At 36.9% G+C, this 1,153,433-nt stretch overlaps 1 protein-coding gene and 2 non-coding genes across 3 annotated transcripts; 1 reads left to right on the forward strand and 2 right to left on the reverse strand.

Annotated features, from left to right (window-relative positions):
- The first annotated feature begins 59,522 nt into the window (after positions 1-59,522).
- Positions 59,523-858,338, forward strand: DACH2 (dachshund family transcription factor 2). The gene is made up of 12 exons (XM_044936484.2): positions 59,523-60,226; positions 270,184-270,222; positions 408,448-408,560; positions 551,831-551,962; positions 648,444-648,602; positions 687,847-688,019; positions 703,910-704,045; positions 710,129-710,212; positions 847,609-847,757; positions 847,883-848,030; positions 855,553-855,699; positions 858,235-858,338. The coding sequence occupies exons 1-12, from the start codon at positions 59,712-59,714 to the stop codon at positions 858,336-858,338; spliced, it is 1,899 nt and encodes a 632-aa protein (XP_044792419.2). The 5' UTR covers positions 59,523-59,711.
- LOC112582447 lies at positions 415,884-415,990 on the reverse strand. Its single transcript, XR_003106977.1, has one exon. It is a non-coding gene; the product is annotated as a U6 spliceosomal RNA (small nuclear RNA).
- LOC112582393 lies at positions 530,623-530,725 on the reverse strand. Its single transcript, XR_003106932.1, has one exon. It is a non-coding gene; the product is annotated as a U6 spliceosomal RNA (small nuclear RNA).
- Positions 858,339-1,153,433: the final 295,095 nt, after the last annotated feature.

A 1,153,433-nucleotide genomic window follows, 5' to 3' on the forward strand; every position in this document is an offset into this window, starting at 1 on the left:
AAAATCTAATGTACTTCACATTGGATAATTTTAATCAATCTTCAAATTCACTTACTCATTCCTCTGTCATTTCCTTTTGGCTGTTCAGACTACTCTGAACTTTTAATTTCAGAAAGTGTATTTTTCTCAGTTCTAAGATTTCCATTTACTTCTCATTTATTGTTTCTCCTTCCCTGATGAAATTTTTATTTATTCAAACATATTTTGTTTACTTCTTTGAGGATGATTATTATAGCCACTTTAAAATTGTTGTATATTAATCCAACGACTGATTCATCTTGCAGTCAGATCCAATTGATTTTTTTTTTTTCTCTTTCTGGTATGTTCCTTTTTCTTGGTTCTTCACATGCTTCATAATTTTCTACTATATCCTGGATACTTTGAATTTAAGTTGTGGAGATTTTGGATTCCCTTATTTTCCCATGATGAGTATTGTATTCTTTAAGAAGGTGACTTTTTTTTTTTTTTTTTTTTTTGTAGGTGAGCCTGGATTGAACTTCTAACTCAGTTCAGACTGGATTTAGATGTGTCAATGTTCAGGAATTACCCATGAGTTGTCAGCTTACAACGTCTTGTCTAGCATTACATGGTCTTTAGCTGAGATACTTTTAATCTGTTTTATACATGCCTAATTCAGAGGTGAGTCAGAAATGTGGATGGACAGAGTTTGGGGGAATCTACCCTTGGGGTCTTTCCCTTGCAGGATTCCTCCATTCTCATCAGCATCCAGAGTTTTCTGAATTCAATGTTCTTATTTCACAGGCCAGAGTCAGATTGTGTGCTTCATTGTTGTTGTTATTGCTGTTTTTCTACATTAATCCCAGCCAGATGTGGACTGCAGTTAGCCTCAGGCTAAAAACTGAAGAGATAGGGATATATTTGTCTTCCTTCCCTCAAATGAACTTGGCCTGTCAACCTAGTAGACACTTCTGTTCACTCTCCAATATGTTCAGTTATTTTCTTTTTGTTTTATGCACAGGTTTTATAGTTATTTTATGCAGTGGGGTAGGGGTGGAGAGTTGTCACATAGGATCTTAGTCTATCATACCTGGAAGTGGAACTCTATGTAGTTTTAATTTTTTTAATGAAAATTTCAAACAAAAAAATAGAAAGTAGTACAGTGGATCTCCTTATACCTATCACCAGACTTGGTCACTATCAAGATTTACTTCACTTGTTTTTTCTATCTCTTTTCTACTTTTTCTCATTTTTCTTAAGTATTTAAGGCAAATACTCGATGGCATTATTTTACCTCTATGTAATTCTATATATATATATATCTAAAAATTATAGATACTATCTTATATAACTACAATGTCATTCCGTTCAGTTCAGTCGCTCAGTCATGTCCGACTCTTTGTGACCCCATGAATTGCAGCATGCCAGGCCTCCCTGTCCGTAACCAACCTCTGGAGTTTACCCAAACTCATGTCCATCAAGTCGGTAATGCCATCCAACAATCTGATCCTCTGTAGTCCCCTTCTCTTCCTGCCCCCCAATCCCTCCCAACATGAGAATCTTTTCCAATGAGTCAACTCTTCACATGAGGTGGCCAAAGTACTGGAGTTTCAGCTTTAGCATCAGTCCTTCCAAAGAACACCCAGGACTGATCTCCTTTAGAATGGACTGGTTGGATCTCCTTGCAGTCCAAGGGACTCTCAAGAGTCTTCTCCAACACCACAGTTCAAAAGCATCAATTCTTCAGAGCTCAGCTTTCTTCACAGTCCAACTCTCACATACATACATGACTGCTGGAAAAACCATAGCCTTGACTAGACGGACCTTTGTTGGCAAAGTAATGTCTCTGCTTTTGAATATGCTATCAAGGTTGGACATAACTTTCCTTGCAAGGAGTAAGCGTCTTTTAATTTCATGGCTGCAGTCACCATCTGCAGTGATTTTGGAGCCCAAAAAGATAAAGTCTGACACTGTTTTCACTGTTTCTCCATCTATTTCCCATGAAGCGATGGGATCAGATGCCATGATCTTTGTTTTTTGAATGTTGAGCTTTAAGCCAACTTTTTTCACTCTCCTCTTGCACTTTCATCAAGAGGCTTTATAGTTCCTCTTTACTTTCTGTCATAAGGGTGGTGTCATCTGCATATCTGAGGTTATTGAGATTTCTCTCGGCAATCTTGATTCCAGCTTGTGCTACTTGCAGTCCAGCATTTCTCATGATGTACTCTACATATAAGTTAAATAAGCAGGGTGACAATATACAGCCTTGATGTACTTATTTTCCTATTTGGAACCAGTCTGTTGTTCCATGTCCAGTTCTAACTGTTGCTTCCTGACCTGCATATAGGTTTCTCAAGAGGCAGGTCAGGTGGTCTGGTATTCCCATCTCTTGAAGAATTTTCCACAGTTTTTTGGGCTCCACATAGTCAAAGGCTTTAGCATAGTCAATAAAGCAGAAATAGATGTTTCTCTGGAACTCTCTTGCTTTTTCGATGATCCAGTGTATGTTGGCAATTTGATCTCTGGTTCCTCTGCTTTTTCTAAAACCAGCTTGAACATCTGGAAGTTCATGGTTCATGTATTGCTGAAGCCTGGCTTGGAGAATTTTGAGCATTACTTTACTAGCGTGTGAGATGAGTGCAATTGTGCATTCTTTGGCATTGCCTTTCTTTGGGATTGGGATGAAAACTGACCTTTTCCAGTCCTGTGGCACTGCTGAGTTTTCCAAATTTACTGGCATATTGAGTGCAGCACGTTCACAGCATCATCTTTCAGGATTTGAAATAGCTCAACTGGAATTCCATCACCTCCACTAGCTTTGTTCATAGTGATGCTTTCTAAGGCCCACTTGACTTCACATTCCAGGATGTCTGGCTCTAGGTGAGTGATCACTCCATCGTGATTATCTTGGTCTTGACGATCTTTTTTGTACAGTTTTTCTGTGTATTCTTGCCACCTCTTCTTAATATCTTCTGCTTCTGTTAGGTCCATACCACTTCTGTCCTTTATCGAGCCCATCTTTGCATGAAATGTTCCCTTGGTATCTCTAATTTTCTTGAAGAGATCCCTAGTCTTTCCCATTCTGTTGTTTTCCTCTATTTCTTTGCAGTGATCGCTGAAGAAGACCCATTATCATGCCTTAAAAAATAACAGTATTTTTAGTATTATTTAATATATAATCCATAAACAAATGTTCCTGCTTGTTTAAAAATTCATATTCAATTTAGAATTCAAATAAGATCCACAATTGCATTTGACTGATATGCCTGTTTGGTCTCCACCTTCATGTTCACTGCCATTGAAAGTGAAACTGTTAGTTGCTCAGTCATGTCTGATGCTTTGTGACCCCATGGTTGTTCATATGGAATAGTCCACATTCCAGATTTGTCTGTCTCCTTCCTTGTGGTGTCATTTTACTTGTTCCTCTGTCCTTTATGTTTCTGTAAATGAGAGCTAATTCTAGAGATTTAATTAGGTTCAAGATCAATTTTTTGGCAAGAGTACTTCACAGATGGTGCTGTGTGCCTGACATCACAGAAACTGGATAGCCTAACAATTTTTATATTTTGCTATAAATCAGAAGTGACAAATTAATGACAACACATGGACAAATCTTGCACATTGACATATTTTGAATCCAATTTTTAATTGTTATTTCTTGTTTTGCTTGCATTGTTGTTTTTCCTACAGTAATTGAAAGGAAAATAAACCAAACAGCTTAGCTATATGTCATGAAAAGTAGGAAAATGGAAGACCATAATTGATTTCTATTTCAAGACAATTATTCTTGTACCAGAGTGCTTTATTCATTTATATTCCTGCCAGGTGCTTGTAAACACATGAGTCTGTGACTGCTGCTATATGTATTCTCCAACCCATCACAGAAGGTACACCAAAACTCTCATCACATGTGTTGAACCCACTCTCAAGGGTCAACTCACATTTATCAAAATTGCATACAATTATTTTGGGTATACTAAAAGCTCTGTGTCACTGTATAGCTAGCTAAACTCCAATTTGAAGCTTACATTGTCTGTGCTTTTTAAGAAATGGGAAAATTAAGGAATTTAAAAGAAAATATAACCCTCCTATAACCCTGAAAAATAAAATTATACACAACCAAAACATAAAATCCTTCATAATCCTCCAAATTTTGAAACTGATTAAACTCTTTTGAACTTTACCATACAGTTCATCACAAAATTAAGAGAGTTTAATGTGGTTCTTTGCTGCTAAGTCGCTTCAGTTGTGTCTGACTCTGTGTGACCCCACAGATGGCAGCCCACCAGGCTCTGCTGTCCCTGAGATTCTCCAAGCAAGAACACTGGAGTGGGTTGCCATTTCCTTCTCCAATACATGAAGGTAAAAAGTGAAATTGAAGTCGCTCAGTAAGTGTCCAACTGTTCATTACCCCATGGACTACAGCCTACCAGGCTCCTCCATCCATGGGATTTTCCAGGCAAGAGTACTGGAGTGGGTTGCCCTTGCCTTCTCTGAATGTGGTTCTTTACATCAGCTAAATCACTGATGTCTGTCATATGCAATGTCTTACCTTAAACTCTTTAAAAAAGAAACCATAAACAAAAGGCCATAAAAACATCATATGAAATGAATTCTTACAAACTCAGATTTTTTGAAGACACTTATTTTACACTCACAGGGATATAAACAAATATGAAACTTTAGTATCCACAACATGCAAGCTACAAAGTTGAAAAACACGTTACAAGTTAAGCAGAATGTTTCCAGTTCTTTCAGGAACAATATATTTATATAGTGTATAAATTGAGACAAAGGAAGTCAGAAAGAGGAGGCAATTACCAGTGTGTTATAAGTATTCTCCTTGAGGTTTTTTGAAAGACTTACAAAACTGGGTGTGTAAGTTAAAGCTGCTTTTAGCACTTCCTTGACAACTCACCTTAGATTTTGCTAAACTTGGCAGCCTGATAGGGGTCATATTTTCATATGAATGCACTCTTCCTGAACAGGATGTATGAATGACAGAAACAGAACAGAACATAATGACAGAAACAAGTTTTTCTTTCATGCCAGGCATTTTGTGTGTCTACTTTCCATAACAAACAACAAGACAAAACTCATCATTCTGGATTCACTCCCAATATTTCCTTTAGCTATGAAAACAATATTTTTATTTCATGGTTTGGAAGCCTGACTTTTAAAAGTTAACTCTTTAAGAGAACACAAAATTTTCTCTCAATAATTTTATCTTTTATGATTTGAATTTTGTTCTCATTTCTTTAGATATCCCAAAGTCTATCCTCACATCACCTGAGTAAGTAATGGAGATGTTCTCATAACTTAGCCTTTTTTTCTCTCCCACATAATTTAGCTGCTGCTGCTGCTGCTAAATCGCTTCAGTCATGTCTGACTCTGTGCAACCCCATAGACTGCAGCCCACCAGGCTTCTCTGTCCCTGGGATTCTCTAGGCAAGAATACTGGAGTGGGTTGCCATTTCCTTCTCCAACATTATTTAGCATTTTATTGTAATTCTTATTTGCATGATTTTCTGTCTCAGATACTAAGTCTGGGCTCCATAATCAGACTGGGACCAGCATTTGTTTTGTTTCTAGGTTCTTGGACAGAATCTACAAGGGTTCCAAACTGCCAGAGATTTTGTCTAAAATAGGCTGTTTTTCAAGATTTTGGCTGTTTTCATACTCTATCTTTCATGGTAAATAGAATCTGTCTCAAAAAAGGACAAAGTATTATGGTAGGTTAGGAACTTAAGTAAGAAGAAAAACTTGCCAAGCTATAACAAAAATATATGTTCAAATATACCATAAGCCTAACTCCAGCAGTTCCAAAGCCAGCATGCCATGCTGCCAGTATTCTGCCTTCCATAGTAGTCAAAGCATCCAGTGAAAACTTTGATGCTAAAAGAATGAGTATTCAGTTCTTCATTCTGAAGCAGGTTATTAGAAGGAGACTGGCAAGAAGACCTATTATTAAATGATTACATTCCTTCTTGGAAGAGAAAGAAATGTGATTTTTTAAATTTGTAATAGAAAATGAATTAAAATAAATATTTTGGCTGAATATGATTCTGTTATCATAATCATCATTATCTTTGTGAGCATAAGTTAATTTTCACCTTAACTTTTACTATCATGCTTTTATTTTAAAAATTTGCTTTCTTTAGCTTCCAAACTGTCCAGAGATGTTATTATCATCTTTTTCAATTCATAGGCCTACATTATTAATTATTCAAATACAATATAAAACTAAAAGAGTTATTTTGTGTTGAAATCAATTTTGCTATTTTTCTAGGAGGAAAAATTAACCTTCTTATAGACAGAAAACTGATATACAGAGATATTAGTTGATTTCATAGTTCATAGGAGTGCTAATTATACATGAAATGAGATATTAGAAAACATTAATATATGTATTATTCTATGTGACTTCAAATCTCATTACTAAACTTATGAAAGATCATTTAGAGCATTGGTGAACTAGATACAAGTCAGATGCTGAAATCAAGAGAAGGATAAATGAGTTCTTACATAGTGGTTGGTAAAAGCACTATAAAAATTTTTATATCAATGCAATATGAGTTGAAATTTATTTTTAGTCTCTTTTTCTTGATGTTCAATATAGTCATTATAAAAAAAAAAAAAGATTAGACTTCATTAACTGGGCTTTGTTGGAGAAGGCAAGGGCATCCCACTCCAGTACTCTTGCCTGGAAAATCCCATGGATGGAGGAGCCTGGTGGGCTGCAGTCCATGGGGTCGTGAAGAGTCGGACATGACTGAGCGACTTCACTTTCACTTTTCACTTTCATGCATTGGAGAAGGAAATGGCAACCCACTCCAGTGTTCTTGCCTGGAGAGTCCTAGGGACGGGGGAGCCTGGTGGGCTGCCATCTATGGGGTCGCACAGAGTCGCACACGACTGAAGAGACTTAGCAGCAGCAGTAGCAGCAGCAGCAACTGGGATTTGTTAGCATTTGGAAATATGCATGCCTGTGTGTGTAGCTTTTAATTTTTAGTTTGAATACAAAACTGAACTTTGCTGCACATCTGTAAAATCCCTGAATTTTCTAGGCCATTCCAGCTAGAGGATGAAAGTTATATCATCAGAAGAACAATAAAACAATTTTTATGACACTTTTCATTTGACTATTGCAAGAGTTTAGGAAGAAGAAGGAGTAGTGTATCTTAATTAGCAATGTCCTTCCTCTCAGTTTATGTCTTAGCTAACTCCTGCCCACCATTTTGAATTAGATGACCTGACTCTATACATCCATAAAATCTCATGCCTAACTTTATCCTGCTTTTCAGTGTTGATTATGAAATTGTAATCACTGATTTACATACATGAAGCCCTATTTCTTTTCTATCATCTCATTCCTCTTCTTTTTCTTCTCCTCTTTTTCTCACTCCTAAATGACCACACATACAGAAGTCTATCAGCTCCTCACGGGTAGGGACTATGCTTTGTTGAGAATTGCACTTCTAGTACTTAGAATAATATCTGGCACATACAATGACTAAGCAATATTTATTGAGTGAATGTGTATGAGTGAGTGAATGCTTACAAGCTAGTCATATCAGCTATCACCATTTTCTTTGTTTCCTCCAGTTCGATTGCATAATGTATCCTATTGCTGCTAATGTCTGCTGTATTAGTGATGCTGATGATAAAATGCTACAGACTGGGTGGCTTAAATAACAGAAATATTGTTTTTCATAGTTCTGCAGACTAGAAGTCTGAGATCAAGAGGTCATCAGGGTTGGCTCCTTCTGAGGGCCATGGACAAAGGATTTGTTCTAGGTTTCCCTCCTTGGCTTATAAATGGCCATCTTCCTGTGTCCTCACATGTTTTTCCTCTGTACACATCTGTGTCTAAATATACTCTTCTTATAAGATATAATGATAATGGTCATTTTGGATTAAGTTCCAACCTAATGACATAATTTAACTTAATTAGTCCTTTAAAGAACCTTTCTGAAAATAAAATCACATTCTGAGTTGAATTTTGGGACACACACAATTCAGCTTATAAAAGCAATGGTTGCTGCTACTAGTAATAACCATGTTGTTAAGCAGTCATTTTCTGAGCACATATTTTGTGTCAGAAATTGTGCTAAGTAGTTTATATGCACATCTGTGACACATAAAGTTAACCCAGTGCCTACAGCAGGCACCCATACCAACTGAAGCTCATCAGTATTTTGTCCATTCTGTGGTTTAGTAGTAAACCCCACTAGAGTAAGTAACCATAACATCTACTAGTGTGATACACTCCTAAGGAGGGTACAGAGAAGCACTGCTCAGCTCTCCAAAGGACTTAAAGAAGTAATCCTTTTCCTTTTTATTCTTTTATTGCACTCTCCATATATATCACCTGTGCCATGGATTCCCAGGGGATCATGCAGAATTAGAACCCTGGGGATATACTCAGAGTTGTACCTCTCCATCCATTCTTCTGTACTGTCTTGATGTGCTTTGAGTCCCTCTTCTTTTACTTTGAATTTTGCCCCAGGAATTACATGTAATAGATCTGTGGCCACTCCACTTGTCTTACACCTCCAGGTATGCCTGATACCTAGAAAATACATAAACTAAATTCTCAATTGGATATCCCAACTAAATCTAGCTGAAAATTTAATCTCACAATGAATCTCTAAAATGTTTAACCTATGCAATTGTGTTTCCACTTTAAATATATTGTGAAAGGTAGTGTAGGCGTAACTTTCTTAAATATGTAAGCATTAGTATTTTGTTATGAGGATTGAGGAAGTTTGGGCAGAACTGGAAACCGAGGGAACTTGAGTGTTTTGGGGAAGAAACAGACTGTAGTGTAAAGAGAACTAACCTTTGGATTTCATGTAACCTGTCATTTTTGAGCTAGATTATACAAATGCCTGACTTCCCTGGTGGCTCAGATGGTAAAGAATCTTCCTAAAACGCAGGAGACCTGGGTTCGACCCCCAGATTGGGAAGATCCCCTGGAGAAGGCAATGGCAACCCACTCCAGTATTCTTGTCTGGAGAATCCCATTGACAGAAGAGCCAGGCAGGCTACAGTCAATGGGGCTACAAAGAGTTGGACACAACTGAGCCACTAACACAACACTACACTATACAAATGCCTATATGATAGGCACTAAGAACATAATTAACTTCTGCATTTTTCCTTCTCACGAGAAAATGTTTAATAGAGGTAGTGGGGGAAAAAAGGAGTTGAGAGAACGTCTCACAAGATGGCAGAATAGAAGGACACTTACCCTTCTTATGAAAATACTAGAAAACGTTGAATGTGCATGTATGCAGGGTAAGTTGCTCCAGTCGTGTCTGACTCTTTGTGACCCTATGGACTGTAGCCTGCCAGGATCCTTGTCCATAGGATTCTCCAGGCATGAATACTAGAATGGGGAGTGGTCCTAAGATGGCAGAGGACTAGGATGGGAAGACCACTTTCTTCCCCACAAATTCATTGAAAGATCATTTGAACGCTGAGCAAATACCACAAAACAACCTCTGAACACTGGTGGAGGACACCAGGCACCCAGAAAGGCAGCCCATTGTCTTCAAAAGGAGGTAGGACAAAATATAAAAGATAAAAAGAGAGACAAAAGAGTTAGGGATGGAGACCCGTCCCAGGGAAGGAGTTGTAAAAGAGAAGTTTCCAAACACCAGGAAACCCTCTCACTGGCGGGTCTGCAGGGAGTTTTGGAATCTCAGAGTGCAACATAACTGGGAGGAAAAATAAATAAATGAAACCCATAGATTACATGCCTAACTTCAACTCCTAGTGGAGAAGTAGCCCAGATTCTCACGTCCTCCAACAGCAAGCGGGGGCTGAACAGGGAGGTGTGGCTTGCATTGCTTAGGGTAAGGACTGGGCCTGAATGCCCTGAGGGCAATCTGAGGGAGCTAATGTGAGATAGCAACTCAAACCATGGGATAGCCAAAGGGAGGGAAAAGAGAGAGAGAGAAAGAGAACTTTCCCATGAAAAGCTCTAACCTAATGCACCACCAGGCTGCTCATAGAACAAAGGACTGAGCGAATACCAGAGGAGAGCTAGCCGGCTATGGACTGGCCCATCCCCCACCAGAGGCAGGTAGGAGACAGCCAGAACCAGAAGGCAAGGGGCAAACACGGACGCAGGGATGGCATCCTCTACCAAACTGTGAGCAGGTTCCCAGTTGCTAACCAAGACTTCCTGGGATCCTGGACGGTTGACATCCACCAGGAGAGCTGCAGCCAGAGATCAGCTCCCAGGAGGAGACACACTGCACACCTGAGACAGTGCTCCTGCTGTGCACCCAGGAAACCGAGCAGCTGGGACAGGGGAGGTGATAAGATGCACTGCCCCACCTGAGGAGTGTGTGCTCACCAAACAACTGGTCGCCTGAGCTGCTCAGACCTGGGAAGGACACAAAACGCTGGCTCAACCAAGTCTGTGCCTTTGTGGAGTACCAAGAACCTGAATCTGAGTGGCTTAGACCTGGGAAGTGCATGCAACCCAGGGCCTGCTTTAGACAGTGCCCCTGCAGAGCAACCTGGAGCCTGAGCACTGTTAACTGTGAAAGCACACATGCCATGAACAGGGGCAAACCCAGTGTGGCCCAGACACTGTGAGCACTCCCCAGGCATGCCAGTGATATTTGTTTGCAGTGTTCCTCCATCCCTGCAGTAGAATTGAACAAGTGAGCCTAAATGAATGACCACCTTTGCCCCCTAGTGTTAGGGCAGAAGTTAGATACTGTAGAGACTTGCAAACAGAGGAAGCCAAAATAAACGAAGAGGGAACCGCTTTGGAAGTGACAGGTGCAACAGATTAAAACCCTGTAGTTAGCATTGGCTAAATTGGAAGGGACCTATAGACCTTGAGAAGAAGTATAAGCTGGAATAAGGAAATATCTGAAAATGAACTGACCCCACACTGCCCTCAACAACTCCAGAGAAATTCTGAGATGTATTTTACTATTATCAATTTTAATTTTTTTAAATTTTAAGTTCTCATTACTGCTTTAATTTTCATTTTTAAAACCTACTATTACCTTGCAAAAAAAGACCCTATTTTTAAAGCAAATTTCATATATATATATATGTATATTTTTCATAACTTTTGCAATTTTTAAAAAAAATATTGTATTTTTGAGAGTCTAACCTCTAATCTAGATTTTTAACCTTTGCTTTTTGGTAATTGTTATCAATTTTGTACCTTTAAGAATCCAATCTTCAGTACCCATTTTTTACTTAGGAGTGTGATTGATGGCTTGATTGCTCTCCCCCCTTTTGACTCTCCTTTTTCTCCCCCAGGTCACCTCTATCTCCTCCCTCCCCCTTCTCTTCTCTACTTAACTCTGTGAAACTCTTTGGGTGTTCTGGGCTGTGGAAAACACTTAGGGAACTGATCACAGGCTAGATTGCTCTCTGTCCTTTGAATCCCCCTCCTCTCCTCCTGGTCACCTCTATCTCCTTCCTCCCTGTTCTCTTCTCTATGGAGCTCCGTGAACCTCTATGAGTGTCCCAGACAGTGGAGAGCAAACAGGGAATTGATTACTGGGTAGATTGCTCTTTCCTCTTTTTTTATTCCCCCTCTTCTCCTCCTGGTCACCTCTATCTCCCTCCTCCCTCTTCTTCATGTAAATCTTTGAACCTCTCTGGGTGTCCCTGACTGTGGTGAATCTGTTCACCATTAACCTGGAAGTTTTATCATCTGTGCTGTATGGATGGAGAAGTCTTGAGGCTACAGTAAGAATAAGACTGAAAACCAGAGGCAGGAGGCTTAAATCCAAAACTTGAGAACACCAGAAAACTCCTGACTCCAGGGAACATTAATCAACAAGAGCTCATCCAAAAGTCTCTATACCTACACTGAAACCAAGCACCACCCAAGAGCCAACAAGCTTAAGAGCAAGACACACCACGAAAATTCTCCAACAATGCAGGAACATAACCCTGAGCACAAAAATACAGGGGGCCAAAAGTCACACCAAACCCACAGACACCTCAAAATTCACTACTGGACACTTCATTGCACTCCAGAGAGAAAAGATCCAGCTCCATCCACCAGAACACCGACACCAGCTTCCCTAATCAGGAAACCTTGATGAGTCACTCGTCCAACCCCACCCATAGAGGGGGAACCTCCACAATAACGAGGAATCACAAACTTCCAGCATACTGAAAGGCCACCCCAAACACAGCAACCTAAACAAGATGAACAGGCAGAGAAATATTCAGCAGGTAAAGGATCATGATAAAAGCCCACCACACCAAAGAAAAGAGGAGGAGATAGGGAGTCTACTTGAAAAAGAATTCAGAATAATGATAGTGAAAATGATCCAAAATCTTCAAAACAAAATGGAGTTACAGGTAAATAGTCTGGAGACAAGGATTGAGAAGATGCAAGAAAAGCTTAACAAGGACCTAGAAGAAATAATAGAGTCAATCAATAATGAATAATACAATAACTGAGATCAAAAGCATGCTGGAGGGAACCAGCAGTAGAATAACTGAGGTAGAAGAGAGAATAAGTGAGGTGGAACTTAGAATGGTGTAAATAAATGAAGCAGAGAGGAAAAAAAAAAAAAAAAAGAAATGAGGAAAACCTCAGAGACCCATGGGACAACATTAAATGCCCCAACGTTTGAATCATACGAGTCCCAGAAGAAGAAGACAAAAAAAAAAAAAAAAAAAAAAAAAAAGCCATGAGAAAATACTTAAGAAGATAATAGTTAAAAACTTCCCCAAAGGGGGAAGGAAATAGCCACCCAAGTCCAAGAAATCCAGAGAGTCCCAAACAGGATAAACCCAAGGTGAAACAACCCAAGACACATATTAATCAAATTAATTAAGACCAAACACAAAGAACAAATATTAAAAGCAACAAAGGAAAAGTGACAAATAACACACAAGGGGATTCCCATAAGGATAACAGCTGATCTTTCAATAGAAACTCTTCAGGCCAGAAGGGAAAGCCATGGCATAGTTAAATCAACGAAAGAGAAAAACCTACAGCCCAGATTACTGTACCCAGCAAGGATCTCATTCAAATATGAAGGACATATCAAAAGCTTTACAGACAAGCAAGCTGAGAGAATTCAGCACCACCAAACCAGTTCTTCAACAAATGCTAAAGGATCTTCTCTATATAGGAAACATAGAAATGGTGTATAAACTCGAACCCAAACAACAAAGTAAATGACAATGGGATTGCACTTGTCAATAATTACCTTAAATGTAAATGGGTTGAATGCCCCAACCAGAAGACAAAGACTGGCTGAATAGATACAAAAATAAGACCCCTAAACATGCTGTCTACAACAGACCCACCTCAAAACAAGGCACACATACAGACTGAAAGTGAAGGGCTGGAAAAAGATATTTCACACAAATGGAGACCAAAAGAAAGCAGGAGTAGCAATACTCATATCAGATAAAATAGACTTTAAAACAACGTCTGTGAAAAGAGACAAAGAAGGACACTACATAATGAACGAAGGATCAATCCAAGAAGAAGATATAACAATTATAAATATATATGCACCCAACATAGGAGCACCACAATATGTAAGGCAAATGCTAACAACTATGAAAGGGGAAATTAACAGTAACACAATAATATTGGGAGAATTTAATACGCCACTTACACCTATGGATAGATCAACTAAACAGAAAATTAGCAAGGAAATGCAAATATTAAATGATACCATGGAAAACTTAGACCTAATTGTTATCTATAGAACTTTTCACCATAAAACAATGAATTTCACTTTTTTCTCAAGTGCTCACAGAATGTTCTCCAGGATAGATCACATCCTGGGCCATAAATCTAACCTTGGTAAATTCAAAACTGTTGAAATCATCTCAAGTATTTTTTCTGATTGCAATGGGGTGAAATTAGATGTCAACTACAGGAAAAAAAAAAAAACTATTAAAAATACAAACACATGGCGGCTAAACAACACACTTCTGAATAACCAACAAATCACAGAAGAAATTAAAAAAAAAAGAAATCAAAATATGCATAGAAACGAATGAAAATGAAAACACAACAACCCAAAACCTATGGAATTCAGTGAAAGCAGTGCTAAGGGGAAGGTTCAGAGCAACACAAGCTTACCTAAAGAAACATAAGATAAATCAAGTAAATAACCTAACTCTACACCTAAAGCAACTAGAAAAAAGAAGAAATGAAGCACCCCAGGGTTAGTAGAAGGAAATAAATATTAAAAATTAGGGCAGGAATAAATGCAAAAGAAACAAAGGACACCATTTCCAAAATCAACAAAGCTAAAAGCTCATTCTTTGATAGGATAAATGAAATAGTCAAACCATTAGCCAGACCCATCAAGAAAAAAAGGGAGAGGAATCAAATCAACAAAATTAGAAATGAAAATGGAGAAATCACAACAGACACACAGAAATAAAAAAGATCAAAGAGAATACTATCAGCAACTATATGCCAATAAAATGGACAACCTGGAAGAAATGGACAAATTCTTAGAAAACTATAACTTTCCAAAAGTGAACCAGGAAGAAATAGAAAATCTTAACAGACTCATCACAAGCACAGAAACTGAAACTATAATCAGAAATCTTCCAACAAACAAAAGCCCAGGACCAGATGGCTTCACAGCAGAAATCCACCAAAAATTTAGAGAAGAGCTAACACCTATCTTACTTAAACTCTTCCAGAAAACTATAGAGGAGGGTAAAATTACAAACTCATTCTATGAGGCCACAATCAACCTAACACCAAAACCAGACAATGATGCCACAAAAAGAAAACTACAGGCCAATATCACTGATGAATATAGATAAAAAATCCTTTACAGGATTCTAGCAAACAGAATCCAACAACGTATTAAAAAGATCATACATCATGACCAAGCGGGCTTTATCCCAGGGATGCAAGGATTCTTCAATATCCACAAATCAATCAATGTAAATACACCACATTAACAAATTGAAACATAAAAACCATATGATTATCTCAATAGATGCAGAGAAAGCCTTTGACAAAATTTAACATCCATTTATGATAAAAAACCCTCCAGAAAGAAGGTACAGAAGGAACATATCTCAACATAATAAAAGCTATATATGACAAACACACAGCAAACATTATGCTCAAAGGTGAAACATTGGAAGCACTTCCCCTAAAGTCAGGAACAAGACAAGGGTGTCCACTCTCACCACTACAATTCAACATAGTTTTGGAAGTTTTGGCCACAGCGATCAGAGCAGAAAAAGAAATAAAAAGAATCCAGATTGGAAAAAGAAGAAGTAAAACTCTCACTGTTTGCAGATGATATGATCCTCTACACAGAAAACCCTAAAGACTCCACCAGAAAATTACTAGAGCTAATCAATGAATATAGTAAAGTTGCAGGATATAAAATTAACAGACAGAAATCCCTTGCATTCCTATACACTAACAATGAGAAAACAGAAAAAGAAATTAAGGAAACAATTCCATTCACCATTGCAACAAAAATAATTAAATACTTAAGAATATATCTACCTACAGAAACAAAATACTTATATATAGAAAATATCTACCTACAGAAACAAAATACTTATATATAGAAAACTATAAAACACTGATGAAAGAAATCAAAGAAGAGACAAAAATGGAGAAATATACCATGTTCATGGATTGGAAGACTCGATATAGTCAAAATGAGTATGCTACCCAAAGCAATTTATAGATTCAATGCAATCCCTATCAAGCGACCAATGGTACTTTTCACAGAACTAGAATAATTTCACAATTTGTATGGAAATACAAAAACAAAACAAAACAAAACAAAACAAAACCCTCCAATAGCCAAAGCAATCTTCAGAAAGAAAAATGGAACTGGATTAATCAACCTGTCTGACTTCAGGCTCTATTACAAAGCCACAGTCATCAAGACAGTATGGAACTGGCACAGAAACAGAAATACAGATCGAAGGAACAAAATAGAAAGCCCAGAGATAAATCCACGCACCTATGTACACCTTATTTTTGACAAAGGAGGCAAGAATATACAATGGATTAAAGACAATCTCTTTAACAAGTGGTGCTGGGGAAACTGGTCAACCACTTGTAAAAGAATGAAACTAGAACCCTTTCTAACACCATACACAAAAATAAACTCAAAATGGATTAAAGATCTAAACGTAAGACCAGAAACTATAAAATCCTGGAGGAAAATATAGGCAAAACACTCTCCGACATAAATCACAGCAGGATCCTCTATGACCCACCTCCCAGAATATTGGAAATAAAAGCAAAAATAAATGGGACCTAATTAAACTTAAAAGCTTTTGCACAACAAAGGAAGCTATAAGAAAGGTGAAAAGACAGCCTTCAGAATGGGAGAAAATAATATCAAACGAAGCAACTGACAGAGAATTAATCTCACAAATATACAAGCAACTCCTGCAGCTCAATTCCAGAAAAACAAACGACCCAATCAAAAAATGGGCCAAAGAACTAAACAGACATTTCTCCAAAGAAGACATAGAGATGGCTAACAAACACATGAAAAGATGCTCAGTATCACTCATTATCAGAGAAGTGCAAATCAAAACCACAATGAGGTACCATTTCACGCCAGTCAGAATAGCTGTGATCCAAAAGTCTACAAGCAATAAGTGCTGGAGAGGATGTGCAGAAAATGGAACCCTCTTGGTTTTGGGAATGCAAACTAGTACAGCCATTTGGGAATGGAAACTAGTACAGCCACTATGGAGAACAGTGTGGAGATTCCTTAAAAAAACTGGAAATAGAACTGCCATATGACCCAGAAATCCCACTGCTGGGCATACACACTGAGGAAACCAGAATTGAAAGAGACACAAGTACCCAAATGTTCAACTCAGCACTGTTTACAATAGCCAGGACATGGAAGCAACCTAGTTGTCCATCAGCAGATGAATGGATAATAAAGCTATGGTACATATACACAATGGAATATTACTCAGCTATTAAAAAGAATGCCGTTGAATCAGTTCTAATGAGGTGAATGAAAGTGGAGCCTAATATACAGAGTTAAGTAAGTCAGAAAAACACCAATACAGTATATTAATGCATATATATGGAATTTAGAAAGATGGTAACAATGACCCTATATGCGAGGCAGCAAAAGAGACACAGATGTAAAGAACAGACTTTTGGACTCTGTGGGAGAAGGTGAAGGTGGGGTGATTTGAAAGAATAGCATTGAAACATGTATATTATAATATGTGAAATAGATCAGGATAATGATAGTGAAGATTATCCAGGATCTCAGAGAAAGAATGGAGGCAAGGATTAAGAAGACATGTGGAATGTTTAACAAATATCTAAAAGAACTAAAGAACAAATTAACAAAGATGAACAATACAATAACTGAAATGAAAAACAAACTACAAAGGATCAATAGTAGAATAACTGAGGCAGAAGAATGGATAAATGACCTGGAAGATGAAATGGTGAAAGTCACTGCTTTGGAATTGAATAAGGAAAAACAGGATGAAAATAAATGGAAACAGCCTAACAGATCTCTGGGAGACACACCAACATTCACTATATAGGGGTCTCACAGAGAAAGGACATGAGAAAATATTTGAAGAGATAATAACTGAAAACTTCACAAACATGGTAAAAGAAATAGCCACACAAATCCAGGAAGTACAGTGAATCCCAGGCAGGATAAACACAGGAAGGAACATGACAAGACACATGGTAATCAAACTGAAAAAAATTAGAGACAAAGAAAAAAATGGAAAAACCAACAAGAGAATAACAACAAATAACATACAAGGGAACTCTGATAAAGTTATTAGCTGATTTTCTTAGCAAAAACTGTGAAGGCAAGAAGGAAGTGGCAAAATATGTTTAGAGTGATAAAGGGAAACAAACTACAACCTAGAATACTGTACTCAGCAAAGCTGTCATTCAAATTTGAAGGAGAAATTAAAGTTTTACAGGCAAATAAAAGTAATGCTTAAAATTCTCCAAGCCAGGCTTCAGCAATACGTGAACCATGAACTTCCAGATGTTCAAGCTGGTTTTAGAAAAGGCAGAGGAACCAGAGATCAAATTGCCAACATCCACTGGATCATGTAAAAAGCAAGAGAGTTCCAGAAAAACATCTATTTCTGCTTTATTGACTATGCCAAAGCCTTTGACTGTGTGGATCACAATAAACTGTGGAAAATTCTGAAAGAGATGGGAATACCGGACCACCTGACCTGCCTCTTGAGAAACCTGTATGCAGGTCAGGAAGCAACAGTTAGAACTGGACATGCAACAACAGACTGGTTCCAAATAGGAGTACGTCAAGGCTGCATATTGTCACCCTGCTTATTTAACTTATATGCAGAGTACATCATGAAAAACCCTGGGCTAGAGGAAGCACAAGCTGAAATCAAGATTGCTGGGAGAAATATCAATAACCTCAGATATGCAGATGACACCACCCTTATGGCAGAAAGTGAAGAAGAACTAAAGAGCCTCTTGATGAAAGTGAAAGTGGAAAGTGAAAAAGTTGGCTTAAAGCTCAACATTCAGAAAACGAAGATCATGGCATCCAGTCCCATCACTTCATGGGAAATAGATGGAGAAACAGTGGAAACAGTGTCAGACTTTATTTTTTGGGGATCCAAAATCACTGCAGATGGTGACTGCAGCCATGAAAATTAAAAGACGCTTACTCGTTGGAAGGAAAGTTATGACCAACCTAGATAGCATATTGAAAAGCAGAGATATTACTTTGCCAACAAGGGTCCATCTAGTCAAGGCTATGGTTTTTCCTGTGGTCATGTATGTATGTGAGAGTTGGACTGTGAAGAAAGCTGAGTGCTGAAGAATTGATGCTTTTGAACTGTGGTGTTGGAGAAGACTCTTGAGAGTCCCTTGGACTGCAAGGAGATCCAACCAATCCATCCTAAAGGAGATCAGTCCTGAGTGTTCATTGGAAGAACTGATGTTGAAGCTGAAACTCCAATACTTTGGTCATCTGATGCAAAGAGCTGACTCATTTGAAAAGACCTTGATGCTGGGAAAAAGGATGAGAATGTTGGCTGGCATCAGTGACTCAATGGACATGAGTTTGGGTAAACTCCAGGAGTTGGTGATGGACAGGGAGGCCTGGCATGCTGCGGTTCATCGGGTCACAAAGAGTCAGACATGACTGAGTGACTGAACTGAACTTAACCTTCTGAAACCATTAGACAAAAATTGTAGAGGAGTAATACTCCTAAACTCATTATTGAGGCCACCATCACTCGGATACCAAGACCAGACAAAGGTATCAGAAAAAAAAAAAATTACCAGCTAATATCACTGATGAACATAGACACAAAAATCCTCAATAAAATGCTCACAATTGAAATCCAACAATACATTAAAAGGATTATATACCATGATGAAGTGAAATTTATTCCAGGGATGAAAGAATTTTCCAGCATCCACAATGTGTACTACACCACATCAAAAAATTGAAGAGCAGAAACAATATGATTATCTCAATAGATACAGAAAAAATTTTGACAAAATTTGGCACACGTTCAAAATTCAGAAAGTGAGCATGGAAGGAATATATGTCAACATAATAAAAGCCATAGATGGCAAACCTACAATTCACATCATACTCAATGGTGGAAAGCTGGATTTCCTCTAAGATCAAGAACAAGACAAGAATGTCCACTCTTGTCATTTTTAATCAATGTAGTTTTGGAAGTCCTAGCTATAGCAATCAGAGAAGAAAAAGAAATATAAGGAATCCAAATTGGAAGTAAGAAGTAAAATTGCCAGTGTTTGCAGACGAGATGATACTATAGATAGAAAATCCTATAGATGCTATCAGAAAACTTTTTGAGCTCATCAAAGAACTTGGTGAAATGGCATGATACAAAATTAATACACAAAAATCTTTTGCATTTATATACACTAACAATGAAAAATCAGAAAGACAAATTAAAGAAGCAATCCCATTTACCATCGCATTAAATACTCTGAAAACTGTAAGATGCTGATAAAAGAGATTGAAACCAACACAAAGAGATGGAAAACTATACCAAGTTTTTGGGATGGAAAATTCAATATTGTCAAAATACCTATGCTGCCCAATGCAATCTACAGATTCAGTGCAATCCCTAGCAAATTACCAATGGCAGCTTTCATACATTAGAATGAAAAAATCTTGAAATTTTTATTGAGACACAAAGACTCTGGATAGCCAAAGCAATAACTGAGAAAGAAAAATGGAGCTGGAAGAATCAGGTTCCCTGGGAGGGTGGTTCTAAATGGTGGAGGAATAGGATGGGGAGACCACTTTCTCCCCCACAAATTCACTGAAAGAACATTTGAACGCTGAGCAAATTCCACAAAACAACTTCTGAATGCTGGCAGAGGACATCAGATACCCAGAAAGGCAGCCCATTGTCTTCAAAAGGAGGTAGGACAAAATAGAAAAGATAAAAAGAGAGACAAAAGAGGTAGGGATGGAGATCCATCCCAGGAAGGGAGTTTTTAAAAAGAGAGAAGTTTCCAAACACCAGGAAACACTCTCACTGGCAGGTTTGCGGCGAGCCTTGGAAAGTCAGAGGGCAACATAACCAGGAGGAGAACTAACTAACTAACTAAATAATTAAAACCCACAGATTACATGCCTAACGGCAACTCCTAGCAGGGAAGCAGCCCAGATGCTTGCATCCACGGCTACCAAGCGTGGGCTTGACAGGGAGGCGCAGGCTGCATTGCTTAATGTAAGGACCAGGCCTGAATGCCCCGAGGGCAATCTGAGGGAACTAACTTCAGGTAGCAACCTAGGCTGTGGGATAGCTATACCCCTAAAAGCCCTAACCTAAGACGCTGCCAGGCCCACTCACAGAACAAAGGACTGAGCAGAGCTAGCCCACTGTGGACTGGCCCATCCCCCACCAGAGACAGGCACACAAGGTGAGCCAGAGCCAAAAGGGGCCAATCACAGCCCCATTGAGGCCTCCTCTACCAGCAGGCTTTGTTGCTAACCAAGACTTCTTGGGATGCTGGATGGTTGACATCTGCTGGGAGGGTCTCAGCCAGAGATCAGCTCCCCAGAAGAGACACATGGCATACCTGAGAAGGTGTGCCCATTGTACAATCAGAAAACTGAGTGGCTGGGATGGGGGAGGTGATAAGATGCATTGCCCACCTGGGGGGTGACTGCGCTCACCAAGCACCTGGTCACCTGAGCTGCTCAGACCTGGAAAGGGCACAAAACGCAGGCCCAACCGAGTCTGCACCTTTGTGGAGTACCTGAGAACCTGAACCTGAGTGGTTTCGACCTGGGAAGTGCACGCAACCCAGAGCTCACCTCAGACAGTTCCTGGCAGAGCAACCTAGAGCCTGAGAAGTGTAGACCATGAAAGCACACATGCTGTGAGCAGGGGCAAACCCAGTGGGGCTGAAACACTGTGAGCACTCCCCACACATGCCAGTGATATTTGTTTGCAGTGTTCCTCCCTCCCCACAGCACAACTGAACAAGTGAGTCTAACAAAGTGACCACCACTGCCCCCTTGTGTCAGGGCAGAAATTAGACACTGAAGAGATCAGCAAACAGAAGAAGCTAAAATCAACAGAGGGAACTGCTTTGGAAGTGACAGGTGCAATAGATTAAAACCCTGGAGTTAGCACCGACTATATAGGAAGGGGCCTATAGATCTTGAGAAGTATAAGCCTGATCAAGCAACTATCTGAAACTGAACTGATCCTACACTGTCCACAACAGCTCCAGAGAAAGTCCTAGATATATTTTTACTATTACCATTTTTTAAATTAAAAATTTTGAAAATTTTTACATCCTCTATTACTCCTTTAAATTTTCATTTTTATAATCTACTATTACCTTGCAAAAAAGGACACTATTTTTAAAACAAACTTCATATATATATATATATATATATATATTTTATAATTTTTGTGACTTTGTTTTTTTTTTTTTTTTTAATGTTGTATTTTTCAGAATCTAACCTCTACTCTAGATTTTTAATCTTTGTTTTTTGGTATTTGTTATCAATTTTGTACCTTTAAGAACCCAATATTCAGTACCCATTTTTACTTGGGAGCGAGATTACTGGCTTGACTACTCTCTCCCCCTTTTGACTTTCCTTTTTCTCCACCAGGTCACCTCTATCTCCTCCCTCCCCCTACTCTCTCTACCCAACTCTGTGAATCTCTTTGTGTGTTCCAGGCTGTGGAGAACACTTAAGGAACTGACTACTGGCTGGATCTGTCTCTCTCCTTTTGATTCCCCCTTTTATCCTCCTGGCCATTTCTGTCACCTTCCATCCCCTCTCTTCTCTGTGTAACTCTGTGAACATCTCTGAGGGGTTCAGACTGCAGAGAGCACATAGGGAATTGATTACTGACTAGCTTGCTCTCACCCATTTTGATTCCCCCTCTTCTCCTCCTGGACACCTCTATCTCCCTCCTCCCTCTTCTTTTCTCCATGCAACTCAGTGTACCTCTCCAGGAATCCCTCACTGTGGAGAAACTTCTCGTCATTAACCTAGATGTTTTATCATTGGTGCTATATAGATGGAGAAGTCTTGAGGCTACTGTAAGAATAAGACTGAAAACCAGAGGCAGGAGGCTTAAGTCCAACACCTGAGAACATCAGAGAACTCCTGACTCCAGGGAACATTAATAGATAAGAGCTGATCACAAGCCTCCATACTTACACTGAAACCAAGCACCACCCAAGAGCCAACAAGTTCCAGAGCAAGACATACCACAAAAATTGTCCATAAACACAGGAACATGACCCTCAGCTTCAATATACAGGCTGCTCTAGTCACACCAAAACCACTGACACCTCAAAACTCACTACTGGACACTTCATTGCACTCAAGAGAGAAGAAATCCATCTCCACCAACCAGAATATGGACACAAGCTTCCCTAACCAGGAAACCTTGACAAGCAATCCACCAAACCCCCCCACAGTGAATAACCCCACAATAAAGAGGAACTACAACTGCCAGAATACAGAAAGTCCACCCCAAACAGAGCAATATAAACAAAATAAAAAGGTAGAGAAATACCCAGCAGGTAATGGAACAAAATAAATGCCCACCAAACCAAACAAAAGAGGAAGAGATAGGGAATCTACCTGATAAAGAATTCTGAATAATGATAACAAAAATGATCCAAAATCTTGAAAACAAAATGGAGTTACAGGTAAATAGCCTGGAGACAAGGATTGATAAGATGCAAGAAAGGTTTAACAAGGACTAGAAGAAATAAGAAAGAGTCAATATATAATGAATAATGCAATAAATGAGATAAAAAACACTCTGGGGGGAACCAAAAGTAGGATAACAGAGGGAGAAGATAGGATAAGGGAGGTAGAAGATAGAATGGTAGAAGTAAATGAAGCAGAGAGGAAAAAATAAAAAAGAATTAAAAGAAATGAGGATAATCTCAGAGACCTCTGGGACAATGTTAAACACCCCAACATTCGAATCATAGGAGTCCCAGAAGAAGAAGACAAAAAGAAAGACCATGAGAAAATACTTGAGGAGATAATAGTTGAAAATTTCCCTAAAATGGGGAAGGATATAGTCACCCAAGTCCAAGAAACCCAGAGAGTCCCAAACAGGATAAACCCAAGGTGAAACACCCCAAGACACATATTAATCAAGTTAACAAAGATCAAACACAAAGAACAAATATTAAAAGCAGCAAGGGAAAAACAACAAATAACACTCTAGGGGATTCCCATAATGAAAACAGCTGATCTTTCAATAGAAACTGTTCAGGCCAGAAGGGAATGTCAGGACATACTTAAAGTGATGAAAGAGAAAAACCTACAGTCCAGTTTACTGCACCCAGCAAGGATCTCATTCAAATATGAAGGGGAAATCAAAAGCTTTACAGACAAGCAAAAGCTGAAAGAATTCAACACCACCAAAGCAGCTCTCCAACAAATGCTAAAAGATCTTCTCTAGACGGGAAACACAGAAAGGGTTTATAAACTCGAACCCAAAACAATAAAGTAAATGGCAATGGGATCATAATAATTAATCAGTTCAGTTCAGTTCATTTGCTCAGTCGTGTCTGACTCTTTGCGACCCCATGAATCACATTATGCCAGGCCTCCCTGTCCATCACCAACTCCCGGACATCACTGAGACTCACGTCCATCGAGTCAGTGATTTCACCCAGCCATCTCATCCTCTGTCGTCCCCTTCTCCTCCTGCCCCCAATCCCTCCCAGCATCAGAGCCTTTTCCAATGAGTCAACTCTTCGCATGAGGTGGCCAAAGTACTGGAGTTTCAGCTTTAGCATCATTCCTTCCAAAGAAATCCCAGGGCTGATCTCCTTCAGAATGGATTGGTTGGATCTCCTTGAAGTCCAAGGGACTCTCAAGAGTCTTCTCCAACACCACAGTTCAAAAGCATCAATTCTTCAGAGCTCAGCTTTCTTCACAGTCCAAATTTCACATCCATACATGACCACTGGAATAACCATAGCTTTGACTAGACGGACCTTTGTTGGCAAAGTAATGTCTCTGCTTTTCAATATGCCATCAACAGGTTGGTCATAACTTACCTTGCAAGGAGTAAGCGTCTTTTAATTTCAGGGCTGCTGTCATCATCTGCAGTGATTTTGGAGCCCAGAAAAATAAAGTCTGACACTGTTTCCACTGTTTCCCCATCTATTTCCCATGAAGTGATGGGACCGGATGCCATGATCTTCATTTTCTGATTGTTGAGCTTTAAGCCAACTTTTTCACTCTCCTCTTGCACTTTCATCAAGAGGCTTTTGAGTTCCTCTTCACTGTCTGCCATAAGGGTGGTGTCATCTGCATATCTGAGGTTATTGATATTTCTCCTGGCAATCTTGATTCAAGCTTGTGCTTCTTCCAGCCCAGTGTTTCTCATGATGTACTCTGCATTTAAGTTAAATAAGCAGGATGACAATATACAGCCTTGATGTACTTCTTTTCCTATTTGGAACCAGTCTGCTGTTCCATGTGAGTTCTAACTGTTGCTTCCTGACCTGCATATAGGTTTCTCAAGAGGCAGGTGAGGTGGTCTGGTATTCCCATCTCTTTCAGAATTTTCCACAGTTTATTGTGATCCACACAGTCAAAGGCTTTGGCATAGTCAATAAAGCAGAAATAGATGTTTTTTTTCTGGAACTCTCTGGCTTTTTTGATAATCCAGCAGATGCTGGCAATTTGATCTCCGGTTCCTCTTCCTTTTCTAAAACCAGCTTGAACATCTGGAAGTTCATGGTTCACGTATTGCTCAAGCCTGGCTTGGAGAATTTTGAGCATTAATTTACTAGCGTGTGAGATGAGTGCAATTGTGCAGTAGTTTGAGCATTCTTTGGCATTGCCTTTCTTTGGGATTGGAATGAAAACTGACCTTTTCCAGTCCTGTGGCCACTGTGGAGTTTTCCAAATTTGCTGGCATATTGAGTGCAGCACTTTCATAGCATCATCTTTCAGGATTTGAAATAGCTCAACTGGAATTATGCCACCTCCACTAGCTTTATTCGTAGTGATGTTTTCTAAGGCCCACTTGACTTCACATTCCAGGATGTCTGGCTCTAGGTGAGTGATCACACCATCATGATTATCTTGGTCATAAAGATCTTTTTTGTGCAGTTTTTCTGTGTATTTCTGCCACCTCTTCTTAATATCTTCTGCTTCTGTTAGGTCCATACCATTTCTGTCCTTTATCGAGCCCATCTTTGCATGAAATATTCCCTTGGTATCTCTAATTTTCTTGAAGAGATCTCTAGTCTTTCCCATTCTGTTGTTTTCCTCTATTTCTTTGCATTGGTTGCTGGGAAGGCTTTCTTATCTCTTCTTGCTATTCTTTCGAACTCTGCATTCTGATGCTTATATGTTTCCTTTTCTCCTTTGTTTTTCGCTTCTCTTCTTTTCACAGCTATTTGTAAGGCCTTCTCAGTCAGCCATTTTGCTTTTTTGCATTTCTTTTCCTTGGGGATGTTCTTGATCCCTGCCTCCTGTAAAATGTCACGAACCTCTGTCCATAGTTCATTGGGCACTCTATCTATCAGATCTAGTCCCGTAAATCTATTTCTCACTTCCACTGTATAATCATATGGGTTTTGACTTAGGTCATACCTGAATGGTCTAGTGGTTTTCCCTACTTTTTTCAATTTAAGAATGACTTTGGTAATAAGGAGTTCATTATTTGAGCCACAGTCAGCTCCTGGTCTTGTTTTTGCTGACTGTATAGAGCTTATCCATCTTTGGCTTCAGAGAATATAATCAATCTGATATCTGTATTGACCTTCTGGTGATATCCATGTGTAGAGTCTTCTCTTGTGTTGTTGGAAAAGGGTGTTTGCTATGACCAGTGCATTTTCTTGGCAAAACTCTATTATTCTTTGCCCTGCTTCATTCTGCACTCCAAGGCCAAATTTGCCTGTAACTCCAGGTGTTTCTTGACTTCCTACTTTTGCATTCCAGTCCCCTATAATGAAAAGGACATCTTTTTTTTTTTTTTTGGGTGTTAGTTCTAAAAGGTCTTGTAGAAGGGTTCAACTTCAGCTTCTTGAGCATTACTGGAATACCCTAGTGTGTTATTTGCTGTTTTTCCCTTGCTGCTTTTAATATTTGTTCTTTGTTTTTGATCTTTGTTAATTTGGTTAATGTGTGTCTTGGGGTGTTTTGCCTTGGCTTTATCCAGTTTGGGACTCTCTGGGTTTCTTGGACTTGGGTGATTATTTCCTTCCCCATTTTAGGGAAGTTTTCAACTATTATCTCCTCAAGTATTTTCTCATGGTCTTTCTTTTTGTCTTCTTCTTCTGGGACTTCTATGATTCGAATGTTGGGGCGTTTAACATTGTCCCAGAGGTCTCTGATATTGTTCTCATTTTTAAAATTCTTTTTTCCTCTCTGCTTCATTTATTTCTACCATTCTATCTTCTACCTCACTTATCCTATCTTCTCCCTCTGTTATTCTACTGTTGGTTCCCTCCAGAATGTTTTTGATCTCATTTATTTCATTATTCATTATATATTGACTCTTTCTTATTTCCTCTAGTCCTTGTTAAACCTTTCTTGCATCTTATCAATCCTTGTTTCCAGGCTATTTTTCTGTGATTCCATTTTGTTTTTAAGATTTTGGATCATTTTCACTATCATTATTCAGAATTCTTTATCAGGTAGATTCCCTATTTCTTCCTCTTTTGTTTGGTTTGATGGACATTTATCCTGTTTCTTTACCTGCTGGGTATTCCTTTGTCTCTTCATCTTGTTTAATGTTGCTGTGTTTGGGGTGGTCTTTCTGTATTCTGGCAGTTTGTGGAGTTCTCTTTATTGTGGAGTTTCCTCACTGTGTATGGGGTTGTATGGGTGGCTTGTCAAGGTTTCCTGGTTAGGGAAGCTTCCTGGTTAGGGAAGCTTGTGTCTGTGTTCTGGTGGGTGGAGCTGGATTTCTTCTTTCTGGAGTGCAATGGAGTGTCCAGTAATGAGTTTTGAAATGTCAAAGGGTTTGTAGTGACTTTGGGCAGCCAGTATATTGAAGCTCAGGGCTGTGTTCCTGTGTTGCTGGAGAATTTGCATGGTATGTCTTGCTCTGGAACTTGTTGGCCCTTGGGTGGTGCTTGGTTTCAGTGTATGTATGGAGGCTTGTGATCAGCTCTTATCTATTAATGTTCCGTGGAGTCAGGAGTTCTCTGGTGTTCTCAGGACTTGGACTTAAGCCTCCTGCCTCTGGTTTTCAGTCTTATTCTTACAGTAGCCTCAAGACTTCTCCATCTATACAGCACCGTTGATAAAACGTCTAGGTTAAAGATGAAAAGTTCCTCCACAGTGAGGGATACCCAGAGAGGTTCACAGAGTTATACTGGGAAGAGAAGAGGGAGGAAGGAGACAAAGGTGGTCAGGAGGATAAAGGGGGGAATCAAAAGGAGAGAGACAGATCCAGCCAGTAATCAGTTCCCTGAGTGTTCTCCACCGTCTGGAATACACAAAAAGGTTTACAGAGTTGGGTAGAGAAGAGAAGGGGGAAGGAGGAGCTAGAGGCTACCTGGTGGAGAAAAAGGAGAGTCCAAAGTGTGTGTGGTGGGGGCGGGGAGCTGTCAAGCTCCCAAGTAAAAATGGGTACTGAAGATTCGGTTCTTAAATGTACAAAATTAATAACAATACCAATAAGCACAGATTAAAAATGTAGAATAGAGGTTGGAATTTCAAAAATACAATATTAAAGGAAAAAAAATACAAAGTCCAAAAAATTATAAAATATATATACATGAAGTTTGCTTTAAAAAATAGGTATTTTTTTTTTTGCAAAGTAAGAGTAGGTTATAAAAATGAAAATTAAAGGAGTAATAAATGATTTAAAAATAAAAAAAAATAAAATAAAAATTAGAGAATGATAGTAAAAATATATCTAGGACTTTCTCTGGTGTTGTTGTGGGCAGTGTGGGGTCAGTTCATTTTTGGATAGTTCCTTGATCTGGCTTATATATCTCAAGATCTATAGGCCCCTTCCTATGTAGTTGGTACTAACTACAGGGTTTTAATCTATTGTACCTGTCACTTCCAAGGTGGTTCCCTCTGTTTTAGCTTCTTGTGTTTGCTGGTCTCCTCAGTGTCTAATTTCCACTCTGGCACAAGGGGGTGGTGGTGGACACTTTTTTAGGCTCACTTTTTCAGTCATGCTATGGGGATGGAGGGACACTGCAAACAAATAACACTGGCATGTGCTCGCAGTGGGTTTGCCCCTGCTCATGGCGTGTGTGCTTTCCCTGTCTACACTGCTTAGACTCTAGGTTGCTCTGCCAGGAACTGTCTGAAGCCGGCCCTGGGTTGTATGCACTTCCCAGGTCATAACTGCTCAGTTTCAGATACTCGGGTAGTCCTCAGAGGTGCAGACTTGGTTGTGCCTGCGTTTTGTGCCCTTCTCAGGTCCGAGCAGCTCAGGTGACCAGGTGTTTGGCGAGTGCAGTCAGTGCGACTTATTGCTTCCCCTGTCCTTGCCACTCAGTTTTCTGGGTGTACAACTAGCGCACCTTCTCAGGCGGATGTTGACTGTCCAGAATCCCAAGAAGTCTTGGTAGATAATGCCTCTCTGGGTCCATGGTTGCCCCCTTCCGGCTCTGGCTGCCCTCACCTGCCTGTCACCAGAGGGGGATGGCCGGTCTGTAGCCAGCTAGCTCTGCTCAGTCCTTTATTCTGAGAGCAGGCCTGAAGGTGTCTTAGGTTAGGGCTTTTCGCGTAGCTCTAGTCAGTCCTTTGTTCTGTGAGCGGGCCTGGCAGTGTTGTAGGTTAGGGCTTTTGGCTTGGTAGTTATCCCACAGTCTGGTTTGCTATCCCAATTTAGTTCCCTCAGATTGCCCTCGGGGCATTCAGGCCTGGTCCTTACCCTAAACAATGCAGCCCATGCCTCACTTCCCAGCCCCCGCTTGCTAGTGGCGGATACAGGTATCTGTGCTGCTTCTCTGCTGGGGGAGTTACCATTGGGCACATAATCTGTGGGTTTTAATTATTTATTTATTTTTCCTCCCGGTTATGTTGCCCTCTGTGGTTCCAAGGCTTGCCACAGACTTGGCAGTGAGAGTGTTTCCCGGTGTTTGGAAACTTCTCTCTTTTTAAAGACTCCCTTCCCGGGACGAAGCTCCGTAACTACCTCTTTTGTCTCTATTTTTATCTTTTATATTGTTTCCTTCCTCTTTTTGAACACAATGGGCTGCTTTTCTGGGTGCCTGATGTCCTCTGCCAACATTCAGAAGTTGTTTTGTGAAATTTTCTCAGCATTAAAATATTCTTTTGAAGAATTTGTGGGGGAGAAGGTGGTCTCCCCATCCTATTCCTCTGCCATCTTAGGCCTGCCTCCCCTCGTTTCTTATAATTCTTTTTTTTTTCTTTTTTCCTCTCTGCTTCATTTATTTCTACCATTCTATCTTCTACCTCACTTATCTTATCTTCTCCCTCCGTTATTCTACTGTTGGTTCCCTCCAGAGTGTTTTTGATCTCATTTATTGCATTATTCATTATATATTGATTATTTTTTATTTATTATAGGTCTTTGTTAAACATTTCTTGCATCTTCTCAAGTCTTATCTCCAGGCAGTTTATCTGTAACTCCATTTGGTTTTCAAGATTTTGGATCATTTTCACTATCATTATCCTGAATTCTTTTTCAGGTAGATTCCCTATCTCTTCCTCTTTTGTTTAGTTTGGTGGGTATTTTCCTGTTCCTTTACCTGCTGAGTATTTCTCTGCCTTTTCGTCTTGTTTATATTTTTATGTTTGGGGTGGCATTTCTGTATTCGGGCATTTTGTGATATCTCTTTATTGTGGATTCTTCACTGTGAGTGGGGATTGACAGGTGGCTTGTCAGGGTTTCCTGGTTAGGAAAGCTTGTGTCAGGGTTCTGATGAGTGGAGCTGGATTTCTTCTCTCTGGAGTGCAATGAAGTGTCCAGTAGTGAGTTTTGAGGTGGGTTTGGTGGGTTTGGTGTGACTTTGGGCAGCCTGTATGTTGAAGCTCAGGGGTATGTTCCTGTATTGCTGGAGAATGTGCAAGGTATGTCTTGCTATGGGAGTTGGCTCTTGGGTGGTGCTTGGTTTCAGTTTAGGTATGGAGACTTTTGGATGTGCTCTTATTGATTAATGTTTCCTGGAGTCAGGAGTTCTCTGGTGTTCTCTCGTTTTGGACTTAAGCCTTCTGCCTCTGTTTTTCAGTATTAGTCTTACAGTAACCTCAAGACTTCTCCATCTATATAGCACCAATGATAAAACATCTAGGTTAATGATGAAAAGTTTCTCCACAGTGAGGGACACCCGGAGAGGTTCACAGAGTTACATGGAGAAGAGAAGAGGGAGGAGGGAGATAGAGGTGACCAGGAGGAGAAGAGGGGGAATCAAAAAGGGAGAGAGCAAGCTAGTTAGTAATCAATTCCCTATGTGCTCTCCACAGTCTGGACTCCTCAAAGATGTTCACAGAGTTAAATAGAGAAGAGAAGAGGGAGGAAGGAGACAGAGGTGACCAGGAGGATAAAAGGGGGAATCAAAGGAGAGAGACATATCCAGCCAGTAATCAGTTCCTTAAGTGTTCTGCACAGCCCAGAACACACAAAGAGATTCACAGAGTTGGGTAGAGAAGAGAAGGGGGAGGGAGGAAATAGAGGTGACTTGGTGGAGAAAAAGGAGAGTCAAAAGGGGGAGAGAGCAGTCAAGACAGTAATCATACCCCCAAGTAAAAATGGGTACTGAAGATTGGGTTCTTAAAGGTACAAAATTGATAACAAATACCAAAAAGCAAAGATTAAAAATCTAGAGTAGAGGTTAGACTCTGAAAAATGCAATATTTAAAAAACAAAACAAAATCACAAAAATTATAAAATATATATATGAAATTTGCTTTAAAAATATGGTCTTTTTTTTGCAAGGTAATAGTAGGTTATAAAAATGAAAATTAAAGGAGTAATAGAGGACTTATAAGTAAAAAAATTGAAAAATTTAAAAAGTGATAATAGTGTAAATATATTTAGGACTTTCTCTGGAGCTGTTGTGGACAGATTAGGGTCATTTCAGTTTCAGATAGTTCCTTGATCAAGCTTATACTTCTCAAGATCTCTAGGCCCTTTCCAATGTAGTCAGTGCTAACTACAGGGTTTTAATTTGTTGCACGTGTCACTTCCAAAGCAGTTCCCTCTGTTGATTTTAACTTCTTCTGTTTGCTGGTCACCTCAGTGTCTAATTTCTGCCCTGACACAAGGGGGAGGTGATGGTCACTTTTTAAGTCTCACTTGTTCAGTTTTGTTGTGGGGAGGGACGAACACTGCAAACAAATATCACTGGTGTGTGTGGGGAGTGCTCGCAGTGTTTCAAATGAATTGGGCTTACCCCTGCTCACGGCATGTGTGCTTTCATATTCTACACTTCTCAGGCTCTAGGTTGCTATGCCGGGAACTGTCTGAAGCGGGCCCTGGGTTGCGTGTACTTCCCAGGTCTAAGCAGCTCAGGTTCATGTTCTCAGGTACTCCACAAAGGTGCAGACTTGGTTGGGCCTGCATTTTGTGCCCTTCCCAGGTCCAAGCAGCTCAGGTGACCAGGTGCTTGGTGAGCACAGTCACCCCCAGGTTGGGGGTGTGTCTTATCACCTTCTCCATCCCAGCTGCTCAGTTTTCTGTGTGTACAATGGGCACTCTTCAGCTTCTGGGCACCTGATCTTTGGCTGCAACTCTCCTGGTAGATGTCAACCGTCCAGAATCCCAAGAAGTCTTGATTAGCAATGAAGCCGGCTTGCAGTTTGGTAGAAGAGGCCTCTCTGGGGCGGCGATTGTCCCCTTCCATCTCTGGCTGCCCCCCGCCTGCTTGTCTCTGGCTGGGGATGGGCCGGTCCGCAGCCTGCTAGCTCTCCCCTGGTATTTTCTCAGTCCTTTGTTCTGTGAGCGGGCCTGGTAGTGTCTTAGGTTAGCGCTTTTTGCGGGATAGTTCTCTCTCTCTCTCTCTCTCTCTCTGGCTTTCCCACAGTTTGGGTTGCTATCTCACCTTGGTTCCCTCAGATTGCTCTCAGGGCATTCGGTCCTGGTCCTTATGCTAAGCAATGCATCCTGGGGCCTCCCTGTTCAGCCGCTGCTTACTTGTGGCAGCTGTGAGCACTGGAAGTTGCCGTTAGGCAAGTAATCTGTGGGTTTTAATTAATTATTTATTTATTCATTTTTCCTCCTGGTTATGTGGCCCTCTGAGATTCCAAGACTCCCCATTGACCCGCCAGTGAGAATGTTTCCTCGTGTTTGGAAACTTCTCTTTTAAGACTCCCTTCCCAGGCCAGATGTTTGTCCCTACCTCTTTTGTCTCTCTTTTTATCTTTTATATTTTGTCCTACCTCCTTTCAAAGACACTGGGCTGCCTTTCTGGGTACCTGATGTCCTCTGCCAGCATTCAGAAGTTGTTTTGTGAAATTTGCTCAGCATTCAAATGCCCTTTTAATGAATTTGTAGGGAAGAAAGTGGTTTCCCTGTCCTATTCCTCCACCATCTTAGGGCCACCTTGACTTTTAAAACTATATTCACTTTCTACTTTGAAATAATTATCAGACTCACCTGAAGAGTCAATTAAAATGCAGATTACTGGAAGCTTGGATTCATTTAGTACACAGGGAAGACTCTGCATTTTATTTTTTTGTCCTTTTTTATTTTTTATTTTATTTTTTAATTTAATTTTATTTTTAAAATTTACATAATTGTATTAGTTTTGCCAAATAACAAAATGAATCCGCCACAGGTATACATGTGTTCCCCATCCTGAACCCTCCTCCCTCCTCCCTCCCCATTCCATCCCTCTGGGTCGTCCCAGTGCACCAGCCCCAAGCATCCAGTATCATGCATTGAACCTGGACTGGCAACTCGTTTCATACATGATATTTTACATGTTTCAATGCCATTCTCCCAAATCTTCCCACCCTCTCCCTCTCTCACAGAGTCCATAAGACTGTTCTATACATCAGTGTCTCTTTTGCTGTCTTGTACACAGGGTTATTGTTACCATCTTTCTAAATTCCATATATATGCGTTAGTATACTGTATTGGTGTTTTTCTTTCTGGCTTACTTCACTCTGTATATTAGGCTCCAGTTTCATCCACCTCATTAGAACTGATTCAAATGTATTCTTTTTAATGGCTGAGTAATACTCCATTGTGTATATGTACCACAGCTTTCTTATCCATTCGTCTGCTGATGGACATCTAGGTTGCTTCCATGTCCTGGCTATTATAAACAGTGCTGCGATGAACATTGGGGTACACGTGTCTCTTTCCCTTCTGGTTTCCTCAGTGTGTATGCCCAGCAGTGGGATTGCTGGATCATAAGGCAGTTCTATTTCCAGTTTTTTTAAGGAATCTCCACACTGTTCTCCATAGTGGCTGTACTAGTTTGCATTCCCACCAACAGTGTAAGAGGATTCCCTTTTCTCCACGCCCTCTCCAGCATTTATTGCTTGTAGACTTTTGGATTGCAGCCATTCTGACTGGTGTGAAATGGTACCTCATTGTGGTTTTGATTGGCATTTCTCTGATAATGAGTGATGTTGAGCATCTTTTCATGTGTTTGTTAGCCATCTGTATGTCTTCTTTGGAGAAATATCTATTTAGTTCTTTGGCCCATTTTTTGATTGGGTCATTTATTTTTCTGGAGTTGAGCTGTAGGAGTTGCTTGTATATTCTCGAGATTAGTTGTTTGTCAGTTGCTTCATTTACTATTATCTTCTCTCATTCTGAAGGTTGTCTTTTCACCTTGCTAATATTTTCCTTTGATGTGCAGAAGCTTTTAAAGTTAATTAGGTCCCATTTGTTTATTTTTGCTTTTATTTCCAATATTCTGGGAGGTGGGTCATAGAGGATCCTGCTGTGATGTATGTCAGAGAGTGTTTTGCCTATGTTCTCCTCTAGGAGTTTTATAGTTTCTGGTCTTACATTTAGATCTTTAATCCATTTTGAGTTTATTTTTGTGTATGGTGTTAGAAAGTGTTCTAGTTTCATTCTTTTACAAGTGGTTGACCAGATTTCCCAGCACCACTTGTTAAAGAGATTGTCTGTTCTGCATTGTATATTCTTGCCTCCTTTGTCAAAGATAAGGTTTCCATATGTACATGGATTTATCTCTGGGTTTTCTATTTTATTCCACTGATCTATATTTCTGTCTTTGTGCCAGTACGATACTGTCTTGATAACTGTGGCTTTGTAGTAGAGCCTGAAGTCAGGTAGGTTGATTCCTCCAGTTCCATTCTTCTTTCTCAAGATAGCTTTGGCTATTCGAGGTTTTTTGTATTTCCATACAAATTGTGAAATTATTTGTTCTAGCTCTGTGAAGAATGTTGTTGGTAGCTTGATAGGGATTGCATTGAATCTATAGATTGCTTTGGGTAGTATACTCATTTTCACTATATTGATTCTTCCAATCCATGAGCATGGTATATTTCTCCATCTGTTAGTGTCCTCTTTGATTTCTTTCACCAGTGTTTTATAGTTTTCTATATATAGGTCTTTAGTTTCTTTAGGTAGATATATTCCTAAGTATTTTATTCTTTCCGTTGCAATGGTGAATGGAATTGTTTCCTTAATTTCTCTTTCTGTTTTCTCATTATTAGTGTATAGGAATGCAAGTGATTTCTGTGTGTTGATTTTATATCCTGCAACTTTACTATAGTCATTGATTAGTTCTAGTAATTTTCTGGTGGAGTCTTTAGGGTTTTCTATGTAGAGGATCATGTCATCTGCAAACAGTGAGAGCTTTACTTCTTCTTTTCCAATTTGGATTCCTTTTATTTCTTTCTCTGCTCTGATTGCTGTGGCCAAAACTTCCAAAACTATGTTGAATAGTAATGGTGAAAGTGGGCACCCTTGTCCTGTTCCTGACTTTAGAGGAAATGCTTTCCATTTTTCACCATTGAGGATAATGTTTGCTGTGGGTTTGTCATATATAGCTTTTATTATGTTGAGGTATGTTCCTTCTATTCCTGCTTTCTGGAGAGTTTTTATCATAAATGGATGTTGAATTTTGTCAAAGGCTTTCTCTGCATCTATTGAGATAATCATATGGTTTTTATTTTTCCATTTGTTAATGTGGTGTATTACATTGATTGATTTGCGGATATTGAAGAATCCTTGCATCCCTGGGATAAAGCCCACTTGGTCATGGTGTATGATCTTTTTAATGTGTTGTTGGATTCTGATTGCTAGAATTTTGTTAAGGATTTTTGCATCTATGTTCATCAGTGATATTGGCCTGTAGTTTTCTTTTTTTGTGGGATCTTTGTCAGGTTTTGGTATTAGGGTGATGGTGGCCTCATAGAATGAGTTTGGAAGTTTACCATCCTCTGTGATTTTCTGGAAGTGTTTGAGCAGGATAGGTTTTAGCTCTTCTCTAAATTTTTGGTAGAATTCAGCTGAGAAGCTGTCTGGACCTGGGCTTTTGTTTGCTGGAAGATTTTTGATTACAGTTTCAATTTCTGTGCTTGTGATGGGTTTGTTAAGATTTTCGATTTCTTCCTGATCGAGTTTTGGAAAGTTGTACTTTTCTAAGAATTTGTCCATTTCTTCCACGTTGTCCATTTTATTGGCATATAATTGTTGATAGTAGTCTCTTATGATCCTTTGTATTTCTGTGTTGTCTGTTTTGATCTCTCCATTTTCATTTCTAATTTTATTGATTTGATTTTTCTCCCTTTGTTTCTTGATGAGTCTGGCTAATGGTTTGTCAATTTTGTTTATCCTTTCAAAAAACCAGCTTTTGGTTTTGTTGATTTTTGCTATGATCTCTTTTGTTTCTTTTGTATTTATTTCTGCTAAGTTTTAAGATTTCTTTCCTTCTACTAACCCTGGGGTTCTTCATTTCTTCCTTTTCTAGTTGCTTTAGGTGTAGAGTTAGGTTATTTATTTGACTTTTTTCTTGTTTCTTGAGGTGTGCCTGTATTGCTATGAAGTTTCCCCTTAGGACTGCTTTTACCGTGTCCCACAGGTTTTGGGTTGTTGTGTTTTCATTTTCATTCGTTTCTATGCAAATTTTGATTTCTTTTTTGATTTCTTCTGTGATTTGTTGGTTATTCAGCAGCGTGTTGTTCAGCCTCCATAAGTTGGAATTTTTAATAGTTTTTCTCCTGTAATTGAGATCTAATCTTTCTGCATTGTGGTCAGAAAAGATGCTTGGAATGATTTCTATTTTTTTGAATTTACCAAGGCTAGCTTTATGGCCCAGGATGTGATCGATCCTGGAGAAGGTTCCAGGTGCGCTTGAGAAAAAGGTGAAATTCATTGTTTTGGGATGAAATGTCCTATAGATATCAATTAGGTCTAACTGGTCTATTGTATCATTTAAAGTTTGTGTTTCCTTGTTAATTTTCTGTTTAGTTGATCTATCCATAGGTGTGAGTGGGGTATTAAAGTCTCCCACTATTATTGTGTTATTGTTAATTTCTCCTTTCATACTTGTTAGCATTTGTCTTACATATTGCGGTGCTCCCGTGTTGGGTGCATATATATTTATAATTGTTATATCTTCTTCTTGGATTGATCCTTTGATCATTATGTAGTGACCACCTTTGTCTTTTTTCACAGCTTTTGTTTTAAAGTCTATTTTATCTGATATGAGTATTGCTACTCCTGCTTTCTTTTGGTCCCTATTTGCATGGAAAATCTTTTTCCAGCCCTTCACTTTCAGTCTGTATGTGTCCCCTGTTTTGAGGTGGTTCTCTTGTAGACAACATATGGAGGGGTCTTGTTTTTGTATCCATTAAGCCAGTCTTTGTCTTTTGGTTGGGGCATTCAACCCATTTACGTTTAAGGTAATTACTGATAAGTATGATTCCGTTGCCATTTACTTTATTGTTTTGGGTTTGAATTTATACACCGTTTTTGTGTGTCCTGTCTAGAGAATATCCTTTAGCATTTGTTGGAGAGCTGGTTTGGTGGTGCAGAATTCTCTCAGCTTTTGCTTGTCTGAAAAGCTTTTGATTTCTCCTTCATACTTGAATGAGATCCTTGCTGGGTACAATAATCTGGGCTGTGGGTTATTTTCTTTCATCATTTTAAGTATGTCTTGCCATTCCCTCCTGGCTTGAAGAGTTTCTATTGAAAGATCAGCTGTTATCCTTATGGGTATTCCCTTGTGTGTTATTTGTTGTTTTTCCCTTGCTGCTTTTAATATTTGTTCTTTGTGTTTGATCTTTGTTAATTTGATTAATATGTGTCTTGGGGTGTTTCGCCTTGGGTTTCTCCTGTTTGGGACTCTTTGGGTTTCTTGGACTCGGGTGATTATTTCCTTCCCCATTTTAGGGAAGTTTTCAACTATTATCTCCTCAAGTATTTTCTCATGGTCTTTGTTTTTGTCTTCTTCTTTTGGGACCCCTATGATTCGAATGCTGTAGCGTTTAATATTATCCTGGAGGTCTCTGAGATTGTCCTCATTTCTTTTAATTCGTTTTTCTTTTTTCCTCTCTGATTCATTTATTTCTACCATTCTATCTTCTAATTCACTAATCCTATCTTCTGCCTCTGTTATTCTAGTGTTTGTTGCCTCCAGAGTGTTTTTAATTTCACTTATTGCATTATTCATTATATATTGACTCTTTTTTATTTCTCCTAAGTCCTTGCTAAACCTTTCTTGCATCTTCTCAATCCTTGCCTCCAGGCTATTTATCTGTGATTCCATTTTAATTTCAAGATTTTGGATCAATTTCACTATCATTATTCGGAATTCTTTATCAGGTAGATTCCCTATCTCTTCCTCTTTGGTTTGGTTTGGTGGGCATTTATCCTGTTCCTTTATCTGCTGGCTATTCCTCTGTCTCTTCATCTTGTTTAAATTGCTGAGTTTGGGGTGTCCTTCCTGTATTCTGGCAGTTTGTGGAGTTCTCTTTATTGTTGCGTTTCCTCGCTGTGTGTGGGTTTGTACAGGTGGCTTGTCAAGGTTTCCTGGTTAGGGAAGCTTGTGTCGATGTTCTGGTGGATGGAGCTGTATTTTTTCTCTCTGGAGTGTAATGAAATGTCCAGTAATGAGTTATGAGATGTCTATGGTTTTGGGGTGACTTTGACCAGCCTGTATCTTGAAGCTCAGGGCTGTGTTCCTTTGTTGCTGGAGAATTTGCTTGGTATGTCTTGCCCTGGAACTTGTTGGCCCTTGTGTGGTGCTTGATTTCAGTGTCGGTATGGAGGCGTTTGATGAGCTCCTGTCAATTAATGTTCCTTGGAGTCAGGAGTTCCCTGGAGTCAGGGTTTGGACTTAAGCCTCCTACTTCCAGTTATCAGTCTTATTTTTACAGTAGTTTCAAAACTTCTCCTTCTATACAGCACCATTGATAAAACATCTATGTTAAAGATGAAAAGTTTCTCTACTGTGAGGGTCACTCAGAGAGGTTCACAGCGTTATATGGAGAAGAGAAGAGGGAGGAGGGAGTTAGAGGTGACCCAAATGAGATGAGGTGGAATCAATAGTGGAGAGAGTGGGCTAGCCAGTAGTCACTTCCTTATGTGCATTCCACAACTGGGCCACTCAGAGATGTTCACGGAGTTATACAGAGAAGAGAAGAAGGAGGCAGGAGACAGAGGTGGCCAGAAGGATAAAAGGGGGAAATGAAAAGGAGGGAGACAGATCCAGCCAGTAATCAGTTCCTTAAGTGTTCTCCACCATCTGGAACACACAGAAATTCACCGAGTTGGGTAGCGTAGAGAGGGGTTAGGGAGGAGATACAGGCGACCTGGTGCAGAAAACGGAGAGTCCAAAGGGAGAGAGAGCAGTCAAACCAGTAATCTCATTTCCTAGTGAAAAATGGGTCCTGAAGATTGGATTCTTAAAGGTACAAAATTGGTAACAAATACATAAAAGCAAAAATTAAAAATCTAGAGTAGAGTTTGGAATTTCAAAAATGCGATGTTAATGAAAAGAAGAAGGAAAAGAAAGAGAGAAAAAACGAACAAAGAAAAACAAACAAGGTCGCAAAAATTATAAAGAAACTACAGGTACAAAATTCATAAGTTAAAAATCTAGAGTAGAGTTTGGAATATCAAAAATACAATGTTAAAAAAAAGAAGAAGAAAAATAAAGAGAGAAAACAAACAAACCAACAAAAACAATGTCACAAAAATTATAAAGAAAATACAGGTACAAAATTGATATCAAATACCAAAAAGCATAAATTAAAAATCTTGAGTAGAGTTTGCAATTGCAGATATATGATGTTATACAAAAGAAGGAGAGAAAGAAACAGAGGAAAAAAAAAGTCACAGAAATTATGAAAAAAACTATAGGTACAAAATTGATAATATATACCAAAATGCTAAAATTAAAAATCTAGAGTAGAGTTTGGAATTTCAAAAATACAATGTTAAAGAAAAGAAGAAAAAGAGAAAAAAAAAACAAAACACGGTCAAAAAATTATAAAATATATATATGAAGTTTGCTGAAGAAGAAAAAAAAATAGGGTCTTTTTTTTTTTTTTTGCAAAGTAATAGTTATAAAAGTGAAAATTAAAGGACAATAGAGGACTTAAAATTTTTTTTTAATTAAAAAAAAAGAAAGAAAGAAAGATTGATCATATAAATAGTAAAAATATATCTAGGTCTTTCTCTGGTTTTGTTGTGAGTATTGTGGGTTCATTTCATTTTTGGCTAGTTCCTTAGTCTGACTTATATTTCTCAAGATCTATAGGCCCCTTCCTATGTAGTCCGTAGTAACCACAGGGTTTTAATCTATGGCCTGTAGCTTCCAAGGAGTTTCCCTCTGTTATAGCTTCTTCTGTTTGCTGGTCTCTTCAGTGTCTGGTTCCTGCCCTGACACAAAGGGGACGGTGGAGGACACTATTTTTTTTTTTTTTTTTTTTTATTTAGGCTCACTTGTTCAGCTGCGCTGTGGGGAGGGAGGGAGGGAGGGATGCTGCAAACAGATAACACTGGCGTGCGCTCGCAGTGCCTCAGCCACACTGGGTCTGCCCCCGCTCACGGCGCGTGTAGCCTCCCTGCCCACACTGCTCAGGCTCTAGGTTGTTCCGCTGGGAACAATCAGAGGCCGGCCCTGGGCTGAGCTCCCAGGTCCAAGCCACTCAGGTTCAGGCACTCGGGTAGTCCTCAGAGGCGCAGACTCGGTTGGGCCTGCGTTTTGTGCCCTTCCCAGATCCGAGCAGCTCAGGTGATGAGGTGTTTGGTGAGCGCCAATGCTGCGACTTATTGCCTCCCCGCCACTCGGTTATCTGGGTGTAAAACCGGCGCACCTTCTCAGGCAGATGTTGACCATCCAGACCCCTCAAGAAGTTTTAGTTAGCAAAGAAGCCTGCTTACAGTTTTATAGATAGTGTCTCTCTGGGGCTGCGATTGCCCCCTTCCGGCTCTGGCTGCCTGTCACCGGAGGGGGAAGGTCTGCAGCCGGCTATCTCTGTTCAGTCCTTTGTTCTGTGCGCGGGCCTGGCGGTGTCTTAGGTTAGGGCTGGCTTTTCGCTTGGTAGATATCCCACAGTCTGGTTTGCTAGCCCAAATTATTTCGCTCAGATAGCGCTCAGGACATTTGGGCCTGATTCTTACTCTAAGGGACACAGCCCGCGGCGCACTTCCCTGCCCAGCCCCCGCTTGCTAATGGCGTGTGCAGGCGTCTGCGCTGCTTCTCCGCTGGGGGAGTTACCGTAGGGCTCACAATCTGCGATTTTTAATTGTTTATTTATTTATTTTTCTCCCTTTTATGTTGCCCTCTGTGCTTCCAAAGCTTGGCACAGATTTCGGCAGTGAGAAGGTTTCCTGGTGTTTGGAAACTTCTCTCTTTTTAAGACTCCCTTCCGGGACGGAACTCCATCCCTCCCTCTTTTGTCTCTTTTTTTGTCTTTTATATTTTTTCCTACCTCTTTTCGAAGAGTTGGGTTGCTTTTCTGGGTGCCTGATGTCCTCTGCCGGCATTCAGAAGTTGTTTTGTGGAATTTACTCGACGTTTAAATGCTCTTTTGATGAATTTGTGGGGGAGAAAGTGTTCTCCCCGTCCTACTCCTCCGCCATCTTGGCTCCTCCCCCCCAAGACTCTGCATTTGAAATAAACATCCTAATTCTGAGAAACACATCAGTGTAGCTCTTTTTTGTTTGTTCCAAATATAAATTTTTAAAAATGCACTTTTGGAGGTTTTACATTTTTTTTCTAGTTTTATAGTTGTTATTCTTTCCTTGGCTTCAGTCTTCCTAATAGTGTATAAATGTGCCATTTAAAAATATTGAGTGTGTTTATTTTTCTATCCTCCTTATTATCCCTCATTTTGTAATCTGAGCTCATCTGAAAGTTCTCTATAAGGTCACATCATCTTTAGATTCACTCTCCTTTTCTTGTACTTGGGAATTATTTTTAGTTACATAGTGAGATTTTCGTTTTTTAGGGCTTCCCACTGTCTTGGTACATTTTCTCTTTTAGGATCTAAGTCAATGAGTTAAGGTCAAAATTTTCTCTGAGCTTAATTGCCTCAGGTTATTTAGACAATCAGAGTTGCCTGAGTTTAAATTTGTTGTCTTTGTCTTATATTTAAGAAATGCCTCTCTCTAATTCTTGCCGTATGAGGCCACAGGATACAATAATATAAGGTTTTACTGCTTTTCCAGATGCTACAACAAAATTTCCCACTCCAATGTTTACACATGGAAGGTTTCCCTCTGATGGATTACTGTAGCCTAACCCCTGACCTACATGCTGATTTTAAAATAAAAAATTCTCAGTGAATTCAAAACATGTATTTTAAATTGGAAGCAATATATCTAGCTCATAATTTAATAAACTAACATGAATATTTGGAGAAATAAATATTTTATTTAATGAATGTCCTTTAAATTTCTATTATAACTTTCTCTTTGACGATTTCTGGAATCCTTGAAAATAAACGTGTTTTTTTTTTAATTTTATTTTATATAGATCTAACTAAAGCAAATGTTGCTTCTATTGATTCCTATTGCTATATTAATATCTAAGGAAATTTTACCCCCCTTTTTTAAAAATTTGAGATTCCTATAATACACATGAAGCAATGACCACTTAAGCCATCAAGCTGAGAAAATATGCTTCTTATGTTTGAGATAGTGCTTATTCAGTTTAATCATTTTAATGCCATATTAATTTTCACCTTAATCATAAAAGATTTTGGACTTTTCTAATGTTGAAACCATTGCATAATTCCTATCACATTCTTTATTTGAATATATTAAAGCATAATTATATAATATCCAGGATATACCACAGGTGCTCATTAATTACTTCTCAACTTAGATTCTGTTTTTGGGGTAAAATCATGAATATGAAAACAGAGAAAGATGAACAGGAATGAAGCCTATTTTATATTGCTTTGAGTATTTTACATGATGCAAGTAGATTGTCTTTTAAGTAAGGAAAATACATTTTTGTAATTCTCAAATAACCTAATTGAAATGGCATTGTAATTCAAAATCATTTAAAATATAATCCAACCACAAACCAAATATTCACATTAATAAGTAGATGTCTATTTCTAAGGCATCAACTGATTTTAATCCTTGCATTCCTAATATTAGGACTCAGTTATATTACTATCACTTTTCTTGAATTCAATATTAAATTATGAAAGAGCTAAGCCTCAGATATCTACTGTTACTTTTGCTTTCCTTTTTAGCCCAGATGGAGAAATGGTTATATCAAACACATTTAATATGGCCTCTATAACTTTTTACAAGATATAGATTAATGAGACTTTGTCCAGTGACTCTGGGAAATGAAAAGTGGTTGCTAACCTAGAGACCCAGAACCTACCCATTCATATTTAAGGGTTTTCCTTACTGTCAGAGACAAAAGAACTGGCCTAAGCACCCCATCACTTCTTCAACTGAATGAAGTGATTAAATTACCCATTTGGGGTGGTCAGTATGCATGGAAAATATTGTTATCTTGTTTTTATGAAAAAGTGAACTAACTAAAAATATATATAATCCTTTGTGTTTTTAAAATCAGGTAGGATGATGTTAAAATAAGCACTATTTGACACTAAATACTAGTTCTTTATAAAATGTGGACATTATCTGGAATTTACCATCTGTAGTTAATAGGGCTGAATTTGATTGTTAAGAGGTCTGAAGAGAAATCCTGCAGTATCTCTGTGTTTCCTAGTTTAAACAATAGGTCACTTTCCAGATTGAGGCTACCATGTGTGTGACTCTGAAAAATAATAGTATGGCACTGTTTAAAAAAAAAACAAAACTTTGTTACTCCTACACAGCTAGATTTTACAGATATATTTAGTATAATTTATTTAATAACTTATTTCTTAAATAATTCTAAAATATTTTGACCAAATGTTAACACTTTTTTTCCTTCAAGGCAATATTTATGTAGACATGAATGAGAGGAAATCATCTGGGACAACATCTCAGGAACCTACAAACAAAGAAACTTCTCAAGATAAGAGCTACAGATGTAAGCAAGTTCTATAAAAATAGTAAATTATTATTATTGAAAACAACTGGTAAGTCAATAAAAAGAAATATTATTTCAGCATAGAATTTCAATAAGTTTAAAATGCAAAGAAATACATATAAGTATAGTTTACATTTTCATCACAAATTAAAATGTTAACAGGCTAGAGACATGGAGGAAGTCCAATTTATTTGAAAACAAAAATAATTACCTTCATATAGAGTCAAATGATACAGTGGCAGCTATATTGTAGAATGAAGAGTTTTTATATTTAATATATACTTACATATTTAATTTTATATTTATATATAAAATATATAGTTATATTTTATATTTATATTTCAGTCTTTATACTTATTTTCTCATTTATTTCCGTTTTCTTTTACTTTTTAAAATCTTAGGCAATTTAGTTTTGAAAAATAAAAGGATTAAATACCCCTACTTGTCACTAGATGGCGGTAACTCCAGGATGGGCCTCTTGCAGTAAAGCAGTAAAATGGAAAATTTTGTTTGCTTGCACCAAAGATAAAGGTATGTTAGGTAGTTATCCATGATTAAGATTTTAGTGGTAGTGGTAGAATGAGTGTCTGTGGGAGAAGGGAAGATGGAGGTGGGGTGTGTGTGTGTGTGTGAATGTTTTTGTGTTAAAGACATTGCCCATGGCTTATAAGAGAATTGCAGCCCTGTTTTAGGTTACTTTCTTGCATATATATGATATGAAAACCAAATAAGGAATTAGAAAAAGATAAAAACTTCATATGATAAAATATAGGACATTTTCATACATTACCCTTTTACATAGACATTTAAAATTTACATTCCGAACAGGATGATTTACAAGTCATTGTTAATGTTGATAGCAGGACATCATTTTTATTTATTTTTTTAATTTTTATTTTATATTGGTACATAGTTGATTAAGAACACTATGTTGTTTCAGATGCACAGCAAAATGATTCAGTCACACACACACACATATCTCTTATTTTTCTGATCCTTTTCCTATTAGGCCACTACAGACTATTGAGCAGAGTTCCCCTGCTCCACAGTAGGTCCTTGTTGGTCATCTATTTCAAATATAGAAGTATGTACATGTCAGTCTTAAACTCCCAATCTATCTCCACCTCTCCCACACCCTCCTCACTGGCAAACAAAATCTCCTTCTCAAAGTCTGTGAGTCTGTTTCTGTTTTGCAAGTAAGCTCAACTGTGTATTTTCTTAAATTCCACATACAAGTGGCATATGACATTTCTCTTTCTCTGTCTGACTTACTTAGCATGACAATATCCAGGGTCATCCATGGCACTGTAAACGGCATTATAGGACATCATTTTTATATAAGAGCAGGTCATATCTTCCACTTGACATTTTCTGTCTTTTCAGACAGTTTGGACTCAAAATGCATCCATTTGGCTCTATATTTTATGTAGAGAGTTTAGGTAAATTATTTGAATATACATTTTTAACTCAGTTTTAAATGAATTTTTGAGACTCTTTGTGATAAGTGCTAACAATGCAAATTTATACTTTGTATGAAAAGACACCCCAGGACAATAGAGACAAGTGTGATTTGCCATAGAATGGCCTCATGCTGAGAAATTTTAGTGAGTAGCATGATGAACAACAGTTCATCCTTAGAACAAAACTTTTCAGAAGTCAGTACCCAGATAGGATACAAACATCAGTTTATATTAAAAGGGCATTTGGTTCTTTCATCAACCATCAGTTATCAGTGAAAAATTTCCTTTGGGGGCACTCAAATTTCCTACTCCAGCCATAAAATTACATTGTGACTTGATATCCTGACAGTTGGAAACAGTTGCATAGATTGTGGAATGTGACATGTTCAAAGAGAAGAGATCAAATTCCTTACTGGAGAAAATCAAAGGCTGATTAGCTCTTACAAAGCAAGGTGAAACCTGTTGAAGCTTCCGACAGAAGAAAAAGAATTTCAAACATAGCAGAATTTTGTATTCTTTTAAGCTGTTTTTGCACAACTGTTGCTGTTTTAAACCTGTCAGACTTGGAGGAAAAGTTTGAAAATTAATGTCGCTTTTATTTTTTATGCTTGTGAAGTTATAGTTTTCTAGATAATCTGAAGGGCTCACCCCTATATTTCATCACTCTTGCACACTCCTATCCTCCAGCCATATTTACTCTTATCTTCATGCCTCTGATTAACATGCCTTGCCCCATCCTTTACCTACTTTCTTCAACTAGTTAACTTCAAGTTATTTTTCATAGTGGCTCAAGTATCAGCTCACCTGAGAAGTCTTCCCTGATTCCCCCTATGTAAGGGTTGCCAGATTTAGCAAATAATGATATTGGAAACATAACTAATTTTGAATTTAAAATCAGAAATGAGTGATGAACAATTTTTTTTGTATAGGTATGTTCCAAATATTGCTTCCTGTATTTTTCCTTGCTAAATCTGCCAATCTTACTTTAGTTAAGAGATTTTTGTCATTTACAAAATGTGAAGTTTCATTGACTTTATCAAATAACGCCATATGAGAATTCCTTTATTGTTATTTGCCTTTGATACTAACAAAGTACAAGAGTATGGCTTTTGTGAAAAGACTAATTACAAAGTGTTAAAAAGTGGACTTCAATACAAAATTCTCCATTGTTCATTTCTGGCCTGGCTAAACTATGTTTTAAACTGATAAAGCTATGAGAGTTGGACCATAAAGAAAGCTGAGCACCGAAGAATTGATGCTTTTGAACTCTGGTATTGGAGAAGACTCTTGAGAGTTCCTTGGGCTGCAAGGAGATCAAACCTGTCAATCCTAAAGGAAATCAGTCCTGAATATTCATTGGAAGGACTGATGCTGAAGCTGAAGCTCCAATAATTTGGCGGCCTGATGTGAAAAACTGACTCATTGGAAAAGACTCTGATGCTGGAAAACACTGAAGGCAGGAGGAGAAGAGGACGACAGAGGATGAAATAGTTGGATGGCATCACCAACTCAATGAACATGAGTTTGAACAAGCTCCAGGAGTTGGTGATGGACAGGGAAGCCTAGCGTGCTGCAGTCCATGGGGTCGCGAGGAGTCGGACACGACTGAGTGACTGAACTGAACTGAAACTATGTTTATAGTTTGTAGTCTGTACTCAGACTATATATAGTATAACTGTAAACTGTATAGTTTACAGTTTATAGTCTGTACTCAGCAATATCTTAGAAGGGCAGAGGAATAGCCTACCACTGCTAATTGATAAGCTTTCAATGTGATAGAACAACATAACAAGAGTTCCTCAATTTATTTCAACAGAGTTTATGCCTGAGTATTGTTGCTCATAATTGATTAAAATGTAGTTATTGTAAGAAGTATAAATGCCTTTATTAGACCTTTATGAAGATACCACCATAAATGCCAATCATTAAAAACATCTCTGGTAACTCCTTTTACTTAACAAGGGGGTATTCCGTCTTTAAAATATTAAAAACAAATGTCACTGAATTACTTCACTGCTGGTATATATAATAGAAATGACACACTAATTTAATGAAGTATAAATATACTGATTAATTATTATGGCTGACAATAAAATTATGAAAACATGCAATTGCAATCAGTGATAATCATTATTTATTGATTTTACATTATGCACACATTGAAACAATGCACTTAATTACACAGAAGAAAGGTTCATTTTCCTGTCCATATACAGACATCTGAATTCATCAGTTTTTATTTAAAAACAAAAAAAAAAATTTGAGTAATAAAGGTTGATCTAAACTGAAATAAGAATGTACTTGTGATATTAATATCAAACCAACTCTGTCTCCTTTAAAAGGATGCCTAAGAAATGTGAGGTTTTAAGCAAGATTACATTAATTTTGATATGCTGCTCAATAATATATCTCTGAGATCACCAATGATTCATCACTTCCTAGAACTGTGCAATTTTCAGCACTTAAACACACACCCTGCACATTGCCTAAAAGAATATCTTGTGTACAGTATAGGACTGCAACAAATATTTGCTGTCTAAATGTTGATCTTGAAAAAAAATGTTAGAAATTTTTATGATGGAAATGTATTCTAAAGCTTTTTGAAGAAAGTAGTATCACCTTTGCCTGTGGCAGTCAGGGAAGACTTTAAAACAGACCAAATATTCATACTTTGCAAGATAGATCTTCATAAGCTGAGATAATTGTAGGCAGAGTAATAGCATACACAAAGGCTTGAAGATATAGAAGAGAAATGTAGGCTTAGAGGATATTGACTACAACAGTTTGACTTGTAGGAGAGTAGTGAGAACAAGTGTGATGATTCACAGGGTCCAGGTTAGGGAGTAGGATAAGGTAAGCAGGGTGTCTAGAAGAGGGGAGTTGATAGTGGAAACAAATTCCATTACTTAGCATTGCTATCCTTATAATTGTTCTTCTCTCTTCACATAGGCCACAAGTAGTCCCTTGGCTTGGTGTCTTGGCTCAATCTAATATTGTATGTATAAATGAATTTTAAAAGCAAATTATTATATTTGGTGTAGATCTTTGGAGACAGCAGGGGGGTTTATTTATTTATTTATTTATTTTAGAGTGTAAGATAGTATTTCTCCTACCTTTTAAGATTTCTGTGAAACTGAGTTTGATTTCAATAATACTAGTAAAGCCAAAACTATGGTGAGACTGCTCCCAATACCATCACCTGAATTCCACACCACAAGCCATAGCTTTCTTTTTAGTTCTGAGAGGAAACTATTTTCATAATCATTTTCAGAAAAAGAAAATGGATGATTCTAAGTGTAAACAAAGGAGAAATCAGCATTCTAGTTGGCAAAAGGGTGTTGGAGAATTACAACCTCTCTTTCCTATATTTGTCTCCACTTCTTTTTGGGGATGTAACTCACTTAATTGTAAAGGTGTACTGTTTGGGTTTCCATTACTTGAATAAGCTTCTTTCTGGAAGCCTATTTCCTGTTAGTTTTTCCATATCTCTTATAACCTACATAAATTACTGTTCACAGAAACTTAGAACATGTATGCATTTATAAAAATTTCTAGAGAAGAACATTGAGTATATATGTTCAGGGTGTCCTTGGCTTTCCTGTCCGCTGTCAATATTATCAGTTCTGCTTTAGCACAGTACAAGTTAAGACACTGAACAATATTCCATGTTCTACATCTAACTTGAAAATTAACTGAGAATTGAGTTATTTTATGGACCAGGCATATATGTAGCTCTTTTGTTTATACAAAAAGATTTATGCACTTGATGAAGATTATTGCAGTAATGGAAATAGACTAAGAAAAAGCAGAATTATAGGTAAAAGTTCTCTGACAAATATGTCTCCTGTCTCCTTTGCCTGCATCATGGGTGTCTCAAAGTTAGATTTGGATTACTGTGATGCTGAATGGTTTGCCTTGGAAACGAATTGAGATCATTCTGTTGTTTCTGAGACTGCAGTGAAACACTGCATGTCAGATTTTTTTTTTTTTTTATTATGAGGGCTACTCCATTTCTTCTAAGGGATTGTTGCCCACAGTAGTAGACATAATGGTCATCTGAATTAAATTCTCCCATTCCAGTTCATTTCAGTTTGCTTATTTCCTAAAATGTTGATGTTCAGTCTTGCCATCTCCTGTTTGACCACTTCTAATTTACCTTGGTTTATGGACCTAAATTTACCTTGGTTTATGGCACAGAGAAGGCGATGGCACACCACTCCAGTACTCTTGCCTGGAAAATACCACGGATGGAGGAGACTGGTGGGCTATAGTCCATGGGGTCGTTAAGAGTCGGACATGACTGAGCGACTTCACTTTCACTTTTATGCATTGGAGAAGGAAATGGCAACCCACTCCAGTATTCTTGCCTGGAGAATCTCAGGGATGGGGGAGCTTGGTGGGCTGCCATTTATGGGCTCACACAGAGTCGGACACGACTGAATTGACTTAGACAATGGACCTAAAATTCCAGGTTCCTATACAATATTGTCATTTACAGCATTGGACTTTATTTTCACCACCAGATACGCCCACAACTGGGGATCATTTCCGCTTTGCCTTAGCCTCTTTATTTTTTTTGGAGCTATTTCCCTGATCTTCTCTAGGGGCATTCAATTCAATTCAATTCAGTCGCTCAGTCGTGTCTGACTCTTTGCGACCCTATGTATCACAGCACGCCAGGCCTCCCTGTCCATCACCAACTCCCGGAGTTCACTAAGACTCATGTCCATCAAGTCAGTGATGCCATCCAGCCATCTCATCCTCTGTCATCCCCTTCTCCTCCTGCCCCCAATCCCTCACAGCATCAGAGTCTTTTCCAATGAGTCAACTCTTCGCATGAGTTGGCCAAAGTACTGGAGTTTCAGCTTTAGCATCATTCCTTCCAAAGAAATCCCAGGGCTGATCTCCTTCAGAATGGACTGGTTGGATCTCCTTGCAGTCCAAGGGACTCTCAAGAGTCTTCTCCAACACCACAGTTCAAAAGAATCAACTCTTCGGCGCTCAGCTTTCTTCACAGTCCAACTCTCACATCCATACATGACCACAGGAAAAACCATAGCCTTGACTAGATGGACCTTTGTTGGCAAAGTAATGTCTCTGCTTTTCAATATGCTGTCTAGGTTGGTCATAACTTTTCTTTCAAGGAGTAAGTGTCTTTTAATTTCATAGCTAGGGGCATATTGGACATCTATTGTCCTGGGGGGTTCATCTATCTGTGTCATATATTTTTGCCTTTTCATACTGTTCATGGGGTTTTCAAGGCAATGCTGAAATGGTTTGCCATTCCCTTCTCCAGTGGGAGATTGGCATATTGAGTGCAGCACTTTAACAGCATCATCTTTTAGGATTTGAAATAGCTCAGCAGAAGCTCCATCACCTTCACTAGCTTTGTTCATATTACTGCCTGACTTCACACTCCAGGATGTCTGGCTCAGCCAAAAATGATTCAGTCATTTTTGTCTGAATTGTTCTAGCAAAACCTAAGGAAGGCCTTAGCTATGTTTTCAATAACACCACACTTAGAGTTTTTGCTTTCTTTACTCATCTTTTGCAGAGGAAACATAACAACAACAAAAGGTAATAATTGCTTTCTGAGGCCTCTGGGAGTATAAACGCCCTCATGTTTACATTTTCCTCACATCAGAGAAAGGTACCTATTTCTCTCCTATGCAAGATAAAGAGGGGTAGAGTCTTTCTTTTTATCTCTCAAGCCAGAGTTTGTTATTTTACATACAATAGTACATGTACATTAGCTTTATATTTTTAACATTTTTTAGCAATGATTAGCAATAGTTATTTCAATGGCATACTTCCTTAGTTTAAGTACTGTACCCTTACATAAAACAAAATATGTAGAATAAAAAATTTAATAAGGTTTCAGAGACTTAAATGTTTTATTACACAGATATGTAAATTAAATATATTTTATTACATTTATTTTGTTTTATATTCATTGCACATGTATAACAAATTCTTTAGGGTTCATAGAAGCAAACATAACACAATATAAATTTATCACATTTAAAAAAGATTTTGTGATGAAATTAGTGCTTAGATAAATAAAAACTGAGGTAATTCTTAAGAAATCTGAGAACCTAGCCATCACTAAAATGATCCAGAAACTATTAATACTAATAAAAAAATCATTTTTTAACAAGAATATATCTTTAATGCACATCAAACTCTTAGACTCTGCTTCAGAACTGGTAAAATTTATATAATTTAATAGCTTATGGATGATTATCACCTATTATTCATTTAATAAATGTTTGGGCATTTTCAATGAGCCAGGCATTGTGGTTGGCAGTCCTATGCAATATTCCATTTCAAAAGCCAACCACAATGCCTAGAGGGGAGGTATGGGAGAGAGGAAGTCAGCTTAAGAGGGAGGGGATATATATAATTATGGCTGATTTGTGTTGTAGTATGGCAGAAACCAACACAACATTCCAAACCAATTATACTCCAATTAAAAAAGAAATGGCATATTGGTTAGAAACATGTGACCCCTAACCTGACCGAGCCTTATTCTACGAGAGAACCTAATACAAAAGACTGTAATACAAGGCAGCATGTTTTAGCTGCATTAAGAGAGGCACAATGTGATATGATTGGCACAATGTGATATGATAGTTCAGAGGGAGCTCATTTCTGGCTGAGAAAAAAAATGGAGCTCTTTATGAAGGTCACTTGGAGTAAAGTCTTAAAGGAGGTGAGGTGGTATGCAGCAACATATTCCATGTGGAAAGAATGACATAAGCATTAGTACCAGGATGGGAGGGTATAAGGGGTTTGAGAATTGTAGAAAGTAATACCCATTTACCAGTGCACAGGCAACATGTCAAGAGTATGAGAGGAAAGTATGAAAAGTAACTCAATAAAGTTAAATGTCACTCTTAAAAGTTTGGAATTTATCTCATGGCCAGAGAGCTAATAATAAAGATATTTAAATAGTAGTTGAAACTGTAGAAAAAAGAACCTGATACACTCACTAGATTGGAGAAGGAAGTACCTGAAAGTATGTAGGTAAGAGATAATTGTAATGGTAGAAGCAACAAACAATAGACAAAACTAAGTTGGCAACATTGAGAATGGAAAAGAATGGAAAAAGATATTGCTGAAAGGGAAGTCATGAAACATAGTGACTGATTGGGTGAGGGAATAATGGATACAGAGAAATCAAAAGTTTCTTCCAAGTTTCTTTATCAGGTGACTAGCTACATGGAGAAAACATTAAGAAGTACTAGAAGTGAAAAACAAAGAACAGATTTGAAGGGAATAGGTAATTAAACAATTTGAGGTATGCTGAGTTTGAGCTGACCATGGGACATCCAAGTGGAAATGCCCAATTTCCCAGCAGAGTTTTAACAAAGCTGGAAGTAAGACTTGGGGTAATTTGTAAAGTGGTGGTGGTTGAAGCTGTATAAAGTTAATTAAATTGCCACAAATAAGAGTACAGACATTAGGAATTTTACCATTTAGTGTCAACAGCAAGGATATGAAAAGGAAAAGGAGAGTAAGGAAGAAAAGGAACAGATTATTGGAGAGCCATGAAAGCCAAGGGCTAGGTGTTTGAGAATGATGTCGGTAGTGTAAAAAGCTGTAGAATCTCAAAGGATGAGGATTTTGAAAATGACTTTGAATTTGGCATTTAGGAGATCAATGATTACCTCTGTGAAAGTATTTACTTTCAGTCAAGTAGTGAGCAGAAATCAAATTAAGCATGAAAAAGGTTAAGGCACGAAAGTTTGGTAAGGAAGAAGAGAAACAATTATAGATTTTCAATAAGTGTGTGAAAGGTTGGTAACTTCAAGGCAAGTGGATCTCAAACTTTTACAGGCTTTGGAATCATCAGGGTTTCTTACAATGCAGATTACTGGGCCTCACTCCCAGAGTTTCACATTTGATTGGTCTGGGGTCAGGCCAGACAATTAATGCTGATTCTAGTGGTCCAGAGAGTTCGAGAAAAACATCTATTTCTGCTTTATTGACTATGCCAAAGCCTTTGACTGTGTAGATCAAAATGAAATGTGGAAAATTCTGAAAGAGATGGGAATACCAGACCACCTGACCTGCCTCTTGAGAAACCTATATTCAGGTCAGGAAGCAACAGTTAGAACTGGACATGGAACAACAGACTTGTTCCAAATAGGAAAAGGATTACATCAAGGCTGTATATTGTCACCCTGCTTATTTAACTTCTATGCAGAGTACATCATGAGAAACACTGGGCTGGAAGAAGCACAAGCTGAAATCAAGATTGCCGGGAGAAATATCAGTAATCTCAGATATGCAGATGACACCACCCTTATGATAGAAAGTGAAGAGGAGCTAAAAAGCCTCTTGATGAAACTGAAAGAGGAGAGTGAAAAAGTTGACTTAAAGCTCAACATTCAGAAAATGAAGATCATGGCATCTGGTCCCATCACTTCATGGGAAATAGATGGGGAAACAGTGGAAACATTGTCAGACTTTATTTTTTTGAGCTCCAAAATCACTGCAGATAGTGATTGCAACCATGAAATTAAAAGACACTTATTCCTTGAAAGGGAAGTTATGACCAACTTAGATAGCATATTCAAAAGCAGAGACATTACTTTGCCAACAAAGGTCCATCTAGTCAAGGCTATGGTTTTTCCAGTGGTCATGTATGGATGTGACAGTTGGACTGTAAAGAAAGCTGAGCACAGAAGAATTGATGCTTTTGAACTGTGGTGTTGGAGAAGACTCTTGAGAGTCCTTTGGACTGCAAGGAGGTCCAACCAGTCCATCCTCAAGGAGATCAGCCCTGAGATTTCTTTGGAAGGAATGATGCTAAAGCTGAAACTCCAATACTTTGGCCACCTCATGCAACAAGTTGACTCATTGGAAAAGACTCTGATGCTGGGAGGGATTGGGGGCAGGAGGAGAAGGAGACGACAGAGGATGAGATGGCTGGATGGCATTACTGACTCGATGGACATGAGTTTGAGTGAATTCCGGGAGTTGGTGATGGACAGGGAGGCCTGGCATGCTGTGATTCATGGGGTCACAAAGAGTCGGACACGACTGAGCGACTGAACTGAACTGAACTGAACTGAGTGGTCCAGAGACCACACTCGGAGAGCCATTGGTTGAAGCTGAGGAAAGTTTTACCTGTCTTAAGGATTCCCAGCCTTCAACATTTTTAATAATAAAAGGGGAAAGATCAAGTAGAGAGGGAGATATTGGAGATGCCCAAGAGAGTGATGGGGATACATTTGGTAGACTAGTGACTTCGAGGAGAAGGGGGTCATGAAAATCAGTGAAGGCAGTAGAAAAAACTTATTTTCTGAGGAATGAGGGAGGGAGTAGAAGATAAGAGAGAATATAGACAAAGCTTTTTAGAGGAAGAGAGAGGTTGAGGGAGTTCCTTTTGAATAACTTTGTGGTAAAATCATAGAGAAGTAGGAGGCAATAGTTGAAAAGAAGGAGGGAGGAGGGTTATTTGCAGAGTAGAAAAGGGTTGGAGTTGCTGCCTCAGGAAATTCAACAGGGAGATAACAAAATGAATAAAAGGATACTAAGTAGCAGTGGGAGTCCAGCTGAAGTTAGAATGGCTTGAATTTGAACAGTAAAAAGCAAAAGATTTAAAAATGAACAATACATAGAGAGACAGAGATGGAATTAAAGTCGACATATCTTCTTTCCTAGAAGAGTGCAGGTTGGGGCATGATATGTTGAAAGTTGGCAAGTGCTTATACTTTCTGCGGTGCTTTGAGAGTTTCTTTTTATATTTCAGTTAGTAAATGTTCATTTTTTTTTCCTTTGAGCATCTGATTTTAAGTGTTACTCCTTACATTTTGACCAGTTTTCTTCTTGCTCCAGTGGTCCCCCTTCTCCATCTTTGCCTCCCTTGGAACTCATATTCAATTTAATTTTGAACTGAGTGAAAAAAAGAATTTATATTATAGAAGGTCATTTTGCAGCTAGTTTCCTAGGAAACCATATATTCCTTTGAGTGGGGTATACCTATAGGCCCTAGCTCATTAAACTCTTGATTATATGAATGCTTTAATTTCACATTTATTGCCTTGCCCAATCAACTTCCTTTTATTGTTTGCTTGAAAATGAACCTTAGAGGGCTCCTGAGAGGTTCTGATTAGAGGCCATATTAGAGCCCACAAACCCTCAGGGGGCTAAAGGTTTCAAATAATACCATTCATTACCTTGGGTTTTGTTTGAGTGCCCATTGTAAAAGCCACCCCCTTCAAATGGTTCTGGACATTTCCTAATCCTGCATTAGACTGCCAATGTATTTATTTATTTTTAATCAAAATAGTACCTGCTTTCACTGACAATGTGGAGCAAAGTGGAATGTTTTGCTTAAAGTCACAAATGAGCTCCTCCTCCAAACTGAGCATGAATTAGGAGTAAATGTCAATTGCTAATTAAATCTCAGAAGATTACAGCATTTCAGTTTATGAGAAGCTACATTTAGGCCCAAATCATTCCACTAAATAGTGGCATCTAGAACTTTTTGTTCTGATAAGATATGATATCTGTTCATATTAATTTTGTTCTTATTTGCTGGAGTGTCTGGAATTCACACACTTTGAGTATTTCTGTAGTTTTGTTAGTGCCTCTCTCCATAGACGGAGAAGGCAAAGGCACCCCACTCCAGTATTCTTGCCTGGAAAATCCCATGGACAGAGGAGCCTGGTAGGCTGCAGTCCATGGGGTCCTGAAGAGTCAGACACGGCTGAGCGACTTGACTTTCACTTTTCACTTTCATGCATTGGAGAAGGAAATGGCAACCCACTCCAGTGTTCTTGCCTGGAGAATCCCAGGGACTGCGGAGCCTGGTGGGCTGCCGTCTATGGGGTCGCACAGAGTCGGACACTACTGAAGCTACTTAGCAGCAGCAGCAGCAGCAGCAGCTCTCCATAGAGAATCATCTGCCAAGGGTTTTCTGTTTACTGGAACCTTTATGATTTTATACTGTTTCATGCAATTCCAGCTTATTAAGTGTTGACATGCAAGGCTTCCTCTGGCCTTGTAGAAACCCAGCCCTAAAAATAAAAGAAACCCAGCCTTATTTAGAAATCTGTTTGGTTTATGGAAGACATTATAGTCAGAAAGGGATGAAAACAAACTCTCCATGTGGAATTTGATTGTCTCAATCTCAAAACATAGATAATAATAAAAGAAGAAATAGAGTAATCAAAATATTAAGAAAACCCAGAGACAACACATGGCCTATTAGATGTAACTGACTAAATCTTTAAATTACAAGTATCTCTTATGAAAATTACCAAGTTTATTTTCTATAAGGCTGCAGATAGGAGGGGATTCAAATAATGAAGTGAAGTATCTTTTGTGTATTTCAAGTATTCAAGGGACATTAACCCTTCAATGATCAAATGACCAATTTTAGTCTCCAGTATTTCTACTAGAATTTGAACATTAATCTCTGGTGATAATTAAAATACAACTACATATCTGATATATCACATTGAGTATATGACACATTGAGTATATGACATATCTAGTTTGAGCCTGTTCAAAAGTTGTTCACGTTTGTTTTTCAGTATTACAAACAGTAATTGCAACCTGACTTCTAATTTTCTTTTTGATATATCAGAATTTAAATTTGAAACATCAAAACATCTCTGCAACATCCTATTCCTGAAAACTTCAAACCACTGTGCGAATAAAAAAGATTTGATAATTTAAGTACAGCAATACACAAGAGAGCAGCTTGGCCTTGGGATTTTTAATGCAGTTAGAGAAATTTCTTAAAAAAAAAAAAAAAACTCAAAACCAAAAACACTTCCCTTTTAAAGTCAAACTTATTCATCTTGAAACTTCAATCACAATCAGTTATCAAAGTTATTTCAGCACACAGCTTAATAGACATTTCTAAATCAAAAAACTTGTTGAACACAATTTGGATTTATCTTTTTTTTTTCTTTTTTTTTTTAAATTTTATTTTATTTTTAAACCTGAAGCACTGTATTAGTTTATCTTTAAAAAAACTTGTAAACACCAACATTTCTGTTAGTGCTTTTCTATTCTTTTTTGAAAACCTCCACTTTTTCTGCCTGTACTTGTCTTTCTCAATTGTCTCTTTTTGCTCCTTCTTTTCTTTCCACAACAGTAGCAAACTAGCAAGACCAATTCAATGTCTTTTACAAGTATTTTGTGGCTGCACCCATTCCAGCCTATTATGTTAGAGTCACTTTTCACAGTATTCCAAAAAGAATCATCATAACATCTTACCATTTTGACTCCATACAATTAAAAATGAAACTTTAAAGTGACTCAAGGGACAATTCTTATTACTTGGTTGATGAAAAGACAAAAGGAGAAAATGTATTGAAGAGAGAGGCTGATAAATCCAATTTAGGGCATTTATGTATTATTAAGAGCTGACTCATTGGAAAAGACTCTGATGCTGGGAGGGATTGGGGGCAGGAGGAGAAGGGGACGACAGAGGATGAGATGGCTGGATGGCATCACTGACTCGATGGACGTGAGTCTCAGTGAACTCCGGGAGTTGGTGATGGACAGGGAGGCCTGGCGTGTTGCCATTCATGGGGTCGCAGGGAGTCGGACACGACTGAGCGACTGAACTGAACTGAACTGAAGGGCGTCCATGATGGCTCAGTAGCAATGAATCCGCCTGTTCAATGCAGTAGACACCGGTTGGATCCCTGGGTGGGAAAGACCCCCTGGGTTGGGAAGATTATTATTTTTTTTTTCCCCCTGGAGAAGGAAATGGCAACCCACTCCAGTATTCTTGCCTGGGAAATCCCATGGACAGAGGAGCTTGGCGGTTTACAGTCCCTGAGGTTGCAAAAGAGTCCAACTTAGCAACTCAGCGGGGGAAAGCCCGCTTATTCCTACTCTTTGACACTGTAAGTACAAGGAGATCGGAATAAAATTCAGTAAGTTCCTAAAATTATTTACATTCTGCAAGAGCATTGGAGAAGTCGTCTTAGCTGTATCATTGATAACGTTTTGTAAGGAAAGGAAAGCATGGCTTTCACTTTCCAAATAACAGCCTCTAGAGAAGAGGACTACAGGAGAGGAAATGGCTTGATATCAAAGAACTGAAAGGTCGACAAGGAGTCTTTAAACAACTTTGCTACAGTGATCTAACCACCATGTGACTGTGGAAAAGACCCCTGCCTTTGCCCTGGAACGTACCTTGCCTAGACATTTTGCTTATTATGAGCTCTACAGTGCGTTTAGGGACACTCCTCCTTGGGGAGGAGAAATTTTGAACTACATTTCAGGACGTGGAGCTCTAATCACTGAACCATCCAAGCCCACGGACGAAGGAAGAAAATGCAATATTAAAGAGCACAAACCCTTGCTCTTCTCTCATATTCTGTAGTGACTGTCTTGAGTCATAAAGGAACTTTTCTTATCAATTTTAGCCGAGAATGGGACACGACAATCTTGAAACTAAGGGATGGCTACGCAGAAAGCCGAGTCTGTTCAGGACACCGTGGCGGAAGTTCTGTAGAAAGAGGTGTCCGTCCGCCACCCAAATACCAAGTCTGCTGCCTTCCAAAATGTTCACAAGCTCTCTGCGCCTCCTGATTGTCAGTGCGTAGGAGCGGATTAAAAACCCACAACTGTGATTTGAGTGCGGTATTGGACGCTAGTTTCATTGTGCACTGGATGTGGGAGAACTTACACCAAGCGCGCCAGGTGGGCAGGAGAAGGCTGTTTACTTCGGAACTCACTGGATTCTTCCCCTTGCAAGTTGGGCAAAGCCGTTTCTTAGCCCCCGCTGAGTTTAAGAACAATGTGCAAATGAATTGGAGCTGTCATCTCCCTTTCCTTGATTGAACCCGGGTGCGGGGTGGCAGCAGATTGGGGCGAGGAACAGTCTGGAATTACCCTTTGTGTTCCCACCTCGACACTCTTGGGGCGCCAAGGGGAGTAGTTCGGTGTCCGAGGCCACTTTGGGAGCTCTGCGTAACAACTCGATGTTCTCTAGTCAGAGTGCTAGGCTTGAAGCTGAGGAACTACACTGCCCCCTTCTCCGGCTCCATCCTCATTCACCGGCTGGCCCCTAACTGCCTCAGGTAGTCCGGGGGCTGGCCAGGGAGTCTCCACCTACTCATGGGCGTCAGCCATTCGGCGCGCTCGGGAGCCTAGGGGTTGGAACCCATTGGCTGGGGGGCGCTGCCAGTCTCGGGAGGGGGGTGTGGTGGGGGTGGGGTTTCGGGCCGCAGTAGGTCCAGGCAGCTCACAGTTTGCAGGGTGGTGAGTGAGCTCGAGCTTAGCGTGAGCTCCGCTACCGTAGACTTGCAAACAATTCGGAGCGAGCGTAAGCGAGCCAGAGAGTGAGAGAGTGAGGGAGCGGGTAGTAGGGGACCTAGAGGAGACTGAGCGAGAAAGCAAAGGCCTCAAGACCAAAGATTTGAGACTGAATGACCATGGCTGTCTCCGCACCTCCAGTAATCTCTGCAACTTCCAGCGGCGCAGGCGTCCCGGGGGGCTTGTTTCGGGCGGAACCTCTGTACTCGACGCCTGGAGAGCCTCCTTTTCTCACCCCCAGTATGATCAACAGTTTCATGGCCAATAACCACGGCGGCAGCGCCGGGGGTGGAGGGGTCGGTAGTACCAGCGCAGGCAGCGGCAATACCAACACCAACGAGTGCCGGATGGTCGACATGCATGGGGTAAAGGTGGCTTCCTTCCTGATGGACGGCCAGGAACTGATTTGCCTGCCTCAAGTCTTTGATCTCTTCCTCAAACACCTGGTGGGAGGGTTGCATACGGTGTACACCAAGCTGAAGAGACTGGACATATCCCCGGTGGTGTGTACTGTTGAGCAGGTCCGGATCCTCCGCGGGCTGGGGGCCATCCAGCCCGGGGTCAACCGCTGCAAACTCATCACCAGGAAAGACTTCGAAACTTTGTTCATCGATTGCACCAATGCCAGGTGAGATTCTCGTTTCTTAGCTCTCTCTTCCCTCTTTGCCCTCTTCTGCGTGTCTCATCCTCTTCCAACTTAGTAGAGTGAGTTTTAACTAGCTTGCTCTACTCTTTAGGCTCTAGGTCGGTGGGAAAAAGAGGACTGGAAAAACTCATTAATTTCCTGTCGCTTCTAGTCCGAGCTCAGGGGCAGGGCTTGGGTCTAAGAAAGTCTCGTACAAACTTAAGTTTGCGGTCCTGTACTGAAAGTTTCCAGCCTTTCGCCCTTATCTTGCATGGCTTTCTGGCTGTTTGTGATTATTTGTTAATTTCTCTATTTGGTTTTCTTTCCTGCTCATTTGTGGCCATACGGGTCTGATAGATTTTTCTCCTGAACACGAACACCAAGGGCTTTATGGAGTAGAGGGCTGGCTGAGCTGTAAACTGTGCTCCTAAGCTAGCAATCCAGAACACAACATTTGGGGGATGCAGAGGGTCGGAAGTCTAGAATCCATCCCAGAGGATGATTCGTTCCCCAATCTGTATGTTTGTTGTGAGAATGCGTTGGTATGTGATAGTGGTAGTGGTGGTGGTGGTGTGTGTGTCTGTCTGTGAGAGAGAGCCAGAACGAGCTCATAAAGATGAGTGCTCATGCCTGCTGCGCAAAGCTTCCCCGTACACGATACAGGAAAGTCGATGGAGCCTTTTTTTTTTTTTTTAAAGAACGTTGGCAAGTGTAACTTTCCTGGGATCGACCCTTTGGGTAATCTGCAGAGGGCAATGTAGGGCATGAGCGGCGGGGCCGGGACCGGGTGGGGAGTGCAATAAAAATTGGTAGGTTTTCTAGAGAAGATGCTTTCAGCTCTTCCCCCAGGCAAACAATTGGAAGGATTCCATTCCCCCAAAGAGAGGATTCCCTAAATGATGATGGTCAGCTTCTCTGGTTGTAAATGCACCTCCTTCGTAGCACAGCTTAAAATTACATTGTAGAACAAATATTTATTTGCATATGTCCATAAGCAAATTTTATTCAATGTTTGAGTTTTAAGAAAGTAAAGTATATTCAAGATCATTTAATTTTAGAGGGTGGGATGATTAGGGAAAATGGCATTGAAACATGTATAATTTTTTTAAAGACTTTTAAATTAGTTTTCTTAGTATTTATTCCATCTCTAGTATAATAATATCTGTTAGGAAAGTACACATTTGGTAGATGTGATCAGTATATAAACCAAACCACCATCACCAAGCTAAAGGGGGCAAACGGTTTTGTTGTGAAACAGCACTGCTGTTTATCATTTTGCATAAAACATCTGCAGAGGTAGATTTTCTCACAATGCAACTTGAAATCATAAGATCTCTGGGTTTATGAACCAAAACTGACCCAGTTGACACATCTGCTGTAAAATCCAAATTACTATGCATAGTCGAAGTATACTGGCAACTTGTAGACAAACTGTTGCTGACTGCTACAATAAGATAATGCTACAGAACTTACAAGGGAACCTTTTGTTTTTCTTTTTTTCTCTTTGAGCAGTGTTCTCCTGGGTTCTAGCAATTAAGCAGAAACCTATTCATATAAGAACTCCTACCTGAATCATATCTGGGGCTTAAAAACCTGGCTTATTAGATCACATTTTCTTAAGGAAGATAGATTGCTTTAAAACACAAAGGATACCTGTTCCCTCAATAAAAGAAGCAATTATAGGTTTTAAGAGTAGAAAGGATATTTTATTTTGACCACAAAGCACTTTATTAATAAAATACCCAAACTCAGAGGATTACCAGGGACTTCAGATGAGGGTCATCTAGTTTATTTGTTGTCATTTGAAAAGACTTGAACAATTGTAGACCTGAAAACCTATCTTCTGTCCTCCTCCTTTCTCCTTTCCCTGGTTTCTCTTGCAAATGCCCACTCTTAAAGAGAAATGAACAATTATTACACATAGGAAATTATACTTTCTTTAATAAATAATTTACACACCCTTGAGCAAAATCTATAATTTTCATTAAAAAATAAATAGATTAACAGTTTAATGTGATTTTGATGCTTCCCGCTGTAAATAGAAACTTTAATTTTTATTAGAGCTACTTACTAAAGGAAAAAATAATAAATTTCCCTGTATCCAGAGTCAAGTGTTCTTATGCTATTTTTGAACCCTGTTACATGATGTGTTTTAGGTTATTATTTCTATTCAGTTATGTTTTATTTATTCCTTATCAAGCATTTACAATGCCAACTTTTTTGAGGGCTTAGATTGCTTTTGTGTATGTGCACATGTAAAAGTGATAGATAAATATTAAAAATATAAGAGGAAACATATCTGGAATATGATGAATGTGCTTCCTACTGCAGTTTTTCTTTATGAGTATTTTATTACATACATATTCTATAATTGTGTTACAAGTGTTGCAATATGTAATTGAAAAAATTTATGAAATATATTCTATGAATTCAATCTATAAATAAAGATGAGGAAAACTACTAGAAACCCCTATGTTGCAATTTCTAGACAGTAAAAAAAAATCCTCAAAATTTCTTGAAAAAATCTAATTAACATTACCACATTTTGTCCTCATAATCATATAGTTAAAAAACTACAAAATATGATAATGCTTATAATGGATGACTTATGACTTGAGGTAACACTATTTACAGATGTGTGTACCTTAAATCATTCCTTCCATCTGTGAAATTAGTATTTAAGTAAACATTACTTCCATAACTTTTCTATTCAGTGAAAAGAAAGGTGAAGGATGTAAATAAGAATGAGGCCCAAGAGAGACAACATAAAGTAGATGAGATGGAGACAGTAAGAGAAAAGAGATATAAGATATGAGCAGAATGATGTCATAAGATGGAGTGAAAGATGGATCAGAGGAGCTTATAGAGATGCCCAAAGAAGATGAGCAATATACCAGTGGAGACTTGGCTAAAGAGAATTGTCATTTAGGACTCATGATTTCCTAGCACTTTAAGCTAAAAGAGGGGAGAAGTGCAAAGAACACCTACATTCTACTGTTCTTATTTGAAAAAAGCGATTCACCTTCATCTCCTAATGGATCAATTTCCATACTGTATTGTTGAATGGAAGGCCTATCTGTAATGGTGTTGTTGGCAATTTTCTTTTCCTACATAATAAACATTTCTGCCCTTCTTTGTCAGATAACTATGGAAGGATACAAGGCCTAATATAGGATATTTTAATTTGGAATGCTTCCTACACTATTCCAGAACAAACAAAATAGACCATTTTAAAATTGGTCATTTTCAGAGACCTTGAGGTGTTGCCACTGAAAATGAATGAGTAAAATACTTACATAAATTATGTCTTTGATAGTACTGAAAGTCACAAAAATAGCTCAATCAGTGCCTTATATTAACAACTTTTATTAACTAATTATTAAAATATTCAAAGTTCTCTTCCCAGAAAAGATGTTGGAGAATAATACTTGCCTCAGCTACTAGAGAATAGAAAGACTGAAACTCTTGAATATTCATTGATCTATTAAATGTCAGGCTTTATATTGCTGCAGTTGAAAATGGCTATCCAGGTATTTTTCCTTGATGACCCTTAGCTTCAGAAATTAATTGTAAAGAAGATTATTTTGAGGGTTATTAAGAAAATGATGATTAAAAATACCCAAACCAAATAGGAAAACTTGTTATCTTGTTTTAGATCTTTGTTTTTGCAGATAAAGCACTGTGATTATTTTCCATTTCTTGTCCAAGAGAACTTAGAGTTTTAATATTATAGAGTCCGGGCAGATTCAGAAAGCAAATGTCTAAAATATCTCACTCTTATGCAATGGATTTTCCTTACTGAGTTCTTCAAAGTTTAATATAGCAGTAAAATATTAAATTAAAAATTGTTATTCAGTAAATATGAAAAAGCAACCAAAACATTTTAGTGTTATCTCTCTTTATCTACCTATCTATATAAAAGTAACATTGTCAGATTTCATAATCAGCATTTAATTTCATTTGAGGACCAACTGATTAAATGTTATTCAGTTATTTACATATAGTTAAATGGATGCTTAGACCACAAGGTATGACTAAGAAAATATTTTAATGCATTTGGAGACAGTCAACATATATTCAAATTAATATAATTCAGTTTTTTAATTAAAAATTTAAATGTTCCAGTCATGGTTTATTGTTATTCTGACTGTGTGTGAACAGAACATAAATGGGCTTCCATGTTAGAATAACTTTTTGTGACTTATAGTGACTTTTACAACAATTTAAAACTACTACTTTCAAATACTACAAATATTTTAAAATAGTCAATGAGTTTGGCTTTGCATTTACACTTGATGAATATAGTTCATAATCCACAAAGCATAACAACTTTGAAAATAGATGTTTTCATTCATTGTAAAGTTAAGCAAAATCAAATTTTTGAAGAACTTGCATCATTTTCCTAGGCTAATATTTTGTATGACTTACATTTTCAGAAATGATTAAAAGGTTTTAGAAATTAATCTGGGCAATAAATGCAGACATTTTAATTCATGGGATAATGAGGGGGATAGTCATGTCTGTTAACTGACTATAGTCAGTCACATAGTCAACAATGCACTGTCTTTTATTAGAGAATGATGTCAATATTATAATTAAAGCAGTCTACTCATGTGCCAGTCCACAGAACTTCCACATGTACATTCATTTTAAAAGTACACTTCTGCATAAATAACAACTGTTGTATTTATCTAATACTTTTGCTGGATTTCATACTTGCCCTAAAACTCATTATTAGGTAATGGGTATTACATTAAAGAAATGATGCATGGTATGATAGAGAATATCTTTGGATATTTATGTATGATTTTAATCTCAGTGTGTATAGTACATGAATGCTAATAAGTCATTAGGAAGTGATTGTCTTCAGACATTAATGTTTAGGTGTTTTCATACAGGAATTCTCTAATACTTGTATAAAATAGCAAGTCTGAGTTGTTTGATGCATTATTAAGTAAACTTATTTTGTCTTAATGAAGTCTCTGCTAAGCTGCTAAGTCGCTTCAGTCGTGTCTGACTCTTCGCGACCCCATGGACTACGGCCCACCAGGCTCCTCCGTCCATGGGATTTTCCAGGCAATAGTACTGGAGTGGGGTGCCATCGCCTTCTCCTAATGAAATCTCTAGATGTTTTAAAAGTGCTTCCAGCAGGCAAATGTAATTGTGAGACACTCGAATCATAATACATTATATTTCAGTTGGTAACCTATATCTACAGTGGCGCTTTATCTGATGCATTTCAAGAAAAAAATGATTTAGATTTATCCACTCTATACATTTCAGATATACATTAAAACTGCCCTAATTGACAAAAACTGAAAATATCATGTTTTCAGAGGAAGGACATCAAACCTTGTTCCCAAAAGAAAAACAATTAGGTGTTAATGATATTCTTGTTGCATAATCAAAAGGTCTTTGGTAGCATTTTTTTCTTCCTTTTCTTCCCTTTCACCATCTCAACCTGCAAAACTCTTCACTGCCACTTAAGATCACACAATTCTAAAAATAATAAAACAACATTTAAACATATTTGCTTTGCTAGGGAAATTGAACATTTGCACCCAATAAGCCTGATTGTGGAACTGCATGCAAATTGTGTTTTGATTTATCTCTTTTACACTTTTTTCCATTTGAATTGATCTTGCATTAATTTCACCAAGCAGCTCTGTGAGGCTGCAGATGTTGCCTTGTGTTTAATAAATCAATGAGACAGATCTGAATGAATCACTTTAGATGGATTCTCTGCTCGGTTTGATGTCTAGATGTTATTCTTAGCTTGTTATCATGACAGATGCATTAATGTTCCCATATACTGCCAGCAATGTCAGAGAGATCGAAGCTTTTAAAGTGGTGGCATCCCTTTTTCCATTTTCTACTTTAGAACAACTAAATTTATTTTATTTTATTTTATTTAGGAATCAAAGAAAAATATCTAACCAATCATAAGTTTCTTCATGGGAAAGATTCTTAATTTTCATGCTATATTAACTCTTCCAAAATGGTGGAAATCAATATCTTAAAACCTAAATATAGGGTATCTGCTTAATAAATAGTGCCTCCACATTAATATTTAATCATGGTCGGAAAAATGAGAATAAGTAATATATGATTGGAACACATTGAAAGTATCACTATAAATAGAATAATGCAGTATCTAAATTGATTACAGAAGGGTGTTAGCTTTTAAATCCTTACTAATAAGCTTCTTCTTTGCAATATACTCTTACCAAAGGATTTAGAACTTCAGGATTTAATATTTCTTTTTAGTAGTAAGGAGACAGCTTGTCCATTGTGTATTCATCATTTCCTCACTTTAGAGTGCTGAAAATCTTAGAAAAGTTTATTTTAGTATATCACAGCTGTTTATAGTTTGGGTAATTGTAAATTAAAAATCATTCAGTAACAATAAATTCTACTTTTATAATTTACTTTCTTAAACTATAGAAACACATATGCACACTGAAAGGCTCTTTGTATAACTCTAGTGAACTTTATTACCTACCTGCATTTACTATATTCACTATCATGTTTTATTTCATTTCATCCATGGCATCATTGCCTTGGTTTTTGGAGAGAAACAATTGTGTTAATTGTTGAAAATATTTTGAGTTTAATGTTGTCAGTGTTACAACTTTTAAAGTTAATCTCTGATGCTTGAAAATACAAATTTTAGAAAGGATATTCAATTTTTTTTCTTCAACTTTCTGAAGAATGTATATTTTTAAAAATCAACTCTCAGAGGTAGTTCTCTTTGCAGGCCTTTACAGTATTCTTCCATCAAAATTTTTACTGTTAGCTTTATTAGAATAGGAAAACAGGAAACTATTAACTGATACTGTTGACGTCTCAAATTCTTCAGGATATTTTTATCTGTGGTGTGAGGCTAATCTTGGAAGCTTAGGATACATGTTATGATTTGCAGTATAATTTAAAAAGAAGTTTATAAGTAAGTTGAATAAGTTATGGACAAGAGTTAGCTTTTTTTTTCTGTTTTGCTTAAACTGTGGGAATGTCTTCATTGTGAGGTCTTGCCACATCCTTCTATAAAGATAAATTTATATATTAGAATTGGTAAAATTATTATATGGAGAATGTAAGATGTGGTATACATTGATTTATGCAGAATTGAATATAACATAGCTAAATAGCAAATGGATACATTTATCACTATCTAAAATGATATCCCTAAAATAAAACTGAATTTGTTACATAAAACAAAACCTTGGATTTGTAATAATAATTTCTGAGGAGTTATTTTTAACTTCAGTAATATTTATAGTAAAATTTTAGTAAGCCTGGTATCATATACATTTAGGCACCTAATTCACATTTGTTTAATGAATACAGTCATGTACACATACACATTTATTCTTCTCATTAGAATTCTTTGCACAAATTGCTGTGCTTAAAAAAAACCTAAGTAGTTACATAAAATGTACAATTATAAAAAGACACTAATCCTAAAAATTTAATTCCATTATAAAACCATTTCTAATCATGGCATAAAATTTTCACATGTACATTAAAGCTATACAAATCTATTATATGAAATTAGAATGTTTAAATGAAATGTATCTGTAAAGAAAGTATGACTTCTTGATATTTTCTTTTAGTGAAAACCCATAGGAGATGTTCTAATACTACTATAAAATGATTCTCAATGATTTAGATTTATACTACTTGATATCAGCACTTAAACCAGGCAGTTGACTTTTGATATTTTTTCAAAGTGTTTATAAAAAATGAGTTGGTAAGAAGAGGGTTTTCCTCCATTCTATCTATAGTTTGTGAATAGAAAGAGGAATATAGTGATTTATTTTCTTCTTGAATAATTTCAGGACTCATTCAATTGCAATACAAATTTGCATGAAGTGTCTGCCCCCCCTCACCTCCAATTAAAGGAACAGCTTAACTTTTTCAGGTGTAATTAATTTTGAAGAGTAACATTTCCTTTCATCTAAGACCCCTGAGGTTGAAACTACTCATATGCAGGTACTATTCTAACTCATTACAATTATTTAGTTTATTAGATCAAATCGTGGTGAAAACTTTGTAATTAAACTGCTGCAGTTTAAAAAATAATGAAACATGGTATTTTTATTGCTAAATAACCTTTTTTATCTTTAAACAAGTTGCTTAATAGTGTATAATGTAGTGTGTATGTTAAGGTATAAAACATTCAATTGTAATTGTGTCCAATGATCTTATCAGATTGCTGGCAACTGCTAGCTGGTAACAGCATTTAGTCTACATTTAGTCTATCTGCTATTTATGTGATGTTAAAAAGAAAAAAGTAATATTGATCTGTCTCCAGATTAAAGTTTGAAATGGGCAACAGCCTGAATACAAAGGGCTTTTTTTTTTTTTTATGATTTCTCAGCTTGCTATTGATCTCCTAGTTTTATTGCATTCATTATTTATTTAAAGAATTTACAAGCTAAACATAACGTTAAGCTAGTTTGCACACAGGGACCGCACTTAGGAAATTGAATGGAAATTGCATTAGAGATGAACATCTGTGCTATTTTTCCACTCATGTGTTTATGGGTTTGTATAAAAGGTGTATTGGATTAACAGTTATAACCATTATAGCTTACAGCAATATGATTCGGAGCTTTTAGTTATTTTGGAAGAAGTTTGTCTCTTACTTGCTTATTTAAGAAATATAGTAATATCATCATAAACGATATTTAGATAAATTTATTTTATAGCACATTTGTTAATGCATTATCTACACTATACATCAATTGTGAGGCTCCCTGTTTTATTGCAATAAAAACATTAAAAAAATTCAGACTTAATTATCATATAAGACTATACTATTTCTTAATGGCTTTTGACAGTAGGATACATAGGTGCTATTTACACAGTACCTATTTTAAGAATGTTGAGTTTAATGCCATATTAAAGCACATCAAATTCACAGAAATGGCATAAAAATTGCAATGTGACCATCCATAAAATGTGATTATATATGTATGTTAGGCCTTGATCCTTCTGAAAGGATAATAAACATTCAGACACTGAGGGCTTGCTTTATATAACACTATAGACAATATGGTGGGATGCTTTATGATATGGTTTCCCCCTTGAATTCAATCCAAGGAATTTTAATTACAAAATCTCAAGGGGAATTCACCTGAAATAGTTCTCTGGAGGACATAAGTTAGACCCTAGTGTGAGTATCTTTATTGAAATATTTTCTTTAATCTGTAGACATTTGGAAAACTTATTTTGTCCACTTAATTATTAGAATTTAAATAAATAAAAATATCTTCACAATAATTTTGATCTCTCATGATTAGATTTGTCATAATGGAGTGTGTGTTTGTGTGTGTATACAGTATATTCTGTGGTGCCAGGCAGTGTTCTAGGTGAAGAGAGTGAACACCACAGTCTCTTCTCTCATGGAGCTTATATTCTGGAATCATGCTGTCTTTAGCTTAGGGTATATAAAGTCTATATCCCCCTTTTATATTTGTTAAATTGTGAAATCTTTGAGATTACAAATTTTTGCCTTATCCATTGTTGAATAATCCTTAAATATCTTGTATCTGCCTGCGTGCTATATCAGTAACACTAGAATTTTTTCAGTCTTTAGAATTATACCAGAAAGGTCAAACTAAAAATAGCTATTAATATATAAAATATTTTAGTTTTATGTTTTACTTATGATATAACTATATAAAATACTCATCAAGAGGAACTGGGAATAAAATATGTTTTTCCATTTAAGAATGGCTGCAGTTAATTCACTTTAGTATCTTTTCTCTGACATATAGTATTTTTGCAAGGGGTATGAGTCCTTAAAAATTCATAAAATTAGTTATTCTATGAGTTTTTATTTTGGACAATAAAGTTTTTATAGTAGTGGACAACACAAGTTTTTATAGTAGAATGTATAACTGTGGATTAGAAAAACATGGGTTTTTTCCCCCATGTAAAAAAGCTTGCCTTCGTTTATGTTAGTTTTAAATAGATTCTCAAGTTTAAGAGTTTGATATGCTTTTACATGTAGCCCTATACAATATTATGTGCCAAAAATTAAAGCAGAGATGAGAAAAAATTATTTGTTTTTATTTGTTCAGAGTACATTGACCCTTGCATGTATTACATTTAAACATAAATAACTCTGGAAAATTATAAACATCTATAATTAAATGTCAATATTAAGCTTTCTGCCTTGAAAATAGCCTACGATCTGCTAAACTTATAAATGTAATTTGTAAAAAGTTTATGAGTACCCTCTGGGTTTTTACTTGAGGAAGACAAAAGGGGAGTTCATTCATACAAAGGAATTTCATGCATAGTACATTTTATGCACAGTACACAAATTTTTGCTCTCATTTTATAACTCAATTAGAATATTCAATTTGAATACACATATACATATAATATATATAGTGTATATATGTGTGTGTATGTATATGTCATATGTATATATTATATATTTCCAGTTCAACCCATTTGTCACTTCACTTCAACAAATATTAAATAAGTTCCTACTATTAGTCTGTACTGGGCTACTTATCAAGGAGAGAGGAGTGATCTTAAGAATTATCCAAATTCTTCATCTCATCTCCAGATTACCTAGGTAGAATTTTATTGTTATATGGTTGACTCTCAGCTAACCTACATTAATGCAAGGAACAGTAAATGATGTATGCAATTCAAAATTGTGGAAAATTAACATAACATTAATTAGGCTTTGTAGTACATTATGCAATGTTTATGGTACCTGTTTAAATTTATCTTGCTTATTCTACTATTAAATTGTATTTGCATTTTATAAATATTCGCTGGTGGGAAGGAGAGATAGACCAGAAACATACTAAGGTTGAATTCAATCTGAAATTAAATGCTTCATGTAGAAAACATCTGAAATGAACAAAGCATAAACAGACATTGAGCTTATATGTCATAGCTAACAGCTGTGTACTGGATCATGTTAGTGCTTAACTAAATTAGTATATTTTGTTTGAATTTATTCTTATATTCTCTATGTAAACATTTATCCATTTAGTGGATGCTGTACTCATTATAGTTATTAGCAGATCAAAACCTGGAAAACTGCATGAGTTCAGTTGTTGGCTTTAACCTTGTTTCCTGTGCTTAGGACCCCTAAACAACTATCTACCATTTAATAGGGGCTTCCCTTGTGGCTCAGCTGGTAAAGAATCCACCTGCAATGCGGGAGACCTGGATTCAATCCCTGGGATAGGAAAATCCTCTGGAGAATGGAAAAGCTACCCACTTCAGTATTCTGGCCTGGAGAATTCCATGGACTGTATAGTCCATCGGGTCACAAAGAGTTGGACACGACTGAGTGACTTTCACTATAAGTTAAATAAACATGTGTTGACATCAGAGGAATCATGGCTTTTGAGTTAAAACACACTGATGAGTATAGTGCTAAATCAAATTTTTGTGAAGTGTTTCTACTCTGTGATTGGAAAAATTAATTGACATTCCACTTGCAGTTTGAAAAATGGAATGCTGATCATGTCCTGCAAGAGTGGCCATTTTGATGATGGGTACAAGTTGAGTACTGTGGTCTCTGAAGAGAGTAGTAACTGTTCCAGAGCTTAATTGATACAAGTACTGTAGGATCACCACTTTCTTGCATTTGTTTTGGATTGGTCCTTGTCATACTAGGAGACTGACAGATTTTTGTTATTTCAGGGCGATATTCTTTTTCATGAGGTTGTATGTTTACATAATCTCCATTCTGCCAGAGTCTAAAGCTTTTCTTATTCTTTTCAGTTTAGCCCCAGTGAATTGAATAACTGCTCTTCTGTGTATTGTTTCATAATTTTTTTTCCCCCAAGTGGGCTCTCAGTTTTTAAATGTAAATACAATTCAAGAAATTCAGATTTTTAGGTCTTTTTCTGTATTAGTGGAAAAAATGTAAAAGTGTCCATCAAAGAAGGGGCCATGGAGCTCAAGACTTTCAAGTTTTCTGTCCAATTAGGAGGACTCTTGATTTTAAACATAGGAGAACTATATACTTTGGGTCATGCTAGCATTGATGTCGGAGAAGGTGATGGCACCCCACTCCAGTACTCTTGCCTCGAAAATCCCATGAATGGAGGTGCCTGGTAGGCTGCAGTCCATGGGGTCTCAAAGAGTCAGACATGACTGAGCAACTTCACTTTCACTTTTCACTTTCATGCATTGGAGAAGGAAATGGCAACCCACTCCAGTGTTCTTGCCTGGGGAATCCCAGGGACGGCAGAGCCTGGTGGGCTGCCGTCTATGGGGTTGTACAGAGTCAGACACGACTGAAGTGACTTAGCAGCAGCAGCATTGATGTAGTACCATTTAGGCATGAACAAAGGAATGAAGATAAATAAGAGTGAAGAAAACTTGATGAGAAAATATTTCTCATGGAAATATTGAATGGATCAGGAATTATTAATATTTAGATGACAGATGAGAAGTAGGTAGCATAATGTGGACTGAGGAAGGCCTTTCCACAGATCTGTTGAATGAATTATTTCCTTTAATTGCATTCATTTTATTCTAGTGGTTAGTTTAAGCAGATTCATGAATGGGAACAGAAAGTATAAAAATATTAGCTGTGAGAAAAAATAAAAACACTAAAGACAAAATGTGGAAATGTTATTCTATTTGAGGTGAGCTAGTAGTATTTGAAACCATGACAGAATATTTGCATGTGTGTTGACACTAAAATAATATTCCTTTACTATACTAATAAATGTTACATTAGTTTCTAAAATATTTTATGCAGTGTCCAACTATATTTCCTCTGTAAGTTGCCTTACTATTATTGGTCTATTAGCCTGATTCTAGCTTGCCATAGCACATTTTTGAAACACATGTTGAGTATGAATTTATTAAAAAGGGTTACATTTTGCCTTTGGGTATGTGTGTGAAGTTTTTATGGTATTCAAGATTAAGTTTGCATTTTAGGGAGTAATTTGAACCACTGCATTCAATATTATTTAATGAACATTAAAATTTGAATTAAAGAACATCAAAGTGGCATTTTTATAGTTAATAAGTACAGTAAAGTTTAAATATTTCCTTCATGCCTTCTCCCTGAAAATATATCTGGAAGTTTAAAATTACTAGCTAGGTGTAATAGTAAAAACTTTACATGTATGTACTGGTTTACAGTTTATATAGTGATTTCATATACATTAGCTCATTTAATCTAATTCTTAATTTATTTTTATAATTTTGTTGTGAAATTTCTAAATTTTTAATAAACAGATGGCTGATCACTGTACAACACGATACTTCTGGGCATCACTTAAAGTCATTTAGACTCTTTTTCCTCTCAATGCTTAATCAGCATCATCCATAGTTATAATGAAACTTATAGTGCTTCTAGGCAATAATAGTGACTTAAATTTGTGCAGAAGTTCACAGGCTGCAAAGCTTAATCATACACTACCTGCATTTATCCTCACAGCAATTCTACAAAGCATGTCATCTGATTGTGAATTTAGGAGAGAAAATTGAAATATAGGTAAAGAAAATGAATTGCTTAAGGCCATAGAATCTAGTACAGGCAGATACAGTCCTTGGACCTAAGCTTCTGTTTTATCTCCTCTGGTACATTATGCTCTCTATGTTGTCTCTGAAGTATTAAGTCTTGAGAGACAAACTTGAAAAAAAAGTTTTGTTTGGGGGTGGATTGTTGCAGATAGTCAGGAAATTATGGAAAAACTAGTGGTGGGAGATAGAGATAAACTAGTAAGAAAGAGAGGCACTACACAGGAGCTTCCCTAGAATGTCTTCAGGGTGCATGCTTGATGGGACATACTGATTTTTAATGATGATGTTTTCAGAAATGTAGTAACTGAACTCCGTCTGTTGAGATTCAGTTCCATATACATGTACAGAAAGATTTTGGGAATCAACAAAAACTTAACATTTTGAATGGAAAAGTGAAAGGAATAGTAATTCAAGAAAGTGTGTAGGAATGTCAGTAGTTCATCAAAGCATAATATTGAAAGAATTTATGATGGTGGGATCTATTAATAGTTACTAAAATAAGAATTGTCTCTTGTGTCTGAAATACTATGCTAGCATTGGTTGGTAAGTTCAGAGAGATTTAAATCTTACTGTAGAGACAAGGCATAAACACATAAAAAAGATTACTAGTTGTTCATTCATTCATCAGATAGCTGTTGAGTGACTATTCTGTGTCAAGCATTCTTCTAGGTGCTTGGGATATATTTGTTAAAAATAAAGATTCTTGTCCCTGAGAAGAGGATTATATTCTAGGGTATGGTGGTATGGATGCGTGTGGGTGGCTCAGTTGCTAAGTTGTGTCTGACTCTTTGCGACTGCATGGACTGTAGCCTTCCAGTCTCCTGTCCATGGGATTCTCCAGGCAAGAATACTGGAGTGGGTTGCCATTCCCTTCTCCAGGGGATCTTCTCAACCCAGGGATCGAACCAATGTGTCCTGCATTGGCAGGTGGATTCTTTACACTGAGCCACCTGGTAGTATGGATGAGGAAGACAATAAACAGTATGCATAATAAATAAGTAAATAATACTGTATGTTAGAAGGTGGTAAGTGCTATGGAAAATATAGAGCAAATAGAGCAAAGTAAGGGTATGGCAGGCAGGACTGGAGTTGGTTGCAGTTTTAAATAGAATGGGTACTATAGGCCTCATTGAGAACATGAGCTTTGTTCACAGAGGGGTGTTAGCCTAGCCAAATCTGAGGAAAGTGTTTCAGGCTGAGAAAACAGTTTGACCAAAAGCCCGAAAACATGGCTTTGGCTAATAGCATAGCTAGTAGGATTGAGGAATAGTAAGGAGGCTAGTTTGGCTGGAGTGAAGTGATTGAGGGGAATAGTAAGAACAAGATCTAAATGGTAATGTTTGGAGGGGGTTATATAGGACCTTTTAGGACATTTTGAGGACTTTGAATGAAATAGGGAGTCACTGCAGAGTTTTCAGCATGACTATCACATGATTTGACCTAGGTTTCTAAATGATGACTGGCTACTAGATTGAGAACAGGCTTCAAATGGGGGCAATGTAGAAGCAGTTATGATGCTACTGCAGTGAACAAGGAGAGAGATGGTGGTGGCTTAGACCATTGTGATAGAGTATGCTGCTGCTGCTAAGTTGCTTCAGTCATATCTGACTCTGTGCAACCCCATAGATGGCAGTCCACCAGGCTCCTCTGTCCCTGGGGTTCTCCAGGCAAGAACACTGGAGTGGGTTGCCATTTCCTTCTCCAATGCATGAAAGTGAAAAGTGAAAGTGAAGTCATTCAGTTGTGTCTGACTCTTAGCGACCCCATGGACTGCAGCCTACCAGGCTCCTCCAACCATGGGCTTTTCCAGGCAAGAGTACTGGAGTGGCGTGCCATTGCCTTCTCTGGTGATAGAGTATAGATAGTAAGAATTGGTCAGATTCTGGATAAGTTTTGAAAATAAAACCAACAGAATTTTCTGACTGAGCTAGGAACTATATACTGAGTGTGAGCAAAAGAAGAGTCACAGAAAACTCCCAAGATTTTGGTCTGAGCAACTGGAAAGATGAGTTTTCCATCATTTGTGAAGGGGAAGGCTGTATGTGGAGCAGGTTTGAGGAGAAAGTTCAGGTGTTCAGTTTTATATGTGTTAGTTTTTAGATGCATTTTAGCCTTTTCAGCCTTTTATAGTAGTCATTGGAGATATATATATATATATATATATATATATATATATATAGTCTGGTGTTTGAAAGAAATATCTAAACAGGAAACACAAATTTTGGACAGGAGTGACCATACATAGAAAAAAGAAGAGTTTTAAGTACTAAGTTCTGGGTCTCACCAAGATAAAGAGATTAGGAAAAAGAGAAACTAACAAAAGCCTAAGGAACATGCAGTGAAGTAGGAGGAATACCAAGGGAGAATGATGTTATAGAACAGTCTTATGGACTCTGTGGGAGAGGGAGAGGGTGGAAAGATTTGGGAGAATGGCACTGAAACATGTAAAATATCATATATGAAACGAGTTGCCAGTCCAGGTTTGATGCACGATACTGGATGCTTGGGGCTGGTGCACTGGGACAACCCAGAGGGATGGTATGGGGAGGGAGGAGGGTTCAGGATGGGGAACACATGTATACCTGTGGCGGATTCATTTTGATATTTGGCAAAACTAATACAATTTTGTAAAGTTTAAAAATAAAATAAAATTAAAGAAAAAAAAAGCTAAGCACAAAAAAATGTATCAAAAAGGAGGCAGTGATCAACCATATCAAATGCTGTTGATAAGCCAAAAGCCATGACTGAACATTGGCCATTAGATATAGAAATGGAAGTCATTAGTGAGCTTTATGAGAGCAGTTTTAGTAGAATAATAAGAATGAAAAGTCTAAGTGATGTGTTTAAGAGAGATCAGGAGGAGGTGAATTGGAAGCAGAGTGTATAGATAATTGTTTCCAGGTGGGAGGGAGTAGCCTGAGAGTAGGGGAGAATGAAATAAGAGTGGAATAGGAAATGGCAATCCACCCCAGTATTGCTGCCTGGAAAAGTCTATGGACAGAGGAGCCTGGCAGGCTACAGCTCATGGGGTCACAAAGAGTCAACACAACTGAGCAGCAGAGCACAAACACAGGCCCACCTTAATCCAGATTGATCTCCTCTCAAAATCCACAGTCACATGTACAAAGATTGTTTTTCCAAATCAGGTCCTCTTTGTAGGTTCTGGGGGTTACAACTTGGGCATATCCTTGGGGCCACTATTAAACCTGCTGCAGTCCGGTAAGGAAAAAAAAAAAAAAAAAGAATGAAATAAGAGGTTATAGCATGGGCTATTAGAAATAATACATTAGAAATTAAGAAAAATGATGTTGTAGTATTGCTGAAGTGATATTCTTTTTTTAAAAGGGAATATTTATTAATTTTATTTTTGGCTGCATTGGGTCTTTGTTACTTTGCTTGGGCTTTCTCTAGTTGCCTCAAGTGGGGGCTACTCTGTAGTTGTGGTGCAGGCTTCCCATTGAGATAGCTTCTCCTATTGCAGAGCATGGGCTCTAGGGCATGCTGGCTTCAGTAGTTGTGGTGAGTGGGCTCCAGAGCATGAAGGATTCAGTAGTCGTGATGCATGGGCTTGGTTGCCCTGCAGCATGTGGGATTTTCCCAGACCAGGGATCCAACTTGTGTCCCCGGCCTTGGCAGGCAGATTCTTAACCACTGGATCACCAGAGAAGTCCCTGAAGTGATATTCTTGAATAGGAGAGAGCAGATAGGATCTAGTGCACAAGCAGAGGTAGGAGCAAGGTTAGTGTATTTTCATTAACAGATGGTGCAGATTTTGGTTGCTCTGGTTTAAGGACTCCATGAAAGACCTTTTCTGATTGTTTCAACTTTCCCAGTGGAGTGGGAAACAAGTCATTCGTTAAGAATGAGGATTGGAAAGGAAGTTTTGGAGATTTGAGGAGAAAGGCAAAATGTGAAATAGCCATCTATATGAGTAGGAGAGAAAACTACTTAAAAGTTTAGTATGATTGCCAGGCCATATTAAATGCCCACTGAGGTTTTTGATCAGAAATTCAAAATGGTCAGTATGGTTGTGTATTTTATTTCCACCATATAGAACTGCATCAGTTTTGCTGCAAAGGCAAATAATTGAATTTAATAAAAAACTGTGGTTTTGCTAAGTCCTATGAGTATAGCAAAACCAGAGGGTGCAAGACAGTTGAGGCTTTATGCAAAAAGTGATTATAATGAGTGACAACAAGTTTTAAACTGGTAAGGAAAAAAGAGGATTTCAAGAAAGTGAGATACAGTAAAAAGCTGGTAATATCAATGAATTGGAGGTTCCAAAAAGAGGTCAAATAATTTTTGGAATTGGAGTACTAGAAGGAGTGAAGCAGAAGTAGTTGTGGTCAGAGGGTAGGATGCCTGAAATTAAGAATATGGAGGAGTTGAAATTCCCAGTAATTACAGAACTTAGGGTATAGCCATGAGCATGAGTGACAGAGTAAAGAGAACAAGATCTTTGAAGGAGAAGAGTGTTGGTCATGTCATCAAAACTGAAAGACTAGAGTGCTGGTCATGTCATCTATGTATATACATTGTTCACTGAAATTGCTAAGGATTAAGAGAGGAGTCTTGATGTATTTCAAATTTTGTAGTACATATAGTAATGCTATTAGAGTATGCTTTGTTAAAAACTATTTAACTTACTTTCTAAAAAAATTAAAATTAAGTTACTGGAATTAAGAACCCAGGGAGTTCAATTTGACAAATGCATTCTTTAGAAATAACCACATTCACTATATTATGAAGGTACGAATACTTAATAATTCCTGTTTTGCCATGGGTGTGCTATGTTTCAGTTCAGCTGTCTTGAAGAATATGGTGAAAAATAATATTTAAATAATTGAAATAATGTTTGGTTTATTTCATTTGTAATTAACATTATTCTATAATAGGTGATATACTTCATTTTATTATGAACTGATTTTATACCAGAAGCATTCTTGGTCCTAGGCTGTGTGTTTGTTGATCTTATTAGTATGTCATATACTCAGAAAGAATGCATTAAGTTCCTACTTTCATTTCAACACACTAGTATTTTCTAAGCAGAGTACTACAAAGCTTCTAGGCATGGTCCAGAACTAGGAAATTGTCATGGTTCTTTACTTATAGAGTGTTTATAATGCTTTCAAAGTGGCAGAAACCCAATCAATGTATGTTTAACACCTGCTGTTCTCTGATTCATGCATTATTAACCTCACATGGAATCTAAATACTTAAACAGCTTCTCCTGTAGTCACTACTTCTCCTCACTACTCTTTGACTACTCTTGGGATTTCTGTGACCTTGGAGGTTTAATGATGAAGAAATAGTTAAGCTTTAAACATGAGGTTCTCATGTGAAATCATAGCAGAGCAAAGCTAAGAAGTTGGTGATCCCAATCTTAATTCCTTATTAATTACCTAGGAAACAAAGTTTCTCTGATGGGGTATGCCCAGACATTCACCTGGTATGTTAATAGAGTGGTTGGGAAGAAGAGTTTGGTCAGCATTTGCAAACGAATAGATTCTGTCACTGATTCTGAGTTTTAATTTCTGCAGCTGGAGAAGAGCAAGGGAAGCCATATGTAGTAACATCTGTTATTAAGACTTGTTTAGGAGAAAAATGCAGTTCCATTGTTAAAATTTGATTTTAGCCCATTGGGTTGATTAAAAAAAAAACTTGTTTCCCTTCTTTATATAGCACTGAAAAGAGACATGTGCATACACTATACTTTGGGTTATCTCAGTCAGGATAGTCTGTGCAAAATGTTGTGGAAAGACTATTTTAGGCATTAGGACCCTAATATGTATTCCACAAAAGGAACAAGTGATTACTCATCCTGCCCCATATTTCAAATTTGATGAGATTAGAACTTCAAATGAATATTTTATTCAAGTATAAATCATTGGCAGATTTGTTAAAACTGAATGGAAGTAAACTGAAGTATGTAAACTGTCACAGGTGTACACATGTTCCCAATCCTGAACCCCCCTCCCACCTCCCTCCCCATACCATCCCTCTGGGTCATCCCAGTACACCAGCCCCAAGCATCCTCTATCCTGCATCAAACCTGGACTGGCGATTCATTTCTTATATGATATTATACATGTTTCAATGCCATTCTCCCAAATCATCCCCCCCTCCCTCTCACAGAGTCCAAAAGACTGTTCTATACATCTGTGTCTCCTTTGCTGTCTCGCATACAGGGTTATTGTTACCATCTTTCTAAATTCCATATACAGGCATTAGTATACTGTATTGGTGTTTTTCTTTCTGGCTTACTTCACTTTGTATAATCGGCTCCAGTTTCATCCACCTCATGAGAACTGATTCAAATGTGTTCTTTTTAATGGCTGAGTGACCTAAATCAAATCCCTTATGATTATACAGTGGAAGTGAGAAATAAATTTAAGGGCCTAGATCTGATAGATAGAGTGCCTGATGAACTATGGAATGAGGTCTGGGATATTGTACAGGAGACAGGGATCAAGACCATCCCCATGGAAAAGAAATGCAAAAAAGCAAAATGGCTGTCTGGGGAGGCCTTACAAATAGCTGTGAAAAGAAGAGAAGCAAAAAGCAAAGGAGAAGAGGAAAGATATAAGCATTTGAATGCAGAGTTCCAAAGAAGAGCAAGAAGAGATAAGAAAGCCTTCTTCAGCGATCAATGCAAAGAAATAGAGGAAAACAATAGAATGGGAAAGACTAGAGATCTCTTTAAGAAAAACAGAGATACCAAGGGGACATTTCATGCAAAGATGGGCTCGATAAAGGACAGAAATGGTATGGACCTAACAGAAGCAGAATATATTAAGAAGAGGTGGCAAGAATACACAGAAGAACTGTACAAAAAAGATCTTCATGACCCAGATAATCACGATGGTGTGATCACTCATCTAGAGCCTGACATCCTGGAATGTGAGGTCAAGTGGGCCTTAGAAAGCATCACTACGAACAAAGGTAGTGGAGGTGATGGAATTCCAGTTGATCTATTCCAAATCCTGAAAGATGATGCTGTGAAAGTGTTGCACTCAATATGCCAGCAAATTTGGAAAACTCAGCAGTGGCCACAGGACTGGAAAAGGTCAGTTTTCATTCCAATCCCAAAGAAAGGCAATGCCAAAGAATGCTCAAACTACCGCACAATTGCACTCATCTCACACGCTAGTAAAGTAATGCTCAAAATTCTCCAGGCCAGGCTTGAGCAATACGTGAACCGTGAACTTCCTGATGTTCAAGCTGGTTTTAGAAAAGGCAGAGGAAACAGAGATCAAATTGCCAACATCCGCTGGATCATGGAAAAAGCAAGAGAGTTCCAGAGAATCATCTATTTCTGCTTTATTGACTATGCCAAAGCCTTTGACTGTGTGGATCCCAATAAACTGTGGAAAATTCTTCAAGAGATGGGAATACCAGACGACCTGACCTGCCTCTTGAGAAACCTATATGCAGGTCAAGAAGCAACAGTTAGAACTGGACATGGAACAACAGACTGGTTCCAAATAGGAAAAGGACTATGTCAAGGCTGTATATTGTCACCCTGCTCATTTAACTTCTATGCAGAGTACATCATGAGAAATGCTGGACTGGAAGAAACACAAGCTGGAATCAAGATTGCCGTGAGAAATATCAATAACCTCAGATATGCAGATGACACCACCCTTATGGCAGAAGGTGAAGAGGAACTCAAAAGCCTCTTGATGAAAGTGAAAGTGGAGAGTGAAAAAGTTGGCTTAAAGCTCAACATTCAGAAAACGAAGATCATGGCATCTGGTCCCATCACTTCATGGGAAATAGATGGTGAAACAGTGGAAACAGTGTCAGCCTTTATCTTTTTGGGCTCCAAAATCACTGCAGATGGTGACTGCAGCCATGAAATTAAAAGACGCTTACTCCTTGGAAAGAAAGTTATGACCAACCTAGATAGCATATTCAAAAACAGAGACATTACTTTGCCAACAAAGGTCCGTCTAGTCAAGGCTATGATTTTTCCTGTGGTCATGTATGGATGTGAGAGTTGGACTTTGAAGAAGACTGAGCCCCAAAGAATTGATGCTTTTGAACTGTGGTGTTGGAGAAGACTCTTGAGAGTCCCTTGGACTGCAGGGAGATCCAACCAGTCCATTCTGAAGGAGATCAGCCCTGGGATTTCTTTGGAGGGAATGATGCTGAAGCTGAAACTCCAGTACTTTAGCTGCCTCATGCGAAGAGTTGACTCATTGGAAAAGACTCTGATGCTGGGAGGGATTGGGGGCAAGAGGAGAAGGGGACGACAGAGGATGAGATGGCTGGATGGCATCACTGACTCAATGGACGTGAATCTCAGTGAACTCCGGGAGTTGGTGATGGACAGGGAGGCCTGGCATGCTGCAATTCATGTGGTCGCAAAGAGTCAGACACGACTGAGCGACTGAACTGAACTGAATACTCCATTGTGTATATGTACCAAAGCTATCTTATCCATTCATCTGCTGATGGACATCTAGGTTGCTTCCATGTCCTGGCTATTATAAACAGTGCTGCGATGAATTTGGGGTACACGTGTCTCTTTCAATTCTGGTTTCCTCGGTGTGTATGCCCAGCAGTGGGATTGCTGGGTCATATGGCAGTTCTATTTCCAGTTTTTTAAGGAATCTCCACATTGTTCTACATAATGGCTGTACTAGTTTGCATTTCCTCCAATAGTGTAAGAGGGTTCCATTTTCTGCACATCCTCTCCAGCATTTATTGTTTGTAGACTGTTGGATAGCAGCCATTTTGACTGGCGTGAAATGGTACCTCATAGTGGTTTTGATTTGCATTTCTCTGATAATGAGTGATGTTGAGCATTTTTTCATGTGTTTGTTAGCCATCTGTATGTCTTCTTTGGAGAAATGTCTATTTAGTTCTTTGGCCCATTTTTTGATTGGGTCGTTTATTTTTCTGGAATTGAGCTGCAGGAGTTGTTTGTATATTTTTGAGATTAGTTGTTTATCAATTGCTTCATTTGTTATTATTTTCTCCCATTCTGAAGGCTGTCTTTTCACCTTGCTTATAGTTTCTTTTGTTGTGCAGAAGCTTTTAAGTTTAACTAGATCCAATTTGTTTATTTTTGCTTTTATTTCCAATATTCTGGGAGGTGGGTCATAGAGGATCCTGCTGTGATTTATGTCGGAGAGTGTTTTGCCTATGTTCTCCTCTAAGAGTTTTATAGTTTCTGGTCTTATGTTTAGATCTTTAATCCATTTTGAGTTTATTTTTGTGTATGGTGTTAGACAGTGTTCCAATTTCATTCTTTTATAAGTGGTTGACCAGTTTTCCCAGCACCACTTGTTAAAGAGATTGTCTTTTCTCCATTGTATATTCTTGCCTTCTTTGTCAAAGATAAGGTGTCCATATCTTTTCTTCTTATTTCCTCTCCTCCTCCTTTCTCTTCCCCTTCCCCTGCTCCACCTCCTCCTCCTGCTCTTCCTTCTCATATTATAAATTGTTTTAAGCTGCATGTGTTTTCTCCCTCCCCAAGTAGCTTCCAAATTCCTCAACTTCAAGAATAGTCTGATGTGTTGTTTTATCATTCATAGTGCCTAATGTGGTACATGGGTGTAAGTACTCAAAATGTATTCAGTTTGTTGCTTTGACAGTGTAACTATGATTTATTGTAATTTAATGTATTTACTTAGTGAAACTGTTCATATTTTAAGGAAATTTATTGTTATACCAAAGAGGTGTATTTTTCTGATTCTGATTGATAGCTCCTCTTGAACAATGAAAGCCTAGGGAATTATTATTCTGTCTTAGATAGCCACATTTGTTCTAACACTTTCTAGATGTACGATCATTTAAGCCTCAGCTTTTTCATCTAAAATGGGGATACTATTAGTTACATAACTTATGGAGTTAAGGTTAATTAAGATAATGTACAAAAAATGCTTAGCATATAATAAGAGCTCAGTAAATGTTAGCTCTTATTAGTGAAAGTGGTATCACAGTAATACGTGTGAACATACACATATACATACATTCAGAACACAAGAAAAAGAGCAAATTCCAGAATAAAATTAACCAGTTTTCAGAAGCTTTTGCTACTAGTAGTAATTAACTGACTGACTGCGAGTGACAGTGTATGCACTTCATTTTCTAGGAAATTCTTGTCTGTTGATTTACTAGGCTGATATGGAAGCTGGTAGGCCACTTATTACTAGTTCTATTTTGGTGCAAAATTCAGCATTGTGTGTCATTTAGAGTTTGTGACACATGTACTCTCCCAAGGCTTAATGAGTTGTCTACAGATGGGCTGTTATTTATTACAGTCATGTAGAATAAAATGGATTGTCTTCTGAAATTAATTTTTCATTTGCCTCTAGCCTTGCTTTAATAGAGGACACAGTTGCCTGTTTGCAGAAATACTGTTTAATCACATTAATGTCTAAGCGCCCCCAGGCTGAGAAAGATAATTGTACAAACGAACAGCAAAATCTGTATCTTTAACTTCAATTTATGATTAAGTTATGCAAATGACTTATCTCCTGCCCTTCCAAGAACTAATCATCTAATTAGGAATGATGTGCTAAAGGGATGTTTTTGAATCAGGAGGATGAATGCTGGAAGCAGAAAATGGGAGCTGACAGCAAAACCACTGAAGGTAGAATAATGTGTAGTAGATGAATCTACATATAGGGTACAAAAAGAGATGGGAAGGCTCATACATATTATCCATAGATCTTACATGTGTCCTCCTTTGGCAGAAAATATAGTTCCTTATCTATGATGATATCTTTTTTTGAGATTAAACTCTTAGTAAGGCACTTGTTAAATTTCCTGTGTTCTTAAACACTCAAGAGATCTGGGAGTTTTATTATCTCACTCAATGAAGTAATTGACTTGTTCTTTTAATCCACAGAATTTAATCTGCAGCAAAGGAATGGGACTATACATTGATTCTGAACATACACCAGATTTTTCAGATTGCTACTTTATCAAAATAGTTCCCTTTTCCTTGAAAAATAAAACCAAATCAGGACATACAAACCTAGGAAAAATATAGTCCTCCTATTAGGGAACTTAGGTATAAATTCCAAGTAGCATTTCAGATATACATTTGCAGGATCTTACCTTTAAGTTTTGTGCTTCTGCTTCTAGACATTGATTATGAAGAGATTTTAGCACAATAATTCTATTAGTTGTGGCCATAATTATTCTATACAATATAGAGATTATCTCCTTATCAATAATACTTATTAGGTTAACAGTTAATAACTATAATAGTAAAAAATAGTATTGCTGATGTTGTTTAGTCAATTCCATGTCAAATATTATATGTTAACATAGTTCTTATAATAATGTAAAACAAAACATAATAAATCAGGCTATACCAATAAAATTACTGTGAGTATTTTAGAGCCTCCTAAAAGTCTTTCTTATAGGTACATTTGTGGGAGTCAGAAATCATAACGTTTATGTTCTTTTAATATAGTCTTTTATTAATTTGATTTCTATGCTGGTTATTACAGTGAACTCCAGGGTATTTTCTTTATATAATGTAAACCATTTCGCAACATATGTGAGAACAAAATCTCAAGAAGTATATCCTAAATAGAATAAAATTTTTTTGTACCAAATTTGTACCAAATAAATTTTCTCAAGTTCTTGAAATGAGTGCAATCATTCTATTTGTCACTGAGCTTATTCTTCTGCGTGTGCTGGTTCAGTTCACTGAGAAGACACCATTGATCACCAGCAGCTGCTATTTATTGGAGTGTTGTAGGTCCTTACTATATTGATGCCAAGTGGATACAAGCATTTATTTAACATTTTTTCTTGTTAAGAGTAGGTATCAAACTATAGTTTATCTGCTTTTATTGAGGAAAACTGCTTAAGCTATTTATTTGGACAATTGAAGCCAATGAGTCTAACTTATTGGACTTTCCAAGGTTGACACTCTTGAACTTTGTGATGGAGATTTGACATACATTCCTGTAGAGGACAGACATTTATAGATTTGTACAATGAAGAGACCACTGCCTCCAGGATTGCACTCAATTCAGAAGGGCTAAGTTCCAAATAGGAAAAGGAGTACATCAAGGCTGTATATTGTCACCCTGCTTATTTAACTTATATGCAGAGTACATCATGATAAATGCTGGGCTGAAAGAAGCACAAGTGGGAATCAAGATTGCCGGGAGAAATATCAATAACCTCAGATATGCAGATGACACCACCCTATGGCAGAAAGTGAAGAGGAACTAAAAAGCCTCTTGATGAAAGTGAAAGAGGAGAGTGAAAAAGTTGGCTTGAAGCTCAACATTTCAGAAAACGAAGATCATGGCATCTGGTCCCATGACTTCATGGAAAATAGATGGTGAAACAGTGGGAAACAATGTCAGACTTAATCTTTTTGGGCTCCAAAATCACTGCAGATGGTGACTGCAGCCATGAAATTAAAAGACGCTTACTCCTTGAAAGAAAAGTTATGACCAACCTAGACAGCATATTGAAAAGCAGAGACATTACTTTGCCAACAAAGGTTCGTCTAGTCAAGGCTATGGTTTTTCCTGTGGTCATGTATGGATATGAGAGTTGGACTGTGAAGAAAGCTGAGCACCGAAGAATTGATGCTTTTGAACTGTGGTGTTGGAGAAGAGTCTTTAGGAGTCCCTTGGACTGCAAGGAGATCCAACCAGTCCATTCTAAAGGAGATCAGCCCTGGGTGTTCTTTGGAAGGAATGATGCTGAAGCTGAAACTCCAGTACTTTGGCCACCTCATGCGAAGAATTGACTCATTGGAAAAGACTCTGATGCTGGGAGGGATTGGGAGCAGGAGGAGAAAGGGACGACAGAGGATGAGATGGCTGGATGGCATCACCGACTCGATGGATGTGAGTTTGAGTGAACTCCGGGAGATGGTGATGGACAGGGAGGCCTGGCCTGCTGCGATTCATAGGGTCACAAAGAGTCGGACACGACTGAGTGACTGAACTGAACTGAACTGAAGGTTAGTTTGTGGAAATAAAGAGTAAGTCCTTTATAACACTGCATTTCCATCCTATGATGCTTTATCTCTCTTTTCCCTTCAAAAACTAACATGATTATTACATTTCTCAACTCCCTAACCCCTGGAAAGTCAGGCATTACCATATCATATGATAGAAAATAGTGAACTAAATATGTCCCTATTAATACATTCTTTTTTGAGACTGAGTTAATTCTTAACCGCTATTGTGATTTTAAAATGAGTCTAAGTTTAACAGGCATTCCCTTGGTTTTAAAGGAGCCAAAAAAGGATGATTTGAACATCAGGAATAGTAGTAAGCAATTTTATAATCCCTGGCTTCTAGTAAGTTTTCTACATGTCATTTGTACATGATGATAGAATTGTGATATTCAATCTCGTTTTTGTTGTTATAATAAAAATATATTTATGACTTATCATTTGGTTCTTTACATAGAAGATTAACAGGAGATCTACTTTAGTTGATTAAGAAACTCAGTCACAATATCAAGTGCTATTAATATTAATATTAATTAATTAATATATTAAGAGCCCGTATCTCCTGGGCTCTTAAAACACCTTCATAGAACCCTAGAATTATGAGAAACAGATTTTAAAACAGAGTTTGGAGCAATTAAGTACTTTTTAAGTATTATCAAGAAAGTTGGAAAGCAGTTTGAATCTAAAACTCCACTGATTTTTCTTCATTCAAGGGCTAGAATAAGGAATGCATAAAACAAGCTAACTATCCAAATGAGAGACTAGTTACCCTCTACAGGAAGCTTATCTTCTCTGAGAATTGAAAAAAAAAAAAAAAAAAAAAAAACAACTCAGAGAAGTTTATCATATGCTGTTATATTATAGCCACAATAATGGGATCACTGTCTTAAAATTCGAAACTATAAGTAGTTGGGTTTGTAATATAGCTCAGGAGGACTCAAGAATGTATAGAAGAGTCTTATGGACTCTGTGGGAGAGGGAGAGGGTGGGAAGATATGGGAGAATGGCATTGAAACATGTAAAATATCATGTATGAAACGAGTTGCCAGTCCAGGTTCGATGCACGATACTGGATGCTTGGGGCTGGTGCACTGGGATGACCCAGAGGGATGGTATGGGGAGGGAGGAGGGAGGAGGGTTCAGGATGGGGAACACATGTATACCTGTGGCAGATTCATTTTGATATTTGGCAAAACTAATACAATTATGTAAAGTTTAAAAATAAAATAAAATTTAAAAAAAAGAAAAAAAATATTCTGAACTGAATGAAAATAAATCTACATTTCAAAATTAAAAAAAAAAAAGAAGAAATGGAAGATTAATGTGTTACAATCTTATTTTTCCTCTTCTTCAATGATTGGGAATGGTGAGTGATCTTTGGAAAACCTGAGATGGCTGTACATCTTCAGAGACTTGGTTTCAGTCAAACCTTAGTAAAACATCTGGTGGTGAGGAATATATGCCTCTGGTGAACCCTACCTGTAAGAGGCAACTTTCTATATTCCCTCAGAATATAGGGAAGCACCATGAATAGTTTTACTCAGTGTTCCTCTCATTCATGTGACTATTTATTTTCTCCAGTTGTTTATACTGTGTAGTGGTAGGGAATCTTAATGAGATGGGACAGGACTTAACTTCAGGCTATAATTTCTAGATAAGTAGTTTAAGAGGCTGAGGCAGAGGAAGAACATGTCTTTTAGTTTGCTACAGGGCCTGATTTCTTACCCAGTGCATACTTAACCTTCTGGCATGCCTGATTCTCTAGAATCTTGCCCTTGGTTGATACCAGTTTTGTGGTAGTGATTAATTTCTGTATTTTTTGTAGTTGCTTTTGAAGTTTACTCATTTTCTCAGTTGTAATAAACCATTCAGAGTGATATTTATTCAGTGTAGAACATCATATAGCTTTCTTTCATATCCACTTTCTCTCTCTCTCTCTCTCTCTATATATATATATATATATATTATATATATAATATATATATATATATATATGTTGGTGATGGACAGGGAGGCCTGGTGTGCTGTGATTCATGGGGTCGCAAAGAGTCGGACATGACTGAGCAACTGGACTGAACTGAACTGATTATATATATATATATATATATATATATATATATATATGAAAGAGATTATTAAATAAATTTTGAGTAACTTCTAATGCCCCATAACATTAGTTTCAAAACATGATTTACTAAATGACATTCATTGCCACATATCTGTACCCAAACAGACATGGCTGCTGCACTATAATTTAATGAAAATTTGTAGATTGAAGTTCCTAGAAAAAATAAGCCTGTAATCTTTTTATAGGGTTTGAAGTTATAATAATAATTTCCACTTACTGAGCATCATATATGAGGCAGACACAGTGCTTGGGACTTTCCATTCGTTACCCAATTTAATCCTCACAACCACCATACAAGTTTGCCATTGCTAGTCTCTTTTTACAGTTGAGAAAGCTGAAGCTAAGGAAAATTAGGTAAAGAGCTAGTCAATGCAGAGCCAGGAATTCTCTGACACCAAACCTATGCTCTTTTTGACTGTTCTATTCTGTACTAACTAAAATAATACATTAATTAAACATCGGCAAATTGAGCCACCAACTGGATCAGACTTGAGGAAAAGGTATTTGGAATAATGACAGAAAATTAAAATGATTTATATTTGATTGCTTAGAATAGAGAACACATCTTAATCATTGATACACTAGCACATTTTTGAAGGGTATTGGCAAATGCTAGTTTTCTTCAGATATGTTCTCATCAGGCTCTGATTATAAATAGAATAGAGATTGTTATCTTTATCATGAATATCTATTTATTTTGATGTCATTTATTCATTGAACTTATCAGTAAGTATTCCAAATGCTGAAAAATATATTTCAAGAGGAAATAGAGTCATTGAGCCCATCATTGTTCTGTTTCTCTTGTCTACTGCCTTTAAATGATAAAATGGTGTTTAGAAGACAAGTAGCAACAATCCTTAAAAAATAATTCAGTCTGTTGAGTGTTAAGTAGGATGTTTATAGGAAGCTATAAACTGGAAAAAGTCTTACGTTTCTACTGTGCAGGATTTAATTATACTATTTGTTGAAACTTCAAGGAGAAGGAGAGATAACATTTCATTTGGCACAAAGAAAGCATATTGGGGAAAAGAATAGTGAGAATCCATACAAATTGGGTTCCAGATGCCAGGTTGGGTTATAGGATATATAAGTGAATTAACACTTTCCTAATGATAGTGGTGATCTAAATTGTAGGGCATATATGGAATTCCTTCTTCATGCATATATTTTCTTGACACTTTGTCAAGTTAGTACTATCTCATTTTGTGAATAGAAAAACAAAGTCTTAAAGGGACTGTGTCCTATCAAAGCCGGACTGGCAATGGTGACGGTAGAAAATAAATTGCAATGTACTTAGAGTTCTCTAGTCACTGGGCAATATTTTCTATAATATTTTCTTTGCCATATAGTTCAATTTACTTAAGGATTTTGGAATAGCTTATTAACAGTAGTTAGTGAAGTATTACAGTTATATAGGATGACAACAAAATTTAATGAGGGGTATTTCATTAGAGCAGAGTGAGATATCTGGCTAGATATTGTGAAAACCTAGTCAGAGGTATCAACTACCTCGAGATTATAATTGATGCCATCAGAGGAAAATGTCTCCTAAATCTTTGGCATGGCATAAACTACTATGGGCTTCCCTGGTGGCTCAGCTGGTAAAGAATCTGCCTGCAATGTGGGATACCTGGGATAGGAAGATCCCCTGGAGAAGGGAAAGGATACCCACTCCAGTATTTGTGCCTGGAGAATTAATTACATGGACTACGTAGTCCATGAGGTCATGAAGAGTTGGACACTACTGAGAAACTTTCACTTCAAACCACTGTAAGAGTGTATAGACTTTAAATGATATAATGGAAAAATTAGACATAATTGATATCTATAGGACATTTCACCCTAAAACAATGAATTTCACCTTTTTCTCAAGTGCACACAGAACTTTCTCCAGGATAGATTACATCCTGGGCCATAAATCTAGCCTTGGTAAATTCAAAAAAATGGAAATCAATCCAAGCATCTTGTCTGATCACAATGCAGTAAGATTAGATGTCAACTACAGGAAAAAAACTATTAAAAATACAAACATATAGAGGCTAAAAAACACACTTCTGAATAACCAACAAATTACAGAAGAAATAAGAAAAGAAATAAAAATATGCATAGAAATGAATGAAAATGAAAACACAACAACCCCAAACCTATGGGATTCAGGAAAAGCAGTGCTAAGGGGAAGGCTCATAGCAATACAAGCCTACCTCAAGAAACGGGAGAGAAGTCAAATAAATAATCTAACTCTACACCTAAAGCAACTAGAAAAAGAAGAAATTAAGGACACCAGGATTAGTAGAAGGAAATAAATCATAAAAATTAGGGCAGAAATAAATGCAAAAGAAACAAAGGAGACCAGAGCCAAAATCAACAAAGCTAAAAGCTGGTTCTTTGAGAAGGTAAATAAAATAGACAAACCATTAGTCAGTCTCATCAAGAAACAAAGGGAGAAGAATAAAATCAACAAAATTAGAAATGAAAATGGAGAAATCGCAACAGACAACACAGAAATACAAAGGATCATAAGAGACTAGTATCAGCAACTATATGGCAATAAAATGGACAACTTGGAAGAAATGGACAAATTCTTAGAAAAGTATAACTTTCCAAAACTGAACCAGGAAGAAGTAGAAAATCTTAACAGACCCATCACAAGCACAGAAATCAAAACTGTAATCAGAAATCTCCCAGCAAACAAAAGCCCAGGAGCAGACGGCTTCACAGCTGAATTCTATCAAAAATTGAGAGAAGAGGTAACACCTATCCTACTCAAACTCTTCCAGAAAATTGCAGAGGAAGGTAAACTGCCAAACTCATTCTATGAGGCCATCATCACCCTAATACCAAAACCTGACAAAGATGCCACAAAAAAAGAAAACTAGAGGCCAATATTCCTGATGAACATAGATGCAAAAATCTTCAACAAAATTCTAGCAAACAGAATCCAACAACATATTAAAAAGATCATGTATCATGACCAAGTGGGCTCTATCCCAGGGATGCAAGGATTCTTCAATATCTGAAAATCAATCAATGTGATACACCACATTAACAAATTGAAAGATAAAAACCATATGATGATCTCAATAGATGCAGAGAAAGTCTTTGACAAAATTCAGTATCCATTTATGATAAAAACCCTCCAGAAAGCAGGCATAGAAGGAACATACCTCAACATATTAAAAGCTGTATATGATAAACCCACAGCAAACATTATCCTCAATGGTGAAACATTGAAAGCATTTCCCCTAAAGTCAGGAATAAGAAAGGATATCCACTCTCAGCACTACTACTCAACATAGTTTTGGAAGTTTTAGCCACAGCAATCAGAGAAGAAAAATAAATCAAAGGAATCCAGGTTAGAAAAGAAGAAGTAAAACTCTCACTGTTTGCAGATGACATGATCCTCTACATAAAAAACCCTAAAGATACCACCAGAAAATTACTAGAGCTAATCAATGAATATTGTAATGTTGGAGGATATAAAATTAACAGACAGAAATCCCTTGCATTCCTATACACTAACAATGAGAAAACAGAAAGAGAAATTGAGGAAACAATTCCATTCACCATTGCAGTGAAAAGATAAAATACTTAGGAATAAATCTACCTAAAGAAACAAAAGACCTATGTATAGAAAACTATAAAACATGGATGAAAGATGTCAAGATGACACAAATAGATGGATAAATAGTCAGTGTTCATGGATCAGAAGAATCAATATAATGAAAATGAGTATGTTACCCAAAGCAATCTATAGATTCAATGCAATCCCTATCAAGATACCAATGGTATTTTTCACAGAACTAGAACAAATAATTTCACAATTTGTATGAAAATACAAAAAAACCTCAAGTAGCCAAAACAATCTTTAGAAAGAAGAATGGAACTGAAGGAATCAACCTTCCTGACTTCAGGCTCTACTACAAAGCCACAGTCATCAAGACAGTATGGTACTGGCACAAAGACAGAAACATAGATCAATGGAACAAAATGGAAAGCCCAGAGATAAATTCACACACTTATGGACCCATTATCTTTGACAAAGGAGGCAAAAATATACAATGGAGAAAGACGATCTCTTTAACAAGTGGTGCTGGAAAAACTGATCAACTACTTGTAAAAGAATGAAACTAGAACACTTTCTAACACCATACACAAAAATAAACTCAAAATGGATTAAAGATCTAAACATAAGACCAGAAACTTTAAAACTCCTAGAGGAAAACATAGACAAAACACTCTCTGACATAAATCACAGCAGGATCCTCTATGACTCACTTCCCAGAGTAATGGAAGTAAGAACAAAAGTAAATACATGGGACCTAATTAAACTTAAAAGCTTTTGCATAAAAAGGTAACTATAAGCAAGGTGAAAAGACAGCCTTCAGAATGGGAGAAAATAATAGCAAATAGAGAAACTGACAAAGAATTAATCTCAAAAATATACAAGCAACTCCTACAGCTGAATTCCAGAAAAATAAATGACCCAATCAAAAAATGGGCCAAAAAGCTAAACAGACATTTCTCCAAAGAAGACATACAGATGGCTAACAAATACAAGAAAAGATGCTCAACATCACTCACTACCAGAGAAATGCAAATCAAATCCATAATGAGGTACCATCTCATGCTGGTCAGAATGGCTGCTATCAAAAAGTCTATAAACAATAAATGCTGGAGAGGGTTGGAGAAAAAGGAACCCTCTTACACTGTTCGTGGGAATGCAAACTAGTACAGCCACTATGGACAACAGTGTGGAGATTCCTTAAAAGTCTGGAAATAGAACTGCCATCAGATCAGATCAGATCAGATCAGTCCCTCAGTCGTGTCCGACTCTTTGCGACCCCATGAATCGCAGCATGCCAGGCCTCCCTGTCCATCACCAACTCCCGGAGTTCACTGAGACTCACGTCCATTGAGTCAGCGATGCCATCCAGCCATCTCATCCTCTGTCGTCCCCTTCTCCTCTTGCCTCCAATCCCTCCCAGCATCAGAGTCTTTTCCAATGAGTTAACTCTTCACATGAGGCGGCCAAAGTACTGGAATTTCAGCTTTAGCATCATTCCTTCCAAAGAAATCCCAGGGCTGATCTCCTTCAGGATGGTCTGGTTGGATCTCCTTGCAGTCCAAGGGACTCTGAAGAGTCTTCTCCAACACCACAGTTCAAAAGCATCAATTCTTTGGTGCTCAGCCTTCTTCACAGTCCAACTCTCACATCCATACATGACCACAGGAAAAACCATAGCCTTGACTAGACGAACCTTTGTTGGCAAAGTAATGTCTCTGCTTTTGAATATGCTATCTCGGTTGGTCATAACTTTCCTTGGCTGCAGTCACCATCTGTAATGATTTTGGAGCACAGAAAAATAAAGTCTGACACTGTTTCCACTGTTTCCCCATCTATTTCCCATGAAGTGATGGGACCGGATGCCATGATCTTTGTTTTCTGCCTTATGACCCATCAATCCCAGTGCAGGGCATACACACCGAGGAAACCACAATTGAGAGAGACACGTGTACCCCAATGTTCATTGCAGCATTGTAAACAATAGCCAGCACATGGAAGCAACCTAGATGTCCATCAGCAGATGAATGGATAAGAAAGCAGTAGTACATATACACGATGGAATATTACTCAGCTATTAAAAAGAATACATTTGAATCAGTTCTAATGAGGTGGATGAAACTGGAGCCAACAGAGTGAAGTAAGTCAGAAAGAAAAACACCAATACAGTATATTAATGCATATGTATGGAATTTAGAAAGATGGTAGTGATGACCCTATATGTGAGAGAGCAAAAGAGACACAGATGTAAAGAACAGACTGTTGGATTCTGTGGGAGAAGGCGAGGTTGGGATGATTTGAGAGTAGCATTGAAACATGTATATTATTATATGTGAAATATTTCGCCAGTCCAGGCTCAATGCATGAGACAAGGTACTCAGGGCTGGTGCACTGGGATGACCCTGAGGGATGGGATGGGGAGGGAGGTGGGAGGGAGGGTCAGGATGGGGAACACATGTACACCCATGGCTGATTCATGTGAATATATGGCAAAACCCACCACAATATTGTAAAGTAATTAGCCTACAATTCAATGAAAAAAAAAATAAAAATAAAAGATTGTATATGAAAAGTTTTAGCAGAGGTCCCTGTCTCAAATCTTGCTGTATAAGGGAGAAACTGAAAGATATTTTCGTTGAAATATACTTCCTCTTCAGCAGTACCTAATAAGGTAACTTGCAGTTTGATTTAGATGATTTTGGGGAAAACATTTGATAAAGCTTTTCCAATTTGAGACCAGGAAGGTACCAATATGTATCTACATCTGAGATTCCACTATAAGAAAGAAGGAAATTCTAGGACATAAGATATCAGAAATGTAGTAATAGAGTTAGAGTAGAGAGGACATATATGCCAAGAAGATGGGATAGAATAAATAATAATGGGTTTCTAAGTTTGATTTATTGTCATATACATCTAAAATGGTTTGCATATAATTACTGACCTGTCTTTGGGCATCCATTAATAAAGAAATGCTATGTCACTAGAGAAGGAGGTTGTTTTATCAATTTGATAGTCTGTTTAACTTCAGAGAAAGGGAGCTTATAAAATTTTATGTGGTCTGAAGCATTTTAGGTATTTTTATCTGTACAATTGATAACATGAAAGGGATACTCAGTAATAATTCCAGATAAGCTAAGTCTGCTGAGAATGTAATTAGCATGAATTGTTAAGTCCATTTTCTTTTCTCTAGTCCCTGTTTTCTTTTTTCTGTTCCACTATATAAATGCTAGAAATCAATAACTAAGGGAAAATAAGATAGTGACTGAAATTCAGGGCAAATCAGTAGTTGAGAAGAGTTGTGTTGCCCTCTACTCCCAACCTTCTGTCTAGTTACAGGTAAGGAGATACTCTTTGATGGTGACCACGATAAGAATATTTGTCTGTGGCTACACCATTGATCTTATCAGATAAGATATTTGACATCAGTTTATATCTTTTAAACCTTGTGGTTGTGTGAATAATGACTCCACAAAGACTTCCACATCCTAATCCCCAGAAGCTGTGAATGTTACCTTACATGGGAAAAGGGTTTTGCTGATGCAATTATGGTTAAGGACCCTAAAATGAGGAAAGTATCCTGGATTATCTGAGTGGACCTGACATGATCAAAAGGGACCTTATAAAACTGAGGTGGAGGATCAGTCGGTAGTAGGAGATGTGATGATGGAAGCAAGAGGTGGGAGTGATGTGAGGAAGGAGAATGCAGGTGGCCTCTAGAGACTGAAAAAAAAGCAGGAAAATGGATTCTCCTCTGAAGGAACCAAGCATACTGATACCTTGAATTTAGACTTCTGCCCTCCAGAACTATAAGAAAATGCATTTATGCTGTTTCAAATCATTGTTTGTGATAACTTATTACAGCAGCAGTAGGAAACTAATACATACCTTAAATACAGTTGTCTCTCCTGCAACATCTATTACATGACTCAGTACATGGTAGATAGTAAAAAAAAAAAAAAAAAAAAAAAAAATTGCTTGGCTAGATTTCCAGAAAAGCTAGGTAAAGATTAACTATAAGTGACTTTGAGAATCTTTATATAATTAGTAGACAGTTTTTGAAAAGATTCAGAAAATCTTCAAAGTTTTTGTGAAATGCTAGAATTTGCCCTAGACATATTAAGGATTAAGGTAGCTAATGCTGCTGCTGCTGCTGCTAAGTCACTTCAGTCGTGTCTGACTCTGTGCGACCCCATAGACGTCAGCCCACCAGGCTACCCCGTCCCTGGGATTCTCCAGGCAGGAATACTGGAGTGGGTTGCCATTGCCTTCTCCAATGCATAAAAGTGAAAAGTCAAAGTGAAGTTGCTCAGTCGTGTCCAACTCTTAGCGACCTCATGGACTGCAGCCTACCAGGCTCCTCCGTCCATGGGATTTTCCAGGCAAGAGTACTGGAGTGGGGTGCCATTGCCTTCTCCAAGGTAGCTGTATTCTATGCTAAATACTACAGGTCTCCATATTCACACAAATATTTAGAAAGTATAGGAAGTTAGTTGTCATTAGATATTTTGACTTAGTTATCATTTAACTGTGGCAGAACAGTCTGAATGCTGTAGACAATCCACATTGCTATTTTTATCACTGGAATTAAAACTCAATTATATTAAATAAGAAGAATGATAACTTGGGGGTGGTTGGGGGGCTTGGTTACATTAATTTTCATAAACTATGTCAGTGAGCAAGTGCAATTTATTTAATTGCTTATTAAGACTCCATAATATTGATAGGTTCAAATAATGGACAAGAACACATCACAGATAGGCATGCTTAAAATATAATAGCCTGTATGGCTCTATAACAGCCTCAGAATGGGTTATATAAACTACTATGTTTTTCAGTTTAGTCTGAATGCTCTCAGATAGGGCATAATAGTCCTTAAGTAAAGTAACTAAGCCCAAAGAATAAAAGTCAACCCAAAACTAACCCAAAGGTAAGCCTTTTCTTAGGCCGTGATACCAAAATTCTAAGTAAAAATGTTACTATGTAGGTTATAGCTGGATTAGAAATATAAAATATTAAAATGAAAGTTTTTGATATTCATATTTTAATGTCCCTCTGGCAGTGAAACATCATAAAAAGAAAATTTATAATTTTTCTATTGCCACTCCTTCAATACTATATACAATACTAAATAGTCTATATGAGGACCCTTATCATACTATTCATGGGGTTCTCAAGGCAAGAATATTGAAGTAGTTTGCCATTCTCTTCTCCAGTGGACCACGTTTTGTCAGAACTCTTCACTCTAACCCGTCTGTCTTGAATGGCCCTGCACGGCATGGCTCATAGCTTCACTGAGTTATGCAAGCCCCTTCACCATGACAAGGCTGTGATCAAACCAGTCAATACTAAAGGAAATTCAATGGAAAGCCAACTTAATGGAAAAGACCCTGATGCCAGGAACATTCAGTTCAGTCACTCAGTCGTATCTGACTCTTGGCAACCCCATGGACTGCAGCATGCCAGGATTCCCTGTCCATCACTAACTCCCGGAGCTTGCTCAAACTCATGTCCATTGAGTCTCTGATGCCATCCAACCATCTCATTCTCTGTTGTCCCCTTTTCCTCCTGCCTTCAATCTTTCCCAGCATCAGGGTCTTTTCCATTGAGTCAGTTCTTCACATCAGGTGGCCAAACTATTGGAGTTTGAGCTTCAAGACTCAACTTGGATTTCTCTTTATTCTTACTGTAGTTTCCAACATCTATGGATTCTCTGATTTGTGCTTTGTAGGTGAGCCAGTGCTGGCCCATATTCATACTATGACACTCTTATTGCTAGGTGCTTGGTTCACCTTACTTCTGTCAGTGTCCCAGACATGTCTAGTATCTGTTGGGTGTTCTTGGATGCAATTGCAGATTTATGCAAAGTCAACTTTCATAGAACAATGTCCAAAATATTTTGCCATATTCTCATTATTATGAATAATGTTGAATTAAACAATTGTATGTTTTAGAAAAGGCAGAGGAACCAGAGATCAAATTGCCAATATCTGCTGGATCATAGAAAAAGCAAGAGAGTTCCAGAAAAACATCTATTTCTGCTTTATTTACTATGCCAAAGCCTTTGACTGTGTGGATCACAATAAACTGTGGAAAATTCTGAAAGAGATGGGAATACCGGACCACCTGATCTGCCTCTTGAGAAATTTGTATGCAGGTCAGGAAGCAACAGTTAGAACTGGACATGGGGCAACAGACTGGTTCCAAATAGGAAAAGGAGTTCGTCAAGGCTGTATATTGTCACCCTGTTTATTTAACTTATATGCAGAGTACATCATGAGAAACGCTGGACTGGAAGAAACACAAACTGTAATCAAGATTGCTGGGAGAAATATCAATAACCTCAGATACGCAGATGATACCACCCTTATGGCAGAAAGTGAAGAGGAACTCAACAGCCTCTTGATGAAAGTGAAAGTGGAGAGTGAAAAAGTTGACTTAAAGCTCAACATTCAGAAAACGAAGATAATGGCATCCGGTCCCACCACTTCATGGGAAATAGATGGGGAAACAGTGGAAACAGTGTCAGACTTTATTTTTCTGGGCTCCAAAATCACTACAGATGGTGACTGCAGCCATGAAATTAAAAGACGCTTATTCCTTGGAAGGAAAGTTATGACCAACCTAGAGAGCATATTCAAAAGCAGAGACATTACTTTGCCAACAGAGGTTCGTCTAGTCAAGGCTATGGTTTTTCCTGTGGTCATGTATGGATGTGAGAGTTGGACTGTGAAAAAGGCTGAGCACCAAAGAATTGATGCTTTTGAACTGTGGTGTTGGAGAAGACTCTTGAGAGTCCCTTGGACTGCAGGGAGATCCAACCAGTCCATTCTGAAGGAGATCAGCCCTGGGATTTCTTTGGAAGGAATGATGCTAAAGCTGAAATTCCAGTACTTTGGCTGCCTCATGTGAAGAGTTGACTCATTGGTAAAGACTCTGATGCTGGGAGGGATTGGGGGCAGGAGGAGAAGGGGACGACGGAGGATGAGATGGCTGGATGGCATCGCTGACTCGATGGATGTGAGTCTCAGTAAACTCCGGGAGATGGTGATGGACAGGGAGGCCTGGCGTGCTGCGATTCATGGGGTCGCAAAGAGTCGGACACGATGGAGCGAGTGATCTGATCTGATCTGATTTGAAAAAGAATCCAAAAAACCCTAGGCAAAGAAAAGAGCACTTTATACACCTGATTGGTGCTTTCTAGGTTGTTATCACCTTGGAATCAGTAAGAAGCCATGTGTGTTTTGATTTCTCCACAAAACAGTGCCTTACAAACAGGAGGTGCTCAATAAGTATTGAGTTTAATTGAAACAGTTTAATGAATATTTTTCTAATAATTAAATCATGCAAATAGCTGCTTTGGCTTTTACCATTCAACCTGTTTGTAATCAGCTTGACTTTACCCATTAAAAATACTGCGGAAATCATGATATAGTGAAAATTCAATATTTTTTATAAGTAAGTGTGTGTGTATGTGTGTGTTATGTATCTTTGCACAGGACCTGTCACATAATAAATGCTAAATTTATGGTAATTAATAAGAGTAGTATTTGAAAAAAAAAATCCAGTCTTCCTTTATGGGATATGAGATTGGTGTTTGGTAGATTGTTGCTAAAAGTTGTTGTTTTGGTTAACTCCATGTAAACTTTTTTTTTTTTTTGGGCCATTGGGATAGTTTTATTGTGAACTCAAATCTCCATAGACAAGTCTCATTTTTTATTAGTTGCAGATCCAAAACTTTGTGGGGAAAAAAGTCTCTTAGGGATTTAAAAATTTTAGCTCCACTTATTATTACACGTCCCACTTCAAATAACTCCATCTAACTTACTAAAATGAATTTAACAAGTAAGGTTCATTAATATATTTAGCACTAATTTAGAGATGATAGATTCCAAAGATGTGAATGATCTTTTCCTATTTCCTACCTTCAGTGAATTCCATTGGATAAACAATATGTGCACATATGTAACAACAAACGCATATAATTATCAAATATATTATATAGGTTCTGTAGAAGTTTAGAAAAGGATCTTGATATTTTCAGTTCTTTTAAAAACATGTCTGCTTTTCATTTACTTTGGGGTAGTGTAGAGAATCACAGTCTCCTTATCATTACACATGTAAACTATACACTGTTAGCAAGAATTGGGCTTATCTTTTTTATGCAGTATAGTGCCCTCTGGTGAAATGTGCATTCCAGTGTAAGGATTCTATTTCACTGATTTTTTTTTTTTTTTTTTTGGTAAAATCAGTTATTCTATTCAACATTATTGGAAAATAAATTCTATCTGCTCATCAGTTTCCAGAAAATAATGACATATTGAATAAGAGAAAGACAATATTTTGATTTATAATAAAAATTTCAAATGATTGTGGCTGAAGCCCACATAAATTTCTTCTAATCAGGACAATAAAAATTTGCCTGCCTTCTTTTTTCCATTACTTTCCTGTGTGAGAAGTAAATTAAACTCCCTGCACTTATTGATAGTGTTGCCAGTCACTACTTTTGCATTTCTTAAAGAGGTTGTACTGTTACTGATACTGCAATAAAATACAACAATGTCAACGAGGGTATTATTCTACAGGGGAAAGCATTTGATCTGCAGGCTCAAATATCACAGGTCAAAATTGGGTTGTAATACTTTCCCCCGTATTTAAGCCATGAATTTTGTTAACCTTTTCTTTACAACATGCTTGCTTAAAGAGGTAGCATCTACTTTTTTAATGGGCTTAACTAGAAGCTATCTGGTGTTTAAAGTGGTTTGTAACAACATAGCAAGTCAGGGAAAATAGACAGATATATTTTAAGAATTTCAGTATAGACTTTTTATGACCTAAGCCCAATTCTTGATTTTTTTAAGGAGTAAACCAAACTTCACCAAAACAAACAAAGTGAATATTTTAAAAGAACAGTAAACACCGTTAGCAATTATTTTGTCTAGGTACTAAGAACTCCTTTAGACAGTTTATTTACTAACAAGTGTATGCACTATATAAAAGGCATGTATTCCTAAGAGGTATATAAGAGGTATAAGGGCTTCCATGGTGGCTCAGACAGTAAAGAATCTGCCTGCAATGCGGGAGACCTGGATTCGATCCCTAGGTCGGGAAGATCTCCTGGAGAAGGAAATGACAACCCACTCCAGTATTCTTGCCTGGAGAATTCCATGGACAGAAGAGCCTGGCAGACTACAGTCCATGGGGTTGCCAAGAGTTGGACATGACTGAGCTATGCTTTATATGCATAGTAGTCACAGAACAACTTACTTCAGGGTCTATCTACCATTTGTGAATAACTCTATTGTTTTCTTTAGAGACCTGTATAGGACATTAGTATTTCAAAGATCTTCATATCATTTTTTAAGTGAACATAGGTTGAAGGGAATATACTGAAAATTATGATAGTTTTTCATAAGTCAGCTTTGCTGTTTATATCATTGTCATGTGATCTTCCTGCCCTGCTAGTAACCTTTATATATATCATTTGAAATTGACAGATAGATGGAATTGTTTAGGATTCTGTGTGACATAGAAAGAAACCAGACTGCCCCAGTTCAGTTAATTTGACTGAAGGAGACTATTTAGCATTGAGGTTTTTTTTTTGTTGTTGTTGTTTTTGTTTTTTAATAAAAATATCAAAGCTATGGAGAACTTGGTTAAAGTGAAATTCATCTTATGTCGAGTAATTTAGTGCATTTTGGGAAAAACCCTGCATGTTCTTCCTGAAGAAATTGATAAGCTCATTATAGTGTGGTCTCCCTCCAAGATATAACTAAGTAGAAATATTTGACAAATATCATTTGATACACTTAGTTAAAATTATTTATTTCAGTTGGTTGTTCATCCTAACATACTCTGTTATTGTGATTTCTTAAACTGCTCTTCAAGGGAACAAGTATTAAATATTTTACATGAAAAAATGTTATAGAATGAAAATGACAAATTATGGGCTAATAATATATAACTTATTCATAGTAATTATTTTTACTGGATTAAAGTATATTTTATTTGAGTATATTTATTATTCATATCATGAATGTGGTATCAATACCATGGATCAATACCATGATCCTTATTAAGTTGAGAAAATCTATTATACTATATTCAACTAAATATTTGGGTTTCTCAAATGAACTCTGTGGGTAATCCAGTATACTTCTATAGAGTTGTGCAATAGAGAAATGTGAAAAATATGAAAGTGGGAAAGTTATTGATCCTGACTTGAGAGATTCAGATAGTTTCTTAAAGATGTCTTTAGAACTGGTTTCTGAGGCATGGGTAGGATTTTTATTTTTCAGGCAGAATTACAAAGAAAGAAAAGAACTGGTTTCTGAGGCATGGGTAGGATTTTTATTTTTCAGGCAGAATTACAAAGAAAGAAAATTGGAAAGAGAAGAGTTTGGAGAAAGGAGAGATTTGTGGAAATACTTTGTATATTCTAGAAAGACTAAGTAACTTGTTTTATTGAGGTGGATTATAGATGCATGGGAACTGACTCGAAATCCTACAGAAGTTGGCTAACTTTAAGTTAAGTTTTTAAAAGCATGGAAAAATATTCTAAGAAGAAAGAATGGAGTGAAGGAAAGGAGATGAGAAGCTAGGAAATTATCTAGGAGACTACTGTAGTGCTCTGAAAAGAGATTTTGAGGACTTGGAAGTGGGAATGGAGAATGGATTTGTTTGAGAGCCGTCTCTGAAGTAACAATGAACAGTACTTGTGAACTGACTGAAAAAATAGTTAGAGCCTTTTTGGGTCTTGTGATCAGAACCATGCAAGTGCCTTGTTCATAGTAAGGGGCCATTAATTTGTTGTCTAATTGGATTGACTGAAGCTCTTCTCTAGAAGATATTAGTATTATCATCATAAAAATGAGACTTTAGTTTCTTGTTTCTACAGGTACCATACCAACAACTTTTAAGAGTATTAGATTTGCTATTACATGATTATTAAGGTCTCCAAGGGCAAAAATATGTCTGTTTTAAAAAGCATGAACAATTTACTAATTGACTTCCGCATTATTGAGGATAGGAAAGAATAGGTAGAGATATTCAGAAACTTGTTAATTGTTATTGTGTGAACAGAACTGGGTTGATGTTTATCTTTTCAGTATACCTGATAAAAGAACTTCCTGGACAGATTTATAGTATTCTTAATTAAAATATTACATTTGCAAAAATTTAATTACCCTAAAAAGTGTCCAACTCTTTGTGACCCCATGAACTGTAGCCCACTGGACCCCTCTGTCCATGGGATTTCCCAGGCAAGAATACTGGAGTGAAATGTAGAAAGATGGTGCTGATGAACCTATTTGCAGGGCAGCAGTGGAGACACAGACATAGATGTTGACTAAAAAATGATGTACAACTTGAGAGTTGTGAGTTAAGTTTTATTTGGGGCAAAATGAGGACTGCAGCCTGGGAGACAGCACTCAGATAGCTCTGAGAGACTTCTCCAAAGCAGCCGTGGGGAAAAGTCAATATTTTTGGTTTTGGTGTGTCTTCTGCATTGGCAGGCAAGTTCCTTACCACCAAGCCACCTGGGAAGCCATAGGTAATACTCATAAAATGCCCTCTGAAGTTGAGAGAAAATATTACATTCATATTATAGCTGAGAATATTGATACTTGAAAAGGTAAAATAACTTCGCTAAGGATGACAGCTAGTAAATCTTAGTATCAGGAATCTCCCTCATTTCTGATTTCAGTTCCTCAGTGAGACCCAGGAATATGTATTTTTATCAAGCTCCTCAGACAATAATTTTTTTAGCAGATGGTGCTTGAAAATCGTTTGTAATCCAGATTAAATTGGGGAAATGACACTGCAGTAGAGGAAGGATTTTATCTAAAAGAGACGTACAGTCATCCCTCAGTATCCTTGAGGGAGTAGTACACTCCCATCATAGATACTCAAATCCTGAGGTTTTTCAAGTCTAACCTACACACATCCTCCACATACTTTAAATAATCTCTAGATTACTTGTAATGCTTGATACAATATGAATTCTATGTAAATAGTTGTAAATACAGTGTAAATGTCATGTGGATAGTTGTCAGAGTGTGGCAAATTCAAGTTTTGCTTTTGGAATTTTCTGGAAATTTTTTTTTTTCAAATATTTTTCATTCTCGGTTAGTTGAATCCATGGATGTAAACCTGGAGATAGGTAGGGCTGATTATACTTGAAAGGAAGTCCTATGTAGCTGACCTTGATAAAAAAAAAAAAAAAAAAAAAAAAAAAAAAAAAAAAAAACAAGGCTGTTGTGTAGGTATACATGACATGTATTATAGCATAATTTTTATTTAACTCCTTGTTAATAAAGAAGGCAGTCCATATATGATTTATGCTTTTACTTATAAAAACAGAACTGTATATTCTAGCCCTTGGATACTTAAAAAATAATTTAAAACGCTTTAAAAGGTACCAGAATGATACCTCTGGGGAATAAATGTTTTCCTTTTTTAGAGTATTTTATTCAATTAACAACTTAATTTAATAAATAGGTTTTTTGAGTAAAGGAAATAAATGCAAGAAAGAATAAATGCCAGTTTGTATATATAATGCTCCATATGAATAAGGCATTGTGGAAATTTCCAAGATAGCTAGTATCTGCTTCTTTATGTTCAAAAGACTGTAGTGGAGTAGTAAACTCTTAACCTGCTGCCAACTCCAAGTCAATAGCTGTTATGCTTTACAAAGTACTTTTGCATTTATTCTTTTGCTGAATCCTCATAATACCCTATGAAAAATAGAGTTTTCCCTCATTTTATGCAGAAGGAAAAGAAAACTGGCCTGGATTCTACTGCTAATAAATGATAAAAGGACCAGTGTAATCTGTCCTAGGTGTGTTGGAAGCCAAACTGATCAATCCCTTGCTAGGAATCTGTCCCTGGTAAAACCATACCCACTTTATCATTTTGTTTAGTCAGCATAACATATGAATTTGCATTCCTTGGTATATGCATGCAAGTTTTTTCTTAAGTTATTTTCACTGGGATATGTTCCAAAAGGAAGACACTAGGTTTACTTGTTTTTAAAATCCTCTCCTAGTTAGTGTTCTGTTGGCACATGCTAAAGAATGAACTTCACTGGGAATCCTTGGGACCAAGTGATGGTTTGTCTGAATCTGTTTAGTACTGCTTGTCTCTTGCATTGCTTGTCTCAATGAAAACTGTTGGTAAGATACATAATGCATTTGTAAAATGTAGACTGATTTGTACATGTCTTCTGAAAGTGAAAATACAAAAAATGCCTTCAACTTACCAGGACGGCATCGTGATATAATAGAAAGACACAAGAAGCTAGACAAGAGTCAGGAGGCCTGAGTTCAAGTCATGATTCCAGAACTTATAAACATGTAGCCATGGCAGAGTTATTTAGCAAGGGTAAATACTCATTTATAAAATGAAAATAATTATAACCATCCTTTATGTCTCATTGAATATAAAGTGTCTTGTTTTCCTCACAGTTTACTGTTAGAGAATCTGTCCTTGAACCTAACCCTACAGCAGTTTTCTAACCTAGAGCACTGCCCAAACACTAAATGGACCAGAGGCCTGAAAGGTTAATGCTCTTTTATAACTTGGGATGTTAGTTTTCATATTTTAGAAGGGAAACTTAGGTGCAATATTGGGTAATCCCCTTATAATCTTTATTGTAATTCATTTGAAAACTGGTAATGTCATTCACCCCACCACAGAGCTTCCAGAACTTACACAAGACTGGGGAAACAGATTCTCGGAGGGCACAAACAGAACCTTGTTCCCACTAGGACCCAGGAGAAAGGAGCAGTGACCTCACAAGAGACTGACCTAGACTTGCCTGTGAGTGTTCAGGAGTCTCTGGTGGAGGTGTAGCTTGGCAGTGGACTGCTGCAGGGTTGGGGGCTGTGTGTGCATGAGACCTTCTTAAGGAGGTCCCCATTATTTTCATTACCTCCACCATAGTTTGGCCTCAGGTCAAACAACGGGGAGGGAACACAGCCCCACCCATCAAGAGAAAATTGGATTAAAGATTTATTGAACATGGGTCTGCCCATCAGAACAGGAAACTGCTGCTGCTGCTGCTAAGTTGCTTCAGTCGTGTCTGATTCTGTGAGACCCCATAGATGGCAGCCCACCAGGCTCCCTCGTCCCTGGGATTCTCCAGGCAAGAATTCTGGAGTGGGTTGCCATTTCCTTCTCCAATGCATGAAAGTGAAAAGTGAAAGAGAATTCGCTCAGTCGTGTCCAACTTGTAGCGACCACATGGACTGCAGCCCACCAGGCTCCTTCGTCCATGGGATTTTCCAGGCAAGAGTACTGGAGTTGGGGTGCCATTGCCTTCTCCAGAACAGGAAACTAGTCAATCTAATCACACTAGGACCACAGCATTGTGGAACTCAATGAAACTAAGCCATGCCCGTGGGGCAACCCAAAATGGGCGGGTCATGGTGGAGAGATCTGACAGAATGTGGTCCACTGGAGAAGGGAATGGCAAACCACTTCAGTATTCTTGCCTTGAGAACCCCACGAACAGTATGAAAAGGCAAAATGATAGGATACTGAAAGAGAAACTCCCCAGGTCAGTAGGTGCCCAATATGCTACTGGAGATCAGTGGAGAAATAACTCCAGAAAGAATGAAGGGATGGAGTCAAAGCAAAAAGAATACCCAGCTGTGGATATGACTGGTGATAGAAGCAAGGTCCGATGTGGTAAAGAGCAATATTGCATAGGAACCTGGAATGTTAGGTCCATGAATCAGGGCAAATTGGAAGTGGTCAAACAAGAGATGGCAAGAGAGAATGTCAACATTCTAGGAATCAGCAAACTGAAATGGACTGGAATGGGTGAATTTAACTAAGATGACCATAATATCTACTACTGCAGGCAGGAATCCCTCAGAAGAAATGCAGTAGCCATCATGGTCAAAAAAGAGTCCGAAATGCAGTACTTGGATGCAATCTCAAAAACAACAGAATGATCTCTGTTCGTTTCCAAGGCAAACCATTCAGTATCACAGTAATGCAAGTCTATGCCCCAACCAGTAACGCTGAAGAAGCTGAAGTTGAATGGTTCTATGAAGGCCTACAAGACCTTTTAGAACTAACACCCAAAAAAGATGTCCTTTTCATTATAGGGGACTGGAATGCAAAAGTAGGAAGTCAAAAAACAACTGAAGTAACAGGCAAATTTGGCCTTGGAATACGGAATGAAGCAGGGCAAAGACTACTAGAGTTTTGCCAAGAAAATGCACTGGTCATAACAAACACCCTCTTCCAACAACACAAGAGAAGACTCTATACATGGACATCACCAGATGGTCAACATCAAAATCAGATTGATTATATTCTTTGCAGACAAAGATGGAGAAGCTCTATACAGTCAGCAAAAACAAGAACAGAAGCTGACTGTGGCTCAGACCATGAACTCCTTATTGCCAAATTCAGACTGAAATTGAAGAAAGTAGGGAAAACCACTAGACCATTCAGGTATGACTTAAATCAAATCCCTTATGATTATACAGTGGAAGTGAGAAATAGATTTAAGGGCCTAGATCTGATAGATAGAGTGCCTGATGAGCTATGGAATGAGGTTCATGATATTGTACAGGAGACAGGGATCAAGACCATCCCCATGGAAAAGAAATGCAAAAAAGCAAAATGGCTGTCTGGGGAGGCCTTACAAATAGCTGTGAAAAGAAGAGAAGTGAACAGCAAAGGAGAAAAGGAAAAATATAAACATCTGAATGCAGAGTTCCAAAGAATAGCAAGAAGAGATAAGAAAGCCTTCCTCAGCGATCAATGCAAAGAAATAGAGGAAAACAACAGAATGGGGAAGACTAGAGATCTCTTCAAGAAAATTAGAGATATCAAAGGAACATTTCATGCAAAGATGGGCTCGATAAAGGACAGAAATGGTATGGACCTAACAGAAGCAGAAGATATTAAGAAGAGATAGCAAGAATACACAGAAGAACTGTACAAAAAAGATCTTCAAGACCCAGATAATCACGATGGTGTGATCACTGACCTAGAGCCAGACATCCTGGAATGTGAAGTCAAGTGGGCCTTAGACAACATCTCTACGAACAAAGCTAGTGGAGGTGATGAAATTCCAGTTGAGCTATTTCAAATCCTGAAAAATGATGCTGTGAAAGTGTTGCACTCAGTATGCCAGCAAATTTGGAAAACTCAGCAGTGGCCACATGACTGGAAAAAGTCAGTTTTCATTCCAATCCCAAAGAAAGGCAATGCCAAAGAATGCTCAAACTATCGCACAATTGCACTCATCTCACACGCTAGTAAAGTAATGCTTAAAATTCTCCAAGCCAGGCTTCAGCAATATGTGAACCATGAACTTCCTGATGTTCAAGCTGGTTTTAAAAAAGGCAGAGGAACCAGAGATCAAATTGCCAGCATCTGCTGGATCATGGAAAAAGCAAGAGAGTTCCAGAAAAGCATCTATTTCTGCTTTATTGACTATGCCAAAGCCTTTGACTGTGTGGATCCCAATAAACTGTGGAAAATTCTGAAAGAGGTGGGAATACCGGACCACCTGATCTGCCTCTTGAGAAATTTGTATGCATGTCAGGAAGCAACAGTTAGAACTGGACATGGAACAACAGACTTTTTCCAAATAGGAAAAGGAGTTCGTCAAGGCTGTATATTGTCACCCTGTTTATTTAACTTATATGCAGAGTACATCATGAGAAATGCTGGACTGGAAGAAACACAAGTTGGAATCAAGATTTCCAGGAGAAATATCAATAACCTCAGATACGCAGATGACACCTCCCTTATGGCAGAAAGTGAGGAGGAACTAAAAAGCCTCTTGATGAAGGTGAAAGTGGAGAGTGAAAAAGTTTGCTTAAAGCTCAACATTCAGAAAACGAAGATCATGGCATCCGGTCCCATCGCTTCATGGGAAGTAGATGGGGAAACAGTGGAAACAGTGTCAGCCTTTATTTTTCTGGGCTCCAAAATCACTGCAGATGGTGACTGCAGCCATGAAATTAAAAGACGCTTACTCCTTGGAAGGAAAGTTATGACCAACCTATATAGCGTGTTCAAAAGCAGAGACATTACTTTGTCAACAAAGGTTCTTCTAGTCAAGGCTATGGTTTTTCCTGTGGTCATGTATGGATGTGAGAGTTGGACAGTAAAGAAAGCTGAGCGCCGAAGCTTTGATGCTTTTGAACTGTGGTGTTGGAGAAGACTCTTGAGAGTCCCTTGGACTGCAAGGAGATCCAACCAGTCCATTCTAAAGGGGATCAGCCCTGGGATTTCTTTGGAAGGAATGATGCTAAAGCTGAAACTCCAGTACTTTGGCCACCTCATGCGAAGATTTGACTTATTGGAAAAGACTCTGATGCTGGGAGGGATTGGGGACAAGAGGAGAAGGGGATGACAGAGGATGAGATGGTTGGATGGCATCACTGACTCGATGGACATGAGTCTGAGTGAACTCCGGGAGTTGGTTATGGACAGGGACGCCTGGCGTGCTGCGATTCAAGGGGTCTCAAAGAGTCGGACATGACTGAGCGACTGATCTGATCTGATCTGATCAGAACAGGACCTAGCTTCCCCCCACAGTCAGTCTCTCCCATCATGAAGCTTCCATAAACCTCTTATCCATCAGAGGGCAGATAGAATGAAAACCACAATCACAGAAAACTAACCAAATTGATCATATGGACCACAGCCTTGTCTAACTCAATGAAACAATGAGCCACATCATGTAGGGCCACCCAAGCAGACGTGTCATGGTGGAGAGATCTGACAAAATGTGGTCCACTGGAGGAGGAAATGGAAAACCTCTTCAGTATTCTTGCCTTGAGAATCCCATGAACAGCATGAAGAGGCAAAAAGATATGACACTGAAACATGAACTCCCCAGGTCAGTAGGTGCCCAGTATGCTACAGGAGATCAGCAGACAAACTCCAGAAAGAATGAAGAGATTGAGCCAAACCAAAAACAACATCCAATTGTGGATGTGACCGGTGATAGAAGCAAGGTCCAATGCTATAAAGAGCAATATTGCATAGGAACCTGGAATGTTAGGTCCATGAATCAAGGCAAACGGGAAGTGGTCAAACAGGAGACGGCAAGGATGAACACTGACATTTTAGAAATCAGAAAACTAAAATGGACTTGAATGGGTGAATTTAACTCAGATGACCATTATATTGACTACTGTGGGCAAGAATCCCTTCGAGGAAATGGAGTAGCCCTTATAGTCAACAAAAGAGTCTGAAATACAGTGCTTGGATGCAGTCTCAAAAACGACAGAATGATCTCTATTTGTTTCCAAGGTAAACCATTCAATATCATAGTAATCCATGTCTATGCCCTGGCCAGTAATGCTGAAGTTGATTGGTTCTACAAAGACCTACAAGACCTTCTAGAACTAACACCGAAAAAAGATGTTGTTTTCATTATAGGGGGCTGGAATGCAAAAGTAGCAAGTCAAGAGATACTTGGAGTAACAGGCAAATTTGCCCTTGGAGTATCAAATGAAGCAGGGAAAAGGCTAACAGACTTTTGCCAAGAGAACGAACTGGTCATAGCAAAGACCCTCTTCCAACAACACAAGAGAAGACTCTACACATGGACATCACCAGATGGTCAATAACAAAATCAGATTGATTATATTCTTTGCAGCCAAAGATGGAGAAGCACTATACAGTCAGCAAAAACAAGACCAGGAGCTGACTATGGCTCAGATCATGAACTCCTTATTGCCAAATTCAGACTTAAATTGAAGAAAGTAGGGAAAACCACTGGATCTTTCAGGTATGACCTAAATCAAATCCCTTACGATTATACAGTGGAAGTGATGAATAGATTAAAGGGATTAGATCAGATTGACAGAATGCCTAAAGAAATGTGGACAGAGGTTCATGACATTGACAAGAGACGGTGATGAAGACCATCCCAAAGAAAAAGACATGCAAAAAGACAAAATGGCTGTCTGAGGAGGCCTTACAAATAGCTGTGAAAAGAAGAAACATGAAAGGTAAAGGAGAAAAGGAAAGATATACCCATTTTAATGCAGAGTTCCAAAGAATAGAAAGGAGAAATACGGAAGCCTTAGTCAGTGATCACTGCAAAGAAATAGCAGAAAATAATAGAATGGGAAAGACTAGAGATCTCTTCAAGAAAGTTAGAGATATCAAGGAACATTTTTTCATGCAAAGATGGGCACAATAAAGGACAGAAACGGTATGGACCTAACAGAAGCAGAAGATCTTAAAAAGACGTGGCAAGAATACACAGAAGAACTATACAAAAAAAAAAGATCTTCATGACCCAGATAACCATGATGGTGTGATCACTCACCTAGATCCAGACATCCTGGAATGTGAAGTTAGTGAGCCTTATAAAGCCTCTCTATGAACAAAGCTAGTGCAGGTGATGAAATTCCAATTAAGCTATTTCAAATCATAAAAGATGATGCTGTGGAAGTGCTGCATTCAATATGCCAGCAAATTTGGAAAACTCAGCAGTGGCTGCAGGACTGGAAAAGGTCAGTTTTCATTCCAATCCCAAAGAAAGGCAATGCCTAAGAATGCTTAAACTACTGCACAATTGCACTCATCTCTCAGGCTAGCAAAGTGATGCTCAAAATATTCCAAGCCAGGCTTCAACAGTATGTGAAATGTGAACTTCCAGAGGTTCAAGCTGGTTTTAGAAAAGGCAGAGGAACTAGATGTCAGATTGCCAACATCTGTTGGATAATAGAAAAAGCCAGAGAGTTCCAGACAAACATCTACTTCTGCTTTATTGACTATGCCAAAGCCTTTGACTGTGTGGATCACAACAAACTGTGGAAAATTCTTAAAGAGATGGCCATACCAGACCACTTTACCTGCCTCCTGAGAAATCTGTACGCAGGTCAAGAAGCAACAGTTAGAACTGTACATGGACACCAGACTGGTTCCAAATCGGGAAACGTGTACATCAAGGCTGTATATTGTCACTCTGCTTATTTAACCTATATACAGAGTACATCATGTGAAATGCTGTGCTGGACAAAGCACAAGCTGGAATCAAGATTGCCGGGAGAAATATCAATAACCTCAGATATTCAGATAACACCACCCTTATGGCAGAATGCGAAGAAGAACTAAAGAGCCTCTTGATGAAAGTGAAAGAGGAGATTGAAAAAGTTGACTTAAACCTCAGTATTCAGAAAACTAAGATCATGGCTTCTGGTCCCATTACTTCATGAGAAATAGATGAGGGAAACAATGGAAAAGTGACAGACTTTTTTTTTTTTTTTTTTTTTGTGCTCCAAATTCACTGCAGATGGTGATTGCAGCTATGAAATTAAAAGACACTTGCTCCTTGGAAGAAAGGCTATGACAAACCTAGACAGCATATTAAAAAGCAGAGACATTACTTTGCCAACAAAGGTCCATATGTTCAAAGCTATGGTTTTTCCAGTAGTCATGTATGGATGTGAGTTCTACCATAAAGAAAGCTGAGCGCCAAAGAATTAGTGCTTTTGAACTGTGGTGTCAGTGAAGACTCTTGTGAGTCCCTTGGACTCTGGTTGGAGATCCAACCAAGGAAATCAGTCCTGAATATTCAATGATGAACTGATGCTGAAGCTGAATCTCCAATATTTTGGCCACCTGATGTGCAGAACTAGATCATTTGCAAAGACCCTGATGCTGGGAATGATTGAGGGCAGGAGGAGAAGAGGACGACAGAGGATGAGATTGTTGGATGGCATAAGCTCCAGGAATTGGTGATGGACAGAGAAACGTGGCATGCTGTGTTTCGTGGGGGTCACAAAGAGTTGGACATGACTGAGCGACTGAACCAAATGTCACTTGTGAACATTGTAAACCAGTGATTCTCAAACTTTAGAGAACATCACAGTCTGCAGTAGATCTTGTTAAACATACATTTGTCCCCAAATATTCAGTGGTTTAGAGTGGGAAAGTTACTCTTACAAACTGTGCTTTATGCATGAAGTGATCAAGGGATAAGGAAGTAAAATGATTTAGTCAAACATGAAGGTTGTGTGTCTGTTGGTCAGTTGTGTCCATCTCTTTGTGACTCCATGGACTATAGCCTACCAGGCTCCTCTGTCCATGGTACTTTCTAGGCAGGAATATTGGGATGGGTTACCATTTCCTTGTCCAGGGGATCGTCCCAATCCAGAGATCAAACCTGTGTCTTTTGTGTTTCCTGCATTGGCGGGTGGACTCTTTACCACTGCACCGCCTGAGGGCTTTTGGGTCTATTATTTTATGTTTTGGGCCATATTTCTGTCTCTATTGTCAAGAGGAGGAAAAATAAATTGGGTGATATTCTCATATGTCCTAGAACACAAGATCCATTTATTCTGGCTCTGTAGATTGTACAATCCAATCAGTCTTTGTGTAATTTTGCATCATGTTGCTTTACACTAGTGCCAGGATCTTTTTAGTGTATGTAGTTCATGCACAAGCCACCAAATTTTTATTAACAAATCTAATGTGGCTGCAGATATGAATAGGCACATGCTAAAACATGCTGCTGTTAAAAATACATTTTCAGGGTGTTTTTACCAATTATGATTCTGATTGAAGACCATAATGAATCTTGAAACATTAGGTCAATAGCAAACTTTTGTGTTTAAAAATAAAACTTTATTTGTGTTGATCTGTAAAAAGTTTGAAAAAGAATATGATTTGGTTTTGCCGACATAAAGGGCCTTAGAAAGAAAGCAGTGATTCTTCCACCGTAAACCAGACTCTTTTGGTGACAAATGTATGTTTAACATGGTCCACTGCAGACTGATGCTCTCCAGTGTTTGAGAATCACTGGTTTATAATGGGTATGAGAGCTAAAACTTTGAATTTAAACATTTTAATGAATCATGCCCATAATGATCTTGTTCAGTTCAGTTCAGTTCAGTCGCTCAGTTGTCTCCGACTCTTTGCGACCCCATGAATTGCAGCACGCCAGGCCTCCCTGTCCATCACCAACTCCCGGAGTTCACTCAAACTCATGTCCATCGAGTTGGTGATACCATCCAGCCATCTCAACCTCTCTTGTCCCCTTTTCCTCCTGCCCCCAATCTCTCCCAACATCAGAGTCTTTTCCAATGAGTCAAATCTTCGCATGAGGTGGCCAAAGTACTGGAGTTTCAGCTTTAGCATCATTCCGTCCAAAGAACACCCAGGGCTGATCTCCTTTAGAATGGACTGGTTGGATCTCCTTGCAGTCCAAGGGACTCTCAAGAGTCTTCTCCAACACCACAGTTCAAAAGCATCGATTCTTTGGTGATCATCTTTCTTCACAGTCCAACTCTCACATCCATACATGACTACTGGAAAAACCATAGCCTTGACTAGACGGACCTTTGTTGGCAAAGTAATGTCTCTGCTTTTGAATGTGCTATCTAGGTGGTCATAACTTTCCTTCCAAGGAGTAAGCGTCTTTTAATTTCATGGCTGCAGTCACCATCTGCAGTGATTTTGGAGCCCAGAAAAATAAAGGCTGACACTGTTTCCCCATCTATTTCCCATGAAGTGACCAGATGCCATGATCTTCGTTTTCTGAATGTTGAGCTTTAAGCCAACTTTTTCACTCTCCACTTTCACTTTCCTCAAGAGGCTTTTTAGTTCCTCCTCACTTTCTGCCATAAGGGAGGTGTCATCTGCACATCTGAGGTTCTTCCAGCCCAGCGTTACACACCCTAAAAAGGAAGAAAAATGCCTGGTCATGTCATAAGTAGTTTTGAGGAAAAATTTGGACATAAACATTTCCAATACTGTGATACTTATATCAATTATATTTTATTTTACTCTTTGAAAGTCAATACACCTATTTTTCATTTTGTAAAGATTTTTTATATGGACCATTTTTTTAAAAGTCTTTATTGAATTTGTTACAATATTGTTTCTGTTTTCTGTTTTGATTTTTTTTGGCCCCAAGATATGTGAGATCTTAGCCCCCCAACCAGGGATCAAACGTACACCCTCTGCATTGAAAGGTGAAGTCTCAACCACTGGACCACCAGGGAAGTCCCTATTTTACTTTTGAATAATTTTCATCTTTATTGCTTGGAAGAAACCCCTATAACTTAGTATATTTGATTTGAGTTGATGAAAAAAATATGAACACAAAAACATAACTCATCCTAGCAAGTTAAGTGTTTCAGCTTGCCCTCCACAGTACTTTTGCAGTGAGGTGAAAATCCCATGGACGGAGGAGCCTGGTAGGCTGCAGTCCATGAGGTCACCAAGAGTCGGACGTGACTGAGTGACTTCACTTTGACTTTTCACTTTCATGCATTGGAGAAGGAAATGGCAACCCACTCCAGTATTGTTGCCTGGAAAATCCCAGGAACAGGAGAACCTGGTGGGCTGCCATCTATGGGGTCACACAGAGTTGGACACAACTGAAGCGACTTAGCAGCAGCAGCAGCAGCAATGATATAATTTTAAAAAATATATTGGAATACGGTTAGGTAATGATATTTTGTTATTCAAAATTCATATAATTAACAATTAGAAAAACTACAGTTCCTAATGCTGCTGCTGCTGTTTAGTTTCTAAGTTGTGTCTGACTAGTTGTGACCCAATGGACTGAACCCACCAGACTCCTCTGTCCATGGAATTCTCCAGGCAAGTATATTGGAGTGGGTTGCCATTTCCTTCTCCAGGGGGGTCTTCCTGATCCAGGGATCAAACTGGTGTCTCCTGCATTGGCAGGCAGGTTCTTTCCCACTGAGCCACCTGGGAAGCCCATAGTTCCTAATACAAGGTCTGAATATAACAGTGTTTCCTGATCACAAACAATAATAACTTTTTTAAAATTCAGAGCTACATTAGTGTAGTTTTGGGACTGGGGTTACTTTTCTTTGTCCATATGTAGATTGGTATTTACAAAATTGTTGGGCACACAATGTGTTTGTAGAGGACTTTGAACTCCTATCAGGAAAAGCATTATAAAAAAATTGAGCTTTTTATTATCATAACATAGCCATTATAGCTGGTACCGTTGGTTTGTTAAGCAATGAAGATCAGGGTTCATGGATTACTTTGTCAATTTTGTCATAAACTTCCTATTTGACTGTGAACATCCAACTTCACACCTTTTGTTCCTGAATTTACCTTCTGTAAAATGTGGATAATAATATTTAACTACATCATACAGGATGTTATGAAGCTTAACTTTCCTTTTTTGAGATTCTCAGATATAAAGGCCCATAACAGTTACTATCACATTTTATTCTCACTGGCATCTTTGTGGACAGTGTTAGCATCAGTTCAGTTCAGTTGCTCAGTCACTTAGTTGTGTCCGACTCTTTGCGACCCCATGAACCACAGCATGCCAGGCCTCCCTATCCATCACCAACTGCGAGAGTCTACCCAAACCCATGTTCATTGAGTCAGTGATGCCATCCAACCATCTCATCCTCTGTCATCCCCTTCTCCTCCTGCCCTCAATCTTTCCCAGCATCAGGGTCTTTTCCAATGAGTCAGCTCTTCGCATCAAGTGGCCAAAGTATTGGAGTTTCAGCTTCAACATCGGTCCTTCCAATGAACACCCAGGACTGATCTCCTTTAATATGGACTGGTTGGATCTCTTTGCAGTCCAAGGGATTCTTCAAGAGTCTTCTCCAACACCACAGTTCAAAAGCATCAATTCTTTGGTGCTCAGCTTTCTTTATAGTCCAACTCTCACATCCATACATGACTACTGAAAAAACCATAGCCTTGACTAGATGGACCTTTGTTGGCAAAGTAATGTCTCTGCTTTTCAATATGCTGTCTAGGTTGGTCATAACTTTCCTTCCAAGCAGTAAGCATCTTTTAATTTCATGGCTGCAGTCACCATCTGCAGTGATTTTAGAGACCCCCAAAATAAAGTCAGCCACTGTTTCCACTGTTTCCCCATCTATTTGCCATAAAGTGATGGGACCGGATGCCATGATCTTCGTTTTCTGAATGTTGAGCTTTAGGCCAACTTTTTCATTCTTCTCTTTCACTTTCATCAAGAGACTCTTTTGTTCTTCTTCACTTTCTGCCATAAGGGTGGTGTCATCTGCATTTCTGAGGTTATTAATATTTCTCCCAGCACGTATAAATAAATTAGAGAGATAAAATTTTCTCTCTAGTATGTAGTTAGATAATTTTTCATATGTCTTTCTTCTGTATTCCCTACCCCTACTCATGGGCTTGATAGAGGAATCGTGTATTATTGACTTAAGTTGAAATATTATTCATTTCACTCATTGTACAAATATTTATTGAATGCCTGCTGTGTGCCAGGAATTGGGCTTAGTACTAGAAGTTCAAAAGTGGTACTTCCCTATCTGTGCTTTTGGAAGACTTAGAGGTATAAGTCACAAGTTTCTTCAGCTGAGTCCTGCTGTTATTCAGGTACATGCAAGAAAGCAGAATGTTGACAGGGCCCAACAAAGCATGCCCAGTTGAAGTTATTAATGATCATGTCTATTATTTCACAGGAGTGAAGCTTGAGGTGCTGGCTCTTATTTTCCAGTTTTCATGTATTACCTAGCTGTGTGACTTTGGGTGCATTAGCTTAGCTCCTTTGCATCTCAGTTTTCTCATCTGTTATCTTTAAGACTTTATTTAGTTCTGAGTTTCTATGAGTTTCAGTCATCATGCTATAGGTAAGATAGCAGTTCATAAAGGCAAGGGAGTTTCTTTTGATTAGCCTTATTAGACAATCAAGATTGAAGAAGAATATCTGTGATGAAAGGTCCCCTATCAACCCTTGAATAAATAACACTTTTCATCATGTGTGTAAAGAGAAATGATGAGCTTAGTGATCCTATCTAGCCCACCATAGACACAAACAATCTTTCAAGCTGAATTTATTGTCTTAGAGTACATTTCTTTAATTTAGAGGATCAACAAAAATTGAGCTTTTTGAGGTTGTTGCTGTGTGCAGTGCTAAGTGAGGGCAGAAATAAAACATTTTATTTTTCAAACAGACGACTTTGTGTGATTTACCCTATCTTTCTTGTAAGCAGATTTATCTTGCTCAGAATATCCTTATTGTTTGTGCTCCTTGGAGTCCTAAGAAAATCCATGCATAATTTCCATTTCAGTGCAGATAACACAGGCTTCCTAAAAGTTTCAACTTAGCATCTGTATTTTTCTTTCCCTACTTGATGTGGTTAGCAGGAAGATTATGGGGGAGGGGTAGCATCCTACCACTTGTGTATCATGGCCCAGCAACTCAACTGCTTGCTTTAGGTGATTATTTCAAAATACAATATATTCAAACTTTGGCCTCTGGGAGCAATCGAATCAGTACACCAGAAGAATAGAGTGATAAATATAGAATTGTCATTAAAGATAAATAAACACAATATTCTGTAATTTTAAATCAATGTTCAGAAGGTGATATCTGCATTTACAACCTACTATGTGCTTTAGCTTTTTGCTGGTGAAGAAAAGAAAGGAACAGAAAATAAACTTACAGTGTTTCTTTCAAATATTATTGTGGCATAGGAAATAACTTTAACATATGCCAAGAGTGAGCTCCAGTAACATTGTGATATTAATTTAGTGCAAATCTCCTTGAGCCCTGTGCTGCCAAGAAAGGTAGTGCAGCTCAGTGAAGAATGGTTTGTGAAGATCTACCCCAGATTTGTCTGGCTGACTAGAATAACACAATGGGTACAATTTCTAGTTTTATTTTTCCTTTACAGTATTGACTCATTTGTGAAAATTAAAAAGGGGGCTCTCTAAAAATGTCCACTTTGTTCAAAAGCATGACTACTATCTATATTTTCCTTGAATTGCTATTATGCAATGTTTACACAAGATATATTTAAAAAAAAAAAAGCTAGTTTGTATTAAATGCATGAATGTTTGCTTTTAGGATGTGTATAATTTTTCTGTGTGATTATATCCTTTTAAGAATAAATAATTTAAAAATCACTTTTAATCTTGTGATAGTTTAATTTTTTAAAAAAAAATCTCAAAAAATAAAAGAATGAATTATCATACCTTTACTGTTGTTAGACTGTGGACTTTGGCTCTGCAAACTTCTGTTCAGGATTCCTTTGATAGAGAATTAAATTAAAAGAAAAAATTTAAAAGAGGGACAAGAAACACATCAACTCAAAAGTATTTTTTTTGCTGACATTTAGTTAACAAAGCTCTAAATGTTTACTAGTCTTCCATCTGCAATCAAGTATAATAAACCTTCACAGCAGAAGTCAAATTCTAGGGGGAAAAAAGTTGGAAGCTCACACTTATACCATAAAACCTTGTTTATTGCAACCATCAGTCTTCTAAGATATTCCCCACAATGGGATTTGGTAAAGCCATTACAAGGTGCCGTATGAGTTCCATTTGCCTACAGTAAATAGAATGTCAGAAGTGTCAGGGGGAAATAAATATCGGGCTGGTTAAAAGGGAGCAGAGATGGCTCAAAGCATCATTGAGGGGATTGATTTATCTGGCGTGCTGTAATGACTGCAGATGTGGATCTGTTATTCTAGATGAGCAATGAATTTGATGAGCTGATAACACAGGGCCAGAGAGGCCTGGTTTTAATTACTGATGAGGAATTTATTTGTGAAGCACTGTGATTTACTGAGGGTTTGTTCTGTTATTGACGGTTGACCTTGGGGCTTTTCTTTTCTCGTGAATTCCAAAAAAAAAGGCACCTTTAAAAGAAATAATCAAACAAAAAGTATTTTATCTGTACTAAGAACACAGTGAAGTCATTTGAGATACATTGTTGGGGTGGAAACTAAATTTTTTCTACACATGAAAAGTTTGCAGTTCTGATTATTTGCTGCTTATAAATTATTGCTGATTTTTCCTCATATATATTTTTGTGTTTTTCCTTTTAAGTAAGCCTTAATTCTATGAATATATGTTGGCATTTACTAGTGTGCCTCAATAAATTATTGAGGCTGATTTGGATGGAACCATGGGATGCCTAGCATAGCTACTTCATTAAATGATAGTTAATTAGTATAATTTGAATTGGAAGTCAAAGGGGAGATTTTGGCTCTGACATAGTTCTCTTGATGACCAGCAGGTTTTTTGTGTTTATGAATGATTCAGAATATTAAAATTAAAGAAAGGATCAAATTAAAAGAAAAAAACAGATCCACATCTGCAGATCAAAACTGCAATGACCATTTGTATTCATTGTATTAACTCCCTTCCTTAAAGTTACCGAATTTGCCTCAAATTAATTGATAAACTTTGGAATTTTTTGTGCTATTTGTATGCCTTTTATCTTGGTAAAGTGGAGTTGAGTATGAAAATTCTATATATTGAAAATAATGTAGTACCTTTAGGTTTTCATCTAAAGTATATATTTAAAACTATGATCTTCAAAGCATCACATACCTGTTTTACTTTATAGTTCAACCAGCAGTTTACAGAAGCGATTCTGTAGTATTGTGTGGCAAACACACTAATTTCAGTTGTTGGAGCTGATTGCAAGAAACATTGACCCTTTACAGTTTATAAGTACAGTTAATTGTTTGCAAGCTATTTAAAAAGTTACTAAAGCAGGAAAACATCTGTATCTCAAAGGTTCTTAGAAGAGACCTGACTTGCATTGAATAGTATTTATGTATAGTTTGTTTGGGAGAAAGTCAAGGATCAAGTCAGCTGAGAGACTGTCACCAAATTTTCTGTTGCAGACTATATCTTACTGTATTTCTTTCTTATTTCACTTTTATTTCTGAGGCCTAACAGGCAGTGGCACTGCAATTTCTTTGTCACAGTTGTAATGTTTTCTCAACAAATTATTATAAGATCTAGAATATTGAAAATCTACATGTGTAAATAAACTGAGGTTTGTATGTCTCCATTTTTTGCATGTGTAGATCAACAACTTATTATTTTATTTATAGTGAATTTCATTAACTAATATCCTGAATATTTTAGACGGGGGGATTTTATGGGTAAAGAGAAATGAGAATATTTTAGAATGAATTTATAGCTTAAATAGCACCCCATGTTGTGTTATCATAATGTATACCTAATGTACATATGAGCTTCTCTGATGGCTCAGTCTGTAAAGAATCTTTCTGCAGTGCAGGAGTGCTGTGCGCTTTGTCACTCAGTCAAGTCTGACTCTGCAACACTGTGGACTGTAGCCCACCAGGCTCCTCTGTCCATGGGGATTCTCCAGGCAAGAATACTGGAGTGGGTTGCCATGCTCTCCTCCAGAGGAATCTTCCCAACCCAGGGATAGAACCCAGGACTCCCACATTGCAGGCAAATTCTTTACCATATGCTGCTGCTGCTAAGTCACTTCAGTTGTGTCTGACTCTGTGTGACCCCATAGACGCCAGCCCACCAGGCTCCCCCGTCCCTGGGATTCTCCAGGCAAGAACACTGGAGTGGGTTGCCTTTGCCTTCTCCAATGCATGAAAGTGAAAAGTGAAAGTGAAGTCGCTCAGACGTGTCTGACTCTCAGCGACTCCATGGACTGCAGCCTTCCAGGCTCCTCCGTCCATGGGATTTTCCAGGCAAGAGTACTGGAGTGGGGTGCCATTGCCTTCTTCGTCTTTACCATCTGAGCCACCAGGAAGTCCAAGAATGCTGGAGTGGATAGCCTATACCCTCTGTAGGGGATCTTCCTGACTGAGGAATAGAACCAGGGTCTCCTGCATTGCACGCAGCTTTTTTGCCAGCTGAGTTAGCAGTTCAGGAGACTTGGACTAAATCCCCAGGTCAGGAAGATCCACTGGAGAAGAAAACGGCAACCCACTCCAGTATTCTTGCCTGGGAAATCCCATGGACAGAGGAGGATGATGGACTTGTGACCATGGGGTCACAAGAGTAAGACATGACTTAGCGACTAAACCATAACCATCAATGTACATACTCATGAAACTATGATTTTTTTGATTTATCAAACCAGCTTGGGTTGAATATTTTTAATATTTCTTTTTATGTATGTATTTATTTGGCTGTTCCAGGTTTTAGTTGTGGCATGTGGAATGTCTGATCTGTGGAATCTTTGTTGTTGTTGTTCAGTCACTAAGCTGTATATGACTCTTTGTGACCCCATGGACTGCAGCATGTGAGTCTCCTTTGTCCTTCATTGTCTCCCAGAGTTTGCTCAAATTCATGTCATTTGAGTTGATACTGCTATTTAACCATATCATCCTCTGCTTCCTTCTTCTCCTGTTGCTTTCAATCTTTCCCAGCCTCAGTGGTCTTTTCCAAGGAGTCAGTTCTTCGCATCAGATGGCCAAAGTATTGGAGCTCCAGCTTCAGCAGCAGTGCTTCCAATGAATATTCAGAGTTAATTTTCTTGACGATGGACTGGTTTGATATCTTTGCTTTCCAAAGAACTCTCAAGGGTCTTCTCCAGCACCACAATTCGAAAGCATCAATTCTTCAGTGCTCAGCCTTCTTTATGGTCCAACTCTCACATTCATACATGAAAAACCATAGCTTTGACTATAGAACCTTTGTCGGCAAAGTGATAGTTCTGTTTTCAAGTACACTGTCTAGGTTTGTCATAGCTTTCCTTCCAAGGAGCTAGGGTCTTTTAAAAATTTCATGGCTGCAGTCACCATCCACAGTGATTTTGGAGCCCAAGAAAATAAAATCTGTCACTGCTTCTACTTTTTTCCTTTCTATTTGCCATGAAGTGATGGGACTGATGCCATGATCTTAGTTTTTTGAACAATGAGTTTAAAACTAGCTTTTTCACTCTCTTGTTTCACCATGATCAGGAGGCTCTTTAGTTCCTCTTAATTTTCTACCATTAGAGTGATATCATCTTCATATGTGTGGTTGTTTATATTTCTCTGGGCAATCTTGATTCCAGCTTGTGATTCATCCAGCCTGGCATTTCCTATGATATACTCTGCGTATAAGTTAAATAAATAGGGTGACAATATACAGCCTTGTTGTACTCCTTTCCCAATTTCGAACCAGTCCATTATTCCATGTGCAGTTCTAACTGTTTCTTCTTGACCTGCATGCAGGTTTCTCAGGGGGCAGGTAAGGTGGTCTGGTATTCCTGTTTCTTTAAGAATTTTCCATAGTTCATTGTGATCCACACAGTCAAAGGCTTTAGCGTAGAAGTAGATGTTTTTCTGGAATTCCCTTGCTTTCTCTATGATACAATGGATGTTGAAAATTTAATCTCTGGTTCCTCTGACTTTTCTAAACACAGCTGTACATCTGGAAGTTCTCAATTCATATACTGCTGAATCCTAACTTGAAGGATTTTGAGCATTACCTTGCTAGAATGTGAAATGAGTGCAGTAATCTCGTAGTTTGAACCTTCTTTGGCATTTCCCTTTTTGGGGATTGGAATGAGAACTGACTTTTTCCAATCCTGTGGACACTGCTGAGTTTTCCAAATTTGCTAACATAGTGTAGCACTTTAACAGCATCATCTTTTAGGATTTTAAATGGCTCAGCTGGAATTCCAATAGTTCACTAGCTCTGTTAGTAGTAATGCTTCCTAAGGCCAACTTGACTTCACACTCCTGGATTTCTGGTCTCGATGAGTAACCACACCATAGTGGTTATCTAGGTGATTAAGACCTTTTTTGTATAGTTCTTCTGTCTGTCGTTGCCATCTTTTCTTAATCTCTTCTGTTTCTGTTAGGTCCATACCATTTCTGTCCTTTATCATCCCCATCCTTGCATGAAGTTTTCCCTTGTTATCTCTAATTTTCCTGAAGAGATCTCCAGTCTTTCCCATTCTGTTGTTTTCCTGTACTTCTTTGCATTGTTCATTGAAGAATGCCTTATTATCCCTCCTTGCTATTCTCTGGAACTCTGCTTTCAGTTGAGAATATCTTTCCCTTTCTCCCTTGCCTTTCTCTTCTCTTCTCTCTTCAGATATTTGTAAAGCCTCCTTAGAAAACCACTTTGCCTTCTTGCATTTCTTTTTCTTTGGGATGGTTTTGTTCACTGCCTCCTGTACAGTGTTATGAGTCTCTGTCTGTGGTTCTTCAGGTATTCTGTCTATCAGATCTGATACCCTGAATCTGTTCCTCTCCACTGTATAATCATAAGGGATTTGATTTAGGTCATATCTGAATGGTCTCATAGTTTTCCCTACTTTCTTCAATTTAAGTCTGAATTTTGCAAAAAGGAACTCATGATCTGAGCCACAGTCAGCTCCAGGTCTATTTTTTTTTTTTTTTTTGCTAACTGTATAGAGCTTCTCCATTTTCAGCTGCAAAGAATATAGTTAATCTGATTTCAGTATTGACCATCTGGTGATGTTGATGTGTAGAGTCCTGTCTTGTGTTGTTGGAAGAGGGTGTTTGCTGTGACCAGTATGTTCTCTTGAGAAAACTCTGTTAGCCTTTGCCCTGCTTCAGTTTGTACTCTGATACAAACTTGCCTGTCACTCTAGGTATCTCTTTGACTTCCTACTTTTGCATTCTAATCCACTATGATGAAAAGGACGTTACTTTGGTGTTACTTCTAGAAGGTCTTGTAGGTCTTAATAGAACCATTCAACTTCAACTTTTTTGGCATTAGTGGTCGGGGCAAGGACTTGGATCACTGTGATGTTGAATGGTTTGCCTTGGAAATGAACTGAGATCATTGGGTCGTTTTTGAGATTGCACCCAGGTACTGCATTTTGGACTCCTTTGTTGACTATGAGACCATTTAGCCTTCTACTCCTTAGAGGGCTAGTCCCATTCTAAGGGACTCTTGCCCACAGAAGTAGATATAACGGTCATCTGAATTAAAATTGCCCATTCCTGTCCATTTTAGTTCACTGATTCCTAAGATGTCAATGTTCACTCTTGCCATTTCCTGCTTGACCATATCCAATTTACCTTGATTCATGGACATAACATTCCAGGTTCCTATGCAATATTGTTCTTTATAGCATCAAACTTTACTTTCACCACCAGACACATCTACAACTGAGTGTCGTTTCCGCTTTGGCCCAGCCACTTCATTCTTTCTGGAGCTATTTGTAATTGCCCTGCACTCTTTCCCAGTAGTTTATTGAATACTCTCTGTCCCGTGGGGCCCATCTTCTGTTTCATATCTTTTTGCCCTTTCCAACTGTCCATGGGGTTCTCATGGCAAAAATACTGGAGTGCATTGCCATTCACTCCTCTGGTGGACTATGTTTTGTCAAAACTCTTCACTATGACCTGTCTGTCTTGGGTGGCCTGCACTACATGGCTCATAACTTTATTGAGTTACATAAGCCCCTTCACCATAAGGCAATGGTCCCTGAAGGGACGGGATCTTTAGTTGTGGCATGTGCGATCTAGTTCCCTGACCAGTGATTGAACACTTGCCCCCTTCATTGAGAGTATGGAGTCTTAGCCATTGGACCATCAGGGAAGTTCCGACTTGAATATTTTTAATTGGAGTAGATTATACTGCAACATCATATACAGATGTGAGAGTGGGCAATAAAGAAGGCTGAGAGCCAAAGAATTGATGCTTTTGAACTGTGGTGCTGGAAAAGACTCTTGAGAATCCCCTGGAAAGCAAGGAGATCAAACCTGTCAATCGTAAAGGAAATAAACTCTGAATATTCATTGGAAGGACTGATGCTGAAGCTGAAGCTCCAGTACTTTGGCCATATAATGTGAAGAGCTGACTCAGTGGAAAGGACCCTGATGATGGAAAAGATTGAGGGCAGGAGGAGAAGAGGGAAACGGAGGATGAGATGGTTGGATGGCATCATTGATTCAATGGACATGAGTTTGAGAAAACACCAGGAGATAGTGAAGGACAGGGAAACCTAGTATTCTGCAGTCCATGAGGTTGCAAAGAGTTGGAAATGACTGAGTCACAGAACAACAAATACTACAAAGATAAAGTAATCAAAACAGCATGGTACTGGTACAAAAACAGATTAACATAGATTAATGGAACAGTATAGAGAATCCAGAAATAAACCCATGCCCCTATGGTCAATTAACCCATGACAAATGAGGCAAGAATATACAATGAGGAAAAGACAGTCTCTTCAATAAGTGGTGCTTGGAAAACAGCTACATGTAAGAGAATGATATAACATTTCTATGTACCATATACAAATAGAAACTCAAAATGGATTAAAGATCTAAATGTAAGACCTATAACCATAAAAACATAAACCTAAAACCATAAAACTCCTAGAAGAGAACATAGGCAGAACACTCTTTGATATACATTGTAGCAAAGTTATTGTTTTTTTTTTTTTTTTTTTTTTTATCTGTATCCTCAGGCAAAAGAAATAAAAGCAAAAATAAATGAATGGACGTGATTAAACTTACACAATCTCTTTCTTCAGTGCAATCTTCTGATAACATTCTATTAATGTCCATGGCCAAACTTCAACAACAACAACAACATAGAAGTAAATCACTTAAATTCCATTTACTATGGTTAGACTGAGAAACCAGAATTAAATACTTTTGGAAGGTTGATCCAGCAAAGGAATAAACATACTTAAGAGGCTACTGATAGACAAAGGAATAAAGGTGGAGCAGACACTTGCTTATGAATTGTGTCTATGTTGTGATATATAATGAATAAATCAGAATTTATGTATCTAAACTAGTTATTTAGATATAAATATTTCCCACTCATAGTGCTTTTGCTTATAACATTTTTGAGTCACCATTTTTGGGATTATAGTCTAATCATGTATTTTATTTTTCTTAGTGATGTCAGTTCTTTTAGTATGGCTTATCTTTCATTATAAATCAGAAAATGTACATATTAGTGAAAAAATATAAAACTCAAGTAATCTTTTTCTGTCTCATTTTACTTGTTGTCTTTGCAGCCTTTGTAAAAATTGGAATTCTTCCTTGCCTTCTGTGACAATTTAATTTTCTGGTTTTCTTTGGCCTCTTTCATCACTCTTCATCGTTTGCTGGTCCCACTTTTAGCCCCATACCTAATGAATAACAAAATTCTGTCCTGTGTTCTCTGCTCTTCTACTTCTGAATTCACTTCTTTGAAGAGTTTGTGAGTTTAACTGTTACCTCTTCAGAAATGATCTGCAAACTCCAGAAACAACAGCTTCTGTTTTCTGTATTAAAATTCTATCTGCCTTTTATCGTGTCCTACTTCACATATCCCAAACTGAACTTTAGAATTTTCATCTATTTCCTCTATTCATAATTTCCTCTATTAATATTAATTGTATATGTAATAATGTATATATTTTTCATAGTTGTGTATAGCATCTCTTGATTTCATTTAAAAATTGATGATTCCCACTCACACTTTTCTGACTTTTGACCCCGTTCACCCCTTTTCTCTCCTTTCCTACTTTCTATTTCCAGGCAACCCTAACACACAAAAACTCTAATGTTGAAATAGCTTCTGTATAATATCATATAAGAAACGAATCGCCAGTCCAGGTTTGATGCAGGATACAGGAAACTAGGGGCTGGTGCACTGGGATGACCCAGAGGGACGGTATGGGGAGGGAGGTGGGAGGGGGGTTCAGGATTGGGAACACGTGTACACCCTTGGTGGATTCATGTTTATATATGGCAAAACCAATACAATTTTGTAAAGTAATTAGCCTCTAATTAAAATAAATAAATTTAATTTAAAAAAAGAAATAGCTTCTTGGCTTTTTCAGCCTCTTTTTCTGGTTTATCCTTCATATTCCAGAATGATGATTTTTAAAATTTTATGGAATGCTGTTATTTTCTTTAAGAATATTTAGTGAATTTTTAGTGACTTTCTATTTGCCTTTAGCATTAAATTTGAACTCCCAAGCTAATTATCCAGTCCTTTACATATTGATTCTCTCCTACCTGTAAGTAATCAAGTGTGGGTGTGAGAGTTGGACCACAAGGAAAGCTGTGCACCAAAGAATTGATGCTTTTGAACTGTGGTGTTGGAGAAGACTTTTGAGAGTCCCTTGGACTACAAGATCAAACCAGTCAATCCTAAAGGAAAATAGTCCTGAATATTCAGAAAAAGCAAGAGAGTTCCAGAAAAACATCTATTTCTGCTTTATTGACTATGCCAAAGCCTTTGACTGTGTGGATCACAATAAACTGTAGAAAATTCTTCAAGAGATGGGAATACCAGACCACCTGATCTGCCTCTTGAGAAGTAGTGTAAGATAAAAAAAGTTTTCTTTATTTTTTGTGTTTGTTTCTTATGTATCATTTGTGTGAAAAGTATTATAAATCTATTATGGTGCAGTACTATATATACAGTTGGGTACCTAGGCTAATTTTATTGGACTTACAAACAAATTGGACTTAGAAATGCACTCTTGAAACAGAATTCATTCATATGTAGGGGAATTCCTATATGTATCCTTTTTCAAATTCTTTCCCCATGCATGATTAATACTTTCTGATTACACTTTGTGCTAAAGTGTGATGATTGATAGTAAAACTGAAGTATATAATTACATGAACTCTAAAAAAGAATAAAGTAAAATTCTTTGGAGGACAGTTTACTTGTGAAACTTCAAAATTTCATGAGGACTTATGCCATCTCTCCTCTTTAACTCTTTTTGTGTCTTTCCATTAGGATCTGCATGTTGTATAAATTCTGAGATTTGAGTAAATCTCAAAAATTAAAAATAACTTATATTATTTGTATTCCATAAAAGTTAAAATTTTAATTTTATTAAAAAATATGTTTAAAGTGAAATAGTTTCCCAATCACACAAAACCTGAATTCTTATCTCTGGGTTGTAATTACTAGAAATGTGATAGTAGGATATTTAAAGAAATACACATTGGATTGACCTGTTCTGATTTCTTCTTTGATATCCTGAAAGTACTTGGGAAAATAGTCTGAGTGTATGACAAATACACATTGATGGAAATAAGATGTATGATCCATCTTTATATTTTAGTAAAAACTGGTACTATGATGAACTACTTAATATCAGTTTTATAACATAACATTTGTACAAACTCAGAATGTAAGTTGAAGCATCAAGATTGTAATATTTGGGTTTCTGCATTATTTTTGATATGTGACACTTCATATGAAATAGATTTCTCCTGTAACAATTGCTGAGAAGAGAGTTTATGATCCCTAGGGAACTTTCCATGGAATCATTTTTTATTTAGCACAGAAAGGCTTGTAACCAAACTACTTTTAAGTAAAAATATTTGGTAAGTTGAAACATGAATAGTGAAAATGGTTATCTATTTTAATATAACATTAAATCTTATATAATAGAATTTGTGGACCAAGTTAGGACATAGAATGACATTACATTAAAATAAAAAATTTAAATGAGACTATAGGAATGTAGTGAGTTCTAGTTCTTTTTCCTTGAGGGAAACTTAATTTATGATCCCTGCCATCCAATTGTTGGTGCATTTATAGTCACATTTTAAACAAGTATTTATTAACAAAAATAGCAAACTAGAGAAATACTTAAATCTATAAAGTCAAATGTGTGTCTACCCAAGCTGCCATAACAAAAATACAACAGACTGGATGAACTAAAAAACAGAAATTTATTTTCTCACAGTTTTGGAGTCTGGACATTCAAGATCAAGGTGTCAGCAAGTTTGGTTTCTCTCGAGGCCTCTCTGCTTGGCTTGCAGTGTTTGCTTTCTCCCTCTGTACTCTGATAGCTTTTCCTCTGTGTATGCACAGTGCTAAAGCGAGAAATCTCTGATGTCTCTTCTTCTTTTTATAGAGACACCAGTCATACTGTATTGGAAGTACACTCTTATGACATTGTTTAACCTTAATTACCTCTGCAAAAGCCATATGTCCACATACAGTAACATTAGGGTTTAGGGTTTCAATAAAAATTGGGGGGCATAATTCAGTCCATAACATTAGGTAAACTTTCTAAGATAACAATTTAATTGGATTAACATATAAGAATAGGAATCTCTCAATTCTCTCAGTTATTAGCAGGATGGGTTGGGCCTCTAGAAATTCTTGCTTCAAATTATGACAGACCGGAATATTAGGTCAGTTCTAGTTGATGAACTGTGTTGCATAAAAGAATCTGCATATGGTCTATTTAGAATACCATTCTGGAAGTACAGGATGGACAATATCTATTATAGCTTAACAGGAGCACATGAACAAATGACCTAAGAGCCAAGAGTGCAAGAAAGGGATCAAGTTATCAGTTGGTAAAGAGTGGATTTCCTTGGGAGTTGGGTAACAACCATATGGCAGCTAGAAAAAGAGAGCTCTGGGGCATGGGGTCACTTATTGGATGACTGCCTTAAGGTAATCAGGGATAACAGAAAGATACTGGAACTGGTAGGTACTAGGTAGGAGAAGCTTACAGTAAAATGGTAGTTCAAGAGTCCCAAAAGGGAGACTTAATTTCATGATTTTACCCAAGGGTGCTAAAAGGAAGTATAAGGAAGAGAATGCAGCACCTGGGAGTGGGACACAAAGCAGGCTACTTAACCAACAGAATTGGATCAGTGAGAATGGCTACCAACCAGGAGAGCATGGGAAGGGAGAGAAAAGACTGAGGGCATGACATGAAAGAAGGAAAATTGCAATGCTCCTATGTGAAGGGAGTCCAGTTATTTATTAGCCCACAGTTAAAAATGATCAAGAAAGAAGAAAATACCTTAAATTGTATCCCTTGTAAAAAGGGATATATGTGGGGGAAGGGAAAAATGTTGAATGTTTAGGAAAGAGAGTACAAACTTTGTGTTATGATGCAATGTGAACCTACCTCAAAAATTACGCTACCAGATAGCTACAACTCCTGCTTACAAAGTGGGGAGTATTCAAAAAAAAAGCATAATATTGAATAGTTATATCATAACTTATAGATGAATTAATAGCTTATTGCTTTGTAAACAATAAGAACTTAATAAATAATATGTAAGTGATATTTAGTGACTGGCCTTTGCTCTATAGCCAATTGTCCTGTCCAAGGTAAGGAACTGAAGTATAATCACATTTTTGAACTTCATATTTTTAATGTATAAGGTAACGTCCTTAACAGAGAACTTTGCTTCCTTTTACATCAAACCTCAAAAAAATGTTCTCTTTCTTACCTCTAGATTTTGGTTTCTGTTGGTGGTGCCTTTAAAAATTTTAGCCTGATACCCTTTTTGTTAAATCTTCTACATTAGCATGATGACATTAGCCATGAAGAATTCCCTTCCTGAATGCAAGTATATTCTGAATTTTGATGATAATAATTAACTTTACATAGTTATGTATATTATGTAAGTAAATGTATATTATTTTTATGTGTACAGTAAAGTACATCTTTTTTTCTCTCTATCTTTTATTAGGCCCTAAATAAAACAAAGGCCTTTTTCTTATACCAGAAAATAGAATTGGGAGATGTCTTTATAATGAGGAGCTCACTGTCAGCTCATAGATCATCCTGACAACTTCTGTTTTCAAGGGAAGATTCAAACAGAAAGGGACATCACAGTTTGTGTCCCTGCCAAAGGAAAAGATAGACTTGAGCTTTAAGGAGAAATAACCTTTTTCTGTTCACCTGACTGATGGGGTTGTAGCTATTTATCTTCTGTTGTGCACATATTCCAATGCATTGAATGCTAGACTGATGTTCCCATTTCTAGATGCTGACCATCTCTTGAGAAGTAGGGCCTTGGTGTATTGCTGTGTAGCTTGTATCTTTTGGTAACATGGAAAGGTGTTTCATCATTTATCAAAAAGTGTTCTCTTTGAAATTCTAGTTTCATAGATTTCCACATCAATCTCTTCTCTATGTTTGGAATGTAGTTTCTGTTTTGTCTTGGGCGATTGACTTGCTCTTTGCCCTTTCCCATAAGAAGGAAATTCGTCATTTAGAAATAATGTGAGTTTCTAAATTTATTGTTTTTCTTTGTTTTTTTGTTTTTTTTTTTTTTTTCACTTAGGAACTGAAAATGGGCTGAAGTATGTACATTTATCTAGAGATGAGTTTAACTTTAAGAAGTTTTTAAAGGACATGTGCATTTTTGGGTAAAGTTGTACTCATCTCTTTTAAATAATAAAAGCCTTGAGAAGTATCATGGGGGATGAATTTGATTCTTGTGTCTGTATTTGCTAGTGTGCTCACTATCTCTTGCCTGATAAACATACTCCGTACGTATCTGGTGGTTAACACTGATGCATGTGTATTCTGAAACTTATTAATCACAAACCACCATCTTCCACATTTAATTGTACAAATATTAGGAGATGACCCAAGTTACCCAGATCTTTCAGAATAAGGTTATTGAACATCCTTATTTTTCTATTTGAAATGGATGTTAATTACTTAAAAAGTAGGGTGATGAGACAAGGCTTTTTCTGAAATCAGTATTTTTTTCTTAACATCTTATTGGGAGGTGAAATTTGCAAATATAATGAATAAAATATTTATAAGAGGAAAGGATTTTCTCAAATGCTGAGGACAACTGGATTTTTTTTCAACTAATTCAGCATTCTGTTAATCATACTCTTAAAATAATGATTTAATATGCAGCCATTTTATACAGTTTAAGAATAGGAAAATATGTAGACTTCAAGAAAACCTAAAAGAGTTCCCCTGGTATTGGCATCACAAACAATATACTTTACTCAAAAAAGGGGCTTTGTTGCTTCTAATATGACAGCCAGACATCCTGGAATGTGAAGTCAAGTGGGCCTTAGAAAGCAGCACTATGAAAAAAGCTAGTGAAGGTGATGGAATTCCAGTTGAGTTATTTCAAATCCTGGAAGATGATGCTGTGAAAGTGCTGCACTCAATATGCCAGCAAATTTGGAAAACTCAGCAGTGGCCACAGGACTGGAAAAGGTCAGTTTTCATTCCATTTCCAAAGAATGTTCAAACTGCCTCACAGTTGCCCTCATCTCACATGCTAGTAAAGTAATGCTCAAAATTCTCCAAGCCAGGCTTCAGCAATACATGAACCATGAACTTCCTGATGTTCAAGCTGATCTTAGAAAAGGCAGAGGAACCAGAGATCAAATTGCCAACATCTGCTGGATCATCGAAAAAGCACGAGAGCTCCAGAAAAACATCTATTTCTGCTTTATTTACTATGCCAAAGCCTTTGACTGTGTGGATCACAATAAACTGTGGAAAATTCTGAAAGAAATGGGAATACCAGACCGCCTGACCTGCCTCTTGAGAAATGTATATGCAGGTCAAGAAGCCACAGTTAGAACTGGACATGGAACAACAGACTGGTTCCAAATAGGAAAAGAAGTATGTCAAGGCTGTATATTGTCACCCTGCTTATTTAAATTACATGCAGAGTACATCATGAGAAACGCCAGGCTGGAAGAAGCACAAGCTGGAATCAAGATTGCCAGGAGAAATATCAATAACCTCAGATATGCAGATGACACCACCCTTATGGCAGAAAGTGAAGAGGAACTCAAAAGCCTCTTGATGAAAGTGAAAGAGGAGAGTGAAAAAGTTGGCTTAAAGCTCAACATTCAGAAAACGAAGATCCTGACATCTGGTCCCATCACCTCATGGGAAATAGATGGGGAAACAGTGGAAACAGTGTCAGACTTTATTTTGGGGGGCTCCAAAATCACTGCAGATGGTGACTGAAGCCATGAAATTAAAAGATGCTTCCTCCTTGGAAGGAAAGTTATGACCAACCTAGATAGCATATTAAAAAGCAGAGACATTACTTTGCCAACAAAGGTCCGTCTAGTCAAGGCTATGGTTTTTCCAGTAGTCATGTATGGATGTGAGAGTTGGACTGTGAAGAAAGCTGAGCATCAAAGAATTTATGCTTTTGAAGTGTGGTGTTGGAAAAGACTCTTGAGAGTCCCTTGGACTGCAAGGAGATCCAACCAGTCCATTCTAAAGGAGATCAGCCCTGGGTGTTCTTTGAAAGGAAGGATGCTAAAGCTGAAACTCCAGTACTTTGGCCACCTCATGCGAGGAGTTGACTCATTGGAAGAGACCCTGATGCTGGGATGGATTGGGGGAAGGAGGAGAAGGGGACGACAGAGGATGAGATGGCTGGATGGCATCACTGACTCGATAGATGTGAGTTTGAGTGAACTCCGGGTGTTGGTGATGGACAGGGAGGCCTGGCGTGCTGCGATTCATGGGGTCGCAAAGAGTTGGACATGACTGAGCGACTGAACTGAACTGAATATAACCCCCAGCTCCATGTGCCTCCTACTTGGAGAGTTTAGTTCCTGCATGTGGCAGGAGCCTTCATTGAGGTTCTAAATGACTAGTTAGAGCTGATAGTACTGACAGGGAATGGAAATGTTCTTTGTTAACAAAGTCAGAGATTCTCTTCACTTCCTTGTGAGCTCTAGCCTTAATATTTCTCCAATAAAATTGTAAATTTTTCATGAACTCTCTTGAAAAGTCTATGAGCACTCTAAAATGACAGCTAATTTATATTTCCAAATATGCTAATCACCTGTATCCAGAAGTGTAGTGAACTTAGATATGTCATTCTGGATATAACTTTCAACAACTAGTTTTATTGTTCAAGTTCAATATTGCAAAATATTCATCCTCCCCTATTACCATGTTAGAAGGCTAGTGTTCTTTTAAAACATTCTTTTTAAAAATTTTTATTTACTTTAATCGGGGGCTAATTACTTTAAAATATTGTAGTGGTTTTTGCCATACATTGACATGAATCAGCCATGGGTGTACATGTGTTCCCATCTTTAGCTGATTTTCATGACTCTGGTAATTAGTAGCTGAGATGTTTTTATTTCATATTCAAACTGTGGGTTATCTAGTTTTAGAATATACAAAAGAGATTTTCCTCCTGTTATTATTTTTTTTTGCATAAAGTTGGTCTTGATTTATAAAATGTGACTCAAAATTTTTCTCAGTGGATATTATTTTGAAATTTTCAAATCTAGATCTGAAATTTTTCTACCCTTTGCTTCACAAGGTTTCTCCATTGAAAAAAAAAAAGTCTGGGCTACAAAGTAGCTTATTTGCCCCAAAACTTATTAAAAAGAGGGGGATGGAGAATTGAGACCCATCTTGATAACAACAATCATCCTTTGTAAGATTTCATTCCAGGCTAATGGCTGGTGAAATTGTTCTGAATAGTTAAATGAAATTAATTAAAGAACATGAAGGAAAGCAAGCAGAATGGTTTATTGCTCTTCTTTGAAGGCACAATAACTATACTCTGTCTCTTTTTGTTACTCATATCTGTGTGGCAGATATTTAAAGCCAGCATTTTGAATACCATGTCTAATACGATGTCTAAATGAGGGCTATGAATCCAGAGCTATGGTGCAAAATTCTGCTAGCAGGTACTAGAACAGGATACCAAAGACTCCAGCCCCCAAATCATTTTAACTGATGAATATTCATAGTTAGAAAGGAGCAAGCACAATTCTTCCCCCCCCTGGAGTAAATTCTATATCCTCTAGGGTGGGAGATAGTAGTAAGTATAAACCTAGGGAAATAAAGGGTTGTGCCTCTCAGAGAACTTAAGGTAAGCTAGAAGAGGACATTAGAGGAAATGCATTATAGGAAAATAGTGAGGCAATTTCAGTGTAGGTGTTTGTGATTCAAGATGTAGATAAATATGTTTGCATTTGACTCATTTGGGAATGTACTTTTCAGGGAGATGAACTTAGAGGACATAAACTTTGGATGAGGAAGATTTTTAAAAGTGGTACAAATTATATCATTTGAACCCTGTGGGCAATGACATGCACAAACAGAATTAGTGGTGACGTAGTCAAAGAAGCTTAGTATAATTTAATGTGTTTTGAGAAATTTCAGGCTTGTCCACCACAATTTGACTTATTTCTCTGATTCTAGCTATTATTATTTTGCAACATGAACTCTGCCTACAAATTAATCTGAAGTACTCCACATTGCCTGAGCACATGTAGCATGCTACCAAATTTTAACCTTGGCTATGATCATCGAAAGAGGAAGAGAGTTCCAGAAAAACATCTATTTCTGCTTTATTTACTATGCCAAAGCCTTTGACTGTGTGGATCACAATAAACTGTGGAAAATTCTGAAAGAGATGAGAATATCAGACCACCTGACCTGCCTCTTGAGAAACCTATATGCAGGTCAAGAAGCCACAGTTAGAACTGGACATGGAACAACAGACTGATTCCAAGTAGGAAAAGGAGTATGTCAAGGCTGTATACTGTCACCCTGCTTATTTAAATTACATGCAGAGTACATCATGAGAAACGCTGGGCTGGAAGAAGCACAATCTGGAATCAAGATTTCTGGGAGAAATATCAATAACCTCAGATATGCAGATGACACCACCCTTATGGCAGAAAGTGAAGAGGAACTAAAAAGCCTCTTGATGAAAGTGAAAGAGGAGAGTGAAAAAGTTGGCTTAAGGCTCAACTTTCAGAAAACGAAGATCATGGCATCTGGTCCCATCACTTCATGGGAAATAGATGGGGAAACAGTGTCAGACTTTATTTTGGGGGGCTCCAAAATCACTGCAGATGGTGATTGCAGCCATGAAATTAAAAGACGCTTACTCCTTGGAAGGAAAGTTATGACCAACCTAGATAGCATATTAAAAAGCAGAGATATTACTTTGCCAACAAAGGTCTGTCTGGTCAAGGCTATAATTTTTCCAGTAGTCATATATGGATGTGAGAGTTGGACTGTGAAGAAGACTGAGCACCAAAGAACTGATGCTTTTGAAGTGTGGTGTTGGAGAAGACTCTTGTAAGTCCCTTGGACTGCAAGGAAGTCCAACCAGTCTATCCTAAAGTAGATCAGTCCTGGGTGTTCATTGGAAACACTGATGCTGAAGCTGAAATTCCAGTACTTTGGCCATCTCATGTGAAGAGTTGACTCATTGGAAAAGACCCTGATGCTGGGAGGGATTGTGGGCAGGAAGAAAAGGGGACCACAGAGGATGAGATGGCTGGATGGCATCACGGACTCGATGGATATGAGTTTGAGCAAACTCCGGGAGTTGGTGATGGACAGGGAGTCCTGGTGTGCTGCGATTCATGGGGTCACAAAGAGTTGGACATGACTGAGCGACTGAATTGAGCTGAATCACCCTTTAAAAAATAGATTTTATTTTTTATAACAGTTTTTTATTTATGAAAAAAAATGAGTAGATAATACAGAGAGTTATACCCCATACCTCTTATAGGGCCTCCAGGTGGCTCAGTGGTAAAGAATATGCCTGCCAGTTCAAAAGATGTGGGTTCAGTTCCTGGGTTGGGAAGAGCCCTTAGAGAAGGAAATGGCAACCCGATCCAGTATTTTTGCCTGGAGAATTGCATGGACAGAGGAGCCTGGTGGGCTACAGTCCATGGGATCACAAAGAGTTGGACACAACTGAGCTACTTTCATGTCACATACCTTATATACCCTGTACCTCATCTTCCCTTTTGGACATTAGTAAGATACATTTATTAAAATAATGAACCAATATTTATACTTTGTTTTATTTATTTTTATTATTTTAATTGGATGCTAATTACTTTACAATATTATGGTGGTTTTGCCATACATTCACATGAATCAGCCATGGGTGTACATGTGTTCCCCATCTTGACCTCCCTCCCACCTCCCGCCCCATCCCATCCCCCAGGGTCATTCCAGTGCACCAACCCTGAGCACCCTGTCTCATGCATCAAACCTGGACTGGCGATCCACTTCACATATGATAGTATACAAGTTTCAACACTACCCTCTCAAATCATCCCACCCTTGCCTTCTCCCACAGAGTCCAAGAGACTTTCTTTACATCTGTGTCTCTTTTGGTGTCTTGTATATAGGGTCATTGTTATCATGTTTCTAAATTCCATGTATATGCATTAGTATGTTGAATTGGTGTTTTTCTTTCTGACTTACTTCACTCTATAATAGGCTCCAGTTTCATCCACCTCATTAGAACTGATTCAAATGCCTTCTTTTTAATGGCTGAGTAATATTCTATTGTGTATATCTACCACAGCTTTCTTATCTGTCTATCTGCCGATGGGCATCTAGGTTGCCTCCATGTCCTGGCTATTGTAAACAATGCTGCGATGAACATTGAGGTACACGTGTTTCTTTCAGTTGTGGTTTCCTCGGTGTGTATGCCCAGCACTGGGATTGCTGGGTTGTATGACAGTTCTATTTCCAGTTTTTAAGGAATGTCCACACTGTTCTCCATAGTGGCTGTACTAGTTTGCATTCCCACCAACAGTGTAAGAGGGTTCCCTTTTCTCCACACCCTCTCCAGCATTTATTGTTTGTAGACTTTTTGATATCAGCCATTCTTACTGGTGTAAGATGGTACCTAATTGTGGTTTTGATTTTTATTTCTCTGATAATGAGTGATGTTGAGCATCTTTTCATGTGTTTGTTAGCCATCTGTATGTCTTCTTTGGAGAGATGTCTGTTTAGTTCTTTGGCCCATTTTTTGATTGGGTCATTTATATTTCTGGAATTGACCTGCAGGAGCTGTTTGTATGTTTTTGAGCTTAATTCTTTGTAATTTGCTTCATTTGCTATTATTTTCTCCTATTCTGAAGGCTGTCTTTTCACCTTGCTTATAGTTTCCTTCATTGTGCAAAGGCTTTTAAGTTTAATTAGGTGCCATTTGTTTATTTTTGCTTTTATTTCCATTACTCTTGGAGGTGTGTCATAGAGGATCCTGCTGTGATTTATGTCAGAGAGTGTTTTGCCTATGTTTTCCTCTAGGAGTTTTATAGTTTCTGGTCTTACATTTATTAATCTATTTTGAGTTTATTATTGTGTATGGTGTTAGAAAGTGTTCTAGGTTCATTCTTTTACAAGTGGTTGACCAGTTTTCCCAGCACCACTTGTTAAGGAGATTGTCTTTTCTCCATTGTATATTCTTGCCTCCTTTGTCAAAGATAAGGTGTCCATAGGTGCGTGGATTTATCTCTGGGCTTTCTATTTTGTTCCACTGATCTAAATTTCTGTCTTTGTGCCAGTATCATACTGTCTTGATGACTGGAGCTTTGTAGTAGAGCCTGAAGTCAGGCAGGTTAATTCCTCCAGTTCCATTCTTCTTTCTCAAGATTGCTTTGGCTATTCGAGGTTTTTTTTTATTTCCATACAAATTGTGAAATTGTTTGTTCTAATTCTGTGAAAAATACCGTTGGTTGCTTGATAGGGATTGCATTGAATCTATAGATTGCTTTAGGTAGTATACTCACTTTCACTATATTGATTCTTCCGATCCATGAACATGGTATACTTCTCCATCTATTTGTGTCATCTTTGATTTCTTTCATTGTAGAATATTCTTAATGAGATTTATCTAATTTTTTTTTTTCATGATAATCTTGGGTTATGAGTTACTGGGAGTAAGACCAAAGAGATAAAGTGCCATTTTCATCACGTCATATCAAGAATAGATACTATCAACATGGTTATAACTGTTAACTTTGACTTTTTGTAATAAAATTTTAACTCTTTGGTTTAGCTTCCTGTCTTGTCTCCTTTTCCACCATTTCCTGCTACCGACCTTCAATGAACTTCACATACTTTATGCTGTTTCACCTTTTTAGGCATGAAGTTCTTCTGTTTAGTTGTCCCTATTCACTTAGGTCATGTATTCATGTAGTTCATATCTTCTCTGGGGGTGCCTCTGCTCAGTCAGATTTAGATAAGCCTCTTCTCTGTTGAAATAGCCATGTCCATATTCCTATAAAGCACTTACTAAGCTGTTGAATAGCTGTTTTTACTAGTTTGACTTTCCCACTGGACCTAATGTCCAGGACAAGAATATGAGCAGATGGCTAATAAACACATGAAAAGATGCTCAGCGCCTCTCATTATCAGAGAAATGCAAATCAAAACTACAATGAGATATCACCTCACACCAGTCAGAATGGCCATCATTAAAAAAAAAAAATCTACAAACAAGTAAGTGATGGAGAGGGTGTGGAGAAAAGGGAACCTTCTTGCATTGTTGGATGGAATGTAAATTAGTATAGCCACTATAGACTTCTCTGGTGGCTCAGATGGTAAAGTGTCTGCCTATAGTGCAGGAGATGCAGGTTTCATCCCTGGGTCAGGAAGATCTCCTGGAGAAGGAAATGGCAACCCACTCTAGTACTCTTGCCTGGAAGATCCCATGGATGGAGGAGGCTGGTAGGCTACAGTCCACGGGGTCACAAAGAGTTGGACATGGATGAGCTACTTCACTTTCACTTTATATGGAGAACAGTATGGAAATTCCTTAAAAAATTAGGAATAAAAATAACATATGATCCAACAGCCCTACTCCTGGGCATATACCCTGAGGAAGCTATAATTGAAAAAGGCACATGTACCCCCAATGTTCACTGCAGCAGTATTTAAAATTGCCAGAACAAGGAAGCAACCTAGATGTCCATTGACAGATGAATGAATAAAGAAGCTGTAGTACATATATACAATGGAATATGACTCAGCCATAAAAAGGAGCACAGTTGAGACAGTTCTAATGAGGTGGTTGAACCTAGAGACTATTATACAGAGTGAAGTAAGTCAGCAAAATAAATATTGTATCAGATCAGATGAGATCAGTCACTCAGTAACACATATATGTGTAATCTAAATAGATGGTACTGATGAACTTATTTGCAGGGCAGGAATGAAGACACAGACATAGAAAAGAGACTTGTGGGCACAATGGTGGAAGGAGAGGGAGAGATGATTGAAAGAGTAACATTGCAACATATGCATTACCATATATAAAACAGATAGTTAGTGAGAATTTGCTGTATGACACAAGGAGCTCAAACCTGGTGCTCTCTGACATTCTAGATGGGTGGGATGGGGTAGGAGTTGGGAGGGAGGTTCAAAAAAGAGGGCACATGTCTATACCAATGGCTGGTTCATGTTAATATATGACAGATACTAACACAATATTGTAAAGCAGTTATCCTCCAGTTAAAAAAAAAAAAAAAAAAAAGAGCCATGTCTTGAGTTTGTATCCTCAACCATCAAACAATATCTCATACTTTGTGGGCACATAGTAAATGATTATTAAAAGAATAAATGAATGAAGGAGTGAGTAAAAGAACTGAAATTGAAAGTTAACATAAACCCATCTATTATGTCTCATATAATTATTTCCCCTATAATTCACTGTTAGAAGGAAGCCTATTTAAAAGGGGAAAAAAGACATGTATCTGATACTTGTGGAAATCTAGAACAGATGACTTTGATGGAGTATCGTTTTGAAGTACATATTTAGTCCTCTTTTTCTACATTGTATGGTCTTTGACATGCAGAACTATGATCATGTGCTCTTGTGAGATCTTTAATCATTTTAGATTGATGTTGTTCAAGTTTTTAAACAAAAGCAGTTTTCACCTTAATCCAAGGTAATCAAAATTTCCTAAATCAGATTAATCCATTTGTGGATCTTTTTGGCTAATTGAGGTTCTGTTAGTTTTGCTTGACAGATTTTATAGGGTCATATTCACAGTGCTATAGTAAGTATCTTTTTAATTCTAATGATTTGCCTGCAATTACTCTTCTTACCTCATTAGCCTCATTTTTGTGTGATGATCTTTAGATGCCTTTTGGTAGGTTCCCCTTGTCAACATCACCAAGCTTTTCCTAATGATATGGGAAACATTCATAGTGTGTTTCCAGCAATCCAGATTGGGTTAAAAATAAAGGAGGAGGGGACATTAGGCCTGATTTAATATTTTGCTGTAGTGATAAAATTTAAATACAGCTTTATTTCCTCAATTGAAAGCCTTCAAATATCTTTATGGCTATCTGGTAGCACTAGACACATGTGTTACATTCCTACAAGGACGTAATCAAGTTCCTCATAACAAAAGACCCCAAATGCCAAAGCAGCAGCTTTTATGGTTATTAAACCTATTCTTAAACTTTGAAAATAATGTATATGTTGGTAAAAATACAATGTTCTAGCAAAAGTCATTGCCCATTTATTAATCTTCTACAAGAGTAATACTCAATATTTACTTAAAGAAAATTCAACATTTGGATAATGTTTACTTTAATAAAATTTTCCATTGCTTCTTTCTGATTGTATCTATACTTATATAAATATAAAAGAGCAGTTCAGATACAATAACAGTTTGCATGACATAATGAATGTGTGTCCCTCCCAGTACATAATGCAAGAACATGAAATAATTCAAAATTTAGGTTTTTAAAGTTTCCAATATTGGGTGTATGCTTTTGTCTTGAGTTCAGTTGATTCGTGGGGTAACTAAATTTTATATTAAAATTCAAGAAAGAGGGTTTTCATTAAAAATATTTTAATATTGTTATTTAAACAAAGCAAGCAGATATATCATGATATTTATAAATCTTTTACAAATCGTATTTATAAATCATTCAACTACGACAGGATGGCTTTAGTGTGTGTATATTTATGACAATTAATAGATAACTGCTTGAAAGTGAGTAGTACTAAAAATCAAAAGAAAACAAAGATCTTTAGGTTTGCATTTTTTGGTGTCAGTGAGTCACTTCTATGTTAATAGAGAAAATAGTAAGGCCACAATTCCAAATCTTATCCATCATAGTTTATATCATAGTTAATGTAGTATTATTACAGGTAAGAGTGATGAGATAAAGCACTCCTGGTTACTGGGGTGAACTTTGAGGTAACTAATTCAGATTGTTAATTTTCTTTTTTTCCATTTTAATGAAATATGCCTATAGAGGAGTGCACAAATCACAAGTATACAGCTTGATTAATTTTCACAAGTGAAATGCACCTGTGCTTGTAAAGCCAGCACCCTGAATTAGAGCATCAGCAGAATCCCAAAACCTCCCCCCTTTTGGCCCTTTTCAGATTCTATCACCCTGCTAAAGGTTAAGCTATATTCTTATATTTATCATCATATATTTTTAAATTATTTTTATAGGTAATACTCCATTTATAGTTATTATGGATATTGGCTGTATTCCCTATATTGTATAATATATCCTTATAGCTTATTTTATATATGATACTTTGTATCTCTTAATCCCCTACCCCTACATTGCCTTTCCCTCTTCTCACTGGTAACCATTAGATTGTTCTGTGTATTTGTGAATCTGCTTCTTTCTTCCTATTATTCACTGCTGCTGCTGCTAAGTCGCATCAGTCGTGTCCAACTCTGTGCGACCCCATAGATGGCAGCCCACCAGGCACCTCCATCCCTGGGATTCTCCAGGCAAGAATACTGGAGTGGGTTGCCATTTCCTTCTCCAGTGCATGAAAGTGAAAAGTGAAAATGAAGTTGCTAATTCGTGTCCGGCTCAGAACACTGGAGTGGGTTGCCATTTCTTCCTCCAGAGGGGAACTTCTTGACCCAGGGATTTAGCCTGCATCTCCTGAGGCTCCTGCATTGGCAGGCAAATTCTTTACCACTGAGCCACCTGGGAAGTCCCTTACCTATTATTGAGCTTCCTCTAAATAGAATCACAATGTATGTAGCCTTTGGTATATGGCTTCTTTTATTCATTATTGTCTGTGAGATACATTTAAGTTTTTATGTGCAGTGGTAGTTTGTTCTTTTTTATTGCTGCATAATTCTCCCTTGTGCCTGATGCTGGGAAATATTGAGGGAAGAAGAGGGCATCAGAGAACGAGATGGCTGGACGACATCACCAGTGCAGTGAACATGAATTTGGGAAAACTTCTGGAGATGGTGAGGGACAGGAAGGCTTGGCTTGCTTCAGTCCATTGGGTCACAAAGAGTCAGACACAACTTGGCAAATGAACAACAACAACAACAACAAATTCTCCATTGTATGAATGTGAGTGAAGTCACTCAGTCATGTCCAACTCTTTGCGACCCCATGGACTATAGCCTACCAGGTTCCTCCATCCATGGGATTTTCCAGGCCAGAGTACTGGAGTGGGTTGCAATTTCCTTCTCTAGAGCATCTTCTCAACCCAGGGATTGAACCCGGGTCTCTCGCATTGTAGGCAGACACTTTACCATCTGAGCCACCAGGGAAGTCCACCATTGTATAAATATATCATGATATTTCACAATTTATTTTTTATTCTAATGCTGATGGAATTTTGGGTTGTTTCAATTTGGGGGGCTATTATGAATAGTGTTTCTATGAACATTTGTGTGTTTGTCCTAATGTCTTTTGGTGGACATATGCCCTCATTCTTGATGTGAGGAATATACACACACACACACACACACACACACACACACATACACACATAAACACACTGTATCATAAGATATTTTTATTCTAAGTTTTATAGATGCTGCCAAATTGTTTTATATTCCCATCATCAAGAAGAGTGTTAGAGTTCTGGTTTCTCTACTTTATTATTTTCTTTTATTTATTTTTATTGAAGTATAGTTGCTTTACAATGTTGTGTTAGTTTCTGCTGTGTAACATATTTATACGTATTTCCCCTCCCTCTGGAGCCTCCCTCCCACTCTCCAGTTAATTATTAACGATTGCTATAATCAAGCTTCTCTGTTTTAGTATTCTCATGTGTATAAAATGAAGACATATAAAATTATCAGAAGGGAAAATATGTGTCTGCATAGGTATTTTTAATTAATTTTTGTTGGAATATAGTTGCTATACAATGTTGTGTTAGTTTCTGCTATACAGAAAAGTATCAGTTATACATATATGTATAGCCTCTTTTTTTTTTTTTTTTTTTTTTTTTTTAGATTTTCTTCCCATTTAGGTTGCCACAGAGAAGTGAATAGAATTCCTGTACTATACAATAGGTACTCATTGTGCTCAGTTGCTCAGTAGTGTCTGATTCTTTGAAACCCTATGTACTGTAGCCTGACAGGCTGCTCTTTCCATGGGATTTTTCTGGTAAAAATACTGGAATGGATTACCATTTCCTCCTCCAGGGAATCTTCCTGACTCAGGGATTGAACCCACATCTCCTGTGTCTCCTGCATTGCTGGCAGATTCTTTACCACTGAGACACCAGGGAAGCCCAGGTTCATATTAGTAATCTATTCTACACATAGGAAAGGATAGTGTTAGTTGCTAAGTGATGTCTGACTCTTTGAAACCCCATGGACTGTAGCCTGTCAGGCTCCTCTGTCCATGGGATTCTCCAGGAAGGAATACTGGAGTGGGTTGCCATTTCTTTCTCCAAGGGATCTTCCCAACCCAGGGATCAAACCCGGGTCTCCTGCATTGTAGATGGATTTGTTACCATCTGGACTACCAGTGAAGCCCTATTTCTTACATAGTAGTGTACAGATGTTAGTCCAATCTCCAGTCCATTTGACTCCACTTCCCCCCTTGGTATCCATAAGTTTGTTCTCTGCATTTGTGTCTGTATTTCTGCTTTGCAAATATGTTCATTTGTACTATTTTTCTAGATTCCACATATAAGCGATATTATATGATTTAAAAAAATCTTTTTGACTTATGTTACTCTTTATGACAGTCTCCAGGTCTATTCACATCTCTGCTAATGGCACAATTTTGTTACTTTTTATTGCTGCATAATATTCCCTTGTTTATATGTACCACACCTTCTGTATCCATTCCTTGTTGATGGACATTTAGGTTGCTTCCCTGTCCTGGCTATTGTAAATAGTGCTGCAATGAACCTTGGGCTGCATACATCTTTTTGAATTACATTTTTCTCTTGGTATATGCCCAGTAGTAGGATTGCTGGGTCATATAGTAGTTCTAATTTTAGGTTTTTGAGGAACCTGCATACTTTTCTCCATAGTGGCTGTACCAATTTACACTTCCACTAACAATATATGAATGCACCCTCTCCAGCATGTTTTGTTTGTAGATTTTTTTGATGATAGCCATACTGACTAGTGTGAAGTGATACCTCATTGTAGTTTTGACTTGTATTTCGCTAATGATTAGTGATTAGTGGACTGGATAGCTCAGTTGGTAAGGAATCTTCCTGCAGTGCAGGAGACCCTGGTTTGATTCCTGGGTCAGGAAGATCTGCTGGAGAAAGTTTAGGATACCCACTTCAGTATTCTTGAATGTCCCTTGTGGCTCAGCTGGTAAAGATTCCACCTGCAGTGGGAGAGACCTGGGTTTGATCCCTGGGTTGGGGGGATCCCCTGGAGAAGGGAAAGGTTACCTACTCCAGTATTTTTGCCTAGAGAATTCCATGAACTCTGTAGTCCATGGGGTTGCAAAGAGTCAGGCACGACTGAGTGACCTTCACTTTCACTTTCTTTCTAATGGTTAGTGATATTGAACATCTTTTCATATGTTTTTTGGCTATCTCTATGTTTTCTTTGGAGAAATGTCTGTTTAGATGTTCCCACAGTTTTTTGATTTTTTTTTAAATTGAGCTACATGAGCTCTTTGTATATTTTGGAGATTAATCCCATGTCAGTTGCTGCATTTGTGAATACTTTCTCCCATTCTAAGGGTTGTCTTTTTGATTATGGTTTTCTTTGCTGTGCAAAAGCTTTTAAGTTTAATTAGGTCTCTCTCTCTCTCTCTCTTTTTTTTTAATTTGTCTTTATTTTCACTACTCTAGGAAGTGAATCTAACAGAGATCTTGCTGCAATTCATGTCAAGAAGTGTTCTTCATATGTTTTCCTTTAAGAGTTTTGTAGTGTCTGGGCTTTACATTTAGGTCTGTGATTCATTTAAACTTTATTTTTGTGTATGGTGTTAGGGAGTGTTCTAAATTCATTCTTTTATACATAGTTGTTCAGTTTTACCAGCACCACTTAGTGAATAGACTGTCTTTTCTCCATTGTAGATTCTTGCCTCCTTTTCATAGATTAGGTGACTATAGGTACATGGGTTTATCACAGGGCTTTCTGTCCTGATCTATTGACCTATATTTCTGTTTTTGCGCCAGTACCATACTGTTTTGATTACTGTAACTTTGTAGTACAGTCTGAGTCAGGGAGCTTGATTCCTCCAGCTCCATTTTTCTTTCTCTAGTTACTTTGGCAATTTGGGGTCTTTTGTGTTTTATACAAATTGCAACTTTTTTGTTCTAATTATGTGAAAAATACCATTGGTAATTTGACAGATATTGTGTCGAATCTGTAGATTGCTTTGAGTAGTATAGCCATTTCACGATATTGATGGTTCCATTCAAAGAATGGCAAAACTACCCATTTTATGCATTTTTTAAAAAAAAATATTTTTATTTTTTAACACCAAAAACATTTTGTATTGGGATATAGCCGATTAACAAGATTGTGATAATTTCAAGTGAAGAGCGAAGGGACTCAGCCATACATAAACATGTATCCATTCTCCCTCAAACCTCCCTCTCATCCAGGCTGGCGTATAATATTGAGAAGAGTTCCATGTGCTATAAAATAGGCTTTTGTTGATTATCCATTTTAAATATAGCAGTGTGCTCATGACCTTCCCAAAGTCTGTAACTATCCCTTCCCCCCTGGCAACCATGAGTTTTTTTCTATGAGTCTCTTTCTTTTTTGAAAATAAGTCCACTTGTATCATTTCTTTTTGTATTCCACATATAAGGGATATCATATGGTATTTCTCTTTGTCTCTCTGACTTACTTCACTCAGTGTGACAATCTCTAGGTCCATGCATGTTGCAGCAAATGGCATTATGTCATTCTTCTTAATGACTGAGTAATATTCCACTGTGTATATGTACCACATCTTCTTTATCCACTCCTCTGTTGATAGACATTTAGGTTGTTTCCATGTCTTGTCTATTGTAAACAGTGCTGCAATGAATATTGGGGTGCATGTATCTTTGGGCCATGTTTTTCTCTGAATATATGCCCAGGAGTGGGATTGCAGGGTCATATGGTAGCTCTGTATTAGTTTTTTAAGGAACATCCATAATGTTCTCTATAGTGGCTGTGCCAATTTACATTCCTGCCAACATTGCAGGAGGGCTCCCTTCTCTCCACATCATCTCCAGTATTTGTTTGTCGATTTTTTGATGATAGCCGTTCTAACCAGTGTGAGATGTTATCTCATTGTAGTTTTTTTTAAATGAATTAATTTATTTTAATTGGAGGCTAATTACTTTACAATATTGTAGTGGTTTTTGCCACACATTGACATGAATCAGCCATGGGTGTACATGTGTCCCTCATCCTGAACTCCCTTCCCACTTCCTTCCCCATCCCATCCCTCAGGGTTGTCCCATTGTACCAGCCCTGAGTGCCCTGTCTTATGCATTGAACCTGGACTGGCGATGTATTTCACATATGATAATATACATGTTTCAATGATATTCTCTCAAATCATCCCACCCTCTCCTTCTCCGACAGACTTGATTTGCATTTCTCTAATTATTCTTGGTGTGGAACATCTTTTTGTGTGCCTATTGGCCATCTGGATGTCTTCTTTAGAGAAATGTCTATTCAGGTCTTCTGCCCATTTTTTGAGTGAGTTGTTTATTTTGATGCTATTAAGTGTCATAAGCCATTTGTCAATTTTGGAGACTATTCCTTTATCAGTCACATCATTTGCAAATATTTTCCCCTAGTCTGTGTGTTGTCTTTTCGTTTTATTTTTCCTTTGCTGTGCAAAAACTTTTGAGTTTAAGTAGGCCTCATTTGTTTATTTATGCTTTTCTTTCCATTATTCTGGGAGGTAGATTGAAAAAGATATTGCTGTGATTTATGTCAGAGAGTGTTCTGCGTATCTTTTCCTCTATGAGTTTTATAGTGTCTGGTCTAACATTCAGGTCTTTAATCCATTTTGAGCTTATTTTTGTGTTTGGAGTTAAGGAATGATCTAATTTCATTTTGTTACATGTGACTGTACCTGTTTTTTAGAAGAGTTTGAGAAGGATAAATGTTAACTCTTCTCTAAATATTTGATACAATTTGCCTATGAAGCCATCTGGTCCTGAACTTTTGCTTGTTGGAAGATTTTAAATCATAGTTTCAGTTTCATTAATTGTAATTGGTCTGCTCATATTTTTATTTCTTCCTAGTCCAGTTTTGGAAGCTCTACCTTTCAAAGAACTTGTCCATTACTTCCAGGTTGTCCTTGTTATTGGCATATAGTTTCTTATGGTCCTTTGTATTTCTTTGGTATCAGTTGTAAGTTCTCTTTTTTCATTTCTAATTTTATTGATTTGAATTCTCTCTCATTTTTCTTGATGAATATAGTTAAAGATTTATTTATTTTATCTACTCAGATAACCAGACCAGTTTCATTGGTCTTTGCCATTGTTTTCTTCATTTCTATTTCATTTATTTCTACTCTGATCTTTATGATTCTTTTTCCTTCTACTAGGTTTGAGTTTTGTTTTTTTCTTCTTTCTCTAGTGGTTAGGTTGTTTATTTGAGATTTTTCTTGTTTCTTGAGGTAAGATTGTATTGCTTAGATATTTTTAAATACACAAAATTTTATTCAGTGAGGATCTATATGTGATAGCCTGATATTGACTGCACAGTCCCCAAGGTGGGAAGAACCAGTGTCCTACTCAGGGTCATCATTTCTCCATGAAAAAGCTCAATGTTATTCACTTAATTTCAATCTTTTCATCTCACCAATTACAACTAAAGCAAGCAACTTCCAAAATGACTCTATTTAAACTCATTTGAAACCAGCCTTGTAAGCTGATGCAGTCCTGGAAGTGAAATATTCAATAATCTTGAAGGATTAATTTGATTAATCTCAATTCTGAATTAAAAAAAATATACTCACCAGTCCAGAGTTTTGCTGTATTTTGTTGATCAACAAGTAGGATATGCATTTTGAAAGTCTATGAAATGTCATAATTGGATATTCTCAAACTTCATTCCTTTAAGCTACATGTATTTCTCAATTGGATATAAAAAGAGAATCACTGTGGCTACTATATCAGGGTATTATTATTTTATTTCTTCTTCTTCATCCTTCCCAAAATGTTTTTTTAAAACCTTGCATTCCTATACACTAATAATGAGAAAACAGAAAGAGAAATTAAGGAAACAATTCCATTCACCATTGCAACAGAAAGAATAAAATACTTAGGAATATATCTACCTAAAGAAACTAAAGACCTATATATAGAAAACTATAAAACACTGGTGAAAGAAATCAAAGAGGACACTAATAGATGGAGAAATATACCATGTTCATAGATTGGAAGAATCAATATAGTGAAAATGAGTATAGTACCCAAAGCAATTTATAGATTCAATGCAATCCCTATCAAGCTACCAACAGCATTCTTCACAGAGCTAGAACAAATAATTTCACAATTTGTATGGAAATACAAAAAACCTCGAATAGCCAAAGCAATCTTGAGAAAGAAGAATGGAACTGGAGGAATCAACCTACCTGACTTCAGGCTCTACTACAAAGCCAGTTATCAAGACAGTATGGTACTGGCACAAAGACAGAAATATAGATCAATGGAACAAAATAGAAAGCCCAGAGATAAATCCACGCACATATGGACACCTTATCTTTGACAAAGGAGGCAAGAATATACAATGGATTAAAGACAATCTCTTTAACAAGTGGTGCTGGGAAATCTGGTCAACCACTTGTAAAAGAATGAAACTAGAACACTTTCTAACACCATACACAAAAATAAACTCAAAATGGATTAAGGATCTAAACATAAGACCAGAAACTATAAAACTCCTAGAGGAGAACATAGGCAAAACACTCTCTGACATACATCACAGCAGGATCCTCTATGACCCACCTCCCAGAATATTGGAAATAAAAGCAAAAATAAACAAATGGGACCTAATTAACCTTAAAAGCTTCTGCACATCAAAGGAAACTATTAGCAAGGTGAAAAGACAACCTTCAGAATGGGAGAAGATAATAGCAAATGAAGCAACTGACAAACAACTAATCTCGAGAATATACAAGCAACTCCTACAGCTCAACTCCAGAAAAATAAATGACCCAATCAAAAAATGGGCCGAAGAACTAAATAGACATTTCTCCAAAGAAGACATACAGATGGCTCACAAACACATGAAAAGATGCTCAACATCACTCATTATCAGAGAAATGCAAATCAAAACCACTATGAGGTACCATTTCACACCAATCAGAATGGCTGCGATCCAAAGTCTACAAGTAATAAATGCTGGAGAGGGTGTGGAGAAAAGGGAACCCTCTTACACTGTTGGTGCGAATGCAAACTAGCACAGCCACTATGGAGAACAGTGTGGAGATTCCTTAAAAAAACTGGAAATAGAACTGCCTTATGATCCAGCAATCCCACTGCTGGGCATACACACTGAGGAAACCAGAAGGGAAAGAGACACGTGTACCCCAATGTTCATCGCAGCACTGTTTATAATAGCCAGGACATGGAAGCAATCTAGATGTCCATCAGCAGACGAATGGATAAGAAAGCTGTGGTACATATACACAATGGAGTATTACTCAGCCATTAAAAAGAATACATTTGAATCAGTTCTAATGAGGTGGATGAAACTGGAGCCTATTATACAGAGTGAAGTAAGCCAGAAAGAAAAACACCAATACAGTATACTAACACATATATATGGAATTTAGAAAGATGGTAACAATAACCCTGTGTACAAGACAGCAAAAGAGACACTGATGTATAGAACAGTCTTATGGACTCTGTGGGAGAGGTAGAAGGTCGGAAGATTTGGGAGAATGGCACTGAAACATGTAAAATATCATGTATGAAACGAGTTGCCAGTCCTGGTTCATTGCACGATACTGGATGCTTGGGGCTGGTGCACTGGGACGACCCAGAGGGATGGTATGGGGAGGGAGGAGGGAGGAGGGTTCAGGATGGGGAACACATATATACCTGTTGCGGATTCATTTTGATATTTGGCAAAACTAATACAATTATGTAAAGTTTAAAAATAAAATAAAATTAAAAAAAGAAAAAGAAATGTCAGAGCTGTGCTAGCTATTAGCCACATGTGGCAATTCAAACTTAAATTTATTACAATTAAATAAAATTAAAAATTAAAAAAAAAAAACACTAGATGACAGTTAAGAGATAGTTACTCTGTCAGCCTTCATTTTCTGATCATTACCTCTTTAAGAGATATTATTTTTCATCTGCTGATTTTCTTGATATGATAGGTTGCCCACTACTTGAAGTGGATTTTTACAGAGGCAGAGAATATTTCCTTTGATGTTTTTACCACTCAGGGTTTCTTCCAAGAAATATGTGTTCTCCACTGTCTCTGGTTATATTTTTCAGTCTATCATAATAAATCTAGAATTTTAGTATATAAAGAGGAGATGTTTGAAAAATACCTGATCATTGTTTATGAAGGCTAATGTATAATATTCCATCAGGTCATAAATTAACCATGAGGTGGCATTGTTTTCAGAGTCATGGAATCTATTACATTTTTCTGTCTGGAACCACCAGGTTATTTACATTTTCACCTCATCTCCATAACATTAGGCAATTGGCAGTATTTTTGTAGTATTAGGTTTAATATTTGCTAAAATTTTTGTGTCAATAGTTTAAAATAATTCATTTTTACTTTATCATATGTCAATATCTGACTATCTGGGAAATTCAGTGAGTGTTACAGTATATTATATTTTAAGAATTGATTATCTTGTTTTAATAAAAGGGAGACTATTCCTAAAAGAATTTAATCTGTTATTAGCTCCTAAGAGAGGTCATATTGCAAAGCCACTCAAGAGCATTGCTTACATCAATGTGAGTTTATTCTATGTCTACATTGAATGCCAAAAGAGAATAGAAGTCTTTCTGTTGTATAATCATCCACTGAGTCAATTAATTATCCTAATGCTACTAATACTGAATAAATATCTTAGAAAATATGGTTATAACTAATTCATGGATTTAGCAAGAAAAGATTTGATTAGACTGAGGCTGACGTTGTAGCAGATGGAAGAGTGAAATAGCTGGCAGAACATTTCTAGTCTTATTGCTATCTGTGTAACATGCAAGTCATTAGCTTCTCTCAATCTTAGCTTCTGCATCTGTAAAAGAAGAAGAAATATTTATTCTTATTATCTTATATGTCTATCATAAGCATTAAAAAGATTTATAAATTTTAAGCACTTTATAAACATAGTACGGTTACTAGGATTTTACATATTTAGGTTATAGAGATTGCTACTAAAATTTTTACAGGAAGAGAAGAAAATTTTATTTCTGTTGAGTACATATTATATATGATAACTGGCAAAACCATAGAACATAAAACAGAAAAATATATTCATACCTTGTGTTATATACTTTATAAAATTTTAATTATTTAATAAAGTTTTGCATTGTCAGTAAGAGTTAGTCTCATAAAGGATTTAAGGCAAGACTATAAGAACAAAATTAATATTATAGAAAATAATATAGGACATAATGTGATAAAACCAGTAAAACAAAAATATTGTTTTAACTGTCTTACTTTGAGGAAACATTGAAAAAAAAACCTCACTCTGAATTATCCACCACCAATTCTTCCCATCCATGGCAAAGGAGTTAAAATAAATGTGATAATTCAAGATAATCAAAGAAAAGCTAATTAAAATGTCATCAGTGGGATCGTGTATATATAATGGCTAATTATGCTTGACAACTGATTATCTATTATTTTGGTACTAGTTCAGGAGGAATATCAAATACTTGCATATCACTTGGACATTTCTAGGTCAGAGTATTGTTTTGTTCTAGGGAAATGGGTTAATGTTGTTATATGGATACATGCAATTAACTGGAGTTATAAAAACAATTATTAAATATATTACATATTTTATGACTGTACTCTTTTATCATTTTACATCTTTTCTCATTTTGTTCATTTTAGGTTAATATAAATTCTGAACATGTTATCTGAATTCTAAACATTATTATAAACTCCTTGTATAGGTAACTACAAAGTTCTTACAAAGAAATTAGATATACCATTCTGAAAAACATTTATTTGGTTTTTAAATTAATGTCACTGAAAAATCTCTGCAATATAATCATTCAGTGAGTCCATGGTAATTTAACACCAAATAAAGAGCTTATAGTATTGATCTCTCTGGGCTATTTCATTTGCTTTTAAAGGTAAACGAAGCATTAACACCTGAGGCTACAGCATTGATCATAACAGTGTCATTGTAAAAGCCTCACTGCTGTTGGTTTACTTCTAAGATAAAATAAAAGGCAGCCTACCTTTAACTCAGGTGATTAACTTACTAGAGCACCAATATGAGGTTTCCAGTTAGTTTCAACAAGGCACATTTCCCTGTAAGATTTCTGACTCCTAACTTGTACAGTTACCTTTCCAGTTATGTGATGTATCTTAATTTGCTGTGAATATTAAAAATATATCATTAAAAGAATTTATATAAAGCACAGTTGTCTATTGAAAATAGATATATATTTTAAATGAATCTTGGAGATGATCTGTCTTCACAGTCTCATAGAAGTATCAAAGATGTAAAAGCAGAAAATTTTATCTGTTTCACTAAATGAAGAAATATTTTAGCCTGTTTGAGACTTCTCATTCACTGACCATCTTGTCACCTCTTAAATGGCTACTTCCTAAATTCCCTTGTATTAAACTGTTTTTGTCCAGATGATTAATATGTGTTGCTTTTTTTGCATGTTGATATCCAACTTCAAGAATTTCTTAAAAAAAAAAAAAAAAAAACTTCAAACAAGACTAGCAAGATTAAAATATAGCATCTAAATAGCCCTGGAAAATAGGGTTCTAAACCAATTTTGACGTCAGAGGTAAATAATAGTTTTTATGGCATCAGTTTACGAGTTTTAAGGGAACTTAGGATAAATGTGGCTCAGAGGAATGTGCTACTCATCAACAAAAAAATTTTAACATTTACCCTCTATTTGCATTTGTCTTTAGTTTAAGAACCAGATGGACTTTGAAAACCAGGAAACTCTGAGGTGTATGGAAAGATAAAGAAAGGCTAAATTCATAAATACTATACAAGTCATCCAGAAATGTAGTTGGACCTTCATGTTTACTGTGTTAGGGAGGTTATTCTAGTAAGGAGGTGACAGATATTTGCAGAATATGTTATCTGTACTTTTGACACTCTGGTCAGTATACTTCTCATATTTAGAGAGAAATATATTAAATCCTAACAAATATTTTGTGTAATTTATTAGATTTTCAAGTGATCCCTATGAATATTTTAAGTCAAGGGATACTAAGTCGAAAAGAATCAACTGTAAGAGTAATTCCTGGATATAAGGGGGACATTAAAACTTTTTTAGATGATCAGCCTTAGTCAAAATATATTTTACTTTGAATATAGTATCTACATTTCAAAACAGGGGGAAATTAGAGTTTCTGACAGGTGGCTAATACTTCCTAACACGTTTAAATGAATTTGAGCATGTATTCCAAATGATCCTTGTACAGGTATGTGTAACAGCATCACTTTAATATTCCTCTGTCTACTTCAGAGTAAGGCAGATATAATATTCAGAATTGTTGCTGATTGCCTAAACATAAATGACCATTTATTCATCTTCTTTCTCTTATTCATTACCTTCCTAGAAACTTGAGATTCTCGTGTGATGCTCTCTCCCTTCCTTTGGGGTTCACTCTTCAGTACTTTTTGAAAAGCAATTAAAAGCCTTATTTCAGTATCTAATTTATACCATATGCCAAATTCAAAAATTATAGCCAAGCATTGAAACATGTAAAATATCATGTATGAAACGAGTTGCCAGTCCAGGTTTGATGCACGATACTGGATGCTTGGGGCTAGTGCACTGGGACGACCCAGAGGGATGGTATGGGGAGGGAGGAGGGAGGAGGGTTCAGGGTGGGGAACACATGTATACCTGTGGTGGATTCATTTTGATATTTGGCAAAACTAATACAATTATGTAAAGTTTAAAAATAAAATAAAATTTAAAAAAATTATAGCCAAGAATAAAACAGCTTTAGCAAAGAGGCTTTTAACAAAGAATCCTTGTATCTATTCCAGTGACTTCCCAATAGTAATTAAATAATTTCTTGATTTGCTATTTCTGCAGTTCTCGGCAAATGAAGCTTCTCTACTTAGTTTTTCTTGTATTCCCAAGAAATAAAGCACTCATTAAGGAAAGTAAGGAAGGAAAGCAAGTACAATTTAAGGTACACTGCCAAGTTTGTGGTTTGTCATTCAAATATATATGCGAGGGAGGAGGTTTGTAAAAAAAAAATTGTGGAAATATATTTTCAGTTTGTTTAAAGAACTCACAAAAGAAGTATTTTTTTTTCTGAAATAAAGATGAAAAATGCACACAGGGACAGGTGGTGCCATTAGCCTTACTGTTGGACTGAGAGATCAGTACTGAAGTGGCATCAGGGCAAGGAGGCATCAGCTTCAGTAATGGAGAGACGTCTAGGGGAAAGATTGCTCTATCACAGTGATGGGTTCCTAGCATGTTATAAATCGAAGATTGTTCTTTCCTGCCACTGAAATGAGCAGCTCTTTCTCCTTTCCAGAATGAAATGTCAGACAGAGAAAGAAAACAGATGAAAACAAAAAAAAGTAGAACATTATGTCTTTAACATAAATCTCCAGGAGGGGCAGAAAGACGGTGCAGTGCCAACCTCCAACTTAAACACGAGGTGAAGAAAATGCTCCCTTTTAGTAATTCCTTCTCATCCTAGCAAGCAGAATAGGTAAATGATGATAAAAATTCTCTACTTGATTTGATGTAATTTAGTTCTTAATTAAAAAAAAATCAGAAACAAAAATTTTAAAGAACTCACACTTTTGGTTTAGCAGGAAAGATATGTTAGGTTGGAATGACATTCAGTCATAAGGTACTGCATGTAGTAAAATGTATAGAGCCCAGGTCTTGATTTCTGGCTAACTGCGATTCTACATCAGTAACTCTGCAATTTTAAGGAGGCTACTTATTACCCTTTTTGAGTGTAGTTCTCCTCATCAGTAAATTGTGATGATAAATTATTGGGAAAATTCCTGGGATGACATACAAAAAGAACCAAGCACAGTGCTTTGTGCATTATAACTAATTGAAAAATGTTAGTCTCTTTCCCTTTCCACTAGGCTAATAACTTATATAGCCATCATTTTCCTAGAAATGGTTAAATGACAACAGCCACCTTTTTTCTTGTTATTTTTAAAAATTAATATTATGTCATCAATATAATATGATCTAGGATATATATATATAATCACCAAGTTACCAAAACTGATAGCATTTTTAATAAACAAAATGAAATACACCTAATTTACAGAAGAAAAAATTCTAACAAAGTATTTAGAGTAAATTTGTAATATGAGGAGGATGGTAACTTTATTCATCATCTTTTTAGCCACATATTGATTTTAAATGACAATGGAGTATTACTCAGCCATAAAAAAGAATACATTTGAATCAGTTCTAATGAGGTGGATGAAACTGGAGCCTATTATACAGAGTGAAGTAAGCCAGAAAGAAAAACACCAATACAGTATACTAATGCATATATATGGAATTTAGAAAGATGGTAACGATAACCCTGTATGCAGGACAGCAAAAGAGACACTGATGTATAAAACAGTCTTATGGACTCTGTGGGAGAGGGAGAGGGTGGGATGATTTGGGAGAATGGCATTGAAACATGTATAATATCATATATGAAACGAGTCGTCAGCCCAGGTTCTATGCAGGATACTGGATGCTTGGGGCTGGTGCACTGGGATGACCCAGAGGGATGGTAAGGGGTGGGGGGAGGAGGGAGGAGGGTTCAGGATGGGGAGCACGTGTATACCTGTGGTGGATTCATTTTGATATATGGCAAAACCAATACAATATTGTTAAGTTAAAAAATAAAACAAAATAAAAAAAAAATAAGTGACCTGCCTAAAACCACAGAGAGAATTATTAGCACAGTTAGAAATGAGCAGTGAATTGTTTTTCTTTCCTTGCAGCACAATCTTGTTTGATTTATATGATTTGTAACTGGGCAAGCTAGATTAACATAGGGATTTTCCTTAAAAAAAAAAAAAATAAATAAGACTCAGGTATCTCTTTTAGGGAAACAAGAAAAGCATCAGTTCAGTTCAGTTCAGTCGCTCAATCGTGTCCGGCTCTTTGCAACCCCATGAATCACAGCAGGCCAGGCCTCCCTGTCCATCACCAACTCCCGGAGTTCACTCAGACTCACGTCCATCGAGTCAGTGATGCCATCCAGCCATCTCATCCTCTGTCGTCCCCTTCTTCTCCTGCCCCCAATCCCTCCCAGCATCAGTCTTTTCCAATGAGTCAACTCTTCTCATGAGGTGGCCAAAGTACTGGAGTTTCAGCTTCAGCATCATTCCCTCCAAAGAATTCCCAGGGCTGATCTCCTTCAGAATGGACTTGTTGGATCTCCTTGCAGTCCAAGGGACTCTCAAGAGTCTTCTCCAGCACCACAGTTCAAAAGCAGAAAAGCATCAGGAAATCCTAATTGATCTACATACACATTAATCATCATACTTTTCAGCCAAATTATGCCAAATTTTGGGAGAAGGCAATGGCACCCCACTCCAATACTCTTGCCTGGAAAATCCCATGGATGGAGGAGCCTGGTAGGCTGCAGTCCATGGGGTCGCTAAGAGTCGGACACAACTGAGCAACTTCACTTTCACTTTTCACTTTCATACATTGGAGAAGGAAATGGCAACCCACTCCAGTGTTCTTGCCTGGAGAATCCCAGGGATGGGGGAGCCTGGTGGGCTGCCGTCTATGGGGTCGCACAGAGTTGGACACAACTGAAGCGACTTAGCAGCAGCAGCAGCATGCCAAATTTTTACTCCTGGAAGAGTAACATGTTGTTCCTTGACCTACTCTATTTTTAGGAAAGTAATAGGTCATAATTTCCTCTCCAAGATGAGAATTATTGTAAAATTATGGGAAAAGATTCTTGTAAAATAACGTGTTAAGACAGCAGTTCTCAAAGTATGGTTTAAGATTTGCCTGGAAGCCCCTAAGATACTTCCAGGAGATCCACAAGTCCCCTGCTTTTCCAATTACACATGTTTATAAAGTTGAATTTTCTCCCTGTGTTTCATCTAGAACATCATCATGCATTAGATTGAGTCTAGAAGTCGATAGACAATCCATCTGTCTTCTAGATTTACAAAAGTGTAAAAGAAAGTCATTCTCACAAAATGTTAAAAAATGCATTTTTTGGTTTGTAAAATAACTTTTTCATAATATATGTTATTTTTGTTAATATATATTGGTTTTATTATTGTTATTTTAAATAAATTAATAATTTGAAAAGTGATTCTAAGACCAAAAAACTCTCAGAACTGCTAAAATAAGATACAAGGATTTTTATTTTTGTTTAGAGGTTAGATCATCTCATAATTTACATATATATATACATATATAGCCTGATTATAAAAGTAAAATATGTTAGAGAACATTTGAGGATCTACACAAATGCAAATATAAGCCTATATTTCTACCATCCAGAGGTATTGCATGATCTTCCTTCTTTTCTTCTATGTATACTTCTACCTATTTATTTAACCAAAATTGTAATTACAAGGTATACATAGTTCTCCATTCTTTTTTCATTTAACTTCATATAATTAATACTTTGGTAGCATTGTTTCATAATCTTCAGAAACATGCAATTTATTAATGGTATAATGCTTCCTTATATGTCAGCTTTATCATTCTGTTAATAGAGATGATGGTATTATCATCTTCATCATCATCATCACTCTTGTCATTATATTCAACACTTATTGAATCTTAGTTATTGTCTAGGCACTGTGCTAAACTCTTAACATGCCTTATAGCATTTAATTAATTTTTGAGATGTTAGCTATTTCATCTAGGAAATAATCTTACTTTGTGTCTCTTGAAACCTTTCTATCATGAGATCTACTTGACAGATCATATGTAAAAGGGAGTGAAGTATATTGGACCATCTCTTTCTTTTAGTAAATAAGAAGCAAAGGGGAAAATGTCTTATTATTGCACTCTAATTCATTCTAATGAATGCTATCTATATAAAAATATTGTGATTATGTTTTTTTTCCTGCTTCTATTTGATGTGATTAGCTAAGGCCCTCTCTCCCTCCCCGACCCCCTCTTCAGGATTCCTGGGACGGAGGAATTTGCTCTATTTAGTTTGGTTGGAAATGCCACAGATATGGGTCCAGATCTGGTAGGGACCAGGAAGCCTTAAACACAGAGAAATTCCACCTCATAAATATGAAGTGTATTGATAATTCCAGTCAACTGTGTTAAGAATGCATTCCAGTGGTTATAAGGACAATCAGGCAGAAGAATATGGATGGCTCAGGACAAGCTATCCATGAGGGTTGTGGAGTATTAATGACATTTACTACATATTGAACAAAGAAGTATTTTCCAAGATAAGGTGTCAACATAGAAATTATGAGTATTGGTTGCCTCTTTTTTTTGTACAGTTCTTTTTGAAATATTTTATCAGAAAGTTATTTATACTTTGTAAACTTGACTTTGGACCTTAGATTTTTTTTGAGAGTATTTACGCATATTCTAAATGGCTCAGACATGAGGAAACTTAAAGCACATGTTTATTGAAGGGTAAAACTCTGAGAAACAGTTTTCTTTAGTTGAATTTGAAATTTGTTATATTTTGCTTTTTGTCAATGTAACCAACCAGTTAATTTGATTTAACTAGATAAGAAAATTAGACGCGAATCAGATTTTGCCTCTCATGTGCATGTGCAAGACCATTTGAAATAAGTGATTATTTTTCATTGTGATCAAGATTATATATTATTTTAAATACCATATCCTATAGTTTATGCATGTATTTTTTAAATATAACTTAAGAGAAAATCTGATTAGAAATATAGCAGCTAGGAGTAAGAAAGAGTTCTTAAAATCAATGATAAAAATGCATGAGGGAACAAGAATACTTAGTCTAAAACATTTTCCTGGGTGCATATTTTTGTGCTATGCTTAACTTAAGAGTTGTATTCTTTGAACAGCTTTATAGAACAAAATACTTTTTTTCAGAAAATACCATGTTGGTCATGACAAGACTCATCAAACATTTAAATAATGTTATTCAGTACATTATTAAAATACATATACACATTGTTTATTTTAGGTGGTCTATCTCTATATCAGAAATAAAGTGTTAATGTGCTGAGTTGAGGAAGTTTTGACTAAACTTTGAATGGGTTTATTATCATGTAATTTTTTGAGAATCTTCTTTTCTTTAAGGAGACTGAAGGGAATTTTTGTTTCTATGGATTGTGACATGCACATTTAAATGTGAAATACTTAATGGAATCGTGAATAAATGGGAACAGATTTGTCTGTCAAAAATTAAATAGCAGTATTCTTTGACTAATATAAAAATCTAATCTAAAATAGTTTTAGCCATTTCACACAGGTGACATTTGTGCTTAAATATATTTTTTTTCTCCCTGTTCTGCCATGACTGTTAATTACTTACACAATATAGTTCAACATTTAGTTAATAAATATGTCAAGCTTTTACCATGATGTTCTTTTTGAAGAACTGTGAATTTGAAATTAGTTTTAGATTTACAACATGATGACAGACAGTGCTGTATAAATAGAGGTTAAACACACAATTTACATATTAATTTCATGATTCATTTATTCAGTGATTTATGTGGGTATAGATTGTATTTAATCTCTGTGCTGTAGTTGTTTCAGGAATGACAAACAGAATCACTATATTAGTAGAGAAGTAATGATGTCTGTATTGAACTACAGAAGTTGAGAGGAAAATGAGAAACATTTGGAAACACAATTCATTATCTTTAATACTCTCTGGGAGGCAAGTGAAAAGCAATAATGGATTTTTAAAAGTCTGACAATACTAAGTGTGGGGGAGGAGGTAATTTAACCAGCTAGCTCAGTGCCTTGCACATAGTAAGTACTGTAATATTTGTTAAATTGCAACGACTTAAAGTTGAAGATCATGATATATTTTTTTAATTTTATTTTATTTTTAAACTTTACATAACTGTATTAGTTTTGCCAACTATCAAAATGAATCCACCACATGTATACATGTGTTCCCCATCCTGAACCCTCCTCCCTTCTCCCTCCCCATTCCATCCCTCTGGGTCGTCCCAGTGCACCAGCCCCAAGCATCCAGTATCGTGCTTCGAACCTGGACTGGCAACTCGTTTCATACATGATATTTTACATGTTTCAATGCCATTCTCCCAAATCTTCCCACCCTCTCCCTCTCTCCCAGAGTCCATAAGACTGTTCTATACATCAGTGTCTCTTTTACTGTCTCGTACACAGGGTTATTGTTACCATCTTTCTAAATTCCATATATATGCATTAGTATACTGTATTGGTGTTTTTCTTTCTGGCTTACTTCACTCTGTATAATAGGCTCCAGTTTCATCCACCTCATTAGAACTGATTCAAATGTATTCTTTTTAATGGCTGAGTAATACTCCATTGTGTATATGTACCACAGCTTTCTTATACATTCATCTGCTGATGGACATCTAGGTTGCTTCCATGTCCTGGCTATTATAAACAGTGCTGCGATGAACATTGGGGTACACGTGTCTCTTTCCCTTCTGGTTTTCTCAGTGTGTATGCCCAGCAGTGGGATTGCTGGATCATAAGGCAGGTCTATTTCCAGTTTTTTAAGGAATCTCCACACTGTTCTCCATAGTGGCTGTGCTAGTTTGCATTCGCACCAACAGTGTAAGAGGGTTCCCTTTTCTCCACACCCTCTCCAGCATTTATTACTTGTAGACTTTTGGATCGCAGCCATTCTGATTGGTGTGAAATGGTACCTCATAGTGGTTTTGATTTGCATTTCTCTGATAATGAGTGATGTTGAGCATCATTTCATGTGTTTGTTAGCCATCTGTATGTCTTCTTTGGAGAAATGTCTATTTAGTTCTTTGGCCCATTTTTTGATTGGGTCATTTATTTTTCTGGAGTTGAGCTGTAGGAGTTGCTTGTATATTCTCGAGATTAGTTGTTTGTCAGTTGCTTCATTTGCTATTATCTTCTCCCATTCTGAAGGTTGTCTTTTCACCTTGCTAATAGTTTCCTTTGATGTGCAGAAGCTTTTAAGGTTAATTAGGTCCCATTTGTTTATTTTTGCTTTTATTTCCAATATTCTGGGAGGTGGGTCATAGAGGATCCTGCTGTGATGTATGTCAGAGAGTGTTTTGCCTATGTTCTCTTCTAGGAGTCTTATAGTTTCTGGTCTTATGTTTAGATCTTTAATCCATTTTGAGTTTATTTTTGTGTATGGTGTTAGAAAGTGTTCTAGTTTCATTCTTTTACAAGTGGTTGACCAGATTTCCCAGCACCACTTGTTAAAGAGATTGTCTTTAATCCATTGTATATTCTTGCCTCCTTTGTCAAAGATAACGTGTCCATATGTGCGTGGATTTATCTCTGGGCTTTCTATTTTGTTCCATTGATCTATATTTCTGTCTTTGTGCCAGTACCATACTGTTTTGATAACTGTGGCTTTGTAGTAGAGCCTGAAGTCAGGTAGGTTGATTCCTCCAGTTCCATTCTTCTTCCTCAAGATCGCTTTGGCTATTCGAGGTTTTTTGTATTTCCATACAAATTGTGAAATTATTTGTTCTAGCTCTGTGAAGAATACTGTTGGTAGCTTGATAGTGATTGCATTGAATCTATAGATTGCTTTGGGTAGTATACTCATTTTCACTATATTGATTCTTCCAATCCGTGAACATGGTATATTTCTCCATCTGTTAGTGTCCTCTTTGATTTCTTTCACCAGTGTTTTATAGTTTTCTATATATAGGTCTTTAGTTTCTTTAGGTAGATATATTCCTAAGTATTTTATTCTTTCCGTTGCAATGGTGAATGGAATTGTTTCCTTAATTTCTATTTCTGTTTTCTTATTATTAGTGTATAGGAATGCAAGGGATTTCTGTGTGTTGATTTTATATCCTGCAACTTTACTATAGTCATTGATTAGTTCTAGTAATTTTCTGGTGGAGTCTTTAGGGTTTTCTATGTAGAGGATCATGTCATCTGCAAACAGTGAGAGCTTTACTTCTTCTTTTCCAATTTGGATTCCTTTTATTTCTTTTTCTGTTCTGATTGCTGTGGCCAAAACTTCCAAAACTATGTTGAATAGTAATGGTGAAAGTGGGCACCCTTGTCTTGTTCCTGACTTTAGAGGAAATGCTTTCAATTTTTCACCATTGAGGATAATGTTTGCTGTGGGTTTGTCATATATAGCTTTTATTATGTTGAGGTATGTTCCTTCTATTCCTGCTTTCTGGAGAGTTTTAATCATAAATGGATGTTGAATTTTGTCAAAGGCTTTCTCTGCATCTATTGAGATAATCATATGGTTTTTGTTTTTCAATTTGTTAATGTGGTGTATTACATTGATTGATTTGCGGATATTGAAGAATCCTTGCATCCCTGGGATAAAGCCCACTTGGTCATGGTGTATGATCTTTTTAATGTGTTGTTGGATTCTGATTGCTAGAATTTTGTTAAGGATTTTTGCATCTATGTTCATCAGTGATATTGGCCAGTAGTTTTCTTTTTTTGTGGCATCTTTGTCAGGTTTTGGTATTAGGGTGATCGTGGCCTCATAGAATGAGTTTGGAAGTTTACCATCCTCTGAAATTTTCTGGAAGAGTTTGAGCAGGATAGGTGTTAGCTCTTCTCTACATCTTTGGTAGAATTCAGCTGTGAAGCCGTCTGGACCTGGGCTTTTGTTTGCTGGAAGATTTTTGATTACAGTTTCAATTTCCGTGCCTGTGATGAGTCTGTTAAGATTTTCTATTTCTTCCTGGTCGAGTTTTGGAAAGTTGTACTTTTCTAATAATTTGTCCATTTCTTCCTCGTTGTCCATTTTATTGGCATATAATTGTTGATAGTAGTCTCTTATGATCTTTTGTATTTCTGTGTTGTCTGTTGTGATGTCTCCATTTTCATTTCTAATTTTATTGATTTGATTTTTCTCCCTTTGTTTCTTGATGAGTCTGGCTAATGGTTTGTCAATTTTATTTATCTTTTCAAAGAACCAGCTTTTGGTTTTGTTGAGTTTTGCTATGGTCTCTTTGTTTCTTTTGCATTTATTTCTGCTCTAATTTTTAAGATTTCTTTCCTTCTACTAACCCTGGGGTTCTTCATTTCTTCCTTTTCTAATTGCTTTAGATGTAGAGTTAGGTTATTTATTTGACTTTTTTCTTGTTTCTTGAGGTGTGCCTGTATTGCTATGAACTTTCCCCTTAGGACTGCTTTTACCGTGTCCCACAGGTTTTGGGTTGTTGTGTTTTCATTTTCATTCGTTTCTATGCAAATTTTGATTTCTTTTTTGATTTCTTCTGTGATTTGTTGGTTATTCAGCAGCGTGTTGGTCAGCCTCCATATGTTGGAATTTTTAATAGTTTTTCTCCTGTAATTGAGATCTAATCTTCCTGCATTGTGGTCAGAAAAGAAGCTTGGAATGATTTCTATTTTTGTGAATTTACCAAGGCTAGCTTTATGGCCCAGGATGTGATCTATCCTGGAGAAGGTTCCATGTGCGCTTGAGAAGAAGGTGAAATTCATTGTTTTGGGATGAAATGTCCTATAGATATCAATTAGGTCTAACTGGTCTATTGTATCATTTAAAGTTTGTGTTTCCTTGTTAATTTTCTGTTTCGTTGATCTATCCATAGGTGTGAGTGGGCTATTAAAGTCTCCCACTATTATTGTGTTATTGTTAATTTCTTCTTTCATACTTGTTAGCATTTGTCTTACATACTGTGGTGCTCCCGTGTTGGGTGCATATATATTTATAATTGTTATATCTTCTTCTTGGATTGATCCTTTGATCATTATGTAGTGACCATCTTTGTCTCTTTTCACGGTCTTTGTTTTAAAGTCTATTTTATCTGATATGAGTATTGCTACTCCTGCTTTCTTTTGGTCCCTATTTGCATGGAAAATCTTTTTCCAGCCCTTCACTTTCAGTCTGTATGTGTCCCCTGTTTTGAGGTGGGTCTCTTGTAGACAACATATGTAGGGGTCTTGTTTTTGTATCCATTCAGCCAGTCTTTGTCTTTTGGTTGGGGCATTCAACCCATTTACGTTTAAGGTAATTACTGATAAGTATGATCCCGTTGCCATTTACTTTATTGTTTTGGGTTCGAATTTATACACCATATTTGTGTTTCCTGTCTAGAGAATATCCTTTAGTATTTGTTGGAGAGCTGGTCTGCTGGTGCAGAATTCTCTCAGCTTTTGCTTGTCTGAAAAGCTTTTGATTTCTCCTTCATACTTGAATGAGATCCTTGCTGGGTACACTAATCTGGGCTGTAGGTTATTTTCTTTCATCATTTTAAGTATGTCTTGCCATTCCCTCCTGGCTTGAAGAGTTTCTATTGAAAGACCAGCTGTTATCCTTTATGGGTATTCCCTTGTGTGTTATTTGTTGTTTTTCCCTTGCTGCTTTTAATATTTGTTCTTTGTGTTTGATCTTTGTTAATTTGATTAATATGTGTCTTGGGGTGTTTCGCCTTGGGTTTATCCTGTTTGGGACTCTCTGGGTTTCTTGGACTTGGGTGATTATTTCCTTCCCCATTTTAGGGAAGTTTTCAACTATTATCTCCTCAAGTATTTTCTCATGGTCTTTCTTTTTGTCTTCTTCTGGGACCACTATGATTCGAATGTTGTAGCGTTTAATATTGTCCTGGAGGTGTCTGAGATTTTCCTCATTTCTTTTAATTCGTTTTTCTTTTGTCCTCTCTGATTCATTTATTTCTACCATTCTATCTTCTAATTCACTAATACTATCTTCTGCCTCTGTTATTCTACTATTTGTTGCCTCCAGAGTGTTTTTAATTTCACTTATTGCATTATTCATTATATATTGACTCTTTTTTATTTCTTCTAAGTCCTTGTTAAACCTTTCTTGCATCTTCTCAATCCTTGCCTCCAGGCTATTTATCTGTGATTCCATTTTAATTTCAAGATTTTGGATCAATTTCACTATCATTATTCGGAATTCTTTATCAGGTAGATTCCCTATCTCTTCCTCTTTGGTTTGGTGGGCATTTATCCTGTTCCTTTATCTGCTGGCTATTCCTCTGTCTCTTCATCTTGTTTAAATTGCTGAGTTTGGGGTGTCCTTTCTGTATTCTGGTAGTTTGTGGAGTTCTCTTTATTGTGGCGTTTCCTCGCTGTGTGTGAGTTTGTACAGGTGGCTTGTCAAGGTTTCCTGGTTAGGGAAGCTTGTGTCGATGTTCTGGTGGATGGAGCTGTATTTCTTCTCTCTGGAGTGTAATGAAATGTCCAGTAATGAGTTATGAGATGTCTGTGGTTTTGGGGTGACTTTGGGCAGCCTGTATCTTGAAGCTCAGGGCTGTGTTCCTTTGTTGCTGGAGAATTTGCTTGGTATGTCTTGCCCTGGAACTTGTTGGCCCTTGTGTGGTGCTTGGTTTCAGTGTCGGTGTGGAGGCGTTTGATGAGCTCCTGTCAATTAATGTTCCCTGGAGTCAGGAGTTCCCTGGAGTCAGGGTTTGGACTTAAGCCTCCTACTTCCAGTTATCGGTCTTATTTTTACAGTAGTTTCAAAACTTCTCCTTCTATACAGCACCATTGATAAAACATCTACGTTAAAGATGAAAAGTTTCTCTACTGTGAGTGTCACTCAGAGAGGTTCACAACGTTACGTGGAGAAGAGAAGAGGGAGGAGGGAGTTAGAGGTGACCCAAATGAGATGAGGTGGAATCAATAGTGGAGAGAGTGGGCTAGCCAGTAGTCACTTCCTTATGTGCTCTCCAGAACTGGACTGCTCAGAGATGTTCACGGAGTTATACAGAGAAGAGAAGAAGGAGGCAGGAGACAGAGGTGGCCAGAAGGATAAAAGGGGGAAATGAAAAGGAGAGAGACAGATCCAGCCAGTAATCAGTTCCCTCAGTGTTCTCCACCGTCTGGAACACACAGAAATTCACAGAGTTGGGTAGAGTAGAGAGGGGTTAGGGAGGAGATACAGGTGACCTGGTGGAGAAAATGGAGAGTCCAAAGGGAGAGAGAGCAGTCAAGCCAGTAATCTCGTACGCTAGTGAAAAATGGGTCCTGAAGATTGGGTTCTTAAAGGTACGAAATTGGTAACAAATACATAAAAGCAAAAATTAAGAATCTAGAGTAGAGTTTGGAATTTCAAAAATGCGATGTTAATGAAAAGAAGAAGGAAAAGACAGAGAGAAAAAACGAACAAAGAAAAACAAACAAGGTCGTGAAAATTATAAAGAAAATACAGGTACAAAATTGATATCAAATACCAAAAAGCATAAATTAAAAATCTTGAGTAGAGTTTGGAATTGCAGATATACGATGTTATATAAAAGAAGAAGAGAAAGAAACAGAGGGAAAAAAGAAAAAAAAATCACAGAAATTATAAAAAAAAAACTATAGGTACAAAATTGATAACATATACCAAAAGGCTAAAATTAAAAATCTAGAGTAGAGTTTGGAATTTCAAAAATACAATGTTAAAAAAAGAAGAAGAAAAAAAAAAAAAACACGGTCAAAAAATTACAAAATATATATATGAAGTTTGCTGAAGAAGAAAAAAAAAATAGGGTCTTTTTTTTTTTTTTTTTGCAAAGTAATAGTTATAAAAGTGAAAATTAAAGGACAATAGAGGACTTAAAATTTTTTTAAAAAAAATTAAAAAAAAAAAGAAAGAAAGAAAGATTGATCGTAAAAATAGTAAAAATATATCTAGGTCTTTCTCTGGTTTTGTTGTGAGTATTGTGTGTTCAGTTAATTTTTGGCTAGTTCCTTAGTCCGACTTATATTTCTCAAGATCTATAGGCCCCTTCCTATGTAATTTGTAGTAACCACAGTGTTTTAATCAATGGCCTGTAGCTTCCAAGGCGTTTCCCTCTGTTATAGCTTCTTCTGTTTGCTGGTCTCTTCAGTGTCTGGTTCCCGCCCCGACACAAAGGGGACGGTTGAGGACACTATTTTTTTTTTTTTTTATTTTTTTTATTTAGGCTCACTTGTTCAGCCGCGCTGTGGGGAGGGAGGGAGGGATGCTGCAAACAGATAACACTGGCATGCGCTCGCAGTGCCTCAGCCACACTGGGTCTGCCCCTGCTCACGGCGCGTGTAGCGTCCCTGCCCACACTGCTCGGGCTCTAGGTTGTTCCGCCGGGAACAATCAGAGGCCGGCCCTGGGCTGAGCTCCCAGGTCCAAGCCGCTCAGGTTCAGGCACTCGGGTAGTCCTCAGAGGCGCAGACTCGGTTGGGCCTGCGTTTTGTGCTCTTCCCAGATCCGAGCAGCTCAGGTGATGTGTTTGGCGGGTGTCAATGCTGCGACTTATCGCCTCCCCGCCACTCGGTTATCTGGGTGTAAAACCGGCGCACCTTCTCAGGCAGATGTTGACCGTCCAGACCCCCAAGAAGTTTTAGTTAGCAAAGAAGCCTGCTTACAGTTTTATAGATAGTGTCTCTCTGGGGCTGCGATTGCCCCCTTCCGGCTCTGGCTGCCTGTCACCGGAGGGGGAAGGTCTGCAGCCGGCTATCTCTGTTCAGTCCTTTGTTCTGTGCACGGGCCTGGCGGTGTCTTAGGTTAGGGCTGGCTTTTCGCGTGGTAGATATCCCACAGCCTGGTTTGCTAGCCCAAATTATTTCGCTCAGATAGCGCTCAGATATTCGGCCTGATTCTTACTCTAAGGGACACAGCCCATGCCGCACTTCCCTGCCCAGCCCCCGCTTGCTAATGCCGTGTGCAGGCATCTGCGCTGCTTCTCTGCTGGGGGAGTTACCGTAGGGCTCACAATCTGCGATTTTTAATTGTTTATTTATTTATTTATTTTTCCTTACTTTTATGTTGCCCTCTGTGCTTCCAAATCTCGGCACAGATTCGGCAGTGAGAAGGTTTCCTGGTGTTTGGAAACTTCTCTCTTTTTAAGACTCCCTTCCCGGGACGGAACTCCGTCCCTCCCTCTTTTGTCTCTTTTTTTTGTCTTTAATATTTTTTCCTACCTCCTTTCGAAGAGTTGGGTTGCTTTTCTGGGTGCCTGATGTCCTCTGCAGGCATTCAGAAGTTGTTTTGTGGAATTTACTCGACGTTTAAATGCTCTTTTGATGAATTTGTGGGGGAGAAAGTGTTCTCCCCGTCCTACTCCTCCGCCATCTTGGCTCCTCTCTCCATGATATATTTTTGTCTGGATAAAATTTAAGTTGAACTTTGAGAAGTTTTAAGCAACTTCTTTTAATTGACTTCAGTTAATTAACCTTGTTACCTCACAACAGGTACCCACATTTTTTTAAGATTGTAATTTTTAATTTTTTACTTCTTTCTTTTTTAATTTTAAAAACATGATCTCACATTTATAGGAGACATGGAAAATACAGAACAAAGTTACATATAGTTCCACTATATATTACAATCATTTTTTTTTTCATTAAACTCCTTATTTATTATTCTTTTTTTTTACTTTAAAATATTGTATTGGTTTTGCCATACATTTTTAGTTGTAATTTCAATATCAAGCTCTCAAAAATTAATAAAAAGAATAGACAGAAAAATAGAGATATAGTAGACCTGAAAAACACTATGAACCAATTCAACATAATTAAGATTTATACAACTTTCATGTAACAGCAGGATACAAATTCTATTCAAGTTCCCATAGACTATAAACCAGGAGACAGTGGAACATATCCAGGGACCTAAAACAAGGAGCAATAATTTCATGGTCTAAGAGTATTGAAATCATACAGAGTCTGTTCTCTTATCACTATGAAATTAAGTTAGAAATCAATATCAAAAAATATTTGAAAATAACGCACATATTTTCAAGTTCAGTGTGACATTTACCAAGAGAGATCTTTGACTTAGCCATTAAAAGCCTCAATAAAGTTAAAAAATTAAAACACACACACACACACACACAGAATGATTGCAGAGAAGAAGGCATTTAAATGAGAAATTGATATCAAAATGAGTAATTAATATCAAAATACTTTAAAACACCATGTAATTGGAAATTAAATGTCCACTTTTAAATGATGGATGTGTCTAGGAAGTCATAACAAGGAAAATTAGAAAATATCTGTAACAGAATACAAATGGAAAGAGAATTTATCAGAATTTGTTGCATGTAGCTGAAGCTGCTCGATGCAACTAAACACAGTGTGGAATCTTGAATAAGGTATGGAAACCAATAATGAACACTAGCATAAAATTTTGTGAAATTTGAATAAAATCTATACTTCAATTAATAAAATTATATTGCTTGTTAAATTCCTTTTTTTTTTTTTTTTTTTTTTTACAACGTAGTATTTCTTTATATTCTCAGATTGGATTAGATGTTTCAAGCCTCATTCAAAAACTTTTAAGAAAATCTCTAAAATAATAAGCTTTCTAGACTTTTTGCAGTAATATTAGAATAAATGGAACTATATCAAAGTTTTGAATAAATATAAATTATAAAATCTAGCATTCTATTCATACTTAGCCAAAGTGTCATACGTTTTTAGCTAAACAAAAATTCCTAAGTTTTCTGATATATATTATACTCTCTCTCTATATATATATATATATACACATACTCATGCACACACACACAAAAGAACCTTTTCTGCTACATTTGATAAAGGCTTGAGAAAGAACAAGAAAAAATGTGATGGAGAAATTGGAAAGACTAAATGAAATGGCCATAACTTTCTTTCCAAGGAGTAAGCGTCTTTTAATTTCATGGCTGCAATCACCATCTGCAGTGATTTTGGAGTCCCCAAAAATAAAGTCAGCCACTGTTTCCACTGTTTCCCCATCCATTTCCCATGAGGTGATGGGACTGGATGCCATGATCTTAGCTTTTCTGAATGTTGAGCTTTAAGCCAACTTTTTCACTCTCCTCTTTCACTTTCATCAACAGGCTCTTTAGTTCTTCTTCACTTTCTGCCATAAGGGTGGTGTCATCTGCATATCTGAGGTTATTGATATTTCTCCCAGCAATCTTAATTCCAGCTTGTGCTGCCTCCAGCCCAGCATTTCTCATGATGTACTCTGCATATAAGTTAAATAAGCAAGGTGACAATATACAGCCTTGACATACTCCTTTTCTTATTTGGAACCAGTCTGTTGTTCCATGTCCAGTTCTAACTGTTGCTTCCTGACCCGTATACAGATTTCTCAGGAAGAAGGTCAGGTGGTCTGGTATTCCCATCTATTTCAGAATTTTCCACAGTTCATTGTGATCCACATAGTCAAAGGCTTTGGTATAGTCAATAAAGCAGAAATAGATATTATAGTAAAAAGTAGAGACATTGCTTTGCCAACAAAGGTCCGTCTAGTCAAGGCTATGGTTTTTCCAATGGTCATGTATGGATGTGAGAGTTGGACTATAAAGAAAGCTGAGCGCAGAAGAATTGATGCTTTTGAACTGTGGTGTTGGAGAAGACTCTTGAGAGTCCCTTGGACTGCAAGGAGATCCAACGAGTCCATCCTAAAGATCAGTCTTGGGTGTTCATTGGAAGGTCTGATGTTGAATCTGAAACTGCAATACTTTGGCCACCTGATGCGAAAAGCTGACTCATTGGAAAAGACCCTGATTCTGGGAAAGATTGAGGGCAGGAGGAGAAGGGGATGACAGAGAAATGGTTGGATGGCATTACCAACTTGATGGACATGGGTTTGAGTGAACTCCGGGAGTTGGTGATGGACAGGGAGACCTCGCATGCCGTGGTTCATGGTGTCGCAAAGAGTCGGACACTACTGAGCGACTGAACTGAACTGAAATGAAATGGGACCACTGACAATGAAATAGAAAAAGTAAAATAAACTAGATAAAAGATTATCATATAGTCCAGTTTTCTTAAATTTTATCAATTTTTTTTCATTTTCATTTTATTTGTTTTTACTGGAGTATAGTTTTCTTTTAACTTATTTATTTTAATTGAATGCTAATTACTTTATCATATTGTAGTTTTTTTGTTTTTGTTTTTTTGCCATACATTGACATGGATCAGCTATGGGTGTACATGTGTCCCCTATACTGAACCCTCCTCCCACCTCCCTCCCCATCCCATCCCTCAGGGTTTGAGTGCCCTGTTTCAAGCACTGAACTTGTACTAGTGATCTATTTCACATATGGTAATACACATGTTTCATTTACAATGTTGTGTTAGTTTCTGCTGTGCAACAAAGTGAATCAGCTGTATTTATACATATTCCGCCCCCCCCCCACCCCACCCGGAGCCTCCCTCCCACTCTCCAGTTAATTATTAACACTTGGTATAATCAGTCCTTTTTTTTTGTTTGTTTTAGTTTTCTCATGTGTATATAATGAAGACATTTAAAATTATCAGAAGGGAAATTATGTGTCTGCATAGATATTTTTAATTAATTTTTATTGGAATATAGTTGCCATACAGTGTTGTGTTAGTTTCTGCTATACAGCAAAGTGAATCAGTTATACATATATGTATTGTCTCTATTTTTTAGATTTCCTTCCCATTTAGGTTGCCACAGTGAAGTGAATAGAATTCCTGTACTATACAATAGATACTCATTGTTCTCGGTTGCTCAGTCGTGTCTGACTCTTTGCAACCCTATGTAGGGTTCCTCTGTCCATGGGATTTTTCTGGCAAGAATACTAGAGTGGATTACCATTTCCTCCTGCAGGGAATCTTCCTGACTCAGGGATTGAACCCGCATCTCCTGTGTCTCCTGCACTGCAGGCGGATTCTTTACCACTGAGCCATCAGGGAAGCCAGGTTCATATTAGTAATCTATTTTATACATAGGAAAGGATAGTGTTAGTTGCTAACTGATGTCTGGCTCTTTGCAACCTCATGGACTGTAGCCTGCCAGGCTATCAATTTATATTTCCATTTTTCCTGGGACAGTTTGGTAGATTATATTTTTCTAGCTTTTGTCCAAGTTTTAAAAATTACTCACAGTATTATCTTACATTTTATTTTTAAAAATTTATTTATTTTAATTGGAGGACAATTAAAAAGCAGAGACATTACTTTGCTGACAAAGGTCCATCTCATCAAAGCTATGGTTTTTCCAGTAGTCATGTATGGATGTGAGAGTTGGACTATAAAGAAAGCTGAGCACCAAAGATTTGATGCTTTTGAACTGTGGTGTTGGAGAAAACTCGTCAGAGTCCCTTGAACTGCAAGCAGATCCATCCAGTCCATCCTAAAGGAAATAAATCCTGAATTTTAATTGGAAGGACTGATGCTGAAACTCTTAATACTTTGGCCATCTAATGTGAAGAGCTGACTCATTGGAAAAGACCCTGATGCTGGGCAAGATTAAAGGTAGGAGGAGAAGGGGACAAATAGGATGAGATGGTTGGATAGCATCACCAACTTGATAGATATGCATTTGAACAAGCTCTGGGAGTTGGTGATGGACAGGGAGGCTTCATGTGCTGCAGTCCATAGGGTTGCAAAGTCAGACACAACTGAGTGCCTGAACTGAACTAAACTTTCATCACTTTAAATGCCATTCCCTTCTGAATTGTAGAATTTCTGTTGAGAAATCAGCTGATAACTTTATGGGAGTTACCTTGTGTGTTATTTGTCATTTTCCCCTTGTTGCTTTTAATATTTTATCTTTGACTTCAATTTTAGTATATTTGATTAGTCTGTGTCTTGGTATGTTCCTCCTTGGTTTTATCCTGCCTGGGACTCTCTGCATTTCCAGGATTTGATATACTATTTCCTTTCCAATGTTAGGGAAGTTTTCAGCTACTACCTTTTCAAATATTTTCTTGAGTCCTTTCTCTCTCTCTTCTCCTTGGACCTCTATAATGCAAATGTTGGTGTGTTTAATGTTGTTTCCGAGGTCTCTTAGGCTGAATTAATTTTTTTCATTGTTTTTTCTATATTCTGTTCTGTGGCAGTGATTTCCAGCATTCTGCCTTCCATGTCACTTATCTGATCTTCTGCTTCAGTTATTCTGCTGTTGATTCCTTCTGGTGTATTGTTCATCTCTGCTTGTTTGTTCTTTAGTTCTTCTAGGTCCTTGGTAAACATTTGTTGCATCTTCTCCATTCTTTTTCCAAGAAACTGGATCATCGTCACTACAATTATTATGATTTCTTTTTCTTGGAGATTGCCCATCTCCAATTCATTTAGTTGTTTTTCTGGGGTTTTATCTTGTCCCTTCATCTGGGACATAGCCATCTGCCTTTCATTTTGATTAACTTTCTGTGATGTGATTTTCTTTCTGGTGGCTGACTGCAAGATTGTAGTTCTTGCTTCTTCTGTCTGCCCTCTGGTGGATGAGTCTAAGAGGCTTGTATCAACTTCCTGAAGGGAGGAACTGGCTGTAGGAAAAGCTGGGTCTTGCTCTGGTGGGCAGGGCTGTGCTCCATAAAACCTTAATCCAATGGTACTGCACTCCCTCCCCTTAGTTGTTTGGCCTGAGACGACCCAGTCCTGGAGTCTCTGGGTTCTATGGTAGGGTTAATGGAAACCTCCAAGAGGAGTTATGCCAAGGGGCACCTTCCATGACTGCTGCTGCCAGTGCCCCCATCCCCATGGTGAACCACTGCTGACCCACACCTTCACAAGAGAACCTCCAACACTAGAAGGTAGATCTGGTTCAGTCTCCTGTGGGGTCACTGCTGCTTTTCCCTGGATCCTGGTGTGCCTTCCTAGAGTGGAGTCCCTGTTTCCCCCACTTCTGTGAAGGTCCTGTAATCAAATCCTTCTGGCTTTCAAAGTTAGATTCCCTGGGGATCCTAGTCCCTTTGCCAGATCCCCTTGCTGGAAAGCCTGATATGGGGCTCAGAACATTCGTGAAAATGGGAGAACTTCTTTGGTATTTTTGTTCTCTACTTTGTGGGCTGCCCACCTGGCGAGTATGGAATTTGATTTTATCGGGGTTGTACCTCTCCTGCTGTCTTGTTACAGTTCTACTTTGTCTTTGGACGTGGGAAATCTTTTTTTGGTGAGTTCCCACATCCTTCTGTTGATGGTTGTTCAACAGCTAACTGCAGTTTCACTGCTCTCGCAGGTGGAAGTGTGCGCATGTCCTTCTCCTCAGCCATCTTGAACCAGTCTCCTTGAATTATCTTTCTATCCATTCTTGTGCCCTTGTTTGATATTCTTGGCCATAGTCATGCAATGTTGCAAAGAGTTAGACATGACTAAACAAGCCATAGCAAGAAAAGATATTTTCTTTCTGCTTATTTGTATATGTAATATTATATATTTGAATGATTGAAATAGGTTGCATCATGTAATTAAAAAAAAAATACCTTTCAAGTTTGTAGGGAACATGTGAAAAGAGAGTGAAAGTGAAGTCGCTCAGCCGTGTCTGACTCTTTGCGACTCCATGGACTGTAGCCTATCAGGTTCCTCGGTCCATGGGATTTTCCAGGCAAGAGTGCTGGAGTGGATTGCTATTTCCTTCTCCAGGGGATCTTCCTGACCCAGGACACGAGCCCAGGTCTCCCGCATTGCAGGCAGAAGCTTTACTGTCTGAGCCATCAGGGAAGCCCATAGTGAGCTTTAAATTGATGTACTTAGGGTTTTCAACATATTTCAACTGGAGGAATCACCTTCCTGACTTCAGACTATACTACAAAGCCACAGTCATTAAGCCGGTATATTACTGGCACAAAGACAGAAATATAGTTTAGGGGATCAAAATAGAAAGTTCAGAGATAAATCCATGTACCTATGGACAGCTTATCTTTAAGAAAAGAAGCAACAATATACAAGGGAGAAAAGACAGTCTCTTCAATAAGTGGTGCTGGAAAAGCTAGTCAACCACATGCAAAAGAATGAAACTAGAACACTTTCTAACACCATACACAAAAATAAACTCAAAATGGATTAAAGATCTAAATGTAAGACCAGAAACTATAAAACTCTTAAAGGAAAACATAGGAAAAACATTGACATAAATCACAGCAAGATCTTCTATGACCCACCTCCCAGGGTAATGGAAATAAAAGCGAAATTAAATAAGTGGGTCCTAATTAAACTTAAAAGCTTTTGCACAATGAAGGAAATTATAAGCAAGGTAGAAAGGCAGCCTTCAGAATTGGAGAAAATAATAGCAAAGGAAACAACTGACAAAGAGTTTATCTCCAAAATATGTAAGTAGTTCATGCAGCTCAATACCAGAAAAATGAACAACCCAATCAAAAAGTGGGCAAAACAGTGAATGAACAGACATTTCTCCAAAGAAGACATACAGATGGTTAATAAACACATGAAAAGATGGGCAACATCACTCATTATTAGAGAAATGCAAATCAAAACCTCAATGAGATATCATCTCATGCCAGTAAGGATAGCCACCATCAAAAAGTCTACAAACAATAGATGCTGGAGAGGGTGTGGAGAAAAGGGAACCATGTTACACTGTTGGTGGGAATGCAAAATGATACAGCCACTATGGAGAACAGTGTGGTGATTCCTTAAAAAACTGGAAATAGAACTGCCATATGACCCAGCAATCCCACTGCTGGGCATTCACACTGAGGAAAGCAGAACTGAAAGAGACATGTGTACCCCAATGTTCATTGCAGCACTGTTTAGAATAGTTAGGACTTGGAAGCAACCTAGATGTCCATTGGCAGATATATGGATAAGGAAGTTGTGGTACATATACACAATGGAATGTTACTCAGCTATAAAAAGGAATGCATTTGAGTCAGTTCTAATGAGTTGGATGAAACTGGAGCCTATTATACAGAGTAAAGTAAGTCAGAAAGAGAAACACCAATACAGTATATTAATGAATATAGATGGAATTTAGAAAGACGGTAATGATGATCCTATATTCAAGGCAGCAAAAGAGACCCAGATGTAAAGAAGAGACTTTTGAACTCTATGGGAGAAGGTGAGGTTGGGATGATTTGAGAGAATGGCATTGAAACATGTATATTGCCATATGTGAAATAGGTGGCCAGTGGAAGTTTGATGGATGAAGCAGGGCACTCAAAGCCAGTGCTCTGGGACAACCCAGAGGGTTAGGGTGGGGAGGGAGGTAGGAGGGGGTTTCAGAATGGGAGGACACATGTGCACCCATGACTGATTCATGTTGTTGTATGGCAAAAACCACCACAGTATTGTAAAGTAATTATCCTCTAATTTAAAAAGCATAATTAATTTTAAGAAAAGATCTATTTAAGATAGGTTATTTCTGTATACATACCTCTTTTTGAAAAATCAAACCTTATGATAAAGCAGTTTAAATCAGATAAAATTTGATAGTTGTGGTAACATTCCTGGAGCAGCTTATGGTCTTCAAATTGACCTCATTTTGTTCCTTTTAAATTGCACTATTGTGTAAAATCCTTAGTGCTGAAAGATTGACCTTGTTTGTTCTCAAGAAGATCATGCCCTACAAAGCTGATATTTTTAAGACCCTCTTCTATGTGAAGGTATAGATGTAAAACATATAAATACTCAGCAAGGACTGTGGAGTGCTTTTATAAGGTCACTGAGCTGAGTTCACCCAACAGGTAAACTATTTCAGATATCTTTGTATTCAGCATGTACTTTTCCAAGCTACTAGTGTTAATGTTTAGTGCAAGAATTGGAACTTTTGAAGTGAAATTCTAGTGGCATAAAATAATAATAGAAACCAGGTACCATTTATTTAATTTAATAAAGTAAGTCTATTCAGTGCAGTAATTCCTCTACATATGAACCTTCAAGTTGCAAACTTACAAAGATGTGAACATGCGTTCACATGTTCAGTCATATACATTAGTTCACTTGTCTGGCATATATTGTCATGTGTGTGCAACCTCTGCAAGTGGTTGTGCCTTTGTGTCCTTTATTGTATAGTACTGAATAGAGTATAGTAGTACAGTATCTTTATTTCAAGTCTAGGATGTCTGGAAACAAGGGTAAAAGCAGTGGTGATGTAGCTGGTACTGCCGAAGAACCAAAGTTCACGACACAGTAAGTGGCCAGGGGATTTTCTTTAAGTAGTCACTGTTCCTTTTTGAGGCACAGGACCTGAATGTAGAACAGTACAAGAAGGTTACAGTGGCCATTCAGAATGTGATCCAATGCTACCATGTCATTTATGATGAGAAAAAAAGAGCTACTATCCAGACATCACTGGGTCTTTTTTTTTTTTTTTTTTCAAGAGGGTAGATAGCATTAAATACAGCAAGGTACCTGAACCTGTGCTGTCAATGTCAGGTGTGAGTTAAATTGCAGCTTGCCCTCCATCTCCTATTGCTGATGATCCTTCAGCTCTACTATCCCCCACATTCTCTCCCTCTTCCAGTCAGTAACTTTTCTTGCCTGTCCACTGTTCACTAAATGCCAGCCCCTGTATGCCATCTATTGTACTGTCCTTCTATACTTTTCAAGGTACTGTACTATAAGATTAAAAATATTTTCATTTTGTTTGTTTTTATGTAATATTTGTACAAAAAGTATTATAAACCTATTATAACACAGTACTCTATAGATGATTGTGTTAGTTGGGTACATCGGCTAACTTTGTTGGACTTACGAACAAATTGTATTTACAAATATGCTTTCAGAATGGAGTTCATTCTTATGTAGGGGACTTACTGTGTGCTTTTATTTAATCTCTTTTTATACTTACCTGATCAGGGCTTACCTGATACCTCAGCTGGTAAAGAATCCGCCTGCAATGTGGGAGACCTGGGTTCGATCCCTGGGTTGGGAAGATCACCTGGAGAAGGGAAAGGCTACTGAGTCCAGTATTCTGGCCTGGACAGTGCTGTGGACTGTATAGTCTGTGGGGTCGCAAAAAGTCGGACAGGACTAAGCGACTTTCACTTTCACTTTTCCTTTTTACATACTCCAAAGATCTCCTTTAACCCTCAAAATACTCCCTCAATAAAGTATTATTGCTTCCATTTTGCAGAAGAAAATTCTGAGCCTCTGAGAAATTAAGTGGCTTGCCTCCTGGCCAATTTATGAGGATTAGAATCCAAATCGGGCTCCAAAGATTTACTTTTTCTTTCACATCATGTTTTTTCCTGTTAAGGGAAGGAATTTATGTATTTGCAAAGTTACCTGAAATATCCCAATGAGTAAAAATGGAGTACCTAACATAGGTGCTCAATCTTCACTCCTGGCAACATTGATTCCACTCTTATTCTCGTACTTAATGTTGCTCAGTCTAATAGTGTCTCTGATGATTCTAGTAATTGTAGCTAATTTACTTAGGAGACAAGTTGATTATTTCTGTTGACTATGTTGCCTTTTGTTGGATCAATTCCAATTATTTCTCATATTTGGAGTTCGCATATACATCAGAAAAATTCTAAGGGCCAGAGAGTTAAATGACTAGTAACTAAATGTTCACACTTTTCCACTCAGTAGTGTCTCAGTTCTTTTCTTGAATGCAGTGGTTTCTTGTAATTTTACTCAAAAGGGATGAAAATCTGTTTCTAATAGAGATAATATACAAATCTGTGATGTGTTCAGTCCCTGGGATGATCTAATGATTTAAAACAGGGGGATGTAGTGGAAAATAAAGATATAGCATTAAGAAAAAAAACTGGGGTAAAGCAAACAAAATTTCACAAGCCAGTTCTTTGGTTCTTCTTCCCTTAAAGTTTCTTATCTCCTTTCTTCACTCCATGTTCTATTGCCATGCTGCTTTCCAAAGAGTGAGGCAGGGATTAAAACTCAATTTCATCTGAAAATGTTTTCTGACTACTGAAAATTCACAGCAAAAAGTGCTGGAATGGTCAAAAGTGATTGACTTATAGTGGAGGATAGAGAGGAATTCCTGGGAGGAAAACTCTTACTAGAGTATACTACATCCTGGGGCCTATACTTGAAATGATAACTATTCCTGTTTGCTGATACTTAATAGGAACTTTTCAGCTTGAGCAAATGGAAGAGAAAAAAAAAAAAAAAAAAGCTTCTTCCCATTAAGAAAACTTAGTTTATTATAGCATTCTGCACTGTGATCTGTCTTCTCAGTCAATGAATAATGCCACCTAGAGCATGCATGTGGAGGAAAATTGAAGTAGGATGATGGAAATGATTATTTTTAATAGTAGATTGTTTCAGTTCAGTTCAGTTCAGTCGCTCAGTCATGTCTGACTCTTTGCGACCCCATGAATCGCAGCACTCCAGTCCTCCCTGTCCATCAGCAACTCCCAGAGTTTACTAAAACTCATGTCCATCGAGTCGGTGATGACATCCAGCCATCTCATCCTCTATCATCCCTTTCTTCTCTGCCCCCAATCCCTCCCAGCATCAGGGTCTTTTCCAATGAGTCAACTCTTCACATCAGGTGGCCAAAGTACTGGAGTTTTCAGCTTTAGCATCAGTCCTTTCAAAGAAATCCCAGGGCTGATCTCCTTCAAAACGGACTGGTTGGATCTCCTTGCAGTCCAAGGGACTTGCAAGAGGCTTATCCAACACCACAGTTCAAAAGCATCAATTCTTGGGCACTCAGCTTTCTTCACAGTCCAACTCTCACATCCATACATGACCATTGGAAAAACCAGAGCCTTAACTAGACTGACCTTTTTTGGCAATGTAATGTCTCTGCTTTTTAATATGCTGTCTAGATTGGTCATAACTTTCCTTCCAAGGACTAAGCATCTTTCAATTTCATTACTGTAATCACCATCTCCAGTGATTTTGGAGCCCCCAAAAATAAAGTCTGACAATGTTTCCACTGTTTCCCCATCTATTTCCCATGAAGTGATGAGACCAGAGGCCAGGATCTTAGTTTCCTGAATTTTGAGCTTTAAGCTAACCTTTTCACTCTCCTCTTTCACTTTCGACAAGAGGCTCTTTAGTTCCTCTTCCCTTTCTGCCATAAGAGTGGTGTCATCTGCATATCTGAGGTTATTGATATTTCTCCCAGCAATCTTGATTCCAGCTTGTGCTCCTTCCAGCCCAGCGTTTCTCATTATGTACTCTGCACATAAGTTAAATAATTAGGGTGATGATATACAGCCTTGATGTCCTCCTTTTCCTATTTGAAACCAGTCTGTTCCATGTCTAGTTCTAACTGTTGCTTCCTGACCTGCATATAGGTTTCTCAAGAGGCAGATGGGGTGGTCTGGTATTCCCATCTCTTTCAGAATTTTCCACAGTTTATTGTGATCCACAGAGTCAAAGGTTTGGCATAGTCAATAAAGCAGAAATAGATGTTTTTCTGGGACTCTCTTGCTTTTTCAATGATCCAGCAGATGTTGGCAATTTGATCTCTGGTTCCTCTGCCTGATTGTTTAGAAAAAGGCAATTTAATGAATGAACAGGCAGGTATTCTTGATTAGATTTCAAATATAATCTCAAAAATAAGCACTTGAAAGCTAAGGGTAGGAAAGTGTGTCAAACCTTAAATATTCTTCTCCCATATAACCCCACAAAACTGAATCGATTGCATTTCGATTTATTAAATACTTTGCATACTATCAGCAGTGTAATTTTATCTTGGTTTATAGATGAGTTTCTTTTTCTCTGAATAGAGATAGAGTTAAGTCTCACTTTTAAATCCCTTGAAATTGTAATGTGATGAGTAGCTGACTATAGGGAGCAGGTGTCAAAAAATACTTAAATGACATTCTCAACAAAATAAATATTGAACCAACTTGTCACTTTGGTGAGGGAATAATCTGCTTAAAAAGGTCCCCTTCATTGTAAAACACGTCTGACATTTGTTCTTCAGGAATTATTTGCTGTTTATCTTCTGAACTGGAGCCTTTTATCAACATAGCAGTTGAAGTACAGTGTAAAAAAATGGTAACTGAGTATTTTATCAAGTACTTATCTCAAAACGGACTTCACAAGTCATAAATGAAGATTAAAACCATTGCTTGCAGGATGAACAAATTGGAATGATTTATTATCTGAAACATCAATATGTCATTGTTCAGAAATAAAGTAAAAAGAAACAAAGAACCCCAGCTCCCCTTTACATTAAAACTCCTCTCCACAACTCCACTCTCAGAGATATGCACCAAAAGCACCCTTAGTTGCAGCCAAAACAGTGAAGGTAAGTCCATTTATTTGTGCTAGTAAAACTGCTAAAGAAAAAGACAGGAGAAAAAGTATGATAATAGTAGGCCAGCTGCTGTGGGATATTATGTAAGGAAAAGAGACAGTAATAAAAAGAACGGTGTCAAAGGAAAGCAACTATGAATGTGTACTTCTGTGCTCCTAATTATAGAAAGAGGATTAAATATAATAAATGGGGCAATTTAGAAAAGTGAATTTACTGCTTATGCTTAACACCTAAGTAGCCAATGCTTTTTAAAATGGGCTTTATCTCACTTATCTAAAATAGCTTTAAACAATGATGTTAGAAGAATATTCATTTTTTTTTAATTTTTTTAAAAATTTTATTTTATTTTAAAATTTTACATAATTGTATTAGTTTTGCCGAATATTCATTGCAGAAGTGTTCTATCTTAATTATTTACCTTTGTGGATGACTGCATTAAATGCAGCAAATCTGAGTATTCGGATTATAGACACCAAGTAGATTAATAACATGAATATCATTCATAAGGACTTGATATATTTCTCTCACATTTTATTAAAAAATGTTAAGGTTTTTATTTATTTATATTTATGACAAATGGTCAGAATTAAGTTGGGTAAGAGAAATCTTTTTATGTGATCAGTTCAGTAGAGTTGCTCAGTCGAGTCCAACAATAAGCAACCACATGGACTGCAGTAGGCCAGGCTTCCCTGTCCATCACCATCTCCTAGCCCTTGCTGAAACTCATGTCCATCGAGTTGGTGATGTCATCCAAACATCTTATCCTCTTTCATCCCCTTCTCCTCCAGCCTTCAATCTTGCCCAGCATCAGAGTTTGTTCCAATGAGTCAGGTCTTTGCATCCAGTGGCCAAAGTATTGGAGTTTCAGCTTCAGCATTAGTCCGTCCAATGAATATTTAGGACTCATTTCCTTTAGGGTGGACTGATTGGATCTCCTTGCTGTCTAAGGGACTCTCAAGAATCTTCTCTAACACCACAGTTCAAATGCATCAAATGTTTGGTGCTCAGCTTTCTTTCTTTTTTTTAAAATATAAATATATTTATTATAATTGGAGGCTAATTTACAATATTGTACTGGTTTTGCCATACACTGACATGAATCTGCCACGGGATTACATGTGTTCCCCATCCTGAGCCCTTCTCCCACTTCCCTCCCCATACCATCCTTCTAGGTCATCCCAGTGCACCAGCTCCGAGCATCCTGTATCATGCATCAAACCTGGACTGGTGATTCATTTCACATGTGATAATATACCTGTTTCAAGGCCATTGTCCCAAATCATCCCACTCTCGCCCTCTCCCACAGAGTCCAAAAGACTGTTCTATACATCTGTGTCTCTTGCTGTCTCACGTACAGGGTTATTGTTGCCATCTTTCTAAATTCCATATATATGTGTTAGTATACTGTATTGGTGTTTTTCTTTCTGGCTTACTTCACGCTGTATAATAGGCTCCATATAATAGGCTCATTAGAACTGATTGAAATGTATTCTTTTTAATGGCTGAGTGATATTCCATTTTGTATATGTACCACAGCTTTCTTATCCATTCATGTGCTGATGGACAGCTAGGTTGCTTATGTCCTGGATATTATAAACAGTGCTGTGATGAACATTGTGGTACATGTGTCTCTTTCAATTCTGGTTTCCTCGGTGTGTATGCCCAGCAGTGGGATTGCTGGGTCATAAGGCAGTTCTATTTCCAGTTTTTTTAAGGAAACTCCACACTGTTCTCCATAGTGGCTGTACTAGTTTGCATTCCCACCAACAGTGTAAGAGGGTTCCATTTTCTCCACACCCTCTCCAGCATTCATTTTTTGTAGATTTTTGATCGCAGCCATTCTGACTGGTTTGAAATGGTACCTCATTTGGTTTTGATTAGCATTTCTCTCATAATGAGCTCAAAATTCTCCAAGCCAGGCTTCAGCAATATGTTAACCGTGAACTTCCTGATGTTCAAGCTGGTTTTAGAAAAGGCAGAGGAACCAGAGATCAAATTGCCAACATCTGCTGGATCAAGGAAAAAGCAAGGGAGTTCCAGAAAAACGTCTATTTCTGCTGTATTGACTATGCCAAAGCCTTTGACTGTGTGGATCACAATAAACTGTGGAAAATTGTGAAAGAGATGGGAATACTAGACCACCTGACCTGCCTCTTGAGAAATCTGTATGCAGGTCAGAAAGCAACAATTAGAACTTGACATGGAACAACAGACTGGTTCCAAATAGGAAAATGAGTACGTCAAGGCTGTATATTGTCACCCTGCTTATTTAACTTATATGCAGAGTACATCATGAGAAAAGTTGGACTGGAAGAAGCACAAGCTGGAATCAAGATTGCCAGGAGAAATATCAATAACCTCAGATATGCAGATGACACCACCCTTATGGCAGAAAGTGAAGAGTAACTAAAAAGCCTCTTGATGAAAGTGAAAGAGGAGAGTGAAAAAGTTGGCTTAAAGCTCAACATTCAGAAAACGAAGATCATGGCATCCAGTCCCATCACTTCATGGGAAATAGATGGGGAAACAGTGTCAGACTTTATTTTTTTGGGTGCCAAAATCACTGCAGATGGTGACTGCAGCCATGACATTAGAAGACACTTACTCCTTGGAAGGACAGTTATGACAAAAATAGATAGCATATTCAAAAGTAGAGACGTTACTTTGCCAACAAAGGTCTGTCTAGTCAAGGCTATGGTTTTTCCTGTGGTCATGTATGGATGTGAGAGTTGGACTGTGAAGAAGGCTGAGTGCCGAAGAATTGATGCTTTTGAACTGTGGTGTTGGAGAAGACTCTTGAGAGTCCCTTGGACTGCCAGGAGATCCAACCAGTCCGTTCTGAAGGAGATCAGCCCTGGGATTTCTTTGGAAGGAATGTTGCTAAAGCTTAAACTCCAGTACTTTTGCCACCCCATGCGAAGAGTTGACTCATTGGAAAAGACTCTGATGCTGGGAGGGGTTTGGGGCAGGCGGAGAAGGGGACGACAGAGGATGAGATGGCTGGATGGCATCACTGACTCGATGGACGTGAGTCTGAGTGAACTCCAGGAGTTGGTGATGAACAAGGAAGCCTGATGTCCTGCGATTCATGTGGTCGCAAAGAGTCGGACATGCCTGAGCGACTGAACTGAACTGAACTGAACTGATAATGAATGATGTTGAGCATCTTTTCATGTGTTTGTTAGCCATCTTTATGTCTTCTTTGAAGAAATGTATGTTTAGTTATTTGGCCCATTTTTGGTTGGGTCGTTTATCTTTCTTGAATTGAGCTGAAGGTGTTTCTTATATATTTTTCAGATTAATTATTTGTCAGTTGCTTCATTTACTATTATTTTCTCCCATTTTAAAGACTGTCTTTTCACCTTGCTTATAGTATCCTTTGTTGTGAAAAAGCTTTTAATTTTAATTAGGTCCCATTTGTTTATTTTTGCTTTTATTTCCAATATTCTGGGGGGTGGGTCATAGAGGATCCTGCTGTGATTTATGTCGGAGAGTGTTTTGCCTATGTTCTCCTCTAGGAGTTTTATAGTTTCTGGTCTTACATTTAGATCTTTAATCCATTTTGAATTTACTTTTGTGTATGGTGTTAGAAAGTTTTCTAGGTTCATTCTTTTACAAGTGGTTGACCAGTTTTCCCAGCAACGCTTGTTAAAGAGTTTGTCTTTTCTCCATTGTATATTCTTGCCTCCTTTGTCAAAGATAACGTGTCCATAGGTACATGGATTTATCTCTGGTCTTTCTATATTGTTCCATTGATCTATATTTCTGTCTTTGTGCCAGTACCATACTGTCTTGATGTCTGTGGCTTTGTAGTAGAGCCTGAAGTCAGGCAGGTTGATTCCTCCAGTTCCATTCTTCTTTCTCAAGATTGCTTTGACTATTTGAGGTTTTTTGTATTTCCATACAAATTGTGAACTTGTTTGTTCTAGCTCTGTGAAAAATACTGTTGGTAGCTTGATAGGGATTGCATTGAATCTATAGATTGCTTTGGATAGTATACTCATATTCATTATATTGATTCTTTCGATCCATGAACACAGTATATTTCTCCATCTATTAGTGTCTTCTTTGATTTCCTTCGCCAATGCTTTATAGTTTTCTATATATAGGTCTTTTGTTTCTTTAGGTAGATATATTCCTAATTATTTTATTCTTTTCATTCCAATGGTGAATAGAATGTTTCCTTAATTTCCCTTTGTATTTACTTCTTATTAGTGTATAGGACTGCAAGGGATTTCTGTGTGTTGATTTTATATCCTGCTACTTTACTATTTTCATTTATTAGCTCTTGTAGTTTTCTGGTGGAATCTTTAGGGTGTTCTATGTAGAGGATCATGCCATCTGCAAACAGTGAGAGTTTTACTTCTTCTTTTCCAATCTGGATTCCTTTTATTTCTTTTTCTGCTCTGATTGCTGTGGCCAAAACTTCCAAAACTATGTTGAATAGTAGTGGTGAGAGTGGGCACCCTTTTCTTGTTCTTGACTTTCAGGGGAAAGCTTTCACTTTTTCACCACTGAGGATAATGTTTGCTGTGTGTTTGTCATATATAGCTTTTATTATGTTGAGGTATGTTCCTTCTATTCCTGCTTTTTGGAATAGATAAATGGATGTTGAATTTTGTCAAAGGCTTTCTCTGAATCTATTGAGATAATCATACCATTTTTATGTTTTAATTTTTTAATGTGGTGTATTACATTGATTTGCGGATATTGAAGAATTGTTGCATCCCTGGGATAAAGCCCATTTTGTCATGATGTATGATGTTTTTAATGTGTTGTTGGATTCTGTTTGCTAGAATTTTGTTAAGGATTTTTGCATCTATGTTCATCAGTGATATTGGCCAGTAGTTTTCTTTCTTTCTTTCTTTCTTTTTTTTTTTTTGGTGACAATTTGTCAGGTTTTGATATTAGGGTGATGGTGGCCTCATAGAATGAGTTTGGAAGTTTACCTTCCTCTGCCATTTTCTGGAAGAGTTTGAGTAGGACAGGTGTTAGCTCTTCTCTAAAGTTTTGGAAAAAATCAGCTGTGAAGCCGTCTGGTCCTCGGCTTTTGTTTGCTGGAAGATTTCTGATTACAGTTTCAATTTCTGTGCTTTGATGAGTCTGTTAAGATTTCTATTTCTTCATGGTTCAGTTTTGGAAAGTTGTACTTTTCTAAGAATTTGTCTATTTCTTCCAAGTTGTCCATTTTATTGGCATATAGTTGCTGATAGTAGTCTCTTATGATCCTTTGTATTTCTGTGTTGTCTGTTGTGATCTCTCCATTTTCATTTCTAATTTTATTGATTTGATTCTTCTCCCTTTGTTTCTTGATGAGTCTGGCTAATGGTTTGTCAATTTTGTTTATCCTTTCAAAGAACCAGCTTTTGGCTTTGTTGATTTTTGCTATGATCTGTTTTGTTTCTTTTGCATTTATTTCTGCCCTAATTTTTAAGATTTCTTTCCTTCTACTAACCCTGGGGTTCTTCATTTCTTCATGTTCTAGTTGCTTTAGGTGTAGAGTTAGGTTATTTATTTGACATTTTTCTTGTTTTTTTGAGGCATGCCTGTATTGCTATGAACCTTCCCCATTAGCACTGCTTTTACAGTGTCCCATAGATTTTGGATTGTTGGGTTTTCATTTTCACTCATTTCTATGTATATTTTGATTTCTTTTTTTATTTCTTCTATGGTTTGTTGGTTTTTCAGCAGTGTGTTGTTCAACCTCCGTATGTTGGAATTTTTAATAGTTTTTCTCCTGTAATTGAGATCTAATCTTACTGTACTGTGGTCGGAAAAGATGCTTGGAATGATTGGATTTTTTTGAATTTACCAAGGCTAGATTTATGGCCCAGTATGTGCTCTATCCTGGAGCAGGTTCTGTGTGTGCTTGAGAAAAAGGTGAAATTCATTGTTTTGGGGTGAAATGTCCTATAGATACCGATTAGGTCTAACTGGTCTATTGTATCATTTAAAGTTTGTGTTTCCTTGTTAATTTTCTGTTTAGTTGATCTATCCATAGGTGTGAGTAGGGTATTAAAGTCTTCCACTATTATTGTGTTATTGTTAATTTCCCCTTTCATACTTGTTAGCATTTTTCTTACATATTGCAGTGCTCCTATGTTGGGTACATATATATTTATAATTGTTACATCTTCTTCTCGGATTGATACTTTGATCATACTGTAGTGTCATTCTTTGTCTCTTTTCACAGCCTTTGTTTTACAGTCTATTTTATCTAATATGAATATTGTTATCTGTGCTTTCTTTTGATCTCTATTTGCGTGGAATATCTTTTTCCAGCCCTTCACTTTCAGTCTGTTTGTGTCCCTTGTTTCGAGGTGGGTCTCTTGTAGACAACATATATAGGGGTCTTGTTTTTGTATCCATTCAGCTAGTCTGTCTTTTGGTTGAGGCATTAAACCCATTTATATTTAAAGTGATTATTGATGAATATGATCCCATTGCCATTTACTTTGTTGTTTTGGGTTCGAGTATATACACCCTGTTTTTCCTGTCTAGAGAAGATCCTTTAGCATTTGTTGGAGAGCTGGTTTGGTGGTGCTGAATTCTCTCAGCTTTTGCTTGTCTGTAAAACTTTTGATTTCTCCTTCATGTTTGAATGAGATCTTTGCTGGGTACAGTAATCTGGGCTGTAGGTTATTTTCTTTCATCACTTTAAGTATGTCCTGTCATTCCCTCCTGGCCTGAAGAGTTTCTATTGCAAGATCAGCTGTTATCCTTATGGGAATCCCCTTGTATGTTATTTGTTGTTTTTCCCTTGCTGCTTTTAATATTTGTTCTTTGTGTTTGATCTTTGTTAATCTGATTAATATGTGTCTTGGGGTGTTTCGCCTTGGGTTTATCCTGTTTGGGACTCTCTGAGTTTCTTGTACTTGGGCGATTATTTCCTTCCCCATTTTAGGGACGTTTTCAACTATTATCTCCTCAAGTATTTTATCATGGTCTTTCCTTTTGTCTTCTTCTTCTGGGTCTCCTATGATTCGAATGTTGGGGGCATTTAACATTGTCCCAGAAGTCTCTGAGATTGTCCTCATTTCTTTTAATTTGTTTTTCTTTTTTCCTCTCTGTTTCATTTATTTCTACCATTCTATCTTCTACCTCACTTATCCTATCTTTTCCGTCCGTTATTCTACTGTTGGTTCTGTTGGTTCCCTCCAGAGTGTTTTTGATCTCATTTATTGCATTATTCATTATATATTGACTCTTTTTTATTTCTTCCAGGTCCTTGTTAAAGCTTTCGTTCATCTTCTTGATCCTTGTCTCCAGGCTATTTATCTGTAACTCCATTTTGTTTTCAAGATTTTGGATCATTTTCACTATCATTATTTGGAATTCTTTATCAGGTAGATTCCCTATCTCTTCCTCTTTTGTTTGGTTTGGTGGGGATTTATCCTGTTCCATTACCTGCTGGGTATTTCTCTGTCTTTTCATCTTATGTATATTACTGTGTTTGGGGTGGCCTTTCTGTATTCTGACAGTTTGTGGGGTTCTCTTTATTGTGAATTTTCCTCACTGTGGATTCGGTTGGATGGGTAGCTTGTCAAGGTTACCTTGTTAGGGAAGCTTGCATCAGTGTTCTGGTGGGTGGAGCTGGATTTCTGCTCTCTGGAGTGCAATGAGGTGTCCAGTAATGAGTTATAAGATGTCATTGAGTGTGGTGTGATTTTGGGCAGCCTGTATATTGTAGCTCAGGGCTATGTTCCTCTGTTGCTGGAGAATTTGTGTGGTATGTCTTACTTTGGAACTTGTTGGCCGTTGGGTGGTGCTTGGTTTCAGTGTAGGTATGAAAGCTTTTGATGAGCTCCTCTCAATTAATGTTCCCTGGAGTCAGGAGTTCTCTGGTGTTCTCAGGATTTGGACTAAAGCCTCCTGCCTCTGGTTTTCAGTCTTATTCTTACAGTAACCTCAAAACTTCTCCATCTATACAGCACCAGTGTTAAAACATCTAGGTTAAAAATGAAAAGTTTCTCCATAGTGAGGGACACCCAGAGAGGTTCACCAAGTTAAATGGAGAAGAGAAGAGGGAGGAGGGAGATACAAGTGACCAGGAGGAGAAGAGTGGGAATCAAAAGAGGAGAGAGCAAGCTAGCTAGTAATCACTTCCTTATGTGCTCTCTGCAGTCTGGACTGCTCAGAGATGTTCACGGAGTTATACAGAGAAGAGAAAAGGGAAGAAGGAGACAGAGATGGCCAGGAAGATAAAGGGGGGGATCAAAAGGAGAGAGACAGATCCAGCCAGTAATCAGTTCCCTAAGTATTCTCCACGCACTAAGATTGCTGGGAGAAATATCAATAACCTCAGATATGCAGATGACACCACCCTTATGGCAGAAAGCGAAGAGGAACTAAAAAGCCTCCTGATGAAAGGGAAAGTGGAGAGTGAAGAAGTTGGCTTAAAGCTCAACATTCAGAAAACGAAGATCATGGCATCCGGTCCCATCACTTCATGGCAAATAGATGGGGAAACAGTGGAAACAGTGTCAGACTTCTTTTTTTTTTTTTGGTGGGGGGGCTCCAAAATCACTGCAGATGGTGACTGCAGCCATGAAATTAAAAGACGCTTCCTCTTTGGAAGGAAAGTTATGACCAACCTAAATAGCATGTTCAAAAGCAGAGACATTACTTTGCCAACAAAGGTCCATCTAGTCAAGGCTATGGTTTTTCCTGTGGTCATGTATGGATGTGAGAGTTGGACTGTGAAGAAGGCTGAGGGCCGAAGAATTGATGCTTTTGAAATGTGGTGTTGGAGAAGACTCTTGAGAGTCCCTTGGACTGCAAGGAGATCCAACCAGTCCATTCTGAAGGAGATCAGCCCTGGGATTTCTTTGGAGTGAATGATGCTGAAGCTGAAACTCCAGTACTTTGGCCACCTCATGCGAAAATTTGACTCATTGGAAAAGACTCTGATGCTGGGAGGGATTGAGGGCAGGTGGAGAAGGGGACGACAGAGGATGAGATGGCTGGATGGCATCACTGACTTGATGGACGTGAGTCTGAGTGAACTCCGGGAGTTGGTTGATGGACAGGGAGGCCTCGCGTGCTGCGATTCATATGGTCGCGAAGAGTCGGACATGACTAAGCGACTGAACTTACTTACTTACTTAAGTGTTCTCCACTGTCTGGAACACACAAAGAGATTCACAGATTTGGGTAGAGAAGAGAAGGGGGAGGCAGGAGATAGAGGCGACCTGGTGGAGAAAAAGGAGAGTCCAAAGGGGGAGAGAGCAGTCAAACCAGTAATCTCGCTCACAAGTAAAAATGGGTACTGAATATTTGGTTCTTAAAGGTACAAAATTGAAAACAAATACCAGAAAGCAAAGATTAAAATTCTAGAGTAGAGGTTGCATTCTCAACAATACAATATTAAAGAAAAAATCAAAGTCACAGAAATTATAATATATATATAAATATATGAATTTTACTTTAAAAAATAGGGTCTTTTTTTTTTTTTGCAAAGTAATAGGTTATAAATGTGAAAATTAAAGGAGTAATAGAGGATTTATTTTTTCTTTAATTTAAAAATGATAATAGTAAAAATATATCTAGAACTTTCTCTGGTGTTGTTCTGGACAGTGTGGGGTCAGTTCATTTTCAGATAGTTCCTTGATCCAGCTTACACTTCTCAAGATCTATAGGCCTCTTCCTATGTTGTTGGTGCTAACTACAGGGTTTTAATCTATTGCACCGGTCACTTCCTTCTGCTTGTTTTAGCTTTTTCTGTTTGCTGGTCACTTCAGTGTCTAATTTATGCCCTGACACAAGGGGATGGCAGTGGACACATTTTTAGGCTCACTTGTTCAGTAGTGCTGTGGGGAGGGAGGAACACTGCCAACAAATAACACTGGTGTGTGCTCACAGTGTCTTGGCCAAACTAGGTTTGTCCCTGTTCACAGTGTGTGTGCTTTCCCTGTCTGCACTGCTTAGGCTCTGGGTTGCTCTGCCAGGAAATGTCTGAGGCTGGCCCTGGGTTGTATGCACTTTCCAGGTCTTAGCCACTCAGGTTCAGGTAGTCGGGTACTCCACAAAGGTGCAGACTCAGTTGGGCCTGCATTTTGTGCCCTTCCCAGGCCCGAGCAGCTCATGTGACCAGGTGCTTGGTGAGTGTGGTCGCTGTGAGTTATTGCCTCCCTTATCCCTGACACTTGGTTTTCTGGGTGTACAACCGGTGCACCTTCTCAGGTGCGCTGTGTGTCTCTTCTGGGGACCTGATCTCTGGCTGTGACCCTCCCAGCAGATGTTGACCATCCAGAATCCCAAGAAGTCTTGGTTAGCAATGAAGCCTTCTTGCAGTTTGGTAGATGATGCCTCTCTGGGGCTGTGATTGCCCCCTTCCGTCTCTGGCTGCCCTCGCCTGCCTGTCTCTGGTGAGGGATGGGCCGGTCCGCAGCCGGCTAGCTCTGCTCAGTCCTTTGTTCTGTGAGTGGGCCTGGCAGTGTCTTGAAGTGAAGTTAAAGTCGTTCAGTCATGTCCGACTTTTTGTGACCCCATGGACTCTATAGTCCATGGAATTCTGCAGACCAGAATACTGGAATGGGTAGCCGTGCCCTTCTCCAGGGCATCTTTCCAACCCAGGGATCGAACCCAGGTCTCCTGCATTGCAGGTAGATACTTTACCAGTTGAGCCACCAGGGCTTTTCGCGGGATAGCAATACCATAGTCTGGTTTGCTATCTCAAGTTATTTCCCTCAGATTGCCCTCGGGGCATTAAGGCCTGGTCCTTACTCTAAACAAAGCAGCCTGCACCTCCCTGCCCAGCCCCCGCTTGCTATTGTTGGATGCTGGCGTCTGTTCTGCTTCTCCACTGGGAGTTACTGTTGGGCACGTACTCTGTGGGTTTTAATTATTTATTTATTTTTCCTCCTGATTATGTTGGGCTCTGAGGTTCCAAGGCTCACCACAGACTTGCCAGTGAGAGTGTTTCCTGGTGCTTGGAAACTTCTCTCTTTGTTAAGACTCCCTTCCCGGGATGGATCTCCATCCCTACCTCTTTTGTCTCTCTTTTTATCTTTTATATTTTTTCCTACCTCCTTTTGAAGACAATGGGCTGCTTTCTGGGTGCCTGATGTCCTCTGCCAGCATTCAGAAGTTGTTTTGTGGAATTTACTCAGCGTTCAAATGTTCTTTTGATGAATTTGTTGGGGAGAAAGTGGTCTCCCTGCCCTATTCCACTGCCATCTTAAGACCGCCCCCGCCTCAGCTTACTTTATAGTCCAACTCTCACATCTATACATGAATACTGGAAAAACTGTAGCTTTGACTAGGTGGACCTTTGTTGACAAAGTAATGTCTATGCTTTTTAATATGCTATCTAGGTTGGTCATAGCTTTTCTTCCAAGGAGCAAGAATCTTTAAATTTCATTGCTGCAGTCACCATCTGCAGTGATTTTGGAGCCCCCCCCAAAAAAATCTGTCACTCTTTCCACTGTTTCCCCATCTATTTGCCATGAAGTGATGGGACCAGATGCCATGATCTTCGTTTTCTGAATGTTGAGTTTTAAGCCAGCCTTTTCACTCTCCTGTTTCACTTTCATCAAGAGGCTCTTCATTTCCTCTTCACTCTCTGCCATAAGGGTGGTGTCATCTGTGTATCTGAGGTTATTGATATTTCTCCCTGCAATCTTGATTCCAGCTTGTACTTCATCCAGCCCAGCATTTCATATGATGTAGTCTGCATTAGCAACCCACTCCAGTGTTCTTGCCTGGAGAATCCCAGGGACGGGGGAGCCTGGTGGGCTGCCATCTCTGGGGTCTCATAGAGTTGGACATGAATGAAGTGACTTAACAGCAGCAGCAGCATAAGTTAAATAAGCAGGGTGACAATATACAGCCTTTATGTACTCCTTTCCCAATTTGGAGCCAGTCTGATATTCCATGTCTGGTTCTAACTGTCGCTTCTTGACCTTCATTCAGATTTCTCTGGAAGCAGGCAAGGTGGTCTAGTATTCACATCTCTTGAATTTTCCTTAGTTTTCTGTGATCCACACACAGTCAAAGGCTTTGGCATAATCAAGAAAGCAGAAGTAGATGTTTTTCTGAAACTCTTGCTTTTTCTGTTATCCAACATATGGTGTCAATTTGATCTATTGTTCCTCTGCCTTTTCTAAATCCAGCTTGAATATCTGGAAGTTCAGGGTTCACATACTGTTGAAGCCTGGCTTGGAGAATTTTGAGAATTACTTTATCAGCATGTGAGATGAGTGCAGTTGTACGGTAGTTTGAGCATTCTTTGGCATTGCTTTTCTTTGAGATTGGAATGAAAACTGACGTTTTTCAGTCCTGTGGCCACTGCTGAGTTTTCCAAATTTGCTGGCATATTGAATGCAGCACTTCCACAGCATCATCTTTTAGGATTTGAAATAGCTCAACTGGAATTCCATCACCTCCACTAGCTTTGTTCATAGCGATGCTTCCTACGGTGCACTTGACTTCACATTCCAGGATGTCTGGCTCTAGGTGAGTGATCACACCATCATGGTTATCTGGGTCATGAAGATCTTTTTTGTATACTTCTTCTGTGTATTCTTGGCTACCTCTTCTTAATATCTTCTGCTTCTATTAGATCCATACCATTTCTGTCCTTTATTGTGCCCATCTTTGCATGAAATCTTCCCTTGGCATCTCTGATTTTCTTGAAGAGATCTCTAGTTTTTCTCATTCTATTGTTTTCTTCTATTTTTTTGCATTGATCACCAAGGAAGGCTTTCTTATCTCTCCTTGCTTGTGATAGTTCAAGGTACTAAAAATGGTGTCCTGAGTTTGGGAATGTCATTGAATGAGAATGTTTAGCTTCATTCCAGGCTTCCAGCAGGATTCCAGTGTCTTGTAGTTCATTCTCTTAAGTGACTCTAAGAGCTTGCTAACCATGACTATTCAGTAAGTTCAAATCAAATGGCTCACATCAGGTAGAAACCCAGGCTGGGACCTTTAAAGGCATTTGAAGAACAATTAGGTACAGCTCTTTTGGTTAGGATAGAGAAAGCTTTATTCTCTTCCCTGTATAAATGCTCAGTTGTGTTCAACTTCTTTGTAACCCTATGGACTGTAGCCTGCCAGACTCCTCTCTCCATGGGATTCTCCAGGCAATAATTCTGGAGTAGTTTGCCATTTCCTACTCCAGGGAATCTTCCCGACCCAGGGATCCATCCCCTAGGATTGAATGAGGGGTTGAATTAGAGGGGTGGAATCCCTCATTGCCCCCAAACTTATATCTCTTTCAGATTTTTGGATATAAAATTCAAGAGGTAACCGATTGTTAACATGCTAAGTATAGAATAATTTTATAAAGAAGTCATAAATTGTTGAATAATATTTTCAAAACCTAAAGAATCTTCTCTCTTGCAATCAGTCAGATGGAAAGAAAATTTTCTGAATGTAGTTTTTGTATGTGTTTGTTATTTGCTCAGTCATGTTTGATTCTTTGTGACCCTATAAACTGTAGCCTGCCAGGCTCCTCTGTCCATGGGATTCTCCAGGAAGAATAGTGGAGTGGGTTGCCATTTCTTTCTCCAGAGGATCTTCCCAACCCAGGGATCAAACTGAGGTCTCCTGCATTCACCATATTCATTTGTGACATTGATGCAAAATTTGATCTTTCCAAATTTTGGATATGATTCTTTTACAGACGCAACACTAAGAAATTAGTTATATTTCTGTTGAGGACAAAATAACTTGAATATATGAATGTTAGCTGGTTAAAATTATTAAGTCTTGGGAATTTCTTGGAGGCCTAATAGTTAGGATTTTTGCTTTTAGTGCTGTGGCCAGGATTCAAGACACTCAACACTGCCAGAAAAAAAAAAAAGTAATTCTTATTATCAAAATTTATTCCAAAAGTATTGGTAATAATTTCAAATATGCTTATTAAATTTGAAATGATAATATTTTGCATGGACACTGAATATAAGCCCATTTATTACAATATTTTTTCAATGCTAAAAAGACAAAAATAAAACCTATCATAGAATACTGAATCAAAATCTACAGTTTTTTCATATGCATTCAGTAAGTTGAATTGCTCTTTTCTGGCAGTTATGATAGACTTTTATGAATATATATTTATGCACATTTGTTGTGGGACTTTGCTTAAGGAGCTTCTTTTCTCAAGTGAGTTAAATTAGCTCATCTGCCATTTTATTTACTAAGTTTTTGCAAATTTAATTTTTATTAGATAGGACAGAAATAGTCAGCATTTTATTGGAGAAACTGCAATATTGAATCCTCTATATTAAAAGGCTCAGTATCTCCAGTAGTTCTTTCCAATCCAGTTTAAATTAAATAGTTCAAGTTCAAGAGCTTTTTTTTTTTTTAATCACTTATTTATTTAAGTTGGAAAATCGGAGGGTGTCACAAACTGTTCTCTTACAATTTAACGAACAGTGAGTTACTATGGTCGTCCATTTGTATAAGACTATAAAAATCTTTCCATAGATATATATTTTTATAAAAATGGGAATATTGTTGAAATACATTATGGTGCTATAAAAGGATTGGTGGGCTGAACATTAGATGTGGTTTCTGCTGCATGTTCAGGTCATGTGACTAGATTAAACTAATCTCTCTAAGCCTCTGTAAAGATCTATGATCTGCCTGAAAATGGGACCAGAACCTTAATGTCCCATTTTAATAGTTCATGGCACTGTGCTATATAGACTTGTCCCTCACTGTAAAGGTTTCTTTTGAACTGGAGAAAAAGAATTCCCAAGTTCTCAGCTCTCTCTGGGAAATATCCTTTATCATGACTTTTTGCTGAAGTACAAAACTGGGGATAAGATAATAAGAGGGGTATAACTAATATCTCTAGTCAGATAGGCACATGAGAAGATGAGAAGGGGTGGATAATCCCCATGGTCATTAGATCCAAAGCCATCTGAACCTCAAGTTTTACATGATAAGCTCAGCATTGAAATATGCAGAGATCAGTGCATATTATGGAGAGTGAGTGTTAACAGTTCAATAGATGCAGTTATTTTGTAAATGAACACACATAGGCAACACTACTGTGGGAAGAATGAGTGGTGAAACAGATTCTCTCAATCTTCCTAGAGAGTAGGGTCTCCTTCTTTTAAGGGAACATTTATATTTACCTCCAATTCAGTTCAGTTCAGTTCAGTCGCTCAGTCATGTCCGACTCTTTGGGACCCAATGGACTGCAGCACTCCACGCGTCCCTCTCCATCACCAACTCCCGGAGTTGACTCAGACTCATATCCATTGAGTTGGTGATGCCATCCAACCACCTCTTCCTGGTGTTCCCCTTCTCTTCCTGACTTCAGTCTTTCCCAGCATCAGGGTCTTTTCCAATGCATTGGTTCTTCAAATCAGATGGTCAAAGTATTGGAGTTTCAGCTTCAGCATCAATCCGTCCAATGAATATTCAGGACTGACTTCCTTTAAGATGGACTGGTTGGATCTCCTTGCAGTCCAAGGGACTCTCAAGAATCTTCTCCAATACCACAGCTCAAAAGCATCAGTTCTTCAGCACTCAGCTTTCTTTATAGTCCAACTGTCACATCCATACATGACTACTAGAAAAACCATAGCCTTGGCTAGATGGACCTTTGTTTACCTCCAATAGGGCACATCATATTAACTTTCTAAAAGACTAGTGTCATTCTGTATTTTAAAAGACTTGTTACCACTTTTTTCTGCCTTTCATTTGATGACCAAGTTGCCTAGAACAAAGACAAAATTATCTTTGGTAATTAGAGTTTTTTTTTTTTTTTTTTTTTTTTAATTCAGCCTTGAAACAGAATTACAGTAATATTACTGTGTTATCTTTTGAAGAAGGAGTACCTGAATTAAGGTAATTTTATGGACATGTCCTGTCTTTGAACCAATATTTTGAATCAGCACATTTGTACACACTATAAAATCAAAGAATAAACAAAGTATTAATTGTGCATTCTATTTCTTTAGTTAATATATTTCTTAGAGTGATTGGTAGTCTAGTAATTTTACATCTTATGAAAGAAATGGTGAGTGATACAGTGTTATCCACAGATGTTGAGATATGAGAAAAAGAGGAAGCATCATACTTTCTTAATGTGGAACTTTGGTAGAGGAGAAATTTTCTTTATAAAGGTAGATGAGCATGGAGATTAGAATGGAAATGTGTCTGGGGTCTGGCAGAACTATCTATACAGTATACATAAATAACATCATATCTATTTATGTATATTATATAGATATTAATTAGTTATATTTATACATATGATCATGTTATGTAGGTATATAATGTAAATAGCATAATGTAAATCTGTATATGTAAAAATAAAATTTGTGTCTGTGTGAGTAGATGAAAGGGAGAGCTTGCTATTCTGTCTGTAAAACTCATAGGATTTCAACTAACAAAATGAAGTTGTCCAAGGGTATGGATTGAGTTTAGAGGAAAAGCAGGCTTTAGGCCAGTGGTTTTCAAATCATGGATCAAAAACCCCTGGAGGTCTTGTTAAAACACAGATTGCTGAGCCCCACCCTTTCTTTCTGATTTGGTAGGTTTCCCATGGGATCAAGAATTTTTTTTTTTTTTTTTCTAAGTTTCCAGGAGATGCTGTTGCCACTGGTCTGGGGATAACACTGACTAGGACTGTTCTAGAATAAATCTACTAGATTTTGTTTTCATATCCAATCTATCTTAACTCTGTAGGAAACAAGGATTGATGGTAGGGTAAATTCAACTATAGTTAGTGAGATGATTTTAAGCAATTAAGTTCTAGAAACTTCTAGTTTTCTCATCCATAGGATGAAGCGATAAGACTTGGATGATTTTGAAGGCCACTAGGACACTGAATGGAGAAGGCAATGGCACCCCACTCCAGTACTCTTGCCTGGAAAATCCCATGGACGGAGGAGCCTGGTGGGCTGCAGTCCATGGGGTCTCTGGGAGTCAGACACGACTGAACGACTTCACTTTCACTTTTCACTTTCATGCATTGGAGGAGGAAATGGCAACCCACTCCAGTGTTCTTGCCTGGAGAATTCCAGGCACTGGGGAGCCTGGTGGGCTGCTGTCTATGGGGTTGCACAGAGTTGGACACAACTGGAGTGACTTAGCAGCAGCAGCAGCAGGACACTGAAATTTTAAAAATAAAAAGGAAAACCACAATTGATAAATCAAAGTATATGATTTTACTCTATTTTGCAGCTTCACTCAGTGATTCATGCAATGCATTTCATATAAATTTGCATCATGATCTGGAGGCACCATAGCTTAATTAAGCAAAAGTGTAGGTTCTGGAACAGACTGCCTGAAGTTGGGTGTTGGCTTTGTTGTTAACTTGCAATATGAGTTTGGGCATGTTGTTTCTCTGCTTCTCAGTTTTTTTCAACACATTCTGTGGTTCCTTCCTTATGGAGTTATAAAGAATAAATTGCATTATACATGTAAAAATAGATAAAACAATTTCCTGATCTTTAATAGTGTCATATAACTATCAGTTACTAATATTATTTGAAAATTATATAAATTTATCTCTAAAAATATTTTATGGGATATTGAACTAACTTTTCCTTTTTTATTGGTGATATTCAATATCTTCTTTGGATGAAAACATAATTTAGATAGTAGTCTGAAATAAGCATAATGATGCAGCTTAGACTACTTTCTAAATTAGATTTTCTAAATATGTAAAGCCAAATTTAAATTAATTCAATTGTTTGATTATCTTTATATTGATAAATGATCATGAATTTATACTAATCATTAGCTTTGTTTTTAATTTGTAAGTTTTGAAAGGAATGTGTCACTGATTACTGTGGATTAGACCTTCTGTGTGTATGTGTATATATATATGTGTGTGTATATATATAATATTCAGTATCTAAATTTTAGAGTCCAAGAAAATAAAAAAGCAGAGACATCACTTTGCTGACAAAGGTCTGTATGGTCAAAGCCATGGTTTTTCCAGTAGTCATGTGAGAGTTACATCATAAAGAAAGCTGAGTACAGAAGAATTGATGCTTTTGAACCATGGTGCTGGATAAGACTCTTTAGAGCCTCTTGGACAGCAAGGAGATCAAATCAGTCAGTCTTAAAGGAAATAAACTTGAATATTCATTAGAAGGACTGATGCTGAAGCAGAAACTCCAATACTTTGGCCACCGAATGCTAAGAAACTACTCACTGGAAAAAACTGTGATGCTGGGAAACCTTGAGGGCAGGAAGAGAAGAGGACAACACAGGATGAGGTGGTCAGTTGGCGTCACTGACTCAATGAACATGAGTTTGAGCAAACTCTGGGAGATAGTGAAGGACAGGGAAACCTGGTGTGCTGCAGTCCATAGGGTCGGAAAGAATCAGACAAAACTTAGTGACTGAATGACAGCAATAACAAATTTTAGAGAATATTTCACTACCTTCTAGAAATCAAATTGAGATAAATGAACATTTCTCTAGAAATTCCTGTACTGTTGAAGTGCATGTTCATATGAAGGTCCGTGAAGGTAACAATCTATTTATTTAAATATAAGCATCTGAAGACTGTCTTGACTGTTTGACATGGGAATATCTGAACATTTCAAAAGTTATTGATTCTTTAAAATATTATATTTATTTCTTGAAAATCATTGCCTGAAGTACATAGGAAGCCTTAAGAAGCATCACTATGAACAAAGCTAGTGGAGGTGATGGAATTCCAGCTGAGCTATTTCATATCCTAAAAGATGATGCTGTGAAAGTGCTGCACTCAATATGCCAGCAAATTTGGAAAACTTAGCAGTGGCCACAGGACTGGTAAAGGTCAGTTTTCATTCCAATCCTAAAGGAGGGAAATGCCAAAGAATGCTCAAACTACTGCACAATTGTACACATCTCACCTGCTAGCAAAGTAATGCTGAAAATTCTCCAAGCCAAGCTTCAAAATTAGGTTAACTAAGAACTTCCAGATGTTCAGGCTGGATTTAGAAAAGGCAGAGGAACCAGAAATCAAATTGCCAACATCCACTGGATCATCAAAAAAGCAAAAGAGTTCCAGAAAAAAACATCTACTTCTACTTTGTTGACTATACCAAAGGCTTTGACTGTGTGCATTACAACAAACTGTGGAAAATTCTTCAAGATATGGGAATACCAGATCACTTTACCTGCCTTCTGCAAAACCTGTGTACAGATCAAAAAGCAATAGTTAGAACCAGATGTAGAACAATGGACTGATTCCAAATTGGGAAAGGAGTACATCAAGGCAGGCTGTATACTGTCACCCTGTTAACTTATATACAGAGTACATCATGTGAAATGCTAGGCTGGATGAAGCACAAGCTTTAATCAAGATTGCTGGGAGAAATATCAATAAGTTCAGATATACAGATGACACCACCCTTATGGCAGAAAGCAAAGGGGAACTAAAAAACCTCTTGATGAAGGTGAAAGAGGAGAGTGAAAAAGCTGGCATAAACTCAGCATTTAAAAAATGAAGATCATGGCAGCTAGTCCCATCACTGCATGGCAAATCGATGGGGAAACAATGGAAACAGTGACAGACTTTATTTTCTTGGGCTGCAAAATCACTGCAGATGGTGACTGCAACCACGAAATTAAAAATGCTTCCTCTTTGCAAGAATAGTTATGACAGATCTAGAGTGTATTAAAAAGTAGAGACATTACTTTGCCAACAAAGGTACATATAGTCAAAACTATGGTTTTTTCCAGTAGTCATATATGGATGTGAGTTGGGGAGAAGTTGGAGAGAGAAGGTTGAATGCTGAAGAATTGATGCTTTTGAACTATGGTGTTGGAGAATACGCTTGAGAGTGCCTTGGACAGCAAGGAGTACAAACCAGTCAATCCTAAAGAAAATCAACCCTTAATGTTCATTGGAAGGACTGACGCTGAAACTGAAGCTCCAATACTGTGGCCATCTGATGCGAATAGCCTAGAAAAGACCCGGATGCTGGGAAAGATTGAAGGCAGAGGGAGAAGGGGATGACAGAGGATGAGATGGTTGGATGGCATCACTGACACAGTGGACATGAGTTTTAGCATGCTCTGGGAGATGGTGAAGGACAGGGAAGCCTGGCATGCTGCAGTCCATGGGGTCGGAAAGAGCTGGAAATGAATGAGCGACTGAAAAATGTGAAGTGGAGACTAATGATTGAATGCCTGCTCAAAGTTTATTTCATATGTTTTTTTTCATGTCAGTTCTTCCTGTGTGTCATTAGTTCATTCATTTAGTCATTTTAGGCCTCATTTACCTCATTTGTAAAATGTGGTCAGCATCAATGGTTTTAAGATCACTTTCAACCATTATGTTCTGCAATTCGTATACTATTAGTGCTATGAGAAAGTCCTTACAGTAATGTGACAAATATAGATTGTTCATATTCATTGTATTGATGTTTTAAAACCATTCCTGGCTTAGAATGTTGAGCATATTCCTCCATTTTTTGGAACTAAATGTTATAGTTCAATTCATTATAGACCTAAATTTAACCATATATTGTCTTCATGGCTAATATAGGTAAAACAAGTGCTTATTACATTCATGTCACAGACCACAGTTTGCCAAGTTAAACTCTGACACCAAAACAATTGAAGTCATTCAGAAGGAGAAAATATTTGAAGAGATAATAGTTGAAAACTTCCCTAACATAGGAAAGGAAACAGTCATTCTATTCCAGGAAGTACAGAGTTCCAGGCAGGGTAAACCCAAAGAGGAACAAGCCGAGACATGTAGTAATCAAACTGACAAAAATTAAAAACAACAACAACAACAAAATCTTAAAAACAACAAGGAAAAAGCACCATATAACATACAGGGGAACTCCCATAAACTTACCAATTTGATTTCTCAGCCAAAATGTACTTGGGGAAATAGTAGTGGATGAGAACAATTGGCAGGGAAAAAAGATGACTAGAAAACATAAGAAAACTTTTTTCAAGGAAACTAAGGATTTCAGCTCTGTGAATGAAATGAGCTGGGTTAGGTTCATTTAATCATGTGTGGAAATGTCATAATAGATTTTATTGCTTTATTCATGTAATGGAAATACAATAATCTCAAATTTATTAACTTGCTTGAGAAAAGCTAGTGTGCAAATTAAATTATTTGACCCTTTCACACCTTTGATCCCTTTCACAATTTGAAAATTTTCACAATTTGACCCCTTTCACATGGCAAGTAAAAAGTGAAGCTTAATTGAGGACCTCATAATATACTAGTGATAAGTAATACTCCTTAGTGACTGTTATTACTAGGTGCAAATTTACCTTGTTACTCAAAGCTATCTGAGCCAGATATACAGTAATAGTAGATATAATTTTTTTTATTCCCTGATTTTATTTTATTTTTTAACCATTTATCATTTATTATTATTATTATTATTATTTACTTTACAATATTGCATTGGTTTTGCTATACATATAATTTTTAAGAATAAGTTTACAAAACAAAACAATGATGATTCCTCAAAATTAATACTGAGGCTTTATCTAGGATGGAAGTCAAAGTTGTGGTTTCAGTTCAGTTCAGTTGCTCATTCGTGTCTGACTCTTTACAATCCCATGGACTACAGCATGCCAGGCTTCCCTGTCCATCACCAACTCCTGGAGCTTACTCAAACTCATGTCCGTAGAGTCGGTAATGCCATCCAACCATCTCATCCTCTGTCTTCCCCTTCTCTTTCTACCTTCAGTCTTTCCCAGCATCAGGGTCTTTTCCAATGCGTCAGTTCTTCGAATCAGGTGGCCAAAGTATTGGAGTTTCAGCTTCAGCATCAGTCCGTCCAGTGAATATTCAGGACTGATTTCCTTTAGGATGGACCGGTTGGATCTCCTTGAAGTCCAAGGGACTCTCCAGGGGATTCTCCAGGGGAACGTCCCGACCCAGGAATGAAACTAGGGTCTCCTGCATTGCAGGTGAATTCTTTACCAGCTGAGCTACCTGGGAAGTGTATGTATATGTATATGTGTGTGTATATATATATATATACACACACACATACACATTATTATTGTCTATTAGATTTAAAATTTTTAAGCTAATGGGACAATTGTTTCTAAATGTAAAGCTTTCAGATAAGTGAATAGGTATTGATTCTCTACTCACTTCTCCAAGTAGAAAACAACTTAGGATGAAATTCATCTTTCAATTATATTTTTTCTTAAAATTAATGAACCCTCACATATCTTTTCTAATTTATATTCAGAAAATTCTTCAATTGGTTAAAATTGGCTTGGGGGTGGGGATGCATGCAGGTTGTAGGAATTCATGTTTTCAAATGAGTGTATTTTGGTTAAAACAAAGTCGAATGACTTGTAGAGCTTGAAGGCTAATATTGGAACTTAATGCTCCTGATTCTTTATCTAAATCTTTGTTCCTTAGATTTTGTTACAAAATATCACTTTGGATAGTAAAGCCCTTATTTCTACAATGGTGTTGAATACAGAAAAGAAACAAAACAGATTTCTTTTTGAGAAAGAAAAAGAATGGAGCAAGTTGAAGGGAAAATGAGACAATGATTATTAAATTAATTTCTGCATATATTCACTGTGAAAAATGGTTGAAGTGAAACACCAGACCACCTTACCTGTCTCCTGAGAAAGCTGTGTGCAGGTTAAGAAGCAACAGTTAGAACCAGACATGGAATAAATGACTGGTTCAAAATTGGGAAAGGAGTATGTCAACTCTGTATATTGTCATCCTGTTCATTTAACTTATATGAAGAATATATCATGTGAAATGGTGGGCTGGATGAATCACAAACTGGTATCAAGAGTTCTGGGAGAAATATCAACAACCTCAGATGTGTAGATGAAAACACTCTAATGGCAGAAAGTGGCGAGGAATTAAGAGCCTCTTGATGAGGGTGAAAGAGGAGAGTGAAAAGGTTGGCTTAAACCTCCGCATTCAAAAGACTAAGATCATGGCAAACAGATAGGGAAAAAATGGAAGCAGTGATAGATTTTATTTTCTTGGGCTCCAAAATCACTGCAGGCAGTGACTGTAGCCATAAAATTAAAAGACGCTTGCTCCTTGGAAGGAAAGCTATGACAAATCTAGACAGCATATTGAAAAACAAAGATATCACTTTGCTGACAAAGGTCTGTCTAATCAAAGCTATGGTTTTTCCAGTAGTCATGTATGGATGTGAAAGTTGGACCATAAAGAAGATTGAGTGTCAAATAATTGATGGCTTTGAATTGTGGTGGTGTAAAGACTCTTAAGAATCCCTTGGATAGCAAGGAGATCAAACCAGTCAATCCTAAAGGAAATCATCCCTGAATATTCATTGCAAGGACTGATGTTGAAGCTGAAACTCTGGTACTTTGACCATATGATGCAAAGAGCCGACTCATTGGAAAAGACCTTGATGCTGAGGAAGATAGAAGGCAGGAGGAGAAAGGGATGACAGAGGATGAGATAGACATCAGTTTGAGCAAACTTTGGGAGATTGTGAAGGATAGCGAAGCCTGACTTGCTGTAGTCAATGGGACCGCAAAGAGTCTGAAGTGACTTAGTGAGTGAACAACAGCAACACTTGTGAATACCTCACTCTATATGAAAGAGTTATGAATCACATGTACTTTGCCAGAACCTGTAAAAGTCATTTGGATTACAAGACATGGTTAGTTACAAGTTGAATTAGTTTCAGGTCAATTTTTTCTGTAAACTTATAAGGTTATTTCCTCAGTAGTCAATTTATTCTGATGCTTCAAAACATGAGAACGTAAAAATATTTTCACTGTTTACACTTGCACATATTTTAGCAAGTTTTCTTCTAACTCTTATTGATTATCACTCTTGTCAAATTCATCATTACATTTCGATGATAGGAAGATAAGGTGTAGACTCAACAGTATTTGAAGTATAGTTTTCCATTTGATTTGACTGTGCAGATTTCATCTGTTTCACTTTTAACATGTGAGTGAATACATATATCCTTTTTGTGTGCTTATAGGTTCCCCAAAGAGGGAGATAGCTCTGCTTTGTTTTTAAAGTATCAAGATAAATCAAATAAATATTTAGACAGATGTCTGGGCTTCCTTGGTCTCTTGGTCAGTACAGAATCTGCCTGCAGTGCAGAAGACCTCTTGCAGTGCAAGAGACATGCATTCAATCCCTGGTTCAGGAGATTATTTGGAGAAGGAAATGGCAACCCACTCTAGTATTCTTGCCTGGGAAATCCCATGGACAGAGGAGCCTGGCAGGCTACAGTCCATGCAGTTGCAAGAGTTGGACACGACTTAGCAACTAAACCACCACCATCACCAGTGCCTATCACATAATAGAACCTCAATATATGTTTGTTCAATGGACTTATAATTGATGGGAATTGCATAGAAGCTGATCTCTGAGAGATGAGTAGGAATTGGTAGGCAGAAGAAAGTAAGGAATACAATATGAGTGTACAATTGAATTTGGCAATGTTATAAGCAGAAAGAAAAGTACATTCTAAAATGTAGGGGATTTTGAGTATAATAGAGGTATTGTTATACTTTTCATTATATTCCCCAGAACCAATGAATTTTAATGTACCAAATTTTATCATGCTTTTGTTAAAATAGCTTTATAAAGCTTGGTGTATTTTAAATTATCCTTCTTAAAATAATACCTATGATAAATACATTATTTTAATTGAAGAGAGCATTTTGGGGAAAATGGGGGGAAGTAAAAAATGATAAAATTTAACTTGGATTAAAGGAGAATTTAAGAATAAATGATAAGAAAGTTAAATTTATTGTAGAGGTCACTCTCTGAAAGTAGCTAGAGTATAGAGATAAAACAATAAACAAAGAGAGAGAGAGAGAGAGAAACCACCTTATGTGAGCATTGCTAAGATAATTTTGATTGAGAGAGATTGGATGCTTAATTAAAGAATTGGAGTGATCTGCATTTCTGATACAGAGTAAAACAGTCATAATACCTTTGAATAGCAACTAGATTTAGATTTCTGTTGAGTTGAATTGTATGAATCAATTCAGAAGTCAACTCAAATGAGGTAGTGTACATTAGAGAAAAGTCCCTGCAAAGATTTACTTGATTATTTCATTTAAGATTAGTTGAAAACCTTTTTTTGAATGAACAAAACCTTTCCCTAACATTGTAAATACCACCAGACTCTCAGTAGGATAATATAGCTTTTATCAATATATCAGCAAATCTGTCACTCTCTTGGTTTTGTATCTGTTGCAAACATTTTTTTCTGGGGTAGGGGAAGGACTAAAGAATTTTAATGCTAAAAGGACCATAAAGGAGTTTCTCCCCAACTCCAAGTGGTTGCTTCTCTCTGTAACAATGAAGACATCCAAAGAGGGGATGTTCAAATGACCTCATGCCACTCAAAAGGGAAACCAATTATTTGATAATAGAGAGGTTTTAAAAAAAACTATATAGTCAGGTCTCTCTTAACATTCATAGACCTGTTTATACTGCTCCAGTTATCTGTATACAGGAGAAGGCAATGGCAACCCACTCCAGTACTCTTGCCTGGACAGTACCATGGACGGAGGAGCCTGGTAGGCTGCAGTCCATGGGGTCACACAGAGTCGGACATGACTGAAGTGACTTAGCAGCAGTTATCTGTATATGTATTTTAGGAAAACAAAATTGTAGGAAAATAAGTTATATGTTTTTACCAATAATATATAGCTATGTCTGTCTTTCAAAAGGTCTTATTACTTCACTTTTACTTTTAAGTAGCCCTATACATTACTTTTCTATTTGTTTATGAAAGAATAGGTATTTCTGTTTTTTGTTTTTTCTAAAATCTCCTACTTTATTTGAATAGAATGCCCAGCGAACTCTTCTAAGATTTCTATTACTTACTGGTTGTTAGTTACAGCTCAGTTCTAATATACTTAGTCAATTTTAATTTACTCTTTTGACCTCTATTTAACACACTTAAATTTTTATATACTATGTCAGTCTCCTAAAAGAATACAAATATTCCCATTTGGTACCTACTGACAATACAGACTATGGTTTATAAGGGGGGAAAGTCTCCTTCAAGACAAATATTCCATTAGATAACACAGAAATTTGCTAACAAAAGTTTCAGCATATCACCATTTAGATTTTCTTGTGATTAAAAACAAAAGCTTGATTTTATATAAAGTTAAGCAATGAGAGTGATGATTTTTTTTAGAGAACTATATTGTTAGGATACTGTGGGAAATAGAATTAGTTCTCCTGAAATCAAGCCAAGCTCTTGATATCAGTAACCTTTGGGAAAATCAGAAATATTTAGCATTTCCAAATTCTCTGATTCTGGTTTAATAGGGTTATACCCAGATTCATATTTAAGAGACACTTGGTAGGTCATAAAAATAATATGCTTATTGCTTTCATAGTTGATTTTAATATTTAGAATACTTCATTTTGATCTTTTAATGGAATGTGCATTTTAGATCTAGGTATGCTATTTTGGTATTTTTATATTTTTCTTTAGGGAACTTTATTTGTGTGAATCCTGCACTAGAAGTTTCAAAGTCAGCATTATTTGCACAGTTATAATAGTCCCAACAGAAAGATAAATATTTATTGACTGAGGCTGGAGCTCCAGTTCTTTCAGTTGCTGAAGGTCAACAGCCCCATAGAGGTACTCTCCAAGCTTCAAATGTCTGTAGGTTAAATTACTGATGAATCACTGCACTTTTCTAAATGGAGGAAACCTACACTATACTGGGAAGCAGCCCAATGTATTGTGTCTTTCAACTGATGTAATTTTGAACAAGATGAGAAGCAATTTCAATTGAGGCCCAGTTGCAAAACGTTATGGAAACGATTGTAAAACTGACCAGTCAGGCTGAATGTACTAGCCAAAAAAAGATGTAGTGGCACCATTTCTTTGACAAACCTGAGATATACCATGTCTTAAGATGGATTTATAGTGAGCTGACACTTTAAATTCCAAATCATGTTAACATTTTAATTTATGTAAATATTGGAGGCATATAGTATTTAAAAGACTGGAGGTGTTGGGCAGAAGAATCAATAAAAGCAAAGGGCATCACAAAAGAGGATAAATATAGAAATCATCTTCAATGAATACACAATTAATTTGAGGCTTAAGGTTATCATGTAGCACAGAGTATTGAAGGTAACACATCGAGGATATAATAAAACTAAATGAGGTACTTGACTTTGCCCATTTCTATGGGCATGCTTTAGAGAATGTGATCCCTGCAGGTCAGGCTTGAAGGAACTAAACGGGCAGAATAAAGAAGAATGCATTGCAGTGATTTTTTTTCCCTCCTCATTTACATATAATAAAGTAATAGTAATACGCCACAAAGTGTTTATACCACAAACTTTATTGGGAAGGTTAGAACTTCCTTGTAGTTTAGTAAACTTTCTGTTATAGAAAGTTGATACCACATCACAATTTTGATATTTCAAAAATTATTTCATGTTTAATTATTTAAATTTTAATTATAGTTTGATACTAATTTAGAATCATTTAATTAAAATATTGAATAGAATAAAAATTTAAGATAATTTTTGAAAGCAAAACTTTGCAAAAGTCATGTGGAATACTTTAATACATCATACTGATATAATTAGTGACAAATGTAGCATGCCAATTATATGTAGAATTTAACCTTTTTCATTTTTAATTTTTTTTATTGTGGTGAAAGTCACATAATATAAAATGTACTATTTTAATCATATTTAACTGTACAGTTCAGTGGTACTAAGTACGTTCACATTATTGTGCAACTCTTGCCATTATCCGTTTCCTGATTTTTCACTTTCCTAAACTGATGCCAAAGAATTCTCAAACTACTGCACAATTGCACTCATCTCACACACTAGTAAAGTAATGCTCAAAGTTCTCCAAGCCAGGCTTCAACAGTATGTGAACTGTGAACTCCCAGATGTTCAAGCTGGTTTTAGAAAAGGCAGAGGAACCAGAGATCAAATTGCCAACATCCGTTGGGTAATCAAAAAAGCAATAGAGTTCCAGAAAAAAACATCTATTTCTGCTTTATTGACTATGCCAAAGCCTTTGACTGTGTGGATCAAAATAAACTGTGAAAAATTCTGAAAGAGATGGGAAAACCAGACCACCTGACCTGCCTCCTGAGAAATCGGTATGCAGGTCAGGAAGCAACAGTTAGAACTGGACATAGAACAACAGACTTTTTACAAATCAGCAAAGGACTATGTCAAGGCTGTATATTGTCACCCTGCTTATTCTATGCAGAGTACATCATGAGAAACTCTGGGCTGGAAGAAACACAAGCTGAAATCAAGGTTGCTGGGAGAAATATCAGTAACCTCAGATATGCAGATGACACCATCCTTATGGCAGAAAGTGAAGAAAAACTAAAGCCTCTTGATGAAAGTGAAAGAGAAGAGTGAAAAAGTTGGCTGAAAGCTCAACATTCAGAAAATTAAGATCATGGCAACTAGTCGCATCACTTCATGACAAATAGATGGGGAAACAATGGAAACATTGTCAAATTTTATTTTCTTGGGCTCCAAAATCACTGCAGATGGTGACTGCAGCCATGAAATTAAAAAATGCTTGCTCCTTGGAAGAAAAGCTATGACCAACCCAGACAGTATATTAAAAAGCAGAGACATTACTTTGCAACAAAGTTCCATCTAGTTAAGGCTATGGTTTTTCCAGTGGTCATGTATGGATGTGAGAGTTGGACTGTAAAGAAAGGTGAGTGCTGAAGAACTGATGCTTTTGAACTGTGGTGTTGGAGAAGACTCTTGAGAGTCCCTTGGACTGCAAGGAGATCCAACCAGTCCATCCTAAAGGAAATCAGTCCTGACTATTCATTGGAAGTACTGATGTTGAAGCTGAAACTCCAATACTTTGGCCACCTGATGCAAAGAACTGACTCATTTGAAAAGACCCTGATGCTGTGAATGATTGAAGGCGGGAGGAGAAGGGGATGACAGAGGAAGAGATGGCTGGCATCACCAAATCAATGGACATGAGTTTGAGTAAACTCTGGGAGTTGGTGATGGGCATGGAGGCCTGGCATGCTGCAGTCCATGGGAGTTGCAAAAAGTCAGACACGACTGAGCGACTGAACTAAACTGAAACTGAAACATTGTCCCTTTTAAACATTAAGTCCCCATTAAACATTGTCTCCATTCCCCCTTCCCCACCCCACCCCCATCATGGCCCCTGACATCTACTGATGTACTTTCGCTTTATGAATTTGACTATTTTAAGTACCTTGTATAAATGGAATCAAAATTTGTCTAGGTATTTGTCTGTACCCACTGTATATTGGAATGCACTTTTAAAATTTATTTATTTATTTTTTTTTACTTTACAGTATTGTATTGGTTTTGCCATACATCAACATGAATCCGCCACAGGTGTACACGTGTTCCCAACCCGAAACCCTCCCCCCCCACCTCCCTCCCCGTACCATCCCTCTGGGTCATCCCAGTGCACCAGCCCCAAGCATCCTGTATCCTGCATTGAACCTGGACTCACGATTCATTTCTTATATATTATACATGTTTTAATGCCATTCTCCCAAATCATTCCCCCCTCCCTCTCTCACAGAGTCCAAAAGACTGTTCTATACATCTGTGTCTCTTTTGTTGTCTTGCATACAGGGTTGTCATTGCCATCTTTCTAAATTCCATATATGTGCGTTAGTATACTGTATTGGTTTTTTTTTTTTTTTTTTTTTTTTTCTGGCTTACTTCACTCTGTATAATAGGCTCCAGTTTCATCCACCTCATGAGAACTGATTCAAATGTATTCTTTTTAATGGCTGAGTAATACTCCATTGTATATATGTACCACAGCTTTCTTATCCATTCATCTGCTGATGGACATCTAGGTTGCTTCCATGTCCTGGCTATTATCAACAGTGCTGCGGTGAACATTGGGGTACACGTGTCTCTTTCAATTCTGGTTTCCTCGGTGTGTCTGCCCAGCAGTGGGATTGCTGGGTCGTATGGCAGTTCTGTTTCCAGTCTTTTAAGGAATCTCTACACTGTTCTCCATAGTGGCTGTACTAGTTTGCATGGAATGCACTTTTAAGGTTAACTTATATGTGCTAAAAACAGATTTTGCCTTCTTTTTTCCTCCCTGTGCCATACAGTAGGTTCTCATTAGTTACCTATTTTATACATAGTAGTGAATATACGTCAATCCTAATCTCCCAATCTATACAACGTTCCCCCCTTGATGTCCATAAGTTTGTTCTCTATGACTGTGTCTCTGTTTCTGCTTTGGAAATAGATTCATCTGTACTAATTTTTTTTATAGAGTTCACGTATAAGTGGTAGTATATGATATTTCTCTTTCTGACTTCTCTTTGTATGACAATCTCTAGGTCCATCTACATCTCTGAAAATGGCTCAATTTCATACATTTTTAGGATAAGTATCATTGCACTGTATGTGTGTACCACATCTTTTTTATCCTTTCTTCTGTCATGGATATTTTTGTTGCTTCCATGTCTTGGTTATTGTGAATAACTTGGTTATTGAAATGACCATTGAGATGTATGTCTCTTTGGAAATACAATTTTCTCTGGGTATATGCCCAATCCTGGGATTGCTGGATCATATGGCAATTCTTTTTAGTTTTCTGAGGGACCTCCATACTATTTTCCATGGTGGCTGTACCGATTTACACTCCCACCAACAGTGTATGAAGGTTCACTGTATCTTTACTATTACTAGACCATGTTCAAATTTACCTATAAAATATAAGAATCAGTGACAGTGTCTTCCATGTATTTATATTAGAAGAATAATCTCATTTTTTTTTAACATTAGAATCTCCTTGTTAGTCACTCAGTCATGTCCAACTCTTTGTGACCCCATGGACTGTAGCCTACCAGGCTTCTCTGTCCATGGAATTCTGTTGTGCTTTCTTTCAATTTGCCTGTAAGCTGAATAAAAATTAAATCCCTTTGATTTTAAATGCAGATTTTGAGGTTTACAAATATATGTCACATTGATTATAAAGAGATCTGGTGAAATTGATTATGTATATACTGGTGTAATTACATTTTGCAGCATTTAATAATTTTATTGTATAAGATTATTCTTGAGAATTCAGGTTGTGAGGGACATGTAGAGACTGCACACAGAAGATATAAAAATAGATGTTACTGGCAGTCTCTTGTTGAAAACAGTGAACCTGGAAACAGGGATGCAGCACATATGTGCACACATTCCATAATACAACTATTCACAAATACACTTTTTCTGGCTTCAGAGTAATATACAGAAATACATACAATTATGTACACAAACATATTATAATCTGAGTACTTAAGGCAATGAAAACTCTCCAGTTCTACCGATACAAAGTGTCAATCTGATAAGTTTATAATAGAGTGACAAGTAGCTCAATTTTCAGGTATTATATGGTTAAAGATTAAAAAAATATCTTTGACCTTCCTAGATACATTCCTTCCAAAAACCAAGGGACAAATGAGACCAAGTTCACTGTCCAAGGTCACATCTGGCTCTCAATATGATTTGATACAACCTGTATCACTGCCCAGTGATAGCAAGTACCTTTCTGCTTTTTAGCATGAAAAATTAGTCAGTTGTATTGGTCTGTGAGTAGCTTCCTAAGCAGTAAGGCATACAGCAACCACATCACAGGAGGTTAGTTGTACTAGGAATAGGTGGTCCTGTTGTCATGTGATTTCATTTTATGTAGACCATTTCAGAAGCCTTCTGAATGAAATCTCTTTCTGACAAGAGTAATGAGAAAATAATTTATTGGAATTTAGTCAGATTGTATGAGACTCTTAATTACTTTACAGCAAGGAAATCAGGAGCTAAGTGTGTGAAATTGGTGGTAGCTGAATTGTGAGTAGTAATACTCAGTGGTCCCACCATATTATGTTGGCTTAGAAAATGTTTCATGCTCTACTCATACTGCTGTCAGAAGAATAATAGCTGGATAAAAGAGTAAGTGAAGCTCTTTGCATAGTAGATAATTCTACCTATTTATATATGGTCAATGAGATATTGGCTTTGGGCTTCTCTGGTGACTCAGTGATAAAGAATCTTCCTGCCAATGCAGGAAACACAACAGATGTGGGTTAAATCCCTGCATCGTGAAGATCCCCTAGCAACTCACTCCAGTATTCTTGCCTGGAAAATCCCATGGACAGAGGAGTCTGGTGGGCTACAGTCCACAGGGTCACAAAATTCAGACATGACTTAGTGACTAAAGAACAACAACAATGAAATATTAAGAGGGAGGCCATATAATTTATCTTCCAAACTGCAAGATTTCTGAGGGTGAAACAGGAACCTCTACTAATAGTTACATCAATTCAGCGGGCATAAATCAGAAAGGACTGTTTTTGACAAATTGGGTATAAAAGTACCTTAAGAATAAGATGTAAAACTACAAGACAGTCCACAGGTGACTCAGGACTGACCGATAGTGAAACCCATTGTCATCTGCCTGATTCTGAAATCACCAGACATTTGAATTAATGAACCAATTTCCACTTGCTGTATATTCATTTTATAACATGAGGATATAGTACAGTTCCTGAGCAAGTTTTGCCTATGGATTTTTCCTTCTGAGCCCTAAAGAAGTTTGAATGTGGTAGGGTGTTGCCGTATCATTGGATGGAAATGATTCATAACAATGGCTGCCATCAGACATGATGTAATTCCATAATTTCTACTAGTGTTTTTACCTTTTTGATCTACTTCCAATTTCTGTTTCCTTCTTAGACTTTTTGTTTGAGATTGATTTACAGTCTTACAAAATGTTGTATGTTTTATTTACTTCCTTTTTGAACCCTATTTTTTCTGCACATCTGAATAATACGGTTATTGTAGTTAAAAGAGAAGCTTGAGAGAAACTCTCTTGGTTCTCTTGTTTGCTCTGATGCTGTTTCACTGTGGCCTCTAAGACAAATCACCAAGTGGTTTTGTTAACATATTTATGAAGTTTTATAATAAATAAACTGTGAGTGCAGCTTCCTTAGATTTTTTCAGTTGAAAGACAATATAGCCATGTGGAGTAGTATTGTCTCAATAGAACCACAAGCTAAGTCCTTTACAGGTGAAACAGTCAACCACAAGTCATTAATTCTCTGTTCAAAATGCTGTTGAAAAGATTTTTTCCAACTTTGAAAAGATCTAGTTTGATCAGTTGTTCCAGTGCCTCTGAGTTATTTTCATAGAGAAAGGTTTCAAAGTTCAGATGCAACTTGTAACATGATGGCAAAAGTTATTTTATCTGGGAGCTGCTTGGCTATTTCTTATTTGTTTCTTGTTCTGCACCTTCAATGTATAACTCATAGACTTAATTTCCATAACATTTTGAGGAAAAACACAATTCAGTTTAAAATTTTTGTGACTGTGTAACTGTGCTGTTGAAAGATAAGGCCACTCCACCCTCTTCATTGGATAATAAGAAATGTAATCATCATTGTTTTCTCTTAGTTCAGTCCCCTTTGCATTATTTCTTAATTTGTATCTTTAGATTCTGAGACATGTCAAGTTTGGAAAGTTCCTCTTTACTCTGTCAACATCTTTGTTTCTTTTTAAATAAGTTCCTACTTTGTACCCACATATTTTGGTAGCCTCAAACGTTAGTTTTGTAAGCTATACAACCATTTTTCATAAATATGCAGTATAATTCTTTTTGAAGGAGACTAGGTAATGCCAGTTGCATTTTATAATTGTTACCTTAATCAATCTTTCCACAGTAAATAAGAAGCAGTTTTATTATTATTCCTATGTTATATGCAATTAAGGTCACCTCTCTTTACCTAACTCCCCTACCATAAATGAAGATTTTCATTCTATTTCGGCTTTTTTCTATCCAGTGACATGTGAAAATAATGGTTATGTTTAATTATGCAGTGACTGTGAAAGTGCTTAGCACAAATTAGATGCTTCTCTGCTGAATGTGATTTGGTCATAAAATTTATTTTTGTAAGTCACAAAGATTTGTATGCTTAGATATGATTACCTAAGGAATATTCAGGACTACTAGGGATTGTGAAGGTTGCTTTAGGCTAGGTTTTGCCTGTAGTAAGGGGAAAAGGTGAATACCTCCCCTAAATCTGTTTTATATTCTGATAAGTCAGGTTATTCAGTAACTTGAAAAAGGTAATATTGCTCATTCAAATGAAGAAGCAAATGTTTCCAAGTAATGTGTATACACATAGAGCTCAGCTTAAAATCAAAGCCATTTGTAGCGTTTCTCCCCTTTTTGCCTCTTTCATTTGTTGGCATTTTGAGAAGGGTGTGTGTATTTGCATGCAAGTAGTCTCTCCATAAAATTTACAGGTTGCTGACAGTAACAATATAAAACATATTTTAGAGATTCTCATTCTATGCTTTTTAGTATATAGTCATTCCAAATAAAACACTTAGTGAAGAAACTTGAACTTACACTTCTTTGTGAAGAAAAATATCATCATGGGGATTGAAAAAAGGTGTCTCTAATTCAGTGCTGATAATGTTGGGTTTTAATTGGATTTCACTTTACAAGTAGAATTTCTCAGGTTATGTTACTTCTAACATATTTTAACCATGAAAGATCTTTATTTTTAAAAAAGTTTCCTTTATAAATATGCCAGTTTTTAAAATAAAACTTTTCAAAGCTAGTATAATAATAATAAAAAAAAAATCCAAGAGGCTCATCTTAATTTAACTTTTCAGTGGCTTTATTCTTGAATACCTGACTATGCAATATGTAGTAAGCTTAAAGTGTGGTACATGATAATTCTATTTTTTGCTGGCTTTTTGCTCATTCAGTTTCTTACAATTTAAAAATTATTAAAATGCAGCAAATATTTACCCTAACAAAAATTGTCTTTCAATCTGAAATAATACAAATGCTAATGTCAGTATTGTGAGCAATATAATATGAAATGGATTTCTTTAATGGCACATATATTAAGGAAGGCTAACAAGGAAAAGTAGAAGGAATGCAATATCTGTGTTATATGTGATCTGTCTTGCCCTTAGAATACTCAACTAACACATTGAACTCAAGAATGGTAAGAGGAATAATGATCATAAAACATATACAAGCATACATCATCTGTGGGTTTCAATTATTTCAGTCATGGAGAAAATTGAACATGAGAGAGAAGTGTAATGAAATTATTCTATATTTTCTGTAGTGTTAACAAAGAATACTATAGAAATTCCTTGAAGTTTTCACTGTAATACAATGAATTAGGCAACAGATCAACATAGCAGTGTATATTTTTTTGTTTTTACCAGAACCAAACATAGATTAATAAATACATTATTGAAAACATTTAATTTTTAAAACCTTAGTTTACTGCATCAGTGATAAAAATTATTATTGAAATATGTAGAAAATTATTCTTGAAATATAAATTAACTGCCCTGTGGTCAATGGTAGTCTTAACTACTTGTCAATCAAAAGTAGAAGTATGTTGAGAAATTTAATTACAAGATAATGTAGTCATCAAAATGTTGTTGTGGTAACTGACAGCTCATTTTGGACTAAAAGCATGCAAATACCTCCCTTGAGGTCAGAGATGTTCAGAGGTTAACTTAGTAATGACAAGTCCTTTATTATCACATTATAACATTGAAAAAATTGCAATTATACTAATAAATTAATAACGGTAATAAAATTACAGTCATAATTGCATAGTATACAAGTTGTCAACTGCATTGTTGTTACATGGTTGGAGTTTTTATCTATACCTGCACCATGTTAATTGTTCCCAATATGGCATAGACAAAGAAAGATTTTTGAATATTTTTGAAAGACATCTATACTGATGGGAGGCCAGCATATCTGTATTTTTGATCCCACTTATTTTCTTTCCTCTTCTCTCCTCTGCTATTTTATAAAGCCTTAAAATAAGGAGAATTAGTAATTACTGCCTGAGCAGTGTTAATATGTAGTTAACATCCTTATTGCTTCACCAAATTTCTGTCTTCTTAAGGCTTTTTGGCTTAAATATCTTCTACTTCAAGAAGTCAGGTAAATGAAGGAAAATGGAGTTGGTTTTACCTTTTTTTATTTTCTTTTATTCTATAACTCTTCTCACTCTCTGGAAGAACACATTGTATTTACCAAACATTTTGAACAAGTGTTTTATAAAGTAGATCCACTTTTTATGTCAAAATGTATGATAATTCAGTAATTACTTCTAAATAGCCAGAGATACAATTTGAGTATTTAGTCTAAATAGCTGTAGACAAAATCTTTCATTTCTTAACTTTGTGTAACTCTAGAATATAGATCTCTTTAGTATCTGATTTCTTTCTGCTGTGAAATCTTCCAGTTAATCTAAGAAAGGATAACTATCTCTATGAGTGGATTAATAATAGATTTATGTGTGAAGTGATCTAGCCATGAGTTTATACTTGGTGTTTGACATTTATTCATTGAGAAAGACCATGAAAAAAGTCTTAGATGGCTACTGTTTCCATTGACTTAAATTACAGATAATTAATTGTATGTTTTTGCAAACTTTCTTCTGGAATTGGAAAGGACCTTTTATAATTGTGAGTTGTTCTTTTATAAATATTTTCTTGCAACTTTTCTTTATATCTTCTCTAGAGTGTGCTTTCACACTCCTGGGTGTGCCAAGGAGAAAAGTTTTCCTTTTTGGTACCCCAAATAAGAAAGTTTACCCATGTCGCTGCTCAGGCCAGAAGATTAATAAATTGCTAAAGATAAAATTTCTTTTAAGAGAAATTTGAGTGTAGTGCAATATAGCTATGTATAAACAAAAAAGCTTATATTGTTTTTCTTTCCTCAGTGGAGAGAATGAATGTGCTAGAGTCAAAATACTAATGATAATAATAATAACCATGATGCTTCCTTCCTTATACCTTAATTATATACAACAGGGTGGCTGTAAGTACGCACCCTGGAGAAACATTGTCTAGATTTAAATGAAGGCTTTACCATTACTAGCTGTGAAATTTGAGAAATAATTTAATGTTTCAAATCTTACTTTTCACATTTATAAAATGGGGGTAATAAGAGACATGGCCCTTAGGGTAACTGTTAGAAAAATTTCCCAACTTGTCAGACTATTCCCTTAAATTTCTCCAGGAATCACCATTTACACAAAATATGATATGAATGGCACAACTTGGAGTTGTCCAATCTTTGGCCATTATTTACATGTTTAAATTTTCTTTATTAAAGGGTTTTTACTTTTTTTTTTAATTTTAATATAAATTTATTTATTTTAATTGGAGGCTAATTACTTTGCAATATTGCATTGGTTTTGCCATACATCAACGTGGACTTTTACTTTGTAAATAATAAAGACTTAAATTTCAGATTGGGTGTGTTCATAACATTTCTAATGGCACTGCCTTTTGTGAGTAATGAAGAAGCCAAGTGAAGGAAATAATGATCAATTTGTCCATCTACCCATCCATCCATCCATTCTTCCATTTAACTGATATTTTCCAAAAGTTGGCTGTGTACCAGACACTATAATAGCCACTCAATTCTAGGTAAGTGGATGAAAATGAAATATGTGTTTGAACTTGAGTAAGTAAACACCTTAAGGGATAAAATTAAACAATTACTTTTTAAAAATAAGGTCTCTCTGCTGTTAGATACAAACTAGGTCAGAGACCTGGAAATCTTTTGCTTTCCCTTCTCTCAAGATATCTGTCCAATATTCCTGCAGTTGTCACTATGAAATATTGGACATTTTTTAAAGGGATGGTGAGACATGAAAGGAAGGAAATGTTAAATATAAATACCCCTTCTCTAATCACTTGCTGGTTCTTGTTTTTTCTCCACCTCTGGCTTTACTTTACACCAAAAAAAAATATATCATTGTAAACCAGTCTTACACCCTAGGCTTTGAGAGAAAATAGGTATTAGATTGAGATTCCCATTAGTTTTCCAATTACTGGTGATTCCTGTAAATCAATATTCTTTACTAAATGCCAATATTGAATAGTAGTGAAGTCAATAATAGATTATCTTTCCTCTATTCCCATTTAAAAATGAAGCTATCATTAATGTAAAAGATAAGAAAAAATCAGTAATGCAAGCATTAATGCATTTTAGTGGTTTCAGTTATCTTAGAACTTTCACTAAGAGACAGAAGGAATATTAAAGATCCTTTAGTTTGATCTCTGATTTTATAGATGAGGAAACTAAACCTAAGAAGAAAATGAAATGGCTTGCTTTTTGTAGTTCTGATATTTAGTAACAGTCATTGGAATCTAGTTATTGAGACTCAGCCCAGTGTTCTTTCTGGCACATTCTCAATTTTCCTTTATTATTTCATTTATCTTCATGGCTATAAAGGTTAACTAGAAATCTTAAAAATTAGGGCAGAAATAAACGCAAAAGAAACAAAAGAAACCATAGCAAAAATCAACAAAGCCAAAAGCTGGTTCTTTGAAAGGATAAATAAAATTGACAAGCCATTAGCCAGACTCATCAAGAAACAAAGGGAGAAAAATCAAATCAATAAAATTAGAAATGAGAATGGAGAGATCACAACAGACAACACAGAAATACAAAGGATCATAAGAGACTACTATCAGCAACTATATGCCAATAAAATGGACAACGTGGAAGAAATGGACAAATTCTTAGACAAGTACAACTTCCAAAACTGAACCAGGAAGAAACAGAAAATCTTAACAGACCCATCACAAGCATGGAAACTGAAATGTAATCAGAAATCTTCCAGCAAACAAAAGCCCAGGTCCAGACGGCTTCACAGCTGATTTTTTCCAAAACTTTAGAGAAGAGCTAACACCTATCCTACTCAAACTCTTCCAGAAAATTGCAGAGGAAGGTAAACTTCCAAACTCATTATATGAGGCCACCATCACCCTAATACCAAAACCTCACAAAGATGCCACAAAAAAAAAAAGAAAACTACAGGCCAATATCCCCCTGGTGGCTCAGATGGTTAAACGTCTGTCTACAATGTGGGAGAACTGGGTTCTATCCCTGGGTCGGGAAGATACCCTGGAGAAGGAAATGACAATCAACTCCAGTAATATTGCCTGGAAAATCCCATGGACAGAGGAGCCTGATAGGCTATAGTCAATGGGATTGCAAAGAGTCAGACAGGACTGAGTCAGTTCACTTCATTTCACTTCACAGGCCAATAGCACTGATGAACATAGATGCAAAAATCCTTAACAAAATTCTAGCAATCAGAATCCAACAACACATTAAAAAGATCATACACCATGACCAAGTGGGTTTTATCCCAGGGATGCAAGGATTCTTCAATATCCGCAAATCAATCAATGTAATACACCACATTAACAAATTGAAAAATAAAAGCCATATGATTATCTCAATAGATGCAGAGAAAGCCTTTGAAAAAATTCAACATCCATTTATGATAAAAACTCTCCAGAAAGCAGGAATAGAAGGAACATACCTCAACATAATAAAAGCTATATATGGCAAACCCACAGCAAACATTATCCTCAATGGTGAAAAATAGAAAGCATTTCCCCTAAAGTCAGGAACAACACAAGGGTGCCCACTTTCACCACTACTATTCAACACAGTTTTGGAAGTTTCGGACACAGGAATCAGAGCAGAAAAAGAAACAGAAGGAATCCAGATTGGAAAAGAAGAAGCAAAACTCTCACTGTTTGCAGATAACATGATCCTCTACATAGAACACCCTAAAGACTCCACCAGAAAACTACTAGAGCTAATCAATGAATATAGTAAATTTGCAGGATATAAAATCAAGATGCAGAAATTGCTTGCATTGCTATACACTAATAATGAGAAAATAGAAAGGGAATTTAAGGAAACAATTCCTTTCACCATTGCAACAAAAATAATAAAATACTTAGGAATATATCTATCTAAATAAACTACAGACCTATATACAGAAAACTATAAAGCACTGGTGAAAGAAATCAAAGAGGGCACTAATAGATGGAGAAGTATACCATGTTCATGGATCGGAAGAATCAATATAGTGAAAATGAGTATACTACCCAAAGCAATCTATGGATTCAATGCAATCCCTATCAAGATATCAACGGTATTTTTCACAGAGCTAGAACAAATAATTTCACAATTTGTATGGAAACACAAAAAACCTCGAATAGCCAAAGCAATCTTGAGAAAGAAGAATGGAACTGGAGGAATCAACCTGCCTGACTTCAGGCTCTACTACAAAGCCATAGTTATCAAGACAGTATGGTACTGGCACAAAGGCAGAAATGTAGATCAATGGAACAAAATAGAAAGCCCAGAGATAAACCCACACGCCTATGGACACCTTATCTTTGACAAAGGAGGCAGGAATATACAATGCAGAACAGACAATCTCTTTAACAAGTGGTGCTGGAAAACTGGTCAACCACTTGTAAAAGAATGAACCTAAAACACTTTCTAACACCATACACAAAAATAAACTCAAAATGGATTAAAGATCTAAACGTAAGACCAGAAATTATAAAACTCCTAGAGGAGAACATAGGCAAAACACTCTCTGACATACATCACAGCAGGATCCTCTATGACCCACCTCCCAGAATATTGGAAATAAAAGCAAAAATAAACAAATGGGACCTAATTAAAATTAAAAGCTTCTGCACAACAAAGGAAACTATAAGCAAGGTGAAAAGACAGCATTCATAATGGGAGAAAATAATGGCAAATGAAGCAACTGACGAACAACTAATCTGAAAAATATACAAGCAACACCTGCAGCTCAATTCCAGAAAAACAAAAGACCCAATCAAAAAATGGGCCAAAGAAATAAACAGACATTTCTCCAAAGAAGACATACAGATGGCTAACAAACACATGAAAAGATGCTCAACATCACTCATTATCAGAGAAATGCAAATCAAAACCACAATGAGGTACCATTTCACGCCAGTCAGAATGGCTGCAATCCAAAAGTCTACAAGCAATCAATGCTGGAGAGGGTGTGGAGAAAAGGGAACCCTCTTACACTGTTAGTGGAGAACAGTGTGGAGATTCCTTAAAAAAATGGAAATAGAACTGCCTTATGACCCAGCAATCCCACTGCTGGGCATACACACCGAGGAAACCAGAATTGAAAGAGACACGTGTACCCCAATGTTCATTGCAGCACTGTTTATAATAGCCAGGACATGGAAGCAACCTAGATGTCCATCAGCAGATGAATGGATAAGAAAGCTGTGGTACATATACACAATGGAGTATTACTCAGCCATTAAAAAGAATACATTTGAATCAGTTCTCATGAGGTGGATAAAACTGAAGCCTATTATACAGAGTGAAGTAAGCCAGAAAGAAAAACATCAATACAGTATACTAATGCATATATATGGAATTTAGAAAGATGGTAATGATAACCCTGTATGTGAGACAGCAAAAGAGACACCGATGTATCGAACAGTCTTTTGGACTCTGGGAGAGGGCGAGGGTGGGATGATTTGGGAGGATGGCATTGAAACATGTATAATATCATATATGAAATGAATTGCCAGTCCAAGTTTAATGCATGATACTGGATGCTTGGGGCTGGTGCACCGAGACGACCCAGAGGGATGGTACGGGGAGGGAGGAAAGAGGGGGATTCAGGATGGGGAACACGTGTATACCTGTGGTGGATTCATGTTGATGTATGACAAAACCAATACAATGTTGTAAAGTAATTAGCCTCCAATTAAAATAAATAAATTTATATTTAATAAAAGGTTAACCAGAACCTTTATGGTCAAATCACATTAAATTTTTATTTCAGTATTTTTTACACTGCAGCATTTCCAAAGAAAACCCACGTTCCCTCTTAGAACTTGAAAGTGTATTTCACACGCTTTATTTTATTTAAATATAAATAAATTTATATTTAAAAAAAGGTTAACTAGAATCTTTATGGTCAAACCACATTAAATTTTTATTTCAGTATTTTTTACTTTGTTTTGTGCATTTATATATTTTCCAATATTCCTTATAATTTACTACTTTTTCCTATTTCCTTTTTAAAATAAAATATTGGGATGATAAATTTTTTACAATGGTGTAATGTTTTTGCCATACAATGTGAATCAGCCTTATATCCCCTCTCTCTAAAACCTCCCTCCTACCTCTGACCTTGCTGTTTCCCACTCTACACTGCATTTTCCCCCCTCTTTGGTGACTTTATTTCTTAACTGGTTGTCCACTTTTTCTTTCCTCATTGGAAATGTTCACTGTTGTTGTTGTTCAGTCGCTAAGTCATGTCCAACTCTTTGTAACCCAATAGACCACAGTACTCTGGGTTCCTCTGTCTTCCACTGTCTTTCAGAGTTTGCCCAGATTCATGTTTATTGAGTGAGTGATGTTATCTAATCATCTTATACTCTGCTGCCCCCTTCTCCTTTTGCCTTCATTCTTTCCAAGCATGAGGGTCATTTCCAATGAGTCAGCTCTTTGCTTCAGGTGGCCAAAGTATTGGAACTTCAGCTTCAACAACAGTTCTTCCAATGAATATTCAGGACTGATTTCCTCGACAGTTGACTGGTTTGATTTCCTTGCAGTCCAAGGGACTATCAAGAGTCTTCTGCAGCACTGCAGTTTGAAGGCATCAATTCTTTGGCACTCAGCCTTCGTTATGGACCAGCTCTAACATCCATATATGACAAGTGGAAATACCATACCTTTGGCTATATGAACTTTTTTTGCAGCAAAATGATGTCTTTGCTTTCTAGTACGCTCTCTAGGTTTGACATAGCTTTCCTTCTAAGGAGCAAGGGTCTTTTAATTTCATGGCTGCAGTCACCATTCACAGAGATTTTGGAGCCCAAGAAAATAAAATCTGTCACTGCTTCCACTTTTCCCCCTTCTATTTGAAGTGATTGGACTAGATGCCATGATCTTAGTGTTTTGAATATTGAGTTTCAAGCCAGCTTTCTCAGTCTCCTCTTTCATCCTTATCAAGAGTCTCATTAGTTCCTCTTCACTTTCTGCCATAAGAGTGGTATCATCTGCATATCTGAGGTGGTTGATATTTCTCCCAGCAGTCTTGATTCCAGCCTGTGACTCATCCAGCCCAATATTTTGAATGATATACTCTGTATATAAATTAAATCATCAGGGTGACAATATACAGCCTTGTCACATTCCTTTCTGAATTTTGAACCAGTCAGTTGTTCCATGTCTGACTGTAACTGATGCTTTTTGATCTTCATACAGGTTTCTCAGGAGACAGGTAAGGTGTATTCTCATCTCTTTAAGAATTTTCCACAGTTTGTTGTGATGCACACAGTTAAAGGCTTTAGCATAGTCAATGAAGAAGAAGTAGATGTTTTTCTGGAACTCCCTTGCTTTCTCCATGATCCAAGGAATGTTGGCAATTTGAACTCTGGTTCCTCTGCCTCTTTGAAACCCAGCTTGTACATCTGGAAGTTTTCATTTCACATACTGCCAAAGTCTAGCTTGAAGGATTTTGAACATAACCTTGGTAGCATGTGAAATGAGTGCAGTTGCCCACTAGTTTGAACATTCTTTGGCATTGCCCTTATTTGGGATTGGAATGAAAACTGATCTTTTCCAGTCCTGTGTCCACTGCTAAGTTTTCCAAATTTGCTGACATATTGAGTGCACCACTTCCACAGCATCATCATTTAGGATTTGAAATAGCTCAGCTGGAATTCCATCACCTCCACAAGCTTAGTTGATAGTAAAGCTTCCTAAGGCCCACGTGACTTCACACTGCAGGATGTCTGGCTCTAGGTGAGTGACCACACGATCCTGGTTATCCTGGTCATTAAGACCTTTTCTTATATAGTTCTTCTGTATATTCTTGCCACTTCTTAATCTGTTCTGCTTCTCTTAGAAAGTGAAAGTGAAAAGCACTCAGTTGTGTCTGACTCTTTGCTACCCCATGGACTGTAGCCTGCCTGGCTCCTCTGTCCATGAAATTCTCCAGGCCAGATTACTAGAGTGGATAGGCATTCCCTTCTCTAGGGGATCTTCCTGACCCAGGAATCAAACAGGTGAGTCCTGCATTGCAGGTAGATTCTTTATCAGCTGAGCTACCAGGGAAGTTCTCTTAGGTCCTTACCATTTTGGTCCTTTATTGTGCCCATCCTTGGATAAAATGTTCCCTTTGTATTTCCAATTTTTTTAAAGATATCTCTAGTCTTTCCCATTCTATACTTTTCCACTATTTATTTTTGCCTCCTGTACTATGATACAAACCTCTGTCCATAGTTCTTTAGACACTCTGTCTCCCAGATCTAATCCCTTGAATCTATTTGTCACCTCCACTGTATTATCATAAGGGGTTCATTTTAGGCCGTACCTGAATGGCCCAGTGGTTTTCCCTACTTTCTTGAATTTAAGCCTGAATTTTGCTGTAAGGAGCTTATGATCTGAGCTATAGTCAGCTCCAGTCTTGTTTTTACTGACTGTACAGAGCTTCTCCATCTTTGGCTGCAAAGAACATAATCGATCTGATTTCAGTATTGACCATCTGATAATACCCATGTCTCTTGTGTTTTTGGAAAAAGATGTTTGGTATGACCAGTGTGTTATCTTGATAAAACTCTGTTAGCCTTTGCCCTGCTTCATTTTATCCTCCAAGACCAAACTTGCCTGTTTTTCAAGTATCTCTTTGACTTCCTCCTTTTGCATTCCAATCCCCTATGATGAAAAGGACGTCTTGTTTGGTGTTAGTTCTAGAAGGTCTTATAGGTCTTCATAGAACCAATCAACTTCAGTTTCTTTGGCATCAGTCATTGGGGCATAGACTTGGATTACTGTGATATTGAATGGTTTGCCTTGGAACGAAGCGAGATCATTCTGTTGTTTCTGAGATTGCACCTAAGTACTGTGTTTCAGATTCTTTGTTGACTATGAGGGCTACTCCATTTCTTCTAAGGAATTCTTGCCCAGAGTAGTAGATATAATGGTCATCTGAATTAAATTCGCCTATTCCCATGCATTTTAGTTTACTGCTTCCTAAGATGTCAGTGTTCACTCTAGTCACCTCCTGCTTGACCACGTCCAATTTACCTTGATTCATGGAACTAACATTCTAGTTTCCTATGCAATATTATTCTTCCCAGCTTCAGACTTTGCTTTCACCACTAGACACATCCTGAACTGAGTGTTATTTCCGCTTTGGCCCAGATGCTTCATTCTTTCTGGAGCTATTCATAATTTCCCTCCACTTTTTCCCAGTAGCATATTGGACACCTTCAAACAGGGGGGCTCATCTTCTGGTGTCATATTTTTTCGCCTTTTCATACTGTCCGTGGGGTTCCTCAAGCAGGAATACTGGAGTGGGTTGCCATTTCCTTCTCTATATTTATTATAGCCACATATGAAAACACAAAAACAATTTCATTCACACCCACTATGGTAATTTTGTGGTTTTAATCTCTGTGAATCAAGAAGTGTACTGTTTTCCTTTTAGTAATGGACGTTGTACAAGGACTGAAAGGGCAGAAATCTTAGTCCAACTATATCTTGGGTATTAATTTTCTTGGGAAAGAAGCATGTATTATACTTATAAGATTATTATCAATAATCTATTAAGGTATTAGAAGTATCATTTGGGAGATATTTTAATACCTTTATTTTCATTGTTGACCATTTACCAGAAAGTAATATTGGAGGCATGGATAATTGTACTTTCATTGGTGACCATTAACCAGAAAGTAATATTGGCAACAAAATAAGGAAAAGTGCTCACTTGAAATTGTATTTTCTAGTAAAAATTATAACAAAGTTATTAACTTCCTTGAAGCTTTGTTTTTTAATCAGAAAAATCTTTGCATTTTTTTCTCTTTATCTTCCAATATGAATTAAATGGTATGAAATGTTTATTTCATCAGAAGTTGCAGAAAAACAAGAAATTCAGAAAGAAAAACAGCCTCTGATTTTGAAGTCTGAGAGTCCTGTCTTTCATTTTTCTCCTCAGTCTCTAAAAATAGTGTATTTAGTAGACTGTTTCCATTTGGGTTTGGGAAGATTCTGTTTATACTTAGCGTTCAGGTTGTTTACCTTTAATTCTTGAACTTCAACTAGATACAAACATCTTTTCTTGTCCCCACTTCCCCTTTTGCTTTTTAAGACAGCAAACTGCAAGGGTTGGGTGGGTAGGTTACCATTTTATACATCTGTATTATTCTGACTTATAGAGCTATTAAGTAAAGGCAAACTGTAATTCTTTATTATCTGTCTGCCTCTTTTCTGCTCTTTGTCCAGGAGAAAAGTTGTGTTAAAGATCAGAGTGTTGTTGAAAACTCCTGAAAAATAATAACTTGTTTGATCACTCAACCAATGACACAGTTCCTTGGAAAAACAGGTTTCTTGTGTATGTGTGTATGTGTATTCACCTTGAAGTACTGAAGTGATGTGCTGGCAGTGGACAAATTATTCAGAAATGATTACTCTAGAGTAGTTGAATAACAGTGGTTTTCATAAAGAGAAACCAAGAGCATCTATATGATAAATACCCTTATAGTTAGTGAGATCATTAATATGGACAAAGCATACTTTAGTATCCACAAAGAAGTCTTTAAGTTAAGCAGTTAACTTCACTATGGAGAGGGGGAGAGCTATATACAGCTGAATGGCTTTTCAGAGTCTCCAGGGAAGTGATTTGTCTGTTTATGGCCAGTGTGGGTGGACAAGTGAAATAATTATTTAACAGGATGTAAACAATGATTCCCACTGCCCCCCTCCCCCAACTCCCTTTTCATTGAGAGAGTTTCTTGTTGTAATGGCTCCACTGGGACAGGCAGCAGATAAATTTGATTAAATGGATGCCTGGGGTCATGAACCTGTCTAAACATGGTGCAGCTCAGCATTAATCAAAGAAGTTTTTTTCTTACTTAAAAGAATTCTGACCTTGCTGTATGTGAATACTAGTGAGCTTTGGGTTTGGTTGTGGTTGAGTAAGGGGCTGTGTAAATCTGTGAGCATTCTTTTCACAGAAAAACAATGGAAGAGTAAAATATCTTCAAGAACAATAGAGTAGTATAACATTATTTTAGATCATGTTAGGGGACTTTTGACAATAGTCTTTCAACAACCAGTGGTATTTGGAGCTCCATCAGAATTCATTAGGACTCATTTATTGCAAACCACTGTTGACATTAATCTGAGTGTTTAGGTGATATTAATACCATGTAGTTGGTATGGGATTCCAGTGTACAGAAATTCTCTGGGAATGCTTTCATTTTGGGCTAGTGTTTGAAAACTCATTGGAAGTGATTTTTCTTGGAAAATAGAGAAATATACGTATTTGATGAGAGAACAACTAGAATTGTGGTCTTTGGTGACTGGTGAGAGCAAGAAAAATGGAAATTTCTTGAGCAGGCCTGTGCCATTGTATTAATCAGAATATTTGCTTCAGGTAAGAGACTTGTTATTCATTCTTGTTTTAAGAAAGAGAACAAATTTGATACAACTAGATAGCTGTTTCCCTCACAAGAATTCGCCTAGCAGGGTGTATAACTGATTGTAGATCATCAAAACTTTATTTGTTCCAAATAAGAATTCTTTTGTGGAATGTAGACTTGTTTACATAAAAAAATTGATTAACAAGACAAATCAGATAAGTAGGTTCCAGCTAATTGAAGTTAATCAATTATTTGTGTTGCTAATTCTTTTTGAAAATCTTTTAAATAATACTGGTCCATTTTATTGCCTGCCTTATGTAGCATACTACAGTGGACATATATATAACTTTATTTGGGTGATTAAATTCTTAGAACCTCAGAATCATCATTCTACTCACCATTTTGACTGTGCAGCTACGTGGGTATATAAAAGTTTGTTTTTTACTATATCTTGTGATATGCTTGTCAGTTAGTGATGCTTTATAAAACAATTTAAAAATATCACTTATTTTTAATTAAAAATATTTTCTCCTAATGGTAGTATATAATTAAATAGGTGGTGTTAGTTATTCTAGCTAATTGAATTATAGATAATCAAGTTATTTAATTTAGGTCTTCCTTGAATGGAAGTTAATGGAAGATATGTTTACATGTTTTTTTTGAGAAATAAGCAGACTTATTACAGTACTTTTGACAATGAACATATGGGATCTTAAGAAATACAGAGGTATAAAACATCTTTAACACTTTTACCTTCATCCCTTGAGGTAAAAATGTTAATTTAATTAATGAATCATTTAGATTTCTTAGAACATGACTACCTGGATTTATTCCCTACTTCATGATTTGAATATCTATGGAGAACATGATTTCAAATTTACAGAGATCATTTGAACTTATTATACTATATACATAATTTTTTACTTACAAAACCACAATTTCACATGACTCTGAGAAAGAGGGAATGTATTTTTTACTATAGTATTGTGATTCAAACTGATTGTACGGTAAACCAGCTTTGTATTTGAACATGGAAAGCTACTTCAATGCTTGTCCATTTACCCTGGAGTCTGTACATGTCAAAGTGAAGTTTTTGATTCATACATCATTGGATGAAAGGTTTATCAAGTTACTATTGTTGGGGCAATTACAAGATTCAAGGCTGTTGGTGTCAGTAAATATAGGTTCCATCAACAAAAACTAACCAAATACAGTCAATTATACCATTTGAGGGCAGCAGGTGTTTAAAATAGTGTAAGGCCACTTGCATAATATTCCAGACAAGAGCTTTTTTCTAGAAGCTTGGTATTACTTCTAGTTTCAGAATATTAAATAATCTAAATTACAGTGTAAATCTCTGAAGAAAAACAGAAGCAAGTCTGTCTGGAGTCTAATCATCACTGACTGCTGCCTGTCCACCAGGTTAACATTGCTATCATATAGGGAATTTTATCTGCCCTCCACTTTACATAGAGGTAAATTGGCAGGAATAATGTATATATCAGGGAATTATGGAAACTATCAGCACTTGAGTCTATGATTTTTTTGCTATCAAATGTCCACTTTCTCTCACAATTAAAACATCATAGATTAATATTAAAATATACGAATATAGATGTCAAATCTTTCAACCTGCAGTGAGTGTAATGGGTGTGGTTTGGAGGAAGAGAGTTAAGAGACATGATACAATTCCAGGATTTTACCCTTCTCAAATCTGCAGGTTCTTATGTTAATGATGATACATGTGCAGAGTGAGACCCTGGGAGGTCCTGATCCATTAGGGGAAAAAAAAGGGATTTAAATATATTCCCATTCTGAGCTTGTAAGACTATTTGAAAAGATTTTCACCAACTGGGAATTTTCTGAATAACACTCAGTTAACCTGAAAAATAAGCTTAACTGAAAACTCACATTCGTGTGAAGAGTATGGTAACTAAGGTTTCATTGTAAAATGATGGTAAAGTGTTTTAAATATATGATTCTATAGTCACTGAGTGTAATATTTAGAAAACTATGCAAGTGGTGGGTAAATTTTTTTATGACATATTAGACTATGTGTCTTAGGGCTATGTGCTACTCATTTGTTACCATTGTTTTTGTATTAAATTAAATGATTTTATTTTGAAAACACCTTGGTTCTTCAAGATCAGTACAGATAATAGATACTATTTTCCAGAATACTAAATTGTCTCTAAGGATCATATTGTTGGTATGGCCTAAGACTGTCAGCTGTTAGTTATATTTGAATATGATCAGATCTAGTAGTAACTGAAGAAGGTGATGGCACCCCACTCCAGTACTCTTGCTTGGAAAATACCATGGATGGAGGAGCCTGGTGGGCTGCAGTCCATGGGGTCGCGAAGAGTTGGACACGACTGAGTGACTTCACTTTCACTTTTCGCTTTCATGCATTAGAGAAGGAAATGGCAACCCACTCCAGTGTTCTTGCCTGGAGAATCCCAGGGACGGGGGAGCATGGTGGGCTGCCGTCTATGGTGTCGCACAGAGCCAAACACGACTGAAGTGACTTAGCAGCAGCAGCAGCAGTAGTAACCAGTATATTTCAATAAGTACTTTAATCTGTAAAGAGTAAAATGAGGAAATTTTTCACTGCAGTTTCACCTTTACTACAGAACTTAACTTCTTAATGAGAGTTAGTCAATCTGTATATTAATGATTATAATAGTATCTGTCTTCAGCTACTATTTTTGATTGAGACAATATATGAAGATCATTTTGAGTTATTTAAGTAAATATTGTTATAGACATAACACTAACATGTCAAAAAACAGGGACCTGAGAAATTGCTGTACTGTTGTTATCAGAGGATTAGCTATGATAGTATAATTAAGCTGAAATGAACAATTTTTAAAAGATAGATTTAAATTCTGACCATTTCTCTATCTTTTGTGTTTGATTAAGATTAGAAGACTAAAATTCCATAATGGCAGGCTAAAGAATTTCATCAATGTAACATACTATAACCTATTTCTTTTATCTCATCAAATTTGTAAGGTTATACTAGAGGAAAAATACATTGAGAGTTAGAAAACACGTATATGTTTGTGCATGTGTTATATTTTGCTTAATGCTGCCAATTTAAACAAATGTTCAATAATTTGTGCTTATTAGTTTCTCATTGATTTGTTGCTATGAATAGTAATTTATAAATTGATATTATATTAACTCTTTTGCAAAGAAAAGAAAACAACATACAAAAGTATTTTGTGATTTAGAATAGTCAATACCCAGAGATTACTCTATGATTTGATGCCTCCAGATGTAGACTTCTTATATTTTCAGAATTTTTTCTCTTATTCTGTTGATTTCCCATTTTTTAGTTTTTCATATTTAGCAATGATCATTTGATCTCATTTCCTGAATCTTCAAATGAAAGAAAACTTAAAAGAGGAAGTAATTACATATTTAAAAATCATGCACACTTTAAAATAAAGATGAACTTGCTGGATAATTTCAAAAGGCTGTGTCACTGAAAGCCTGCATTTTGTTGGAGGGAAAATGCAATAGAGGCTTACTCCCCATCTTTGTGTGAATTCTCCAGTGAGTCTATGGGGAGGAGCGACCTTTGCCACCCTTCTCACACTCTTAGCAGTAGCAAGCATGGTTATTTAGTCTGAACTGGAAGCAAGGGGATGGTTAAGAGAGCTTGAAAGTGAACAATGAGAATTAATAACTAGTGGGCAGGTCTAAACATAGGCAAAAGGTGCCCTTGTTGACTTAAATCAAGAAGCTTGACACTCCTTTATGTACCAGCTTTTTCTCAAAAGAGTGGTAGATATTTGAGAAAAAATAATGAGAGATAGAACTCTATAAGGTTAATATTGATTGAAATATTAGTCTTTGATAGTTATTTTAACATTAAAATGAATATTTAGTGGCAAAATATGAAACAGAAAATATCTTTTAAGCTGGTATTCTCTCAAACAGCAATTGCAATACCTGGTGGGACAAGAACTTATGCCTTATAACATTGTTTTATAAGAAATACTTACCAGCCAGATTTCTACATCTTGTAGTTTCATTTAGTAAGCATGGAAAATTTATAGACTTTCTATCCTCATACATCAAATAAGGGCCTTCTTGGTGGCTCAGTGGTAAAAAAATCTGCCAGCCAAAGCAGGAGATACAGGTTTGATCCCTAGGTTGGGAATATCCCCTGAAGAAGGGAATGACATCCCACTCTATACTGAGGCACAGAAGGCTGAATTACTTGCTCAACGTCAGACAGTTAAAACGTGGTGGAATTTTTTGAATGAAGTTCCTAATCCTGGCTTCCAATTCCATGCTCTTTATTTCTGCACCACTGTGCCTCTTAGGTTTGGTGCAAATTTGCCAAGAAATCAGGAAAAGGGAAGGAGTCTGAAGGTCTGCAATAGTTTTAAAAACTTTTTTTCTGATGTATAGAACAGTCTTTTGGACTCTGTGGGAGAGGGAGAGGGTGGGATGATTTGGGAGAATGGCATTGAAATATGTATAATATCATATATGAAACAAGTCGCCAGTCCAGGTTCGATGTACGATACTGGATTCTTGGGGCTGGTGCACTGGGATGACTCAGAGGGATGGTATGGGGAGGGAAGAGGGAGGAGGGTTCAGGATGGGGAACACATGTATACCTGTGGCAGATTCATTTTGATATATGGCAAAACCAATACAATATTGTAAAGTTAAATAAAATAAAATAAAAAAAAAACTTTTTTCTGAAAGATTCTGTAAAAATGCTAATGTGATGTATATTCACTATGTGTACTGTGTTTCTTTCCTTCATGAGGTTAAATGAAACTCTAGAAAATAGGAATTGAAATACCTTGATATTGCAACATTAGGATTTTTTTCAGAAAAACATATAAAAAACTTGTTGACTATATAAAGTACATTAATAACCTTTGTAAATTTTCTTAATAAATAGTTACCAACAGTCTTAAAATCCTTTTAAAAAGTATTGGAAATATTTTCATCACCTTATTACCTGCACAGTTAATAAAAGTCAGTAAAAAAAATATTTTTTACCTTTTACCTGGCAAATGGTTTTGGCCTGACTGATTTTCCTAGAATGCCTTAGCCTACTATTTACTGGATTATTCTTTATCCAAGAAGATAGATATCAATCAAATACACATTACTGAATAGAAAGAGAGTCTGCTTCTGTTGGAGAGATATTTGAAGGGGGACTATTTGACATCGTTTTTGGTACTTCAGATACTAATTTTATAACAATACTTCTTGACCCAGAAATTGGAGACTTAATCCTGTCAGCTGCTTATCTGAGTATGTTTATAGCCTCAATTCCAGTTTGCATCATCTTTACCCAAAACTGTAGGGTGATGTGGAGCCTAGCAAATTATAATAATGCAGCCTTATAATCATATCCAATGGAAGTAGTATACTTTTCTTTTTTTTTTTAAAGACGGGATTCTACTGTAGTCATTTGTTGTCTAGAGCAAAAGAGAGAATGTAGCCCAAGCAGAAAAGGTAAAAGATAGCAACTAAAGTGATAATAATACCCTTGGAATTTTAAACATTAGAGTTTGGTCTTAGAGAATTCAAGAATAAGGGTAAGGTCTTCAAGGATTTAGCTGGAGATTGGGAGTACATAATAAAGACTAGCATGTGAAATTATTTGTGAAATAGTGTTCACTATAGTTATGTTCTTGGGAGATATAATTTAAAACATTCTACAATCTATTATATATTGGACAGACAGTGGAGCTTAGAATAGTATTTTCAAAATTCTAGAATCCTAGAATTCTAGAAAGAAGCAACAAATTTCAAGGATTTAATGATATCGGCCCAATCAAAAAGCAACTGTAAGGGTGAATCTATATAGAAACATACATCATGTTGAGAATTGAGATCCTCTTTGGTCCCCTTGCCCATTTTCTCTACATCATTAATTTTTTAGTTCTCTAGACCTGAAACCATGCCTTTAGTTTTTTGTCTTTGGTTTCAGTCATTATATCAACAACACCTACCAATTTTTTTTTCCACATTGTGTTTTAGAAAAAAAAACTTATCTTTTAGTTTTATTTTCTTATTTTTTTATACTGACTTAGGCTGTTCTCACTGTACATCTGGCACTTCTTTTACCATCTTCTAGTCATACTTCCTTCTATCCACAGTCATTTTCCCTTTCTAATCCTATTGAAAGGTATTTTTGCATACACTTCATTTCTTCCATATTGTTTCTGTGCTCAGATAACTGTGGTGACAAGTCTAAAGATTCCTGCCTGACATTCAGGGCTTTCTTACAGATCTCCTTCCCCTTGTCTCATTGATCCAAGAGAGCACACACATCTGAGCAACTACATCTCTGTTTGGCATTCATTTCTGGACCCATAAATCCTAAATAAACTCAACCACCTTCAATGAGTATTGCATTTAAAATACTTGAAGTTTTATTTGTTTCCTGGATTATATGTTACTGATGATATCCTTTATAGACTGTAATGTAGATATGACCAGGAATTCCAGAGAATTATGAGCAGTATTACAATGATATTATTTTTCTTTCATTTTAAATCATTAAACATTTCCAACTCTTTCCTATATTTCTATAAAGTTTCTCCCTTCTTTCTGTGAGAGGTAATTCAGAGCAAAATTTAATTTTAATTAACCAATAAGGGTTAATTAAATCAATGTGATCAATGTACTTCTCCTGATGAAATTGATAGGTCAGCTATAGTTTATTTATCCTTATGGACTCAGGAAGTTGGAAGTGTTGAAGTTGTGTCAAAATTTCTTTTCTATAGCCAATAAAATACATTTTAATAGCATCATGAGCCTACTATTTCACACATGAAATAATGAAAGGTATGACCTAAATAAAATTCCTTGTGGAGGTGATGGTTAGATTCAAGGGATTAGATCTGGTAGACAGAGTGCCTGAAGAACTATGGACAGAGGTTCATGACATCATAGAGGAAGTAGTGATCAAAATCATCTCAAAGAAAAAGAAATGCAAGAAGGCAAAGTGGTTGTCTGAGGAGCCTTTACAAATAGCTGAGGAAAAAGGAGAAGTGAAAAGCAAGGAAGAAAGGGAAAGGTATCCCTAACTGAATGCAGCATTCCAGAGAATAGCATGGAGAGATAATAAGGCCTCCTTCAAAGAATGATGCAAAGAAGAAGAGTAAAAAAAATAGGATGGGAAAGACTAAAGATTTCTTTAAGAAAATTGGAGAGATCAAGGGAATATTTCATGCAAGGATGGTCATGCTAAAGGACAGAAATTGTAAGGACCTAACAGAAGCAGAATATATTAAGAAGAGGTGGCAAGAATATACAGAAGAACTATACAAAAATGTCTTAATAACCAGGGTAACCACGATGGTGTGGTCACTCACCTACAGCAGACATCCTGGAGTGTGAAGTCAAGTGGGCTTTAGGAAACATTACACCAGTACTCTTGCCTGGAAAATCTCATGGATGGAGGAGCCTGGAGGGCTGCAGTCCATGAGGTCGCTAGGAGTCGGACACGACTGAGCGACTTCACTTTCACTTTCATGCACTGGAGAAGGAAATGGCAACCCACTCCAGTGTTCTTGCCTGGAGAATCCCAGGGATGGGGGAGCCTGGTGGGCTGCTGTCTATGGGGTCGCATAGAATCAGACATGACTGAAGTGACTTAGCAGCAGTAGCAGTAGCAGCAACTACCAAAAAAGTTAGTGGAGATGATGGCATTCCAGCTAAGCTACTTGTCCTCATCAATCCTAAAAGATGATGCTGTTATGTTAAAGTTTTGCACTAAGTATCTCAAAAAATTTGGAAATCTCAACAGTGGATACAGGGCTGGAAAAATCAGTTTTCAACAAAGGAAACTATAAGCAAGGTGAAAAGACAGCCTTCAGAATGGGAGAAAATAATAGCAAATGAAGCAACTGACAAACAACTAATCTCAAAAATATACAAGCAACTCCTGCAGCTCAATTCCAGAAAAATAAACGACCCAATCAAAAAATGGGCCAAAGAACTAAATAGACATTTCTCCAAAGAAGACATACAGATGGCTAACAAACACATGAAAAGATGCTCAACATCACTCATTATCAGAGAAATGCAAATCAAAACCACTATGAGGTACCATTTCACGCCAGTCAGAATGGCTGCGATCCAAAAGTCTACAAGCAATCAGTGCTGGAGAGGGTGTGGGAAAAGGGAACCCCTTACACTGTTGGTGGGAATGCAAACTAGTACAGCCACTATGGAGAACAGTGTGGAGATTCCTTTAAAAACTGGAAATAGACCTGCCTTATGACCCAGCACTTTGGCCACCTCATGTGAAGAGTTGACTCATTGGAAAAGACTCTGATTCTGGGAGGGATTTGGGGCAGGAGGAGAAGGGGATGACAGAGGATGAGATGGCTGGATGGCATCACTGACTCGATGGATGTGAGTCTCAATGAACTCCGGGAGTTGATGATGGACAGGGAGGCCTGGCATGCTGCGATTCATGGGGTCACAAAGAGTCAGACACAACTGAGTGACTGATCTAATCTGATCTGATGACCCAGCAATCCCACTGCTGGGCATACACATCTAGGAAACCAGAATTGAAAGAGACACATGTACCCCAATGTTCATCGCAGCACTGTTTATAGTAGCCAGGACGTAAACAACCTAGCTGTCCATCAGCAGATGAATGGATACGAAAGCTGTGATACATATACACAATGGAATATCACTCAGCTATTAAAAAGAATACATTTGAATCAGTTCTCATGAGGTGGATGAAACTGGAGCCTATTATACAGAGTGAAGTAAGCCAGAAAGAAAAACACCAATACAGCATACTAACACATATATATGGAATTTAGAAAGATAGTAACGATAACCCTGTATGTGAGACAGCAAAAGAGACACCGATGTATAGAACAGTCTTATGGACTCTGTGGGAGAGGGAGAGGGTGGGATGAATTGGGAGAATGATGTTGAAACATGTATAATATTATATAAGAAACGAATTGCCAGTTTAGGTTCAATGGAGGATACAGGATGCTTGGGGCTGGTGCACTGGGATGACCCAGAGGGATGGTACAGGGAGGGAGGTGGGAGCGGGTTTCAGGATGGAGAACACGTGTACACCTGTGGTGGATTCATGTTGATGTATGGCAAAACCAATACAATATTGTAAAGTAATTACCCTCCAATTAAAATAAATAAATTTAAATTAAAAAAAAAAAAGATCAGTTTTCATTCCAATCCCAAAGAAGGGCAATGCCAAAGAATGTTCAAACTAGTGGACAATTGTGCTCATTTCACATTCTACCAAGGATATGTTCAAAATTCTTCAAGCTAGACTTTAGCAGTATGTGAATTGAAAACTTCCAGATGTACAAGCTGGGTTTCAAAGAGGCAGAGGAACCAGAGATCAAATTGCCAACATTCCTTGGATCATGGGGAAATCAAGGGAGTTCCAGAAAAATATCTACTTCTTCTTCTTTGACTATGCTAAAGCCTTTAACTGTGTGCATCATAACAAACTGTGTACAATTCTTAAAGTGATAGGAATACCCTTACCTTACCTGTCTCCTGAGAAACTTGTATGCAAGTCAAGAAGCTGCAGTTAGACCCTTACATGGAACAATTTATTTGTTCAAAATTCAGAAATCAGTACAACAAGGCTGTATATTGGCACCCTATTTATTTAACTTATATGCAGAGTACATCATGCAAAATGCCAGGCTGGATGAATCACAAGCTGGAATCAAGGTTGCTTGGAGAAATATCAACCACCTCAGATATGCAGATGATACTACTCTAATGGCAAAAAGTGAAGAAGAACTAAAGAGCCTTTTGATGAGGTTGAAACAGGAGAATGAAAAAGCTGGCTTAAAACTCAACATTCAAAAATCTAAGTTATGGCGTCTGGTCCCATAACTTCATGGCAAATAGAAGGGGAAAAAGTGGAAGCAGTGACATAATTTTATTTTGTTGGGCTGCAAAATCACTGTGGATGGTGACTGCAGCCATGAAATGAAAAGACCCTTGCTTCTTGGAAGGAAAACTATGGCAAATTTAGACAGCATATTAGAAAGCAAAGACATCACTTTGCCCCAAAATCCATATAGTCAAAGGTAATACTGTTTCCAGTAGTCATGTACAGATGTGAGAGTTTGAATATAAAAAAGGCTGAGCACTGAAGAGTTGATGCTTTTCTATTGTGGTGCTGGAGAAGACTCTTGAGAGTCCTTTGGACAATAAGGAGATCAAATCAGCCAGTCCTCAAGGACTTCAACCCTGAATCCTCACTGGAAGGACCTTTGCTGAAGCTCCAATACTTTGGCAATCTGATGTGAAGAGCTGACTCATTGAAAAAGACCCTGATGCTGGGAAAGATTGAGGGCAGGAGGACAAGGGGTAACAGAAGATGAGATGGTTGGATGGCATCATTGACATGATAGACATGAGTTTGAGCAAACTCTGGGAGATAGTGAAGGACAGGGAAGCCTGGTTTGCTGCATTCCAAGGGGTTGCAAAGAGTTGGACACGACTGAGTGACTGAACTGAACAGAAGTGCAACCTGGACTTTTTGAGGCCATAAAATCAGCAATCACTCACAACAGTGTAGCCGAAGTAGTCAGGACAGTTTCATCTCTGTATTCCTGTCTACTCAGCACCTTGGTACACTTGCACACACATACAAACAAGAGTGCACGCACACCCGCACGCACACACACACATACACACACACACACACGCACACACACACAATTTCCTTAGTTTTATAGCCTCACTCCAAGAGGTTTCTCTCTTTCTGATTACTCATAATCCATTCAGCCTATTTGTGAAGTTCACAAGTTGATTTCATTTTGCTCTTTCTCTTGTCTTCTCTGTCTTCAACTAGACAATGAAAACAAAGACACAGTAGAACTCATTTTCTTATTATTGATTCCAAGCACCAGCTGCCAGATGTTTTAGCTTGTTTGTTTATATAACCCTCTGGGCAACTTTTTAAAAAGTACTTTTCTTTGACCATCTATTAAATACATTTGCTTTAATAATTAAAGGCTCACCATTATCTTTCAAAGAAACATAAATGCTACTGTTGCAGTTGAGATATCAACATTTTGAATTCAAATACACAGACAGTTTTTATTCCATTAATCAGTATAAAATAAAATGCCTTGGGATACTAGAACTGCGTGCTTCCCCTCCTGCCGCCACCCCCGAACCCAGCCCCTGCTCCACCAAACAATGTATGCTAAGGGGAAAAGTTCCTTAATATTTATAACTTAAGCTTTCTGTTTAAGGTCTTATTTTCCCCTCACCTTTTGCTTCCAAATATTAGGGATTGATACTCAAACCTGTTAATATCTCATTTTTATGAATACACGATCTTTAAACATATATTCAAGAAGGCACTTTAGGTAAAGTACTCTTAAGACCACCCATTGCTATGAATGCAGATAATTTTCTAGAGAGACTCAAGCTCATGAATTCTAATGTGGAGGTATTATTTACAAGGCAGTGTCTCACCATCTGTCTTTTCTTTCTTTTTTTTTTTAATTTTATTTTATTTCTAAACTTTACAAGATTGTATTAGTTTTGCCAAATATCAAAATGAATCCGCCACAGGTATACATGTGCTCCCCATCCTGAACCCTCCTCACTCATCCCTCCCCATTCCATCCCTCTGGGTCGTCCCAGTGCACAAGCCCCAAGCATCCAGTATCGTGCTTCGAACCTGGACTGGCAACTCGTTTCATACATGATATTTTACATGTTTCAATGCCATTCTCCCAATTCTTCCCACCCTCTCCCTCTCCCACAGAGTCCATAAGACTGTTCTATACATCAGTGTCTCTTTTGCTGTCTTGTACACAGGGTTATTGTTACCATCTTTCTAAATTCCATATATATGCATTAGTATACTGTATTGGTGTTTTTCTTTCTGGCTTACTTCACTCTGTATAATAGGCTCCAGTTTCATCCACCTCATTAGAACTGATACAAATGTGTTCTTTTTAATGGCTGAGTAATACTCCATTGTGTATATGTACCACAGCTTTCTTATCCATTCATCTGCTGATGGACATCTAGGTTGCTTCCATGTCCTGGCTATTATAAACAGTGCTGTGATGAACATTGGGGTACACGTGTCTCTTTCCCTTCTGGTTTCCTCAGTGTGTATGCCCAGCAGTGGGATTGCTGGATCATAAAGCAGTTCTATTTCCAGTTTTTTAAGGAATCTCCACACTGTTCTCCATAGTGGCTGTACTAGTTTGCATTCCCACCAACAGCGTAAGAGGGTTCCCTTTTCTCCACACCCTCTCCAGCATTTATTCCTTGTAGACTTTTGGATTGCAGCCATTCTGACTGGTGTGAAATGGTACCTCATGGTGGTTTTGACTTGCATTTCTCTGATAATGAGTGATGTTGAGCATCATTTCATGTGTTTGTTAGCCATCTGTATGTCTTCTTTGGAGAAATGTCTATTTAGTACTTTGGCCATTTTTTGATTGGGTCATTTATTTTTCTGGAGTTGAGCTGTAGGAGTTGCTTGTATATTTTTGAGATTAGTTGTTTGTCAGTTGCTTCATTTGCTATTATTTTCTCCCATTCTGAAGGCTGTCTTTTCACCTTGTAATAGTTTCCTTTGATGTGCAGAAGCTTTGAAGTTTAATTAGGTCCTATTTGTTTATTTTTGCTTTTATTTCCAATATTCTGGGAGGTGGGTCATAGAGGATCCTGCTGTGATGTATGTCAGAGAGTGTTTTGCCTATGTTCTCCTCTAGGAGTTTTATAGTTTCTGGTCTTACGTTGAGATCTTTAATCCATTTTGAGTTTATTTTTGTGTATGGTGTTAGAAAGTGTTCTAGTTTCAGTCTTTTACAGGTAGTTGACCAGATTTCCCAGCATCACTTGTTAAAGAGATTGTCTTTAATCCATTGTATATTCTTGCCTCCTTTGTCAAAGATAACGTGTCCATATGTGCGTGGATTTATCTCTGGGCTTTCTATTTTGTTCCATTGATCTATATTTCTGTCTTTGTGCCAGTACCATACTGTCTTGATAACTGTGGCTTTGTAGTAGAGCCTGAAGTCAGGTAGGTTGATTCCTCCAGTTCCATTCTTCTTTCTCAAGATTGCTTTGGCTATTCGAGGTTTTTTGTATTTCCATACAAATTGTGAAATTATTTGTTCTAGCTCTGTGAAGAATACTGTTGGTAGCTTGATAGGGATTGCATTGAATCTATAAATTGCTTTGGGTAGTATACTCATTTTCACTATATTGATTCTTCCAATCCATGAACATGGTATATTTCTCCATCTGTTAGTGTCCTCTTTGATTTCTTTCACCAGTGTTTTATAGTTTTCTATATATATGTCTTTAGTTTCTTTAGGTAGATATATTCCTAAGTATTTATTCTTTTCATTGCAATGGTGAATGGAATTGTTTCCTTAATTTCTCTTTCTGTTTTCTCATTATTAGTGTATAGGAATGCAAGGGATTTCTGTGTGTTGATTTTATATCCTGCAACTTTACTATAGTCATTGATTAGTTCTAGTAATTTTCTGGTGGAGTCTTTAGGGTTTTCTATGTAGAGGATCATGTCATCTGCAAATAGTAAGAGTTTTACTTCTTCTTTTCCAATTTGGATTCCTTTTATTTCTTTTTCTGCTCTGATTCCTGTGTCCGAAACTTCCAAAACTGTGTTGAATAGTAATGGTGAAAGAGGGCACCCTTGTCTTGTTCCTGACTTTAGAGGAAATGCTTTCAATTTTTCACCATTGAGGATAATGTTTGCTGAGGTTTTGTCATATATAGCTTTTATTATGTTGAGGTATGTTCCTTCTATTCCTGCTTTCTGGAGAGTTTTTATCATAAATGAATGTTGAATCTTGGCAAAGACTTTCTCTGCATCTATTGAGATAATCATATGGTTTTTATTTTTCAATTTGTTAATGTGGTGTATTACATTGATTGATTTGCGGATATTGAAGAATCCTTGCATCCCTGGGATAAAGCCCACTTGGTCATGGTGTATGATCTTTTTAATGTGTTGTTGTATTCTGATTGCTAGAATTTTGTTAAGGATTTTTGGATCTATGTTCATCAGTGATATTGGCCTATAGTTTTCTTTTTTTGTGGGATATTTGTCAGGTTTCGGTATTAGGGTGATGGTGGCCTCGTAGAATGAGTTTGCTAGTTTATTTTCCTCTGCAATTTTCTGGAAGAGTTTGAGCAGGATAGGTGTTAGCTCTTCTCTACATTTTTGGTAGAATTCAGCTGTGAAGCCGTCTGGACCTGGGCTTTTGTTTGCTGGAAGATTTTTTATTGCAGTTTCAATTTCTGTGCTTGTGATGGGTCTGTTAAGATTTTCTATTTCTTCCTGATCGAGTTTTGGAAAGTTGTACTTTTCTAAGAATTTGTCCATTTCTTCCACGTTGTCCATTTTATTGGCATATAATTGTTGATAGTAGTCTCTTATGATCCTTTGTATTTCTGTGCTGTCTGTTGTGATCTCTCCAATTTCTAATTTATTGATTTGATTTTTCTCCCTTTGTTACTTAATGAGTCTGGCTAATGGTTTGTCAATTTTATTTATCCTTTCAAAAAACCAGCTTTTGGCTTTGTTGTTTTTTGCTTTGGTCTCTTTTTTTTCTTTTGCATTTATTTCTGCTCTAATTTTTAAGTTTTCTTTCCTTCTACTAACCCTGGGGTTCTTCATTTCTTCCTTTTCTGGTTGCTTTAGGTGTAGAGCGAGGTTATTTATTTGACTTTTTTCTTGTTTCTTGAGGTATGCCTGTATAGCTATGTAGTTTCCCCTTAGGACTGCTTTTACCGTGTCCCACAGGTTTTGGGTTGTTGTGTTTTCATTTTCATTCGTTTCTATGCAAATTTTGATTTCTTTTTTGATTTCTTCTGTGATTTGTTGGTTATTCAGCAGCGTGTTGGTCAGCCTCCATATGTTGGAATTTTTAATAGTTTTTCTCCTGTAATTGAGATCTAATCTTCCTGCATTGTGGTCAGAAAAGATGCTTGGAATGATTTCTATTTTTGTGAATTTACCAAGGCTAGCTTTATGGCCCAGGATGTGATCTATCCTGGAGAAGGTTCCATGTGCGCTTGAGAAGAAGGTGAAATTCATTGTTTTGGGATGAAATGTCCTATAGATATCAATTAGGTCTAACTGGTCTATTGTATCATTTAAAGTTTGTGTTTCCTTGTTAATTTTCTGTTTCGTTGATCTATCCATAGGTGTGAGTGGGGTATTAAAGTCTCCCACTATTATTGTGTTATTGTTAATTTCTCCTTTCATACTTGTTAGCATTTGTCTTACATACTGCGGTGCTCCCGTGTTGGGTGCATATATATTTATAATTGTTATATCTTCTTCTTGGATTGATCCTTTGATCATTATGTAGTGGCCCTCTTTGTCTCTTTTCACAGTCTTTGTTTTAAAGTCTATTTTATCTGATATGAGTATTGCTACTCCTGCTTTCTTTTGGTCCCTATTTGCATGGAAAATCTTTTTCCAGCCCTTCACTTTCAGTCTGTATGTGTCCCCTGTTTTGAGGTGGGTCTCTTGTAGACAACATATATAGGGGTCTTGTTTTTGTATCCATTCAGCCAGTTGTTTTCTTTTGGTTGGGGCATTCAACCCGTTTACGTTTAAGGTAATTACTGATAAGTATGATCCCGTTGCCATTTACTTTATTGTTTTGGGCTCGAATTTATACACCATTTTTGTGTGTCCTGTCTAGAGAATATCCTTTAGTATTTGTTGGAGAGCTGGTTTGGTGTTGCTGAATTCTCTCAGCTTTTGCTTGTCTGTAAAGCTTTTGATTTCTTCTTCATATTTGAATGAGATCCTTGCTGGGTACAATAATCTGGGCTGTAGGTTATTTTCTTTCATCACTTTAAGTATGTCTTGCCATTCCCTCCTGGCTTGCAGAGTTTCTATTGAAAGATCAGCTGTTATCCTTATGGGTATTCCCTTGTGTGTTATTTGTTGCTTTTCCCTTGCTGCTTTTAATATTTGTTCTTTGTGTTTGATCTTTGTTAATTTGATTAATATGTATCTTGGGGTGTTTCCCTTTCCGTTTATCCTGTTTGGGATGCTCTGGGTTTCTTGGACTTGAGTGATTATTTCCTTCCACATTTTAGGGAAGTTTTCAACTATTATCTCCTCAAGTACTTTCTCATGGTCTTTCTTTTTGTCTTCTTCTTCTGGGACCCCTATGATTCGAATGTTGTAGCATTTAATATTGTCCTGGAGGTCTCTGGGATTGTCCTAATTTCTTTTAATTCGTTTTTCTTTTTTCCTCTCTGATTCATTTATTTCTACCATTCTATCTTCTAATTCACTAATCCTATCTTCTGCCTCTGTTGTTCTACTATTTGTTGCCTCCAGAGTGTTTTTGATCTCATTTATTGCATTATTCATTATATATTGACTCTTTATTATTTCTTCTATGTCCTTGTTAAACCTTTCTTGCATTTTCTTAATCCTTGTCTCCAGGCTATTTATCTGTGATTCCATTTTGATTTCAGGATTTTGGATCAATTTCACTATCATTATTCGGAATTCTTTATCAGGTAGATTCCCTATCTCTTCCTTTTTGGTTTGGTTTGGTGGGCTTTTATCCTGTTCCTTTACCTGCTGGGTATTCCTCTGTCTCTTCATCTTGTTTAAATTGCTGAGTTTGGGGTGTCCTTTCTGTATTCTGGCCGTTTGTGGAGTTCTTTATTGTGGCGTTTCCTTGCTGTGTGTGGGTTTGTACAGGTGGCTTGTCAAGGTTTCTTGGTTATGGAAGCTTGTATCGGTGTTCTGGTGGGTGGAGCTGGATTTCTTCTCTCTGGAGTGCAATGAAGTGTCCAGTAATGGGTTATGAGATGTCTATGGTTTTGGGGTGACTTTGGGCAGCCTGTATTATTTGAGCTCAGGGCTGTGTTCCTGTGTTGCTGGAGAATTTGCTTGGTATGTCTTGCCCTGGAACTTGTTGGCCCTTGTGTGGTGCTTGGTTTCAGTGTAGGTATGGAGGCATTTGATGAGCTCCTTCAATTAATGTTCCCTGGAGTCAGGGTTTGGACTTAAGCCCCCTGCTTCCAGTTATCAGTCTTATTTTTACAGTAGTCTCAAAACTTCTCCTTCTATACACCACCATTGATAAAACATCTAGGTTAAAGAGGAAAAGTTTCTCCACCATGAGGGTCACCCAGAGAGGTTCACAGTGTTACATGGAGAAGAGAAGAGGGAGGAGGGAGTTAGAGGTGACCCGAATGAGATGAGGTGGAATCAGTAGAGGAGAGAGTGGGTTAGCCAGTAATCACTTCCTTATGTGCACTCCACAACTGGACCACTCAGAGATGTTCATGGAGTTATACAGAGAAGAGAAGAGGGAGGTAGGAGACAGAGGTGGCCAGGAGGATAAAAGGAGGGAATGAAAAGGAGAGAGACAGATCCAGCCAGTAATCAGTTCCCTAAGTGTTCTCCACTGTGTGAAACACACAAAAATTCACAGAGTTGGGTAGAGTAGAGAAGGGTTAGGAGGAGACACAGGTGACCTGGAAAAAAAAGGAGAGTCCAAAGGGGAAGAGAGCAGTCAAGCCAGTAATCTCGCTCCCTAGTAAAAAATGGGTACTGAAGATTGGGTTCTTAAAGGTACAAAATTGGTAACAAATACCTAAAAGCAAAAATTAAAAATCTAGAGTAGAGTTTGGAATTTCAAAAATACAATGTTAAAGAAAAGAAGAAGGAAAAGAAAGAGAGAAAAAGAAAAAGAAAAAAAAAAAAAAAAAAAAAAAAAACAAAGTCCCAAAAATTATAAAGAAAATATAGGTATAAAATTGATAAAAAATACCAAAAAGCAAAAGTTAAAAAATGTAGAATTTGGAATTTCAAAAGTACAATGTTAAAGAAAAAAGAAGAAAAAAGAAAGAAAAAACACACAAAAAAAACAAAGTCACAAAAATTATAAAGAAGATCTAGGTACAAAATTGATAACAAATGCCAAAAAGCATAAATTAAAAATCTAGACTAGAGTTTGGAATTTCAGGAATACAATGTTAAAGAAAAGATGAAGAGAAAGAAAGAAAAAAAAAGCACAAAATTATGTATAAAAAAAATATAGGTACAAAATTGATAACAAATACCAAAAAGCTAAAATTAAAAATCCAGAGCAGAGTTTGGAATTTCAAAAATACAATGTTAAAGAGAAAAAAAATTCACAAAATTTATAAAAAATATATATATGAAGTTTGCTTTTTTTTTTTTAAAGGGTCTTTTTTTTTTTTTTTTTTGCAAAGTAATAGTAGGTTATAAAAGTGAAAATTAAAGGAGTAATAGAGGACTTAAAAATTTTTAAAAAAATTAAAAAGAAAGAAAGAAAGAATGATAGTAAAAATATAAAAATATGTATAGGACTTTCTCTGATGTTGTTGTGGGTATTGTGGGTTCAGTTCATTTTCAGCTAGTTCCTTGTTCCAGCTTATATTTCTCAAGATCTATAGGCCCCTTCCTATGTAGTTGGTACTAACCATGGGGTTTTAATCTATTTCCTGTTGCTTCCAAGGTGGTTCCCTCTGTTATAGCTTCTTCTGTTTTCTGGTCTCTTCAGTGTCTGATTTCCACCCTGATACAAAGGGGGCGGTGGTGGACACCTTTTTTTTTTTTTTTTTTTTAAGGCTCACTTGTTCAGTCGTGCTGTGGGGATGGAGGGATGCTGCAAATAAATAAGACTGGCATGTGCTCACAGTGCCTCAGCCACACTGGGCCTGCCCTCACTCACGGCGCGTGTAGCCTCCCTGCCCATACTGCTCAGGCTCCAGATTGCTCCGCCAGGAACCATCCGTGGCCGGCCCTGGGCTGCTTGCACCTCCCAGGTCTAAGCCACTCAGGTTCAGGCACTCGGGTAGTCCTCAGAGGCACAGACTTGGTTGGGCCTGCATTTTGTGCCCTTCCCAGGTCCGAGCAGCTCAGACAAGAAAGACAAGACGTATACTTGTCTTTCAATAATGAGGTGTTTGGCAAGCGTGGTTGCTGCGACTTATAGCCTCCCTGCTGCTCGGTTATCTGGGTGTACAACCAGCACACCTTCTCAGGCGGATGTTGACTGTCCAGAACCCCAACAAGTTTTAGTTAGCAAAGAAGCCTGCTTACAGTTTTGTAGATAATGTCTCTCTGGGGCTGCGATTGCCCCCTTCCAGCTCTGGCTGCCTGTCATTGGAGGGGGACGGTCTGCAGCCAGCTATCTCTGTACAGTCCTTTGTTCCATGTGCAGGCCTGGCAGTGTCCTAGGTTAGGGCTGGCTTTTCGCGTGGTAGATATCCCACAGTCTGGTTTGCTAGCCCAAATTATTTCGCTCAGGTAGCGCTCGAGTATTCAGGCCAGATCCTTACTCTAAGCGATGCAGCCTGCGCTGCGCCTCCTGCCCAGCCCCCGCTTGCTAATGGCGGATGTAGGCGTCTGTGCTGCTTCTCCGCTGGGGGATTTACTGTAGGGCTCGTAATCTGTGGGTTTTAATTGTTTATTTATTTTTCCTCCCTGTTATGTTGCCCTCTGTGCTTCCAAGGCTCAGCACAGACTCGGCAGTGAGAATGTTTCCTGGTGTTTGGAAACTTTTCTTTTTTTAAGACTCCCTTCCCAGGTTGGAGCTCCATCCCTCCCTCTTTTGTCTATTTTTTTGTCTTTTATATTTTTTCCTACCTCCTTTCAAAGACAATGGGTTGCTTTTCTGGGTGCCTGATGTTCTCTGCCGGCATTCAGAAGTTGTTTTGTGGAATTTACTTGGCGTTTAAATGTTCTTTTGATGAATTTGTGGGGGAGAAAATGTTCTCCCCGTCCTATTCCTCCACCATCTTAGCTCCTCCTGTTAATTTATAAAATGGAAAAAACATAAAATAGAAAAGAGCAAGTTGACTTTTTCAAGGTAATTCGTTAAATATTCTTACACATCAAATTAATCTCATTCAAAGTTTGAAAGGGAAGCTTCATTTTTACAGTTATCTTTGTCTTTCTATGAATCTTCTCATCATAGTTATTTTGCATCTCATGGAGCATAATCATTTTTAGAAGCATAACCAAAATCTAATGAATTATGGAAGCTAAGCTGAACAGTGGTGCTCTGAGCTGGTTTTCTCTGTATATTCTTAGTTATATTAACTTGTCTGTATTATATTTAATCAGTATTTTTATTAATGCATAGCATTTATTATTTTTATTATGTACAAACAGGATTACAAATCATTTTGCACTTGGTTCTGTGTTTTAGTTTTAAAATATAGGCACGAAAACTATTTCCTGACTTTTAGAGCTTTGAAATGCCTGGGCACACAATGTATTACAAAACAGAAACAATCTGAGCTCTCTATAAGGAAATGTGTATGTAAATGTTCCTCTTATAGAAGCCACTACAATTATAGGGTCAGGCCAAAAAAAGTAATGCTCTTATCTTTAGAGTAAAATTCTATGTTGTGACATTCATCATATATTTAAATACATTAGAACAGAATAATATTATTTTTGCTAAACTTTTTCATGGTTTCTCCAAACACTTAGCCTTAATAAGGTAATGCTTGTGTATTGCCTCTGTGTTTTTAAATTCATTCTTTATTCACCTGCAAATCAAAGGAAGAAACTGAATTGCTATACCTATGTACACTTGATTAAATGGAGTGAACCGATGAAAGGATGCCAATAAAGATCCTGTTTATGTTTTTCTGTATTTTCTTTTCCTCTGAATACCCATCAGACAAACATATTGATAGCAATCTTCTCCCCTTTATTCCAAAGCAAAGGTCTTAGAGACAGAGAAAGTGATATCTGAGTGGAGTTTTTAAGGATGGTTAGGAATTTGCTGGGCAGACAAAGAGTATGTGTGTGTGCATGTGTGTGTGTATTGGGAGGTGGGTATTATAGGCAGTGAAGACACTAGACATATGGGTTGCTCTCTTCTTCACAACGTATTTTATCTTTTCTCATTCTTCCTGTCACCTCCCCTCCTACCTCACCCCTCTGTTTTTCCCCTACAGAGTTTGGTTTCAGATTATGAGTTGAATAAACTCTGGTATAGTGTATTATTTAATATTTGCTTAACACCAATATTTCTGTATAGAAATGATTCTACTGACAAGTTGGACAACCTATAAGAAATGTAAATTAATAGAAACATACAATCTTCCAAGACTGTTTATGAAGAAATAGAAAATTTGAATAGATTGATTGCTAATAAGGAGATTAAAATAGTAGTCAAAAAGCTCCCAGCCAACAAAAGCCAAAGACCAGATAGCCTCACTGGTGAATTCGCCAAAACATTGAAAGAAGATTTAATACCAATCCTTCTCACATTCTTACAAAAAAATATTGAAGTGGAAAGAAACCTTCCAAACACATTTTATGAAACATTACCCTGATACCAGAAGCAGACAAGGAGACCACAAAAATAAATAAATAAATAAAGTTACAGTCCAATATCCTTGATGAACATGATGCAAAAATCTCCAGCAAAATACTAACAAACCTAATCCAAAAATGCATTAGAATAATCATACACCATGATGAAATGAGTTTTATTCTAGGAATGCAAGGATGGTTTAAAATCTACAAATCAATTAGTGTGATTAAAAAAATGAAGGATACAAATATATGATCATCTCAATAGATACACAAAAAGCTTTTGACAAAATTCAACATGCGTTTGTGGTAAGAACGCTCCACAGAGTGGTCATAGAGTCAATATACCTCAACATAATAAAGGCCTTATCTGACATGTCCACAGCTAGCATCATATTCAATGGTGAAAAACTAAAAGCTTTTCCTCTAAGGTCAGGAACAAGACAAAGATGCCTATTCTTGCCACTTTTATTCAACATAGTACTGAAAGTCTTAACCATAGCAGTTAGGCAAGAAAAAAAGAAATTAAAAGGCATTTAAAATAGAAAAGAAGTAAAACTGTCACTTTTTACAGATGAAAGTGAAAGTGAAGTGAAAGCTGCTCAATCATGTCTGATTCTTTGCAACCCCATGGAATATACAATCCATGGAATTCTCCAGGCCAGAATGCTGGAGTGGGTAGCCTTTCTCTTCTCCAGGGTATCTTCCCAACCCAGGGATTGAAGCCAGGCTTCCCACATTGCAGGCGGATTCTTTACCAGCTGAGCCACAAAAGAAGCCCAAGAATACTGGAGTTGGTAGCCTATCCCTTTTCCAACAGATCTTCCCAACCCAGGGAATTGGACTGGTGTCTCCTGTATTGCAGGTGGATTCCTTACTAACTGAGCTATGAGGGAAGCCCTTCTTACAGATGAGATGATAGTATATAGAAAACCCTAATGATTACACCAAAAGACTGGTAGAGCTAATGAAGGAATTCAGTAAAGTTTCAGAATAGAAAATCCATACACAGAAATCTGTGGCATTTCTATACATTCTTAACAAGCTCTCAGAGAAATTAAGGAAATGCTTCCATTTGCAATTCCATCAAAAAAGAATAAAATACCTAGGGAAAAGTTTAACCAAGGAGATGAAAGACCTATATGCTGAAAACTAATGCCATTATTGGATAAAAATGAAGAGACCAAAATTGAAAAACTCTGTGCTCATAGATTGGAAGAATTAGTATTGTTAAAATATCCATTCTACCAAATCTATAGATAAAATACAATCCTTATCAAAATGTCAATGGCACATTTCACAGAACCAGAACAATCATATTTTCATGGAACCACAGAAGACCTTGAATAGCCAAAATATTCTTGAGAAAGAACAAAGCTGGATGCATCATATCGCCTGGTTTCAAAATACACTACAAAGCTACAGTAAGGAAAAACAGTGTGGCACTAGCACAAAAACGACAGTTTAATGAAACCCAATGTGGAGCCCAGAAATAAACCCCCACATATATTGACAATTAGTCTATGATACAGGAGCAAAGGACTTATAATAGAGGAAGGACAGTCTCTTAAATGGTGTTGAGAAAATTGTGTATATTGTAAAAGGACAGCTGTCTTTTTATAACATACACAAAAATTAATTCAAAATGGATTAAAGACTTGAATGTAAGTCCTGAAACCATAAAGTTCTTAGAGGAAAATCTAGGTGATGACCACATTGACTTGAATCTGAGAGATATTTTTGTGAATTTGACTTCAAAGGCAAGGGGAACAAAAGCAAAAATAAGCAAGTGGGACTATATCAGACTAAAAAAAAAACTTCTGTATAGCCAAGAAAACATCATAAAAATGAAAATGCAGTCTCCTGAATAGGAGAAGATATTTGCAAATCATAGATCCAAGGGATTAATATCCAAAATAAATAAAGAGCTCATACAACTCAGCAGCAAAGAAATCAATTAAGAATGGGCAAAGAATATCTCAGTAGACACTTTTTCAAAGAATATATACAGATGGCAAACAAGTATATAAATATATTCAACATCACTAATTATTAGTAAAATGCAAGTCAGAATCACGAGATGTCACCTCACACTTGTTAGAGTGGTGATTATTGAAAAGACAAGGAATAACAAATGATGGAAAAGTTGTGGAGAAAAGGATACATCTGTACACTGTTGGTGGGACTGTAAATTGGTGCAGTCATTATGGAAAACAGTATGGAGATACCTCAAAAAATTAAAACCAGAACTACCAAATGACCCATTTATTCCACTTCTGGGTATTTTTCCAAAGAACATGAAAACACTAATTTGAAAGATACATGAACCCAATGTTTGTGGCAGCATTGTTTACAATAGCCAAGACATGGAAACAATCGAAGTGTTCATTGATGGATGAAATATTAAGGAATATGGAATATATATATATGATGGAATACTACTCAACCATGTAAAAGATGAAATTATGCCATTTGTGACAACATGGCTGGACCTTGAAGGTGTTATGCTAAGTAAAATAAGTCAAATGAAGAAAGACAAATAGCATATGATTTCACTCATTTGTGGACTATTAAAACAAAACAAACTACAACAAATGAAAATGAATACATAGATATGAAGAACAGATTGGGGTTTGAGGGTGGGTGAATGGGGTCAACTGTATGGTAATGGATGGTAACTAAACTTGTAGTGGTGATCCCTTTGTGGTGTATATAGATGTTGAACTATAATGTTGTATACCTAAAATTGATATAATAATAATAGTAATAATGATAATAATAATTAAACAGAGAACTAATTGAATCTTTCAGCCAAGTTGTAAGAGATAGAAACAATTCTCATTAGAAGATCTGCATTACTAGCTAGGGCTCTCTGAATTTGTGTGTTTCTTCCAGTCACTTTATCCAATGATTAAATAAACTTGTTTACAGTACTAGTCAGAGTAGATTTAGTTGAGACAAAAATGTGTTTTCCAAATTATCTCCTCTGAGTCTTCTCAAACACTCACGTGCACACGCACACACACACACACACACACACACACACACACACACACATTCCAGATCTGGGTAGTAATTAATAGAATTGTGATAGGGCCTCTCCAACCCTGCTCTGATAATCCTCTTCTTTTTAACCTCTAATATTTGGCCTCCAGCAAACAGTATGGAACAGACTCATCACGAGAATTTCAGCCAGAAGGATTGCCCAGCAGCATGGTAACAAAACTTGGTAGGGAAAAAGCCCCTCTTAGGAGCCCATTCTTCCTCTCAACTCATGTTTGATTATTCTTGATTGAAAAAAGAAAAAAATATATATAGTCTCTGTTTTGCTAATGACTGGTGAAAGAATGCTGTGAACTTGGTGTTAAGACTGAAATGTTATGCACTTTCTATAGAAAGCCAGTTTTAACAGTTATATGTGTTACTATATAACAATCCTAGTAACAATCTGATGAATGGAGGTTGAATGGAACCTTCAGCTCCTTGGATAAGAAACTAGGCCTGCAGGATATCATTAAAATTTCCATTTTTAAAACTTTCAAATTATATCCTTGAAAATGATGAGTTAGTGTCATAGAGCCAGGTTGCATAGCCAGTAGGAAGTGAGATGTTAATGGATGTTATGTATCAGTAAAGAATATGCCACAAGAGAAAGGAATAAATAGGGCCATCATGGTTTACCTTATGTGCTGTTAACTAAAAAGGATATCTTTAGGTTCTTACAGATAATTTTATTACAATTAAGTTTAATTTCTGTTAGTTCTGATGAAGAATATAAGTGCTATTATAAACTTGAAAAATTCAAGGTCAAATGAAGAATTAAGATGAAATATATTGCAATGCAATTTCATATGGAAAGATCATCTGTGAGCTGAGCTCAATTTTAATATTATACATTAAAAATGTCCACCCTCGAAAATCTGTGACATCTTGAACACAGGATTTTCTGATATCTTTAGGGCAAGGAAAGGAATCATAAACTTTTGTGGTCATGTAGAAGACTGATGACCCAGAGGGATGGTACAGGGAGGGTAGAGGGAGGGGGGTTCAGGATGGGGAACACATGTACACCCATGGCAAATTCATGTTGATGTATGGCAAAACAAGTACAATATTGTAAAGTAATTAGCCTCCAATTAAAATAATAAATTTAAATTAAAAAAATAAAGGAAGGTAAGATAAGAAAATGTTAAATTCTGATTTCAATTGACTAGAATGATTCTCCCTGCACATTTGATTTATCTTTTCATTTTAGATTTGTGGTTCCTTTAAGATTGTTTTTCTGTATTTAAATATTCATTGTTTGCATAACATCCATATAATGGTATCCATTTTGTTATATATCTATATGTCTTCTCTTCCTAGAAACATTATAGGCATTTGTAGGATAGTAATATAGAATCAGATGTTTCTATATCAAGATCATTACCACTCTGCAGAATGATCTCTTTCCCAAAGATATTTCCTTCTGAACTTCATATTTCTGTTCTGTTGGCATCTTTATATAAAGCACTGGAGGAGAGATAGATGGAGCATAAGAGTGAAACACTTATCCAGGTACATGGATTAGAATGGACATTTCTAACAATGCATTTTTCTGGTTTTCCCCAAGAAAATAAGATCAACAAATTTTTCATTTTTGAGCACCTTATAAAGATTTAAGGAAAAAGCACACCTTTACATTTTGTAGTATCAACAAAATGCATATTTTCACCCTATTGTTTAATACTGCAGTAGTGTTATTTATGTAATTGTTATTCTTCCAAAGGCTTGCAGCTAATGTACATTCCTTTTTGATTTGAGTGCATTTTCCTCCCATCCTTTCCTAAGAAGAGATTGAATCTCTTTTTATCTTTTTGGTAATGAGAAACTTTAAAAAGCCAATGCTAAATGATTTCCAAGCAAAAAGTTTGAACTCAGATACATGACCAATAAATAAATTTTTCAAAAAACACTTTTACCCCAATGACATTAGAAGAAGCAAAATGTACATGTTAGATAATATTTTAGTGGTAACTTAATATTTGTTTTATTTTTATTAAACCATTTATTTTGTATTGGGCTATCACCAATTAACAATGTTGTGATAGTTTCAGGTGAACAGCGAAGGGGACTCAGCCATACATATACATGTATCCATTCTCCCCCAGACTTCCCTCTCTTTCAGGCTGCCACATAACATCGAGCAGAGTTCTATGTGCTATACAGTAGGTCCTTGGTGGTTATGCATTTTAAATATGTGTGTAATGTGTACCTATCCATCTCAAATCCCCTATTACTTCCCCCACTAGCAACCAGAAGTTCCTTTTCTTAAGTCTGTGAGTCTCTTTCGGTTTTGTAAGTTATTTTAATGGTGATCCAAAATATGCATTTTTTGTAGAAGAGTATATTTTGAGGTATAGTATACATTGTTATTCTTCGGGACCCTTGAAAAATCCATTATTAACAACAATGTTATTAATTCAGAACACATATAAAACCTGAAATAACCTTTTGGAAATGAAAGAACAGCTTGTCTTTTTTTCTGCCCCATCTGGCAATTTGCTAAAATTTGAAAAACCCTTTAAAGTGTACCTGCTTGTGAAGCATCTTTCAGTAACAATATAAAATTTATAATATTATACATAATTTTATTATTTTGTGTGAAGACCTTCTGCCTATTTTTGGTCATTATTGTTTTAATTGGAGTGTTTAAAGTCACCAGAGGTAAATTGCGACTATTACTTGATGTTATAGTTTTAAAATACGTGGTTGGTATCTAAGGATGCTGGTTATTGAAATAATGATACCTTTTCAGCTTATATATGATTTTTCTATTGAATAATTTTTATTGTATTATTTGATCCCAATATTTCAAAATGAGAATTCCAATGATTTTCTTGATATCTTATCACAGGATAAAGAGAGATGTAATGAAGTTTCAGTGTGTATAATCATGCCAAGATTATTATTCATTTTGTTAACACTTTTTCTCTCTGCAAAATAAAATTGTTTCATAATTAAGTATAGTGTTTAAAGAAGGGCTTTATTTGCAAGGTGTCAAGATACAGTGAACTTAATTGGTGTACAATGACTTTATAATTTTTTATTCAGTAGATACAAGCATTTTTATATTATCACAAAAGATATAAACTTAATAAACTATTCATTTTTATAAAATATTCTAAACCCAGTGTACAGCTTGTATCATATGACAGAATGTTGAATATTTTGACATGAAAATGAAGTTGAATAGAAGAATACAGAGTAAATTATATCCATTTTCTCTATGGAAGTACAGATTCAAACTATTTCTTTTGCAGCATTTAAAAAATAATAGAGACCACCACTCATTTAAAAATTCAGAAATAGAAAATTTACTTACCAGATGTTACCTTGATGGTACCAAACATGATATAGTAAATGAACATCTGATCCATATTAGTAAATCTCTTTAATACCACCAAATGATTAAACCTATAGTCAAACATATTGAATTATGTCAGAAAATACTTGGATTATTTTTGCTTTTCACTGGATAAATATTCATTGTGTATTTAATGAGTGTTGGTCTTTAGAACAATGCTGCTGCTGCTGCTGCTAAGTCGCTTCAGTCGTGTCCAACCCTGTGCGACCCCATAGACAGCAGCCCACCAGGCTCCCCCTTCCCTGGGATTCTCCAGGCAAGAACACTGGAGTGGGTTGCCATTTCCTTCTCCAATGCAGGAAAGTGAAAAGTTAAAGTGAAGTTGCTCAGTCGTGTCCAACTCTTAGTGACCCCATGAACTGCAGCCTACCAGGCTCCTCCGTCCATGAGGTTTTCCAGGCAAGAGTACCGGAGTGGGACTTAAATATTCAATTAAGAAAGTGTTGAGTGTTTACATAGTCATTATAGCCCAGGACAAAGACAAATGTAAAATTTAGACTAGTCCATGATTTCAATTATACTGTGAGGTATAAATCCAGAGAGAGAGAATTTTTAGAGCATTAATTTTAACAATGGAAGTCATTGAATTATAATGTATATAGGTGTGTATATATGTGTATGTATATATGCAGAATGAAGCAGGACAAAGACTAATAGAGTTTTGCCAAGAAAATGCACTGGTCATCGCAAACACCCTCTACCAACAACACAAGAGAAGACTCTACACATGGACATCACCAGATGGTCAACACCAGAATCACACTGATTATATTATTTGCAGCCAAAGATGGAGAAGCTCTATACAGTCAACAAAAACAAGACAAGGAGCTGACTGTGGCTCAGATCATGAACTCCTTATTGCCAAATTCAGACTGAAATTGAAGAAAGTAGGGAAAACCACTAGGCCATTCAGGTATGACCTAAATCAAATCCCTTATGATTATACAGTGGAAGTGAGAAATAGATTTAAGGGACTAGATCTGATAGATAGAGTGCCTGATGAACTATGGACTGAGGTTCATGACATTGTACAGGAGACAGGGATCAAGACCATCCCCATGGAAAAGAAATGCAAAAAAAGCAAAATGGCTGTCTGGGGAGGCCTTACAAATAGCTGTGAAAAGAAGAGAAGTGAAAAGCAAAGGAGAAAAGGAAAGATATAAGCATCTGAATGCAGAGTTCCAAAGAATAGCAAGAAGAAATAAGAAAGCATTCCTCAGCGATCAATGCAAAGAAATAGAGGAAAACAACAGAATGGGAAAGACTAGAGATCTCTTCAAGAAAATTAGAGATACCAAGGGAACATTTCATGCAAAGATGGGCTCGATAAAGGACAGAAATGGTATGGACCTAACAGAAGCTGAACAAATTAAGAAGAGATGGCAAGAATACACAGAAGAACTGTACAAAGAAGATCTTCATGACCCAGATAATCACGATGGTGTGATCACTCATCTAGAGCCAGACATCCTGGAATGTGAAGTCAAGTGGGCCTTAGAAAGCCTCATTATGAACAAAGCTAGTGGAGATGATTGAATTCCAGTTGAGCTATTCCAAATCCTGAAAGATGATGCTGTGAAAGTGTTGCACTCAATATGCCAGCAAATTTGGAAAACTCAGCAGTGGCCACAGGACTGGAAAAGGTCAGTTTTCATTCCAATCCCAAAGAAAGGCCATTCCAAAGAATGCTCAAACTACCGCACAATTGCACTCATCTCACACGCTAGTAAAGTAATGCTCAAAATTCTCCAAGCCAGGCTTCAGCAATATGTGAACCGTGAACTTCCTGATGTTCAAGCTGGTTTTAGAGAAGGCAGAGGAACCAGAGATCAAATTGTCAACATCTGCTGGATCATGGAAAAAGCAAGAGAGTTCCAGAAAAGCATCTATTTCTGCTTTATTGACTATGCCAAAGCCTTTGACTGTGTGGATCACAATAAACTGTGGACAATTCTTCAAGTGATGGGAATACCACACCACCTGATCTGCCTCTTGAGAAATTTGTATGCAGGTCAGGAAGCAGCAGTTAGAACTGGACATGGAACAACAGACTGGTTCCAAATAGGAAAAGGAGTACATCAAGGCTGTATATTGTCACCCTGCTTATTTAACTTCTATGCAGAGTACATCATGAGAAACGCTGGACTGGAAGAAACACAAGCTGGAATCAAAATTGCCGGGAGAAATTTCAATAACCTCAGATATGCAGATGAGACCACCAGGGTAGAAAGTGAAGAGGATCTAAAAAGCCTCTTGATGAAAGTGAAAGAGGAGAGTGAAAAAGTTGGCTTAAAGCTCAACATTCAGAAAACGAAGATCATGGCATCTGGTCCCATCACTTCATGGGAAATAGATGGGGTAACAGTGGAAACAATGTCAGACTTCATTTTTCTGGGCTCCAAAATCACTGCAGATGGTGACTGCAGCCATGAAATTAAAAGACGCTTACTCCTTGGAAGGAAAGCTATGACCAACGTAGATAGCATATTCAAAAGCAGAGACATTACTTTGCCAACAAAGGTCCGTCTAGTCAAGGCTATGGTTTTTCCTGTGGTCATGTATGGATGTGAGAGTTGGACTGTGAAGAAGGCTGAGCACTGAAGAATTGATGCTTTTGAACTGTGGTATTGGAGAAGACTCTTTAGAGTCCTTTGGACTACAAGGAGATCCAACCAGTCCATTCTGAAGGAGATCAGCCCTGGGATTTCTTTGGAAGGAATGATGCTAAAGCTGAAACTCCAGTACTTTGGCCACCTCATGCGAAGAGTTGACTCATTGGAAAAGACTCTGATCCTGGGAGGGATTGGGGGCAGGAGGAGAAGGGGACGACAGAGGATGAGATGGCTGGATGGCATCACTGACTCGATGGACGTGAGTCTGAGTGAACTCCGGGAGTTGGTGATGGACAGGGAGGCCTGGCGTGCTGCGATTCATAGGGTCACAAAGAGTCGGACACGACTGAGCGACTGATCTGATCTTAAAGGAAATATGTATTAGTTATGGTGCTTGCTTTTAGTTGTTTGCATTTTATATAATAAAGTCAGCAGATACACATGGAGTTAGATAGTGTTGAACAAATAGATGAAAATGTATATACTGTTAGGTCTTTTCATTTTATCTGAGGGGGATGAAGTGAGCTGGTAGACAGTATTCTGTGGGAGTGGTGTGTTTTTCTCTGTGTAACTGTTAGGCAAACTATGTCATTCGTTTTCTTTAGTTCTGGAAATTTTCCAATCAAGAGGTTCCAAATAAAACTAATTTTCTAAAGAAGAAATTTAAAAAAACCAAAAAACAAAAAAACTATAATGTTCTAGATGAATGACAGCTTATTTTTACCTACATTCAGGGTTATCCCTGGTCACTCAGGCGGTAAAAAACCTGCCTACAATACAGGAGACCCAGTTTCAGTCTGTGGGTTAGGAAGACCCCTTGAAGAAGGGAATGGCTACCCATTCCAGTATTCTTGCCTGGCAAATTCCATGGACAGAGGATCCTGACAGGCTACAGTCCATGGGGACGCAAAAAGTTGGATACAACTGAGCAACTAACACTTTCACTTTTCACTTTCACTTTTTCAGGGTTAAAAGAAAGATCTAAAATTCTGTGGGATAGATGATGAGATTACAACATTAGTATAACCTCACTTAGAGTGTTATGCTTAGTTCTAGTTACCATATTTTTAAAAAAGATGTAGCATTGGAAAAATGGAATTAGATTGACTTTAGGGCTACCTGATATTAGCTGTGAAAACATACTAGAACCCAGAACAGAATAGAATTATGAATTTCTATAATCTTTAAAGAGAACAGTTGAAGAAGATTTAATTGAAAATAAACTCACTTCAACATACATATAATGTTAGCTTTTTTTTTTTTTTTTTTTTTTTTTTTGCTCCACTGGGTCTTAGTTGTAGCATGTGGAATCTAGTTCCCTGAGCAGGGATAGAACCTGGGCCCCCTGCATTGGGAGCATAGAATTTTAGCCACTGGACCAACAAAAGAGTCCCAATTCTGTTTTTATTACAATACAGATAATTGTAAAGAGATGCATAAATTCAGTGGAAGTGAAATTTGCTGAAACAAACTATCTGTACTCCTCAGGATTTCAAGTCAATTTTTCTGTAGCATCAAATAGAACAACGCTTTCCTGATTTACTTTGTGAGGTAAAATGTCTGAAGAATTTTCCTTCAGTACTTTTATGGAACATATAAAAGATATGTCCCTTAGCTGAATACCACTGACAAGCATCACAATAACTTTTTATGAATTAAGAAAGATGTCTCCAGAGTGGCAACTATGTTGCAATAGCTACTAATTTCTCAGATAAATTTTAGTTTAATCTATTTGTATTTTAGGCAGGTAGTTGGCAACTCAAAGATCAGAGGACCACAAAGTTATTTGAGCTTGATTGGCCAGAGATGTCAATTTATCCAACCCCAGTTTTACAAATAAGGATACTGGGATCTAGAAAGGGCAAGTCATTTGCTCATGGTCACACATACAATTGTATCAGTCAGTTCAGTTGCTCAGTTGTGTCCAACTCTTCACGACACCATATGCTGCAGCACGCCAGGTTTCCCTGTCCATCACCAACTCCTGGAGCTTGCTCAAACTCATGTCTGTTGACTTGGTGATGCCATCCAACCATCTCATCCTCTGTCATCTCCTTCTCCTGCCTTCAATCTTTCCTAGCATCAGGGTATTTTCCAATGAGTCAGTTCTTTGCATCAGGTGGCCAAAGTATTAGAATTTCAGACTTGGCATCAGTCCTTCCAATGAATATTCAGGATAGATTTCCTTCAGAATGGACTGGTTTGGTCTCCTTGCAGTCTAAGGGACTCTCAAGAGTCTTCTCCAACACCACAGTTCAAAAGCATCAATTCTTCAGTGCTCAGCTTTCTTTATGGTCCAACTCTCACATCCATACATGATTACTGGAAGAACCTAGCTTTGACTAGATGGACTTTGTTGGCAAGGTAATGTCTCTGCTTTTTAATACACTGGTTTGTCATAGGTTTGTCTAGGTTTGTCATAGCTTTTCTACCAAAGAGCCAGTGTATTTTGATTTCATGCTGCAGTCACCATCTGCAGTGATTTTGGAGCCAAGAAAATAAAGACTTTCACTGTTTCCATTGTTTCCCCATTTGCCTTAAAGTAATGGGACCGGATGCCATGATCTTCATTTTTTGAACGTTGAGTTTTAAGCCAACTTTTTAACTCTCCTCTTTCACTTTCATCCAGAGGCTGTTTAGTTCTTCTTCAATTTCTGCCATAAGGGTGGTGTAAGCTGTATATCTGAGGTTACTGATACTTCTTTTGGCAATCTTGATTCCAGCTTGTGCTTCATCCAGACCGGATTTTCGCTTGATGTACTTTGCATGTAAGTTAAATAAGCAGGGTGACAATATACAGCCTTGACATACTCCTTTCCCAGTTTGGAACCAGTCTATTGTTCCATATTCAGTTCTAAGTGTTGCTTCTTGACCTTCAAATAGGTTTCTCAGGAGGCAGGTAAGGTGGTCTGATATTCCCATCTCTTTCAGAATTTCCCACAGTTTATTGTGATCCGCACAGTCAAAGGCTTTGGTGTAGTCAATAAAGCAGAAGTAGATGTTTTTTTTTTTGTTTTTGTTTTTTTTTTTTTTTTTCTGGAACTCTGTTGCTTTTTCTATGATCCAACGAATTTGACAATCTGATCTCTGGTTCCTCTTCCTTTTCTAAATTCAGCTTGAACATCTGGAAATTCTCAGTTCATGTACTGTTGAAGCCTGGCTTGGAGAATTTTGAGCATTATTTTGCTAGGATGTGACATGAGTACAATTGTGCTGTAGTTTGAACATTCTTTGGCATTTCCCTTCTTTGGAACTGGAATGAAAACTGACCTTTTCCAGTCCTGTGGCCACTGCTGAGTTTTCCAAATTTGCTGGCATATTGAGTGGAGTGCTTTAACAGCATCATCAGTTCATACATACAGCATCATACAGTTGCATAGTTGATACTAGTACCCAAGTCTCCTTATGTCTTGTTCAATGTTCTTTCTGTTAATACTATTGCTTACAGAATAGGTTGTTGTTTAAAAATTCATTTATAGCTAGGTTTCATGAAATTTGGAAGATCAGATTTCATGGAAACAAAGTCATAAGCTAAGAATTCTTCTTTGCTCCATTCTATGCTTTGTTTCCATGCTAATTTAAGCTTTAAGTCATATTAATGCTAGCCTTGGACTTTCTATTGCACATATCCATTCCTTTTGATTCTCATCTCTATCTGGTCATCTCATGCAGAGGACATTGCAGTTACCTCCTACATGATCTCACCTACAAACACTTGTAGCAATTCATTCTGCCCATCTTGTCAGTTTCAACTTCCTAAAGCATGTTATCCTCTTTCTTTGTTTTCCAAAACCTATCTATTCTTCAAGTCCGAAATCAAAGATCGTCTCTTTCATCATGACTTCACTAAGCACTCTAGGTATAAGTGATGCCTTCATCTAAATTTGTATAGCTCTTAGTTTGTTATAGCTATTAAATTCTTATAGCTATCACTGTAGATATAAGTGATGCCTTCATCTAAATTCGTATAGCTTATTGGTTTGTTATAGCTGTTAAATTCTTATAGCTATCACTCTAGATATAAGTGATGCCTTCATCTAAATTCGTATAGCTTATTGGTTTGTTATAGCTGTTAAATTCTTATAGCTATCACTCTAGATATAAGTGATGCCTTCATCTAAATTCATATAGCTATTAGTTTGTTATAGCTGTTAAATTCTGATAGCTATCACTCTAGATATAAGTGATGCCTTCATCTAAATTCGTATAGCTATTAGTTTTATAGCTATTAAATTCTTAAGCTATTAGCATTCAACTTTAATTCATCAGATATTTTTGAGTTCCTATTCTATGCTAGGAAATCATGTGGAGTTTACTACTCACAGACTTTCAGTGCAATAATTTGTGACTATAATATATTTCTTATTTCAGATTATAATATACTTGATAACAGGGACCATGCTTGAAGATTTTTGTACTCTCCATAGCCCCATAGCAAAGAGCCTTTTGTACATAGTTGATGATCTGTAAATATTTGTAGATATATTTTGAGCTAAGAAGGTGCTATCAGGGAGATGAAAGTGGCCTCTGTAGGATCAGTACACAAACTGTTAGATATCATTTATAACTATTTGAAGAGCTTCCCTTAACTCTTAAAGAAGTTTATTCTTTACATATCATGAAAGTGATAAAATGATCAAGGAAGAAATATCAAGGAAAAGGGGATATTTCATTCATACTCAGATAAATATTGTCAACAATAGGAAGTGGAAGAACACTGAATCGGATTAAAAACACTTCAATCTCAGTTTCTACATATATACAAATGGGACAGTGTTTCAACCCCACTTTTGCATATAGAGTAGTTGTACTGCATTACTTAATGATGAGAACTGTAAAACTGTAACAGTAAGGTGTTTTGTTACTGTAAATCTATGTAACTATAAGGTATTATTATTTAATGGAATTCTGAATTCAAAAAAGAGCTATTTCAAAATGTAATAATTTGTAATGTTAAGTACTTGCCTCTCATATCTTAATTGGTGATAATATGCTTTTAATTTAATCTTATTTTATTTTATGATGGTAGAGTGATCCTTGTCAGAGATTAAATCAAGGGAGGAATGTAAGGGACTTAATAGACTTTCAGATACATACTTTTCTTCATTCCCACTCCTGCCCCTTACCATTACATTGAGAGCATATCCAGATCAAGATTGCTATGCTCTGACAGTGCTTGATTGTCTTCATCTGCAGCAAGACTAAACCAGATAGGATTACCAGAATAATCAACTGGCAAATGAACTCATTTTGTTAGAAACAGCTTAGCTGAGTTCTGCCTATAGAACTGTCAGTGTTTCACATTTAATTTAAGCTTCACTAAACAAATAAGCCAAATGTTAAAAAAAGTAAAGGTATAATTAAAATAAAATTTAAACTATTCTTTCTCTCCTGAGTAACTTCATAATGATTCTATATTTTTACCTATCAAAAGTTTAGACTACTTGATGCCATCAATTAAATTTGAGCTCATGATATTTCTAATCAACTTTAGCTACTCAGTGAAAGTTTACTAATTCTAAAACACCCTGGCTGTCCTTGTAGAAATTAAGCCCCATCGTGAATGATGTAAATCAGTGTAGCATAGAAGAAATATGTTCTTAAGATATATTTTATTAAAATAAGCTTGAAGACTGTACAATGATGGATTTAAATGAGTAAATTGTCCCATTACATAACTAATTTCCTGTTCATTTGGCAACTTTTTACTGAATGCTTACTTTGTGAACAAGAAACCTAAACTCATTCTTCAATGGAAATTCTATTTCAAAAGAAAAATAGATCTAAAATGCATAAATAAATAAAATATTTACACATTACTATAAATGCTATGAAGGAAACACCATTTAATTCAGTAATTTAGAATTGGAGACTGCCACTAACTTCTTTATGTAGGCAGCATACGATTTATTTATTTATTAATTAATTTATTTTGGAGGCTAATTACAATATTGTTTTGGTTTTGCCATACACTGACATACTATTTAGATGTAAGTCAATTTACTATTGCCTCAGTGTGTTATCAAATCATCAAAAACAAGTTAACTAAAATCTGATAAAGCTGTGATTGCACCCAGTGTCTCCGGGCTTTAATGTACATCTACCGTAAATGTTTGCTTTGGCTTCTAAAGCATTTCCTTAGTGTTTTCTGTGAGTCACTCTAAACATACTATAGAAAGACATAATCATCAACCAGCAGACCTGAAATATAACTAGTGTAAACAAGGTTTAAAAAGTCTCTTATGAAATGCTGGCTAAAATTCCCAAATGGACTAAGAACAGGATTCAAAGGGTCACTCATGTTTTCTCTAGCCAAACCTACAGTCATGGATAGTAAGATTGTAAGGAAAAAAATTTCCAACAGAAATATTGTGGACAAATATGCCACAAAAATAAGTGGTTTAAAATTTATGAAGGTTTTGAGAAATTTTGATGTTTAAAGCTTGATAAAATAGGAATAATTTCAGATACATTATCTAATAATTAGAATTAATTTATGTTACTATTTACAATATATATGTATTGATGCCCCCTTCTTACAAAAATTTAAAATGTTGTAAGCTCATTTATTAACTACCAATCTATCCCATATTTAATTTTCCTTTTCTTCCCTTTAGACTGACTTTAAATCCAACTGAGTTTTTAAAGAGTCAAGCTCATGCACCAAAGTATTTCAGAAAAAACATATTTAATATGACCAAAGTTTTTATTATCCTTAAATAGTTCTAGGAAAAATAAATTTCTGAATTTTATGGAGGAAAAGAGGAAGTTCTTTTATTGTTTGGGTTCTTGAATGAGAAAATCATGCCTTTAGAGACTTAAGTGATCAAGAGGCTGTTTGGATGCCCTCTGGAAACTTAAGTAGGCCTAAAATATCCAGGCCTGTATTTTTATATTTTTAAAATGAAAGATACGTTCAGCTCCTTTTTCTTTTGACATACATTCTTGTCAAAGAATTTCTGGGATCCCTAAAGAGATTAAACAGGTTTATAAAAGCTGCTGTGGAGTAAGAGTTGGCATATAAAATGAAGAAAGTTATTAGAGTGAAGAAAGTTTCCTAAAGGCTCCAACAGTGGAAATGCAACAGTTACCCATTACCATGATGTAATCACATCTCCAATGAGAAACTAAAAAAAAATTACCAACACAGATTTACTTGTCATTTATCCCCTACAGATAAAGTTAGAAGTAGAGGCAGGGTAGGACATATTTATTACATTTGTTTCCCAAATCAGCATTTTGTTTATTGCATTGGGCCAGGAAAACACATTAAATGACTAAATGATCTTGTCTGCGAACAGCTAAAGCCGAATTTAGTAGTCTCTAAAGTATGGCAATATGTGCAAGTTAATCGCTGACTCATTTAAAAGCATAGGAAACATTTTTTTCTAGTTTTATTGAGGTAGCTGACAAAATTTGTATGTTTTTTAAATAATCATTTTATTTATCTATTTATTTGGCTGGTCTTTGTTGCTGTGCATGGGCTTTCTCTACTTTTGATGATGAATGGGGGCTACTCACTAGTTGCAGTGTGCTGGCTTATCATTGCAGTGGCTTCTCTTGTTGCAGAGCTGGGCTGTAGGGCACAGGAGCTTCAGTAGTTGCTGAATGTGGGCTCTGTAGTTACAGTTCCCATTCTCTAGACCACAGGCTCAATATTTATGGCACACAGGCTTAGTTGCTCTTTGGCATGTAGAATCTTCCTAAACCAGGGATCAAACTCATGTCTCCTGTGGATTCTTCACTACTGAGCCACCATGGAAGCCCAATTTGTATGTTTTTAAGGTGTACAATCATTTTACATATATTAAAACATAGAAAATGTTTTATTGATCTTTTGGAAATTTGAATATATGGCAACTACTTTGATTGAATGATACTGCTTCTGAACAAATTCAGAAATGTAGAAATCATGTTTTGTTTTGAATGTCAAAAATAAAGTATCTGTATTTATCTTGTGGTCCCTAAGGTCCTGAAGTTATAACTAGTGTTAGGCAGTATTGTAAAATGCATTCTTAAACAATTGACAAGACAAATGAGAAATTTTCAAAAGTCAAGGTAAACTCCTAATTTTCTAATAAATTTAAAAATCCTTAATAAAAGGACAGTTAGCTCATGGATATTTATATATTTATTGGATAATTCTAACAAGAATGTTTCAGAATTTGGTAATTTCAAAATCTATTTTAAATAATCTATTAAACTTAAGCTATAGAAGATTTAAATTATTTTTTCTTAACTTAGTATAATTATGTACATATGGTGACAGTCAAAAAAAGTTCTGTGGAGTTTAGAAAGTTTTATAGTTAAAGAAGGAGGATCTCTGGTGAAAGGGAAATAAGTCCTCCAACATAAAGCCCACTAGATTAAGGAAGTATGCATAATCATTGACTTGGTATGTATGAGTATATTCTACTTTAAGAAAATGTAATTTCAAAACAGGTTGGGTAAGTGAACTATAAAACAAAAACAAATAGTTCTGACAATTAAGTGACAGACACAAGAGTAGGTGAAAAATGCTCTCATTCCTTCACTGTCACTTCCTTTCCCCAGCAACCTCAGATATATGTTTGCAACTGTGGTTTATTTAAAAAATCTTTCTATAGACCTTTAAGCAGGAAAGCAGTTGCCTTTCAAAAAAAAGCTATTAGAAGGATAGATTTTGAAGAGGTGATGAACTGACCATATATATTTGTAGTGGGTATTAGAGGGAGATTCCTGTTTCTGTACTACTAAGAAATGGAATAAGGCTCAAAATAGCCAAATTACATTACTTACAGGTTTTGTTTTTCAGCTTATCATTTTAAATTTCATTGTTCTTAAAGGGTATAGGAGCACTGGGAACTATTATACTGTTAGAAATAATGGTTGTTTTATTAACTAAGATGATTATATGGGTTTTTATCAATCTCTTTTGTATATTTAACTTATTTTGTGCAGATGTGTGTATGACTGTGTATGTGTATGTGTCTGAGTGTGTGTGTGTGTGCGTGCGCACGTGTGCACATAACCCTTTTGGGGAAGATGTAAGATAGTTCAGTATTGCTTCAGAAAAAGTGTATAGTGAGCTGTGTGATTAATGGCTCCATGTTTAGGAAATTAAGGCATAGCATTGATACTGGCTTACTTTTATCATCCTGTTGGCCTGATAAAAATGAGAAAAAAATTAGAAAGGATTATTTTCCCTAAAAAGTATTGGCATACCCAATGGGATGGGAAGGAAGCCTCTTGAGAGAAAGGGAAAAGGCACAATATTCCTGAATCCTTTTTTGAAATTGTTATGACCCTAGGCCACTTTCTTCAACATAAATCTATAATGATATTTCCTTGCCTTCATACATAGAAAAGCCCTAAACCACATGACATTTCACATTATTCTTTACTCAGTGGGGATTAGACCAGAATTGTAATAACATTATTCATATATTTAAAACACTATCTGATAGCAATTCAGGCTTTCCAACTTTCTTTGTGTTTTCCCTGCTGGTGTTTCATTGTGTGTAACCTATCTAAAATTTCTGCAGAATTTAAGAAGATTTTTTTGTAAAATATAATAAAGCCTTGATTAATTGGAAACTAACTAACCAGAGCTCTCAATTAACCAGTTTTATTTATTTATTTTTTGCTACACTCTCCTTTTAGAAGGAAGAGGCAAATGACAAGAAAACAAGCTGTTAACAGGTATTTATGTATTTATTTTTTAAAAATCAACTTCCTGGGAATGTCCTGGAGCCTGTACAGATTCAGCCCAACTTCGATAATTTTGTTCCCTGTGTTATATTTACTAAGGTAGGAAAGTAGAACTGTTTAAAATTTTCAGCAGCAAATATTGAATCTTTCTTAATCCTTAATTAATAATAAAATCCAAATACCTGATTAGAATCTGTCTATCTATTTGAGGGTTTTAGTTAATTGGGGTCTTCACAGTTTCACTATTGCCAGTTAATGATCATTCATATATACTGTATTAACTGAGAGTGGATCCCGGGATCATACAGGTGGGAGATGACTTCCACCACAGAAAGCATCTCCTTTCCTGGGAACTAAAGCAGAAGCTAGAGAAAGGCTACAAAGTTGATGGGGGTTGAGTAAGGTCACTGACATAAAAATAATGTCACATATGTAAAATCATGGGAAAGTAATTCACCTGCCCTGTGGCTCTGAAATGCTTAGGAAGGTACATTCACTTTTGCAGGGCAGCACAGGCTATTAAGTGTGCTATAGCAATAATGCAAAACAAACAAACAGGCGTTCTAATCTCCTGGATTTTTCTAAGCATTAGGCACAGATATATATGCTGTAAGCATGATGCTAGTTCTAAAATATTTGAAATTATTTTTACTCTAAAAATACCTTTTTAAAGTATTTGAAACTCTTAAGATTTATACTTTATATATGTTTATATATATTTATACTTTATATATGCAATTTCAGCTAAATTGCAACCAGAGACGCCATATTGCTCAAGGCTTCATACCTTTTAGGTTGTAATGGGAACAATGAATGGGCAGTTAACAGAGATTTAAGGGACAAGGAAGGCAACCCATGATTCTAAAGTACATTTTGATATTGCCTGCCAGTAGCATCCCCTCTTCAGGTTAAGTCACCCTTTGTTGACTTTTGCCCCCTTCCTTCAGGGCTGCTCATGATGCATGTTTTATCTGTATTTTTTTTTACAAGGACAATGTCATAGGGTTGTTGGGAAGATGGGGGCCATACCATGTGATTTGTCCTGGGTTTTCAACATGGAAAATGAAAATCATCAGGGTGGCGTTTCAAATATCTGGGGTATTTTCTGTACTGAATGTTACTCTTAAATATCATGCACACTAAAGAATATCCAAGTGACCTGAAGCAGTGGATGTGCCTCCTTAAGTGCTAAACTTGTTTTTAAACTGTAACTTCAATGTTAGGGAGACTAGAACTTACTAGATTTAATTAATGAATTATTTTAACTGAAAAAGTTTAAATGGATTAAGCTTTGAGGTTAGGTTTGGGATATTGAAAACAAGTGTTTTTGATTTTATATAAATGCAATTGAATTCAGCATTGAAATGGACTTTTTAAAAGTATAATGACATGCAAATTAATGTCAACTTTTTTCTCTAAATTAAACAAAATAGTTAATAACTGTATAGATTTACTTCTAGATTAATAAGAACACACATTACATATGCAGATATATTAATCTGAACACATTATATATGCAGTTTTTACATTTGCTGTAATCAGAGAAAAACTGTGAAATGTTTTTGAAAGTATATATACTGACACACAAACTACAGAGAAACAGGAGACTCGCAAATTCTAATACCTACTGAAGCAAGGATGGTAGCATAAACGAAAGGCCATAAACAGTAGGGAGTGGTGGGGACTATGGTGACCAGGAGAACATATATTCTTTCCAAGGTAGGTTTAGTTGCTTAGTCGTGTCTGATTCTTGCAACCCCATGGACTGTAGCCCACTAGGCTCCTCTGTCCATGGGATTCTCCAGACAAGAATACTGGAGTGGGTTGCCATTTCCTTCTCCAAAGGTGGCAGCTATTACTCAACTCAGCTGATTGCTACCAGAATGGGAATTCAGGCTCAGTGTTGTTAATATCTGACTGTTTAAGAGAAGCTGGGAATCCAGAATTTTATATTAAATTCCCCAATTCTTAAATGTTGGTAACAAAGTCAATAACCGCCCCCCCCCCAAAAAAAAAAGAAAAAAAAGCAATGCTATGCAGGCAAAGCAAAACTCAACTGTGGTCTGAATTTAGCCTATGGACTTAGTTTGCAACCTTTAGTTTAAATTGTAAGTCCTCTGTGATTAAAAAAAAAAAAAAAATCTCAGTATGTTATAAATGCACCCAAAGGTCTTGATGATGGAAAATTCATATAAAGTAAATAAATAATAAGTGGAGTGCTTGTAAATAATTCCCCTGATATTAAAAACTGTGGTTATGCACTTAGTGATATTTTTCTTACTATATAGAAATAGACAAGATAGTTTTACCTCAATGTGGTTTGAAAACTAAGATGAAATCATGAATTTTTTTGTTTTCATGTTTATCAATGAAATGTGGTATGAGATCATTTCGTCTATGTCCAAAAGACAATGTTTAGGTATAGGTTCTGTCATATAATTAAGGCTACTATATAAAGCCCTATTTATGGTGCTTTAATAGGAAGAAAGCCATGTATATTAGCATGTGTTGTTTTATTTTAAATTGGCTTGCCTTTAAACAAATTCCCAATTTTATCTAGTGAAATTCCTTTGTTTTTACAAATGGTTAAAATAAGAAATAAAAGAAATGTAAGTAGTTAACACAACAAAACTTCATTTGAACTTTTAATAGGCATTGGCAAAGATAAAACAAAAGTTGGTCATTTGAGATTTTACTAAGAAGTAGCTTGGACTGATCTGGACTTTGCCTGTTTTTCTGTCTTGCCCTGGACCTTAGCACATAATCCCACTGTGCTACATTGCTTTTGACATCTGTATACCCCTTCATCACTGGCAATCCAAAAGAATATTTGTCTAAAAAGGAAACAATTAAATTCCAATCTCTCTAGGAAAAAAAAGAAAACTACCCACTGCTAAACTTGCTTTACGGAGAAGGCGATGGCACCCCACTCCAGTACTCTTGCCTGGAAAATCCCGTAAATGGAGGAGCCTGGTAGGCTGCAGTCCATGGGGTCGCTAAGAGTCGGACACGACTGAGCGACTTCACTTTCACTTTTCACTTTCATGCATTGGAGAAGGAAATGGCAACACACTCCAGTGTTCTTGCCTGGAGAATCCCAGGAATGGGGGAGCCTGGTGGGCTGCCGTCTATGGGGTCACACAGAGTCGGACACGACGGAAGTGACTTAGCAGCAAACTTGCTTTAACAACCCCTATGATATATACCATAAATCCTTAGGATGGTAAATTAATATTGTCATTTTTGATGAGAAACTTAGATGAATTTTTAAAAGGAGAAAAGTGAAAAAGAAATAAAATAATGCCAAATGTCAAATCTTAACTAAAAAATCCCCACCTTTCACTTCTTGACATATTATTCTACTTGCAGGTTTAATACAGACACATATGAAAGATGAGAAACGGTTGGACAACTGGTCAATACATATGACACCGTGTAAAACAGCTGATGTTTATTTACTTAAATAAAGTTTGGGTGGACAGTGCTTCCCTTTCTAGATCAGCAGATAGTTTTGATCAAAAGTAATCTGTTGTGTTATATGGATGAACTATGTTTAAATGAAGTAATTAATTAAAACCGCTCCCTGAAAAATTTAACAAATGGAGATTCTTAGTTAATTGGTTAATCCTCAAAGGTAGAGAATCTAAGAAATAAGTGACTTTTTGATGCATTTGACCTATGTAGACATATAAATTGGAGAAGGTGATGGCACCCCACTCCAAAACTCTTGCCTGGAAAATCCCATGGACGGAGGAGCCTGGAAGGCCGCAGTCCATGGGGTCGCTGAGGGTCGGACATGACTGAGCGACTTAACTTTCACTTTTCACTTTCATGCATTGGAGAAGGAAATGGCAACCCACTCCAGTGTTCTTGCCTGGAGAATCCCAGGGACGGGGGAGCCTGGTGGGCTGCCGTCTATGGGGTTTCACAGTCAGACACGACTGAAGCAACTTAGCAGCAGCAGGCATATAAATAAAGTTATTCAGGATAAATTTTTACAAACTAGCTTTTTTTTTTTTTTTTGCAGAACATTATAGTATCTAACAGTTTTCAAACATGATACACCTGGTGATTTTTCATGTATTAGTTCATTTAATCATCATGACAGCCCCATAAAGCAGAGCTATTATTGTGATCCTTGTTTTGCAGATGATGACATTGAGGTACAATGAAGGTTAGTGATTTATCTAAGGCCACACAGCCTACAAATACTGAGCTAGCATTTGAATCAAGGCTGTTTGATTTCAAAGTTCATATACGTTGGATCAATACATTTTATAACCTGACAACTAGAATCAGACTAATTACCAAAACATCTAATTTCATTATATGTGTGTATATATGTATATTTTATTCATTCGCTCAGTCATGTCTGACTCTTTGTGACCCCACGGACTGCAGTACTCCAGGCTTTCCTGTACTTCACTATCTTCTGGAGTTTGCTAAAATGTGTCCATTGAGTCAGTGATGCCATTCAACCATCTTGTCCTCTCTCATCCCCTTCTCCTCCTACCCTCAATCTTTCCTAGCAACAGGGTCTTTCCTAATGAGTCACCTCTTCACATCATATGGCCAAAGTATTGGAGCTTTAGTTTCAGCATCAGTCCTTCCAATGTATATTCAGGATTGATTGCCTTTAGGATTGACTAGTTTGATCTTCTTGATGTTCAAGGAACATTCAGGAGTCTTCTCCAGCACCACAGTTAAAAAACATCAATTCTTTTGTGCTCAGCCTTCTTTATGGTTCATCTCTCACATCCATATATAACTGCTGGAAAAACTCTATGGACCTTTGTTGGCAAAGTAATATCTCTGCTTTTTAATACACTGTCTAGGTTTGTCATAGCTTTTCTTCCAAGGAGCGAGTGTGTTTTAATTGCCTGGCTGCAGTCACCATTTGCAGTGATTTTGCAGCCCAAGAAAATAAAGTCTTTCACTGTTTCCATTGTTTCCCCATCTATTTGCCATGGGGCCGCCCACTTACATACTTACTGTACATTCAGAGGAGGTCATGAAGCTGAAATATATTGTGTATATAACATTAAAAAATATCATAATTATGCTTGAAATTATTGTTTTATTCCACTGTCCTAAAATCAGGAACTACAGTTTTACCATGCCAGACTCAGGATAGCCAATCTAGTTTTCTGTTTAGTTCAATCGCTCAGTTGTGTCCAGCTTTTTGCAACCCCACAGACTGCAGCACGCCAGGCTTCCCTGTCCATCACCAACTCCCAGAGCTTGCTCAAAATCATGTCCATTGAGTCAGTGATGCCATCCAATCATCTCATCCTCTGTCATCCCCTTCTCCTCCTACCTTCAATCTTTCCCAGCATCAGGGTCTTTCTCAATGAGTCAGCTCTTTGGGTCAGGTGGCTGAAGTATTGGAGCTTCAGCTTCAGCATCAGTCCTTCCAATGAAAATTCTGGACTGATTTCCTTTAGGATTGATTGGTTTGATCTCCTTGCAGTCCAAGGGACTCTGAAGAGTCTTCTCCAACACCACAGTTCAAAAGCATCAATTCTTTGGCAGTCCGCTTTCTTGATGGTCCAACTCTCACATCCATACATGACTACTTTTAAAGGGACCAAAAACATATTTGCTGAACTTAAATGTTTATAAAAAGAAAATCAGACAGCACGTATAAAAGGAGATTCAAATAGATTGACAGAATTTTCAAAATAAACCTTGGTTAGCTTTTTTCCCTTTAAATACAGTACTATAATGAACATCATATTTTCTTGTGTCCATGTGGGAGAATTCCTCTGGTGTATACGCCATAAGTGAGATTTTTGAATTGTGGGCTTTAATTTAATAGTTACTGACAAATTGCTCTTTAAATCTGATCTGGTTTGTGCTCCTACTAGCATTATATGAGTTCCTATGTCTTAACATTCTTGCAAATGTAGTAGGTATTTTTTAAACAAATATTTCTTTGAAGAAAAAAATGATTTTTTTTAATTGATTCTCTTCCATGATTATACATTACAGATGAAATATTGATTCTGATCACTTAGTGCACATAGCAATGTTTACTGACACTATTTATGCCACTATTTTTCATTTAAAATATATGAAGTTGTGATAAGCATACAAATAGTATGTAAAATTTTGTAAACTATTTTCCAGGTTACAAAGCACTTTCTCATAAAGCCTCATTTGATGAAATAGTGTGGTGTACCAGGAAGAGCTCTGGAAAATTTCAAGTCAGAAGTTCATGGCCTTAACAACCCTGAAAATCACTCTGTGGCTTGGGACCTCAATTGCTACATCTGTAAAATTAGGATGTTTGACTAAGCAGTCTCTTAGAAACAAACTATAACCTTTGATCTATGATACATATCACCCCCTTTCCTTGAACCTCAATTTACTTATTGTGCATAAAGCATAAAGCCAAAATTGAATTTTATCAATCTGTGAAAACTGTTGTAACACTCTCTCACTTATTTAAGATTATGAGTTTATCCTGTTTATCTTGTGTGTCTCTTAATTCAAGGACAATTGCGGGCATGGGAGGGATAGAAGATGGAAGCAGGTGTTCAGCATTAGAAGGACTAGACTGTCATAACACACCGTCTTGAATTAATCTTCAATGTTGCATACTCTGAAGCATCATATTTCAAATGCTGAAAATGCAGTCAAAGTTCCACCACTGTTTGTTGTGACTTTTTGTTTCTTTTCAAATTCACTTTATGCAGATTTCAGATTCAAAGAAGAGACTATTCAGTATTTTCAGCTCATTTAAGATTTGTTTCTAGCAGTGCTTTTATGGTGCTGCACACAGCTACTTAAAGTATTGAGAGGACTCAGGTTGACTATTCTGTATAGTCTGTATTTCTATTTGGATAGAGGGAGAGTAAGTAATTGGATTTTGCATTTGGAGAGACTTTTCATTAGGAAGATCTGGATCTTTAACCTGAGGTTTAACAAAGAGGTTTCAGGATTTCTTAGATTCTATATGTACCAGAAAGAACACTCAGAAGCATAACTATCTAATATTATGAGATTAAAATATAAAATGGAAAGACTTGAAACTGATCTTATTTAAACTCCTGGAATTGCAAATATGCCATGAAACACACTCACAGACACTCACATGTTCAAACACAAGTATATATACTATCTCAAGCACAGAATACCCAGAATACCTATTATTGCCAATGACTCTTAAAAAGGAAACTTTTTTTATCTATGAGAATATTGAACATAGTTATGTTTTTAGTGAAGCTTCTACTTATGGAAGTTTTCAGTTCTGGCAAACAGAATCTAAATCAGTTAATCTCTGGTGATGAAGACATTTTTAGAGACCTCTCTTTTTATGAATAGTCCTGAGAAAAATGTTTGACTGTAGCATTCCTAGGAAGTGAATTGGCTTCCTACAATTTCAATATCAGATATTTCAAGAAAATTGTGGTTCACACACTTTGTTCAAATGACCTCCAGATTAATACAATTCACATGTGCATCCTTCATTGTCCAAATGTGACAATCAGCCTAGAAAATCCCACATAAGTTGCCTTTGAGTGTTTTTACCCATTTTGGTGTATTTGTGAACTGACCCTTGGGCCCATATTTAAGAACTTCCATTGCCAGTTTTTGCTAATTGGCATCCTGCTTTACAGTTTAAGCATACTCTGAAAACCGCTATTTTGCTTACTGTATTACTTCCATTAGTTCAGTGAAGAAGAACTTTTGCCAAGTTAATCTAGATTATTTTTTTCCCTGATCATACCTATCCTATGTGGAGATGTAATTAAGTTATCTAACTTTTTCAATAAGCACTAAGTAAATCACTCAAAACAGAGATATCCCAAAACCTTTCAGCTAGTTTCTGTAGGTCAGAGCATTTTCAAGACAGCACATCTTGGGTGTAAAAAAAAAAAAAAAAAAAAGTGACTGAGAAGACTGTTGGAAAATTACCACTCTACTTTTTTGAGAAAATAAAAATCATGTTTTTTTTTTTTTTTTTTTTTTTTAAGTGGGACAGACTTTTTTTATTTATTTTAATATAAATTTATTTATTTTATTTGGAGGCTAATTACTTTACAATATTGTATTGGTTTTGCCATACATCAACATGAAACATGATTCATGTATTTTTATTTATAAAAACAGGAAAGGAAGAAATATAAGAATTGCTATTTTGCCTTTTCATCCACATTTCTAAAAACTATTGTTTGCATTTGTGATGTCAATGGATCTTTACAAAACTGTTTGAAGTGAAGTGTTAGTTGCTCAGTCATGTCTGACTCTGCAATCCCATGGACTATAGCCCCTCAGGCTCCTCTGTCCAAGGAATTCTCCAGGCCATACTGGAGTGGGTAGTCATTCCCTTCTCCAGAGGCTCTTGCTGACCCAGGGATTGAACCTGGGTCTCCTGCATTGCAGGTGAATTCTTTACTGTCTCAGAAGCTTCATGAAACCATTTACCACTGTTCTACTACTACTCCTTACTCAGTGCAGACGCTTTTGTTAGCCTGAAGGAAGCCTTGGCAAACACTTATCTTTTATCCACAAAACACCAAAATCATAGACACTTTTGTCTTAACTACTGTCTCCAAGCATACCCAGATGCTTTGTCATGGATGACGTTTAGATAATAATACTATAATATTAGTATAAAAAGATTCCTTTTTGTTATTATTGAAAATCCAGTTTGAACCTTGAGCAAGCAATTTACATGGTTTCCTTGGGATTACCTACATTCTTGTCCACTGTGACCTTGTAATTTTGCTCACAGTTGGAAATGTAATGCAGAGTGACTAAGATAATGTTGTTTACACAGACTTTAAGTAGGGTGACATTATAGTCAAGCCTGTGTCACATCACCCAAAGTGAAGGAAGTCTTAATTGCCATAATCCCATAAATTTTTTTTTTCTTGGCTATGTGTACCATAATAATGTAATGTTCTGCATGTTACATTTAATAATGTGAAGGTACAGTATATTAGGTTTCAGGCTGTGTGTCTCTTTAATATAAAGGAAAGGAAAGTGGATTTATAGAAGGAAAATAGGCTTGTAAGTAGGATACTTGTTTCAATGTTCGGGTAAAGTCTGTCCTTTTTTTTTTTTTTTTTAAGTATAGTTAGAAGAGTTGTCTAGGGATGTGAAAATGAAGGGACTGCCAAAATATCCATAAATCTAGACAGCAGTGAGAAAGGTGACAGACCATGAATTTCTCTGGAGGGTGCTGGGTAGTTTTAACTAAATGAATGAGACAGGATAAAGAGGAAATGGTGATAACCACTTATTATTGTGAAATGGGGAACATATCATTAATTTACAAAGAGAGTGGTACATTTTCTAAAATTGTATAGCCCTATTCTTAAAAGTTTGTCAGTGTAACTTATTAGTTGCTAAAACAGAGTTGATTCTAAGACCCAGTATGAATGCATTTGAAAAGGTGGTGCATTGTCCCTAAATTGGTAGGGTTTGTAATACATCTTGATGAATGCTACAAAATAATGTTCAGAAATGGGACTATTATGCCAAAATGGCTGTTCTTTTAAAAAAAAAAATTAAATATAAATTTATTTATTTTAATTGGAGGCTAATTACTTTACAATATTGTATTGGTTTTGGCATACATCAACATGAATCCACCACGGAAATGGGACTATTATGCCAAAATGGCCGTTCTTTGGTTTGCAGTCCTTGAAGGAATTATGTTCCATGGCAACATGCTCAACAGTCCTGCAGATATGTGTGAAGCACCTTAAAGACGTGCCCTGCTTTCTATTTTTGATAATACCTGAGTTTTCAATACAAAAAATACACTTGTTCAAAGGGTTCACCTCCTCCCAGTATACTAGGACTTCAAAGATCTGCTGTTACTTTGGATTATTATTGGGAGTTTTTGTTTTTTAACTAATTATAATGTTGAAAAGAGGGCCGGTACAAAATGATTCAGCCATAAAATGTAAAAGATTGTCTTAATATATCCATTAGAAAACTAAGATGTTAAAATTATATGTAGCTCAATCAGTAGATTCATGTAAAGTGATAGCTCATAATTCATGATACAAAGTGATATATCATCTGATATGTAGTGTTATAGATTTTAAAAATATGTAAATAATGTGAAAACATATAAAATATTCAAGCCTATTAAAAATAGCAGCCATGCTTTGATTTGTTGCAATTAGAAGTATTTAAAACATTTTGAACTGATTTATTATTACCAGAGATTCTCCCTATAGACAATATTTTTATTTATATATATATGAATTATTCATTGATTTTTATTTGATGGAGGTCAGATGATTTGGACATTTTCATTTAAAATGGCTATTTCAGCCAGGACATGGAAGCAACCTAGATGTCCATCAGCAGATGAATGGATAAGAAAGCTGTGGTACATATATACAATGGAATATTACTCAGCCATTAAAAAGAATACATTTGAATCAGTTCTAATGAGGTGGATGAATCTGGAGCCTATTATACAGAGTGAAGTAAGCCAGGAAGAAAAACACCAATACAGTATATGAACACATATATATGGAATTTAGAAAGATGGTAATGATAACCCTTTATGCAAGACAGCAAAAGAGACACAGATGTATAGAACAGTCTTTTGGACTCTATGGGAGAGGGAGAGGGTGGGATGATTCAGGAGAATGGCACTGAAATATGTGTATTATCTTATGTGAAACGGATCACCAGTCCAGGTTCGATGCATGAGACAGGGTGTTCGGGGCTGGTGCACTGGGATGACCCAGAGGGATGGGAAGGGGAGGGAGGTGGGGGGTCGGGGTTCAGGATGGGGAACACGTATACACCTGTAGCGGATCCATGTCAATATATGGCAGAACCACTACAATATTGTAAAATAATTACCTCCAATTAAAATAAATAAATGTATATTAAAAAATAAAATGAAGATAATGTGAAAAGTGAATATACCTCTATACTTCTCAAAACGTGAAAATAATGTGATAATGTGAAAATAATGAAGATAATGTGAAAATAAATAAATTTATGTTAAAAAATAAAATGGCTATTTCTAGCTAAGTAGTATGTTTCTGCAATATAATCAACAGAGCTGTATGCTTATGCTACTTTAAATTGAAATTAACCTAAATAACAAAAATAGTCATTTTATATTCTTTTTTCTGTAAGCGTTTTACAAAAACGCATTGAATTACATTGGTATAATTTATAGCTCATCAATATATTGATATTATATTGATATTGATGTATCTAACATATTAAATATAAAAAGTTAGTAGTTTTTATTGTTTAATCATGGTTTACTTGTGGCAATAAAGCTCCCACTGTATTCAGAACATTACATAAAGGGAATTGGTGACTTCTGTTTGAAGCAGCCCATTAAAAAATCGTATATACATATTTTACTTTTCAGTTGCATTATAAACAAATAGTGCTTTCCTTAATTTGTGTTTGTCCAGCCCTCCCTCTTCAAAAATCACTCCTTGTGATTTTGGGGACTAAATTTGAGATTCATGTAGAGACAAAGCAGTTTTTAATAAAGCTGAGCTTGGTACCAAAATGGTTAGAGATGATGGTTTTTCATTTTAATGAAGTTTTTATTTTAAAATAGTTTTATTTTTTTAAAAATTTTTTTAAATAGTTTTAGATTTACAGAAAAATTGTAAAGGGAGTACAAAAGACTTGACATATACCCTGTACCCAGTTTCCTTATTGTTAATATCTTAAAATTAATGAATCAGTTGTCACAGTTAGTGAACCAGTATTGATATACTATTGTTCAAGTTTATGGTTTATTTAGACTTCTTCAATGTCCCCTAATGTCCTTTTTCTATTCTAGTATGTAAAGTGAAATTTGCTCAGTGACGTCCGACTCTTTGCCACCCCATGGACTATACAGTCCATGGAATTCTCCAGGCCAGAATACTGGAGTGGGTAGGTAGCCTTTCCCTTCTCCAGGATATCTTCCCAACCCAGGGATCGAACCCAGGTCTCCCGCATTGCAGGCGGATTCTATACCAGCTGAGCCACAAGGGAAGATCAAGATGTAAGATACCACCTTATGCTTAGTCCTCATGTCTCCTTAGACTCTTCTTGCCTTCTGCCAGTTTTTCAGACTTTCCTTGTTTTTGATGACCTTAACCGTTTTGAGAAGTATAGGTCAGGTATTTGTGGAATGTCCTTCAATGGGAGTTTGTCTGATGTTTTTCTCATTGTTAAATTATGTCTTTGGAAAGAAGACCTCAGCAGTAATGTGCCATTTTCAACACATCAAAGATACATAAAATCATTATGACTTATCATTGTTGGGGTTGACTTGATCACCTGGCTTCTGTAGTGTTTACTAAGTTTCTCCACTATATAAAGTTATTTTTTTTCTTTTCCCTGTCTATACTGTACTCTTCTGAAGTTTTTGGAAGGAGGTCACTATGTGCAGCCCACAGTTAAGGAGTAGGGAGTTATTTATGCTTCACGTTCATAAGGGCAAAGCATTTGCAGAAATTATTTGGAATTCTTTTGCAAGGAAGATTTGCCTCTTATTATTTATTCACTCATTTTTTTTCCACTATGATCTCATAGGTATTTAATTTATATTTTGGCTTGTAATCCAATACAACATTACTCATTTTATTCCTTAAATTTTTCCAGCTTTTGGCATTGGGTGCTGTTTCAGCTGGCTGCTGTGTACTTTCTACATGTCCCTGTCATTGTATATTTTTCTGAGCACTTCTTTACTTTCTAGTACTATAAGATGCCCCAAGCTCATTTTGTATATTTACTGCTCTAGTTCTAGAATCAGCCATGAGGGGAAAGTTTGATTAGGGGGAGATTTGATCTTCTCATTCCTGAGTAAGTGTTGGAAGTGGCTAAAAAAGAAGGTCAGGGGAACTCTTCAGTTCCATTTTCTTGTTTATACCCTAAATTTTCCATCATCCTGGTAATGTACATAGACCTCATTATCTTACCACATATATATCTTCATTTCTTTCATAATATCTAGTAATTTCATACTATATCTATGATATCTAGAATATATCATAGTCTTCTATAGTCACACACATCCATGGTCATGCATAGATTTTAAAAGGTACTGTGCACCTCTCCAGCAGACATGTCCTTTCTGTAAAACACCCCTCACCCTCCGTATCCAATATACTAAATTTATCATCAGTTCCTGAGTCACTGTGGATCCCTTTTTTCCTCAGAGAGAGTTTTGGGTCAAATAAGTTTGGGAAATATGGTGTTAAACAAACATAAACAAGTTCATTTATCACAGGTCTTCTCAGGGCTTATAATTCATTAATTTGCTCTATGAATCTATAAGATGTGATATACACAATTTCTCAGTATTTTGACTAAAAGAACCTTTTGTTTAGAAGACTGGTATCCCATGAAATACACTTTTGAAAATACTGTTATAGCGGTAGGAGTCCTTAGTTTGTAGTCAGAAATCTTGTGTTTAATCCATCACTGTAAATAACTAGCTCTCTGATCACAAGCTAACCAGTGAACATTTCTTAAGTCTTTGTTTTCTTATTGATCAGATGGACCTGTGGATGTCTCTCACAAGATTGTCGTGTCTCACAAAATTTAATAATCTCTGTGAAGGTGGGGACCATGCCTTTGTTTTGCTGACCTCTGTTATCTCCATTATCCAGCAAATTTTCCTGACATTTAGTCTTCAAATCCAATAAATATTTATTGAGCAGTTGAATGTTACTATCAGTTACATTATTTTCTATTTCTCACATAGCACTGTATAGCAGTTATGACATTTTGTAAGTTTTTTCTGAAATGAGGAGTCTATGCAACAAACAAACAAACAAAGACAGGATGTAGGCACAGTTGAAGTGGCTATATATATGAAGAAAACAAACAAACAAACCTTATTTCAGTCTTTGTTTTACTGAGCATATGCTTCCAGCCAATGACTGACTGCATTCAGATTAGTTTTCATTGCTTCAGGCTAACCAGATTTCCTTTTGAAATAAGGGCACTGGAGCTTTCACTTAAACACTGGGGTGATATAAAATTCCTGCTTCTGAGTCATTGAGCTGGCGCTAGAAGAAGAGGAGCATCTGTGAGCACGGGCTGTCAGACAGCCTTCTGAGTCCTAGAGTGTTGAGGCTACAGCTGCTGGGTTAAGAAGCAGTTGGAAGCACTTTGTCACTCCTTTTTGTACAACCAAAGGAGACCCACTAAAGGATTTTTACTTTCTTTGGATGTATAATCCGTGTTGATTAACAGGAGTTATGGGGTGGGTCTGTCATGGGAGTGTCAGGACAGGCCCTGTTAAGCAATAAATTTTGGTAAGAATAGTATTGTTCAGATAGTAACAGGGACAGGGACCTCACGTCATCTGTTTTGCTTAATCCCCCACAAAACAGCACATTCTGTAGGTATTTTTGGAGGCGAACATTTTAAGTTGCAGCTTCTCCTTTTTAGGGAATCAACTGGATCATATGTATTATATTTAATTTTTTTTTATTTTTTTAAATTTTATTTTATTTTTAAACTTTACATAATTGTATTAGTATCAGCCTCTCTAGAAATGCTAGGTGATTACTTGAAGTCTAGGAAGAACCCATTTAGCTTTGGAAAGTATTTTAATCAAGTTCTAGATTTGTTAATTAGTAAAAAAATGGACATGATCAGTGCAGGGTTCTTTCCTTTCTTAATATTTAAATCAAAATGATGCACACTAGCAAAGCTTTTTTCATAATGTGATTTATGAATGCTGAAAAAATAACTTTAGTTAAAAAAAGCTCTATATAGGATAACGGTATCCTGTTATTTTCACAAGTGTTAGTCAGACATGGAAATTCTCCAAAGATAGTTTAATAATTTGTAGCACTGCTCTTATGTACTCTCTTAAATAGAAATACTTGCCTCATGTCTCCTTCCCCATGAAAAGATGAAGTATGTACTTTAAAGCCTGTATAAAATGTGTGTGAGTGGAGAAGGGAGGACATAATATTAGATTATACAGTACTATGACTGTATTGCCTGATGGATTTTTAATTTTTCCCCCCGAATCTACCACTTTCTTTCAAAAGATGAATTTCTCAGAGTTTCAGCTGGTACCTTCACTAAATAAATCATTGCAGATTTTAACCAAATTTACTAGTCATCTAAATGAATAGATTGTGGGACAAGACATTTTTTCACATGTTCTTTTGAAAATTTTGCAACGTCTTCTTTATTTATTTTTTCATATTCATTTTTAATTTAAATTTATTTTTTAACTTTACAATATTGTATTGGTTTTGCCATATATATAAGCATTTATAGGAAAGAGTTAAAGCAAACATTTCAACCTTAATCCAGAAATTACTTTTCAAAATCTTTCCTTGCATTTTAAAATTCATTGAGTTTTTTTTTTAAATTTTATTTTATTTTTAAATTTTATATAATTGTATTAGTTCTGCCAAATATCAAAATGAATCCGCCACAGGTATACATGTGTTCCCCATCCAGAACCCTCCTCCCTCCTCCCTCCCCACACCATCCCTCTGGGTCGTCCCAGTGCACCAGCCCCAAGCATCCAGTATCGTGCATCGAACCTGGACTGGCAACTCATTTCATAGATGATATTTTACATGTTTCAATGCCATTCTCCCAAAACTTCCCACCCTCTCCCTCTCCCACAGAGTCCATAAGACTGTTCTATACATCAGTGTCTCTTTTACTGTCTCGTACACAGGGTTATTGTTACCATCTTTCTAAATTCCATATATAATGCGTTAGTATACTGTATTGGTGATTTTCTTTCTGGCTTACTTCACTCTGTATAATAGGCTCCAGTTTCATGCACCTCATTAGAACTTATTCAAATGTATTCTTTTTAATGGCTGAGTAATACTCCATTGTGTATATGTATACATCTTTCTTATCCATTCATCTGCTGATGGACATCTAGGTTGCTTCCATGTCCTGGCTATTATAAACAGTGCTGCGATGAACATTGGGGTACATGTGTCTCTTTCCTTTCTGGTTTCCTCAGTGTGTATGCCCAGCAGTGGGATTGCTGGGTCATAAGGCAGTTCTATTTCCAGTTTTTTAAGGAATCTCCACACTGTTCTCCATAGTGGCTGTACTAGTTTGCATTCCCACCAACAGTGTAAGAGGGTTCCCTTTTCTCCACACCCTCTCCAGCATTTATTACTTGTAGACTTTTGGATCACAGCCATTCTGACTGGTGTGAAATGGTACCTCATAGTGGTTTTGATTTGCATTTCTCTGATAATGAGTGATGTTGAGCATGTATTCATGTGTTTGTTAGCCATCTGTATGTCTTCATTGGAGAAATGTCTATTTAGTTCTTTGGCCCATTTTTTGATTGGGTCATTTATTTTTCTGGAATTGAGGTGTAGGAGTTGCTTGTATATTCTCGAGATTAGTTGTTTGTCAGTTGCTTCATTTGCTATTATCTTCTCCCATTCTGAAGGCTGTCTTTTCACCTTGCTAATAGTTTCCTTTGATGTGCAGAAGCTTTTAAGGTTAATTAGGTCCCATTTGTTTATTTTTGCTTTTATTTCCAATATTCTGGGAGGTGGGTCATAGAGGATCCTGCTGTGATGTATGTCAGAGAGTGTTTTGCCTATGTTCTCCTCTAGGAGTTTTATAGTTTCTGGTCTTACGTTTAGGTCTTTAATCCATTTTGAGTTTATTTTTGTGTATGGTGTTAGAAAGTGTTCTAGTTTCATTCTTTTACACGTGGTTGACCAGATTTCCCAGCACCACTTGTTAAAGAGATTGTCTTTAATCCATTGTATATTCTTGCCTCCTTTGTCAAAGATAATGTGTCCATATGTGCATGGATTTATCTCTGGGCTTTCTATTTTGTTCCATTGATCTATATTTCTGTCTTTGTGCCAGTACCATACTGTCTTGATAACTGTGGCTTTGTAGTAGAGCCTGAAGTCAGGTAGGTTGATTCCTCCAGTTCCATTCTTCTTTCTCAAGATTGCTTTGGCTATTCGAGGTTTTTTGTATTTCCATACAAATTGTGAAATTATTTGTTCTAGCTCTGTGAAGAATACTGTTGGTAGCTTGATAGGGATTGCATTGAATCTATAAATTGCTTTGGGTAGTATACTCATTTTCACTATATTGATTCTTCCAACCCATGAACATGGTATATTTCTCCATCTGTTAGTGTCCTCTTTGATTTCTTTCACCAGTGTTTTATAGCTTTCTATATATAGGTCTTTAGTTTCTTTAGGTAGATATATTCCTAAGTATTTTATTCTTTCCATTGCCATGGTGAATGGAATTGTTTCCTTAATTTCTCTGTTTTTCTCATTATTAGTGTATAGGAGTGCAAGGGATTTCTGTGTGTTGATTTTATGTCCTGCAACTTTACTATAGTCATTGATTAGTTCTAGTAATTTTCTGGTGGAGTCTTTAGGGTTTTCTATGTAGAGGATCATGTCATCTGCAAACAGTGAGAGCTTTACTTCTTCTTTTCCAATTTGGATTCCTTTTATTTCTTTTTCTGCTCTGATTGCTGTGGCCAAAACTTCCAAAACTATGTTGAATAGTAATGGTGAAAGTGGGCACCCTTGTCTTGTTCCTGACTTTAGAGGAAATGCTTTCCATTTTTCACCATTGAGGATAATGTTTGCTGTGGGTTTGTCATATATAGCTTTTATTATGTTGAGGTATGTTCCTTCTATTCCTGCTTTCTGGAGAGTTTTTATCATAAATGGATGTTGAATTTTGTCAAAGGCTTTCTCTGCATATATTGAGATAATCATATGGTTTTTATTTTTCAATTTGTTAATGTGGTGTATTACATTGATGGATTTGCAGATATTGAAGTATCCTTGCATCCCTGGGATAAAGCCCACTTGGTCATGGTGTATGATCTTTTTATTGCGTTGTTGGATTCTGATTGCTAGAATTTTGTTAAGGATTTTTGCATCTATGTTCATCAGTGATATTGGCCTGTAGTTTTCTTTTTTTGTGGGATCTTTGTCAGGTTTCGGTACTAGGGTGATGGTGGCCACATACAATGAGTTTGGAAGTTTACCATCCTCTGCAATTTTCTGGAAGAGTTTGAGCAGGATAGGTGCTAGCTCTTCTCTAAATTTTTGATAGAATTCAGCTGTGAAGCCGTCTGGGCCTGGGCTTTTGTTTGCTGGAAGATTTTTGATTACAATTTCAATTTCTGTGCTTGTGATGGGTCTGTTAAGATTTTCTATTTCTTCCTGGTCGAGTTTTGGAAAGTTGTACTTTTCTAAGAATTTGTCCATTTCTTCCACGTTATCCATTTTATTGGCATATAAATTTTGATAGTAGTCTCTTATGATCCTTTGTATTTCTGTGTTGTCTGTTGTGTTATCTCCATTTTCATTTCTAATTTTATTGATTTAATTTTTCTTCCTTTGTTTCTTGATGAGTCTGGCTAATGGTTTGTCAATTTTATTTATCCTTTCAAAAAACCAGCTTTTGGTTTTGTTGATTTTTGCTATGATCTCTTTTGTTTCTTTTGCATTTATTTCTGCTCTAAGTTTTAAGATTTCTTTCCTTCTAGTAACCCTGGGGTTCTTCATTTCTTCCTTTTCTAGTTGCTTTAGGTGTAGAGTTAGGTTATTTATTTGACTTTTTTCTTGTTTCTTGAGGTATGCCTGTATTGCTATGCACTTTCCCCTTAGAACTGCTTTTACCGTGTCCCACAGGTTTTGGGTTGTTGTGTTTTCATTTTCATTCGTTTCTATGCAAATTTTGATTTCTTTTTTGATTTCTTCTGTGATTTGTTGGTTATTCAGCAGCGTGTTGTTCAGCCTTCATATATTGGAATTTTTAATAGTTTTTCTCCTGTAATTGAGATCTAATCTTCCTGCATTGTGGTCAGAAAAGATGCTTGGAATGATTTCTATTTTTGTGAATTTACCAAGGCTAGCTTTATGGCCCAGGATGTGATCTATCCTGGAGAAGGTTCCATGTGCGCTTGAGAAGAAGGTGAAATTCATTGTTTTGGGATGAAATGTCCTATAGATATCAATTAGGTCTAACTGGTCTATTGTATCATTTAAAGTTTGTGTTTCCTTGTTAATTTTCTGTTTTGTTGATCTATCCATAGGTGTGAGTGGGGTATTAAAGTCTCCCACTATTATTGTGTTATTGTTAATTTCTCCTTTCATACTTGTTAGCATTTGTCTTACATACTGCAGTGCTCCCGTGTTGGGTGCATATATATTTATAATAGTTATATCTTCTTCTTGGATTGATCCTTTGATCATTATGTAGTGGCCCTCTTTGTCTCTTTTCACAGCCTTTGTTTTAAAGTCTATTTTATCTGATATGAGTATTGCTACTCCTGCTTTCTTTTGGTCCCTATTTGCATGGAAAATCTTTTTCCAGCCCTTCACTTTCAGTCTGTATGTGTCCCCTGTTTTGAGGTGGGTCTCTTGTAGACAACATATGTAGGGGTCTTTTTTTTTCTATCCATTCAGCCAGTCTTTTTCTTTTGGTTGGGGCATTCAACCCATTTACATTTAAGGTAATTACTGATAAGTATGATCCCGTTGCCATTTACTTTATTGTTTTGGGTTTGAATTTATACACCATTTTTGTGTGTCCTGTCTAGAGAATATCCTTTAGTATTTGTTGGAGAGCTGGTTTGGTGGTGCAGAATTCTCTCAGCTTTTGCTTGTCTGAAAAGCTTTTGATTTCTCCTTCATACTTGAATGAGATCCTTGCTGGGTACAATAATCTGGGCTGTAGGTTATTTTCTTTCATCATTTTAAGTATGTCTTGCCATTCCCTCCTGGCTTGAAGACTTTCTATTGAAAGATCAGCTGTTATCCTTATGGGTATTCCCTTGTGTGTTATTTGTTGTTTTTCCCTTGCTGCTTTTAATATTTGTTCTTTGTGTTTGAACTTGTTAATTTGATTAATATGTGTCTTGGGGTGTTTCGCCTTGGGTTTATCCTGTTTGGGACTCTCTGGGTTTCTTGGACTTGGGTGATTATTTCCTTCCCCATTTTAGGGAAGTTTTCAACTATTATCTCCTCAAGTATTTTCTCATGGTCTTTCTTTTTGTCTTCTTCTTCTGGGACCCCTATGATTCGAATATTGTAGTGTTTAATATTGTCCTGGAGGTCTCTGAGATTGTCCTCATATCTTTTAATTCATTTTTCTTTTATCCTCTCTGATTCATTTATTTCTACCATTCTATCTTCTAATTCACTAATCCTATCTTCTGTCTCTTTTATTCTGCTATTTGTTGCCTCCAGAGTGTTTTTAATTTCACTTATTGCATTATTCATTATATATTGTCTCTTTTTTATTTCTTCTAAGTCCTTGTTCAACCTTTCTTGCATCTTCTCAATCCTTGCCTCCAGGCTATTTATCTGTGATTCCATTTTAATTTCAAGATTTTGGATCAATTCACTATCATTATTCGGAATTCTTTACCAGGTAGATTCCCTATCTCTTCCTCTTTGGTTTGTTTTGGTGGGCATTTATCCTGTTCCTTTATCTGCTGGGTATTCCTCTGTCTCCTCATCTTGTTTAAATTGCTGAGTTTGGGGTGTCCTTTCTGTATTCTGGCAGTTCGTGGAGTTCTCTTTGTTGTTGCGTTTCCTCACTGTGTGTGGGTTTGTACAGGTGGCTTGTCAAGGTTTCCTGGTTAGGGAAGCTTGTGTCGATGTTCTGGTGGATGGAGATGTATTTCTTCTCTCTGGAGTGTAATGGAATGTCCAGTAATGGGTTATGAGATGTCTATGGTTTTGGGGTGACTTGAATCTCAGGGCTGTGTTCCTTTGTTGCTGGAGAATTTGCTTGGTATGTCTTTCCCTGGAACTTGTTGGCCCTTGTGTGGTGCTTGTTGGTTTCAGTGTCGGTATGGAGGTGTTTGATGAGCTCCTGTCAATTAATGTTCCTTAGAGTCAGGAGTTCCCTGGAGTCAGGGTTTGGACTTAAGCCTCCTACTTCCAGTTATTGGTCTTATTTTTACAGTAGTTTCAAAACTTCTCCTTCTATACAGCACCATTGATAAAACATCTACATTAAAGATGAGAAGATTCTCTACTGTGAGGGTCACTCAGAGAGGTTCACAGCGTTACATGGAGAAGAGAAGAGGGAGGAGGGAGTTAGAGATGACCCAAATGAGATGAGGTGGAATCAATAGTGGAGAGAGTGGGCTAGCCAGTAGTCACTTACTTATGTGCACTCCACAACTGGACCGCTCAGAGATGTTCATGGAGTTATACAGAGAAGAGAAGAAGGAGGAAGGAGACAGAGGTGGCCAGAAGGATAAAAGGGGGAAATGAAAAGGAGGGAGACAGATCCAGCCAGTAATCAGTTCCTTAAGTGTTCTCCACCATCTGGAACACACAGAAATTCACAGAGTTGGGTAGAGTAGAGAGGGGTTAGGGAGGAGATACAGGCGGCCTGGTGGAGAAAATGGAGAGTCCAAAGGGAGAGAGAGCAGTCAAGCCAGTAATCTCGCTCCCTAGTGAAAAATGGGTCCTGAAGATTGGGTTCTTAAAGGTACAAAATTGGTAATAAATACATAAAATCAAAAATTAAAAATCTAGAGTAGAGTTTAGAATTTCAAAAATACCATGTTAATGAAAAGAAGAAGGAAAAGAAAGAGAGAAAAAACGAATAAAGAAAAACAAACAAGGTCGTGAAAATTATAAAGAAACTACAGGTACAAAATTGATAACTAATAGCAAAAAGCAAAAATTAAAAATCTAGAGTAGAGTTTGGAATTTCAAAAATACAATGTTAAAGAAAAGAAGAAAAAGAAAAAAAAACAAAACACAGTCAAAAAATTATAATATATATATATATATATATATGAAGTTTGCTGAAGAAGAAAAAAAATAGGGTCTTTTTTTTTTTGCAAAGTAATAGGTTATAAAAGTGAAAATTAAAGGACAATAGAGGACTTAAAATTTAAAAAAAAGAAAGAAAGATTGATCGTAAAAATAGTAAAATATATATAGATCTTTCTCTGGTTTTGTTGTCAGTATTGTGGGTTCAGTTCATTTTTGGCTAGTTCCTTGGTCCGACTTATATTTCTCAAGATCTATAGGCCCCTTCCTATGTAGTCCATAGTAACCACAGGGTTTTAATCTATGGCCTGTAGCTTCCAAGGCGTTTCCCTCTGTTATAGCTTCTTCTGTTTGCTGGTCTCTTCAGTGTCTGGTTTCCGCCCTGACACACAGGGGATGGTGGAGGACACTTTTTTTTTTTTTTTTTTTTTAGGCTCACTTGTTCAGTCAAGCTGTGGGGATGGAGGAAGGGATGCTGCAAACAAATAACACTGGCATGCACTCACAGTGCCTCAGCCACACTGGGTCTGCCCCCGCTCACGGCACGTGTAGCCTCCCTGCCCACACTGCTCGGGCTCTAGGTTGTTCCGCCGGGAACAATCAAAGGCCGGCCCTGGGCTGACCTAGCAGGTCCAAGCTGCTCAGGTTCAGGCACTCGGGTAGTCCTCAGAGGCACAGACTCAGTTGGGCCTGCGTTTTGTGCTCTTCCCAAGTCCGAGCAGCTCAGGTGATGAGGTGTTTGGCGAGCACTAATGCTGCGACTTATCGCCTCCCCTCCACTCGGTTATCTGGGTGTAAAACTGGTGCACCTTCTCAGGCAGATGTTGACCGTCCAGACCCCCAAGAAGTTTTAGTTAGCAAAGAAGCCTGCTTACAGTTTTATAGATAGTGTCTCTCTGTGGCTGCGATTGCCCCCTTCCGGCTCTGGCTGCCTGTCACCGGAGGGGGAATGCCTGCAGCCGGCTATCTCTGTTCAGTCCTTTGTTCCGTGCGCAGGCCTGGCGCTGTCTTAGGTTAGGGCTCGCTTTTCACATGGTAGATATCCTACAGTCTGGTTTGCTAGCCCAAATTATTTCACTCAGATAGCGCTCAGGACATTCGGGCCAGATTCTTACTCTAAGGGACACAGCCCGCGCCGCGCTTCCCTGCCCAGCCCCCGCTTGCTAATGGCGTGTGCAGGCGTCTGCGCTGCTTCTTCGTTGGGGGAGTTACCGTAGGGCTCGCAGTCTGCGATTTTTAATTGTTTATTTATTTTTTTCTCCCTGTTATGGTGCCCTCTGTGCTTCCAAAGCTCAGCACAGATTTGGCAGTGAGAAGGTTTCCTGGTGTTTGGAAACTTCTCTCTTTTTAAGACTCCCTTCCCGGGACGGAACTCCATCCCTCCCTCTTTTGTCTCTTTTTTTGTCTTTTATATTTTTTCCTACCTCCTTTCGAAGAGTTGGGTTGCTTTTCTGGATGCCTGATGTCCTCTGCCAGCATTCAGAAGTTGTTTTTTGGAATTTACTTGACGTTTAAATGCTCTTTTGATGAATTTGTTGGGGAGAAAGTGTTCTCCCCGTCCTACTCCTCCGCCATCTTGGCTCCTCCCCCCTCATTGAGGTTTTTGAATTTATGGTGGCACAGCTAGATTTCAACAACTGCAAAAATAGTTAAATAAAGTTGGAGATTTTGTAAACAAGTGAAGTTATTATTCATTCTGTACCACACTACAAATGTGGGAGGACATGTCAAATGATAAATTAGGCATGAACTGTTTTAATCTGTAAAGTGAACATGTTAGCAAATGGCTTGCAATTTTAATTAGTATTTACGGTCTTTGGAGAGTGTTTCTTTTAAAACAGTGACAGGAAATTGATCAGTTTTGGTTGTCATAGCAACCAAAAGAGTTCCATTGTTTCTGTATTAGTCTATTATGCTATATACCCATGTTTAGATACATTTATGAACTATAAACTACTCAATAATGCAAAAGAGGTTGGGATGCAGACATGCCAAACTGACAAAAGTCCAAATGAATGGTTCAACCGTTGTCATGACATTTCTTTTACAAAGCAAATGATGTCTGGAAAAAAATTCTGAAAAATAGATGAAAATGTGAATCCTTTTATGACAGTATGTGGCTGTCACATTTATAATAACAGACAATAATTGATGATTTATGAGATGACACCATGGCAACAAAGTCTTTCATCACTCACACCCCTAGGTTACTTTTATATCAGGGCTTGCTGGTACCTGTGAAAAGTATCCAACATGACATACAAAAAGTCTACTCCTCTCTTAATCCATTCAGTTCAGTTCAGTTCAGTCGCTCAGTTGTGTCTGACTCTTTGCAACCCCATGAATTGCAGCACGCCAGGCCTCCCTGTCCATCACCAACTCCCGGAGTTCACTCAAACTCATGTCCATCAAGTCCGTGATGCCATCAACCATCTCATCCTCTGTTATCCCCTTCTCCTCCTGCCCCCAATCCCTCCCAGCATCAGGGTCTTTTCCAATGAGTCTACTCTTCGCATGAGGTGGCCAAAGTATTGAAGTTTCAGCTTCAGCATCAGTCCTTCCAATGAACACTCAGGACTGATCCCTTTAGGATGGACTGGTTGTATCTCCTTGCAGTCCAAGGGACTCTCAAGAGTCTTCTCCAACACCACAGTTCAAAAGCATCAATTCTTCAGCACTCAGTTTTCTTTATAATTCAACTCTCACATCCATACATGACCACTGGAAAAACCATAGTCTTGACTAGACGGACCTTTGTTAGCAAAGTAATGTCTCTGCTTTTGAATATGCTATCTAGGTTGGTCATAACTTTCCTTCCAAGGAGTAAGCATCTTTTAATTTCATGGCTGAAGTCACCATCTGCAGTGATTTTGGAGCCCAGAAAAATAAAGTCTGACACTGTTTCCACTGTTTCCCCATCTATTTCCCATGAAGTGATGGGACCAGATGCCATGATCTTCGTTTTCTGAATGTTGAGCTTTAAGCCAACCTTTTCACTCTCCTCTTGCACTTTCATCAAGAGACTTTATATTTCCTCTTCACTTTCTGCCATAAGGGTGGTGTCATCTGCATATCTGAGGTTAATGATATTTCTCCCGGCAATCTTGATTCCAGCTTGTGCTTCTTCCAGCCCAGAGTTTTTCATGATGTAGTCTGCAACTGATAATATCCTTATATAGAGAGGTGGGAGAAGGAGGAAGAAAGAGTGGTGTGCACTGAACTTGCTTTGAACTTAGAAGAAAGATATTTTAATTTGATTTTAATGTTGAAGCTTTTCTAAAAGTGGAATAAATATATAATTGTATATTCAAGGATGACTTGAATGTGTTTGGTAGATTGAGGAATAACATATCACCATTACTTGGGATCATCTATAAGATTTTCTATTGTAGGTGATTTAAGATATTGGAAATGCAATGAACCTTTGCCTTGGTTTTATTGTCAATTTATCAAAAGTGAAATTATTCAATATCTGGACCTGTAGAAAGTTTCCTTGATTTTTCTGCAACCTATTTTATTGAAACAAAGGACTAGATAAGATAATCATTTTGAGATCCTTCCAGTGGGATCAGTCAGTCAGTTCAGTCGCTCAGTTGTGCCCGACTCTCTGCGACTCCATGGACTGAAGCACGCCAGGCCTCCCTGTCCATCACCAACTCCCATACTTTGCTCAAACTCATGTCCATTGAGTTGGTCCATCCAACCATCTCATCCTTTGTCATACCCTTCTCTTCCCACTTTCAGTCTTTCCCAGCATCAGGGTCTTTTCCAATGAGTCAGTTATTTGCATCAGGTGGCCAAAGTATTGGAGTTTCAGTTTCAACATCAGTCCTTCCAATGAATATTCAGGACTGATTTCCTTTAGGATGGACTGGTTGGATCTCCTTGCAGTCCAAGGGACTCTCAAGAGTCTTCTCCAACACCACAGGTCAGAAGCATCACTTCTTCAGTGCTCAGTTTGTTTTATAGTCCAGTTTCCCTGTCAGTCAGTCTCTCCCATCAGGAAGCTTCCATAAGCCTCTTATCCTTCTCAGTGAGAGGGCAGACTGACTGAAAACTACAATCATAGAAAAAGAAACAATCTAATCACATGGACCACAGCCTTGTCTAACTCAATGAAATTATGAGCCATGCCATGTAGGGCCACCCAAGATGGATGGGTCATGGTGGAAAATTCTCACAAAACATGGTCCAGTGGAGAAGGGAATGGCAAATCATTTCACTATTCTTTCCTTGAGAACCCCATGAACAGTATGAAAAGGCAAAAAGATAGGACACTGAAAAATGGACTTCCCAGGTCGGTAGGTGCCCAATATGCTACTGGGGATCAGTGGAGAAATAACTCCAGAAAGAATGAAGAGATGGAGCCAAAGCAAAAACAACACCCAGTTGTGGATATGACTGGTGATGGAAGTAAAGTCCAATGCTGTAAAGAGCAATATTGCATAGGAACCTGGAATGTTAGGTTCATGAATCAAGGCAAATTGGAAGTGGTAAAACAGGAGATGGCAAGATTGAACACTGACATTTTAGGAATCAGCGAACTAAAATGGACTGGAATGGATAAATTTAACTCAGATGACCATTATATCTACTACTGTGGGCAAGAATCCCTTAGGAGAAATGCAGTAGCCCTCACAGTAAAAAAAAGAGTCAGTGGGATCAGTCTATGATTTATAAGGAGTTGTAGAAGCATCAAGAATTGGAGATACTGAATGCAAAATATACTGAAACTATCTAACTTTAAATGACAGGTATATAAAAAGCATGCATATCAAAATTAATGAAGATTTTATACATCAGGCTTTAAAATTATGAATGTAAGGAATTCTCCAAATACTTCTTATATAATTTAAACCTTTCTAAGGATAAAAATCCATAGTACTCATTTCATTCAGAGGATCAGATAAGCCAAGTATGTTGAGTAACATCTCTTATATCTATTCATTAATATGTTTTATTTATACATTTCCTACAAGGCTTTGGAAGGGATATAAAGTCCTTAATTAACTGACTGTTCTCAGAGTTAGTAATTTTGCTCCCTGTTAATTAGTTAAAGTTGAGTTTACCATTTAATGTCATAATGATTTGTCTCAGTTTTTATAAGAAAATAAGTTAACTTTGATTATCAATTTTCTTCTAGATGGTGGAGAAATCTCAAGAGAACATGTTTTTCATTTAAAATGACACCTATCTTTGGATCAAGATTTTACTCAGTGATTTGGAATATATTAATACATAAGATGTAGAACGCATTGTCTCTATTTTCTAGGATTTATAAATTAATTGACCAAGATACTAACTATAAGCATGAATCAACTCGAAAATAAATCCAAAGTACTAAATTGAGAAAGTGTAATGTTGTGGTATATATAGATCACAGGTATAAGAAATAAAACTGTTTGTGATAAGGGTAAAAGTCTGAAATGGTTTCATAGAGGATAATAAGTTAGGAAGTAAGAATATTTCAACTTAGACCTTAAATGAATTTGGGAGATTTGAATTGTCAGAAAAGTGCTACTCTATGTTTTGAGAGCCCACATGAACAAAGGCACAGAGATATACATAATCATGGCATATGATAGGAACATTGTAAAATTCTACCAGACTTACACTTAAGGGATAGCACTGGGGAACAGTGAGAACAACACTTTGATATTGAATATTCACCTTATTTGCTTCTCTACCTCTATTCTTGACTGATCTTGAAAATTACTCTGTCCTCCATACTGCTGCACAATACTCCCCCTGACACTAGAATAAATTCCAAGTATCTTAACATGACTTTCAAGGCTTTTATATCAATGGTTCTCATCTGGAGGTGATTTTACTCAGATTTGGTGATGTTGGTGATATTTTCAAGTTGTCACACAGAGGGGTGATGCTTGTGGCATCTAGTGGGGAGAAGCCAGGAATGCTGCTAAAATTCTGTAATGCCCAAAAGTGAAAGTGAAAGTCGCTCAGTTATGTCCGACTCTTTGCAACCCCATGGACTATATAGTTCATGGAATTCTCCAGGCCAGCACACTGGAATGGGTAGCCTATCCCTTCTCCAGCGGGTCTTCCCAACCCAGGAATTGAACCAGGATCTCCTGCATTGCAGGTGGATTCTTTACCAACTGAGCTATCAGGGAAGCCCCCATGGGGGATGAAGAGGAAAAACTAAATCTGAGAGAGACTGCAAAGTGAGAGTTTTGTTAGATTGCTAAATAATTTGATGTGGATTGTGACAGGAGAGTCAAAGACAATTTCTACAAATCAGGTAGGCTGAGGGACTAGAAACAGAAATGGGGGAGTTAGGATGGAAGCTTAATCTTGAGGAGTCAGATAATGAGAATATGCTTTCATTGACTTACTGATATCTATATACAGCAGGGAAAGTATTGCAGTCTGAGTGAACTTACTAGCTCTGTGATTATCTAACTTCAGTTTATTTATCTGTAAAATGGGGAAAGTATGCTGCTAAGTCACTTTAGTCGTGTCTGACTCTGTGGGACCCCATAGACAGCAGCCCACCAGGCTCCCCCATCCCTGGGATTCTCCAGGCAAGAACACTGGAGTGGGTTGCCATTTCCTTCTCCAATGCATGAAAGTGAAAAGTGAAAGTTAAGTTGCTGGGTCATGTCCAACTCCCAGTGACCCTATGGACTGCAGCTTACCAGGCTCCTCCGTCCATGGGATTTTCCAGGCAAGAGTACTGGAGTGGGTGCCATTGCCTTCTCTGGGTAAAGTATGAGTATCTACCTAATTGGGTGATTATAAGGATTACATGGGCTCAGTGGTAAAGAATCTCCTGCCAATGCAGGAGACACAGGTTTGATCCCTGGGTTGGGAAGATCCCCTGGATAAAGGAAAAGCTACCCACTCCAGTATTCTTGCCTGGACTATTCTATGGAAAGAGGAGCCTGATAAGCTATAGTCCATAGGGTCACAAATAATCAGACACAACTTAGTGGCTAAACAACAAGTATTCAGTTCAGTTCAGTTCTGTTGCTCAGTCGTGTCTGACTCTTTGTGACCCCATGAACTGCAGCAGGCCAGGGCTCCCTGTCCATCACCAACTGCCAGAGTCTACCCAAACCCATGTCCATTGAGTCAGTGATGCCATCCAAATATCTCATCCTCTGTCGTCCCCTTCTCCTCCTGCCCTCAATCTTTCCCAGCATCTGGGTCTTTTCGAATGAGTCAGCTCTTTGCATCAGGTGGCCAAAGTATTGGAGTTTCAGCTTCAACATCAGTCCTTCCAATGAACACCCAGGACTGATCTGCTTTAGAATGGACTGGTTGGATCTCCTTGCAGTCCAAGGGACTCTAAAGAGTCTTCTCCAACACCACAGTTCAAAAACATCAATTCTTCCATGCTCAGCTTTTTCTTTGTAGTCCAACTCTTATATCCATACATGACCACTGGAAAAACCATAGCCTTGATTAGACGGACCTTGTGGGCAAAGTAATGTCTCTGCTTTTTAATATGCTGTCTGCTGCTGCTGCTGCTGCCGCCAAGTCACCTCAGTCGTGTCTGACTTTTTGTGACCCCACGGACTGCAGCCCTCCAGGCTCCTCCATCCATGGGACTTTCCAGGCAAGAGTACTGGAGTAGGTTGCCATTGCCTTCTCCATAATATGCTGTCTAGTTTGGTCATAACATTCCTTCCCACGAGTAAGCGTCTTTTAATTTCATGACTGCAATCACCATCTGCAGTGATTTTGGAGCCCCCAAAAATAAAGTCAGCCAATGTTTCCCCTGTTTCCCTATCTATTTACCATGAAGTGATGGGACCGGATGACATGATCTTCCCTTGAGAGTTAAGATATAAAACATCATGTAGGTAAGTGTTCAGAACTAAAGTTCAGAAAATACAGCCCAAGAATATTTGAAAAGTTTTGTGGTTACATTATATAACTTAAGAACTTCAGTATAAGATGTTCATTGATGTCTTTTGCACAGAGTTTACTTTGATTCAGTGATTCAATAAATTTCTTTGTGCTTAAGGACTTTTTTTTTTTATATTTGTAATTTATTATATGTGAGCATGATTCCTAGTTGAGCTTCCCTGATAACTCAGTTACTAAAGAATCTGCCTGCAATGCAGGCGACCCTGGTTCCATTCCTGGGTTGGGAAGATCCTTTGGAGAAGGGATAGGCTACCCACTCTAGTATTCTTGTGCTTCCCTTCTGGCTCAGCTGGTAAACAATCTGCCTGCAATGCAGAAGACCTGGGTTTGACTCCAGGGTTGGGAAGATCCCCTGGAGAAAGGAAAGGCTACCCACTCCAGTATTCTGGCCTGGAGAATTCCATGGACTGTATAGTCCATGGAGTTGTAAAGATATGACTTTACAGACATGACTGAGCAACTTTCACTTTCATGATTCCTAGTTGGACCAGCCTTCAGCAACCATTGAATTTAATTGGGACTTCAAGTGCACATCTTAGGGACATACTTTGCCTTTGGTTTATATGTATAAGCAGGGAAATATAATACATGAGTCTTAACTGAAAGGTTACAATGAGCATACTCTGATTTATAATAACCAGCTCTAATATATAACATCAAAGGACTAGGTGAAGCACCATTTAGAAGATGTAGTTTTAATATGTTATAGCATTTCCTTCCAAGCAGTGTCACTCTAATCTTATAAAAATAGAACCTTTCCAAGTGTTCAGTAGCCTTAGTTAAGAGGTACATAATTAATCAAGTTATTTTTGACATTTGGGATAGTTTATTTGATGTGATTTACTATTAGGCAGATGCACATAATTCAGAAGAAGTTGATAGTTTCTTCAAAGAATAGAAAGGGTGGACTTACCTGGATGTTGCATAAGTAGGGATCATTGCATGGAAAAATATCATTATTTATTGCACTATACATGAACTTGCATCAACAGGCAGTGAGTGACATTTAGCTGATTCAAAGGTAACTGAAAGAGGTAAGGTAATGAGGCAGTATTCCATAAATATCTATCTAAATATCTATCTAAATTTTTGGTTGGCTTCCTCAGAATAGGTAAGAGACAAGGGCTACAAATAAATGTAATTTCATAAATGTATAAACACATTATAGACCAGAAAACATCCTATTATTGAACTGTTTATTTAAGCAACTTGAGTGATATTTAAACATAGTTAAATTCAACTTCTTAAATTATAAAGGGAAAAGTGCCTTCTATTGTAATTACTCTTAAGTCACTTCTTCCATGTACCTTCTTGAAGGGAAGGGAACGAAAAACATATATATATATATATATACTCCTCCTTCTCTAAAGTCTTCTTATAGCCTTTGTTGTGTATCATTCATATTTATTACTTTTTTCAGTTTAATAAAAAACATTTATTGAGAACCTATATGTGTCAGGTACTGTTTTAGGTAGCTGACATACAGTTATGAACAAAGTAGAAAAAAGAAAAACCCTGCATACAAGAAACTTATGTTTTAGTGGGTAGAGACAGACAACAAATAAGATAAACTAGTAAAATGTATATTATAGTATTTTGCAGTAATAAATGCTAAAGAGAAAAAAGATGAAAAGGGGGATTTGAAATTTGAGAAAGAGAAGAATTGAAATTTTGGATAAGGTGACCAGGGAAATGCTTTCTTAGTTGATTTTTGAGGAAAGACCTGAGGATGTGATGAAACCAGCCATGTGGGTATCTGGGGGAAGAATCCTCTGGGCACAAGGAATAATAAGCACAAAAGCCCTCAGGCAGGAGCTTTGACTGAGTTCTCCAAAGAACAAGAAATGCAGTGTGGCTGGAGTGGAGTGAAAGATGGGACCAGTGGTAAGAGATTAGATGAAAGAGGAGACAAGGGAGTAGAATATGTAGAGTCTTGCTTTTACTTATATATATATATATATATATATATATATATATATATATATATATATATATGGCTGTGTTGGGTCCTCATTGCAGCACAGACTTTTTCTACTTGTGATTGAGGGGTACAGTGCACAGACTTCTCATTGCAGTGGTTTCTTTTGTTGTGGAGCATGGGCTCTAGGGCACATGGGCTTCAGTAGTTGTAGCCTGGGCAAAGGCTCAATACTTGTGGCAAACAGGCTTTGTTGCTCTGAGGCATGTGGGATCTTCTTGGACCAGGGATCGAACCTGTGTCTCCTACATTGGCAGGCAGATCCTTTACTGCTGTGTCACCAGGGAAGCCCCTGCTTTTACGGAAATGAGAAGCCATTGAAATGTTTTGAAAAGAGGAGTAATATGCTATTGCTGCTGCTTCTAAGTCGCTTCAGTCGTGTCCGACTCTGTGCGACCCCATAGATGGCAGCCCACCAGGCCCCGCCATCCCTGGGATTCTCCAGGCAAGAACACTGGAGTGGGTTGCCATTTCCTCCTCCAATGAATGAAAGTGAAAGTGAAATCACTCAGTCGTGTCCGACTCTTAGCAACCCCATGGACTGCAGCCTACCAGGCTCCTCTGTCCATGGGATTTTCCAGGCAAGAGTACTGGAGTGGGTTGCCATTGCCTTCTCCAACATGCTATTACTTAAGTTTTAATATAATTATTCTGTGGAAAGATCTTGTCTACTAGGATATTTAACCAAGAATTATAATATATATATATATATATATATATATATATATATATATATGTCAGAGAATGATCCAGGTATCTACAATATTCAAGAGATTAAAAAGAATGACCTATAAATCAGTAGATGAGTCTAAAGAGAAGACTATTTGATGAATCTTTTGATAACATACTACTCAAAGCTGAATGTTTATGGAAAAAGTGGAAATGATCTGGAAGCAATAATGAGGAACAAGGAAGACACCTACTTCACCTTAGGCCCAATAGTATGAAGTGTGTGAAGAGTAAGCAGCCAAAACTTGAGTAGGTTCATATATTTTAACCATGTAATAAAACCTTTAACTGGTGTTTCTATGTAGGTCTTGTCCAATTCTTTGTGACTCCGTGGACTGCAGCACACCAGGCTACTCTGTTCATGGGATTCTTCAGGCAAGAATACTGGAATTGGTGGCTATTCCTTCCCTGTTGGCTCAGATGGTAAAAACATCTGCCTGCCATGCAGGAGACCTAGGTTTGATTCCTGGGTCAGGAAGATCCCTGGGGAAGGGAATGGTAACCCACTGCAGTATTCTTGCCTGAAAAATCTCATGGACAGAGGAATCCATGGAGTCACAAGGAGTTGGACACACTGAGCAACTAACATACACATACACACACACACACACACACACACACACACACACACACACGTAGGTCTTATACACTCAAATGCACTTCAAGTCCTACAAATAAGATTGAATATAAGTGTGGAAATGCACAGGTCTCCAGATTATGTAGTTAAATGTATAATATGTACACTTACCTCACTGTATTTGTAAACTCCTGGGGACAAGGGCAAGGTCATTGTTCAGGAAGTTCTTTGTAAAAGAAACAAAACTTCACACATAGTTGTCCTTTTTTTTTTCATTTTTTTTATTATTTTCTTATGTAATTTATTTTATTATTATTATTATTTTACTTTACAATATTGTATTGGTTTTGCCATACATCAACATTCATCCACCACGGGTGTACACGTGTTTCCCATCCTGAACCTCCCTCCCACCCCCCTCCTCATACTGTCTTTTAAAATAATGAATCAGGAAATTCCCTGGCAGTCCAGTGGTTAGGACTCCATGCTTCCACTCCTGGGCACCCTGGTTTGATTCCTGGTCAGGGAACTAAGATCCTGCAAGACACATGATACAGCCAAAAAAAAAAAAAGCAAAAATACAACAAAATGATCAATCATAATATCCTTGGTGTATTCTTCATAGAACAAGGTTGCTTTAAAAAAGTATTAGTAGTACAGATCACAATAGATTGCAAAAAAGAGAGAAAATAAAGTTCTTTTATGACAGAATAAAGTCACATAAGCATACAGAGAAACTTGAGAAAGCAAAAAAAAACAAAAAAAGTACTTTTGCCATGAGTTATTCAAGCCATTAAAAGTAAATGTAAAAACATTTTCTGTTACTCATGGCAGTATGAGCCTGAAACAAGTTTGAGTAATAAGACATGTCATATGTAAGGTTTATTACTTCTTAAATAGGAAAATGCTTTATCCAAAGAACACTAAGTTTTTATAGCAAGGGAAAATAACATGAAGCAAAGATGCTCATAGGACTCATTACGAAAAGTAACAATAATATGTGGTATTGACAGTACTGTAAATTTAATTAAGAAGTCTGTTAAAGGTGTTGATAATGAAACTGGCATGATTTTTGTTTGTGTTATGTTGGCCTCATTAAAACATAGACATAATTTATGTTATTTCAGAAATGCTAATATATGTATATAATATATGAGAGAATGACTAATCCCTATAATAAACTTTGAGTTGACTGCTAGGAAAAATATATTCCAGATTTTCACCTAAGTTCTTATGTCAGAAGCAGATATACATCCCTATTTTTGAAGTATCTGCAGAGAACAGTGTGCATATCTGGTTAATGGTCTAAGTTTTTAGATAAAAGTTTTGTTTTTTTTTTTTAACTACCTAGACTGATCTGATCTGAGAGTTACTTACTCTGGATTTTTCAAAAATGAAAACTTCCTAAATGAACAACTTTAAAGACCTAAAAGGGAAATGTAGAGGAGGGGAAATGCATATGAATCAACTCGTGAAACACAAACTTTAGAAGTAATATCAGGCTGGATTGTTTTTCTTCTTTTATTGGCATAGAGTAAAGGTCTTTGAACACAGAAAGTTGAATAACATGATTTATTCTGAAAAGTTTTAGTTAATATGATAATGTAATAATAAGCTAACACAGTGCATTCATCTATTCATTTATCAACAGTATTGAGAACTGATAAAAGGTCCGTCTAGTCAAGGCTATGGTTTTTCCAGAGGTCATGTATGGATGTGAGAGTTGGACTGTGAAGAAAGTTGAGCACTGACGAATTGATGCTTTTGAACTGTGGTGTTGGAGAAGACTCTTGAGAGTCGCTTGGACTGCAAGGAGATCTAACCAGTCCATTCTGAAGGAGATCAGCCCTGGGATTTCTTTGGAGGGAATGATGCTGAAGCTGAAACTCCCATACTTTGGCCACTTCATGCGAAGAGTTGACTCATTGGAAAAGATTCTGATGCTGGGAGGGATTGGGGGCAGGAAGAGAAGGGGACAACAGAGGCTGAGATGGCTGGATGGCATCACTGACTCGACGGACATGAGTCTGAGTGAACTCCGGGAGTTGGTGATGGACAGGGAGGCCTGGCGTGCTGCGATTCATGGGGTCGCAAAGAGTCGGATAGGACTGAGCGACTGAACTGAACTGAACTGAATACTGTGCTAGGTTCAGGAAACAAAGCTTGGAACTTTGGAAATCTAATTAGGAAGACAATACAGCAAAATTGAATGAGCATGACCGATCTGAATTTATATCCCCAACTCTGCTGTTTTTTTATGACCTTTTTGCCAGTTACATAATCTTGTTGAGCCTCACTTTTCTTATTTATAGAAAGGATAATAATATTCTCTATGAAACTGCTTTGTTGTGGGAATATATGATGCATGTAAAGTATCTGTCTTTCGGTACTCCACCTACAAAAGTTGGCTTTCTCTTTATATTTCAATTCATTGTCTGTGATTACAAACTTGACATGATTAGTACAGACAAAAGTTTTGAGGAGAGAGAGATCACAGTGGCCTACAGTACTTTGTGACTCCATAGATGAGGGAATGGAATTGAACTTTGTTTGAATGTTGAATTGTATTCAGTTGTTAATGGTTGGGGAAGAGCTTCTAAGTGAAGGTACACTGTACTCAAAAATGCAGAGAAAGGAAGGGAGACAAGTTACATTTTTTTTTAAATGAAGTATACTTGATTTACAATGTTATATTAATTTCTAGTGTACAGAAATGTAATTCACTTACATATACATATACATAAATATATACACTATTTCATATTTTCCATTATGGCTTATTACAGGACATTAAATACAGTTTCTTGTGCTATACAGTAGAATCTTGTTGTTTATTTTATATACAGTAGCTTGTATCTGCTAGCCCCAAACCTGCAATTTATACCTCCCCAACACCCTTTCCCATTTTTTTGTAACCATAAATTTGTTTTCTATTTGAGTATGCTTTTGTTTTGTAAATAAACTTATTTGTTTCATATTTTAGATTCAACATATAAGTGATCACATCATATTTGGCTTTCTTTTTCTGACTTACTTCACTTAGTATAATTATCTCATAGTTCATCCATGTTGCTGCAAATGACATTATTTCATTATTTTTATGGTTAATAATCTATTGTATATATCTACCACATCTTCTTTGTCTGTTCATCTGTTGATAGACATTCAGGTCGCTTCTATGTCCTGGCTATTGTAAATAGTGCTGCTGTGAACATTGGTGGTACATATATCTTTTCAAATCAGAGTTTTTCCAGATATATGCACAGGAGTGGGATTACTGGATCATATGGCAACTCTATTTTAGTTAAGAAAGTTCCATAATATGTTCCATAGTGGCGGCACCAATTTACATTCCCACCAGTGCAAGAGGGTTCTCTCTTCTCCACACCTTCTCCAGCATTTATTTGTAGACATTTTGATGATGGCCATTCTGACCTGTGTGAGGTGATACCTCATTTTAGTTTTGATTTGTATTTCTCTAATAATTAGTGATGTGTTTCATGTTTCATGTGTTTTTTGGTCATCTGTATGTCTTCTTTTGAGTAATATCTACTTAGGTCTTCTGCCTGTTTTTTGACTGGATTATTTGTTTTGTTTGTTGTTGAGTTGTAGAGCTGTTTATTTATTTTGGAAATTAAGCCCTTGTTGGTTGCATCATTTGCAAATATTTTCTCCCAGTCTGTAGGTTGTCTTTTCATTTTGTTTTGCTTTTATTTTTATTGCTGATCTACAAAAACATTGCTACAATTTTGGGGAGGCAAATTTTCATAAGTAAGTTCACAGATTTTTTTTCTAGATCCTTGAAGCCCAAAGGTTTAAGAGCATGAGTATTACATATGAAAAGGATAGGTATAATATTCAACATCAAGGATGGATAAAGAATTTGCAGCAGATGTAAACAGTTTTTCAGAAAAATTTTCTGAGCAATTGAAAATCGTACATCTTTGACTTGTTTTTTTCTATTTCACTAAGCTTTTTTCTACTCCCAACCCATTTGTTTCTCAGGCTATTTATGTGAAGAAGGCAATAATGATAGATTTTTTTTTCAGGTAAGGAAATAAACATTATGGGTTTCATAATTAGTAACTGGCAGAGTTGGGACTTAAACACATACCATTTGAGTACAGCATAATACCCCTTTCACTGTACTGCACAACCAGAGTTCTATTTAATGTCACATGCTCTGGTTTCAGAACAAAATAGTACTATTGGGACTATATGCAATTAAATAGTGATGGATTCTCAACTTCATCCTTTAGATATTATAGAGTCTAGCCTATAATAACATTTGAATACACTATGACCAGATTTGGCAATCTGTGACAGATATTTAATATGCCAGAAATTGTGTTGGATAAAAAGTATACAAAGATGAATATAACTTGTTCTCTATTGTCAAGAAGCTCAACATATTGTGAATGCTGGGTTCAGATAGTTGGAAGATAAAGAGAAGTTGTGGGAAACTTTTTTTATATAAGCATGTTAAATTGTATGCTAGTCGTTTATGATTCAAGTGCTATAGGAACGCATGAGAAGATTCCTCTCCCTACTTTTGAGCTAGTAAAAGAAACTCAAACACATATTAAGTAGATAACATGACTGCTTCTCTAAAAGTACTGTTCTTTTTTAAATGTGACATTATTTTTTCGTTTTTTAATATTTTTTATTTATTCGGCTGTGTCGAGTCTTAGTCACAGCATGTGGGATCTTTCATTGCAACATATGGACTCTCTAGTTGTGGCATGTGTGCTCATTAATTGCAGCATGCAGGATCTCCAGTTGTGGCACTCGGGCTCTGAAACTTGGACTCAGTAATTGCAACACACAAGCTTAGTTACTCTGCAGCATGTAGGCTCTTCCTTCTCCAATCAGGAATCCTCTGCATTGTAAAGTAGTTTTTCAACCACTGGACCACAAGGGAAGTCCCTAAAAGTACTGTTCCTATATAAAAGTTGTCTTTTACACCAAAAATAGCATATTAGATAATTTTACTAGAATTGCTTCATTTAGAAAATTTATCACTAACCCCACGGGTAAATCAGGTGCATTTTGTGTGAGGACATTGGGATTTGAGAAGAACTAGTTGAAGAGAAGGCTGGTAGGCTGCAGTCCATGGGGTCGCTAAGGGTCAGACACGACTGAGCGACTTTACTTTCACCTTTCACTTTCATGATTGGAGAAGGAAATGGCAACCCACTCCAATGTTCTTGCCTGGAGAATCCCAGGGATGGGGGAGCCTGGTGGGCTGCCATCTATGGGGTTGCACAGAGTCAGACACGACTGAAGTGACTTAGCAGTTGAATTGAAGTAGAAAGAAAATATCTGGGAGGATTTGTGCTTCCTAGCTATTTCTGTTAGGATCTGGACCCAAGACAACACTTGAATTGATTTTAGTCAAATGTGCCATAGATGTTTTGTTTCCCTAACTTCACTATAAACCTTTGGAAAAGAGGTGTCAAGAAACCTGTTTTGATAACCTAGATCCAAAAATGTGCACATTAATAGATGTTCAATAAATAAAAGTAAATGCATCATCAAATAAATACAAATTTACTAAAAACTGGTTAAATTAGGGCAGAAGGTGACATTGAATTAAAAAGATGTATCCTGAGGCTTTATCCCAGGTCCTTCAAGAGCCTACCTTCTTTTTTCCATCCAGAATAATCCGAGGGATAGGTTTAGTTTTTGAGGTTAGTAAAATGAGAAGAATATTTGGCCAATTATCTATTTAATAGCAAGAACTAACCATCACTCTTCTTTTCTGATGGCTTGTCAAGTTACTCATACAAGGTCAAATGTGTACTCTGCTGTGCTTAGTCTCTCAGTCATGTCCAACTCTTTGTGACACCATGGACTGTAGCCCACCAGGCTCCTCTTTCCGTGGGGATTCTCCAGGCAAGAATACTGAAGTAGGTTGCCATGCCCTCCTCCAGGGGATCTTCCCAATCAAGGTCTCCAGTATTGCAGGCAGATTCTTTACTTTCTGAGCCACCAGGGAAGCCAAGTCCAAATACTTTTTAGCTATTTTTACAGACTATCACGTATCCTATCATCCTTCTTAGGTTACATAGGTATGGTGTGTGAGGCAAGTGTTAAAAAAAAACAACAACAACAAAAAAAAAAACTATTCATAATTAAGTGACAATAACTGAAGCATTTGGAGCAATAACTGGGCAGAGTAGCACTTCATTTTGATATGCAAAGAGTAATTTGTAAATATGGAAAAAGAGTAGACATATTTTTCATATAGTTGACCTAAAGTTTCTTTCAAATTGATAAATGCCTCTGTCCAAACAAAAAACTAAACAAAAGCAACTGAAAACTTGCTTTGAAGTAAACAGGTGAACGCAAGACAAAGCAGTTCCCCAAAGGCATTCTTAGTACATGGTCATTATTTAACCCCTGACTGAAAATAAACAATGCTGACAAAGTGTACTGGGGAGCTATGATATATGAACAGTGTCAATGCTGTAGGGTGATAAACTATAGCTTGACAACCATATCTATAAACTTTGACAGATACATCACTTTGTTATTGCCACTTTATTAACTTGCTTCTTTGATAGCAAAAGATAATCTTTCCACTGTATAAAACAGCAATAGTTTACTGAGTGAAATATTTAGGAAGCTGTCAATGATGTTCAGTTTGTACTAAGGAACAATCTTTTAAACTTGGGTTCCTGTTAAGTAGCTGTTTCACAATATGGGATAAAGTTGTTTACATAGTAACAACAAACAATAAATTGTTTTGTCATATTAAATTATTTTGCCAAAAAATCATGACAGCTTCCTTTTTAAAAACAATACTTTGCTAGAAAATATTGTTTGGATTGCCTAAATTAAACATTGTTGACTAATAACTTAATATTTTGGTCTTGTGAATTTTAATTGGAAAATAACAGCTGTTCCTAGTTGGAACTGACTACTTGCTTTCATAATATCTTAATTTTAGACAACAAGATATCATGAATTTTTAATTTTAATCCAGGACGTTATCTTGTTTCTGAGTTTGGACTGGTGCAGTTTTATCTTAAAGTTCTTCCTTATTTACTCTCTCTTTTCCCCTCCATTCTTGGTACTGACTTTCAACTTTCTGCATCATATGAGAATACTTTTAAGATTTCCCTCAAGTTTATAAAAGACAAAATGTTGATTTCCTTCACATTTATAAAGTATAAAATGTTTTAGTGATTTGTACTCAACACAAAATTTCATATGCAGAAAATGTATGGCTCCCACTGTACCTTGGCTCAAATCCAGAATTTCTAGCAAGAGAGAAATTAGAATATTTTCTTTAACCAAAAAGAAATAGAGGATATCTGAGAGAGTTATCCATCTAATGCATTGAGAAACTCTACCAAAATATTTTCTATGTATAAGAAGATATTACTACCTACCTACCTATAAACAACCAGGTTTCTGAGGGGAAGAAAGAAAATGGGCTCATTAGTTTTATTCCTGTTTTAAAGATTCTCAATCTCTTTCTGTTTATATTCCTGATTTGCAGTCAAACAATGTTTGTTAGTCCTTATTGAGAAGCTGGTGGGCCAAAATGAGAATCATAACTGGGAAACATAAAAGTCAAGCAAAATGTGGGAGATTGAAGGACATAGATTTAGGAATTTAACAAGATTATATATACAGAAACCTCTTTTTTTTTTTTTTTTTGTCCCTGAAATGAGATTCCACAGAGATATGAGATAAATGTGACTTTGTACTTATTTGATGAAGAAAATTGTCAGTTTAAGTTCTGAAGAGATTTACTTGGGTAGGGTGGGAGGAGTACAGCTCAGAATATTGACTTGCAATAGGTGGATTCCAGTCGCTTATCCTCTGATTTTAGTATCTTCATTGCCTTAATTTGAATATATATATATATGTGTGTGTGTGTGTGTGTGTGTAGTGTTTTGTGTTGCTGTTTACATGTGATACTTTTAAATATAAAAGTGTGTGTGACAAAAAGTGTGTGTTTGTGTATACTCATTAACTATAAATGAGCTTTCTATTACTTAACAGAGACTTGGGTCCCTTCAAATTCAATTTCTTTATAATAGCAGAAAAAGATGCAGAAATATCTGTTCATTAGGAAGGTGGGAATGCAGAACTCTATTAAATATACTTAATTATTTAAAAGGCAACTTTCTTATGTTTAGCTTGTGCAATGTTAAGTGGGAATTTCAAGAAAGTGTAGCTGTTGGGGAGTCTCAGAAAATTTTTTCGAACAATAACACCACTAACTAATTGCTTTTGTAAGTGAGCTCCTGATTCTTGGATTGAAGCAAAGCAGCTATAAGATCATACAGGTGTATACTCCTTGATACAGCTTCAAGGAGTTAGCATCGTCTAATAGAAAGGGTATAGATTTTGACATCAGAACAACGTTGATTCAAACCCATGTACTATTTTTTCTGGCTATTGTGAACTGGTGCAGAATTCTCACATTCTGTAAGCTCAGCTGCAAAATGAAAATAATATTACCCAAAGGGTCATTGTGTGAAGATTGATACCTGACACGTATCAGTGCTCAATAAATGTCAATCTCACCGGCAGTGAACATTCCTAGCTGTAGTTTTCCAATTGGCTTCAGTTCCTGATAGAGAACAAAAACAGGGAATAATGCAGAGCAGCTAGTCAGTCATGGGGGCTTGCCCCCGTGGTTTAGCAGTAAAGAATCTGCCTGCCAGTGCGTGAAACACAGGTCCTATCCCTGGGTCAGGAAGATCCGCTTGAGAAGGAAATGGCAACCCACTCCAGTATTCTTGCCTGGGAAATGCCATGGACAAAGGGGCCTGGTGGGCTACAGTCCTTGGGGTCGCAAGGAGTCAGACACGACTTAGTGACTAAACGACAAGAACTGGTCAGTCACAGTTACCTCAGTGATAGGAAGCCATGCAAATAAACACATGGTGCCAGGGCCATATGCCAGTTAAATAAGCAATTGCACTTTCTGTGTGTCTTTTATTACTTTTATTATGTTCTAGGTCTCTGAATAATATATTTTTCTTTTGACCAGAAATAAGCATCAGTGATTACTTTATTGTCTCGTGATGCATAAATAATAAATTTTTGTGACAGACACAGACATGCACAGTTTCTTTTCCTTACAGAATTATAAATTACTGTCTTTAGAGGGGGCTTCCTTTGGCTTCCCTCATAGCTCAGTTGGTAAAGAATCTGCCTGCAATGCAGGAGACCTCGGTTCGATTCCTGGGTGGAGAAAATCCACTAGAGCAGGGATAGGCTACCCACTCCAGTATTCTTGGACTTCCCTTATGGCTCAGTTGGTAAAGAATCCGCCTGTAATGTGGGAGACCTGGGTTCGATCCCTGGCTTGGGAAGATCCCCTGGAGAAGGGAAAGGCTACCCACTCCAGTACTCTGGCCTGGAGAATTCCATGGACTATACAGTTCATGGGGTCCCAAAGAGTCAGACACGACTGAGCGACTTTCACTTTCCTTAAAATATTCCATGGAATTATGCCTTGTCTAATAAAATCCCAAGTACTGAACATGTATTTGTGGCCAAGCATTTTTCTTTTTGTAATAGAACACATTTACATAAACACAAACCAGAACGTGTCACATTTTCTCAGCAGCTTATTTTATTCTATAATTGCGTTACAGAAAATTTACCCTCTATCTAACCCCTAATCATATTTACATGCACCTAAACTGTATTGCTTAATGTCAGAAGTTAATAATAATAATATATCTCATTTATGTTAATGTAAAATTGAAAGAATACAAGAAATTATAAACGTTTAAAGTTATTTGCTTCATTAAGATACAAATTAATCAAGATTTTGAATTTATGAATTCTGTCTCCTAGACTCCAGTAATTTTGATTGTATTTTATTTGTTAACCATACAACACTTTGAATAGTTTTAAAGAAGTTTAGTATATTGTATGCTGCCTTTACATTTTTAATGACTTTTTAAATAATGAATCACATACAAAGAAAATATATGATATAAAAATATAAATAATTATGTAGGACTTTTTAGGAACTGATGGTGGAAACTAATTTTCAGCCACAGGGAGGCCTGGCGTGCTGCGATTCATCAGGTCGCAAAGAGTAGGACATGACTGAGCGACTGATCTGATCTGATCTGATACAACCATAGAGTGAATGTTTCTCCTCTAGACTTTTCCTGTTCTATCCATTTATCATGCACCACAGCACACAAAGCTTTATAATATGCTTTTCAGTATGTAAATTGTAGATTTACAGTATGTAAATCTGATTTTCAGTATGTAAATTGTACATACTGATTTTCAGTATGTAAATTGTAGATTATGAATGTAAGTTTTATGGTATATCCTTACAAAGCTTGAAGGATTTCCTGATAGCTCATCTGGTAAAGAATCCGCCTGCAATGTGGGAGACCTGGGTTCGATCCCTGGATTGGGAAGATCCCCTGGAGAAGGGAAAAGTTTCCTACTCCAGTATTCTGGCCTCAAGAATTCCATGGACTGTATAGTCCATGGGGTCACCAAGAATCAGACACAACTGAGCAACTTTCACTTCACTATAAAACCTGAAGATTAAAATATTTCATGAGTATGAGCAGATGCTCTCATACATGTACCCAACAAGTATTTTTTAGAGCACTTGCAACAGTTCACAATTGTATAGTGCTTTATAATTTAGTAAGTTTGACATACGTTATCTCATGGATCTTTAAAGCAGCCCTAAGAGTTAGGTTGAATCATTTTAGTGTGACAGATTAAGGATGCCAGGATTATTAATGACTGAAAGAAGATTTAAAAAATACATCTGTGTCTCTTTTGCTGTCTCACATACAGGGTTATCGTTACCATCTTTCTAAATTCCATATATATGCGTTAGTATACTGTATTGTTGTTTTTCTTTCCGGCTTACTTCACTCTATATAATAGGCTCCACTTTCACCCTCCTCATTAGAACTGATTCAAGTGTATTCTTTTAAATGGCTGGGTAATATTCCATTGTGTATATGTACCACAGCTTTCTTATCCATTCGTCTGCTGATGGACATCTAGGTTGCTTCCATGTCCTGGCTATTATAAACAATACTGCAATGAACATTGGGGTACATGTGTCTCTTTCAATTCTGGTTTCTTCAGTGTGTATGCCCAGCAGTGGGATTGCTGGGTCATAAGGCAGTTCTATTTCCATTTTTTTAAGGAATCTGCATACTGTTCTCCATAGTGGCTATACTAGTTTGCATTCCCACCAACAGTGTAAGAAGGTTCCCTATTCTCCACACCCTCTCCAGCATTTATTGCTTGTAGACTTTTGGATCGCAGCCATTCTGACTGGCGTGAAATGGTACCTCATTGTGGTTTTGATTTGCATTTCTCTGATAATGAGTGATGTTGAGCATTTTTTCATGTGTTTGTATAGAAGTCTTTTGGACTCTGCGGGAAAGGGTGAAAGTGGGATGGTTTGGGAGAATGGCATTGAAACATGTATATTATCATATGTGAAACGGATCACCAGTCCAGGTTAAATGCATGAGACAGGATGCTTGGGGCTGGTGCACTGGGATGACCCAGAGGGATGGGATGGGGAAGGAGGTGGCGGGGGGGTTCAGGATGGGGAACACATGTACAACCGTGGCAGATTCATGTCAATGTATGGCAAAACCAATACAATATTATAAAGTAATTAGCCTCCAAAAATAAATTTTAAAAAAAGGTAAAAAAAAAAAAAAAATCCACATAATATTTAAACATTGCCCTAAAGAGTAATTGATTTGAATGGGTGTAGATTAGGAATAAGGATATTCCAGGTGGAGGGAATTGCACAAGTAAGAGTGAAATGATGAGAGAGCATAGAAATGCAGAACAATTCTGTTTGGCTAAAAAGAGAAAAGGGTTTTGAGTGAAGACCTGGTAAAAAAATTTTCTTTGCCTTGTTAATCTCTTTAAAGATAAATCCAAATTCTCAACACAGAAATTTATTGTTTTGAAAAGAAGCTTAGTTAGTGGAAATTTTTTCAGATTATTAATATTTATAACTAATTTCTAAATTAATTTTAAAACCCTTTTGTAATATAAATGTATAGGTATTACCTTTCTTTGTGAAATCAACTTATATTATAAAAATAATTCAGGTTTTGGAATGCTGCTTAGCTTTTAGTTAGAGGGGAAAAACAAATCTTCACTTTGTTTATTCCAGAAGGTTGTTTATTGTTTAAATACTTTTTAAAGTTCTAACTTGAAATAAAACCTGCTTAGTCATATAGGATAGTGTTTATAATACTTAAATTCTTATACCATTGACATTACAGACATGTAAATAGTTTCATATTTTAATAGAAAATGAGGGAAGCCTCCTGGGGAGGGTTGAGGCAATGGGCCAGAATAAAGCTGAAAAAATTTAAACTTGTGCCAGTAATGTGTATGTAGGGGCTACAATGAAAATTGGAGGAAAAACTCTCACTGTGTAAGTCTAGATCATTATTTGTTAGTATTTAAGGATATGGCATCCTCACAATTAAGAGACTTTTTCTTGTTAGTGCAGTTAGTACAGAACAGAAAAGAACTGACATATATAGTACACATGGCAAAATGAGTCAAGTAAATATTCTACTGGGAAGGAATTTGCATATCCAAGTTTCTGTTTGATATTTATCTTTTCCTTGAATCAACTCTGATAGGATAGTTTTACAAGACTAATTTGTCTTTGGTTTGTTTTATATTATGATTTCATTATTTACCTTCTTTGGCTACAGTTTCTCTTCCTCTTCTGGAGGAAGTTGACAGAATAGCATTGCTGTATTTGGAATCTTTTGTGATATTTATTGGGGAAGGTTATTTCATAATTGATTGTTTCTCATGCATGAAAATCACCCTTTTGAATCTTTCTTTTGATGTTTCTTAAAAAGTTACTTTGTTTTATCTCAGTCTATGTTATCTCATCTGGGCTACCTCCTTTTTCTCAGTGATGTGCCTTTGCAGAAAACTGACTTAGGAGACAGTCTGTAATTTTTGGTCCATGTAGGTAACTACACTTTTGCTTTGGCCTAACCTAGTGTTCATCTGTATTCATGATGAGTCAAATGCTAAATTGCAAGTCCTCAGTGAACCGTATTACACTTGAATCATTATTTATTATACTGCCCTACTGTCCTCAAAGAGTTCATACATGCAGCCTTCAGAAATAACTTCATACCCTTAAGAATGGTGTATAATGGAAAATAATCATAATGATCAGATTCATCACTTTTATCATACTAAGCAGTAAGCATGTATTTACCATCATTTCATGCAAGGTAGAAACTGCAGATTATCTAACCATCTTCCTGAAGGATTTTAAAATCGAAGTCAAATCTGATGTACATCAACACTGAAAGTATATGGCAGGATGAAAACATTGAAGAAAAATTCAAATAGTTAAAATGTATGCATTAAGTACAGGGGACGGCTAAATGTATTTTAGGTATGATAAGAGTAGATGAATTAATTTGTAAGTAGAAAAAGATACAGTTAATTTTGAGAGTTCATATGTTGATTGTAACTGGATACAGGAAGGTGATCTCTCCTTTAATCATTCTAGAATGTTTCAAGAAGGAGAAAGATTTTTAAGGGTTATTAGTAGGAATAGCAATGAAAAGATATTGGGATCTTTGTAATCTTGGTGGAGATTTTCTTACACTTAGGTGGAGCCCTTAGAGGAGAGGAAATAAATTTGCCATCCTCAAACTAAGTTCCATTTAGGGATATAGGATTAAATGATAAGCTTTACTTGGTGTAAAGAGTTCTGGTGAAGAACTATGAAGCACAAATTAAAGTGAGGTCATAAACTAGGATTCAATTCAGTTCAGTTCAGTTCAGTCGCTCAGTCACGTCCGACTCTTTGCAATCCCATGAAGTGCAAAACGCCAGGCCTCCCTGTCTATCACCATCTCCCGGAGTTCACTCAAACTCACGTCCATTGAATCTGTGATGCCATCCAGCCATCGCATCCTCTGTCCTCCCCTCTTCCTCCTGCCCCCAATCCCTCCCAGCATCAGAGTCTTTTCCAATGAGTTAACTCTTCCCATGAGGTGGCCAAAGTACTGGAGTTTCAGCTTTAGCATCATTCCTTCCAAAGAGCACCCAGGGCTGATCTCCTTTAGAATGCACTGGTTGGATCTCCTTGAAGTCCAAGGGACTTTCAAGAGTCGTTTCCAACAACACAGTTCAAAAGCATCAATTCTTCAGTGCTCAGCTTTATTCACAGTCCAACTCTCACATCCATACATGACAAGTGGAAAAACCATAGCCTTGACAAGATGGACCTTTGTTGGCAAAGTAATGTCTCTGCTTTTGAATATGCTATCTAGGTTGGTCATAACTTTCCTTCCAAGGAGTAAGCGTCTTTTAATTTCATGGCTGCAGTCACCATCTGCAGTGATTTTGGAGCCCCAAAAAATAAAGTCTGACACTGTTTCCCTATCTATTTCCCATGAAGTGATGGGACCAGATGCCATGATCTTCATTTTCTGAATGTTGAGCTTTACACCAACTTTTTCACTCTCTTCTTTCAATTTCATCAAGACGCTTTTTAGCTCCTCTTCACTTTCTGCCATAAAACTGGTGTCATCTGCATATCTTAGGTTATTGATATTTCTCCCAGAAATCTTGATTCCAGCTTGTGCTTCTTCCAGCCCAGCGTTTCTCATGATGTACTCTGCATATAAGTTAAATAAGCAGGGTGACAATATACAGCCTTGACGTACTCCTTTTCCTATTTGGAACCAGTCTGTTTTTCCATTTCCAGTTCTAACTGTTGCTTCCTGACCTGCATATAGGTTTCTCAAGAGGTAGGTCAGGTGATCTGGTATTCCCATCTCTTTCAGAATTGTCCACAGTTTATTGTGATCCACACAGTCAAAGGCTTTGGCATAGTAAATAAAGAAGAAATAGATGTTTTTCTGGAACTCTCTTGCTTTTTCCATGATCCAATGGATGTTGGCAATTTGATCTCTGGTTCCTCTGCCTTTTGTAAAACCAGCTTGAACATCTGGAAGTTCACAGTTCACGTATTGCTGAAGCCTGGCTTGGAGAATTTTGAGTATTACTTTACTAGCATGTGAGATGAGTGCAATTGTGCGGTCGTTTGAGCATTCTTTGGCATTGGAATGAAAACTGACCTTAGGTAAGTCTTAAGGTATGGTATGATTCAGATAATAGGCTAGGATGATAACTTTCTTGACATTAGCAAATAACTATACTTTCTGGTGTTAAAGGGAAAAGAACAATTTGGAAATTATAGTATTTGGGATGAGCAGGTGTAGGATCAAAACATAAATTAGTGCAAAGGAATGATTCTAATACTGAAACTGCATGCTTAGGAGACTGATATATTGGAAAAATTATGTAATAATGTTGTGATTTTAAAATAGCAAATATTTTAGCCATGGAATTGAATGATGAACATGGAGCTCTTTTTTTTCTTCTTCCCTATTTGGACTTGGTGTTTGCATAAAATTAGCTAAACAAAAATATACTTATTAGGGTATTAAAGTTGATGGTATTGCTGAAGTTTCCATCTCTTGGTGGGGATGACATTACTTATGTGCATGTATGTGGGGTGTGTGCATGAGCACACATACAGGTACACCTTCACAGGTTTCTTCCCTTTCCCTGTGTGTAGCCTCTTTCTCCTTTGGGAGCTCCAGTTATTTCCTTAAAGTCTGACTTGGTTTCTCACCCTACTTAAAAACAAATCTTACCAGTTCTGAGGGTTTCTTTGGCTATGTAGTCTAGGGTGTTTCTCTAGAAACTTTTTTTTTTTTTTAAACCATCACAAGGAGTTCTTTTTCAAGCTATAATTACTTAAAGAAAAACTTTTTGTAGCAGTTTCATTAGATAATTTTGTAATGTAATGTATTCTTAACTCTGAACAGCTTTGCTAAATTTATAATTATTAAATTTCCCCCCAGTTCTAGATACTTATCTGCAGAATTAAAATAAATTGTGCCTTTATTTCCCCCTCTGCCTTCAGCTTTCTCTTTGAAACAGAGAAAAGCTAATTTCTTGTCATTTTGATTAAAATATTTCAATTCACTATGCTTACTAGAATGCTGGCTTGTAGAACTAGCATTCTCAGTCTAATCCTCATTGTTCAGTCTAACCCCAAAGAGACAAGATACAGGATTTCCTCAAGGTATTTATGCATTTTGAATATTTTTGTTTGCTTTTATTTATAAAATAGGTAAAAACAAGTGAAAAATAAGCATAAATATGTAAATATGAAATTAAATAAAACATTTAATGAGAATAAATCCAATTTACACCCTCTAGAAAAGCTGATTTTGCTTTTCAAAGTAGATTTCCTTTAGAGAGTTCCTGTCATCCAAAATACTGAAGCAGCATTAAATATTTATAATATATCCCTTTTTGTCAGTTTTCTTTTATTATTAATTTTTTTAATTAATTTATTTTTTAATTGAAAGATAATTGCTTTACAGAATTTTATTGTTTTCTGTCAAACCTCAATATGAATCAGCCATAGGTATACATATGCCCCTTCCCTTTTGAACCTCCCTCCCATCTCCTTCCCCATCCCACCCCTCTAGGTTGATACAGAGCCCTGTTTATATTACCATATGTAAAATAGATAGCCCATGGGAACTTGCTATTTCTTTTGCCTGAGGACTCCACTTATAGCATTCAAAAGAATTCAATCCAGATGATAGGAGCTCTGTTACATTTAATAAGTTACAAGAAGAATTTGCTTTTACGTTAACGAGTCTGCCATTTGTCTTCAAAGACACGCTGATTGAAGTCTAAGGTTGGTTGTGTATTGAACATGGATCATACCTCTTAATTGGTTCACAAAGTATTGTCTTATATTTGATGGTGAGATGTAGGTTTCATATTTTTTCAGAAATTACACTGGAAATTGGGCAAAATTGTCTATAAATTCAGGATTTGACATTCTGATCAATAAAAAAAATTGTTAAGGATTAGTTCTCCCACTCCAAGGAAAGATTTTTGCTACTTTTTATTATCAGTGATTTATTCCTATGAAGTAAATTTGGTTTCAATATGTGATGAATTGTCTAAGGAAAGAAGTCCATTTTGGGACAACAAATGTTAGGAATGGCAGTTGTTCCACAGTCTCTTGGAAGTATTTCAACAGATTTAGACTATGGGTGGCTTGATACTTGGAAATACTGTAAAGTTTAATTTTTTTTTTTTTTTTTTTTTGCTGAAGCTGAAGCTGATTCTAGATCCCTAAGAAAAATTTGTGTATACAATGGAGTATTACTCAACCATTAAAAAGAATACATTTGAATCAGTTCTAATGAGGTGGATGAAACTGGAGCCTATTATACAGAGTGAAGTAAGCCAGAAAGAAAAACACCAATACAGTATATGAATGCAGATATATGGAATTTAGAAAGATGGTAACAATAACCATGTATACGAGACAGCAAAATAGACACTGATGTATAGAACAGTCTTTTGGACTCTGTGGGAGAGGGAGATGGTGGGATGATTTGGGAGAATGGCATTGAAACATGTATAATATCATATATGAAACGAGTTGCCAGTCCAGGTTCAATGCATGATACTAGATGCTTGGGGCTGGTGCACTGGGATGATCCAGAGGGATGGTACGGGGAGGGAAGAGGGAGGAGGGTTCAGGATGGGGAACACATGTATACCTGTGGCAGATTCATGTTGATATATGGCAAAACCAACACAATATTGTAAAGTTTAAAAATAAAATAAAATTAAAAAAAAAAGAAAAATTTGTGTATAAAACAAAGTGTTCTAGCCACAGTTGTCAAGAAATACGGTAGATCTTTCAAATATAAATGAAAAATCTTAAATATATAATCTGTAAGAAGTAAATATCATTACATATTTACTAACTTGATTCAGGAAATGGAAATAGGGCAAGGATATACAAATTTGAGTTAAATGACCTAGTTAATAGTATAAGGGACATGGTGGTGGATTAGTTGCTTGTTGTATCTGACTCTTTGAGACCCTATGGACTGTAGCCCACCAGGCTCCTCTGTCCATGGAATTCTCCAGGCAAGAATACTGGAGTGGGTTGCCATTGCCTTTTCCAGGGGATCTTCCCAACGCAGGAATCGAACCCAGGTCTCCTGAATAAAAGGGACATTTTTATGTATTATTTGGACTTAAGTTTCCTTTTTCTACTTCCAGAAAAGATAACGGTTGGAGCTTTATTTTAGAAAGAAAAATATTGATGTAATATAAGTATTTCTTTACCTTCAGAAACTGACCTTGAGATCATTTTAGGTTGAGTAAGAGAAAGAGTTGGAGGGTTCATCAAATAGCAGTTCTAAACAGAAGTTTGTACATTATTTAAAAATTAGAATACTATTTGTTTATTTCAAAACTGCAATGAAATTTATACTAACTACAGTGAGATTGTTAAATTCAGAATATGCTAAAATTTATCAGGAGAGATGAAATAGAACTATTAGCTACTATATTATACAATTTACAAATTACTAAGATACTAGCATAAATATAATATAACCATGTTGTATAAAATCCCAAATAAAAGCAGAAAATTTAAAGCTAAAAAATAGCCACTGAAACTGATGTCCTACAAATACTCTTCAAGAAATGTCAGTACAAAATATGAAACGAAATAATGAAGATTATTATTACTAATAATCTCCAGATTACTAATACACATTTTTAAATTTGTAATTTATAGATGTGTGTTTTCATAGTGTTACTGAATTTAGTTGTTAAATTGCCATTTGACTTGTTATTTTTATAAAAGCCACCACTGCTAATGCCTATTTGATTTTTGGTCTGCTTGAGATGAATGACTATTATTGATGATATTATGAGTTTATGAACTATTTTAATTCTGCAAATAAAATTCCTGCAGCCAACTGAAAATATCTATTTATTAGAACTGGAAAACAGTCAAATGAGTGGCCTAAAGTGAAAGGCTGAGTTGGCACTATCCTCTTTAGTAATTTAAAAACATTTTTGACATCTAATTTAGTTGGTATAGAATTTTCATTACAGATAAAAAATATGGTATATTTTAAAATTCCTTATTCACTTCTTTAAGTAAAAGATATAAAAATCTTTAATAATCTGAACTTGTCTCAAAATTCATTATGAATACTATGGAAGCAGGCACCTAAACTTATTTAATGTATTTTATAATTTTAAGATAATATTGAGTGGTAATTATCCCCTTTTATACAAAGGAAAGATAAGTTGGAGATTTAAGAGCCAAATGTGTAGCAACTGAATCCATTAATTTAGGATCAGATCTAGCTTGCTTTTGATTGTACTCTTAGCACCTTGTATGGTGCATTGTATGTACAGGTTGTGGAATATATAAATAAAGGCAAGATTAGGTTCTCTAAATTTGTCCTTTATAGAAGTCTAAATTTTGTGTACTTGGGAAAATGTAAAGGAGACATTTACATTCTTTTCTGATGAACACAAAAATTGAGATACTAACACAGTTGTATGAATAGAGTAGATAATCTTTCTCTGTGAATTCACTTTCACTTGGCCCTATTACTTTTTTTTCTTTTCTCTAGTGAATGTTCCCCACATTTTCTATAAATTGTGTCCACTAAGATTCAAGTAGGCAAACCTTTATTTTTGACTTGGGGAAAGAAAAAGACCTAGAGTTTTGAAATAAATACTGATTTCAAATGTAACTTATAGGTTTGGGAGGATTATGTTTTACTTTGTAGTACTGTACTAATGTAACTCAAAAGCTATCCATGTTCCAACCAAGAGTGATAAAATACATGCTTAGAGTCACTTTATGTAATGTTGAAGTCTTATAAAATATGGCCTGGTTTTGCTACCTAGAAACCTTAGCTGGTGGTCCTATTCACCGTCACAGCCTGTGTGCATGCCCCTTCTGTATGATCAACTAATTATGAATGACTAAACTCTATTGTTTGATACCTTGTTGTTTTTGTTCTCTAGTCTTGAAGAGATTTCTACTCTAGAGATCTCTTCAGGAAAATTAGAGATATCAAGGGAACGTTTAATGCAAAGATGGGCACAATAAAGGACAGAAATCGTATGGATATAAGAGAAGGAGAAAATATTAAGAAGAAATGGCAAGAATACACAGAAAAACTGTACAAAAAATATCATCACAACCCAGATAATCATGATGGTGTGATCACTCACCTAGAGCCAGACATCCTGGAATATGAAGTCAAGTGGACCTTAGGAAGCATCACTATGAACAAAGCTAGTGGAGGCAATGGAATTCCAGTTAAGCTATTTCAAATCCTTAAGGATGATGCTGTGAAAGTGCTGCACTCAATATGCCAGCAAATTTGGAAAACTTATCAGTGGCCACAGGATTGGAAAAGGTCAGTATTCATTCCAATCCCAAAGAAAGGCAATCCCAAAGGATGCTCAAACTACTGCACTATTGCACTCATCTCACATGCTACTAAAGTAATACTCAAAATTCTCCAAGCCAGGCTTCAACAGAACGTGAAATGTGAACTTCCAGATGTTTAAGCGGGATTTAGAAAAGGCAGAGCAACCAGAGATCAAATTGCCAACATTTGTTGGATCATCAAAAAAGCAAGAGAGTTCCAGAAAAACATCTACTTCTGCTTTATTGACCATGCCAAAGCCTTTGACTGTGTGGATCACAACAAACACACAAGGGAAAATTCTTCAAGACATGGGAATACCAGACCACCTCACCTGCCTCGTGGGAAATCTGTATACAGGTCAAGAAGCAACAGTTAGAACTGTACATGGAAAAACAGACTGGTTCCAAATCGGGAAAGGAGTATGTTAAGGCTGTATATTGTCACCCTTCATATTTAACTTACATGAAGACTACATCATGAGAAATGCTGAACTGGATGAAGCACAAACTGGAATCAAGATTGTCGGGAGAAAGACCAAATGACCTCATATACGCAGATGACACCACCCTTATGGCAGGAAGAAAAAAAGAACTAAAAAGCCTCTTGATGAAAGTGAAAGAGGAGAGTGAAAAAACTGGCTTAAAACTCAGCATTCAGAAAATTAAGATAATGACATTTGGTCCCATTACTTCATGGCAAAAAATGGGGAAATAGTGGAAACAATGACAGACTTTATTTTGGGGGGCTCCAAAATCACTGAAGATGGTGACTGCAGCCATGAAATTAAAAGATGCTTGTTTCTTGGAAGAAAAGTTATGATTAACCTAGACAGCATATTAAAAAGCAGAGACATTACTTTGCTAACAAAGGTCCATCTCGTCAAAGCTATGGTTTTTCCAGTAGTCATGTACAGATGTGAGAGTTGGATTATAAAGAAAGCTGAGCACCAAAGAATGGATGCTTTTGAACTGTGGTGTTGGAGAAGACTCTTGAGAGTTCCTTGGACTGCAAGGAGATCCAACCAGTCCATCCTAAGGGAAATCAACCTTGAATATTCATTGGAACGACTGATGCTGAAGCTGAAGCTCCAATACTTTGGCCACCTGATGCGAAGAACTGACTCATTGGAAAAGACACTTATGCTGGGAAAGATTGAAGGCGGAAGGAGAAGGGGACAATAGAGGATCAAATGGTTGGATGGCATCACCGACTCAATGGACATGAGTCTGAGTAAACTCTGAGTGTTGGTGATGGACAGAGAAGCCTGGCGTGATGCAGTCCATGGGGTCATAAAAAGTCGGACATGACTGAGTGACTGAACTGAACTGAGCTGTTTTTGTTCAGTTGCTAAGTCATGTCTGACTCTTTGTGACCACATGGACTGCTGCATGCCAGGCTGTCCTTCACTTCTGTCATCACTGTCTCCTGGAGTTTGCTCAAACTCTTGTCCATTTAGTTGGTGATGCCATGGAACCATCTCATCCTCAGTCACCCCTTCTCCCACCTTCAGTCTTTCCCAGCATCAGGGTCTTTTCCAATGAGTTAACTCTTCACATCAGGTAGCCAAAGTATTGGAGCTTCAGCATCAGTCCTTCCAATGGGTATTCAGGATTGATTTCCTTTAGTATTGACTGGTTTGATCTTGCTATTCAAGGAACTCTCAAGAGTCTTCTCCAACACCACAGTTCGAAAGCATCAATTGTTTGATGCTCAGCCTTCTTTATGGTCCAACTCTCACATCATACATTACTACTGGAAAAAGCATAATTTTAAATATACAGACTGGTGGAAAAGTAATGTCTCTGCTTTTAGTATGCCTTGAGATTGTATAAATTTTCATATACATTGGATATATTTCCTCTCTCTCCTCTCTCCTTTTGGGCTTGAGAGTGAACAATTTGGACATAGCAATCATACATAGTGATTTTTTATGGATTTATAGTCCTCCAAGGAGAGAACAGAAGCTGCAGAAAGCAAAATATATTTCTTTCATGATGGTTTTCATAAGTTAAAAGTGTGTAGCCACCCTTTTGTAAATTTTGCATTCCTTTGGAGAACCATTTTAGCCAAATTGGTTTTACTGAATTACTTAAGGATGAAGAAATGGGTTTGGTAATGCCCAGCATAATTTTTTAGAGCAAACTGAAGAAAATAGGTGAAAACAGAAAAATGAAACAAATGGTGTCTTATTTAGAAGGAACGTTCAAATGGATTTAATTACCATGAAATATTTAATATTATACAGTCAGCAGTTAGAGAGAAGAATAATATGAGCTTTTGAAGACTTGTATCCAACTGAGAACATGAAAGATCAGATAGTGAGTGTGAATGTGATTATTGGCTTGAGTCTGAATATCATACACAGAGTGACTCAGCTCTCCTGTTGTAATATCATTATGTTGCCATAGAATCATAACAATAATAATAAAAAACAGCTTAATAATAGTGTAATGAGAATAATTCCAGTGGTCATTTGTACAGTCTCTTAAAATTTAAGGTTATGAATCATTAGATTATTTACTTAAGCCTAGTTTTATAATTTATACCATATGTAAACAATGATTGTTTTGAATTTGCCACAAGTCATCTATTAAACTTTACATTCGTCTTTAAACAACTCATAAAAGTTGAACTTGTAAAAGTACGATTGATCATTCTATTAATGATAGATCTTCTAAAACGATATTTGGACAAAAGTGCTTGGATTAACAAAGAACTTTCTATGTTTAGTTTGAGTTTTTCTGGTCTTAGTGAGAAAAAGTATTTTTTCTTTCTGGGTTGTCAGGTCTCTAATAAAAAAGAACTTTTAAGTTCAGGGAAAACTCACTTTAAAAAAATCTATCTGCTAGTTTTATTTGGATTGACAAGCATGCCCAAGATACATTGTTGGCTGCTGCTTCATCAGAGAAGTCCACAAAGTCCCAAGTCAGGTGAAATGTTAAATCTTAAAAAAGTTTGAGTGACAGGAAACATACTGGGTATTTGTTTTCCATTTCGTTTGCTTGTAGGTACAAAAAAGAATTTAGTGAGTATTTATATCTTTCCAAGACATTTTGTACTGCTACAGTTTTAAACAGGTTAGAGTATAATATTGAATAAATACCACCAAATGAGCTCAGGGTTCTGTTCCCCTGATACTGAGTAACAGTAATCCTCTCTGACAAAAGAGGATTTCTGACATTAGTAAAAGCTGTTAGGTAAATCCCTCTGTAGCCTGTAATGCTCATTGAGAATGATAGGAAGAATCAGAAATACCAGACTGAGAAGAAATACAATTTATATGAAGCCTGGAAGAGTCATCGAGTGTTACAAATGTCTCAAGCACATATATATTTTTCAAGCTTTATTGAAATATAGTTCACATGTAACACTGTGTATATTTAAGGTGTACAGTATGATGAAATGATACTCATATGAATTGGGAAACACTCATCACAATAAGGTTAGTTAATACATCCTTCACTTCACATAATTATTATATTGTTGTTGTTGTTATGGTAAGAACATTAAAGCTTATACTCTCATAGCATTTTTCAAATATACAATACAGTATTGCTTACTATAATCACCATGCTATACATTACAGCCCTGGAACTTATCTTATAGCTAAATGTTTGTACCCCTTTGACCAACATTTCCCCATTTCTCCAATTCCTCTGCTATTGACAACTGCTATTCTACTCTTTGTTTCTATGGGTTCAATATTTTTAGATTACACATATGAGTGAGATCAATAGTTTACTTTTTCTGGTTCATTTCACTTTGAACAATCTACACAAATACTTGTTTGGTAGACTTTATAGTTTCTGTGTATAGCTTGCATAACATATCTAAGTTATGCACATACATATGTACATACATTGTTATGTGTCATACTTACATAACTTAAAAAATATATTGTATTTGAGCTTTATGTATTTACCCTAATACATAAAGCTAATGGACCTAATCAGGCAAGATTTTTCTAGATACCACCACAGGAAATAACAACCTATAAGCTCATGGATGAAGGCAGATGTAATTTCTTCATACATATGTATGGTATGTACATACATAAAAGTATGTACATTATAGTGTACATTGGAGATTCAAAATGATATATCTTATTTATAGACTGGAATTTAGTATAAGATGGGTCTGTTTTTCTCCACCCTGTGGGTTTATTACTGTGAATATCTCTAAAGAACCAAATCTATGAAATTACTTCCATCTGGAGTATTAGTTTTAGATTTATGGAAGTTTGCTCTTGCATGGCCAGATGAGAGTTGTACCCTAATTAAAAGTTGATGCTAGGGGCTGGTGCACTGGGATGACCCAGAGGGATGGTATGGGGAGGGAGATGGGAGCAGGGTTCAGGATTGGGAACACATGTACACCCGTGGTGGATTCATGTTGATGTATGGCAAAACCAATACAATATTGTAAAATAATTAGCCTCTAATTAAAATAAATAAATTAAAAAATAAATAAATAAAAAGCATCATTAAAAAAGTTGTATTTGTGGATTTTGAAACATGTTATGAAAGCAAAATTGTTAAGACAACAGTATACAATTTTATTATTTGAGAATTAAAGACAATCAGTAAAATCATACTTAGACGAAGCATAGTGTGGATGTTGAACACATGGACTCGAGCCAGATTGTGGAGACTCTAACCCTAAATTCAGCATTTGCTAGTGATGTGATCCTGGCCAAGTGGCTTAAACTGTCTCTTTCAGTCTCTGAATTTGTATAATAAGGATGGCGATGATAATAATAAGGCTGTTTTAAGAATTAAATGAGCCATTATTTGTGAAGTCCTTAGAACAGTTTCTTGTACATAGGAAGAGTATATGTGTCTGTTAAATACATACATAGAATTGGGGGAATAAATTACTTCAACCTTAATCCATGAGATTATAGGTTGTTCTTTCCTGTGATGGTATCTAGAAAAACCTTGCTTGATTAGGTCCAAATGGTTAAATACATAAATCTCAGTTCAGTTCAGTTCAGTTGCTCAGTCGTGTCTGACTCTTTGCGACCCCATGAATTGCTGCATGCCAGGCCTCCCTGTCCATCACCAACTCCCGGAGTTCACTCAAAAGTGAGTCCATCGAATCGGTGATGCCATCCAGCCATCTCATCCTCTCTCATCCCCTTCTCCTCCTGCCCCCAATCCCTCCCAGCATAAAGCTCAAATACAGTAATTTTTTCTTTTTTAAATTATGAAAGTATGAAACATATTTACAGAAGACTTGGAAAATACAGAAGAAAGTTACCTATAGTTCCACTATACATTGCAATTATTTTTAAAGTAGATAAATTAAGATTTTTAGTTGGAATTTCAATATCAAATTCTCAAAAATTAATAGAATGAATATATAGAAAAGTAGAAGAATATAGTAGACCTGAAAATCACTGTGAACCAATTGAACTTAATTAAGATTTACACAGCAGCAGAATTGAAATTCTTTTCATGTTCCCATAGACTATGAACCAGGAGACACTAGAACACATCCAGTGATGTAAAATAATGTGCAAAAATTTCATAGTCTTAAAGGTATCATATAGAATCTGTTCTCTTACCACTGTGAAATTAAGTTAGAAATCAATATCAGAAGATATTTGAAAACAACACCCATATTTTCAAGTGCAATGGGACATTTACCAAGAGAGATCTTTGATTAACCATTAAATGAAACTAAATTTAGCCTCAATGAAACTAAAGGACTAAAAAAACACAGAGGTTGGTTGCAGAGAAGAAAGCATTTAAATGAGAAATCAGTATCAAAATAGGAAACTAATATCAAAGATACTTTTAAAACCCTATATATTTGGGAATTAAATTTCCACTTTTAAGTGATGGGTGTATCTAAGATATGTGAGTGAGTGAAGTTGCTCAGTCATGTCCAACTCTTTGCGACACTGTGGACTGTAGCCTACCAGGCTTCTTTGTCCATAGGATTCTCCAGGCAAGAATACTGGAGTGGATTACCATTTCCTTCTCCAGGGGATCTTCCCGACCCAGGGATTGAACCTGGGTCTCCCACATTGGAGGAAGATGCTTTAACCTCTGAGCCACCAGGGAAGCCCATCTAAGACATAGCAAGGAAAATTAGAAAATGTCTATAACAGAATAATGGAGAAAGCAATGGCACCCCACTCCAGTACTCTTGCCTGGAAAATCCCATGGACCGAGGAGCCTGGTGGGCTGCAGTCCATGGGTTGCTAAGAGTCGGACACGACTGAGTGACTTTTCTTTCACTTTTCACTTTCATGCATTGGAGAAGGAAATGGCAACCCACTCCAGTGTTCTTGCCTGGAGAATCCCAGGGACTGGGGAGCCTGGTGGACTGCCGTCTATGGGGTCACACAGAGTTGGACACGACTGAAGTGACTTAGCAGCAGTAGCAGCAGCAGCATAACAGAATAAAAATGAAAAGATAATTTATCAGATTTTGTAAATGCAGCTGAAGCTGCTCAATGCAATGAAATGCAATTTGGAGTCTTGAATAAGGTTTGAAAACAAATAATAGACACTAGCATGAAATTTTGTGAAATTTGAACAAAATCTATACTTTAGTTAATAATACTGTATCACTAGGTGAAACATAAACTGGAATCAAGATTGCCAGGAGAAATATAAAAAATCCCTCAGATATGCAGATGATAACCACTGTAATGGCAGAAAGTGAAGAGGAACTAAAAAGCCTCTTGATAAGTGTGAAAGAGGAGAGTGAAAAAGCAAGCTTGATACTCAACATTCAAAAAACTAAGATCATGGCATTTAATCCCATCAGTTCATGGCAAATGGAAAGGGAAAAGTGGAAGTGGTGACAGATTTTATTTTCTTGTGCTCCTAAATCACTGTGGATGGTAACTGCAGCCATGAAATTAGAAAACTCTTGCTCCTTGGAAGGAAAGCTATGACAAACCTGGACAGTGTATTAAAAAGAAGGCAAGGGTGGGATGATTCAAGAGAATAGCATTGAAACATGTATATTACCACATGTGAAATAGATTGCCAGTCCAGGTTCGATGCATGAGACAGGGTGTTCAGGGTCGGTGCACTGGGACAACCCTGAGGGATGGGATGGGGAGGGAGTGGGAGGGAGGTTCAGGATGGCGGACACATACACACCCATGGATGATTCATGTCAATATATGGCAAAAACCACTACAGTATGGTAAATTAATTAGCCTCCAATTAAAATATATTGATTAAAAACCCAGAGACATCACTTTGTTTATAATGGTCTGTATAATCAAAGCTATGGTTTTTCCAGTAGTCATGTACAGATGTGAGAGTTGGACCATAAGAAGTCTGAGACCAAAGAACTGATGCTTTCGAATTGTCATGCTGGAGAAGATTCTTGAGAGTCCCTTGGACTACAAGGAGATCAAACCAGTCAATCCTAAAGGAAACCAACCCTGAATATTCATTGGAAAGATAGTTGCTGAGGTCCAAGTTCCAATACTTTGGCCACCTGATGCCAAGAGACCATTGGAAAAGATCCTAATGCTGGAAAAGATTGAACACAAAAGGAGAAGGGGATGGTAGATGATGAGATAGTTAGATAGCAGCACTGACTCAATGGGCATGAATCTGAGTAATTCCAGATGACAGTGAAGGATAGGGGAGCCTGGCATGCTGTAGTCCATGGGTCTCAAAGAGTCGGACACAACTTAGAGACTGAACAACAACAGCTATATCACATGCTAATTTCCTGTTTTATAAAAACATAATATTTCTTTATATTCTCAGATTTGGATTAGAAGTTTCAAGCATCATTCAAGTTCTTTTTTTTTTTTTAATTTTTAATCACTAAACTAATAAGCTTCCTAGACATTTAACAGTAATACTAGATGCCAGAATAAATGGAACTGTATCAAAATTTTGAGTAAATATAAATTAGAAATCTAGCATTCTATTCATGCTTAACCAAAACAGTTTAACCAAAATGTCATAAATTTTTAGCAAATCAAAAATTCAAAACTTTTCTAATATATATATTTTACATGATATATATTTGTGTGTGTATATGTGTGTGTATATATATATATATATATATATATATACACACACACACACATATACACACACACACAAAAGCTATTCTGCTACACTTGGTAAAGGCTTGAGAAAGAACAACAGCAATAAGAGATGGAGAAATTGTAAAACATAAACTAAGTGAAATAGCATGGAATATGAAGTAGAAAAAGTGAAACAAATTACATAAAAGTAAAAGACCATCATATGGTCCAGTTTTTTTAATTTATTTTTTTATTGAAGGATAGATAATTGCTTTACAGAACTTTGTTTTCTGTCAAACCTCAACATGAATCAGCCATTGGTATACATATATCCCCTCATTTTTGAAGCTCCCGCCTGTCTCCCTCCCCATCCCACCCCTCTGGATTGATACAGAGACACTGTTTCGAGTTTACTGAGCCATGTAGCAAATTCCTGTTGGCAATCTATTTTACATATGGTAATGTAAGTTTCCATGTTACTCTTTCCATTCCTGTTGGCAATCTATTTTACATATGGTAATGTAAGTTTCCATGTTACTCTTTCCATCCATCTCACCCTCTCTTCCCCTCTCCCCATGTCCATAAGTCCATTCTGTATGTATGTTTCTCCATTGCTGCCCTATAAATATATTCTTTAGTACCATTTTTCTAGATTCTATATATATATGCATTAGAATATAATATTTATTTTGTTCTTTCTGACTCACTTCACTCTATAAAATAGGTTCTAGGTTCATCCACCTCATCTGAACTGACTCAAATGTGTTCATTTTTATGGCTGAATAATATTCCATTGTGTATGTGTACCACTACTTCTTGATCCATCTGTTGATGAACAAGTAGGTTGCTTCTATGTTCTAGCTATTGTAAATAGTGCTGCAATGAACAATAGGATACATGTGTCTTTTTCAATTTTGGTTTCCTCAGAGTATATACCTAGGAGTGGGATTTCTGGGTCATACAGTGGTTTTATTCCTAGTTTTTAAAGGAATCTCCATACCATCTTCCATAGTGGCTGTATCAATTTACATTCCCACCAAGAGTGCAAGAGTGTTCCCTTTTCTCCACATCCTCTCCAGCATTTATTGTTTGTAGACTTTTTAATGATGGCCATTCTGACCAGTGTGAGGTGATATTTCATTGTAGTTTTAATTTGCATTTCTCTAATAATGAGCAGTGTTGAACATTTTTTCATGTGTTTGTGAGCCATCTGTATGTCTTCTTCAGAGAAATGTCTGTTTAGGGCTTTTCCCCACTTTTCAATTGGGTTGTGTGTTTTTCTGGTATTGAGTTGTATGTGCTGCTTGAATATTTTGGAAATTAATCCTTTGTCAGTTGTTTCAATTGCTATTATTTTCACCCATTCTGAGGGTTGTCTTTTCACCTTGCTACTAGTTTCCTTTGCCGTGCAAAAGCATTTGAGTTTAATCAGGTCCTACTTGTTTACTTTTGTTTTTATTTCTGTTACTCTAGGCGGTGAGTCATAGAGGATCTTGCTTTGATTTATGTCAAGAGTTCTGTCTATGTTTTCCCCTAAGAGTTTTATAGTTTCTGGTCTTACATTTAGGTCTTTAATCCATTTTGAGTTTATATTTGTGTATGGTGTTAGGAAGTGTTCTAATTTCATTTCTTTTACACGTAGCTGTCCAGTTTTCCCAGCACCATTTATTGAAGGGGCTGTCTTTTCCCCATTGTATATTCTTGCCTCCTTTATAAAAAATAAGGTACCCATAGGTGCACAGGTTTATTTCTGGGCTTTCTGTCTTGTTCCATTGGTCTATATTTCTTTTTTTGTGTGTGCCAGGACCATACTGTCCTTTTGACTGTAGTTTTGTAGTATAATCTGGTCAGAAGGATTGATTCCTCCAGCTTCATTCTTCTTTCTCAAGACTACTTTGGCTATTTGGGATCTTTTTTGTTTCCATGTGAATTGTAAAATTTTTTTTTTATAGTTCTGTGGAAAATGACATTGGCAATTTGATTGCAATCACGTTGAATCTGTAGATTGCATTTGGTGGTATAGACATTTTTACAATATTGATTCTTCCTACCCAGGAACATGAATTATCTCTCCATCTGTTTATGTCATTTTTTATTTCTTTCATCAGTGTCTTATAATTTTCTTTATACAGTTCTTTGTCTCCTTAGTTTAGTTTATTCCTAGATATTTAATACTTTTGGGGATTTAATTCTTTTTGGAATGGGATTGATTCCTTAATTGTTCTTTCTGGTTTTTCATTGTTACTATTTAGAAATGCAAGTGATGACTGTGTACTGATTTTGTAACTGAAATTTTGCTAAATTCACTGATTAGCTCTAGTAATTTTCTGATACTATCTTTAGGGTTTTCTATGTACATTATCATATCATCTCCAAACAGTGAGAGCTTTACTTCTTTTATGATCTGGATTCCTTTTATTTCTTTTTCTTCTCTGATTGCTGTAGCTAGGACTTCCAGAACTATGTTGAATAATAGTGGTTACTATGGAAACCCTTGTCTTGTTCCTGATCTTAGGGGGAATGCTTTCAGTTTTTCACCATTGAGAATAATGTTTGCTGTAGGCGTATCATATACGGCCTTTATTATGTTGAGGTAGGTTCCTTCTGTGCTCATTTCTTGAAGAGTTTTAATCATAAATGAATGCTAAATTTTGTCAAAGGGTTTTTCTGAATATGTTGAGATGATCATATGGTTTTTATCTTTCAATGTGTTAATATGGTGTATCACATTGAATAATTTGCATATATTGAAGAATCCTTACATTCCTGGAGTAAACCCAGCTTGATCATGGTGTATGAGCTTTTTGATGTGTTGATGAAATGTTTGCTAAAATTTTGTTGAGGATTTTTGCATCTATGTTCATCAGTGATATTGGCCCATAGTTTTCTTTTTTGTGTGTTGTCTTTGTCTGGCTTTGGTATCAGGGTGATGGTGGCCTCGTAGAATGAGTTTGGAAGTATTCCATCCTCTGCCATTTTTTGAAAGAGTTTTAGAAGGATAGGCATTAGCTCTTCTCTAAATATTTGATAGAGTTCTCCTGTGAAGCCATCTGGTTCTGGGCTTTTGTTTTTTTGGGAGATTTTTATCATGGCTTCAATTTCAGTGCTCGTAATTGGGTTTCATAATTTCTACTTCTTCCTGGATCAGTCTTGGAAGATTGAACTTTTATAAGAATCTGTCCAATTCTTCCAGGTTATCCATTGTATTGCCATATAGTTGTTCATAATAGTCTCTTATAATCTTTTGTATTTCTGCATTGTCTGTTGTAACCTTCTCCTTTTTCATTTCTAATTTTGGTGATTTGATTTTCTCTTTTTTCTTGATGAGTCTGGCTAAAGGCTTGTCAATTTTGTTTATCTTCTCAAAGAACCAGCTTTTAGTTTTATTAATCTTTACTATTGTTTTTTTTTTTCATTTCTTTTTCATTTATTTCTGCTTGGATCTTTATGATTTCTTTCTTTGTACAAACTTTGAGTTTTTTTTTTTTTTTTTTTTTTGTTGTTGTTGTTCTTCTTTTTCCAGTTGTTTTAAATGTAAAGTTAGGTTGTCTATTCAGTGTTTTTCTTGTTTCTTGAGGTAGGATTGCATTGCTGTAAACTTCCCTCTTAGAACTGCTTTTGCTGTGTCCCATAAGGTTTGAGTTGTCATGATTTCATTGTCATTTTTTTTTCTAGAATTTTTTTTTACTTCTTCAGTAACCTGTTGGGTATTTAGAAAAGTGTTGTTTAATCTCCATGTGTTTGTGTTTATTACAGTTTTTTTTTTCTTGTAATTGATATCTAGTCTCATAGCATTGTGATCAGAGAAGATGCTTGGTATGATTTCAGTTTTCTTAGATTTACTGAGGTTTCATTTATGACCAAAGATGTGGTCTATCCTGGAGAATCTTCCATATGCACTTAAGAAGATTTATTCTTCTGCATTTGGGTGGAATGTCCTGAAGATATCAGTGAGATCCATCTCATCTAATGTATCATTTAAGACGTGTTTCCTTATTAATTTTCTGTTTTGATGATCAGTCCATTGTTGTGAGTGGGGTGTTAAAATGTTCTACTATTGTTGTGTTACTGTCAATTTCTCCTTTTATGTCTGTTAGTGTTTTCCTTATGTATTGAGGTGCTCTTATGTTGAGTGCATAGATATTTGCAATTATTATGTCTTCCTCTTGTAGTATCCTTCCTTATCTTTTGTAATAATCTTTATTTTATGCTCTATTTTGTCTTATATGAGAATTGCTACTCCAGCTTTCTTTTGCTTCCCATTTGTATGGAATATATGTTTCCATCCTCTCATTTTCAGTATATATGTGTCTTTAGGCCTGAAGTGGGTTTCTTGTAGACAGCATATACATGGGTCTTGTTTTTTTTTATCCATTCAGCTAGTCTGTGTCTTTTGGTTGGAGCATTTAATCCATTTACATTTAAAGTAATTATTGATATGTATGCTCCTATTGCCATGTTCTTAATTGCTTTCAGTTGATTTTGTAGATCCTTTTTCTTCTCTTGTATTTCTTGACTATATAAGTACCTTTAACATTTTTTGTAAAGCTGATTTGGTGGTATTGAATTCTCTTAACTTTTGCTTGTCTGAAAAGCTTTTGATTTCTCCATCGATTTTGAATGAGATCCTTGCCAGGTACAGTAATCTTGGTTGTAGATTTTCCCCTTTTAGTACTTTAAATTTTCAACTATAATCTCTTCAAAAATTTTCTCGTACTCTTTTTTTATTTGCTTTTTTTTCTTCTGAGACCCCTATAATTCGAATGTTTGATATTGTTTCAGAGTTTTCTGAGACTATCCGCAGTTCTTTTCACTCTTTTAAATTTATTCTGCTCTTCAGAAGTTATTTCCAACATTTTATCTTCCAGTTCACTAATGCGTTCTTCTATTTCACATATTTTGCTATTAATTCCTTATAGAGAATTTTTTAATTCAGTAATTGCATTGTTTGTCTCTGTATTTCTGTTCCTTAATTCATCCAGTTCCATTTTGTTTTCAAGGTCTCTGATGATCTTTACTATCATTATTCTGATTTCTTTTTCAGGGAGTTTGCCTATTTCCTCTTCATTTATTTGGACTTCAATTTTTCTAGTACGTTCCTTCATTTGTGTAGTATTTCTTTGCCTTTTCATTATTATTATTATTATTATTTTGACTTATTGTGGTTGAGGTCTCCTTTTCCCAGGCTTCAAGGTTGAATACATTAAAAAAAATAATTTATTTATTTCCATTCGAGGTAATTACTTTACAGTATTGTAGTGGTTTTTGCCTTACACTGACATGAATCAGCCATAGGTGTACATGTGTACCCCATGGTGAAACCCCCTCCCACCTTCCTTCCCTCCCTTCCCTCAGGGTTGTTTCAGTGCACTGGCCTTGAGGGCCCAGCCTCATGCATTGCACCTGACCCGGCAATCAATTTCATATATGGTAATATACATGGTTCAGTGTTATTTTCCCAAATCATCCCACCCTCGCCTTTTCCCACAGAGTCTAAAAGTCTGTTCTTTATATCTGTGTCTCTTTTGCTACTCGAGTGTAGGGTCGTCATTACCATGTTTCTAAATTCCATATATATGCATTAATATACTGTATTGTTTTTCTTTCCAGCTTACTTCACTCTGTATAATAGGCTCCAGTTTCATCCACCTCATTAGACCTGATTCAAATGCATTCTTTTAAATAGCTGAATAATATTCCATTGTGTATATGTACCACAGCTTTCTTATCCATTCGTCTGCTGATGAATATCTAGGTTGCTTCCATGTCTTAGGTATTGTAGACAGTGCTGCAATGAACATTGGGGTACACGTGTCTCTTTCAATTGTGGTTTCCTTGGTGTGTATGCCCAGCAGTGCAATTGCTGGGTTTTATAGCAGTTCTGTTTCCAGTTTTTTAAGGAATCTCCACACTGCTCTCCATAATGGCTGTACAGCTTGCATTCCCACCAACAGTGTAAGATGCTTCCCTTTTCTCCACACCATCTCCAGCATTTATTGTTTGTGGACATTTTGATAGCAGCCATTCTGATTGGTGTGAGATGGTACATCACTGTGGTTTGATTTGCCACCCTTATGGCAGAAAGTGAAGAACTAAAGAGCCTATTGATGAAAGTGAAAGAGGAGAGTGAAAAAGTTGGCTTAAAGCTCAACATTCAGAAAACTAAGATCATGGCATCCAGTCCCATCACTTCATGGCAAATAGATGGGGAAACAGTGAAAACAGTTGCTGACTTAATTTTTCTGTGCTCCAAAATCACTGCAGATGGTGATTGCAGCCATGAAATTAAAAGACTTACTCCTTGGAAGGAAACTTATGACCAACCTAGACAGCATATTCAAAAGCAGAGGCATTACTTTGCCAGCAAAGGTCCATCTAGTCAAGGTTATGGTTTTTCCAGTGGTCATGTATGGATGTGAGAGTTGGACTTTGAAGAAGGCTGAGCGCCTAAGAATTGATGCTTTTGAAGTGTGGTGTTGGAGAAGACTCTTGAGAGTCCCTTGGACTGCAAGGAAATCCAGCCAGTCCATCCTAAAGCAGATAAGTCCTGGGTGTTCATTGGAAGCACTGATGTTGAAGCTGAAACTCCAATACTTTGGCCACCTGATGTGAAGAGCTGACTCATTTGAAAAAACTCTGATGCTGGGAAATATTGAGGACAGGAGGAGAAGGGGACAACAAAGGATGAGATGCTTGGATGGCATCACCGACTCGATGGACGTGGGTTTGGGTGGACTCCGGGAGTTGATGATGGACAGGTAGGCCTGGTGTGCTGCAGTTCATGGGGTTGCAAAGAGTCGGACACGACTGAGTGACTGAACTGAACTGAACTGAACTGATAATGAGTGATGTTGAGCATCTTTTCATGTACTGTTAGCCATGTGTATGTCGTCTTTAGAGAAATGTCAGTTCAGTTCTTTGACCAATTTTTTGATTGGGTCATTTATTTTTCTGGTATTGAGCTGCATGACCTACTTGTATATTTTTGATATTAATTCTTGGTCAGTTGCATCATTTGCATTTGTTTTCTCCCATTATGAAGGCTGTTTTTTCACTTTGCTTATAATTTCCTTAGTTGTGCAAAAGCTTTTAAGTTTAGTTAGGTCCCACTTGTTTATTTTTGCTTTTATTTCCATTACTCTGAGAGGTGGGTCCTAGAAGATACTGTTGTGATTTATGTCAGAGAGTGTTTTGCCTATGTTTTCCTCTAGGAGTTTTATAGTTTCTGTTCTTACATTTAGATCTTTAATCCATTTTGAGTTGATTTTTGTGTATGGTGTTATAAAGTGTTCTAGTTTCATTCTTTTAAAAGTGGTTGACCAGTTTTCCAGCTCCACTTTTTATTTTTTTAATTAATTTATTTATTTTAACTGGGGGCTAATTACTTTACAGTACTGTAGTGGTTTTTCCCATACATTGACATGAATCAGCCATGGGTGTACCTGTGTCCCCCGTCCTGAAACCCCCTCTCCCCTACCTCCCCATCCCATCCGTCAGGGTCATCCCATTGCACTGGCTCTGAGCGCCCTGTCTCATGCATGGAACCTGGACTAGCAATCTATTTCACATATGTTAATATACATATTTCAATGCTATTGTCTGAAATCATACCACTCTTGCTTTCTCCCACAAAGTCCTAGTGTCTGTTTTCTACATCTGTGTCTGTTGCTGTCTTGCATATAGGGTCATCGTTGCCATCCTTCTAAATTCTATATATATGCATTAATATACTGTACTGGTATTTTCCTTTTGACTTACTTCATTCTGTATAACAGGCTCCATTTTCATCCACCTCTTTAGAACTGATTGAAAGGTATTCTTTTTAATAACTGAGTAATATTCCCTTGCCAGCACCACTTTTAAAAGAGATTGTCTTTTCTCCATTGTATATTCTTCCCTCCTTTGTCAAAGATATAATATCTGTAGGTGTGTGGATTTATCTCTGGGCTTTCTATTTTGTTCCATTGATCTATATTTCTGTCTTGGCACCAGTACCATATGGTCTTGATGACTGTAGCTTTGTAATATAGTCTGTAGTCAGGCAGGTTGATTCCTCCACTTCCATTCTTTCTCAAGACTGATTTGGCTATTCAAGTTGCTTTGTATTTCCATACAAAGTGTGAAATTATTTGTTCTAGTTCTGTGAAAAATAACGTTGGTTGCTTGATAGGGATTTCATTGAATGTATCGATTGTTTTGGGTAGTATTCTCATTTTCACTATATTGATTCTTCTGATCCCTGAACATGGTATATTTCTCTATCTGTTTGTGTCATCTTTGATTCTTTCATCAGTGTTTTATAGTTTTATATATATAGGTCTTTTGTTACTTTAGATTTATCTAAAGTAAAGATAAATCTGTTACTACAGATTTATTCCTAGGTAGTTTATTCTTTTTGTTGCAATGGTAAATGGAATTGTTTCCTTAATTTCTCTTTCTGTTTTCTCATTGTTAGTGTTTACGAATGCAAGGGATTTCTGTGTGTTAGTCTTCTATCCTGCAACTTTGCTACATTCATTGATTAGCTCTAGTAATTTTCTGGTGGAATCTTTAGGGTTTTCTATGTAGAGGATCATTTTATCTGCAAACAGTGAGAGTTTTACTACTTCTTTTCCAATCTGGATTCCTTTCATTTCTTTTTCTGCTCTGATTTCTATGGCTAAAACTTCCAAAACTATGTTGAGTAGTAGTGGTGAGCATGGGCACCCTTATCTTGTTCTTGACTTTAGGGGAAATGCTTTCAATTTTTCACCATTGAGGATAGTGTTTGCTGTGGGTTTATCATACATGGCTTTTATTTTGTTGAGAGGTATGTTTCTTCTATGCCTGCTGTCGCACTTTCAGTTTTTCACCATTGAGGATGTTTGCTGAGGGTTTATTATATATGGTTTTTATTATGTTGAGGTATGCTTACTGTCTGGAGGGTCTTTAGCGTAAATGGATGTTGAATTTTATCAAAGACTTTCTCTGCATCTGTTGAGGTAATCATATGGTGTCTATATTTCAATCTGTTAATGTGGTGTATTTCATTGATTTGTGAGTATTGAAGAATCCTTGCATCCCTGGGATAAAGCGCACTTGGTCATGATGTATGATGTTTTAATGTGTTGTTGGATTCTGTTTGCTAAAATTTTGTTGAGGATTTGGGGCATCTGTGTCTTGTTTGGTATTATGGTGATGGTGGCCTCATTTAATGAGTTTGGCAGTTTACCTTCCTCTGTAATTTTCTGGAAGAATTTGAGTAGGATAGGTGTTAGCTCTTCTCTAAATTTTTGGTAGAATTCAGCTGTGAAGTTATCTGGTCCTGGGCTTTTGTTTGTTGGAAGATTTTTTTTTTTTTTATTACAGTTTCAATTTCTGTGCTTGTGATGGGTCTGTGAATATTTTCTATTACTTCCTGGTTCAGTTTTGGAAGGTTATACTTTTCTAAGTGTCCATTTTTTTTTTAAGTTGTCTATTTTATTGGCATATAGTTGCTGATAGTAGTCTCTTATGATCCTTTGTATTTCTGTATTGTCTGTTGTGATCTCTCCATTTTCATTTCTAATTTTGTTGATTTGATTCTTCTCCCTTTTCCCTTGATGAGTCTGGCTAATGGTTTGTCTCTTTTGTTTATCTTCTCAAAGAATCAACTTTTAGCTTTGTTGGTTTTTGCTATAGTCTCCTTTGTTTCTTTTTCATTTATTTATGCCCTAATTTTTATAATTTCTTTCCTTCCACTAACCATGGGGTTCTTCATTTCTTCTTTTTCTAGTTGTGTTAGGTATAGAATTACGTTATTTATTTCATTTTTCTCTTGTTACTTGAGGTAAGCTAACTGCTATGAACCTTCCCCTTAGCACTGCTTTTACTGAATCCCATAGGTTTTGGGTTGTTGTGTTTTAATTTTCATTTGTTTCTACACATATTTTTATTTCTTCTGTGCTTTGCTGCTTATTCAGAAGCATGTTATTTATCCTCCAGATGTTTGTATTTTTAATAGTTTTTGTCCTGCAGTTGACATTAATCTTACTGCATTGCAAGCAGAAAAGATGCTTGAAATGATTTTAATATTTTTGAATTTATCAAGGCTAGTATTATGACCCAGGATGTGATCTATCCTGGAGAATGTTCCTTGTGCACTTGAGAAAGAGTTGAAATTCATTATTTGGGGGTGAAATGTCCTATAGATATGAATTAGGTCTAACTGGTCCATTGTATCATTAAAAGTTTGTGTTTCCTTGCTAATTTTCTGTTCTGTTGATCTATCCATAGGTGGGAGTGGGGTATTAATGTCTCCCACTACTATTGTGTTACTGGTAATTTCCCCTTTCATTCTCAATAGCATTTGCCTTACATATTGCAGTGCTCCTATGTTGGGTGCATCAGTTCAGTTCAGTTCAGTCGCTCAGTCGTGTCCAACTCTTTGAGACCCCATGAATCGCAGCATTCCAGGCCTCCCTGTCCATCACCATCTCCCAGAGTTCACTCAAACTCACGTCCATCATGTCAGTGATGCCATTCAGCCATCTCATCCTCTGTCGTCCCTTTTTCCTCCTGCCCCCAATCCCTCCCAGAATCAGAGTCTTTTCCAGTGAGTCAACTCTTCGCATGAGGTGGCCAAAGTACTGGAGTTTCAGCTTTAGCATCATTCTTTCCAAAGAAATCCCAGAGCTGATCTCCTTTAGAATGCACTGGTTGGATCTCTGTGCAGTCCAAGGAACTCTCAAGAGTCTTCTCCAACACCACAGTTCAAAAGCATCAATTCTTCTGTGCTCAGCTTTCTTCACAGTCCACCTCTCACATCCATACATGACCACAGGAAAAACCATAGCCTTGGCTAGACAGACCTTTGTTGGCAAAGTAATGTCTCTGATTTTCAATATGCTATCTAGGTTGGTCATAACTTTTCTTCCAAGGAGTAAGCGTCTTTTAATTTCATGGCTGCAGTCACCATCTGCAGTGATTTTGGAGCCCCCAAATATAAAGTCTGACACTGTTTCCCCATCTATTTCCCATGAAGTGATGGGACCAGATGCCATGATCTTCGTTTTCTGAATGTTGAGTTTTAAGCCAACTTTTTCACTCTCCTCTTTCACTTTCATCAAGAGGCTTTTTAGTTCCTCTTCACTTTCTGCCATAAGGGTGGTATCATCTGCATATCTGAGGTTATTGATATTTCTCCCAGCAATCTTGATTCCAGCTTGTGCTTCTTCCAGCCCAGCATTTCTCATGATATACTCTGCATAGAAGTTAAATAAGCAGGGTGACAATATAGAGGCTTGATGTACTCCTTTTCCTATTTGGAACCAGTCTGTTGTTCCATGTCCAGTTCTACCTGTTGCTTTCTGACCTGCATAGAGGTTTCTCAAGAGGCAGGTCAAGTGGTCTGGTATTCCCATCACTTTCAGAATTTTCCACAGTTTATTGTGATTCACACAGTCAAAGGCTTTGGCATAGTCAATAAAGCAGAAATAGATGTTTCTCTTGAACTTACAGCAGATACCTGGAGCCAACTGAGTGAGAAATCTATATTTTAAGATCATTTCTCCCTCTGCACTTTAAAGATCAACATCAGTAAACTTGTGGAGAGCCTCCCAGAGTCTATCTAGGAATTTACCAGGAGTTTCCTTCTCTCCCTGTTCTATATCAGCCAACTTAGCATAGTTTAAAGTCTTAGCATGTACTTGCTTAAGTCCTACAAGAATACATCTGGCAAAGTAGGTCTCTTATGGGAACCGTTTGGCTCCTAGTAGGAAGGAGGACTAGTTCATGTTCCCTCTTTCTCCTTGTCTCATGTTCAAGCCATTCATCTCCAAAAGTAGAAGCTTCCCCCAAAATTCGGGTTTTTGAGTCAGGAGTCAGCATCTGTCCCAAGACATATATTACATCTTTCCAAGTAGGGTCATAAAGTAAAGTTGGCTTCCCGTAAAGGCGTCTATGTACTTTTCTGGATTCTCTAGATAGTCTCGACCACAATTGGTACTGTTTTAATTTCTACCAAGACTGAGGCAACCCCTCCTGAAAGGGTGCCCTAATGTTCAGCCTGTTCAGTTGGGAGTCCCAGATATAGGAGCAAAGTAGAGGACAGGAGGAAGCTGAAGGTTCCAGATACAAACCTGCCCCCTTAGGACATAAATCTGGCATGTCTTGCAGAGAGATAAAGAGCAACACATGTAGCACTTCTAACCATTTCTCTTGTTTTCTACAGAACCGGTCTAGTTTTAAATTCTTGGATTGAGCTTGTCCCAGTTTTTGAAGTACATTTTAAAGAAGTGGTTCTAGAACTGTTATCTCCCATCTGTAAGAGAGAAAAAAGCAGCATCCATAGCCATGGCTTCCCCCCCACCACCACCACCGAAAGCATCTTTTCCTGCTCTGGTAGGGGTGTAGACAGATTCTCCACCAAAGCTTTCCTTCCCTGGTCAGACTTAGTCTGTCCCTTACCGATGCAGTTGCCTTACTCGTCCCTCCCAGTTCTACCACTGAGGTGGGGTGGAGATGCACCAGGGGTAGACCTGATGGCATCTCAGATTGACTTAGTGCCATACCACCAAGACCTTTGTTTGATTTGACAGAGTGGTTTCCTGGAATGTTTCCCAAGCTGGGACTACTAGCTTACATGTACCCATGCACATTCTTGAGTACAGTCCTGACTGCAGTAGAAGCAGTGAGTCATAAAAGGATGAACAACAACCAAGATGTGCCTTCTCTGAGTATCACCATACCAATAAAGCAAAAGAGGTGTTGGAGGGTTGGCCAGTGAGGAAAAAGTGATTTTTTTGTCCTTGAGCTACTAGGACCAATCCTTCCAGTTAATTTACACAGATTACACAGAAAGAAATATGTAAGGAATTGAGACAAAAGCCATCAGACAGCCTCCTCTGGCCCACTAAGAGCTAGCACTACCAAAGGAAGAAGCCCATTGCATTTCCAATCTGACCAGATCCTGCTATTCCCGGTCTGTGTCCTCAAAAACCTCATGGTCACTAGCAGTGATTCTATCCACATAGACACAGCCATGACAAAGACTCACCTTTTAGAACTCTGTCTCCTGAGGCAGGTTGTCAAGAGAGTGATCTCTAGCCTGAGAGACGTTCCTAGAGTTAGAGTTCCACCTTGCTGCCAAATGTGCTCCTGTAACTTTCGACTCCTAGCAAGGCTGCTGCTGCTGCTGCTAAGTCGCTTCTGTTGTGTCCAATTCTGTGCGACCCAATAGATGGCATCCAACCAGGCTCCCCCATCCCTGGGATTCTCCAGGCAAGAACACTGGAGTGGGTTGCCATTTCCTTCTCCAATGCATGAAAGTGAAAAGTGAAAGTGAAGTTGCTCAGTCGTGTCTGACTCTTAGCGACCCCATGGACTGCAGCCTACTAGGCTCCTCGTCCATGGGATTTTCCAGGCAAGAATACTGGAGTGGGATGCCTTTGTCTTCTCTGCCCAGCAAGGCTAGGCACTTCCATACTTGGGGTCTAAGTAAAAGTACATAGTGTTGACTAAAAAAAAAAAAAAGAAAAATGTATGACTTGAGAGTTTTAAGTTTTATTTGGGGCAAAATGAGGACTGCAGCCTGGGAGGCAGCATCTCAGATGGCTCTGAGAGACTACTCCCAAGTGGCAGTGGGGGAAAGACAATATATAAGGTTTTGGTGAAGGGGAAGTTGAATACCATGAAGCACTCGTTTTATAAAAGGATTTTTGTTAGTCATGAGGATCTGATATCACCATGAAGGGATTTAGTGCTTCTCTAGATATGAGGAGATGTAAGGATTGAGATCATAAAATCTGTTCCTAGAAACATCCAACTATCTAAAAACCTATCCCACCAGATTCCCTGGAACACAGAGTGCCTGACTCCACCCTGAACTCCCGCAGGGGCTGTTGAAGGTCAACAGCTATAGCGGCATGAGGTTCAATCTCCATAGAAAGTGAAAGTGAAATCACTCAGTCGTGTCTGACTCTTTGTGACCCCATGGACTGTAGCCCACCAGGCTCCTCCATCCATGGGATTTTCTAGGCAAGAATACTAGAGTGGGTTGCCATTTCTTCTCCAGAGGATCTTCCCGACCCAGGGATTGAACCCAGGTCTCCCGCACTACAGGCAGATGCTTTGCCCTCTGAGCCACCAGGTAAGTCCTCAGTCTCCATAGAGGCAGATGGCAAATGCCTTTGTTGTTCAGTCATTGGCAATGCTCTTGGTAAGTGCCAATTTGTAGTTGACAATAGTAACAGCATGGATCACAATTCCCTTAAAAGTCTATGATCTGACAGATTAGGTTAGTAGTTCTAATTCCCCACACAGTTATGAAATGGCCAAAGAGACCAGGAAAAGGTGACCAAGAAAGGAAAGTTTGGTCCACACGCTTTGCCCATCTCTGGCCACTCCCCTAGCAGAGACCTTGGGTGTCCCTTGGCATTGGCAGGTTGGTATAAACCCCCAAAAAGGCTCCACTTTTTGGGGCTGCTTTCAGTAATTACGAGGTACAAAACTGCATAGTAGGGCTTATCACTTGCTTCATGCAGGGCGTGTCATTTATTCACACAAGTTACAAAAAAGTAAAGCAGAAAATGTGTATACTGAGAAATCAGAGAGGCTAGAGCTCTGAGTGTTCTTACCTTGTCCTGAAGATCCTGGAAAGGCCCCAAGATGATAGCTTACAGTTTACGATGTCGGATTCATGATCTTTGAAGAAGATTTACCTTTAGGACCAGGGACCAGGCTTGATCACTCAAGAGATTTTGTATAGCAGAGTTTTATTAGTGTAAGAAAAGGGATAGAGAAAGCTTCTTACATAAACATCAGAAGGGCGGCAGAGAGTGCCCCCCTCGCTACTGTTAGCCAGGGAGTTATATACTTTAATTAATTTAAGTACTATATATTTTAATTAGATTCATTTCAGTTCAGTTCAGTCACTCAGTCATGTCTGATTTTTGCGACCCCATGAATTGCAGCACTCCAGGCCTCCCTGTCCATCACCAACTCCCAGAGTTCACTCAGACTCACGTCCATCGCGTCAGTGATACCATCCAGCCATCTCATCCTCTGTCGTCCCCTTCTCCTCCTGCCCCCAATTCCTCCCAGGATCAGAGTCTTTTCCAATGAGTCAACACTTCACATGAGGTGGCCAAAGTACTGGAGTTTCATCTTCAGTATCATTCCTTCCAAAGAAATCCCAGGGCTGATCTCCTTCAGAATGGACTGGTTGGATCTCCTTGCAGTCCAGGGACTCACAAGAGTGTTCTCCAATACCACAGTTCAAAAGCATCAATTCTTCGGCGCTCAGCCTCCTTCACAGTCCAACTCTCACATCCATACATGACCACAGGAAAAACCATAGCCTTGACTAGATGGACCTTTTTTGGCAAAGTAATGTCTCTGCTTTTGAATATGCTGTCTAGGTTGGTCATAACTTTCCTTCCAAGGAGTAAGCGTCTTTTAATTTCATGGCTGCAGTCACCATCTGCAGTGATTTTGGATCCCCCAAAAAGTAAAGTCTGACACTGTTTCCACTGTTTCCCCATCTATTTCCCATGAAGTGATGAGACCAGATGCCATGATCTTCGTTTTCTGAATGTTGAGCTTTAAGCCAAATTTTTCACTTTCCACTTTCACTTTAATCAACAGGCTTTTTAGTTCCTTTTCACTTTCTGCAATAAGGGTGGTGTCGTCTGCATATCTGAGGTTATTGATATTCCTCCCGGCAATCTTGATTCCAGCTTGTGCTTCTTCCAGCCCAGCGTTTCTCATGATGTACTCTGCATATAAGTTAAATAAACAGGGTGACAATATACTGGCTTGATGTACTCCTTTTCCTATTTGGAACCAGTCTGTTGACCCATGTCCAGTTCTAACTGTTGCTTCCTGACCTATAAACAGGTTTCTCAAGAGGCAGGTCAGGGTGTCTGGTATTCCCATCTCTTTCAAAATTTTCCACAGTTTATTGTGATCCATACAGGCAAAGGCTTTGGCATAATCAATAAAGCAGAAATAGATGTTTTTCTGGAACTCTCTTGCTTTTTCCATGATCCAGCGGATGTTGGGAATTGGATCTCTGGTTCCTCTGCCTTTTCTAAAACCAGCTTGAACATCTGGAAGTTCATGGTTCATGTATTGCTGAAGCCTGGCTTGGAGAATTTTGAGCATTACCTTACTAGCATATGAGATGAGTGAAATTGTGCAGTAGTTTGAGCATTCTTGGGCATTGCCTTTCTTTGGGATTGGAATGAAAACTGACCTTTTCCAGTCCTGTGGCCACTGCTGAGTTTTCCAAATTTGCTGGCATACTCGTTGCAGGACTTTAACAGCATAATCTTTCAGCATTTGAAATACTTCAACTGGAATTCCATCACCTCCACTAGCTTTGTTCATAGTGATGCTTTCTAAGGCTCACTTGACTTCACATTCCAGGATGTCTGGCTCTAGGTGAGTGATCACACCATCGTGATTATCTGGGTCATGAAGAACTTTTTAGAAAGTTCTTCTGTGTATTCTTGCCACCTCTTCTTAATATCTTCGTCTTATGTTAGGTCCATACGATTTCTGTCCTTTATCGAGCCCATCTTTGCATGAAATGTTCCCTTGGTATCTCTAATTTTCTTGAAGAGATCTCTAGTCTTTCCTATTCTGTTGTTTTCCTCTATTTCTTTGCATTGATCACAGAAGAAGGCTTTCTTATCTCTTCTTGCTATTCTTTGGAACTCTGCATTCAGATGCTTATATCTTTCCTTTTCTCCTTTGCTTTTCACTACTCTTTTTTCACAGCTATTTGTAAGGCGTCCCCAGACAGCCATTTTGCTTTTTTGCATTTCTTTTCCATGGGGATGGTCTTGATCCCTGTCTCCTATACAGTGTCACGAACCTCAGTCCATAGTTCATCAGGCACTCTATCTATCAGATCTAGCCCTTAAATCTATTTCTCACTTCCACTGTATAATCATAAGGGATTTGATGTAGGTCATACCTGAGTGGTCTAGTGGTTTTCCCTACTTTCTTCAGTTTAAGTCTGAATTTGGCAATAAGGAGTTCATGATCTGAGCCACCGTCAGCTCCTGGTCTTGTTTTTGTTGACTGTATAGAACTTCTCCATCTTTGGCTGCAAAGAATATAATCAATCTGAATTCGGTGTTGACCATCTGGTGATATCAATTTGTAGAGTCTTCTCTGTTGTTGTTGGAAGAGGGTGTTTATTATGACCAGTGCATTTTCTTGGCAAAACTATCTTAGTCTTTGCCCTGCTTCATTCCGTATTCCAAGGCCAAATTTGCCTGTTACTCCAGGTGTTGCTTGACTTCCTACTTTTACATTCCGGTCCCCTATAATGAAAAGGACATTTTTTTTGGGTGTTAGTTCTAAAAGGTCTTGTAGGTCTTCATAGAACCGTTCAACTTCAGCTTGTTCAGTGTTACTGGTTGGGGCATAGACTTGGATTACTGTGATATTGAATGGTTTGCCTTGGAAACGAACAGAGATCATTCTGTCGTTTTTGAGATTGCATCCACGTTCTGCATTTCGGACTCTTTTGTTGACCATGATGGCCACTCCATTTCTTCTGAGGGATTCCTGCCTGCAGTAGTAGATATAATGGTCATCTGACTTAAATTCACTCATTTCAGTCCATTTCAGTTCGCTGATTCCTAGAATGTCGATATTCACTCTTACCATCTCTTGTTTGACCACTTCCAATTTGCCATGGACCTGATATTCCAGGTTCCTATGCAATATTGCTCTTTACAGCATCGGACCTTGCTTCTATCACCAGTCACATCCACAGCTGGGTATTATTTTTGCTTTGGCTCCATCCCTTCATTCTTTCTGGAGTTATTTCTGCAATGATCTCCAGTAGCATATTGGGCACCTACTGACCTGGGGAGTTCCTCTTTAAGTAACTTATCATTTTGCCTTTTAATACTGTTCATGGGATTCTCAAGGAAGAATACTGAAGCGGTTTGCCATTCCCTTCTCCAGTGGACCACATTCTGTCAGCGCTCTCCACCATGACCCGCTTGTCTTGGGTTGCCCCATGGGCATGGCTTAGTTTCATTGAGTTAGACAAGCCTGTGATCCTAGTCTGATTAGATTGACTAGTTCTCTGTGAGTATGGTTTCAGTTTGTCTGCCCTCTGATGCCCTCTTGCAACACCTACTGTCTTACCTGGGTTTCTCTTAGGTTGGGCATGGGATATCTCCTCACGGAGGCTCCAGCAAAGTGCGACTGCTGCTCCTTACCTTGGACGAAGGGTATCTCCTCACTGCTACCCCTTCTGACCTTCAACTTGGGATAGCTCCTCTTGGCCCTCCTGCGCCCATGAAGCAATCAAAAGAATGTCTCAAGTTTGTAAAGATCTTACTAGATCCACTCCCATAAATTACATTTTAAGATAATAGGATTAGCCAGAAGGTTTTCAAGAAGGAGAAACTGTACTCAAGCAGGATACATTGTTGTTATATAATCCCTACCTTTGACTGGGTGGATCACAATAAACTGTTGAAAATTCTGAAAGAGATAGGAATACCAGACCACCTGAACAGTCCCTTGAGAAACCTATATGCAGGTCAGGAAGCAACAGTTAGAACTGGGCATGGGTCAACAGACTGGTTCCAAATAGGAAAAGGAGTACGTCAAGGATGTATATTGTCACCCTGCTTATTTAATTTATATGCAGAGTATATCATGAGAAACGCTGGGCTGGAAGAAGCACAAGCTGGAATTGAGATTGCTGGGAGGAATATCAATAACCTCAGATATGCAGATGACACCACCCTTATGGCAGAAAGTGAAGAGGAACTAAAAAGCCTCTTGATGAAATTGAAAGAGGAGAGTGAAAAAGGGCTTAAAGCTCAACATTCAGAAAACGAAGATCATGGCATCTGGCCCCATCACTTCATGGGAAATAGATGGGGAAACAGTGGAAACAGTGTCAGACTTTACTTTTTGGGCTCCAAAATCACTGCAGATGGTGACTGCAGCTATGAAATTAAAAGACGCTTACTCCTTGGAAGGAAAGTTATGACCAACCTAGATAGCATATTCAAAAGCAGAGACATTACTTTGCCAACAAAGGTCCGTCTAGTCAAGGCTATGGTTTTTCCTGTGGTCATGTATGGACTTAAGAGTTGGACTGTGAAGAAAGCTGAGCACCGAAGAATTGATGCTTTTTAACTGTGGTATTGGAGAAGACTCTTGAAAGTCCCTTGGACTGCAAGGAGATCCAACCAGTGCATTCTAAATGAGATCAGCCCTGGGATTTCTTTGAAAAGAATGATGGTAAAGCTAAAACTCCAGTGTTTTGGCCAACTCATGTGAAGAGTTGACTCATTGGGGAAGACTCTGATGCTGGGAGGGATTGGGGGCAGGAGGAGAAGGGGACTACAGAGGATAAGATCACTGGATGGCATCACCGACTCAATGGATGTGAGTTTGAGTGAATTCCAGGAGTTCGTGATAGACAGGGAGGCCTGGAGTGCTGCAGTTCATGGGGTTGCAGAGTCGGACTGGACTGAGTGACTGAACTGAAGTGAGTACAGAGTTTAAACTGAGTTGTTTGTTGTGTAATCATCAATTCTGGGCTAAAGAAAAAAAAAATGTTTCATGTGACTAAGAGTAAGGAATGTAGGGAAAAAAAAGATGTTTGTCCTTTCATCCTCCTTTAGAATTTCAGACCCCTATCTCCCCTTCAAGAGCCCCAGATCCCTTTCTCCTCCTCAGGGACCCTGGACTTCTTATCAATCTGCCTAGGAATTGACTCTCACTTTCTTTAGGCTGGAAGTTTGTAATTCCTCTTTATTGTGGAGGTTGCTCCCTGTGGGTGGGGTTAGACTAGCGACTTGTCAAAGTTTCCTGGTTAGGGAAGCTTGTGTCTGTGTTCTGGTTGGAGCTGGATTTATTCTCTCTGGAGAGCAATGAAATATCCAGTAGTGAGTTTTGAGGTGTTTATGATTGTGGCGTGACTTTGGCCACCTGTATTTTTATGCTTAGGGCTATGTTCCTGCGTTGCTGGAGAATTAGTGTGGTATGTCTTGCTTTGGAACTTGTTCGCTCTTGTGTGGAGCATGGTTCCAGTGTAGGTATGGAGGCTTTTGGATGAGCTCTTGTGGATTAATCTTTCCTGGAATCAGGAGTTTTCTGGTGTTCTCACGTTTTGGATTTAAGCCTCCTGCCTCTGGATTTCAGTCTTATTCTTACAGTAACCTCAAGACTTCTCCATCGATACAACACAGATTATAAAACATCTAGGTTAATGGTGAAAAAATTCTCCACAGTGAGGGACACCCAGAGAGGTTCACAGAGTTACTTGGAGAAGAGAAGAGGGAGGAGGGAGATAGAGGTGACCAGGAGAAGAGGGGGAGTCAAAAGGAGAGAGACCAATTTAGCCTGTAATCAGTTCCCTAAGTGTTCTCCCAGAATACCCAGAGAGATTCGCAGAGTTAAGTAGAGAAGAAAATGGGGAGGTAGGAGATAGAGGTGACCTGGGGGAGTAAAGGGAGAGTCAAAAGGAGAAAGAATAATCATGCCAGTAATCACACCCCAAAATGAAAATGGATACTGAAGATTAGATTCTTAAATGTACAAAATTGATAACAAATACCAAAAAGCAAAGATTAAAAATGTAGAGTACAGGTTAGACTCTGAAAAATACATTATTAAAAATACAAAACAAAGTCAATCACAAAAGTTATAAAATATATAATATGAAATTTGCTTTAAAAATAGGGACTTTTTTGCAAGGCAATAGTAGGTTATAAAAATGAAAATTAAAGGAGTAATAAAGAACTTAAAAATTAAAAAAATAAAAAATGATAATAGTAAAAATACATCTAGAAATTTCTCTGGAGCTGTTGTGGGCAGTATGGGGTCAGTTCAGTTTTAGATAGTTCCTTGTTCCACCTTGTACTTCTTCTCAAGGTCTATAGGCCCCTTCCAATGCTTATTCAATATTAACTACATGGTTTTAAACTGTTGCACCTGTCACTTCCAGAGCAGTTCCCTCTTCTTTGTTTATTTTGGCTTCCTCTGCAAGTCTCTTCAGTGTCTAATTTCCACCCTGACACAAGGGGGTGAAGATGATCACGTATTTAGCCTCACCTGTTCAATTGTGTTGTCAGGAGGGAGGAACATGCAAACAAATATCACTGGTGTGTGTGGGGAGTACCCCTAGTTTATGGGCCACACTGGGTTTACCTCAGCTCATGGTGCATGTGCTTTCTCATTCTACACTGCTCAGGCTCCAGGTTGTTCTGCAGGGGCACTGTCCAAAGCAGGCCTTGCGTTTCATGCACTTCCCAGGTCTAAGCTGCTCAGGTTCTGGTTCTTGGGTACTCTGCAAAGGCACAGACTTGATTGGGCATGAATTTTATGCCCTTCCCAGGTCCAAGGAGCTAAGGCCACCAGGTGCTTGGCAAGCACACTGTCCCAGGTGGGCTGTGCATCTTAATCACCTCCCCAGTCCTGGCCCCTCAGTTTCCCAGGTGCACCTGGAGAGTACCATCTCAGGTGTGCCATGTGTCCCCTCTGGGGAGCTGATCTCAGCTGTGACTCTCCTGGCAGATTTCAACCGTCTGCCAGGAAGATTTGTTTAGCAACTGGGCAGCTGCTCACAGTTTGGTGGAGGATGCAGGTCTCTGGGGTCGAGATTGCCCCTTGCCTTCTGGCTCTTGCTGTTGCATGCCTGCCTCTCTGCCTCCAGTGGCATGGGAGGGGCCTGTATGCAGCCGGCTAGTTCTCCTTTGGTATTCTCTCAATCCTTTGTTCTGGGGCAGGCCAGGCTGTGCCTTAGGTTAGAGCCTTTTGTGGGAAATTTCTCCCCCCTGCTGACTGACTTCCCTGGTGGCTCAGAAGGTAAAGCGTCTGCCTACAATGGAGGAGACCTGGGTTGGATCTCTGGGTTGGGAAGATCCTCTGAAGAAGGAAGTGGCAACCCACTACAGTACTCTTGCCTGGAAAATCCCACAGACAGGTGAGCATGGTAGGCTAAAATCCATGGGGTCGCAAAGAGTCAGACATGACTGAGCAACTTCACTTTCACTTTCTTTCATCCCACAGTTTGGGTTGCTGTATCAAGTTATCTCCCACAGATTGTCCTCAGGGCATTGAGGCCTGGTCCTTACCCTAAACATGCAACCTGTGCCTCCCTGTCCAGCCTCTGCTTGCTGGTGGCAGATTAGAGTGTCTGGGCTACTTCTCCACTGGGAGTTGCGGTTAGGCATGTTTTCTGTTTTTCTTTTTTTTTTTTTTTTCCTCCTGGTTATGTTGCCTTCTGAGATTCCAAAACACCAGACAGACCTGACAGTGAGAGAGTTTCCTGCTGTTTGGAAACTGTTCCGCCTTCATGACTCCCTCCCCAGGACAGGTCTCCATCCCTAAGTCTTTTGTCTCTCTTTTTGTCTTTTTGGGGCTTCTCCAGTAGCTCAGTTGGTAAAGACTCTGCCTCCAATGCAGGAGACCCAGGTTCAATCCCCGACTCAGGAAGATTCCCTGGAGAAGGGAATGGAAACCCACTCCAGTACTCTTGCCTGGAGAATTCCATGGACAGTGGACTTGCCAGGCTACAGTCCATGGGATCGCAAAGAGTCAGACACCACTGTGAGACTAACTTTCCTTTCCTTCCTTTCCTTGTCTTTTATATTTTGTCCTACCTCCTTTCAAAGAGAATGGACTGCCTTTCTAGGTGCCTGGTATCCTACACCAGTATTCAGAAGTTGTTTTGTGGAAGTTGCTCAGAATTCAAATGATCTTTTGATGAATTTGTTGGGGAGAAAGTAATCTCCCTGTCCTACTCCTCCACCATCTTGGGACCACCCAGGACTTCTGATAGTGATGATGTATTCATGAAATAATACAGCATTTTAGTTTTCAATGAATATTCAGTAGGCATAAATAAGATATGCTTATAATGGATTTTAAAAGTTGGTTTCATGTTCAAATCTGTACCAAAGAATTTGTAAGAGTCAGATATAGTATAATTGGACACATTTTAGAATTTTCCATAGATAAAGGGTTAAGAATTGTGAGGTAAATTTTACTGTACAGAAGAATTACTTATCATATAAGGGCTTAAACTATTTTAAAATATAGAAATGAGGTATCATTTAATTATAAATACTTGCTTTCAAATCATGTAAGCATTCTAAATATAAACTTTTTTTCACATCAGACATGAAAATAACATGCTATTTTGTTCTTTATTTGTCTTATAACACATGTTTTGCCCTGTAAAACTTGTTTCCAGAAGTTAACACTGTAGATCAGGAGAGATATTTATAGATGCTGTTTAAACTCTTAAAGACAATTAAAAGGCATCTGGATGCATCTCAAAAATTTAATGAAAAATTAATTGTACTTTTTGCTAGAGTTTTAGCTGTTTCTTTCAAATGTTTTCTGAGAGAATCCTTTTAGTTATTTAAAATCAACCTTTGAGCACTCACTGTGTACCTGACACCATGCTGTAGGCTTTATATATTTGCTCATTCGGATTCATGAGGATTCAAACATAATTTATTAACCTCTAAGTTTGTGTGACAATCTAATATAGGATGAAAATATATTACACTGAACTTCAACTTAGCAACCTTAATGCAAATATATTACACTGAACTTCAACTTAGCAACCTTAACTTGTAAATATTAAAGATAATTAAAATGCCATGTTTCATTTTTTGTAGTCTCTACTTTCATAGATAATGCTTAGTTTTACTTAGAATAAGAATCTCTTAAATATCAATTTACCAAAGCTAATGATTAAATTGTAATAGTTTTGTAATGAAAACAACTCAGACAAGATAGTAAGGGTACAGATATGGTGCTATTAAGTAGAGTGCTTATTTAGCTTTTTCTATTTCGAAAGCTAAGTTCTCTTACTCAGAATTCTTCTGATAAGCCATGAACAGGATAGTGAATGTCTTTTTATATATAGGAGTGTAATAATAAGCTGCCTTTGTATTATATTAATAATGCCCTTATTACTTACTAACTACTATAAAATTGTCCATGTTCAGTCTCTCAGTTGTGCCCGACTCTTTTGTGACCCCATGAACTTTAGCCCACCAGGCTCCACTGTCCATGGAATTTTCCAGGCAAGAATACTGGAGTGGGTTGGCATTTCCTACTCCAGGGGATCTTCCTGATCTAGGGATCGAACCTGCTTCTCCTTCATTGGCAGGCAGGTTCTTTACCACTGTGCCACCTGGGAAGCAAAAAGTTGCCCAGTGATTCTCAAAATGTATTTCTACTACTGAAATGCTAAGTCAAGACTTAATTTAAAAATCAAGTGTGCTCCTCCTTCAACCTTACCAATTCAGAAACTTCTCCCTTAATTTCATAATAAGTAAAGAGGTTGTTACTTAAGAATAAAAGAACCAAAAGTTAAAAACAGCCTACTCTCACATGAGTAAAACATGTTAGGCATCATTGTGGTTTCATGAAGAAAGATGCTTAAGAGAAAGATATTTTGACACTAAAATGTGTAAGAAAGATTTAGTAACTCTTATCAGAGGAGAAATGTAGCCTTTGAAATAGAAAAATATATTTTACATATTATATCTATATACTATATTATCTTATTATTATAAGATTCAGTTCAGTAGATCAGTTGTGTCTGACTTTCTGTGACCCCATGGCCTGCAGCACGCCAGGCTTCTCTGTCCATAACCAACTCCTGGAGTTTACTCAAACTCATGGCCATCGAGCTGGTGATGCCATGCAACCATCTCATCCTCTGTCGTCCCCTTCTCCTCCTGCCCTCAATTTTTTCCAGCATCAGAGTCTTTTCAAATGAGTCAGTTCTTCACATCAGGTGGCCAAATATTGGAGTTTCAGCCTCAGCATCAGTCCTTCCAATGAATATTCAGGACTGATTTCCTTTAGGATGGACTGGTGAAATGATATCCATGATGTTAACAACATCTTTATTGCCTACTCTGCTGCCACAATGAGATATATAATTGCGAACATTATTGTATCACGGCTTCATTATTGCTTGCCTGCTAGAGGCTGAGTGACTTGACAAGTCAAAGTCAAAGTAACCTGTTTTTAATTTCATGAGAAAACAATGAAACTAGCCACATGTCTAAGGCAGCTGGTAGCTTAAAGTTCAATTAAATGGTTGCATATTGTAATTATTCATGCTAAAAAAATCTATGAATTCCACTGTAACCCTTTTTCACTTGAATACCTCAATAATGTGTTAGGAATAATTTGTGTCATTTTTGTCATCATATAGCGTCCAATTCAGAATACAAGTATTCAGGTATTTGAAGGAAGCACTTGTTTGCTTCCCTCATGTTAACTTACATGTAATGTTTCTTAAAATGGGATCAATGCAAAACCATTAAATCTAAGGAGCATTGAATTGGGATGGTTCTTTCCCCCTTCCCACCTCCTATATTTGGAAGAGGAATGTTATGCAAATACAAGTATGGGGGAAAGGGGGTTTTATTGTTTTCTTTCTGTATTTATTGCTAGAAAACCTTACTGGTATGTTAGAAGTGATATTAGCCTTCAGAAAAGGGATAATGCAGCATTAAAAGCTAAACTACATCTTCTTTACTTTTATCAAATTCTCTATAAATCTTTCATGAGAGTTTATTTAACAAAGTGTCATTGAAACTGTATAGATGATTGATGTGACCCATGTAAGATCAACATGAAATGTTTGTAAATGTCAGCAAAATGTAACCATCTAAAAGCATATAAGGATGGAGTTTCTGTGAAAGTGAAAAACAAACAGAAAAATGTTTATCTTATATTTTACTTTCTGGTATGCAATTACAAATTCATAGAAGAAATATTGTATTTGATTTTCCTTGGAGTTCGTGTCATCAGAGGTCTAATTTACTTTTGACATTTACCCTTTCAAAGCTTTGGTCTCTTATTTATTGGATAAATTTCCTCTTTCACATATGGAAAATAATATACACTCAGAACTTCTTGGCAAAAAGGTAATTATTTTGGAAAGTATTTGCAAGACCTTGACCAAAAAACATTATGTAAAAATTATGGAAGGCTATCCATATAGAAATGTCATTGAGAGGTTTCCATCTCTATATTTAGAGAAGAAAGCATTGTTGATTTTCTATTAAATTAAAAACGTTTGTGATGTTAAAAACAAATGTAATAAGATAGAGATAAGAGGGAAAGAAAATAACAGGTTAAACTATAAATATGTAAGGGTAATTCAGTAGCTCACTCTGAATTGAATAGTTTCTTTACATTTCTCTTAGATATATTTTTGTATAAAATGAACATTATCCTTGGTGGTGGTTTAGTCACTAAGTCATGTCCAACTCATGCGACCCGATAGCCTCCTTTGTCCATGGTATTCTCCAGGCAAGCTTAGAATACTGTAAAATCCTTCCTTGGGAATGATGTTTTGGTTGTTATATTTTTGCATTATATTGACATGAAAGCAGAATGAATAGAGTGAAATTAATTAAGATTATGAGTGGGAAATGAATAGCAGAGAATACAAAACTAAAAGTTGAAAATCAGTTGGCATCATTAGATTTTACCATTCAAATAAGAGCATTTTTGCAGAAAAGGGATTGTACATGTATTGTTCACCTAATTAATATATTCTTTGCTCCTTTTTGCAAATTCACAAGTCCACAATAACATGAAGAACTGCAAAATGCCTATTCATTGTGATAAGTTGTTTGTTATCATAATAGTTTTGAATTATTTTGTATCTATGTATTTATAGAATCTTTTATATTTTTGTATTTACACATTTGTTACTTTTGTATATATTTATTTATACATTTATAATTTATACGTTATGCATATATATGGGTTTTCCCCCATGGCTCAGTGGTAAAGAATCTGGCTGCAATGCAGAAGATGTAGGTTTGATCCCTGGGTTGGGAAGATTTCCCTGGAGGAAGGCATGGCAACCCACTTCTTGCCTGGAGAATCCCATGGGCAGAGGAATCTGGTGAGCTATAGTCCATAGGGTTGCAAAGAGTCAAACACGACTGAATAAACTGAGCATGCATACATATATATATATACATATATACTTGCATAGTATATTTTTAATGGAACATGGATGTCTTGCTCATTCTGTAGAGCTGGTAGGAAATGCTATTCTTGGTGATGTTATAGAAAAACAACTACTTGAAATCCTCAGTTAAGCAAATTTCTCTGGGTAGTTTTACTTAACTTTGAGGAGAATATGGTAAGATAAGGCAATTCAAGAAGTATCTTGGGATCAATTTTTGTTGTTTTTCGGTCACTAAGTTGTGTCTGACTCTTTGCAAACCCATGGACTGCAGCCTGTCAGGCTTCTCTGTCCCTCACTGTCTCCTGGAGTTTGCTCAAACTCATGTTCATCGAGTTGGTAATGCTATCCAACCATCTCATCCTCTGTTTCTCCTTTCTCCTCCTGCCCTCAGTCTTTCCCAGCATCAGGGTTTTTTGCAATGAGTCAGCTCTTCACATCAGGTGGCCAAAGTATTGGAGCTTCAGCTTCAGCATCAGTTCTTCCAATGAATATTCAAGGTTGATTTCCTTTTGGATTGACTGATTTGACCTCCTTGAAGTCCAAGGGACTCTCAAGAGTGTTTTCCAGCACCACAATTGAAAGGCGTCAATTCTTTGGCGCTCAGCCTTCTTTACGGTCCAACTCTCACATCCATACATGACTACTGGAAAAACCATAGCTTTGACTAGATGGACCTTTGTTGGCAAAATGATGCTTCTGCTTTTTAATATCCTCTATGTTTATCATTGCTTTTTTCCAAAGGCTACAGGTAACTGTCCACAGTGATTTTGGAGCCCAAGAAAATAAAATCTATTTTTTCCCATTTCAACTTTGTTTTCTCTCTGCATTGCTATTATGGCACAGTGGTTGCTTATATTCACAATGATGACACGAAGTTATAGCAAGATCTCTGGTCATCTGAAAAATATCCCAATTTATAAAATTGTTTTTACAAAAGTAGAAATTTTTTCAAACATATGTCTAAAGATATTAAACTACAGGTCTTTAAACATTCTTTCAATAGTCATTTTGAGCAGATTTAGCAAAGTTCTACAATGTGCTAACTACAATATTCCCTTCTCTGAACAATTCTGCTAATTATTTAACTTTGAAAAACATGTTAGCTATCGTTAAGTGTATTATATGTGTATAATTCTATTTTCATGCATATGATAATATTCAAAGAACTATACTGGGCATTATAGGAGTATCAGTTGAGTTCAGTTCAGTCGCTCAGTTGTGTCCGACTCTTTGTGATCCCATGAATCGCAGCATACCAGGCCTCCCTGTCCATCACCAACTCCCGGAGTTCACTCAGACTCAAGTCCATCGAGTCGGTGATGATATCAAGCCATCTCCTCCTCTGTCGACCGCTTCTCCCCCTGCCCCCAATCCCTCCCAGCATCAGTCTTTTCCAATGAGTCAACTCTTCACATGAGGTGGCCAAAGTACTGGAGTTTCAGCTTTTTTTTTTTTTTTTTTGGAGTTTCAGCTTTAGCATCATTCCTTCCAAAGAAATCCCAGGGCTGATCTCCTTCAGAATGGACTGGTTGGATCTCCTTGCAGTCCAAGGGACTCTCAAAAGTCTTCTCCAACACCACACTTCAAAAGCATCAATTCTTCGGTGCTCAGCCTTCTTCACAGTCCAACTCTCACATCCGTACATGACCACAGGAAAAACCATAGCCTTAACTAGACAGACCTTTGTTGGCAAAGTAATATCTCTGATTTTCAATATGCTATCTAGGTTGGTCATAACTTTCCTTCCAAGGAGTAAGCGTCTTTTAATTTCATGGCTGCAGTCACCATCTGCAGTGATTTTGGAGCCCCAAAAAATAAAGTCTGTCACTGTTTCCACTGTTTCTCCATCTATTTCCCATGAAGTGATGGGACCAGATGCCATGATCTTCGTTTTCTGAATGTTGAGTTTTAAGCCAATTTTTTCACTCTCCTCTTTCACTTTCATCAAGAGGCTTTTGAGTTCCTCTTCACTTTCTGTCATAAGGGTGATGTCATCTGCATATCTGAGGTTATTGATATTCCTCCGGTCAATCTTGATTCCAGCTTGTGCTTCTTCCAGCCCAGCGTTTCTCGTGATGTACTCTGCATATAAGTTAAGTAAGCAGGGTGACAACATACAGCCTTGACATACTCCTTTTCCTATATGGAACCAGTCTGTTGTTCCATGTCCCGTTCTAATATTTGCTTCCTAACCTGCATATATGTTTCTAAGAGGCCGGTCAGGTGGTCTGGTATTCCCATCTCTTTCAGAATTTTCCACAGTTTATTGTGATCCACACAGTCAAAGGCTTTGGCATAGTCAATAAAGCAGAAATAGATGTTTTTCTGGAACTCTCTTGCTTTTTCGATGATCCAGTGCATGATGGAAATTGGATCTCTGGTTCTTCTGCCTTTTCTAAAACCAGCTTGAACATCTGGAATTTCAGGGTTCACGTATTGCTGAAGCCTGGCTTGGAGAATTTTGAGCATTATTTTACTAGCGTGTGAGATGAGTGCAACTGTGCGGTAGTTTGAGCATTCTTGGGCATTGCCTTTCTTTGGGATTGGAATGAAAACTGACCTTTTCCAGTCCTGTGGCCATTGCTGAGTTTTCCAAATTTGCTGGCATATTGAGTGCAGCATTTTCACAGCATCATCTTTCAGGATTTGAAATAACTCAACTGGAATTCCATCACCTCCACTAGCTTTGTTCATAGTGATGCTTTCTAAGGCCCACTTGACTTCACATTCCAGTATGTCTGGCTCTAGGTGAGTGATCACACCATCGTGATTATCTGAAAAGGTCATGAAGATCTTTTTTGTACAGTTCTTCTGTGTATTCTTGCCGCCTCTTCTTAATATCTTCTGCTTCTGTTAGGTCCATACCATTTCTGTCGTTTATCAGCCCATCTTTGCATGAAATGTTCCCTTGGTATCTCTAATTTTCTTGAAGAGATCTCTAGTCTTTCCCATTCTGTTGTTTTCCTCTATTTCTTTGCATTGATCGCTGAAGAAGGCTTTCTTATCTCTTCTTGCTATTCTTTGGAACTCTTCATTCAGATGCTTATATCTTTCCTTTTCTTCTTTGCTTTTCACTTCTCTTTTTTCACAGCTATTTGCAAGGCATCCCCAGACAGCCATTTTGCTTTTTTGCATTTCTTTTCCATGGGGATGGTCTTGATCTCTGTCTCCTGTCCAATGTCATGAACCTCAGTCCATAGTTCATCAGGCACTCTATCTATCAGATCAAGGCCTTTAAATCTATTTCTCACTTCCACTGTATAATCATAAGGGATTTGATTTAGGTCATACCTATCATAGGTATATGATATCATAGGAGTATATAAAGGCACATATTTTTCCTGCCTGTCCCTTGATGAATCTAGTAGGAAAAATAATTCATATATTTCTGTATTAATTTTTAAATAAAAGGTAAGAAGTATAACTGCTTAAGATAGATATAGAAAAAGATAGAAAACAGCAGGTAAAGAAGTTTTAGAAGGATGAACAGCTTTTAGCTGCTAAGAATAGAAAGGCTTACAATGAATAAAAATGACTGAAAGTCAGTGTCACTAAGACAAGAAATATATATTATTATATTAAGCAAAGAATAGAGCTGAACCCAGTATTATACTTTTTCTTGACTCCTACATTTCTAAAAATCACAATTTAAAGCTAAACAATTTTTATAAATTTACATTGCTGCATTTTCTTGTAAGAAAATATATGGATAGATTTTTCAGGGATCTTCCATGGCAATATTTGTTTTTTTACTCTAGTGGAAATATAAAACTTGAAATATAGTACAGCTTTAAATTCAGAGAAAGAGAGACAAAATGCAAAATATTAGTAATGTCTTAAATTTTAACTAAAGTCAAAGTACACAAATGGGAATTTTTGGTATATTTGGAACTCTTCCATCCTTTCAGAATAGAGGTATGGAGAGAGATTTACATGGATGCCCATGTCCAAAAAAGAGGTGACCTGTATTTGCCTCCTTTGCAAACTCTGTGTCTTGATACTGTCAAGGGACACTTGCATGTTCCTAGCAGCTCCATTTTGAAAGGAGCCTATGGTGTCCATCAGATCATGCTGAAATGCTTAGAGCACCCAAGATTATGGCTCTGAATTTGTGATATTCTTGACTAGTAGAATACACATTCACATGCCATAGATTAGGACAGATATCTGTAGGTTCTTTGAAGTAAGAGGCACCAGATCCAATGAAACTGACCATAACTTTGAGTATATAGAAGAGATGTGTACCTGATGTTGTAGGATATCACTTTGATGTCTTAAGTCTTCTGTGCCCTGACTTGATTCCTATTAGCTTTAAAAAGATGGTTTAGAGTATTTGTTACTTCAAAAAGAATTACTTACTGATAATCTCAATACATAGAAAAATTGCTTTAATATATTCATTTTCAATGATTTTTTCAGAATGAATGATCTGAAGAGCTTTGAGTTGGGGCTACAAGAGCTCAAAGAGTTGGAGATCTCTGTATAGTATTACAAAAATTAAATAATGCATTTGTTTTGCCTATATGTTACTGATTTCCTATACTATGGCCTTTGAAGGTAACCTTAAAGACCTTAAGAGAGTCATTTTATTTTGCCAGTTTGGGGCAAGGAGGCTGGAGGAGTTCAAGACTGTGCTATATGGTTCCCCATGGATGCACAATCTAAATGCATATCTAATATTGATAAACTAGATAAAACTAGTAGGCTAAATGGATAAATTATTGAATGGTAGAAGTGGGGTTGGTACTTTACAGTGATAGAATGTGGTTGGTGAGGCTTCTTCAGGTTCATACAGCTGTTGTCATATGTTACTTTTTATATGTTGGGGTAACTGGTTTCAAATACCTAACCTTTTAATGTAGAAACGGTTTTAAGGGTGCAATCATGGCGGCAGCAGAAATGATGCCAAACTCTCCTTTTTTTTTTCTTTTCCTAAGTAACTGACTGCTTCTTGTTATCAATAACCAGAAATGATTAGAAAGTTCCAATTCTGCTTAAGAATGAAAGATGTAAAAGAACTGCCAGAGCAAGCCTTGGTTACTGCATTCTTATTTGGACAGTATTTCAATCTAGAATGACTTCCCTGGTGGCTCAGATGGCAAAGCATCTGCCTACAATGTGGGAGAAACGAGTTCAATCCCTGGGTCAGGAAGATCCTCTGGAGAGGGAAATGGCAACCCACTCCAGTATTCTTGCCTGGAAAATCCCATGGATGGAGAAGCCTGGTAGGCTACAGTCCATGGGGTCACAAAGAGTTGGACATGACTGAGCGAAATATATAGAAACTATCAATCTAGAAATATATAGTAACTATCAATGGTCATGAAGCAAGTTCATTTGTGCTTGGATAATAGAATATAAGCAAAATACCATGAAATAGATAATGTCACATGTTTACATTTTGATGTTGGAGTATTGACTAGAATAATGTTCTGAATATTTGGATACCATTTACAGAATTCTCCTCTTCATTTGGTTACATTTGTAACTTTGTAAGCTATTGCCCATTTTATTTATCTTACTATTTTCTTGTTATTATTTATTAGTATGACATCTACCACTTGTCCTTATTCCATTTTCTCATTGAGCATGTCTTCACTTGCTGATTTAATTCTAACTCCTTTTAAGGTGTCAGGGACTCTCTTAATTTTGATTTTAGTTTAAAGCTAGTGGACATATTCCTAATTTTTTTGAGCTTTTTTCTGAAGATGTAAACTCATCTCATTTCTAATTAAAGCATCTGTAAATTACCACTCTTTTTGTTGATTCCAAGCTTGTTACCCCTGGAAATTAATGCACACACCAAACAAGTTTAGGAAGTGTATCTTGTCAGCATGTTAAAGACTTGTATTCAAAGTCCAACAAAACCCCAAAGACAGTTATAATGTGATATTATCTAATATGTTGAAAATTAAAGACTTAGCTCTTTAGTTTATCCTGTATGGCTTATGAGGAGTAAGGACAAAGCAATAAAGCCCAGCAGTTATTTTACATCCTCCATTTTAACCCATAGTCTGCAATAAGCCTCACAAAGATAACATTATTGGTAGAAGAGATGTGACGATACATTTTTAGGAAGTTTTCTGTAGAAAACTAAAATTTATTAAATCATTAAGTCATTCAATAAACTTTTATTAAGTGCTTACCACGTGCCATTCATTCTACTAGGCTCTGGTGATGGGAGAGTTAATACACACATACTTTATGCATGCACCTATGTTTGTGTGTAAAGTTTCCAAATTCTACTAGATTTATAAAGTGCTAATCAGTGCTAAATATTAATAATTCAGTAAACATTTGCTATATGACATTGAATGAATTGAAATTGTTATTGCCTTATCCTCCAACTTTGAGAGTTTAGCAGTGTCTGTTTTCTACCTAAACTCTGTCTCATTCTGTCCTGACAGGTGCTCTCAGTAAGTTAGAGATTTCATTGATATTCTGCTGTGGCACTGTTAATCTTATTTTGGTTGAAACAGCATTATGGACAGCAAAATTGATGGGTGCTCATGGAGAGACTTGCAAAAAAGTAGTAAGAAGTTTTCACATTCAGGTATGCTTGGGGCAAGAATTATCGCCTTCCTTAAGTTTATAGTATAGAAAATGCTCTGCTTATTGAGCTTCTTTTAGCATAGTATGGATATCAATCTATGTATTTAAACATTTTTAATAGCTGTCATTTTCAATGATTTTCTTGCCTAAACAGCATACATATAATAGAGTTTCACAGTGGACAGGACATTTTTCTCTCTTGTTAGGTGCTGCCTTATCCAGCACAGAAGTTGTATAACCTGTTGTATGTCATATAATAACATCATTAGACTCTTGAAGACAACTATCAGGTAACGTATTTTTTGCATAAGTTAATTTAAGACAGTTTTGTTAGACATAAAATATAAAGAGGAAGTAAAATTAAAATTAACACAGTGTGGAAGGATATTATGCTTACACATTATATATCAAAAGACTAAAGATATTTTTGAACACTGCTGTAATTTAGTCATGAGTCTAGCTCTTTGCTAATATCTAAAATAAGGATTTGAATTAAACTAAATGATGATCAAAAAAATGCAGTAAGCCTTACTAACTCTCCAAATTATTATTATAATTTTTACTCAATCAAAAGCTGAGCTAAAGTTTTTTTTTTAATCCAATGATGCAGCTAGAACTGGAATTGAATTTATAGATTTTCTATAACTATTGGACTAGAACAAAACCAGTGTATCAGAATAGCCTCTAAACGGAGCATATATCATTCATTTCACACATCTGTAGCATAAAATATTTTTATAGTATACCTATCATTGTAAGAGTGAAGTGAAAGTCGCTTAGTTGTATCCGACTCTTTGCAACCCCATGGGCTTTACGGTTCATGGAATTTTCCAGGTCAGAATACTGGAGTGGGTAGGCTTTCCCTTCTCCAGGGGATCTTCCCAATCCAGGGATTGAATCCAGGTCTCCTGCATTGCAGGTGGATTCTTTAGCAGCTGAGCAACAATGAAAGCCCAAGAACACTGGAGTGGGTAGCCTATCCCTTCTCCAGCAGATCTTTCCAACCCAGGAATCCAACTGGGGTCTCCTGCATTGCAGGTGGATTCTTTACCAACTGAGTTATCAGGGAAGCCCCTTAAACCTATCATTAAGATACATTTAAAAATAAGCTTAGAACACTAACAACTTTGTAAATTTTATCACTTTGATATATTTTATAGGGATTAAGTGCCGGAGTCCAGCTCCGGCAGCCAGGGAATCAGCCTGAAGGGGTGAGCAGTGTCCGTGGACAATGATATAGCCTCTGACTCATAGTACGGAACTACATGTCTATTTCAAGCTTCAGGTTCTCTTGTATACTTTGACGAACTACATGTCTATTTCAAGCTTTAGGTTCTCTTTTATACTTTGACAGAAGCATTAGGTCAGAGGCTTGACATTTTTAGTTTCCCCCAACCAGATTTACTGTACTTAACTTGTGATTACATTGTAACTAATGCTACATTCCTCAGTTTATTTCTTATCTTTCTAAATCCTGTTTGCCCCTAGCATCTTAAGATCACTGTCTCCTCAAAAGGCTTCTGCTGCTGCTGGTGCTAAGTCACTCAGTCGTGTCTGACTCTCTGTGACCCCATAGACAGCAGCCCACCCAGGCTCCCCCGTCCCTGGGATTCTCCAGGCAAGAACACGGGAGTGGATTAACATTTCCTTCTCCAATGCATGAAGGTGAAAAGTGAAAGGGAAGTCGCTCAGTCGTGTCCGACCCTCAGTGACCCCATGGACCACAGCCTTCCAGGCTCCTCCGTCCATGGGATTTTCCAGGCAGGATTACTGGAGTGGGGTGCCATTGCCTTCTCCAAAAAGGCTTCTAGCTATTCTTAATTATTCCTAAACCCTAAACTCAGCAATCTTCTTTTGCCATACATATTTCCCTCACAAACAGGTCGCAGATAACAATCCTCCCCATGGCCTCAAGCTGTGGCCTATGTGCTCATCCTGGGACATTCTTTGTAAAGATCCTTGAACAAATATCAGTGGTTATTTTATAGATTATTTTCTGGGCACAACTGTAGAAGACTTTGTGCTTTCTTATGCTTCTCTCAAGCACCTTAACATTCTTTCCAGCCAACTCAACCAAAGAAAGGAAAGAACAAGTCAGAATCACAAGGCCTACCTCCTTCATCCCGGGGCCATGCTTGTGAGATGAGGAGGGGGGCTGGGGCCATGCCTCCATTTTGTCAGTAATGCCTAACACGGATCCTGACAATTAAGAGGCTTTTTTCCTCTTTATTCTGGCTTACAATAACTTTTAATTCACTAGTTAGTTTAAAAATATTTTGAACTGTGGTGTTGGAGAAGACTCCTGAGAGTCCCTTGGACTGCAAGGAGATCCAACGAGTCCATTCTAAAGGAAATCAGTCCTGGGTGTTCTTTGGAAGCAGTGATGCTAAAGCTGAAACTCCAATACTTTGGCCACCTTATGCAGAGTTGACTCATTGGAAAAGACTCTGATGCTGGGAGGGATTGGGTGCAGGAGGAAAAGGGGATGACAGAGAATGAGATGGCTGGATGTCATCACTGATTCGATGGAGTGAGTCTGAGTGAACTCCGGGAGTTGGTGATGGACAGGGAGGACTGGTGTGCTGCGATTCATGGGGTCGCAAAGAGTCGGACACGACTGAGTGACTGAATTGAACTGAATATTTAGAATAGTGAGTAACTTAGGATAGATTGTTCTTTAATATATCTGGTAAATGTCAGCCTTGTTATTTGGCTTTATGGAAGTTTTATTTATTAACAGAACTTGAATTCCCTTTGGTTTGAATTCTGCTATGATTTTTCACCTAGGAAATATTTTCCTCCCTTTATGAAAATAGGAACTTCCCACAGTAAGCATAAGAAATGAAGAACTATTTTCTAATCATTCAATAAGACATTATTCAATATTAGGGCTACATGCATCTGAAGAAATAAAATTGTGAGGTTATAGTGTGTAAAGTTTTTTTTCCTGAAAGAATAGAGAAATATTTCTTGAAGAGAGACAGATGGCAGTTATAATACATTGCTCTTCATTTTGGAAAAGATATTGTAATAAGACAACTTTCAGTTGTAAATAGCAGTTATGATTTAAGTTAAGACCTTTTTTTTTGCCCTGTAAGGCAAAAACATTATGATGGTAAATTATCACTAACTGTCCAGATATAATCACCTTATATTGTACATATCCCTACTACACTGCAATATTTAAAAATAACACATTTCAAACATTATTTAGTTAGTTGAATTGTTACAATGAATAATTAATTATTCTAAAATCTGTCCATATAGGTTTTTTCTTACAGTTAGCTTTTTTTTTTTTTTAAGCTTCTTGATCATAATTAAAACCCATGTAGGTTTTATAGGGTAGAGGTGGAGGATTTGAAGAAGGCCTGAAAACTAAAGCTAAATGCTAGAGCACTGGACACATCAACTATCAGTTGTTTTGCTAACATTGTTAACTGAACCTGATAACTCATGAGAGATTTTTTTTTTCATACAGAACCAAACTCAAATGCTTTTCCTCAGGGTTAAATTACAGCTAGAGAGAGTGACATCACACACACACATACATATACACAAACATTTAATCTTCTATTCTACAGTTCTCTTACTCTCATTATAGACAGTAAAGGTATTGTTGCTTATAGAAATGTATTACATTAAAATTATATGACAAATATAATATACACTTATTACTATCACCTGTTGGGGAAAATCAGTATTTTGAAAATTGAAGAGGATGATAGGAATAAAAGACAAATATTGTCTTCTGATAGAATAAATCCACTATTATTTCTGTCATTATATTCCAGCTAATGTTCAACAACAAGTTAATACCCAATGACAATTGACTTTAAGACTGTCTAACAGTCAATATTCCATATATGTAAAACCACAGTTTATACTAAACCAGCTGAAAGTACCATAGAAAATAGGATATAAATAGAAGACACAATGTTTATCTCCTGTATTCCTATTGTTCTTTTCCTTCTTTGAACGTGGACCAGATTCTCAAGCTAGTTTTGATTATGTTTTTCTATCAACATATGCTAGAATTTGGAATGGTACAGGGAAGGATTAGCATGGCCTCTTGATAGAGCATGTACATTTATGAAACAGTCTTTACATTTATCCTACTTATCTTTAAGGACCAGATCAAATGCTACCCTATGATGAATATTTCCTTTTGTGCTCAAAATGCATTGTTTATGTTAGCATTTTAGTCATTAGTGTACATGTGTGTTTTTCTCACTTTTTGTTTTTAATTGCTGATCATGTATAATTCATCTTTATACTCCCCACAATATCTAGCATAGTGCCTTGTGCATAGTGGGCACTTGAAACATCTTTATAGAGTTAAATTTTTATGAGTCATTTGCTGAACATTAGCTGCAGTATGCACTTGTGCAAATACATAGACTTATGAATTACATAAAATGAATGAGAGACAATAATTTAAATTTACCAGGTGCTTTAATTTTGGGAGATTTCTGAATGTCTAAATGATAAAGGAATTGGTGACAAATTTTAGAGAACGGAAGACATAGTGTATGAAAGAAGAAATGTCCCTGGTTCAGGCCTCACTTTTTAAAGCAAGCATGTGTTTGTAATTCTAAAATACTTATCCTGACTATCAAGAAATAGATTCAAGTAAAATGTAGCAGTTGCTCAACTTACCCCATTATGTTTGTATCATTCTTTTTGTTATGTGTGGTGGCTTGTAAGTGTACCATTTTCCCTTTGAGTCTACTGGAGTGACCTCTTTTCTCAGTATGTATGAAAGGTTAAAGGTATCTTATAACAGCTTATAGCTCATGGGGGAAAATATCTCTTTGCATCTGTTTGCTTGTAGACATTGTGCTATGAAAGAGTTTTCCATTTTCCACCCAAAAAGTATTTAGGAAAAAATGCATTCTGTAAATGCTATGGGCATTTTGTTTTTGCCACATCTGAAACTTTCCAAGTGTTCTCAATGGTCGATTCCTCACTTTGATATTTTCACCTTCATCTCTCTCTCTCTCTTTGTGTATGTATATCTATGTATAATGCATGTATGTAGACACAAAGGTGTATATCTGTTACTTTTTTACCTTACTCAAATATGTCATGTTAAACAAATGGTTGTCTTCTATCAACTTGAAGAGAATATTTTTAGCTTAACTGGTTTGGCTGGTGATGCTGAAGCTCAGCAACGATTCTGTATCTTTCCTGTAATCTTAAAACTTTCCATAAGTGGAATAAAGATTGTTGAATTGCCATCACTATACAATTTCACCAAGATTAAGTGAAATTTTCATCTCTGTTAAATTTAGCTTAATAGAATCCATCAAACAGTAGTAGTAGTTTTCTAAGTGTGTTTGGAGCTCTATGGATGTGCAAACAAAGGGCCATATGGAGGTAGCTTTCTCCAAGTTATGAGTAGGTATGGTTTTGTGAGTTGCATGTGCCTGTTGGCACTGTTGGCTGTTCAGCACCCTGGGAAAGGCATTGCTTTCAAACATGAGTAATTGATGAATTGTATGTAATATGCAAATGTGAATGCATAAATCTCCTGAATGACAGCTTAATTTATGTGAGCTTTTAAGAATGTGGGATTAGATTTTAATTAAATATCTTGAAAGGCACCCTGACTTATTCAGTTTCTTGGCTGATGTCTTTAGAAAGAAGTGGGAGAAGGTTTAAATCAAAATTTTACACATATTATCCACATTTTTCAACTATGTGGTCATTGTTTCATAGAAAAATCAAGGCATTTAAAGAAAAAAGGAATTTGCCTTTAATTATAAGAACACTGCTATTATATTACAATGGTTGCAGTTTGTCATATATGATAGATATGAAAAATATTTGGTTTGAAAGTTAATGGCTTAAAACTTAAATGTAATTTTAAATGTATTTCAGATACTACCATATATTTTAGTATGCCAAATTGGACAATGGTAATTACAGATGACATTTCTTAGTATAGACTGTTGGAATATTAATACTGTACATGACTTCCTATATGTTACTATCTTAAAAATACTTAAAATAGTCAATAGAGACAGAGCTGACTATCTGCCTTTGCTCTTAGATATGTAGTGTGTATAGATGTAGCTTTGTGCATGTATAGTTTTAACCTCTGTTTGATCATAGTATTTCTAACATCATGTAATATAAAGATTAGTATAAAAGAGGCAAATAAAAAATCTTTGAAATTTTCCACTTAATTTTTCTATGTTATCACATTTTGAATTAAAAGGATGTAAATTTAATAGACCCACTTAAAGTTTACTGTAAATGTTGTTCTTTCTTTTAAAATATGTTTCAACTTATTTGTAGTTTATAGTAAATCACATTGCCCATAAGTAATTTATAAATCTCGAACAGTTATGGGCTATATCTAGTTCTTACCTATTTTTCCTATATATTTGCTTTCTCGTAATTTACGTTGGAAAGTTTAATTGTTGACTTTAGAGAAATGGTACCTATATGTCTTTGCTTGAATATGTTTTTCCTCTAATATATCATTGTAGTAGTTAATTGTACAAACTCGGGAATCATATGTCATAGGTTCCAAATCCCAGCTTTGACACTACCTGTTGTGTGACTTTGGGCAGATCATTTAACTGTGCCTAAGTTTCAGGATTTCTGCCAGAATGAGGTGACAATATAAATCACTTAGAAATGTCCCCAGTACTTGGTAAGCTCTATGCAACTTATGTTATTTGTTTCCACTGTTTCTGTCATACTCTCATTTTTTTGCCATTCAGGCCTATCTCCTCTCTGGTCCCAATTCAGCTTCATTCTTATCTCTATGATTTAGTCTGGAATGGATCTACAGTGTATCCTCTTCTTGTCCAGGACCCATCCAAACTTGAGACCTGACTAAGGGCTCCTTTTCTCCATAAAATCTTCACTGACTCTTTCCTCTTAACTATCTCCACTTTCCCTTAGTTTTCGTCTATCACAGTCTTTGTTGTTTAATCATTTACTTATCTCCCTTGTTTGCACCAAGCTTACAGGTGTGAAACCTAGGGTCTTCTTATTTGGTTTCTGCTGCTGCTGCTACTAAGTCGCTTCAGTCATGTCCGACTCTGTGTGACCCCATAGACAGCAGCCCAGGAGGCTCCCCCATCCCTGGGATTCTCCAGGCAAGAACACTGGAGTGGGTTGCCATTTCCTTCTCCAATGCAGGAAAGTGAAAAGTGAGAGTGAAGTCGCTCAGTCGTGTCCGACTCTTCGGGACCCCACAGACTGCAGCCCACCAGGCTCCTCTGTCCATGGGATTTTCCAGGCAAGAGTACTGGAATGGGTTGCCATTGCCTTCTCCAATTTGGTTTCTGCAATGTAACTTAAAAATTACTCCTAGTGTGAAATACTAGCCCTCTTTATCTGTTTGGCCTTTATGCAAGTTTGACAAATCTTGGAGCTGCAACATATTTCAAGCCTCAAGTGAGATGAGATGACCATACACAACTCCCCACTTTCAGGCCCCTGCTTTTTCTGTTCCATCATTGTTGAGTTTGTTTCTTCCACTTTGAGGAAGTGCTCTTCTGTCTTCCACTATGTTGAGAAATGGGTTTCCCTGTTGGCTCAGCAGTAAAGAATCTGCCTGTCTATGCTGGAGACACAGGTTTGATCCCTGGGTTAGGAAGATCCCCTGGAGAAGGGGATGGCTACATACTCCAGTATTCTTGCCTGAGAAATCCCATAGACAGAGGAGCCTCACAAGCTATAGTCCACAGGGTTGCAAAGAGTCAGGCATGACTTAAAGACTAAACAACAACAGGTTGAGAAATACATTCATATGATATAGTGGATTCAGAGTCAGACAGATGATAGGTACAGGGTGTATTTATTCGCTCATCTTCAGCAACTTAGCCTTTCTGAGGATTAGCTTCTCATCTTAAAATAGGGACAATAGTACCCATCATATGGAATTATTTAGAGAATTAAAAATGCCTCCATTAAGTTGTGATTCTCTTCCTGGGGCTTTCTGGTGTCTCAGATGGTAAAGAATCCACCAGCAATGTGGGAGACCTGGGTTTGATCCCTGGGTTGGGAAGATTCCCTGGAGGAGGGCATGGCAACACACCCCGGTATCCTTGCCTGGAGAATCCCAATGGACAGAGAAGCCTAGTGGGATACAGTCCATGGGGTCACAAAGTGTCAGACATGACTGAGAGACTAAGCACACACATTAAGTTGATGTAAACCTTAGCATAATGCTCAGCACATACCCCAGTGGCTCAGCAGTAAAGAATCTGCCTACAACTGACTGTGAACAATCAATTGAGATAACTCACTGCTGCTGCTGCTGCTGCTAAGTCACTTCAGTTGTGTCCAACTCTGTGCGGCTCCGTAGACGGAAGCCCACCAGGCTCCCCCGTCCCTGAGATTCTCCAGGCAAGAACACTGGAGTGGGTTGCCATTTCCTTCTCCCATGCATGAAAGTGAAAGGGAAGTCGCTCAGTCATGTCCGACTCCTAGCGACCCCATGGACTGCAGCCTACCAGGCTCCTCCGTCCATGGGATTTTCCAGGCAAGAGTACTGCAGTGGGGTGCCATTGCCTTCTCCAAGATAACTCACTACCTTCCAGCAAACAGGGGCTCTGTATCAACCTAGAGGGGTGGGATGGAGAGGGAGATAAGAGGGAGGGGACATGTATATACCTATGGATGATTCATGTTGATGTTTGACAGAAAACAAGAAAATTCTGTAAAGCAATTAACCTTCAGTTAAAAAATAAATGGTAATAAAAAGGAAGCCGCCTGCAATGCAGGAGCTAAAGGAGACATGGGTTTGATCCCTGGGTCATGAAGATCCCCTGGTGGAGGGCACAGCAACCTTCTCCAGTATTCTTGCCTGGAGAATCCTGTGGACAGAGGACCTTGGTGGGCTACAGTCCATAGGGTTGCAAATAGTTGGACATAACTGAAGTGATTTATCACGCACACACAATACATAGTAGGTGTTCATTTGTCCTTTCCCTTCCTTTTAATCACCCAACAACAGTAACAAAACTCATAATAATGGATGTACAATGGAATTAAAACTCTTCCTTAACTGAAATCTGGGCAAGGACAGAGAGTTTGTCCAAGAGCACTGCATGACTGAATTTTCAAATTTCTTCTTCTGGAATCAGAATGTATAAGTGCCTAATTTTAACACATACATTTTTTAAAGAAAATAAAAAGAACCAAAATCAGGATGCATCTATTTGAGGCTTTTTTCAGTTAGAATATGGAAGCTGGCTAAGCATAAACACTTAGGTATTTCCAGGTCTCAAAGAAGATAAGCTCTTCTCCACTGTGGCTCATTGGAATTGGACTCACTTCCAAGTGTAATTTCTCTGACTGTAATAATTTCAACTCTTTAAAATAGCCTGTTATATACTATTTTCTGTTTGATTTGTGACTTTAGTATATTTTTTTTCTGTAATCTAACTCAGCCTACATTTATTTGCATCTAAGATACTATGTCAGAAACTGTGGTGGTCCCAATGATGAAAATGGTAAGCCTCACACAGAACTGGCCATGTAAACCTAATGTGGTGAGGAGGATTTAAAGAGCACTTTTCACTAGCTAGGGTCTCACTAAATCTATTCAGTTTGATATTTCAGTTCCTAAAGAATAGATCTCTTTCACAGAGCATGCATATAAGAGTGTTTGCCTGTATTTAATTTTCAAGCTCACGTTTCTTGTACATGACAATTCTTTATTGAAAATATTCAATGAAAGTTTTGTTTAAAATTTTCTCCTCCTCATCATAACATACATTTATTTTTTTTTAATTTTTTTAAAATTTTATTTTTAAACTTTACAAAATTGTATTAGTTATGCCAAATATCATAATGAATCCATCACAGGTATACATGTGCTCCCCATCCTGAACCCTCCTCCCTCCTCCCTCCCCATACCATCCCTCTGGGTCGTCCCAGTGCACCAGCCCCAAGCATGCAGTATCGTGCATTGAACCTGGACTGGCAACTCATTTCATACATGATATTTTACATGTTTCAATGCCATTTTCCCAAATCTTCCCACCCTCTCCCTCTCCCACAGAGTCCATAAGACTGTTCTATACATCAGTGTCTCTTTTGCTGTCTCATACACAGGGTTACTGTTACAATCTTTCTAAATTCCATATATATGCGTTAGTATACTGTATTGGTGTTTTTCTTTCTGGCATACCTCACTCTGTATAATAGGCTCCAGGTTCATCCACCTCATGAGAACTGATTCAAATGTATTCTTTTTAATGGCTGAGTAATACTCCATTGTGTATATGTACCATAGCTTTCTTATACATTCATCTGCTGATGGACATCTAGGTTGCTTCCATGTCCTGGCTATTATAAACAGTGCTGCGATGAACACTGGGGTACACGTGTCTCTTTCCCTTCTGGTTTCCTCAGTGTATATGCCCAGCAGTGGGATTGCTGGATCATAAGGAAGTTCTATTTCCAGTTTTTTTATGGAATCTCCACACTGTTCTCCATAGTGGCTGTACTAGTTTGCATTCCCACCAACAGTGTAAGAGGGTTCCCTTTTCTCCATACCCTATCCAGCATTTATTACTTGTAGACTTTTGGATCGCAGCCATTCTGACTGGTGTGAAATGGTACCTCATTGTGGTTTTGATTTGCATTTCTCCGATAATGAGTGATGTTGATCATCTTTTCATGTGTTTGTTAGCCATCTGTATGTCTTCTTTGGAGAAATGTCTATTTAGTTCTTTGGCCCATTTTTTGATTGGGTCATTTATTTTTCTGGAGTTGAGCTGTAGGAGTTTCTTGTATATTTTTGAGATTAGTTGTTTGTCAGTTGCTTCATTTGCTATTATATTCTCCCATTCTGAAGGCTGTCTTTTCACCTTGCTAATAGTTTCCTTTGATGTGCAGAAACTTTTAAGGTTAATTAGGTCCCATTTGTTTATTTTTGCTTTTATTTCCAATATTCTGGGAGGTGGGTCATAGAGGATCCTGCTGTGATGTATGTCAGAGAGTGTTTTGCCTATATTCTCCTCTAGGAGTTTTATAGTTTCTGGTCTTACATTGAGATCTTTAATCCATTTTGAGTTTATTTTTGTGTATGGTGTTAGAAAGTGTTCTAGTTTCATTCTTTTACAAGTGGTTGACCAGATTTCCCAGCACCACTTTTTAAAGAGATTGTCTTTAATCCATTGTATATTCTTGCCTCTTTTGTCAAAGATAACATGTCCATATGTGCATGGATTTGTCTCTGGGGTTTCTATTTTGTTCCATTGATCTATATTTCTGTCTTTGTGCCAGTACCATACTGTCTTGATAACTGTGGCTTTGTAGTAGAGCCTGAAGTCAGGTAGGTTGATTCCTCCAGTTCCATTCTTCTTTCTCAAGATAGCTTTGGCTATTCGAGGTTTTTTGTGTTTCCATACAAATTGTGAAATTATTTGTTCTAGCTCTGTGAAGAATACTGTTGGTAGCTTGATAGGGATTGCATTGAATCTATAAATTGCTTTGGGTAGTATACTCATTTTCACTATATTGATTCTTCCAATCCATGAACATGGTATATTTCTCCATCTATTATTGTCCTCTTTGATTTCTTTCACCAGTGTTTTATAGTTTTCTATATATAGGTCTTTAGTTTCTTTAGGTAGATATATTCCTAAGTATTTTATTCTTTCCATTGCAAAGGTGAATGGAATTGTTTCCTTAATTTCTCTTTCTGTTTTCTCATTATTAGTGTATAGGAAATTTCCCCTTAGGACTGCTTTTATAGTGTCCCACAGGTTTTGGGTTGTTGTGTTTTCATTTTCATTCATTTCTATGAAAATTTTGAGTATGTCTTGCCATTCCCTCCTGGCTTGAAGAGTTTCTATTGAAAGATCAGCTGTTATCCTTATGGGAATTCCCTTGTGTGTTATTTGTTTTTTTTTTTCCCTTGCTGCTTTTAATATCTGTTCTTTGTGTTTGATCTTTGTTAATTTGATTAATATGTGTCTTGGGATGTTTCGCCTTGGGTTTATCCTGTTTGGGACTCTCTGGGTTTCTTGGACTTGGGTGATTATTTCCTTCCCCATTTTAGGGAAGTTTTCAACTATTATCTCCTCAAGTATTTTCTCATGGTCTTTCTTTTTGTCTTCTTCTTCTGGGACCCCTATGATTCGAATGTTGTAGCGTTTAATAGTGTCCTGGAGGTCTCTGAGATTGTCCTCATTTCTTTTAATTCGTTTTTCTTTTACCCTCTCTGTTTCATTTATTTCTACCATTCTATCTTCTAATTCACTAATCCTATCTTCTGCCTCTGTTATTCTACTCTTTGTTGCCTCCAGAGTGTTTTTAATTTCATTTATTGCATTATTCATTATATATTGACTCTTTTTTATTTCTTCTAGGTCCTTGTTAAACCTTTCTTGCATCTTCTCAATCTTTGTCTCCAGGCTATTTATCTGTGATTCCATTTTAATTTCAAGATTTTGGATCAATTTCACTATCATTATTCAGAATTCTTTATCAGGTAGATTCTCTATCTCTTCCTCTTTGGTTTGGTTTGGTGGGCATTTATCCTTTTCCTTTATCTGCTGGGTATTCCTCTGTCTCTTCATCTTGTTTAAATTGCTGAGTTTGGGGTGTCCTTTCTGTATTCTGGCAGTTTGTGGAGTTCTCTTTATTGTGGCATTTCCTCACTGTGTGTGGGATTGTACAGGTGGCTTGTCATTAATGTTTACTTAAGGAAAAGCTATATAATCAAAGTCAGGAAGTCACAGTTTACTTTAGAAAGAATCTTAAGCTCTTTTTGCTTGCTGCCATTTGGACATAGTTGCAGAGCACATCCATGTGTTTTCTTATTCATTCTGCTACTTATTTCCTCTCCATTTGTTTTAATTTTCGGAATATTCATTGTAAAAGGGAGGCTAGTTATTGTGTATTCTTTTTTTCCTAAGTAGAAAAAATAATAAGTGTAGACATCTCCTTAAAATATTGTAGGTCTCATTCTAAAAACAAACAGCCCAGGCTAACTTTAGAGAATGTAACAGTGAATGAAAAAAGGTAAACTTCCATTACTAATCCCTGTGCTGGGGGCAGTTGTGGATCCTAGAGCAATGTGCTATCTCTGATCTCATGATATGAAGCAATACATAATATGAAAACCATTTTTGATGGCTCTCAGAAATATAAATGTAATGTCAGTCTGACTATGTCTGAATAATAATGCCAATAAATGTAATGCTGGTTACCATCAATTGACTTTGGCCAAATTTGTTTATTTCTAGTAGAATAAGACCAAACCTAGATACTTCAGTCCCATTAGTTATCCAAGTTTCAGGTGGCTATGTGCTGGTTAGGTTCTATAATGATTTCCTGTGGCTTAAAACTCACCCTTAAAAGAGATTCAGTAGGTCTGTAGTAAGACCTAGGCAGTTGTAATTTTTAAAAGCCTCACATGTAATTCTGATGCATTTCTTGAATTGAGAATCACCAGGTTACTCATTTCTATGATAAAAATTGTCTCCCTTTTCCATTTTCTTCAGGGTGAACTACTTTACCTCTGAGACGATAAATTAAGTGAGTAATGGTTTGCTGTAAGCCTCAAAGTCTTAACATTGGTATATTTTTTAAAGTAGTGGATTGTAGTACATCTCTTATAGAAGTAGTGGCTCCTTTCAATTAATGCCTGTATAGATTCATGAATGTAATTGTAGGTGACTTTATTTGGAGGATTAGAGCTGAAGACCACTAACCAAAATTATAACATATGTGAAATACATTGAAATCAGGCTAGATATCAGAAATAACCTCCAGGTAGAAGCAAATTAAGTTTCTTAATATGTATTATTCACTCAATATAGATAAATCCTTAGAATATAGAATAATTAAAAAAAATACAACTATAGCCTAAAATGTGAAAAGTTTAGTCTGTCAGTCTGTCTTCTGGCTATTTGATGTACACAGTGCATTTTATTCCAGATGCTTTACTTATATGAACATAACCATTGTACAGGACAAACTTCTTTAACAGGATGACTGAATTTTTCATTACTCATGTAGGTATTTTGCTGCACTACAGTTGCCATTTCAGAATGTTAAATCTTTTTTGAAATACAAGGGTCCCTAATTTCTTTATAAAACAAACTCTATGCACAGTGATGCCGCTAAGAGTGGTCATAATCAATATTCAAATAATGTATACAATAACATAAAATATTTCATTTAACACAATGTTTGCTTCTATATGAAAAAAGAAACAAATCTTTATTTTGGCAGCAAGCATTTCCAAAGGAAGCAAATGTTTTAGTCACTGTGGCCAAAATAAATGTTTTCTTTAAGTCTGTTAAGGCAGCCAAATGTTTTCAGAGCATTTTCAAAATGTTTCCACCCTTTATTTTCACAAAGAGAGCCTCTCTCCTTCCCAACAATCACCCTATGGAAATATTTTGAGAACATATTTTGACCATGAAAACAGCAAAAACATTTTTGAAAATGTTGTCTTTATAAGTGTCAGAAGGATGCTCTCAAAATTTAAGGAAGATTAAAGAAAGATGATTGAATGGTGCAGTTGAAAGAATACTACAAGTGATGAAGCTACATATCAGCTTTGACTCAGTAGCTTGTTCAGAGATCAGATCAAATCAGTCGCTCAGTTGTGTCTGACTCTTTGCGACCCCATGAATCACAGCACGCCAGGCCTCCCTGTCCATCACCAACTCCTGTAGTTCACCCAAACTCATGTCCATCGAGTCAGTGATGCCATCCAGCCATCTCATCCTCTGTTGTCCCCTTCTCCTCCTGCCCCCAATCCCTCCTAGCATCAGGGTCTTTTCCAATGAATCAACTCTTCGCATGAGGTGGCCAAAGTGCTGGAGTTTCAGCTTTAGCATCATTCCTTCCAAAGAAATCCCAGGGCTGATCTCCTTCACAATGGACTGGTTGGATCTCTTTGCAGTCCAAGGGACTCTCAAGAGTCTTTTCCAACACCACAGTTCAAAAGCATCATTTCTTCGGTGCTCAGCCTTCTTCACAGTCCAACTCTCACATCCATACATGACCACAGGAAAAATCATAGCCTTGACTAGATGAAACTTTGTCAGCAAAGTAATGTCTCTGCTTTTGAATATGCTATCTAGGTTGGTCATAACTTTCCTTCCAAGGAGTAAGCGTCTTTTTTTTTTTTTTTTCCTTAAACAAAACAAAACACTCATTTATTTATTTTTGGCTGTTCTGGGTCTTCATTGCTGCACTGGCTTTTCTCTAGTTGTGGTGAGCTGGGGCTACTCTGTAATTGTGGTCCTTGGGCTTCTCATTGTGGTGGCTTCTCTGTTGAAGAAGGTGAACTCTAGGGCATCTGGGCTCAGTAATTGTGATTCCTGGGTTCTAGAGCACAGGCTCAGTAGTTGTGGTGCATGGGCTTAGTTACTCCTCTGCATGTAGATCTTCCTGGACTAGGGGTCAAACTCATGTTTCTTGCATTAGCAGGCAGATTCTTTTCTACTGAGCCACCAGGGAAGCCTCACGATTGCTTTTTTTTTCTTTTTTTTTTTTAATTTTATTTTATTTTTAAACTTTAAACTATTGTATTAGTTTTGCCAAATATCAAAATGAATCCGCCACAGGTATACATGTGTTCCCCATCCTGAACGCTCTACAGTCACCATCTGTAGTGATTTTGGAGCCCAGAAAAATAAAGTCTGACACTGTTTCCCCATCTATTTCCCATGAAGTGGTGGGACCAGATGCCATGATCTTCGTTTTCTGAATGTTGAGCTTTAAGCCAACTTTTTCACTCTCCACATTCACTTTCATCAAGAGGCTTTTGTGTTCCTCTTTACTTTCTGCCATAAGGGTGATGTCATCTGCATATCTGAGGTTATTGATATTTCTCCCAGCAATCTTGATTCCAGCTTGTGTTTCTTCCAGTCCAGTGTTTCTCACTTGTTAGGTGATCTTTAACTGATCAGCTCACCTCTCTTCAGCTTTAAGTTTGTTAATCATCAAGATGAGGGAGTTTTACTAAATGCCGTATAATCTACATTTTGCATTTCAGTAAAATATCTATCGAATACATGAGTCTTCAAAGATCTAGGAGAACATAGGCAAAACACTCTCCGACGTAAATCACAGCAGGATCCTCTGTGACCCACCTCCCAGAATATTGGAAATAAAAGCAAAAATAAACAAATGGGACCTAATTAAAATTAAAAGCTTCTTCACAACAAAGGAAACTATAAGAAAGGTGAAAAGACAGTCTTCAGAATGGGAGAAAATAATAGCAAATGAAGCAACTGACAAAGAATTAATCTCAAAAATATACAAGTAACTCCTGAAGCTCAATTCCAGAAAAATAAACGACCTAATCAAAAAATGGGCCAAAGAACTAAGCAGACATTTCTCCAAAGAAGACATACAGATGGCTAACAAACACACAAAAAGATGCTGAACATAACTCATTATCCGAGAAATGCAAATCAAAACCACAATGAGGTACCATTTCACGCCAGTCAGAATGGCTGCTATCCAAAAGTCTACAAGTAATCAATTCTGGAGAGGGTGTGGAGAAAAGGGAACCCTCTTACACTGTTGATGGGAATGCAAACTAGTACAGCCATTATGGAGAACAGTGTGCAGATTCCTTAAAAAACTGGAAATTGAACTTCCTTATGATTCAGCAATCCCACTGCTGGGCATATACACTGAGGAAACCAGAATTGAAAGAGACATGTGTACCCCAATGTTCATTGCAGCACTGTTTATAATAGCCAGGACATGGAAGCAACCTAGATGTCCATCAGCAGACGAATGGATAAGAAAGCAGTGGTATATATACACAATGGAGTATTACTCAGCCATTAAAAAGAATACATTTGAATCAGTTCTCATGAGGTGGATGAAACTGGGGCCTATTATACAGAGTGAAGTAAGCCAGAAAGAAAAACACCAATACAGTATACGAATGCATATATATGGATTTTAGAAAGATGGCAATGATAACTCTGTATGCGAGACAGCAAAAAAGACAGAGATGTATAGAACAGTGTTTTGGACTTGGTGGAAGAGGGCGAGGGTGGGATGATTTGGGAGAATGGCATTGAAACCTGTATAATATCATATGTGAAATGAATCACCAGTCCAGGTTCGATGTAGGATACAGGATGCTTGGGGCTGGTGCACTGGGATGACCCAGAGGGATGGTATGGGGAGGGAGGTTTGAGGGGGGTTCAGGATGGGGAACACGTGAACACCCATGGCAAATTCATGTTGATGTATGGCAAAACCAATATAATATTGTAAGTTAATTGGCCTCCAATTAAAATAAATACATTTTTTTTTAAAAGCAAAACAAAGATCTAAGTATCATCTTTATTTTAAATAAAACATGGCCCATATCATAAATTTTTCCCTAATGGTGAATTCTCTTGCCCTTGTGTTTTATTTAAATAAATAAAAATAAAGAAATAAAACAAGCATATTTTTCTGAAACATGAATTAATTATTTCCAGTTATTTGTATGTGTTATTTACCATAGCAGGTATGGATGGATTCAAGTGTTTTCTGCTATAACACAACTGTCTCTAAAACCAGTTTAAATGATTTTCCTCTTTGTCTCAGACCTGCATCTGTCTTGAGTTAAGTCTAACGAAATGGAAAAAGGTGAATATAAACCCTCAATGAAACATGAGTAGTAGTTTTTCTTTATGTTATCATTTGTGGTTTAAAACGTTAGACTGCTTATGGAGTTCTAATGAGGTTTACTCAGACAATGTGGATAAGAAATTTGAGAAAAGCAAAATAAGATACTCATTATGTTCTATCCTACAGTGAAAGGAAAATGTTATACCAATTAAATAAACTATATCAATTTAACAATTCTAAGATTCTTAATTACAACACTACCACTGGTAATAGCTGTCAAATTATTAAGCACAATTATTAAAGACAATGTACCAGGTTGTGTGTGTGTGTGTGTGTGTGTGTGTGTGTGTGTATCTTTTATAAAACTCTGAAAGGTAGGTGTTAATACTGACAATTTGCAAATTAAGAATCGGAGACCCATAGGTTAAATGACTTGCTTAGTATCAAATTACTCGCCCCAGGTACAGCTGGAAATAGGCTGAAAACCTGGTCTACATAATATTAAACGAATTTAAAACATCTTTGGTTCTTTGTTACACAACTGCCTCAAGTAACAGCCTTTATAATAATAATTCAATCTTTTCACTTGGATTTTAGAATGAGACTAAGACAGAAGCAATCTTGTTTGTCATGAAAAATGATCTGTCCAAAGCAAGGCCCCAAAGTCAAGCTCTGGCCATAATTCTTGGAGGTCTATTTCATGCCTTTGACTTAGAAGGCAACAAGATGCTTTCAGCCCATTAGTGTGGCCTAAATGGAGACCATGGGTGCTATCTTTGCCTAATTCTGAATGGCAGTGAAATCCACATGGCTACAAGTGAGAAAATAGTATAGCAAACTTACACGAAGATGTAGCTGTGACATTTTGCATAAATGGAACAAGGCTTTAGCAACTGAAGAAGGGTTTAAGGAGGTGCATTTAAAAAATTATTTGTTTCATGTATGATATTATACATGGATGCTTGGGGCTGGTGCACTGGGATGACCCAGAGGGATGGTACAAGGAGGGAGGAGGGTGTAGGGATCAGGATGGGGAACACGTGTATATCTGTGGTGGATTCATGTTGATATATGGCAAAACCAATACAATATTGTAAAGTTAAAAAATAAAATAAATAAAGAACAATAACAACAACAATTATTTGTAAGGACTGTTCTTGATTTGAAACTTTCTAAATTAGAAAATGTATTTTCTGGCTCAACTTTTAACACTCACAAATAGTGAGTAATTGCTAATACCCTAACATTTTTTTTTAGCATCAATAATATATGTAAGTAAGTAGAAAGAAAGACATGGAAATAAAACGTTAATTAAATTTTAAATTGGAGAGTTACATGAAGATATCTGACTAGGATATAAGAAATGTCACAATAAAGATGAGTGTAATGAATAAATGAAGTGTTCAATACAAATAAATGATTAAAATTCAGAGCTGTCATTGGGCACCTATCTCCCAACTTTGACATCTTCCAATCAATATACTTAATCTTATATTTTTTTTCTGAAATAAGCCACTATACATATTTCTTTTCTTCCTCTAAATCACCAAGTAACACTTTTATTGCTCTTTATCTTGTCTTTCTCAGACTTTTAATAAAATATCAGTTAAATGAGGTTAACAAACAAGAGCATCATTTGATGCACTAATATTTACAGATGAATATATATATATATTCTAAACCAGTGTTGTCCAGTAGAAATACAATATGAGCCACCAAATGTGATGTCTAGTGTAATTTTAAGTTATCTAGATTCCACATTTAATAAGTAAAAAAAAATAAGTAAAATTAATTGTAATACATTCTATTGACCCCAATATATCCAAAGTGATATCATTGTGACATGTAATAATATAAAATTATTAATGATACATTTTGCATTATTAATTTTTTGTACCAAGATTTAAAAATCCAGTCGGTATTTTTATTTCACATCATCACGATTTGTACTCACCATATTTCAATTGCTCAGTAGCCAAATGGGGCTACATAAAATAAGAGGTATTTTGATGTGTAAATTTCTGTATTTAAGCTGTAACTATTATCATAAAAGTATAGTTTAAATGAAAGAAGTGAATTACTTATAAAAGCTAAAACTATGATAAACTATTTCTTTGATACCAAATCCATTATTATTAAACAGGTAAGTGAGTAATCACAGTTTTAGCATATGTCTGAACAATGACTGTGCAAATATAGTTTGCATTTACAGTTAGATGATTTACCAAAAGATTGATAGCTATGTCCCTGGCATAGACATAATATTAGCATATTATTAACTTTAAATGTTGTGGAAATGCTTTTAATTGCTGCACATCACATTATCTGTACATTCCACAATATACATACTGTGAAACATTCCTCAGAACTGTCCCTGTTTAGGACACTGGCAGTTATTGTATTCAGCAGTCAACCTCGACCTTTTTTATTTTGGATTTTTTTTTGTACTTTGGATTTTAATGTAAGTAAGAATCATACCTGTTTCATAGTTATGACTTGCTGGTTTTATAGTTATGATTATAGAAATCATACCAGGCATAAACCAATTCATTCATATGCTGATATTTTCTCTTAGCACTTGGATGTTTACATTTTTGCCTGCCTGTTGAATAGAATTTCTCTCAAAAGTATATAATCTCAGAGTCTGAAATATGAAATCAATTCATTATTGTCCTTATCACTCTCAATCTAGTCAGTTTTAATTTATATATTACTTATAAGTAATTGTGGTTAAAAGTTGATAATTCACTTGCTTTGTATTTCTTTGCTGACATATCAGTTCAGTTTAGTTGCTTACTCATGTCTGACTCTTTGTGACCCCAAGGACTGCAGCATGCTAGGCTTCCCTGTCCATCACCAAACCCCGGAGCTTGCTCAAACTCATGTCCATTGAGTCAGTGATGCCATCCAACCATCTCATCCTCTGTCATCCCCTTCTCTTTGTGCCTTCTACCTTTCCCAACATTAGGATCTTTTCCACTGAGTCAGTTCTTCAGATCAGGTGGCCAAGGTATTGGAGTTTCAGCCTCAGCATCAGTCCTTCCAATTAATATTCAAGACTGATTTCCTTTAGGATGGACTGGTTTGATCTCCTTGCAGTCTAAAGGACTCTCAAGAGTCTTCTACAACACCACAGTTCAAAAGCATAAATTTTTTGGTGCTCAGCTTTCTTTATAGTCCAACTCTCACATCCATACATGACGACTAGAAAAACCATAGCTTTGACTAGATGGACCTTTGTTGGCAAAGTGATGTCTGTGCTTTTAAACATGCTGTCTAGGTTGGTCATAACTTTTCTTCCAAGGAGCAAGCATCTTTTTATTTCATGGCTGCAGTCACCATCTGCAATGACTTTGGAGCCCAAGAAAATAAAGTCTGTCACTGTTTCCATTGTTTCCCTAGCTGATTGCCATGAAGTGATGGAACTGGATGCCATGATCTTAGTTTTTTGAATGTTCAGCTTTAAGCCAGCTTTTGCACTCTCCTCTTTCACTTTCATTAAGAGGCTCTTCAGTTCCTCTTCACTCTCTGCCATAAGGGTGGTATCATCTGTGTATCTGAGGTTACTGATACTTCTCCTGGCAATCTTGATTCCAGGAACATTAGCATTAAATGTTTTGGAAATGCTAGCATTTCCATTTCATCAGCCAGCCCAGCATTTCACATGATGTATTCTGTTGACATATACTTAGCTTTAAAAAATGATCAGTACTCTGAATGTTTGCATCATATCAAAATTTTAATCTAATAACATTAACTACAAGTGTATACATAGGCAGCTTATTTCTTTTGAAATATCCTACTCAGATTATAAAAAACAAGTTTGAATTTGAAAAAGTTAATGTTTACTGTAAGTAAGGACATTATTGTGCAGAATGCAGTTGGTTTAGTGTGCTACCCATCTACCTTTGTGGATAGTTAATATACAAAAAAGATGAATTATTGAAAATGTAGGAAGATCAAACAAAAAAGCCCCTGATACTCCAAAGGGTGGGAGTTGCTATCAAAGTGTTCATAAGCCACCCTGACTGCTTTTTTCCCCATAAAAAGACAGGAAAAATTATCTGTATGGAGGCAAATGAAGGCTTCTTTGTATTATCACAAAGATCCTTATAGTGTTAAATAGAAGGAACAGAAGAAGTTATTTAAGCTGGTATATTCAGCTTACAAATATAGAGGAATAATGTACAAGTGGCTCTCCCAAGATTGTGGAGATTATAATGGTGGTTCCAAGTTTGTTGTAACACTCTCATGCTTCTAAATATGCTTATTTTCACTACTGCTAAATATTTAGGAAAACAGCTTTCCATATCTTTTCGTATATGAATATGTTACTCACAGTTAAGTTTTACTAAAATCAGGCAATTTACATTGTATTTCTTCATGATATTTCATTGTAGGTAGAATAGTTTTATCTTCAGTTATATAAAATATGAAAATTACCTGGTCAAATAAACAATTACTTGATTTAGAAGACATGACCACCATGCTTTCCTTTCAGACAGTTATGTGCTAGTAAATGTTTAATAACTGGCTAGGGGTTAGGGTGGGAATGGAGCCCTGATTTGTAGTGTTTGCTGACTTCTGTGGTATTAACACTCCCATCACAGCCTATTTCAAGCTACCAACATGATATCCTCAATGTAAAGTTAGGAGTTGATGCAACTGGCACTTGAAAGCTGGTAAAAGTTGGTTTTAGCATATCAATGCTTTGAGAGCACAAATGACAGACTGGGGATCAGAGTCAAGGTCTTTTTTTCCTCACTTGGGTTCTGAGTTTCAGTTTATTGTACATACACACACACAGATACATACATTTGACTTGTGAATTTCATGATTTTGTCTATATTCTATTTAAACACAATATCCATAACTTTGGTAATGGATTACTAATTTTTGTATATATTAAAAATATTACTTTGAGTAAGTAATAGGTGCTGGCTCATAGGAGGATGTAAACCTTAACATTAATCAGGACATTTCCTGGTTAAAAAACAAAACAAAACAAACAAAAAAACAAAGAATTTTCCAACACTACAAGTAGGAATATTTGAGCAAAATCCCCATGTCTTTGACTCACGTTCCTCTAAGAACATCTTTTATTCATATCCCACACTACTGTTTACTCCTTCAAGGAATGAAGTTGTAAAAATGAAAACAATGCCATTTAAAGTAGAAATCTTGAAAACTAAGCTATGAACTTCCAGTGTAGTGCTTTAGAGGACGGATAGTAAATGCAATTCATTGCAATTTATCTGGAACACAACTTGCTTAGACCTTCTGTAGTACTCTTAGTCAGAGGTGATTAACCACCAATTTTAGAACACTGATAATTGCACAATGTTATGCTTAATTAGCTAAAGGGAAACACCTGTAGTGTAAAGGAAGTGACTTCAAGATTAGACTATATGCATTCAGATTATAACAAAAGACCATTTAAATAAACATGCTATTTATCTTTAGGGAAATATAGTTGCTAAGTTGTTGGACAGCCCCAACTCATGGGAAGTACACGCAGTAAGTATCCTTTTGCATGTATATTTTATTGCTGGTTTTTTACCCGTAGATTCCAATGAACAATGTTTGTGAGCTTTCCTGTCCTTCCAGCACAAAGGCAGGTTGGGTGTGCTTGGGACAATTAGGTTTATCACACCTTCAGTTTAATATATCATGCCTTGCATTTGACATGTTACCTCTCACCAAAAAATACATTTGGTGAATTTTTTCACCTCCTAATTCTTTATTTTATCAGCTTTCCTGTATTCAAATGGAAGAGATTATTCTAAATACTTTCTTAACATCTTTTCTTTGCTGCTTTTTTCACATTTATAATTATCCTTTTAAGAAAGGATTAAAAGATTTAAAATGATTATGCTTGGCAACAGACCTAAGGTGAAGCACTGTTGTAGTTAATGTGTAAATGATAATGTGTGTGGTTGTGAAGATGGATTTGTGAAATGCTCCTCTAAATGCAAGAATTTAAAGGAAGCTTTACAGAGAGTTTGCACCTTTTAGCTGCTAATAGTCATTGAAAAGCATCTCATAATATGTTATATCTAAAGGGTAAATGACTACTTTAACACAACCAGTAACTTTCTGGAAGACAGGGAGATAAAGGACACAATAACTTCTTGGCAAGGGTTTGTGATTAGGCACTCAGTCGTGTCTAACTCTTTGCAATCCCGTGGACTGAAGCCCACCAGGCTCCTCTGGCAATGGGAATTCTCCAGGCAAGAATACTGGAGTGGATTGCTATGCCCTCTTCCAGGGGATCTTCCCAACTCAGGGATTGAACACAGGTCTCCTGAATTGCAGGTGGATTCATTACCAAATGAACCACCAAGGAAGCCCCAAAATACTGGAGTGGGTAGCCTGTCCTTTCTCCAGGGGATCTTCCCAACTCAGGAATGAAACTGGGGTCTCCTGCATTGCAGGTGGATTCTTTACCAGTTGAGCTACCAGGGAAACCCTCAGCAAGGGTTTAGGAGAATGCAAAACCCCTTCCTTCCTCACTTTTACTTTGAAGTTTATTTGGAATTATTAGTTTTCCTGTGGCTTAATGTAAATTGAGAATTAAATAGAAACTGTGTTGCTTCACTGGCATTGCTTCCCCAGTTTTCAAACTAAACTTGTAGATGGCTTTCTAACCAAGTGCATTTGAAATAGAATAAATCCCTTTATTTAAATATTACATGAAAACTAAAGGAAAATACTTTTTGGTTTTTGTATTCTGCAAATTTTTTAAAAAGGTTTTCTTTCAAAAGTTTAGATTGCAAAAATATTCAGTGTAATTATCTCTTGTTCCACTAATTGATAACCCTGCCACCTGTTGATTTTGGTATTTTAAACCAGTTCTGGGAGAGTTCAGGAGAAAATCAATGTATTTGGCTCTTGCTTGTACCTCCAAAGCTCCAAACGAATCTCACAAAAGTGCTTACATAGCACAATACAAAGCATCCTGATAAAACATGAAAAATAATTCTCCCTCCATCCCTTCCTTCCTTCCTAGATGATGTTTACTTTGTACCAAGGATTTTGTTAGGCACAATCAAGCACTACATGTTCAGTAAGGGATAGTCCCTATCAACAAGAAATTTAGAGTTAGACAAGTAGCTATAGTCTATTATTTACATCTAATTTTTTTTTTTTTCAACAGACAGGTTGGGACAAGATGCTAACTTTTCCATGGTACTGAGATAAATCTAATTTACATTCATGCGATGCCTAGAAATATTAAAGTGTTGTACACATGCAGAAAATGCCCTGCTATTCTGAAAATGGAAAGAGGGTTAGAGTGAGGTCATCACCAGCTCTTTCATGAGGTGGATACTAACATTGCTCTCAGTATACCCCATTGATGGGGTTAAATTGCCAGAACTGTTTAAGAATTTTAAATCTTCTGTGGTTCTGACCTTGATAAATGTAATTTTTTTCTTCTCAAAAAGTAAAAACAAAAGGTTTTTACTGCTTACAGCAGGTTTTGAATTATATTTGGCAATTATGTTTTAGAAACAAGTTAGTTGAATTTGTCTTGGGAAAATTATCATTGATGAAATACTTTTAATTTTAATATATAAAAGTTTATTTCTATCTATATTCTTCTGCCTTAAGAGGGAATGTTATTTAACTGCATGTGTGTTATTGTCTACCCTGCTGTGCCAGAAAATAGCATTCTCTGAGTTGGGAAGATCCCTTGGAGAAGGGAAAGGCTACCCACTCCAGTATTCTGGCCTGGAGAATTCCATGGACTGTATAGTCCATGGGGTCGCAAAGAGTCAGACAGGACTGAGTGACTTTCAGTTTCACTTTCAAAGCAAAAAACAAATAACCTCCAGAAAGAGAAAGTTCAAAGACAGTGAATATATAAACTGTGAGATTCTGTCACAAAAAAAATTTTTCTAGTACAATAATTATAATAATATTAATATAAGTGTAATGATTAGGGCTTCCCTCTTAGCTCAGTCAGTAAAGAATCTGCCCACAATACAGGAGACCCGGGTTTGATTCCTGGGTCAGGAAGATCCCCTGGAGAAGGAAATGGCAACTCACTCCAGTATTCTTGCCTGGAGAATCCCATGGACAGAAGATCCTGGTGGGCTACAGTGCAGGGGGTTGCAAGCATCAGACACAACTTAGTGACTAAACCATCACCACCACCAAGAATAATGGTCTAGATAATGATATGAAACAAAAAACAAAAGCAAAACCACACCAAATAAATGCATACTCTCATTTCTCATTTATAATCACAGTTCCCTCATGTAAACTGAAAAGGTTTCTAATTTATTTTTACACCCTTTCCCTCCCTATATTGGGAAAAATTTTGTCATTTTAAGTGGTATATGTTCACCACACAACTATTATAATAAAGCAAGAATCTATTTAAATCAGAAAATTCTGCTCAAATGTGCTCACACATTAGCTGTTTTTCTTCTTGCACATTCTTTTATTGTGGAGGAACTTAGAGGAGATTCCAGTTTTTCATAATTCCTTGAATCAAATAATTTTTATTTATTTGATTTATTTATTTATTTAGATTTATGTATTTATCTCCATTTAGCAGATGATGATACTGAAGTATGGGGAAGTTGCTTCTCAGGGTCACAATCTGCATCAATGGCAAAAATAAATCCAGTTTCTGGGTTCAGTTTCTTGCTGGCCTATTGAATTGTGTTGCTTCATGGGAATCTTGACTTAGGAAGAAAAATGTATTTTTAGAAAAATGTGTTAATCTGTATCCAGGCTGCACTGTGTCAAGATTTATTTGTGATGGTTGAATCTACCCAAATTTGAAAGCTCAAGTGTTAGATTGTCATCCATGTCTGACTGCAACCTCATGGACTATAGCCTGCCAGGCTTCTCTGTCCATGGAATTCTCCAGGTAAGAATACTGGAGTGGGTTGCCATTCCCTCTTTCTCCAGGGGATTTTCCTGACCCAGGGATTGAACCCAGGTCTCCTGCATTGCAGGCAGATTCTTTACTATCTGAGCCACCAGGGAAGCCCAAATTTACCTGACTTGAAAATGAAAATGATGTGGGCAGGGAACCTTATAAATTAATGTTGACTGCCATGGTAACCTTGAAGATCTTCATGCCTATTTACTAAAATTTAGTAACTTATCCATGATTATGTCACAATCAGTGACAAAGTAAATTAAAATTTAGTTCTTTATTTCCTAGTCAACTGCTATGAGCTATTCTCTCATTGATGAAAATTTTAATTTCAAAGCAGGAAAGTGATGGAGGGGAAAAGTTTTGAGGGGGAGGAATGCCTTAAAAGTTTTCCTGTCAAAGTAAGGAATGGGGTAGGAAAATGAGGAAGAAATCTGCATGTTTATATATTACAGTTACCTTAAGAAAAATTAGAGTTGTGCAATTAAAATGTAAATGTTGAGCTCTTGAATTTTGCCTTACAAGTAAGGGTATCTCAGGATGTAAATTAAGTATGTAGTAGGAGATAGTTGAGCGAGTAGGTAATTCTTTCAGTACTAGCATTCAGATGAGACTACTTTTCTAATATGTAATGCAGGATATATCTCTCTGGCTAGACATTTCTGGTATTCAAAATGATTTCATTGGAGATTTTAACTTAAGCAGAAGATTGCTGGAGAAGGGATAGGCTACTCACTCCAGTATTCTTGGGCTTCCCTTGTGGCTCAGCTGGTAAAGAATTCACTTGTAATGTGGGAGACCTGGGTTTTATCCCTGGGTTGGGAATATCCCCTGGAGAAGAGAGAGACTACCCACTCCAATATTCTGGCCCGGAGAATTCCATGGGCTATGTAGTTCATGGGGTCGCAAAGAGTCGGGCATGATTGAGCAACTTTCACTCACATAGTAATATTACTGTTGCATTTATATAGCACTTTTAAAAATTGTGGTAAAATATGTATAACAAAGTATATCATAAAGTATATCATCTTAACCATTTTATTTATTTATTTAAGATTTTTTTTGTAAAATATGTGTAATATGCAATTTTTCCTGTATACCATTTTAAATGTACAGTTCAATAATGTTAAGGCTTTCCTGGTGGCTCAGTGGTAAAGAATCTGCCTGCCAATGCAGGAGATTTGGGTTCAATCCCTGGGTTGAGAATATCTTCTGGAGAAGGAAATGGCAACCCACTCCAGTATTCTTGCCTTGGAAATCCCATGGACAGAGGAGCCTGGTGGGCTACAGTTTGTGGGGTCACAAAAGAGTCTCACATGACAGCGACTAACCAACCAACAAACTATCAAGAATTTTAACTATAATCACATAGTTGTGAAACAGATCTCAGCTTCTTAAAATTGTTTTCCTATTTTTTATAATTTTTATTTGGGTATAGTTCATTTACAATGTTGTGTTATTTTCGGGTTTGCAGCAAAGTTAATATATTATACATATGTCCTCTCTCTCTCTCTCTCTCTCTTTTTAAGATTCTTTCTCCACATAAACAGAGAAACCTGATGGACTATAGTCCATGGGGTTGCAAAGAGTCAGGCACGACTGAGCAACTAACATTTCTACTTTTTACTGTATAGGCTATTACAGAGATAGGGTTAGGGTTAGGTTTACAGAATACTGAGATGAGTTCTTAGTGTGTGGGTGTCAATCCTGAACTTTTTGATCTAGCAAAACTGAAATTCTATGCCCATTGGACAACAACTCTCATTTCCCCTGCTTCCCAGAGCCTGGAAAACATATTTCTGCTTTCTGCTTCCATGAGTATTTAATTCTTCTAGATGTTGTTGTTTAATCACTAAAGTCATGTCCCTCTCTTTTGTGACCCCATGGACTGTGGCCTGCCAGGCTTGTCTCTCCATGAAATTTTCCCAGGCAAGAAGACTGGTGTAGGTTGTCATTTCCTTCTCTGGGCAGTGGGGGTGAGTGGTGGGGCAGGGAGAATCCCGACTCAGGGATCAAACCCAAGTCTCCTGCACTGCAGGTGGATTCTTTACCCCTGAATTCCAGGGAAGCCCCAGTTATTCTAAATACCTTGTATATAACTGGAATCATAACATTTGTATTTTTGTGACTTCCTTATTTCACTTAGCATAATGTCCTCAGTTTTCATCCATGTTATTGCACGTGTCATAATTTCCTTCTTTTAAGTCATATAGAACTTTTAGCCTTTAAACTGGTGTTCATATATATTGATGAATTTTCTGCACACAACAATAAGGTGAAGACAATGCTGTTGTTTTTTGTACACATTTTCCCCATTTTTGGAGTAATTTTACATATAAGCAACCCAGCAGTTTTACTTAAAATATGAACTAAAATAGATGTATGAGAAGATAGAGAACTACATATACTTAGAATTTAATGAATTATCTGCTTTTGACCAGAAATGTAACATGGTTCTAGTGATCAGACTCATGGATTATTTAGTTTACATTTCCAACTGTCAAAATAAATAACACATTTAGAATAGTCATGCAATTTACCAGAGGGCACACAGCTCAATAATGTCAAAACTAGTATATTAGTTTTCTGTTGTGCAAGCAGTTGCCTCAAATTTAGCAACTTAAAACAACACCATTTGTTGACTCACAGTTCTATTTGTCAGGAGTCTGGAGAAACTTGACTGTATTCATAGTCTTACAAGGCTGAAATTGAGGTGCTGTTCAGGGTGGGCTCTTATCTGGGAGCTCCGGGGTAGAATGTGCTCATGGGCTCATTGACCTTGTTGATAGAATCTAGTTCATTTCAATTGTAAGACTTGTGTATCTATTTCCTAGCTGGGTGTCAGTCCAGGGTTGCTCTTGGCTTCTAGAAGCTACCCACATTCCTTGACACAGCCCTCTCCATTTTCAAACCAGTAATGATATGTTCTGTGATTTTCTCCGTTTTTAAAGGGTTCATGCAATTATATTGGGTCCACCTAGATAATCTTGAAAGTGAAAGTGAAGTCTCTCAGTCATGTCCAACTCTTTGGGACCCCATGAACTGTAGCCTGCCAGGATCCTCTGTCCATGGGATTTTCCAGGCAAGAGTACTGGAGTGGGTTGACATTTCCTTCTCCAGGGGCTCCTCCTGACCCAGGGATCAAACCCGGGCCTCCTGCATTGTAGGCAGACATTTTACCATCTGAGCCATGATCTTCTTTCCTATTAATTCAGAGTCATCTGATTAGTTACTTTAATCACATATGGAAAATCCCCTTTGCCATGTAACATAATGTAATATCTCATTACATTCATAGTTTTAGCAATTAGGACTGGAAATCTTGGGATGGAGGAGAATTTTGGAATTCTGCCTACCAAACTCAGGTTTAAGTCTTAGTGCTTTCCACTGCACCACACTGAATATCTAAGATTGTTTAAAGTAGTTTTATTTTAATATTGGTTGCTAATATTTACCCACGTAGAGCAAAATTTTAAGAAGATTTTAAATCAGAAAGAAAGTTGCCTTCTGTATTTATCATTTGAATGTATGCTTCTGAGTGCTATTTCTAATCATAGATTGATGTTAATAGTGATCAGCTTCCTAAAAATTTTATTACTAATCTCTTCAGAATTGTGATATTAACAGCATATTTATGAACTTTCTGATTGACAAACATGAAATGTAAATTCTTGAAATCATCATGGGATTATGCATATACTAATAGTTACCAATGTGATTTCTCTTGCCAGACATGAAAAATATTATTTTGGCTAGCTGTAACACACACAAAAAGTAGAAACACACAAAGTAGGAAGTCAAGAAACACCTGGAGTAACAGCCAAATTTGGCCTTGGAATACGGAATGAAGGAGGGCAAAGGCTAATAGAGTTTTGCCAAGAGAACGCACTGGTCATAGCAAACACCCTCTTCCAACAACACAAGAGAAGACTCTACACATGGACATCACCAGATGGTCAACACCAAAATCAGATTGATGATATTCTTTGCAGCCGAAGATGGAGAAGCTCTATGCAGTCAGCAAAAACAAGACCAGGAGCTGACTGTGGCTCAGATCATGAGCTCATTATTGCCAAATTCAGACTTAAATTGAAGAAAGTGGGGAAAACCACTAGACCATTCAGTTATGACCTAAATCAAATCCCTTATGATTATACAGTGGAAGTGAGAAATAGACTTAAGGGACTAGATCTGATAGATAGAGTGCCTGATGAACTATGGACTGAGGTTCATGACATTGTACAGGAGACAGGGATCAAGACCATCCCCATGGAAAAGAAATGCAAAAAAGCAAAATGGCTGTCTGGGGAGACCTTACAAATAGCTATGAAAAGAAGAGAAGCAAAAAGCGAAGGAGAAAAGGAAAGATATAAGCATCTGAAAGCAGAGTTCCAAAGAATAGCAAGAAGAGATTAAAACAAAAACAAAAAAAAACAAAAACAGACAAACAAACAAAAAAGCCTTCCTCAGCGAATAATACAAAAGAAATAGAGGAAAACAGCAGAATGGGAAAGACTAGAGATCTCTTCAAGAAAATCAGAGATACCAAGGGAACATTTCATGCAAAGACGGGCTCGATAAAGGACATAAATGGTATGGACCTAAGAGAAGCAGAAGATATTAAGAAGAGGTGGCAAGAATACACAGAATTGCACAAAAAAGATCTTCACGATCCAGATAATCATGATGGTGTGATCACTGACCTAGAGCTAGATATCCTGGAATGTGAAGTCAAGTGGGCCTTAGAAAGGGAGGGAGGAGTGTTCAGGATGGGGAACACATGTATACCTGTGGCGGATTCATTTTGATATTTGGCAAAACTAATACAATTATGTAAAGTTTAAAAATAAAATAAAATTAAAAAAAAAAAGAAAAAATAAAATAAAATAATGAAAAGAAAAAAAAAAAAAGAAAAGAAAGTATCACTATGAATAAAGCTAGTGGAGGTGATGGAATTCCAGTTGAGCTATTTCAAATCCTGAAAGATGATGCTGTGAAAGTGCTGCACTCACTATGTCAGCAAATTTGGAAAACTCAGCAGTGGACACAGGATTGGAAAAGGTCAGTTTTCATTCCAATCCCAAAGAAAGGCAATGCCAAAGAACGCTCAAACTACCGCACAGTTGCAGTCATCTCACACGCTAGTAAAATAATGCTCAAAATTCTCCAAGCCAGGCTTCAGCAATACGTGAACTGTGAACTTCCAGATGTTCAGGCTGGTTTTAGTAGTGGCAGAGGAACCAAAGATCAAATTGCCAACATCCGCTGTATCATCAACAAAGCAAGAGAGTTTCAGAAAAAACATCTAATTCTTCTTTATTGATTATGCCAAAGCCTTTGACTGTGTGGATCACAATAAACTGTGGAAAATTCTTCAAGAGATAGGAATACCAGACCACCTGACTTGTCTCTTGAGACACCTATATGCAGGTCAGGAAGCAACAGTTTGAACTGGACATGAAACAACAGACTGGTTCCAAATAGGAAAAGGAGTACGTCAAGGCTGTATATTGTCACCCTGCTTATTTAATTTATATGCAGAGTACATCATGAGAAACGCTGGGCTCGAAGAAGCACAAGCTAGAATCAAGATTGCTGGGAGAAATATCAATAACTTGAGATATGCAGATGACACCACCCTTATGGCAGAAAGTGAAGAGGAACTAAAAAGCCACTTGTTGAAAGTGAAAGAGGAGAGTGAAAAAGTTGGCTTAAAACTCAACATTCAGAAAACGAAGACCATGGCATCTGGTCCCATCACTTTATGGGAAATAGATGGGGAAACAGTGGAAACAGTGGCTGACTTTATTTTTCTGGGCTCCAAAATCACTGCAGATTGTGACTGCAGCCATGAAATTAGAAGACACTTACTCCTTGGAAGAAAAGTTATAACCAACCTAGATATCATATTGAAAAACAGAGACATTACTTTGCCAACAAAGGTCTGTCTAGTCAAGGCTATGATTTTTCCAGTTGTCATGTATGGATGTGAGAGTTGAACTGTGAAGAAAGCTGAGCACCGAAGAATTGATGCTTTTGAACTGTGGCGTTGGAGAAGAGTCTTGAGAGTCCTTTGGACTGCAAGGAGATCCAACCAGTCCATTGTGAAGGAGATCAGCCTTTGGATTTCTTTGGAAAAAATGGTGCTAAAGCTGAAACTCCAGTACTTTGGCTACCTCATGCAAAGAGTTGACTCATGGAAAAGACTCTGATGCTGGGAGGGATTGGGGGCAGAAGGAGAAGGGAACCACGGAGGATGAAATGGCTGGATGTCATCACCAACTCAATGGACATGAGTCTGAGTGAACTCTGGGAGTTGGTGAAGGACAGGGAGGCCTGGCTTGCTGCAATTCATGGGGTCACAAAGATTCGGACATGACTGAGCGACTGCGCTGAACTGAACTGAACACACACACTTAATGCTGGTGCTAAAGTTCCCATTTTGATCATCATTAAAGATAGCCTGTATGATGACAAAAAGTAAAAGGCAGTAGTCTTTCAGGAAAACAGCAGTATTTGCAGCAGATTATAATGAAATCTTCTTAAGACAGTGGAGCTTAATAACATTTGTCCCCAGGAATCCTAATACTTTGAAGATGTTTCCTAATGGAAGGATTCTAAAATCAAGTACTATACTTAGCACATAATGAATCTACTCATCCAGCTAACTGGAGTAAAACATTCATTTAATTAGTACTTCGATAAAAAGTAATAAATGTATATTGGGACAGATTGCGGGACTACAGCATTTAGATTTTATTTTCTTTGCAATCAGGTAGTATTGAAGAGCAAAAGATGACATGATGAAAGGGATGTTTCACCAATATTCAGAGTACAGTTTATGTAGAATAGATTGGAGCAGTGAGAACCTGTTGAACATAACCTGGGCATGGAGTGATAAGGGCCTTAAGTAGGGTGTTAAAAACAGGAATGGATAGAGATGGAAATTTGAAACATATATTACAATGGAATAAAAATATAGGAGACTGAAAATGAAGGGAGAGGTGGAGGGAGAATCAAAATTACCCTCAACCTTATTATTCTGGAAACCAAAAGCATGCTTATGTTACTGATAAAACAATGGAGTGGGATTTGAGGAGGCAAATTCTGAATTTGTGTTGCATTTGGAATGTATCCAAATGTGAGTATTAACTTACCATTCTCTTCATCAAACTTTTGAACAGTGACACATTCTTTGAATTCAAGAAAGCCTATATTAAATTGTGTTAGGAAGTGTACTAATTTAATTTTTTAACACAATGCTCTCCAGCTTTCCCAGCACCATTTATTGAAGAGACTGTCTTTTCCCCATTGTATATTCTTGCCTCCTTTGTCAAAGATAAAGTGTCCATAGGTGTGTGGGTTTATCTATGGACTTTCTTTCTTATTCCATTGGTCTATGTTTCTGTTTTGGTGCTGGAGAAGACTTCTGAAAGTCCCTTGGGCAGCAAGGAAGTCAAACTACTCAATCTTATTGGAGATCAACCTTGACAATTCACTGAAAGGACTGATGCTGAAGCTGAAGCTCCAATATTTTGGTTATCTGATGAGAACAGACAACTCATTGGAAACGCTCCTGATACTGAGAAAGATTGAGGGCAGGAGAAGAGGGTGTCAGAGGTTGGCATGTCTGGATGGCATCATCAGTGCAATGAAAATGAACTTGGATAAACTGCGGGGGGTGGTGAGGCACAAGGAGACCTGCATGCTGCAGTCCACAGACATTACTGGGTGACTGAACACCACCACCACCATACTGTCTCATGACTGTAGCTTTGTAGTATAGCCTGAAGTCAGGAAGAGTGGTTCCTTTAGCTCCATTCTTTCTTAAGATTGCTTTGGCTATTCAGGGTATTTTGTGTTTCCATATGAATTGTGGATTTTTTTTTGTTGTTGTTGTTCTAGTTCTGTGAAAAATGCCATTGGTAATTTGATAAGAGCTGCACTGAATCTGTATTTTGGTTTGGGTAATATAGTCATTTTCACAATGTTGATTCTTCCAATTAAAGAAAATGGTATATCTCTCCATCTGTTTATGTCATCTTTGATTTCTTACATCAGTATCTTATAGTTTTATATATACAGCTCTTTTGTCTTCTTAGGTAGATTTATTCCTGGGTATTTTATTCTTTTTGTTGCAAAGGTGAATGGGATTGATTCCTTAATTTCTCTTTCTGATTTTTCATTTTTAGTGTATAGGAATGCAAGTGATTTCTGTGTATTGATTTTGTATCCTGCAACTTTACTATATTCAGTGATTAACTCTAGGTTTTTTTTGTTAGTATCTTTAGTACTTTCTATATATAGTATCATATCATCTGCAAACTGCTACATGTAAAAGAATGAAATTAGAACACTTTCTAACACCATATACAAAGATAAACTCAAAATGGATTAAAAACTTAAATGTAAGGCCAGAGACTATAAAACTCTTGGAGGAAAACATAGGCACATAATTTTTTGACATAAATCATAGCAAGATCCTCTATGACCCACCTCCTAGAGTAATGGAAATAAAAACAAAAATAAATAAATGGAACCTAATTAAATTTAAAGGCTTTTGAACAGCAAAGGAAAACAAAAATAAGATGAAAAGACAACACTCAGAATAGGGAAAATTAATTGTAAGTGAACCAACTGACAAAGGATTAACCTCCAAAATATATAAACAGCACATGGACCTCAATATTAGAAAAACAAACAACCCAATCAAAAAAATGGACAGAAGACCTAAACAGATATTTCTCCAAAGCATACTGGAGTGGGTTGCCATTTCCTTCTCCAGTGCAGGAAAGTGAAAAGTGAAAGTGAAGTTGCTCAGTCCTGTCTGACTCTCCACAACCCCATGAACTGTAGCCTACCAGGCTCCTCCATCCATGGGATTTCCCAGGCAAGAGTACTGGAGTGGGTTGCCATTGCCTTCTCCGAAAGAAGACATACAGATGGCTAATAAACATATGAAGAAATATTCAACATTGTTCATTATTCAGTTCAGTTCAGTCGCTCAGTCGTGTCCGACTCTTTGCGACCACCTGAATCGCAGCACGCCAGGCCTCCCTGTCCATCACCAACTCCCAGAGTTCACTCAGACTCATGTCCATCGAGTCAGTGATGCCATCCAGCCATCTCATCTTCTGTCGTTCCCTTCTCCTCTGGTCCCCAATCCCTCCCAGCATCAGAGTCTTTTCCAATGAGTCAACTCTGCATGAGGTGGCCAAAGTACTGGAGTTTCAGCTTTAGCATCATTCCTTCCAAAGAAATCCCAGGGCTGATCTTTTTCAGAATGGACTGGTTGGATCTCCTTGCATTCCAGGGGACTCGCAAGAGTCTTCTCCAACACCACAGTTCAAAAGCATCAATTCTTCAGTGCTCAGCCTTCTTCAGAGTCCAACTCTCACATCCATACATGACCACAGGAAAAACCATAGCCTTGACTAGACGGACCTTTGTTGGAAAAGTAATGTCTCTGCTTTTCAATATGCTGTCTAGGTTGGTCATAACTTTCCTTCCAAGGAGTAAGCGTCTTTTAATTGCATGGCTTCAGTCACCATCTGCAGTGATTTTGAAGCCCAAAACAATAAAGTTTGACACTGTTTCCACTGTTTCCCCATCTATTTCCCATGAAGTGATGGGACTGGATGCCATGATCTTCGTTTTCTGAATGTTGAGCTTTAAGCCAACTTTTTCCCTCTCCACTTTCACTTTCAACAAGAGGCTTTTTAGTTCCTCTTCGCTTTCTGCCATAAGGGTGGTGTCATCTGCATATCTGAGGTTATTGATATTTCTCCCAGCAATCTTGATTCCAGCTTGTGTTTCTCCCAGTCCAGCGTTTCTCATGATGTACTCTGCATATGCAAATCAAAACTAGAATGAGGTATCACCTCACACTGATTAGAATGGCCATCATCAGAAAATCTACAAACAATAAATGCTGGAGATGATATGGAGAAAAGGAAACCCTGTTGCACTGTGATGGTAATGTAAATTGAAACAGCCACTATGGAGAACAGTATGGAGATTTCTTTAAAAAGAAGGACTAAAATTTGCATATGACCCAGCAATCTCACTACTGGGCATATACTCCAAGGAACCATAATTGAAAAAGACACATGTACCCCAGTGTTCATTCCAGCACTCTTTACAATAGTTAGGACATGGAAGCAATCTAGATTTCCATTGACAGATGAGGGGATGAAGGAGTTGTATTACATATATACAATAGAATATTTCTCAGCAACAAAAAGAATGAATTCAAGTCAGTTCTAGTGAGGTGGATGAATCTAGAGCTTTTTCTAGAGTGAGATGTCAGAAAATGGAAAAAAAAAACAAATATTGTATATTAACAAATACATATGGAATATAGAAAAATGGTACTGATGAACTATTTGTAGGGCAGCAATAGAGACGCAGACATAGAGAACAGACTTGTGGACAAATCGGCAGAAGGAGAGGGTGGGATGAATAGAGAGATAGCATAGAAACATACATTACCATTTGTAAAATAGATAGCCAGTGGGAATTTGCTGTACGATGCAGGAAGCTCAATGGGTCCTATGTGACAATCTAGAGAGGTGGGATGGTGTGGGGCATGGGAGGGAGGTTCTGGAGGGAGGGAGACATATGTATACCTATGGCTGATTCATGTTGATACATGGTAGAAATCAACACATCATTGTAAAGCAATCATTCTCCAATTAAAAATAAATTTAAAACCAAACAAAATTGTGTCTGACTGTGAAAAGATACACTTTAGAAGGGGGAATATTTAATTTAGCTTACTCTAAAATTTACTAAGTTTCAGTGATACTATCAGTGTTATCAATGTTCTGTTAATCAGAAAGGAAAGAAGCTGCTAAGAATTCATCATATACCAGCATTTCTGTTTTACAGTCTTTGTTATTTACACCAAGACATTTATTATAATTCAGTCAGTTTATGACAAAAAGTAAATGTGTTTAAAATTGTTAACAGCGGGCCTAGAGCACATTTAATTTAAATAGGGAGCAGAGTCAAGCAAATTAAGTATAAAAATAGCTTCACAGTTATACAATCAAGTAAGTAGTCAACCCCAAAATTGTCTGTCACATAAGATTTCTATTTTTATTGAAGGACAAATAGAAATTTAGCATTAGCAAATGAATTAAACATCCCTATTTAAAATGATTGGCTCAGGAAGTTCCCCTGGACAGAAAATGGCAACACACTTCAGTATTCTTGCCTGGAAAATTCCATGGAGAGAGGAGCTTGATGGGCTGTAGTCCTTGGGGTCACAAAGAGTCAGACATGACAGAGCATACACACAATCATAAGATTAATGCTAAATACGAATTATTCTACATGATCCTTGATATAATATGTGACCCTAGCAAGGGGTCTTTTCCCTCATCCCATGAACACCCTTATGTTAAAGAAAATTTCCTAAACTTTGCTAACTCTAATGGAATGATGGTATTGATGCTTTTAATATATTCAAATTTAAGTTTTGGTTATGCTTATAAGAAATGAAAAAGGGAGTAAATGGTAACGGAATATATATGATCTTGACACTAGTATTTTTTTTGTGTGTGTTGAAATCTTCTGGAGACTTGATGAGCCACACTTTAAATTCCCATAAACCAAGAGCTGATTGATGCTCATTTTAACATAAGCACCATTTTATGAGAGTTGCCATAGTGACCAGTTTCCGGTTATCAACTTGAACAGTTTCATATATGATTAATGTTAACCACCAATTTTTCATGTATAACTTTTTCCTGGGTGCTGAATTGGTTGCTGCTGCCTTTGATCTGGTTGGGAATACAATCCAATGCAATAGTTAGACAAGTGATCAGTTTGCTAACACTGAAAGAAGATGGATTTAGGTTGCTGTGAGATCAGAGTTTGTTTCTCCTCATCAACACTGAAAGGTCAGGTAGAGTTTAATTACTGTTGGCATCCTTGAAATGTTGTAATAAATGTGAGACCTTATAGATTATTATTAATCCATGATGCAGTTAAAAGTCTTATTGTTCTGAAAGAAAGATTCTTATTTAATTTAATAAGCATATTGAAAAAAAAAGCACTTTACAGTCAGGTAAACAACACCTTCAAAGCTAATGTCATCCTCGGCTTTCTTGGCTTCTAACATAGTTGAAAAAAAAAATGACACATTTAGGACTATATAGTGGGATTTTATTTTTTTATTATTATTATTTTTTATTATTATTTTTTTCTGTTTTTTTTTTATTTAATTTTATTTTTTAAACTTTACATAATTGTATTAGTTTTGCCAAATATCCAAATGAATCCGCCACAGGTATACATGTGTTCCCCATCCTGAACCCTCCTCCCTCCTCCCTCCCCATTCCATCCCTCTGGGTCGTCCCAGTGCACCAGCACCAAGCATCCAGTATCATGCATCGAACCTGGACTGGCAACTCGTTTCATACATGATATTTTACGTGTTTCAATGTTCTAATGAGGTGGATGAAACTGGAGCCTACTATACAGAGTGAAGTAAGCCAGAAAGAAAAACACCAATACAGTATACTAACGCATATATACAGTGGGATTTTAAATATCAGTGATGGCTCTGAAAAGTGAATCCCAGGTCATGGCTGACAACTCCCACTTTGGGAATCCAACTGCAGCAATCTTTACAAGTTGCTGCTAATGCCACACTTAACTGCCACTATAACTTCAGCAATTTTCTCAGTTTGTCCCAAAATGTTATGAGTGTTTCTTTAAAGAGTAGTAAGCCAAACTTTCATTGAAGAGGATAATATGATATTGTGACTCCTTGCTAAATCATGTGCTAACTATATGGTTTATATTAAATATATTGAAGGCTCATGAAATCACTAATTAATTCATTAACAAGATTTTTTCTTTGAAATAAAATTACCTTTCTCAATTCTTAGTCCTTGATTCATATACAAATAGCTGATCATACAAAATGAAAATAGCTCCAAGTGAAATTTAATAATCTTAATGAGCAAAGTATCAGTTATGTTACTACAACTTGGAATGGATATCTTACAGACTGTTGACACCAGAAGACCTATGGAATTTCTTTCTTAGGGACCTGTCAACTCTACAGAGTTTGTAAACTCTGATGGTAATCCACTTTAACTGCAGAAAAATGAAATACTCGATACATATTTCAATTTGGTTTATTCTTTAATCTCAGGAAGCTTCGTTACTATTTCATTTCTCCTGAAGAAGTTTACAGAATGAATAGTAAAATACATAACAGGATAAATTGTGTTACAGAATGACCTGGACCCAGAGAAAATCATGATTCTTTGGTATAATTTCCCTCCAAACCACCTATAAATGTTGATTTTAGAAAAATGATGCTCTCAAAGATTTAGCTGAGCTGTTTAATAGGAGCTTTGCTCTTTGGGGGATTGTTGGCCAAGGTCCATAAACTTTTGTTAATAGTGTTCTTGGGTGACATAGCCACTGAGTCATTTGGGTGGAAACTTTAAAAAGGGCCTGTTTTATTTTACAGAGTACAAATAACCTTGTAATTAAACAGAAAACAAATAATTGCGAACAAGCAATTATCATTCAGTTAAAGAGTAATTACATGGTTATTTGTGCCCTGTGAAATAAATCATTACAGAAATTAGTAATCCAATTAATATTTTAGCAGAAACAGGGTGCTGGACCTTTCAACCTATTTGTCATCCAAATAACAATTTTCTAGTTAAACCACCACATGTTTATTTTTTCTTGATTAATATGTAAACATCAGCCTGATGCTAATAAAGCTCTTAGAGATAAGTATGGCAAGATCATCTATCAAGAATAATATTTTCCAACTTTCTACAGTGTCCTCCATAGTCTTTTCTCATGTTGTAAGGCTTGTGTTCTTTGAAAAGTAGTGCAGGAACTTTAGTGCTAGGGATATCTTACTACTGAGGATTATTTGTTCTAAAAGTAAGAATAAATCTATCTTTTAGAATGCTATTGATTATAAAGCGCCTTCACAATCTTGATTCTAATTAATTTACTCTAGGGGCACAAGTCTTCTTTCCACTAATATAAACAAAGGAATCTGGATATGATTTTGTTCACTGATAAGTTTAATCACGTTTGGAAGTATTCATCACACAATCATACTCACTAAAGAATTAATCATAAATTTTAAATAGCAGCTCAAATACACATCTCTATCACTGTACCTTAAGCTCTTCAAAAGCATAAGAAACTATTTTCTAGTGTCTCACAATATATCACTGAACAAATAGACCAAAACCATTGCCCTTGTCAAGCTTACATTTTAACCTCTGTAACCCTGATACCTAGTTTCGATGCCCGACACAAACTGAATGGGCACTTAGTGGATGTTTGTTTATTGGATGTTTGAATAAGCGATGAGGTCATTGCTATATCAAATCATGAGATTGACCAAGAAATTTGGAAAAGAACTGTTTAAATCTCATAGATTCCAAAATATACTGTCAACAACTGGCTCCTAGACATAGAGAGAGCATCAGAAAGAAAGCATAAAGCTCAGTGATTGTAAGCATAAATACAGCACTGAAACTTTTATGCTGGGTGAGTATAAAAAGTTATCAGGTGGGCTTTAATAAAGTTAGTAGGCTTGAATTCTGATAAATAGAAAGACATAGAGAAGCACTTAGAAAATATAGACTTCTCTGTAGTTAACTGCTTAACTAGGCAAACAATTTTGAAATTTTCCTTCCAACACAGTAAAACGTGGTGTGAGACTCTATAGCCAGATCTGATGTTGTCTCCCCTGTGACTATTAACATAAGACTCAAACGTTATAAAGGATTTCCCTGAAAGACAGTAAATATTATAGCAGAAGAAGATGATTGACTATATAGGAGTAGAGTGTCCTTAAAATGATGAACCTATTTATAAAAGCAGATATAAAGACACAGATGTGGAGAATAAATGCATGGATACCAAGGGAGGAAAGGTGGGGTGAGATGAGTTGGGAGAGTGGGATTGACATATATACGCTACTATGTATAAAACAGATAACTAATGAGAACCTACTTAATAGCACAGGAAACTTTATTCAATGCTCTGTGGTAATCTAAATGGGAAGGAAATCCAAAAAAGAGGGGATATGTAGAGATGTGTATATGTAGAGATGGTTCACTTTGCTGTTCAGTTGAAACTAACAAAACTATATTCCAATTAAAAAAAAAAAAAAGAAAATACAGACTTGAAGGTTACTCAAAAAAATAACATGCCTTCTTCTAATGACTGCATATAACCTGACTAATATTGTTTAGTGATCTTGGAATCCTTTAGGACATTTGAAGTAAATAGGATATCTTTCTTATCAGTATTAGGAAGAGTTAGGAAGCCATAAACAGGGCAAGGACAAATAGAATAACAACACTGAATTAAATAAAATAAATTATTGCCCAAACTTGAGTAGAAAGAAGAAGAGATTCAGTTTATAAAATTGAAACATTAAATGAGAAAAATAAATATTTCATACTAGATTGATATACAATATTGATGTATAATAAAAAGAAATAGCATCAGCATAGTAAGTGAAAAATGAACTGAGTAATAGTGCCTCTGTGTAAGGTCAAGGTTGTTAAAAGTTGTCTTCATTTAAAAGCAGTTTGTCTTCCATTGATGGAGCACTTTATTACTGCAAAGTTGATAGAGTGAGATTTAACTTAAATTTCTTTGTGAACAAAAGTCATTTTTTGGAAATGGTCTCTATCAGAACCTTATAAATTTTTGTGGCTTGGGTTATTTAATGTAGTATTTTACAGTGTTTTATGAAAATCCCTATTATTCAGATTTATAAACTACATTTCTACCAAGAAACAGCAGCAATATTTTAGGTAGCATTAAAAATGTTGAAAATATTTGAAATATATTTCATGACTTGAGAATGACTTAGTCCTAATGTTCAATGACTTATAAGTCTCCTTATTGTAGTGACAGGTTCCAAATAATGTATTATGTACACTGACTGTGTTAGAGTACAAGATGGAAGCCTGATACTGACTTTCTATTTCATTATTTTATGGATTAGCTTTTATAACTGCAATTCCTGAACTACTCACACCAGGGTAAAGAATGCAAATAGGTTAGTGTTTTAAGTTTAACGTCAACTCACTTATAAATACCAAGCAATCTGTGAGAAAATACACGGATTACAAAGGTGGTAGGTTTCCATACTAAAGTCATTCCAAGTGAGTACACTGCCAGTTATACAGCTTGGTTTAAATACTAGGTAGGAAAAAAACCTACTGAGGGTAGGGGATCTTTGTTCCTTGTGGGCTGTGGAAGCTGTGGAAATGTTAATAAACATCAGGTCTTATTCTACATTTCAGCTTTCTACCGCTCACCTCTGGCATGCTGAGCAGAGAGTTAATCACTTCACATTCTGTACCATCTTAATTCTGTGAGTCCGTATCTCAGTTGCATGTATTAATACCAGGGATGGAGTGTAGCTTTAAGAGCAGAAGGTAACTTTGGGTTTCTCACAACAGGTAAGAGGCAATGCAAAGTGCTGGCGTATAAATAGATCTAAGCTAGAAATTGATCTCTTATGGTTTTAAAGCTTGCCTTAACTATATTGTAAAGAATCTGCCTGCCAGTGCAGGAGACACAAGAAATGCGTGTTTGATCCCTGGGTTGAGAAGGTTCCCTGGCATTGGAAATGGCAACCCACTTCAATATTCTTGCCTGGGAAATCCCATGGACAGAGAAGCCTGGAGGGCTACAGTCCATGAGGTTGCAGAGAGTCTTGACAGAACTGAGCACACATACAACCATAAGTATGTTGGGAAGCTTAGTAGAAAGAAAAGTATTGGTCTTTTAGTAATAAATGAAAATAGTCTTTAATATAAAATTCTATCATTTTCGACAATTAAACAAAGTTTAGGTGAATGTAGCAAGTGATGGCATTTCCAGAGTGTATTTTAACCTGATCTTTGTCTTTTTCTCCAACAGTTCAAGGCCTGGCAGGCCTCCTAAGCGTTCTTTGGGAGTGTTGCAAGACAGTGCTCGCCTTCTGCCCCATTCAATCCCAGGACTCTTATCACCAGGACTTATCACTCCGACAGGTAATAAAATCCATCCAATGATCAGCCTTGTTTCTTCATACTGCCCAACATTTGAAATAAACTAATATTGAACTAACTGCCTTGTCCTTCAGAGTTTTTCAAGCTCTATTAGAGGTTACATTATTGGATTTTTGAATATTCATGAAAGCAGTTTTGTTACTCCAATGATGCAAATCAAATGGACATGACTTAAAAATTAATTGTCACTTCCTTGTAGGAAATATCTTTCATGGCCATATTGTGTGTATGTACGTGTGTTTTTGTATGTTGAGGGCAGAGATTGGGGGAGGGTGTCACTGGCCAAACTAGTATTTTCTCAAAACCTCTGATGGGATGTACTGTACCTGCTCATTGATATGTCTCAATAATATTCTTTTTGTTTTTAAAAGTTCTGGACATCTTTTCTATGTTAATATTCTAGGATAAAATGTAAAAATAATATGTATCATCCCTGGTAACACATTACAATTAGACAAGAAAGTGGAAATAGTCATTGTCTTAAATGATTCACTGTTTTTCATCAAACACTGTGGTAAACACTACTTCCCTAAAAATACGAGTCTTATAAATTAGCACTGAACATTTTTTGTTTTCTAAAAAAAGAAAAGCACATAAAACACTTAAACTTGATTGCTATTTCTGTAACTGAAGCTTTGAAAATCATTAAAGCTACTATATGAAAGAAAATGTAATGATAGTATTATCTTTATACCTTCAATGATACAAAAAATTAAAAAAACAAACACCTACTGTGTTTTGGGTATTAGGTCCTAGGTAATGCAAAATTATATGAATAGCAGTCCTTGTCACATAAGTTCATGTAAACTAATAATTTCATTGAAGTATGATAGAGACTACAATACAAGTATATATAAGGTGCTATAGTATCACAGAATGGTAGCAACTAAAACAATTTATTAAGTTGGGTAATGCTCACAGAGATTTGAGCTATGCCTTATAGGCTGAATGTTTAGCAGATGGATAATAGGAGGGAAAACATCCTCTGAATGTAGAATGTAGATGTACAATGATGAGAAAAAGCCTAGTATCCTAGGGGCAATAGCAATTAAGTGACAGAGACCAAAGGAGAGATTTAAAATGGGAGACTTACAGACAATACAGTTAAAGTTGGGGAAAAAAAAAGTTTGTGAACCTATCATGTTCAGCAGTTTAGGATTTTCCCTGGCAGTAGTTTTCCAAAGTGTCTTTCAAGCACTTTCCTTACTGGCTTACACAGAATTGCAGAAGTACTTCTAGGTTTCCCACTTCTGTCTCAGAATTTTACATGTTCTATTTCATATAGGATTTCGTTCAAATTAAAAAAAAAAAAAAAACAGTTCTTATAGGTTAAAGGACCACTGATAAGTAAATGAGTAAATGCTCTAAAAACAATTGATGTTGAAGGAAAGTAGCAATGAAGGGAGAAATACCGAGGACCTGAACTAAGGAAAATTCAATAGAGTAAAAAAGAGATTCAGAGTTGCTTCATAATTAGAATTAATCATAGTTGATACTTGATCAAAATAGAGAGTGAGAAGATGAAGTCTAGGATGATTCATGTTATCAGTTGGATGATAATATCATTAGGTAAAATAGAGAATTTAGGAAGAGTCTTTGGGGTTTAGATGATAATTTTTTAGACTTTAAATATTTATAAACAAATTCTGATACAAGAAGAAAGCAGCCCTTCACATATAAATGAATATAGAAGGGATAACATATTATCCCCTGAAATATATTATCATGGATGCTCAATAAATGATAATCTATTTCTTGATTTAAAACACATTCAGTTCAGTTTAGTTCAGTCACTCAGTCATGTCTGACTCTTTGTGACTCCATGGACTGCAGCATGCCAGGCTTCCCTGTCCATCACCAGCTCCCAGAACTTACTCAAACTCATGTCCATCGAGTTGGTGATGCCATCCAACCATCTCATCCTCTGTTGTCCCCTTCTCCTCCTACCTTGAATCTTGCCCGGCATCAGGGTCTTTTCCAATGAGTCAGTTCTTTGCATCAGGTGGCCAAAGTATTGGAGTTTCAGCTTCAGCATCATTCCTTCCAATGAATATTCAGGACTGATTTCCTTTAGGATTGATTGGTTTAATCTCCAAGCAGTCCAAGGGACTCTCAAGAGTCTTCCAGCACCACAATTTAAAAGCATCAATTCTTCAGTGCTCAGCTTTCTTTATGGTCCAACTTTCCCATCCATACATGACTATTGGAAAAACTATAACTTTGACTAATGGATCTTTGTTGCAAAGTAATATCTCTGCTTTTTAAAACACATTGACAGAGCCTAAAATCATTACCATATAATCAGATCTATGTCCTCATCAAAGATGTGTCCTGTGTAGATAAAAGAAAAGAAAGGATTTTATAATTGCCTTGAAGCTAATGTACTCAAGTAAACTTTGGTACCTTATCTGTTGAGGAAAACCTGTAATATATATTAAGTTTCTATTATGCACCAGACATGGGTGTTTTATATGTACTTCATTTAATCTTCACAGTAGGTTCATGAATATTGTCTTCATTTTTCAAGTAAATAATACATGGCTCAGTGTATTTACATTAATTGCTTAAGATTACAAAGCAATTGAGTAACAGAACTGGGTTTCAAACTCAGGTCTTTTAAAGTCCAGGGCCAATACTTTCTCCTCCTCATCATGATGTCTTATAGTACATGTTAACATCCAGGTTGAGGTATTCATCTGCTCCTAATTTACTTGGCATGTATGCTTCAGCTCCTCCAAGATAATGGAGGCTCCTTCCTTGGGTTAAAACCTTGGCCTTCCTTCCTACAACTTGAATTTACCACAGTGAGAAACATTGGGGGGAAAAAAAGACTCCTCAATTCAAAACCCTTTGCTTGTACCTAGAAAGAGATGATAGAGATAGATAAGGGATTGAGTAGGAAAAGGCATGAATACTTATGTCTAAATGGCAGACAGAAAATCATTTAATAGGGGGAAGAAGAGGAGTCTGCACAGCTCTGTAGTAATTTATTTTCTTAGAATACATTAATTTATTTTACATGCCTAAGGCTATCCTACTCAACTATAGACATATAAGAAAAAAAAAATGCTCTGTGAACCAAGAAGAGATAATTCTGGAATTATACATTATTTTGCATTAGATATACCATTTCACCCCTCCATTAGCAAAGATAATTGAGATAAAATCAATTCTCAATTTAGCTATCAGCAAGTTTCATATTTGATATTATACTTACTATTCATTGCCAGCTTAATTTTCATTAATTTATTTAAATATAATTTTGAAGAATTCAATTGATATTAATATGGTGTGTTATGGGTTGAGAATTATCTTTTTTCTCAAATGATTATTAAAATTATTTCCAATAAAGTTTCAGGTCTTAAGTCTCAACATTTTATGTAAAGAAAGAGATAATATTTTACAGCTGTGTATAATTTTACATAAAACTGAATAATTATCGGTGAGTGTGCTGCTACCTTCTGTTTCAAGGTCATATGTCTGGTGAACCTACTTTGAATCCTGCTGAATTTGCCTAAGTAAATGAAACTTGTTTTCCATTTGTTTATATTGTTTATTTGCATTTGTAATTTGAAAATGGGGTCTAAGGGTAATAAAATGCAATGATCACAATGTTCCTTTTTAAATATAGTGATTTTTTTTGTATATTATTTTGCTTTTAAATCCCCAACAACAGTTGCAAGCAAAAACATGCAAGTGAAAAGGTTTAGAAATGGTTAAGTCATCATGCTTAGATTTAAGAAGAGTTCTCTATTCACATAGCTTGACATGTAAATTCTTAACAATGCAGAATAATATTGAATAATGTCAGGTATGCCATGTTGTTTTTATCTGCTTAGCATATGGGTAATTTTTAAAATTTCTATTTTATATGACTTTATTCCTTTTTGATTTGTTTTATTTTCATTTCAAATGTGTTTATTTTCCTCTTGGTCATATTTCCCCTATATAATAGAAACCAATTCATTCAACCCCACTAATTAAAATTTTGAGATAATTCAGGGTCACTATGCTAAAGTCTATGATATCAAATGTATCTTATTTAGCCAGTTAAAAGCATAAATAAAAATGTCTGTGTATATATTGGTATTGAGTTATTAAAATACTTGGCTCTCTGGGTGACTCCAGTGATAAAGGATCCGCATGCCAATGCAGGAGACATAAGAAATGCAGGCTCTATTCCTGGGTCAAGAAGATCCCCTGGAGTAGGAAAATAGCAACCTGCTCCAGTATTCTTGCCTGGAAAATTCCATGGACAGAGGAGCCTGGTGGGCTACAGTCCATGGGGTCACAAGGAGTCAGACACAACTGAATACATTCTGCATTCCATATTCCATACTAAAATACTTGGGAAATTTAAATGTACTTAGGTATCTAACAATTAGTTCAAATAATTTATTTCTATACAAAATAATCAACTTACTAATTACTGATGATAATACTTTTTTCACTGAGATAGGATCCTTAGGAAGTATTCTTGACAATGTTGTCTGATATTCATTTAGAGACTATGTAACTATAGACCCAGAGATATAGGATCTATTAATATCTATCTATTGATTAATATCTATCTTTAGATAAATATATATATGAATTTATGGTTTTCATTTAACATATAATGTTTCTTGAACATCCATTCTGCACCAAACAATATGAAAAAATATTAGAACACATTAAAATTTATTTTGTGAGTCAGAGTTTTCTTAAATTCTATCCAACCTTTTACTGAGTAATTACAAAATGATGAAATTTAATTGTATTTTGCCTTCATATATTGCACTGCTGATATTCTCATCTCATGTCTCTGTCTCTATTTCTTTTTTTTATTTTTTAATTTTTTTTAATTTTTTTTATCTTTTTATTTTATTTTTAAACTTTACATAACTGTATTAGTTTTGCCAAATATCAAAATGAATCTGCTTTTACAATATTGTATTGGTTTTTTTTCTTCATTAAAAAATAAATGTATTAAAAAAAAAGGTTACATGAGATTGTGAAGATAACGTGTAAAGTATTTAACACAAGTTTCACAGCAAGTCCTCTGTAAATGCCAGCCATTCATAGTACCCCACTGTTATTATTCATGCATTCTCATGACTCTTCCTACCACAGTGGACCTACTTGCTCATATAGAGCCCCAACACACATTGACTTCTTTAATATTGTATTGGTTTTGCTATGTATTGTAGAATCTGTACAATAGAAACAATCTTAATTCCTTGTTAGGTCATTAATATATAATAATCCTATTACCTAGTATTTTTTTTTAATTTTATTTTATTTTTAAACTTTACATAATTGTATTTTTTTAAAAATGTTTTGTGTTATAGAGGGGAAAAGGAAGGACTTTTATCCCCATCTTTCTCGGCAAAACTGCAAAAGTGCTAATATCCCTGAATCATACTCAAAGGATGGATTTGTCATAAGTGTCTTTGAACTTTCCAAAAGATGACTACTCCCTTTTCCTTGGCTTATGAACTGGTTCAGACAGACAGATGTGGAATTTGGCCTGAGAGAGATTTAAACTGACACCTTACAAGGAAGTAATAAAGTGCTTCAAATAAAATTTCTATAGTGTTCATTTCTTAAAAGGTAGAAGATTCTTCAGCTGTTTTCTTTTTTCTTTGAGTTCTGTTGTGGTAAAATATTTTTAGGAATTTCAGCTGCCATCTATGTTCCTGGGAAACTGAGCCTATGAATATCCAATCCAGTAATAGTAGCTTCAAAAATCAACTCAGGATTGGCAGAGCTATAAGTAGAATCCTGCCATATCTTCATAGTAATATGTCAATTTTATGACATGATATAATGTCAATTAGCCTGATAGCATGATTGGAATCAGCTTCCCTTTACAAGACATGTTTTGTATAATTACTTAGTTTGATTGCTAAGAAGTGGTCATAAGTAGGACAGAGTGGTCCTAAGCCTTTCTTCTGTGAGTGTAACATAGGATAAATCTATCTAGAAAGAAACAAACCAACCTTTTTAATGGTTGACTTAAAACATTTTTTTCCTGTGACTATTTTTGACTTTTTCAATGATTAATATTGTAAAGCATTCTTCATGTCACACAAATGGAGATTGCTTTTATGTCAAAAATGGTAGTAACAATTATCTCTATTTCTCATGTGCCCAGGAAGAATCATTGGCCTGATTGGAGCCAGAGTTGAATGACTAATATTTTCTAATAGTTAGTTTAGATTACATACACTTACTGTTTCTCTACTAACCAAAAAAGTTAATTTTATCAGTTTAATAACAGGAACTCCATCCATTATTTTAGCTAAATGTGGGTTTCCAAATATTTTTATTTTAACATCTTTCAGTGCTTTTTTCCCTCTGTATAAATATCCTAACCTAAAAAGTGTCCCCACCCACCTTTTTAGACTCCTACCAATTTTTGTACTGCCTTGAAGACATATAGAGGAAAACCCATTGCTTATTTCCAATGTAGGTGGAGGGTAAAACTTGGAATTTAAGCAAACCTTGCAGGATTATGGTGATGATGATGATATGATGATGATAAAAATGTATAGTGCTTTATAAACCACTCTCACATCTTTAAGGTGTGTCAATGTGTATTGTTGTTGTTGGTTAGTCGCTAAGTCCTGTCCAACTCTTTTTGCAACCCCATGGACTGTAGCCTGCTGGGTTCCTCTCTTCATGGAATGCCCCATGCAAGAATACTGGAGTGGGTTGCCATTTCCTTCTCCAGGGGATCTTCCCAACCCAGGGACTGAACCGGTGTCTCCTGCATTAACAGGTGGATTCTTTACCACTGAACCATTGAGGAAGCCTGTCTATGTGTATGCATGTAGCTAAACTTTAAGTTTTAAAAAGAACAATTTTCAAGGTCCATCCATGTTGTCCCAATGGCAGGTTTTTATTCTTTTCTATGGCTGAGTAGTATTCTATTTTATATGTATAACATTTCTTCATTAATCATTCATCTGTTGATAGGAACTTAGGTTGCTTCCATGTCTTCACTATTGTAAATAATGCTGCAATGAGCATAGGTGTGTAAATATATATTCAAATTAGTGCTTTTGTTTTGTTTGGATAAATATCCAGGAGTGGAATTACTGGATCTTATGGTAGTTCTATTTTTACTTTTTTGAGGAAATGTCATATTTTTTCCAATTAATTCCCACCAACAGTGCACAGGGGTTTACTTTCTCCACATCTTTGCCAATGCTTGTTATTTGTCGCCTTTTTCAAAATAGCCATCCTGAGAGCTGATACTTCATTGTGTTTTTTTTTAATTAAATTTATTTTAATTGGAGGATAATTACTTTACAATATTGTAAAAATATGGACTGTTTCACGAATTTGTGTGTCATCCTTTGGCAGGGGCCATGCTAATCTTCTCTGTATTATTCAAATTTTAGTATATGTGCTGCCAAAGCGAGCACTTAATTTTGGTTTTGATTTGATTAGTCATCATTAGTGATGTTGAGCATCTTTTCACATGCCTATTGGCAATCTGTATGTCTTCTTTTGGAAAAATGTCTACACAGATTTAATTGGATTGTTTGCTGTTTTAATGTGGAATTGTATGCAGTTTTTTGTGTGTGTGGATATTAACTCCTTATCAGATATATCCTTTGAAAATATGTTCTCCCACTCAATAGGTGGCCTTTATGATTTGTTGATAGTTCCCTTCACTGTCCAAAAGATTTTTGCTTTGATGTACTCCCATGTGTTTATTTTTGCTTTTATTTCCTTTGCCCAAAAAGACATATCCAAAAAAGTATTATTAAACCCATGGTCAAGATCTTATTGCCTGTGTTTTCTTCTATGAGTTTTATGGTTTCAGGTCCTACACTTAAGATGTCAATCCATTATGACTTTACTTTTGTGCATGGTTTGAGATAGTAATCCAGTTTATTTTGCAAGTAACTGTTCAGTTTCAAAACAGTATTTATTGAAGAGGTTGTATTTTCCCCATTGTATATTCATACTGTCTCTGTTAGATTAATTGATCATAAGTGTGTGAGCTTATATCTGGGCTCACTATTCTGTACATTGATCTATGTGGCTGTATTTGTGCCAGTACCCTACAGTTTAGATTACCCTACAGTATCATAGTATAGTTTGAAATCAGGAGTGTGAATATCTCTAGATTTTTACTTTTTCCTCACTATTGTTTTAGCTCTTTGGGGTCATTTGTGCTTCTACACAAATTTTAGAATTTGTATTCTAATTCAGGTTGTAGAATTATTTTTTCTACTTCTATGAAAATGCCACTGGTATTTTTATAGAGATTGCATTGAATCTGTAGATTGTCTTGGGTAGTATCGTCATTTTAACAATATTAATTCTTCCAGTCCATTAACATGGTATATCTTACCTCTTGTGTGTGTGTGTGTGTGTGTGTGTGTGTGTGTGTGTGTGATCTTCAGTTTTGTTCATCAGTGTCTTATAGTTTTCAGTAAACAGGTCTTTTCCTTCTTAGATTTATTCCGTAGAATTTTATTCTTTTTGAAGTGATTGTAAATGGGATTGTTTTCTTAATTTCTCTTTCTGATAGTTAATTTTTAGTGTTTAAAAATGCAACATAATTATATATATTAATTTTATATCCTGAATATTTACTAAATCTTTGATGAATTCCAGTACTATTCTGGTGTCTTTAGGATTTTCTGTGTATAATATCATGCCTTTAGGGTCTTTAGGATTTTCTATGTATGTATAGTATCATGCTGTATGCATAGTAACAATGACAATTTTATTTCTTCCTTTTCAATTTGTATTCCTTCTTCTTTTTTTTTTTTTTTTTTCTGGTTGCTCTGGCTAGGACTTCCAATACTATGTTGAATAAAAGTGGTGAGAGTGGGCATCCTTGTCTTGTTCCTGATTTTAGAGGAAATATTTTCAGCTTTTCACAGTGGAGTATGATGTTGACACAGTTGACAAGCTGTGAGCTTGTCATATAGGGCTTTTATTATGTCAAATTGCTTCCTCTATACTCACTCTGTATAATTCTTATCATAAATGGATGTTGAATTTTTTAAAAATTATTTTATTGAAATGTAGTGGTTTTACAATGTTTTGTGTGTTTCTACTATTTATAAAAGTGATTTGGTTATACATACATATATATCACACATTCCTTTTCATATTCTTTTCCATTATGATTAATCATAGAATATTGAATATAGTTCTTTGCACTATACAATAGGACCTAGTTATTTGGATGTTGAATTGTGTCAAAAGCTTTTTCTTCATTGATTGAGATGATTATATGATTTTTATTTTTCAGTTTGTTAATATAGTGTATGTTATTGAGTGATTTGCAGATATTGACCCATCCTTGTATCCCTGGGATAAATCCCACTTGAGCAGATATGTGATCCTCTTGCTGTTTTGTTGAATTAGGTTTGCTAGTATTTTGTTGAAGATATTTGCATCTATGTTCATGAGTGGTATCAGCCTGTAATTTCCTTTTTTTGTGTGATATCTTTGTTAGATTTTGATATCACTGTAATGCTGGTCTCATAGAATGAGATTTTAAGCATTCCTGCCTCAACAATGTTTTGGAATAGTTTGAGAAGGATAAGTGGTAAACCTTCTTTATGTTATGTTTTTTTCTTTATTTTTGTTTTTATTTTCATTACTCTAGGAGGTGGATCAAAAAAGATCTTGCTGTGATTTATGTCAGAATGTTCTGCCTGTTTTTCCCTCTAAGAGTTTTATAGTACCTGGTCTTACGTTTAAGTATTTAATCCATTTTTAGTTTACTTTTGTTTATGGTTTTAGACAATGTTCTAACTTCATTCTTTTACATGTAGCTGTCCTTTATTGCCAGCATCACTTATTAAAGAGACTGTCTTTTCTTCATTGTATATTCTTGTTTTCTTTGCCATATATTAGGTGACCATAGGTGCATGTGTTTATCTCTGGACTTTCTATCCTGTTCCATTGATCTATATTTCTGTTTTTGTGCCAGTAACATATTATCTTGATTACTGTTACTTTGTGGTATAGTCTGAAGTCAGGGGACCTGAATCCTCTAGCTCCTTTTTTATTTCTCAAGATAGCTTTGGCTATTCAGGGTCTTTTTTGTTTCCATAAAAATTGTACAATTATTTTGTTCTAATTCTGTGAAAAATGCTATTGATAATTTGATAGAGATTGCATTGAATCTGTACATTGCTTTGGGTAGTATAGTCATTTTGACAATATCTGTCCTTCCAATCCAAAAACATGGTATACCTCTCCAGAGATTTTAGTGTCATCTTTAATTTCTTTCATTAGCATCTTACAGTTTTCCAACTACAGATCTTTTGCCTCCTTATGTAGATTTATTTTTATTTATTTTCTTCTATTTTGATGTAACGGTAAGTGGGATTGTTTCCTGGATTTCTCATTCTGATCATTCATTCTTAGTGTATAGGAATGAAAGCTGATGCTGCTGCTAAGTTGCTTCAGTCATGTCCGACTCTGTGTGACCCCATAGACGGCAGCCCACCAGGCTCCCCTGTCCCTGGGATTCTCCAGGCAAGAACACTGGAGTGGGTTGGCATTTCCTTCTCCAATGCGTGAAAGAGAAAAGTGAAAGTGAAGTCGTTTAGTTGTGTCCGACTCTTAGCAACCCCATGGACTGCAGCCTACTAGGCTCCTCCGTCCATGGCATTTTCCAGGCAAGAATACTGGAGTGGTTTACCATTGCCTTCTCTGATAGGAATGCAAGAGATTTCTGCATATTAATTTTGTATCCCGCAACCATACAAAATTCATTGATAAGCTCTAGTGGTTTTCTGGGAGCATCTTTAGGATATTCTATGTATAATATCATGTCATCTGAAAACAGTGACCATTTTAATCTCTTTCTAATTTTGTTTCATTTTAATCATTTTCCTTCTATCATTGCCATGGCTAGGACTTCCAAAACTATGTTGAATACTGGTGAGAGTGGACATCATCCTCTTGTTCCTAATTTTAGAGAAAATGCTTTCAAGTAGTACATTGTTTGGGAATGACATTTGCTGTGGGTTTTTTGTATATGGTCTTTATTATGTTGAGGTATGTTCCCTCTATGGCCACTTTATGGAGTGTTTTTTTTTTTTTTTAATTGTAAATGGATGTTGAATTTTGGCTAAAGCTTTTTCTGCATCTGTTGAGCTGATCATATGGTTTTTATTCTTTGATTTGTTAATATGGTCTATCACATTGATTGATTTAAGTATGTTGAATCCTTCCATCCCAGGGTTAAATCCCATTTGATCACAGTGTATAATCCTTTTAATGTGTTCTTGGATTTGGTTATCTAATATTTTTTAAGAATTTTTGTGTCTATGTTCATCAGTGATATTGGCCTATAATTTTCTCTTTTTATTTTGTGACATCCTTGTCTCGTTTTGGTATACTACTACTAATAAACAGCTTCAATCAAGTGCAACTCTGTGAGACCCTATGGACTGTAGCCTGCCAGCCTCCTCTGTCCGAGGGATTCTCCAGGCAAAAATACTGGAGTGGGTTTCCATTTCCTCCTCCAGGAGACCCTCCTGACCCAGGGACTGAACCCAAGTCTCCTGCATTGCAGGCAAATTCTTTACCATCTGAACTACTTGGGAAACCTTCCACATGAAAGGTTTTGGTATAATTCTTCCTTAAATGTTTGTTAGAATTCACTTGTGAAGACATCTGGCCCTGGAATTTTGTTTGTTTTTTGTTACTATCAGACTCTCTTTTATTACTTTTAATTGATTTATTGGTATTTTCTGTTTCTTCCTGGTTTACTCTTGGGGGATTGTACATTTCTGGGAATTTTCTATGAACTTATTTCTTATAGGTTTTCCACTTTATTTGTATATAATTTTATAGTAATCTGACATTATCCTTTGTATTTCTGTGGTGTCAGTTGTATCTTCTCTTTCATTTGTAATTTTATTGATATCAGCTCTCTTTTTTGTTGATGAGTATGTCTAAAAGTTTATCAGTTCTGTTTATATTTTCAGACTTAACTCTAACTTTCATTGATATTTATTTAGCCTCTATTTCATTTATTTCTGCTCTGATCTTTATGATTTCTTTCCTTTGTTTAACTTAGAGTTATGTTTGTTCTTCTTTTTTTGTTACTTTATGTGTAAGTTTGGGATGTTTGATATGTTTCATGTTTCTTGAGTTAGGCTGGTTTGTTATATAGTTCCTTTATGAACTGCTTTTACCTGCTTCTGCTTTTGTCCATGCTTTTTATATTGTTGTGTTATCATTTCTATTTGTCCTCAGGTATTTAATTTTTTTTTCTTTGATTCCTTCAGTAATGGTTGTTTAGTAGCATATTGTGTAACCTCTTCATGTTTGCTTTTTTTGTAGTCTTTTTTCCCTGAAGATAATTTCTAGTCTTGTAGTATTGTGGCCAGAAAAGATATTTGATGTATTTTCAGAGTTTTTGAATTTAATGAGACATTTTGTGGACCAACACATAATCTGACCTGGAGAATATTCCATGTGTATGTGAAAAAAATGGGTAGAATAGTCTATATATATTTGTTAAGTCCATCTGGTCTAATGTGTCTTTTAAGACAAGTGTTCCTACCTTTAAGACCAGTGTTTCCTTATTGATTTACTTTCTGGATGTGACTATTGATGAAGTAGGGGTATTAAAGGCTCCTACTTTTACTGTACTTTCAGTTTCTCGCATTGTGTCTGTTAATATTTGCTTTATGTGTTTACATGTTCCTTTGCTGGTTACAGATATACTTAAAAATTGTATCATCAATGCTTTGATCATTATGTAATGTCCATCTTGTTTCTCATTACAATCTTTGTTTTAAAGCCTATTTTGATTCATATAAGTAATGCTACCTTGGCTTTCTTTTAACTCCCATTTGCTGTAATAACTTTTTCTATTCCCTTATTTTCAGTGTGTGTGTGTTTGTAGATCTGAAGTAAATCTCCTATACACAGCATATATATGAATCTTCTTTTGTATACATGTAGCCACTTTGTGAGGAAATCAACAAATTAATCTGAAATGCAGTACTAGGGTGCAATCTCAAAAACTATAGAATAATCTTGGATCATTTCCAAGAAAAAGCATTCAATGTCACAGTCATCTGAGTCTATGCCCCAACAACTGATGCAGAAGAAACTGAAGTTGTTTGGGTCTATGAAGACCTATAAGACCTTCTGGAACTAACAACCAAAAAGATGTCCTTTTCAACATAGGGAATCGGAATGCAAAAGTAGGAAGTCAAGAGATACCTGAAATAACAGGCAAGTTTGGCCTTGGAGAATAAAATTAAGCAGGGTATGGTCTAATAGAGTTTTGTGAAGAGAACTCACTGGTCATAGTAAACACCCTGTTCCAACAAGAGATGACTCTACACATGGAAATCACCAGATGGTCAATATTGAAATCAGATAAATAATGTTCTTTGAAGACAAAGATGGAGAAGCTTGGAGAAGCTATATACAGTCAGAAAAAAAAAAAAAAAAAAAAAAAGACTTTGAACTGACTGGTTCAGATCATGAGATCCTTATTGCAAAATTCAGGCCTAAGTTGAAGAAAATATGGAAAGCAGTAGGCCATTCAGGTATGACCTAAATCAAATCCCTTATGATTATAAGTAGAGGTGATGAATAGAATCAAGGGATAAGATCTGACAGACAGAATGCCTGAAGAACTATGGACAGCAGTTTGTAACATTTTGCAGGAGGCAGTGACCAAAACCATCACAAGGTAAAAGATATGCAAGAAAGCAAAGTGGTCATCTGAGGAGACTTTACTAATAGGTGAGGAATGAAGCAAGGCAAAAGGCAAGGGAGAAAGGGAAAGATATACCCAAATGAATGCATAGTTACAGAGATTAATAAGGCAAATAAGAAGGCCTTCTTAAATGAATAGTGCAAAGAAATAGAGAGAAAGAAGGAAAGGAAAGACTAGAGGTCTCTTCAAGAAAATTTGAGACATCAAAGGAACATTTCATACAAGCATGGGCATGAAAAAGGACAGAAACAGTAAAGACCTAACAAAAACAGAAAAGATTAAGGAAAGGTGGCAAGAATACATAAAAGAACTATACAGAAAGGTCTTAATGAGCTGGATAACCATGATGGTGTGGTCACTCAACTGGAGCCAGACATCCTGGCATGTGAGCTCAAGTGGACCTTAAGAAGCATTACTACCAAGCTAGTGGTGGTGATGGAATTCAGCTGAGCTATTTAAAATCCTAGCAGATTATGCTGTTAAAGGACTCCACTCAATATGTCAGCAAATTGGAAAACTCATTAGTGGCTACAGGACTAGAAAAGTTCAGATTACATTCCAATCCCCCAAAAAGGCAATGCCAAAGAGTGTTCAAACTACAGTACAATTGTGCTCATTTCATATGTTAGCAAGTTTATGCTCAAAATCCTTCAGATTAGGCTTCAGCATTACATGAGCTAAGAACTTTCAGATGTCCAAGCTGGGTCAGAGGAAGAGACAGAGGAACCAGAGATCAAATTGCCAACATTTGTTGGCTCATGGAGAAAGCAGGGGAGTTCCAGAAAAATACATTGATTTCTGCTTCATTGACTATGCTAAAGCCTCTGACTTTGGGGATCACAGCAAATTGGAAAATTCTTAAAGAGATGGGAATACCAGACCAACTTACCTGTCTCCTGAGTAACCTATATGTGGGTCAAAAAGCAACAGAACCAGACATAGAACAACTGACTGGTTCAAAACTGAGAAAGGAGTACAACAGGCTGTGTATTGTCTCCCTTCTTATGTAGCTTATATGCAGAGTACCTCATCCGAAATGCCAGTCTGAATGAATCACAAGCTGGAATCAAGATTTCCAGTAGGAATATAAACCACCTCAGATATGCAGATGATACCACTCTAATGGAAGAAAGTAAAGAGTAACTAAAGAGCCTCTTGAAGAGCATGAAAGAAGAGAGTGAAAAAGCTGGCTTGAAGCTCAACATTAAAAAAACTAAGATCTTGGCATGTGGTCTCATTTCATCACAAACAGAAGGTAAAAAAGTGGAAGCAGTGACTGATTTTTCTTTCTTGGGCTCCAAAATCACTGGAGCCATGAAATAAAAAGACACTTGCTCCTTGGTAGGAAATATATGATAAACCTAGAAAACATATTAAAAAGAAGAGACATCACCTTACCAACAAAGAGCTGCATAGTCAAAGCTATGGTTTTTTATTTGGTAGTCGTGTATGGATGTGAGAGTTGTACCATAAAGTAATATAAGCACCAAAAAAATAATGTTTCCAAATTGTGGTGCTGGAGAAATTCTTCACAGTCCCTTGGACTGCAGGGAGATCAAACCAGTCAATCTTAAAGGAAGTCAACCCTGAATATTCATTGAAAGAACTGATGCTGAGGCGAGGCTCCAGTTCTTTGGCCACCCTATAGAAAGAGCTGATTCTTTGAAAATGTTCCTGATGCTGGGAAAGATTGAAGGCAAAAGGGAAGGGGGTGGCAGAGGATGAGATGGTTAGATAGTATGCTGCTGCTGCTGCTAAGTCACTTCAGTCGTGTCCGACTCTGTGTGACCCCATAGACAGCCTCCCACCAGGCTCCTCTGTCCCTAGGATTCTCCAGGCAAGAACACTGGAGTGGGTTGCCATGCCCTTCTCCAATGCATGAAAGTGAAAGTGAAGTTGCTCAGTCGTGTCCGACTCTTAGTGACCTCATGGACTGCAGCTTACCAGGCTCCTCCGTTCATGGGATTTTCCAGGCAAGAGTACTAGAGTGGGGTGCCATTGCCTTCACCGATGCAATAAACATGAATTTGAAAAAAATTCAGGAGATAGTGAAAAAAGAGGAGCCTGCATGTTGCAGTCTGTGCCTGTGTGATAAATTGCTTCAGTTGTGTCTGACTCTTTGCCTCCCTATGGACTTAGCCCACCAGGCTCCTCTATCCATGGATTTCTGTAGGCAAGAATACTAGAGTGGGGTGTCATGCTTTCCTCCAGAGGATTTTCCCAACCCAGGGATTGAACCTGTGTCTCCTGCGACTTCTGCATTTCAGGCAGAGTCTTTACTGCTGAGCCACCCAGAAAACCTGTGCTGCAGTCCATGGGGCTGCAAAGATTGGACACAACTTAGTGACTAAACTTTCAAAACAACTGCATATTGCCTATACTTGTGATATTTTTCCTTTCTTAATTATCATATTTCTATCTATGTCCTTTTGTTTTTAACTTAGAGAGGTCTGTTTATTTCTTGCAAAGCTGCTGTAAACCTTTTATTCTCTCCATCAAATCTGAATAAAACCTTTGTTGTATAGATGCCCAAAATCTTTCAAGCTAGGCTCAACAGTATGTGACCCAAAAACTTCCACATGTATAACTTTAGAAAAGACAGATGAACCAGAGATCACATTGCCAACATCAGTTGGAAGGGAATTCTACAAAAATATATACTTCTGCCTTATTGACTATGCTAAAAGCCTTTGCCTGGGTGAATCATAACAAAATATGGAAAATTCTTAAAGATTGGTATATCAGTCCATCTTACCTGCCTCCTCAGAAATCTGTATGCAGATCAAGAAGTAACAGTTAGAACCGGACATGAAACAACAGACTGATTCTAAATTAGGAAAGGAGTATGTTAAGACTGTATATTGTCACCCTGCTTATTTAACTTATATGCAGAGTACATCACATTAAATGCCAGGCTGGATGAAGTACAAGCTGGAATCAATATTGCCATGAGAAATATCAATAACCTCAGATATGCAGATGACACCACCCTTATGGCAGAAAGCGAAGAGGAACTAAAGAGCCTCTTGATGAAGCTGGAAGAAGAGAGTGAAAAAGCTGGCTTAAAATTCAACATTCAAAAAACTAAGATCATGGCATCCAGTCCCATCACTTCATGGTAAATAGATGGGAAATAGTGAGACTTTATTTTCTTGGGCTCTAAAATCACTGAAGATGGTGACTGCAGCCATGAAATTAAAAGGCACATGATCCTTGGAATAAAAATTATGACAAACCTAGACAGTGTATTAAAAAGCAGAGACATTACTTTGCCAACAAAGGTCCATATAATCAAAGCTATGGTCTTTCCAGTAGTCATATACAGTTGTGAGAATTGGACCCTAAAGAAGGTTGACTACCGAAGAATTGATGCTTTCAAACTGTGATGCTGGAGAAAACTATTGAGAGTCCCTTGGGCTGCCAGGAGATCAAACCAGTCAATCCTAAAGGAAATCAGTCCTGGATATTCATTGGAAGGACTGATGCTGAGTCTGAAACTCCAATACTTTGGCCACTTGATGCGAAGAGCCATTTGACTGGAAAAGACGGTGATGCTGGGGAAGATTGAAGGCAGGAAGAGAAGGGCACAATACAGGATGAGATGGTTGGATTCCATTACTGATTCAATGGACGAGTGTGAGCAAACTCTGGGAGATTGTGAAGGACAGGGAAGACTGGTGTGCTGCTCTCCATGGGGTTTCAGAGTCAGTTATGACTTAGTGACTGAACAACAATTCTTTTTTTTGTAGGTTTTCCATTTTATATGTGCAAATATCATGCCACTCCCTCTGGTCTCTAGATTTCCTATTATGGTCACTTCCTTGTATATAACTTCCTGGTTTTCCTTTGCTTCCATGTAGTATTCTCTTTATTTTTGTACTATTTTAATTACAAAATGTCTTGGTGTTGTGTGATTTCACTCATATTTGGATATAGGAATAATACTTGAAAATTTTATAGGCTGAAAAGGAGAGATAGATTGATTTTCTGGTTTAGAAGTTTGTCTCAATTATAGTCCAGTGAATGGTCTGTTAGAACTTATCCATATAAAAAAGTCATGGAGAATGATTAAGAAATTTTAGGACTGTTCATGATAAGCCCATTCCCATCCCCCACAAAGGTGACATTTGTTGGAGTAAATGATCACAATTTATCACAAGTCATCCTTGCATGTCCTGTTAGAGATATAACAAAAGAAATGTGCCCCTATGAAACTACCAACGGTATTTTTCACAGAACTAGAACAAGCAATTTCACAATTTGTATGGAAATACAAAAAATCTCGAATAGCCAAAGCAATCTTGAGAAAGAAGAATGGAACTGGAAGAATCAATCTGCCTGATTTTAGGCTCAGTCATAGCCTGAAGCTTTGACTCAGACAAAGCTACAGTCATCAAGACAGTATGGTACTGGCACAAGGACAGAAATATAGACCAATGGAATAAAACAGAAAGCCCAGAGATAAATCCATGCACCTATGGACACCTTATCTTCGACAAAGGAGGCAAGAATATACAGTGGAGAAAAGATAATTTCTTTAACAAGTGGTTCTGGGGAAACTGGTCAACCACTTGTAAAAGAATGAAACTAAAACACTTTCTAACACCATACACAAAAATAAACTCAAAATGGATTAAAGATCTAAACATAAGACTGGAAACTATAAAACTCCTAGAGGAAAACATAGGCAAAACACTCTCTGACATAAATCACAGCAGGACCCTCTATAACCCACCTCCCAGAATATTGGAAATAAAAGCAAAAATAAACAAATGGGACCTAATTAAACTAAAAAACTTTTGCACAACAAAGGAAACTATAAGCATAGTGAAAAGACAGCCTTCAGAATGGGAGAAACTAATAGCAAATGAAGCAACTGACAAAGAATTAATCTCAAAAATATACAAGTAACTCCTGAAGCTCAATTCCAGAAAAGTAAATGGCCCAATCAAAAAGTGGGCCAAAGAACTAAACAGACATTTCTCCAAAGAAGACATACAGATGGCTAACAAACACATGAAAAGATGCTCTACATCCCTCATTATTGAGCTTCCCTGGTTATTAGAGAAATGCAAATCAAAACTACAATGAGGTATCACCTCACACCAGTCAGAATGGCCCTCATCAAAAAGACTACAAACAATAAATGCTGGAATGGATGTGGAGAAAGGGGAACATTCTTGCACTGTTGGTGGGAATGTAAATTGATATAGTCACTATGGAATATGGTATGGAGATTCCATAAAAACCTAGGAATAAAACCACCATATGACCCAGCAATCCCACTCCTAGGCATATACCCCAAGGAAACCAAAATTGAAAGAGACACATGTATCCCATTGTTCATTGCAGCATTATTTACAATAGCTAGAACATGGATGCAACCTAGATGTCCATCAACAGATGAATGGATAAAGAAGTAGTGGTATATATACACAATGGAATATTACTCAGCCATAAAAAGAAATGCATTTGAGTCAGTTCTGATGAGGTAGATGAACCTAGACCCTATTATACAGAGTGAAGTGAGTCAGAAAGAGAAAGAAAAATACCGTATTCTAACACATATATGTGGAATTTAGAAAAATGGCACTGAAGAATTTAGTTACAGGGAAGAAATGAAGGACAGACATAGAGAATAGACTTATGGACATGAGGAGAGGGGAGGATAGGGTGAGATGTATGGAAAGAGTAACATGGAAACTTACATTACCATATAAAAAATAGATTGCCAACAGGAATTTGCTGTATGGCTCAGGAAACTCAAACAGGGGCTCTCTATCAACCTAGAGGGATGGGATGGGGAGGGAGATGGGAGGGAGTTTCAAAAGGGAGAGGATATATGTATCCCTAAGGCTAATTCATGCTGAAGTTTGACAGAAAACAGCAAAATTCTGTAAAGCAGTTATCCTTCAATAAAAAATAAATTAATTTTTAAAAATATTGTATATTAGCACATATATATGGAATCTATAAAGGTGGTATGGATGAGCCTATTTGCAGGGCAGCAATAGAGATGCAAACATAGAGAACAGACTTGTGGATACAGTGGCAGAAGGAGAGGGTTGGATGAATTGAGAGCATAGCATTGAAACATACACCTTACCATATGTAAAACAGATAGCCAGTGGCAATTTGCTGTATGCCACAGGAAGCTCAAACCCATTGTTCTGTGACAACCTAGAGGAGTGAGGTTGGGAGGGAGGTTCAGGAGGGAAGGGACATATGTATACCTATGGCTCATTCATGTTGATGTATGGCAGAAACCAGCACAGTATTATAAAGCAAAGAAATATATAAAAATAGCATTTTTGAAAAGAGTTATGTAAAATAAAATTATTTTTTTCCTTTTGTTTTTGAGGATTTCCAAATAAAATATGTTTGCCTAAATGTTAGTTTTGTTCAGTTGAACAGCAATGAACACTCCTTTAATGTTACATATTCAAATTTATTTTATATTGATTTTATATTAGTAATTTCCAACTAATAGTAACTGATATATTGTGGTTTTCCAAAAATTAAACATAAGCATTAACTGAAGATAAAATGCATAGTTCCATAGTTTTGTCCATGTTTAAAATCCCAAAAGGACAGTACTTTAACATTAGTCCTAGTTGTAGTCGACAGATCAACCCTCTATAGTGAAAAATTGTTGCTGATACATGAATGATGCCAGGATTCTTGGCCTCCAGAGGAAAGGAACTCAGTCTGGGGCCAGTGAGAAGGCTTTATTGCTCAGAACTTTTGTGTAATAAAGTTTTATTAAAGTATAAAAAAGATAGACAAAACTATAGACAAAGACATCAGTAGGGATCAGAAAGAGTGCCCCCCTGTTAGTCTTTAGCAGGAAGTTATATACCTACTAGTAGGCTGCTAATTAGAAAAAGGAAATGTATAAAAACTCAGAGAGTGGCACCAGGCCCCTCATCCACAACATGAATTTTGAGATAGCATTGGCACAAAGTGAGTGTTCCTGGGCCATAAAATGATTGACATGACTCTTGAAGAGAGGCAGGTTTCCAAGCAAATACATAGTCTTATTAACATAGATTAGGAGAACAATTGTATGAGTAAAACATATTGGTTTGTTGAGCCATTATTGGTTCTAAGTCTTAGGCGGAAACGACTGGAAGAAAGACAGAGTCTAAGATAAATACATAGTTCATTAGGATAGCTTAAGAAAAAAAAATTTCTGAAAGAAAAATGCATTGGTTAGCTCAAGGTTTGAGAAAAGTTAAGTTCTGGTGGAACCAGGTGTTGTCATTCCAACACAGACTTTTAAAAGAAATATCCTTTTAATTTTGTATGGAGAAGGGAAAAGAAATCTGACACTTGTAGTTTGTTTCCGCCTGCTGCTTAAGAGAGAGAGAAAAAAAAAATGTCTGACACTTGCAGCCTATTTCCTCCATTTGGAGACCCCTAGCCTTCCTGCCAGAGAAGGAGATAGCAACCCACTCCAGTATTCTTGCCTGGAGAATCCCAGGGACAGAGGAGCCTGGTGGGCTTCTGTCTATGGGGTTGCACAGAGTCACATATGACTGAAGCGACTTAGCAGCAGCAGCAGCAGCAGCCTTCCTGCCTATTACCTTCTCAGTAGCACTTCAGATCTTTCAGAAATACCCATCTCTTATTATCCTTTGTTTGAATTTTTTCTATGCTTTGTTATTGACAGTAAAGTTTAAGTCCCTTAACACGGAGAAAGAGTCTTTCTGATCCTGCCTCAGCATGACTTTTTATCATCATCTCCTACAACTTCTTCCTCAAATACTGTGTATTGTATAACCTTATTAAACTTCTCTCTTTTCTTCAACTATCCCATGCTCTTCCCCATATCCTTGGCTTTGAGTATGCTCTGCCCTCTGGTCTGCTTTACTTACAAAGGTGAGCAAAGACTATTATGGTCAAAACAGAATCACTTTTGACATCAGATCAGATCAGATCAGTCACTCAGTCATATCCGACTCTTTGCGACCCCATGAATCGCAGCATGCTAGGTCTCCCTGTCCATCACCAACTCCCGGAGTTCACTCAGACTCATGTCCATCAAGTCAGTGATTCCATCCAGCCATCTCATCCTCTGTCGTCCCCTTCTCCTCTTGCCCCCAATCCCACCCAGCATCAGAGTCTTTTCCAATGACTCAGCTCTTCACATGAGGTGGCCAAAGTACTGGAGTTTCAGCTTTAGCATCATTCCTTCCAAAGAAATCCCAGGGCTGATCTCCTTCAGAATGGACTGGTTGGATCTCCTTGCAGTCCAAGGGACTCTCAAGAGTCTTCTCCAACACCACAGTTCAAAAGCATCAATTCTTCAGTGCTCAGCCTTCTTCACAGTCCAACTCTCACATCCATACATGACCACAGGAAAAACCATAGCCTTGACTAGACGGACCTTTGTTGGCAAAGTAATGTCTCTGCTTTTGAATATGCTATCTAGGTTGGTCATAACTTTCCTTCCAAGGAGTAAGTGTCTTTTAATTTCATGGCTGCAGTCACCATCTGCAGTGGTTTTGGAGCCCAGAAAAATAAAGTCTGACACTGTTTCCACTGTTTCCCCATCTATTTCCCATGAAGTGATGGGACCGGATGCCATGATCCTCGTTTTCTGAATGTTGAGCTTTAAGCCAACTTTTTCACTCTCCACTTTCACTTTCATCAAGAGGCTTTTTAGTTCCTCTTCACTTTCTGCCATAAAGGTGGTGTCATCTGCATATCTGAGGCTATTGATATTTCTCCCAGTAATCTTGATTCCAGCTTTTGTTTCTTCCATAGGAATGTCTAAATTAGCACAGCAAGATAGTAATTACCTACAACTATTTTATTATCTTTAAAATGAAAATAAAATACTTGAATAGCGTGATAAATTTTGTCAATTTGCTTTGAGTATCAAGTTCTTTTAACAGAAGTATTTAATATCATTCATTCATGACATCAAAATATTTTATCTACTATAAATATAGAGAAAACAAAGATTGGTTTGATCACTGAGGGGCTGATACTCTGCTGAGAATACAAAATAATATGTTAGTTGATTGTACAATAAAATAATAAGACAAAAAATGTCATTTCATATAATTCCAGTCTTGATTCTAAGTATGATTTATCCTAATATTTAATTTATTCAAGGCCAGTTTAAGATTCTGAAAATGAGGATATTAGAATAAATGCTTGCTTAGAGCTCTCTTTACAAAAAAAGTACTTAATGAATACTTACAAAGCTTCAATTGCATTTTTCACTCTAATAACCTCTTTGATGTCACTAATTACATGCCATTTTAAGGTTTTGGTTCCAGAACGTCAGGATTAAACATAAGCCAGATGATATCTCTTTTGTGTCACATGTGTGCAAAAGAAGTAATTTCTATGATCAATTTCCATTGATCTGATTACTTGAAAAAAGGTACTGCCAACCTTTGTGAACTGCTGGAATTACTTAGTGAACATGCCATGCTACCTTGAAAAATGAACTGACAACTTGAGACTAGTAAAATTACTCTGGAATATTGATTTATCTGCTAGCAGATTCCCTGTAGCCTGATTACTTTAAAATATTTTAATCTATTAATTTGAAGCCACAGCCATTTGTCTGCAGTATTGCATGATGGAGTTGGGGAGCACCTGGAAGGAAAGTAGAAATCAAAGATGGTAGTGGGAAAGTACTTAAAGATGAAATTTCAACACAGTGTGGCTATCATTGCATGGAGTTATAGAAAGGGAAGGAAGAAGTTAATTGGCCAGTTGTATTTGTCTAGCTAGTAAATATTGTGGGTTGTATGCTGTATTTTCATTTACAGGATAGGAAACTGAAGAACTGAATTTTATCACCTGTGATGGGTACAGTAGAATGGCAGAAAAATAAGGGATTAAATTATTTGAAAGGTATAATATGTTTCCCCTTTCATTAGTTGTTCCATATTAATCAAACAAAAATAAAAACCCATGTGCACTGAAAACTGTATGCCCAACATTTTGTATTTGAGTTCTACTGGCCAAACTGTATTCAACTTGGGCTAAATCATGCATTTGATTACACTTAGCCTTCTTCCTAGACTCAAGAGTGTTCCTCTTTCTATGGTTGATCCATCTAAGAATGAACTAAAATTCTATTTTATGTAGCCCCATGATTTTAATAAAATGCTTTCTCTTTTTTAATTGTATATTTTTATTTATGGATCTTCAGTATTTGACAGTCTCTTTCTTCTTGAAAATCTTATATGCTTTATGATTGTACACTATTCCTAATTTTTCTTTTATTTTTTAAATTTTATTTTATTTTTAAATTTTTAATTTAAATTTATTTATTTTAATTGGAGAATAATTACTTTACAATATTGTATTTGTTTTACCATACATCAACATGAATCCACCACGGGTGTACACGTGTTCCCCATCCTGAACCCCCCTCCCACCTCCCTCCCCATACCATCCCTCTGGGTCATCCCAGTATACCAGCCCCATGCATTCTGTATTCTGCATCGAACCTGGACTGGCGATTCGTTTCTTATATGATATTATACATGTTTCAATGCCATTCTCCCAAATCATCCCACCCTCTCCCTCTCCCACAGAGTCCAAAAGACTGTTCGATACATCTGTGTCTCTTTTGCTGTTTCACATACAGGGTTATCATTACCATCTTTCTAAACTCCATATATAAGCATTAGTATACTGTATTGGTGTTTTTCTTTTTGGCTTACTTCACTCTGTATAATAGGCTCCAGTTTCATCCACCTCATTAGAACTGATTCAAATGTATTCTTTTTAATGGCTGAGTAATACTCCATTGGGTATATGTACCACAGCTTTTTTATCCATTCATCTGCTGATGAACATCTAGGTTGCTTCCATGTCCTGGCTATTATAAACAGTGCTGCAATGAACATCAGGGTACATGTATCTCTTTCAATTCTGGTTTCCTTGGTGTGTATGCCCAGCAGTGGGATTGCTGGGTCATAAGGAAGTTCTATTTCCAGTTTCTTAAGGAATCTCCACACTGTTCTCCATAGTGGCTGTACTAGCTTGCATTCCCACCAACAGTGTAAGAGGGTTCCCGTTTCTCCACACCCTCTCCAGCATTTATTGCTTGTAGACTTTTGGATCACAGCCATTCTGACTGGCGTGAAATGGTACCTCATTGTAGTTTGGATTTGCATTTCTCTGATAATGACTGATGTTGAGCATCTTTTCATGTGTTTGTTAGCCATCTGTATGTTTTATTTGAAGACATGTCTGTTTAGTTCTTTGTCCCGTTTTTTGATTGCGTCATTTATTTTTCTGGAATTGAGCTGCAGGAGTTGCTTGTATATTTTTGAGATTACTTCTTTGTCAGTTGCTTCATTTGCTAATATTTTCTCCCATTCTGAAGGCTGTCTTTTCACCTTACTTATAGTTTGCTTTGTTGTGCAGAAGCTTTTAAGGTTAATTAGGTCCCATTTGTTTATTTTTGCTTTTATTTCCAATATTATGGGAGGTGGGTTATAGAGGATCCTGCTGTGATTTATTTCAGAGAGTGTTTTATCTATGTTCTCCTCTAGGAGTTTTATAGTTTCTGGTCTTCTGTTTAGATCTTTAATCCATTTTGAGTTTATTTTTGTGTATGGTGTTAGAAAGTGTTTTAGTTTCATTCTTTTACAAGTGGTTGACCAGTTTTCCCAGCACCACTTGTTAAAGAGATTGTCTTTTCTCCCTTTATATTCTTGCCTCCTTTGTCAAAGATAAGGTGTCCATAGGTGCGTGGATTTATATCTGGGTTTTCCATTTTGTTCCATTGGTCTATATTTCTGTCTTTCTGCCAGTACCATACTGTCTTGATGACTGTGGTTTTACTGTGGCTTTGTAGTAGAGCCTGAAGTCAGGCATTCTTCCATTTCCATTCTTCTTTCTCAAGATTGCTTTGGCTACTCGAGGTTTTTTGTATTTCCATACAAAGTGTGAAATTATTTGTTCTAGCTCTGTGAAAAATACCATTGGTAGCTTGATAAGGATTGCATTGAATCTATAGACTGCTTTGGGTAGTACATTCATTTCACTATAACGATTCTTCCGATCCATGAACAGGGTATATTTCTCCCTGTTTTAGTGTCCTCTTTGATTTCTTTCACCAGTGTTTTATAATTTTCTATGTATAGGTCTTCATTTTTTTAGGAAGATATATTCCTAAGTATTTTATTCTTTTCTTTGCAATGGTGAATGGAATTGTTTCCTTAATTTCTCTTTCTATTTTCTCATTATTAGTGTATAGGAATGCAAGGGATTTCTGTGTGTTGATCTTATATCCTACAACTTTACTATATTCATTGATTAGTTCTAGTAAATTTCCGGTGACGTCTTTAAGGCTTTCTCTGTAGAGGATCATGTTATCTGCAAACAGTGAGAGTTTTACTTCTTCTTTTCCAATTTGGATTCATTTTATTTCTTTTTCTGCTCTGATTGCTATGGCTGAAACTTCCAAAACTGTGTTGAATAGTAGTGGTGAGAGTGGGCACCCTTGTCTTGTTCCTGACTTTAGGGGAAATGCTTTCAATTTTTCACCATTGAGGATAATGTTTGCTGTGGGTTTGTCATATATAGCTTTTATTATGTTGAGGTATGTTCCTTCTATTCCTGCTTTCTGGAGAGTTTTTATCATAAATGGATGTTGAATTTTGTCAAAGGCTTTCTCTGCATCTGCTGAGATAATCATATGGCTTTTATTTTTCAATTGGTTAATGTGGTGTAAGTTATGACCAACCTAGATAGCATATTCTGGGAAGATTTGGAAGAATGATATTGAAACATGTATAATATCATGTATGAAATGAGTTGCCAGTCCAGATTCGATATACAATACTGGATGCTTGGGGCTGGTGCACTGGGACGACCCAGAGGGATGGTATGGGGAGGGAGGAGGGTTCAGGATGGGGAATACTTGAATACCTGTGGTGAATTCATTTCAATGTTTGGCAAAACCAATACAATATTGTAAACTTTAAAAATAAAATAAAAAAAAAAAGCAGAGACATCACTTTGCCAACAAAGGTTTGTCTAGTCAAGGCAATGGTTTTTCCTGTGGTCATGTATGGATGTGAGTGTTGGACTGTGAAGAAGGCTGAGTGCTGAAGAATTGATGCTTTTGAACTGTGGTGTTGGAGAAGACTTGAGAGTCCCTTGGACTGCAAGGAGATCCAACCAGTGCATTCTGAAGGAGATCAGACCTGAGATTTCTTTGGAAAGAATGATGCTAAAGCTGAAACTCCAGTACTTTGGCCACCTCATGTGAAGAGCTGACTCATTGAAAAGACTCTGATGCTGGGAGGGATTGGGGGCAGGATGGGAAGGGGACGACAGAGGATGAGATGGCTGGATGGCATCACTGACTCGATGGACGTGAGTCTGAATGAACTCCGGGAGTTGGTGATGGACAGGGAGGCCTGGCGTGCTGTGATTCATAGGAACGCAAAGAGTCGGACACGACTGAGCGACTGATCTGATCTGATTACACTGATTGATTTGTGGATATTGAAGAATCCTTGCATCCCTGGGATAAAGCCCACTTTGTCATGGTGTATGATCTTTATAGTGTGCTGTTGGATTCTGATTGCTAGAATTTTGTTAAGCATTTTTGCATCTGTGTTCATCAGTGATATTGCCCTGAAGTTTTTTTTTTTTTTTTTTTTTTTTTTTCATGTGTGGCATCTTTGTCAGGTTTTGGTATTAAGGTGATGGTGGCCTTATAGAATAAGTTTGGGAGTTTACCTTCCTCTGCAATTTTCTGGAAGAGTTTGAGTAGGATAGGTGTTAGCTCTTCTCTAAATTTTTGGTAGAATTTAGCTGTGAAGCCATCTGGACCCAGGATTTTGTTTGCTGGAAAATTTCTGATTACAGTTTCAATTTCTTTGCTTGTGATGGATCTGTTAAGATTTTCTATTTCTTCCTGGTTCAGTTTTGGAAAGTTGCACTTTTCTAAGAATTTTTCCATTTCTTCCAAGTTGTCCATTTTATTGGCATATAATTGCTGATAGTAGTCTCTTATGATCCTTTGTATTTATGTGTTGTCTGTTGTGATCTCTCCATTTTCATTTCTAATTTTATTGATTTGATTTTTCTCCCTTTGTTTCTTGATGAGTCTGGCTAATGATTTTATCAATTTTATTTATCATTTCAAAGAACCAGCTTTTGGCTTTGTTCATTTTTTCTATGGTCTCTTTTCTTTCTTTTGCATTTATTTATGCCCTAATTTTTAAGATTTCTTTCCTTCTACTAACTCTGGGGTTCTTCATTTCTTCGTTTTCTAGTTGCTTTATGTGTAGAGTTAGGTTATTTATTTGACTTTTTTCTTGTTTCTTGAGGTATGCCTGTATTGCTATGAACCTTCCCCTTAGCACTGCTTTTACAGTGTCCCACAGGTTTTGGAGAAGGAAATGGCAGCCCACTCCAGTATTCGTGCCTGGAGAATCCCAGGGATGGTGGAGCCTGGTGGGCTGCCATCTATGGGGTCGCACAGAGTCAGACAAAACTGGAGTGACTTAGCAGTAGCACAGGTTTTGGGTTGTTGTGTTTTCATTTTCACTCATTTCTATGCATTTTTTGATTTCTTTTTTGAGTTCTTCTGTGATTTGTTGGTTATTCAGCAGCGTGTTGTTCAGCCTCCATATGTTGGAATTTTTAATAATTTTTCTCCTGTATTTGAGATGTAATCTTACTGCATTATGGTCACAAAAGATGCTTGGAATGATTTCAGTTTTTTTGAATGTACAAAGGCTAGGTTTATGGCCCAGGATGTGATCTGTCCTGGAGAAGGTTCCGTGTGCACTTGAGAAAAAGATGAAAATCATTGTTTTGGGGTGAAATGTCCTGTAGATATCAATTGGTCTATTGCATAATTTAAAGTTTGTGTTTCCTTGTTAATTTTCTGTAGGTGTGAGTGGGGTATTAAAGTCTCCCACTATTATTGTGTTATTGTTAATTTCCCCTTTCATACTTGTTATCATTTGTCTTACATATTGTGGTGCTCCTATGTTGGGTGCATATATATTTATAATTGTTATTTCTTCTTCTTGGATTGATCCTTTGATCATTATGTAGTGTCCTTCTTTGTCACTTTTCACAGCGTCTGTTTTAAAATCTATTTTATCTGATACGAGTACTGCTACTCCTGCTTTCTTTTGGTCTCTATTTGCATGGAACATCGTTTTCTAGCCCTTCACTTTCAGTCTGTATGTGTCTCCTGTTTTGAGTTGGGTCTCTTGTAGACAACATATATAGTGGTCTTGTTTTTTTATCGATTCATCCAGTCTTTGTCTTTTGGTTGGGGCATTCAACCCATTTATGTTTAAGGTAATTATTGATAAGTATGAGCCCATTGTCATTTGCTTTATTGTTTTGGGTTCAAGTTTATACACCCTTTTTGTGTTTCCTGTATAGAGAAGATCCTTTAGCATTTGTTGAAGAGCTGATTCGGTGGTGGTGAATTCTCTCATCTTTTGCTTGTCTGTAAAGCTTTTGATTTCTCCTTCATATTTGAATGAGATCCTTGCTGGGTACAGTAATCTGGGCTGTAGGTTATTTTCTTTCATCACTTTAAGTATGTCTTGCCATTCCCTCCTGGCCTGAAGAGTTTCTATTGAAAGATCAGCTGTTATCCTTATGGGAATCCCCTTGTGTGTTATTTGTTGTTTTCCCCTTGCTGCTTTTAATATTTGTTCTTTGTGTTTGATCTTTGTTAATTTGATTAATATGTGTCTTGGGGTGTTTTGCCTTGGGTTTATCCTGTTTGGGACTCTCTGGGTTTCTAGGACTTGGGTCATTATTTCCTTCCCCATTTTAGGGAAGTTTTCAACTATTATCTCCTCAAGTATTTTCTCATGTGTTTTTTTTTTTTTTTTTTGTCTTCTTCTGGGACTCCTGTGATTCGAATGTTGGAACATTTAATATTGTCCTGGAGGTCTCTGAGATTTGTCCTCATTTCTTTTCATTCATTTTACTTTTTTCCTCTCTGATTCATTTATTTCTACCATTCTATCTTCTACCTCACTAATCCTATCTTCTGCCTCTGTTATTCTACTATTTGTTGCCTCCAGAGTTTTTTTTTTTTTTTTTTATCTCATTTGTTGCATTATTCATTATATGTTGACTCTTTTTTATTTATTTTAGGTCCTTGTTAAACCTTTCTTGCATCTTCTCAATCCTTGTCTCCAGGCTATTTATCTCTGATTCCATTTTGATTTCAAGATTTTGTATCATTTTCACTATCATTTTTCGGAATTCTTTATCAGGTAGATTCCCTATTTCTTCCTCTTTTGTTTGGTTTGGTGGGCATTTATCCTGTTCCTTTACCTGCTTGGTATTCCTCTGTCTCTTCATCTTGTTTATATTGCTGAGTTTGGGGTGGCCTTTCTGTATTCTGGCAGTTTGTGGAGTTCTGTTTATTGTGGAGCTTACTCACTGTGTGTGGGGTTGTACGGGTGGCTTCTCAAGTTTTCCTGGTTAAGGAAGCTTGTGTCAGTGTTCTGGTGGGTGGAGCTGAATTTCTTCTCTCTGGAGTGCAATGAAGTGTCCAATAATAAGTTTTGGGATGTCAAAGGGTTTGTAGTAACTTTGGGCAGCGTGTATATTGAAGCTCAGGGCTGTGTTCCTGTGTTGCTGGAGGATTTGCATAGTATGTCTTGCTATGGAACTTGTTGGCCCTTGGGTCGTGCTTGGCCTTAGTGTAGGTATGGAGGCGTTTGATGAGCTCCTATCGATTAATGTTCCCTGGAGTCAGGAGTTCTCTGGTGTTCTCAGGATTTGGACTTAAGCCTCCTGCTTCTGGTTTTCAGTCTTATTTTTACAGTTTTCTCAAGACTTCTCCATCTATACAGCACCAGTGATAAAACATCTAGGTTAAAGATGAAAAGTCTCTCCACAATGAGGGACACCCAGAGAGGTTCACAGAGTTACATGGAAAAGAGAAGAGGGAGGAGGGGTTTGAGGTGACCTGAATGAGATGAGGTGGAATCAAAAGAGGAGAGACCAAGCTAGCCAGTAATCACTTCCTTATGTGTGCTCCACAGTCTGGACCTCTCAGGATGTTCATGGAATTATACAGAGAAGAGAAGAGGGAGGAAAGAGACAGAGGTGGCCAGGAGGATAAAGGGGGGAATCAAAAGGAGAGAAACAGATCCAGCCAATAATCAGTTCCCTGAGTGTTCTCCACTGTCTGGAACACACAAAGAGATTCACAGAGTTGGGTAGAGAAGAGAAGAGGGAGGGAGGAGATAGAGTTGACCTGTTGGAGAAAAAGGAGAGTCCAAAGGGGTAGAGAGCAGTCAAGCCAGTAATCTCAGTCCCAAGTAAAAATGGGTACTGAAGATTGGGTTCTTAAAGTACAAAATTGATAACAAATCCCATAAATAAAATATTAAAAATCTAGAGGAGAGGTAGGATTTTCAAAAATACAATATTAAAGAAAAGAAACAAAGTCACATATATATATATATATATATATATATATATATATATGAATTTTGCTTTTAAAAATTAAGGTTACTTTTTTTTTTTTGCAAAGTAATAGGTTATAAAAATGAAAATTAAAGGAGTAATAGAGGACTTAAAATTTAAAAAAAAAATTTTAATAAAAAAGAATGATAGTAAAAGTAGTAAAAATATATCTAGGACTTTCTCTGGTGTTGTTGTGGGCAGTGTGGCTTCAGTTGATTTTTGGATAGTTCCTTGATCCAGCTTATATTTCTCAAGATCTATAGGCCCCTTCCTATGTAGTCGGTACTGACTACAGGGTTTTATTCTATTGCACCTGTCACTTCCAAGGCAATTCCCTCTGTTTTAGCTTCTTCTGTTTGCTGGTCTCTTCAGTGTCTGATTTCCACCCCGACACAAGGGAGCGGTGGTGGACACGTTTTTAGGCTCACTTTTCAGTCGTGCTGTGGGGAGGGAGGGACGCTGCAAAGAAATAACACTGGAGTGTGCTTGCAGTGTCTCAGCCACACTGGGCCTGCCCCTGCTCACAGTGTGTGTGCCCTCCCTGCCCACACTGCTCAGGCTCTATGTTGCTCCACTGGGAACTGTCCCAGGCCAGCCGTGGGCTGCATGCACCTCCCAGTTCCAAGCCTCTCATGTTCAAGCACTTGGGTAGTCCTCATAGGTGTAGACTTGGTTGGGTCTGCGTTTTGTGCCCTTCCCAGGTCCAAGCAGCTCAGGTGATGAGGTGTTTGGCAAGCGTGGTTGCTGCAACTTATTGCCTCCCTCGTTCTTGCCTCTCGGTTTTCTGGGATTACAACCAGTGTGCCTTCTCAGGCGGATGTTGACCATCCAGAACCCCAAGAAGTCTTAGTTAGCAAAGAAGCCTGCTTGCAGTTTGGTAGATAATGCCTCTCTGGGGCTGCAATTGCCTCCTTCAGGCTCTGGCTGCCTGTCACCGGAGGGGGATGATCTGCAGCCGGCTAGCTTTGTTCAGTCCTTTGTTCTGTGAGCAGGCCTGACAGTGTCTTAGGTTAGGGCTTTTTGCGTGGTAGCTATCCCACAGTCTGGTTTGCTAGCCCAAGTTAGTTCCCTCAGATTGCCCTCAGGGCATTCAGGCCTGGTCCTTACTCTAAGTAATGCAGCCCACGCCTCCCTGCCCAGCCCCCGGTTGCTAGTGGCGGGTGCAGGCATGTGTGCTGCTCTCCACTGGGGGAGTTACTGTTGGGCACATAATCTGTGGGTTTTAATTATTTATTTATTTTTCTTAACAGTTATGTTGCCCTGTGTGGTTCCAAGGCTCGCCACAGACTCGACAGTGAGAGTGTTTCCTGGTGTTTGGAAACTTCTAATTTTAAGACACCGTTCCTGGGACAGAGCTCTGTCCCTACCTCTTTTGTGTCCTTTTTTGTCTTTTATATTTTTTCCTACCTCCTTTCAAACACAATGGGCTGCTTTTCTGGGTGCCTGATGTCCTCTGCTGGCATTTAGAAGTTGTTTTGTGGAATTTACTCAGCGTTTAAATATTCATTTGATTAATTTGTCGGGGAGAAAGTGGTCTCCCCGTCCTATTCCTCCATCATCTTAGGACCCCCCCTAATTTTTCTTTTAATGCATCTCATTTTGTGTTTATTTCATTTTGTTCCTTTTAAATGTCATTTCAGGCAACTTACTATTTGTTATTTTAAATTGAGTTTATCTTTTTTTTTTTTAAATAATCCCTAATTTTCAATTTGTCTTGTCAACTTTACACTGATCCTCACCTAAATATAAAGGAAATCCAGTTATCTGACTATATTCAACATGCTTATAATTTTCCTGTCACACACAAATTTCCTTAGTAAAAGCATAGATGGAAAAGACAGCCAATATGTAGAAATTTTTTAATTAATTGTGACATGCCAAACCACACATAATTATAAATTATTCATAGCTCTTTTTACAAAACATTGTTTTTTGTTTCTTTTTTTTAAAAGAAAAGTTGTGTTTTTTGAGGTGGAAGTAGTGACTTTATTTATGGAATGTCTCATTTCACTCAACTCATTTATTTAGCATTTGGTAGTGGGGATTCAGAAATGGCAACCCACTCCAGTGTTCTTGCCTGGAGAATCCCAGGGACGGGGGAGCCTGGTGGGCTGCCGTCTATGGGGTCACACAGAGTTGGACACAACTGAAGCGACTTAGCAGCAGCAGCAGCAGCAGCTGCAGCAGCAACAGCAATGGGGATTCACATGACACCTGCCTTCAAATAACTCACCCTGCAAGTTGGGAGAGTGTCTCAATAAACTTGAAGATATTAGATAATTTTATTTAGGCCTCTTTGTGTATTAAAGAGAGGACACTATAAAAGAGAGATTCAGAATGTTTCAGACCAAAGAAACAAGTTTGTGATAGTTTTGAATGTGTAGGGATACAAAGGAATTTACCATAAGAAGGGCAGGTGGCATGTTTTTCTAAGTAGAATGAGTAAAAATCGGAGAGTCGTGGCATACGTTCCAAAGAAAGATATTGGTATTCGCCATAAGTATGGGTTCTTTAAAGGACAGCTCCAGAAAAAAACACCTTGAGTGTATCACTTTCCTACATTTATTTTACAATAACTTGAAACAGTTCATTTTATTGTTTTTCAAAATTTATTTAATTGGAGGCTAATTACTTTAAAATATTGTAGTATTTTTTGCCATACATTCACATGAATCAGCCATGGGTGTACATGTGTTCCCCATCCTGAACCCCTTCCCACCTGCCTCCCCATCCCATCCCTCAGGGCCATCCCAGTGCACCAGCCCTGGGCACCTTGTTTTATGGATCAAACCTGGACTGGTGATCTATTTCATATATGATAGTATACATATTTCAGCTATTCTCTCAAATCGTCCCACCCTTGCCTTATCCCACAGAGTCCAAAAGTCTGGTCTTTACATCTGTGTCTCTTTTGCTGTCTCGCATATAGGGTCATTGTTACCATCTTTCTAAATTCCATATATATGTGTTAATATACTGTATTGTTGTTTTTCCTTCTGACTGACTTCACTCTGTATAATAGGCTCCAGTTTCATCCACCTTATTAGAATTGATTCAAATTCATTTATTTTAATAGCTGAGTAATATTTCCACAGTTTTCTTATCCATTCATGTGCTGATGGACATCTAGGTTGCTTCCATGTCCTGGCTATTGTAAATAGCCAGCACCACTTGTTAAAGAGATTAGCTTTTCTCCATTGTATATTCTTGTCTCCTTTGTCAAAGATAAGGTGTCCATAGGTGTGTGGATTTATCTCTGGGCTTTCTATTTTGTTTTGTTGATCTATTTTTCTATCTTTGTGCCTGTACCATACTGTCTTGATGACTGTAGCTTTGTAGTATCGTCTGAAGTTAGGCAGGTTGATTCCTCCAGTTCCATTCTTCTTCCTCAAGATTGCTTTAGCTATTTGAGGTTTTTTTGTATTTCCATACAAATTGTGAAATTAATAGTTCTAGTACTCTGAAGTATACCGTTGGTAGCTTGATAGGGATTGCATTGACTTTCTTGATTGCTTTGGGGAATATACTAATGTTCACTATATTGATTCTTCCGATCCATGAACATGGTATATTTCTCCATCTATTTGTGTCATATTTGATTTCTTTCATCAGTGTTTTATAGTTTTCTATCTATAGGTCTTTTGCTCTTTAGGTAGATTTATTCCTTAGTATTTTATTCTTTTTGTCACAGTGTTGAAAGTAATTATTTCCTTAATTCCTCTTTCTGTTCTCTGATTGTTAGTGTATAGGAATGCAAGGGATTTCTCTGTTTTAATTTTATATCCTGCAACTTTACTATATTCATTGATTAGCTCCAGTAATTTTCTGGTGGTGTCTTTAGGGTTTTCTACGTAGAGGATCATGTCATCTGCAAACAGTGAGAGTCTTCTTTTCCAATCTGTATTCCTTTTATTTCTTTTTCTTCTCTGATTGCTGTGGCTAACACTTCCAAAACTTTGCTGAATAGTAGTGGTGATCATGGGCACCCTTGTCTTTTTCCTGACTTTAGGGGAAATGCTTTTAGTTTCTCACCATTGAGGAAAATGTTTGCTGTGTGTTTATCATATATGTCTTTTATTATGTTGAGGTATGCTCCTTATATGCCTGCTGTCTGGAGGCAGAAAGCCCATTCATTTTTATTATAAATGGATGTTGAATTTTGACAAAGGCTTTCTCTGCATCTATTGAGATAATCCTATGGTTTTATCTTTTAATTTGTTAATGTGGAGTATCACATTGATTGATTTATAAATGTTGAAGAATCCTTGCATACTTGGGGTAAAGTCCACTTAGTCATGATCTATGATCTTTTTAATATGTTGTTGGATTCTGTTTGTAGAATTTTGTTAAGGATTTTTGTATCTATGTTCATCAGTGATATTGGCCTGTAGTTTTCTTTTTTTCTTTTCTTTTCTTTTTTTTTTTTTGTGGCATCTTTGTCTGGTTTTGGTATGAGGGTGATGGTGGACTCATAGAATGAGTTGGGAAGTTTACCTTGCTCTGCAGTTTTCTGGATGAATTTGAGCAGGATAGTTGTTAGCTCTTCTTTAATTTTTGGTAGAATTCTCTTTTGAAGCCATCTGCTCCTGGGCTTTTATTTGTTGGATGATTTCTGATTACAGTTTTGATTTCTGTGCTTTTGATGGGTCTGTTAAGATTTTCTACTTATTTCTGGTTCAGCTTTGGAAAGTTATACTTATCTAAGAATTTGTCCATGTCTTCTAAGTTATCCATTTTATTGGCATATAGTTGCTGCTGGTAGTCTCTTATGATCCTTTGTATTTCTCTGTTTTCTGTTATGATTTCTCCATTTTCAGTTTGTTGATTTGATTTCTTTTTCTAAAATTTTTGCAAATTTTGATTTTTTTTCTTGATGAATCTGGCTAATGTTTTATCTGTTTTATATATCTACTCAAAGAACCAGCTTTTAGCTTTGTTGATTTTTGCTATGGTCTCCATTGTTTCTTTTTTATTTATTTCTGCCTTAACTTTTATGATTTCTTTCCTTCTACTAACCTTGGAGTTTTCCATTTCTTATTTTTCTAGTTGCTTTAAGTGTAGTTTATTTATTTGATTTTTTCTCTTATTTCTTGATGTAAACTTGTATTGCTATGAACCTTCCAATTAGCACTGCTTTTACTAATCCCATAGGTTTTGGGTTGTTGTGGTTTCATTTTCATTCATTTCTATGCATATTTTGATTTCCTTTTTGATTTCTTCTGTTATTTGTTGGTTGTTCAGAAGTGTGTTGCTTAGCCTCTATAAGTTTGTATTTTTAATAATTTTTTCCTGTAGTTGACATCTAATCTTACTGCATTGTGATCAGAAAAGATGCTTGGAATGATTTCAATTTTTTTTAATTTACCAAGGCTAGACTTATGGCCCAGGATGTGGTCTATCCTGAAGAAGGATTCATGTTCACTAGAGTAAAAGGTGAAATTCATTGTTTTGGGGTGATTGTCCTATAGATATCAATTAGGTCTAACTGGTACATTGTATCATTTAAAGTTTGTGTTTCCTTGTTAATTTTCTGTTTAGCTGATCTATCCATAGGTAAGAGTGGGAAATTAAAATCTCCCACTATTATCACATTACTGTTAATTTCCCCTTTCATGCTCGTTAGCTTTTGCCTTACATATTGTGGTGCTCCTATGTTGGGTGCATATATATTTTTAACTGTTATATCTCCTTGGATTGATCCCTTGATCATTATATAGTGTCCTTCTTTGTCTCTTTTTACGGCCTTTATTTCAAAGCCTATTCTATCTGAAATCAGTATTGCTACTCCTGCTTTCTTTTTGTCTCCATTTGCCTGAAATATCTTATTCCAGCCCTTGATTTTCAGTCTGTATGTGTCCCTTGTTTTGAGGTGGGTCTCTTGTAGACAGCATATATAGCAGTCTTGTTTTTGTATCCATTCAGCCAGTCTTTGTCTTTTGGTTGTGACATTCATCTCATTTCCATTTAAGGTAGTTATTGATAAATATGATCCTGTTGCCAATTACTTTATTGTTTTGGGTTCAAGTTTATACACCTTTTCTGTGTTTCCTGTCTAGAGAAGATCCTTTAGCATTTGTTGAAGAGCTGGTTTGGTGGTGCTCAATTCTCTCAGCTTTTGCTTGTCTGGTAAGCTTTTGATTTCTCTTTCATATTTGAATGACATCTTTGCTGGGTACAGTAATCTGGATTTTAGGTTTTTCTCTTTCATCACTTTAAGTATGTCCTGCCATTCCCCCCTGGCCTTAAGAGTTTCTGTTGAAATATCAGCTGTTATCCTTATGGGAATCCCCTTGTGTGCTATTTGTTATTGTTCCCTTTCTGCTTTTAATATTTGCTCTTTGTGTTTGATCTTCATTAATTTGATAAACTTGTGTCTTGGGGTGTTTTGCCTTGGCTTTATCCTGTTTGGGACTCTCTGGGTTTCTTCGACTTGGGTGGCTATTTCCTTCCCCACTTTAGGGAAATTTTCAACTATTATCTCCTCAAGTATTTTCTCGTGGCCTTTCTTTTTGTCTTCTTCTTCTGGGACTCCTATGATATGAATGTTGGGGCGTCTAACATTGTCCCAGAGGTGTCTGAGGTTGTCCTCATTTCTTTCAGTTCTTTCTTTCTTTTGTCATCTATGCTTCATTTATTTCCTCCATTCTATATTCCCCCTCACTTATCCTATCTTCTGCCTCAGTTTTTCTACTGTTGGTTCACTCTAGAGTGGTTTTGATCTCTGTTATTGCATTATTCATTATTGATTGGCTCTTATTTATTTCTTCTTGGTCCATGTTTGTCTCCAGACTATTTATCTGTAACTCAATTTTGTTTTCAAGATTTTGGATTATTTTTACCCTCATTATTCTGAATTCTTTTTCATGTAGACTCCCTATCTACTCCTCTTTGGTTTGGTTTGGTGGGCATTTATCACGGTCCTTTACCTGCTGAATATTTCTCTGCCTTTTCATCTTGTTTAGATTGTTGTGTTTGGGGTGGCCTTTCTGTATGTTGGTAGTTTGTGGTTCTTCTTTATTGTGGAAGTTGCTCCCTCTGAGTGGGGTTGGACGAGTGGCTTGTCAAAGTTTCCTGGTTAGGGAAGCTTGTGTCGGTCTTCTGGTGGATGGAGCTGGTATCTTCTGTCTGGAGTGCAATGAAGTGTCCAGTAGTGAGTTTTGAGCTTTCTATGGGTTTGGTATGACTTTTGGCCGCCTGTATTTTAATGCTTGGGGTTATGTTCTGGTGTTGTGGGATAATTAGTTTGGTATGTCTTGCTCTGAAACTTGTTGGCTCTTGGGTGCAGCTTGGTTTCAGTGTAGGTAAGGAGGCTTTTGGATGAGCTCTTGTCAGTTAATGTTCCCTGGAGTCAGGAGTTTTCTGAGCTCTCAAGTTTTGGATTTAAGCCTCCTGCCTCTGGCTTTCAGTTTTATTCTTACAGTAACCTCAAGACTTCTACATCCATACAGCATTGACAATAAAACATCTAGATTAATGGTGAAAAAAGATTCTGCACAGCAAGGAACACCCATAGAGGTTCACAGAGTTACATGGAGAAGAGAATAAGGAGGAGGGAGATAGGGGTGACCAGGAGGAGAAGAGGGGGAATCAAAAGGGAAGAGAGCAATCTAGCCAGTAATCAATTCCCTATGTGCTCTCCACAGTCTTGAACACTCAGAGAAGTTCACAGAGTTACATAGAGAAGAGAAGAGGGAGGAAGGAGATAGAGGTGACCAGCAGGAGAAGAGGGGGAGTCAAAAGGAGAGAGACAGATCTAGCCAGTAATCAGTTCCCTAAGTGTTCTCCACAGCTCAGAACACCCAAAAAGATTCACAGAGTTGGGTAGAGAAGGGAATGGAGAGGGAGGAGATAGAGGTGACCTGGGGGAGAAAAAGGAGAGTCAGAAGGGGGAGAGAGCAATAAAGCCAGTAATAACACTCCTAAATAAAAATGGGTACTGAAGATTAGATTCTTAAAGGTACAAAATTAATAACAGAAACCAAAAAGCAAAGCATTAAAAATCTATAGTAGAGGTTGCTAAGTCGCTTCAGTCGTGTCCGACTCTGTGCGACCCCATAGAGGGCAGCCCACCAGGCTCCCCCGTCCCTGGGATTCTCCAGGCAAGAACACTGGAGTGGGTTGCCATTTCCTTCTCCAATGCATGAAAGTGAAAAGTGAAAGTGAAGTCGCTCAGTCCTGTCCGACTCTTCACGACCCCATGGACTGTAGCCTATCAGGCTCCTCTGTCTGTGGATTTTCCAGGCAAGAGTACTAGAGTGGGATGCCATTGCCTTCTCCATAGTAGAGGTTAGACTCTCAAAAATACAAGATTAAAAAAAAAAGTCCAGGTTCGATGCACGATACTGGATGCTTGGGGCTGGTGCATTGGGACGACCCAGAGGGATGGTATGGGGAGGGAGGAGGAAGGAGGTTTCAGGATGGGGAACACATGTATACCTGTGGTGGATTCATTTCGATATTTGGCAAAACCAATACAATATTGTAAAGTTTAAAAATAAAATAAAATTAAAAAAAAAAGAAAGTCACAAAAATTATGAAAAACATATATATGACATTTGCTTTATAAATAGGGTGTTTTTTGGAAGGCAATATTATGTTATGAAAATGAAAATTAAAAAGAAGTAAATAACTTAAAAATTAAAAGAAATAAAAATTAAAGAATTATAATAGTAAGATGTACCTAGGAATTTCTCTGGAGCTGTTGAAAGCAGTGTGAGGTCAGTTCAGTTTCAGATAGTTCCTTGTTCCAGCTTATATTTCTTCTCAAGGTCTATAGGCCCCTTCCAATGAGGTCAATGGTAACTACCGGGTTTTAATCTGTTGCACCTGTCACTTCCAGAGCAGTTCCCTCTTCTTTGTTTATTTTGGCTTCTTCCGTTTGCAAGTCTCTTCAGTGTCTAATTTCCATCCTGACACAAGGGGGTGTAGGAGGTCACTTATTTGGGCTCACTTTTTCAGCTGTGCTGTGGGAAGGGAGGAACACTGCAAACAAATATCACTGGCATGTGTGGGTAGTGCTCGTACTGTTTGGGCCACTCTGGGTTTGCCCCCACTCATGGCTTGTGTGCTTTCCCATTCTACACTGCTCAGGCTCCAGGTTGCTCTGCAAGGGAAATGTCTAAAGCGGGCCCTGGGTTGCATGCTCTTCCCAGGTCTAAGCCACTCAGGTTCATTTTCTTGGGTACACCACAAAGGCAATAACTCGGTTGGGTCTGCATTTTGTGCCCTTCCCAGGTCTGAGGAGCTCAGATGACCACGTGCTTGGCAAGCACAATTTCCCGGGTGTGCAGTGGGTCTTATCACCTCCCCGGTCCCAGTCCCTCAGTTTTCTGGATGCAGTGCAGGAGCGCTGTCTCAGATGTGCCATGTGTCTCCTGTGGGAACCTGATCTCTGACTGTGACCCTCCTGGTGGATGTCAACCATCCAGGATCCCAGGAAGACTTGGTTAGTAACTGGGAGCCTGCTCACAGTTTGGTGGAGGATGTCATCTCTAGGGTTGAGATGACCATCACCTTCTGGCTCTGGCTGTGGCCTGCCTGCCGGTCTACCTCCAGCAGGAGGAGAGGCCGTCCGCAGCCAGCTAGCTCTCCCTTGATATTCGCTCAGTCCTTTGTTCTGTGAGCAGGCCAGGCTGTGCCTCAGAGCTTTTTGTAGGAAGGTTCTCTCTCTCTTTTTCTCTCTCTGGCTATTCCACAGTTTTGATTGCTATTTCACTTTAGCTACCTCAGATTTTCCTCAGGGCATTCAGGCCCAGTCTGCACCCTAAGCTTGCAACTTGAATCTCCCTGTTTCACCCCTGCTGGCTGCTGGTGGATGCAAGTGTCCTGGCCACCTCTCCATTGGGAGTCATGTCTAGGCGCGTAATGTGTGGGTTCTCTTTTTTTTTCCCTCCCGGTTACCTTGCCTTCTGAGATTCCAAAACTCCCCACAGACCCGCTTGTGAGAGGGTTTCCTGGTGTTTGGAAACTTTTCCTCCTTCACGACTCCCTCCCCAAGATAGGTCTCCGTACCTAACTCTTTTGTCTCTCTTTTTGCCTTTTATATTTTGTCCTACCTCCTTTCAAAGAGAATGGGCTGCCTTTCTGGTTGCCTGGTGTCCTTTGACAGCATTCACAAGTTGTTTTGACATATTTGCTCAGCGTTCAAATGATCTTTCGATGAATTTGTGGGGGAGAAAGTGGTCTCCCCATCCTATTCCTCTGCCATCTTAGGATCACCCCCCCCCATTTTCTTGTTGATGATGATTAGTCTCTTAAGCATACATAGTACCATAGAAATTTAAAATAATTTTGATGACTATTAAGATATTAAATCCTTTGAGGTAGACAGAGTGGAGTATTTATCTTAACAGTTTTGCTGATAATGCAACTGACTCATAGACTATGAAATTGTATGCTTGAATATGGAGGGCTTCCCAGGTGGGGCTATTGGTAAAGAACCAGCCTGCCAATGCAAGAAAGAGATGGGAGTTCAATCCCTGGGTTGGAAAGATACCCTGGAGGAGGGCATGGCAACCCATTCCAGTATTCTTGCCTGGAGAATCCCATGGACAGAGGAGCCAGATGGGCTGCAGTCCATAGGGTTGCAAAGAGTTGGGCATGGCTGAAGTGACTTAGCATGCATACAAGTGTATGGAATTAGCAGTAGAATCAGAATAGAAATATAACATTTCTGAGTCCATATTTAGTGCTTTCACAATGGCAGAAAGGTGAAAACTGCTATATTGAATACTGAGTGAATGCATTTAGATGTGAGGCACACAAAGATGTTATATAACTATTTCTATGACTGTGAGCTTATTTTATTTTATTTTCTGTACATGACTTTCCTTACCTGTAAGAAAAAGGTAACAATATCATTGGCCTAATAAGTGTGATGTAAGAGTTAAATGACGTTATGCATATAAATAACTTAGCATGGTGTCTGATATAATAAACATTCAATATAGTCAGCCATTACTATTATTATTATTGTGTGGGAAATCTGACTTAAAATTATGTGGCCATGACGTAAAGACAGTTGATCCATCTGAAAAGAAGGCTTTCCATTTACAACTTGACTTGGGAAGTTTAAGAAACAGCAAAATGGTTTATTAAAAAATAATTTATTGTAAAATTATAGTCATAAAGCAGTCCCATTTTTATCAATCTAAGAAATTATAAAATAACATTGTATTTAGCTGTAATATACTCAATAAATCTTTTTAAAAATTATCTGTTTGAATATAACATTATTTGATTTTTTTTGTCATAATATTTTAGAGAATGCATTTGATTCTTCATTTTCCCACTGTTGGGTTTTTGCTGCCTGCCAATTTCCAGATAGTCCTAAATACATCTCAATTGACCTTTTTCTACATTTGAGGCAAATCAAGGGTAGGTAGCATATGTAAATATTCAGCAGTCTATATCTGAAATAAGTGCCAAGAAGACCACAAACTAAGAAACAGTATATAGAATGTGAAAGATCCTGAGGGCAGAGGCTACAATCATAATAGAAAGAAAAAGTGAATCATCTAAATTGTGTTGAAAACATTACCAGCTTCACTTCCATTTCTGTAACCACATTTGTATGCATAAGAAGTAGCCCAATCAGCAGAGTCATTGTCAAGTATGAAGAATTACAACATGTGTCTTGATCTATTCTGCTGGCACATTCAGTACAGTGACATCTTTTGGGGAATATCCAAATTGTGGCTGCTGATCTGGAAATTAAATTGCTGGACTGGTATTCATTTATTCATTCATTCACTCACTTTATGTAGCATTGAGCTGATTCACTTAGTTTCAAAATTACAAACTCCAAATTAGATAAATATTTATGTTATGCTGTAATTTTTAACGTTATGATTGCTATCATTTGTTGTTGTTCTGACAGGCTATGAAAGAGATGTTGGGTCTTTACTACATAAAAGTATAATAAATTAATGGAAACTACTGTGCTAGAGAAGTAATAGTCTATATATTTATGAATGCTGATAGGATGCCTGGTTGCCATCCAGGAATGGCAACTAAACAATGTTAGGACTAAACAATGTTTTCACCCAAAATAAATTTCACCTTTCACTCTGTAGTCCTAATGAGCCAAGGGACTGAAATATTCAGGACCAAATGCTTACCTGTGAAAAAGCAATGTACTGCAAAAATATGGGTGCTAAGGTGATCAGTCCTGGGTGTTCTTTGGAAGGAATGATGCTAAAGCTGAAACTCCAGTACTTTGGCCACATCATGCAAAGAGTTGACAAATTGGAAAAGACTCTGATGCTGGGAGGGATTGGGGGCAGGAGGAGAAGGGGATAACAGAGGATGAGATGGCTGGACGGCATCACCGACTCGATGGACATGAGTTTGAGTCAACTCCCGGGGTTGGTGATGGACAGGGAGGCCTGGCGTGCTGCAATTCATGGGGTCACAAAGAGTCAGACATGACTGAGCGACTGAGCTGAACTGAACTGAATATAATGATTACAAGGTTTGGTTAGCCGTATAAATCAGAAACACATCGGTATGCAAAGCAGACTTCTTTTCTTGCTCTCGTTACTTTTTGAGGGCATACCAAGTCATTCCTACTGTACTGAATTTACAAAATGCAAGAAAATACAATTGTTACTTGATTATATTAGAATATGTTCTCCATACCATTCAATTTTGGCCTCTGTGATAATGATTCTTTACAGCTATACTTAACAATGTAATAATTGCTTCCTTCTCACCCAAGTTTATGGGCTGTTTGTGATCCAAGTCTCTTTTATTCCCTTCCATCTCCCCTCCCTGCCAGTGTCTAACATTATATATCACCTTTAATAGTTGTTGAATATGTGTTTGTTAAATGGAAATATGCATGTAAAGACACATGATTAAATAGGCAAAATTCAAAAAAAGAAGTGAAACTTGGTCACGTATTAACTTGGTCATTTATTAGAACCCAGGCTTCCTTGAGTTAACATTTATACCCCTTAGTTTATAAAATAGAAAAAAAGGAAATGTCTGATTTTAGTCCAAGAATTATTATTAAAATAATAGATCAATAATACTAAATTTATTTGAGATTATATTTATAATAGATAACACTTATTGAATAATTTGAATGTCCAATACTGTACTATACACACACACCATCTTATTTAATTTATACAACTATGTGAGATGGGTACTGTTATTATTCTGATGTTATAGATCAAGATATCATACTATTAGTATGGGGGATGGAAATGTGATTTTCCCAAGAAAAAATCTGCCATATACACTGGCTATAAGATTTCAGGCAAGAAGTCCTGACCCTGGTGCTTACACTCTTAATGCTTGCATTTTTGGGGGAAAAAAGGAACTTTTGAGTGTTAGGAGATGATTAATCACTATAAAGAATTTGGTACATTTTAAAAGAAATGCCCCATCTCCCGGATAGCTCAGTTGGTAAAGAATCTGTCTATTGTGCAGGAGACCCTGGTTTGATTTCTGGGTTGGTAAGATCCCCTGGAGAAGGGATAGGCTACTCAATCCAGTATTCTGGCCTAGAGAATTCCATGGGTTGTATAGTCCATGGGGTTGCAAAGAGTCAGACATGACTGAGTGACTCTCAGTTCAGTTTAGTCACTCAGTTATGTCTGACTCTTTGCAACCCCATGGACTGCAGCCCACCAAGCCTCCCTGTCCATCACCAACTCCCGCAGTTTACTCAAATTGACATCCATTGAATTGGTGATGCCATCCAACTATCTCATCCTCTGTTGTCCCCTTTTCCTCCCACCTTCAACATATCCCAGCATCAGGATCTTTTCAAATGAGTCAGTTCTTCGCATCGAGTGGCCAAAGTACTGGAGTTTCAGCTTCAACATCAGTCCTTCCAATGAATATTCAGGACTGATTTCCTTTAGGATGGACTGGTTGAATCTCCTGGCTGTCCAAGGGGCTCTCGAGAGTTTTCTCCAACACCGCAGTTCAAGAGCATTAATTCTTTGGTGCTCAGCCTTTTTTTTTTTTTTTTTTTTTTTTTTTTTTTGTGGGGGGGAGGGCTTCCCTGGTGGCTCAGACGGTAAAGCATCTGCCTGCAATGTGGGAGACCCAGGTTTGACTCCTGGGTCGGGAAGATCCCCTGGAGAAGGAAATGGCAATCCACTCCAGCACTCTTGCCTGGAAAATCCCATAGACGGAGGAGCCTGATAGGCTACAGTCCATGGGGTCGCAAAGAGTCAGACACAACTGATCGACTTCACTTTCACTTTCAGCTTTTTTTTATAGTCCAACTCTCACATCCTTACATGACTGCTGGAAAAACCATAGCTTTCACTAGATGGATATTTGTCAGCAAAGTAATGTCTGCTTTTTTGTAAGCTGTCTAGGTTGGTAATAGCTTTTCTTCCAAGGAGCAAGTGTCCTTTAATTTCATGGCTTCAGTCACCATCTGCAGTGATTTTGGAGCCCAAAAAAATAAAGTCTGTCACTGTTTCCCCATCTATTTGCTATGAAGTAATGGGACTTGATGCCATGATCTTCGTTTTCTGAATGTTGAGCTTTAAGCCAACTTTTTCACTCTCCTCTTTCACTTTCATCAAGAGGCTCTTTAGTTCTTCTTCACTTTCTGCCATAGGGTGGTGTCATCTTCATATCTGAGGTTATTAATTTTTCTCTGGGCAATCTTGATTCCAGCTTGTGCTTCATCCAGTCCAGCATTTCTCATGATGTAATATAATTTTTCATATACACAATACCCCATCTCCAGACAGTACTTGCCCTGTTATTTCATTATGAACAAGTTGTTTGTTTCATTGCAGAGGTAGTGCTATAAAGATATGGGATAATCTCTCATACTATCTTCCATCTTACTTGTCTGCCTTTTGTCTGTTTCTCTGTTTGCTTCTCCACTAGACAGATAAGGGTAGGAAAAGAAAAAAAAAATCCCTGGAGAAAGAATAAAATATCAGATTTAACTTTGCATTTCAGTCACTCTTCCACTCAATAACACAGATAATCTAGAATTTAATATAATCCCTCCAGGCTGATAAACATAACTAAGGGGAAGACTTTTAAAGTTATTTAGAGCTCATGGTCTTTTTTGTAAACATCAAAAATTTCTTCCAATTCTTAAGTCCATTTTGGCAAATTTAATACATAATGTTACTGCTATTTTCATACCTGTAACTTAAATTAGAAATGAAATATATTTTCAGAAAAATTTAGTAAGGGCAGATCACATTCCATAATATTTTTTGTATCTGAGAAATATGGGTAGATTAAAAAGTGAATCCTGAAGGGAAAGAATAACCTTAAGAAATGAAAGATGCAATTGTTCATAAGTCTTAGCATATTGAAAGAATATTTCTGCACTTTCTTATTAAATTTGAAAAGGTCACCTTTTCATTTTACTAATATAAATGGTTTCTGAGGTTGTGTATTTTATTCCTAAGGAAAAAAGTGGATGAATCATATCACAGAATAAGAAATAAAATATGGGCTAAAATAATAACAATTTAGATGGAATAGTATACATTATTTTTCAATTATTTTTGTAGCAGGTTTTTCCCTTGAATGACTCAATTAACGTGGGAGCAATTCATGTGCCGATTGATTGACTATGCCTTTCAAATGAAGTATTTGCAAAATTTTGGTATCAGATGGATTCAACCTAAGGTGGTCAGTGTTCAGTGGTTGGCTTGCTGAGCTGATCGTCTTGCATCTGAAGCGTCTGTAACACCTCCCTTTCAAACTGTGGATAATGGAGGGGGGCTAGAAGCCTCTGGGCCATTGTTTGGCAGCACTTACTTATCTATTTTTTGCTGATATAAATCAATTGAACTGTGTCCTCTTTTATTTCCTTAATATTAGCACTGTGGAACTTGACTCTCTCCTCCCTTGCCTTAATATTGTCAACCTTAACCTCACTCCTGAGGCCCCTTTATCTAGATATTGGATCTACAGAGTGTAGAAAAATTTGGGCCACATTCCTGGGGATTAGAGGCCTCTGTTTTTAGTGAAGGAGTGAAAGTAATGAAAATTCTCCAATGCCCTAATCTAGTTGTTTTGCCTGATGCCTTTTGACATACCAGAGAGAATATCTATTATGTAAAATAAAGAGGTTAACTTGTAAACATAAATATAAATGCATTCAGTGAAATGTTAATGAACACTTACTAAGTGAGTAGCAATTAAAATAAACCCTTGGAGTTTCCTAAGATAGCATTTATAAATTCGTTGGCAAGTGGGAATGTCTGTTATGCATTGGTAATGAATGGAAATACATTTTGTAAAGGTCACATTTATGAATCGAAGTTTGTATTTATAACTCATTCTTGTTGTTTTCTTAATTGTTTCTATGATCAAATCTTGTCATTTGATATATATTTTTTGTTTTCTGTTGAGATGGTACTGCCTCAGTCAGCTTTTAGAAGAAATGAAGCCTAAAGTGTTGCAGCAAACACACACCACCACCACCACTGCCACCACACATACCCCACAGCTGCCTACAGTAATATACATTATTGACATGATTCACTTTAGAGGGAAAGATGGTGTTACAGTGTTTTCCTTTGTACCTTTTTAGGTTGATTTTAAAAATGTATTTTAAAATCTATTAGTAAAGGAAGCAAACCTACCATTCGCACTGTTTGGAATGGGTGGTAACTTGAGGATATAAGGTGGCTACCTCTTTTTCATATTACGTATTACATGGAAAGGAAAGCACAACAATGCATTAGGAAGAGTTAATTCCCACTATTATTAACTCTCAGTGGTTCTGCACATATATGCAAAAAGCTGTTCTTGTTACTCCCTGCAAACACTCAGTGCTCATTGGAGTACTATTGACTTGGCCCTAGCAATCACTGAGCAGGTGACTTGATTACCTGAAGAATTAGGCTAACCACTGCTAAAAATAGCTAGTGTACATGAAATGGTAATCATTGCTTTCCAGTCTATTATTAGATTAACTTCATAGGGATAGCTTTTTTCTCCTGTGAGTTGATGCATAAATGATATGCTTTACCCTCTAATAAATCTAACAGCAGAGTGGCTATGATATGATGTTCAAAGCCCTTGTTCCCATGACAGATTATTTTTGATTGCTACTGGAGTTTGAAGCAGCTTGAAACCATTATAATTCAAAGGCATCACTGAAATGTTACAGCATACCTGCCTCATACAGAATATTTCTGATTCTGAATTATGTTCACAGCTTTTTGCCACATGATCTCCAACATCACTCAGTAACTAATGTAGGAAACTGATTACAAATCATCAATTGAGTTGAAAAAAATTTTACACCAAGGTATAATAGAATATTGATGCCTCTTCCCCTTGAGGATTTCTAGCATTGTTAAATGTCACCAAGGAGATTTTCTATCAGTACATTGTATCTAACTACATTAAAATTTCCTTTCCTTCTTATGAGTTACATTAGGAAGGCATGGTGTTGGATGTGAAGCCTCTTACATAGCTAATTCTAAGTACATTCTTTCTGTAGCTGAACGATTTTATTTTTTCAGCAAATCAGTAACTTGTTTCATGTTGTTATTTTTCCTTTTTACCTCAATATATGAAGTTTCTCTTCCTGATGACACAAATCCAATCTGTATCATTTCTTATCTTGTGAAAATGGCTTAAGTGGTTAGTAGAAAATATGATCTGAGCATGTTTTTTCAAAGTTGTGGGACCTTGAAGCTTTCAGCTTTTGCAGGCCTGATTCCAAGTGCTTCTTGATTCCATCTCAATTTAATTTTAGGAGGAGATCTATGGGTTAAAATAAAGATAATTTATTTTCCTGGGATATTCTTGGTCTATGATTGTTCTTATTCCCTGTCTTCTTTTGCGTTTTATTACTCTCAAAAGTGCCTTTATTTGAAAGATAAATTATGTAGTTATTAAGCCATGTAATCTTTATATAAATAAATTTATCTTAGTGTGTTTTGAAGTTTAACATGTATAGAAGTGAATTCCATTATTTATTGTTCCTCTCACTTCCATAGCCAATACCTATCAATTAACACTTTTCTGACTGGAAGAAAAAAAGAGGCATATTATGCATAGCAGGCACCTCATTTTAGATATTCATGTGGAGACAATTGGAATGCTAAAATGGGTCTTAAAAATTTTTGTACCCACCATTGATCCTCACACTTTCCAGTGGCTAAACTAGCTGTAATGTAGCACTTTAAGTTCTCCCAATTTTCTCTAGATCATCATACTGTGAAGTGCTAAGACACATTTAATGATATGTTTCTATTCATTGTATTAAGCATTTGGCATTATTGCAAAACACCCCAGGCAACAAAACTAATGAGGGAGCTAAAGATGGGTCTATTCTTAGGAAAATTAAAATGCAAAGAAAGTATGAATTGCTTTAATCAGAAATTTTGAACATTTAAAAATGTAAAGGTAACAATACAATCCATACTATGCAAATGCATGGTATGCTTGACTATAGCTACATATGAAGTAAAACGTGCTATAATTTGGTTGAAAATGTCTTTATTAAATTTATAGCTGGATTTGTTACAGAGAAGGTAAAGTTACTGTGAATCTAATCTAATCCGATGGTTGTTAATTCTCCACCCAAATTTAAAAAATAAATGGACTTTCCTGTATTCTATATTTAGTGTATAGTAGCAGCTTGACAGCATTGAAAGTCCCATAGGAATACAAAAATGTTCCTAACATAATGTTTATTGTTACTTATGTAGTATATTATAATAACTAAATATACATCAGATAATATACTGTGTAGTATATAATCAGGATCCAAGCAACAGATACATTTAGGGGACAGAGTTTATTTCAAAGAAAGAAAAAAATGTACATAGCAATAATAGATAAGTAAGTGAGTTTAGATGTTTAGTAGATAGGTAGAAAAGTTAAGTAAGTAGTTAGATAAGTTTAGAAGTCAAATGTACTGGATATAACTTATTTCATCCAGTTGGTTGTAAGTCTAAATGCAATGAATAGTTGATTCTTATTTCCAGATTGCTTAGATCTTCTTGGTAGCAAATAGCCTTTTTGACCATCAGTTAAAAAACACTATTTAACTGTATATATAAAGTTATAAGGGTTTCCTTGGTGGCTCAGATGGTAAGGAATCTGCCTGCAATGTGGGAGACCTAGGTCAATCCCTGGGCTGGGAGGATTTCCTGGAAAAAGGAATGGCTACCAACTCCAGTAGAATTGCCTGGAGCATTCCATGGACAGAGGATCCTGGTAGGCTACAGTCCATGGACAGAGGATCCTGGCAAGCTATAGTCCATGGGGGTCGCAAAGAGTCTGACACGCCTGAGTGATTTTCACTCACTCACCAAGTATAAATCATTCATGGATAACAATAGGAAGAAAAAAAAAACATGTCTGAATACTGAGGTCAGAGCACCGCATTCAGTAACTATTCAGGACAAATTTTGTGTTTGCCAATGTACTTTAAAACAGGTTTCTTGTGTGTGTGTGTGTGTGCACGTGCATGGTAATATTTGATTTCCCTAATGCAGCTAATTTAGAAACATTTGATGACTGATATATTTATTATATAAAGGTTGCACAGACTTTAATGAGAAGTAATATAATTGTTTTTATGCTTTAGTTGGGTTTGTTATTGTTTTCATAAGTATCAAAAGGAAAGGTGTAATCATACCATCTAGAGGAAGTCTGTATAAAATAATAACATAATAACATCAGAATGGGAGAAGATAATAGCAAATGAAGCAACTGACAAACAACTAATCTCGAGTATATACAAGCAACTCCTACAGCTCAACTCCAGAAAAATAAATGACCCAATCATAAAATGGGCCAAAGAACTAAATAGACATTTTTCCAAAGAAGACATACAGATGGCTAACAAACACATGAAAAGATGCTCAACATCACTCATTATCAGAGAAATGCAAATCAAAACCACTATGAGGTATCATTTCACACTAGTCAGAATGGCTGCGATCCAAAAGTCTACAAGTAATAAATGCTGGAGAGGGTGTGGAGAAAAGGGAACCTTCTTACACTGTTGGTGGGAATGCAAACTAGTACAGCCACTATGGAGAACAGTGTGGAGATTCCTTAAAAAACTGGAAATAGACCTGCCTTATGATCCAGCAATCCCACTGCTGGGCATACACACTGAGGAAACCAGAAGGGAAAGAGACACGTGTAGCCAATGTTCATCGCAGCACTGTTTATAATAGCCAGGACATGGAAGCAACCTAGATGTCCATCAGCAGATGAATGGATAAGAAAGCTATGGTACATATACACAATGGAGTATTACTCAGCCATTAAAAAGAATACATTTGAATCAGTTCTAATGAGGTGGATGAAACTGGAGCCTATTATACAGAGTGAAGTAAGCCAGAAAGAAAAACACCAATACAGTATACTAACACATATATATGGAATTTAGAAAGATGGTAACAATAACCCTGTGTACGAGACAGCAAAAGAGACACTGATGTATAGAACAGTCTTATGGACTCTGTGAGAGAGGGAGAGGGTGGGAAGATTTGGGAGAATGGCATTGAAACATGTAAAATATCATGTATGAAACGAGTTGCCAGTCCAGGTTCGATGCACGGTACTGGATGCTTGGGGCTGGTGCACTGGGACGACCCAGAGGGATGGAATGGGGAGGGAGGAGGGAGGAGGGTTCAGGTTGGGGAACACATGTATACCTGTGGTGGATTCATTTGGATATTTGGCAAAACTAATACAATTATGTCAAGTTTAAAAATAAAATAAAATTAAATTAAAAAAAATAATATATTATACAAAGTATAAAACATTTTCTTATTGGAAATGTATGTTTTGCTTTACTGTAAGTTCACTTTATTATTATTATTATTTTCCATGTACATATACAAAATGAAACACTGTATTACATGAAGAGTTCTCCTGAACAGATTTTTTTACAGGGGCATTATTAGCCTGTATTAATATGTCTTTATGATAGAAATGAGGGCATATATTATTTTACTCATAAATTATAAATTGGGATGGAGCTGGATAAGAGAAAGTAGTTATCCTAGCTTCTGTTGTTATTTAGAGAGTATCATGATATTTCTTTTCTTCTGACTCTGTTATGGCAGCATGATGCTATAGAATGAGACCAGATTGGGTCCTAGCTAACAACCAATTAAGTGTCATTCTGGTAAGTCATATTTATCTTCTCCAAGGAATATTTTTCTCATCTGTAAGATGTACATGATCACCCTTGCCTTGTTTAAGTTATTATGTGGTACAAATGAATGAATGGTGTTTGAAAATACATTGAATGATACAAAATACTTTATTCAGCACTATTCTTATATACTTTGATTTTTTTTTAACTCTTTGTCAATATTTTAATATGAATGTATGCTATATTGCAGGATTAGGACATAGATTCCTTGTAATGTGAAGGAAAATATATTGATTTTGTGGCTGTTATACATTAACTCATGAGTTGAATGATTTTTTCCCCTGACCTATGAAATGCATTTCATTACTACCAAAAACATATCACTCATCCCACTATTTATAACCCAGATGGCTAATAGCATATGGAATAAATCTTCTACACACCTGACATGTAACAGGTTCCTCATGCCATAGCATAATACCTTAAGTAATACCAAAGCATACTTCTAATGACTCCAAACCTATCCAAAACCACATGCATGCTGAAAACATTTTGTTATTTGTAATTTTGTGTATTTTCTATATTAAATGTAAAAGAGATGAGTTTTGTAGAAAGATATTCCTTTACATATATGAGAAATATATTTTGAAGCCCACGCATGCTCTCAAGAGTTAATGTTTTCAGTATTTACAAGAGCAAATAATTCTGGAAACCATAAAAGCTATAAATGCTATCAGTTGAGTGGTCAGCCACCATTTGGAAAAAGTCTTCTTCATGTTTCTATCATCCTATAATTTACTCCAGTAGAAATTAAAGCAAAATTTGTATCATTGAGAAGAAAAATGCTAATTGAAACCATGTAATAAAAATGCAATTTAGCAGAACTATTAGTTTTGTTTTTTTACTATTTGAAGCCTATTATTTTTAAAATTACTTCAGTATTAAAAAAGCTATAAAATTGTGCTGGGTGTCAGCACATCATGTCTTCAAACACATTTTTAATTCTCATTTTCCTTTGATTAAATAAGAAAAACTTTATGAATTAGAAGCTATAATTAATTAAATAAACTCCAATTGAATGTTTTTTATTTTTATGTTTTTGTATCCATTTTCAAAAGTGCATTGTAGACTTTTCAGAATTAGTGACAGTGGCTAACATGTTCATCCCACCCAAATTTAATGCAGTGCAAGGGAAAATAGTGCTGATGTTGTGTGAAGCACCATTTATTTTCAGTTTTTAAACCCAATGTGTTTACTAAGTTAATATACACTTTAACTCCAGCATCTACAATATCTAAATTAGATTTGATCAGCATAATTTCCCAACCAATACAGAAATTATGATTTGTGCAGTAGTTATTTCAACCCACAGGCTCTCAAAATACCTTAAGTGATAATGAGTAAAAGTAAGACATCCAATTTAAAGGCATCACTTCTCTGTGTTAATGATGCTTGTATTTATTTTGATAATAGATCTTTTATAGAATCCTAGAAAGCTAGAATTTGCAATCACTCATGTAGTACACAGTGCCAAACTCCAGTACTGGAGAATGGGAGTGATGGAAGTTTACAAAAGGGAAAACTCTTCTTTTTTTCACATGCATAAGTCACTCAATAGAAGCAGGGAGATGACACTAATTCATAGCCTAAAAGAAAATTGTTAGGCACTCTATAGTCAGAATAGGCAATTCTTTTTAATTTAAAAAGTATGTTAACATAATCATTCTCTTAGTCAGTTTGGGCTATAAAAAAGTACCCATAGATTGGGTGGCTTAAACAACAAGTATTTAAATCTCATAGTTCTGGGATGTCTAAGATCAAGATGCTAACAGATTCAGTTCTTAGTGAGGGCTGCCTTTCTGCTTTATAGACAAGTGCCATTTCATTGTATCATCACATGGCCAAAGGAGGTGGAGAGAGAAATAAAAAGAGAGAAAGTGAAAGGAGTGCTTTTTCTCTTGTTATAAAGATATTAATCCCATCATGGCACTCCCCCCTCCCCCGCCCCGCATGACCTAATTAACTGCTGAAGGCCTCACATTTAACATTAGGGATTCAACATATGAATCTGGGGGGACACAAACATTCAGTCCATAGCAATCAAGTAACAACAATAGAAACAGCTTCACAAGTGCTTACTATATGTTAGGAACTGTGCTGGGTGATTTCTATCCATTATCTCACTTAACTTTCACAAAAAACTTATGAGAAAGTCATTATTATCATTGTTTTATAGATGAAGAAACCAATTCAGAGACTTCACAGTGCTAATGAATCAATGTTAAATCTATCTGAATTTTCCAAGATCCTTCCCTTAACTACTGAGCCACATTACTTTTCTTAAGTTCTAAATTCCAGGTGTAGTATCTGCCAGTCACTGTGGGATACTGGGATAGCAAAAAGAACAAGTACCTTTTTCCTTCTGTGCCTATAGCCTATTTTAAACTGGGACAGATTGCTTAATTAACTTCATTGTGTCTCATTTCTTCATCTACCTAATGGGGATGATATCTCTGTCTGTAGGTCATTGGGAGAACAAAATTTGGCAAGAGACCAACTGGCGCTAGAGGTAAAAAACTGCCTGCTGATGAAGGAGACACAAGATGTGGGTTCGATCCCTGGTTTGTGAAGATCCCCTGGAGAAGGGCATGGCAACCCACTCCAGTATTCTTGCCTGGAGAATCCCATGGACAGAGGAGCCTGGAAGGCTATAATCCATAGGGTCTCAAAGAGTCAGACACCACTGAAGCAACTTAGCATGCATGCACATGAGTGGGCTCTGAAAAAATACATTTATATCCAGAAGTCAGTGGCCTTGTAAATGAATTTATAAACTAAGGCAAAACACCCCAATAATACATGCTTCTCTTATTTTCCTCATTTTTCAATATTTAAGAGTGAGACGGTATTTTATTATTTTATTGTTCATGGGGATGAATACTATTATATTGCTGCCTGTCTGGAAGGTTGAATTTTCAAGGATAAGGTGCATTATTTATTGCCTGTAAGATTTGTTTTGGTTGTTCTTTTTTTCCTCTCAATTAATCTGTGACAATGAGATTGTCTGTTTCACTGTGAAGAGACAACACAACCTCATTTTGTTGGAAATGACTTAGGGTGGTTTCCCAGTTACATGATTCATATGAATGGTTCATAGCTTTAAAGAAGAGTTAAGAAGGTTTGAGCAATGAAGATCTCTTCTTTTTTTCATTATAACGAGAAATGGTATACCTAATCATATCAAGGTTTTCTGAAACCTCTTAACATAAATGACCTACATTTCATATTTGAGCCACCTGCTTAATGTTACTTAAAATTATGTATACACATAATACATACACATTAATAGCAAATTAATGGAAAACATGGAAACTTCTTATTAGTTTGGAATGGAGATATATATATATATATATATATATATATATATCAATCTCTTATTTCCTAACTAAACTTTTTCAGAGAAGTAACATTGTTTTATGACATAATTTTCAAACAAACAAAAATCAAAACAAATGATTTTATAGTTTTAATCAAAAGATTAAATTTTAAATCTTATAATTTTAATCCAAAGAAAACCATTAAGATGGTTTTCCAAAATTAATCCTAAATTTGAATGGTAACCCAGGAGGTTTGTGTTTGAATGAAGTTAATTTATATGCAGCTATAAAAGGACACACAGTTTCCCAGGCATTCCTTTTATAAGTTATTATTCTTAACAACGACAGGATTTCTTGGTAATGTCTGTATTGTATCATTAATCCATTTTTATCATCTTAATTTCCTCATTCAAAATCCAACATGTATTGGGAAGTAAGTAGATGAAAATAATTCAATAAGAAAAATATGATTGTATTCCCATTTATTTAAATATTCAAAGATATAAATGATAAATAGCCAATTTTAACTTGACAGGCATATGCAGAGGATTTGGACATTATGAATATATTTTGTTGCACAAGGTTTTAGACTGATCTGGGTTTCTTAAAAGAATAAAGGAAATTTATTTTCTTATTAGCCTTATGCAGGGAAATTTATCTTCTTTTCTGAAATAAAATAGTATAATATATGATATGGATATTCAGAAGATACTGGAAATTAATTTTATGTAGAGTAGTAGGTGGTTTTTATGGAGTCAAAGCTGCTGACCTAATTTTAAGGAAATTTTATTATTTCATGAGTGCTTACTGCAACAATATAGAAACATCAATTATGTTTGGATTAGAAATGAACACTAAAGAAATAATATTACTTTTATAGTACTTATACTTTAAACGTTTATTGCCGTCTTGGAAGTCCCACTGCTTTTTTTTTTTTTTTTTTAATTCATTTAATTTTTTTTTTTTTCCTTTTCAATATTGTATTGGTTTTGCCATACATTGACATGAATCCGCCATGGGTGTACATGTGTTTCCCACCCTAACCTCCCTCCCATCTCCCTCCCCATCACATCCCTCTGGGTCATCCAGTGCACCAGCCCCAAACATTCTGTATACTGCATCGAACCTGGACTGGCGATTCATTGCACATATGATACTTTACATGTTTCAATGCCATTCTCCCAAATCATCCCACCCTCGTGCTCTCCCACAGAGTCCAAAAGACTGTTGTATACATCTGTGTCTCTTTTGCTGTCTTGCATACATGGTTATCATTACCATCTTTCTGAATTCCATATATATGCATTAGTATACTGTATTGTTGTTTTTCTTTCTGGTTTACTTCACTCTGTATAATAGGCTCAGTTTCATCCACCTCATTAGAACTGATTCAAATGTATTCTTTTTAATGGCTGAGTAATATTCCACTGTGTATATGAACCACAGCTTTCTTATGCATTCGTCTGCTGATGGACATCTAGGTTGCTTCCATGTCCTGGCTATTATAAACAGTGCTGCGATGAACATTGGGGTACACATGTCTCTTTCAATTCTGGTTTCCTTGGTGTGTATGCCCAGCAGTGGGATTTCTGGGTCATATGGCAGTTATATTTCCAGTTTTTCAAAAAATCTCCACACTTTTCTCCATAGTGGCTGTACTAGTTTGCATTCCCACCAGCAGTGTAAGAGGGTTCCCTTTTCGCCACATCCTCTCCAGCATTTATTGCTTGCAGACTTTTGGATCGCAGCCATTCTGACTGGTGTGAAATGGTACCTCATTGTGGTTTTGATTTGCATTTCTCTGATAATGAGTGATGTTGAGCATCTTTTCATGTGCTTGTTAGCCATCTGTATCTGTTCTTTGGATAAATGTCTGTTTAGTTGTTTGACCCATTTTTTGATTGGGTCCTTTATTTTTCTGGAATTGAGCTGCAGGAGTTGCTTGTATATTTTTGAGATTAATTATTTGTCTTTCGCTTCGTTTGCTATTATTTTCTCCCATTCTGAAGGCTGTCTTTTCACCTTGCTTATAGTTTCCTCTGTTGTGCAGAAGCTTTTAATTTTAATTAGGTCCCATTTGTTTATTTTTGCTTTTATTTCCAATATTCTGGGAGGTGGGTCATAGAGGATCCTGCTGTGGTTTATGTCCAAGAGTGTTTTGCCTATGTTCTCCTCTAGGAGTTTTATAGTTTCTGGTCTTATGTTTAGATGTTTAATCCATTTTGAGTTTATTTTGTGTGTATGGTGTTAGAAAGTGTTCTAGTTTCATTCTTTTACAAGTGTTTAAACAGTTTTCCCAGCATCACTTGTTAAAGAGATTGTCTTTTTTCTGTTGTATATTCTTGCCTCCTTTGTCAAAGATAAGATGTCCATAGGCACGTGGATTTATTGGGTTTTTATTTTGTTCCATTGATCTATATTTTTGTCTTTGTGCCTGTACCATACTGTCTTGATGACTGTGGCTTTATAGTAGAGCCTGAAGTCAGGCAGGTTGATTCCTCCAGTTCTATTCTTCTTTCTCAAGATTGCTTTGGCTATTCGAGTTTTTTTGTATTTCCATACATATTGTAAAATTTTTTGTTCTAGCTCTGTGAAAAATACCGTCGGTAGCCTGATAGGGATTGCATTGAATCTATAGATTGCTTTGGGTGGTATACTCATTTTCAGTATATTGATTCTTCCGATCCATGAACACGGTATATTTCTCCATTTTTTTGTGTCCTCTTTGATTTCTTTCACCAGTGTTTTATAGTTTTCTATATATAGGTCTTTTGTTTCTTTAGGTAGATATATTCCTAAGTATTTTATTCTTATCGTTTCAATGGTGAATTGAATTGTTTCCTTAATTTCTCTTTCTGTTTTATCATTGTTAGTATATAGGAATGCAAGGGTTTTCTGTGTTTTGATTTATATCCTGCAACTTTATTATATTCACTGATTAGTTCTAGTCATTTTCTGGTGGAGTCTTTAGGGTTTTTTCTGTAGGGGATCATGTCATCTGCAAACAGTGAGAATTTTGTTTATTCTTTTCCAATCTGGATTCCTTTTATTTCTTTTTCTGCTCTGATTGCTGTGGCCAAAACTTCCAAAACTGTGTTGAATAGTAATGATGAGAGTGGGTACCCTTGTCTTGTTACTGACTTTAGGAGAAATGCTTTCAATTTTTCACCATTGAGGAAAATGTTTACTGTGGGTTTGTCATATATAGCTTTTATTATATTGTGGTATGTTACTTCTATTCCCATTTTCTGGACAGTTTTTATCATAAATGGATGTTGAATTTTGTCAAAGGTTTTCTCTTGTCTATTGAGATAATCATATGGTTTTTATTTTTCAATTTGTTAATGTGGTGTATTACATTGATTTATTTGTGGATATTGAAGAATCCTTGAAGCCCTGGGATAAAGCTCACTTGGTCATGATGTATGATCTTTTTAATATGTTGTTGGATTATGTTTACTAGAGTTTTGTTAAGGATTTTTGCATCTATGTTCCTCAGTGATGTTAGTCTGTAATTTTCTTTTTTATTGTGGCATCTTTGTGAGGTTTTGGTATTAGGGTGATGGTGGCCTCGTAGAATGAGTTTGGAAGTTTAGGTTCCTCTGCAGTTTTCTGGAAGAGGTTGAGTAGGATAGGTGTTAGCTCTTCTCTAATTTTTTGGTAGATTTCAGCTGTGAAGCAGTCTGGTCCTGAGCTTTTGTTTGCTGGAAGATTTCTGATTACAGTTTCAATTACTTTGCTTGTGATGTGTCTGTTAAGATTTTATATTTCTTCCTGGTTCAGTTTTGGAAAGTTGTACTTTTCTTTTTTTTTTTTTTAATTTATTTTATTTTTAAACTTTACATAATTGTATTAGTTTTGCCAAATATCAAAATTTGTACTTTTCTAAGAATTTGTCCATTTCTTCCAAGTTGTCCATTTTATTGGCATATAGGTGCTGATCAGATCAGATCAGTCACTCAGTCATATCCGAGTCTTTGCAACCCCATGAATTGCAGCACGCCAGACCTGCCTGTCCATCACCAACTCCCAGAGTTCACTGAGACTCACGTCCATCGAGTCAGTGATGCCATCCAGCCATCACATCCTCTGTCGTCCCCTTCTCCTCCTGCCCCCAATCCCTCCCAGCATCAGAGTCTTTTCCAATGAGTCAACTCTTCGCATGAGCTGGCCAAAGTACTGGAGTTTCAGCTTTAGCATCATTCCTTCCAAAGAAATCCCAGGGCTGATCTCCTTCAGAATGGACTGGTTGGATCTCCTTGCAGTCCAAGGGACTCTCAAGAGTCTTCTCCAACACCACAGTTCAAAAGCATCAATTCTTCGGCACTCAGCCTTCTTCACAGTCCAACTCTCACATCCATACATGACCACAGGAAAAACCATAGCCTTGACTAGACGAACCTTTGTTGGCAAAGAAATGTCTTGGCTTTTGAATATGCTTGCTAGGTTGGTCATAACTTTCCTTCCAAGGAGTAAGCATCTTTTAATTTCATGGCTGCCGTCACCATCTGTAGTGATTTTGGAGACCAGAAAAATAAAGTCTTTTATGATCCTTTGTATTTCTGTGTTGTCTGTTGTGATCTCTCCATTTTCATTTCTGATTTTATTGATTTGATTCTTCTCCCTTTATTTCTTGATGAGTCTGGCTAATGGTTTGTCAGTTTTATTTATCTTCTCAAAGAACCAGCTTTTGGCTTTGTTGATTTTTTCTCTGGTCTCTTGTTTCTTTTGCATTTATTTCTGCCCTAATTTTTAAGATTTATTTCCTTCTACTAACCCTGAGGTTCTTCTTTTCTTCCTTTTCTAGTTGCTTTAGGTGTAGACTTAGGTTATTTATTTGACTTTTTCGTGTTTCTTGAGGTATTCCTGTATTGCCATGAACCTTCCCCTTAGCACTACTTTTACATTGTATCACAGGCTTTGGGTTGTTGTGTTTTCATTTTCATTCGTTTCTATGCATATTTTGATTTCCTTTTAGATTTCTTCTGTAATTTCTTGGTTACTCAGCAGCATGTTGCTCAGCCTCCATATGTTGTAATTTTTAATAGTTTTTCTCCTGTAAATCAGATCTAATCTTACTGCATTTTGGTCAGAAAAGATGGTTGGAATCATTTCAATTTTTTTGAATTTACCAAGGCTAGATTTATGGCTCAGGATGTGGTCTATCCTGGAGAAGGTTCCGTGTGCACTTGAGATAAAGGTGAAATTCATTGTTTTGGGGTGAAATATCCTATAGATATCAATTAGGTCTAACTGGTCTATTGTATCACTTAAAGTTTGTGTTTCCTTGTTAATTTTCTGTTTAGTTGATCTATCCGTAGGTGTGAGTGGGGTATTAAAGTCTCCCACTATTATTGTGTTATTGTTAATTTCCCCTTTCATACTTGTTAGCATTTGTCTTACATAATGTGGTGCTCCTATGTTGGGTGCATATTATTTATAATTTTTATATCTTCTTCTTGGATTGGTCCTTATATCATTATGTAGTGTTCATTTTTGTCTCTTTTCACAGCCTTTCTTTTAAAGTCTATTTATCTGATATGAGTATTGCTACTCCTGCTTTCTTTTGGTCTCTCTTTGCCTGGAATGCCTTTTTCCAGCCCTTCACTTTCAGTCTGTATGTGTCCCCTGTTTTGAGATGGGTCTCTTGTAGACAACATATATAGTGGTCTTATTTTTTTATCGATTCAGCCAGTCTTTGTCTTTTGGTTGGGGCATTCAACCCATTTATGTTTAAGGTAATTATTGATAAGTATGAGCCCATTGTCATTTGCTTTATTGTTTTGGGTTCAAGTTTACACACCCTTTTTGTGTTTCCTGTGTAGAGAAGATCCTTTAGCATTTGTTGAAGAGCTGATTTGGTGGTTGTGAATTCTCTCATCTTTTGCTTGTCTGTAAAGCTTTTGATTTCTCCTTCATATTTGAATGAGATCCTTGCTGGGTACAGTAATCTGGGCTGTAGGTTATTTTCTTTTACCACTTTAAGTATGTCTTGCCATTCCCTCCTGGCCTGAAGAGTTTCTATTGAAAGATCAGCAGTTATCCTTATGGGAATCCCCTTGTGTGTTATTTGTTGTTTTCCCCTTGCTGCTTTTAATATTTGTTCTTTGTGTTTGATCTTTGTTAATTTGATTAATATGTGTCTTGGGGTGTTTTGCCTTGGGTTTATCCTGTTTGGGACTCTCTGGAATTCTCGGACTTGAGTTTTTATTTCCTTCCCCATTTTAGGGAATTTTTCAACTATTATGTCCTGAAGTATTTTTTTTGTTGTTGTTTGTTTGTTTTCATGTTTTTTTTTTGTTTGTTTTTGTTGTTGTTGTCTTCTTCTTCTGGGACTCCTGGACTTCAAATGTTGTGGTGTTTAACATTGTCCCTGAGGTCTCTGTGGAGAAGGCAGTGGCACCCCACTCCAGTACTTTGCCTGGAAAATCCCATGGATGGAGGAGCCTGGTAGGCTGCAGTCCATGGGGTCTCTAAGAGTCGGACACGACTGAGCAACTTCACTTTCACTTTTCACTTTCATGCATTGGAGAAGGAAATGGCAACCCACTCCAGTGTTCTTGCCTGGAGAATCCCAGGGATGGGGGATCCTAGTGGCTGCCGTCTGTGGGATCACACAGAGTTGGACATGACTGAAGTGACTTAGTAGCAGCAGCAGCAGCAGCAGAGGTCTCTGAGGTTGTCTTCGTTTCTTTTAATTCTTTTTTCTTTTTTCATCTCTGTTTCATTTATTTCTACCATTCAATCTTCTACCTCACTTATCCTATCTTCTGCCTCCATTATTCTACTCTTGGTTCCCTCCAAAGTGTTTTTGATCTATTTATTGCATTATTCATTATATATTGACTCTTTTTTATTTCTTCTAGGTCCTTGTTAAACCTTTCTTGCATCTTCTCAAGCCTTGTCTCCAGGCTATTTATCTGTAACTACAATCTGTTTTAAAGATTTTGGATCATTTTCACTATCTTTATTCGGAATTCTCTAACAGGTAGACTCTGTATCTCTTTCTCTTTTGTTTGGTTTGTTGGGCATTTATCCTGTTCCTTTACCTGCGGGGTATTTTTCTGCCTTTTCATCTTGTTTATATTTCTGTGTTAGGGCTGGCCTTTCTGTATTTGGAACTTTATTGTTTCTCTTTATTGTGGAGGTTCCTCACTGTGGGTGGGTTTTGACGGGTGGCTTGTCAAGGTTTCCTGGTTAGAGAAACTTGTGTCTGTGTTCTGGTGGGTGCATCTGGATTTCTTCTCTCTGGAGTGCAATAAAGTGTCCAGTAATGAGTTATGAGATGTCAGTGGGTTTGGAGTGACTTTGGACAGCCTGTATATTGAAGCTCAGGGCTATGTCCCTGTGTTGCTGGAGAATTTTTGGGGTATATCTGGCATGCACTCCCCAGGTCTAAGCCACTCAGGTTCAGTTTCAGGTTCTTGGGTACTCCACAAGGCACAGACTTGGTTGGGCCAGCATTTTGTGCCCGTCACAGGTCCAAGAATCTCAGGTGACCAGGTCCTTGGCAAGCACAGTAGCCCCGAGTTGAAGGCTGTGTCTTATTCCCTCCCCTGTCTCAGCTGCTTGGTTTTCTGTGTCTACAACGGACGTGCCTTCTCAGGTGTGCCTTGTGTCTCTTCTGGGGAGCTGATCCCTGGCTGCAACCCTCCCGGTGGATGTCAGCCATCCAGAATTCCAAGAAGTCTTGGTTAGCAATGAAGTCTGTTTGTGGTTTGGTATAGGATGCCTCTCTGGGGCTGCAATTGCCCTCTTCTGGCTCTGGCTGCCCTCACCTGCCTTTCTCTGGCAGGGGATGGGCCGGTCTGAAGCCAGCTAGCTCTTCTCAGTCCTTTGTTCTTTGAATGGGCTTGGCAGTGTCTTAGGTTAGGGCTTTTCGGGAGATAGCTATCCCACAGTCTGGGTTGCTATCTCAAGTTAGTTCCCTCAGATTGCCCTTGGGGCATTTTTGCCTGGTCCTCACCCTAAGCAATGCAGCCTGTGCCTCCCTGTCCAGCCCCTGCTTGCTAGTGGGCGATGCGAGCGTCTCAGCTGCTGCTCCACTGGGAATTGCTGTTAGGCACGTAATCTGTGGGTTTCAATTATTTATTTATTTTTCCTCCCGGTTGTTTTGCCCTCTGAGATTCCAAGGCTCATCAGAGACCCGCCAAAGAAAGTGTTTCCTGGTGTTGGAAACTTCTCTCTTTTTAAAAGAATCCCTTCCTGGGATGGATCTCCATCCCTCCCTCTTTTGTCTCTCTTTTTGTCTTTTATATTTTGTCCTACCTCCTTTTGAAGACAATGGGCTGCCTTTCTAGGTGCCTGATGTCCTCTACCAGCATTCAGAAGTTGGTTTGTGGAATGTGCTTGGTGTTCGAATGTTCTTTCATTGAATTTGTGGGGGGAAAAGTGGTCTCCCCATCCTATTCCTCCATCGTCTTAGGACCGCCCTCCCCCCTAACACTACTTATTATAAAGAGTTTGGCTACAAAATAATTTTGTATGAATCAGGCAATTGTATCATTGAAAACAAGTATAATATTAATTTGAAGGTGTAATATTGAAAGTGACAGAGGGAAAGATTTTAGTTTTCTATGGGACATAAAATTCTACTTGTTATTTACAATGAAAGCCAACTCTAATTTGGGGAAGGAATGGAGCCTAAACGTTGGACTGAGGTATTATTTGTAGTCATGCAAATAGCCCCATGTTTTGTTTTACTTCAGTCACTAGCTTTATATCCTGGGGAAGATCTTTTTATTCTCTTTAGACCTCAGTTTTCAATGTGCACTGGTATCTCTCGACTTCCTCCTAAGTTCTTTATCCATTAGTTCACTTCTGTAAAACACCATACTAACATAATGCATGATTATTGTTGGTATTATAAGACAAATAGTAATGTCAGCATTATAACCAATAATAGAGCACAAAAAGTTTATTGATCATCTAAAAAAAAATCCTGATTTCTACATTTGTTTTACCTTAAAAGAAACTGTACCTTTTAATTAATTTTTTTTTTTTTTTAGTTAACCCTTCATATGTACTATTTCTTATATACCTGTCACAGTGGACAGTGACATTCAGGAGCAGTCAATAAATCTTAAGGTAATTGAAGGAAGAACACTTAGCTACTTTCCCATAATCCTTCCTGAACTATGGTACAAAATCCAAGTCAATGCCACATTGACATAGTTTTTCTATTTGCTATCAGTTATAAATGCTGGGATCACCTGAGTGTTTTCTCAGAAAGCCATAATGTAATCTCAAACCTAATATTCCAACAACTATGCACTAATTAAAACTGCAATTATATTTTTGCTCAAACAAAATGACTTAATAAACATTATCACAAACTATTTACCCTTTCCCAAAACAATTTATACTCACTAATGCAATTTCCCATTAAAACTGCTGCCAGTTAAATTAAAAACTCTTGAAATAGTAAGAGGGAAATTAATTCAACAGTTTAATCTGGGCTTAATAATAGTTGCAAGCTCAGAAAAAGATTGCTACAGCAGGGAGTTAATTAACAGTTTATTCCCCATTTGATAAAAGTAATCCACTCTAATTCCAGTGTAATTTACCTCAATGTAATATAAAACCACAAGCTGTTTCTGGTGCTGGTAATTATTAGCTTTGTCCTGTGGCCACATTGACAATAAAAGTCAGCAGTATCTTAATAATAAGAGGCTGTCTGCTAAATGCCCATAATGAAAGACGTAATGTGAAATCTTCCACCAGCAGCAACCATATATATTCCCACACAACCAGGGGTTGCACTTTAGATTTAAATTTCATTTAATTGTTCCTCCAGTTTTAGAAAACAGGTGTGCCATGTGAAAAGTAATCATTTTATTGATTTTATATAGGGAAGAATATGGAAAACAGGTGATAAATCCACCCCATTCTTTCCATCTCTAATGCCACTTAGTACAACTATTATCTCTTTTTACTTATCTGCCCAACCCCAACACCAACCCACCCTCAGTGTACACACAAATCATATCTTGTAACCATTTTCGATATAAACTTTCATTGCTACCTATTGTCCAGAAGATAAAGTTGAAATTTCCTAGCATGACATAAGAATTCTCTCACAATCTGGCCCTTAATCTACTGTTTAAAACTTAATTATCAACTTGGAAGATAAAATCTGCTGCCTACAGTTAATTTTCCTGATTTATCAATGGTTTCCTTGCTTATCTATCATCACCTCTGTGAGGTTTTCTTTGACACTCCTCAAATTTCATCACCTTTTTTTTTTTCTTTTTCTATTGTATTTCAACACTTTAGACTCTTCTATTATTTCACTTACTTCACTGCCTTTTGTTTCTGTTAGCATGTTTGCCTCCTACCACTGAACTAACAGTTTACAAAGTGTGGTTTTGGGACCAGCCATATCTGCATCATCTGGAAACTTGTTAATAATACAAATTCTCAGCCTTCATCCCATAGTTACTGCATCAGAAACTCCAGGGTTGGGGTTTTGCAAACTGTTTTAACAAGCCATGCAGGTGATTCTGATGGATTTTGAGAAGCGTTTAGATTGTGAGCACTTTGAAAGCATAGTGAAAACTTACTCATTTGAAAAATCTTCATTGCATGACCAATAATAGCACATAGTAAGTAAGAATATTTTTTTTCAATGAATGTGTTATGGGAAGATATAATAAATGGTATGCAAAAATGGCAAATCTTAGAGAAGCTATGAAAAATCAAGTGACTTCCAAATTGCCCCTTTATCCAAATAAAGTGAAAAATCTGTCTCCCTATTTGTGTAGATTCTGTATTTTAAATAGTGAAATCAAGGTCATAAATGATCAATATGTCAATTCTTTCGGGGCAACAAAAATGAATCCCACAAAAAAATGTTTGTTTGTATGATTACTGATATTCTCAGAAGTTTTATATTGTTTATCTTTGGAAGAAATATTTTGGGTAAAAACAAAAACAAAAACAAAAACATTGACCATGTAATGCAGCCAAGATAGTCTATTTTAAATGTTAAAATTAACATTCTTTAGTTAAACTCATAACTTTCTGCTAACACCTGAGCATTGCATGGTATAATATGTTGTATGTTCCTGGTATTTTGACTGTGGGTGTTAAGGTTCTATAAAATCGATTTGTTATCAAGTGAGTACATTAATACAGATAAGTAATATATAGGTAACTGGGACCAGAAAAAAATATAGACAATATCAAGCTACACTGAAGTCATTGAAAAGTTCATTTTATCTCTTAAATTACATTAATCTCAACTATAAAGTAAATAATGTATGTTAACAATGGTTAAGTGCACTTTATTCCTATTAGCTTTAAATTTTGTTTATATCAATAACATGAATCTATTTGATTCATGTTCTTCTAGTCCTTCTAGACTTTTAAAACATTTCTTAGGAATATAATGTATTTTGGGAAGAGCTTTTTCAGATAGAAAAGTCAAACTCAAATGATATTATAATATAAGCTTTTTGTCATTCCATTTGGAGAATGTATGTGCTTTCAGAAGCAAAAAATAAGCCTTGGAAGATTAAACAGTATTAGCAATTGTGTAGGAACATCATAAATCATAGTCATCATGTACATGCAGATAAAAGCAGTTATTTGTGGGATATGAATTTATGTGTATGCCCATACCATGTGGTTATATTTATTGTGGCTTTTAAAAATAGACAACTTTTTATATATACATGAATATCTTCATCATCATACTGTCATAATAAAACCTTTATGTGTTTCAAAATACTTTGATATTCAATTTCTTATTTCATCCTCCCCGTATCCTATAAGGTAGTTGAAACAGGTATGATTCTTATTTTATAGATGAAGAAATCAAGACTCAGATAACTAAAATGACAAAACTAGCCATAGAAACTAAGTTGCCTGAATGCTAGCCAAGTGCTTCTTCCACTTTATTATACTTCTCCCATACTTGTACAGATTCAGTTCCATTCACCTAAAATGCATAGACTGACTACTGTCTGTCAGACATTATGCTTGGTATATTTGTATGATACATTCCAGTGTCTTGTAGGGTATTAAGTAAAAAGCAAACAAGTCTAGGTTGGAGTTATAATAAAAAGAAATGAAGTTTAAGCCAAGTAATATTGATGAATGTGTTATTAATGAAATGCACTTTGGAGAGAGAGAAGTGGGAGATGGGAAAGATAGATTAAGTTTGGTTATGATAAGTGTCCTGTTCCAAAGTGATGCTTGAACTTGATAGGAAGCAAATGAATCTCTTATGAATAGAGGCTGGTAGAATAAAAATTTTATGGAGATTTACCTGGAAGTTATAAGTAATTTTATTGAAACAGAGAGGTAGATGGGAAGAGTGTCTAGGCTTTGGGCTCAATTAGAGGTTGCCATGATCCCAACTGACACCACCCTTATGGCAGAAAGTGAAGAGGAACTAAGAAGCCTCTTGATGAAAGTGAAAGAGGAGAGTGAAAAATTTGACTTAAAGCTCAACATTCAGAAAACTAAGATCATGGCATCTGGTCCCATCACTTCATGGAAAATAGATGGGGAAACAGTGGAAACAATGTCAGACTTTATTTATTTATTTATTTATTTTTGGGGGGGTCCAAAATCACTGCAGATGGTGACTGCAGCCATGAAGTTAAAAGACGCTTACTCCTTGGAAGGAAAGTTATGACCAACCTAGATAACATATTGAAAAGCAGAGACATTACTTTGCCAACAAAGGTCGGTCTAGTCAAGGCTATGGTTTTTCCAGTGGTCATATATGGATGTGAGAGTTGGACTGTGAAGAAAGCTGAGCACTGAAGAATTGATGCTTTTGAACTGTGGTGTTGGAGAAGACTCTTGAGAGTCCCTTGGACTGCAAGGAGATCCAACCAGTCCATTCTGAAGGAGATCAGCCCTGGGATTTCTTTGGAAGAAATGATGCTAAAGCTGAAACACCAGTACTTTGGCCATTTCATGGGAAGAGTTGACTCATTGGAAAAGATTCTGATGCTGGGAGGGATTGGGGGCAGGGGGAGAAGGGAACAACAGAGGATGAGATGGCTGGATGGCATCGCTGACTCGATAGACGTGAGTCTGAATGAACTCCGGGAGATGGTGATGGACAGGGAGGTCTGGCGTGCTGGGATGCATGGAGTCGCAAAGAGTCAGACACGACTGAGCGACTGAAGTGAACTGAACTGATGATCCCAATTTGAGATGAGGCCTGAACTAGAACCTCAGTAGTAACATAAGAAAAGAGTAGTATATACATTCTTTATCTGTACATGTGTGGAGTGTGCTGCCTTTTTTCCTTGTTTATAAGATCCTGATGATTTCTATTATTCAGCCATTAAAAAGAATACATTTGAATCTGTTCTAATGAGGTGGATGAAACTGGAGCCTATTACACAGAGTGAAGCAAGCCAGAAAGAAAAATACCAATACAGTATAGTAATACATATATATGGAATTTAGAAAGATGGTCATGATAACCCTGTATGCGAGACAGCAAAAGAGACACAGATGTATAAAACAGTCGTTTGGACTCTGTGGGAGAACAAGAGGGTGGGATGATTTGGGAGAATGACATTGAAACGTGTATAATATCATATAAGAAATGAATCGCCAGTCCAGGTTTGATGCAGGATACAGGATGCTTGGGGCTGGTGTACTGGGATGACCCAGAGGGATGGTTTGGGGAGGGAGGTCGGAGGGGGGTTCAGGATGTGGAACACGTGTACACCCGTGGTGGATTCATGTTGATGTATGGCAAAACCAATACAATATTGTAAAGTAAATAGCCTCCAATTAAAATAAATAAATTTAAATTAAAATAATAAAAAATTATACATGTTTCCCATAGAGCTTGTCAAACAAAGTGCTTTGCTTATTGTAGATGAGTAACAAATATTGTTGACTAGCTAGCTGCATGAAATGTTCATTGTGTTTAAAGTAGATGGGGTAATAATGGTATTTATTTTTGTAAATTTGAGGTTGGACTTTGTATTTGAGATTTTTTTTTAATTTCATTTGTTACTGAAACTTTAGTTTTAGTTTACAATATGAATGAAGGGACATTAAGGTTAGAGTGGAAGTTTACACTGAATGTTTGAATTACTTCTTTTAGAAAAGGTTATACCAAAACTTCCTAGATATACCATGATAGCTACTTAATAAATATGAGACCCTGGTTCGATCCTGGGTCGGGAAGATCCCCTGGAGAAGGAAATGACAGTCCACTCCAGTATTGTTGCCTGGAGAATCCCATGGACAGAGGAGCCTGGCAGGCTACAGTCCATGGGGTGGCAAAGAGTTGGACACAACTGAGCACCTAACACACACACTAATAAATATGATGATTTTGTCATTAACAAAGGTTGATATGTGGGAAGGAAAATAAGTAGTAAATAGAATATAAAAAAAATCTAAAGTTATTGAGAAATGGATTTGGGAAGAAGTTAGTTATGTCAGTCATGATCACTCCCAGTTTCACCTTTAGATTTTTCCCTATAGAGTATTACTTTTCCCTTATTTTCAATTTAGAATCTCGTATATATCTGAACAGATTTAAAGCTCAAAAGGTTTAAAATACATGCATTTATTTTTAAGTCCAATGTGACAGAGAGGATTTAGCTGAATCTTTGGATGTATTACTACCAAATGGTACTCTCAGTTGTTTCTTCAGAGCTTTGATTTGGCAATTTTTTTTTTATTTCCTGGTTGATATTCATTACATCAAGCACATTATCTCCACAGTAGATTAGGTTTGGTTTATAATGACAATATGCTAAGGCAAATATTTCTCATTTTGGTGAGCTCCACAGTTATCCTAAGGAACTCCTTGGCAGCTCACTTTAATGTTATACAAATCTTATAGGCTCTGAAATGAAATAATCATCCATGGTTTGTGACAAAAGTATAATTGTCATTATGCTTGCTTTTTAAGCTTTCAGTCAATTGCACTATCCAAAAAAAACTAACCAAAATAAAATGAAAATTAACCATTCCTAAAAAAGTAACAGGAAGTGACTGAACACCATTCTAGACCTCTCTCACCTAAGCTCCAGACTATATGTTCATTACCTTTCTGGATACCTATGTGACTGTGGCTCAGACCATGAACTCCTTATTGCCAAATTCAGACTTAAATTGAAGAAAGTGGGGAAAACCACTAGACCATTCAGTTATGATGTAAATCAAATCCCTTATGATTATACAGCGGAAGTGAGAAATAGATTTAAGGGCCTAGATCTGATAGATAAGAGTGCCTGATGAACTATGCAATGAGGTTCATGACATTGTACAGGAGACAGGGATCAAGACCATTCCATTAGAAAAGAAATGCAAAAAAGCAAAATGGCTGTCTGGGGAGGCCTTACAAAGAGCTGTGAAAAGAGGAGAAGTGAAAATCAAAGGAGAAAAGGAAAGATATAAACATCTGAATGCAGAGTTCCAAAGAATAGCAAGAAGAGATAAGAAAGCATTCTTCAGCGATCAATGCAAAGAAATAGAGGAAAACAACAGAATGGGAAAGACTAGGGATCTCTTCAAGAAAATCAGAGATACCAAAGGAACATTTCATGCAAAGATGGGCTCGATAAAGGACAGAAATGCTATGGACCTAACAGAAGCAGAAGATATTAAGAAGAGGTGGCAAGAATACACAGAAGAACTGTACAAAAAAGATCTTCACGACCCAGATAATCACCATGGTGTGATCACTGACCTAGAGCTAGATATCCTGGAATGTGAAGTCAAGTGGGCCTTAGAAAGCATCACTACGAATAAAGCTAGTGGAGGTGATGGAATTCCAGTTGAGCTTTTCCAAATCTTGAAAGATGATGCTGTGAAAGGGCTGCACTCAATATGCCAGCAAATTTGGAAAACTCAGCAGTGGCCACAGGACTGGAAAAGGTCAGTTTTCATTCCAATCCCAAAGAAAGGCAATGCCAAAGAATGCTCAAACTACCGCACAATTGCACTCATCTCACACGCTAGTAAAGTAATGCTCAAAATTCTCCAAGCCAGGCTTCAGCAATATGTGAACCGTGAACTTTCTGATGTTCAAGCTGGTTTTAGAAAAGGCAGAGGAAGCAGAGATCAAATTGCCAACATCCGCTGGATCATGGAAAAAGCAAAAGAGTTCCAGAAAAACATCTATTTCTGCTTTATTTACTATGCCAAAGCCTTTGACTGTGTGGATCACAGTAAACTGTGGAAAATTCTGAAAGAGATGGGAATACCAGACCACCTGATCTGCCTCTTGAGAAACCTATATGCAGGTCAGGAAGCAACAGTTAGAACTGGACATGGAACAACAGACTGGTTCCAAATAGGAAAAGGAGTTTATCAAGGCTGTATATTGTCACCCTGTTTATTTAACTTATATGCAGAGTACATCATGAGAAATGCTGGACTGGAAGAAACACAAACTGGATTCAAGATTGCTGGGAGAAATATCATTAACCTCAGATATGCAGATGACACCACCCTTATGGCAGAAAGTGCAGAGGAACAAAAAAGCCTGTTGATTAAAGTGAAAGTGGAGAGTGAAAAAGTTGGCTTAAAGGTCAACATTCAGAAAGCGAAGATCATGGCATCTGGTCCCATCACTTCATGGGAAATAGATGGGGAAACAGTGGAAACAGTGTCAGACTTTATTTTTTGGGGCTCCAAGATCACTGCAGATGGTGACTGCAGCCATGAAATTAAAAGAGGCTTACTCCTTGGAAGGAAAGTTATGACCAACCTAGACAGCATATTCAAAAGCAGAGACATTACTTTGCTACCTCTAGTCCATCTAGTCAAGGTCCGTCTAGTCAAGGCTATGTTTTTTCCTGTGGTCATGTATGGACGTGAGAGTTGGACTGTGAAGAAAGTTGAGCGCCGAAAAATTGATGCTTTTGAAGTGTCGTGTTGGAGAAGACTCTTGGGAGTCCCTTGGACTGCAAGGAGATCCAACCAGTCCATTGTGAAGGAGATCAGCCCTGGGATTTCTTTGGAAGGAATGATGCTAAAGCTGAAACTCCAGTACGTTGGCCACCTCATACGAAGAGTTGACTTATTGGAAAAGACTCTGATGCTGGGAGGGATTTGGGGCAGGAGGAGAAGGGGACGATAGAAGATGAGATGGCTGGATGGCATCACTGACTCAATGGACGTGAGTCTGAGTGAACTCCGGGAGTTGATGATGGACAGGGAGGCCTGGCGTGCTGCGATTCATGGGGTTGCAAAGATTGGGACACGACTGAGTGACTGAACTGAACTGAACTAATAATTTGTGTTTAAGATGTCATATATTACATCTTCATGCTTAGTGCTTCACTGTTTATTGTAGTTATAGTTGATTTTACAATTTTTTGCCTTTTAATCTCCATACTATTTTATCTAAGTATTTGATCCTCAGTCCTTTCTATATACTTTCATTTCCTAGTGGAATTTTCCCTTCCCTATATATTATTTCTTTAGTTGGAGGAGACCCTTCAGAATTTCTTTAAAAGTTGGTTTCATATTGATAATTTTTGGTTTTTGCTTATCTGAGTTCTTTATCTCTTCTTTGATTCTAATTGATGATCTTGATGTCTACAATATCCTGGGTTCTAGGTTTTTCGCTTTCAACACTTTGAGTATATTGTGGCACTCTCTTGTGGCCTGCAAATTTTCTGCAGAGAAATTAACTGATGGCTTTACAGGGGTTCCATTTTATGCGACTTGTTGTTTTTCTCTTTATATTTTTAGAATTATCTTTGTATCTTTCATTTTGTATTAACTACTTTAATTATTATATGCCTTGGTATGACTCTGTGTTTGGGTTAATCTTGTTTGGAAGCCTCTGTGCTGCTTATACCTGGATTTATGTTTCTTTTTTCATGTTCAGCATGTTTTCAGCCATAATTTCCTCAAAATAATTCTTGACACCTTTTTCTCTCCCTTCTCCTTCTGAGACCCTGATAATGCAAATATTGTTGTGGTTAATGTTTTCACACATATATCTTAAATGATTTTTATTTTATTTTTTAATTTTATTTTATTTTTAAACTTTACATAATTGTATTAGTTTTGCCAAATATTTTAAAAAAATTTGTTTTTCTTTTTTGCTATTCTGGTTTGGTAATTTACATTATTCTTTCTTCCATATCATTTATCCATTTTTCCATATCACTTAATATGCTGTTCATTCCTTCTTGTATATTTTGTTTTTAATTTTAGCTATGAAATTCTTCATTTCTAATTGGGTATTTTTTTATATCTTATAGTTTCTGGTTAAAGTGTTCACTATGTACATCAACAGTTTTCCCTAATTCATTTAACATTTTTACTACCAGTGCTTTGAATTTTTAATCTGATAGACTGTTTATTTCTGTTTTATTTTTTAAGGTTTTCCTCTTGCATTTTCAATTGAACATAGTTCCTGTGCCTTTTCATTTTGGTTAATTTTCTCTGCCTCTATGATTTTACTTGAAACAGTACCTATTGTTGTCTTGAAGGTGTTACCTTATGTGGGAGCATCTCTATATTGACTGTGTGTGCCCAATACCTTTGGTGGAAGAACTGGCTTGATGTAGACTCAAATCATATTTTTCTTCAGTGTTTGATGGAAGCTTTCATTTTTCTAGGGGATAGAACTGGAGATGGACTGGCTAGAGCTGGTGCTAGTTTTCTAGGCATGTCTTCCCCTCTGGTCAGTGGCCATCACCACCCTATCAGGGATGAAGTCTGCTGCCACATTTCTGGTGAAGAAGTCCTGAGTATCAGGACCGAGCTTGTTCTGTTCTTTTAAGTGTATGTTTTTCCCTTTCATTGCTCTGAGACCCTTGCCCTGAAGAAGGGCAGTGCTGAGGCAAGTGGGGCTTATGTAGGCTTTCAGCTTATGTTGGCCATTGACTGATGTTTAGTACATTGCTTATGCAGGTGCCCACAATATTTTCCCTTGTTCCACTGAGACACAAACTAGGGTGAAAATCTTCTTTGTCCTTTGCAACCAATTACTACCTCCAGCCTCTGCTGTACTTGCAGTGTTTTAGAATGGCTGTATAGGCTGGGGGTGTGGGGGGCGCGGCGCACATTGCCTCCTGGCTTGTATCCAGGGGTGAGCTATGAGGGAGGAGCTGCCATCAGAGATCTGGGCTACTTCTGAGGTACTGCTTGAGTAAGCACCAACAATGGCCACTGACTCCCCACTCAGGTTCTACTTTGTGACTGGGTCTCCTCTGTGTCCATGGTCAAAGATTTTCCCTGGTCATGACTGCCCCAGATCCAGTGCTGTGCTCTGTCCTGGAGTTGGGCCAGAGTGTTCACTCTGCTCATGCTGGGGTGTATGTCAAGGTGTTTGTGGGACATTTGGCAACTACTAGAGCAGATCTCTCTCCACCTTTCCCTGAGGGAAAACCTGAATGCTTGTGCTCTTCAGGAGTGGAGTCCAGGCTTCCCTCAGTCCTTCTATTAGTTCCAGTGGCCTTCCTACCAGCCAAGAAGGCTTTTCTCCTTTACGTAGGACAGAACTTGGACATTCAGTCTGTGGCTTGAACTACTAACTCCCCAGGGCAGATATCTGCCCATGTAATCTTCCTTTTCTTCTGAGTATGGGCACTATTCCCAACCTGATCACCTTTCTTTCCATTCTACCCAATTAAGTGTGTATCTTTCTTAAAATGTTGGTTGCACAGGAGACTTTCTACCAGTTTCCAATTAGTTTTCAATTAAGATAGTTCAAAATGTAGATGTATTTTTGATGTATTTGTGGGAGAGGTGAACTCTATATTCTCTTACTTCACCATCTTGATGACACAGTCTATAATTTTTTTATGAATTTTGTTTTTTTTAAATTTTACCTAAGAAAACTTTGCATAATTCAAGGTCACAAGTCTTTCTCCTATTGTATTCTTCTAAAATACTTTATAAAATACTAAAATACTTTCTTTTTTTCTTTTCTAAAATACTTTAAAATTTTGGTTTTACCATATAGGCTTATTATATTAGTGTGCTGCTGCTGCTGCTGCTAAGTCGCTTCAGTTGTGTACGATTCTGTGCGACCCCACAGATGGCAGCTCACCAGGCTCTGTCGTCCCTGGGATTCTCCAAGCAAGAACACTGGAGTGGGTTGCCATTTCCTTCTCCAATGCATGAAAGTGAAAAGTGAAAGTGAAGTCGCTCAGTCCTGTCTGACTCTTAGCGACCTCATGGACTGCAGCCCACCAGGCTCCTCTGTCCATGGGATTTTCCAGGCAAGAGTACTGGAGTGGGTTGCCATTGCCTTCTCCAAAACTATCCTAACCTCTACTTATTACCAAATTCTACATTTTTTTTGTTGTTGTTGTTAAAACAGAACCCCACTTCCTGATACTGAAATCTGTTTTAATTTGCTGTCTTCCACAACAAAATACTAACACTAGTTGGCTTAGACAACAGAAATTTGTTTCTGAGTTCTGAAGGCTGGAAGTACAAGGCAAGTTATAGGCAGAGATTGTTCTTTTTGAGAGCTATAAGGGAAAGATCTGTTCTATGCCTTTCTTCTTGGCTTGTGAATGGCCATCTTCTCTGTCACTTGACATCTTCCTTAAATGCATGTTTCTGTGTCCAAATTTCTCTTTTTATATAATGACATTAATTATATTGGAATTATATTGGATTATTAACCTTAGAGGGACTTCCCAGATGGCTCAGTGATAAAGAATCCACTTTCCAATGCAGGAGATATCGGTTTGATCCATGGTTTGACAAGATACCCTGGAGAAGGAAATGGCAATCCATTCCAGTATTCTTGGTTTGGAAATCCCATGGACAGAGGAGCCTGATGGACCATAGTCTGTGGGGATGCAAAGAGTTGGATGTAACTGGGTGACTGAAAACACAAGCACATTACCTTAGAATGTGACTGGATTTGGAGCTGGGACTAATAATTTATTAACTTGAAATGAGATTATTAGGGTAGAACCTCATCCAATCTGATTGATGTCCTTATAAAAACAAGACATCTGAACACAGTGGCACCAGGGATATGTGCACACAGCCGAATTACCATTTGAAGATGCAGCAAGAAGAAAGTCATCTGCAAGCCAAGAAGAGAGGCTTCAGAAGAAATCAAATCTGCTGGCAGCTTAATCTTGGGCTTCTAGTCTCCAAAACTGTGAAAAAATGTATTTGTGTTATTTAAGCTACCAGATCTGTAATATTTTGTTATGGCAACTCTCAGGACATAATGCATTACTTAGCTACTTAAAATCTTATATTAGTATGGCACATTTATTGCAACTAATGAAACATACCATGGATAGAAGCTCATAACACTGTATAGGAGGCAGTGACCGAAACCATCCCAAAGATTAAGAAATGCAAGGGGTAAAACGATTGTCTGAGAAACCTTTACAAATAGCTGAACAAAGAGACGTGAAAAAACAAGGGAAAAAGGGAAAGATACACCCAATTGAGAGCAAAATTCCATAGAACAGCAAGGAGAGATCAGAAGGCCTTCTTAAGTGGGCAACACAAAGAAATAGAGGAAAACAATAGAATGGGAAAGACTAGAGATCTCTTCATGAAAATTGGAGTTATCAAGGGAATACTTCATGCAAGGATGGGCATAATAAAAGACAAAATGGTAAGGACCTAACAGAAGCAGGAGAGGTTAAGGAGAGGTGGCAAGAATATATAGAAAAACTATAGAAAAAAGGTCTTAATGACTCAGATAACCATGATGGTGTAGTTACTGACATTCAGCCAGACAGCAGGGAGTATGAAGTCAAGTGGCCTTTGGAAGCATTGCTATAAACATAGCTAGAGGAGGAGATGGGATTCCAGCTGAGATATTTCAAATCCTAAAAGGTGATGCTGTTAACGTGCTGCCTCAATATGCCAGCAAGTTTAAAAATGTCAGCAGTGACCACAGGAATGGAAAAGGTCAGTTTTCATTCCAACCCAAAAAAGGGCAATGTCAAAGAATGTTCAAACTACTGGGCAATTGTGATCATTTCACATTCTAGTAAGAATATGCTCAAAATTCTTCAAGCTAGGCTTCAGTAGTTTGTGAACTGAGAACTTCCAAATGTACAAGCTGGGTTTTGAAGAGGCAGAGGGACAAGAGGTTGTATTACCAACATTCATTGCATCATAGAGAAAGTAAAGGAGTTCTGGAAAAACATCTACTCCTTCTTCATTTACTATGCAAAAGCCTGTAATTGTGGGGATCACAACAAGCTGTGGAAAATTTTTAGAGATTGGAGTACAGACCACCTTACCTGTCTCCTGAGTAAACCTGTATGCGGGTCAAGAAGCAACAGTTAGAATAGGACATGGAACAACTGACTGGTTCCAAATTGGGAAAGGAGTATGTCAAGATTGTTTATTGTCATCCTGCTCATTTAACTTATATGCAGAATACAATCTGTGAATAGCCATGTTAGATGAATCACAAGCTGGAATCAAGATTGCTGGGAGAAATATCAACCACCTCAGAGGTGCAGATGATACCACTCTAAGGGCAGAAAGTGGAGAGGGACTAAAAAGCCTCTTGATGCCTGTGAAATAGGAGGATTAAAAAGCTGGCTTGAGACTCAACATTCAAAAAATGAAGATCATGTCATCTCATCCCATCATGGCAAATAGAAGGGGGAAAATGGAAGCAGTGACAAATTTTGTTTCCTTGGGGTCATAAATCACTGCAGATAGTGGCTGAAGCCATGAAATTAAAAGGTGCTTGCTCCTTAGAAATAAAGCTATGACAAAATTAGACAATGCATTAAAGAACAAATATATCATTTTGATGATAGTGTATGTATAATCAGAGGTATGTTTTTTCCAGTAGTCATGTTCTGATGTGAGATTTGGACCACAAAGAAGGATAATTGCTGAAAAACTGATGCTGGAGAAGGAGAACTGTGGTGCTGGATAAAATTCTTGAGAGTCCCTTGGACTGCACAATGATCAAACCAGTCAATCCTAAAGGAAATCAACCCTGAATATTCATTAGAAGGACTGATGTTAAAGCTGAAGGTCTCATACTTTGGCCACCTGATGTGAAGACCTGACTCATTGGAAGACCCTGATGCTGGGAAATATTGAAGGCAAAAGAAGGGGAGTGGGGGTGGCAGAAGATTAAAAGTTTAGATAATATCACCAACTCAATGGACATGAGTTTGAGCAAGATTTGGGAGATAGTGTAAGACAGAGGAGCTGGGTGTGCTGCAGTCCACGGGGTTAGAAAGAGTCAGACAGGACTTAGCAACCGAACAACTGCTTTAGTTACTCAGTGGATATTTGATCTTGTGCAAATACTCAGTATTCTCATTTACAAAATAAAGAAGATGAAACTTTACAATTTGTGTAGTTGCTGTGAGGATTAAGATGGATTTTGTAAATAAAACAACTGCATTCATTGACATTCAGTAAATATATATAAATAAATATACATTTATAATTATTATTATTATTAGTCTTTGAAATATAAAGTCTAGTTTCCACCACCAGACCATTGTGATCTGGAGATATGTAAATGTGCTTTCAAATTTCAGCTCTAACAGTCATTTTGGTCGAGTTACTATACCTGTCAGAATTCCAGTTTCTTCATGAAAAAAAAAAAAAAAAAACAGGGACTGCAATATCCTTTCAGTGTTGTGAGTAGTAAGATAGAGGATTGTTTGCCTTATAAAGGTTTGCATTTGCTAATTTTGTCCCAGAAATACATGAAGAACCACGTCAAAGAAGGAAAGAAATTTAAAAAATGATCAAATTTCTTCTACAAACTTAATCTACACTCTGATAGCAGTAGCTCCAGATGAAAAAAACTTTACTTTTCTTATTTGCCTTATGGTCTTTTTCAGGAAGGACTAATGGGAGAGGGTGACATCAGGCAGTGATTCCGTGCTTTAGAAGCCTTCAAGATGATCTAACATTGTATGGATCTATTCATTGTATTCCTCCCCCAAAGAAGGCTTTGCAAGGAAAAAATATAGAATTTTTTTTTTTTTTTCCTTTGAGAACACTTTTTATTTTCTGGCCTTCGGTTTTTTGTTTTTTGTTTTTTTTTTTGTCATAGTGGGCATTCTCATGGGTGTGAGATGCTATCTCACTGTGGTTGTTTTTTCTTTAATTTATTTATTTTAATTGGAGGCTAATTACTTTACAATATTGTAGTGGTGTTTGCCATACATTGACATGAATCAGCCATGGGTATACATGTGTCCCCCATCCTGAACCCCCTACCCACCTCTCTCCCCATCCCATCCCTCAGGGTTGTCCCGGTGCACTGGCTTTGAGTGCCCTGTTTCATGCATCAATTTTGGACTGGTCATCTATTTCACATATGGTAATATTCGTGTTTCAATACTACTCTCTTAAATCATCCCACCCTCACCTTCTCCCACAGAGTCCAAAAGTCTATTCTTTATATCTGTGTCTCTTTTGCTGTCTCGCATGTAGGGTCATTGTTACCATCTTTCTAAATTCCATATATATGTGTTAATATACTGTATTGATGTTTTTTTTTTTCCTGACTTAATTCACTCTGTATAAATAGGCATATTCAAGAAACTTTGCTATTCCTTGCCAAATGTTAAGGAAGAACTTTTAGCAGTGACATAAAAGTAATCCTGTAAATGTTCTTTTTCTGTTTTTAGATTTGAGCATCCTAAACTGTTTCCTGAGATTAACCTCCTAAGTACAGTTTACCTTAAATGAATATATGAATTAACCCACTTTTGTTAATGAACAATGTTTACTGAGCTGTATTCCCTAAAATTTTGGAGGTAGCTCGATATATAGAATTTTCCTTTAACCATAATATGTTTCCACAATTCTTTCTAAGCCCTTTGCTATATCACAAATGGCAGTGGCCTGCTATCCACTGTCAAATTCAAAAGAATTAAAATGCCATTCAACTAAAAAATATGATATGAAAGTACCAGAAAGGATATTGAAAACAGAATCAAGAGAATAATGTTAAACTGTGAGCTTCAGTTTCCTCACCTATAGAACAGAGATAACATCTTCTCTGCCGATTTATTGTGAGGTATCAATGAAATAAGAAATATGACAAACACCTTTGTAAACATTAAAGTATTTCAGCCAAGATAAGTGTTTTTCTCAAGAATTTTCTGAATAGTTCCAATATCATATTTGTCTTGATTTTCCTATTTTTTTAATATAATTTTAAAAACCATTTTTCAAAAGTCTAAATAGAGTATTACAAATAAATTATCTTTCCCATTAACAAGATTGCTTGTTACAGGTGGTGGTCAAGATTCCCCAAACACTATCAACTTCTAGCAAAGTTAATAAATCTTAATATAATTATTGTCCAAATTGATGAATATACACATATCCATCTAAGTGTGGACTTCTCTATAGCTCAGATGTTAAATAATCTACCTGTAATTCAGGAGATCGGGGTTTGATTCCTGGGTCAGGAAGATCCCCTGGAGAAGGAAATGGCAATCCACTCCAGTATTGTCACCTGAGAATCCCATAGACAGGGGGGCCTGGCAGGCTACAGTCCATGGGGTCACAAAGAGTCAGACATGACTAAGTAACTAACATATACACACGTATCTAAATCATACGGTCATTTGTTCAAGCATCCTGGAAAAACAGTAATCATTTTTTTTTTCCCAACATATCAAGTTTCTCACTTGTAAAAGTAAATTTCTTTAAGAAAACTATATTACTATACTGTAGTTTATCTTTGAGTAAAATGATGAACTATGTAATATAGTAGCTCATTTTTAATGTTTGTATGGGTCTACAGAAATGTTTGGTTAAAAAAAAGTCAATATTAGTTTATAACAAAAAGTACATTCGGTACTACTCCTTTATGAGTATATGAGAATTATATAGAAATAGGCTGAAAAACATTTTATGAATTAGATCTTAAATATGAAAATAGAACTTCCCCATCTGCTGGAACAGACCATATGACTGATTTATGCTGTGGGTCCTGAATTATTGACAAATAGGCTTATATATTATATTTTATAAGAGGTATGACAGGATCACGCCATCTGGTAAGAAGGTGTCACAGATAGTATCTTATTCTCAGTAAGGTAGACCAAACTAAAAATGTGATAATCTATTTTATCCTGCCAAATGCAAGAGAGCATATTTCACTAGGAAGTCATTACTCAAAATTGTACCAAATAAGACAATGTTTTACTCTTAAGTGAAGGCATTACTAATAGGTTTTATTGACAGCAACAAGATACTAATTTAAAGAATTGTATACATTATGTATATACTGAAATAGAAAGGTGGCAAAAGCTATAGAGCCGTAGTCAGCACAGAGTAAATAAGAAATTCATAGATGGAGAGTAAAGCAAAAGCTAAGATGAACACCTGCAATGACAAGAGGTGGGGAGTGAGAAAAACTCTTCCATCTAAGGGATAGAGTCTTTTTTTTTTAAAGCCACAAATCAATTATAGATTATTAAAACTAAAAATGACTGGTGTGGATCACAATAAACTGTGGAAAATTCTTCAAGAGATGGGAATACCAGACCACCTGACCTGCCTCTTGAGAAATCTGTATGCAGGTCAAGAGTCATCAGTTAGAACTGGACATGGAACAACGGACTGGTTCCAAATAGGAAAAGGAGTACATCAAGGCTGTATATCATCACCCTGCTTATTTAACTTATATGCAGAGTACATCATGAGAAACGCTGGACTGGAAGAAGCACAAGCTGGAATCAAGATTGCCAGGAGAAATATCAATAACCTCAGATATGCAGATGACACCACCCTTATGGTAGAAAGTGAAGAGGAATTAAAAAGCCTGTTGATTAAAGTGAAAGTGGAGAGTGAAAAAGTTGGCTTAAAGGTCAACATTCAGAAAATGAAGATCATGGCATCTGGTCCCATCACTTCATGGGAAATAGATGGGGAAACAGTGGAAACAGTGTCAGACTTTATTTTTTGGGGCTCCAAAATCACTGCAGGTGGTTACTGCAGCCATGAAATTAAAAGACACTTAGTCCTTGGAAGGAAAGTTATGACCAACCTAGACAGCATATTCAAAAGCAGAGACATTACTTTGCCAACAAAGGTCTGTCTAGTCACGGTTATGGTTTTTCCTGTGGTCATGTATGGACGTGAGAGTTGGACTGTGAAGAAAGCTGAGTGCCGAATAATTGATGCTTTTGAAGTGTGGTGTTGGAGAAGACTCTTGGGAGTCCCTTGGACTGCAAGGAGATCCAACCAGTCCATTCTGAAGGAGATCAGCCCTGGGATTTCTTTGGAAGGAATTATGCTAAAGCTGAAACTCCAGTACTTTGGCCACCTCATGGGAAGAGTTGACTCATTGGAAAAGATTCTGATGCTGGGAGGGATTTGGGGCAGGAGGAGAAGGGGACGACAGAGAATGAGATGGCTGGATGGCATCACCGGGTCAATGGACATGAGTCTGAGTGAACTCCGAGAGTTGGTGATGGACAGGGAGGCCTGGCGTGCTGCGATTCATGGGGTCACAAAGAGTCGGACACGACTGAGTGACTGAATTGAACTGAAAACTAAAAAATTACTGAAATGACAAAGTTTGTAACAACTGATAAATGAACATAAAATATCTGTATTAAGAATTAAAGACCTTGCAGATTGTAAAAATTTATGTAACAAAATATATTCTACTATTCATGTTAACATGTAGTAAACTCCTGATACATAAACTTGGATGTTTAGCTAGGAAGACAGCACTGAAAACAAGTTAAGATCAGTTATAAATATAAATTTCCTGATTGTAAATATTGTGAAACTTAAAAAAGAAAAACTTGAAGTCCTAAAAAGTTGAGTATAAAATAATATCTATCTTTTAAAACTAGCTGAGGTAACATAAGTCCTGACATGGCTGGTACAGAGTCCAGTGATATAGCAGGCTCTCAATAAACAGTTTCTTTGCTGCCTTCTATTCTTTCTTAAGAGAGAAAATAGATGTCTTAAGAATAAGCTGAACTAATTAAATAACATGTTAATTCTTCTAGGTGCCTATGGATTATTTAATTGCAAATTATTTCCAGAAAGTATGAAAGAACTTCTGAGAATATGCAGTAGGATAAATTGACTGACATTTTCCTATGAGAAAGAAATCTATCATGTGATCATTAAACTACGAATTAGGACTTTGTAAACCACTGACATTTCCCCAGCAATAAGAGATGGAATACTATAGAAGAAAGGCATTTGTCTGATAGTCAGTACTCATAAACATTAGTTCTGGGTTTGTCACTGATTCTCTCTGTAAATTTGGGGAAGTCACAATACCATGTATGTACCTTGGTGTCATGATCTGAAATTGAGAGTGTTGAATTAAATGACTTCCAAATTTGTCTTCCAGCTCCAACGCATTACAGGTAATGATATCTTACTCTTACCAAAGAAACCAAGCTCTGCTATAACAAATAACTGCCAAGAATATTCCCTCAACTTCTAATTTTTCCACAAAAAAAATACAGTACTTCTAATGCACCCTAGTTTGAAGGGAAAACCTAGAAGTAAGAATGAACCACAAAGGTTTATAGCTGTATTTCTGGAGCTGATATGGATGGACTTAGCCATTACAACCATTAAAAGAACCTTGTTGAAAATGGGAACTATTGTGCATTTTTATAAAAAATTAAGAATTAGTATGTGTTTTGTGTTGGTTTAGTTTCCTTCCATAGGAAAAAGTCATGAGGTAATCTAATGTTCTTGTTTATCTCAGCCACGAATTTCAAAAAAGAAATAATCTCTGAAATGTATATTTATTCTGTACAATCTAACTTCTTGAGAATCAAGTAGGTATATAGGGTAAAAAGCTAACAATGTTGTTAGATAATATCACTGTTACAATTCCTTAAACATAAATACCCATAATTACATTTCCTATTTGTTATTTTAGAATATAGCTCAAAACTACCTACCTTTCCTTGATAGTCTATTTTTGTCTTCCTCAATTCATTCAAGTATTCAAGCTGACATTTCCCAGAAAAAAATAAGACATTAAAAATAAAAATACTGGCAAAATCCAGTTCTCCACACAAATGTGTAGACTTAAAAGACATTAACAATTTGGTTTCCACAATCAGTCAACCCCAGAAGACCACCAAATAACTGATGAATGGAATCAGTTTGAGAAGAAAACAAACACTTTGTTTCTGAAAGTGTTCTTTCTGAAAGTTTCCAAAGGAAATAGTTCCTACAAAGGTTTTCAGCTCTTTACTGAGAAGCTAGGAAATCATCAGTTCAGTTCAGTTCAGTTGCTCAGTTGTGCCCGACTCTTTGTGACCCCATGAATTGCAGCACGCCAGGCCTCCCTGTCCATCACCAACTCCGGGAGTTCACCCAAACTCTGTCCATCAAGACGGTGATGCCATCCAGCCATCTCATCCTCTGTCGTCCCCTTCTCCTCCTGCCCCCAATCCCTCCCAGCTTCAGGGTCTTTTCCAATGAGTCAGCTCTTCGCATAAGGTGACCAAAGTGTTGGAGTTTCAGCTTTAGCATCATTCCTTCCAAAGAACACCCAGGACTGATCTCCTTTAGAATGGACTAGTTGGATATCCTTGTAGTCCAGTGGACTTTCAAGAGTCTTCTCTAACACTATAGTTCAAAAGCATCAATTCTTTGGCGCTCAGGCTTCTTCACAGTCCAGCCCTCACATCCATACATGACCACTGGAGAAACCATAACCGTGACTAGACCGACCTTTGTTGGCAAACTAATGTCTCTGCTTTTGAATATGCTATCTAGGTTGGTCATAACTTTCCTTCCAAGGAGTAAGCATCTTTTAATTTCATGGCTGCAATCACCATCTGCAAGGATTTTCGAGCCCCCAAAAATAAAGTCTGATACTGTATTCACTGTTTCTCCATCTATTTCCCATAAAGTGATGGGGCCAGATGACATGATCTTTGTTTTCTGAATATTGAGCTTTAGGCCAACTTTTTCACTCTCCTCTTTCACTTTTATCAAGAGGCTTTTTAGTTCCTCTTCACTTTCTACCATAAGGGTGGTGTCATCTGCATATCTGAGGTTATTGATATTTCTCCTGGCAATCTTGATTCCAGCTTGTGTGTCTTCCGATCCAGAATTTCTCATGATGTACTCTGCATATAAGTTAATTAAGCAGGGTGACAACTTACAGCCTTGACGTACTCCTTTTCCTATTTGGAACCGGTCTGTTGTTCCATGTCCAGTTCTAACTGTTGCTTCCTGACCTGCATATAGGTTTCTCAAGAGGCAGGTCAGGTGGTCTGGTATTCCCATCTCTTGAAGAATTTTCCACAGTTTATTGTGATCCACACAGTCAAAGGCTTTGGCATAATCAATAAAGCAGAAATAGATGTTTTTCTGGAACTCTCTTGCTTTTTCCATGATCCAGCGGATGTTGGCAATTTGGTCTCTGGTTCCTCTACCTTTTCTAAAACCAGCTTGAACATCAGGAAGTTCATGGTTCATGTATTGCTGAAGCCTGGCTTGGAGAATTTTGAGCACTACTTTACTAGCGTGTGAGATGAGTGCAATTGTGCAGTAGCTTGAGCATCTTTGGCATTGCCTTTCTTTGGAATTGGAATGAAAACTGACCTTTTCCAGTCCTGTGGCCACTGCTGAGTTTTCCATATTTGCTGGCATATTGAGTGCAGCACTTTCACAGCATCGTCTTTCAGGATTTGAAATAGCTCAACTGGAATTCCATCACCTCCACTAGCTTTGTTCTTAGGAAATCATAGTGGTCATCTATAGAGCAGAAAAATAATTTAGAACAATGTGTAACACATCAAAATTCAAGTATCCATGAAAATTCTGTGTACAGGGTTTAAATTTAATTCAATTTAAACACAATTGAACAAAATAATGTCTCCATAAATGTTATTTTTGTTAGTCCTCATATTACTACCTAATTGTCAAGGTAACAAAATACTTATAATCAATGGATTTATTATCAGAAATGATATATTATCAAAAATGCTTACCACTTTCAACATAAATACAAACGTCTTTGATTTTCAATGCTTTACGTCATTTATTCCCACCAGAGCTCTACAATTCTTAACCTACTGCAGAAGATTTTCTAATGTACCAGGCTCATTCTTATATCTAAATTTCTATTTTATGTTTGTTGAACTATACAAATCTTACCCTTAATTTATTATCTGTTTTTGTCCTATCTGTGAAGTTATTCCCAGAAACTTTATCCCACATCCTTTTATGAACACACAAAGAACATATTGATTAAAATAGCCCCATTTTTTATCCTTAATCTGAGATTCAAGGAGAAAGACCTTGTATTATAAATAATGCCTTTCTACTATCTTATTATTTGTCTTTGATCAAATCTCTGAATTTCTTTATGCTTCAGTTACTTCATCTGTTAGAAGAGGATTTTAGACCAGGTTCCAGGGTTAGCAATATATGTCTTACTGTATTAAATAATGTATGTCACTGCTTCAAGTTTTCCATATATATAAATAGAATATATATTATATATAATGATATGATATTATATATATATGTATATATATATATACATAATCAGCACTCTTTTAATTATTTTCTGACGTTCAATATGCTATGAAATGCAGAATAACTGCTTGATGGAAGTAAAAATGACTATAATGAAAGTGCTTTTGTTTTATATTGCTCACGTTAAACAAAACAAAACAAAACATTTGAACAGACTTAGCACCTTAAAGCAGAGAAGGCAATGGCACCCCACTCCAGTACTCTGGCCTCGAAAATCCCATGGATAGAGGAGCCTGGTAGACTGCAGTCCATGGGGTCACTAAGAGTCGGACACGACTGAGCTACTTCACTTTTACTTTTCACTTTCATGCATAGGAGAAGGAAATGGGAAGGAAATGGGAACCCACTCCAGTGTTCTTGCCTGGAGAATCCCAGGGATGGGGAAGCCTGGTGGGCTGCCATCTGTGGGGTCGCACAGAGTCAGACACAACTGAAGTGACTTAGCAGCAGCAGCAGCACCTTAAAGTAATATAAAATGATTATCTTTGTTTTTGTAAGTCAGAAATCTGACCCAAGACTTACTGGACTAGAATAAGGATGTCTGAAGGTTAGACCCTACTCAAGTCTCTGTGAAGATATCCACTTTCAGGATCATTCAGGTTATTATTTGAATCAAGATTTTGCAGCTATAAGACTGAGTTTCCCATACTTTTACATGATTACCAGTGAGTGGTTGTCCTTAGCTCCCAATCACCTCTTTTCAGTCCCTACACATGGCCTCCTATATTTCAAATCCAGCAACAGAACTCCGAATTCTTCTCATCTATGAAATATCTCTAACTTCTCCTCCTTAATTACTTCTTTACATCCCTCTGACACTTCTGCCTTCATCATATGCTTTTAAGCATATGTGTGACCAATCATGTGATTACATTGCATTCAACAACATAATCCAGGATAATTTCCTGAAGGTCAGCTGATTAGTAACTTCAATTATATCTGCAGATACTGTCACAGCAAAGCCTATATTGTTTAAAGAACTGGGAGAAAGGAATATTGGAGGAAAATCTTAGGTGCAAAAATTCAAGAAATTAGCATATTAATTTTAGCAATACAAAGAAAGGATAATATATCATGGCCAACCAGAGTGTGTCTAGGAAATGTAAGGTCAGATCAATTTTCCAAAGTCAGTAAATGTAATTCACCACATCAGCAGACTAAAAACACAAAACATATTATCATCTCAAAAGACACACACAAAAACATTTGCCAAAATTCAGCAGCTACTTGATTCAAAAGAAAAAAAAAAAAAAACATTAATAAATCAGAAATTTAAAAGTGTGCTAGCACAGGGATTCCCAGGTGGCTCAGTGGTAAAGAATTCGCCTGCCAATGCAGAAGACTCAGGAGACGCAGGTTCAATCCCTGGGTCAGGAAGATCCCCTGGAGAAGGGAATGACAACCTACTCCAGTATTCTTGCCTGGAAAATTCCATGGAGAGAGGAGCCTGGTGGGCTACAGTCCATGGGGTGCAAAAGAGTTGGACACAACTGAGTGCATGCACACACGCACATACACACAGCACCTAAAACCCAATCTTTGTTTCTAAATACCATTTTCTAATAAGGGAAACCAGGGCTATTGGAGAAATAGTTGCATCTTGGACTGGAGCAGAAAATATACACAATGATCCGGGAGCATCTTGTAGCTCCAGAAAGTAAGAAAGTGCTTAGAAACACAAATGACAAACTAAAAAACGCAATCTTGGGGACATAGGAGCAAATGAAAGTTTACAGTGACCAAAGCTAGAAAAAAATTGAGTAACAAAAGAAATACAGCAGTAATGTATTATAACCCCAAATAAAATAATTAGTCATGACTTCATATTGATAGGGGATTACATAAGCAACTAAAGGAAAGAGCATAGACAAATCCCCAATGAAGACAAAGTCCAAATAATTTATGAAAATACTCTTCATTCAAAGTAGTGGAATTTAATTCCTTCCTCCTTAAGTATGACTGTGTATAGTTACTCCTTTACAGAAAATCCAGTATAGAAAGGGGTAACAAGACAGTAACATTACAGTGGAGAAATACAACAAAAGCTATCCCTCATTGAGGTGATCAAGGTTAGCATCAACTGTGATGTGATGTGATAAGCATGACATCTTACCTCTGTTATTTTTCTTCTGAAAACCCACAACCTCAGTCTAATCATAAGACAAGCATCAAACAAATACCAAGTGAGAGGTATTCTACAAAATAAACAACAACTGTGCCTCAAAACTGTCAAGGTTATAAAAAACAAAGAAAATCTGAAAAACGGTCACAGCAAAAGGGGCCTAAAGAGATGAGGTGGCTAATGTAATGCATTCCTGGAGGGTCATGGAACATAAAAAGGACACTAAGTAAAACATCAAGATAGTTGAATAAATTGTGTACATTAGTTAATAATAATGTATCAGTTGTTGTTGTTCAGTCACTAAATCCTGTGTCTGACTCTTTATGACCCCATGGACTGTAGCATGCCAGGCTCCTCTATCCTTCACTGTCTCCCAGATTTTGATCAAATTCCACTGTCCATTGAGTTAGTGATGCTATCTAAGCATCTTATCCTGTCACCCCCCGTCTCCTTTTGCCTTCAATCTATCCCAGCATCAGGGTCTTTTCCAATGAGTCAGGTCTTTGCACCAGGTGGCCAAAGTATTGGAGCTTCAGCTTCAGCATCAGTCCTTCCAATGAATACTCAGGGTAGATTTCCTTTAGGATTGACTGCTTTGATCTCCTTGCAGTCCAAGGGACTCTCAGGAGTCGTCTCAAACATCACAACTCGAAATCATCAATTTTTTGACACTCAGCAGACAAAACATAATCCTCTGGAGGAGGGAATAAGGGAATTGCAAACCATTTCAGCATTCTTGCTGTGAGAAACCCATGAACAGTATGAAAAGGCAAAAAGATATGACACTGAAAGATGAAACTCCAGTGTCCAATATGCTACTGGAGAAGGAGGATGAAATAGCTCCAGAAAGAGTTAAGCAGCTGAACCAAAGCAGAAACAATGCCCTGTTGTGGATGTGTCTGGTGGTGAAAGTAAAGTCTGATGCTTACAGCAATGTTGCGTAGGAACCTGGAATGTTAGGTCCATGCCTTAAGGTAAACTGGAAGTGACCAAACAGGAGATGGAAGAAGTGAACATTGATATTTCAGGACTCAAGTGTACTAAAATGGATGGTAATGGGTGAATTTAATTCAGATGACCGTTATACTGTGGGCAAGAATGCCTTAGAAGAAATGGAGTGGCTCTTATAGTCAGAAAAAGAGTCTGAAATGCAGTATTTAGGTGCAGTCTCAAAAACGACAGAATGATATTGGTGTATTTCCAAGGCAAACTATTCGACATTACAGTAATCCAAGTCTGTGCCCCAACCAGTAGTGCCAAAGAAGCTGAAGTTCAACGGTTCTATGGAGACCTACAAGTCCTTCTAGAACTAACACCAAAAAGATGTCCTTTCCATCATAGGGGATTGGAATGAAAGAGTAAGAAGTGAAGGTGTACCTGGAGAGACAGTGAAATTTGGCCTTAGAGTACAGAATGAAATGGGGAAAAGGCTAACAGAGTTTTGTCAAGAGAACACACTGGTCATAGCAAACACTCTCTTCCAACAAGAAAATAGATGACTGATGTTACACATGGACATCACCAGATGGTCAATACTGAAATCAGACTGATTACATTCTTTGCAAGTGAAGATGGAGAAGCTCTATACAGTCAGAAAAAGCAAGACCTGGAGCTGACTGTGGCTGAGATCATGAGTTCCTTAGTGCAAAATTGAGAATCAACCTGAAGACAATAGGAAAAATGAGCAAGCCATTCAGGTAGGACCTAAATCAAATCCCTTATGATTATACAGTGGAAGTGACAAATAAATGCAAGGGATTACCTGATAGACAGAGTGTCATAAGAACTATGAATGGAGGTTCTTAACATTTCAAAGGTGGTGGTGATCAAAACCATCTCCAAGAAAAAGAAATGCAAGAAGGCAAAATGGTTGTCTGACGAGGACTTACAAATAGTTGAGAAAATAAGAGAAATGAAAGGAATAGGAGAAAAGGAAAGATATACCCATCTGAATGCAGAGTTCCAGAGAATAGCAAGGAGAGATAAGAAAGCATTCTTAAGTGAACAATGCAAAGAGATAAAGGAAAACAATATAATGGGGAAAGACTAGAGGTCTCTTTGAGAAAATTAGGGATGCCAAAGGAAAATTTCATGCAAAGATGGGTACAATACAAGGCAGAAATGGTATGGGCCTAACAGAAACAGAAGATATTAAGAAGAGGGGGCAAGAATCCACAGAACTGCACAGAAAAGGTCTTAATGACCCAGATAACCTCAATGTTATGATCACTCACCTAGAGGCAGACATCCTGGAGTGTGAAATCATGTGGGCCTTAGGAAGCATTACTATGAACAAAGCTAGTGGAGGTAAAGGACTTTCAGCTGAGCTATTTCAAATCCTAAAAGCTGATGCTGTTAAAGTATTGCACTCAATATGCCAAGAAATTAAACAAACAAACAACTCAGCAGTGGCCACAGGACTGAAAAAGGTCAATTTTCATTCCAATCCCAAAGAAGGGCAATGCCAAAGAATATTCCAGCCATGGGACAGCTGTGCTCATTTCACATAGTAGTAAGGTTATGCTCAAGATCCTTCAAACTAGGCTTCAACAGTACCCGAACCGAGAGCATCCAGATGCACAAGCTAGATTTAGAAAAGGCAGAGGAACTGGAGATCAAATTGCAGGCATCCATTGGATCATAGAAAAAGCAAGAGAATTCCAGAAAACCATCTACGTCTCCTTCGCTTACTACACTAAAGCCATTTTGTGGATCACAACAAATTGTGGAAAATTCCTAGGGAGATGGGAATACCAGACCACCTTACCTGCCTCCTGAAAAACCTGTATGCAGGCCAAGAAGCAGCAGTTAAGAATCAGACATGGAACAAGATACTGATTCAAAATTGGGAAAGGAGTATGTCAAGGCTGTATATTCTCACTCTGCTTATTTAAATTATATTCAGAGTACATCTGGTGAAATGCCAGGCTGGATGAAGCTCAAACTAGAATTAAGTTTGCCAGGAGATATATTCAACAATCTCAGATATTCAGATGATACCACTCTAAAGGCAGGAAATGAAGAGGAAGTAAAGAATCTCTTAATGGGGGATGAAAGAGGAGAGTGAAGAAGCTGGCTTAAAACTCAACATTCAAAAAAATAAAACTAGATACATCACTTTGCTGACAAATATCTGTATAGTCAAAACTATGGTTTTTCCAGTAGTCATGTACAGATTTGAAAGTTGGATCATAAAGAAAGCTGAGGGCAAAAGAATTAATGCTCTGAAACTGTGGTGCTGAAGAAGACTCTTGAGAGTCCCATGGACAGCAGAAAGGTGAAACCAGTAGTCAATTCTAAAGGAAATCAACCCTGGATATGATGCTGAAGCTGAAGTTCCAATACTTTGGCCACCTGATGTGAAGTTCCGACTCATTGGAAAAGATACTGATGCTGGGATAGATTGAGGGCAGGAGAAAGGGGCAACAGAGGATTAGACGACATCACTGAATCAGTGGACATAAGTTTAAGCTAACTCTGGGAGTTAATAAAGGACAGGAAAGCCTGCCATGCTGCAGTCCATGAAGTTGCAAAGAGTCAGAAACTTCTGAGTGACTAAACAAAAACATGGATTGAGTGGTTTAATCTCCTCGCTGTCCAAGCAACTCTCAGGAGTCTTCTTCAGCACCACAATTCAAAAGCATTAAATCTTGGTTGGTTAGCTTTCTTTTTGGTCCAACTCTAACATCTGTACATGAGTACTAGAAAAAGCATAGCTTTGGCTGTACAGACATTGTCAGTCATGTGATGTCTCTTTTTTTTAAATATGCTCTCTATGTTTGTCACAGTTTTCCTTTCAAGGAGCAAGTGTCTTTTAATTTCATGACTGCAGTCACCATCTGCAGTGATTTTGGACCCAAAGAAAACTAAATCTATAACTGCTTCCATTTTTTCCCCCTTCTATTTGCCATGAAGTGATAGGACCAGATTCCATGATCTTCGTTTTTTTCAATGTTGAGTTTCAAGACAGTTTTTTTGCTTTCCTCTTTAAATCTCATCAAGATGCTTTTTAGTCCCTCTTCATTTTCTGCCATTAGAGTGATATCATGTAAACATCTGAGGTGGTTGATATTTCTCCCATCAGTCTTTGTTCCAGCCTGTGATTTATCCAGCCTGAGATTTCACAGATTGTACTCTGCATATAAGTTAAATAAGCAGGGTGACAATATGCAGCCTTGATGCACTCCTTCCCCAATTTGGAACTAGTCAGTTGTCTCATGTCTGATTCTATTACTTCTTAACACAAATTCAGGTTTCTTGGGAGATGGGTAAGGTCTGGTGTTACCATCTCTTTGATCCACACAGTCAAGTGCCTTTGAATAGTCATTGAAGCAGACCTAGATGTCTTCCTGGAACTCCTATACTTTCTCCATGATCCAATGAATGTTGGCAGTTTGATCTGGTTCCTCTGCCTTTTATAAATCCAGCTTGTACACCTTTAAGTTTTTGGCTCAGGTACTGCTGAAGCCTGGCTGGAAGGTTTTTAAGCATATCCTTATTAGCATGTGAAATGAACACAATTGTCTGGTAGTTTGAATATTCATTGACATCCCCCTTCTTTGTGATTGGAATGAAAACTGGCATTTTCCATTCCTGTGGCTACTGCTGAGTTTTCCAAATTTGCTGGCATATTGAGTGCAGTACTTTCACAGCATGACCTTTTAGGATTTGAAATAGCTCAGCTGATTTCCATCACCTCCTCTAGCTTTGTTCATTGTAATGAACTTACTAAAACCACTTGACCTCACACTGCAGGATGTCTGGCTGTAAGTGAATGACCACACCATCGTGGTTATCTTGGTCATTAAGAGTTTTTTTTTTTTTTTAATTTTTTTAAATTTTATTTTATTTTTAAACTTTACATAATTGTATTAGTTTTGCCAAACATCAAAATGAATCCGCCACAGGTATACATGTGTTCCCCATCCTGAACCTTCCTCCCTCCTCCCTCCCCATACCATCCCTCTGGGTCGTCCCAGTGCACCAGCCCCAAGCATCCAGTATCGTGCATCGAACCTGGACTGGCAACTCGTTTCATACATGATATTTTACATGTTTCAATGCCATTCTCCCAAATCTTCCCACCCTCTCCCTCTCCCACAGAGTCCATAAGACTGTTCTATATATCAGTGTCTCTTTTGCTGTCCGTACACAGGGTTACTGGTATCATCTTTCTAAATTCCATATATATGCGTTAGTATACTGTATTGGTGTTTTTCTTTCTGGCCTACTTCACTCTGTATAATAGGCTCCAGTTTCATCCACCTCATTCGAACTGATTCAAATGTATTCTTTTTAATGGCTGAGTAATACTCCATTGTGTATATGTACCATAGCTTTCTTATCCATTCATCTGCTGATGGACATCTAGGTTGCTTCCATGTCCTGGCTATTATAAACAGTGCTGCAATGAACATTGGCTACACGTGTCTCTTTCCCTTCTGGTTTCCTCAGTGTGTATGCCCAGCAGTGGGATTGCTGGATCATAAGGCAGTTCTATTTCCAGCTTTTGAAGGAATCTCCACACTGTTCTCCATAGTGGCTGTACTAGTTTGCATTCCCACCAACAGTGTAAGAGGGTTCCCTTTTCTCCACACCCTCTCCAGCATTTATTACTTGTAGACTTTTGGATTGCAGCCATTCTGACTGGTGTGAAATGGTACCTCATAGTGGTTTTGATTTGCATTTCTCTGATAATGAGTGATGTTGAGCATCTTTTCATGTGTTTGTTAGCCATCTGTCTTCTTTGGAGAAATGTCTATTTAGTTCTTTGGCCCATTTTTTGATTGGGTCATTTATTTTTCTGGAGTTGAGCTGTAGGAGTTGCTTGTATATACTCGAGATTAGTTGTTTGTCAGTTGCTTCATTTGCTATTATCTTCTCCCATTCTGAAGGCTGTCTTTTCATCTTGCTAATAGTTTCCTTTGATGTGCAGAAGCTTTTAAGGTTAATTAGGTCCCATTTGTTTATTTTTGCTTTTATTTCCAATATTCTGGGAGGTGGGTCATAGAGGATCCTGCTGTGATGTATGTCAGAGAGTGTTTTGCCTATGTTCTCCTCTAGGAGTTTTATAGTTTCTGGTCTTACGTTGAGATCTTTAATCCATTTTGAGTTTATTTTTGTGTATGGTGTTAGAAAGTGTTCTAGTTTCAGTCTTTTACAAGTGGTTGACCAGATTTCCCAGCACCACTTGTTAAAGAGATTGTCTTTACTCCATTGTATATTCTTGCCTCCTTTGTCAAAGATAACGTGTCCATATGTGCGTGGATTTATCTCTGGGCTTTCTATTTTGTTCCATTGATCTATATTTCTGTCTTTGTGCCAGTACCATACTGTCTTGATAACTGTGGCTTTGTAGTAGAGCCTGAAGTCAGGTAGGTTGATTCCTCCAGTTCCATTCTTCTTTCTCAAGATAGCTTTGGCTATTCGAGGTTTTTTGTATTTCCATACAAATTGTGAAATTATTTGTTCTAGCTCTGTGAAGAATACTGTTGGTAGCTTGATAGGGATTGCATTGATGCCTGAAGAACTATGGACAGAGTTTCGTGACATCATAGAGGAAGCAGTGACCAAAACCATCCCCAAGAAAAAGAAATGCAACAGGACAAAATAGTTGTCTGAGGAGGCCTTACAAATACGTGAGGAATGAAGTGAAGTGAAAGGCAAGGGAGAAAGGGAAAGATATACTAACTGAATGCAGAGTTCCAGAGAATAGCAAGGAGAGATAAGAAGGCCTTCTTAAATGAGCAATGCAAAGAAACAGAGTAAAGCATAGAAAGGAAAATACTAGGGATCTTTTCAAGAAAATTAGAGATATCAAGGGAACATTCCATGCAAATATCAATACAATAAATGACAGAAAGAGCAAGGATCTAAGAAAAGCAGAAGAGATTAAGAAAGGGGGCAAGAATCCACAGAAGAACTGTATTTAAAATGTGTGGATTCTTGCCCCCTTTCTTAATCTCTTCTGCTTTTCTTATACAATAAATGACAGAAAGAGCAAGGATCTAAGAAAAGCAGAAGAGATTAAGAAAGGGGGCAAGAATCCACAGAAGAACTGTATTTAAAATATGTGGATTCTTGCCCCCTTTCTTAATCTCTTCTGCTTTTCTTAGATCCTTGCTCTTTCTGTCATTTATTGTATTGATATTTGCATGGAATGTTCCCTTGATATCTCTAATTTTCTTGAAAAGATCCCTAGTATTTTCCTTTCTATGCTTTACTCTGTTTCTTTGCATTGCTCATTTAAGAAGGCCTTCTTATCTCTCCTTGCTATTCTCTGGAACTCTGCATTCAGTTAGTATATCTTTCCCTTTCTCCCTTGCCTTTCACTTCACTTCATTCCTCACGTATTTGTAAGGCCTCCTCAGACAACTATTTTGTCCTGTTGCATTTCTTTTTCTTGGGGATGGTTTTGGTCACTGCTTCCTCTATGATGTCACGAAACTCTGTCCATAGTTCTTCAGGCATCCTGTCTACCAGATCTAATCCCGTGTATCTCTTTGTCATTTGATTTAGGTTATACCTGAATAGCTTACTCGATTTCCCTACTGTCTTCCATTTAATCCTGAATTTTGCACTAATAAGGCTATGATTTGAGCCACAGTCAATTCCAGGTCTTGTTTTTGCTGATTATATAGAGCTTCTGCATCTTCACTTGCAAAGAATGTTATCTGTCTGATTTCAATATTGACCATCTGGTGATGTCCATGTTTATAGTCATCTCTTGTCATTCTCTTGGAAGAGAATATTTGCTATGAACAGTGTGTTCTCTTGGCAAAACTCCGTTAGCCTTTTCCCCACTTCATTCTGTACCCTAAGGCCAAATTTCACTGTCTCTCCAGGTATCTCTTCACTTCCTGCTCTTTCATTCCAATCCCCTATGATGAAAAGGACATATTGTTGGTGTTTGTTCTAGAAGGTTTTGTAGATTTTTATGGAACCATTCAACTTATACTGTATTTGAATATAACTTTCTATGCCTCCAAAGCCTATAATATCTCTTCCATGCACCACTGAACTTATAGAGGGACAGCAGCCATTTAACTTCCCAAAGTTTTAGAGTAAGTATTACTACAGACATTAGTAATAGTTTATTTCCTATAAATATTGATAACATTTGTGCCAGTTCACATACGATCCATGTTAAGTACATGTAAAGTAGCCAAATGTTACCAGGGAACGTTCCTTTCTTAACATAACAAATTTTTAAATATAATTAAAGAAAACTATTTCTCAGGACAGAATAAGGATTATTTTTGACTTAAAAAGTCCAGTTTCGAACAATGCATCCTGAAGTACCTTATGTATTGAAACATTCATAATGAAAACTTTTACATTGAATTCTGTTTCCATCATCTTTAATTATATGAAAAGTGAAAGATTTTAACTTCTTTGCATTTCACATTACCTGTCTGCAAAATGAGACAACTGCAATTGTTAGGGAAAATGAATTTAGACAGTGTATCTTTATTATTTTTTAATATAAATTTATTTATTTTAATTGGAGGCTAACTACTTTACAATATTGTATTGGATTTGCCATATATCAACATGAATCCGCCACGAGTATACATGTGTTTCCCATCCTGAACCATCCTCCCACCTCCCTCCCAGTACCATCCCTCTAGGTCATCCCAGTGCACCAGTAAGCATCCTGTACCACGCATCGAACCTGGACTGCCGATTCATTTCATATATGATATTATACATGTTTCAATGCCATTCTCCCAAATCATCCAACCCTCCCGCTCTCCCACAGAGTCCAAAAGACTGTTCTATACATCTGTGTCTCTTTTGCTGTCTCGCATACAGGGTTATCGTTACCATCTTTCTAAATTCCATATATATGCATTAGTATACTGTATTGGTGTTTTTCCTTCTGGCTTACTTCACTCTGTATAATAGGCTCCAGTTTCATCCACCTCATTAGAACTGATTCAAATGTATTCTTTTTAATGGCTGAGTAATACTCCATTGGGTATATGTACCACAGCTTTCGTATCCATTCATCTGCTGATGGACATCTAGGTTGCTTTCATGTCCTGGCTATTACAAACAGTGCTGTGATGAACACTGGGGTACACGTGTCTGGTTTCCTTGGTGTGTATGCCTAGTAGTGGGATTGCTGGGTCATAAGGCAGTTCTATTTCCAGTTTTTTAAGGAATCTCCACACTGTTCTCCGTAGTGGCTGTACTAGTTTGCATTCCCACCAACAGTGTAAGAGGGGGTTCCCTTGTCTCCACACCCCCTCCAGCATTTATTGCTTGTAGACTTTTGATTTGCAGCCATTCTGACTGGCGTGAAATGGTACCTCATTGTGGTTTTGATTTGCATTTCTCTGTTAATGAGTGATGTTAAGCATGTATTTATGTGTTTGTTAGCCATCTGTATGCCTTCTTTGGAGAAATGTCTGTTTAGGTCTTTGGCCCATTTTTTTGATTGGATCATTTATTTTTCTGGAATTGAGCTGCAGGAGTTGCTTGTATATTTTTGATATTAATTCTTTGTCAGTTGCTTCATTTGCTATTATTTCCTCCCATTCTGAAGGCTGTCTTTTCACCTTGTTTATAGTTTCCTTTGTTGTGCAGAAGCTTTTAATTTTAATTAGGTCCCATTTGTTTATTTTTGTTTTTATTTCCAGTATTCTGGGAGGTGGGTCATAGAGGATCCTGCTGTGATTTATGTCAGAGAGTGTTTTGCCTATGTTCTCCTCTAGGAGTTTTATAGTTTCTGGTCTTACATTTAGATCTTTAATCCATTTTGAGTTTATTTTTGTGTATGGTGTTAGAAAGTGTTCTAGTTTCAGTCTTTTACAAGTGGTTGACCAGATTTCCCAGCAGCACTTGTTAAAGAGATTCTCTTTTCTCCATTGTATATTCTTGCCTCATTTGTCAAAGATAAGGTGTCCATGGGTACGTGGATTTATCTCTGGGCTTTCTATTTTGTTCCATTTATCTATATTTTCATCTTTGTGCCTGTAGCATACTGTCTTGATGACTGCGGCTTTGTAGTAGAGCCTGAAGTCAGGCAGGTAGATTCTTCCAGTTCCATTCTTCTTTCTCAAGATTGCTTTGGCTATTCGAGGTTTTTTGTGTTTCCATGCAAATTGCGAAATTATTTGTTCTAGCTCTGTGAAGAATACTGTTGGTAGCTTGATAGGGATTGCGTTGAATCTATAGACTGCTTTGAGTAGTATACTCATTTCACTATAATGATACTTCTGATCCATGAACATGGTATATTTCTCCCCGTTTTAGTGTCCTCTTTGATTTCTTTCACCAGTGTTTTATAGTTTTCTATGTATAGGTCTTTAGTTTCTTTAGGTAGATATATTCCTAAGTATTTTATTATTTTTGTTACAATGGTGAATGGAATTATTTCCTTAACTTCTCTTTCTATTTTCTCATTATTAGTGTATAGGAATGCAAGGGATTTCTGTGTGTTGATTTTATATCCTGCAACTTTACTATATTCACTGATTAGTTCTAATAATTTTCTGGTGTAATCTTTAGGGTTTTCTCTGTAGAGGATCATGTCAGCTGCAAACAGTGTGAGTTTTACTTCTTCTGTTTCAATCTGGATTCCTTTTATTTCTTTTTCTGCTCTGATTGCTGTGGCCAAAACTTCCAAAACTATGTTGAATAGTAGTGGTGAAAGTGGGCACCCTTGTTTTGTTCTGACTTTAGGGGAAATGCTTTCAATTTTTCACCATTGGAGATAATGTTTACTGTGGGTTTGTCATATATAGTTTTTATTATGTTGAGGTATGTTCCTTCTATTCCTGCTTTCTGGAGAGTTTTTTTTTTTTTTTTATCATAAATGGATGTTGAATTTTGTCAAAGGCTTTCTCTGAATCTATTGAGATAATCATATGGCTTTTATTTTTCAATTTGATAATGTGGTGTATTACATTGATTGATTTGTGGATATTGAAGAATACTTGCATCCCTGGGATAAATCCCACTTGGTCATGGTGTATGATCTTTTTAGTGTGTTGTTGGATTCTGATTGCTAGAATTTTGTTAAGGAATTTTGCATCTACGTTCATCAGTGATATTGGCCTGCAGTTTTCTTTTTTTGTGGCATCTTTGTCAGGTTTTGCTATTAAAGTGATGGTGGCTTCATAGAATGAGTTTGGGTGTTTACCTTCTTCTGCAATTTTCTGGAAGAATTTGAGTAGGATAGGTGTTATTTCTTCTCTAAATTTTTGGTAGAATTTAGTTGTGATGCCATCTGTACCTGGGCTTTTGTTTGCTGGAAGATTTCTGAGTACAGTTTCAATTTCTGTGCTTGTGATGTGTCTGTTACTATTTTCTAGTTCTTCCTTGTTCAGTTTTGGAAAGTTGTACTTTTCTGAGAATTTGTCCATTTCTTCCAAGTTGTCCATGTTATTAGCATATAGTTTCTGATAGTAGTCTCTTATGTTCCTTTGTATTTGTGTGTTTTCTGTTGTGATATCTCCATTTTCATTTCTAATTTTGTTGATTTGATTTTTCTCCCTTTGTTTCTTGATGAGTCTGGCTAACGGTTTGTCAATTTTATTTATCGTCTCAAAGAACCAGCTTTTGGTTTTGTTGATTTTTGCTATGGTCTCTTTGTTTCATTTTGCATTTATTTCTTCCCTAATTTTTAAGTTTTCTTTCCTTCTACTAACCCTGGGGTTCTTCATTTCTTCGTTTTCTAGTTGCTTTATGTGTAGAGTTAGGTTATTTATTTGACTTTTTTCTTGTTTCTTGAGGTATGCCTGTATTGCTATGAACCTTCCCCATTAGCACTGCTTTTACATTGTATCACAGGCTTTGGGTTGTTGTGTTTTCATTTTCATTCGTTTCTATGTATATTTTGATTTCTTTTTTGAATTCTTCTGTGATCTGTTAGTTATTTAGCAGTGTGTCTTTCAGCCTCCATATGTTGGAATTTTTAATAGTTTTTCTCCTGTAATTGACATCTAATCTTACTGCATTGTGGTCACAAAAGATGCTTGTAAAGATTTCAATTTTTTTTGAATTTACCAAGGCTAGATTTATGGCCCAGGATGTGACCTATCCAGGAGAATGTTCCGTGTGCACTTGAGAAAAGGCGAAATTCATTATTTTGGGGTGAAATGTCCTATAGATATCAATTAGGTCTACCTGGTCTATTGTATCATTTAAAGTTTGTGTTTCCTTGTTCATTTTCTGTTTAGTTAATCTATCCATAGGTGTGAGTGGGGTATTAAAGTCTCCCACTATTATTGTGTTATTGTTAATTTCCCCTTTCATACTTGTTAGCATTTGTTTTATATATTGTAGTGCTCCTATGTTGGGTGCATATATATTTATAATTGTTATATCTTATTCTTGGATTGGATTGATCCTTTGATCATTATGTAGTTTCATTCTTTGTCTCTTTTCACAGCCTTTCTTTTAAAGACTATTTTATCTGATATGAGTATTGATACTCCTGTTTTCTTTTGGTCTCTATTTTCATGGAGTATCTTTTTCAGCCCTTCACTTTTAGTCTGTATATGTTCCCTGTTATGAGGTGGGTCTCTTGTAGACAACATATATAGGGGTCTTGTTTTTTTATCCATTCAGCCAGTCTTTGTCTTTTGGTTGGGGCATTCAACCCATTTACATTTAAGAAAATTATTGATAAGAATGATCCCGTTGCCATTTACTTTATTGTTTTGACTTCAAGTTTATGCACCCTTTTTGTGTTTCCTGTCTAGAAAAGATCCTTTAGCATTTGTTGGAGAGCTTGTTTGGTGGTGCTGAATTCTCTCATCTTTTTCTTGTCTGTAAAGCTTTTGATTTTTCCTTCGTATTTGAATGAGATCCTTGCTAGGTACAGTAATCTGGGCTGTAGGTTATTTTCTTTCATCACTTTAAGTATGTCCTGCCATTCCCTCCTGGCCTGAAGCATTTCTATTGAAAGATCATCTGTTATCCTTATGGGAAACCCCTTTTGTGTTATTTGTTGTTTTTCCCTTGCTGCTTTTAATATTTGTTCTTTGTGTTTGATCTTTGTTAATTTGATTAATATGTGTCTTGGGGTGTTTCACCTGAGTTCATCCTGTTTAGGACTCTCTGGGTTTCTTGGACTTGAGTTTTTATTTCCTTCCCCATTTTAGGGAAGTTTTCAACTATTATCTCCTCAAGCATTTTCTCATGGTCTTTCTTTTGTCTTCTTATTCTGGGACTCACTTGTTCAGTCGCACTGTGGGGAGGGAGGGATGCTGCAAACAAATAACACTGGAGTGTGCTTGCAGTGTCTCAGCCACACTGGGCCTGCCCCTGCTCACGGCACGTGTGCCCACCCTGGCCACACTGCTCAGGCTCTAGGTTCCTCCACTGGGGACTGTCTGAGGCTGGCCCTGGGCTGTATGCACCTCCCAGGTCTAAGCTGCTCAGGTTCAGCCACTCGGGTAGTCCTCAGAGGCGCAGACTTGGTTGGGCCTGTGTTTTGTGCCTTTCCCAGGTCCAAGCAGCTCAGGTGATGAGGTGTTTGGCGAGCACAGTCACTGCGACTTATTGCCTCCTTCATCCCTGCTGCTCGGTTTTCTGGGATTACAACTGGTGCACCTTCTCAGGAGGATGTTGACCGTCCAGAACCCCAAGAAGTCTTTGTTAGCAAAGAAGCCTGCTTGCAGTTTGGTAGATAATGCCTCTCTGGGGCTGTGATTGCCCCCTTCCGGCACTGGCCGCCTGTCACCGAAGGAGGATTGTCTGCAGCCAGCTATCTCTGTTCAGTCATTTGTTCTGTCAGCGGGCCTGGCAGTGTCTTAGGTTAGGGCTTTTCGTGTGATAGCTATCCCACAGTCTGGTTTGCTAGCCCAGGTTAGTTCCCTCAGATTGCCCTCGGGGCATTCAGGCCCAGTCCTTACTCTAAGCAATGCAGCCCATGCCTCCCTGCCCAGCCTCCACTTGCTAGTGGCGGTTGCAGGCGTGTGTGCTGCTCTCCACTGGGGAAGTTACCGTTGGGCATGTAATCTCTGGGTTTTAATTATTTATTTATTTTGCCTCCCAGTTATGTTGCCCTCTGTGGTTCCAAGGCTCACCATAGACTCGGCATTGAGAGTGTTTCTTGGTGTTTGGAAACGTCTCTCTTTTTAAGACTCCCTTCCCTGGATGGAGCTCCATCCCTACGTCTTTTGTCTCTTTTTTTATCTTTTATATTTTTTCTTACTTCCTTTCCAAGACAATGGGCTGCTTTTCTGGGTGTCTGATGTCCTCTGCCAGCATTCAGAAGTTGTCTTGTGGAATTTACTCAGCATTTAAATGTTCTTTTGATGAATTTGTGGGGGAGAAAGTTGTCTTCCCATCCTATTCCTCTGACATCTTAGGACCACCTCTAGACAGTGTATCTTTAAAAAATATCATATTGCCAGACACATTTTACGAGTTTAACAAATATTATTTTGGTATTTGTTGGTTTAGTGAAAAATGTACTATTATATTTTGTTAATCATAAATAAAAAAGAAAAATGCCATAAAGTGTCACTATTTTACAAAGACTTTTCTGTGTTTGCTTTTGATTGTTTCTCTCTTTGATATTTAATATTTTAAGAGATAAAATGGATACATATATCTTATACAGTGCATAATATATATACGTGTTGAAATGTAGTAAGCTTAAATTGGATTACTCTGTAGAAATGTTCTAATATACAAATATATATATATATATATATATATACACTCATTTATATAAGCTGCATGAAAGTTTGGGCTTCCCTGTTGGCTCAGCGGTAAACAATCACCAGCAATGCAAGAGACACAGGGGGTGCAGGTTCAATCCCTGAGTTGGAAAGATCCCCTAGAGGAGGGGATGGCAACCCACTCCAGTATTTTTACTTGGAAGATCCCATGGATAGAGGAGCTCAGCAGGCTACAGTCCACAGGGTGACAAAGAATTGTGCATGACAGAAACAACTGAGCACATGCACATGGAATTTCACAGTAGAATTGGCTTACCTGCCATGTTATACCTACATCTATTTGCTCATTTTTTTGAAGTTCCCCTTAGCTTTTTTTTAATGTTTATTTATTTTTGCTGCACTGAGTCATAGTTGCAGTGTGCGTGATCTTTAGTTGTAGCATGTGGTATCTAATTCCTTGACCCAGGATCAAACCCAGAGCCCCTGATTGGGAGTGTGGAGTCTTAGCCACTGGACCACCAGAGAAGTCCCTATTTGCTCAATTTTAGTGTACACAGAATTGTCGTTCATGTTTACATAGGTTCGGTTCTAACTTTTTAATCTTGTTCTTTCTGTCATTTATTTCTCCCATATAATTCAGCTATGTATATCAGGTGTTTTTTTTTTTTAATTTTTATTTATTTATTTTATTTTCTGTGGGCTTCCCAGGTGGTGCTAGTAGTAAAAAATCCATCTGCCTATGCAGGAGACTCGAGAGACACAGGTTTGATCCCATGGTCAGGAAGACCCTCTGGAGGAAGGAATGACAACCCACTCCAGTATTCTTGCCTGGAAAATTCCATGGACAGAAGAGCCTGGCAGACCACAGTCCATTGAGCTGCCATGATAACATGACTGAGCAACTGAGCACATGAAAATACACTTGATAGTCTAAAATGAATTTATTTCAGCTGGAAAATTACTGTTAATGTTGGGAAGGAAACTTGATCTTCAAGTATAACTAGGATCTTTTTAGAGATATTTTAGTATTTTTTTTAAAAAAAAGAAGAGAAAATGTAATAATCAAATATCTGTTTGAATAAGTCTTTTAGGAACCCTATTACATTAAAGCATAAAATAATTTTATGTAAAAATTTCCTTTTCAAAAGCAACATCTGTTGTATTTGAATATCTATGATTTAGACTTGAACAATTGAACTATGTCCTATTTTATTTTCTATACATTAATCAAATATTACTGGAAACCAGAAAAGTATCTCCAGGCAAATATTCTGTGTGAATTTATTTTTACTGAAATTAGCAGTGATAAGGGAGGATATGGGGGAAATTGTTTTAATATAATGTCCTAAATACCAGTGAAATGCATCAACCTATTGACTTCAAGATTATCTACCTATTAGGAAGAAACTGTTTTGAAAATTATCCTATGCTCTCTGTGGAATTAACAATAAACACAGGATTTCTTTAAGTCACAGATCCTGACTGGCATTGCTATTAAAGAAACCATGGTTCTCAGGATTTCAGATGCTGTGTAATACCTACCTATCATCTTTTCCCCAAAGGAACTGTGTAAGTGAATTGCTGGATGAAGAGAGAGATTGTGTGTGTGTGTGTGTGTGTGTGTGTGCATGTGCACATCTCCTCTATTAATGATCTGGCCTAATTATTAATTTCATTATTTTCTGTCACCCAAGCACTAACTCATATGTAGATATATAATAATGCTTTCAAGCAAGATGGATATGAATCTGTTGTGCTTGGGCTGATAATACACTATTTTGCCTTAGTCATTGTACCATGACATGTTGCATTTAAAATCAATTTGATAGTTTGATCACATTTAAAAATGAAAATACTTAGCGTTCTGCTAATGTAGGCATGCATTAAATACTTATAATATCAATTCATTACAAACAAAAATATTGTAATGCTATTGAAAGGTAGATGTGAGGAGAAATGGTGTCCGATTTGTTAAGGCTCTAGCAGCTGAAATATCAAATATTTCAGTTATATGTCAGTCTAAAGATAAAAGACTTTTACTAGTCACAATTGTTATTGTAATTTTAACATTAAGAAAAATTTTAAATACAAATCAACTTATTTTAGTCTTTGATATATGTATTTACTGAGTCTTCAAATGACTAGTTTTTTATTGAAAAAAATTGCAACAAAAAGCAGTTGTTTTTTTTTTTTTTTTTTTTTTTACTCAGTGACTGCTTTATGTAGATTGCAAATTTTAACTCTGATAAGGGAAACATAGCAATGGTTATTTGAAAGATAATTTTTCAGGCTTATTCAGTCAAATATCCATAGAATTAAAGTGGTTGGATTTAGCTTTATTCAGATCTTTATTGATTGATATATTTCATTTCCCCTTGCCCCACCTCCACCATTTGTCACTAAAGATAAAATCATTCCAGTCAACTGTTAACTGTTCCTTTATGGTCATAACTTTTAAAATGGAAAATCTAGTTACCTTTAAATTTGTACATAGACAAAGGATATAAAATTGAATAGCCTCTTCTAATCAATCAAGTAACTGCTGAGACTGTCACTTGTGCTTGGCTCCCTGTCACTTTCTGAATTAGAGTTGGCTAATTGTTTTGAAATATGGAGAATAATTCTTCCTTATCCATGGGCAACATGGATAGCAGCCTTTCCCAGCTGACTCACCATCATTCTCATAAAAAAGGCACTAGAGAAGATAACCAATAAATGTTAATGGTATGCTTTCTGTCTTTTACATCCTTCCCTCTACTAGAGTTTATTCACCTTGAAGAGTGGGGGGAAAAAAAAAAAACTCAATGATTCCTTGACCTATTAGACTGTTTATCTTTTGAAAATGGAATGCCAGACATTGTAATATCTGAGTTTCAAAAGTATTTTAATTTGAGCCTTGTATCCTTAGGATGTTTAAATTTCAATTTGTTCCAGAGAAGAGTCAGAAAACTCTTTTGCTATTTTCTCCACTGTGCCTTCTGATTTGTGATTGAGACGGACTATGAAAGTGCTAGGGTAGAGGAGTGACGAGTGGGGACAGTCAGGAGAGGAAAAAATGGCACTGAATAATCTTTTGACAAGCAAAGTAAATAAAAGAAGGGAGAGAAAAGAGAATATCTTAATCCACTATGTTTTTCAAAGACAAGTAGATTTGCAGGGATCTCCAATTCTGGGTAGCTGTCAATTTTCAGTACAGAGAGTCCTTAATCTTTTTGATTGACATCTACCATTTTTGAGGTTAGTGTGACGTAGGAACTGTGTGTCTCTCTTTTAATAAAGTTCAGAAGTTTAAAATCTGTTAAAAAGAGGCTATTGTATATGATATATCATTTGAATTTTGTTTCCCCTTCTAAAATCATTTGCTAATCTATTAATTTGGAAACTCAAGCTCCTCTTTACAGTAACTTATCTTTGTGGTGATCCTTTTTGTAAAAAAATATCCACTGAGTAAAGTCTTCTGATAGATTATGGGAAGCTGTCACCTAGAAACATCTTTTCTTTTTTTTTAAGCATTATGACATGTAGATATTTATAGACAGCTTGCACCTGCTAAAGAGAAGTGGCACATTGAGAAAATTACTAGAATAATTAAATAAAACACAATATCCTAAACTTTAAGGGTGATAATCTGTAAGCCTTTGACAAAAGTAAATTTGCAGAGGCATGGATTATTTTGACAAGTGCTTGATAAACAGTATAACTCTTCCACACATCTCAAATAATGTCCCATATTTTATATACATATATATGGTGTAGTTTTAATTCACATAATTCATGGAACTAAGAAAAATAAATTTTTGTTTTATCATTTTAATAGTTAAAAATCAGAATGGAAGGCAGCTGTCTTTACCACTGTACCATCAATGTTAAAGAGCAGGATGGAAATAATAGAATTTTGGAGTTAGATAAAGCTTGATTCAAAGTTATGCCTTATCACTTATTCACTATATGATCTGACAAATCTAATCAGTTTATTTCACTCTCACTTGTCTCATTTTTATTATTAGTGTAATAGTCCTTGCATTTCCACAGAGTTGTTTTGAAGATTACATAAGATAATGCGTATAACGTTCCTAAATGGTGCTTGACTTATAGTAGTGGGTGTTCAATAATAGCTTTTGGTTTTTTCTTTTACATTGGCATTGTCCAATGATGAGATACAAAGTAACAATAAACCCCTTCCAGTTCTGGAAAATGTACAATCAAGTGTACTCAAAAATAAGAATATCTTTTACTATTTAAAAATTTGTGGTGACTTCAGTGATGCTTTTCTTTGAAGAGTATTTCATAGGAAAATTTTGGATTTTGAGCTCTCTTTTACATTTTTGAAGCTATATCATGCTTATCATATGATAGTGACACTTGTAGATGAAGAAAATATATTTGCAACTATCATTGTATTACCAGCTAAAAAAAGCAGGAATCTGTTTTACTAAACTTTGCTAAATGTCAAAGTAATACCGAGCTATTAAAGCCTCAAGAAAAAAGCTAATTCATTTCAGTAATGATATCACCTAAAACTGAAGTATCATATAAAAGATAAACAATGCCAAATGGATTTGACTGAGATCAAAAACAGAATCTATTTCTTTTCTTTCATCTTCAGTGTTCCATTTCCTGGGAGTATGACCTTAGTCAAACATCTATTAAAGTTAGCTTTTGATCTCAACCCCCTTTTAGGGTAAAAAAAAAGTCAATCTTTAAATTTTTCTTCTAGAAACAATCACTCTATTGTGTTTAATGTTCCAGTAGTGTGTGAGTAAATAGGATTCTCTGATAGATGTGATAGAAGACTGGTTAAATGGGACAATCATTTTTGTGTCAGAGACAAGAACCAAAAGGAAGCATTTTTAAGAAGCTATTAACAGGAAAAAATCCCCCCAGGTCAGTGGAAGCATGTTAACTGGTCAGTTTGCTGCCTTTTTTAGGTCCTTTGATGAAGATGCCTTGTAATTTGATAACAGATAGCTGTTCATTTGTAATGTAATTTCCTCCTCACTAGTCATAGCTACTCCATGACTAGTCAAGGGAAAACAATTTTTCTCCATAGATATTTTTTAGTAAAAACTTCGTTTAAAAAATATCTTAAAACCACTAGGAAGCATTATATATTTTTCATTCTTTCTTTCATATTTTAAATAAACTATAGGGAAATTTCCATGATACGTAAAAGAAAAAAGAGACATGAGAATACATAGTGATTAGCTGAGTTAAATAGAAAAAAGTGGTGTTTGAGGTCAGTATACATATATGTGTATGTGGGTACGGTTTACCCATCTATATGACTACATTCTGAGTATCAAAGGTCTTTATAATGCTTTTAATAAACCTCTTTCTATGGAATGGTAAATTCATTAGACATATTTATCAAGTACTGCCTACTGCAAGACAGCATTGTGTATCCTGCTATGATTACAAAACTAAAACATCACAACCTTCGTTTTAGGTGGGAAAATGAGGGCTACTTATAGACATACTCATAATAGGCCAGAAAGCAATAATTATGTTCATATGAATGTGTCTATGTAAAGTACTGTGGAAACCTACAAAGAAGAGATTTCCAGTAGTAGGAATTAAAGCTTTTTGGAGTTGATGGCATTAAATTGTGCTTTAAAGATTGTTTAGGCTGCAGTTGTCAAGACAGGAATAAAAGCATTCCAGAGAAAAGATATAATCTACAAAGATGTGAAGCTGAGCTAGTACTGAGTTTGTATGGGCAACAGAGTGTTCAGTCTGATTATAATATGTGGTATATAATGGAAAAAAGTAGAGCTTTACCTGTAGAGATGGGTGGGAACACACTGTGGGAAGTTGTAACTACCTGGACTTTATTCTATAGGCAGTAGTGAACTTCTAAACATTTTTGGTGTGAGTGAGGAATGTGACTATAATGCTATTAAAATATTACTGAGAAATAAGTATTGGATGTACTGCGGGGGAAGAATTAGGGGCTGGGGTATCACTTAGGAAGTTCTTTAGATAGTCAGGCTGAGAAGGAATATAGAACTATAAAAATGTGAGTTGTGAAATTCTTAGTTCATTTTATGGACTCAAAATACCCCTTTTAGATTCATAATGTATGAGTTTGTAGTAATGCTGTTTAAACTCTGGTGCATTTGAAAGTTTGGGAAGCAGAAATTCTAACTAAAATATCTGATTATTTTATACAGAACATTTTAGAATTTTTATGCCTTCAATTCAATTGCAACCAGCCAGAGGAAACTTTTTTTTTTTTTTAATGTGTCAGTCTTTCTTAGATGCATGGCAATTGTAAATATATATATATATATATATATATATATATAGTACATGTAACTAAACTAAGATTCTTTTTATTATTTTTTTTTTAAAGTAGAGAGTAATAACTTGTTAAAAGATGTTTAACTTGGAAGAGTTGAAGGGGCTTCGTTACTGGCATCACTAGAGAATGATGGTATGGAGTGGTGGTACAGATCCCATTGAAATGATAATAGAGAAAGCCATGATTTATGCCACTCTGTTTCTACAAATTACTACAGTATGGAAACAAAGTCTTCCATCCATATCAAAGATATAGGAGGATAACAAAGAAAAAGGAACAAATGAAAGGGAATAAATAGAACATAGTTTAGAGAACTGGAATCTGGGATGATGTTTCTGTTCTTATTTATTGGTTCTAGACATAGTATCTTATTCACAGGAACAAAAGCTGTGGAAATTCACATGTCCCCAAAAGATGGAGCTCCCTGTCTCATCATCAAGATGCTATAGTGTTCCTAACATTTTGCTAGACAATTCTGTCATCATCTATCGCCCAGCTGTGTGTTTATCTCTAGCTATAGCAGTTTTGAGGTCAGACATATTATTACCAAAAATATTTCAAATTCTGACTGGAAAAAAGTTTAAGAAGGAGATAAATTTCCTTATGACTTCTATTTAATTTGATACATTTGAGTTTGTGTGCCCCTTTAGCAACCTGAAGTTATTGGTTGAAGTAAAAAATAATGGTTTGTATCTCTTTCTGAATTTGTTGTTAATTTGTTGTGTGACAGAATTCAGGAAACCAGAAAGAATTTGCCACCTTATGAATCATTCATTAGCCCCCAATTCCATGTTGAATCATTTTTATTGCATGTATATGCTTGTGTGTGTGTGTGTGTGTCCACTATTAATGATCTGGCCTAATTATTTAATTTCCATTTATTTTTCTGCCACCCAGGCACTAACTTGTATACAATCAGATAATAATGCTTTTGAGCAAGATGGATAGGAGTCAGAATTATCCTTTGTAAATCTTTATTCTACTGGGCTATAATGAAATACTGGATGCTTGTAGTTCAAACATGTTTTATAATGACTCAACTGAGGAAAATATTCTCCACAGAAATTTTAGGGGAAAATCATGTTCATTGGATATATTTTTAGTGTTGAGTGGCAATATCTCACAATTTTCTAAATCTTGCCCTTCCAGACAATGATATTGTTCCTAGAAGGTAGCTCTATTTAAAGTAAAATGTCATATGATATAAAAGAATCCTTGTCCATGTCAACACTCCGACAGCCAGGTTTTCTTGGTCTTAAAAATTTAGTGGAGTTTTTATGTGGAAATAATAATACCAAAATTTCTTATTATTCTTGGTTGGTAAAAATGTAATGGACTGATATGTTTCAAAAGTGACAGAAGTCTGAGTTATCACACTGCATTTTATGAGGCAAAATAATGTAAGCTTTGAAAAATAATCTTGCCAGATACCTTGTGTCTTTTAAGATTCCAGAATAAGAGCCAGGTTCTCATGGTACTTATTTACTCTCCCTTGTAACTCATATGACAAATGTTCATGTCGTTGTTGGTTTTTTCAGGTAACCTCAAGTAATTACACATTCTGATAGCCAATAGAGACATAGTTACCTATCTATCTAAAAACATGTAGGAAAATGGACTCTGAGAGAGAGGGAGAGGATGGGAAGATTTGAGAGAATGGCATTTAAACATGTAAAATATCATGTATGAAACGAGTTGCCAGTCCAGGTTCAATGCACGATACTGGATGCTTGGGGCTGGTGCACTGGGACGACCCAGAGGGATGGTGTGGGGAGGGAGGAGGGAGGAGGGTTCAGGATGGGGAACACATGTATACCTGTGGCGGATTCATTTTGACATTTGGCAAAACTAATACAATTATGTAAAGTTTAAAAAATAAAATAAAATTTAAAAAATAAATAAATAAATAAAAACTAAAAAAAAATAAAAAATAAAAACATGTAGGAAAATATACATATAATTGAATATTATTATTATCATAGTGGATATAATTTAGACTTTTTCCCTTTGTCTATATACCTTCAGAGTTTTATAATTAATCTCTTTAAAGTTTTATGTTTAAAAGAATTAACATTCACATTTATTTAAATATTATACAAATGGAAGCCTCTGAGATGTGACCATAAATTTATTCATGCATTTCGATCAGTATACCTATGGCTAACTTCATGTGCTTCTTAAATTTCAAATAAGACTAATTCTGTTGCAATTTTTTGACATAATTATGTTTAATATTACATATTGCTTTGCCTTCTAAAACAGATGCTTGACATATACTGCTTCAGTAAGCATAAGCATAAGCATAAGCTAACGATAAAGAATGGCATCATCAGACAGCGAAAGTAAAACAAAACAGAACTATTGGCAGTTTGTATTTGAGTGAACCATCTCTTTCCCCATTTCTCATGTTTGTTGCCATGTCTTGGTGGGAGGGTCAGGCAGAATGTGATTGTGGAAACAGTGGAAAAGAGACCTTCTACTAGAGAATCATGCAAAATTACTATTGTTCAGCAACTAAATTAGACCTTTTCCTGCCTCCTGGCCCTGTCCCTTCAAATACACATTTAATTATTCTGCAGTCGTTTACTAGGCACTACCAAGTATGTGTCCAACTCTTTGCGACCCCATGGACTGTAGCCTACCAGGCTCTGAGGAGCCTCTCAGTCCATGGAATTTTCCAGGCAACAGTACTGGAGTGGGTTGCCATTTCCTTCTCCAGGGGATCTTCCCAACCCAGGGATCAAACCTGGGTCTCCTGCACTGCAGGCAGACGCTTTACCATCTGAGCCACCAGGGAAGCCTCCTTACTTACTTACTTACTTACCAAGTACCCACTACTATGTCAAGCACCAAGGAATGTAAGAAAGTTAAGAATAATATAGAAAATAATAATACATAATTTCTTCAAGTAAAGAGATTGCAGCCTATATAGGAGCAACATGATTAACATATAATTATAATTATATATACACAATGCATATAACATATTATATATATATATATAAGCATACATTACCATATGTAAAATAGATAGCCAATGAAAATTTGCTGTGTGACTCAGGGAACTCAAACCAGGGCTTGGTAACAACCTAGAGGGGTACAATGGGGAGGGGTGTGGGAGGGATGTTCAAGTGGGAGGGGACATAGGCAAACCTATGGCTGATTCATGTTGATGTTTGGTAGAAATCTACACAGTACTGTAAAGCAATTATCCTTCAATTAAAAATAAATTTTAAAAAATGAATACATAACAACTCAATAAATGACTATCTTGGAAGTAATTTTTCCATGTAGACTCATTGAAAGTTAATGAATTGAATCGCCAGTCCAGGTTCGATGCAGGATACAGGATGCTTGGGGCTGGTGCACTGGGATGACCCAGAGGGATGGTATGGGGAGGGAGGTGGGAGGGGGCTTCAGGATTGGGAACACGTGAATCTCATATTTTTAAAGACAATATTTTTAGAGCAGTTTTAGGTTTAAATTTGAGAGAAAAGTATAGAGATTTCCTGGATACTCTATACTATCCCGATTTCTCCCCTACATCCTCACAAAAACAGACTCTCTATCAATATCACTCAGCAGAATGGTGCATTAGTTACTAAGGATAAACTACATCATTATAATCCAAAGTCTATACTTTACCTTAGAGTTCATTCTTGGTACTGTGCATTCTGTTGTTTTGGGCAAATGAATGACATACATGCACCATTATGATATTACACAGTATTTTCATTGCCCTAAAAATGCCATGATCTCCCTATTTGTCCCCATCCTCATCCCTGACAACCACTTATCTTTGCATTATTTCAGTGATTTGTCCTTTTTTAGTTGGAATCACATAGTATATAGCCTTCTCAGACTGGTTTCTTTCACTTAGTAATATGTATTAAAGTTCCTTCATGTCTTTTCTTGACTTGCTAACTCATTTGTTTGTAGCACTAAATAATATTCCATTGCCTGGATGTACCACATTTTATTTTTTCCATTTACCTATTGAGGGACAACATGGCTGCTTCCATGAACCTAATTTTTAAGACAAGAATATTGATTCTGAAAGAGGGTAATATAGGCATATAACTAGCTATAGAAAAGTCTTATGGACTCTGTGAGAGAGGGAGAGGGTGGGAAGATTTGGGAGAATGGCATTGAAACATGTAAAATATCATGTATGAAACGAGTTGCCAGTCCAGGTTCGATGCACGATTCTGGATGCTTGGGGCTGGTGCACTGGGACGACCCAGAGGGATGGAATGGGGAGGGAGGAGGGAGGAGGGTTCAGGATGGGGAACACATGTATACCTGTGGTGGATTCATTTTGACATTTGGCAAAACTAATACAATTATGTAAAGTTTAAAAATAAAATAAAATTTAAAAAAAAAAGAAAAGAAAAGTCCAATTTTAACATGTATCCCTTCAGATTCCTCATGCAGTATTTTTAAAATCATGATTTGGGACATAATTTTTCACATGAGAGAAACACTCTCCTTGCAATTTTCTCAGGTCTTTCTTGATGTTATATGTTACATCTTGACTATTATAAATATGCAGATTATCATAAAGAGGTTTTTTTTTGTTTTGTTTTTTTTTTTACCAACCATTGTTTCTAGATGCTTTGGTAGATTTTAGGGGTTTAATTTAAGTCATACATAAATATTTAGGCTGCAAATGTTATACTGTTAAACACAGATAACAGAATCATCGTAGTAGCTCTCTGGGCAACAGAACATGGCAATGTTTGAGGACTACTATATAGAAGATTGGAGAATGTATCTCACACCTGATTCTCTGGCACTTATGGCATATACAAGTGAAAACCATCTACTTACAAGTCATGAGTGGCAGTCATCTTTTGGAAACCAATTACCTTTACAGAAGGTGATTTGGAATCAAGTTTAATATTCTCATTGTTGTTGTTGTTGAGTTGCTAAGTCGTGTCAGACTGCAACCCCATGGATTGTATGTGCCAGGCTCCTCTGCCATCCACTATCTCCCAGAGTCTACTCAAATTCATGTCCATTGAGTTGGTGATACTATCTAACCATCTCATCCTCTGCTGTCCCCTTCTCCTTTTATCTTCAATCTTTCTCAGCATCAGGGTCTTTTCCAATGAGTTGGCTCTTTGCATTGGGATGGCCAAAGTATTGGAGCTTCAGCTTCAGCATCAGTCCTTCCAGTGAACATTAAGGGTTGATTTTCTTTAAGATTGACTGGTTTGATCTTTGTGCCGTCTAAGGGACATTCAGGAGTCTTCTCCAGAAGCACAATTTGAAATCATCAATTATTCAGTATTTGGCCTTCTTTATGGTCCAACTTTCACATCTGTACCCCACTGTCAGGTTGGTTTATTTCTCTCACTCAGTTCTTATCTCATTCTAATTAAGATTTGGAACAACAGACTAATTACAGCTCAAGCAGGCAAGATTTATCTGATCCTGTCTCCTCTTAGCAAGGATCTAAAACAACAAACTGGTTTACAGCTCAGTTACAGCTCAAGCAGACAGATCTTTTATTAAACAGAAGCAGATAGTACATTCCCAAGATGTGGGAGTGGGCTGACCCTGAAGGAGTGGTCACAATGCTTCTTGGCTTCCCTTTTTATATGCCCGGTCTCATTCTCTTGTTTCTGCCCTGTGCAAAATGCAAATAGTCATACACCTAAGGCTAATCAGAGAAAGGGGCATATCTAGGTACATGCAAAATAATGCCTTTGCATATTCATCTAGATGGGCGTGGACTGAGAGTTTTGATTGACAGTTGCAAGTTACATAGCAATAGGCTCTATTGCACAGGTCTTTCCCATACATAATTCAGTCTGTTATAATCAGATGTATGTATGTATAGAATATTTAAGAAGCTTTATTCTAGCTGCATAAGGTTACTTGAGGACACAGCTATACATCAAGGGTGCATGTGCTAGAGTTGGGGAAGCCCCAGTGGTTAGTTTGTATCCAGTGTGTGCCTAGGGTGCATGTGCAGGAGTTGGAAAAGTCTCTGGTTATTTTTGTAGTCTATCTGTGAGCTCTGCAGGGTGTGTCAGGTGGGGTTTAGAGATCAGTTTGCATCCTTTTCAGCTAGGCCCCCTCCTTGTCCATGCCTATCTTGCTACCTACCATGACTACTGAAAATAATGTAACTTTGACTATACAGACTCTCTCCAAAGTGATTTCTCTGCTTTTTAATATGCTGTCTAGGTTTGTCATAGCTTTCCTTCCAAGGAGCAACTGTCTTTTAATTTCATGGCTACAGTTAACTTCCTCAATGAATTTGGAGCCCAAGAAAATAAAATCTGTCACTACTTCAGTTTTTCTGCTTCTGTTTGCCACAAAATGGTGGGACTGAATGCTGTGAGATTAATTTTTTGAATGTTGAGTTTCAAGCCAGCTTTTTCACGGTCCTCTTTCACTCTGACCAAGTGTCTCTTTAGTTCCTCATTAATTTCTGCCATTAGAGTTGTATCATCTGCATATCTGAGGTTGTTGATATTTCTCCAGGCAATCTTGATTCCAGCTTGTGATTCATCCAGACTGGCATTTCACAGATTGTACTCTGCAATCTGTTAAATAAGCAGGGTTACATATGGCTGACAATATACAGCCTTGTCATACTCCTTTCCCAATTTGGATCCACTCCATTGTTCCATGTCTAGTTCTAACTGTTGCTTCTTGACCCGCATACAGGTTTCTCAGCAGACAGGCAAGGTGGTCTGTTGTTCCCATCTCATTAAGAATTTACCAGAGTTTGTTGTGATCCACACAGTCAAAAGCTTTAGCGTAGTCACTGAAACAGAAGTACAGGTTTTACTGGAGCTCCCTTACATTCTCCATGATCAAATGAATGTTGGCAATTTGATCTGATTCCTCTGCCTCTAGAAAACCCAGCGTGTACATCTGGAAATTCTTGGTTCACATAGTGCTGAAGCCTAGCTTGAAGGAATTTGAGAAAAACCTTGCTAGTGTGTGAAATGAGCACAACTGTATGGTAGTTTCAACATTCTTTGACATTGTGTTTCTTTGAGATTGGAATGAAAACTGACCTTTTCCAGTCCTATGGCCACTGCTAAATTTTCTAAGTTTGCTGACATATTGAGTACAGCATGTTAACAGCATCATCATTTAGGCTTTTAAATAGCACTACTGGGCTTCCATCACCTCCATTATCTTTGTTCATAGTAACAACTCCTAAGGCCCACTTAACTTCACACTCCAGGCTGTCCAGCTGTAGGTGAGTGACCACACGATTGTGTTTATCCAGGTCATTGAGACATTTTTTTTTTTTTTTTTTGGTATAGATCTTCTGTGTATTCTTGCCGCCTCTTCTTAACCTCTTCTGCTTCGATTAGATCCTTACTGTTTTGTCCTTTATCATGCCCATCCTTGCATGAAATGTTCCCAAGATATCTCTAATTTTCTTGAAGAGATCTCTAGTCTTTCTCACTCTATTATTTTATTCTATTTATTAGCATTGTTCATTTAAGAAGGCCTTCTTATCTCTCCTTGCTATTCTCTGGAACTCTGCATTCAGTTGAGTATATGTTTCCATTTTTCCCTTATCTTTCACTTCTCTTCTTTCCTCAGCTATTTGTAAAGGCTCTTCAGTCAATCATTTTGCCTTCTTACATTTCTTTTTCTTTGGAATGGTTTTCATCACTGCCTCCTGTAGAATGTTAGGAACTTCTATCCATAGTTCTTCAGGCACTCTATCTATCAGACCTAATCCCTTGAATCTATTCATCACCTCCACTGTGTAATCATAAGGGATTTGGTTTAGGTAATGCATGAATGACCTAGTGGTTCTCCATACTTTATTCAATTTAGACCTGAATTTTACAATAAGGAGCTCATGGTCTTTGCATAGTCAACTTCAGGTCTTGTTTTAACTGACAATACACAGCTTTTCCATCTTTGGCTGCAAACAATATAGTCAATCTGATTTCAGCGCTGACCTTCTGGTGATGTCCATGTGTAGAGTGGCCTCTTGTGTTGTTGGATGAGGGTGTTTGCTGTGATTAGTGTTCTCTTGATAAAACCCTGTTACCTTTTGGCTTGCTTCATCTTGTAATCCAAGGACAAACTTACCTGTTTTCCAGATATCTCTTGACTTCCTACCTTTTCAATCCAATCCCATATGATGTAAATGACATCCTTTTTTGGTGTTAGTTCTAGAAGGTCTTGTAGGTCTTCAGAGAACCATTCAGTGTTAGCTTCTTTGACAGTAGTGGTTGGGGCATAGACTTGGATTACTGTGATGTTGAATGGTTTGTCTTGGAAAGGAACTGAAATTATTCTATCATTTTTAGATTGCAACCAAGTACTGCATTTCAGACTCTTTGTTGACTATGAGGGCTACTCCATTTCTTCTAAGGGATTCTTGCCCACAGCAGTAGATATGGTCATCTGAATTAAATTCACCCAATTCCCATCCATTTTAATTCACTCATTCCTAAGATGTAAATGTTCATTTTCTCTGCTGGCTCAGTGATAAATAATCTACCTGTTAATGTGGGAGACACTGTTTCAATCCCTGGGTCAGGAAGATCCCCTAGATTAGGAAAAGTCAACCTACTTTAGTATTCTTGCCTACGAAATTCCAGGACAGAAAAGGCTGGTTAGCAACAGTGAATGAGTCTGTATCACAAAAGAGTCAGACGTGACTTAGTGTCTAAACAACAATATTCTTGTAGTAGCAATTTGATACCTTTTAATGAACACAAAATACATTTGAGTTTTCATTAGCTGCTACACAGGAGTTAGCACTTCAGCTCAATGTTAGACAAAATTACATTTTTGTTTGAGGCTAAATTCCAATTTCTTCTATTTCTAAAGGAAAATGGATAGGAAGTTTTCCTCTTGAATTTGCCTTCTAGACAAAAAATATTTTACTTTATCTAACTCTTAAGCATGTTGCTGGTTTTTCACACAGGCAAAAATAGCTTTCCAAAATGCAGCAGGAAGAAAAGTCTTATAGTTGCAGTGAGCAGAACAAACCAAGTAGAGAAAATGAAATTTCATAATAATCACTGATCACTTTTTCATATTAATATCCTCAGTGATAAGTCTATCTCTCCTAAACACATTCTGAGTTCCTGAAATACACATTTCAAAAATGCATTTAGTAAATTGAATTTCCTTTTACTATGGAAGCTATCTTAAGAGAAACTTGATATTTGTTATAAATTTGAACTTGGCTAGGTTGGTTTCTCTTTCTCTCCCATTAATTCTGTTAACACTCTCTCCTTTCTATTAATTGGTGATACCTGCTGCAGTGCAGTACCAAATCATTTAAATGCATGTTTCACTTTGATTGATTACTGCTATTATTGATTTGCAAATTAAAAGTAAATTTAGTTAATGGATCACTATTTTTTTTAGCTTTCTTCTAGGAATATGACTCTTGTGTGTGGCTGCATGTTTCTGTAAATTAAAGTTCAAATGGCTATATGTTATATTGTATATATCCTTGCTGGCACCATTGTTAGAGTAAAGGACGTTTTAAAATAGAAGTTAATTTTGCCTAACATGCATGACTGTGGCTCAGATCATGAACTCCATATTGCAAAATTCAGACTCAAATTTGAAGAAAGTAGGGAAAACCACTGGGCCATTCAGGTCTAACTTAAATAAAATCCCCAGTGAATATACAGTGGAAGTGACAAATAGATTCAAGTTCTGATATAGAGTGTGCATGAATAACAATGGATGGAAGTTTGTAACATTGTACAAGAGGCGGTGATCAAAACCATCCCCAAGAAAAAGAAATGCAAAGAGGCAAAATGGTTGTCTGAGGAGGCATTACAAATAGCTGAGAAAAGAAAAGAGGTGAAAGACAAAGGGGAAGAGGAAAGATATGCCTATTTGAATGCAGAGTTCCAAAAAATAACAAGGAGAGATAAGAAAGCCTTCCTCAGTGATCAAAGAAATAGAGGAAAACAATAGAATGGGAAAGACTAATGATTGCTTCAAGAAAATTAGAGATACCAAGGGAGCATTTCATGCAAAGATGGGCACAATAAAGGACAGAAACAGTATGGTCCTAACAGAAGCAGAAGATAAGAAGAGAGGGCAAGAATCCAAAGAACTGTGCAAAAAAGGTCTTAATGACCCAGATAACCTTGATGGTGTGATCACTCACCTAGAGCCAGACATCCTGGAGTGTGTAGTCAACTGGGTCTTAGGAAGCATCACTATGAACAAAGCTAGTGGAGGTGATGGAATTCCAGTAGAGATATTTCAAATCCTGAAGATGATGCTGTGAAAGTGTTGCACTCAGTATGCCAGCAAATTTAGAAAACTCAGCAGTGGCCATAGGACTGGGAAGGTCAACTTTCATTACAATCCCAAAGAAAGGCAATGCCAAAGAATGTTCATACTACTGTACAATTGCACTTATTTCACATGCCAGCAAAGCAATGCTAAAAATTCTCCAAATGAGGCTTCAACAGTATGTGAACTGAGAACTTCCATATGTACTAGTTGAATTTAGAAAAGGCAGAGGAACTGGAAATCAAATTGCCAACATGCGTTGGATCACAGAAAAAGCAAGATAATTCCAGAAAAACATCTACTTCTTCTCCATTGACTACTTAAAGCCTTTGACTGTGTGGATCACAAGAAACTGTGGGAAATTCTTCAAGAGATGGGAATTCCAGACCACCTTACCTGCCTCCCGAGAAATTTATATGCAGGTCGAGAAGCAACAGTTAGAACTGGACATGGAAAAATGGACTTGTTCAAAATTGGGAAATAAGTATGTCTAGGCTGTATATCGTCACCCTGCTTATTTAACCTACATAGAGTACATCATGAGAAATGTTGGACTGGGTGAATCACATGCTGGATTCAAGATTTCCAGGAGAAATATCAGAAATCTCAGATATGCAGATGACACCACCCTTATGGCAGAAAGTGAAGGGGAACTAAAGAGCCTCTTGATGAAGGTGAAAGAGGAGATTGAAACAGCTGGCTTAAAACTCAACATTCATAAAACTAAGATCATGGCATCCGGTCCCATCACTTCATGGCAAATAGATAGATCAATCAGTGACAGACTTTATTTTCTTGGGCTCCAGAATCACTGCAGATGGTGACTGCAGCCATGAAATTAAAACAACTTGCTCCTTTGAAGAAAAGCTATGGCAAACCTAAACAGCATATTGAAAAGCAGAGACATTGCTTTACTGACAAAAGTTCATCTAGTCAAAGGTATGTTTTTTTCTGGTAGTTATGTATGGATGTCAGAATTGGACGATATAGAAGGCTGAGCCCCGAAGAATTGATGCTTTCAAACTGTGTTGTTGGAGAAGACTCTCGAGAGTCTCTTGGAGTGCAAGATCAAACCAGTCAATCCTAAAGGAAATCAGTCCTGAATATTCGCTGAAAGGACTGATGTTGAAGCTGAAGCTTCAATACTTTGTCCACTTGATGCAAAGAGCTGACTCATTAGAAAAGACTGTGTTGCTGGGAAAGATTGAAGGCAGGAGGAGATGGGGGACGGCAGAGGATGAGATGTTTTTATGGCATCAGCGACTCAATGGACATGAATTTGAGCAAGCCCTGGAGTTGTTGAAGGACAGGGAAGCCTGTCGTGCTGCAGTCCATAGGATCATAAAGTGCTGGACATGACTGAGCAGCTGAACAACAAACAGCAACACATATAACACAAAACTTAAAATCTTTCTTTGAGCAACTATGGGAGAAAATAACCACATATTTTGCAGTATCCCAGAAGTTAATATTTTTTTTTCTTCTTTTACATCCATGTTAATCTGTTTTTAATTTGTAAGAGATCACTAACTTGACCAATTATGTTTTCTCTTCCTCTGATAAAATATACATTGTATAAAGTCTACAATTTTAACAATTGTATGACTACTATTCAGTGGCATTTAGTACAGTCACACTGTTGTGCAACTATCACCAAAAATATTGACCACTCCACAAATTCACATTTTATCTTTGTGCAGGGGCCATGGTAGTTTTCTCTGTTTTGTCCTAATTTTAGTATATGAACTATTGAAGCTGACACCCACATATATTTTTTAAAGTGTCAATAATATCTATGAAATTAAATATAAAAAGTAAAATAAGTTGACTAGTACAACAGTTTTCAAGGTCATTCTGGTATATGAAGTGTTAGCTTTTAATTATTTCTGTAGCTTTTGGAAGTTGACTGATATCTGAGAGTCTATATTTCATAGACTAGTAGCTTGGTGTCTTATTTGGTGGGATGGTCTATATGAGAAAATCCTGCACTTGAGGACGGAAGGGCTGTGGAAGGTGCTGCTTCAACTTGTCTTGGGTCCCCGGCTTCCTGGGAATAGCTACTCTTTGCCCTAATGTCAGAAATTGGAGGTGTTTTGTTACCATTAATCTATGTCTAATGCAACCCTCCCATAGACTTACAATGATATTTGCTGGATGTGCCAATTCTTGTTTGAAAATCAGACCAATTGGAGGTCAGGGCTGCAAGACCTTAGAAATTATCTTGACATGTCTACTCTATAATACTATATAAAAATGCTTAAATAAAGTACCTAGGGACATGTATAACCTATAAGAACTTGTGTGTACCATTTGAAGAATTTTTATAGCTCAAATTTTCATGAAAAAGAAATGGTCTATTGAGAGGTACCAACAATATAATAATTGTCAGTGACTATGCTTAAAAACCTGGAACATTTCTAATTTAAAAGAGACACTGATGTATAGAACAGTCTCATGGACTCTGTGAGAGAGGGAGAGGGTGGGAAGATTTGGGAGAATGGCATTGAAACATGTAAAATATCATGTATGAAACGAGTTGCCAGTCCAGGTTCGATGCACGATACTGGATTCTTGGGGCTGGTGCACTGGGATGACCCAGAGGGATGGGATGGGGAGGGAGGAGGGAGGAGGGTTCAGGATGGGGAACACATGTATACCTGTGGTGGATTCATTTTGATATTTGGCAAAACTAATACAATTATGTAAAGTTTAGAAATAAAATAAAATTAAAAAAAAAAAAAAAGATATCACCAAGGGCAAGTATAACCCAATGAGATAGTAGTTAATTGTATGTAAACTGTGAAAACTGAGATAGTAGTTAGCATTATGTAAGCTGAAAACTCCTAAATTTAAATTTATAACTATGTAAAAATTCCTGATATATTTATATAAATATATATTTCAAAAACAGAGAAATAGTGTCAAAATAGTTGAAGTTAAGCATGCATCCAAGTTAAAAAAAAAAAAAAAGTTTACAACAGTATTTCTCAAACTTCATTCTATGGATTAGTGGTGTCTTTTGAGTCTTTAATAGATATTCTGTAAAAACAAGTTCCATTATTGCAAAAGTTTAGAAAATAGTGTGCTCTCTACCTCTTTTGGAAAGTCACAATAAATATTAGCATATTATAAACTTTGAAAATATCTGCATTAAGGAAACCTGGAGTCAGTGTACCTGAGTTTAAATACAACTTCAAGGTTTATTAGCTGTGAAGGTTAATTTTGACAGGTTTTTCATTTGACATTTGACAGGTTTTTTCAGTTTCTGTGAATCAGTTTCCTCATCTGAAAAATGGAAATACTGATGCTACTTCCCTCTGAAGTGTTTTGTAAATATTAAATAAGTAAATATGTAAAGAACTTACAACTGTGTGGCATATGATAAGTGGTATATAAAGTTTGTTGTTTCCAACCTAGTGTTAGCTCAATTGGTCATGAAACTCTCTCACCTTCCTAACTATCCTCACTTTTTTCATCAATTCTCTTAACATTTCGTGAACAAGCAGGAAAATGGAAAATAAAATATACTGGTATAAGTTCAATATGATGTTTCTTTCTTGCTTTAATCTTTTAACATTAGATGTAATTGGAGCATTTGAAGAGATTATTAGAATCTCAAAGACATTTAAAATGTATTTTTATTCATTTTCATAATAGTCTATAGGAAAATAAAAAGTTGCTTGGCAACCTCAAATTTTGTTAGGCATTTCAGGCTACAGGATAGCAGTTTGCTAAAAGCAGAAGTCAGCCTTCTCCTAGGTTCCTGGTTTGGTTGCACTTTCTAATGAGCAATGCTGCTTGCCCTCCCAACCCTTACTAATCATCATTTTCTTATCTCTGGCCCCATTCTAAATGGCAAATTCACTGCCTTATTGTGCATTCTCCAATCTGCTGTTTTTGTAGAATAAGCTGAACTTTAGCAAAGATTGAGGGTATCTTCTCTTCATATCTATCTGTGGCTTAACAAAGTGTACAAACTAGAGTTGGGCTATAAAGAAAGCTGAGTGCTGAAGAATTGATGCTTTTGAACTGTGGTGTTGGAGAAGACTCTTGAGAGTCCCTTGGACTGCAAGGAAATCCAACCTGTCCATCCTAAAGGAAATCAGCCCTGAATGTACATTGGAAGGACTGATGTTGAAGCTGAAACTCCAATACTTTGGCCACCTGATGTGAAGAGCTGACTCATATGAAAAGACCCTGATGCTGAGAAAGATTAAGGGCAGGAGGAGAAGGGCATGACAGAGGGTGAGGTGGTTGGATGGCATCACCGACTCAATGGACATGTGTTTGAGTAAAATCTGGGTGTTGGTGATGGACAGGGAAGCATGTCGCCCTGCAGTCCATGGAGTCACAAAGAATCAGTCATGACTGAGTAACTGAACTGAACTGAACAAACAGTTCATGCCAATATAGCAGATTTCCAGTCTCACATCATTTGATGGCTTTGCTGATGTCTAGCCCACATACAGCTGCAATTGTTTTACAAACTCTGCATATACCTATGTTTGACTGCCTTTCCCTCTTAGCCATGGTGATGAGCTGAGTAGTTTTTAATTTTGTATCTATCCCTGAGTGGTGATTCCTAAGAATCACTGTAATATTTGCTCTTCACTTAAGTGGTCTGTAACTACTTGCATGTGGCTTCTCTGATCTTTCATTCTATTCTTATATTTGTATGGCTTTCCTGTTAGTTGAGTTCTGAATCTTTTGGAGTCCAAATGTTTTTTCCAAATAACAGAGTTCAGAGCATAAGCATTTCCTGAAAATGAGTCTGAATACTACCTCTGAAAAGGCTTACATCTACCCAGTTGATTTATAGGGAATTTCAAAATTGTTTCCATTAGATTCAACGTGATATACCACATTAACATTTCATATCGCCAGATGTTTTATTACTCATATTTTAATACATCGTACTTAACCCAAAGTAGCTTTGAATGTAAACAATAAACAAGCCAACATGCAGTACTTGACTGTAGAGAGACATAATGAGGGAGATATAAACTGTTTTTCATTTTTGGAGTGATATTATTAATGCAACACCATTAATTTAATTAAATGTTATTTTAATAATAAAACCATATTGCAATAAACTGACCCACCATTTCATTTAAGTAATTGCAAACCTCAAGATTTGATTACTCATAGTTCTCCTTTAGTTAATTTACTTATTCACAGTTTTGACAGAAAAGCTTTCAAACGTATGAAGAGATGGGCACAGTTCATCCAAATAGGAAACTATAAAATTGCCTCAAGATACTTGATTTCTTATCCTAGCCCTACTGTCTATTTTGTTTTGTCTCTCACTTATCCCCTTTAGGATCCAGTTTTTCATTTGTAAGATGGAGAGGTTGGTTTAGATATTCATTAAAGTTCTTGTTACTCTTAAGAACTTTCTACACCACTCTAAATCTGAAGCTGGAGTTTGAATATCTGTATACTTTCAATAATAATAATCACACACAAGGGGCACATGTTCATGCACATGAATTTATGATATTTTGGGCATTTTCATATTGTTATGTTGAATTGTAGATTAGGGAGTGAGTGTAAATGATTAAAAGGGCTGTTTTTATGACTTGGTCAATAATTATACTGACTAGCCATGAGCCAGTTATGAAAGTAGGTAAACAAGTACGAAAGGTGCTATGGTTATAGGAGTAAACGCACAAGTATTAGACAATGCAGAAGATGAATATTTCCCCAGTATCAATGAGTCTCTGCCTTTCTGAATCATTATCAATCAGCTAAATATATGTAATTTAAACATAATGTAAAAGTTACCACTTTCAAATTCAGTTACTGAAGACAACTTTTATGCTTCTAGATGTTTATGTAGATATTTACCTATAATTATAGCACTTTCATTTTTAAAGGCATCTTTCATTCTTATTCCAGTTTCAGTTCAGTCTCTCAGTTGTGTCCCACTCTTTGTGATACCATGGACTGCAGCATATTAGGCTTTCCTGTCCATCACCAACTCCCAGAGCTTGCTCAAACTCATGTCCATCCAGTTGGTGATGCCATCCAACCATCTCATCCTCTGTTGTCCTCCATCTCCTCCTACCTTCAATCTTTCCTAGCATCAGTCTTTACTAATGAGTCGGCTCTTCCGATCAGGTGGCCAAAGTACTGCAGTTTGAGCTTCAGCATCAGTCCTTCCAGTGAATATTCAGGACTGGTTTCCTTTAGGATTGATTAATTTGATCTCTTTGCAGTCCAAGGGATGCTCAAGAGTCTTCTCCAACACCACAGTTCAAAAGCATCAATTCTTCAACACTCAGCTTTCTTTATATTCCAACTCTCACACCCATACATGACTACTGGAAAAACCATAGCTTTGACTAGATGGAACTTTGTCAGCAAAGTAATATCTCTGCTTTTTAATATGCTATCTAGGTTAGTCATAGCTTTTCTTCCAAAGGGCAAGTGTCTTTTAATTGCATAGCTGCACTCACCATCTACAGTGATTTTGGCATCCTCCAAAATAAAGTCTTTTTATTAAAAAAAAAAAAAAAAAGTGTTTCCATTGCTTCCCATCTGTTTTCCATGAAGTGATCAGACCAGATGCTATGATCTTTGTTTTTTGAATGTTGAGTTTTAAGCCAGCATTTTCACTCTCCTCTTTCTCTTTCAATGAGAGGCTCTTTAGCTCTTCTTTGCTTTCTGCCATAAGGGTGGTGTCATCTGTGTATCTGAGGTTTTTGATATTTCTCCTGGAAATCTTGATTCCCGCTTGTGCTTCATCCAGCCCAGCATTTCACATGATGTACTCTGCATATAAGTTAAATAAACAAGGTAATAATATGCAGTCTTGAAGTACTCTTTTCCCAATTTGGAACCAGTCTGTTGTTCAATGTCCAGTTCTAACTGTTGTTTCTTGACCTGCATACAAATTTCTCAGGAAGGAGGTAAGGTAGTCTGGCATTCCCATCTCTTATAGAATTTTCCACAGTTTGTGGTGATCTACATAGGCAAAGGCTTTGGAGTAATTAATAAAGCAGAGTAGATTTTTTTCTGATATTCTTTTGCCTTTTTGATGATCCAAAGGATATTGGCAATTTGATATCTGGTTCATCTGCCTTTTCTACGTCCAGCTTGAATATCTGGAAATTCATGGTTTACCTACTGTTGAAGCCTGGCTTGGAGAATTTGGAGCATTACTTTGCTAGCATGTGAGATGAGTGCAATTGATCAGTAGTTTCAACATTCTTTGGCATTGGAATGAAAACTGACCATTTCCAGTCCTGAGGCCACTGCCGAGTTTTCCAAATTTGCTGGCACATTCGGTTCTGCACTTTAACAGCATCATCTTTTAGGATTTGAAATAGCTCAACTGGAATTCCATCACCTCCACTAAGTTTGTTTATAGTGCTAAGGCCCACTTGACTTCTCATTCCAGAATGTCTGGCTCTAGGTGAGTGAGCACGCCATTGTGCTTATCTGGGTCATGAAGATCTTTTCTGTATAGTTTTTATGTGTATTCTTGCCACCTCTTCTTAATATCTTCAGCTTCTGTTAGGTCCATCCAATTTCTGTCCTTTATTGTGCCCATCTTTGCATGAAATATTCCCTTGGTATCTCTAATTTTCTTGACGAGATCTCTAGTCTTTCCCATTCCATTCTTTTCCTCTATTTTTTTTTTGCATAGATAACTGAGGAGGGATTTCTTAGCTCTCCTTGCTATTCTTTGGAACTCTGCATTCAAATGGGTATATCTTTCCTTTTATCCTTTGCCTTTCACTTCTCTCCTTTTCTCAGCTATTTGTAAGGCCTCCTCAGACAACCATTTTGCCTTTCTTTTTGCATTTATTTTTCTTTGGGATGGTCTTGAGCACTGCCTCCTATACAACATCATGAACCTCCATCCATAGTTCTTCAGGCACTCTGTCTATCAGATCTAATCCCTTGAATCTATTCATCACTTCCACTGTATAATCATAAGGGATATGATTTAGGTCATACCTGAATGGTCTAGTGGTTTTCCCTACTTTCTTCAACTTAAGGCTGAATTATACAATAAGAAATTCATGATCTGAGCCACAGTCAGCTCCCAGTCTTGTTTCTGATGAGTATAGAGCTTCTCCATCTTTGGCTGCAAAGAATATAATCAGTCTGATTTCGGTATTGACTATCTGGTGATGTCAATATGTAGAATCTTCTCTTGTGTTGTTGGAAGAGGGTGTTTGCTATGACCAGCGTGTTCTCTTGGGAGGACTCTGTTAGCCTTTGCCCTACTTCACTGTGTACTCTGAGGCCAAACTTACCTGTTACTCTGGGCATCTCTTGACTTCCTACTTTTACATTCCAGTCCACTATGATGAAAAGGACAACTTTCTTGGGTGTTAGTTCTGTAAGTTCTGAGTTGTCCATCAGAATGGACGGGTTGGATCTCCTTGCAGTCCAAGGGACTCTCAAGAGTCTTCTCCAACACCACACTTCAAAAGCATCAATTCTTAGGCGCGCAGCCTTCTTCACAGTCCAACTCTCACATCCATACATGACCACAGGAAAAACCATAGCCTTGACTAGACGGACCTTTGTTGGAAAAGTAATGTCTGCTTTTGAATATGCTATCTAGGTCAGTCATAACTTTCCTTCCAAGGAGTAAGCGTCTTTTAAATTCATGGCTGCAGTCACCATCTGAAGTGATATTGGAGCCCCCAAAAAATAAAGTCTGACACTGTTTCCACTGTTTCCCCATCTATTTCCCATGAAGTGAAGGGACCAGATGCCATGATCTTTGTTTTCTGAATGTTGAGTTTTAAGCCAACTTTTTCACTCTCCCCTTTCACTTTCATCAACAGGCTTTTTAGTTCCTCTTCACTTTCTTCCATAAGGGTGGTGCCATCTGCATATCTGAGATTATTGATATTTCTCCTGGCAATCTTGATTCCAGCTTGTGTTTCTTCCAGTCCAGCATTTCTCATGATGTACTCTGCATATAAGTTAAATAAACAGGGTGACAATATACAGCCTTGACGAACTCCTTTTCCTATTTGGAACCAGTCTGTTGTTCCATGTCTAGTTCTAACTGTTGTTTCCTGACCTGCATACAGATTTCTCAAGAGGCAGGTCAGGTGGTCTGGTATTCCCATCTCTTGAAGAATTTTCCACAGTTTACTGTGATCCACACAGTCAAAGGCTTTGGCATAGTCAATAAAGCAGAAATAGATGCGTTTCTGGAACTCTCTTGCTTTTTCCATGATCCAGCGGATGTTGGCAATTTGATCTCTGGTTCCTCTACCTTTTCTAAAACCTGCTTGAACATCAGGAATTTCATGGTTCATGTATTGCTGAAGCCTGGCTTGGAGAATTTTGAGCATTACTTTACTAGCGTGTGAGATGAGTGCAATTGTGCAATAGTTTGAGCATTCTTTGGTATTGCCTTTCTTTGGGATTGGAATGAAAACTGACCTTTTCCAGTCCTGTGGCCACTGCTGAGTTTTCCAAATTTGCTGGCATATTGAGTGCATCACTTTCACATCATGTTCTATTTCAGGGGTATTTTTTGAGAACTTGGTGTCTGGAACTAATTGTCTGTTCTAAATCCATCTGAGCCATATCCTGAGGTTAAAAATTTAATTGATCAGTTGAATGAGAGGAGAAATTGCTAATGAAATACCAAATAAACTATAACATCTTTTCCACTGCTTTTCATGTGTTTCTGGTTTTCCCGAAGATAGATATTCAAATGATGTACTGAAGATTCAACAAGTAGGGTTTAAGATTTTGTTTAAGGCTAAAGTCACTGTAATATGAACCATGAGACAATACAAAACATGTGTTAGAGTTTAGGTATCTAAATCTCAAATAAATTGTAAGGAAGTATAAAATGCAAGCATGAGACTGTGGTGTGACAAGGGGATCATATCCCTTTAGAGATTTTCATTAATTCATATTTGAACAACTTTAGTACTTAAATATATCTAGATCACATCAGGAAACTTGAGTTTTGTTCCATGTTTCCCCCTAAATAACTTATCGATGACATATCATGGTGAGACAGTTTCCTTATCTTCAAAATGAAGAGACTGAACCAGATGGCTCTTAAATGTCTTTGCAGTGCTATTATACCATGATTCTTCACCACCTTATTACTTTCTGAATTTACTGTTTTTTTTTTTTTTTCCTGCAGTGACATACAGATAGCATTTTCTTGAACAAATGAATTGATATTGGAACTTACCATCTTTTATGAAAAAAAAAATAGTAGGGGAATCTTGTTCATTAATTCTTAGTGTCATTTTATTAGATACACATTTACCTTATCTGTCTATAAGATATTATGTCAACTTTTATTTTTCATATCATAAGAATCCATATATTGTACACTAAAATCCACTATTTATACTACCAATAATGAAACAACCAGTAATTCAATAAGTACTATAGTTAAGATCCAGTTCTGAGTTGGTAGTCAGGAGATCAGATATAAATTTTGGAAACTTTTCCTGATACATTTTTAGTTTTGAAGCACTCAGTCCTGGCAGTTCTAAGCAGGATCCCTTTATTTAAATCATTGTCATCATATTTTCTGTTCATAGTAACCCTTGGATGTTGGATAGGCCAGTTTGAGCAATTGGGATTCAGCAATGATAAATATGGCGAGAAAATCTCTAGGACTATCTAGAAAATGCACAAACGTGTACCATCATTTCAGAGATTAAAACAATTTTCTTTCAGATCTTTTGCTTGCCATGATTCATAGACAAGCTAATGTGAAGAAAAGTTTGCTTTATTTTGCATTTTCCATGTATTACAAAAAGTGCAGAGTGACAAAATAAGAGCTCATTGATTCCACCAAACATAGACAGATGTTCCAGGCTGTATTTACTTCCCCTTATACCTTTGATAAGAATTCACCTGTCCTTTAGAATCTGTATTTATAATAATAGTAGCTATATTTTCTTTTTGCAACAATCAATACATGTGTTCTTTGATTTGCATTTGCAGGGGAGAATGGGTTTGACTGAATTCTAAAATATTGTTTTAAATTGGCAAGATTTTTTTTTTTTCTTTTTGGCTCATGGCACCAGTGTACCAGTAGATGGTTAGGGATTTTGATAATATCTATAAATAATTTAGGTACTTCCCTGGTGGTTCAGTTTTTTAAGAATGTGACTTGGAGTGCAGGGGATGTGGATTGTGGATTTGTTCCCTGGTCTGGGAGCTAAGATCCCACCTGCTGCAGGCAACTGAGCTTGTACACCCCAACTACTGGGCATGCACTCTAGAGCCTGTGAGCCACAGCTACTGAAGCCCATATAGGCTTTAGAGCCTGTGCTTCTCAATAAGAAGTAGCCCCTGCTTGCTTCACCTAGAGAAAGCCTTGTGTGTAGCAACAAAGACCCAGTACCACCAAAACTAAATAAATTAATTAATATAAAATAAAAAATAATATAGTTGAATTCACCAGATATTTTGGAAAGCATTGGTGAAGTATGGATTGATCTATTTTTAGTACCTATTTCCTGATATATTTCTATGGTTTAGCCTGATACAGACTTCACAGGAGGAAAAATTTCAAACCTGAGTATTCATATTATATCTTGGGAGTTGGTGATGGACAGGGAGGCCTGACATGATGCGATTCATGGGATCGCAAAAAGTCGGACACGACTGAGCGACTGAACTGAACTGAACTGTTTACATAGAGTTAAAAAATTGCCGTATATATATTATAGTAGGTGGTTGTTGATTATTTTAAATATAGCCGTATGTACATGTCAATCTCAAGCTTCCAGTCTATCTCCTTGCCCCTACATTCCTCCCTGGTAATCATAAATTCATTCTCTAAGCCTGTGAGTTTGTTTCTGTTTTGTAGAGAAGTTCATTTGTATCTTTCTTATTTTAGACTCCACATGTAAGTGATATCATAACATTTGTCTTTGTCTCCCTGACTTGCTTAGTATGATGGTTTCCAGATCCATTCATGTTGCTACAGATGGAATTATTTCATTCTTTTGTTTATGGCTGAGTAATATTCTGTTTTATTTATGTATCACATTTTCTTTATCCATTCATCTGTAGAAGGGCATATATCTTACTTCCATGTATTGGCTACTGTAAACAGTGCTTTGGTGAATATTAGAGTGCATGCATAATTTCAAATCAAGTTTTTCTCCGAATATATGCCTGAGAGTGGGATTGCTCTATCATATGATAGTTCTATTTTTAGTTTTTTAAGGAACCTCCAGACTGTTCTCCATAGTGACTATACCAATTTTCATTCCCACAAATAGTATAGGAGAATTCCCTTTTCTCCACACCATCTCCAGCATTTATTGTTTGTAGATTTTTTAATGATGTCCATTCTGACAGATGTGAAGTAATAGCTCATGGTGGTTTTGATTTTAATTCTTCTAATTAGCAATTTTTAACATCTTTTCTTGTGCCTCTTGGCCACCTATATGTCTTCTTTGGAGAAATGTCTATATTTAGTTCTTCTGCCAATTTTTTGATTAGGTTTTTTGTTTTATTGATATTGAGACACCTGATCTGTTTGTAAATTTTGGAGATAAATCCATTTTCACTTGCATCATTTGCAAATATCTTCTTCCTTTCTGTGGGTGGTCTTTTCATCTTGTTTGTAGTTTATTTTGCTGTGAAAAAGCTTTTTAATTAGGCCCCATTTGTTTATTTTTCTTCTTATTTTCATTACTCCAGCAGATGAGTCATAAAGGATATTGCCATGATTTATATCAAAGAGAGTCTTCTTTCTATGTTTTCCTCTAAGAGTTTTATAGTATCCAAATTTACACTAAGGTCTTTAATCCATTTTTTTAAGCTTATTTTTTGTGAGTGATGTTAAAGAGCATTCTATTTTCTTCTTTTTTTTTTTTAACGTGTAGCTATCCAGTTTTTCCAGTACCATTTATTGAAGAGACTGTCTTTTCTCCACTATATAGTTTTGCCTCGAATGTTTAACATTAATTGATCATAGATTTGTGGGTTCATTTCTGGGCTTTATTTCTTGTTCCATTAACCTATATTTCTGTTTTTGTGCCAAAACCATACCGTTTTGATGACTATGGCTTTGTAGTATACTCTGAAGTCAGGGAGCCTGATTCCTCCAGCTCTCTTTTTTCTTTCTCAGGTTTGTGCTATTTGGGTTCGTTTGTATCTCCATAAATATTTTAAGATTTTTTTGCTCTAGTTCTGTGAAAAATACAATTGGTGATTTGATGGTGACTGCATTGAATCTGTAGATTGTCTTAGGTAGTGTTAACATTTTAACAATATTGATTCTTCCAATCCAAGATTATGGTATATTTTTATCAATCTGTCTATGTTGGTTTAGATTTCTTTAATCAGCATCATCATTTTCAGAGAACAGGTCTTTTGTCTCCTTAAGTAGGTCTATTCCTAAACACTTTATTATTTTTGATGTAATGGTACGTGGGGTTGTTTCTTTAATTTCTCTTTGTGACTTTTCATTGTTAGTGTATAGAAATGCAACATATTTCTCTGTATTAATTTTACCTCTTAACCAAATTCATTGTTGAGCACTAGTATTTTTCTGGTAGTATCTATAAGATTTTCTTTGTCATTTGCAAACAGTGACAGTTTTACCTCTTCTCAAATTTGGAGTCATTCTCTTTGGCTTCTCTGATTGTCTTAGTTAGAATATTGAAAACTATCTAGGAATCAGTGAACTAAAATAAACTGAAATGGGTGAATTTAACTCAGATGACCATTGTATCTACTACTGTGGGCAGGAATCCCTTAGAAGAAATGGAGTAGCCATCACGGTCAACAAGAGAGTCTAAAATGCAGTACTTGGATACAGTCTTAAAAAACGACAGAATGATCTCTGTTCATTTCCAAGGCAAACCATTCAATATCACAGTAATCCAAAGTTATGCCCCAACCAGTAATGCTAAAGAACCTGAAGTTGAATGGTTCTATGAAGACATACAAGACCTTTTAGAACTAATACCCAAAAAATATGTCTTTTCATTACAGGGGACCGGAATGCAAAAGTAGGAAGTCAAGAAACACCTGGGGTAACAGGTAAATTTGGCCTTGGAGTACAGAATGAAGCAGGGCAAAGGCTAATAGAGTTTTGCCAAGAGAACACACTGGTCATAACAAACACCCTCTTCCAACAACACAAGAGAAGACTCGACACATGGATATCACCAGATTGTCAACACCGAAATCAGATTATATTCTTTGCATCTAAAGATGGAAAAGCTCTATACGGTTAGCAAAAACAAGACCAGGAGCTGACTGTGGCTCAGATCATGAACTCTTTATTGCTAAATTCAGACTTAAATTGAAGAAAGTGGGGAAAACCACTATACCATTCAAGTATGACCTTAATCAAATCCCTTATGATTATACAGTGGTAGTGAGAAATAGATTTAAGGGATTAGATCTGATAGATAGAATGCCTGATGAACTATGGATGGAGGTTCGTGACATTGTCCAGGAGAAAGGGATCGAGACTATCCCCATGGAAAAGAAATGCAAAAAAGCAAAATGGCTGTCTGAGGAGGCCTTACAAATAGCTGTGAAAAGAAGCAAAGTGAAAAGCAAAAAAGAAAAGGAAAGATATAAACATCTGAATTCAGAGTTCCAAAGAATAGCAAGGAAAGATAAGAAAGCCTTCCTCAGCAATCAGTGCAAAGAAATAGAGGAAAACAACAGAATAGGATAGACTAGAGATCTCTAAAAGAAATTAGAGATACCAAGGGAATATTTCATGCAAAGATGGGCTCGATAAAGAATAGAAATGGTATGGACCTAACAGAAACAGAAGATGTTAAGAAGAGGTGACAAGAATACACAGAAGAACTGTATAAAAAAGATCTTCATGACCCAGATAAATCACGATGTTGTGATCACTCACCTAGAGCCAGACATCCTGGAATGTGAAGTCAAGTGGGCCTTAGAAAGCATCACTATGAACAAAGCTAGTGGAGATGATGGAATTCCAGTTGAGCTATTTCAAACTCTAAAAGATGATGCTGTGAAAGTGCTGCACTCAATATGCCAGCAAATTTGGAAAACTCAGCAGTGGCCACAGGACTGGAAAAGGTCAGTTTTCATTCCAATCCCAAAGAAAGGCAATGCCAAAGAATGCTCAAACTACCGCACAATTGCACTCATCTCACATGCTAATAAAGTAATGCTCAAAATTCTCCAAGCCAGGCTTCAGCAGTATGTGAACCATGAACTTCCAGATGTTCAAGCTGGTTTTAGAAAAGGCAGAGGAACCAGAGATCAAATTGCCAACATTTTCTGGACCATTGAAAAAGCAAGAGAGTTCCAGAAAAACATCTATTTCTGCTTTATTGACTATGCCAAAGCCTTTGACTGTGTGGACCACAATAAACTGTGGAAAATTCTGAAAGAGATGGGAACACCAGACCACCTGAACTGCCTCTTGAGAAACCTATATGCAGGTCAGGAAGGAACAGTTAGAACTAGACATGGAACAACAGACTGGTTCCAAATAGGAAAAGGAGTACGTCAAGGCTGTATATTGTCACCCTGTTTGTTTAACTTATATGTAGAGTACATTATGGGAAAAGCTGGGCTGGAAAAAGCACAAGCTTGAATCAAGATTGCCAGGAGAAATATCAATAACCTCAGATATGCAGATGACACCACCCTTATGGCAGAAAGTGAAGAGGAACTAAAAAAGCCTGTTGATGAAAGTGCAGGGGGAGAGTGAAAAAGTTGGCTTAAAGCTCAACATTCAGAAAACTAAGATCATGGCATCTGGTCCTATCACTTCATGGGAAATAGATGGGGAAACAGTGGAAACAGTGTCAGATTTATTTTTTGTGCTCCAAAATCACAGCAGATGATGATTGCAGCCATGAAATTAAAAGACATTTACTCCTTGAAAGGAAAGTTATGACCAATGTAGATAGTATATTGAAAAGCAGAGATATTACTTTGCCAACAAAGATCTGTCTAGTCAAGGCTGTGGTTTTTCCAGTGGTCATTTATGGATGTGCGAGTTGGACTGTGAAGAAAGCTGAGCGCTGAAGTACTAATGCTTTTGAACTGTGGTGTTGGAGAAGACTCTTGAGAGTCCCTTGCACTTCAAGGAGGTCCAACCAGTCAATCCTAAAGGAGATCAGTCCTGGGTGTTTATTGGAAGGACTGATGCTGAAGCTGAAACTCCAATATTTAGCCATCTCATGCGAAGAGGTGACTCATTGAAAAAGACCCTGATGCTGGAAGGGATTGGGGACAGTAGGAGAAGGGGACGACAGAGCATGAGGTGGCTGGATGGCATCACTGACTTGATGGACATGAATCAGTCTGGGTAAACTCTGCGAGTTGGTGGTGGACAGGGAGGCGTGGTGTGCTGTGATTCATGGGTTTGCAAAAAATTGAACACAACTGAGCAACTGAACTGAACTGACTGATACTGAATAATGATGAAGAGTGTAGATATCCTTGTCTTCTCGCTGATTGTAGAGGAAATGCTTTCAACTTTTTACCATGTAATCTCTAGTTTGTCTTATATGGCCTTTACTATGTTATGTTCCTTCTAAGCCAACTTTCTGGAGGTTTCTTTTTTTTTTTTTAGTCATAAATGAGTGCTGAATTTTGTCAAAGCTTTTTCTGCAAAACTAGTGTGATGATCATATTGTTTTTATTCTTCAGTACAGTGTTTTACACTGATTTTTGGATATTGAAAAACCCTTGCATTCATGGGATGATTCCCACTTGATCATGGTGGATAATCCCTTTACTATATTATTGAATTCAGATTGCTAGAATTTTGTTGAGGTTTTTCGTGTCTACCTTCATCAGTGATATTGGCTTGTACTTTTCTGTTTTGTGAATGCTATCTTTGTCTAGTTTGTGTATCAGGGTGATGGTCATCTAATATACTGAGTTTGGGAGTGTTCTTTTCTCTGTAACTTTTTGGAATAATTTCAGAAATATAGCTGTTAACTCTTTTCTAAATGTTTGATAGACATTGTTTGTGAAGCCATCTGGTTCTTTAACTTTGTTTGTTGAGAATGTTTAAATCATAGTTTCAATTTCAGTACATTTAATTGCTCTATTCATATTATATGGTTCTATCTGTTTCAGTATTGGGTGATTATACCTTTCTAGGAATTTTTCCATTTCTTCCAGTTTGACCATTTAATCGATAAATAGTTGCTTGTAATAGTATCTTATGATCATTTGTATTACCTGATGTCCATTGTAACATTCCTTTCTCATTTCTAATTATATTGATTTGAGCCCTCACCTTTAATTTTTGCTTGATAAGTCTTACTAAAGGTTTGTTGTTGTTCAGCTGCTCAGTCATGTCTAACTCTTTACAAACCCATAGATCGCTGCCGCCCACCCCCCCCCCCCCAGGCTTTCTTGTCCTTCACTATCTCCTGAAGTTTGCTCAAACTCATGTCCATTCAGTTGATGACACCATCCAACCATCTCATCCTCTATCACTCGCCTTCTCCTCCTGCTCTCAATCTTTCCCAGTATCAGGTCTTTTCCAATGATTTGGCTCTTCACATCAGGTGACCAAATATTGGTGCTTCAGCTTCAGCATCAGTCTTCCCAATTAATATTAAGGATATATTTCCTTTGGAATTGACTGGTTTGATATCCTTGCAGTCCAGGAGGCTCTCAAGAATCTTCTCCATCACCACAGTTCAAAAGCATCAATTATTTGGCTCTCAGCCTTCATTATGGTCCAACTCTCACATCTATATATGGCTTCTGGAAAGATCATAGCTTTGAATATATGGACCTTTTCCAGCAAAGTGATGTCTCTTTATTTAATATGCTGTCTAGGTTTGTCATAGTTTTCCTTTCAAGGAGCAAGCGCCTTTTAATTTCATGGCTGCAGTTATCACCCTCAGTGATTTTTCAGCCCAATAAAATAAAGTCTATTACTGTTCCCATTGTTCCCCCATCTATTTGTCATGAAGTGATGGGACCAGATGCCATGATCTTAGTATTTTGAATGTTGAGTTTTAAGCCAGCTTTTTCACACTCCTCTTTCACCTTGATCAAGAGGCTTTTTAGTTCCTCTTCATTTTCTGCAATTATGTTGGTGTTATCTGCATATCTGAGGTTATTGATATTTCTCCCAGCAATCTTGATTCCAGCTTGTGATTCATGCAACCTGGCATTTTGTATGAATTACTCTGCATATAAGTTAAGTAAGCAGGGTGACAATATATAGCCTTGATGTACTCCTTTCTCAACTTTGAACCAGTTTGTTATTCCATGTCCAGTTCTAACTGTTCCTTCTTGACCTGCATACAGGTTTCTCAGGAGGCAAGTAAGATGGTCTGGTATTCCCATCTCTTTAAGAATTCCCCCCAGTTTGTTGTGATTCACACAGTCAAAGGCTTTAGCATAGTCAGTGAAGCAGAAGTAGATATTTCTGTAGAATTCCCTTGCTTTTTCTATTAACAGTATGAAAAGCAAAAGTATATGCTAAAAGTTTGTCAGTTTTATCTTCTCAAAGAACCCATTTTTAGTTTCATTGATCTTTTCTTTTTTTCTAAATATTTCTAATTAATTTATTTCTGCTCTGATTTTTAAATTTCTTTCCTCATGCTCTCTTTGGGTTTTGTTAGTTTTTCTTTGTCTAGTTGCTTTAGGGGTAAAGTTAGGTTGTTTATTTGAGATTTTATTGTTTCCTGAAGTAAGAGTGTATTTCTATAAAATTCCATATCAGAAATGTTTTTGCACAGCTTTTGGAATGTTGTGTTTTTGTTTCATTGTCTCTAGGTTTTTTTTTTTTTCCTCTTTTATTTCTTTAGTGATCAATTGATTCTTGTGTACAACATCATTTAGCCTCCACATGTTTGTGATTTTTAGAGTTTTTATTTTCTTGTAGATAATGGCTAATTTGATAGTGTTTTGGTCAGAAAAGATGCTTGATATAACTTCAGTTTTATTAAATTTACCAAGACTCTTTTTGTGGCCCAGTATGTGGTTAATCTTGGAGAATGTTCATTGAGCCCATGAGAAGAATATGTATTCTGCTGTTTTTGGTTGGAAAGCTCTATAAAAATCAGTTAAGTTTATCTGATCTAATGTGTCTTTCAAGGCCCTGTTTTTCCTTATTGATTTTCTGTCTGGATGTTCTGTCCATTGGTGTAAGTGGGCTAAATCCCCTGATGTTACTGCGTTACTGTCAATTTCTCCCTTTATGGCTATTGATACTTGCCTTATATATTGAGGTTTTTCTATGTTGGGTGCATATATATTTGTAATATCTTATTTTTAGCTTGATCTCTTGATCATTATAAAGTGTCCCTTTGTCTCTTGTAAAGGTTTTTATTTTAAATGATTTCTTCTGATTTTAGTATTGCAATTTTAACTTTCTTTTGCTTTCTGTTTGCATGGATTATCTTTTCATACCCCCTCACTTTCTGTTTGTATGTGTCCCTATGTCTGAAGTAGATCTCTTGTAGCAGCATATATACAAGTCTTGATTTTGTATCCAGGCAGCCAATCTGTGTCTTTTGATTGGAGCATTTCATCTGTTTATGTTTAGGGTAATAATCTATATGAATATTCTAATTGCCATCTTGTCAATTGTTTTGGATTTGTTTTTATAAGTACATTTTCTTCCCTTCCTCTTTTGTTCTTTTCTCTTGTGATTTGATAATTAATCTTAGTGTTGTATTTTGATTCCTTTGTGTGTGTGTCTGTCTATTGTTGATTTTCAGCTTGCCATTAACATGACATTATAATATGGCAATCTATGTATGAATAAAATTGTTTTAAGTTGCTGGTCTTTTAATTTCAGATGCATTTCCCATACCCTACATTTGTGTTCTTCTCTTCTAACAATTGCTGGTTTAAATACCACATTTGTGTGTGGATGATTTCCTAACTTTACTATGTGGTTGTCTTTGCTGATGAGCTTTTCCATTCATAAGTTTCTTGTTTCTAGTTGTGACCTTTTCTTTTTCCAATTACAGATGTCCCTTCAGCATTTGTTGCAAAGCTTGTCTGGTGGTACTGAATTCTTGTTTCTAGTTGTGTCCTTTTCCAATTAGAGAAGTCCCTTTAGCATTTGTTGTAAAGCTTGTCTGGTGGTGCTGAATTCACTTAACTTTGCTTGTCTGTGATGCTTTTGATTTTTCCATTGAACTTGAATGACTGTCTTGCTGGGTAGAGTATTCTAGGCTGTGGTTTCTTCCTTTTCATCATTGTAAATATATCTTGCTACTCCTTTCTCGCTTGCAGAGTTCCTGTTGAGAAATCAACTCATAACTTTATGAGAGTTCCCTTGTTTATTATTTGTTGCTTTTTCCTGGTAGCTTTTTTTCATAGTTTTCTTTGTCTTTAATTTTTATCAGTTTGGTTACTACATGTCTCGGTATGTTCCTCCTTGGATTTATTCTGCCTAAAACTCTGTGCTTCCTGGATTTGGGTGACTGTTTCCTTTTCCATGTTAGGGAAGTTTTTAGCTATTATCTCTTCAAATATTTTCTCAGATCCTTTCCCTCTGTCCTTTACTTCTGGAACACCTATAATGTGAATATTGATTCATATACTGTTCTTCCAGATGTTTCTTAGGCTGTTTTAATTTCTTTTTCTTTATTCTATTCTGTGGCAGTGATTTCTGCTATTCTGTGTTTCATATCCATTCTTCTGCCAAGGTTATTCTGCTATTGATTCCTTCTAGTGTATTTTCATTTCAGTTATTGTATTTTTCATGTTTTTTTTGTTCTTTAGTTCTTCTAGATCTTTCTTAAATATGTATTGTGTCTTCTTGATCTTCGCCTTTATTCTTTTTCTGAGATCCTGAGTCATCTTCACTGCCATTATTCTGAATTCTTTTTCTGAAGGTTGCCTACTTCACTTAGTTATTAAGGTAGTTGTCACTTTATCTGGGAGATACTTCTTTGCCATTTTGCTTTGTCTAACTTTCTGTGATTGTTGTTTCTGTTCTGCAGGCTGTAGGATTGTAGTTCTGCTTGCTTCTGCTATCTGTCCTCTGATTGATGAGGCTATCTAAGAGGCTTGTGTAGGCTTCCTGAAGGTAGAGATTGGTGATGAATGGGGCCAGTTCTTGTCCTTCTGGTGGGCAGGGCTGTATTCAGTAAGACTTTTAGCCACTTTTGTATTGATGGGTGGAGAAGACAATGGCACCCCACTCCAGTACTCTTGCCTGGAAAATCCCATGGACTGGGGAGCCTGGTGGGCTGCAGTCCATGGGGTCGCTAAGAGTTGGGCACTACTGAGCGACTTCACTTTTCACTTTTCACTTTTACGCACTGGAGAAGGAAATGGAAAGCCACTCCAGTATTCTTGCCTGGAGAATCCCAGGGACGGGGGAGCCTGGTGGGCTGCCATCTATGGGGTTGCACAGAGTCGGACATGACTGAAGCGACTTAACAGTAGCAGCAGCAGCTATTGATGGGTAGAGCTATGTTCCCCACCCTTTTACTTGTTTGGCCAGAGGCTTCCCGGTACTGGTGCCTACAGGCTGTTGGTGGGGCTAGTTGCAACCTCTGCAGTATCTCACACCATGAGTTCCCCCTATAATTGTTGCTTCAAGTTTATGTCCCACCACAGTGGTCCCCAGCCCTACCACCCCTTGAAAGATCCTCCAATACCAGCCAGTATATCTGACCCAGTCTCTTATGGGGTCACTGCTTCATTTCCCTGGGTCCTGGTGCACATGGGTCCTTGTGTGTACCCTCCAAGAGTAGAGCCTGTTTCCCCCAGTCTGGTGTAATTCCTGCAGGCACACACTGCTAGCCTTCAAAGCCAGATGTTCTGGGGTTGTCTCTGCCTGTTGTCAGATCCTCATGCTGGGAAGACTGAAGTGGGTCTCAGACCTTTACTCCAGTGGGAGAACTTTTGTGGTATAATTGTTTCCCACTTTGTGAATCTTCCACATGGCAGGTATGGAATTTGATTTTATCATGATTGTGTCCCTGTTCCCATCTCGTTGTGGATTTTTCTTTGGAGGTAGGGTATCATTTTGGTACATTTCAGTGTCTTTTTGTGAATGGTTGTTTAGCAGTTAACTGTGATTCTGATGTTCTCATAAGAAGGGGTTAGCATACGTTCTTCCATTCCTCCATCTGTACACATTCTTTCTAAATTGGCAAATCTGATGTGTGAATGTAATATGCAAATGTGTCTGTATTTATGGGTTCACATGGATATAGAAATGTGTGTGGTATTTGTGTGTGGAGGTTTGTGTATGAATATAGGTGAGTTTACACAAGCATTGTAAAAATTGCTTTATATTAATAAAAGAATGTAATTATATTGCAAGGGCTGCAACACTTTCTGCAGTGATCTGCTATGTTTTCTTTTTCTTTTTTTTCTCTGAGTGTATAAGAAGGAGGCCAGTAAAAATATGATGACCACTTAAATGTTTACTCCCCTTTATTATTTTTTGCTAAGGTAACTTTTGAGGCAAAATAGCCCATTCTTTAGCAGAAGGGTCAACAAGGATATTCCCTAGAAAGTCATTCCCTATAGCATTTTAGAGTGCTTCTTCTGACAGTGTTGTCTTAGATGGGTTTTTAGTGCATAGTGAGTTCTGTGTTAATCAACTATCCAGAGCTCTTACTAGACACCAGAAGACATTAGCAAGAGTTTTGGTATTTTCCCAAATTTTTCATGTTATGCTCTATGTTTTCTCTGTTTTGAATTGAGAATCAGACGCATATTTAATGTTTTTTTTTTTTTTTCAGATTTTCAACTTGCCCATTGTAAGATGAAGTTATTACAAGAGTAGAAAATTAAATTTTGAAAGGATATTGTTCATAAATTAGACTCGGGTTTCCTTTTGGATTGTCCTGTCTAGTATAGCCCTGTTAAATGTATCCTGTTTTTAATTACATTAAGAAATGATCCCTGTTTTAAAAGGAATGGTTCTGGTTTTAGGTATAACAGCTGCAGCAATGGCTGAGGCAATGAAGCTGCAGAAGATGAAGCTTATAGCCATGAACACTCTTCAGGGAAAAGGAAGCCAACATGGAAATGAATCAGAGCCTGATGATCTTAATTCTAATACAGGTGAGTGTCTTTAGGAATCCAAGGCAGGTGGCTCTCATTGACTTATTCTGGAATTGGAGAGAGGAGGAAAGGAGAGAACAACATGTATACTTTGATTATAAGCAGCTACTACAAAAGGAGGGGGCTTCCCTGGTGGCTCAGCGGTGAAGAACCCACGTGCCAATGCAGGAGATGTAAAAGATGTTCGATCCTTGGGTCAGGGAGATCTCCTGGAGGAGGGCACAGCAACCCAATCCAGTATTTTTGCCTGCAGAATCCCATGGATAGAGGAGCCTGGCAGCCTGCTGTTAGTGTCACACAGAGTCAGACACAACTGAAGCAATTTAGCACACATGCACACACAAAAGGAGGCTTAATCCTACCTCTAACTTGTACATTGAAATTAGAAAGCTATTATAGATCAAAACCTCATTTCAGGAAACATTTAGTATCTCCATTGTTGTTGTGGGGTTAAATTCTAATTTTTATAGTGCTACCTATTGCACCCTTTGCTTACTAAATGATGCCTACTTCAGTTTCACCACAGCCTTCTTCACTTTTTTTTTTTTTTCCTAAGTTTAACACCGAAATGCAATACTGAGAATCTACCTTTGTTTCGAGGTGCTAGGAGATGAGGCATTATCAGTAGGGGCTAAAGAAATGTGGTAGAACAAGCAGAAAGCAAAGAAAAAAGATGGGGGGTGGTGAAGGAAATGAGAAAAATGCCTGTGAAATGGAATGTCCTCTTCCTTCTCAGTAACTGTTTTTTGTGTTTTTTTTTTTTTCCCCATTAGCCTGTAATAATTGTACCTTGACTTTGATCATAAGATCACCCTCGAGATCTCTTTAGGAAGTAGGTGGGATTATGACTATCTGTGTAACACACGTGAATGGATAAATAACTAGACAAATAAATAAAGTGTACTTTTAATAAGGAATAATCAGGGGCAATCAATAATGGTCATAGGAGCCACAAGCTTCCAATATGCTTTTGCAGTTAAATTCAATATAATTTGATAGGCAAATAGGTAGCAGCATTTTCTCTCTTCTATTAGGCTCATAAAATTTCAAGCATTTTGGGACTTTCTTTTGAAGAGAAAAGGAAAGAATAATTTAAGAAATAAATTACTGAATCAAATCAACATAATAAACTCATGTAAAGTTGAAGTTTCATGGGGAATTATGGAGTGGGTATTGGTCTTCAACCAGTGTTCACAATGGGGAATAAATGGAAACATGTTCATTTTTATGTTGTGTAAGTTTGAAATGTACACAGTGTTGATTTGATGCACTTATATATTACTTTATAATTATCAACAATAATGTTAACACCTCTATTATACAATAATTATCGTTTCTGTTTTGGTAGTGAGAACTTTTAGGATCCATTCTAATAGCAACTTTTATATATATAATACCATATTGTTAATTCCAATCATAGTGTTGTGCATTAGATCTTTTGAAATTATCCATCTTCTATCTCTCATGTTAACTAGTTTATTTCTTACCAAATTCCTGGGAAAATGGAATTTTCAAAATTTCCATTTTGCAGATGGTGAAACAGAGGCACAGAGTATTTCAGCTTTGCTGATAATCACAAAGCTAGTAAGTGGCAGAGCTCAGTTTCAACCGTATATGGTTAAGTCCAAAGTATGTACACTTTTCACATTCTCCTCCACTTCAATGTTGTTTTGTAAGAGGAATTTTATTTTGTTTAACCTTGGAATAAATTTTTAAATTAATTTATTTATTTTACTTAGAAGATAATTACTTTAAAGTATTGTAGTGGTTTTTCAAATATATTGACAGGAATCAACCATGTGTGCACATGTGTCCCCCATCCTGAATCCCTCTCCCACCTCCCTCCCCATCCCATCCCTCAGGCACATCCCAATGCACTGGGCCTGAGTGCCCTGTCTCATGCATTGAACCTGGACTGGTGATCTATTTCACATATGGTAATATATAAGTTTCAGTGCTATTCTTTCAAATCATTCCATCCTCGTCTTCTCCCAAAGAGTCCAAAAGTCTGTTCTTTACATCAGTATCTCTTTTACTATCTCACATGTAGAGTCATTGTTACCATCATTGCAATTCCATATATATGTGTTAGTATACTTTATTGGTGTTTCTCTTTCTGACTTACTTCACTATGTATAATAGGTTCCAGTTTCATCTACCTCATTAGAATAGGTTCTAATGCATTCTTTTTAATACTGAGTAGTATTCCATTGTGCATATGTACCACAACTTTCTTATGCATTTGTTTGCCAATGGACATCTAGGTTGCTTCCATTTTCGAGCTATTGTAAATAGAGCTGTAATGAACATTGGGATACATGTGTCTCTTTCAATTCTGGTTTCCTCAGTGTGTATGCCCAGCAGTGGGATTGTGGGGTCATATGGCAGTTCTATTTCCAGTTTTTTAAGGAATCTCCACACTGTTCTCCATAGTGGCTGTACTAGTTTGCATTTCCACCAACAGTGTAAGAGGGTTCCGTTTTCTCCACATCCTCTCCAGCATTTATTGCTTGTAGACTTTTTGATAGAAGCCATTCTGACTGGGGAGAGATGGTATATCATTGTGGTTTTGATTTGCATTTCTCTGATAATGAGTGATGTTGAGTATGTATTCATTTGTCTGTTAGCCATCTGTATGTCTTCTTTGAAGAAATGTCTGTTTAGTTCTTTGGCCAATTTTTGATTCGGTCATTTATTTTTCTGGAACTGAGCTGCAGGAGTTGCTTATATATTTCTGAGATTAATTTTTTGTCAGTTGCTTCATTTGCTATTATTTTCTCCCATTCTGAAAGCTGTCTTTTCACCTTGCTTATAGTTTCCTTCATTGTGCAAAAGCTTTAAGTTTAATTAAGTCACATAGTTTATTTTTGCTTTTATTTCCATTACTCTAGGAGGTGGGTCATAGAGGATCCTGCTGTGATTTATGTCAGAGATTATTTTGCTTATATTTTCCTCTAGGAGTTTTATAGTTTCTGGTCTTATATTTAGATCTTTAACCCATTTTGAGTTTACTTTTCTGATGGTGTTAGATAGTGTTCTAGTTTCATTCTTTTAAAGTGCTTGACCAGTTTTTGCAGCATGGATACAAAAACAAGACCCCTATATATGCTGTCTACGAGAGACCCACCTCAAAACAAGGGACACATACAGACTGAAAGTGAAGGGATGGAAAAATATTTCATGCAAATGATGGCCAAAAGAAAGCAGGAGTAGCAATACTCATATCAGATAAAATAGACTTTAAAACAAAGGCTGTGAAAAGAGACAAAGAAGGACAATACATCATGATCAAAGGATCAATCCAAGAACAAGATACAAAATGATAAAAATATATTCACCCAACATAGGAAGACTGCAATATGTAATGCAAACACTAACAAGTATGAAAGGGGAAATTAACAGTAACACAATAATAGTGGAAGACTTTAATACCCCACTCACAACTATGGATAGATCAACCAGGCAGAAAATTAGAAAGGAAACAAAACCTTTAAAAGATAAAATGGACCAGTTAGACCTAATTATATATCTATAGGACATTTCATCCCTAAACAATGAATTTCACCTCTTTCTCAACTGCACAAGGAACATTCTTCAGGATAGTTCACATCCTGGGCCATAAATCTAGCCTTGGTAAATTCAAAAAACTTGAAATCATAGGAAGCATCCTTTCTGATCACAAAGTGGTAAGATTAGATGTCAACTACAGAAAAAAAAAAAAAAAACTATTAAAAATACCAACATATGAAGGCTAAGCAAAGCTCTTTTAAATAACCAAAAAATCATAGAAGCAATAAAAAAAGAAATCAAAATATGCATAGAAACAAATGAAAATGAAAACACAACAACCAAAACCTTTGGGATTCAGTAAAAGCAGTGCTAAGGGGAAGGTTCATAGCAATACACGATTTCCTCAAGAAACAAGAGAAAAATAAAATAAATAACATAACATTACACCTAAAGCAACTAGAAAAAGAAGAAATTAAGAACCCCAAGGTTAGTAGAATGATAAAAATTGGGGCATAAATAAATAAAAAAGTAACAGAGGAGACTATAACAAAAATCAACAAAACTGAAGCTTGTTCTTTGAGAAGATAAATAAAAGAGACAAACCATTAGCCAGACTCATAAAGAAAAAAAAAAAAAAAAAAAAAGGAGGAAGAACCAAATAAATAAAATTAGAAAGGAAATTGGAGAAATCACAACAGACAAAACAGAAATACAATGGACCATAAGAGATTACTATCAGCAACTGTATGCCAAGAAAATACATAACTTGCAAGAAATGGAGGAATTCTTAGAAAAGTTTCAGTTCAGTTCATTTCAGTCAATCAATCGTGTCCGACTCTTTGCGACCCCATGAATCACAGCACGACAGGCCTCCCTGTCCATCACCAACTCCTGGAGTTCACTCAAACTCATGTCCATTGAGTCAGTGATGCCATCCAGCCATCTCATCCTCTGTCGTCCCCTTCTTCTCCTGCCCCCAATCCTTCCCAGCATCAGGGTCTTTCCAAAGAGTCACCTTTTTGCATAAGGTGGCCAAAGTATTGAAGTTTCAGCTTCAGCATCAGTACTTCCAATGAACACCCAAGACTGATCTCGTTTAGGATGGACTGGTTGGATCTCCTTGAAGTCCAAGGGATTCTCAAGAGTCTTCTCCAACACCACAGTTCAAAAGCATCAATTCTTCAGCACTCAGCTTTCTTTACAGTCCAACTCACACATCCATACATGACCACTGGAAAAACAATAGCCTTGACTAGACGGACCTTTGTTGGCAAAGTAATATCTTTGCTTTTGAATACGCTATCTAGGTTGGTCATAACTTTCCTTCCAAGGAGTAAGTGTCTTGTAAATTCATGGCTGAAATCACCATCTGCCATGATTTTGGAGCGCAAAAAAATAAAGTCAGCCACTGTTTCCACTGTTTCCCCATCTATTTCCTATGAAGTGATGGTACCAGATGCCATAATCTTAGTTTTCTGAATGTTGAGCTTTAAGCCAACTTTTTCACTCTCCTCTTTTACTTTCATCAAGAGGCGTTTTAGTTCCTCTTCACGTTCTGCCATAAGGGTGCTGTCATCTGCATATCTGAGATTATTGATATTTCTCCCGGCAATCTTGATTCCAGCTTGTGCTTCTTCCAGCCCAGCGTTTCTCATGATATACTCCGCATATAAGTTAAATAAGGAGGGTGACAATATATAGCCTTGACGTTCTCCTTTTCCTATTTGGAACCAGTCTGTTGTTCCATGTCCAGTTCTAACTGTTGCTTCCTGACCTGCATATAGGTTTCTCAAGAGGCAGGTCAGGTGGTCTGGTATTCCCATCTCTTTCAGAATTTTCCACTGTTTATTGTGATCCACACAGTCAAAGGCTTTGGCATAGTCAATAAAGCAGAAATACATGTTTTTTGTTTTTGTTTTTGTTTTCCTAGAGCTCTCTTGCTTTTTTGATGTTCCAGTGGATATTGACAATTTGATCTCTGGTTCCTTTGCCTTTTCTAAAACCAGCTTGAACATACGGAATATCACTATTCACGTACTGCTGAAGCCTGGCTTGGATAATTTTGGGCTTTACTTTACTAGTGTGTGAGATGAGTGCAATTGTGCAGTAGTTTGGGCATTCATTAGCATTGCCTTTCTTCGGGACTGGAATGAAAACTGAACTTTTCTAATCCTGTGGCCACTGCTGTGTTTTCCAAATGTGCTGGCATTTTGAGTGCAGAACTTTCACAGCATCATCTTTCAGGAATTAAAATAACTACACTGGAATTCCATCATCTCCACTAGCTTTGTTCATAGTGATGCTTTCTAAAGCCCACTTGACTGCACATTCCAAGATGTCTGGCTCTAGGTGAGTGATCACACGATCATGATTATCTGGGTCATGAAGCTCTTTTTTGTACACTTCTGTGTATTCTTGCCAGCTCTTAATGTCTTCTGCTTCTGTTAGGTCCATACCATTTCTGTCCTTTATTGAGCCCATCTTTGCATGAAATGTTCCCTTGGTATCTCTAATTTTCTTGTAGAGATCTCTAGTCTTTCACAGTCTGTTGTTTTTCTCTATTTCTTTGCATTGATCGCTGAGGAAGGCTTTCTTATCTCTCCTTGCTATACTTTGGAACTCTGCATTCAGATGTTTATATCTTTCCTTTTCTCCTTTACTTTTCACTTCTCTTCTTTTAACAGCTATTTGTAAGGCCTCCTCAGACAGCCATTTTGCTTTTTTGCATTTCTTTTCCATGGGGATGATCTTGATCCCTTTCTCCTGGACAATGTCACAAACCTCCATCCATAGTTCATCAGGTATTCTGTCTATCAGATCTAGTCCCTTAAATCTATTTCTCACTACCACTGTATAATCATAGGGGATTTGATTAAGGTCATACCTGAATGGTCTAGTGGTTTTTCCTACTTTCTTCAATTTAAGTCTGAATTTGCCAATAAGGAGTTCATGATCTGAGCCACAGTCAGCTCCCAGTCTTATTTTTGCTGACTGTATAGAGCTTCTGTATCTTTGGCTGCAAAGAATATAATCAATTTGATTTTGGTGTTGACCATCTGGTGATGTCCATTTGTTGAGTCTTCATTCGTGTTGTTGGAAGAGAGTGTTTGTTATGACCAGTGCTTTATCTTGGCAAAAGTCTATTAGGCTTTGCCCTGCTTCATTCCGTACTCCAAGGCCAAATTTGCCTGTTACCCCAGAAGTTTCTTGACTTCCTACTTTTGCATTCCAGGCCCCTATAAGGAAAAGGACATCTTTTTCAGGTGTTAGTTCTAAAAGGTCTTGTAGGTCTTCATAGAACCATTCAACTTCAGCTTCTTCTATGTTACTGGTTGGGGCATTGGCTTGGATGACTTTAATATTAAATGGTTTGCAATGGAAACAAACAAAGATCATTCTGACATTTTTGATATTGCATACAAGTACTGCATTTTGGACTCTTTTGTTGACCATGATGGCTACTCCATTTCTTCTAAAGGATTCCTGCCCACAGTAGTAGATATAATGGTCATCTGAGTTAAATTCATCCATTCCAGTCCATTTTAGTTCACTGATTCCTAGAATGTCAACTTTCACTCTTGCCATCTCCTGTTTGACCACTTCCAATTTGCCTTGATTCAATGACCTGGCATCCCAGGTTCCTATTCAATATTGCTCTTTACAGCATTAGATGTTGCTTCTATCACCAGTCACATCCACAACTGGGTATTGCTTTTACTTTGGCACCATCCCTTCATTCTTTCTGGAGTTATTTCTCCACTGATCTCCAGTAGCATATTGGACACCTACCAAACCAGGGAGTTCCCCTTTCAGTATCCTATCGTTTTGCCTTTTCATACTGTTTGTGGGGTTCTCAAGGCAAGAATACTGAAGTGGTTTGCCATTCCCTTCTCCAGTGGACCACATTCTATCAGACGTCCCCACCATGACCCTCCCATCTTGGGTGGCCCCACATGGCATGGCTTAGTTTCATTGAGTCAGAGAAGGCTGTGGTCCTTGTGATCAGATTGGCTAGTTTTCTGTGATTATGGTTTCAGTGTGTCTGCTTTCTGATGCCCTCTCACAACACCTACCGTCTTACTTGGGTTTCTCTTACCTTGGATGTGGGGTATCTCTTCATGGCTGCTCGAGCAAAGCACAGCCACTGCTCCTTACCTTGGATGAGGGGCATCTCCTCATGGCTGCTTCTCCTCACCTTGAACATGAAATAGCTCCTCCTTGGCCCTCCTGTGCCTGAGCAGCCGCCGCTCCTTGGACATGGGTTTGCTCTTCTCAGCCGCCTCCTCTGACCTCTCCTGAAAAGTATAACCTTCCAAAACTGAACCAACAAGAAATAGAAAATCTTAACAGATCCATCACAAGCCCGAATATCAAAACTGTAGTAAAAAATCTTCTAGAAACAAAAGTTCAGGACCAGATGGTTTCTCAGGGGAATTCTACCAATATTTTAGAGAAGAGCTAACACCTATCCTACTCAAACTCTTCCAGAAAATTTCAGAGTAAAGTAAACTGCCAAACTCATTCTATGATGCCACCATCACCCTAATAGGAAAACCAGACAAAGATGCTACAAAAAAAAAAAAAAAAAAAAAAAAAAAAAAAAAAAAAAAACAACTACAGGCCAATATCACTGATGAATATAGATGCAAAAATCCTCAATGAAGTTCTAGCAAACAGAATCCAACAACATATTAAAAAGATCATACATCATGACCAATTGGGCTTTATCCCAGGAATGCAAGGATTCATTAATATTCACAAATAAATCAATGTAATACACCACATTAACAAATTGAAAGATAAAAATCATTTGATTATCTCAATAGATACAGAGAAAGCCTTTGACAAAATTCAACATCCATTTATGATAAAAAATAAATAAATAAATAAGCCCTCCAGAAAGCAGGCAAGGAAGGAATATACCTCAACATAATAAAAGCCATATATAATATACCCACAGCAAATTTTATCCTCAATGATGAATTACTGAAAGCATTTCTGCTAAAGTTAGGAACAAGACAAGGGTGCTCACTCTCACCCCTATTATTCAACATAGTTTTGGAAGTTTTATACACAGCAATCAGAGAAGAAAAAGAAATAAAAAGAATCCAGATTGGAAAAGAAGAAGTAAAACTCTCACTGTTGGCAGATGACCTGAACCTTTTCATAGAAAACCCTAAAGATACCATCAGAAAATTACTAGAGCTAATCAATGACTATAGTAAAGTTGCAAGATATAAAATTAACACAGAGAAATCCCTTGTATTCTTATGCACTCACAATGAGAAAACAGAAAGAGAATATAAGTAAACAATTCCATTTGCCATTGCAATGAAAAAAGTAAAATACTTAAGAATAAATCTACCTAAGGAAACAAAAGAAATATATATATATATATATATATATATATATATATATATATATATACACACACACACACAAGAAATATATAAGCAATATATATAAACAAAAGAAAAAAAATATATATATGTAGCTATAAAACACTGATGAAAGAAATCAAAGATGACACAAATAGATGGAAAAATATACCATGCTCATGCATTGGAAGAATCAATATAGTGAAAATGAGTATACTACCCAATCTATAGATACAGTGCAGTCCTTATCAAGCTGCCAACAGTATTTTTCAGAAAACTAGAACAAATACTTTCACAATTTGTATGGAAATACAAAAAACTTCAAATAGTCAAAGCAATCTTGAGGGAGAATAATGGAATGGTAGGAATCAACCTGCCTGACTTCAGAGTATATTACAGAGCTACTGTCATCAAGACAGTATGGTACTGGCACAAAGACTGAAATATGGATCAATGGAACAAAATAGAAATCCCAGAGATAATTAACAAAGAACTAAAAAGTATAAAAAGTGACCAGTCAGAACTAAAGGGTACAGTAACTGAAGTGAAAAGTACATTAGAAGGAATTAATAGCAGATTCGGTGATACAGAAGACATAAGTAATCTGAAAGAATAATAGAAACCATGCAATCAGAAGGAAGAAAAAGAAAAGCAAATTTTAAAATATAAGGATAGTTTAAAGAATCTTTGGGACAACATCAAAAGTATTAATATTTACATTAAAGGGCTTCCAGAAGGAAAAGATGGAAATAAAGTGGTCAGAAGTATATTTGATTAAATTATAGATGAACATTTCCCACATCTTAAGAAGGAACTATCCAGCTACAGAAAGCAGTTTCCAAACAAGATGACTCAAAAGAAACCCACACAAAGGCATATAATTAAAATGGTAAAATTTAAAGTGAAAAGGCAGCAAGAGAAAAAGAGAATACAAGGGAAATTCTATAAGGCTATCAACTTATTTTTCAGCAGAAAATTGCAGAGCACATGGGAGTGGCATGATATCATTAAAATGCTGAAAGGGAAAAGCTTTCAACCTAGCACATCTACCCAAGAAAGTTATTATTAAGAATGGAAGAAAACATAAAATACCTTCTCCAACAACCAAAGACATAAAGAGCCAATCAATACTAAACCAACATTACAAAAAGTGTTAAAAGGTCTTTCTTCATTTAGATAAAAAGTGTCAACCTAGAGGGGTGTGATAGGGAGGGAGATGGGAGGGAGGTTCAAAATGGAGAGGATATATGTATACCTATGGCTGATTCATGTTGAAGTTTGACAGAAAACTACAAAATTCTGTAAAGCAATTATCCTTCAATAAAAAAATAAATTAATTCAAAAAATTAAAGGTGACATGAAATAAGAAATTATAGGAAAGCAAATATCCCACAGGTTAATACAAATATATAGTGAAGGCTGTGAATCAACAACTTAAATAAGCTAGTGCAAATGTTAAGACAAAATTGTAAAACTGATTATGATTATAATAAACAATTAAGGGGTAGACATGAATATGTAAAAAATAATATCAAGATCACAAAAAGCAGAAAGGGGAGTACAAATTGTAGATTTTTTACAGTGTGTTTGAACAGAAATATTGGATTAAACAAGCAAAATATGGTGAGAGGGCAATGCATATGAACTCCATTGTAACCACAAATGAAAAACCTTCAATATATACACAAAAACTAGAGAGAAAGAAATACAAAGCATCACACTAATGAAAATCATAATAGTTTGAAAGGAAATGACTAAAGGAAGAAGAAAATAATGGAGAAGTACCACAGTAATGACCAGAAAACAAGCAAAAAAAAAAAAAAAAAAAAAAAAACCAAAAACAAAAAAACAGTAGCTACATGCCTATCAAAGGTCACTTTATAAGTCAATGGACTATTTGCTCCAATCAAAATACATTAAGGAGGTTAATTGAATAAAACACAAAAGATCAGTCTATATAATGCTTAAAAGAGACTCACTTCAGAGGTAAAGACATGCACAGAATGAAAGTGAGGTGTGGGAAGAGATATTCCAAGCAAATGGAAATGAAAAGAAAGTTAAGATAGCAAGATGCATGTCAAAGTGACATAGATCAAGTAGAGGGAGAAAATGGGAGAAAGACAAACAGGCAAAGTATAAAAAAAAATTACTAAAAATGAAATATGTCAGTGAAGAAATCAAAAAGGAAATCAGAATATATTTGAGATAAATGAAAATGAAAGCATAAGTTTTCAAAATCTATAGGGTGTAGTAAAAACAGTTCTAAGTGAAAGTTTATAGGCCTACTTAAAGAAAAAGAAATCTAAAAAAAATAAATAAAATAAAACAAAAAATAACCTACCATGTATAGGAATTAGAAAAATAATAAAAAAAAAAACCACAAAGAGAACAAAAGGAAGGAAATAATACAGATTACAGAAGAAATAAATAAAATAGAGACCAAAAAAAGAAGAAGAAAAAACAGTTTTTTGAAATGTTAAAATTGACAAGCCTTTAGACTCATTAAGGAAAAATGAGAGAACACTAATAAACAAATTAAGAAATGATGGAGGAGAAATATTACAGAGATATAGACAATAGAAGACAACAAACTTGACAACCTAGAAGAAATAATAAGTACATAGAAGCATACAAACTTCCAAGTCTGAACAGGAAGAAACTGGAAATCTAAAATCTAAAAAGACAGTTATGAAAGGTTGTTGCTGAACCACGAAAGACCCCAGCATTCTTGGCCCCTGGAGAAGAAGAATTCAATCCAGGGCCAAAGGCGAGGCTTGATCGCTCAGAGTTTTTGTGTGATAGAGTTTTATTAAAGTGTAAAAGGGATAGAAAATGCTTCTGACATAGACATCAGAAGGGGGCAGAAAGAATATACCTTACTAGTGTTAGCAATGGAGTTGTATACCTTTTAATTAGTTCTTAAAATGAATCAAAAGAATGCCTCAAGTTTGTGAAAATTTTACCTTTACAGCAATTTACATTTTAGGATAACAAAATTAGAATTTAACAATAGAAAGATCTTCCAGACCCACTCCCATAATATGCATTCTAAGATATCAAGATTAGTCAGAAGGTTTTCAGGAAGGAGAAACTCTTCCAGCCAGATACACTGTTGTTGTTTACTCCCTAGTACAGAGTGAGTTATGTAATTTACAACAAAAGACTCTGAAATGCCGTACTTGATGCAATCTCAAAAAGGACAGAATGATGTCTGTTTGTTTCCAAGGCAAACCATTCAATATCATGGTAATCCAAGTCTATGCCCAGACCAGTAACGCTAAAGAAGCTGAAGTTGAACATTTCTATGAAGACCTACAAGACCTTCTAGAACAAACATCCAAAAAAGATATCCTTTTCCTTATAGGGGACTGGAATGCAAAAGTAGGAAGTCAAGAAGCACCTGGAGTAACAGGCAAATTTGGCTTTGGAATAGAGAATGAAGCAGGGCAAAGGCTAATAGAATTCTGCCAAGAGAACACACTGGTTATAGCAAACACCCTCTTCCAACAACAGAAGAGATGACTCTACCCATGGACATCACCAGATGGTCGACACCAAAATCAGGTTGATTATATAATTTGCAGCCAAAGATGGAGAAGCTCTATACAGTCAACAAAAACAAGATCATGAACTCCTTATTGCCAAATCCAGACTTAAATTGAAGAAAGTGGGGAAAACCAGTAGACCATTCAGGTATGACCTAAATCAAATCCCTTATGATTATACAGTGGAAGTGAGAAATAGATTTAAGGGACTAGATTCGATAGACAGAGTGCCTGATGAACTATGGACACAGGTTCGTGACATTGTCCAGGAGACAGGGATCAAGACCGTCCCCATGGAAAAGAAATGCAAAAAAGCAAAATGGCTGTCTGAGGATGCCTTACAAATAGCTTTGAAAAGAAAGGAAGTGTAAAACAAAGGAGAAAAGGAAAGATATAAGCATCTGAATGCAGAGTTCCAAAGAATAACAAGGAGAGATAAGAAAGCTTTCCTCAGCAATCAATGCAAAGAAATAGAGAAAAACAACAGAATAGGAAAGACTAGAGATCTCTTTAAGAAAATCAGAGATACCAATGGAACATTTCATGCAAAGATGGGCTCAATAAAGGACAGAAATGGTATGGACCTAACAGAAGCAGAAGATATTAAGAAGAGGTGGCAAGAATATACAGAAGAAGTGTACAAAAAAGATCTTCATGACCCAGATAAATACGATGGCATGCTCACTCAACTAGAGACAGACATCCTGGAATGTAAAGTCAAGTGGGCCTTAGAAAGCATCACTACGAACAAAGCTAGTGGAGGTGATGGAATTCCAGTTGAGCTATTTAAAATCCTGAAAGATGATGCTGTGAAAGTGTTGTATTCAATATGCTGGCAAATTTGGAAAACTCAGCAGTGGCCACAGGGCTAGAAAAGGTCAGTTTTCATTCCAATCCCAAGGAAAGGCAATGCCAAAGAATGCTCAGACTACTGCACAATTGCACTCATCTCACAGGCTAGTAAAATACTGCTCAAAATTCTCCAAGCCAGGCTTCAGCAGTACGTGAACTGTGAACTTCCATATGTTCAAGCTGGTTTTAGAATAGGCAGAGGAACTAGAGATCAAATTGCCAACATCTGCTGGATCATCACAAAAGCAAGTGAGTTCCAAAAAAAACATCTATATCTGCTTTATTGACTATGCCAGAGCCTTTTACTGTGTGGATCACAATAAAGTGTAGAAAATTCTGAAAGAGCTGGGAATACCAGACCTCCTGACCTGCCTCTTGAGAAACCTGTATGCAGCTCAGCAAGCAACTGTTAGAACTGGACATGGAACAACAGACTGGTTCCAAATAGGAAAAATAGTACATCAAGGTTGTTTACTGTCACCCTGTTTATTTAACTTATATGTAGAGTACATCATGAGAAACGCTGGGCTGGAGGAAGCACAAGCTGGAATCAAGATTGCCCAGAGAAATATCAGTAACCTCAGATATGCAGATTTCACCACCCTTATGGCAGAAAGTGAAGAAGAACTAAAGAGCCTCTTGATGAAAGTGAAAGAGGAGAGTGAAAATGTTGGCTTAAAGCTGAACATTCAGAAAACTAAGATCATGGCATCTGGTCCCATCACTTCATGGCAAATAGTTGGGGAAACAGTTGAAACAGTGTCTGAGTTTATTTCTCTGGACTCCAAAAACACTGCAGATATTTTTTTGTAGCCATGAAATTAAAAGATGCTTACTCTTTGGAAGGAAACTTATGACCAACCTAGACAACATATTAAAAAGCAGAGACATTACTTTGTCAACAAAGGTCCGTCTAGTCTAGGCTATTGTTTTTCCAGTGGTCATGTATGGATGTGAGAGTTGGACTATAAAGGAAGCTGAACACTGAATAATTGAAGCTTTTGAACTGTGGTGTTGGAGAAGACTCTTGAAAGTCCTTTAGTCTGCAAGGAGATCCAACCTGTCCATCCTAAAGGAGATCAGTCCTGGGTGTTCATTGGAAGGACTGATGTTGAAGCTGAAACTCCAATACTTTGGCCACCGGATACAAAGAGCTGACTCATTTGAAAAGACCCTAATGCTAGGAAAGATTGAGGGCAGGAGAAGAAGGGGACGACAGAGGATGAGATTGTTGGATGGCATCACCGACTTGATAGACATGGATTTGTTTGGACTCCAGCAGTTGTTGATGAACTGGGAGGCCTGGCATGCTGTGGTTCATGGGATCGCAAAGAGTCGGACATGACTGAGAGACTGAACTGAACTGAACTGAAGGAATGCAGAGGATAAAAAAAAAAAAAAAAATGTCCTTTGCTCCTCCTTGAGAATTCCAGACCCCCAATCTCCATTTCGAGAGCCCCAGACCCCTTTCTGGAGAAGGCAATGGCACCCCACTCCAGTGTTCTTGCAGTCCATGAGGTCGCTGAGGGTTGGACACGACTGAGCAACTTCACTTTCACTTTTCACTTTCATGCATTGGAGAAGGAAATGGCAACCCACTCCAGTGTTCTTGCCTGGAGAATCCCAGGGACGGGGGAGCCTGGTGGGCTGCCGTCTTTGGAGTTCCACAGAGTTGGACACGACTGAAGTGACTTAGCAGCAGCAGCAGCAGCAGACCCCTTTTCCTCCTTTGGCACCCTGAACTTCTTATCAGTCTGCTTAGGAATTGACTCTCTCAGTTACTATTATTGAAATTGAATCCATAAACAAAACCATTCAACAAGCAAAAATCAAAGACAAGATAGACTCACAGGAGAATTCATATATATAAAGATGGATTAACATGTTATCTTCAAAGTATTCCAAAAAATTGAAAATAAGGGAACACTCCCAGTTAATACTGTGAGACCACCATTACCCTGATGCCAAATCAGAAAAAAAAAAAAAAGACACTACCAAAAAAGAAAGAATTACAGAACAATATTTCAGATGAATGTAGATGGAACTATCCTTAACAATATACGAGCAAACAGAATTCTACCATGTATAGAAAGGATCATATACCATGACAAATGTGATTTATTCCAGGGATGCAAACATGGTACAATAGCCACAGTTCAATCTATATGATACACTACATTCACAAAATGAAGTCTAAAAGCCATGATCATCTCCCTAGATGCAGGAAATCATTTGACAATATTCAATATCCATTCATGATAAAAACTCTCAATAAAGTTGGGATAGCAGGGACATATCTCACTATATTAAAGACTATTAATGAAAAACTCAAAGCAAGCATCATATTGAATCATGAAAACTTGAAATCTTTCTGTCTAAAATTAGAAAATACAGAAGGATGACAACTCTCAGTTCAGTTCAGTTGCTCAGTCATGTCTGACTCTTTGTGACCGCGTGGACTACAGCACGCCAGACCTCCCCATCCATCACCAACTCCTGGAACTTGCTCAAACTCAGGTACATTGAGTCGGTGATACTGTCCAACCATCTCATCCTCTGTCATCCCCTTCTCCTCCTGCCTTCAATCTTTTCCAGCATCAGAATCTTTTACAATGAGGAAGTTCTTCACATCAGGTGGCCAAAGTATTGAAGCCTCAGCTTCAGCATCAGTCCTTGCAATGAACATTAAGGAAGGATTTCCAGTAGGATTGACTGTTTTGATCTCCTTTGTCCTCCTCCAAGAGACTCTCAAGAGGCTTCTCCAACACCACAGTTCAAAAGCATCAATTCTTCAGTACTCAGCTTTATTTATGGTCCAATTCTCACATCCATACATGACTACTGGAAAAACTATTTCTTTGACTAGATAGGACTTTGTCTGCCAAGTAATACCTTCACTTTTTAAAATACTGTCTAGGTTTCTCATAGCTTTTCTTCAAAGGAGCAAGTGTCTTTTAGTTTCATGGCTGCAGTCATCATCTGCAATGATTTTGGAGCCCCCAAAGTCAAGTCTGTCAATGTTTCCATTGTTTCCCCATCTATTTGCCATGAAGTGATGGGACTGGATGTTGTGACCTTAGCTTTTTAAATGTTGAGTTTTAAGCCAGCTTTTTCACTCTCCTCTTTCTCATCAAGAGGCTCTTCACTTCCTCCTTGCTTTCTGCATAAGGGTGGTGTCATCTGCATATCTGAAGTTATTGATATTTCTCCCAGCAGTTTTTATTCCACCTTGTGCTTCATTGAGCCCAGAATTTCACATGATGTTCTCTGCACATAAGTTAAATAAACAGGGTGACAATATACAGACTTGATGTACTCCTTTCCCAATGTGGACCACTCTGTTTTTCCATGTCCACTTCTAACTGATGACTCTTGACCTGCATACAGATTTCTCAGGAGGCAGGTAAGGTGGCCTGATATTCCCATCTCTTTAAGAATTCTCTGCAGTTTGTTGTGATCCACAGTCAAAGGCTGTAGCTTAGTCAATGAAGCAGAAGTAAGTGCTTTTCTGGAATTCTCTTGCTTTTTCTGTGAGACAAAGGCAATCTGATTTCTGGTTCCTCTGCCTTTTCTAAATCCAGCTTGAGCATCTGGAAGTTCTCGGTTCACATACTGTTGAAGCCTAGCTTGAATAATTGTGAGCATTACTTTGCTAGTTTGTGAAACAAATGCAATTTTGTGGTAGTTTGAACATTCTTTGGCACTGCCTTTATTTTGTATAGATAAAAATGACTAGCAAATGATAATGATAGACATACTCAGAGGTTCAGTATGTGAATGCAATGTAGCTAGTGACCATTAACAGCCATTCCACAATAATTAGCTTAATTCTTTTTTAAATTTCATTATTTTAATTGGAGTCTAATTAGCTTAATTCTTATATAGTTTTTTTTTTTTTTTTTTTTTAACAAAACTCACTTATCTGCAATCTACAATATTCCAGCAATGGATAAAGCTATAAATTGACACTATGAGGAGAAAAGACAAGGATTACTGGCTTTCAAGTGCTTATGATCTAGTAGAAGAAACATTAAAAATTAGTAAGTATATAAATGATCATACATTTATAAATGCATAGATGATCAGACGGCTGAGTGATGAAGAATTGATGCTTTTGAACTGTGGTGTTGGAGAAGACTCTTAAGAGTCCCTTGGACTGCAAGGAGATCAAACTAGTCAGTCTTAAAGGAAATCAGTCCTGAATATTCATTGGAAGGCCTGATGCTGAAACTGAAGCTCCAATACTTGGCCACCTGATGTGAAGAACTGACACACTGGAAAAGACCTTGATGCTGGAAAAGACTGAAGGCAGGAGAAGAGGGGGACAACAGAGGATGAGATGGTTGGATGACAACACTGACTCGATGGACTAGTTTGAGCAAGCTATGGAAGTTGGTGATGGCCAGGGAAGCCTGGCATGCTACAGTCCATGTGGTCCAAAAGAATCAAACATGACTGAGCAAGGGAACTGAACTGAACTGATAAATGATCATACTCTGAGAAGAAATGTGATAAAAGTGATGAGAGGACAAAGTGCTGTGAGAATACAGAGAAAGGGGAAAATCTTCTGAATAACCAAATAAGGAAGGAATTCAAGCTTAGCATGTGACATTTGAATTGGTCTTTGAAGGATGTCAAAGTGAACATGAGAAAAATGAATAGTGTTAAATAATGTATTGTGGAGATTGTAAATAAGGAAGGAATTCAAGCTTAGCATGTGACATTTGAATTGGTCTTTGAAGGATGTCAAAGTGAACATGAGAAAAATGAATAGTGTTAAATAATGTATTGTGGAGATTGTATGAGTGATTTCCCCATGTCATTCATTTTCAAAGAGTAGTTCCTAAAGCCCTCAGCTTGTCTCTAGGAGTCAGATAAGTGTTGACTGTTTGTTTGAGGAAATATTACATTTGATAACTAGAAAGTTTTGATTAATTGCATTCTTAGGTTATCAAAAAAACACCTATTGTTTATATTCTTATTGGCAAGTATTTCTTTTTCTTTATTTAATTTAAATTTATTTATTTTATTATTTTTTTAATATATAAAATCATGTTTTTATTTTTTTATTTTTTTCCTATTAAAGCAGTCTTTATTTATTTTTTTTAGAATATTCTTTTTTTTGAGTTTTATTTTTTTTTAATTTTATTTTTTAAACTTTAGATAATTGTATTAGTTTTGCCAAATATCAAAATGAATCCGCCACAGATTTTGCCATACATCAACGTGAATCTTCCACGGGTGTACATGTGTTCCCCATCCTGAACCCCCCTCCCACCTTGCTCCCCATACCATCCATCTGGGTCATCCCAGTGCACCAGCCCCAAGCTTCCTGTATCCTGCATCGAACCTGGACTGGCGATTCATTTCTTATATGATATTATACATGTTTCAATGCCATTCTCCCAAATCATCCCCCTCGCTCCCTCTCCCACAGAGTCCAAAAGACTGTTCTATACATCGGTGTCTCTTTTGCTGTCTCGCATACAGAGTTATCATTACCATCTTTCTAAATTCCATATATATGCATTAGTATACTGTATCAGTGTCTTTCTTTCTGGCTTACTTCACTCTGTATAATCGGCTCCAGTTTCATCAGGATCCTCTATGACCCACCTCCCAGAATATTGGAAATAAAAGCAAAAATAAACAAATGGGATCTAGTTAAAATTAAAAGCTTCTGCACAACAAAAGAAACTATAAGCAAGATGGAAAGACAGTTTTCAGAATGGGAGAAAATAATAGCAAATGAAGCAACTGACAAAGAACTAATCTCAAAAATATACAAGCAATTCCTGCAGCTCAATTCCAGAAAAATAAACGACCCAATCAAAAAATGGGCCGAAGAATCAAATAGACATTTCTCTAAAGAAGACATAGAGATGGCTAACAAACACATGAAAAGATGCTCAACATCACTCATTGTCAGAGAAATGCACATCAAAACCACAATGAGGTACCATTTCACGCCAGTCAGAATGACTGCGATCCAAAAGTCTACAAGCAATAAATGCTGGAGAGGGTGTGGAGAAAAGGGAACCCTCTTACACTGTTGGTGGGAATGAAAACTAGTACAGCCACTATGGAGAACAGTGTGGAGATTCCTTAAAAAACTGGAACTAGAACTGCCATACTACCCAGCAATCCCACTGCTGGGCATGCACACCAAGGAAACCAGAATTGGCAAGTATTTCTCAAGTTAAATTTTAGAGATTTAAGTGACTTGAAATAATTAACACAATCCCTTCTTATTACAAATGGTACTTGCAGGATGAGAAATTGACTTATTTGTGGTAACACAGATACGTAATGAAAGAGCTGGCAGTGATTCTGCTATAACATTATACTTCTGATATTTCAACTGATTTTCCAGTATAGTCTAAGGTATATAAGGAAATTCAATTCCTTTATATCATATCAATCAATAGGCCAGGAGATTGAGATGCAGCTGAAAGGGACATTGTCCCTAAATCAGACTGACTAAAGTTCTGTTTACAAGGTCAGACTTGACCTGACCTCAGGATCTACTTTGGGCATTATACTTTAACTATATTTCTGATAGATTTTCCTTCTTGATTTTATCTTATTTCTCCTAAATTAATGTGGTATGGATAGAAAAGAAATGTTTATAGTTCTGAAACTGGGTTCAATTAATTAATCCTTAAAATACTCTTGCTCCTTGGAAGAAAACTTATGACCAAATTAGACAGCATATTAAAAAGCAGAGACATTACTTTGCCAACAAAGGTCCTTCTAGTCAAAGTTGTGGTTTTTCCAGTAGTCATGTATGGATGTGAGAGTTGGAATATAAAAAAGCTGAGCACCAAAGAATTGATGCTTTTGAACTGTGGTGTTGGAGAAGACTCTTGAGAGCCCCTTGGGCAGCAAGGACATCCAACCGGTCCATCCTAAAGAAAATCGGTCCTAAATATTCATGGAAGGACTGATGTTGAAGCTGAAACTCCAATACTTTGGCCACCTGATGCAAACAGCTGACTCATTTGAAAAGACCCTGATGCTGGGAAAGATTGAAGGTGGGAGGAGAAGGGGACGACAGAGGATGAGATGGTTGGATGGCATCACTGACTCAATGGACATGGGTTTGAGTAAGTTCTGGGAGCTGGTGATGGACAGGGATGCCTGCTGTGCTGCAGTTCATGGGGTCACTGGACATGACTGAGCGACTGAAGTAAAATACTCTAAACCCACAAATATCACAAAGGATGAAAAATGATTTATAATTTTCTATCATTTAAAAAATATATCTCAATAACTAAGATCTCAGCTTTCAGATCAATCTGAGTGAATATTTTAATTTTCCCCTCCTGGGCAGCATTTTTTTATAAGGCAAAATTGTAAATAGAAATGAATAATCTCTCAGTTCTTTTTATCTGTGGACATGTGAGCATTTTACCTTAGAGGAAGATGTTTACTTCCTATAAGCCATTTCCACAATGATCTATATAACCAGAAAACTCAAAAAAGGAGGAGAATTTTTTTTTTTAATTTCACAAGGAACATACTCTATTTTAAACATCATATTGTAGCAGGATTGCCATTCAGCTTTATCACTGTTACTAGTTCCTAAATCCCCAGAAGGTAAAGTATGAAAACTAAAAATATAGTAGTCAATTAAAATTTTATATTGGTGTTAATATGTTTACAATTTTGTCATTTAAAAATAATTACATTTTATATTCTCTGCACATTTCTCATAACTTCTTATTCCAATCTGCATTATATGCTTGACTCTTGCCATTTAACTTTTTCCAAAAACGTTTGTTTGTGATAAGTTTTATTAAAATAAGGAATGAAACACAGCCTTTTCCATACTTAACTGGAAAATGTACAGAATGGAACATCTTCATCCAGCGTATAGGGTCAACTATTGCCTATTTTGTTTTGCTTTAAAAAAAAAAAAAAAACAAAAAAAAAAACAAAAAAACTAACAAAGGCAGTCACAGAACGTGTGATCCCTAACCCAGGGTAATTTACAAGTTTATTGATATATCCTGAAATAAGCAAAACAGGTAGCCTGTGTTCAGTTGAGATGTGTGAATGTAGTAGGAATTTTCCTTCTGTGAATTCTTGTATCTCCTTCTGTTTGGTTACTATTGATATTATTGGACGATTCTGAAAGAGTTGAGGCAAGAAAAGTTGAAAACATAGTTCATAAGTTTAAAAGGAAAAGCAGGCATAGAATTTAGAGGATTCTTTGGCAGGAAAAGCATTTTCTCTTTTGAACACCTATACTTTCTTTGATTTGAGGTTTTGTTTAATAGCTTCTATAATGGCTGCACCATGATTCTGCATCAAGATTTCCATGAATAAAAACCTGTTAGTGTTTCATTTAGCTCCAAATGAGAAATTCTGTCTTTTATTGTTTTACAAAATTAGTCTGTGTACTATTGGTCCTGGAACTTTATAATTAATCTCTAAAGGTTATGGCTGTGGAGAGTTTATGGGAAATAGATGCCTGAATGATTATAGCTGTAGCTGTCAAATCAGAAATATAGTTATACATCAATAAATTTTTGTTTTATTGTAACAAAGATTTCAACATGTGCCTGTTTATTTGTAGAAATAAATGGAGTATTTTTTAACTGCATTGTTTTTTTTCAGGAAGAACTGTGCACAGTGACTTTCACTGGAGAATCCAAGATGATAGTCATGGAAATCTTTAACTTCTGAGTCCCTGCTTGTTCTGACTTTGTGTTGCTTTCACTTCTGAGCAGATGTTTAATATTTTGCCTTCTAGAAAATATCATTTATAGTGAAAATAATCAAAGTATATGTGATTAACTTGCAAAGTAGAATTAGAAAATCTCAAGGTTACCTTCTTTATGTTATCCAAACACCCCAGTGGATAAACAAGATGTTTCTGGAGAATCAAGTGAGGCATGCTTGTGTTCATTAGATCCTAATAATAAGAACTGTATCTTTGTACCCCATGGATTCCCCCCACCAGGATCCTCTGTCCATGGGATTCTCCAGGCAAGAATAATGGAGTGGGTTGCCATTCCCTTTTTCAAGGAAGCTTCCCAACCCAGGGATTGAACCTGGGTCTCCTGCATTGCAGGCAGATTCTTTACCATCTGAGCCACCATGGCTCCTTCAAAAGGATGTAAACAAGGAGAAATTGTACTTTCAACGACACTTCTAAAAACTTATTCCAGGAATAAGTAACTCACTATTGGAGAATTACAGTGTCTACTAGCAATAACCCATGTAGTGGATTAACAACTTGTTTTGTCAGTGTTATTAAGATAGTTTGTATAATAATACCTCCAAGCTAAGCTAAACATTTCATTTTCTTTACAGTGAATAATTTGAAATGATGTGATCTTTCCTTATAGATCTCATTTGCCATACTATAATCATTCTGAATTTTTCTTAATCCCCCAACTTCCTCCTGCCCTTATATACAATATCAATAGAATAATTGATATTGTATATCAATATAATATATATAATCTAAATATATATATATAATATATATAATCTAAATATATATAATATAAATAATCTACTTCTGAGGAAGGATCTAACCAGTATTAGGTTTGTTGTCTTGATTCCTACATGTTATATATTCCTTAAATATTTCTAATACTAAATGCTTAGCTCTGGTGCAGTTTTGTCCTGTGATTTTGAATGAGTCCCTTCCTCTCTTTGTGCCTTAGATACAATAAAGGAGTTTGAAAGATCATTATTGCTTTTGAATTCTAATTTCATTTCTATGATTCTCAAACATTGTTTGTCCCCATAACCTTTTTGCATCATTTTTACTTAATGGGTACTCTCCTGAATCCAGTGCTCTGACTTTCTGTATCATTAATTTCTTATTGAATCTTCCTTTAGTGATGACACTTCAAATTCTAAACTGATCTTTAGAAGCTTTGGGCTAGTGTCACATGATCAAAATTATGCCTATGTCCATTTTCAGGGCACTGATACAAATATTTGCCTATCCTTGGGAATCTGGGAGATGTTTTTTATCATAACCCCAGACTGACATTGATCCATGGGCGACCACTCTTAGAGTGCCCGTTTCCTGCCTCCTGAGAACACTTTGTAGGTGTATCACTTGCTTGGATTTTCACAGTTTATTGATGAGCCAGTATTTTAGACTGGTCTCAATAACCTTGATAAAGTCAAAATAAATTACGTGTATCACTTCCCCTCGATATCTCAGGCTGTCATTCTGTTACAGAAGGAGATTAAATTCATCTGACAATACTTGATCTTTAGGGAACCATGCTGGGTATTACCCAGCAGACTTTTCTCTTCAAGGTATTTGCAAGTTTATTTGCAGTATCTTCTAGAAAATGCATGTTTTCCTTACAGATTAAGTGCAAACAGGTGAAAAATAACAAGGAAAATATAAGTGATAGTTCTTAAACTGGACAAAAAATAGAATTTTAACTCCTTTCTCTAAAACCTTTGGAGAAATTATTGTAAATAATTGTTCTATATGTTACTTGAGAGATTGTGTTCATATATAGAGTTTACAATAGCTGACTGTGGGTACATTTTAACATTTTGAAGAAGGTCATCTGCAAATTAATTGGAACTTGACAAAGAATTCAATAGTAATTTTGCTTGTTGCAGAGCCAGATTTCAAAAGCTGATTTACAGCATATATCTACCTCTTAAAATTATATGTGTAACTTAAAAATTAAAATAACAATTACTATGCACTGTCATAATTGTTCCTGTTTCTTTTATAAATGGCAGGTTAATATACATAAAGTTTTAATATATAACTGGGCATATTAAATTTCCTCTCACATTTAATGAAGATTCACATTTAGGGAGGCTTCCCCAGTGGCTCAGTGGTAAAGAATCCTGCAATACAGGAGATACAGGAGACCTGCGGCTGATTTTTGCTTTTGAAAGATGCACTGAGGGAGGAAATGGCAACCCGTACAAGTGTTTTTGCAGGGACAATCCCATGGACAAAGGAGCCTGACAGGCTACAGTCCATGGGGTCACAGAGTCAGAAGTGACTGAGTGCACAAATACACACACGCATTTCATGAACATATTAGTCTAAGGGACTTGGAAATAATCCCTAGTTTTTCTAAACTCCATCCTTTATAGTTCTGTCATACATGGATATCATCAGTATTGAAGTATGAATAAGACCAGTGTATACAGTGAAACTAAATGCATGCATTGAATCTAAATTCAAAGCATACGTGTCTTTATTAGCAAGTTTAAAGGTTTTCTATTATCTAAAATGTATTTTTATGTTGCAAAAGCAGCTTTTACTATTTACTAAAACAATTTTGAAAGAAATTTTTCAGAAAGATTCAATCATTTATGACTCAAATTAATGTTAATCTATCAATCACAATACTCTTTTTTGGATTTTGGGACTAGAAAACAGAATCATGTAACTTTTGTTAAATTGAGATGTAATTGACATTGTTGTTGTTCAGTCACTCAGTCAGTCTGACTCTTTGAGACCCCATGGATGGAGCATGCCAGGCTTCCCTTTTCTTTACCATCTCCCAGAGCTTGCTCAAACTCATGTACAGTGAGTCAGTGATACCATCCAACCATCTCATCCTGTCATTCCCTTCTCCTCCTGCCATCAATCTTTCCCAGCATCAGGGTCTTTTCTAATGAGTTAGTTCTTTCGCATCAGGTAGCCAAAGTATTGGAGCTTAAGCTTCAGCATCAGCATCAGTCCTTCCAATGAATGATTTCCTTTAGGATTGACCGGTTTGATCCTCTTGCTGTCCAAGAGAGTCTCAAGAGTCTTCTCCAACACCATATTTCAAAAGCATCGATTATTTGATGATCAGCCTTCTTTATGGTCCAACTCCCACATCTAGACATGACTACTGGACCTTTGTTGGCTTTTTTTTTATATATACTGCCTAGGTTTGTCAGAGCTTTTCTTCCAAGGAACAAATGTCTTTTAATTTCATGACTGCAGTTGCCATCTGCAGTGACTTTGGAGCCCAAGAAAATAAAGTCTGTCACTGTTTCCATTGTTTCCTCATCTATTTGCCATGAAGACATGGGGCCGAATGCCATGATCTTTGTTTAATGGATGTTGAGTTTTAAGCCAGCCTTTTCACTCTCCTCTTTCACCTTAATCAAGAGGCTCTTTAGTTCCTCTTTGTTTTCTGCCATAATGGTGGTGTCATCTGAATTTCTGAGGTTATTATTTTTCTCCTGGTAGTCTTGATTCAAGCTTGTGCTTGATACAGCCTGGCATGTCACATGATGTACTCTGCATATAAGTTAAATAAGCAGGGTGATAATAAACAGCCTTGACATACTCCTTTCCCAATGTGGACCAGTCTGTTGTCCCATGTCTGCTTCTAACTGATGCTTCTTGACCTGCATACACATTTCTCAGGTGGCAGGTAAGGTGGTCTGGCATTTCCATGTCTTTAAGAATTTTCTGAAGTTTGTTGTGATCCACACAGCCAAAGGTTTTAGCATAGTCAATGAAGCAGAAGTAGGTTTTTCCAGAATTTTCTTGCCTTTTCTATGATCCAATGGAGGTTGGCAAGTTGATCTCTGATTCCTCTCCCTTTTTCTAAATCCATCTTGAACATTTGGAAGTTCTTGGTTCACATACTGTTGAACACTAGCTTGGAGAATGTTGAGCATTAATTTGCTAGTGTGTGAAATGAGTGCAATTGGGAAATAGTTTGAACATTCTTTGGCATTGCCTTTCTTTGGGATTGGAATAAAACTGACATTTTCCAAGTTTGCTGGCATACTGAGTGTAGCACTTTAATCACATCATCTTTTAGGATTTGAAGTAGCTCAGCTGACATTCCATCACCTCCACTAGCTTTATTCATAGTGATGCTTCTTAAGGCCTACTTGATTTGGTACTCCAGGATATCTGGCTCTAGGTGAGTGATCAAACTATCGTGGTTATCTGGGTCATTAATTTTTTTTTTTTTGTACAGTTTTTCTGAGTATTCTTGACACCTCCTCTTAATATCTTCTGCTTTTATTAGGTCCATACTCTTTCTGTCCTTACTGTCATGAAATGGGCATGAAATGTTCCCTTGGTATCTCTTATTTTATAGCATTGAATTAGTTTCAGGTGCAAGACATAATGATTTTAAGATTTGCATATATTGCAAAATGATCACCATCATATGTCTAGTTAACAATCTGTCACTGTCAGAGTTAAAAAGTTGGTTTTTTTTTTTTTCCTAGAAATGAGGACTTTTAATACTCTAGCAACTTTAAAGTATGCAGTATTATTAACTATAGTCATTATGCTCTACATTATAATCATATGACTTTAGTTATTTTATAATTGGAGGTTTTTACCTTTGATCCCCTTCACCAATTTTGCCCATTCCTCCACCTAGCCTCAGCAACTATTGATCTGTTCTCTATATTTATTGATATGTTCTTTATATTCTTGTTCAATATATGAGATCATAGCATATATTTTTTCCTCTATCTGATTTATTTCACTTAGCATAATGCCATCAAGTTCCATCTGTGTTGTCACAAAGTGATTTGTTATAAGCTTTATTAGAGTATAATTCATATACCACAAAGTTCACCCTTCAAAAGTACACAGTTCAGGTGCTTTTGAGAGTTTAGATCTGTGAGATAATCACAATTATCCAATTCCAGAAATTTTTGTCACCCCTAAAAGAAACTCATAACTATTAAGAGTTACCTCACTTTTCTTCACTCTCCAGTCCCTCCACTCCTCCACTAATCTATTAATGCATTATATTGTCTCTATGGATTTGCCCATTTTAGATATTTCATATAAATGGAATTATAGAACATATGATCTTTTAAGTTTGACTTATTTAACTTGACATTGAAAGGTTGTTGCTGAACCACAAAAGATGCTGAGATTCTTGGCCTCTGGAGGAGAAGTATTCAATCCAAAGCCAGTGATGAGGCTTGATCATTCAGAGCTTTTGTGTAATAAAGTTTTATTAAAGTATAAAAGAGATAGATAAAGCTTCTGACATAGACATCAGAAGGGGGCAAAAGAATGTCTCCCTGTTAGTCTTTAGCTGGATGATATATAACTACTAGCAGTCTGCTAATTAAAGAAAGGAAATGTCTCAAAACTCAGAGAATGGAACCAGGTCCCTCACTCACAACATGCATTTTGAGATAACATTGGAACCAGGTGAATCATCCCAGGCCATAAAACGACTGATATGAATCTTGAAGAAAGGCAGATTTCCATAAAAAATATATAATTTCAATAGCGTAGATTAGGAGAACAATGTATGAGTATAACATACTGGTTTGTCAAGTTGGTTCTGAGCTTTTAGGTGGGACCCACTGGAAGACAGAGTCTAGGGTAAATACATAGTACATTAACATGGCTTAAGACAAACATTTCCATTAAAAAAAAATGCATTGGTTAGCTCAAGATTTGAGAAAAGTTAAGTTCAGGTGGAACCAAGTGTCATTATGGCAACACAAAATTTTAAGAGAAAACTCTTTTTATATTTGTATAGAGAAGGGGAAAAATATAACACTAGTTTTTTTCCTCCTGCCACTTAAGAGAGATAAAAAATGTCTGACACTTGCAGCCTATTCCTCCATTTGGAGACCCCTGGTCTTCCTGCCTGTTACCCTCTCAATATGATGTTTTTAAGGCTCATCCATACTTTAGCATTTTTCAGTACTTCAATGCCTTTAATGCCTGAATAATATTCCATCATATGAACATTCTACATATTCTATTCTACATTTTGTTTCCCAGTTCAGGTGTTGACGGATATTTAGGTTGTTTCCACTTTTTGATTAGTATAAATAATGTTTAGGTGCAAATTTTTAGGTGGACATATGTTTTCATCTATCTTCCATATATATCTATAAGTGGAATTGCTGGATTGAATGGTAACTTTATGTTTAACATTTTGAAAAAATCTCTGTTTTCCAAAATGACTGCAACATCTTACATTCCCAAAGTACATTTGTGGTTTATGTATCCACAGATTGTTTTTAAAAAATTACATTTTAATAGATCATACATTTACTGGATACTCTTTACTCTGTGGTCTTCATTGTGTAATCTTCATGATATTCCACCGTTAAACACCCCTCTCCCACCTTTAAATGGAAGCTGATCCTGCTGCATAGCAGAAACTCAAGTACTTCAAAAACTTCTAAGAAGAGCAAATATTATGAATTGATAGAGAATTTGAGAAGTGAAATATGATAGTTCTGTTGATTTAGGGAGAACGGAATTGACCCCTTACTTTTCCAGTTTATAGTACATAAATACAAGAGAGAAATAAATCATACAACAAAAAGATTATTATAGCAGTTTGTCATCAAAACTAGTGATTTTATAGATAAAATCCTCCTAGAATTAGTCTGGCATTCTAACTCTTGGCTACTGATTACAGGTGGAAGTAAGATTGTTCAGAGGGAAAAAGGTTAGTCAAAGTATTGTGAAGAGTATTATTAGCAGGGATAAACTTATACATATTTGACTTGGAGGAGGTTGTACAATGCTTTCCTACTGATATAGCATGAAAGAGGAGAGAATAATTCATATGCTAGGAGTTGTCATTGGCTGAATGTTTTAAGATACATTTTTCATGGATTTGAGTATATTCTCAAGGGAGTTACTATATCTTCTTAGGGTTTTTCCATTCTCTTTCATCTTATCATGGAGTTAGGACTGAATCTTAAGCCCTAAAAAAATTAAATAGAACCCCTTTCAAGGTGACTGTCACACCAAAAATCACACACAAGTATTTTTTTAATCTGTAAATAAGCACATATATCATCTTAATGATAAAAGGATAGGTGTACATATCAGTTCAGTTAAGTTCAGTCCCTCAGTCATGTTCGACTCTTTGCGATCCCATAAACCGCAGCATGCCAGGCTTCCCTGTCCATCACCAACTTCAGGAGTTTACCCAAACTCATGTCCATTGAGTCGGTGATGCCATCCAACCATCTCATCCTCTGTTATCCCCTTCTCCTCCTGCTTGCAATCTTTCCCAGCATCAGGGTCTTTTCAAATGAGCCAGCTCTTCGCATCAGGTGGCCAAAATATTGGAGTTTCAGCTTCAACATCAGTCCTTCCAAAGAACACCCAGGACTGATCTCCTTTACGATGGACTGGTTGGATCTCCTTGCAGTCCAAGGGACTCTCAAAAGTTTTCTCCAACACGACAGTTCAAAAGCATCAATTCTTTGGCACTCAGCTTTCTTTATAGTCCAACTCTCACATCCACACATGACTACTGGAAAAACCATAGCCTTGACCAGATACACCTTTGTGGACAAAGTAATGTCTCTGCTTTTCAATATGCTCTCTAGTTTGGTCATAAATTTTCCTTCCAAGGAGTAAGCATGTTTTAATTTCATGGCTGCAGTCACCATCTGCAGTGATTTTGAAGACCCAAAGAACAAAGCCAGCCACTGTTTCCACTGTTTCCCCATCTATTTGCCATGAAGTGATGGGACCAGATGCCATGATCTCTGTTTTCTGAATGTTGAGCTTTAAGCCAACTTCTTCACTCTACTTTTTCACTTTCATCAAGAGGCTCTTTAGTTCCTCTTCACTTTCTGCCATAAGGGTGTTGTCATCTACATATCTGAGGTTATTGATATTTCTCCCAGCAATCTTGATTCCAGCTTGTGCTTCTTCCAGCCCAGCGTTTCTCATGATATACTCTGCATATACATTAAATAAGCAGGGTGACAATATACAGCCTTGACGTACTCCTTTTCCTATTTGGAACCAGTCTGTTGTTCCATGTCCAGTTGTAACAGTTGCTTGCTGAGCTGCATACAGGTTTCTAAAGAGGCAGGTCAGGTGGTCTGGTATTACCATCTCTTTCAGAATGTTCCACAGTTTATTGTGATCCATACAGTCAAAGGCTTTGGCATGATCAATAAAGTAGAAATAGATATTTTTTCTGGAACTCTCTTCCTTTTTCGATGATCCAGTTGGTATTGGCAATTTCATCTCTTGTTCCTCTGCCTATTCTAAAACCAGCTTGAACATCTGGAGGTTCACAGTTCATGTATTGCTGAAGCCTGGCTTGGAGAATTTTGAGCATTACTTTACTAGCATGTGAGATGAGTGCACTTCTGTGGTATGTACACATAAGTAATTATTAAAATACTGTCAGTATACTTCTGCTTAAATATTTTGAATAAATAATTAAGCAGTAGCATGGAAAGCCAAGGAAAAACAAGTCACAAATCTTAGTATACACAGTAAAAATGAGTCAGTCTTCAGGAATAACAGAAGAATATATTTGGAGAAACTTTCCAGAAATCTCAGTTAAGACCACTGGCTCTTAGGGTAGAAGCTCAAGGTAGAAACTTAATGTAAGTACTCAGTGTAGGAAATATTTATTTCACTTACATGTGAGAGTTTTATTTTCTGATTTACTGAGAGAAATTGATTGTGCTTGGATTCTCATAGAATATGTTTATTTTAGCAAAATTAAATTACTCAAGTAATATAAGACACTTCATCAAAGCTGGCTTGATCTGTAATTAAGATGATTTCATGGACTTCCCAGAGGAAGTGACATTAATGTTTGTGTAATTGTCAACACTCACAGTACCTGTCTAATGCAAAAATATAAAGTTCATTTCAAAGCTCTCCAGGGTATTATAATTTTCACACTTATCTATTTTTCAAATCTTAGTGAATGAAAGTTTGAGAATTGATGCTGATGATGTTCTCTTGATAAAGCCTGACAGATAGAGATTGTGTGCAACGAGGAGAAGAGAGAATTGAAGGTTAGGGCTACAAACACTTAGTGGCCTCTTTTAAATGACACTCACATTTTACCTCTTTCTTTTCTAAACCAACATGTCCCAAGAAAAACTATATCTTAATTTTAAAAAAAATTCTAAATTTGAAAATGTCTAGCTTCTCTTTCTTGCCAAAAAAACAAAGTCTCTTCACAAGAATTGTCCTCCACATGCAACTGAGTCTATGTCTACTATACCTAATGTATTCCCAGACCATGTTTTATTTTTTCTATATGAATCAAATTGTCAAGCCTCTCTAGCTGGGTCATGAATGTTTACAAAAAAATTTTTTTTGTCTCTAGGTGATCATTATAAGTTCCTAATATTTATTTAAATGGCTTGCAGAAATTTGCAAAGCAACCTTTAGAAACCCCCAGGACTTATTTGCATCTAAATCATCCCTAGCCAAGAGGCAAAGGTTTTGTTTTGTTTTGTTTTTCCTCTAGATGTTCAAGGTTTGCATTTTATGGTACAGCAACTTCTGCAAAAAATATATACCTCATTATAAAAATAGAGTGCAAATACTCTTTCATTAATATTTTCTGGCTTTTGGACTGCTTTATCCTTCTGGGTAATAATCAATGAAGCATCGATGCATTGTGCTAGAGACTGAACCTGCTTCCATAAAGAACTGAGCAATGAACAAAACATTTGTTTTCCTTGTGTAGGCTCTGAAGTTAGCATGCATGATTTAATAAATGTGTTTCTACTTTCCCAGGAGAGATATTAAACAGTTCTAAATATTTCAGTGGTGTTTCCTAATGAAGTTCAAATGTTTTGAATGTGAAGCTTTTCTAGAGAGGGTAAGAGGAGTGACATTTGAGGAATCCAGAGAATGGGGAGAAGTGTCCTGTTATAAAGTTTTATTGTTGTTGTACTTTTTCTCCAAATCTACCTGCCATGGAGTTTTCTCATAAATGCAAGCATCCTTCACAATGTGTGTGTGTGTGTGTGTGTGTGTGTGTGTGTTTTAACCCACAAATTCATCATTCAGAGGAATATTTAAGGAACCATCAGGAGGGGAAACACTCATTGGTTTAATGGAATGCTGTCAAGTCAAATCAGCATCACGAATGACACTGGGGCAGAATTGATACTTTAGCACTGACATGTTAAAAGAAAAGCCCATGCATTATTTAGACAACTCAGAAATCTGTCAGCTGTCTGATTGCCGAGTTAGCAAAAGCAGGAGGATGCTGCTCAAGTTGAAAAGAAACGCATAGGCAAAGATCCATATTATAACCTTTCATGTCTACACGCACCATGAATAGTGAGCTATTATGTGGTCAGCGTTTTTTAGCTTTTTTTTTTTTTTTTCTCTTTTAAATTTTCAAGTGCTTCAAAAGGCAAAAGAGGTAGGTCTTTTATTCTGAAAAAATCATATGTGTAGGCTATTATTTTACTGTTGAGTAAAGATGGCAAGACCAAAGAAAGACTTTTTCATCTTTATGAGTGCTGTGGAAGTTTTCCAGGAGTGTTCTACAATTGTTAAGCTAAGTATTATTTTTACATATTTATCTCATAGTTAAAGTATTTTTAAATTATTTTCCTTTAAAAGAACAGGAGAAAAAACTTCGTTTTAGTGCTTTAACCACACTAGCATGTCATTTATAAACTTGGAAAGTTTTATCCTCTATCAGTATTAAAAATGAAAATGTAGATAGCATACGTAAAAGAAAGTGAAAGTGTTAGTCACTAAGTCGTATCCAACTCTTTGCGATTCCATGGACTGTAGCCTGCCTGTAGGCTCCTCTTACCACGGAATTCTCCAGGCAAGAATACTGGAGTGGAACGAAGCAACTGACAAATAATTAATCTCACAAATATACAAGCAACTCCTGCAGCTCAATTCCAGAAAAATAAATGACCTAATAAAAAAATGGGCCAAAGAAAAACAGAAATTTCTTCAAAGAAGACATATAGATAGCTAACAAACACAAGAAAAGATGTTCAACATCTCTCATTATCAGAAAAATGCCAATCAAAACCACAATGAGGTACCATTTCATGCCAGTCAAAATGGCTGCTGTCCAAAAGTCTACAAGCAATAAATGCTGGAGATGGTGTGGAGAAAAGGGAACCCTCTTACACTGTTGGTGGCAATGCAAACTAGTACAGACACTATGGAGACCAGTGTTGAGATTCCTTAAAAAAACTGTAAATAGAACTGCCATATGACCCAGCAATTCCACTACTGGGCATACATATTGAGGAAACCAGAATCGAAAGAGAAACATGTACCCCAGTGTTCATCGCAGCACTGTTTATAATAGCTAGGACATGGAAGCCACCTAGATGTCCATCAGCAGATGAATGTATAAGAAAGCTGTGGTACATATACACAATGGAGTATTACTCAGCCATTAAAAATAATACATTTGAATTAGTTCTAATGAGGTGGATGAAACTGAGTGAAGTATGCCAGAAAGAAAAACACCAATATAGTATACTAACACATATATATGAAATTTAGAAAGATGGTAATGATAACCCTATATGCGAGACAGCAAAAGAGACATGGATGTATAGAACAGTCTTTTGGACTCTGTGGGAGAGGGCAAGGGTGGGATGATTTGGAAGAATGGCATTGGAACATGTATATTATTATATTTGAAACGAATTGCCAGTCCAGGTTCGATGCATGAGACACCGTGCTTGGGGCTGGTGCACTGGGATAACCCAGAGGGATGGGATGTGAAGGGAGGTGAGAGTGTGGTTCAGGATGGGGAACACATGTATACCCATGGTGGATTCATGTCAATGTATGGCAAAACCACTACAGTATTTTAAAGTAATTAGCCTCCGATTAAAATAAATACATTTATATTAAAAAAGAAGAATACTGAAGTGGGTTGCCATTCCCTTCTCCAGGGAATCTTCCCAACCCAAGGATCAAACCCAGGTCTGTTAGCATTTCAGGTGGACTCTCCCATCTGAGCCACCAAGGAAATCCTCATTTAAAATAATTCTATTATTATTAAATACATAATTTATCATCTCTCTAGGTACTATATTGTAAAAATATAGTTCTTGACCCCCTCATGCTCTTGTATTACTCCTTTGAGACAGTAAGAAGGCAATACTCTTCTTATTATTGTATAAAAGAAAGACACAAACAAATCCAGTGCCTTCTTTAAAGTTACAAATCTTAATTATAGGAGAAAATGAATGATAATAGAGACAAGATTTTATGTTTCAGCCTACTGAGCCTAGTGAACTTTCTATGCTATTGTTACACCCAGACTTTTCTCTGTAAGTTGCTGTGCATGTATAAGTGTTCAATTTGCCTCTGTGTCTTGTGGTTCAAAGAGTCTTGTTCTAATATTTGTGACCCCATAGAATGTAGCACACCAGGCTTCCTTGTCCTTCACTATCTCCCAGAGTTTGCTCAAACTCATGTCCATTGAATCAGTGATGCCATCCAGCCATCTCATCCTCTGTTGCCCCCTTCTCCTCCTGCCCTCAATCTTTCCCAGCATCAGGGTCTTTTCAAATGAGTCAGCTCTTCTCATCAGGTAGCCAAAGTATTGGAGCTTCAGCCTCAGCATCAGTCCTTCCAGTGAATATCCAGGGTTGATTTCCTTTAGGATTGACTGGTTATTAGTTGATAATTTATAGACAATGAAGAAAAAACCATGTAATGAGCTAACTGGTGGTAATGGCATGAAATTGGAAAATAAGATTTTCAGTGTCATCAATATTTTGGAAGTCTATGAAGATAGATTGTAGAAGTAAAATTGATAACGAGGTGGTCCAATTTAAAACTGCACCTTACTTTGGTAGAAAATGATAAACCTTTGATATTATTACCACTGGAAATAATGAATGTGAGTAATTTATAGAATGCATTTTTTTTTCCATTTTCTGGGTCTCTAACCTTTCTGTGGGGACTTCCTTAGCTCGGTGGTAAAGAATCCACTTTCCAGTGCAAGAGACACAGGTTCGACCCCTGGGTTGGGAAGATCCTGTGGAGGAGAAAATGGCAACCCACTCCAGTATTCTTGCCTGGAAAATGCCATGGACAGAGGAGACTGGTGGGTTACAGTCCATGGGGTTGCAAAGAATCAGATATGACTTAGCAACTGAGCATGCATACATACAGCCTTTCTGTGGAGAGAGATGTGCATATTTTGACATATAGATGATTAAACTCTCTTTCCACAAGTTCTTGTGGGTTTTGTGTTGCAAAGACTCCTTTAAAAGGAGCATCAATTTGCATTTCTTATTTCCAGAAAATTCATCATCATTACCATTACCTGCTCTTTCTACTGACAAAAATCACAATAGTGAAATTCGCAGAGAGTTAACAATACTTTCAGTTCTATCTATAGAATGGTCTGAGGTCTAAATTACCACTTTACCCAGCTTCTTTGTCTCTTGTTGGTGTTTTCAGACTCAATCTCTTTCTTCTTCAATAGTCTCTTTTTACCCTCTTTCTGAGTTGTGTCTACCTTTGTAAGTAACAACCATATACATTAATAAGAGCATTTCCTATCCTGTAGTAGTATTTCTGGAGGTTTGTGTGAAAGAGAGAGAAAAGAGGAGAGAAAGATGTCCCTCCTAGGCAAAGTCTTCCTAATTGCTTCTGATTATTTTCCACTTTGAAAGGTATCATTATCTGTTACAGTTACTTTAAAAAAAATATTTGGTACATACTTCACTTTATCAAGTAGTTGTGTTGATTGAACATAAATGGATTATATTCGATCGAATTAAAGCTCTGCCCTCAAGCAAGAAACAAGAACTCCCAGGATGGTTTTGAAATGAACAAAAATAAGAGGATGCATTTGAGGTTAAGTTGGAAAAGCCAGCAGATTATTAAATGTTAGGAGATATGGGTTCTAGAACCAAATCTGCCAAGAAGTAGCTGTGAGACCTTAAGCAATTCTCTTCTTGTATTTGACCCTGTGCTTTTTGACATGTAAAAAGAGAAAGTGGAACTAGATGACATTTAAGGACAATTCCAGCTGTGGATATTCGGCCTTTGTGCACAGGCTAAGTGCTTATTTCTGGCACTCTGATTTCAGAATGGGGCAAGGAAAGTGTTCTGTGCATAGATAAGTGTTGCTGTTTAGTTCAGAGACTGCCTCTAAATAGATTTTAGAAAAGGAATAATTCAGATATAACTTTATTGTGAGCCCTGTTTCTTTTCTAGAATTCCACTCCAGTACTCTTGCCTGGAAAATCCCATGGACGGAGGAGCCTGGTAGGCTGCAGTCCATGGGGTGGCTAAGAGTCAGACACGACTGAGCAACTTCACTTTCATTTTTCACTTTCATTCATTGGAGAAGGAAATGACAGCCCACTCCAGTGTTCTTGCCTGGAGAATCCCAGGGACGGGGGAGCCTGGTGGGCTGCTGTCTATGGGGTCACATAGAGTCGGACACGACTGAAGTGACTTAGCATAGCATAGCATAGAAAACATCTGCGGAGAAGGCAATGGCACCCCACTCCAATACTCTTGCCTGGAAAATCCCATGGATGGAGGAGCCTGGTGGGCTGCAGTCCATGGGGTCGCTAAAAGTTGGACATGTGACTGAGCGACTCCACTTTCACTTTTCACTTTCATGCACTGGAGAAGGAAATGGCAACCCACTCCAGTGTTCTTGCCTGGAGAATCCCAGGGACAGCGGAGCCTGGTGTGCTGCCGTCTTTGGGGTCACACAGAATCGAACACGACTGAAGTGACTTAGCAGCAGCAGCAGAATACATCTGAATTCATACGTATTAGATAATGCTGAATTGCTATGGAATGCATCTCAATAGTACATGATAAAGTGATCCTCACCAAAATCCTCCTGTACTCACAATAAAAAGGTACAAGGATTAATATAATATAAGCTGGAAGAAGAACTGGGTTTGGCATTGTTCTTCTTTTTTTTTTTTTTTTTTTTTTTTGGCATTGCTCTTGAAAGAGTTAAGACTCAAGTGAGAAGCTGTCTATCTCCTTTGCTTGTAGGACCAGGTCAACTGTATTTATCTCCTTCAGTTTAGAATAATTCTGATTTCCATGAACTGTATGGCTTAACATACTGTGGAGAGCAAAACTTTCAAGCTCTCTTTGAACTACCTGAATAGGCTTTCTGTAAGAAAAATTGTAACTAGATAAAGTGCACCAGATTGTGTATTTCAGTTATTCTACAGTGCTTCAGGGTATACTCTTCCCTGAATGCATTAACGTTAATGGGAACTTAATGCACTCATTGAGGGAAAATATATACTTTTTAGCTTGTATTTCAGCAATTTAGGCATAATCAAATGATCTACTTTACTTGATTTACCTAGTTTGTAACCTTCCTTACACATAAGAACTGACTCTGTGTTTTAATAGCATAAAAAATAACTTTGTCTAATTAAATCAAAATTATCTGCTTGCAAGTAATTTATTTTCATATATAAGTTTTGTTGTACCAAATTTACTTTGAAGTATAAGGAACACATCTTTGTAGAGTACAGGGAGATACTCCGGACACCTGCCAAGTAATAGGGAAGGAATCTCTTAGTTTCATGCTATATTTGCTATAAGAACTAAATACAGTGCAACAAAAACTAGTAATAAAAATGCAAGTAGCACGTTAAACTGTTTATAATAAACATTTTCACAAGTCTATAATCTTGCTGATCTTCTATAAATTTATGTTCTCTGAGTACATGGTCTAAATCTTCAAAGCTTAAAAAACAGAGATGCAGCATGAACTAATCTTCATTTTTCCCTCTATCTTCTTACAGCAGCACTAATGGAAATGTATTTTGTTTAATGACTCTGAAATCCTGTTTGTAATTAGATGTGGGAATTGGACTTACTTTGTAACAGATGATACTGGAATAATAAATAATATGAGAGATACTATGCTGAGACCACTATCCTCCTAAATCTATTTCATTTTTCATTTTATTGACAGGAGATATGTGCAAGGAACAAATAAATTGATTTTTAAAAAGAAAATAAGATCTAATAAAAATTTCCAATCTAAATATTTTAGTTTTATTTTCAACATATTGCAGTGAGGGAGGGAAAAGGCATGTAACTTTTTTTTAATTTTAGGAAACAAGAGTTATAGGTTTGTTGTTTTGTTCCTGATAATGATCTTTGAATGTTATTTCAAAGACTAGGTAGAGAAGTTTGATTAAGTGACAGAGATCATATCATTGCAGCATATATTTTGTGTCAGGATAATTATACAAAATAATTAATATCATCTTTTAAAAAACAAATTTTAGATTTATACAAAGAATTTAAAGAGTGGGCAAAGTGAAAGCAACAGCTCTTCTGTACATCATATTATTCATTGTCAGTAAATGCTATTGTCACAAATCATACTGGACATTGAAAATTTAGTAGTGTTTGTAGATAGTGAATGTTTTTACATTTAATGCTAAATGGATTCCAAGAACCAAAAAAATACATACAAAGAAATTAGTTGTGTCATGGATACGGTTCACTGTCTCTTCAAACATGTGTGTTATTGACATTTATAATAGTAAGTACACCCAGACACTTTCTTGAAGATTTTGATTAGTATGTCTGTGTGTGCTAAGTCACTTAGTCGTGTCCAACTCTTTGCAATCCTATGGACTATAGCCCATCAAACTCTTCTTTCCATGGGATTCTCCAGGCACTGGGTTTCCATGCCCTTCTCTAGGGTATCTTCCTGACCCAGGGATCAAACCAGAGTCTCTTGTGTCTCCTGCATCTGCAGGCAGATTCTTTACCACTAGTGCCACCTGGGAAGCCCTGAATAGTATGTACTTGATAGTATATTCATCAGTTGAGGTGTTACTGCATTCCTTTGCTTTCTAATTCATATGTTGGACTCAGTAGATCTAGGACTTTGCAAAAGAGGAAAAATATAGTGTGTCATTTCCTCAGAAGCTCGAACTTGTTAGCAATTTAGTTTACAAAGCAGTTTTCATATCTATTTATTTCCTTTGGGTATCACAAAATTCCTATAAAGTAAGCAGAGCAGTATTATCATTATCCTTTTTTTGTTAGTTGAAGAAACCAGAGCCATAAAAGGCTCAAAGATTTGCTTAAGTTCAAGCAGATAGTATATTGTTAAATACATTACTTTTAATGCCAAAGCCAACATTTTTCCATGGTAAAATTACTCACTTTGAAGAAATTAAATTGAGAATGCTTATGTTTCCATCGATATGCAGGTTAATAGATCTTGGTGACTCCATCATGAATAAGAACACAGTGTAATTAGAATTGGAATACACCCAAAAAGTGGGTTCATAACTCTGCTCACATTTCAAAGTGATAGAGTGGATTTAGTTTGCTGTTGATGAACAGAATATTTTATTTGTTATGATAACTAGCATTTTTTGCATGAAACATAGGATCACCACTAGATTGCTGACTCTTTCCTTGCAAAAGAAATTAAAGATCATATCAATGACAAAGCAACAATTATAAAATGCTTGCTTCATAAGATTAAAAATAAAGCATGTGCACTTTACCACTCCTGTGGCAATTTATTGCAAACACCAACATATATGCATTGGAGGTTTTAATTTGATTTTATTTTCCTACTTTTAAAATAAATTTATTTGTTATTTGTGCACATAGTCAGTAAGCTATAAGGGCCAATAAAATGACCTGTTTGTGCTCCAAAGTACAAATTAACTGTAGGGATTTGAGCTGCTTCATTACTAAATATGAGAAAACTCTTTTTACTTATGCAGCAATACAGCAATTGTCTAATTTTCCTGTTTATATTCATTAGCCTAAAATAATATCCTAACATAAAGTTGGTATGATAAATATATAAAAGATTGATCAATTATATCAAGCTTAATGTATGTTCCTAGCACACAGTAGGTTTACTGAATAATACCAAATGTTTACTGAATGCTGATAATGTAATGTGCATCATATTTTATACATTACACTGGAGCCCTGTGGATTACTACACTATATTGTCATTCTAGCTCTGTCTTCATTATTGACAAAGATATTTTTGTCAATAAAAACAAAAGATTGCACTTCCCTTCGAAGTCTGAAATAAATACATAAATAGAAATTTTATGACTAATGTTATTTTTCCTTCTAAACATCCCACAGAAAAAAATATACTTAAAGGTAAAATAGCTATAATGAACAATTTTGTAATTAGTTTTAACTTAGAAACTACAAAGGAAAAGTTGAATTTGTTGCTGTGATTTGCTACTGAAAACAAAGTCATGAGCTGCTTGTATATTTTGGAGATAAATTCTTTGTCAGTGGTTTTATTTACTATCATTGTTTCCCATTCTGAAGCCTGCCTTTTCACCTTACTTATAGTTTCCTTCATTGTGCAAAAGCTTTTAAGTTTAATTAGGTCATGTCGATGTATGGCAAAAACCACCACAATATTGTAAAGTAATTAGCCTCTAATTAAAATAAATTAACTAGTTAAAAAAAAAATAACAGCAGCCACAATAAAGCAAAGTCAGTTACAGAGTAATTACTAATGGATTATTGTGAATCACTTCCAATTTGAAAGATAAGCTTGTCTTGGTGATTGGAAGCATTAGTACAGGGAAATTTAGGTATTAGGCATGGAAGGTAACATAAAAGGACTTCCCTGGTGGCTCATATGGTAAAGAATCTGCCTGTGATGCAGGAAACCTAGGTTTGATCCTTGGGTTGGGAAGACCCCCTAGAGAATGGAATGGTGACCCATTCTAGTATTCTTGCTGGGTGAATCCCATGGACAAAGGAGCCTATACAATCCACGGGATTCCAAATAATCAGATATGGCTGAGTGACTAACACTATGTAACATAAAAAGCTGATCATAGAAAATTTGGAAAAAAAATCAAATCACTGAGAGCACATGATTTTAATATATTTTGACCTGCTGCTGATAGTTTTGATAGCATGTGTCAGGGTAAATGGAGGAGTAACGTGGTGTTGGCCAGTAGATACAAAGCCAGACGAAATTGGAACAACTTAAATCAAACCAGTGGTGCCTAGCTATCTCAAAAGCAAAAATCAAGTGATGGTTGAAATGAAATCACTGGAAACCTGTGAAAAGTCATGATATTGAATATAAAGAGGCTCAAATAAAATAAAATCCAGGAATACTGAATTAGAATGGTCAGTAAAATAAGCAAGGAAAAATGAACAAGTGTAGGCATATCTATATTTTTCACCCATTTATGGAAGCATTCAGATAATCTCATGTCTGAGTTAGTTCAGTTATGTAAAGTATACTGAATTAGGATATTCCTAAAGATAGGAAGGCAATATAAGTCAGAAAGGAAATAGACTTCAAACTATAATACTAAAGAAAAATAAAGGCAAGATTGAATACTTAATCATCTAAAACATTGTTACATATATAGAGTTGGAAGGACAGATTATAGATGCATTGCCCAGAAATAGAATAAAAATAAATAACCGCTTCTTTTTTTATGAATTTACACATCCATGAAACTGTTGACCTTAAAAAAAAAAAAAAGGCAAAAGAATCAGTTCTTTACTAGCAAAATGAATTTACTCAGAAATAGCAGAGAATTGCAATTTGGGGCAAGCAAACTACGGTGCATTATAGGCAAGTCTGAAGAATGGAGGAAAAGGGCTTGTTTTTATAGAGAAGAGTGAGTTGGGAGTTGCTATTTCTAAGAGGGTGGTGAAAGTAGAAAGTGAAAGTTGCTCAGTTGTGTCCAACCCTGCTTCTAATTGACTGACTGGGCAAGGAGAAATTCTCTCCTCTTCTTGGGATCTGAGTGGTGGTTCCTGAAAGTTTCCCATTACTGGCTTGCTGACTCCATTTTAAATGATATTTCCTTTGTTTTCACACAATCCATCTATTCTTCTTTCCTTTAATTCATGTATTCTTTCAATAAATATTTATTGATTGCCTACTCTGTGATATTGATGTAAAGGAAAGTAGGAGTCTGTTTCCTAGAGATACCCATAGAACTGTTGTGAAGATAAATGAAATAATGGCTTTGAAGGTGCTTTCAAAAACTAAAAGTATTTTACAAATGCTAAGTATTTTTATTGCAAACTCCCAGTATGTGTGATGACTATTTCATAAACTTGGATAGTGCATACAGACAGTTCATCTGAATGAATTAGGCCTCATGGCTATATTTTTTTCTTATTTTTAAGGTACTTCTTGGAAATATATGTGGGAGGAAAATGGATAGCAAGCTTTTCTGTATAGCTACAATACTTTTTTAGTTATAGAGGTTATATAGAACTTTTAAATGCAAGGCAGTTTTATATCCATTGTCTTGTGAGTTCATGTTGTGAAAATCAAATGAGATTATGGATGTGAAATATACTTTACAGATTCTAATTGTAAAATATATATGAGTGGTAATTATTTACCTGAGAATGCAGATAGTTTTTCTCCAAGAGGAGAGGCACCACCTTCATATCCCCTATGAAATCTACCTACTTGCCAACCTAAGCTTGATTCCTATCCTGACCCTGCATCCTAGTACAGATATATTTATGTATTTATATTTTTTGACTGATGAACAGAAAGAGGTTTTAGCAGTAAATTAATGGTCCAACCACTAAGTGAGTGTGATCTTGATTCTCCTCTGTATGAATCTCAGTTTCTCCTATCTAAAACATGATTTTAAAAGTTCCTTCCAGCTGAAATATACTGTTACTATGAGTACAAATTAGAATTTGTTGTTTCTCTTCTTTACATTTAACATGAAGGTATGCTGTAGTTTTTGAACTATGGTGTTAGAGAAGACTCTTGAGAGTCCCTTGGACAGCAAGGAGATCCAACCAGTCCATCCTAAAGGAAATCAATCCTTAATATTCATTGGAAGGACTGATGCTGAAGCTGAAGCTCCAATAATTTGCCCACCTGATGTGAAGAGCTGACTCAGAAAAGACCCTGATGCTGGGAAAGATTGAAGGCAGGAGGAGGAGACGACAGGACAGGATGGTTGGATAACATCACTGACTCAATGGACATGAGTTTGAGAAAGCTCCGGGAGATGGTGAAGGACAGGGAAGCCTGACATGCTGCAGTCCATGGGGACACAAAGAGTTGGACTGACTGACTGAACAACAACAATATGATAGTTGGCTTCCCTGGTGACTCAGCAGTAGAGAATCCACCTGCAAATGTAGGAGACAAGAGTTCAATCCCTGATCTGGGATCCCCTGGGGAAGGAAATGACAACCTACTCCAGTATTCTTGCCTGTAAAATCTTCTGCCATGGACAGAGGCCCATTGGGTCTCGAAGAGTTGAAAGTGACATAGTGATTAAACAACAACAAATGCTATAGTTACAAAACTAGCCAGTATATTTTAAATTACCCCTTACTGTGACTCAGTTTTCTTTTCTGAGGAGTTAGTGCTACATGGTACAGATAGAACTGCTGCTGACAGAAATCAATGGGGATGAGGTGAGATATATTAAATATGATATAGTAATTGCCTCACAATCTAAGTTCTTAATGTGTATTAACTTGATTGAATTGTTTCCTTTGTTTTAGTGACAAAACCAATTGAATATCATTTGGCACAGTGACAAAAATCTCTCCATGTCATATATACTATATGAGTAACAAATGGGTGACATAAAGCAAAAAATAAAATAGATACATTTTTTAATAATATAGTTCTCAGTGATCTTAGTTGTATACATACTAACTTCTATTTCAGTTAGGCTCAGCTATATTCCATATTAGCTTGTTAAAATCCATGCATTGTACTAGCATTAATTTAACAATTAGCATTAAAAAGCATTAACTTAGTAATAAGAATTTGATTAATTCTAGGTCATTAACATTGACACCAACATTTTTATTGTTGTTCGCTTGCTAAATCATATCTGACTCTTTGTGACCTCATGGACTGTAGCATGCTAGGTTCCTCTGTCATCCACTATCTCCCAGAGTTTGTTCAAATTCATATCCATTGTGTCAGTGATGCTTTCTAACCAACTCATCCTCTGCTACCCCCTTCTCCTACTGTCTTCAATCTTTCCCAGTACCAGGGTCTTTTTCAGTGAGTCAGCTCTTCGCACCAGGTGGACAAAGTGTTGGAGCTTTGGCTTCAACATCAGTCCTTCCAATGAATATTTAGGGGTGGTTTCCTTTGGGATTGACAGGGTTTTATCTCCTTGCTGTCCAAGGGACTCTCAAGAGTCTTCTCCAGCACCACAATCCAAAAGCATCAATTCTTTGGTGCTCAGCCTTCTTAATGGTCCACCTCTCTCATCCGTACCTGATTTCTGGAAAAACCATCCTGACTATACAGACCTTTGTTAGCAAAGTGATGTCTCTGCTTTTTAATACCCAGTCTAGGTTTGTCATAGCTTTTGTTCCAAGGAGCAAGCGTCTTTTAATTTCATGGCTGCAGTCACCATCTGCAGTGATTATAGAGCCCAAGAAAATAAAATCTGCCACTGTATCCACTTTTTTGCTGTCTGTTAGCCATGAAGTGATGGGACCAGATGCCATGATCTTCATTTTTTGAATGTTGATTTTTAAACCAGATTTTTCAGTCTCCTCTTTCAGCTTTATCAAGAGGCTCTTTAGTTTGTCCTCTCTTTCTGGCATTAGGATGATTTCATCTGCATATGTGAGGTTATTGATACTTCTCCTAGCAATTATGATTCCAGCTTGTAACATATCCAGCCTGGCATTTTGTATGATGTGCTCAGTGTATTAGTTAAATAAGCAGAGTGACAATATACAGCCTTGACTACTCCTTTCCCAGTTTGGAATCAGCCCATTATTCTATGTCCATTTCTAACTGCTGCTTCCTGACATGCATACTGGTTTCTCAGGAGGCAGGTAAGGCGGTCTGCTATTCCCATCTCTTTAAGAATTATCCACAGTTTGTTGTAATCTACACAGCCAAAGGCTTTAGAATAGTCAATGAAGCAGAAGTGGATGTTTTTCCGGAATTCCCTTTTTTTATCTATGATCCAAGGAATGTTGGCAATTTGATCTCTGATTCCTCTACCTTTTCTAAACCCAGCTTGTATATTGCAAGATCTTGTTTCATGCACTGCTGAAGCATAGCTTGAACGATTTTGAGCATTAACTTGGTAGCATGTGAAATTAGCACAATTGTATAGTAATTTGGACATTTTTTGGCATTGCCTTTCTCTGGAATTGGAAAGAAATGACCGTTTCCAGTATTGTAATGATTGCTGAGCTTTTCAAATTTCCTGGCATATTAAGTGGTCTTCCCTGGTGGGTCAGACAGTAAAGTGTCTGCCTGCAATGCAGGAGACCTGGGTTCGATCCCTGGGTTGGGAAGATCCCCTGGAGAAAGAAATGGTAACCCACTCCAGTACTCTTGTCTGGAAAATTCCATGGATGAAGGAGCCTGGTAGGCTACAGTCCATGTGATGGCAAAGAGTCGGACACGACAGAGCAACTTCACTGGTTCACTGATGGGATATTAAGTGCAGCAATTTAAGAGCATCATCGCTTAGGATTTTAAATAGCTGAACTGGAACTCTATTACCTCAACTAACTTTGTTCATATTAATGCTTCCTAAGGCCCAGTTAGTATGTTCTTCCTGATCTTCAAGCTGGTTTTAGAAAAGGCAGAGGAACCAGAGATCAAATTGCCAACATCTGATGGATCATGGAAAAAGGAAGAGAGTTCCAGAAAAACATCTATGTCTGCTTTATTGACTATGCCAAAGCCTTTGACTGTGTGGATCACAATAAACTGTGGAAAATTCAGAAAGAGGTGGGAATACCATACCACCTGACTTGCCTCTTGAGAAATCTGTATGCAGGTCAAGAAGCAACAGTTAGAACTGGGCATGGAACAGCAGACTGGTTCCAAATAGGAAAAGGAGTAGATTAAAGGCTGTATATTGTCACCCTGCTTATTTAACTTATAGGCAGAGTACATCATGAGAAACATGGACTGAAAGAAACACAAGCTGAAATCAAGATTGCTGAGAGAAATATCAATAACCTCAGATATGCAGATGACACCACCCTTATGGCAGAAAGTGAAGAGGAACTGAAAAGTCTCTTGATGAAAGTGAAAGTGGAGAGTGAGAAAGTTCAGAAAATGAAGATCATGGCGTCTGGTCCCATCACTTCATGGGAAATAGATGGGGAAACAGTGGAAACAGTGCCAGACTTTACTTTTTGGGCTCCAAAATCACTGCAGATGGTGACTGCAGCCATGAAATTAAAAAACGTTTACTCCTTGGATGCAAAGTTATGACCAAGCTAGATAGCATATTCAAAAGCAGAGACATTACTTTGCCAACAAAGGTCCATGTAGTCAAGGCTATGCTTTTTCCTGTGGTCATGTATGGATGTGAGAGTTGGACTGTGAAGAAGGCTGAGTGCCAAGGAATTGATGCTTTTGAACTGTGGTGTTGGAGATGACTCTTGAGAGTCCTTTGGACTGCAAGGAGATCCAACCAGTCCCTTCTGAAGAAGATCAGCCCTGGGATTTCTTTGGAAGGAATGATGCTAAAGCTGAAACTCCAGTACTTTGGCCACCTCATGTGAAGAGTTGCCTCATTGGAGAAGACTCTGATGCTGGGAGGGATTGGGGGCAGGAGGAGAAGGGGACGACAGAGCATGAGATGGCTGGATGGCAACACTGACTCAATGGACGTGAGTCTGAGTGAACTCTGGGAGTTGGTGATGGACAGGGAGGCCTGGCGTGCTGTGATTCATGGGGTCACAAAGAGTCGGACAGGACTGAGTGACTGAACTGAACTGAACTGAAGGCAGTTAGATTTCCAGTTTTTTAAAGAATCTCCACTCTGTTCTCCATAGCGGCTGTACTAGTTTGCATTCCCACCAACAGTGTAAGAGGGTTCCCTTTTCTCCACACCCTCTCCAGCATTTATTGCTTGCAGATTTTTGGATAGCAGCCATTCTGACTGGGGTGAAATGGTACCTCATTGTGATTTGGATTTGCATTTCTCTGATAATGAGTGATGTTGAGCATCTTTTCATGTGTTTGTTAGCCATCTGTATGTCTTCTTTGGAGAAATGTCTATTTGGTTCTTTGGCCCATTTTTTGATTGGGTCATTTATTTTTCTGGAATTAAGCTTCAGGAGTTGCTTGTATATTTTTGAGATTAGTCCTTTGTCAGTTGCTTCATTTGCTATTATTTTCTCCCATTCTGAATGCTGTCTTTTCACCTTGCTTATAGTTTCGTTTGCTGTGCAGAAGCTTTTAATTTTAATTAAGTCCCATTTGTTGTTGTTGTTGTTGTTTTGCTTTTATTTACAATATTCTGGGAGGTGGGTCATAGAGGATCATGCTATGATTTATGTTACAGAGTGTTTTGCCTATGTTTTCCTCTGGGAGTTGTATAGTTTCTGGTCTTATGTTTAGAATCTTTAATCCATTTTGAGTTTATTTTTGTGTATGGTGTTAGAAAGTGTTCTAATTTCATTCTTTTACAAGTGGTTGACCAGTTTTCCCAGCATCACTTGTTAAAGAGATTGTCTTTTCTCCATTGTATATTCTTGCCTCCTTTGTCAAAGATAAGGTGTCCATAGGTGTGTGGATTTATTACTGGGCTTTCTATTTTGTTCCATTGATCTATATTTCTGTCTTTGTGCCACTACCATACTGTCTTGATGACTGTGGCTTTCTGGTAGAGCCTGAAGTCAGGCAGGTTGATTCCTTCAGTTCCATTTTTCTTTCTCAAATTGCTTTGGGTATTCAAGATTTTCTCTATTTCCATACAAATTGTGAAATTATTTGTTCTAGCTCTGGGGAAAATACCATTGATAGCTTGATAGGGATTGCATTGAATCCATAAATTGCTTTGGGTAGTATACTCATTTTCACTATATTGATCCTTCCAATCCATGAACATGATATATTTCTCCATCTATTAGTGTCCTCTTTGATTTCTTTCACCAGTATATTATAGTTTTCTATATATAGGTCTTTTGTTTCTTTAGGTAGATATATTCCTAAGTATTTTATTTTTTTGTTGCAATGGTGAATGGAATTGTTGCCTTAATTTCTCTTTCTATTTTCTCATTATTAGTGTATAGGAATGCAAGGAATTTCTTGGTGTTGATTTTATATCCTGCAACTTTACTGTATTCATTGATTAGTTTTAGTCATTTTCTGGTGGAGTCTTTAGGGTTTTCTATGTAGAGGATCATGCCATCTGCAAACAGTGAGAGTTTTACTTCTTCTTTTCCAATTTGGATTCCTTTTATTTCTTTTTCTGCTCTGATTGCTGTGGCCGAAACTTCCAAAACTATGTTGAATCGTAGTGGTGAAAGTGGGCACCCTTCTCTTATTCCTGACTTCAGGGGAAATGCCTTCAATTTTTCACCATTGAAGATAATGTTTGCTGTGGTTTTGTCATATATAGCTTTTATTATGTTGAGGTATGTTCCTTCTATTCCTGCTTTCTGGAGAGATTTTACCATAAATGGATGTTGAATTTTGTCAAAGGCTTTCTCTGCATCTATTGAGATAATCATATGGCTTTTATTTTTCAATTTGTTAATGTGGTGTATTACATTGATTGATATGCAGATATTGAAGAATCCTTGCATCCCTGGGTAAAGCCCACTTGGTCATGGTGTATGATTTTTTTTTTTTTTTAATGTGTTGTTGGATTCTGATTGTTAGAATTTTGTTAAGGATTTTTGCATCTATGTTCATCAGTGATATTGGCCTGTAGTTTTCTTTGTGTGTGTGTGTGTGGCTTCTATGTCAGGTTTTGGTATTAGGGTGATTTTGGCCTCATAGAATGAGTTTGGAAGTTTACCATCCTCTGCAATTTTCTGGAAGAATATGAGTAGGATAAGTGTTAGCTCTTCTCTAAATTTTTAGTAGAATTCAGCTGTGAAGCTGTCTGGACCTGGGCTTTTATTTGCTGGAAGATTTCTGATTACAGTTTCAATTTCCGTGCTTTTGATGGATCTGTTAAGATTTTCTATTTCTTCCTGGTTCAGTTTTGAAAAGTGGTACTTTTCTAAGAATTTGTCCATTTCTTCCAGTTTGTCCATTTTTTTGGCATATAATTGCTGATAGTAGTCTCTTATGATCCTTTGTGTGTCTGTGTTGTCTGTTGTGATCTCTCCATTTTCATTTCTAATTTTATTGATTTGATTTTTCTTCCTTTGTTTCTTGATGAGTCTGGCTAATGGTTTGTCAATTTTATTTATCCTTTAAAAGAACCAGCTTTTGGTTTTGTTGATTTTTGCTATGGTGTCTTTTGTTTCTTTTGCATTTATTTCTGCCCTAATTTTTAAGATTTCTTGTCTTCTACCAACCCTGGGGTTCTTCATTTCTTCCTTTTCTAGTTGCTTTAGGTGTTGAGTTAGGTTATTTATTTCACTTTTATCTTGTTTCTTGAGGTATGGCTGTATTGCTATGAACCTTCCCCTTAGCACTGTTTTTACAGTGTCCCACAGGTTTTGGGTTGTTGTATTTTCAATTTTATTCATTTCTATGCATATTTAGATTTCTTTTTTGATTTCTTCTGTGATTTGTTGGTTATTCAGCAGAGTGTTGTTCAGCATCCATATGTTGGAATTTTTAATAGTTTTTCTTCTGTAATTGAGATCTAATCTTACTGCATTTTGGTCAGAAAAGATGCTTGGAGTGATTTCAGTTTTTTTTTTTTTTGTTTGTTTTTTTAATTTACCAAGGCTAGATTTATGGCCCTGGATGTGATCTATCCTGGAGAAGGCTCCATGTGAGCTTGAGAAAAAGGTGAAATTCATAGTTTTGGGGTGAAATGTCCTATAGATATCAATTAGGTCTAACTGGTCTATTGTATTGTTTAAAGTTTGTGTTTCCTAGTTCATTTTCTGTTTAGTTAATCTATCCATAGGTGTGAGCGGGGTATTAAAGTATCCCACTATTATTGTGTTATTGTTAATTTCTCCTTTCATACTTGTTAGCATTTGTCTTACATATTATGGTGCTCCTATGTTGGGTCCATATGTATTTATAATTGTTATATCTTCTTCTTGTATTGATCTTTTGATCGTTATGTAGTGTCCTTCTTTGTCTCTTTTTACAGCGTTTGTTTTAAAGTTTATTTTATCTGATATGAGTATTGCTACTCCTGCTTTCTTTTGGTCTCTATTTGTGTGGAATATCTTTTTCCAGCCCTTCACTTTCACTCTGTATGTGTCCCTTGTTTGGAGGTGGGTCTCTTGTAGATAACATATATAGGGATCTTGTTTTTGTATCCATTCACCTAGTCTGTCTTTTGGTTGAGGCATTAAATCCATTTACATTTAAAGTGATTATTGATAAGTATGATCCTGTTGCCATTTTCTTTGTTGTTTTGGGTTCAGGTTTATGCACCCTTTTTGTGTTTCCTGTCTAGAGAAGATCCTTTAGCATTTATTGGAGAGCTGGTTTGGTGGTGCTGAATTCTCTCAGCTTTTGCTTGTCTGTAAAGCTTTTGATTTCTCCTTCATATTTGAATGAGATCCTTGCTGGGTACAGTAATTGGGGCTGTAGATTATTTTTTTTCATCACTTTAAGTATGTCCTGCCATTCCCTCCTGGCCTTAAGAGTTTCTATTGAAAGATCAGCTGTTATCCTTATGGGAAACCCCTTGTGTGTTATTTGTTGTTTTTCCCTTGCTGCTTTTAATATTTGTTCTTTGTGTTTGATCTTTGTTAATTTGGTTAATATGTGTTTTGGGGTGTTTTGCCTTGGGTTTATCCTGTTTGGGACTCTCTGGGTTTCTTGGACTTGGGTGATTATTCCTTCCCCATTTTAGGGAAGTTTTCAACTATTATCTCCTCAAGCATTTTCTCATGGTCTTTCTTTTTGTCTTCTTCTTCTGTGTCTCATATGAGTCAAATGTTGGGGCGTTTAACATGGTCCTGGAAGTCTCTGAGATTGTCCTCATTTCTTTTAATTAGTTTTTCTTTTTTCTTCTCTGATCATTTATTTCTACTATTCTATCTTCTACTTCACTGATCCTATCTTCTGCCTCCATTATTCTACTATTTGTTCCCTCCAGAGTGTTTTTGATATCATTTATTGCATTATTCTTTATTTGGTGACTCTTTTTTATTTCTTCTAAGTCCTTGTTAAACCTTCTTGCATCTTCTCAATCCTTGTCTCTAAGCTATTTATGAGTTCATTTTGATTTTAAGATTTGGGATCATTTTCACTATCATTATTTGGAATACTTTATCAGGTTGATTCCCTATCTCTTCCTCTTTTGTTTGGTTTGGTGGACATTTATCCTGCTGGATATTCCTCTGTCTCTTCATCCTGTTTATATTGCTATGTTTGAGGCAGTTTGTTGAGTTCTCTTTATTGTGGAGTTTCCTTGCTGTGGGTGGGGTTGTACGGGTGGCTTGTCAAAGTTTCCTCGTTAGGGAAGCTTGTATCAGTGTTCTGGTGGGTGGAGCTGGATTTCTTCTCTCTGGAGTGCAGTGAAGTGCCCAGTAATGAGTTATGAGATGTCAGTGGGTTTGGAGTGACTTAGGGCAGCCTGTATATTGAAGCTCAGGGGTGTGTTCCTGTGTTGCTGGAGAATTTGTGTCGTATGTCTTGCTCTGGAACTTGTTGTGCTTGGGTGGTGTTTGGTTTTAGTGTAGGTATGGTGGCGTTTGATGAGCTCCTGTTGATTAATGTTCCCTGGAGTCAGGAGTTCTCTGGCGTTCTCAGGATTTGGACTTTAGCTTCCTGTTTCTGGTTTTCAGTCTTATTTTTACAGTAGCCTCAAGACTTCTCCCTCTATACAGCACCACTGATAAAACATCTAGGTTAAAGATGAAAACATCTAGGTTAAAGATGAAAAGTGTTTCCACAGTGAGGGACACGCAGAGAGGTTCACAGAGTTACATGGAGAAGAGAAGAGAGAGTTAGAGGTGACCCACATGAGATGAGGTGGAATCAAAAGAGGAGAGAGCAAGCTAGCCAGTAATCATGTCCTTACGTGTGCTCCACAGTCTGGACCGCTCAGAGATGTTCACGGAGTTACACAGAGAAGAGAAGAGGGAGGAAGGAGACAGAGGTGGCCAGAAGGATAAAGGAAGGGTGGGAATCAAAAGGAGAGAGGCAGATCCAGCCAGTAATCAGTTCCCTAAGTGTTCTCCACCATCTGGAACACACAAAGAGATTCACAGAGTTGGGTAGAGAAGAGAAGGTGGAGGGAGGATATAGAGTTGACCTGGTGGATACAAAGGAGATTCCAAAGAGGGGGAGAGCAGTCAAGCCAGTAATCTCACTCCCAATAAAAATAGGGTCTCTCTCTCTCTCTTTTTTTTTTCTTGCAAAGTAGTAGGTTATAAAAATGAAAATTAAAGGAGTAATACAGGAATTAAAAATTTAAAAATAAATTAAAAAATGATAGTAAAAGTAGTAAAAATATATCTAGGACTTTCTCTGGTGGTGTTGTGGGCAGTGTCGGATCAGTTCATTTTCATCTAGTTCTTTGGTCCAGCTTATATTTCTCAATATCTACAGGCCCCTTCCTATGTAGTCAGTACTAACTACAGGGTTTTAATCTATTGCACTTGTCTCTCCCAAGACGGTTCCCTCTGTTTTAGCTTCTTCTGTTTGCTGGTCTCTTCACTGTCTGATTTCTGCCCTGACACAAGGGGGTGGTAGTGGACACTTTTTTAGGCTCACTTTTCAGTCGTGCTGTGGGGAGGGAGGGACACTGCAAAGAAATAACACTGGAGTGTGCTTGCAGTGTCTCAGCCACACTGAGCCTGCCCCTGCTCACAGCACGTGTGCCCTCCCTGCCCACACTGCTCAGGCTCTAGGTTGCTCTGCCAGGAACTGTCCAAGGCCGGCCCTGGGCTACATGCACCTCCAAGGTCTAAGCTGATCAGTTTCAAGCACTAGTCCTCAGAGGCACAGACTCGGTTGGGCCTGCGTTTCCTGCCCTTCCCAGGTCCTAGAAGCTCAGGTGATGAGATGTTTGATAAGCGCGGTCGCTGCAACTTATCTCATCCCCCATCCCTGCCACTCAGTTTTCTGGGTGTACAACTGGTGTGCCTTCCCAGGCAAATGTTGACCATCCAGAATCCCAAGAAGTCTTAGTTAGCAAGGAAGCCTGCTTGCACTTTGGTAGATAATGTCTCTCTGGGGCTGTGATTGCCCCCTTCTGGCTCTGGCTGCCTGTCACCAGAGGGGGATGATCTGCAGCCGGCTAGCTTTGTTCAATCCTTTGTTCTGTGACCGGGCCTGGCAGTGTCTTAGGTTAGGGCTTTTCATGTGGTAGCTATCCCACAGTCTGGTTTTGCTGGTCCAAGTTAGTTCCCTCAGATTGCCCTTGGGGCATTCAGGCCCGGTCCTTACTCTAAGCAATGCAGCCCATGCCTCCCTGCCCAACCCCTGATTGCTAGTGGCAGGTGCAGGCGTCTGTGCTGCTTCTCTGCTGGGGGAGTTACTGTTGGGCATGTAATCTGTGGGTTTTAATTATTTATTTATTTTCCCTTCCAGGTATGTTGCCCTCTGTGGTTCCAAGGCTCACCACAGACATGGTAGTGAGTGTTTCCTGGTGTGTAGAAACTTCTCTCTTTTTAAGACTCTGTTCCTGGAATGGAGCTCCATCCCTACCTCTTTTGTCTTTCTTTTTGTCTCTTATATTTTTTTCCTACCTCCTTTAGAAGACATTGGGCTGCTTTTCTGGGTGTCTGATGTCCTTTGCCAGCATTCAGAAGTTGTTCTGTGGAATTTACTCAGCGTTTAAATGTTCTTTTGATGAATTTGTTGGGGAGAAAGTAGTCTCCCCATCCTATTCCTCTGCCATCTTAGGACCGCCTGCTGCTTCTCTTCTTTTCTCAGCTGTCTGTAAGGCTTTCTCTGACAATCTTTTTACCTTCTTGCACTGCTTCTTCTTTGGGATTGTTTTGGTCCCTGCCTCTTTATCGGAGAAGGAAATGGCACCCCACTCCAGTACTCTTGCCTGGAAAATCCTATGGATGGAAGAGCCTGGTAGGCTGTAGTCCATGGGGTTGCTGAGGGTCGGACATGACTGAGCGACTTCACTTGCACTTTTAACTTTCATGCATTGGAGAAGGAAATGGCAACCCACTCCAGTGTTCTTGCTTGGAGAATCCCAGGGATGGGGGAGCCTGGTGGGCTGCCGTCTATGGGGTCGCACATAGTCAGACACGACTGAAGTGACTTAGCAGTAGCAGCAGCCTCTTTACAGTGTTATGAACCTCTGTCCATAGATCTTTAGGCACTCTGTTTCCAGATTTAATTCCTTGAATCTATGAGATACCCTACGCCCCAAGCCCAAGGCCAGGGGTGGGGGGTGGGAGGAGCTACCCCATGCCCCCACACCAGAGGCCAAGGGCGGCGACCGGGAGGAGCAACCCCACGCCCGAGGCCAGGGGCGGTGGCTGGAGGACCAGCCCCACGTCCAAGGAGCTGTGTCTGTGCAGGTGCAGGAGGGCCTAGAGGAGCTATCCCAAGTTGAAGGTCAGGAAGGGCGGCAGTGAGGAGATACCCATCGTCCAATGTAAGGAGCAATGGCTGCACTTTGCTGAAGCAGCCGTGAAGAGATACCCCACGCCCAAGGTAAGAGAAACCCAAGTAAGACTGTAGGTGTTGCAAGAGGGCATCAGAGGGCAAACACACTGAAACCATACTCACAGGAAACTAGTCAATCTAATCACACTAGGACCACAGCCTTGTCTAACTCACTGAAGCTAAGCCATGCCCATGGGGCAACCCAAGATGGGCGGGTCATGGTGGAGAGATCTGACAGAATGGGGTCCACTGGAGAAGGGAATGGCAAACCTCTTCCGTATTCTTGCCTTGAGAACCCCATAAACAGTATTAAAAGGCAAAATGATAGGATACTGAAAGAGAAACTCCCCAGGTCAGTAAGTGCCCAATATGCTACTGGAGATCAGTGGAGAAATAACTCCAGAAAGAATGAAGGGATGGAGCCAAAGCAAAAACAATACCCAGCTGTGGATGTGACTGGTGATAGAAGGAAGGTCCAATGCTGTAAAGAACAATATTGCATAGGAACCTGGAATGTCAGGTCCATGAATCAAGGCAAATTGGAAGTGGTCAAACAAGAGATGGCAAGAGAGAATGTCGACATTCTAGGAATCAGCGAACTGAAATGGACTGGAATGGGTGAATTTAACTCAGATGACCATTATATCTACTACTGCAGGCAGGAATCCCTCAGAAGAAATGGAGTAGCCATCATGGTCAACAAAAGAGTCCGAAATGCAGTACTTGGATGCAGTCTCAAAAATGACAGAATGATCTCTGTTTGTTTCCATGGCAAACCATTCAGTATCACAGTAATCCAAGTTTATGCCCCAACCAGTAATGCTGAAGAAGCTGAAGTTGAATGGTTCTATGAAGACCTACAAGACCTTTTAGAACTAACACCCAAAAAAGATGTCCTTTTTATTATAGGGGACTGGAATGCAAAAGTAGGAAGTCAAGAAACACCTGGAGTAACAGGCAAATTTGTCCTTGGAATATGGAATGAAGGAGGGCAAAGCCTAATAGAGTTCTGCCAAGAGAACACACTGGTCATAGCAAACACCCTCTTCCAACAACACAAGAGAAGACTCTAAACATGGACATCACCAGATGGTCAACACCAAAATCAGATTGATGATATTCTTTGCAGCCAAAGATGGAGAAGCTCTATACAGTCAGCAAAAACAAGACCAGGAGCTGACTGTGGCTCAGACCATGAACTCCTTATTGCCAAATTCAGACTTAAATTGAAGAAAGTGGGGAAAACCACTAGACCATTCAGGTATGACCTAAATCAAATCCCTTATGATTATACAGTGGAAGTGAGAAATAGATTTAAGGGCCTAGATCTGATAGATAGAGTGCCTGATGAACTATGGAATGAGGTTCATGACATTGTACAGGAGACAGGGATCAAGACCATCCCCATGGAAAAGAAATGCAAAAAAGCAAAATGGCTGTCTGGGGATGCCTTACAAATAGCTGTGAAAAGAAGAGAAGCAAAAAACAAAGGAGAAAAGGAAAGATATAAACATCTGAATACAGAGTTCCAAAGAATAGCAAGATGAGATAAGAAAGCCTTCCCCAGCGATAAATGCAAAGAAATAGAGGAAAACAACATAATGGGAAAGACTAGGGATCTCTTCAAGAAAATCAGAGATAACAAAGAAACATTTCATGCAAAGATGGTCTCGATAAAGGACAGAAATGGTATGGACCTAACGGAAGCAGAAGATATCAAGAAGAGATGGCAAGAATACACAGAAGAACTGTACAAAAAAGATCTTCATGACCCAGATAATTACGATGGTGTGATCACTGACCTAGAGCCAGACATCCTGGAATGTGAAGTCAAGTGTGCCTTAGAAAGAATCACTACGAACAAAGCAAGTGGAGGTGATAGAATTCCAGTTGAGCTATTCCAAATCCTGAAAGATGATGCTGTGAAAGTGCTGCACTCAATATGCCAGCAAATTTGTAAAACTCAGCAATGGCCACAAAACTGGAAAAGGTCAGTTTTCATTCCAATCCCAAAGAAAGGCAATGCCAAAGAATGCTCAAACTATCACACAATTGCACTCATCTCACACGCTAGTAAAGTAAGGCTCAAAATTCTCCAAGCCAGGCTTCAGCAATATGTGAACCATGAACTTCCAGATGTTCAAGCTTGTTTTAGAAAAGGCAGAGGAACCAGAGATCAAATTGCAAACATCCGCTGGATCATGGATAAAACAAGAGAGTTCCAGAAAAGCATCTATTTCTGCTTTATTGACTATGCCAAAGCCTTTGACTCTGTGGATCACAATAAACTGTGGAAAATTCTTCAAGAGGTGGGAATACCAGACCACCTGATCTGCCTCTTGAGAAATTTGTATGCAGGTCAGGAAGCAACAGTTAGAACTGGACATGGAACAACAGACTGGTTCCAAATAGGAAAAGAAGAAAGTGAAGAACTAAAGAGTCTCTTGATGAGAGTGAAAGAGGAGAGTGAAAGTGTCGGCTTAAAGCTCAACATTCAGAAAACAAAGATCATGGCATCCAGTCCCATCACTTCCTGGGAAATAGATGGGGAAACAGTGGAAACAGTGTCAGACATTATTTTTCTGGGCTCCAAAATCACTGCAGATGGTGACTGCAGCCATGAAATTAAAAGACACTTACTCCTTGGAAGGAAAGTTATGACCAACCTAAATAGCATATTCAAAAGCAGAGACATTACTTTGCCAACAAAGGTTCGTCTAGTCAGGGCTATGGTTTTTCCTGTGGTCATGTATGGATGTGAGAGTTGGACTGTGAAGAAAGCTGAGCACTGAAGAATTGATGCTTTTGAACTGTGGTGTTGGAGAAGACTCTTGAGAGTCCCTTGGACTGCAAGTAGATCCAACTAGTCCATTCTGAAGGAGATCACCCCTGGGACTTCTTTGGAAGGAATGATGCTAAAGCTGAAACTCCGGTTCTTTGGCCACCTCATACGAAGAGTTGACTCATTGGAAAAGACTCTGATGCTGGGAGGGATTGGGGGCAAGAGGAGAAGGGGACGACAGAGGATGAGATAGCTGGATGGCATCACTGACTCGATGGACGTGAGTCTCAGTGAACTCTGGGAGTTGGTGATGGACAGAGAGGCCTGGAGTGCTGAGATTCATGAGGTCGCAAAGAGTCGGACACGACTGAGTGACTGATCTAATCTGATTTGTCACTTCCACTGTATAACCATAAAAGATTTGACAACTTTTGAAGTCACAATTCATTAACTTTACTGGCCACAGGGCTCAGGAAATATGTGATTGGAAATTTACAAGCTGTAAATGTCCAAATATTCTACCAGCAAAGAAGAATGTGACCTCAGTGTCAAACTTATTCTATCTTGAATTGATTTTTATTGGTGTATACAGACAGTTGGTTTTGATCTTTTACAGCTTAATGGTCCAAAATGCACAATAGAATCATGTTTAATATAAATCTGGACTCACTCTTTAAGATGTTGTACATGTTAAGGATGAGTAGCATCATTGTAAATACAAATGTTTTGGATTTTCCGTGTTTATCTTCTCTGGCTCAGGAATGACATTCCACAAATTAAAAACCTGTTACTCTTCTCAATTTTGGCTTGTCTTAATTGATAAAAATATAAGATTTCTACTTTATAAGAAAATGACAAGTATTTTAAATTAGTTTTGCTCACTCTGTGATATCTGGACATATCTACTCTCTCATCAATATTTGGTTAAAAGGAGTCTTGCCCTAAAGAGTTAATGTACCACATCTTAACACTAAGTAATTTGATTCTTAGAACCAAATGGGTTTGTCAGTGGCCAGTGTGTATTTTTCCTTTATTATTTTAAAAATATTTAAAATATAGAAAACAAATATATAACATAAATGTAATTATAAAGTATAATAATATAACTATCAGTAAACCCACCAAGCAATCCAAGAACTAAAATATCCAAAACTTGTATTTATTTATTTGCCTATATTTTTTCCCAGCCTTTTACCTTCCCCTTTATAGAATGACAGAGCTACACTGCTTCTTAAAAGAAAACTCAACTTCACAGAAGATAGAATGAGAATATCTAGCTCTTAAGTGAGAGTACTGTCATCATCTGGAGGTTGAAAAAATACTAATATTCTCTGAATCTACTATCCATTCAGTGGTAACCCCGTCATAATAATTGATATTGAATACTTAATAAAGCTAGGTGTTAATATTTCTCAAATTAGAAATCTTTGTATGTTAAAATATATAAACTATATAAGGACTTATTTACAGAAAAGCTGCTTATAAATTAAAGCTGTATGCATTATATATTAGTCTCTTATTTATATATAAACACAGTATCAGTTTCATTTGATAGTAGCAAACTTTAAAATGTGTAGTAAATTGTTACAGAAGAAATATGTCAATGAAAAATAATTTCTTATGAAAATATTAATCTATGCTGATTTTATTTAAATTATATCACTGCACACATTAAAACAGTGTGGTGAACTAGTGAACTAATGTGATGAGTCCAAGTATGTGTGTATATTCTCAGACCAGCAAACTTGAGTATTAATTTCCAAAACAGTTCCTAGAAATTGTAACACATTATTACATCCCAGTCATCTCCTTATAGAATTGATAACGTAAGACTTATTTCTTATCCCTCTTCATTTTTTCACTCCATATATTGGCTTCTGGATTCATTTAAGGGGCATTGTGGGTAAAATGGCACTGATTTTTGTTAAATAGTCTTGCTAAAGTTTTCTGAAATCTTAAAAAGACGCTGGTGTTTTTTAATCAGATTATAATGTTTGCCCACCTCCCGAGGAAAGGAATTGTGAATACTTTTGCAAATTGAATTTTCAGTTTTTGGTATATCTTGTGTTAAAATCATAGTTTTGCCTAAAGTTCAACGTCACCATTTTGTATTAATAGGGAGGTAGTAAGTTTGAAATATAGACCAACACTGACCAATAGGTTTCCCTTGTGGCTCAGTTGGAAAAGAATCCACCTGCTATGTGGGAGACATAGGTTCGATCCCTGGGCTGGGAAGATCTGCTGGAGAAGGGAATGGGCTACCCACTCTGGTATTCTGGCCTGGAGAATTTCATGAACTGTATAGTCCATGGAGTTGCAAAGAGTTGGACACAACTGAGTGCTTTTCACTCTGATTGACCAATAGAACTTTCTTTGATGATGGAAATGTTTTTACATACACAGAAACATGGGACTCTATAGCACTTAAAATGTGGCTAGTGTGATTGAGACACTGAATTTTTAATTTATTTGAATATCTTAGATAGCAACATGTGGCTACTGCGTTGGAAATATCAAATGAAAGTGATAGTTGCTCACTTGTGTCCGACTCTTTGCAGCCTTATGGACTGTAGCCTGCCATGCCAGGCTCTTCTGTTCATGGTATTCTCTAGGCATGAGTACTGGAGTAGGTCGCCATTCTGTTCCCCAGGGAATATTCCCAACCCAGAGATGGAACCCAGGTCTCCTGCATGGCAGGCAGATTCTTTACCATCTGAACCATCAGGAAATATCAGATAAAAATGAATAAAAGGCTAATTGGTAGCTATGCAAGAAATAAGGTTATAATTATAAAGAGACATCCTACTGGGCATGTTTGTCTGAGTTGATATGCATTTGTAATCATCATGATTTTTTTAATAAATAAATTTAGGTTAGTTTCTCATGTAAATAAAAATTGAAGATGTGTTTATTTTCTTCTTTTTAAATTGAATTTATTATTTTAATTGCAGGCTAATTTCTTTTAAATATTGTCCTGGTTTTTACCATACATTGACATGAATGAGACATCATGGGTGTACATGTGTCCCCCATGTCGAACCACTACCCAACTCCCTCCCCTTTCTATCCCTATGGGTTTTCCCAGTGCACCAGCTTTGAGTGCCATGTTTCAGGCATCGAACTTGAACTGGTGATCTATTTCACATATGGTAATATACAATTTTCAATGCTATTCTCTCAAATCATCCCACCCTCGCCTTCTCCTACAGAGTTCAAAAGTCTGTTCTTTATATCTGTGTCTCTTTTGCTGTCTTGCATATAAAGACTTCCCTGGTGGCTCAGATGGTAAAGCGTCTGTCTACAATGTGGGAGACCTGGGTTCCATCCCTGGGTTGGGAAGATCTCCTGGAGAAGGAAATGGCAACTCACTCCAGTATTCTTGCCTGGAAAATCCCATGGACGGAGGAGCCTGGTAGGCTACTGTCCATGGGGTTACAAAAAGTCAGACAGGATTGAGCAATGTTGCTTACACTTTCATATACAGTCATCGTTACCATCTTTCAAAATTTCATATATGTTCATTAATATACTGTATTGATGTTTTTCTATCTGAATTACTTCACTCTGTATGACAGGCTCCAGTTTCATCCACCTCATCTGAACTGATTCAAATGCATTATTTCTAATAGCTGAGTAATATTCTATTGTGTATATGTACCACAGCTTTCTTATCCACTCATCTGCTGATGGGCATCTAGGCTGCTTCCATGCCCTAGCTATTGTAAACAGTGTTTTGATGAATATTGGGGTGCACGTGTCTCTTTCAGGTCTGGTTGTCTCAGTGTGTATGCTTTGCTGTGGGACTGCTGGGTCATAGAGCAGTAATATTTCCAGTTTTTTTAAGAAATCTCCACACTGTTCTCCATACTGGCTGTACTAGTTTGCATTTCCACCAACAGTGTAAGAGGGTTCCCTTTTCTCCACAACCTCTCCAGCATTTATTGTTTGTAGACTTTTGATAGCAGCCATTCTGACCAGCCTGAGATGGTACCTCATTGTGGTTTTGATTTGAATTTCTCTGATAATGAGTAATGTCGCGCATCTTTTCATGTTTCTTAGCCATCTGTGTGTCTTCTTTGGAGAAATGTCTGTTTAGTTCTTTGGCCCATTTTTGTTATTGGGTCATTTATTTTTCAGGTATTGAGCTGCAGGAGTTGCTTGTATATTTTGGAGATTAATTATTTATAATTTGCTTTGTTTGCTATTATTTTCTCCCATTCTGAAGGCTGTCTCCTCACTTTGCTTATCATTTCCTTCGTTGTGCAAAAGCTTTTAAGTTTAATTAGGTCCCATTTGTAAAGTTTTGCTTTTATTTTCATTGCCCTGAGAGGTGGGTCATAGAGGATCTTGCTGTGATTTATGTCAGTGAGTGTTCTGCCTATGTTTTCCTCTAGGAGTTTTATAGTTTCTGGTCTTACATTTATATCTTTAATCCATTTTGAGTTTATTTTTGTGTATGGTGTTAGAAAGTGTTCTAATTTCATTCTTTTACAGGTGGTTGACCAGTTTTCCCAGCATCACTTGTTAAGAGATTCTATTTTCTCCATTGTATATTTTTGCCTCCTTTGTCAAAAATAAGCTGTCCATAGGTGTGTATTTATCTCTGGGCTTTCTATTTTGTTTCATTGATCTATATTTTTGTCTTTGTGCCAGTACCATACTGTCTGGATGACTGTAACTTTGTAGTATAGTCTGAAGTCAGGCAGGTTGATCCCTCTAGTTCCATTATTTTTTTTTCAAGATTGCTTTAGCTATTCGAGGTTTTTTGTATTTCCATACAAATTGTAAAATTATATGTCCCAGCTCTATGAAAAATACTGGTGGTAGCTTGATAAAGATTGCATTGAATCTATAGATTGCTTTGGATAGTAAACTCATTTTTAATATATTGATTCTTCTGATCCATGATCATGGTATATTTCTACATCTATTTCTGTCATCTTTTATGTCTTTCATCAGTGTTTTATATAAAGGTCTTTTGTTGCCTTAGGTAGATTTATTCCTGAGTATTTTATTCTTTTTTTGCAATGGTGAATTCGAATGTTTCCTTAATTTTTCTTTCTGTTTTCTTATTGTTAGTGCATAGGAATGCAAAGGGTTTCTGTGTATTATGTATCCTGTAACTTTACTTTATTCATTGATTAACTCTAGTAATTTTCTGATGGTGTCTTTAGGGTTTTCTATGTAGAGGACTATGTAATCTGCAAACAATACATGTTTTACTTCTTCTTTTCCAATCTGGTTTCCTTTTATTTCTTTTTCCTCCCTGATTGCTGTGGCTAAAGCTTTCAAAACTATGTTGAATAGTAGTGGTGAGATTTGGAACTCTTGTCTTGTTCCTAACTATAGGGGAAATGATTTCAATTTTTCACCATTGAGGATAATGTTTGCTGTTGGTTTGTCACATATGGTTTTTATTATGTTGAGGTATGTTCCTTCTAAGCCTGCATTCTGTAGAGTTTTTATTATAAATGGGAGTTGAATTTTGTCAAAGACTTTCTCTGCATTTATTGAGACGATCATATGGTTTTTATCTTTGAATTTGTTAATGTGGTATATCACATTGATTGATTTGTGAATATTGAAGAATCCTTGCATCCCTGGGATAAAGCCTACTTGGTCATGATGTATGATCTTTTAAATATGTTGTTAGATTCTGTTTGCTAGAATTTTGTTGAGGGTTTTTGCATCTGTGTTCATCAGTGATATTGGCCTGTATTTTTTTTTTTTTTTTTTTTTTTTTTTTTTCCCGTGGCATCTTTATCCAGTTTTGGTATTAGGGAAATGGTGGCCTCATAGAATGAGTTTGGCAGTTTACCTTTGTCTGCAATTTTCAGAAGAGTTTGAGTAGGATACATGTTAGTGCTTCTCTAAACTTTTGGTAGAATTCATTTGTGATGCCATCTGGTTCTGGGCTCTTGTTTGCTGGAAGATTTTTTATTACAGTTTTGATTTCTGTGCTTGTGAATGGGTCTGTTAAGATTTTCTATTTCGTCCTGGTTCAGTTTTGGGAGGTTATACTTTTATAATAATTTGTCCATTTCTTCCAAGTTGTCTATTTTATTGGCATATGGTTGCTGATAGTAGTCTCTTATGATCTTTTGTAATTCTGTATTGTCTGTTGTGATTTCTCCATTTTCATTTCCAATTTTGTTGATTTGATTCTTCTCCCTTTGTTTCTTGATGAGTCTGGCTAATGGTTTGTCTATTGTGTCTATTTTATTTATCTTCTCAAAGAATCACCTTTAGTTTTGTTGATTTTTGCTATAGTCTCCTTGTTTCTTTTTCATTTATCTCTACCCTAATTTTTATGATTGTTTTTCTTCTACTAACTCTGGGGTCCTTCATTTCTTCTTTTTCTACTTTCTTTAGGTGTAAAGTTAGGTTCTTTATTTGATTTTTTATCTTATTTGTTTAGGTAAGCTTGTACGGCTATGCACCTTCCTCTTAGCACTAGTTTTACTGAATCCCATAGGTTTTGGGTTGTCATGCTTTCATTTTCATCTGTTTCTGTGCATATTTTGATTTCCTTTTTTATTTCTTCTGTGATTTGTTGGTTACCTCCATATGTTCATATTTTTAATATTTTTTTTTCCTGTAGTTGACATCAAATTTGACTGCATTGTGATCAGAAAGAAAATAAGCTTGAAATGCTTTCTTTTTTTTTTTTTTTTTTTTGAATTTACCAAGGCTAGATTTAAGGCCCAGGATATGATCGATCCTGGAGAAAGTTCTGTGTGCACTTTAGATAAAGGTGAAATACATTGTTTAGTGGTGAAATATCCTATGATATCAATTAGACCTAACTGGTCCATTGTAGCATATAAGTTTGTGTTTCCTTGCTAATTTCTGTTTGGTTGATGTATCCATATGTGTGAGTGGGTATTAAAGTCTCCCACTATTATTATGGTACTATTAATTTCCCCTTTCATACTTGTTAGCATTTGCCTTACATATTGTGGTGGTCCTTTGTTGGGTGCATTCATATTTATAATTGTTATATCTTCTTGGATTGATCCTTTGTTAATTATGTAGTGTCCTTCTTTGTCTCTTTTTATGGTGTTTATTTCAAAGTCTTTATCTGATATGAGTATGGCTACTCCTGATTTCTTTTGGTCTCCTTTTGCATGAAATATCTTTTTCCAGTCCTTCACTTTCAGTCTGTATGCGTCCCATGGTTTGAGATGGGTCTCTTGTAGACAGCATATAATAGAGGTCTTGTTTTTGTGTCCATTCAGCCAGTCTTTCTCTTTTCTTTGGGGCATTCAACCCATTTATATTTAAGGTAATCATTGATAAGTATGATCCCATTGTCATTTACTTTGTTGTTTTGGTTTCGGATTTATAAACCTTTTCTTTGTTTTCTGTCTAGAGAAGATCCTTTAGCATTTGTTGCAGAGCTGGTTTGGTGGTGTTGAGTTCTCTCAGCTTTTGCCTGTCTGGAATTTTTTTTTTTTCTCCTTCATATTTGAGTGAGATCCTTGCTGGGTATAGTAATCTGGGTTCTAGTTTTTTTTTTTTTTTTTTTTTTTCTTTCATCACTTTAAGTATGTCCTGCCATTCCTTTCTGACCTGAAGAGTTTCTAGTGAAAGATCAGCTGTTATCCTTATGGGGATGCATTTGTGTGTTATTTGTTTCTTTTCCTTTGCTGCTTTTAATATTTGGCCTTTGTGGTAGATGTTTGTTAGTTTGATTAATATGTGTCTTGGGGTGTTTCACCTTGCTTTATCCTATTCACAACTCTCTGGGTTTCTTAGACCTGGGTGGCTACTTCCTTCCCCATTTTAGGGAAGTTTTCAACTATTATCTCTCAAGTATTTTCTCATGCCCTTTATTTTTGTCTTCTTTTTCTGGGACTCATATTATTTGAATGTTGGGGCATTTAACATTTTCCCAGAGGTCTCTAAGGTTCTCCTCATTTCTTTTATTTTTTTTTCCTTTTTTCCTCTCTGCTTCATTTATTTCTACCATTCTATCTTCCACTTCACTGATCCTATTTTCTGCCTCAGTTATTCTACTGTTGGCTGCCTCCAGAGTGCTTTTGATTTGTTATTACATTCTTCATTACTGATTGACACATCTCTATTTCTTCTAGTTCCTTGTTAAGCATTTTTTGCGTCTTCTCAATCCTTCTTTCTAGTCTATTTATCTGTAACTCCATTTTGTTTTCAAGATATTGGATCATCTTTACTATCATTATTCTGAATTCTTTTTCAGGTAGACTCCCTATCTCCTCCTCTTCTGTTTGGTTTGGTGGGTACTTATCATGTTCCTTTACCTGCTGAATATTTCTCTGTCTTTTCCTTTTGTTTAGATTAGTTTGTTTTAGGTGCCCTTTCTGTTGGCTGGAAGTTCGTGGTTTCTCTTTATTGTGGAGGTTGCTTCCTGTAGGTGGGGATGGACTAGTGGCTTGTCAAGGTTTCCTGGTTAGGGGATCTTGCATCTGTGTTCTGATGGATGGAGCTGGATCTCTTCTTTCTGAAGTACAATGGAGTATCCAGTAGTGTGTTTTAGGGTGTCTATGGGTTTGGCATAGCCTTGGGAAGCCTGTCTTTTTATGGTCAGGGCTGTGTTCCTGCTTTCCTGGAGAATTAGCATGGAATGTCTTGCTCTGGAACTTTTTGGCTCTTGGGTGGAGTTTGGTTTCACTGTAGGTATGGAGACTTATGGGGGAGTTTTGTCTATAAATGTTCCCTGGAACCAGGAGTTTTCTGATGTTCTCAAGTGTTGAAGTTAAGCCTCCTGAAGCTAGCTTTAAGTCTATTTCTTACAGTAGCCTCAAGGCTTCTCCATCCATACAGCAGAGATGATAAAACATCTAGGCTAATGGTGAAACGATTCTTCACAAAAGGGACACCCAGAGAGGTTCACACAGTTACACATAGACGAGAAGAGGGATGAGGGAGATAGAGGTGACCAGGAGAAGAGAGGTAGTAAAAAAGATAGACAGATCTAGCCAGTAATCAGTTCCTTAAGTGTTTTCCTCAGCCCAGAACACCCACAGAGATTTACAGAGTTAAGAAGAGAAGACGGAGGGAGGAGATAGAGGTGACCTGGGGGAGAAAAGGGAGAGTCAAAACAGGGAGATAGCAATCAGGCCAGTAATCAAATCCCTAGGTGAAAGTTGAAACTGAAGATTAGATTCTTAAAGGTACAAAACTGATAACAAAACCACAAAGCAAAGATTAAAAATATAGAATAGTGGTTAGACTCTCAAAAATACAATATTAAAAATAAAAAGCAAAAATAGTCACAAAAATTATAAATATATATATGAAATTTGCTTTATAAATATAATCTTTTTTTGCAAGGTATTAGGTTATAAATGAAAATTAAAGGAGTAATAACACATTAAAAATTTAAAAATGATAATAGTAAAAATACACCTGGGAATTTCTCTACAGTTGTTGTGTGCAGTGTGGATTCATTTCAGTTTCAAATAGTTCCTTGTTCCAGCTTATACTTGTTTTCAAGGTCTATAGGCCCCCTCCAGTTCTTAGTGAATGTTAACTACAGGTTACAGTCTGTTGCACCTGTCAGTTCCAGAGTGGTTCCCTCTTCTTTGTTTATTTTGGCTCCCTCTGTTTGCAAGTCTCTTCAGTGTCTAATTTCCTCCCTTACACAAAGGGGTGATGCAAACAAATATCACTAGCATGTGTGGGGAGTGCTCACAGGGTACAGACCACACTGAGTTTTCCCCAGCTCATAGAGTGTGCTTTCTGGGTCCACACTCCTCAGGCTCCAGGGTGTTCTTCAGGGGCACTGTCCAAAGCTGGCCTAGTATTTTGTGCACTTCCCAGGTCTAAGCTGCTCAAGTTCAGGTTCTCTGGTATGCCACAAGGGCACAGACTTGGTTGCTCGTGTGTTTTGTGCCCTTCCCAGGTCCGAGCAGCTCAGGCAACCAGGTGCTTGGCAAGCACATTGTCCCAGGTGGGCCGTGCATCTTAATCACTTCCCTGGTCCTGGCCACTTGGTTTCCTAGGTGTGTGGCGAGAACACCATTTCAGATGTGCCATGTGTCTCCTCTGGGGAGCTGATCTCAGGCTGTGACCCTCCTGACAGATGTCAACCGTGCAGGGCCCCAGGAAGAATTGGTTAGCAACTGGGAGCCTGCTCACAGTTTAGTGGAGGATGCCAGTCTCTTGGATAGAGACTGCCCCTTACCTTCTGGCTCTGGCTGTCCCATGCCTGCCTCTCTGCCTCCAGCGAGGGGTAGGGGCACAGCTGGCTAGCTCTCCTTTGGTATTCACTCTATCCTTTGTTCTGTGAGCAGGCCAGCCTGAGCGTTAGATCCTTTCACAGGGAGGTTCTCTCTCTCTCTTTTTTCTTTCTGGCGATCCCATTGTTTGGGTTGCTCTCTCATGTTAGGTCCCTCAGATTGTCCTCATGGCATTTAGGCCGGGTCCTTACCCTATAGCACTGATAATGCATCCCGAGCCTCCCTGTCCAGCTCCCACCCGCTGGTGTGGATGTGAGAGTCTGGGCTACTTTTCTGCTGGCAGTTGCAATTAGGTGCATTTTCTTTTTTTTTTTTTTTTTTCCCCTCCAGTAATGTTGCTCTCTGAAATTCCAAAACTCCCCACAGACCTGCCTGTGAGAGGGTTTCCTACTGTTTGGAAACTTTTCCTCCTTCACCACTCCCTGCCCAGGACGGGTCTTTGTCCCTAACTCTTTGGTTTCTCTTTCTGTCTTTAATATTTTGATCTACCTCCTTTTGAAGAAAATGGGCTGCCTTTCTGGGTGTCTGGTGTCCTCTGCCAGCATTCAGAAGTTGTTTTCAGGAAGTTGCTCAGCATTCAAATGATCTTTTGTTGAATTCGTGGGGGAGAAAGTGGTCTCCCCATCCTATTCTTCTGCTGTCTTAGAACCGCTCTCTGAAGAAGTGTTTATTTTCATGCATTTCTTTTTATATAATGGGGAAAGACATCCATAATCTGACACTTTATTATTTATTAGTGTAGATTTGTCATTCTTGTGTAACAAGTAACAACTGAGAGACACACAGTGATATGATTCCCAGTTAAAACAAGGAGTAATAAGAAAAATTTCAAGAACAAAATAGAGGAGAAGCTGCCAATAGAAATATGGACCTCAAAGTATTTAGTTCTTATGATAGCATCCTTAACTAAATACCCTGCATAACCGTTTCTGTGGTTAGAAAAAGATATCTTAGAATTAAGTTTATTAGTGCCTAAACATCTTAATGGATGACTTTGTACTAAAGTGTTTTTGTTTTTCATTTAGGAAACATATTAATAATGACAATAATTATTTTTATATGAATATGTAAATTTTATCCTTGGAAATACTGATTTTGCCAATCTCTAAAGATCCCTTAGAGCTTCTTTGTAAAGCTATCCCTACCATTTCGTTTAAAACTGTCAAAAAGAATTTATTTATAGGCTATTTCCTAAAAATAATGAGAAGCTTCTTTTCATTGACTAAAAAGTTCTCTTGGCTTCTAATCATCTAAAAATGAAAACATTGACAATATGTCCTAAACTCTGGATTAAAACTAAGGTACTTAAGGGTTTGGATCTTCAATGTACTCAGGTTGAGAATAGTAGCCTGACATCAACTAAAAGCAAAATATAGTATGTGTGTGTGTGTAGGGCTGGGGCATGATTCCTGAAATAGAGCAGGTGCAATAGTCCTGTGTTATAAGGACTTTAGGAGACTGTGTTAAAACAAATTTACCAAACAACCAACTCAGTTTTTAGAAGTGAAAAGTGAATTCTCAAGTTTTAGAAAGTACAAGAGCTTTGTGAAGTGTATATTTGTCATTATGGTTAATTTGCACAACCTCATTGAAGAAAAGGCCAGGGGAGCAAGGCTGAGGACACAGCTGTACAGGGAGCGCAACTAATTGCCTCTGCCTCCTCAACCTCATTTATCTTCATTTCTTCCCAATTATACCAAATTATCAATAGTCTCTGTTGCATCAGAGTCTTAATCCCCTTTATTCAGGCAGCATTAGATAGTGGCAGATGAATTCTTAGAGGGAATTATGGTAAACAGCCATGAAATTCCTCCTCTGGCAGATGGCATTGCTCACAAGAAATGTGATAAAATATTTGGAATATGTAACTGGGCACTGGAATGAGGAGGCAAGTTGTTAATATTTTTTTAATAGATAATGAAGGTGGTACATGATAAAAATATAACCCATATTTTAAGGAGAAAACACAAAGGCACAGGTTTTCACATTTCAGATGATTAATACATTTTTAGATGTTATATTCCTACTGATCCCTGTGGCCATGAATCCTTTCAGGCTATGATATTTTATGATAATAAGTGACCTATTTTCATTTGAAGGAAAGTACACACATTCTCTATTCAAAGACAAACTATTGTTTATTTTTCTTTACAATTAGATAACAGAATGTGAAATATTTATTGTTTATGTTGCCAAACTGAAAATATGCTTCAAAATTGGAAAACAAACAATATCAAAAGAAAACATATTAGTGAGAAAACAGTGTTTCAAAACATTAAATTTTTTTACTTCATAAAAATGAGACAGAATAAGAAACCATGTTTCATATCACTTACAAAATATCAATAGCAGAAATTTAAATAACTTCATTTTATCAGCACATTCATTGACTTGTAGCAATAATTGCTGGAGAAGGCAATGGCAACCCACTCCAGTATTTTTGCCTAGAAAATCCCATGGGTGGAGGAGCATGGTAGGCTGCAGTCCATGGGGTCGCTAACAGTCAGACACGACTTAGTGACTTCACTTTCACTTTTCATTTTCATACATTGGAGAAGGAAATGGCAACCCACTCCAGTGTTCTTGCCTGGAGTATCCCAGGGACGGGGGAGCCTGGTGGGCTGCCGTCTGTGGGGTTGCACAGAGTCGGACACGACTGAGGCAACTTAGCAGCAGCAGCAGCAGCAATAATTGCATAATGAGTACATTTTATAAATTTAACATTCAGATACATATGATCTATAGACATCTTTACATAGGTGTAATGGTGAAACAAATAAAAGTAACCTTTAGAATATAAAATAGTAAAATAGACCACTTAAGTGTGTTTTATTAAGTTGAAAACATATGTACAAGAGCTAGTGGATTTATCTTTGAACTTTTCTGACCTCCTTAAGGAGTAGGTGTCTCTTTCATCTTTGTCACCTGCATACTGGATGCTGAATTTAACTGAATGATTGCAAATTAGATCCCTTTGGTCAGTGAAAAAGAAGAGGGAATAAGGACAAATATATGGAGCTACCTGCTCCCTTGGCATCAAAGGTTCCTGATCTCTATGTCCTTTTCTTAGATTACTCTTGGGCAGCAATCTTACATCATCATCCATCTCTTACAGTCTTATGCAAGTTACACCCCAGGTATGTTCCTTCTTATCTCACTTTCTACAATAATTTAATTTTTTCAGGCTTACTTTATAAATTGTGTCTGAACTATCTAGGCTGCATGAAGTAAACAGATATGAATTGAGTTGTTAATAAAGCTTGGGAAATAACAAATTCTAGCCTTTTAAAAGAGAAGGAGATGGCACCCTACTCCAGTACTCCTGCCTGGAATATCCCATGGGTGGCGGAGCCTGGTAGGCTGCAGTCCATGGGGTCGCTGAGGGTCGGACACGACTGAGCGACTTCACTTTCACTTTTCACTTTCATGCATTGGAGAAGGAAATGGCAACCCACTCCAGTGTTCTTGTCTGGAGAATCCCAGGGACGGGGGAGCCTGGTGGGCTGCCGTCTATGTGGTCGCACAGAGTTGGACACGACAGAAGCGACTTAGCAGCAGCAGCAGCAGCCTTTTAAAAAACACATGTTCTTGTGGCTCCTTAATTTGAAACCCATTTTTGAAAGCTACTTTGTAATGTTCAGTGTAAGGTTGGGAGTACTAAGGAAATTTGTGTGAATACACAAGGATAAATTGCCCTCCCACAGATCTAACAAGAGCCTCATTCCACTCTTTATTTGGAGAGCCTATCTGTGCTGCTTTCTGTTCTAAAATCGGGAAAAAATATATATTACTATTCACAACTTAATGCAAAAATTTTAGACAAATTCAAACTTAAAAAAGTAATTAATTTACTTTAATTGGAGAATAATTACTTTACAATATTGTGATGTTTTTTGCCATATATCAACATGAATCTGCCACAGGTATAGATGCCTATAAATTTATGTTAATAAATTTGAAGCTACTATTATTTTATAAAACTTCACAGAGTTAGTTTTAAAATTTAACATATGGACATTACTTACAGTGTCAGGCATTGGTGATATATTGTTTTCGTCCAAATGTATTCATCACATCAGATTATCAGCCTTAGAAATGGATGTCTGTAAATAGGCCAAAAGTACCAGACATTCTTTGGCTATAAACCTATGCTACCTTTGCTGCTTTCAGTTCAGCTTAGTCACTCAGTCATGTCCAACTCTTTATGACCCCATGAACTGCAGCACACCAGGCCTCCCTGTCCATCACCAACTCCCGGAGTCCACCCAAACCCATGTTCATTGTGTCAGTGATGCCATCCAACCATCTCATCCTCTATCATCCCCTCTTTCTCTTGCCCTCAATCTTTCCCAGCATCAGGTTCTTTTCAAATGAGTCAGCTCTTCACATAGGTGACCGAAGTATTGGAGTTTCAGCTTCAACATCAGTCCTACCAATGAACACCCAGGACTGATCTCCTTTAGGATGAACTTGTTGGATCTCCTTGCAGTCCAGGGGACCCTCAAGAGTCTTCTCCAACAACACAGTTCAAAAACATCAATTCTACAGTGCTCAGCTTTCTTAATAGTCCAAGTCTCACATCCATACATGACCACTGGAAAAACCATAGCCTTAAATAGATGGACCTTTGTTGACAAGGTAATGTCTCTGCATTTTAATATGCTCTCTAGGTTGGTCATAACTTTCCTTCCAAGGAGTAAGCGTGTTTTAATTTCATGGCTGCAATCACCATCTGCCATGATTTTGAAGCCAAGAAAAATAAAGTCAGCCACAGTTTCTACTGTTTCCCCATCCATTTGCCATGAAGTGATGGGACCAGATGCCATGATCTTAGTTTTCTGAATGTTGAACTTTAAGCCAACTTTTTCACTCTCCTCTTTTACTTTCATCAAGAGGCTTTTTAATTCTTCTTCAATTTCTTCCATAAGGGTGGTGTCATCTGCATACCTGAGGTTATTGATATTTCTCCAGGCAATCTTGATTCCAGCTTGTGCTTCCTCCAGCCCAACGTTTCTCATGATGTACACTGCATATAAGTTAAATAAGCAGGGCGACAACATATAGACTTGGCGTACTCCTTTTCCTATTTGGAACCAGTCTGTTGTTCCATGTCCAGTTCTAACTGTTGCTTCCTGACCTGCATACAGATTTCTCAAGAAGCAGGTCAGGTGGTCTGGCATTCTCATGTCTTTCAGAATGTTCCACAGTTTACTGTGACACAGTCAAAGGCTTTGGCATAGTCAATAAAGCAGAAATAGATATTTCTCTGGAATTGTCTTGCTTTTTCGATGATCCAGCGGATGTTGGCAATTTGATCTCTGGTTCCTCTGCCTTTTCTAAAGCCAGCTTGAACATCTGGAAATTCACAGTTCACGTATTGCTGAAGCCTGGCTTGGAGAATTTTAAGCATTACTGTACTAGCATGTGAGATGAGTGCAATTTTGTGGTAGTTTCAGCATTCTTTGGCATTGGAATGAAAACTGATCATTTCCAGTCCTTTGTCCTCTACTGAGTTTTCCAAATTTGCTGACATATTGAGTGCAGCACTTTTACAGCATCATCTTTGATGATTTGAAATAGCTCAAGTGGAATTCCATCACTTTCACTAATTGTTCACAGTGATGATTCCTAAATCCCACATGACTTCAAATTCCAGGATATCCAGTTCTAGGTGAGTGTGAGTGATGACACCTTCGTGATTATCTGGGTCATGAAAATCTTTTTTGTACAGTTCTTCTGTGTATTCTTGCCACCTCTTCTTAATATATTCTACTTCTGTTAGGTCCATTCTATTTCTGTCCTTTATTGAGCCCATCTTTGCATGACATTTTCCCTTGGTATCTCTAATTTTCTTGAAGAGATCTCTAGTCTTTCCCATTCTGTTGTTTTCCTCTATTTCTTTGCATTGATCACTGAGGAAGGCTTTCTTATCTCTCCTTGCTATTCTTTGTAACTCTGCATTCAAAGGGGTATATCTTTCCTTTTCTCCTTTGCCTTTCACCTCTATTGTTTTCACAGTGATTTGTAAGGCCTCCTCAGACAGCCATTTTGCTTTTTTGCATTTCTTTTTTCTTGGGAATGGTCTTGTTCCCTATCTTCTGTACAATGTCATGAACCTCTGTCCATAGCTCATCAGGTGCTCTGTCTATCAGATTTTGTCCCATACATCCATTTCTCACTTCTACTGTATAGTCATAAGGGATTTGATTTAGGTCATAGCTGAATGGTCTAGTGGTTTTCCCCACTTTCTTCAATTTAAGTCCGAATGTGGCAATAAGGAGTTCATGATCTGAGCCACAGTCAGCACCTGGTCTTGTTTTTTTCTGACTTTATAGAGTTTCTCAATCTTTGGCTGCAAAGGACATAACCAATCTGATTTCGGTGTTGACCATCTGGTGATGTCCATGTGTAGAGTCTTCTCTTGTGTTGTTGGAAGAGGGTGTTTGCTATGACCAGTGTGTTCTCTTGGCAGAACTCTATTAGCCTTTGCCCTGCTTCATTCTGTACTAGAAGGCCAAATTTGCCTGTTACTCCAGGTGTTTCTTGACTTCCTACTTTTGCCTTCCAGTCCCCTATAATGAAAAGGACATCTTTTGGGCTTTTAGTTCTAGAAGGTCTTGTTGGTCTTCATAGAACTGTTCAACTTCAGCTTCTTCAGCATTACTGGTTGCGGCATAGACTTGGATTACCGTGATATTGAATGGTTTGCCTTGGAAACGTACAGAGATCATTTTGTCATTTTGGAGATTGCATTCAAGTACTGCATTTCAGACTCTCTTGTTGACTATGATGGCTACCCCATTTATTCTAAGGGATTCCTGACCACAGTAGCAGATATAATGGTCATCTGAGTTAAATTCACCCATTCCAATCCATCTTAGTTTGATGATTCCTAGAATGTTGATGTTCATTCTTGCCATCGCCTGTTTGACCACTTCCAATTTGCCTTGATTCATGGACCTAACATTCCAGGTTCCTATGCAATATTGGTCTTTATGGCATCAAACATTGCTTCTGTTACCAGTCCCGTCCACAACTGGATATTGTTTTTGCTTTGGCTCCATCCCTTCATTCTTTCTGGAGTTATTTCTCCACTGATCTCCAGTAGCATTTTGGGAACCTACTGACCTGGGGAGTTCATGTTTCAGTGTCCTATCTTTTTGCCTTTTCATACTGGTCATGGGGTTCTTAAGGCAAGAATACTGAAGTGGTTTGCTATTCCCTTCTCCAGTGGACCACATTCTTTCAGACCTCTCCACCATGACAAGTCCATCTTGGTTGGCCCCACATGGCATCACTTAGTTTCATTGAGTTAGACAAGGATGTCTTCCGTGTGATCAGATTGACTAGTTGTCTGTGATTGTGGTTTCAGCTTGTCTGCCCTCTGATGCCCTCTCTTGGCTCCTACCATCTTACTTGGGTTTCTCTTACCTTGGACATTGGGTATCTCTTCATATCTGCACCAGAAAAGTGCGGCTGCTACTCCTTACCTTGGACATGTGGTAGCTCCTCTCAGCCACTGCCCCTAACCTTGAAATTGGGTAGCTCCTCTTGGCCACCGCCCCTGACCTTGGACGTGGGGTAGTTCCTCTCAGCTGTGTTCCTGTGCTTTTGCAGCTGCTGTGCTCCTGCACCATCGCAGCCACCATGCTGCTTTGCCAGCTCTAATAAGCTGAGCCTCTGTGGTGTGCTGGTGCATATTGAACCTTTCATTTTTACAGAAATGAGTCTGAGCTTAATAGTGGTTATGTATTGGGGTTTAGTAGCCTGTGAACAATAAATAGAAAATCTCATATTGAATTACATTATGTAACTGAATAAGGGCTTGCATGTGAAAAAATATGGTCTACTAATAATTCACAAGTTAAAAAAATATATATATATATAAGGAAAAATAAATGCATTAGTTTTAATTCTACTGTCTTTTCTGAGCATACCTTACATATATGAAGAAATCAATGATGGTGAAATACTAAATTTTTAATTGAAAAATTCCAAACATACTAAATTGCATTATTTTTATTTTGAGATCAATTTCACCCTTCCAAATCTTGCTGAATTTTGAAAATGAGCATTGAAACACAACTGAAAGCTTCTAAAACTTTTCTAATTATTGCACTGCTCCTGTGTAACTAAAATGTGTTAAAGTTAACTAAGGACCATCCAGCCATTAATATAAAATATATAATCATATTTTTGAAAAATCTACCTATTACATTTATATATGTGTAGTAAACAATTATGCTAAACTATTAACATATTAAGTATTTTAATGTAATGTTTTATTTCTTTCTTTGAAAAATGTATTCAAAGGAATATCTAGAATTAGAACAAACTATCAGATACTTGTTTTTACTGTCAAGAAGATCCTCTGGAGAAGGAGATGGCAACTCCCAGGATTCTTGCCTGAGAAATCCCATGGACAGAGGAACCTGGTGGACCGTGGGGTTGGCCATGGGTCCATGGGTCCATGGGGTTGCAAGGAGTTGGACACAACTTAGGAACTGAGCATGCACACATGCCTATGGTCCAGTGAATGGCCATTTGGAGAGCAAATAGTAGTGCTTCTCCTAATCGCTTGAAAATGTAGTGAATGTCTTGACTACACTCATCATTATTTTCTTTAAAAAAAATTTTAGTGGCTTTAAAGCCAGTAAATGACTCATTTTTCCCTCGATTTTAAAACAGGACATTTCTTTATCTAGGACTCAGTTCACAGGGAATTGAGGTGATACATTTCAAACTCATAAATCCATAGGTATGTCTGACTCCATTCTGTCATGATTCATATGATTTTCTTGGATTTATTTCTTTATGATATCCTTAGATATATTGAAAGAATGCAGCTACTAAAAGGATATATTCTCTTGTTTATTTCTAATGTCTGTCTTGTATACTTCTTGAAAAATAATTCTGCTGGTTAAACAGAGGTTGGGAATTGAGGTTAAAAAACAAAACTATCAAGATTTTCTCTCTACTTATGGCATTTTTATTGTATTTTGAATTTTGTATATTTTCATTACTTTAAACCCATGGATTTTATCCTTTTTCCTGAAAATTAAATAAGTGTTGACAATCATATTGGATGTAATAATGCTGCCTTTTCCACTTGAATTATCCTTTTCAGTTGTGGTATTAGCCCTTATATGTTCTGTCCTCTTTTCAATGATTGACTTCCAAGAAATGCCATTATTTTTCCACTCTTTTGTTTCCTCTTCAGGCATCAAGATGACCTTTTTATTCTTGATGCTTTGCAGTCTCCCTTGTTTTCAAAAGACAGAGAAAATACTACCCAGTGTCAGCCCATATGATTTGTAATTTTTAAGACTTGCTTTTAAAAGAGAGACCTGAATACAAATGTAGCTTTCCTGCTTACTTGGAATTGAGACATTTTCTGTAAAGGTTTTGTACTTCATGACTCATGGGTCTGCTCACTACAGATCTTGGCCTAGTCTAGTAAGCCTGTCTCTCTTTTTAAAATTTTATGGGAATATAGTTAATTTACAGGGTTGTGTTAGTTCCAGGTCTACAGTATAGTGATTTAGTTATAAATATACATATGTTCATTCTTTTTCAGTTTCTTTTCCAATGTAGATTGTTACATAACATTGAGCAGAGTTTCCTGTGCTATTCAGTAGGTTCTTGTTGGTTATCTATTTTATATATAGTAGTACATATATGTTAATCCCAAGCTCCTAATTTATTCCTCCCCCCACCCAAGTTTCCCCTTTGGTAACCATATGTTTGTTTTCAAAGTCTGTGCACTTGTTTCTGTTATGTAAATAGATTCATTTGTATAATTTTAAATTAGATTCCACAGGAGTAAGCCTGTCTTTAAAACTCCTACTTTCTCAGTTCTCTTCACCAAGTGCCTCATTTTGTTCCTCAGAGTTGAAACGGTGCACATGTAAAAATAGTTTCAGTTAAAAGTATTTACATCAATATGCCTTATATTATGGAGAAGGCAATGGCACCCCATTCCAGAATTTTGCCTGGAAAATACCATGGATGGAGGAGCCTGGTAGGCTGAAGTCCCTGGAGTCGCGAAGAGTCGGACACGACTGAGAGACTTCACTTTCACTTTTCACTTTCATGCATTGGAGAAGGAAACGGCAACCCACTCCAGTGTTCTTGCCTGGAGAATCCCAGGGATTGGAGAGCCTGGTGGGCTGCCGTCTATGGGGTCGCACAGAGTCGGACACGACTGAAGCGACTTAGCAGCAGCAGCAGCAGCCTTATATTAACAACAGTTGATGATGGTGGTTTAGTGTGTGCATTCTGGGGCCCATTTTGGTTCAATTCCTTCTTGGCTGTGTAAGTTTGGGAAAATTCCGAAATCTTTTTCAGCCCAAGTTTTCTCTATAACATGTGACTGATTATAGTACTAACCTATAGGGCTGTCCTGAGTACTAGATGAGTACTTTCTGGCACATATCCAGCACTCAATGTGCTTTGAACATTTTTCTTGCACATAATAAGCATTTACTAAATGTGATTCCCACAGACATTAGATATGCATTACATTTATTCTAAGTAGTGGTCCATAACTGTTCATTGTAGCTTTAACTTCTAACATAATAATAAAGTACATTTATGAACTTCTTTGGTACCATCAGCAGTAACTCAGAAATCCCCTCATAATAAAAGTGAAAGACTAATGCCATGTATCTGTAAGAATTAAGAACTCAGACCTAGTAAATGTCTCCTGTCAAATTAATAATCATTATGTACTGTTATGTTACTTTGATTATATTCTATTCATTTCTTTTCTCCTACTCCATTTCCTTCTCCTTTCTATTTTTCCCTTTTAAAAAGCTGTGTTCTATCATCTCTTTTTTTCATCTAAAATAGATTTTTGTGTATTCACTCTAATGTCTCCACTTAACAAAATACGTTTTTACCTTTGTATTTGTTATCCTAGATTCTGCCTTGTATTTCAATTTGTTATATTTTGCCCAATTTTATAGCTTTCTGTGAAGTTTGATCTTTAGCTAAAAGCTCTAAATGTGTTATCTCATTTCTCTAGTGTAGAGTTTGTCTTTAAGTAAAATTATGGTTTTATTCCTGGTGAAATTCTCCTTTCCTTTAGACCTTGTAGTTTTACATTGTTTGCTGATTCTTTCCTCTCTTATCTTTTATTATACTTTGCATTCTTTTAGAGTGATATGAAAAAACTTTAAAAGGTTATAATCATTTTTTTCTACCAAGATCCATTTCATATTAGTGCTTGTTTCATCTTATTAAGTATGTAAGTATGTTGCTGTTTCTTATGATTATTCTTTCAGGAAATTCTAGGATTAATATAAACTTTCTGCCAACCAAACTTAATCTCCTGTGTACAGAGAGAGATAAACAAACACTTTGCTTCTGCTTTCCCACTTCAGTTCAGTTCAGTTCAGTCACTCAGTCGTGTCTGACTCTTTGCAACCCCATGAATCATGCCAGGTCTCCCTGTCCATCACCAATTCCCGGAGTTCACTCAGATTCACGTCCATCGAGTCGGTGATGCCATCCAGCCATCTCATCCTCTGTCGTCCCCTTCTACTCCTGCCCCCAATCCTTCCCAGCATCAGAGTCTGTTCCATGAGTCAACTCTTTGCATGAGGTGGCCAAAGTACTGGAGTTTCAGCTTTAGCATCATTCCTTCCAAAGAACACCCAGGACTGATCTCCTTTAGAATGGAGTGGTTGGATCTCCTTGCAGTCCAAGGGACTCTCAAGAGTCTTCTCCAACACCACAGTTCAAAAGCATCAATTCTTTGGCACTCAGCTTTCTTCACAGTCCAACTCTCACATCCATACATGACCACTGGAAAAACCATAGACTTGACTAGACAGACCTTTGTTGGCAAAGTAATGCTTTCCCAAGAGGATACCAAAATACAAGTGGTTGTTTAGATATTATTCAACCTCAGCACATTCAGTTGTTTTGTGAATAACTTTCTGAACTGCTCCCTATTTTCACTATCTCTTTTGTACCTGCTCCTGAGACAAAGATTGATTTTGCTAATGGGATATTTTTAAGAAAAAGTTTGGAGTATATATTTAAATATTCAAAAGGATTTTATTGTATAATAATCAATAGATTTCTTCACCTACATGGTGACAGGCATATTTTTAAAGTATGACTGACTGATGAACAGATTGGGAATTGCTACATAATGGGCACATTTCAAAACCTTGACAAGGTTTGATGGTAATTACGTCTGCTGAACCATTTGGTATCTTATTGGAAGTAGCCCAGTAAAATCATATCTGGAGTTCTTGGTTTTCAGTGCTTTAACATCCCTGATTATACAGATCATTTTAAGGACAATATGTTAAAATGCATATGGCCATGCAAATAAACATTCTACCTGCAAAAATAATGAAATTTACTTTTATGAATTATTTATTCAATTTTTGGGGTCACTGGTGCTCTTCATCATATTGGTATTATCATTAAAAATATATTTACCCTATAGATAATTTAATGATATTAATAACTAAAATAACATTTTATTTTTCTTTTATATTCTAAAATAATTTAAATGGTAATTGCTTACATTTAATTTAGTGCTTATTATGTCCAGATAGTGTGCTGTTTTACATGTATGAGTGAGTGTGTGTGTGTGTGTGTGTGTGTGTTTAGGCTCAAATGTGTCTGATACTTTACAACCAAATGAATTGTAGCCTGCCAAGCTTCTCTGCCCATGGGATTCTCCAGGCAAGAATACTGGGGTGGGTTGCCATTTCCTTCTCCAGGTGATCTTCCAGACTCAGGAATCGAACCTATGTGTCTTCTGTTATATCTCATTTCATCCTTACAACAACCATTAAATAGGTAGATATAATGATCTCCATACTAGATATAAAAACAACATAGCTGTTAATTGGAGGAGCCAAGATTCAACCTTAAGTCTGCTTGATGCTCTTTTTAGTGTGCTATTCTAGTTTGGGGAGGATACAGTCCTTCATTCTTTATTTTGCATCTGTCTCTATCTGCCACTATTTTTTCTTAAACACTCACTAGTTTTCAACTGCCAGTCAAGTAAGATCACTCTAATCTCACATTCAAAGGAATAAAAATCCCAAGAAAAAAGTAATTGTGTGAGTAATAATTAAATTTCCTTATTATCTCCAAACAGTCATAATGGCTTCACTTCAGTTTCCTCGGATAAATTAATTTTATTATCTAGAAACCACTTTATGGTTCTCCCAAATAATTATTGATAGTTGTAAGGATTATTCTGACAGAAAAGTAGTATTACTTGTAGAGATAATATTAATACATATATATAATACATACTGGGCCCCCTCAGGTGGCACTAGTAGTAAGGAACCCCCCTACAAATGCAGGAGATACAAGAGACGTAAGTTCCCCTGGAGTAGGAAATGGCAACCCACTCCAATATTCTTGCTTGGAAAATCCCATGCACAGAGGAGGCTGGCTGGTAATAGTCTATAGGATCATAAAGAGTAGGACATGATGGAAGTGACTTAGCATGTATTCATTATACATATTAATCATGTATATACATATGATAATTATGTACAATATATCACCATTGAGGAGGGATAAAAACCAGAAAAGATGAATTCTCCTGCCTCAATCCATGTGGCCAGTCTTGTCTTATGCTTTTAGATGTAGCTCATTGTCTTCAAAAGAGTGGCTCATTTGATTGAATTAATAGTATAATAGAAACAGTACTTAAATTATGTAAATAGAAAGTTTGTAGATCATAGTTCTATTATATAAAAAAAATGAAAAATGAAAGTTGTAAAACTGAGGATCCTTAATGTATATTTTGGGAGGATTTCTGATAGACTGTGACAAGAAATTTAAGTTTCTGCTTCCTTTTAATTGTTTTTCAATTTAAAGCAATTTTCTGAAATCTTTTGTTCATATACCCCATCAGATAAATAGTAAGCATTCTCTTTTCATAATATAAGTTGAATTATAAGATATATATATATATATATATATATATACATGCACACACAAGGTAGAAATTAGATATTTAGACTAAGATTTAAAAAAAGATTATAACCAATGCATTTATCAATGATATGAAAACTTTAAAATATATTATTGATAGCAAAAAGAACAATACAACTAATATGTCTTATCTTATAACCCTGACAATAAAATTGACAAAGAGCTCCTACTAAAAGAAGACATATCAGCTTTGCTATTTTATTGTTTTACGCCTGTACTTCCATTATGTTAAGTCTGTGGTTGTTTTATCCATTAAGTAATATGGCTTGGTTAAAAATAAATAAGGTAGCCCATTTATCCACCCAATGGGGCATAAGTAGATCACATTACAATGAGGTAAGTGTAAAACTGGAGTTGCTCATTGCCAACCAATTGCTCTGCTTCAAAGTCCCACTTTTCCTTTGAGATACTTGTAGTACTTGACTGATGAGGGCATTGGCGGTTATCCATATCTCAAAAATTAGTGAAATATAATGTTGTACTTTCTTTTTAGTTAGAAAATAAAATCTGCATATCTTGCTTTATCTTCATCTTTTGTATTTCCTGGGATATGCATGCCTCACTTTAGGGACCTCCAATTTAAAATATATTTCACAAAAGAATATGTCATAATTTAGGAATTCTAGTACCCATATCTTTAAAATAAATTTTTAGAATTTATTCTCAGCAACAGATATTCAGTATTTTCATATTTCTTAAAATATGACAGAAAAGGGATAAGATGTATACTGGTATTATATGATTATTTATTAAAAAGTGAAAATAATATGGTTGTCATTTAAACAGACCACTTGCCTTTAGGGTGACAGAGAAAACTCAAATTCAGATAAGAAAGTACTGTCAGTGGCTTAAAATTATAATAATTTTTGAGGATCTTTCTATGTGTACTGCTTACACTAGCAAGAGATGAATCCAAATTTCAAAAAAATGTTATTGTTGTTCTTCAGTTGCTAAGTCATGTCAGACTCTTTGTGACCCCATGGGCTGCAGCACACCAAGCTTCCCTGTCCTTCACCATCTCCTTGAGTTTGCTCAGACTCATGTCCATTGAGTCAGTGATGGCCATCCAGCCATCTCATCCTCTGTCATCCCCTTCTCCTCCTGCCCTCAATCTTTTCCAGGATCAGAGTCTTTTCCAGTTAGTCAGCTTTTCGTATCAGGTGGCCAGAGTATTGGAGTTTCAACCTCAGTGTCAGTCCTTCCAATGAATATTCAGGGTTGATTTCCTTTAGGATTGACTGATTTGATCTCCTTGCAGTCCAAGATTACAGCACAGACAAAAATGTTCTGTACTAGCCATAGCATATAGTTTTTATGAAATTGCAGTATTTTTAAAAATTTGGCTCCAGGAAATTCAAAGTTATACCACTATAAATACAAGGACAATTAAAACACCTGTGGGGTTCACAGAAGAGTAATTAAGAAAAGTTTATCATTTGTAATGGCAAACTAATAGCAGACAAAAATCTCATTTTCTTCCTGTCTTCAGCAAAATTCCTTTCAACCAGACTTTTTCGAGTTATATATAGACTAACAGCTTGCAAGAGTTTCTCTGACCCTGTCATCACACTCAGCAGGTCTTATAGGCGAGTACTGTGCTTTCAATACATACAATTTAATTCTGTATCTGAACTAATCTTTAAAACTCAATAATATGATGTTCATATTTTAGCAACTGTGCTTTGAAGTGACGCACAGTAAATATGTACATCTTGTAGCATTTTAATTTAGAAACAAATGTACAGGGGCTTTGAGTTTCATGTTTATTTAGTGAAACATGTCAGCTTAATTCTTAGAACGAGTCAGGTGCAATTTATTTGGATAAGCCAGAGGTGAATACTTAATTTTTAATTAATAAGTATACTTTTAAGCAACAGTTTCCCATTAAACCCAGATATAAACTTTGGGGCTTGACTTCACATCCTTTAGAATGATGATGTTGATAAAAATGTAAAGCTGTTTTAATTTCATAATTAGAGTGATGCTGATACATTGATACAACAGTTATGGAGCATACCTGTCCATGTTAACTCTTCTATACTGGTGTTCATTGTATGTAAACTTGGATGTCATGGAATCAAGGTATTCCTTTCTTGCTTTCTGTATACTGCTGTGTTGTTTCCCCCTACTTTTCTAATTGTCCTTCCTGAAACTCCATCTTCTTTATTTTCATTTTTGATAGCTTATTTTGGCAGCAGTGACAAAGGTCACTTGGAGAAGAAGATCCAACAGGATCTTCAGGTAGGAAAGTCAGCTAAGTGACTCGAGATAAGTGAGAGTAACAAGGGTCCAAATGAAGATGGTGGCAATGGGAATGGAAAGGAAACAAATGCAAGGCCAAGTGCAGAGACCTGGCCACTTTAACAGGAAGCAAAGAGATAGATGTCAGTGATACTTATTAGATAGAGATCTTTGAGGACAAAGATCTGTATTCTGAGTACTTGAAAATGGCACCTGATACATATTGGGAACTCAATATGTTCCAAATAAAACAATTAAATTATGCTACTACCAGATATAGAGAGTAAAGGGACAAAATCTTTTTCATTGAATAAGGGTCAATTTACTATTGCATATGGTGTACTAAGGGGCTTGCCTAGTGGCTTAGATGGTAAAGAATTTGCCTGCAATGGAGGTGACCCAGGTTCAATCCTTCCTGGGTTTGGAAAGATTTCCTGGAGAAGAGAATGGCTACCCAATACAGTATTATTACCTGGAGAATTCCATGATCAGAAGAGCCTAACCTGGCAGGCTGCAGTCCGTGGGGTTGCAAAGAGTTGGACACGACTGAGCGACTAACACTTCCTGTTTTCACTTTCATGGTGAACTAAAGATGCTGTGGATACCTCTGTGTATTTGTTTTACACAAACTGCTGACTCCTTACATTCTAGAATAGTGCTATCTAATATAACTTTCTTCAGCAAAGGGAATAATATCTGCACCTTCCAATATGGTAGTCACTAGTCACATGTGGCTTTTGAACATTTGAAATGTGACTTAGTGCAACTGAGAAGGTGATTTTTTTTTTTATTTTATTCCATTTAAATTTATTAAAATTAAAATTTAAATAGCCTCATGTGAAGACTGGTTACAATATTTGAGACTACAGCCCTAGAGATCTGAACCACCATTTTTACCTCTGAGGAAACTTGAAACTCCTAGCCTATAGCCCCAGGAGGTAGTTGTTTCTATAGACAACATTTCAAATCATATAGAAGACAAGCTGATTTAGAGACCTCTTCAACATTTTTGAATAGTTACTTGTTATACTCTTACCGGGGTCCAGCCCCGGTTGGATCCAGGGATTCCCTTGGGAGGACAGCGTTGGCGATTAAAAGGATAGATAAAAGGAGAAAGATCAGAGGCTCAATATAACTGGTTTATGTGGAAAGCCAATAAAACCTGTGACACCAGGTTTGCACTGACCACAGGCAGGCAGGCTCCCTCTTGAATAGCGGAAGGTGCCCCACCTTAGGCACCTTCTCAAGTGGGTCTTAGAAGCCTGGGCAAATAAGTGGTCTCAGAGGGCCCCCACACTCCAATTATTTGTCCTGAAGGAAGAACAGACAAGAAAAGGAGAGAAAAGGAAGCAAGAAAGAATGACACGGGGAGATCGAGCTTTGAGCAAGGTCCGTAGCTTTATTTTCAAAGGGAGCTTATATACCTTAAGTTGTGCATAGAGGATAATAGGGGGTGTAAAATAATGCAAAATCAGCGGTCTTTGATCCTTATTGAGACCAGGCTTTCTTTTCTGCAAACTTATCGTATACAAATGGTTTAGGTGATTTACATCATCTTCTGGCCAGAAGGCCTGTTAACATTTTATGACTCTGATAAAGGTTTGTCAACCATAAGACTTATTTTCTCTAAGAGTAATTATTTTAAAGTTTGGCGCCATCCTCCGAAGGTGTTAGATAAAGTTGCATTCCTATAGGGCAAAGGAGCAGCCACTAACCTATTCTCTGTATATATAACTTTTATTTTGTTTTTCTGTTGTTCATTTGTTTTGTTTTGTGGTTTCTATATATAAGTGAAATTATATTGTATTTATCTCTTTCTGCATGACATAATACCCTCTAGATCCATCCATGTTGTTGCAAATGGTAAGATTTCATTTTTTCTGGCTAATTTTCGATTGTATATGTATACCAATCTTTTTTATCCATCAATCTACAAATGGACATGAAGGTTGTTTCCTATCTTGTCTATTGTAAGTAATGCTGCAATGAACAAAAGAGTGTATGCATCTTTTCAAATTAATGTTTTTGTTGTCTTCAGATAAATATCCATAAATGGAATTGCTGAATAACGTGGTAGTTCTGTTTCTAATTTTTTGAGGAACCTCTATTCTGTTATCCATACTGGCTACACCGGCTTACATTCCTACCAATTTACCATTCCTACCAATGCATGACAGTTGGCTTTTCTTCACATCCTTACCAACACTTGTTATTTGATATCATTTTGAAAATAACATTTCTGACTGGTGTGATGTGATGTCTCATTGTGGTTGTAATTTGCATTTCCCTGATGAATAGTGAAGTTGAACATCTTTTCATGTGTATATCGCCCATCTGTATATTTTCTCTGGAAAAAAAAAATCTATTTAGGTCCTCTGGCCATTTTTAATCCAGTGTTTTGTTTTTTTGAGGTTTAGTTTTATGAGTTCTTTGTATATTTTGGATATTAAACACTTATCAGATATATGATTTCCATTTTTCCATTCAATAAGTTGCTATTTCATTCTTTATATATATATATATATATATTTTTTTTTTTTTTTTCCTTTGCTGCACAAAAGCTTTTTAATAGTCCCACCCGTTTGTCTTTGCTTTTGTTGCCTTTACTTTTGGAGTCAAATCCAAAACATCATCACCAAACAAATGTCCAAGTGTTACTGTCCATGCTTCCTCCTAGGAGTTTTAGTTTCAGGTATCACAGTTCAATTTAGTCGCTCAGTTGTGTTTGACTCTTTGTGATCCCATGGACTGCTGCACACCAGGCTTCCCTATCCATCACTGACTCCTGGAGCTTGCTCAAACTCATGTCCATCAAGTTGATGATGCCATCTAACCATCTCATCCTCTGTCATCCCCTTCTCCTCTCAGATATCACATTCAAGTCTTTAACCCATCTTGAGTTAATTTTTGTGTAAGCTGTAAGATACTAGTCTAATTTTATTCTTTTGAATGTGGCTGTCCAGTTTTTTCAGCAGTACTTATAGAAGAGACTGTTCTTTCCCCATTGTGTGTTCATGCCTCCTTTGTCATAAATTAATTGACCACATATGCATGGGATAATTTCTATACTTTTGATTCTGTTCCATTCATCTATGTATCTGCTTTTATGCCAATATCAATTTTTTAATTATTATTATTGTAGCTTTGCAATATAGTTTGAAATCAGGGTGCATGATACCTTCAACTTTGTTCTTCCTTTTCCAGATTGCTTCAGCTATTCAGGGTCTTTTGTGTTTCCATAGAAATTTTAGGATATTTTGGTTCTATTTATATTTTTAAAAAGTCATGGATTTTGATAGGGAATATATTGAATCTATAATTGCCTTGAGTAATATGGATATTTTAACACTATGAATTCTTCCAGTCCATAATTTATTTGTGTCTTCTTCAATTTCTTTTATCAGTGTATTAGTTTTCAGTGTACAGATCTTGGTTGAATTTATTTCCAGCTATATTATTCTTTTTAATGCATTTGTAAATGAAATTGTTTTCTTACTTTCTCTTCATAGTTATTTGTTACTGTATAGAAATGAAAAAAATCATGTCCTGGCTATTATAAACAGTGCTGCGATGAACATTGGGGTACTCGTGTCTCTTTCCCTTCTGGTTTCCTCAGTGTGTATGCCCAGCACTGGGACGACCCGGAGGGATGGAATGGGGAGGGAGGAGGGAGGAGGGTTCAGGATGGGGAACACATGTATACCTCTGGCGGATTCATTTTGATATTTGGCAAATCTAATACAGTTATGTTAAGTTTAAAAATAAAATAAAATTAAAAAAAAAAAAGAAATGAAAAAAATCAATTTTTATATATTGATTTTGTGTCCTGAAACTTTACTGATTCTTTTATTAATTCCTGCAGTTTTTCTGTAGTCTTTAGAATTTTCTGTATATAAAATCATGTCATCTGCAGACATTGGTAGTTTCACTTTGTCCTTTCTAACTTTGATGCCTTTATGTCTTTTTCTTGACTATTTGCTTTGGCTGACTTCTACTACTATGTTGAGTTAAACTGTCTTGGTTCTAATTTTAGAGGAAAACCTCTGATCTTTTCAACATTGGGTGTGATGTTAGTTGTGGGCTTGACTTATATGACCTTTATTATGTTGAAATATGTTCCCTCTATATGCATTTTGTTAAGAGTTTTTAATCATAAAAGGGTGTTCAGTTTTGTCAAATGCTTTTTCTGCATCTATTGAGATGATCATATGATTTTTATTCTTCAATTCGTTAATGTGGTTTATCACAAGGATGGATTTGTGAATACTGAAACACCTTTGCAACTCTGTGATAAAACCCACTTAACTGTATTGTATGAGCCTTTAAATGTATTCTTGAATTTAATTTGTTAGTATCTTGTTGAGGATTTTTCATTTATGCTTCTCATTGATAATGACTTGTAACTGTGTGTGTGTGTGTGTGTGTGTGTGTGTGTGGTGTCCTTGTCTGGCTTTGGTATCAGGGTAATGTTGACCTAGTAAAATGAGTATGGAAGCATTTCCTCTTCTTTAGTTTTATAAAATAATATGAGAAGGATAGGTATTAAATTTCTGAACATTTGGTAGAATTCACTAGCGAAGCTGTATGGTCTTGGACTTTTGTTTGTTGAAAGATTTTTGATCACTGATTCAACCTCTTTACTAGTAATCACTCTATACAGATTTTCTATTTTGTCCTGATTCAGTCTTAGATGACTATATGTTTCTAGGGATTTGTTAATTTCTTTAGCTGGTTCAATTTTTTGGCATACAATTGCTCAAAGCAGTACTTTATGTTAATTCACATTTCTCTGTGGCCAATTAAAATTCTTTTTAATTTCTGATTTTATTTAAGTTCTCACTCTCATTAAATAGTGAGTCTAGCTAATTTTTTCAAATTTTCTTTTTGCTGTTCCACTGCCCTGTCTTCCAGATCAATGATTATTTCTTCTGCTTCATCTAGCCTTCTGTAGACCTACTCTTGTGTATTTTTTTTCAGTATATTTATTGTATTATTTAGTTCTGTGACTTCTGTTTTGTGCTTTCTTTTATTTTCTGTCTCTTTGTTGAAGTTTTCACTGTGTTCATGCATTCTTCTCCTGAGTTTGTTGAGCACCTTTATGATCATTACTTTGAACTCTTTATCACGTAATTTATGGCTGTTTCTTTAGGATTTTTTTCCTGATGTTTTATCTTTTCCTTTTATTGTTGTATATTCCTGTTCCCTCAATTTGCTAGAATCTCTGTTTGTTTCTGTATATTAGGTGAAACAGCTACATCTCCCAATCTTGAAGGAGTGAACTTGTATAGTATATGAACCTATGAACCTTGATGTTCAACCTTGCTCTTGCTCTTGGTTGTATTCTGAAATCTTGTGATTGTCTAAGCAGCTTGTTTTATTCTTGATGGGTCTTGGTTATTGAGTGTGTGCCAATACTTGTCAGTGCTGCAAAGGGAGGAATCTCAGTCAGAACCTAGATTCAGGTTGAGTGGAAGTTAGAGTCTCAGGCTGCAACTTTTAAACTATGCAAATATGTAAATTCCTGTGAGTCCCAGTTGAAAATCCTGCTTGCCTCCTCACTTGGTTATCTGGAGGTGTCTCCTGAGTTACAGTTTCAAAAATTGAGGTGAATTATTCCAGGTGAATACTTGTGCACTCCTTTCTGGGAGCTACCAAGCTGTAGTGAGGCCAAGGAAAAAATGAAAAAATGGCATTTCTTAGCCTGTTTCCTGAGAGCTCCACTCTAGCCTCTAGAAATGTGGCAAACCTGAAGCCTGCCACTTAGGTTAGTAAATAGATCTTTTCACAGGAAAATTGTGGATGTGTCAGTCTGCTCTGAAGTGTCCTGTAGGTGGTAGCCCACCAAGAACTCTCTCCAATTGTTTATGTCTATCTCGGCGACACAAATCCCCTTAGCCAAAAGAGACAGGTGAGCAAGGAGCATCCCCTGTGTGGACTCTGTGTGCCTGCTGGCTTTACCAAGACATAGAGAGAGTGCAGGGCTTGGGCATGTCGGCTGGCTTTAGCTTTAGTGAGGCAGCAGAAAAGCACAGAGTCAGGGTGCACCTGCTGGCTTTAGCGAGGCATCCAGAGTGTGCAGGGCTGGAGCTTAATAAGCAAGGGCTGGCACCTGTTTTAATAAGCAACTGGGAGAGCACAGGGGCAGGGCATGCCCACAGGCTTAAGTGGGACATTGGAAGAGTGCTGTGACTCAGAATCCCAGTTGGTGCTACCATGGAAGAGGAACAGTGCAAAAATGGTACCTGCCAGTGTCATACTAGCCAGATAGAAGTAGAGTGCAAAAATGGTACCCTCCAGTGTCTCTGCTTCTCAAGAAAGTCCCAACAGACCCTTACTCTTTCACCATATGCTTTAAGATTAGCAACTGAATCTCCTTCACATATAGCTTAGGCTCTATTCAAACTGCTGCTTTTGTGCTGAGTTCCGAGGTAAGTCAGACTGTGAGTGAGTGCTTTAAGAGTAGAATATCAGTTTCCAACTTCCCTTTGGTTATTCTGCAGTAAACTTCATTGGATTTTAAAGGTAAACATGTTGAGGGCGCATCTGTTCAGTGTAATTCTCAATGTTTAGAGTGCTGATGTTCAGTACAAACTCCTTACTATTCAGGGAAAGCTCCATATTTTTTAGATCACTTCCAATTTACTGATTTAATTATGACTTTTATTTATTTTTTTTATTCTAAAGGCTACATGCTATTTAGATTCATCAAGCAATGTACATTCATTTAAGACTCTAGCTAAACAAAATATCCTATGAATAAGAAAACAAGCTCGACTTAGGTCATATGCTACATAGATTTTTCTTCCTATTTGACTACTTGCTTTGTGCCTTATGTATACAAGATTACTGGAAACATGATTAATTTAGATCCATATTGCAAATAATCAAAGTTATATGTTTTGTTGCAGCTATAAAACTCTGAAAGTAAGAGTAGCTTGTTATAAATGTTTACATTTTTTGATACCTGGTGTGCTGCTACCCATGGGGTCACAGAGTCGGACACGACTGAGGGACTGAATAGCAAGAGCATACTGTTACATTTAATAATTAATTTATATTTTCTAACAAGTAGCTTTTATATTTTTGCTTTCCAATTTATAATAGCAACTCCTACTATATTATTCCTTTAAAAGTCAAGACACATTCAATGTTAGTCAGAAGACAGAGATCCTTTTTAAGTATAAATTCCTTATAGATATCTCACTTAAATCTAGTAGTCTTAAAAACTCAAACCCACAGTAGTAGTTTATGCATTTATAGAGGATTACTCACCCTAAGGGGGAATATGATCACTGATTACTAAGTTATTCTGAGACTCTTCACTGTGATTTCTGTCAATGTTTTATTAGCTCCTTTCATTCTTAAGAGCAAAGCACATTAAGTGAAGACCAGTAGTCTGGTAAAATGAGAGTGTTAAGGTTAAGAATGATGTTTTGTAATGGTCTTTATGGCCTTATTGCTGGATTTCTTTTATACTCATTTGAAATAAGTTGAGGGTTTTGGCTTGTAGGCCTATGTTAATTTGTTTGAAATATAAACTATTTTCCATTACTTTTCATGAACCTGACCACAAAAAGCATTCAGTTATTAAGTGTATCAAAAGAACAGGGTTGAAAGAATACTAGTTAGGTAAAATTTTGGTGAATCAAAATACTTCCTTGGGCCCTACTTATGTTCATTCTCCTTGTCAAATGTATTATTTTAAAGTAAATGGATATAAAAATCTGTCCACCCCTGAAATGTTATGTATCTATCACAAAGTCTGCATGATTCAGAAGTCTTCTTCTTCTGGCCACTTCTCCAACAACAACAACAACAAAAAAAAAACAGCAAAAATAAACAATCCTCTGGGAACCTTAACATTTTGCAATGGGTCTTGAAGGAAAAAAATAAATTGCAACTTAAGAGTTTTTAACTGCGGCAACGAAAGTTTGTCAAATTGTTTGTCAAATTAATATTCCCTCATCGTTCATCACTTAATTATTCTTACACTGATTCTAATTAATAATAACTTTCTACTAAGTGGAACCTTATAAAAATGTAGTTTTCTCTATCTTTCTCATTGGAAAGATAGTGACCGTATTAATTAGTTAAGTATAGTATTAATGTAGCAACAGTCCCTGTCCTTCTTATTTCCTAGTTTTAGTTTTTCTAAACATCGAGCTAAAGTAGTGATAATTAGATGATATGGAAAAGCTTGTCATTTATTCAATTCTTAAGAATTTTCTGTGTTTTATACAATATCTTTCTCTACTTAGAACTGTGTTGTATTAGTTTTATACCTACTATGAAATTTCTTGAAGTAAAGTTGAAGCCTTTGATGAGCCCTCTTTGTTTGCCCTAACCAACTGTGTACTTTGTTTCTTAGACTTGCCTTGTTGAAATGTTATCCAGTTTTTCTTCTCTTTATTAGAGGGATTCCTTCATAAAGCTAATATCTGAGTCAGTAAATGGTACATACTCTAGGGTTACTGCTTGAATTGTATGCATCAAAACCTCATATGTTGAAGGCACCCAGTGCTTCAGAATGTGCCCATATATGGAAATAGCATCTTTAAAATGGTGATTATGTTAAAATGAAACTCTTAGAGTGTCCCCTTATCCAATCTGAGCGGTATCCTTATAAGAAGATGAAATTTGAACACTCAGAAGAAAGACCATGTAAGGGCACAGGGAGAAGAGAACCGTCAGGAGAAACCAAATCTACTGACATCTTGATTCTGGACCTCTAGCCTCTAGAACTCTAATAAACATAATTCTGGTTGTTTAATCTATGCACTCTATGGTATCTTAGTCAATTTGGTCTTCTATAACAGAAATGCCATGGAGTTAGTGACTTACAAACAACAGGAATTTATTTTTTACAATTCTGGAGGCTGGAAGACCAAGATCAATACCATGGCCCTTTTAGTATCTGATGAGGACCCAGTTCCTAGTTCACAGAGAACCATATTCTTGCTGTGTCCTCACATGGTATAAGGAGGCTCAGAAATTCTTTGGGATTTCCTTTATAAAGACACTTATCCCATTCATGACCTCATCACCTCCTAAAGGACCCATCGTGAAATACCAGCACATCAGGAATATGTATTTAATATATGAATTTGGGGAGTCACAAACATTCAGTCTATAGTATATATTTTGTTTTGGCAGGCTTAGCAACTATATATATATATATATATATATATATATATATATAAAATAGATAGAAAAAAGAAGATGAATACTCAAGCCCGTCACATAGTAAAAAAAAAAAAAAAAAAGGTTGACTCTAGATTAGATTGGTAAAAAGATTTTGTTAACTTTAAGTTCAGTGGATGTTATTACAGATTGGCACAAAGGCATAGGCAAATATCAAGTTTTAGGCTACCAAAGCCTCAATACTGATTCATAAGTCAATTTGTATAGACTTTAAAATGGTAAGTGTTTTAGGTCAAAAGACAAAAATGTGTCCAGAGCTTCTTATGCAAGCATCAAGGATGTCCTATACTCTGCTTTCACTTGCTTCATAAATAGTTACCTTAAGAATGCAGGATAATTTCATATATTTATACTTGGCAAAGATGGGCATACCTGGTAACCAGCCTGCTTGTATTATTTTTAACACAGTAGTTAAAAAGATGAGAGTTGTTGGTGAAAGTTCATCTAAAGCTCTCATCAAAGCAGACACTATAACACCTGGAATCTTTTTTTTTTATTTAAATCTCTTTTTTTTTTAATTTTATTTTATTTTTAAACTTTACATAATTGTATTAGTTTTGCCAAATATCAAAATGAATCCACCACAGGTATACATGGAACACATGTATACCTGTGGAATCTTTTAATGCAGTTTAAAAATCATTTATATTCAAGTTATTTGGAATATATAATATACAAAATATTAAACTAATACCTAATATACATTTGTTATTGAAAATTGACTAAAGGATTTTCACTTTATAAAATAAATATTGACAGTCTCAGCCCTAGTATTGCTATATGCTGTTGCTGTTGTGATGGTACAATACCATGTTAATATCAAAGGCATAATATTAGTTTATTCAAAATGTATCTCTGTCAATGTATTGTTTATCATTTTACAAATTACAGTTCTGTAATGGTGAGGTAATTCATATTTTGGACATAGTGCTAAAATGATGAAGTGGTTCTGTTTTTTGCTCAGCAATTGATCTTTCAAAATTTTGCATTTTCTAGTATTAATCATGTTTATTGGCCCAATGTTACTATAAAGAATCTCAGTGTTGCAATGCGGTTATTCATCATTTATTAAGATACTATCCTCATTCCCCTCCAGCATTTCTGTTCATTACAGCATAACAGTATCATATTGATTTTAGTTGGAATTTCAAATTTGTGAATGCTAAATTATGTCAATGCACCAACCATGAAATATCTCACTGCTATATTAATGCATATATATAGAATGTAAAGATGTAAAGAACAGACTTTTGGACTCTGTGGGAGAAGGTGAGGGTGGGATGATTTGAGAGAATAGCATTGAAACATGTATATTACCATATGTGAAATAGGTCGCCAATCTATGTTCGATGCATGAGACAGGGTGCTCAGGGTTGGTGCACTGGGAGGACCCTGAGGGATGGGATGGGGAGGAAGCAGAGAGGGGGCTTCAGGATGGGTAACACATGTACACCCATAAATCAGAAACTGAACAATTAGCTACTTATATCTTCCCCATTTGATTGGAAAAACTTTGTCTTTATAATCATGGCCAGGTACCCCTCAGCCTTTATATATGCTGACGGAGAATCTGGTATTTCCTTCTCTGGAACTTACCTAGTTGGAGGTTAGCCAAGACTCCCACTTTTGGATTAAAAATTGACTCTGCACTCAAGAGGGCTTGAATGAGTCCTGCAAAAGTGATTGAATCCCATATCCGGGGGAAGAATAGATGTATAAGTAGAAGAATTGAAAAACAAAACAAAAGCAAACAAACAAAAACCTCTCAGAGATTTAGCAGTTTGCTTAAATAAATTTAGAATTTTCAGGGAGAACCCCAATTTGCCTTGAAAACATTTCCCTAAAAAGTATGTAACTCTAAAACCTGATTTTTACAAATGTGATACTAGAAAGCAGAAGTATAAAATAAATAAATACTTTATAAATAAAAAAAAAATTTTCATTTCCTTTGACCCAGAAATCCCACTCTAAGAAGTTGTTTGAGTCTAAGAAAATATTCAAATGAATGATCTTATTATAATAGTGACACATTTAAAAGAAAACCAAATTTTTAATAAATTATATTACATTAACTCAGTAGACTACTATATAGCCATTATACTTTTAAAGTATAATATCTGAAGCAAAATGGGAGAGATGTTTGATGGAACTCAAAGAAGTGAAAAAGTTACAATGTTTAATGTTAGGGATGTGAGCACCTTGATTTATTTTTAATTTTTTTTCTTAGACCAGTAGGTGCAAGATTTCCAGACTTAACTTTCTCCACACAACAGGGTATATGTTTTGGGCAGCAGACGGGACAGAGTCAGCCAAGTAGAGATCCTAATGTCACAATTCCAGTATGGGAATAGGAGCAGAAGCACGGATCTCTCAAGTAATGAAACACATCAAGTGAATCAATAGGGCTGCCTACACAACCACCTTGTTTTCTACAGCCAAATTGTCTGCTACTGCTACTGTAATTTAATCCCTGACCAGTCTGTTTAAAGTATTCCTCTTAAAAGGACACCCTGGAAATAATTTTTGTTTGTTTCTTATATGCTTTTAAGCAATGATTCTGTCCCATAATATGCTAAGTGCCAGATGTAATAGTTATGCCACTATAATTTATCATGATAATATAATAGTCTGCATTTATGCATACTTTACTTCACTCTATAGCGTGGATGATCAAAGTAAAGCACAATTTCAAGTTGAGAGCCATGGTTTTATATTTTATCCAGTTTATTTTGCATAAAATCCTGCTGTGTATAAAGAGATTAGCTTTTTGAGGGCTGTATATCAGAACAAAATAACTGATCATTTTGTATCTTACCATATATATTTTTTCCTTTTATTTTATTTTTTAATTTAATTTTATTTTTAAACTTTACAAAATTGTATTAGTTTTGCCAAATATCAAAATATACCATATATTTTTGCATGTCATCATGCTCTTATAAATGTGTTCTTTTTGAGTGAATAGCAACTGCTCATCAGTAAGATATAGTGCACATATGTTAGAGGGTTGCAGGAGGAGGCTGCTGCTGCTGCTGCTAAGTCACTTCAGTCCTGTCCAACTCTGTGCGACCCCATAGATGGCAGCCCACCAGGCTCCCTCGTCCCTGGGCAAGAACACTGGAGTGGGTTGCCATTTCCTTCTCCAATGCATGAAAGTGAAAAGTGAAAGTGAAGTCGCTCAGTCGTGTCCAACTCTTAGCGACACCATGGACTGCAGCCTACCAGGCTCCTCCGTCCATGGGATTTTCCAGGCAAGAGTACTGGAGTGGCGTGCCATTGCCTTCTCTGGGAGGAGGCAGTAGTGTTCAGTTAACGGCCTTTAACATATATATGCTTTCTAAAGTTATTCATTATGTTTCCAGACTTGTTTTGACTACCTGTAGGCAAATGAGTATATCTTTTTAGTGAGAGTTGTTTAGTCTTCCCAGAGTCAGCTTAAATCCAAGGCTATTGAAAGTTTTGAAACAATGATAAAAATGAGTCACTTTTATTTAGTAATAATTTTCTATGGAGTAATATTAATAATTACAACCTTACAAAGGGAGTTTATAAATCCTTCTCTTAGAAAGTTGTCAACTTGCAATCTGTTTATATGAATGTTTTTCAGGTGGATGTGAATCCTCCTGGGATAAGGATAAGATGCAGTCTCCTCTTGTTGCTCCTGGACCCCAACATGGAATTGTTCATGCATCCCTAGCTGGCCAGCCAGGCCTCGGGGGTTCTCCTACCCTCAATCCACTGCAGCAGAACCACTTGATGACCAATAGTATGTATACTATCCTCCCAGAATTTGGTAAGAAAAATACCACCGAAGACCCACTGGGCAACTTGGGATATCAGGGATAACTTATTTCTCTTCAATAAGATTTAACAATTTGAAGCTAGGAGGGATTCATTTGACAGGGTGAGGTTTTTAGAGAAGAAATAGATTGAGTGGCCATGTAGCAGAGTAGAGGTACCTAGGAGGATATGTAACAGAGTAATTAAGAATTCTGGCTATAGTCACATAAACTTGGGATTGAATTCTACATATTTTGAATCCTGTATCACTGTTTGGATTTGGAGAAGTCAGATAACTTTTTCAAGTTTCAGTTTCCACAACTGTAAAATAGGAACACAAATGTACCCAATCTTTAAGGCTACTGAGAGGGCTAAAAATATTAAAGGAAAAACTGTTAGCAGTGACTTGCATATAGTAAGTACTTATTATTCAGTAGTCAGACTATAGCTGAATTATAGAAATTCACATTTAGAGATGTTTTTAGAAACTCCAAAGACTCAGAAATCTTTCTATAGGAAAGCAGGCCTTATATACATTACTTGGACAAACTCTTACTTTTCCTACAGACAGGAAGTATAACAGAAAAGTTTCATTATTCCTTTCTCTAAGACTTTCAGTCTCTCACTAGAATGAAGAAAACAGAGGGATTCTGAGAAACTTTAACATAATCTAAATTGTAATGAAATTAATCAGTTATTAATGATATAAAATAAGTTATAATGTCATCCTTTAAGGAGATTATAATCTAAAGAGTTAAATGTCTCATAAAAATGTAATGTTAAGCAAAAGAAAATAAAATCAATGCCTGAAAAGTTGTAAATTTTATGTTACGAGAAGTAAAAGGCAGCTGATTAAGAGGTAGCCGTTACATAAACAAAGGGGAACCTAGAAGACTTCTGATTTCTTGTTTGACATGTAAAGAGCTTATAAATTGTCATTCTTGTCCACATAACAAGAAAAAAATATGGAACAATCTGAAAATCAACAATTCTTTTAAATTCATCACAGATTGAGTACATAGGGCACAAACTAAATAAATCGGCAGATACAGAGAATCACAGCTTATTGGGAAAATAAGCCAGAGTTGAAGACTGATAGAAGCATTTAAAGGGTGATTGAGTTATTTCTGAAGATTCAGTGTGGATCTAGCTTGAGAAATAAAATTTCCTAGGAGGCCATTCTTAAAGGGGCCTCTACATTTTCATGAATTTTACTTCCAGAAGCCCCATGAGGTTCTCAGATATAAATTTGAGAAAATTGTCCTTATGTTCTGGAAAAGGGAAAGAAAAGTAACCATTTCAAAATATGTCCATAATATTCTATTCTCCTTAAGAGAGAGGCCCATCCTCAAAGGAAACTATTTTCCCAGAGCTTAAGCTATTTTGTTTTACCACAGCATGACCCGGAGGAAGGGATACACTAAACTCCAGTATCCTGTAGCTGTTAATATGAGAGAACAGGGTTATAAAATTCCAGCCCCTTTAGTTCTCACGTGGAGAATTAGAAATAGGGGTGTTCATGATGGGGAACACATGTACACCCATGGCGGATTCATGACAATGTATGGCAAAACCACTACAATACATGGCAAAACCAATACAATATTGTAAAGTTAAACAATTTAAAATAAATAAATAAAGTGGGCTGCAAAAAAAAAAAATGTAAAGTAATTAGCCTCCAAATATAATAAATAAATTTATATTAAAAAAAAGAGAAATAGTCACCTATAGTCCTGTCTAGCCTTCCTGGCCAAACTAAGAGGAGGGGAGAAGCTGAAAAGTACTCGTGAAAGTCACAACCCAAGGACACTCAGTGTCAATAAGAGACTGAGACTTAATCATAAAATTATAGACTGCTGCATCTCTATACACGTTTTACTAATAACACACTGAGGCTCTACATAATACCAGGAGGTAACTATTGAAAGAACAGAAAGCCTCAGACCCTATTTAATACGAAATCTCAAGGAAAAAAAAAAACAAAGACAACAGGGAAGATAGGAAAATACTGTTACTAATATGACAGCTACACCGAACATCCTAACTCATTGCCAGAAAACATAAAATTTCCCACTAAATGTTTATGTTGCTTCCTAATACACACAATATATATTTTCTAGCTTCAAACAAGATGTACAAGACATAAATAAGGGGGAAAAAAAGTATAGTATGAGGATATAAAGCAAACAACAGAACCAGAATTAGATATAGTCAATATTTTGAATTATCAGATTAGGAATTTTATATAATTATGATTAATATGGGTTTCCCAGGGAGCACTAGTGGTAAAGAACCGATCTGCCAATGCAGGAAACATGAGACATGGATTCAATCTCTGAATTGGGAAGATGCCCTGGAAAAGGGTATGGCAACCCACTCCAGTATTTTTGCCTGGAGAATCCCATGGGCAGAGGACCCTCGCAGGCTACAGCCCATAGGTTTGCACAGAGTTGTACACGACTGAAGTGACTTAGCACAGTATACTAAGATAATAGAAAAAGTGGAAAACAAAATTATTCATGGAAATTTTAATCAGAGAAAGGGAAAATCCAACTATTAAAAGGAAATACTGAAAATCAAAAGCACTCCAACAAAGTGAAGAATGCCTACGATGGGCATAGGTAGACTGGCCAGGGTCAAAGCAAGGATTAGGAAACATGGGGATATGTCAATAGAAATTTTTCTAACTGAAAAAGAAAAACAGAAATGAATGCAAAAACAATACAACAGAATAGCCAAGAACTGTGTGGCAATTACAAAATGTGTAGTACATATGTAATGGAGATACAAGAAGGATAAGACTAGAATGGAACAGAAGAAATATTTGAAATAACAGTGATTGGAGAGGCGGTCCTAAGATGGTGGAGGAATAGGACAGGGAGACCACTTTCTCCCCCACAAATTCATCAAAAGAATATTTGAACGCTGAGTAATTCCACAAAACAACTTCTGAATGCTGGCAAAAGACATCAGGCACCCAAAAAAGCAGCCCATTGTCTTTGAAAGAAGATGCTTTATCAATGGTGCTATATAGATGAAGAAGTCTTCAGGCTACTGTAAAAATAACACTGAAAACCAGAAGTAGGAGGCTTAGGTCAAAATCCTTAGAACACCAGAGCACTCCTGACTCCAGGGAACATTAATCAACAGGAGCTCATCAAAAGCCTTCATACCTACACTGAAACCAAGCATGACCCAAGGGCCAACAAGTTCCAGAGCAAGACATACCATGCAAATTCTCCAGCAACACAGGAACACAGCCCTGAGCTTCAATATACAGGCTGCACAAAGTCACTCCAAACCCACTGACATCTCATAACTCATTACTAGAGACTTCATTGCACTCCAGAGAGAAGAAATCCAGCTCCACCCAACAGAACACTGACACAAGCTTCCCTAATCAGGAAACCTTGACAAGCCACCCATACAACCCCACATAGAGTGAGGAAACTCCACAATAAAGAGAACTCCACAAACTGCCAGAATACAGACAGGTCACCCCAAACACAGCAATATAAACAAGATGAAGAGACAGAGGAATACCCAGCAGGTAAAGGAACAAGATAAATGCCCACCAAACAAAAGAGGAAGAGATAGGGAATCTACCTGATAAAGAATTCCAAATAATGATGGTGAAAATGATCCAAAATCTTGAAAACAAAATGGAATCACAGATAAATATCATGGAGACAAGGATTGAGAAGATGAAAGAAAGGTTTAACAAGGACATAGAAGAAATAAAAAAGAGTCAATATATCATGAATAATGCAATAAATGAGATCAAAAACACTCTGGAGGGAACAAATAGTAGAATAATGGAGGGAGAAGATAGGATTAGTGAGGTAGAAGATAGAATGGTAGAAATAAATGAAACTGAGAGGAAAAAAGAAAACAAATTAAAAGAAATGAGGACAATCTCAGAGACCTCTGGGACAATGTGAAATGCCCTAGCATTCAACTCATAGGAGTCCCAGAAGAAGACAACAGAAAGACCATGAGAAAATACGTGAGGAGATAATAGTTGAAAACTTCTCTAAAATGGGGAAGGAAATAATCATCCAAGTCCAAGAAGCCCAGAGAGGTTTAAAACAGGATAAACCCAAGGTGAAACACCCCAAGACACATATTAATCAAATTAACAAAAATCAAAAACACACATACACACACAAACAAATATTAAAATCAGCAAGGGAAAAACAACAAATAACACACAAGGGGATTCCCATAATGATAACAGTAGATCTTTCAACAGAAACTCTTCAGGCCAGGAGGGAATGGCAGGACATACTTAAAGTGATGAAAGAAAATAACCTACAGCCCAGATTACTGTACCCAGCAAGGATCTCATTCAAATATGAAGGAGAAATCAAAAGCTTTACAGACAAGCAAAAGCTGAGAGAATTCAACACCATCAAACCAGGTCTCCAACAAATGCTAAAGGATCTTCCCTAGACAGGAAACACAAAAAAGGTGCATAAACTCGAACCCAAAACAAGAAACTAAATGGCATTAGTATACTGTGTTGGTGTTTTTCTTTCTGGCTTACTTCACTCTGTATAATTGGCTCCAGTCTCATCCACCTCATTAGAACTGATTCAAACGTATTCTTTTTAATGGCTGGGTAATACTCCATTGTGTATATGTACCACAGCTTTCTTATCCATTCATCTGCTGATGGACATCTAGGTTGCTTCCATGTCCTGGCTATTATAAACAGTGCTGCGATGAACATTGGGGTACTCGTGTCTCTTTCCCTTCTGGTTTCCTCAGTGTGTATGCCCAGCAGTAGGATTGCTGGATCATAAGGCAGGTCTATTTCCAGTTTTTTAAGGAATCTCCACACTGTTCTCCATAGTGGCTGTACTAGTTTGCATTCCCACTCCCAGGGATGCAAGGATTCTTCAATATCCGCAAATCAATCAATGTAATACACCACGTTAACAAATTGAAAAATAAAAACCATATGATTATCTCAATAGATGCAGAGAAAGCCTTTGACAAAAATCAACATCCATTTATGATAAAAACTCTCCAGAAAGCAGGAATAGAAGGAACATACCTCAACATAATAAAAGCTATATATGACAAACCCACAGCAAACATTATCCTCAACGGTGAAAAATTGAAAGCATTTCCTCTAAAGTCAGGAACAAGACAAGGGTGCCCACTTTCACCATTACTATTCAACATAGTTTTGGAAGCTTTGGCCACAGCAATCAGAACAGAAAAAGAAATAAAAGGAATCCAAATTGGAAAAGAAGAAGTAAAGCTCTCACTGTTTGCAGATGACATGATCCTCTACATAGAAAACCCTAAAGACTCCACCAGAAAATTACTAGAACTAATCAATGACTATAGTAAATTTGCAGGATATAAAATCAACACACAGAAATCCCTTGCATTCCTATACACTAATAATGAGAAAACAGAAAGAGAAATTAAGGAAACAATTCCATTCACCATTGCAACGGAAAGAATAAAATACTTAGGAATATACCTACCTAAAAAACTAAAGACCTATATATAGAAAACTATAAAACACTGGTGAAAGAAATCAAAGAGGACACTCACAGATGGAGAAATATACCATGTTCATGGATTGGAAGAATCAATATAGTGAAAATGAGTATACTACCCAAAGCAATCTATAGATTCAATGCAATCCCTATCAAGCTACCAACAGCATTCTTCACAGAGCTAGAACAAATAATTTCACAATTTGTATGGAAAAACAAAAAACCTCGAATAGCCAAAGCGATCTTGAGAAAGAAGAATGGAACTGGAGGAATCAACCTACCTGACTTCAGGCTCTACTACAAAGCCACAGTTATCAAGACAGTATGGTACTGGCACAAAGACAGAAATATAGATCAAAATCGACTTTAAAATAAAGCTTGTGAAAAGAGACAAAGAAGGACACTACATAATGATCAAAGGATCAATCCAAGAAGAAAATATAACAATTATAAATATATATGCATCCAACATAGGAGTACCACAATATGTAAGACAAATGCTAACAAGTATGAAAGAAGAAATTAACAATAACAAATAAGAGGGAGACTTTAATACCCCACTCACACCTATAAATAGATCAACTAAACAGAAAATGAACAAGGAAACACAAACTTTAAATAATACAATAGACCAATTAGACCTATTTGTTGTCTTTAGGACATTTCACCCCAAAATAATGAATTTCACCTTTTTCTCAAGCACACAAAGAACCTTCTCCAGGATAGATCAAATCCTGGACCATAACTCTAGCCTTGGTAAATTCACAATAATTGAAATCATTTCAAGCATCTTTTCTGACCACAATGCAGTAAGATTAGATCTCAATTACAGGAGAAAAACAATAGTTTTTCCAAAAAAAAAAAAAAATCCCAACATATGGAGGCTGAAAAACACGCTGCTGTGAATAACCAACAAATCACACAAGAAATGAAAAAAGAAATCAAAATATCCATAGAAACGAATGAAAATGAAAACACAACAACCCAAAACCTGTGGGACACTGTAAAAACAGTGCTAAGGGGAACATTCATAGCAATATAGGCATACCTAAAAAAAACAAGAAAAAAGTTAAATAAATAACCTGACTCTACACCTAAAGCAACTAGAAAAGAAAGAAATAAAGAACCCCAGGGTTACTTGAAGGAAAGAAATCTTAAAAATTAGGCAAGAAATAAATGCAAAAGAAATAAAAGAGACTATACTAAAAATCAACAAAGCCAAAAGCTGGTTCTTTGAGAAGATAAATAAAACTGACAAACCATTAGCCAGACTCATCAAGAAACAAAGGGAGAAAAATCAAATCAATAAAATTAGAAATGCAAATGGAGAGATCACAACAGACAACATAGAAATACAAAGGATCATAAGAGACTACTATCAGCAACTATATGCCAATAAAATGCAATGCAATCCCTATCAAGCAACCAACGGTATTTTTCACAGAGCTAGAACAAATAATTTCACAATTTGTATGGAAATATAAAAAACCTCGAATAGCCAAAGCAATCTTGAGAAAGAAGAATGGAAATGGAGGAATCAACCTGCCTGACTTCAGGCTCTACTACAAAGCCACAGTCATCAAGACAGTATGGTACTGGCACAAATACAGAAATATAGACCAATGGAGCAAAATAGGAAGCCCAAAGATAAACCCACGCACCTATGGACACCCTATATTTGACAAAGGAGGCAAGAATATACAATGGATTAAAGACAATTTCTTTAACAAGTGGTGCTGGAAAAACTGGTCAACCACTTGTAAAAGAATGAAAATAGAACGCTTTCTAACACCATACACAAAAATAAACTCAAAATGGATTAAAGATCTAAACATAAGACCAGAAACTATACAACTCCTAGAGGAGAACATAGGCAAAACACTCTCCAACATAAATCACAGCAGGATCCTATATGACCCACCTCCCAGAATATTGGAAATAGAAGCAAAAATTAACAAATGGGACCTAATTAAAATTAAAAGCTTCTGCACAATAAAGGAAACTATAAACAAGGTGAAAAGACAGCCTTCAGAATGGGAGAAAATAATTACAAACAAACCAATGGGCAAATAAGTAATCTCAAAAATATACAAGCAACTCCTGCAGCTCAATTCCAGGAAAATAAATGACCCAATCAAAAAAATGGGCCAAAGAATTAAACAGACATTTCTCCAAAGAAGACATACAGATGGCTTAGAAACACATGCAAAGATGCTCAACATCATTAATTATCAGAGAAATGCAAATCAAAACCACAATGAGGTACCATTTCACTCCAAAGTGGTTGCTATCCAAAAGTCTGCAAGCAATAAATGCTGGAGAGGGTGTGGAGAAAAGGGAACCCCCTTACAGTGTTGGTGGGAATACAAACTAGTACAGCCACTATGGAGAACAGTGCGGAGACTCCTTCGAATACTAAATAGAACTGCCATATGACCCAGCAATCCTACTGCTGGGCATCCACACCAAGGAAACCAGAATTGTAAGAGACACGTGTACCCCAATATTCATCGCAGCACTGTTTATAATAGCCAGGACATGGAAGCAACCTAGATGTCCATCAGCAGAAGAATGGATATGAAAGCTGTGGTTCATGTACACAATGGAGTATTACTCAGCCATTAAAAAGAATACATTTGAATCAGTTCTAATGAGGTGGATGAAACTGGAGCCTATTATACAGAGTGAAGTAAGCCAGAAAGAAAAATACCAATACAGTATACTAACACATATATATGGAATTTAGAAAGAGGGTAACGATACTGTATGTGAGACAGTAAAAGAGACACAGATGTATCGAACAGTCTTTTGGACTCTGTGGGAGAGGGCGAGGGTGGGATGATTTGTGAGAATAGCATTTAAACATGTATAATATCATATGTGAAACAAATCACCCATCCAGGTTCGATGCATGGTACAGGATGCTTGGGGCTGGTGCACTGGGATGACCCAGAGGGATAGTATGGGGTGGGAGTTGGGAGGGGGGTTCAGGATGGGGAACACATGTACACCCATGGCAGATTCATGTTGATGTATTGCAGATCCAATACAATATTGTAAAGTAATTAACTTCCAATTAAAATAAGTAAATTTATATTAAAAAGAGATAACAATGATTGAAAAATTTTGTAAATTAATAAGAGATACCAAACTACAAATTCAGAAAGCTCACAAAGCACTAAGAAGGATAAATATTTTAAAATTTACAGGTATGAACATTATATTCAAAATGGAAAATTAAAAATAAAAATCTTTAGGGAACTTGAAGGGGAAAAACTCTATTTATGCATATGGGAATGAACAGAAAAATTACTTATTTTATACCAGGTTGGATGAAACACAAACTGGGATCAAGATTACCAGGAGAAATATTAGCAACCTCAGATATGAAGATGATACCACTCTAATGGTAGAAAGCAAAGAGGAACTAAAGAGCCTCTTAATGAGTGTTTAAAAAAGGAGTGAAAAAGCTGGCTTAAAACTCAACATTAAGAAAACTAAGATCATGCATCTGGTTCCATCACTCAATGGCAAATTGATAGGGAAAAAGTGGAAACAGTGACAGATTTTTTTTTTCCTTGGGATGCAAAATCACTGCAGACTGTGACTGCAGCCATGAAATTAAGATGCTTCTCTTTGGAATAAAAGCTATGAGAAACCTAGACAGCATATTAAAAAACAGAGACATCACTTCAGTGACAAAAGTCTGTCTAGTCAAAGCTATGGTTTTTCCAGTAGTCATGTACAGATGTGAGTTAGAACATAAGAAGGCTGAGCACAGAAAATTGATGCTTTCAAACTGTGGTGCTAGAGAGGACACTTGAGAGTTCCTTGGACAGCAAGAAGATCAAACCAGTCAATCCTAAGGGAAATCAACCCTGAATATTCATCAGAAGGACTGATACTGAAGCTGAAGCTCCCAACACTTTGTCCACCTAATGAGAAGAGCTGACTCATCGGAAAAGACCCTGATGCTGTGAAAAACTGAGGGCAAGAAGAGAAGAGGAAGACAGAGAATGAGATGGTTGCATAGCATTGCCAAATCAATGGACGTGAGTTTGAGCAAACTCAGGGAGATAGTGAAGGACAGGGAAGCCTGGAATAATGCAGTCCATGGGCTCACAAAATGGGCAGACAAGACTTAGCAACTGAACACAAAACTTTTTTTTTTTTTTAATTGAAGTGTAGTTGCTGTACAGTGCTTTGTCAGTTTCTGCTATACAGCGAAGTGAAAAAGCCATATACCCAGATGCCCTCTATTTCAGATTTCCCTCCAATTTAGGTCACCACAGAACACCAAGTATAATTTCCTGTTCTATACAGTATGTTCTCATCAGTTATCTATTTTAATACATCATCTTCCAACAACATAAGAGATGACCCTATACATGGACATCACCAAATGGTCAGTACCAAAATCAGATTGATTATAATTTTTGCAGCCAAAGATGGAGAAGCTCTATACAGTCAGCAAAAATAAGACCAGGAGCTGACTGTGGCTCAGATCATGAACTCCTTATTGCAAAATTAAATTGAAGAAAGTAAAGAAAACCACTAGACCATTCAGGTAGGACCTAAATCAAATCCCTAATGATTATTCAGTGGAACTGACAAATAGATTCAAGGGATTAGATCTGATAGACAGAATGCCTGAAGAACTATGGTTGGAGGTTCATAATATTGTACAGGAGGTTGTGATCAAGACCATCCTCAAGAAAAAGAAATGCAAAAAGGCAAAGTAGTTGTCTTGAGGACGTCATGCAAATAGCTGAGAAAAGAAGAGAGGCAAAAAGAAAAGGAAAAGAGGAAAGTGATAGACATCTGAATGCAGAGTTCCAATGAATATCAAAGAGAGATAAGAAAGCCTTCTTTGGTGATCAATGCAAAGAAATAGAGGATAAAATAGAAAGGGAAAGACTAGAGATCTCTTAAAGAAAATTAGAGATACCAAGGGAATATTTCATGCAAAGATGGGCAAAATGAAGGACAGAAATGGTATGAACATAACAGACACAGAAGATATTAAGAAGAGATGGCAGAAATACACAGAATAAATATACAAAAAACATCTTCATGATCCAGATAACCACAATGGTGATCACGTACCTATAGCTAGACATCCTGGAGTGGGAAATCAAGTGGACCTTAGGAAGAATCACTAGAATCAAAGCTAGTGGAGGTAATGGAATTCCACCTGAGCTATTTCAAATCCTAAAAGATCATGCTGTTAAAGTGCCGTACTCAACATGCCAGCAAATTTGGAAAATTCAACAGTGGCCACAAGACTGGAAAAGGTCAGTTTTCATTCTAATACCAAAGAAAGGCAATGCCAAAGAATCTTCAAACTACCACACAATTGCACTCAGTTTACATGCTAGCAAAATAATGCTCAAAATTCTCCAAGCCAGGCTTCAGCAGTTCTTGAGCTAAGAACTCCCAGATGTTCAAGTTGGATTTTGAAAAGGCAAAGGAACCAAAGATCAAATTGCCAACATCCATTGGATACTAGGAAAAGCAAGAGAATTCCAGAAGTAAAACATCTACTTCTGCTTCATTGACTATGCTAAAGCCTTTGACTGTATGAAGCACAATAAACTGGAAAATTATTATTAAAGAAATGGGAAAAACATACCACCTTTCCTGCCTCCTTAGAAACCTGTATGCAGGTCAAGGAGCAACAGTTAGAATTGGACATGGAACAATGAACTGGTTCCAAATTGGGAAAGGAGTACGTCAAGGTTGCATTTTGTCACCCTATTTATTTAACCTATATGCAGAGTACATCATGCGAAATGCCAGATTGGATGAAGCACAGGGTGGAATCAAGATTGCCAGCACACTTATCAATAACCTCAGATATGCACATGACACAACCCTTATGGCCAAAGGCAAAGAGGAAGTAAAGAGACTCTTCTTGAAGTTGGAAAAGAAAAGTGAAAAATGGCTTAAAACTGGACATTCAAAAAGGAACATCATGGCATCTTGTTCCATCACTTCATGGCAAATAGTTGCAGAAACAATGGAAAAAAGTGATAGACTTTTTTTTTTTTTTCTTGGTCTGCAATATCACTGCAGATGGTGACTGAGCCATGAAAGTAAAAGATGCTTGCTCTTTGGAAGAAAAGTATTAAAAAAAAAATTGATATTACTTTGCTGAGAAATGTCTGTCTAGTCAAAGCTATTGTTTTTCCAGTAGTCATGTATGGATGTGAGAGTTGGACCATAAACAAGGCTGAGCAGTGAAGAATTGATGCTTTTGAACTGCGGTGTTGGAAAAGACTCTTGAAAGTCCCTTGGACTACAAGGAGATCAAACCACTCAATCCTAAATCAATCAGTCCTGAGTATTCATTGGAAAGACTAATGCTGAAGCTGAAGCTCCAATACTTTGGCCACCTGATGTGAAGAGCAGACTCATTAGAAAAGACTCTGATCCTGAGAAAGATTGAAGGCAGGAGAATAAGGGGATGGCAGAGGATGAGAGGGTTGGATGGCATCACCGAATCAATGGACATGAGTTTGAGCAAGCTCTGGGAGATGGTGATGGGCAGGCAAGCCTGGTGTGCTGCAGTTCATAGGGTCGCAAACAATCAGACACGACAGTGCCTGAACAACAATATATATGTCAATTTCAATCTTCCAATTCATCCCACCACCCACACTTCTCTCTTGGCATCCATACATTTCTTCTTTGCATCTCTAATTCTGCTTTGAAAATAAGATCATCTATACCATTTCTCTAGATCCCACATATATGCCTGAATATAAAAGTGTTTTTTCTCTTTCTGACTTACTTCACTCTGTCGGACAGTCTCTAGGTCCATTCATGGCTCTGCAAATGACACAGTTTGATTACTTTTAATGCTGAGTAATAGTGTTTGACTGTGTGGATCACAATAAACTGTGGAAAATTCTGAAAGAGATGGGAATACCAGAACACCTGACCTGCCTCTTGAGAAACCTATATGCAGGTCAGGAAGCAACAGTTAGAACTGGACACGGAACAACACAGTGGTTCCAAATAGGAAAAGGAATATGTCAAGGCTGTATATTGTAACCCTGCTTATTTAACTTATATGCAGAGTACATCATGAGAAATGCTGGGCTGGAAGAAGCACAAGCTGGAATCAAGATTGCCGAGAGAAATGTCAATAACCTCAGATATGCAGATGACACCACCCTTATGGCAGACAGTGAAGAGCAACTAAAACGCCTCTTGATGAAAGTGAAAGAGGAGAGTGAAAAAGTTGGCTTAAAGCTCAACATTCAGAAAATGAAGATCATGGCATCTGGTCCCATCACTTCATGGGAAATAGATGGGGAAACAGTGGAAACAGTGTCAGACTTTATTTTGGGGGCTCCAAAATCACTGCAGATGGTGACTGCACCCATGAAATTAAAAGACACTTACTCCTTGGAAGGAAAGTTATGACCAACCTAGATAGCATATTCAAAAGCAGAGACATTACTTTGCCAATAAAGGTGCGCCTAGTCAAGGCTATGGTTTTTCCAGTAGTCATGTATGGATGTGAGAGTTGGACTGTGAAGAAAGCTGAGCGCCAAAGAATTGATGATTTTGAACTGTGGTGTTGGAGAAGACTCTTGAGAGTCCCTTGGACTGGAAGGAGATGCAACCAGTCCATTCTGAAGGAGATCAGTCCTGGGTGTTCTTTGGAAGGAATGATGCTAAAGCTGAAACTCCAATACTTTGGCCACCTCATGCGAAGAGTTGACTCATTGGAAAAGACTCTGATGCTGGGAGGGATTGGGGGCAGGAGGAGAAGGGAACAACAGAGGATGAGATGGCTGGATGGCATCCCCACTTGATAGACATGAGTTTGAGTGAATTCCCTGAGTTGGTAAAGGACAGGGAAGCCTGGCATGCTGCAGTTCATGGGGTCGGAAAGAGTCGGACATGACTTAACGACTTAACTGAACTGATCAAAAATGAATATTCCACTGCATATATGTACTGTATTTTTTTTATCCATTCCTTTGTTGTAAATTTAGGTTGCTTCAATATCCTGGCTATATTGCTGTAATGAACATTGGGGCACATGTTTCTTTCTGAATTGTCTTTTCCTCTGGGTATATGCTCAGGAGTGTTGTTGCTGGGTAGTATGGTAGTTTTATTTTTAGGTTTTAAAGGAACTTCCATATCGTTACTCATAGTGGCTGTCTGAATTTGCATTCACATCAACTGTACAAGATGGCTCCCTTTTCTCCACATCCTCTCCAGGACTTATTATTTGTAGATCTTCTGGTGATGGCCATTTTGATGGGTCTGTGGTGATACCTCGTTTTATTGTTTTTGTTGTTGTTGTTGTTTTTGGCCATGCTGTGTGGCATGTGGGATCTTAGCTCCCTGATTAGAGATTGAGCCCATGACCCTGTAGTTGAAGTAAAGAGTCTTAACCACAGGACCACCTTCATTGTGGTTTTGATTTGTATTTCTTTCTCTAGTAGTTATGTTGAGCAGCTTTTCATGTGTTTGTTGGGCATCTGTATGTCTTCTTTGGAAAAATATCTTTCCAGGTCTTCTGCCTAGTTTTTTTTTTTTTTTTTTAATTTTAATTTTATTATTTATTTATTTATTTTTACTTTACAATATTGTATTGGTTTTGCCATACATCAACATGCATCCACCACGGGTGTACACATGTTCCCCATCCTGAACCCCCCTCCCACCTCCCTCTCCATACCATCCCTCTGGGTCATCCCAGTGCACCAGCCCCAAGCTTCCTGTATCCTGCATCAAACCTGGACTGGCGATTCATTTCTTATATGATATTATACATGTTTTAATGCCATTCTCCCAAATCATCCCCCCTCCCTCTCCCACTGCCTAGTTTTTGATTGGGTTGGTTGTTTTCTTAATATTGAACTGCATAAGCTGATTTTATGTTTTGGAGATTAATCCCTTGTGAGTTGCTTCATTCATAAATATTTTCTCCCATTTGATGGTTTCTTTTCACCTTATTTATGGTTTCCTTTTCTGCGCAAAAGCTTTTAATTTCAAAAAGGTTTCATTTGTTTATTTTTGTTTTTATTTTCATTATTCTAGGAGATGGGTCAAAAAAGATGTTTCTGTGATTTATGTGAAAGTCTGTTCTGCTTATGTTTTCCTCTATGAGTTTTATAGAGTGTTGACTTATATTTAGATTTTTAATCCATTTTGAGTTTATTTCTTGTGTATAGTGTTAGTGAGTGTTCTAATTTCATGTTTTTACATACAGCTCTTCAGTTTTCCACAATAAGCACCACTTATTGAAGAGATTGTCTTTTCTTCATTGTATATTCTTGACTTCTTTGTCATAGATTGGGTGACCATAAGTAGTGTGGGTTAATCTGTGGGCTTTCTATCCTGTTTCACTGATTTATATGTTTATTCTTGTGTCACTGCCAGACTGTCTTTATGGCTGCACTTTGTAGTGAAGCCTGAAGACAGGGAGCCTGATTCCTCTAACTCCGTTTTTCTTTCTCAAGATTACTTTAGCTATTTGGGCTTTTTGTGTTTCCATACAAATTGTATAATTTTGGTTCTAATTTTGAAAAAAATGCCATTGGTAATTTGAAAGAGATTGCATTGAATATGTAGATTGCTTTGGGTTGTACAGTCATTTTCACAATAATGATTCTTCCAATCCAAGAACATGGTGTATTTCTCCATCTGCTTGCATCATCTGTTATTTCTTTCATCAGTATACTATAGTTTCTGAGTGTAGGTCTTTTGCCTTCCTAGGTAGGTTTACTCCTAGGTATTTTATTCTTTTTGTTGCAGTGGTGAATGGGATTGTTTCCTTAATTTCTCTTTCTTATCATTCATTTTTAGTGCATAGAAATGCAAGATATTTCTGTTTATTAATTTTGTATCCTGCAACCTTTGTAAATTCATTAATTATCACTAGGAGTTTCCTGGTGGCATCTTTAGGATTGTCTGTGTACTGTTATCATTTCATCTGCAAAAAATGACAGATTTACTTCTTCTTTTCTAATTTGGATTCCTTTTATTTATTTTTCTTCTGTTATTGGCATGGCTAGTTGAATAATCATGGTGAGAGTCATTAAACTTGTCTTTTTCCTGATCTTAGAGGAAATGCTTTCAGTTTTTCACCATTGAGATTAGTGTTTGCTCTGGGTTGGTCATATATGGCCTTTATTATTGAGGTAGGTTCCCTCTCTGTCCATGCTCTGGAGAATTGTTATCAAAAACAGGTGTTGAAATCTGTCAATAGCTTTTTCTGTATCTATTTAAATGATATGGTTTTAATTCTTCAATTTGTCACTAATGATAGGATGTATCACATCAATTGATTTGCACATATTGAAGAATTTTGCATCCCTGGGATAAATCCCATTTGATCATAGTTTAGGATCCTTTTAATGTGTTGTTGGATTTGGTTTGCTAATATTTTGTTGAGGATTTTTGCATCTATGTTCATCGGTGACAATGGCTTGTAATTTTCTTTTAGTGTGATATCTTTCTTTAGTCTTGCTATCAGGTGATGGTGGCCTCATAGAAATAACTTTGGAGTGTTCCTTCCTTTGACATTTTGGGAAAGAGTTTGGGAATGATGTGTGTAAATTCTTCTCAAAATATATGAAAATATTCACCTCTGAAGCCCTCTTGTCCTGGTTGTGGAATTTTGTTTTTTTGAGTCTTTTATACTCATAGTTTTAAATTTATTACTTGTGATTGGTCTGTTCATAGTTTCTATTTCTTCCTGGTTCAGTCTTGGAAGGTTGCAATTTTCTAAGATTTGTCCATTTTTCCCATGTTTTCCGTCTTACTGGCATATAGTCACTTGTAGTTGTCTCTTTTAAAAAAAAATTGCTTATTAATTTTTGGCTATATTCGGCCTTTGTGCACTGCTCAGGCTTTCCCTAGTTTCAACAAGTGGGAGCTACTCTCAAGTTGTGGTGCTCAGGCTTCTCATTGCAGGTGCTTCTCATGTTGTGGAGCACAGGCTCTAGGACATATGAGCTTCAGCAGTTGTCTCTCTTGAACTCAGCAGTTTAGGCTTTTGGTTCCTAGAGCTTGGCCTCAGTAGTTGTGGTGCACTGGCTTAGCTGCCCTGATGCACATGAAATCTTACCAGAGCAGGTATTGAACCTGTGGCCCCTGCATTGGTAGGCAGATTCTTAACCACTGGACTACCAGGGAAGTCCTAGTTGCTTGTAGTAATCTCTTATGATCATTTGTACATCTGTGATGTCAGTTGTGGGCTTCCCTGGTGGCTCAGACGGTAAAGCGTCTGCCTGCAATGTGGGAGACCCGGGTTCGATTCTGGTTCAGGAAGATCCCCTGGAGAAGGAAATGGCAATCCACTCCAGCACGCTTGCCTGGAAAATCCCATGGATGGAGGAACCTGATAGGCTACAGTCCATGGGGTCGCCAAGGACTGGATGTCAGTTGTAATTTCTCTTTTTTCATTTCTAATTTTGATTTGAATCCTCTTCTCTTTTTTCTTGATGAGTTTGACTAAAGGTTTATGAATTGTGTTTATCTTCTCAAAGAACTTCCTTTTAGTTTCATTTATCTTTGCCTTTGTTTTCTTCATCTCTATTTCACTTATCTCTGCTCTGATCTTTATTATTTCTTCCCTTAAACCAATTTTTGTTGTTGTTGTTCTTCTTTCTCTAGTTGCTTTCATTTAGTTCAGTCGCTCAGTCATGTTTGACTCTTTGAAACCCCATGGCTGCAGCATGTCAGGCCTCCCTGTCCATCACCAACTCCCAGAGCATGCTCAAATTCATGTCCAACAAGTCAGTGATGCCATCTGACAATCTAGTCCTCTGTCATCCCCTTTTCCTCCTGCCTTCAATCTTTCCCAGAATCAGTATCTTTTCCAGTCAGTCAGTACTTCACATCAGGTAGCCAAAGTATTGAAGCTTCAGCTTCAGCTTCAGCGTAAGTCCATCCAATGAATGTTCAGGATTGCTTTCCTTTAGGATGGACTGGTTTGATCTCCTTGCACCCAAAGGGACTCTTAAGAGTCTTCTTCAACACTACAGTTAAGTGTCAATTCTTTACCACTTAGCTTTCTTTATGGAACAACTCCCACATCCATGTATGACTGCTGGAAAAACCATAGCTTTGACTAGATGGACCTTTGTCGGCAAAGTAATGTCTCTGCTTTTTAATATGCTGTCTATGTTGGTCATAGCTTTTCTTCCAAGGAGCAAGTGTCTTTTAATTTCATGGCTGCAGTCACCATCTGAAGTGATTTTGGAGCTCAAGAAAATAAAGTCTGTCACTGTTTCCATTGTTTCCCCAACTATTTGCCATGAAGTGATGGGACTGGATGCCATGATCTTAGTTTTTTAAATGTTGAATTTTAAGCCAGCTATTTCACCCTCCTCATTCACTTTCATCAAGAGGCTCTTCAGTTCCTCTTTGCTTTCTGCCATAAGGGTGGTATCATCTGCATATCTGAGGTTATTGTTATTTCTCCCAGCAATCTTGATTCAAGCCTGTGCTTCATTCAGCCTGGCATTTTGCATGATGTACTCTACATATAAGTTAAATAAGCAGGGTGACAATATACAACCTTGACGTACTCCCTTCCCAATTTGGAACCAGCCTGTTATTCCATGTCCGGTTATAACTGTTACTTCTTGATGTGCATACAGATTTCTCTGGAGGCAGGTAAGGTCGTCTGGTATTCCCACCTCTTTAAGTTTTCCACAGTTTGTTGTGATCCACACAGTCAAAGGCTTCAGCATAGTCAATAAAGCAGAAATAGATGTTTTCCTGGAACTCTCTTGCCTTTTCTATGATCCAACAGATGTTAGCAATGTGAACTCTGGTTCTTCTGCCTTTTCTAAAACCAGCTTGAACATCTGGAAGTTCTCAGTTCACATACTGTTGAAACCTTGTTTGGAGAATTTTGAGCATTACTTTGCTAGCATGTGAGATGAGTGCAATTGTATGATAGTTTGAACATTATTTGACATTGCCTTTCTTAGTGATTGGAACGAAAACTGACCTTTTCCAGTCCTGTGGCCACTGCTGAGTTTCCCAAATTTGCTGGCATATTGAGTGCAGCACTTTAACAGCATCATATTTTAAGACATGAAATAGCTCAGCTAGAATTCCATCACCTCCACTAGCTTTGTTCACAGTGATGCTTCCTAAGACCCACTTGACTTCGGACTCCAGGATGTCTGGCTCTAGTTGCTTTAGGTGTAAGCTAACGTTGTTTATTTGAGGGTTTTCTAGTTTCTTGAGGTAGGATTATATTGTTATAAACTTCCCTCTTAGAACTACTTTTGCTATGTCCCATGGCTTTTTAACTATTGTGTTTTCATTATCATTTGTTTCTGGGTAATTTTTATTGCCTCTTTAATTTCTTCAGTGATCTCTTGGTCATTTAGTAGCATATTGTTTAGCCTCCCTGTGTTCATATTTTTTTTTTCCCTGACATTGATTTCTAATTTCATAGCTTTGTGGTCAGAAAAGATGCTTGATACAATTTCAATGTTTTTAAATTTACCAAGGCTTTATTTGTGACCTAAGATGTAATCTGTTAGATAAAATGTTTTGGGTGAACTTGAGAAGAAAGTGTATTCTGCTGCTTTGGGAATGGAATGTGCTACAAATATCATAATTCTATCTAGTCTAATGTGTCATTGAAGATTTGTCTTTCTTCATTAATTTTCTGTCTGTATGTTCTGTGCATTGGAAACTGCCATGCGAAAGTCTACCACTATTTTTGTGTTGTGGTCAATTTCCCCTTTTATGACTATTGTGTTCAATTCAGTTCAGTTCATTTCAGTCACTCAGTCGTATCCAACTCTTTTCGACCCCATGGATCACAACATGCCAGGCTCAATGGCTATTAACATTTGCTTTGTGTATTGAGGTGCTCTTATATTGGGAAACATAAATATTTACAGTTGCTGTATCTTCTTGGATTGATCTCTTGATCATTGTTTAGTGTTATTTCTTGTCTATTATAACTGTCTTTATTTAATTTTTTTTTTTTTTTTCTGAGATGGGCATTGCTACTACTCCTTTCCTTCAATTTCCATTTGCATGGAATATCTTTTTCATCCCTTCATTTTCAGTCTGTATATGTCCTTAGATCTGATGTTGGTTTCTTGTAGCAAACATATTTATGGATCTTGTTTTCATATCCATCCAGCCAGTCTGTGTCTTGGTTGCGGTATTCAGTCTATTTTCATTTAAGTTAATTATCACTATATATTTTCCTATTACCATTTTCTTAATTGTATTTTGTTTGTTTTGTAGGTATTTTTCTTCTCTTCTGTTTCCTGCCTAGAGAAGTTCCTTTAGCATCTGTTGTACTGCTGGTTTGGTGGTCCTCAATTCGCTTAGCTTTTGTTTGTTTGTCTGCAATCTTTTGATTTCTCTGTCAAATCTGATTGAGATCCTTGCTTGTTAGAGTCATCTTGGTTGTTGATTTTTCCCTTTCATCACTTAAATATATCTTGTGACTCCCTTCTGGCCTGCAGAATTTGCTGAAAAATCAGCTGATAATCTTATGCAGTTTACCTTGTATGTTTTTGTTGGATTTTCTTTGCTACTTTTAATATTTTTTCTTTGGGTTTAATTTTTATTATTTTGATTAATATGTATCTAGGTGTGACTTCTCCTTGGGTTTATCCTGTATGGGACCTTCTGTGCTTCCTGGACTTGGGTAACTGTTTCCTTTCCCATATTATGGAAGTTTTTGTCTATAATCTCTTCAAGTATTTTTTCAGGTGCTTTCTCTGTGTCTTCTGGGACACCTATAATTTGAATGTTTCTGTGTTGATTGCTATCACAAAGGTCTCTGCTGCCCTCCTCATTTATTTTTATTTGTTTTTTCTTTACTTGCTCCCGAAAAGTTATTTACACCAATCTACCTTGCATCTCATTTATCTGTTCCTCTGCCTCAGTTATTCTGTGGTTGATTCCTTCTAGAGTGTTTTTCATTTTAGTTACTGTATTGTTCATCACTGATTGTTCTTTGGTTCCTATAGATCCTTGTTAAACATTTCTTGTATCTTCTTGATCCATGCCTACATTCTATTTCCAAGATCTTGGATCTTCTTTACTATCATTACTCTGAATTCTGTTTTAGGTAGATAACTTATTTCCTCTTCACTTTTTGGTTTTGTGGGTTTTTATCTTGCTATTTCTTCTGCAACATATTTCTCTGTCATTTCATTTTGTCTTACTTTTTATGTAATCTCTTTTCCAAAACCCTCAGGGTCATGGTTCCACTTATTCCTGATGTCTGTCCCCTGGTGGGTGAGGTTGATCCAGAGTTATGTAGGTTTCCTGGTGGGCAGGTCTGGTGTCTGAACTCTGGTGGGTGAAGTTTACTGTTTCCCTTCTGATGGGCAAGGCCACATCAGTTTGTGTGTTCAGGGGTGTCTGTGAGCTTAGTACAACTTTGGGCAGCCCATCTGCTGATCATGGGACTGTGTCCCTGTCTTGCTGGCTGTTTGTGTTAAATGTCCAGCACTGGACCCTCTAGATAGGTCTCTGGACCCACTGTGGGCACTGTTGGGGTGGCTCAGATTCTGATCTGTGCCAATTCCCACGTGTATTTCCCCACAAAGTACACTGCTACTAAAGCTAGACTGGTCTCAGTTGTGGGAACACTCTGCCTATTAATACATTCCAAAGACACAGGATTTACCATGCCAATCACAGGAATTTAATCTTCAGTTTGTGAAGCTTCAGAGAGATTTCCATTCTCTTCTTTAGTTGCACTACTTATGGGGCTCAGCTTTGTTTTGGGGTTCATCTCTCTGTGTGTGCCACCCTCATATGTCTGTTCCTTGCTGAGTTGAGAGAGAGAGAAAGGAGTGACTGATTGGGGCACACTTTACTCATTTAAGCTAGGGAGGGGTATAAGAGGAATTACTTTAGACTTACCTTCAGAAACCAGTCACTATAGAATAGAGTGGTATGAAATAATAATGAAATAAACCCACCACCCTAGAATTTTCGACTTACTGAACCTTTCCTTTCGAAGTGAAAAAATAAAGAGTTTCTCAGACAAACAAAATTTAAAGGAATTTGTGGCCATACCATCATTGCTGCCTTGCTAAAATGTTAAAAGAAAGTCTTCATAGAGAAGAACAATGATATAGGTCAGAAATTTGGATCAACATAAAAGGAGAGAGTTAGAGAAGCAATACATTAATATATCTATGTCTCTATTCTTAATCTAGCAAATACATTCTTCCAAATAATAACACCAATGATAATACAGAAGATGAGAGTGATGTTATAAAACACAAAACTGAGCTATGAAGATAATCTGCTCTAAGTTAATTTTCACTACCATTAAGTTGTTGATGTTCAGTTGTTAGGTCATATCTGACTCTTTTGTGAACCCCATGGACTGCAGCATTCAAGGATCTTCTGCCTTCCACTATCTCCAGAAGTTTGCTCAAATTCATGTCCATTGATTTGGTAGTACTATATACCCATCTCATTCTATTCACTCCTCTTTTGCCTTCAGTCTTGTCTTTTCCAAATGCGTTGGCTCCTCACATCAGGTGGCCAAAGTATGAGAGCTACAGCACCAGTCTTTCCAATGATTATTTTGGGTTGATTTCCCTTAGAATTGACTGGTCTGATCTCCTTGCAGTCCAAGAGACTCTCAAGAGTCTTCTCTATTCAGTTCAGTTCAGGCGCTCCGCCATGTCTGACTCTTTGCGACCCCATGAATTGCAGCACGCCAGGCCTCCCTGTCCATCATCAATTCCTGGAGTTCACTCAAACTCATCTCCATCAAGTCAGTGATGCCATCCAGACATCTCATCCTCTGTCATCCCCTTTTCCTCCTAACCCCAATCCCTCCAAGCATCAGGGTCTTTTCCAATGGATCAACTCTTCACATGAGGTGACCAAAGTATTGGAGTTTCAGCTTTAGCATCATTCCTTCCAATGAACACCCAGGACTGATCTCCTTTAAGATGGGCTGGGTGGACCTCCTTGCAGTCCAAGGGACTCTCAAGAGTCTTCTCCAACACCACATTTCAAAAGCATCAATTCTTCGGCGCTTAGTTTTCTTCAGAGTCCAACACTCACATCCATACATGACCACTGGAAAAACCATAGCCTTGATTAGACAGATCTTTTTTTGGCAAAGTAATGTCTCTTCTTTTTAATATGCTATCTAGGTTGATCATAACTTTCCTTCCAAGGAGTAAGCGTCTTTTAATTTCATGGCTGCAGTCACCATCTGCAATGATTTTGGAGCCCAAAAAAATAAAGTCTGACACTGTTTCCACTGTTTCCGCATCTATTTCCCATGAAGTGATGGGACCAGATGCCATGATCTTCGTTTTCTGAATGTTGAGCTTTAAGCCAACTTTTTTACTCTCCTCTTTCACTTTCATCAAGAGACGTTTTAGTTCCTCTTCACTGTCTGCCATAAAGGTGGTGTTATCTGCATATCTGAGGTTATTGATATTTATCCTGGCAATCTTGATTCCAGCTTGTGCTTCCTTCAGCCCAACCAGTAACGCTGAAGAAGCTGAAGTTGAACGATTCTATAAAGACCTACAAGACCATTTAGAACTTACACCCAAAAAAGATGTCCTTTTCATTATAAGGGGCTGGAATGCAAAAGTAAGAAGTCAAGAAACACCTGGAGTAACAGGCAAATTTGGCCTTGGAGTATGGAATGAAGCAGGACAAAGGCTAATAGAGCTCTGCCAAGAAAACGCACTGGTCATAGCAAACACCCTCTTCCAACAACACAAGAGAAGACTCGACACATGGACATCACCAGATGGTCAACACCAAAATCAGATTGATTATATTCTTTGCAGCCAAATATGAAGAAGCTCTAAAGAGTCAGCAAAAAAAAAGACCAGGAGCTGACTGTGGCTCAGATCATGAACTTCTTATTGCCAAATTCAGACTTAAATTGAAGAAAGTAGGCAGAACCACTAGACCATTCAGGTATGACCTAAATCAAATTCCTTATGATTATACAGTGGAAGTGAGAATAGATTTAAGGGACTAGAGCTGATAGACAGAGTCCCTGATGAACTTGGACTGAGATTCGTGACAGTCTACAGGAGACAGGGATCAAGACCATTCTGATGGAAAAGAAATGCAAAAAAGCAAAATGTCTGAGGAGGCCTTACAAATAGCTGTGAAAATAAGAGGAATGAAAGGTGAAAGATGAAAGGAAAGATATAAACATCTGAATGCAGAGTTCCAAAGAATAGCAAGAAGAGATAAGAAAGCCTTCGTCAGCGATCAATACAAAGAAATAGAGGAAAACAACAGAATGGACTAGAGATCTCTTCAAGAAAATTAGAGATGCCAAGGGAGCACTTTATGCAAAGATGGGCTCGATAAAGGACAGAAATGGTATGGACCTAACAGAAGCAGAGGATATTAAGAAGAAGTGGCAAGAATACACAGAAAAACTGTTCAAAAAAGAGCTTCATGACCCAGATCATCACGATGGTGTAATCACTCACCTAGAGCCAGACATCCTGGAATGTGAAGTCACGTGGGCCTTAGAAAGCATCACTACAAACAAAGCTAGTGGAGGTGATGGAATTCCAGGGGAGCTATTTCAAATCCTGAAAGATGATGCTGTGAAAGTGCTGCACTCAATATGCCAGCAAATTTGGGGAACTCAGCAGTGGCCACAGGACTGGAAAAGGTCAGTTTTCCTTCCAATCCCAAAGAAAGGCAATGCTCAAACTACTGCACAGTTGCACTCATCTCACATGCTAGTAAAGTAATGCTCAAAATTCTCCAAGCCGGGTTTTAGCAATACGTGAACCATGAACTTCCAGATGTTCAAGCTGGTTTTAGAAAAGGCAGAGGAACCAGAGATCAAAATGCCAACAGCTGCTGGATCATCGAAAAAGCAAGACAGTTCCAGAAAAACATCTATTTCTGCTTTATTGACTATGCCAAAGCCTTTGACTGTGTGGATCACAATAAACTGTGGAACATTCTGAAAGAGATGGGAATACCAGACCACTGACCTGCCTCTTGAGAAACCTTTATGCAGGTCAGGAAGCAACAGTTAGAACTGGACATGGAACAACAGACTGGTTCCAAATAGGAAAAGGAGTACGTCAAGGCTGTATATTGTCTTTTCTTACCACAATTCAAATGCATCAATTATTCAGTGCTCAGCCTTCTTTGTAGTCCAACCCTCACATTTGTAAATAACTACTTGACAAACATAACTTTGGCTATATGGACATTTGTCAGCAAAATTATTTCTTGCTTTTTAATATGGTGTCTAGTTTGTCAAAGTTGTTCTTCCAAGGAGCTAGCATCTTTTAATAGCTGTAGTCACCATCCGCAGTGTTTTTGGAGCCTAGGAAAATAAAATATGCATTTCCAATTTTTCCCTATTTTCCATGAAATGATGAGAATAGATGCCATGATCTTATTTGAAATGTTGAGTTTCAACGAACTTTTTCACTCTCCTTTTTCATCCTGATCAAGAAGCTCTTTACTTCCTCTTTACTTTCTGCCATTAGAGTGGTATCTTCTGCCTATTTGAGGTGGTTAGTATTTCTCCCAGTAATTTTGATTCCAGCTTGTAATTCAACCAGCCTGGCATCACACATGATGTACTCTGCATATGAGTTAAATAAGAAGGGTGACAATAAATAGACTTTTCGTACTCCTTTCCCAATTTAGAACCAGTCAGTTTTTCCATTTTCGACTCTATTTCCTCTTGACCCACATACAAGTTTCTCAAAAGACAGGTAGGACGTCTGGCAATTCCATCTCTTTAATAATTTTTCAATTTTTTGTGATCCAAACAATCAAAGGCTCTTCTCTTTAATTATTTTTCAGTTTTTTTTTTTTTTTTTAATCCACACAGTCAAAGGCTCTAGTGTAGTCAGTGAAGCAGAAGTATATGTTTTTCTGTAACTCCCTTGCTTTCTCCATGAACCAATGATTGTTGGCAATTTTTTCTCTGATTTCTCTTCCTTTTAGAAAACCAGCTTTTCCATCTGAAAGTTCTCAGTTCATGTACTGCTGAAGTCTAGCTTCAAGGATTTTGAGCATAACCTTGCTATCATGTGAGATGAGCAAAAATGTATGGTAGTTTGAATATTCTTTGGCATTGCCCTTCTTTGGGATTGGAATGAAAACTGACCTTTCCTAGTCCTGAGGCCATTGCTGAGTTTTCCAAATTTGCTGGCATGTGAGTGCAGCACTTTATAAGCATCATCTTTAGGATTCAAAATAGCTCAACTGGAATTCTGTCATCGCCACTAACTTTGTTCGTAATAATGCTTCCTAAGGCTCACATGAGTTAATGTTTCAGGATGTCAGGCTCTAGGTTAGTGAGTATACCATCATTGTTATCCGGATCATTAAGACATTTTTTTGTACAGTTCTTCTGTGTACTTTTGGCATCTCTTTTTAATCTCTTCTGCTTCTGTTAGATCTTTATTGTTTCTATCCTTTATCATGCCCATCCTTGCTTGAAATGTTTCCTAGATGTCTTCAAGTTTGTTGAAGAAATTTCTAGTCTTTCCTATTCTGCTGTTTTCCTCTATTCATTTGCATTGTTAATTTACAAATGCCTTCTTATTTCTCCTTGCTATTATCTAGAACTCTGCATTCACTTAGCTATATCTTTCCCTATCTCCCTTGACTTTCACTTCTCTTCTTTCCTCAGCTATTGGTAAAAGTTCCTCAGACAACCACTTTGCCTTCTTGCATTTGTTCTTCTTTGGGATGGTTTTAATGACTGCCTTCTGTATAATTTTATCTACTTTTGGTCATAGTTCTTCAGACACTTTATCTTCCAGATCTAATCCCTTGAATCTATTCATCAACCACACTGTATAATCATAAGTGATGTGATTTAGGTCATACATGAATGTTCTGGTAGTTTTCCTAATTTCTTCAATTTAAGCCTCAATTTTGCAATAAGGAGCTGATGATCTGAGCCACAGTCACTTCCATGTCTTTTTTTTTTTTTTTTTTTTGACTGTATAGAGCTTTTCCATCTCTGGCTGCAAAAAATATAATCAATCTGATTTCAATAATGACCATCTGGTCAATGTGTTGAGTTGTCTCTTGGGTTGTTGGAAAAGAGTCTTTGCTATGACGAGTGTGTTCTCTTGTCAAAGCTCTGTTAGTCTTTGCCCTGCTTCATTTTGCATTCCAAGGCCAAACTTGCTTGTTTTGGGGGGTTTCTCTTGACTTCCTACTTTTGCATTCCAATCCCCTATGATGAAAACGATATCGTTTTCTACTATTACTTCTAGAAGGTGTTGTAAATCTTCATACAACCAGTCAACTTCAGCTTCTTTAGCATTAGTGGCTGGGACATAGACTTCGGTTACTGTGATGTTGAATGGTTTGCCTTGGAAATGAACTATGATCATTCTGCAGCTTTTGAGTTCTGACAATTTCTGGTCCACTGGAGGGGGAAATACAAACTCACTCCAGCATTTTTGACATGAGGCTCTTATTAACAGTAGGAAAAGGCAAAAAATGTGACACCAGAAGATGATCCCCACCTCCAGGTTGGATAGTGTCCACTATGCTACTGAGGAAAAGTGGAGGGTAATTACCAATAACTCTAGAAAGAATGAAGCAGCTTGGACAAAGCAGAAATGATACTCGGTTCTGGTGGTGGATGTGTTCTCTGGATGTGTCTGGTCATAAAAATAAAATCCAATGCCATGAAAAACACTATTGCATAAGATCCTGGAATGTTAGGTCCATGAATGAAGGTAAATAGGATGTGGTTAAGAAGGAGATGGTAAGATTGAACATCAACCTTTTATGAATCAGTGAACTAAAATGGATAGGAATGGGCAAATTCGAATGACCATTATATCCACTGCTGTGGGCAAGAATTCCTTAGAAGCAATGGAGCAGCCCTCATAGTCAACAAAAGAGTCTGAAAGACAGTTCTTGTGTGCAACCTCAAAAATCCATGAAGTGATTTAGTGTTATTTGAAAGCAGTTTTAAATAAGTTGTAAAATATATATTACAAACTAAAAGAGAAATCACTAAAATTTTGTAAAAATAAGTATAAATAACCTGATAAAAGAAGAGAGAAAATGAATCATATAAAATGGTCAGTTAACACTACAGAAGGCAAGAAAATAATGGAAAACAAGATTTAAAAAGAACCAAGGATAATGAATAGAAAATATGATAGCTACTTATCCAAGTATCATCAGTTCAGTTCAGGTCAGTTGCTCAGTCATGTCCGATTCTTTGAGACCCCATGAACTGCAGCACGCCAGTCCTCCCTGTCCATGACCAACTCCCAGAGTTCACTCAAACCCACATCCATCGAGTCGGTGATGCCATCCAGCCATCTCATCCTCTGTTGTCCCCTTCTCCTCCTGCCTCCAATCCCTCCCAGCATCAGAGTCTTTTCCAATGAGTCAACTCTTTGCATGAGGTGGCCAAAGTATTGGAGTTTCAGCTTCAGCATCATTCCTTCCAAAGAACACCCAGGACTGATCTCCTTTAGAATGGACTGGTTGGATTTCCTTGCAGTCCAAGGGACTTTCAAGAGTCTTATCCAACACCACAGTTCAAAACCATCAATTCTTAGGTGCTCAGCTTTCTTCACAGTCCAACTCGGACATCCATACATGACTACTGGAAAAACCATAGCTTTGACTAGGCGCAACTTTGTTGGCAAAGTAATGTCTCTGCTTTTGAATATGCTAAGTTGGTCATAACTTTCCTTCCAAGGAGTAAGCGTCTTTTAATTTCATGGCTGGAATCACCACCTGCAGTGATTTTGGAGCCCCCAAAAATAAAGTCTGAAACTGTTTCCATTGTTTCCACATCTATTTACTATGAAGTGATGGGACCAGATGCCATGATCTTAGTTTTCTGAATGTTGAGCTTTAAGCCAACTTTTTCACTCTCCTCTTTCACTTTCATCAAGAGGCGTTTTAGTTCCTCTTCACTTTCTGCCATAAGGGTGGTGTCATCTGCATATCTGAGGTTATTGATATTTCTCCAGGCAGTCTTGATTCCAGCCTGTGCTTCTTCCAGCCCAGCGTTTCTCATGATGTACTCTGTGTATAAGTTAAATAAACAGGGTGACAATATACAGCCTTGACGTACTCCTTTTCCTATTTGGAACCAGTCTGTTGTTCCAGGTCCAGTTCTAACTGTTGCTTCCTGACCTGCATATAGGTTTCTCAAGAGGTAGGTCAAGTGTTCTGGTATTCCCATCTCTTTCAGAATTTTCCAGTTTATTGTGATCCACACAGTCAAAGGCTTTGGCATAGTCAATAAAGCAGAAATAGATGTTTTTCTGGAACTCTCTTGCTTTTTTGATGATCCAGCAGATGTTGGCAATTTGATCTCTGGTTCCTCTGCCTTTCCTAAAACCAGCTTGAACATCTGGAAGTTCATGGTTCACGTATTGCTAAAGCCTGGCTTGGAGAATTTGAGCATTACTTTACTAGTGTGTGAGATGAGTGCCATTGTGTGGTAGTTTGAGCATTCTTTGGGATTGCCTTTCTTTGGGATTGGAATGAAAACTGACCTTTTCCAGTCCTGTGGCCACTGCTGAGTTTTCCAAATTTGCTGGCATATTGAATGAGCACATTCTAAATATGACTGGTCTTGGAAGGAAAGTTATGACCAACCTATATTCAATATTTAAAAGCAGAGACATTACTTTGCCAACAAATGTCCAACAAAAAGTCGAGGCTATTGTTTCTCCTGTGGTCATGTATGAATGTGAGAGTTGGACTGTGAAGAAGGCTGAGCACTGAAGAATTGATGGTTTTGAACTGTGGTGTTGGAGAAGACTCTTGAGAGTCCCTTGGACTGCAAGGAAATCCAACCAGTCCATTCTGAAGGAGATCAGTCCTGGGTGTTCTTTGGAAGGAATGATGCTAAAGCTGAAACTTTAGTACTTTGGCCACCTCATGCGAAGAGTTGACTCATTGGAAAAGACTCTGATGCTGGGAGGGATTGGGGGAAGGAGGAGAAGGGAACGACAGAGGATGAGATGGCTGGATGGCATCTCTGACTCGATGGACGTGAGTCTGAGTGAACTCCGGGAGTTGGTGATGGACAGGGAGGCCTGGTGTGCTGCGATTCATGGGGTCACAAAGAGTCGGACACGACTGAGCGACTGAACTGAACTGAACTGAATATACCAGTTAAAGACATAAATGTGCATATTAGTGACCTATGGTATTGGCGATTTTGCTGGTATGTAAACCACCTACTTCCTATTTAATTATGCAGATGTACTTGCTCAGTCATGTCCAACTATAATTATGCATGTGTGCTTGCTCAGTCATGTCCAACTCTTTGCAAACCCACAGACTGTAGCCTGGTAGTCTCTGTTCATGAACTTATCCAGGCAAGAACATTGAAGTGGGTAACCATTCCCTTCTCCAAGGGATCTTCCAGACCCAGGGATTGAACTTTGGTCTCCTGCATTGTAGGTAGATTCTGAACCATTTCAGCCACCAGAAAGGCCCTTGTATATAATCATGATTCAATTAAAAGAAAAAAAAAAAACAGCAAATATGGAAACTATTGAAGTTGATAAGAAAACAAACAATTTATTTTCTTTAAGAAACTTACTTTAAATATAAAGACATATATTTATTAAAAATATAGAATTGGAGGCAGTGTGGCTAAGTTGGAAGAGTGGGAAAGCCAAGTTCAAAGTTCTTCCAAGAGCACACTAAAATTACAACTATTCACAGAGTAAGTATTTATAGAATGACCTGAAGACCAGCAGAAAAGATTTTCCACAACTTAAGACATAAGGAAATAACCGCAACAAGATAGATAGGATGAGTGGAGATGTCAAGTCATCAGCACTCACACACCAGGGTAGGTAACCAAAATATGGGAGAGTAATCACAATAGCAGAGATTCTCTCCAAGGAGAAAGTTGCCCAAGCCCCACATCAAGTCCTGTAGCCTAGGCAACTTGCATCCAACAGAGAAGTCCCTGGAACAAGAAGGCCTTGTTTTGAAGGCCAGTGGGGCTTGTGTATAGAGAGTCAGTGGGCTGTAGGAAACAGAAGCTCTGCTTTTAAGGAGTGCATGTAAAATCTTATATCTTTTGCAGCACAGAAGCAGTAGTTTGAAACAAGCTTTGGTCAGATACACTTGCTGATCTTAGAGAGCCTCTCAGAGACCCAGGAAGCAACGAGGATTATGCCTGGGGACATAGAATGTCAGTAGACATTTTTTGGAGCTCATTTTATCATGAGAACACCAGTACTGATGAGTGCCATTTTGGACTTCTCTCTGTAGTCTATTAGCCCTGAGGGTTTATATCCCATCTATAAAAACTTGAGTCCCACACTCCTGTGGTTAAGCAGCCAGCTACAGCTATACTCACCAGTGGGTCTTTGCCAGCCATGAGACTCACCAGGTGACACAACCAGCCAAGCTACGACTTGGTCCTGCCCCCAGAGGGCTGATATCAGTCCCAGGCCCACTGGGTCACACAGACAAATGCTCTAGGACCCAGTTCCACATACCAGCATGCTGGCACCAATCCTAGCCACACAGGCCTTATATCCAGTCACACCAGAACCTTATCTCAGGAATGTATATGCAAACACCACCCTGGGACACTTGAGGCCCAGGAGCCAGTCATACTGAGACTCCCCACCCCCCCATCCCCACCACCAGTGGGCTAGCACAAACCTTGGGACTGCCTGAGCAGTACAACCAGCCCAGCCAACACACAGTCCAACCCACCAATGAGCCTGTAGCCATTGCATAAAAATATCCCTGGCAGCCAAATGGGCTAGAAACTAACCCTACCTAATAGTGTGCCCATAGCAATTGATCCCATCACAACGAAGTGTTCATGCAGCCCACACAGAAGGCACTCTTAGAGCATATAACTTGTGCTGCTGTGCCTCATAGGATGTCTCCTATATAAGGCCAATTTTACAAGATCAGGAAATGTAACCAAGCTCCTTAATGCATAGAATTATACACAGAAAAGTAGGCAAAGTGAGAAGAAAGAATGTGTTCCAAACAAAGAAACAAGACAGAACCACAGAAGAAATTAGCAAAGTGGAGATAAGGAATCTACCCAATAAAGAGTTCAAGTTAATATCATAAAGACCCTCAGTGAAGTCAAGAGAAGAATGGGTGAACACAAAGAGGAATTTAACAGATGGAAGATATAAAGAATAACTAAACATAAATGAAGGATATAATAACATAAAAGAAAAAATGAACTAGAAGCAATCAGCAGTAGATAGGATGATACAAAGGAATGCATTTGCAAAATGGAAAACAGAGTAGTGGAAATCACCCAATCTGAACAGAAAGAGGATAAAATTTTAAAAAATGAAAACAATTTGGGGAAAACATCAAGAATCCTAAAATTCACTTGCTAGAGGGGGGCAGAGGGATTATTTGGGAAAAAATAGAACATACAAAGTAAGGTCTTTGACATCAGTCTTGGCAATATTCTTTTGGATATTTGTCCTCAGGCAAGGGAAACAAAAGTAAACAAAGAATCAGTTGTGGCTACAAACTACAAAGTTTTTGCACAGTGAAGGAAACTATTAATAGAAAAATTTGCTTACTGAATGGGAGAAGATATTTTCAAAAATGTATCTTATAAGAAAGTTAATACCCAAAACATACAAAAGACTTATACAACTCAACATCCAAAAATCACCTGATTAAAAATGAGAAGTAAACCTGAAGAGATTTTTCCAAAGAAGAAATCTAGATGGCAAACAGACACATGAAAAGATGCTCAACATCCCTAATCATCAGGGAAATGCAAATCAAAACCAAACTGAGATATCACCTCATGCCTGTGAATTATTGTTATAAAAAAAAAATAAAACAAATATTGGCAAGAATCGGGAGAAAAGGAACCGTCATGCACTGTTGATGGAATTTAAATTGGTGCAACCACTATGGAAAATGATATGGAAGTTCCTCAAAAAATTGAAATCAGAACTACCATACCATCCAGCAGTTTTACTCTGGGTATTTATCTGAAAAAAAAAAATACTAACTTAAAAAGAAATATGCACCTAGATGTACATAGCAGCATTATTTATAATAGCAAAGATAATGGAAGCCACCTAAGTGCCTACAGCAGATGAATGGATAAAGAAAAGGTCACACACACACACACCACAATATAATATTTCTCAGCAATAATAAAGAATGAAATCTTACCATTTGCAACAGTGTGGATGTACATGGAAGGTATTATGCTTAGAGAAATAAGTCAGAGAAAAACAAATGCTATATGTTGTATGTATATCAAAAATGTGAAATTTTTTAAAAATCAAAATCAATAAGTATTAAAAACAGGTACAGACTGGAAGATTCAGAGAACAAATTAGTGGTTATCACAAGGGACAGGTATTGTGGGAAGGACCAAATAGGTGAAAGGGATTAAGAAGTACAAACTGCAAGTTAGAAAATAAGTGTTTTAAGGATGTAACAAACATGACATCAAATAGAATCAATATTTTTTAATAATGTTGTATGGTGTGTAAGCTATAAAATATAAAATAACTAAGTGTACACCTGAAGATAATCTAATATTGTAAGTCAGTTATAGTTCAATTAAAAAAAAAAAAAAAAGAACCTGATTAAAATCATGTCAAAGACCTGGAACAGACCCTCATCAAATAAAATGTACAAACGACATATAACCATATGAATATATATTCAACATCATATGCCATTAGAGAATTTAAGATTAAACAAAAATGAGATACCCCTGCACACCTATTGGATTGGCTAAAATCCAGAACTGTATCAACATTAATTGCTGGTATGGATGTGGAGCAACAAGAACTCTCATTTATTACTGGTGGGAATGCAGTATGGCATAGCAATTTGGAAAGCATTTGGTGCTTTCTCACGAAGCTAAACAGAGTCTCCTTGTTTATCCAAATGAATTAAAATGTTATGTCTAAACAAATCTACATACCAATGTTTATAGCAACTTTATTCATAATTGTTAAAAGTTGAAAGCAACCACAGTGTCCTTCAGTAGTTAAATGAGTAAACAAACTGGTATATCCATGCCATGGAACAATAATTAGCAACAAAACAAATAAACTATGAAATCTAGAAAAGATGAGTGCATATTGCCAAGTGAAACAGAGCCAGTCTGAAAAGAGTAAATACTGTATGATTCCACCTATATGGCATTCAGGAAAAGGCAAACTTATAGAAACATTAAAAGCCAAGTTTAAGAGGAGGAGTGAATAGATGGAGCAGAAGAGATTTTTAAGGGAGTGAAACTAAGTAGTCTGTATGATACTGTAATGGTAGACACATGATGTTGTGCATTTGTGAAAAGCCATATAATTTGTAACACAAAGAATCAACTCTGTTGTACACTATGGACAGTAGTTAACAATAGTGTATCAATATTGATTCATGTATTGCAGCAAGTGTACCTCACTAGTACATGATGTTAATTAGAGGGGAAACTGCTGGTGGAGAGGAAGTATATGGAAATTCTCTGTAATTTCTGCTCACTTTTTCTGTAAATGTAAAGCTGTTCTAAAAATAAAGTCAGTTGATTAAAATAAAAGAGAACTTTTGCCATACCTGAATAAATAGGGTTAGAGTGGCAGAATTCAGAGAGAAAAATCAACAAAAGTGAAGGCTTGCATTTTCAGTTCTAAATGAGGTGGATGAAACTGGAGCCTATTATACAGAGTGACGTAAGTCAGAAAGAAAAACACCAATACAGTATATTAACACATATATATGGGATTTAGAAAGATGGTAATGATGACCCTATATGCGAGACAGCAAAAGAGACAGAGATATAAAGAACAGTCTTTTGGACTCCGTGGGTAAGGCGAGGGTGGGATGATTTAAGAGAATAGCATTGAAACATGTATATTAACATATGTGAAACAGATGACCAGTCCAAGTTTTATGCATGAAATAGGGCACTTAAAGACAGTGCACTGGGACAACCCTGAGAGATGAGATGGGGAGAGATTGGAGAGGGGTTCACAATGGGGAACACATGTACACCCATGGCTGATTCATGTCAATGTATGGCAAAAACCACAACATTGTAATTAGCCTCCAATTAAATAAAATAATAATGAGAAAAGAAAAAAAAAAGTGAAAGCTAAGATGAATTAAAATTCTGGAGAACTGCAGCTGGCCCAGAGGTGATAGAATAGAGCATACATAGAATAATATAGTGAAATATCAAAGCTAGAAAGTTAAATTCATATGAAAACAGAGAGCTTCTGTTTTATTCTGGAGATAAAGAGTAGCCACTGAAAGTCTTAAAAATTGAAGTGGAAAGGCAAATTCAATGGTATAGGAAAACCAACCAGGAAAACATTTTACCATCTAGGCATGACAGGGTTGGTGCCTGACTGTAGAATACAAGATATTACATATGACAATGACTGGGAAACCAAATGTAAGTGTAATTTTAGAGGGAAGATCAGAGTATTATGAAATGTGTAGCCTTAATTCCTGAAAGGAGGTGGTGCCATGCACTTACATAAAACTTAAAGGAGTTGCCATAATACCAAGGTGCATTAGAAAGAGGGCTTATAGTAGTACACCTGATGTGATTGACAAGAAAGAAAAAAATAACATTTTGGTGATTTTTGAAAAGAGTTTGTCTTCATTACCATTCTATTAAGTCTCTGTACATTTCTGATATGTAATTCAATGAGCCAGATTGCTAGAATTATATATATTGATGGCTCTTAATTTAATGTTTTCAGCTTTCGGGAAAAGTTTGACTTGCATAACTCTGTATTTGCATATGCTTTGCATGTGCATCTCAAGTGGGGTCACTATTAAACTCACATGTAATATAAATATTAGCTTAGATTCCAGGATATTATAGTCAATTGATGGTTGGTTATTGTAGGTCATGATCTGAAGTTGTGGCTTTTAAGTGCTTCATGGTTATTTGAAATGTTTGAATGAATTATATTTTAAAACTGTCAATGGGCTGTTAAATTCTCTTTGTGGTTTGCATGTAGTTTGCTTGTCAATTGGACTTTATGTAGGCATATGCCTTGATATGACCAAATGGTATCTGGATAATACTGGAAACCTTTCAAGGATGAGGAAAGAGTATTATACTGTTAACAGAAGTGTAAATTCAACAAAAGTTTAAGCATTTGAGTGATAAATGGAGGCACTGATAGCTACTTTTCATTTATAGTTTGATCAATTTTCTATTAAAATACTAACTATACAAAGAAGAATTGGAAGTCCACAATTATCTTGGGTTTGTTGTAAATGTTAACCTTATATAAATGGGTTATTGATAATTGCTATTATGTTGAATATAAGGTGAAGGTTATTGATGGTTGCTATTATGTTGAACAAGAGGTGAAGATTTTAGGGAGAGATAAATTGTGATTAATTTATGTTATGGAATGTCCCATCATTATAGCAAAGCTGCATGATGGGTAAAGCATAAAATACATATGCATCTACATAATTTTGTAAAGTTAACTGAAAATAAACTAATTTAAAAGGTGACACAGAAATCCATTTTTAATTCAGTGTTTGCACTGTATTGAGGCTTTAAATTAATAATCACAGGAAAAAGGCTTCAAAACTGCAAAATCTGTTTTAAGAGATTGCTCCTAAAAGCAAATCAGAGGGTGAGCCATAAATGAAGTGATGGGGAAAAATTTTAAATACTTTACTAATACTCTTTGGGGATTTGGAGTCATAGGAAGTGTAGAATATGTTTCCCTTCTTCGATTCCACACTAATTTTGTTTCCAGCTTTTTTTTTCCTTGAATAATTCTGATAACAGTACATTTTGTATCTGTCTTTATCAGAAATATTGATGACTGTTTTATTCTTTATTTAGGAATTTCTTTAATAGAGTGATCATTTTAATGTGTGAGACCTGTCATATCTAGGAGTTTGTTTCATTGTGCTACTTTTGAATACTTTGTTAATGACTTTAACTCAACCATCTTTGTTGAGCCCAGGAGATTTATTTACAACATTGTTCCTTATAACCCTGTTTGTGTCCTAAAATTATGTTTTGAGTCTTTGTATTGCCATTACTGTTGTTTTGAGGAATGAGATTTAAGAGGTCTCTGAATATATTTCCTATAGATTCATTGTACACTTGTTGTTGTGATATTGGAAACAAGAAAAAATGATGGGATGCAAAGAGGAGAAAGGGATGTTATTAACATTTGATAATTGTGTGTAAGATGAACATAAACATTGCCCATAGTAGAGTTTCAATAGACTATAATAATTTTGGAAAATTATAGGGAGGCACATTTTCGAACATCTGTTAAATATTACTTGTTTCTGGGATCATGTCCAAAAAAGGCAAGATTACTGTCAAGACAATAGCTTAAAATACATTATAAAGTGCTATGGTTTACTTATTGTAGTCATGTTAATATCCATAATGTTAGGCCAACTTTCCTTAGCCTCTACTCAAAGGTCTTTCCATACAAATACCAAACTTATGAAGGATAAGCAGACAACTATTTGAATTTGTTACTTTTTTTTTTTCATAATGACATATCTGTGGCTACCACAAGTGTTATATGGATAATACTTGAAAGATATTCTTTCAGAAATTTAAAATATGTGAAAAATATTTCACTTTGCATAATAAAACAAACAGAATTCTTGGGACTACCCAAATATGTGGATGTTTGTTATTAAACTGGAAAACAGGTTGATATTTTGATAGAGGACTTATTCCTTATAGACAAAGTCTTCAAATTAGAACTATAAGCATTCATTTTAGAGATTTATAGCTAAAAGACTAGGACATATTCCCAGTCTTATTTTTTTCAATCATTCTGAAGCCTAAAGAATCTACATCTTATCATACCAGTACCTCTATTCAGTTCAGTTCAGTTCAGTCACTCAGTCAGTCATCTTCGACTCTGTGACCCTATGAATTGTAGCACGCCAGGCCTCCCTGTCCATCACCAACTCCCGGAGCTCACCCAAACTCACGTCTATCAAGTCAGTGATGCCATCCAGCCGTCTCATCCTCTGTCGTTCCCTTCTCCTTCTGCCCCCAATCTCTTCCAGCATCAGAGTCTTTTCCAATGAGTCAACTCTTTGCATGAGGTGGCCAAATTACTGGAGTTTCAGCTTTAGCATCATTCCTTCCAAAGAACACCCAGGATACAGCTCCTTTAAAATGGACTGGTTGGATCTCCTTGCAGCCCAAGGGACGCTCAAGAGTCTTCTCTAACACCACAGTTCAAGAGCATCAATTCTTCGACACTCAGCTTTCTTCACAGTCCAACTCTCACATCCATACATGACTACTGGAAAAACCATAGCCTTGACTAGGCGCACCTTTATTGGCAAAGTAATGTCTCTGCTTTTGAATATGCTATCTAGGTTGGTCATAACTTTCCTTCCAAGGAGTAAGCATCTTTTAATTTCATGGCTTCAGTCACCATCTGCAGTGATTTTGGAGCCTAAAAAAATAAAGTCTAACACTGTTTCCACTGTTTCCCCATCTATTTCCCATGAAGTGATGGGACCAGATGCCATGATCTTAGTTTTCTGAATGTTGAGCTTTAAGCCAACTTTTTCACTCTCCTCTTTCACTTTCATCAAGAGGCTTTTTAGTTCCTCTTCACTTTCTGCCATAAAGGTGGTGTCATCTGCATATCTGAGGTTATTGATATTTCTCCCGGCAATCTTGATTCTAGCTTGTGCTTCTTCCAGCCCAGTGTTTCTCATAATGTACTCTGCATATAAGTTAAATAAGCAGGGTGGCAATATACAGCCTTGATGTACTCCATTTCCTGTTTGGAACCAGTCTGTTGTTCCAGGTCCAGTTCCAACTGTTGCTTCCTGACCTGCATATAGGTTTCTCAAGAGGCAGGTGGTCTGGTATTGCCATCTCTTTAAGAATGTTCCACAGTTTATTGTGATCCACAGAGTCAAAGGCTTTGGCATAGTCGATAAAGCAGAAATAGATGTTTTTCTGGAACTCTCTTGCTTTTTTGATGATCCAGTGGATGTTGGCAATTTGATTTCTGGTTGTTCTGCCTTTTTAAAACCAGCTTGAACATCTGGAAGTTCACGCACGGTTCACGTATTGATGAAGCCTGGCTTGGAGAATTTTGAGCATTACTTTACTAGCGTGTGAGATGAGTGCAATTGTGCAGTAGTTTGAGCATTCTTTGGGATTGCCTTTCTTTGGGATTGGAATGAAAACTGACCTTTTCCAGTCCTGTGGCCACTGCTGAGTTTTCCATATTTGCTGACATATTGAGTGCAGCACTTTCACAGCATTATCTTTCAGAATTTGAAATAGCTCAACTGAAATTTCATCACCTTCACTAGCTTTACTCCTAAGGAAAGAGTTAAGCTAGAAAGTATCAACACATCATTACATTATAATGTTTAAAAGGAAAGTTGCTTCTTTTTATTAAACACAATGATGTTTAGCTTAAAGTTTTTTGTTTTTTTTTATGAGTAAAAAATTTAACATTATAAATAAATATTTTGGAAGTGAGAGCAAGAACAAGGAATATTGTTAAATAAAAGTCTGAATATAGGTGCATTTTTAAATTAAAAAACCATGTTAAATTCCACAGATACTATTAATTCCTCAAGGAGATACTAGGATATGATAAAACCACTTAAAATTCAACAAGAGTGAAGACTTTTTTTCTTAACTATTTAATAACGTCAATTTTTATGTAATTTCCATTTGTCCATATAATGTAACTAATATGATAATTTAACATGCACTGTCTCTTTTAGGACTGGATCTGCCATTTATGATGATGCCACATCCCCTACTTCCAGTCAGCTTACCTCCTGCATCAGTTGCTATGGCAATGAATCAGATGAACCATCTTAATACTATTGCCAACATGGCTGCTGCAGCCCAGATTCACAGTCCACTCTCCAGAGCTGGGGCCTCAGTTATAAAGGTAAGAACAGTACTTTAGAAGAGGATAAAGTTGTTAATAACATGTAAATTTTGATAAAATAATAATAATTCCATGAAATCTTCAGTATAAACACACAGCTCATTGACTCAGTTGCTCAGCATAAAGTATTGATGAGTTTGATTTCTGACTAGGCCTGCTAAGGTGTTTTTGTTATTGTCATTTGTTTTCATTCAATGACCACAGATACTACCTTTAATTCTAGCATCCTGTCTTGTATTCATGAGCACAGTGTGTGGGAGGCATGCCCAGCTAAAGAGAGAGCAGAAGAATGTGCAAAATCCATTCCCATTGCTGGAGTGAAACAAAGTAAACACTGCATCTTCTTGGTGTTTGTGAGACAGTTGTGGAATAGTATATATCATAAAAGATTTATAGTTAAAAAGACCTGCATTTCAGTTCTGATTCTGCTACTTAATATCTGAATGACCTTGGATATAGCAATTAACCTTCCTCAACTTTTTCCTCAACTGTAAAATAAAAGTCCTAATCTATCCCACCTATTTCATTGGCCGTCTGGAGGTAATATGAGTAAAATACAGTTTAAAATTGTGAAACATTAAACAAATCCTTATGATAATTTATAGTATTCAGTTCAGTTCAGGTGCTCAGTCATGTCCGACTCTTTGCGACCCCATGGACTGCAGCATGCCAGGTTTCCCTGTACATCACCAACTCCCGGAGCTTACTGAAACTCATGTCCATAGAGTTGGTGATGCCATCTAACCATCTCATCTTCTGTCATCCCCTTCTCCACCCACCTTCAATCTCCCCCAGCATCAGGGTCTTTTCCAATGAGTCAGTTTTTTGCATGAGGTGGCCAAAGTATTGGAGTTTTATCATTATCATATTCTAGAATAAAATTTTTCAAAATTTTTGGACCATTGTGTAATGAAACACAAATATTTTATAATCTTCCTTATGTCTCCTATTAGTTTGTCACACCTCCCTTTGCCTTCCAAGTATAACATGAACTAAGTTTTGTAATACATTTTTCCTTTTGTGGAGAAGATAATATAAGGGTGTATAGAATCAAATAGTATAGTTAATCAGGGCAACCCTTAATTTGTTCCTTTGTTCCTCCATTTATTCAACAAACATACTCAATATGTAGACATCACATAGGGTAATATGGGAAATAATTAGGATGTAGTTCCTGACTTCCAGGACCCACAACCTAAATTCTAGAGAATAACAAGTACACATTTAACTTGCATAACAACACAGACTGTGATGCATAGCAATCCATCAAGCATTACATGAATTTAGAGGAGGGATAGAGCAAATCTAGGTTAGAGAAGAGAGGGAACAGGAATCACAAATGGTATTACAGTTGATGGATTTGAGCTAGGCCTTGCAATATCGATATTATTGTAATAGGTGAACATGGGAGAAAAAGAACTGAAGGCAGAAGAAATGTGAGATTCTAGACATATTTGTTCAATATTAAATTAGCTTCTAATTTGGTGAACTTCTAAAGCAATAAAGAAAATTTAAAACATAATCTTTATAAGAAAGGGAAAGAACTGATAAATTTTTATTAAGCTCCATTTATATTTTTATGGCCATGTAGCAGTATGCTTTCTGTAAGGACTGTGGCCCTCAGTGAATTAGTCTGTTTTGACTAAAAGTGATGAGAGTGTGGACATCTTTATCTTGTTACTAATCTTAGAGGAAGTGTTTTCAGCTTTTTACAGTTGGGTATGTTAGCTGTAGATTTGTCATATATGGCCTTTATTATGCTGAAATACATTCCCTATATGCTCATTTTCTGGAGAATCAGAATAAGACACTGATATCTCATTTAAAAATACTGTGGATCCATCTGTATTTTTTGCTTTCTATTGACTGAGTCCCTAGTATGCATTATGTGATTGTTAAGGTTTGTGACCTAATAGGGAAAGACAAAAAATAAACAAAGTTTTTGATTTAAAATGTAAATGGATAAAATGAACAAATGTGTACTATTTTGAAAACATGATTTTGCTGATTTTGTTTTGTACTATCTGAAGCCAGGATTCCTGAGTCATGTGAAAACTACATATAATGCTTTAAATTTTCCTATATTCTGTGTGCTTAAAATTTTAGTAGTAAATGATTATCAATGTGTTATGTTTGTCTTTATTTTTTCAGGTTCTTTAAAAGGACCAATGTAAAGTGCATACAATCATGATTACATATTTATATAATATGTATTTTTATAATGTGACAGTATACTTTTGTTTGTTTGAATGCTCATAGACTAAAATGAATGCACCACTTAGTGTACTTATTCATAATATCATTTGACTAGTCTGATAATGTTGCATATTAGAATTAAATAAAAACCTTCAGATTCCTGTAATAGGCTTAAAAGTCCAGTGTTTTAGAGTTTGTATTTGGGCCAGCATCCAGTGGTATGCCTATAGATGAGGGAAAAAAAAAATAAAATAAAGTGAAAACCTCTGATTTATAACATTTGCCAATTTATGTGGTATAAGTAATTCCCACCATAGCTGATTTAATGTTAACAGCAGCTTAACACCTGACTCACAGAATTACTGTGTATTTAATAATTAGCTCTGATTTGAGCAAGACAATACTCTCCTTTAAAGCCTTATATAAAATATGAAATGTTTATCAAATCAGCTTCTCTATGCCAATATTCCCCCATATCCAGTAAATCAAACAAAATATCTTCAAAGTAGTTTACCTCTCATATTTATTCAGAAAAACATAACATGTAACTCAAGGTTTGAGATCTCTATAAAAATGAATAAACAGTTTTTTTTTTCTGTTGTTGAAATTATGCCACTTTAACATAAAATAAAGTCACGTTGGAAAGAGCATAATTGCATTTATTCCTTCTTCTTCTACCACTGTGTAAATATTTCCACCCCAATGTGAAAAAAAGAAAAAGAAAGAAATTGGTGAATAGAGGTGTTGACTTCTGCAAATGCTCTTAAATAGTGAAAACTAACACAAGGGAAACTAGACCTGGTTTCATCTTTTGAATTTCCTTCTCACAGGTAGGAAATAAAACCACAGCTTTTTAGAGCTTTGAGAAGTGATGTGACTTTTAGAATCTTAGACATCTAAAGAAAATATGTATTTACTTAGGTTTTAATAAATTCCCCACCTCCATGGTGGTAAACAATCAACAAACAACCTTAGATGCATAGCACATACCTACTACAGCAATACTATTTAATAGAGTAGCCATTAGCCACATGTGGCTATTTCAATTTAAAATAATTAAATAAAATGGACATTTCAGTTCCTCAATGGCTACTAGCTACATTTCAATTTCTAATTAGATAGTACAGATAAGGAACATTTGCCTATTTACAGAAAATTTTATCAGACAGCACTGTTTCTAAGACGTTAGATAGGATGGTTGCAAAGTTCAGAACACTCAGTCTTTGGGGAAAAGAGATAATACACTTTGAAAAATCAGCAAGTGTATTGCAATTTGCCTTGAATTTGGCCAGAAATGATAGTTGTTGCTTAATATTGCCTTATTGTTGTTCAGTTGCCCAGTCGTGTCCAACTCTTTGCTATCCCATGGACTGCAACACACCCAGGCCTCTCTGTCCCTCACCATCATGTCCATTACATTGTTGATGACATCCAGCTGTCTCATCCTCTGATTCCCTCTTTTCCTTCTGCCCTCAACCTTTTCCAGCATCAGGGACTTTTCCAATGAGTCAGCTGTTCACATCAGATGACCAAAATATTGGAATTTAAGCTTCAGCATCAGTCTTTCCAATGAGTATTCAGGGTTGATTTTGAAAGGTTGTTGCTGAAGCATGAAAAGACGCTGGGATTCTTGGCTTCCGGAGGAGAAGAATTCAATCTGGAGCCAGAGATGAGGCTTGATTGCTCAGACCTTTTGTGTAATAAAGTTTTATTAAAGTATAAAGGAGATAGAGAAAGTTTCTGACATAGGCATCAGAAGGGGGCAGAAAGAGTACCCCCCTGATAGTCTTCAGCTGGATGTTATATAGTCACTAGCAGTCTGTTAATGAAAGAAAGGAATGTCTTAAAACTCAGAATGGCACCAGACCACTCATCCATAAAATGTATTTTGGGATAATCTTGGCTTCAGGCGATTCATCCCGGGCCATAAAAACGATTGACTTGAATCTTGTAGAAGGGCAGATTACCATACAAATAGTTTTGTTTACATAGATTAGGGGAACAATGTCTGAGTGTAACATACTGGTTTGTCAAGTAGGTTCTGAGCCATTAGGCAGAACCGACTTGAAGACAAGAGTTTGAGGTAAATGCATAGTACACTAACATAGCTTAAGACAAACATTTCCATAAGAAAAATGCTTTGGTTAACTCAAGGTTTGAGAACAGTTAACTTCAGGTGAGACCGGGTGTCGTTATTGCAACCCAGTATTTTAAGAGAAAATTTCTTTTAAATTTGTATAGAGAAGGAAAAGAATATCGCTAGTTTGTTTCCTCCTGCCGCTTATGAGAGATAAAAATGTCTGACACTTGCAGCCTCTTTCCTCCATTTGGAGACCCTTGGCCTTCCTGCCTGTTACCCTCTCAATTTCCCTTAAGACTGACTGGTTTGATCTCCTTGCTGTCCAAGGGACTTTCAGGAGTCTTCTCCAGCATGACAGTTCAAAAGCATCAATTCTTCAGTACTCTACCTTCTTTATGGTCCTGCTCTCACAATCATATATGACCATTGGGAAGACCATAGCCGTGACTATATGGACATTTGTAAGCAGATTATTGTCTCTTCTTTTCAACACACTGTCTAGGTTTGTCATAACTTTCTTGCCAAGAAGCAAATGTTTTCTGATTTCATGGCTACAGTCCCCATCCGCAGTGATTGTAGAGCCCAAGAAGAGGAAATCTGTCACTACTTCCATCTTTTCCCCCTCTATTTACCATGAAGTAATGGGGCTAGATGCCATTATCTTAATTTTTTTAATTTAGTTTTAATAATTTAGTTTTAAACTGGCTCTTTCACTCTCTTCCTTCACTTTCACCCCCTTCACCCTCATCGAGAAGCTTACTCTATTATTATTGTCATCATTTTCTATTAGAAAACAGAGAGCAAGAACAGAATTAACTGATTTAGCATAGATCTAATATTTGCAAATAATCATGTTACGTTGCTTTATCAAAAAAAAAAAAAAAAGAAAGAAAGAAAAAGAAACAGATACCCCACCCCCAAAAAGAGTTTATAGAATTATATACTGTTTCTCTCTAGAGATATCATAATTTGTCAGTTAAGTAAGATGTATTAAGAAGAAGATTTCAGTGGAGGAATATGGAATGATGGGTAAGAGCATAAGCTCTGAATTCAGATTGTATGCCTGTATTTGAATTCTGATTGCACCATTTCTTGTTATGTGATTTCAGGAAAATGAATTAACCTGTCCATACTTGCCCATCAGTTTGCCTTATTTTGCAGTGAAGTGTGGAAGATAATTGTATCTACCTCATAACATGGGGTGTTAAAATATACTTAAATGAGACAAACTTGTTAACACACTTAGTGTGCTTATACTTAGTAAATACTCAGTGTAAGCTAATTATATTTTATTATGTTTTATACTCAAGAATTCATATAGAAATAGTAATAAGTGGAAACCAAGATCATGGCAGAGAGCTAGACTGAGAAAGAAATAGCTTTTCCTATATACATTTGTCTGTGCAAATTCTTATCAGTAATAGGACTAAGGGGTCCCCACCATTAGACGCATATACAGGTATTAGACTCTCCCTCTGCAGAGAAACTGATAACTTGTAGTACTTTGATCTTGATGTCACAAAAGGAAGGTTAGGGATCTGGTGGGGACTGGAGAGAGATGCCCATTTTAATATCAAAATTGATCTGATTTTTATTCTATTTTTTATTTTTATTTTTTAAATTTTATTTTATTTTTAAACTTTATATAATTGTATTAGTTTTGCCAAATATCAAAATGAATCTGCCACAGGTATACATGTGATTTTTATTCTATTTTAAATTACCTTTGAATGTTTCAGTTCAGTCACTCAGTAGTGTCTGACTCTTTGCGAACCCATGGACTGCAGTACGCCAGGTTTCCCTGTCCATCCAGTTGGTGATGCCATTGAACCATCTCATCCTCTGTCGTGACCTTCTCCTCAAATTCATGTCCATCTAGTCGGTGTTGCCATCCAACAATCTCATCCTCTGTCATCCCCTTCTCCTCTTGTCTCAATCTGTCCCAGCATCAGGGTCTTTTCAAATAAGTCAGCTCTTTGCATCAAGTAGCCAAAGTATTGGAGTTTCAGCTTTAGCATCAATCTTTCCAATGAACACTGAGGACTGATTTCCTTCAGGATGGACTGGTTGGATCTCCTTGCAGTCCAAGGGACTCTCAAGAGTCTTCTCCAACACCACAGTCCAAAAGCATCAATTCTTCAGCGTTCAGCTTACTTTATAGTTCAACTCTCACATCCATACATGACTACTGGAAAAATAATAGCTTTGACTAGATGGACCTTTGTTGGCAAAGTAATGTCTCTGCTTTTTAATATGCTGTCTAGGTTGGTCATAGCTTTTTTTCCAAGGAACAAGCATCTTTTAATTTCATGGCTTCACTCACCATCTGCAGTGATTTTGGAGCCCCCCAAAATAAAGTCTCTCACTATTTCCGTTGTTTCCCCTTCTGTTTGCCCCAACTATTTGAATTTTTCTATGTGGATTATTTAGTCTGTAGTCTGAACTGTGCATTTATAAACACAATATGAAGGCACCTGTAAGATTTTCTGTCATTTTCAATGGGTACATTATACACTCCATAAATGTTTGTTGCATAAATGAATACAAACTAATGATGCATTGGATATTAAACATTGGTGAGTGTTTTTAAAATAATGATCATTAATGATATAGATGTTAATTCCAAAACTGACAAAAACAAAAACAAAAAACAAAACAAAAAAAAACACTGTAAGTTGTGAAAGTTGTTTTTTTTTTTGTTTTTTTTTTGTTTTTTTTTTTTTTTTTTTTTTAGTTTTGTTGTTATTTCTGTTTTTTGGTCAAAAATAGTTTGAGAATATTGTTGTGCCTGGGCACAGAGTCCTTAGGTCTGACTCAGATCTCTTAACTGTTGGTTCAGCTATTAGCATTTGTAGCTAATAATTAATAGAGCTATAACATTAATTAGAAATTGTATTATGATCATTAGATTTTTAAGACTTATCTTTCTGTTATATTACACAATGTGGCAAAATCCTGAGAGCAGAATAGGTAAAATACCTGACTGATATGAACACATATTTTCTTACATTTAAATATCTCATAGTACATTTTTTCCATATTTGTGGGAAAGTTCATCGTCATTTTCTCTGATAACAAATTTAAGAAATTTGAGTAGGAAGCTGTTATTTGGCCGTTTACCAATACCATCTGATGAGTTGTGTTTTTTGTTTGCCTGAGCAGCTGGCAATTAATGAATTGATTGGAAATGGTCACAGGGCAATGGCATTAGCATGTGAACATCTGGCATTAAAATTAGTCAACACAGAGAGCACTTTTTGTGATAATTCAAATTCACTGAAAAAAATCATTAGTTGAATCTTATTCTAAGTGCTCTGTGGAAAGGAAAAGCTATTACTATATTTTATTTTATTATTTATTTACTTTATATTTTAGAACATGCGATGAAGATGCATTGTGTGAGAATTGAGGGCTGTTTGCTGTGTATGTGTGTATGTGGTAGAGGCCCAAGCCTACAGCATAATTTGCAAGCCATACATATTTCCACTGAACTATTCATTCTCCCACTTGAGGGCATTTACATGCTATGAACAGTTATTATAGCTGATTCCCTTTAAGCTGTCAGCCTCTTCCAGAACAAGTTGATCTCATTGAAGAGGTGAGAGGGTACTTTGTCCAGCTATCACATAGGTCACAGATAGGGTATGTTTATGATTTTGGACTCTCTCATATGAAAATTAATGAAAACTTGCCATATCCATCTGCATTAACCTAAATGCAATTGTAAATTGATGATTGTGGAACATATATTAATTCTTAAACTGATTCATAAAAATTCACATAGTGTCATGCATCCAATAATATTCAAAGATAAAACAGAGCATGTAATTCTTTCTCAGTACTAGTGGTAAACCAAGTTAACAAAATCAATGAACAAACGTATAGTCTTGTTCCTGATTTTATTATTTAAATTTGTCAGATTACAATCTATTCTGTTTCTTTAGTGCTCTGGTGACAGTACAGAAGGAACACATCAGTTAAATGCAAAATATCTCTACAAATGCATGAATAAAATATCTAGTATCAGTTAAACTTCCAAAAGCCACTCCTCAGCAGCGAAATGCCATTAAATCCTTTAGGAATTTATTAAGAGATTAACATTTGGGAGATTAATTACAGTGAGAGTTGAATTACAATTAAATAAAAAAAGACAAATTATATATTACATAACCCCACCAAATGCTTGAGAAGAATCAATATAAGAGAATATCATAGATACAACACAATGAGATAGGTGTTCTTAAAAGGTAACTCTACACACGTATACATAAATGTGAACACATGTATAATATGCATACATTAGTACTTTACAAGTTCTGTGTTTTGCCATATCTAGGATATAAAGAAATACATTGAGATGAAATAAAAGATCTCCATTAAAAAGGGTAGAGTTGATACCTTAGTGCCAATAAACTAAGTTCTATACTCTACTGACTGACTGTGTTAAACCATATAAAGCTAATTTTCCTTAGCTTTGACCCTGCTCTTTATTCAAGGTTCAAATGTACTCTTAAATCTTTTAATATGAGATAAATGTCCTTTGACCATATGTACCTGCTAAAAATGAAAACAGTCTGATAGAAGAGGGAGTAATAACATGTACTAATTAGAAATATTTTCTATAATGTCTCTTTTTTCTTTGGCATAAGCCTTGAACTATATAACTATATGCTAGAAATTTGAGTTATTATTGAAGATAATTTTACCAATTGCAAGGGAAAGTCGGGATTTCATTGGGTAAGTATGTATCAGTTTTGGAAATCTCCCTCCTCTGCTACAGTGACTGAATCTGGAGAAGATTTCTGCAGTGATTTAGAAGAGCTAAAGCTGTTTTTGAAGGGACTTGAATGAAATAAATGAAAAGTAACAGTGTTGTAAAAGTCATAAATGCCAAATAAAATTGTCATGAATGAGTAAAATGATTTGGGTTTTAGATTTTCAATTTTCCTTTTTAATGTCCTTACTGATTTGTTGCAAATACTGTTAACCCTGTATTTGGCAAGTGGTGAAGACATTATCCTTGTCTTCTCATTTGTAATAAAACAGATTAACTTGCTGTGAAAATTTAACTAGGCTGAGACACAACAGTAGCCACCTAATGACCCGAAGCACATTGCAGTTAAGTAGCTAAATAGATGCATACTGATTACAGGCCTGAAAAATGGATCTGTTTACTTGCAAAGTAGAAATTAGTTATATAACTATTGATTATTTTAGAAGAAATTAACGTTTCCAGTGCCATACAGATATTTTAAAAACCCACCTAATTCTTAATCAGTGTAAGGTATTGGACTCATCTAATATTTACATGGTGAAAAAAATGTGACCTCTGTGATGCCTTAGGAAACAATAACAATGAATTGAATTTTGATTGAATTTGGTAAGTGCAGGCTACAAGTCTTAAATATGAACTGTGGTTTTATGCAAAATGTTATTGTAACTTTAAATCATGTTTTCAAAGTTATTTGAAATAATACCCACCTGATGTGCTATTGACAATGGCAAAAGATGAATTTAAAAGTAAAGTATTTGAGTTCATAGTATTTGATCATAGATACTTTTAAAACATTTTGGAGGATTCCTCTTTATAGCATTGTAAATTTTCCTCATTATTTATAGCATTTTCTATTTGTGTAGATATTCTTTCAATTCAAAAAAAAATTAGAATGACCATTCATTTTTTAAGCAGAATGGGCAAGGTCAAATCACTTGAATTCTCTTTTTTTCTAAGCCATCAACTTTATAATTCATTCCCAATTTTTCCATTTTTATTATGGCAGGATATATTGCTATGTATGATTCTTGTTTACCACTACACAGTGATTTTGTTTGTTCAGTTTTATTTTTGCTCAATAACTGTTGTACTTTATCCCTATCCATTCACTTACTGGTCTATTAAAGATAAAAGTAGTTCATTAAATTTAATATTTTTCAGCAAATAACCAATGTTAGAATTCAAAGACTGTTCCACAATTTATATACATATTTTAGCATAGAATCATTGAGACTACACAACAGTGAAAAGTAAGAAAATAATTTTGACCTCATATATGAAATTCCTTTCATTGGTGTGTGTGTACATATGCTATTTAGGGATTATAATTTTAATCACTGCACTTTAGGTTGAATTTCACAACTGATGAACTTTTAAAAAAAAATTAAAAATGTATTATAAAAGCCATATATAATTTGCTATCCATGCCCATACTATCCCTCTAAACAACATATATAATTATTTGGAAAAAAAATATTCTCTTCTGCTTTGTTTATATGAATCTTTTTATCTTTTCCTGTATATAGAGTATTGCAACTGTATATTTAACTGTATACTAAATATAAATGCATGTATATTTCTCTGTCATAAAATATTGTTTGAAGCATAACAAAAGTTATAAAGCCTTTAAGAGGTAATATATTTACAATTAATAGTATTTAATAACTATATGATACTGCAGCTAATATACTCAAAGTCCACTATTCATTTCATTAAAATTATCAGATGTTTACTGAATACTAAATAACATTATACATCATTTAAAAATGAACATACTACACAGATGACTGTATTAGTTCCTTTTTACTTTTGGAACAAGGTATACATTTAATAGCTTTAAATGATGCAAGTTTATTAGCTTGCAGCTCTGTAGGTCAGATGTCTGACATGGGTATCACTGAGCTCAAATAACAGGACTGAATTTCTTTCTGTAAGCTTCCAGGATAGTATGTTTCCTTCCCTTTTCCAGGTTATCTTTCTGACCATTCTTCAATAATCATATCTTCCTCTGACTTTCCTTTCTACCCTCAAGTTAATCCATGTAATAGCTCTATCTCCAGGTTCTCAGTCACATTTGAAAAGTCCATTTTGCCATATAAGATAACATATTCACAAGTTCAACTATTAGGACGTGGACTAAACATTTTTGGCTGAGCTAATGAGATTATTCTGTCTGCCATAATGATAAACTTTGGAAAATCTTAACATCTACTAATGAAATAATAGACTTTAACTCTCATATTATTAATTTTGCATTAAGCAAACAGTTTTTCTTTAAATAATTTATCAGTTTGGGGCTTTTCATGCAAAATCAATGTGAAAATATATAAACACATATTTGACAAACTAATTTTTAATCTTATGGTGATTAGAATACTGATGTTGTAATTGCATATAAATATACAGAACTTAAAGAAATTCATTATGAATGAGTTATATAATAAAACAAATATTCTCTGTCCCAGAATGTCTATTATTCAGTCACATTTATTGCATATATGGATAAACAATAATGTGTTTTTTTTAATAATGTGTTTTTAATTGATCAAATTAACTAAATGTCAAATTTATTCATCAGTTTGTGATTCATAAACATAGTGAATAACTTCAGAGATTTATAGCAATATTAATTATGACAAAAATCCTGAGAACCATAACAGTTACTGTAGAGCTATATAAAATAAACATTTTATTTTATTTTTATCAATAATTTTACAGCCACAGGACTGGAAAAGGTCAGTTTTCATTCCAACCTCAAAGAAAGAAAATGCCAAAGAATATTCAAACCACCACACAATTGCACTGTTCTCACATGCTAGCAAAGTAATGCTCAACATTCTCCCAGCTAGGCTTCAAAAGTATATGATCTGAGATCTTTGGGATGTTCAGGCTGCATTTAGAAAAGACAGAGGAACCAGAGATCAAATTACTAACATCCATTGCATCATAGAAAAAGCAAGAGAATTACAGAAAGAAAGAAAAATAAAAGCCATCTACTTCTGTTTCATTGACTATGCTAAAGTCTTTGACTGTGTTGATCACAACAAACTATTGCAAATTCTTAAAGAGATGGGAATACCAGACCACCTTACCTGCCTCCTGAGAAATCTGTATGCAGGTCAAGAAGCAACAGTTAGAACAGGACATGGAAAAATGGACTGGTTCCAAGTTGAGAAAGAAGTACATCAAGGCTGTATATTGTCACCTTGTTTACTTAACTTATATGCAAGGTACATCATGCAAAATGCTGAGCTGGATGAAAAATAAGTTGGAATCACGAGCACCTGGAGAAATATCAATAACCTCAAATATGGAGACGACAGCACCCTTATGGCTGAAAGTGAAGAGCAACTAAAGAGCCTCTTGATGAAAGTGAAAGAGGAAAGTGAAAAAGGAGGCTTAAAACTTAACATTTAGAAAACTAAGATCATGGCATCCAGTCCCATCATGTCATGGCAAATAGTTGGAGAAACAATGGACACAGTGACAGACTTTATTTTCTTGGGCTAGACTGAAGATGGTGACTGAGTCCATGAAATTAAATGACGTTTGCTCCTTGGAAGTTCATGGTTCATGTATTGTTGAAGCCTGGCTTGGAGAATTTTGAGCATTACTTTACTAGAGTGTGAGATGAGTGAAACTGTGCAGCAGTTTGAGCATTCTTTGGCATTGCCTTTCTTAGGGATTGGAATGAAAACTGACTTTTTCCAGTCCTGTGGCCAGTGCTGAGTTTTCCAAATTTGCTACCAGATGTTCAAGCTGGTTTTATAAAAGGCAGAGGAACCAGAGATAAAATTGCCAACATCCACTGGGTCATCAGAATAGCAAAAGAGTTCCAGAAAAGCATCTATTTCTGCTTTATTGACTATGCCAAAGGCTTCGACTTGTAGATGACAATAAACTGTGGAAAATTCTGAAAGACATGGGGTTACCAGACCACCTGACCTGCCTCTTGAGAAATTTGTATGCAGGTCAGTAAGCAACAGTTAGAACTAGACATGGAACAACAGACTGGTTCCAAATAGGAAAAGGAGTACATCAAGGCTGTATATTGTCACCGTTCTTATTTAACTTATATGACGAGTACATCATGAGAAACCCTGGGCTGGAAAAAGCACAAGTTGGAATCAAGATTGCTGAGAGAAATATCAATAACCTCAGTTTTGCAGATGATACCACCCTTATGGCAGAAAGTGAAGAGGAACTAAAAAGCCTCTTGATGAAAGTGAAAGAGGAGAGTGAAAAAGTTGGCTTAAATCTCAACATTCATAAAACAAAGATCATGGCATCCAGTCCCATCACTTCATTGCAAATAGATGGTCAGTGGAAACAGTGTCAGACTTTTTTTTTTTTTTTTTGTGGGGGGGCTCCAATATCACTGCAGCCATGAAATAAAAAGACGCTTACTCATTGGAATAAAAATTATGACCAACCTAGACAACATATTAAAAAGCAGAGATATTACTTTGCCATCAAAGATCCATCTAGTCAAGGCTATGTTTGTTTGTTTGTTTGTTTTTTTCCAGCAGTCATGTATGGATGTGAGAGTTGGACTATAAAGAAAGCTGAGTGCTGAAGAATTGATGTTTTTGAACTGTGGTGTTGGAGAAGACTCTTTAGAGACCCTTGGACTGCAAGGAGATAAAACCAGTCCATCCTATAGGAAATCAGTCCTGAATATTCATTGGAAGGACTGATGTTGAAGCTAAAACTCCAATACTTTGGCCTTCTGATGCCAAGAGCTGACATTTGAAAAACCCTGATGCTGGGAAAAATTGAGGCAAGAGGAGAAGGGGATGACAGAGGATGAGATGGTTGGGTAGCATCACCGACTCAATGGACATGAGTTTGAATAAACTCCAGGAGTTGGTGATGAACAGGGAGCTCTGGCATGCTGCAGTCCATGGGGTCACAAAGAGTTGGACAAGACTGAATGACTGAATTGAACTGAACTGATCCTTGGAAGAAAAACTATGATAAACCTAGACAGCATGTTAAAAACCAGAGACATTACTTTGCTGACAATGGTCCATCTAGTCAAGCCTATGGTTTTTTCAGTAGTCATGTATGGATATGAGAGTTGGACCATCAAGAATGCTGAGCACTGAAGAATTGATGCTTTTGAGCTGTGGTGTTGGAGAAGACTCTTGAGAGTCCCTCGAACTGCAAGGAGATCAAACGAGTTGATCCTAAAGGAAATCAGTCCTGAATATTCATTGGAAGGACTGATGTTGAAGCTGAAGCTCAAATATTTTGGCCACCTGATGCAAAAAACTGACTCATTAGAAAAGACTCTGATGCTGGGAAAGACTGAAAGCAAGAGGAGAAGGGGACAAAAGAGGATGAGATGGTTGGATGGTATCACCAACTCAATGGATGAGTGTTAGTAAGCTCCGGGAGTTGGTAATGGATAGGGAAGCCTGGCGTACTGCAGTCCATGGACTTGCAAGGAGTCATACACGAGGGAGTGACTGAACTGAACTGATTTTTATCAAATTCTTAATTTTAAACTTTAAAAATTTAAACAATACTAACGAACATCCTTTTAGTATTGTTTAATTTTTATAGTTTTAAATTATAAATTTGATGAAAATCATTTCAGTTCCAAAATCACTGCAGATGGTGACTGCAGCCATGAAATTAAAAGACACTTGCTTCTTGGAAGAAAAGCTATGACCAACCTAAACAGCATATTAAAAAAAGTAAAGACATTCGTTACTTTGCCAACAAAGGTCCATCTAGTCAAAACTATGATTTTTCCAGTAGTCATGTATGGGGTTAAGAGTTGAATTAAAGAAAGCTGAGCACTAAAGAATTGATGCTTTTTAACTGTGGTGCTGGAGAAGACTCTTGAGAGTCACTTGGACTGCAAGGAGATAAAACCAGTCCATCCTAAAGGAAATCAGTCCTTTGTATTCATTGGAAAGATTGAAGCTAAAGCTGAAACTTCAATACTTTGGATACCTGATGTGAATAACTGACTTATTGGAAAAGACTCTGATGCTGGGAAAGATTGAAGGTAGGAGGAGAAGGGAACTACAGAGGATAAGATGGTTGGATGGCATCACCCACTATATGGACATGAGTTTGAGTAAGCCCTGGGAGTTGGTGATGGACATGGAAGCCTGGTGGGCTGCAGTCTATGGGGTCGCAAAGAGTCAGACATGACTGGGCGACTGTACTGAACAAACTGATAATAGGTCTTAGTGTTAGTTTCACACACCCATCATTGTGTCTTGTGACCATCAAACCGTTTTGTTGCCAACATTAAAAATGAATTCCTAAGGTGTGATAGATTACACATATATTATTGCCATAATGTTTTCAGTGCAGAAAGACACAACATGTACCAGGTCCTCCCACTGTTTTTGAGTTTTATTCCAATGTTCCAAGTGTTTACCTTTGGGAGATCTTCTTACTCAGATAGTAGGCTCACCCTCCAAGTTATGGCTTGAACGTTATATCATTGTAGAAGCTTATAATAACAAACCTTCACTAATAATAATCACTTCACTTCATAAATTAGCTTGGTGAATTTTCTAGGAAAGGAAGTGCAAGCTAACCTTTCTTGAGCTCTACCATGTATCTGGCATAGCACTGAGGCCTTTCACTTTCCTATTTTATTTAAACCTCACAATATCCCATTAATTTCCCAAGAACAAAAAATATGGTTTTGTTTAAAGATATGTGTTTATGATCAGGTATTTTAAAATCAGATATATACTCAGTTTAAAGATGAGAGGTCAATACTTCTAATGTTATGGATTCCACCAACATGAAAAACTCGGTGCGAGATGACATTTCCTTTTGTATTTCCTTTTGTATTTCCTTTTATATAAGGAACGGATTCCACAGAGTCCTTCTCCTGCTCCCTCTCTGGAAGAGAGTCATCGCCCTGGGAGCCAGACCTCCTCCCACACCAGCAGCAGTGTGTCCAGCTCTCCCTCTCAGATGGATCACCATTCAGAGAGAATAGGTAAGTATCTCACCTGAAGCAAGGAACTGAAAGATAATCTTTTAGGAAATTCTTCATTAGGCAATAGTGAAGGGGGAAAAATCTGGGGGAGCTGATGCCTCCTTGATTTAAATGGTTTTTTAAAATGGTGAATTTTTATTGGAGAAGTCGTATGAACAACAACAACAAAAAAAAATGTTAGTAGTTTGTTCTCCGGAAGAGTCTTAAATAATGTATCACTGGATCTGATGGGAACAATTTGATGGGAGTTTTATAGAATATAGGTTAATTCAATATGTTGGTATTTAGCAGCTAGTGTGACACAAATCACTTGCTATATTCACAGCACCCTTTGAATAATGGATGATAAAATATATTTTGTGCAGTTGATTATGTAAGAGTGATTAAAAAGTGAATCAATATATGATTTGCAATAATCTCAACAATTTTAATGTTAACAGAGGATGAGATGGTTGTATGTCATCACTGACTCAATGGACATGAGTTTCAGCAAACTTTGGGAGATAGTGAAGGACCAGGAAACCTGATGTGCTGCAGTCCATGGGGTCACAAAGAGTCAGACACGACTTAGTAACTGAACAACAGCAACAATAATTTAGATAAAAAAAAATATTTGATCTAATATTTGGCATGATTTTTCACACATTTTTTATTATTTCAGAAGTCTTACACCTAGGACATTGTTCCATAAATAGTATAATATTATTTTCAGTGATCTGGTATATTGGAGACTCTAATCTAGCCACAGTCTGGCACTAACTAGCTATGAGATCTTGGGTATGTCACTTAACCACCATGAGTATCTTTACCTAACATATGAATATGATTGGGCTTCTAGGTGGTAAAGAACCTGCCTAACGATTCAAGAGACATAGAGATGTGTGTTTGATCCCTGGGTGAGGAAGATCCCCTGGAGGAGGGCATAGCAACCCGCTCCAGTATTCTTGCCTGGAGAATCCCATGGATAGAGGAGCCTGGCAGGCTACAGTCCATGGCATTGCAGAGTCAGACACTACTTAAGTGACCTGGAACCCACACACATGCATAGATATGATTAATGCTCTGCCTATTGCACTGGAGTTTTGTGAGGTCTAATGAAATAATATGTGGGAAAACACTTCAGAAATTTAAAGCACTAAGGAAATGTGATGGATAAACATTATTTTTTTTTTTTCTGTGTGGCTTTACCTTGATTGCTTATCAACTGCTGTCTGATCCTACTCAGCATACAGATATTACCCACTGCATTCAGCTATAACTAATTCTCATATAATATATGATAATTATGAGTCAGGTGAGCTAAGTAAAATCTTTGTTAATCTTCTATACCTACACAAGTCCAATTTTGTAGGTATCCATTTCCTCTAGGGAAAATAATTTCTGCTCTTCTTTTAATCTTATTATAGGGATATTTATTTCATGTAAACTCTAAATTTTTACACTTCATAATAATGATCATCTCAAGTCTGTCCAAAATAATGTTTTTATGGGGGAAGAAAAGAATTTGAGGGATTAGGGAAGGTTTTACAATCTGGATTTGTTCTGGGAAAGGATAAAGATGATTTCACTCTTGTGGAAATTCATCCAAGTCTCGTTTAGCTTCTCAATATTACGTATTCTTTGTAGCTATTTAGCTTCGTAGTGAGCTCAGGGACTCACAAAACTGTCTCCCCATTATGATCACCTATGAAGGGTTGACAAATATGGATGCCCAGGCCACATGCTCAGTCTCATGTACCTGGTCTAGTATAGAGCCTAACAGCAGCGTTCTGTTTTGCTATTCAATATATCCTCAGAAGATTCTAATGTGCAGCCAGAGTTAAGAACCAGTGAATTAGAACTTTTAGCTAATATCCATACTGGAGTAAATTTAATTCCTGGAAGAAGTGACAGGGGTTTTCTAGCTTAACTCTCTTCTGTGGATAAAGCCTAATTTACTTGTTACAATATTGTGTGCAACTGATTAAAGGGAGTCTTAGGATATAGCCAGATGACCATTAAACAATAAAGAAACACATATTCTTCTATTAGAATAATATTTGTATTGATGAGGGAGGGGGTATAGAGGAAAAGGAGAGAGAGAATTATTTAGAGTACTGGTTATAAGTAAAGCACATAGGGAAATATTGGTACTCTGTGATACACAGAGTACCATGCCCGGTGGGGCCAACCAAGATGGACGGGTCATGGTGGAGAGGTCTCACAGAATGTGGTCCAATGGAGAAGGCAATGGCAAACCACTTCAGTATTCTTGCCTTGAGAACCCCATGAACAGTATGAAAAGGCAAAATGATAGGATACTGAAAGAGGAACTCCCCAGGTCAGTAGGTGCCCAATATGCTACTGGAGATCAGTGGAGAAATAACTCCAGAAAGAATGAAGGGATGGAGCCAAGGAAAAAACAATACCCAGTTGTGTGTGTGGCTGGTAATAGAAGCAAGGTCCAATGCTGTAAAGAGCAATATTGCATTGGAACCTGAAATGTCAGGTCCATGAACCTAGGCAAATTGGAAGTGGTCAAACAGGAGATGGCAAGAGTGAATGACGACATTCTAGGAATCAGTGAACTAAAATGGACTGGAATAGGTGAATTTAACGCAGATGAATATTATATCTACTGCTGTGGGCAAGAATCCCTTAGAAGAAATGGAGTAGCCATCATGGTCAACAAAAGAATCTGAAATGCAGTACTTGGGTGCAGTCTCAAAAATGGCAGAATGATCTGTTTGTTTCCAAGGCAAACCATTCAGTATCACAGTAATCCAAATCTATGCCCCAACGACTAACGATGAAGAAGCTGAAGTTGAACGGTTCTATGAAGACCTACAAGACCTTTTAGAACTAAAATCCCCAAAGATGTCCTTTTCATTATAGGGGACTGGAGTGCAAAAGTAGGAAGTCAAGAAACACCTGGAGTAACAGGCAAATTTGTCCTTGGAATACAGAATGAAGCAGGGCAAAAGCTAATAGAGTTTTGCCAAGAGAAGGCATTGGTCATAGCAAACACCCTCTTCCAACAACACAGGAGAAGTCTCTACACATGGACATCACCAGATGGTCAACACCAAAATCAGACTGATTATATTCTTTGCAGCCAAAGATGGAGAAGCTCTATACAGTCAGCAAAAACAAGACCAGGAGCTGACTGTGGCTCAGAACATGAACTCCTTATTGCCAAATTCAGACTTACATTGAAGACAGTAGGGAAAACCACTAGACCATTCAGGTATGACCTAAATCAAATTCCTTATGATTATACAGTGGAAGTAAGAAATAGATTTAAGGGCCTAGATCTGATAGATAGAGTGCCTGATGAACTATGAACTGAGATTCATGACATTATACAGGAGACAGGGATCAAGACCATCCCCATGGAAAAGAAATGCAAAAAGGAAAATGGCTGTCCGGGAAGGCCTTACAAATAGCTGTGAAAAGAAGAAAAGTGAAAAGCAAAGGAGAAAAGGAAAGATATAAGTATCTGAATGCAGAGTTCCAAAGAATAGCAAGAAGAGATAAGAAAGCCTTCCTCAGTGATCAATGCAAAGAAATAGAGGAAAACAACAAAATGGGAAAGACTAGAGATCTCTTCAAGAAAATTAAAGATATCAAGGGAACATTTCATGCAAAGATGGGCTCGATAAAGGACAGAAATGGTATGGACCTAAGAGAAGGAGAAGATATTAATAAGAGGTGGCAAGAATACACAGAAAAACTGTACAAAAAAGAGCTTCACGACCCAGATGATCACGATGGTGTGATCACTCACCTAGAGCCAGACATCCTGGAATGTGAAGTCACGTGAGCCTTAGAAAGCATCACTACAAACAAAGCTAGTGGAGGTGATGGAATTCCAGTTGAGCTATTCCAAATCCTGAAAGATGATGCTGTGAAAGTTCTGCACTCAATATGCCAGCAAATTTGGAAAACTCAGCAGTGCCCACAGGACTGGAAAAGGTCAGTTTTCCTTGCTATCCCAAAGAAGGGCAATGCCAAAGAATGCTCAAACTACTGCACAATAACACTCATCTCACACGCTAGTAAAATAATGCTTATAATTTTCAAGCCAGGCTTCAGCAATATGTGAACCATGAACTTCCAGATGTTCAAGCTGGTTTTAGAAAAGGCAGAAGAACCAGAGATCAAATTGCCAACATCCACTGGATCATGGAAAAAGAAAGAGAGTTCCAGAAAAACATCTATGTTTGCTTTATTGATTATGCCAAAGCCTTTGACTGTGTGAAGCACAATAAACTGTGGAACATTCTAAAAGAGATGGCAATACCAGACCACCTGACCTGCCTCTTGAGAAACCTATATGCAGGTCAGGAAGCAACAGTTAGAACTGGACATGGAACAATGGACTGGTTCCAAATTGAAAAACGAGTACGTAAAGGTTGTATGTTGTCACCCTGCTCATTTAACTTATATGCAGTGTACATCATGAGACATGCTGGGCTGGAAGAAGCAAAGCTGGAATCAGGATTGCTGGGAGAAGTATCAGTAACCTCAGATATGCAGATGACACCACCCTTATTGCAGAAAGTGAAGAGGAACTCAAAAACCTCTTAATGAAATTGAAAGAGGAGAGTGAAAAATTTGGCTTAAAGCTCAACATTCAGAAAACAAAGATCATGATATCTGGTCCCATCACTTCATGGGAAATAGATGGGGAAACAGTGGAAATAGTGTCAGACTTTATTTTTTGGGCTCCAAAATCACTGCAGATGGTGACTGCAGCCATGAAATTAAAAGACGCTTACTTCTTGCAAGAAATGTTATGACCAACCTGGATAGCATATTGAAAAGCAGAGACATTACTTTGCCAACAAAGGTCCGTCTTGTCAAGGCTATGATTTTTCCTGTGGTCATGTATGGATGTGAGAGTTGGACTGTGAAGAAAGCTGAGTGTCGAAGAATTGATGCTTTTGAACTGTGGTGTTGGAGAAGACTCCTGAGAGTCCCTTGGACTGCAAAGAGATCCAACCAGTGCATTCTGAAGGAGATCAGCTCTGGGTGTTCTTTGGAGGGACTGATGCTAAAGCTGAAACTCCAGTACTTTGACCACATCATTCAAAGGGCTGACTCATTGAAAAAGACTCTGACGCTGGGAGGGATTGGGGGCAGGAGAAAAAGGGGATGACAGAGGATGAGATGCCTGGATGGCATCACCGACTTGATTTACGTGAGTTTGAGTGAACTCCGGGAGTTGGTGATGGCCAGGGAGGCCTGGTGTGCTGCGATTCATGGGGTCACAAAAAGTTGGGCATGACTGAGTGACTGAACTGAACTGTGATACACATATTTTAAAGGATGTCTTATGTATAGAAATAAAATATGTCAAAGCAATATAGTATTATTAAAAAAAATCTTGACAACATAAAGCATTTCTAATTACACTGACAGCAATTATACCCTTTATGTTCATTCAACAATTGTTGAAGCATGATAATGAGATTGTCTATAACTGAATAAAAAGTTTTGATGATTTTTGTTTTAAAGTGACCATATTTATTGATGGTGCTATATAATATTTTAATAAAGTATAAATAAGGAATATTAAGTGATAAACTGAAATTGTCATGATTTTCCTCTTTCAATATAAATGTTTTGTGAAGTACTTACAACAATGATCAGAAAATTATATCGTACCTATTAATTTTGCTATATATTTGGAAAAACTCTGTAAGGTACATTTGAATCATAATTATTTTAAACTCATAAGATTAAATGCAAAATTCATTTCAGAAGCATTTTTGGAATTATTGATTATAGAGGTAAATAGCTAATTTGCACGTGAATTTTAAAAGAGGATATATTTTAAATGATTTAAAGAAATATGTTAGAAATTATATATGTACTATGCATTAATTATACTTTAAAAATCATGTGATTGAGCAGCTTATTGATTTTTAAATTGCATGATCATCATACCAACAAAAATCTTTTCAGTGGTTCAGAAGTAGAAGTGTATAAAATTCCTGTTAGTTATTTATTGGGGTAAAATAGCTATTTATGCAATGCTTTTCTGCTTTTCTTTTGGGTATTTTGCAAGAGAATTACTCAGTTAAATCTTTTACTTATAGTTATGATGCCCAACAATAGAGAGGACCTTATTGTTGACCAGGATACTGGACCAACTATCAAAAAATTCCAAAGGGAAAATAAAGGTAAAATAATTTTTGCTTATTTAATGTACATATAAAGATTGGACACTAGTTCACTTAACACCCTATTGCAGTATATTGTATACACATTTCCCTCAGTCAGAATAGATCTATACTGACTTTGGATAAATTATTTTAGTATTAAAAAATAATATTTACCTGAATTTTATTTGATATTATAAATAACATATTAACCCAAAGTTTCTTGGTGCCTGTGGTTGGAAGTTTTACCCTAAGCTCTTTATATTATGCCTGATTAGAGCCATCTGATTCTCTTTTTATTATGTTTGTACTTTGTTGACTATATTTAAATTAATCATCATTTTATGGTTATGTTTGAAAAACTTGAGTTGCTATCATGCAGGAGAGATGTTATCCTCAACATGCAAAAGTAATTTTAAAAGTATATGTTGATTTGGACATTTCAAATGAAATTTTAGCAAGCTACTCCAATCAGGTATTTACCTAGAATGATGACATCAGTCTGGCTTGTAATCAACTGATAAATGTGTAATTTCTGCACAGCATCCAACTTTTTCTTAGGATATCTGTTTGAAGAAGGTAGGGAGAGTAAGAATTTCAGTCACACTTCCTTGATATGAAAACTGAGTACAACTTTGTTTAAAAGACTTAAGGTAAGAGTAAAGGAAAATATATCGGCATATGTTATAGGCTATGCACTATGATTGTCATCATGAATTTATTAACTCTAAGCTAAAGAACATAAGCTAATAGGTAATTTGTCAGATCACCATATGGTCTGACTGTACTTCACTATTAGGATGCATTTTTCTGTCTTTAATAAAGATGCTGATAATATGTGGGGGGGGGGAGGGAAACATGAACAGCTGAGGAATTGACGGAGAATTTTCTTTTACTTTTTCTCTAGACTTAACTTGCTTTCTAATTACCTAGATGAGCATTTTAGTTAGAATTTGGAATATTCTAGGATTTTAATTTCATCGAACCATGTTTGGTTTTCTTGCCATACGTTTTGTCTTTTCTTATTCAAAGACTATACTTTTTGGGGCCCAAGTTGTAAATACTTGATTTCAGAAAAGTTGTCAGAGTGGAAGAAGTTAAGTTTAGTATATTAAACTACTCAAACACTTACAGAGGTAATGGAACTGTAGTTAAAGATGAAACTTCATTCATAACTCGGCAACAATTTGTTCCTGAAACCTCTTTCCCAGCAAGTGATGACAATTTGAAGGACAGCTTGGTAGTAAAGCATATTTTCTAAGAAAATCTCAAGCTGTACATGATACACATGATTCCATCAGAACTGCAAACCCCATAAGTCACAGTGGCATTTAGGACTGGCTTGTGTGCTGCAATGCTCAAGGACACACTGCTATGTCTTATGAAAAATCAGCTGGAGTGCTAGTACAGATGTACAGTAACTGAATTTCATAAAAATACACAGTGGTATGCACTGGCATTTCTGAGTCTCTTGCTGTGGAATGGCAGAGTTATACTCATTTGAAATAGATTGGTCACACATCCTGATGAGAATATTAATAGACAGGAGTGACATATTAAACTGCATTTATTCAGTTATAATGGAAAGCTTATCTTTTTTCTGATTTATTCATTCCTCGATTTATTTGGTTTAGGGTCATTGTTTTATTTTATTTTTTGTTTCTTAAATTTTTATTTCTCTATTTTAAAAATTATTTATTTATCTTAATTGAAGGCTAATTAATTACAATATTGTAGTGGCTTTTGCCATAAAGTGACATGAACTAGCCATGGGTGTACATGTGTTACCCATCCTGAACCACCCCCCCACCACCACCTCCTTCCCCATCCTTTCCCTCAGAATCGTCCCAGTACACTGGCGATCTATTTCACATATGGTAATATACATGTTTCAAAGCTATTCTCTCAAATCATCCCACCCTCACCTTCTCCCACAGAGTCCAAAAGTCTGTTCTTTATATCTGTGTCTCTTTTGCTTTCTCACATATAGGGTTATTGTTACCATCTTTCTAAATTCTGTATATATGTGTGAATATACTGTATTGGTGTTTTTCTTTCTGACTTACTTTACTCTGTATAACAGGCTCCAGTTTCATCCACCTAATTAGAACTGACTCAAATGCATTCTCTTTAAGAGCTGAGTAATATGGCATTGTGTATATGTATCACAACTTTCTTATACACTTGTTTGCCGATGGACATCTAGGTTGCTTCCATGTTCTAGCTATTGTAAACAGTGCTGCGATGAACATTGGGGTACACATGGTTTCCTTGGTGTGTATGCCCAGCAGTGGGATTGCTGGGTCATATGACAGTTCTATTTCCAGGTTTCTAAGGAATCTCCACACTGTTCTCAATAATGGCTCTACTAGTTTGCATTCTAGCCAATGGCATAAGAGGGTTCCATTTTCTCCACACCCTCTCCAGCATCTATTGTTTGTAGACATTTTGATAGCAGCCATTCTGACCAGCGTGAGATGGTACTTTGTTGTGGTTTTGATTTGCATTTATCTGATAATGAGTGACATTGAGCATCTATTCAAGTGTTTGTTAGCCATCTGTAGATCTTCTTTGGGGAAATGTCTGTTGAATTTTTTGGCCCATTTCTTCATTAGGTCATTTACTTTTCTGGAATTGAGTTGCATGAGCTGCTTGTATATATTTGAGATTAATTATTTGTCAATTGCTTCGTTTGCTATTATTTTCTCCCATTCTAAAGGCTGTCTTTTCACCTTGCTTATTGCTTCCTTCATTGTGCAAAAGGTTTTAAGTTTAATTGGGTCTCACTTGTTTATTTTTGCTTTTATTTTTTTTCAAGGTATTATATCATGTCATTTCATTTTATTAAAAGAAGCTGCATTCTTTTTGGCCAGTGATATTACAGTGATAATCCTCTGTTTTTTTTTTTTTTAATTTTATTTTATTTTTAAACTTTACAATATTGTATTGGTTTTGTCAAATATCGAAATGAATCCACCACAGGTATACATGTGTTCCCCATCCTGAACCCTCCTCCCTCCTCCCTCCCCATACCATCTCTCTGGGTCGTCCCAGTGCACCAGCCCCAAGCATCCAGTATCGTGCATCGAACCTAGACTGGCGACTTGTTTCATACATGATAGTATACATGTTTCAATGCCATTCTCCCAAATCTTCCCACCCTCTCCCTCTCCCACAGAGTCCATAAGACTGTTCTATACATCAGTGTCTCTTTTGCTGTCTTGTATACAGGGTTATTGTTACCATCTTACTCTGGGAGGTGGGTCATAGAGGATCCTGCTGTGATTTATGTCAGATAGTGTTTTGCCTATGTTTTCCTCTAGGAGTTTTATAGTTTCTGGTCTTACATTTAGATCTTTAATCCACTTTGAATTTCTTTTTGTGTATGGTGTTACAAAGTGTTTTAGTTTCATTCTTTTATAAGTGGTTGACCAGTTTTCCCAGAACCACTTATTAAAGAGATTGTCTTTTCTCCATTGTATATTTTTGCCTCTTTTGTCAAAGATAAGGTGTCCATAGGTGTGTGGGTTTATTTCTGGGCTTTCTGTTTTGTTCCATTGATCTCTATTTCTCTCTTTGTGCCAGTACCATAGCATCCTGATGACTGTAGATTTGCAGTATTGTATGAAGTCAGACACATTGATTCCTTCAGTTTCATTCTGATTTATCAAGATTGCTTTGGCTATTCAAGGATTTTTGTATTTCCATACAAATTGTGAAATTATTTGTTCTAGTTCTCTGAAAAATACATTGGTATCTTGATAGAGACTGCATTGAATCTATAGATTGCTTTGGGTACTATACTCATTTTCATTATATTGTTTCTTCCAATTCATGAACATGGTATATTTCTCCATCTTTTGTATCATCTGTGATTTATTTCATCAGTGCTTTATAGTTTTCTATATATAGGTCTTTTGTTTCTTTGAGTATATTTATTCCTAAGTTTTTTTTTTTTTTCTTTTTGTTGCAATGGTGAATGGAATTATTTCCTTAATTTCTCTTTCTGTCTTCGCATTGTTAGTGTACAGGAATGTTAGGCATTTCTGTGTGTTAATTTTAATATCCTGAAACTTTACTATATTCATTGATCAGCTGTAGTAATTTTCTGGTGGAGTCTAGGGTTTTCTATCTAGAGGATCATATCATCTGCAAACAGTGAGAGTTTTGCTTCTTCTTTTCCAATCTGGATTCCTTTTATTTCTATTTATTCTCTGATTTCTGTGGCTAAAACTTCCAAAACTATGTTGAATAGTAGTGATGAGAATGGCACCCTTGTCCTGTTCCTGGCTTTAGGGGAAATGCTTCCAGTTTTTCACCATTGAAGATAATGTTTGCTGTGGGTTTACCAGATAAGCCGTTTATTATGTTGAGGTATGTTCCTTCTATGCATGCTTTCTGGAGGGCTTTTTTTTGTTTGTTTGTTTGTTTAATCCTAAATGGATGTTGAATTTTGTCAAAGGTTTTCTCTGCATCTATTGAGATAACCGTATGTCTTTTATCTTTCAATTTGTTAATGTGGTGCATCATATTGATTGATTTGCAAATATTGAAGAATACTTGCATCTCTGGGATAAAGTCCTCTTGGTCATGATGTATGATGTTCTTAATATGTTGTTGGATTCTGTTTTCTAGAATTATGTTAAGGATTTTTGCATCTATGTTCATCCGTGATATTGGCTTGTAGTTTTCTTTTTTGTGGCATCTTTGTCTGGTTTTGGTATTACAGTGACGGTGGCCTCATAGAATGAGTTTGGAAGTTTACCTTCCTTGGCAATTTTCTGGAAGAGTTTGAGTAGGATAGGTATTAGCTCTTCTCTAAATTTTTGGTAGAATTCCCCTGTGAAGCCATCTGGTCTTGGGATTTTGTTTGTTGGAAGATTTCTGATTACAGTTTCGATTTCTGTTCTTGTGATGTGTCTGTGAATATTTTCTATTTCTCCCTGGTTCAGTTTTAAAAGGTTATATTTTTCTTTTTTTTAATATAAATTTATTTCAGTTGGAGGCTAATTACTTTACAATATTATATTGGTTTTGCCATTCTAAAACTTTGTCCATTTTATTGACATATAGTTGCTGATAGTAGTTTCTTATGAAACTTTGTATTTCTGTGTTGTCTGTTGTGATTTCTCATTTTAATTTCAAATTTTGTTGATTTTATTCTTCTCCCTTTTTCTCTTGATGAGTCTGGATAACGGTTTTCCTATTTTATTTATCTTCTCAAAGAATTAGCTTTTAGCTTTGTTGATTTTTGCTATGGTCTCCAGTGTTTTGGATTTATTTCTGCCCTAATTTTTATGATTTCTTTCCTTCTAATAACCCTGGGGTTCTTAAATTCTTCTTTTTCTAGTTGCTTCATGTGTAGAGTTAGGTTCTTTGATTTTTCTCTTGTTTCTTGAGGTAAGCTTTTATTGTTATGAGCCTTTCCCTTAGCACTGCTTTTACTGACTCCCATAGGTTTTGGGTTATTGTGTTTTCATTTTCATATACTTGTTTCTTTTTAATACAAATTTACTTATTCTAATTGAAGGTTAATTACTTTACAATATTGTATTGGTTTTGCCATACATCAACATGAATCCGCCACAGGTATACACTATACATATTTTGATTTCTTTTTGGATTTCTTCTGTTATTTGTTTTTTATTCAGAATAATGTTGTTTAGCCTCCATATGTTTGTAGTTTTAATAGTTTTTTTTTTTTTTTCTGTAGTTGACCTATAATCTTACTGCAGAAAAGAGGTTTGAAAATATTTCATTTTTTTTGAATTTACCAAGGTTAGATTAATGTCCCAGGATGTGATCTATCTTGGAGGAGGTTCCGTGTGCCCTTGAGAAAAAGGTGAAATTCATTTTTGGGGGATGAAATGTCCTATAGATATCAATTAAGTCTAACTGGTCCATTGTATCATTTAAAGTGTGGGTTTCCTTGCTAATTTTCTGTTTAGTTGATCTATACATAGTTGTGAGTGGGGTCTTAAAGTCTCCCACTATTATTGTGTTACTGTTAATTTCCCCTTTCATACTTGTAGCATTTACCTTCCATAGTACAGTGCTTGTATGTTGGGTGCATATATATTTATAATTTTTATATCTTCTCCTTGGATCGATCCTTTGATCATTATGTAGTGTCCTTCTTTGTCTCTTTTCACGGCCATTATTTCAAAGTCTATTTTATCTGATATGAATATTGCTACTCCTGTTTTCTTTTGGTCTCCATTTGCATGAAATATCTTTTTCCAGCCCTTCGTTTTCAGTCTGTATGTGTCCCTTGTTTTGAGGTGAGTCTCTTGTAGACAGCATATATAGGGGTTTTGTTTTTGTATTCCATTCAGCCAGTCTTTGTCTTTTTGTTGGGGCATTCAACCCATTTACATTTAAGGTAATTATTGGTAAGTATGATACCTTTGCCATTTACTTTGTTGTTTTGGGTTCAAGTTTATAAACCTTTCCTGTGTTTGTTGTTCAGAGAAGATCCTTTAGCATTTGTTGAAGAGCTGGATTTGTGGTCTGAATTCTCTCAGCATTTGTTTGTCTGTAAAGCTTTTGATTTCTCCTTCATCTTTGAATGAGATCTTTCTGGGTACAGTAATCTAGGTTGTATATTTTTCTCTTTCATCACTTTCAGTATGCCCTTCCATTCCCTTCTGGCCTGACGAATTTCTATTGAAAGATCAGTAGTTGTCATTATGGGAATCCCCTTCTGTGTTATTTGTTGCTTCTCCATTGCTGCTTTTTATATTTGCTTTTTGTATTTGATCTTCTTTAATTTGATTAATATGTGTCTCGAGGTGTTTCGCCTTGGGTTTATACTGTTTGGGACTCTCTGGTTTCTTCGAAGTGGGTGGCTATATCTTTCCCCATTTTAGGGAAGTTTTCAACTGTTATCTCCTCAAGTATTTTCTCATGGCGCCCTTTCTTTTTGTCTTCTTCTGGGACTCCTATGATTCAAATGTTGGTGCATTTAACATTGTTCCAGAGGTCTCTGAGGTTGTCCTCATTTCTTTTAATTCTTTTTTTTCTTTTTTCCTCTCTGCTTCATTTATTTTAACCATTCTATCTTCCACCTCACTCATCCTCTCTTCTACCTCAGTTATTCTACTGTTGGCTCCCTCCAGAGTGCCTTTATCTCAGTTATTGCATTATTCATTATTGATTGACGATTTTTTTTTAAATTTCTTCTAGGTCCTTGTTAAACATTTCTTGCATCTTCTCAATCCTTGTGTCTAGTCTTTTTATCTGTACCTCCATTTGTTTTCAAGATTTTGGATCATCTCTACTATCATCATTCTGAATTATTTTTATGGTAGACTCCATATGTCCTCCTCTTTTGTTTGCTTTGGTGGGTACTTATCATGTTCCTTTACCTGCCGAATATTTCTCTGCCTTTTCATTTTGTTTAAGTTGATGTATTTGGGGTGGCCTTTCTGTGTGCTGGAATTTTGTGGTTCTTCTTATTGTGGACGTTCCTCCATATCTGTGGCATTGGATGAGTGGCTTGTCAAGGTTTCCTCATTAGGGAAGCTTTCATCAGTGTTATGATGGGTTGAGCTGGATCTCTTCTCTCTGGAGTGCAATGAAATGTCCAGTAGTGAGTTTTGAGGTGTCTGTGGGTTTGGTGTGACTTTTGGCCCCCTGTATTTTAATGCTCAGAGTTATGTTCCTGTGTTTTGGGGGAAATAGCTTGGTATGTCTTGCTCTGAAACTTGTTGTCACTTAGGTGGAGCTTGGTTTCAGTACAGGTATGGAGGCTTTTGGATGAGCTCTTGTCGATTAATGGTCCCTGGAGTCAGGAGTTTTCTGGTGTTCTCAATTTTTGGATTTAAGCCTCCTGCCTCTGTCTTTCAGTCTTGTTCTTACAGTAGCTTCAAGACTTCTCCATCCGTATCACACTGATTATAAAACATATAGGTTAATGGTGAAAAGATTCTTGAGAGTGAGGGACACCCAGAGAGTTTCACAGAGTTACATAGAGAAGATAAGTGGGAGGAAGGAAATAGAGGTGGCCAGGAGGAGAAGGGGAGTCAAAAGGAGAGAGACAAATATAGCCAGTAGTCAGTTCCCTAAGTGTTCTCCACAGCCTAGAACGCCCAAAGAGAGTCACAGAGTTAGGTAGATAAGAGGAATGGGAGTGAGGAGATAGAGGTGACCTGGAGGAGAAAAAGGAGAGTCAAAAGGGGAGAGAGCAGTCAAGCCAGTAATCACACCCCTAAGTAAAATGGGTATTGAAGATTAGATTCTTAAAGGTACAAAGTTGATAACAAATACTAAAAATCTAGAGTAGAGTTTAGACTCTCAAAAAATACAATATTAAAAAAAGTGACAAAATTATAAAAAATATATACATATGCAATTTGTTTTAAAATAGGGTCTTTTTTTGCAAGGTAAAATAAGTTGTAAAAATGAAAATTTAAAAAGTAATAAATAATTTAAAAATGTAGATATTAAAAAGTGATAATAGTAAAATATATCTAGGAATTTCTCTGGAGCTATTGAGGGCAATGTGGGGTTAGTTCAGTTTCATATAGTTCCTTGTTCCAGCTTATACTTCTTCTCAAGGTCTATTGGCCTCTTCTAATGTAGTCGGTGCTAACTACAATGTTTTAACCTGTTGCACCTTTCACTTCCAAAGCAGTTCCCTCTTTGTGTATTTCAGCTTTCTCTATTTCCAAGTTTCTTCAGTGTCTAATTTCTGCCCTGACACAAGGGGGCGAAGGTGGTCACATATTTAGGCTCACTTGTTTAGTTGTGCTTTGGGGAGGGAGGAACACTGCAAACAAATATCACTGGCCTGTGTGGGGAGTGCTCACAGTGCCTGGGCCACACTGGGTTTGACCCTGCTCACGGCGTGTGTGTTTCCTGGTCTACACTGCTCAGACTCCTGGTTGCTCCCCAGGGTGACTGTCCAAAGCAGGCTCAGGTTTGCCTGCACTTCCCAGGTCTAAGCCACTCAGGTTCAGGTTCTTGGGTACTCCACAAAGGCACTGATTCATTTGGGCCTTTGTTTTGTGCCCTTCCCAGGTCCAAGCAGCTCAGATGACCAGGTGCTTGGCGAGCACACTGTCCCAGGTATACAGTGTGTCTTATCACCTCCCTGGCCCCAGCTGCTTGATTTCCTGGTTGCACCATTAGAGTGCTGTCTCAGGTGTGCCATGCGTCTCCTCTGGGGAGCTGATCTCAGGCTGTGACCCTCCTGGCAGATATCCACCATCCAGAATCCCAGGAAGACTTAGTTAGCAACTGGGAGCCTGCTCACAATTTGGTGGAGGATGCCATCTCTGGGGCCAAGGTTGCCCCTTGCCTTCTGGCTCTGGCTGTTGCCTGCCTGCCTCACTTCCTCTAGTGGGGAGAGGGGCCAGTCTACAGCTGGCTAGCTCTCCTCCGGTATTCACTCAATCTTTTGTTCTGTGAGCAGACCAGGCTATGCCTTAGGTTACAGTTCTTTGCCGGGAAGTTCTCTCTCTCTTTTTTTTCTCTCTCTGACTATCCCACAGTTTGGGTTGCTATCTCATGTTACCTCCCTTAGGTTGTCCTCAGGACATTCAGGTCCCATCCTTACCCTAAGCATTCAACCCATGCCTCCATATTCATGCCCCACTCTCTGCTGGTGGCCACGAGCATCTGGGCTATTTCTCCACTGGGAGTTGTGATTAGGTGCATATTCTGTTTTTGTTTTTTTTTTTTTTTTTTTTTTTTTTTCCCTCCTGGTTAGCCCTCTGAGATTCCAGAACTCAACACAGACCTGCTGGTGAGAGGGCTTCCTGGTGTTTGGAAACTTCTCCTCTTTCATGACTCCCTCCCTGCAGCTGGGTCTCCACCCCTAACTCTTTTGTCTCTCTTTTTGTCTTATATTTTGTCCTCCTCCTTTCAAAGAGAATGGGCTGCTTTCTGGGTGCCTGGTGTCCTCCGCCAGTGTTCAGAAGTTGTTTTCTGGAATTTCCTCAGTGTTCAAATGGTATTTTGATGAATTTGTGGGAGAGAAAGAGTTCTCCCCGTCCTATTCCTCCGTCATCTTAGGACCGCCCCTCAGGGTCATTCAAAAGCTTTCTTATAAATGAGATTTTCTATGTCATGTTCTACCAGCTGCATTTGTGGTATTAAGATAAAATATATTTTCCTGAGATAGATTTTAGTTCTTAAAAGGGACTGCAGTTTAAAGTAGAAGTCTCAACATTCATTAAGTTTGACAAGTAGGCAGTTTATACAACTGTGGCAAACATATGTTTTTACATCTGTTTTGAGTAATATTATCATGATTTTATTGAGTAATATCATCCATGGCTCTAGCAATTAGAAAATGCCAGCTTTACTGTTATGTCTAAATTTTCAGAAAATGAAGAAATACCATAGAATATGCTTCATGTAGACTGCCCCTTGCTCTATCTTGTAAAATTAGGTGACAGACAGTGTGATATATATCTCAAATGATAATCTGCATTTTGCCTTGAGTTTTCATATGCAGACATTTCATGGTCTATATGATCTAGGCTTTCCTGGCAGTGATGTCCCTTTATATTGTATCCTATATGAATTATCAAAATTGATATTTTAGTTTTGACTCAAGTATTAATAGTTTCACTAAACTGACTGGTCAGTTAAAGACTTTGATTTTATTTTTCCACATATATTCAAACAAATTGACCAAATCAATTGCATATTATGACATTGTATTACATAATTTTTTAGCAATCAGTTTTGGAATTCTTTAGAGACTTTGGGACTATCCACTCTACTTTACCCATGTGGAAGCAAAGGCACAAAGAAAGGCCCTCTGCCCTTGGCAGCCATTGGTCTCTGAAACTGCTAGCAGGAATATAGGGGCTTTTTGATATTTTACACTTAACAATGATTGTATCTATTGAAAACTTTATATGTAAAATAAGTGCCAAGGATCAAACTTTGGAATGCTATCTAAATATTGGAACAATAAATTTATCATCAACCCCAATACTTGAGTCCACTAAAACATTACATTTTAAGTCAGTCCACTACAGATGAAAAGATAATGGTTTGAACATCCTTAAGAATCTTAAGAACATAAAGTATATTTAATCTAAGATAAAGATGAAAATGAAAGTGTTAGTCGCTTAGTCATTTCCAAGTCTTTGCAACCCCATGGGCAGTAGCCCACAAGGCTCCTCTGTCCATGGAATTCTCAAGGCAAGAATCGTGGAGTAGGTAGCTATTCCCTTCTCCAGGGGATCTTCCTGACCCAGGGATCAAACCCAGGTCTCCTGCATTGCAGGCAGATTCTTTACCATTGAGCTACCAGGGAAGCCTAAAACAAAGATACTATCATATCAAGCCCCAAATAAATATACTATCATAGCATCAATGAATGTTCTAAACCCTCTGCTAAACTGAAATTAGCATATATGTGTAAAAATAAACGAAAATAAAGGTACTATCATTTTTTTTTTTTTATTACAAATAGGCTAATTTCAGTTTGGGGTTTCCCTGGTGGCTCAGATGGTAAGGATCTGCCTGCAATGTGGGAAAACAGGGTTCAGTTCCTGGGTTGGGAAGAATCCCTGGAGAAGTAAATGACTAACCATTCAGGACCACATATATATATATATATATATATATATATATATATATATATATTCAGTCATCAAGTGGTTTCTGACTCTTTGTGACCCTATGGATTGTAACCCACTAAGCCCCTTTGCCCATGTGTTGGGAAGAATCCCTGGAGAAGTAAATGACTATCCATTTAGGACTATATATATATATATATACAGTCATCAAGTGGTTTCTGACTCTTTGTGACCCTATGGATTGTAACCCACTAAGCTCCTCTGCCCATGTGGATTCTCCAGGAAACGATATTGGACTGGGTTACCATGTCCTCTTCTGGGGAAACTACCCATCCCATGGATCGAACTTGTGATCTTCTTCATTGCAGGTGGATTCTTTATCCTGAGCCTCATGGAAAGCTTTGGGGTATATACTGACACTATAATGTAAATATTTTCTATTCAATCAGGTGCTTCGTTATCTTAATCTTTTCCTGAGATAATCGCAGATGCTACCTAAATCTTCTTTTTTAAATTAACTTATTTATTTTAATTGGAGGCTAATTACTTTACAATATTGTGATGGTTTTTGACGTACATTGACATGAATCAGCCATGGGTGTACATGTGTTCCCCATGCTGAAACCCCCTCCCACCTGCCACCCCATCCTATCCCTCTGGGTCATCCCAGTGCGCCAGTCCTGAGCACACTGTCTCATGCATTGAACCTAGACTGGTGATCTAGTTCACATATGATATATACATGTTCCAGTGCTATTCTCTCAAATCATTTCATCCTCGCCTTCTCCCACAGAGTCCAAAAGTCTGTTCTTTACATCTGTGTCTCTTTTGCTATCTCGCATATAGGATCATTGTTACCATATTTCTAAATTCCACATAAATGTGTTAATATACTGTACTGGTGTTTTTCTTTCTGGCTTATTTCATTCTGTATAATAGGCTCCAGTTTCATCCACCTCATTAGAACTGATTCAAACACATTCTTTTTAATGGCTGAGTAACACTCCATTGTGTATATGTACCACAGCTTTCTTATCCATTCATCTGCTGATGGACATCTAGGTTGCTTCCATGACCGAGCTATTGTAAACAGTGCTGGAATTAACACTGGGGAACACGTGTCTCCTTCAAATCTGGTTTCCTTGGTGTGTATGCCCAGCAGTGTGACTGCTAGGGTTGTATGGCAGTTCTATTTGCAGTTGTTTAAGGAATCTCCACACTATTCTATATAGTGGCTGCACTGGTTTGCATTCCCACCAACTGTGTAAGAGGGTTCCCATTTCTGCACACCCTCTTCAGCATTTATTGTTTGTAGATATTTTGATAGCAACCATTCTGACCGGCATGAGATGGTGCCTCACTATGGTTTTGATTTGCATTTCTCTGATAATAAATGAAGTTGGACATCTTTTATGTGTTTGTTAGCCATCTGTATGTCTTCTTTGGGGAAATGACTGTTGAGTTCTTTGGCCCATTTTTTTATTGGATCGTTTATTTTTCTGGAATTGAGCTGTAGGAGCTGCTTGTATATGTTTGAGAGTACTTCTTTGTCAGTTGCTTCATTTGTTATTATTTTCTCCCATTCTGAAGGCTGTCTTTTCACCTTGCTTATAGTTTCCTTCATTGTACAAATGTTTTAAAGTTTAATAGGTCCCATTTGTTTATTTTTGCTTTTTTTCCATTATTCTGGGAGGTGGGTCATGGAGGATCCATCTGTGATTTACGTCAGGGAGTGTTTTAGCTATGTTTTCCTCTAGGAATTTTATAGTTTCTGGTCTTACATTTAGATTGTTAATCCATTTTGAGTTTATTTTTGTGTATGGTGTTAGAAAATGTTCTAGTTCATTCTTTTACAAGTATTTGACCAGTTCTCCCAGCACCACTTGTTAAAGAGATTGTCTTTTCTCCCTTGTATATTCTTGCTTCCTTTGTCAAAGATAAGAAGTCCATAGGTGTGTGGATTTATCTCTGGGATTTCTATTTTGTTCTGTTAATCTATATTTCTGTGTTTGTGCCAGTACCATACTGTCTTGATGATTGTAGCTTTGTAGTAGAGCCTGAAGTGAGTCAGGTTGATTCCTCCAGTTCCATTTTTCTTCTCAAGATTGCTTTGGCTATTTGAGGTTTGTTTTGTTTTGTTTTTTGTATTTCCATAATAATTGTGAAATTATTTGTTCTAGTTCTAGGAAAAATACTGTTGATAGCTTGATCGGGACTGCATTGAATCTATAGATTGCTTTGGGTAGTATACTACTTTTCACTATATTGATTCTTCAGATCCATGAACATGGTATATTTCTCCATCTATTTGCGTCATCTTTGATTTCTTTCATCAGTGTTTTATAGTTTTCTGTGTATATAGGTCTTTTGTTTCCTTAGGCTTTCTGGAGGTGTTTTTTTTTTTTTTTTATAAATGGATGTTGAATTTTGTCAAAGCCTTTCTCTGCATCTATTGATATAATCATATGGTTTTATCTTTCAATTTGTTAATATGGTGCATCACATTGATTGATTACTGAATCTTCAACAATCCTTGCATCCCTGGGATAGAGCCCATTTGGTTATGATGTATGATGTCATCCCTGGGATAGAGCCCACTTGGTTATGATGTATGATGTTTTTAATATGTTGTTGGATTCTGTTTGCTAGAATTTTGTTAAGAATTATTGCATCTATGTTCGTAAATGATACTGTCCTGTAGTTATATATATATATATATATATATATATATATATATATATATATATATTTGGTGGCATCTTTGTCTCGTGTTGGTATTAGGGTGATGGTGGCCTCATAGAATGAGTTTGGAAGTTTACCTTCCTCTGCAATTTTCTGGAAGAATTTGAGAAGGATAGGTGTTAGCTCTTTTCTAAATTTTTGGTAGAATTCCCCTGTGAAGCCATCTGGTCCTGAGATTTTGTTTGTTGGAAGATTTCTGATTACAGTTTCGATTTCTGTGCTTGTGATAGATCTGTTAAGATTTTATATTTCTTTCTGGTTCAATTTTGGATGGTGACACTTTGTTAAGAATTTGTCCATTTCTTTCAAGTTTTCAATTTTATTGACATATAGTTGCTGAGAATAGTCTCTTATGATCCTTTGTATTTCTGTGTTGTCTGTTGTGATTTCTCCATTTTCATTTATAATTTTGTTGATTTGATTCTTCTCCCTTTTTTCTCTTGATGAGTCTGGCTAATGGTTTTTCTAATTTATTTATCTTCTCAAAGAATCAGCTTTTAGCTTTGTTGATTTTTTTATGGTCTCCTTGTTTTGGATTTATATCTGCCCTAATTTTTATGATTTCTTTTCTTCTAATAACCCTCAGTTTCTTCATTTCTTCTTTTTCTAGTTGCCTAATATGTAGAGTTATATTACTTATTTGATTTTTCTCTTGTTTCTTGAGGGCAGCCTGTATTGCTATGTACCTTCCCCTTAGCACTGCTGTTACTGAATCCCAGAGATTTTTGGTAGTCGTATTTTAATTTTCATTTGTTTCTATGCATATTTTGATTTCCTTTTTTATTTCTCCTGTGGTTTCTTGGTTATTCAGAAGCGTGTTGTTTATCCTCCATATGTTTGTACTTTTAATAGTTTTTTTTTTCCTTCTGTGCTGCTGCTGCTAAGTCACATCAGTCATGTCCGACCCTGTGCGACCCCATAGATGGCAGCCCATTAGGTTCCTCTGTCCCTGGGATTCTCCAGGCAAGGTTCCTCTGCCCCTGGGATTCTCCAGGCAAGAATACTGGAGTGGGTTGGCATTTCCTTCTTCAATGCATGAAAGTGAAAAGTGAAAGTGAAATCGCTCAGTCGTACCCGACTCTTAGCAACCCCATGGACTGCAGCCTACCAGGCTACTCCATCCATGGGGTTTTCCAGGCAAGAGTACTGGAGTGGGTTGCCATTTCCTTCTCCATTTCCTTCTGTAGCTGACATCTAATATTACCACACTGTGATCAGAAAAGAGGCTTGAAGTATTTTATTTTTCTTTCTTTCTTTTTTTTTTTAATTTACCAAGGCTAGATTTATAGCCCAGGATGTGATCTATCTTGGAGAAGGCTTTATGTGTGGTTGAGAAAAAGGTGAAATTTATTGTGGAGTGAAATGTCCTATAGATATCCATTAGGTCTAACTGGTCTATTGTATCATTTAAAGTTTATGATTCCTTGCTAATTTTCTGTTTAGTTGATCTATCCATAGATGTGAGTGGGGTTTTAAAGTCTCACACTATTATTGTGTTACTGTTAATTTCCCCTTTCATACTTGTTAGCATTTGCCTTCCATAGTGCAGTGCTCCTATGTTGGGTGCATATATATTTATAATTATTATATCTTCTTCTTGGATCGATCCTTTGATCATTATGTAGTGTCCTTTTTTGTCTCTTTTCATGGCCTTTATTTCAAAGTCTATTTTATCTGATATGAGTATTGCTACTCCTGATTTCTTTTGGTCTCCATTTGTATGAAATATCTTTTTCCAGCGCTTCATTTTCAGTCTGTATTTGTCCCTTGTTTTGAGGAGTGTATCTTCTCAATAGCATATATAGGAGTCTAGTTTTTGTATTCCATCTGGCCAGTCTTTGTCTTTTTGTTGGAGTATTCAACCCATTTACATTTAAGGTAATTACTGATAAGTATGATACCATTGCCATTTACTTTGTTGTTTTGGGTTCGAGTTTATAAACCTTTTCTGTGTTTGCTGTCTAGAGAAAACCTTTTAGCATTTGTTGAAGAGCAGGTTTGATGGTGCTGAATTCTCTCAGCTTTTGCTTGTACGTAAAGCTTTTGCTTTCTCCTTCATCTTTGAATGAGATCCTTGTTGGATATAGTAATCTGGGTTGTATATTCTTCTCTTTGATCACTTTAAGTATGTCCTGCCATTCCATTCTGAAGATTTTCTATTGACAGATCAGCTATTATTCTTATGGGAATCCCCTTGTGTGTTATTTGTTGCTTTTCTCTTGCTTCTTTTAATATGTGTTTTTTGTGTTTGATCTTTGTTAATTTGATTAATATGTGTCTCATGGTGTTTCACCTTGGGTTTATCTTGTTTTAGGACTCTTTGGGTTTCTTGGAGTTGGATGACTATTTCCTTCCCCATTTTAGGGAAGTTTTCAACTATTATCTCAAGTATTTTCTCATGGCTTTTCTTTTTGTCTTTTTCTTCTGGGACTCCTATGATTCGAATTTTGGTGTGTTTAACATTGTCCCAGAGGTCTCTGAGGTTGTCCTCATTTCTTTTAATTCTTTTTCCTTTTTTCCTCTCTGCTTCATTTATTTCCACAACTCTATCTTCCACCTCACTTATCCTTTCTTTTGCCTCAGTTATTCTACTGTTGGTTCCCTCCAGAATCCTTTTGATCTCAGTTATCACATTATTCATTATTGATTGACCTTTTTTATTTCTTCTAGGTCCTTGCTAAATATTTGTTTCATCTTCTCAATCCTTGTCTCCAGACTTTTTATCTGTAACTCCATTTTTTTTCAAGATTTTACATAATTTTTACCATCATTATTCTGAATTCTATTTCAGGTAGACTCCCTATGTCCTCCTTTTTTGTTTGGTTTGGTGGCTATATTTATCATGTTCCATCTCCTGCTGAATATTTCTCTGCCCTTTATTCTTGTTTACATTTTTGTGTTTGGCATGGCCTTTCTGTACGCTGGAAGTTTCTGGTTCATTAAATTATGGAGGTTCCTCCATATGGGTGGGTTTGGACGAGTGGCTTGTCAAGGTTTCCTTGTTAGGGAACCTTGCGTCAGTGTTCTGGTGAGTGGAGCTGGATCTCTTCTCTCTGGAGTGCAATGAAGTGTCCAATAGTGAGCTTTGAGGTGTGTGGGGGTTTGCTGTGACTTTTGGCCACCTGTATTTTAATGCTCAGGGTTATGTTCCTGCATTGTTGGAGAATTAGCTTGGTATGTCTTGCTCTGAAACTTGTTGTCACTTAGGTGGAACTTGGTTTCAGTGTAGGTATGGAGGCTTTTGGATGTGCTCTTGTTGATTAATGGTCCCTGGAGTCAGGAGATTTCTGGTGTTCTCAATTTTTGGATTTAAGCCTCCTGCCTCTGGCTTTCAGTCTTATTTTTACAGTAGCCTCAAGACTTCTCCATCCATACAGCACTGATGATAAAACATATATGTTAATAGTGAAAAGATTCTCGACAGTGAGGGACACCCAGAGAGTTTCATAGAGTTACATGGAGAAGAGAAAAGGGAGGAGAGAGAGAGAGGTGACCAGGAGGAAAAAGTGGAGGATCAAAATGGTAGAGAACAATTTAGCCAGAAATCAATTCTCTGTGTGCTCTCCACAGTCTGGAACACTCAGATTCCCTCAAGGAGTCACATAGTGAAGAGAAGAAGGAGGAAGGTGATAGAGGTTACCAGGAGAAGAGTGGGAGTCAAAAGGAGAGAGATCTAGCCAGTAGTCAGTTCCCTAAGTGTACTCCACAGCCCAGAACATTCAAAGAGATTCACATAGTTAGGTAGAGAAGAGAAGGAGGAGGGAGAAGATAGAGGTGAGCTGGAGAAGAAAAGGAGAGTCAAAAGGGGAGAGACCAATCAAGCCAGTAAACACACTCCTAAGTAAAAATGGGTACTGAAGATTGGATTTTTAAAGGTACAAAATTGATAACAATACCAAAAAGCAAAGATTAAAAATCTAGAGTAGAGGTTAGACTCTCAAAAATACTATTAAATAAAACAACAAAATCACAAGAATTATAAAAAAATACATACATGAAATTCACTTTGAAAATTGCGACTTTTGTGCAAGGTAACAGTAGGTTATAAAAATGAAAATTAAAGGAGTAGTAAAGAACTTAAATTTTTTTTTAATGAAATAAATAAAAATGATAGTAGTAAAATATACATAGGAATTTCTCTGGAGCTGTTGAGGACTTTGAGGGGTCAGTTCAGTTTCATATAATTCCTTGTTCCAGCATATCCTTCTTCTCAAGGTCTATAAGCTCCTTCCAATATAGTCAGTGCCAACTACAGGGTTTTAATCTGTTGCACCTGTCACTTCCAAAGCAGTTCCCTCTTCTTTGCTTATTTTGGCTTCCTCTGTTTGCAAGTCTCTTCAATGTCTAATTTCCACCCTGACACAAGGGGGTGAAAGTGGTACCTTATTTAGGTTCACTTGTTTAGTTGTGATGTGGAGAAGGAGGAACACTGCAAACAAATATCACTGACATGTGTGGCGAGTGCTTGCAGTGTCTAGGCCACACTGAGTTTGACCGTGCTCTCACCATGTGTGCTTTCCCGGTCTACACTGCTCATGCTCCAGGTTGCTCTGCAGGGGAACTGTCTAATGTGTGCCCTGGGTTGTGTGCAATTCCCAGGTCTAAGCCACTCAGCTTCAGGTTCTCTGGTACTTCACAAAGGCATAGATTCATTTGGGTCTGTGTTTTGTGCCCTTCCCAGGTCCAAGCAGCTCAGGAGATCATGTGCTTGGAGAGTGCACTGTCCCAGGTGTGCAGTGCCTCTTATCACCTCCCTTGTCCCAGACCCTTGGTTTCCTGGTTGTGCCACCAGAGCACCATCTCACGTGTGCTGTGTGTCTCTTCTGGGGAGCTGATCTCTGACTGCAACCCTCCTGGTGATGTCAGCCATCCAGGGTCCCAGGAAGATTTGGATAGCAACTGCGAGTCTGCTCACAATTTGGTTGAGATTGCCCCTTGCCTTCTGGCTCTGGCTGTCCCCCACCTGCCTCTCTGCTTCCAGCAGGGGGAGGGGCCAGCTCGCAGCGGGCTAGCTCTCCTCTGGTATTCACTCATCCCTTTGTTCTGTGATCAGGCCGGGCAGTGCCTTAGGTTAGAGCTTTTCATGGGAAAGTTCTCTCTTTATCTCTCTCTTTTTTTGTTTCTCTCTCTCCCTGGCTATCCCACACTTTGCATTGCTAGCTCATGTTAGCTCCTTTAGATTGTCCTCAGGGCATTCAGGCCCCGTCCTTACCCTAAGCATACAGTCCGTGTCTTCCTGTTCAGCCCCTGATTACTGCAGGTGGACGTGAGCATCTGGAATACTTCTCCAATGGGAGTTGCCGTTAGGCCTGTATCTGTGGGTTTTTTCTTTTTTTTTTTTCTCCTCCCAGTTATGTTGCCCTCTGATATTCCGAAACTCCCCACAGACCTGCCAGTGAGAGGGTTTCCTGGTGTTTGGAAACTTCTCCTCCTTCACGACTCCCTCCCTAAGACGGGTCTCCATCCCTAATTTTTTTTTCTCTCTCTTTTTATCTTTTATATTTTGTCCTACCTCCTTTCGAAGAGAATGGGCTGCATTTCTGGGTGCCTGGTGTCCTCTGCCAGCATTCAGAAATTGTTTTGTGGAATTTGCTCAGCGTTAAAATGATCTTTTGATGAATTTGTGGGGACAAAGGTGATCTCCCCATCCTATTCCTCCGCCGTCTTAGCAGAAATCCTAAGTCTCTTTGTGAGCAGAAATCCCAAGTCTCTTTGTGAAAGTGTTTGGAAATGATCATGACCCTGGCTAAATAGGATAATATATCTGATGGATATTATATTTTTTGAATAAGAGAGACTACTATATTTGACCAACTAAAATACAAATATCATTACAAATAAATTTACAGTGGCATTAAGATACATAAAGGAAAGTGGATAATATAATTTTGTGCATTTTATCCTCAGTTCAGTTCAGTCGCTCAGTTGTGTCTGACTCTTGGCAACCCCATGGACTACAGCATGCCAGGCTTCCCTGTCCATCACCAACTCCCGGAGCTTGCTCAAACTCATGTCCATTGAGTCAGTGATACCATCCAACCATTTCATCTTCTGTCTCCCCTTCTCCTCCTGCCTTCAATCTTACCCAGCATCAGAATCTTTTCCAATGAATCAGTTCTTCACATCAGGTGGCCAAAGTATTGGTGCTTTAGCTTCAGCATCAGTCCTTCCAATGAATAGTCAGGATGGATTTCCTTTAGGATTGACAGCTCTGATATCCTTGTGGTCCAAGGGACTCTCAAGAGTCTTCTCCAACACCACAGTTCAAAATCATCAATACTTCTGCACTCAGCTTTCTTTATAGTTCAATTCTTACATCCACACATTACTACTGGATTTTATAAAAGTGATTCTAAATAGAAATTAGAGAAACAAGGGACATATTTTACTGGAAATTTTCTCTGAATTACTTTTATTTTTAAGCTTTTTATTTAGAAACAATTGTAGACAGAGGGGCTTGCCAGGCTACAGTCAATGAGATTGAAAAGACTCAACACAACTGAGTATGAACGTGTTAATATAGACTCAAAATAAGTTGCAAAAAGAGTACATACAGATCTTTTGTACCCTTCAACCACTTCCCCTGATGGCTTAATCTTACATAATTATGACATAATTTGGAAATCAGAAACTTTATATAGGTATGTCCACAGACTTTAATAAAATTTTCACCAATATTACATGAATTCACTGATGTGTATGTCTGCATGTATCTTTTTTTTTTTTTTTTTTTAACGAACGGTACAAATGGCCTTTATTGTTTGCAATGGGAAGTGGAAGAGGTGATACTGCAGGTGCATCTCCTGGAGCAGCTCCACCGAATCAGTTGCCACCCTCAAAAAGCTCTCCTGCTATTACTTTACTGTCTCCCTCCCAATTCTATTATCCCTAACCCCTCAAAACCACTGTTTTCCATGTTTATAATTCCATCATCCTAAGAATGTTCTGGAGAAGGGAATGACACCCCACTCCAGTACTCTTGCCTGGAAAATCCCATGGATGGAGGAGCCTGGTGGGCTCCATGGGGTCGCTAAGAGTCAGACACGACTGAGCGACTTCACTTTCACTTTTCACTGTCCTGCATTGGAGAAGGAAATGGCAACCCACTCCAGTGTTCCTGCCTGGAGAATCCCAGGGATGGGGGAGCCTGGTGGGCTGCCGTCTATGGGGTCTCACAGAGTCAGACATGACTGAAGTGACTTAGCAGCAGCAGCAGCAGCAGAAAGAATGTTCTAAAACTGGAATGACACAGTATATGACATTTGGAGAATGACATTTTTTTCACTTAGCAAAATTTCCTTGATACTAATTCAGATTATTGGATGTGTCAGTAGTTTTTCCTGTTTTGTTTTGTTTATTACTGTGTAGTACCCCATGGTATGCATGCACCAGAATTTGCCAACATTTATTTTACAATATCTTGCTGTTTCTAGTTGTATGTTATTAATAAAGCTTCTAGGAAAACTTATGTACAGGTTTTTATGTATATAACTTTATTTCTCTGGGACAAATGCTCAAAAGCTGGGTCATGTGGTATGTGTATGTATAGATTTATAACAAAATGCCAAACTATTGCCCAGAGTGGCCATATCATTTTTATATTCCAACTAGAAATATATGATTGGTCCAAGTTCTCCACATCTTCATCAGCATTGTATGTTATCTTTTTGTAAAAAACAAATTAGCTCTGCTCAGAGGTGTGTGTAGCAATATCTCATTGCATTTTTTACTCTTATATTGGTATTATTCATTTTTATTGGAGTATAGAGTTTTACACTGTTGTGATAATATTTGCTATACAGAATAGTGAATCAGCCACATATATGCAACTACCGCCACTTCCTTGTGTTTCCTTCTGATTTAGATCACCACAGAGTATTAAGTAGAGTTTCCTGTGCTATACAGTTTATTCTCATTAGTTATCTACTTATACATAGTAACATATATTTCTCATCCCAAATTCCCAATACATCCCACACCCTTTCCTACTTTGGTAGCCAAATGTTTGTTCTCTATTTCTGTGTCTCCATTTCTGCTTTGCAAATAAGATCATCTATATCATTTTTCTAGAGTATATGCATTAATATAAAACATTTTTTTTTTACTTACTTCACTCTGAATGACCATCTCTAGGTTCATCCACATCTCAGCAAAGGGCACAATTTTGTTGCTTTACTGTTGAGTAATATTCCATTGTATATATGTACCACATCTTATTTATCCATTCCTCTATAGATGGACATTTAGGTTGCTTCCACATCCTAGCTCTTGTAGAATGCTGCAATGAACATTGAGGTGAATGTGCCTTTTTGAATTATGATTTCTGTGGAAATATGCCCGGGAATGGGACTGCTGGGTCATTTGGTAGTTCTATGTTTAGTTTTTTAAGGAACCTCCTATTGTTCTCCATAGTGGCTGAATGAATTTATATTACCAAAAACAGTGTAAGAGAGTTTCTTTTTATCCACACCCTCTCTGACATTTATTGTTTATAGATAGTTTGATGATGACTATTCTGACTGGTGTGAGGTGATACTTCACTGTAGCTTTGATTTGCATTTCTCTAATAGTGATGTTGAACATCTTTTCATGTGTTTGTTGGCAAATTCTGTGTCTTATTTGGGAAAATGTCTATTTAGGTCTTCTATTTTTTGATTGGGTTGTTTGTTTTCTTGATATTTACCTGCATGAGCTGTTTGTATATTTTAGAGATTAACTCATTGTCTGTTGCTTCATTTGCAAATACTTTCTCATATTCTGATGGTTGTCTTTTCATCTTGTTTGTGGTTCCTTTTGGTGTGCAAAATCTTTTAAGTTTAATCAGGTTCCATTTGTTTATTTTTGTTTTTATTTTCATTACTCTAGCAGGTGGGGAAAAAAGATCTTGCTGCAATTTATATCAAAGAGTCTTCTGCCTATGTTTTTCACTAAGAGTTTTATAGTGTCTAGCCTTCCATATCGGTCTTTAATCCATTTTGAGTTTTTTTTTTTTTTTTTGTATATAGTGTTAGGGAGTGTTCTAAATTTATTATTTTACATGTAATTGTCCAGTTTTCCAGCAACATTTATTTGAAAAAAAAAAAAAAAAACTGTTTTCTCCATTGTATATTCTTGCCTCCTTTGTCATAGATTGGATAACCATAGGTACATGGGTACTCTGGGCTTTCTACCTTGTTCCATTGATCTATACTTCTGTTTTTGTTCCAGTGCCATATTTTCTTGATTACTACAGCTTTGTAGTACAGTCTGAAGTTAAGGAGCATGATCCCTTTCACTTGATTTTTCTTTCCCAAGAATGCTTTGGCTATTTGGGGTCATTTGTGTTTCCAAATAAATTTTAAGATTTGTTTTTTGTTGTTCTGTGAGAAATGTCATTGGTAATATAAAAGAGATTGCAATGAATATGTACATTGCTTTATGTAGTATAGTCATTTTGACAATATTGATTCTTGAAATCCAACAGCATGGCATGTCTCTCCATCTGTTTGTGTCATCTTTGATTTCTTTCATCAGTATCTTATAGGTTTTCAAGTAGAAGTATTTTACCTCTTTAAGTAGACTTATTCTGAGATATTTAATCGTTTTTTTTTTTTTAATGGTAAATGGGTTTGTTTCCTTAATTTCTCTTTCTGATATTTCATTGTTAGAGTATAGGAATGCACGTAAATTCTGTGCATTAATTTTGTATCCTGTCTTTCTTCCAAATTCATTGATTAGCTCTAGTAATTTTCTGGAGGCATCTTATAAATTTTTTATGTATAGTATTATGTCATCTTTAAAAGTGAGAGTTTTTCTTTTTCTTTTTGTTTTCCAGATTGAATTCCTTTTCTTTCTTTTTCATCTCTCTTTACTCTTTATTCTTGTTACACTTCCAAAACAATGATGAACATAGTGATGAGAGTGGATATCCTTGTTTTTTTCCTGATCTTAGAGGAAGTGTTTTAAGTTTTTCACCATTGAGAACATTGTTTGCAGTGAGTTTGTCATGTATGGTCTTTATTATTTCAGGTAGGTTCCCTGTATGCATACTTTCTGGAGAGTTTTTATCATAAATGTGTTGAATTTTGTTAAAAGCTTTATCTGCATCTGTTGAGATGATCATATGTTTTTTTTTTCTTCTTTTTTTAAATTTTATTTTATTTTTATTCTTCAATTTGTTAATATGTTATATCACATTGATTGATTTGCATATACTGAAGAAATCTTGCATGCTTGGGATAAATCCAACTTGATCATGGTGTATGATCTTTTCAATGTGTTGCTGGATTCTGCTTGCTAATATCTTGTTGAGTATTTTTGCATCTATGTTCGTCAGTGATATTGGTCTGGAGTTTTCTTATTTTTGTGATATATTGGTCTGACTTTGTTATCACAATGACGTTGGCCTTGTAGAATGAGCTTTGGATTATTCCTCCCTCTGCAACTTTTAGGAAGAGTTAGAGGATAGGCATTAACTCTTCTTTAGATGTTTGATAGAAGTCAACTGAAGCCATCTGTTCCTGACCTTTTGTTTCTTGGAAGATTTTTAATCCCAGTCTCAATTTCATTATTTGACTTTGATTTGTTCATATTTTCTATTTCTTCCTGGGTCAGTCTTGAATGGTTGTATCTTTCTAAGAAGTTGTTCATTTCTTCCAGGTTGTCCATTTTATTGTCATTTACTTGCTTGTTGAAGTCTCTTATGACCCTTTGTATTTCTGTGGCATCAGTTGTAACTTTTCCTTTTTCATTTCAAATTTTATAGATTTGAGTCCTCTCACTTTTTTCTTGATGAGTTTATGAATTGTGTTTATTTTCTTAAAGAACCAGCTTTTAGTTTCATTGATCTTTGCTATTGTTTTCTTCATCTCTATTTCATTTTTTCTGCTCCAGTCTTTATGATTTCTTTCCTTCTAGTAAGTTTGAGTTTTGTATGTTATTCTTTATCTAGTTGTTTTAGGTGTAATATTAGGCTGTTTATTTGAGATATTTAAGAAGAAATACTATATTGCTATAAACTTCCTTCTTACACTGCTTTTGCTTCATCTCATAGGATTTGGGTCATGTATTTTTTGTTTTCATCTGGTTCTAGGCATTTTTGAATTACTCTTTGATTCCTTCAGTAATCTTTTGGTTATTTAGTATCATATTGTGTAAACTCCATTTGTGTTTGTGTTTCTTACAGTTTATTTTTTTCCTGTAATTCATTTCTAATCTTGTAGTATTGTGATCACAAAGGATGTTTAATATGATTTCAATTTTCTTACATTTTATGAGGCTTGATTTGTAACCCAAGATGTGATCTATTTTGGAGAATGTGCTATGTGCACTTGAGAAGAAAATGCATTCTGCTGCTTTGGGATAGACTGTCCTATAAATATCAATTAAATCTATCTAATTTGTCAGTGAAGGCTTGTGTTTCTTCCCTAATTTTTTGTCTGGATGATCTGTCCATTGATATATGGACATTATACTATGGACACTATAATATGTGGGATATTATAGTCCCCACTATTATTGTGTTACTGTTGATTTCCCTTTCTATGGCTGTTAGCATTTGCTTTGTTTTGAGGTGCTTCAATGTTGGGTGCATAAATAATTGTGACTGTTATATCTTCTTTTTGGATTGATTCCTTGATCATTATGTAGTGTCCTTTCTTATCTCTTCTAACAGCCTTTATTTTAAATTCTATTTTGTCTGATATGACTATTGCTACTCCAGATTTATATTGATTTCCATTTGCATGGAATATCTTTTTACATCCCCTCACTTTCAGTCTATGTGTGTCCTTAGTTCTGAAACAGGTCTCTTGTAGATAGCATGTTTATGGGTCTTATTTTTGTATCCATTAAGCCAGTCTGTGTTTTTAGGTTAGAACATTTAGTCTATTTACATTTAAGGTAATTATTGATATGTATTATCTTATTGCCATTTTCTTCATTGTTTTGGATTTGACTTTGTTGTTCTTATCTCTTGTGTTTCTCACCTAAAGAATTTTATCTAGCATTTTTTCTAAAGCTGGTTTGGGAGTGCTGAGTTCTGTTAGCTTATACTTGTCTGTAAAACTTTTGAATTCTCTGTCAAATAGATTTGAGAGAGATCGTTGCTGGTTAGAGTAATCTTGGCTGTAGGTTTTTCCCTTTCATCACTTTAAACATATCCTGCCACTACCTTCTGGACTTCAGAGTTTCTGCTGAAAAAATCAGGGGGGATTCCTTTATATGGTATTTTTTTTCTTTTGCTACTTTTAATAGTTTTCTTTGTGTCTATTTTTTTAAAATTTTGATTAATATGTGTCTTGGCATGTTTCTCCAGGTGTTTCTCCTGGATGGGACTCTCTGTGCTTCCTGAGTTTGGGTGACTATTTCCTTTTCCATATAATTGAAGTTTTCAACTCCAATCTCTTCAAATATTTTCTCAGACCTTTTCTCTTTTTCCTATTTTTCTGGGACCCCTATAATTTGAATGTTGGTATACTTAATGTTGTTCCAGAGGTCTCTGAAGCTGTCTTCATTTCTTTTCATTCTTTTCTTTTTTATTCTGCTCATTGGCAGTTATTTCCACCATTCTATCATCTAGCTCACTTATCCATTCTTCTGTCTCATTGCAGTTTTAATTTTCATTTCTCTAGTGACTAGTTATTTTGAACCTCTTGTTTGTAATATATCAATTTTGATGAAATGTCTGTCTACATGTCTTTTCCTTGTTTTATAATTCATTTGTTTGTTTTCATATTGTTGAATTTTAAGAGCTCTTTATATATTCTACATACAAGTCCTTTGTCAAATATATTGTTTGAAAATATTTTCCCACTCTGTATCTTATTTGTATGACCTGTTAAAAGAGTCTTGTATGACCTGTTAAAAGAGTCACATGCAGAACAAATGTTTTTAATTTTGATAAAGTTCAATTTCTGATTTTTTTTTATTTTATGGTAATTTTCCTGTTAAGTCTAAAATCACTTCACCTTACCTAGGTCCTGAAGATTTTCTCCGGTGTTTTCTCTTCTATTTTTTATGGTTGACCTTTTACATTTATGATCATGATCTCAAGTCAAGGTTCTTTCTGTTTTTCTACTCCAGTACCATTTGTTGAAAAGGCTATTCTTCTGTATTGAATTTTTTATTGTTGTTTAGTCACCCAGTCATGTCCAACTCTCTGCGACTCCATGGACTACAGTATGCCAGGCCTCCCTGTCTCTCACCATCTTGGAGTTTGCCCAAGTTCATGTCCATTACATTGGTGATGCCATCCAGCCATCTCATCCTCTGATGCCCTCTTCTCCTTCTGCCCTCAATCTTTTCCAGTATCAGGGACTTTTCCAATGAGTCAGCTGTTTGAATCAGGTGGCCAAAATACTGGAGCTTCATCATCAGTCCTTCCAACGAGTATTCAGAGTTGATTTCCCTTAAGATTGACTGATTTGATCTCTTTGCTGTCCAAGAGACTCTCAGGAGTCTTCTCCAGCATGACAGTTCAAAGGCATCGATTCTTTCGTACTCTACCCTCTTTATGGACCAACAGTCAAAACCATACGTGACCACTGGGAGACCATAGCCTTGACCATACAAACCTTTGTCAGCAGAGTAATGTCTCTGCTTTTCAACACACTGTGTAGGTTTTTCATAGCTTTCCTGACAAGAAGTAATCGTCTTCTGATTTCATGGCTGCAGTCACCATCTTCAGTGATTTTTGAGCCCAAGAATAGAAAATCTGCCACTGCTTCCACATTTCCCCTTTCTGTTTCCCTTGAAAAAATGGGACCAGATGCCATGATCTTTTTTTTTTTTTTTAATATTTATAAGCCAGCTTTTTCATTCTACTCTTTCACCCTCATCAAGGGGTTCTTTATTTCCTCTTCACTTTCTGCCATTAGAGTTGTATCATCATCTGGATATCTGAAGTCATTGGTATTTCACCTGCCTATCTTGATTCCAACTTGTAACTCATCCACCCTAGCATTTCTCATGATGTGCTCAGCCTATAAGTTAAATAAACACAGTGACAACATACAGCCCTGTCCTACTCCTTTCTCAATACCTGAACCAATCAGTTGTTCCACACAAGGTACTAACTGTTGCTTCTTGACCCGAGTACAGATTTCTCAGGAGTCAGGTAAGATGGTCTGGTATTCCCATCTCTTTAGAACTTTCCACAGTTCGTTATGATCCACACAATCAAGAGCTTTAGCATTGTTGATAAAACCGAGATAGATGTTTTTTCTGGACTTCCTTTGCTTTCTCTATGATCCAGTGAATGTTGGCAATTTGATCTCTGGTTTCTCTGCCTTTTACAAACCCAGCTTGGGCATCTGGAAATTCTTGGTTTGAGTAATGCTGAAGCCCAGCATGCAAGATTTTAAGCATGACCTTACTAGCACGGGAGATGAGTGTAATTGTCTGATGGTTTAAGCAATCTTTAGTACTTCTGTTCTTGGAAATTGGGATAAGAATTGACCTTTTCCAATCCTGTGGCCACTACTGGGCCTTCCAGATTTGCTGACATAGTGAATGAAACACTTTGACAGCTTTGTCTTTTGGGCTTTTGAATAGGTCTAATGGAATTCCATCACATCCACTAGCTTTATCAACAGCAGTGCTTCCTAAGGCCCACTTGACTTAACAATCCAGAATGCCTGACTCTGGGTGACTGATCACACCATCATGGTTAGCCAGTTGATTAAGATTTTTTTTTTTTTTGTACAATCCTTCTGTGTATTATTTCCATCTCATCTTCACCTATTATGCTTCTACTAGGTCTCTATCATTTCTGTCCTTTATTGTACACATCTTTGGATGAAATGTTATTTTGATATTTCCAATTTCACTGAAGAGATCTCTAGATTTTCCCTGCTTTTGTTTTCCTCTTTTTTTATGCATTGTTCATTGAAGAAGGTCTTCTTGTCTCTCCTTGCTATTTTTTGGAACTCTGCATTTATTTGTATGTACCTTTCCCTTTCTCCCTCGTTTTTTGCTACTTTTCTTTCTTCAGCTATTTGTAATGCCTCCTCAGATAACCGCTTTGCCTTCTTGCTTTTCTTTTCCTTTGGGATGGCTTTGTTCACAGCCTCCTGTATAATATTACAGACCTCTGTTCATAGTTATTCAGGCACAGTGTTAACTAGATCTAACCCCTTGAATCTATTCATCACCTCAACTGCATATTCATAGGGGATTTGATTGAAGTCATACATGACTGGTCTAGTGGTTTTTCCCACTTTCTGTAGTTTAAGCCTAAATTTTGCCATGAGAAGCTGATGATCTGAACCACAGTCAGCTCCAGGTCTTGTTTCTGCTGACTGTATACAGCTTCTCCATCTTTGGCTACAAAGAATGTAATCAATTCGGTTTTGGTATTGACCATTTGGTTATGTCAACGTGTAAAGTGATCACTTGTGTTGTTGGAAAAGGGTGTTTGCTATGACCAGTGCATTCTCTTGGAAGAATTCAGTTAGCCTTTGCCCTGCTTCATTTTCTACTCCAGGGCCAAACGTCTGCTACTTCAGGTATCTCTTGACTTCCTACTCTTGCTTTCCAATCCCCAATAATAAATATAACATCTTTTTTTTTGTTAGTTCTGGGAGGTTTTCTAGGTCTTCATAGAACTGATCAACTTCGGCTTCTTAGGCATTGGTTGTAGGGACATAGACTTGAATTACTCTGATGTTGAATGGCTTGTGTTGAAAACAAACTGAGATAATTCTGTCGTTTTTGAAGTTGCATCCAAGTACTGCATTTCAGATCTTTTTTGTTTATTATAAGGGCTACTTGATTTCTTGTATGGGATTCTTGCCCACAGTTATTGAAATAATGGTCATCTGAACTAAATTCACATATTCTCGTCCATTTTAGTTCACTGATTCCCAAGATGTTGATGTTTACTCTTACCATCTCCCACTTGATCATGTCCAATTTATCTTGATTCATGGACCTAACATTCCAGGTTCTTATGCAATACTGTTCTTTGCAGCATTGGATTTTACTTTCATCACCATACACGTCCACAACTGAGTGTCGTTTCTGATTTGGCCCTGCTGCTTCAGTCTTTTGGGGGCTATTGGTAGTTGTCCTCTGCTTTTCCCCAGTTGCATATTGGACACCCTCCCACCTGGGGAACTCATCTTTCGGTGTCATATCTTTTTGTCTTTTTATAAAGTTCATGGGGTTCTCACAGCAAGTACACTGGGATGATTTGGCATTCCCTCCTCCAGTAAATCACGTTTTGTCAGAATTCTCCACTATGACCCATTCATCTTGGGTGGCCCTACATGGCATGATTCATAGCTTCATTGAGTTATGCAAGCCCTTTCACCACAACAAGGCAGTGATCTGTGAAGGGTCTGTGAAGGATTGTTTTTGTTACTTTTTATCAAAAATCAGTAATCTTTACTTATTCAGGACTTTTTCTCTCTTCAGTTTTATTTATCTATGTATCTGTCCTTCTACCAGTACCACACTCTTGGTTATTGAAGCTCCATAGTAAGTCTTAATAACTTACAGAAATACTCTTTCTATTTTAATCTTTTTTTTTTCTTCTAAGATTTTCATGGCTGTCCTAGAGACTGTGCCTTTTCCATATATCTTATAAAATATAGCATGTATCTGTACAAATCCTTGCTGGGGTTTTGGTAGGAATTACAAGATTACTTTGGTAAAGGTACATCTTTACTATTTTGAGTCTTCCAATACATGAGTACAGTATGCCTTTCCATTTATTTAGGTTTTCTTTGATTTCTTTCTTCAGCTAATTTAGCTTTTAGCATACAAGTTCTGTACAAGATTTGTTAAATTTCTACCCATTTCATTATTTGTATAATTACAAATTGTTCATTTGACTATAAGTGGTTTTGTATTCTCAAACTCAGCTTTCACACTACAACTTTCTTAATATATCAAAATACTGCTGATTTTTACATACTGGTCTTGCATACTGCCACCTTACTTAACCTCACTTATTATCTCTAAATGGTTTTTGGATGGTTTTAACCCTTGAGATTTTCTACATATGCAATCACGCTATGCCATCTGCAAATGAAAACAATTTTTTTCTGCTTTTTTGATTTATGGAAATTTTATTCCTTTTTCTTGCCTTATTGTATTGGCCAAGACTTTTATTACTACACTGAATAATAGTGATGAATGTGGACATCCTTCATTTCTTCCTGATTATGGTAGGAAAACATTCAGTTTTTCAACATCATGTATGATATTATCTGTTGATTTCTTTGTAGATACACTTTATCTAGTTGAGGTAATTTAGCTCTGTTGTTAACTAGTTGATTTTGTTTCATGCATGGGTACTGCATTTTGTCAAATGTATTTTCTGCATATGTTTATAGGATAGTATGCGTTTAAAAAATTTTTTTTAGTCTATTGATGAAGTAAAGTAGACTGATTATTTTTCCAATGTTATACCAACCTCGCATACCTGGTATAAATCACACTTGGTGTATTGTTTTTCATACTGCTCACAATGCCACTTGTTTTGCTGTTCACACTATGCACACCATGCATTGAACCCAGGGCAGGAAAGGCGTGAGCTAAGAGGCTGGAAGAAGATAACAAGAGGAAGAGAGATAGGAACTGCAGACACGTTTATTTTCTCCTAGCTGGCACAGCAGCCATAGCAGCATTTTCTCCTAACTGATGCAGCAGCCCTACCATAAATCTCTCCTCTCGTGGCTGACCCCACCAACACAGCCATGACACAGCAGTAATTCCACTGCATTCTAGGTGGAGCTCATAAATCCCTATGGCACACAACCCATGAGCAAGTGAGTACCTCATGACCCACATGCACAGTGCTATAAACGATCTCAGCTGTTACATAATCATTATTTACAAAACATGGTGCAAGAGCTAGAGGCTGTGGGGTGAGAGAACATGAACACACCATCTTGGATAATTTGTTCTTTCCCTATAGTTGGTTATAGTATATAATTATTTGTATATATTGTTAGATTTGGTTAGCTAATATTTTACTTGCAGTTTTGCATCTATATTCTTGAGGGATTGGCCTGTAGTCTATTCTGGTCAATGCTTTTGTATTTAAAGACATAGTAACACTTGTCTCATAAAATGCATTGAAAATATTTTTTTTTCTATTTCTTGGAAAAAATTTTGTACAGTTGGTGCCAATTCTCTTTGTAGAATTGTAGAGTTGGTGTCAATTCTCTTTGTGCCAATGCTTTGTAGAATTATTCAATGAAACGATTTGAATGCAAAAAATTTATTTTAGAGATATTTAAAAATTCAGGTTTTAATTTCTTTAACAGTTATAGCAATACTTAGATTAGTTTTTCTACTATACAAGTTATGGCTATCTGTGTTTTTTAAAGAATTTGAGCATTTAATCTAACTTGAGGAATTTATGTGTATAATATTTTTTGTAGTATTCATTTTTATCCTTTTGATATTTCTGAAATACAGATAATGGTAATTTGTGACTTCTCTTCTATACTTGTCATTCCAGCTAGAGGTTTCCAAAATTTATTGCCCTTTTAAAAAATCTGCTATTGTTTCTTTGCTTTTTTTTTTTTAATTGTTCCTTTGCTTACAATTTCATTTATTTCTGCTCTTACCTTTATTAGAGCCTTTTCTGCTTGGTTTGTTTTTATTTAACTCTACCTTTTTCTAGTTTCTTAAAGTGAGAGGTTAGATGATTTATTTTATACACTTTCTCTTTTCTAATATAAACTTTAATGTTATAACATTTCTTTCCATACTAGTTTAGCTATGTTCTACTAATTTTGATGTCTTGTAATTTTATTTTCACTCAATTCAAAGTGTTTCATAAATATTTACTCATTTTTTGCCTTCCCATTGTTATTTTTTATTTCTTTTTTATGTTCAAGATTTCATTCTCTTATTCACTTTCTGTTTAGACAGTTTTATTTAGCCATTCATTTATCAGTAAGTTGGGCTTCCCTTGTAGCCCAGCTGGTAAAGAATCTGCCTGCAATGCAGGAGACCTGGATTCGATCCCTGTGTTGGGAAGATTCCCTGGAGAAGGGAAGAGCTACCCATTCTAATATTCTGGCCTGGAGAATTCCATGAACTGTATAGTTCATGGGGTCACAAAGAGATGGACATGAATGTGCAACTTTCACTTCACTTCACTTAATGTTAAGTTGGCTAATAACAAATTTTCCTTGTTTGGTTTCATCAGAAAATATTTTCATTTCCCCTTCATTCCTGAAGGATATTTTCACATATCAGAGTTGATGATTATTTATACTTTCAGCACTTGAAAAATATTATTTCATTTCCTTCTGGCTGCCATGATTTCTGATGGGAAATCCATTGCTGTTTGAATTGCTTTTCCTTTTTTTTTTTGCTTTTCCTTTTATATATAATGGTTGACTACTTTCATGATTTTTTCTGTCTTTAGTTTTATTTTTTTTTCATTAAAAATATGTATTGGTGTATAGTTGATTAACAATGTTGTATTAATTTCAGGTGTACAGCAATATGATTCAGTTATACATAAACATACACTCATTCTTTTTCAGATTCTTTTCTTATATAGGTTATCAGAGAATTTTGAGTAAAATTACCTGTGCTTGTTGGTTATCTATTTTACATATAGTAGTGTGTGTATGTAGAAGTTTGACTATGATGTATCTTGGAAGATTTCTTTGAATATATTATCTTTGGGATTTGTTCAGCTTCTTGAATCTGTACATGCATGTCTTTCAACATTTGAGAAGCTTTTGGACTTATTTATTTGAGTAGTTTTTTAACCTTACTTTTTTTCTCCTCTCCTTTTGAGACTCCAGTTATACAAATGTCGAATCTTTTGTCACAGTTCCACAAACCTCTGTAGTTTCTGTCTCTCCCTGTTTGTTAAAAGTGTTTTCTCCCTCTTGTTCAGATTCATTTCAGTCTCTCAGTCTTGTCTGACTTTTTGTAATCCCATGGACTGCAGTATGCCAGGCTTCCCTGTCCATCACCAACTCCAGGAGCTTACTCAAGCTCATGTCCATTGAGGCAGCAATGCCATCCAACCATCTCATCCTCTGTCATCCCCTTCTCTTCCTGCTTTTAATCTTTCCAAGCATCAGGGTCTTTTACAATGAGTCAGTTCTTTGCATCAGGTGGCCAAATAATGGAGTTTCAGCTTCAGCATCAGTCTGTCCAATGCATATTCAGGACTGATTTCTTTTAGGATTGACAGGTTTGATCTCCTTGCAGTCCAAGGGACTCTCAAGAGTCCCAGTATTATTGACATCTCTGTATTATTAATATCTCTATATTATTGATGAAGAAAGTTTTTTAATTTTGATGAAGTTCAATTTATCTATTTTTCTTTTGCCACATAAGCTTTTCTTGTCATATCTAAGAATTCTTTGCTAAAACCAAAGGACACTTTTCGAATATATACTCCTGTCATTTGATCCTTGAAAGTTGAACTATAATACTTAAAGATGTATGCCTAGTTATTTGACCTAGGAATGTTATAATTTTAGCTCTCACACTTGAACCTATGATCTCTGTTAACTTTGTGTTTGGTATTAGTCAGGGAATCACTTTTATTCTTTTGCAGGTGGGTATCAAAATGTCCCAGCATAATTTATTTAAAATACTATTGTTTCCCCTGTTGAGTTGGCACCCTTGTCAAAAAAAGACATGACCATAAAAGTTAGAGGCTTATTTCTGGACTTTCAATTCTGTTCCATGACTAATATGTCTATCATCATGCCAGTATTACAATGTCTTGCTTACTGTAAACTTAGGGTAAGTTTGAAATTTGTGAGTATGAGTCTTCTAATTTTTCCCTTTATTTTTTTTAAAGATTATTTTGTAAATTATAGGTTCCTTATATTTCCATAAGAACTTCATGATAAATTTCTATTAAAAAGTCAATAGGAATTTCTATAGGGAGGATGATGAATATGTAGACCAGCATGAGGTGTATTGTCATCATAAAAATATTAATATTTTAATTCAGTTCAGTTCAGTCACTCAGTTTTGTCCGACTCTTTGTGACTGTGTTGACTGCAGAACGCCAGGCCTCCCTGTCCATCACCAACTCCTGGAGTTTACTCAAACTCGTGTCCATTGAGTCGGTGATGCAATCCAACCATCTCATCCTCTGTCATCCCCTTCTCCTCCCGCCTTCAATTTTTCCCTACATCAGGGTCTTTTCAAATGAGTTAGTTCTTTGCATCAAGTGGCCAAACTATTGGAGTTTCAGCTTCAGCCTCAATCCTTCCAGTGAATAGTTAACTGATTTTCTTTAGGATGGACTGGTTGGATCTCCTTGCAGTCCAAGGGACTCTCAAGAGTCTGTTTCTATTTATTATAAGTTCGCTTTAATTTCTTCAGTAATGTTTTGTAGTTTTCAGAGCATAGTTTTGTACTTCTTTTGCTTAGTTTACTTATATTTACTTTTAATGTTTTAAATTCAGTTGTACATGAAATCATTTTAATTTCAATTTTGAAATGTTCATTGCTACTGTATACAAATACATTTTATTTCTCAATATTTAATTTGTATTTGTCAACCTTGTTAAACTTGACTATTAGCTCTATGGTTTTTCTGTAGATGCTTTAAAATCTTCTATGTATAAAATCATGATATCTGAAAATAGATAGTTTTATTGCTTTGTTTTCCAATCTACATGCCTTTTCTTTTTCTTACCTAGTTCCTTTGCATAGAACGTCCAATGAAATGTTGAGTAGAAGTGGTGAGAGTGGAAACTCTTGTTTTTCTTTCCAGAATTAGGGAGGAGGCATTCAGTCTTTCATCACTGAGTATAATTTTATCAGTGTTTTTTTTTCTTTTTTTAAAACTTATTTTTTAATTGAAGCATAATTGCTTTACAGATTTCTGTTGTTTTCTGTCAAACCTTAGCATGAATCAGCTATAGGTATACATATATCCCCTCCTTTATGGACCTCCTTCCCATCTCCCTCCCCATCCCGCCCTTCTAGTTTGTGGCTACCTATTTTACATATGGTAATGTAAGTTTCATGTTACTCTTTCCATACATCTCATCCTCTCCTCCCCTGTCCCCATGTCCGTAAGTCTGTTTTCTATGTCTGTTTCTCCACTGCAGCCCTGTAAATAAGTTCTTTAGAGCCATTCTCCTAGAATATATATATATATATATATATATATATATATATATATATGTGCGTGTGTGTGTGTTAGAATACGATATTTTTCTTTCTCTTTCTGACTCACTTCACTCTGTATAATAGGTTATAGGTTCATCCACTTCATCAGAACTGACTCAAATATTTTCCATTATATGGCTGAGTAATATTCCACTGTGTATATGTACCACAAGTTCTTGATCCATTCATCTGTTGAAGGGCATCTATGTTTCCTATATGTTCTAGCTATTGTAAATAGTGCTGCAGTGAGGAAATGGGGTACATGTGTCTTTTTCAATTTTGTTTTTTTCAGGGTATATGCCTAGGAGTGGGAATGCTGGGTCATATGGTGGTTTTATTCCCAGTTTTTTAAGGAATCACCATACTATCATCCATAATGGCTGTATCAATTTACATTCCACCAACAGTGCAAGAATGTTCCCTTTTCTTCACACTCTTTCCAGCATTTATTGTTAGTAGTCTTTTTGATGATGGCCATTCTGACCAGTTTGAGATGATATCTCATTGTAGTTTTGATTTGTGTTTCTCTAATAATGAATGATGATTAGCATCTCTTCATGTGTTTGTTAGCCATCTGTATGTTTTCTTTGGAGAAATGCCTATTTAGGTCCTTTCCCAATTTTTGACTGGGTTATTTGATTTTCTGGCATTGAGTTTTATGAGCTGGTTTTATATTTTGAAAATTAATCCTTTGTCAGTTGTTTCATTTGCTATTATTTTCTCCCATTCTGAGGGTTGTCTTTTCACCTTGTTTATAGTTTCCTTTACTGTGCAAAAGTTTAATCACCTCCCACTTGTTTACTTTTGTTTTTCTTTCCATTACTCTAGCACGTGAGTCATAGAGGATCTTGCTTTGATTTATGTCATTGAGTGTTATGCCTATGTTTTCCTCTAAGAGTTTTATAGTTTCTGGTCTTTCGGTTATGTCTTTAATATTTTTTTTAATTAATTATTTTTTTAGTTTACAATATTGTATTGGTTTTGCCATACATAAACATGCATCCACCACAGGTGTACACATGTTCACAATCCTGAACCCCCCTCCCACCTCCCTCCCCATACCATCCCTCTGGGTCATCCCAGTGCACCAGCCCCAAGCTTCCTGTATCCTGCATCAAACCTGGACTGGCGATTCGTTTCTTATATGATATTATGCATGTTTTAATGCCATTCTCCCAAATCATCCCCCCCTTCCTCTCCCACAGAGTCCAAAAAACTGTTCTATACATCTGTGTCTCTTGTGCTGTCTCACATGCAGGGTTGCCCTTACCATCTTTCTAAATCCCATATATATGCGTTAGTATACTGTATTGGTGTTTTTCTTTCTGGCTTACTTCATTGGTGTTTTTCTTTCTGGCTTACTTCACTCCGTATAATAGGCTCCAGTTTCATCCATCTCATTAGAACTGATTCACATGTATTCTTTTAAATGGCTGAGTAATACTCCATTGTGTATATGTACTACAGGTTTCTTATCCATCCATCTGCAGATGGACATCTAGGTTGCTTAGATGTCCTGGCTATCAATTCTGGTTTCCTCGGTGTGTATGCCCAGCAGTGGGATTGTGGGGTCGTATGGCAGTTCTATTTCCAGTTTTTAAAGGAATCTCCACACTGTTCTCCATAGTGGCTGTACTAGTTTGCATTCCCACCAACAGTATAAGAGGGTTCCCTTTTCTCCACATCCTCTCCAGCCTTTATTGCTTGTAGACTTTTGGATCACAGCCATTCTGACTGGCAGGAGATGGTACCTCATTGTGGTTTTGATTTGCATTTCTCTGACAATGAGTGATGTTAAGCATCTTTTCATGTGTTTGTTAGCCATCTGTATGTCTTCTTTAGAGAAATGTCTATTTAGTTCTTTGGCTCTTTTTTTTTTTTTTTTTTTTTTTTTTTTTTTTTTTTTTTTTGCCCTAAATTCAGGAACAAGACAAGGGTGCCCACTTTCACCAATACTATTCAACATAATTTTGGAAGTTTTGGCCACAGCAATCAGAGCAGAAAAAGAAATAAAAGCAATCCAAATCGGAAAAGAAGAAGTACAAGTCTCACTGTTTGCAGATGACATGATCCTCTACATAGCAAACCCGAAAGACTCCACCAGAAAATTACTAGATCTAATCAATGAATATAGTAAAGTTTTAGGATTTAAAATTGACACCCAGAAATCCCTTGCATTCCTATACACTAATAATGAGAAAATAGAAAGAGAAATTAAGGAAACAATTCCATTCACCATTGCAATGAAAAGAATAAAATACTTAGGAATATATCTACCTAAACAAACTAAAGACCTATGTATAGAAAACTCTAAAACACTGATGAAAGAAATCAAAGAGGACACTAATAGATGGAGAAATATACCATATTCATGGATCTGAAGAATCAATATAGTGACAATGAGTATACTACCCAAAGCAATCTATAGATTCAATGCAATCCCTATAAAGCTACCAACGGTATTTTTCACAGAGATAGAACAAATAATTTCACAGTTTGTATGGAAATACAAAAAGCCTCGAATAGCCAAAGCAATCTTGAGAAAGAAGAATGGAACTGGAGGAATCAACGTGCCTGACTTCAGGCTCTACTACAAAGCCACAGTTATCAAGACAGTATGGTACTGGCACAAAGACAGAAATATAGATCAGTTATGTATTTAATCCATTTTGAGTTTATCTTTGTGTATGGTGTTAGGTGCCATCACTTCATGGCAAATAGATGGGGAAACAGTGGGAACAGTGGCTGAATTTATTTTTCTAGACTCCAAAAATCACTACAGATGATGATTTCAGCCATGAAATTAAAATACACTTGCTCCTTGGAAGGAAAGTTATGACCAACCTAGACAGCATATTAAAAGTAGAGACATTACTTTGCCAACAAAGGTCCGTCTAGTAAAGGCTATGTTTTTTCCAGTGTTCATGAATAGATGTGAGAGTTGGACTATGAAGAAAGCTGAGCACCTAAGAATTGATGCTTTTGAACTGTGTTGTTGGAGAAGACTCTCGAGAGTCCCCTGGACTGCAAGGAGATTCAACCAGTCCATCCTAAGGGAAATCAGTCCTGGGTGTTCATTGGAAGGACTGATGTTGAAGCTGAAACTCCAATACTTTGGCCACCTGATGTGAAGAGCTGACTCATTTGAAAAGACCCTGGTGCTGGGAATAATTGAGGGCAGCAGGAGAAGGGGACAAAAGAAGATGAAATGGTTGGATAGCATCACTGACACAATGGGAATGGGTTTGGTTGGACTCCGGAGTTGGTGATGGACAGGGAGCCCTGGCATGCTGCAGTTCATGGAGTCGCAAAGAGTCTGACAGGACTGAGAGACGGAACTGAACTGAATGGTGTTAGGAAATGTTATAATTTCCTTCTTTTACATGTAGTTGTCTAGTTTTCCCAGCACCATTTATTGAAGAGGCTTTTTCCCATTGTATATTTTTGCCTCCTTTGTCAAAAATAAGTTACCCAAATGTGCTTGAGTTTATTTCTGGGCTTTCTATCTTGTTCCATTGGTCTATATTTCTGTTTTGGTGCCAGTACCATACTGTCTTGATGGCTGTAGCTTTGTAGCATAATCTGAAGTCAGGAAGGTTGATTCCTCCAGCTCCAATCTTCTTTCTCAAGACTGATTCTTGTATTCGATGTCTTTTGTGTTTCCATATGAATTGTGAAATTGTTTGTTCTAGTTCTGTGAAAAATGTTATTGGTAATTTAATAGGGATCACATTGAATCTGTAGACTGCATTTGATATTGTAGTTATTTTCACAATATTGATTCTTTCTACTGAGGAACATGGAATATCTCTCTTCTGTTTATGTCATGTTTGATTTTTTCATTACTGCCTTATAATTTTCTGAGTACAGTTCTTTTTATCTCCTTAGGTAAGTTTATTCCTAGATATTTAATTATTTTTGTTGCAATGGTGAATTTGATTGATTCCTTAATTTCACTTTCTGATTTTTCATTGTTACTATATAGAAATGCAAGTGATTTCTGTGTCTTGATTTTGTATCCTGTAACTTTTCTAAATTCCCTGATTAGCTCTAGTAATTTTGTGATAATATTTGTAGGGTTTTCTATGAACAGTATCATGGCATCTGCAAACAATGAGAGCTTAACTTCTTTTCCAATCTGGATTCCTTTATTTCTTTTTCTTCTCTGATTGATGTAGCTAGGATTTCCAGACTGCATTGAATGATAGTGGTGAAAGTGGACACCCTAGTCTTGTTCCTGATCTTAGGGGGAATGCTTTCAGTTTTTCACCATTTAGAATAATGTTTATCATATATGGCCTGTACTATGTTGAAGTAGGTTTCTTCTATGCCCATTTTTTGAAGAGTTTTAATAATAAATGGGTGCTGAATTTTGCCAAAGGCTTTTTCTGCATCTATAAAGATTATCATATTTTTTTATTTTATCTTTCAATTTGTTAATATGGTGTATCATATTGTTTGGTTTGCATTTATTGAAGAATCCTTGAATTCCTGGAATAAACTCAATGTGATTATGTTGTATGAGCTTTTTGATGTGTTGCTGAATTCCGTTTACTAAAACTGTGTTGAGATTTTTTTCATCTATGTTCATCAGTGATATTGGCCTGTAGTTTTCTTTTTTGTGTTGTCTTTTGTTTTGGTATCAGGGTGATGGTGGCCTAATAAAATTAGTTTTGAAGTGTTCCTTCTTCTTCCATTTTTTGGAAAGAGTTTTAGAAGGATAGGCATTAGCTCTTCTCTAAATGTTTGATATAGTTCTCCTCTGAAGCCATCTGGCCCTTGGCTTTTGTTTTTGGTGAGATTTTTTATCACAGCTTCAATTTCATTTCTTGTAACTGGGTTATTCATAATTTCTAGCTCTTCCTGGTTCAGCCTTGGAAGATTGAACTTTTCTAAGAAGCTGTGCATTTCTTCCAGGTTATCCATTGTACTTCCATATAGTTGTTCATAATAGTCTCTTATAATCCTTTGTATTTATGCATTATCTGTTGCAACCTCTCCTTTTTCATTTCCAGTTTTGTTGCTTTGTTTCCTTTGTCTTTTTTCCTTGATGCATTTGGCTAAATATTTGTCAATTTTTGTTTATCTTCTCAAAGAACCAGCTGTCAGTTTTAATAATCTTTAATATTGCTTCTTTCATTTCTTTTTTCATTTATTTCTGCCCGGATTTTATGATTTCTTTCCTTCTATTATTTTTTTTGTTGTTGTTGTTCTTTTTCCAGTTGTTTTAGGTGTAAAATGAGCTTATGTATTCAATGTTTTTCTTGTTTCTTGAGGTAGGATTGTATTGCTATAAACTTCCCTCTTAAAATTGCTTTTGCTGCATCCCATAGGTTTTGATTTGTCATGTTTTCATTGTCATTTGTTTCTAGAAATTTTTTGATTCCCCATTTGATTTCTTCAGTAACCTACTGGTTATTTAGAAACGTGTTGTTTAATCTCCATGTGTTTGTGTTTCTTATATTTTCTCTTATAATTAATATCTAGTCTCATTGCATTGTGGTTGGAGAAGATGTTTGATATGATTTCAATTTTCTTAAGGGCTTCTCTGGTGGCTCAGAGGTTAAAGCGTCTGCCTCCAATGTGGGAAACTGGGGTTCGATCCCTGGGTGGGGAAGATGCCCTGGAGAAGGAAATGGTAACCCACTCCAGTATTCTTGCCTGGAGAATCCCATGGACGGAGAAGCCTGGTAGGCTACAGTCCACAGGGTCACAAAGAGTCGGACACGACTGAGCAACTTCACTTTCACTTTCAATTTTCTTAAATATACTGAGGTTTGATTTGTGACCCAAGATGTTGTGTATCCTGGAGACTGTTCCATGTGCACTTGAGATGAAAGTGTATTCTTCCACATTTGGATGGGATGTCCTGAAGATATCAATGAGATCCATCTCATCTAATAAATCATTTAAGACTTGTTTCATTATTAATTTTCTGTTTTGATGAGCTGTCTGTTGGTGTAAGTGGCGTGTTAAATCTCCTGTTATTATTGTGTGACTGGCAATTTCTTCTTTTACGTCTGTTAGTGTTTGTCTTATGTATTGAGGTGCTCTTACATTGGGTGCATAGATATTCACAATTGTTATGTCTTCTTCTTGGATTGCTCCCTTAATCATTATGTAGTGTCCTTACTTATCTGTTTTAATCTTCTTTATTTTAAGGTCTATTTTTTCTGATATAAGGATTGCTACTCCAGCTTTCTTTTGCTTTCCATTTGCATGAAATATATTTTTCCATCCTCTAACTTTCAGTCTATATGCGTTTTTAGGTATGAAGTGGGTTTTTTGTAGACAGCATATATATGGGTCTTCTTTTTGTATCCATTCAGCCCCTGTGTGTCTTTTGCTTGGAGCATTTAATCCATTTACATTTAAACTTATTATATATATATATATATATATATATATATATATATATATATGATCCTATTGCCATTTTCTTAATTGTTTGGGGTTAATTTTGTAGATCTTTTTTCTTCTATTTCTTGACTATATAAGTTGCTTTAACATTTGTTATACAGCTGATTTGGTAGTACTCAATTCTCTTAACTTTTCCTTGTCTGAAAAGCTTTTGATTTCTCCAATCAATTTGGAATGAAATCCTTGCTGAGTAGACTCATCTTGGTTGTAGGTTTTTCCCTTTCAGTACTTTAAATATACCCTGCCATTCCATTCTGGCCTGCAGAGTATCTGCTGAAATATTAGCTGTTAAGAATATAGGGTTTCCCTTGAATGTTACTTGTTGCTTCTCCCTTGCTGATTTTAATAGTATTTCTTTGTGTTTAGTCTTTGTTAGTTTGATTATTATGTGTCTTGGCATGTTTCTCCTTTGGTTTATCCTGTATGGGACTCTGTGCCTCTTGGACTTGATTGACTATTTCATTTTCCATGTTGGGGAAATTTTCTACTATAATCTCTTCAATTTTTTTTATACCCTTTCTTTTTCTATTCTTCTGGGACCCCCATAATTAGAATTTTGGTTTGTCTGATATTGTCCTTGAGATCTCTGGGGCTTCCCTTGTGTCTCAGCTAGTAAAGAAACCGCCTGCAATATGGAAGACCTGGGTTCGATCTCTGTGTTAGGAAGATCCCCTGGAGAAGGGAAAGGCTACCCACTCCAGTATTCTGGCCTGGAGAATTCCGTGGACTCTGTAGTTCATGGGGTTGCAAAGAGTCAGACACGACTGAGAAACTTTCACTTTCTGAGGTCTCTGAGACTATCATCAGTTCTTTTCATTCTTTTTACTATATTTTGTTCTCCAGAAATTATTTCTACCATTTTATCTTCCAGCTCACTGATTTGTTCTTCTGCTTCAGATATTCAGGTATTGATTCCTTCTAGAGTATTTTTAATTTCAGTAGTTGTGTTGTTTGTCACTGTATGTTTATTTTTTAAATTGTCTATATCTTTGTTAATTGATTCTTGCATTTTCTCCATTCTGTTTTCAAGGTTTTTGATCATTTTTACTATCATTATTCTGAATTCTTTTTCAGGTAATTTGCCTGTTTCCTCTTCATTTATTTGGACTTCTGTGTTTTTGGTTTGTTCCTTCATTTGTGTTGTATTTCTTTGCCTTTTCATTTTTTTTTTAAACTTATTTTATTTGAGGTCTCCTTTTCCCAGGCTTCAAGGTTGAATTCTTTCTTCGTTTTGGTTTCTACCCTCCCAAGTTTGGTCCAATGGTTTGTGCAAGCTTCCTATAGGGTGAGATTTGTGCTGAGTTATTTTGTTGTTGTTGTTTGTTTTTACTCTGATGGGCAAAGCTGAGTGAAGTGTTAATACTATCTGCAGATGATTAGATTTATGTTTTTATTTGTTGTTTAGATGAGGTGTCTGGCACAGGTTGCTACTGGTCGTTGGGCAATGCTGGGTCTTGTATTCAAGTGGTTTCCTTTGTGTGAATTCTCACTATTTGATACTCCCTAGGGTTATTTCTCTGGTAGTCTAGAGTCTTGGAGTCAGTGCTCTCACTCCAAAGGCTCAGGGTTTGATCTCTTGTCAGGAACAAAGATTCCACAAGTGGTTTATTATGACATTAAGTGAAATTAAAAATAATAATAATAATTCAAAAATGAGAAACCAAAGATGAACCCCAGAAAAATGGCCATTACAAAATAAGGCAAATAATAATTAAATATGAATACACACACACACATATATATATATATATATATATATATATATATATATACACCCATGAGCAAACTCAAAACAGTCCAACAAAAATAAGGTACAGTAGATTGACCCAGTGAACAAAGGAAATACAAAATTATATTTACAAATTAAGAGCAAAACTAACTAAGGAACAAACTGGAAAACAAAGCTAAAGCAAGGTGCAAAGTGGGGAATAAAGCAATGAAAAGAAAACTAACAAATATATTAAGAGGAAAGGAAAGAAAGAAAAGAAAGAAAGAATGGATATGGAAAGTTAAATATAGGTGAATGGAGATTTATATACATTAAAGATTAGCTGCAAGGGGAAAAGAACAGTAGGAAAGGCAAACAAAGGAATACATATAGAAAAATATAATAGGTTTTAAAAAATTAAAATTATAATTATAAAAAAGAGAAAAGGAATAAAAGGAAGAAGAAAGAAAAAAGGGGAAAAAAAGGAAAACTCCACATAACTGCAAAAGCCCAATGTGGAGGCAGAGGTTTATAACACCAATAAGTGTAACTGAATATACACATATACATATACACCCATAAGCAAAATCAAAACCGTCCAAGAAAAATAAAGTACAATAGATTGACCTGGTGAACAAAGGGAACCAAAAATTATATCTACCAGAACAAAATTAACTAAAGCACAAACTGGAAAACAAAACTAAAGCAAGGTGCCAACTAAGGAATAAAGCAATTAAAATAAAACTAAAAAAAAAAAAATGTTACGAGGAAAGGAAGGAAAGAAAAGAATGAAAGAAGAGATATGCAAAGTTAAATAGAGGTAGTTAAAGGAGATTTATATACATTAAAGATGAACTGCAAGGGGAAAAGAAGAGTAGGAAAAGCAAACAAATGAATAAGTGTAGAAAAATAGTAAAAGGTTTAAAAAGTTTAAAATTAAAAAAGAGGAAAAAAAAAAAAAAAAGGAAAATGCCACAGAACTGCAAAAGCCAAATGTAGAGGCACATGTTTATAACAGTAAAAATTGTGACTGAGGAAAAAAAAAACAACAACAACTCATAAGCTTAATTCGATTTAATAGCACCAATAAAATTGACAACTACAACAGAGGTTTAAAAAACAAAAGAATCCAAAAGAAGAAGAAAAAAATTCCAAAAGAATTTATAGAACAAGTCAAAACATAAGAATAATAAATGTTTTTCTTGAGTCACTGCTGTCAGAGTCCTTTCCCTCACTGGGAGTCACAGTCCACCTCACCTCTCTAGGATGCCCTCCAACACTGTACTGATCTCTGGACCTGCTCTGGGAACAGCTCAGATTCTAATCCGGTCCTACTCCTGTGTGTTATTGCCTCCAGTGTCCATAGCTATCAGAACTAGTGCGTTTTCTTTTGTAGGAGCTCTCAATGACCTTTTATATATTCCATAGTCACAGAGTCTGCCTAGTTGATCCTGTGGATTTAATCCACAACTTGTCCAGCTGGTGGAAAGGTTTTGGATCTTCTTCCTTAGCTACACTGCCCCTGGCTTTCAATTGTGGTTTTATTTCCCCCTCTGCATGTGGGTTGTCCACTTGGATTTGCTCCTGAGGCTGCACTGGTGGACTTGGGTTTACCCCTGTGAAGGCCAGGTGTGGAGGTGGTGTAGCTGCTTGGGTTGCAGGGTTTCTGGCAGCACCAGATACTCAGGGTAGTTGGCGGCTAGGGCAGTAAAAAATATAGTGCTCTAGAAGGGTATGACAAACAGTATTGTCCATAGGCTCCAGTATTCTTGCCGGGAGAGTCCCCCCTCCCTGACAGAGAAGCCTGACAGTCCACAGCTTACAGGGTTGCAAAGAGTCAGACACAACTGAAGCGACCCTGTGCACATAGACACAAGACTTTTTTTTTTTTGCCTGTGTCAGCTCTACCCCAATGAGAGTTGAGTGTGAAAGTGGCACAGCTGCTTGGCTTGTGGGGGCCCTGGTGGCACCAAGTGTGCAGGGATGTGGACTGCCTCGGCTACAGGAATTATGGCCCGATCAGAGTATTTTTTTGAGCCTCTTGTAGCTGGCAATCAGACGGCCTCTTTGGTCAGTCTTTCTCCGTAGCTCCACCTGTTCAGGCACTTAGAGGTCTTCCTTGCTTGGTGTCCTTCTCTGTTGTTTGGTGCATCAGGCACATAGAGGCCCCCCCCGGCTGGGGTCCTACTCTGTAGATAGGCATGTGAGGCATTTAAAGGGGCACACTCAGTGGGGCCCTACTCTAGTTCAGTGCATCAGGCATCTGATGGCCAGCCTCTCTACTGTTCAGCTGCCAATGCTGCCATGTGGGGAAAGAGAGGCTATGGTGGTGGTTTTCCACCTCCTACGTGTGACTCAGCAGTATCACCTTGCTTTCATGGCAGCCCGGCCTTCTTCCTCAGGCATTTCACACTACAGTCTCCTCCCTCACATCCCTTTGATCCATCTCTCCACAGTCAACAGCATCCCTTGCCCTCGGATTGCTCCACAATCCCTAAAATCCAGCTCCCAGCTGCTGCACCTTCCAGGGTCCCTGTGTCCCTGTCCAGGGTATGTATGGCTGTGGCAAGGACTGTCTGATTCTCATTCCATTTAGGTTGCCACAGGTCACCTGTTTCACTTTCAGCCTTAAGTGTTTCTCCTCTGACTCAGACAATGACCTGATGTGGGGATCAGACTGCTGCTTCAGTTCCCCTACCAGCTGAGGGACTGCCCAGTCCTCCTAACACTCCTGTTTTTTCCCCTAGTTCCTTCCTCCTACCGAGTATTGTGTGGTTCTATATATTCTTTTCCCTTGGTCAGGTACCCCTATCCATTCTCAACTGGTGTTCTGCATGCACTTCTGTCTGTCAGAGGGTTTTTCATAGATGCTTTTTATCTGGTTAAGGAAATTTCTTTGTAGGTCTTATTCATTGTACATGCACATTTATCATGAATATGTGTTAGATATTGTCATATTATTTTTCTGCTTCAATTGAGTTTATCATGTGTTTCTGCACTTTATTCTACTAACAAAATGCTTTGCATTGATTGTTTTAATTTTTAAAGAAAATCTTATCGAAAATAATTATAATTATAATTGTTTTATTGTGATAAGAGCATTTAATGTGAAATCTATCCTCTTAACAAAAATTTAAGTGCACAAAACAATATCTTTAATTGTAGGCACACTGTTTATAGCATATCTTTGAAATTTATTCATCTTGCATAACTGAAATTTGTGCCTATTGAACAACAGCTTCCCACTCATCTGTCTCTAGCCTCTAACAAACCACAATTCTTCTCCCTGTTTCTATTGGCTTAACTATTTTAGATACCTCATATTGTGAAATCATAAAATATTTTTCTTTCTGTGACTGACTTATTTCACTTAGCATGATGTCCTCTATTTTCATCCAGGTTTTTGCATATGGCAGATTTTTTTTTATTTATGACTAAATAGTTTATTATATATACATACCACATTTTCTTTATTGATGAGGATTTGTGTTGTTTCAATATCTCGGTTATTGTAAATAATGATGCAATGAATTTGGGACTTCAGCTATTTCTTCAAGTTCCAGATTTCAATTCTTTTGGGTATATACCACGAATCCATCACTTGGCAATTATTAAAAAAATTTTTTTAAGACCTTCCATACTATTTCCACAGTGGCTACCAAATTTTATATTCTCACTCAACAATGTACAAGTGTTTCAATTTCTCCATATTCTCACAAACACTTCTCATCTTTTAAAAATAACTATCTCAGAATGTTGTATTGGATTCTGCCATACAACAACATGAATAAGCTGTAGGTATACATATAGCCCCTCCCTCGAGTCTCCCTCCAACCTCCCAATCTCACCTTTCTAGGTTGTCACAGGGCACCATGTTAATGTCCCTGTGTAATACAACAACATTCCACTTGATATATATTTTACATATGGCAATGTATATGTTTCAATGTTACTGTTTCATTGTAAAGCAATTATCCTCCAAATAAAAATTAATTTAAAAAATAAAGAAATCAATTCAAAAATGCACAACGGACTTACACTGACATTTCTCTAAAGATATATGATGGCCAAAAAGCATGATAAAGGCACTCAACATTACTAATGATTCACTTCAGTTCAGTTCAGTCACTCAGTCGTGTCCAACTCTTTGCGACCCCATGAATCGCAGCACGCCAGGCCTCCCTGTCCATCACCAACTCCCGTAGTTCACTCAAACTCATTTCCATAAAGTCAGTGATGCAATCCAGCCATCTCATCCTCTGTCGTCCCAATGTCCTCCTGCCCCCAATCCCTCCCAGCATCAGAGTCTTTTCCAATGAGTCAACACTTCACATGAGGTGGCCAAAGTGCTGGAGTCTCAGCTTTAACATCATTCCTTCCAAAGAACACCCAGGGCTGATCTCCTTTAGAATGGGCTGGTTGGATCTCCTTGCAGTCCAAGGGACTCTCAAGAGTCTTCTCCAACACCACACTTCAAAAGCATCAGTTCTTCAGAACTCAGCTTTCTTCACAGTCCAACTCTCACATCCATACATGACCGCTGGCAAAACCATAGACTTGACAAGATGGACCTTTGTTGGCAAAGTAATGTCTCTGCTTTTCAATATGCTATCTAAGTTGGTCATAACTTTTCTTCCAAGGAGTAAGCGTCTTTTAATTTCATGGCTGCAGTCACCATCTGCAGTGATTTCGGAGCCCCCCAAAATAAAATCTGACACTGTTTCCACTGTTTTCCCATCTATTTCCCATGAAGTGATGGGAACAGATGCCATGATCTTTGTTTTCTGAATGTTGAGTTTTAAGCCAACTTTTTCACTCTCCTCTTTCATTTTCATCAAGAGTCGTTTTTGTTCCTCTTCACTTTCTGCCATAAGGGTGGTGTCATCTGCATATCTGAGGTTATTGATATTTCTCCCAGCAATCTTGATTCCAGCTTGTGCTTCTTCCAGCCCAGTTTTTCTCATAGGGAAATGCTAATCAAAACTACAATGAGTTACCATCTCATACCCATTAAGATGACAATTATTAAAAAATAAACAGAAAACAAAATCATTGGCAAAGATGTCAAAAAATTGGAATCTTTGTACACTGTTGGTAGGAATATAAAATTGTGTATCTTCTGTGGAAAACACTATGGAGGTGTCTCAAAACCAATACAATATTGGACAGTAATTAACCTCCAATTAAAATAAATAAGTTTATATTAAAAAATTTTAAAGTAGAATTGACATATGACTCTGAATTTCAGATATATACTCAAAAGAATTGAAGCAGTGTCTTAAAGAAATATTTGTTTACCCATATTCATAGCAGAATTTTAGACTTGGTAAAGTATGGAAACATCCTGACTCCACTGAAAGTTGAATGGAAAAGCAAAATAGGATTTATACATATCTTGGTAGTTGTATATAGTAAGCAAAAAACAAGACCTGAAGCTGACTGTGGCTCAGATCATGAGCTTCTTATTGAAAAATTCAGACTTAAATTGAAGAAATTAGGGAAAACCACAAGACCATTCAGGTAGGACCTAAATCAAATAACTTAGCATTATACAGTGAAAGTGACAAATAGATTCAAGGGATTAGATCTGACAGATAGAGTCCCTGAAGAACTATGGACAGAGGTTCATATCATTCTACAGGAGGTAGTGATCAACAGCTTCCCAAAGAAGAAACACAAGAAGGTAAAATGGTTGTCTAAGGAGACCTTAAAAATAGCTGAGAAAAGAGAAGTTAAAGGCAAAGGAGAAAAGGAAAGATATACTCACCTGAATACAAAGTTCCAAAGAATAGCAAGGAGAGCTAAGAAAGCTTTCTTATTGAACAATGCAAATAAATAAAGGAATACAATAAAATTGGAAAGACTAGAGATCTCTTCAAGAAAATTAGAGATACCAAGGGAATATTCCATGCAAAATTGGGTACAGTAAAGGACAGAAACAGCAAGGACCAAAGGGAAGCAGAAGAGATTAAGAAGAGATGAGAAGAATCCATAGCAGAACTATTAAAAAAAAAAAATCTTCACGACTCAGATAATCATGATGGTTTGATCACTCACCTAGAGACAGATATCCTGGAGTGTAAAATTCAAGTGGGCCTTAGGAAGCATTAAAGGGCTTCCCTGATATCTCAGTTGATAAAGCATCCACCTACAATACAGGAGACCTGGGTTTGATCCCTGGGTTGGGAAGATCCCCTGGAGAAGGGAAAGGATACCCACTCCTGTATTCTGGCCTAGAGAATTCCACAGGGTTGAAAAGAATCAGACACGACTGAGTGACTTTCACTAGGAAGCATTACTATTAACAAAGCTAGCAGAGGTGATGGAATTCCAGCTGAACTATTTCAAATCCTAAAAGATGATGCTGTGAAAGTACTGCACTCAATATGCCAGAAAATTTGGAAAACTCAGCAGTGGCCACAGAACTGGAAAAGGTCAGTTTTCATTCCAATCCCAAAGAAAGGTAATGTCAAAGAATGTGCAAATTACTGTACAGTTGCACTCATGCCACATGCTAGCAAGGTAATGCTCAAAATCCTTGAAGCTAGACTTCAGCAGTACATGAACTGAGAACTTTCAGATGGACAAGCTGGGTTTAGAAAAAGAGAGGAACCAGAGATCACATTTCCAACACCATTTGGATCAAAGAAGAAGCAATAGAATTCTAAACAAACAAACAAACAAACAAAACCACTTCTGCTTCATTGTGCTAAAGACTTTGACTGTGTGGATCACAACAAATTGTGGAAAATTCTTAAAGAGATGGGAATACCAGACCACCTTACCTGCCTCCTGAAACCATAGGCAGGTCAAGAAGCAACAGTTAGAACTGGGCATGGAACAACAGACTGATTAAAAATTGGGAAAGGAGTACATCAAGATAATGCAAATGCTAGGCTGGATGAATCACAAGCTAGAATCAAGATTTCCTGGAGATATATCAACAAGCTCCATTTAAAAGGTGATACCACCCTAATGGAAGAATGATAAAAGGAACTGAAGAGCCTCTTGATGAAGGTGTAAGAGCAGAGTACAAAAGGCTGGCTTAAAACTCAGCATTTGTAAAACTAAGATCATGGCATCTGGTCCCATCACTTCATGGCAAATAGATGGGGAAAAATGGAAACGGTGACAGACTTTATTTTTTGGAGCTCCAAAATCATTGCAGGTGGTGACTGCAGCCACAAAATTAAAAGACACTTGCTTCTTGGAAGAAAAGCTATGACCAACCTAGATAGCATATTACAGAGCAGAGACATCACTTTGCTGATAAAGATCCATATAGTCAAAGCTATGGTTTTTCAAGTAGTCATGTATGGATGTGAGAGTTGGACCATTAAGAAGGCTGAGCACTGAATCTTCCATTTTTTCAAATTGTGGTGCTGGAGAAGACTTTTGTGAGTCCCTTGGTCAGCAGGGAGATAAAACCAGTTAATTCTAAAGGAAATCAATCCTGAATATTCACTGGAAGGGCTGATGCTGAATCTACAATACTTTGGCTACATGATGACAAGAGCTGAGTCATTGTAAAGGACCCTGATGCTGGGAAAGAGAGGGCAGGAGGAGAGGAGAGGCGACAGAGAATGAGATGGTTGCATGGTGTCACCGACTCAATGGGCATAAGTGTGAGCAAACTCTGAAAGGTAGTGAAGGACAGAGAAACCTGACGAGTCTATGAGGTCACAAGAATCAAATATGACTTAGTGACTGAACAACAACAAACAAAAAGGAAGGAAATTCTGACATATACTACAACATGTATGAAGCTTGAGGACATTATGCCAAGTGAAATAATCCAGTAAAAATGGGCAAATATTGTATAGTTCCACTTCTGCAAAGTAATCAGAATATTTAAAGTCATAGAGACATAAATCTAATTGTGGTTACCAGGGCCTACAGAAAGGATAAATGTGTGCTCTGTGCTTAGTCACTCGGTCATATCTGACTCTTTGTGACCCTTTGGGATGTAGCCTGTCAGGCTACTCTGTCCATGGTATTTTCCAGTCAAAATACTGGAGTGGGTTGACATTTCTTCTTCCAGGGGATCTTTCTGACCCAAGGATTGAACCCACCTCTCCTGTGTTTACTGCATTGCAGGTGGATTCTTTACCCTCTTTGCCATCAGGGAGTTATTATTTAATGGATAGAGTTTCAGTTTTCAAGATGAAAATAATTATGGAGATGGATGGTGGTAATGGTTGCACAACAATATGAGTGTATTTAATATACTGAAGGGTACACTTAAAATTGTTAAGATGGTAAATTTGATGTTATATTATTTCCTACATTAAAAAAAAATAACTATCTTAACAGATGTAAGGTTATATCTCACTTTGGTTTTGAATTTCCCTGGTAATTATATTAACACCTTACCACATAATCTAGTTGGTAAATATTTTCTCCAATTCTGTAGGTTGCCTTTTCACTACATTTATTTTTCATTTGCTATATAGATGCTTTTTCTTATGATGCATAACTACTTACCATTTTTGCTTTTGTTGCTTGCACTTTTGGTGGCACATCAAAGTAATTATTCCCCAGACCAATGTCATTAACATTTCCCTCTTTGCTTTAATTTAAGAGTTTTACAATCTCAGGTCTTTAATCCATTTTGAGTCAGTTTTTGTTTATGTTGTAAGACAACTTTATTATTTTTCATATGAATATCCAGTTTTCCCAGCACCTTTTTGTTGAAGACACTATTTCTCATTGTGTATTCTTCTCACCTTTGTCAAAGATCAGTTTATCATATATGCATGGGTTTATTTCTGTGTTCCTTTAGTCCATATGTTTATTTTTAATCTAGGACCATGCTACTGATTACTGCAGCATTGTCATGGGGTTAGTTTTAGAGTTGGAGTTAGGGTTAATTTTAAATCAGAACGTATGATGCCTCCATCTTTGTTCTTTCTTTTGCAATATGGGGTCATTTGAACTTCTATTTTATACTTGTTTTTTCTTATTTATATAAAAAATCTATTAATATTTTAATGGTAATTGCATTAAATTTCTAGATCACTTTAAGTAGTATGGACATCATAATAATATTAAGTCTTTTGACTCCTGAACATGAGATTTTTTTTTTCTATTTATGCCTTTAATTTCTTTCTTCAATACTTTTTAGTTTTCAGTGTTCAAGTCTTTCATCTTCTTGGTTCAATTAATGCTAAGTATTTTATTCTTCTTGATGCAGCTGTACTTGGAATTGATTTCTTAATTCTTCTTTGTTGTTTTTTATTAGTGTATAGGACTAATAAACAGCTGATTTTTGTATGCAGATTCTGAATTCTGCAACTTTAGTAAATTTGTTTACCAGTTCTAATAAGCTTAAAGTCTTCTTGGTCATAGCATATACTTATTTTTCTGTTTTTGAGTTTCACTTTCTTATATATTTTGTTGAATATTTTTTGCACTTATATTCATAATTTATATTGTTTCATAGATTTTTTTTTTCTTTCTAGTAATGTCTTTGTCCACTTTTAGCATCAGGAAATTACTACTTCATAGGATAAATTGTGAAACTGGCTTTATAGAATTATTTGGGAAGCATTATGTTACTTCCTTTTAATTTAACATATTCTATTAGTGGAAAAATATATTGTACACTTGGAGATACTCTTTGACCAAAGAGAGTTAATTTTTTTAAAGTGATGAAAAGATAAAAAAAAACAACAACAACAACAAAAAAAAAAACAAAAAACGGGTGCACAAGACCTGAAACAGCAATAGGCAAAAGTGACATAAGGATTAAATCTACAGAAGTTTTCTAAAGTTAACTTGAAAGCATACAGATGAAGTGAACAAAGTACAAACAGTGAGATGAGAAACCAAGGTACACATTAAATCCAAAGATTTTAAAAGGCAATATTATTTTATAACACCTGTGTATTGTTTGACCAATTACTAGTTTGGATCAGTCATGACCTGTGAGCTAGAGTTTTTTCACACCATTTTAAGGTAAATCATTCAAGACATGATTTTACATGCATCATCAGTGAAGTTTTTGCTGGTAAATATATATATATATATATATATATATATATATATATATATATATATAATCTCCAAGTTAAAGATCAGCCATTTATTTTCCCCATTTTGTAAAATCACGACAAAATAAGTCTTTAATAACACTAATTTAGCATTCCAGATTAAAATGACATGGAGTTTTTAATAACTTAAACTAGTTTTATCTCAATTTCTATTGCCCATATCTGAAAATCATGTTAGAACAGAGTCTTCTTCTGCTTATAAGGATGTGATTCCTATAATAGTACTTCTGGGAGTAATTTGACAAATCTCAAATCAGACAGATCAAACTAGTAGTTTATATCTTTTAGAAACTCCTTTTTTTTTTCTTTTTTTGGTTTTTTAATCCTTCTTATCAAAATTTGTCAAGATAAGCTACACCACTTTTGACCCTGTCTGAGCTATTTTGATCATTGTGACTGGGTTTCCCTTTTTATAAATTATTTGAACCTGATGTAGAGATTTGTTATAGTTCTAAAATATTCCTATTTAGACCATCAGTTTAACAGACAAAAATAACACATAAAACAAACTGGTTGCAATGAAAATGTATTTCTGTTATTTTTAACCAAGAGCTTTTCTTAAATAATGAATGATCCATGGTGTGTGTTTGTGTCTGTGTGCACACTCACCTTTTTAAGGGAGCTAAATTCTAAAAGAAGTATTTGAGATTGTATTGAATTTAAATGTGAGAGCTCAAATAATAGAAACTTGCTTGATATTACAAGTTCTACATTAATAGTCTCATAGTCATATTCATGAAGCTCTGGTCTAAGAAACTTTCTAGTATGCTATTAGAGTAGTATTATAAGTCTACACAATCTACATTCATGTTTAACCTAAATGAAAATATAGTTATTTGAATACAAATATAAAGGAGAGCTTGGTTTACTTGATTCTTATCTATTGTAAGACAGCATTTTAAAAATACATGTAGTTGGAGTATTCCCAAGATGGTAGAGGAATAGAATGGGGAGAATATTTTCTCCCCCACAAATTCATCAAAAGATCATTTGAATGTTGAGGGACTTCCACAAAACAGTTTCTGAATTGTGGCAGAGGACACCAGTCACCCAGAAAGGCAGCCCATTCTCTTTGAAAGGAGGGGTGTGATTACTGTATTTAATGTTATTTCCCCTTTTGATTATCCCTTTTCTCCCCCAGGTCACTTCTATATTCTTCCTTCCCCTTCTCTTCTCTACTTTACTCTGGGAACTCTCTGGGTGTTCTGGGATGTGGAAAGCACTTAGCGAACTGATTACTGGCTAGATTGTTCTCTCCCCTTTTGACTCCAACTCTTCTCCTCCTGGTCAACTCTATCTCTCTCCTCCCTCTTCTCTGCTCTGTGTAACTCTGTGAGTCTCTCTGGGCTTCCCTTGCTGTGGAGAACTGTTTCACCATTAACCTAGATGTTTTATCATCTGTGCTGTATGGATAGAGAAGTCTTAAGGCTACTGTGAGAGAAGGACTGAAAGCAAGAGGCAGGAGACTTATCTCTAACACTTGAGAACATCAGAGAACTCCTGATTTCAGGAAACATTAATAGACAAAAGGTCACCCAAAAGCCTTCATACCTACACTGAAACCAAGCTTCACCCAAGAGCTAAAAAGTTGCTGTACAAGACATACTAGACTAATTCTTCAGCAAAGCAGGAACACGACACGGAGCATTAAAAGACAAGGTGCCCAAAGTCATGCCAAACCTGTAAACAACCCAAACTCACTACTGGACACTTCACTGCACTCCAGAAAGAAGACATCCAGCTCCACACACCAAAATACAGATGTAAGCTCCCACAACCAGGGCCTTGACAAACCACTATGCCAACCCCACCCATAAAGACCAGGTTCCACAATAAAGAGGAACAAACACCTTCCAGCTTACACAAAGGGCACCAAAAACACAGTAATCTAAACAAAATGAAAAGGCAGAGAAATATTCAGCAGGACTCACTACTGGACACTTCATTGCACTCCAGAAAGAAGAGAACCAGCTCAACCCACCCAAACACTGATGCAAGCTTCCCTAACCAGGAAAGCTTGACAAACTACTTGTCCAATCCCACACATATGGAGGAGCCTCCACAATAAGAAGAACCAAAAAATTCCAGCACACAGATAGGCTACCCCAAACACACTGATCTAAACAAAATGAAAAGGCAAAGAAATATTCATCAGGTAAAGGAACATGATAAATGCCCACCAAACCAAACAAAAGAGGAGGACATAGGGAGTCTACTTTAAAAATAATTCAGAATAATGATAGTAGTTCAGTTCAGTTCAGTTGCTCAATCATGTCCGACTCTTTGTGACTCCATGAACTGCAGCACGCCAGACCTCCCTGTCCATCACCAACTCCAGGAGTCTACCCAAACCCATGTCCATTGAGTCAGTGATGTCATCCAACCATCTCATCCTCTGTCGTCCCCTTCTCCTCCTGCCCTCAATCTTTCCTAACATCAGGGTCTTTTCAAATGAGTCAGCTGTTCGCATCAGGTGGCCATAGTATTGGAGTTTCAGCTTCAACATCAATTCCTCCAATGAACACCCAGGACTGATCTCCTTTAGGATGGACTGGTTGAATTTCCTTGCAGTACAAGGGACTTTCAAGAGTCTTCTCCAACACCACAGTTCAAAAGCATCCATTCTTCAGTGTTCAGCTTTCTTTATAGTCCAAATCTCACATCCATACATGACTACTGGAAAAACTATAGCCTTGACTAGATGGACCTTGTTGGCAAAGTAATGTCTCTGCTTTTTAATATGCTAAGTTGGTCATAACTTTCCTTCCAAGGAGTAAGCGTCTTTTGATTTCATGGCTGCAATTTCCATCTGTAGTGATTTTGGAGTAGAGATGATCCAAAATCTTGAAAACAAAATGGAGGTACAGATAAAGAGACTAGACACAACGATTAAAAAGGTGCAAGAAATGTTTAACAAGGACGTAGAGGAAATAGAAAAGAGTCAGTTAGTAATGAACAATGCAATAACTGAGATCAAAACCACTCTGGAGGGAGCCAACGGTTGAATAATTGAGGCAGAAGATAGGATAAGTGTGGTGGAAGATAGAATGGTGGAAATAAATGAAGCACAGAGGAAAAAAAAGTGAAAATAATGAAAAGAAATGAGGACAACCTCAGAGATAACTGGAACAATGTTAAAACCCCAACATTTGAATCATAGGACTCCCATAAGAAGAAGACAAAAAGAAAGGCCATGAGAAAATATTTGAGGAGATAATATTTGAAAACTTCACTAAAATGGGGAAGGAAGTAACCACCCAGGTCCAAGAAACCGAGAGAGTCCAAAACAGGATAAACCCAAGGTGAAACACCCCAAAGCACATATTAATCAAATTAATGAAGATCAAACACAAAGTGCAAATATTAAATGCAGCAGGGGAAAAGCAACAAACAACACACAAGGGGATCCCCATAAGGATAATAGCTGATCTTTCACTAGAAACTCTGCAGGCCAGAAAGGAATGGCAGGACATACTTAAAATGATGAAGGAGAAAAACATACAAACCAGATTACTATACCCAGCAAGGATTTCATTCAAATATGAAGAAGAAATCAAAAGCTTTACAAACAATCATAAGCTGAAAGAATTCAGCACCCCCAAACCAGCTCTTCAACAAATGCTAAAGGATATTCTCTAGATAGGAAATACAGAAAAGGTTTATAAACTTGAATACAAAACAAAACAAAACCCCAAACAAAGTAAATGCCAAAAGGATCATACTTACCAATAATTACCTTAAATGTAAATGGGTTGAATGCCCTAACTAAAAGACAAAGACTGGCTGAATGGATGCAAAAACAAGACCCCTGCATATGCTTTCTACAAGAGACCGACTTCAAACCAAGGGACACATACAGACTGAAATTAAAGGGCTGGAAAATGATATTTCATGCAAATGGAGACCAAAACAAAGCAGGAATAGCAATACTCATAAAATATAAATAGACTTTAAATAAACGCCAGAAAAAGAGACAAGGAAGGACACTACATGATGATCAAAGGATCAGTCCAAGAAGAAGATATAGGAATTATAGATATATATGCACCCAACATAGAAGCATCTCAATACGTAAGGCAAATGCTAGCAAGTATGAAAGGGGAAATTACCAGTAACACAATAGTACTGGGAGTAACAAAATAATACCCACTCACACCTATGGATAGATAAACTAAACAGAAAATTAGCATGGAAACATAAGCATTAAATGATAAAATGGACCAGTTAGACCTAGAGGACATTTCACCAAAAACAATGAATTCCACCTTTTTCTCAAGTGTGCAAGGAACATTCTCCAGGGTAGATGACATCCTGCGCCAAAAATCTAGCCTTGGTAAATTAAAAAAAAATTATAATCATATCAAGCATCTTATCTGATCTCAATGAGGTAAGATTAGTTGTCAAGTACAGGAAAAACAAAAAAAAAACTATTAAAAATACAAACATATGGAGGCTAAACAACATGATTCTGAATAATCAACAAATCACAGAATAAATAAAAAAGGAAATCAAAATATGCATAGAAACAGACGAAAACAAAACAACCTGAAAGTAATGTGATTCAATAAATGCAGTGCTAAAAGAAAGGTTCTTAGGGATACAAATTTACCTCAAGAAACAAGGGGAAAATCAAATAAATAACCTAAATTTACACATAAAACAATTAGACAAAGAAGAAATGTAGAACCTCAGAGTTAGTAGAAGGAATGAAATCATAAAAATCAGAGCAGAAATAAATGAAAAAAGAAACAAAGGAGGCCATATCAAAAATCAACAAAATTAAAAGCTGGTTCTTTGAAAAGATAAATAAAATAGACAAACCGTTAGCCAGACTCATGAAGAAAATAAGGGAGAAGAATCAAATCAACAAAATTAGAAATGAAAATGGAGAAATCACAACAGACAACACAGAAATACAAAGGATCATAAGAGACTACTATCAGCAACTATATGCCAAATAATGGACATCTTGAAAGAAATGGACAAATTCTGAGAAAAGTATAACCTTCCAAAACTGAACCAGGAAAAAATAGAAACTTTTATCAGACCCATCACAAGCACAGAAATCAAAACTGTAATCAAAAAATTTCCAGAAAAACAAAGCTCAGGATCAGATGGCTTCACAGGTGAATTCTACCAAAAATTTAGAGAAGAGTTAACACCTATCCTACTCAAACTCTTCCAGCAAATTGCAGAGGAGCGTCAACTCCCAAATTCATTCAATGAGTTCACCATCACCCTAATAGAAAAACTAGACAAAATGCCACAAAAAAAGAAAACTACATGCTAATATCACATGAATATCAGTGCAAAAATCCTTAGCAATATTCTACCAAACAGAATCCAACAACATATTAAAAAGACCATACATCAAGACTAAGTGGGCTTTATCCCAGAGATGCAAGGATTCTTCAGTATTCGCCAATCAATTGATCTGATATTTCACATTAGCAAATTGAAAGATAAAAACTATATGAGTATCTCAATAGATGCAGAGAATGCCTTTGACAAAATTCAACACCCATTTATGATTAAACCTCTCCAGAAAGCAGGCATAGAAAGAACGTACCTCAACACAATAAAAGCCATATGGGATAATCCCACAGCAAACATTATCCCAACCACAAAAATTTGAAAGCATTTCCCCTAAAGTCATGAACAAGACAAGGATGCCCACTCTCACCACTACTGTTTGTCATAGTTTTGGAAGTTTTAGCCACAGCAATCAGATAAGAAAAAAAAAAAAAAAAAAAAGGAATCCAGATTGGAAAAGAAGAAATAAAACTCACTGTTTGCAGATGACATGATCCTCTACATAGGAAAATCCAAAGACACCACCAGGAAATTGCTAGACTATAGTAAAGTCACAGAATATAAAATTAAAACACAGAAATCCCTTGCTTTCTGATACACTAACAATGAGAAAACAGAAAGAAATTAATGAAACAATCTCATTCACCATTGCAGTGAAAAGAATAAAATATTAGGAATAAATCTACCTAAAGAAACAAAAGATCTATAATAGAAAAATATAAAACACTGACAAAAGAAATCGAAGATGATACAAATAGATGGAAAAAATATACCATGTTCGTGGATCAAAAGAATCAATATAGTGAAAAGGAGTATGCTACCCAAAGCAATCTATAGATTCAATGCAATCCATATCAAATTACAAATGGTATTTTTCACAGAACTAGAACAAATAATTTCACAATTTGTATGGAAAAACAGAAAACCTCGAATAGCCAAAGCAATCTTGAGAAAGAAGAATGGAACTGGAGGAAGCAACCTGCCTTACCTCAGACTATACTACAAAGCTACAATCATCAGGAGAGTATGGTACTGACACAAAGACAGAAATGTTGATCAATGAGACAAAGTAGAAAGCCCAAACATAAATCCACATACCTATGGACACCTTATCTTTGACAAAAGAGGCAAAAATATACAGTGGAAGAAAGATGATCTCTTTAACAAGTGATGCTGTGGAAACCAGTCAACAACCTGCAAAAGAATAAAAGTAGAACACTTTCTAACACCATATACAAAAATAAACTCAAAATTGATTAACGATCTAAATGTAAGACCAGAAACTACAAAAATCCTAGAGGAAAACATAGGCAGAGCACTCTGACATAAATCACAGCAAGATCCTCTATGACCCACCTCCCAGAGTAATGGAAATAAAAGCAAAAATAAATAAATGGACCTAATTAAGCTTAAAAGTTGTTGCACAATGAAGGAAACTATAAGCAAGGTGAAAAGGTAGCCTTCAGAATGGGAGAAAATAATAGCAAATGAAACAACTGACAAAGAATTAATCTCCAAAATATACAAGCAGCTCATGCAGCTCAGTACCAGAAAAAGAAGTGACCCAATCAAAAAAATGAGCCAAAGAACTCAACAGAAATTTCTCCAAAGAAGACATACAGATGGCTAGCAAACACATTAAAAGATGCTCAACATCACTTGTTATCAGAGAAACACGAATTAAACCCACAATGAGGCATCATCTCACGCTGGTCAGAATGGCTACTATCAAAATGTCTACAAACAATAAGTGCTGGAGAGGGTGTGGCAAAAAGGGAACCCTCTTGCACTGTTGGTGGGAATGCAAACTAGCACAGCCACTCTGGAGAACAGTGTGGAAATTCCTTAAAAACCTGGAAATAGAACTGCCATACAATCCAGCAATCCCAGTGCTGGGCATACACACTGGGGAAACCAGAATCGAAAGTTACATGTGTACCCCAATGTTCATCACAGCACTACAATAGCTAGGACATGGAAGCAACCTAGATATCCATTGGCAGACGAATGGATGAGGAAATTGTGGTACATATACACAATGGAATATTACTCAGCTCTTAAAAAGGACACATTTGAGTCAGTTCTAATGAGGTGGGTGAAACTGGAGCCTATTATACAGAGTGAAGTAAGTCAGAAAGAGAAACACCAATACAGTATATTAACCCATATATATGGAATTTAGAAAGATGTTAATGATGACCCTATATGCAAAACAGCAAAAAAGGCACAGATATTCAAAACAGACTTTTGGACTCTTTTGGAGAAGGCGAGGGTGGGATGATTTGAGAGAATGGAATTGAAACATGTATGTTACCATATGTGAAACAGCTGACTAGTACAAATTTGATGTGTGAAACAGGGCACTCAAATCTGGTGCACTGGGACAACTCAGGGGGATGGGTTGGGGAGGGAGGTGGGAGAGGAGTTCAGGATGGTAAGGACACATGTACACCCGTAGCTGATTCATCTCAATGTATGGCAAAATCTACCACAATATTGTAAAGTAATTAGTCTCCAATTAAAATAAATAAATAAATTAAAAAAATATACGAAGAGGATATGAACCTCTCCATGTTGTAAAAAAAAAGTGCACTTCATCTCTTTTTTTTTCTCCCAAATTCTATAGTGATCCAGCATCAAAATTTAGCTTTAATCTTCTAATAATAAATAGCTCTGTCAAGGTTTTATTTATTCTGGATGTATTTTTTTGGATAACTCTATTATATAAGTCCATAGGTAAAATTAAGAAAAAAGTATTTAAAAATTATTTATTATGAATGAAAGTGTAGTTATACATATTTATTTACTTTGTAGATTTTCATTAAGAGGAATCTTGATGATTTCCATGTTTATAATAGATCAGAGCTAATCTTGTTAAAGTACTATAGTAGGGAACACTATAAAAATCAAATTAATATTTGATGTAGCAGTGATTGGAGAAGGAAATGGCAACCCACTCCAGTGTTCTTGCCTGGAGAATCCCAGGGACAGGGGAGCCTGGTGGGCTGCCGTCTATGGGGTCACACAGAGTCGGACACGACTGAAGCGACTTAGCAGCAGAAGGGGCAGCAGCAGCACTGATAGAATAACAAAAAGAGTTTACACTTGCATAATTTTCTCGGGGCCATAATTTGGGCCCTTAGTATGATTTTAATTAATTACTTTTGTAAATAATGTTTTCTGTGCCCCACATTATTTTTCTCATGCTAGGAATATAACGATGACAGGATCTTTTTGTGTCCTCTAATAGCTCACAGATAATGCCATAATTCTATTGAAATAAATTGTGATGTATTCTTTAAAGAGATAGTTTTCTGTGAGTTCAGTATTTTGCATAAAAATCTATACATTTACATGAATGTTTCTAATATATTAGTATATTTAATAGTGTTTATTATTAGAGTATTTGTTTCCCCAGTATTTTGATATTTATATTCTGAAGTAATATTTGCATAAATGTGCTATAATGTACAGTGAGCTCAGATACACAGTGATGCATGTTTATTCATTCATTGTAAACATATATTGAGAATTCTGCTTTCAACAATGTCAATTAGTTACCCTGAAAGGCTCTCCTGCTACAGTTAGATCCTCATTAAAGGAATATGTATTTTAATATATTGTTGGCTTCACAGGAGATAAATCCCAGTGGACCAAATAGAGAGACAGACAGAAAGAAAAAGGGAGGGATGAAGGAAGGGGAAGAAAGAATGAACAAATAAAGGAAAATATGCACAGAAATGAAAACCAAGAGTTCAAAATTGTGGCTGTACACAGTAAGTAATAAATTAATAGGAAAGGTGGGTTGCCATAGAAATAAATATCCATTCTGTAGTGATATCAAGAGACAAAGCTTTGAGCTACAAATAAGATGAAGAAGCTGAACTTAAACACCTGCATTTTGCTAGAACCCTTATGTCATTAGCACTTCCTGGCTCCTAGTCTAAGCCAATACATTTTTTTCACTAAAGAAATACATCTCCCTTTTAGATCCTTTGGATTCTTATAATTAAATTTAACCAAATGTGATCTCACAAGAGGAAAAAACAAAAAAAAAACAAAACTGCTCAAACATCTAAGGAATCAACCCACTGTAAGAGAGAATCACAGAAACAAAAAAACAGGAACCCCCATAGATTTAGACACCTAAGGAACTCAGATGTACAGTCATTTTATACTTTATATGAACTTCCTAAAGAAACAAAAAATGAGATTAAATTGATATTTTCAAATACAACATATTTTAAAGTACAAAATAGAGTTGTTAGGAATAAATATAATATTTAAAATTAAAAGTTTGATGTATAGGTTAAACAACAGAGTAGACAAACCTAAAGAGAGAAATAGTAGACTGGGAGATATATTTGAATAAATCAGGCAGTATGCAGTATAGATAGACAAGGAGATAGAAAATATGAGAGTTTAAGAGAAATGAGGGTAAGGCAGGAAATTCCAACACATATTTAGGTGAACTCTCTGAAGAAGGGAATAGAGAACACAGAAGCAAGGAAATACTCAAAGAGAAAATGGCTAAGAAATTTTCAAGAATGTATCTCTGGAACCATAATTAATATAATTAAATATCTGTGTTGTATTGCAATTGGAAACAGCATGTTCAATCACCTTTCAGAGTTGAAGAGTCATGGGAAGGGGCAAGTGTATAGTGACATTAGGGTAACAGACTTCAAGAGTGCTTTCTCTAAAACATGGAGAATTTTTTGATTGAGGGTTGGAAGCCATTGTGAAAATTTCATATGTAACATCACGTAGGTAATGAAACTGTGTCCAGTAAAGATTTGTATAACCCAAATTCCTGGGTAGAAAAGAAATTCCATGCTTTGTTAATAGCCTAATTGGATTAGGCAAGAATACTGGAGTGAGTTGCCATTTCCTTCTCCAGGGGAACTTCCCGACCCAGAGATTGAACCTGGGTCTCCCGCATTGTAGGCAGATCCTTTACCATCTGAGCCACAAGGGAAGCCCATATTAAGTGAGGTTATAATATCTTTACATCTGTGCATTAATTATCCTCTATATTTAGAACTTTTATCTTATTGAATTCAGTAACTTCAACATGGCTAATGGTATACTTCTGTGAATACAGAATACATTTAAGATATCTCTTGGATTTATGCACTGAAATCTTTACAAAATAGACAATACAGAGAGAAATGAAAAATGAAAAAAAATATATGAAAAGCTAATGTTTACTGTTCTGAAAAAGATGTAGAAATTGAGAGAGCCACTGAAGAGATAAGCTAAAATGCCAATTAGTGTTTCAACTACTTTAATTTCTAACATACTCCTTTCACTAAATTTGTACCCAGCATGCCACTTCGAAAACATTATCTAATTTGTTTGCTTCTCTTGCTGTTTTAGTCCATACAGGAATTTAACACCAATTTCCTGTTTGACAGAGTGCATTTCTTCTCATGGAAAGCAATTAATAGTTTAATAAAAGTTAATAAAGCAAGAACAGTGTTAAACATAGGTTCTATTAAGCTACTTTATTTGAAGATATAGGATGTTATAAGAAAAGAAGGTTTATATAGATGTATTTTGGTAGATACTTACTATAAATCTGTGTTAAGCCTGATATCACTATATATATATATATATATATATATATATATATATATACACACACACATACATATATAGCCATATAGCTAATATCCTGCCTTCCAAGCAAAAGAAAGCGAGTATGTATTTAAAGATAAATGCAAGATAAATGGCTTATATCTCTAAATTAGAATCTACAAGCAGTTAATCTCAAATAAACAGTGTTTTATTTTTTAAAAAATAAATCTCCGTAAATCTTGTACTATTCAGTAAGTGTGGAAATGAGATACGTGGGAAATAGATGGGGAAACAGTGGAAACAGCATCAGACTTTATTTTTGGGGGCTCCAAAATCACTGCAGATGGTGACAGTAGCCATGAAATTAAAACATGCTTACTCCTTGGAAGAAAAGTTATGACCAACCTAAAAAGCATATTGAAAAGCAGAGACATTACTTTGCCAACAAAGGTCCCTCTAGTCAAGGCTATGGTTTTTCCAGTGGTCATGTATGGATGTGAGAGTTGGACTGTGAAGAAAGCTGAGAGCCAAAGAATTGATGCTTTTGAACTGTGGTGTTGGAGAAGACTCTTGAGAGTCCCTTGGACTGCAAGGAGACCCAACCAGTCCATTCGGAAGGAGATCAGCCCTGGGATTTCTTTGGAAGGAGTGATGCTAAAGCTGAAACTCCAGTATTTTGGCCACCTTATGCGAAGAGTTGACTCGATACTGGGAGGGCTTGGGGGCAGGAGGAGAAGGGGACGACAGAGGATGAGATGGCTGGATGGCATCACTGACTCAATGGACTTGAGTCTGAGTGAACTCCGGGAGTTGGTGATGGACAGGGAGGCCTGGCGTGCTGCAATTCATAGGGTGGCAGAGAGTCAGACACGACTGAGCGACTGAACTGACTGACTCAGTAAGTGTGGAAATGAGATAAAGGTGTGATTATTTCCCACCCTTTCATATTTTTTTCTTTGAGAGTCTTCTATTGGTAAGATGCTTTGCTAATTTCTGGAATCAGGAAGCCAACTCCTAATAATGGAGAAATTGAATACTTTTATTCTCTATAATGTGTAGAAAGAGTAGAGCTCTATCTGCATGCTGCTAATTCAAATTAAGAAATTCACTTTTTTTTAACATGCCAACCTCCCACTTAAAAAAAAAATATTTTCACAAGTAAAGTAGTAGAATGAAATGCATATTTGAAATTAAAAGCTGTATGTCCTTTGTCCTTTTCCAACATACTAGCTATGTATCTTGTAGATAATTGACCTTTGATAATATAAATGAATTAAGTAATTAATCAATGACAAATTAGATAAATTAAGGGCTCTGAGTCTTAGTTTCCTTATCTGTAAGATGGAAATAATATCTAACCTCTCAGTGTTGTTCTGAAGCCTGCTGTATTAATGAATATGAAACTACTTTTTGCATTGTCAATTTAGAATTATTTATATGTAGAGTAATTTTGTTTGTTTGTTTTAAAAATGAAAGTTTTAAGGATAGAGTTTCTCTATAAATATTTTTTTAGATTCTTTCATAATTATTAGTAAAATAATTAAAAGCAAATTTTTGAGCCCTAAAGAAACCAATGGAAACAGATTAATGTCTGTTAAGATCTCCTTTCTATCTCTCATATGCCTTCAGTTCAGTTCAGTCACTCAGTCATGTCCGACTCTTTGTGATCCCATGGACTGCAACACGCCAGGCCTCCCTATCCATCACCAAGTTCTGGAATTTACCCAAACTCATCTCCATTGAGTCGGTGATGCCATCCAACTATCTCATCCTATGTCATCCCTTTTTCCTCCCGCCTTCAATCTTTTGCATCATTTGAGTCTTTTCCAGTGAGTCGGCTCTTTGCATCTGGTGGCTCAAGTATTGGAGTTTCAGCTTCAACATCAGTCCCTCCAATGAACACTCAGGACTGATTTTCTTTAGAATGGACTGGTTGGATCTCCTTGTAGTCCAAGGGACTCTCAAGAGTCTTCTCCAACACCACAGTTCAAAAGCATCAATTCTTCAGCAGTCAGCTTTCTTTACAGTCCAACTCGCACATCCATACATGACTACTGGAAAAACCATACCCTTGACTAGATGCACCTTTGTTGACAAAGTAATGTCTCTGATTTTTAATATGCTGTCTAGGTTGGTCATAACTTTCCTTCCAAGGAGCAAGTGTCTTTTAATTTCATGGCTGCAGTCACCATCTTCCGTGATTTTGGAGCCCCCCAAAATAAAGTCTGCCACTGTTTCCACTGTTTCCCCATTTATTCACCATGGAGTGATGGGACCAGATGCCATGATGTGCCTTACATCAGTACAATTAAATATCCCCAATTTCTAGTCAGTGTAGCTGTTTCTGTTTCAAAATACTTAACTAAGATTATCTTTCCAGATATGTTATCTGAATTTGAATTTCAGAATATCAGAAAATCTTAAAATATAAGCCTATGGATTAGATTCTTACTTGATACAAAATATATGTTGCTTCACACATTTTAATTGACCTAACTCAGATAATTATATGTTTTATTTTCCTTAGTGAAGCAGATAACAAGTAAGAATGGCTGCAATTTTTATAGTCACATATAACAGGTGATCCTTATGGGGTCCCATTTTTATTTATTTTATTCATATTTTCAAGAAAAAATAAAATCTGTAGAAACTTTTGTATAAAAGAATTTATTATAAAAAGTATTAGTTTTATATCATTACTAACAAGATTTTCTCAAACTTAGTGGTTTAAAACAATATAAATTTACTATCTTATATCTCAGTAGGTCATGGAAGTCTTATGTGGGCCTTAGTAGACCAAAAATTGAAGTGTTGGCAGTAGGTTTTCCTTTCTGGAGGCTCTAGCGGAGAATCTATGTCCTGGCCTTTTGGATTGTTGGCAGAATTCAGTTCCTTGTGATTGTAGGACTAACGTCCATGTGTGCTCACTGGCTTTTCCTTGAATACTATTTCCAGTGCCTAGAGACCATATCAACCCCCTCCAGGATTCTTGCCTGGAGAATCCCAGTGACAGAGGAGCCTGGTAGGCTGCTGTCTCTGGTATCACACCAAGTTGGACACAACTGAAGTGACTTAGCAGCAGCAGCAGCAGAGGCTATCTGCATTCTTTAGTTCACATCCCCCTTCATCCATCTTCAAAGTCAGTAATGGTGGGTTTGGATCTTCTTATGTTGTATCTCCCTGACCCACTCTTCTTCCTTTTTAGTTATTCATGCAGTTACCCTAGGTCTATCCTAATAACCAAGAATATCTCCTGATCTCATGTTCTTAAGCTTTATCACATCTACAATTTCCCTTTTGCCTTGTAAGGTAATGTGTTCACAAGTTTTAGGAATTAGGATCTGGGCATCTGTGGAGTAGGGTCATTATTCTGCCTCTCACAGAGAGAGAAAAAAAGATTCTTATTTTGAAGACATGATAAAAATGGACAACCATGCCCTAACATTAGATTGGACATCTAAAAAACAAAGACAAATTATACCACAGTGTGAAGGTATCTATAAAATATAGAAATGAAAATGAAAAAATTGAAGTAGCTGTTTTTTTTTTTCAATCTTTTGAGTCCATTTTTGTTATATGCAAAATTAAGTAGTAAAAAGTGATGGTAACAGACAATCAATGTTTCCTTTTTTTTTTTTTTTAAAGAAAATCCTCTATGAGGAAATCATTAGAAACAGTGTATAATGATTTCTGAAAAGTATGTTAACAGTGCTTGAGCTTTGAAATAAGAACTTGACAAATGTGTAAATCTGATGTTAATCTGCATTTGAAAAGGGGAGAGATTGCCATTCTTTTTATTGTGTGCCAAGATTTGTGCATTTCCACTGTTAATATTTGGTCTGATTTCAAAACTGATGAATAATACTTGCTATGGAAACAAATTTGCTAAAGTAATTTTAAAAGGCTATCTTTGTGTTTCTTATAAGGGTCATATTTAATTTATTGAAAAATTTTTATGTGCCTTTAAAAAAAAACCTTTGCTTGCATCTGTAAAACATATTTTAAATTATTTTAAAGTATTGATGTTCACAGAAACTCCTTATTTTGTCTGAAATTTTATTCCTTGTTATTGTTTCTGAATGTAATTTGGACTATCATGACATCTGTTATAGTTATTTCAAAAACTTATGAACACTATATTTGAGATGGTGGCACTTTATAAGGAGGGGCTATTTACATTTAGTTAAAGGCAGAATGTACTATGATTAGCACAATCACTGATTTATCTTTGAAACTTACTGTTTCACCTTACATAGAACAGTTTTAGTAAATTCCAGCATTTACTTATCAGAGTGCCATCAATCCAGAAAGATCCCAGCCCCATATAAAAAACACATTTAACTGTTGAATATTAGTAAGTGGCTCTTGCTTTCTACAATGCTGTGATTAAGTACATGTTCCTTTATCTGCAGTTTTACTTTCCATGTTTCAGTTAACCAAAGTAAATCACAGTCTGAAAATATTAAATGAATAATCCCAGAAATAAACAATTGATAAGTTTTAAATTGCATGCCATTTTGAGTGTCATGATGAAAACTTGTGCCACCCTACTCCATTACGATCAGGATTCCTAGCCATCAACATTTTCTGCTCCTGATATCCAGCCATCCACATAGTCATGACTGGATGATCCAAGATCAATCGAAGCAGATGATCCCCCTGATATATTATAAGAAGGTCAATAGTAGCCTAATACTATGTCACAATGCTTATGTCATTCACCTCATTTCATCTCATTGTCTAGGCATTTTGTCATCTCACATAATTACAAGAATTGTGAGTACAGTACAACAAGATATTTTAAGAGACAGAGACCATATTCACATAACTTTTATTATACTGTATTATTATTATTGTTCTATTTTATTATTGATTGTTGTTATTAATCCATCCCTGTACCTAATTTGCAAGTTACACTTTATCATAGGTATGTATGTATAGGAAAAAATAGTATATATGGGGTTTGGTTCTATCTCTGGTTTCAGGCATTCACTGGGAGTGTTGAAATGTATTTCCTACAGATAAGGGGGCTACTGTATCTAGCATTTATGTATCTAGCATTTATGACCAACTTATTCTTATAAGTGCTTGAAAGGATTGTCTCATTAAATATTCACATGAAATTTCTCATTTACACTTGAGAAAATTGAGGCACAGAGAAGTAAAATTTCTTGCCAAAGTCACATGCAAGAACAACTAGGTTTCATATCTAAGTCAGTGAACACACTCTTATTCACTATGTCTTAGTCATTCCTCATATATCAAGACACTGTACCAAATCATTAAGTTTAGGTGTTAATTCAATTAAGGAGCATGGCTTTGCAATTTAATAAGTACTAAGATAAGAGGAATATGTGAGCCAACTTACTGTGGGAAAAATAAATCTGGTCTTTGAATCAGAAACCCTGGGTTCTAGTCTCACATTCTTCTCCAGCACCACATCAATTCTCAGTAGTGCATTATTCAAAAGCATCAGTTCTTTAGCACTCAGCCTTTATGATTCAACACACATCTGTATATGACTACTGGAAAAAAAAAAATAGCTTTGACTATATGGACCTTTGTCAGTAAAGTGATGTATCTTCTTTTTAAAACACCATCTAGATTTGTCATAGATTTCCATCCAAGGAGCAAGTGTCTCTTAATTTCACGACTGCAGTCACTATTCACAGTGATTTTGGAGCCCAAGAAAATAAAATCTGTCACTGCTTCTGCTTTTTCCCCTCCTTAACATTCTTTCCTCAGAACTCTTCTTTCTCTAAATAATTTCTCTTTTAAATACCTTATCCATGTCTGTGGCTTTAACTTTCAGATCAAAGAAGTGACTCATGTTATATCATTTCTCTGCTAAACTTCTCCAAGGTTTCACAGTTGTTTCCTATGATAAATATTTTCCTGACCCTGGCGTTCAAATTTTTAAGCACAGTAGCGTCCTGAAAAGGGTTTGTTACCTGGCTCTTAATAAATAAATAAATAAATAAATAACAGTGTTGACTTGGAGACTTTGCCAAATTTTGTGATATAAATTCTTCTATTGTTGTCAGTTTCAAGCTAACAACAGGATGTCACTGAAAGCAGACATGGAAAGAGATGCTAATAGTCTCCTCTGACAAACTAGTGTGAACATCTCCAATACATCACTGTCTTTACCATGTCCTCAAACTTTATGTCCAGCTTTATCTTCTCTTTCTGCACTGAATTAGATTCAACTACTATTTGCTGAGTGTGCACCACACATTTCTACCTGTATCTTCATAAACTGCTATGTTGATGTTATTGACTGAATTTGGAAAAACCTCACACTCCACCTTTACCTAACTGAATCCAAATCAGCTTTTCTTTTATTTTTTTTTAATTTAAATTTATTTATTTTAATTAGAGGCTAATTACTTTACAATATTGTATTAGTTTTGCCATACATCAACATGAATCTGCCATGGGTGTACATGTGTTCCCAATCCTGAACCCCTGTCCCACCTCCCTCCCCATACAATACCTCTGGGTCATCCCAGTGCACCAACCCCACGCTTCCTGTATCCTGCATCTAACCTGGACTGGCCATTCATTTCTTCTATGATATTATACATGTTTCAATGCAATTCTCCCAAATCATCCCTCCTCCTTCTCCCACAGAGTCCAAAAGACTGTTCTATACATCTGTGTCTCTTTTGCTCTCTCACATACAGAGTTATCATTACCATCTTTCTAAATTCCATATATATGTGTTAGTATACTGTATTGGTGTTTTTCTTTCTGGCTTACTTCACTGTGTATAATAGGCTCCAGTTTCATCCACCTCATTAGAACTGATTCAAATGTATTCTTTTTAATGGCTGAGTAATAGTCCATTGTGTATATGTACCAGAGCTCTCATATCCATTCATCTGCTGATGGACATCTAGGTTGTTTCCATGTCTTTGCTATTATAAACAGTGATGCAATGAACATTGGGGTACACGTGTCTCTTTCAATTCTGGTTTCCTTGGTGTGTATGCCCAGAAGTGGGATTGCTCTGTCATACGAGTTCTATTTCCTGATTTTTAAGGAATCTCCACACTGTTCTCCATAGTGGCTGTACTAGTTTGCCTTCCCACCAACAGTGTAAGAGGGTTCCCTTTTCTCCACACCCTCTCCAGCATTTATTGCTTGTAGACTTTTGGACTGCTGCCATTCTGACTGGCGTGAAATGGTATCTCATTGTGGTTTTGATTTGCATTTCTCTGATAATGAGTGATGTTGAGCATCTTTTCATGTGTTTGTTAGCTATCTGTATGTCTTCTTTGGAGAAATGTCTATTTAGATCTTTGACCCATTTTTTGATTGGGTCATTTATTTTTCTGGAATTGAGCTGCAGTTGTTGCTTGTATATTTTTCAGATTAGTTGTTTGTCAGTTGCTTCATTTGCTATTATTTTTTTTCCCATTCTGAAAGCTGTCTTTTCACCTTTCTTATAGTTTCTTTTGTTGTGCAGAAGCTTTTAATTTTAACTAGATCCCATTTGTTTATTTTTGCTTATATTTCCAATATTCTGGGAGGTGGGTCATAGAGGATCCTGCTGTGATTTATGTCGGAGAGTGTTTTACCTATGTTCTCCTCTAAGAGCTTTATAGTTTCTGCTCTTATGTTTAGATCTTTAATCCATTTTGAGTTTATTTTTGTGTATAGTGTAAGAAAGTGTTCTAATCAGTTCCCTAAGTGTTCTCCACCGTCTGGAACACACAGAAATTCACAGAGTAGGGTAAAGTAGAGAGGGGTTAGGGAGGAGACACAGACGATCTGGTGGAGAAAAAGGAGAGTCCAAAGGGAGAGAGAGCAGTCAAGCCAGTAATCTCGCTCCCTAGTGAAAATTGGGTACTGAAGATTGGGTTCTTAAAGGTACAAAATTGGTAACAAATACATAAAAGCAAAAATTAAAAATCTAGAGTAGAGTTTGGAATTTCAAAAATATAATGTTAAAGAAAAGAAGAAGGAAAAGAAAGAGAGAGAGAGAGAAAAAAAATGTCGCAAAAATTATAAAGAAAATATAGGTATAAAATTGATAACAAATACCAAAAAGCAAAAGTTAAAAATCTAGAGTAGAGTTTGGAATTTCAAAAATACAATGTTAAAAAAAAGAAGAAGAAGAAAAAGAAAGAGGGGAAGAAAAAAAAAAAACCCAACAAAAACAAACAAAGTCGCAAAAATGAATTAAAAGAAATGAGGACAATCTCAGAGACCTTCAGGACAATATTAAACGCTACAACATTCGAATCATAGGGGTCCCAGAAGAAGAAGACAAAAAGAAAGACCATGAGAAAAATACTTGAGGAGATAATAGTTGAAAACTTCCCTAAAATGGGGAAGGAAATAATCATCCAAGTCCAAGAAACCCAGAGAGTCCCAAACAGGATAAACCCAAGGTGAAACACCCCAAGACATATATTAATCAAATTAACAAAGATCAAACACAAAGAACAAATATTAAAAACAGCAAGGGAAAAACAACAAATAACACACAAGGGAATTCCCATAAGGATAAGAGCTGATCTTTCAGTAGAAACTCTTCAAGCCAGGAGGGAATGGCAAGACATACTTAAAGTGATGAAAGAAAATAACCTACAGCCCAGATTATTGTACCCAGCAAGGATCTCATTCAAATATGAAGGAAAATCAAAAGCTTTACAGACAAGCAAAAGCTGAGAGAATTCAGCACCACCAAACCAGCTCTCCAACAAATACTAAAGGATATTCTCTACATAGGAAACACAAAAACGGTGTATAAATTCACACCCAAAACAATAAAGTAAATGGCAACAGGATCATACTTATCAGTAATTACCTTAAACGTAAATGGGTTGAATGCCCCAACCAAAAGACAAAGACTGGCTGAATGGATACAAAAACAGGACCCCTACATATGTTGTCTACAAGAGACCCACCTCAAAACAGGGGACACATACGACTGAAAGTGAAGGGCTGGAAAAAGATTTTCCATGCAAATAGGGACCAAAAGAAAGCAGGAGTAGCAATACTCAATCAGATAAAATAGACTTTAAAACAAAGGCTGTGAAAAGAGACAAAGACGTTCACTACACAATGATCAAAGGATCAATCCAAGAAGAAGATAAAACAATTATAAATATATATGCACCCAACACGGGAGCACCTCAATATGTAAGACAAATGCTAACAAGTATGAAGGAGAAATTAACAATAACACAATAATAGTGGGAGACTTTAATATCCCACTCACACCTATGGATAGCCACAGTAATCAAGACACAAAGACAGAAATATAGATGAATGGACAAAATAGAAAGCCCAGAGATAAATCCACGCACCTATGGACACCTTACCTTTGACAAAGGAAGCAAGATTATACAATGGATTAAAGACAATCTCTTTAACAAGTGGTGCTGGGAAATCTGGTCAACCACTTGTAAAAGAATGAAACTAGGACACCTTCTAACACCATACACAAAAATAAACTCAAAATGGATTAAAGATCTCAACATAAGAGCAGAAACTATAAAACTCCTAGAGGAGAACATAGGCAAGACACTCTCTGACATACATCACAGCAGGATCCTCTATGACCCACCTCCCAGAATATTAGGAAATAAAAGCAAAAATAAACAAATGGGACCTAATTAAACTTAAAAGCTTCTGCACAACAAAGGAAACTATTAGCAAGGTGAAAAGACAGCCTTCAGAATGGGAGAAAATAATAGCAAATGAAGCAACTGACAAACAACTAATCTGAAAAATATACAAGTAACTCCTACAGCTCAATTCCAGAAAAATAAATGACCCAATCAAAAGATGGGCCAAAGAACTAAACAGACATTTCTCCAAAGAAGACATGCAGAAGGATAACAAACACATGAAAAGATGCTCAACATCACTCATTATCAGAGAAATGCAAATCAAAACCACAATGAGGTACCATTTCACGCCAGTCAGAATGGCTGCAATCCAAAAGTCTACAAGCAATAAATGCTGGAGAGGGTGTGGAGAAAAGGGAACCCTCTTACACTGTTGGTGGGAATGCAAACTAGTACAGCCACTATGAAGAACAGTGTGGAGATTCCTTAAAAAACTGGAAATAGAACTGCCTTATGACCCAGCAATCCCGCTGCTGGGCATACACACTGAGGAAACCAGAAGGGAAAGAGACATGTGTACCCCAATGTTCATCACGGCACTTTTTATAATAGCCAAGACATGGAAACAACCTACATGTCCATCAGCAGATGAATGGATAAGAAAGCTATGGTACATATACACAATGGAGTATTATTCAGCCATTAAAAATAATTCATTTGAATCAGTTCTAATGAAATGGATGAAACTGGAGCCTATTATACAGAATGATGTAAGCCAGAAAGAAAAACACCAATACAGTAAAGTAACCCATATATATGGAATTTAAAAAGATGGTAACAATAACCCTGTATACGAGACAGCAAAAGAGACACTGATATATAGAACAGTCTTATGGACTCTGTGGGAGAGGGAGAGGGTGGGAAGATTTGGGAGAATGGCATTGAAACATGTATACTATCATGTATGAAACGAGTCGCCAGTCCAGGTTCGATGCACGATACTGGATGGTTGGGGCTGGTGCACTGGGACGACTCAGAGGTTTGGTATGGGGAGGGAGGAGGGAGGAGGGTTCAGGATGGGGAACACATGTATACCTGTGGCAGATTCATTTCGATATTTGGCAAAACCAATACAATATTGTAAAGTTTAAAATAAAATAAAATTAAGAAAAAAAGGGGGGGGGGAAGAAGAAAAGAAAAAAAAAAGTGTTCTAGGTTCATTCTTTTACAGGTGTTTGACCAGTTTCCCAGCAGCACTTGTTAAAGAGATTGTCTTTTCTCCATTGTATATTCTTGCCTCCTTTGTCAAAGATAAGGTGTCCATAGGTGCATGGATTTATCTCTGGGCTTTCTATTTTGTTCCATTGATCTCTATTTCTGTCTTTGTGCCAGTACCATACTGTCTTGATGACTGTGGCTTTGTAGTAGAGCCTGAAGTCAGGCAGGTTGATTCCTCCAGTTCCATTCTTCTTTCTCAAGATTGCTTTGGTTATTTGAGGTTTTTGTATTTCCATACAAATTGTGAAATTATTTGTTCTAGCTCTGTGAAAAATACCATTGGTAGCTTGATAGGGATTGCATTGAATCTATAGATTGCTTTGTGTAGTATACTCATTTTCACTATATTGATTCTTCCAATCCATGAGCATGGTATATGTCTACATCTATTCGTGTCCTCTTTGATTTCTTTCACCAGTGTTTTATAGTTTTCTATATATAGGTCTTTAGTTTCTTTAGGTAGATATATTCCTAAGTATTTTATTCTTTTTGTTGCAATGGTGAATGGAATTGTTTCCTTAATTTCTCTTTCTATTTTCGCATTATTAGTGTATAGGAATGCAAGGGATTTCTGTGTGTTGATTTTATATCCTGCAACTTTACTATATTCATTGATTAGCTCTAGTAATTTTCTGATGGAGTCTTTCAGGTTTTCTATGTAGAGGATCATGTCATCTGCAAACAGTGAGAATTTTACTTCTTCTTTTCCCATTTGGATTCCTTTTATTTCTTTTTTCTGCTCTGATTGCTGTGGCCAAAACTTCCAAAACTATGTTGAATAGTAGTGGTGAGAGTGGGCACCCTTGTCTTGTTCCTGACTTTAGGGGAAATGCTTTCAATTTTTCACCATTGAGGATAATGTTTGCTGTGGGTATGTCATATATAGCTTTTATTATGTTGAGGTATGTTCCTTCTATTCCTGCTTTCTGGAAAGTTTTTATCATAAATGGATGTTGAATTTTGTCAAAGGCTTTCTCTGCATCTATTGAGATAATCATATGGCTTTTATTTTTCAATTTGTTAATGTGGTGTATTACATTGATTGATTTGTGGATATTGAAGAATCCTTGCATCCCTGGGATAAAGCCCACTTGGTCATGGTGTATGATCTTTTTAATGCGTTGTTGGATTCTGATTGCTAGAATTTTGTTAAGGTGTTTCGCATCTGTGTTCATCAGTGATATTGGCCAGTAGGTTTCTTTTTTTGTGGGATAATTGTCAGGTTTTGGTATTAGGGTGATGGTGGCCTCATAGAATGAGTTTGGAAGTTTACCTTCCTCTGCAATTTTATGGAAGAGTTTGAGCAGGATAGGTGTTAGCTCTTCTCTAAATTTTTGGTAGAATTCAGCTGTGAAGCCGTCTGGCCCTGGGCTTTTGTTTGCCGAAAGATTTCTGATTACAGTTTCAATTTCCGTGCTTTGTGATGGGTCTGTTAAGATTTTCTGTTTCTTCCTGGTTCAGTTTTGGAAAGTTGTATTTTTCTAAGAATTTTTACATTTCTTCCACGTTGTCCATTTTATTGGCATATAATTGTTGATAGTAGTCTCTTATGATCCTTTGTATTTCTGTGTTGTCTCTTGTGATCTCTCCATTTTCATTTCTAATTTTATTGATTTGATTTTTCTCCCTTTGTTTCTAATCAGCTTTTCAAGGTCCAGTTCCTTGAAGATTTTTCTGATATCCACACTAACTTACTCTATGTTGTATTCTTTTGTGAGTTGCTTTTATGAATTCCAAACCTATCTCTTTTTCATAATCAAGGTTCTTTGTATCTTTTTAATGCTTTCATTATATTTTTAATATCTTGATTGTTTCTTCTTTTTACATTCCCTTTCTTTTTTAATTAATTTATTTTAATTGGAGGATAATTACTTTAGAATATTGTGATGGTTTTTGACATATATCATCTTGAGTCCAGGGATTTGTTCTTCCTCCCAGAAGTACTCAGCCCAGTTTTTCTTATAACCTCAATACCTACAGTTGAAACAAATTGATAGCTGATGGGCAAACCAGTCACTCACTTGCAGCTAATCAATATTGTTTGATGTATTTTAGTTATGCATTTAAACTCTCTTCTTCTGCATTTTGTAAAGTGGCAGGAACAAGTTTCCCTGAAACAGATCACCATACAAAAAAATCTAGTTGTTTAACTTTGTGTAGTCTTGACATATCTAATTAATCATTGCAGTAAACAATTGTCTTTAATAAATAAACATTAGAGATTTAACAGACCACCGAATTTTGCTTTTGTAAGAAAATTAATACCACCAAATACCTGTGCTTTAACTACTTTTGGGCTGCAAAAGATTTGAATGAGGGGAAATTCATTGGCTAGAACCTCTGAAGCAATATTTATTTCCTATAATGATAATTTGTATTTTACTTATAAGTGAAGACAAACTAAAGAGCCTCTTGATGAAAGTGAAAGAGGAGAGTGAAAAGCTGGCTTAAAATGCAACATTAGAAAAACGAAAATCATGGCATCCAGCCCCATCACTTTGTGGCAAATAGATGGGGAAACAGGGACAGACTTTATTTTCTTGGGCTCCAAGATCACTGCAGATGGTGACTGTGACCATGCAACTAAAAGACACTTGTTCTTTGGAAGAAAAGCTGTGACAAAACTGGATACCATATTAAAAAGCAGAGACATTGTTTTGCTGACAAAAGTCCATCTAGTCAAGCTATGGTTTTTCCAGTAGTCATGCATGGATGTGAGAGTTGGACCATAAAGAAGACTGAGCACCAAAGAATTGATGTTTTTGTACTTTGGTGTTGGAGAAGACTCTTGAGAGTCCCTTGGACTGCAAGGAGATCAAACCTGTCAATATTAAAGGAAATCAGTCCTGAATATTCGTTGGAAGGACTGATGCTGAAGCTGAAAATCCAATACTTTGGTCACCTGGTGTGAAGAGCAGACTCATTTGAAAAGACCCTGATGCTGGGAAAGATTGAAGACAGGAGGAGAAGGGGACAACAAAGGGTAATATGGTTGGATGGCATCACTAACCTGATGGACATGAGTTTGCGCAAGCTGAAGGAGTTGGTGATGGATAGGGAAGCCTGGCGTGCTGCAGTCCATGGGGTCGCAAAGAGTTGGATACAACTAAGTGACTGAACTGAAGTGAACTGACCTTATACCTTTATTTAAACATGTATTTCTCTCCTTCCTCCATAGTTTAAGCAAAGTATCACAGAGAAAGATATGTCCTTTAAGTATCCAAATGATATTTTTTCTAGAAAGCATCAAATTGGAGGCCACCTGCCAGAAGTGTGGGTGAGTAGTTATTCAGAATCTATGGGCATAATTAGAGTATAATCTCTTACAAATTTCTCCTCCAATTCCTATTAACTAAATTATAACTGATGTCAACTCTTCATTTGCCTTTTTCTGTTATTTGCCACTTTGTGAAATATCTATCGCAAATTTATATCTCCGGCTAACTCAAGTGGCCTAGGCTATATTTATCTATATTTAATGTATTAAATGATCGACAAATTCAAAGTGTTTAATATATGGGCTCTACTCAAAGAACTTGGGGAGAAAATTGGAGAACAGAAAGAGTATGCAATTTGGCGACTTTGACACAGCTGGTAAGCATTACACCAAAATCTGAACACAGGTTTGCATTTTCTTTGCCCTATAACACATTGACTGGCCACCTTCACAAAATATCTTCTGGAAACAGCCTGCTGTTTTTTTTCATGTTAAAAAAGGGTTCTTCCATTAGAGACTTCTAGATGAAATGGTACAAAAAGCCAGTGGGATCCAGTTGTAGATCAGGTGTTTTCAAGATAAAGTGTTATATTTTATTTTACAGGTCTTAGAGTAGTGTGATGAAAACACTGTTTTGAAAGGTAAATCTATTGTCCTTTTCCAGGATGGATTAGAATAGGGGAAAATTAAGTCCTCTTCTGCTCAGAAAATTGAGATTTTGGAACATGTTGTAGTTTAAGCAAAGCAATTAGGAAGGAAAGTTAACTTAAAACCATATAACATATTTCATAATCAAATGAATTATCCCCTGTATTAGATTTTTCTTTTCTTTGCCATCTTCTGTTTGTATAGGTAATTAAGAGTTGGTTCTATTTTTGATATAATATGTCATAACAAATATTTTTCCTGTATGGTAGTATATGGAATAGTATTTCTAACAAACAAATCATTCACAGCTTTAAGCCAAACTTAAACATGAATTCTCTCATCACATTTGATATTTCTGAAATGATTAATGGATTTTTTTGGAAACCAGTAAATTATCAATATAAAAAATAAAGAGAAAGATTGAGTGTTTGACAGAGATTCATGATTAGTAATGTCTGGGGAGATTGGTTCAAGATGGTAGAATAGGAAGACAAGCACTCACCTCCTCCTGTGAGAGCAATGGAATTACAACTAATCATTGAATAACTGTCGACAGGAGGACACTGGATCCTACAAAAAAACAAAAAAACAAAAAACAAAAACTCCTACAAGAGAAGTCACAATGAGATAATAGGAGAGGCACAATAATGACAAAATAATATCCCATACCCACTGTGTGGGTAACTCACAAACTGTAGAACAATAATACCATTCTCCCACTGTTGTAAAGGTTCTCAAACCCGTGTCAGGCTTCTCAGTCTGTGGATCCAGCAAAGGGACTAAGAATACCCAGGGGATCTAACTTTGAAGGCCAGTGAGATTTGATTGCAGGACTTCCACAGAACCAGGGGAAAGAGACTCCACTCTTGGAGGGCACACAAAAAATCTTGTGCACACCAGGACCCAGGGGAAAGAAGCAGGGACCCTACAGGAGATTGAATCAGACTAACTTCCTAACCTTGGAAGGTCCCCTGCAGAGGTGTGTGTCAGCAGTGGCTACTACAGAGACACTGGCAGCAGCAGTCTTAGGAAGCACCTGTTGGTGTGAGCCCTCCTGGAGATCATCACCATTAGCCCTACCATAGAGACTGTAGACTCCAGGGCTGGGTCACTTCATGTCTAATAGGGAGGGAATACAGCCCCACCAATCAGCAGACAAGTGGATTAAAATTTCATTGAGCCCTGCCTACAGTGTGTTTGTGATAAGTTGCTTCAGTTGTGTCTGACTCTTTGTGACACCATGGACTGTAGCCCACCAGGTTCTTCTGTCCATGGGATTGTCCAGACAAGAATGCTTGAGTGCATTGCCATGCCCTCCTCCAAGGGATTTTCCTGACCCAGGAATCGACCAACGTCTCATATTTCCTGCATTGGCAGGCAGATTCTTTACCACTGGCCCACCCAGAGCAAGAAGTAGGTCTACCCACCACCAGTCCCTACCATCAAGAAGCTTGTATAAGCCTCTTAGATAGCTTCAGCCACCAGAGGGCCGACAGCAGAAGCAAGAACCAAAATCTTGCAGCCTCCAGGACAAAAACCATAATCACAGAAAGTTAATCAAAATGAAAAGGCAGAGGACTGTCTCCCAAATGAAGGAATAAGACAAAAACATGGAAAAACAACTTACTGAATTGGACTTAGGCAACCAATCAGAAAAAAGTATTCAGAATAATGATAGTGAAGATGATAGAAAAAGATGAGCCAGAAAAAAAGAATGGAGGTGAAGATTGAGACTATGAAAGAAGGATTTAACAAAGACTTAGAACAACTCAAGAATCACTATTAATATCTACTTTTAAAAGTAATTGTACTTACATTTCCCTTTTAACTCTGAAAGTTTTTCAAATTTGTTCTAGGTAAAGCACTGAGGTTGTGCTAGTGGTAAAGAATCCATCTGCCAATGCAGGAGACATAAGAGACGTGGGTTTGATCCCTGGGTCGAGAAGATCCCCTGGAGGAGGGCATGACAACCCACTCCAGTATTCCTGCCTGGAGAATCCCCATGAACTGAACAGTGGAGCCTGGCTAACTACAGTCCATGGAGTTGAAAAGAGTCAGACACGACTGAAGTGACTTAGCAAAACACTGAAAACTATCAGTTGTGCTTAAATTAGCATCCATGTCTTTCTAGCTGTCTCTATGTGAAAGAAAACTTCAATAGAATCTAGAGAGTTTTCTTGCAATTATTTGAAAATAATTGATCTTGGAGAGGGTTCAGTAGCCTTATGATAAAGTTAATTTAAATGATAAATCTATATCTTTAAAAAGATTATTTTGCATATATTCCAACTAATTTTTAGAAAAATGCCAAGATATGTATATCACTATCTCATTTGCTATAGCTTGGAGTGTTATAACATGACTTTATGATTTTTTTAAAAATCCTAAAACATATATATGTAAGTATATAGTCATATAGAAATCAAGGACATAAACCTTCTCATATTCTTGGCAGTATCACAGTAGGTTAAGGTAAAGTAATTTCACCTTAAGGGTCACATTTAGCATTTTAATGACAGGATACTATTATGAATTCTGACACCACAAATAATACCAGAAGCTCTATTAGATTCTTCTGGTATACCAGTAGTAGAAGACTGTAATTACAATGACCCTTTATGCTACCTTCATTTTATATGGGGAATATTCAGTGAACTCACCATTAATTTTAGGTTACACATACACAAATACCCATCAGTGACTATATATGAGCCACTTTTTATTCAATCATCAATATGCCCAATATTCATGTGGATGCCTACAATTTCACAGAAAAATTATTGTGGAGTCCAGAGAATCATAAGTTCATCCTGTCAAAGGCTTCTCAAATGCCAGTCCCTTGGCTTCAGAAACATCTTTTGAAGAATCATGAAGAACTCCTGGCTACTTTAGACTTGAGGTAGTTATACGCAATTCACTTGAATTGCATCAGTTTTGCCCACATGGATTAGCTCATTTTTCCAACAATTGCAAATATAAAACAAAATTCTGCATTTTCTTCCTGACCAACTATCATCACCAAATGGTACCCAGGGATAAAGGATACATTTATAAATCCATCAATTCCTTTACTCAAAAATGGCTAGAGAGTTATATCATCTGACACTTTCTATCACTAGCTGATAATCAAGTGACAAGGCCAAACTCTCAAATGTAGCCGAATATCTTATTTTTCAAAGGAAAGTAACATGTTTTGGTTATAATAACTGTAGTCAAGTGGGCCTTAGAAAGCATCACTACGAATAAAGCTAGTGGAGGTGATAGAATTCCAGGGGAGCTATTTCAAATCCTAAAAGATGATGCTGTGAAAGTGCTGCACTCAACATGCCAGCAAATTTGGAAAACTCAGCAGTGGCCACAGGACTGGAAAAGGTCAGTTTTCATTCCAATCTCACAGAAAGGCAATGCCAAAGAATGCTCAAACTACTGCACAATTGCACTCATCTCACATGCTAGTAAAGTAATGATCAAAATTCTCCAAGCCAGGCTTCAGAAATATGTGAACCGTGAACTTCCTGATATTCAGGCTGGTTTTAGAAAAGGCAGAGGAACCAGAGATCAAATTGCCAACATCTGTTGGATCATGGAAAAAACAAGAGAGTTCCAGAAAAACATCTATGTCTGCTTTATTGACTATGCCAAAGCCTTTAACTGTGTGAATCACAATAAACTGTGGAAAATTCTTCAAGAGATGGGACTACCAGACCACCTGATCTGCCTCTTGAGAAATTTGTATGCAGGTCAGGAAGCCACAGTGAGAACTGGACATGGAACAACAGACTGGTTCCAAATAGGAAAAGGAATATGTCAAGGCTGTATATTGTCACCCTGATTATTTAACTTCTATGCAGAGTACATCATGAGAAATGCTGGATGGGAAGAAGCACAAGCTGGAATCAAGATTGCCGGGAGAAATATCAATAACCTCAGATATGCAGATGACACCACCCTTATGGCAGAAAGTGAAGAGGAACTCAAAAGCCTCTTGATGAAAGTGAAAGTGGAGAGTGAAAAAGTTGGCTTAAATCTCAACATTCAGAAAACGAAAATCATGGCATCCGGTCCCATCACTTCTTGGGAAATAGATGGGGAAACAGTGTAAACAGTGTCAGACTTTATTTTTCTGGGCTCCAAAATGACTGCAGATGGTGACTTCAGCCACAAAATTAAAAGACGCTTACTCCTTGGAAGGAAAGTTATGACCAACCTAGATAGCATATTGAAAAGCAGAGACATTACTTTGCCAACAAAGGTCCATCTAGTCAAGGCTATGGTTTTTCCTGTGATCATGTATGGATGTGAGAGTTGGACTGTGAAAAAGGCTGAGAGCCAAAGTATTGATGCTTTTGAACTGTGGTTTTGGAGAAGACTCTTGAAAGTCCCTTAGACTGCAAGGAGATCCAACCAGTCCATTCTGAAGGAGATCAGCCCTGGGATTTCTTTGGAAGGAATGATGCTAAAGCTGAAACTCCAGTACTTTGGCCACCTCATGTGAAGTGTTGACTCATTGGAAAAGACTCTGATGCTCGGAGGGATTGGGGGCAAGAGGAGAAGGGGACAACAGAGGATGAGATTGCTGGGTGGCATCACTGACTCGATGGACTTGAGTCTCAGTGAACTCTGGGAGTTGGTGATGGACAGGGAGGCCTGGCATGCTGCGATTCATGGGGTCACAAAGAGTCGGATACAACTGAGTGATTGATCTGATCTGAACATGTTTTGGTTATAATAACCATAACCAAATACTGCAATATTATTTTAGATCTGAAATATACTAGGGCCCTAATAATAAGAATAACTGAAATAGAAATCATTCCTTAATACTATGTTATTTTCAGGCTTCCATGGTAGCTTAGCTGGTAAAGAATCCACCTGCAATGCAGGAGACTCCACTTCAATTCCTGGCTCAGGAAGATCCCCTGAAGAAGGGATACGCTACTCATGCCAGTATTCTTGGGCTTCCCTGGTGGCTCAGATGGTAAAGAATCCACTTGCAATTCGGAGACCTGGGTTCAGTCCATGGATTGCAAAGATCCCTTGAGGAGGGCATGGCAACCCACTTCAGTATTCTTGCCTGGAGAATTCCCATAGACAGAGGAGCCTGGCAGCTTACAGTCCACGGGGTCGAAAGAGTCGGACATGAATAAGTGACTAGGCACGCACGTTATTTTCAGTTGACACACTGGTGCCTGATACAGCATCATACTTCTAGTGGTATACAGAAAATGCTAGTTAAGTAGAGAATTTTGTAAAGTGATCATTGAAGATGGCTAATGTTCTCAAACATTAATCTCTTAATATATGGCATTAGTACATGTTTACATTGTATACATTAACTAGCTTATTCTTGTAGCAGATTTGGGGGTTTACAGTGACATTTACCAGGTAACAATTTTGGAAAACCAAACAAAAATATTATGGTCTTTTCATTTGAGTATCATTTGAGCTTGCTTAAAACTGAGGGGTTTATAGTGACATAGTATCCAGGAGTTGAGCTCAGAGTTACTTACAAGTCAACTTGATGATGAGGCTGCTAATGTTGCATTTGCACTGCTTTGGTATGCTGAATTTATTTGCTTATTAAGTTGATTTTTGATGCCTTTCACTTTTTATTGATCTAAAGTGAGAATGAAAATTATTATATTCCACATTTAACTGCATTATCTCTTACTACTAAACAAAATATACAAAATATTTAAAGATAAACACTTAAAAGGCTTTCTAAATTACAATTCCTTAAAAATGTAAGTTCAAGCTACTATTTAACAAATATCTGAAGTTGATCTACAAATTATGGTTTCCATGAGCAAGAGAAATACTAAAGTTTGTATCATTTTATTTGCTTTGAAAGAATACCTTGAATTTAATATTGATGCTAGAGTATGAAAGTGCTTAAGTGGGAAGATAATATTAACTCAGCAGTGTCATTCATTTGATCTTTGTTTAAAGTCTTATAAAACCAAATTTCTATTTGATGGACAACCTTGTCAAGAGTGAATGAAGACTGACACCGTGATATTGAAAATGCTACGTTTATAAAACTTGAAACCCAAGATTTCTCATGATACTGCTTCTTTTGTGGAAGACTGAATATTACATAGTTTTTAAATAAGTGTGTATGTTGCTAGGTATAGCTAAACCTGATTAGGTTTCATATCATGGCTTCTTGAATCCTATTCACCTACATAAACACATAATTTAGGCATGTCCCTATTAGCAAACATGACTGAGAATCTTTGCTGTAAGGAAAACTCAAAACCAAAGCTTCATCATCCTAACATGTCTTCTTTTTCTGAGTATGACTTTTGGGGTTTGTGAACTGGTTATATATTAATATATTGTTATCACAAGCCAAGCATTATGCTGCATAGTTAAAAGACAACTGGTAAGATTTTAGAATCTGATGTCAGATGGAGATGAGTTGAGAAAGCATCTTTAACCTCTCAAAGCCTGTTTCCTCAACTATTTGGGAAAATAATAGTAGCAATATTCTGATGTTGTTATGAGGATTAATTGAGATAATAATTGTAAAGTGCTTAGCATAATATTTGGCACTTGTATAGCTATTACTGTTGCTATAGTGCTTTTTGTTGTTCCTAATTTCAAACTTATAGTAATATTCATGCTTTTCAAGTAGAGTGCAAAGTACCCACTAGTCTTCATTATATATATCTGACAAAATTGTGAAAAAAATTAGGTTATGAAATCATTATAACAATAAGGCATGGGTGTTTTTTTTCCTTCATCTGAGAATAGTGCTGATAGAACACCATGCTTGAATAGGTTGAGACACATAAAGGAAAAAGACACATTCAAGGTTGTTATTTCAATTTTAATTGTCAAAAATATACCCTCTATTTCTACCCCCACTGTATAGAATTGATGTTCTGAAATAGCTCTCCTAACCACACATTATGAAATGAAATCCTGGGCTGAGTTGCCTTAATGGAGTCACATCATCATCAGTAAAAGACATTTATAGAATCCCTAAGGACATATCTTCCCCTACTTATAAAAGACACTCATGTTTGTATTATTGTTTTTTAAGGAAATTATAAGCTCACCCACAAGAACTATGCAAGTCTATATTCAACTTTCCAGAAGCTTAAAATCTGAGAAAGTTAAAATTTCCTCTACAAATCCAACCTCAAAGTACTTCTACCCATAATAATTATTCTTTCTAATCCAAAGAACAATTTATATTGGTAACCAGCTCATCATATTTTTAGCTTTTTAAACTGCAATGACCCATTTTATGCTCTGAAAAGGATTCCACTTTTTATTCTAACTTAGTAGAACCTGACAAGAGTTTCTCACAGTGTTTAAGAAGGAATCATAAATCTTGACTAGAAATTTGAATGCCTGGTATACAAAAATACTTAGGTAATTTGCTTAGCTTTCATTACTTGCATTTTCTGTGTAGAAATTTCAGAATAAAATTTAGCTATTGGTTTCAGTGCAACAAAATTACATTGTTCCTGAAGGAAATAATTCTGATAGGATGAAGTGCTAAAATAATTTTGTTTATATATAATACATATGCTTTAGACTTGGTTTACCATGAATCTGATTTTAGCCCAGTATATTTTATTAGCAAATAATTGTTCATTTTCTTTCAAAGTACTTTTCAGTACCATGATTTGATTATGTTACACTTTCATGATTTAAATTTACACCTTCAACTATCCACTTTTAAATATCAACATAGAAATAATGAGAACAATTTCATGTCCATGATATTTTTCAGCATTTATGTTCCTTGCCTATTTAATACTTGAACACGTTCTCATAGTCACCCATTGGTGGCATTGGAAACAGGCAATGAAATTCTTACATCTCACTGTCACTCCTTTACCACCACATATCAGAGCCTTTCAGGATCAGCTTTTGTAATTTTCTTTTATTTTTCTGATTATGCTCATTTTATCTCTTTGTAATTTATTCCTATTTCTCATCATTGTAGAAGACTAGAAATTTTTCTGAATTAGGCATTTAGAAACTATTTTTCTTTGAAAACAAATATTCACTCAAATTTACAAAAGCTGTTATTTTTTTTCCTGGGAAATGTATTTGCAAATGAAGAAAAAAATCCTATGTAAATAGCAGTTTAAATAACTCCATGGTGTTTTGAAATTAGGACCTTTCCTTAAAAAGAGATGTTACTGCCACCTTTTAAAACATGAGCCTTCATTTACTGTTTCGTTTCATCTGTTGAAATAATTACTTATATTTTCTGCCTTTAATGTTTTGTTATGTTCATTAACATTTCAGTAAACAATGGTGTTTTTAAATGTTCAGATAGACTGCAGTGCATAGTTGGCTGTTAAAATCTACATACTTAAGACTGAACTAATGTTTAACACACAGCTTTTTGAAGTAGTTCACTGCCCAGTTTAATGATGCTGCCAAGGGCAATGATCATATTACTTTCTATTATATTTGGGGGAGAGGGCTGTTATTCCAGTAATAAAGACAATCAACGGCATTTCGGACACAGTGGCTTGAGTCCTTTACAGAGTGCCTTTCCATTAACAAGCTGCAAACTGTAATTTCAGTGGAAAAAATAAGTGAGAGGTATTAGCTGAGTTCTATTTCATGCAAGTTCATTGAAAACAGAAGCTATTCATCACACTGTTTATAAATGTCTATCTGCATGTTTTCTGTCATTTGTTGTTCAGTCACTCAGTTGTGTCTGACTCTGCAATGCCAGGTATCCCTGTCCTTCACCATCTCCCAGAGGTTGTTCAAACTCATGTCCACTGAGTCAGTGATACCACCCAACAATCTTGTCCTCTGTCTTCCCTTCTTCTCATGCCTTCAGTCTTTCCCAGCATCAGGGGATTTTCTAATGAATTGGCTCTACGCATCAGGTGTCCAAAGTATTGGAGCTTCAGCTTCATCATCAGTCCTTCCAATGAATATTCACGGTTGATTTCCTTTAGGATTGACTGGTTTGATCTCCTTGCAGTCACCACAGTTCAAAAGCATTAATTCTTTGGTGCTCAGCCTTCTTTATGGTCCAATTCTCACATCTATACATGACTACTGGAAAACCATAGCTTAGACTATGCAGACCTTTATTAGTGAAGTAATGTCTCTGCTTTTTAATACACTGTTTAGTTTTGTCATAGCTTGTCTTCCAAGGAGCAATCATCTTTTAATTTCATGGCTGCAGCCACCATCCACAGTGATTTTGGAGCCCAAGAAAATAAAGTCTGTCACTGTTTCCATTGTTTCCCTAACTATTTGCCATGGACTGATGGGGCCCGGATGTCATGGTGCTTATATGCAGACAAATGACAATGCATGTATGTTTATATGTGATTGACTATGTAAAGATGGGCTCATTAAAGGACAGAAATGGTATGGACCTAACAGAAGCAGAAGATATTAGAAGAGGTGGCAAGAATACACAGAAGAAATGTACAAAAAAGATTTTCATGACCCAGATAATCATGAAGGTTATGACTCACACACCTAGAGCCAGACATCCAGGAATGTGAGGTCAGGTGGGCCTTAGGAAGCATAACTACAAACAAAGCTAGTGGAGGTGATGGAATTCCAAGTGAGAGATTTCAAATCCTAAAAATATGATGCTGTGAAAGTGCTGCACTCAATATGCCAGCAAATTTGGGAAACTCAGCAGTGGCCACAGGACTGGAAAAGGTCAGTTTTCATTCCAATTCCAAAGAAAGGCAATGTCAAAGAATGCTCAAACTACCACACAATTGTCCTCACCTCACACGTTAATAAAATAATGCTCAAAATTGTCCAAGCCAGGCTTCAGCAATACATGAAGCATGAACTTCCAGATGTTCAAGCTGGTTTTAGAAAAGGCAGAGGAACCAGAGATCAAATTGCCAACATCTGCTGCATCATGGAAAAAGCAAGAGAGTTCCCGAAAAACATCTATTTCTGCTTTATTGACTATGCCAAAGCCTTTGAGTGTGTGGATCACAATAAACTGTGGAACATTCTGAAAGAGATGGGAATACCAGACCACATGATGTACCTCTTGAGAAACATGTGTGCAGGTCAGGAAGCAACAGTTAGAACTGGACATGGAACAACAGACTGGTTCTAAATAGGAAAAGGAGTATGTCAAGGCTGTATATTGTCACCCTGCTTATTTAACTTAAATGCAGAGTACATCATGAGAAATGCTGGGCTGGAGGAAGAACAAGCTGGAATCAAGATTGCCAGGAGAACTATCAATAACCTCAGATATGCAGATGACACCAACCTTATGGCACAAAGTGAAGACCTAAAGAGCCTCTTGCTGAAAGTGAAAGAGGAGGGTGAAAAAGTTGGCTTAAAGTTCAACAATCAGAAAACGAAGACCATGGCATCCAGTCCTATCACTGCATGGCAAACAGATGGGGAAACAGTGGAAACAATGGCTGACTTTATTTTTCTGGTCTCCAAAATCACTGCAGATGGTAATTGCAGCCATGAAATTAAAAGACGCTTGCTCCTGGAAGGAAAGTTATGACCAACCTAGACAGCATATTAAAAAACAGAGACATTACTTTGCCAATAAAGGTCCATCTAGTCAAGGCTATGGTTTTTCCAGTGGCCATGTATGGATGTGAGAGTTGTATTATAAAGAAAGCTGAGCACTGAAGAATTGATGGTTTTGAACTATTTTGTTGAAGAAGACTCTTGAGAGTCCCTTGGACTTCAAGGAGATCCAACCAGTCCATCCTAAAGGAAATCAGTCCTGAGTGTTCATTGGAGGGACTGATGTTGAAGCTGCAACTCTAGTAGTTTTGCCACCTGATGCTGAGAGCTGACTCATTTGAAAAGCCCCTGATGCTGTGAAAGATTGAAGGCAGGAGAAGAGGATGACAGAGGATGAGATGGTCGGATGGCATCACTGGCTCAATGGACATGGATTTGCCTGGACTCTAGGAGTTGGTGATGGACAGAGAGACCTTGCATGCTGCAGTTCATGGAGTTGCAAAGAGTCGGACACGACTGAGAGACTGAACCGAACTGAACTGAGTATAAACCGTGAGATAGGTTTCTTTATTGTATATGAAATTTAGAGAAGTCATCTTATTACATTATTACCTTATACAAAATCAAGTGAAACATAAGAAATAATTATTGTGAATCTAAAATGTCTTCAAAGCAGTGTTCTAGGTGCTATATTAATATAAAGAGGTTTAGTAAAGAGGTCTCCCTATAAAGGCCTTAAAAGTGTATTTAGGAACAATAAAGACATCTAAAAAGGGAATGCCACAAAGCAGAAAAAGACCACTTTGTTAATGACTAGCATAGGCAACTCAGTGCTGTGAGTGCAGGTGGTACAAAAGGCTTTATGGAGAAGATCGGGCTTGCTTTAACTACAAAATAAAGAGTATGTTTTGATTAAGTAGATTGAAGTATGAAGTGTTTCATATGATATGAATAAATGTATAGAGGATGATAAAATGCTCAGTCTATATTGTTGTTAAGCAGAGTAGAACAGTAGAAATCTAATGGCAGATAAAACAGCTAAAGTACAGTGCTGCTTGCTACCAAGGAAATGTTGAATTCACATTTACACTGTGTTCTTCTTAAACATCATCCCACCCAAAATATTTTTGAAATATTAATAGCAATCAAAACCTAGTAATATCTAACTTCAGGCCAAGCATGGCTCTAAGGGCTTTACAAGTATTAACTCATTTAAACTTCAGAATGACCTTACAGAGTAGGTACTATTTTGATTCCCATTCCAAAGATGATAAAACTAAGGCCTAAGGGGAAGACATTTTCTTAAGGGCACTCAGTAAGCGGTGGAAACTTAATTTGTATCTAGACCTCTGACTCCAGAAGCTGCTTACATAATGGCTAGAACATGTTTCTTTCCAGACTCTCTGGCCTAAGCATTAAGCAGGAGGTAAAGGAGATCATGCACTACTTTAATGAAAACTCCAAAATGACATATACTTTAAGATAACTGAGAATGGTGAATATATTGGAAAGCTCTGGTTTACCTTGAACCAGGTAATTTTCTTAAATGTATCCATTTGTGAAGGATAATATTTTGGATGAGAATACTTATGTGCACCTTCATACCTGTCCCTGAAGATTAATAGGGTCCTAGAAGAGAGGGTTCTCACTGGTGGATGAGAGGAAGCATTATTAAATTATGAAAATTTACCAAAAGATACTCTTCTTGACATTAAGGGACTGTCCAGTTTCTGTTTTCTATTTCAGAATATGTCTTATTTCCTTGAGTCACCTTTAAGTTATATGCATCATTGAATAGTCATTCATTAAGCATGTGATAGAGAAACAATAAAGTATAATTTAAAAAGTGGAAGCAATAGTATTTACTACCAACAAACTTATTGCTTAGTTAAGTAAACAAGTCAAATGCATGCAATGCTTAGTAATAATGAAAAACTTAATTACTGGTTTAGGACTTTAGAAAAGAAAATTACAATCTAATATGTGGATTATTCAATGAATAATATTGTGTAAAATGAAAAACATTTATTATACCCAGATTGAATAGAGTCATAATAGTGTTTTAATTTTTCTTTTATTAAATTAACAAACATTTACTGAATGCCTACTATGTGCGAGTCAGCATTCTGGGTGCTACATATACAACATTAAATAAAGGAGCCAGAAATATGTACTCCTAAGGGGGGTATGTTTGTTTGGAGGAGACAGGCCATAAAGTAAACTATTTATAAAATGTATATGCATATCCACGTTTATATATCTATCATCTACCTATTTGAATGTTACACGGTGATATCTCGGGCTTCCCTGATAGTTCAGCTGGTAAAGAATCTGCCTGCCATGCAGGAGACCCCACTTCGATTCCTGGGTTGGGAAGATCTGTTGGAGAAGGGATAGGCTACCCACTCTAGTATTCTTGGGCTTCCCTTGTGGCTCAGCTGGTAAAGAACCCACCTGCAATGTGGGAGATCTGGATTCAATCCTTACATTGGGAAAATCCCCTGGAGAAAGGAAAGGATACCCACTCCAGTATTCTAGCCTGGAAAATTCCTTGGCCTGGATAGTCCATGGGGTCACAAAGAGTCAGACACAACTGAGCGACTTTCACTTTCACTTGCTATAGAAAGTGGGATGGACTGTATTGGCAGAAGTGAAATCCATTCCATTTAAATAAGGTGGCTATGAAAGATCCCACAGAAAGTAACATTTGAATAAAGAGCTGAAGTAGATGAGGGAGCTAGCCATAATGATACTGATATCTGAGAGAAGATCATTCTAGCCAGGAAGACTAGCAAGTTTAAGAGTCCTGATGATGGAGTATGGCTGAAGCAGAGTAAGTAGGAGCATAGTAGGTGATACAAGCAGAGAGGTAAAGGGAGCCAGATAATCAAAGACCTTTTAGGCTCTTTTTAAAACTTTAGCCTATATCCAAAATTGGAAAGTATTAGAATGTTCTGAACAGAGGAAAGACACAACTTTACCTATGTTTCCTAAGGATCACTTTGAATACTGGTTAAGAAGGGCTGAAGCAGAAAGAGTAGTTAGAATGAAACTGCAGTGATATGATGTGAGACTATAGTGTCTTGGCAGAGAAGTAACAATGGAGGTGGGCAGAAGTGGTCCGATTCTGGATATGTTTTGAAGTAGAGACCAAAGTGTTTGTTGAAAGAGTTGTTATGTTGTGTGAGAGAAAGAAGAGAATCAGTGTTAATGCCAGAATTTTTTATTCTGAGCACTTGAAAGGATGACATTGTTATTACCCGAAATGGAATGTCTCTAAGAAGGAACATTTAAATGGAGACAATAAGGAGCTTTGTTTTGATCTTGCAAATTTTAAGTTACTAAATGAGACACCCATGAAAATGTTGAGTAAGCAGTGGGATATACAGTCTAAAGTTGAAGTGAAAGATAGACTGGAGATGTAGAATTGGGAATAATAAGCCCATAGATGGTGTTTAATGCCATGATATTGAATGAGATCAAGAAAAGGAATGATTAAAGAGAAATTAGAAGAGGCCTAAGGACTGAGCCCCAAGCCATCTAAAATATGTCTTGGAGATAAAGAAGAACTCAGGAAAGAAACTCAAAACGCATAGTAAATGAAGTAAGAAGAAAACTAACAGAGAAGAGTGTCCCAGAATTCAAATAAAGGATGTACTTTAAGAAAGATATACACCCATGGCTAATTCATGTGAATGTATGGCAAAATCACTACAATGTTGTATTTAGCCTCCAATTATAATTAATTAATTAAAAGAAAAGAAAGATGGCATAATCAAATGTGCCAAAAGCTGATATATAAGATTGGGTCTAATAATTGATCTTTGCATATTACCATGTAAATAATTGGCCACCTTTATAAGAGTGGTCTATGAACAGGTGGACAAAAATTTTTAAGTAAGTTGATAAGAAAATCAGAAATGGCAAATAACTCTTTCAATGATTTTTGCTATTAATACAAAAGGTAAGAAAGTAAATGGTATGATAGTTGGGGGTATGATCAAGGAAAGCTTCTTTTTAAGATGAGAAAATCTTAGAATTTCTTCATAATTTAAAGGCAAATAGGCAAGGGGTAAAATTGCAAAGAGCTAGAGTTTGAAAATGTGAGAATTCCAAAGGCATTTCTCTATATATGTCACATATATGCCATATATGCTTCTCCAAATTACAGTTTAGAGAATCTTCTCATAAGTTTGAAGAAAAAGGTAAACTGAGATAGCTGGTCCCAAAGATAGTTATGTACAAGATGCAGTTATTTATATCTCAGCAATTGACAGTTACATCATGAAAAGCAAAAAATTTTACGAGTATACAGGAGGAACCAGGGAGAGAAGAAATTGGAACCCCCTCTTTCCTTCGTTAATCTTGGTTCTCTTTCCTCTCTCTTGAAACTTGAGAACAGAGAGCAGTACCAAAAGTTCCCTGGAAAGTTAAGTAGGAGAGTGGAGATGAGAAGCACATGCACGAATGGACCTAAAGAGCAAGCTGCTGCCCATTAGATTGTGAATGCTTGGTATAATTTTATCACGGCTGATATATTTGCATCCTGCAGGGACCAAGCCACAACTAGCTAGTGCTGGTGTCATGATTGTCATCATGATAAAGAGGTAGCCAAACCAATTACTTTAAGTAATGGATGAGAATATAGATGGAAACAGCATACCCAAATTAGTCTGTTGGAAATTCTTACTGATATTTTGATAAAATAATAAAAAAAAAATAGCATCTCAAGTTTTCACTGTACTCCTGGTTGATTGCTTACAAACCCTTATAAATACTTGTAAGTAATATTTTCCTGTCAGTACTTCCTGTGCCAATTACAACATGGCATTGTGATTATTGGATTGGGAAACTGTTTTCATTTAATGAACAGGAGTTGTGAAAAAATTTAAGACTAATATAGTAAGCAATATTTTCCTCAGAAAATATTAATAATTTTCTTTCATCATCATTGCCTTTAATGAGGTACTCAAAGTAAGTCTTCAAATGACACCATCAAAATTTAATGCTGACAAAGAAACTCTCTAGGGGCTTAAATGGAATTTTGTGTTTTGACACTTTTAAGTGAAAATTAAAAGATTCATGTTGTTCTGTTTTTTACAAAAACAGATACACTGGCTAGAATGTGACACATAAAAAATGCTATTTTGCTCTCAAGCACATAGCTGTGATTGAAAATATTATTTGAAACCACAGTCAATGAAATTCAGTGTATTTTTGCATGCTGTATGCCTTGTCACAATTGTTGAACTACAGTGATACACAAAATTTGTAATTATTCTGCTTTCTGATTTTCTTTTTTCTATAATTTATTTTAATTGATAATGCTCACACATCAAACAAATGAGGATTTCCCTTTTCTCTTACTGTTACTTAATGAAGATTCTTCTCTTCCCAATGCCTGAATTATGGAGGTGAGGACAATAATACCTCAGACAAAATCAGACAGTAAAAGAAAACTTAGTTGTATTTATATTACACAGACAGCACCTTTTAAATCACTGGAGATTCACTTTTAAGTTTTTCTTTTTTTTTTCTCCATCTTAATAAAATATCTGCTTGATTAAAGTTGAATCAGGTTCTAAGAATATGTAGGAGGTTTTCATTTTCAACATAGGCTGTTTCTACTCCAAAAGTTCATGTAATTATACTTTTCCCTCACTGATTTGTCCTTACATGTGGGGTTAACTTGCTAACTGTGAGGATTTCAATGTCTTTTTGGAAAAAGTACCGCATATCTACATTTGATGATTAATATTGTTCCCCTAAGTCAAGTCTTTAATCTCAACCTATATAACTCTCTAAAACATTTTTATCATTCATGTAAAAATATGTGTAACCATGATTAATGATTCATGAAAGAAGTGCAAAGTTGTTATTGTTATTACAAACAGTTAAATTTTAGAGGCTTCTCTATGATTTCAGTAATGGAGAAGGACAGTGGCTCCCATGAGGTAATTTTATCTTCCTCATGAAAGGAGAAAATCAACTTTGTCTCTGATGGATATTTTTGCATGCTTTCCAGCTTCATGTATTTAATAGTATGTTAGATTTTAAAGGGGTAGTCAACTATTTGGATTGTGTTTTTTTTGTGTGGCTAACAAAGGTATGTTTCCCCTAACTTCTAGGTTGTAACAACCTCTTGAAAATGATTAAAACCCAAAAGGTTACATCAGGTATCAGTAAATTTAATTGCAAAACCAATAGGTGAAGCCTATTTCAAATGCTCCATACAACTTGGAAAACATATCTCTGCCTTTCAATTATCTTCAAACTATTCTGTTTATTCTAAACATGTAAAAAAAAAAAGTCTGATATGTATTAAGCCCTAAATAACATAAGACAACACTATCTATCCGAGTTCTTCTAAATTCATTTGAATAAGGTTTAGTTCAGCTCAGTTCAGTCACTCAGTTGTGTCCAACTCTTTGTGCCCCATGAATTGCAGCACGCCAGGCCTCCCTGTCCATCACCAACTCCCAGAGTTCACTCAAACTCATGCCCATCGAGTTGGTGATGCAATCCAGCCATCTCATCCTCTGTCGTCCCCTTCTTATCCTGCCCCCAATCCCTCCTAGCATCAGAGTCTTTTCCAATGAGTCAACTCTTCACATGAGGTGGCCAAAGTACTGAAGCTTCAGCTTTAGCATCATTCCCTCCAAAGAACACCCAGGGCTGATCTCCTTCAGAATGGACTGGTTGGATCTCCTTGCAGTACAAGGGACGCTCAAGAGTCTTCTCCAACACCACAGTTCAAAAGCACCAATTCTTTGGCGCTCAGCCTTCTTCACAGACTAACTCTCACATCCATACATGACCAATGGAAAAACCATAGCCTTGACTAGACAGACCTTTGTTGGCAAAGTAATGTCTGTTTTTCAATATGCTATCTAGGTTGGTCATAACTTTTCTTGCAAGGAGTAAGCGTCTTTTAATTTCATGGCTGCAGTCACCATCTGCAGTGATTTTGGAGCCCATAAAAATAAAGTCTGACACTGTTTCCACTGTTTCCCCATCTATTTCCCATGAAGTGATGGGACCAGATGCCAATATCTTTGTTTTCTGAATGTTAAGTTTTAAGCCAATTTTTTTTAACTTTCCACTTTCACTTTCATCAAGAGGCTTTTTAGTTCCTCTTCACTTTGTGCCATAAGGGTGGTGTCATCTGCATATCTGAGGTTATTGATATTTCTCCAGGCAATCTTGATTCCAGCTTATGCTTCTTCCAGCCTGGCATTTCTCATGATGCACTCTGCATATAAATTAAATAAGGAGGGTGACAATATACAGCCTTGACATACTCCTTTTTCTATTTGGAACCAGTCTGTTGTTCCATGTCCAGTTCTAACTGCTGCTTCCTGACCTGCATACATATTTCTCAAGAGGCAGGTCAGGTGGTCTGGTATTCCCATCTCTTTCAGAATTTTCCACAGTTTATTTTGATCCACACAGTCAAAGGCTTTGGCATAGTCAATAAAGCAGACATAGATGTTTTTCTGGAACTCTCTTGCTTTTTTGATGATCCAACGGATGTTGGCAATTTGATCTCTGGTTCCTCTGCCTTCTCTAAAACCAGTTTGAACATCTGGAAGTCCATGTTTCACGTATTGCTGAAGTCTGTCTTGGACAATTTTGAGCATTACTTTACTAGCGTGTGAGATGAGTGCAATTGTGCGGTAGTTTGAGCATTCTTTGGCATTGCCTTTCTTTGGGATTGGAATGAAAACTGACCTTTTCCAGTCCTGTGGCCACTGCTGAGTTTTCCAAATTTGCTGACATATTGAGTGCAGCACTTTAACAGTGTCATCTTTCAGGATTTGAAATAGCTCAACTGGAATTCCGTCACCTCCACTAGCTTTGCTCATAGTGATGCTTTCTAAGGCCCACTTGACTTCACATTCCAGGATGTCTAGCTCTAGGTGAGTGATCACACCATCGTGATTATCTGGGTCATGAAGATCGTTTTTGTTTAGTTCTGTGTATTCTTTCCACCTCTTCTTAATATCTTCTGCTTCTGTTAGGTCCATACCATTTCTGTCTTTATTGAGCCCATCTTTGAATGAAATGTTTCCTTGGTATCTCTAATTTTCGTGAAGAGATCTCTAGTCTTTCCCATTGTATTCTTTTCCTCTATCTCTTTGCACTAATCATTGAGGAAGGTTTTCTTGTCTCTCTTTGCTATTCTTTGGAACTCTGCATTCAAATCTTTCATTTTCTTCTTTGCTTTTTGCTTCTCTTCTTTTTTCTCAGCTGTTTGTAATGCCTCCTCAGACAGCCATTTTCCTTTTTGCATTTCTTTTTCTTGGAAATGGTCTTGCTCCCTGTCTCCTGTACAGTGTCATGAACCCCCGTCCATTGTTCATCAGGCATTCTGTCTATCAGATCTAGTCACTTGAATCTTTTTTTCACTTCCACTATATCATCATGAGGGATTTGATTTAGGTCATGCTTGAATGGTCTATACATTTACCCTACTTTCTTCAATTTAAGTTTGAATTTGGCAATAAGAAATTCATGATCTATGCTACAGTCAGCCCCAGGTCTTGTTTTTGCTGACTGTATAGAGCTTCTCCTTCTTTGGCTGCAAGGGATATAAGCAATCTGATTTCAGTGTTGACCATCTGGTGATGTCCATGTGTAGAGTCTTCTCTTGTGTTGTTGAAAGAGGGTGTTTACTATTGACCAGTGCATTCTCTTGGCAAAACTGTATTAGCCTTTGCCCTGCTTCATTCTGTACTCCAAGGCCAAATTTGCCTGTTACTCCAGGTGTTTCTTGACTTCCTACCTTTGCATTCCAGTCTCCTATAATGAAAAGGACATCTTTTTTGGGTGTTAGTTCTAAAAGGTCTTGTAGGTCTTCATAGAACCATTCAACTTCAGCTGCTTCAGCATTACTCGTTGGGGCATAGACTTGGATTACCATGATATTACATGGTTTGTCTTGGAAATGAACAGAGATCATTCTGTCGTTTTTGAGATTGCATCCAAGTACTGCATTTCAGACACTTTTGTTGACTATGATTGCTACTCCATTTCTTCTAAGGGATTCTTGCCCACAGTAGTAGATATCATGGTCATCTGAGTTAAATTTACCCATTCCAGTCCATTTTAATTACCTGATTCCTAAAATGTTGACATTCACTCTTGCCATCTCCTGTTTGACAACTTCCGATTTGCCTTGATTCATGGACCTAACATTCCAGGTTCCTATGCAATATTACTCTTTACAGCATTGAGCCATGCTTCATGATAATTAACCTCAATAAAGCAATAGACTTGATGTCTCAATATTTTCATGTAATAATTGAATATTCCAGTGAAAGTGTCCAATAGGAATTTGAAAATACAAATCATTGCTGAATTAGATACTTATTAATTCTTGATATTTCAAAGAAAAATAAAAACAAAACTATACCTTTACCATCTTCATTGGTCTGGATAACTTTAGGAGACAAGAAAGAATCATTAATACTTATGACATATTTAAGAAATTTCAGTATTTTGGAGGACACATAACTGATTTAAAAAAAGACAGCTGGATAAGTAGTTGGTGAAGGTTTTACATTTCATAATAATAAATATATTCTTTTGGATAAACAATTGGGAAACACTAGTAAATTTTGAAGAAAGGAGCTAATTGATAAAAAAAATGATTGTTGAAATGCATAAAAGAGAATAAACTCTTTGCTGAAAAAACAATCATGTGGAAAGAACCCTTTTACCATATCCTTTCTGTGGTTCACTATTTTCATAGATTATATTCCATTTAAAATTAATATAAAACAATTTCTATATTTCCTAGTATGCTGTACAATATATATTTGTTACCTATTTTTTTAATTTTTGATGATATTTATTGAAGTTATGTAGCTGTCCATTTATTTAGCTTTTATTTTTTATTTTTCTAGTGTTTTATATAATTATTTAATTTATTTAATTTCATTTTTTTAAATTTACAATATTGTATTGGTTTTGCCATATATCAGTATGAATCCGCCACAGGTATACACGTGTTCCCCATTCTGAACCCTCCTCCCTCTTCCCTCCCCGTACCATCCCTCTGGGTTGTCCCAGTGCACCAGCCCCAAGCATCCAGTATGGTGCATTGAACCTGGTCTGGCGACTCATTTCATATATGATATTATACATGTTTCAATGCCATTTTCCCAAATCATCCCACCCTCTCCCTCTCCCACAGAGTCCAAAAGACTGTTCTATACATCAGTATTTCTTTTGCTGTCTCGTATACGGGGTTATTGTTACCATCTTTCTAAATTCCATATATATGCATTAGTATACTATATTGGTGTTTTTCTTTCTGGCTTACTTCACTCTGTATAATAGGCTCCAGTTTCATCCACCTCATTAGAATGATTCAAATGTATTCTTTTTAATGGCTGAGTAATACTCCATTGTGTATATGTACCACAGCTATCTTATCCATTCATCTGCTGATGGACATCTAGGTTGCTTCCATGTCCTGGCTATTATAAACAGTGTTGTGATGAACATTGGGGTACACATGTCTCTTTCAATTCTGGTTTCCTTGGTGTGTATGCCCAGCAGTGGGATTGCTGGGTCATAAGGCAGTTCTATTTCCAGTTTTTAAAGGAATCTCCACACTGTTCTCCATAGTGGCTGTACTAGTTTGCATTCCCACCAACAGTGTAAGAGGGTTCCCTTTTCTCCACACCCTCTCCAACATTTATTGCTTGTAGACTTTTGGATGACAGCCATTCTGACTGGCATGAAATGGTACCTCATAGTGGTTTGGATTTGCATTTCTCTGATAATGAGAAATTGCTTTCCATTTTTCTGTTGGTTTATGCTGTACAATAGCATGACTCACTCATAATTTTGCATTGATACATCCTTTCCCTCATAAGTCTCTCTCCTCTCCCCCTATCCCACCTCTTTAGGTCATCACAGAGCACCAGTCTGGTCTCCCTGTGTTATTTAGCAACTTCCCACTCTGTTACACATGATAGTGTATATATGTCAATGCTACTTTCTCAGTTCATCCCACCCTCCCCTTCATCTACTATGTCCAGAAGTCCATTCTCTAGTAGGTTCATCAGTACCACTTTTCTAGATTACATATATATGTGTTAATATATGATACTTGTTTTTCCCTTTCTGACTTACTTCACTTTGTATAAGAGGCTCTCTCTTCATCTACCTCACTACCACTGACTCAAATTCATTCTTTTTTATGGCTGAGTAACATTCCATTGTATAGATGTACCACAACTTCTTTATCCATTCATTTTTTGATGGACATCTAGTTCGCTTCCATGTTATGACTACTATTAATATTTCTTCAATGAATATTGGGGCACATGTGTCTTTTTAAATTGTGGTTTTCTCAGGGTATATGCCCAGTAGTGGGGTTGCTGGTCATATGGTAGGTTTAATACTAGTTTGTTTGTTTGTTTGTTTTTTAAGAATCTCCATTCCATTTTCCATAATGGCTGTATCAATTTACATTCCCACCAATAGTGTAGTGGGGTTTCCTTTTCTCCACATCCTCTCCAGCATTTATTATTTGTAGATATTTGATGATGGCCATTCTGACTGGTGTCAGGTGATATTTCATTGTAATTTTGATATGCATTTCTTTAATAATGAATGATGTTGACCATCTTTTCAAATGTTTATTGGCTAATGTATTTATCCTTTAGAGAAATGTCTGTATAGGTTTTCTGGCCATTTTTTTTTTTTTTTTTTGGTGGTGGAGGGATTGGGTTCTTTGTTTTTAGGATTTTGAGCTATATGAGCTGCTTATATATTTTGGAGATTAATCCTTTGTCAGTTGCTTAATTTGCAATTTTTTCTCCCATTTTGAGGGTTTTCTTTTAATCATGCTTACAGTTTGATGTGTAAAAGCTTTTGACTTTAATTAGGTCCAAATGTTTGTTTTCATTTCCATTACTTTAGGAGGTGGGTCAAAGAGGATATTGCTGTGATTTATGTCAAAGAGTGTTGTCCCTATGTTTTCCTCTAAGAATTTTATAGTGTTTGGCCTTACATTTATGTCTTTATTTCATTTTGAGTTTATTTTTGTGTATGGTGTTAGAAAGTATTCTAATTTCATTGTTTTGTTAAAGCAACTGAAGTTTGATTTGTGACCCAAGATGTGATTTATCCTGGAGAATGTTCCGTATGAACCTGAGAAAAGTGTAATTCTGCTGTTTTTGAATGAAAATTCCTGAAGATATCAATTAGGTCCATCTGGTCTAATGTATGATTTAAGGCTTGTTCTTAATTTCCTGTCTGGATGATCTGTCCATTGGTTTAAGTATGATTATTGTGTTACTGTGGATTTCCCTTTTTATTATTGTTAGCATTTGCCTTATGTACTGAGGTGCTCTATGTTGGGTGCATAAATAATTATAATTGTTTTATCTTCTTCTTGGATTGATCCCTTGATCATTATATAGTGTCTTTCCTTGTCTCTTTGTAATAGTCTTTATTTAAAAGTCCATTGGTCTGATATGAGTATTGCTATTCCTGCTTTTTAAAATTTCCATTTGTACAAATATATTTTTTCATGCTCTCAATTTCAGGCTTTATGTGTAATCAATATCTTATAATAATTTGTAATGGAAAAGAATTTTTTAAACAAATATAAATATATACATATTCACATGTAGAACTGAATCACTTTTCTGTACACCTGAAACTAACACAATATTGTAAATAACTATATTTCAATTTTAAAAGAAAGGATAGAAGGAGAGATAAATTATTTCTCAGACAAGCAAAAGCTAAGAGTTCAGCAATTCTAAATCTACCTTAAAAGAATTGTTGAAGGGTCTTCTCTAAATGGAAAGGAAGTAAGAATCTATAGTAAAAGGACTAGCTCACTAGAAAAGACAAATATAAAGAAAGGATTGAAGATCACCTCCTTAAATAGGCCAGTATGTACATTACTAGACAAAAATTTGTAAAAGCAACTATACCTACAATAAACACTGAAAGGATAAACATGGAGATATAAACTATGTTATCAAAACCATAAAATATGGGGGGGGTGTAATGAATATTGATCCTTTAGAATGTGTTTGAACTTAAATGTATGGATTTCTTTTATCTTGGGAGACAAATTCAAAAAATTATTACTACAAACACGTCAAAGTGTGTTCTGTCTGTATTCTCTTCTAGGAACTTTAGTATTTCAGGTCTTACATTTAGGTCTATAATCAATTTTGAGTTTATTTTTGTATATGGTGTGAAGAGATTTTCTGAGATCTCATTATTTTGCATGTAGCTATCCAGTTTTCCCAGCACCACTTATTAAAGAGATTGTCTCTTTTTCATTGTAGATTCTCATCTCCTTTTTGGTAGATTAACTGACAACAAATGTGTGGAATTATTTCTTGGCTCTCAGTTCTCTTCCATTGATCTTGTCTGTTTTTCTGTTAGTACCATGCTGTATTGATTACAGTGACTTTATATTATTGTATGAATTCAAGGCCATGATACCTTCAGCTTTGCTCTTTTTTCCTTAAGATTTCTTTGAATATTCAGTGTCTTTTGTGTTGTCACATAAGTTTCAATATCACTTCTATGAAAAATGTCATTGGCAACTTGATAGGGTATTTTGATTCATTTCCAAAGAAAACCATTCAAAATTAGTTTAAGCCAAGCCTATGACCCAAACAGTAATGCTGAAAAAGCTGAAGTTGAATGGTTCTATGAAGACCTACAAGATCTTCTAGAACTAACACCTGAAAAAGATGTCCTTTTCATCATAGAGTACTGGAATGCAAAAGTAGGAAGTCACGAGATACCTGGAGTAACAGACAAATTTGGCCTTGGAATACAAAATGAAGCAAGGCAAAAGCAAACAGAGTTTTGTCAAGAGAATGTACAGGTCTTAGCAAACACCCTCTTCCAACAACACAAGAGATGATTATATATATATGAGCATCACGAGATGGTAAATAACAAAATCAGATTGATTATATTATTTTCAGCCAAAGATGGAGAAGCTCTATACAGTCAGAAAAAACAAGACCAGGAGCTGACTATGGCTCTCATCATGGTCTCCTTGTTGCAAAATTCAGACTTAAATTGAGAACGCAGGGAAAACTACTCAGCCATTCAGATATTACCTAAATAAATACCCTTACATTATACAGTGGAAGTGACAAATCTCTTCAAGAAAATTAGAGATACCAAGGGAATATTACATACAAAGATAGCCACAATGAAGGACAGAAATGGCATGGACTTACCAGAAGCAGAAATATTAAGAAGAGGTGGCAAGCATACACAGAAGAAATAAACAAAAAAGATCTTAATGACCCAGATAACCATTATTGTGTGATCGTTCACCTAGAGCAGACATCATGCAGGGTGAGCTCAAGTGAGCCTTAGGAAGCATTACTATGAACAAAGCTAGTGGAAGTGATGGGATTCCAGCTGAGCTATTTCAAATCCTAAATGATTATGCTATTAAAGTGCTGCACTCAATATGGCAGCAAATTTGGAAAACTCAGCAGTGGCCACAGGACTGGAAAAGGTTAGTTTTCATTCCAAAACCAAAGAAGGACAATGCTAAAGAATGTTCAACTACCGCACAATTGCACTCATCTCACATACTAGCAAGTGCATACTCAAATTCTTACAAGATAGGCTTCAAGAGATTGAGAACTGAGAAAATCCAGATGTACCAGCTGGATTTAGAAAAGGCAGAGGAATCAGAGACCAAATTGCCAACATTCACTGGATCCTATAAAAAGAAATCGAATTCCAGAAAAGCATCTACTTCTGCTTCAGTGACTAAGTAAAGCCTTTGACTGTGTGAATCACAAAAAACTGTGGAAAATACTTAAAGAAATGGGAATACAATACCGGTTTACCTGCCTCCTGAGAAACCAGTGTGCAGGTCAAGAAGCAACAGTTAGAACTGAACATGGAGCAACAGACTGGTTCAAAATTGGGAAAGGAGTGCATCAAGCTGTATATTGTCACCCTGCTTATTAAACTTATATGCAGAGTACATTGTGTGAAAGGCTGGGCTGGATGAAGCACAAGCTGGAATCAAGATGGCCCAGAGAAATATCAATAACCTCAGATATGCAGATGACACAATTCTTATGGCAGAAAGTGAAGAGGAACTAAAGAGCCTCTTGATGAAAGTAAAAGGGGAGAGTGAAACAGCAGACTTAAAGCTCAACATTCAAAAAATGAAAATAATGGCATCCAGTCCCATAACTTCATGGCAAATAGATGGGGAAACAATGGAAACTGTGACAAACTTTATTTTCTTGGGCTCCAAAATCACTGCAGAGGATTACTGCTGCCATGTAATTAATAGACACTTGCTCCTTGGAAGAAAAGCTGTGACACATCATGACAGCATATTAAAAAGCAGAGACATTACTTTGCCAACAAAGGTCTGCCTAGTCAAAGCTATGGATTTTCCAGTAGTCATGTATTGATGTGAGAGTTGGACCATAAAGAAAGCTGAGCGCCAAAGAGTTGATGCTTTTGAACTGTGGTTTTAGAGAAGAGTCTTGAGAGTCACTTGGACTGCAAGGAACTCAAACCAGTCAATCCTAAAGGAAATTAACCCTGAATATTCATTGGAAGGACTGATGCTGAAGCTGAATCTACAATGCCTTTTCCACTTAAAGAGAAGAGCTGACTCATTGGAAAAGACCCTGATGTTGAGAAACATAGAAAGAAGGAGGAGAAGGGGATGACAGAGGATGAGATGGTTGGATGGCATCACAAATTCAATGGACATGAGTTTGAGCAAGCTTTCGGAGATAGTGAAGCACAAGGAAGCCTGGCGTACTGCAATCCATGGGATTGCAAAGAGTTGGACAAAACTGAGCAACTGAACAACAGCAATTTTTGATAGGGAATTGTATTTAGTTTGTAGATTTCTTTGAGTATTATGCACATTTTAGCAATACTGTTTCTTCTAACTCAAAATCATGGAATATTGTTCCATTTCTTTGTATCATTTTCAATTTCTTTCGTCATTTACATTTTAGTTTTCAAAGTATATGTCTTTAATGACCTCAAGTTTATTTGTAGATATTTTATACTTTATGGCACACTTTAAAAAATTAATTTATTTTAATTGGAGGTTAATTACAATATTTTAATAGTTTTTGCCATACATTGACATGAATCAGCCATAGGTGTTCATATGTCCCACATCCTGAACCCCACTCCCACCTCCCTATCCATCCCATCCTTCAGGGTCATCCCAGTACACCGGCCCTGAGTGCCCTGCCTCATGCATCGAACCTGGACTAGCGATCTATTTCACATATGGTAATATACATGTTTCAATGCTATTCTCTCAAATCATCCTACCCTCGCCTTCTCCCACAGAGTCCAAAAGACTGTTCTTTACATCTGTGTCTCTTTTGCTATCTTGCATATAGGCTCATTGTTACCATCTTTCTAAATTCCATATATATGCATTAATATACTGTATTGGTGTTTTTCTTTTTTACTTACTTCACTCTGTATAATAGGCTCCACTTTCATCCACCTCATTAGAACTGATTTAAACACATTCATTTTAATAGCTGAGTAATATTCCATTGTGTATATGTACGACAACTTTCTTATCTATTTCTCTGGTGATGGACATCTAGGTTGTGTCAATGTCCTAGTTATTGTAAACAGTGCTGCAACAAGCATTGGGATACACGTGTCTTTTTCAATACTGGATTCCTTGATGTGTATGCCCAGCAGTGGGATTGCTGGGTCATATGGCGGTTCTATTTCCAGTTTTTTAAATAATCTCCACACTATTCCCCATAGTGGCTGTACTAGCTTGCGTTCCCACTAACCATGTAAGAGGGTTCCTTTTTCTCCACACACTCTTCAGCACTTATTGTTTGTAGCCTTTTTGATGGCAGCCATTCTGACAAGCATGAGATGGTACCTCATTGTGTTTTTGATTTGCATTTCTCTGAAAATGAGTGATGTTAAGCATCTTTTCATGTGTTTATTAGCCATCTTTATGTCTTCTTTGGAGAATTATCTGTTTAGATCTTTGGCCCATATTTTGATTGGGTCGTTACTTTTTCGGGAATTGAGCTGTAGGAGCTGCTTGTATATTTTTAAGGTTAATTCTTTGTCAGTCACTTCATTTGCTACTATTTTCTCCCATTCTGAAAACTGTCTTTTCACCTTTCTTATAGTTTCCTTCATTGTGCAAAAGCTTTTAATTTTAATTCAGTCCCATTTATTTATTTGGGTCATAGAGGATCCTGCTGTGATTTATGTCAGAGAATTTTTTGCCTATATTTTCCTCTAGGAGTTTTAGTTTCTGGTCTTACATTTAGATCTTTAATCTGTTTTGAGTTTATTTTTGTGTATGGTGTAAGAAAGTGTTATAGTTCATTCTTTTATAAGTGGTTGACCAGTTTTCCTAGCACCACTTGTTAAAGAGATTGTGTTTCTCCATTGTATGTTTTTCCCTCCTTTGTAAGGATAAGGTGTCTATAGGTGTGTGGATTTATCTCTGGGCTTTCTGTTTTGTTCTGTTGATCTATATTTCTGTCTTTGTGCCAGTACCATACTGTCTTAATGACTATAGCTTTGTAGCATACTCTGAAATCAGGCAGGTTGATTCCTCCAGTTTCGTTCTTCTTTTCTCAAGATTGCTTTGGCTATTTGAGTTTTTTTTTTTTTTTTTTTTTTTTTTTGTATTTACATACAAATTGTGAAATTATTTGTTCTAGTTCTCTAAAATATACCGTTGTTATCTTGCTAGGAATTGCATTGAATCTATAATTTGCTTTGGATAGTATGTTCATTTTCACTATATTTTTTCTTCCAATCCATGAACATGGTATTTTTCTCCATCTATTTGTGTCATATTTGATTTCTTTCATCAGTGTTTTATAGTTTTCTATATATAGGTCTTTAGTTTTTAGGTAGATTTATTCCTAAGTATATTAATTTTCATTGCAATAGTGAATGGAATTGTTTCCTTAATTTATCTTTCTGTTTTCCCATTGTTAGTGTAGAGGAATGCAAGGGATTTTTGTGTGTTAATTTTATATCCTGCAACTTTACTATATTCATTGATTAGTTCTAGTAATTTTCTGGTTGAGTCTTTAGGGTTTTCTATGTAGAGGATCATGTCATGTGCCAACACTGAGAGTTTTACTTCTTCTTTTCCAATCTGGATTCCATTTATTTCTTTTTCTTTCCTGATTTCTGTGGCTAATACTTCCAAAACTATGTTGAATAGTAGTGGTGAGAGTGGCCACCCTTGTCTTGTTCCTGACTTTAGGGGAAAGGCTTTCAATTTTTCACTATTGAGGATAATGTTTGCTGTGGATTTATTATAAATGGCTTTTATTATGTTGAGGTATGTTCCTTCTGTGCCTGCTTTCTGGAGGATTTTTATCATAAATGGATGTTGAATTTGTCAAAGGCTTTCTCTGCATCTATTGAGATAATCATATGGTTTTTATCTTTCAATTTGTTGATGTGGTGTATCACATTGATTGATTTGTGAACATTGAAGAATCCTTGCATCCCTGGGATAAAGCCCACTTGGTCATGGTGTATGATATTTTTAATGTTATTGGGTTCTGTTTGCTAGAATTTTGTTAAGGATTTTTGCATCTATGTTCATCAGTGATATTGGCCTCTAGTTTTCTCTCTCTTTCTCTCTTTTTTTTTTTTTTTTTGTGTGTGTGTGTGTGTGTGTGTGGCATCTTTGTGAGGTTTTGGTATTAGGATGATGGTGGCCTCATAAAATGAGTTTGGAACTTAACCATCCTTTGCAATTTTCTGGAAGAGGTTGAGTAGGATAGGTTTTAGCTCTTCTCTAGATTTTTGTTAGAATTCCCTTGTGAAGCCTTCTGGTCCTGGGCTTTTGTTTGTTGGAAGATTTCTGATTACAGTTTGATTTCTGTGCTTGTGGTGGGTCTATTAAGATTTTCTATTTCTTTCTGGTACAAATTTGGAAAGTTATACTTTTCTAAGAATTCATCCATTTCTTCCAAGCTGTCCATTTTATTGGCATATAGCTGCTGTTAGTTGTTTCTTATGATCCTTTGTATTTCTGTGTTTCCTGTTGTGATTTCTCCATTTTCATTTCTAATTTTTTTTTTTTATTTGATTCTTCTCCCTTTTTTTCTTGATGAGTCTGGCTAATGGTTTGTCTATTTTATTTATTTTCTCAAAGAACCTACTTTTAGTTTTGATTTTTGCTATAGTCTCAACCCTGGGGTTCTTCATTTCTTCTTTTTCTAATTGTTTTAGGTGTAAATGTACATTATTTATTTAATTTTCCTCTTGTTTCTTGAGGTGAGCTTGTATTGCTATGAACCTTCTACTTAGCATTGCTTTTACTGAATCCCATAGGTTTTGGGTTGATTTTCATTCATTTAAGTGAATATTTTGATTTCTTTTTTTATTTCTTCTGTGATTGTTAGTTATTGAGAAATGTGTTGTTTAGTTTCCATATGTTTGTATTTTTAATAGTTTTTTTTTTTCCTGTAGTTGACATCTAATCTTACCACATTGTGATCAGAAAAGAGGCTTGAAATGATTTCAATTTTTTTGAATTTATCAAGGCTAGATTTATGGCCCAGGGTGTGATCTATCCTGGAAAATGTTCCCTGTGCTTTTGAGAAAAAGGTGAAAATCATTGTTTAGTGGTGAAATATCCTATAGATATCAATTGGGTCTAACTGGTCCATTCCATCATTTAAAGTTTGTGTTTACTTATTAATTTTCTGTTTAGTTGATCTATCCATAGGTGTCAGTGGGGTATTAATGTCGCCCACTATTATTGTCTTACTGTTAATTTCGCCTTTCACATTTGGTAGCATTTGCCTTACATATTGCAGTGCTCCTATGTTGGGTGCATATATATTGATAATTGTTATATCTTCTTCTTGGATTGTTCCTTTGATCATTATGTAGTGTCCTTCTTTGTCTCTTTTAATGGCTTTTATTTCAAAGTCTATTTTATCTGATATGGGCATTGCTACTCCTGATTTCTTTTGGTCTCCATTTGCGTGAAATATCTTTTTCCAGCCCTTCACTTTCAGTCTGTATGTGTCCCTTGTTTTGAGGTGGGTTTCTTGTAGACAGCATATATAGGGGTCTTGTTTTTGTGTCCATTCAGCCAGTCTTTTTTTTTGGGGGGGTGAGTGCTAGGGCATTCAACGCATTTGCATTTAAGGTAATTATTGATAAATATGATCCCTTTGCCATTTACCTTGTTGTTTTGGGTTCCAGTTTATACAACTTTTCTGTGTTTCCTGTCGAGAGAAGATCCTTTAGCATTTGTTGAAGTTCTGGTTTGCTGCTGCTGCTGAATTCTCTCAGCTTTGGCTTGTCTGTAAAGCTTTTGGTTTCTCCTTCATATTTGAATGAAATCCTTGCTGGGTATAGTAATCTGGTTTGTAGGTTTTTCTCTTTCATCACTTTAAGTATGCCCTTCCATTCCCTTCTGGACTGAAGAGTTTCTTTTGAAAGATCAGTTGTTATCCTTATGGGTGTCCCCTTGTGTGTTATTTGTTACTTTTCCCTTGCTGCTTTTAATATTTGCTATTTGTGTTTGATCTTCATTAATGTGATTACTATGTGTCTTGGGGGTTTTCACCTTGGGTTTATCCTGTTTGGGACCCTCTAGGTTTCTTGGACTTGGATGTCTCTTACCATCCCCATTTTAGAGAAGTTTTCCACTATTATCTCCTCAAGTATTTTCTCATGGCCTTTCTTTTGTCTTCTTCTTGTGGGACACCTATGATTCGAATCTTGAGGCTTTTAACTTTGTCCCAGAAGTCTCTGAGGTTGTCCTCATTTCTTTTAACTCCTTTTTTTTTTCTTTTTTCCTCTCTGCTTCATTTATTTCCACCATTATATCTTCCACCTAACTTATCATCTCTTCTTCCTCTGTTATTCTACTGTTGGTTCCCTCCAGAGTGCTTTTGATCTCAGTTATTGCATTCTCCATTACTGATTGATTCTTTTTTATTTCTTCTAGGTCCTTCTTAAACATTTCTTACATCTTCTCAGTCCTTGTCTCTAGTCTATTTATCTGTACCTCCATTTTGTTTTCAAGATTTTGGATCATCTTTATTATCATTGTTCTGAATTATTTTTCAGGTAGACTCCCTATCTCATCCTCTTTCATTTGGTTTGGTGGGCATTTATCATGTTCCTTTCCCTGATGAATATTTCTCTGCCTTTTCATTTTGTTTAGATTGCTGTGTTTGGGGTGACCCTTCTGTATGCTGGAAGTTTGTGCTTCCTCTTTATTGTGGAAGTTTCTCCCTGTGGATGGGGTTGGATGAGTAGCTTGTCAAGTTTTCCTGGTTAGAGAAGCTTCTGTCGGTATTCTGGTGTGTGGAGCTGGATCTCATCTCTCTGGAGTGCAAGCAAGCGTCCAGTAGTGAGTTTCGAGGTGTCTATGGGTTTGGTGTGACTTTGGGCAGCCTGTATTTGAATGTTTAGGACTATGTTGCTGCATTGGCTGGATAATTAGCTTGGTATGTCTTGCTCTGGAACTTGTTGGCTTTTGGATGGAGCTTGGTTTCAATGTAGGTACAGAGGCTTTTGGATGAGCTCTTGTTGATTAATGTTCCCTGGAGTTAGGAGTTCTCTGGTGTTCTCAAGTTTTGGATCTAAGCCTCCTGCCTCTGGCTTTCAGGTTTATTCTTACAGTACTCTCAAGACTTCTCAATCCATACAGTACTGATGATAAATCATCTAGGTTAAAGGTGAAAAGATTCTCCATAGTGAGGAACACCCAAAGAGGTTCACAAATTTACATGGAGAAGAGAAGAGGGCGAAGGGAGATAAAGGTGACCAGGAGGAGAAGAGGGGAAATCAAAAGGGGATAGAACAATCTAGCCAGTATTCAATTCCCTATGTGCTCTGAACAGTCTGGAACACCCAGAGAGGTTCATGGAGTTACATAGAGAAGAGAAGAGGGAAAAGGGAGATGGACAGGGCCACGTGGAGAAGAAGAACAGTTAAAAGTGGAGAGACAAATCTATCCAGTAGTCACTTCCCTAAGTGTTCTCCACAGCCCAGAACACCCAGAGAGATTTACAGAGTTCAGTAGAGAAGAAAAGAGGTAGGGAGGAGATAGAGGTGACCTGGGGGATAAAAGGAAGAGTCAAAAGGGGAGAGAGCAATCAAGCCAGTAATCAAACCCCTGAGTAAAAATGGGTACTGAAGACTAGATTCTTAAAGGTACAAAACTGATAACAAGTACCAAAAAGCAAAGATTAAAAATCTAGAGTAGAGGTCAAAGTCTCAAAAATATAATATTAAAAATACATAACTAATTCAATCACAAAAGTTATAAAAATATATATACGAAATTTACTTTAAATTAGGGTCTTATTCTGCAAGGTAATAGTAGGTTATAAAAATGAAAATTAAAGCGGTAATAAAGAACTTAAAAATTAAAAAATGATAATAGTAAAAATACATCTAGGAATTTCTCTGAAGCTGTTGAGCACAGAGTGGGGTCAGTTCGGTTTCAGATGGTTCCTTGTTCCAGCTTATACTACTTCTTCTCAAGTTCTATAGGCCCCTTCCAATGTTTAGTCGATGCTAACTACAGGGTTTTAATCTGTTGCGCCTGTCACTCCAGAGCAGCTCCCTCTTCTTTACTTATTTTGGCTTCCTCTATTTGCAAGATTCTTCAGTGTTTCATTTCCTCCCTGACACAAGGGAGTGAAGCTGGTCACTTATTTAGGCTCATTTGTTCAATTGTACTATTTGGATGGAGGGACATTGGAAACAAATATCACTGGCATGTGTGGGGAGTACTCACAGTATACAGACCACACTGGGTTTGCCCCAGCTCACGGCAGGTGTGCCTTCCCGGTCTGCTCAGGCTCCAGGTTCCCCTGAAGGGGAACTGTCCAAAGCGGGCCCCGGGTTGCATGCACTTCCCCCGTCTAAGCTGCTCAGGTTCAGGTTCTCGGTACTCCACAAAGGCACAGACTTGGTTGGGCCTGTGTTTTGTGCCCTTCCTAGGTCCGAGGAGCTCAGGCCACCAGGTGCTTGGTGAGAACACTGTCCCAGGTGTACAGTGTGTTTCAATCACCTCCCTGTTCCCAGCCACTCGGTTTCCTGTCTGGTATATTTTTAAATGGTATTATGTTCTTGCTTTCTCTTTCTGATACCATTTTATTAGTGCAGAGAAAATAAATAGATATTGATCTTGCATTGTGAAATTTACTAAATTCATTTATCAGTTTTAACACTTTCTCTGTGGATACTTTAGAGTTTTCTTAACCTAGTAGCATATCATCTGCAAATAGTGACTCTCGTACTTTCCTCTAGTTTTTTACTAATTCCCTGTTTTCATATTTTTCCTTACCAGTTTAGATGCCTTTTATTTCCTTCTCTTGGCTGACAGCTGGGTCTAGGACCTTCAAGACTGTTGAATAAAGTGGAGAAAGTGACATCTTTGATTTGTGCATGATTTTAGAGGAAAAAAAATTTCAGGTTTTAATAGCTGAATATGATAACTGTGGATTTGTCATAAATGGGCCTTGTTACATTAATCTATATTCCCTTTCTGCCAGTCTTGAGAAGAATTTTTATTGTGAATGGATGCTGAGTTTTGTCAAATGCTTTTTCTGCATCTTTTGAGATAATCATGTGATTTGTGTAGTCCATTTTGTTAATGCGGTCATATTATATTGATAGATTTTCAAGTGTTGAATCATTCTTGCATCTCTGGAATAAATCCCACTTGATCATGGTTGTTGATCCTTCTTATGTATTGTTGGGTTCCATTTACTAATATTTTTTTGAGGATTTTTACATCTATTTTCATTAAATATATTGGACTATAATGTTCAATTTTTGTAGTATCACTGTCTGATTTTTACATGATATGGTGGCCTTATAGGTTGAATATGAGTATATTCTGCCCACTGGGGAATGGAATGACAAACAACTTCAGCATTCTTGCCATGAGAACACCATGAACAATATAAAAATGCAAAAAGATATGACACTGAGCGATGAACCCACCCAGATTGGTAGGTGTCAAATATGCTACTGGAGAAGAGCAGAGAAATAGCTACAGAAGGAATGAAAAGGCTGAGCCAAAGCAGAAATGACATCCAGTACTGGATGTGTCTGGTGGTGAAAGTAAAGTCTGATGCTGTAGAAACAGTATTGCATATGAACCTGTAATGTTAGGTCTGTGAATCAAGGTAAATTGGAAATGGGCAAACAGGAGATGGCAAGAGTGAACTTCACTATTTTAGAAATCAGTGGGCTAAAATGGATGGGAAAGGGCAAATTTAATTTAGATGACCATTATTTCTACTACTGTGGGCAAAAATACTTAGAAGAAATGGAGTAGCCCTTATAATCAACAAAAGAATCTGAAATGCAGTACTTGGGTTCAATCTCAAAAACAATAGAATGATCTTGGTTCATTTCCAAGGTAAACCAATCAATATCACAGTGGTGGTTGTGGTGGTTTAGTCACTAAGTCATGTCTGCCTCTTGCGACCACATGAACTGTAGCCTGTCAGGCTCTTCTGCCCAAGAGATTCTCTAGGCAAGAATATTGGAGTGGGTTGCCATTTCCTTCTCTAGGGGATCTTCCCAACCCAGGAATCAAACCTGGGTTTCCTGTATTGCAGGCAGATTCTTAACTGACTGAGCCATGAGGGAAGCCCCCAATATCACAGTAATCCAAGTCTATGCCTAAACACCAATACCGAAGAAGGTGAAGTTGAATAGTTTTCTTAAGACCTACAAGACCTCCTAAGACTAACAACAAAAATAGAGGTTCTTTTCATCATAAGGGATTGGAATGCAAAAGTAGGAAGTCAAGGGGTACCTGAAGTAACAGCCAAGTTTGGCCTTGGGATACAAAATGAAGCAGGGCAAAGGTGGAAAGAGTTTGGCCAAGAGAATTCACTGGTCATAGGAAATACTCTCTTCCAGCAACACAAGAGATAACTTTACACATGGACATCACCAGATGGTCAGTTCAAAATCAGATTGGTTATACTTTTGCAGCAGAAGACTGAGAAGCTCTACAGTCAGCAAAAACAAGACCAGGAGCTGACTGTGGCTCAGATCACAAGCTCCTTTTTTAGGTATGGGAAATTTTTAACTGTAATTTTTTCAAATATGTTATAAATGCCTTTCTCTCTGTCTTGTCCTTCTGAGGAACCAGAATGTTGGTACACTCATTGTTATTCAAAGATTTCTTATGCTGTACTCACTTTATTTATTTATTTTTTCTTTCTGCTGTTCCCTTTGGATAATTCTCATTATTTTATTTTCCAGATCATTTATGTATTCTTGTATATAAGCTAGTCTGCTGTTCATTTCTTCTAGTGTGTTTTTCATGTTAGTTATTGTATTTTTCATTTCTGATGGGTTATTTTTTATTTCCTAGTTTCTTATTAAAATTCCTACTGATATTTAAACTCTTTCCCCTAATTCAGTTAGCATACTTATAATTAGTGCCTTGGATTATTTACCTGGTAAATTATTTATTTCTATTTCATTATTTGATTTTTCAGGTTGTTTGTTAATGTTGTTTTTTCAGTTGAAACCAATTCATCCATCATTTCACCTTGCTTAACTTTCTATGTATCTATGAAGTTAGGTAAAATATTTGCTTGATGAGGTCTTAAAGGGTGTCCTTATGTGGGAACATCCTGATACTCTCTGCTTGTGCCCAGTAGCTTTGTTGGGAGAGTTGGATATGATATGAACGTGAGTCACGTTTTTTCCCCAGGGTGTTCTGGCAGCTCTTGCCTTGATAGAAGGTGAAGCTGGGACTTCCCCTCTATTTAGTGGCGGTAATTGCACTACTAGATTTAGGGGAAAGTTTCAAGTTGCTGGATCAGGAGCCCTGAGGTTCAGGTCTGAACTCACTCTGTTCCCCTCAAGTATATGCTCTCTCTCTTCCCAGTCCTAGCCCTCTTGAGTCTGAGGGAACCAGTGCTGGAGCAATAGGGGCTCATGTGGTATCTCATGTTGCATGGCCAGTAACAGTCAAACTGCAGACAAGTCAGGGCTATTTTTGATGCACTGCCTTGGTAAGCACCTACAGTGGCTTCCCTGCAAAACCAGATGCCTTTTTTTGGCCTGAGCCCCCTTTGTCCTTCACAACCAATCTTTCCCATTGGCCTCTGCTGCCTCTGCTCTTGTGTGGAACAGTGCTGCAGAGTAGTCAGGGTTTGTGTGGGCTGTCAGTATGTGTTAGGGCTTGAGCTGTGTAAGTTCCGCCACAGAAGTTGGACTGCTTCTGATGTATTCCCTTTGTAAGTGTCAATAATGGCTGCTGTCATGCTTCTGATACAGTACTTTTGGTCTTAATCACTTCTTTGTCCACAACCAAGCTCTTCTCTTGGTCACATAGCTCTTGCTCCAGTGTGGATCTGCAAAATGAAGATGCAGAGCTAGTGCTCTCTCTTGCCTCAAGCTAGGGCATGTGCCAGTGCAGTTACAGGAAACCAGTCAGCCACCTGTGCAGTTTTAATCTACCCTCTGCCCGCCTTAAGCAACAAGTTTATGTGTGTGTGTTCCTCACAAGCAGAGTTCAAGCTTCCCACAGCCCTATTACTCCCACCAGGACCAGTCCTCCAAGTGACCAAGGAGACTCATCTTTCCTATGTCAGATCCCAGGACTCAGTTGCCCAATATGTGACTTGAACTGCTCACTCCCCAGGGAGCATATCCACTTACTTAATCTCCCTCTCCCTCTGCATCCCCTCCCTGGAGCACAGGTTCCAATCTGGTCCTCATTTCTCTTCCCTTCTTATCTTATGTGTGTATCTTTCTTGCAACCTTGCTCGTACAGGAGTCCTTCTCTCGGTTTCCAGTTTTCAGTGAGAATTCTTCCACATGGAGATGTATTTGTGATGTGTTTGTGGAGAGAGGTGAGTTCCACATCCTCTTACTGGACCATTTTGATCTCCTCACTGAATGGTAGTGGAGAATATATGCATACATATGCAAACACACATATACTTACATTTCCTGTTCACAAATATGGACATGAAATTTATGAGACCTGAACAGGCACAACATATAACAGTGAAGAACTTAATTTTTAAATAACTTATAAAAAAAATGAAAAAGCTTGTAAACAAAAACATATACTGCAAAATTCAGCTTTCCAAATCCTGAATTTAGGATTTGACTGTCTTTGCTTTTAAGTTAAACTCTAAATCTACTATGAGGAATGCATTAAAAAAAAAAAAAAAAGGAATGCATAGGTCATTTTTCCCTACTTTGACTCATGTCAACCTTACAAAAGCATACATAGCACACTGGATATGTAAAATGCCAATCTTCTTTGCTAAATTGTAGTCATCAAACAATACATTCTGTGGAAAAAGTAAACACAAAGCAGAGGGAAAATGCAATTTTTGGCTTTGTTTTGGTAAATATTGTAATGTTACAAATTGGCAGCCAGATTATTCACTATCATATTCGCATACAGATTGCATTGCACTTAAAATTTGTTTAAATTAATGAACAAAGTCTGAGAAAAATGAAGGAAATTAAAAAGAGTTTGAACTGTGATATATAAGATCTATTCCAACTCTTAAAATTATTTAAACAAGTACTATGGGAAGCCATTGCCTTTATAAGGCTTTTCAGATATTTACAGCAAAATATTTTTCCCTGTGATTGAATTTTTCAAAGTACTAAGCTATCATGGATAAATATGTTTTTACCAGCTTTATGACTCCCTAGACATTATATTCTCTATAAGCATTGGATCTGCTTGGACGTAAACTGTATTACAAAAAGGCCATGTCATTTGAACAAGGTGTATAGCTTTGAAAGTGTATATGCAACATACCTATAGGAATGCCAGTATCACTAGTGTAATGCAGTTTTAAGGCCTGTCTTTTATTATAGTAGACCTGAGTAATGTGCTCCAATTTTATATCTCAATTTTATTAGGGTATTTTACATCTGTGTAATACTCCTACTACTGCCTGTCTATACTTTCTGGCTTCAGTGGATGGCATGGGATATACTATTTAAGAATACTAAGCAGGGAAAGACAAGATTTATCTTTATAAGATGTTTTATTTCATTAGAAAAGTAGATAATAAATATTACCTGGGACCTGAAAATTTGGCCTTTATTACTTTAAATGTTTGGGAGGGTTGACAAAGTTTAAAAAGCTATGAAGTATTTTTAATAGAATTTTGCTAACCATAGAGCCCACTTTCTTAGTAAGTGGGAAAAATAATACATATTATAAGTATCCAGATAGTTCAGAGGACGTTGCAGGCAATAATTATATTGATGCATTAATGTCCAGGCTAGAATAGCATATTGTGTAGCCTTTACTCTCTGAAAGTTTTTTTTTTTTTAATCAGATTTTCTTAGAGACAATGTTAAATTAAATTAGATATTTACTTGGGTTATTAGAACATTCTCCCAAGAAACTATGATGTAGATTGTGCTTGAAAATACAGGCTAACTGTGGCACATTTCATTATCTGTTACCATAGGTGTTTTAACTGAAGGTAGGATGGATTGCACTGTTAGCAACTAAGAGTAGGAAGTAACTTCCAACATTATATAAAAATACATTTTTTTTTAACGCTGGAAAAATGCCAAATAGGAGCTGAATGATGGCTGGGAGGTGACAGTCAATATAGAAGAAGTGAGAAAAGTGATTTTCCATACTTATCCATTCAGATTGGGAAAATGACAGTCTCTGGGGAAACTAGATAAACACATCTGACCAGGGGATAAAATCATGCTCCTTAAAGTAAACCAAAGGAATATGAAGACAGGTACACGTCATATGCAGAAATGGTTGATATGTGGTACTAAATTGAATACAATTTCATTGGAATCTAATGTTATAATGTTGCTACTTAAAACACTTTATCCAAATAAATGAATCATAAAAACATAGAATTGGAATCTAGTACAAAAGTTTGGGTGATATATTCAAGTCTGATTGTTGTTGTTGTTCAGTTGCTAGGTCTTGTCTGACTCTTTGTAACCTCATGGTTGTCAGCATGCTAGGCTCCACTGCCCTCCACTGTCTCCAGGAGTTTGCTCAAATTCATGTTCATTGAGTCAGTGATGCTATCTAGCCATCTTATCCTCTACCACTCCCTTCTCCTTTTGCCTTCATTCTTTCACAGCATTAGGGTCATTTCCAGTGAGTTGACTCGGCACCACATGGCCAAAGTATGGGAATTTCAGCATCAGCCTTTGCAATGAATATTCAGGACTGATTTTCTTTCTGATTCACTGGTTTCATCTTCTTGAGGTCCAAGGGACTCTCAAAAGTCTTCTCCAACACCATGATTTGAAAGCATCAATTCCTCAGTGCTCAACATTTTTAAAGTCCAATACACACATCCATACTACTACTGAAAAAAACATAGCTTTGTCTATACAGACCTTTGTTGTCAAAGACATGTCTCTGCTTTTTAATACACTGTGTAGGTTTGTCATAACTTTCCTTCCAAGGTCCAAATGTCTTTTAATTTCATAGCTGCTGTTACCATCTGCCATGATTTTGACCCAAGAAAAGAAAATCTATCACATCTTCCACTTTCCCCTTCTATTTGCCATGAGGTGATGGGATCAGATGCCATGATCTTAATTTTTTGAATGTTGAATTTCAAGCCAGCTTTTTCACTCTCCTCTTTCACCCACATCATGAGGCTCTTTACTTCCTCTTCACTTTGTGCCATTAGAGTAGTATCATCTGCATATCTGAAATGGTTGCTCTTTCTCCCAGCTATCTTGATTACAGCTTGTTATTATTCCAGTCTGGCATTTTGCATGATGCACTCTGCATATAACTTAAATAAATAGGATGACAATAAATACATTTTCATATTCCTTTCCCAATTTGGAACCAGTCAGTTAGTTTTTCCATGTCTGGTTCTAATTGTTGATTTTTTACTCACATACAGGTTTCTCATGAGACAGGTAAGGTTGTCTGGTACTCCCATCTCTTTGAGAATTTAGCACAGTTTGTTGTGACCCACATAGTCAAAGGCTTTACCATAGCCAATGAGGCAGAAGTATATGTTTTTTCTGGAATTCCTTGGTTTCTCTATGATCTAGCTAATGTTGACAATTTGATCTCTGGTTCCTCTGTCTCTTCAAAACCCAGGCTGCACATCTGCAAATTCTCAATTCATACTGGTGAAGCCTAGCTTGAAGAATTTTGAGCATAACTTTGCTAGTGTGTGAAATGAGCCCAATTATATGGTAGTCTGACCATTCTTTGGCATTGTCCTTCTTTAGGATTGAAATGAAAAGTGACCTTTTCTAGTCCTCGGTCATTGCTGAGTTTTTCAAATTTGCTGACATATTGAATGCAGCATCATCTTTTAGGATTTGAAATAACTCAGCTGAAATTCCATCACCTCCACTAGCTTTGTTCATAGTAATGCTTCCTAAGGCCCACTTGACTTTACACTCCAGGATGTCCAGCTCTAGGTGAGTGATCACACCATCGTGGTTATACAGGTAATTTAGATCTTTTTTTTTTTCTTTGTATAGTTATTCTGTGTATTTTTGCCACCTCTTCTTAATCTCTTCTGCTTCTGTTAGATCCTTACTGTTTCTGTCATTTATCATGTCCATCTTTGTATGAAATATTCCATTGATACCTGCAATTTTCTTGAAGAGATCTCTAGTCTTACCCATTTTATTGTTTTCCTCTACTTCTTTGCATTGTTCATTTAAGAAAGCCTTCTTATCTTTCTTAGCCATGCTCTGGAACTCTGAATTCATTTGGGTATATTTTCCCTTTCTCCCTTGCCTTTTACTTCTCCTCTTTATTCAGCTATTTGTAAAGCCTCCTCAGACAACCACTTTGCCTTCTTGCATTTTTTCTTCTTTGCAATGGTTTTGATTACTGCCTCTTGTACAATGTTATGAACCACCACCCATTGTTTTTCAGGCACTCTATCTACCAGATCTAATCCATTGAATTTATTTGTCACCTCTACTGTGTAATTATTAGGGATTTTATTTAGGTCACACCTGAATTGTCTCATGTTTTCCCCTACTTTCTTCAATATAAGTCTGAATTTTGCTATACAGAGCTGATGATCTGAGCTACAGTCAGATCAAAGTCTTTTTCTTTTTTTTTTTCTGCTCACTATATAGAGCTTCTCCATCTTTGACTGCAAGGAATGTAATTAATTTGCTTTCAATCCTGACCATCTGGTAATGTCAATTTTTAGAGCTGTCTTTTTGATTATTGCAAAAGTGTTTACTATAACCAGTGTGTCCTTTGACAATATTCTGTTAGCTTTTGCCCTGCTTCATTTTACATTTACAAGATAATAATTAAATATATAATATATTGGTTCTTAATTTTGGTTTTATTTTCATTTGTTCTCACTGCATGATTCCTCTGGATGAATTCATAATATTTATACATTCATAAATACAGAAAAGTTTAGAGAATTATACTTAATATTAACTACTGTTTTTTGTTGGGCTTTGTACAAAGTAAACCTTAAAAATGTATTTTTTCCTCAGAGGAAATATCATTGATTATGCGTATGTATAAATTTGGGATCAGATAAGTAAAGAAAATGGAGAAAATCAGAGGAACCTAAGCTGTCACTGGATATTGAAAGCTAAGAAGTTACCTGGGTAGTTCTGATCACTTTGTGTAGTATTAAAGTAATTTAGATCATGCAAACAATTCTTTTATGTCATGTGCTTTTAATAGGAGATATATATATATCTCCTGCAAGGAGATCCAACCTGTCCATCCTAAAGGAAACCAGTCCTGAATATTCATTGGGAGGATTGATGCTGGAGCTGAAACTCCAACACTTTGGCCCCCTGATGCTAAGAACTGACTCATTTGAAAAGACCCTGATGCTGGGAAAGATTGAAGGTGAGAGGAGAAGGGGATGACAGAGGATGAGATGGTTGGATGGCATCACCAACTCAATGCACATGAGTTTGAGTAAACTCTGGGAGTTGGTGATGGATAGAGAGGCCTGGTGTGTTGTAGTTCATGAGGTCGCAAAGAGTCAGACAGGACTGAGTGACTGAATTAGATGACTGACTGATACACACACACACACACACATACACACACACACACACACATATATGTGCTCAGTTGTCTCCTACTCTTTGTGACCCCATGGACTATAGCCAGGAAGATCCTCTGGAGAAGGGAATGGCCATCCACTCCAATATTCTTGCCTGGAGAATTCCATGGACAGAAGAGCTTGGCGGGCTGCAGTCCATGGGGTCACAAATAGTTGGACATGACTGAGCGACTAACACTTTCATTTTTTCACCTCATATGCTATGTACAGTGCTATGTGATTCCATGTTTGTTTTCCCACTTAAACCTTCCACAAACACTTCTCAGGTAATTCTTCCTATTCTACAATTAAGGCCATTGAAGTTAAGAGATATAACATTCCAAGACACAGATTCAGGCAACTTTGTTGTGTTTTAAGTAGAACAGCAGAAGCATACATTTCAGGAAAGAAAGGAATTAAAATAAGAAAGTGGGGTATCTGGTGATTAACCTTTGAATAACTATTGAAGTTACCCTGAATGATACATTTGTGAGCATTTTGTAATTGAGACTTCTAATACAATTATTAAAGGAAATCACTGCAATACTTTACAATTTGCAAATATGCGAACTCATTTTAATTGGCACCACAATACCAGGCACAACTGAGTACTCAATAAATGCTTCTGATAAAAGTCACAACATTAGATGTGAATATTGAAATAGAAGTGAATAAAACTGAAACAAGCCATACAACTTAACTCAAAACATAGTTGAGGAAGAGATAATGTGAAACATGAAAGAAAATAGGATATTAACTTGTTTTGTTGATGATGTTTAGCCCTCCTTGCTTCCTTGGCTATATCTTATGAATTATTTTATTATTATTTTTTATCATCTATTTACATCATTTTCTAAAAGAATTTGTTCAGCAGATAGTATAAGCTATCATGGCAATAGACACTATCTAAAAATAAGACTGTGCATTTGGTGAAGATTGTTGAACTGAGCATTATTAATGGATACTTAGTTCTTTGATAAAACTTCAGAGATTTCCAAAGGAGAAGCAACAGTTTTGATGGTCTTAATGCCAACATTACACAGAAAATTTTTTAAAATGTAAAAATTGCTGTGTTTTTCTCTAGTAATTAAAATTTATTTTAAAGAAAATTCAGTTTTGTAAAATAATTAAATGATTGGACCATGAACAAAGCTGAGCACTGAAGAATTGATGCTTTTGAACTGTGGAGTCAGAGAAGACTCTTGAGAATCCCTTGGGCAGCAAGGAGATCAAACCAATCAATCCTAAAGGAAATCAGTCCTGAATATTCATTGGAAGGACTGATTTTGAAGATGAAACGCCAATACTTCGGCCACCTGATGCAAATAACTGACTCATTGGAAAAGACCCTGATGTTGGGAAAGATTGAAAGCAGAAAGAGAAGGGGATGACAGAGAATGAGATGGTTGGATGGCATCACTAACTCAATGGACATGAGTTTGAGCAAGCTCTGGGAGTTGGTGATGGACAGGGAGGCCTGGCATGCTGCAGTCCATGGGATCACAAAGTCAGACAAGACTGAGCGACTGAACTGAAATGAACTGAACTGATTGGCATAATTTTGAACTGGCTAGATTTACAATAGTGTTTTGATTATGATTTCAAGACTCATCTATTAGAAAAAACTCTCAATTGTTTTCTATTATAAAAATATGATGCCTCAGTGCCTCAGATTTTTTATTTACTAGCTAAAACAGAAAGATCAGTATATGTTCTCTTCAACATGTGTGCATACAATTTTCTATGCCTGAGAGAGACACAGAGAGAGGAATGGAGAGAAGAGAGAGTTAATTAATGAATAAAAGAATGTTTTCATGTTTATATCATTGGTACTGTGGTAACATCAAAAGTACAAATATTTCCAGGCCATAAATGGGTACAATTGCAGAGTTATTAATGATTGTGTCAATATAAATGTCATACCTGTATAATTATCTACATATTCCTCATTACAGAATTTATACAAGGTGACAAATTATAATCCAACACATAGACTGTTCTTGCCAAAATGTCATTGTCATTCAAATAACAGTGTCATTCTAACTTTAACTCATCTTTACTTTTTCATCTTAATCCTACCAAAATATCCAACTTCTATCTTTCACAAATACAATGAAATAGTACTCAAGTATTAATCCATATAACAGCTTATTTCCATACTGAACGGTTGCTTATGTTAAATTCATTCTTGGAAAAGTATTTTGCTTTTACCTATATAGACTCACTTTTTTTTTTAACTGTTGTTTCCTGATCCTTTGTTACAAATAGATTTCATTATACTTTATACTGCACTTTTTTTTTTTTAGTGCAGTATAAATTGGTCTTCAGAATCTCTAAGTCTGTAGAACAATCTAGTTGATGTGTCTCTAATTTTACACAATTTCTTGAGGCTATGAAAATACATGTTTAAAATTATGGCACACATGTATACCTGTGGCGGATTCATTTTGATATTTGGCAAAACTAATACAATTATGTAAAGTTTAAAAATAAAATAAAATTTAAATAAATAAATAAATAAATAAAATAAAATTATGTATCATTTTTAAATTTCTTAAAGTAGTTAAGGCCAGTATTTTTAAAAGATATTGTAATAAGAAGCAATATTAATCATCTTTAAATGTAGGAAAATTTACTTTTATATAGTTCGGTGGTTTCTCAAACTGTGATCTCCACACCAGGAACATAAAACATCAGCTGGGCACTTAGTAATTCCAGTTGCTAGGGCCTACCTTAAACTTACTGAATCAGAAAATTTGGAGTTGGAAAAAATTTTTAAAGAACTTCAGGACATTCCAATGTATGATAAAGTTTATGAACCACTGATGTTAAGGTACTGGATTAATAAGTTCTTCTCCTGTACCTTCCACTGATCTACTTAGATATGTTAACTAAGTGATTAAAAAAAAAAAAAAACAGTGATTTTAAAGTTAGCAGGACTGCCAGATCAGAGCAGTAAATTTTTCTTCCTGATTTGTGCCAGATTAAGAAGAGAATTTTCCTCCCTGGTGGATGGAAATGATTGCACATTTCCTGGCAGGGAAGCAAAATGAAAAATCTGCTTTATAGCATCTGCAGTCAGCTAGATGACTGAACCTCCAGTAAGTGTTTAAAAGCAGGGTTATATTAGAACCCTGAGGCTATTTTGCAGATTAAACCAGGGCAATGAAACATTATCACCTGGAAGGAGCAACTGATTGATGGAAATATGTACTCTCTCCCCCATTTTTCCTAAACACATCTCTTTAAAGCATCAGCTTCCTTCCCACTTTACCTCTATGACTACACCTGCCTCCTGTTTGCCAGTTTCTAATGCAGACTCCTACATATTAGCTTTCCACTCATTTATTTTTCTCCCCTTTGCAGCCCTTTTTCACAGAGGTAACCGGGATTGTTTTCTGAAGCAGAGACTTGTACATGCCTCTAGTGCTGTTTGATTGTATATTGAAAATTCTTGCCTCTCTTGCAGTTTTTAGATCAAATTCTATTCTCTGTATGAAATTTCTTTCTATTCCAAGTCCTCAGCTTTTTTCTGTTTCTATGTTCTAGAAAATACACATGGATTTTTTTAAAAATCAGTCATTTTTGCTTTAATACAATAATACATCTCAAAGATAAAAGAAAAGTATGTATATACTATTACTCTTTTTAGTCCTCAAAGGACTAGGATATGCAGACTGGTTCAATAAATATACAGTAGGCATGTTTTGATAACTATATCAACTATTTTTTGAAATTGCAAAATTTCAGTTTATCATAACATCTATGAAAGTGAAGTCACTCAGTCGTGTCTGACTCTTTGCGACCCCATGCACTGTAGCCTACCAGGATCCGCCTTCCCTGGGATTTTCCAAGCAAGAGTACTGGAGTGGGTTGCCATTTCCTTCTCGAGGGGATCTTCCCGACCCAGGGATCGAACACGGATTCCCTCACTGTAGGCAGACACTTTACCATCTGATCCAACAGGGAAGTCCATAACATCAGTTCAGTTCAGTCGATCAGTCGTGTCCGACTCTTTGCGACCCCATGAATCGCAGCATGCCAGGGCTCCCTGTCCATCACCAACTCCCAGAGTTCACTCAAACTCGTCCATCGAGTCAGTGATGCCATCCAGCCATCTCATCCTCTGTCGTCCCCTTCTCTTTCTGCCCCCAATCCCTCCCAGCACCAGAGTCTTTTCCAATGAGTCAAATCTTCACATGAGGTGGCCAGAGTACTGGAGTTTCAGCTTTAACATCATTCCTTCCAAAGAACACGTACGACTGATCTCCTTTAGAATGGACTGGTTGGATCTCCTTGCAGCCCTAGGGACTCTCAGGAGTCTTCTACAACACCACAGTTCAAAAGCATCAATTCTTCGGCGTTCAGCTTTCTTTATAGTCCAACTCGCACATCCATACATGAACACTGGAAAAACCATAGCCTTGACTAGACGGACCTTTGTTGGCAAAGTAATGTCTCTGCTTTTTAAAATGCTATCTAGGTTGGTCATAATTTTCCTTCCAAGGAGTAAGTGTCTTTTAATATCATGGCTGCAATCACCATCTGCAGTGATTTTGGAGCCCCCCAAATAAAATCTGACACTGTTTCCACTGTTTCCCGATCTATTTCCCATGAAGTGATGGGACCAGATGCCATGATCTTCCTTTTCTGAATGTTGAGCTTTAAGCCAACTTTTTCACTCTCCACTTTCACTTTCATCAAGAGGCTTTTTAGTACCTCTTCACTTTCTGCCATAAGGGTGGTGTCATCTGTATATCTGAGGTTATTGATATTTCTCCCAGCAATCTTGATTCCAGCTTGTGCTTCTTCCAGCCCAGCGTTTCTCATGATGTAGTCTGCATACAAGTTATATAAGCAGGATGACGATATGCAGCCTTGATGTACTCTTTTTCATATTTGGAGCCAGTCTGTTGTTCCATGTCCAGTTCTAACTGTTGCTTCCTGACCTGCATACATATTTCTCAAGAGGCAGGTCAGATGGTCTGGTATTCCCATCTCTTTGAGAATGTTCCACAATTTATTGGGATCCACACAGTCAAAGGCTTTGGCATAGTCAATAAAGCAGAAATAGATTTTTTTTTTCCTAGAAATCTCTTGCTTTTTCGATGATCCAGCAGATGTTGGCAATTTTATCTCTGGATCCTCTACCTTTTCTAAAACCAGCTTGAACACCTGGAAGTTCACAGTTCACATATTGCTGAAGCCTGGCTTGGAGAATTTTGAGCATTACTTTACTAGCGTGTGAGATGAGTGCAATTGTGCGATAGTTTGAGCATTCTTTGGCATTGCCTTTCTTTCGGATTGGAATGAAAACTGACCTTTTCCAGTCCTGTGGTCACTGCTGAGTTTTCCAAATTTGCTGGCATATTGAGTGCAGCACTTTCACAGCATCATCTTTCAGGATTTGAAATAGCTCACTTGGAATTCCATCACCTCCACTAGCTTTGTTTGTAGTGATGCTTTCTAAGGCCCACTTGACTTCACATTCCAGGATGTCTGGCTCTAGGTGAGTGATCACACCATCATGATTTTCTGGGTCATGAAGATCTTCTTTGTACAGTTCTTCTGTGTATTCTTGCCACCTCTTCTTAATATCTTCTGCTTCTGTTAGGTCCATACCATTTCTGTCCTTTATCGAGCCCATCTTTGCATGAAATGTTCCCTTGGTATCTCAAATTTTCTTGAAGAGATCTCTAGTCTTTCGCATTCTGTTGTTTTCTTCTATTTGTTTGCATTGATTGCTGAGGAAGGTTTTCTTATCTCTTCTTGCTATTCTTTGGAACTCTGCATTCAGATGCTTATATCTTTCCTGTTCTCCTTTGCTTTTCACTTCTCTTCTTTTCACAGCTATTTGTAAGGCCTCCCCAGATAGCCATTTTGCTTTTTTGCATTTCTTTTCCATGGGGATGGTCTTGATCCCTGTCTCCTGTACAATGTCACGATCCTCAGTACATAGTTCATCAGGCACTCTGTCTATCAGATTTACTCCCTTAAATCTATTTCTCACTTCCACTGTATAATCATAAGGGATTTGATTTAGGTCATACCCAAATGGTCTAGTGGTTTTCCCTACTTTCTTCAATTTAAGTTTGAATTTGACAATAAGGTGTTCATGATCTGAGCCACAGTCAGCTCCCGGTCTTGTTTTTGCTGACTGTATAGATCTTCTCCATCTTTTGCTGCAAATAATATAATCAATATGATTTCGGTGATAACATCTATAGACTATAATAATTATTTATTCTATTGGAAAGGCTAAGAGTTGACAAGAAACTCTACTTCAGTCCCCTATTTATTCCTTCCTTTCACCACATATTTGTACAAAAAAAAAACTTTTAAAATTATGTATTTTAAAATTATGTGTTCACTATATTACCTTTTGAACTAGAAAAAAAAAAGGGAATAAATCTGATGATCTAAAGTTTTACCTCACGGTTTAAGATTATTGGTATGTATTCAAAATCATTGCAACTGTTGTAGATATCTGATAGTTAATTAAATACCAGATAGACAGCAATAGGAACATTAAAAACAGTAAAAGGTCCCCACTCTCATGGAGAGTATACTGTAATAAAATGAAATGTAACCACTGCTACCACATGCATGCTCAGTCATGTCCAACTCTTTGCGACCCCATAGATTGCAGCCCACCAGGTTCCTCTGTCCATGGAATTTTCCTGGCAAGGATACTGGAATGCATTGCCATTTCCTCTTCCAGAGGATCTTCCTGATCCAAGGATCGAACCCATGTCCCTACATTGGCAGGCGGATTCATTACAACTGTACTAGCTGGGAATCCTTGAAACATGTAACAAAAATAAAGAATAAATAAGTTATGTTGTATATTAAAGGGTGATCAATTTTATGGGAAAAATTCATGTAAAGGGGATGGAAATGGGGTTCAGGCTGCAATGTTAAATCAGATGTTTCGCATAAGTTTCATTAATAAGGTGATATTTGAGCAAAGAACTGAAGTCAGGAACCTGAAATTAAATGTCTAAGAACTCTAAAACATACCATGTAAACTACTGTGTTAGTTCTAAATCACTGACTTGACTTTATTGTCTTATTAAGCATATTAAACTCTCTAGAAGTTTAGTACAGAAAGGGAGATCTAGTTAACTGTTCATTCATTGAGATTTTGCTATATAATTTTGAAACAGTTCTGGTTCTCAACCAGTATTGAAATTTGGGCCAGATAATTATTTGGTGGGGATGGAGGAGAGGGCTGGGCATCCCTGGCCTCTACCATTGGATGCAAGTAGCACACACCCCTACCTCCTCAGTTTTGACAGTCATAAATGTCTCCAGCTACTGCCAGCTCTCCTCTGGGCAGGAAAATTGCTCCCAGCTGAGAACCACTGGTCTTGGCTTAGTAAGTTTTCTCAGACCTTTGATAACTGAGAAAGTAACATTGGCCTAATTTAGAGTGAAGCCAGAGTCATCCAACTATTACCAAAAGATGATTTTTTTCAACATGTCATTTCATGAGGTGTTAGTGGATGCTTAGTTGGTCAAATACATTACTGTAGTCTCCTCTTCCACTCTTGGGAATTTTCAATAAACAATTTATTTAACAAGCATGTATATTGCCTTTACTTCGAATAACTTTACAAATATTACTTTATTAATATTTATAACAACCCTATAATATAAATATTATTATTATCTTAACTTTACAGATGAGTAAATTGAAGCACAGAAAGATTAAGGAAATTTTCCTGGGGCTAGCAAATCACAGAGCAGTATTGCAAACATAGAAAGTCAAGTTCTAGCATCTTTTACTCTTTGTCACTATGGTCTCAGCTATCTGTTTTAACTTGTAACTATGTTAATATTTATAATTAGCATTTTAAAGGTTCTGATATGTTTTGTTTTGATAGATTTAGTAAATAAAAATGAAAACAAAATGCTCAGTAAAATTTAATTTCAGCTAAACAAATCATTATTTAGCATAAGGATGTCCCATAAATTGTTTTGGCATACTTATTAATATAGTAAACAAATAATTTGTTCTTTATTTGAAATTCAAATTTCACTGGGCACCCTGTAATTTATCTGACAGCTCTTGCTTTAAAGAAAACTGTTTAATACTGTTCAAAGAAATTTTTTTCAACACTAGTTTGAGCAAGGAAACTTTTTTCTTATCACGACATTTAATATCCTAGAGAAGTTCCATGGGACTTTCCTCTAAGGACAGTGGGAACACTTTTCAACTAGAGTCAATAGATTAGTTTGAGTACTTGCTCCAGACCACAGTGATCTCTCATTCTTTGAACTCAGAGGGGCACTTAATCTATGCCACATGATTTCACACATAATTGTACACTTCTATAACTTGTTGACTTTTTTTCCAAAATAATGTGTCAGCTTCTTAATGACAGGGACTGAGTATCATACTTCCTCCAAATCCTTCACTAAATATAATATTTATTATCAGCATACTATTTTATCTGAAAGATGATTTATTTCTAATTAATAATTTATAAAGGGAGTATGTTTTTCCAAATTGCTAACCTAAGCATCTAGAGCAATACAGGGCCATAATTGGTTTAAAAGTATTTTGCCTCACTTTCTCAGGCTGGTGACCCTTCATTCCTTTGCTACTAACTTTCTGTTTTCATTTATCAGCATTTTTTTTTGATTCCCTAAAGAAATGTAACAATTTGGGGATCAAGTTTTTCTTTTCAAATTTGATGATGGCAACACTTGAGTCATTGTTCAACTCAGACCATGAACACTTCCTCATATTCATGCAGGTCAGATCATTTCACAACATTGCCTCACTTTCTCAGGATGGTGACCCTGCATTCCTTTGCTACTAACTTTCTGTTTTCATTTATCAGCATTATTTTTTTTTTTATTCCCTAAAGAAATGTAACAATTTGGGGACCAAGTTTTTCTTTTCAAATTTGATGATGGTAACACTTGAGTCATTGTTCAACTCAGACCATGAACACTTTCTCATATTCATGCAGGTCAGATCATTTCACAACAGTTGGTCATTTTGTTGTTATTGTTCCTCATTTTGGAAGAGGGAAGCAGGTGTCTTGCTTGTGCCAAATGTAATATTAGTGACACCAACAAAAGAGAGTCCCCTGGGCTAGATCTATTTAGGGGAAAGCTCTGAAATAATGAAATTTAATTTATTTGTTAAAGAATGAAAACTGATGCCCTGGTAGGTGGCTGCATTTTTCCACTGCTAAGTGATTCGGCTGTGTTCAATTACTATTCCTGTACCACAATCCTCAAAGCCCAGAGGAAAGAAGAAACACTTAACCCCATGAAAAATGGAAAAACACTAGAGTCAAGTAGAAAGTCTCCAGCATCCTTGACTTTAATTTTTAGAACGACTTTTCCATGCTGAGCACTTACCATATGTTTATATTTTTTTCTATAAATAAACTTCTTGTCAACTTTTATATTTATTCATCTGGGCCCTAAAAGTAAGATATTAAAATTAATAGCTTGTTCTCTAAATGGATTTACAAGTGCTATTGCAAAGTATGGCAGGTTTAACTAACATGTTCAATAAAAGTAGTCTCCAATTTGCTTCAATAAATTCAGGCATTGCTCATATCCTCAACTAGATAGCAGTTGTTCTATCTTTATCTTTTTGTTTATGCCATTGCATCATATGTTTTGCTAAATATTTTAATACATGTATCTTGAACACTAGACTTTTAAATAAAATTTCTCAATCAAAACACTTTCTCCCTGGATTAAAAAGAGATTCTCTCATTTCACTAACAGTATATATTTCTAGTTCTTGCCACATTTAATTTCATTGCCAATTAGGATTTTCCAATCCTACCTAATAAAATCCTACATAAAAGTACATCTATCCAAACTCTTAGGAAAATGTAAGTGCTACTCAGATCATTCATTTTTATAGCCTGTGATTTAAATAAAAAAAAATGATGAATGGTTTGACAGTTTTCACTTATATACACCGAAATATAATACACTTCAACTAGTTTTTGGCTATTATGGACCTTAAAATGCAATATGACCTTGGTCAGGAAAAGCATGTTTGGTTTGCACAGAAACTTAATCATAAGAAGTCATAAATAGAATCCTTCTTCTTTATTGCCCTTTTCTAGGACTAGGAAATATATTTCTTGTGGGACAGATAGAATATGAACAATGGGCCAAATAGAGTCCAGGGTTATCTCATCCATGTGAAAACGGCTGCTGAAAATCGATATGATCTCTGCTCTACTGTCATCTCAGTTCCCACCCTCTGTGTCCTATTTGTCTTTTAGTAGAAGCTTAGATCTGTGTGCTGTCTCTGTGTGTCTCTCTTGGGCCAGATTATCAAAATGAATCATTGCCTGCATAGCTCTTATATTTCTATTTATTTTCCTGGTGTTGACTAGGTCTGATGAAATATGATTCTTTTGCATTTGATCCTCATTGCAGCAAGTAGCACCTAATTCAGCTGTGTCTGTCTCTTTAAAGAAGAGTAATACAATTTTGAAACTTCAATCTACTGTACAGCAACATTACAAACCATAGACCATGCAACCTGTCTTCTTAGTCAATAGTAATTTTCCTTTCAGACAATTTAATGGAATTTCATTAATCTCCAAATAGAAGATTTCTAGTGATTTTAATGTAGTTTTAATTTTGTTTTATGCATACTTAATCTACTGCTTTCCTTTTCAGATTTTTGTTAATAGAATACCCCTCTGATTCTGACCACTGAGGTTACATGTGTGTGTAGAGTAAGACATGACAAATAATCCATATTTTTAAGATCTCTACCTTGATACAAAAGATTTATTCAGGAGAAACATTATGTTATCTTGAATTATCAGGAAGTCAACATTCTAACTTTGTAGTGGTTCATTTTGCAAAAATAAATCTTCTATGAGGCTACATAAATTCATCTTGAAGATTTATAAACATCAATATAAATATGTTGAAACTCCCTAATTACTGTTAATATTGATAGATCATTGTGAAGTCATTCTATCTATCCACTTAATTCATTCATAGGCAGAAGACAAAATGATAGCTAAATCAAGACTTTGATAAATAAAGCATAATATTGCTTCATTAGTTGTTGAGAAATGAGCCTTTTGAGACATTACAGCTGCTACATAAGACATATTTTAGAAATTAGATTTTTAATGAGATGTTTCCAATGTTCAAACCTTGTAGTTGAAATAGTTCACAGAATCTGTGTTCATTCTCTCTGGAATACTTTGCCTCTCCTAAAGCTACTACTGACAAAGAAGGAAGAAAGAAAGGAGGGAGAGAAAGAAGGAAGAAAGAAAAGTTCTGTAAGAGGTTAGGGTTAATTTATAAGCAAATTCTATAAAACACATGCATCAAGCATTTAGGTTCAAAATATTATTTGTTAGTTTTACTAAAAACCATTTCCTGGGAATATGTTCCTTTTAAAAATTTTTATTTATTTTAATTGTAAGATAATTATTTTAAAATATTGTGGTGGTTTTTGCCATACATTGACATGAATCAGCCACATATGTCCCCCAATTCTGAACCCCTCTCTCACTTCCGTCCCCACCCCATCCCTCTGGGTTGTCCCAGTGCAACGGCTTTGAATGTGCTGTTTCACACATCGAACTTAGACTGGTCATGTATTTAACATCTGGTAATATACACGTTTCAATGTCATTCTCTCAAATCATCCCACCTTCGCCTTCTCCCACAGAGTCCAAAAGACTGTTCTTTACATCTGTGTCTCTTTTGCTGTCTCACATATAGGGTCATCATTACCATCTTTCTAAATTCCATATATATGTGTTAATATACTGTATTGATGTTTCTCTGACTTACTTCACTCTGTATAATAGGCTCCAGTTTCATCCACCTCATTAGAACTGACTCAAATGCATTCATTTTTATAGCTGAGTCACAATCCATTGTGTATATGCACAACTTCCTTATCCATTCGCCTGCCAATGGACATCTAGATTGCTTCCATGTCCTAGCTATTGTAAACAGTGCTGCGACGAACATTGGGGTACATGTATCTCTTTCAATTCTGGTTTCCTTGGTATGTATGCCCAGCAGTGGGATTGCTGGCAGTTCTGTTTCCAGTTTTTTAAGGAATATCCACACTGTTCTCCATAATGGCTGTACCAGCTTACATTTTGTAGCCTTTTTGATGACAGCAATTCTGACTGGCGTGAGATAGTGCTTCACTGTGGTTTTGATTTGCATTTCTCTGATAATTAGTGACAGTGGGCATCTTTTCTCTATGTCTTCTTTGGAGAAATGTCTGTTTAGTTCTTTGGCCTACTTTTTGTTTGGGTCATTTATTTTTCTGGCATTGAGCTTCTTGTATATTTTTGAGATTAATGTTCTGTCAGTTGCTTTATTCGCTATTATTTTCTCCCATTCTGAAAGCTGCCTTTTCACCTTGCTTATAGTTTCCTTCATTGTGCAAAAACTTTTAAGTTTAATTAGGTCCCATTTGTTTATTTTTGTTTTTATTTCCATTACTCTGAGAGATGGGTCACAGAGGATCTTGCTGTGATTTATGTCAGAGAGTGTTCTGCCTATGTTTTCCTCTAAGAGTTTTATAGTTTCTGGTCTTACATTTAGAGATCTAATCCATTTTGATTTTATTTCTATGTATGGTGTTACAAAATATTCTAGTTTCACTCTTTTACAGGTGGTTGACCAATTTTCCCAGCACCACTTGTTAAAAGAGTTTGTCTTTCCTCCATTGTACATTTTTTCCTCCTTTGTGTTTGATAAGGTGTTCATAGGTGCATGGATTTATCTCTGGGCTTTCTATTTTGTTCCATTGATCTATATTTCTGTCTTTGTGCCAGTGCTATAGAGATATTCCTTATAGTTTGCTGTGCAAAAAGAAAATTAACAGTTTATTTTATCCATATTATTGAATTCTTTAAAACCAATATTCAAATGCCCTGTAACATTTTGGATTCAAATAATGTGAAACTTTATTCTCTAAAATAAATGTTTGCATTTTTATCTCTATAGGCTTTAGAAAATTAGAAATTGTAAAGGTGATCTACATAAGAGTACTTTATTCAGAGATAATGCTATCCCATTAAGTAATCCCACAGAAGTTCCCACAATGCCACAGGTTTCCACACAGCAAACCCTGATGACTGTGAAATCAATGGGATTCAAGACTCTGGATACTAAGTATATAGGCTGCTTGGGCAATTGAAAAATGAGGTCTATGACAAATCCATATTCCTATCCTTACAAGGACCAGAACCAATAGGTAGAGTTTTGTTTTCAAACCATGTGAAAATTCTAGATTTCTAATCTAGATTCAAGTCTAGTGTTTTTGATATTTTTGAATAAGTCTCAATATATATAGGGTCCCTGAAATTTTTTATGACCAGAGAGATGCATATTTTCAAATTTTGCATATGCTGAGTTACTGAAATAAGGAAACTGTGGTGAATAGAATAATTTTGTTTGAGGTGCTGTGATTCAATTCACTGTATACTGCTATAGAAGCCATTTAAGAATATCAGACTTTGATTACTTTCCATGATTACCTCTGTAGAAGTTTGCTTTTATATATGTCAAAAAATCTCCAATTCTTAATTGCAGAGAAAATTTTGCTATCTGCTTCACACATCTCACACAAAAGATTTTCAACCAGAATTCAAGTAGATAATCAATTAGTTAGCTTCTCAAAGTAACAGGAGACTCCTTTTGTAATTAGATGTATCTGTGCCAAACCTGAAATATTTTATTAGACAAAAATTCTATTTCTGTATCTTCATATCAAGCTTTAAAGGAATCTCATTAAAGTCATGAGTGTGTAGAAGTTAATATACAAATAAAAGGAGAAAAAATATACACTTTGTGGTTTTACACCATAGGTTATTATTTTTTTCATAAGAAATAGTCTTCAAAGTAAGAGGTAACACTGGAAAACAGTCCAGATCCTAAACTAGTGAATGATTAAACACAAAGTAATATATCCATGAAATAGAAAACTTTTCAGCAATAAAAAGGAAAAAAAAATCCACTGATACATGCCACAACATAGGTAAACCTCAAAAAATATATGCTAAGCAAAAGACAGACAAAAAGACCATTTACTGTATGGTTCTATTTATGTAAACACCTAGTAAAGGCAATCCTATAGAGACAAAAATTAAATTAGTAGTTTTAGGGACTTGAAGTGGGAAAGGAGATTAATATAAATGGGCATAAGGATTATTTTGGGGGTGAATGACGTATTCTGAAATAGAGTTTTGGTAATGGATGTACAATGTAAAAATTAGTGATGCATACATTGAAACAGGTGAATTTTATTATATGTAAATTATACTCCAATAAATGTGTTAAAACATGGAGATAGATGGATATAAACATAGATATACAGATACATTTAAAGAGAAACATATAAAGCAATTTATGCTTTACTAAGAAATGATTGGATTATTTAACTTATAGATAGTAATGAAGATATCTTAAATTTGTTTTTAAAAACTTTATGCCAGTTAGCAGTAAATGTTGCTTCATTTCACAGATTCTTTACTGAAACATTTGTTTTTGAGAAATTAGAGTCAGGTGGAACATAGGTGTGGCTTCCAATTATGAGTTTTCCATCAGTTAGCTTTAGAAACAAAATCTTTATAGATGCTATTAGAGGTGAAGGAAACATAGTGAAGATTTTGAGCTATTAGTTTATGAACCTTCTGATATTAGTTTTGTTTTTTTGCAGAAGAGGTACCTGTTCAAATTCCAATGATGAAGTCACCCTTGGACAAGATCCAACTGACTCCTGGGCAGGCACTGCCTCCTGGATTTCCTGGACCATTCATTTTTGCTGATAGTCTGTCCTCTGTGGAGACTCTGTTGACCAACATTCAGGTCAACAATATTTCTATAAACAAAATAAATGTAATACAAGACATTAGCACCTACATCAATTATTTCACATTTGAGAAATTAAAACAGATAAGATGAACTGTATGTCATTTCCTGTACTTTGACAGGGTTTACTGAAAGTGGCTTTGGATAATGCTCGCATTCAAGAGAAGCAGATTCAACAAGAAAAAAGGGAACTGCAAATGGAGCTCTATAGAGAGAGAGAAATTAGAGAAAACCTTGAAAGACAACTGGCAGTTGAGCTTCAAAGCAGAAGTAAGTTTAACAAGCTCAGTGTAACTGAAAAAGTTAACATTGTGTTGGAAATATTTTCAGTAGTAATAGAAATATTCTCAGATATAGCCTGGAACTGCTGAAGAGGGCACAATCATGATAAAATCAAATCCCATACCCACCAGGTGGATGACCCACAAATTGAGAACAATAATACCAAAGAAGTTCTCCCAATGTTGTGAAGATTCTGAACCCCATGTCAGGATTACCAGCCTGGGGATCTATAAAGGGACTGATAATCCACAGGGAATCCAGCTTTGCATGCCAGAGGGATTTGATTATAGGACTTCCACAGGACTGGCAGAAAAAGAGACTCTAGTCTTGGGGAGCACAAACAAAATCTTACACACACCAAGAACCAGAGGAAAGGAACAGTGAGCCCACAGGTTGTTGTTCAGTCACTCTCATGTTCAATTCTTTACAACCCCATGAAATGCAGCACACCAGGCTTCCCTGTCCCTTACCATCTCCTGGAATTTGCCCAAGTTCATGTCCACTGAATCAGTGATGCCATCCAACCATCTCATCCTTTGCTGCCCTCTTCTCCTCCTGCCTTCAAACTTTCCCACTATCAGGGTCTTTTCCAATGAGTCGACTCTTTCCGTCAGGTGGCCAAATTATTGGAGATTCAGCATCAGTCCTTCCAAAGAGTATTCAGGGTTGATTTCCTTTAATATTGACTGGTTTGATCTCCTTGCTTTACAAAGGGCTCTCAAAAGTCATCTACAGCACCACAGTTTGAAAACATCAATTCTTCAGCATTCTGCCTTCTTTATTGTCCAGCTCTCATATCCATACATGACTACTGGAAAGACCATAGACATGACTATATAGATCTTTGTTGGCAAAATGACACACTGTCTAGCTTTTTCATAGCTTTCCTACCAAGAAGCAATCGTCTTCTAATTTCATGTCTGCAGTCACCATCACCAGTGATTTTAGAGCCCAAGAAGAGGAAATTGTCACTGTTTCCACCTTTTCACCTTCTATTTGCCATGAAGTGATGGGACTGGATGCCATGATCTTAATTTTTTTTTTTTTTTAATATTGAGTTCTAAGCCAGGTTTTTCACTCTTCTCCTTCACCCTCATCAGGAAGTTCTTTAGTTCCTCTTCACTTTCTGCCATTAGAATGGTATCATCAGCATATTTGAGGTTTTTGATATTTCTCCCAGCAATCTTGATTCCAGCTTGTAGCTCATCTAGCCCAGCATTTTGCATGATGTGCTCTGCATATAAGTTAAGCAAACAGGATGACAGTAAACAGCCTTGTCATATTCCTTTCTCAATCCTGAACCAGTCATTTGTTTCATGCAGTGTTCTAAATTTTGCTTCTTGGCCTGCATACAGGTTTCTCAGGAGACAGGTAAGATGGTCTGGTGTTTCCATCTCTTTAAGAGTTTTCTAGTTTGTTTTCATCCACATAGTCAGAACCCACAGGAGATTGAACAAAATCTACCTGCTAGTGTTGAAGGGTCTCCTGCGAAGGCATGGGTTCACAGGGGCTCACCACACAGGTGGGGGCACTGGCAGCATCAGACCAGGAAAGTCCCCCTTGTCGTAAAACCCTTATGGAGTTCACCATTAACCTTAGATATAGAACTCATAGACCCCAAGGCTGACTCATCTCAGGCCAAACAATGAACAGTGAGGGAATACAACTCTACCCATCAGCAAGTAACTGGTTTAAAGCTTTACTGAGCAAGGCTTTGCCCATTGGAGCAAGACCTAGTTTTTCCCATCATCAGCCCCTCCCAGCAGGAAGCTAGCACAAGACTCAGCCTCATCCATCAGAGGGCAGACAGAAGAAGCAAAAAGAAGCACAGTTTCACAGTGGCTAAACAAACAAACAAACAAACATATTATAGAATGTAATCATGATGAAAAAGCAGAAAGTTATGTCCCAGGTGAAGTGACAAGAAAAAAAAAAAAAAACAAAACAGAAAAACAACTAAAAGAAGTGGAGATAGGCAACCTTTCAGAAAAAAAAAAAAAAAAAAAAAGAATTTAGAGTAATGATAGTGAAGATGAGCCAAGATCTCAGGCAAACAATGCAGAAGATGCAAGGAACGTTCACCATAAACCTAGAAGAACTAAAAAGAAACAGAAATGAATAATATACCAGAAGGAATTAATAGAATAACTGAAGTAGAAGAACTGATAAATAACCTGGAAGAGAGAATGGTGGAAATCATTGCTGCAGAACAGAATATAGGAAAAAGAATGGAAAATGAAGATAGCCTAAGAGACCTCTGGGATACTATTAAATGCACCAACACTCATGTTATAGGGGTCCCAGAAGGAGAAGTGAAAGAGAGAAAGGACCTGAGAAGATATAATAGCTGAAAAAATTCTCTCACATGGGAAAGGAAATAATCAACCAAAGAAACACATGGAGGAACACATTAAGACACATAGTAATCAAACTGACAAAAATTAAAGACAATGTTAAAATATTAAAAGCAATAAGTGAAAAATGACAAATAGCATACAAGGAAACTCTCTTCAGGCTATCAGCTGATTTATCAACAGAAATTCTACAAGCCAGAAGGGAATCGCAGAACATACTTAAAGTGATAAAAGGGAAGAAACTGCAACCAAGAATACCCTACTCAGCAAGATTCTCACTCAGATTTGATGAAGATTCTCACTCAGATTTGATGAAGAAATCAAAAGCTTTCCAGATAAGCAAAAGTTATGAGAATTCAGCACCACCAAACCAGCTTTACAACAAATGCTAAAGGAATTTCTCTAGGCAGAAAACACCAGAGAAGGAAAAGACCTACAGAAAAACAAATCCAAAACAATTAAGAAAATGGTAATAGGTTCATATAATTACCTAAGATAATTACCCTAAATGTAAATGGATAAATGCACCAACCAGAAGACATAGACTGGCTGGGTGGATGAAAACATGTGCATGTATGCACTTCCACTTGTTGACCCCCAAGATTGTATGTAATTATTTATATTGTTGTTAATCATGTTCTCATTATGGCTTGCAATTTTAATTATCTTTTAATTTTGTCTGGCTATTGATTGTGAAAACTGATAAACATCTTTCACTATTGTAAAAAAAAATCCCTATGTATGAAATGCTTACTCTTTGGCAAGAACAGCACTAGATTCTGAAGGTAGAAGATAAATAACACTCAGTTCCTGTTCTTGAAAGATTTACATTTCAAAGGACTAGCACAACCAATCAGTTAATTTTAAGACAAAGTGACAAGAGCAATGATGTATTTATATATGTTTATATAGAGAGAGGATAGTTAGTTCAAATTGGTGCTCTGGGGATTTGATGGTTGAGGAAGGCTTTCTGATGCTGCCACTTGAATCTGAGTCTTGAAGAATCAGTAAGCCAAGAAAGAAAGGGCATGAAAGTACCTGAGCGATTTGTTCATTCTGCACCAATGAGCCTGACTACACAGTCCATGCACTTCTCCAGGCCAGAATACTGGAGTGGGTAGCCGATCCCTTCCCCAGAAGATTTTCCCAGCCCAGGGATTGAATCCAAGTCTCCCACATTGCAGATGAGTTATTTACCAACTGAGCCACCAGGGAAGCCCAAGCATAGAGGCAAGAAGCCTCAAACATGGGGAACTATATACAGTTTTTTATTACTGTGGCTCTGACTTTTATAAAGTAAATGTTGAGAGATGATGCAGAAAGTTGAGGCTAAATTATGAAGGAGATTTTTAATTATGGAAAATATTACCTTGGATTTTGACCTGTAGATTATGGGAAGTATTAAAAGATAAACAGGGGAATGATCTGGTCTGATTTTAATTAGATAAAACACTCCAGTGTTGGGAATAGATTAGAAGGGGCCTTAGAGTGAGGTTAGAAACAAGGAAGCTATATAAAAGGAGATTGCCCTCATCTAGACAGTGGTGAAGAGGACTGAAATAGGGTAGCATATAGACACAAAAGGGAAAGAATGAAGAAATACCGTTCAGAAATAGAAATACCTTTTCAACAATGGGTAGACATTTGATAATCTGCAGACATGGATAATGAGACTAGCTTGTATCAAAATCAAAGAAAATTCAAAATTTTACTTTAACCAATAATTTCCACCTCTTCCTTATATTTTCCATAAAATACTATACAGCAGCAAGTGGTTATTGTGTTTTTAGCTTCTTTCCTTTCTTTGCTTAATCTTCTATAGAATGATCACAAAGCAAACATTAAGTAAGAGTTAAAGAGTATGAAGGAGAGGCAAAAAAGGGAGAGAAAATTTACAACCCACATAATACTTCCCTAAACAAGGAAGGATTACTCCATTTGAGTAAAATCCACTAACTTTATATTATTCCAAAATAACATTATATTCATAAATTTGTATCAAGAAGTTGAAATTTTATAGATATTTTCCTTAAGGCCTAGAAATTATAAGCTTAGTTCAAAATGGAAATTTAACCATTGCATTTCAGAAGAATTAAACATTATCTTATCTTGCTGAAGTCATTAAATACTAGAAAACAAAGGCTAAATTGTCTTTCTAAGGTTTGGAGAAATTAGTACATTTTTGATATTTGATATGCAATATGTATTATTATGATTGCTCTTCAGTCAATAAGTCGTGTCTGACTCTTTGTGACTCCATGGACTGCAGCATACCAGGCTTCCTTGTCCTCCTCTATCTCCCACAGTTTGCTCAGATTCATGTACACTAAAGTTGGTGATGCTATGTATTCATTTCATCCTGTGCCTCACTCTTCTCCTTGTGCCTTCAATCTTTCCCACCATCAGGGTCATTTCCAATGTGTTGGCTCTTCACACAAGGTGGCCAAATTATGGGAGCTTCATCTCCAGCATCAGTCCTTCCAATGAATGTTCAGTGTTGTTTTCCTTTAGGATTAACTGGTTTGCTCTCCTTTTAGTCCAAGAGACTCTCAAGAGTCTTCTCCAGCAGCACAATTTGAAAGCATCAATTCTTCTGCACTTAGCCTTTTTTGTGGTCCAACACACTCATCCATATATGACTACTGGAAAAACCATAGCTTTGACTATATGGAAATTTGTTGGCAAACTGATGTCTCTGCTTTTTAATATACTGTCTAGGTTTGTCACAGCTTCCATCCAAGGAGAAAGTGTCTCTTAATTTCATGACTGCAGTCATCCTCTGCAGTGATTTTGCTGCTGCTTCTGCTGCTAAGTCACTTCAGTGGTGTTCGACTCTGTGCGACCCCATAGACAGCAGTCCACCAGCTCCCCCGTCCCTGGGATTCTCCAGGCAAGAACACTGGAGTGGGTTGCCATTTCCTTCTCCAATGCATGAAAGTGAAAAGTGAAAGTGAAATTGCTCAGTCGTGTCCGACTCTTCACAACCCCATGGACTGCAACCCACCAGGCTCCTCCATCCATGGGATTTTCCAGGGAAGAGTGCTGGAGTGGGGTGCTATTGCCTTCTCCGGCAGTGATTTTACAGCCCCATAAAAAGAAAACCTGTCACTGCTTCCACTTTTCCCCTTCTATTTGCTATGAAGTGGTGAGATCAGATTCCATGATCATAGTTTTTTGAATGTTGAGTTTCAAGTCAGCTTTCACTCTCCTCTTTCATCATCATCAAGAGGCTCCTTAGTTCCTCTTCACTTTTGGACATTAGGGTGCTGTTATCTGCATATCTGAAGCAGTTGAAGTTTCTCCTGGAAATCTTCATCCCAGCTTGTGGTTCATCCAGCTGCTATTTCACACGATGTACTCTGCTTATAAGTTAAATAAGCAAGGTGACTAATCTGCTACTATGAAAGAGCAGAGGGCAATTGTGAATTATTATGATTAAGAGTCATAAAAGCACATTTCTTTTGTAGGGAAATTATTTATACTAAAGTAACAAATAATTATTGGCTTCCCTGGTGGCTCAGTGATAAAGAATCCACCTGCAATGCAGGAGACATGGGTTTGATCCCTGGGTCAGGAAGATACCCTGGAGAAGGAAATAACAACCCACTCCAGTATTCTTGTCTAGAAAATCCCATAGACAGAGGAGACTGTCAGGTTGCAGTCCATGGGGTCTCAAAAGAATCAGACATGACAGTGATTAAACAACAACAAAAACCAAATAATTATATGTTTAATATACTAACATTCACAAATTGATTTATGAAAAACTACATACATTAAAATTGGCATCTAACTTTTAGGGATCTACCCATACTGATTTCTGTTTATTCCTTATAGACTCTTCAGGTCAATCTTTGTAATTGATACCACATCTATTTTCTTTTAAAAGTTCCTAGACATAGTAGATGTAATATTGTACAATTATAATAGTAAAATCTTTTTATGTTTAACCTTATTTATCAGCCTTTTATCAAAAATGGAACAAGAACTATACATTCTCAGTGTTTTTATTTCAAGATTTTCATCTTGTTATTACCTTAGTCCTCTGAAATATGCACACATTTAGAGTGACTCTTTTCAAGTTGTGAAGGTCATTTACATGAAAAGACATTGAAATGTGAGATAAAGCAATTGAAATGCAAATTAGCATCATATTCAGTTTAGTGTGACTGAAATATTTTAAATGTATATGAATATTTTAACTTTTAAAATATCATATAATTTATAATTTTGCTTAATGTTCTTTGAATAATCTTCTATTGCCATGATATTAATATCTTAATTTTTACAAACTGATTTTGGAAGAATATGAAGGTCGGTTTGCTTAGAACCCTGTTAGAGCCCTGCTGTGTACCAATATAATTACTAAAGTTCACTAATTCTATTTGAGAAATTATCACAGATTTCAAGGTTTCAGAGTATAGTAACAATTATACATTAAGGCAGTTAAAGTTTCTTGTTAGGATATAAAGCCTTGAGAGTTGAGTTATAATTGTTTGTAACTCTTCATTTCCTTTACTGTTTATGAAAAATGCTATTGTGCTTTTATAGATTGCTTAATAAAATGATTGCTGAATATTATTCTCTTTTAAATGTGTAGATAGGTTCAAATATAAATATATGGAGAGATGCAGAGTCTCATGATATGTGCATATACTTAAAGAGATAGATATTTTCCCTTAAAAGTAGTAATATCTCAGAGAAATAGACCCTGGACATTGTAAGTTTTAAAAAACATACCATGTTTTGAAACTCAATAAATATTTTCAGGATTTTTTTTGTATTTTTAAGTATGTATAGGAATAACTTGATGAATAATAAGAATACTTTTCATAACAAGTTTATAAAATATTTCATGTTATCACTAAATTCATGTTGTCAAGGTAGAAAACAGTTTTCCAGTACTACCACCAACATTGTACAAATGCATGTGTATTATAGAGCTTACTTACTGGAGATGTGAAAGCAATAACAAATCAGTTATATGACTGAATATTCTTTGGTTGAGCCTAATGATAACTGGAATCAACAGAAGCTAATCATACATTTATATATCTACCTGAATCTCTGTATATTTTTTTTTATAATTCATCAAAACTGGCAACTTGATTTCAATGACCAAGCCTTTGAAAACTACTTCCCTTTCCATATTTTAGCTACCATGCAAAAGCGCCTAAAGAAGGAGAAAAAAGCAAAGAAAAAACTACAAGAAGCCTTGGAATTTGAATCAAAGTGCAGGGAGCAAGTGGAGCAAGCATTTAAGCAAGCCACTACTAGTGACAGTGGACTAAGGATGTTGAAAGGTAATGTGTGAATTGGAACTTCACAATCAGGGTACACAAAGGGGAGGGGGTGAGGGAGGGAGATGGAATGGGAGAGATTTTGTCCAGGAACAATTAATACATCAGGGCTTCCCAAGTGGCTCATATGGTAAAGAGAACTGGGTTCGATCACTGGCTTGGGAAGATCCCCTGAAGGAGGGCATAGCAATCCACTCCAGTATTCTTGCTTGGAGAGTCTCCATGGAAAGGGGATCCTGGAGGGCTACAGTCCATGAGGTCGCAAAGAATTGGGCATGAGTGAGTGACTAAGCACACAATTAATACATCAATTTGAAGCCAAGTGTTTTAGGTTATTAATTTAATCTGTTATTTAATTAATTAAAATTAATTTAATCTGATATCCCTATCCTGGGAGATATAATAGTTTAGGAGTAACAGGAAATCCTCCTGGTTTTTGCAGAAGTAATATTGATAACTTCCCTACACTTAAAATGCATTTTATCTCTATTCATGATAAAATGTGCTAATGTTTGTTTTAATGTTTCACTTATTTTAATGAGCTTTAGAAAGCTGGTTCCTTTAGTGCAGATTGTATCAGTGATGAGGGCTTCAAGAGTGCCTGGTTGAAAAAGAATGTTCTAAATAAATTACTGGAGCTCCTGTGAGAAGAGGTGCTTCTCATGAAATCTCTTAATTCCAAATTTTTCTGATTCTATTTTAAATGATGAAAGTCTACAACATAATTTTATCTCCTAGGCTATTCAAGTTCTTCTTTCATAGCATATTAACAGCCGGTATATTTAACTGATATGTGTATATAAAAAGGATGAGCCTAAGAATTTCATACATGCATGTACACATATTCCATACATGATATGACACAAGCATGAACTGAAATAGTGTTTCTTCAAGTGCCATATACTAAGAACGAATAGACAATTCCATACAAATGTTCAATCATATTTTTACCTCCTAAAAATTCAATTACCTTTTTGCTGTGACTATCTTAAATCATTGTCATCACAGTCAATAGGAATACAGAACTAGATTATTAGCTCATGACAGCTATGCCTCATTGAGACACAGAAGAGAGAAGATAAATAATAATACATCGATATTTCATACTGTGGAACATCTTAGACAATGGGAACCAGAAATGGAGCAAATGTTCAGTACACTCATTATTTGAGGCTCTGAAGATGTAATTCTGAGGAATCCTCGAGTTTTTTTATATATTTGAAATCCACCCATATGTGAATTCCACCATAGCTCCAGTGTTCTCTGTTATAAAGGAAAAGCGGCTGTTTTTACAGCATGTGGGTAATTTGTATTCAAATCATTTCTTTCTCACATTAATCCTTGATGACATTGGATGATACACAGTCTTCTGTTATCATATTACCCAAGGGTGTCTGAGCAATTTATATACATAAATGGACATATAAAACTGTGTTTCATGAATATGAATAACTTTTAGATAATCATATTGAAAATTGAAAATAAGAAACCCATCTCCTTGTTTCTTCTCCTCAAGTTTTTTTTTTTTTTTTTTTTTTTTTTTTTGTTTTTGTTTTAAACAATTCATGTATCTCTTGGTCCCAAGAGCCAGTACTAAATAAAGACCAGAAATCATAGTCTGTGTTTTAGTGTTCATGTACATTTACCATAGAGATAATCATCATCTATCACATTTCACAAATGGAAAATATACATAAGAATGGGATAATTATATTAACTTTTTCCTTATTTCATAGAGCATGTTACCTGATAGTCTGAGGGGGTTTATATGGATAGATTATTTTCCTGAGGTTTATCTCTAGAGAGTAAAATGAATAAAGAAGTATTTACTATATACCTGGAAATATATGCCCAATTGTAGAATTTAACTAAGGTTTATAATCCTCCTTCTTACTGTTATAGGAAAGGGGACCCCTTCTAGGGCACAAGAATGAGCTCTTGCCTAACACTTGGCAATGGATTGTCCAAGGAGGCACAAGTTACTTTATTGGGAAGGGGCCCACTAGGCGGACAGCAGGAGGGTAAGGGAACCCAGGAGAACTGCTTTGCCATGTGGCTCACAGTCTTGGATTTTATGATAGTTAGATTAGTTTCCAAGTTGTCTCTGGCCAATCACTCTTGACTCAGGGTCCTTTCTAGTGGCATGCACATCACTCAGCAAAGATAGATAGATTCCAGTGAGAAGGATTCTAGGAGGTTGGTAGGACATATGGACTGGTGTTTCCTCTCTCCTTTTGACCTTTCTAGAATTCTTCCAGTTGTTAGTAGCTTGTTAGTTCTGCATTCCTTACCAGGACCACATTTTGCTAAGATAACTCATGCCTGTGGTTACTATAGTGCCTGGCCAGGCTGGGAAGTTTCAGTCAATGGTTCTCTAAACACTACCATTAAAAATATATTGACATAAAAAAAAATCAAAATGCCACTCAAGGTCTCATGTTTACTATAGGACCAAGACCCTGGCCAGCTGAGAGTTTTTACTCAAATGGAGTCAGGAAAAATTGAATATGCCTTAATCTTGAGTGTCACTTCTTTCAGATACTGTGATTCCAGATATTGAAATAGAAAACACTGGAACTCCTCATGATAGTACTGCTATGCAAGGTACAGTAAATAGTGTACTTCTTTCTACAACTGCTTAATATGTGATCCCAGAGAGTTGGATGGGGATGAGCTCCTTTGTTGATACTTTTCATATAAGTAACATAAATAAATAAGTTAAACTTTTTTTACTTCATGATAGGGTAAAAGTCTGTAATGTTTATTGAGACTCTGTATTTAGGGACTAAGAATTTTACATATACAATGTGAGGAAATTTCTTGTATGTTTACTTGTTAAAAGAATGTACCTTTATAAGTTAGGCATATTCTAAAAATACAAAATGTGAATATAATTTACCTTTTTATAAGTGTACAATAATACAGTTTTTAAATCTTGCTACTTTACTGTTTTTAAAAGACACTGGTACAATAATCATAACCTATCAATATTTGCAAAGTATTCTAGGCAACATTTTTATCAATATTTAAGTTCTGGTGCCAAATTTAGATATTTTAGAAACTGACTAAATATGAAAATAAAAGCAGGACTTGTAATTCATAATTTGTAGGATTCCCATAACTGCTTAGATCCTTTAAAATATTTAAAAGTATTTAGTAGTAAGAAAATAGGCAAAACAAATTAATATAGTCTCATTGGAGTGCAAACACAACTAAAATTAAAAATTGAAATTTGACCACTGGAGTTTTTCTGTGCCTTTCTAATGCAGTTTTCTAGCCCTCTGTATGCAGATTACATTTATTTTCATATTCATGTCTCACTCTAATAAAAAAAGAAAAAACATTACCTAACTTTCAAAAAGGAAACAACCATAGAAATGTTACCTTTTGGTGGTTTAACTAATCTGTGCCTTTCCATAGTGTAATGACTGGATCAATATGAAGACAACAGAACCAGATATGACCAAAAGATCCATGTGGGTTTGTCTGTGGATCACCATTTTATGTGGCAGTTTCAGAAAATTTAGAAATCCTCCCTCATGAAGTTTTGCACATCATCTTTGCAAATCTAGGAGTGTCAAAGATCATGGATCTTCTGGGAATGCCTGATTCTGCTGCAGCTGGATAGACTTAACTAATGTATTAACTTTACTAGGTGTGGAAACATGCATGTGTAGCTCATAAAGCTTTTGCTTTGTCTTGTGCCTCTTTAGCTTACCTGCTTTCTTCTCTCAACTTAAAGGCTGTGTCTGTGTGAGCAAAGCCAATTTGAATGAGACTCGGTGTTTATCCAATCAATTTACCACTGTGAAATTGATAAATAAATCCCCACTATTTGTGGGCTACCACTATTTAAGGTTGCCACCACAGGTCCAAGGTAGGATTGAGCAAGTCTGAAGCATATGGTCCCTTGTGAATCTGTACAACACAAATATAGACTGAATCTTTAAGGAGCATTAAGCTTGATTGGGCCCTTCTTTAAGTGAGATATAAGGTCATCTTTGGAACTGTAGAAGATAAACTATCAGCAGGTTGTATCTTTATTATCCTTTAATCTTATACTCACCATTCATAGCTATTTGTTATATATATATATATATATATATATATATATATATATATATCTGTGTGTGTGTGTTTCCTCTGTCCATGGGATTTCCCAGTCAAGAATACTGCAGTGGGTTGCCATTTCCTTTTCCAGGGGATCTTCTCAACCCAGGGATCCAACCCAGGTCTCCCACAATGCAGGCGGATTCTTTACTGTCTGAGCTACCAGGGAAGCCCATGTATCTTTATCTATATCTATCTGTATTATATACAAATTCCTTTAGTCCCCAGTAATAGCATCTTTCCTGACTCTGAAATAAATATAAATTTTGAACTGTCCTAAAGTTGCATTTCAGTGCAACAAACAGATAACTTATTCATAGAAGGCCAATTAGATGATATAAGGAAAAGTTACATTCACTATTTGGCTCAGTCTTTTATTTTAGTGAAGTCTGCAAAGAATGGCTTTTGATATTAACTTGTGATTAGGAGAGGGCACATTTAATATTTGTATTCAGTGAGTATAATTTTTAATAATCTTCCTTAGTTTTTGCTAGCTAAATATGAGAAAATTAGGTCTATTTTTAAAAGGATTGAGATAGAACAATTTTAAAGCAAGGAGATTAACTTATATATACTTTTCAAATTATAAGTCAAATTTTCTAGCATTTGTGGTTAATATTTTCCATATATATGGTAAAATATGATGGTTAATAATTTTTATTAAATACCTGCCTTTTGGGTTGTGTTAAATAGTATTCTTGAATAAATATGGTAAAAATGAAAAAGTTCATATTCTCACTTTCCTTAGCACAATATATAAGTATGATAAATGATAAAGTTCTTATCAATTTATGAAAAACTAGAGTAAATGCCTTATATTAATATGATAGTAGAATCACAATTTAATATCTAAAAGATATTACTTTATGAGCAGAAATTGATTTATTCTATTAACTAGGTGAATAGATACCTGAAAATATTATCATAATTAATCTTAAAAATAGTTCATTGAATCAATAAATTCAAATGATATTTTTTGTTTTGTTTTTTATTGTTTTTTTTTAATTTTATTTTACTTAACTTTACAATATTGTATTGGTTTTGCCATATATCAAAATGAATCTGCCACAGGTATACATGCGTTCCCCATCCTGAACCCTCCTCCCTCCTCTCTCCCCATACCATCCCTCTGGGTCATCCCAGTGCACCAGCCCCAAGCATCCAGTATCGTGCATCGAACCTGGACTGGTGAACTGGTGACTCGTTTCATATATGATATTATACATATTTCAATGCCATTGTCCCAAATCATCCCACCCTCTCCCAACATCCCAATAATATTACTTTTTTGTTTAAGATGTACAGAATTGAGAAATTACTTTTATATGTACCTATGAACTTGAGACAATGTATAATGGTTGGTGGACATAAAATGCAATTTTAACCACTATTTTTCCTTTCTGCCTGATAATTTTGTTCTTTTGTGTTATCTTTCTTTTGTGACATATTTTGATCCTATTTTCATCTTTTTCACTTCCCTCCTTCTGGTTGGTGGCAGCTTGTTCTACATTCTTTAACAGGACATTTTTTAACTTGGATGATTATTTCCTAGAATTGTCTGTGAGGGTCAATTCATGCATGCTAATACAATGCTATTTTCACAACCCATCTCCATCACAGCAAACAATTCCAGCATCAGTGAAGTCTTTTTTCTTTCTATTGTCAATATCTCTGTTGGATAAAAATCTGTCATTCACTTAGTGCTCTCTTTGAAATTCAATTAGTTGCATTGTAACATTTCCTTGAGAGGACTTAAAGAGGATTTGGAAGAATGTTGCTTGGCTATCATTCGAAGTAATAAAGTCCTGTACAATTTTATGATAATTTCCACAAACTGCCCATGTACTGCTATACTTATATGTATTCTAAAAGCTTAGTTATTTTATGTCTTTTATGCTTTGAGTGTTGTTTGACAGACAAGTTATTATGCATAGATCACCTTCTGATAAAAGGATTTCTGTATTCCTTATATTTTAATGGTCTATATAGCAACTCCTCCTGTATACTATAAGGAGATCAAAAAATGAATACACACCCATTCTGATAGCAGTGTCCACTATTTCTGGAAGTGAAGGATGTATACTAATATCCTCCAACCCAGATTCTCATAACAAAGTTGGAGGCCTGCAAGACACACATCAACTGTCTTATCAACTAATCTCCTTTTCACATAAAATAAACATATCAGTTGTCATTAAGTGTACCTTCAGATCAATGATTTTTGCAAATGACACCCAAATACCATTTCTGTAGTGCATTTTTGCTGATTAAAGTAAATTAAATTAGCACAACTACAAGTGAGATGGTAAAAACTAAAGCCAAACTGCAGTACCATTAGCTAACAAAGTGATATCTTCTCTTTACTGCATTCTGCCATTTAGTTATTATCCTATTGGAAATCTAATTACAATCCTTTTACTCCCTAGTCAAACTTCACAGTTTTCACAAGCTTAGCACTGACAAGTGATTTCATTACATTTGATTGCTTGTGTCAAGACTGACTTAACTTCACTTGGAGACCTAAAAGCCCTCTCAGTTTCTCAGATTCCCTGTTTGCACATTACAGCAACAACTCCTTTAATTAATTAGCATGAACAGCAGTAACATGAACTGCTGAACAGAAAATAACATCATTTTATGATTGAAGGGAGACTTCTGCTTTTGCATGTTTATACTTAGTTAACCTTTGTATGACTGTATTTCATTGTTTAGAGCTACTGGTACAGTGCATGTTTCTTAAATGTTAAAAATTGATATTGTCATCTTAATAACAGATAAAACAAATCCAGAACATGAAGCTCCTAAATTTTGGAAAACAAATAGCCTTCATGAACTGGCTTTCTGATAACAAAATAAAATATTATTTTGAAATGTTTATTGCAATAACATCATAAAATGCAAAGGCACAGTGACACATTGCTCTCTTTTCTGCCAGTGCATTTTTTGGGGGAAGAAAGCAAAACAAAAAAAATCTAGGAAATGCTTTTGCAAAAGGAATGTCAATCTCTTTGAATAATTTTCATATTTACTTTTTTGCCTACATGTTTGACAATGGCAAAACATGATTTAACACTGGAATATATTTTTAATCTGATATTTTTCAGTAAATAGGATGGAATCTTAAATGATTTTCCCTTCTTTTGATACTAACACACCAGAAGTGGATATTAAATCCAATCTACATGTCAAAAGTAAACCAAACTTTGGTATAAAAGTTAAACCTATCAAACATCCCTTTTCCCCCTGTGAACAAATTTTATTCAGAAAAAAAAAAGTGAGAGCTTATTCAAAGAAAAGCTTACCATTCTAATATGTAAAATTCATGATCTCACCTATACAGTGTTTGGTGAAGATGTCACTGAAGAATTAAAAGTAAGGTGAATAAAAGGTTGTTTGACTATAAAAGTAGCAGACACAATCTTGATGTCCCTATGTTAAAAAGAACACATATTTTATGATGTAATTTAATATGTGTATATATATATTCATAATCAGATCAGATCAGATCAGTCACTCAGTTGTGTCCAACTCCTTGTGACCCCATGAATCGCAGCATGCAAGCCCTCCCTGTCCATCACCAACTACCGGAGTTCACTGAGACTCGAGACTCATGTCCGTCGAGTCAGTGATGCCATCCAGCCATCTCATCCTCTGTCGTTCCCTTCTCCTCTTGCCCCCAATCCCTCCCAGCATCAGAGTCTTTTCCAATGAGTCAACTCTTTGCATGAGGTGGCCAAAGTACTGGAGTTTCAGCTTTATCATCACTCCTTCCAAAGAAATCCCAGGGCTGATCTCCTTCAGAATGGACTGGTTGGATCTCCTTGCAGTCCAAGGGACTCTCAAGAGTCTTCTCCAACACCACAGTTCAAAAGCATCAATTCTTCTGCACTCAGCCTTCTTCACAGTCCAATTCTCACATCCATACATGACCACAGGAAAAACCATAGCCTTGACTACACAAACCTTTGTTGGCAAATTAATGTCTCTGCTTTTGAATATGCTATCTAGGTTAATCGTAACTTTCCTTCCAAGGAGTAAGCGTCTTTTAATTTCATGGCTGCAGTCACCATCTGCAGTCATTTTGGAGCCCAGAAAAATAAAGTCTGACACTGTTTCCATTGTTTCCCCATCTATTTCCCATGAAGTGATGGGATTGGATGCCATGATCTTCGTTTTCTGCATGTTGAGCTTTAAGCCAACTTTTTCACTCTCCACTTTCACCTTCATCAAGAGGCTTTTTAGTTCCTCTTCACTTTCTGCCATAAGGGTGGTGTCATCTGCATATCTGAGGTTATTGATATTTCTCCCGGCAATCTTGATTCCAGCTTGTGTTTCTTCCAGTCCAGCATTTCTCATGATGTACTCTGCATAGAAGTTAAATAAACAGGGTGACAATATACAGCCTTGACGAGCTCCTTTTCCTATTTGGAACAAGTCTGCTGTTCCATGTCCAGTTCTAACTGTTGCTTCCTGACCTGCATACAAATTTCTCAAGAGGCAGATCAGGTGGTCTGGTATTCCCATCTCTTTCAGAATTTTCCACAGCTTATTGTGGTCCACACAGTCAAAGGCTTTGGCATAGTCAATAAAGCAAAAATAGATGCTTTTCTGGAGCTCTCTTGCTTTTTCCATGATCCAGCAGATGTTGGCAATTTGATCTCTGGTTCCTCTGCCTTTTGTAAAACCAGCTTGAACATCAGGAAGTTCATGGTTCACATATTCCTGAAGCCTGTCTTGGAGAATTTTGAGCATTACTTTACTAGCATGTGAGATGAGTGCAATTGTACAGTAGTTTGAGCATTCTTTGGCATTGCCTTTCTTTGGGATTGGAATGAAAACAGCTTTTCCAATCCTGTGGCCACTGCTGAGTTTTCCAAATTTGCTGGCATATTGAGTGCAGCACTTTCACAGCATCATCTTTCAGAATTTGGAATAGCTCAACTGGAATTCCATCATCTCCACTAGCTTTGTTTGTAGTGATGCTTTCTAAGGCCCACTTGACTTCACATTCCAGGATGTCTAGCTCTAGGTCAGTGATCACACCATCGTGATTATCTGGGTCGTGAAGCTCTTTTTTGTACAGTTCTTCTGTGTATTCTTGCTATCCCTTCTTAATATCTTCTGCTTCTGTTAGGTCCATACCATTTCTGTCCTTTATCGAGCCCATCTTTGCATGAAATGTTCCTTTGGTATCTCTGATTTTCTTGAAGAGCTCCCTAGTCTTTCCCGTTCTGTTGTTTTCCTCTATTTCTTTGCACTGATCACTGAGGAAGGCTTTCTTATCTCTTCTTGCTATTCTTTGGAACTCTGCATTCAGATGTTTATATCTTTCCTTTTCTCCTTTGCTTTTCACTTCTCTTCTTTTCACAGCTATTTGTAAGGCCTCCCCAGACAGCCATTTTGCTTTTTTGCATTTCTTTTCCATGGGGCTGGTCTTGATCCCTGTCTCCTGTACAATGTCATGAACCTCATTCCATAGTTCATCAGGCACTCTATAATAGATAATTTTAAATGTATTTATACTATTATATATATATGAATATTTTTATTCATATTTATTTTCTCAAAATAAATTTGAACATTGATCTCTCCTTCCTTGACCTTTTATACCTCATTATTTTCTCTCTTTGCTGCTCATTTGGTAACCAAAACAGCAGTTTTCCAAAGATCTTAAGATGACATATCAATATTTATTGAAAACAATTGCCCTTGAGCTAAGATTGTCATTTAAGAATTTGATAAAGTATCAACGAAAGTGATGGTAGGAGCAAGTACGTGGACTGGAAAAGAGAAATTACATATAATGTCTTGCCACATAAGTGATATGGCAAGAAAAAGTAGAAGGAGAACAGATAGAATTTCTCTATAGTCGTTTCTACTAACTCCCACCAGGGTGTTGTCTGCATCTTTCTTTTTATGGACTATTCCCTGCCTTACCCTCATAATCATTAGTTTCCCTCCCCTTTGATGTCTTGTACTGTGTTGGAAGATATACACAGGTACTCTAATATTCCCATTGTTAAGTAGGAGTGTTCTCTTGTAAAGCAGAGATACATAGCTTGTTAGAAATTAGAAGGATTGTGAGAAATGGGTCCTCTTTCCTCTTAAATATTTCCTTTAAGAATGGGAGACTATAACCACCCAGAGAAACTTTACTGCAACTGGCATTATCAGTGGAAAAAGGCTGTAGCACATACCCCACAGAAAAAATCCTAGCATAGCATCTTTGTTTAAAGCAATATGCTTTTCCTTGTTAGATTCATTAGACAGACTCCTTCTTTTTACTTTTTTTTCCCACGAAGTATTTGTCTCTAATTATATTCATCCCCCAAAGGATCATTATTTTAACTGATTGTACTTCCCAACTCATATCATACTTCTCTCCTCTGAAATACTTGTCAGATTATAGCATATTTTCTGCTTCTATTTCTTTCTTAGAAAGATGTGACAAACATTACTTTATACTTTTAGGCCTGGTTTTCGTGGATTGGTTTACACCACTTACGACTGCATTGTTAAAAGAATATTTGCAATGACTAAAAGCTGTCATGCTAATTATTATAATGTGAAATCTCATCTACAGATCTAAAAATTTAAGCTATATGTCACTCACATAATAGGTGAAATTGTAGTTGTAGGGATAGAAAGATAGTGAGACTTACAAACCAAAATAGGTTGATCTGCCACTAAGCATTTTAGAGTCTACAGGGCTAATTCATTAATTAACAGATCTTTGTGACTATAATCTAAGGAGGGTTAACTCAATGCACATAACTATTTAACCATTCACTTTATGTTCCATCCTATTTATACATGCAATACAATTTTTTTTTTTTTTTTGGCTTAAGAGTCACCCTATTCCAGTTGGCAAACAAAAGGAAAGCCTTTCTTAAATTAAAACTTTAAGTTTTATTTTTCACTTTCACATTTGTGTTTTACTCAAGAAAACAGCCAGCATTCTCATAGAAGTCTGTAATCATATGTCATTATTGTCACATCACTCAAAAAATAGCATTATTATATTGCTGATATGCAAATATATGGTGGCTCTACACCAAGATGCTTATCACTCTTGGAATGAGGATTGATGCTGTAAAATTGGAACAAAAAGTAAAGAAAGGCACTACCTAGTATTTGTACAACCTGGTGATCTTTGTGCCATTTTTTCTTTTATGAGGAACTTAATTTTGAATGGTAACTTATGGAGTGACTTAATTGACACTTCAAAGGATAGATTCAGGCATGGCTGAATCCAGAAACCCAAATAATAAATCCATTCAAGGTTTCTCCCTTCTCAGTTCCCACCAGTCTCCCTTCCCTTTGAAGACTTAGATTTTTTTTTTTTCAACTGGCTAAGTTTTCCTGTTCCATTGCACAAAATGTCGCAAGTCCAGGCTTACTGCTAGCTCACTCATTAGTAACATATTCCATCAGAAAGAGGATCATGTCTTTGTGCCATTATTAATACATAGATCTGATAACAGGATTATTTCTGTGTAATATTTAATTAACCAAAATAGACTAAAGCCAACTATAATTTAATAATCACTTCTGCCTTAAAAGTTTGCATAGATTGGGGTAATACTTAAAAATTACACAAATACAATCTCTCTTTTCTATTTGAAACTGTGAAGAGAAGCTTAAGTACTAATAGAAAGAAATTTTCTATTTGTGGCTAAATTCATATCACCATATTGGAACTAGACCTTAACAGATTTTTATTTAATTTTATGCTAGGATTCTTTTCTGTGGGACAGTAGCATAAAGGTTTATTTGTTGCTCACAGGGACATTTTTCATTTTTGACAGCCATATAGTATTCCATTTGAAAATTATATTTAATTTAAAGAAAAATATTGTTTAGAATTTTTTACAGACCTCAAGGATGCTCCTTAATCCATTAACCCCAAAGTTTATGATTTAGACATTTAATACTTGAACACTAGTAATAACCTGTATATTAAAGTTGGATACTACCTCAGTATTACAAATGGTTATTTGAACAAGTTCACCAATTCCTCCATTACTTTAAAGAAAGCATCTTATTTTATGTTTTCCTTCTCTATTTCCCTATTCTTCCAAATTTAAGTGGTCTTACTTTCTCCAAAACAATACAAATGAGCGTCCTGTTGATCCCACCATTGATGAGTAACTAAAATGAATACGTCAAAGCCTGCAACTCAAATCTTACAATCTCCTGATAATTGCATTTCAATGGGAAATGTTGGAAGTGGTCATTTTTAATGTTCAAATAAACATTTAATGTTTTTACATTACTCTCATTGTCATTTTCTCCATATTTTGATTTCATATCATGATTACTTTGAGTTGTATAGTGTTTTTCTAACAATTAAGCATTAAAATTAAATAGTTAAAAGTTATGAAAAGAACATAGTTGTACTTTTAAATATTGCATTAAAATATCTCCAATGTACACCATATACAAAACTCAAGTAAATTTGACTTTTGCAAATCATTTTGTAACTTACACACATATAAAAGGTGGGTTATATGACCCTAGAATTTTTACTGCAATAGCATAGAAACATAAGCAGCTTACCTCTTTTACCATGGTATGATCTACAATAAGAAGTAGTGAAATATAGCATTCCACATGTGACATAAATGCTTAGAATGGCTTAGTATGCCTTCTAACAGTGTCAGCATCCCATGAATAGTAGTTTTTATTTATTCTCCTTTCCTTTCTTTCTCTTCTGCTCTGGAAAGTAAAATTCTAAAACTTTTAGAACTTGTAGCTCAAAATTTTCAGGTCTGTGTGTTGAACACAGGAACGTCTACTGACATTTTTAACTCATCTATAGGAGGCACAATGAAGTAGTGGGAAGAAGACTTGTCTAGTAGTCAGGGTTTCTCGGTTACTAACTGGCTAACTCAGTTACTAACCTTGAGAAGTCATTCAACTTCTCTGCCTTAATTTTAGTAAAATTATGTTTGCCTGATCTTCCTCATCAATAAGTTAGATCCATATTCTTTGACAAATATAAGTACAAGATATTATCACTATGCCTTATAAAATACATTTGAAGTTAGCATTTCTGTTTGTGTATATAGATTTTAATAGGAGTGAAATATTTAGTATTCTATAATTGATATATAAAACATCTGTTCTTTAATATATAGTTGTGGTAAACATATTTTTGTATTTTATCCCCATATGAGAATAAGAGGTATCCATATCCCTTTTGAGGATACTTCTTACAAGAACTAGAGATTAAATAAAGGAGAAAATGGTATATTAAAGAATTCATTCTCAAAAATAAAGTAAGTTAAATGCAAGTGAGAGAGATTGATACTCATTATGATACCATTTACAATAAAAAGATGACTTGTACTGGTATTTGTTTTGACTAACATGTAAGTCAGAAATTTTTAGAGCTAATAAGGCTAAGTGGTTGCAATTTTCATTAAATCTCCATTTTTTTTTCCACAGAACCACCACATTATTAAAATAAGCACTAGACCATTCTGAAAATGATTATAAAACAATGCTTTTCTCTAGAGAAAGAACAATCAAATGTTACTTTTTTTTTAATCTGCCACTATCTTGTAATGGCCTACTTTTCTTACTCTCAGATTAGAAACATTGTTTTTATATAACTGTACTAATATCTAACTGGACCTCAAAGTAACCTCATTACTGTTGCTTATTTATCACATTCTGAACATATTTCAGAATTGGAGTCTACTTCATACAAATAACTGTATAAAATTAATTTGGATTGAACCTAAGACTAAAGTGGACCATTGACCAGCATGTTTTATCTCTCTCTTATTCAAGTTAGGATAACATGATCTTTTAGATGTGATCTTATTTTAGTACCAAGGCACATAATGCCCATTTTCAAATTAGAAGCATATCACTAATTAAACATATTTCAAGAAAATAGAAATGTAATACTTAGCAGGGTAAATCATTTATAAAATATTGGCATTTGTTCATGAATAAGTTAGCTACCCACAAAAAGAAAGATTTGATAGCTGAAAATATGCCTGTGATGAAGCCTAGTAGTTCTTAAGGCAATCTCTTTGTTTATATTATATAAGTGAATAAGATTTGAGGCAACACTTGGAAGAAAATATGAGTCCTGGGTAGAAAAAATCATATTCTACACTTAAATTTAGCCTTCAAAAACATTATAGACATGTTTATTAGTAGTTTTTTTTTTTTTTTAAGTGAAAGTTTACTTTTAAATAACCATCCTGTTGGGGAAGGAAATCTCATCCTGAAAGGAAATTGCAATCATTAACAAAGATTTTGATTCAGAGAAAATGGTGTGAATCTTTACTCATGTTTTAGATTGTGAAGGGGAAATAAATATGTTTTTGAAATGTCTTGCTTATTAAGCTAGTCATACATTTCACTATAGGTAGTAAAACAGTAGAACATGCACAAGGGGCTCATAATGCATATTTCCGAGTTAGGGAATATAATTTAGGCTAATTTTGTATTGTCAATATCACACCCAGAGAATTTGATTGAGCTTTAAATTATGCAAATCTACAATTTTACTCACCTTTGTATAATTTTGCTTTTAATAGAATGAGGGTCACATCAATGAACATATGATTAAGGGATATTTGTAATGAAGTAATGCATTTATTGCACACAGCTTTATTCAAATCTTGAAAATGTATGGTTTAGCAAAATACTAGAAAGTCAGTTTGTGTTTTTTAGTGAAATTCATTTTGGATTTTTTTTTTTATTTTTGGAGTAGATTTTGGATTTTGTTTGTTGGAATGAAATTTTGACCAGGTTTTATTGTTTTTTCTGTGCAGCCTGAACACTGATGCCGGAAATCCAACTGATCATAGGCACGAATAGGGTGCTGTAGCAGTTACCTGCTTACCTAGTGTTGTAAATCTTTGAAATTCATACTCAAATTCTTAAAATATGGAACCATCGATTACTATGTGTTCATTGCTGATAATTAGAACCTTGCATATACAGGAAAAAAGTTAGAGATTGGGCTTCACAATGTTTAGGGAATAATCATAATGATGATTGAACATAATATGTTACACTTTTATAACCCTTTTCTTCCACGGAGTTCATAGTGCTTCATAAACATTATCACATTAAACCCGGATCATCCAAGTGGGGTAAGTAGGTGGAAGAATTTTTAAGACACAGAAAATCCTATTTCTAAATGGTGTGACAGAAATGAAAATGCAGACAAACCCAGTTTCAGCTGTAATTGCTATGAAATAGCTTTATATTTGGATGACCTGAGATTTAATAGGAATTAATGTGATGAGGTAATTCATATGTGCAAATAATCAATATTTATTATCATTGCATTGAAGATCACCTTTCTGAAAAAAGCACATTGCCTGTAGAGTTCTCTAGGAAATATAGAGAGCTCTAGTTTGTAGGTTTTACCACACCTAGTTCTTCCTTTGATTTGTTGATGGTAGAGAAAGTTATTCAATACCTTTCTACTAGTTTGTTCCTTACATGTAAAGAAGGAAACAATAAAAACACATACCTAAGCAGCAAAAAAAATTAAACCCCTTTATTATTTTTTGCTCTCCTTCCATCTTCAATCCTCTTCAAGCTATCAACAATTAAACAGACCAAGATATATATATATGAATGAAAGGAGAAAGGCAGATATTATGGGTCAGTCACATCATGGATATTTTCCATTGCTCACCCTCTGTCTAGACATGGCCAGATGCCTAAGCTGCTGCACTGATTAGAAACAAATGGGCCATTTTGCTTGAAATGCCCAAGAAATGGCCTCAAGTATATTTAACTGTTTACTTAATGGATACCCTCCAAAGGCCGGTGGCAAATACCTATCATTATGTTCATGCCTCCTAGGAATTTAATTGGAGAAGGCAATGGCACCCCACTCCAGTACTCTTGCCTGGAAAATCACATGGATGTAGGAGCCTGGTGGGCTACAGTCCATGGGGTCGCTAAGAGTCGGACACAACTGAGCAACTTCACTTTCACTTTTCACTTTCATTCATTGGAGAAGGAAATGGCAACCCACTCCATTGTTCTTGCCTAGAGAATCCCAGGGACGGGGGAGCTTGGTGGGCTGCCGTCTATGGGGTCGCAGAGTCGGACACGACTGAAGCGACTTAGCAGCAGCAGCAGCAGCAGCAGGAATCTAATAGGATTTCCCTGGTGGCCTACTGATAAAAAAATCCACCTGCCAGTGCAGGAGATGTGAGTTCAATCCCTGGGTCAGGAAGATTCCCTGGAGAAGGGAATGGCAACCCACTCCAGTATTCTTACCTAGGAAAGTCCATGGATAGAGGAACCTAGAGCTCCTGGGAAGAGCTACAGTCCATGGTGTTGCAAAAGAGTTGGAAACGACTTAGCAACTAAACAAGAACAACAACAGAATCTAATACAGCTGTAGTCCAGTGTGCTAAATAGTATATAAAAAAAAATCAATTCCCCTCCTAAAGTGCTCTCTTTACACCAAGCAAAAACTAATCCATTATGCTATTTTTACATCTGCCCTAGAATTAAGTTCTGATATGATAGAGGTACCACACATCCTATGCAAAATTCCAACTGAGTTTTTATGCATTCCCCAATAACCAGTTCCCGGTGGCAATACATGCAATTTCTATTGGAATTGCCGCTTTCCCTACACATTATAAAACATCACATTAATTCATATCAGTGTAACATTTCAGTCATTCCATGCTTGGAAGGATTTTTTTTAAGGCTTCTGGTGCTCTCTATATACTGTAGAAGATCTTTTTGTATGGAGCAGGTATGTTGCTTTAACCCAATTCAGTGAAATAGTGCCAGGGAGGTTCAGGATGGGGGATACAAGTATACCTGTGGCTGATTCGTGTCAATTAATGGCAAAAACCACCACAATATTGTAAAGTAGTTAGCCTCCAATTAAATTGAATACATTAATTTAAAAAATAAATCATGGAGAAGAACTGAGGCAAATACTTCTTTTAGAAATTTATTAATATCAATTATTTGAAATGAATAACAAAGAGGCATTACTTAAAAATAACATCCTGGAATGTCTCATTATTTGATAGTCATGATAGTCAAACAGCTTATATTGAACAAGAGGGGGAATTGAGCAGTATTTTCAAATTAACTGCTACTTAAAAATAAACTAATTATATCTTTTTACAAATAGGCATATTTAATTAACTTCAGTTGAACTATAAGAAATCCCCATGTGTTTTATTCTGGTCTTTTGCCACATATCCACCTTCTTTATGATGCCTTATTTTAGCTTTTTATTTTTCATAAGCATCAGAGATGTACCACAGAAGGCAAATCTCACACTTAACTTGAGTTTGGAACAACCAGGTATGCCCCTTTAAAGAAAACTGATGAGTAGAGGCTCATCTCCTGTATGGAGGACACACCAGAGTCCTGTGCCATGGGGTACGCCCATGTCAAGCAGCACTGTACTAAGCAATGGACTGTATGGGCCTTTACTTTTATTTTTACAATGGTCAATTTTGTATGTATTTGAATTCCCCCTTTTAATTATCTTATAAATCTTAAAGCAATAAACTCTGCCAGCTCTCCTGAAATGTCAGTGTGTCACCCTTTATAAGTTCCCAAACTCCCTAACATTCCTCTAGAGAGGCTATGTTTATTGCTCTTCCTGATCTTTAATCTTGTATACATCCAAAATGCATATTGGCTCATCTCTGTTTGGAGCTAAAGTACAAACCTTTTTAAAAACATGAAGCATTCAAATACTAATTAGGTGTTTCCTGTTCCTAATGAAGTGGGCATGCCAGGTTTGGATTAAAATTCAGCTACTGTTCTCCTCTGTTTATGGTTCCAGATGTTTTTGTTTTATCTCAGAGTTTACTTTGAAAGCTACTACTAAGTGATAGATCACTCATATTATAGCTGAAATGTATTTTGAGATTGAAACGTGGCAAAGTTTGAGATTGCTCCAAGAATCAGTGTCAGTTAGCAGGTCAGTATTGTCTCCTTCCCTATGATCATAGTATTGGCATATGTAAAAGAGTAACAGAATCTATGTCAACATTGTATAGCAAGCTGCACAGGAGTCTATTTTGCTGCTGCTGCTGCTAAGTCACGTCAGTCGTGTCCAACTCTGTGCGACCCCACAGACGGCAGCCCAACAAGGCTCCTCCGTCCCTGGGATTCTCCAGGCAAGAACACTGGAGTGGGTTGCCATTTCCTTCTCCAATGCATGAAAGCGAAAAATGAAAGTGAAGTCGCTCAGTCGTGTCCTACTCTTAGCGACCCCATGGACTGCAGCCTACCAGGCTCCTCCGTCCATGGGATCCTCCAGGCAAGAGCACTGGAGTGGGGTGCCCTTGCCTTCTCTATTTTGCTACTAACCTTTAAATTAGGAGGGGAAAAAAAAGTTTTACTACTGTGTATCATCAACTTACTGTATGCTAAGTAAAAAAAAGAAAATTCATATTAATACTGTCTTTGCTGGCTTAGTTTTTCTTTGGATTTTTGAACTGCTGTGGAAACAATTCCTGATAAGCCTTATAAACGGGCACATTTAATGAAGAGTGTGGGCAAATATGTATGTCTTTTTTAATAAAGACAAAAATTAAACATTAAGGGAGGGAGATTTTTTAGAAACTGCATTTTGCTAAAGGACAAATGGTGATTGCCTTTTGCCATTTGTTCCTGTGTTTATGTACTTTTTTTTTTAAACAGGATGTTATTTTGTTTACTATTTGCTTTCAAATTTGTAATGTTCACAAATTGTATTGCATGATTTAAGTTTTAGTTATATTGTATAAATTTGATGTCTGGTAAAATGAGTGTCTGCTGTTTAATGTTCAGGTGCTTTCCTTTGACATTTAGGCTGTGTATATGGAGGATGAGCTAGACTGGAAAACCGAGTAACTATCTGGTGAATTTTGTTAAAATAAATATTCTTAGACACCATAAAGGAGTCTAAGCAATTCTCTAGTGTGACAGATTACTAGATATTTTCCCAAAATTCAAGCTTTGTATTCTTCTTCCCTGGAAAAGTTCAAATGAATTTCATGAGCTCTAAGGCAAAATGCTAGGTTGCATTCTAATGAAGTCTGACCCTTCAGGTGGTCTGACTAACATAGAACCACATTCTTTATTCTTCTATTACCTTACCTTTGAAAATATTTTAAAGAGTTTATACATTAGAGGGGTATATTATCCTCCTGACAATTCTAAGCTTTGATTAGATTGAATTAATATTTTACAGGATGCCTATCAGTCCAACAATGATAATGTATTCTGCTTTATATGTGAAGAAGATGCAAGCATAGACTTTAAGTGTTTCTTAAGCCTGGGTAATGGATTTGTACTGATCATCCACACTTTCTTTTCTTCTTCTTTTGTCACCAAAAGCCAGTTTTTATGAGGTAGCTGAATAGATATTGGGGCTATAAGTCATGGTTATGGAAAAGAGAGGAAGGTTTAGACAAAGAGGGGGAATTGTTGTTGAAAATCGTTTCCTACTATAACTTCTACCATGAAATATTTTTATAACTCTAGGATGGAATGGATTTTTTTGATCATCAATATTTAAATAGATACCAGTTTGACTAAACACTATGGTTTAAATTATATTCACAATTTGTCTCTTTTCATGCAGTATACATGGTCTCATTTAACCTGGGGAGAGGAAACAAAATGATTCTGTAAAACTGTCATCACCTTTAGATCATAACCCGATATTCTCTTTTCCTTGTTTTGGTAAAGTAAAAGGATCTCAAACATGGCATTTTGTACAAAAGGATAAGTAATGTTGATAACCATAAACATAATAGTTTTTGAAGATTCTTTTCAGTCTTTGATGTGTACAGTGCTGTGGAAAAACCAGGAGCTGTAGCATGCAACTTAAAGGATCTTTGAAAACTGACACATTAGCATATAGAAATGTTAAGACATTTTAATTTTACCAATATTAAATCAAGCCTGTTACATCAGATCATTTAAGTTCCTGAAGATAGCAATTTAGTATTTTAAAGCACGTATTACGATTATTCCTCAGAAAAACTAACTCATTTTCTTTTTTTTAAAGGAGGTAATTATTACTGTTTAGCAATGGCACAACAGTTTTATTTGGCCGGAAATGTCCTCACTGGCTTTATATAAATGAAGATGCTTGTGATTCCAGTTTATCTCTGAAACTATTCAACATGGTGTTATTTTAATTGTTTTTATCAGCAAAGCTTTGTTTACTGAAGGAGTTATTCAATCTATATTACATTTTTTATAAAAAAAAAAAAAGAATGTGTGTGCATTTTAAAAACAATGATGTAAGCTTTGTTTTTGTATTAGATTGACCAGTTTAAGAATATGACCTAAATATTAATGTCAAAAGTAACTTGACCATATTTTATGCTTTTCTATGCTCACTTCAGCTTGGCTTTTTGTCTTTTAAGGGAAAAAAAAAATTCGGTAGTGTATTAGAGACTAGGAACATGTATTGTTTTTCTGTTCTACCATATATTAAGTTAAAGTACATCTTCTTTGTTAAAAATGTACTTGCTAAACTTCAGTAAAATAAAAGCATTATGACTTTGTCAATTGAACAGAGTGTTTATTTTCAAGTTGCCAACTGCAATTATTGACGCAGAGTTATAGTACAAATCAACTTATTCCATTTAACTTATTTAAACTGGCCAATATTCTTGTCTCCAATTGTTCTTATTGAATCACACCAGATTTCCTTTTCCTGGCTGTGTGTGCTTAGTAAACCTGCTTCCAGGAAGAAGGGTTGTACTAGGAAGCAGGAAATATGTGGTGAATTGAGCTGGAAAATATTTTCTGAATATCTATTATTTCAAAAGAGCTTCTCCCACTTTCAGTGAAGAACAGAAATATGAAGGTCATATATCTACTCAGGCCCAAAGAAAATCCAAGTGTCCTTGTATCTACAAATAATAAGCATTGTAGGCTAATGAAAAAACAAAGCAAAAATTTTTAAAAATAACCTAATCGTAAGCCAATACCATAGCCCTGCCCTACAGTTTATCTAGTCTATCTCTACCTTCTCCTCAGCTCATTTCCACAAAAATCACGGAGCTCACCCAAATTCTGGTTCACCAAGGAACCCTCAGTTTTTCCTATACAATGCCACTTCCACTCCTCATCCTTTCTTATAAAAGGTGTGTTGTATCTCACAGTTCTTCTAGCTTGTCAGCCAAAGATTGTAGGTCTTCTGTTTGTGAACCAGATTGCTTTCTTCCAAAAATATGTCCTCTCATTATCACCGCATCACCATCCTTATAGAATTTTTAAGAGTCCTAAAAAGGTTAAAGCTCTTCCTCTGCTCTAGAGGAAAAAGATTCCTAAGGATTTTTGTTGATTAAACAGGTTTGCTCTGGTAGTATGTCCTGTCTTCACCATAGCACAATAAGCAGGGTACCAAATAGTTAATCATATGATATTCAGGGTCACATTATTTAAAGCTTAATGTCACAATCAGAGGACATCTATGGCATTGGCTGCCCATCTCTCAGGGATCCAAGTGCTCAATATTGTCCATAGTTTAGCTTACTCAGAAGTTACCCACCTTGGCTTAACATTGATGGGGGCGATTTGATTCAGGTTTGCATAGATAACCAGACTTACTAGCAGAGCAACTATAGGAATCTCCTGGTTATATGAAGCCCACTTAATTGGTCCATCTGGAGAGAATGAAACCCACCCTCCACCACCATGTTTCCTGGGATAAAACTGCTTGCAATTTCAAGGCAAACCCTTAACTACCCTTCCACAGTCTCCTGCTCACTACTTCTTTTTTTCTCTATAACATAAGAATCTTAAGGAAAGAAGCCAGGTATAGGATAGGAATTCCTTCATTGCAGGGCAGTGGTTTCACTGTATGTCAATTTTTTCTCAGATGTATACCTTCTTCTAGATTTGGGAGGATCAGTGTTACACCATTCTCCTTGCACTCTCTTTGGAAAACATACAGATTATATTCAGACTATGGCTAAAGGAACTATATCAGTCTTATACAAATTTAAGGGACTCTAACCTCAAGCTCACTGCTTGTGCAGTATTTCTGGGAGAACACAACTGCTCTCAACTTCACACATACTCACAGTACCTTCATGTATAATTACAGTCTTAGTAAAAGTGTCTTCCCATACCCTTCAAAGCAACTAACCTTTTAGGGGGTCCAATTGTTGTCACTCTGCCCAACTAACTAATTCATGTATAAATGAACCCCAAAGGATCTGGTCATGAAGGTCCCCTCCACCAATACCAACATTGTGCCTTCTTACTTAGAGAAAAGTGTTTGTGTGTATAGCATTGCAAAAATAACTTAGGATGTTAGATTAGGGAATGAGTGGCAGTGTCTTTGAAACTCATCAACTGCCTGACTTCTCAAAGATAAACACACAATTACTATTTGAACAATCATAATGTCATGGAACTATTATTCATTAGACAGCTCTCAATATTAGAAAGATCAAAGGTGATACCCAACATTTTGCCACTTGAACTTGGATTTGGTGAAGGAAAACCACTCCCAATTACACACATAGCTAGTGGGTTCTTATTTAAAATGACATCAATCCATCAGTTATTACAGGTAATAGAAAATGATTCAACATAGTTTCATTCCTCTTTTTATTTATTTGTATGCATGTGTGCACACACACAGTATATACACACAAAGCATGTCTTCTTTTATCAATGAAGTATTGAAATCAACCTTGGAAATTAAAAAAAAAATTCTCTCCCTTGAAGTCTATGAGTGACTAAATTAAGAAATATAAAAGCAAATTCATGTATAAAGGTGGTTGAGTATCACTGGGAAGAGTGGTAGTCATTTCAAATATAAAATGCTTAAATAATGATGATAATTCTGAATCTTGGCCCTTTAAAAGTTTAAACAAAAGTCCCCTTTCTTGGCCCCACACTAGCCATATGAGATTTCCCCTTTTTATACATTATTTAGGTTTATTTCAATCCTTCTCTAACATGTATAGTTTTAAAAGAAATGATAGCAGAACTGAGAAAACAGACCTGGGACCCTGTTTTTTTTTTTTTTTAACTTTACAATATTGTATTGGTTTTGCCATATATCAACATGAATCCACCACAGGCATACGCGTGTTCCCCATCCTGAACCCTCCTCCCTCCTCTCTCCCCGTATCATCCCTCTGGGTCATCCCAGTGGGACCTTGTTTTAAACCTTGATACATTAGAAGTACAGGAGGCAGAAATTCCAGGAAGGCAAATGTACTGATTTAGCAATGGCAAGGCTTCCTGGGATATGAGGCATACTTATTAAAATTTTTGGAATAGAGCTATCAACAACTTCCATCACTTATTTTAATCAGATACCGCTGCTGACCAGTATGCACTACAATAAAGAGAAATCCAATTGAGTTGAACTAATGAACTTCCAGATGTTTAAGCTGGTTTTAGAAAAGGCAGAGGAACCAGAGATCAAATTGCCAACATCCACTGAATCATCAAAAAAGCAAGAGAGTTCCAGAAAAACATCTATTTCTGCTTTATTGACTATGCCAAAGCCTTTGAGTGTGGATCACAATAAACTGTGGAACATTATCAAAGAGATGGGAATACCAGACCACCTGACCTGCATCTTGAGAAACCTATGTGCAGGTCAGGAAGCAACAGTTAGAACTGGACATGGAACAACAGACTGGTTCCAAATAGGAAAAGGAGTACGTCAAGGCTGTATATTGTCACCCTGCTTATTTAACTTACACGCAGTGTACATCATGAGAAACACTGGGCTGGAGGAAGCACAAGTTTGAATCAAGATTGCCAGGAGAAATATCAATAACCTCAGATATGCAGATGACACCACCCTTATGGCAGAAAGTGAAGAGGAACTAAAACGCCTCTTGATGAAAGTGAAAGAGAAGAGTGAAAAAGTTGGCTTAAAGCTCAACATTCAGGAAACTGAGATCATGGCATCTGGTTCCATCACTTCATGGGAAATAGATGGGGAAACAGTGTCAGACTTTATTTTTTGGGGGCTCCAAAATCACTGCAGATGGTGATTGCAGCCTTGAAATTAAAAAACATTTACTCCTTGGAAGGAAAGTTATGACCAACCTAGATAGCATTACTATCAAGGTTGCTTACTACCAGTAAGCAGAGACATTACTTTGCCAACAAATGTCCATCTAGTCAAGGCTATCGTTTTTCCAGTAGCCATATATGGACGTGAGAGTTGGACTGTGAAGAAAGCTGAGCGCCGAAGAATTGATGCTTTTGAACTGTGGTGTTGGAGAAGACTCTTGAGAGTCCCTTGGACTGCAAGGAGATCCAACCAGTCCATTCTGAAGGAGATCAGCCCTGGGAGTTCTTTGGAAGGAATGATGCTAAAGCTGAAACTCCAGTTCTTTGGCCACCTCATGCGAAGAGTTGACTCATTGGAAAAGACTCTGATGCTGGGAGGTATTAGGGGCAGGAGGAGAAGGAGATAACAGAGGAAGAGATGGCTGGATGGCATCACTGACTTGATGGACATGAGTTTGGGTGAACTCCAGGAGATGATGACAGACAGCGAGGCCTGGCGTGCTGCAGTTCATGGGGTTGCAAAGAGTCAGACACAACTGATCGACTGAACTGAACTGATCTTAATAGGTCTGAGGTGATATCTCATTGTGGTTTTGATTTGCATTTCCCTGATGCTTAGAGATGTTGAGCATCATTTTAGGTACCTATTAGCCATTAGGATATCTACGAAAACCTGTCTATTCAGTTCCTCTGACCATTTTTTAATAAAAATATTTTTACTAAGTTATATGAGTTCTTTATCTATTTTGGATATCAATTCCTTATCATACATATGATTTGCAAATATTTTCTTCCATTTTACAGGTTTTGGTGGTGGTTTAATCACTAAGTCCTGTCCAGCTTTTGCAATCCCATGGACTATAGCCCACCAGGATCCTCTGTCCATGGGATTTAGCAAGCAAGAATACTGGAGGGGTTGCCATTTTTTTCCCCAGGGTCATTCCCAACCCAGGGATCAAACGTGCTACTCCTGCATTGCAGGCAGTCTCCTGCACTGCGAGCAGATTCTTTACCACTGAGGCACCAGGGAAACCCTATTGCACAGATTGCTTTTTATTTTGTTTTTGATGGTTTCCTTTGCTATACAAAAGCTTTTTACCTTGATGTAGTCCCATTTTATTTTTGCTGTTGGTGTCAAATCCAAAAAATCATTGGCAAGACCAATGCCAAGGAGCTTACACTATATGTCTTCTTCTAGAAATTCTGTGGTTTAAAGTCTTACAGTCAAATCTTTAATCCATTTTCGGTTGCCTTTTTTGTATTGTGTAAGACAGTGCTCAAGTTTCATTCTTTGTATTGGCTGTTCAGTTTTCCCAACACTATTTATTGAAGAACCTATCCTTTCCTTATTGTATACTCCTATCTCTTTTGTTATACATTTATTGATCCTATAAATGTATATTTATTTATGTGCTCTATATTCTATTCCATTGATACGTATGTCTCTTTTTAGGTCAAAAATGTACTGTTTTGATTACTAAAATTATTTTAAACACTAAAATATTGGGGGGAGGACTATTTGAGGTAAAAAGCAGTCACATATATACCATACATGTCCTACTTCCACATCTTCTAATGTCTAATTTTCTTTTTTTATGACTCAGGATCATAATTATTTTTTCTTATGGGCTAATTTGGGCTTCCCTGGTGGCTCAGATGGTAAATAATCCATCTGCAATGTGGGAGACCTGGGTTCGATCCCTGGTTTGGGAAAAGCCCCTGGAGATGGGAATGGCTATACACTCCAGTATTCTGGCCTGGAGAATTCCATGGACAGAGGAGCTTGGCAGGCTACAGTCCATGGGATCACAAAAAGTCGGATGCAACTGAGTGGCTTTTTTTTTTTTTTTTTTTTTTTTTTTTTACAGGCTAACTTGCTGGGAAATCCGCATTTCAGTTTTCTTTACTCTTCCTTCTATATCCAGTAGACGACTATAATTTTTACTGTCTCTATTACTGCTTTTAATAATATCCATTCTCTCCTACCTACTTTTTGATGGTTGAAATCTGTTCCATTCAGAATCTTCTGCTGTGGGTCTCTAACTGTTCAATATGCCCATTTACACAAAGACTCAGATCCCTCCAAAATAGACCATTTATTCACTCATTTCTTCCATTCATCTATTCATTCTTTCATACAACAAATACTTATAGAGCTTTTTGGTGTATGTTGTGATGTTGTAATGGATAAGACAACAATGACCATTGTCTTCAGGAACCTCACAATACTTTTACACATAATTACACATTTTGTGTGATCTGAGGGTGAGGAATAAAGGTTTCTGGGGGAACACTTCTAAGACCTGGAGTTTAAGGAGTTCAAGTTCAAGGAGAACTTCCTGGAAAAAATGACATCTCATTTGCAACCTGAAGAATGAGCACCATTAGCTAGGTGTTAGAGAAAAGATAAAATTTATTTCCAGAAAAAAACTCTACTTCTGTTCCTTAAAATCCTTCTCTTTTCAGTATCTTCCTATTCTAGGATAAAATAAGACTAAAATATCCTCATCTCTGTTTTTCCTTTGGTTTTCTCTTCTCTGTGATCCACTATTTCTCAAGTATTAGAGATGACCCTAAATACAAGGTACTCACTCCAAAGTCCATAGGCCTTGAAGGGTTCCGAAGTCCCTGAAAGCTTCCAATTCTTCAAGGCTCAAACATCTTCCCAGATTAAGTCACCCTTCCTTATTTCTTATGATATTTGCAACTGTGAGAAGAGAAAATATGTGTTTTATCCTCTATCCTCAATGATGAGGATGACCAGTTTTACCTTAAATGACTATTACCATAGCAGACATTTGTATAGGCATTTGATAAGTTGTCTTTACCTTTTCATTTAATGTTAACTATACAACATGTTTATAAAGGAACATTACTTTTTTTATTTCTATATAGTCCTTCATTATATATACTTGATGCTTTTCAGAACTTTTTTCTAAAAAGTACGGCATGAGTGACATGAATCTCAGGGTTGGATTCTCAACCTGATTAAATATTATTGATACTAAGAGTAAAACTTCAGATCACAGTCTAAAGGAATACACTCTATGGTTTAAGTCCACAGAGTTTGTGAACAATATTTTGTTGTTTCAAGCTGATTTTCTTATTTCTGGAATTAGAAACTATTTCTGAAGAATGTGAATGACCAAAAATCAGAGACAGATAATTCATGATTATTGCTGAAGGTTTAACAGATTGTCTTCCTGGAACACAACTATTTCTGGATTCATATTTCCAAGAGTCTGTTGGATATATCCATTTGAACATTACATATCAGTTCTGTCTCAGAAATATCTTTCAAAATCATTTTCTTTCAAATTGCTACTGTATTACTTCAAATCCTTATTTTCTCCTACCCAGAGAATTTCAGGGCATATCTGGTCTTTCAGCTTCTAGTCTTTCTTATTCATTCCATCATTAATCCACCTACTAGAGAGATTTTACCTGGACCTTATTTGGGTCATGTTGTTATTAATACTAATTTTTCAATATATTTTCCTTAATTAGGGGTGGCATTCAAGGCAGTCTTACTTCTTCCACCCTAATTCCTACTGCATTCCCTCACATAATAAACATGCACACACAATCTATGCAAGATAAAATATTTAATGCCTCCATTTCCTTGTATCTCTCATATTCTTTCTGCCTAAAATGATTATTACTTAAGGCCAGCTACATAATTTGTGAGGCCCGGTGAAAAATGAAGACGTATAACCTTGTTCAAAAAACAGGGAAGAAGTGCCATTAAATGTACATATAAAGGTTTTTTCTTTCTCCCATGGCCTCTCTTTTATCTGGACATGATGTTTTTATTTGCTATTTAATATCATTCATGGCTAATTCATGCCAATGTATGGAAAAAAACCACCACAATAGTGTAAAGTAATTAGCCTCCAATTAAAATAAATAATTTTTAAAAAGAAAAAAATATTATTAATATGGATTTTAACATTCAGTTTTATAGTGAGTGCTGACAGTTTTCAATACAAAAGTCAGCCTTGCCAGTTAATTCTTCTCCATCAGGTTAATTCCTTCCTGGTCTTTAAAACTTAGCACAATCATATTCCTCTCTGTAAATTTTTCACAATGTCCATTTTTTATTGACTTTATAACTTTTTGCACTTTTCCCTGTTAATATATATAGGCTTTGGAACCAGAAAACTAAGTTTGAAATCTGCCTCTGTCTCTGTGTCTTTAGACACAATATTTACTCATTCTGAGTTTTAATTTCCTTGTCTAAATTATAGATTTCAGTACCCACAAGATTGTATGAGGCTTAAAATTATTTAAATAATTTGAACAGTGTTTAGCACTCAATAAATGGTAGCTTTATTGTCATTATTAACAGGTGACACTATACTGACTATTTGTGTTCCTGTCCTCACTATACTAGAGATCATCTATACTCTATATCCCCCTCAGTATCTACCATAGCTCTCAGCACACTCAAAGGAAGTATGCTGAATAAATGAGCTAAATCTTTTCTTGCACTCTTAGCACAACACCTGTCACACAGTACACATTCTTTTAATGTGTGTCATATTACTTTGAAGGAATCATTGTTTTAACCATCATTATGTACATTTCAGTTGAAGCTGACATCCACTGCTACAAATACACAGCAAACTGCAATTGTGTCTCCTGTTAAAAACAGATTTTTCTAGAATTCATAAAAATAATTATTCTTTTACATCCTAGATTTAGCTAAAGTCACAGTTCTCAGTTGCAGCCAAAATTAGAAAACAATTTTGCTGGATATTTCTGGTGGGACTGAAAGCAAGAAATGTTTCTTCCCATTTCAAGGAAATGAAGTTATATTAAAAGGAAACTATCAGAACTTCCCTAGTGGTCCAGTGGTTAAGACTCCATGCTTCTAATGCATGGGGTGGGTTCAATCCCTGGTCAGGGAATTAAGATCTCACATGTCATGAGGAGTGGCCAAAAAAGGGAAAATATTGGGGAGAGGAGATTTTCTATCAAATGTGTCCAGTCATTCTTGTCTTAGGGGATGCTGGAGTTTTTAATAGGTTTTTGACTTTGGCCAAGCTTTCTTTTTAATACCATAGTGCAAGATGACCAATAAAAAGCTTTATTTTTCTTTTCTTGTTGAAACTAGCTCTTAGAATTCCACAGTAAATTAAATAGAGAGAATAAACCATCTTTCAGAATTCCAAGCTATGATCCTGCTATGCTTTAGTGGGAAAAGAAAATGTTGATGGAATGACATCTGATGTTCTGTCACAATGCAGCCAACATTTCAACACACCTAGAATGTCAGTTCAGACTCATCGATATCATTAACATTCCATGACCTGTTAGCATGAAGCCTTTGGGCATAAGTTTATCAGTTCCCTCAGTGTTGACTGAAGGAGTAATACTATTTTCTCTTACAACTAAAAGCTATGTGAATTTACAACATTATAATATAAGGACTAAAAGTAAAGTTTAATGGTAAGCATTTCATAAAGAACTTCAGGAGCCATCTTCATGAATTTTCTTTTAGTTCAGTTCAGTCGTTCAGTCGTTCAGTCATGTCCAACTCTTTGCGACCCCACGAATCGCAGCACACCAGGCCTCCCTGTCCATCACCAACTCCCGGAGTTCACTCAGATTCACGTCTATCAAGTCAGTGATGCCATCCAGCCATCTCATCCTCTGCTGTCCCCTTCTCCTCCTGCCCCCAATCCCTCCCAGCATCAGAGTCTTTTCCAATGAGTCAACTCTTCACATGAGGTGGCCAAAGAACTGGAGTTTCAGCTTTAGCATCATTCCTTCCAAAGAAATCCCAGGACTGATCTCCTTCAGAATGGACTGGTTGGATCTTCTTGCAGTCCAAGGGACTCTCAAGAGTCTTCTCCAACACCACAGTTCAAAAGCATCAATTCTTCAGTGCTCAGCTTTCTTCACAGTCCAACTCTCACACTCATACATAACTACTGGAAAAACCATAGCCTTGACTAGATGGACCTTTGTTGGCAAAGTAATGTCTCTGCTTTGAATATGCTATCTAGATTGGTCATAACCTTTCTTCCAAGGAGTAAGTGTCTTTTAATTTCATGGCTGCAGTCACCATCTGCAGTGATTTTGGAGCCCCAAAAAATAAATCTGACACTGTTTCCACTGTTTCCCCACCTATTTTCCATGAAGATAACTTCCCACAGTTGTAATTTTAGTGGGCTTCCCTGGTAGCTCAGACAGTAAAGAATCTGCCTGCAAGGAAGAAGACCAGAGTTCCATCCCTAGGTCAGAAAGATCTCCTGGAGAAGGGAATGGCTACCCACTCCAGTATTCTTGCCTGGAGAATTCCATGGACAGAGGAGCCTGGAAGGCTGCAGTCTTTGGGATTTTCCTTCAAACCTTGCTTTACATTTCTCTAAACTGAACAGATATTAGCCTGGTGAGTACAATATTGATTTCTAATTTACCATTCCAAGAATTTTAAATGTCAAGGTACTGGCAAATGACATTAATATTTTCTTTTGCTTAATTTTTTCATACATTCAATATGAGCAAATTAGGATTATCATCAAGTAACCACTGATTCCTAAATGTGATATTAAAATTAATTTAAAAGAATCCAAACATTTCATTTGTGTAACTCTCATGTGAAACAAGCTGCCAGAAAATATCTCTACGTGATAAATAATATTTCTATTTCAAGGATACCAAAGACTAACATAATAGTAATGTTTCTCAGTGGAAATTTCTTTCATGTTGAATATATCCTATATCTGAAGGAGCCCTCAGTGATGAATACAGAAAGGAGCAAAATGTGTATCTGTGCCTGCATTCCAGAGAAATCATTTGTAGAGGGCCTAAGGCATGGCAGCAACTTTCATGCCATAAAAGCATTACTCCAACAGCCATCTACACAGAATTACCTATTATATAATTTAATGTTTAAAATATTCATTTATAACATGGTCTGTCTCACAATACCTAATGACAAGTGGTGATAATGGATTGCTACTGAATGCATTTCGATTTATTGAATGTTTTTAAATAGGAGTTTCTTCACAGGATAACAATATCCAGTGAAAAACTGATGACAGAGCATGTTACTTTTTTTTCAGTATTAAATGATTCCACTTTGAAGATTAAAATGGCTCCAGTTATGTACAGATTAAAAGCCACAAGCATCTATCTGATATTAGCTTTCTCTAACTAAATAGCCAAAAGTCATCATCAGCATCATCATCAGGACAGACTTATTGGATTTACAAGTTATCTAAAACAGTTACTAAAGGAAATTTTAGTTGATAATCAGTATAGAAGATGCATGGCAGCTAACAAGAGTACAGTTTCTGATTATTAATATATGGTCTATTTTGACTGTATGGAATATAACAATATATATAAAAGTGTTACTATGACTTTAAATTTTTGTTTAGTGGCTAAGTTGTGTCCAACTCTTTGTGACCCCATGAGCAGAGGAGCCTGGCGGACTACTATAGTACTATACTATGATTTTAAATTGGCAGTCCTCAAATATATGTAAGTGGATTAATGCCAGACTGAGTGTGTAAATCAAGCAACGTTTTGAAAAACAGCCACTATAAAATATTTTAGGACGTAGTCATGATAGCAAGTGAAAAATTATAGCTAAGGCATCAATTATTTGGTGAAGATACATGTCATTAACATGTATGTACACATATTCTTATACAGACAATATAAATACTCATAAAGGAGAGGAAATAGTTTGTTTGCCTGCAGATATGCAAATGGACATGTATATCTGTACCTATGCAGAATATTATGTTTGTAGTTGTAGAATGGTAGTGGTTATGGTTACAATATAAGTAATAAATTATATTAAACTTCAAATATACCAAATACAGTTGATCTGAACAACAGAAGTTTGAATTATGAGGGTTTATTTATAACATTTTTTCATAAAAACATATTATAGCACTACTGATCCAAGTTCCGTTGAATTCATTGATGAAGAAATTTGTATAGGGAGGAATAACTGTAAAGTTTTACATGATTTTCAGCTGTGTGGTGGATCAGTACACCTGAGTCTCAATGTTTTTTGAAGGTCAAGTGTAAAAGAGATATAAATCTTTTATTGCCCATCACCGAAATTCAGAATATTAGCTATTATGCTATATATTATTAAAGTCCATTAAAAAATAGCAATTATCAACACCATCAATATTATTATATGAGGTAATCTGGCCAATCTGAAAACAAAAAAAATTCTGAATTTTTCTTTCTTTATTTCCTTTCTTACTTTTAGTCTTTTTTTATCTAAATATTTGTTGAATGCTTATATACTAGTGGGCCTTAGAAAGTAGTGATGCCTTAGGAAGCATCACTGTGAACAAAGCTATTGGAGCTGATGGAATTCCAGCTGAGTTATTCAAATCCTAAAAGATGATGCTGTGAAAGTGCTACACTCAGTATGCCAGGAAATTTGGAAAACTTAGCAGTGGCCATAGTTCTAGAAAATGTCAGTTTTCATTCCAAACCCAAATAAGAGCAATGCCAAGGAATGTTCAAACTACCACACAATTGCACTTATTTCACATGCTAACAAAGTAATGCTCAAAATTATCCAAGCTAAGCTTCAACAGTACATGACTCCAGAACTTCGAGATATACAAGTTGGATTTTAAAAAGGCAGAGGAACCAGAGATCAAATTGCCAACATTCATCAGATCATAGAAAATGCTAGAGAATATGAGAAAAACATCTACTTCTACTTCATTGACTATGCTAAAGCAATTGACTGTGTATATCACAACAAACTGGAAAATTCTTCAACAGATGGGAATACCAGACCACCTTACCTGCCTGCTGCAAAACCTGTATGCAAATCAAGAAGTAACAGTGAGAATTAGACATGGAACAATGGGCTGGCTCAAAACTGGGAAAGGAGTACGTCAAGGCTATATATTGCTACCCTGCTTATTTAACTTATATGCAGAGTATATTATGTGAAATGCCAGGCTGGATGAAGCACAAGCTGGAATCAAGATTGCAGGGAGAAATGTCAACAACCTCAGATATGCAGATGACATCACCAACTCAATGGACATGAGTTTGACCAAACTCCAGGAGATGAAGAACAGGGAAGTCTGATGTTTTATTGCACTTATATGTGTTCTATTTGCAATTTGAGCATATCCATTAAAAAATTCCATTTTAATACATAAGCTTTGGCATAATACTATATTTAACACCATATCTCTGTAAAATAACATATTGGATATCATGTTGTTGTTCAGTTGCTCAGTCGTATCCAACTCTTCATAACTGCATGGACTGCAGCATGCCATGCTTCCCTGTCCCTGACCATCTCCATGCCATCCAACCATCTTAACCTCTGTCACCCTTTTCTCCTTCTGCTTTAAAATTTTCCCAATATCAGGGTCTTTTCCAATGAGTCAGCTGTTCGCATCAGGTGGCCAAAGTACTGGAGCTTCAGCTTCAGCATCGATCCTTCCAAAGTGTATTCAGGGTTGATTTCCTTTAAGATTGACTGATTTCATCTCTTTGCTTTCCAAGGTACTCTCAAAAGTATTCTCTGGCTCCTCTGTTCAAAAGAATCAATTCTTCAGTGCTCTGCCTTCTTTATGGTCCAACTCTTTCATCCATACATAACTACAAGAAAGATCAAACCCTTGACTATATGGACTTTTGTCAGCAAAATGATGTCTTTGCTTTCTAACACAATCTCTTGGTTTGTCAGGGCTTTCCTACAAAGAAGCATGTCTGAGATTGTCAATAATTCTCCTGGAAATCTTGATTCTGGCTTGTTGCTCATCCAGCCTGGCCATTCACATGATGTGCTCTGTGCATAAGTTGAATAAACAGGATGATGATAAGCAGCCTTGTCGTACTCCTTTCTCAGCCATGAACCAGTCTATGTTCTCACTGTTGTTTCCACATACAGTTTTCTCAGGAGACAGGTAATAGGGTCGTGTATTCTCATCTCTTTAAGAGCTTTCCAAACAAAATAAGTTTGTTATGATCCACACAAAGGCTTTAGCATAGTCAATGAAATAGAGATATATGTTTTTCTGGCATTCCCTTGCTTTCTCTTTGATTCAGCAAAGTTTGGCAATTGGTCTCTCATTCCTCTTCCTTTTCTAAACTTCCCCTTGAACACCTGGAAGTTCTTGGTTCATGTAATGCTGAAGCATAGCTTGGAGGATTTTGAGCATAAACTTGCTAGCACTGAAATGAGTGTAATTGTGTGAATTGAATATTCCTTGGCTTTGCTGTTCTTTGGATTTTGAATGAAAAGTGACCTTTTCCCAGCCTGTGGCCACTGCTGAGTTTTCGAAATTTGTTGGCATATTAAGTGCAGCACCTTAACAACATCATTTTTTGGTTGCAGATTAAGTCCACACAATCAAATAGGTAGATTCTTTGTCTCTGGAATATATAAAAGGACAATGAATGTTCCCACAAAAGGAAACACTCAACTCTAGCAGCTGTGAACATCGGAGGCAAACACATATGGGAGTAGAGTCACATTAAAGTATGAGTTGTCCTCACAACAGCTACAGAAGCCAGCCCTCCCTAGCATTGGAGGGCCTCCTGGGGAGGTGAAGTTGGATTGCATCGCACAGCAGAGGAAAAGACATTAACAGGTGAGACTCTAGGAAAAACTTTCATTATTATTTATAAGTTTTAATTTGTTCTTTTGTTGGTTCTATTTTTTCTCTTCTTTTTTCTCTGTTGTTTTGGCTATTGTTTTTATTGTTATTATTTCTATTTAGGCTTTTAAATTTTGAAAATTATTTTTATTTGTTTTAGGGGGTTCCTTTTTGTTATTTTTCTTTAATATTTATAGATCTTTTGTATACTTCTATTTTAACTTTGTTTTTCTAATTTTTCACCATTTTTGTCCGTTTGTTTTGTTTTCTTTGCTTCATTCACTGGGTAGCATTCTGCCTTGTTTGTTTGTTTGTTTTTCTGTTTTCTGTTTTAACTAATTTCATTCTTAATTGATTGTTTTCATTTTTGGTTTTATTTGTTCATTAGGTCACTTTCTAATACCCTTTTGTCTTGGTCTACTTTGGTTTTGTGTGCATTGACTCCTTTGGTTTTGTTTATGTTTGCCTGATTTTGCTTTTACTATCTGTCTGGATTTCATGTTTCATCTGTGTGTGTGTGTCTGTGTGTGTTAATCCCCTTTATTGCCATGACAAATGGCTTGTGGAGTCTTGCTTTCCTGACCAGAAGTTTAGACTGAGCCTCTGGGGTGGGAGCACTGAGTTCAGGATGCTAGATAGCCAAAGAACTTATGACTCAAGAGTATTAATTGGTGAGAGCTCCCATGAAGGCTTCCACCCAAATCCAAGACCTGGTACCACCCAACTGCCTGCAGCACCCAGTGTTGGATGATTCAACGAAACAAGGCAGGAATACAGACCCAACCATCAGCAGACAGACTGACCAGAGACACCCCAAAACACATCACATACTCTGCCTATCAGAGGGAAAATACTTATCTCCACCAACCATAATATAGGCACAAGTGTCTCCCAACATAAAGCCTACATAAGCCACTGGGCCAAACTTCCCCACTGGGGGTAGAGACCAGAAGCAAGATGAACCATGACCTTATACCCTGGGGAAAGGAGAACTGTAACAGTAAGTTAGAAAAAAAGGAAAAGACAGAGAAATATCTAACAGATGAAGAGATGAGGTAAAAGCACACAGGACCAAATGAACTAAGAAGAAATAAGCAAACTCCCTCAAAAAATTGCAGAGTAATGAGATTAAAGATGATCTAAAATCTTGAAAATAGAATGGAGATAATGCAAGCAGTCTCTAACAAATTTGCTGCTGCTGCTGCTGCTAAGTCACTTCAGTTGTGTCCGACTCTGTGCGACCCCATAGACGGCAGTCCAGCAGGCTCCCCCATCCTTGGGATTCTCCAGGCAAGAACACTGGAGTGGGTTGCCATTTCCTTCTCCAATGCATGAAAGTGAAGAGTGAAAGTGAAGTCACTCAGTCATGTCCGACTCTTAGCGACCCCATGGACTGCAGCCTACCAGGCTCCTCCATCCATGGGATTTTCCAGGCAAGAGTACTGGAGTGGGGTCCCATTGCTTTCTCCACTAACATATTTAACAAGGACCTAAAAGAAATAAAGAATAAACAAAAAGTGATGAACAACACAATTAGTGAAATTAAAAACATTCTAGATGAGTCAATAGCAGAATAACTGAGGCAGAAGAATAGATAAGTGACTTGGAAGATAGAAAGCTGGAAATAACTGCCAAAGAGCAGAATAAATAAAAAAGAAGTAAAGGACTTCAGGGACATTTTGTATATCTCTAGAACAATATTAAACACACCAAAAATCAAATTACTTGGGTCCCAAATATAAAAAAGTCTGAGAAAATATTTGAAGAGGTTATAGTTGAAAACTTTCTTAGCATGGGAAAGGAAATAACCACCCAAGTCCAGGAAATGCAGACAGTCTTGCACAGAATAAACACCGAATATTAAAAACAGCAATGGAAAGGCAACAAATAACATACAAGGAAATCCCCATATGGTTAACAGCAGATCTTTCTGCAGAAATGCCACAGTCCAGAAGGGAGTGACAAGATATATTTAAAGTAATGAAAGGGAAAAACCTACAACAAAGGTTACTCTACCAAGCAAGGATCTCATTCAAAATTGGAAAAATCAAAACATTTTACAGACAAGCAAAAGTTAAGAGAATTCAGCATCACCAAACCAACTTTACAACAAATGCAAAAGGGACTGTCCTAGGCAGGAAACAAAAGAGAAGGAAGAATAAAAGGAACATGTACATCAATAATAACTTTAAATGTAAAGGAATTAAATGTTTCAACCAAAAGGTACAGACTGGCTGAGTAGATACAAAACCAGTATATATATAAGACAAGTATATATGCTGTCTGCAAGAGACCCACTTCAGATGTAGGGACACATGCAGACTGAAAGTGAGGGGATGGAAAGATATATTCCATGCAAATAAAAATCAAAAGAAAGCTGCAGCAACAATTTTCATAGAAGACAAAATAAACTATAAAGAACATTACAAAAAATGAGGAACCACATTAAATAACAATCACAGGATCAATCCAAGAAGAAGACATACCAATTGAAAATATTTATGCACCCAACATAGGAGCAACACAATCCATAAGAAAAATGCTAAGCAGAAATAGAGAGCAACACAATAATAGCGGGGGAATTTAACACCTCACTTACACCAAGGGACAGATCATGCAGACAGAAAAATTGTAAGGAAATTCAAGACTTAAATGATACATTAAATCAGATGTACCTAATTGATATCTACTAGACATTCCAATCGGAAAAGGCAATGGCATCCCACTCCAGTACTCTTGCCTGGAAAATCCCATGGATGGAGGAGCCTGGTAGGCTGCAGTCCATGGGGTCGCTAAGAGTCAGACATGAGTAAGCAACTTCACTTTCACTTTTCACTTTAATGCATTGGATAAGGAAATGGCAACCCACTCTAGTATTCTTGCCTGGAGAATCCCAGGGACGGGGGAGCCTGGTGGGCTGCTGTCTATGGGGTCGCACAGAATCGGACACGACTGAAGTGACGCAGCAGCAGCAGCAGCAGCAGACATTCCAATGAAAAGCAGCAGAATACACTTTTTTTTTTTTTTCCCTCAAGTGCACATGAAACATTCTCCAGGTTAGAGCACATCTGGATCACAAGTTTGGAACAAATACATATAAGAAAATTGAAATGTATCAAGTACCTTGTCTGGCCCCAAAATGCTGACTCAGACAGTCAGTTCAGTCGCTCAGTCATGTCCAACTCTTTGAGACCACATGACAGGCTTCCTTATCCATCATCAGCTCCTGAAGCTTGATCAAACTCATGCCCATTGAGTTGGTGACGCCATGCAACCAACTCATGTTCGGCCATCCCGTTTTCCTTCTGCCTTCAATCTTTCCTAGCATCAGGGTTTTTTCCAATGAGTCAACTCTTTGCATGAGGTGGCCAAAGTATTGGAGTTTCAGCTTTAGCATCATTCCTTCCAAAGAAATCCCAGGGCTGATCTCCTTCAGAATGGACTTGTTGGATCTCCTTGCAGTCCAAGGGACTCTCAAGAGTCTTCTCCAACACCACAGTTCAAAAGCATCAATTCTTCAGTGCTCAGCTTTCTTCACAGTCCAACTCTCACACCCATACATGACCACTGGAAAAACCATAGCCTTGACTAGATGGACCTTTGTTGGCAAAGTAATGTCTTTGATTTTCAATATGCTATCTAGGTTGGTCATAACTTTTCTTCCAAGGAGTAAGCATCTTTTAATTTCATGGCTGCAGTGTGCAAAAAGTTCTTCACGACCCAGATAATCACAATGGTGTGATCACTCACCTAGAGCCAGATAGCCTGGAATGTGAAGTCAAGTGGGCCTTAGAAAGCATCACTATGAACAAAGCTAGTGGAGGTGATGGAATTCCAGTTAAGCTATTTCTAATCCTGAAATATGATGCTGTGAAAGTGCTGCACTCAATATGCCAGCAAATTTGGAAAACCCAGCAGTGGCCACAGGACTGGAAAAGGTCAGTTATAATTCCAAACCCAAAGAAAGGAAGTGATGTTGGGCTCCCCCAAAAAAGTCTCTCACTGTTTCCATTTTTTCCCCCATCTATTTTTCATTAAGTGATGGGACCAGATGCCATGATCTTAGTTTTCTGAATGTTGAGTTTTAAGTCAACTTTTTCACTTTCCTCTTTCACTTTCATCAAGAGGCTCTTTAGTTCATTGCTTTCTGCCATAAGGGTGGTGTCTTCTGCATATCTGAAGTAATTGCTATTTCTCCCGGCAATCTTGATTCCAGTTTGTGCTTCTTCCAGCCCAGCGTGTCTCATGATATACTCTGCATATAAGTTCAATAAGCAGGGTGACAATATACAGTCTTGATGTACTCCTTTCCCGTTTTGGAACAGTCTTCTGTTCCATGTCCAGTCCTAGCTGTTGCTTCTTGACATGCGTACAGATTTCTCCGAGGCATGTAAGGTGGTCTGCTAGTCCCATCTCTTGAAGAATTTCCACAGTTTGTTGTGATCCACAAAGTCAAAAGCTTTGGCATAGTCAGTAAAGCAAAAGTAGATATTTTCTGGAACTCTCTTGCTTTTTCAATGATCCAACGGATGCTGGCAATTCTATCTCTGGTTCCTCTGCCTTTTCTAAATTCAGCTAGAACAGCTGGGAGTTCATGGTTCATGTACTGTTGAAGCCTGGCTTCAAGAATTTTGAGCATTACTTTGCTAGCATGTGAGATGAGTGCAACTGTGCGGTAGTTTGAACATTCTTTGGCATCGCCTTTCTTTGGGATTGGAATGCAAACTGACCTTTCCCAGTCATGTAGTCACTACTGTTTTCCAAATTTGCTAGCATATTGAGTGAAGCACTTTTACAGCATCATCTTTTCGATTCAAAATAGCTCAACTGGGATTTCATCACTCCACTAGCTTTGTTCATAGTGATGTTTCTTAAGGCCCTTGACTTTGCATTACAGGATGTCTGCTTTTAGGTGAATGATCATACCATGGTGGTTGTCTGGGTCATTAATTTTTTTTTTTTTTGTATAGTTCTTCTATGTATTTTTGCCACCTCTTCTTAATATCTTCTGCTTCTGTTAGGTCTATACAATTTCTGTCCTTTATCGAGCCCATATTTGCATGAAATATTCCCTTAGTATCTCTAATTTTCTTGAAGAGACTTCTAGGCTTTCCCATTTTCTTGTTTTCCTCTATTTATTTGCATTGAACACTTAGGAAGGCTTTCTTATTTCTCCTTGCTATTCTTTGGAACTCTCCATTCAAATTGGTATATATTTCTTTTCTCCTTTGCTTTTCACTTCTCTTCTTTTCACAGCTATTCTTAAGGCCTCCTTAGACAACCATTTTGCCTTTTTGCATTTCTTTTTTGGGGGATAGTCTTGATCCCTGCCTCCTATACAATGTCATGAAACTCCATCCATAGTTCTTCAGGCAGTCTGTCTATCAGATCTAGTCCCTTAAATCTATTTGTCATGTCTACTATATAATCATAAGGGATTTGATTTAGGTCATACCTGAATGGTCTAGTGGTTTTCCCTACTTTCTTCACCTTAAGTCTGAATTTGGCAATAAGGAGTTCATGATCTGAGCCACAGTTAGCTCCTCGTCTTGTTTTTGCTGACTGTATAGATCTTCTCCATCTTTGGCTGCAAAGAATATATTCAATCTGATATCTGTATTGACCATCTTGTGATGTCCATGTGTAGAGTCTTCTCTTGTATTGTTGGAAGAGGGTGTTTACTATGATCAATGCATTCTCTTGGAAAAACTTTATCATCCTTTGCCCTGCTTCATTTTGTACTCCAAATTTGCCTGTCACTTCAGGTGTCTCTTTATGTCCTACTTTTGCATTCTAGTCCCCTATAATGAAAATGACATCTTTTTTAGGTGTTAATTCTAGAAGGTCTTGTAGGACTTCATAGACCCATTTAACTTCAGATTCTTAAGCAGTACTTCCTGGGGCATAGACTTGGATTACTGTGATATTGCATGGTTTGCTTTGGCAATGAACAGAGATCATTCTGTCATTTTTCAGACTGCAACCAAGTTCTGCATTTCAGACTCTTTTTTTTTGACTATGAGGGCTACTCCATTTCTTCTAAGAGATTCTTGCCAACAGTAGTAGCTACAATGGTCATCTGAGTAAAATTCATCCATTCTAGTCCATTTTAGTTCACTGATTCTGAGAATGTTGATGTTCACTCTTGTCATCTCCTGTTTGAACATTTACAATTTACCTTGATTCATGGACCTAACATTCCAGGTTCTTATACAATATTGTTGCTTACAGCATCAGACTTGCCTTCTATCACCAGTCACATTCACAGCTGGGAATTGTTTTTGCTTTGGCTCTGACTCTTCACTCTTTCTGGAGTTATTTCTCCTCTCTTCTTCAGTAGCATATTGAGCACCTACCGACCTAGGGAGTTCATCTTTCAGTGTCATATATTTTTGCCTTTTCATACTGTTTATGGTACTGTAAAGGAAAGGAGAAGGATTTGGCAACCCATTCCAATATTCTTGCTTAGAGAATTCCATGGACAGAGGAGCCTGGTGAGCTGCTGTCCATAGGGTCACACAGAGTCGGACATGACTGAAGCAACTTAGCATGCATGCAAGCATTGGAGAAGGAAATGGCAACCCACTCCAGTATTCTTGCCTGGAGAATCCCAGGGACAGGGGAGCCTGGTGGGATGCCACCCATGGGGTCGCAAAGAGTCGGACATGACTGAAGCGACTTAGCTGCAGCAGAAGCATCAAGGCAAGAATACTAAAGTTGTTTGCCATTGCCTTCTCCATTGGACCACATTTTGTCAGAACTCTCCAACATGACCAGTCCATCTTGGGTGGCCCCACATGGCATGGCTCATGGTTTCATTGAGTTAGACAAGGCTGTGGTCCATGTGATCAGTTTGAATAGTTTTCTGTGATTGTGGTTTTAATTTTGTCTGCCCTCTGAGAGATAAGTTAACAGACGCATGGAAACTTCCTGATGGGAGAGACTGACTGTGGAGGAAACTGGGTCTTGTTCTGATGGAGGGACCATGCTCAGTAAATCTGCAATCAAATTTTCTGTTAATGGGTGGGTCTGTATTCCTTCCCTGTTGTTTGACCTGAGACCAAACTATGGTGGAGGTAATGAAGATAATGGTGACCTCCTTCAAAAGGTCCCATGCACACACTGCCACACTCAACACCCCTAATCCTGCAGCAGGCCACCACTGACCCACGTCTCCAATGGAGACTCCTGGACACTCACAGGCATGTCTAGGTCAGTTTCTTGTGAAGTCAGTGCTCCTTTCTCCTGAGTCCTGGTTGGACAAAGTTTTGTTTGTGCCCTCCAAGATTCTGTTTCCCCAGTTCTGTGTAAATTCTGGTGGCTCTATGGTGGTGTTAATGGTGACTTTCTACAAGAGGGCTTATGCCACACCCAGGTCTGCTGCACCTGGAGCCCCTGCTCCTGCAGCGGGCCACTGCTGACCTGTACCTCTACAGGAGACACTCAAACACTCAAAGGCAGGTCTGGCTCAGTCTCTGTGGGGTCTCCTGGTGTGCACAAGGTTTTGTTTGAGCCTTCAGAGCATCTCTGGTGGGCATGGGGTTTGATTCGAAATATTATTTTGCCCCTTCTAAAATCTTGCTTGGGCTTCTCTTTTGCCCTTTAATGTGGGGCATCTTTTTTGGTGGGATCCAACATTCTCCTGTCATGGTTGTTTAGCAGTGAGTTGTAATTTTGGCGTTCTCACAGAAGAAGATGAGTGCAAGTCCTTCTACTCTGCCATTCTGTGAATGCTATGAGATTATATATAAATGATGCTATGAGATCAGGTATACATTACAGGAAAAAGAAACTGTAAAAAACAACAACAGCAACACTTGGAAGCTAAGCAATACACTTTTAAATAAGCAAGCCATCACTGAAAAAAATCAAGAATTTTTTTTAAATATCTAAAAGCAAATTACAATGAAAACATGAAGAACAAAAACCTATGTTATGTACCAAAAGCAGTTTGTAAGAGGGAAGTTTTTAGAAATACAATCCTACTGCTAAAATTCTTCCTCAAGAAGAAAAGCTCCAAGTAGCAACCTAACATTCATCTAAAACAAATAACAAAAGAATAGTAATGAGAAAAACACCAAAGTTACTAAAATGAATGAAATCATAAAGATCAGAACAGAAATAAATGGAAACAAATGAAGGAAACTATAACAAAGATCAATAAAAACTAAACGCTGGCTCTTTGAGAAGTTAAACAAAACTGAAAATCCATTAGCCAGATTTATCCAGAAAAAAGGAAGAAGAATCAAATAAATAAAACTACAAATGAAAAAGCAGAGGTTATAACAGATAATGCAGAAATACAAAGCATCAAAGGTGACTACTACAAGTAATTACATGCTAATGAAATGTACAATTTGGAAGAAGTGGACAAATTCTTAGAACAGTGCAACCTTCCAAGACTTAACCAGGAAGAAAGAGAAATTATGAACAGATCAATTGCAAGCACTGAAATCGAAACTGTGATCAAAAATCTTCCAACAAACAAAAGCCAGATGGATTCACAGTCTTCTAACAAATGTTTAGAGAAGAGCTAATACCCATCTTTCCCGAACTCTTCCAAAAGATTACAGAGGGAGGAACACTCCAAAACTCATTTTATGAGGCCACTGTCACCCTGATATCAAAACATGACAAAGACATCACCCAAAAAAGAAAATTACAGGCCAATAATCACTAATGAACATCGATGCAAAAATCCTCAACAAAATTATAGTAAACAGAATTAAACAATATATTTAAAAGATCATGTACCATGATCAAGTGATATTTGCCCCAGGGATGCAAGGATTTTTCAGCATATGCAAATCGTTCAATGTGATACTCCATATTAACAAACTGATGAAGAAAAACCATACTATCAATAGAGGCAGAAAAATGTTTCACAAATTCAGTATCCATATATGATTAAAACCTGTCCTGAAAGTGGGCAGAGAGGGGATCTAGCTCAACATAAGAAAGGCCAAATATAAAAAACTCACAGCAAACATTATTATTGATAGTGAAGGAAAGAAAACATCCCCTCTAAGATGAAGAACAAGACGAGGATGTCCACTCTCATCACTATCATTCAACATTGTTTTGGGAGTCCTGGCCGGAGAAATCAGAGAGTAAAATTAAATCCAAACTGGAAAGGAATAATCAAAATGTCGCTGTTTGGAGATGTGTGGTACTATACGTAGAAAATCCTAAAAATGCTACCCGAAAACTACTGGAGGTCATCACTGTATTTGGTAAAGTTTCAGGATACAAAATTTATATGCAGAAATCTCTTGCATTTCTATACACCACAATAAAAGATCAGAAAGAGAAATTTTAAAACTTACCATCAAAACAAAAAGAAAAAAAAAATACTTTGGAATAAACCTACCCAAAGACTCTCAACATTGCTAATTATTAGATAATTGCAAATCAAAACTACAATAATGTCACTTCACACCAGTTAGAGTGGTCATCATCAAAGAATCTACAAATAATAAATGTTGGAGAGGGTGTGAAGAAAAGGGTACCCTCTTACATTGTTGCTGGGAATGTAAATTGGTATAGACACTTTGGAGAACAGTATGGAGTTTATTTATAAAACTAGGTATACAACTACCATTGTTGTTGTTCAGTCGCTCAGTCCTGTCTGACTCTGTGTCCACATGGACTACAGCACCCAAGGCCTTCCTGTCCCTCATTATATCCCGGAGTTTGCCCAAGTTCATGTTCATTGCATTGGTGATGCCCTCCAGACACCTCATCCTCTGACAACGTCTTCTCTTTCTGCCCTCAATCTTTCACAGCATCATGGACTTTTCCAATGAATCATCTGTTCACATTCAGTTCAGTTCAGTTCACTCACTCAGTCGTGTCCGACTCTCTGCGACCCCATGAACTGCAGCACGCCAGGCCTCCCTGTCCATCACCAACTCCCGGAGTTCACTCAAACTCATGCCCATCGAGTCGGTAATGGCATCCAACCATCTTATCCTCCTGCCCCCAATCTCTCCCAGGATCAGGGTCTTTTCCAATGATTCAACTCTTCACGTGTGGTGGCCAAAGTACTGGAGTTTCAGCTTTACCATCATTCCTTCCAAAGAACACCCAGGGCTAATTTCCTTTAGAATTGACTCCTTGGATCTCCTTGCAGTCCAAGGGACTCTCAAGGGTCTTTTCCAACACCACAGTTCAAAAGCATCAATTCTTTGGCACTCAGCTTTCTTTATGGCATCCAGTCCCATCACGTCATGGCAAATAGATGGGGAAAGAGTGGAAGCAGTGACAGCCTTTATTTTGGGGGGCTCCAAAATCACTGAAGATGGTGATTGCAGCCATGAAATTAAAAGACGCTTGCTCCTTGGAAGAAAAGCTATGACCAACCTAGATAGCATATTGAAAAACAGAGTCATTACTTTGCCAAAAAAGGTCCGTCTAGTCTAGGCTATGGTTTTTCCAGTGGTCATGTATGGATGTGAGAGTTGGACTGCAAAAAAAGCTGAGTGCCGAAGAATTGATGCTTTTGAATTATTGTGTTGGAAAAGACTCTTGAGAGTCCCCTGGACTGCAAGGAGATCCAACCAGTCAATTCTAAAGGAGATCAGCCCTGGATGCTCCTTGGAAAGACTGATGCTGAGGCTAAAATTCCAGTATTTTGGCCACGTCATGCGAAGAGTTGACTCATTGGAAAAGACTTTGATGCTGGGAGGGATTGGGGGCAGGAGGAGAAGGGGACGACAGAGGATGAGATGGCTGGATGGCATCACCCACTCAATGGGCATGAGTTTGGGTGAACTCTGGGAGTTGGTGATGGACAGGGAGGCCTGGCGTGCTGCAATTCATAGGGTTGCAAAGAGTCGGACACGACTGAGGGACTGAACTGAACTGAAGTGGAAACAGTGACAGATTTTATTTCCTTGGGCTCCAATATCACTGTAGATGGTGACTGATGCCATGAAGTAAAAAGATTTGCTTGCTTATTGGAAGGCAGACTATGACAAACCTAGACAGCATATTAAAAAGCAGAGATATCACTTTGCCAACAAAGGTTGTCTAGTCAAACTTATTGTTTTTCAAGTGATCATGTATGGATGTGAGAGTTGGACCATAAAGAAGGCTGAGCACTGAGGAACTGATGCTTTTGACTTGTGGTGCTAGAGAATACTCTTTAGATTCCCTTGGACAGCAAGTGGATCAAACAAGTCAATCCTAAAGAAAATCAACCCTGAATATGCGTTGGAAGGACTGAAGCTGAAACTGAAACTCCAATACTTTGGCCACCTGATGCAAAGAAACAGCTCACTGGCAAAGACTCTGATGCTGGGAAAGATTGAGAAAACGAGGACAAGGGGATTACAGAAGATGAGGTAATTGGATGGCATCACTGACTCAAAGGAAATAAGTTTGAGCAAGCTCCGGGAGTTGGTTGATGGACAGGGAAGCCTGGTGTACTGCAGTCCATGGATCTCAAAGAGTCAGACACAACTGACTGAATAACAACAACAAAACAGCCACAAGATATTAGGTCCATAAGACACATGGTCCATAAAACATTTGCTGCTTAATACAGTTTTCTAATTTTTTGTTGTAGACTTCCCATTTATTTTTGTCAGAGATATTATCCTGTAGTTTTCTTTTTCTAATGGTATCTTTGTTTGGCTTTGTTACCAGGGTGGTGTTGGCCTCATAAAATGAGTTTTTTGGCCTCAAAAAATTCAGGTGCATGGTCAGTGATGCCAACTAACCATCTAATGCTCTGTTGTCCCCTTCTCCTCCTGCCTTCAATCTCTCCCAGGATCAGGGTCTTTTCCAAAGAGTTGGCTACCTGCATCAGGTGGCCACAGTAGTGGAGCTTCAACTTCAGCATCGGTCATTCCACTGAATATTCAGGGTCAATTTCCTTTAGGATTGGCTGGTTTTATATCCTTGCAATCGAAGGAACTCTCAAAAGTCTTCTCCAGCACCACAGTTCCAAAGCATCAATTCTTTAGCACTCAGCCTTCTTTATGGCATCCAGTCCCATCACTTCATGGCAAATAGATGGGGAAACAGTGGAATCAGTGACAGACTTTATTTTTCTGGGCTCCAAAATCACTGTGGATGGTGAGTGCAGCCATGAAATTAAAAGACCCTTACTCCTTGGAAGGAAAGTTATGACCAAACTAGATAGCATATTAGAAAGCAGAGACATTACTTTGCCAACATAGGTTTGTCTAGTCAAGGCTATGGTTTTTCCAGTAGTCATGTATGGATGTGAGAGGTGGACTATAAGGAAAGCTGAGCGCTGAAGAATTGATGCTTTTGTACTGTGGTGTTGGAGAAGACCCTTGAGAGTCACTTGGACTTCAAGGATATCCAACCAGTCCATCCTAAAGAAGATCAGTCCTGGGTGTTCATTGGAGGGACTGATGTTGAAGCTGAAACTCCAATACTTTGGCCACACTCATTTGAAAAGACCCTGATGCTGGAAAAGATTGAGTGCAGCAGGAGAAGAGGATGATAGAGGATGAGATGGTTGGATGCCATCACCAACACAATGGACATGGGTTTGGGTGGACTCTGGGAGTTGGTGATTGGCAGGGAGGCCTGGCATGCTGCCTTTCATGGGGTCGCAAAGAGTCAGACACGACTGAGTGACTGAACTGAACTGAACTGAACTTCTTTATGATCCAAGTCTCACATCAAAACATGACTATTGGAAAACCATAGCTTTGGATATATGGACCTTTGTTAGCAAAGAGTTGTCTTTGCTTTTTATTTATTTATTTATTTTTTAATATGCTAAGTTTGTCATAACTTTTTTTTCCAAGAAGCAAGTGTCTTTGTATTTCATGATGACAGTCACCATCCATGGTGATTTTGGAGCCCAGTTCAGTTCAGTTCAGTCCCTCAGTCATGTCCGACTCTTTGCGACCCCATGAATCGCAGCACGCCAGGCCTCCCTGTCCATCACCAACTCCCGGAGTTTACTTAGACTCACGTCCATCAAGTCAGTGATGCCATCCAGCCATCTAAACCTCTGGTGTCCCCTTCTCCTCTTGCCCCCAATCCCTCCCAGCATCAGAGTCTTTCCCGATCAGTCAACTCTTCACATGAGGTGGCCAAAGTACTGGAGTTTCAGCTTTAGCATCATTCCTTCCAAAGAAATCCCAGGGCTGATCTCCTTCAGAATGGACTGGTTGGATCTCCTTGCAGTCCAAGGGACTAGAAAGAGTCTTCTCCAACACCACAGTTCAAAAGCATCAATTCTTCAGCACTCAGCTTTCTTCACAGTCCAACTCTCACATCCGTACATGACCACAGGAAAAACCATAGCCTTGACTAGATGGACCTTTGTTGGCAAAGTAATGTCTCTGCTTTTGAATATGCTATCTGGGTTGGTCATGACTTTCCTTCCAAGGAATAAGCGTCTTTTAATTTCATGGCTGCAGTCACCATCTGCAGTGATTTTGGAGCCCCCAAAAAATAAAGTCTGACACTGTTTCCACTGTTCCCCCATCTACTTCCCATGAAGTGATGGGACCGGATGCCATGATCTTCGTTTTCTGAATGTTGAGCTTTAAGCCAACAATTTCACTCTCCACTTTCACCTTCATCAAGAGGCTTTTTAGTTCCTCTTCACTTTCTGCCGTAAGGGTGGTGTCATCTGCATATCTGAGGTTATTGATATTTCTCCCGGCAATCTTGATTCCAGCTTGTGCTTCTTCCAGTCCAACGTTTCTCATGATGTACTCTGCATATAAGTTAAATAAGCAGGGTGACAATATACAGCCTTGACGTACTCCTTTTCCTATTTGGAACCAGTCTGTTGTTCCATGTCCAGTTCTAACTGTTGCTTCCTGACCTGCATACAGATTTCTCAAGAGGCAGGTCAGGTGGTCTGGTATTCCCATCTCTCTCAGAATTTTCCACAGTTTATTGTGATCTACACAGTCAAAGGCTTTGGCATAGTCAAGAGAATAATATTTCTATTTCCAAATTTTCTCCTTCTATTTGCCATGAAGTAATGGGACTGGATACCAAGATTTTAGTTTTTTGAATGTTGATTTTACGCCAGCTTGTTTACTCTGCTATTTCAACTTTCTCTTCACATCCTGCCATTAGGGTTGTATCATCAGCATATATGTGGTTGTTGATATTTCTACCGGCCATCTTGATTCCAGCTTTGGTTTCATCCAGCCTGGCATTTTACATGATGCACTCTGCATATTAATTAAATAATCAGGGAGACAATATATTGCCCTGATGTACTCCTTTTCTAAATTTGAACTAATCTGTTTTTCCATGTCCAGTTCTAACTGTTGCTTCTGAACCTGCATACAGGTTTCTCAGGAGGGAGATAAGGTGGTTTGGTATTCCCATCTGTTTAAGAATTTTCCATAGTTTGTTGTGATCCATACAGTAAAAAGCTTTAGTGTAGTAAATGAAACAGAAGTAAATATATCTCTGGAATTCTCTAACTTTTTTCTATGATCAACAGATGTTGGTAATTTGATCTCTGGTTCCTCTGCCTTTCATAAATCCAGTTTATACATCTGGAAGTTCTAGAGTCGCTTACTATTGAAGCCTAGCTTGAAGGATTTTGAGCATTAACTTACTAGCATGTGGATGGTTGCAATTGTCTGGTAGTTTTGACATTCTTTGACATTGCCCTTCTTGGGATAGGAATGAAAGCTGATCTTTTCCAGTCCTGTGGCCACTGCTGAGTTTTCCAAATTTGCTGGTGTACTGAGTGCAGTACTTTCACAGCATTATCTTTTAGGATTTGAAATAGCTCAGCTGAAATTCTATCAACTCCACTAGCTTTGTTTGTAGTGATACCTTGACTAACATTTAACTGCACAGTTCAGGATGTCTGGTTCTATCATGGTGGTTATTTGGGTCACTTTAGACTTTTTTTTTTTTTTTTGGTATAGTTCTTCTGTGTATTCTTGTCACTTCTTCTTAAGCTCTTCTGCTTATGGTAAGTCCTTACTTTTTCTGTCCTATATTGTGTCCAATTTTCTTGAAGAAATCTCTAGTCTTTCTCATTCTATTGTTTTCCTATATTTATTTGCATTGTTCATTTAAGAAGGCTTTCTTATCTCTCCTTGCAAATCTTTGGAACTCTGCATTCAGTTCAGTATATCTTTCCTTTTTCTTTCGGTTTTCTGCTTATTTTCTTTTCTCAGCTATTTTTAATAGCTATTTTTAAGGCCTCCTCAGACAACCATATTAACTACTTGCATTTCTTCTTCTTTGGGATGATTTTGATCACTGTCTCCTGTATAATGTTATGAATCTTCATCCATAATTCTTTAGACACTCTATTAAATATATTTGTCACTTCCACTGTATAATCATAAGGAATTTGATTTAGGTCATGCACAATGGTCTAGTGGTTTCCCCTACTTTCTTCAATTTAGGTCTGAATTTTCCAATAAATAGCTCATGATATTAACCATAATCAGCTCCAGGTCTTGTTTTTGCTGACTGTATATAGCTTCTCCATCTTGGGCTGCAAATAATATAATCAACCTGATTTTGGTATTGACCATCTGGTGATGTCCATTTTTAGAGTCATCTCTTGGGTTATTGGAAGAGGGTGTTTGCTATCATCAATGCTTCCTCTTGTCAAAACTGTTAGCCTTTGTCCTGCTTCATTTTGTACTCCAAAGCCAAACTTGCTTGTTACTCCAGGTATCTCTTCACTTCCTAATTTTACATTCCAATCCCTTAAGATGAAAAGGATATTTTTTTTGGTATTATTTCTAGAGGTCTCCTAGGTCTTCATAGAAACATGCAACTTCAACTGCTTCAGCATTAGTGGTTGGGGCATAGACTTGGAATACTGTGATGTTGAATAGTTTACCTTGGAAATGAACAGAGATCATTCTGTCGTTTTTGAGATTGCACTCAAGTACTGCCTTTCAGAATCTTTTGCTGACTCTGAGGGCCACTGAAGGTGGTGCTAGTGGTAAAGAAGCTGCCTGACAGTGCAGAAAACACAAGAGATGCATGTTCAATCCCTGAGTTTGGAAAATTCCTTGAAGGAGAATACGGCAATCCACTCCTGTATTCTTGCCTGGAGAATCCCATGGACAGAGGAGCCTGTTAGGCTACAGTTCATGGGGTTGGAAAGAGTTGGACGTGACTGAAGCAACTTATCAGGCAGGGACACAGGGAGGGCTACTGCATTCTTTCTAAGGGATTTTTGCCCACAGTAGTAGATATATTGGTCATCTGAATTAAATTCACCCATTCCTGTCCATTTTAGTTCACTGATGCCTAAATTGTTGAGGTTTACTCTTACTATTTCCTGTTTAACCACATCCAATTTATCTTGATTAATGGAAATAACATTTCAGGTTCCTATACAGTATTATTCTTTATAGCATCAGCCTTTACTTTCTACACCAGACACACAACTGGTCATCATTTCCTTCATTCTTTCTGGAGAATTTTTTTTTTTTTTTTTTTTCGCTCTTCCCTTGTAACATACTGGGCACATACCAACCTGTGGAACACATCTCTTGTTTCATATTTTTTTTTACATTTCTTACTGTTCATGGGATCCTCAAGGCAAGAATACTGAAATTGTTTGCCATTCCCTTCTCCTATGGACCACATTTTTTCAGAACTCTGCATCATGACCCATCTGTCTTGGGTGGCTCTGCACAGCATGGCTCATAGTTTCATTGAGTTACACAAGGTTGTAATACATGTGATAATTTTTCTTAGTCATCTGTGATTGTTGTTTTCATTCTGGAGGCCATGGGATTGCAGTTCTTGCTTCTTCTGTCTATTCTCAAATGGATGAGGTTAATAGGCTTGTGCAAGCTTCCTGATGGGAGGAAACTGAATCTCTTGCTTGGTTGTGCAGGGCCATGCTCCATAAAACTTTCATCCAATTTTCTGCTAATGGGTGAGACTCTACTCTCTCCCTCAAGTTTGGCCTGATGTGGCCCATTCCTGGTGTCTGCAGTCTCGTGATGGCTTAATGGGTACCTCCTCCAAGAGGACTTATGCTAACATACCACATCTCCCTGGAATGCCCTTGATCCCACACCAGGCCACTATAGACCAACACCTCTGTAGGAAACTCCCAAACACTCACAGGCAAGTCTTGCTCAGTCTCTTGTGGGGTCACTGCTCTTTCCTCTGTGTCTTGGTGTGTACAGGGTTTTGTTTGTCCCTTCCAAGTGTCTCTTTTCCCCCAAGTCCTGTGGAAGTTCTGTAATCAAATCCCTCTGACCTTCAAACCTGGGGATTTCCAATCCCTTAGCCAGATCCCCAGGTTGGGAATTTTGATGTGTGGCCTAGAACCTTCACAACAGTGCAAGAACTTCCTTGGTATAGTTGTTTTCCAGTTTGTGGGTATCACCTCCCACTACCAGGGACTCTATGGTAGGTCTCCAGGCTCTATGGTAGGGCTAATAGTGACCTCCTTCAAGAGGACTTAGGCCAACATGCTGCACCTCCCTAGAATGCTGCTGCCAGTGCTCCTGTCCCTGCAGCAGGCCACTGTTTACCCATACCTCTGCAAGAAACCCCAAACACACACAGGCAGATCTGGCTCTGTCTCTTCTGAGGTCACTGCTTCTTTCCCCTGGGTCTTTGTGCACACAAAGTTTTGTTTGTGCCTTCAAAGTGTCTCAGGTGGTTGTGGGGTTTGATTTTTAATGTGATTGCACCCTACCTACTGTCTCATTGTGCCTTCTCTTTTGTCCTTGGATGTGGGGTATCCTTTTTTTGGCTGCATTCCAACATCTTCCTTTCTATAGTTGTTCAGCAGCTTGTTGTGATTTTTGTGTTCTCACATGAGAAGATGAGCACACGTCCTTCTACTCTGCCATCTTGTGGGAATGTAAATTGGTACAGTCACTATGGTGAACAGTATACAGTCTCCTTTAAAAAGCTAAAAATATAGCTCCCATTTGATACAGCAATACCATTTCTTGGCATATATCTGGAGAAAAACATAATTCAAAAGCATGCATGAACCACAATGTATGCTGCAACAAAATTTACAGTAGCCAGAACCATCTATGGGGTCGCACAGAGTCAGACACAACTGTAGCGACTTAGCAGCAGTAGCAGTAGAACATTGAAGCAATCACAAATCCACTGAGAGATGAATGGATAAAAAAAAAAATGGTATATATGGTGTGTGTATATATATATATATATATATGTGTGTGTGTGTATATATACACACACACACACATACATACACATACATACATACAGTAGAATATTACTCATAAAATAATAGAAATAATGCCATTTTGGCAGCAACATGAATGGACCTACAAAATTCTCTTAATTGACTTTTTGCAATTAAATTATTATATGTCTCAGTGCAGTTTTTTTGGGGTTCATCCTATTTGAAACATCTGTATTTTATGAATCTGGGTGGCCATTTGCTTCATATTTGGATAAGATTTCAACCCATATTTCCTTAAATATGGTTTTTACCTTTTTCTTTCTCTCTTTCATGGTCTCACTTAATGGATATGGTGATTCTCATGCTGGTTTCTAATAAGTCCCTCAGTCTTGATTCAGTCTTTTTCATTTCTTTTTTATTGGCCCTCTGCCTAGATTGTCTCAAATGAAAGATCCTCAAGTTCACTAATTCTTTCTTCTGCTTGATCAAGTTTTGCTCTTGAAATTCTCTATTCATATTTTTCCTATTCAGTTCTATTCTCCAGTTCCTAAATTCTATTTTGTTCCTTTTCATGGTTTATATCTCTTTGTATTTATTCTCATTTGTTCATGAGAACAAATTCTAACTTGTTCATTTGTTCATAAGAATTCATTTTTCTGATTTTGTTTAGTGGCCTTTCTGTTTTCTTTTGGAACTCATTGAACTTCCTTAGGATGATTTTTTAAATTAATATACTTTTTGAAAATCACTCAACCATGTCCAACCCTTTGCGACTGGATGGACTATACAATCCTTGGAATGCTCCAGACCAGAATACTGGAGTGGTTAGCCTTTACCTTCTCCAGTGGATCTTCCCAACCCAGGGATTGAACCCAGGTCTCCCGCATTGCAGTCAGATTCTTAACCAGCAGAGCCACAGGGAAGCCCAAGAATACGGAGTGAATAGCCTATCCCTTACCCTGGAATCTAACTAGGGCCTCCTACATGGCAGGAAGATTCTTTACCAACTGAGCTATTATGGAAGCTGTAAGTGAATGTTGCTCAATCATGTCCGACTCTTTGCAACCCTTAAATAATTCTCCAGGCCAGAATATGGGAGTGGATAGCTGTTCCCTTCTCCAGGGGATCTTCCAAACCCAGGTATCAAACCCAGGTCTCCCATATTGCAGGAGGATTCTTTACCAGCTGAGCCACCAGGGAAGCACAGGAATACTGGAGTGGGTAGTCTATGCCTTCTTCAGCAGATCTTCCTGATCCAGAATTGAACTGGGACTTCCTGCATTCTGGATGGATTCTTTACCAGCTGGGCTACAAGGAAAGCATTGAAAGATAATTTCTTTACAGAATTTTATTGGTTTTTGCTAAACATCAACATGCCAAAGAATAACAAAGAATGCTCACACTATCACACAATTGCACTCATCTCACATGCTAGTAAAGTAATTCTCAAAATTCTCCAGGCCAGGTTTCAGTAATATGTGAACCGTGAAATTCCAGATGTTCAAGCGGATTTTAGAACATGCAGAGGAACCAGAGATCAATTTGCCAACATCTGCTGGATCATCAAAAAAGCAAGAGAGTTCCAGAAAAACATCTATTTCTGCTTTATTAACTATGTCAAAGCCTTTGACTGTGTGGATCTCAATAAACTGTGGAAAATTCTGAAAGAGATGGGAATACCAGACCATCTGACCTGTCTCTTGAGAAACCTGTATGCAGGTCAGGAAGCAACAGTTGGAACTGGACATGGAACAACAGCCTGGTTCCAAATAGAAAAAGGAGTACATCAAGGCTGTATATTTTCACCATGCTTAATTAACTTATATGCAGAGTACATCATGAGGAACACTGGACTGGAAAAAGCACAAGCTGGAATCAAGATTGCCCAGAGAAATATCAATAACCTCAGATATGTAGATGACACTGCCCTTATGGAAGAAAGTGAAGAAGAACTAAAAAGCCTCTTGATGAAAGTCAAAGAGGAGAGTGAAAAAGTCGGCTTAAAGCTCAACATTCAGAAAAATATCATGGCATCAGGTCCCGTCACTTCATGGAAAATAGATGGAGAAACAGTGGAAACAGTGCTTGACTTTATTATGTTGGGGGGCTCCAAAATCACTGCAAATGGTGATTGCAGCCATGAAATTAAAAGATGCTTACTCCTTGTAAAGAAAGTTATGACCAACATAGACAGCATATTAAAAAGCAGAGAAGTTACTTTATCAACAAAGGCCCATCTAGTCAAGGTTTTAGGTTTTCCAGCAGTCATGTATGGATGTGAGGGTTGCATTGTAGAGAAAGCCCAGTGCCAAAGAATTGATGTTTTTGAACTGTGGTGTTGGAGAAGACACTTGAGAGTCCCTTGAACTGCAAGGAGACCCAACCAGTCCATCCTGAAGATCAGTCCTGGGTGTTTATTGAAAGGACTGATGTTAAAGCTGAAATTCCAATACTTTGCCTACCTTATACGAAGAGTTGACTCATTTGAAAAGACCCTGGTGCTAGGAAATATTGAGAGCAGGAGAAGGAGACGACAGAGGATTAGATGGCTGGATGACATCACTTACTAAATGGACATGAATTTGTGTGAACACAGGGAGTTGGTGATGGACAGTGAGTCCTGGCATGCCACGGTTCATGGGGTCACAAAGAGTCAGACAAGACTGAGCGGCTGAACTGAACTGAAACATCAACATAAATCAGCCACAGATATACATATATCCCTTCCCTCTTGAAACTCCCTTCCAGTTCTCTCCCTATCCCACCCATCTAGGTTGTTAAAGAGCCCTGATTTGAGTTCCTTGAGCCATACAGCAAATTCCTATTGGCAATCTATTTTACATATGGTAATGTAAGTTTCCATATTACTCTGTCCGTACATCCCACCTCTCCTTCCTCCCCAACCCAACCAACACAATTTCCATAAGGCTATTCTTTATGACTTTATCTCCATTGCTTGAGACATGGAGGTATTTCACTTGCTTCAGTTCAATTCAGTTGCTCAGTCGTGTCCAACTCTTTGTGATCTCATAGGCTGCAGCACACCAGGCTTCCCTGTCCATCACCATCTTCCAGAGCTTATTCAAATTCCGGTCCATTGAGTTGGTGATGCCATCCGACCATCTCATCCTCTGTCATCCCTTTCTTCTCCTGCCTTCAATCTTCCCCAGTATCAGGGTCTTTTCCAATGAGTCAGTTCTTCACATCAGGTGGCCAAAGTATTGGAGTTTCAGCATCAGCACTTCCATTAAATATTCAGGACTAATTTCCTTTAGGATTGACTGGTTGGATCTCCTTGCAGTCCAAGGGCTTCTTAAGAGTCTTCTCCAACACCACAGTTCAAAAGCATCAATTCTTCAGTGCTCAGCTTTCTTTATAGTTCAACTCTCACATCCACACATGACTACTGGAAAAACTATAGCTTTGACTAGATGGAACTTTGTTGGCAAAGTAACGTCTCTGCTTTTTAATATGCTGTCTAGGTTGGTCATAGCTTTTCTTCCAAGGAACAAGCTTCATGCCTGCAGTCATTATCTGCAGTGATTTTGGAGCCCCCAATAATAAAGTCTGTCATGTTTCCCTTGTTTCCCCATCTATTTGCCATTAAGTGATTGGACCAGATGCCATGATATTAGTTTTTTGAATGTTGAGTTTTAAGCCAGCTTTTTCACTTTCTTCTTTCACTTTCATTAAGAGGCTCTTTAGTTCTTCTTTGCTTTCTGCCATAAGAGTGGTGTCATTTGCATATCTGAGTTTATTGATATTTCTCCCAGCAATCTTGATTCCAGCTTGTGCTTCCTCCAGCCCAGCATTTTTCATGATGTACTCTGCATATAAGTTAAATAAGCAGGGTGACAATATGCAGCCTTGACGTACTTCTTTGCCAATTTGGAACCAGTCTGTTGTTCCATGTCCAGTTCTAACTGTTGCTTCTTGACCTGCCTACAGATTTCTCAGGAAGCAGGTCAGGTTGTCTGGGATTCCCTTCTCTTTAAGAATTTTCCACAGTTTGTTGTAATCCACACAGTCAAAGGCTTTGGGATAATCTATAAAGCAGAAGTACATGTTTTTCTGGAACTCTCTTGCTTTTTTGATGATCCGAGTGAAGAAGGAAATGGCAAACCACTTCAGTATTCTTGCCTTGGTAACCCCATGAATGGTCTAAGTTGCTTGTTTCACAGTAATCTTGGCAGTGGCGGCTATGTAGGGGTGCTGGCGACTACTGTCACAGGAGGTATGGTGCTATTAGGACTTTTTGTAGCCTGTGGCAGCTCTTCTTAGTGAAGATTGAGTGTGGAGGTGATTCAGCTGCTTGGATCATAGAGACCCTGGTGGCTCAAGTATTCAGGGACACTGAATGCTTCAGTCACCCAGGCTATGGCCCTATATGAGTCTTATCCTAGCCTCTGGCAGATGGCAATCAGTGGGCCTCTTTGGCTGGCCCTTCTCTGATGCTTTGCCCATTCAGGCACTTAAAGGATCCACACCCCCCCACCTCCACTGGGGTCCTTCTCTGTTGTTTGGTGCATCGGACACTTAAATGGTCACTGTGGCTGGGGTTCTTCTCTGTTGTTTGACATATCAGGCACTTATAAGGCCAGCCTCTCTTGGGTCTTTCTCTGTGTTATTCAGTTGCTTGTGGTGGCATGTGGGAAGAGACAGGCTATACTCCTGGCTCCGCCCCCTACATATGACTCAGTATTGCCTTGCCTCCATGGCTGCCTGATTTTCCTCCACAGGCATTTCCCACCACAGTTTCCTTCTTCACATCTCCTTGGGCTGTCTCCCTGCAGTCAACTCCAGACCTTACCCTGGGATCACTCCACAATCCCTATGTTCAGGCTACCAACTACTGTGCCTTCTAGGGCGCTGTGTCCCTGTTGAGAGTGGATATGGCTGTGGCAGGTGTTGTCTATGTGATTCTCATTCCTTTTAGACTGTCACAGAGCAGCTTTTTCACTCTCAGCCTCAAATGCTTCATCTCTGTTCCAAACATTTGCCCCGATGTGGGGACTGGACCCCTGCTTCTGTTCCCTGACCCACTAAGGGCAGGTCCAGTCCTGCTCACTCTCCTTTTTCTCCCCTATTTCCTTTTCCTGCTGAGTTATGTGTGTCTCTATATATTATTTTCCAGTGGTCATGTACTCCCGCCTGCTCTCAGCTGGTGTTCTGCAAGATCTTCTGTGTCTGAAGGTGTATTCCTGATGTATCTGTGAAGAGAGATGTACTCCACATCCACCTATTCCTTCACCATCTTGTTCCTCTCTGTTCTTAAGATAATTAAAAAAAAAAAAAATCTTTCCCTGGTAATTCATAGATATCCATTTCTTTCAAGTTGGTTACTGGAAGTTTATATTCTTCCTTTTTGTGTTTTGTTAAACCTCCCCGATTTTTCGTGTTGGTGTCAGTATATAATAAAGAACAGGAACTTCTACCAGTTTTGATGAACTAGTTTGACACAGAAGGCTTCCCTGGTAGCTCAGCTGGTAAAGAATCCTCCTGTGATGCAGGAGGCCCCAGCTCTCTTCCTGGGTCATGAAGAGCTACTGGAGAAGAGATAAGCTATCCACTCTACTATTCTTGGGCTTCCTTTGTGCTCTACTGGTAAAGAATCCACTTGCAATGTGGGAGACCTGGGTTGGATTCTTGGGTTGGGAAGATCTGCTGGAGAAGGGAACGGTTACCCACTCCAGCCTGGAGAATTCCATGGACTGTATAGTCCATGGGGTTGCAAAGAGTCTGACACAACTGAGAAACTTTCACTTCGCTTTGACACAGAAAAAATCAGCCCAGTTAGAGATTCTGGGAGCCTCTCAAACTGTTTTGATGGATGTGCATATTTAATTGGTTTTCTGTACTAATATAAATGTGTTTTTAGAGTATTTAAACTTATTATTTGCAAATTATTCATGTCTTACTCTAGCAATATTATATATACTATATATACACACACACACACGTAGGGTTTTTAAAAGGATGTAATATAAAATAAATAAAATTAGAATTTCTACTTTTTTTATAGATACCCCAGCAGATCATCTTGCACAACACATAATTCTCAGCCAACATGAGTGGAGGATTAGAACACCTGGGAAAGTTTTTTTCAAGTGACTCCTAGCCAGACATTACTTGGCATTCTGAATTGGAACTTTTGAGGTTGGGGCCTTGGTAAGGATATTTAAAAAAAATCCCCCTGATTATCTCCATGTGCACCTCTGACAGAAATACAGCTATACAGATTTAAAATTTAGAGGATTTAAAATAGCATAAGTAGTAGTCAAATGTCTACCCTGAATTGCAAAAAGCAGATAATTAACACTAGGAAATGTATATCTTGATTAAATATCTGGATTTTCACAGACCTCAAAAAAATTTGTCTCTTTCCCTCAACGCTATATCTTTCTTTCTCTGTATCTATCCCCTCCCTTTACTCTTAAGTATAGCTTTACCTTTTCTATTATAGACAATAGGCATTGGTTTTTACAAAATAAAGATATGTAAAAATAAGAAAATTAAAATTAATTAATTAATTAATTAAAAAAGGAAAATTAAAACTCATCTAGAATCCTACCATTTCAAGATAACACTTACAATTTTTTTATTTATAACCTTCCAGATATTTTTGCCACCATGCATTTAAGAGACGAATGATATTGTACATGCTTTTTGTAAGCTGAGTTTCTTTTCACTTGGTAATTATATTTTTATAACAATAAAAGTTAAGAGTAGTAGTGATGAGAAAGTTGGTTCATGTAAAGTACTTTTAATTGTATATTTCATTTGTTCATGGCCATTTATAGAAAAGCAATTGACTCTTGTATATTAAGCTTACATCCTGCATCCTGATATACAGACTCTGATTTTTATGATGCTTTGACTTACAATATTGTGAGTTTATGTTGGTGCAAAAGTGGTATGTGTTGAATAGAATCCATACTTCTAATTTTTAATTTTGCTATTTTCCTGCTTTACTGATACACAGTATGCTACTCTCTTTTGATGCTGGGTACTAGCAACAAACCATAGTTCTCAGTCAGAATGAGATCACAAGGGTAAGAAACTGATACAATTAAAACCATTTCTGTACCCACACAACTTTTCTGTTTTTTGTTTGTTTGCTTATCATTTAGCTTCCAATACAGTATTAGGTAAATCACATGAGATACTCAATATTTTATTATAAAATAAGCTTTGTGTTAAATATTGCCCAAATGCAAATGTTATGAGTATGTTTAAATAGGCTAGGCAAAGCCATGCTGTTCGGTAGATTAAGTGTATTAAATACACGTTTGACTTGTAATATTTTCAACTTAGGTTGGGTTTAGCAGTATGTAACCCCACTATAAGTTGAAGAAGATCTATAATTGCTTATTAATTCCAGGAGTGTTATTAGTTGATAATTTTAGATTTCTGACACAAATGTTATGTCATCTACAAACAAAACCAGATTTATTTCTTCCTTCCAGATTGGTACACATTTTATTTAGGTTCTTATCTTACTGAATTAGCTAGAACATCTAGTACAATGTTGCAAAGCAACAGTACAGAACTCCAAACTTTCCCACTAAGATCATGAATGAGTTTAAGATGTTGTTTCTAACGGTTGGTTTGCAACATTGTACTGGATGTCCTAGCTAATTCAGTAAAATAAGAAAAATAAATTTAAAAAGAGACAATTTGAAGAGAGAAGGGAAAACCACCAGACCATTCAGGTATGACTTAAATCAAACCATTTATGATTATACAGTGGAAGTAACAAATAGATTCAAGGGATTAGGTCTGATAGACAGAGTGCCTGAAAAACTACGGATGGAGGTTCATGATATTGTACAGGAGGCAGTGATCAAAATAATCCCCAAGAATAATAAATGCAAAAATGCAAAATGGTTGTCTGAGGAGGCCTTGTAAATTCCTGAGAAAAGAAGAAAGCTAAAGGCAAAGGAGAAAAGGAAAGATATACCCATTTGAATGCAGAGTTCCAAAGAATAGCAAGGAGAGATAAGAAAGCCTTCCTCAGTGATCAATGCAACGAAATAGAGGAACACAAGAGAATGGAAAAAATAGATATCTCTTCAAGAAAATTAAAGATACAAAGGGAATATTTCATGCAAAGATGGGCACAATAAAGGACAAAAATTGTATGGACCTAATAGAAGCAAAATATATTAAGAGGTGGCAAGAATACACAGAAGAACTATATATATATATATATAAATCTTCATGACCCAGACAACCACCATGGTGTGATCACTCACCTAGAGCCAGCCATCCTGGCATGTGAAGTCAAGTGGGCCTTAGGAAACATCACTATGAACAAAGCTAGTGGAGGTGATGAAATTCCAGTTGAGCTATTTTGAATCTGAAAAGATGATGCTGTGAAAGTGCTGCACTCAATATGTCAGCAAATTTGGAAAACAGCAGTGGCCACATGACTGGGAAAGGTCAGTTTTCATTCCAATCCCAAAGAAAGGCAATGCCAAAGAATGTTCAAACTACTGCACAATTGCACTTATCTCACATGCTAGCACAGTAATGCTCAAAATTCTTGAAGCCAGGCTTCAACAGTACCTGAACTGTGAACTTCCAGTTGTTCTAGCTGAATTTAGAAAAGGCAGAGGAACCAGAGATAGAATTGCCAGCATCCATTGGATCATTGAAAAAGCAAGAGAGTTCCAGAAAGATATCTACTTTTGCTTTACTGACTATGCCAAAGCCTTTGACTTTGTGGATCACAACAAAGTGTGGAAAATTATTAAAGAGATGAGAATACCAGACCACCTGACCTGCCTCTTGAGACATCTGTAGACATGTCAAGAAGCAACAATTAGAACTGAACATGGAAAAACTGACTGGTTCTAAATCGGGAAAGGAGTATGTCAAGGCTGCATATTGACACCCTGCTTATTTAACTTATATAAAGAGTACATTATGGGGAATACCAGGCTGGATGAAGCACAAACTGGAATCAAGTTTGCTGGGAGAGATATCAATAAACTCAGATATGCAAATGACACCACCCTTATGGCAGAAAGCAAAGAATTAAAGAGCCTCTTGATGGAAGTGAAAGTGGAGAGTAAAAAAGTTGGCTTAAAACTCAACATTCAGAAAACTAAGATCATGGCATCTGGTCCCATGACTTAATGGCAAATAGATGGGGAAACAATGGAAACAGTGACAGGCTTTATGTTTTTGGGCTCCAAAATCACTGCAGATGATGACTGTAGCCAAGAAATGAAGATGTTTGCTCCTTGGAAGGAAAGCTATGATCAACCTAGACAACATATTAAAAAGCAGAGACGTTACTTTGCAAACAAAGTCTGTTAAGTCAAAACTATGGTTTTACCAGCAATCTTGTATGAATGTGAGAGTTGTACTATAAAGCTGTGCACAGAAGAATTGATGCTTTTAAACTGTGGTGTTGGAGAATACTCTTACAAGCCCCTTGGACTGCAAGGAGATCCAACCAGTCCATCCTAAAGGAAATCAGTCCTGAATATTCATTGGAAAGACTGATGCTGAAGCTGAAACTCCAATACTATGGACACCTGATGAAAATAATTGACTCACTAGAAAAGACCCTGATGTTTGAAAGATTGAAGGCAGAAGGAGAAGGGGCTGACAGAATATGAGATGGTTGGATGGCATCGCTGACTCAGTGAATATGAGTTTGAGTAAGCTCCGGGTATTGGTTGGTGATAGATAGGGAAGCCTGGCGTGCTGCAGTCCATGGGATCGCAAAGAATGGGACAGAACTAAGCGACTGAAATGAAGTTGAGGAATTTCCTCTAATATTGCTGGAAGTTTTTATCATGAATGAAAGCTGAAATTTGTCAAATGCTTTCTATGCTTATTAACCTAATGAAATGATTATGTGATTTTTTCTTCAATATTTTAAAATGTTTGGTCATATTGTTTAATTTTTGAAGGTTGAAATTCATAGGTGTGATAAATCCCATTTGATAGTGGTATATATTTATTTTATACATTTTTGGATTTGATTTGATAATAACTAGTTGAGAATTTTTATATCTATGTTTCCTGAAAATATTTATCTCTATTTTTTTATAATGTGTTTGTTCAATTTTGATATAAGGATAATGCTGACGTCTTAGAATAAGTAAAGAGTATGCCTCTGCAACTCTTAAAAAAAAAAAAAAAGATCATCAAGAATTTGTATAACTTATTCCTTTAACGTTTGGTGAAATTCATCAATGAATCCAATGGGCCTGGCATTTTCTGTTTTGGAAAGTTATTCATTTTTGTTTCAATGTCTTTAATAGATATAGGCATATTCAAATTTACTATTTGATTTTTTTGTGAGATTTCATCCATTTTACTTCATCCTTGTTATCAGTTTTGTGGATGTAGAATTATTCCTAATATCTCTGTATTATCCTCTTAATGCTGTTTGGCTCTGTAGTGATTTTCTTTTCTTCATTTCTAATATTAATATTTTTTCTCAATTAACCTTGTATCAAGGCTATTTTATTCTATTGATCTTTTCAAAGAAGCAACTTTTAGTTTTGTTTACTGATTTCCTGTTTCAAATGTCATTGATCTCTGTTCTAAATTTATTATTTCTTTTGTTCTTCTTATTTTGGATTTGCTCTTCTTTTTAATTTACTAAGATAAAAGCTTAGATTATTGATTTTGGACTTTCTTCTTTCCTGATATGTGCATCAATACCATACGTTTTCCCTAGATATTGCATTTGTTGCATTTTACAAATTTTAATAGCTTATATTTTTATTTTCATTTAGTTCCAAATATTTTAAAATTTCTCTTGAGAGTTCTTCTTTTGACATATGTCTAATTTAGAAGTGTGTTATTAAATCTCCAAGTATTTGGGAATTTTCTAGCTATCTTTCTATTATTGATTTCTAGTTTAATTCCACTGTGGTCTGAGAGTAGACATTGTATCATTTCTATTATTTAAATTGTTAAATTTTGTTATATGACCCAGAATGTGTTCCGTTAATATCTCAGTTAATGGTCCATGTGAGCCTGAGAAGAATGTGTAATTCCCATACAGTATTCCATTTTGTATATATACACACACATGTGGAATATTGTTAAACCTTAAAAATAAAGAAATTCTGTCACTTGCAGAATTCTAATAACATAGATGGACTTTTAGGGCATTATGCTAAGTAAAATACTTCAGAAAGAGAAAGCAAGTATCATGTGATCTCACTTATACTGTATATGAAATCTAAAAAATGATAAAAGTGAACTTATAGGTTCAAAGACCCAACTTGTGGCTGTAAGACATGCAAGATGGGGGTGAGGGAGGGGGTTGAAATAGGTGGAGATATTCAAAGGATACAAACTCTTAGTTCCAAAATAAATAAATCATGGGTATGTAATATACAACAGCATGGTGACTATGGTTAATAATACTGTACTGTATATTTGCAAGTTGTTAAGACAGTAGATCTTAAGATTTTTCATCAAAAGAAAAAATTTGTACCTATGTGTGAAGATGGATGCTGACTAGACTTACTGTGATAATATTTTTCAATGTATACATATATCATATACCTATATGTATACATATATACATTATGCTGTATACCTAAAACCAATACAATGTTATATGTCAGTTATATCTTTATAAAAATATATTGCTTCCCCTAAATTCTTTTTATTATCTACTTTTGGAATTTGTATAATTTCTTTTGTTTTTTCTACTTGCCTCTTTCACTTTATCTGATTTTACTTTTAATTGACCCAGTGGGATTCTTTTTATTAATTTCACATTCTATATGTATAGACATTATTTCTGCCTTTTTTCTTTTTGTTTTTGTGTAGACTATTTTTGTTTACTCATTTTCAGAGTTTCATTTATTATTTATATATTTATTATAGTTATCTCATGTTCTGCTTCTAATAATTGTAATAAATAAATCCTGAGTATATAAATGTGTGGATTTTTTGCCTGTATGTTTTCAGTGATTTTTGATGATAAATACATATTCAATTATTTTTAATCTGTTAGAATTCCACATTGGGTGAATGCTTTCTTCCCCACTGGGCTACTGGGAGGTTGTGGGTGGTACAAACCTGAGGCCACTTTAGCTCCCTTCAAAATCCCCAGTTTTATGGATTTTTTTGATCAGTTCTCAGTACTGTCAAATAGTTTCTTTCATTTTGTATTTACTGAGATATGGTTTGCAAATAATGTAGTCTGTGTTTAAAACAATGTATTGATCTGATGCATTTATATATTGTAATATAATCACTACAGCACTAGATAACATATCTGTCATGTAACATAATTATCATTTTTTGAGTTAAAGACATTTAAGATCTAGACCTATAGCAACTTTGATATATATAATAGAGTATTATTGAATATAATCACAAAACTTTGGATTAGACCTCAGAGACATTCATCATCTAGTTGAAAGCTTGTGTCCTTTGACCAACAACTCCTTAATTGACATACTCCCAACCCCTGATAATCACCATTCTACTCTTTTTATGAGTTCAAAATTTTAAAACTTCACATTTAAATGATATCAAACTTTATGAGTTCTGTCCTAGGCTGATTTTTCTCACTTAGCATAATGCCTGCAAAGTCCATCCATCTTGTAAATGGAAGAATTTCCTTCTTTCTCATGGCTATAAGATGAAAACTTTAAACTTTTGATGAAAAAAAAATAATTGAAGAAGACAAACAAATGGAAACATACCTCGTGTATATGGAATGAAAAAAATAATGTTTTTAAAAGGTCCATCTTACCCAAAGCCTTTTTTAATCAAATGAAATATCTACTTAAATTTCACATTCTGTCATATTTCACAGAAAAAAAAAAAACAAAAAAAACTCCTACAATCTGTTTGGAACCACAAAAGATCCACAATAGTTAAAACAAACCTGATAAAGAGCAAAGATGAACATCTTACACTTCTTAATTTCAAACTGTACTATGAATCTATAGTAATCAAAGAGTATGGTACTGGCATAAAAACACATAGAAAAATGAAACAGAATAGAGAGCCGAGAAATAAACTTCAGCAAATATGGGCAATGAATACTCAACAAGGAAGTCAAGAACATTCACTGGGGAAAGGATATTCTGTTTACTAAATGCTGTTGAGTGTACTAGATAGACATATGCAGACAAATGAAATAGAATTCCTATATTGCACTACTCACAACATTTAATTTTGAATTGTTGGTGTTCAGTCACTCAGTCGTATCTGACTCTTTGTAATGCCATGGACTGCAGCACATCAGGCTTCCCTGTACTTCACCATCTCCCAGAGCTTGTTCAATCTCATGTCCATTGAGTTGGTGATGCAATCCAACCATCTCATCCTCAGTCGTCCTCTTCTCCCCCTGCCTTCAATCTTTCCAAGCATCAGGGTATTTTCTAATGAGTGAACTCTTCACATCAGGTGGCCAAAGTATTGGAGCTTCATCTTTAGCATTAGTCCTTCCAATGAATATTGAGGATTGGTTTCCTTTAGGACTGACTGATTTGCGACCTTGTAGTCCAATGAACTCTCAAGAGTCTTCTTCAACACCACAAGTCAAAAGCATCAATTCTTCAGGGTTCAGCCTTCTTTATTATGCTCCATCTCTCACACCCATATATGACTACTGGAAAAATCATAGCTTTGACTATACGGAACTTTGCTGGCAAAGCAGTCTCTGCTTTTTAATAAGCAGTCTAGGTTGGTCATAGCTTTTCTTCCAAAGAGCAAGTGTCTTAATTTCATGGCTTCAGTCACTATCTGCAGTGATTGTGGAGCCCTAGAAAATAAAGTCTGTCACTGTTTCCACTGTTTCCCCATCTATTTCTCATGAGGTGATGGGACTGGATGCCATGATCTTAGTTTTGTGAATTCTGAGTTTTAAGCCAGCTTTTTCACTCTCCTCTTTCACCTTCATCAAGAGGCTCTTTAGTTCCTCTTCACTTTTTGCCGTAAGGGTAATGTCATCTGCATATCTGAGATTATTGACATTTCTCCCAGAAATCTTGATTCTATCTTGTACTTCATCCAGCCCATCATTTTGCACGATGTAATCTGCATATAAGTTAAATAAGCATGGTGACAATATACCACCTTGATATACTCTTTCCCCAATTTGGAACCAGTCTGTTTTTCCAAGTCTGGTTCTAACCATTTCTTTTTTAAAAAAAAGTCAATTTGTTTATTTTAATTGAAGGCTAATTACTTTGTAATATTGTGGTGGTTTTTCCACATATCAACATGAATCAGCCTCAAGTGTACTGGTGTCCCTTCATCCTGAACACCCTCTCAACTCCCTCCATGCATGTTTCTCGGGAGGCAGGTAAGATGGTCTGGTATTAACATCACTTTAAGAATTTTTCACAGTTTGTTGTGATCCACACAGTCAAAAACTTTATCATAGTCAATGAAGCTGAAGTAGATGTTTTTTTCTGGAATCCTCTTGCTTTTTCTATGATCGAAGAGATGTTGGCAATTTGATCTCTGGTTTCTCTATTTTTTTCTAAATCCAGCCTGAACATCAGATGGTCATTGTACTGTTGAAGTCTAGCTTGGAGAATTTTGAGCATTATTTTGCTGATGTGTGAAATGAGTGCAAGTGTGCAGTAGTCTGAACATTCTTTGGCATTGCCTTTCTTTGGGATTAGAATGAAAACTGACCTTTCAAGACTGTGGCCCCTGATGAGTTTTCTAAATTTGCTGGCTTATTGAGTTCAGCACTTTAACAGTGTCATCTTTTAGTATTTGAAATAGATCAGCTGGAATTTCACTATCTCCAATAGCTTTGTTCATAGGAATGCTTCCTACGGCTCACTTGAATTCACATTCCAGGATGTCTGCATCTAGGTGACATCATCATGGTTATCTGGGTCATAAAGACCTTTTGGTGTACAGTTCTTCTGTGTTTCCTTGCCACCTCTTCTTAATCTCCACTGCTTTTGTTAGGTACTTGCCATTTCTGTCCTTTATTATGCCCATCTTTGCATGAAATGTTCCCTTAGTATCTTGAAGTTTCTTGAAGTGACCTCTAGTCCTTCCCATTGTATTTTTCCCTATATTTCTTTGCATTGTTCACTTAATAATGCTTTCTTACCTCTCCTTGCTATTCTTTGAAACTCTGCATTCAGATGGGTATATCTTTCCCTTTTTTCCTTTGCCTTTCACTTCTTCTTCTTCTTCTTTTTTTTTTTTTTTTCTCAGCTATTTGTAAGGCCTCCTCAGACCACCATTTTGTCATTTTTCATTTCTTCTTCTTGCAAATGGTTTTGGTCACAGCCTCTTGTACAATGTTACAAATCTCTGTCCACAGTTCTTCAGTAATTCTGTCTATTAAATCTAATCCCTTGAATATATTTGGTATTTCCATTGTATAATCATAAGGAATTTGATTTATGTCATGCCTGAATTGCCTAGTGGTGTTCCCTGCTTTCTTCAACATAAGTTTGCATTTTGCAGTAAGGAGCTCATGATCTGAGCCACAGTCAGCTCCTGGTCTTGTTTTTGCTGACTATACAGAGCTTCTCCATCTTTCACTGCAAAGAAAATAATCGATCTGATTTTGATATTGACAATCTGGTGATGTCCATGTGTAGAGTCATGTCTTTTGTTGCTGGAAGTGGGTGTTTACTATGACCAGTGCATTCTCTTGGCAAAACTCTGTTAGCCTTTGCCCTGCTCATTTTGTACTCCAAGGCCAAACTTGCCTGTTAATCCAAGTATCCCTTGACTTCCTACCTTTTCATTCCATTCCCTTATTCTGAAAGGACATCTTTTTTGGTGTTAGTTTTAGATGGTCTTGTAGGTCTTTATAGATTCATTCAACTTCAGCTTCTTTAGCATTAGTGGTTGGAGCATAGATTTGGATTACTGTGATATTGAATGGTTTGCCTTGAAAATGAAGAGAGATCATTCTGACATTATTGAGATTGCACTCATTTTGAACTCTTTTGTTGACTATAAAGGCTACTCCATTTCTTCTAAGGGATTCTTGCCCACAATTGTAGATATAATGGTCATCTGAATTAAATTCAGCCATACCCATCCATTTTAGTTCCCTAATTACTAAAATGTAGACTTTCACTCTTGCCACCTCATGTTTGAAATGAGGTAAGTGAAAATGAAAGTCCCTTAGTTGTGTCTAGCTCTTTGCAACCCCATGGACTTCATGTAATTCTCCTGGCCAGAATACTGGAGTGAGTAGCCCTTCCATTCTCCAGGGGATCTTCCCAACCCAGATCTCCCACATTGCAGGTGGATTCTTTACCAGTAGAGCCACAAGGGAAGCCAAAGAATACTGGAGTGGGTAGCCTATCCCTTCTCCAATGGATTTTCCCAACCCAGGAATTGAATCAGGGTCTCCTGCTTTGCAGGTGGATTTTTTTTTTTTTGTTTTTTTTTTAATGAACTGAGCTATGAGAGAAGCACTGGTCAGATCTCATGTTTGACCACTTCCAATTTACCTTGATTCATGGACCTAACATTCTAGGTTCCTATAAAATATTGTTCTTCACTGAATTGGACTTTACTTTCACTACCATATACTTTCACAACTGGACCTCATTTCTGCTTTGGCTAGCCTCTTCATTCTTTCTGGCACTGTTCTCCATTCTTCTCCAGTAGCATTTTTGATACCTCTGGACCTGGGGCAGTTCATCCTTCAGTGTCAACTCTTTTTGCCTTTTCATACTGTTCACGGTGTTCTCAAGGCAAGAATGTTGAAGTAACTTGACATTTCGTTCTCCAGTGGACCACGTTTGAAATAACTATCTACCATGACCTGTCCATTTTTGATGGCCCTCACAGCATGGCTCATAGTATCACTGAGTTACACAATGCTATAATCCATATGATCTTTTTGGTTAGTTTTCTGTGAAAGTGGTTTCCATTCTGTCTGACCTCTGATGGATGAGGATAAGAGACTTGTGAAAGCTTCCTTATTGGATGGACTGGTTGTGGGGAAAACTGGGTCTTCCTCTGTTGGCCAGGGCGATGCTCAATAAATTTTTAATCACATTTTCTGCTGGTGAGTGGGGCTGTGATCCCTCCTTGTAGTTTGGCCTGAGATGGCCCAGTCCTGGAGTCTTGCTTGGTCGCAGTTCATGGGACTCTTAGCAGTGCCAGGCTGTGCAGCCTCCATGGAGGATATAGGCAGTGCTCTCTGCTTTCTCACAGCTTGATGGCAGCATTGGCAGCCATCATACCCACCTATGGGGCTGGAGATAGCAGCCACTGCTCATTCCACCTCTGGATCTCATGAGGGCAGTGCCCTGCCATCTGTGATGGCATTGCAACATGAATTTGGAAGCTTCCTGGCTAGCATATCCCTCTCTTCTTACATCCCACAACAATAATCTTTTGCTTCTATGGAAAGCCTAGACTGTTTCCTTGACTCCCTCAGCTGTGTTCAATTAAACCCCTCAGACTGTCTTCATGGTAGCCCATCCAGTCCTCTCCTTGGGATCTGACCTGTGAAGTTCTGTAACCTTTCAGTTCATGTACTGTTGAAGCCCAGGTTGAAGGATTTTGAGCATTTCCTTGCTAGCATGAGAAATGAGCACAATTGTGTGGTAGTTTGAATATTATTTGGCATTACCCTTCTTTAGGATTGGAATGAAAAGTGACCTCTTCTTGTCCTGTGTCATTGCTGAGTTTTCCAAATTTGCTGGCATATTGAATGCAGCACTTTCACAGCATCATCTTTTAGAACTTGAAATAGCTCAGCTGGAATTCCATCACCTCCACTAACTTTGTTTGTAGTGATGCTTTCTAAGGCCCACTTGACTTTGCACTCCAGGATGTCTGGCTCTAGGTGAGCGATCACAACATTGTGGTTATCTGGATCATTAAGATCTTTTTTGTATAATTCTTTTGTGTATTGTTGCCACCTCTTCTTAATATCTTATGCTTCTGTTTGGTCCATACCTTTTCTGTCCATTATTGTGCCCATCTTTGCATGAAATGCTTCCTTGGTATCTCTAATTTTCTTGAAGAGCTTTCTAATCTTTCCTATTCTATTGCTTCCCTGTATTTTTTGTGTTGTTCGCTTAAGAAGGCTTATCTCTCCTTGCTATTCTTTGGAACTCTGTATTCATATTCTGACAGTTGAATAAACTTAGTTTCCTCTGGCTCTAGTCACTTTGACAGTTATGAAGTGGAGCTAGAGAATTGTTAGCTTTCAAATATTTAAATAAAACATAATCTAACTTTGCCATACACACAAAAATATTATAGATGTGTGGATATAATTACTTAATAAAACTCCAATAAGAAACCTTTTTTTTAAAGGCCATGATATCTGCTAATCACTCACAAGGTTTTCATTAAAAGTAATTCTCTGAACCTTAAAAACACTCCTGTGAACAATTATATTTAATGATCAAGATTGAATGTATCTACAGCAAAATTATTTGCTTTTTAATAATTTACTGATATATCTATAAACATATATAATTATCATTTACATATTAGCTAAAATCATGCAATAAAATTGAGTTTATTCAGGAAAAGAAATGCATTTTTCACAATTAAGTTTTTTCTAAATCTCTAACACAATGTTTTCCTTTTAAGGCATCAATATTAAAAATGTGACTTAGAATTAGAAGTTCTAGTATCCATTGCTTATTATAGCTAACTTAAGTGAAAGTGTTAATCACTCAGTCGTGTCCTACTCTTTGTGACCCCATGGGCTATAGCCTGCCAGGTTCCTCTGTCCACTGGATTCTCCAGGCAAGAATACTGGAGTGGGTTGCCATTCCTTTCTCCAGAGGATCTTCCCAAGTCAGAGACTGAATCCATGTGTCCTGCATTCCAGACAGATTCTTTACCATTCTGAGCCACCAAGTAAGCCCCACAGCTAACTTAACATGAGGTTAAAATGTGATATAGGTGAAGTGTTTTCACTGTTCCATATGTTGGCAAAGAAAGCAGTTGCCTAAATAGAATGACAGAAGCAATGCCAGAAACCCCTACTTCTCATTTCCAAGACATTTGAAGTTACTTTGTTAGAAATTGCACTTTATGGTTGTTGTTTTAAATTATTTGTATTCTAATTGGAAAATAAATATATATATATATACATGGTAAAAATAAAAACAAGAAAATATCTCATGAAGACTAAATGCCATTTATTATTCAGAAAGTTTAATTCTTAGATACAAATTAAGCCATGGAAGAAGGCTTAATTTGGATCTAAATATTTTTTACATAAAAATGGAAAAATAATCTAGAGCATCAAAGCACGGACATGAGGATGAGGGAATAGGAATGAGGAAAGGTAGAAAAACAAATAAAATCTAAAGAAGTATATTTAAAAAAAAACGCAAAAGAGACACTGATGTATAGAACAGTCTTATGGACTCTGTTGGAGAGGGAGAGGGTGGGAAGATTTGGGAGAATGGCATTGAAACATGTGTAATATTATGTATGAAATGAGTTGCCAGTCCAGGTTTGATGCACGATACTGGATGCTTGGGGCTGGTGCACTGGGACGACCCAGAGGGATGGTGTGGGGAGGGAGGAGGGAGGAGGGTTCAGGATGGGGAGCACATGTATACCTGTGGCGGATTCGTTTTGATGTTTGGCAAAACTAACACAGTGTTTGAGGTTTAAAATTAAAAAAAATAAAATAAAATAAAAAACAACAAAAAACCCGCAGTGTAGTAATTTAGTTTACTCACATTTATAATCTTGAGATTGTGTTCCTTACTCTGAAATGTTACAAACCAGACTTTCCCACCAAAACTTGTCCATCTTGTCTGTATATCCATCATACTAATGTCAGTTGCTAGGTCAAGTGATATAATAAAATGTTGATTCCTAAAAATCCATATTATTTATACATATGTACATGATAACACATTGATCATTTCACAAAACCCACTGACTTCAGTAGGTTTTGTGAAACCTACTGTGTTTTCAGCACATCGAAATCTTAAATATCTTCAACTAACATTTATCTCATGTATTGCAATTATATATTTATATATTTTCACATCCATGTATTCCCTCACTATGTTGTAAACTTTTTGAAGGCAGTCATTTTGATTTTTGTTTCCTTTGGCAATCTTAGCAATTATAAAAATTACATCAGTATAGATTCCTAGTATGTTGATTCTTTTATTCAAAACTCTTTGAATATCTACCATGTGCCAAGCACTTTGCTTTATACCATGATAATAAATCCCTCTCCTCAAGGAATTCACAGTTTAGTAGGCAGAATTGGAGGGTGGGAGCTAAATCAATAGCTAAATATAAAGGAATATTTTCTGCTGGGAATACAGAACACAGGCACTTAACCTAGCATAGTATCTTTTGTCAGGGAAGGCTTCCCAAAGGAGGTGACATATGCATCAAATCCTGCACTTTAAACCACAACTAGAAGTTAATGCGTTAAAGAGGGCTGGATATTAGAGATTTCTGGCAGAGAGGCTAACTTTAGCAAAGACATACAGTAAGAGTAGTTTACTTTCTTCTTTAAGGGGGTGAAGAAGACCATTAAATATGAAAAAAAATTCAAATACATACAAAGTAAAGAGAATAATAATGGAAAAGCATATGGACCTATAATGCAACCTTGAAAATTATCTACACATCATAATATACTTTTTATCTACACTTCACTCCCCCCATAGCTGTCTCATATTAAATTGAAGTAAAATCAGGGATCAAATGATGTCATAAATGCATAGTTTTGTACATTTCTGTAAATATAATGTCTCTTACACCCTTGCCAAAATAATATTAAGGTGGCATTTTAATGTCTAGTGCCATTTTGTGGCTAACAAGTTGGAGTTAAATACAGTTTTTAATTGCTGTAGTTGTTCAAGGAATACCTGTAGCCCACCAAGAAGCTATCTTTTAGTTTGAACCTGGATCACTGAAGCCTGTAGACCTTTAAATTTTGAGACTTAGAGTCATTAGTAAGCATTGGTATTTTTTTAATTTATGAAAACTCATTCTTCTCCTTAGTCTTTCTTCCTTTCTAAAGCTTTGTGATGGTAACTTTTATTTGTCAATTTAGTTAAACGGTGGTACCTATCTGTTTGGTCAAACACCAGTCTAGATGTTGCCATGAAGGTATTTTTTTAAGTATGACTAATATTAAATTAATGGACTTTAAATAAAGCAGATTACCCCGACAGTGTATGTGGACCTAATCCGATCAATTTGAAAGCTTTAAGAAAGACTATGATCTTCTAAGGCAGAAGGATTTTTGCCTGCAGACTGTCTCTGGGCTCAAGCCTGCAACATTAATGGCTGCCAGAATTGCCAGCCTGCCAGCCTGTCCTGCAGATTTGGAGCTTGCAACTTCCACTAATTTTGGGGGCCAATTTCTTAAGCCTCTCTTTCCTTCTAGGAAGATATACAGATAAAGATATATGGATATATAATACAGATATAAAAATGAGTTTTCTGATTTGATTCTTGGATTTCTGATATTGTCTAATTTTATTAGATTTAAAGGCACTAATGACTCTTTTCAGTAGTGAAGAGAGCACTGTCTTTGGCATGATGTGACAATAGAGATAAACAAAACACTACAATTGTGCTGTGCTTTGTCACTCAGTCATGTCTGACTCTTTGCAACCCCATAGACTATAGCTGCCTTGCTCCTCTGTCCATGGGGATTCTACAGGTGAGAATACTGGAATAGGTTGCCATGCCCTCCTCCAGAGAATCTTCCCAACTCAGGGATCGAACCCAGGTCTCCCACATTGCAGGAAGATTCTTTATCCTCTGAGCCACCAGGGAAGCCCCAGTCAGATATTACTAATTAAAATTGTTTTCAGAGTGATCATACATTTGACACATTATAACATTTTACCAAATTTATGATTATAGTGAGATTGAATGGCTGTTCCTAATTGTATTGGATAAAGTGAGGAAAGAAAAGGTTGAGCTCATGAATTCTAACTTACAACTCAAACACCTCATACCTGACATTAAAATTCCTATGTCTATTCAAAATAAATCCTTATCTTCTCTAAAAATAGCACTTAGATTGCTGAAAATCAAATCCACTGTCATCCTCTGAGTAGCTAACTTATAGCACACATTTAATCTTCATTCTCAAGTTGTGTGCTGTTAAAGTGAGGGCACTGCCTGGAAAGGAATGGGATCTTTAAAGTTGGGATGTATGGAAAGAGACTGATGAAGCTGAGGGCACTGACCCCCTAAATTCTGATTAAACCTCGCTGTCAGTGGAAGCAGCTATTCCATCCCTGCCTAAGGGATTAATCCTGCTTTTCCAGAGGAAACTATTATTGATTCTACTGAATTAGTTGCCTTGCAACACAATGAGGATTCTTCTCATAACCCATCCACAAAATCCTTCTTTGTTATCTATAGCTATTTTTAAGTCCAAGAAGGCTATGAAAAGTGAGGTAAAAATGTTGCCCATAAGAGGTATATTTTCCTCCAAAATAACTACACTGGTATGGATGGAAGTCTGGAGACTACTGATATTCAAGATGTGGACAGTGATGAAAAAACCATTAAAACTTAATCAAGACAAATTTATTAACATCACAAATTTATTATAAATTTATTAACTTTATTGACAGAGAACCTGTATTTAGTGTTGCAGGACAGAAGCTTAGAAAAGGGAAAAAATTTGGTTGTATATTAGAGTCAAAGCAGCAATCAGAGTAGTTTGACTAATAGAGATATGTGACATTGGCTAGTTGATCTTGATGTTCCTAAAAGGAAAATTGATGAAAAGTCAACTAAAACAATACTTAATCTACATAGTGGAAATGTCAAGGTCAAGTGAGAAAAAGCCTAACTAGAATCATAAGATCATAAAAACATGACACCTCAATAGATTCCCACATCTGAAACTATATAATATTGCACATCATCTATACATCAAAAGAAATTAAAAAAATAATTTGACATATTTAGCAACTGGCATAATCTACATAGTGTTGACTTCCTGACATGTGATGGTTATACAGTGGGGAAGGCCAAGTGGAAATAATTATAAATGACTGTAAAGAAAATTTAAAAGAAAATCAATACTACAGTCTTAAAGGGACTGCAGAGATTAGTGCCACCATCAGAGACTTGAAAGGTGCTTGAACTTTTTCAACATTTTTTCCCAACAATTCCTTCAACACCTCTACATTTGGTTGACCTATGTTGCCTGTGAAGAAGGCAGATTAATCTTGTAGAAACACAGCAAATTATCATAAGCTTAACAATGTGAGGACTCCAATTGCAGCTATCTTACCAGATGTGGCCTCATTGCTTGAGCAAATTAATATATCTCCTGATACCTGTTATGCAGCTATTCATCTGCCAAATATATTTCTGTCATTCCTATAAAGAAAGACCACCAGAAACACTGCTTTCAGATGACAAGTTCAGACCACCAGAAATGCTGCTTTCAGATGACAAGTTCAGAAACAAACATTTGTTGCCCTATTTCAGAAACACTTCAACCCTCAAAGTAATAGAAAAAAAATCAAGGAAACCAAAGGCTGGTTTTTTGAAAAGATAACATTGCTGAAGATGTAGCCAGACTCGCTAAGAGGAACAAAGGTCCATATAAACAAAATAAGAAATGAAAGAGGAGAAATAAAAACTGACACCAGAAACCAGAGAAATACAAAAAATCATGAGTATTATGCTAACAAATATGACAGTCTAGAAGAAATTAACAAATTTCTAGAAACATATAATCTTCAAAAACTAAATCAAGAAAAAAGACAACTTTAACAAACCTATCACTAGAAGTAAAGTTGAATTTGTAATAAAACTTTTTCCATCAGACAAAAGTCCAGAACAGGGCAGCTTCACAAGGGAATTCTATCAAATATATAAAGAAAAAAAAATTGTACCTATCTTTCTTAAGTGATTTCAAAAATTCATTCTAGAAGACATTCATTGCTCTGGTACCAAAACCAGAAAAAAATAATACTATAAAAAATTGCAAGCTGATATCATTGATGAATATACATTTAAAAATCAACATAACATTAGCAAACTGATTCAAACAATACACAAAAAATGCATATATCATGATCAAGTTCTATTTACTCAAGGATCACAGACAGGATTCAACAGTTGGAAAACAATCAGTGTGATACAGCACATTAACAAAACGAAGGATAAAAATCACATGATCATTTCAATTTTCACATAAAAAGTATTTGATAAAATTCAACATTCATTCATGATAAAAACTCTCATCAAAGTGGGCATAGAAGATAACATATCTCCACATAATAAATGCCACTTAAGACAAACCCACATGCTGTGCATGCCAAGTTGCTTCAGTTGTGTATGACTCCTTGCAACACCATGGACTGTAGCCCACCAGGTTCCTCTGTTAATGGAATTCTCCAGGCAAGAATACTGTGAAATGGGTTGGCATGCCCTTCTCCAAAACCCAACAGCTAACATAATATTCATCCATGAAAAGCTGAAAGTCTTCCCTCTAAATTCAAGGACAAGGCAAGGGTCTTGCCAATTTTATTTAACACAGTATTGGAAGTCATAGACATAGAAATCAGAAAGGAAATATAAATAAATGGTATCCAAATTATAAGGGAAAAGGTAAAACTGTCAATATTTGCAGATTACATGACACTTTATATTGGGAATCCTATAGACTCCACTCAAAAATGATAAGAACAAACAAATGAATTCATCAAGATAGGAGGATGCAAGATTAATATGCAGAAATCTTGCATTTCTATACACTTATACTAAAATATCAGATATGAAAAATTTTAGAAAATCCCATTTGAAATTACATTTAGAAAAATATACACAATGGAATATTACTCAGCCATCAAAAAGAATACATTTGAATCAGTTCTAATAAGGTGGATGAAATTGGAACCTATTATACAGAGTAAAGTAAGACAGAAATAAAACATCAATACAGTATACTAATGCATATATATGGAATTTAGAAAGATGGTAACAATAACCCTGTATGCAAGACAGCAAAAGAGGCACAGATGTATAGAACAGTCTTTGGACTCTGTCGGAGAGGGCGAGGGAGGGATGATATGGGAGAATGCCATTGAAACATGTAAATTATCATATGTGAAACAAATCTCCAGTCCAGGTTAGATGCATGATACAGGGTACTCGGGGCTGGTGCACTGGGATGATCCAGACGGATGGGATGAGGAGAAAGGTAGGAGGGGAATTCAGGATGGGGAACACATGTACACCCATGTGTTTGAGACATGAATCCATGGCGGATTCATGCCAATGTATAGCAAAGCTAATACAATATTGTAAAGTAAACAACAACAAAAACAAACCCTAGGAATAAGTTTAACCAAGGATGTAAAAGGTCTATATTCTGGAAACTAGAAAGCATTCATGAAGGAAAGCGAGGATGCTAAAAATAAATGGAAAGATATTCAATGGTCTTGTATTAGAAGAAGTAACATTGTTAAAATGTCCATACTAAAAACTTCCCTGGTGATCCAGTAGCTAAAGTCTCCATGCTCCCAATACAGAGGGCCTGGGGTTAATCCCTGGTCAGGGAGCTAGATCCCTCTTGCCACCACCAAAGATCCCTCCTGCTGCAGCTAAGACTCAATATTCTGAATGCCACAACTAAGACCTGGCACATCTGTGTCTCTTTTGCTGTCTCACATACAGGGTTATCGTTACCATCTTTCTAAATTCCATATATATGTGTTAGTATACTGTATTGGTATTTTTCTTCCTGGCTTACTTCACTCTGTATAATCGGCTCCAGTTTCATCCACCTCATTAGAACTGATTCAAAAGTATTCTTTTTAATGGCAGAGTAATACTCCATTGTGTATATGTACCACAGCTTTCTTATCCATTCATATGCTGATGGGCATCTAGGTTGCTTTCATGTCTTGGCTACTATAAACAGTGCTGCGATGAACATTGTGGTACACGTGTCTCTTTGAATTCTGGTTTCCTCAGTGTGTATGCCCAGCAGCGGGATTGCTGGGTCGTATGGCAGTTCTATTTCCAGTTTTTTAAGGAATATCCACACTGTTTTCCATAGTGGCTGTACTAGTTTGCATTCCCATCAACAGTGTAAGAGGGTTCCCTTTTCTCCACACCCTCTCCAGCATTTATTGCTTATAGACTTTTGGATCACAACCATTCCGACTGGCATGAAATGGTTCCTCATTGTGGTTTTGATTTGCATTTCTTTGATAATGAGTGATGTTGAGCATTTTTTCATGTGTTTGGTAGACATCTGTATGTCTTCTTTGGAGAAATGTCTATTTAGTTCTTTGGGCCATTTTTTGATTGGGTAGTTTATTTTTCTGGAATTGAGCTGCAGGAGTCGCTTGTATATTTTTGAGATTAGTTCTTTGTCAGTTGTTTCATTTGCTATTATTTTCTCCCATTCTGAAGGCTGTCTTTTCACCTTGCTTATAGTTTCCTTTGTTCTGCAGAAGCTTTTAATTTTAATTAGATCCCATTTGTTTATTTTTGCTTTTATTTCCAATATTCTGGAAGGTGGGTCATAGAGGATCCTGCTGTGATGTATGTCGGAGAGTGTTTTGCCTATGTTACTAAGAATTTTATAGTTTCTGGTCTTATGTTTAGATCTTTAATCCATTTTGAGTTTATTTTTGTGTATGGTGTTAGAAAGTGTAGAACTCTTTTGGACTCTGTGGGAGAGGGAGGGGGAGATGATTTGGGAGAATGGCATTGAAACATGTATAATATCATTTAAGAAACGAATTGCCAGTCCAGGTTTGATGCAGGATACAGGATGCTTGGGACTGGTGCACTGGGATGACCCAGAGGGATGGTATGGGGAAAGAGGTGGGAGGGGGGTTCAAGATGGGGAACACGTGTACACCCGTGCTGGATTCATGTTGATGTATGGCAAAACCAATACAATTTTGTAAAGTAATTAGCTTCTAATTAAAATAAATAAATTAAAAAAAAAAAGACCTGGCACAGTTAAATAAAGCAATGAGCTTAAAAAAATGTCCATACTACCCAAAACAATCTAGAGATTTAACACAGTTTCTATTTAAAAACTCATCACATTTTTCACAGAACAAAAAAAGAAAAAAAAAAGTGTTCTAAAATGTATATGAAACCACAAAAGAGACAAGGAAGGACACTGTATAATCATCAGAGGATTAATCCAAGAATAAGATACAACTATTATATATGCACCCAACATAGGAGCAAATCAATACACACGGCCATTTGTAACACCAATTAAAGAGGAAATCAGCAATAACATAATAATAGAGGGGGACTTTAAGACCAATGAAAAGATCATCCAGACAGAAAATAAATAACAAAACACAAGCTCTAAAGGATACATTGGACCAGTTGGACTTGATTAATATCTACAAGGCATTCTATACAAAAACAACATTTAATTTTTGTTTGCAAGTGCAAATAGAACATTCTGCAGGAGAGATTACATCTTGGGTCACAACTCAAGCTTTGGTAAATTAAAAAAAAATAAATCATTTCAAGCATATTTTTGACAAGGATGCTGAAAGATTAGGTATTAACTACAGGAAAAAAAAAAAAAACAACTACAAAAACATGAATACAAAGAGGATAAACAACACATTTCTAAATAACCAAGAGGTCACTAAAGAAAGCAAATAAGAAATAAAAGATACCTAGAAGCAAATGAAAATGAAAATATGGCAATTCCAAACCTATGGGATGAATAAAAGCAGTGCTAAGAGGGAAGTTTATAGCAATAGAATCCTACTTCAAGAAATGAAAGCATCAACTAAACAACCTAATGAATGGGAATTGAGAAGATACAACAGATTTTTAACAAGGACCTAGAAGAAATAAAGTATAGACAATCAGCAATGCACAACACAATAACTTTAAAAATACACTAGAAAGCAGTGACAGCAGCAGTAGAAAAAGAACAACCTCGCCTTCACCCCCCCAACCCCTTCAAAATTAATAGAAGGGAACCATCATAAAGACCAGAGCAGGAATAAACGAAAAAGAAATGGAGACACTAGCAAAGATAAATAAAGCTGAAAGCCTTGAGGAGATAAACAAAATGACAAACCATTATCCAGTCTCATGAAGACAAAAAGGTAGAAGACTCAAATCAATAAAATTGGAAATGAAAAAGGAGAAGTTGCAACAGACCATGTAGAAATTAAAAGGAACATAAGAGACTACTATCAGCAACTATATGCCTCTAAAATGGACAATCTGGATGAAATGGACAAATTCTTAAAAAAATTATAACCTTTCCAAACTGACTCAGGAAGAAATAGAAAATGTGAACAGACCAATCACAAGCACATAAATCAAAACTGTAATGAAATATCTTATAACCAGCAGAAGTCCTGGACCTGATGGTTTCACATGTGGCTCTACCAAAAGTTTAGGGAAGAGCTAATGCCTATACCACTCAAATATTTTCAGAAAATTGCAGAGGAAGGAAAAATCTGCACATATTCTATGAGGCCAACATCACCCTGATATCAAAATCAGACAAAGATGCCACAGAAAAGACAAGGCAAGCTATTATCACTGATGACCATAGATGAAAAACTACTCAACAAAATTCTAGGAAACATAATCTAACAACACATTGAAATAATTATATATCATGATCAGGTGGGCTTTGTCTGAGAATGTAGGATTCTTCAAAATACACAAATCGATCAAAGTGATATACCATATTAATAAATTGAAACATAAAACCTAAGATCATCTCAATAGATTCAGAGAAGTCTGTTGACAAAATTCAACACTCATTTATGATAAAAAGTCGAAAATGGAGGCATGGAAGGATCATACCTCAACATAATAAAGGACATACATAACAAACCCACAGCAAGCATTAGTCTTCATGGTGAAAAACTGAAAGCATTTCCTCTATGATAAGGAATAAGACAAGGGCGCCCACTCTTGCCACTATTACTCAACATAGTTTTGGAAGTACTAGCCACAGAAATCAGAGAAGGCAATGGCACCCCACTCCAGTACTGTTGTCTGGAAAATCCCATGGACGGAGGAGCCTGGTGGGCTGCCATCTATGAGGTTGCACAGAGTCGGACATGACTGAGTGACTTCACTTTGAGTTTTCACTTCATGCATTGGAGAAGGAAATGGCAACCCACTCCAGTGTTCTTGCCTGGAGAATCCCAGGGACGGGGGAGCCTGGTGGGCTGCCATCTGTGGGGTCGAACAGAGTTGGACATGACTGAAGCGACTTAGTAGCAGCAGCAGCAGCAGCCACCACAGAAATCAGAGAATAAAATGAAATAAAAGGAATTCAGATAGAAAGAAGTACAACTGTCACTGTTTTCAGATAATATGATACTATACATAGAGAACCCTAAAGATGCCACCAGGAAATTACTATGGCTACTCAATGAATATAGTAAAGTCACAGAATATAAAATTAATATAAAGAAGCTCATTATATTCCCATACATTGACAATGAAAATGCAGAAACAGAAATCAGGGAATTAATCCCATTCACAGTTGCAACGAAAATAACGAAATATTTAGGAATAAACTAACCTAAGTAGACAAAGGAGCTGTGTGTAGAAAAGAATATGCCAGTGATGAAAGAAATAAAAGATGACAGAAGCAGATGGAGAGACACACCATATTCTTGGACTGGAAGAATCAGTATTGTGGAAATGACCATATTACCCAAAGCAATCTATAGATTCAATGCAGTTTCCATCAAATAATCAATAACATTTTTCACAATATCAGAAAAAATTGCATGATTTGTATGGAAACATAAAAGAACCTGAATAGCCAAAGCAATATAGAGAAATAAAATTGAGCTGAAGGAATCAACCATCTTGACTTCAGACCATACTACAAAGCTGCAGTCATCAAGACAGTATGGTGCTACACAAAAGCAGAATTATAGACCAATGGAACAGGATAAAAAGCCCAGAGATGAACCTATTGACCTATGGGTACCTTATCTATAATAAAGGATAGAAGAATATACAATGGAGAAAAAAACAGCCTCTTCAATAAGTGGTCCTGTAAAAAAACTGTAGAGCTACATGTAAAAGAATGAAAACTAGAATACCTTCTAACACCATACACAAAAAATAAACTCAAAATGCATCACATACTTTAATGTTAGGCCAGAAACTATAAAGCTCCTAGAGGCAAACATAGAGAGCACATTCCTTAACATAAATCTCAGTAAGGTCCTCTATGATCCACCTCCTAGAATAATGGAAATAAAAACAAAAATAAAGAAGTAAGACCTAATTAAACTTAAAAACTTTGCTCAGCAAAGGAAACTGTAAAAAGGTGAAAGAACAACCCTCAAAATGGGATTAAATGATAACAAATTAAACAACTGACAAAGGATTAATCTCCAAAATATATAAGTAGCTCATGCAGCTCAGTAGCAGAAAATCCAACAACCCAATCAAAAAGAGGGCAGAAGACCTAAATACATTTCTCCAAATAATTCATACAGACAGTTAATAAACATATGAAAAGACTCTCAATATTGTTCATTATTAGAGAGAGGCAAATTAAAACTACAATGAGGTATCATTTCACACCAGTCATAATGGCCGTTATCAAAAACTTACTAACAGTAAATGCTGGAAAGGGTATGGATAAAAAGGAACACTCTTGCATTGTTGGTGGAAATGTGAATTGATACAGCCACTATGGAAAACAGTATGGAGATTCCTTAAAATATTAGGAATAAAATGATCCATCAATCTCCAACAATCTCACTACTGGGCATATACCCCAGGAAACCAAAATTGAAACAAACAAACAAAAAAAAACACTTGTACAACAATCTTCATTGCAGAGTTATTTACAATAGCTAGATGTCTATCAACAGATGAATGGATAAAGAAGCTGTGGTACATATATACAATGGAATATTATTCAGCCATAAAAAGGAACACCTTTGAGCTAGTTCTAATGAGGTGGATGAGCCTAGAGCCTGTTATACCAAGTGAAGTAAGTCAGAGAGAGAAAAAACAATATTGTATATTAACACGTATACAGAATCTAGAGAAATGGTACTGATAAACATATTTGCAGGGCAGCAATGAAGACACAGACATAGAACAGACTGGTGGACACAGTGGGGGAAGAATAGGGTGGGATGATTTGAGAGAGTTCCACTGAAAGATATATATTACCATATGTAGAATAGAGAGCAAGTGGAAATTTGCTGTATGATGCAGGGAACTCCAACTGGTGATCTGTAAAAATCTACAGGCACGGGGTGGGATAGAAGTTGGCAGGGATTTTCAAGAGGGAGGAACACATGTATACCTTCCGCTGATTTCTGTTGATGTACAGCAGAAACTAACACATTTTAAAACAATTATTCTCCAATTGAAAATAAATTTATTTTAGAAAAGAACATATGTGCTTTAACATATTAAGGAATGTGGTCCAAGGAGCACGAATGAGTTAAGAATCAATGAAGGAAGGAAAAATTATTTAGTACATAAGTCTCTGTTAAAATAATATTACCATGAAAAAATGTAATAATGATAGCTATTACTCTTAGTAAAAGAAAAAAAATATGTGGAGAAGTTTACAAGGAAATAAATATGCATATACAGCAGACAGAGAAACTACTGAGTCCAAGTGAAAGATACAAAATTGGAAATTTCGGGGAAATAATGACAAAGACCATCTATTTCAGTTTTATATTTCTAGAGCAGTTCCACTTAATGTGATATTTTTATGTTTCTCCAGTGAAGGAAAACTGCTGTTGTTTCAAATATTTACTCTTTTTAAACTGAATTGCAAATTATACCAAAAAAAAAAAAAAAAAGAGAGACAACTCTATCTGGATATTCATGATGGTTGTTAAATGCTGATGTTTATGTAGGAAAATAGTTCACAAGAATTTCATAGGAAATTGTATCTGTGTTAGTGGTCACTATCCTTAAACTAAGAGGAAGTCCAACTAATCAGATTTCTTAAAAGAATTCTAGAGCTGCTGTAGACAATAAAGTGGGAATCACCATTTTGTTGGGAAGCAACAGAGTAGTTTACTTTAAATGGGTAGAAACTTAGGAATCAGATTTCATTTATTTGTTGTTGTTCTTTAGTTGCTAAGTCCTGTACAGCTCTTTTCAACCTATGGACTGCAGCATGCCAGCTCCTGTCTCCAGTATCTCCAAGTTTGCTCAAATTCATGTCCATTGAGTTGGGTATACTATCTAATCATCTCATTTTCTGATGCTGACTTCTTTTTCTTTAATCTTTCCCAGTATCAAGGTCTTTCCAATAAGTTAGATCTTCATATCTAGTGGCTAAAGTATTGGAACTTTAGCTTCAGCATCAGTCCTTTCAATGAACATTCAGGGTTGATTTCTTTTAGGATTGACTGGTTTGATCTCCTTGCAGTCCAAGGTACTCTCAAGAGTATTCTCCAGCATCACAATTTAAATCCGGAGAAGGCAATGGCACCCCACTCCAATATTCTTGCCTGGAAAATCCCATGGATGGAGGAGCCTGGTGGGCTGCAGTCCATGGGGTCGCTAAGAGTGGGACACGACTGAGCGACTTCCCTTTCACTTTTCACTTTCGAGCATTGGGGAAGGAAATGGCAAACCCACTCCAGTGTTCTTGCCTGGAGAATCCCAGGGACGGCGGGGCCTGGTGGGCTGCCATCTATGGGGTCGCACAGAGTTGGACACATCTGATGCAACTTAGCAGTAGCAGCACAATTTAAAAACATCATTCCTTCAGTGCTCAGCCTTCTTTATGGTTCAGGTCTCAAATCCATATACGACTAAAGGGAAAACCATTGCTTTGACTATGTGCAGCTCTATTGGCAAAGTGATGTCTCTGCTTTTTAATGTGCTGTCTAGGTTTGTCTCCCCAAATGCTGCTGTGGGCAGCTGGCCAATAGAGAAGATCCCAGTGAGGGATGCCCTTTGAGTGTCTGTTCTGCTGAGCAATAGAAAATGAGCAGTCAATGTCTTTCTTTTGACAGCTTCAGAGGCTAGAAAAGGATTCTAATAGTGCCGTATCTTCTGTGCCCATGGCTATTGGCTTCACTGCATGCCTGTCACCACTGGGGTCTCTGTGAATCAAGAAGCCTTGCTACCTCCATGCTCAGTTCTCACTGGGCAGAGTAGTCAGAGGCTAGAAAAGAAAATCTAAATGTGCAATATGTCTTAAGTCCATGGTGGCCGGCATCCCTGCACACCTAGAGCCCCTAGGGTTCCCACAATCCAAGCAGCTGAGCCACCCCCATGTGAAACCCTCACTAGGGCAGACTCAAGACCTCCAGGGCAGCCCCAGGAGAAAACTCCTGTGGATGACCCACATGCAGAGGTGGGGATAAAACCACAATTGAGCTCCAGGGGCAGAGTAGTTAAAGAAGAGAATCAAAAATCTTTCCACAAGCTGTATAAGCTGCAGATCAAATCCACATAATCAATTAAATAAACACTGTGTCCATGGAATATATAAAAAGGCAATGAGTCTTCCCATGGCAGGGGAGGGGGGCGCCATAACTTTGGCATCTGTGGACATTGGAGGCAACGACAAGCGAAAGCAAGGCTAGATTAGAGTCTAAACTGTCCCCACGGCAGGTCCAGAGACCAGCCCCACCCCCTGAGTTTTAGAAGGCCTCCTAGGGGGGTGAAGGTGGGCTTTCACTTATAGCAGGGGAAAGTACACTGAAAGCTGAGACCTGAGAAAAATAATTTATTATTATTCTATATTTTGATTCATTCTGTAGTTGGTTTTGTCTGGATTTTTTTCTCTTTGTTTCCTCTATGTTGCTGTGGTGGTTTGTTATTATTAATATTATTATTATCATCTCTACTTAAGCTTTTGAGAATTTTTTTAAATCATACTTTTTATTTCATTTAAATATTTCTACATTTATGTTGGCTTTCTTTAGTACTATGTTCTCTTTTTTTCCCTTGTTTTGGTTGTTCTTTTCTTGTAATTTTCATTTAGTACATATAAATATTTTTTAATTTAACTTTGATTTTTTGTGTTATTTTTTGTTTGTGTTCTTTGCTTTATTCTTCAGTTGGCACTCTGCTTTGGTCTTGTTTTCTGTTTTAGTTTTAAAGGGCTTCCATAGTGGTTTAGATGGTAAAGAATCTACCTGCAATGTGGGAGACCCGGGTTTGATCCCTGGGTTGGGAAGATCATCTGGAGAAGGGAATGGCTACTTACTCCAATATTCTTTCCTGGGGAATTCCATGGACAGAGGGGTCTGGCAAGCTACAGATCATGGAGTTGCAAAGAGTCAGACATGACTGAGTGATTAACACTTTCACTTTTCACTTTTAGATAGTTTTCTTTTAATTATTGATATTATTTTTGGCTTTCTTTGCTCTCCAGGTTACTCTCTTGTATACTTTGTTTTCTGTGAACTGTTTTGGTTTTGTGTGTGTGCATGTTCCTTTATTTTTGTTTTTATTTGTCTGATTTTGCATTTACCATTTGTCTTGGGGTCGTTATTTGTTTCTTGTTTTTGTTTGCTTGTTTTAATCACCTTTATTGCTATAACAAATGGCTTAAGGGATCTTGGTTCCTTGGTGATAGATTGAGCTTGAGCCTCTGGGGTGAGAGCGCTGAGTACAGGACAATATACTGCCAGAGAACGCCTGGCCTCAGAGAATATTTATTAGTGAGAACTTCCAAGAAGGGCACCACCTGTATCCAAGATCCAGCACCATTAAACTACTGGCAGCACCTACTGCAGGACACCTCACTCAAACAACAACAACAAAAAAAAAAAACAAACCCAATCATCAGCAGACAGGCTTCCCACAGAAGTCCAAAAACAAACAAACAAACAAACAAAACCCACCCATCAGAGGTAAAAGAAGCTTACTTCCTTCCACTATAATGCAGGCACAAGTCCTTTCCAACTTGAAGCCTACAGAGGCCACTGTACCAACCCCACCCATGAGGCAGACACCAAAAGCAAGAGAAACCTTGCTTGACCTTATAGTCTGGGGAAAGGAGATTTCAAGCATATTAAGTTAGACAAAATAAAAAGAGAAATATGGAGCAGATGAAGGAACAAGGTAAAAACCCACAAGATCAAATAAATGAAAAGGAAATAGGCAAACAATCTGAAAAATAATTTAGAGAAATGATATTAAAGATGAAACATAAATCTCAAAATTAGAATGGAGAAAATGCAAGAATCGTTTAACACATTTAACAAATACCTAGAAGAAGTAAAGTATAAACAAACAATGATGAACAACACAATTACTGAAATTAAAAATACTCTGGAAGAAAATAGCATAATAACTGAGGCAGAACAGATAAGTGAGCTGGAAGATAGAATGGTGGAAATAAACTGAAAAGCAAAATAAAGAGAAAAGAATGAAAACAATTAAGGATAGTCTCAGAGACTGCTGGGACAATAGTAAATGAACCAACATTCAAATTATAGGGATTCCAGAAGAAGAGAAAAAGAAAAGTTCTGAGAAATTTTTGAAGACATTATAGTTGAAAATTTCCCTAATATGGGGGAGGAAATATTCACTCAAGTTCAGAGAGTCCCATACATGATAAACCCAAGGAGAAACATACTGAGACATATAGTAATCAAACTGATAGAAATTAAACACAAAGAAGATATATAAGCAGCAAGGGAAAAATCACCAAGTAACATTCAAGGAAATCCTCATACAGTTAAAGGTCATTTCTCAACACAAATTCTATAAGCCAGAAAGTAATGGCATGATATATTCAATGTTATTAAAGGGAAGAACCTACAATCAGGAATACTGTACCCAGTAAGACCCTCACTAAGATTTAATGGAGCAATCAAAAGCTTTACAGATGAGCAAAAGCTAACAGAATTCAGCATCACTAAACCAGCTTTGCAACAAATGCTAAAGGAACTTCTCTAGGCAAGGGAACACAAGAGCAAGAAAAAAAAAATCTACAAAAAATAAACTTCAAACAATTAAGAATATGGTAATAGGATCATACATATCTTACCTTAAGTGTAAATGGATTAAATGCACCAAATAAAAGGGATAGACTGGCTAAGTGGGTACAAAAATAAGACTCATATACATGTTATTCAGAAGAGACCCGTCTCATACCTAGGGACATTTACATACTAAAAGAAAGGGGATGGGAGAACCTATTCCACTGAATTGGAAATCATAAGAAAGTTTGAATAGCAATAATCATATCAGACAAAATAGACTTTAAAATGAAGACTGTTATAAGAAACAAAGAAGGATAGTACATAATGATCAGTGTATCAATCCAAGAAGAAAACAAGAAAATCTAAATTAAAGTACCTAATCTTATACCTAAAACAACCAGAGAAAGAAGAACAAACAAAATCTAACGTTAGTAGAAAGAAAGAATAAAGATCAGAGCAGAAATAAATGAAATAAAGAAAACAGTTGCAAAGAGCAATGGAACTAAAAGCTGATTCCTTAAAAAGAAAAAACAAAATTGATACACTCTTAGCCAGATTCATCACGGAAAAAGAGAGATTAACCAAATCAATAAAATTAAAAATGAAAAAGGAAAAATTACAACTGACTCCACAGAAATATCAAGGGTCGTAAGAGACTATTATGAACAACTGCATGCCAATACAATGGAAAACTTGGAAGAAATGAGAAAAATTCTTAGAAAGGTATAGTCCCCCTAAACTGTACCCAGAAGAAATAAGAAATATGAACAGACCAATCACAAGCACGGAAATTGAAACAGTGATTAACCTGATGACTTCACAGGTGAATTTTATCAAATATTTACAGAAGAGTTAACACCTATACTTCTGAAACCGTTCCAAAAAATTATATAAAGAAAATTTCCAAACTCATTTTATGAGGCCACCATCACCCTGATACCAAGATACCACACAAAAAAAGAAAATTACAGACCAATATCATTGATGAATATAGATGCAGAAGTCCTCAACAAAATAATAGCAATCCATATCGGACAATACATTAAAAAGATCATACACTGTGATCAAGTGGGATTCATACCACAGATGCAAGGATATTTCAACATCCACAAAACAATCAATGTGATACACCACGTCAGGAAATTGAGGAATAAAGACAATATGATAATCTCAATAGAAGTAGAAACAGCTTTTGACAAAGTCCACCACCCATTTATTATTAAAAAACAAACAAACAAACAAACAAACAAAAAACCTCTCCATAAAGTGGTTATGGAGGATAAATGTCTCAATGTGATAAAGGCCATATACAACAAACTTCTAGCTAGTATCATACTCAATGGTGAAAGCATTCACTCTAAGATGAGGAACAAGACAAGAAGATCCACATTCACCACTTTTGTTCAACATAATTTTGGAAGTCCTAGATACAGCAATCAGAAAATAAAAAGAAGAAAAAGGAATTCAAATTGGAAATGAAGAAATTAAACTGTCACTCTTTGCAGATGATGTGATATTCTACATAGAAGATCCTAAAGATGCCACCAAAAAGCTACTAGAACTCATCAATTAATTTAACAAAGTTGCAAATTAAAAAATTAATAAACATAAATATGTTACATCTCTATACACCAAAAACAAAAGATCAGAAAGAGAAATTCAAGAAACAATTCCATTTACCATCACATCAAAAAGAATAAAATACTTAGAAATAAGCCTCCCTAAGGAGACAAAAGACACTTTGCTTCAAAAACTATAAGATATTAAAGAAAGAAATTAAAGAAGACATAAACAGATGACAAATATACCATGTTCTTGGATAGGAAGAATAAAAATTGTTAAAATGACTATACTACTGGAGGAAATCTGCAGATATAATGCAACCCTTATCAAATTACCAATGGAAGTTTTCAAAGAATCAGAACAACAACAACAAAAAAATCTCAGAATTTGTATGTTGACATAAAAGACACTGAATAACCAACTCAATATTGAGAAAGAAAAATGGAGCTGGATAAAGTCACAGACTTCAACCTATATTACAAAGTTACAGTCATCAAAACAGTACAGATCAGTTCAATTCAGCTCAGTCACTCAGTCGTGTCTGACTCTTTGCGACCCCATGAATCATAGCACCCCAGGCCTCCCTGTTAATCACCAACTCCCAGAGTTCACACAAACTCATGTCCATCGAGTCGGTGATGCCATCCAGCCATCTCATCCTCTGTCATCCCCTTCTCCTCCTGCCCCCAATCCCTCCCAGCATCAGGGGCTTTTCCAATGAGTCAACTCTTTGCATGAGGTGGCCAAAGTATTGGAGTTTCAGCTTCAGTATCAGTCCTTCCAATGAACACCCAGAACTGATCTCCATTAGCATGGAATGTTTGGATCTCCTTGCAGTCCAAGGGACTCTCAAGAGTCTTCTCCAACACCACAGTTCAAAAGCATCAATTCTTCGGCACTCAGCTTTCTTCACAGTCCAACTCTCACATCCATACATGACCACTGGAAAAACCATAGCCTTGACTAGATGGACCTTTCTTTGCAAAGTAATATATCTCTGCTTTTGAGTATGCTATCTGGGTTGCTCGTAACTTTCTTTCCAAAGAGTAAGCATCTTTTAATTTCATGGCTGCAATCACCATCTGCTGTGATTTTGGAGCCCAAAAAATTAAAGTCTGGCACTGTTTCCACTGTTTCCCCATCTATTTCCCATGAAGTGATGGGACCAGATGCCAGTATCTTCGTTTTCTGAATGTTGAGTTTTAAGCCAACTTTTTCACTCTCCTCTTTCACTTTCATCAAGAGGCTTTTTAGTTCCTCTTCACTTTCTGCCATAAGGGTGGTAGCATCTGCATATCTGAGGTTATTGATATTTCTCCCAGCAATCTTGATTCCAGCTTATGCTTCTTCCAGCCCACCATTTCCCCTGATGTACTCTGCATATAAGTTAAATAAGCAGGGTGACAATATACAGCCTTGACGTCCTCCTTTTCCTATTTGGAACGTCTGTTGTTCCATGTCCAGTTCTAATTGTTGCTTCCTGACCTGCATGCAGGTTTCTCAAGAGGCAGGTAAGGTGGTCTGGTATTCTCATCTCTTTCAGAATTTTCCAGCACTGGCACAAAAATAGAAGTATAGATAAATGGAACAGGATAGAAAAGCCAGAAATAAGCCCATGCACCTATGGTCAATTAATCTATGACAAAACAAGCAAGACTACAGAATGTTAGAAAGAGAGTCTCTTCAACAAATGGTACTGGGAACACTGGACATTCAAATGGGAAAAAAAATGAAATTAAATCATTCTTTAACTTCAAATACAAAAAAGTTAAAAATGGATTGAAGACCTAAATGTGAGACCAGACACTATAATGCTCTTATTGGAAAACAGGCTAAACACTCTCTTACATAAATCACAGTAACATCTTTTTTGATCCATCTCCCAGAGTAATGGGAAATAAAAGCAAAAATAAACAAATAAGACCTATTAAACTCAAAAGTTTTTGCACAGCAAAGGAAACACTAAATGAAATGAAAAGACAACACACAGATTGGGAGAAAATATTTGTAAATAATGTGACAGGTAAGGGATTAATCTCCAAAATTTACAAACAAGTTAAGATGCTTCAGTTCAGTTCAGTCACTCCGTCGTGTCCAACTCTTTGCGACCCCATGAATCGCAGCACGCCAGGTCTCCCTGTCCATCACCAACTCCCGCTTAACAACATCAAAATAACACTCAAAAGATGAGCAGAAAGCCTGAATAGACATTTCTCCAAAGAAGAAATACAGATGGCCAATAGGCACACAAAAAGATGTTCATCATAGCTAATTAGTAGAGAAATGCAAATCAGAATTACAATAATATATCACCTCACATCAGCCAAAATGGCTTTCATCAAAAAATCCACAAACGATAAAAGCTGGAGAGAGTGTTGGAAGAAAGAACCATCCTACGCTTTTGGACAGGAAGTAAATTTGTCGTGTCACTGTGAAGAACAGTATGGAGATTCCTTTAAAAAAACTAAAAATAAAGTTACCATAAAATACTGAAATCCCACTTCTTTGCATATATCTGGCGAAAAACATGATCCAAGAGGATACATGCACCCAGTGTACATTGTTGCATACTATTTATAATAGCCAAGACATGGAAGCAACCTAAATATCCATTGGTAGAGGGATGCATAAAGAAGATGTGGTAAGTATATACAATGAAATATTACTCAGTAATTAAATAGAATGAAATAATGCCATGTGCAGCAAGAGGGATGGGCCTAGAAAGTGGTATATGGGGTGAAGTAAATCAGACAGAGAAGTAGAAATACCTTATAACATCCCTTGTATGTGGAATCTAAAAGAAAATGATGTAAAACAGATAAGGATGGATACTACATGATGAAGAAGGGATCAATCCAAGAAGACCCTGAGTAGCCAAAGCAATATAAAGAAAGAAAAACAGAGCTGGAGGAATCAACCTCCATGACTTCAGACTACACTACAAAGCTACAGTCATCAAGACAGTATGGAACTGACACAAAAACAGAAATATAGACCAATGGAACAAGATAGATGGCCCAGAGATGAACCCATGGACCTATGGGAAACATTTTTGAAAAAAAGAGGCTAGAATATGTAATGGAGAATAATACAGCCTCTTCAATAAGTGATGCTGAGAAACCTGGATAGTTACATGTAAAAGAATGAAGGTAGAACACTTGCTAACAACCTACACAAAAATAAACTCAACCTGCACTAAAGAATTAAATGTAAGGCCAGAAACTATAAAGCTCCTAGAGGCAAACATAGGCAGCACCCTCCTTGACATAAATCACAGCAAGATCCTCTTTGATCCACCTCATAGAATAATGAAAATAAAAACAAAAATAAAGTAAGAACTAATTAAACCTAAAAGCTTTTGCTCATCAAAGAAAACTATAAACAAGGTAAGAAGACAACCCTCAGAATGGGAATAAATGATATCAAATGAGACAAATGACAAAAGGGTTAATCTCCAACATGTATTAGCAGCTCATGCAGCTCAATATTAGAAAAACCAAGAACCCAATCAAAAAGTTGGAAGAATACCTAAGCACATTTTTTCAAAGAAGGCATACCAATGGCTAATAAACACATGAAAAGATGCTCAACGTCACTCATTATTCAGTTCAGTTCAGTCGCTCAGTCGTGTCTGACTCTTTGCGACCCCGTGCATTGCAGCACGCCAGGCCACCCTGTCCATCACCAACTCCCGGAGTTCACTCAGACTCACATCCATCGAGTCAGTGATGCCATCCAGTCATCTCATCCACTGTCGACCCCTTCTCCTCCTGCCCCAAATCCCTCCCAGCATCAGGGGCTTTTCCAATGAGTCAACTCTTCGCATGAGGTGGCCAAAGTACTGGAGTTTCAGCTTTGGCATCATTCCTTCCAAAGAAATCCCAGGGCTGATCTCCTTCAGAATGGACTGGTTGGATCTCCTTGCAGTCCAAGGGACTCTGAAGAGTCTTCTCCAACACCACAGTTCAAAAGCATCAATTCTTCGGCACTCAGCTTTCTTCGCAGTCCAACTCTCACATCCATACATGACCACAGGAAAAACCATAGCCTTGACTAGACAGACCTTTGTTGGCAAAGTAATGTCTCTGCTTTTCTATATGCTATCTAGGTTGGTCATAACTTTTCTCCCAAGGAGTAAGCGTCTTTTAATATCATGGCTGCAACCACCATCTGCAGTGATTTTGGAGCCTAAAAAAATAAAGTCTGACACTGTTTCAACTCTTTCACCATCTATTTCCCATGAAGTGATGGGACCAGATGCCATGATCTTTGTTTTCTGAATGTTGAGTTTTAAGCCAACTTTTTCACTCTCCTCTTTCACCTTCATTAAGAGGCTTTTTAGTTCCTCCTCACTTTCTGCCATAAGGGTGGTGTCATCTGCACATCTGAGGTTATTGATATTTCTCCCATCAATCTTAATTCCAGCTTGTGCTTCTTCCAGCCCAGCGTTTCTCATGATGTACTCTGTATAGAAGTTAAATAAGCAGGGTGACAATATACAGCCTTGGCATACTCCTTTTCCTATTTGGAACCAGTCTGTTGTTCCATGTCCAGTTCTAACTGTTGCTTCCTGATCTGCATACAAATTTCTCAAGAGGCAGGTCAGGTGGTCTAGTATTCCCATCTCTTTTAGAATTTTCCACAGTTTATTGTGATCCACACAGTCAAAGGCTTTGGCATAGTCAATAAAGCAGAAGTATATATTTTTCTGGAACTCTCTTGTTTTTTCAATGATCCAGCAGATGTTGGCAATTTGGTCTCTGATAAATGTAAATCAAAACTATAAGGAGGTATCACTTTGCACTGGTCAGAATGACCATCATCAAAATTATACCAATGATAAATACTGAATATGTTGTAGAGGAAAGGGAGTCCTCTTGCATTGTTGGTGGGAATGTAAATTGATACAACCACTATGGAAACGATATGGAGATTATAGGATTCAATAATCCTGTTACTGTGCAGGGAAAAACCATAATTCAAAAAGAAACCTGTACAACAATGTTCATTGAAGAATTATTTACAATAGCTAGAAGATGTAAGCAACCTAGATGTTCATTGACTGATGAATGGAAAAATAAACTGTATGCATATACAATGGAATATTACTCAGCTATAAAAAGGAATGCATTTAAGTCAGTTCTAATTAGGTCATTTAACCTAGAGCTTATTATACAAAGTGAAGTAAGTAAAAAAAGAGAAAAACTAATATTGTATATTAACACATATACACAGAATCTAGAAAAATGGTACTGATGAACCTATTTACAGGGCACCAATGAAGACACAGACAGAGAACAGACTTGTGGACAAATTTGGGGAAGAGTGTGGGATGATTTGAGAGAGTTGCATTGAAACATATACATTATCATACATAAAATAGATAGCCAGTGGAAATTTGCTGTATGACACAGGGAACTCAAATCAGTTCTCTGTGACAACCTAGAAGGGTAAAATGGGGTGGAAGAGGGAAAGGAGGTTCAAGAGTGAGGGGATTTATGTGTACTTATGGCTGATTTGTGTTGCTGTATGACAGAATTAAAAATAACAGTGTAATTACCCTCCAATTATAAATAAAATGAAATAAAGACAGTCCTTCAAACCATAATCAATAAATGTTTTTCCCAAATTATCTATCACTGGGCTCATTATCCTTATCCCATTTGGGGGCAAAAGAGTTTTCTTTCCCTTTCTGGACTCCCCAAAATTTCATTTTCCCATTTTAGGTGGGAGGGAGACAAATAGCGAGGGTATGAATGGAAAGTGAGGTGGGGTTTAACCTAGTAAAAAAATATCTCTTCAGGTTCCATAGTGGTCACTGAAGATTTTGTTACATAGAAGACAAAAAAAAAGAAAGAAAAACTTTTGATGAGTAGACAACTTCTAATTTCTGTGTGAATGAGAGAATCCTAAATTATTTGCAATCATTATTTCAAAAGGAAAAATTAATTGTAAATAATTAGAAGTCAATTAAAGCAGGACTCTGATGGGCAATGAAAATCTTTTACAGTTTTGCTTCAGTTAACTGCCTCATTAATGATTTATAGATGTGTATACAGCTGTGGGAACCATAGCATTATTTAACACACTCAGAGAATAATTACATATGAAAAGAACTATGTAGCTCAAGGGAAAAGATTAAAGATGCTCTAACTGGTGGATCAGACAGTAAAGCGTCTGCCTTCAATGCAGGAGACCAGGGTTCGACTCCTCGGTCGGGAAGATCCCCTGGAGAAGGAAATGACAATCCACTCTAGCACTCTTGCCTGGAAAATCCCATGGACAGAGGAGCCTGATAGACTGCCTGATAGTCAGCCTGATGGAGCCTGATAGTCCGTGGGGTCGCAAAAAGTCGGACACGACTGAACGAATGTAGCTCAAGGGGAAATCTCTAAAATCACTTAATGCCTTAACTGTAACCATATTAAAATGCAAAACATTTAGAAATAGATTATGATCCTTTATCATGTTTTTGACTCATATTGCTGCCAATTTTTTAAAGAAAAATTAGTATTTTCCATCATATTAAAATATCTGCATACTTCTCCAGTGCACAGCATGCAGAAACATCCAAGATTATCAACCATTTGAAACTAAGAAATTTATACACTATTTAGGAGATCAGTTTATAAGAAATTTCTTCTCTTTGTGCATGTTATATATGAAGAGTGAAAATTTACATAGTAAAATGATTTATAAGCCAAAGTATAATCTTTAATCTTTTAAAGTTGTTATACTTTAACACAGATAATTTAAAATAAAAGTCAAAGTGGTGCCAAAGCCTGGGAATTTGGGAAGCCAAAGTAAACCACGGACTTTGCCCACCTGCAGTTTAAAGCCCCTGACTTTTGCTCTTGTTTTCTTTCTCTGGCTCTCCCCTTTGCTTTTTTTGTTTGTTTGTTTGTTTTTCAAGACACACAGCACATAACCTCTGTCTCCTTGCAGCATTATGGCTCCCCCCAACAACAATGGAGGTGGCAGGGAAATTCTCCAGGTCAGGCAGATTCAAATAACTCTTGGGTGACAGCTGACACTGTCCTCTGGGAAATGATGGAAATATAATTTCCTATAATGCATTTGTTCAAGAAGTCTCTCTCTCTCATTCTCTTACTCTTCCTCTACCTCTCTCACTGTTCCATGTGGAACATTCCATTACACTTTTCTTTCCCCCTTTACTTGCACAACAAGCTCTCTTTCTCAATTTTTATCTCTGCACCCTTTTAGGGAAAGATTTCTTAGATACCATTTCTAAACTCTGTCCCTGCCACTGTCAAAATTTGTTCTGTCTGTATTAGATGAATTCATCAGATGATTCCCAATTCTATCTTAGCTGTCAGGAAGATAGAGAAAAGGATTTTGGGTTCTTCTGCTGTCTAGTCTCTCACCTCATTCAATGCCCAGAAATCTACTATGAGAATTTCTTAAGGCTGACCTTGAGCCTTGAATCTGGTGCCATATTTCATAGTGCCCACCTCCAATTTCTCCAAGGGTTCTTTGCATCCATCAGACCCTATTAACTTCGGGCCTTGTCAGCCTACATACTGTTATGGACAGCCTATCTGGCTGATACCTAGACATATACCTTATAGATGCACAGTTGCATACGGAAATTTATCATAGGACATAAACTCTATAGACAAGGAATCCCTACTGAGGAAAGTCCTGGCAACTGGTCTACACTGATTCAAAGGCCCTTCTTTGGCCATGCTGGGCTGAGTGTCCTGCATAATGTATCACAGGGGCCACAAGTGCCTGGCCAGAAATTGATGTGTGAGTAGAGGATGCTTGAAACCCCATCAGGTTCAAAGGGAATTTGGGGGAGAACCTGAATCCCTTTAGGTTAGAGCTTCCTGGTAAATGTTTCTAGGACACTGGATTTCATTCTTGGAGCACTCTCTTGTTCTCAGTTGTAGGTTGCTCAACATGGAAAGATCTCCCACCAAGCCAGAACAAACAGTTCTGGAGTGCATCCTTAAGAATTGGATCTTTTTTTAATTGAAAGGTTAAAAAAGAAATTTAAATCTATTATAGAAGTGCCTGGCCTTTGTATAAGTTGGAGAAAAAAGGCCTGAAAACAGTTTTCTAAATTATAATACCATTCTGAAATTGGATCTTTATTGCCACAGGATGGGACGGTGGGGTGAGACTACCTATGTTCAGGCTTCATGGTCCTTTATGAAAATCCTACCCTATCAGGCTATTATAATTCAAAACTTGGAGAACTAGAAAACTCTCCCAACATTTTAGATGTTCGACAGCTCTCCCATCTAAGCTCTAAGCTCTCCCATCTCTCAGGACAGAAACCTAGCTTCTCTTACTCATAATGACATTCCCACTTCTCCAGAGCTTCTGGGAGGCCTGGTGTGCTGCAGCCCATGGAGTCACAGAGTGTCACACGACTTAGTGACTAAACAACAAGGGAAGAGACAAATGGCAACATGTGCCTTTCTCTTTAACTGACTTATCCCAATGCAAACAGAAACTGGGTTGATTTTCTGAAGACTCTAGTAAGTTTGCTGAAGTGTTCCATGCTCTCACTCTGGCCTATGATTTAACTTGGAAGGATGTCCAAGTAGTTATACCTACCTGCTCTACTCCTGAGAAAAAAACAGAAAATCTTGATAGCAGCCCAGGGTTCACACTGACCAGCTTGCCAGAGACCAAGCAGAATATTTTGTTATAGGTGAGGATGCAGTCCCAAATCATGAACCCTATTGGAACTATAACAGTAGGGAGGGAACAAAAGCCAGGAAGCACATGACCCAATGTGTTTCAGAAGGGATGAAAAAGTGAAAAGGTTAAAGGAGTAACCCAAGAAGAAAAAGAAAATTCATGGATGGTTTGTGAAGGCACTTAAGAAACATACCAATATAGATCCCTCCACTTCTGAAGGTCAGTCCCTGCTGGGACAGCACATTATTAGCCAGTCCACTCTTGGTATTAGGTGGAAACTCCAAAAGTTACAGTTTGGCCTAAAAATGCCTGTGCCCCACTTCTTTGATGTGGCCTTTGAGGTATTTAATAATTGAGACCAAGCTCAGGAGGAAAAGAGAATCCCAATGTGAGAAAGGACAGGCCAGCACTCATGCAAAACTGATAGCCATTGCTGTCAGACATGCCTTTTGAACTCCAGGAAACCCAAGGTGGGGCAAGAAAGTCCAGCTACCAAGAAACTCCAACTATCCATCTGGAGGTAGGACTGACAAGCGGGAATTTTACAAACACAAGTCAACTGGCCACCAGGACCAAGATTGCCAGAACGAGCTCTGTTGGTCTAGGGATTCTGGTGTCTCCACTTTATGAGATATCTATCTCCAATGAGGAGCCCCAGGTAGTCCCTGACATGACAGGTAAGAAAATTGATTTTTTAATTGATACAGGACACACTTACACTCTCTTAATTTCTCACGTTGGACATTTTTCCTCCAAAAGCTGTACTGTGACTGGTGTTAATGGAAAGCCTTGCACCCATTACATTATTGGGCGTCTCACTTGCCAATTTGAGCAGTGTTTGATCTCACATGTCTTTTTAGTTGTGCCTCAGTGTCCTACCTCTCTCCTTGAGAGGGCCTTTCTGAGGTCCCTTGGGGCCATACTCCAGTTATGAGGCTCCAAGCAGCCCCTTATTTTGATGTTAACTAAGAGAGACTGGCCAGAAGAACAAGGTCCTATTCCCAGTCTTATACTACAAGGAGTTCAGTTCAGTTCAATTCAGTTCAGTCGCTCAGACGTGTCCTACTCTTTGTGCCCCCATGAATTGCAGCACGCCAGGCTTCCCTGTCCATTACCAACTCCCGGAGTTCACCCAGACTCATGTCCATCGAGACAGTGATGCCATCCAGGCATCTCATCCTCTGTCGTCCCCTTTTCCTCCTGCCCCCAATCCCTCCCTTCATCAGAGTCTTTTTCAATAAGTCAACTCTTCGCATGAGGTGGCCAAACTACTGGGGTTTCAGCTTTAGCATCATTCCTTCCAAAAAACACCCAAGACTGATCTCCTTTAGAATGGACTGGTTGGATCTCATTGCAGTTCAAGAGACTGTCAAGAGTCTTCTCCAACACCACAGTTCAAAGGCATCAATTCTTTGGCCCTCAGCTTGCTTCACAGTCCAACTCTCACATCCATACATGACCACTGGAAAAACCATAGCCTTGACTCGGGGGACTTTTGTTGGCAAAGTAATGTCTCTTGAATATTCTAACTTGGTTGGTCATAACTTTCCTTCCAAGGAGTAAGCGTCTTTTAATTTCATGGCTGCAGTCACCATCTGCAGTGATTTTGGAGCCCCCCAAAATAAAGTCTGGCACTGTTTCCACTGTTTCCCCATCCATGTGCCATGAAGTGATGGGACCAGATGCCATGATCTTCGTTTTCTGAATGTTGAGCTTTAAGCCAACTTTTTCACTCTCCACTTTTACTTTCATCAAGAGGGTTTTTAGTTCCTCTTCACTTTCTGCCATAAGAGTGGTGTCATCTGCGTATCTGAGGTTATTGATATTTGTCCCAGCAATTTTGATTCCAGCTTGTGCTTCTTCCAGCCCAGTATTTCTCATGATGTACTCTGCATATAAGTTAAATAAGCAGGGTGACAATATACAGACTTGATGTACTCCTTTTCTTATTTGGAACCAGTCTGTTTTTCCATGTCCAGTTCTAATTGTTGCTTCCTGAACTGCATATAGGTTTCTCAAGAGTCAGGTCAGGTATTCTGATATTCCCATCTCTTTCAGAATGTTTCACAGTTTATTGTGATCCACACAGTCAAAGGCTTTGGCATAGTCAATAAAGCAGAAATAGATGTTTTTCTGGAATTCTCTTGCTTTTTCCATGATCCAACAGATGTTGGCAATTTGATCTCTGGTTACTCTGCCTTTTCTAAGACCAGCTTGAACATCTGGAAGTTCACAGTTCACATATTGCTGAAGCCTGGCTTGGAGAATTTTGACCATTACTAGTGTGTGAAATGAGTGCAATTGTGTAGTAGTGTGAACATTCTTTGGCAGTGCCTTTCTTTGGGATTGGAATGAAAACGGACCTTTTGCAGTCCTGTGGCCACTGCTGAGTTTTCCAAATTTGCTGGCATATTGAATGCAGTTCTTTCACAGCATCATCTTTCAGGATTTGAAATAGCTCAACTGGAATTCCGTCACCTCCACTAGCTTTGTTTGTAGTGATGCTTTCTAAGACCCACTTGACTTTGAATCCCAGGATGTCTGGCTCTAGGTCAGTGATCACTCCATCATGATTATCTGGGTCATGAAGATCTTTTTTGTACAGTTCTTCTGTGTATTCTTGCCACCTCTTCTTAATATCTTCTGCTTCTGTTAAGTCCATACCATGTCTGTCCTTTATTGAGCCCATCTTTGTATGAAATGTTCCCTTGGTATCTCTAATTTTCTTGAAGAGATCTCTAGTCTTTCCCATTCTGTTGTTTTCCTCTATTTCTTTGCATTGATCGCTGGGGAAGGCTTTCTTATCTCACCTTGCTGTTCTTTGGAACTCTGCATTCAGATGCTTATATCTTTCCTTTTCTCCTTTGTTTTTCACTTCTCTTCTTTTCACAGCTATTTGTAAGACCTCCCCAAATGGCCATTTTTTTTTTTTTTTGCATTTCTTTTCCATGGGGATGGTCTTTATCCTTGTCTCCTGTACAATGTCACGAACCTCAGCCCATAGTTCATCAGGCCCTCTATCTATCAGATCTAGTCCCTTAAATCTATTTCCCACTTCCACTGTATAATCATAAGGGATTTGATTTAGGTTATACCTGAATGGTCTAGTGGTTTTCCATACTTTCTTCAATTTATGTCTGAATTTAGCAATAATGAGCTCATGATCTGAGCCACAGTCAGCTCATATTCTTGTTTTTGCTGACTGTATAGAGCTTCTCCGTCTTTGGCCACAAAGAATATAATCAATCTGATTTCGATGTTGACCTTCTGGTGATGGCCATGTATAGAGTCTTCTCCTGTGCTGTTGGAAGAGGGTGTTTACTAGACCAGTGCATTCTCTTGGCAAAACTCTATTAGTCTTTGGCCTGCTTCATTCTGTATTCCACGGCCAAATTTGCCTGTTACTCCAGGTGTTTCTTGACTTCCTTCTTTTGCATTTCAGTCCCATATAATGAAAAGGACACCTTTTTTTGGGTTTTAGTTCTAAAAGGTCTTGTAAGTCTTCATAGAACTGTTCAATGTCAGCTTTTTCAGTGTTACTCATTGGGGCATAGACTTGGATTACTGTGATATTGAATGGTTTGCCTTGGAAATGAACAGAAATCATTCTGTTGTTTTTGAGATTGCATCCAAGTACTGCATTTCAGACTCTTTTGTTGACCATGATGGCTACTCCATTTCTTCTGAGGGATTCCTGCCCACAGTAGTAGATATAATGGTCATCTGAGTTAAATTCACCCATTCCAGTCCATTTTAGTTTGCTGATTCCTAGAACGTCGACATTCATTCTTGCCATCTCCTGTTTGACCACTTCCAATTTGCCTTGATTCATGGGCTTAACATTCCAGGTTCCTATGCAATATTGCTCTTTACAGCATTGGACCATGCTTCTATCACCAGTTCCATCCACAACTGGGTATTGTTTTTGCTTTGGCTCCATCCCTTCATTCTTTCTGGAGTTATTTCTCCACTGATCCCCAGTAGTATATTGGGCACTTACAGACCTGGGGAGTTCCTCTCTTGGTATCCTATCATTTTGCTTTTCATACTGTTCATGGGGTTCTCAAGGCAAGAATACTGAAGTGGTTTGCCATTCCCTTCTCCTGTGGACCACATTGTACAAGTAGTAGAACATTCAAGATGGGACAAAAGAATCCCTGGATAGGTTACAAATGACCAAGTTGTAAGAATTATGGGCCAGAAACTTCTTATCCCAACAAGAGACAATATCTTATAAAGTTGGAAGTGAAGAATGGTTTATAACCCCTCATAGATAAATTCTTAAGGCATGGCCCCTTGGTGTCCTGCCAGCCAGCACTCCTATTCTTCCAGCTGTTAAGCTAAATGGGGGATATAGGACTGTCCAAGACCTTAGAATAGTAAACAATGCAGTGGTCCCCATACATCCCCTAGTAGCCAATCCTTTTAACATATTAACCCAAATCCCTGATAATGCTAAATGATTTACTGTACTTGATCTAAGGGTGCCTTCGTTCGTATCCCCAGTTGATTCCTCATCACAATTTCTGTTTGCCTTTGAGTGGACTAATCCTGACTCAGGCCAAATGTAATAATATACCTGGACAGTATTGCCTCAGGGGTTTCAGGATAGCCCACACCTGTTTGCCCAGGTCCTAGGAAAGGAACTAAGGGAAATACATCTAAAAGAAGTTGGCATTCTACAATATGTAGATGATATTTTAATACATAGCCCCTCCATGGAGGCCTCGGATCAAAATGCCATTGAAGTCCTTAATTTCCTTGGGCCCCGGGGCTACAGAGTTTCTCAAACAAAGACACAAATCTTAAAGCAACAAATTAAATATCTGGGGTATATTGTAAACCCCAGAAGAACACAGTTATCTCCATATACAAAACAAGCTATATTAGGCCTGCATGCATGCTAAAATTTTTCAGTTGCATCCAACTTTTTGTGACCCTATAGGTTGTATCCTGCTCTGCTCCTCTGTCCATGGGTTGAGTCCCTTGTTAACCAGCTACTCCCAAAATGGAAGGGTCCTTACCAAGTCTTGCTGAGCACCACTATGGCAGTAAAACCCCAAGTGGTCACCAGATAGTTTCATCTGTCAAGGATTAAACCTCCACTAACATGTTATAGGAAACTGAAGGCCCATATTTCAGCTATCCTTGCGAATCCACCCCTTCCTCTAAGTCTCTGCAGGATTTGCAGGACAAGCTAAAAATTTCAGGTGGATGAAGAGTGAGACACTACAAGACCTGAAGCTACTATTTAAAAAGAACAAAATAACTTATTAGACCCTAAGCTAAGAACGAATAGCTACTATCTTCCTTTTGCCTCCAGGTACTCCAATCCACTTCGGTTCAGGTCAGTCACTCAGTCATGTCCGACTGTTTGCAACCCCATGGACTGCAGCACACCAGGCCTTCTTGTTGATTTTCAACTCCAGGGGTTGACTCAAACTCATGTCCATTGAGTCGGTAATGCCATCCAACCATCTCATCCTCTGTCGTCCCCTTCTCCTCCTGCTCCCAATCCCTCCCAGCATCAGGGTCTTTTCCAATGAGTCAGTTCTTCACATCAGGTGGCCAACATATTGGAGCTTCAGCTTCAGCATCAGTCCTTCCAATGAATATTCAGGACTGATTTCCTTTAGGACGGACTGGTTGGATCTCCTTGCAGTCCAAGGGACTCTCAAGAGTCTCCAATACCACAGTTCAAAAGCATCGGTTCTTTGGTGCTCAGCTTTCTTTATAGTCCAACTCTCACATCCATACATGACTACTGGAAAAACCACAGCTTTAGACCGACGTTTGTTGGCAAAGTAATGTCTCTGCATTTTAATGCTGTCTAGGTTGGTCATAACTTTTCTTCCAAGGAGTAAGCGCCTTTTAATTTCATGGCTGCAATCACCATCTGCAGTGATTTTGGAGCCTCCCCCAAAATAAAATCTGTCACTCTTTCCACTGTTTCCCCATCTATTTGCCATGAAGTGATAGGACCAGATGCCATGATCTTAGTTTTCTGAATGTTGAATTTTAAGCCAGCTTTTCCACTCTCCTCTTTCACTTTCATCAAGAGGCTCTTTAGTTCTTCTTCACTTTCTGCCTTAAGGCCGGTGTCACCTGCATATCTGAGGTTATTGATATTTGTCCCAGCAATCTTGATTCCAGCTTGTGATTCATCCAGCCCATCATCTTGCATGATGTACTCTGCATTAAATAAGTTAAATAAGAATGGGGACAGTATACAGCCTCGACATGCTCCTTTCCTTATTTGGAACCAGTCTGTTGCTCTGTGCCCAGTTCTATTGCTTCCTGACCTGCATACAGATTTCTCAAGAGGCAGGTCAGGTGGTCTGGTATTCCCATCTCTTTCAGAATTTTCCACAGTTTGTTGTGATCCACACAGTCAAAGGCTTTGGCATGGTTAGTAAAGCAGAACTAGATGTTTTTCTGGAACTCTCTTGCTTTTTCATGACTCAACAGATGTTGGCAATTTGATCTCTGGTTCCTCTGCCTTTTCTAAAACCAGCTTGAACATCTGGACATTCACAGTTCATGTGCTGTTGAAGCCTGGCTTGGAGAAGTTTGAGCATTACTTGGCTAGCGTGTGAGATGAGTGCAATTGTATGGTAGTTTGAGCATTATTTGGCAGTGCCTTTCTTTGGGATTGAAATGAAAACTGACCTTTTCCGGTTCTGTGGCCACTGCTGAGATTTCCCAATTTGCTGGCATATTGAGTGCAGCACTTTCACAGCATCATCTTTCAGGATTTGAAATAGCTCAACTGGAATTCTATCACCTCCACTAGCTTTGTTCATAGTGATGCTTCCTAAGGCCCACTTGACTTTGAATCCCAGGATGTCTGGCTCTAGGTGAGTGATCTCACCATGGTGCTTATCCAATCCACTTACAGAATAATAATCAATATTCTTTGACAGATTTATGTAACTATTGTTGTCTCTCATCTCACCTTTGCTCTTTGAATTCACTGAACTTCTCTGCATATGCCAGGTGATTTACATATAACTGTGACTCATGTTACTATGAAGCTACCAATTACCTTAGCTTTTCTATGCCTGTTTCCCTTATCTACAGGATGAGTTTTCCTGGTATCTCAGACGGTAAAGAATCTGCCTGCAGTGTGGGGACCTGGGTTAAACCCCTGGGTTGGGAAGTTCCCTTGGAGGAGGGCCTGGCAGTCCTCCAGTATTCTTTCTTGGAGAATCCCCACGGACAGAAGAGCTTGTCAGGTTAAAGGCCATAGTGTTGCAGAGTCAGACACGACTGAGCAACTAAGCACAGCAGCACAAGATGGACAGATAACACACTGCTTTGCATTGCACAAAATCTTGCTTCCTCTACTCAGAATGCTGTATTTCTTTACCCTGAGCTAAATCCATCATGAGCCATGGTGACCCATTTGTCCATCGCCTAAGAAATATTAACCAAGTTCTTGATGGAAATTGGTCTTCTGACAGACACCCAAGACTTAATAACAGTAATGTACTGGGTCAGAATTGTTTATTTTCTTGATGAAGAAAATTATAATTTTAAATATCCCTTCAGCAACAGAAGGAAAATATGAAGTCAAACTGGTAGGATGAAGAATTGGCATAAAGTACTCCAGCACTTTTTAATGGCCCCTTCTAAATCATGATTCCAGTTACATATTTGTTCTCAAACTTTAAATCATTACCAGAAGGAAGAACAATCCACATTTAAGGAACAGGTATCACAATGGACATGGATGGAATGCATTTGGTATATTGCTGGAGAACACTTTCATAACAATAGGATTGCATGGCTAGGTCTTAAAACCTTACTTAAGCCCATTAGTGCACTGCCAGGATACGTTCTTGAATGCTAGGTAGATAAGAAACCATGGGCCACTAATTGCCTAAACCATGACTCCATGTCCACACAGTATATGCTGGGAACCTTGATTACTCCCTTCTCAATCCATCCCTTAAACAAATCCATGAACTGGTCTAGTTCATTAATACATTTACTTGACTAATGGAGATTTACTTGGTGGCATCTTAGATGGAGATGCCCATTTCTTTGAGTAAATCTTTTTACCATGGTGGGGAGCAGCCACCCACCAACATGTTCTTCAAAACATATCTCTTACTCTTACTGTTACAGCTAACAATAATGCTGTCTTAATAATTTACAGAAGTCTCTAGATTCACTAGCCAAAGTGATATTTGATAACCATCTGGCCCTGGATTATCTTTGGCAGGACAAGGAAGGATATGTGCAATTGCCAGCACTTCTTGTTGCATATACATTAACAGCTGTTCCCAGGTAGAGGCCAATATTGAAAGAAAAAAAAAAAAGTAATGACAAGACACCTGGTTTCAACAACTAACCACCAATCCTCACTATTCAATATGAGCATGGAAATTGAAAACTGGTTCTCTAACTTTTTCTCATCGATCCCACAAAGTATTGAAAATTTTCTGATGGGAAGTTTCCATTTTCTTATAACTTTCCTCTTCTCAGTCTTACTAATTTATGCTGTATTTCTCCTAGTGTTTTATTGTCTTCCAAACTGTTGCAAATATGCAACTAAGACCTTTCAGTCCAAGAAGGAGGACTGGGACCAACAGGTGCAGACCTTCCACTTTAGAAACAGAGAAAGACAGTAAATTTCAAACCTGAGATTAATAAACATATGCTGACCTCATTCAACCAGATTCCTACCCTTGCTTGAGCCTCTGCTTATAATAGTCTGTTACTGATCTTTAGCCCCTGCTTCCCTAATCTAATTATTTAGTTCGTTTTCTCTAGGACATCACAGAACAATGATGATGCAGGGACTACAGTCACTTCCCATGGCAGATCCTACTGAAACAACAACCGAAGCCACCATTCTGGGGTCCCTTGAATGAGACAGGGTGAGAGTTCTTTGACCAAACTCAGTAGGGTCTACAAGCCCTTGTCAGCATGAAGAAGCTACAGAAGACAGATTTTCACCCTTCATCTACCCATTAAAAATTTACTGGAGTATATATCTCTCAAGGGGGATTTGAGGCAGGGGGTAGATTCCCCCCCCCCCCCCGCAAAGCAAATGGAGATTCATTCCCTGTGGACTGAAATGCCAGGACAAGAATAGCAGGACAATTGAGACAGGAGGCTGGGCCTTGCCGAGACAACATATTTCTCTTTCTTCAAGTAAGAAGATTACACATACTCAAAAAGACTATTTGAAGATGATGTGATGGAGTGATGCAAAGGGGAGTGATGAAAAGTGATGCTCTACCCATAGACCTCTTTAATAGAATCCATTTAGGTAAGAGATGCATGTACACACAAGGGAGGATCCTGAGATATACCAAATATGAACTCTAAACCAGGGCAATCAAAATGATTGGCAAAAGCAATCCCAGAAGAAATGTCCCATATGAGTGATTTAAACTGTCACTAAGGTAGAACTCAGGGACACTCTGAGTTTCCCCATGCATTCATCCACATGTACTGTACTCTTTTTCCTCCTTATAAATATTTTACTTGTTTCATTACTTTCCATTTTTGTCAAAATTCTATTTCTGCAAAGCTGACGGGTCAGGGTCTTGTCACTGACCCCTGATCGAGTAGCTAAGATTTGGTGCTCTTGATGCAGTGACATGACCTCAATCCTCAATCTCTGGCTTAGGAATTGAAACCTCACTTCAAGCTGCTGCAGGCTGAGGCCACCTGAGATCAGTAGCACATCTATTTCCCACCAGGTTATGTCCAGTTCTTTAGGGCAATACTTTTTATTACATCCACTATTCTTTATCCTCAGATTTTCCCAGATTTATTTTTATATCATTTGTTTCAATACTTATCTGTTTCTTTGGTGAACATATTTCCTGTATATTAACTGTCTAAATTATACATATAGCCAATGATTTCTCAACAGTTTTTGCTTTTTGCTTCTGTGTTTGATGGAGATACATATTAGTATTACTTTTGGCATCTAGGTTCTTAATTCTGACTTTATACTTACAAATAATACATATTCACAATTTCAGGGACTTAATTACCTCAGTGAAAATTCAACCTAAACAAATCTATGGATTTTTGGGTATGGCAAAACAGAATAGAAATTTCTATTAAAAAGCAATGTGAGAGAGTAGTTAAAATATTTTTGAAGTTATACATATTTTTGGCTGTTAATATACTGCCTAGGAATATGTGTCCTACAGATTAATTACATAGAAGTACAATCTGTTATTGTGTTCCCTTTAAATTGGAGGTTCTTTCTTCATAGTGAAAGAATTGAGAGAAGCAGGGAGTTTAAGAAAGTAAAGTGAGAGTTTATTTAAGCCAGAATATACTTTCAGAAAGAAAGGCAATGCCAAAGAATGCTCAAACTACCGCACAATTGCACTCATCTCACATGCTAGTAAATTAATGCTCAAAATTCTCCAAGCTAGGCTTCAGCAATACATGAACCATGAACTTCCAGATGCTCAAGCTTGTTTTAGAAAAGACAAAGGAACTAGAGATCAAATTGCCAACATCTGCTGGATCATCGAAAAACCAAGAGAGTTCCAGAAAAACATCTATTTCTGCTTTATTGACTATGCCAAAGTCTTTGACTGTGTGGATCCCAATAAACTGTGGAAAATTCTGAAAGAGATGGGAATACCAGACCATCTGACCTGCCTCTTGAGAAACTTATATGCATGTCAGGAAGCAACAGTTAGAACTGGACATGGAACAACAGACTGGTTCCAAATTGGAAAAAGAATATGTCAAGGCTGTATATTGTCACTCTGCTTATTTAACTTATATGCAGAGTACATCATGAGAAACGCTGGGCTGGAAGAAGCACAAGCTGGAATCAAGATTGCCGGGAGAAATATCAATAACCTCGCATATGCAGAGGACACCACCCTTATGGCAGAAAGTGAAGAGGAACTAAAAAGTCTCTTGATGAAGGTAAAAGAGGAGAGTGCAAAAGCTGGCCTAAAGCTCAACATTCAGAAAACAAAGATCATGGCATCTGGTCCCATCACTTTATGGGAAATAGATGGGGAAACAGTGGAAACAGTGTCAGACTTTATTTTTGGAGGCTCCAAAATCACTGCAGATGGTGACTGCAGCCATGAAATTAAAAGATGCTTACTCCTTGGAAGGAAAGTTATGACCAATATAGATAGCATATTCAAAAGCAGAGACATTACTTTGCCAATAAATGTCCATCTAATCAAGGCTATTGTTTTACCAGTGGTCATGTAAAGATGTGAAAGTTAGACTGTGAAGAAAGCTGAGCGCCAAAGAATTGATGCTTTTGAACTGTGGTGTTGGAGAAGACTCTTGAGAGTCCCTTGGACTGCAATGAGATCCAACAAGTCCATTCTAAAGGAGATCAGTCTTGGGTGTTCATTGGAAGGACTGATGCTGAAGCTGAAAGTCCAATACTTTGGCCACGTCATGAGAAGATTTGACTCATTGGAAAAGACCCTGATGCTGGGAGGGATTGGGAGCAGGAGGAGAAGGGGATGACAGAGGATGAGATAGCTGGATGGCATCACTGACTTGATGGACAGGAGTTTGAGCGAACTCTGGGAGTCGATGGTGGACAGGGAGGCCTGACTTGCTGCGTTTCATGGGGTTGCAAAGAGTTGGAGACGACTGAGTGACTTAACTGAACTGAACTGATACTTTCAGAGGGAGAGCAGGTAAAAAGGTGAGAAGTTGCTTCCCTGGGTTTCTTGGCAAGCCAGTTATGAGGGACATACAAATGAAGGAGCAGAGTATTCACTGGGGAAGGGGAAGTATAGAGGTCGTATTCCCTGATTTTCATCTCAGCTCCATCTTCCTCAGGGGAGGAGGAATTTTTGTCTTATTTAGCTTAGATCAGAGGTGTTATGGCCTCAGAGAATGATGTGTACTTCTCATCTGTAAGGCTAATTTTATTGTAATGACAGCATAAGGAACAAAAAGTTATGTTTGAATGCAGGAGATTCTCACCTTTCTCCACCTTTCTTTGTCTACTACCAGGACACTCATCACCTAAAGTGTATGGTTTCCTGTCAGGCTGGGTCTGGAGGTTTTCTGCTTTTCTTTGTCTGTCCATGAACCTCTGCCATTTACAAGATGCCTGATTTCCTGCCACCTGGCCCCTGCTCCCATTTCTCTACTCTTACCCAGTCGGTTGCCTGCTGTAAGAATTGGGCACAATATTATAACTGCCAAAATCACTTAGCCTTTACTCTCTTCCTGTCAGAATATTTACTGAGTCAGGCTTTATGTTACATTGAAATAACTTGGGACGCATACACAGCATTTTCTTTTATTTATTTATTTATTTATTTATTTATTTTAGCATTTTCTTAACGAAAAAATAAAATGATAGCATGTACACATGATTGCTAGGAGGATAAAATGCATAAAATTAGCTGAATATCATAAACTTAAAATTGGACTTTGTATTATCTGATAGGGTTGAATTTTTATTTAAACCTTCAGCATAAAACCAAATAAATGTTCTTTTTGTCTAGTAGCAAAACCATGACTTTTATAAAAAACAAAACAAATAATTAGAAAAAATGAAGGACACTGGACAAGATAATCAATATATCTTTTTCATCTCTAATTTACACAATTAGGTGGCAAATCTTTTCCATTTGTTCACATTCATGCTGTATTAGGTTATATCAAAGATAAAAAATGATACCACATGAATAAATGTTAATATTTTGATATTGGAAATATAGTGGATAAGAACAAAATGAAATAGTAATGAAAAAATAAATATAAATGACTCCAAGGAAACTATAGACCTTTGCTTTTTGACTTTAAATAAAACATTACTTGCACACATGAAACATGTTCACTTAGGAACGTCTTATACTTTTCATACAATTTTTTGCAATCTAGGTATCCATTATCTCTATGGGAATCAAATTTCATACTTTTATGAGTAACACATCTTTATATTTTAGAACAGTTCAGAAGATGTTATTTACAATGAGTCTTAAAATCACTTAGTCATAAGACAGAATTGAATAAAATGATAAATATGTTTTTTTAAAAAAGGCTCAAGTTCATTTTCTAATTTTAAATTTGGACCATGTAAAGGCAAATCTTCAGATCTTCAGTTTTAAATGGAAGAGAAGAAAACTCCCTAAGAGAATATTCTTCCTCTAATCTTTCTCATATCCTTATTTAAAATAATGATTAATAAAACTCAACAAATATTAACAAGGGGAAAATAACTAAAACACATTTTTTAATTAATAAGAAAAAATAGCAAAACCTAAACTAGAGTCATAGCCCAATGTAATTAGTTTTAAAAAGTGGTAATCAAGAAAAGGAAAAAGTGATACTGTGGAGAAACAGCTATTAGAGAGGAACATAACAAGGTCTCCCTCACTCCAACACTTTAGAAACTAATGGTGATTCCACAAAACCTTGAGAATTTTCACACATTTGCCAAATGGAAAAGCAGACTAGTTGGGTATCCTTATTTTGACTCTCCTGGGCTTCCTGGTAGCTTAGCAAGTAAAGAATCCTCCTGCAATGCAGGAGACCCCAGTTAGATTCCTGGGTTGGGAAGATCCTTTGGAGAAGGGATAGGCTACTCACTCCAGTATTCTAGGGCTTCCCTGGTGGCTCATCAGTAAAGCATCTGCCTGCAATGTGGGAGACCTGGGTTCGATCCCTGGGTTGGAAAATCCCATGGAGGAGGGCATGGCAACCCACTTCAGTATTTTGCCTGGATAATCCCCATGGACAGAGGAGCCTGGCGGGCTACAGTCCATGGGATCGCAAAGGTTGGACAATGCTGAGCAACCAAGAACACAGCACATTTTGACTCTCTTAGAGAAAACAGATGCTGGAGACATAAGTGTGTGTGACCTAAAAAAACTTTTTCACAACCTAAAAGTTAAAAGTTGTGTTTTAATTGGTGGGAATTTTTAAGAGTTAATGCCAGGAGACAGCACCTCAAGTCACCCTGAGAGAACTTCTCTGAGGAGATGGAGAGGAGTCAGATTACATAGAAGTTTTGCAACAAAGGTCAGGTTGTTTGAACATCAAAAAATTATTATAAATTAAAATCAGATATCCCAAGTTAAGGAATTTAGTATTTTGCTATGTATGAGAAGATGCAAGAATCTGGGCTCACTGAAATAAATTCTTTGATATGCACTTCAGTTATTTCCAGCCAGTATCCTGTTTTGTTCACATCCTGAGTTTCCTCAAGACTTATCATAAGGAGTGGCTTCATCTGGTGACTGCTAGGTGGCAGGTTTTCTTTACTTCCTGCGTTCCCTCAGGGCTCACAAGCTCACCATCAACTGTGGCTATAATTGCTGATGACTGTGACATCCTTTGCTTATTGATATGGCAGAAAATGTTCCATTTCTCAAGTGTAAAACAGGAAGTTGTAAGACTGAATTTCTCTGACAGAAGTAAATATTCTAAGGCTAATTGAAGAATTAATGAAATAAATTTTAAGTTGGAGGATATATGTCAAGGGAATGGAATACATTTGACAATTAGGAGAGTATATCTTGGTGTATCAGATAAAACCTGGGAAAAGGAATACAGGCACAAAATTGTCCTTTCTTCTCTCCATGAAAGCAGCCTACAGAAAAAGTGGATGGGACCAGGCTCAAGCAACTTGTCCTTAGAGGAAATATTTAACTCTCAAAAGCATTGGCAAGGGAGTTAAAGTCACCCATCTTAAATGAGAACAAAGCTCCAGGGATTCCACAGTGTGAAAAAGCTAAAAAACATTTAGTATGGGGATGGTGGCAATGTATTACAGCAAAAGAAGAAAAATGTGAGACACTTTTAATACAAAAGACAGAGAATTAAATTATACCTAAAGAAAACATAAGCCAAGGATCACAAGGAAAGTCACCATAAATGTTATTATTCTAGACCAGCTTGGATTAAGCAAATGAGATTATTGACAATAAATCAATAATCAAAACTTCTTTATATAATTAATAAACAAGAAAGAGTAAAGAACATATATAATTAATAAACTAGAAAGAGTAAGAACATATATGAATAAAAAGCAAGTTCTAATATGAAAGAAAGTCAAGATAATTACAGTGAATACAACTATGAAAGACCAAATAAGATAAAAATAGATAGATATGGAAGCCAAAAAACATTTCCTATGTGGATAACTGCTGTCTCTAAAATAAAGAACTCAACATACTGATTAGGAAAATTATTAAAATATATATAGTATAAGTGAATTTTCAAGAAATGAAGAAAAAGCTACAAAAAGTTTCCAGGAAAAAATTGACATGGAATGATCACAGTGAGACGTGTTTATGATTAAGTGACTGAATTTCAAGACAAACATTTTATTCCTAAAGGACATGTGATCCAAGAATTCTTCCCTAAGGAAAAAAAAACATGGTGAAACATAAAGGCAATAAGCATTCTAAGATATGAAAGAATTGAAGAAGTAATACTTGTGAAAGCTTTTTGAGAAAAAGAAAAAAAAAAAAAAAACCTTGATGATGAACCCAAGTGAGTTAAGAGATATATCAAAATAAAAACAAATAATATAATTATAAACTTGAGCAAATTAGAATCACAAGAAATATTTAAATACTATAAGTCTTGATGGTGTAAAAATAATAGCATAAATCTCAAGTCAGGAAAATAAAGAGAGGGAGGTAGGACAACATGTAAGAATACTATGTCTGTCTTTTATACCACAGAGCCAACCTCTGTATACTTAAGAGTAATTAAATATACAAAATGAAAACATTTTTTTCAGAATCTATTTTCTTATATTTACAGATAAATATCAAGAAACAATTTCTTTTAAAAAACACTTTGTTGAAATATTATTGATAGTAAAATGCTATATGCATAATTAATGAATGCAAATTGATGAGTTTGGAGATAAATATACATACATGGTTTCCCTGTTGGCTCAGACGGTAAATAATCTGCCTGCAATGCAGGATGCCTCGGTTCAATCCATGGGTCAGGAAGATCTCCTGGAAATGGAATGGCTACTCACTCGAGTATTCTTGCCTGGAGAATTCCATGGACAGAGGAGCCTAGCAAGTACCGATGGAGTCGCAAAGAGTCAGACACAACTAAACGAGTAACATTTTCACTTTTTTATACATCCACAAAACCAAAGACATAAACATATTCATCACCTCCAAAAGTTTTCTCTTACTTTCATTTTTTATTACTATTAATATTTTTGTGTGATAAGAACACAATATATGATCTACCTTCTTGGCTAATTTTAAAGTATATAATACAGTATTCTTAACTATAGGTGCTATGCTATATAGTAGTTCTCTAGAACATGGGTTAAGTAAAATAAGCTAGATACAGAAGGACAAATACTATATGCTACTACTTACATGAGGAATCTAAAATAGTTTAACTCATAAAGCAGAGAATATACTGAGATATATTAGTCAAAGAAATAATTTCTTATGATGAAGTAATATTTTTAAAAATCTTTAGTATTTCCTTCATTTTCAGTTTCTTGGTCTGTTTTGTGTGTGTGTGTGTAGTTACTTAGTCAAGTCTGAATCTTTGCGATGCTTTGGACTGAAGCCCTCCAGGTTCCTTTGTCCATGGGATTCTCCAGGCAAGAATACTGGAGTGGGTAGCCATTCTCTTCTCCAGGGGATCTTCCCAACCCAGGACTGAAAATCACATCTCCTGTGTCTTCTGCATTGGAGGCAGATTCTTTACACAGTGAGCCATCGGGGAAGCCCTCCTTGTTCTGTTAAATTCATATAAATTTCCATTGAATATGTTTTTTAAAATAATCCATACATTAGGCTCCAATACTTTTAAAGCATTTTCTATTATTAATTTATATATCTATCATTATCTATTTGAATACCTACCTATCCATCCATCCATTCATCCATCAATCTGTCTACCTTTATATCTTTCTAATTCATTCAGTTCAGTTCAGTCGCTCAGTCATGTCTGACTCTTTGCGACCCCATGAATTGCAGCACGCCAGGCCTCCTTGTCCACCATCAACTCCCAAATTTCACTCAAACTCACACCCATCGAGTCGGTGATTCCATCCAGCCATCTCATACTCTATCGTCCGCTTCTCCTCCTGCCCCAATCCCTTCCAGCATCAGAGTATTTTCCAAGGAGTCAACTCTTCACATGAGGTTGTGTCCAACTCTTCGCAACCCCATGGACTGCAGCATGCCAGGTCTCCCTGTCCATCATCAACTCCGGGAGTTTACTCAAACTCATGGCCATTGAGTCAGTGATGCCATCCAGCCATCTCATCCTCTGTCGTCCCCTTCTCCACCTGCCCCCAACCCCTCCCATCATCAGAGTCTTTTCCAATAAGTTAACTCTTCGCATGAGGTGGCCAAAGTATTGGAGTTTCAGCTTTAACATCATTCCTTCCAAAGAACACCCAGGACTGATCTCCTTTAGAATGGACTGGTTGGATCTCATTGCAGTCCAAGGGAATGTCAAGAGTCTTCTCCAACACCACAGTTCAAAAGCATCAATTCTTTGGCACTCAGCTTTCCTCACAGTCCAACTCTCACATCCTTACATGACCACTGGAAAAACCATAGCCTTGATTAGATGGACATTTATTAGCAAAGTAATGTCTCTGCTTTTGAATATGCTATCTAGGTTGGTCATAACTTTCCTTTCGAGGAGTAAGTGTCTTTTAATTTCATGGCTGCAATCGCCATCTCAGTGATTTTGGAGCCCCAAAAAATAAAGTCTGATACTGTTTCCACTGGTTCCCCATCTATTCCCCATGAAGTGATGGGACCAGATGCCATGATCTTTGTTTTCTGAATGTTGAGCTTTAGGCCAACTTTTTCACTCTCCTCTTTCACCTTCATCAAGAGACTTTTTAGTTCCTCTTCACTTTCTGCCATAAGGGTGGTGTCCTCTGCATATACGAGGTTATTGATATTTCTCCTGGCAATCTTGATTCCAGCTTGTGCTTCTTCCAGCCCTGCATTTCTCATGATGTACTCTGCATATAAGTTAAATAAGCAAGGTGACAATATACAGCCTTGACGTACTCCTTTTCCTATTTAGAACCAGTCTGTTGTGTTCAGCTGGTGTGCATAATTTGGTGTGGTACAACAAACTCTGTGTTATTTCCATTTTCCTACATACATTTTCTTAATTTCTTAAATTAGATATAATATTCTTTTTCAAAACAAAAAATAATTATAAAATAAAAATCAAAAGCAATTTGATAAAGCATAGTGGAGTGGTTCTACTATTTAAATAAATAATAATCTTCCAAGACTTCATAAAATGTACTTTTACTTTTAGCACTAGTGTTGTCAATTATTTGGTACTAATATATGCTCACCTCATTCTTTAGGGAGGATCATACTTCATGCAAAAATACCTGAAACAACTATCCTGAAAATTGTCATCCAACATAAGCTTAAACACTCTCAATGATTAAAAACTTACCATGTCACATATAGGCACTGTCAGACGTGTCCGAGGTGTCAGATGTGTCCGATGCTATACAGTCCACGGAATTCTCCAGGCTGCAATACTGGAGTGGGTAGCCTTTCCCTTCTATTTAATATTGCTTTTGGTCACAAAATATACCAACATGCTGTGAAGTTACAGACAAAATTTAAAGTAAAGGAATAACAAAAGTTATCAAATTTTGAGTTGTATTACAATCTCTTATTTCTCCTTGAGGATGATCTTTTAATCAAATCATAGAGACACAGAGGATAATCAAAAAGCTTTAATACAATTTTCCATCCAGTACAGGAATCCCTGCTATAGCATCCCTAAAAGTTGCTCCTTGAAGTGTAAAGAGTGCTGGATTAGAGAAAAGGAACACACATTTCTACTAGTCAAGGTATTTAAAAATTCTTCTTTTGTATCATAATATTTCTCCATATAATTTCAAGCTTTCATTTTTCTGTTCTACCATTGAGATAAACAGAATGAAACTCATCAGTATTCTATCTGAAAATTTTCTAATATTTAAAAGAGGTATAATATTTATCTTCTGTTTTCTCTTTTCCAAATTAACATATGAAATTCTTCAAAATTTCTAACATGGTTTTTGTTATGAGGTGTTTCAAATGCAGAACATGTAGAAAATAATATTATAAGCAAGCAACCATGCATGAACTTCAAAATTTTAATACTATTTCATATGTTTTCAAATTATTTCTTAAATAAAATACTGCAATGACCATAGTGATGCATACATTTTTTTTAATTACTGTTTTCATATTCTTTGGATAAATACCCCAAAGTAGAATCACTGATGCATATGATAGTTTAATTCTTATTTTTTTGAAGAATCTCCATACTGTTTTCCATAGTGGCTGCACCAGCTTATTGCCCCATTAACTGTACAAACGTTCTGTTTCCTCCACATCCTCTCCAACATTTGTTATCTCTTATTTTTTTGATGGATTTCCCAGGTGGCACTAATGGTAAAGATCCTGCTAGCCAATACAGGAGATGCAAAAGACCTGGCTTTGATCCTTGGGTTGGAAAGATCCCCTGAAGCAGGAAATGACACCCCACTCCAATATTCTTGTCTGGAAAATTCCATGGGCAGAAGGGCCTGGTGGTCTACAGCCCATGGGGTTGCAAAAAGCTGGACACGACTGAGCACACACAGGCATATCTTTGTGATAATCACCAAGCTAACAGGTGCAAGGCAATATCTCATGGTTTTGATTTACATTCTACAAAAAATTAGTGATGTTGAACATCTTTTCATGTGCCTGTTGGCCATCTGTATTTCTTCTTTGTAAAAATGTCTATTCATATCCTCTGCCCATTTTAAAATCAAGTGTTTGTTTTTCAGTTGTTGAATTATATGAATTATTCATATTTTTTTGAATATTAACCTTTATTGGATATATGATTTACAAATAGTATCTCCCACTCAGTAGGTTATCTTTTTATTTTTTCAATGGTTTCCTTTACTGTGCAGATGCTTTTAGTTTAGTTTAATATTTTTGCCTTTTATTTTGGTATCAAATCCAAAAATTTTAACTCAAAAAGATATGTGCACCTGCATGTTCATTGTACTATTGTTTACAATAGCTGAGATATGGAAACAACATAAGTGCTCATTGAAGAATTAATGGTAAAGAAGATGTTGTGTGTACATGTGCAGATTTAATTATATCTATGCTTGTATCTAAAAGGAAACAGTATTCACTATAACAAAGAATAAAATCCTGCCACTTGTGACAATATAGATGAACCTTGAAAGTAATATGCCAAGTGCAAAAAGTCAAAGACAAATATTATACGATTTCACTCATATGAGGGATCTAAACAATGAAATAGATGAAGAAACAAAATAAAACAAGAACAAACTAATACATAAACCAAATTAGTGGTTACCAGAGAAGAAGGTGTTTTGGGGTTGGCAAAATGAGTGAAGAAATTCAACTGTGTGGTTATGGATGGTGACTTTCATGGTGGTGATCAATTTGTAGTGTGTACAGGTGTAGAATTATAATGCTGTATACCTGAAAGTTATGTAATTAAATAAATACTAATAGTACCAAGCAAAACAAAAAGAAAGAAAATGTTATAAACATAGTTATAGTGCCATGTGTGCCTCTCATCTATGCTATTTGTCTTTCTCCTCATCAATGATTGCTCTATTGAATATTATTGAATTTTATGCTTATTCATACACATGCGAGTTTGTGTAATCACTCATTGTATATATGTTTATTGATTAGTAATATAGTAGATTGCTTTGATGTTGTAACTTTTTATATACATGATATGATATTGTGCTTATATATGTAATGTGTGTTTTATCTAATGTGATAAAGATTTATCCATATTGATACATTTGATCTAGTTCATTCATTTTCACTGCTGAATAGATTCTATTAAATGTATACCAAAATATATTTATCCACTTTTCAATTGATGCATATTTAGACTCAATTATTCTTTTATAATTTATTGATTTTTCTTTTCATTTCTGTCACCACAAGGCTTAGTATGAAAATTTTTATACATTTCATTCTATAAATGTTCAGCTTTTAAATATATTAAATTGGAATTCACTGAAAAATGAAAATCTCTGGTTGTTAAATATGTACATCCTGAACCTTAGTAGATATTGTCAAATTGCTCTTGAGAATAATTGTACCAAATTATAAACCCATGTTCATTATGTTAGATTTTCTGCTTCTCTATATCACTGCCAACATTTATTGTCTGATTGATGTTTTGAATAGCACTAATGGATGTGAAATGATATCTTCATTTTATATTTTGCATTTATTTGATTACTAAGGAAGTTGAGCATTTTTATGTGTTCATTGGTCATTCTTTTTTTTAATTACCTATTTGCAGACATTGCCCCTTTTATTGATTTATGTTTATCTTATTAATTCAGAAGTGTTCTTTCTGCATTCTGTCCCAGCAGTGTACATTGCTAATGTCACCTACTATCAATTTTGTTTTGATGTCTTACAGTGAAGAATATTTTAAGTTTAGAGTGGTCAATTTATCACTTTCCATTTTTTGTATGTGTACTTTCTTTGTGTATAATTAAATAAATCCTGCCCAAACTAATGAACATCATAATGTTATCCTGGATCCCCCTCAAAATGTTATAAACCTTTCCCTCCATATCTAGGTTTTTTTTTTAAATTTTTCTCAGCGTGTTTATTTGTTTGTAGGTTAGACATAATATTTTTAAGGGTTTTTAAAATTTATTTAATTTGTTTTGCTGACTTGGGTCTTTGTTGTTGCATGGACTTTTCTGTAGTTGTGGAGAGGGGAGGCTACTTTGTAGTGTGTGTTTGTCTCATTGCAGTGACTTCTCTTGTTTCAGACCATGGGCTCAAGGGCATGTGGGCTTCAATAGTTGTGGCACATGGGCTCAATATTTGTGGCTCATGAGCTTCGTTGCTTTGCAGCATGTGGAATCTTCCCGAATCAGGGATTGAACCCATGTCTCCTGTATTGGCAAGAGGATTCTTTACCACTGAGTCACCAGGGAAGCCCTAGGCATATTTACATACAGAATTTCTGTAAGAATTAAATGAGATAACATACATAAAAACATAATATAACAAGAAACAGCATACTGGCTTTTGTTCATCCTCTGTGGCCCCAGAGAGCTTCCTGGGAAGAGCACTGCCTGGTTACAGGCACAAATGCAGCCCTAGCGTTTATTTAAAAAAAAAAAAAAAATGTCACTCAGTCGTGTTTGACTTGTTTGTGAGACCTCATGAACTATACAGTCCATGGAATTCTCCATCCAAAATGCTGGAGTGGGTAGTCTTTTCCTTCTCCAGGGGATCTTCCCAATCCAGGGATTGAACCTAGGTCTCCCACATTGCAGGCATATTCTTTACCAGCTGAGCCACAAGAGAAGCCTTTATAAGCACATCAGCAAAAATAAGCCAAGGGGTGAAGACACAAATACCCAGTCAATGTTACAGCAAAATGAATGTCAAAATGTGTTTTCCCTTCTCACTCAATGAACTATTAAATTTTATATTTCATAAAGAGGAATTTTAATTTATCATATTGTTGTAAATGGTAAGAGTTCAACTATGTGCATTAAATTTTGCTATTCATATAAACATCCATATATGGTGGAAAAGAAAATTGAAAAGAAATTTTCTAAAGAGCATTCATTGCAAAATGAGTAGGAGAGAGGGCAAGTACTATGTATATGTAGTAGGAGGTGGTGTTAAAGTCTTTGAAAATAGTCCTAAGGAGATAAGGAAAATGAATAAATTGTTATTCAAGAAAATGTTTGGAAGGGTATAAAGAATATGTGGCACTTAAGCTGTGAGCTACATATTCTCTTTCTACAATGCAGTTCAGTGTGACAGAGATTACTCAAAACTCATGTGTCCAAGAATATTGGAGTCCCTATTCCATATGCTCCAATTCTTAAGAAATCCACTCATACACATAAAAATTATTGGAGCTAATATGAGTTCAGCAAATTTGCAGAACACAAGATCTATATACAATAAGAATTTTATTTCTACACACTATCAACAAACAATGCAAAATGAAATTTTATTTAAAATTATATCAAAAATAATGAAAATATTCAGAAATACATTTAACAAACTATGAAATGCAAAACTTGGACTCCAAAAATAACAAAACTTTGTTGAAAGAAATTAAAGATCTAAATAACTAAGTAAACATACATCCCATTTTCATGCATTAAAGATAACATTGGTTTTATGACAATACTTCTGAAACAGACCTACAGATTTTGTCAAATCCATATAAAATATCCCAGCTAATTTCTTTGATGATATTAACAAGCTGATCATAAAAATCATATAGAAATTGAAGGGACCCAGAAGAACTAAAACAACCTCAAGATAAAGAAATATGAAGAAGAATTAATATTTTATTTGCTTTTTTATTTTTAGTTCATATTAAAATAAAGCTGATTAACAATTTTGCATTAGTTTACGTGTACAGCAATGTGAATACCTTATGCATATGCAAATATCTAATATTTTTCAAGTTATTTTCCCATTTAGGTTAATACAAAATATTGAATGGAGTTCCTTGCGTTAGTAGGTCCTTGTTGATTATTGAAATACAGCAGTGAGTATACGTCAATCCCAAACTCTGAATCTATCCCATCCCCCATGCTTTCCCACTGGTAGCCAAATGTTCATTCTCTAAATCTGTGAGTCTGTTTCTGTTTTGTAAATAAGTTCATTTGTATTATTTTAATAGATTCTGAACATAAGTGATATCATACTACATTTGCCTTTCTCTGCCTGACTTACTTCACTTTGTGTGATAATCTCTAGGTCTATCTGTGTTGCTGCAAATGACATTATCTCATTCTTTTTAATATCTGAGTAATATTCAAAGCTGAGTAATACTCCATTGTATATATGTACCACTTCTTCCTTATCTATTCCCCTGTTGATGGACATTTAGGTTGTGCTTGGCTATTGTAAACAACACTGCCATGGACATTGGGGCATATAATTTCAAACATTGACTTTCTCTGGATATATACCAAGGAATGGTATTGCTGGATTATTTACTAGCTCTATTTTTAGCTTTTTGAGGAAACTCCATACTGCTGTTATTAGAGGCAGTACCACTAATGCAAAGCATTCCCGCCAACAGTGTAGGAGGATTCCATTTTCTACACATTATCTCCAGCATTTATTGTTTTTAGACATTTTGATGATGATCATTCTGACTGGTGTGAGGTGATATATTATTGCAGTTTTGATTTGAATTTCTCTAATAATTAGCAATGATATGCACTTTTTCATGTGCCTCTTTGCTCTACATTTTCTATTTTTTAATTAATTTATTTATTTTAATTGGAGGCTATTACTTTTTCAATATTGTAGTGATTTTTACCATACATTGACATGAATCAAGCATTGGTGTACATGTGTTCCCCATGCTGAACTCTCCTCCCACCTCCTTCCCCATCCTGTCCCTCAGGGTTGTTCCAGTGCACTGGCCCTGAGAACCCTGTCTCATGCATTGATCCTTGACTGGCAATCTACTTCATTTTCATTAAAGACATGTCTATTTAGGTCATCTGTCCATTTCTTGGTTGGATTTTTTTTTTTTTTACCTTGAGCTGCATGAGTTGTTTGTTCTTTATTTCTTCTCAGTATTTGTTAAACTAAAGGACACTAGTTAAAAAAGGAAACGATAAAATACTTAAGACGGACTATTGAAAGAAATGCAGAATTCTGTTAAAATTACAAGGAACAAAGAATAATAAGAAGGAATAAAGAAATATTAGAAAATTTACTTACCAAGATAAAAGCCGAGCTAAAGGCAATGGATAGCAGAATGAATATTGCAAAAGAATGAACAAGTGATCTGGAAGATAGAATATTGGAAATAACCAATACAGAACAGCAGAGAGAAGACCAAAACAAAACAAAAAGCAATATGAGACCAATAAGATAAAATAAAGCATGCTGATCTACACAAAATAGGGATCCCAGAAAGAGAAGAAAGATAAATACACACTAGTAAAGTAATGCTCAAAATTATCCAAGCCAAGCTTCCGCAATACGTGAACCGTGAATTTCCAGATGTTCAAGCTGGTTTTAAAAAAGACAGAGGAACCAGAGATCAAATTGCCAACGTCCGTCGAATCATCAAAAAGCAAGAGAATGCCAGAAAAACATCTATTTCTGCTTTATTGACTATGCCAAAGCCTTTGACTGTGTGGATCACAATAAACTGTGGAACATTCTGAAAGAGATGGGAATACCAGACCACCTGACCTGCCTCTTGAGAAACCGTATGCAGGTGAAGAAGCAACAGTTAGAACTGGACATGGAAACAGACTGATTCCAAATAGGAAAAGGAGTACATCAAGGCTGTATATTGTCACCCTGCTTATTTAACTTATATATATAGAGTACATCATGAGAAACACTGGGCTGGAAGAAGCACAAGCTGGAAGCAAGATTGCCAGGAGAAATATCAATAACCTCAGATACACAGATGATACCACCCTTATGGCAGAAAGTGAAAAAGAACTAAAGAGCCTCTTGATGAAAGTGAAAGAGGAAAGTGAAAAAGTTGGCTTAAAATTCAACATTCAGAAAACCAAGATCATGGCATTCGGTTCCATCACTTCATGGCAAATGAATGGGGAAACAGTGGAAACAGTGTCAGACTTTATTTTTTTGGGCTCCCAAATCACTGCAGATGGTGATTGCAGCCATGAAATTAAAAGGCACTTACTACTTGGGAGGAAAGGTATGACCAACCAAGACAGCAGAGACATTACTTTGTCAACATAGGTTCGTCTAGTCAAGCATGGTTTTTCAGTAGTCATTTATGGATGTGAGAGTTGAACTATAAAGAAAGCTGAGCACTGAAGAATTGATGCTTTTGAACTGTGGTGTTGGATAAGACTCTTGAGAGTCCCTTGGACTGCAAGGAGATCCAACCAGTCCATCCTAAAGGAGATCAGTCCTGGGTGTTCATTGGAAGGACTGATGTTGAAGCTGAAACTCCAATTCTTTGGCCACCTGATGCGAAGAGCTGACTCATTGGAAAAGACCCTGATGCTGGGAAAGATTGAGGGCAGGAGGAGAAGGGGATGACAGAGGACGAGATGGTTGGATGCCATCATTGACTCAATGGACATGGGTTTGGGTGGACTCCGGGAGTTGGTTATGTACAGGGAGGCCTGGCGTGCTGTGGTTCATGGGGTCGCAAAGAGTCTGACACGACTGAGCGACTGAACTGAACTGAACTGAACTTAACCACAGTCTTAGGGGCCTCCCCAAATGTCTTGGCTTTTCCATTAGGATGGTGAATACAGGAAATATACCCTGACAACTTTGATGGAAAACAGGGATATTAATCATTGTAAAATATGAAGTAAACTGGACTTTTTTTCATAAATTCCCTTTATCTTATTAAGAAAGTGTCTTCTGTTTCTTATTTTCTGAGTGTTTATATCATGAAAGGGTGTTGGATTTTGTCAAATGCCTTTTCTGTGTGTATTGTGATGACCATGTAGGTTTATTTATTTTTCACCTTCATTCTCTTATTTTGGTGTATTACACTGACCAATTTTCATGTGTTGAACCACTTTTACATAATTAGGCTAAATAGCAATTTGTTATTGTGTTTAATCCTTTCAATATGCTGCTTGATTCTATTTGATACTATTGAGAATGTTGGCAACTAAATTCATAAAGGCTAGTATTGTGTAATTTTTTGTGACATCTTTATCTGGCTTTGGTATTAGTAGAATACTCACCACATAGGATGAATCAAGAGGTCTTTCCTATTTGGGGGATTTTTGGCAAAAATTGAGAAGGATTGCTGTTAACTCATCTTTAAATATTTAACAGAATTTACTAGAGGAGCCATTTGGTCCTGGACATTTCTTTGTTGACAGATTTTTCATTACTAAATCAATCCCTTTACTTAGGATGTCTGCCAATATTTTCTATTTCAATTCTATTTCTATTTTGTAATTCTTCTTGAATCAGTTTAATAATTTATATATTTCCAGGAACTTCTACATTTCAACAATATTGTTTAATTTGTTCATACACAATTATTCATAGTATTATCTTAAAATCCTTTTGAAATATCTGTAGTAGTGGTATTAAAGTCTCAGCTTTCATTTCTAACTTCAAATGTTTGTATCTTCTTTCTATTTCTTTGTTAGTTTATATATCCACATCTCCTACATTGTAGGCAGATATTTATCAACCGAGCCACCAAGGAAGCCCCAGTATAGATATAGCTTTATTAATTATGTTGAACTTTTGAAATAACCAATCTTTGGTTTTATTCTATTATTTTTATATTGTCTATATTTGTCTCTGCTACAGCATTTATTATTTTTTTTTCCTTCTGGTAGCTTTGAGCTTAATTATTTTATTTTTCATTGGAGGATAATTGCTTTACAATGTTGTGTTGGTTTCTACTGCACAGCATCATGATTCAGCCATAAGTGTGTGTGTGTGTGTGTATGTATATACATATTCCCTCCTTCTTGAGGCTCCCTACTACCCCCCATCCCACCCCTCTAAATTGTCACAGAGTGCTGAGCTGGGTTCCTTGTGTTAAATAGCAGTTTCTCATTAGCTATCTGTTTTACACATGGTAGTATACGTAGGTCAATGCTACTCTTTCAAGTTGTCCCACCCTTTCCTTCCCCTGCTGTATCCACAAGTCCACTCAATGCCTGCATCTATATTCCTGCCCTACAAATAGAGTCATCAATGACATTTTCTAGATTCTATATATAGACATAGATATACAATATTTGTTTTTCTCTTTCTAATTTACAGTTCAACTGACTCACCATTTGTTCCTTTTTATGACTGAGTAAATTCCATTGTATATACATACCAAATTTCTTTATCCATTCTTCAGTTGATGGGCATATGGGTTGCTTCCATCTCTTAGCTATTTGAATATTACTGCTATGAACATTGGAGTATGTGTGTCTTTTTGAATTATGGTTTTCTCAGGGTATATGCATAGCAGGGGGGTTGCTGGATCATATAGCAGATTCATTCTTAGTTTTTAAAGGAATATCCATAGTGTTTTCCATAATGGCTGTATCTGTTTACTTCCCCATCAACGGTGCAAGAGTGTTCCTTTTCTGAACATCTTCTCCAGGATTTATTGTTTGTAGATTTTTTGATGATGGCCACTCTAACTGGTGTGAAGTGATACTTCACTATAGTTTTGACTTGCATTTCTCTTATAATCAGCCATGTTGAGCATCTTTTCATGTGTTTTTGGCCTTCTATATGTGTTCTTGGGGGAAAATATTTAGGTCTTCTGCCCATTTTTTTCATTTGGTTCTTTGTTTTTTTTGATATTGAACTGTGTGAGCTGCTTGTATATTAATTAATTTAATTAATTTATTATTACTCATATATTAAAATTAATATTAGCAAACTAATACCCTTTGTCAGTTACTTTTTTTGCAATTATTTTTTTCTCATTCTGATGTTTGTCTTTTCATCATGTTTATGTTTGCATTTGCTGTGCAAAAGCTTTTAAGATTTATTAAGTCCCATTTCTTTATTGTTGTTATTTTCATTAATCTAGGGAATGGGTTAGAGAGAATCTTTCTGTGATTTATGTCAAAGGGGGTACTGACTGTTTTCCTCTAAGAGCTTTATAGTTTCTGTTCTTAAACTTAAGTCCTTAATCCATTTTTAGTTTATTTTTGTGTATGGTGCTAGCAAGTGTTCTAATTTGATTCTTTTACATGTGACAGTCCAGATCTCCCAGCACCACTTATTGAAGATGTTGTCTTTTCTCCATGGTATATTATTGGCCTCCTTTGTAAAAAATAAGGTGCCAATATATGCATTATTCCATTGATTTATATTTCTGCTTTCATGCCAGCATCATACTGTCTTAATGACTGTAGCCTTGTAGTATAGACTGAAGTCAGGGAATTTGATTCCTCCAGCTCAGTTTTTTCTTTCTCAAGATTGCTTTTGCTATTCAGGATCTTCTGTGCTTCTATACAAATTGTAATATTTTTTGTTTTAGTTCTGTGAAAAATGCCACTGAAATTTGATAGGGATTGCATTCTATCTGTAGATTACTTTGGGAAATATAGTCATTTTGACATTATGGATTCTTCCAATCCAAGAATATGGTATATCTCTTCATCTGTGTATGGAGTCTTCGATTTCTTTCATCTTTTAATGGTAGCTTTCTGCATATGGGTCTTTTGTCTCTTTATGTGGGTTTATTCCGAGGTATTTTATTTATTTTTTTTTGCATTGGTGAATGCGATTGCTTCCTTAATTTCTCTTTCTGATTTTTCATTGTTAGTGTATAAAAAGGGATTTCTATGTATTAATTTTTAATATTAATTTTATATTCTGCTATTTCACTAAACTTCTTAGCAGTAGTAGTTTTTTTCAGTGGCAGTTTTTAAAGTTTTCTATGATAGCAGCAGGTCATCTGAAAATAGTGAGAGTTTTACTTCTTTAATTTATTTTTCTTCTCTAATAGCTTTTGCTAGGAATTCCAAACCTATATTGAATAATAGTGATCAGAGTGGTTACCCTTGTTTGGTTCCTGATTTTAGAGGAAATGTTTTCAGTTTTTCACCATTGAGAATAATGCTTATTGTGGGTTTGTCATATATGGTCTTTATTATGTTGAGATAGGTTCATTATATGACTATGTTTTGGAGAGCTTTTTTTTTCTAATAAAATTTTATTTATTAAGAAATAAAAATGTATCCAGCTTGCCTGGGAAATTATATGGAACCTGGTGGGTACAGTTCATGAAATCACAAAAGATTTGGACATGATTTAGAGACTAAACAACAACAAATGCCAGTTATATCTCAAAGCTGGAGAGTTTTTTAAATCTTAAATGGGTGTTGAACATCAAAAGCTTTCTCTGCATCTATTTAGATTAGCATATGGTTTTTAATCTTTCAATTTGTTTGTATGGTGTGTCACATTGATTGATTGATATGTGTATATTGAAGAATTCTTGCATTACTTGGATAAACTCCACTTGATAATGGTGTATGATCCTTTTAATATGTTGTTAGGTTCTGTTTGCTAAACCTTTGTTGAAGGTATTTCCATCTATGTGTATTCAGTGATATTGGCCATCAATTTTCTTTTTTGTGTGATATATTTGTCTGGTTTTGGTATCACTGTGATGGTGGTTTTGTAGAATGAGTTTGGGAGTTTTCCTTCCTCTGCAATTTTTTGGAAAAATTTGAGTAGGATAGGTGTTAGATCTTCTCTAAAAGTTTGATAGAAATTGCCTGTGAATCCATTTGTCCCTGGTCTTTTATTTGCTGAAAAAATTTTGATCACAGTTTATTTTTAATATAATTTTATTTATTTTAATTGGAGACTAATTACTTTACAATATTGTATTGGTTTAGCTATACATCAACATGTATGCACCACAGTGTACACGTGTTCCCCATCCTGAACTCCCTCCCACCTCCTTCCCTGTACCATCCCTCTGGGTCATCCCAGTGCACCAGCCCGAAGCATCCTGTATCATGCATCGAACCTGGACTGGCAATTCGTTTCATATATGATATTATACATGTTTCAATGTCATTCTCCCAAATCATCCCACCCTCTCCCTCTCCCACAGAGTCCAAAAGACTCTTCTATACATCTGTATCTCTTTTGTTGTGTCGCATACAGGGTTATGGTTGCCATTTTTCTAAATTCTGGTGGTTGTGATTGGTCTATTCATATTTTCTAAGTCCTCTTGGTTCAGTCTTGAAAGTCTGTACTTTGTTAAAATTTTGTCCATTTCTTCCAGGTTCTCCATTTTATTTGCATATAGTTGCTCATAGTAGTTTTTTTTTTTTATGATCTTTTGTATTTCTGTGTTGTCCACTGTAACTTCTTCCTTCATTTCTAATGTTATTGATTTTATTATTCTCTCCTTTTTTTCTTGATGAGTTGGCTAATGGCTTGTCAGTTTCTTTATCTTCTCAAATAACTAGTTTTAGATTTATTATTCTTAGCTATTGTTTCCTTCATTTCCTTTTCATTGATTTCTGCTCTGATCTGTTTAATTCTACTAACATTGAGTTTTCCTGTTCTTCTTTTCCTACTTACTTTAGGTTTAAGGTTAGGTTGCTTATTTGATGTTTTACTCATTTTTAGGTAGGCTTGTTTTGCTATAAACTTCACTCAGCACTGTTTTTTACTGAATCCTATAGAATTTGAGTTGTGTTTTCATTGTCATTTTCTTGTATTTTTAAATTTCTTCTTTGATTTATTCAGTGATCACTTAGAAGTGTATTGTTTGACTTCTATGTGTTTGTCTTTTTTATAGTCTTTTTCTTAATTGATATCAAATCTTATAACTTTGTGGTTAGAAACATTACTTGATACAACTTCAATTTTCTTAAATTTATCAACACTTGATTTGTGACCCAAGATGTAATCTATCCTGGAATATGTCCCTACAAAATCCCACAATGTCCAATATGCACTGGAGAAAATGTGTACTCTGCTATTTTTTGATGAAATGTCCTATAGATATGTTAGGTCTATCTCATCCAATGTGTCATTTAAGGCTTGTGTTTCCTTATTATTTTTTTTTGTCCAGATGATCTATCCATTGGAGTCAGTGGTGTGTGAAAATCCTCCACATATTGTGTTACTGTCGATTTCTGATTTCATATATATATATTTTAGCTTTGCATTATGCATTTAGGTGCTCCTATGTTGGGTGCATATATAATTGTTATATATTCTTGGATTATCCATTGATCATTATGTAGTGTTTTTCCTTTTCTCTTGTAACAGTGTTTATTTTGAAGTTTGTATTATGTGATATGAGTATTGCTACTCCTTCTTTCTTTTGATTTCCATTTGCATGGAATATCTTTTTCCAGCCTCTCTTTTTCAGTGTATATATGTTCCTAGGTCTGAGGTGGGTCTCTTAAGACAGCATATATAGGGATATTGTTTTATATCCATTCAGCCAGTCTGTTTGAAAGATTTAATCCATTTATATTTAAGGTAATTACTGACATATTTGATACTATTAACATTAACTTTATTAGTTTGAGTTTTCTTTTATAGGTTTTTCCTATCTCTTGTGTTTCCTGTCTAGAGAAGCTCCTTTAGCATTTGCCATACAACTGATTTGGTGGTGCTGAATTCTCTTAACTTTGGCTCATATGAAAAACTTTTGATTTCTCCCTCAAATCTGAATGAGATCCTTGTAGGTTAGAGTAATATTGGTTTCAGAAGTTTCCTTTCACCATTTTAAATATATCCTGCCACTGCTTCTAGACTGCAAAATTTCAGCTGAAAGATCAGCTGATAACCTTATAATGATTTCCTAGTAAGTTATGTGTTGCTGTTCCCTTGCTGCTTTTAATATATTTTCTTTGTGTTTAATTTTTGTTAGTTTGATTAATATTTGTCTTAGCATGTTTCTCCTTGGGTTTATCCTGTATAGGACTCTCTGGCGTTCCTGAATTGGGTGGCCATTTCCTTCCCCATGTTAGGGAATATTTTTACTATAATCTCCTCAAATATATCCACATACTCTTTCTTTTTCTCTTCTTCTAAGACTATAACTATAACTCAAACATTGTTGCACTCAATGTCGTCCCAGGAGTTTTTGAGACCTTCCTCATTTTTTTCATCCTGTTTTCTGTTTGCTTCAGTTATTTTCACCATTCTATCTTCTAACTCACTTCTCCATTCTTCTGCCTGAGTTATTCTTCTATTGTTTCCCTCTAGTTAGTTTTTATTTTAGTTATTATGTTGTTCATTGTTGATAGTTTGTTCTTCATTTCTTCTAGGTCCTTGTAAAATATTCCTGGCATCTTCTCAATGTGTGCCTTTATTCTGTTAATCCTTGCCTCCATTTCATCTCTGAACTTTTGGATCAACTTTGCAATCACTACTTTGAATTCATTTTCAGGTAGACTGTCTATTTCCTCTTCATTTGTTTGGTCTTGTAGTTTTTTCTACCATGATCTTTTATCTGCTGCATGTTTCTCTGTCTTTCAATTTTGTTGAATTTACTGTGTTTGGGGTATCCTATCCACAGGCTGAAATGCTTTAGTTCCTCTTACTTATGGAGTCTGTCCCCAGTTGGTGGGGTTGGGCCAGTACCTTGTGAACATTTCCTGGGGAAGTGGCAGAGGGGGGTACTGGTGCCTATGTTCTTGTAGATGGAGGTGCATCTCATCTCTCTAAAAGTTAGTTTCACACACAGTGATGTGTTATAAGGTATCTGTAAGCTTGGTATGACTTTGGGTATCCTGTCTGCTAATGGGTGGGCTTGCGTTCCTGTTTTGCTAGCTGTTTTGCATGAGGCATCTGACACTGGAACTTGCTGGCCTTTGGGTGGGGTCAGGTCTTAGTGTTGAGATGGAAACCTTTGGGAACACTCTCACTGATTAGAATTCCATGGGGTTGGGAGTTCTTTGGTGGCTCAACATCCTGGACTCGGGTCTCTCATGACAAAGGTTCTGGCCAGACCCTTTGCTGGAACCCCAAGAATTCACAAACCACATATCACAGAAGGGAAAAATAAGGAAAGAAACAGGGAAAAATTCAAACAAACATACAAACAAAAAATAACAGACAGAAAAAGCCCCAAGACAAATGGTGAAAGCCACATTAATCAGACAGGAATCCACAAAGAAATTCACAAACTCACATGCACAAAAAGAAAAAAAAAAAGAAGGAAAAAATGAGAAGAATCAAGAAATTAGAGTGAAAACTAATACACAAATGGGTAAATAAAAGCACACATTAAAGACTAAAGTAACAAATAAACATGGGGGAAGCAATGTAATGAAAAGGCAATGTAGAAATAGAAAATAAAATTGAATGAATTTATTAAAAAATAAGTACATTAATATATATGAAATCTAGAAAGATGGTAACAATGACCCCATGTGCAAGACAGCAGAAGAGACACAAATATAAAGAACATACTTTTGCACTCTGTGGGAGAAGGTGAGGGTGGGATGATTTGAGAGAATAGCATTGAAACTATATTGCCATATGTGAAATAGATGACCAGTCCAAGTTTGATGAATGAAACAGGGCACTCAAAGCCAGTGCACTGGCATTACTCAGAGGGAGGGGATGGGGAGGGAAGTTGGAGGGGTTTTGGGATGGGGTGAACACATGTACACCCATGGCTAATTCATGTTGATGTATTGCAAAAACCACCAAAATATTGTAAGGTAATTAGCCTTCAATTAAAATAAATAAATCAATTAAAAAAACAAAAGCATTAAAAAAGCCAAAGGTAAACAATAAAAATTAAAGGATTAATAAAAAGGAACAAGAGAACAAAACAAAAAAGAAAAAAACTTAGAAAAATTTATAGAGTGGGAGTAAGAACATTATGCTGTGATATTAGTTGTCCTCACCATGCAGTGAACTTAAGCCAATCTGCCTATTGAGAAAGTCCTCCAATATTTATTGGAAAGTCTCTGAATGTGCTGTGGGTGCTGTGGGGTCAGCTTCAACTCAGATTTTGCCTTAATCCAGCTTGTACTAGCTTCCAAAGTCCACAAGTGCCCCCAAAGTCCACAGTTTTAAGCTAATTGTGGGGATTGAATTTACTGCACCTGCAGCTTCAGGAGTGAATTCTCTTATGTGTTCAAACAACTGTTGGTTCTATGCATTGTTTTTGGCCCAGTCTTTGCTTGTAAGCCTCCCTCTGGCATTTGTTCCTGCCCAGACAAGAGGGATTAAAGGCCAAGGCTTATTAAGGCTCGCTTAGGCTGGGGAGAATGAGGGGTAAGGCAGACACAAATGGAGTGTGTGGAGAGTGCCTGTGCTGGTAGAGACCTGCTGGAAATTGCTAGTTGGAAATGGGTTTTGCACTTCCTCAGGGGAATTGGACCCAAGACATGGGTCCCTCAGAAGTGTCAAACTTCATAGGCTCCCAGGAAGTTGTGGGTAGTGACCTGCAGCTGCTCACAGCTTGGTGACCACAGTGGCGGCCATCAATCACGCCCACCTCTGTGGTCATAGACCATATCCCCATGTCACTTCTCCACCTCCAGAACTCATGCCAACCTTAGTGGTTGTAAAGGTCTTAGGGCATGTCCACCCCTGGGCTCTCAGATCACAACCAGCTCATTCAACCTATGACACTTAGGAATGCAAAGTCCTGTGATCTGCAAGCATGCAGATTTAGAGGATCCCTGTAACAATAATCTCTTGCCTTTCTGGTAGGCCCAGGATTTTTCCTGGACTCTCTCTGCGTAGATGTACTAGCCTGCTCAGATATCTTCATGGCAGTCAATTCAAGTCCTCTCCCTGATGTCCAGTCTCCAAAGCCTGAGCCTCCACATCCAGTCCCTCTCACAGCAGCAGGTATGCAAAGTGTCTCAGCTTTGAAGTGCTGGTCGACAGCAATCCCTGTGCTGAATTCTCTCCATTTTGCCTTCCTAGCACCTGTTGCTGTGCTCCCCTCTGAGGTTCTGAAACTCACCCCAGTCCCCACCTGTGAGGGGTTTTGAGCATGCAGAAAAATTTTCCTCATTCACAGCTTTCCCCCTGAGGTGAAAGACCCAACTCTTTTTGTCTTTTTTTTTGTTTTCTTATTGCTGTCTCCTTACTGTTTAATGCAGAGATTATGATGCCTTTTTGAAAGTATGAGGTCTTCTGTCAGCATTCAGTAGGTGTTCGGTAGGAGCTGTTTCACATGCAGCTATTTTTTTTTTTTTTTCTGTATTTGTGGAGAGGGAGGTGATCTCCACATCTTACTCCCGCACCATCTTTCATGATCTTCTGTTTTATATATTGTTAGGTTCCGTTTGGTAAAATTTTGTTGAGGATTTTTGGATGGATTCATTTCAGATATTGGCTTATCATTTTCTTTTCTTATAATGTCATTATTGGTTTGTGCTAGGATAATGATGACATCATAGAATGAATTTGTGAGTGTTCCATTCCTGAACTTTTTAGAAGAATTTGAGAAGGATAGATATTAGCTATTCTTTATACATTTGATGTAATTCCCCTGTGACACAGTGTAGTCTGGGACTTTAGTTTGCTAGGATTTTTTGGTTACTGATTCAATTGCACTTCTAGTGATCAGTCTACTCAGCTTATCATTTTTTCCCAGTTCAGCATTGAGATATTGTTTATTTCTAGAAATACATTTTTTCGAAGTTGTCCCGTTTGTTGGCATGTAACTGTTTATAGTATGTCTTATGGTTTTCTTTTTGTGTCTCTGTGATAGGATATGGAATTTCCCCTCTTTCATTCCTTACATTTGTTTGGGGGGAGGGGAGGGAGTCCTCACTCTCCTTTTCCTTAATGGCCTGGCTAAAGGTTTATTCATTTTATTTACCTTTTTAAGAAAACACAGTTTTTAGTTTCATGATTTTTTTTTTTTTTCCTTTTGGGGAGTCCCTATTTTGTTTATTTTCAGTCTCGTATTTATTATTTCCTTCTTTCTCCTGACTTTGGGCTTTGTTAGTTCTTTTTTGAATTCCCTTATATGTCAAATTAGGTTGTTTAATTGAGATTTTTCTTAGTTCTTGAGGTAGGCTTGTATAGTAGTAAACCTCCCTCTTCGAATTGCTTTTGCTGCATCCCTTAGGATTTGTCTAATCATTTTCATTTTCTGATTTCCTCTTTGATTTCTCTTTTGACCACTTGGTTTTTTAGTAACATGTTGTTTAATTTCCACATGTTTGCTGTTTCTCCACTTTTCTTTCTGTGATAGATTTGTACTTTCATGCCATTGTCATTAGGAAAAATATGCTTAATATGATTTTTTTCCTCTTAAATTTGTTTAGACTAATTTTGTGGCCTAGCATGCAGTCAATTCTGGAGAATATTTTATGTCTAATTGAAGAAAATGTGTATTTTCCTGATTTTGAGTGCAACGTCCTATAGATATCTATTAGTCCTACTGACCTAATGTGTCTTTTAAGGCTATTTATTCCTTATTGCTTTTCTATACAGATGGTCTGCCCATTGATGTAATTAAGGTGTGAAGGCCCCTATAAATATTTTATTAGTGTCAATTTCTCTTTATGTTTTTAACATTTATTCTATATATTTAGGTTATCCTATATTATATGCATATATGTTTACAAATGTTACATCATTTTCTTGGATTGACCCCTTAATTTCCTTCCTTGTTTTTTATTATATAGTTTGGATTAAAATCTATAAGTATGGCATGATTATCACTATCCTATTTTTCATTTTCAATTGCACTGCATATCTTTTTGCATCTATTCACTTTCAGTCTGAGTTTAGACTGAAATACTCACTGTGAAGTGAGTCTTTTATAGGAAACATATAGAAAGGTTGTAGTTTCTTATCCTGTCAGCCATCCTATATCTTTTGATTAGAGGATCATTTAGTTCTCACTGACATTTAAAGTGATTAAAGTGAATATTGATAGAATGTATTGTCATCTTATTACTTGTTTTCTGTTTTTTTTTTTTTTTTTTTGTAATTATTTTCTGTATTTTCTTCTTCTTCTTGTTTCTTTCCTTGTGATTTGACAATTTTTTGGAACATGTTCACATTTCTTTCTTTAAGACTTTTGTGTGTCTATCACAAGTTTTGGGTTTTTTATTACCATGAAGTTCTTATATGTTGGTCTATAACTATATCTGCTTATTTTAAACTGATAGTCATTAAGTCAAACACATTCTTTAAAAATCTACATTTTTTTACTCCCCTCATCAGTTTTGTGTTTTTGATGTTATATTTTACATCTTCATAGCAGATCCCTTAATTGTCTGCCATTGTTAAATCTGTAAATAATTTTTTTGCCTTTTAGTCTTTGTACTGGTTACATAAGTGTCCTTAGTATACATTTACCTTTCCTGGTGAATTTTTTCTTTCCTATAATTACTTGTTTTCCACTTACAGAACCTTAACATTTTTCTAGGGTAAGTTTAATATTGATACATTCTTTTAGTTTTTCTTGTCTGAGAAGTTCTTTCTCTCTCCTATTCTAAATGTTAATCTTCTTTGATAGAGTTATTTAGGTTGCAGCTTTTTTCCCTTTCAGCACTTTGAATAAATTATGCTAATTCCATCTGGTCTGCAAAATTTCTGCAGAAAACAAAGCTGATAGCTTTATGGGAATTCCCTTTTATATGGCTGTTTTCCTCCTGCTCCCTTTAGAATGCTTCCTTTATTTTTGATTTGGGACAACCAGACTACATTACCTGCCTTCTCAGAAATCTGTATGCAGGTCAAGAAGCAGCAGTTAGAAACAGACATGGAATAACCACCTGGTTCAAAATTGAGAAAGGAGTACCACAAGGCTGTGTGTTGTCACCTTGCTTATTCAGTTTATATGCAGAGTACATCATGTGAAATGCCAGGTTAGATAAATCACAAGTTGGAATCAAGATTGCCAGGAAAAATATTGACAACCTCAAATATGTAGATGATACCACCTTAATGGCATAAAGTGAAGAGGAACTAAAGAGCCTTTTGATGAAGGTGAAAGAGGAGAGTGAAAAAGCTGGCTTAAAACTCAACATTCTAAAAACTAACATCATGGCATCCACTCCCATCACTTCATGTCAAATAGATGGGGAAAAATGGAAACAATGACAGACTTTATCTTCTTGGGCTCCAAAATCATTGTGGATGGTAACTGTAGCCATGAAATTATAAGACACTTGCTCCTTGGAAAAAAGCTATGACAAACCTAGATAGTGCATTAAAAAGCAGAGATATCACTTTGCTGACAAAAGTCCGTCTAGTCAAAGCCACAGTTTTTCCAGTAGCCATGCAGGGATGTGACAGTTGGGGCATAAAGAAGGTTGAGCGCCAAAGAATTGATGCTTTTGAACTGTGGTGTTGGAGAAGACTCTTTAGAGTCCTTTCAGTAAGGAGATCAAGGACAGCAAGGAAATCAAACTAGTCAATCCTAAAGAAAATCAGTCCTGAATACTCATTGGAAGGACTAATGCTGAAGCTGAAGCTTCAATACTTTGGCCACCTGATGCAAAGAACTGACTCACAGGAAAAGATCCTAATGCTGGGAAAGATTGAAGGTAGTAGGAGAAGGGGATGACAGAGGATGAAATATTTGGATGACATCATCGGCTCAATGGACTTGAGTTTGAGCAAACTTTGAGAGATGAAGGACAGGGAAGCCAGGCATGCTGCAGTCCGTGGGGTCACAAAGACTCAGATATGAGTTAAGGACTAAACAACAACAACAACTGCCATTTTAATTATGGTATGTCTTGATATGGGTCTGTTTATATTTATCTTGTTTGGGGCTCTCTGTGATTTCTATACCTAGATATTTATTCCTTACTCAGGTTTGGAAAGTTTTCAAACATAATTTCCTCAAGTATATTTTTCACCCCCTCCCCCAATTTCTCGTGCCCCTATTTTGCAAATATTGGTATGCTTGTTGTTATCCCAGAGTTCTTTTAGATTGTTTTAATTGATTTTAAATTGTTTTTCCTTGTTGCTCCTCTGATTGGATAATTGACATTATTTTACCTTCTATATTGCTTAAACATTCTCCTGTATCACCTAAACTTTTGGTAGTTCCTTCTAGTGTGTTTCTTATTTCAGCTTTGAATATTGATTGATCTTTTTTAAATTTTCTAGTTTCTTGTTTAAATGCTCTCTGTGTTTATATATTCCATTACAAACTTCAGTTCACATTCTTATTACTATTGCTTTGAACTCTGGTAAATTATTTCTGTTTCATTAGATCGCTTTTTTTTTTTTTCCAGTTATTTTGTTCTCTCGTTTGAAACATATCCTCTGACTTCTCATCTTGTTTAATTTCCTTTGTCTATAAGAAATTAGGTAAAGCAATTTCTATCCCAGTCTTGAATTGACTTCATTATGTGAAAGTATCCCTATGGAGTCTGCATCTGTCCAGTGGCTTTGGTGGGAGAGCTGCCTCTGAAATTGTTGCAGTGAAAAGGAACAAGAGGGATGAGTTTGTTTTTTTTTTTTTTTTTTTTTTTTTTTCCTTTCTGGTTTCTGAGAACAAAGAAGATAAGGAGAACAGTGAGCAGGCCTGAACATTTCTTTTCTTTTGTTTTCTTTTTTAACAGTAACTGCTACTAACTCTACATGTCTGTAACTAAATTTGCTTTTCTGCCCTCTAACTCTGCTGGAACTATAATTTGCACCTATTCTTCTTCGATTATATGCTAGATACACCCTGTATCTTGTGTATACCCTTACAAAACCTTGCCCCTTATAGTTCTTCTTTTTACTTATCAGGAAGAAGGCCACAGAGACACAGAACTACAAGACTCAATTACTGGGTTACTGACGCCAGCCTATGAGTGTCTTTGAAACAATGCAAAAGGAAGAAATCCATATACCTTTGTTCCTTATCACCAATGCTTGACTGCAAGCCCTCACCTTATATAAGCCCCTAGACTTCTCATGGAGCAGGCACAGTTTTTGAGGCATGAGTGTACTGTGTTCCCCTCTCTGCCAGCTGGGAATTAAAAGCATCTTTCTATTTCCTCCAAACTCTGTATTTTTTATTCAGCTTTAGTGGGCAAAAAAAGCCAAGATTTTTGCAAGCAACAAAATAAATATGAGTCTATGTCTATAGAACTGGAATTCACCCAATACCATCTAAAATGAGCATGGGTCACATCTACCAGGTGGGCTGGCAGCTTTCACGTTGGTGGGAGGTTGGGCTGGAGTTGGGAGGGTGGGGTTTGAGCTATGTGTATTCTGTGTGAGCCTTGGCTTCTTCTGTGATTAGTGACAGTTACAACTCTATTGGGGGCAAGACTGAGGCCCATGTTGCTGGAGCAGAAGCTCTTAGGTTTGCCGCTAAGTCACTTCAGTCATGTCTGACTCTGTGTGACCCCAGAGATGGCAACCTACCAGGCTCCTCTGTCCCTGGGATTCTCCAGGCAAGAACACTGGAGTGGATTACCATTTCCTTCTCCAATTCATGAGAGTGAAAAGTGAAAGTGAAGTCACTCAGTCATGTATGACTCTTCATGACCCCATGGACTACAGCCCACCAGGCTCCTCCGCCCATGGGATTTTCCAGGCAAGAGTACTGGAGTCGGGTGCCATTGTCTTCTCTAAGAGCAGAAGCTCTTAGGTTTGAGGCTAAGCTAATTCTATTCTCTCTATGTGTGTATTCTCTCTTTTGCAATAACAGCCTCTGCCTGACTGGAAAGCAGTGCTGGAGTGAGAGGGACAGGACTGAGTGCATGGCTCATGCCAGGGTGCATATGAGATGGATGGCCCTGGGAAGTTGATAAGAGTCCCAGACAATTTTTCTCCTGCCTTTGTGTGTCGACTGTTAATGGCTTCCTTTATCCTGTTTAGAGGTAGGGTCAGGTCCAAGCTGGTTCTGTTCTCTTCCAGTTTACACACTCGCCTTGCCAATAGAAATTTTGCCTTGCTAGAGAGCTGTGCCAAAGAAGGAGAGTTTGAGCAAATGCCCCAAACAGGCTGGGTTGCATGCTGTGGTGGCCACAGGGACAATCTGCTTCCTCTGCATTATTCCCAAGATTAAGCAAGTGTGTGTGTATGGTCTTCATGAGCAGAGTCTTGGTTTCTTATTGCCCTCTAGTAAGACTCACTGTTCTTCAAACTAAGTAAAGGAACTCAGATTTCCTGTGTTGGATCTAGGACTGGCATGCTTAATATGTGGCTCAAACTCCCCACTTCTGAGTCAAATCCTGGGCCTGTAACATATCCTTCCTCTTTGTGTTCCCTGATAAGGGCACAATGCGGTCACTTCTCTTCACTTCTCACCTGATTCACTGTAGATCTTTACAAACTTGGTTGTAGAAGAGCCTTTCTGCCACTCTCCAGGTTGTTTTCAGTGAGAGTTGGTCCCCATATACATATATTTTTGATGTGTTAATACAGGGAGGTGAAGTCAGTGTATTCCTACTCTGCCAACTTGATCTCCCTCCTCTAGGACAAAATCTTCAAACTTTAAACACAGTTTTAGAAAGATATATTTCTGAGTATTAGTGTCTAATATTTTATTAAAAACAAAATATTTAATAATTAATACTTAGAAAACAATGATGATACAGATAGCCAATAAACTCATGAAAAGATTATCAACATCACTCATTATTAAAGAAATGCAAATCAAAACTACAGTGAGGTATCACTTCACGCCCATCACAGTGGTCATTATCTAAAAAAATACAGACAATAAATGCTGGAGAGGATGTTTAGAAAAGGAAACTGTATAGCACTGTTGGTGGGAGTATAAAGTGATACAGTTACTATGGAGAACAGTATGGAGATTTTTTAACAAACCAAAAATAAAGCTGTCATATAGCCCAGCAATCCCACTGCTGGGCATATATCCTGAGAAAACCACAATTCAAAAAGATACATGTACCCCAATGTTTATTTCAACACTATTTAAAATAGCCAAGACATGGAAGCAACCTAGATGTCCATTGACACTTGAATGGATAAAAAACATGTGATACATATATACAGTGGAATATTATCCAGCCATAAAATGGAATGGATTTGAGTCAGTTCTAGTGAGGTGGATGAACCTAGAGTCTGTTATACAGAGTGAAGTCAGAAAGAGAAAAATAAATATCATACGTTAACACACGTACTTATACATATGGAATCTAGAAAAATAGTACTGATGAAGCTATTCACAGGGAAAAAATGCAGATGCAGACCTAGACACAGACTTGTGGACACAGTGGGTGTAAGGAGAGGGTGGGATGAATTGAGAAAATTGCATTGACATATACATACTATCATGTGTAAAATATGTAACCTAGTGGAAAGCTGCTATATAACACAGGGAGCACGGCCTGACACTGTGATGATCTAGAATGTGGTGGGATGGAGGAAGTCAAGAGGGAGCCTCCCCCACTTCCTTCCTACGGGCTTCTAGGTTAATTATGACTGATTTGCATTGCTGTATGGCAGCAATGCAACATTGTAAAGCAGTTGTTTTCCGATTACCAAAAAAAAAGCAAGCAAACAAACAAAAGCATTTTCTAACACCACACTAAAAAATAAACACAAAATAGATTAAATATCTAAATGTAAGTCCAGAAATTATAAAACTCCTAGAGGAAAACATAGGCAAAACCACTCTCTGACATAAATCACAGCAGGATCCTCTATGACCCACCTCCCAGAGTAATGGAAATAAAAGCAAAAATAAACAAATGGGACTTAATTAAACTTAAAAGCTTTTGCACAACAAAGGTAACTATAAGCAAGGTGAAAAGATATTCTTTAGAATGGGAGAAAATAATAGCAAACGAAGCAACTGACAAAGAATTAATCTCCAAAATATACAAATGGCTTCTGCAGCTCAATTCCAGAAAAATAAATGATCGAATCATAAAAATGGGCCAAAGAACTAAGCAGACATTTCTCCAAAGAAGACATACAGATGGCTAACAAACACATGAAAAGATGCTCAACATCACTCATTATCAGAGAAATGCAAATCAAATCCACAATGAGTTATCATCTCATGCAAGTTAGAATGGCTGTTATCAAAAAGTCTACAAACAATAAATGCTGGAGAGGGTGCAGAGAAAAGGGAACCCTCTTACACTGTTGGTGGGAATGCAATCTAGTACAGCCACTATGGAAAACAGTGTGGAGATTCCTTAAAAAACTGGAAACAGATCTGCCATATGACCCAGCAATCCCACTGCTGGGCACACACAATGAGGAAATAGAATTGAAAGAGACATGTGTACCCCAATGTTAATCGCAGCACTGTTTACAATAGCCAGGACATGGAAGCAACCTAGATGTCCATTGGCAGACGAATGGATAAGAAAGTTGTGTTACATATACACAATGGAATATTACTCGGCCATTAAAAATAATGCATTTGAATCAGTTCTAATGAGGTGGATGAAACTGGAGCCCATTACACAGAGCAAAGTAAGTCAGAAAGAAAAACAACAGTACAATATGCTGCTGCTGCTAAGTTGCTTCAGTCATGTCCAGCTCTGTGTGACCCCATAGACGGCAGCCCACCAGGCTTCTCTGTCCCTGGGTTTCTCCAGGCAAGAATACTAGAGTGGGTTGCCATTTCCTTCTCCATCAATACAGTGTACTAATGCATATATATGGAGTTTAGAGAGATGATAACGATGACCCTACATGCGAGACAGCAAAAGAGACACAGATGTAAAGCACAGTCTTTTGGACTCTGGGAGAATTCGAGGGTGAGATGATTTGAGAGAATAACACTAAAACATGTGTATTATCATATGTGAAACAGAATGCCAGTCCAGGTTTGATGCATGAGACAGGGTGCTCGGGGCTGGTCCACTGGGATGAACCTGAAGGATGGGATGGGGAGGGAGGTGGGAGGGGTTTCAGGATGGGGAACACATGTACACCCATCGCTGATTCATGTGAATGTATGGCAAAAACCACTAAAATATTGTAAAGTAATTAGCCTCCAATTAAAACAAATTAATTAATATTAAAAAAACAATGCTGATAAACCAATCTGAATATTTTCTTGAGTAATGCAATGTTTAACCAAAAAAGTAATCATTAATAAAAAATGAGACCTCCAAACTTATCCTCATTGATTGTACTCTGTTGAAAAAGAAAATGTATGGTTAAAAGAAGAAGGAATAAGTAAATAATTAGAGAAATACAGAAATAAATGAAGGAAGAAGGGAAAAAACAAAAGCAATGTAATCTCATTTAGATATGGGATGACAAAGGTTTCAGTAAAGATATTATAATGTGCCATTTGATGTTCTAGTGGGATTTCAATAAGTTTTGCATCGTTAAATCCATTAATAAGCTGGCTTTCTTCCAAGGATATGTGTGTCCCTCTCATCTGCCACGGTGTCCTCAGTGTGAGAAAATTTCACCTCACCTGCTCAATTGTAGCACAGCATTTATAATTGCTTCTTTTTGCTCATTAGCACTAAAACACTTTATATCAAATCAGAGTTTTAAATACAGTGTTATTGATCAAGAATAGAAAGAAAAAACTAAAGGACAAAAGCATAATTCTACATTCTCTTAAGAAAATAATAAATTGATATTTAAAGTTTTTGCTATTTACCTCATGTTTTTCAAATAGAATTTGAATTTTAAATAAGAGATCCATAGATTCTATTGATTTGCATAACCAACTGTGCCTTGTCTACAGTAATATTTGTGATTTAAACAAATTAATTTTAATAATGTTATAAGTTCTGAATTCACCCTGAACTATTTAGAAGTTACTGGCCTATGATTCTCAATCTATTTTTGCTCTATATAAGCAAGATACACAATGCATTTCCATCGATAATAAAAGCTCAATAGATAGTAATTTGTATGTATGAAAAATGAAGTGACAAAAGGGTGACACAAGGCCTCTGTGGGTGCATCAGAATATGGGAAAGTGGCATTATGTATTTGGAAAACCTCTTCCTGCCAATTTTTTCTGAAATGTTTTTCACATCCCACCTCTGTGTACTAATATTAGAATCATCATTATGCTGATGTGTCCATTTTAACAAAGATAAACTCAATTCATAAGCAACAATATCATTTAAAATGTCCATTATATTAAATTGAAGGCTTAAAATATGTCAGAATAGGTCAAATTAAGATTAAATGAATACCTAACCCAAGGAAAGAAGATAGACAGTAGGAAGGAAGAAGAAGCTACAGACTTGGGTATGGGTTTAGGATTATGGCTCTCAAAGTACGGTTGGCAATACTGAAGGATGGAATCCTGGAATGCTGCAGTCCATAGAGTCTCAAAGAGTTGGACACAAATTAGCGGCTGAACAACAACTCTATTTTACATATAAACTGTGCTAAGAGGATAGATCTTATGTTCAGTATTCTTAACAAAAATAAAATAAAGTAATACTAAAAGTAATAATGGTAAACAAAGTGTACGGAAACTTTAGGAAGTTTGATATGCATTTATATCCTTGATGGTGGTAATGGTTTCACAGGTAAAACCTGAAACACATTGAGAATACACAATAAATACATACAACTTTTGTATTCAGTGATACCTCAATGAATTGGTTCTATAATAATGAACAATTGAAAGACATATTATTAATATTATAGCTTGATGAAAAGAATTGCACTCAGGTATAAATTACAGCACTGTGAATTGTACACGTAATATTTAAAATGGCAAATCTTGTGTTAAATATGAAAGTGAAGTCACTCAGTCCTGTCTGACTCTTTGTGACCCCATGGACTGTAGCCCACCAGGGTCCTCCATCCATGGAGTTTTCTAGGCAAGAGTACTGGAATGGGTTGCCATTTCCCTCTCCAGGGGATCTTCCCAACCCAGAGATCAAACCCAGGTCTCCCGCATTGTGGGCAGACGCTTTACCATCTGAGCCAATATATTTTCCTTCAATAAAAAAACCTATCAAAAAGGAAAATATGGTAACTCTGCAAGTGATAGATATTAACTTATAGTAGTAATTATTTTACAATATTAATATATATCAAACTATGTTGTATACCTAAAACAAAAATGTTACATATCAAATACATCTCAATGAAAAAATAATTTAAAAATGTAAAAAAATGAATTAAAAATTAAGTTTAAGGGATGACAGGAATGTTAAACGTCTTTTTTGACCTTTTGCAGTAAATGTCTAATAAAAAATTAAATTATTTAAAAAAAACAGCAACAATATATCAGAAGCCATCAAATTGTACACTTTAAATGTGTGGATTTAAATTGTGTGATATGTAAATTATATCTCAATACAGCTGTTAAAATATTTTTTTTAAATATGGTTGTTTAGTGAAAATATATAAAGTGAAAGGAATTAAGACTACACTGAACTAGCATTTATTTATTATAAGACACTAAAAATTTTGAAGATTTCATAACACATTCTATTGTTTACATTTGGGGAAATTGGCACTTATGAATTGTGAGTAAGAATGTACTTTAGTGCAAAATTTATGAAAGATATTTAATAGGAATTATCAAGTTACAAATTAATTTAATTTGACTGAGTTTTATACTTGAATGAATTTATTGCACATTTACTAGCACACATGAAAAATGGCATTTGTTTTGAATTTTTCATTGAAGCCTTCTTTCTAATAGTAAAATATTGGAAATAATGGAAATTCCCATCAAAGGAAGACTTTCAAGACTCTATTACATACATACAATGAAATATTATTCACCAATAATAGAATGAAGATGCTGTCAATGCACTGCCATGCACTGCCTAGAAAATGAAAACAAGACATTAAAAGGAAAAAAAAAAAAACTTACAAATCAACATTTGATATGCTACATTTTGTGTAAAGAGTAAGCGAAATGAGGATATCTTTTCATCTTTGTATGCACAAAAATCTTTGGGAGTACACAAAATAAATTAATATAAATGATTACTTTTGTCTGAGAGTCGGGTAAAAATGAGCGGATGTGGAACAGAAATGGTAGGGAGACTTCACTGTATATCTTAAATGTTTTATTCAAGTGAAAGGTAGTTATGAACTATTCAACATATTCAAAAGAATAAAATATTTGATAAACTAGAGTTATGGCAATAAAATTTTGAACTTCTGTAGTTACAAGGATGATAATGATGTTGACCAAGGCAGAAAATAAAATTGGACAAGAAAATTTGGCTGTATGGAGAAAAGCTGACCGAGTTCTGCTTTGAATTTGTTGATTTGTGATATCTAGGTTTGTATGCATGTGGAATTGCTCAGAAGATAGCTAAAAATAGGTGTCACGTGAGATTTTAATTTGAAGGAGGAAAATGTGAATATAGAATCAGAAAACACAAAACACTCATGCTTGTTATCTCTATCTGAATTATCTAAGAGTAGTTGATGAAGTCATTTGAGAGGATGAAGGTATTTCAGTAAAGTCTTTTTTAGAGGTATTAGTAGGTGAATCCCATGAGACTATTATAAAATCAATGACTGTCTCAAGGGCAACCCTGTAGTTTCTCACATTTGTGATTGTTTAGAGAGTTTGAAGATTTCAGGTCAAATGGAGTATTACTCAGCCATTAAAAAGAATACATTTGAATCATTTCTAATGAGGTGGATGAAATTGGAGCCTATTATACAGAGTGAAGTAAGCCAGGAAGAAAAACACCAATACAGTATACTAACGTATATATATGGAATTTAGAAAGATGGCAACAATAACCCTGTATACGAGACAGCAAAAGAGACACTGATGTATAGAACAGTCTTTTGGACTCTGTGGGAGAGGGAGAGGGTGGGATGATTTGGGAGAACGACATTGAAATATGTATAATATCATATATGAAACGAGTCACCAGTCCAGGTTCAATACACAATACTGGATGGTTGGGGCTGGTGCACTGGGACGACCCAGAGGGATGGTATGGGGAGGGAGGAGGGAGGAGGATTCAGGATGGGGAACACATGTATACCTGTGGCAGATTCATTTTGATATATGGCAAAACCAATACAATATTGTAAAGTTAAATAAAATAAAATTTAAAAAATAATAATAAAAAAAGAAAAAATTGAAAATAACAGGACATATTAGTGATTTCTTTGAATGATGTATCCTCCTCACAAAAACAAAACAAGAAAGTTAGCTTATTGGATTTCATATTTGGTCCCACATTTCTTGGAATCAAAGTAAATTGCATTGGCCAGAGGAAGCATTCTAGAGATGTGTAAGAATAAGCAAAATTTACAATGTGCCAATTTCTATCAGACTTGGTTATTTAACGATTAAGACACCCATAAAAAAATAGTATATCAGATATTAAGTGGGGAAAAGTGATCATAAAAGTGTGTGTGTGTGTGTGTAATTTTATATTGCTGCATAATAAATAACTACAGTCTCAGCAGCTTAATATAGCACAAGTTTATTATCTTCTGTGAGTCAAGTGTCTGGGCATTGGTTAGCTGGGTCCTCTGTTAGGATTTCATTAGGCTGCACTCAAGATGTTGGCTGAGGTTGTGATCTTATCTGAGTCTTGGAGTCATCTTCCAAGTTCACTGGTTCTCAGAGAAATTCAATTCTTTGTGGTTGTAGGCCTGGAGCCCTTAGTTCCTAGGGCTGCACATTGCTCCCTACCAGATCATCCTCTCAACAAAGTGGCAGTCTTCTTCAAGATAAGTGGAGAACATCTGTTGCTTATTCTCTTTTATGAGCTCCTCACATTTGGTCAAGGTTATTTCCCTTCTAATTAGTTCAAAGTCAACTGATTATAAATATTATTAATGTATTCAAAATCTCTTTTCAATATAATGTAACACAGTCATTGGAGTGATACCCATCCCATTTATTTCTCACTTACAGTTAAATGGAGGGGGTCATACAGGTTGTGTGCAATAGGAGGGCAGGAATCTTGGCAGTCATCCTAAAATTCTGCCTGTCACAATGCATGCAAACGCATGCATGTCTGTATGTATTTGTATGTGGGTATGTGGATGCAAGAATCCACAAACATGCTCATTTGGGATTGGGAAATGGCCAAACTATAGAATTTATTTACACTGCTTTCTCAAGTGTTACTGTTTTTGTCAGACATTTTGAGCATTAAGACCGATGAATTTCTGATTCTACTTGCCATTTTCCTCATGGAATAGCAATTTTGAGTCAGCACATATACTACTTAATGTATCATATAGAAAAACTGTTGTAGCATCCCTAATATTACTCTATTGGCCATCAGGTGGTAATGGATAAGGCTTAAATAATAATTACAATTTTTCATAAATAAGTTTTTATTTTTATCATTCTCATCTCTGGATTTGGTTGATAACATTAACTGTCAACTAAGGGGAGAACATTCAGTTAATCTTGGCCACAGTCTTGCTTTATAAGACATTGAGTGTAAGAGGAAATGAAGGCAGTTGTGAGGTACCTGTGAAGCAATTGTGGAATCACTAGGTATATCTCATAGATGCAATATCTGTGCAAAACCAAAGGAAGAGTTACAGGATCTCTGCTCTCAGGCTTTAAAGTGAAAGTGTTAGTTTCTCAGCCATGTCCTACACTTTGTGAGCCCATGGAGCATAGCCCCTACCAGGCTCCTTTATTCATGGAATTCTCCAGGCAAGAATTTTACAGTGGGTAAGCCATTCCCTTCAACAGGGGATCTACCCGAATCCAGGGCTCCTGCCCTGCAAGCAGATTCTTTGCCATTTGAGCCACCAGGGAAGTCTCTCATGCCTAGTGGCCTCCAACAGCCAAAGTGACTAACAACTAGTTGATGAATTATATTATGGTTTGAACTGCACTTTATAGATTATTGAACTTCATAATGAAAATATGCTAAGTGCCACTTGTCGATTATAAATGTTATTGTTAACTTTAGTTTTGATACACTTGAATTGTTTTTCATCTTGAATTTAGGAATAAGTATCTTCTTATATTAATATAAAGGTACATGCAAAGCCTAACACCAAAATAGAGTATTGTAATTTCATAATTTCACTTCATGCTATATGCTATTGTACAATAATGTGATCATTATTATAATCATAATGTGATGATGTGCTTCTAATTTTTTTGATGTGGATTTTTAAGTAATCATATTTGTGGGCTGGGACAAAATAAAATGAAACTTAAAGGCTAGTAGTATGTTCTCATATTATTCATTATGCAGAGAGTGGAAATTAGAGCATAATCTAAGGAATTCTTGCTCATAATTTTATAGCAGATGACCTTTAATTACTGTGAAGATATTCTATTCATATTATATTTGTTCACTTGTCTTACTGGAGAGTTAATGTCTGCTGTGAGGCATGAAGAGCCTTTTTTTTTTTTTCTTCTGTCCTAATTCCTGTAATATGACATGATCAATGAGATAAAAATTCCCATTTGGAGTTTCCTGTCAATCGATAGGCAGATGGACAATAGTGAATGTCAAACAAGACAGCTGAAGATGCTTAAGCTCTTATTACTTGCATAAAGAAAACATAAAAACATTTAGATAAATATTATTTAAAGTTATGGTTAATATTTTATGTACCATCCTTTTATATCAGATATGTTTCCTCTTGTTGAGTGTGTTGTGTCTCAAGCATATTCTTGTTCCAAGTGAAGGTTTTAGTACATATGTACTCATAGTACATGTACTCATGTACTTATTAAATGCTTACATATCAAAATGAATACTTGAAGGCTATAGTTGTTGATCTTCCATCTACAATAAACTTGCATATTAGGCAAACAGTCTGACATGTAGATTGTCATGTAGACTTGCTTGCAGATTGACACGTAGACTTGCTTAAGCCACAGCCTTGTCTAACTCAGTGAAACTAAGCCATGCCCGTGGGGCAACCCAAGATGGGTGGGTCATGGTGGAGAGATCTGACAGAATGTGGTCCATTGGAGAAGAAAATGGCAAACCACTTCAGTATTCTTGCCTTGAGAATCCCATGAAAAATATGAAAAGGCAAAATGATAGGATACTGAAAGAGAAACTGCCCAGGTCAGTAGGTGCCCAATATGCTACTGAGATCAGTGGAGAAATAACTCCAGAAAGAATGAAGGGGTGGAGCCAAAGCAAAAACAATACCCAGCTATGGATGTGACTGGTGATAGAGGCAAGGTCTGATGCTGTAAAGAGCAATATTGCATATGAACCTGGCATGTCAGGTCCATGAATCAAGGCAAATTGGAAGTGGTCAAACAAGAGATGGCAAGAGTGAATGTCGACATTCTAGGAATCAGCCAGCTGAAATGGACTGGAATGGGTGAATTTAACTCAGATGACCAGTATATTTACTACTGCAGGCAGAAATCCCTCAGAATAAATGGAGTGGCCATCATGGTCAACAAAAGAGTCCAAAATGCAGTACTTGGATGCAATCTCAAAAACGACAGAATGATCTCTGTTCGTTTCCAAGGAAAACCATTCATTATCACAGTACTCCAAGTCTATGCCCAACCAGTAATGCTGAAGAAGCTGAAGTTGAACAGTTCTATGAAGACCTACAAGAACTTTTAGAACTAACACCCAAAAAAGATGTCCTTTTCATTATAGGGGAATGGAATGCAAAAGTAGGAAATCAAGAAACACCTGGAGTAACAGGAAAATTTGGCCTTGGAATATGGAATGAAGCAGGGCAAAGACTAATAGAGTTTTGCCAAGAAAATGCACTGGTCATAACAACCTCCCTCTTCCAACAACACAAGAGAAGACTCTATACATGGACATCACCAGATGGTCAACACCAAAATCAGATTGATTATATTATTTGCAGCCAAAGATGGAGAAGCTCTATACAGTCAGCAAAAACAAGACCAGGAGCTGACTGTGGCACAGACCATGAACTCCTTATTGGCAAATTCAGACTTAAATTGAAGAAAGTAGGGAAAACCACTAGACCGTTCAGGTATGACCTAAATCAAATTCCTTATGATTATACAGTGGAAGTGAGAAATAGATTTAAGGGACTAGATCTGATAGATAGAGTGCCTGAAGAACTATGGAATGAAGTTCATGACGTTGTACAGGAGACAGGGATCAAGACCATCCTCATGGAAAAGAAATGCAAAAAAGCAAAATGGCTGTCTGGAAAGGCCTTACAAATACCTGTGAAAAAAAGAGAAGCAAAAAGCAAAGGAGAAAAGGAAAGACATAAACATCTGAATGCAGAGTGCCAAAGAATTGCAAGAAGAGATAAGAAAGCCTTCTTCAGCGATCAATGCAAAGAAATAGAGGAAAACAACAGAATGGGAAAGACTAGGGATCTCTTCAATAAAATCAGAGATACCAAAGAAACATTTCATGCAAAGATGGGCTGGATAAAGGACAGAAATGGTATGGACCTAACAGAAGCAGAAGATATTAAGAATAGATGGAAAGAATACACAGAAGAACAGCACAAAAAATATCGTCACGACCCAAATAACCACGATGGTGTGATCACTGACCTAGAGCCAGATATCCTGGAATGCGAAGTCAAGTGGGCCTTAGAAAGCATCACTACGAACAAAGCTAGTGGAGGTGATGGAATTCCAGTTGAGGTATTCCAAATCCTGAAAGATGATGCTGTGAAAGTGCTGCACTCAATATAGCAGCAAATTTGGAAAACTCAGCAGTGGCCAAAGAACTGGAAAAGGTCAGTTTTCATTCCAATCCCAAAGAAAGGCAATGCCAAAGAATGCTCAAACTACTGAACAATTGCACTCATCTCACATGCTAGTAAAGTAATGCTCAAAATTCTCCAAGCCAGGCTTCAGCACTATATGAACCATGAACATCCTGATGTTCAAGCTGGTTTTAGAAAAGGCAGAAGAACCAGAGATCAAATAACCAACATCCACTGGATCATGGAAAAAGCAAGAGTTCCAGAAAAGCATCTATTTATGCTTTATTGACTATGCCAAAGCCTTTGACAGTGTGGATCACAATAAACTGTGGAAAATTCTGAAAGAGATGGGAATACCAGACCACCTGATCTGCCTCTTGAGAAATTTGTATGCAGGTCAGGAAGCAGCAGTTAGAACTGGACATGGAACAACAGACTGGTTCCAATTAGGAAAAGGAGTTCGTCAAGGCTGTATATTGTCAAACTGTTTATTTAACTTGTATGCAGAGTACATCATGAGAAACGCTGGACTGGAAGAAGCACAAGATGGAATCAAGATTACTGGAAGAAATATCAATAACCTCAGATATGCAGATGACACCACCCTTATGGCAGAAAGGGAAGAGGAACTAAAACGCCTCTTGATGAAAGTGAAAGTGGAGAGTGAAAAAGTTGACTTAAAGCTCAACATTCAGAAAATGAAGATCATGGCATCTGGCCCCATCACTTCATGGGAAATAGATGGGAAAACAGTGGAAACAGTGTCAGACTTTCTTTTTCTGGGCTCCAAAATCACTGCATATGGTGACTGGAGCCATGAAATTAAAAGAGGCTTACTCCTTGGAAGGAAAGTTATGACCAACCTAGATAGCATATTGAAAAGCAGAGACATTACTTTGCCAACAAAGGTTCGTCTAGTCAAGGTTATGGTTTTTCCTGTGGTCATGTATGGATGTGAGAGTTGGACTATGAAGAAGGCTGAGCACCGAAGAATTGATGCTTTTGAACTGTGGTGTTGGAGAAGACTCTTGAGAGTCCCTTGAACTGCATAGAGATCCAACCAGTCCATTCTGAAGGAGATCAGCCCTGGGATTTCTTTGGAAGGAATGATGCTAAAGCTGAAACTCCAGTACTTTGGCCACCTCATGCAAAGAGTTGACTCATTGGAAAAGAGTCTGATGCTGGGAGGGATTGGGGGCAAGAGGAGAAGGGGACGACAGAGGATGAGATGGCTGAATAGCATCACTGACTCGTTGGATGTGAGTCTAAATGAACTCCGGGAGTTGGTGATGGACAGGGAGGCCTGGCGTGCTGCAATTCATCGGGTCGCAAAGAGTCAGACACGACTGAGTGACTGATCTGATCTGATGTCAGAGATGCTCACCTTTTTCATATTTTTATCAAAACATAAAAAGAAATTCAAACTTTTTCAACTTCTGTAGCATTAAATTATTGCATATTTTGCACATCTTGCAGAATGTGGACTTATTTTCAAAGCTCTTTATCCTTTTTTAAAAATTTTACCCTAAGACTGTGTACCACAAAATCTTTTTTCTTCTCAACATTATTTAATGTGACACATAAAAAAGAAAGCAAAAAAAAAAAAATTCTCTGAATTCTGTCAGTAAAAATCACCTGTATTAAAAGCTTGAAATACAATCTTCCTGCTTAGATGAATCGTAGGCAATTACAAAATGTCTTTATAATAGCTCTAGAGAGACTAGCAAATTTAAAAGATTTACACTCTTTTATTTTAAAGAATTACCCATGTATATAATGAAGTCTTAAAAATTTAAATTCAACAAATTCTACTGTTTGCAGATTAGAAATAAAAGGGGAGTAGATGAAATTTAAGTCATTAAAATTTCAAAAAATGATTATAATTTACATAGAGTTCCTGCTAAACACTATAGATATCATGGAAGTAGCTCTAAAAGCAGGCTTACAGGTGGAGAAAGCCACAGAGTTCATTTGAAAAAAGTCTTGAAGTCTAACGTGTCATCTTTGCTCTTATCATTCATTAATATTTCCCCTGTGTCCACTTTAATTCTTTCAATATTAAGATATCCAAGTAATATTTGCTTCTATATCATACGGAAACTGTAATTGGTATTGTATTTATTATCACTAGTCAAAAATGTGCTAATTAATATTTTCCCTTTAAATACTTGTCCTCACTTCTCCTTTTATAATTATAAATAAAAAATATAGATAATAAATGCATTACAAGACAAAAAGATAGGTTATGTGCTTCATTTCACTGCTTTTTCATTATTGATCACCGCTATGTATTTTCTGTTGGTCCATGTCCAGTTCTAACTGTTGCTTCCTGACTTGCATACAGATTTCTCAAGAGGCAGGTCAGGTGGTCTGGTATTCCCATCTCTTTCAGAATTTTCCACAGTTTATTGTGATCCACACAGTCAAAGGCTTTGGCATAGTCAATAAAACAGAAATAGATGCTTTACTGGAACTCTCTTGCTTTTTCCATGATCCAGTGGATGTTGGTAATTTGATCTCTGGTTCCTCTGCCTTTTCTAAAACCAGCTTGAACATCTGGAGGTTCACAGTTCACATATTGCTAAAGCCAGGCTTGGAGAATTTTGAGCATTACTTTACTAGCATGTGAGATGAGTCCAATTATGCGGTAGTTTGAGCATTCTTTGGCATTGCCTTTCTTTGTGGTTGGAATTAAAACTGACCTTTTCCAGTCCTGTAGCCACTGCTGAGTTTTCCAAATTTGCTGGCATGTTGAGTGCAGCACTTTCACAGCATCATCTTTCAGGATTTGGAACAGCTCAACTGGAATTCCATCACCTCCACGAGTTTTGATCATAGTGATGCTTTCTAAGACCCACTTGACTTCACATTCCTGGATGTCTGGTTCTAGGTCAGTGATCACACCATCCTGATTATCTGGGTTGTGAAGATCTTTTTTGTACAGTTCTTCTGTGTATTCTTGCCACCTCTTCTTAATATCTTCCATACAATTTCTGTCCTTTATGGAGCCCATCTTTGCATGAAATGTTCCCTTGGTATCTCTAATTTTCTTGAAGAGATCTCTAGTCTTTCCCATTCTGTTGTTTTCCTCTATTTCTTTGCATTGATCGCTGAGGAAGGCTTTCTTATCTCTTCTTGCTACTGGTTACAAATCGGAAAAGGAGTACGTCAAGGCTGTGTATTGTCACCCTGCTTATTTAACTTATATGCAGAGTACATCATGAGAAACGCTTGGCTGGAAGAAACACAAGCTGGAATCAAGATTGCTGGGAGAATTATCAATAACCTCAGATATGCAGATGACACCACCCTTATGGCAGAAAGGGAAGAGGAACTAAAAAGCCTCTTGATTAAAGTGAAAGTGGAGAGTGAAAAAGTTGGCTTAAAACTCAACATTCAAAAAACGAAGATCATGGCGTCTGGTCCCATCACTTCATGGGGAATAGATGGGGAAACAGTGTCAGACTTTATTTTATTATTTTTTTTTGGCTCCAAAATCACTGCAGACGGTGACTGCAACCATGAAATTAAAAGGCGCTTACTCCTTGGAAGGAAAGTTATGGCCAAACTAGGCAGGATATTCAAAATCAGAGACATTACTTTGCCAGCAAAGGTCCGTCTAGTCAAGGCTATGGTTTTTCCAGTGGTCATGTGTGGATGTGAGAGTTGGACTGTGAAGAGGGCTGAGCGCCGAAGAATTGATGCTTTTGAACTGTGGTGTTGGAGAAGACTCTTGAGAGTCCCTTGGACTGCAAGGAGATCCAACCAGTCCATTCTGAAGATCACCCCTGGGATTTCTTTGGAAGGCATGATGCTAAAGCTGAAACTCCAGTACTTTGGCCACCTCATGCAAAGAGTTGACTCATTGGAAAAGACTCTGATGCTGGGAGGGATTGGGGGCAGGAAGAGAAGGGGACGACAGAGGATGAGATGGCTGGATGGCATCAGTGACTCGATGGACGTAAGTCTGAGTGAACTCCGAGAGTTGGTGATGGACAGGGAGGCCTGGCGTGCTGCGATTCATGGGGTCGCAAAGAGTCAGACACGACTGAGCGACTGAACTGAACTGAGCTGATGTATTTTCTGTGTCCTTCTTAGGTTTATCTGCAATGTCTCTAGAAAGAATGCTCTTCTTTTAACTCAGTCGTATTTGACTCTTTATGGCCCCATGGACTACAGCATGCCAGGCTTTCCTGTCCTTCACCATCTCCAGTAGCTTGCCCAATCTCATGTCCATTGACCTGATGATGCCATCCAACCATCTCATCCTCTGTCATCCCCTTCTACTCCTGCCTTTAATCTTTCCCAGCATCAGGGTCTTTTCCAATGAGTTGGTCTTCCATCATAGTGCTATTCAATTGTTGATTCTTCAACAACACAATAGAGATCTTTCTATGGTTAAGTTGTCTGTTCCTGGTAACTACCTCCTTTCTTTCCCACATGGCCCATTCTACACACATATATACAGAGTTATTTAAAATACTTTACAATAACAATAAATATAAGTTTAATTTTGTTTTCTTTACTCTCAGAGTCATCACCCCTCATGGAATTAGAAAGAGGAGAAATGTGGTTATCATGAATTTTGAACCTTTATTATCTTTTTTTTTAAAGGATATCTGTATTTTTGCTTGATACTTTATTTTCAAGTGAGATATCCCATAGTTAAATCAGCATTTTAGTTCAACATTAAGGTTTATCGAGTCTAATCAATCTCTTTGAACTTAACAGATGCAACCTACTTGATTTTTTATACATATAATTGGCTTTGTTAAAATTCAGCTGTATGTTTTTATACATAAGATAGCTTTTAATCAACAATAAAATGATATTTAACACTGATACAAGTAATGGTATATCTATTATGAAATTCCTTAAGATAACATTTCAAAAGGACAATGTTAAAAATCAGCACTGCACTTATTTTGCTCATAATGTTAATCTATGGCAGTACCTTCCAAAGTTAGAAGTATACTTGAAGTGAAGTGAAAGTTGCTTAGTTGTGTCTGACTCTGCAAAACCCCATTGACTCTAGTCCACTAGGCTCCTCTGTCCATAGAATTATCCAGGCAAGAAGACTGGGGTGTGTTGCCATTTCCTTCTCCAGGGGACTTTGGGGACCCAGGGATCGAACCCAGGTCTACTGCACTGCAGGCACATTCTTTACCATCTGAGCCACCAAGGAAGCCCAGAACTATACTTACAATGTCTTAAAAAGCATACATTGTTTTTCTATCATTTGGCCTTTGGGCCTAATCTAACCTGTTGCCTGTATTTTTAAACAAAGTTTTACTGGGACACATTCATGATATTCTGATGGAGATGGCATGGCCCACAAATCCAGAGTTATCTACTATCTGCCAATTATATAAAATGTTTTCAGCTTCTTTACTAACTTTTGCTTCAATGAGAAAATAATTAAGGTTCAATCATTGGACAACTTAAAACAACTCATATAAACATAAACTTTACTAACTTTATCAACCTATCAACTCATATTTCCTTAGGCTAATTTACAACAAATGTAGAATTCAGTTTTTCATTTTTCGCTAAGAAAATGCACATCCTAAAGTGCATATTATTTTGTACTTGAAAGATAGTGCATTGTCCTATAACACATTGACTCATTATTTCTTCTCTATGAGTTCCCTTTTAAAAGTTCCTAGATAGAAGATTTTTGGTTGTTTAAACTTTACAAAAAAACAAACAACTTTTAATGAATGGAAACAGGGGAAATTGTTGATAAAATGTCAATTTCTTGTCCATTCTTTTGTATACAAGGCTATTTTATCTCCTTTGAAAACAGTGCCTAGTATTGCACTGTCTTTGCAGATGATTGTATATATAAATACACACATCCCTCACATGCACATAGTTAAACTGTAATATATTTGGCAGCAAAATAATTATAGTGGTCTCTCAGGCATAGCCACCTTTATGCATTCATATCAAATAGAGGCTTTGGAGAATCCTGGGGCTGCCAATACTTCCTTGATGCTGGCCTGAAGTGGGCTTATTGTTTCCTGGATCAACCTGAACAGATAGTGGAGAAACCAACAATATGCAACCACTGCAAAACTATAAACAGTCTCAGGAAGGTTTATCTAATACTGAAAAGCAAAGGATAAATATGAAAGTAAAAAGAAAACATACATAAATATATTTTCACAACAGATCTTTTGCAAACAATATATTTAATTTGGAAAAATTTAAAAACTGTATGCATGATACATTGAGGAAGGCTTTCTTATCTATCCTTGCTATTCTTTGGCACTCTGCATTCAAATGGGTATATCTTTACTTTTCTCCTTTAACTTTAGCTCCTCTTCCTTTCTCAGCTATTTGAAAATAGAGAAAAATATAAGAAAATGGTAGAATGGAAAAGACTAGAGATTTCTTCAAGTAAATTAGAGATACCAAGGAACATTTCATTTAAAGATGGGCAGAATAAAGGACAGAAATGGTATGGACCTAACAGAAGAAGAAGATATTAAGAAGAGGTGGCAACAATACACAGAACTATACAAGAAAAGACCTTCATGTTCCATATAACCACAATGGTGTGGTCACTCACCTAGAGCCAGACATTCTAGAATATGAAGTCAAGTGGGCCTTAGGAAGCATCACTATGAACAAAGCTAGTGGAAGTGATGTAATTCCAGTAGAGCTATTTCAAATTCTAAAAGAGGATGCTGGGTAAGTGCAGCATTCAATATGCCAAAAAATTTGGAAAACTCAGCAGTGGCCACAGGACTGGAAAAGGTAAGTTCCATTCCAATCCCAAAGAAGGGTAATGCCAAAAAATGTTCAGACTACTGCACAATTGCACTCATCTCACATGTTAGAAAAGTAATGCTCAATATTCTCCAAGTGAGGCTTCAACAATATTTGAATCATGAACCTCCAGATGTTCAAGCTGGATTTTAAAAAAGCAGAAGAACCAGAGATCAAATTACCAAAACCCGTTGAATTATCAAAAAAGCAAGAGAGTTCCAGAAAAAAATCTATTTCTGCTTTATATACTACACCAAAGCATTTGACTGTGTGGATCATAACAAACTGGAAAATTCTTCAAGAGATGGGAATACCAGATCACCTTACCTGCCTCCTGAGTAATCTGTATGCAGGTCAAGAAGTAACAGTTACCAAGAAAGCCAGAGCGTCCCAAATAGGAAAAGCCCAAGGCGAAATGCGCCAAGACATATATTATTCAAATTAGCAAATATCAAACACAAAGAGCAAATATTAAAACCAGCAAAGGAAAAGCAACAACTAACACACAAGGGGATTCCCATAAGGATAACAGCTGATCTTTGAAAAGAAATTCTTCAGGCCAGAAGGGAATGGCAGGATGTATTTAAGTGAAAAAAGAGAACAATCTACAACCCAGATAATTACACCCAGCAAGGATCTCATTCAAATATGAAGGAGAAATCAAAACTTTACAGACAAGCAAAAGCTCACAGGACTCAGCACCACTGAACCAGCTCTTCAAAAAAATGTTAAAGGATCTTCTTTAGACAAGAAATACAGAAAAGGTTTATACACTTGAACCCAAAACAACAAAGTAAATGGCAACAGGATCATACTTATCAATAATTACCTTAAATGTAAATGGGTTGTATGCCCCAACCAAAAGACAAAGACTTGCTGAATGGAATGCAAAAACAACACCCCTATATATGCTGTCTACAAGAGACCCACCTCAAAGCAAGGGACACATACAGACTGAAAGTGAAGAGCTGGAAAAATATATTTCATGCAAATGGAGACCAAAAGAAAGCAGGAGTAGCAATACTCATATCAAATAAAAGAGACTTTGAAACAAAGGCCGTGAAAAGACACAAAGAAGAATACTACTTAATGATCAAAGATCATTCCAAGAAGAAGATATAGCAATTATAAATATATATACATCCAACATAGGAGCATTGCAATATATAAGACAAATGCTAACAAGTATGAAAGGGGAAAATAATAGTAATACAATACAATAAGTAATACAATAATACTGGGAGACTTTAATGGTCCACTCACACCTAAGACTAGATCAACCAAACAGAAAAATTAGCAAGGAAACACAAACTTTAAATGATATAGTGGGCCAATTAGACCTAATTGATATTTATAGGACATTTCACCTTAAAACAATAAATTTCACTTTTTTCTCAAGTGTATATGGAACATTCTCCAGGATAGATGACATCCTGGGCCATAAATCTAGCTTTGGTAAATTCAAAAACACTTGAAATCATTCCAAGCATCATTTCTGATCACAATGCAGTAAGATTAGATGTCAACTACAGGAAAAAGAAAAAAAAAAATATTAAAATACAAACAAATGGAGGTTAAAAACAAGCTTCTGAATAGCCAACAAATCACAGAGGAAATTAAGAAAGAAATCAAAATATGCATAGAAACAAATGAAAATGAAAACACAACAACCCAAAACCTATGGGATTCAGTAAAAGCAGTGCTAAGGGGAAGGTTCATAGGAACAAAAGCTTAACTCAAGAAACAAGAAAAAATAATAAATAACTTAAACTTATACCTAAAGCAACTAGAAAAATAAGAAATTAAGAACCCCATGATTAGTAAAAGGAAATAAATCTTAAAAATTAAGGCAGAAATAAATGAAAAAGAAACAAAGCAGACTATAGCAAAAATCAACAAAGCTAAAAGCTGGTTCTTTGAGAAGATAAATAAAATAGACAAAACATTAATCAGACTCATCAAGAAAAAAAGGGAGAAGAATCAAATCAACAAAATTAGAAATGAAAATGGAGAAATCACAACAGACAACACAGAAATACAAAGGACAATAAGAGACTACTATCAGCAACTATATGTCAATAAAATGGACAACTTGGAAGAAATGGACAAATTCTTAGAAAAGTATAGCCTTCCAAAACTGAACTAGGAAGAAATGGAAAATCTTAACAGACCCATCACAAGCACACAAAAAGAAACTGTAATCAAAATTCTTTGAACAAACAAAAGCAAAGGACCAGATGGTTTCACAGGGGAATTCTACCAAAAACCTAGCAAAGAGCTAACAACTATTTACTCAAACTCGTCCAGAAAATTGAAGAGGAAGGTAAACTTCCAAATTCATTCTATGAGGCCACCATAACCCTAACACTAAAACCAGACAAAAATGCCACAAAAAAAGAAAAGAAAAGAAACAAAAGAAATCTACAGGCCAATCTCACAGATGAACATAGATGCAAAAATCTTCACCACACTTCTAGCAAACAGAATCCAACAACATATTAAAAAGATCATACATCATGACCAAGTGGGCTTTATCCCAGGAATGCAAGGATTCATTAATATCCATAAATCAATCAATGTAATACACCATATTAACAAATTGAAAGATTAAAAACCATACGATAATCTCAATAGATGCAGAAAAAGGTTTTGACAAAATTCAACATCCATTTATGAAAAAAAAAAAAAAAAACTCTCCAGAAAGCAGGAAGGAACATGTATGTAGAAGGAATGTACAAGGAACATACCTCAACATAATGAAAGCTATATATGACAAACCCACAGCAAACATTATCCTCAATGGTGAAAAATTAAAGCATTTCCACTAAAGTCAGGAACAAAACAAGGGTGCCCACTCTCACCACTACTATTCAACACAGTTTTGGAAGTTTTGGCCACAGCATTCAAAGCAGAAAAAAAAAAAAAATAAAAGGAATACAAATTGGAAAAGAAGAAGGAAAACTCTCACTGTTTGCAGATGACATGATCCTCTACATAGAAAACCCTAAAGACTCCACCAGAAAATTACTAGAGCTAATCAATGAATATAGTAAAGTTGCAGGATATAAAATCAACACACAGAAATCCCCTGCATTCCTATACACTAACAATGATAAAACAGAAAGAGAAATTAAGGAAACAATTCCATTCACCATTGCAACAAAGAGAATAAAATACTTAGGAATAAATCTACCTAAATAAACAAAGACCTATATATAGAAACTATAAATCACTGATGAAAGAAATTAAAGATGACACAAATAGATGGAGAAATATACCATATTCATGGGTCAGAAGAATCAATATAGTGAAAATGAGTATAATACACAAAGCAATCTATAGATTCAATGCAGTCCGTATCAAGTTACCAATGGTATTTTTCACAGAACTAGAACATATAATTTCACAATTTGTATGGAAATACAAAAAACCTCGGATAGCCAAAGCAATCTTGAGAAAGAAGAATGGAACTGGAGGAATCAACCTGCCTGAGTTCAGACTATAGTACAAAGCTATAGTCATCAAGACAGTATGGTACTGACAGAAATATAGATAAGTGGAACAAATTAGAAAGCCCAGAGATAAATTCACGCACTTATTGGCACCTTATTTTGAACAAAGGAGGCAAGAATACACAATGGAGAAAAGACAATCTCACAAGTGGTGCTGGAAAAACTGGTCAACCACTTGTAAAGGAATGAAACTAGAACACTTTTTAACAACATACACACACACACACACACACACAAACTTCAAAATGGATTAAAGATCTAAATGTAAGAGAAGAAACTGTAAAATTTCTAGAAGAAATCATGGGCAAAACACACTCTGATATAAGTCATAGCAGGATCCTCTATAACCCACCACCAAGAGTAATGGAAATAAAAATAAACAAATGGGACCTAGTTAAACTTAAAAGCTTTTGCACAGTGAAGGAAACTGTAATCGAAATGAAAGACAGCATTCAGAATGGGAGAAAACAATAGCCAAAAAAGCAACTGACAAAAAATTAAACTCTAAATTATACATGCAGCTCCTGCAGCTCAATTCCAGAAAAATAAATGACCCAATCAAAAAAATGGGACAAAGAACTAAACAGACAGTTCTCCAAAGAAGACATAGAGATGGCTAACAAACACATGAAAAGATGCTCAATATCACTAATTATCAGAAAAATGCAAATCAAAATCACAATGAGGTACAATCTTACACTGGTGAGAATGGCTGTTATCAAAAAGTCTACAACAATAAATGCTGGAAAGGGTGTGGAGAAAAGGGAACCCTCTTACACTGTTGGTGGGAATGCACACTAATACAGCTGCTATGGAGAACAGTGTGGGGATTCCTTAAAACATTGGAAATAAAATTGCCATACAACCCAGCAATCCAATTGCTGGGCATATACACCAAGGAAACAAGAATTAAAAGAGATATGTGTACCCAAATGTTCATCACAGCACTATTTACAATAGCTAGGGCATGGAAACAACCTAGATATCCATTGGCAGATGAAGGGATAAGAAAGCTGTTGTACATATGCACAATGGAATATTTTTCAGCTATTAAAAATAATGCATTTGAATCAGTTCTAATGAGGTGGATGAACCTGGAACCTATTATACAGAGTGAAGTAAGTCAGAAAGAAAAGCACCAATACAGTATGTTAATGCATATATATGGAATTTAGAAAGATGGTAACGATGGCACTGTATGTGAGATAGCAAAAGAGACACAGATATAAAGAACAGACTTTTGAACTCTGTGGGAGAAGGCGAGGGTGGGATTATTTGAGAGAATAGCACTGAAATGTGAATATTACCATATGTGAAACAGATGACCAGTCCAGGTTCAATGCATTAAACAGGGCACTCAAAGCTGGTGTACTGGGACAACCCTAAGGGATGGGATGGAGAGGGAGGTGGGAGAGTGGTTCAGGATGGGAGAAACATGTACAACAATGGCTGATACATGTTAGTGTATGGTAAAAACACTACAATATTATAAAGTTATTAGCCTCCAATTAAAATGAATAAATTATTACTTTTTGAAAGAAGCAACAGTTAGATAGAACTGGACATGACACAACAGACTGGTTCCAAATCAGGACAGGAGTACGTCAAGTCTGTATATTGTCACCCTGCTTAGTTAACTTATATGCAGAATACATCATGCAAAATATCAAGCTGGATGAAGCTCAATATGGAATCAAGATTGCTAGGAGAAATATCAATAACCTAAGACATCATCATTATGGCAGGAAGCAAAGAAGAACAAAAGGGCCTCTTGATGAAAGTGAAAGAGTAAAGTGAAAAAGTTGGCTTAAAACTCAACATTCAAAATACTAAGATTATGGCATATGGTCCCATCAGTTCATGGCAATAGAAGCAGTGACAGATACTATTTTGGGGGGCTCCAAAATCACTGCAGATGATGAGTGCAATCATGAAATTAAAACACGCTTTGCTCCTTGGGAGAAAAGCTATGAACAACTTCAGTTCAGTTCAGTTGCTCAGTCGTGTCTGACTCTTTGTGACCCCATGAATCGCAGCACGCCAGGCCTCTCTGTCCATCATCAACTCCCGGAGTTCACTCAGAGTCACGTCCATTGAGTCAGTGATGCCATCCAGCCATCTCATTCTCTGTCGTCCCCTTCTCCTCCTTCCCCCCATCCCTCCCAGCATCAGAGACTTTTCCAGTGAGTCAAATCTTCGCATGAGGTGGCCAAAGTACTAGAGTTTCAGCTTTAGCATCATTCCTTCCAAAGAAATCCCAGCATTGATCTCCTTCAGAATGGACTGGTTGGATCTCCTTGCAATCCAAGGGACTCTCAAGAGTCTTTTCCAACACCACAGTTCAAAAGCATCAATTCTTCAGCGCTCAGCCTTCTTCACAGTCCAACTCTCACATCCATACATGACCACAGGAAAAACCATAGCTTGACTAGATGGACCTTTGTTGGCAAAGTAATGTCTTTGCTTTTCAATATACTATCTAGGTTAGTCATAACTTTTCCTCCAAGGAGTAAGCGCCTTTTAATTTCATGGCTGCAGTCATCATCTGCACTGATTTTGGAGCCCAGAAAAATAAAGTCTCACACTGTTTCCACTGTTTGCCCATCTATTTCCCAAGAAGTGATGGGACCAGATGCCATGATCTTCGTTTTCTGAATGTTGAGTTTTAAGCCAACTTTTTCACTCTCCTCTTTCACCTTCATCAAGAGGCTTTTTAGTTCCTCTTTACTTTCTGCCATAAGGGTGGTGTCATCTGCATATCTGAGGTTATTGATATTTCTCCTGGCAATCTTGATTCCAGCTTGTGCTTCTTCCAGCCCGGCGTTTCTCATGATGTACTCTGCATATAAGTTAAATAAGCAGGGTGACAATACACAGCCTTGACGTACTCCTTTTCCTATTTTGAAACAGTCTGTTGTTCCATGTCCAGTTCTAACTGTGGCTTCCTGACCTGCATACAGGTTTCTCAAGAGGCAGGTCAGGTGGTCTGGTATTCCCATCTCTTTCAGAATTTTCCACAGTTTATTGTGATCCACACAGTCAAAGGCTTTGGCATAGTCAATAAAGCAAAAATAGATGTTTTTCTGGAACTCTCTTGCTTTTTTTATGATCCAGCAGATGTTGGCAATTTGATCTCTGGTTCCTCTGCCTTTTCTAATACAAGCTTGAACAACTGGAAGTTTATGGTTCACGTATTGCTGAAGCCTGGCTTGGAGAATTTTGAGCATTACTTTACTAGCGTGTGAGATGAGTGCAATTGTGTGGTAGTTTGAGCATTTTTTGGCATTGCCTTTCTTTGGGATTGGAACGAAAATTGACCTTTCGAGTCCTTTGGCCCCTGCTGAGTTTTCCAAATTTGCTGGCATAGTGAATGTAGGACTTTAACAGCATCATGTTTTAGCATTTGAAAAAGCTCATCTGGAATTCCATCACATGCGCCAGTTTTGTTTATTTACTAAGACCCACTTGACCTCACACTCCAAGATATCTGGCTCTAGGTGAGTGACTACACCACCGTTGTTATCTGGGTCATTATTCTGTTTTTGCATAGTTCTTCTGTGAAGAGGCGACTCTTCTTGTCGCCTCTTCTTAATCTCTTCTGCTTCTCTTAGGTCCTTTCAAATTCTGTCCTTTATCATACCCAACTTTGCCAGAAATGTTCCCTTGATGTCTTCAGTTTTCTTGAAGAAATCTCTGTCTTTCCCATTTTAATGTTTTCCTTTGCTCCCTTATATTGTTCATTGAAGAAGGCCTTTTTATTTCTCCTTGGTATTCTCTGGAACTCTGCTTTCAGTTAGATATATGTTTCCCCTTTCTCCTTGCTTCTCACTTCTCATCTTTCCTCAGCTACTTGAAAAGCCTCTTCAGACAACCACTTTGCCTTCTTGTATTTCTTTTTCTTTGGGATGATTTTGGTCACTGCCTCCTACACAATGTTATGAACCTCTGTCCATAGTTCTGCAGGTACTCTGTCTACCAGATCTAATCCCTTGAATCTATTCATCACTTGTACTGTGTAATCATAAAGGATTTTATTTTGGTCATGCATTAATAGCCTAGTTGTTTTCATACTTTCTTCAGTTTAAGCCTAAATTTTGCATAAGAAACTAATGATGTGAGGCAATGATCTAAGTCACCTGCGTGTCTTGTTTTTGCTGACTGTATAGAGTTTCTCCATCTTTGGCAGCAAAAATAACAATCTGATATTGACCTTTTGGTGATGTTAATATGTAGAGTTGTCCCTTGTGTTGTTGGAAAAGGGTGTTTGCTATGACCAGTATGTCCTTGAACTCTGTTAGCCTTTGCCCTGTTTTGTTTTTACTCCAAGGCCAAACCTGACTGTTACTCCAGGTATCTCATGACTTCCTACATTGCATTCCAATCCCCTATGGTGAAAATGATGAGAAAATATATACATTGTGCATATGAGAAACCACTAATTGAAAGATATCAAAGAAGAAATAGATAAATGGAGCTAAACTAATTATTCATAAATAGAAGAGTCAATATAATCAAGATGTCCATCTTCCCAACATAATTTTATAATTTATAAATCAAACACAATTCTAATCAAAATCCTAGCAAGTTATTTTGTGGACATTAACAAAATAGTTCCAAAGTTTATATGAAGAGACAAAAAACCTAGAGTAGCCAATTCAATACTATAGATGTACAAACTTGAAAGACTGTCTCTATCTTAGGCTGACTTACTCTAAAGCCTCTGTAATAAAGACAGTGTGTTATTGGTGAAAGAATAGACAAACTGATCAATGGAACATATTAAAGAGTCTAACTATAGATCCTTATAAATATAGTCTGCTAATCTTTGACAAAATGGCAAAAGCAACAAGTGCAGAAAGTGTATTCAATAGGAAATGTTGATGAATAAATAGGACATTCATATGCCAAAAGAATGAAAAGTAAAAATAACTTAAACATAGATATTATACCCTTCACAAAAATGACTCAAATTGATCATAGACAATAAACATAAAACACAAAACTGTGAAACTCCCAGAAGTCACCATGAAAGTAAACCTAGATGACTCATTATTGTAGTAATTTTTGATATATTGCAAAAGTTATGATCCTTGAAAAAAAAACAGTTGATGGATTAGATTTCATTAAAATGAAAAATTGATCTGTGACAATGTCAGAAGAATGAGAAAGTAAGCAACAGGTTGGAAGAAATTACATGCAAATCCCCACTTGATAAAGTACTGTTATCCCAATATAGAAGGAAATAAGCCGGAGGACATTATGCCAAGTGAAATAAACCAGATACTGAAAGAAAATTACTGCATGAATTTATGTGTGGAAAATAAATAAGTTAAATTCATAGAAGTAAAGAGTAGAATGGTGGTTACCAGGGGTGGGGACATAGAGAAAATTAGATGTTCATTAGAGAGTACAAAGTTCCAGTTATAGAAGATAATAAGTTCTATAAATCAAGCATATATCATGATGACTACAGTTAATGCTGTATCATATACAGGAAATTTGATATGAGGGTACATTTAACATGCATTCAGCACACACACACAAACAAAATAGGAACTATTTTTATATATGTGAGGAGATATATACATAAATTACCTTATTATAGTAATTATTTCACTATATGTATAAGAAAGTATCACACTTTTAAAATAATATAATTTTGATAGGGATTGCATTGAATCTATAGATTGCTTTGGGTAGTATACTCATTTTCACTATATTGATTCTTCCAATCCATGAACATGGTATATTTCTCCATCTGTTAGTGTCCTCTTTGATTTCTTTCACCAGTGTTTTATAGTTTTTTATATATAGGTCTTTAGTTTCTTTAGGTAGATATATTCCTAAGTATTTTATTCTTTCCGTTGCAATGGTGAATGGAATTGTTTCCTTAATTTCTCTTTCTGTTTTCTCATTATTAGTGTATAGGAATGCAAGAGATTTCTGTGTGTTGATTTTATATCCTGCAACTTTACTATAGTCATTGATTAGTTCTAGTAATTTTCTGGTGGAGTCTTTAGGGTTTTCTATGTAGAGGATCATGTCATCTGCAAACAGTGAGAGCTTTACTTCTTCGTTTCCAATTTGGATTCCTTTTATTTCTTTTTCTGCTCTGATTGCTGTGGCCAAAACTTCCAAAACTATGTTGAATAGTAATGGTGAAAGTGGGCACCCTTGTCTTGTTCCTGATTTTAGAGGAAATGCTTTCAATTTTTCACCATTGAGGATAATGTTTGCTGTGGGTTTTTCATATAGCTACCAACAGCATTCTTCACAGAGCTAGAGCAAATAATTTCACAATTTGTATGGAAATACAAAAAACCTCGAATAGCCAAAGCGATCTTGAGAAAGAAGAATGGAACTGGAGGAATCAACCTACCTGACTTCAGGCTCTACTACAAAGCCACAGTTATCAAGACAGTATGGTACTGGCACAAAGACAGAAATATAGATCAAGGGAACAAAATAGAAAGCCCAGAGATAAGTCCACGCACATATGGACACCTTATCTTTGACAAAGGAGGCAAGAATATACAATGGATTAAACACAATCTCTTTAACAAGTGGTGCTGGGAACTCTGGTCAACCACTTGTAAAAGAATGAAACTAGAACACTTTCTAACACCATACACAAAAATAAACTCAAAATGGATTAAAGATCTCAACATAAGACCAGAAACTATAAAACTCCTAGAGGAGAACATAGGCAAAACACTGTCTGACATACATCACAGCAGGATCCTCTATGACCCACCTCCCAGAATATTGGAAATAAAAGCAAAAATAAACAAATGGGACCTAATTAACCTTAAAAGCTTCTGCACATCAAAGGAAACTATTAGCAAGGTGAAAAGACAGCCTTCAGAACGGGAGAAGATAATAGCAAATGAAGCAACTGACAAACAATTAATCTCAAGAATATACAAGCAACTCCTACAGCTCAACTCCAGAAAAATAAATGACCCAATCAAAAAATGGGCCAAAGAACTAAATAGACATTTCTCCAAAGAAGACACACAGATGGTTAACAAACACATGAAAAGATGCTCAACATCACTCATTATCAGAGAAATGCAAATCAAAACCACTATGAGGTACCATTTCACACCAGTCAGAATGGCTGCAATCCAAAAGTCTACAAGTAATAAATGCTGGAGAGGGTGTGGAGAAAAGGGAACCCTCTTGCACTGTTGGTGGGAACGCAAACTAGTACAGCCACTATGGAGAACAGTGTGGAGATTCCTTAAAAAACTGGAAATAGACCTGCCTTATGATCCAGCAATCCCACTGCTGGGCATACACACTGAGGAAACCAGAAGGGAAAGAGACACGTGTACCCCAATATTCATCGCAGCACTGTTTATAATAGCCAGGACATGGAAGCAACCTAGATGTCCATCAGCAGATGAATGGATAAGAAAGTCGTGGTACATATACACAATGGAGTATTACTCAGCCATTAAGAAGAATACATTTGAATCAGTTCTAATGAGGTGGGTGAAACTGGAGCCTATTATACAGAGTGAAATAAGCCAGAAAGAAAAACACCAATACAGTATACTAACACATATATATGGAATTTAGAAAGATGGTAACAATAACCCTGTGTACGAGACAGCAAAAGAGACACTGATGTATAGAACAGTCTTATGGACTCTGTGGGAGAGGGAGAGGGTGGGAAGATTTGGGAGAATGGCATTGAAACATGTAAAAAATCATGTATGAAACGAGTTGCCAGCCCAGGTTCGATGCATGATACTGGATGCTTGGGGCTGGTGCACTGGGACGACCCAGAGGGATGGAATGAGGAGGGAGGAGGGAGGAGGGTTCAGGATGGGGAGCACTTGTATACCTGTGGTGGATTCATTTTGATATTTGGCAAAACTAATACAATTATGTAAAGTATAAAAATAAAATAAAATTTAAAAAAATAAAAAAATAATATAATATAATTTTTACTGATAACCAAATTAAATACATGAAACATTTAACCAAAAATTTACAAACAATTCAAAAACTCAAGAAAAGAAAAACAAGACAATTATAAAATGGGACACGGGCCTTAATAGACACCTCACCAAAGAAATTATACAGATGAAAAATAAGTATATTAAAAGATGTCCCAAATCATATGTCATCAATATAGTTCAGTTGCTCAGTTGTATCTGACTTTCTGCGACCCCATGGGCTGCAGCACGCCAGGCTTCCCTATAAATCACCAACTCCTGGAGCTTACTCAAACTTATGTCCATGGAGCCAGTGATGCGATCCAACCATCTCATGTTCATTCATCACCTTCTCCTCCTGCCTTTAATCTTCCCCAGCATCAGTGTCTTTTCAAATAAGTCAGCTGTTTGCATGAGGTGGCCAAAGTATTGGAGCTTCAGCTTCAGCATCAATCCTTCCAATGAATATTCAGGTTTGATTTCCTTTATGATTGACTGGTTGGATCTCCTTGCAGTCCAAGGGACTCTCAAGAGTCTTCACCAACACCACAGTTCAAAAGCATCAATTCTTTGGTGCTCAGCTTTATTTATGGTCCAACTCTCACATTCATGCATGACTACTGGAAAAACCATAGCTTTGACTAGATGGACCTTTGTTGCCAAAGTGATGTCTCTGCTTTTTAATATGCTGTCTAGGTTTGTCATAACACTTCTTCCAAGGAGTAAGCATCTTTTAATTTCATGGCTGCAGTGGCCATCTGTTTCTTGGTTACAGAAGAAAATAAAGTCTGTCACTGTTTCCATTGTTTTCCCATCTATTTCCAAGAAGTAATAGGACCAGATGCCATGATCTTTGTTTTTTTTTTTTTTTTAATGTTGAGATTTAAGACAGCTTTTTCACTCTCCTCTTTCTTTTTCATCAAGAGGCTCTTCAGTTTTTCTTCACTTTTTGCCATAAGGGTGGTGTCATTTGCATATCTGAGGTTATTTATATTTCTCCCAGAAATCTTCATTCCAACTTCTGTTTCATCCAGCCTGGCATTTCGCATGATGTGCACTGAATATAAACTAACTAAGCAGGGTGACAATATACAGCCTTGACGTACTCCTTTCCCAGTTTGGAACCAGTTCGTTGTTCCATGTCCAGTTCTAACTATTGCTTCTTGACCTGCATCCAGATTTCTCAGGAGGCAGGTAAAGTGTTCTGGTATTCCCATCTCGTAAAGAATTTTACACAGTTTGTTGTGAACCACATGGTCAAATGCTTTGGAGTAGTCAATGAAGTAGAAGTTGATAGCTCAGATGGAATTCTATCACCTCCATTAGCTTTGTTCATAGTGTCACTTCCTAAGGCCCATATGTGTCTCCCTGGTGGCTCAGATGGTAAAGCGTCTGCCTACAATGTGGAAGACCTAGGTTCAACCCCTGGGTTGGGAAGATCTGCTGGAGAAGGAAATGACAATCCACTCCAGTACTATTGACTGGAAAATCCCGTGGACAGAGGAGCCTGGTAGGCCCATTTGACTTGGGACTCCAGGATGTCTGGCTCTAGGTGAATGATCATACCATCGTGGTTATCTGTGTCATTACGATCTTTATTGTATAGTTCTTCTATGTATTCTTTCCACCTCTTCTAAATATACTCTGGTTCTGTTAGGTCCATACTGTTTCTGTTCTTTGTTGTGCCCATGTTTGCATAAAATATTCCCTTGGTATCTCTAATTTTCTTGAACAGATCTCTAGTCTCTCCCATTCTATTGTTTTCCTCTATTTCTTTCATTGGTCACTGTGGAAGGCTTTCTTATCTCTCCTTGCTATTCTTTGAAACTCTGCATTCAGATGGATATGCTTCCTTTTCTCCTTTTCGTTTAGCTTCTGTTCTTTACTCAGCTATTTGTAAGGCCTCTTCAGACAATTATTTTTCCTTTTTATATTTCCTTTTCTTGGGGTTGGTCTTGATCACTGCCTCCTGTATAATGTCTTGAACTTCTGTCCATAGTTCTTCAGGCACTCTGTGAATCAGGTCTAATCTCTTGAATCTACTTGTCACTTCCACTGCATACTCATAAGGGTTTGATTTAGGTCATACCAAATGGTCTAGTGGCTTTCCCTACTTTGTTCAATTTCAGTCTGAATTTTGCAATAAGGAGTTCATGATCTGAGCCACAGTCATCTCCCAGTCTTGTTTTTGCTGACTTTATAGAGTTTTTCCATCTTCAGTTGCAAAGCATATAATATATCTGCTTTTGCTATTGACCATCTGATGATGTCCATGTGTAGAGTTGTCTCATGTTGTTGGAAGAGGATGTTTGCCATGACGTATGAAGATCATTTGTCATCAGTGAAATGTCAATTAAATGATAACAAAATACCACTAACCATTTATGAGAACAGTCAAAATGAGGAACACTAATGACTTCAAAAGTTGACTAGGATGTAGAGTAACAGGAATTATCATTCATAGTGTGTGGGGATGCAAAATCACACAGGTTCTTCAGAAGACAGTTTGATGGTTTCTTACAACACTAAATATACTCTAGCCATATGATCCAGCTATCACTCTCTTTGGTATTTACCCAAAGGAGCTGAAAACTTATGTTCACACAAAACCTGAGCAAAATGTTTACAGCAGCCTTATTTAAAATTTCCCAAACTAGGAAGAAACCAACATGTTCTCCAGAAGATGAATGGATAAATAAACCGTGAAACATCCAGAAAATAGAATATTATTTAGCACTAAAAGAAATTGGACTTTCAAGCCATGAAAAGGTATAGAAGTATCAATGCATAGTACTTAGTGAAAGAAGCTAATCAGAAAAAAGCTTCACATTGTATTAATGCAAAATATTACATCTGAAAAATGCAAAACAATGAAAGCATAAAAAAGACAAATGCTTTCCAGGAGATAGGGATAGGGCAAGCATGATGAATAGGTGGAACAGAAGATTTTTAAAACAGTGGAAATTCTCTGTATGATGCTATTGAATATTAGGATGAATACACTCCATTAAAAATTTGTCCAGAGTCTTGGAATGTACAACACCAAGAGTGAAACCTAACACTAACTGTGGACTTTGAGTGAAAATGGTATAGGTTTATCAATCATAAAAAAATCTACAACTATGGAGGGATATGTTGAAAATGGAGGAAAGTAAATGTTTGTAAGAGCAGGGGCAGTTATGGAAAATTTATATACTTTCCATGAAATTTTATTGTAAAATAAAAAAGTGTTAAAAATAAAATCTTTAAAATACTTAATATAATATTCAAAACATTTGAAACAGACTTCATCAAAGAAGCTGTATGAATGGATAATAATTGCATGAAAAGATACTCAACATACTTGTTCTAGGAAATACAAATTAAAAATCACAAAGAGATATATCTACAAACTCACTAGGACTGTGATCCAAAATACTAACTATATATTATAAGGCAAATTGAGAAACTGAAATGCATGTATATTGCTGGTGAAAATTAAAAGTAGAACACTCCTTTTCAGAAATTATTTGGCAATACCTTAAAAAGTTATTCATAAATTTGATATGTGATTCATCGATTATATTCCAAAGTACATACCCTCCAAAATAAGAAGATGTATTCAAGGGAAGAAGTGAAACTGTCCATATTTGCAGATTACATGATGCTATATTATAGAAGACCTTAAAGTCACCACCAAAAATCTACCAGAATTAATGAATGAATGAAGTTAAATTTCAGGATACAAGATTCATACAGAAATCTATTCATTTTCTATAGAATAATAATGAACTTTCAGAAAGAGAAAGGAAGTACACAACTTTGTTTAAAGTTGCATCAATAAGAATAAAACACCTAGTAATAAAAACCAAGAAAACAAAAAACCTATACTCTGAAAACTATAAAATATTGATGAAGTAAACTGGGGAAGATTCAAAGAAATGGAAAGATATCCCATACTCAAGGATTGTAAGAATTAATATTAAAACACAGATACTATACAATCTACAGGTTTAATGCAATCTGTTCCAAAGAACTAGATCAAATAGTCCTAAAACTTTTATGGTATCACAAAGATGCTGAATAGCCTAAGCAATCTGGAGGGAAAAAAAGTGTCATGCTGCTTAATTTCAGACAACATTACAAGCTATAATAAATAAAGCATTATGGTCCTGGCACAAAAACAGAAATATGAATCAACTGAAAAGAAGAGACCCCAGAAGTAAACTCATGCACTTATAGATTACTATGATAAAGGAAACAAAAGTATACAATGGGGGAAAAACAGTCTCTTCAATAAGTAGTGCTGAGAAAACTCAACAACTACATGTAAAAGAATGAAATTATAACATTTTCTTACATCATATACAAAAAGAAACTAAAAATGGATTAAAAACCTAAATGTAAGACTAAAAACCATAAAACTCCCAGACAAAATTATAGACAGAATTCTGTCATAAGTCAGCAATATTTTTTGATCTTCCTCTTCGGACAAAGGAAACAAAAACAAAATAAATAAAATGCATCTAATGAAAAGACAACCTACTGAATAAGAGAAAACATGTGCAAATGATATGTCTATCAGGGAGTTAATATCCAAAATATATAAAGAGCTTATACAATATGCAAAGAGCTGGACAAAACTCAGCAACTGAACAACAACATACAATTCATAATTTTAAGTAACTATTAAAAATTGACAGAAGATTTCAACAGACGTTTTCTAAGGAAGACATACAATGGCTGGCCAAAAAGCACATGAAAAGATCTTCAGCACTGAAAATCACCAGGAAATGCAAATTAAAATCAAAATGAGATACCACCTCACACCTAGTAGAATAGCGATCCTCAGTATGACCACAGATAACAAGTGTTGATGAGGACGTGGAGAAAGGAAACCCCAGTACACTGTTGGTGTGAACGTAAACTGGTGGGGTCACACAAAAAAATATGTAGGTTCTTTGAAAGAACTAAAAGTAGAACCATCATTGTTGCTGTTATTCAGTCGCTCAGTCGTGTTCAACTCTTTGTGACCCCATGGACTGCAGCACGCCAGGATTCCCTGTCCTTCACCATCTCGCAGAATTGGCTCAAACTCTTGTCCATTGAGTTGGTGATACCATCTAACCATATCACCCTCTGTCACCCCCTTCTCCTCCTGCCTTCAATCTCTCTCAGCACCAGGGTCTTTTCTAATGAGCTGGCTCTTCACATCAGGCAGCCAAAGTATTGGAGCTTCAACTTCAGCATCAGTCCTTCCAATGAATAATCAGGACTGATTTCCTTTAGGAGTGAATGGTTTGACCCTCTTTCTGTCCAAGGGACTCTCAAGGGTCTTCTTCAACACCACACTTAGAAAGCATCAATTCTTCAGTGCTCAGCCTTTTTTATGGTCCAACTCTCCCATCCATACATGACGATTGGCAAAACCATAGCTTTGATTAGACGGACCTTCATTGGCAAAGTAATGTCTCTGCCTTTTAGTATACTGTCTAGGCTTGTCATAGCTTGTCTTCCATTGAGCAACTGTCTTTTAATTTCATGGCTGCTGTCACCATCTATAATGACTTTGCAGCCCAAGCAAATAAAACCTATTACTGCTTCCACTTTTTCCCCTTCTATTTGTCATGAAGTGATGGAACCAGATGCCATAATCTTATTTTTTTTGAATGTTGTGTTTAAACCAGCTTTTTCATTCTCCTCTTTCACCCTTTTCAAGAGACTCTAGTTTGTCTTCACTTTCTGCCATTAGAGTGGTATCATCTGCATATGTGAGGCATTTGAAATGAAATGAAAAGACTCTGATGCTGGGAGGGATTGGGGGCAAGAGGAGAAGGGGACGACAGAGGATGAGATGGCTGGATGGCATCACTGACTCAATGGACGTGAGTCTGAGTGAACTCCGGGAGTTGGTGATGGACAGGGAGGCCTGGCATGCTGCGATTCATGGAGTCGCAAAGAGTCAGACACGACTGAGCGACTGATCTGATCTGGTCTGATCTGACCCTCATAACTGTTCTATATTTTTTTTTTTGGTTTTAAATACATTTTACTTTTCTACAATTATAAAAATAACACATTATTCAAGCAGATAGCTTAGGAAATACAAATTTCCACCCAAGAAAATGACAACAAGAGCCCCACCACTCCAGTGTCTGGAGATGAGCACTGCTGCTCTCTGTGATGAAGCTCAGCTGAGGCAGTGTACCCATCCCAGACTGTCCAGAACGGAGAAGGGGCTGGAATACAGGAGAACAAAGAGAAACATACAGAGACAGCCAAGTAGGATGGAGCCGAGGTCTTGTCCTGCAGCCACTAGAAGCTGTTCCTGCCTCCTTGGAATTAAGAAGGATTTTAAAATCTGGAGTGGATTCACAGCTATCCCTGTGCTAATCTCACTCAAGCCTTCCAGTTCTCTCTCTGGGCCAGGAACAGGTGGGCAGAGGCCTCGGGCCATGGTGTCCACAGGGCCTGGATGCAGGTAGTCAGGTGCAGAGATATCCTGGGATCCACGAATCTCAGGGGAACTTGCCTGCCACTATGTCACTGAGTAAAGATGGGGCCTTTTAAGTCCAGATACAAGATAGGAGAGGTCGCACTAAAAGGAAGACTGCAGTGAGGCACAAATATGTCTGCACATGAAACGGTGGCCTTCAGAACTCCTTTCAGGACCATTTTTAACTTCATAGTCCCACCTCTCCACCCAGGGACATGGAAAGAGCACATCCCAGTTCCCTAGCGGCAGGCTGGCCTCTCCTCCTCTCAACAGATGTCCACGTCCATGGCCACAGAACATCGTAGAGCACAGCAGAGACCCTGAGCCCATGGGTGCAAGTTTGTGTCCCAGAGCCATCCCATCTCACCAGAAGATGTGGTGATAGCCAGAGCTGGGGCTGGAGTCCCAGCTCTGCTGCCTGTGGCCCTTGGATCAGTCAGTCTCTTGACCCTTAGTTTCCTTGTTTATTTATTTATTTTTAATAAATTTATTTATTTTAATTGGAGGCTGAGCTGTGGTGTTGGAGAAGACTCTTGAGAGTCCCTTGGACTGCAAGGATATTCAACCAGTCCATTCTGAAGGATATCAGCCCTGGGATTTCTTTGGAAGGAATGATGCTAAAGCTGAAACTCCAGTACTTTGGCCACCTCATGTGAAGAGTTGACTCATTGGAAAAACTCTGATGCTGCGAGGGATTGGGGACAGGAGGAGAAGGGGATGACAGAGGATGAGACAGCTGGATGGCATCACTGACTCGATGGACGTGAGTCTGAGTGAACTCCGGGAGTTGGTGATGGACAGGGAGGCCTGGCATGCTGCGATTCATGGAGTTGCAAAGAGTCGGACATGACTGAGCAATGGAACTGAACTGAACTGAATTACTTTATAATATTTTAGTGATTTTTTGCCATACACTGACATGAATCAGCCATGGGTGTACATGTGTCTCCCATCCTGAACCCGTCTCCCACCTCTGTCCCCATCCCATCCTTCGGGGTCATTCCAATGTACCAGTCCTGAAAACTGTCTCATGCATCAAACCTGGACTGGTAATCTGTTTCAGATATGATATATACATGTTTAAATTCTATTCTCTCAAATCACTCCACCGTCATATTCTCCCACAGAGTCCAAAAGTCTGTTTTTACATCTCTCTCTCTTTTCCTGTCTCGCATATAGGGTCATCGTTACCATCTTTCTAAATTCCATATTTATGTGTTAATATACTGTATTGGTGTTTTTCTTTCTGACTTACTTCGCTGTGTATAATAGGCTCCAGTTTCATCCACTTCATTTGAACTGATTCAAATGTATTCTTTTTAATGGCTGAGTAATACTCCACCATGTATATGTACCACTGCTTTCTTATCCATTCATCTGCTGATGGACATCTAGTTGCTTCCATGTCCTGGCTATTCTAAACAGTGTTGCAATGAACATTGGTGTACACGTATCTGTTTCATTTCTGTTTTCCTCAGTGTGTATGTCCAGCAGTGGGATTGCTGGGTTGTATAGCAGTTCTATTTCCAGATTTTTAAGAAAGCAACAGTTAGAACTGGACATGGAACAACAGACTGGTTGCAAAAAAGAAAAGGCCTATGTCAAGGCTGTATATTGTCACCCTGCTTATTTAACTTATATGCAGAATACATCATGAGAAATGCTGGGCTGGAAGAAGCACAAGCTGGAGTAAAGATTGCCTGGAGAAATATCAATAAGCTCAGATATGGTGAAGATACCACCCTTATTGCAGAAAGTGAAGAGGAACTAAAAAGCCTCTTGATGAAAGTGAAAGAGGACAGTGAAAAAGTTGGCTTAAAGCTCAACATTAATAAAACTAGGATTATGACATCTGGTCCCATCACATCATGGCAAATGGGGAAACAGTGGAAACAGTGTGAGACTTTACTATTCTGGGCTCCAAAATCACTCCACATGGTGATTGCAACCATGAAATTAAAAGACGCTTACTCCTTGGAAGGAAAGTTATGACTAACCTAGATAGTATATTCAAAAGCAGAGACATTATTTGCTAACAAATGTCCATCTAGTCAAGGCTTTGGTTTTTCCAGTAATCATGTATGGATGTGAGAGTTGGACTGTGAAGAAAGCTGAGCGCTGAAGAATTGATGCTTTTTTTAACTGTGATGTTGGAGAAGACTCTTGAGAGTCTCTTGGACTACAAGGAGATCCAACCAGTCCATCCTAAAGGAGATCAGTCCTGGTTGTTCTTTGGAAGGAATGATGCTAAAGCTGAAACTCCAGTACTTTGGCCACCTCATGCAAAGAGTTGACTCATTGGAAAAGACTCTGATGCTGGGAGGGATTGAGGGCAGGAGGAAAAGGGGACGACAGAGGATGAGCTGGCTGGATGGCATTACTGACTCAATGGACATGAGTTTGAGTGAACTCCGGGAGTTGGTGATGGACAGGGAGGCCTGGCATGCTGCAATTCATGGGGTCGCAAAGAGTCAGACACGGCTGAGCGACCAAACTGAACTGAACTGAAGGAATCTCCACACTGTTCCCCATAGTGGATGTACTAGTTCACATTCCCACCAGCAGTGTAAGTGTAAGAGGGTTCTTTTTCTCTGTTCCATGTCCAGCATTTATTGTTTGTAGACATTTTGTTAGCAAGCATTCTGACCAGCAACAGATGGTATCTCATTGTGGCTTGATTTGCATTTCTCTGATAATGAGTGATGTTGAGCACCTTATCATGTGTTTGTTAGCCATCTGTATGTCTTCTATGGAGAATTGTCTGTTTAGTTCTTTAGCCCATTTTTTGATTGGGTCATTTAATTTTCTGGAATTGAACTGTAGGAGCTGATTGTATATTTTTGAGATTTTTGAATTATTTGTCAGTTGCTTCGTTTGCTATTGTTTTCTCCCATTCTGAAGACTGTCTTTTTGCCTTGCTTATAGATTCCTTTTTTGGGTAAAGCTTTTACGTTTATTTAGGTCCCATTTGTTTATTTTTTCTTTTATTTCCATTACTCTGGGAGGTGGGTCATGGAGGATCCTGCTGTGATTTATGTCAGAGAGTGTTTTGTCTATGTTTTCCTCTAGGAATTTTATAGTTTCTGGTCTTACATTTAGACCATTAATCCATTTTGAGTTTTTTTTTTTTTTTTTTTGTGTGTGTGTATATGGTGTTAGAAAGTGTTCTAGTTTCATTCTTTTACAAGTGGTTGATCAGTTTTCCCAGTACCACTTGTAAAAGAGATTGTCTTTTCTCTATTGTATATTCTTGACTCCTTTGTTGAAGATAAGTTATTCATAGGTGCGTGGATTTATCTCTGGGCATTCTAGTTTGTTTCATTGATCTAAATTTCTGTCTTTGTGCCAGTACCATATTGTCTTGATGACTGTAGCTTTGTAGTGTAGTCTAAAGTCAGGCAGGTGGATTCATCCAGTTCCATTCTTCTTTCTCAAGATTGCTTTGGCTATCTGAGGGTTTTTGTATTTCCATACAAATTGTGAAATTATTTTTCTAGTTCTCTGAAAAATACCATAGGTAGCTTGACAGGGATTGCATTGAATCTATAGATTTCTTTAGGTAGTATAGTCATTTTCACTATATTGATTCTTCCAATCCATGAACATGGTATATTTCTCCATCTATTTGTGTCATCTTTGATGTCTTTCATCAATGTTTTATAAGTTTCTATATATAGTTTTTTTGTTTGTTTGCTTGTTTGTTTCTTTAGGTAGATTTATTCCTAAGTATTTTATTCTTTTTATTACAATGGTGAATGGAATTGGTTCCTTAATTTCTCTTTCTGTTTTCTAATTATTAGTGTACAGGAATGCAAGGGATTTCTTTGTGTTGGTTTTATATCCTGAAACTTTACTACATTCATTGACTAGCTCTAGTAATTTTATAGTAAAGTTTTTAGGGTTTCCTATGTAGGGGATCATTGTTATCTGCAAACAGTGAGAGTTTTATTTCTTCTTTTGCAATCCGGATTCCTTTTATTTCTTTTTCTTCTCTTATTGCTCTGGCTAAAACTTCCAAAACTATGTTGAATAGTAGTGGGGAGAGTGGGCACCCTTTTCTTGTTCCTGACTTTAAGGGAAATGCTTTCAATTTTTAACCATTTAGGACAATGTTTGCTGTGGGCTTATCATATATGATTTTTATTATGCTAAAGTATGTTCCTTCCAATCTTGCTTTCTGTAGGGCTTTTATGATAAATGGATGTAGAATTTTGTCTGAGGCTTTCTGTGCATCTATTGAGATAATCATATGATTTTTATCTTTCAATTTGTTAATGTGGTGTATCACATTGATTGATTTGTGAATATTGAAGAATCATTGCCTCCCTGGGATAAAGCACACTTGGTCATGATAAACGATCTTTTTAATATGTTGTTGAATTCTGTTTGCCAGAATTTTGTTAAGGATTTTTTTTATCTATGTTCATCAGTGATATTGGCCTGTAGTTTTCTTTTTTTGTGGCATCCTTGTCTGGTTTTCGTATTAGGGTGATGGTGGTCTCATAGAATGAGTTTGGAAATTTGCCTTCCTCTGCAATTTTCTGGAAGAGTTTGAGTAGGATTGGTGTTAGCTCTTCTCTAAATTTTTGGTAGCATTCACCTGTGAAGCCATCTGGTCCTGGGCTTTTTATTTGCTGGAAGATTTCTGCTTACAGTTTTGATTTCTGTGCTTTTGATGGGTCTGTTAAGATTTACTCTTTCTTCCTGGTTCAGTTTTGTAAGTTATACTTTTCTATGACTTTGTCCAGTTCTTTCAGGTTGTCCATCTTATTTGCTTATAGTTGCTGGTAGTTATCTCTTATGATCCTTTTTATTTCTGTGTCATCTGTTGTGATTTCTCCATTTTCATTTCTAATTTTGTTGATTTGAATCTTCTCCCTTTGTTTCTTTATGAGTCTGGCTAATGGTTTGTCTATTTTATTTATCTTCTTAAAGAACCAGCTTTTTGCTTTGTTGATTTTAGCTATAGTCTCCTTTATTTTTCATTTATCTGCCCTATTTTTTAATGATTTCTTTTCTTCTACTAACACTGGGGTTCTTCATTTTTTCCTTTTCTAGTTGCTTTAGGTGTAGAGTTAGTTTATTTATTTGATTTTTATCTTGTTTCTTGAGGTAAGCTTGTATTGCTATGAATGTTCCCATTAGCACTGCATTTACTGAATCCCATAGGTTTTGGTTTGTTGTGTTTTCATTTGTTTCTATGCCTATTTTGATATTTTTTTTTATTTCTTCTGTGATTTGTTGGTTATTCAGAAGCCTGTTGTTTAGCTTCCATATGTTTGTATCGTTAATATTTTTTTTCCCTGTAGTTGACATCTAATCTTACGTCTTTGTGATCAGAAAAGATGCTTGGAATGATTTTATTTTATTTATTTATTTATTTATTTTGAATTTACCAAGGCTAGATTTATGGCCCAGGATGTGATCTATCCTGGAGAAAGTTTCATGTGCACTTGAGAAAAAGGTGAAATTCATTGTTAGGTCTAACTGGTCCATTGTACCATTTATTTTATTTTATTTTTTAACTTTACAATATTGTATTGGTTTTGCCATATATCAACATGAATCTGCCACCGGTATACATTTAAAGTTTGTGTTTCTTTGCTAATTTTCTGTTTAGTTGGTCTATCCATAGGTGTGAATGGGGTATTAAAGTCTCCCATTATTATTGTGTTACTGTTAATTTCCCTTTTCATACTTGTTAGCATTTGCCTTATGTATTGTGATGCTCCTGTGTTGGGTGCATATATATTTATAATTGTTTTATCTTCTTCTTAGATTGATCCTTTGATCATCATGCAGTGCCCTTCTTTGTCTCTTTTCAGTTTCCTCATTTATAAAATGTGAAAAAGCCCACCTCGTGGGACTAAACAAAACACAAGGAGCAGGTCATAAGGTGCTGGCACATTTCAAGGATCAGTACATGCCACAGTGCAATCACTCCTTCCCTTTAACTCCTGCCATGTCAACCCTGTCCTCATTAAAACAAAACAAAAAGTCCCTCTGAGTGCTGACTGAAGACTGAGGGGTGACAATGGTGTTTATTCTATGCGGAGCCAACCCAGGTCTAGATCCAGCCAGGCCTGCCAGGTGTCAAGAACCCATGAGTCATAGGCCTGGACCCTGGACCAGAGACAAGCAGCCATGCAAGGGTTCTTCCAGGACCATGTCCAGACCATAGAGCAGGCAGGAACTAACAAAGGACAGCCTTGTGTGCAGGGGCCCCAGGGCGGGGAGAAAGGGAGATGACTAGAGTGCACATTGGAGAATGGGGCCCTTTCACTAGCCAAGCTGGAACTATTCCTGCAAAGCAATGAATTCCCCTTATTGTCTTGCCTTTAATCATGTCTTTAAACACAATCTACAAACATCTTTTCCTTATGAATCACCCCAGTCAAGGACTCTGACTTTTATCTTTTTGCTCAGATTAGATTTTAGCTCCATGTAATGTGCCCGGCTGTCTTTCTTCAATCATGTCCAAACTGCTTCCTTCTTCTTGGCCTTTTTGGTACCCTTCCCCATGAAACCGCACATCTGCCATCACCAGAGCTTCGAACATGTCTTGACTTCCGGCCCTGGCAGCAGCGAGCCCATCCCCGCCCCCTGGGCTCAGCTGCCCTTTGCTTAAGCCACAGACCCGTGATGCTCGTGCACACAATCACAGCTTCTGGGGAGTTCAAGTCCCTCTCTTACATTCTTATTGTTTCAACCATCATTACTAACATAAGCAATCTATTTTCAAACCTATATCTCTAGGCCAAATATGTTTTCAAACTTCAATTTGGCATATAATATACATGTGGAATATTTTGTTTTATAGGTCTTAACACTAGGTACCTTAATCAAAGTAATTCTAAAACCAAACATCTTTATTATTGCCCATATGGATTCTCTATCAGGCATCTTAACTTCTATCATCTTTGTTTTTTTTTTTTTTTCCTCTTCCTTCTAACCTTTTTCCTGACCCCACTTTGTTTTAAGAGAATCACCTTATTTTGAGACTTTGTGGTCTCCTGCCTGGACCACTGCAATACTCTTCTAACTGATATCACCATCTATATCATCTTCTCTAAACCCTTGTCTCTGATAGCTCCAAATCAATGATGGAATTTTGTTTTGATAATATTAATAATATCATTTTCCCATCTCAATTTATTTGTGACTGCTCACTGTTTATAGAATGATTAGAGCTCTCTATTAAATTAAGAAAATATTCTTATACTCATTTTGCAATTTATTCCTAAATAAATTCTCTTATCCAGTAAAAAAAAAAAAAAAAAAAAAAAAAAAAAAAAGGGCTGTTCACTCGCCTCTACCACTCCTTTAAGCACTTTGTACTTGCACACTCTGATGACTTTGCAATCGCATTTTTACTCTTCTCTACATCTTTTTTAACCCATAACCCAAAATTCCTCTCCTCTGTGAAATTATTTATTTATCCAAAAAGGGTTTGGTTAGTCCTTACTCTGTACCAGGATCTATACTAACACCTAGGAATACAATAAAAAGAAATAGTTGTTATGCTCAAGAAGCTTAGGATTTTTCAGAAAGGCAATTTTCTGAAAATTTTCAGAAAGGCAAAACTTCCTATATAGTATAAGAAATGCGGTTACTAATTTATGTATCAGTTAGCAGATGCCATAGGATCAGGAATAACTTAATGAAAAAAGAGACACTTAGTCTGAGCATTTAAAAATAAATGTTGAGTCAGTTGAACTGAGGTGGATGAACCTAGAGAATCTTGTCCAGAATGAATTTAAGTAGAAAAGAAAAAGAAATATTGTATATTAATGCATATATGTGAAATCTAGAAAAACGGTACTGATGAACCTATTTCCACAGGAGGAATAGAGAAGCAAATGTAGAAAATGGACTTGTAAACACACTAGAGAAAGGAGAGGGTGGGACAAAATGAGAAAGTAGCATTGAGATATATACATTGCCATATGTAAAACAGATAGCTATTGGGAGGTTGGTGTATAACATAGGGAGCTCAGCCCAGTGCTCTGTGATAACCTGAAGGGGTAGGAGGGAGGCTCAAGATGGAGGGGATATATGTATACTTATGGCTGATTCATGCTGTGGTACAGCAGAAACCAACACAACATTGCAAAGCAACTATCTTATAATTAAAAATACATTTGTAAAAAAGATAAAGAAATTTGAAAAAAAAAACTGTTAAGTGTTTAGAAAACACGAGACAAAAATATTAAATGAGCTATTTTTAACCCATAATAATTCAAATAGAAATAATGACTGTCTTCAAATATTTAGGTGATTACTGTGCAGAAGACAGACTTCTGGGCTTACCAGATGGTGCAGTGGTGAAGAATCCATTTACAAATGCAGGAGACACAAGTGATCCCTTGTTGGGAAGATTCCATGAAGTAGGAAATAGCAACTGGTTCCACTGTTCTTGCCTGGAAAATTCCATGGACAGAGGAGCATGGTGAGGTACAGTCCATGGGGTTGCAAAGAGTCGGACACTACTGAGTGACTGAACACACACACACACACACACACTTTTACTATATTGTGTGCCTTTGGCTCTACTTACTTCGAGATTAGTGTGTGAAATTCAAATATAGATTCCAGTAAGTATTTAAACATACAGTTATGGAGTTCAGGAGAATTTTATCATTAATTATGATGAAGACATGTTTTGTTTATTAAACGTAACTGAGCACCTACTCTGGGTTTGGTTATTTTAAAAATAGGGTGGGACAAATAGAGAAAGTATCATTGAAACATTACCATATATAAAACAGATAGTTGGTGAGACTTTGCTGTATGACACAGGGAGCTCAAACCTGGTGCTCTGTGACTACTAGAGAGTGTGATAGGCTGGGAGGTGGGAGGGAGGTTCAAGAGGGAGAGGACATTTGTATGCTTATGGCTAATTCATATTAATATATGGCAGAAACTAACACAATAATGTAAAGTAATTATCCTTCAATTAAAAATAAATTTAAGAAAAAGTAAAAAAAAATACTTGCATGTATTATTTTGTTTTGTCTCAATAATTCTATTTGGTAGATATTATCATTATTATATCTAACATGTGAGGAAAGCAAAGCATAGAAAAACAGACTTGGGAATAGTCATCAATACCAGGTGAGACATTATGTAGACAAGATTGCTTAGACTACCTGGATAGACTGAAAGCATTGACTGATAAAACTTTCAATAATGATGGATATGTCCTATAATATACATTGTCTCATATGGAATTCCCTACCTATATGTCATTACTGAGTACTTGAAATATGACTAATATGGCTGAAGAGGTGAATGTTTCGTTTTAGTTAATTAACATTTAAATAGCCACTTGAGATTATTGGGCAGCACAGGTAGAGTATGAAATAAGTGGGTCAAAGTTGAAACTTAGCAATTGTCAACATCTTATCTGTAGTAATCTTCTACATTCCTTTTCCTCTACAATCTACTTTATTCACTTGGGATACACCTTATAATAATAAGTCTGTGTGTACATGAAATTACCAATAATCACAACATAATTATTAGTCAATCAAATAAGAATATTTAAAAATCATTTCTAATATTTGGTGTATGATAAATTGCTAGTATCTCTAAATCATTGCTACTTAATTGATCTTCCTTTGAAATCATGTTTGCAGTCACTTCTAAGGAGCTATATAGCTTATATATATTTACAGGATGTTCCCAACCAAGGGAAGAAGAATCTAATATAGTACAGAAATTACCAAGTTAAATGAACAATAGTATAGTACAGACAACTGTATAAACTTTTGAAATTTTAAGGAAGTAAGCCAGAAAGAAAAACACCAATATGGTACACTAACGCATATATGTGGAATTTAGAAAGATGGTAACGACAACCCTGTATGTGAGACAGCAAAAGAAACACAGATGTATAGAACAGTCTTTTGGACTCTGTGGGAGAGGGAGGGGAGGATGATTTGAGAGAATGGCATTAAAACATGTATAATATCATATAAGAAATGAATCGCCAGTCCAGGTTCAATGCAAGATACAGGACGCTTGGGGCTGGTGCACTGGGATGACCCAGAGGGATGGCATGGGGAAGGAGGTGGGAGGGGGGTTCAGGATGGGGAACACGTGTACACCCGTGGTGGATTCATGTTGGTGTATGGCAAAACCAATGCAATATTGTAAAGTAAACAAAATAATAATAATAATAATAAAATTTTAAAAAGTAACATATATCACACTCCTTCCTTCATTGTAAATAATGATATACATTTTCTGAAATTATATCTGTGAATTAATTATAGTGAGACTTACTATTTAATAACTGTATGAAACTGTGTTTGTTCTGAGTTAATTTTTTTTTTCTTCTTAGTACATTGTTATTCCTACTCTTCAATGACTCATGAAAGCAATCACATCTCTCATATTTTTGCTGAAATTTCTATCTTGCAATTAATAAAGGGTTTAGTCCTTTTTTGAATTTTTTCCTAGGGGGACCCAGAAACTAAACTTATATTCTTCATACAAAATATTAAGATCAAGAGGAAGAACTCAGATTTCATTATGCTTTGCTGTTTAAAAATCTATTGCTGTTGCACTGAGCTTAAAGTTTTAAAACTGAAAATTCAGCACATATATTGTTTGTTGGAATTAAATTGTGACCAGCAGATAGTTGCAATAGTGTGACAGAATGCAAACATTCTTAATTTACCACATAAAGCTGGGAGTATTCAACAACTCTGTGTTGAACTGAACAAACTGTTTTTATTGTAATAGGAACATACCTTTAGGGAAACTTTATTTAAATTTACATTTTCTTTGTAGTTTATACTAACTGGAAGATTTGACTACTTTAACAAATATACCTCTGTAAAACCTAATGATATCCATGAAATTGTTATAGACACTTGAAAATAAACTATACTCAACTTAGATGGCACACTGGATCTTTCTGCCTGTGCCTACACAGCACTGATTACTCCAATAAGGAGATAAACAATGATTAGATTTGGTTTATATGGCAAATACATGTCTATTTGTACAAATGTAAAGAATTGACTACCTTGGTTAGTTTTAAGTTATTTGAGACCATATAATCCTAGACTGAGCTTTGAAAAGAACAACATGATAAAAACATGTGGAGTGAGAATAAAATCAGCTTAGAAGTAGTGCTGAGTGGTAGATGCACAAGCTGGGTTTAGGAAAGACGGAGGAAGCAGAGATCAAACTGCCAACTTTCGCTGGATCCTAGAGAAAGCAAGGGAATTCCCAAAAAAAAGCATCTATTTCTGTTTCACTGACTATGCTAAAGCCTTTGACTGTGTAGGTCATAACAAACTGTAGAAAACTCTTAAGAGTTTTATGGGAATACCAGATCATCTTCCTGTCTCCTGAGAAACCTGTATGGGGGTCAAGAAGCAATATTTATAACCTTATGTGGAAAAAACTAACTGATTCAAACTGAGAAAGAAGTATGGCAAGGCTGTATATTGTCACCCTGTTTATTTAACTTATATACAGATTCATCATGTGAAATGCTGGGATGGATGAGTTACAAGCTGGAATCAGATTGCTGGGAGAAATATCAACAACCTCAGTTATTCAGATGATACCATTCTAATGGTAGAAAGCAAAGAAGAACTAAAGAATCTTTTGATGAGGGTGAAAGAAGAGAGTGAAAAAGCCAACTTAAATATCACTAATGATAAAACTAAGATCATGGCATTCAGTCCCATCACTTCTTGGCAAATAAAAGGGGAAAAGGTGGAAGCAGTAACAGATTTACTCTTCATGGCCTCTAAAATCACTGTGGGTGGTGACTGCAGCCACAAAATTAGAAGATGGTTGCTTCTTGGAAGAAAAGCTAAGACAAACCTAAACAGTGTATTAAAAAACAAAGACATCACTTTTCCTAAAAAGGTCCTATAGTCAAAGCTATGGTCTTTCTAGTAGTCATGTACTGATGAGAGAGCTGGACCATAAAAAACGCAGAGCATCAAAGAATTGATGCTTTCAAACTGTGATGCTGGAAAAGACTCTTGTGGGTCCCTTGGACAGTAAGGAAATCAAACCAGTCAATCCTAAAGCAAATCAATTCTGAATACTCATTGGAACGACTGATGCTGAAGCTGAAGCTCCAATGCGTTGGCCATGTGATGAGAGCAGCTGACTCATTTGAAAAGACCCTGATGGTGGGAAAGATTGAAGGCAGAAGGAGAAGGGAGCAACAGAGGATGAGATGGTTGGATAGCATCGTCAACTCAATGACATGAGTTTGAGCAAACTCTGAGAGGTAGAGAAGGACAGGGAGGCTTGGCATGCTTTAGTCTATGGGGTCGTAGAATCAGACATGATTTGGTGACTGAACAACTTCAACAAAGCAGTAGAGCAGGTTTTGCTACAAATGGATATGTGAACGTGGTCAATCTTCTGAATCTCTTAAGAATCAAATTTCAGGAGAAGGAAATATCAACCCACTCCAGTATTCTTGCCTGGAAAAGTCCATGGACAGAGGAGCCTGGCTGGCTGCAGTCCATGGGGTTACATGACTGAGCATGTGTGCATGAGGGTGGAGGGTCACGGGTTGGTAGCAATAAACTGGTAGAACAAAAAAAAAAAAAAAAAAAAAGAATCAAATTTCATCTGTGAAATGAGCTGGCTGGAATATTGGACAATTTGTAGTTTGTCTTTTGATACTCTGAGTATGTCAGAAAGCAGAACTGGTGATCAATAGTACAGATCATGAAATTTAGTGAAGTGTATAGTAAGCATTTTTAGAAGTACTGTCGTCTAATGAACAAAGTACTGAATTCTGGCCGTCTTCTGATTACCATACATATGGATATGGATTCTACTATCTGAAGCAATAACTAGTTTACAACTGTTCTAGGTTACAACTCTAGAACAACAACAAAACCAGTTTAAAATTAATTATCTCTTTAATTCATTTTGAGTTTATTTTTGTGTATGGTGTGAGAAAGTGTTCTAGTTTCATTCTTTTACAAGAATGTAAATCAAAACCACAATGAGGTACCATCTCACGCTGGTCAGAATGGCTGCTATCAAAAAGTGTACAAACAATAAATGCTGGAGAGGGTGCAGTGAAAAGGAAACCCTCTTACACTGTTGGTGGAAATGTGAACTAGTACAGCCACTATGGAGAACAGTGTGGCAATTCCTTAAAAAACTGGAAATAGAGCTGCCATACAACCCAGCAATCCCACTTCAGGGGCATGCACACTGAGGAAACCAGAATTTAAAGAGACATGTGTACCCCAATGTTCATCCCAGCACTCTTTACAATAGCCAGGACATGGAAGCAACCTAGATGTCCATTGGCAGACTAATGGATAAGAAATATGGTACATATACACAATGGAATATTACCCAGCCATTAAAAAGAATGCATTTGAATTAGTTCTAATGAGGGATGAAACTGGAGCCTATTACACAGACTGAAGGAAGTCAGAAAGAAAAATATCAATATAGTATGCTGCTATTGTTGTTGCTAAGTCTCTTCAGTCATGTCTGACTCTGTGCAACCCCATAGATGGCAGCCCACCAGGCTCCTCTGTCCCTGAGTTTCTCCAGGCAAGAATACAGGAGTGAGTTGCTAGTTCTTTCTCCAATGCATGCATGCATGCTAAGTTGCTTCAGTTGTGTCTGACTCTGTGCAAGCCTATGGACAGAAGCTCACCAGGCTCCTTTGTCCACAGGATTCTCTAGGCAAGAATACTGGAGTGGGTTGCCATTTCCTTCTCCACCAATACAGGGTACTAAAGCATATATATATATATATATATATATATATATATATATAAAGTTTAGAAAGATGGTAATGATGACCCTATATGCGAGACAGCAAAAGAGACACAGATGTAAAGAACAGTCTTTGGGACTCTGTGGGAGAAGGCGAGGGTGGGATGATTTGAGAGAATAGCATTAAAACATGTATATTATCATATGTAAAACAGATCACCAGTCCAGGTCCAATGCATGAGACAGGGTGCTCAGGGCTGGTGAACTGAGATGACTCTGAGGGATGGGATGGAGAGGCAGGTGGAAGGGGGATTCAGGATGGGGAACACAGGTACACCCATGGCTGATTCATGTCAATGTATGGCAAAAACCACTACAATATTGCAAAATAATTAGCCTCCAATTAAAACAAATAAATTAAAAAAATGAAATTAATTATCTCATTATCATGCTAAAGTTATAAAGAAGAGTTGGCAAACCAGATTGACTAGCCTCTTAGTCCGTATAAAGCTGATATAGTAGCTTAGGTACATTATTACAGAAAGTCCCATGCCTGTTTCCACATACTTGAACCAAAAATCAAAAATACAAATCAAGAGTAGCATTACCATTAACTTACTAATTTAAAAGTATTATTAGTAGAGAACTCGGAAATTCTTAAAGGAAACAAAATATGAAGTGGATTAAATGATACCAATGATATGCATAAAAACATTGCTACACTACCACTTAGTGGCCTCCATATTAAACATAACTGGGTTAAAAGTTAATCAATAACAGTGTGTTTTAAGCAAATCTACATAGCCCTTACTTGACAGAACAGGTGAATTCCAACAGTGTGCTATAAAGCATAGTTACACTAAAACTATAGTATTTTATCAGTGATTGAGTTATAAAACTAAAGATATATTATCATGTGAAGTGTGTTAGCAAGTGGGTATAACAAAGGGATAATTAAAGACAGAGCATAATTTAAACATTATTAAAGGAATGCATATCATAAATCAGCAAATTAATAGCCTTTTATTCAAAAGTTACAAAATTAATGGTGAAAATGACATGTGAAATGCAATTCCAATTTCTACCTCAAAGTATTTTTATTATAGAAGCAATAATATCTAAAATAAAGATAGCAAAAACATTTTGGGACTGGTCTTTAGCTAGTTTCATTTTACCATAATGCTATTTTTGTATTTGAAATATTTACATAAATTCATTGTACTTTTTAAGTCTTAAAGGTGGTATAGAATTTTTTCAAGAGAATGCGTTGGTCATAGCAAACATCCTCTTCCAACAACACAAGAAACGACTCTACACATGGACATGACCAGATGGTAAATATTGAAATCCAGATGGTAGTCAGAAGTACTGAAGTATTTCTGAAGTACTATGGATGGAGATTTGTAACATTGTATAGAAGGCAGTGACCAAAATCACCCAAAAGAAAAAGAAATGCAAGAAGGCAAAGTGGTTCTCTGAGGAGGCTTTACAAATAGCTAAGGAAAGAAGAAAAGTGAAAGTCAAGGGAGAAAGGGAAAGATATCCCAACCAAATGCAGAGTTCCAGAGAAGAGGAAGAAGAGATAAGAATGCCTTCTTAACTGAACAATGCAAAGAATTAGAGGAAACAATAGAATGGGAACTAATAAAGATCTCTTCAAGAAAATATAGACATCAAGGGAACATTTCATCTAAGGATGGGCATAATAAGGTACAGAAATGGTAAGTACATAAGAGAAGTATAAAAGACTAAGAAGAGGTGGCAAGAATACACAAAAGAACTATACAGAAAATATCTTAATTACCTGGATAATGTTGATTATGTGATCACTCACCTAGAGCCAAACATCCTGGAGTGTGAAGTCAAGTGGGCCTTAGAAAGCATTACTACCAACAAAGCTAGCGGAGGTGATGGAATTCCAGCTGAGATATTTCAACTCCTAACAGATAATGCTATCAAAGTGCTGCACTAAATATGCAAGCAAATTTCCGTTTTCATTCCAATCCCAAAGAAAGGCAATGCCAAAGTATACTCAAACTACTGCACAATTGCACTCATTTCACATGCTAGCAAGATAATGCTCAAAATCCTTCAAGGTAGGATTCAACAGTACATGAACTGAGACCTTCCAGATGTTCAAGCTAGATTTAGAAAAGGCAGAGGTAACAAGAGAGCGAATTGCCAACATTCGTTGGATCATGGAAAAAGCAAGGGACTTCCACAAAAAAAAAAAAAAAAATCTACTTCTGCTCCAGTGACTACACTAAACCTTTGACTATATGAATCACAACAAACTGTGGAAAATTCTTCAAGAGATGGGAGTGCCAAACAACCTTATCTGTTCCTGAGAAACCTGTATTCAGGTCAGGAAGCAGCAGTTATAACTGGACATGAAAGAATGGACTTGTTGAAAATTTGGAAAGTGGTACAACAAGGCTGGGTATTGTCACCCTACTTATTTAAATTATATGCAAAATGCATCATGTGAAATCCTGGGCTGCATGAATCACAATCTGGATTCACGATTGCTGGGGGGAAATATCAATAATCTCAGATATGCAGATGATACCACTCTAATGGCAGAAAGTGAAGATGAGTTAAAGAACCTATTCTTGAATGTGGAAGAGGAAAGTGAAAAGGCTGGCTTAAAACTCAGCGTTCAATAAACTAAGATCATGCAATCTGGTTCCATCATTTCATGAGAAATAGATGGGAAAAAAGTGGAAACAGTGGCAAATTTTATTTTCTTGGGCTGCAAAATCGCTGTGGATGATGAATGTACCCCTGAAATGAACACACTTGCTCTTTGGAAGAAAAGTTATGACAAACCTAGTCTGTGTGTGCTTAGTCACTCACTCATGTTGAACTCTTTGTGACCCTTTGGACTGTAGTCCACCAGGCTCCTCTGTACATGGGAATAGAAGGGGAAAATGTGCAAACATGAAGATTTTATGAAAAGTAAAGATTTTGTTTTCTCAGGCTCCAAAATCACTGCAGACAATGACTGCAGCCATGAAATTAGGAAGGAAAACTTTGACAAACTTAGACAATATAGTAAAATGCAGAGACATCACCTTGCCTACAAAGGTATGTATAGTCAAGGGTACAGTTTTTTCCAGTAGTAATGTACAGATATGAGATTAGGTCCATAAAGGAGGCTGAGAACTTTTGAATTGTGGTGCTAGAGAAGAATCTTGAGATTTCCTTGGACATTGAGGAGATCAAACCAGTCAATCCTAAAGGAAATCAATCCTGAATATTCATTGGAAGGACTTGCTGAAGCTGAAGCTCTAATACCTTGACCACCTGATGTGAGGAGCCAACTCATTAGGAAAGACACTGATGCTGGGAAAGATTGAACACAAAAGGAGAAGTGAATGCCAGAGGATAAGGTGGTTACACAGAATCACCTACTCAATGGAAATGAATTTGAGCAAACTCCAGGAGACAGTGGAAGATAGAGGAACCTGATGTGCTGTGATCCATGGGATTGCAAAAACTGAGACATGACTTAGCAATTGAACAACAACAGCAATTAAAGCTAAAAGCTTTTGCATAGCAAAGGAAACTGTTGACAGAAGGAATGGGAGAAAATATGTGTTAATGGTATGACCGAACAGGGGTTAACATCTAAAGTATCTAAATATCTGACACAACTCCACATCAAAAAATCAAACAACTTGATTAAAAATGAGCAGAAAACCAGAAATGACCTGAGTTTTTCCAAAGACTATATACAGAAAGCCAATAAGTTCATAAAAGGACACTCAACATCACTAACCATCAGAGAAATGCAAATAAAAACCACAATGAGATATCACCTCACCCCTCTCAAAATTACTAGCATCAGAAAGTTTATACAAATAAAACATCTTGCCAAGGATGTGAAGTAAAGGGAACTCTACTACACTGTTGATGGGCATGTTAATTGGTATAGCCACTGTTGAAAATACTATAGAATTTTCTCACACATTAATAATAGAACTGCCACATTTTCTATGAAATCCATTTCTTTTTATATATCTGAAGAAAACAAAAACATTAAAAAGATGCATGCACTCCAGTGTTCTTAGTGTTACTATGCTTAGTGAAATATGACAGAGAATATCTAATGCAGTATCGTATCACAAACAAAAAATAATTTTATATATATATATATATATATATATACACACACACACACTAATAAATACTGACAAAAACTAGAGGTTACCAGTGAGGAGAACGTGGAGGGGCAAGAAAGAGGTAGAGGATCAAGAGGTACAAATTGGTCTGTATAAAATTAAAAAACTACAAGGACATATTGTACAGCATAAGGAAATAGCCAATATTTAGTAACAAGCATGTTGCTCAGTCCCTAAGTCCCGTCTGACTCTTTGTGACCCTATGAGCTGCAGCATACCTGGCTTCGATGTCCTTCACTAACTCCCAGAGTTTGATCAAACTCAGGTGCATTGAGTCAGTGATGCCATCCGACCATCGCATCCTCTGTCATCCCCTTCTCCTCCCATCCTCTTGTTTTTCCTGACTCTATAGAGCTTCTCCATCTTCAGCTTCAAAAAATATAATCAATCTGATTTCAGTATTGTTGTCCATGGACATCTCGTGATGTCCATGTGTAGACTCGTCTCTTGTGTTATTGGATGAGATGTTTGCTATAACCAGTGCATTCTCTTGCAAAAACTCTGTTAGCCTTTGTCCTGCTTCATATTTTACTCTAAGGCCAAACTTGCCTGTTACTCCCAAATATAATGATTTGAATTATTACTTTGGTAATACATTCTTTAAATGTTTAATTTATATATGGTTATAATTGATTTATAATGTCAGGTTAGTTTCAGGTGTAGAGCAAAGTGACTCAGTTTGACATATACATGTATCTATTCTTTTTCAGATTCTTTTCCCAATTAGTCTATTACAGAATACTGAGTACAAGCCCCTGTACTATACAATGTGTCCTTGTTGATTATCTATTTTACTTATAGTAGTATGCATATTAATCCAAAACTGTAAATTTATCCCTTCCCTCCACTCTTCTATCAAATTTATTGATAACAATACATTTGTTTTCAAAGTCTGTCAGTCCTTTTCTGTTTTGTAAATAAGTGTATTTGCATCTTTTTTTTATTTCACATATTAGTGATATCATATGATATTTGCCTTTCTCTTTGACTTACATCTCTTCATATGATAGTCTCTGTATTCATCCATGTTGATGCAAATGGTATCATTTCATTCTTTCTAGTGGCTGAGTAATATTCCCCATTTTATATATATGTACCACATCTTTTTATCACTTTATACATTGATGGACATTTAGGTTGCTTCCATGTCTTGCCTATTATAAATAGTGCTGCAATGAACACTGAGGTGCATAAATCTTTTCAAATTATGGCTTTCTCCAGATATAGGCCCAGGAATGGGAATGCTGCCTCATATAATAGCTCTATTTTTAGTTTTTTTTAAGGCACCTCCAGACTGTTCTCCATAGTCACTATACAAATATACATTTCTACCAGTAGTGTAGAGAGTTCCTTTTTTTTTTTTTCACACAGTCTCCAGCATTTATTCTTTGTAGGCTTTTTGATGGTGGTCATTCTGACTGATGCAAGGTGATTCCTTATTGTAGTTTTGACTTGCATTTCTCTAATAATTAATGTTGAGCATCTGTTTATGTACTTGTGGTCTTTCTGAACGTCTTCCTGGAAGAAATGTTTATTTATATATTTCCCACCGATTTTTGATTGAGTTGTTTGGTTTTTATTGATATTGGGCTGTATGAGCTGTTTGTGTATTTTAGAGATTAACCATTTGTCAGTATCATCATTGCAAATGTTCTCTCCTATTCTGTGGGTTGTCTTTTCACTTTGCTTAAAGTTTCCTTTGCTGTGAAAAAACTTTTAAGTTTAATTGCATTTAACTTGTTTATTTTTGTTTTTATTTTCATTAATCTAGAAGGTAGATCCAGAATGATAATGTTGCAATTTATGTCAGTGTCCTGACTATGTTTTCATCTAACAATTTTATAGTATCCAATTTTATATTTAGGTCTTTAATCATTTTGATTTTTTGTGTATAGTGTTAGAGAGTGTTTTAGTTTCATTTTTTACATGTAGCTGTCCAGTTTTATGGCCACAATTTGTTGAAGAGATGGTTTTCACAACATTGTGTAGTCTTGCCTCCTTTGTTGTAGATTAAGAGATCATAGTTGTGTGGGTTTATTTCTGGGCTTTCTATCCTGTTCCATTGATCTGTATTTCTGTTTTTGTGTCAGTACTACACTGTTTTGATGACTGAATTTGTAGTATACTCTGAAGTCAGGGAACCTGCTTCTTCCAACTTCAGTTTTCCTTTTCAAGGTTGCATTGCTATTTGGGGTCTATTGTGTTTCCATACAAATTAAAACTTTTTTTCTTCTACTTACGTGAAAAAAATGCCATTGGTAAAAAGTCAAAGAGTTGACTCATTGGAAAAGACTCTGATGCTGGGAGGGATTGGGGGCAGGAGGAAAAGGGGACGACAGAGGATGAAATGGCTGGATGGCATCACCAACTTGATGGATGTGAGTTTGAGTGAACTCCAGGAGTTGGTGATGGACAGGGAGGCCTGGCGTGCTGCAGTCCATGGGGTTGCAGAGTCGGACACGACTGAATGACCGAACTGAACTGAACTGATGTATAATTTATTCCTAGGTATTTCTTCTTTTTATGTAATGGTAAATAGGATTTTTTCTTTACTTCTCTTTCTAATCTTTCATTGTTAGTGTACATTGACTGTGATATTAGCTTTTGCTTTGTCATGTGTGACCTTCATTATATTAAGTCATGTTCCCTCTATGCCCACTTTATGAAGAGGTTTTTTTGTGTGTCATAAATTGTTGTTTTTTGTCAGTACCTATGGAATTGATAATGTTTTTTTTTTCTTTCAGTGTTTTTAAAAATTTATTTTAACTGGAGAATAATTACTTTATAATATTGTATTGGATTCTGCTGTACAACAACATGAATCAGCCATAAGTATATATATATATATATGACCCCTCCCTCTTGAACCTCCACTTAACCTCCTCAACAGAGTACTCTATCCAATGACCTTTTGACCTAAATTCCCTGGTGGTCTAATGATCATATGGTTTTTATTTTTCAATTTGTTAATATGATGTGTCACACTGATTGATTTACAGATTCTGAAAAATACTTGCATCCCTGGGATAAATCCCACTTCGTTGTGGTGTTTGATAATTTAAGTGTTTTGTTGAACTCCTTTTGCTAGTATTTTTGAGGATTTTTGCATCTGTGTTCATCAGCAATGCAGTGATGTTGGCCTGTAATTTTCTTTTTGTGCGGCATCTTTGCCTGGTTTGGGCATCAGGGTAATGGTATCCTCATAGAATGAGATTGGAAGTGTTCCTCTCTATGCAAATTTTGACATTCTTCAGAAGAATAAGTGCTAGCTACAGGTTTGATAGAATTCACCTAAGAAGGCATCTGGCCCTGGACTTTGTTGGGAGGTTTTAGAATCACAGTTTCAATTTTAGTAATTGTGATTGGTCTGTTCATATTATTTATATTTTCCTGGTTCAGTCTTGGAACGTTGTGCCTTTCTAAGAATTTTTCTCTTTCTTCTTGGTTGTCCATATTTGCATATAATTACTTGCAGTCTTCTCTCATCATCCTTTGTACTTCTGTGGTGTCCATTGTGGCATCTTATTTTTCATTTCAAATATTATTGATATGAGACCTCTCCCTTTTTCTCTTGATGAATATGGCTAAAAATCTATCAATTTATGTTTTCTATGAACACATTTTAGTTTCATTAATCTCTACTATTGGTTCCTTTTTAATTCATTTTAATTGAAGGATAATGGATTTACAGAATTTTGGGGTTTTCTGTTTTCAATAAGAATCAACCATAGGTATACCCATGTCCCCTCCCTCCCAGACCTCCCTCCCATCCCTCCCCATCCCACCCTTCAGTCTGTCTGGAGCACCTGTTTTAGTTCCCTGAGTCATACAGCAAATTCCCATTGACTGTCTATTTTACATATGGTATTCTAAATTTCTGTAACTGTCTTCATACATCTCCCTTCTCCCTCCTCTCCTTTCCCGATGTCCATAGGTCTGTTCTGTATGTCTGTTTCTCCACTGCTGCCCTGAAAACAAATTCATCAGTAAAATATTTTTAGATTCCATAAATATGTGTCAGTATATGATATTTATATTTCTATTTCTGACTTACTATCCTCTTTATAATTTCCTCTTTATAAAAGGCTCTAGGTTCATCCACCTTATTAGAATGGAGTCAAGTGTATACCTTTTTCATGGCTGAGTAGTATTCCATCATATATACCACAGCTTCTTTATCCACTCATCTGTTGATGGACATCTAAGCAGCTTTCATGTTCTAGTTATTGTAAATAGTGCTGTGATGAACAGTGGGGTAGATGTTCCCTTTGCAACTTAGGTTTCCTCAGAGTATATGCCTAGGAATGGGATTGCTGGGTCATACGGTAGTTTTAGAAAAGGCAGAGGAACCAGAGATCAAATTGCCAACATCTGCTGGATCATGGAAAAAACAAGAGAGTTCCAGAAAAACATCTATTTCTGCTTTATTGACTATGCCAAAGCCTTTGACTGTGTGGATCACAATAAACTGTGGAAAATTCTGAAAGAGATGGGAATACCAGACCACCTGACCTGCCTCTTGAGAAACCTGTATACAGGTCAGGAAGCAACAGTTAGAACTGGGCATGGAACAGCAGACTGGTTCCAAATAGGAAAAGGAGGACATCAAGGCTGTATATTGTCACCCTGCTTACTTAACTTATATGCAGAGTACATCATGAGAAACGCTGGACTGGAAGAAACACAAGCTGGAATCAAGATTGCCAGGAGAAATATCAATAACCTCAGATATGCAGATGACACCACCCTTACAGCAGAAAGTGAAGAGGAACTAAAAAGCCTCTTGATGAAGGTGAAAATGGAGAGTGAAAAAGTTGGCTTAAAGCTCAACATTAAGAAAACGAAGATCATGGCATCCGGTCCCATCACTTCATGGGAAATAGATGGGGAAACAGTGGAAACAGTGTGAGACTTTATTTTTCTGAGCTCCAAAATCACTGCAGATGGTGACTGCAGCCATGAAATTAAAAGAGGCTTACTCCTTGGAAGGAAAGTTATGACCAACCTAGATAGCATATTCAAAAGCAGAGACATTACTTTGCCAACAAAATTCGTCTAGTCAAGGCTATAGTTTTTCCTGTGGTCATGCATGGATGTGAGAGTTGGACTGTGAAGAAGGCTGAGCACCGAAGAATTGATGCTTTTGTACTGTGGTGTTGGAGAAGACTCTTGAGAGTCTCTTGGACTGCAAGGAGATCCAACCAGTCCATTCTTAAGGAGATCAGCCCTGGAATTTCTTTGGAAGGAATGATGCTAAAGCTGAAACTCCAGTACTTTGGCCACCTCATACGAAGAGTTGACTCATTGGAAAAGACTCTGATGCTGGAAGGGATTGGGGGCAAGAGGAGAAGGGGACGACAGAGGATGAGATGGCTGAATGGCATCACTGACTCGATGGACGTGAGTCTGAGTGAACTCCGGGAGTTAGTGATGGACAGGGAGGCCTGGCCTGCTGCGATTCACGGGGTCGCAAAGAGTCGGACACAGCTGAGCGACTGATCTGTTGATGGTTTTCTTCCTAGCTTTTAAAGGAATCTCAATACTGTCTTCCATAGAGGCTATATCAGTTTACATTCACACCAGCAATGCAAGACTGTCCCCTTTTCTTCATTTTCTCTCCAGCATTTATTGTTTGTAGACTTTTTGATGATGGCTATTCTGACTGGTGTGAGGTAGCATCTTATTGTAGTTTTGATTTGCATTTCTCTAATAATGAGTGATGTTGAGCATATCTTCATGTGCTTGTTAGCCATCTGTATGTCTTATTTGGATAAATATCTCTTCAGGTCCCTTTCTCACTTTTTGATTGGCTTGTTTTCTGGTATTCAGTTTTTTGAACTGCTTATATATTTTGGAAACTAATTCTTTGCCAGGTGTTTCTTTTGCTATTATTTTCTCCTATTCTGAGGGTTGTCTTTTCACCTTGTTTGTAGGTTCCTTTGCTGTGCAAAAGCTTTTAAGTTTAATTAGGCCCCACTTGTTTATTTTTGTTTTTATTTCCATTACTCTAGGAGGTGGGTCATAGAAGAGCTTTTAAGTTTAATTAGGCCCCACTTGTTTATTTTTGTTTTTATTTCCATTACTCTAGGAGGTGGGTCATAGGAGATCTTGCTTTGATTTATGTCACCCAGTGTTCTGCCTATGTTTTCCTCTAAGAGTTTAATAGTTTCTGGTCTTACACTTAGATCTTTGATCCATTTTGAGTTTATCATTGTGTACAGCATTAGATAGTGTTCTAAATTCATCATTTTTCATGTAGCTGTCCAGTTTTCCAAGCACCACTTTTTAAAGAGGCCACCATTGCTTCATTGTATATTCTTGCTTTTTGTGTCAAAAATAAGTTACCCATAATTTTGTGGGTTTATCTCTGGATTCTCTACATTGTCCCAATGGTCTATATTTTCGTTTTTGTGTCAGTGCCATACTGTCTTGATGACTGTAGCTTTGTAGTATAGTCTGAAATCTGGAAGGTTGATTCCTCCAGCTCCATTCTTCTTTCTCAAGACTACTTTGGCTATTCAGGGTCTTTTGGGTTTCCATATGAATTTTGAAATTTTTTGTTCTAGTTCTGTTAAAAAATGTCATTTGTAATTTGATAAGGATTGCATTAAATCTGTAGATTGCATTCGGTAGTATAGTTAATTTTCAGAATATTGATTCTTCCTACCCAGGAACATGGAATATCTCTCCATCTGCTTATGTCATCTTTGATTTCTTTCATCAGTGTCTTATCATTTCTGTTATAGAGCTCTTTTGTCTCCTTATTTAAGTTTATTCCTAGATATTTTATTTTATTTTTTATAGTTGTAATGGTGAATGGTATTGATTCCTTAATTTCTCTTTCTGGTTTTTCTTTGTTAGTGTATAGGAATTCAAGTGATTTCTGTGTATTGACCTTGTGTCCTGTGACTTTGATGAATTCACTAATGAGCTTTAGTAATTTTCTGATAGTTTCTTTTGGGTTTTCTGTGTATAATATCATGTCATCTTCAAATAGTGAGGGTTTTGCTTCTTCTTTCCCAATCTGGATTCTTTTTTTTTTTCTTTTTCTTCTCTAATTGCCATAGCTAGAACTTCCAAAACTATGTTGAATAATAGTGGTGAGAGTGGGCACCCTTGTCTTATTCCTGATCTTAGAAGGAATGCTTTAGTTTTGCACCATTGAGAATAATGTTTGCTCTGGGCTTTTCATATATGGCCTTTGCTTTGTTGAATGTGGGTTCCTTCTATGCCCATTTTTTGAAGCTTTTTTATATATATATATAATAAATGGTTTCTGGATTTTGTTGAATGCTCTTTATGCATCTATTGAGATGATAATATTGTTTTTATCTTTCAATTTGTTAATATGGTGTATCACACTGATTGATTTGCATATTGCAAATCAATGCAATTTGCATTGAAGGATCCTTGCATCCCTGGAATGCACCCGACTTGATCATGGTGAATGAGCTTTTTGTTATGTTGTTGAATTCTGTTTGCTAGAAATTTGTTGAGGATTTTTCATCCATGTTTATCAGTGATATTTGCCTCCAATTTTCTTTTTTTCATGTTGTCTTTGCCTGGTTTTGGTATCAGGGTGATCATGGCCTTGTAGAATGAGATTGGAAGTTTTACTTCTTATGCAATAGTTTGGAAGAGTTTCAGAAAAATAGGCATTAGCTCTTCCCTAAATGTTGTTAAAATTACACTCTGAAGCCATATGACCCTGGGCTTTTGTTTTTTGGGAGATTTTTGATCACTGTTTTGATTTCAGTGTTTGTTAATTGGGTTGTTCATAATTTCTATTTCTTCCTGGTTCAGTCATGGGAGGTTGACCTTTTCTAAGAATCTGTCCATTTCCTCTAGGTTGTCCATTTTATTATCATATAGTTGCTCACAATATTCTCTTATTATCCATTGTATTTCTATATTGTCTGCTGGAACCTCTCCTTTTTCATTTCTAATTTTCTTGATTTGATATTTCTCCTTTTTTTCTTGATGAGTCTGGCTAGTGATTTGTCATTTTTTTTTATCTTCTCAAAGAACCAGCTTTTAATTTTATTAATCTTTGCTATTGTTTCCTTCATTTCTTTTTCATTTATTTCTATTCTGACTTTTATGATTTCTTTCCTTCTACTGACTTTTTGTTTTTGCTGTTGTTGTTTTTCTTATTTTTCCAGCTGCTTCAGATGTAGAGTTAGGTTGTCTATTCAATGCTTTTCTTTTTCTTTTTTTTTTTTTTAGGCATGATTTTATCACTATAAACTTTCCTCTTAGAACTGCTTTTGCTGTATATCATAGGCTTTGGGTCATCGTGTTTTCATTGCCATTTGTTTCTACGAATCTTTTTATTTCCTTCCTTATTTCTTCAGTAACCTCTTTGATATTTAGTAATGAATTGTTTCACCTCCACGAGTTTGTGTTTTTTTGCAGTCTTTTATCTGTAGTTGATAACTAGGCTCATAGCATTGTGGTCACAGAAGATGCTTGACACAATTCCAATTTTCTTAAATTTACTGAGTCTTGATTAGTGGCCCAAGACGTGGTCTATCCTGGAGGATGTTCCATGTGCACTTTAGAAGAAACTATATTCTCTGCATTTGGATGGAAAGTCATGAAGTTATCAATTAGCTTCATTTGGTCTAATGTTTCATTTAAGGTTTCTATTTTATTATTGATTCTCTGTTTTGATGATCTGTCCATTGGTATAAGTTGGGTGTTAAAATCCTCTACTATTATTGTGTTGCTGTCAGTTTCCCCTCTTGTGGCTGTTAGTGTTTCCCTTATGTATTGAAATGCTCCTCTGTTGGGTGTATAAATGTTTATAATTGTTATGTCTTCTTGGATTGATCCTCTGATCATTATGTATTGTTCTTCTTTGTATCTTATAATATTCTTTATTTTAATGTCTATTTTGTCTGAGATAAGGATTGCCACACAAGCTTTCTTTTGGTTTCCATTTGCATGGAATATCTTTTTCCATTATTTTACTTTCAGTCTGTATGTGTGTTTGTGTGTGTGTGTGTGTGTGTACATACATACATACATACATGTCTTATTTTTGTATCCCTTCAGTCAGTCTGTATCTTTTGGCTGGTGCATTTAATCCATTTACATTTAAGGTAATTATTGATTCATATGTTCCTATTGTCATTTTCTTGATTGTTCGGGGTTTGTTTTCTTAGGTCTTTCCTTTCTCTTGTGTTTACTGGCTATATAAGTCCCTTTAGCATTTGTTGCTAGGCTTGTTTGTTGGTGCTGAATTCTCTTAATTTTTGGTTATCTGTAAAGCTTTTGATTTCTCCATCAATTTTGAATGAGATCTTTGCTGGGTAAAGTAACCTTGGTTGTAGCTTTTTCTCTTTCAGTACTTCAAATATATCTCACCATTCCTTTCTGGCCTGCAGAGTTTATGATGAAAGATCCACTGTTAATCATATGGGTTTTCCCTTGTATGTTACTTGTTGTTTTTCCCTTGCTGCTTTTAATATTCTTTCGGGGGGGGGGGCGGTCCTAAGATTATGGAGGAATAAGACGGGGAGAACACTTTCTCCCCCATAAATTCATCAAAAGAACATTTGAACACTGAGCAAATTTCACAAAAAAAAAACCTTCTGAATGCTGGCAGAGGACATCAGGCACCCAGAAAGCCAGCCAATTGTCTTTGAAAGGAGGTAGGACAAAATATAAAAGATAAAAAGAGAGACAAAAGAGGTAGGGATGGAGATCCATCCTGGAAAGGGAGTGTTAAAAAAGAGAGAAGTTTCCAAACACCATGAAACACTCTCACTGGCGGGCCTGTGACAAGCCTTGGAATCTCAGAGGGCAACATAACAGGGAGGAAAAACAAATAAATAAATAAATAATTAAACCCCACAGATTACGTGCCTAATGGCAACTCCCAGTGGAGAAGCAGCCCAGATGCTCGCATCCACTACTAGCAAGCAGTGGCTGGACAGGAGGCGTGGGCTGCATTGCTTAGGGTAAGGACCAGGCCTGAATGCCCCGAGTGTAATCTGAGGGAACTAGCTTGAGATAGTAACCCAGACTGTGGGATAGCTATCCCATGAAAAGCCCTAACCTAAGACACTGCCAGGACCACTGACAGAACAAAGGACTGAGCAGAGCTAGCCGGCTGTGGACCTGCCCATCCCCCACCAGAGATAGGCAGGTGAGGGCAGCCAGAGCCAGAAGGGGGCAATCATGGCACCAAAGAGGCACTCTCTACCAAACTGCAAGCAGGCTTCGTTCTTAACCAAGACTTCTTGGGATTCTGGAGGGTTGAAATCCACCAGGAGGGTCACAACCAGAGATCAGCTCCCCAGAAGAGACACACGGCAAACCTGAGAAGGCGCTCCCACTGTACACCCAGAAAACTGAGCAGCTGGGACAGGGGAGGTGATAAGATGCAGCCCCCAACTGGGGGCAACTGTGCTCACCAAGCCCCTGGTCACCTGAGCTGCTCGGACCTGGGACGGGCACAAAACACAGGCCCAACCAGGTCTGTGCCTTTGTGGAATACCCGAGAACGTGAACCTGAGTGGCTTAGACCTGGGAAGTGCATGCAACCCAGGGTCTGCCTCAGACAGTTCCCAGCAGAGCAACCTAGAGCTGGAACAGTGTAGACTGGGAAAGTGCACATGCCATGAGCGGGGGTAAACCCAGTGTGGCGGAAACACTGTGAGCACTCCCCACACACGACAGTGATATTTGTTTGCAGTGTTCCTCTCTCCCCACAGCACGACTAAACAAGTGAGCCTAAAAAAAGTGACCACCACTGCCCTCCTTGTGTCAGGGCGGAAATTAGACACTGAAGAGACCAGCAAAAGGTAGAAGCTAAAATAAACAGAGGGAACCACTTTGAAAGTGACAGGGACAATAGATTAAAACCTCTAGTTAGCACCAACTATATAGGAAAGGGCCTATAGACCTTGAGAAGTATAAGCCAGATCAAGGAACTATCTGAAAATGAAATGACCCCACACTGTTTGCAACAGCTCCAGAGAAAGTCCTAGATATATTTTTACTATTATCATTTAAATTTTTTTTATTTTTTTTTTATATTTTTAAGTCCTCTGTTACTCCTTAAATTTTCATTTGTATAACCTACTATTACCTTGCAAAAAAATAAAAATAAAAAGACCCTATTTTTAAAGCAAACTTCATATATATGTGTGTGTGTGTGTGTGTATATATATATATATATATATAATTTTTGTAACTTTGTTTTCTTTTTGTAATATTGTATTTTTGAGAGTTTAACCTCTACTCTAGAATTTTAATCTTTGCTTTTGGATATTTGGTATTATCAGTTTTGTACCTTTAAGAACCCAGTCATCAGTACTCATTTTTTTGTATATGTTTTGTGATATTTTCTTGGATTGAACAGTTGATTATTATATAGTGTCTTTCTTTGTGTCTTGTGCCTTTTTTAAATCTGTTTTTGGTACCCATTTAGCTAGTATATATTAAAAAAGGGATTCATATATATGTTCTATAAAAGAGACACACTTCAGATTAAGGGATATATACAGAGTGAAAATGAGGGCAAGAAAAAAATGTATTCTGTGCAAATGGAAATCAAAAGAAAGTTGGAGTAGCAGCACTCATATTAGACAAAATGAAATTTAAAATAAAGACTGCTATAAGACACAAAGAAGGATACTACATAATGATTAACTGATCAATCCATGAAGAAAATATCACAATACATATGCACCAAACATCCTAGGACCTCAATATATAAGGCAAAATCTAACAGCCATAAAAGGAGAAGTCAACATCTGGTTCCATCACTTCATGGCAAATAGAGGGGGAAACAATGGAAACAATGACAGTCTTTATTTACTTGAGCTCCAAAATCACTGTAGATGGTGACTGTAGCCATGAAATTAAAAGAGTCTTGGAAGAAAAGCTATGACTAACCTAGAAAGCATATTAAAAGACAGAGACATTACTTTGCCAACAAAGGTCTGTCTAGTCAAAGCTATAGTATTTACAGTAGTTATGTATGGATGCGAGAGTTGGACTATAAAGCAAGCTGAGTGCTGAAGAATTGATGATTTTGAACTGTGGTGTAGAAGACTCTTGAGAGTTCCTTGGACTGCAAGGAGATCCAACCAGTCAATCCTAAAGGAAATCCGTCCTGAAATTTTCATTGGAAGGAATACTGCTGAAGCTGAAACTCCAATACTTTGGCCACCTGATGTGAAGAACTGACTCACTGGAAAATATCCTGATGCTGGGAAAGATTGAAGGCAGGAGGAGAAGGGGACAACAGAGGGTGAGATGGTTGGATTGCATCACCGACTCCATGGACATGAGTTTGAGTAAGCTGCAGGAGCTGGTGATGGACAGGGAAGCCTGGCATGCTGCAGTCTATGGGGTCACAACTGAGCAACTGAACTGAGCTGAACTGATACATATGCAAGATTATTTTAAGATGTTTTTCTTTTAATTTCAACGAATTTCCAATATCCTTCATTTTTACTCTCCTCATGATTGTTGGTTTTGATGTCATTGTGTGTGGATGATATTCTACCTTTATTCTGTATCTATATTTACTGGTTATGGTCTTCTTCTATAGATGGTTGTGCAGCAGTTATTTGTAAATTTGATGTTTTAATGAGACAAGATAAGCTCAAGTCTTTCTACTCTGCCATCTTGTCTCCATCTTTCTGATTATTTAAAAAAAAATCGCTTTTGCAAGCATCCTCTCAATTCAATACTTTACCAACTTTTCAAAGACATTTACTCAGGGGCCAATGGTCAGGTCCTCCTTAACTCTATCTTATCATTCAAGCAATACATGACAAAACAGAGGATATCTATTGAAAATTAAAGTCTCTGATGGGTTATCCAGAATCTTTTATGCCAGCAAGTGTATCCCATATTAATTCTTAATAATTTTCACAAAATTAAGCTTTGGTTAGATTCTGAAAATTGTTGGCATAAAGTTATGCATGGTGCAATTTTTAATTTCCTCCATAATTCACATATGGCTTCCTTTTTCAGATGGCTTATTTCATTTTTTCCCACTTTTTTATTGATCAAACTTTCCAATTGTCTATTTATTGGTCTTTTTGAAAAAGTGAATTTTGTTTTCATTGATCAGCTCTGCATTTTTACACTCTTCTGTACTGTAAGTAATATTTTCTACTTATTTTGAAGTTTTTACTAACTTTACATTTGCTAATTTAGTTATTTTTCTCTGAATAGTTCTTTGGCTGTAAACTCAAAGACTTGCTATTTAAGTTCATTCACTGATATTGAAACAGATTAAAGTGCTGTAAAATATTCTTGATAGAGATTTGGGGATTTGTACAATGTACTTGTAAAATTTGCACAATGTGCAAATTAATTGTATGCTCTCCACCTAATTCAATTAGTTTGTGGTTAATATTTAAAAATTTGTCTAGCTACTCTCATATTTTTGAAACTCTTTTCAAATATTAGAAATTTTGTATTTATCTTTCAAAGTTTTTGAATCTCAATTACCATCAAACCAACTATCTTCTTAGCTATGTCTATTCCATTAAACTCATGTAAAAAACTTTAATTTAATTTTGAATAAGTACTTTATTTTCAATATATTTTATGGATATAACACACATTTCTCTTATGATATTTGATATATTTTAAAATGACTATCCTTTCCTTAGATGTTTTATTTTTGGCTATTTTAATATGGGATGGTATCTTTTATATGGCTTTCAGTTCAGTTCAGTCGCTCAGTCATGTCCGACTCTTCGCAACCCCATGAATTGCAGCACATATTTGGAGATTCTTATTTGTCTACAGATTTTTGTATTTCATAATAGTTTTGTATATATTTTGATGATTATTATTTTTATATGTATTCTATCCTCAGTAGTGCTCAGTTAATAACTTTGTCCTTTAGTGGAATATTCTAGAAGTATATTATGCATTCTGAAGGATACATTCAGAAGTATGTATACATTTTGACCTTATGAATCTTTGATTCTGACTTTGTGAATCAATAGCCATGTACAGTACTGCTATGCATTTATGTTTGAAGTCTCTACACTCACTGTTTTACTTATAAACACACACAGTGTCTTAGTCAGGGCAAGATGCTATAACAAAATATCAGAGGTTGAGTAATTTAAACAACAGATATGCATTTTTGTACACTTTTGGAGACTGGAAGTCCATGATCAAGGTGTCACTATGGTCAGGTTCTGGTGAAGACTCTCTTCCTGATGTTCAGACTGTCATCTTTTTGCTATGTTATGTGGCCTTTTTTCAATGCAAGCATATACAGAGAGAGAGACAGATCTGTCTCTTCATCTTATAAGGTTATAAATCCTATTGGATAAGGATGCTACTTATATGAGCATCCATTTAATTTTGATTATCTCTTAAAATTGCTGTCTCCAAATATAATCACACTACAAGTTAGGACCTCAATATATCAATTTTTAGAGACACAATTAAATACACAGCATGCATATACTTTCCTAATGTCTTCTCATAATAAACATGGGGGTAGAAATGTACTGATTTGTGTAAATATTTGTGCCTAACTGGGCAAGTTTAGTCATAAATGGAGAAAGTTAAAAACAAGGCACTGAATGTACTAGCTGTACAAGTTGGATTCTGTAAGGGACTTGTAAGGGGGAGAGATCAATTGTAGTTTATGCTGACATTGGGAATTGAAGAAAAAATGGTCACACAGAGACCAAGAAAGTCTCTAGCATCATGGGCAGATTAGAGTTTTTTGATGGCAAATCCAGATGTCTTAATGATCAATCCCCTTTGCAATACCCAGAAAGATATAAATGATGGCCTTATATTCCCAGGGCAATTCCAGAGTAAAGGAAAGAAAGAGAAGGGTTTCATGTTTAGATAAAAATGAGGTTTTAATATGACATCTTGAGCAGAGCCAGTCTACCTCAATGTCCACTACTTCTCTTTCTTTTCAATTTGATTTGGAGGTCTCTAGCATTTGCAACAGAGAAGGCAATGGCACCCCACTCCAGTACTCTTGACTGGAAAATCCCATGGACAGAGGTGGGCTGCAGTCCATGGGGTCCCTAAGAGTCAGACACGACTGAGCGACTTCACTTTCACTTTTCACTTTCATACATTGGAGAAGGAAATGACAACCCACTCCAGTGTTCTTACCTGGAGAATCCCAGGGACAGGGAGCCTGCTGGGCTGCCATCTATGGGGACGCACAGAGTTGGACACGACTGAAGCAACTTAGCAGCAGCAGCAGCAGCATTTGCAAAGAACCAGATATCATGTGGCACCTTCTTAAGCTGTGGAATATGTATCCAAGGTTCAATACCTTCAAGCTTTTTAACAGTATAAGTGGTAAATAACATTTTGTAAAGTCCTATCTTTGAATTTCACTTTGGTAAAAACATTAGGGTAAAATCATAACTGTCTGTGAAGGACAAAATACTTTAAAATACCCATTCATCTGATGACAATGGGCATTTGATAAGGGAGTGTAATTATTTTTGTAGTACACAACATTTAAGATAATAGCTTTCCTGACATTATATCCAGAAATGTCAGATTTCTAGGAATTTCATACAACTTCTGTAGTATATAATATTTACCTCTACAAATGCAACATTAAGAAGGCTTAGCATTACTTCTTATTTGACAACATTTGCCATGTAATTTAACATATCAAATAAGCCTAATTAGTTTAACATCCTCCCTTTTATACGGAGAGAGAATAAACCATTTCGGCTGTTTGAGGGACTGTCCAAAATATCAACAAATCACTTGTAGGCCAAAAAGTTTCATTTAGAATTTTATTTGGGCGAACCTTATGAAAAATATCAAAAGATTTTGAAACATTTGATCAAATAAAATTATAGGTCACTGATGTCATGTGCATGCATGCATGCTAAGTAACTTCAGTCATGTCAAATTCTTTGTGGTCCTATGGCCTGTAGCTTGTCAGGGTCCTCTGTCCAAGAGATTCTCGAGGCAAGGATACTGGAGTGGGTTGCCATTCCCTCCTCCAGGGGATTTTCCTTAACCAGAGATAGAACCCTTATCTTTTGTATCTCCTGCACTGGCAGGCAGATTCTTTACTATTAGCACCACCTGGGATGCCTCACAGATGTCACAGCCAGATATAAAATATTCAGATCAGATCAGATCAGATCAGATCAGTCGCTCAGTTGTGTCCGACTCTTTGTGACCCCATGAATTGCAGCACGCCAGGCCTCCCTGTCCATCACCAACTCCCGGAGTTCATTGAGTCTCACGTCCATCGAGTCAGTGATGCCATCCAGCCATCTCATCCTCTGTCGTCCCCTTCTCCTCTTGCCCCCAATCCCTCCCAGCATCAGAGTCTTTTCCAATGAGTCAACTCTTCGCATGAGGTGGCCAAAGTACTGGAGTTTCAGATTTCCTTCCAAAGAAATCCCAGGGCTCATCTCCTTCAGAATGGACCGGTTGGATCTCCTTGCAGTCCAAGAGACTCTCAAGAGTCTTCTCCAACACCACAGTTCAAAAGCATCAATTCTTCGGCGCTCAGCCTTCTTCACAGTCCGACTCTCACATCCATACATGACCACAGGAAACACCATAGCCTTGACTAGACGAACCTTTGTTGGCTAAATAATGTCTCTGCTTTTGAATATGCTATCTAGGTTGGTTAAAATGTTAAGTAGTTGTTAAAAAAAAAAAAAAAAAAACTTAGCTTTTTCAACAGAGAAAACCCTGCCTCCTTACATAATGAAAATCTTGATAAAGACAACAAAAACACAGAAAATTATTTTAGTAAAACGCAGAAGCTTTGTTTTTCTTAGGCAGATTAATTAATAGCTAAAGAATATATTTTGTTCATAATTTCTTATTAACAGTAGTCCAATAATATAATAAAGCACATCCTATCAGCAGATGAAACAGAATTAAAGTTTAAATTTATGTAAGTATGCTATTGATATTAAAGTTTATTTTAAGATAATTCACTCAATTTTATCTAGCTTGACTATGCATAAAATTGCTTTTTCCAAGATTCCTTTTCTATAAAACTCCTACAATTTTTCCCCCTCTTACTGATTCTGAAATAACCAGCCTCACTTTAGGACAAAGTTACTTTTTGTCATTTGTTGTTGTTCAGTGGTTAAATCCCAATGGACTGCAGCACTCCAGATTTCCTTGTCCTTCACTATCTCCGGGGTTTGCTCAAACTCAAGTTAATTGAGTCAGTGATGCCATCCAACCATCTCTTCCTTGGTCACCCCCGTCTTTCTTTCCCAGCATCAGGGTTTTTTTCCAATGAGCCAGCTCTTCACATCAGATGGCCACTGTATTGGAGCTTCAGCTTCAGAATCAGTTCTTCCAGTAAATATTCAGGATTGATTTCCTATAAGATTCAAAAGATAGTTTTTTTCCCCTCAAATATTCTGTCTTCATTCCTCATCAATTATTTTCCTGAAAACATATATTTTACATTCTTTGCATACAAATATATCCCCCTTAAAGGGCTCCCCTGGTGGCTCAGTCAGTAAAGAATCTGCCTGCAATGTGAGAGACCTGGGTTCATTCTTGCCTGGAGCATCCCATGGTCAGATAATCCTGGCTGGATACAGTCCATGGGGTCACAAAGAGTCAGACATGACTGAGTGACTAAGCACATATCCTTATTATTTCTAGTAGCTTTAATTACATGTATTAGAATTCTTATACATTAAAACTTTAATTTCTATTGAAAATTTAGGAGTAAACAATTGTGGACCCTTATACAAGCATTTTGTAAGTTGAAAGATTTATAAAAGCTTTGTATAATTTTAGACCTCTATTATTCCTCATACAATTTTTAATGTGGCATAAAACTTGGTTATTTATAAACCAAATAATCTTAAATTTCTCCATAATAAGAAGCCAAAATTTTAGATAATCTTACATTCACTAATTAATGTTTCAGTATTTTATTTTATTTGGAGATGTTCTAAATATTAAATGCCTCAGATTAGTTTAGTCTCTCAGTTGTGTCCATATCTTGGCGACCCCATTGACTGAAGCACACCAGGCTTCCCTGTCCATCACCAACTCCGGGAGCTTGCTCAAACTCATGTCCATCAGTCAGTGATGCCATTCAAGCATCTCCTTCTTTGTTGTTCCCTTCTCCTGCCTTAAATCTTTCCCAACATCAGGGTCTTTTCCAATGATTCACTCTGCATCAGGTGGCCAAAGTATTGGAGTTTCAGCTTCATCATCAGTCCTTTTTTCAATGAATATTCAGGACTGATTTCTTTAGGTTGTACTGGTTTGATCTCCTTGCTGTCCAACAGACTCTCAAGAGTCTTTTCCAACACCACAGTTCAAATGCATCAATTCTCCAGCACTCAGCTTTCTTTATGGTCCAACTCTCATACCCATAAATGACTACTGGAAAAGCCATAGCTTTGACTAGACAGACCTTTGTCAGTAAAGTAATGTCTTTGCTTTTTAATATATCATCTAGATTTTATCATGGGCTTCCCTCATAGCTCAGTCAGTAAAGAGTCTGCCAGCAATGCAGGAGACCCAGGTTCAATTCCTGTGTTGGGAAGATCCCCTGGAGAAGAAAATGGCAACCAACTCCAATATTCTTGCCTGGAAAATTCCATGGACAGTGGAGCCTGGCAGGCAACAGTCTATGGGGTCCCAAAAGTCCTACGACTGAGCAACTAAACACACACACAGCAGGTTTATCATAGCTTTTCTTCCAAGGAGCTAGTGTCTTTTAATTTCATGGCTGCAGTCATCATATGCAGTGAGTTTGGAGCCAAGGAAATAGACTGTCACTGTTTCCATTGTTTCCCCATCTATTTGCCATGAGGTGATGGAACCAGATGCCATGATCTTAGTTTTTTGAATGCTGAGCTTTAAGCCAGCTTTTTCATTCTGCTCCTTCACTTTCATGAAGAGACTCTTTAGTTCCTCTTTGCTTTCTGCTATATGAATGGTGTCATCTGCATAACTGAGGTTATTGATATTTCTCCCAGCAATCTTGATTCTGATTGTTCTTCATGCACTCCAACTTTTTGCATGATGTACTCTGCATATGAGTTAAATAAGCAAGGTGACAATATGCAGCCTTGACGTACTACTTTCCCAATTTGGAATCAATCTATTGTTCCATGTCTGGTTCTAACTGTTGCTTCTAGACCTGCACACAGATTTCTCAGGAGGAAGGTAAAGTGATCTGGTATTCCCATCTGTTGAAGAATTTTCCACAGTTTGTTGTGATCGACATAGTCAAATACTTTAGCACAGTCAATGAAGCAGAAATAAATGTTACTCTGGAATTATCTTGCTTTTTCTATGATCCAGCAGATGTTGGCAATTTGATCTCTGGTTCCTCTGTCTTTTCTAAATCCAGCTTGAACATCTGGGAGTTCTTGTTTCAAATACTGTTGAAGCCTCGCTTGGAGAATTTTGACCATTACTCTGCTAACATGTGAGATGAGTGCAATTGTGCAGTAGACTGAACAGTCTTTGGCATTGCCTTTCTTTGGGATTGGAATAAAAACCGATCTTTTCCAGTCCTGTGACCACTGCTGAGTTTTCCAAATTTGCTGGCATATTGAGTGCAGCACTTTCACAACATCATCTTTTAGGATTTGAATTAGCTTAGCTGGAATTCCATCACCTCCCCTAGCTTTGTTTGTAGCGATGCTTCATAGGGTCCACTTGACTTCATGCTCTAGGATGTCTGGTTCTAGGTGAATGATCACACCACTGTGGTTGTCTGGGCATTGAAGATCTTTTTTGTATAGTTCTTCTGTGTATTCTTGCCACCTCTTCTTAATATCATCTGCTTCTGTTAGGTCCATACCATTTTGGTCCTTTATTGAGCCCATCTTTGAGTGAAATGTTCCCTTGGTATCTCTAATTTACTTCAAGAGATCTCTAGTCTTTCCCATTCTATTGTTTTCCCCTATTTCTTTGTATTGATCACTTAGGGAGACTTTCATATCTTGCCTTTCTTGTCTTTGGAACTCTGCATTCAGATGGATACATATTTCCTTCTCTCCTTTGCCTTTCACTTCTCTTTTTTCCTCAGCTATTTGTAAGGCCTCCTCAGACAACGATTTTGCCTTTATGCATTTCTTCTTCTTGTGGATGGTTTTGATCACTGCCTCCTGTACAATGTTATGAACTTCTTTCCATAGTTCTTCAGGCACTCTTTCTATCAGATATAATCCCTTGAATCTCTCCATTATTTGTCTCTTCCACTGTATAATCATCAGGGATTTGATTAAGGTCATACATGAATGGCCTAGTGGTTTTACATACTTTCTTCAATTTAAGTCTGAATTTTGCAATAAGGAGTTTATTATCTGAGCCACAGTCCGCTCCCCATCTTGTTTTTGCTGACTCTGTAGAGCTTTTCCATCTTTGGTTGCAAATATAATCAGTCTGATTTCAGTATTGACCATCTGGTGATGTCCACGTGTAGATTAGCCATTATTTAACTTCAGAAAGCTCTAAGGTTTCAAGTTATTAAAAAGATTTGGGGACACTTTCTAAGTAGAAATACCCTAAAACACCATTATTGATAAAAATTTCACCTAGAATCTTTTATCCTATTTATATCTGTAAAGTCACTTGTTCTCAACAATTACGTTTAGATTACTCATGAAAATTTCATCATAGCAAGTTATTTTTCTCACTGACAAATTTTGTAGCAGAGATAACATAAACTTATTTAATTAACAAACCCAGGTAGACTGAAAGCTGCATATTTCCATTATTTGTAATGCTGAATACATACCTATTTTAATTAAAACAGCAGTTAAAATACCCTTTATTTTCTGAAGATTATTTCATATTAAATGTATTTGAAAAACATTTGAGTTAGTTTCTGTATTCTTGAGAGTTTTAGTAAACAATATAAGCACTTTTTTCTTATGCTAATTAAAGTGTTTTTATAAATTAATTTTAGCAATATCATCCAGAGTTGGAAAAAATCACACAATTATAACATATGCACATAGGCATACATATACATTCAGAAAAATACAGATTTTATAAGCTTTCATTTAAAAATTTTAGTCATGTGTATGATAATGCAAAGCTCACCATCATACAAAAGAACAGTTCGATTGAAACTCCTTTTTTGTTTTTTTGCAATTCTAATAATTACATTTACCTGCCCAGATGGTTAAATTATGTTGTACCAGTATTTGTGGGGATATTACTAGGTAGGAAGTTAAGCATGAACAACAAAGGGTGGCCTAGCCAAAAAGGATGCCAGTTGATCTCTAAACCGCCTTCCCACCCCACCGGGACACACCTCAGTGTGGACCAGGAAAGCTCACATATATGCTACAAAATAACCACAGAGACTTTTCCAACTCTATCACATGTGCCTTGGGGGAGGGGCATAGTGGATACAAAGTAACCACAGGGGCTTCTCTAACTTCAATACATGTACCCCTGATGCACAGCTGTGTCCTCAAGTGACCTTAGGCAGCCAGAAGCCTCTTAAGGGTTCATATATATTCTATACATACATACATTGGGTTATATCAGATTGAATTATAGAAAAGACGTATGTAATAGAGCCTGTTGTTATGTAACTGGCAACTGTCAATCAAAACTGTCAGTACATACCTATCTAAATGAATATGTAAAAGCCTTCCATTTAAAACCCCCCATAGCTCATCATTCCAATGCCAGTGCCTCTCTAGGCTTGGCCCAACACTCTTTTGAGGTGTTCTTTCTGTTCTTTTTTCAATCAACCTGGTGCCAGTGCCTCTCTTGGCTTGGCCCACTTCTTCCTTGAGGTGTTCTTTCTTCAGTAAATTTGATTTTACCACAGGTAAGACCTCAGATTCTTCTTTGTGTCCTTACCAAGAATAGAGGCCAATGAGGAAAGGTCCTTTTTGACCCTCCCCAAAGCCACTAACATTTGGGTGCCATGACTTGGATTGCTGTATATGACTTGGATAGCTGTAAGTATGTGGCTTCCTTTTTCTTTCCTTTGCACAGGTGCAAAAAAACCAACTTATTTTATTCTTCACTCACTCTTGATTTCTCTTTGACATTTTACCAGTCAAGCAACTCTGTGCTCCTGAACTCATCCACTTCTGACTGCCACCAGGTACTGAGTCTTCCCTTCTGACCAACTTTAGATTTCCAGGTAGGCCCTTCTCCCTCTTTGGAAAAGAATGTCCTAAACCCTGACAAGCCACCAGACATCTCGGAAATTTATGGTTGGTTTCAAGTAGGAGACATCCTGCACAACTACTGTAGAGTGCTTCCAGACACAATTATTACCATAGGATGCTGGGTACTCTAATCAGCCTTCTGTTTTCCAGATGGAAAAGAGGCCATCCATTCCTGAAAGGACACCTGAGTACTCCTACCCACTTTATTCTGAGAGCTTCTTATTTGTGTCTTTTAGTTTTATGATTGGTATCTTTGTGGTATAGTTTTGTCTGTCCAACCGCTCCAGCAAATTCCTGCCAACGTTGTGTGTACAGTGGAGCACTTAAAGCTTGAAATATAAATAGTTCACATTGCCTGAAACTCCAGCCTTAGTTACTTAGTGGGATGTTAGAGAAAAAAAAGGAAAGACAGGGGCTTCCTTCTTTTTTTTTTTTTTCCTATCCTCTGCCTTTGGAATGGAATTATTCTGTCTGAATTCTCAGGAACTGCCTGATTCATCTGTAATTCCCAGACTGGAAAAAAAAAAAAAAAAGAGGGGGACATTTAAAAGTCAAGTGGGAAAACTATGAGATCGCTGGTTCTATAGAAATTGGCTTGTCTGGCTTAAGATTGTGGATTTAATTATTACAGACCTGTCTTTAGAGTCCTCAATGAAGTATAATACTTTCATTGTACCTTTGTTTACTTAAAGTCAATAAGTGTATATAGCTTTTGTTATTGGAACATTAATTTCTAAATAGGTCTAAACTTACTTACTTTTGTCTTCTTGTGAGAGAGGAACTAAAGATGTTTGGTTCCACCTTGAGATGTCCATTACCAGTCTATAGAATGCTAATGTAGAAGACAGTTTTTGGTTACTTAAGGAAAGTAGGATGAGTGTTTTCAGAAAAGAAGGTATGAGGAGTGGAAGTATATTTTATTGAAAGGAAAAGGGCAATTTTGTCCTAGCACTGGCTATTTCTGAATGGAAAGAATAAGGGACAAATTATAGCTACAGAAAGTGTCAGAAGGATTGTGGAAGGGGAACATTGAGAAAATAATTTTGTATGTGGCCACGGTCTTCTAAGGTTGGATTAAATTTCATTAGGCAAATGGACTTTATTAATAATAGGCTGGTGCAGCACTGGATTTGGTTTTTCTCTCTCATAAGAAAACAAATTTTTCCTGGAGTATTCCTTTTGATATCATATTGAATGGCACCTATCACCTAGTCCAGGACTTATGGCTTATTAATGAGGCCATCATACCTTTACATCCAATAGTCCTCAATCCTTATATTCTTCTGGGAAAAGTACATGCAGACAGTACTTGGTTCTCAGTCCTATATTTAATAGGTGCTTTCTATTGAATCCTATTGGTAGCAGAAACACAATACTTGTATGCATTTGCGTTGGAGTCCCCATTACAACTCCCTCAGCAGTTGACATGGACAGTCCTACTCCAGCACTTTAGAGATAATACTCATCTTTTTGGTCAGGACCTTGCCTGGGATCTACAGGAACTAACACTTGAGGGAGGAACATTTATACAATATATTGATGATCTTGATCTGATCCCCCACTCAATCCCATGCCATTATACATACTACCCAGGTCCTTAATTTCCTGGCTGATCAGGGTTGTAAAGTGTCCAAATCTAAGGCCCAGTTTGTACAATAAGTGTCCTACCTTGAGATTATTTTGACCCCTGGTAGGCACAGACTTTCAGCAGACCATATGCAAGCAATATCAGATCTCCAGGCCCCCCAATACCTGTTAACAACTATGAGCATTTCTGGGCCTAACCAGGTATTGTAGAATCTGGATACCTAACTATGGTCTCATTGTACAGCCCTTATATAAGACACTTTAAGGAACCTCCTCCACAGTGCTTCTAACCATTCCAACTCTACATCCATGAAAAGGGGGAGCATGGCCTTGGGAGTCTTCACTCAGAGACTAAGAAAAACCACAACGCTGATAATGTATCTCTCCAAACAGCTAGGTTCCACCACTAAAGACTAGTCTCCCTGTCTTAGGAAACTAGGAGGACTGTCCTTCCTGGCCAAGCAAGCCCTCAAATTTACTTATTCAGATTTTAACCCCCATTCAGATTTTAACTTGTCACCAGGTACCAGACCCTACTAAATAATCAAGCCTCTGCCTGGCTATCAGACAGTAGATTCCTCAGTTATCAAATTATTTTATTTGAAAATATAGATATCTTTGGATATTTACAAATCTCTAAACCCAGCAATCTTAATGCTCATACCAGGAAAAGATGACCCTACTTTCACTTACTCCGAGGTCCTGACAATTTCTCCCAATGTCCCCCTGGACTTCTCAGAAGAACCCTTAGCCAATGCTGATGAAATATGGTTTACTGATGAAAGCCGTTATATAGCAGAAGGAAAAAGCAAGGCTGGACATGCTGCCACATCCCTTTATGGGATTGTTGAAGTCCAAGCATTACCCTAGGACCCATATGCACAACTGGCTGAACTCATAACATTCACTAGAGCACTAGAATTGGTTAAGGGAAAAAGCTTCACTGTACACGATCTACATTGATTCCAAATATGCCTTCTTGATCGTACATGCTTAGGCAGCCATCTGGAAAGAAAAGGATACCTAACCTCCAAATCAGCCCCATTATGTACAGGCCTCAGATTAATCAACTACTCAGGGCTATCCACCTACCCATAGAAGTGGCTGTAGTTCATTCTAAGGGCCATCAATGGGACTCATCTCTCATTGCAAGAGGAAACCAACTTGCAGATCAGGCTGTTAAGCAGGCTGCTTCTCAAGGACACCTCTTCTAGGGAGCTCTCATCCTGATCCCAATGTCACTCCTACAGCCCACATCCACAGCAGAAGAAAAGGAATGGGCAACTGGAAGGGCTCCCAACTGGACTCCTCTGGGTGATGTACTCTAATGGGACCCTTCTGGTCCCCAACCATCTTCAGTGGAAACTTGTTAAAACCCTCCATGAATCCACACGTCTTGGAAGGGATGCCCTTTCTGCCCTGGTGTCTCAATTCCTAAAAGGTAGAAGACTTTAATCAAGTAATCCAATAGGTATATAGTTCTTGTCCAATTTGCTTCTATAATAACCCCCAAGGAAATAAATATCCCCCTTTATTTCAACTTATCTGAATACATGAGACTTATTCCAGAGAATACTAGCAGATAGATTTCACTCAGATGCTCCTTTCTTTGGCTTTAAATACTTTTTGGTTCTTGTGGACACTTTCACAGGTTGGGTAGAGTCCTATTCAACCAGGGTGGAAAGGGCCCTGGATGTCACTAATAAACTCCTACAAGAAATCATTCTGCAGTTAGGCCTTCCCCAGTCTCTCCAAAGTGACAATGGGTCTTCCTTTATTTCCATTGTAATTCAGTCTGTTGCCAAGGCTTTTGACATAAATTCTGCTTACACTGTTTTGGGAGGTCCTAGTCCCCTGGAAGAGTAGAAAGGGCCTACGAGTTTCTCAAAAATATCCTCTAAAAGTTGACCCAGGTGACTTCCCTGGACTGGGTAACTCTCTTACCCATAGCCCTTCTCCACAGTAGAATGATCCCAAATGACTCTCTTGGATTGAGCCCATACAAAGCACTGTATGGATGTCCCTTCTCGATATCAGATTTCTTACGGACCAAGACACCCTAGGGTTACAGTCTTATGTCACTCAGCTCTCCAAGTTCCAACAAGCCTAAAGGGAGTTAGATTTAAAGACCAACCCCTCCCCCCCAAGTCCACAGGCACCCTTATTGTACCAACCAAGAGAAAAAGTCCTCATCAGGATCTGGAAAGATGGATCTCCCAAGTCCCAGTTAGATCCTGTTTGAAAGAGACTTCACCCAGTCCTCCTTTCCTCACCAAAGGCTATAAATATTCCAGTAATCTCCATCTGGATTCATCATTCCAGGGTAAAACACTTGAAGCTGCCCATTGAAGACACAGACACTTCAATATTATTGAAGACCTCAAATTTCTCTTCAAGAAAAGATGGGTAGTGCCCAAGTGATGTTCCCTTCACATAGCCAAAACCAAAACCATAACCACCCACTTTCCAACCTTGTCCTTTTTATCCTCATGATTTGGGCAATACTGTTTCTATTTGCATTCCTCACTCTCCCTTGCACCGAAGTCTCATGGTGTTAAAAAACTGTTCTGCCATTCTAGCAGAAATAGAAGAACAGGTGGTACTAATCTTAAGCCAAATGCCACTCAATCTTACCTTCTTCCTGTTCCTTATTCACTCCCAAATACTTCCTATATATTCCCAACCCCTTTCAGATTCAACACAGTATCTGCAAATGCTAGCCACTGCTCACAATGTATCCTCCTGCTGGCTATGCACCTTTAGCACCAACCTTCAAACAATACTAGCCTTACAGATACAAGCTTGGCCCAATGTCTCAGGCTATCCAGATGCCCAGCTTAACCCAAGAACCACAACTTTTGGATATGACTATAGAATCCCTCTTTCTCCAGATTTTAAAGGAATGTATAGAACTCATTCCTGGCAACGTATCAAACCCACAGCCTAGGCATGTTCTAACCAATCTAATGGAGGTTATAACATACCCTCTCTGCTTTGAAGGCAGACACCCACAGGAGTATCCTGTTGATAATATTTCCACACAATGCAAGCACACCATCGCCCTGACTCATCCATCAACTTCAGAACAAAATTGGAAAACAACCAATATCACTGTCCAAACCGAGATCAAGAAGTACAAAAAACTACTACCCCCTCAAGGATCATGACTTTTTGTTTTCTATAATACAGGTACCACATAATGCCCTCTTTACTATGAATTCCAATAGTTCCTCATCCCCTACCAACTATGCAGGGTGGGACACAGTAAATATCTCTTATTGTTCCACACTTCTCACACAATTACTAATATTGGGTAAAGAAATAGGTTTTAATGTTCTATGCAGCTTCCAGTGTCTACACAGGCAAATTTGGAAACCCTGTTGCCTATGGAGGTGAGCTGGGAGTCCCACAAGCCATCTGAAGGCCTATTTTTAATCTGTGGGGCATCCATTTACATATGCCTGCCACTGAGGTGGAAAGGAAAATGTTATCCAGACTAGCCTTCAAGATGTTCAATAATAGAGAGGAAGAGGCTAAGAGAAAAAAAAAGACCATGAAAGAAAAGCTAAATATGCCTTTTTGGTGGCAACAATTAAAATCAGCCTGGGCCAAGTCATCCCATACTGAAACATAAGACCCCCCGCCCCCAGACCCTGCTTCTGATGCAACGAGTCAGGACACTGGACAAAGACATGCCCAGACCTGTGGCCCCCCACAAACACATGCCCAACCTGTGGTCAGTGGGGGCACTGGAGGGTGGACTGTCCCCAGTGATGCCTTGACACCCCTGGGGAGGTCCCCACCTCCCAGAACTGGAGAGTGAAATGTCCACAGGGATGCCCTGGTGCCACTGGAGAGATCCCACTTCTCCCCAAAACCCCAGCCCAACCCTACGAGAGTTGTTCCAATGATGGGGCCCAGGTTCCAGCCCCCTGGCCCTTGTCCCAGACAGGAGCTCAGAACTTAGGGTAGATGGGGTAGTAGCCAAAAAAAAAAAAAAAAAAAAAAAAAAAAAGAAAGAAAGAAAGAAAGAAAATACCGCCTTTATAGTAGACACTGGAGCTGCTTTCTCACTTTTAACTTCCTACCCCTGGCCCAACTCAAGACTCATAACTCACAATCAAGGGGGTCTCTGGAGTTCCCTTAAAGACCAAAAGCAACCCTCCATTACTTCGTCAATTTAGAAAATCGGCCCTCTTACACTCATTCCTCATAATACCTCAGTGCCCGATGACACTCCTAGTGAGAGATTTGTTATCCAAATTGGTGGTCTTTATTACCATAAGCCCCCTCTATACAGTCTCTATATTCTGCATGCAGATGACACCTCAGTTCAGTTCAGTTCAGTCGCTCAGTCATGTCCGACTCTTTGTGACCCCATGACTCGCAGCATGCCAGGCCTCCCTGTCCATCACCAACTCCTGGAATTCACCCAGACTCACGTCCATCAAGTCAATGATGCCATCCAGTCATCTCATCCTCTCTCTTCCCTTTCTCCTCCTGCCCCCAATCCCTCCCAGCTAACAGAAGCAGAAGATATTAAGAAGAGGTGGCAAGAATACACAGAAGAACTGTACAAAAAAGATCTTCACAACCCAGATAATCACGATGGTGTGATCACTCATCTAGAGCCAGACATCCTGGAATTTGAAGTAAAGTGGGCCTTAGAAAGCATCACTACAAACAAAGCTAGTGGAGGTGATGGAATTCCAGTTGAGCTATTTCAAACCCCGAAAGATGATGCTGTGATAGTGATGCACTCAATATGCCAGCAAATTCGGAAAACTCAGCAGTGTCCACAGGACTGGAAAAGGTCAGTTTTCATTCCAATCCCCAAAAAAGGCAATGCCAAAGAATGCTCAAACTACAGCACAATTGCACTCATCTCACACGCTAGTAAAGTAATGCTCAAAATTCTCCAAGCCAGGCTTCAGCAATATGTGAACCGTGAACTTCCTGTTGTTCAAGCTGGTTTTAGAAAAGGCAGAGGAACCAGAGATCAAATTTCCAATATCTGCTGGATCATGAAAAAAGCAAGAGAGTTCCAGAAATACATATATTTCTTCTTTATTGACTATGTCAAAGCCTTTGACTGTGTGGATTACAATAAACTGTGGAAAATTCTGAAAGAGATGGGAATACCAGACCACCTGACTTGCCTCTTGAGAAATCTGTATGCAAGTCAGGAAGCAACAGTTAGAACTGGACATGGAACAGCAGACTGGTTCCAAATAGGAAAAGGAGTACATCAAGGCTGTATATTATTACCCTGCTTATTTAATTTATATGCAGAGTACATCAGGAGAAACGCTGGACTGGAAGAAACACAGCTGGAATCAAGATTGCCAGGAGAAATATCAATAACCTCAGGTATGCAGATGACACCACCCTTATGGCAGAAAGTGAAGAGGAACTAAAAAACCTCTTGATGAAGGTGAAAGTGGAGAGTGAAAAAGTTGGCTTAAAGCTCAACATTCATAAAACAAAGATTGTGGCATCTGGTCCTATCACTTCATGGGAAATAGATGGGAAACAGTGTCAGACTTTATTTTTTTGGGGCTCCAAAATCACTGCAGATGGTGACTGCAGCCATGAAATTAAAAGACGCTTACTCTTCAGAAGGAAAGTTATCACCTACCTAGATAGCATAATCAAAAGCAGAGACATTACTTTGCCAACAAAGGTCCATCTAGTCAAGGCTATGGTTTTTCTTCTGGTCATGTATGGATGTGAGAGTTGTACTGTGAAGAAGGCTAAGCGCTGAAGAATTGATGCCTTTGAACTGTGGTGTTGGAGAAGGCTCTTGAGAGTCCCTTGGACTGCAAGGAGATCCAACCAGTCCATTCTGAAGGAGATCAGCCCTGGGGTTTCTTTGGAGGGAATGATGCTAAAGCTGAAACTCCAGTACTTTGACCACCTCATTGGTAGAGTTGACTCATTGGAAAAGATGACACCTAGACCATCCCTATTCCTCACCCCTGACCTTCCCTTGGATCTACCCACCTTAGACCCCCAAGTCTGGGACACTGATCACCCATCCATAGCCAAACATCATCCTCCAGTCCACATTACCCTAAAGGATCCCTCAACTATAATGACCCAACATCAGTACTCTCTCACCCTGGAGGCCCACAAGAGACTTAAACCTATCATAGACCATCTACTTCAGGCCTCTGTCTTAATTCCGACCCATTCACCACACAATACCCTTATTCTGACAGTAAAGAAGAGAAAAAACTCTTGGAGACTGGTCCAGGATCTGAGAAAAATCAATGAGGCCATCACACCAACATTCTCAGTAATCCCTAACACTTACACTCTTCTGTCTGCCATACCCCCGACTGCAACCCACTTCACGGTATTAGATCTCAAAGATGCCTTTTTCACCATCCCTCTCCACACCCTCTCCCAACCCCTTTTCACCTTCACCTGGCAAGACCCCGAGACTCATGTTTTCCAACAACTGACATGGACAGTTCTTCCCCAGGGGTTCAGAGACAGCCCCTACTTTTTTGGACAGGTTTTACAAAAGGACCTACAGACACTCGACCTAGCCCCTAGTCATCTTCTCCAATAATACATAAATGACCTCCTCCTTTGTAGCCCAACCCAAAAACTCTGCCTCCAACATACTGCCCAACTACTTGGGGCCCTGGGACCCTGGGGTTATCGGGTGTCCTGATCCAAGGCCCAAGTAGTACAGATAGACGTTACCTACTCTCTATATTCCACCAACAAAAAACTATTCCCCTAGATAGAATCCAGGCCTTAATTAACTGTACACTTCCAAAAACAAAAAGAGAACACCTGTCTATCCTTGGCCTCCTAAACTTTTTCCGTATCTGGATCCGTAACTTCTCCCTTATTGCAAAGCCACTCTATGAAGCAACTTAAAGATGTCTGGATTAGCCCCTCTTTAACCCTTCCTCACTGGCCAATCGTATTCGCCAGCTCACCCAGAGCCTCCTCCAAGTGCCAGCTCTCCACTGCCAGATCACACCAGATCATTCTTTCTCTTTGCCCATCCCAACCAAGGACAGGCCCTGAGACTTTTATGTCAGCAGGCCAGAGACACCTGGGCTCCCATAGCCTATCTGTCAAAACAGCTTGACATGGTGACCAAGGGGTGGCCTCCCTGCATACAGGCCATGGCTGCTATCACAGCCCTTGTACCCAAAGCAAATAAACTCTCTAGACATGCCCATTTAACAGTCTGTGCTCTACACACCTTCTGAGACTTACTGTCACATCGGGCTTTCCTCTCCCTTCCCTCTTCCAGGGTACAGGTCCTACATGCCTCTCTCCTCAACCCTCAGCTCTCATTCTCCCCCTGCTCTCCCCTTAACCCCGCCAGCTTATTACCCACGTCCTCTACAACAGACTCTCTCCTACATAGCTGCAACCATCCTCTTAATACTTGAAGCCCAAAAACTAACCCAAATGCTCCTTTAAATGTATGCTCACCTCATTCCTTCAAAGATTTACTTTCTCATTGGGCTTTCCTTTCTCTGCCCCCTGCTAGACTACAAATCCTCCACACTCATCTCCTTGACCCATCCCTTTCTTTTATGCTTTGTAAACCTCTTAATCCTGCTAGCTTACTCCCTACAGCAGATCCAGAAAAAAAACACCTATTTCATGACTGTGTTCAGACCTTAGGTATGACACTTAATCCCTTTGAACATATAACTGATCAGCCCCTTACTGACCCCAAAGTCCCATCCTGGTTGACAGATGACACTGTCCAAAAACAAGCCCCGTTTGGGGTTGATACGCTATAGTTCAGGGACAGCCCAACAAAGTTACCCCCCTCTCCTCATCAAGTCAGCCACACTCCAAACTCACACATCCTCACAACAGGCTGAACTGATAACTCTTACACAAGCTATGACCCTAGCCAAAGACCAAAAGATAAACATCTACACTGACTCCAAATATATCTATAACATATTACATTCTAATATTATAATCTGAAAAGAGAGGAGATTGCTGACTCAGAAGAGCACACCTATTCTTAATGTTTCTTTTATTTCTGAACCCCTCCATGTGGCTCAGTTCCCAAAACAAGCTTCTGTAATACATTGCTGGAGACATCAGCGACATATTCCTATCTCCTTCTATAACTATACAACAGATCACGAAACAAAGCAGCAAGCCACCTCTGTTAGTCATGTCTTTACTATAGCCCAAATTGGTGAGCCTAACATCCACACATCACTTTCATACTTACATTCCCTTTTCCACCCCTCTGCAAAAGTACTTGACTCTTTCCTTCAGAACTTTATTAAACTAACTAAGGACGTTATGACTTATTTAAATAATCTGACCCAAATTTATACCATTTGTCAATGGACAAGTCCTAATTCTAACATTCACCCCCCCTCCTTTCCCCACCCACCAAATTCACAGACATCTTTCCACACAAGACTGGCAGGTAGATTTCAGCCATATGCCACCTGTAAAAAGGGTTAAATTTCTCCTAGTCTTTGTAGATACATTTTCTAGATAAATTAAAGCTTTCCTGACTAGTAACAAACGAGCCCCTACTGTAGCTCAGCTTATTCCTACTGAAATCCTCCCAAGGTCTGGAATGCCTTCGTCCCTCCAATCTGACAATGGGCCCATGTTCACATCCCAAATCACCCAAAATATTGCACGAGCCCTTCCAGTTCCTTGGAGGTTTCACATTCCTTATCATCCTCAGTCTTCCAAAAAGGTTGAGAGAGCCAACCAAATCCTAAAAGAAACTCTGACCAAATTAATGATCTAACTTCATCAAGACTGAACTAAACTCCTCCCTTTAGCTCTCTTAAAGTTCCAGAACTTACAAAAACAAACAAACAAACAAACAAACAAAAACCCTTAAATATCAGTCCATTCGAGGCCGTGTATGAGAGGCCCATAATACCTTTGGGTCTTCCCCGCTCCCAAGACAGTCCTGAACTGCCTTCCCACCTTCCTTTTCCTTTACTTGCCCAGATACGAGATGCCCTTTGACAACATATAGATACCTTACTCTCTCGACCACACCCCAATCTTCCATACCAATCCCTTCAAATAAGAGACAAAGTCTATATGACACTTCAGTCCCACTCAGATCTAACCCCCAACTGACAAAGCCCCTACACAGTAATTCTGCTGACCCCTACTGCTGTAAAAAAAAAAAAAAATCACCCCTTGGACACACATCACCCAGTTAAAAAAGATTATACAGCCAATGATGGAAATGCTTGCCAGACTAATACTTATCAAGTTTCTCATACAGGCCCTACAACTCTAAAGTTCTCATGGTTTCCACCTGCCCCAACTAGCAATGGATGAGCCTGTCAGTTTCAAGGCTACAATTATTCCTGGAACAACTTCTGACAGATATCTGGGTCTTGAGTGTCAAAAATCCATGCTCAAACACACTTAAGATTATAGCTCCACCCTGTGACTACAAAAAAGACTTTTATAACTTTTACCCCTTCTCGGACCATTCATTTTTATCATCCTCCTACTCACCTTTGGACCTTGTTTGTTTAATCTTTTCCAGAGATTCTTCCAAGACCGAATCCGAGCAATTTCCCAAGACCAAGTCAGGACTGTTCTTTTGCTTGAGACCCTAATGGCTAAAATAAAAAAAATCAACACTACAAGCCTTAGACTTCCTTCTTCCCAGACCACAAATCCTTGACACTCATTTATCAACACAAAGAAGCCCTGAACATTAACGGCACCCATCTCTCTTTCTCTTTTTCTATATATTCCTTAGGGTCTGGAATGAAGGAAAGTTACATGGCTCAAAATAGCCTGGAGTTAAAACTCCCCTCCAGGTCCTCCCCACCATTCTATGCAAAACAAAGAACTCTCTCACCGGAAGGAAAAAAAATGGACATTAAGGTTGATTACACCCAGCTCTCAGCTGGTCCAGCCTCTGGGTGATCTCCAAAATTCCTTGCCCCAGCCGTTTAAGAGATAACTACTCCAAACAACCTTGGAGAAGAACAGGCCACCTTAAGACAGTAACTTTCCACATACATGCCTATATATACTTACTATTTTCTTGGATAAGTGCAGCAGCTCACTAATCTGACTGCTGCCCCTTCTCACCTCATTAAAGGTGATCTGTTCCTGTAAAGTGCAGGTCTCGTTCTTTTTCTGAACTTCGCCTTCTCTAACTCCCTTAGCTTACAGGGATGATTTGAGAGAATAGCACTGAAACATGTATATTATCATATGTGAAATAGATCACCAGTCCAGGTTCGATGCATGAGGCAGGGTGCTCAGGGCTGGTAACTGGGATGACCCTGAGAGATGGGATGGGGAGGGAGGTGGGCGGGAGGGTCAGGATGAGGAACATATGTACACCCATGGCTGATTCATGTGAATGTATGGCAAAAACCACTACAACATTGTAAAATAATTAGCTTCTAATTAAAAAAAAAAAAAAAATGTGAGCTGCTTCCACAGTAGGTCCAGAGATCAGCACAGCATTGGAGGGCATCTTAGGGAGGTAAGGTGGACTGTGACTCCCAGCAAGGGAAATGACTCAGACAACAGTGACTCAAGAAAAAAATCATTATTCTTATTTTTTGACTTGTTTTCCAGATTCTTTTGGATTTTTTCTTTTTCTTTTTCCCCATCCTCTGTTGTAGTTTTCAATTTTATTGGCACTAAGAAATCCAATTAAGCTTTTGAGCTTTTTTTTCTCTTTCTCAGTCACATTTTTATTGTTGTCATAAACCTCTGCCTCTATGTTGGGCTTTTGCAGTTCTGTGGAGTTTTCCTTTTTTTTTTTTCTTTTTTTTAAAAATTTTAATGTTTAATTTTTAAACCTATTATTATTTTTCCTAGATTTATTCCTTTGCTATACTTATTGTTCTTTTCCCTTTACAGTTAATCTTTAATGTATATAAATCTTCTTTATCTACCTCTACCTAATCTTGCATATCTATTTTTTATTTCTTTTCTTTCACTGCTTTCCTCTCTACATATTTCTTAATTTATTTTCATTAATTTATTCCCCAGTTGACACCTTGCTTTAGTTTTGTTTTCCAGTTTGTGCTTTAATTAGTTTTGTACTTGTAGATATAATGTTTTATTTCATTTGTTTGCCAGCTGAATCTATTGCAATTTATTTTGTTGCACTGTATTGATTTTCCTTATGGGTGTATATGTGCATATTCAGACACAGTTTCTATTGTTGTTATAAACATTTACCTCTACATTGGGCTTTTGCAATTCTGTGGAGTTTCCCTTTCTTCTTCAATTTTTTATTCTTTTCTCTTTTTTATAATTTTAATTTTTAAACCTATTATATTTTCTACATTTATTCTTTTGTTTGCCTTTCCTATTGTTCTTTTCCCCTTACAGTTAATCTTTAATGTATATAAATATTCTTAATCTACCTCTATTTAGCTTTGCATATCTATTCTTTCTGTCTTTACTTTCTTTCCTTTCCTCTCAACACATTTGTTAGTTTTGTTTTCATTGTTTTATTCCCTATGTGGCACCTTGTTTTAGCTTTGTTTGCCAGTTTGTGCTTAGGTTAGTTTTGTTCTTAACTGGTAAATATAATTTTGCTTTCCTTTGTTTGCTGGGGCAATCTACTGCACTTTATCTTTGTTGGATTGTTTTCACTTTGCTCATGGGTGTATATGTATATATTCCATCATTTTTATTATTATTTGCTTGATTTTGTAACGGCCATTTCTCTGGGGTTCATCTTTGGTTTATCCTTTTTGGACATTTGTTTTAATCTCACTTAATGCCATAACAAATCACTTGTGGAATCTTCATTCTTGACCAGAGATTATGTCCTGAGCCTTTGAAGTGGGAACACTCACTCCAAGACCCGAGACTATCAGAGAACAAACCCTAGGGAGTAACAAATAGTGATAACTCACACATAGGAAAACACTTAAATACAATAGCTGGCACCACCCAACTGCCAGTAGAACCCTGTGCAGGAAACCTCATCTAAACAACAAACGAAACAAAAATACAAACCAAATCATCAGCAGACAGGCTTACCACCTCCCTCAGCCTTGCCCATCATAGGAAAAACAAACAGGCAAAAACTGAGAACAAATAACATCATATATGAAGCTCACACAAACCACTGGACCAACCTTAGGAGGGCAGAATCCAAGAGGAAGAAACAATTCAACTTTCTTCAAGGAAAGAATCCAGCTTTCCTTGAAACCTTGGAAAAGGAAACCTCAAACACAATAACTCAAAAATAATAATAATAATAATAATGAAAAGACAGAGAAATACTGCACAAATGAAGGAACAAACTAGAAACATAGAACTCAAAAAATAAATAAATAAATAAATAACAAAGAAAGAAAGAAACACAAAACTCCAAATAAATGAAGAGGAAATAGGCAAACTACTTGAAAAAGAATTCAGATTAATGATAGTAAAGATGATCCAAAACCTTGAGAACAAAATGGAGAAAATGCAAGAATCAATTAACAAAGCCTTAAAAGAATTAAATAATAAACAAACAGAGACAAACAACACAATTACTGAAATTAAAAAAAAAAATACTCCAGAGGAAATAAATAGCAGAATATCTGAAGCAGAAGAATGAATCAGTAAGATGGAAAATAAACTGGTGGAAATAACTTCTGGAGAGCAGAATAAAGCAAAAAGAATGAAAAGAGCTGAGAACAGTCTCAAACACCTCTGGGACCATATCAAATGCACCAACATTTGAATGATAGGGGTGCCGGAAGAGGGAAATAAAAAGAAAGGGTATGAGAAATTTTTTAAAGAGATTATAGTTGAAAAATCCTTTTCCCAACATGGAAAAGGAAATAGTCAATCAAGTTTAAGAGGCACAAAGAGTTCCATACAGGATAAAACCAAGGAGAATTATTCCAACACACATACTAATCAAACTAACAAAGACTAAACACAAAGAAAGAATATTAAAAGCAGTAAGGGAGAAGAATCAAGTAACATACAAGGGAAACCCCATACACTTAGCAGCCGATCTTTCAGCAGAAACTCTGCAGCCCAGAAGGGAATGGCAGGATATATTTAAAGTACTGAAAGGGAAAAATCTACAACCATGATTATTGTACCCAGCAAAGATCTCATTCAAATTGATGGAGAAATAAAAAGTTTTTCAAACAAGCAAAAGTTAAGAGAATTCAGTACCACCAAACCAGCTTTACAACAAATGTTAAAGGGACTTCTATAGACAAGAAATACAAGAGAAGGAAAATATATATACAAAATCAACCCAAAACAATTAAGAAAATGGCAATAGGAACATGTATGTCAATAATTACTTGAAATGTAAATGGATGAAATGCTTCAACCAAAAGACACAGACTGGCTGAATGGATACAGAAACAAGACCCATATATATGCTGTCTACAAGAAACCCACTTCAGACCTCAAGACACATATAACCTGAAAGTGAGAAAATGGGAAAATATATTCCACACAAATGGGAAGCAAAAGAAAGCTGGTGTAGCAATCCTCATATCAGAAAAAATAGACCTTAAAATAAAAAAGATTACAAGAAATAAGGAAGGACACTACATAATGATCAAGGGAACAATCCAAGAGGAAGACATAACAATTGTAAATATATATGCACCCAACACAAGAGCACCTCAATACATAAGACAAACACTTACAGACATAAAAGGAGAAATTGACAGTAACACTATAATAGCAGGATACTATAAATAGCAGGAGGCTTTAAAACCCCACTCACACCAATGGACTGATTATCAAAACATAAAATTAATAATGAAACACAAGTCTTAAATGATAGATTAGATGAGATGGATCTCATTGATATCTTCAGGATAGTCCATCCAAATGCAGAAGAATACATCTTCTTCTCAAGTGCATATGGAACATTCTCCAGGATAGACCATATTCTGGGTCACAAATCAAATCTCAGTAAATTTAAGAAAATTGAAATCTTATCAAGCATCTTTTCTCACCACAACACTATGAGACTAGATATGAATTACAAGGAAAAAAAGGTAAAAAACACAAATATAATGAGATTAAACAATACATTTTTAAATAACCAAAGATTACTAAATAAATCGAAATGGAAATTTTTAAAAATCTAGAAACAAATGGCAATGAAAACATGACAACTGAAAACATATGGGAGTTAGCAAAAGCAGTTCTAAGAGGGACGTTTACAGCAATACAATCCTACCTCAAGAAACAAGAAAAGCATCAAATAGACAACCTAACTTTACACCTAAAACAATTGAAAAAAGAAGAAAAAAAATAAGTAGAAAGACAGAAATCATAAAGATCCGAGCAGAATCAAATGAAAAAGAAATGATAGAAACAATACTAAAGATTAATAAAACTAAAAGCTGGCTCTTTGAGAAGATAAACAAAATTGACAAACTTTTTGCCAGGCTCATCAAGAAAATAAGAGAGAAGAATCAAATCAACAAAATTAGAAATGAAAAAGGAGAGGTTACAGTAGACAATGCAGAAATATAAAGGATTATAAGAAACTGTTATGAACAACTATATGGCAGTAAAATAGATAACCTGGAAGAAATGGAGAGATTCTTAGAAAAGTTCAATCTTCCAGGACTAAACCAGGAAGAAATAGAAATTGTGAAAATCCCAATTAAAAAATCCCAAGTTCTTCAATTACTGAAAATGAAGCTGTGATCAAAAATCTCCTGAAAAACAAATGCCTGGGACCAGATGGCTTCAGGGAGAATTTTATCAAATATTTAGAGAAGAGCTAATATCTATCCTCTGAAAATCCTTTCAAAAAATTGCAGAGAAATGAACACTTCCAATTTCACTCTACAAGACCACCATTACCCTGACACCAAAACCAGACAAAGACAACACACAAAAAAAGAAATCTATGGCCCAATATCACAGATTAACATAGATCCAAAAATCCTCAACAAAATCTTAGAAAACAGAAATCAGCAACACATCAAAAAGCTCATTCACCATGATCAACTTGGGTTTATTCCAGGAATGCAAGGATTCTTCAATATATGCAAACCAATCAATGTGATACACCATATTAACAAATTGAAAGATTAAAACCATATGATAATCTCAATAGATGCAGAAAAAGCCTTTGACAAAACTCAGCACCCATTTATGATTAAAACTGTTCAAGAAATGGGGACAGAAGGAACTTACCTCAACATAGTAAAGACCATGTATGATAAGCCTACCGCAAATATTATTCTCAATGGTGAAAAACTGAAAGCATTCTCCCTAAGATCAGGAGCAAGACAAGGGCTTCCACTTTCACCACTATTATTCAACATAGTTCTGGAAGTCTTAGCTACAGCAATCAGAGAAAAAAAATAAATAAAATGAATCTAGATCAGAAAAAAATTAAAGCTCTCACTGTTTGCAGATGACATGATACTGTACATAGAAAACCCTAAAGATAGCATCAGAAAATTACTAGAGTTAATCAGAGAATTTAGCAAAATTTCAGGATACAAAATCGATACACAGATATCACTTGCATTTCTATACACTTAGAATGAAAAAATCAGAAAAATAAATTAAGAAATCAATCCCATTCACCATTTCAACAAAGAGAATTAAATATCTAGGAATAAACTTACCTAATGCAACAAAAGAACTGTACACAGAAAATTGTTACACTAATGAAAGAAATCAAAGATGACATAAACAGATGGAGAGATAATCCATGTTCCTGGGTAGAAAGAATGAATATTGTGAAAATGACTATACTACCAAATGCAATCTACAGATTTAATGAGATCCCTATCAAATTACCAATGGCGTTTTTCACAGAACTAGAACAAAAATTTTCACAATTCATATGGAAACACACACACACACACACACACACACAGACAAATAGCCAAAGCAGTCTTGAGAAAGAATGGAGCTGGAGGAATCAACCATCCTGATTTCAGATTATACTACAAAGTCATCAAGACAGTATAGTACTGGCAAAGAAACAGAAACATAGACAAATGGAACAATATAGAAAGCCCAGAAATAAATTCATGCACCTATGGGTACCTTATTTTTGACAAAGGAGGCAAGAATATACAATGGGGCAAAGAAGATAACCTCTTCCATAAATGGTGCTGGGAAAACTGGCCAGCTACATATAAAAGAATGTAACTAGAATACTTCCTAACACCATACACAAAGATAAACTCAGAATGGATTAAAGACCTAAATGTAAAACCAGAAACTATAAAACTCTTAGAGGGAAATGTTTGCAGAACACTCGATGACAGAAATCAAAGCAAGATCCTCTCTAATCCATCTCCTAGAATAATGAAAATAAAAACAAAAGTAAACAAATGGGATCTGATTAAACTTAAAAGCTTTTGCATAGCAAAGGAAACTATAAGCAAGGTGAAAAGACAACCCTCAGAAAGGGAGAAAATAATAGCAACTGAAATAACTGGCAAAAGATGAATTTCCAAAATATGCAAGCAGCACATACAATTCAATACCAGAAAAACAAACAACCCAATCAAAAAGTGGGAAAAAGACCTAAACAGACATTTCTCCAAAGAATACATATATATGGCTCACAAACACATGAAAAGATGCTCAACATCACTCATTATTAGAGAAATCCAAATCAAATCTACAATGAAATATGACCTCACACTGGTCAGAATGGCCCTCATCAAAATGTCTACAAACAATAAATGCTGGAAATGGTGTGGAGAAAAGGGAATGCTCTTGTACTGTGTGTGGGAATGTAAATTGATACAGCCATTATGGAAGACGGTATGGAGATTCCTTAAAAAGCTAGGAATAAAACCACATATGATCCAGCAATCCCACTCCTATGCATATACTCTGAGGAAACCAAAATTGAAAGAGACACATATATCCCAATGTTCACTGCAGAATTATTTACAATAGTTAGAACATGGAAGCAACCTAGATGTCCATTGACAGATGAATGGATAAAGAAATTGTGGTACATATACACAATGGAATATTACTCAGCCATAAAAGGGAACACATTTGATTCAGTTCTAATGAGGTAGATGAATCTATTATACAGAGTGAAGTGAATCAGAAAGAGAAAGATAAATACCATATTCTAATGCATATATACGGAATCTAGAAAAATGGTACTGAAGAATTTATTTACAGGGAAGCAATAGAGAAACAGGCATAGAGAATAGGCTTATGGACAAGGGAAGAGAGGAGGAGGATGAGATGTATGAAAAGAGTAACATGGAAACTTACATTACCATATGTAAAATAGATAGCCAATGGGAATTTGCTCTATATTGTTGATACAGGGGCTCTGTATCAACCTAGAGGGATGGGATGGGAGGGAGATAGTAGGGAGTTTCAAAAGGGAGGGCATATGTGTATACCTATGGCTGATTCATGTTGAGGTTTGACAGAAAACACCAAAATTCCTTAAGACAATTATCCTTCACTAAAAAAATAAATAAATTAAAAAAATATATTTCACAAATAAGGATGAAATAAAAAGGTTTCAGTCATATATAACCTTAAAAATTGATCAGTAACAGACTTAAAGAAATATTAAAGAAAGTGTGTTAGGCAGAAGGAAATAAAACCAACAGAAATATATAATACACAAGCAACAAAGTGTATTTGAAGTATAACTACATGGTTAAAAATGTTCTTTGACTTATGTTTCTTTAAATTTAATTGAATATTTAAGGCAAATTAATGTGTCTGAAATCATCATATGTAGAATTAAAAAGACAAAAATACTGGGAGGATTTAATTAGAAGAACAATTTGTAAATGTTGTTATAATATCAGTCATTTCAGTCACCCAGTCGTGTTTGACTGTGCAACCCCATGGACTGCAGCAGGCCAGGCTTCCCTGTCTATCACCAACTCAGGGAGCTTACTCAAACTTTAGTCCATCAAATAGGGATGATATCGTCCATCTTTTCCTCTGTAGCCCCCTTCTCCTCCTGCCTTCAAACTTTCCCAGCATCAGGGTCTTTTCTAATGAATTAGTTATTCACATCAGATGGTCAAATTATTGGAGTTTCAGCTACAGCATCAGTCCTTCCAATGAATGTTCAGGACTGATTTCCTTTAGGATGGACTAGTTTGATCTCCTTTCTATGTAAGGGATTCTCAAAAGTCTTCTCCAACACCACAGTTCAAAAGCATCAGTTCTTCAGCACTCAACTTTCTTTATGGTCCAACTCTCACATCCATACATGACTACTGGAAAAAACATAGTTTTGACTAGAAAAAAATTGGTTGGCAAAGTAATGTCTCTGCTTTTTAATATGCTGTCTAGGTTGGTCATAGCTTTTCTTTCAAGGACCAAGAGTCTTTTCATTTCATGGCTGCACTCACTATTTGCAGTCATTTTGGAGCGCAAAAAAATAAAGTCTGTCACTGTTTCCATTGTTTTTCCATCAATTTGCAATGAAGTGATTAGACTGGATGCCATGATATTAGTTTTTTGAATGTAGAGTTTTAAGCCAGCTTTTTCACTCTCCTCTTTCACTTTCATCAAGAGGCTCTTTTTAATTCTTCGCTTTCTACCATAAGGGTGGTGTCAGTTTCATATCTGAGGTTATCGATACTTCTCCCAGAAATCTTGATTTCAACTTGTGCTTCATCCAGCGGGGCATTTCACGTGATGTACTCTGTTAGAGCCTTGACATACTCCTTTCGCAATTTGGAACCAGTCTGTTCCATGTCTGATTCTAACTGTTGCTTCTTAGTCTACATACAGATTTCTCAGGAAGCAGTTAAGGTGGTCTGGTATTCCCATTTCTTTAAGAATTTTGCACAGTTTGTCATGATCCACACAGTTATTGGATTTGGCATAGTTAATAAAGCAGAAGTAGATGTTTTCTGAAACTCTCTTGCATTTTATATTATCTAAAGGATGTTGGCAACTTGATCTCTTTTTCTTCTGCCTTTTCCAAATCCAGCTTGAACATCTGGAAGTTCATGATTCATATACTGTTGACGCCTGGCTTGAGAATTTTGAGCATTATTTTGCTAGCATGTGAGATGAGTGCAATTGTGCCTTAGTTTGAACATTCTTTGACATTGCCTTTCTTTGGAATTGGAATGAAAACTGATCTTTTTCAGTCTTGTGACCACTGCTGAATTTTCCAAATTTTCTCTACATTCTCTTGGCAAAACTCTGTTACCCTTTGCCCTGCTTCATTTTGTACTCCAAACCCTAATTTTCCTGTTACTCCAAGTATCTCTTGACTTATTACTTTTGCATTCCAGGCCCCTATAATTAAAATGACATCCTTTTTGGGTGTTAGTTCTAGAAGGTCTTGTAGGTCTTCATAGAACCGTTCAGCTTCTTCAGCACTACTGGTTGGGGCATAGACTTGGATTACTGTGATAATGAATGGTTTGCCTCAGAAATGAACAGAAATCATTCTATTGTTTTTGAGATTGAACCCAAGTACTTCATTTTGGATCTTTTTGTTGACTACCAGGCCTACTCTTCATTTCTTCTAAGGGATTTTTGCCCACAGAAGTAGATATAATTGTCATCTGAATTAAATATGCCCATTCCAGTCCATTTTAGTTCACTGATTCCTACAATGTTGATGTTCATTCTTGCCATCTACTGTTTGACCACTTCCAATTTACCTTGATTCATGGAACTAATATTCCAGGTCCCTATGCAATATTGTTCTTTACAGCATCAGAGTTTACTTACAGTATACCAGAAGTCAAATTGACAGTATACATTGGATCATAGAGAAAGCAAGGAAATATAGAAAAAAAAATTTACTTCTGCTTCATTGACTATGTTAAAGCCTTTGACTGTGAATCATAACAGATTGTTAAAAATTATTCAAATGATGGAAATACCAGACCACCTTACCTGCCTCCTGAGAAACCTGTGTGCATTTCAAGAAGGAATAGTTAGAACCTTACATGGAACTGAATGGTTCAAGATTGGGAAAGGAGAATGACAAGGCTTTATTTTTTAAATCTTTTTATTAAACTTTTATGTAGAGTACATGCTTGCTGCATAATGCCTGGCTTGGTGAAACACATGCTGAAATCAAGATTGCAGGAGAAATATTAAAAACCTCAGATATGCAGATGATACCACTCTAATAGGAGAAAGTGAAGATGAACTAAAGAACCTCCTGATTAGCGTGAAATAGGAGAGTGAAATCGTTGGCTTGAAACTCAACATTCAAAAACCTAATACCATGGCATCCAGTCTGATCACCTCATAGCAAATAGAAGGGGAAATGTGGAAGCAATGATAGATTTTATTTTCATGGGCTCTGAGATGACTTCAAATTGTAACTGCTTCCATGGAATTAAAAGGCATTTGTTCCTTATGGCTAATTCATTTTAATGTATGGCAGAAATGGAATTAGTATTGTAAAGCAATTGTCCTTCAATTAAAATACTTTTTTTAAAAAAGTTAAAAAAAAAAGAACAGATACTTGCTCCTTGGAAAGAAATCTATAAGAAACCTAGGCAGTACATTAAAAAACAAGAGGCATCACTTTGCCAACAAAGGTCCATATAGTAAAATCGATGGTTTTTCCAGTAGTCATGTATGGATGTGAGATTTGGACCATAAAGAAGGCTGAGCACTTGGAATAATCAATGCCTTTGAATTGGGGTGAGATGCTTGAGAGTCCCTTGCATAAGAAAGAGATCAAACCAGTCAATCCTAAAGGAAATAAACCCTGAATATTCATTGAAAGGACTTAGGCTGAAGTTGAAGCTCCAGTACTTTGGCCACCTGATGGGAAGAGGTGACTCATTGCAAAAGACCCTGATTCTGAGAAAGATTGAAGGCAAAAAGAGAAGAGGGTGGCAGAGCATGAGTTGGTTAGATAGCATCACCAACTCAATGGACATGAATTTGAGCTAACTCTAGGAAATAGTGAAGGCCAGAATGTCTGATAATATGACTTGAATAAATTGTGATGAATTTAATTTCAGTTCAGTCACTCGGTCCTGTCTGACTCTTTGCAACCCTGTGGACTGCAGCATGCCAGGCCTCCCTGGCCATGTGATGGATTTAAAGTTTGACTCTAATGCAAATACTAAATAAAGTCTGAATGTTCATTGGAAGGACTGATGCTGAAGCTGAAACTCCAATACTTTGGCCATCCACTGCGAAGAACTGACCCATTGAAAAAGACCCTGATGCTGGGAAAGATTGAAGGCAGCAGAGAATGAGATGGTTGGATGGCATCACTGGTGCAATGGACTTGAGTTTGAGTAGGCTCCAGAAACTGATGATGGACAGGGAAGTCTGGTGTGCTTCAGTCCATGGGGTTGCAAAGATTCCAACATGACTGAGCAAATGAACTGAATTGAACTGAAACACTAAAACATTAAAGTGACAAAATGAAAGTAATTAATAACTTTACAAAAAGATAAAAGTATAAAACAAACTTAATCCAAAAGCAGACAAGTAAAAACAGATGAAACATATGTAACAAGATAGAATTAAAACCAATGATAATAATTGCATTCAAAGTAAATGGTCTGGGGGGAGGAGCCAAGATGGCGGAGGAGTAGGATGGGGAGAACACTTTCTCCCCCGCAAATTCATCAAAAGAGCATTTAAACGTCGAGAAAATTCCACAAAACAACTTCTGAATGCTGGCAGAGGACATCAGGCACCCAGAAAAGCAGCCCAACTCTTCGAAAGGAGGTAGGAAAAAATATAAAAGACAAAAAAAGAGACAAAAGAGGGAGGGATGGAGTTCCGTCCCGGGAAGGGAGTCTTAAAAAGAGAGAAGTTTCCAAACACCAGGAAACCCTCTCACTGCCGAATCTGTGCCGAGCTTTGGAAGCACAGAGGACAACATAAAAGGGAGGGAAAAAAAAATAAACAATTAAAAATCGCAGATTGTGAGCCCTACGGTAACTCCCCCAGCGGAGAAGCAGCGCAGACGCCTGCACACGGCATTAGCAAGCGGGGCCTGGGCAGGGAAGTGCGGCATGGGCTGTGTCCCTTAGAGTAAGAATCCAGCCGAATGTCCTGAGCGCTATCTGAGCGAAATAATTTGGGCTAGCAAACCAGACTGTGGGATATCTACCACGCGAAAAGCCAGCCCTAACCTAAGACACCGCCAGGCCCGCGCACAGAACAAAGGACTGAACAGAGGTAGCTGGCTGCAGACCTTCCCCCTCCGGTGACAGGCAGCCAGAGCCGGAAGGGGGCAATTGCAGCCCAAGAAAGACACTATCTATAAAACTGTAAGCAGGCTTCTTTGCTAACTAAAACTTCTTGGGGATCTGGACGGTCAACAGCTGCCTGAGAAGGTGTGCCGGTTTTACACCCAGATAACCGAGTGGCGGGGAGGCGATAAGTCGCAGCATTGGCGCCCGCCAAACACCTCATCACCTGAGCTGCTCGGATCTGGGAAGAACACAAAACGCAGGCCCAACCGAGTCTGCACCTCTGAGGACTACCTGAGTGCCTGAACCTGAGCGGCTTGGACCTGGGAGCTCAGCCCAGGGCCGGCCTCTGATTGTTCCCGGCAGAACAACCTAGAGCCCGAGCAGTGTGGGCAGGGAGGCTACACACGCCGTGAGCGGGGGCAGACCCAGTGTGGCTGAGGCATTGCAAGCGCACGCCAGTGTTATCTTTTTGCAGCATCCCTCCCTCCGTCCCCACAGCGCAGCTGAATAAGTGAGCCTAAATTAAAAAAAAAAAAAAAAAAGTGTCCTCAACCATCCCCTTTGTGTCAGGGCGGGAACCAGACACTGAAGAGACCAACAAACAGAAGAAGCTATAACAGAGGGAAACGCCTTGGAAGCTACAGGCCATAGATTAAAACCCTGTGGTTACTACGGATTACATAGGAAGAGGCCTATAGATCTTGAGAAATATAAGTCGGACTAAGGAACTAGCCAAAAATGAACTGAACCCACAATACTCACAATAAAACCAGAGAAAGACCTAGATATATTTTTACTATTTTTACGATCAATCTTTCTTTCTTTTTTTTTAATTAAAAAAAAATTTTAAGTCCTCTATTTTCCTTTAATTTTCACTTTTATAACTATTACTTTGCAAAAAAAAAAAAACAAACAAAAAAACCCTATTTTTTTTTCTTCTTCAGCAAACTTCATATATATATTTTATAATTTTTTGACCATTTTTTTTTTCTTTTTCTTCTTTTCTTTAACATTGTATTTTTGAAGTTCCAAACTCTACTCTAGATTTTTAAATTTAGCCTTTTGGTATATGTTATCAATTTTGTACCTATAGTTTTTTTCATAATTTCTGTGACTTTTTTTTCCCTCTGTTTCTTTCTCTTCTTCTTTTATATAACATCGTATATCTGCAATTTCAAACTCTACGCAAGATTTTTAATTTATGCGTTTTGGTATTTGATATCAATTTTGTACCTGTATTTTCTTTATAATTTTTGCTACATTGTTTTTGTTGGTTTGTTTGTTTTCTCTCTTTATTTTTCTTCTTCTTCGTCTTTTTTTTTTTTTTTAACGTTGTATTTTTGAAATTCCAAACTCTACTCTAGATTTTTAATTTTTGCTTTTTGGTATTAGTTATCAATTTTGTACCTGAAGTTTCTTTATAATTTTCACGACCTTGTTTGTTTTTCTTTGTTCGTTTTTTCTCTCTTTCTTTTCCTTCTTCTTTTCATTAACATCGCATTTTTGAAATTCCAAACTCTACTCTAGATTTTTAATTTTTGCTTTTATGTATTTGTTACCAATTTTGTACCTTTAAGAACCCAATCTTCAGGACCCATTTTTCACTAGGGTACGAGATTACTGGCTTGACTGCTCTCTCTCCCTTTGGACTCTCCATTTTCTCCACCAGGTCACCTGTATCTCCTCCCTAACCCCTCTCTACTCTACCCAACTCTGTGAATTTCTGTGTGTTCCAGATGGTGGAGAACACTTAGGGAACTGATTACTGGCTGGATCTGTCTCCCTCCTTTTCATTTCCCCCTTTTATCCTTTTGGCCACCTCTGTCTCCTTCTTCTCTTCTCTGTATAACTCCGTGAACATCTCTGAGCGGTCCAGTTGTGGAGTGCACATAAGGAAGTGACTACTGGCTAGCCCACTCTCTCCACTATTGATTCCACCTCATCTCATTTGGGTCACCTCTAACTCCCTCCTCCCTCTTCTCTTCTCCATGTAACGCTGGGAACCTCTCTGAGTGACCCTCACAGTAGAGAAACTTTTCATCTTTAATGTAGATGTTTTATCAGTGGTGCTGTATAGAAGGAGAAGTTTTGAAACTACTGTAAAAATAAGACCAATAACTGGAAGTAGGAGGCTTAAGTCCAAACCCTGACTCCAGGGAACTCCTGACTCCAAGGAACATTAATTGACAGGAGCTCATCAAATGCCTCCATACCGATACTGAAACCAAGCACCACACAAGGGCCAACAAGTTCCAGGGAAAGACATACCAAGCAAATTCTCCAGCAACAAAGGAACACAGCCCTGAGCTTCAAGATACAGGCTGCCCAAAGTCACCCCAAAACCATAGACATCTCATAACTCATTACTGGACATTTCATTACACTCCAGAGAGAAGAAATACAGCTCCATCCACCAGAACATCGAAACAAGCTTCCCTAAACAGGAAACCTTGACAAGCCACCTGTACAAACCCACACACAGCGAGGAAACGCCAAAATAAAGAGAACTCCACAAACTGCCAGAATACAGAAAGGACACCTCAAACTCAGCAATTTAAACAAGATGAAGAGACAGAGGAATACCCAGCAGATAAAGGAACAGGATAAATGCCCACCAAACCAAACAAAAGAGGAAGAGATAGGGAATCTACCTGATAAAGAATTCCAAATAATGATAGTGAAATTGATCCAAAATCTTGAAATTAAAATGGAATCACAGATAAATAGCCTGGAGGCAAGGATTGAGAAGATGCAAGAAAGGTTTAACAAGGACTTAGAAGAAATAAAAAAGAGTCAATATATAATGAATAATGCAATAAGTGAAATTAAAAACACTCTGGAGGCAACAAATAGTAGAATAACAGAGGCAGAAGATAGGATTAGTGAATTAGAAGATAGAATGGTGGAAATAAATGAATCAGAGAGGACAAAAGAAAAACAAATTAAAAGAAATGAGGACAATCTAAGAGACCTCCAGGACAATATTAAACGCTACAACATTCGAATCATAGGGGTCCCAGAAGAAGAAGACAAAAAGACCATGAGAAAATACTTGAGGAGATAATAGTTGAAAACTTCCCTAAAATGGGGAAGGAAATAATCACCCAAGTCCAAGAAACCCAGAGAGTCCCAAACAGGATAAACCCAAGGCGAAACACCCCAAGACACATATTAATCAAATTAACAAATATCAAACACAAAGAACAAATATTAAAAGCAGCAAGGGAAAAACAACAAATAACACACAAGGAATACCCATAAGGATAACAGCTGATCTTTCAATAGAAACTCTTCAAGCCAGGAGGGAATGGCAAGACATACTTAACATGATGAAAGAAAATAACCTACAGCCCAGATTATTGTACCCAGCAAGGATCTCATTCAAGTATGAAGGATAAATCAAAAGCTTTTCAGACAAGCAAAAGCTGAGAGAATTCTGCACCACCAAACCAGCTCTCCAACAAATACTAAAGGATATTCTCTAGACAGGAAACACAAAAATGGTGTATAAATTCGAACCCAAAACAATAAAGTAAATGGCAACGGGGTCATACTTATCAGTAATTACCTTAAACGTAAATGGGTTGAATGCCCCAACCAAAAGACAAAGACTGGCTGAGTGGATACAAAAAAAAAAGACCCCTACATATGTTGTCTACAAGAGACCCACCTCAAAACAGGGGACACATACAGACTGAAAGTGAAGGGCTGGAAAAAGATTTTCCATGCAAATAGGGACCAAAAGAAAGCAGGAGTAGCAATACTCATATCAGATAAAATAGACTTTAAAACAAAAACTGTGAAAAGAGACTAAGATGGTCACTACATAATGATCAAAGGATCAATCCAAGAAGAAGATATAACAATTATAAATATATATGCACCCAAGACGGGAGCACCACAGTATGTAAGACAAATGCTAACAAGTATGAAAGAAGAAATTAACAATAACACAATAATAGTGGGAGACTTTAATACCCCACTCACACCTATGGATAGATCAACTAAACAGAAAATTAACAAGGAAATACAAACTTTAAACGATAAAATAGACCAGTTAGACCTAATTGATATCTATAGGACATTTCATCCCAAAACAATGAATTTCACCTTCTTCTCAAGCGCACATGGAACCTTCTCCAGGACAGATCACATCCTGGCCATAAAGCTAGCCTTGGTAAATTCAAAAAAACAGAAATCATTCCAAGCATCTTTTCTGACCACAATGCAGTAAGATTAGATCTCAATTACAGGAGAAAAACTATTAATAAGCCCAACATATGGAGGCTGAACAACACGCTGCTGAATAACCAACAAATCAAAGAAGAAAACAAAAAAGAAATCAAAATGTGCATAGAAACGAATGAAAATGAAAACACAACAACCCAAAACCTGTGGGATACGGTAAAAGCAGTCCTAAGGGGGAAGTTCATAACAATACAGGAACACCTCAAGAAACAAGAAAAAAGTCAAATAAATAACCTAACTCTACACCTAAAGCAACTAGAAAAGGAAGAAATGAAGAACCACAGGGTTAGTAGAAGGAAAGAAATCTTAAAAATTAGAGCAGAAATAAATGCAAAAGAAACAAAAGAGACCATAGCAAAAATCAACAAAACCAAAAGCTGGTTCTTTGAAAGGATAAATAAAATTGACAAACCATTAGCCAGACTCATCAAGAAACAAAGGGAGAAAAATTAAATCAATAAAATTAGAAATGAAAATGGAGAGATCACAACAGACAACACAGAAATACACAGGATCATAAGAGAGTACTATCAACAATTATATGCCAATAAAATGGACAACGAGGAAGAAATGGACAAATTCTTAGAAAAGTACAACTTTCCAAAACTCGACCAGGAAGAAATAGAAAATCTTAACAGACCCATCACAAGCACGGAAATTGAAACTGTAATAAAAATCTTCCAGCAAACAAAAGCCCAGGTCCAGACGGCTTCACAGCTGAATTCTACCAAAAATTTAGAGAAGAGCTAACACCTATCCTGCTCAAACTCTTCCAGAAAATTGCAGAGGATGGTAAACTTCCAAACTCATTCTATGAGGCCACCATCACCATAATACCAAAACCTGACAAAGATCCCACAAAAAAAGAAAACTACAGGCCAATATCACTGATGAACATAGATGCAAAAATCCTTAACAAAATTCTAGCAATCAGAATCCAACAACACATTAAAAAGATCATACACCATGACCAAGTGGGCTTTATCCCAGGGATGCAAGGATTCTTCAATATCCGCAAATCAATCAATGTAATACACCACATTAACAAATTGAAAAATAAAAACCATATGATTATCTCAATAGATGCAGAGAAAGCCTTTGACAAAATTCAACATCCATTTATGATCAAAACTCTCCAGAAAGCAGGAATAGAAGGAACATACCTCAACATAATAAAAGTTATATATGGCAAACCCACAGCAAACATTATCCTCAATGGTGAAAAATTGAAAGCAGTTCCTCTAAAGTCAGGAACAAGACAAGGGTGCCCACTTTCACCATTACTATTCAACATAGTTTTGGAAGTTTTGGCCACAGCAATCAGAGCAGAGAAAGAAATAAAAGGAATCCAAATTGGAAAAGAAGAAGTAAAGCTCTCACTGTTTGCAGATGACATGATCCTCTACATAGAAAACCCTAAAGACTCCACCAGAAAATTACTAGAACTAATCAATGACTATAGTAAAGTTGCAGGGTATAAAATCAACACACAGAAATCATTTGCATTCCTATACACTAATAATGAGAAAACAGAAAGAGAAATTAAGGAAACAATTCCATTCACCATTGCAACGGAAAAAATAAAATACTTAGGAATATATCTATCTAAAGAAACTAAAGACCTATATATAGAAAACTATAAAACACTGGTGAAAGAAATCAAAGAGACACTAACAGATGGAGAAATATACCATGTTCATGGATTGGAAGAATCAATATAGTGAAAACGAGTATACTACCCAAAGCAATCTATAGATTCAATGCAATCCCTATCAAGCTACCAACAGCATTCTTCACAGAGCTAGAACAAATAATTTCACAATTTGTATGGAAAAACAAAAAAGCTCGAATAGCCAAAGCGATCTTGAGAAAGAAGAATGGAACTGGAGGAATCAACCTACCTGACTTCAGGCTCTACTACAAAGCCACAGTTATCAAGACAGTATGGTACTGGCACAAAGACAGAAATATAGATCAATGGAACAAAATAGAAAGCCCAGAGATAAATCCACGCACATATGGACACCTTATCTTTGACAAAGGAGGCAAGAATATACAATGGATTAAAGACAATCTCTTTAACAAGTGGTGCTGGGAAATCTGGTCAACCACTTGTAAAAGAATGAAACTAGAACACTTTCTAACACCATACTCAAAAATAAACTCAAAATGGATTAAAACCTAAACGTAAGACCAGAAACTATAAAACTCCTAGAGGAGAACATAGGCAAAACACTCTCTGACATACATCACAGCAGGATCCTCTATAACCCACCTCCCAGAATATTGGAAATAAAAACAAAAATAAACAAATGGGACCTAATTAACCTTAAAAGCTTCTGCACATCAAAGGAAACTATTAGCAAGGTGAAAAGACAGCCTTCAGAATGGGAGAAGATAATAGCAAATGAAGCAACTGACAAACAATCTCAAGAATATACAAGCAACTCCTACAGCTCAACTCCAGAAAAATAAATGACCCAATCAAAAAATGGGCCAAAGAACTAAATAGACATTTCTTCAAAGAAGACACACAGATGGCTAACAAACACATGAAAAGATGCTCAACATCACTCATTATCAGAGAAATGCAAATCAAAACCACTATGAGGTACCATTTCACACCAGTCAGAATGGCTGTGATCCAAAAGTCTACAAGTAATAAATGCTGGAGAGGGTGTGGAGAAAAGGGAACCCTCTTGCACTGTTGGTGGGAATGCAAACTAGTACAGCCACTATGGAGAATAGTGTGGAGATTCCTTAAGAAACTGGAAATAGACCTGCCTTATGATCCAGCAATCCCACTGCTGGGCATACACACTGAGGAAACCAGAAGGGAAAGAGACACGTGTACCCCAATGTTCATCGCAGCACTGTTTATAATAGCCAGGACATGGAAGCAACCTAGATGTCCATCAGCAGATGAATGGATAAGAAAGCTGTGGTACATATACACAATGGAGTATTATTCAGCCATTAAAAAGAATACATTTGAATCAGTTCTAATGAGGTGGATGAAACTGGAGCCTATTATACAGAGTGAAGTAAGCCAGAAAGAAAAACACCAATACAGTATACTAACACATATATATGGAATTTAGAAAGATGGTAACAATAACCCTGTGTACGAGACAGCAAAAGAGACACTGATGTATAGAACAGTCTTATGGACTCTGAGAGAGAGGGAGAGGGTGGGAAGATTTGGGAGAATGGCATTGAAACATGTAAAATATCATGTATGAAACGAGTTGCCAGTCCAGGTTCGATGCATGATACTGGATGCTTGGGGCTGGTGCACTGGGACGACCCAGAGGGATGGTATGGGGAGGGAGGCGGGAGGAGGGTTCAGGATGGGGAACAAAAAAAAAAAAAAAAAAGACAAAGTAAATGGTCTAAGCACTTAATTAAAATGCAGAGATTGTCATATTGAATGAAAAATAAGATTGGCTTACCTGGTGGCTCATTCAGTAAAGAAACCGTCTGTAGTGCAGGACACCCAGGTTCCATCTTTGCATTTGAAAGATCCCCTGGAGAATGGAATGACAACCCACTCCAGCATTCTTGCCTGGAGAATCCTGTGGAGAGAGAAGCTGGGGAGGCTACAGCCCATGGGGTTGCAAAGAGTCAGATAGAACTAAGAGACTAACACTTTCATTAGTACTGTCTAAAATAATTAACCTTAAACACAGATCATGTCAAATGAAGTATAAATATATAAAATATTAACATTATCAAAAATAAAACAGAAATGGCTACATTAAAATCAATGAAAACTGTTGTAAGGCAGAGACCAGAGTACTGTAAAAATTTTAAAAAACAAAACATAATAAGAAAATAATATAAAGAATATTACACCATTAATATGATAATGTAAATGAAAATAAAAATTCTTTGAAAGACACAGACTACAAAGTCAACTCAAGAAGAAACAGATTTCCTGAATACATTTATATCTAATAAACAAGTGTGTTTTCAGTTATAAAACTTCCCACAAAGAAAGCCTCAGTTGCAGATGACTCTCTTCATAAATTTCACCAAACATTTAATGAAGAAATACTGCAAACATAAACACCAATAAAAATAAAGACAAAATAGTTGTCTGAGGAGGCCTTAAAAATAGCTGAGAAAAGAAGAAAAGCTAAAGGCAAAGGGGAAAGGAAAGATATAGCCATTTGAATGCAGAGTTCCAAAGGATAGCAAGGAGAGATAAAGTCTTCCTCAGTGATGTATGCAAAGAATTAGAGGAAAACAGTAGAATGGGAAAGACTAGAGAATTCTTCAAAAAAATTAGAGATACCAAGGGAACATTTCATGCAAAGATGGGCTCCATAAAGGACAGAAATGGTATGGACCTAACAGAAGCAGAAGATATTAAGAAGAGGTGGCAAGAATACACAGAAGAACTATACAAAAAAGATTTTTATGACTGAGATAACCATAATGTTGTGATCACTCACCTGAAGCCAGACATTCTGGAATTTGAGTCAAATGGGTCTTAGGAAGCATCACTAAGAACAAAGCTAGGGAATGTGATGAAATTCCAGTTGAGCTATTGCAAATCCTAAAAGATGATGCTGTTAAAAAGTGCTGCATTCAATATGCCAGCAAATTTGGGAAATTCAGCAGTGGCCAGAGGATTGGAAAAGGTCAGTTTTCATTCCAATCCTGAAGAATGGCAATGCCAAAAAATGTTCAAACTACTGCACAATTGCACTCATCTCACACCCTAACAAAGTAATGCTCAAAATTCTCCTAGCCAGGCTTCAAAAGTATGTGGACCATGAACTTCCAGATGTTCAAGCTGGTTTTAGAAAAGACAGAGGAACCAGAGATCAAATTGCTAACATCCATTTGATCATAGAAAAAACAAGAGAGCTCCAGAAAAAACATCTACTTCTACTTTATTGGCTATGCCGTTGATTGTGCAGATCACAAAAAAACTCTGGGAAATTCTTAAAGAGATGAGAATACCAGATCGCCTTACCTGCCTCCTAATTAATCTGTATGCAGATCAATAAGCAACAATTAGAACTGGACATGGAACAATGGACTGGTTCCAAATTGGGAAAGTAGTTCGTCAAGGATGTATATTGTTATCCTGCTTATTTAACTGATATGCAGAGTACATCATGAGAAATGCCAGGCTGGATGAAACACAAGCTGGAATCAAGATTGCTAGGAGAAATATAAAAAAACACACATACGCAAATGACACCACCCTTATGGCAGAAGTCAAAGAGGAATTGAAGAGCCTCTTGTGAATGTAAAAGAGCTTAATTAAAAATCAAGATAAGAAGATTTGGGAGAATGGCATTGAAACATGTAAAATATCATGTATGAAACGAGTTGCCAGTCCAGGTTCGATGCACGATACTGGATGCTTGGGACTGGTGCACTGGGACGACCCAGAGGGATGGAATGGGGAGGGAGGAGGGAGGAGGGTTCAGGATGGGGAACACATGTATACCTGTGGTGGATTCATTTGGATATTTGGCAAAACTAATACAATTATGTAATGTTTAAAAATAAAATAAATTTTTTTTAAAAAAGAAGTAAAGGTATAAGGATTAAAAAGGAAAAAAAAAAAATCAAGATAAAAAAATCTAAGATCATGGCATCTGATCCCATCACTTCATGGAAAATAGATGGGAAAACAATGGAAACAGTGCAGACTTTATTTTCTTGGGCTCCAAAATCACTGCAGGTGGTGAGTGCAGCCATGAAATTAAAAGATGCTTGGTCCTTGGAAGAAAAGCTATAACAAACCTAGACAGCATATTAAAAAACAGAGATCTTACTTTGCCGACAAAGTTCTGTCTTCTCAAAGCTTTGATTTTTTTCAGTAGTCATATGTGGATGTGAGAGTTAGGCTAAAAAGAAAGCTGAGAACTGAAGAATTGATACTTTTGAACTGTAATTTTAGAGAAGAGTCTTGAAACTCCCTGGGGCAGAAAAGAGATCCAACCAGTCCATCCTAAAGGAAATCAGTCCTGAATACCCATTGGAAGGATTGTTGCTGAAGCTGAAGCTCCAGTACTTTGGTCACCTGATGTAATGAGATGACTCATTGGAAAATACCTTGATCCTGGGAAAGACTGAAGGCAAAAGGACAAGGGGATGCCAGAGGATAAAATATTTAGATAACGTCACTGACTCAATGGATATGAATTTGAGCAAACTCAGGGAGGTAATGGCAGACAGAGGAGTCTGGCAAGCTATAGCCCATGGGGTCACAAAGTGTTGGACACAACTTTGTGACTAGTGTCTTCCCTGATAGGTCAGTTGGTAAAGAATCTGCCTGCAATGCCAGAGACCTCAGTTCAATTCCTGGGTCGGGAAGATACCCTGGACAAGAAATAGGCTACCCACTCCAGAGGTCTTCCCTTGTGGCTCAGCTGGTAAAGAATCAGCCTGCAACGCAGGAGACTTGGGTTTGATCCCTGGGTTGGGAAGATCCCCTAGAGAAAGAAAAGGATATCCACTCTAGTATTCTGGCCTGGAGAATTCCATGTACACGTCCATGGGGTCACAAAGAGTCGGACATGACTGAGTGACTTTCACTTCACTTCACTTTGTGACTAGTATTTATTTTAAAGTTAATATTCTTGAGCTTCCCTTGTGGCTCAGCTCGTAAAGAATTTGCCTGCAATGTGGGAAACTGAGGTTCAATCCCTGGGTTGGGAAGATTCCCTGGAGAAAGGAAATGCTACCCACTCCAATATTCTGTCCTGGAGAATTCCACTGACTGTATTGTCCATGGGGTCACAAAGAGTCGGTCACGACTGAGTGACTTTCACTTTCATTAATATTCAGCAGGGATCTTATATATGTTATGTCAAATATTATTTGTGGAGGTATGAAAATGTCTGTCCAACTGAAAACATTTATCACTGGGTGAAAAGTCTATTGAGGCACTTATAGTCAGCGTTGAAACTGTTCATCAAGAATGACTTAGTAATTGATCTTAAATACCACAGAAAAATGCTTTTCTTCTGTTATAATCCATATTGAATGTTGGCCAAATTTTTTTATTATACTTTACACAAATTGTCAGTTCTAAAAGATAGACAATTTTCACAATTTTCCTCTTTTATAGTAGCTACCTGTATGCATAAGTAGGTAAATAGATATAATTGTTGCTGTTGCTGTTGTTACTTAGTCACTAAGTCATGTCTGACTCTTTGTGACCCTGTGGACTGTAGCCCACCAGACTCCTCTCTATATGGGTTTCTCCAGGCAAGAATACTGGAGTGGATTGAAATTTCCTCTTCTAAGGGATCTTCTTGACCCAGAGATTGAACTGGCATCTCCTGCATTGGCTAGCAGATTTGTTACCACTGAACCACCAATAATATTAATGAAATTATCTCATTAAACAAAAGTACTATGTTTACATTTTTCTCAAAACATTTTGAAATTCAGAAGCAGTTACTACATTTCCTTCTGTTTATTATTTTCAAATTATTATTTTAATAGATAAATTATATGAATGAAATATTTAGACTCACCTTCTCTGGCCATTCTTAGAATCCTAAAAAAAAAAAAAAAAATCATTACAGGGAAATTTAACCTCCCTAAAAATATTTATTTCAAAAGAGTTGCTCAGAACCAAAGACATTTATTTATTCCATGACACAGTAGTCTTTTTGAGGTATATAACCTTTAAAAATCAATCAGTGAGTTCCCCATACTTATATTTTCTTTCCAGTGTGAGAAACTGATGTCTCTTGAAGTAGTTTATTTCATTATCAGATTTTAGTATAAGGTGGACTCTAAACTTGACAAAGATTCTTTCCAGGTGACAAAATGTCTGGTATGTTAATATATGTTTGGGTGGGTTGTGATCATCTAATCCACACTATAGAAACTGCCCTCTTTTTATGATTTATATCTACACTTAAACTCTTCCCATGCCATGGAGATTTATGGAGAAACAATTCAAATGCATGAGTTTGGTCTCATTCTGGTGATACATTCTTACCTCTAGCACAATGCATTGTATTAAAACATTGGGTAGAATTCCATAATATGAAGGTGTTTATTGGAACAGTTACTATTGGGAGGTGTCATGCAGAAAATCTCATTTGAATAAATAAATAATTTTCAACATTTTACCAACACTGATGCCTTTGTAAGACTGATATATATATGGTTACATCTTGAGGCAAAGATAAATACTCACTTCCATTCTGTCAGGTACTTTTCAAGCAGTGGCAAGAGGGTCCTGAGAATTAGAATTTAGCAAACTATGACCCATGGGCCAAATCTGTTCCATTGCCTTTTTCTGTGAACTAAGAATTTTTTTTTTTTTTACATTTGCTTATATTGGATACTTTAAAAATATGTTTGTAACATATGAGATTCATATAAAACTTAAATTTCTTGTCCATAAGTAAGCTAAACTGTTCTCATAAAATAGTCATGCTTATCATTTATGTGTTGCTCATGGCTGATTTCACATCATAAGAGTAGTTGTGACAGAGCTCAAATGGTTTGCAAAGCTTAAAATATTTTCTGTCTAGCCCTTAATGGAAAACTTTTCTAACCCCTGATATATGTCCTCCTCAAGTCCTCCTCATCATATTGCCTTACACTCAACAGTTTGTTTGCATGGATCTATATCCTCAGATAAAACTTTCTATCCTTATAAAACTTTCTAGAATAAATGTAATCACTAATTTCACTATAAAACAAGTGGAATAGGACAATAAAAACTTTAAAGTGAAAAAAATTCATGGTATTTCTTGCTGCAAACAGTACAGCACAGTTGTTCTTGATGAATACATGAATACATAGTTTGCAATAAAATGTCTGTCGTTTTTTCTTTATAAGATCTAGTGGCTCTAGATTTCCTGGCTTGTAATTAAAAACCAAAACCTCCTAGTGGCAATAATAGAACCAGACTTTATACATTTTAAGTAAAATTGTTGATCACAAGTGGTCAATGAAAAAACATCAATTAGAGAGGGAGATTTGTTAAACCCCGGGGCAAGAATTTCATTAAAAACAACTTGGAAAGTAGTTTAACTCCTTGATGATAACCTGCTCTCAACACACAGCATTCAAAGCAAATTCATTACTTCCCAATGTTGAAGAGAATAATTACTTTGTGCTTCTTGTTAGGTGGCTCCTCCTTCTTAAATATCATCACCCTGTTTAAAGCTAATTTGGAGGAAATGTAGGCAGAGAAGATAGAGGTCTGTCTTGTTATTCTATTTCAAAATACCTAATCCTGTATTTAGGGGATGTGAGGGGCCTTCAAAATCCTTTGGAAGGTTGCAAACATGTGCCTGTCCAACACGGACTTGAAGGGACAGGTATCATACACCATATCTCAGGAAGAGCTAAGCATTTATGTGCAGGAACCAACTAGGAAGGACACTAAGAAACCAAGAGAAATTCCAGAAAGAGAACCAGGAAATGTCTTATATAGAAATATGCACCTTCTAGTTTATATATATTTTCAAACATTCAGAATGAGAAAATGTGTGCAATCAATATGAACTAAAGCAATGGAACACTCACACACTCATTCTTTCAATCACTCTGTTATCTTCTATATAAAAACTTTTAAAAGTTATAAGCATACCTTGTTTTGTTGCACTTTGCAGACATATTTTACAAAATAAATAATTGTGGCAATCCTGAATTGAGTAAGTCTATTGGTGCCATTTTATCCAATAGCTTTTGCTCATTTCATGTCTCTGTGTCATATTTTGGTAATTCTAGCATTTTTTTTAATTGTCCATGAATAAAACAGTTGTGAGTTACTGAAGGCTTAAATGATGGTTCAGAGTTTTTAGCAATAAAGTGTTCTAAATTAAGGTATGTACACTTTTTAAAAAAAAATGCTATTGTCCGCTTAACAGACTACAGTATAGTCTAAACATAACTTTTAAATGCACTGGAAAACCAAAAAATAATTGTGTGACTCACTTTATTATGATATTCATTACATTGCTGTGGTCTGGATCTGGACTTGCAATATCACTGAGGTATGCCTGTATTGAATTAAACTTAATCACTGCCTTTTCATTATTCTCATAGTTTTTCACACTTAGCTTTCTTTCAACACATATGGCATTCAATATTGCACCGACTTGCTCTTAGTGACACACTTCAGCCTCTAAGGAGAGTTCAAGTCCCTTAATTCTGAATGGAAAGAGTTCTGTTGTGATATGTAGGTCAAGAACACAGATTGAACAAAGGTGTCTGACATGAAACATTTGATGAGAAAAGCAATTAAAATTAGGTTCAAAGCCCTTGCTCCTGCCTGGAGTGCTCACCACAACTCTCTCCCCTTTCAGAATTTCCCTTGTCCCCTTAGCTTTTTAAAAAGTAAAACTGAAACTCCAATACTTTGGCCACCTAATGTGAAGAACTGATTCATTGGAAAATACCTTGATGCTGGGAAAACTTGAAGGCAGGAGGAGAAGGGGATGGCAGAGGATGAGATGGTTGGATGGCATCACCAACTTAATGGACATGAGTTTGAGCAAGCTCTGGAAGTTGGTGATGGACAGGGAACCTGCTGTGCTGCAGCCCATGGGGTCACAGAGATTCAGACAGGACTGTGTGGCTGAACTGAACTGAACAAGAAGCAGATGAATCCAATATCATAGTTGGAGTCTTTGAATGGGCAGGCCTATGTTATTAGTGAAATTGAATCAGTAAGTAATAACTTTTCAAAACAGAAAACACCAGGATCAGATGGGTTCATAGCTGAGTTCTACCAGACATTTAATAAATTTTACTTATTCTTAACAATCTCTTTCAGACATTTGAAGCAGAGGAAATACTTCCTAAGTCATTCTCTGAGGGCTTGTTTGTTTTTAGTTGCTAAGTCATGTCTGACTCTTTTGCAACCGCATGGACTATAGTCCACCAGGCTGTGGAGTGGATTGCCATTTTCTTCTCCTGGGACTGAACCCATGTCTCCTGATGGGCAGGCAGATTCTTTAACACTGAGCCACCTGGGAAGACCTTTATGAGGGCACTATTACATAAATATCAAAAGAAGTCAGGAGACCCAAATGGCAGAGGAGTATGTGAACATGCAGTACATATCTGCCCACAGATACATCAAGAATATGCTTCCAGATACAGAAGATCTTGCAGAACAACAGCTGAGAGCAGGCAGGAGTATCTGACAATGAGAAAATAATATATAGAACAATGCAAAACTCGGTAGGACAAAGGAAGGATAACAGAAAAGAGGAGAGTGAGTAGGACTGGATCTGCACCTAAGGAGTGGGGGAACTGAAGCAGGGATCAGATCCCCACATTGAAGTAAATGTTTGGGACAGAGGTGAAGCATTTGAGGCTTTTAGAGACTAACTCAGCTGATCTGTGACAGTCTGAATGGAATGAGAATCACACAGAGTATCCTTGCCTTATGTACCTGAACAGAGACTCAAGTTCCCTAGAAAGCATAGTGACTGGGAACTGGAGCATAAAGGAATGAGAGTAATCCCAGGGCAAGGTCTGCTGTTGACTGTGGGGAGACATCCCAAGGGAACCTGAAGGAGGAGATCACAGTGGAAAATGCTTGTGAAGGAAAGTCAGGCAAACATGGAAGCAGGGCGACAGTGCTGAGTCGCACACAGGGGACTGAGCCATCTCTGTAGTCTCTCTCTTCACATGTCAGCACCAGACAGCTGAAAGACCCCAGAGAGTGTTGCCCTTTAATCACCTAACACACAAAGCAACAGAGAAGGAACCCTGCCAGGTGGCCTGTCAAATGCCTGAGGCACCAAGAAACAGAGAAAGACCCCAACTAGGGGGTTGTATAAATGCCTTAATGGGCCAAGCATCAGAGAAGGACCAAAGAGACCCTCTGATTGCCAGCTGCCAGAGGCTAGGAAAAGTCTCTAATAGGATCAGAGCTCTTATCACTGAGGCAGTTGGTGTCCCTGAACGCTTGGTGCCCCCAGAGTTCCCATGATGCAAGCAGCTGTGCCACCTCCATGCTCAGTCCTCACTAGGCCAGAGCTGTCAGAAGCTAGAAAGAAAGAAAGTAAAGTTGCTCAGTCGTTTCCAACTCTTTGTGACCCCATGGACTGTAGCCTACCAGGCTCCTCCTTCCATGGAATTTTCCAGGCAAAAATACTGGAGTGGGTTGCCATTTCCTTCCCCAAGGTATCTTCCCAACCCAGGTCTCCTGCATTGCAGACAGATGCTATTACCATCTCAGGCACAAGGGAAGCCTGTCAGAAGCTAGGAAAAAACCTTAATAGCACCATACCTCCTGTAACAATTGCTGCCAGCACCCCTGGGTATCCAGCATTGCCAGGATCCTCGTGATCCACGCTCCTGTGCAACCCCCTTGTGTAATCCCCAATGGGACAGATCAGCCAGAGGCTAGGAAAAGCCCTAAGAGCACCATATTTACTGCTGTCCTAGCCACTGGCTCCCTTAAGCACTTGGTACTGCCAGGGGCCCTGATATCCAAGCAGCAGCATCACCTCTACACCCAGTCCTCACTGGGGCAGACTCAAGTCCTCCAGGACAGCTTCAGGAGCAAACCCCTGTAGATGACTGACACACTGAGGTGGAGATAAAATCATAACTGAAACCCAGGGGCAGTGTGGCTAAGGAAGAAAAACCAAAGTCTTCCCACCAGTGGTAGAAGCTTCACATTAAATCCACATGATCAACTAGGCAGACTTTTGTCTATGGAATATATAAAAAGACAGTGAGAGGTCCCACAAAAGAAAACACACTAGCACTGACAGATGTGGACACTAGGAGAACACACAGGCAAGAACACACAATAATAGTCTGAGCTGCCCCAACAACAGGTCCAGAGACCAGATCAGTATTGGAGGGCATCCTAAGGAGGTGAAGTGGACCGTGACTCAGAGAGAGAGAAAAGATGCTGACAGCTGATATACACAAAAAACTTTTATTATTCTTATATTTTAACTTGTTCAGTAGTTGCTTCTGGATTTTTTTTTTCTTTTTTCCCTCCTGCTGCTGTGGTTGTTGATTTTATTACTACTATTAAATCTATTTACGATTTTGAACATTTTTCCTTTTCTTTGTTAATCACATTTTTTGTTTCCTTTAAATAAGTCGGTCTCTACATTGCCCTTTTGTGGTTTTGAGTTTTTTTTTTTTTCCCCTTTATAATTTTTTAAAAACATTATTATTTTTCTACATATATTCTTTTGTTTGCTTTTCTTAATCTTTTCCTGCTGTAGTTATTCATATATATATATATATATATATATATATATATATATATATCTCCATCTCTTTTATCTACATCTATTTAACTTTGCTTTTATATTCTTTCTTTTCTCTCATTTTCTCAACATGTTATTAGTCTGCTTTGCTTTCATTTCTCATTTGGCACATGGCCTTGGTATTCTTTCTAGTTTATTCTTTAGTTAGCTTTGTTTTTAACTGGTTGATATTATTTTTGTTTTCCTTTGCTCACCAGGTCAATCTTCTCTACTTTTTTTTTTTTTTTTTCTTTTTGGACTGTTTTGGTTTTGTGTGTGTGTATTCTTTTTTTTTTTTTTTTCTTTTTTTTTAGTATTTTCCTGATTTTGTAATTTTCATTTGTCTGGAGCTTGAATTTTATTTCTTGTTTTAATATGCTTGTTTTAATCTCGTATAATGCCATAACAAACTACCTGTGGAAAATTAGTTCCCTGGCCCGAGATTGGGCCCTGAGCCTTTGGTGTGGGAGTGCAGACAACAAGACTCTAGACTGCTAGAAATTTCCTAACCCTAGGGAGTGTTAATTAGTGAGAATTCCCATGAAGGCCTCCACCTGTATATAAGACACATTGTCACTCAACTGTTAGCAGCACCCAGGGAAGGACGAATGCCCTAAGCAACAAATAAGACAAAAACACAGACTCAGTCATCAGCTAATAGGATGACCACCTCACAGTCCTACCCAACAGAGGAAAAAAACACAACAACAACCACAAGTTACCTCCTCCCACCAGAGCACAAGCAGAAGTCACATGCAACAGAAGCCTGCACAGACCACTAGACCAATTTTACCCACCAAGGGCAGAAAGCAAAAGGAAGAAGGAATTTGGTCTTAAAGCCTGAAAAAAGGAGACCTCAAACACAATAAATAAAAAAAAAAAAAAAGAAAAGGCAAAGAAGTATTGCACAAAGAACCAACTAGAAATACACAAGACCAAAAAAAAAAAAAGAAGAGGAAATAGGCAAACTGTCTGGAAAATAATTCAGAATAATGATAGTAAAATGTTTCAAAATCTCAAAAATAGAATGGAGAAAATACAAATAGCAATCAACAGAATTAAAATAATTACTAAGAACATATAAGAAATAAAGAAAAAATAAGCAGATATGAACAACACAAATACTGAAATTACAGATACTGTATAAGGAACCAATAACAGATTAGCAGAAGCAGAAGAATGAATAAGTGAGCTGGAAGATAGAAAGTTGGGAATAATTGCTGAAGAACAGAATAAAGGAAAAAGAATGAAAATAATTGAGGATAACCTCAGAGATTTCTGGAACAACTTTAAACACAACAACATTAGAGTTATTGGGATGCCAGAGGAAGAAGAGAAAAAGATGTAGTGAGAAAATTTGTGAAGTGATTATAGTTGAAAACCTCCCCAAGATAGGAAAGGAAATAGTCAATCAAGTCAAAGAATACCAGAGTCCCATAAAGGATAAAGCAAAAGAGAAACACATTGAGATGCATATTAATCAAGCTAGCAGAGACTAAACACAAATAAATAATATTAAAAGAAGCAAGGGAAAAGTAACAAGTAATATAGAAGAGAAAACCCATAGGATTAACAGCTTATATTTAGCAGAAACCTTGTAGTCCAGAAGGGAATGGAAGGATATATTGAAAGTACTGAGAGAAAAAAGTCTACAACCAAAACTACACTACCCAACAAGGATCTCATTCAACATTGATGGAAAAAAACAAAAGCTTTACAAAAAAAGCAAAAGGTAAGAGAATTTAGTACCAAAAAACCAGGTTTACAATGAATATCAAAAGGACTTATATAGGCAATAAACACAAGAGAAAGGAAAGACCTACAAAAACAAACCTAAAACAATAAAGAAAATGCCAATAGGAACATACTTATCAATAATTATTTTAAATATAAATGATTTAAACCCTCTAACCAAAAGACACAAACTGGCTTAATGAATGAAAAAAAAAAAAAAAAAAAAAAAACCACCCAACATATGCTGTCTCCAAGAGACCCTTTTCAGACCTAGAGACACATACAGACTGAAAGTAAAAGGATGGAAAAAAGATATTCCATGCAAACGGAAAACAAAAGAAAGCTGGAGAGGCAATTCTCATTTCAGAAAAAATAAACTTTAAAATAAAAATATTACAAGAGAAAAAGAATAACACTACATAATGATCAAGGGGTCAATCTAAGAAGAAGACATAAAAATTGTAAATATCTATGCACCCAGCATAGGAGTACATCAATACATAAGGAAAATACTAACAGACATAAAGGGGAAATTGATGGCAACACGGTAATAGTAGAGCACATTAACACCCCAGTTACACCAATGGACAGATCATCAAAATTGAAAATTAATAAGGAAACACAATCCTTCAATGAAACATTAGACCAAATGGAACTAATTGATATCTTCAGAACTTCCCACCCAAATGCAGAAGAATACACTTTCTTCTCAAGTGCACATGGAACATTTTCCAGGATAGACAACATTTTGGGTCACAAATCAATTCTCAAGATTTTCAAAAAATTGAAATTGTATCAACCATCTTTTCTGACACAACACTATGAGACTAGATATCAATTACAGGCAAAAAAAGCTGTAAAAAACACAAACACATGGATACTAAACAATAAATTTCTAAATAATCAACATGTTATTGAAGAAATCAAAAAAGGATATCAAAAAATTCCTAGAAACAGATGACAATGAAAACATGACAACTGAAAACCTACAAGAGGCAGCAAAAGAAGTCCAAGAGGGAAGTTTATAGCAATACAATCCTAGTTCAAGAAACAAGAAAAAACATTGAATAGACAACCTAACTTACACCTAAAACAACAGTATAAAGAATTAAAAAAAAAAAAAAAAAACTAGTACAAGGAAAGAACTCATGAAGCTCAGAGTAGAACTAATTGAAAAAGAAATGAAGGAAACAATAGAAAAGATGAATAAAACTAGAAGCTGGTTCTTTGAGAATATAAACAAAAATTAACAAACCATTAGCTGGACTCATCAAGAAAAAAAAGGAGAATAATTAAATCAACAAAATTAGAAATGAAAAAGAATAGGTTACAACAGACAAAGCAGAAATATAAAGGATTGTGAGACTATTACAAGCAACTATAAGTCAATAACAAGGACAATCTGGCAAAAATGAACAGGTTCTTAGAAAATTTCAATCTTCCCAGACTGAACCAGGAAGCAATAGAAATTATGAACAAGACAATTACAAGCACTGGAATCAAAAGAGTTACCAAAAATCTTCCCCAAAATTAAAGCCCAGGGCCAGAGCTTCACAGGTGAATTCTATCAAACATTAAAGAAGAACTAAACCTTATCCTTTGATAAATCTTCCAAATAATTGCAGAGACAAGAACATTTCCAAACTCATTTTTGAGGCCACTATCACACTGGTATCAAAACCAGACAAAGACAACACAAAAAAAGAAAATTATAGGCCAATAGGGAGGCTTGGTATGCTGCGGTTCATGGGGTTGCAAAGAGTCGGACATGACTGAGTGACTGAACTAAACTGATCAATATTGAACATACATGCAAAAATGCTCAACAAAATTCTAGCAAATAGAATTCAACAGCACATTAAAAAGATCATACCCCATGATCAAGTCAGGTTTATCACAAGGATGCAAGGATTCATCAGTATAAGGAAATCAATCAGTGTGGTACACCATAGTTAAAATTGAAAGATAAAAACGTTATGATAATCTCAATAGATGCAGAAAAAGCTTTCCACAAAATTAAGCACCGATTTATGATAAAAATCTTCAAAAATCAGCATAGAGGGAACAAACCTCAACATAATAAAGGCCATAGATGATAAACACTGAAAACATTATTTTCTGTGGTGAAGAACAGAAAGTATTCCAAGATCAGGAACAAGAAAGGATGCCCAATCTCACCACTATTAGTCAAAATAGTTTTGGACAAGTTAGCTATGGCAATCAGAGAAGAAAAATAAATAAAAGGAATCCAAATAGAAAAGGAATAAATAAAACTCCCACTGTTTGTCAAATGACATGATATTGTACATAGAAAAGCCTAAAGATACCATCAAAAAATTAATAGAGGTAATCCACGAATTTAGAAAAGTGACAGGATAGAAAATAAATGCACAGAAATCACTTGCATTCCTATACACTAACAATGAAATATCAGAAAGACAAATTAAGGAATAAATCCCATTTACCATTGCAATAAAAAGAATGAAATACCTAGGGATATACCTATTTAAGGAGAAAAAAAAAAGCTGTATATAGAAAACTATATGACACTGCTAAATGAAATCAAAGACAACATAAACAGATGGAGAGATATTCCATATTCCTGGGTTGAAAGAATCAATATTGTTAAAATAACTATATCACTAAATGTAAACTACAGGTTCAGTGCAACCCCTATCAATTACAAATGGCATTTTCCACAGAAATAGAACAAAAAATCACAATTCATATGGTAACACAAAGACCCCAAATAGCCAAAGCAGTCTTGAGAAAGAATGAGCTGGAGGAATCAACCTTCCTGATTTCAGACTATACTACAAAGCTATAGCCATCAAGAAGGCATGGTAATGGCACACACACACACACACACACACAAACAGAGACCAATGAAACAAGATAGAAAGCCCAGGGATAAACCTACACACCTATAGATACCTTATTTTTGACAAAGGAAACAGTAATATACAATGGGGCAAAGAGCCTTTCAATAAATGATGTTGGGAAAACTGGACAGTTATATGTAAAAGAATGATATTAGAACACTTTCAAACACCATACAAAGACAAGCTCACAATAGATTAAAGACCTAAATGTAAGGTGGAAGCTGTAAAACTCCTACAAGAAAACATAGCAGAAAACTGTATGACATAAATCAAAGCAAGATCCTCTATGATCCACCTCCTAGAGTAATGGAAATAAAACAAAAATATAAAAGTGGAATCTAATTAAATTTAAAATGTTTTTCACAACAAAGGAAACTATAAACAAGGTGAAAATACAACCCTCAGGATTGGAAAACATAATTGTAATTGAAACAACTGACAAAGGATTAATTTCAAAAATATACAAGCAGCTCATACAAATCAATACCAATAAAACAAACAACCCAATCAAAAATTGGCAAAAAAAAAAAAAAATCTAAACAGACATTTCTCCAAAGAAGACATGCAGATGGCTAGCAAAAACATGAAAAGATTCTCAACACTGCTCATTATTAGAGAAATGCAAAGCAAATCTACAATGAGATATTACCTCACATTGGTCAGAATGGCAATCATCAAAAAATCTACAAACAATAAATGCTGGAGAGGGTGTGGAGAAAAGGGAACCCTCTTGCACTGTTGATGGTAATGCAGTTGATGCTACTCTGAAGAGAAGTATGGAGATTCCTAAATAACTAGGAATAAATCCAACACAAGGCCCATCAATCCCACTACTGACAGGTTACCGTTATGAACCATAAATGACGCCAGGATTCTTGGCCTCCAGAGGACAGGAATTCAATCCGGGACCAATGACAAGGCTTGATCTCTCAGAGCTTTCATGTAATAAAGTTTTATTAAAGTATAAAAGAGATAGAGAAATCTTCTGACATAGACATCAGAAGGGGGCAGAAAGAGTGCCTCCTTGCTACTTTACAGCAGGAAGTTATATACCTATTAGCAAGCTGCTAATTAGAGAAAGGAATGCCTCAAAACTGAGAGAATGGCACCAGGCCCCTCACCCAAAACATGCATTTTCAGATAGCGTTGGCAAAAGGTGAGCCATCCCGGGCTAAAAAACAATTGCTATGAAACTTGAAGAAAGGCAGGTTTCTGAGCAACTACATAGTTTCATTAACATAGCTTAAGAGAACACTTCCATGAGTAAAACATAATGGTTTGTTGAGCTGTTATCAGTTCTGAGTATTAGGTGGAACTAACTTGAGATGGGAATACCAGACCATCTGACCTGCCTCTTGAGAAACCTATATGCAGGTCAGGAAGCAACAGTTAGAACTGGACGTGGAACAACAGACTGGTTCCAAATAGGAAAAGGAGTAAGTCAAGGCTGTATATTGTCACCCTGCTTATTTAACTTATATGCAGAGTACATCATGAGAAACGCTGGGCTGGAAGAAGCACAAGCTGGAATCAAGATTGCCAGAAGAAATCTCAATAACCTCAGATATGCAGATGACACCACCCTTATGGCAGAAAGTGAAGAGGAACTAAAAAGCCTCTTGATGAAAGTGAAAGAGGAGAGTGAAAAAGTTGGCTTAAAGCTCAACATTCAGAAAACTAAGACCATGGCATCTGGTCCCATCATTTCATGGGAAATAGATGGGGAACATGTGGAAACAGTGTCAGACTTTATTGTTTTGGGCTCCAAAATCACTGCAGATGGTGACTGCAGCCATGAAATTAAAAGACGCTTACTCCTTGGAAGGAAAGTTATGGCCAACCTAGATAGCATATTGAAAAGCAGAGACATTACTTTGCCAACAAAGGTCCGTCTAGTCAAGGCTATGGTTTTTCCAGTGGTCATGTATGGATGTGAGAGTTGAACTGAAGAAAGCTGAGCTCCGAAGAATTGGTGCTTAAAATTAAAAAAAAAAAAAAAAAAAAGAAAGAAAAAATTGATGCTTTTGAACTGTGGTGTTGGAGAAGACTCTTGAGAGTCCCTTGGACTGCAAGGAGATCCAACCAGGCCATTCTGAAGGAGATCAGCCCTGGGATTTCTTTGGAAGGAATGATGATAAAGCTGAAACTCCAGTACTTTGGCCACCTCATGTGAAGAGTTGACTCATTGGAAAAGACTCTGATGCTGGGAGGGATTGGGGGCAGGAGGAGAAGGGGAGGACAGAGGATGGGATGGCTGGATGGCATCACTGACTCGATGGACATGAGTCTGAGTGAACTCCGGGAGTTGGTGATGAACAGGGAGGCCTGGCGTGCTGGGTCACAAAGAGTCGGACACGACTGAGCAACTGAACTTTACTAAACTGACTTGAACAAAGACAGAGTCTAAAGTAAATACATAGATCATTAGCATAGCTTAAGAAAAATATTTCCATAAGAAAAATGCATTGGTTAGCTCAAGGTTTGAGAAAAGTTAAGTTCAGGTGGAACCAGATGTCGTTACAGCAACACAGAATTTTAAAAGAAGCCTCCTGTTAATTTTGTATACAGAAAGGGAAAAAAAGTCTGACACTTGTAGTTTGTTTCCTCCTTCCACTTAAGAAAGAGATTTAAAAACGTCTGACACTTGCAGCCTATTTCCTCTGTTTGGGGACCCCTAGGTTTCTTGCCTGTTTCCCTCTCACTACTAGGCATCAACTATGAGGGAGCCAAAATTGAAAAAGACACATGTTTTTGCAATGTTTATTGCAAAAATGTTTATTGCAATATCCCAATGTTTATTGCAACTTTTTTCACAATATCTAGAACATGGAAGCAACCTAGGTGTCCATTGACAGATGAATGGATAAAGAAGCTGTTGTACATGTATACAATGGAATATTAATCAGTCACAAAAGAAGGTATTTGAGTCAGTCTTAATGAGGTTGATGAACTTAGAGCCTATTATACACAGTGAAATTAGTCAGAAAGATAAAAAAAATAATTATCATATACTATGATATTATATTTATCATATAAAATATAATTAAATATATAAAATAATTATCCCTGGTGGCTCAGAGCATAAAGAATCTGCCTGAAGTGCAGGAAACCCGCAATTGATCCCTGGGTCAGAAAGATCCGTTGTAGAAGGGAATGACAATCCTCTCCAGTATTCTTGCCTGGAGAATTCCATGGACAGAGGAGCCTGGCAGGCTACAGTCCTTGGGGTCGCAGAGTCAGACACAACTAAGTGACTAACACTTTCACTTCACTTTCAATACATATATATGGAATCTAGAAAAATGGTATTGATGAACTTGTTTGCAGAGCAGCAAGGGAGACACAGACATTGAAAACAGACTTATGGACACGGTTAATGGTGGGAAGAAGGAGAGGGTGGGAGGTATGGAGAGAGTTACATGGGGACATATATTACCATGTGTAAACTAGATAGATGATGAGAATTTGCTATATGACTCAAGGAACTCAAACCAGGGCTCACTGACAACCTGGAGAGTGGGATGGGGAGGGAGGAGGGAGCGATGTTCAAGTGGGAGGGGACATGGGTAAACCTATACCTGATTCATGTTGATATTTGGTAGAAATGAACACAATACTGTAAAGCAATTATACTTCAGTTAAAAATAGGTTGGCATTGTACAGAAATTAACAGCCATATTGGTCTAGAAACGTTAAACATAATTTTTTCCATTTGTACAGGGATAACACACTGTATTAAATATGTAAGGTCTTATCTACATGGGTTTGATTACAGAAACAAATAATGTATTCTCTAAAATAAAATAAGTCAATTAAAACAAAAGGAAGAAACTTTACAAGAAAAGGAAACCTCAGACTGATATCTCTCATAAAGTTAGATGCAAAAATCCTCAACAAAGTATTTGCTAATTAAATCCAAAAAAATACATAAAAATAATTATATACCAATGCAAAGCAGTATTTATCCCTAAAATGCAAGGCTGGTTTAACATTCAAAAAGAAACTATCACACTAACAGGCTAGACAAAAGAAAAATCATGTAATTATATCAATGTGAAAGTTGCTCAGTAGTGTCTGACTCTTTGCCAAAATACAGGAGTGGGTAGCGATTCCCTTCTCCAGGGGATCTTCCCAGTCTAGGGATCAAACCCAGGTCTCCTGCATTGCAGGTGGATTCTTTACCAGCTGAGCCATGAAGGAAGCCCTATTATGTCAATAGATGTAGAAAAAGCATTTGACACATTCCAACACCCATTTATGATAAAATTAAACACTTTCAGTAAGCCAGGATATAGGGGAAATTTTTCAACTTTTTAAAGCTTGTCAACAAAACCTGAAGCCAACCACATACATAAATAGTGAAAAACTTGAATCTTTCCTATTAAGATCAGGTACACGGCAACACTTATCAACATTATATTAGAAGTCCTTGCTAATGCAATAAGATAAGGAAAGGAAATAAATAGTATACAGAATGAAAAGGAAGATTTAAAACTATTTGTATTATTATGTGACAGGATCATCTAAACAGAAAAATCTTAAATAAATTGCAAAATATTCCTGGAGCTACAATCAATTATAGCAAGGTGACATAATATAACATTAATATACACAATTTCTTTCCAAAAATCCCAACAACGAACAAGTGGAATTTGAGATTGAAAACACAATATCATTTATTCTACCTCCCCCCAAAATAAAATATTTATGTAAAAACCTAACATAATATAAACATGATCTATGAGGAAATTTTTAATATTCTGATGAAGCAAATCAAAGATAAAAAAAACAAATTAGAGATTTTCCATGTTCATGGACAAGAAGACTCAATATTGTCAAAATACTATTTCCACACTTCATCTATAGATTCAATGCAAACTCAATCAAAACCATGGTAAATTCTTTTATGGATATTGGAAAACTTATGTGCTGGGAGCCACCACGGGAGATCCCACCCATGACAAAGGTCATATGGAGGAGGCCTGACAGGCAAAGGTGGATCAGGCCTCGAGGGACCCCCTGAATCTGCTCGAGCATCTACCCCAAAACCAGAATCTGTCTGTCTTACTATTTTGTGTCTTTCACCAACTCTTCTGACATTAACAGGGGGCTATCCCTGGCCACCTTTCTCTGGAAAAAATCAACTAAGGGCTTTAGTTAATGGGCATGATAGGAGTGTTTCAATTCAAACCCCTCTGTTGGCTTTGTAGCTTTCCTGACAGGTTTATCCACACTCTTGCAATTAACACACATGATTCTTCACAACTCCCCAGCCTTGTTTGGGAAGCCAAAACATTCTAAAAGTCCTAATGAGCATAGAGTCCTTTAAGGGATGAAAAATTATTAGAATAGATAGTACTGGTAAAGGGCTTCATTACTGGGCCAATGCTTGCTGCCAAGTTCCCATACCCCTTATCCATTGTGCACCTGGGAGTGCATTAGTTAACATAGTTGGAATGTAAGAAAAACAAGTGGCAGCCTTGGAATTAACCATATCAGACCTTTGAGCTAATTGGTTCTTTCTTTGTTGTGACCCACTGCACCTTTGCTCCGTGTGAATGTAACTCCGTTTAGTACTTTCTGAGGCTGGGAGAAATAAAGAAGAAACACTTTAAGGGAAAATAAGTTTTCTGGCTGAGCAGCCTTTATCAAATAAGTGTCATAAAATGTCCACAGGCCTCAAAGGCCAGAAGATATTATACACAACATTGTTTATGGGAAAGGTGTGCAGAAAAAATCCTGGTTTTGATAAACAGATGTAATGTTTGGGCTGACTCTGTATGACTTTGCATCTTTCATTTCCCTCTTGTACAAGTCAAGGTATAAAAGTTCCTTTTGAAAATAAAGTTATGGGCCTCACTCACCGAAGCTTGGTCTCCCCATGTTGTTCTTTTTTTCCTTTTCCCTCCTTTTCTCCCTTTTCCCTCTTTTTCTCTCTCTGTTCTTCTTTCAGGATGACTCCTTGGAACACAAGAGCTTTATTGGCTTTCTGTGTTTATCAAGGAAGATCAAGCCCTGCTCTCCACTTTGCTATCCTTATCGCCTAGGCCATCATCCTGGGGGTACCCCTGGATCCTGTTAGGGCTGGACCCCGGCACTTATGCTAAAATTTATATGGACAGGAAATAACTCAGAATAGACAACTCCATATTGAAGAAGAACTATGTTTTTACTACCTAGCTTCAAGTCCCACTATAAAGCTATAGTAATCAAGGCAATGCAAAAAAGCAAAATTGTTGTCTAAGGGTGCCTTACAAACAGCTGAGAAAAGAAGAGAAGCTAAAGACAAAGGAGAAAAGTAAAGATATACACATTTGAATGCAGAGTCCAAAGAATAGAGAGGAGAGATAAGAAAGCCTTCTGCAGTGATCAATACAAAGAAATAGAGGAAAACAATAGAGTGGGGAAAACTAGAAATCTCTTCAGGAAAATTAGAGATATGAAGGGCATATTTCATGCAAAGATGGGCACAATAAAGGACAGAAATGGTATGGACTTAACAGAAGCAGAAGATATTAAGAAGAGGTGGCACGAATACACAGAAGAACTATACAAAAAAAGATCTTCATGACCCAGATAACAATGATGGTGTGATCACTCATCTACAGCCAGACATCCTGGAATGCAAAGTCAGGTGGGCCTTAGGAAGCATCACTACAAAAAAAAAAAAAAAAAAAAAAAAGCTAGGAGAGGTAAAGGAATTCCAGTTGAGCTATTTCAAATACTAAAAGACAGTGCTGGAAAGTGCTGCACTCAAATTGCAACCAAATTTGGAAAACTCAGCAGTGGCCACAGGACTGGAAAAGGTCAGTTTCCATTTCAATCCCAAAGAAGGGCAATGCCAAAGAATGTGCAAATACCCCCACAATTGCACTAATTTCATAGACTAGCAAAGTAATGCTCAAAATTCCCCAATACAGGCTTCAACAGTACATGAACCAACAGCTTCCAGATGCTCAAGCTGGATTTAGAAAAGGCAGAGGAACCAGAGATCAAATTGTCAACATCCGTTCGATTATTAAAAAATCAAGAGAATTCCAGAAAAACATCTACTTCTGCTTTATTGACTATGCCGAAGCTTTTGACTTTGTGGATCACAATAAACTGTGGAAAATTCTTAAAGATAGGATTACCAGACCGCCTTACCTGCCTCCTAAGAAATCTGTATGGTAGTCAAGAAGCAATAGTTATAAATGTACATGGAAGAACAGATTGGTTGCAAATTGGGAAAGGAGTACATCAAGGCTGCATATTGTCATCTTGCTTATTTAACTTAAATGTAGAGTACATCATGCGAAATGCCAGGCTGGATAAAGCACAAGCTGGAATCAAGACTGTTTGGAGAAATATCAATAACGACAAATATGATGATGACACCACACTTATGGCAGAAAATGAAGAACAACTAAAGAGCGTCTTGATGAAAGTGCAATAGTAGAGTGGAAAAAGTTGGCTTAATACTCAACATTCAGAAAACTAAGATCATGGCATTCAGTTCCATCACTTCATGGCAAATAGATGGGTAAACAATGGAAACAGTGAGAGACTTTATATTCTTGGGCTCCAAAATCACTGTGGATGGTGACTGCAGCCATGAAATTAAGAGATGCTTGGCCCTTGGAAGAAAAGCTATGACTAGACAGCATATTAAAAAGCAGATACATTACTTTCTCAGCAAAGATTCATCTAATCAAAGCTATGGTTTTTCCAGTAGTCATGTATGGATGTGAGAGAGTTGGGCTATAAAGAAAGCTGGGCACTAAATAATTGATGCTTTTGAACTGTGGTCTTGGAGAAGACTCTTGAGAGTCTCTTGGGAGTCTCTTGGATCGAGCATATCCAACCAGTAAATTCTAAAGGAAATCAGTATTGAATATTCATTGGAAGGACTGATGCTGAAGCTGAAACACCAATACTTTGGCCACCTGATGCGAAGAACTCAGTCATTGGAAAAGACCCTGATGCTGCAAAAGATTGAAAGAGGAAGGAGAAGGGGAAAACAGAGGATGAGATGGTTGGACGGCATCACCAACTCAATGGACATGAGTTTCAGTAAGCTCTAGGAGCTGGTGATGGACAGGAAACTCTGGCGTGCTGCAGTCCATGGGATCACAAAGAGTCAGACATAACTGAGTGGCTGAACTAACTTTTTGAATCAATACAATGTGGAATTCATGAGGATAGACCAGAGGAACAGGTAGATAAGTCAGGACTAATTCCTTATACAATTATTAACTTATATTTGACAAAGGAATAAAGGCAATACAATGGAGCAAAGATAGTTGCTTCAACAAATGGTGTGAACAAGTAGACTTCGCCATGCAAAAAAAAAAAAAAAAAAAAAAGGACATAGACCCCTCAGACTTAACAAAAATTAAAATACATCATAGCACTAAATGTAAAATGCAAAATGACACAAATTCTAGAAGATAACATAGGATAAAATGTAGATATTTAGTGTGATGATGCCTTTTTAGATACAACATCAAAGACACAATCCATTATACAATTAATTGGTGAAGTGGACTCTATTAAAATTAAAGACTTTTGCTCTATGATAGACAATACAAAGAGAATGAAAAGAAAGGCAACAGGGGAGCAGAGGAGTAGGAGGATGTGGAATTCATCTCTCCCCAGTACATCTACAAATGGAACAAATCTCACAGAGCACTGACTGAACACTAACAAAGGTCATTAGATACCTTAGTGAAGTTGCTCAGATCAGATCAGATCAGTCGCTCAGTCGTGTCTGACTCTTTGCGACCCCATGAATCACAGCACGCCAGGCCTCCCTGTCCATCACCAACTCCTGGAGTTCACTGAGACTCACGTCCATCGAGTCAGTGATGCCATCCAGCCATCCCATCCTCTGTCCTCCCCTTCTCCTCCTGCCCCCAATCCCTCCCAGCATAAGGGTCTTTTCCAGTGAATGAACTCTTAGCATGAGGTGGCCAAAGTACTGGAGTTTCAGCTTCAGCATCATTCCTTCCAAAGAAATCCCAGGGCTCATCTCCTTCAGAATGGACTGGTTGGATCTCCTTGCAGTCCAAGGGACTCTCAAGAGTCTTCTCCAACACCACATTTCAAAAACATCAATTCTTCGGCACTCAGCCTTCTTCACAGTCCAACTCTCACACCCATACACGGCCACAGGAAAAACCATAGCCTTGACTAGATGAACCTTCGTTGGCAAACTAATGTCTCTGCTTTTGAATATGCTATCTAGGTTGGTAATAACTTTCCTTCCAAGCAGTAAGCGTCTTTTAATTTCATGGCTGCAGTCACCATCTGTAGTGATTTTGGAGCCCAGAAAAATAAAGTCTGACACTGTTTCCACTGTTTCCCCATCTATTTCCCATGAAGTGATGGGACCGGATGCCATGATCTTCGTTTTCTGAATGTTGAGCTTTAAGCCAACTTTTTCACTCTCCACTTTCACTTTCATCAAGAGGGTTTTTAGTTCCTCTTCACTTTCTTCCATAAGGATGGTGTCATCTGCATATCTGAGGTTATTGATATTTCTCCCGGCAACCTTGATTCCAGCTTGTGTTTCTTCCAGTCCAGCGTTTCTCATGATGTACTCTGCATATAAGTTAAATAAGCAGGGTGACAATATACAGCCTTGACAAACTCCTTTTCCTATTTTCAAACAGTCTGTTGTGCCATTTCGAGTTCCAAATGTTGCTTCTTGAAGTTGCTCAGTCTTATCCAACTCTTTGCCACCCCATGGACGGTGGCTACCAATCTCCTCTGTTTATGAGATTTTTCCAGGCAAGAGTACCAGAGTTGATTGCCATTTCCTTCTCCAGAGGATCTTCCTGACCCCAGGATCAAACCCATGTCTCCCACATACAGGCAGATGCTTTACTCTGTGAGTCACCAAAGAAGCCTTAAAGGACAAGAAAGATCTCCACAGAAAAAGGTAGGATAAAGAAAGACTAAAGGACAGGAAGCGACCCCTGGGAAGGTAGCAGCTGCAGGTGAGGAAAGATTCCTGCATCCAGTGAAGCCCTGAAAACTGTAGAGAGAACTGGGAGAGAAGGGGAAGTTCAAGGGCTATCAGAGGACAGTTCAGTAACTGATCTGTGTCAGGCAGGACAGAGTGAGACCTACAAAGATGATTTGAACAGAGCCCTGCATGCAACACTCTGAGACCTTTGTCTGTCAGAGCAGAAGGGGACTTTGTACTGGACAGTGGGATTTGAAGAGTATACTTGTGAAGAGGACTGCCATTGACTGTGAGGAGACAGCCTGAGGGGATGGAAGCAAAGAAATCTGTAACTGTAAATGCGTGTAGAGGAAACTCAGGCCATTATAGAAGTGAAGTGCCATTGTTTAGTGATGCACAAGGGATGAGGCTGATAATGTAGCCTCTCTCCACACACTCCAGCCCCCTGCCTCCTTGGGCACTAGGAAGGGCTCCTGCTGGGGCCAGCTCTCTTGCAACCATGGCGGTCTGCTCCCCCTATGTGCCCCATTCCCTGTGTGACACATATATGCGCTCTGGGGCAGCCTTAGGATCAGACCCCTGTAGGTGGCCCACATGCAGAAGTGAGACTGAAACCACATATGAGCCCCCAGGGTCCCTGTCACTAAGAAAGAAAAGCAGAACTCACTCCTCATAGCTAAACAAACCATTAATTGACACCCTGACAACCAACTTTGTAAAGTCAGCACCAACACTACATCTCAATGGACAAAGAGTGTTCCTTCAAATAAGATGGGTCTAGTTTTAGCAGCTGTAGACTTTGTGCACACATAAACATAAGAGTAGGGCCAGGAAAGAATATAACTTGCCCCATAGCAGCCACAGTGGATATATGTCCATGATTATTGTAATCCTGGGGCCTGATTTCAGTGGCTTGATGAAAACAACATCTGAGAGACACCAGAGCCAATTTCCAGAATACCCACATTTAAGGTGGAGCTTATACCAGTACCAATGGCAGTGTGATCTGAGAGCTTGCACAACAGGTGAAAGGTGACACAAGAGAGCACATGCACAAGTGAACAGCTCCAGAGGAGGAATACTCAGTAGCTTCTCTCCCAGTGGAAGAAAAAAGAAATGAGTACAAAGAGACCTTTGAGACAAGACAACATTAAAAACACCAATATTTGCATTATATGGGACCTACAAAAAGAAGAGGGAGAAAGAGAAAGAGCCTCAGAAAATATTTGAAGACATAGCTGAAAATTTCCCTTACATGAGAAAGAAAACACTTAATCAGGTCCAAGAAGCACAGAGAATCCCATACAGGTTGAATCCAAAGAGGAACAAACTGAGACACATGTTAATAAAACTGGAAAATATTAAAGACAAAGAAAAAAATATTAAAAGTAACAAGGGGAGGAGGAGCCAAGATGGCGGAGGAGTAGGACGGGGAGAACACTTTCTCCCCTACAAATTCATCAAAAGAACATTTAAACGCAGAGTAAATTCCACAAAACAACCTCTGAAGGCTGCAGAGGACATCAGCCACCCAGAAAAGCAACCCAAGTCTTCGAAAGGAGGTAGGAAAAAATATAAAAGACAAATAAAGAGACAAAAGAGGGAGGGACAGAGTTCAGCCCCGGGAAGGGAGTCCCATCCCGGGAAAGGAGTCTTAAAAAGAGAGAAGTTTCCAAACACCAGCAAACCTTCTCACTGCCGAATCTGTGCCGAGCTTTGGAAGCACAGAGGGCAACATAACAGGGAGGAAAAATAAATAAACAATTAAAACCCACAGATTGTGAGCCCTACAGTAACTCCCCCAGCGGAAAAGCAGCGCAGACGCCTGCATCCACCATTAGCAAGCGGGGGCTGGGCAGGGAGGCACGCGGGCTGCATCGCTTAGGGTAAGGACCTGGCCTGAATACCCTGAGCGCTATCTGAGTGAAATAATTTGGGCTAGTAAACCAGACTGTTGGATATCTACCACGCGAAAAGCCAGCCCTAACATAAGACACCGCCAGGCCCGCACACGGAACAAAGGACTGAACAGAGATAGCCGGCTGCAGACCTTCCCCCTCAGGTGACAGGTAGCCAGAACCTGAAGGAGGCAATCGCAGCCCCAGAGAGACATTATCTATAAAACTGTAAGCAGGCTTCTTTGCTAACTAAAACTTCTTGGCAGTCTGGATGGTCAACATCTGCCTGAGAAGGTGCGCCGGTTGTACACCTAGATAAATGAGCGGTGGGGAGGCGATAAGTCACAGCAATTGCGCTCGCCAAACACCTCATCACCTGAGCTGCTCGGACCTGGGAAGGGCACAAAACGCAGGCCCAACTGAGTCTGCGCCTCTGAGGACTACCAGAGTGCCTGAACCTGAGTGGCTTGGACCTGGGAGGTACAGGCAGGCCAGGGCCAGTCACGGATGGTTCCCAGCAGAGCAACCTAGAGCCTGAGAAGTGCGGGCAGGGAGGCTACATGCGCCGTGAGTGGGGGCAGACCCAGTTTGGCTGAGGCACTGCGAGCACATGCCAGTGTTTTTTGCAGCATCCCTCCCTCCCTCCCAACAGTGTGACTGAACAAGTGAGCCTAAAAAAAAAAAAAAAAAAAAGTATCCTCCACCAACCCCTTTGTGTCAGGGCAGAAACCAGACACTGAAGAGACCAGCAAACAGCAGTAGAAGCTATAACAGAGGGAACCGCCTTGGAAGCTACAGGCAATAGATTAAAACCCTGTGGTTACTACCGACTACATAGGAAAGGGCCTATAGATCTTGAGAAATATAAGTCAGACCAAGGAATTAGCCAAAAATGAACTGAACCCACAATACTCACAACAAAACCAGAAAAAGTCCTAGATATATTTTTACTATTTTTACGATCATTCTTTCTTTTTTTTTTTTTAATTTTTTTAAAAATATTTTAACTCCTCTATTATTCCTTTAATTTTCACTTTTATAACCTATTACTTTGCAAAAAAAAAGGCCCCCCTTTTTTTTACAGCAAACTTCATATATATATTTTTATAACTTTTTGACCTTTTTTTTTTTTCTTTTCTTCTTCTTCTTTTCTTTAACATTGTATTTTTGAAATTCCAAACTGTACTCTAGATTTTTAATTTTAGCTTTTTGGTATTTGTTATCAATTTTGTACCTCTAGTATTTTTTTATAATTTCTATGACTTTTTTTTTTTATTTTCCTGTTTCTCTTCTTCTTTTATATAACATTGTATATCTGAAATTCCAAACTCTACTCTAGATTTTTAACTTTTGCTTTTTGGTATTAGTCATCAATTTTGTACCTATATTCTCTTTATGATTTTTGTGACCTTGTTTGTTTTTGTTTGTTCGTTTTTTCTCTCTTTCTTTTCCTTCTTCTTTTCTTTAACATCGTATTTTTTGAAATTCCAAACTCTACACTAGATTTTTAATTTTTGCTTTTATGTATTTGATACAAATTTTGTACCTATAAGAACCCAATCTTCAGTACCCATTTTTCACTAGGGAGCGAGATTACTGGCTTGACTGCTCTCTCTCCCTTTGCACTCTCCTTTTTCTCCACCAGGTCACCGGTGTCTCCTCCCTAACCCTTCTCTACTCTACCCAACTCTGGGAATTTCTGTGTGTTCCAGATGTGGAGAACACTTAGGGAACTGATTACTGGCTGGATCTGTCTCCCTCCTTTTCATTCCCCCCTTTTATCCTCCTGGCCACCTCTGTCTCCCTCCTTCTTCTCGCCTCTGTATAACTCCGTGAACATTTCTGAGTGGTCCAGTTGTGGAGTGCACATAAGGAAGTGATTACTGGCTAGCCCACTCTCTACTTTATCGATCCCACCTCATCTCATTCAGGTCACCTCTAAATCCCTCCTCCCTCTTCTCTTCTCCATGTAATGCTGTGAATCTCTGGGTGACCCTCACGGTAGAGAAACTTTTCATCTTTAATGTAGATGTTTTATCAATGGTGCTATAGAAGGAGAAGTTTTGAAACTACTGTAAAAATAAGACCAATGACTGGAAGCTGGAGGCTTAAGTCCAAACTCTGACTCCAGGGAACTCCTGACTCCAAGGAACATTAATTGACAGGAGCTCATCAAATGCCTCCATACCGACACTGAAACCAAGCACGACACAAGGGCCAACAAGTTCCAGGGCAAGACATACCAAGCAAATTCACCAGCAACAAAGGAACACAGCCCTGAGCTCCAAGATACAGGCTGCCCAAAGTCACCCCAAAACCATAGACATCTCATAACTCATTCCTGGACACTTCATTGCGCTCCAGAGAGAAGAAATCCAGCTCCACCCACCAGAACACAGACACAAGCTTCCCTAACCAGAAAACATTGACAAACCACCTGTACAAACCAGCACACAGTGAGGAAATGCCACCATAAAGAGAACTCCACAAACTGCCAGAATACAGAAAGGACACCCCAAAATCAGCAATTTAAACAAGATGAAGAGACAGAGGAATAGCCAGCAGATAAAGGAACAGGATAAATGCCCACCAAACCAAACAAAAGAGGAAGAGATAGGGAATCTACCTGATAATTCTGAATAATGATAGTGAAATCGATCCAAAATCGTGAAATCAAAATGGAATCACAGATAAATAGCCTGGAGACAAGATTGAGAAGATGCAAGAAAGGTTTAACAAGGACCTAGAAGAAATAAAAAAGAGTCAATATATAATGAATAATGCAATAAATGAAATAAAAAACCCTCTGGAGGCAACAAATAGTAGAATAACAGAGGCAGAAGATAGGATTAGTTAATTAGAAGATAGAATGGTAGAAATAAATGAATCAGAGAGGATAAAAGAAAAACGAATTAAAAGAAATGAAGACAATCTCAGAGACCTCCAGGACAATATTAAACATTATAACATTTGAACCCTAGGGGTCCCAGAAGAAGAAGACAAAAAGAAAGACCATGAGAAAATACTTGAGGAGATAATAGTTGAAAACTTCCCTAAAATGGGGAAGGAAATAATCACCCAAGTCCAAGAAACCCAGAGACTCCCAAACAGGATAAACCCAAGGCGAAACACCCCAAGACACATATTAATCAAATTAACAAAGATCAAACACAAAGAACAAATATTAAAAGCAGCAAGGGAAAAACAACAAATAACATACAAGGGAATTCCCATAAGGATAACAGCTGATCTTTCAATAGAAACTCTTCAAGCCAGGAGGGAATGGCAAGACATGCTTAAAATGATGAAAGAAAATAACCTACAGCCCAGATTATTGTACCCAGCAAGGATCTCATTCAAGTATGAAGGAGAAATCAAAAGCTTTACAGACAAGCAAAAGCTGAGAGAATTCTGCACCACCAAACCAGCTCTCCACCAAATACTAAAGGATATTCTCTAGACAGGAAACACAAAAATGGTGTATAAATTCGAGCCCAAAACAATAAAGTAAATGGCAATGGGATCATACTTATTAGTAATTACCTTAAACGTAAATGGGTTGAATGCCCCAACCAAAAGACAAAGACTGGCTGAATGGATACAAAAACAAGACCCCTACATATGCTGTCTACAAGAGACCCACCTCAAAACAGGTGACACACAGACTGAAAGTGAAGGGCTGGAAAAAGATTTTCCATGCAAATAGGGACCAAAAGAAAGCAGGAGTAGCAATACTCATATCAGATAAAATAGACTTTAAAACAAAGGCTGTGAAAAGAGAAAAGATGGTTACTACATAATGATCAAAGGATCAATCCAAGAAGAAGATATAACAATTATAAATATATATGCACCCAACACGATAGCACCACAATATGTAAGACAAACGCTAACAACTATGAAAGGAGAAATTTACAATAACAGAATAATAGTGGGAGACTTTAATACCCCACTCACACATATGGATAGATCAACTAAACAGAAAATTAACAAGGAAACACAAATTTTAAATGATACATTAGACCAGTTAGACCTAATTGATATCTATAGGACATTTCATCCCAAAACAATGAATTTCAACTTTTTCTCAAGCGCACATGGAACCTTCTCCAGGACAGATCACATCCTGGCCATAAAGCTAGCCTTGGTAAATTCAAAAAAATAGAAATCATTCCAAGCATCTTTTCTGACCACAATGCAGTAAGATTAGATCTCAATTACAGGAGAAAAACTATTAAAAATTCCAACATATGGAGGCTGAACAACACACTGCTGAATAACCAACAAATCACAGAAGAAATCAAAAAAGAAATCAAAATTTGCATAGAAATGAATGAAAATGAAAACAAAACAACCCCAAACCTGTGGGACACTGTAAAAGCAGTCCTAAGGGGAAAGTTCATAGCAATATAGGCATACCTCAAGAAACAAGAAAAACGTCAAATCAATAACCTAACTCTACACCTAAAGCAAGTAGAAAAGGAAGAACTGAAGAACCCCAGGTTTAGTAGAAGGAAAGAAATCTTAAAAATTAGAGCAGAAATAAATGCAAAAGAAACAAAAGAGACCATAGCAAAAATCAACAAAACCAAAAGCTGGTTCTTTGAAAGGATAAATAAAATTGACAAACCATTAGCCAGACTCATCAAGAAACAAAGGGAGAAAAATTAAATCAATAAAATTAGAAATGAAAATGGAGAGATCACAACAGACAACACAGAAATACAAAGGATCATCAGAGACTACTATCAGCAATTATATGCCAATAAAATGGACAACGTGGAAGAAATGGACAAATTCTTAGAAAAGTACAGCTTTCCAAAACTCTACCAGGAAGAAATAGAAAATCTTAACAGACCCATCACAAGCATGGAAATTGAAACTGTAATCAAAAATCTTCCAGCAAACAAAAGCCCAGGTCCAGACGGCTTCACAGCTGAATTCTACCAAAAATTTAGAGTAGAGCCAACACCTATCCTACTCAAACTCTTCCAGAACATTGCAGAGGAAGGTAAACTTCCAAACTCATTCTATGAGGCCACCATCACCCTAATACCAAAACCTGACAAAGATCCCACAAAAAAAGAAAACTACAGGCCAATATCACTGATGAACATAGATGCAAAAATCCTTAACAAAATTCTAGCAATCAAAATCCAACAACACATTAAAAAGATCATACACCATGACCAAGTGGGCTTTATCCCAGGGATGCAAGGATTCTTCAATATCTGCAAATCAATCAATGTAATACACCACATTAACAAATTGAAAAATAAAAACCATATGATTATCTCAATAGATGCAGAGAAAGCCTTTGACAAAATTCAGCATCCATTTATGATCAAAACTCTCCAGAAAGCAGGAATAGAAGGAACATACCTCAACATAATAAAAGCTATGTATGACAAACCCACAGCAAACATTATCCTCAATGGTGAAAAATTGAAAGCATTTCCTCTAAATTCAGGAACAAGACAAGGGTGCCCACTCTCACCATTACTATTCAACATAGTTTTGGAAGTTTTGGCCACAGCAATCAGAACAGAAAAAGAAATAAAAGGAATCCAAATTGGAAAAGAAGAAGTAAAACTCTCACTATTTGCTGATGACATGATCCTCTACATAGAAAACCCTAAAGACTCCACCAGAAAATTACTATAACTAATCAATGATTATACTAAAGTTGCAGGATATAAAATCAACACACAGAAATCCCTTGCATTCCTATACACTAAGAATGAGAAAACAGAAAGAGAAATTAAGAAAACAATTCCATTCACCATTGCAACAGAAAGATTAAAATACTTAGGAATATATCTACCTAAAGAAACTAAAGACCTATATATAGAAAACTATAAAACACCAGTGAAAGAAATCAAAGAGGACACTAACAGATGGAGAAATATACCGTGTTCATGGATTGGAAGAATCAATATAGTGAAAATGTGTATACTACCCAAAGCAATTTATAGATTCAATGCAATCCCTATCAAGCTACCAATGGTATTCTTCACAGAGCTAGAAATAATAATTTAACAATTTGTATGGAAATACAAAAAACCTCGAATAGCCAAAGCAATCTTGAGAAAGAAGAATGGAACTGGAGGAATCAACCTACCTGACTTCAGGCTCTACTACAAATCCACAGTTATCAAGACAGTATGGTACTGGCACAAAGACAGAAATATAGATCAATGGAACAAAATAGAAAGCCCAGAGATAAATCCACACACATATGGACACCTTATCTTTGACAAAGGAGGCAAGAATATACAATGCAGAACAGACAATCTCTTTAACAAGTGGTGCTGGGAAATCTGGTCAACCACTTGTAAAAGAATGAAACTAGAACACTTTCTAACACCATACACAAAAATAAACTCAAAATGGATTAAAGACCTAAACGTTAAGACCAGAAACTATAAAACTCCTAGAGGAGAACATAGGCAAAACACTCTCTGACATACATCACAGCAGGATCCTCTGTGACCCACCTCCCAGAATGTTGGAAATAAAAGCAAAAATAAACAAATGGGACATAATTAACCTTAAAAGCTTCTGCACATCAAAGGAAACTATTAGCAAGGTGAAAAGACAGCCTTCAGAATGGGAGAAGATAATAGCAAATGAAGCAACTGACAAACAACTAATCTCAAGAATATACAAGCAACTCCTACAGCTCAACTCCAGAAAAATAAATGACCCAATCAAAAAATGGGCCAAAGAACTAAATAGACATTTCTCCAAAGAAGACACACAGATGGCTAACAAACACATGAAAAGATGCTCAACATCACTCATTATCAGAGAAATGCAAATCAAAACCACTATGAGGTACCATTTCACGCCAGTCAGAGTGGCTGCGATCCAAAAGTCTACAAGCAATAAATGCTGGAGAGGGTGTGGAGAAAAAGGAACCCTCTTACACTGTTGGTGGGAATGCAAACTACTACAGCCACTATGGAGATCAGTGTGGAGATTCCTTATAAACCTGGAAATAGAACTGCCTTATGATCCAGCAATCCCACTGCTGGGCATACACACTGAGGAAACCAGAAGGGAAAGAGACACGTGTACCCCAATGTTCATCGCAGCACTGTTTATAATAGCCAGAACATGGAAGCAACCTAGATGTCCATCAGCAGATGAATGGATAAGAAAGATGTGTACATATACACAATGGAGTACTACTCAGCCATTAAAAAGAACACATTTGAATCAGTTCTAATGAGGTGGATGAAACTGGAGCCTATTATACAGAGTGAAGTAAGCCAGAAAGAAAAACACCAATACAGTATACTAACGCATATATATTGAATTTAGAAAGATGGTAACAATAACCCTGTGTACAAGACAGCAAAAGAGACACTGATGTATAGAACAGTCTTATGGACTGTGTGGGAGAGGGAGAGGGTGGGAAGATTTGGGAGAATGGCATTGAAACATGTGTAATATCATGTATGAAACGAGTTGCCAGTCCAGGTTCAATGCACGATACTAGATGCTTGGGGCTGATGCACTGGGACGACCTAGAGGGATGGTATGGGGAGGGAGGAGGGAGGAGGTTTCAGGATGGGGAGCACATGTATACCTGTGGTGGATTCGTTTTGATGTTTGGCAAACTAATACAGTGTTTGAGGTTTAAAAAAAAAAAAAAAAGATCTTATGTAACCTAAAAAATAAATAAATAAATAAAAGTAACAAGCGAAAAGTGAGAAATAACATACAAGGGAATCCCCATGAGAGTATCATCTGATTTTTCACCAGAAACTCTGCAGGCCACAAGGGAGTGGCACTATATATTTCAAGTGATGAAAGGGACAAACCAACAATCCTGAATACTCTACACAGCAAGGCTCTCAATCAGAATTGATGGAGAATTTAATGCTTTACAGACAAGCAAAAGCTAAGATAATTCAGCATCACGAAACAAGTTTTACAACAAATGTTAAGGAACTTCTCTAGGCAGAAAAGAGATCAGCAACTTAAAACAACCATGTACATATATACAAAGGTCCCCAAACTCTCAGATATGCCTGATGATCTGAGGTGGAGCTGATGTAATAATAGAAATAAAGTGCACAATGAATCCAATGTGCTTGAACCATACCAAAATCATCCCCTCCCTCTGGTCTGTGGAAAAATTGTCTTCTATGAAACTGGTATCTGGTTCCAGAAAGATTGGACACCACTGACTATATAGACTGCTATATCAAAGCTTCATGGTGGGGGGACAAAATTACAATAGATTTACATGCACAAAGGAAAAGCAACATAAAAACACACTGAAATGGTCGTCAAACCACAAACAAAGAGAACAAATAGGAAGGAATGAAAAATGACCTACAAAAACAAGCACAAAACAATTAAGAAAGTGACAATAGGAACTACATATTGATAATTACTTTAAATGTAAATGGATAAAATTCTCCAACCAAAAGGCATAGACTGACTGAATGGATACAAAAAGAAGACCTGATAAATGCTGTCTACAAGAGACCAACTTCAGACCTAGGGATACATACAGACTGACAGTGAGGGGATGGAAAAAGATATTCCATGCAAATGGAAATCAAAGGAAAGCTGAAGTATCAATGCTCATATCAGACAAAATAGACTAAAGACTGTAAAGAGATAAGAAAAGACACTATATAATGATCAAGGGATCAATCTAAGAAAAATATAACAACTGTAAATATATATGCATCTAATATAGAAGCATTTCAATATATAAGGCAAATGTTAACAGCTATAAAAGGGAAATTGACAGTAACACATTAAGAGTGGAAGACTTTAACACCTTGCTTATACCAATATACAGATCATTCAAACAAAAAATTAATAAGAAATCACAACCCTTAAATGACACATTATACCAGATAAACTTAATTGATATCTATAGGACATTTCACCTGAAATCATCAGAACACAACTTCTTCTCAAATGCATATGTAATATTCTCCAGGATAAATTATATCTTGGGCCAAAAATTGAGCCTTAGTAAATTTATGAAAATTGAAATCATGTTAAGCATCTTTTCCACCTACAACACTATGAGATTATAAATCAGTTACAGGGGGTGAAAAGGTAAAAGCATATAGAGGATAAACAATATGTTACTAAACAACCAATGGATCACTGAAATAATCAAAGGGGAAATCAAAAAATACTTGGAGACATATGACAATGGAAACATGATCATTTGAAACCTATGGGACACAACAAAACTAGTTCTATGAGGGAAGTTTATAGCAATGAAATCTTATCTCAAGAAACAAGAAAAATCTCAAATAAATCAACCTCACACTTGAAGCATCTAGAGAAAGAAGAACAAACAAAACCCAAAGTTAGTAGAGGGAAATAAATCATAAAAATCAGAGCATAAATAAATTAAATAGAAATGAATGAAATAATACAAAAGATTGATGAAGCTAAGAGTTTGTTCTTTCAGAATATATAAAAAAAATTGATTGATCCTTAGCTAGAATCATAAAGAAAAACAGATAGGACTCAAATCAATAAAATTAGGAAGGAATAAGGAGAAACTACTATTGACATTATAGTAATACAAAGCAACATGAAATACTGCTATGAGCAACTGCATGCCAATAAAACGGACAACCTAGAAGAAATAGACAGATTCTTATAAAGATAAAACTTTCTAAGACTGAACCAAGAAGAAACAGAAACTATGCACAAACCAATCACATGTACTGGAATTGAAGCTACGACCCTAAAACTGCCAACAAACAAAATTCCAGGTCAAGATGGCTTCATAGTTGAATTCTATCCAAAATATAGAGAAGATTCAACACCTATTCTTCTAAAACTCTTTCAAAAAAATTCCAAAGGATGGGACACTCGCAAAACCTTTCTGTGAGCCTCCCACAGTCTGATACTCAAAACTAGACAAAGATATTACACACAAAGAAATTGCAGACCAATATCACTCATGAATATAAATGAAAAAATCTTCAACAAAATGAAAGCAAATAGAATCCAAAAACACCATGATCGAGTGGGATTTAATCCAGAGATGCAGATTCTTCAGTATACATAAATCAATCTATGTGATACAGCACAATAACAAATTGAAGAATAAAAACAATATAATCTTCTCGGTTGGTGCAGGAAAAGCTTTTGACAGAGTTAAACAATCATTCATGATAAAACTCTCCAGGAAGTGGGCAAAGGGTTAACCTAGCTCAATATTCTAAAGACTATATACAACATACCTACAGCTGACATCATTCTCAATGGTAAAAAACTGAAAGCATTTCCTCTAAAATCAGGAGCAACACAAGGATATCCACTATCAACCTTTTTTTTTTTTTTATTCAACATTGTTTTGGATGACTTAGCCATGTCAATCAGAGAAGAAAGAGAAATAAAATGATTCAAAATTGTAAAAGAAGTATAACCATCACGATTTGCAGATGAAAATAGAAAATCCTAAAACTCCTATGAGAAAACTACTAGAGCTTCTCAATGATTGGAAAATTGCAGGATACAAAATGCATATACAGAAATCTATTGCATTTCTATACGCTAACAACAAAAGTTCAGAAAGAGAAATTAAAGAAATTATTTCATTTACCATATCACCAAAAAGAATAAAATGCCTAGAAATAAGCCTACATAAGGAGGCAAAAACCTGTACACAGAAAACTGCAAAACACTGATGACAGAAATCAAAGATGACACAAACAGATAGAGAGATATACCATATTCTTAGATTGGAAGAATCAATATTGTGAAAATGGCTATACTACCCAAAATAATCTACAGAATCAATGCAATTCCTGTCATATAACCAACAGTCACTTTTTATATAATTAGAACAAAATTTTACAATTCATATGGAAACACAAAAGACTCAAAATAGCCAAAGCAGTCTTAAGAAGGATTTCACAGGTGGATAAGGGACAGAAAGGACATTATGAACTGAAGGAATATAATGCACATGTACAAAAACATTACAAAGTATATAGAAAATGAAAAATAACATTTTTTTTTCAATTTGACTACAATACAAATTATTGGTGAGACAGGAAGAGGCCTGAATGTTGGTGTCTTACAGCCTACCTAAAGACAATCAGACTTGATCTGATAATTGATAAAGAACAATTGAACTGGGGAGTGATAAGGTCAGATATGCATATTAGGAAAATCATTCTAAGGACAGAATAGAAATAAAATTGCAAGAATCAGGTTAAATACAAAGGCTAGATTGAAAGGCATTTTGAGACTCTAAATTAGAGATGATTAGGGTCTAAATGAAAGTAGTGGTAATAAGGATGCAGAAGACAGAACTGACAGGAAAGATTTTTGAAATATTGAAGATTAGGATATTTATCTCATGGCATAGTCTAGGGTAGCATGAAAGAGAGTTATATAAAATAAACTTTCTTAAAGAGAGGTCCCAGACACCTGGTGTCCTTGAGACTTTTCTGATAGTCTGCATGGCACTTTCCTTTCTAACTATTTGTCTGTGTGAGACAGTGTTTTCTTCACATATTTCAACCCAAAGAGCATTTTAAAACAAATTGTATGCAGAAGCAGATATGAAAATTACAAAATATTCATTAAGCTAGAAAATAAACAGATTTGCATTTTTTAAAAATTCTACTTCTGTCAAATATAGAGGGTATTATAATTTGGAAAGTAAGTCAGACAGAGAAACACAAATATTCTACATGAGCACTTATATGAGAAAAACTGGTATGAAGAGGGAAGGAGGAAGGGGCTAGAGAGAGATAAGGGATTAAGAGGTACAAACAACTAGGTATATAATAAATAAGCAACAAGGGTATATTGTACAGCACAGGGAAATATAATCATTATTTTGTAATAACTTTAAGTGGACTTGTTCATTCATTGTCATTTCCAAAACCCTATGAGAACAGAAGCATGACAGTCTCCGCAGGAGGCTTCTCTAGTGGCTTAATGAGTAAAGAATCCATCTTCAGTGCATTATATACAGGAGATACGGGTTCCATCCCTGAGTTGTAAGATTCCGTGGAGGAGGGCGTGGCAACCCACTCCAGTATTCTTGCATAAAGAATCCCATGGACAAAGGAAACTGGTGGGTTCTACAGTCCATAGAGTTGCAGAGTCAGAAATAACTGAAGCAACTGAATACACAGGCAGTCTCCTCTGTTCTTCATTATCTCCCAGAGTTTTCTGAAATTCATGGTCATTAAGTCAGTGATGCTATTTAACCATCTTATCCTCTGCCACCCACTATCCTCCTGCCTTCAAACTTTCCCAGAATCAGGATATTTTTCAATGAGTTGACTCTTCAAATCAGGTGGCCAAAGTATCGTAGCTTCATCTTCAGCATCAGTCCTTCCAATGAAAAGTTGATTTCCTTTAGGATTGACTGGTTTGAGCTTGCAGTCCAAGGGACTCTCAGTGTCTTCTCTTACAATTTCCCTTTTGGTGTTATACATTCTATGGGTTTGGGAAAATGTAATATAAAGACATGTGCACATCATTGTAATATCATAGAATATTTTCATTGCCCTAAAACCCTTTGTGCTCTTCCTCTTCATCTCTCCCTCACCCACCCCACCAGAAACCACTTATCTTTTTATTGTCTCCACAGTTTTGCCTTTTCAGAATGTCATGTAGATGGACTCATACAGTATGTAGCCATCTCAGATTGGCCTAATTTAATTAGACATATACATTTAAGGTTGCTTTATGTATTTTCACAGTTTGATAGCTCATTTTTAGCACTGAATAATATTCCATTGTCTGAATGCAACATAGTTTATTTATCCATTCACCTACTAAACAACATCATGGTTGTTTTCAATCTTGGACAATTAAGAATAAAGCTGCTATAAACATCCATGTGCTGGTTTTTGTGTGTATATAGGTTTTAAAATCCTTTAGGCAAATACTGAAGGGTGTGATTGCTGGACTGTAAGGTAAAAATGTGTTTAGTTTTATAAGAAACCAAAAAACTGCCCTTCAAAATATCAGTACCACTTTGCTTTCCGAACCAGTAATGTATGAAAGCTCTTGTTGTTCCAAGTCTTCATCAGGTTTTGGTATTGTCAGAGTTTTGCATTTTGGCTATTCTAATAGATATGTAATGATATAACATTGATGTTTTAATTTCCAATTCCCTGATGAAAAGATATGAAACATCTTTTCACATAATTATTTCTTTCTGTATTTTTTGAATAACTTTTTATTTGACTTTTCAGTATCCTTCTATTTTTCCTTGAAGCATTCTTTCCTATTGCTTCTTTTAAATAATTAATTTATTTTAATTAGAGGATAATTACAATATTGTGATGGTTTTTACCACACATCAACATCTGTGTATCTTCTTTGGTTAAGGTCTTTGGACAATTTTTAAATTATGTTGTTTATTCTCTTATTGTTGAAATTTAGGAGTTCTTTCTATGTTTTGGATAATTGTACTTTATCTAATGTATCTTTTAGAAATATTTTCTCCTAATCTATGACTTTTAATCTCTTGACACTGTCTTTCACAGATAGAAGTTTATAATTTTTAATGAAGTCCATTTATCAAGTTTTTTTCATGAATCATGCCTTTGATGTTGTACTTAAAAAGATATTATCATACTCAAGGTTATCTAGCTTTTCTTTTCTTCTATGCTGTTTTCTAAGATTGTCATAGTTTCACATTCAGCACTTAGATCTATGATTAATTTTGTGTTAATTATTGTGGAGGATGTAAAATTTATGTCTAGATTATTTTCTTTTTTTGCTTGTGGATATCCAATTTTTTCAGAGTCTCTTTGCTCCATTGTATTTTTTTGCTTATTAGACAAAAAATATTGCTTTATTATAGATTTTGGTGCCTATTTCTGGACTGCATATTCTGTGCTACTGATCTATTTGTCTATTCTTTTCCCAATATCATTATGTCTTAAGTACTGTAGCTTTATAATAAGTTTTTAAATCAGGTGGCATCAGCCCTCCAATATTATTCTGCATCAACCCTCAAATATTATTCTTATCCTTTAATATTGTGTTGACTAGTGTGAGTTTTTTGTCTCTCCATCTAAACTTTAGGATCAGTTTGTTGATATCCAAAACGTAATTTGAACCAATGTCTTGACCACATTGATTCTTCCTCCCCATGAGCATGGAATAACTTCCCATTTATTTAGCTCTTTTCATTTTACTCACTTGATTTTGTAGCTTTTCTCACATAAATTTGGTATGTAGATAGATACAGATTTATATCTGAGTATTGTTTTTATGAGATGATAATGTAAATGATATTGTGCTTTAAATTTAAAATTCAATTTGTTCATTATTGGTATACAGGACAACAATAAACTTTTGATACTAATGTTGCTCTTGCATTTTTGCCATAATTTTGTATCAGTTCCAGGAGACTGTTTGTCAATTCTTCTGGACTTTCTACATGATTACATTATCTTTGAGAAAAGATAGTTTTATATCTTCCTTCCCAACCTGTATAATTTTTATTACCTATTCTTGTTTTAGTGCCTTAGCAAGGACTTTCAGCATGATGTTGATAAGGAGTTTTGAGAGAGTACATTCTGGCTTTATATCTGATCCAAGTGAAAATTTTTTTAGTTTCTAACAATTAAATATGATGTATGCTGTGCATTTTGGTATATTAAAAAAAATTTTTTTTAGTAACCTCCATATTGTATCCACAGTGGCTGCACCATACTACATTACCACCATCATTGTACGTGGATTCCAATTTCTCCACATGCATGTCAAAATTTATCTTTAAAAAAATTTTGATGATGGTAATCTTAACAGGTGTGAGGTACCACACTATGATTTTGATTTGAAGTTTCCTTATCATTGGCAATGATTTATTGGATATGACATCAAAGACACAACAACAAAAGTGAAAATAGACAAGTGAGATTACATCATAACTAAAACATTTTGCAACATTTTTTTAAAGCAGAGTGAGAGAGTAATCTACAAAATGGGAGAAAATATTTGCAGATCATGTATCTGTTAATAGGTTAACACCAAAATATATAACCAAAATGACAAGAAACAAAACAAAACAAAAAGCCAAAATAGTATAAACCTAAGTAAAAAATGGGCAAAGGACTTGAATAGACATTTCTCCAAAGAAGATATACAGAAGGTTAACAGTTATATTGAAAGATCACATTTCTTTTTCTGATCAATTGCTGTTAACCTTAAATACCTAGGAAGGCTATCGATTCAGCTGATGCTATAATGTAGTAAAATGTAGAATTACATATTATATTTAGATTTTAGAAAACTTGACACTGTGTTGAGGGCTAAATAATTATTTTGCTTTGGTCGTAGGAAATTTCAGGATTTCAGTTTCTGCCTTGAACTGAGAATTATTTGAACTTATTAATTCTTTTGGGGCTTCCCCAATAGCAGTAAAGAATCCCCCTGCCATGCAGGAGCCATAGGAGACATGGGTTAAGCCCCTGGGTGGGGAAGATCCCATGGAGGAGGGCGTGGCTACACACTCCACTATTCTCACCTGGAGAATCCCCATGGACAGAGAGGCTGGAGGGCTACAGTCCATAGGGTCGCAAAGAGTTGGAGATGACTAAAGCAACTTAGCATGTATGCATGCATTATTTATTTTACTTTAAGATGTTCAGTACTATCAAAGGCAGCTGACTCAATCTATATCCTTGAATTTCTATGCTCTCCATAGTACTTTTTGTCACTGAAATAGCCCGGCATTAAATGTACAGTTTATTCCAGTGGAAAATGAATAATTAACTGCATCATCACTGTGTACTGTGGTCTGCCATGTTTTATTGTTGTTGTTGTTCAGTCGCTAATTGATGTCCCTCTCGACTCTTTGCAATCACATGGATTGCAGTATGCAAGGCTTCCTTGTCCTTCACTATCTCCAAGAGTTTTCTCCAACTCATGTCCACTGAGTCGGTAATACCATCCAACCATCTGATCCTCTGCTGCCCCCTTATCCTCCTGCCCTCAGTCTTTCCCAGAATCAGGATCTTTTCCAATGAGTTGGCTCTTCACATCAGGTGGTCAAAGTACTGGAGCTTCAGCTTCAATATCAGTCCTTCCAATGAATATTCAGAGTTTATTTCCTTTAGGGGTGATTGGTTTGATATCTTTGCTGTCCAAGGGACTCTCAAGAATCTTCTCCAGCACCATAGTTCGAAGGCATCAATTCTTTAATGCTCAGCCTTTTTTATGGTCCAACTCTCAAACCCATATAAGACTACTAGAAAAATCATAACTTTGACTATAAGGACCTTCGTTAGCAAGGTGATGTCTCTGCTTTTTAAATGATGTCTAGGTTTGTCATACCTCTCTTGTCAAGGAGCAAGCGTCTTTCAATTTTGTGGCTGCAGTCACCATACACAGTGATTTTGGAGCCCAAGAAAACAAAATCTGTCACTTTTTCTCCATCCATTTCCCATGAAGTAATGGAACCAGATGCCATGATCTTTGTCTTTTGAAAGTTGAATTTTAAGCCAGCTTTTCCACTGTCCTCTTTCATATTCATGAAGAGACTCTTTAGTTCCTCTTCACTTTCTGCCATTAGAGTGGTATCATTGGTATATCTGAGTTTGCTGATATTCTTCCCATCAATCTTTCTTGCAGACTGTGAGTCATTGAGCCTGGCTTTTCACATGATATATTCTGCACGTAAGTTAAATAAGTAGGGTAACAGTACCCAGCATTGACATACTCCTTTCCAAATTTTGAACCAGTCCATTGTTCCATGTCTGATTCTAGTTTCTTGACCTGCATTTAGGTTTCTCAGGAAACAGATAAGGTGGTCTTGTATCCCCATCTCTTCAAGAATTTTCCACAATTTGTTGTGGTCCACACAGTCAAAGGCTTTAGCATAGCCAATGAAGCAGAAGTAGATGTTTTCCTGGAATCCCCTTGCTTTTTCTATGATCCAGAAGATGTTGGCAATTTGATGTCTCATTCTTCTGCCTTTTTAAAATCCAGCTGGTACATCTGGAATGTCTCAGTTCATAATGTTGAAGCCTTGTTGTTTTTAAATCACCTAGTCTTGGCTGACTCTTCAAAACTCCATGGGCTGCAGCAGGCCAGGCTTCCCTGTCCCTCACTGTCTCCTGGAGTTTGCCCAAGTTCATGTCCATTGAGTCAGTGATGTAATCCAACCATTTTATCCTCTGTTGCCCTATTATTTTTCTGCCTTCAATCTTTCCCAGGATCAGGGTCTTTGCCAATGAGTCAGCTGTTTGCATCAGGTGGCCAAAGTGTTGGAACTTTAGCTTCAGTATCAGTCCTTCCAAAGTGTATTCAGGGTTGATTTCCTTTAAGACTTAATGGTTTGATCTCGTTGAATTCCAAGGGACTCTCAAAAGTCTTCCTGGACTATAGTTCTGTTTGGTAGTTAGAATAGGAAAAGGGAGTGAAAAGTGAGGTGGCTAAAAGTCAAAGGGAAAAGCCCATGTAAAGGGAAGAAAGGAAAAATCCATGGACTAGAGTGAGAACATCAGGTGAAACAAACATGCCCCCTACCTGGTTAGTCCGAATTTGCATAGGGCAGGCTTAGGGGTGAAGAGGCAAAACGTATGAAAAGAGGGAGATAAGATGGGTTGAGGCCTCTCCTTTAGGGTCGGCCCCCCCTCACACCTTGAGGGTGTACTATCTGTTATTTGCCAAACAAAACTCTGAGCTGTAGCCAAGCTGTAACACTCGTCTGCCATTTCAAATATTCGTTGCAGTGAGACATATCTGAGGAAATTTCAAACTCTCCCAATAACATCAATTTTTCGGGCTCTGCCTTCTTTATTGCCCAGCTATCACATCCATGTGTTACTAGTGGAAATACTATAACTTTAAGGACGTTTATTGGCAGAGTGATGTCTTTGCTTTTTAACGCTCTTCCTATGTTTGTCATAGCTTTCCTGCCTAGAAGCAATGATTTTCTAATTTTATGGTTGTTGTTACTATCTGCATTAATTTTAGAGCCCATGAAGAGGAAATCTGTCACTGTTTCTGTTCAGTTCCATCCAGTCACTTAGTCATGTCTGATTCTTTGTGACGCCATGGACTGCAGCACACCAGGGTTCCTTGTCCATCACCAACTTCTGGAGCATGCTCAAACTCATGTTCATCAAGTCAGCGATGCAATCCAACCATCTCATCCTCCGTCATCTCCTTCTCCCCCAGTCTTCAATCTTCCCAGCACCAGGGTCTTTTCCAATGAGTCAGATCTTCTAATCAGGTGGCCAAAGTATTAGAGCTTCGGTTTCAGCATCAGCCCTTTCAATGAATATTCAGGATGGATTTCTTTAGGATTAATTGGTTTGATCTCTTTGTAGTCCAAGGGACTCTGAAGAGTCTTCTCCAACACCACAGTGGTCCAACTCTCACATCCATACCTAACTGCTAGAAAAAACATAGCTTTGGCTTGATGGATTTTTGTCAACAAAGTAATGTCTCTGCTTTTTAAAATGTTGTCTATGGTTGTCATTGATTTTCTTCCAAAGGAGCAAACATCTTTTAATTTCATAGCTGCAGCTAGCATCTGCACCAATTTTGGAGCCCAAGAAAATACAGTCTGTCACTGTTTCCATTGTTTCCTCATCTATTTTCCATGAAGTGATGGGACCAGATGCCATGATCTTCGTTTTTGAATGCTGAATTTTAAGCCAGATTGTTCACTCTCCTCTTTCACTTTCATCAAGAATTCCTCTTCACTTTCTGCCTTAAGCGTGGTATCATCTGCATATCTGAGGTTACTGATATTTCTCTGCCTCTGTAATACGAAGGAAAGGAACAAGGCACAACTTTTGAAAAAATAATCGATATAACCCAAGGATGAAACACCCACTCTAGTATTCTTGCCTGGAGAATCTCAGGGATGGGGGACACTGGTGGGCTGCCGTCTATGGGGTCATACAGAGTTGGACACGACTGAAGCGACTTAGCAGCAGCAGCAACAGCAGCAAGAATACAACATAAACTGATTAGAATCAAATGGTCCAAGGTGGCAGACAAGTCAACTTTGACTAGACCTTGATCCTCAATTAGAAAGCTAAATGACACATCCAGAGGTTTCATGACAGTTCCAAAGCACTGTTAAAAGACAGAAGAGTTGGTGGTGGCCTAATTCCTACAAATCTTCTCCCCTTCAAAATAGTTGGAATAATCATTCCACCCATTAGCAATTTCATAAAATTGCTGAGCCCATAAAACCTAACCACACCACATTTTACAGCTGTACTCACCCTCTTTGATGGCCCCACCGTGTCTGTAGAGTGCGTTTCTCTCTGAATCTGACTAAATCCACTTCTTACCTATCACTTTGTCTATTACTGAATTCTTTCTGCAATGAGACATCAAGAACCTGAGCTTCATTAGGTCCTGAAACCAGGTACCATGGATTTTAGCTAGGTTCAAGTCTTGGTCAGGTGGGTTAAAGTCCCAAACCGGGTTTTGGCTGAGTTTAACTCCCAGCACTTAATTAGGGCTTCCCTGATAGTTCAGTTGGTAAAGAATCCACCTGCAATGCAGGAGACCCAGATTTAATCCCTAGGTTGGGAAGATCCCCTGGAGAAGGGAAAGCAAAGAGTCGGACATGATTGAGTGACTTTTACTTTCAAGTCCCAGCACATTGGTTCAAGTCCCAATCTGAGGTAAATGGTTTCACTTTCACATTTTCCCCTTCTATTGGCCATGAAGTGATGGGACCAGATGCCATGATCTTATTTTTTTTTTTTTTAATAGTGAGTTTTAATCTGTTTTTTTTTTTTTTTCCCCACTCTCTTCCTTCACCTTCATCAAGAGGTCTTTAGTTCCCCTTCACTTTCTGCCATTAGAATGGTATCATCTGAATATCTGAGTTGTTGATATTTCTCCCACCAATCTTGATTCCAGCTTGTAACTCATCCAGCCTGGCATTTTGCATGATGTACTCTGTGTATAAATTAAATCAACAGGGTGACAATAAGCAGCCTTGTTGTACTCCTTTATCAATCCTGAACCAATCAGTTGCTCCATACAGTGATTTAATTGTTGTTTCTTGACCTGCATACAGGCTTCTCAGGAGACAGTTAAGATGGTCTGGTATACCCAGGTTTCTCAGGAGACAGCTAAGATGGTCTGATAGTCCCTTCTCTTTAAGAGTTTTCCATAGTTTGTTATGATCCACACAATCAAAGGCTTTAGTGTAGTTAGAGAAACAGATGTTGATGTTTCTCTGAAATATCCTTGCTTTCTCTATGATGCAGTGACTCCTATGAACTAATGCCAAAACTAGTTCTAGTTCTAGGAATCTCTGTGATTCCTCTGACTTTTCTAAACCAAGCTTGAACATCTGGAAGTTCTTGGTTCATGTAATGCTGAAGCCTAGCTTGGAGGATTTTGCGTGTAACTCTGCTACCATGGGAGATGAGTGCAATTGTCTAGATGTTTGAATACTCTTTAGTACTGCCCTTCTTGGGAATTGGGATGACGATTGACATTTTCCAGTCCTGTGGCCACAGCTGCATTTTCCAAATTTGTTGACATATTGAGTGCAGCACTTCAGTAGCATAATTTTTAGGAGTTTAATTAGCTCAGCTGGAATTCCATCACCTCCACTAACTTTATTGGCAGCAGTGCTTCCTAAGGCCCCCTTGACTTCACACTCCAGAATGTCTGACTCTGAGTGAGAGACTACACCATTGTGATTATCAAGGTCATTAAAATATTTTTTGTATAGTTCTTCTGTGTATTCTTACCATCTCTTCTTGATCTCTTCTGCTTCTATTAGGTCTTCAAAGTTTCTGTCTTTATTTTGCCCATCTTTGGATGAAATGTTCTTTTGCTATTTCCAATATTCTTTAAGAGAACACTTGTCTTTCCCTTTCTCTTGTTTTCCTCTATTTTTTTTAAATAATTATTTTATTTTTATTTATTTATTTTACTTTACAATATTGTATTGGTTTTGCCATACATCAACATGCATCTGCCACAAGTGTACACGTGTTCCCCATCCTGAACCCCCCTCCCACCTCCCTCCCCATACCATCCCTCTGGGTCATCCCAGTGCACCAGCCCCAAGCTTCCTGTATCCTGAATCAAACCTGGACTGGCGATTCATTATTTCTCTGCATTGTTCATTGACGAAGGCCTTCTAGTCTCTCCTTGCTATTCTCTGGAACTCTGCATATAGTCGGGGGTACCTTTCCTTTTCTCCCTTGCTTTTCACATCTCTTCTTTCCTCAGCTATCTGTAAAGTCTCCTCAAACAACCACTTTTCCTTCTTTTCATGTCTTTTTTTGGGGGGGAGGGAAGGGGAGGGCTTTGCTCCCTGTCTCCTGTACAATATTATGGACTTGTGTTCATATTTTTTCAGGTTCTCTGTTTACTATATCTAATCCTTTGAATTCATTCATTACCTCCACTGCATAATCATAGGGGATTGATTTAAGTCATACCCATCTGGCCTAGTGATTTCCCCTACTTTCTTTAGTTTAAGTCTGAATTTTGTTATGAGGAGCTGATGATCTGAGCCATAGTCAGTTCCAGGTCTTGTTTTTGATGACTGTATACGCTTCTCCATCTTTGGCTGCAAAGAATGTACTCAATCTCATTTCGGTATTGACCATTTGGTGATGTCCATGTGTAAAGTTGTCTCTTATATATTTGGAAGAAGGTGTGTGTTATGACCAGAGCATTCTCTTGGCAGAATTCTGTTAGCCTTTCCTCTGCTTCATTTTGTACTCCAAGGCCAAACTTGTCAATTACTCCAGTATCTCTTTACTTCCTACTTTGCATTCCAATCCACTATGATGAATAAAACATCTTTTTCTTTTTTTTTTTTGGTGTTAGATCTAGGAGGTCTTCTAGGTCTACATAAAAGGGATCAATTTAAACTTCTTCAGCATTGGTGGTTGGGGCATAAACTTGGATTACTGTGATGTTGAATGGTTTGCCTTGGAAATGATTTAAAATTATTCTGTTGTTTTTAAGGTTGCACCCAAGCACTGCATTTCGGACTCTTTTGTTGATTATGAGGGCTATTCCATTTCTTCTACATGATTCTTGCTCACAGTACAATTTAGTTCAGTAGCTCAGTCGTGTCTGACTCTTTTCAACCCCAGGAACTGCAGTATGCCAGGATTCCCTGTCCATCACCAACTCCTGGAGCTTGCTTAAACTCATGTCCATTGAGTCAGGCATGAGTTTTGCCCACATTAGTAGATTTAATGGTCATCTGAATTAAATTCACTCATTCCAGTCCATTTTAGTTCACTGATTCCCAGGATGTAGATGTTTACTCTTGCCATCTCCTACTTACCACGTATAATTTACCTTGATTCATGGACCTAACTTTCCAGGTTCCTATACAATATTGATCTTTAGAGCATTGGATTTCACTTTCATCATGTTAGATCCATAACTGAGCATTGTTTATTCTTTGCCCCAGCTACTTCATTCTTCTGGAGTTATTGGTAGTAGTCCTCCCTTGTTCCCCAGTAGCATATTGGATACCTTCCAACCTGAAGAGCTCAACTTTCGGTGTCATATTCTTTTGCCTTTTTAAGCAGTTCATGAAGTTCTCATGGCAAGTATATTGGAGTGGTTTGCCATTCCTTCCTCCAGTGGATCATGTTTTGTCAGAACTCTCCACAATGGCCCGTCAGTCTTAGGTGACCACACATGGCATGGCTCACAACTTCATTTAGTTGTGTAAGCCCCTTCGCCACTACAAGGCAGTGAGGCATGAAGGGGGTTAAAGCCTAGCTTGGAGGATTTTGAGCTTTACCTTGCTAACATGTGAAATGAGCACCATTGTACCATTGTTTGAACATGCTGACACTGCTTTTCTTTGGAAATAGAATGAAAACTGGCCTTTCCAGTCTTTCCATGTTTTATACCTCATCAAATATTTGAAGACAGTTCTATGTCTCCTGTGAAAAAATAACCCACTTTTTTTTATTCCTGTAAAGCAGGGGCTTCACAGCCCTCAGCATCTTAATTATTCTTTTATAGATCTTCTCTAGAGTGGCAATGTCTACCTTAAAATCTTCACTGTATAACTTAATGCAATTCTACAGGTATCCTTTTGATATGAAAACAGATTTCAAGCTAAGATCTTAAAAGTATCTTCTTCAGTTAGTCTGAAACAAATATTATGACTTTAGTGAATATATATCACCCTCAGAGTGAGCATATTTCTCTAATCTGGCATCATTTGTATTATTAAAGAGCTAAAAATGAATGAAGAACCTGTTTAATGTTACTAAATTCTGTAAGGAATAAACAATAAAGATAGATACCTTTAGGGGCTTTTCATATAGTGAGATGTTAGTCCCCACAATGACAGTTGAGTATGGTAGCATCGTCACAGTTTCAAATAACGAAATTGAGATTCAGAAAGGTTATTTTTCCCAAGATTATGGACTTGAATTAAAATCTAACTCCAAAGTCTATTTTCTTTTCATAAACTCACATC

This window comes from Bubalus bubalis, chromosome X, assembly GCF_019923935.1.
Source record: "Bubalus bubalis isolate 160015118507 breed Murrah chromosome X, NDDB_SH_1, whole genome shotgun sequence".
NCBI classification, from domain to species: Eukaryota; Metazoa; Chordata; class Mammalia; order Artiodactyla; family Bovidae; genus Bubalus; species Bubalus bubalis.

What these genes read in the sequence shown, in the direction of transcription:
- DACH2 (XM_044936484.2), top strand. Translation starts at nt 59,712, where the DNA reads ATGACCATGGCTGTCTCCGCACCTCCAGTAATCTCTGCAACTTCCAGC. An exon ending in AGAAAACAAGCTGTTAACAG is followed by an intron (nt 270,223 to 408,447) that starts GTATTTATGTAT and finishes TTTCTCCAACAG; the next exon opens with TTCAAGGCCTGGCAGGCCTC. An exon ending in TCACCATTCAGAGAGAATAG is followed by an intron (nt 704,046 to 710,128) that starts GTAAGTATCTCA and finishes TTTTACTTATAG; the next exon opens with TTATGATGCCCAACAATAGA.